Source organism: Pleurodeles waltl, chromosome 12, assembly GCF_031143425.1.
Source record: "Pleurodeles waltl isolate 20211129_DDA chromosome 12, aPleWal1.hap1.20221129, whole genome shotgun sequence".
NCBI classification, from domain to species: domain Eukaryota; kingdom Metazoa; phylum Chordata; class Amphibia; order Caudata; family Salamandridae; genus Pleurodeles; species Pleurodeles waltl.
Window position 1 is genome coordinate 544,560,601 of NC_090451.1, and position 1,153,433 is coordinate 545,714,033.

General features: G+C 46.0%; 1 protein-coding gene and 4 long non-coding RNA genes across 5 annotated transcripts; 3 read left to right on the forward strand and 2 right to left on the reverse strand.

Annotated features, from left to right (window-relative positions):
• Positions 1–17,115: 17,115 nt before the first annotated feature.
• LOC138267501 (uncharacterized) lies at positions 17,116–59,070 on the reverse strand. The gene is made up of 3 exons (XR_011199816.1): positions 58,991–59,070; positions 40,346–40,470; positions 17,116–17,273 (listed from the first exon to the last, which is right to left on the reverse strand). It is a non-coding gene; the product is annotated as an uncharacterized lncRNA (long non-coding RNA).
• Positions 59,071–165,590: 106,520 nt separating this feature from the next.
• On the reverse strand, positions 165,591–869,073 carry EDC4 (enhancer of mRNA decapping 4). Its single transcript, XM_069217586.1, has 29 exons — positions 868,905–869,073; positions 849,358–849,517; positions 801,091–801,202; positions 775,939–776,038; positions 771,576–771,763; positions 762,707–762,856; positions 742,716–742,820; positions 731,590–731,699; positions 716,174–716,257; positions 693,606–693,701; positions 693,182–693,281; positions 692,243–692,423; positions 676,542–676,614; positions 603,723–603,814; positions 584,126–584,322; positions 552,737–552,825; positions 529,728–529,899; positions 494,363–494,823; positions 432,266–432,379; positions 408,852–409,001; positions 408,146–408,203; positions 375,699–375,879; positions 347,722–347,877; positions 337,304–337,419; positions 303,336–303,501; positions 302,379–302,565; positions 245,399–245,618; positions 180,260–180,423; positions 165,591–168,768 (listed from the first exon to the last, which is right to left on the reverse strand). Exons 1-29 carry the CDS (start codon positions 868,978–868,980, stop codon positions 168,582–168,584), a joined length of 4,245 nt encoding a protein of 1,414 aa, XP_069073687.1. The 5' UTR covers positions 868,981–869,073; the 3' UTR covers positions 165,591–168,581.
• LOC138268166 (uncharacterized) lies at positions 862,799–888,671 on the forward strand. The gene is made up of 3 exons (XR_011199943.1): positions 862,799–862,859; positions 887,187–887,568; positions 888,295–888,671. It is a non-coding gene; the product is annotated as an uncharacterized lncRNA (long non-coding RNA).
• A 9,151-nt stretch (positions 888,672–897,822) lies between these two features.
• On the forward strand, positions 897,823–914,550 carry LOC138268167 (uncharacterized). Its single transcript, XR_011199944.1, has 3 exons — positions 897,823–897,837; positions 908,450–908,498; positions 913,559–914,550. It is a non-coding gene; the product is annotated as an uncharacterized lncRNA (long non-coding RNA).
• A 45,935-nt stretch (positions 914,551–960,485) lies between these two features.
• Positions 960,486–1,057,903, forward strand: LOC138268168 (uncharacterized). Its single transcript, XR_011199945.1, has 3 exons — positions 960,486–960,520; positions 987,133–987,177; positions 1,057,416–1,057,903. It is a non-coding gene; the product is annotated as an uncharacterized lncRNA (long non-coding RNA).
• The last annotated feature ends 95,530 nt before the right edge of the window (positions 1,057,904–1,153,433 follow it).

A 1,153,433-nucleotide genomic window follows, 5' to 3' on the forward strand; every position in this document is an offset into this window, starting at 1 on the left:
ACCATATACTCCAAAAGTGGAATGCGAATAACGTATGGACCCCAAACCTATGTGAGCTTGTAGAGGGTCGCTGGGACTGTAAGAAAACAGTGAGGGTTAGAAAAATAGCCCACCCCAAGACCCTGAAAAGTAGGTGTAAAGTGCACCTATATTCCCCAGAGAGCACAGAAGTCGTGATAGGGGAATTGTGCAAGAAAGAACAACACCAGCAATGCAACCAAAGTGGATTTCCGGATGAGAGTATCTGTGGAACAAGGAGACCAAGTCCAAGAGTCGCGACAAAGTCGAGATTGGGCAGATGCCCAGGAAATGCCAGCTGAGGGTTCAAAGAAGCTGCCACCGGATGGTAGAAGCTGTGGATTCTGCAAGAACGAAGAGGACTAGGAACTTCCCCTTTGGAGGATGGATGTCCCACGTCGTGAAGAAGCTTGCAGAGGTGTTCCCACGCAGAAAGATCACAAACAAGCCTTGCTAGCTGCAAGGGTCGCGGTTAGGGTTTTTGGATGCTGCTGTGGCCCAGGAGGGACCAGGATGTCGCCAATTGCGTGAGGAGACAGAGGGGGCGCCCAGCAAGACAAGGAGCCCTCACAGAAGCAGGCAGCACCCGCAGAAGTGCCGGAACAGGCACTATGAAGAGGAGTGAACCGAAGCTCACCCGAAGTCACAAAAGAAGATCCCACGATGCCGGAGGACAACTCAGGAGGTTGTGCACTGCAGGTTAGAGTGTCAGGGACCCAGGCTTGGCTGTGCACAAAGGAAATCCTGGAAGAGTGCACAGGAGCCGGAGCAGCTGCAAATCACGCGGTACCCAGCAATGCAGTCTAGCATGGGGAGGCAAGGACTTACCTCCAACAAACTTGGACTGAAGAGTCACTGGACTGTGGGAGTCACTTGGACAGAGTTGCTGAGTTCCAGGGACCAAGCTCGTTGTGCTGAGAGGGGACCCAGAGGACCGGTGATGCAGTCTTTTGTTGCCTGCGGTTGCAGGGGGAAGATTCCGTCGACCCACAGGAGATTTTTTCGGAGCTTCTAGTGCAGAGAGGAGGCAGACTACCCCCACAGCATGCACCACCAGGAAAACAGTCGAGAAGGCGGCAGGATCAGCGATACAAGGTTGCAGTAGTCATCTTTGCTACTTTGTTGCGGTTTTGCAGGCGTCCTGAGCAGTCAGCGGTCGATTCCTTGGCAGAAGGTGAAGAGGGAGATGCAGAGGAACTCTGATGAGCTCTTGCATTCGTTATCTAAAGAATTCCCCAAAGCAGAGACCCTAAATAGCCAGAAAAGGAGGTTTGGCTACCTAGGAAGGAGGATAGGCTAGCAACACAGGTAAGAGCCTATCAGAAGGAGTCTCTGACGTCACCTGCTGGCACTGGCCACTCAGAGCAGTCCAGTGTGCCAGCAGCGCCTCTGTTTCCAAGATGGCAGAGGTCTGGAGCACACTGGAGGAGCTCTGGGCACCTCCCCTGGGAGGTGCAAGTCAGGGGAGTGGTCACTCCCCTTTCCTTTGTCCAGTTTCGCGCCAGAGCAGGGCTGGGGGATCCTTGAACCGGTGTAGACTGGCTTATGCAGAGATGGGCACCATCTGTGCCCATCAAAGCATTTCCAGAGGCTGGGGGAGGCTCCTCCTCCCCAGCCCTGACACCTTTTTCCGAAGGGAGAGGGTGTAAAACCCTCTCTCTGAGGAAGCCCTTTGTTCTGCCTTCCTGGGCCAAGCCTGGCTGGACCCCAGGAGGGCAGAAACCTGTCTGAGGGGTTGGCAGCAGCAGCAGCTGCAGTGAAACCCCAGGAAAGGTAGTTTGGCAATACCCGGGTCTGTGCTAGAGACTCGGGGGATCATGGAATTGTCTCCCCAATGCCAGAATGGCATTGGGGTGACAATTCCATGATCTTAGACATGTTACATGGCCATGTTCGAAGTTACCATAGTGACGCTATACGTAGGTAGTGACCTATGTATAGTGCACTCGTGTAATGGTGTCCCCACACTCACAAAGTCAGGGGAATTTGCCCTGAACGATGTGGGGGCACCTTGGCTAGTGCCAGGGTGCCCACACACTAAGTAACTTAGCACCCAACTTTTACCAGGTAAAGGTTAGACATATAGGTGACTTATAAGTTACTTAAGTGCAGTGGTAAATGGCTGTGAAATAACGTGGATGTTATTTCACTCAGGCTGCAGTGGCAGGCCTGTGTAAGAATTGTCAGAGTTCCCTATGGGTGGCAAAAGAAATGCTGCAGCCCATAGAGATCTCCTGTAACCCCAATACCCTGGGTACCTCAGTACCATATACTAGGGAATTATAAGGATGTTCCGGTATGCCAATGTGAATTTGTGAAATTGGTCACTAGCCTGTTAGTGACAATTTGGAAAGCAAAGAGAGAGCATAACCACTGAGGTTCTGGTTAGCAGAGCCTCAGTGAGACAGTTAGTCATCACACAGGGAACACATACAGGGCACACTTATGAGCACTGGGGCCCTGGCTGGTAGGGTCCCAGTGGCACATACAACTAAAACAACATATATACAGTGAAATATGGGGGTAACATGCCAGGCAAGATGGTACTTTTCTACACAACCCCCCCCCCAAACGAAGGACAGTAAGACTAGCCATGACCTGATGAGTCTTCATTGTCTAAGTGGAAATATCTGGAGAGTCCATCTGCATTGGAGTGGGTACTCCCAGGTCTATGTTCCACTGTATAGTCCATTCCCTGTAGAGATATGGACCACCTCAACAATTTAGGGTTTTCACCTTTCATTTGTTTTAGCCAAAGTAGAGGTTTGTGGTCTGTCTGAACAATGAAGTGAGTGCCAAACAGGTATGGCCTCAACTTCTTCAGTGCCCAGACCACAGCAAAGGCCTCCCTCTCTATGGCAGACCAACGCTTTTCTCTAGGGGTCAACCTCCTGCTGATAAAAGCAACAGGTTGATCCTGGCCCTCAGAATTGAGTTGTGATAAGACTGCCCCTACCCCTAATTCAGATGCATCAGTTTGAACAATTAATTTCTTGGAGTAACATGGGCTTTTTAGAACAGGTGCAGTGCACATGGCCTGTTTCAGCTCCTCAAAAGCTTTCTGACAGCTAGCTGTCCACAATACCTTTTTAGGCATTTTCTTAGAAGTCAGGTCATTAAGAGGGGCTGCTATGGAGCCATAGTTCTTTATGAACCTCCTGTAATACCCAGTGAGGCCTAAGAAGGCTCTCACCTGGGTCTGAGTTGTAGGGGGAACCCAATCTATAATAGTTTGGATTTTCCCCTGAAGTGGTGCAATCTGTTCTCCACCTACAAGGTGTCCCAGATAAACCACTTTTCTCTGCCCTATCTGGCACTTTGAAGCCTTGATAGTGAGGCCTGCCTTTTGCAGGGCCTCCAAAACTTTCCACAGGTGGACCTGGTGATCATCCCAAGTGGAGCTAAAGACAGCTATATCATCTAGATATGCTGCACTAAAAGCCCCCAACCCTTGCAGGACTGTATTCACCAACCTCTGAAAAGTGGCAGGTGCATTTTTCAAACCAAAGGGCATTACTGTGAATTGGTTGTGCCCTCCAATGGTCGAAAATGCAGTTTTTGCTTTAGCATCCTCTGATAACTTGATCTGCCAATACCCTGTAGTCAAATCAAAGGTGCTTAGATACTTGGCAGATGCCAGTGTATCTATGAGCTCATCTGCCCTGGGTATAGGGTGAGCATTAATTTTAGTTACCTGGTTGAGACCTCTGTAATCTACACAAAACCTCATTTCCTTTTTCCTATCTTTAAAGTGAGGCTTTGGTACAAGTACCACAGGAGAGGCCCATGGACTTTCAGAGTGCTCAACCACTGCAAGTTCAAGCATTTTCTGAACTTCTTGTTTTATGCAGTCCCTGACATGGTCAGGCTGCCTATAGATCTTACTTTTGACAGGCAAGCTGTCTCCAGTATCTATAGTGTGCTCACACCAAGAAGTGGTGCCTGGCACAGTAGAAAAGAGTTCAGAAAACTGACCCAGGAGATTTATGCAGTGGTCTTTCTGAAAAGCAGTAAGACAATCTGCCAAAACTACACCTTCTACTAGAGCATCTTGTTCTGTGGAACAGAAGAGATCAGGGAGAGGGTCACTCTCTTCTTCCTGTCCTTCATCTGTTGCCATGAGCAGGGTGAGATCAGCCCTGTCATAGTAGGGTTTTAGGCGATTGACACGGAGCACCCTAAGGGGACTCCTGGCAGTGCCCAAGTCAACCAAGTAGGTGACTTCTCCCTTCTTTTCAACAATTATGTGGGGTCCACCCCATTTGTATTGGAGTGCTCTAGGGGCCACAGGCTCCAAGACCCACACTTTCTGCCCTGGTTGGTACTGAACCAGAACAGCCTTCTGGTCATGCCATTGCTTTTGGAGCTCCTGGCTGGCCTGAATGTTTTTACTGGCCTTTTTCATATACTCAGCCATTCTGGATCTTAGGCCAAGTACATAGTCCACTATGTCTTGCTTAGGAGCCTTTAGAGGTTGTTCCCAACCCTCCTTTACAAGTGTTAGAGGACCTCTTACAGGGTGCCCAAATAGGAGTTCAAACGTGCTGAAGCCCACTCCTTTCTGGGGTACCTCCCTGTAAGCAAAACGGAGGCAAGGTAACAGGACATCCCATCTCCTCCAGAGTTTTTCAGAGAGTCCCATTATCATTCCTTTGAGAGTTTTGTTAAACCTCTCAACCAGTCCATTTGTTTGTGGATGATAAGGTGTGGTGAATTTGTATGTTACACCGCATTCCTTCCACATGGCCTTCAAGTATGCAGACATAAAGTTGCTACCCCTGTCTGATACCACCTCTTTTGGGAAACCACCCTGGAAAAGATTCCCAGGAGGGCCTTTGTCACTGCAGGTGCTGTAGTGGTCCTAAGAGGAATTGCTTCAGGATATCTTGTGGCATGGTCCACTACCACCAAGATAAACCTATCGCCTGAAGCAGTAGGAGGGTCAAGGGGGCCAACTATGTCAACCCCTACCCTTTCAAAGGGAACCCCAACCACAGGCAGTGGAATAAGGGGAGCCTTTGGGGTGCCACAAGTCTTGCCACTGGCTTGACAGGTGACACAGGACTTACAAAAATCTTTTGTGTCCTCTGATATCCTAGGCCAATGAAACAGGGGGACAAGCCTTTCCCATGTTTTAATTTGCCCTAGATGTCCAGCCAAGGGAGTGTCGTGGGCTAGAGTTAGGAGGAACTATCTGTATTGCAGGGGAATGACCAATCTCCTGGCTGCTCCAGGTTTAGGGTCCCTTGCCTCTGTATACAAGAGGTTGTCCTCCCAGTAAACTCTATGTGTGTCACTGACATCCCCATTTTGCTGTTTGACAGCTTGCTGTCTTAGGCCCTCTAGTGTGGGACAGGTCTGCTGTGCCACACTCAGCTCCTCCCTGGCAGGCCCCCTCCACCCAAAAGCTCAGCAGTGTCTGCTTCCAGCTCCTCTGGTGAAGGTTCTGCACAGGGGGGGAAATTCTTCTTCCTCAGAAGTTGAATCATCTGTAGAGGGAGGGATAGTAGGTAGTGATTTACCTTTACTAACATTAGCTTTAGGGAGCACTTGGTCCATTGTTCCAGGATCCAAGTCACCCTGTCCTTTTTGCTTTTTGGCCTGAGCCCGTGTCAAAGCAAAAATATGCCCAGGAATGCCCAGCATTGCTGCATGAGCCTCCAACTCCATTTCTGCCCAAGCTGATGTCTCTAAATCATTCCCTAGTAGACAGTCTACAGGTAAATCTGAGGCAACCACAACTTTCTTTGGACCAGTAACCCCCCCCAGTTGAGATTTACAACAGCCATGGGGTGGCTAAGAGTGTTGTTATGAGCATCAGTCACTTGGTACTGGTGACCAAGTAGGTGTTGTTCAGGGTGTACCAGTTTCTCTATTACCATGGTAACACTGGCACATGTGTCCCTGTAGGCCTGAACCTCAACACCATTTAATAGGGGAAGTTGCTTGTACTTATCCATAATAAGGGGACAAGCAACCAAGGTGGCCAAATCAATGGCACCTTCAGAGACTAACACAGCCTCTGTGGTCTCCCTAACAAGACCAACCCCAACGAAATTACCAAAAGTGAGCCCAGCTACTCCCTTGGTTTGGCTATTAGTAGGTTTGCTCCCACCACCACTGCTATTACTAGGGGCACTAGGTGTAGCAGTAGGGGTTGTGGTAGTGGGAGGCTTGGTGCTTTTCTTTGGACAACTGGCATCAGTTGTCCAATGGCCTTTTACTTTACATAAATAGCACCATGGTTTCTTTACTTGATTAGAAGAGGATTTGGACCCACCACCCCCACCAGAATGTTTTTGTGGGCCTGATGAAGACTCATTTTTAGATTTATCCCCACCCTTGTCTGAAGACTTACCATCCTTCTTCTTGCCATCCTAGTCACCCCCTGTATGAACCTTTCTTTTCACTCTTGTTCTGACCCATTTGTCTGCCTTCTTTCCCAAATTTTGGGGAGAGGTCAGATCTGAGTCCACTAGATATTGGTGTAACAAATCAGACACACAGTTATTCAGAATATGCTCTCAGGATCAGATTATACAGCCTTTCATAGTCAGAAACTTTACTGCCATGTAACCACCCCTCCAAGGCCTTCACTGAATAGTCAACAAAGTCTACCCAGTCTTGTGAGGACTCTTTTCTGGTTTCTCTGAACTTAATCCTGTATTGTTCAGTGGTTAAGCCAAATCCATCCAAGGGTGCATTCTTCAAAACTGTAAAATTATTGGCATCACTTTCCTTCACAGTAAGGAGCCTATCCCTACCCTTTCCACTGAAAGATAGCCATAGGATAGCAGCCCACTGCCTTTGAGGGACCCCCTGTACAACACAGGCCCTCTCAAATGCAGCAAACCACTTGTTAATGTCACCCCCCTCCTTGTAAGGGGGAACTATCTTAAGCAGATTCCTAGAATCATGCTCTTTCACATGATTACTATCTGTAATACTGCTGCTGCCACCATGGGGTCCCAAACCCAACCTCTGTCTTTCTTTTTCTAAGTCTAAAGATTCCCTGTCTAGAGCCAGCTGTTGCTGTTTAAGCTTCATCCTGGACTCTTCCACTCTCAATCTATTGAGCTCCCTTTCTAACATTCTGTCATCAGGGTGGGTGGGTTGGGCATGCTTTGACACAGAAGAATGGTGTGAATGAACAGCAGGGAAACCTGTCCCTAATAGTTGGCACTCTAACAACCTGGCCTGCAGGAATGACATCCCTACTGTGATGAGAGCTCACATTAGTACCAGTTATGCTAGGTGGCCTGCTAAGGGGCAAGTTGGAAAGAATACCATCTAACATTCTTACTGGGGCTACCCCAGAATCAGAGTGCGAACCATCTGCTAACTTCTCACCTGATGTGGCACCTAAGGCCTTATCATTTTCAATGAGCATGTTAATCAACAATTCTCTAGAGGGATTCTTCCCTACCCCTAAACCTCTATCAATGCAGAGACTCCTTGCACCTTTCCAGCTAAGGTGGTCATAGTCAGAGCTGACCAGATCAAGAGTAAGACCTGTACCAGACATGATAGAAAAAGGTTTAAGGGACAGAAAAAGAAAGAAAAAGTTTCAGAACTTTTTAAGGAAACAGAAAATAAACTTTTTCAACTTTTTAGAAACTTTTAGAAAGTTTTTAGAGGTACTTTTCAGCACATAGCAAATAGAGTAAGAGAAGAAAAGCAAAACCTTTTGGTTAGGTGTACGCACACTGAACTTGTTTTGTATATTTTTCTCTTATGAAAAGTACAAAATGACAAAGTGGTAAGTAGTTGCAAGTACTTATCCCACCGCTGCACAACCAATGTAGGAGGCTGGCCTGGTTTGTAGTGGGTACCAAGGGGTACTTACACTCTGCACCAGGTCCAGTTATCCCTTACTAGTGTAGAAGAGGTGTTTCTAGCAGCTTAGGCTGATGGAAGGTAGCTATAGCTGAGCAGCTTAGGCTGAACTAGGAGACATGCAAAGCTCCTACTATACCACTGGGGTCATATGCACAATATCATAAGAAAACACAATACACAGATATACTAAAAATAAAGGTACTTTATTTTTATGACAATATGCCAAAAGTATCTCAGTGAGTACCCTCAGTATGAGGATGCCAAATATACACAAGATATATGTACACAATACCAAAAATATGCAGTAATAGCAAAAGGAAGTAATTCAAGCAATGTATAGTCACAATAGATTGCAATGAGAGCACATAGGTATAGGGGCAACCCAAACCATATACTCCAAAAGTGGAATGCGAATAATGTATGGACCCCAAACCTATGTGAGCTTGTAGAGGGTCGCTGGGACTGTAAGAAAACAGTGAGGGTTAGAAAAATAGCCCACCCCAAGACCCTGAAAAGTAGGTGTAAAGTGCACCTATATTCCCCAGAGAGCACAGAAGTCGTGATAGGGGAATCCTGCAAGAAAGAACAACACCAGCAATGCAACCAAAGTGGATTTCCGGACGAGAGTACCTGTGGAACAAGGGGACCAAGTCCAAGAGTCGCGACAAAGTCGAGATTGGGCAGATGCCCAGGAAATGCCAGCTGAGGGTGCAAAGAAGCTGCCACCGGATGGTAGAAGCTGTGGATTCTGCAAGAACGAAGAGGACTAGGAACTTCCCCTTTGGAGGATGGATGTCCCACGTCGTGAAGAAGCTTGCAGATGTGTTCCCACGCAGAAAGACCACAAACAAGCCTTGCTAGCTGCAAGGGTTGTGGTGAGGGTTTTTGGATGCATCTGTGGCCCAGGAGGGACCAGGATTTCGCCAATTGCGTGAGGAGACAGAGGGGGCGCCCAGCAAGACAAGGAACCCTCACAGAAGCAGGCAGCACCCGCAGAAGTTCTGGAACAGGCACTACGAAGAGGAGTGAACCAGAGCTCACCCGAAGTCACAAAAGAAGATCCCACGACGCCGGAGTACAACTCAGGAGGCTGTGCACTGCAGGTTAGAGTGTCAGGGACCCAGGCTTGGCTGTGCACAAAGGAAATCCTGGAAGAGTGCACAGGAGCCGGAGCAGCTGCAAATCACGCGGTACCCAGCAATGCAGTCTAGCGTGGGGAGGCAAGGACTTACCTCCACCAAACTTGGACTGAAGAGTCACTGGACTGTGGGAGTCACTTGGACAGAGTTGCTGAGTTCCAGGGACCATGCTCGTCGTGCTGAGAGGGGACCCAGAGGACCGGTGATGCAGTCTTTTGTTGCCTGCGGTTGCAGGGGGAAGATTCCGTCGACCCACGGGAGATTTCTTCGGAGCTTCTAGTGCAGAGAGGAGGCAGACTACCCTCACAGCATGCACCACCAGGAAAACAGTTGAGAAGGCGGCAGGATCAGCGATACAAGGTTGCAGTAGTCGTCTTTGCTACTTTGTTGCTGTTTTGCAGGCGTCCTGAGCAGTCAGCTGTCGATTCCTTGGCAGAAGGTGAAGAAAGAGATGCAGAGGAACTCTGATGAGCTCTTGCATTCGTTATCTAAAGAATTCCCCAAAGCAGAGACCCTAAATATCCAGAAAAGGAGGTTTGGCTACTTAGGAAGGAGGATAGGCTAGCAACACAGGTAAGAGCCTATCAGAAGGAGTCTCTGACGTCACCTGCTGGCCCTGGCCACTCAGAGCAGTCCAGTGTGCCAGCAGCACCTCTGTTTCCAAGATGGCAGAGGTCTGGAGCACACTGGAGGAGCTCTGGGCACCTCCCAGGGAAGGTGCAGGTCAGGGGAGTGGTCACTCCCCTTTCCTTTGTCCAGTTTCGCGCCAGAGCAGGGCTGGGGGATCCCTGAACCGGTGTAGACTGGCTTATGCAGAGATGGGCACCATCTGTGTCCATCAAAGCATTTCCAGAGGCTGGGGGAGGCTACTCCTCCCCAGCCCTGACACCTTTTTCCGAAGGACGTCCTTTGTTCTGCCTCCCTGGGCCAAGCCTGGCTGGACCCCAGGAGGGCAGAAACCTGTCTGAAGGGTTGGCAGCAGCAGCAGCTGCAGTGAAACCCCGGGAAAGGTAGTTTGGCAGTACCCGGGTCTGTGCTAGAGACTCAGGGGATCATGGAATTGTCTCCCCAATGCCAGAATGGCATTGGGGTGACAATTCCATGATCTTAGACATGTTACATGGTCATGTTCGGAGTTACAATTGTGACGCTATACGTAGGTAGTGACCTATGTATAGTGCACGCGTGTAATGGTGTCCCCGCACTCACAAAGTCTGGGGAATTTGCCCTGAACGATGTGGGGGCACCCTGGCTAGTGCCAGGGTGCCCACACACTAAGTAGCTTAGCACCCAACCTTTACCAGGTAAAGGTTAGACATATAAGTGACTTATAAGTTACTTAAGTGCAGTGGTAAATGGCTGTTATTTCACTCAGAATGCAGTGGCAGGCCTGTGTAAGAATTGTCAGAGCTCCCTATGGGTGACAAAAGAAATGCTGCAGCCCATAGGGATCTCCTGGAACCCCAATACCCTGGGTACCTCAGTACCATATACTAGGGAATTATAAGGGTGTTCCAGTATGTCAATGTGAATTGGTGAAATTGGTCACTAGCCTGTTAGTGACAATTTGGAAAGCAAAGAGAGAGCATAACCACTGAGGTTCTGGTTAGCAGAGCCTCAGTGAGACAGTTAGTCATCACACAGGGAACACATACAGGGCACACTTATGAGCACTGGGGCCCTGGCTGGTAGGGTCCCAGTGACACATACAACTAAAACAACATATATACAGTGAAATATGGGGGTAACATGCCAGGCAAGATGGTACTTTCCTACACTGACCAATGATGATATTTATCTCTTCATCAATTAACCCTTCCAGAGCAGTGGTTGACATGTTGACGTACTCTGCGCTGCCTCCAACCAGGGCGCAAGGAAAGCTCTGGGGCTCCCAACTGAGGTTTCCCCACATTTTAACTTCCGTCATTTTCATATCAGTCCCAATGCTCTCCTACCCCTCATCAACATTAGCGAAATGCATGGCATGCTGACAGCAATTATCCCACTGGATGGTGCAAGAAGGAGCAGGTAAGAAGAGTGCCTTGTGCATCCAGTGCATTGTCTGCAGCCAGCCTGTCCCTCTGCATATGAGGCAGCAGACTTTCCCCTTACGCAGTGATGTCTTTCTCAAACAGATCCTCTTAGTGGATTGTGGATGTGCCGCGATCCATGAGCAGGGATCTACTAGACAACAGGTATTCACTATTTGAAGAGGAGGTACTGGCCCGGCTATAGTTCACCCCATGGGGGCAATAATATATACATTTATGGATTTCCTTACCTCGGATGGCTAATTGGCCTACCCAGAGAAGGAAAAACTTGGTAATTTTGTTTTTCATATTATGCTGCCCGGGACCTTTGATGAATCCCTAGGGGGCACAAATTGTATAAAGGCATTGTTGGAAAAGGGTAAATCTCCCCTTTCCAATGATGCCTTGTTGACACAGATCCTTGCTCTTGGATTGCGAAGGACTTTCATCGTCCCTGGTTTGATGTGTTCTTGTTGCAGCACTAGGCCCAGACATGCAAGTCAAGTACCTTTTTTATTGGGAAAAGGAGAGAATGATGACTGGTAGGAATTTAAGACTCCGAGGCCCAGATTTATATTTTTTGCCGCAAAACTGCACAAACGTAGTTTTGCGGCAAAAAGTATAGTGCCGGCTTGCGCCATTTCACAGCGCCAGCCAAAGGCCATATTAAAGGAATGGTGCAAGCTAGCGCTAAACATGGGCTAGCGCTTAAAAAAAGACACTAGCCAGGTAGGGGTGGCGGTAGGGAAGGAGGGTGTTGTGAGTCAAAAAATGACGCTAGCTTGTTTAAAGGCAAAAAAAATGCCTCTAACCAGACTAGCGCCATTTCCTGGTTCACAACCACCCAAAACATGACTCCTGTCATAAGAAAGATAGGAGTCATACCCACCACCCCAATGGCCAGCACAGGGGAGAAGTGTCCCCTGGGCAAGGCAATTGCACACTGTGCCATGCAGACAGCCCCAAGGTATGGCTCTTGATGGCAAAAAAAAAATACTTACCTGGGATGGGGTCCCCCATCCTCCGGTGTCTCTCTGGTGAGGGTGATGGTGTTCCTGAGGCTTTAGGAGGGCACCTGTGGACCCATTCCATGGTGTTAAACCATGCAAATAGGCCCCACAGGTCCCCTAACGCCTGGTCTGACCCAGGTGTTAAATAATGGTCCAAAGCAAGCTTTGCACCATTATTTGGCCCCTCCTCCCACCCATGTGTCATTTTAGCATGGGAGGATAAATATGGGGCTATGGGGATAGCACCACTTTTTAGATGGGAACACCTACCTTGCATCTCATTGAAGCAAGGTAGGTCAACACATCTAAAAAATGGTGCAAACTCCTATATTTTGACGTTAGACGTTTTTAATGTCAAAATATAAATAGGGAGTTAAGTTTGGGCTGAATTTGCGTAAAATAATTATGCAAATTTGGCGCAACAGAAGTATAAATATGGGCCTAATTGTCCTTGGTTTGATCTGTTCCTGTAGCACACACGAAGCCTGCCCATAGAAGTGGGGTAGCATTTTTATCAGTACACATGGGGGAATGATGAGTGGTAGGAATTTTGTGGATCCCTGCATATTCTAGAAATTAATGTAACAAAAATGGCAGGGAAATGCACAATCGCAGCAAGGTATGATGTTTGCAGGGCATTGTGGGTAAAAAAACCATTGTGGGATCCAGGCAAGCCACACCACCCTGGACTCCCCCGGGTGAGTAGTTTTCAGAAATGTCTAGGTTTAGGCAGTTTCCATGGGTGGCTATTGAGCAAATGTGTGGATTCCTGCAGATTCTGGAACATTCTCTCAACGAAACGTGAGGAAAATGTTCGTTTTAGCTAAAGTTTGAAGTTTGCAAAGTGCTACAGTGGGTTAGGTGATAAGAAAGGACTCTGAGACTCGAGTGGGTGGAGGTGATAATTTATTTATGAGTTCTGTATAATGTCAAATTGGTGCGCTGGTGTGTACTTCTCCCGTAATGTCTCTCTTGTCGTTCATCCCAGGCTCCCTTCTTGACTGGCGATGATTCTCTGGTAGACTCCCCAAAGCGTACCGAAAAAGGAACAAAAGCGAAGGTAAGTCAGGGTATGGAGGGAGGGAGGGAGGGAGAGAGAGAGAGAGAGAGAGAGAAGGAAAGGTAGAGGGAGAGGGAGAGAGAGAGAGAGAGAGAGAGAGAGAGAGAGAGAGAGAGAGAGAGAGAGAGAGAGAGACTGAGACCCGAGTGTGTGTGGTAATGGATGAATCAGGTGGTGTTTACTCAGTCACCCTTTTGTGCTTCCCAAGTAGAGCGTCTTGAACCTAAGAACTCCAAAGGGTATTGCTAGGATTAAAGGCTGCTATTATCTCTAGTGTCCTTTTCCCGGTTTCTCCCTTGTCCTCCCTGTCCCCTCCCAGCTGCTCCCCTCTCAACCCCTCCTCACCGTCCCTGCCCTCCTCCCCTCTGTCCCAGCTCTTCTGGGTTTCACCACGCTGTCCTTTAAAAAAGGACCGTACCTTGCTCAGCCACGCCCCTCCTGGGACGTGGCGGTGTTTGTGCGTCTCCTCGCCGCTTCCCTCCTGCACGGGGTCCGCTGTCTCCCTGGGAACGTCAGAGTTCCCAGGCCTTCCTTCTGGTTGTTCCGCTCCGGCGTCCGCCGTCTCTTTGGGTTCCTCTGCGTCTTCGTCGTTCTCCTCCTCCTCCTTCCGTGGTCCGTTTTCCACTTTTACTCCCCCCGGGATCTGGAAATCCGGGGCCATGGTGCAGGTGCCAGCCCCCTGGTTGCCACGGTAACGGCAGATGCTCTCCTCCGACGCGCGCAAACAGCGCCAGTCGGAGGAGTCCATAGCCGCGTTCGAAGACAACCGGCTACACAAAGCTTTCTTTGTAAGAAAATCTTGTGAGACCCACACAAGTCACATCACCCTGGACACCCCAGTGTATAGTGTTCAGAAATGTCTGGGTATGGTAGTGGAGCAGCATAATTTTGGCTTCACGTTTACACATTACAGAAGCAATACAAATGTGTAACCAACATCATATACTCTGTGTGACTTAACCTTATTATTGCATGGTTGATGGCACATTTTGAAGAGGTGTCAGGATCCCACATTACCTGCCACAAGACGGTGATTTCCTCCACTGCGTCACTTGTGGCCCGAGAGGTCAAACTCCCTGAAGTGGGCCTGCGCTAAGAAGTAGGACACTTTCGCTATTTGGGGATGCAAATAACGCTCGACCCACGCCTACAATACCAACTGAATGTGGGGAGGGTACTGCGGGGTGTTGCCACTTCCAGACAATTCTGGAACACGCTGTTGGTGATGGGCAGGTTGGCCTTGGCCAAAATGGTGCTCCTACCCTGCTGCCTTCACGCCATGCAGAATTAAGCATGTGTTCTGCCTACCTCCTTGTTCAAGGTGTTGGATAAACCATTGGTATCCCTGGTGTGGGCGAGAAAGCGTTGCAGAGTTAGGCTACAGACCCTAAAACTGGATTTGACAGAGGGTGGCTTGGGCCTCCCAGAACTCAATATTATTTAGTGGGCTTATTACAAGTATGCAGCTTTATGGTGCGATGATGAACCCAATTGGGAAAAGGCACTACTGGAAGGAATTGCAGCAGCTGATGATCTTCCCAAGACTCTCGTGCAGGGCTGTAGATCACTGGCGGGCATCCTCTTCATAGTGAGACAGGTGGCGCAGGCCTGGGAAAATTCGGTCACCCAGGTTATAAAGAAAGCACCCTACGCTTGGTTGCTCCTTCTTTGGTGGCTGCAACCTTTCAAGCACATAAAAAACTCTATGGATGTCACATGTTGGCTGAAATGTGGGTGTAATATAGGGGGTGACCTATATTTGAATGGGAACTTAATGAGTATGGAAGAGATGGGAGCACAATATGGCATAGGACAGGGGCAGTTCCTGCATTATGCTAGTATATCCTGCACAACCAGGGAATTATGGACGACTTTTGCTGACGAACCTGGGGAATCACATACCCTGAAGGTGATGTTTGACCCCAGTTCCACCAAAGCCATCATATCCAGACCATATACTGATCTGAAAAATGATAGGCAGACAGATCTAACATCCACTTGTGTTGGGTGGGACGGTGAACTAAAGAGTACTCTCATGGAGGATGAGTAGAGACATACCTGAGCACTGGTACTCGGTGTGTCCAGTATTGCCTGGTTTAAATTAAAACACTTTTATTCCTTACACAGGGTCTACCTGATGGTGCAATGACTACACAGGATATACCCAAGCACATGGCCCCATGCACACAGTGTGGAGTGACTCCTGACGAAGACAGTGTAGGAGCACAGGTAGATTTAACAATGAGATATTGCCTGTTGGGATTGCTGTCACCTCCCAAGGAGGGGTAGCAAGATGTGGTACATGTTTGCTCACTTGGCTTTGTTGCTTGCCAAGAGATGCATCACAATCAACTGAGCGAGCCTGCTACCGCCAAAAGTGAAAAAAAACGAAAGGCTCACTTATTGGAATGAGCAGATGCTGAAGAGTGCAGTCTTTGAAAGGCCTGCATAGACAAACACACAGAAAGGGATCTGGAAATATGGGGGGACATGGTGGATTGTCTGGATGCCGGAGAGGGAGAGGTGCATGGAGATTCGGGTTTGGAAGAAAGCCTGGCTGGAGGGTGAGGGGTTGAAGCCCATGCTGAGGGGATCACCATTACCTCTATCTCTCTCTGAAGTACCCCCACACACCTCCCCTGCGAAAGCAGATTGGCCTAGATTAGTGCAGGCGGCACAGTGTGAGGAATACTTATTGATAATAGATATATGAGTCAGGACATAAACGTGATGGGGACCAGAAGACCTTGCCCGCCTCCCGCCTTCCCTCCCCTCCACTGATGAAAGGATCCTTCCGCCCCCCCCCTCCCACCATGTTAAAGCGAGTTTGTCCACCCACACTGGGTCCTTTTTTCTCATCCACTATAGTGGGATCCATTCAAGCTGTACAATTGATTGTAATGTTGCTGGTTATTGCCTGTTCTTATAAAATTGTATATGTCAGGCCACTCACCTGGAAAACTTGTCCACAGAGATGATATTGAACCTACTTTCTCCCAAAACAACGTCTGACCAAGGAGTGATAACCTAAAATAAGAGGCTGTCCTAGGAGGGAAGGGAGTCAGGACAAAATAATATAAGAGACTTAGGGGGTCATTAAGAGTTTTGCCACCCGCCAAACTCTTCCTGCCATCAGGCCGCCTGTGTGGCCTGAACCCCACTGGCCCTAATAGGACTTGAACAGGGCCTTAACATTGACGCCGGTTCCTAATGGAGCCGGTGCCAATGTGGTCGGTGCAGCAGGTGCAGTAGCACCCATTGTGCATTCCACTGCCCGTGATTCGGGCGGTGGAATGCGCGATGGGGCTGTGCATGGGGGGCCCTGCACTGTCAATGCCAAGTGCGTGGGCAATGCAGGGGCCCCCAGTGGCCCCGAGTCCCCATTCCGCAAACCTTTCTATCACAGTGTGAACCGCCATGGAAAGGCTGGCAGATGGGTGCTCCTAATCCCCAGCGTGGCGCTGCAAGCAGCGCTGTCCGGGATGATGTGAATCTACTGGGACTGCCAGGCTTGCGGCAGCCTGACGATGCCGGGGGCCTAACCGTGGCGGCTCTGCCACGGTCATTATTTGGCTGTCCCACTGCCAGCCTGTTGGCAGTGGGGCTGTAACCGCGAGTCTGGCAGTCATGTGAACACCAGACTTGTAATGACCCCCGAAGACTCACGCCCACTGAGTGATGTCCAGCTTGCTATCCTGTTTGGGAATGCCCCAAGTGTATTCCTCTTTCAAGTGTGCAGGAGAGTCAACTAAAGGGAAGGAGCACACACACTATATTAGCATTGGCATGCATTAACATAGTTAGTTCAAATAACATTGGAGCATTGAAAGTATATACACTCAGAGATGCTTATAACAATTCCCACTCCTTTTGTGAGCTTCAGATAACAGTTCACAGCAAATTGTCTCTTGCAGATAGCATGGGAGTCTTATGCCTGGATTATTCACAAGTCTTGAAGTTTTTATTTTTGCAGAATTGTTGCAGATAAGAAACAAAGAATAGTGCACTAACCTTGTTTTCTCTTCTTTTACTTTGTCCTTCGTTTCATTGCAGGTTATGCCCTCACATGTCGGAATGACCAACTGGCCAGATCCTGGAGGATTCCCTGCCGTCGCTCATAGTAGGCCTTTTCTGGAATGTGGGGATCAGAGAAGTCAGATGAGCTGCTCAGATTTTTCTGTGGGGGCACAAATTTCACCGGGTCAGGCTAGGAAGCTTGGATCAGGGAGTTAAGAGTGTGGTGATGCAGGAGAGTGGGAAGGAAGATATGGGTTCTTTACTGGGAAATAAAGTCAAGCACCCGACTGGGGTTTGACTGAGTATTTATAGGTGGATAGTACTTTCTAAAAGGGCACATGAATTACTCTAGAAAGTCCATGTATTGGTGGCACATGAATCACTCTGGAAAGTCCCTAACTGGAAAGTCCCTGTCTGCAGGCACGTGGATAAATATTAATCACTCTGGAAAGTATCTGACTGGAAAGTCCCTCTGCAAGCACATGGATAATTATCAATCACTTTGGAAAGTACCTGACTGGAAAGTCCCTGTCTGCAGGCAAATGGATAGTTATCAAAGGTGAATAATTACAACAAAAGAAAAAAGGTAATTGAAGCAAGACTTGTACAAATGTGGAATAAAAACATGGTGCCTTTTAGTCAACCCTAGGGATAATTACAAGCAGATGGAACATTGCAAACAGGAAGATAATTTTAAGGTTTGGTAGAGGCAACAGTGATACCACACTTAGCACAAGTACTCAGACTAAGGTGTATGAGATTGAGGAGCAGCTACATGATTTATGAAGCAATGGGTTGCAGAACATAAAGTACATGCTTGGGCATGGGAATTAGTGATCGTAACAGTATGCATTGTAATACATGACAAAGTGTGAATAAATACATTTTTAAAAATGTATTAATGTACAGTGAAGCATCAAAATGGATTATTGGATGTGTATTCACAATAGAAACGAAAGTTTATATACATGTGTTCTAATGTTTAACTTTAACATGAAGATTTGTAGTTCTTATTCATATTTACACTTGTATTTTGATATATTGCATTTTGAAAGCACATTGCATATGTAATCATGAATTCATTTATTTACGTTTTGCATATATTCTGACAATATGCGTGCACTTAGAGCTGTGTAATAGAAGTGCACATTGATAATGATTAACTAAGGTTAGCTCAACTAAGGGGTTTATTTAACATGAGATGTATTTTTCTGTGCTCTACGTGTTTCTTCTTCTGCAAGTTTGTCGCGTGGGCTCTCATTATTCTAAATGAGACTACTGGATTTCTAGGCAGCAGGATCGATAATGGTGTGGGGGACTGAGTCTGACCCACGTGTAAAGAACTCTGTCACCCTAAATCCGGTTTTTGCTCCGGCTAACTAGCAGTGCCTCATTTGTCCCATGAGGAAGGAATGATTTGGCAGCCGAGCGCATGACATCTTTGGAACTTCTCAGGGAAGTCGTGGTCACTCAGATCCAAACCAACTCTCTTATTTCCAATATGATCTCATATACAAATGACAAAGACAGTATAAGTTTTATATAATATTTTAATAAAACGACTGTATTTTAGATATTAAGGCGTGAGCCGCAATAACCAGAACGATACAACACAGTAGGATTGAAATAGTCACCAGGAGAGTAAAACATAAGAACAAAGCTATCATATTGTCTAACAGTTTCTACTCTCCCTCTGCTTGTTCTATTTAGAGCACAGCATGTTAAGCTTCTAGCTTGCCTGTCAGAATCACTGTGGAAACATCAGCCCTCATACCTGAGCAAAGACCTGTGATCTTGGTTCAGCATCTGCAACGAGGCAGTCAGCGTCTAGTTGTGGTTCCCTGGTCGGAATCTCCCTCTTGCGTGTATTGGGACAAGGAAGTGATTTTATAACTAACATGTCATCGTGATCACAAAATGTCCCTACGCAGGAATGCCAAGTCTAAACTCCTACCACGTCTATCGGCAATGTACCAGACTGTATCCTTGACTGAAGCACAGAGTAAATATGTTATGGAGAACTCCAGTGCTGAAGTAGGCAAAACAGTGTGATATGAATAAAAAAAACAACACTGTAGAACTGGCTCGTTGAAAAATAACAGTACGAAGCCTTATAAAAAGCATGTAGAGCAAAGTGCACAGAGGCTCTAAGCTGTCAGCAAATGAATAAAATATATTCAGGGCAAAGTGCACACAGGCCTAAAGCCTGAAGCTAAAGCGCAATGAATACGTAAAAACTGCCCACACTACACCCTCCCCTTGTCGGTAGCAAGTGGTTCCAATAATATAAAAGGATGCCCCAAATATAAACAATATATAAAATCAATTATTTCGACAAGGTGAGAAGACAACAAAGTCATAAATTTAGGAAACATGTGATCATAAAACCAAATTCAATATTGTGTCAATTTCGTAAAAGAGAAAAAAAATCCAATCGTCAGACAGAAGCAACAGAACGCAGGAGTTCCTCCACTTCGATATATGTCAATATCGGAAGATCCACGCCACAAAGTACCATGGAGCAGGTGTGATCCAAAGCCCCAAAACCATTCAGGGCGGCACCCCGTGCAGGGCCTATGAAAGAGACAATACCATCTTCCTCCAGGAAGGGAATCTCATAAACCGCCTCACGAAGCAAGCGCATCCGTAGTGCACAAGTCTGGGAATGAGCCCTAATAGGGAACATCAACAGATCAGTATCGACCATTGGAGGGCGCTGCAGTGAGAGACAGAGAGCCAGTGCATGTTCAAACGAGCACCAAAGGCATCGAAACACGGGTTGCACACAATCCAAAACCGGTCTGAATGACAGAGACCAGTCACACTCCAAATGTCCCAGGAGTGTTGCTCCAAAATGCTGCATCATGCGCTCACAACACAGCTGCGCTGACAGGAGCAGCAATACAGGATCTCGTCGTGACAGGACAGCCATTGCGAAAAAATAGCAACAACAGCAAGACTCCAGCCAATAAAGCCAAAGTAATCGGGAAACCCCCAAAAATGCTTCCGAAAATAGAATGTATAGTCGAAGGTATCAAACCGAATATGGAAGAGAAGGTGTGAGTAAAACCAACACCAACAGCTTTGAAAAAATGTGCAATACCAGCAGTGCTGGATGCAATAAATATACGTCCCACAAGTTCACCGAAGTGACTTGGAAAGTTAGTATTCAAAAGGGACTGTATCTCCGCCGATGACCTTGCCACCTGAAGTGCGTAGGTCTCGCTAGCAGATGTAAGGGCCACATGCTTTTGACACAATAAAGCTTTTAGCCGACTCAACTTGTCGAAATCAACCTTGGAAGTAGCAATATGAGGCCAGATGTCCGCTACCTCCCTAATTTGAGTGGGGGGAAACAACACATTCCCGCAGCACGTAACGGCCTTGTTGACAACGACAATGTAAACTATTCCGGCACGCATGCCACAGCAGCGTTCGCTGTTAAGAACAATGTAACTGCCGTTAGAAAGCACCTGGAAAGTGTTTTTAATAACCGGGACTGGAACTCCCTTCAGATAACAAGCTAAGTTAGCAATCGAAGCGTTACACGCCCCGTGCAAGGACAGCTGTTTACAAACCATTGAATGGCTGACAGAAGCTTCGCATTCGCTGCCGCTAAGAAAAACCTCCCTCAAACCATTAACACATCTGTACTGAAAGGGAAGCTCCCACACCTCGTGTATGTAACTGTCTCCCAATAGTTCATATCTACCCACCGGAATGTGCTTCAAACAAGAAGTAAATTGCAGAGTGGAGATAGGCAAATTAACAACCCCATGAATCAACCACTCAGCTGACGGAATCTCAGCCACCGTGAAAGGCAGTTTCTCTAATTTCTCAATATTCAACATAACATATGTCGCTTCCTTTTTAGCCATCAGTTGTTGCTGACGAGTCAAATTAAAAGAGATAAAGATCTCTCTGGCATGAACGTGCTGCCATGGAACGCAACCCGCCTTCAAGGTCTGAAGAGTCCAACCCAGCTGCATGATGGACCGCGTCTGACTCTGCCCATGATATAAAGAAGACATGTCCGATTTAATAATGTCAATGGCAGAGGAAACAATGCTATCAATCGTGTAAACACGGTCAGAAAGGGTATGCATGCCATTATCAACAACAGACAAAGGGGGTCATTCCGACCCCGCCGGGCGGAAACCGCCAAAAGACCGCACCGCGGTCAAATGACCGCGGCGGTCATTCTAACTTTCCCGCTGGGCCGGCGGGCGATCTCCAAAAGATCGCCCGCCGGCCCAGCGGGAAAGCCCCTGCAAAGAGGAAGCCGGCTCCGAATGGAGCCGGCAGATTTGCAGGGGTGCGACGGGTGCAGTGGCACCCGTCGCGATTTTCAGTGTCTGCAAAGCAGACACTGAAAATCTTTGTGGGGCCCTGTTAGGGGGCCCCTGCACTGCCCATGCCAGTGGCATGGGCAGTGCAGGGGCCCCCAGGGGCCCCACAATACCCGTTCCCGCCATCCTGTTCCTGGCGGTAAAAACCGCCAGGAACAGGATGGCGGGAAGGGGGTCGGAATCCCCATGGTGGCGCTGCAAGCACCCCTTTTCTGACCGCTGCTTTACCGCCGCGGTCAGAATGGCCCAGGAAGCACCGCCAGCCTGTTGGCGGTGCTTCCGTGGTCGTTGGCCCTGACCCTCAAAGTCTGCATCAGGTTTTCCTGATCAATCTGCCTCAACCGAGCTGCAGCCTCTTGTTGTGAAAGCTTCCAAATCTCATTATAAACTTCGTATAAGAACCTTTTCTTCCGTGGTACTTTGGGACCTGACAAAAAATCTTGTAAATCAGTATCATTAGACAGTAACGTGAGATGTGACTTAACTGCATCCAGCGTGGATGACTTCAACCATTGCTGACAAAGCTTCCCCACGCTGTATGTTGTTATAATATCAGCATGTTCTGGTGAAATGTAACGAGGGTCTGCCCTACTAGTCCTGAACCCCCCTGAAGAGGTGACAAAACGTTGATGACACTTATTAGTGTCTACAGGCCATAATAACCACCCGCCCGGATGTAACGATGAAGTGTTAAGCATACCATTCTGGACCCAATGTGTAAATTCACTAAAAGTAGCATTCACATAGTGCTGCCAGTTTTTTAATTTGGAAGGGACAGGTATACTAGGCAAATTCAACTCCCTAATTGTCGCCAAGCCCAAACAGCTAGTCTGTTGTACTGTGTCATTGAGGAAAATCATCTGCACAGGGATAATACATGCTCTAAACAACGTGTAACTGCCTTGCATCTGCCAATTTTTCGTACCCCAAACACTTTTTAAGTCAACCAGTATTCATAGCCCTCGACCGAAAGTTTAGATACAAACAAATTTGAATACAGTAATTTAGTATCGGTCAATAACATTTGCTTATTAGAATACGGTATAACTTTAAAATAGTAAGACTTAGCATTTTGTTGATTATGCCCAGAAAAATATGCAAATTTATCATAATACGTTTTCGAACTCCCTTGTGGAGGAGTCGAGCAATGTTCCCATTGCACATAATTAAATATGGACTTAGGGCTACTAGCTTTATGAATAAAGTGGTGTCCATAATAGTTATAGCAAAACATGTCACCATGATTATCTCTAAACTGGTAAGCATCTTCATCATCATAGACAGTATAATATTGCAACTCTGTTAGCATAGAATCTACTGTCTTCACATCCCAATCATCAGAAACAATGCCAGGTATAACAATATCATTCATTGATAACTTGAGGACATACGGTATTTGAATCAATTCAGTGGGACCATATATATCAAACATTACTTTATCCCACACAATCCCATCCGGAATTGGTATTGCAGAAATGTTTACAGTGGACAAGTCTCTTCGAACCATATGAGACGAAAAATGCGGTTTTAACACAATCTCCATGTGCTCAATGTCAGATCGATCAGGAAGAAAATGACCATGTATTATCAGAAAAAAAGTAACCACAAATCCCAACCATAATAAAAGAGTCATCACGGCCAAAAACAGCCACAAATAGTTCCAAGGAAAAACAAAATATGTGCGTTTAAGCCAACCCAGCATCCGTCGTGGACCGTGGACAGAAGACATCGAGGACGAGGAGCCGGACACATCATTATCAGCGTCGTTGAAGCAGCCAGAGGCAGTTCTAGCAAAAGGTGCAACTGTGAACAAAGAAGCAGATGGAGGATCTCGCCTTGGCACGCTATAAACCACATGTTCAGAAACATCAGTAGAACGTACAGCAAGTTGATCAAAAGATTCCATATTAATCGTCGTCGGTGGAACAATCGCAAGATCATCATCCACCCTCCCCAAGCTCGGAGAGGAAACAGTGTCGGTGAAAATCACCTGCAGCGGGACTTCTTCCCCAGTAGTGAGAGGGATTCCGGAACTACTGGGTGTCCCTCTTGGTCTGCTGTGCAGAATCGGACACATGTTGTAACTTGACATTATCAATGGAAACAAAGCGATTTCCTTTGGCCCCTCGCAGCGGCGGTAAAATCACAGTTCTCGTGCCGCTTACCCCCAACACAGGGACAGGTGCTCGATAAGAAGGACCAAATTCTTTTTTAACTGCGACCTTTTCACGCACTAGATCCCCAATCCTGGGTATCCAACCAGTAGGTGTTACTGGCTCATCCTTAATTCCTGAGGCGGCAGCACTGGCAGAAGAGTTATCTTCACGGAATTGTTGTAAATCCTGCAAAACAGTGACACGATCATTTATGTCAAAGGGCGTATCTGCCGCCTCCACACCATGACCATCTAGATCAGGAACATACATTCGTGTTCCAAACAGGCACTCATATGAAGTACGACCCCCCAGTGACCTTCTAGGCAAGTTATTAAGTGCTCTCTGTACTCCATATAGGTGGGCTAGCCAACCACGACCCGTACCTATAACCCTGGCCGTTAAGGATTGCTTTAAATCACGATTTAAACGCATCACGACAGAATTTCCCTCGGGATGAAATGGAGACGAGAATTGGAGTTGGACCCCCAACGAAGCCATGGTGTCCCTGAATGCCTTAGAGGCAAAAGCAGGGCCCTGGTCCGAATGAAAAGCCGCAACTGCAAATGTATCGACAAAGATGCGCAAATCTTTAATAACAGTTCGAGCGTCAGCCGAGCGTTGTGGCCATACCCACACAAATCTGGAGCACGAATCTACAGCAACCAATATATATTTGTATGCACTATCTGGTGTCAGCGGACCACAATGATCCAAGTACACACACTGTAAAGGCTTATTTGAAACCAGAAGGGGCGTCTGCTGCGGGCGTCTAGCCGACAACGCTTTAATTTGTTGACAAACGTCACAACAAAGCACATATTGCTTTGTCTCTTTATAGAGACCAGGCCACCAGTAACGAGCCTGTAAAAGTGAAATCGTGGCACCCACACCAGCATGTGCAGAAGCCACCCCCTCATATGCTGCAGAAATTAATCGAGGTCTCTCAATTTTATTGGGAATTTCACGTACACCAATGCCTGGAATTGTAACAGTAGCATTCAGCGCACTATTCAAGCAGTAACTATATTTAGAAGGAAATCCTTTAGGAAAGGGCGTGCCATCAGCCGTAGCCTTTATGGCAGCCGAAATTTCTGTGTCTGGTTTGGAACTCGAACGAGTCACTGCGGCCACTGTGGCGACAGCCACTGCCGATTTCGCGGCTTCATCAGCCAAAGTATTCCCAGCAACGTGTATTCCAACGCGCTGGTGCCCAAGTGTATGCACAACATGGACGTTAGGAAGCTTTTCCTTCAGATCCGCAACCTTACCCCACAACATTTTATGTTTAATGGTGTTGCCTTTAGAATCCCTGAACCCATTCATCTTCCAATAGTGTAGATATTCATTGAAAGACTGTACACAGTAGTAGGAGTCACAGACCAGCAAGGTCAAAATCGCCGGATCCGCGTGCTCCAACGCTAACAATAGAGCTTTGAGCTCAGCCAGCTGTGCCGTGCAATCTCCCAAGGTTTTAGTATAAGTATGTCGGGGGCAGAACACTTCCCCCTCCATAGTGCCGCTCACCACCGCACATGCAGCAGAATACTGTTGTTTAGTCCCAACCGCTGGTTGCGCAGAGCCATCGGTATACATGACCACCTGATATTGGTCAATAGGCAACGTACCAGCAGGAACAGGGTATTCCATCTCATATTGAAGAAATTCTTGAGTCTGCAGTTTAGGGTCAAATACGTAATCTACATCAGTGGCTGTCAAAGACGTAGCCCATTGTATGCATCGCGGGTGCAAAGCTTTCGAATTTGGAACACTCGCTTTTGTAACTGCCTCTAAGGCCGGAATTGGGGAAACAACAATGATGCGTTGGCCCTGGGCAAGCGGTCTTTCTTTAATAACAGCCATCTGTACTGCAGTGAGTATTTTCTCAGTCTGTGCAAATCGTTGTTCAGCAGCAGAATACAAGTGAGACTTGTATGCAATCGGGACTGTCTCCCCCTCATTAAAGGTGACATACGTAAACCCAACAGCCCCAGGTATCACCCTGATGACTAAATGTGTCTTATTGTCCCGTGTGTGTAAGTGTTTAACTGCCAAGAGATCAGTCTGTAACTCTCGTAGTATGTGTGTATGTTCAATCGTCCAAAATCTACTCGAAAAATTCGGGCGAATCAACTCGTATAAGGGTTTTATACGCGTCGCATAATCAGGAATGTAAGTTCTGCCAAAATTCAGAAACCCCAACAATGACTGGAGCTTCCGAACCGTATTAGGAGGCTGCAATAAAGCACATTTCTCCAAAAAATGTGGCGCCAAGCTCTTGCCCTCACTCGACAACTCATATCCCAGGAAAATGACGCTGAGGAAGGCAATCTTTGATTTCTTAAAATTAAACTTATAGCCAATATCAGCAAACCCCACAACAATGCGCGATACACGCCTTAGATGTTGCAGAATCTCATCGTCTGTCAGATATATGTCATCAACATATGATAACGCTTCAGGGTCGAACTCATGCAGCATTTCAGTTACACGAGCCGAAAACAGTCCTGGGATATTCTTATACCCCTGAGGCAAACGACACATTTTTTTCTGAGAGCCAAACTGAAACTGGTATAGTCCCGACTTTCGGGCGCTATATTCTGGCAGAAAAATCCATTCGAGATATCTAATGTTGTCTTGTACTTCTTACGTACGATATTATTCATAAGCGCTGCGCTATGTGAATTCTGTATTGCATATGTGCGTGTATGACTATTCAAATGTCGGTAATCCACCACTATCCTATAAGAATGGTCCGGTTTAGCAACCGGAAATAAGGGATTATTCATCAGCGAGACACAGGGCTCAATTACACCCTGGTACTCCAATTGTGTAAGAATTTTCCTAACCGATGCCCTTGCTTCAAATTTGATAGGATACTGCGGTTGTGGCTGAGGTTCGCCCTTTATCGGAATTACATGATAAGGTGATTGTCTATCCCACCCCACGTTATTTCTATACAGGGCGGGAGCCTGTGCTAGAGCCCATGCTTTACTATAGGACTCCGCTAGTTCTCTCGGAACAAGTGGTGAGAAGGAAGGTGTAATAACCTCCTCCCCAACCGGACAGTCGCGAACAAAGTCAGGTGGCCAATCCTGTTCGGCCAGCAGAACATCATATGATTTTACCACATGGTCCTAAAAAATGGCGTTTATAATACGGTCAATGTCCCCTTCCAATCGCAGAGTCACTTCATATACTCTATCAGAGACTTGCATATCCGTCGTCTCGACTTGTATGAAGTCATCAGTTGCTTTCACCTCCAGATGCTCTAGAAGACTCCGGCGAACTATTGTGACCTCTGCCGCGCTGTCTAACAGTGCTAACGCCCATGTCTTGTTCGTCAAGAGAACTCTCTTCTTGTGCTGCATGTCTAACTGAGACTGCTGCCACTTTCTTCTTTTTAAATTGCTGTTTTTGTTGCAGCGGTTTCTCTTCTTGTTTAATAGAAACCTCCGCCGAGCGTTGTGAATCCTGTCTCGGTTTCACGTACTCCGTCCTCCGCTCTGACCGCCCACCTCTCTCACTTCTCTATTCCGAGGAGTCCTGAAAGGAACGAGATTGGCGTGTATCAGTATATTGATATCTATCAGGTGTCTTTAAAGTATCCCTATTCCTGAGATTATACTTATTCTGTGGGGTCTCCGGTTGCGGAGACTGCCCACCATCTTTTTTAGGTGTTTGCTGTTTCTTTTCCCAGCGCTTTTTCGAACCCTCAGGTTGTTGCTGTTTAGCATTATCTTTATTATTCTTACCCTGTAACTGGGGTTTCTGTGGTCTAGCACCTAGGCTATCTCGACCAATACTAGAATATGTTTCCGCTATTATTCTCGGAATTCCCGCTCCTGATTAAGCAGCGGAACATCCCGAAGACGCATTCGCACTGCTAGTGCTACTGCCTCTCCCTTGAGATTACTCAAAATAATAGAAGAAACTGGGGCAAAATTGCCCAGCAACTGCATGCCCAAATCTAAGGCAGGGGCAGCCCCATATTCATCTTGAATTTGTTTAAGCACGTCCGGTAAATTAGCTAATGTCGGTGTACCGTGTTCCTTAGTGTAGAGCGCGGCAAACACCGTGCCCCAGGTATTACAAAGGTCCACCGGAGGAACCATCCCATACGGCAAACACATCGTAAAAATTCTATGTTTATCCTGAGGTCCCGTATGGGGAAATACTGCTTCCAGCGTATTAATTTTTTGCGCCAGTCAAAATGGAGTCTCCTCTCGTTTAGCCGGTACTTTACCCATAACTGAGTGTACAGTGGCCGGATTAATACCCGGAACCACTGACTGTGGGTGCGCTGGAGCAGCACGCGCTGCATTCGTATTTAGTGTCTGCATGACAAACTGAACTAATCGTCTATATGTAGCCGTTAAGTCTGTATATAAACGACGAACTTCAACCACTGCCAATTGAGCAACCGCAGGATGAGGTGTGTATGTAGCCAATAAAGGCCAGGTAGGACCATCATTACTCAGCGGACCTAACCTAACTTGTGCTACTGTGTGTGGGAGGGCGCCATCAAGCCAATTATGGTGTTCTTGATAAGATAGAGGTATTTCTAAATAAGCGTAAGCCCTGTATTGTCCAGGGACATTCGCAACAGTGTATTCGTGAAAAGTATTTGTACCCCCATCCACTGCTGGAAATCCGACCCAAGAATAAAAAAGTTCCGTTCTATAGGCTGCATGGGCGTCCACCACAAAAGTGACTGGACCCCCCTGGACCGTCAGTCCATGTGCCAACAGATGTCCTGTGAGCGGGTGACGCATATTGATTGCTATATTCACTACTTTAGGATTCGCCATTTATAAAAAAAATAGCTCCAGGTCAGAGAAGGCACACCAATATCGGGGTTTTCCTTTCAAAGTTCAAGCTTGAACAACCAACCACTAAGCAATAGGAAGCACCTATCCCGTGGCGGCGGAAACCCTCAGCCCCACGGACGTCTCCGTATACGGAACCGAGGAGTCAAAATATATATGAGACCAAGAGAGTCAGTCGGACCTAATCATTAGAGCCAGACCAAACGTTGGCGGCGCCATGTCGCGTGGGCTCTCATTATTCTAAATGAGACTACTGGATTTCTAGGCAGCAGGATCGATAACGGTGTGGGGGACTGAGTCTGTACCACGTGTAAAGAACTCTGTCACCCTAAATCCGGTTTTTGCTCCGGCTAACTAGCAGTGCCTCATTTCTCCCATGAGGAAGGAATGATTTGGCAGCCGAGCGCATGACATCTTTGGAACTTCTCAGGGAAGTCGTGGTCACTCAGATCCAAACCAACTCTCTTATTTCCAATATGATCTCATATACTAATGACAAAGACAGTATAAGTTTTATATAATATTTTAATAAAACGACTGTATTTTAGATATTAAGGCGTGAGCCGCAATAACCAGAACAATACAACACAGTAGGATTGAAATAGTCACCAGGAGAGTAAAACATAAGAACAAAGCTATCATATTGTCTAACAGTTTCTACTCTCCCTCTGCTTGTTCTATTTAGAGCACAGCATGTTAAGCTTCTAGCTTGCCTGTCAGAATCACTGTGGAGACATCAGCCCTCATACCTGAGCAAAGACCTGTGATCTTGGTTCAGCATCTGCAACGAGGCAGTCAGCGTCTAGTTGTGGTCCCCTGGTCGGAATCTCCCTCTTGCGTGTATTGGGACAAGGAAGTGATTTTATAACTAACATGTCATCGTGATCACAAAATGTCCCTACGCAGGAATGCCAAGTCTAAACTCCTACCACGTCTATCGGCAATGTACCAGACTGTATCCTTGACTGAAGCACAGAGTAAATATGTTATGGAGAACTCCAGTGCTGAAGTAGGCAAAACAGTGTGATATGAATAAAAAAACAACACCGTAGAACTGGCTATTTGAAAAATAACAGTACGAAGCCTAATAAAAAGCATGTAGAGCAAAGTGCACAGAGGCTCTAAGCTGTCAGCAAATGAATAAAATATATTCAGGGCAAAGTGCACAAAGGCCTAAAGCCTGAAGCTAAAGCACAATGAATACGTAAAACCTGACCACACTACAAGTTCACATTTGTGATTTCGTAGTTAGAGAAAGGAGTATTGTGTATTAAATATAGAGAGGCCTGAGAATCTTGGCAAGAACAGGACAACGTAATGAGCAGAAGAAGTCTCCTATTCCTATCTGGTCCAATCTGGAACGAAGATGTCCAAGGTTAACCTGGTTGTTCGAGCTCTGTGTGTGATGGGAAATTCAACAAATGTTACAGATGCGCTCTGTGAGAACAAGATATACTTGGGGTTTTTGGTGACATGTTTAGTGATATGAATGCTCCTGGAACTTCCACTTTACGTTGGTGTTCACCCTGTTAGAGTTACAGTAGATTCCTTTGGACTTTAAGAGGTACAGACTGCTCCACATTGCCTTGCCCTGTAGTGTGTAGCTTTATGCTAACACTGATTTCCTTTTTTTAGAAGACGTCTACTGGAGTCTTTATAATGCTGACACCTACCTTGCTTCATTCTCAAATTCTTTGAGACTTTTATCCTGTACTTTCCCATTTCAGCTTAGAATCTGAACTAGATGATCCTAGGTTAGTTCATGTTTAGGAGGAATAATTCAACTTCCTTTAAAGAATGTACATTTCTGTTTCTTAGTATTTGTATTGCTGTGACTGTAGTTTCTGTATGCCTTATGCTATTGAGATTGAATTTATTCCAGTGTTTCAGCTTGCCTGTTCTGATTCTCTATCATTATAATTTGATTTTTATATGTGCCTATATTGGGGTGAATACTAATTTGTAATAAACTTACTAAACTTTCCTTATTGATTCCTGGTACTCATTGTGTGGCCAAATGGGCTTCACAAAACTTTAAACAGTAAGGGCCAGATGTAGCAAAGGTTTTTACCCATTCTGTGTCTACGGGAAAAAGTGTTTGTGCATATGGCCCTAAGTTCATTAATAACTCCTTTGAGTCCCATTCAACTACAAGGTCCACTGGATGGAGACTACCTTCCGCTTTCATGCACACCCTTACAGATGGTAGCTTCTTGGATGGTTAGTTACTGGTGCAGGGAGTTAGGGCATCCTATTCTGGATTTTCCCAAACACAGGCCAAGCCCCCTAAAGCCCATGGTTTGAGTTGGAGGATTGATGGAGTTCCAGCAGTTCTAAAGAGAGTTGCAACAGCAGAGCAGTGATTAATAGGGTTGTGTGTTGCAATTGCTTATATCTAGCTTGCGGTGTTTTGCAGAGAGTATGTGGTGTTATGTGGTAATGTTTCAAGTTGTTGTGTGAGTTTGGTGGTTGATGCAGAGAAGTTGAATTTGTTATCGGGCTCGACGTAGCCTAAGATCTCAGGACAGTGATAAGTTATTGATGTAGAAAACACTGTGTTGTAATTGTCTGCTAAGTTTTGTGGACATGTCATCAACAGCACAATTGCGATAGGAACATTTATTTTTGCGTGCATGTAAGGTGTGGTGAATCCCTAGTGCACAGGGAGAAGCTGCACCAATCTGGGTGATTCCCCGCTGGTCGAGGTTTCATTTGAGTATGAGTCAGAGTGGGTCGGAAAGTTTCACTCTGGACTGTATCTTGTGTGATCAAGTATTTTAATTTCTTTATTGGAGAAGACAAGGTTATTTGTTAAATTTACTTTGTGTTTTGTTATGCATGTTTAGTGCTGAGAAGAGTGAGTTCATCAAAAATTGTAAAGGATGGTGAGCTGCTGTAAGGAGCAAGTGTGCCACACTGGTATTGGTCAGTTGGTACTGAGCCCCACTGTTATTGAATGCCTGCCTACGTCATAGAGTGTTACGCTGCTGTTGATTGTTATTGTCAAACAAGAGCTGTGGGTAAAGAGTTATTTCCTGCTTCAAAACAGATTTTAATTGTGATTGCTGAAAATATATTTTGAAAAATGAAATGTCTTAAGGCTATATGAGATCTTGTGAGGGGAGATGTGAAAATACCTGTTCGAGAAGGGGAACAGGTACCACCCAAAGATATGCCAGGTCATTATACGGCTATAAATGGGGTCTTCATACATGTATTTGGCTGAATCAATGGCATAAGATCACAGAGAAAGAAGGTGAGGTTAGCACCCAATGACACATTTAATTTGAGAATCATTCAAAATTTGTGGAGGGTATTGCAGAAGATAAAACCATAACCTAGACCCACACAGTACAAAGCACTTAATGTTTGGGAACGTGCAGCCCATGCTAGGCAGAAGGAAAGATATTAGGGAAGAGTTCAAAAAGCAATGCATACTTGTGCAGATGCTACATGGAATGCAGAACAAAAATGGTGGAAGACTGATGTGATAGAAGGAGCTAGATTGCATCCTGAATTGACGGATGAAGAGGCTGATAAAGAGAAAGAAAAGACAGAGAAAAAGAAGTGGAAAGGACAAAAGATACAGAGACTATAAATGAAGTGAGTGATAGTGACTCTGGTGATTACATTTTGGATGTGCTGCTATCAGTACGTCCACCCCAAATAATTAAACTCAACTTGGAGGAATTAGTGGTGCAGTTCCCAGGGGAAATACAGAGGTACCTTCTGGCCTGGTGAATACAGAGTAAATGCAAGTCAACCCCCTATGGAAGGGGGTTCAGGGATTAATACCCCTTCATACCTGCCATTTACAGAGCCCCAAATGAAATTGCTGTACCTGTCACTATTGGTCCCACAGTTCCTTTGTACAGACCCGAGTCATCTGGAGCTGCAACTTATGCTTTGACATTCCTACTGGAGTAAATTTGACAATTGCTGTTCCTGTCATCCCCGGATGGGGAGGGATGGGAAATACTCTGTCGATCCAGACTAAGGTGACTACACCCCATGCTGCTTCTATGTCTTCAGTAGCGAATCAAGCAGGAGTTTCCCCCACAGAAGAACCAGCCCAAATATCACAACCTTTTGATATGTCCTTTTTGGAATTCTCCTCCAAGTGTTAATCATAATACTCCCAGAAATAGAACGGTGTCTAATGCCCCTGTAACGCTTGCTGGTCTTCGTGCCAAAGAATATGATGACTGGCTTAAAAGTTTAGTCAAAACCTCGAGAGAAGATTCAAACTCTGGATTAAATAAAGAGACATCCGAGTCCCCAATGAGATAAAATGTGGTGGATGTGGTCAGATTAAAGTTAGAATTAGATGAAATGATATCAGGAACTCTTGATCTTTTTTGATTAGATACCTACTAAGAGAACAAACTTGTGTTTATGTGTAAGGATGTCACAAAGCATGCAGGGCAATCACTTCTTAAGTTGTCTGAACTGGCTCAAAAATATGATGTAGACCTGAATAGAACCAAGTCATTGCAGATGAGAATGACATTTTTTAGCATGAGAATCCCAGGAATTAAAATTCAGATTAAGGAGATGATTCATACCATTCGAAAATTTAGAGAATTAGATAAGTGGGAAAGAGATGGGGGAAGAAGAGAGATAATAAGAAGACAAAGGGAGAACTAAGTCCACCCAAAGTGGAGGGAGAGGGCACGTCAGCTTTTCAATTGAGGGAAATGCCTGGTAGAGATTATGTCCATGTGTCTTGGAGCAGAAGTGACCTTGCATCATTCGCTAATAATTTTTCCATATTGAGAGAGAGAAAGGCCATGCAGGTTGAGTGGTTTATGAAAATCTAGCAGGTCATGTGGGTAGATTTGAATACCCTTTTCAACACTGTAGTATCAGTTGATTTGTAAAGGGGCTATAGCGTGCCAAAGTAGAGCCCCAGAGAAATTCAGGGACAAATGCTCCATCACCAGTAGTAATGAAAAGGTTCCAGGAGCTGATGACTTTTTTGAAAGGGAAGGTACCAGCTAAAGACATTGATTGGGTTAAGATTGGCAGGAAAACTCAAGAGCATAAGGAATCAGAGCATGCCTTTTATGAGAGATTGCTGCAAGTGCTTAGGCAGCACAGTGGAGTGGAGACCCTTGAGGCGAAGGACATTGGAAATTTGGGCCCATATTTATACTTTTTTAAACAAACCAGCGCAGGTGCTGGTTTGCGTAATTTTTTTTACCGCCGGCTAATGCCATTCCTACGCACCATGCGGGTGCCTTATTTAAGGAATGACGTTAGCCAGCGCTGCGGACTGGTCAGAGTAAAAAAAAATGACTCAAACCAGGCAGCGCCAGCGTAGGGGAAAATGGGGGTTGTGCGTCAAAAAAAGGTGCAAGTCAGGTTTGAGGCAAAAATCATGCCTCAAACCGGACTTGCGCCATTTTTTGACGCACAACCCCCATTGAAATGACTTCTGTCTTAGCAAAGACAGGAGTCATGCCCCCTTGCCCAATGGCCATGCCCAGGGGACTTCTGTCCACTGGGCATGGTCATTGGGCACAGTGGCATGTAGGGGGGCCCAAATTAGGGCCCTCTATGCCACTTTAATTTTTTTTTTAAAAATACTTACCGCAACTTACCTGTACTTACCTGGAATGGGTCCCCTCATCCATGGGTGTCCTCCAGGGGTGGGCGAGGGTGGCAGGGGGTGTCCCTGGGGGCACGGAAGGGAACCTATGGACTCTTTCCATGGTCAGAGACCATGGAAGGGAGCACACAGGTCCCTTAACGCCTGCCCTCACCCAGGCGTTAAAAAACGTCGCACATCAGGCTGTGCGCTGTTTTTTAAGGCCCGCCCCCTCCTGTACGCCAAAATGACGCTGGAGTATAGATAAGACACACATGCCTTAAAGTCATTTTTTGGGCAGGAACGCCTACCTTGCATGTCATTAATGCAAGGCTGTTTCCCGCATCCAAAAAATGACATACACAGAGGAATTTTGACGTCCGCGGGCTCGGGCGTCAAAGTTTAAATATAGTGCACGGTTTGCGCTGAATGTGCGTCAACATTTTTGACGCACATTTGGTGCAAACAGAGTATAAATATGCCCCTTTGTGTCTAAATTTGTGACAAGATTGAGATCTGAGATTAGTTTGATGATTCAGCAGCATTTGATTTTTTGGCAGGGCAAGTCGATTGATGACATTTTAAGATATGCAAAATACTGCAGTGATGAATTGGAGATGAAGCAGAAGAGACTTAAGAAGAACTGATGGTGGTGCAAATGAAAACCACCCAGAGAGTAGGAGGACAAAGTCATCCTTTTATAGAGAATGTTGGTCCTATGCGACAAGTGTATCAGCAGGGAATGCAGATGATCCAAGGAGGCAATGGGCTACCACAGCAAGGTAGAGGATGTGGTGTTCCCATTTCTAAAGTTTTTGTTGAGTTTTAAGACAAAGCAAGAAGTGGAGTACACATACATGGGCTGAATATGGTGACATCGGTATTATTATTCTTAATAATATAAAAGTTGAGAAAACAATAATAGGAGAGCCCATAACATATTTATATGCATGATGGACAACTGCAAGATGAAAGAGGAAGGGAGGGGGAAGTGGGGAATAAAAAATAAAGAGAACAGAGAGACAGGGCAAGAAGTGAGGAGGGAGGAGAAAGTTGCCAATATTAGTACACAAATCATGTAGAATTGCTATCAATTTTAAGTAGGCTTTGTTAGGAAGACTATAGGAGATGTCATGAGAGACTAAATTATGAGATAAAGTAACGAAGGGCTAGCAGTGATAATGTATTGAGATAACAGGAGAGAAATTCAGGGAGGATTAATCACTTCAAGATAGCCATCTAGATTATTCCATAGGGCTTTACAAGCCGAAATCCAGGGAAATTGGGTAGAAAGTGAGCACCCCAATATGTCTTAGCCATTCCCATTATGTATTGTTGGAGGCATTTCCCGGTGATTTCCAAGAGGACAGGATAGTTTTTGGGCAAGAGTAAACATTAAGGCCCTCATTATGACCCTGGCGGTCTTCGAACCCCCAGGGCTGCGGTGGCCATCTCACCGCCAACAGGCTGGCGGTGAAGAGAAGCACATTACGAGGCCGGCAGTTTGGCCCAAGCCAAACTGCTGAATCCCCGACCGTTCTGCTGCTTTTCCACGGTCCGCCGTGCTGAAGGTGAGCACCTCCAGCATGGCGGACCCTTCAATACCGCCAGCGGCATTGCGAGGCGGGCCACCTGTTGGACGATCAACTTACCTTGTCCTCCAGGAGGGGATGGGTCCCACCGCTTCCACTGCAGAAAGGGCCCTGCCACGCCGTATTACTGGTCCTTTTGGTGTGGCGGTGCCGGCGATGGGACCGCCTCTTCAGTGCCAACCGCCAGCACAACTTCTGACGAATTTCCACCTGATATCTAGCAGAAATCCCTCAGCATTCATAATACGGCGGTCACCTGGTGGCTACCATGGCTTTGGCAGTCTTGAGCAAAGACCACCAAAGTTGTAATGAGGGCCTAAGTCTAACAGGAGTAAGTCACCATTTTTCAGTTCATTTGTGTATCAGGAACTTAAAAGACCACAAACTGAAAAATGAAAATGTTCTATGGAATTTAGTATGAAAAATGTCATCAATGGTGGCATGAATTTTAGTTCACAAATTGTGTAAGGAGGGACATTCAAACATCATGTGTCATGTGTTAAAGGTCCGCAATCTTTGAGTCACAACTCTAGCAAGTACTTCTGTTCACAAAACCTAGTGTGGCCAATTAATGTGGAGTCCAGAAGGTTCTGTGAAGTATGTGAAGTTTGGTTTGGGCAAGATTTGGGGTTATTTTTTTAGTGAATGGGGAGGTCCAAAGTTTTGGACAGTCAATAACCGATGGATTGGGTAGGCGTCAGCTTTTAATTTAAGGAAACCATAAAAGTCAGGTGGACCAATGTTGTATTTTTGTTTAATGTCATAGAATGATAAGGGATTTTGTTTGGAACCAAAGTCACCTACCACAGAAATTCCCTTTGTCCACCATGAACTTCCTATAGAGACAGAGGGATCACACTTAATATCTTTGTTAAACTAGATTGAGGCCTGAAGGGAGTGTCTAATTTTTACTGTTGAGAATCAAAGGTCAAGATGTAATAGGACATTCCTAGTATGTTTCAAAATCAAGTTGTTAAAAATTTGGTATTCTTTGGAGACGGTTAAAAGGGACAGCAGTGATAGGTTATCTGCCAGCTTTTGCTCAAGGAAGTGCCAGGAGGTATTGCCAAGCCATTTCGCACCTTGTGTAGCTAGGAAAGCAAATTGGTATTTTCTGAAATCTGCAAGGTTAGATAGACAGAGTTGTTTTAAGGAAATGCATGTTTTTTTAGCATTCCAAATTAAGTTATTAAAAATGCAGTCAATGGTATGAAACAAAATGTCGAAGCAAAGGATGGAGGACATGTTTAGTAGATAGTTGACAATCGGATTGATAACTATTTTTATGGATTCGGGTTTTCCCCACCATGTCAAGAATTTTGGTGACCAGCCATCCAGATATTTCTCAGCTTTTTGAAGGACCTGGGATTCATTATGTCATATTGATTCAATAAGATCATAATTCAACTTGATATTTAACAAAAGGTTGGGTTGCCACGCAAAACCAGAGGAGCCTAAATCCTCTTTGGTGCAGAAAACATTAAGTTGGTGAACCTCAGATTTATCTTTGTTGAGGGTATACCGCGATACCAAGGAATACTCCTTGATCTTAGTCATAATTTCAGGAATGGTAATATCTTTATGTTCCATTATTATCACTATGTCGTCCGCAAATGTCGCTGTTTCAAAAGATTTGCTGCTAACATTTAGCCCAGAATTGCTGAATTCATTAAAAGATATCAAAACTGGTTCAATAGCTAAGAGGAAGAGGGACGGAGATAGAGGACATATCTGCCTGGTGCCCTGTTTAAGTGACAATAAATCAGATAACACACCGTTAGTCCTAATTTTGGTGCCAGGGTTAAAATATAAATCCATTACCATTTTTATAAAACGTCTCACATAAATTGTAGTGGGACACTGTGGCCTTCAAGAAGGGTCATGCAACTTTATTGAATGCTTTTTCAGCAGTGAGTGCTATTGCTGCTACTAAAGAATGTTTGATTTTGGCAATTTGTAGTACTTGGCCTAACAACCTGATGTTATCGTTGGAGAGGCTGCCTTTGAGGAAGCCAGCTTGATAAGGGCCAATCAGAGAGGGGAGAACTGCTTCAGTGTGGTTAGCTAAATCTTGGCATACATTTTGCAGTCTAAGTTGACAAGTGATATTGGCCTATAGTTTTGGGGCTAGGTTTGATCCTTGCCTTCCTTAGGGATTAGCGCTAATGTTGGTGTTTTCATCATATAGTGTCCAATAAAAATCTAAGAAGACCTGTGATATTTTATGTGGGTATAGGTGTAGTTTACTCTCTTTAACACTGATAGGGGTCATTTGTGAGCTGTTTAGTTTGTGTTTTAAGTAACTGGCTACAGTTTTATCCGCAGTGTTATCAGCTCATAGTTTTAGCGAGTTAAACTTGGTCACCCAATGGCCAGCCCTGAACTAAGTAGTTTATTCTATTCATATTTTTTCCAGTTTATGGCATCTAAGAGGAGGGTACCTTTTTGGGTCTAATTTGGGAAAATGTTTAAATTCTAATTGTTTAATTTCAACCTCGACATTTATCAATTGGGCGTTGGGGGATTTGTTATTGTGGGAGATGATTCTAATTATAACCACCCTAATGGTGGCTTTAAAGGCATCCCAACGCATCTGAGGAGAACAGTCATCGGGGTTTTTTTCCCCAAAAACGTTTTTAATGGCTGAAAGGATTGTTTCAATATGTGCTGTATCCTGAAGTATGTCGGGACTGAGTCTCCAAGATTTATCAATAGGGGTCATTATGGCCCAGTCAAGCAAAGTTGAAATGGCACAGTGATCTGAGACCAGCCTAGGTTCAATAGAGGATTAGGAGATTATTCTTGCCCGGTTACTAGACACTAAAATATGATCAATTTTGGAGAAAGATTGATGGGGAGGAGAGTAGTAATGTGTAGCCTCAAGTGTCCGTATGTTGAATACACCAGGTGTCTACTAAGGAGTAGCTAGAGCATATTTTGTGAACTAATTTATGGGCTGAGGATGGCCTAAATTTGGCTCTAGTGCTACGGTTTATGGTTGGATCAAGTGGGAGATTGAAGTCGCCTCCTACAAACAGCCATTTAACTCACTATGAACAGGTTATTCTGGATGCTGAGAACATGCGTATGAAACGATGTGCCACCTTGAATCCTGCTACTCTGTTACCTCTGCCTGAATCTAAGGGAGAGGAGGGAGAAGTAGAGCATGACTGTCTAAATATCACTGAACTATGCATCAAGCCAAGACCACACCATCGAGATGAGCCACTGCTTGAGTCTGATTTCATACTGTTTGTTGATGGGTCTTGTTTGAGAGACCATGAAGGAAATTTAAAAGCTGCTTATGCAGTATGTACAGTCTCAGGCATAGATGAAGCCTCCTGGTTTCGTGGAGTGCTCTCCGCACAAGTTGCCTAATCGGTTGCCCTTACTAGAGTATGCTGTGTTTCTGAACAGCTGAAAGTGACAATTTTCACTGATAGTCTGTATGGCCTTGGTGTGGTACATGACTTTGGACAGTTATGGTCACAGTGAGGCTTGAAGACTCCTTCTGGCCCTCCCATAAGGAATGGGGAATATGTGAATAAGCTACTTGAGGCTTTGAAGTTGTATACCCAGAGTGTGGTTGAGAAATGTTCTGCACACCACAGTGGAGATGACTATGTGACAGTGGGTAACAAGTATGCAGATGAATTTGCAAGATACTGAGACTAATTACAACCTTTTGTTAACTACAGCTGATATATGAGAAAAAGTTAAGAGGATGCAAGAGGAAGTGCCAGAGGTGAACAGCAAAGTTGGATGAGAGCAGGTTGTGTCAAAAGGGATGATGACATTTGGGCTTCAGCAGATGGAAGACCTATGTCGCTAGGTAGTCTGTTGCCCCTATGGCTAGACATTTCCACGGTCCTGCCCATGTAGAGAGGGATGCCATGGTTTGTTTGTTTCAGCAGACTTGGTTTGACCCTAGGCTTAGATTGATGGCTGAAGGATTGTGTCATAGTTGTGTTGTGTGCCAACAAGTGAATGTAGGGAAAAAAAACTGCAGTAACACTAAGCCACATAGGAAGATCGGGTGGCCCCTCCAACAGGATGCAGTTGGGCTTAATCAAAATGCTTGTGTGTAACAGGCTGAGATATGTCCTGGTGGTTATGTGCATCTTCTTGCATGGGGTTGAAGCTTACCTGACCACAAGAAATGACAGTATCTAAATTTTTGCTGAGGGAAGCAATCCCCAGGATCGGCCTACCGACTTCTTTGGAGTGACACTGAGGGACTCATTTCAACAACAAGGTCCTGAAACTGTTTTGCGCAGCATTACAAATGGAGCAGGGATTGCATTGCAGCTATTGGCTTGAGGCTGCAGGATAATGGAACAGAGGAATGGCACACTGAAAACCAGACTAGCTAAAGTGTGTGCTTTGACATCTTTGAAGTGGCCTGATGCTTTGACTTTTGTGTTGGAGAGTCTTCGCAGTATCCCTGATCAGGAGACAGGACTGTCTCCCCTTGAGATAATCATGGGCAGAGCAATGAGACTGCCAGGTGTACCAGCAAACATGCTTGTGAACAATACAGATGACATGAGTTAGGATTAATGGAAAGGACTGGCTGATATGGTTTGTTCTTTGTCTAACCATGTCGGAACAGCTTCACCACATCAGGAAAAGTGCCACAACCTCAGTCCCAGTGACTGGATCATAGTCAAGAAGCATACGAGGAAAACATGCTAAGAACCCTGTTGGACTGGGACTTACCAAGTCATTCTGGTGATAACTACTGCTATCAAAGGGGGAGATCTCCCCCAACTGGATTGATGCCGTCCATACTTGCATATTTGAGTGTCCCCTTGATGATGTGACAGCATCACTCCCAGAAGTGCCTGTTGTGACAGAAAGACAGCAGAAGCAGGTTATACAAGCTGTTGGGGACCGAGGAGAGCCTGAAACAGCACATTGTCTGAGAAAGGTCTAGATGGGTCAACAGCTGGAGCTGAAACAAGAGTCTTGTCCTGTTGTGGTGAATGAGTCAGAGTCAGACCCTGACAAAGAGCCTCGTGTTGTGAGAACGCAAGAGTACCTCAAATTATTCCAGAGGATATTAAAGATTCTGGCCTGAGTGACAGTGAGATCAAGGCATCTGCACTAAGGAGGTCGAAAAGAGCAAGGATACCCTGTCGTAGGTACTCTCACCTGAATGGACATACTTTGCTTCTAATGCTGGAGAGAAATAATTTGGGGATTAGGAGGATAACAGTGCAAAACCAGCTGAACCTCCTTGAAATGAACTTTATGGCTGGACTGTGTTTTGAAAATACTAAATTGACTGGCCCTATTTGTTATTAGAGTGGTTTCTGAACTATGTACATATTAGAGACATTTGAACAGACTTTGTCAGGGAAATTAGATGATAGACCCAAGGCATCTGGAGGGGCATAAGAGTGGCATTTAGAAGTTCACAGAGTAGGGCTAAGGGAGTCTCACAAAGACTTTGTAAATAACATCATTATATTTGTTGAACTTCGTTTTGCCATTTGCACAGGTGTAACCTGACAGAGGAGGCTCAGCAGCTGCTACTTTTCACCCAACTGTCTGATTTTAGAGAAGGTATGAAAACTAATAACACAAGTAGATGTAGATATGTAATATGTAATAGCAGGTGTATTGTTTGTCCCTATTGCAGTACTAAGGCCCATATTTATACTCTGTTCGTGCCAGATTTGTGTCATTTTTTTTACACAAATTCGGCACAAACTTAACTCCATATTTATACTTTGCCGCTGGACCCGTCCAGTGCCAAAGTTATGGAGTTTGAGTCATTTTTGGAACGTGAAAACCTACCTTGCGCTACTGACATACAAGGTAGGCGTTCCCATGCAAAAAATGATTCTAAGGCATGTGCGCCTTATTTATCCTCCAGTGTCAAAATGACGCACAGGAGGAGGCCTTAATACAAGGCGCCCAGCCGGATTTGCGCCATTTTTTAACACCAGGGTCAGGGCAGGCGTTAAGGGACCTGTGGTCTCATTTCAATGGTAGGAGACCATGGAAGCAGTCCACAGGTGCCCTTCCCTGCACCCAGGGACACCCCCTGCCACCCTACCCCACCCCTGGAGGACACACATGGATGGGGGGACCCATCCATGGTGAGAAGCAGGTAAGTGTAGGTAAGTATAACTTTTTTTTTTTTTAAAGTGGCATAGGGAGGCCTAACTTGGGCCCCCTACATGCCACTGTGCCCAATTGCCATTCCCAGGGGACAGAGGTCTCCTGGGCATGGCCATTGGGCAGGGGGCATGACTCCTGTCTTTGCTAAGACAGGAGTCATTTCCATGGGGGTTGTGCGTCAAAAAATGGTGCTAGTCAGGTTAGAGCCAATATTTTTGACTCTAACCTGACTTGCACCATTCTTTGATGCACAACCCCCAGTCTTCCCTTCGCCTCCGCTGCCCGGTTACCGTCATTTGTTTTGACGATAACCAGGCCGCAGCACTGGCTAACGTCATTCCATAAGTAAGTCGCTCGGCTGGTGCGTTGGAATGGCATTAGCTGGCGGTAAACTTTTTGACGCAAATCTGCCCTGGTGCTGATTTGCGTAAAAAAGTATAAATATGGGCCTGAGTGTTCTTGTAGAGCTATCTTCGCCTATACCTTCCACCGTATTTGGGTCCAAACATAGTTTTACCCCTTGGACCCAGAGACCTATAAAAATTAGTTTACACTCTACCCAATCCATCAATTCAGGACCACTTGGTTAACTCTAACCTGACTTGCACCATTCTTTGACGCACAACCCCCAGTCTTCCCTTCGCCTCCGCTGCCCGGTTACCGTCATTTATTTTGCCGATAACCAGGCCGCAGCACTGGCTAACGTCATTCCATAAGTAAGGCGCACGGCTGGTGCGTTGGAATGGCATTAGCAGGCGGTAAACTTTTTGACGCAAATCTGCCCTGGCGCTGATTTGCATAAAAAAGTATAAATATGGGCCTGAGTGTTCTTGTAGAGCTATCTTCGCCCATACCTTCCACCGTATTTGGGCCCAAACATAGTTTTACCCCTTGGACCCAGAGACCTATAAAAATTAATTTACACTCTACCCAATCCATCAATTCAGGACCACTTGGTTAATTCTGAACGTACCGCTCCTGAGGGGAATAAAAGAATAGCATTCTGGAACGTGGCAGGTCTATTATCTAAGGTTGTTATAGCAGACTGGTGTGATTTTGTTAATAGCTTCACCGTAGTCTGTGTACAAGAAACATGGGCAGTAAACCCAATCCACCTAAATGGTTTCAGAATCTATCATACCCCGGCAGAACCATCCAACTCTGGGTGTAGCTAGTATAACTATGCTGGCTCCGCAACCCTACCATCACATTGTTGTTGTTGAAACATCAGCAAAACGGCCACTGGCCTTAACTTCTATAACAACATCCCTAAAGCTGAGGTAAAAACTGCCTTGACTGTACTAAAAAGGGATAATGAAGCTCTCAGGAATAAAAAATTCCAGGATTTGGAATTTCAATGGGGGGTGGGGGGGGGGATTTCAACACAGAAGTTTGCACTAGGGCTTCAGAAAAGGCCTGCGGTTTAAGCGAAAGGGAGAACATTGGGCACACACACTCTACCTGTGGGTAACAACTGAACAAGCTTATATTCAATATTGACCTTGCATTCTGTAATGAGATTTGCTCCTCACCAATCCCATTCACACCTACCTTCAGTGGGCATGGGAAATACTCAGTTGTAGATTACATATTGGTCACAGACACGCCGCAAAGGTTGGAAATTTCATTACCCACACAATTGCATGCAATGACCATTTCCTTCTGAGCATAGACCTGGATATGACATCAAGAGATTTTTTATCCCAAGCACCACTTCCTAATTATTGTACGGTGGGAGCTATGGACATTAACAGGCTCAACGGGTACACCTTGCACTAGTCAAAGACTGATCCCCAAGACTTTCTAAAAAAGTTGATCTGTGGTTGTGCGCAGGCTTTTGAAAGTTGTCTAGACCTGGGATCTGACTCCGAGGATATCATTGAGAGTTTCCAAAAGATTGCAGGGGATGTTAAGAGGGACTAGTAATTACAGGTAGGAACAGCAGCAACAACAGGGCAAGAGGGTGGTTTGATGAACCTTGCGCCAAGTCCTATAGAACGCTGAAACTAGCACTACAAAAAAGACCACACTGTGCAAATGAAGTCAGGGCAGCTAGGAAACACTACATGCATGTTTTAACACAGAGGAAACTGTTTTAAAAGAAGATCTATGGGAGAAACTGCATGAAGCAAGCACGAGTAAAGACCCTGCAGCTTTTTGGCGGACAATTAATTCACCCTACCTCCATCCTGATACTGGTCCACGCCTCGAAATGGCCATTAGTGAGGGAGACTGGATTAGTCACTTTTTGAATGTTTATTCCAGTTCTGCTATCAGGTCAGGGCTGACAGTAGATGCTGTGTCTGATAGTGATCTTTCTCCCCCTTTTACCTTCCCTATCAAGCTGGCATTCACCTTGGATGAGATCATTGCTGCCTTCAATGCAGGCAAAGCCAGCAAGATGCCAGGCCCGGATTTCAACCCTGTAGATCTGTTTAAAGCCAACATTACCCTCTGGGGGCCACTGCTTACTCAAGTGCTGAATGTGTGCTGTCAAGTTGGCCTATTGAAATCCTGGAGGGAATCAATTTTTGTCCCAATCTTCAAAAAGGGAGATATACATAGTCCAACTTGCTACCGTCCTATGGACCGTATTTATACCTTTTGAAGCACAACTGCGCCAACGCAGTTGTGCGTCACAACAATTAACGCCGGCTAACGCCATTTCAAAGCACCATGCGGGCACCTTATTTATGGAATGACGTTAGCCGGCGGAGCTGCCTGGTGTGCGTCAAAAAAAATAACTTACACCAGGCAGCGCCGGCGTAGGGGAAAATTGAGCTTGGGCGCCAAAAAAATGGGGCAAGTCAGGCTGAGGCAAAATTTTTGCCTCAACCCGATTAGCGCCATTTTTTTTTACTCCCAACCCCCATTTAAATGACTCCTGTCTTAGCAAAGACAGGAGTCATGCCCCCTTGCCCAATGGCTATGCCCAGGGGACTTATGTCCCCTGGGCATGGTCATTGGGCATAGTGGCATGTAGGGGGGCACAAATCAGGCCCCCCTATGCCACCCAAAAAAACAAAAAAAAATACTTACCTGAACTTACCTTCAGTTCCCTGGAATGGGTCCCTCCATCCATGGGCGTCCTCCTGGGGTGGGCAGTGGTGGCAGGGGGTGTCCCTGGGGGCATGGGAGGGCACCTCTGGGCTCCTTCCGAGCCCACAGGTCCCTTAACGCCTGCCTTGACCAGGCGTTAAAAAATTACGCTAAAGCGGCTGGACGTCATTTTTTTTGACCCGCCCACTCCCGGGCGTCATTTTTGCCCGGGAGTGTAAATACGGCGCACATGCCTCAGAGTCATTTTTTAGACGGGAACGCCTACCTTGCATATCATTAACGCAAGGAAGGTGTCCACGCTAAAAAATGATGCAAACTCCAAGATCTTTGGTGCTAGACGGGTCTAACGCCAAAGTATAAATATGGAGTTAGTTTTGCGTCGGATTTGCGTAAAAAAAAACGACGCAATTCCGGCGCAAACAGAGTATAAATATGCCCCTATCTCTCTCCTAGATTCAGTGCTAAAAGTGACAGGCCGCGTTATCTTGAAGAGACTACAGGAATGGGCCCAGGACAAGAATGTATTATCAGACTTACAGTACGAGTTCCGAGAGGGAGTAGGCACTGTGGAACAGTCTAACACTAAGCATTCTGATCGAGAAATACACTACTATCAAACAAGGGCGATTGTACCTAGTTTTTGTTGATTTACCTGCTGCCTTTGACAACGTCATTCATAGCAAATTGTGGGCTATCTTGGAGAAGATGGGTGTGGAACTACCGATCATACAATTTCTCAGGGAAACATATCATGGATGCAGTGCCAGAGTGCGATACAGACTCAAGGGCGAATGTACCCAGCCATTTTGAATAGAGTGGGGTGTCAGGCAAGGTTGGGTTCTGGCACCCTTTCTCTTTTCGCTATACATTAATAGTCTGAGTAACGTATTATCTGCCAATTGTAACAACCTGCCCCAATTAGTCCCCTGCCCGTCCCCACCCTTTTATATGCTGATGATGCGGTCCTAATGGTCCGAACCCCCATTGCACTGCAACAGTTTCTAACATGTTTTGTGCCCTATATAGAGGAACTGGGGCTATTAGTTAACAAAAGCAAAACATTTGCTATGAGGTGCGGGAAAGTGTTACTGATAACTCCAAGTCTCATGATAAAAGACTCCAGAATAGATTACGTTACATCCTTTTCCTACTTGGGGATCACGTTCCACGTAAAAGGGACATGGTAAATGGCAATTAGAACCAGAGGGCTACACTTCCAGGAAACTATTGCAGCCTTACACAATTTTGCGTGTAAGGTTGGTAAGAAACCCCCAGGGAGATACTAACAGTGTATAAGGCCAAATGTATGTCAACAGCCATGTACGGGGCAGGCCTTTGGGGGCATGTAAACAATGTCTCCCTACAGTTGATAGAGAATGCCCTCCTGAAGTATCTTCTTTCTCTCCCACAGAGTAGTCCATCACACATATGCCACTCGGAATTAGGGGTCCCGCTAATTTTAAACCTAGTTAAAACCCAACCAATCTTGCCATGGCACAAGATATGGACTTCTGAGTATACAAAGCTGAACCAAGAGATTATATGGGATTGCCTTAGGTCCTCTAATGTAGAAAAAGTAAAATGGTTGGGCTATGTAAACATTTTTATGAGTGATCTAGGACACCCAGACTACTTCCATAAACTAGAAACACTATGAATTGTCACAAGCAAAAACCTAAAGAAAGACTGCTTGTCACATTTAGAGGAACTAGGTCTAACCGTTGAACTGCTTAAGCCAAGCGTTCTTAAAAACCAGCTGATCTTAACCTCACCTGGGATGCAACTATATCTAAAGGAGGTGAGCAACGAACAGCACAGACTTGTTTTGACCAGGTTTAGGCTAGACCTTTTCCATCATTTGGTGAGTTTTCCAACCATAAACAACTGGTCGAGGCCTATGGCCAAATGCCCGTGTGACACAGCTAGTGAGCAAAGTTCTTTCCATAAGATTCTATTCTGTTCATTGTATAACTCGCCAAGAATGATAATATTGCTGCCATTACTGAGATCCATGAACTTAATACAATGTCAACCAGTGTTTGACTTTTCATCCTTGCGGTGGTCTCCCTTAACTTTTTGCCTCTGTTCCCTAGGTGGTTGGTGTATGCTGGACTCTCAATTTGCTGTTTTTGTTACTCTGGGCACTTTACCACTGCTAACCAGTGCTAAAGTGCAAGTGCTCCTTTACAAAATGTTTATGTAATTGCCTTACCCATGATTGGCATATTTGATTTATTAGTAAGTCCCTAGTACAGTGCACTAGAGGTGCCATGGCCTGTAAATCAAATGATACTAGTGGATCTGCAGCACTGGTTGTGCCACCCACATAAGTAGCCCTGTAATCATGTCTCAGACCTGCCATTGCAGTGTCTGTGTGTGCAGTTTTAACTGTAAATTCGACTTGGCAAGTGTACCCACTTGCCAGGTCTAACCCTTTCCTTTTCTTACATGTAAGGCACCCCTAAAGTAGGCCCTAGGTAGCTCCAAGGGCAGGGTGCAGTGTATGGTTAAGGTAGGACATATATTAATGTGTTTTATATGTCCTGACTGTAAAATATTGCTAAATTCGTTTTTCACTGTTGCAAGGCCTGTCCCTCTCATAGGTTAACATGTAGGTTACCTTTAAATCTGATTAAATTGAAGATTCTCTTTGGGAACGGATGGACATGTGGAGTTTAGGGTCTCTGAGGTCACAATTTAAAAATACATCTTTTAGTAAAGTTGATTTTAAGATTGTGTGTTTGAAAATGCCACTTTTAGAAAGTGAACATTTTCTTGCTTATACCATTTCTGTGACTCTGCCTGTTTGTGGATTCCCTGTCTGGGTCAGTTTGAGAGTTGGGCTGGTTGCACCTCACACTAGACAGTGACACAAAGGGAGCTATGGTGTAGCCTGCATATCCTGATGAGGCATCTGTGCTAGGAGGGAGGGAGGAGTGGTCACTCACACCTGAAAGGGCTGTGCCTGCCCTCACACAATGCAATCTCCACCCCCCTGGTGAGTGTCTGGGTCCTGGCCTGGGCAAGGCAGGATTTCACATTCACAAGAGACTTTACTTTGAAGTAGGCCTACTTCAAAGGAGAAATTGGGTATAAGAAGGGCTCTCAAAACCACAGACTTTAGAAATACTTCTGGAAACAAGAGGAACCTCTGCCTGGAGGAGAGCTGAAGAGCCAAGGAAGAAGAGCTGCCCTGCCTGTGACTGTGCTTTGTGGAGCTATCCTGCAGTTGCTGCTTCTGCCAGAGTAAGAGGGCCAAGACTGGACTTTGTGTGCCTTCCATCTTGAAAATAAATCTCCAAGGGCTTGATTTAGAGCTTGCCTACTGTTGTTTGAAGCCTCAGGGACAGCAAAGACTTCTGTCTGCCAGCACCTGGAGTCTCTGGAGAGACTCCTACTCTGCCCTGTGGTGCCCATCCAGTTCCTGGGACCCTGAAAGGAAAAGCTGGCAGCCTAAAGAAAAGGAAATCCACGAACAGAGCGCCGTGTGGGGAAAAGATCATCGCAACTCCGATCTGCGGCTGAAGAAACGACACGCCGCCGGCTCCGCAGTTGAAATTCGATACTTGCCGGAAACGGAACAGAAGAATCGACGCACAGAGCAGAAGAAACGACGAGCAGCATCGCTGACGGAGGCTGGGAGATCGCAACTCACACTGCTTGGTTTTCAGGTCATCATGCGGCTGGATTTTCAACGCAAGTACCGCTGGGCGTGTAAAAACATCGCAAGGCCTGCCCGGACCTGAGAGTGTTGACCGAATCGACACATCCCTCTCCTGTGGAGAGAAGAAACGGCACGCCCCAACCTGCGGGAGGAGAAATGATGCAAGGTCCCGCTCGTGAGTGGAATCAACGCATCATAAGCCCTTTTTTACACGCACTCTCTCGTGCGGGGTTATTTTTGACGCACCCAAGGTACATTTTCACGCTAAAAACATAAGTGTGTGTTTAAAACTACTTAAAGACTCTTTTTGATTTTTAATTGATAACTTGACTTGTGTATTGTGGATTTTTGTTGTTTTGGTCTTGTTTTGTTTAGATAAATATTTCCTATTTTTCTAATCCTGTGTTGTATAATTTTGTAGTGTTTTCATTAAGTTACTGTGTGTGTTGGTACAAATACTTTTCACCTAGCACTCTGAAGTTAAGCCTATTGCTCTGCCAAGCTACCAAGGGGGTAAGCAGGGGTTAGCTGAGAGTGATTCTCTTTTACCCTGAAAAGAGTGAGGGTCCTTGCTTGAACAGGGGGTAACCTGACTGTCAACCAAAGATCCCATTTCTAACAACCAGCTTATGTGGTCCTACAGTCTTTGCCAACCATATACATCTGTAACATCATGTCTAAATTCATACGGGCTATCCTCAGACACAGAAAATAATACATGTTGCTAGTGACTGACAAGTAAATTCCATGACTATTGCCATATGCAACCTGCTGGGTGATCTTATTCACTTTTACTGTTTTACTCTCTGCATTTGTATGATATTATTCTGAACAATTAATGTGTATATATACATATATATATTATTTTCCTTTTTAATATCTTTTGCACAGTTTTTTATTCCAAAACCCTTTATTCTACAGTTTTATTTTGTCTCAACACCATCCATTCTACCTGTGTCTTAATGCTTTAGTTATATGTTTGGTTTGTGGTTAATGTCTTGCTTTTGTTTTTCTATATGTATGCTTTTATGGCAAACTTCTGTCAAATAAAGCTTATTTGTTTTAGTTTACATGCACTAGATGATAAAGAATTACGGGCCAGATGTAGAAAAGGTTTTTACCCATTCTGTGTCTATGGGAAAAAGTGTTCGTACATATGGCCCTACATGTGGACACATCTAGAGAAGATTTTACTTCAAATGCTTATTTTAAATTGCTTCAACTTCTAGTGTTACTTGTAGTCTTTTGATGAGCTTGTTTTATGGGCCAGTACATTGCCAGTATTATTTTTCTAATTATTATTTACTTATTTCAGAAATTCCCACATTGGAACCTCTGAATTGCAGGCACGCTCCTAAAGAGATAGGGATAATTGCAAGGTTCTTTAGGCCCAGCAAGACGATAGATAAAGTTTATACTTACTGAAATAATTTGATTTGCAGTTTGACAGATGTTGAGAAGAAGTTTCTCAATTTAGTTGAAGACAGGAGGAGAGATTTGGAGTCTAAATTGAAGGCAGTGAAGGACCTTGAAAGTCAGCATAAGTTGGCTAAGGAAGAAATTGAGCATCAAGTGGCAGGAAACTTAGCAGCATTGACTTTAGATAGAAAACATAAAGGAACATAAAGAGAAACTGTGCATGCTTACAGATAAATCGACAGTCGACACTGCGTGTGTGGGAAAGAGTAGTGTGACAGACCGAACAAGATGAGGACAACTGAAGCAAGAAGTTGTGGTGCTCAGGTAAGTGTTTTATTGTTCTCTAAACAAAAGGATAAATCAAGTGAGAGTCCGTTCTGCTGTTACTCTTAGTCTCTTGTGAAGTTCTTTTTTGGAAATGATGTATCTCTTCTCTTTAGGTGGAGGCACTGTCAGTCTCTCGGACGTCCCATGTGGATATCAGGAAAAGAAATAAAGAAAACGAGGGTAAGTGGGACGTTTAAGAGATACGTCTTTCTTATTAAATTTATCGGGCTGGGGTAGACAACAAAGGGAGGGGGGTGGTGTCTGTGTGGAACAGAGGGAAGTGCTTATTAATAATTTTACTAGCGTGTTATTGTGTCCCTAGTGCTTCTTTGTGCCCTCCCACCTCTTTCCCCATTCACCCTCTACCCCCTCCCTAGTTCCCTTCCCCAGTCCCCTTCCCTGCCGTGTGCCCTTTACTGGCCCAGAAGGACCGTACCTTCGTAAGCCACGACCCTCCGGGGCCGTGGCTGGCGTTGAGGGGGTCCTCCCTGAGGTAGGTTTCAACAGGGCTTCCTGGCTCCAGTTCTCCGTCCTCCAGGTGGTGTTCCCTCTCTTGGTCTCTTGTCGCGCTTGGGGTCGGATCCCTTGCCTTGGTCTTCCTCCGTTCTTCGTCGTCTCCGTCTTCCTCCACCTCGTCTCCGTCACCTTCCTCCTCCTCCTTCTCTCTCCCCTTCCTTGCCGGCTCCACCGGCTTTTCATCGCCGACCTCCTTCCCTGGCCAATCCGTGGCCGGGAAACCTATCCAGGTTTCCCTGGCAACGTCCTGACGCCGGCCTCCATCGGGACGCGTCTCCCCGGTAACAGGGAGACGCGGAGATGACGTGTTGGAGGAGTCCGATACGTCATCTCCGGCCTCCCGTCTCGCGGTGATCGGGTTTACCCCGTCACATACCCCTTCCCAAGACAGGTCCTGCTCCAGGACCGAATCGGAAACAGGGAAGCGAGAGAGATAATCCGCAGGGACTTGCAAACTCCCAGGAACATGTCGGACCTGAAAGGAGAATGGTTGAAGTTCAAGGAACCATCGGAGGATCCGGGCATTCGTATCTTTATGAGCGGCAAGCCAAGTGAGGGGGGCGTGATCCGTAAAAAGTACAAAAGGCCGGCCCAACAGGTAATACTGTAGACAATCCACGGCCCATTTAATGGCCAAACACTCCCTTTCTATTATGGGGAAACGACGTTCCCGAAGGCTCAGTTTGCGGCTGATATACACAACGGGATGGTCGAGTCCCTCTGCTCCAGGCTGCGTCAGAACCCCCCCGAGCCCCACATCGGAGGCATCAGTGTAAAGGTGAAAGGGTTTTGAAAAATCCGGGCATAACAATATGGGTTCTTTGGTTAAAGAGTTCCTCAAGCGTTCAAAACTAGAAGTTTGAATAGCAGAGAAAGGTAATAGTTGATTTGGATGTGATTTGGACAGGAGGTCCGTAAGGGGAGCGGCTAGAGTGGAATAGTGAGGTATGAAACGCCGATAATATCCTACTAGGCCCAAGAAAGAGCGCAAGTCTTTTTTAGTTTTCGGGAAAGGGGCATGTAAGATCGCGTCCACCTTCTGAGCTTGGGGTTGAAGTGTTCCCTGACTGATTCTGTATCCCAGATATGAAATGTCGGTTTTCCCGATAACGCATTTCTTGGGATTGGCTGTCAAACCAGCCTCGGTGAGTGCATTAAAAACTTGGCTTAGATGGTCTAAATGGTTTACCCAGGTGTCGCTAAAAACAACTACATCATCTAAGTAGGCTGCTGAAAAAGCAGGGTATGGTTTTAATATGTTATCCATTAACCTTTGGAAAGTGGCTGGTGCACCATGTAGTCCAAAAGGTAATACAGTAAAATGATACAGCCCGGACTGGGTAGAAAATGCCGTTTTTTCTTTATCTTCGGGGGCTAAGGGTATTTGCCAATATCCTTTGGTTAAATCTATTGTGGACATATACTTCGCCTTTCCTAGTTTCAATAGGACATCGTCCACCCTAGGGATTGGATACGTGTCAAATAATGAATTCTCATTAAGTTTTCGGAAGTCTATGCAAAACCTGACCGTACCGTCAGGTTTTGGTACAAGAACTACGGGCGAACACCAGGGACTGGTAGAGGGCTCTATTACTCCTAGGGTCAACATTTTCTGTATTTCATCTTCTATAACTTGCTTTCTTGCTGCTGGGATGCGATAAGGTCTGACCCGGACTACTGTGTCGGGGTTTGTTCGTATTTTATGACGGATTAGTGTGGTTCTACCGGGGTCTTCTGAAAACAATTGGTGGTATTGCTGCAACAAGCGGTATACCTGCCTCTTTTCCGCTTCCGTTAATGCTTCGTCTATAGTGGGTAGGGTTGTCCCCTTGGCTAGTTTGGTAGGGCAAAATTCAATTTTCAATTCCTTACTCGGGCACAGAAGGCTAACCAATCTTGGGGCAGTGTCGGGTGTCTCGGGTGTCTCCCACTTCTTCAAAAGATTTACATGATATATTTGGGTTTTCCTGGGGTTGGTCGTTATTTCCACTAGGTAAGTTACAGGGGAGACGGCTCGGATGATTCTATGGGGGCCTTGCCATTTCGCAAGCAATTTATGTTCGGACGTGGGTCGCATGATTAAGACCTGTTCATTGGGTTGGAAAACTCTTAACTTACTCCCCTTATCATAATAATGCTTTTGGGTTCTTTGAGCCTGTTCCATATTGTCTCGTACTTCGTCCCACAATCCCTGTAAATGCGTTCTCAAGTTATGAGCATATTCCAACAATGGAGTCCCTCCCTCCATGGCTTCTTCCTCCCAGGCCTCCACCGCCATGTCCAGAAGGGAACGCGGTTGTCGTCCGAACACTAGCTCGAATGGACTATGCCCCGTGGAAGCCTGTTCGTGCGTTCGAATCGCGTATAATACCAATGGTAATTTCTGGTCCCAGTCTCTCCCTGTGTCGTGCACAATTTTTCGAAGTAACGTTTTGATAGTACGATTATATCGTTCGACCAAACCATCCGTTTGAGGATGGTAAACGGATGTTTTGATCTGAGATATGCCTAAAGTTTTACATACTTGTTTCATCAAGGTGGACGTAAAGGGAGTGCCCTGATCGGTGAGTATTTCCTGAGGGAATCCCAGACGCGAAAACACCGTTATCATCGCCTGGGCTACGGTCTTGGTTGTCATACTGGTTAGGGGAATAGCCTCGGGGTATCGGGTAGCATAATCAACTATGACCAGTATGTAAGTGTGTCCTTTTGAAGAAGGAACCAAGGGTCCAACCAAATCCATCCCTATCCGTCTAAACGGAATATCTATAATGGGGAGGGGTATGAGTGGTGCTTTTTTTGGTTTACCTGGTTCAGTCAGTTGACACCTGGGACATTGGGCACAATATTTTCTTATGTTGGCAAAGACACCGGGCCAATAAAATCGCCTGAGGAGATATTCTTCTGTTTTGTCCCTCCCAAAGTGTCCCCCTCCCGGATGATTATGAGCGAGCGTAAGGATGTGATCCCTATAGTATTCAGGTACTATGAGTTGTTTTCTTTTTTCCCCTGTTCGTGTGGTGTTTACCCGATATAGGAGATTATTTTTGATTAGGAAGTAGGGACCCACCTCATCCATTTCCTCTGACACTGCAGCTCTCCAGGCGTGAGACAGGGAGGGATCTTCTCTCTGTTGTTGAGCAAAACTGACAGGTGCTTCGTGGATTTCTGCTACCAATCCTCGTATGGTGTTCTGGCTAGTACTATTTCGGAACTGTTCTCTTTCTATTCTTTTGTCCCTTCGGGTCAGTTTTCTACGGGTTATTGGACATTCAATTGTACTTTCTGAAAACGGGGCTTCACCCCACCAGTCCTGTGAGATTTTAGAGTCTCTAACCTGATCCAATAGTTCTTGAAAATGAAGGTAATCTGTTCCCACGATACAATCCTCGATCAATTTTGGCATTATCCCCATCGGGAGACTATCCCGGTAGGGCCCCCATCCTATCTGTAGTACTTTTAACGGGTATTGCTCCTTGTCCCCGTGAATACAACAAATATGTACCCACTGTCTTGTCTCTGAACCCAAAGTGGTTATCAGGTCTTCTCTTATCACGGACTGGCTGCACCCGGAGTCGACGAGGGCACACACATAACGTCCATTGATTTTTACAGTCTGCTTGAACTTGTGGTTACCCTTCCCTGTACATAGGACCCTACGCCTTGTAACCCCTATTTCCATCGGCTCACCTCCTTCGTGTTTCTGAGGACACATACGGGCGATATGTCCCCATTCCCCGCAGTGGTAACATTGGGGTCCCTGTACAGGGGGGCCTTCCGGTATTCTACGGGAAACTGTATTGTCCAGTGGATTCTTTGGGAGGGTTTTTATAGGTGGCAAGACAGGTTTTATGTTGGGCCGTGGTGGTATATTTCTTATGTCGGTGGAGCGGTGATACGCGCAGGCCAAATCAATTGCCGTGTTAGTGTCTACTTTTGGATGCTGCCGTATCCAGTGTTTTGTGGCTAAGGGTAGAGCATCCAAGTATTGTTCCAGTATAATTATTTGTATCACTTCTTCACGGCTATCGCCAATAGGCCCCAACCATTTTAAGGCCAAATCTTTTACCCGGAAATAAAATGTACGGGGGTCCTCATTTGGTCCCCACTTGACCTTGCGGAATTTCACCCGGTAGTATTCAGTATCATGCCCGACACGTTCCAAAATACTGGATTTTATATCCTTGTAGGGTGTGAGACCTCCGGGATTAGCAGCCTGATAGGCTGCTTGTAAGAGGCCAGTCAGTAACGGAGCAACATATTGTCCCCAGCGTTCTTCAGGCCATTGAGCTGACGACGCCACCCTTTCAAAGTTAGTAAAGAAAGACTCTGGGTCTTCCCCCTCTTGATATTTCTGCAATACTGAGCTGGGAACGTTCGGGTGGACTTTACTAGCGGCAATGGTCTCGGTTAATCTTTTCATGGCCGTTTCGTGTACCAGCTGGTTATTTGCAAGAATGGTGGCCTGGCTTTTCAAGGCCGATTGTAAAGCTTCTCTGTCCTCTTTTGCTTCCCGCTGGTGAGCCTCCCATACCAGCTGCAAATGTCTTTGTCCTTCTGCTAACTGTTTGATCATATCCTCGAGGGAAGGGTTGTCACTCATTGTGTACCCTGTTCGGTTGTCGTAGGGCCCCTAAGGATCCCCCTTCTGACACCACTGTGACAGACCGAACAAGATGAGGACAACTGAAGCAAGAAGTTGTGGTGCTCAGGTAAGTGTTTTATTGTTCTCTAAACAAAAGGATAAATCAAGTGAGAGTCCGTTCTGCTGTTACTCTTAGTCTCTTGTGAAGTTCTTTTTTGGAAATGATGTATCTCTTCTCTTTAGGTGGAGGCACTGTCAGTCTCTCGGACGTCCCATGTGGATATCAGGAAAAGAAATAAAGAAAACGAGGGTAAGTGGGACGTTTAAGAGATACGTCTTTCTTATTAAATTTATCGGGCTGGGGTAGACAACAAAGGGAGGGGGGTGGTGTCTGTGTGGAACAGAGGGAAGTGCTTATTAATAATTTTACTAGCGTGTTATTGTGTCCCTAGTGCTTCTTTGTGCCCTCCCACCTCTTTCCCCATTCACCCTCTACCCCCTCCCTAGTTCCCTTCCCCAGTCCCCTTCCCTGCCGTGTGCCCTTTACTGGCCCAGAAGGACCGTACCTTCGTAAGCCACGACCCTCCGGGGCCGTGGCTGGCGTTGAGGGGGTCCTCCCTGAGGTAGGTTTCAACAGGGCTTCCTGGCTCCAGTTCTCCGTCTTCCAGGTGGTGTTCCCTCTCTTGGTCTCTCGTCGCGCTTGGGGTCGGATCCCTTGCCTTGGTCTTCCTCCGTTCTTCGTCGTCTCCGTCTTCCTCCACCTCGTCTCCGTCACCTTCCTCCTCCTCCTTCTCTCTCCCCTTCCTTGCCGGCTCCACCGGCTTTTCATCGCCGACCTCCTTCCCTGGCCAATCCGTGGCCGGGAAACCTATCCAGGTTTCCCTGGCAACGTCCTGACGCCGGCCTCCATCGGGACGCGTCTCCCCGGTAACAGGGAGACGCGGAGATGACGTGTTGGAGGAGTCCGATACGTCATCTCCGGCCTCCCGTCTCGCGGTGATCGGGTTTACCCCGTCACAGTAGATATAATCACAAAATTGAGGTCAGAGGAAACTGAAGTTTGTTTTTGGATGGAGAAGATTCTGTTATTACTGGAGTCTATTACATTTGTGCTGAGAATGCATATTTCAGGTTGCCCAAGAGATGGCAAGGGGTATGTTATTAGGTGTAGTTTTCCTGAAAATATACCATGTGGAGCATTTCAATGATCCTTTATGGGAAGTGAATTCTAGACCTAAACAAGGTGCGAGTGCTGGAGAAGCAGTAGGAGACATTTTTGGTGTGATGATTCCATCTGTAGTTGTGATTTTAAATGACATGAAGATTAGAAAGTTGTCTATTATAGTGTATAAACTGTCCACCAGTACAGCAGGAGCTTTACTGGTTGTAGATTATGAAATGGTAGCTATGAAATCCATGGTTTTGCATAATCATCTTGTGTTAGACATTCTTCTCGCCAAGGAGGGCAGAGTCTGAATGATGTTGAAGGTTGAGCAGTGCTGTACCTACATACCTGACAAGGGCAAGCATTTGAAGGCATATATTAAGAGCATTTCATATTTGAAGGAAGGAGTTAGAAGCAACACTTGGGAATCGACTGGAAATGGATTTGTTGCAGTTGGCAAATGGTTTGGAAACTTGAGAAGTGGAATAGTGGGTTACGTTTTGAGACCTCTTGTGATAATTGCTCTGGGTACGATATTTCTAGTTGTGATCTTAAAGGTGTATAAGAAGATACGGGTATGGAGGGAAGTGAAAAGGAAGAGAGAAGACATAGAGTTGGAGTAGAGTACGTGTAGATATTATGATGAGATAAAACATCTGGAGGAGACTAGACGAAAATATATGAAACCTCTGAGGTTTTGATTGGTCCATCTGATAAGAGTCTTGTCTTGATTGTGATGGCTTGATTCGCCATCAGAAGGGGGATTGGAGCAGTGTAATTTTGGCTTCACCCCTACACGTTACAGAAGCAATACAAATGTGTAACCAACATCAAATACTCTGTGTGCCTTAAACTTATAAATGTAAAGTGCAGCATCAAAACATATTATTGGAGGTGTTTTCATTCTAGAAACTAGAGTTTATCTATACATGTGTCCTAATGTTTAACTTTAACATGAAGATCTGTGGCTCTTTTTCATATTTATACTTGTATGTCGATATATTGCATTTATAGAATGCACATTATATATGTAATCATGGATTCATTTATTTATGTTTTGCTTTTATTCTGACATTTTGCGTGTACCTATAACTGTGTAATCGAAGTGCACATTGACAATGATTAACAAAAGTTAGCTCAAATACACAATTTTTCTGTGCGCTGCATGTTTCTTCTTTTGCACATTTATGATTTCTTAGTTAGAGAAAGGAGTATTGTGTATTAGAGATAGATGGGACTGAGAAGCGAAATCTTGGCAAGACCAGGACTTTTTCAGGAGCAAAAGAAGCCTCCTCTTCATCGCGTATCTGGAACGAAGATGCACAAGGTTAAACTGGTCATTCAGGTTCTGTGGAATGGGAAATTCAACAAATGTTATAGATGCAGTCTGAGAGAAAAATAAATAATTGGTGGTTTTGGTGACATAAATAGAGATATGAATGGTCTTGGAACCTTCCACTTTAAGTTAGTGTTCACACTGTTAGAGTTACAGCGGATTACTTTGGACTTTGAGGGGTACAGATCTCTCTATAGTGTGTAGCTTTATGTTCACACTGATTTCCCTTTTTATAGAAGGTTTCTACAGGAGTCTTTATGATGCTGACACCTACCTTGCTTTATTCCTGAATCCCTTGAGACTTTATTCTGTACTTTCCAATTTTTGCTTAAAATTTGAATTAGATGACTGCAGATTTGTTCGTCTTGAGGAGGAATAATCTGAATTCATTCAAGCAATGTCAATTTCTGTTTCTTAGTATTTGTATTGCTGTGACTGTAGTTTCTGTATGCCTTATACTATTGAGACTGGATTTATTATGGTGTTTCAGCTGGCCAGTTCTGATACTGTTTATTTATCATTTGATTTTGATATGTGTCTATATTGGAGAGATTACTAATTTGTAATAAACTTACTAAACTTTCCATATTGATACCTTGTCCTCATTGTGTGGCCAATGGGTTTCACAAAGTTTAAATTGAAAGTCTGTTACTAACTCCTTTGCCCACCGGTCTACTGCAAGGTCCATTGGATGGAAACTACTTTCCACTTCCATGCTTGCTCTTACAGTAGGATTTTCGTCTGATGGCTGAGTTAGGGCCAAAGCTCCGCAACTACTCACATTGTATAAAATCAATAATTTTCCTGGGTGAAATATGATGTTTTCAGATCATAAACAGAAATTCTGAGATGTACAAATGCCCACTGTTCCCAAACTCAGTACCTTGTATACATTTCAGAAATATATAGGTTTCTTTCACTCCCATGTTTCAATCTTTATATTTTACCATATAAATTGCTGTATAGTGGGTACACAAAGAAAAATCATTGCAAGGTATGGCTCATTGTTTTTGCAAATCGTTCATCATGACAAAATGTTGTCACATATGGATGGTTTTTCATATTCATTTTCATATTTTTTTAATTTCAACAGTTTGTTTCTTTGGGAACACCATGAGGCATCTACACAAAAGCCCCATTGCTGAATTCAGAACTTTCTCTACCTTTCAGAAATGTTTAGCTTTCCAGATTCTCCTGTGGGTTACACACCTTTTTCCACCACAAACTGCAAGTAGCTTGAATCTGCAAAAAATAGGAAAAATAGATTACCTCTTAGAAAAATACAGGGGTGGCTCCTCCATTAGGGCAGAGGAGCGTTGCATCCCCCACTCCTCCCGTCCCCCCGCCAGCAGCTGAAACTGCAACCCTTTCACCACGAAGGGATAATAAACTAGGTTTATTATCCCCTTGTGGTGTAAGGGGCGGGGCATTGGGGATGACAGCCACAGAGGGGAGTGCTGGAGGGCACAGAGCACTCCACTCCGAGCGCATGTGTGTTTGGCCGGCTGTCTCGAGACAGCCAAACACACATGCACAGTAGGTTCTTTCCAGGCGGCAACACTGTTGCCGGGCTGGGGAGAACCTGCACAAGCTCCCAGTCTGCCTGGGAGCACCCTGGCTGGGTGCTACCAGCCAATCCTGCTGCTGCTCTGAGCAGCATCAGGACTGACCGCAGGGTGGGCTAGGAGCCTGTGACTGCAGCCAGAGCGGCGAGGCACAGAGGAACGGCGGCAACAGAGGAGGTACGTTTTTTTTTTCTTTATTTCTTAATTTTTTTTATTAAATGTCTCTGCGCCCTCTCCCTCCCTTCCCTGCGTGCCGTCCCGCCCCTTTAAATAGGAGCGAGCCGTGACTGGAAAAATGCAAAAACTCTGGTAAAGAAATTGTTTTTCACACAACTGTGCTTCTTCCTGAAAGCTGGGAAAATGGTGATCCTAGCACAGCAAACCTTTCATTGATATCATTTTTGGAAAATGACAACATAAGCTTTCTTCCACAGCACTTTTTCCCCTAATTATGTTTATTTTAGCTATTTTCTTGGTTACCTACAGGGGAATACCCAATCCTGGTTACCTTTAGAATCCTCAGTCTTTGGGGGAAAAAGACATATATTGGGCATGGATACCTTATGTGGAAAAAGTTATTAAGGCATAAGCACGAACTACCCCAAAAAATAAACAAGTATTGGCAAACCCAATAGGTCTTACCTTTGAAAAGGCTATTGGTTGTGCCAATGTGTTTTAGCCATATTGTACATCAGTGTGACTACTGTTCAGCATGGCTAAAGGTTAGTGGTGTAGAGGAAAATAGCGCGGAGTGTCGTAGAGTGGAATGGCGATGAGTGTTGTAGAGTGGAGTGACAAAGAGTGTTGTTTAATGGAGTGGGATAGTGTGGAGTTGTGTAGAGTGGCAAACACTGTAGTGGCATAGAGTAGAGTGGACTGGTGTAGAGTGCATTGGCGTAGAGTGTTACAGAGTATAGTGGCGTAGAGTGCAGTAGCATTGAGTGCAGTGGCATTGAATTCAGCGGCGTACAATGAAGTGTGGTAGAATGCACTGGCGTAGATTAGAGTGGTGGAGTGGTGCAGAGTACAGTGGCACAGAGAAGAGTGGTGCAGAGCAGAGAAGAGTGGTGCAGAGTAGAGTTGCGTACAGTGCAGTAGTCTAGAGTGGTGCAGAGTGTAGTGCCCTAGATTTGAGTAATGCAGAGGGCAGTGGCACAGAGTGGAGTCAAGTGGCATAGAGTGCAGTGGCGTAGAGTGCAAAGTAGAGCCAAGTGACATAGATGCAGTGGCGTAGAATGGTGTTGAGTAGCATAGAGTGATGCAAAGTAGAGTGCAGTGGTATAGAGTGGAGTAGCGTAGAGTGGAGTAGTGCAGAGTAGAGCGCATAGAGTTCAGTGGCAGAGAATGCAGTCTTGTAGAGTAGAGTATCAGAGTGCATTGGCATACAGTACAATAATGCAGAGTAGAGTGCAGTGGCGAGGAGTGCAGTGACGGATTGCAGTTGTGTAGAGTGCAGTGGTTAAGAGTAGAGTAGCATAGAGTGCAGTGTCATAGAGTGGTTTGGCACAGAGTGGAGTAGAGTGGCATAGAATGCAGTGGTGCAAAGCAGATTGTTTCAGAGTTGAGTGAAGTGGCATAGAGTGGAGTGATTCACGGTAGAGTGCAGTTGCGTAGAATGGCTTAGAGTGCAATGGCATAGAGTAAAGTAGAATAGAGTGCAGCGGCATGGAGTGCAGTGGTGCAGAGTAGATTAGAGTATTGTACAGTGGATTGGTGTAGAGTGCAGGGGCATAGAGTTGAGTGTTACAGAGTAAAGTGCATTGGTGTAGAGTGTATTGGCGTAGAGTGCAGTGTTGCAGAGTGGCGTAGAGTACAGTGACCTAGACTGGAGTTGTGCAGAGTAGATTGGTGTGGCCTAGACTGGAATGGTGTAGAGTGCAGTGGTGAAGAGTGTAGTGGTGTAGTGTAGAGTGTAGAGTGGTGAAGAGTGCATTGGCATAGAGTAGAGTAGTACAGGGTAGAGTAGAGAGGCACAGCGTGAAGTGGCATAGAGTGGAGTGGTGCAGAGTAGAGTGGTGTGGAGTAGTGTAAAGTGGAGTGGTATAGAGTAGAGTGCAGTGGTGTGGAGTGGTGGAGAATGGAGTATTCATTGTGTGGTAGCACACTGCTATTGCAGACAACACGTTTTCAATTGAAATTACCATTACATTTGCACAGACATGTAATTTCACTAATAAAACTCTACATTGCACAGACGAAAATGTGTGAAAATTGCTTCACCTAGTGCAATTATTTGTTTTAATCATATTAAAGTATTTGTTTCCAACACACTTCAGAAATCACAAAAAATGTGCTTCATTTGTGTTACTAATTCTCATGTTTTCTGAAATACTTACACAGTTCATTTAAATGTCCTGTGTCAGAAAAAAAAGCTCTTGCCTACCCCTAGTATCCAGCAAGATTGTCACAGAAATTCTCTCACTTTGGAGTCAAAGAAAGAAAAGTAAACAAGCGCCTCGGAAGACAATGCCTGACATTTCACCTTGGTCTTTGAATGCATAGCAAATGTGACAAGAATAGAACAAGATTTACAGACCTGTTTACAGAAAGGGAGTACTCAGAAGGATAGTGTAAATATGATTTGGGCAAGGGAAGGTACGAACTGAAGCTGGACAGCCTAAAACAAATAAAGCCAGCAGATGGAAAGCAAGAAAATGTGTTCCAGACCACAAGGCCAATGGCAAGCAACGGGCAGAATGCATTCCTAGGTCAGCTTTCTGAATGTCCCCAAATAGCTACCAGTTGCAATGTCTGGTGGGCTGCGACATAAAAAGGACTCAGCACCCTGGGTGGAAAAGCCTCAGCAGCTAAGGAGTTAAGCCAATCCTATCTTAGTGTATTTTCGGTAAAGGAATACTCACATTCCCTGAGTGGCCAAGGTTGCAGATTTCCAAATGGAGGCAGTTGCTGTGGCTGTGCCTTGTCCATTTTTATGTACATATATATTTTTTAGTACGTTACGCCGACCACATGTATTTTAACGGGGTGGCTCCATGCCATTAGAACCATGCGCAGGTTATTGACGCCATTCACCTCCTACGATGCTGTGTTTGCAAAACGTATATTGCACGTGAGGCACTTGGGCGTCATGTGCTACGCATGCGCAGCTTGGTGCAGGCATCCCTGGAAATGAGCCATGTGTGGTTTTGCGCTACACACTTAAACCATCTGTGCACCTGCCCACGAGTCAGGTGGAAACCTCGCACGATGCAGTAGCAGAATTCACACTGGGCACAGGAAACGTGAGGGTTAGTTAATCCATCACACTTCCGTTCCTCAGTTGGAGAAAAGAGAAAGACATATTCAGAGCGTGACCAGAGTCTTTCAAATGATTGAAATGTTTTTCTGCGCGTCTGTCGGTTTGCAAACCTGCACCACACGGTGTATGCTGGAAAGGAGAGTGCTGCATTGCAGGGCCATCTGAACGAATAGCGAAGGCCCTGAGTACTGCACACAATGGGGGTGGAAGGAGGAGGGGTGCTTTTGGGGTACATAAGTATTCCCGAGCACTGTTTGTCTTTCATGTTTACCAAAATCCCCTATCGAGTGACCCAAAACAATATTTGATAAAACATGGAGCCATTTGATCCTGCGTTAAAACTAATGTATTGTACCGGTAAAGTAGAGTGTTCTCAGACACCCAATGGAATGACGTGTAGCATTGGAGGTCTGTGACATAACAGGTAGTACGTGAAATTACAGTCTGCACGGCCTATGACATCACAGGCAGTGACCTGAAAGACAACTATAATTGCCATAGACAGTAAATTAAACATTTAGCAGTGTGTTACATCACAACGGCTAAGTGGAATGATATTTAATTTAGCATCGTTTGTCGGTGACACCACAGACCTAGTATATTACATTCTGCTCGCCGGCAAACATGGTTTGTCATGGCATTTTTTCATGTAATTTTGTTGTAGAAATAAGGTAATTAACTAAAATCACAATTGAAATGGTTACATTTGTACAGGAAGGTAAGATCACTTTGAAGAGACTTTGTGACGATTAGAGGGTTTTACCCCTATTGTAAGTCATTGTGACATGCATAGTGTGAGACCGTAAACAATATTTTCTGTAGATATTGCTCTACTGTGCCAATAACGTGGGATGTGACCTTTAATTTGTAGTAATAACTGTTTGAATGCACACGTATTAGATGAGGTGCCGTAAATAACACGTCTTATTGAGCTCTATGTTGATAGGCGTGTGGCACTATGTTTATTTGACCCCACACGATGAAGATGAAATGCAACAGATTCGGTGACAATAATATTTCCTCCACCATTAGCTCGTTTTTAAAGCGTGTGCGAAAATTATTCGCGTTAGTGTGTATAAACAATGCTATGATGATGAAATATAGCTGAATTCTGAAAACGGTGCCATGAGGACCATCTCTTGTGTTAACATTACAATCGCCTACTTTTTCTAGTGTATCTCAATAGTAACTGAAGTGTATGGCACTGCCCTATTTATCCAGTAGATGGGGCTAGACTCATAATCAAGTATGTGCTATTGGGAGGAGGATAATAGTAAATACTTATTAGCACTATAAAAAGGCGAGCATGGGTTGTTGCAAAATTGGTGCGCTGAAGTGAGCAGGGTAACTGAGTGGGTGGTAGGGATACAGGGTAGATTCAAAGTGGTGGGTGTCCATATTTGCCCCCGTCTGGTTGAAGGATTGAGCACATTGACTATTCAGCTGGCATCAGACAAGCAGAGGTGGGCGGTGCTTTAAGGGTGGTGAGGTTTCACTGAAAGAGCGCGAGAACCCAAATTAAAACGGAGAGCCTCAGTTACACCTATTCGAAACACAAAACATATAGGCGATGCAACAGTTACACGTCTTCACACAAACACAAGTGAAGTGCAGATCAGCTACAGGCAAACTCACACAGACGTCATACTGTGTAAACCTTTTACATGTTTGTTTAATTACTCCTGGTGGCCCATTGTCAAGACTCTCTGTGGTGCAGGGAACGTGGTCGAGAGAATTAATCACCACATTTCAAAACAAACTGAAAACAATCAACATTCTAACAAGCAAAGTCCCAGTATTGCACTGGCCTTCAGCATCTTACCATGTGTCACAAGAGGCCGCAGCACTGCTCGGGGCGGGACTTCCGCTGCAGGACGGGTGTGGCGTCTTGGAAAACGAGTCTTCATGAAGGCACGGCTCGTTTTTGGCTCCAGGTTCCAAGAAGACCTCGAGCTGAACCCGAGCCAGAGCCAGGCTCGAACCTTTTTTTGTACCCAAGCATTTATAGCATTTGCCGTTGACATGAAATATGCACCTTGATTTTGATAAGTATTTTATTATTCATGATATAGATACATAAAACCTTACATAATATTATAAAACAAAAGTCAAAGTCGCCTTGCTTTTGCTTTGCTCGTAAGTACAGTGCAGCTTTTGTTCTTATAACGCAGGCCTTCTTTAATTTGTTAGATATCACTCACATACATAATTGGAACACGCTTCATATAATAGTACATAGTTGGGTGCATACGCTTCAGTATGTCCAGCGACAGCATAACATTTATTACATTTCCAAGATTAATTTACATAAAACAACAGAAACTCAGTGCAGATGATTTATGTTAACGTAAACGATTTTAGATATTTTTAAAAGAAAACAAGATTCCTGTCACAAATCATGCTCTCTGATTTCGGACCCACGGTTAACTGTATTACAACTGGTTGGAGATGAGACACCTAGAAAAGAGAATGTATCTAGAATGATCACATGCCCAGGATGGCTCCAGTATAGACATACAAGGAAGGACAGCTTCATACCTCTGATTCTTAAGACCCTGGGCCCAGATTTATTGAGGGTTTGCATCGCCCTTGGTGTCAAAAGTGTCAAAGCACTCAACACCTCCCAATCCGGTTTTCGCAAGAACCACACCATGGAGACCGCACTCATTGCTGCCACAGATGACATCAGGACCATGCTCGACAAAGGCGAAACCGCAGCGCTCATCCTCTTGGACCTTTCCGCAGCTTTCAACACCGTCTGTCACCACACCCTTTGTACACGCCTCTACAACACCGGAATCCGCGGCAAGGCCCTTGACTGGATCTCCTCTTTCCTCTCCGGCAGAACCCAGACAGTCCGCCTTCCGCCCTACCTGTCCGAATCCTCCAAAACTGTCTGTGGTGTCCCTCAAGGATCCTCCCTCAGCCCAACACTTTTCAACGTCTACACGGCTCTCCCTGCCAACTCACACAATCCCACCACATCAACATAGTATCCTACGCAGACGACACCTAGCTGATCATCTCCCTCACGAAGGACCCAACAACAGCAAGAAACAACCTCCACAAGGGACTTCACGCTATCGCCGACTGGATGGATTCAAGTCGCCTCAAGTTAAACGCAGACAAAACAGAGGTCCTCATCCTCAGCAGCAACCTCTCAGCCTGGAACGACTCCTGGTGGCCCACCTCTCTCGGAACCACCCCCACCACCCAAGTACGAAACCTGGGCATCATCCTTGACTCAGCACTCAGCATGACTTAGCAGGTCAGCGCTGTCTCCTCTTCCTGCTACAACACCTTCTGCATGCTCCGCAATATCTTCAAATGGATTCCTGTCGAAACCAGAAAAACAGTCACCCACGCCCTAGTCAGCAGCCGACTGGACTTCGGCAACGCGCTCTATGCAGGAACCACGGGCAAACTACAAAAGAAAATGCAACGTATCCAAAACGCCACCGCCCGACTCATCCTTGACGTCCCACCCAGCAACCACATCTCTGCCCACCTCAGAGAGCTACACTGGCTACCGATATCGAAGAGGATTATCTTCAAACTACTCACCCACGCACACAAAGCCCTCCACAACACAGGTCTGGCCTACCTCAACAACAGATTCACCTTCCAAGCCCCCACCTGCCAGCTCCGCTCCGCCAGCCTCGCCCTTGTCTCTGTCCCCTGCATTCACCGCACCACCACCAGAGGAAGATCCTTCTCTTACCTCGCCACCAAAACCTGGAACTCCCTACCGCTCCAGCTACGCCAGACCCAAGACCTCCGGACCTTCAGAAAACACCTCAAAACTTGGCTTTTCGACCAATAGCTCCCCCCTTCCCCCAGCACCTTGAGACCCTGACGGGTGATTAGCCCGCTTTATAAATATTTAATTGATTGATTGATTGATTGAATGCAGGGTGACGCAAAACCTAGAATGAGATTTACCAAGCCACCCAAGGCCACCTTGCTCTGCGCTGGGAAGGTGTCACATAGGTTGAGTGTAGGTGTTCCCACCCATCCACCCATGTATTCTGAAGCATTCGCAGATTTATCAACACTGGTAGACCAGGAAATGCGTCAGAATTGTACGCCTTTCCACCAAAGGCGCAACAAGGAGAAATATCTTTATTTCCTCTGATTGTTTCCTCTTTCTAAGTGTGCTGCAGAATGTGTTTGATTCTGCAGCACACTTAGAAATGGGGAAAAGCGTCTAAAGATGGTTTTGGTGCAGTAAGGTGCCACTTCCTGCATAAAAACAATCCTGCCCTAACGCAGGCACCCTTGCACCGCTGCGCAAGGGTGCCTGCGTTGTCACTAGATTGCAGATTGTGGAACAACACAGGTAGAGGACAATTCTTCCCTCTCCCTTTCAGCAGCAAGGAGTCTTCCTGCATTGCATTAAAAATGATACATCCTGCCCCTGATGAGGAGACTTTTCTTTGTACCAGGTGGGCAATGAAAGCATCTCGTCTAGTCCTGAGCACCTGGGAGAGCGAATATCGCCAGCGAGGAGTGAACGGCGGCCATAAGAGATAGAGGGACAACAGGACTAAAGTAGTCCTTTAAAGCATGAATCAAAATGAGGTAGGGGAATGTTAGATGCAAGAGAGGCACCAATTAATGGTCCTACGAGCATTTGGTTTTGGGCCACCCTCGGGTGTGCCACTGAGTGGATTGTATTTAGGAAGAAAGTGGATGTGTGCTGGATTTACTGAGGTGAAGGCCTTTCAATCTGACATGAAAATATTATCTAAACCCTAAAATGCCTATTTTCTCAATGTTTGTGAAGTTTTAATGTTGCTATTTCTCATAGAACTTCGTTTAGTTGGTACAACAGTGTGACTTAAAAATGAATTGTGGTAAAATGGCCTGTATTATCAAAAAAAAGTTGAAGAACAGAGAAAAAAAGGCTCCCATCATTATATTGAACTACAAATTGCGAGGCTCCAAATTGTGAGAGTTTATGGTATATCTATTCAGGGACTGAACCGCTCAAAACTTACACCAAGAATCATGTATGGGGCAGGTAGACGAGGTAGCGTAGAAGGGGCCTGCGTAACAGAGCAAGTCTTATGACAGGTCCATGCTGAAAGTGATCGACTAAAATCACATGGCTAACCACAGCAAAGGCTGGCTAACAAAAGTCTTGACAGTGAAGGTTATGTTAATGAGGTGTCATTACCACTATGACTCTCAACTCCTGGATAAACTGCTGTCCCGAGACAAGTGACATCCCATTCCCAACACTGCACTGTTTCTTCATTAGTACATCACGTGATCTGCAGTAATGTTGTCTGTCTGGGGGTGCTTTCAGGGTGTCCTGTACAGAAAGGAGCCTGAATCCTCCTGTGGTATGGTCTGGGTGTTGCATCCTGCTCCGCCGCCGTTTGCTTGCATGTTCAGTGATGTGTGGCTGTGTGATTGCGGAATCCGAGAGCGCTGCTTGAGGGCTTTTACCAGTCTTAGGCAGGTAACGTGGACTTTGCCCACTTGCAGATAATCGAGCACCGGTGTTGATGGTTGGTTTGATGTTCGTGCTGTTAGGACAATATGATAGCCCCCTATTTGGACACCATGAAATGGTTGGCAAGTCACTACGAGAACAAGACTGAACAGGCCTGCCTTATATCACCCTACCGCTATCACCCCTCAATGCTAACCCAAACTTTTTCTTTAGGGCCCAGTGGCCTTAGACTTCCTCCAAGACATTTTTCACTTTCGTTATTTGCAAATAATACCGTTTGAGCGAGGACAAGAACCTTCAGCAGAGATCAAGTAATGTTGTGGTGAAGATTTACTCTGCTTTCTTTCTGGCAAGGACACTAACACAGCATGGATTTTGGGGAACGCTCTTTCTTCATTTTTAGCACCACTATTCACTAAAAGGCTTATTTGTTGGGAGGTGTCCTCAGAACATTAATATCCCAATGCCTATTAGTATGCCAAGGGCTGACAGTGGTTTAAAACAATTTTTCGTTCCCCATCTGGTTTGGCCATTCTTAAAATAGGTCCACCTTCCCCTCCTAGTGCCACACTGCCAACTTAAGATGGTGAACGGCCAATGCTGAGGTCCCCTGATAGCACACACTTTTTTGGGGCAAGGCTGCACATCTTTCTGCGGATGTTCTGGTAAAGAATTTTGATTAAAATCTTGCATGCATTATATCAATATACATGGGTATTTCTAGAACTAGGTCTTCACACTGGGCGCACAACTAACTACCCTAGTATTGGAGCCCCGAGCGACCACTAGTGGTTGAGGCAAATTCATGCATCATCTTAGCCAAACCGCACTGGAATCTCATAGAACAAGTTATAAGAACCTTCAAAGAGACTGACAGACTCTGCCTGCTGAGTGCCGCATAGTGAGTGGATATGGTTCCTCCTCAGCCTGCTAGCCTCTAGCAGTACATGGGACGCTCACATCCAGCCTCTGCACAGTTCTCCCACTCACTGCTGGTGCTTCAGCTGGAGGGTCTCCTCTCCTACAGAAGCCAGTGTCAGCAGTCAGCACTTGTGGAGCCCATTCGATACATGGTACAGCCGCAAGAAACCAGTGATGGGGAAGTAGGCGACCCTCTGACAGGATTGGAGAATGTTGGGAGATTACCTCTATGGGACATGTCCCAGACAGGATAAGTCTTGCAGGAGAGTGAGACTCCTGAGAGCCTTAATATGGAAGGTGAAGCTGGTGTTATGTGTCAAACTAGGCACGTTTGTGACATCCATTTGCAGAATTCATTTTGCAAAGTAAAATGCCAAAAGAGCACTATTGAAGAGTAAAATGATTGAAATCATGCCTATCTCTATCAGACTATTAGAGTGAGTGGACTGGTACAATGTACTGTATGACTCTTTGTAGTTTAGCTGGCCTTCACCCCTGGTCAACACTTTTCTGCTCCCCAGCTATGTTTGTGGTATACAAGGACTGCCAAGTGCAGATATCATTTATTTTTCTGTTCCATGCAGATTCAGAAGGTTCAAATAAATGGAGAACGATTTCAATAATTATCTTATTTGTGTTTTTTTTAAAGTATGTTCAGCGAGTAAACTGCTAGAAATCTGATAATGTGATGTTTTAAGGAAGACTGTATGTTTTTATATTTCTCTAGATATTGTTGAAGGAAAGTATAATATTATGAGTTTTACGGTGCTAATCATTTTTTTTAAATGATCAAAAACAATCAAATTTGACTTGAATGACTACACCAAATAAAACATGTGAATGGATGACATTTGTTCTGTTCACTTTTATGCTAGGGATTATAGTTTTGTATGTCATGAGAAAACGGATCACCAGCTTGTTTTTCTCTGTGCATAGCAACGAGGCCTATGCCCAGATAGAGCTCGTGTGTCCTGGTACAGCCTCGTGTGCTTGTTGTCTTTTCTGAATTGCTGAATTGATTCTGAAACACAATGTTGCCAGTAACACCTTCTGATTTCTGGGCCTCAAAATTGGTCATCACTACTCGTCAATTTTCTTCTGCCTTTCTGTGGAGCCATATCAGGCACAGTCGTTGCTGTCATTGTTGCCAGTGTCTACTCCCTCAGGACTTACCATTGTTGCTTTTGACCACAGCGCCCCTGCTGGTGCCATCTTCCCACTGCCAATCTCTAGGCCTCAGCATGCATTTGCCACTGGTGCACCTTTCCCTTCCTTTTACAGTCGGCGGGCCCTTCCCCAGCTCACAGCTACAGCTTTTGATGCTTTCTCTACCACTACTTGCAATCAGTGTGTCTGACGTTTACCCACCTCTGGTGCACCCTACTACTACTGGTATCCTCAACCTGTGCCAGCTATCTGCCTCCTTCTGCAAAGCATGCAACATTCGTTTTGCAGTACCCAAGGTCACATTCCCTCCTTTCCAGATAGTGGCCCCCATCACCAGGTGCCACCACACCTTTGCCCACTCGCCTTCTAGTGACTCCCATCTCTCCCCCAGCCCAGACAGCAGATGCTGGTGCCTTCCCCCTCAATTTCAGGACACTGATGGATGATCCATGTTGCCATACCAGCGATCCGTCTTCCATTCCAACCTTAAAAACCTATGTGTGCGCCTGCCTTAAAGGGTGAAACTAGATTGAAAAACTGCTTCCCTCCATCCTCCTGTGACAGAAATTATAGATACCACAATATATTTTATCATTGCCTTAGTGGGTGCCAATTAGAATGTACAGCGAATAAATACATATAAGGGAAAACTACATATAAACCAAGGCCACCTAAACATACTTTCATCAATACACCTATGCCAATGCATAATCTTGCACAAGAATTGAATATTTATGGGCGTTGCCAGCAAGCTGGCCAACTAACAGCACTTTCAGAGAGCTCCGGTGGTTCAATCTTAATTCTTAACAAATCCTGCCTTCCACCTGTCATGGCGGTGGCTGGGTGGTGCTGCTGAATGCTGCCCATGACCGGGGGCCCGGACGGCAGGACCGCAGCTACAGAAGAGCCTGTAGGCCCAAACCAGTAACACCTAAGCCTCCTTTCCTTTTCTCCTTGCCACCCGATGTGATGTTCAGGGGAGGGATCATGGCTATGGTGGAGCCGGGAGAAGTGTCAGGTGCAACAACAGTGGGGGCCCTGGCAGAGGCCCGGAGGGTGAGGACAGGACCTGGGTAGTCGGCCCGTGCTGATTGGGAGGTTCGAATGGGCCTCCCAGCTAGTGGGGGTCATCCCCTACATTTGGAGTCTGCTGTGTCCTTGTTTGGCTGTTGGCATTCTCAGGGGCGCTCCTCCATCCTTCTCCTGGAACGATTCCCTCTTCTGAGGCAGGACCTGCAAAATATGTCTGAGAGGGTCACAGCAGCTGAGAACAGGATCAGGGAGGTAGAAGACACAGTACAAGGGCTTTGAAAAGAAGAAACAGAGCTTAGTGCCAGGACAAAGGAGGTGGTCTGCAGAATAGAAGACACCTAAAACCGCACAAGGAGAAACAATTTGCATTTTGTGGGCTTTCCGAAAGGGGTCAAAGGGACTAACATGGGTGCCTTTCTGCAGAAGAGGCAGAGAGCCCCCCCCCCCCCCCCCACGCCCAAATAATTGTCTTCCTATTTTGTCATAGAACAAGCCCACAGATCACTGAGCTCAAAACCTCCTCGTGGAACCCCCCCATGGCCTGCAATAGTGCCCTTCTTGAATTTCCTGGAACGGGATATGATCCTGACAGAAGTACAATTGATGGGCGAGACCCATCATGAAATTTGAGAATTATGGTGTTCCTAGATTACACTTGTGAGGTTCAGAGACAGCGCCGTACCTTTGACTCTGTCAAAACGAAGTTGCAGGTCCTACAATTACAAGATATGTTGTTGTTCCCATTGAAGCTTAAGGTCCTTCACGAAGGGAAGGTGCTCTTCTTTCATTCCCTTGAGGAAGCCTGGCTGCAGGAGCGCTCACCTTAGATGAAAGGTGGGCGGAAGTAGTCCGGCTTGATAGCCCCCTATGGGGGAGGGAGGTCGGGGGGCAAGACCCTAGGACTACAAGTAGGAGGTGGGGCTTGGGAGAAGACAGGGCTGAGGCCGCACTGCCAAACCGAAGATATGAGCGGAGGCCTTGAGTCTCCTCAGACACAGGTAGCGAGTAGAACTTCATACCCAAAAAGACTAAGCACAATAGACCACAGGGCAATGCATCTACTGGCATTTCAGAGAGGGACTAATCATCAGACTCTGATGGAACTCACCCACTTGCCATAGAAAATTCCAACTTGGAACATGAACATTTGAATCGTACTTCCCCTGTGAGAAGTGTGAGTTCAGAACAGGATTGACAAGGCAGCTGAAACAATTTTCTGAGCCAGAGCTGGGGCTGTTGAGAGTGACTTGATACTTATCCCCCCGAGACTGTCAGTGGTAACTGGGAAATTTGTTTCCTTCACTTTTATTTTTGGTCCTTTTTTGGTTGTTACTATTTGGGGTTTGTGAGTTGAGGAGGGTAGTGGGCTACAGACCTCTCATACTCTCTTCAATCATTGTTTGAATTAGGTACTGTAGTTCTGTGCTGAGGGGAGACACTGGGGTAGGGAGGTTGTTGTTTGGGAAGGCAAGTTGTATTTCCTTTTTGTTTGCTTTGTTGATTATGGTAGCTGGTCACAAATTCATCCCAATAGACATATAGAAAGACACTCAGACACACAGTACACATTTCTTAAGCAATGGCACAATTTAGTCTGTTCAAAGACCAACCCCTTACGGTACTAACCTCGAATGTCAATGGTATGGGTCACAAAATCAAACGAGGCTTAATGGCGCAGTACGTTAAACGGCTACAGCCTGATGTAGTTTTCCTCCAAGAGACACAGCTACAGGGGACTGATTGCAGAGTTTTGGGGATGGGGCCATACACAACACTGATGCATGCATAATTCACTAGCAGGGCAAGGGAGATTGCCATACTGGTGAGAAAAATCCCCCCTTTCCAGTTGACTAGAACCTGAATTGATCACAAAGGCAGATATGTAGGAGTACTAGCCACCAGGAATGGATTGAGATCACCATGTTGAGCATACATGCTCCTTCCCAACTACAAGCACCTACCCTAGCCAAAGTTACAGATATCCTCCTTGAGTCAACCTCAACACTGTATGTCGTGGGTGGGGATTTTAACGTTTTTGTGGCTGCGGGCCTCGACCGTTCTGGGACCCATGTGACACCCCTTAATCAACTGGTGCAGTTTACTGACGGGGGGCCTGACTGACTTATGGCGATGTTTGCATCCTTCTGACAAGAAGTACTCACATTGTTCAGGAGCCCACAGGGTACACTTGAAGCTCAGCTACATATTTGTGCCCAAGGGAGAGTTCAAAGAGATAGCTTAGGCAGAATATCTGGTGAGAGGCCTATCAGATCACTCACCCTTACTAGTCAAAGTGGGATGATTCAGGAGCCGACGGCCCACCTGGTCAGAGTTAAATGCATGGGACCAGAGAGACCAGAAGGTGGCGCAGGGACTCTGGGTAGACACTAAGATGTACTGTACCAAAAATGAAGGGTCAGTGGCATCAAAGACTGTTCTGTGGGATGCGTACAATACTGTGCTTTGGGGCAGGGCTCAGAATTTGATTACACAGACAAAGAGAAGGGAAGCAGAGGAACTTGAGGAGCTGCACAACCAAATCCTGCCACTCAAGGGTTCTCCGAGATCTGCAACTCATCCCCTTGTTCTCAGGCAGATCGCAACTAGACAAACAGAATACCGAGATTTGGCACAAGAAGGGGCCAAAAAGCAAACAGTGGCAGCACTACACCATTTATACAAGACAGGGAACAAGGCCAGCAGACGTCTGGAGTAGCTGAGCAGATTGGAACAAGAAGTTTGTTGGGTGCAGAGTATTCTTCACCACGAAGGGGATAACTTTGATTCAGATGCTCAAATTGTTGCAGAGTTCGCCCGTTATTACGAGCAGTTTTACAAGGCCTGTTGTAGAACTCCCGTTATTGGAACAAGACTGCTAGATTCGGGGCGGCACCACCACCATTCGTGGGTGACTGAGTCAATCCCACGCTATCTTGGCAGCTGTCAGCCCAACCCTTTTGGCTAGCTAGCAGCACCCCACCAAAACCTGAAGGAAAAGGTGATTTGTGGCAGCCTGAAACATGACACGCTGTGACTTCTCAGGGGAAGTCCTAGTCGACAAGTCTCACCCCTTTCTCTCATTAGCAAAAGGTCTCTCACACACACACACATAGGCCAAAGAAAGAGATGCAAGATGGTTTTCACTACATTTATTGAAAAGACTGCAAACTATGCTAAAATGTATGAGCTGCAATTATTAGGGTAATGAGACATAACAGGGTTAGAATGGTGGTGACCAACGAGAAGGAAATAAACAGTCCCAACATATTGGAATAACATACATAGATGAATTTTACCGAACCGATAACTCCTAAGCGGGAGCATAGCGGTGATAGCCCATTCGCTCTGTACTTGCTTGACAAGAGGAACACCCAACCTCATTACCTGGAAGATAGGAGTCTGACCGCCGTCTCCTGGGTTGTTTGCAGAGACAGGGCTGAGGTCAGCTGTGAAATGGCATGCAGAGTGGACGGAATCCCAGCTGGAATGACCTCCCTGTTGTCCCTTGGCCTGTACTGCGTTTTATAAGAAACATATTTCTGTTCAGTGAAAAAGCCTAACATGGGCATGTGCCTAAGTGTCAGACTGTTTATATAGTCTTGTGGTGACAATTGCTAGCTGGATTATAGTGTACTGTTCTTGTCAGCCTTGGACATCAGTACATGATGAAATGTTGTGCACAGAATAATAATAACAAAGCTTTTGCAGAATCACAGAGTTGCAGCTGATTAGAAAATAAAAACATCCCCACTGAAAGCAGGCTAACTAAAAATGAATACAACTGAATAAATGAAAACAGAGCACATATGGAGGTGGAAGGACACAGGCCTAAGCTAAGCTAAAATATGTGTGCCTAGGTAGAATGTAAAATGAACCCAAGATTCCCTCCCTATTGTAGGGACAAAGGTGCAAATTCTAAAACAAAAAATGGACTAAAACTTAAAACACTAAAATCATATTAAAATATACATAAAAGAGATAGAAATGTCAAACTGACAAGCAAGACAAGCAAGCCAATTTAAAGGGCAATTTAGTAATTTAAACAAAAATGCCAATCAACGAATTCAACAATAATTATGGTCCTGACAGAAATCTCCGAAGTCTTCAATGGTAATGGAAGCCAAGAAGGATTCCACCTCAGCAGACGCCAAGTTGACCAGCGCATTAGCGGAAGGATCAACAGATGCCTCAACCATAGGATTGGCTGAGGTGGGCCACATTTCTTGCAGCAGCAGATGTTGAAGGAGCCAGGAAATACACAAGTGGTGGCTCATAGGATGCCTCTCATAACAACTGCAGTCTCAATGGACATGTCCATGAATGAGTCCTCACCGAGTACATTAACAGATCCGTGTCCACAGAACGCACAAGCTGCATGGCAAGACACACCTTTAGTGTACACTCGAAGAAGCACCACAAGCTGTGGAAAATCGGCTGCACACAGGTCAGTATTGGTTGAAATGTCAAAGACCGATTCAGCTCAAGCTCCTCCAGCAGTGAAGCTCCGAAGTACTGCATCATGCAATTAAGACACATTAGCTGGTGGGTGCTCCATTAATCCGCCTTGCTGAGATGGGACATCCATTGCGTATTAAAATTAGCAACTGCAAAATGCCGCCAATCAATGCCCAAGTTATTGGGAATCCACCAAAGAATCTCGAAAAGAGTGAATGGATGGCTGAAGGTATCGCTCCAAATACAGTCTGGAAGGTGCTAACAAATTCAGACCCGACAGCCTTAAAAAATGCACAATTCCTGCACTATTGGATGTGTTGAAAATCCTGCTCACCAACTCTCCAAAATGATTGGGGAAGTTGGTATTTAATAGGGACTGTATCTGTGCTGATGACCTTGCTAGTTGGAGGTCATAGGTCTCTCTGGCTGATGTCAGAACCACGTTTTTGAAACAATAGCGCCTTTAGTCTGTTCAGCTTGTCAAAATTTACATTTGAAGCAGTAATGTGCAGCCACATTTCTACTTTTATCTCTCGTGTGGGGGGACATAACACATGGCCTCAGCAAGTTACAATTTGAGAAAAAAAAAATCACATAAGCAATTCCAGGCTACATTCTGCAATAGCCTTCACCATTCAGCATCACATAACTTCCATTTGAAAGTATCTGAAATACTGGGCGAATCAAAGAGATCGGAGTACCTTTCAGATAACATGCTAAATTCGCTATGGCATTTACAAGTGCCATGCAAAGACATCTGCTTGCAAATCATAGAATGACTTACACCAGTCTCACATTTGCTTCCACTAAGAAAGACCTCTGTTTCGCCGTTCAGATATTTGTAATCGAAAGGCAACTCCCTCGCCTTGTGAATGTAACTGTCCCCTAACTGCTCAAATGTGCCAACTGCTCAAATCTGCCAACTGCAAAATGTTTCATGCACTTGCTAAGCTGAAATGTTCAAATGGGCAGATTAATTACCCCATGTATTACCCATACTGCTGATGGGATTTCCGCTACAGTAAAAGGCAATTTTCCCAGTCTTTCAATTTTAAGCATGATGTAACTCGCTTCTTTTTTAGACGTTATCTCTTGTTGTCTGGTCAAATTGAAGGCAGCAAATAACTTGGTATGGTTAAGATGCTGCCTGGGCACATGGCCACTTTTAAGAACGTGCAGTGTCCAACCCAGCTGCATAGTGGACCTAGGTTGACTCTGCCCATGATGTAGAAATGACATATTCTGAATGATGTCTATTGCAGAAGACACAATATTATTTAGAGCGTAAATGCTGTTGGACAATGTGTTCATGCCACTATTGACAATGGCTAAAGCCCTTTCCATGTTTTCTACAGCAATCTGCCTTAAACGTGCAGCAGCTTCCATTTGCAAAAGCTTCCAAATTTAATTGTAAATGGCATAGAGAAAATGTTTTGAGCGTGGCTTTCTTTGACCAACAAGAAATCTTGTAAGTCAACCACTTCTGAAAGGAGACTAAGATGTACTTTGACAACTACTAATGTGGAATAACGTAACCACTGTTGACAAAGTCTACCCACATATTTGTTGTAATGATACCAGAATGTTGAGCTGTGATGTAGTGAGAGTCCAGTCGGCTTGCTCTGAAACCCCATGTGAAATTTACAAAATGTTCCTGACAACTATTTGTGTCCCCTGGCCACAATAACCACCCACCGGGATGTGAAAGTGAGGAATTAAAGGTACTGTTCTGAACCCAACTAGTAAGCTGTTCTTCGGTGCCATTTAAATGTGTTTGCCAATTGTGAAATTTTGCTGGTGTCAGGATGCTGGGCGCATGCAGTTCTTTTATTTTTCCTAACCCAAGGCAAGTTGTTTGCTGAACTGCGTCATTCAGAAATATTATTTGTAAAGGAATAAGGCATGCTCTAAATAAAGCTTCCCTATCCTGTATTTGCCAATCACGTGTTCCCTATATACTCTTTAAATCAACAGTTTCTCCAAAATTCATAGCTCTCAATGGCCAGCCAGGAAACAAAGGAATCCGAAAAGATTAATTTTGTGTTGGTTAGCAATATTTTTCTTACTTTAGAAAAAGGCAATCATCATTTTTAGTATCATGCCCCGTAAAATATGCAAACTTTTCTACATTCATTTTGGTAAATCCCCACTGGAGGAGTCGGACAGTGTTCCCATTGTGTGTAATTAAAAACTGATCTTGGTGTAATAGCTCGGTGCAGAAAGTTTTGTCCATAATAGTGATAACAGAACATTTCCCCATAAGTCGCTGTATTCATATATACATAGTCACTTTCAAATACAGTATAATATTCAAGCTCAAAAAGCATAGAATCATAGCATCCCAATCATCAGAAACAACCCCCAGTGCAATATTATCATTCAATATATGGAATTTGAATGACCTCAGTAGGACTAAACATATCATGTGGTACTTTATCCCAAACAATCCCATCATGAATCAGAACAGCTAAAATGTTCACCAGGGAAAAGACTCTTCGGACCTTATGGGATGAAAGGTAAGGTGTCAAAACTTCATCCACCAATTCAACCGCAGAGCGTTCAGGTAGATAGTGACCATTTATCAATATAAAGAAAATGATGACAGACCCAATCCAAAGCAGGAAGGCAAGCAGTGTCAGTAGTATCCATAGATAATGCCATGGATGAACCAAATAATTGTTTTTAAGCCAGTTATAAAGCTTACATGCTGCTGAAACAGGTGCAGTCGCAGATGCAGATGAATTTGAAGAAAGTTGTCAATATCGACAAAGTACCCAAAAGCTGCTTGTGCAAAGACAGGATGCAGTGCAGAACTGGTAGATTGGCCCGATGGTGATGGTTCATAATAAGCAATGTCACCCGTCTGTGTTGAATTGGAATAGTAGAAATCAATAGTTTGGATGTTTCTTGTTGATGAAGTGGTGACAGGAAGTAGCAGAAGTTCATTCTATGGCTCCCCAAGTTCGAGGAGACAACTGTAACATTGTTACTTGTAGAAGCATTGCTGAGTGCTTAAAGAAGTATATCCTGTTTGGTATTGAGGGAGGTTAGGGAACCACCTGGGAATCCTCATGGTCTACTCTGCAGGATCGGCCATTGGTGCAATTTGATGTTGTCAATTGAAACAAAACACTTTTCTTTAGAACCAGGCAACGGTGCTATGATGACAGTACTGTATTCCCAGGACTGAAACCAGTGCTCTATAGGATGGGCCAAACTCATTTTTTTCCAGCAATCTTTTCTTGCATTACATTCCCACCTTTAACTGCTTCTGTGCCTTGGACGAGGTGACCTCGTCCAAGGCTACAGTTCCCGTGTGCCTTGGACGAGGTCACCTCGTCCAAGGTACGGGAACTTGGGGGAGCGCTAGCTCGCCCCCCCAGTGCACCCCCCTCACACCGCAAGGCGGGATGGAAGGGGAAGACCTTCCTCTTCCACCCCGACCCCAATGTGACGTCAGCGCACGCTGATTTGTCACAGGGGCCTCCCCCATCGCGCTGGAAGCTCTGCCCCCGGGGGCAAAAACCTCTAGGCGCCAGTGCAAATTTTTTTTGTGTTTTTTTTTTTTTGTTTGTTTTTTTAGAGATGGGGAGCGACCCATTAGGCAAGGGTCGCTCCCCTGGGGGGCAAATTGTATTTAGACCATTTCTGCCCCCCTTGGGGGCAGATTGGCCGATTTTAGGTTAATCTGCCCCCAAGGGGGCAGAAACCACTAGGCACCGGGGATTTTTTTTTTGGTGCCAATGTCACGCATGGGGAGCGACCCCGTAGGCAATGGTCGCTCCGGGGGGGGGGGGGGGGGGGGGGGGGGGCGGTGGTTGGGGGGGGGGGGGATTTATTTTAGGCCATTTCTGCCCCTCCTGGGGGCCGGCTGAGCTAGAGGCCAAAATCCACAGGTAGGCACTTTGCAAAAAACACCCCTGTTTTCTGTGAAAAAATATGTTGTGTCCATGTTGTGTTTTGGGCCATTTCCTTTTGTGGGCGCTAGGCCTACCCACAGAAGTGAGGTACCATTTTTATCGAGAGACTTAGGGGAACGCTGGGTGGAAGGAAATTTGTGGCTCCTCTCAGATTCCAGAACTTTCTGTCACCGAAATGAGAGGAAACAGTGTTTTTTTGGCCAAATTTTGATGTTTGCAAAGGATTCTGGGTAACATAACCTGGTCAGAGCCCCGCAAGTCACCCCATCTTGGATTCCCCTGGGTTTCTAGTTTTCAAAAATGCGCTGGTTTGCTAGGTTTCCCTAGGTGCCGGCTGAGCTACAGGCCAAAATCCACAGGTAGGCACTGTTTTCTATGAAAAAATGTGATGTGTCCACGTTGTGTTTTGGGCCATTTCCTTTCGTGGGCGCTAGTCATACCCACACAAGTGAGGTATCATTTTTATCGGGAGACTTGGGGGAACGCTGAGTGCAAGGGAATTTGTGGCTCCTCTCTGATTCCAGAACTTTCTGTCACCAAAATGTGAGGAAAATATGTTTTTTTAGCCAAATTTTGAGGTTTGCAAAGGATTCTGGGTAACAGAACCTGGCCAGAGCCCCACAAGTCACCCCATCGTGGATTCCCCTAGGTCTCTAGTTTTCAGAAATGCACAGGTTTGGTAGGTTTCCCTAGGTGCCGGCTGAGCTAGAGGCCAAAATCTACAGGTAGGCACTTTGCAAAAAACACCTCTGTTTTCTTTCAAAAAATGGGATGTGTCCACGTTGTTTTTTGGGGCATTTCCTGTCGCGGGCGCTAGGCCTACCCACACAAGTGAGGTATCATTTTTATCGGGAGACTTGGGGGAACGCTGGGTGGAAGGGAATTTGTGCCTCCTCTCAGATTCCAGAACTTTCTGCCACAGAAATGTGAGGAACATGTGTTTTTTTAGCCAAATTTTGAGGTTTGCAATGGATTCTGGGTATCAGAACCTGGTCAGAGCCCCACAAGTCACCCCTTCTGGATTCCCCTTGGTCTCTAGTTTTCAAAAATGCACAGGTTTGGTAGGTTTCCCTAGCTGCCGGCTGAGCTAGAGGCCAAAATCTACAGGTAGGCACTTTGCAAAAAACACCCCTGTTTTCTTTAACAAAATGGGATGTGTCCACGTTGCGTTTTGGGGCGTTTCCTGTTGCGGGCACTAGGCCTACCCACACAAGTGAGGTATCATTTTTATCGGGAGACTTGGGGGAACATAGATTAGCAAAACAAGTGTTATTGCCCCTTGTCTTTCTCTACATTTTTTCCTTCCAAATATAGGAGAGTGTGTAAAAAAGACATCTATTTGAGAAATGCCCTGTAATTCACATGCTAGTATGGTCACCCTGGAATTCAGAGATGTGCAAATAACCACTGCTCCTCAACACCTTATCTTGTGCCCTTTTTGGATATACAAAGGTTTTCTTGATAGCTATTTTTCACTCTTTATATTTCAGCAAATGAATTGCTGTATACCCGGTATAGAATGAAAACGCACTGCAGGGTGCAGCTCATTTATTGGCTCTGGGTACCTAGGGTTCTTGATGAACCTAAAAGCCCTATATATGCCCGCAACCAGAGGAGTCCAGCAGACGTAACTGTATATTGCTTTCGAAAATCTGACATTGCAGGAAAAAGTTACAGAGTAAAACGTAGAGAAAAATTTATGTTTTTTTCACCTCAATTTCAATATTTTTTTTTTTCAGTTGTTATTATCTGTAGGAAACCCTTGTAGGATCTACACAAATGACTACTTGCTGAATTCAAAATTGTGTCTACTTTTCAGAAATGATTAGGTTTCTGGGATCCAGCATTGGTTTCATGCCCATTTCTGTCACTGACTGGAAGGAGGCTGAAAGCACAAAATAATTGTAAAAATGGGGCATGTCCCAGTAAAATGCCAAATTTGTGTTGAAGAATTGGGTTTTCTGATTCAAGTCTGCCTGCTCCTGAAAGCTGGGAAGCTGGTGAGTTTAGCAGCGCAAACCCTTTGTTGATGCCATTTTCAGGGGAAAAACCACAAGCCTTCTTCTGCAGCCACTTTTTCCCATTTTTTTTAAAAAAAACGAAATTTTCACTGTATTTTGGCTAATTTATTGGCCTCCTCCAGGGGAACCCACAAAGTCTGCGTACCTCTAGAATCCCTAGGATGTTTGGAAAAAAAGGATGCAAATTTGGCTTGGTTAGCTTATGTGGACAAAAAGTTATGAGGGCCTAAGCGCAAACTGCCCCAAATAGGCAAAAAAAGGCCTGGCACAGGAGGGGGAAAAGGCCTGGCAGCGAAGGGGTTAAACATCCAGCTGGTTGATATTGTTGACAAATCCCCCACTCCCACGGTGGAGGCATAGGGAGATGAATTTTCATTACAAAATTGTTGTGTTTCCTGTAAAACAGTGACACATTCATTTATGTCAAAAGGTGTTTCTACTTCCACAGCACCAGGGCCATCAAGATCTGGGACATACATAGGTGTCCCAAACAGGACCTCGTAAGCAGTGCGCCCTACCAAGGACCTTCTGGGCAGAATATTTAGTGCTCTCTGGAGCCCATATAGGTGATGAAGCCAACTAGACCAGAACCTTATACGGATTGCTTTAAGTCTCAGTTCTTCCACTGACCAACATAATTTCCCTCTGGACGATATGATATGGAGATAAGAACTGGAGTTGAACCCTCATCATTGCCATGGTGTTCCTGAATGTTCTGAATGCAAAGGCAGGGCCCAGGTCCGAGTGGAATACTGCAACTGCATATTTCCCAGTGAAGACTTGCAAATTTGTAATAACACAGCCGATTATTGTGACCATTCCCACAAGAATCTAGAGCATGAATCAACAGTGACTAAGATGTATTTGTATGCACCATCAGGTTGTGAGAGACATAAAGGTCCAAGTACACACATTGTAGTGGTTTGTTGGACACTAAGAGGGGTTTCTGCGGTGGCCGTTTGATGGTGGACCTTTTATTTTGTTAACAGATGTCACAACAAAGGACATACTGTTTGTTCTGTTTGTATAGATCTGGCCACCAATAGCGTTTTTATAGCAGGGAAATAGTAGCCACCACACTGGCATAGGCAGAAGCAACACCCTTGTGCTCTGCTGTAATGAAAGCTGGTCTCTGATCTTGGTTGGGGATCCTGCACCCACACACCCCCGAAATTGTTGTGAATGCAAATATTTTGGGCACTGAAGTGGTAGGTATATTTCGCAGGGTATGCTTTTGGTAAAGGCTTGCCGTCAGCCAAGGCTTTCACAGCAGTCCATGTCCAATTATCCAGTCTTGTGTGAGAATGAGTAATTGAAGCAAAAGAAGCCGTAGCTACTGCCAATTTGGCAACTTCATCAGCCAAAGTATTTCCTACAATGTGTACTCTTACAAGTTGGTGGCCAGATGTATGATATACATGATCTCTTGGTAGTCTGCTCTTAAGATCTGCTACCCTCCCCCACAAGTTTTTGTGTTTGATTGTGTTCATATTGTAGAAATTCTAGGGTCTGTAGTTTTGGGTCGAAAACATAATTGACATCAGTGGCAGCCAGGGAGGTTGTCTATTAAATCCAATATTGATGTAATGCTTTTGCGCTTGGAACGCTAGCTTTGGTAACCGCCTCGAGGGCTGTCACTGGGGTAACGACAATAATGCGTTTGTTTCCCTTGGGCAAGTGACCTCTCCTTAATGACAGGCATCTATACAGCAGGCAATATTTTCTCTGTTGGTGCAAATCTTTGTTCTGTATTGGAGTACAAGTCTGATTTGTATGCTATGGGTACCATGTCGCCCTCATTAAATGTGACATAGGTGAACCCGGGCCCGAGCCGGTTCGGGCTGGACTGTTCTCATGGGGAACAGGGTCAAGACTGATTTGCATATGGCTGGGTCCAAACTGGAGTGGCATGGTGAGCAAAAGAATTGATGGATTAAACCCAGATCTGTGACTGGGGGAGAATGTTTGATTGGTTCTGCATTCCGTCCATCATTTGTATTTGTTTGCTTTTGTCACAATAAGTGCGCTTAGTATGCCCAGACATGGGTCCCGGGCTCACTATGCCACTGGACTCAGGCTAGCCTGGCTGATGAAGGGTGATACCCTGAAACCGGTCCCAGGATGCTTGTTTCTGGTCCAGGGAGGACCTGCCCAGACGTGGGACCCGGGCTCACTATGCCACTGGATTTAAGCTAGCCTGGCTGATGAAGGGTGATAACCTGAAACCCGTCCCAGGATGCTTATTTCTGGTCCAGGGAGGACCTGGCCTGGCCGTTCGGCCTGGACTGCTCCCATGGGGAAGAGGGTCAAGACTGATTTGCATATGGCTGGGTCCAAACTGGGGTGGCATGGTGAGCAAAAGAAATGATGGATTAAACCCAGATCGGTGACTGGGGATGAATGTTTGTTTGGTTCCGCATTCCGTCCAACATTTGTGTTTTTTTGCACAGGTGAACCCGATGGCACCAAGAATTATCCTTATGACCAAATTTGTTTTGTTGTTTCATGTGTGTAAGTGTGCTTCTAGCATGCCTTGCTGTAAGGTTCTAAGTATGCGTGTATGTTCTGATGTCCAGAGTTTGCTTGAAAAATGTGGACAAATTAAATCATAAAGTGGTTTTATGCATTGTGCATAGTCAGGAATATATATTCTACCAAAATGAAAGAAACCCAATAATGACTGCTGATTCTTGATGATGTTTGGAGTGAGAAGTTGAGCGCCCTTTTCTAGATAATGCAGGGCTAAGCTCGTGCCTTTATCAGATAATTTGTATCCTTAAAATAGGACACTAAGAAAAGCAATTGTGGTTTTCTTAAAATTACATTTGTAGCCCTGATCAGTGAATCCTAAAACGATGCGGCCCACCCGGGCCAAATGTGCATTAAGGTCATCATCTGTATGGTAAATATCATCTGCATAAGACAACGCCTCAGGATCAATATCATATTATATTGATGTTACATGGGCAGAAAATACCCCAGCACTGTTTTTATACCCTTAAGGCAAACGACAAAAATGCCTCAAAGAGCCTAGCGCACTGAAGGCACTTAGATCCTGGCTTTAAGGCACTAGACTTTAGCAGTAGAACACATTCGAAATGTCCAAGGTTGTTTTGTATTTTTTCCAAAATATAATATTGATAAGTGCTGTGAGCATTTTGGTTTGCAAATGTGCGTGTATGACTGTTTGAATGTCTGTAATCTAAGACTATTCTATATGAATGGTCTGGTTTTGCTACAGGGAATAACAGGTTATTCATTGCAGAGACGCAGGGTTCTATTACTCTCTGGTACTCCAGTTGTGTGAGAATCTCTATCACAGGTACTTTAGCTTCATGTTTAATTGAGTATTGAGGCTGTACCTTTGGAGTATATCTAATTAGTATCACATGGTAGGTGAAATCTCTATCCCACCCTCCGTGGGCGCGGTACAGCACAGAAGCCTGTGCCAAAGCCCAATCGGCAGCGTAGGCTTCCTTTACTACGTCTGGAAGCAAGACTGAGAAAGAAGGCAAAATGAAATCTTCCACTTGTGGGAGCACGCAGACAAATTTGGGTGGCCAATATTTTTCTGCCAATAAAATATCATAATTTAGTGTTATTCTTCTACAGAAGATTACTTTAATAGTGAGCTCTTTGTCTCCCTCATTCTGAATATTTAATCTGTATACCCTGTTGGGTGGGGAGACATTCCTGTCTACTGTTTTGACTTCAAAGAAGTTGTTAGTTGGTGTCACATCCAGAAGATCTATATGACTGCAACAACATATCTGTCTAGCAGAGTCACGGCCCACGTCCTGTTCTTCAACAACATTCTCAAAACGAGTGGCATCTTTGACCAAAATTACTGCCACCTTCTTCTTTTCAAATTTGGGCTTTTGCTGTGGAAGTTTCTCTTTTTTTTTTTGTGAAAGTCTCTGAGGAGCATTGTGAGTCCTTTTGTGGCTTCACGTTGTCCGAGATTGGCGACTGTCAGTATATTGATCTGATGTTTTTAAAGTTTCTCTCTTTCTAAGGTTATATCTATTTTCTGAGGTCTCCGGTGGTGGAGATTCTCCTCTTTGCGCAAAGACTGTGCCCCAAGTGGCACAAACCTCAACTGATGGAACCATTCCTAATGGCAACACATTGTGAGAATTCTATGTTTATCTTGGGGTCCCATGTGGGGAAACACTGCTTCAGGCTGGTTTGTTTTTTGCACAACCCAGAACATAGTCTTCTCCTGCTCAGTGGGCGCCTTTCCCATTATTGAATAGACAGTTTGTGGGTGTATCCCTGTAATGGCCAATTGATTTATAACTGGAGCAGCCCTCTCTGGGGCAGTTGTTAAAGTCTGCATTACAAATTGTATTAATCATCTATATGTTGCTAACAGCAGATTATATAATGTGCATACTTCAGCCACTGGCAGAGCTTGCACACTGGAATATGGTTTACAGGAGGACAATGTTGGCAGTGTCGGACTGTCATTGCTTAAAGAACCTAACCTAACAGGTTGTATTACATGTGGAAGAGCGCCATTAAACCAATCTTGGTGTTCTTGATCACTTAATACTTTAAAGGTTAAAGCTTGAACTACCTGCACCCTAGATAGGTGCGCCATATTCAGATGAGGAGTATTAGCTCTATGACCACGGATGTCTCCGCATAATGGTAGTTAGGGTTCCTTTAGTGTGTGTGTGAGACAAAGATACTCAGGCGATCTGTATAATTAGTACCTTACCATCGTTGGGCACCATATCGTAGGACTTTCGTTATCGGAACTAGGCTGCTGGATTCAGGGCAGCAGCACCACCGTTTGTGGGCGACTAAGTCAATCCCACACGGTCTTGGCAGCTGTCAGGCCAACCCTTTCAGCCAGCTAGCACCACCTCAGAAAAACCTGAAAAAAGTGATTTGTGGCAGGCTGAAACATGACACTAGCTTCTCTGGGGAAGTGATAGTCGACAAGTCTGAACCCTTTCTCACGTTAGCAAAAGGTCTCATTCACACACATAGGATAAAGAAAGAGAGGCAGGATGGTTTTCAATACAGTTATTGAAAAGTCTGAAATCTACGATAAAATGTATGAGCTGCAATTGTTAGGGCAATGTGACAGAACAGGAGTGCGAAGGAAATAAACAGTCCCAACATATTGGAATAACATACATAGATGAATTCTACTTAACCCCTAACTCCTAGGCGAGAGCATAGCTGTGATAGCCCACTCTTTCTATACTTAGTCCGTGAGAGGAGCATCCACCCCATTACCTAAAAGATAGGGGTCTCCCCTCCATCTCCTGGGTTGGTTGCTGAGACAGGGCTGAGGTCAGTAATGAAATGGCATGCAGTGTGGATGGAATCCCGGCCGAAATGATCTCCCTATTGTCCCTTGGCCTGTACAGTGTTTTTATAAGAAACATATTTCTGTTCTGTGAAAAGGCCTGGCGTGGGCATGTGCCTATGTGTCAGACTGTTTACATACTCTTGTGGTGACAATTGCTAGCTGGATTATCATGTAGTGTTCTTGTCAGCCTTAGACAGAGGTACAATGATTTTGCAGAATCATAGAGTTACAGCTGATTAGAAAATAAAAACATCTCCGCTGAAAGCAGGCTAAGTAAAAATGAATAAGACATAACAAATGAAATCAGGGCATATATGAAGCAGAAAGGGCACAGGCTGCAGGCCAAAGCTAAGCTCAAATATGTGTGCCCAGGCACCCAGGCAGAGTGTAAAATGAACCCACAACAGCCTGACCTCTCCATGACTCTGATACTATCAGTTCCTGGCTGCATATCCCCCTCCAGTGCTGGATGCAGATGCGCGAGAGACTTTGGAAGAAGAATTAACATTAAGCGAGGTACAGGCATCATCACCAAACTGAAAAACTCCGGGGCCTAATAGCATTCCAGCCGAATTCTATGAGCACTATGCTGGCCTACTAGAGCCCCACCTACTGAATAGGTACCCAGGCGCGACCCGTCCTTTAGGGTGGAGGGGCCACGCCCTCCCACCTTTTGCACCTCATGAAGAGTGCCAGTCAGGCTTAACAAAGGTCAGCCTGACAGACACTCTTCATGTTCAGGTCAGGCAGCCAGGAGCAAACATGGGCGATTTGCACAGACTCCTGGCTGCCTGAGCTGAACTTTACTGGGCTGAAGAGGTCACAGCTCCTGTGGGCGTGACCGCCTCGGCTCAGCAAAGGTGCCTCAAGGCCCTCCCCCGGGGGACAAGGGAAGCGTCACCCATTGACTTCGACCTGGGCGCTTCAGGTTTAAACCCTGAAGCGCCGAGGGCGAGTGTCAATCAGTGACACTTCATCACAGAGTGGGGTGGGATGAGCAGTCTCACTGAAGTTGGGACTGCTGCCTTCCCTCATTGACTGACCTGAGTTCAGCCAGCGAGGGAAGGCAGCAGTCCCAACCCTCCTGGGACCTCCGAGGCTGAACGTAAGTGTGTGTGTGATCTTTTTAAATCAATGTTTGGTGAGTGCGTGTATTTTTGAATGTTGATGAGTGTTGTTAATGGATGCACGTGCATGCATGTGTGTGTGAAAGAATGAGTGTGAGTGTGCTTCCCGCCCACCCCGCCCCCCCCTAAAACTGCTGACCGCCACTGTAGGTACCGGAAGGTGGAGGAACTGAGAGAGCTCCCCTCAGAGCCATCACTATAGTACTTCTCAAAGAAGGGAATAATGGAATTGCTCAAAGTCTTATTGAATACCTGCACCCTGGAAAAAGAATATGGCTTTCAAGAGTATGTGAAGTTGGACTGTGCTTAAACAGAATCTTAACATTTCTGCTAACTTGAACTACTCGGAATCTTATACACACCGCTGACAGAAGTTCACAAGTTCTCTGGATGAAATCAAAAGAACTGGGGATCTAGTTTAAATATGTCATTCTGTTTGGTGTACAGGTTTTATAAAAAGCTGGCTAACTAACAACCTGTGTGCTTGATTCCTGAAAGATGGACTCAGATGAAAAACAGAACACGTGGTGACATAATTCCATCAAAATGCTACAGGGCATTAGAAAATGTATCTTTGGAGAGTAAAAAAATATGATTCATTTTGTAACAGAAAGATATCGAGTTGGAGTCTTTCAGTATACCATATGGATATGTGGGCCCTCCATTCTATTTAAATTAGAAAAAATATCATGTTTGAGTCATGAGTGTAACTGCAGCCTGGCTTTATTTTGTGACCCCTGGTGGCATAAGTGACTTCCCCCGGGGGCACCACATGTGCTTTTAGCTCGGGGGTGACTGGGTGCATTAGTGCACAGCATCGTAAGTGCAGTTCTGTCATCAGGACTTGCAAAAGCTGCAGAGATTTAACGGCTCAAACCTCGCTGTGTGAGCCCTATTTTAAAAGTGGAATTACTTATCTGTACTTTTATTTGAAAAATGACACTCTGGTTATGAGAGTGCAAAGCAACGAACAAGGCATTATGAACTGGACGCACCTGGCATGGGGTGAATTGTGATCTCTAGTGCTACAATCATTATCACTGGGTTGAGGGAACATTTATCGGTTTCACAAACAAAAACACAAAAGTGATAGGAAAGTCTATACCAGGTGGACGAATGGGATATGTGACACCTCTAGCCAGTCCTGACCTTTGTGACAACAGTGTTTAGAGTGCTAGCACTTTATGCCAACAAAGGTGAGAAAAAGAAAGATATAAATCACGGGAAGAAACCTAGGAAACCTGCGTCGGTTGAAGTGCCAGGGCTTGCTGAATGTGTCCCTCTCAGCTAAGCGTTAGTCTGCAGCAATGGCAGCTTTTTTGGGGCGTAGGTTGCTTTCTGCAATATTCCTGACAGGCAATCCTTAAACAAAACTTGCTAGAGCCTGGCCCTCTCTTTTACCGAGGGGCAAAGGATGTGGCTGCACCTAAAGCGTGGCTACCAATTTGTATAAAGTTTCCACATTTGCCTCACACGTCATGCCGAAAAGTGACAATGTGAGTGAGCGCTAATGTTCATTCAATGGATAGGCACATACACTTGAACATTGCATACTCACTTAAAAAAGGAATACAATACCTGGGAGTATAGCACAAGATAAGGACATGGCCAGCCGGGCTCCTGGGCAAAATGTCATCCTCAGACTTCTGGTGCAGCTGTAGCTTAATGGCCTTACTACTGGGTGGCGGATTGTGAGCAGCCTGCCAACAACGCCCAGAGTACCAGTGAGAATTGTGATGGTATGTTGATTTGGATAGCACATTAATCACCTGGGAGGGGGTATCCAGGCACTTGGGCAAAGTATCTAGGTGTGTGGTACTGTTGGACGTGGCCATTTTTGCAGGGTCATCCCCAAACTTTTTACCTCCTTCCTCCTAGTTTTTCTGACCTGTTTTTGTTCGCTTTAGGTCTCTGGATATTTTACCACTGCTAACCAGTGCTAAAGTGCAAAGGTTGTCTGTCTAAATGGTATTGGTGATTGGTTTAACCATGATTGGTATATTTAATTCACAAGTAAGTCCCTAGTAATGTGCACCAGAGGTGCAGAGGGCCTGTAAATCAAATGCTAATAATGGGCCTGCAGCAGTGATTGTGCCACCCATGAAGAGCCCTGTAAACATGTCTCAGTCTTGCCATTGCAGTGTCTGTGTGTGCAGTTTTTAACTGCCAGTTCGACCTGGCAAGTGCACCCACTTGTCAGGCCTAAACCTTACCTTTTAGTACATTAAGGATACCCCCAAGTTAGGCCCTAGGTAGCCCCATGGGCAGGGTGCAGCATATTTAACAGGTACGACATGTACTGGTGTGTTTTAGATGTCCTGATAGTGAAATACTGCAGAATTCGGTTTTCACTATGCAAGACCTATCTCTTTCATAAGTTAACATGGGGATTGCCTTTAAATACCTCTTACGTGTAATTTCCCATTGGGAGCAGTTAGATATTTGGGGTCTCCAAACTCACAATTTAAAAATACATCTTTTGGTAAAGTTGGTTTTTAGATTGTAAGTTTGAAAATGCCACTTTTAGAAAGTGAGCATTTTCTTGCATAACCATTCTGTGCCTCTGCCTGGCTGCTGAATACATGTCTTGGTCAGACTCACAATTGGGCTGTTTGTGAATTCACTCTAGGCAGTCACACAAAGGGAGCTGAGGTGTGTACTGCATATCCTGATGGGTCTTCCTGGGCTAGAGTGGGGGAGAGGGAGAAGAGCGGGCACTTGCACCTGAGTAGGGCTGTGCCTGTCCTTACACAATGCAGTCTCCAACCACCTGGAGTGTGTCTGGGGTCAGGACAGGGAGAGGCAGGGTCTGGTGTACTAAAAAGATTTTCCTTTGAAGTATGCCTGCTTCAAAGGTAGAAATGAGTATAAGTATTGGACTGCTGACCCCACAACCTCAGAACACTCCTGGATTGAGGATATTCTGCCAGGAAGAAGAGCGGGATGCTTGAGGAGAACCTGCCACTCTGCCTTTTGTGTTGCTGTGTTGGCCTGCTGATGCTACTTCTGCGCTGGGAGTAAAAGGATGGGACTTTGCTTTCTAAATCCTGCTTTCCATGATTCTCCAAGGGCTTGAACTGATCTAGCCTTCTGTTGTGAAGTCTCAGAGACAAAGATTTAATCTCAACAGGCCTGGGCTCTTCTGTGAGTCCTGACTTGCCAAGTGGTGCCAAAACCAGTTCCTGGGCCCTTGGAAGTGGAAGCTGGTAACATGGGTGAAAATCCATGCGCCAGAGCCGCTGCTGCAGAAAAATTGACTCAGCCCATGCACTATGGCTGAAAAATCAACACAGCGCCTGCCTCGCATGTACACAATCGGCACATCACCTGCTTCAGAACGGATCCATCGCTGCTGTGCGTCTGGATTTTCCATGCATTGTCCCTAGGCACCAAATCTTAAGCATGGCCGCTCAGACCCGAGGTTGCGTGTCCGGAAATCGACGCATCGTTATCCTGTGGGAAAAGAATTGACGCAGTGCCAGCCCAGCTGAGAAAGAATCAACGCCCAGCCTCACTTGCGAGTAAGGAATTAACGCATTGCTTGCTTTTCTGATGCATCACCTCCTTGCGGCTTTATTTTTTACGATTACAAGGTACTTTATGCTGAAACAACATAACCATTGACTTTGATGGATTACGACTCAACTTCAAAAAGTGATATCTTTTCTTGTGTATCTTGGATTCTTTTTGTTTTGGTCTTGTTTGATTTAGATAAATATTGGCCATTTTTCTAGACTTGTGTGGAGTCCTTTTGTGGTGTTTTCACTGTGTTACTGTGTGTGTACGTACAAATACTTTACACATTTCCTCTGACATAAGCCTGACTGCTTGTGCAAAGCTACCGAGGGGGTGAAGAGGGATTATCTTAGGTGTGTGACTCCCTTACCTTGACTAGAATGAGGGCCCCTACTTGGACAGGGTGTAAACTGACTGCCAACTAGAGACCCCATTTTTAAAAGGTCCCAAGATGCTTATATGAAGAGCCAGGTCTTCAGCTTCTTGTGGAACTCAAGAAGTGAGGAGGAATCTCTGATGTGTTTAGGGAGGTCATTCCATGTCATGGGTGTGATGAAGAAGAATGGGTGATCTTCGGTTTTTGCGGCTGCAGGGGGTGTGTGCTAGTGAGAATAAGGCAGAGCATAGGTGTCTGGTAGGTTGGTGAACGTGTATGTGGCTGGCCAGGTATTCTGGTCCTGTGTTATGTAGGGATTTGTATGTGCGCCTGAGAAGTTGATTTGGCTGCGCTTGTGAATGGAGAGCTAGTGAAGCATCCTGAGGGGTGGTGTGATGTGGGTGTGGTGTGAGAGGTCGAGTATGAGTCTTACAGCTGCGTACTGGATAGTCTGGAGTCTATGTAGGAGCTGTTTGGAGATTCTGGAGTAGAGAGTGTTGTTGTAGTCCAGCCTGCTGCTGATGAGTGCTTATGTGATAGTCCGTCTGGTGTTCTGAGGCAACCATTTGAAGATCTTTCGCGGCTTGCATAGGATGTGTAAGCAGGAGGTGCACACTGCGTTGACTTGAGCCGTCATTCTGAACTTGTTATCTAGGGTGATAACTATATTTTTTACATGGTCTGTAGGTGTGGGTCCTACCTCAGATGGCCACCAGGTGGAAACCCATGGGGAGGTCTTGTTGCTGAAGACCAGTACTTCTGTCTTGTTGTAGTTGAGATCCAGGCAGTTGGTTCAGACCCACTCTGCTACCATGGTTATGTAGTTGGTGAAGTTGGTTCTTCTGGTGTTTGTCTTGTCCGTCAGGGAGAAAATGAGGTGGGTGTCATCAGCATGGGAGATAACTGTGATGTTTTTGTGATTGGATGATTTTGATGAGCGGTGTCATGTAAAGGTTGAAAAGAGTAGGGCTAAGGGACGATTCCTGTGGGACATGGCATTTCAGTTTCTTGGTCTCTGATGTGAAAAGTGGCAGCTTGACCCCTTGAGCTCTTCCCATGAGGAAGGAAGAGATGCATTTGAGAGTGGATCCTTGTATGTCAATCTCATGGATTCTTGTGATGAGGGGGTTGTGGGAGACAGTGTTAAAGGCAACGGAGAGGTTGAGCATGATGAGGACCTCTGTCCTCAGTCCAGGATGTTTTAATTGTCACTGTCTGTGATGAGGGCTGTTTCGGTGCTGTGGTTCTTTCTAAATCCTTATTGTGTGTTGTCTAGAAGATGTTGAAGTTTGAAGTAGGTTGTGAGTTGCTGTGGTTAAATGCCTTCTCAATCACTTTGACTGGATAGGGAAGCCTGAGACGTGCTCTCCCCTAACAGAATACTTAGAGGAAAAAGCAGTGGCCGGCCTACAAGCAAATACTGGGAGATCCAAGTCTAGATTAAGGGATTTCACATCCTCCTATAATCCTGAGTACTCTGAATAAAGAGATTTTAGGTGCTGGCACCCTCACCCTATTTCGAAATACTGAAGTCTATATACCGCTTACTCGGAGTTCGAATCAGACACAAAATTGAAAAGAAGTATAAAACTGGTTGTGGGAAGAGAAACAGAGGCAGTACTGAGGACAGCTTATAAGAGTAAAGATACATCAATGGGCGAGGCAAAATCCTATTGTTTCATGGCTATAGTATGCTAACGCAACACAAAAAGCTGAAATTACATAACATTAGTATGCAGGGGCAATGCAAAAAGGTCTGGATTTACTGTGCTAACCTATGCAACTTAAGTACATTAAAGCCAGACAAGAACGGGTAGGCTGTATATAGGGCTCCCTTGCCTTTGATAGAGTCCTGTTTTGGTTTCTAATTTAAATAAATTGTGAATGGCAAGGGAGCTTCCATTGGAGTCCTTCTTTAGTCTTTACGGTATAAAGGAGAAATCCTATAACAGAGATCACAATCTTATTCTGACAAAGAAACAAAAAAAGGATGGGATTGATCGAAAGGGATTCTTCAGTATAGATTGTCTGTATTTCTATGAAACAGAAAAAAATACTTGGACCAGTAGAAGATGTTAGGAGGTAATGGGTAGAGGTAGGAACCAGAAGGGCTTAGTAGAAGTGGAAGAGATGGGCTGGAGGGAACAGAGAGGAGGAACAGAGCAAGGCACAGGAGGAAGCAAGCAAAAGTGAAGAGAGGGCTGTAGTTGTAAAACAGTCTCTAATGCATTTCAATGCAAGCATTTAACTGGGGCTGTAATTCTACAATTAAACAGCCAACAGCATTATGTGAAAACAATTCTTCACTGGGCTGAGCCAAAACTTGACTGACATTCTCAAGCAAACAGCTGAAAGAGGCTGGTCGAAAAAAGCAAGTAGTGGAAAGGGAAGAGAAAAAAAAGCTTTAAAAGGATTGATTGCTACATAGAATGCATATAAAAAATAGAGAACTGAATGTACCAGTGTGATGATAGAGTGTAGTCTTCAGATGCAAATTAGTCCCTCACACATTCCAATGTAAACACTTCCTGGAAGAAAGAACAATACCAAATAGCATGAAGTGACAGGCTGGTATTCCTCTAGGTGAAGCCAAAGCCAAAGCCAACTCTATGTGCAAATTAAAGAATTGGGAACAATACATTTAGCAGATTGCTCTGCTACCAAGCAAGTCCTAAAATTACTTTTTGTCCATTAAAATAGAGGTGCCCCTTTGGTGACCTGCCAGACTGAAAGCGAGGTACAGTGAAACAGTGTATATCTTAAAACAGATGGTGTCAGAGCCTTTTTTAGAGGGCCATGGGGCAAGCAGGAGCTACTGGGCTCATTCATATGGGTTAGATCTTTTTAATCCTAACGGCTGAAGTTATTATGGGTCCTTAGCAACTCAGCCAAGTACACCTTCAGAACTTGACTCTCAGTAGTAGGGTGGGTCAAGCAGGCCAGAGCTTCTCAGAAAGGAGGTAGATCCATCAGGTGGACACGGGCTCACAACTCTAAATAGGTTCAATGGCAGCAATAAATGATTGTCCAGTCAAATACTTGCTTTTGTGACCAAAAGGAGTATTTATTTACAAACACCAAGTAAAATGCAGCATACCCAAAAATACACAGTCCCCTGAGGTCACAACCCTTATGTTCAATAGGCAGTTCCCTGACTCCACTACCCTCTCTCTAATGGTAGCGGTTATTCCCCAATCACAATAGACGACATTCAGGTTAAGCACTACTATTAGTCCGAGCCTCAGGTGTCCTACTTCAACCCTTACAAAGTCAAAAGTTTTCCAGTGCTTAATGTGCTATAAGACAGAACAAGTTCCACTGGGCCCTTTGGCCCTGCCATCAGTTTTACTCGCTCCTCCAGAGTGTGCGCTCCCGGAGTCCCCTGGAGCATTCTACACTAGGATGTTGCAGAGTGCTGCAGCAGCTGCTGATGATGAGCCGCACTCCAGTCTTTGCAGGACTTGTGGTTGGTCATCCATGGTGCTTCGTCCAAGGACACTGTAAGTTCCTCTAATCTTTCTAACGAATATGTGATGGAACAACTAGGTCCTAAACAACGACAGCCTAAACTACTACTGCTAAACAATTAAAAAGTCTCTACAACGAAGTACTGAACAACTACTGTCTAAACAATTTTGCCTGAACGATTGCATGAACAACGAATTTTAAGGTAAGTTTTTCTTTTTTTAAGGCTTATAAGTTGTTTAGAATTTATATATTTAAATTCCAAACAGCTTTTATATATATATATATATATATATATATATATATAAATATATAACTTCCAACACTCCTTCCAATATCAGGAGACCCAGGACACCTCCAAAGTGCAATTTAATTTATTTCAGCAAAAACATCCAACGCGTTTCGGCACCAGCCTTACTCATGGATAAATCATTGTCACAGTGCTCCAAACTAAAAACCCAAGTTAATAATAGACATAAAAAACAGACAAATCTAAATTCCCCCACCATGAAGCACATAATGCGGCGGCCATCTTAAAGTGCACCTATACGTGAATTGCACAGTAGTTTGTACCATAATCTTTCAAGTTGTTAATGAAATTCAGCTCTAATATTTGTTCAAATCCATCATAATATTTAACATGATATCGTTTTCCAAAGAATAAATAGAATAAAAACCAATTGCAGAAATACATGAATATATAGAATACTTCATTCTAATATAGAGGTATAATAAATATAAATCTTTACAAAATTTAAAATTCAATGTATTACTTATAAATCTTGAATATTTATACCTATGTCAGAATTACTGCCATTAAGTCCTATAACATCCAAATGGGAATGTATATTTGCAAAAGACTTTCTTAGAAGATATCATGCTGTTCTAGTGATATTCACAACCTTTTTCATATAATGGAACCTATCAACCCAAGTGGGTAGACGTACAAGTTCTTCTACTGTAAAAACCTCCTAAAAGCCAACAACTATTCACTTAAATAAATAAATAACAAAAGATCACCACCACTCAAAGTGCTATTCTAAAAGGCCGCCCTATTACCCCAACTCGCTTGAAAAAAATGTCAATTACCCTAAATGGATACTCAGCTCCTCACTCGAGTTCAGTCCTACAGGTTCCAATGTTTCGAAGTCTATTATATATTTAGACTCTAAAATACGTAACAACCTCTCTGTCACCTCCCCTTCTGCTAATCCTCACTTGATCAATAACTACAAACTTCAACAAATTCTCATTGCCAAAATGTTGGCTAAAGAAATGCCTAGCTACTGGGTAGTTTTTATCCTGATTCTTAATAGCTCGTCTATGTTCCAAAATTCTTGTCTTAGCATTGTGTATTGTGCTGCCCACATACAACTTCTCACACGGGCATATCAAACAATACACACAATAAGACGTGTTGCAGCTGTAATTACCTCTAATTACAAAACTGTCTGACCTTCCTGGAACCTTTAGTGTCCTGCAGCTGTTGCTAGTTTTGCAGGCTTTACATTTCATACAACAGAAAAAACCTTACACTCTCATGTTTTGCATACGGCCTTTCGATGTTACATCATTGCAATACAAATTATCCTTGAGAGATCTGTTCCTCCTAAAAGTTATTTGGGAATTATCATTGATCCAGTTGGTCAGAACAGGGTCAGTCTGCAAAATATGCCAGCTCTTACTTAGTATGGAATGTATTTTATACGACTGATTGCTGTAAGTTGTAATGAATCTAATGGAATCACTCTCCTTCTTTTGACTCTTGTTAGTTCCATATAAGACATCATCTCTATTCAAGGTCTCCACTTTCCGTCTAGCTTGATCGATCACTTTAGTCCCATAGCCTCTGTTTCTGAACCTCTCACACATTACTTCACACTCCTGTTGAAAATCGGCTTCCTCACTACAATTCCTCCGGGCTCTCAACAATTCTCCAAACGGAATGCTACGTATCAGGGTCCCAGGATGCGCACTGTGAGCACATAACAGACTATTGCCAGCCGTTACCTTCCTATACAGTTTGGACACTAGTCTTCTACCCCTCACAGAAATTTCTACATCGAGGAACTCAATGCACCTCGAATCCAGATGTTCAGTAAATCTTAAGTTACATTTGTTAGTGTTCAAATCTCGCACAAATTGCATAGCTGCCTCCTCATCACCCCTCCAGATTACAAAGATATCGTCAATAAAACGACACCACAAGACCACATTGGTATCAAATTGGGTGATCTCTTCTGCCACCTGTTCCTCCCACCAGCCCATAAACAAATTTGCATAGCTGGGGGCGAAACAGGTGCCCATAGCTGTCCCTTGCAACTGCTTGTACAGATGACTATCAAAAATGAACACATTATTCTTAAGACAAAACTCAATCATAGTGCACAACATTTCCGAATGGAAAAAGAAAGACAATGACCTTGCTCTGAGAAAGTGTCTAATAGCTCTCACCCCAAAGTCATGATCTATACTTGTGTAAAGTCTAGTCACATCTAAGGTTAACAGTAAGATACCCTCAATGATTTTTAAAAAGTGTGTGGTGTCTTTTACATAGGAGTGTATTGCCTCAACGAAAGGGCGTAAGAAATAATCAATATATTTTGATGTATTCTCCAAGAGGGACTCCATAGCCGAAACTATAGGCCTCCCTGGTGGATTAACTGCATCCTTGTGAATTTTAGGGAGAAGGTATAGAATTGGAATCTTCGGATGATCACACTTAAGAAACAGGAATTCATCCCATTCTATCATCCCTTGATCTCTCCAATCAATAAGCATGTCAATATATTGCTCATTCATTGATTTAACATCTCCCCAACTCACTTCTTCATAACACAGAGTGTTACTAAGCTGTTTCATTCCCTCTGCCACATATTCGGTGGTATCCTGAATGACTACATTGCCCCCCTTATCGGATTGCCTGATGACAATGGTATGGTCTTCTTTCAACTTACGGAGAGCTTGCCACTGTTCACCTGATAAATTGCTGTTCTTCACATTCATCACACCATACCTCAACTTCTTCAGTTGTTTAGTCATTTCTCGTTCAAAGACATCAAGGGCATCACAATGAATGGCAGGTAAAAAGGTTGATTTCGGTTTAAAATTACTCGGGCAGATACTATTTAAGGCAATACCAGTTCCCATCAGATTTAAGATAGGATCCTCATGAGCAACCACCCCCTCACATAAATCCATTGCTGTATGTAACAAGTCAATATCAGAGATGCATAGATTACTCACATTTTTCTCCACCCCCACTTTCTCATCATTTTTAACCTTAGTGTGATACCACTTTTTTAATTTCAATTTCCTAATGAACTTGAAGGTGTCAATTCTAGTTTGAGTATAGTTAAAACAGCTGGTTGGGCAGAATGACAGACCCAGAGATAAGAGATCCTGTTCAACAGCAGACAACACTCTGCTGGAGAGATTTATAATATTCATAGTTTTCACTTGCGCGCTCGGGTTACCACTCCCAGGGGTCTTGCATCGTCTCCTGCGTCCCCTCTTCTTGGCCTGTCTGTTCCTCTCCCTCTTCCTCTGACTCCTCGTCCTCTGCCCCTCTGGGGGTGAGCTCCTTTGTGTTGTTCCATCCTTCCCTGGTTCAACAGTCTGAATTGCTTTAAAAAATTCAATCTGTCCACTTCTTTATCCGATGTCGAAACCCCAGACAAAACAGTGTCTGGTACATCTGAAAGATTTCCATCCGAATTGTCACTTTCTTCCTGTTCCTCAATTGGTTGATTAGCCCGTACAGAGTCTCTCAAATTTAATTTGGTAACTCCCTCGTTGTACATATGATCAAATTTCCGTTGGAAAGTTAGAATACGGCCTGCTTGATAATCCTTAAAGTCCCGTATGAATTTTCTCTGCTTTTTAGCAGTGATCTCTTCCTCTAATTTACAGAGTTTTTTCTCTAAATTCTTCATATGTTCATCAAGTGTTTCTTGTGTGACTAATGACAATAGCTCCAATCTTACTTTCTCCATCTCTTCCAAGATTCTACTCCTGTCCTTCGTTGCATATTTAATTAGTATACGCTTCATATTCAATGAGCTCTGTTCCGAATTCTCAGCCCATTCTTCGAGCATTTCCGGATCAGGATCCTCGTAGGTACAGTATAAATCCTCAGTCCCCTAGGGACACGCACCTCATCGATATATCTCTGTAATGATTCAACCTCCCACCATTTAGACAATTCTTTTCTGTGCAATTTTTCCATTTTATCATATAGGGTTTGCAGTTTCACTTCAACCTTCATATTACCGCAACTGGGCTGAGTACTAGGCCCCTCATCCATCTGGGCAAAAAATAGTTTATTCGATTTCTCCTTTCGTCGTGCTTCCCATCCGGAAGCCATAGTTGCTGAGATAAGTTAAATAGTTCGTCAAATCAAACAGATACCAATGTCTCTGCTATTGTTTTGGATGTGGATAATACAACCTTAGATCTGGTGTATTTCCCACTCTGTTCCTATACCATGTAACTACCAGGAAGAGGTTCGCGACTGGGCAATTCTATAGTCTTGAAGTGTTCAAAAAATTGGTTCAACGCAAACACAAAAAGGCAGTTCTTCTTAGCATGTATGGCTTGTATATTCACAATATCAATTTCACTGGCTGTGCGCTGGTGTCACATTGGTTCAACGAGAGCTTCTACGTTAATAGCCAAAATCCATCACTCCTCCGCATGCCAAAACAAAATAACGCGCTGTAACAATAACGACAAAGGCGTTATCAATGGAATACAGCCGCGCTATCTCATACGACTTCTCAGAGCCCATCCATGACCGCTGTGCAGAGCACCTGCATTCCGAGACCTTTTTTGTGAGATATATATATATATATATATGTGCTCACATAAAATTCAATCGCTGGCACTCCATGCAAGTTACTGTCCTTTATTTATGTCCAAAATTCCATATCATCCCATATGACACAGAAATAAAAAATTAGGGCGACGCGTTTCAACCATCACGGTCTTCCTCCTTGGCCCCTCAATTAAACAGCTCATGTGACCCATCCTACTCTTTATATAACCACTTATCCTTGGTATAGACAGATTAATTTTTTTATTTAATAATATTCCTTGTTCCACATTTTATTCTTGTTTCTAGTTTTTCCTATCCCCTATTGTCTTACTTTACCATGTGCGTTCTATATCTCATTATAATTTTAAAATAATGATTATACAAATACCCAATTCAACACTGTTGTTTGTGATTTTCATCTGACCATCAACATTAACCTATCAACCAATATGTTAATACATTTACAAAATTATTAACCAAACTGGTAGGGTGGCCACATGACTTTTGCTGACAAAATTCCAAAATAACATTAAAAATAAACAAATCTGAAACTCTAACTCCATCCTCCCATTTCTTAACAACATCTAACTATCCAATGTGGACATGAAGTTCTTCATCCTTGTCCAACCCCAAGGGAAACGACAGTTTAATCGAATAATATATTCTCAATTCTAACTTCCGCAATTGTTTTTCTCTGTCACCCCCCCATTGGGGAACCCACTACCCTGTCAATGGCAAAAAATTTCATCTCATCCAACTTCCCGTCATGTACCGAATTGCAGTGACGCCCTACTGGGTATGTGGTATTCTTATTCACTATTGCTCTCCAGAGTTCAAGAATGCGTTTCTTGAGGGGAAAAATTGTGCTTCCAACATAGTGCAGCCCACATGGGCACTCAATAACATAAATAACAAAATCAGAAGTACAATTAACAAATTTCTTGATGTTCACTTTCTTACCCGTGGGTAATGTGTACTGTTTACGACTAGTGCGGTATCTGCATGACTTACATTTCGCACATTTGTAGAAACCTTGTTGTGTGTCTAAGAAGGTTCCCTTCTTTTTCCTTGCATAACTGTGTACCAGGATATCTCTCAAGGAGCTGCTTCTCTTGTACGTTATTGTTAGAAATTGGGTTTTTGGTTGGCAGTCAGGTTGCCCTCTGTCCAAGCAAGAACCCTCACTCTAGTCAGGGTAAGTCACATACAATCCAAAATCAGCCTGTGCTCACCCTCCGGTAGCTTGGCACGAGCAGTCAGGCTTAACTTAGAAGGCAATGTGTAAAGCATTTGTGCAATAAATCATACAACACCATAGCATAACACCACAAAGTGTTTAGAAAACTATATAATATTTATCTGGGTATCTTCAGGTCAAAACGATCAAAGTTGCAATATGAATTTGTAAAGATATCACTGAAAAGTGATATAAAGCGTCTTAAGTCTTTAGAAAGTAAACAGAGTCTCTTTCAAACACAAAGTACCTGGTTTCTGGTGGAAAATCTCCTCAGAGGGCCACAAAGGAAGAGGTGCGTGGAAAAAGGGTGTGTGCGTCGATTTCTCCCCAGCACACACGGACTTGCGTCGTTATTTTCCACGCGGGGAAGTCGGCGTCGTTTTCCGGCGCGCGGACAGTCTCTTTCTGTGGATCGCGGGGATTACCAGATGTCCCGGGTCTGTGCGTGGATTTTCCTGCTTGTTCTCCGGCTGCGTGTCGGTCTGCGGGGCTGTGCGTCGAAATTACGATCTCACGGCAGGCGTCGCGTCGATTTCTCCTCTAGACTTCGATCTGCGGGGCTGCGCGTTGAAATTACGATCTCACGGCAGGCGTCGCGTCGATTTCTCCTCTAGAGGTCGGGCGGCGTTGTCCTTGCGAGGCCGTGCGTCGGATCTTCGATCGTCCCAAGAGCGTCGCGTCGATCAGCGTCGGAGTGCGGCGTTTTTCTCGCCGCGAAACAAGCTGTGCGTCGAAATTTTCGGCGCACGGAGCGTCCAAGTAAAAGAGAGAAGTCTTTTTGGTCCTGAGACTTCAAGGAACAGAAGGCAAGCTCTATCCAAGCCCTTGGAGAGCACTTTCACAGCCAGACAAGAGTTCAGCAAGGCAGCAGGGCAACAGCAAGGCAGCAGTCCTTTGTAGAAAGCAGACAGGTGAGTCCTTTGAGCAGCCAGGCAGTTCTTCTTGGCAGGATGTAGTTTCTGGTTCAGGTTTCTTCTCCAGCAAGTGTCTGATGAGGTAGGGCAGAGGCCCTGTTTTATACTAAGTTGTGCCTTTGAAGTGGGGGTGACTTCAAAGAGTCTCTAAGAAATGCACCAAGTTCCCTTTCAGCTCAATCCTGTCTGCCAGAGTCCTAGTAGGGGGTGTGGCAGTCCTTTGTGTGAGGGCAGGCCCTCCACCCTCCCAGCCCAGGAAGACCCATTCAAAATGCAGATGTATGCAAGTGAGGCTGAGTACCCTGTGTTTGGGGTGTGTCTGAGTGAATGCACAAGGAGCTGTCAACTAAACCTAGCCAGACATGGATTGAAGGTCACAACAAGATTTTAGTGCAAAGAAATGCTCACTTTCTAAAAGTGGCATTTCTAGAATAGTAATATTAAATCCGACTTCACCAGTCAGCAGGATTTTGTATTACCATTCTGGCCATACTAAATATGACCTTCCTGCTCCTTTCAGATCAGCAGCTGCCACTTCAACAGTGTATGAGGGCAGCCCCAATGTTAGCCTATGAAAGGAGCAGGCCTCACAGTAGTGTAAAAACGAATTTAGGAGTTTCACACTACCAGGACATATAACTACACAGGTACATGTCCTGCCTTTTACCTACACAGCACCCTGCTCTAGGGGTTACCTAGGGCACACATTAGGGATGACTTATATGTAGTAAAAGGGGAGTTCTAGGCTTGGCAAGTACTTTTAAATGCCAAGTCGGAGTGGCAGTGAAACTGCACACACAGGCCTTGCAATGGCAGGCCTGAGACAGGGTTAAGGGGCTACTGAGGTGGGTGGCACAACCAGTGCTGCAGGCCCACTAGTAGCATTTAATCTACCTGCCCTAGGCACATGTAGTGCACTCAACCAGGGACTTACAAGTAAATTAAATAGTCAATCATGGATAAACCAATCAGTAGTACAATTTACCCAGAGAGCATATGCACTTTAGCACTGGTTAGCAGTGGTAAAGTGCCCAGAGGTCAAAAGCCAACAACAACAGGTCAGAAAAAATAGGAGGAAGGAGGCAAAAAGTTTGGGGATGTCCCTGTCAAAAAGCCAGGTCCAACATGACCCCCTACCAGCCTAAAGCCAGGGGAGAACAATCACTATCCTGATGTACTTCCCTGTTTGAGGCGACAGAACAAGGACCCAGGCCCACAACAGCAGGGGCATGCTCCAGTTCTTCGCCTTCCTGACTCCAATTGGATCACTCTGTCCATATTCTCAGGGTCCACTAAGCCAACCCATGGGGAACCTTTCTCCTTACCTGCGGATCCCATCTGTGCAGCACCTAACCTTACTTTGCTCACAGATGTATCCCAGGAGCCGGATAGTACCACCATGACCAACACAGTGGTGCTGCCCACTCTACCCCCGGGGTGTGACACTTCTCCCCTCCCCAGGGATAACTCTGTCCACCCGGACAGCAAGCCACAGTGATTACTGACAGCTGTCAGGGATGAGAGCCAGGCCCCAGGCCTCTCAAAGCTCTCCAACCACTGTGGCTGTGGAGAGTGGGGGGCGGTAGCCCCAGGGGCTGGGCACCCTTTAACCACTCTCCCTTCCACCAGGTCAGGGATGACAGCCTGAACCTGGTCCTCCCCTCTGGGGCTCTGTACCCTCCCTCCTGGAGCGGTACCCCCAGAGTCCAACATGGTCAGGGTGCTTACAGAAGTCGCCCTGTACCATTCCTCCACCAGTGCAGGGCTGTTAACCTGCAACTGGCCCTCCAACCTTGGGTCTGTACCTTCAGGTTGGACTAGGGCCCGGGGTGAGGCTTCCCCCCCCTGCCCTCCCTTCTGGGGTCCAGCACCCTCCAACTAGGAGTGGCCTCCTCAGAAGACAACATGGTAGGGGCACTGTTATCAGTAGCCCCTCCCTCCAGGTCCGGGGGGACACCCTGAACCTGGTCTTCCAGCCCAGGGTCTGTACCCTCAGACTGGATCCCTGCCTGGCAAACCAGGACTTTCTGGGAGGCACACCTACCCCCCACCAGGTCAGAGTTTAACCTCTGCACCTGACCATTCAACTCAGAGTCACCACCCTGAAGTTGAACAATTGCCTGGCACGCCAGGACTTCCTGGAGGGCACACTGACCCTCCACCAGGTCAGAGTTTAACCTCTGAACTTGGCCATTCAACTCAGAGTCACCACCCTGAAGTTGAACAATTGCCTGGCACAGCAGGACTTCTTGGGAGGCACACCTACCTCCCACCAGGTCAGAGTTTAACCTCTGAACCTGGGTATCCAACCCAGAGTCACCACCCTGAGGTTGAACAATTGCCTGGCATGCCAGGACTTTCTGGGGGGCACACCTACCCCCCACCAGGTCAGAGTTTAACCTCTGAACCCGGTTATCCAACCCAGAGTCAGCACTCTGAGGTTGGACCACTGCCTGGTACACCAGGACTTCTTGGGGGGCACACCTACCCCCCAACAGATCAGAGTTTATCCCCTGAACCTGGTTAGCCAACCCAGAGTCACCACCCTGAGGTTGAACCATTGCCTGGCAGGCCAGGACTTCCAGGGAGGCACACCTACCTCCCACCAGGTCAGAGTTTAACCTCTGAGCCTGGTTCCCCAGCCCAGGGTCACCACCCTGAGGTTGGGCAATTGCCTGGCACGCCAGGACTTTCTGGGGGGCACACCTACCCCCCACCAGGTCAGAGTTTAACCTCTGAACCTGGTCATACAACCCAGAGTCAACACCCTGAGGTTGGACAATTGCCTGGCACAGCAGGACTTCTTGGGAGGCACATCTACTTCCCACCAGGTCAGAGTTTAACCTCTGAACCTGGGTATCCAACCCAGAGTCACCACCCTGAGGTTGAATCTTTGCCTGGCATGCCAGGACTTCCTGTGGGGCACTCTCACCCCCCACAAGGGACACACTGTCCCCAAGGGCCACACAAGAGTCTGGTTGGCGCAGGTCTCCCGACCTCTGCCCATCCGGCAGAGTCTCGGTTTCCCCCAAACCAGAAACGGTTTCACCTGGGTCATTCCTGGGGGGCTCTGCTCTCAGAGCTGTCCCCTGACTCTCAAGGTCCTCCACTGGGGTCTGCAACCCCCTCTCAACCCTATGTCTGGACTTCTGCACCCCCTCACTAGGAGGGGTACTGCCAGACACCAGAACTGTTGGGATGCTGGCTACTGTCACCCCCCCAAGTTCTTCTGACACTGTGGGGCTTCCCTCAAAAGGTGGCCCTACGGTACAGGCTAGGCTTCCCTCCTGGTGTTCCCTCATGGAACCCTCTAGGACCTGGGACCTACCTGGGACACTACAATCCTTTCCCACCCCACTCGGTTGGGAACCACCTAGACCACTCCCTTCAGGAGCACCCCCAAATGCCTCTTCAGACTCTCTGGTACTCACCCAGAAGTCTGCCTCCATTGTAAGTTCCCTGGGGTCAGAGAACTCACACTCCACCTGGTGTTGGCGTAGCTCTGGAAAATAAGGACCAGACATATGCTCTCCAGCAATTACATCACTCTGCCCTTCACATGTATTAACCACAGTACCCTTCACCCAACCATCCAGTAACTCAACCTTGGAAAAGCACTCTACTTCACCCTCCTGAGACTGGTGAGACAGTATCTGTCTGTCCCTGACACTCAACCCATACTCTTCTGGGATGTCTCTACACTCTATATCCAGGACGTCCACCAGGGGGGAACCCTTTTCTCTGTCACTCTCTGCTAGAGTCAGTAAAGTGTCCCTCCCCCCAGTAGGAATATGACTCCCTGTGCCAGTTCCCCAATCCTTCTCAGGGACCCTGTGCATAAAGGGAACTACCTCATACCCTTGAACTGCCTGGGGTGTGTCAACTCCCTTCTTCAAGTTGGGAACCAAATCTCTGGGCTTGTGCCCTTCTTCAGTAGTACTAGATGCAAGATTTTTGCTGCCACCATCTGAACTGGACTCAGCCCTTCCGGCCTCCAGTTTCAGCTCTTTACAGCTCAGCTCTTGAGGTGCAATCTTTTCTTCTTCCAGGGCTAAGAGACTTGCTGCCTCAGCCCTTTCAAGCTGCTCATCTAGCTCTTCCATACACCGCTGTAGAGCTAGGAGCCCTTCATCTCCCACTAGTTCTCTTTCCTCATCTGAGTAGTCTTCCTCCTCGTGTGAGTAGTCCTCCTCCTCATCTGGGGGGTACTTAGTCATTTGGTTTCTTGCTGCCTCTCTCTCTGCCCATCTTTCTTCCCCCCACACTATGTAGGCATGTAGCATCTCCGCCTTAGTAGATCTCCTTGCTACAGGAAGGCCCCATTTTCTGCAAAGCTTTCTTAGGTCAGCCTTAGTGAGGTGGTCAGTAGGCACAAAGAATGAGTAGGTAAGCAATCTCATTGCTGACAAAGTCTTACTGGCAAGAACCAAAATCCAAAGTCCAAAATATCAATAGTATATCCAGGAGGACATCAGAGAACCAAAAGCGAAAAAGATGAAAAATCAAGTTGACCTTCAACTGTGGGTAGGTAGTGAAATACTTAGCTACTGTATGTCACTGCACAAACACAAGTCCTATCCTCACCGCTGATTACCAATGTTAGAAATGGGGTTTTTGGTTGGCAGTCAGGTTGCCCTCTGTCCAAGCAAGAACCCTCACTCTAGTCAGGGTAAGTCACACACAATCCAAAATCAGCCTGTGCTCACCCTCCGGTAGCTTGGCACGAGCAGTCAGGCTTAACTTAGAAGGCAATGTGTAAAGCATTTGTGCAATAAATCATACAACACCATAGCATAACACCACAAAAATACACCACACAGTGTTTAGAAAACTATATAATATTTATCTGGGTATCTTCAGGTCAAAACGATCAAAGTTGCAATATGAATTTGTAAAGATATCACTGAAAAGTGATATAAAGCGTCTTAAGTCTTTAGAAAGTAAACAGAGTCTCATTCAAACACAAAGTACCTGGTTTCTGGTGGAAAATCTCCTCAGAGGGCCACAAAGGAAGAGGTGCGTGGAAAAAGGGTGTGTGCGTCGATTTCTCCCCAGCACACACGGACTTGCGTCGTTATTTTCCACGCGGGGAAGTCGGCGTCGTTTTCCGGCGCGCGGACAGTCTCTTTCTGTGGATCGCGGGGATTACCAGATGTCCCGGGTCTGTGCGTGGATTTTCCTGCTTGTTCTCCGGCTGCGCGTCGGTCTGTGGGGCTGTGCGTCGAAATTACGATCTCACGGCAGGCGTCGCGTCGATTTCTCCTCTAGACTTCGATCTGCGGGCCTGCGCATTGAAATTACGATCTCACGGCAGGCGTCGCGTCGATTTCGCCTCTAGAGGTTGGGCGGCGTTGTCCTTGTGAGGCCGTGCTTCGGATCTTCGATCGTCCCAAGAGCGTCGCGTCGATCAGCGTCGGAGTGCGGCGTTTTTCTCGCCGCGAAACAAGCTGTGCGTCGAAATTTTCGGCGCACGGAGCGTCCAAGTAAAAGACAGAAGTCTTTTTGGTCTGGAGACTTCAAGGAACAGAAGGCAAGCTCTATCCAAGCCCTTGGAGAGCACTTTCACAACCAGACAAGAGTTCAGCAAGGCAGCAGGGCAACAACAAGGCAGCAGTCCTTTGTAGAAAGCAGACAGGTGAGTCCTTTGAGCAGCCAGGCAGTTCTTCTTGGCAGGATGTAGTTTCTGGTTCAGGTTTCTTCTCCAGCAAGTGTCTGATGAGGTAGGGCAGAGGCCCTGTTTTATACTAAGTTGTGCCTTTGAAGTGGGGGTGACTTCAAAGAGTCTCTAAGAAATGCACCAAGTTCCCTTTCAGCTCAATCCTGTCTGCCAGAGTCCCAGTAGGGGGTGTGGCAGTCCTTTGTGTGAGGGCAGGCCCTCCACCCTCCCAGCCCAGGAAGACCCATTAAAAATGCAGATGTATGCAAGTGAGGCTGAGTACCCTGTGTTTCGGGTGTGTCTGAGTGAATGCACAAGGAGCTGTCAACTAAACCTAGCCAGACATGGATTGAAGGGCACAACAAGATTTTAGTGCAAAGAAATGCTCACTTTCTAAAAGTGGCATTTCTAGAATAGTAATATTAAATCCGACTTCACCAGTCAGCAGGATTTTGTATTACCATTCTGGCCATACAAAATATGACCTTCCTGCTCCTTTCAGATCAGCAGCTGCCACTTCAACAGTGTATGAGGGCAGCCCCAATGTTAGCCTATGAAAGGAGCAGGCCTCACAGTAGTGTAAAAACGAATTTAGGAGTTTCACACTACCAGGACATATAACTACACAGGTATATGTCCTGCCTTTTACCTACACAGCACCCTGCTCTAGGGGTTACCTAGGGCACACATTAGGGATGACTTATATGTAGTAAAAGGGGAGTTCTAGGCTTGGCAAGTACTTTTAAATGCCGAGTCGAAGTGGCAGTGAAACTGCACACACAGGCCTTGCAATGGCAGGCCTGAGACAGGGTTAAGGGGCTACTGAGGTGGGTGGCACAACCAGTGCTGCAGGCCCACTAATAGCATTTAATCTACCTGCCCTAGGCACATGTAGTGCACTCTACCAGGGACTTACAAGTAAATTAAATAGTCAATCATGGATAAACCAATCAGTAGTACAATTTACCCAGAGAGCATATGCACTTTAGCACTGGTTAGCAGTGGTAAAGTGCCCAGAGGTCAAAAGCCAACAACAACAGGTCAGAAAAAATAGGAGGAAGGAGGCAAAAAGTTTGGGGATGTCCCTGTCAAAAAGCCAGGTCCAACAGTTATCATTGAAAGGGGACCAACTAACTGGCCAATCATTTTATCAGCTTTGATTAGATGCCAATATTTCATGAGAATCTTTTTAACTTCCAATGAATATACATTAAAGGTTGTCACAAATCTCGGGGAATTGTTGTTACTATCTTTCTTTTTTGGAACTAATAACTTTGCCCTTTGAACTTCTCCTGCCTTTCGGCAGGCGTTCTTAATTTTATGCGGATAACCCCTGGATTTAAACCTCTGTATCATTGTCTGTTGTTCCCTGTCAAAACTTTGTGGTGTACTACAATTCCTCTTTGCTCTAAGCAATTCCCCATAGGGAATGCTCCATTTAACACAAGGTGGATGATGACTTGAAGCATGTAAAATACTGTTTCTAGCGGTCGTTTTTCTGAACAGTCTAGTGTGTAAAGTACTTCCTTCCACACTGACCTCTACATCTAGAAATTCCATGATCTGTCTATGAGTTTTGTAAGAAAATTGTAAATTCAAAATATTATTCGGTAAGGAATTCAAAAATTAATATAATAGTGATTCAGGGCCATCCCAGATCATGAATATATCATCAATATATCGTGTCCAGAAAATAATGTGCTGGAACCATGTGAAATTTTCATCCGCCATCACCCATTGTGTTTCCCATCACCCCATAAAAAGACAGGCATAACTTGGAGCAAAGCAACTCCCCATTGCAGTCCCGGTTGTTTGTCTAAACCACTGATCCTCATATATAAAAAAAGTTGTTTTCCAATCAGAACCTTAACATATTCAAGAGTAACTCAGAATGTTCCATGAGTCTAATGGGTTTGTCCCTGAAAAAGTGTCTACATGCCTGTATTCCCTTCTCATGTGGAATACACGTATACAGCGATACAACATCTATAGTCACCATGATGTAATGGGTTTGCCACGGGATGTCCTGTATCTTTGTCAAAAAGTCTGTAGTATCTTTACAATAGGAACTCAAACTGAGTACATAAGGACTTAAGAAATAATCTAAATAGATGGAAGCATTCTCTAAGAGGATACCTCTTGCTGACACTATAGGTCTACCTGGAGGGCTACAAATATCCTTGTGTATCTTGGGCAACAGATAAAAGCAAGGTGCCACTGGTTTCCATACCAATAAAAACCTGTATTCGTCCTCAAAAAGTAGGCCTCTGCTCACATTTTCATACAAAAAACCATGAAACCTGCTTATGGATTGTCGATATGCTGAAACAGTGGATACCTCATAACAATTTGAATCTAATAATTGTCTCAGCTTCTTGTTGATATTTGAATGTATCCCATAACACAAAATGGCCCCCCTTATCTGCTGGTTTAATAACAAAAGAAGATGCTTTATTTAGGGATGTTAACGCTGACCTCTGACCTGGGGTTACATTTCGAGCAAATACATTATCTACCTTCTTCCACAGTCTACATATGTCAAAAGTCACAGCTTCATGAAAAGCATCGATATTGTTATGTGGCAAAATTGGATTATACCTAGATTGGGCTTTAAAACTACTGCCACTCGTACTCAAGAAACGCATTCTTGAACACTGGAGAGCAATAGTGAATAAGGATACCACATACCCAGTAGCGCGTCAATGCAATTTGGTACATGACTGGAAGTTGGATGAGATTACATTTTTTGGCATTGACAGGGTAGTGGGTTCCCCAAGGGGGGTGACAGAGAAAAACAATTGAGGAAGTTAGAATGAGAATATATTATTCGATTAAACTGTTGTTTCCCTTGGGGATTGAACAAGGATGAAGAACTTCATGTCCACATTGGATAGTTAGATGTTGTTAAGAAATGGGAGAATGGAGTTAGAGTTTCAGATTTGTTTATTTTTAATGTTATTTTGGAATTTTGTCAGCAAAAGTCATGTGGCCACTCTACCAGTTTGGTTAATAATTCTGTAAATGTAGTAACATATTGGTTGACAGGTTAATGTTGATGGTCAGATGAAAATCACAAACAACAGTGTTGAATTGGGTATTTGTATAATCATTATTTTAAAATTATAATGAGATATAGAACACACATGGTAAAGTAAGACAATAGGGGATAGGAAAAACTAGAAACAAGAATAAAAAGTGAAACAAGGAATAATATAAAAAAAATATATATACAAAGGATGAGTGGTTATATAAAGAGTAGGATGGGTCACATGAGCTGTTTAATTGAGGGGCCAAGGAGGAAGACCGTGATGGTTGAAACGCATAGCCCTAATTTTTTATTCCTATGTCATATGGGATGATATGGAATTTAGGACATAAATAAAGGACAGTAACTTGCATGTAGTGCCAGCGTTTGAATTTTATGTGAGCACATATCAAATGGGTCCTGAGCCCATTTTTCTGAGCACCTACCTCGACAGGCGAGCACAGGAAGAATAGCAGGACTTCTTGTAGATGATATATATATATATATATATATATATAGATACATTCTAAACAACTAATAAAGCATTAAAAAAAAAAAAGAAAAACTTACCTTAACATTTGTTGTTCAGGCAAACATTATTCAGGCAAAATCGTTGTTTAGACAGTAGTTGTTCAGTACTTCGTTGTAGAGACTTTTTAGTTGTTTAGCAGTAGTGGTTCAGCCAAGTAGTGGTTTAGACCTCGTTGTTCAGGATGTTTCCCCTTTCTAACCAGTAGGGAGAAAATCACTTGGGCTCTGATAACTTTATTCGAGGCTTGGGAATGCACAGGTCACCAGGGTGCCCTCTCGTCTCGACATCGGTGAAAAACAGGCAATGATCCTTGTTCTTCATGGCAACACCCCCTCTCCTCCCAGAATAAGGAGTCACAGGTACGGCCTGATCAGAACAGCAGTAATAAAATCTTAATGGCAGCTCCCTCTAACATATGGGGTCGCCAACTTTACCCTGCACATATGTGATGGCCAGATTGGTTTAGCAGCCACTTCTTCATACCTGGCTAATCCACTTGCCAGGGTCCCCCACAGGACCTCCCTCCCTGCAAACAGGGCTGGACCAGCCGTAGCGGGCACCAGGCATTTTCCCAGTGGGCTGGAAGGGTGGGGGCTGGTTTTGTTGCTGTGGGGCCGGTTTTGTGACTGGGGGCTGGTTTCCTCACTGGGTACACTGGTCTTGGCAAGCAAACAGGTGCTGGCACTTCAGGTTTCAGAGCAGGTGAAGCCTCCTCACCCAGCTGGGAGACTGGCAGACCTTAGCCCCGAGTCCTGGTCACAGGCAGAAGTCTTGTAGAGCTTCTCCTCCTTGACACACAGCCCGACTGGCTGCTTGGGAGTTGACAGTTTTAAGGGCCTTGAGCTCTCCGTCCAGAAATGTGATTTAGTGTCTAAATCTTTGAAGTTTGTATTGGGAGTCTGCTTCCTTATGAATTACGCACTTCTCTGCCCTGACCCTCCTCCAGAAAGCTGACTGTCACAGTAGGATTAGCTCCAATCTGATAGCCCCTCAACACAGGCCATAGAAGCTGCTAGAATTTCACACCTAAATGTCAGCCACACTGATGTGTATCATAGTGTTATCCACGGGCCCCGTTCCTACTAATTATGATTCTTTATTATCCACATTTACTCTCTAAAATGTGTCCAGGACCCTTCCCAGTGACCTCTCTCTGAATAAAAGAGCACCCTCTGAAATGTACTGAAGAGTCTGGATCTTCCAACCGCCAGTGTGTGTCCCACCTAGCTCACGGGAATGCAGCAATACACAACAATACACAAATCTGCTGTGGGTCTGTTTATGGTGGGAATCCTCTACGTCCTCAGCTGCTCCAGTCCACCCTGGTTCTCTCAGTCTTCCTTGTATTGTACCACTCACAGGTGAACACACACCCAGCACAAGCATGCAACCACATGCGCGCTGCTCAGCGCTACATATTAACATGATGAAAGCCAAATGTGAGTTACGCATACAGCAGCAGAACTTAACATGAGTGGGCCTGGCCTCACTCCAGTGACAAAGGTAAAAACAACGGTTCACTCATACTTAAGACTACATGGTACACTGCCACCAGTGCACTCATGCTACTTACCTTCTAGTAAAAACAGCCTTTCACCATTGTAAGGATAGAGCTTTGGCTGCTCCTCTCCATTACAACCAGACCACAATCCATGAGACATGCCTATGTCATGGTGCACAGGCATGATCCATGTTCGCCCATGACAACAAAAATCAGCACTAGCGATCCAGATATATTTGCAGCTGGGGCACTCAGAGCTGTGAATGACTTTTCTATCAGAACAGCTGGAGGCTGCAGAATCATTTCTTCCCATGGTGTGAGCGGGCGAGCTGTTAATGGATGATCAGGGATAATTGTAGGACCATGGATTAACTTTACTAATGACCCGGGCCACTGAAATCATGCAATACTGCAGACGCTATATTTTCAACATAAATATTGATGTCTGTCATTTGCCACATAAACCGTCATGTAGCGCATAATCTGCAGATTTGAACAAAAAATGTCTAGATCTAATGTTACTAAAGCACAGCCATGTTCCTGTGAAGTAGAAGGCTCTTTGTATAGGTTGACTGGTCATCTTTCAGTTGCTTATTGTTGTATTTGGTGTTAGTCTGTTATTAATAAGATGGAATCTTTTCCCAAACATTGTTACTATGTGTAAAAATGATAAAATAATGAAGTAGTACCATCACAAAATGTGTTGCAATACACTGCATAATTGACCTTTTTTGCCACAGTTAGTCAACCCTACTGTATATTTTGGTCACACCTGCCACATAATTGCAGCGGACCTGGTAATGGCCTACAAGCCTGACATGAGTTCTATCAGTCCTCAGTAGGGAGGGTGGGAAGGGGTGCTGTTCGAGACTCCGTGCCTACTGGTTACTTGTATGTCTGTGTTTCACTTATAGAATGTCCCTTACCCATCATTCCTTGTTTCTGAGTTGCAGGGGCCCTCTAGTTTTCTAGAGTTACATATTATTTAAAGGTGTGCATGTGATCATGCTTTCCACAGCTTTGTAGAGGTTTGTGGGGCTTTATTGTTGTATTTGTAGTGAGTGGTAATGCAGAGTAGCAATAAGAATACAATAAAAAATGTTTTCCCTTAGACCAGCATTTAGCCGGATTTTTGGTGGGCCGCAAAAGTCTGAGGAATGAATAAAGATGCCTTTAAATTCTGTGTTTATCTTGTTACACTTGCCAGTGCTTCAAAGGCAGAGGTCAAATGTCAGGCTGTCTTCAGACAAACAGCTGCTTATTTTAACATGGGGTTTGGTGTTTATTTTTCTTTGTCTGGCTTCTAAGTGAGAGGAGTGCTTAAACTGAATTATGTGACAATCTTGTTGGAGTTTAGGGAGTGTGGAAGGGGAGGCTGTAGAATGTCGGTTGTTTTGCAGCCCCACAACAAAATGTAAATACCTTTAAATGAACTGTATCATTCAGCAGTTTGGAAAGCAAAAATATAGCAGATTGTAGTAGGATCAAAACAAATCAGACACTTTACTTGGTGATGCACAAATGATAAACATTCACAGAAACCTGATTACCACACATGATCATTTGTGTGCTATGTAATTTTAATCAGTAAAACTGTACGTCTCTGCTAGGTTAGTGGCCATTTCAATGTAAAATAAGCTGTCTGTAAATGAAATGCACTTCCTCATGTTGCTTTATTAAATATAGGTGTTCACAAAAGTTTGTCGCTCTAAAAAGTGGGCCCTGATTTTAAAACGTTTGGCAAAAACTGTCTTAGACATATCATTTGTGGTTCTAAAAAGTTTGGCAAACATTGTCTTAGACATATATTTCAACGCATTAATTTGCACTCTCCATCAGTAGGTAGCGCTCCCACTTCATAATATCCACCACCCAACATTCTATTAGACGCAAGACTACAAAATGTGAATCATTTAATGATTATTCCTCCCCTTTGGGAAACTTCCCCAAACTTCACATTTTTACATACCTTTGTGCTGCGTGGTCCATTACTTCACAGGGATGCAGCGCCACACATCACATCATATTGGACCAGTGGTCACTGTGGGAGTTGAAGTAGACTACCCTGTTGTTGACCATTTATCGGCTATCTTGGTTTCAGTGCTTAATTTGTAAAAGAATAAATGTCAGGGCCAAAAGAGTTTGTATTAGGGATACCTAGGCTTGATTCCTCCTCATGCTTCTTTAAGCCACCACCAGGCACTCTCAGCATTTTTACCTCACTCTTGCATATTCCTGCCTTCTTCCTTGGTCCCTTTTTCCCTCTACCTCGTCCTTATGAGGTCCGGTTCCAGAACTTTTGCTCTGGGCCATGAAGATACATGGGTGGTCCAAGATGATGGATGTGGTGGAAGTGAAACAAAGCGTTTTTGAAGACCTGCTGTTTTAGACACTGGCAATATAGGTCAAATTTTGGCTAGTCTATGAAGTGGAAGTTTGCTATGTGTATGTGAGTCTAATTGAACAGGACTTTGACCCTTCTCAGTACCCAGTTTGGACGATGTGCAGCAGTACTGAGCATGGTGCGTGTGTGCAGATCAGGTCACGCGCCACCTGCCCTCTGAGAGCACAGATGCAGGAAGTGACCATTTGGGTACTGGTGGCACAGTACTGGTTAGAGGGCAAGGGCAACGGCTTTACCCCGTGCCAAGTAAGCATAGCCATGCCCAGAGATTTCATCAGGCAAGAATATTTTGGTTACAGAGCAAAAAGTGAACGGGGTGTGAAGGTGGAGGTGGTGTTACCAAAACTGACCATATATTGTGAAAGGCAATGTGTATTAAGTAGTGTATCATGTTTCGAATGTATATAATGACATCACACTTTCATTAGTCGGTTTAAAATATAAAACCATGAAAGACAGCAGCAGTATATAAACAACTTAAAACATGATAAATAAATAGTATTTAACATCAATTCGTATAAAATCAGAAGACACTAGGTCGAAATAAAAACAATCAATCATCCAGTGTAGTCCGTATGGACACAGCACCGCTTAAAAATCGAGTAACAGCAATTACAAATTCTCCTAGCAGCATTTGCTAATTTAAAAGGGCTGGCCGGGCTTGTTTAAAACCACCCCCTTTAAATAGGAGAAATATAAAGCGGAGCCTTGGAACACTATAGATTCTACAAAAACAGCATAAAGTGCAAAGTGCCCTGAGGAGAATTTTTATCGCAAACACTAGGATTGAAAATCATAACATCTTCATGGTGAAGCTAAAATCAGGTGCAACAAGTTTAACCTAAAACGAGTTAACAGGCATATATCACTATTATTTTTCACCATTGTTAGATTTTACTCCATGTCCAGTGCTGTGGTTGTCAATACATACTTACGGACTGAGGGTTTTACCAACTCAGCCTCTTCTCCAAGTGAATTAGCTCGTTCCCTAAAAACCTCTATACCCCATTTTAGAACTCCTTTACCGATTTCCTCCGGGTTAAAAAATACCTCCTTTCTACCTAACTTCATGAACGAGTCCCTTATGTATTTTAGCCACGGTATTTTTAAGGCATAGTCAAGCCAGAAGCAGTCCTTCATGATTAAATGATTCAAAATCAACTTCTCCCTTGACCAAATCCTGATCCAAGTCTGCAGCGGTCGCATGAGCCAATAGAAGGGCAATCCGCCTTACCGGCCACTAAGGCCTTTTATAGCTCGTTTTTATAAACAGTAAACGAAAACGGGATGAGGATACACCCCTTAGATCTTTGATTTGTTTTAAAGCTGTGCAGGCAGAATCATTTGAATATCTAACACCACTATAAGATCCATCAAAAACAGATATATAGGCCCTCATTACAATCTTGGCGGGCGGGTTGAACCACCGGGCGGCCGCTAATGCGGCCGCACTCCCGCAGGGTCTATTATGAGATCCACGCCTGGTTTCTGCCCGCCGGCCCAGCGGGAATCTCAGCCGCAACACGGGAGCCGGCGGTGTTGCGGCTGTGCGACGGGTGCAGTTGCTCCCGTCGCGCTTTTCACTGTCTGCTATGCAGACAGTAATGACTCCCACAGTGTCGAAACAAGCAATGGTGTATTTACTGATCACCATAAAAATATTCATACACTGATCAGTGGTAGATTTATCCAACTGACAACCATATTGACACTCAGCCATATTATTACTGTCACCTGCCCAGAAGCGCAATCTATTCAGCACCACTGGCCCAAGGACCTTCACTACTGAATCCAAATGTGATATTGGCCTATAACGCTCAGGTTTATCCCTACCCCCCGTTTTTAAAACTTGGCACAATAACAGATGATGACCAAGAGGGGGGAGGGCCTACCCTTACCACAGCATTCAAGATAAACATTGGTGCCCAAACATCCAGGTGCAAATCTAGTAAGTCAGGCAGAATACTATCAGGGCCTGGGGCCTTATGCCTAGGAAGCCTCTTAATGCCCTGTCTAACTTCTAGGGTAAAAACAGGCTTGACCTATCCTGCAATTCCCAGTCCCTCAACTCCTGAAACTATCTGACCTGGCTGATTGATGATACACCAAAAATCTGCACTGTCCTTTAGTACACAGGATTGTACCAACTCCTCCCATGCCCTTCCCTAAAGCTTCCCTTCCGTTTCTTTAACTACCTTAGAAATGCACCAACAAACAGTTGCATGCTCCCTTTTTCTAGGAGTTGTTTTAAGGCTATTTTTTAAAGCTAAGCAAGGCCCTTGAGCAACTGGAGTCGAATCATTTGGGGCCTGAAGGGGGGATTTAGTGTTGGGCACGTAGAGGGGCTGTTACCTTTTCTGCAACAGAAAGGCTGTTAAAAGCATACAATCAGAGGATGTCTCTAAACACATTTCCAATTCTTTAGCACAGCTGCGAAATAAAGGAGGGCATCAAGCCCCAGGATTCATCTCCTGCAAGAGGCGGGGCACATCAGATTTGCCACAAATGGGGCCCTTCATAAGGCACTTTGGCCTCCCCTCCGCAGTGGGATGAGGCCACGCCGGGCCGGGCCCCTTCTCTGGACGCTGGGTCTCTGAAACTGGCAGTTGATATTTGACAGCTCGCCTCTCCGAAGGGTACTGCTGAAGTGGCCTTATGGCAGAGGTCTTCAATCTGGGGGTCGCGACCCCCAGGGGGGCCGTGGAGTCCTGGAAAGGGGGTCCCGCATTTCCCCCAGCCGATCCTTAAAATGCCTCAGTTGAACTTTAATTTGAGTCTCCTGTGCTGCGAAAGCCTCACAGACAGCTAAGGAGACCTTCATCACAGGGTGTCTGTTTCCTGAATGAAATGCAAATGTGCTCTAAGAGCTAATCTGCAAATGTATAGGGTGCTTGGGAACAGCTTTAAATGATCGAATCACTCAAAGCTTTGTGAGGACAAACATTTATTCTTTTAGAGGGGTAATGCAGAGTTAACAACTGTGCTGTGAAGTGCACACTTTTAATTGTAATTGTATTTCTACAGCATTTCCACAGTGCTTCCTTCACCTGGAGGTGTTGAAGGGACAGCTATTTAAAAAAAAAAAAAGAAAAAATAATGTATTGCATATGCTCTGATATTACTTAAATCTACATTTTTGAAGCACAGTTTTATCTCAAACCTTGTTGTAGTGGCCTATCTTATACTGTGGGTAATGCAAGTATAAAATAACACCTTACATATTCACAGTGCTTTCTGTCACAGGCTGTGACCTCATGGCACTAAAAATACACAAGTCACTATTCTCAACTGCACTAACCAAGATTTAGTTCTGTCGCTCTCTGGTTACACACAGACCTCTGCAGTGCATTAATTGAGGTTTCATAATGCACTACAGTGCATTTCCCAATGAGTAACAACTTTCTTTTATTTATTTTTCATTTAAGCTGGCTGTTACTTTCTATGTAGCTACCTGACGGTGAAAGACTTTAAAAAACGTAGAGAATATTTTAGGCTTATTTATGAGAGGCTCGCGCTGCTGGAGCATCATTTTTTTTTACACTCCAGTGGCACAAGCCTCTCAGTCATACCTATTAGATGACGCAAAGCCACCCTGAGTGGCTTTGAATTGCCTTGTAAGTCAAAGCAGTGCAAGCCGCTGCATTGCCTTACTTTGCGTGAAGGAGGTGTTCCATGGGCGTTGTGGTGGGTGTTCTCATGCAACACAGATGGATTTTGACGCTTCCCCAGATTTACAAAATCACGTAAACTGGAGCAGTGCCAAAACCTTACGCCTCCCCAGAGCAGGCGTAATGAGGAGAAATGTTTTAATTTCTCCTTGTTTTTTTCTCTTTCCATGTGTGTTGCATTCTGCTGCACATATAGAAAGAGGTACAGTGCCTCTCTGGATTGTTTTTGTGCAGGAAGGTACCCCTTCCTGCACAAATACAATCCTGCCTATGTTGACACTAGGTAACAATTGTGCGCCAGCGCAGGGGGAAAAGACAGAAATGCACTGTATTTCATAAATACGGTTGATTCCTGCCCTTTTGTATTGGCGTGGGGCAGTGTAGCAAGAAGACTTGTGGCTCTGCCCCAAGTCAATTCCTCATCAATGAGGACCCATGTTTTTAGCCACACCCTTGACCACGCCCCCACAGTCACTGACCTTTGGTTTGCTAAACACTGTTTAATATTATTTCCTCACAGTAAAAATGATTTGCTGTGGGAAATGGGGCCGTCTATTATTGTTGATGATGAGGAGGAGTACTAGGTTCTAGAAATGTTTTATCAGGAGGGGGTCCTTACACCTAAAACATTTTGAAAAGGGGGTCCCGCCATCAAAAAGTTTGAAGACCTCTGCCTTATGGTAAGATCCTGGAACCCCTTCATCTCTTTACGGCGACTGTGCCCTATAACTTGTTGTGCATTTGGGTCGCTTATTATTCAGCGAGACTGTGCAACGCCAGCTGGGATCCTTCGTGGAAGGAGCGGCCTACGGTCAAATAGTTGCACTTTTACCGGGATACACTGTTACACTATTGGTTTCTCTCATCACCTTGGCCGGAATTCGTGTTCGAGAGAGGAAGTTTAATTTCTTAAATCCCAGTTATACAGTGGGGTCACAAAGACGCATTTTCGGAATTCTGTGAACTTTTTTGGTCCAAGCCTTGCCACTTTTGCTAGGGAAACGTAAGGCTAATGGTCACGCCCCTGGGGGGCTCGAATCAGCTGCCTCAAAACCATGGCAGGAGAAATCGAGCATTTTATCTTTTTTTACCCTCCACTGTGGGTGCCCTGGACTTCATTACGAGCTGGCAGGCCCACCCCGAGCACAGTCTCGGCAAAAGCTCAGGTTCATTGAGCAGCTGTATCCCCAGCTGTAGTCGACTCAATATTGGATGCCCCTGGCCTGGAGCAATGGATGGATCCTTTTCCCCTGCAAGGAAATGGAAGAAACAGAGAAGGAACTGACTCCGTAGGAGGTCGAGGAACTACCTAAGGATAAGATTGTAAATAAGACTCTTGAGGACGTTAATAATATCAAATTGCAGACTTATATGGATTCCTTTATGCAAAACTCGAACTTTTAATTAAGGGGTTATTAAGCACCATCGACTTACGTTGTAAAAACATGGAGCAAGGTGTCTTGGGCCTAAAGGGTGTTTTCTCCCAAGGTTCGGTACATACGTCTTGAACATCTTTAGCTAAGATTCCCACCTTAGACATGCTCTCACAGGTGAGGGCAGATGCATCTACATCTAGTGCCAAGGACAATCTTAGTAATGCTGAAGGTCGCCTACCCGCACCCAAAATTATAATGGCAAGAGGGGGGAGGGAGGAGGAGTGTTTTCCCCCTAGAGGTGTTCCAGCTAGAGAGCTCCATGATGCCACTCATTCGGGCTGGAGGTCTAACCTATTACTGTAGGGGCATTCTTGGCAGACTAGTTTATTGTGTGTTACAACTACATCCGCCTGAAGCAACCCCATAGTTGGTTATCCTTGGTAATGTTCCGGCACTGACCACTAATAATCCTGAATCCTATATTCAGTTGAAAAACAAAGTGACTGTCTGCTTGGGCTCTAACTTGAATTTGGGGCCAGCTACTTCCGACTGCATTAACATGGAGAGAAGAGTCAATTGGCTAGGCAAGGATGTCGGGTCAATGGGATCGGGGGGGGAACTGCATTGCCATTAATTGTAATCATGCAATTGTGGCAGAACAAGTATTTGCCGCGGCAGGCTCCTGTGGGATTACATTGTCATCTAACATTAAGGGGGTCATTCTGACCCCGGCGGCAGCACCGCCAACAGGCCGGCGGTGCCCCGCAGGGCATTCTGACCGCGGCGCTTCGGCCGCGGTCAGAAGAGGCAAACCGGCGGTCTCCCGCCGGTTTACCGCTGCCCTTTGAATCCCCCTACCGCCATCCTGTTCCTGGCGGTTCGCCCGCCAGGAACAGGATGGCGGTAGGGGGTGCTGCGGGGCCCCTGGGGGCCCCTGCCGTGCCCAATGCCAATGGCATGGGCACGGCAGGGGCCCCCGTAAGAGGGCCCGCAAAGTATTTCAGTGTCTGCTAAGCAGACACTGAAATACGCGACGGGTGCAAACTGCACCCGTCGCACCCCTGCAACTCCGCCGGCTCAATTCTGAGCCGGCGTCCTCGTTGCAGGGGCATTTCCTCTGGGCCTGCGGGCGCTCTTTTGGAGAGCGCCCGCCGGCCCAGAGGAAATGTCTAAATGGCCGCCGCGGTCTTTTGACCGCGGTGCGGTCATTCAGCGGCGGTAGCTTGGCGGGCGGTGGCCTTTTTTTAATTCTTTTTTTATAGACCCGAATTCATTTGCTCTTCGCCGTGCTTCTTGGTTGGACCACAGAGATCGAGTAGCCTATACCCACAGCCTTTATTTTCCCATGTGAAATGTCAAACGAGCTTGTACCCTTGAGTCAGTGCGACTAACGCGAGCCCTCAGCAGCAGTTTATACTTCAGAAACAGCTCCTTCTAGTCAAGGAACTCTTTGAGTCCATCCGACTGGAGTTTCTTCTATGGTACTCAGTGGTGACATACTACTGATTAGTTGGAATATTGCACAGCTCTCCTCTAAATTCAGGGATGCAATTTGGATTAGGTTCGTGAAAGGTTTTCATTTGATTTGTTTACAAGAGACCTGGGAGTCAAAGAATAATTTTTATTTAGAGGGCTATAAAACCTTTTTTACTCCAGCCATTCATTCATCTGCAGGGCCGGCCAAAGGGGGAATGAACATTTGTGTTTCATTAAAGATTAATGGACGAGTTGTCAATTTATACCCAGATCTACCCACCTTACAAGCCCTTAAGGTTACATTTTCTGGTTCATTGACTGTCTATTTGCTTCATTTCTATAATGCAAAAACTTGGTCACAGGTTACTTCTAGTGTCCAGTCTGAACATGTATATTTCTTCACTAGTTAAACATGGGAGGGGGCAGATAAACCCCCTTCTCACTGGGGACTATAATAAACATCTTTGTGAGGTGGTGGTTTAGCACATTTTCACTTGAAATATTGGAAGTTCCGTCCTATACCCCTCGGAGGTGTTTTTTGACATCAAGCGTCATTTGGAGCATGCTAGGGAAGGCTCTGATTTATTGATGATGTACGATTTTAATCTTGTTTCACTATGGATAAGCTGCTAGATAGAACCTTATGCTGGGACAATTGATCCAACGTATATGTTGTACCTCTATTATTGATTACATTTTAGCATCATTTTTCGAATGCCCTTTAAGCAGTGGTTTCAAAACTCATATTTTACAGGAATAATGTCATGCTGATAAATTACTTGTTTCCCATTATGTGCGACAATGACATTATCAACCACTAATAAGGACAGAATATTGTGTAATATAGTATAACACATCTTGCTCATCCTACAGCCAGTCTTGAACCTTTATCAATGGAGCCCAACCCTACTCTGGAGAGCAGTAAGGTAGTCCACCCAGGTCGCTCAAGCACTCCTCGCAACAGTTCCACCAACACGCGAGCAGAGCCGCCAATTGCACCTTCCACATGATTGAACCCCGTATGTTCTGGGCCTAGTGAATGTGCCTCCTTTAGACCCCTGTCACAATGAAGACACTCAGGCATTAATGAGGAAATGTGCTAATTGGTTAAGGACCAAATCCAGTTACCAAAGAGATTTTAATAATAAGATTCTTATGGTATGTAGAGAGAAATGGGTTGGACCTTCAAAGAAAGTACATGAGGGTGACTGTCAACACACGGGCAATAAGACAGCGTTATCACGCGCTGCCTGTACACTTCTTGTACTTTTGCACACTCGATCTGCCGTACAGTGACTCTTAAAAGAAAGTTTGGACCTATTGGGACCCCATTTTTTACATGCAACTACGGATACACCAGATGCAAGATATCCACTAACTCGGCAATCCGCATTGTGTCAAAGACAGGAATACTTGCCAGAACTTATGGCAATACCTTTCTTAAATAGTGGAGCCAATGTTATACTTTAGGGGCTACAACAGCCCTAGTAGGACTACTCTTCATCCAAGCTTAAATTTATGATCCTTGAAAAAGTCCGCTAGGACGAAACACGTGTTCGCTGTTTTCTGATCTTGGATTAAACACCTTTTGCAACTCTACTGTTTTTGGACAGCATTTTCATTATAAAGACATTTGAGTGCCCTGGTCCCTGTCTCTCTTCCATGAGGGTGACTGTGTTGTGATTAACTTTGCTAATCCCTGTCTGGTCAAATGTTTGTTGGCTGATCTGTTTTATTGTACCAGGAAGGAAGAAGGGCTTCACATTTATCCACTAAGTTATTAGGGTCGAGCCTGCGTTGCATGCGCTCGCACATGTGTATCGCAGCGAGACGCTTTTGTATTTAGAAAAGGGCTCGGAGCCCTGTCAACTTCACGTCAGTGTTTTTTATTGGTTCGTGGGCTTGCCTAATAAAATCTTCTTGCTTTCATTAGTCGAATTCACGCATACGTCATGCCTTTTCCGGTGGCTAGCCCTCCTCGAGCGCAGAGACCAAGTACAGAAAACATGCGAGGCTCGCTGTTTTCCATCGGGCTCGTGGACTTCTTTTTCTCTAATTTACGAACGTGATCTCGCTTGGCAGAAGTCGAGCGCTTTACATAGTTAATTTCACTTTTTCGGGTTATGTACATAAATGCACTTTTGCCCGATAGGTGAAAAGTCGGGTTAGGAGTTTACAACGCGATCAGCTCTAACATGAGCAAACGCGAGACCCGTTGCATTGTAAATGCTTGTTTTTATGATCCCGCTCTTTTACCTCCCTGCTCTAAAGCTGTCCAACGTGATTACAAAGCAGGGTCATCCACTACCTATACACGTTCTAACATCTTTACCACCAGTTGCCACCAGGACTTGATTCCCCTAGTTGGGAATGAGTGACACGCGGTTAAGGTCTGGCTTACAAGAGGGGTTCTGGAGGGGCCAGTAGAGGGCATTGGGTATGATATTCCTGCACCAAAGATGGGGCCTGATAAGATAGAAATCCCCCCTTACCTCAGCAGCTGTTGCTACTGGCGAGGAAATGGCGGTAGGGCCGGGCTCCAAATCTTTAACATTAATCAGTTGGAATGTTGCGGGACTCCGGTCAAAGGTTAAGAACTTGGAGTAGCAGGATTTTATTTCTACTTATGACCTCATTTGCCTGCAGGAGACCTAGTCAGTGGACCCTTTCCATTCAGATGGTTACTTTTCTGTTTATCAACCTGCAACCCCTTCCCCAGCGGGAAGGGCAAGGGGGGGTCTCCTGGTTCTTGTCTCATTACAATTACCTAAAAGTGAGGCATCTTTAATCTAGTCGTCATCATATTTTATGATCATCTTACTATTGATTGAGGGGAGTAAGGGCTTGCTGTTAATGAACTTTTATAACAATATCCCGTGCAATCTTCTGAAGGGAAGTCTTGAGGAGGTAATTGATTTTCTTGATTCTTTTGATAAGCTCCAGGATAATGAGTTAATTATCATATGGGCAGGATACTTTAACATGCCACTGTGCAACCAGGAAGTTCCACATTTGTGCAGTAATGCCATAGAGTGTAGAGAGCTGTCAACCCATTTTATTCACACACATCAAGGTGAAGTTCTAAATACTTTTATCTATAAATTTGATCTTGTATATGCAAGGGAGAGGGCTGCTGCATATACCCAAAATATACCTACATTCACAGGGAACTCCAAAGGGAGTATTAAGGACTTCATTCTGATCAGCTCTTCTCATTTTCACTTAATAGCCGGTTTTAAGATTATACCACATTGTGCCAGTGATCACAATCCCCTATGTATTAATCTTGCTTTTAATAGTAAACCAGTTTTAATTAATAGAGAGAAACCTTTTTTAAAAAAAATTCTGGTCTCCGCATGAAATGGGAAAGGGTAGATCTAAAGATTTTAATTCAGAAAATAATAAAAAACTGTAGACCATTAATTTATGCCTGTTGCAACATCTATCCCATGAATTCCTAGCATCGGAATTTGAACATTGAAGCTATGCTGTTTCTGAGGCATTAGTGAGTGGCAGGACTCCCCGGGGCCCTGCGGCCTGCTGATGGTTTAACTCCACATGTGCTACTGCACATAAAGAATTTAAAAAAGCCCTCAGATCTATTCCCCTTTCCCGATACCTAGTTAGAATGGCAAGGGGACAATATAAGGCAGCTCTGGCAGAGAGGAAATCTGAAATTAGAACTAGAGCATGGGATGAGCTCTTGGCAGCTACCGAACTGAAGGACACAGCAGCATTTTGGAGGATGCTAAACCACCCTTATTTCACAGGAACATGTCAATAAAGGTGATGACTGCTTGATGCCAGAGGAGGTTTGGGTGAACCATTTCACGAGTGTTTTTCAGTATGGAAGCACTTGCTCACCTGAGGGGGTTGAATGTAGTGACCAGAGCCCTGCAGAATCTAATTTGAATACAATTGACTTATCCTTTGAGTTGCATGAGGTAAACACAGCAATTAATCGACTAAGACCAGGGAAAGCACCTGGCCCGGACGGGGTCCCCGTCAATCTCTGTAAGTCCATGCCAGATCTCTGGGGCCCTTTAGTTACAAATGTATTAAGAAGTGTAGTAAAAAGCTATATTCTCTCTTCCTGGAAACTGGCCATAATTATTCCTAATTTTTAAAAAGGGTAACAGGCAAGATCCAACCTGCTAAAGGCCAATATCTCTTATAGATTCTACTGCTAAGACACTGGGGAGTGTGATTTTGACACGGTTGAAGGAATGGGCGGTGGAGGCAGATATCCTCTCCCCAATCCAATACGGTTTCAGACTTAGGGGGTCATTACAACCCTGGTGGACGGTGTTAAAGCGGCGGTAAGACCGCCAACAGGCTGGCGGTCTTTTTTTGAGTATTATGACCATGGCGGTTACCGCCATGGTCATCCGCCGCTTCTCCGTTCCGCCCACCAGGGCGGAGACGACCGCTGGGCTGGAGACCTGGGTCTCCAGCCCGGCGGCATTCACAATACCGCTGCCGGTATTTTGACCCGGCTTACCGCCGTGGATTTCCAGCGGTAGGAACAGCCATGAAATCCATGGAAGTAAGCACTATCAGTGCCAGGGAATTCCTTCCCTGGCACTGATAGGGGTCTCCCCCACCCCAAATCCCTCCCCTACACCCCCCACCACCCCTGCCAACCCCCAAGGGTGGCAGGGCCCCCCTCCCCACCCCGACATCACAAAACTCACACACACGACACGCACGCAGGCACCACCAACACACACACCGACATACATGCCTACAACCACACACTCAGTCAGACACGGACACCCATATACAGACATACACGCACACATCCATACAGACACACATACAGACATACACGCACTCATTCCCAAAACACGCAACACCCCCGCAAGCATACACGCACTCACACACCCCCTCTACATACACAGACGCACACCCACATGCACCCACACAACACACAACACCCCCCCCTCCCTTAACGGACAATCGACTTACCTGTTCCGTCGATCCTCCGGGAGGGGACGGGAGCCATGGGGGCTGCTCCGCCGACACCACACCGCCAACAGAACACCGCCGCGCCGAATCACAGGATGTGATTTGCTGGGCGGTGTTCTGTTGGCGTGGAGCAACCTCCACTTCCCCGCCGCCCGCCAGTATGGCTGTTGGCGGCTCTCCGTCGGAAAAAGGACGGAGAGCAGCCAACAGTCATAATACGCCGAGCGGCAAACCGCCACTACTGGCGGTCTTCCGCACGGCAGTCCCTCGGCGGTCTTGTAAAAAAGACCGCCGAGGTTGTAATGACCCCCTTAGTCTAGGTACAGTCGAACAAGCATTATATTTGCACCTCATTTTTAGCAAATATGTTACTCTTAGAAAATAATCTATACACCTGGCTTTTATTGATCTATCAAGTGCTTTTGATTTGGTGAATAGAGGGAAGCTCTGGCAGATTATGGAATCTCTGGGGGTCGATTGGAACTTGCTGGAGCTAATCAAACATCTATATACTGACCTAACGGTTTCGGTGCAGTATGGGCGGCACGGAGAAAGGTCTTCCCCCTTTCCATCTATGCGAGTCAGACAGGGTTGCATTTTAGCACCTTTTTTGTTTCTGTTATATGTTAATGGACTTTATGGTTTTTTAGTAAAAAAAAAAAAAAATGGAAAGGATTTCCCTAGGATGGGTTTGAGACAGCTTCCCGTCCTTCTGTATGCCAATGATGCTGTTTTAATCGCCCGTACAGCTAATGGTTTGCAAAGTCTGTTCGACCTTTTTTTAATTTTTATGCAATATTTAGATTTGAAAGTAAATTTTTTAAGAAGTCGGATGCTATGACTTGTGGCTCCCGAAATACGAGATCTAAACAATTAATTATGGGAGGGAACATCATAAATAAAGTTAAAGATTTTTGTTATTTAGGTTTGCATGTAAGCTCTTCTATGTCATGGAATTCCCACCTTTCTATCAAGGCCCAACAAATGGTGAGAACCTGGAAGCGATATTTCGTTTTGCCCGTAAATTAGGCCATAGACCAGTTCATCAGATTGTTATGCTCTATAATTCTAAATGTGTACCAGCTGCCACTTATGGGGTGGGTTTTTGGGGTCAGACCAAAGCAGACTCGCTCCGTGTAGAGAACAAATTTGTGCATAGATTATTGATGGTACCCAAGAATGTAGCAAACTCTGTCTTGAGGAACTGGGATTACGGCATATTGAGGATATAATTGCTGCTGTCCCACTCTTGCTTTGGTTGTAATCTGGTCAAATTGGGCGGCAAGATTGGTACAAGATTGCATGACCGATTGTATACAACTGGCCAATTCTAATAGAATTCCGTAGTTCACCTTTTTGCAAACCTCTTTTCGGAACGTAGGTTTGGAGAATATGTTTATTCACCCAGAGTGCCTGCCTTCTAATGCAAAGGTACTGGTTAAGAAACAATATTTTGAGTAACTATCGAATCTTAGATCCCATGGGGCTTTGACCTTAAAAACCTTTGGCCCTTATGTCCAGATTTCAAGCACGAGTTTAATGGAACCTTATTTAACTTGGTTATCGTGTTCCTCATCTTACTCGCTCCTTGTCTTAGACTAAATTTGATACATTTCAGAGTGGCTTTCCCAAAGCAATGCATCTGGCAAAAAGTGCTCCTGAATTGTCCTTGTGATGCCTCTTCTAAGTAAAATATGTCTCACTTTATTCTGCTCCTAGACATATTTTTATGTTAACCCTTTTACGCAAATTACGAGTTATTTCTCACAAGGATGCACTGTTTTATGTCCCAAAATTAGCATCTGTACAAACCTGTTATTCGGTCTTAAATTTTATCAGATCCACTATTGCTATTAGGAAACGATACGAACTGGTGGAAGCAGACGTAGATTGATCCAAGCTGGAACAGTACAAGATTTTAATCTTGTTTCTGCATTGCTTATTTTATGCTTTTTCTTTTAATTTTATTTGTAGCTCATTTATCGTCCTTTTTATATAAATTTCTGGTCTCTTTTAGGTATAATCCAGGATAAGCTGATTTTAGCTATTATAATCAGCCATGTTTATCGGTTATGTGAATAATGTCCTGTTATTATTGTTCTACATTTCTGCTATTTAATCTTATGTGTAATGATTTTGTACTTTAATGGCATTCTGCCGAATAAAGGAATTTTGACTGACTGATTACGTTTTAGCATCATTTTTCGAATGCCCTTTAAGCAGTGGTTTCAAAACTCATATTTCACAGGATTAATGTCATGCTGATAAATTACTTGTTTCTCATTATGTGTGATAATTACATTATCAACCAATAATAAGAACAGAATATTGTGTAATATAGTATAACACAGCAGTGATATGTAGTAATATTTTTAAAACTTTTGACTGTTTAATTAAAAAAGAAAAAAAAAAAAAAACTGATGTTATGGCGTGCTTGTGAGATTTACAAATCACTGGCTCACAGCTGAATATCATTTCCCGAGAGCCCCGCATTCTGTGTATAAAATTGGGATGTTGCAAACTGAAAACTTGCCAATCCTCTAACATCACACCCGTCCTATTGCTAAATACTTGCAGGCCATGCACCTGCACGGAGATGTTTTTACTTCGGCCCTTAAACCCTGCGATTCAGTGGGGAAATGAATACCATAGTCGACACTGAATGCCGCTGTATTACCTGCCCCTGCCCCCCCTCCCATCAGTACTGGAGAAAGGAAGGAAAGTAGCTCGTCGGAACCAGGAAGAGAGGCTGCCTAATGGTGTCATTACAGCCATGTACATCAGAGGGATCATTTTTTAATACTGTACCAGCTTCATATTCACAAAGCTGGAGATATTAAAAAATCAAAATGCAGTGCTAAGCTTCGCAGCTCCACAGATCCCTACTTGAAGCCATTTTACACAATTGTCCAATATTTATCCTCTATATGTAAACATTATAAGACTTTAATCCCAAAGGTAAATTCTGTCATAAACATAAATGAAAGACCAAATTTACCTTTTCAACACCTGCAAAGAATTCTCTAAGGGATTCCTGGCCGGCAGATATGCATTTATTGCTGCAGATTTCTCCACCAAGAGTGCCTGGACATCCACTGTAGCAAATCCCACTCACAGTGTGACAAATGGGTGTTGCAAGGAGTGCTTTGCCTCAGAACGTTCTAGGAACATCCACAATCATATACACTTGTGGACATTACTAAATTCCTCTTGGTCGTCTTTCCACCCTGGAAATGGCTGGAGTAACTCTACCTATAAGAAGTGATGGGTAACAGATCACCCCATGGTGTACAGGAATAGTTTTCTCCAAGGGAAATAAGGTTTTCCTCGCAGAAAAAATAAACAACTGCATTTGCACGGGGGCTCCATTCCCCTTCTGTGGAGTTCTTTACCGTGGCAAATTCCAATCAAGTGGAATAGGAGCCTCTTTACGAAGTCTAATAACATTTCCAACAGTCTGCCTGGAAACCGGCACCTTACCTTGCTCAGCCTTCGAGCCTTACTATTGGGATCGTTTATGAATAAGTTTAGTATTTAGTAGCTGATACATCGGACTCAGGATACTTAGGATTTAAGATTTAGAAACCGATAATGTGGGCAGGGATAGTTCCAAGACTGCACCTCATTATATTAGCATGGGAAACAAGTATTAACAAAGCCAAAAGGTCTCTCCTATACAAGAGCTATTGGGATTGGCAATGTGTTTTGCCATGTGTTACACCAGTGTGGCTGCTGTTCAGCATTTCTAAAAGTTAGTGGAGTATCAGAGTGGAGTGGGGGAGTAGAGTGTCAGAGTGGATTTGTTGGAACGTCGTAGATTGGAGTAGGAAGAGTAGAGTGTCAAGGCGATGAGGGGAGCAGAGTTTAGTGGCAAGCAGTGTCATGGGGTGGAATAGGCTGGAGTGGATTGAGTTGGTGGATTGGAGTAGAGTGGGGTGAAGTGGATTAAGGTTATGGGGTGGATTGTATTGCAGTATAGTGGGATGTGTTGACTGGGGTGGAATGAGTGGGGTGGATTGGTGTAGGGTGGACTGAATTGGAGTAGGGTGGATTGCAATGGGGTGAGGTAGATGGGATTGGGGTGTGTAGGAAAGTGCCACTGTTGACATGGTTACTCCTACTTTTTTGCCTAGTGTTGATGCCAACTTTGATTGAAAGTGTGCTGGGCTCCTGCTAAACTGGCCCCAGCACCAGTGTTCTTTCCCAAAATCTGTAACTTTGTTTCTACAATTGGTACACAGTTAAGTCCCTTGTGAAAGGTATCCATGGTACCAAAGGCCTTGTGGCCAGGGAAGGTCTTCAAGGACTGCAGCATATATTATGCCACACTAGGCGACCCCTCACCCAGCACATGTACATTGCCTTTTTCTCCCCACCAGCACACACAAGCTGCAAAGTCGACATGGCTCCCTTTTCAGGGTGCCATGCCCACAAACCACTGCCTGTGGCATAGGTAAGACACCCCTCTAGCAGGTCTCACAGCCCTAAGGCAGGGTGCACTATACCACAGGTGAAGGTATAGCTGCATGAGCAATATGCCCCTACAATGTCTAAGTCCATTCTTGGACATCGTAAGTGCAGTGTAGCCATATAGAGTATATGGTCTGGGAGTTTGTCTTTACGAACTCCACAGCTCCATAATGTCTTTACTGGATACTGGAAAGTTTGTTATCAAACTTCTCAGCACAATAAACCCCCACTGATGCCAGTGTGAGAAGTATATAAAAAAACAAATGCACACAGAGGGCATCTTAGAGATGCCCCCTGCATGTTAGCCAAACTGCTAGTGTAGGACTGACTGGTCTGTGCCAGCCTGACACTTTCAGACAAGTTTCTGACCATGTGGGGTGAGAGCCTTTGTGCAATCTGTGGTCAGAAACAAAGCCTGTCCTGGGTGGAGGTGCTTCACACATCCCCCTTACAGGAACTTTAACACCTGACAAGTGAGCCTCAAAGGCGCAAGCCTCAGATTACAGTGCCCCAGGGCACTCCAGCTAGTGGAGTTGCCTGCCCCCCCCCCGGACAAAGCCCCACTTTTGGCAGCAAGTCCAGCTGAAAACTTAGGGAAAACAGGGAGAAGTGACCACCCCAGCCAGGACCAACCCCAAGGTGTCCAAGAGCTGAGGTGACCCCCTCCTTGCAGAATCCTCCATCTTAGTTTGGAGGACAGGGACCAACAGGATTAGGTTTGTGCCCCCCTCCCCAAAGGGAGTGGGCACAAGGAGGGTGTAGCCACCCTCAGGGACAGTAGCCATTGGCTACTGCCCTCTAAAATGGCCCTAAATCTAGGATTTAAGGGCCTCCCTGAACCCAGCTCACCAGATTTCAGGCGACCTGACAAGAAAGAATAAGGACTGCTAAGCTGAAACCCCATCAGAGAAGACGACAACTGACTTGGCCCCAGCCCTACTGGCCTGTCTCTGGCTTCAAAGAACCTGCAAAACAACAGCTACACATCCAGCGGGACCAGCGACACTGCTAAGCTCCAGAGAACTGCCCTGCACCCAAAAAGTACCAAAAACTCCTATGGACAGCAGCCATGCCAAAGAAGAAACAACCACTATGGACTCCAACCTCACCCAAATGTGTGAGTCCTAACCATTCTGCACCCAATGCCCACGGCCCATGTCCAGGTGGCCCAACCAGCTAGAGAGAAACCCCAGGCAATTCTGAGCAAGTGCCTACCCTGGGTTGACCTCTCCATCCATCCACGACGATGCCTACAGAGGAAATGCCGAAGACCCCCCAACCGCAAAAGCTCCAAACGAAGATATGGACTCGCAGTACCCAGGCCTTGGAGAATGTGTGAAATACGAATCTATTGAAGTACTTACCTTCAACTTGAATCTTGTGGTTCTAAAAATACATTAAGAAAATAGATTTTTGCTATACAAAAAACATTGGTCTGGACTTAAGTCACTGAGTGTGTGCTCCTTCTATTGTCTGTGTGTGTATAACAAATGCTTTGCACTACCTTCTGATAAGCCTAACTTCTCCACCACACTACCACAAAAGAGAGCATTAGTATTATCTACTTTAGCCTCTGTTAAGCCTCCGGGGAACCCCTGGGCTCTGTGCACCCTATATCTCATTTTGATATAGTATATACAGAGCCAGCTTCCTACAGGGTGGATTTAAATGTGGTGGATTAGACTGGATTGGTATAGGTGGTTTGGATTGGAGTGATAGGGCTGGGGTGGGGTGGATTAGATTGGAGTGCGGGGCTGGAGTGGGGTAATTGGATTGGGCTGGATTTGTCTGGAGTGGGGTGGATTGGATTCACTGGTTTTGACTGGGGTGGATTAGGCTGCAGTGGAGTGCATTAGGCTGCAGTGGGGTGGATTGGTGTGGGGTGGATGGATTGATCAGGTGGGTGGACTGAATTTGGATGGAGTGGGGTGGATTGCACTGGGGTGGGCTGGAAGGATTGGAGCGGGCAGGCTGGATGGATTGGAGTGGGTTGGACTGAACTGGGGTGGATTAGATTGGGACAGAGTGGGTGGATTGGAGTAGAATATGGTGGGGTGGATTGTACAGGGGTGGGGTGGGGTAGGCTGGATGGATTGGTTTGGAGTGTGGTGGGCTGATGTGGGATGGAGAGGAGTAGGGTAGAGTGGAGTGAACTGGATTGGGGTGGACTGGAGTGGGGTTAGGTGGACTGAAAAGGGATGGGTGGGGTGGACTAGAAGGGATGGATTGGGCTGGGGTAGGTTGGATTTGGGGGGATAGCACTGAGGTGAGGTGGATTGGAGTGGGGTAGACTGGAATGTGGGTGATCGGATTGAGGTGTATCAGATTCAGATTGGGTGGGGTGGATTAGAGTGGGGTTGGGTGGATTAAGTGTGGTGGATTGGGGCGGGTGGATTGGATTGAATGGGGTGGACTAAATTGGGTTGGGTTGGGGTGGGCTGCATTAGAGTGGAGTGGATTATGCTGGATTGGACTGGAGTGGGATGGATTGGATAGGCATGGACTGGATTGGAGTGGGGTGAGATGGACTGGTGTGGTGTGGGTGATTGGATTGCAGTGAGGTGGATTGGGTAGCGGTGGACTTGAGTGAGGTGGACTTGAGTGGGGTGGCCTGGAGTGGGTTGGATTGGGGTGGGTGGGATAGGAGTAGGCTGGGCTGGATTGGGGTAGGATGGATTGGAGTGGATTAAGTGTGGTGGATTGGATTGAATGGGGTGGACTAAATTGGGTTGGGGTGGGATGCATTAGAGTGGAGTGGATTATGCTGGATTGGACTGGAGTGGGTTGGATTGGACAGGCATGGACTGGACTGGAATGGGGTGAGATGGACTGGGGTGATATGGGTGATTGGAGTGGGGTGGACTGGGTAGTGGTGGACTTGAGTGAGCTGGATTGGATTGGGTGGGTGGGATAGGAGTAGGATGGGTTGGATTGGGGAAGGATGGATTGGAGTGGGGTGAGGTGGATTGGATGGGGTGAGGTTGATTTGGATTGGGGTGGGATGGATTGAGTGGGTGGATTGGTCTGAAGTGGATTACACTGAGGTGAGGTGGATTGGATTGGAATGGGGTGGACTGGATTAGAGTATGATGGATTGGAGTAGGGTGCACTGGAGTGAGGTGAATGGATTGGGGTGTATCAGATTGGGGTGGAGTTGATTGGAGTTGGTGGATTGGATTGAGTGAGGTGGATTAGGATGGGGTGGATTAAGTGTGGCTGATTGGATTGGGTGGCTTGGACTGGGAGGGGTTGCTTAGAGTGGGGTGGATTCTGGTGGAGTGAATTGTGGTGGATTGGATTGGACTGGGTTTGATTGGGCTGGGCTGGGTGGACTGGATTGGTGGGGTGGACTTGAGGGTGGATGGGATTTGTGTGGATTAGACTGTATTGGTGTGGGGTGGATTAATGTGAACTTGAGTGGGGTGGATTAAAGTGGACTGGACTGAAGTTAAGTAGATTGGGTAGCAGTGGACTTGATTGGAGTGGGGTGGATTTGATTGGAGTAGGATGGGTTGAATTGGAGTAGGGTGGGTTGGATTGGGGTGGGATGGATTGGAGTGGGTTGGATCAGGTGGGGTAGCTCTGACTAGAGTTGGGTGGATTGGACTGGAGCGGATTGGGGTGGATTGGAGTGAGGTGTACTGGAGTGGAGTAGATTGGACTGGCTGGATTGGTCCACCCCCACCAATCCAATCCACCCCACACCAATCCAGCCAAATCCAATCTACCTCACTGCAATCCAATACACCTCACCTCACCTCATCCCAATCCAATCTACTCTAGTCAGATCCACCCCACTCTAGTCCAATCCACCCCACTTCAATTGGACTGGACTGGATTGGTGTGGGGTAGTTTGGATTGGTGTGGAATGGACTGGATTAGTGTGGAGTGGACTGGATTGTAGTAGGGCGAGGTGGATTGGATTCAGGTGCGGTGGATTGGAGTGGGTTATTTGGGGTTGGAGTGGGCTATGGTAGAGTAGGGCAGGTGGGATTGGATTAAAGTGGCACAGATTGGAATGGAATGAGTGAGGCAGGTTGTTTTGGATTGAAGTTGCAGCTTGTTATGGATTGGAGAGGGGCAGCTTGTTATGGATTGGAGTGGGGCAGCTTGTTTTGGGTTGAAATGGGTCCGATTGGAGTGGTTGGATTGGATGGGCTGGGCTGGATTGCATTGTGGTGAGGTGGACTGGATTCAGTGGGATGGATTGGGTTGGACTGGAGTGGGATGATCAGATTGGGGTGTATCAGACTGGTGTGGGGTGGAGTAGATTGGAGTACGGTGGATTGGAATGAATGAGGTGGATTGGATTGAGTGGGGTGAATTAGGGAGGGGTGGGTGGATTGGATTTAGTGTGGAGGACTGGATGGGGTGAGGTGGACTGGATTGGGGTGAATTGAATTGGGGTGGATTGGATTGAGGTGGATTGACTAGAGGGGTGGACTGGATTGAAGTGGGTTAGATTAAGGTGGTTTGGAGTGGCATGGATTGGACTGGGGTAGGGTGGACTAATGTGGCCCTGACTGGACTTGAGTGTGGTGTATTAAAGAGGATTGTATTGGAGTGGGAAAGACTGGGGAGGTGTGGGTGATTGGAGTGAGGTGGATTGGGTAGCAGTGAATTTGCTTGGAGCGGGGTGGATTTGATTGGAGTAAAGTGGGTTGGAGTGGGCGGATTAGAACAGGGGGATAGGATTGGGGTGGGGTGGATCGGATTGGGTTAGGGTTGATTGGATTGTGGTGGAGTGGGGTGGATCGGACTGGAGTCAGGTGGAGTGGACTAGAGTAGATTTGGGTAAGGTGAATTGGAGTGAGGTGAGGTAGATTGGACTGGGCTGGGCTGGTGTGGGGTCAATTGGACTGGTGTTCAGGGGACTGGATTGTGGTGAGTTGGATTGGATGGTAGTGAGGCAGATTGGAGTGGGGCAGATTGGAATGGATTGGGGTGGGGCAGATTGGAATGGATTGGAGGGGGGCAGATTGGAATGGAATGGAGGGGGGCAGATTGTTTTGGATTGGAATGGGACAGATTGGAGGGGGGTAGATTGGAGTGGGGCACATTGTTTTGGATTGGAGTAGTACAGATAGGAGCAGAGCAAACTGTATTAGGGTGGATTTGAGTGGGGTTAATTGGATAGGAGTGGGGTAAATTGGATAGGAGTGGGGTGGATTGAGTTGGTGGGTGGATTGGATGGGAGTGGGGACGACTGGGTAGGAGTGGGATGAATTGGAATGGAGTGAGGTGGACCAGATTGAGGTGAGGTCGATTGGACTGAAGTGAGTTGTATTGTTTTGGACTGAGCGGTGCATTCTGGAGTGGGGTGGATTTGAGTAGGACAGATTGTTTTGCATTGGAGTGTGGCAGATGGGAGTGGGACAGATTGTTTTGGATTAAAATGGAGCAGAATGCAATGATGTGGACTGGGATGGGGAAGAATGTTTTGGATTGGAGTGTGGCAGATTGTTTTTGGATTGGAGTGCAGCAGATTGTTTTGGATTGGAGTGGGGCAGGCTTGGGTGGGGCATATTCTGGATTGGTGTGGGGCAGACTGTTTTAGGGTGAGTGGTTTGGAGGGTGTAGATTGCAGTGGGGTGAATTGGGGTCTACAGCATGATTATCTATTGAAGCATTGTAGGAGGCTGGCTCAGTTTATGGTGCACACCCATAGTGTGGCACTCTATACTGAGTCCAGGCAACCCTTAGTGATAGTGCTTAGGTGTCCAAATAACAAACGCTCTCTAGGGGTAGCTGTGGTGAGCAGCTAAAGCTTATCCAGGAGGAGTGTAAAGCACTTGCAATACCACAAGTCAGTCAGTGATTGTCAAACGAGAAAGAACCACTCCAGGTCTTGCAAAAATAAAGTATTCTTTATTACAACACTACTACTATACTAACATTGCTAGATCTCCACTTGGAGATAGCTACACACAAAATATATAATCAGAAACAAACAGGAATATCGTAGAAATACATGGCGCCCTATGGGGGGACTGGGATCAAACCATATACTAAGAAAGTTGTATAAGAATGAAGGGGCCCAACCAAGGTAAGTGTGTTAGAATCCCATGGGCTGGGGGAGTAAGAAATTACCAGAGGTAAATACCAGAAATCCCACAGGTGCCCGGGTGGCGAGTTATCACCGAGCCAGGTGTCCCATAGGCTAACACACAACCATCTTGGCTGGATTTCTATGGATTTAGGACCCTTCCCAGTGGACCCTGAGGAAACTAGCTGGCACAAAGAAGGTTGGTTAGTACCCCCACCCGTGATACCCAGAAGATCGGAGTTCCTATACCAAGGAGCCCAGGAGCATAGGGGTGAAGTGACTTTGGAAGACCTTGTTGGAGTCAATGGAAGCCTCAGTCGTCCAGCCGCAGTCGTGACCTGTGGGCCAGGTCGGTGGAAGTCAAAGGCGCATTCTGGATGTAAAGAATCTGAAAAAGAAGGGGACAGTGTCCAGACCATTCAGAGATGGCCAGGTGGTGCAGGTTGGCAATGCCCACCCTTCTGGAGGTAAAGTTCCTGCAGGTTGGCGAAGTAAGAAGTCCAGCTCTGGAGTCTAGGGGATGCAGGAGAACCTTGGAGTCACCCACAAGCTGTCCCATGTCAGTCACCAGATTGCAGTAGGGTCAGCAGGAACACCCACAAGCATTTTCAAATGCAGAAGAAGTTTCAGGAAGTTTACAGGATTTTGGGAACCAGCAAGATCCAGGTGACTCGACCCTTGGAGGGGAGTCAAGGCAAGCCTTTAGCAGGAAGAAAAGCTAGCTAGAGTTGGAAGAGCCCCCACAAGTGACCCACTCGCAGCAGGCACAAGGAGTCGCAGGGAGGCCTCAGCAGCACAGCAAAACAGGAGTCCCACATTGCAGGAGCTGCAGAGTGAACTCTGAATTTGCTGAGTGCTGGAGGCTGGGGCTTCTTGGAGCTCCAGGATCTCTTGGAGAAAGAGCCAACATGCCTTGCACGCAACAAGCAACAGTTGGAGTGCACAGGGGTTCCATTCCAGTGGCTACAGCAAGGGCCAACTGTCTCCCAAGTTGGACCCGAAGAGGACCACAGAACCACCACCTGTGTTGCAGAGCTTTACAATGTCCATGGGGCAGCAGGGTCCACCAGCTGGTCGTTGTCATCTTAAGATGCCTACAGATGGAAATTCCTTCTTGGATGCACACAGTCCTTGTGACCCTGGAGGATGCACATCCACAGATGCTGCAGAAATCTTGCATGAGCTGGAGAAACAATGTTGCAGTGGGAGCCCTCCTATTAGATGCAGTCTTGTTTCTGTACCTAAGGTAGACCAGAGTGATTCCAGAGGCCAGGAGCAGAATATGTCTTGCAGAGAGTTCCTTGTAGAGTCTTGCTCAATTAATCTGAGTACCCACTCTCAGGGGAGCTCTTAAATATCCATAAAAGGGTGTTGGTCACTATTTGGAGTGACCCACCTATCAGAGGGGCGTCAGGGAAGTTATCTACCTGGCCTAACCAGTCCGACTCTCTCGTTTCCAAGATGGCAGAATCAACCAGCCAGCTGTCAGAGCTATGTGCACCTCCCTGGGTGAGGACCTGGAGAGGCCGGTGGTCACTCCTCTATCCTTTGTATGATTTGCACCAGAGCGGGAACCAGAGGTTTATGCAAAGAGGGCCCAAAATGTGCCCTTCAAAGCAGTCCGGTGGCAATGGGAGGCCACCCCAGACCAGAGACAATTGTCTAAAGAAGGGAAGGTCACACCTCCCTCCCACAGGAAATCCCCTTTTCTGCCTTCCCATGCTTGAGTTAGGCTCAGCAGCAGGAGTGCAGAACAGTGTCTGGGGTTCTGCAGCATCGCAGGCTGGCAGGCAGACCCTGCAAGGCTATTCAGGCAGATCTGGATGATCCTCTAAGGAACCCAGAGTCTCCATGGTATCATGCAATTAACACTGGCATCAATGGAGTTGCATGATTCCAACATGTTTGATACCAAACATGCTTAGGTTCGGAGAAGCCATTATGTAGTTGGACTACTCATGTTGACCAATGTCCACTACATAACTTAAAATGGCTTTTCCCCACTTATAAAGCCCATTGAATGGAGTCTGGGGTTTGTGACGGCACCTCTGCTCATGCAGAAGTGTCCCCACACTCAGGACCATGCACCCTGCCTTTGGGCTCAAGTGCCTACCATAGGGGTGACCTACAATGTCTAAGTGCAGTAACTACGATAAAAGGCAAGCCTTATATGTTGAGTGAAAAGTGCATGCACCATTTCACGCAGGCTGTAATGGCAGGCCTGCAGACACAGTTTGCATGGGCTTCCATGGGTGTCATAATACCTGCTGCAGCCCATGGGAGACCCCTGATGTACCAATGCCCTGGGTAACATATGCTAGGGACTTATATATGCCAATTGTGGGGTGTAAACGTTATCAGACAACCTAATTTAGAGGAGAGAGCACAGACACTGGGGTCCTGGTTAGCAGGATCCCAGAGTACTACAGTCTAAACATACTGACATCAGGCACAAAGTGAGGGTAACTATGCCAGAAAGATGCTACTTTCCTACAAGCATCAGTTCAGAAATTACACATAAAGAAACAATGTTGCTTTGAAATATTTCAAACAGGCTAATAGTCCTCTTTTGAAAAGAACGCCCATGTGCAGGAACAAAATAAATCATGAGTGGAAAGTGAGAAAAGACAACTTTAAAAAATAAAAGACAGTTTAAAAAAATAAAACACTGCAATTTTGTTTGTCCTGCTGGCCACTTTTTTGCCTGTTGCAAGCCTTCTGTTTGAAGGGCACTAGAAGTTAGAAGGAACAAAATAGTACCTCTATCATATTGGAAGCAGCGGGCAGGCACTAATTAAGTTGAATCAATCAGTGCCTGGTGCCTGCTGCACACAGAGGAACAGGAATAATGCTAGGTCTGCCTTGATGAATTATGAGGCTGTAAAGAAGACTGCCACGCAAACCAACAAATGGTGAGCGACAGGCAGGCTGTAAGCCCTTTACTGTACACAACAGAGTCTTGCAAGCGAGACGCATGTGCTAGCGCATGCACTCGTAGGCTTGACCATAAAAATTACTGCTCCAGTAGGTTTTTAACCTGTTTGGTGCTAGCGTTGGCCCCTGGCCCCAGGGGCTTAATTTAAAAGACAAAAAAAGAAATTGACAGGTGGTCACCCGTGGGCAGGGCGACCCCCTGTGGGGGCAATAATTGTTTTTAGTAGTTGTATGGTTTCCCTGGGGGTTATAATGGACCCCAAGGAAACCATACAACTACTAAAAAAAATATATAGATCTATATATAGAATAATATATATAGATCACTTTTGTCAATGCATGTGTGGTTTCCCTGGGGGCTGCGATCGGCCCCCAGGAAAACCAGACCCACATATAAAAGTGATATATAATATATATATATATATATATATATATATATATATATATATATATATATTACAAGCCAAACAGTCATAAATCCGTAGCACTCCAAGAGAGTTGATCCTTTTATTTTTATAATCCAGCACCAATTCCCCCACCGGTGGTGGAATTGGTGCTGGATTATAACAATAAAAGGATTAACTCTCTTGGAGTGCTACGGATTTATGACTGTTTGGCTTGTAAAATAAATCAGGGCTTGGTTCGACCCTGCCATGTGCACAAGCGAAAAAGTGCGCCACAATGAGGACTGTGTTGTTGATTTATATATATCTCCCAAACATGAAAAGCCCAGGCTCCAGTCCATGTTATAATCCAAGCATTTAACAGCATTTCTGAGGAGCAAGACAAAAAATCCTGACGCGTTTCGGCAACAGCATGCCTTGTTCACAGTTAAGTAAGAGCAGGTGTGAGTGAGCCAGTGCTTTTTAAATACACAGTCATGTGACTTCAATAACCAAACTCCAACTCCCATAATGCACAGTTCCATATAAATAACCTCCTGAGCTGGAGCGCTTAATTTCCATATAACTGCAATAGCGTCACAGGCACTTCAGTTCACCATACAAATATTCTTATGTGCATTAGGTATCCATTACTTGATAGTCCACTTGCTTTTACAATTGCTGCCCAGCATGATAACAGCAATACAGGGAAAACATGAAAAGTAAGAGGAGAGGCACACTGCCCCTCTCCTATTCCTTACTCACCTCCATCACAATATATTTCTCGGATAAATGCCTTGTTTGCATGAAGGTGAGCGAGTCGGGCCCCTTCCATAAAACCATCATTGTCACCTCCTGCTCAGTAAGGGGCCACAGACCCTGCAGGGCGGCCTGGGTTACGGGGCGAAGCATCCCAAAGAAAATATCTCCCAAACACGAAAAGCCCAGGCACCAGTCCATGTTAAAATCAAAGCATTTAATACCATTTCTGAGCAGCAAGACAAAAAAAATCCTGATTTTTCTTGCATTTCAGTCACACAAACTACAGTAATATGATGGGATCCACAAAATTCCAACCACCCAGTGATTCCTCACCTGTCCTGATAAAAACACCTACCCCACTTGAGTGCCTGTACCTAGTGCCTGCGTCAGGAATGGATCACCCCAAGGTCAACAGTTGCCTCATGTAAGGACCAACATTGACCGTTGTGTGATGTATTCCTGTCGTGGGCACTAGGTCTACCCACGCAAGTGAGGTACCATTTTTATCGGGAGACTTGGGGGAATGCTGGGTCGAATGACATTTGTGGCTCCTCTCAGAATCCAGATCTTTCTATCACCGAAATGTGAGGGAAAAGTGTTTTTTTTGCCACATTTTGAGGTTTGCAAAGGAATCTGGGTAACAGAACCTGGTGAGAGCCCCACAGTCACCCCATCTTGGATTCCCTTAGGTGTCTAGTTTTAAAAAATGCACAGGTTTGGTAGGTTTTCTTAGGTGCCGGCTGAGCTAGAAGCCAAAATCCACAGCTAGGCACTTAACAAAAAACAGCTGTTTCGTTTGGGAGATGTGTCTGCGTTGTGCTTGGGGTATTTCCTGTCATTGGCGCTAGGCCTATCCACACAAGTGAGGTACCATTTTTTTTCTTTCTTTTTTTTTTTTTAATCGGGAGACTTGGGGGAAAGCTGGGTGGAAGGAAATTTGTGGCTCCTCTCAGATTCCAGAACTTTCTGTCACTGAAATGTGAGGAAAATGTGTTTTTTTGGCCAAACTGAGGTTTGCAAAGGATTCTGGGTAGCAGAACCTGGTGAGAACCCCACAAGTCACCCCATCTTGGATTCCCCTAGGTGTCTAGTTTCCATAAATGTGTAGGTTTGGTAGGTTTCCCTAGCTGCCGGCTGAGTTAGAGGCCAATATCTACAGCTAAGCACTTCACAAAAAACACACCAGATTTCAATGTCAAAATGTGATGTGTCCATGTTGCGTTTCCTGTTGTGAGCATTAGGCCTACCCACGCAAGTGAGGTACCATTTTTATCAGGAGACTTGGGGGAACACAGAATAGATGTGTTGTTGCTAATTGTCTTTCTCTACATTTTTGCTTCCCAAATGTAAGACAGTGTGTAAGAAAGAAGTCATTTTGAGAAATGCCCTGTAATTCACATGCTAGTACGGGGACCCCAGAATTCAGGGATGTGCAAATAATCACTGCTTCTAAACTCCACATCTTGTGCCCATTTCAGAAATACACAGGTTTCCTTGACACCTATTTTTCACTCTCTATATTTTACCAAATGAATTGCTGTATACCTGGTATAGCAGCTCATATATTGCCTCTGGGTACCTGGGGTTCTTGATGAACCTACAAGCCCTACACATCCCGCAACCAGAAGGGGCCAGCAGGCGTAACGGTATATTGCTTTCAAAAGTCTGCCATAGCTGGAAAAAGTTACAGAAGAAAACGTAGACAGAAATGGCTGGTTTTTTTCAAGTCTATTTCATTTTTTTTAATTTTATTTCAACAGTTACTTTCTATGGGGAAACCCTGAGGGATCTGCACAAACGACCCCTTGCTGAATTCATAATTTTGTCTATTTTCAGAAATGTTTAGCTGTCCAGGATCCACCATTGGTTTCACCCCCATTTCTCCATTTCTGTCACTAACTGGAAGGAGGCTGAAAGCACAAAAAATAGTAAAAATGGGGTATGTCTCAGTAAAATGCCAAAACCGTTGAAAAATGTAATTTCCTGATTTAAGTCTGCCTGTTCCTGAAGGCTTTGAAGATGACGATTTTAGCACTAGAAACCCCTTTGTTGATGCCGTTTGCAGGGAAAAAAAACATATGCTTCCTTCTGCAGGATTTCCCCCCCCCCCCCCCTCCCCCCCCAAAAAAAACAAAAAAATTTTTTAGCTGTATTATGGCTAATTTCTTGGTCTCCTCCAGGGGAACCCACAAACTTTGGGTAACTTTAGACTCTCCAGATTGTTTGAAAAAAAGTATGCAAAATTGGCGTGGATAGCTTATATGTAAAAAAGGTTTTGAGGGCCTAAGAGCAAACTAACCAAACAGCCAAAAAAAGGCTTGGCACAGGAGGGGGAAAAAGCCTTGCAGCGAAAGGGTTAAAGCGCTCAAGCGCTGAGTCTGCTTTGTCTCCGAAGCGATGTGTGCCATTGAAGGGCATGTCCATAAGCGACTGCTGGACATCGCCTGAAAAAACAGATGTCCTCAACCAAGTGTGGCGCCTCAAGGCCACTGTAGAAGCAACCGATCTACCTAGTTACTTAGTCCTGTCCGTCTCACAACGAATCGTGAATTTGGCTACATCTCTCCCATCACCAACAGCTTGGGAAAGAATGGCCCGGGCTTCCTCCGGGACCTGTAGCAGCACCTGCGCGACCATATCCCATAAAGTATGGTAATAGTGCCCCAAAAGGCATGCAGTGTTCACGGAGTGCAATGCCAGGCTGGAGGAAGGGAACATTTTCTTCCCAAGATGGTCCAGTCGTTTTGATTCTGTCTGGGGGTGCGGAAGGGAATGTGCCAGAAGACAAAGAGGCCTAGATAACCAAACTCTCAGGTGTAGGATGTTGGGTCAAGAATTTAGGGTTGTTAGGCGCAGGCCTATGGCGGCAGGCAATTGGCCTGTTGATAGGAGCCCCTGTGCTGGGTTGAGACCACGTCCCCAGCAAGACTTCACTAAGGGATTCATTGAATGGGTTCCAGTGGATCAGACGTAGAAGCCCCTGGCTGAAGCACCTCAGTGAGGTTCGTCCTCACAGCCACCGATGGCAGCTCGAGGCCCAGGATCTCAGCTGCTCTTCTCACCACCATTGAATATGAGGCTCCCTCCTCTGCAGCCACGGTAAGGGAAGAAAGCATGCCAAGGAGGTGTCAAGACCACTGGCTTCGTCCAATTCCTGAGCCCAATCCATTTCATGATATTCTAGCTGTAATTCTAAGCGGTCTAGCGACCCCTCCATACACTCACCATATATCCACAGGCATAAGGGTCAGGATCCAATCTGGGGAATAAAGTTCCTGCCGAAGATGGATTCGGCGTTGTGCAATGTTGTTTCGGCTCCGGATTGGAGTTGGGAATTATTATGGGATCGACGTCTATCATGGGTGCATCAATGTCCTTACCGGCGCCGGGGAAGGTTGCGATGGCACGACTGGCATCGGCACGGATCCAGTAATAGATCCTTAGGTGCCCTCTCAAGCCAAAGCCGCCAGCGTGGAACCCGAGGTGGCCCCCTCTGACCCCACAGGACCTGAAGGCATCACAGGAGGGTCGGACTGCCCAGAAATGAGGCGCACAACCTAAAACTCTGAGCTGGGCAGTTGTGGCTCCGGCTCCCAGAAATTCAATGAGTTGCGGAGCCGACCCAGAAGCAGGTTTCAAGGATGGAGGCCTAGTGTGTCAACGCTCCTCCCGCATCGCATTGTTTGAGTGACGGGGTTAAGTCGAAGAACCTTTGTTCTTCTTCAACTTCTTCTTATGAGCTGAATGTCCCGGAGATTTGGTTTGGGACGAGGATGAGCGGTGAAGGCTCCGTGAACGGTCTCGTGACACTCCCCTCGAATAAGACCAGGAGTGACACAGAACCAAGCGCCGGGCCCCCACGAGCTTTAGGGATGGCTCCATCAAAGTCTTTGGGTTTATGGCCCGGCACTCAATGCACGACTGCGGGTCGTGGTTGTGCTCCAGGCACCAAAGCACAAGAGGTGCGGACCCATCATCGACATCATGCAGTGACAGGAGTCACACAGCTTGAATCCGGTCTAGCGGGAAGACATCTCGATGCACCAAGTAGGTCAAAAACTCCAACAACAAGGTTCAAAAGTTAGTCAAAAAGCGACTGAGGGTAGGTCTTCTCCGGATCTGCGTGCATTCTGGTGTGGAAAGAAAAGAACTGACATCAGCATGCCGGGGTGGTACCTATATACAACCGCAACGCCATCACTGCAACCACAAAGCCAACGACCAGTGGGGAGTCGACCGACACCACCTGGCGGCACGCAAGGGTACTGCTAGAAGAAAAATCTCCAGATCCATTCTGACGCCTGGGAGAAATTCTAAGGTAAGGAATCTGTAACTAGAAGTCTCTTATCAGACTGTGGTCTTCATGAAGGATGTTTACAGATAAGCTTGCTCAAACCAAGTCTCCCAGGAAGTTTAAGAGTTCTTCTCTGCCGTACGCTTCTCTGTACCTAGATTAAATACACTATTCTGATTATTTTGAAAAGGGCAGAGCTCACATTGAATGTCAAAGCCAAGAATTAACATATTCATCTTGTTGCACCTTCACTTAATTCTGTAAAACATTCTAAGTCATGTCACTACATATAGGAATAAACGATGCGCTGTCGAGCTGTAGTAAAACAAATATACAGTGTACATGTGCAAACAATATCAAATGCAGCATGGGATTATAAATGAGAACTGTGCCTTCAAATAAATAAGTGTATGACAGTTGAAGTGCGATGGGGGTACATAGGCCTCCACACACAAGAGAGGGAGCTGCTACTATTCCACTGAAGGATACCAGAGTCGGAGGTAATCTAGAGGAATACTTCAGAAGCTCGTCAACAAATTTCTAAATCTGTACAAGACTATCTTCAGAAACTTCGATAAAACACAAAAAGCAAGCTCTGATATTGTCTCCAGCAACACTCCTGATGCATTGTTTCAATTTTGGACACAAAAGTTTGGATCAGCAGCAAGCTGGAGCAACCCTCTACTCTCTGGACATAGGCCCTCATTATGACATTGACGGTCAGTAGACCACCACGCCGGCAGTAATTACCGCCAAATTATGACCATAGCGGTGATCCCTCCCATAGACAGCCAATGTACCAGCCCAACTGCCAGTGCGGTACGACCACTGAACACGGCGGTAGCCACTCACAGGCAGGCGGAAAACGAGTATCCGCCCACCATATTATGTAATAGGACACCATCAGGATTTCCGTGGCGTTAGCAACACCACCAAAAGCCTGGCAGAAACACATCATATAAAGGGAGACACTCACCTCCATGGACACAGAGGAGTTGGTGGCCACCATAGAAGCAGAACTGGAAGTCTTCATGATGCCGTACCACGCCATGGCCGTCCTGGAGCACCAACGACGACCGTGAGTACAGCTGCCTAGCACACAAGGGAGTGAGGGAGGGGAGAGTGACAAACACATGCACAACACACACCATACACACACACACACACACCACACACCAAGAACCATCTGCAGAGTACATCGACAGTAACAGGACCCAGAGCCAAGAAAGCCCGGACACATACCTCTGTTCCAAACACTGTAATCCAGTAGGATGAAGAGCCTAAACCCAAACTAATACAGGATTGCATATATGCATGAAGGGCCGTTGGTCAGTTCAAAGTCTGTAAATGCCCACAGAGCAAATTCCAAGCCCCAACTTGACTCCTGACAAGATCGGGACTCCACTGTGAAGGGGCATGAGTTCCACCCATGTGCCCCTTAGTGGAGACTGAAGTCTTTGAAGTCTTAGGGGGTGGAACAGGGCTAGATTTGATACTGGGGTGGGTGGTGGGGGGGGGGGGAAATCAGGGGGTGGGCCCTTTCTCTTACGGCAGGATGGGGGGGGTGGGAGGGGGAGGGAAGAGGTCAAGGCGGGAAAGGAAAAGCTTCTTAGGACCAATGTGGCATGGTGTGGGAGGAGGTATGGGAGTGGAGTTAGAGGGAATGGTTGTAGGAGGAGGTGGTGTGCTGGACTTAGGTGCAGGTGCATGACAGTGTGCGTGTGTGGGGTGGATGGCTGTTGGGGGTCTGAGTGTAAGCGTTTGTCTTTGGAGGGGGCAGACAGGGTGGTGGAGGTCAAACAGGACGTATTAATGGATGTTGTGGTGGTGTGCTGCAAGTGAGGTGGGTGTGCTGCATGTGATGGTGGTAACTGCATGTGGTGTGTGGGATGCATGTCTGCGGGTCTGCTGTTGTGGTGACTGGGCAAGGATGTGCAGGTGGAAGGTTCTGGGACTGCTGATGCTGTGCATGCAGGTGTGAGTGCTGATGTGACTGTGAGGGAGGAGGAGGGGGAAGACAGTGGAGGCAGTGGCTGATATCTGTGCATTTGTCTGTTGGCTGTGTGAATGCTTGTAGAATGAAGTGTGGTGCCTGTATTTTCTGTGCAAGTCTTGTTTGTTGTTTTGGGTGCATGCTTGTCAGAATGTGAGCGTGGGATGGGTCTGGGGAGAGGAGACTGGGAAGTGGTAGTTGGATGGGGGAGGGAAGAAACCGGGACAATGGCTGCCGTCAATGAAGAGGCCAGTGCCTGAAATGATCTCTGTAGGGCCGCAAAGCCACTGTGAATGCCCTCCAGGAAGGCACTGCATTGCCTCATCTGGGATGCCAGCTCCTGGATGGCATTCACTATGGTTGACTGCTCTACAGAGATGGATCTCAGGAGGTCAATAGCCTCCTCACTGAGGGCAGCAGGGCTGACTGGGGCAGGGCCTGAGGTGCCTGGGGCGAAGAAGATGCCCACCCTCCTGGATGAGCAGGCACTGGCAACTGGGTGGGGGGCAACAGGGACGGCGGTGCTGGTACAGGGGTGGCGGTAGAACCTGTAGCTGGGGTTGTCCCAGAGGGGTCCGCCACCACCAGGGAGCTCCCATTGGAGGAGGGATCAGTCAGTTGTATCAGCTCTTGTCCCTCTGTGGTGCTCCCTTTGCCTTCTGTCCCACTGGTCCCTCTGCCTCAGCGGACTCAGCCACCTGCGTTCCATGGGCTGTAGCTCCCTCACTCGCCAGTGCCCCTGCTCCTTCGCCAGATGATGCTAATGCACACATGAACAGGATGACAAAAGGGGGGGGAGAGAAAGGGAGCACAGGGTCAATCACAGTACCAACAGCACATATGGCATACACATCACTATCACTCACTGAGACTGAGAATGGGTAATATGGACCACACTGGCATACCACTGTCTAGATACCACAGCAGGTAGGAGCCAAACACTGCCATCTGCACACCAACTGGGACCAACTAAGCCATGTCTGCCATGGAAAGCCAGCTACCTAGCTATCACAAACATGCATTACACCCAAAAAACCTAAGCTGGACCATGCAGCAATGTCTAAGCTGGCATATCGGGGCATCCACTGACTATTACCCTGCACCCAAATCCCATGCCAGGCAACAGAGGTGGCTGTCACACACACTGTACTCACCCCCTTGTGGCTGCTGTGATGCCCTCAAGCGCCCATCCAGCTCTGGGTAGGCCACTGCCAGTATGCAGGCCAGAACCCCTTCCTTGTTGTGAGGCCATCCCCAGCTGCTCCTCCGCAGTCTTCCTTGCCCAGAGTCTCAGGTCCTCCCACAGTTTCCTGCAGTCGGTGAACCGCCAGCTTTGGTCCCCTAAGATCCACACGTCCTGGGCAATGGCACGCCACAACCCCTTCTGATGATGGGCGCTGACCTGCAGAGGAAACACAAACAGTGGGACATCATGAACCAGACAGTCCAGCCTGTCACACATATGGCCTACATACTGCATTTGCCCCTCATCAGGCACACACGACCCATACCTCTGCATTAACACTGCCACCAGCCATACCCCCCCCAAATGACACACTGCCAGCACACACACACATCTACATGCAGCCATGTGACATACCCATGATGTACTCACCTGTTGGTCTGGAGGCCCATACGACTGCCCATACAGGGGGTAGGAACCCATTCACGAGCCTTTCCAACTCCTCTGACATGAAGGCTGGGGCCCTTTCCTCTGTCGCACAGGCCATGGCAGGTTCCAGACACAGGTCACAGCAGCACACGCAGTGGAGATGTAGTCTTGTGGAAAGTCAGGAATCAAGTGAAGTGAGAGAAAATGCCAGTCAGGTCCACGGCGGTGAACACCTTCACCGCCAGCGTTGATCATTGGTTCCTGTACTCTCATAGAGCCCCATGTTAGCCATTGAGGAATTGCACGGCGGTGCTGACCGCCTCCCACCATGACGTCCAATGCCGGCAGAGGTCACTTTCACCTGTCCCTGTATACAGGACATGCGATTGCCATTTTCTACTGCTAGTACACAAGTACTGATTTAATGGTGCGTCATTGGTGTCGAATGTAAACACCTAGACAATTCCAGTGTCCAACATACAAACATGCTCTGTGTACACTGATATTATGTGTCCATAGTTCCTGTTGTCACTCCCTTCTTACTTTTGGGTCCCTCAGGTACCAACCACTGCAAAGGAATAGGAGGAGGAGGAGGAGGCGGCAAGCACCCGTGTACAGGCCCCTTGTGGACTTGGCTACACTGGAGGACAGGCACATCATACTCACCTATCGTCTGGACAGGGCCACACTCTCAGACCTATGTGCACAACTGCAGCCTGATCTGCTACCTGCTATCCGTTGCACCACAGTAATACCCCCTCTTGTGCAGGTACTATCAGTGATCCATTTCATAGCAACAAACTCTTTCCAGGTGACAGTGGGCTTGACTGCAGCAATGTCACAGCCAATGTTCTCTATTGTGCTTGCAAGGGTTTTGGCAGCCTTGCACAAACACATGTGCAGGTACATCGCATTCCCCCAGGTAGATGAATTGGCCCACTGTTTTTTTTTTCAATGGGACACAACACATGTGATTGGGGCCACTGACGGGACCCATACTGCCTTAGTCCGTTCCACCTCCTCCCCTCCGGGGCAATGAACAGGTGTACAGGAATAGGAAGAGTTTCCACTCATTCAATGTCTAGATGGTGTGCCTTGCTGACAAGTACATCTCCCATGTCACTGCCAAGTATCCTGGGTTGATGCATGATCCTTTTGTCCTGAGGAATAGCAGCATCACACAGCTGATGGCACAACTACAGATGCACAGAATGTGGCTTATAGGTGAACCTGAGTCCCCACCCAATCAATGTCAGTGTATGCCTTCAGGTTTCATACCCCATGCCACTGTGCAAGGCTAATTTGTGTCCCTCACTTCTTGCAGGTGACTCCAGCTACCCAAACCTGTCCTGGCTCTTGACCGCTGTTAGGAATCCGAGAACAGGGGCTGAGAAAAGGTACAATGATGCTCATGGGCGTACGAGGAGGATTGTTGAAAGGACCTTCGGTTTCCTAAAGGCCAGGTTCAGGTGCCTCCATCTGACAGGTGGATCCCTACGCTACTCCCGAGAAGGTCTGCAAGATTCTTGTTCTGTGCTGCATGTTGCACAATTTGGCCTACAGACGCCATGTGTCCTATCTGCAGGAGTAGGGGGGTGACAATGCACCTGTGGCAGTAGTGGACAGTGGGGAGGAGGAAGAGGAGGAGGATGTGGACAACAGGACACATGACACTCAGGTAAGACTGTTGAACTAAACATTTCTTCATTTAAGTGTTGTGCTGTGTGACTGCAGCATATTGCCAGTAACTACCTTTGCATCCCAGCTGACTGTCACCTATGCCTTCCCTATTGCCTGTGTCCCCTGAACGGTGTGCCCACTCCCACTGACACCAGGACCCTCATTGTCTTGCCTGTGTGGAATGGACTCGGGTCCCTGTACAGGTGGGCACACCACAGACTGACGTGTCCTGTGGACAGAGGTGTGGTGTTGTTGGCTGGCTGCTGTGGTGTTATATTCTGGGGAGTGGGGGTGGGGAGGTCTCTGTGATGGACTGGCTGTGGGATGGGGTAGCCGACTGACAAGTTGGCCCAGATGGGCCATGGAGTTCATTCAGATCCAGAGCTCCTGAGTAGCTGTCATCACTGGGGGCATCTTCTGGTAGGGGACTGGGTAGCCGTGGCACCTCCTCACCGCTGCCATTGGCTGGGGAACCTGTGGGGATGCAAGTGATGTGTTATGCTACATGTATGTGACATATTCTGCATTACTTGCTTTCCCAATGTTATTGCTTTTGCCCTCCCAACTTTGGTTGTGTATGGTGATGGATTGTGGGATTGGTAGTTCTCCATGCTGTGCATGCATCGGTGGTGGGTGTGCATGCAGAGATGGAAGGGATGTGCATGCAGTGGGAATGGCATGCAGGGCTTGGCATTTAGGTTTGGTAATTGGGGGGTGCACTGTGTGGGCTGGAGTGGGGTGATGGGAGTCAGGGTGAGGAGTCGTGGTGGCCTGCAGGTATGGGGGGGGGGGCGGGGGGGGGGGGGGTGATAGGTAGTAAATGTTGACTCACCAGTGTCGAGTCCTGTCTACTCCAGTGAGTCCCTCAGGATGCAGTATTGCCAAGACTTGCTCCTCCCATGCTGTCAGCTGTGGTGGAGTAGATGGGGCTCCACCGCCAGTCCTGTTGATGGCGAGCTGGTGCCTTGCTGCTCTGGAACGCACCTTCCCCCGTAGGTCGTTCCACCTCTTCCTTATGTTGTCGCTTGTGCGTGGATGTTGTCCCACGGCGATTACCCTGTCCACGGTTCTCCGCCATAGCTCCATCTTCCTGGCAATGGAGATCTGCTGTACCTGTGCTCCAAACAGCTGTGGATCTACCCTATTTCCTCCACCATCACCGCAACTCCTCATCAATGAACCGGGCTGCCTTTGTAGGGACATAGGTGTTGTGTGAAGTGTGTGCAGAGGGTGATGTGTGAAGTGGTGGTGTGGTGTGTGATGGATGAATGGGTTGCTGCGATGTGTGTGTGCAATTGTCTCTGGGACTGACGTGGCAGAGTGCAGCGGTCGTCTTGTGTTTGTAAAGGATTGTGGGTGACGTGGGTGTGTGTTTTATAGTGCTGTTGATGGGTGTGTGGGGTGTGTGTATTTGTGTAAGGTGTGGGTTTCTGGTTCTGGCCACTGTTATCTTGTTTTGTTTTTGAGTGGCCATTCCTGCTGCGGCGGTGTACACCGCCAATGTTATACCGTTGTTGAATGTCAGCTGTGGTGATTGGTGGGTCATTATTTGGAGGGTGTTGTTTTGGTGGCATGACGGTATGGGTGGTGTTACCGACAGTTTATCACGTTCAGTGGGTCTGGCGGATTTGTGGTTGTTGCTGTTTTCTGTCAGTTTTGGGTATGTGTGTCATAATGTGGCGGACGGATGTTCGCCTCCGTGGCGGTATGTTGGCGGCGGTCAGCACAGCAGTATTCAGTTTTTACAGCCAATGTCATAATGAGAGCCATAATCCCATCATGCATTCTGTCAAGAGATCATGGACTTCTGTATCAGTATTCTATGTCCTTTTGCATTCGGCCTCGTTCATCCAGTTGTCCACCGCTGTCCAACTGACTGACTGACAGACCAAAAAACTCACAATGGTGTCATGTTCTGACTGTTTTGTTTTGCACAGCTTCGCTCTTTCACTTTTCTTTGATTTGTGGAAAGAATGAAGTGTCATGGGGGCACATAACTCAGCCGTCTTGCAGAGGGCTGTCCCTATAGCCTGCCCACATAATCCCTAAACCCCTGTCATCAGGTCAGGTGATGAGGCACAACAAGGGGGCTTAATCAACATGTCTGCACTCCAGTTCCCATAAGCACCCCAGTGTTTGTGTCTTAAAATTGGGACCCAAGACAAAACTGCCTTCTCTAATCCTCTTCATTCCCGGCTTCAATGCAACTACAAACCAAAAACATTTTTGATGGCTTTTTCAAACGGGTAAAATATTTGATGCATAACAAACCTCAGCAATAAGAAATATGCTGCATTTGCTAGCAGTTTAATCACAGACTTAGTAGCATAATTTTCTTCTGTAAGTTCAGCCTTTTTTGGCATACTATAGTCAGATAAGAAAGGGTTGGCCCCACTTCCACTGATGCATCTTTACTCATACAGGCTGTCCTCAGTATTTCCTCCCTATCAGTTGTTGTTCCCAGAACCTCTATAACAATTATTTTCAATAATGTGTGTGACCAGTCTGCAGGCTTTAAGGACTTGAAACTAGATGAAAGCATCAGCGCCTAAAATCTCTTGATCTTGATTCTGGATTGTATGAGGACGTGAAGTCCCTTCATCTAGTCATGGCACTTCCAGTATTCACTTGTAGGCAGACCACTCTTTGTCCTCAGAGTATTCCATCTAGGACTCCAAACGCATCATATACCACAGTCACAAAATTTCCGATGCAAATACCCTTCAGCTAATAAGTTGGACACTCCAGACCCTGGACAAGGTGCTTCAGCCACCACGCAGTCAAGGGAAATCAAGTGAAAGGGCAGAAGTATCATTCCATTACAAATAGCGTAAAAAGATCTACTTACTAGCTTAACCATGCTCTTGGGACCCTTGGTCAAAATCTCTTAAGCTGCGCCCTCCAATCACTCCCATCAACAAATCTTCCATGCGTGCTCCCTGCTACAAGCAATGGTCCTGTGCTTGAGTTACAGTGCCCTCACGCCATATGGAGAAGACCTACATTCCATAAGTAAGAATACAGATGGCACCATCTTTCATTTGTGTTGTGGGGTTGAGTGCTTCTCTCAGCCATTAAAGTCACTTGTACTCGCTTTCAGTCAGACGTGGGGGCAGAATCATCATCTACTTCTGGACGCCATCAGCTAGTTGGTCACAATCCTTATCTGCCAGTTGGTGCCCATGAAAAAAAGCTGTGCCTGAGCTCCAAGGAAGCATGTCTGCATGCATTCCCTTTGCTTAAGTTGGATGTGGACCTAGTGTTAACAAGTTAGAGGGGCAATCACCTGGACCCGAGTATTCATAAGAGATTTAGTGGCCTTCAAATGATCGCCAGAGATTGTCATATTAGATTGAAGATTAAATATTTAAATCACTGCGCCTACTTGTTACTAGTTGCCTTAAGGGTTAGGGCAGTATAAAGGTTTACATTGCACATGTTTTAAGTTCTGGCTCAGGTCTGAATGAGAGTTTTAATGATGGTCTCAATGTTTCTTACACAGACTGCTTGATCTGTGACATGAAGATGAGGAGTGCTGTGTGCTTATGGTGCCTGTCTCAAAGATTGTTTTCCAAGGGGAGACTGGTTTGAAAAATAGTTCTCAAAACTCTGGAACAGACCAGAGATGTACAGCCTATCACTATGAGAAACCATCAAAAACATTGCTTTTTTCTCTAATGTCCTTAAACTGCAAGAAGCCCGTTAGGTCAAAGTAACTTACTATCGAACACCAAGGCTCCAGCTATAACATAAATATGTCTGAGACAGACATTTAACTAATGCGCTAAATATTGAAAAAATTAGGATGATTCATAAAAAATGTGGAAAATAAAAAAAACAATTCCCTGGCAAGCTCCAATTTACTGTGTCCTTGACGCATGGAAAATAGAAAGCAATGTCACAAGCACCAGTGGTGCCTTTAAGGGTTCATGTCATACTTTGTGCAGAGAGCTGCAGGGCAGGGAGGGCTCAGACCGTGGTGGGCGAGGTTGTTCGCCGCTGTTGTACTATGGTACATCATACTATGCCACTGAAAAAAAGGGCTAAGTACAACCCTTTTCTCACCTGACTCTCAGGGTAGTGAGGACAAGGAGTCAAAGACTTGGTAGGGAGGTAGTGTGAACGCAAAAGCCCAGAATTCAACAGTTAATCAACAGATACAACAACATATTGTCCAGCCCCCTGCTTGGTTGTTAGTTAAAAATAAAGTTATTTAGTCATGCAGCAAAACAATGCCACTCAGCATAATTAGGGTTTTTACTTATAGGGCTGTACTCATGTTTGTGATCTTCCCCTTCAGTACCATCCCCACAATCCAGAGTTTCCTAAAATCTGCACCCACAGGTGTACAGCATTGGTCTAGGCATGGATCGGGCAAAGATGCAGTTCACTCAAAATTACTCTAATGTTTATATGAGTACAATACTACAACTCGCTTTCACCACTTGAAGTTCACCCAGAAAAATTCTTAAGTTCATATAGAAGAATTATTCTGCTGCGTAACTCTGTCCACTCACAGTTAGGCCTTGTGGTTATGTTCATTGTGGACATCCAGCTCTGGCAGGGCAGGATGAGCGTGTTCAGCAGTCCTACTCCTGCAACAGCGGCTCTTGTACTGTACTGGGTAGGGTGTGGCAGTGGCCTCACACAGAACTTGACCACTACTCCAGATAAATGCAGTAGGCTGACGCGGCAGCACTAGTCTTTGGCAGTAATATCCCCCCTAGCACAGGCACAGATTGCGTGTATGGAGGTCCAGGTGTGACCGCTGGGCATTTAGTCAGAAGGTAGATTTCTTTGGCAGTCGTGGCCTACAGGGCAATCAGGGCTTCTGAATCTTTGGCGACAAATTATCTCCAACTGGGTTGTAGGCAACACCAATTGTTTCAGGCACACAACTGGATTCTGATCACACCATGATGACTGGCAAATCAAAGTCTTGGTGGAGTTCATGGTAAGAACCACTCAGGGAGACCGGGGAAACTCCACCACACATAGGTCAGTCCTGGCTTTCCTCTTTGGGTCATGCATTTCTTCTGGTTGTTCTACATCCTGGGAACACAATGGGTTTCTTCTGGACGGTCTCTAATCCTGAAGAACAAGGACCACTCCTCTCTCTCGGCATGCCAGATGCTTATAGACTCTAGCCAGATCCTCCTCATATTCAACAGACAGTACAGACTTCAGGTGACGCCCCCTCACCTCTGGGAAACTGGCTGCCATGCAGATACCAAGCTAGGGCAGGGCAAAGGGAAGTAGTTTTGGAGTACTCTGTGGGGCACAAACTTGCTTGGTCATGAAAAGCTTGGAACTGGAACCAAGAGGGTGGCTTGGATCCAACTGAGACAAGGCATGAGTGTGTGCCGCATGTGAATCTGTGTAAGATACCAATATTGGTTTCTTCTCCAGTATTGGATCTTTCATAGAGTCACATGCTTGAATAAGAATAGCAAACAGTATAAATAAAAATAGGTACATATGTAAATAATAGGTGATATCAAATTGCCCTTGCACTCAACATTTTTCTCCCAGTGGTTGGAGGGTGTCAAACTAAAAAGTGCATCACTTAATTGTGGAATCAAAACAGTAATGGTGAGTAAACGTATGGGTGATATCCCATGGAGCTGTTCAGCAGAATGCAAGAGGAGAACAACACAAATAATACACTAGAAGTTCCCATTAACCTTGGGGAGTTCCTTCTAGGGGCTGTTCTGCCTTTACATATGTCCTAAGACTGTGGTTGCAGAAACTTATATTGCTACTGTCTGCTTCTTGACAGCATATCTTATTCTTGGGGGATGGTAAACTATTAGAAGCTGATCCAACTTTCTAAAATACTGATTTATATTAGACAAGTTACTTACCTTTGGTAATGCCTTATCTGATAGAGACTATCTCACTGCAGATTCCTTGTCTTAGAATTATCCTCAGGAGTCAGATTGGACCCAGAAATGTTTTTGTGAGGAGGACCTCTGCCTGTGGGTACAAGGCACTATTTGGATCTGTTCATGGCAGAAGTGGCATGCACAGTACCTTTAGAGGCGCCACCCCAGCGTGCTGACGTCAGTTTATTTTTGTGACTTTCCATGCCAGAACTGCTGAGCCACAAAGAACAATGAACACTGGTGTGTAAAACTAGGGCTCTGAAAGGGGAGCAGCCCTGTCCCTACAAATCTGTTAGAAGAGAAGGGAAGATGGGTGGGTTTGTAAGAATCTGTGGCTATATAGCGTCTCTACCAGATAAGGCATTACTGAATGTAAGTAACTTGTTCATCTGTTAGAGACTTCTAGCCGCATATTCCTTACCTAAGAATAGATACCCAAGAAATACATCCCTGGAGATGGGTCTGAGAAGAAATTTCACACCAGAAAGTCCTGCAGGACTGAACAGGCAAGATGCCTGACCTAATGGACCTGACTCTCCAGGCATTAGTGTTTGGCAAACGTGTGCAGGGATGTCCATGCTGCTGCATGGCAGATGTCCTAGACTGGGACTCCATGTGGTGCAGTGGTTGCAGCTGTTCCTCTGGTAGAATGGGGCCTTATGCCCTCAGAAGGCTTCCTTTTAGCCAGGGCATAGCAGATCTTAACACAGAGAACAACCCAGCGCGAAATGGTTTGCCTGTGCACTGCCCAATCTTTCTTTGCTCCAACATACCCACGAAATGCTGATCGTTCACTTAGAACTCTTTTGTGTAGGCAAGGTAGGACGACAAAGCTCTCTTAGGGTCTAGACGGTGGAGTCCCTTCTCTTCTTCAGAGGGATGTGGAGGAGCATAAAAGGTGGGCAGGATGACATTGTCCCAGATGGAACGGAGTAACCACTTTGGGAAGGAAAGGGGCCTTATAGCAAATCACTACTGTCTGGAAACACAGTAAGCTAGGGAGGCTTGGATGACAAAGCCTGCATCTCACTCACCCTTCCAGGCAGATGTTACTGCCACTAAAAAGGCTGTTTGATGGTGATCAGCCAGAGGGGACAATTGTGCAGAGCAGCGAAGGGAGCACATATAAGGTATGTGAGAACCAAATGAAGGTCCCACAAGGTGCCAAAGGGCAAAAGGTGAAACATATGTACAAGCCCTTTGAGAAACATATTTACAATAGGGGATTTAAAGAGTGAAGGTTGGTCAGGCATCCACGGGAAGGCAGACAGAGTGGAAAGATAACCCTTAGGAGTACCCAGAGCACAGCCCTGCTGGGCAATGATAAGAATGAAGAGAAGAATATCAGAAAGAGAGGCAGAAAGAGGGTTGATAGACTTTTCTGTACAATATAATACAAATGTTTGCCATCAGCAGGCATACACCGTTTTAGTGGTGGGACGTCTGGCTGTCAGTATAACATTACAGACTTCGGGGAAAGGGTTGAAGGCTGTCAACTGCTGTTGCTCAATCTCCACGCAAGAAGACCGAGAGTTGACAGGTTCAGGTGGAGAACCCTACCCTGTGAAAGAAGACCCTCCCGATGGGGCAGCCTGATTGGAGGATCAAAGCTCTTTCTCAGACCCTCTGTGCCCAGCACAGAGCCACAAGGATGACTTGGGCCCAGTCGTTCTTAATCTTCTTGAGAACTCTGGGCAGAAGTGGTATGGGTGGAAAGACGTACAGGAGGCCTGAGCTCTACTTGAGACAAAAATCATCTCCGAGCAGCAGCTGATTTGGAAACTCCAATGTGCAAAACTGCAGACATTGCACATTCTCTTTGGAGGAAAACAGATATAACTAAGCCTTTTCCCCACTGCTGAAAGAGTTCATGCACCACTTCTCAATAGACATGCTATTCGTAATCTGCTAGGGCACAGACAGTTGAGTTTGTCCGGCTTGGTGTTCAAAGAACCTGCCAGGTGTTGAACCACCAGGGTTATCCCCTGTTGTTCAGCCATGTCCAGAGACGCAGGGCCACTTGACAAGGTGGTGTTGTTGTCCGTGAACACCTGCACTATCTTTCCCTTGACAGAGGGAAGAAATGCTTTAAATGCTAACTGGTTCGCCTGGAGATCCAGCAAGTTGATGTTAAGTCCAACTGTGCCAGTAAACAAAGTCCTCTGATCTCCATCAGTCCCAGATGGCTGCCTCATCCCATGAGTGACACATGCCACCACTGTGAGATCTAGTTGGGGAAGAGAGAAGAAACTGCCCCTGATCCAATGGCCATTCGTTACCCACCAATGCAGGTCGTTTGCAGTTCCCTCCAGGATCTGGACCATGTCGGAGAGAATCCCCTGATGTTGAGACCACTGGAATGTCAGGTCCCACTGCAAAGCCACCATATGCCATCTGGAATGATTCAATAACAGGATGCAGGATGCCATGAGGCCCAGCAGTCTCAGAGTCATTCTCACCAAAATCCAGGACAGAGGCTGAAACATCGGTATCATAGGGTGAATATCCAGGAGTCGCTGCTTGGAAAGGTACTCCCAAAACTGCAATGTGTCCAGGATAGCTCAGATGAAAGGGAGAGTCTGAGAAGGAGTCAGGTGTGACTTTGGCACGTTTATAGTGAACCCCAGTGAATGCAGGAGGTCCACCGTAGTCTGGAGGTGGGAGACGACAGCCTGGGACGAGTTTGCTTTCAACAGCCAGTCGTCGAGATAGGGGAAGACTGACACCCCTAATCTCTAGGGTTGAACTGTGACTACTGCCCTCACCTTGGTGAACACATGAGGGAATTTCTCCTTTTTGAGGAAGAGAATGACGGTTCGGAGGTCTAGAACAGGTCTAAGTGGGTATCAGAAAGTAGCAGGAATAACAACCACTGTCTACTTCTGATATCCAAACCCTCTCTATGGCTTCTTTGTCCAAAAGAGCTGTGACTTCCTTGTGGAGCAACTTTAGATGATCCTCTGTCAGCCGATCTAGTGCTGGAGGTATGGAGGGGGGGGGGGAGGGGGGGTGGGGGGAGATTGGAGGGGGAGGGAGTAGCCCCTCCTAATGATCTGCAAGACCCAACTGTCTGATGTTATGGTCTGCCTTTGGGGGAGATGATGGCGGTTTCTCCCACAAACTGGCCAGACATGATCTCTCATAAGGAGACTGGGAAGGCTTAGATGGCTGCAGCTGAGAGGTGGGATGGTTGGGTTGGTGGTGAACGGCTTCTGGCTACCTGACCCATGAGGTCAGAATGCACTGTGGTCTCCTCCACACAAAGCTTAGAGAGCTTGTGAGGATGGTGGCTGGCATAGGGTTGACACTTTGACATGCCCCTTCTGTAGCCACCAAAGGCAGACTGGGGATGTGGGGTCACTGAGAGGCCCAAAGACTCTGCCGTAGCCTGTGAGTCCTTAAAGCCCCCCCAGTGCCAAGTCTGCCTTCTATCTGAAGAGACGAGTCCCATCAAAGGGCATGCCCATGAGGCTGGCCTGGACGTCCCCTGAAAAGCCATATTTTCTCAATCTGGCATGGCGTCTAAGAACCACTGTTGATGCAACAGCTCTGCCCAGTGAGTCGTCATGTCCAATCCGCACCTGATGGTCAACTTATCTGCATCTCTCCTGACTTTTACTGCCTGAGAGAGGATGGCCGGGGCCTTTTGGGGGACCTGTGGCAGCACTTGCGCAACCATGTCCCACAACATATGTGAGTAGCAGCCCAAAAGACATGCAGTGTTTACCGACCCCAATGCCAGGATGGATGGAGAAAACATTTTGTTTCTCAAGGTGTCCAGCCTTTTGGATTCCCTGCTCAGGGGACCAGGAGGGAATGCACCATGGGAAGTTGAGGCTTGGACTACTGAGCTCTGAGGAGTAGGGTATTGGGTGAGGAAACTAGGGTCACCTTGGGCAGGGCGATGGCGGCGGGCAATTGTCCTGTTCACAGGAGCCCCTGTGCTGGGTTTGGACCATGTTACCAGTAGGACATCAGCCAGTGCTTTGTTGAAGGGGAGCAGAGGTTCCGAGGAGGAAGCCACAAGCCAAAGCACTTCTGTCAAGAGGTTAGGCCTGATCTCCACAGAAGGTAGTTTGAGGGCCTCCACTGCCCTCTTCACCATCAATGCATATGATGCTCACTACTCTGTAGCCAGGGTAGGTGAGAAAGCAAACCATTATCTGGAGCTGTGTCCAGTCCACTGGCATGCCCTAGTTCCTCATACCAGTCCAAGTTAGTAGGAGTGTTCAACTTGTACTTATTCTTCCCTCATGCCTGGCTGTTCAGATAAATACTTAGGCAACAACCTAGGACCAATGAGCCCTGTTGGCACCAGAGTCGGTGTCAATCTACATTATTCTGACTCCAAGTCGTCGGGGATGAGAATAGGACTGGCGCCGCCGATAGGCTTTGGGATAGGCGCCAGAAAAGGTCACGCTGGCACGATTGGCCCCGGTACGGATCTGTGATCGGATCCACGAGACCCCATCAGAGCTGAGGCTGGAGTGGAACCTGATAAGGTCTTCCCATACCCCGTGGGCCCGAAAGCGCTTCAGAGGGGACAGCCCACTCAAATACGCAGCACATGGCTCTTGTATTTGAGTGGGGGCCGTTCCAGCTCCCAGAAATGCAGGGAAGTGCGGAGTCGGACCTAGCAACGGCTCTGTGGAACCGTGCCTGGAGCACTGATGTTCCGAAGTCGTTGCGTCAGCCAACGGACAAGAAGTCGAAGACCAATTCAACTTCTTACATTTCTTGTGCCTCTTCCCTGAGTATCCCAAAGATTTAGAGGACTTGGGGCTTCAGGAGCGGTCCTGCAACCTTCTCCTTGATTGGGACTGAGACCTCCTAGCAGTTATTAGGCGGCGTTGACTGGTAGGCCACAGGCAGCTTTAGGGACTGCTCCCTCAAAGCCCTTGGCGCCATGGCCTGGCAGTTCTAGCATGACTTTGAATAGTGGTTGTGCTCAAGACATCATAAACAGACCAAATTGGGGGTCGGTAACCGACACTGCAGAGTGACAGGGGCCACACTGTTTAAACCCTACCTTTCTGGAGGACATTTAGACACTCTTCATTAAAAAAAAATGAAAAAACCTGTAAAAAATACGAGAGGAGTAACTCTTCTCCAGATGAGCACTAAGTAGTACGGAAAGAAAATAACAAATGGCTCCTATATAGGTGACTGCAACTTCACTTCTGGTGCAAATGACGCTGCGCAGAACCAAATGAAGCCACCTGATGGCACGCAGGGGTACTGCTGACGCAAAAATCTTTCAGATCCAATCTGACGCCTGAGAAATTCAAAGGTAAGGAATCTGCAGCTTGAAGTCTTTATCAGGTTAGGAAACCCTAATTAGCAGTCCTTTGTTAACAAGTCCTTCACTGAATTTCTAAGCGTAGACATGACTCCATCCTCTCTCACATCATTATCTGGACTTGCTCCAGCCACAGGAATGCAATAAAAAAATTCAGTGTCTGGGGAATCAATATTCATTCTTCAACTTGTGCCATGCTCAAGCAGAGACATCCCAAAACAAATCACACTGGTCCCAGTACTCAGACTCTCAACACACAGTCCTACTACCATAGGTGTGCTGCACATTTACTTCAAATACCTGCAATTCTCTCTCTCTCTCACACCCACCCACACCAACACACACAGAATGTCAGCAGAAGGACTTGTGGCTTGCATAACAGAAGTTTATAAGGGACAGTGGTAAGTAGACTGTACTCTCCTGAACACAGAAAAAAAGGTCTGGCCACACTAATGATCCACAAAATCTCTATACTTTGCCATTACCACTTAATTAAGTCTGATGTCAGCAATGAAGGCATGCTTTTAGCACCCCTGCAGGATGTAGATCAAGTCTGGACCTTGCATTACCTCGGGTAGTCTTAGCCTTTTGCAAGGTCAAACATACTAGATTGGCATTATGCCAAGGTCAAACAAAAAGTCAGGAAACTGATTTCCCATGCAGTTGTGCACTCAGAGCAAGGATACACACCTGTATACCATGCAGGGGACAGTCTTGTCCCAATAATTTTCAAGGGAGCAGTCGGCTGCACCTGCCTTGATATCACTTGACATTAGATGGAGGAATTAATGGGGAAATAAAATCCAAATCAAGTCTGCGGTCTGGGAATACTTCAAGATGAAAAATCTACAAGGAGGAGTAAGGATTAGATAAGAAGCCTTGTAAGCATAAAGGAGAGAGGTTTGAATACATGCAATATAAAGGACATACCACTCGTGGAGTGCCAACATTTAAGTGAAGGATGAGCTCCAGGTGGAGGAGAAGCAGAGAAAGGAATACTATCAGTGTGGATATAAACTACACCTACGCATAGGAAGGTGGAGAATTAACAAAATCCACAAACAGATGCCTTACTCCCAACCCCTATCCTCACTTGGCTAAAGAATCATAGCACCAAAGGTGGTAAGGAAGGTTCATTAAAGCTGTCAGTCTTGACATTCTAACACAAGAGGCGTTGATGGAACCAGAAACAACAGATATAGCTATACTAAGGAAATGCCTTTATTCTCCATTCTTGATGATTTGTAGTGCTCAGATGTGAGCTCAGAAAAGGGTCAGATCTTGTTGAGCCTCAAAGGCCTAAGAGCATAAAAAAGGAGAATAATGGAGACACAAGGCATACAGGTGTAGGGTCCATTCTGCTCCAGACTTTGGTGAATAACTGCCTAAAGGAGTCTTCTGATGAAGCTGAAAACCATACAAGCTGGTGCACTGATGGTAAGACAGCCTTTTGAGCAGTAAATACTGACTTATGCATTGATCTGAAGGTAAAAGGTATGATCCAGAAAGGGCAGATTTATTTTTCCATCCTTCGATGGTTAGAAAATAGAACTGCTTTAAAGAACAAGTTACTTACCTTCGGTAATACCTTATCTGGTAGAGTCTATATCTAGCTGTAGATTCCTTACCTTAGAATTATCCCCAGACAACAGACTGGATCCAGAACTTTTCAAGCAGCACCTCTGCTAGCTAGTAGATGGCGTTCTTCGGCTCCATGTCATCAGCGTTGTGCCTATATAGGTGCCACCAATATGCTCTGACATGAGCTTCTTTTAACAACTTTCCATGCCAGAAGCGTGGAGCCACGAAGAATGCTGACGCACTAGTGTGCAGTGCCAAAGGCCTCAGAAGGGAAATCCTATAATGGAATCAGTTTGCAGAGCTGGCAAAGACTGAAAGGTCAGTGAGGAATTTGCAGCTAGATAGAGATTCTACCAGATAAGGTACTACCGAACGTAAGTAACTTGTTCATCTGATAGATACTTTAGCTGCAGATTCCTTACCTTAGAATACATACCCAAGCAATACCTCTCCGCTGGTGGATCTGCGAGCAGAGTAGATTAAAAAGTCCTGCAAGACCGAATGGGCAAAATGCCCTTCACGACAGACCTGACTGTCCAGACACAATGTTCTGTGAACGCATGTAATGGCGCCCAAGTTGCTGCTTGACAAATGTCCAAGACAAGGACTTCGCGAGCTAGCGCAGTGGTCTCAGCCTTGGTTCTGATGGAGGGAACATGCAAGCCCAGAGGGGGCTGCTTTTGGCCAGTGCATAGCAGATTTTCATGCAGAGCACTATCCATTGTGAGATGGTTCATTTCTACACAGTCCTACCCTTCTTATTTCAGACATAGTAAATGAACAGTTGATCGTCTACCCAGAAGTCTCTAGTGCAATCAAGGTAAAACTACAACGCTCTTTCTGGGTCCAGTCCGTAGAGTCTCTCTTCTTTGGAAGGGTGAGGCGGAGCAAAGAAGGTAGGCAAGGTGATATTTTGCCTTACGTGATAGGGTGTCACAACCTTCAGGAGGGAAGAGGCACTTGTCCGCAGAACTAGGCGATAGGCAGTTTTCCTGTGCACAGGGCCTCCTGTGAAGGACTTGGGCCAAGCCCCTTTGAGAACATTTGTAAGGGCTTCAATTAATGAGAAGAAGGGTTCGGAGTTGGCAACTCTTGGCTTGAAGCACCTTCGTCAAGATGCTCATCTTGACTGCCACTGAGGGCAGCTTAAGGTCCAGGACCTCAGCATCACCATAGCAAAAGAGGCTCCCCTCCTAAGTAGCCACAGTAGGATCGGATAGAGAAATTATTCCAATCATTTTTTCTTGCATTTGTCTTCCCTCACCAGGTGGCCAAACATGTGCCCCACTCCACAGGCTGAAAGACTTTGCAGATGTGTGGAATCGGCAGACCAACACTGGTGTGCTCAAATCGGCCCAAAGGCAGAGGCATCTGATGTCAGGAGTCTTTAATGGTTAATTTTTACATTTAAGGTTGGCACCTCAGATTCATGGCTGACAACACAATTACATCACCTAGTGCTGGTGACAGAAAATTCCTAAAAATCCTTCGGATACAGACTGGGAAGTTAGAAAGGTTCATGATAAGGAAACGGTAGAAAGATTGTGTGTTTAAATTAGCTTTTGTGGTAACCACAGCTTGGAATATCTGCTTAGGGTCATCTCAAAGGAAAAACAAAACAAACCCTAACAAGAAATGGCTTTTTTTCAAAATTGATTTATTGATTTTTATTTTTCAAAAAACAATATTCTAAATCCTCAAGATAAAAAGTAAAACATAAAATCTTAGCCAACACAGACATCCATTTTGTGAATATGTTCAGACTTCTGCAAAACGTAGTCATCGGAAGGTTATCCATGGCATGATGCTTTCGAATCGAAAGACAACCATTATTATATATATATATATATATTTATAACTTTGCTTTTTTTTGCATTTTTCCTTTTTGTTTAGAACGATATCAAGTAACATATTTCTGCCAATTGCAGAATAATACAAACCAATCCGCAGAACCATACACTGAGTAAATAAAAGTTAAATTAAGTTATTTAAAGTGTGCCTCAACAGGTAAAAGAAGTTTGGTAAAAGGGAAACCTTTGGGACAGTGTGTGTGTAGATCGTTTTTATCTTTTTTTTAATTTTTTTATTAAAACCTTTCATTCAATAGGTCGAAGCCTAGCCAAAGTCTTAATAGTATGACTTTCTAAGTAGAAATCACAATTACTACCGCTTAAGGGCTACGGGTGGTGTTTAAAACATAATGCAGCTATTTTACATCACGGGTACCTAAAAATATTTTTAATAGGTGCCATGGGAGGGTATAGCACGTTCTTCGATTCACTGCTTTGGGTTCATGGTCTGTGGTGCTAATCCCTCAAGGTAACTGCCTTTCTTAGGACAGGCATTCCAAGAGCCATCGCTTCTGTTTAGCGTTCACTCGGTGTCTTCTGTGCTGGCAGGATGAGTATACAGCCCGTTAGATCCAATACAATTGGCATAATCTGAGGTCTTTTATTTCATACTGTACTAACATCAGATTGCATAACCAAGTATTTCATAAACATCTCTCTATGCAGAGAACTGAGAAAGTCACCGAGAAACAACAGTTCCATGATCCAAGATTCTTGTTGGCTATAGTTTGATGTCTATAGGATAAAGACGACGAATTAAAAACATGATTTCTCACGTTTGTTGATGTCCCAATGTTTCTCTACTACTAGACACTTGGAGTGTTTGCATGGCGTGCAATGTAACAGTGGCGAAGCAGGGGTTCGTCCTGCTGTGTACAGTGCGTCTGGCTAGGAGAATCTTATTACCCTGTCCAGCACTTACACCTTTTAACACCGCCGATCCTTCATATAGTTAAAGAGACTGGCGCGGCTTTATCTTTTGCGAAATGAAGGTCATTGATTTTAAGGTGAAGCATAGTACTAAACCTGCACAGAGGTGCAGCACATAACCAGGGCTGAGGATATCAGCTCACCCCTCAGTGCTCTAATATATATGCCACTGGACATCTGCATTTTACGTTTCTCTGACAACTACCCAAAATGCGGATGAAAGCTGAGGCTCGGAGGTGGCACCCTTTGTGATGGGGAACCACTGATGAGATTTATCCCCCCTCCCCCCGAAAACGGGAGCTTCCTTCCACATGCTTGTTAGGACTTGCTGTAAGAAAATTCTTCATGTAGAGAACAAAAAATGTTAAGAAGGTTTACGTTTCTATTACTGTTCCTGCAAAGCTAGGATGGAGGAATCTGCTCCATGCCTCACAAAAACAGACAAGAGACTGTTGGGGTTTCCACGCAGTAATTTAGGCTCTCATTTGTGTGGGTATGAGGGGAGTCTGGAAGCTGGAGTGGAGGATACATGAACGCAGTGCATCAAACGAACCTGGGGAGCGCAGCATCAGAGGAACCCCGCTTTAACATTGCTTCCCTGCTGCAAGGTTGTGCAGCATCACCACAGACCTTCGAGACAACTTGGGAAGGACCATGCTGCAGAATATTAATGGTGAGAAAAGAACTAGAGCAGATATGAGATCCCTGCTGAGGAATAAACTAGACAGAAGACATGAGATCCCTGGCACTGAAAAACAGATTTAAGCATGACTATACAACTCACCCTAAGGAACAGAGCCACTCCGTAGCAGTTCTTTGTGAATTGGGTCAATGTGCTTGGATTACAATGGAACATTCGTCGTGATTATTGGGGGCAAGGAAGAGACGATCGCACTGGTGAAATTATAACACAATTTTAAATTGAACAATCAGATTTAAAAACCATATGTGGGTGAGAACTTAAATTACTTCAGTTAAATTCAATCATCAGAAAGGCACACAATGTCTTAAGGGTCACTGGATTCTCCATTGTCCAGAGGCACCGCGAATAAAGTTCTGCATCTGTAAACAAACCTCTCTGCGCCTTGCAAGTTTCTAGAACCCACTTCTCATTTGAACCCGTGGACACCTGGGTATTCCATCTGTTAGTTATCACTGTTCTCGCCTCGTCAGCCTTGGTGAATCCACACTGACTTTCAAACTCTCGGACAGCGAGACTCTCATATTAAGGGCGATTTTGTTTTGTTTTTGAAGTACACAAAGTGAAAGGCCATGTGGAATTATTGTCTAATTCTACGTTTCTTATTTGAATGATCACGTGCTGTGTTCTGCGATTACTACACTGCGCCTGCTCTGCAGGCCGACCCCTCTGACTAAATCCCAAAAGAAAAACAAAGGCTTGGTTAGTACGACCCCTGTGACACTTTACTGCGGTTCTTCGACGGACTGGCAGGCTCACCTGCTCGCCGATGCAGGTACAACAACCGTCCCAACCCCGCCTGCTCTCAAAGGAGGTCGACAGGCAGATGACGACCAGTGTCCTCCTGAACAAAAAAACACCGCACGTGTCACACAGATCTCAGGAGAAACGCGCAAATACAGGCCAAAGGTTATAATGTAGGGAGGAGGGGCAGGTTTTAATATCGTCGCATCCTTAAATGAGGCTGTTTAATAAAAAAAATGTGTTTTTGTCTTAACTTAAATTTTCTTACAGTAGATTCCTTTTTATAATCTAGCGCGAGCACCCTCCCTTCCCTAGAAAACCCATAGAAAACACAATGCTGTCTTTGAGTGGGAGGCTGACTCTCAGCGGAGGGAACGGTTTTGGATCGGGGAAGCTGCTGGAGGTGCTCAAGGTGAGGGGGCAAGGCCTTGCACCATCAACAGGAGGCGCCGGGCATGCCTTTTCAGGGGGTTGTGGGGTTCCGCTTGCATGAACTGGAGGAGATTCTGCTGCAGCTGGTTCAGGACAATACCCATGTGGTCACGAGTGATGGAGTCGGTGAGGTCCAGCTGCATCATTGCTTCTTCCAGATAGCTGAGAAAGCAAGAAGATGGGAAGGACATTGAAAGATCGAGGAGTAAAAATACATTTTAAAAATGTTTACTGTTTTAGTGCCACTGACCGGGCTAGCCATGTACCTAGAAAGCAAGAAAGAAAGCAAACAAGCAGGATCACAGCAAGCATAGGTTGGCAAAACGCGAGAGGACTGAAACTACCGGTAGAAACAATAAACCGACTGTAATGGTTCAGACTGTCCCCCCCAGGAGAATATTTCCATTAAACACATTCAGAAGTAAAACAACGGGGACTTGCAGCTTTCCTTCATTGTAAATACATGCACCTTAAAAAAAAAAAAACACTTAACAAGCGTTGGCAAATCCAATAGATCTGGGCTCGGCAAGCTTGTGCGATGGCTACGGTTTGTAGCATTTTTATTGCAAGCATATATTGTAAAAATTAAAAAGAACAAAAGCACTTCGGTCTACACATGACAGTCATATGATGCAATTATTGTTTTAAATTAAAAAGTAATTAAGCATCGCATAAAATGTTAATGAACAAGTTACTTCCCTTTGGTAACGCCTTATCTGGTAGGGACATGTTCAAGTTACAGATTCCTTACCTTAGAATTTCCCCAGATATCAGGCTGGATTTGGAGATTTTTCTCAAGCAGTACCCTGAAACGCAGTCGGGTGACATCGGTCGGCTCCGTGTTAACCAGTGTGCGCACCGGATATGTCGCTGGACCTACACAGGTGCCACCTCAGTGCACTGATGTCATTTACTTTTCACGATTTTCCATGCCAGAAGCACAGAGCCATGAAGAACAATGACCACTGTTGTGTCAAAACTAGGACGCTGAAAGGGAAGTCCCTGTCCTCAGACCTCAGTTCGCAAAGAGAGGAGGATGGGTGGTTCAGTAAGGAATCTGCAACTAGAACATGTCTCTACCAGATAAGGTGTTACCAAAGATAAGTAACTTGTTCATCTGATAGAGACATTTAGTTGCAGATTCCTTACCTTAGAATGGATATCTAAGCAATGCCATCTCTGGAGGTAAGTCTGCGAACCAAGAGCGTACTAGGAAGTAATGAAGGTCCGAACTGGCAAAGTACCTGTCCCTTTGGACCGGACTGTCCAGGCAGCAGTGTCAGGTAAACTTGTGCAGAGATGCCCAAGCTGCTGTCTGACAGATGTTTAGGACTGGAGTCCTGCGTGCTAACGCAGTGGTTGCAGCTGTTGCTCTGGTAGAATGAGCGTGCAAACCATTCGGGGGTTGCTTTTTAGCCAATGCATAGCACATTTTAATGCAGAGAATGACCCATTTGGAGATCGTTCTCTTCTACACTGCCCAACCTTTCTTCGCACCCGCATGCCCAACAGAGTTGATCATTCACTCGAAACTCTTTGGTATGATTAATGTAGAATACCAAGGCTCTTTTTGGGTCCAGGTGGTGGAGTCTCTCCTCTTCCTTAGAAGGAAGTTTGGGGTGCGTAAAAAGTAGGCAAGATGATGTATTGGTCTACATGGAAGGGCATAACCACTTTCGGAAGAAAGGAGGCTCATGTGCAAAGCATCACTTTGTCAGGACAGATGGAAAGGTAGGGCAGCTTAGATGACAATGCCTGCAGCTCACTTACCCTGCGGGCAGATGTAATGGCCACAAAGAAGGCTGTTTTTAATGTTAGAAGCCTGGGAGGACATTTACGAAGTGGCTCAAAAGGGGCACACATGAGGAATGTCAGAACCAAATTCAAATCTCATTGAGGCATGATAAATGGGGATGAAGGAAACATGTGGGTAAGACCCTTAAGGAACCTACTAACAATAGGTGACTTAAAGAGGGCTGGGCCAGGTAATCTCAGGAATGCAGAAATAGCAGACAAATGCCCAAAGCAGAGCCCTGCTGCGCCAATGGAATTATAAACAAGAGGACCTCAGAAAGAGGAGCAGGGAGGGGATCAACAGGGGATCCATGCACCATGCCTCAAATTTATGCCAACCACAAGTGTATACCGTTTTGGTCGAGGGACGCCTGACTGCCAAGATAACATTACATACTTTGGGCAGAAGGTCAAAAGCGGTCAACTGCTGCTGCTCAATCTCCACGCAAGAAGACGGAGACTGGACAGGTTCGGTTGGAGAACCCTTCCTGCTGCTGTAACAGGAGATCCTACTGAAGGGGCAGTCTGATCGGAGGATCAATGTCCATGCTCAATAGCTTGGGATATCAGATTCTTCGTGCCCACTCTGGAACCACAAGGATTAATTGGGTCTGGTTGTTTTTGATCTTGAGAACTCTCGACCAAAGTGGTATGGGCAGAAAGGCATAAAGGAGGGCTGAGCTCCACTTGAGACACAAAGCGTTGCTAAGCGAGGGTGGCCTTGGAAACTCCAATGCGCAAAACTGCTGACATTGCGCGTTCTCTGCGGAGGCAAACAGATTTAACCAAGGCTCTCCTCACTGCTGAAAGAGAACTTGCCCCACCTCCAGATGGAGACACCATTTATGATCGACCAGGCACTGTCGGCTGTGTTTGTCCACTCTGGTGTACAGGGAGCCCACCAGGTGTTGAACCACCAGGGATAGGCCCTGATGTTTCAGCCATGTCCAGAGGTGCAGAGCCTCTTGACAAAGGGTCCACAACCCCACCCCGCCCTGCTTGTGGCAGTACCACATGATGGTGGTGTTGTCCGTGAACACCTACACTACTTTCCTTTGAGAGAGGGAAGGAATGCTTTCACTAGCAGTCTGATTGTCGTGAGTTCCAAAAGATTGATGTGGAGCCCAGACTCCTCTGATCCCAGCCTCTCCCATGTGACCGCCCCAGCCCAGGAGTGATGATCTAGTTGGAGAAGTGAGAGGGATCTGCCTCTGCCCCAATTATGGTTCAAGAGCCACCACTGCAGATCTTGCGCAGTTCCCTCTGAGATCTGGACCATGTCGGAGAGATTCTCCTGATGCTGCGCCCACTGGAACTTCAGGTTTTACTGCAGAGTTCGCTTATACCATTTGGAATGTGTTACCAGCAGGACCAGGCCCAGCAGCCTCAGTCATCCTCACTGAAATCCAGGATAGAGGCTGAAACATCAGTATCATAGCCTGAATATCCTGGACTCGTCATTCGGGAGGATGAGCCCGAAAATGCACTGTGTCTAGAACAGCTCAGATGAAAGGGAGCTTCTGAGAGGGAGTCAACTGTGACTCTGGCACGTTGATGGTGAACCTCAGTGAATGCTGACGGACAGCCGTGGTCTGGAGTTGCAAGACAACAGCCTGGGGACGAGACCGCCTTTAAGAGCTAGTTGTTGAAATAGACTGACCAGATCGCTGACCACCTTACCCACGAGGTCAGTGGGTACCGCCCCCTCATCCACACAGAGGCTGGGAAGCATGCGCGACAGGGTGGGAATTGGTGTGGCTGGAAGCCCCATCCGTAGCCATGAAAAGATTGCAGGGGACGGGGGACCACCGCAAAGCCCAAGGACCTGGCCATTACCCAAGAATTGGTGAAGCTCTCGAGCGCCAAATCTGCCTTGCCTCCGAAGAGACAGGTGCCGTCAAAGGGCATGTTCATAAGGAAAGTTTGGACATTCCCCAAAAAGCCAGATGTCCTCAGCCAGGCGTGGGGCCTCAAGGCCACGTTGTGGAAACCGCTCAGCCTAGCGACTCAGTCATGTCAAGTCCACAATCAATTGTGCAATCTGCTGTGTATCACCCATCGGCAACAGCATCTTCCAGAACCGGTGGCAGAACTTGCACAACAGTGTGACACAGAGTTTGGGAATAATGACCCAGAAGGCATGCAGTGTTTACAGATGGCAATGCTAGGCTGGCAGAAGGAAACATCTTCCCCCCCAATGAGTCCAGCCTCTTGGATTCCCTATCCAAGGGCGAGGTAGGGAAAGCGCAATGGGAAGTTAAGGCCTGGACCACCAAGTTTGCAGGGGTAGAGTGTTGTGTGAGGAAGGATGGGTCCCCAGGTGTGGGGCGATGGCAGCTGGCAATCGCCCTATTCACAGGAGCCCCTGTGCTGAGTTTGGATCAGGTACCCAAAGGACGCCCGTGGGGGCCTCACTGAACAGGAGCAGGGATTCGAATGTGGAAGCTCCTGGTTTCAACACAGCTGAAGGTCTAGGACCTCATTTGTCTTTCTTACCACCACTGCACAGGAGCTCCCTACTCTGTAGCCACAGTAAGGGGGAAAAGCATACCAGTATCTGGAGATGTATCAAGTCTACTGGCTTCACTCAAATCCTCACTCCTGTGCATTTCTTCTTCATAGGGCTGGTATTCTAAAGGGTCCAGCGACCCCTCCCAGTCTTCCCGGATGACCAGCTTAAAGGAATAGGGTTCAGGCTCCGATCTCGGGCGAGCCCATCAGCTGCATGTCGAGGCGGGATGATAATGAGAATGGGGGCCCTGGGAGTGTCGGCATCAGGACTGGCTCCGGGAAAGGTCGAGATGGTATGGCTGGTATCAAACCAGATCCAGGACTGAATCCTCTGCGGTCCCATCAGAGCTGAGGCCAAAGCTGCTGGCATGGAACCACATGGGGCCTCCTCTGACCCCATTGGCCCAGAAGGAGCGTGGCCTCATAGAATTTGTTAAGTTGGGCAGGGGCCGCTCCGGCTCCTGGAAAGTCAGGGAGGCATGGAGCTGGATCAGGTGCAGGTTCAGAGAAACAAGGCCAAGAATGCAGACACTCCCTTGTCTTGTTGGCCAATGGACAAGGAGAAGTCGAAAGCCTGTTTTGACTTCTTGCCCTTCTGGTTATGCCTCAACTTACCCGGTAGTCCTGAGTGTAAGAAAGTAGAACCTTTCTGGCACAGTTACTCCCACTTTTTGCCTGGTGTCAGTGTGTTTAGACTGTAGTACACTGGGATCCTGCTAACCAGGACCCCAGTATAAGTGTTGTCTCCCCTAAATTCAGTTGTAAAGTAACTTTTACAACCCACATTTGGCATACTGATGCACCCATGTAAGTCCCTATTATATGGTACTTAGGTACCCAGGGCAATGGTCTCTCACGGGCTGCAGCATGTATTGTGGCACCCATGAAAGCGCATGCAAACTGTGACTAGAGGACTGCCATTGCAGCGTGTGTGAAATGGTGCATGCACCTTTCACTTTAGATATGTTTGACTTAAATCATTGTCACTGCACTCTGACCCTGAAAGTCCCCCATAAGGTAGGCCCTTTAGCCCAAGGGCAGGATACATGGTTCTAAGTATGTAGTGGACACTGATCAACACAAGTGGTCCAACTACATAATGGCTTTCCTGAACATAGGCATGTTTGGTATCAAACATATTGGAATCATGCAACTACACCGATTCCAGTGCTAGTTGCAAGATACCATGTACTCTAGGGGTTCACTAGGGGATCCTCCACGTCTGCCTGTACAGCCTTGCAGGGTCTGCATGCAAGCACATGCTGCTGTAGACACTGTCCTGCACTTCTGCTGCTGAGCTGAATTTGGGCAGGGGAAGGCAGGACAAAGGATTTCCTGTAGGACAGAGGTGTGACCACCTCTTCTTTAGAAATAAGTGTCTCTGGGCTGAGGTGGGGATGCCTCTGAGCACCACCAGACTGCTTTGAAGGGCATCTTTGGTGCTCTCCTTGCATAAACTGTTTTGCCCCAGTGCAGGAACCCACAGTTCCTGCTCTGGCATCAAACGACACAAAGGACAGTGGAGTGACCCCCCCCCCCCCCCAGTCTACATCCTCCCCTAGGGAGGTACACAGATCTCTGCCAAGTGGCTACTTGATTCAGCCAACTTGGAAATAAGATGAGCTGAGGCCTCTGGAAGCATCTGACTAGTTAGTCCAGCTGTGTGATGTCCCTGACCCCCTCTGACAGATGGGTCACTGCAGTAAGTGTCCAACCCACTTCCTGGGTTACTTAAGGGCTCCCCTAAAGGGGGGCCCTAGATTAGTCTGCAAGACGTCAGGAACCTTCTGCAAGTCTCCTCTGCAAAACACTTCTGCAACCTGGAGGCCGGAACTGCTGATGTTCTTCGCTGGAACCAGAAGAAAGGCTTTAACCAGTAGGAGGGCTTCTACTGCAACTTTGTTTCCAAGTTCTGCAAAGACTTCTGCAACCACGTGGCTGTGCTTCCTTCAGAGTCACTGGGTCTCTGCCTGCACTTAAAAAAGCATGAAGGAATCTCCCTTTGAGTGAAGGAGTCACTCCCCTGCATGCGCAGGCACCTCAATGACGAGGACCGGCTTGTGGATCCTGCAGTCTCACCGTCTCTTCAAGGCTCTACAACAGTGGCTCCCAACCTTTTGTTTTCTGTGGACCCCCACTTTAACATTAATGGAACCCAGGGACCCCCATTGAATCATCATTGGAATCTGGGGACCCCCGCCTGAGTCATTACTGGAAACTGGGGACCTAAATTGTCAATATTTGTCAATATTTAAAAAATTTCTAAGCTCTCGCGGACCCCCTAAGAAGGCTTTGCGGACCCCCAGGGGTCCCTGGACCACAGGTTGGGAACCACTGCTCTACAACAGGTGGTGGTTCTCTGGCGTTCCAGAGGGCTAACCTGTCTTCTTTGCATCTGACAAGTCTGCCGTCCCTTGTCGGAGCTGCTTGGCTGCAACGTCTGTGCACCGCGTCTGCTTGTCGTTGTCAAGGCTTGTTGGCTCTTCAGTCTGAAAGACCTACTAGCTCCAAGAAGCCCCTGCCTCCAGCATCATACAGCTCCAAGATCAAAGTCCTCTCTGCAGTTCCTGCAACGTGGGCATTCCTCTTCGCTGTGCTGTTGGGGACTCCCTGCGACTCCCTCTGCCTGCTGCCAGAGGGTCCTCCTGGGGGCTCCAAAGATTCCGTCTGTCTCTCCTGCTTGCTGAGGGCTGGCCCGACTTACCTGCAAGGGTTGAGTCATCTGGACCTTGCTGGCTCCCAAAACCTACAACACACCATGTAATGTCTTCTTGCATTTACCAAGGCTTGTTGGTGGCCCTGATGACTACTGACCCCTCTGCAATCCGACAACCGGCTTAGGACCGCTCGTGGATGACTCCTGGGATCTTCCTGCATCGCCTGGACTCCAGAGCTGCACTTCTTCGAGCACTGTCTTACAGGAAAGCATCTCTAAGAAGGGTGGGCATTCCCCTCATGCACCGCCTTGACACCTTCCGGTGGGCTGGATTCTGTTGCCTCTTACCTTAGGTCCTTTTATTCAGGAATCCATGCCTGGTTTCCACTGACCTGTTCCACGAGTCACTCCAGCAGCTAGACAACCACAGTCTCCACTGACTTCAGCCAGAGGTTCTGACACAACCTCATCCCTTTGCACCTGGATGTCCTGGTGTAGGTACTCCATTTCTTTGGGTATCCTACGGGTGGGGGCACTCTCAAACCTTCTTTGCACAAATGGGTTTCCTCGGGGTCTTCTGGGAAAGGTCCTAAAACACGAAAACCCCAAGCGCGACTTCCCCACGTTATCCTATGGACACCTAACCTGGGGTAACATCTCTGCACACAGGCGCCTCGGGAATCCTATCTACTTACATTTGGTGTTCCAGTGCTTCCCCAGTCCTGAAGGTTCTTGGGTGGTAGTTTTGGGTTGCTAGTGATTTTTGCATTCCATTTTCTTAGTATATGGTTTGGCCTCCCCATAGGGGTCGTTGTTATGCCTGTACTTACCTGTTTCTGAGTATATTTTTGTATGTCCATATCTCTGGTTAGGAGATATACTAAAGTTAGTTTAGTGTTTGTGTTATAATAAATAGTACATTATTCTTCTAACACTGGTGTGGTTGTTTCTTGTGTGTACATCACTGACTGACCTGGGTGGTATTTGCAACTGCTTTACACCCTCCTGGATAAGCTCTAGCTGCTCTCCACAGCTACCCTTATGAGAGATCTGGTTATCTAGAAACACTTACACTATCACTAAGTGTTGCCTGGACCTAGGACAGGGTGCCTCGCCTATAGGTGCACACCATATACTGAGCCAGCCTCCTACATCTGGTCTGATAAATGGGGAACATTGAAAGGTAATGAAGGTAAGTGAAGCTAGAAGTCACTCTAAGATAAATGATCCTTACATTTACGTATATGACCATCAACTTCTATTCACTCAACCTTTTGCATTTTCAAATTGTTTTTTCAAGCATGTTAAAGCGTAATTATTGATAGAAAAAGCCACACAGTCACAACTGATACGTGCAGAGAAAAAGTAATTGTTTTACATGTACTAGACCCACCAGGATATCTCCATGACTTAACACAGATTGAAATTGGCCTAACCCCTGGGGCCTTTAAAAAGGCCAAGTGCCCTTTTTTTGGTATATACATGATACTTTTAAATGCACTGAAAACCTAGAGAGTGGTGGGACAGCTAAAATTAAAAAGGGAATTTGGAATGTTCCTTGATTACTGCTCCCTTTATCAACTCTCTTCCTCTTAGACACATTATGAATAGAATTAAATCTAATTTACTGTCTCAAGTTATGCATGGGCAATTTTGCTTAGTATACTCCAATTTTACTTTATTCTTAAGTTTGGCTTTTCTTAGGTGCTAACTAATCAATTAGTGGTGCCACAGACGCATGACCTTATTTTCATAAAGAAACATACCCATCTTCATCTTGCTTGGGTCTTTCAGCATTTCAACTAAGGTTACTAACAACAGTTTTAACAGTTTTCTGTCTAGAATGGCTAACTCCGCGATGGATTGTGCCAATAGCTTGTATCTAGATACTGCAAAAACAGAGAAACTACAAATAGCACAAATTTCAATGGCCTGCTGTAGGAAGCTGGCTATATATGTAGTGTACCGAAGTAAGGGGACACTAAGCAGATATTCAAAGTGACCCTTTTTAGTTTACAGGGTTTAAAGTAATAATCCCAAATGCTCTCTTTTGTGGTAGTGTGGGCAAGCAGTTTAGGCTTATGGAAGGGTTGTGCTAAGCATTTGTTGAACACAGAGTCAATAAATGAGACACACACTCAAGGAGAAACTCTATACCAATGTTTAGAAAACTATAGTTACTTTTTAAAAAATGCTTCAGGGACAAGTCCAGGAGCTCCCAATGTGGGGGTGCTCGATCAGTGTGGGTCCTAAGAGCAAGGGAACACCATCTGTTGTTGTGGAGCTCAGGTGCAGCGGGTTTTGGTCATCGGGTGCTCCTGCATCAAGGTGCCCACGGTTCTCCGGTGGACCTGTATAAGGAGGACGGAGGAGGGCAGCAGGGTCATGCGTGGTCATGGCCTCTGCACTGCTGACATCCCTTGATAGCTGGTTCACAGTTATGGAGTTGGAATCTGGATGGGACTATAAACAAGCTCTGGTTGCTGCAAGGGGTCTGGTACCCCGGGTATTGGTGCAGGACAGCTCTGGGAGGTCCTGGTGTCAGCACACTTGGTGGAGAGACAGGTGTGACCTCCCAGAGTACGATGACCTCTTCCAGGGCGGCTGCTGCATTGGTGGACGCAGTGGTCAGTAGAACGCTGTGCTGGACATTGCGGTTGGCGACTGCAGGAAAGTGGCTTCTCGACCCCAAGGGAGATGCTGATGCTTTTGGGAAATGCTGGAAGCCCTCAAGGCTTTTGGAGGATGCATAGCTGCAGGACGAGTCAGGTTATTGTAATTGTCAGGAAAGAAGCAGGTAAGCAAGCAGGGTTTCATGCCAAAAGTCCACCAGCAATCCACAGTTCTTGCTTCTTTGGCTCTTCTTTGCCCTCTTCTTCTTGGGTCAGATGACTGTTTTATGGTGTCAGGGGGGCACCTAAATACTCTATTTAGTGGCATTTAAGGGAGTGTAGAGTAGTAGCCAATGGGTTACTAACCCTTGGGGTGACTACACCCCCTTATATGACCACTTCCTGCATAAAATGGGCATAAGCCTGTCCCAGAATTTCTAGTTTCACCAAAAACAAGAGGGTGGAACCCTTCTTTCGTGGAGCACAAGGCTGCCCACATTAAGGGTGCGACCAGCTTGGTAGTGCACCACACCTACCTGCATAGCTAATTTCCTGCATGTCCTGGTGCCAAATGGGCAGGGGGTGTCAACTCCCACGTCTGGGATAAGCTGGGGTCGCATACCAAAGGCAGCAGGGTCTTTGAAGTCCATGGCCTTGGTGTACAGATTCACTAACTATCCTGCTGGAGGAGATAACACCTTCCTACGGAGCAGGCATTGTTTCTGGTCTCTGAGAGCGCGGGCTCTCATATCCAGGGGTTCAGAAACATGTCAGCGGTGGCAGGCTGGTTTATACCAGTTAGCCAGCACACAAAGGGTCTGGTAGGTTTCAGAGGGCACGCCTTAATAAATCCAAGGCTGGCATCAGTCTGGATTTATTAAGAAGTGATGGTTGATACCAAACACCATAGGAGTCAGTGAAGCCATTATGTAGCTAGGTAACTCTTAGTACTGAGTGTCCCCTACATAGCTTAAGATGGCTTCCCTCTTCACTAACAACATTTAGCAACTGAACTAGACATACAGGGGCATATTTGCTCGTGCAGATATCTCCACACATCAAGTATAACGCACCCTGCCTTAGGGCTCTAAGGCCTTCTGTAAGGGTGACATATACACTTAGATACAGTGAGTGGAGCATGAAATACAATTTGTGTGCTATGTCTTGTTTAATCTCATGGCTTGCACTATGACATGCAGTCTACGATAGCAGGCTGTGTGCAATTTTTAAGGGAGCCTCTGAGGGTGGCACAATACATGCCGGAACCCTTAGGCACCCTTCGCCAGTACCCAGGCCCCAGAGGTGCCATTTCCTGGGGACTTACAGAGCTACCGGAGTGTGTGCCAACTGTACACAATTTATCTTATTTCAGGGAAAGAAACCTGGCACTGGGGATCTATTTAGCAGGAATCCAGTGCACCTCAGTCAAAAAAACTTAGTACCAGTGACCAAAAGTGGGGGTGACCATGTTCAAAAGTGGCACTTTCCAACACCTGCCTTTGGGCAGAATTGTATAAGCTGGTTGTTGCAGACCTCCATTAGCTAATTCAGACGAAATGTCTGTTAATTTTGGATAAATTCCAAATTAACTACTCTACCTGATTGCTTGAGTCCTCAAATTAATTGCATTTAGATGTGAACATGAGAGGCTATTGGCAATCATTAGCCACTGCCCCCAAAGTACCTGGTGTAGAGGGCAGAAGACCTCATGGAAGCACTATATCACCATCCCTGAACTCAACTTGCCCATGTTTTGTTCCAACTATACCAAGTGAGAGAGTGACAGAAATTCCTAAAGAGGGTTCCACAGTACCCTTAGCACAAGTTGCAGGAAGAAGACTTAAGCCTATATAGGTTGGGTTAGGAACAGTTTATGTTAATCCCTAAAGACATCTGCTAAAGGCTCTAGGGACAAGCTCTGCAAGCCTGTATCACGGATGACTTGCGGATGAGACACAACCAACACTCATACTATCAGCACTTTAACATTAGGCATTCTTGTAAACATTAAATATATTTATGTCAGACAGAAATCCATTCCAGTCTTAATTCACTAAAATACACTTTCACTGATGCTCACCTCATTTTCAAATCTGTGCGGTTGCCTAAATCTGCAGAAAGTTGCTGAATGAGCGAAAGGAGGACTGGCTGGGAGAGGGGACAAGGCTGCTGACCAAGTACTTGCTGGGGGTCCACAGTTTCACAAACGTACCTCACCAAATTCAGATCAGATGCAGTTAGAGCCTTCAAATGAGACAAGGAAGGAACCATTAATGCACGTAACAGCATACTAAATGTTGTTTCATTTTGTGACTATGCAGTGTAGAAAGCAAACTGGTTAGTAGCTTTTCAGTCCAGGGCTCATCATCCAGTATTTATTTTGACCACAAAGGTAATGTCAAATGACAAACATCCACTTTTTAAGAAAGAGGCAAACGCAATATATTGCTAACAGATAAGATACATCAATCATATTTTTTTTATAGAAAGCTGTAATTAGGTAGAATCATCAGACAACAGAGAAAAACAACAGCAGTATTAGCCTTTTTGGGCAATGGAAGACAATCAATTTTACTGCTTGTCAACAAATCCCATGAACAGAGAAACCTCTTATTATTCTTTCCTACTAAACTATAACGTGGAATACATGTAAGAAATTGTCAACATCAACATGAGATGAGACTATTCTATGGTGTAACTGCATGTGCTGTGAAATACTCAGTTATGATACAGTGATTACAAACAATCTACTGAATTTACAAAAGGGCCCCACACAAAATATTTAGTTTTTAGTTACTATTCAGAAAATGTAGTTCACTAAAACACCGCTTCTAAGTGATACTTTTAAACATAGATTCTTCACTTTAAATACTCCTCAAGTGCCAGACTGGATCTGGAAACTTTTTACAAAAGTGCTCCACGGAGGTTTCATATCGCTCCAGAAGTAATGGAGCAGAGCCGCATACAAGCACCACTGACCACTCTGCAATGAGGTTCCTTTCTTTTAAGTGTCTTCCGCTGCAGATATGGAGCTCCGCTCCCAACCTTTTCAGTTTTTCCAACAACTTCCAAATGATTTCACCAATGTTCTGGGTTCCCAACAACAAACAACAGATTTAAATCCATGCAATGACTGCAGGAAGCAGATGTTGGTCTTCATAGCCTTTGTATAGGTTCCAGTCCAAATCACGGACGCGTAACCAGTCCTGATCTTGAAGTCGTTCCCACAACTGCTAAACTTTATGCTTGAAGTCATCTGGTAAGTCCAAGTATGAGCAAGCAAAGCAAAGCATAGCAAAGCAAATCTCAACCTCTTCCCAGCACTCAGAGTCCAAAGAAAACGAGCGAGGGAGTCACAATGTTAACTGCACTGCTTCAAGGGCTCAAGCCATGGAACCGATTCTTCGGCTAGTCCCTATGTGCACCGAATCTCTTGTGCTCTGGTCAACCTTGCAGCATATAGAGGCCTTCAGGGAGGTCATACTACAAATATTCAGTGAACTTTCGACTCCTCCTTGAACGATTTTGGGCCCCATGGAACCACAGTGGCCCACAGTCTGGTTACTAAGGGTAGGACCACCTTGGCACCAACTATCCACCTGAAAACCTTTACTGGGCCGTACCGACTCTGATACAGATTTCTACTATGGGCCCAAGATCCACACCGCGCTCTGCTATACCAGCACCAGTGTTGACATCACTCACAACGGAAGAGGACTAAGTCAGTGTTGAAGCCAATGTTGGACCCCATAATGACATTAGCTCAAGCCCAACTGTGAGATTACAACTACAAAAGCGCAACACCAGTTGTCATGCCACCCAACTCGGATCTGGTGCCCCTGCCCTGTCACAAATATCAGCAAAAGTGCCTTTGTCTTTTTGTTTCAGACTGATCTTATGCAATGATGATGAAGGAGATTGAGATGATTTGCTTCTGAGGCACAGCTTGACTTACCATTGAGGCCACCAGTGAAATAGGACGGCTGAAGGGGCTTCATTAAATAGGAGTGGTTCTGAGGGGTAAGTCTAAGCTGAAGCACCACTTTCAAAACGTTAGTCCAGACTGCCACTGAGTGTAGGTTAAGACCTAGGAGCTCAGCTGCCCTGCGCACGCCCATATGAAAAGAGGTTTCCTCCGCCGAGCCACAGTATGAGGGGGAAACCAGGTCAGTGTTAGGTGAGGTGTCCAACCCACCGGTCCCACCCAGTTCCTCATACCAGTTGCCCTCTTCAACTGGGTATTCTCCATAAGGGTCCACAGTCCCCTCCTAAAAGTCTCCCTCTCCAAGCCTATCCATTACATAAGACACTGGCTTCGGTGTATTCGGCTGGAGCTGGACAATGCCCATTTGGCTCTGTGTTGAGGTGGGGTATGACGATGGGGATGGCGGAGCCTAGGGGTATCAGCGACACCAGAGTTGTTGGTACTAGAGTGGATGCCGAGGAAGGTCTGTGTTTCACGAGGAAAGGGCGAACTAGCCAGTGTGGTTTCAGTGAGGGCCCCTCCTGCGCCCATGGGGCCTGAATGCGTTCAAGAGGGGCCAGTTCACCTAAAAATGAGGTGCATGGCCTCATAAAATTCCTTTAGCTGGGTGGGGGTTGTTCCAGCTTTGGGAAAATCAGGGAAGTGCAGAGCGGACCCAGGTTCAGACCTCACCAACTCCAGAGGCCTGGAGAGCTGAAGCTCACTCGTCTTGTAGGATGACTTCAACGGACACTGGGAAGTCAAAGAGTGTGTAGACTTCAACTTATTGTGCTTGTGGGACTTAACTAACTTCCCCCAATGACTGAGTGTGACTAGGAATGTTGGCACCATCCACGTGAACTGACCTTGAGAGTCGCAGAGCGTACTGAAGTTGGGAGGCGAGGAGCTTGAAGTATCACCCTCTCATCGCCTTTGGGTGCATGGCGAGGCGGTCCTCGCATGCGTTTTAGTCGTGTCCCGGCTTCAGGCACCAAAAACTCATCAAAAAGTAGCTCTGTCACCGACATTTGCCTCCTGTGACAGGCCCCACATGGTTTGAAACAAGCCAGTTCCTTGGGTGACATCCTAAACACCAGGAGATGAAAAAAGATTGATAAAAAGCCACAAAGGCCAGTTAAGAAATGATTGAGGGGGTAGCTCAATCCAAACCAGCGCTACCTGGTGGGGGAAGGAAAGAACTGACATCAGCATGCCGAAGTGGCGCCTATATAGATACCGCATGTCACTTCCAGTGCAGAAAACACACACAAAAAAAACCTAAAAAAACAAAAAAATCTTCCAGATTCTATCAGATATATGAATATAATTAAAAAAGAAGAGTGTAGGAAAATGGTTCTCTATATGGCACACTAAAAATAAGTACACAGTGCAGAGAGTCCAGTGGATTTCCAATTGGTTGACAGAGGCAAAAGAAGATAACACTCTCTTCTGTGGTAGTGTGGGAAAGCAGCTAGGCTTAACAGAGGACGGTGCTAAGCATTTGTTGTACTCAGAGGCAATAAACAAGACACACACTCAAAGAATAAACCAGAGACCAAGAAAAATAACACTTCTTTTTATATATATTTTTAAACCCAGAACTTCGTTCAGAAATAGGTACTGTCTTTATTATGAATTTTCACAGGTAAGTAAAGCATTCAAAATTCTGTGCTTTAATGCACAATGCAATCCTATGGAAGGAAAAATCAGAGATGAATAAAGGTAGGTACAGTCTATTTCACTGGTTTACCTTCAGGGTTTGGAGTCGTAGTGGGCCAGGGTCCAAAGTACTACCAGTAGTTTGTTGGGAGGTGCCCGGATTTCACTGGGAGCAGGGTGCTGGTGAGGATGTAGCTGGGTGTGGTACAGTGAAAGGAGGCCCCCTGAAAACAGGTTGCACAGGGGGAGCTGGGGACAAGTCTGAGAGCTCACAAAAGGGACCTTGGGTCGCAAGGGGCACAGCCGGTTCTTCAGGACCCAGGCTGGGCGGCTTGGGTGCAGACTGATTAGGGCGGCCGGGCTGGTGCGCAAAGATGCTCCTTGGGATTAGGGGCCAACAGCTGGTGGGGGCAAAATCAAGACTGTTGTGCCACTCACGAAGTGGGTTTCAGTATTGCTGACGTCCCTTGATGGCTGCTTGGTCCTGGTGCAGCAGAAATCCGGTATGGACTCTCACAGTTGGTACTTGGTACAGGGCATCTGGTATCCCGGTGGTTGGTGCTGCATGGCTCTGGGTTGGTCCTGGTGTCTTCACACCCAGTGGGGAGACAGTCATGGTCCTCCACAGGACAAGTACCGTCTCCTGGTCGTCTGAGACGTCAATCGGGCTGGGGAGTTGCAAGGTGGTGGACCAGACTCTGCTTGCTGGTGCCTGCAGTCTGACGGGAAGTAGCTCCTCTACTCCAAGGGAGACTGGCAGTGATCTTCGAAGTGCTGGCAGGCTACCCGAGGCTTTGGTAGTTCTCCAGCTTATAGGACAAGCTACTCTGTCGCAAATGTCGAGGGAATTGCGAGCAGGAAGGGTTTCACGCCAAAAGTCCACAGCTCTTCTGCAGTGACTCTTCTTTGTTCGTCTTCTCTTGATCTGTTGAATGTGAGTTCTTGGGTTCAAAGGTGCACCTAAATACTCAATTCAGAGGTGTTTAGAGGAGTGCCAGGTAACAGTCAATGGGTTACTTACCTTTAGGGTGACTACAGCCACTATATGACCACTTCTGGTAGGAAGTGGACATAACCCTGATCCCAGAATGCTAGTTACGACCAAAACAAGATAGAGGATGTTGAAAAGTGTTGTCCATATTAGTTGGTCCATCTTAGGGTGGGACTTTACATGATGTGGACACACCTCCTAATCTTACCATTTTTCCTGCCTGTCTTGCCACCAAGAAATGGGGTCAGGACAGGGCGGGTGGTCATCTCCGCCATATGGAAAGACCTGTGTTGCATAACAAAGGAGGCTGGTCCTTTGAACCTTGCCACCCTGGAATGTCCATCCGGCCTGGAAGAGGTGATAACACCTTGCCTTAGGGCTGGAGGTCCTTCTGTACGGGTGACTTACAAATATCCTAAGCAGTGATAAGAGACATGGCACACAGGGATGCCAAGTTGTGTTTTCACTTTTGTCTGCACCAAGACAAGCAGCCTGCAGTGGCAACAGTATGTGTTCTTGGTGAGGGGTGGCACACTTCGTGCTGCAGCCCTAAGGAACCTTCTGTGGTACATCAGGCCCTAGATACCAGGGGCACCATTTACTAGGGACTTACAGAGCGTGCTAAAGTTTGTGCCGATTAAGGAAAACAACGTTACAGTTTTGGGAGCAAGATCTGGACACTGAGGACCTGGTTACCAGGAACTCAGTGCACTTTCAGTCGAAATTACATCATGTACCAGGCAAAAAGTGGGGGCTAACCATGTCAAAAAGGGAGCTTACCTATATGACATGCCCCCAGCCCCCTAACGTCACCCTCTATCCCCTGACCCCCCCTGCAAACAAAAGAGGAGGAGACTAACTTTTCCTGAGAGAGTCTTAATCTTCTAAGTGGAAAAACCTGGAAAGGCCGTCTGCATTGGCATGGGCGATCCCAGGTCTGTGTTCCACTGTGAAGTCCATTCCCTATAGGGAGATGGACCACCTCAACAGTTTGGGATTTTCACAGCTCATTTGCATCAGCCATCTGAGTGGCCTGTGGTTAGTTTAAACAATGAAGTGAGAGCCAAACAAGTAGGACCTCAATTCTTCTCTCTCTATAGCACTCAAACGCTGCTCTCTGGGGAGTAACCTCCTGCTAATGAAAGCAACAGGTTGGTCCTGGCCATCATCATTGATTTGGGATAGGACCGCTCCTAGTCCATGTTCAGAGGCATCTGAATGAACTGCTTTGTGTGATCTGGAGCTTTTAGAATGGGTGCTGAGCACATTGCTCCCTTCAGAGTGTGAGAAGCTGTTTGACAGCTCACTGTTCAGCTCTCCTTCTTTGGCATCTTTTTAGATGTCAGTTCTGTGAGGGGGGCATAATAGAGCCATATCCCTTCACAAATCTCCTGTAGTACCCAGTCAAGCCAAGGAATGCCATGACTTGGGTCTGGGTGGTCGGAGCTTCCCAGTTCAGAATTGTCTGGATCTTGTGTTTTAGTGCTTGAACCTGGCCTCCACCTACAAGGTGACCCAAGTGTACAACTGTGCCATTCCCTATTTAGCACTTGCTTGCCTTGATAGTGAGGCCTGCCCTTCTCATAGCCTCTAGGACCTTGCCAAGGTGGATCAGGTGATCCTGCCAGGTGGAACTGAAGAAAGCAATATCATCAAGATATGCTGCATTAAACTCTTCCAAGTCAGCCAGTACTTCACTCACCAAACTTTGGAAGGTGACAAGGGCATTCTTTAAACCAAAAGGTGTAACAGTAAGTGATAATGTCCACCTGGAGTCGATAATGCTGATTTTTCTTTTGCTACAGGGGTCAGACCTATCTGCCAGTACCCTGATGCGAGATCAAAAGTACTGAGATATTTGGCTGCCTCCAACCTGTCAATTATTTGATCAGCCCTGGGAATTGGGTGTGCATTAGTGTTGGTTAAAGCACTGAGACCCCTATAGTCCACCCAAAACCACAACTCTTTCTTTCCACTCTGGCTGTGAGGTTCTGGACAAAGAAAACTGGGCTGGCCCAAGGGCTCTCACAGTGTTCAATGACTCCCGATTCCAACATATTGCTTATTTCCGTTTTGATGCACTCTTTGACATGATCAGACAGCCTGTAGATTTTATTTCTGACAGGTAGGCTGTCCCCAGTGCCCACATCATGTTGTCAGTTGGTCCGAGCAGGGGTCAAAAAGAAGAACTCAGCATACTGATGCAGTCTTGTCTGCAGTCCGCCTACTGAGTGTGTCTGAACACATCACTACTTTAACGGATTCATCTTTAGGGTTGTTGGAGAGGAGTTCAGGAAGAGGATCACTAGTTGCTTCCTGTCCCTCATCAGTGGCCATAAGCATGGTCCTCTAAGCCCCTTCATAATAGTGTTTAAGGCAATTGACATGGATGACCCTTTTGGGGGTTTCTGTACGTCCATCAGATAGGTGACTTCCCCTTTTCTTTCTAGGATAGGGTAGGACTAACTCCATTTGTCTTGGAGAGCCCTAGGAGCCACCAGCTCCAAAACTCACATCATCTGCACTTGTTCAAACCCCACCAGTGCAGCTTTTTGATCATACCAGAGATTCTGGAACTCTTGGCTGGCCTCACGGTTTTTGGATGCTTTTTCCATGTACTCAGCCATTCTGGAGCGAAGGCCAAGCACATACTTCACAATGTCTTGTTTAGATTCTTTGAGATGTCTTCCCCATCCTTCATGTTAGAAATGGGGTCTCTATTTGGCAGCAGTTTACACCCTGTCCAAGTAGGGACCCTCACTCTAGTCAGGGTAAGGTACTCACACAGCTAAGATAACCAGTCGGGTGCCACAGGCGTCGGTGACAGCGCTCTGGACTCGTGCTGTGGCAGGGATTTAGAGACGCTACAGCGGAGTTGGTCACAGTCATTGCACTCAGCGGGGACCCCAGCTCTGGTGCAGGCAGTGGAGTGGGGTCAGAGAGGCGCCGGTTCTGAAGTCATTCTGGTGGTTGATGCACTTGTTTCTTCCTTGGTACACCAGAACTCCCACCCAAGGACCCAGGGACTGGATTTGGCACCACTTGGCAAGTCAGGACTCACAGCAAGAGAGCCCAGGTGCTGGCAGGTGAAGTCTTATGTCCCTGAGACTTGTTAACAGGAAGCATTGCTCAGTCCAAGCCCTTGGAGGACCCTTGGAAGTAGGATGTAGGAAGCAAAGTCCAGCCCTTTCACTCCCAGGACTGAAGCAGCAAGCAGCAGGCCAGCACAACAAAGCAACAGGCAGAGTGGCAGTCCCTCCTACAGCATCCAGCTCTTGGCCAAATTTCCTCAGTCCAGAAGGATTCTAACTAAGTGATGTCAGAGGTCCATTACTCATACCCATTTCTGCCTTTGAAGTAGGCAAACTTCAAAGAGAAGTTTTTGTAGTGCACATGACCCTGCCCTGCCTCTAGACACTCTAGGGGGTTGGAGACTGCTTTGTCTGAGGACAGGCACAGCCTCATTCAGGTGCAGTGTTAGCTCCTCCCAATACCCTAGCGTAGAAAGACCCATCAGCCTGGTGATAGGCTATCTGGATATTCAGGGCACACCTCAGCTCCCTCTGTTTAAATGCACAAACAACCCAACTGTTATCTTGACCCAGGCGTGTAGACAGGCAGGGGCACAGAATGGTTAAACAAGAAAATGCCTCCTTTCTAAAAGTGGCATTTTCAAAATTACAATTAAAAAAACAATTTCACCAAAATAGGTATTTTTAAATTGTGAATAGAGACCCCAACTCCACATCTCTATCTGCTTCCAAAGAGAAGTTACACCTAAGAGATATTTCCAGGCAATCCCCATGTTACCCTATGATAGGGTGACCAGATTTTGAGAAACAAAGACCGGGATAGGTCAGACATAAAAGTAGGACTTAAGCCTTTAGCCTTACTTCTATATCTGGCCTGTATATGGAAAATGTCACCCAGTGTATATCTGTTCGTGGCATCTAGTGCTGGAGATTCACATGCTATGCATAATCCCGCCATCTAGTGTTGGGCTCGGAGTGTTACAAGTTGTTTTTCTTCGAAGAAGTCTTTTTCGAGTCACAGGATCGAATGACTCCTCCTTTCGGTGATAGTGCGCAAGGGCATCAACTCCTTTGTTACATTGTTTTCCAGCAGAAGGGTGTAGGAAGGAGTGTTAGAGTGAAAGAATATAAATGTACAAGTAAATGTAGTAAGTAGTTAAGATGTCCATGTAAATGTAAATAACATGTGTATATATATATATATATATATATATATATATATATATATATATATATATGGAAAATGTCACTTACCCAGTGTACATCTGTTTGTGGCATGTTGCGCTGCAGATTCACATGCTGTGCACTTTTCCTGCCATCTAGTGTTGGGCTCGGAGTGTTACAATTTGTTTTTCTTCAAAGAAGTCTTTTCAAGTCACAGGATCGAGTGACTCCTCCTTTCCGGCTCCATTGCGCATGGGCGTCGACTCCATCTTAGATTGTTTTCCCCACAAAGGGTGAGGTAGGAGTTGTTGAAGTAAGGATACTAGAGGTGCCCATGCAATGGAGTAGATATGTATGTACCTAGTGTGTAGTAAAGTAATATTTATTTACATATTTACAATTTACATGCAACTAAAACGGCTACAGGCTCCCGGGGAGGGCGCATGTGAATCTGCAGCGCAACATGCCACGAACAGATGTACACTGGGTAAGTGACATTTTCCGTTTGATGGCATGTGTAGCTGCGGATACACATGCTGTGCATAGACTACAAAGCAATAATCTCCCCAAAAGCGGTGGTCAGCCTGTAGGAGTTGAAGTTGTCTGAAATAATGTTCTTAATACAGCCTGTCCTACTGTGGCTTGTTGTGTTGCTAACACATCTACACAGTAATGCTTAGTAAATGTATGGGGCGTAGACCAGGTGGCTGCCTTACAAATCTCTGTCATTGGAATATTACCAAGAAAAGCCATTGTGGCGCCTTTCTTTTTAGTGGAGTGTGCCCTTGGTGTAATGGGTAATTCTCTTTTAGCTTTAAGGTAACATGTTTGAATGCATTTAACTATCCATCTGGCAATGCCCTGTTTGGATATAGGGTTACCTGCATGAGGTTTTTGGAAAGCTACGAACAATTGTTTTGTTTTACGAAATTGTTTCGTTCTGTCAATGTAATACATTAGCGCTCTTTTTATGTCAAATATATGCAATGCCCTTTCCGCTACTGAGTCTGGTTGTGGAAAGAAGACTGGGAGTTCCACAGTTTGGTTTAGATGGAACTAGATATGACTTTTGGTAAAAATTGTGGATTTGTATGGAGAACCACTTTAAGTTTATGTATTTGTATAAAGGGTTCTTGAATAGTAAACGCCTGTATTTCACTAACTCTTCGAAGTGATGTGATGGCTATTAGAAAGGCTACTTTCCAAGTCAAAAATTGGATTTGACAAGAATGCATGGGTTCAAATGGTGGGCCCATGAGCCGTGTTAATACAATATTAAGATTCCACGAAGGTACTGGTGGTGTCCTTGGGGGTATGATTCTTTTTAGTCCTTCCATAAAGGCTTTAATAACTGGGATTCTAAAAAGCGATTTTGTATGTTTAATCTGCAGATAAGCAGATATTGCAGCGAGATGGATTTTAATGGAAGAGAAAGCTAGATTGGACTTTTGTAAGTGTAGTAAATAACTTACAATGTTTTGTGTGGAGGGGTCTAATGGCATAATCTGATTAGCCTGGCAGTAGCAAATAAACCTTTTCCATTTGTTAGCGTAACAATGTCTTGTTGTGGGGTTTCTTGCTTGTTTAATGACCTCCATACACTCTTTGGAAAGGTTTAGATATCCAAATTCTAAGACTTCAGGAGCCAGATTGCTAGGTTGAGCGATGCTGGATTTGGGTGTCTGATCTGTTGGTTGTGTTGTGTTAACAGATCTGGTCTGTTTGGTAGTTTGATGTGGGGTACTACAGATAGATACAACAGTGTGGTGTACCAGGGTTGGCGAGCCCACGTTGGTGCGATAAGTATTAGTTTGAGTTTGTTTTGACTCAGTTTGTTGACCAGATAAGGAATGAGCAGGAGAGGGGGAAAAAGCGTAGGCAAATATCCCTGACCAGCTGATCCATAGAGCATTGCCCTTGGACTGAGGGTGTGGGTATCTCAACGCGAAGTTTTGGCTTTTTGGGTTTTCTTTTGTTGCAAACAGATCTATGTTTGGTGTCCCCCAGCGGTGGAAGTGATGTTGTAGAATCTGGGGATGTATTTCCCACTCGTGAGTTTGCTGGTGATCTCGAATGAGATTGTTGGCTAACTGATTGTGAATGCCTGGTATATATTGTGCTATTAGGTGAATGTTGTGGACTGCCCAATGCCAAATTTGATATGCTAAGAGACTCAGCTATGACGAGTGTCCCCCCCCGTTTGTTTAGATAATACATTGTTGTCATATTGTCTGTTTTGACAAGTATGTGTTTGTGGGCTAGAAGGGGTTGAAAGGCTTTTAGTGCCAGAAAGACTGCTAACAGTTCTAAGTGTTTTATGTGAAGTTGTTTTTGCTGATTGTCCCACTGACCTTGTATACTGTGATTGTTGAGGTGTGCTCCCTACCCAATCATGGATGCATCTGTTGTGATAATGGCGTGAGACACTGGGTCTTGAAAAGGCCGCTCTTTGTTTAAATTTACAGGGTTCCACCATTGAAGAGAAGAGTGTGTTTGGAGGTCTATCAACACTAGATCTTGGAGTTGACCCTGTGCCTGCATCCATTGTTTTGCTAGGCACTGTTGTAAGGGCTGCATGTGTAGCCTTGTGTTTGGGACAATAGCTATGCATGAGGACATCATGCCTAGTAGTTTCATCACAAACCTGACCGTGTAGTGTTGGTTTGGTTGCATGCTTGATATTATATTTTGAAACGACTGAACTCTTTGTGGACTTGGAGTGGCAGTTGCTCTTTGTGTGTTGCTCCCAAGTATTGTTGTATTTGGGATGGTTGTAAACGCGTTTTTGGGGTAATTTATAGAAAGCCCTAGTTTATGTAGAGTATCTATTACATATTGCGTGTGAACGTGACATTGTCGTTGAGTGTTGGCTTTTATTAGCCAATCGTCTAGATATGGGAATATGTGTATGTGATGTCTCCTTATATGAGCTGCTACTACAGCTAGGCATTTTGTAAATACCCTGGGGGCTGTTATTCCGAACGGCAACACTTTGAATTGGTAATGTTTGCCTTGTATTACAAACCTGAGGTATTTCCAGTGAGATAGATGGATGGGTGTGTGAAAATACACATCCTTGAGATCCAGTGTTGTCATGTATTCCCCTTGTTTTAGTAAGGGGACTGACTACGTCCTGAAGTGTTACCATGTGGAAATGATCTGATTTGATGAAGAGATTTAGTGTTCTGAGATCTAAGATAGGCCTTAACATTTTGTCTTTTTTTGGGATAAGGAAATACAGGGAGTAAACGCCTGTTCATTTCTGGTGATAGGGTACTAGCTCTATGGCTTGTTTTGCTTGCAGTGCTTGGACTTCTATTTGTAATAGGTCTAAGTGTTGTTGAGACATTTTGTGCGTTTTTGGGGGAACATCTGGAGGGAATGTTGTGAACTCTATGCAGTAACCATGTTGGATAATTGATAGGACCCACGTGTCTGTGGTAATGTGTGTCCAATTGTGGTTGTATTTGGTTAATCTCCCCCCACCGGTGATATGTGTTGGGGAAGTGTGACACTGAAGTCACTGCTTGCTAGGGCCTGGCTTGGAAGGCTGGAATTTCCCTCTTCCTCTTGGTAACTGTCCTCTGTAGGAACCACGAAACCCCCTTCTCCGGTACTGAGACTGGTAGGTGGGTTTTGTTTGGGAGGTGGATGGTTCTAATGGCTGTTGTCTGAACCCTCCCCTAAACTGTGGTTTCCTAAATGTTCCTCTGTATTGTGCAGAGTAGAGCGCACCCATGGCTTTGGCCGTGTCCGTGTCTTTTTTCATTTTTTCGATTGCGGTATCTACTTCTGGCCCGAATAGCTGTTGATTAAACGGCATATTCAATACCGCCTGTTGTATCTCTGGTTTAAACCCAGAACTTCGCAGCCATGCATGTCTTCTAATTGTTACTGCTGTATTGACAGTCCGTACCACTGTATCCGCAGAGTCTAGGGCAGACCGGATTTGGTTGTTTGATATGGCCTGTCCTTCTTCGACCACTTGTTGGGCACATTTTTGGTGCTCTTTGGGCAAGTGCTGGATGATGTCTTGCATCTTGTCCCAGTGCGCCCTGTTCGAGCGGGCAAGTAGGGCTTTTGAGCTAGCAATTCGCCATTGATTGGCTGCTTGTGATGCCACTCTTTTCCCTGCTGTGTCAAATTTTTGACTTTCCTTATCGGGGGTGGCGCATCTCCTGATGATTGTGAATTTGCCCGTTTCCTTGCAGCCCCCACAACCACTGGGTCCGGAGGGAGTTGTTGAGTAATAAATACTGGGTCTGACGGGGGCGGTTTATGTTTCTTTTCGACCCTTGGCGTGATGGCTCTCCCTTTTACAGGTTCTTGGAAGACCTGTTGTCCGTGTTTAAGCATGCCCGGTAACATTGGTAAACTTTGGTACGATGCATGCGTGGATGCCAGAGTGTTAAACAGGAAGTCATCCTCCACCGGTTCCGAGTGCATTGTTACGTTGTGGAATGTTGCTGCTCTGGCCAGTACCTGTGTGTAGGACGTACTGTCCTCTGGCAGTGAAGGTTTTGTTGGATAACACTCTGGGCTGTTGTCCGATATAGGTGGGTCGTATAGATCCCAGGGGTCCGCATCATCTTGAGTCATCCCAGTATATGTGGGTGACTGTGCCATTGGTGTACCCACTGGTGACAACTGTGGTGAATGCAGTGGGGATGTTTGTGGTGAGAAATGTGGTGACTTTTCTCTAACCACTTTGGCTTTTGGTTGCATTTCAGTCTCGTGAAAGCCAGTTTTCTTTTTGACTTGAGCGGAGGGATTGTTTGTATCTTCCCTGTGTTTTTCTGGATTTGTAACCTTTGCTGTGTTTGGTCATAGTCTTCTAAATCCTGTTCCTGCTCAAATTTGTGCCTTTCTTTGAGCTGCAGAGAAAGCCCTTCCTCTTCAGTGTAGGAAGAATGTTTCGGCTCCGAAGCCGGTTTTTGCGGTACTGAAATTCCCATCGAAATTGTCTTTTTCGGTTCCGATAAGCTCTTTCGAGGCTTGCTCGACTCGATTACTTGATGCCGACTTGTGCCGGTGTCTCGACCGGAGTCGGAAGTCTTCGGCAAATCTTTGGCCTTTTTCGGTGCCGATGTCACTTGGTCACCTTCTTTTCTGTGGGTCGAGCCATGGCCTTCCGGCAGTGGCGCCCCCGTGGCCTTTAGTTTTTTGGTGTGACCTTGGGCGTGGGACAGGGCAGGTGTACTCACTTATTGCGACGACGGTCGATCACCGTCTGATTCATCCGAATCCGATCCCTGAATGGAAATCCGCATCTCTTCTCCCTCGACGTCGAGATGTTGTTTCGGTTTTGACGCCATCTGTAGTAGTCTTGCGCGTCAATCCCTTAAGGTCTTCTTGGATCGAAACGCTCGGCAGGCCTCACAAGTATCCTCTCTGTGTTCGGGCGATAAACACAGGTTACAGACCCTATGCTGGTCTGTATAAGGATACTTGGTGTGACACTTGGGACAGAAACGGAAGGGGGTCCAGTCCATTAGTCTTCGACGACAGGTGTGGTCGGGCTGACCAGGCCTTGGTGAAGTGCGGAAGCCCCGAAGGGCCGCCGAAGCGGTCTCGTTGTCGGTGCTGATGCGATGAAACGAAACCGGTACCGAACGTAAACAATACGGACAAATTTTCAATGATTTTCTAAGTTTCCCGATTCGAATTACAGAGCGAAGAGGAACACGTCCGAACCCGATGGCGGAAAGAAAACAATCTAAGATGGAGTCGACGCCCATGCGCAATGGAGCCGAAAAGGAGGAGTCACTCGATCCCGTGACTTGAAAAGACTTCTTCGAAGAAAAACAACTTGTAACACTCCGAGCCCAACACTAGATGGCAGGAACAGTGCACAGCATGTGTATCTGCAGCTACACATGCCATCGAACACACACCCACACACACACACACACATATATATATATATAGATATACATATGTACACATATATACATATGTACAAATAAATATTGCAATGACTACCGGCTTACGGGGAGGAGGCAGGTTGCATGTGAATCTGCAGCATAACATGCCACGAACAGATGTACACTGGGTAAGTGACATTTTCCGTTCAGTGGCATGTGTAGCTGCAGATACACATGCTATGCATAGACTAAAAAGCAGTCCTTCTCCCAAAACAGCGGTGGCTAGCCTGTAGGAGTTGAAGTAGTTTGAAATAAAGTTTTAAGTACAGCTTGACCAACACTGGCCTGTGTTGAAAATACATCCACACAGTAATGTTTAGTAAATGTATGTGGAGTGGACCATGTGGCAGCTTTACATATGTCTGCCATTGGTATGTTGCCTAGAAAAGCCATGGAAGCACCTTTTTTCCTAGTGGAATGTGCCTTAGGTGTTATTAAAAGTTGTGTCTTTGCTTTAATTTAACCTGTTTGGATGCATTTCACAATCCATCTAGCTTGTTTAGAGATAGGATTTCCTTTATGTGTTTGCTGAAAAGCAACGAAAAGCTGTTTAGTTTTCCTAAACTCTTTTGCTGTATCAACACAGTACATTGGAGCTCTTTTAAGGTCAAGAGTATGAAGAGCTCTTTCAGCAGTTGAGTCTGGCTGTGGGAAGAAGACTGGCAATTCCACTGTTTGGTTAATGTGAAAAGGAGAAACTACTTTTGGCAAAAATGTTGGATTAGTCCTAAGTACTTCTTTATGTTTCTGTACTTGGAAAAAAGGTTCCTCCAGAGTGAATGCTTGTATTTCACTAACTCTTCTTAATGAAGTAATTGCTACTGAGAAAGCAACTTTCCAAATCAGAAATTGAATATCACATAAATGCATGGGCCCAAATGGTGGTCCCATTAATCTTGTGAGTTCAATATTTAGATTCTGAGCAGGAACTGGTGGAGTTCTTGTTGGAATAACACATTTAAGTCCTTCCATAAAGGCTTTAATAACAGGAACTCTAAAGAGAGAGGTATGTTGTATAGTTTGTAAGTATGCCGATATAATAGTAAGATGAATTTTAATAGAGGAGAAAGCTAAATTAGCTTTTTGTAAATGAAGCAGGTAACATGCAATATCTTGTACTGATGCTTTAAGTAGGTCTATATTTTTAGGTTGACAGTAGTAAACAAAATGTTTCCACTTGTTAGCATAGAATTGCCTAGTTGTAGGTTTGCGTGCCTGTTTTAGAACTTCCATACATTCTAATGGAAGTTGTAAGTATCCAAAATCTATGACTTCAGGAGCCAAATCGCTAAGTTGAGAACACTGGGATTGGAATGCCTGATTTGACCTTTGTTTTGTGTTAACAAATCCGGTCTGTTTGGAAGTTTGCGATGAGATACTATTGACAGATCTAGGAGTGTTGTGTACCAATGTTGCCATGCCCACGTGGGGGCTATGAGTATCATGGTAAGAGAGGTGTGACACAGTTTGTTAGCCATAAATGGAATTAGCCAGAGAGGGGGGAAAAGCATAACCAAACATCCCTGACCAGTTAATCCATACAGCATTGCCCTTGGACAGAGGGCGTGGGTGTCTGGATGCAAAGTTTTGGCATTTTGCATTTTCGCTTGTTGCAAATAAGTCTATTTCTGGTGTTCCCCACATTTCAAAGTACTGTTGAAGTACCTGAGAGTGAATCGCCCATGCGTGTATCTGTTGCTGTGTCCTGCTTAGCAAGTCCTCTAGCTGATTGTGTATCCCTGGGATGTATTCTGCTAGCAAGTAAATGTGATTGTGAATTGCCCATTTCCAAATTGCTTGGGATACAAGGGACAGTTGAGATGAATGTGTTCCTCCTGGTTTCTTCAGATAATACATTATTGTCATATTGTCTGTTTTTATCAAGACAGTTTTGTGCTTGAGGAGGGGTTGAAAAGCTTTTAGGACAAGGAACACAGCTAACAATTCTAAATTGTTTATGTGATAAGTTATCTCTATTGAATTCCATTCCCCTTGTATGGTAAGGTTGTTGAGGTGAGCTCCTCAACCTATCATTGATCCATCTGTTGTTATTGTGGTCTGAGGCACAGGGTCCTGAAATGACCGCCCCTTTATTAAATTGTTGTGATTCCACCATTGAAGAGATTTGTGTGTCTGGCTGTCTAACAACATTAGATACTGCAATTGACCGTGTGCTTGATACCATTGCTGTGAGAGGCACTGTTGTAGTGTTCTCATGTTTAATCTTGCATGCTGTACTATTGCTATGCAGGATACTATCATTCCCAATAGTTTCATGATAAACCTTACAGTGTAATGTTGATTTGACTGTATTTGTGATATGAGATTTTGAAAAGCTTGTATCCTTTGTGTATTTGGACAGGCTAAGACTTTCTGGGCATTGAGAGTAGCACCTAGGTAAGGTTGAACCTGTGCTGGTTGAAGATTAGATTTTTGGTAATTGGATTGTGAACCCCAATGTGTGTAGGGTTTCTATTGTGTATTGAGTGTGTTGCTGACATTGTATAGTATTGCTTGATTTTATTAGCCAGTTGTCTAGATAAGGAAAGACATGTATGTGTTGTCTTCTTAGGTAAGCTGCTACTACCGCTAGACATTTTGTGAAAACCCTTGGAGCTATTGTTATGCCGAATGGAAGAACTTTGAATTGGTAGTGGTTTCCCGCTATTACAAACCTTAGGTATTTTCGATGAGCTGGATGTATGGGGATATGAAAATATGCATCTTTGAGACCCAAAGCAGCCATGTAATCTTGTTTTTGCAGTACTGGAATGACGCCCTACAGAGTTACCATGTGAAAGTGTTCTGACAGGGTATATAGATTTAGTGGTAAGAGATGCAGAATGGGTCTGAGAGTGACATCCTTTTTGGCTATGAGGAAGTATAGTGAATATACCCCTGTTCCGTGTTGAGATTTTGGAACCATTTCTATTGCTTGTTTTAGCAATAGTGATTGTACCTCTTGTTGTAACAGAACATTGTGTTCTGGGGACAACCTGTGATAACGATGGGGAATGTTTGGAGGAGTAGAAATAAGTTCTAGGCAGTAACCATTGAGGATAATTGAAAGTAACAATTGGTCTATGGTTATATTTTGCCACTGGGGGTGGAACTGCTGCAGTTTGCCCCCCTACAGGAGATGTGTGGGGTTGTGGTATACTGGAGAAGTCACTGTTTTGATGAAGTGGGGACACTCTGAGGTGTCAAATTTGCATCTGGCTCTGAAGTGTTGACCTCTATAAGAGATTCTAAATGCTCCTCTTTGGTATTGCTGTTGACATTGTTTAGGTTGTGAGGTGGAAGCGTCTGCAGATTGGGGCTTGAAACCTCTAAATTGCTGTTTACGAAAGAAGCCTCTATAAGGTGTAGTGTAGAGAGCTCCCATAGCATTTGCAGTGTCAGAGTCTTTCTCAAGTTTTTCAATAGTTGTGTCAACCTCAGGACCAAATAGGTGTTTTTTTTTTATCAAATGGCAAATTGAGCACTGCTTGTTGGATTTCTGGTTTGAAACCAGAAGATCTTAACCGTGCATGCCTACGTATGGTTATGCTAGTGTTTATGCTTCTAGCTGCTGTATTGGCTGCATCAAAAGCAGATCTTATTTAGTTGTTGCTAATCGCCTGACCTTCTTCAACAATTTGCTGAGCTCTTTTTTGACGTTCTTTTGGCAGGTGTTTTAAGATTTCCTGCATTTCATCCCAGTGTGCCCTGTCATATCTCACCAGTAGGGCTTGTGAATTGGCAATGCGCCATTGGTTAGCTGCCCATGTAGCTACCCACTTACCAGCAGCATCAAACTTTCTGCTTTCTTTGTCAGGGGGAGGGGTATCACCTGAAGATTGGCTATTGGCCCTTTTCCTAGCAGCACTGACAAAAGAGTCTTGTGGTACCCGTTGCGTGATATAAGCTGGGTCTGTTGGTGCAGGCTTGTATTTTTTGTCTATTCGTGGTATTAAAATTCTAGCCTTAACAGGTTCTTTAAATATGTCATCTGCATGTCTGAGCATGCCAGGGCAACATTGGCAAGCACTGGTATTGTGAGTGGGTGCAGGACAATGTGTTGAAAAGAAAATCCTCCTCCAAAGGCTCAGCATGCATTTGTACCCCATGGTACGCAGCTGCTCTCGAAATGACCTGTGTATATGCTGTGCTATCCTCTGGTGGTGAAGGTTTGGAAGGATAGAGGTCTGGGTCATTTAGTGGTATGGGATCATACAAATCCCAGGGGTCAACTGTATCACCATGCAAATAAGTATGGGAGTGTGTTGGTGAAGGCAATGGTGGTGGGGTAGCAGGTGTTGGTGAGAAAGAAAGTTGTGGCAAATGTGGTGGAGAAATTTGTAACGGTAATGGTTTTTCCTTCCTTTTAAAGATTTTTGCTGGTGGTGGAACAGTATCAAGATTTTCTTGAAATGCCAACTTTCTTTTGGTTTGTGGAGGAGGAGAAGCAATTATCCTCCCTGTCTCCTTTTGAATATGTATCCTTGTTTGTTTGGCGTTCATGATTCCAAGGATAGGCTGAATATCGGGTCAGGAACAGGCCCGAGTTGGGGACAGGCGCCCAAAGGGGCGTTTTCTGGTTTCAGACTGTATTATCGGCTTGATTACAGATGGTAACGCGATCAAAACAATACTGACGGTGAAAGAGAGTTATTATAAAGTTTCCGAATTGAAAGTCTCAGAGCTAGAGGAAACACGTCCGAACCAGACACCGGAAAGAAAACAATGTAACAAAGGAGTCAATGCCCATGCACACAATCACCGAAAGGAGGAGTCATTCTATCCCATGACTGGAAAAAAGACTTCTTCAAAGAAAAACAACTTGTAACACTCCGAGCCCAACACAAGATGGCGGGATTATGCATAGCATGTGTATCTGCAGCTACAAATGCCACTGAACACACACACACACACACATATATTTAAACATATACATATATATATATATATATGGAAAATGTCACTTACCCAGTGTACATCTGTTCGTGGCATGAGACGCTGCAGATTCACATGCTTTCCACATCCCGCCATCTAGTGTTGGGCTCGGAGTGTTACAAGTTGTTTTTCTTCGAAGAAGTCTTTTTGAGTCACAAGATCGAGGGACTCCTCCCCTTTCGGCTCCATTGCGCATGGGTGTCGACTCCATCTTAGATTGTTTTCCCCGCAGAGGGTGAGGTAGGAGTTGTGTATTATAGTAATAGTGCCCATGCAATGGAGTAAATATGTATGTACATAATGTGGTTTAAAGCGATATATTTACAAATTTACAAATGTTCAAGATCAACTTCAAACGGCTACAGGCTTCCGGGGAGGTGGGTGGGCGCATGTGAATCTGCAGCGTCTCATGCCACGAACAGATGTACACTGGGTAAGTGACATTTTCCGGTCGATGGCATGTGTAGCTGCAGATACACATGCTTTGCATAGACTAGTAAGCAGTTATCTCCCCAAAAGCGGTGGCTCAGCCTGGAGGAGTTGAAGTAGTTTGAAATAAAGTTTGTAGTACTGCTTGTCCTACTGTGGCTTGTTGTGTTGTTAACACATCCACGCAGTAATGCTTGGTAAACGTATGAGGCGTAGACCATGTGGCTGCCTTACATATTTCAGTCATTGGAATGTTTCCTAGAAAGGCCATGGTAGCACCTTTCTTTCTAGTTGAGTGTGCCTTTGGTGTTATAGGCAGTTCTCTTTTTGCTTTGAGATAACATGTTTGAATGCATTTAATTATCTATCTGGCAATGCCTTGTTTGGATATTGGATTCCCTGTATGAGGTTTTTGGAAAGCAACGAACAGTTGTTTTGTTTTTCGAATTTGTTTTGTTCTGTCAATGTAGTACATTAATGCTCTTTTGATGTCTAATGTATGTAGTGCTCTTTCAGCTACAGAATCTGGTTCTGGAAAGAACACTGGTAGTTCTACTGTTTGATTTAAGTGGAACGGTGATATGACTTTTGGTAAGAACTTAGGATGTGTTCGTAAAACTACTTTATGCTTGTGTATCTGAATAAAGGGTTCTTGTATGGTAAATGCTTGTATTTCACTTACTCTTCTTAGAGATGTGATGGCAATTAAAAATGCTACTTTCCATGTTAAATATTGTATCTCACATGAGTGCATGGGTTCAAACGGTGGACCCATGAGCCGTGTTAAGAATGTTGAGGTTCCATGAAGGAACTGGTGGTATTCTTGGTGGGATAATTCTTTTCAGGCCCTCCATAAACGCCTTTATGACTGGGATCCTAAATAGTGAAGTTGAGTGCGTAATTTGCAGATAAGCTGAAATTGCGGTGAGATGTATTTTAATGGATGAGAAAGCTAGCTTTGACTTTTGTAAGTGCAGTAGGTAGCTGACGATGTCTTTAGCAGATGTGTGTAAGGGTTGAATTTGTTTATTATGGCAGTAATAAACAAATCTTTTCCACTTATTTGCATAGCAATGTCTTGTGGTTGGTTTTCTAGCTTGTTTTATGACCTCCATACATTCCTGTGTAAGGTCTAGATGTCCGAATTCTAAGATTTCAGGAGCCAAATTGCTAGATTCAGCGATGCTGGATTTGGGTGTCTGATCTGTTGTTTGTGTTGAGTTAACAGATCTGGTCTGTTTGGTAGTTTGACATGAGGCACTACTGAGAGGTCTAGTAATGTTGTGTACCAGGGTTGTCTTGCCCAAGTTGGTGCTATTAGTATGAGTTTGAGTTTGTTTTTACTCAATTTGTTTACTAGATATGGAAGGAGTGGGAGAGGGGGAAAAGCGTATGCAAATATCCCTGACCAACTCATCCATAACGCATTGCCCCAAGACTGATCCTGCGGGTACCTGGATGCGAAGTTTTGTCATTTTGCGTTTTCTTTTGTTGCAAATAGGTCTATTTGTGGTGTTCCCCATCTTTGGAAGTAAGTGTTTAGTATTTGGGGTTGAATCTCCCATTCGTGGATCTGTTGGTGATCCCGAGAGAGATTGTCTGCTAGCTGGTTCTGAATTCCTGGAATGAACTGCGCTATTAGGCGAATGTGGTTGTGAATCGCCCAATGCCATATTTTCTGTGCCAGGAAACAACTGTGTTGAGTGTGTTCCTCCCTGTTTGTTCACATAATACATTGTTGTCATGTTGTCTGTTTTGACAAGAATGTGTTTGTGGATTATTATAGGTTGAAATGCTTTCAGCGCTAGAAATACTGCTAATAATTCGAAGTGATTTATGTGAAACTGTCTCTGTTGAGTGTCCCATTGTCCTTGGATGCTGTGTTGGTTGAGGTGTGCTCCCCACCCTATCATGGAGGCATCCGTTGTTATTACATATTGAGGCACTGGGTCCTGAAAAGGCCACCCTTTGTTTAAATTTATAGTGTTCCACCATTGAAGCGAGGTGTATGTTTGGCGGTCTATCAACACTAGATCTTGAATTTGACCCTGTGTCTGTGACCATTGTGATGCTAGGCACTTTTGTAATCTTGCATTTGGGACAATGGCTATGCATGAGGACATCATGCCTAATAGTTTCATCACCATCTTGACTTGTATCTTTTGTTTTGGGTGCATGGCCTGTATTACATTGTGAAATGCCTGTACCCTTTGTGGACTTGGAGTGGCAATCCCTTTTGTTGTGTTGATTGTCGCTCCGAAGTATTGTTGTATTTGACACGGCTGAAGGTGTGACTTGTTGTAGTTGAGTGAGAAACCTAGTTTGTGAAGAGTTTCTATGACATGCTTTGTGTGTTGTGAGCACCGTTCCTGCGTGTTGGTTTTTATTAACCAATCGTCTAGGTACGGGAACACATGTATTTGCTGTCTTCTGATATGAGCAGCCACTACTGCCAGACATTTTGTAAAAACTCTTGGCGCAGTTGTTATCCCGAATGGCAACACTTTGAATTGGTAATGTACCCCTTGGAATACAAACCTTAAGTACTTTCTGTGTGAAGGATGTATCGGTATATGGAAGTACGCATCCTTTAGGTCTAGTGTTGTCATGTAGTCTTGTTGTTTGAGCAATGGGATTACATCCTGCAGTGTCACCATGTGAAAGTGATCTGATTTGATGTAGATAAGTAATGTTCTGAGATCTAATATAGGTCTTAGAGTTTTGTCTTTTTTGGGTATGAGAAAGTACAGTGAGTAAACTCCTCTTCCTCTCTGATGAATTGGTACCAACTCTATTGCATCTTTTTGCAACAACGCTTGGACCTCCAGTTGTAGAAGATCCATGTGTTGATTTGACATGTTGTGTGTTTTCGGTGTGACATTTGGAGGGAATTCTAGAAATTCTATGCAATAACCATGCTGGATAATGGCTAGGACCCACGTGTCTGTTATTTCCTCCCAGTTTTTGTAGAACTTGGTTAGTCTTCCCCCCACTGGTGTTCTGTGTTGGAGATTTGTGACATCAAAGTCACTGTTTATTTTGTGGAGTTTTGGGACTTTGGAACTTCCCTCTACTCTTTGGGAACTGTCCCCCTCTATATTGTCCCCGAAAACGTCCCCGCTGGTATTGGCTCTGATTGGTGGGCCTTGTTTGTGAGGTTGTGGGTTCTGTGCTTTGTCCTCGAAACCCCCCTCGAAACTGTGATTTCCGAAATGTGCTTCTGCTCTGTGGGGAGTAGAGTGTGCCCATGGCTCTGGCCGTATCCATATCCATATCCTTTTTAGGTTTTTCGATAGCAGTGTCCACCTCCCGCCCAAACAACTGCTGTCCGTTAAATGGCATATTCAGCACGGCTTGTTGCATTTCCGGCTTGAATCCAGATGTACGCAGCCATGCATGTCTCCTTGTTGTTACTGCTGTATTTACAGTCTTAGCAGCTGTGTCTGCTGCATCCATTGCTGACCGTATCTGATTGTTCGAGATACTCTGTCCTTCCTCCACCACTTGTTGTGCTCTCTTTTGGAACTCCTTGGGCAAATGTTCTATAAAGTGTTGCATTTCGTCCCAATGAGCCCTATCGTATCTCGCCAACAAGGCTTGTGAGTTGGCAATGCGCCACTGGTTGGCCGCTTGTGCCGCCACTCTTTTCCCCGCCGCGTCGAACTTACGACCCTCTTTGTCTGGAGGTGGTGCATCTCCTGAGGTGTGTGAGTTCGCCCTCTTGCGCGCTGCCCCTACTACCACTGAGTCTGGTGTTAACTGTTGTGTGATGTACACAGGGTCTGTTGGTGGCGGTTTATATTTTTTCTCCACCCTTGGAGTAATGGCCCTTCCTTTGACAGGCTCCTTGTTTGGAGTGTTTTAGCATTCCAGGTAGCATGGGGAGGCTCTGGTACTGGCTATGTGTGGACGACAGTGTGTTAAATAGAAAGTCGTCTTCAATTGGCTCTGCATGGAGGCTGACATTATGAAACGCCGCTGCTCTTGACACCACTTGTGTGTAGGCTGTACTGTCCTCAGGTGGTGACGGTCTAGCTGGACAACAGTCGGGCTGTTATCTGACACTGGCACATCATAAAGATCCCACGCGTCTGGATCATCCTGACTCATCCCTGTACGAGTTGGGGACTGCATCATTGGTGGAGTGGCTACCGGTGATGGTTGTGGAGAGCGTTGTGGAGATGGTGGCGGGGTTACTTGTCTTGCCACCTTTGCCTGTGGCTGCTTGTCTTTCTCTTGGAAGGCAAGTTTTCAATTTCATTCGTATCGGAGGAAGAGTACTGATCTTCCCTGTCTCCTTTTGAATGTGGAGCCTTCTTTGGGTGTAATCTGGCTCTATTGTCTCTAGCTCCTGTCCAAATCTATGTGTTTGCATTTGTGAGGACAGGCCTTGTTCCTCTGTGTAGGAACTTGTTTTCGGTTCCGAGGCCGGATGTTTCGGTACCGAAATCTTTTCGGCTGCTTTTTTCAGTGATCTCTCGGTGCCGACTTGTTTCGGTGCCGCTCTCTCGGTGCAGAGATTGCTCTGACCCGGTGTCTCGGGGTCGAGTCTGCTCTGTGCCGGTATCTCGACCGGAGTCGGATGACTTCGACACATGCATGCCCTTTTTCGGTGCCGATGCTCGGTCACCTATTTTTTGGGTTAAGCCATGGCCTGGTGGCGTCCCCTGGGCTTTAGTGGTCTTTGCGTGAGTTTTGTGTATCGACGTCTTACTCACGGTTTTCGGCGTCTGTTCAGGATCGACCTCTTCCGAGTCCGAATCCTCGATGGAGAAGCTTTCCTCTTCTTCTTCCATGTGTTTTTGTCCTGTCGGCACAGACGCCATCTGTAGTCTTCTTGCTCTTCGGTCCCTTAAGGTCTTCCTGGACCAAAACGCTCGACAGGCCTCACAGGTATCCTCCTTGTGTTCTGGAGACAAACACAAATTACAGACCAGATGCTGATCTGTATAAGGATACTTGTTGTGACATTCGGGGCAGAAGCGGAATGGGGTCCGTTCCATTAGCCTTGAAGACGCACGTGGTCGGGCCGACCAGGCCCCGCTGGGGAATTGAAATTTCGGTGTCAATCTGTTTTAACTAACCCGATACCGAACGTAAACAATACCTTCGAATTTTCTGAGATTTTCACTAACTTTCCGAACCGAAACGCGGAGCGAAAAGGAACACGTCCGAACCCAATGGCGGAAATAAAACAATCTAAGATGGAGTTAACGCCCATGCGCAATGGAGCCGAAAGGAGAGGAGTCCCTCGATCTCGTGACTTGAAAAGACTTCTTCGAAGAAAAACAACTTGTAACACTCCGAACCCAACACTAGATGGCGGGATGTGCAAAGCATGTGTATCTGCAGCTACACAAGCCATCGAACATTTATATACACATACACTTACAAGTACATATATGTGTGTGCACATTTACAAGACTACGTTAACTTGACATTAGCAATGGCAGGATCTGCACCCCTTGCCCACTCCTTCCCACTGAGTCTTTCTGCTGCAAGTAGGCTCCTCCTGTGCTGCCAGGCAGGAACAGATACATTACTTAAATAATTTCAATTTCTGTAGTGCTCGTGGAAAGGAATGAATACCTTTCAATGACCTGACCCTTCTCTCAAAAACCAGGACATTTATTCAAAATTAACAAAAGCGTCGGGACAGCCCCCTGAGAAACAGGACTATCTGGGGAAATCCGGGACGTCTGGTTACCCTACCCTATGGGAGAGATAGACCATGCAATAGACAAACAAATTTAGCAGTATTTCACTATCAGGACATGTACAACACACCAGTAAATGTTCTCTCTTTTAAATTCAATGTACCCTGCCCATGGGGCTGCCTTGGGCCTACCTAGGGGTGACTTACATGTAGTAAAAGGAAAGGTTTGGGCTTGGAAAGTGGGTGCACCATCGAAATGGCAGTTTAAAACTGCACAAACGGACATTGCAGTGGCAGGTTGGAGACATGTTTACAGGGTTAGTCAGGAGGGTGGCACAATCAGTGCTGCAGGCCCACTAGTAGCATTTGATTTACAGGCCCTGGGCACACACAGTGCAATTTACTAGGGACTCCCTACTAAATCATGGAGAAAACAATCACTAATACAATTTACACTAAGAGCATATGCACTTTAGCACTGGTTAGCAGTGGTAAAGTGCCCAAAGTCCTAAAGCAAACAAAAACAGGTTAGAAAAAAAAGGAGGAAGAAAGCCAAAAGTTTGAGCATAACACTACAAAAAAAAAGGCCAGGTCCAATACTTCACAATACACAATGGTCCCCTCACAGGATGACCAAACAGAAGATCAAAGGGGAAGAAACCCTACTCGTTTCTGTGGCACTTTCCGGTAGGCAAAAAGCAAGCATGGCAATAAGATATCCCATCTCCTTCCGAGTTTTTCAGGGTGTCCACCAATCATGCCTTTCAATGGCTTGTTGAATCTTTCAACACGGCCATTGGACTGTGGGTGATATTAGATAGTGCACTTATAGGTCACACCACATTCAGCCCACATGTGTTTCAGGTAACCAGACATGAAGTCTGTACCTCTGTCTGACACCACCTCCTTTGGAAAGCCCACTCGGGTAAACATACCAGTGAGGGCCCTAGCTACTGCAGGAGCAGTAGTAAACCTCAGGGAAACTGCTTCAGGACACCTGGTTGTATGATCCACTACTACCAGTATAAATGTGTTCCCTGATGCAGGTGGAGGGTCAAGAGGACCAACAATGTCAATCCCTACTCTCACAAAGAGAACCCCAAAAACTGGGAGTGAAATTAAGGGGGCCTTTGGGTGGCCCTGTCAACCTATTTGTCTTGCCACTGGCCTGAAAGGTGGCATAGGAGTTCAAAAAACTCCTTCACCTTCTGGGACATACCTGGCCAGTAGAAGTGGTTCGCCATCCTACTCCATGTTTTAGCCTGGCCAAGATGCCTAGCAAGGGGACATCATGGGCAAATGTGAGGAGAAGTTCTATATGTTGCTGAGGCACTACCACTTTCCTACTAGCACTAGTTTTGAGGTCTCAGGCCTCAGTGTAAAGGGGTCCCTTCGTCCAATCAATCCTGTGGGATCCACAGACGTCTCCCTTTTTCTGATCAGCAGCTTGCTGTCTCAGGCTTTCAATAGTGGGACAGGTCCTCTGCCCCTGGCACAGACCTTCCCTAAACAGCCCCCATGGCCCAAGAGCTCTGCCTGGTAAGGCCCAAGCTCCTGGGGCTCAGTTCCCTCTGGGGCTGACAGGTCTTCTCCCTGAGAAGAGGAGATCTGGTATATGTTTAGAAGCTGGTTTTCTAGTCTTCTTGCCATTTCATTTTATTTTAAATATACTTTTATTGTTTTTCGTTTTATTTTTTATCAAACCAACAGTGAGCTTTATGAAGCTGCGTTGTAGAGTCAGCACATAGGGACGGAATGCATTTCGATCAGTTATCAGCATGAATGACATAGTGAGACATTAGTACATTCATTATTTTGTCTCGGCAACCTCTGCAACTACTCCCCTTATCAACTTTCAGTTTGTGTTGATACGGTTGTTCGTGGCATATGACCCTCACTCTCTAGCCCGGCCTCAAAGTGGTAGTAGTTCCCCCAGGGCCACCATAATCTGTGAGATTTCTTCAGGCATCCTCTGGGCTTATATGTCACTTTGTCTGCCATCATGTATATGCCCATCCCTTGTTTCCATTCTCTGATTTATGGTGGCTCCAAAGCACCCCAATAGTTAGCCACATCTTGTTTGGCCATCACTAGGCCCAGATTAGCCAAGAAGAGCTTAGAACGGGAGATGTCTGTCGGTGGATATCCTTAACAGTATATATTTGGGTTCTACTGGGATTGTTTACTCCAATACTGCATCCAGTTCTCTCAATACCCCAGACCTATAGGTCTGTATGAGGGGGCAGTCCTAGAGTGTGTGGAGAACTCCTTGCTGTCTTACACCATAGGCAGTGAGGGGAAGGGGCCCTCCCAAATTTGTATAGACTGGACCTATTGCAGTATGCGCTATGAAGGATTTTAAATTGGATAAATCTCAGCCTGGTTTTGATGGCTACTTCCCTTGGGTGCATCAGAGCCGACCTCCCACTCTGTGTCATCCATTTCTCCCAATTTTCCCTCCCATCTCTCCCTCAGCTGTTTTTAACAGAATATCTGGCATATTATTATTGATGGTCTTATGCGTCCATGCCATCGCCTTTTCTTTGATCTCGCCCTGTACAGTCTGCCTTCAAGGTGGGGAATAATCATGGATAACTGCACCCAGTAGTATGCCCAAATATCCTTGAGGGGACAGCCCCCTGTTCTACTGATTGCACTGGAGTGTTGGAGTGTGATTCTCAGGTACATAATTTACGGACTACCCCCTCAATTTATAGGAAGATGTCCTCTGGGATCTGTACATATGTATTTTGAAGAATGTATAGGAGTTTTGGCAGGATGATCATCAACCATGGTCGCCCTACCCATCAGTGTCAAGGGGAGGGTTCCTCCATCTCACTACGTCCTCCTGGAACATCTGTAGTGCCCTTCTATTGTTAAGATACAGAGCGCTGCCTCACTTTAATGTCACATAAACAGCCAAATATTTGAACTCTTCCTTAACTATCTACAAATTTTACAGGAGTTCTAGGTGTGTCGGGTGTCCCCCACCATGGTAGATGCTGGATTTATTCCAGGTTTTTACGAAACTGGAATGGGCACCGCATAGCTCAAATAGTAAGAACAACTCTGGCAGCGTTGTGTGCAGTCCAGTAACACAGAGCATGGTATCGCCTGGGTACATTGAAATCCTCTCATCTTCTCACTGGCCCTCTACCCATAAGCCAGAGAAAGGCAGGTGGCGGTGACTCATGGATGCCAGGGGTTCCAGTACGAGAGCAAACAGTAGTGGAGATAGAGGGCAACCCTGCCTCGTCCCTCTCTCTATCGGAAGCTCTTCCAATGTCCTCCCGTTAACTCAGACCACTGCTGTTTGGCCGGTATATAGTAGCAGTATTGAGGAAGTTTGGGTTCAAAGCCAAAGTTCTTCAAGGCGACCTTCATGAAAGGCCAATGGACAACATAAATGTATTCTCAGCATTTAAAGTTAGCATGTGAGATTCCTCTTTTCCTTCTATGGAATCTAACCAGTTGTGGAGCCTGCAAAGGTTGAATCTTGTTGATCTTTTGGGCACAAAGCCTGATTGAACTTTGTGGATCTGAGGGGTTATGACTCCTATCAATCTAGTCGCCAGGATTGTGGTATTTTGGTCTCTATGATGAGGAGGGAGTTCGGGTAGTATGAACCACAGTCCTTCGCTGGCTTGACTGCCTTTGGGATCACTACTATTGTTGCCTTGCGTAGGTCAATTGGGAGATACCCTTGACCCCTGGCTTCTCTGAACATGTTAGGTAGAAGAGGGATCAGGATATCTGCAGTTTTCTTTAAAAATTCTGCTGAGATACTGTTAGGGCTGGGTGTTTTACATGGTTTGAGTATGGCTATCACATTTGTATTTCTATGAGGATTATTACTTCCTCAAGTTTGTTGCGTTCTACTGTGGTCAGGTTAGGGGTGGTCACTCCTGCCATGAAGCATTCTATCTGTGTTTCGTCCGCTAATGGTCTCCTTCTATAACTCTCCCTGTAGTATTGTGCAAATTCCCTGGCTATGGCCTGGTCTGTCTTGTATTACTAGTTCTTTGGGCATTCCTATACTATGCACCTATCGTGCCTCGATCTCTCTCCTCCCCAGAGATGCCAGTAATCTTTTTTTCATTAAAATAGAGCTCAGTTTCTATTGTGAGTTTATAGGCTACTTGTTCATCTTTCAATTCCCAAGCATTCAGCTTCCATCCTGATTTCTCATCGTGGGTTCTAGCTCCAACCCCAAGTCAGAGGGGAGAGTGGTCCGACAGACCTCTAGCCAAGTATTCCGCCTCTATGATCTTGTCTACTTCACCTGCTGGGGCAAATATATAATCTAATTGTGAGAACACCCTATGTGCTCCTGAGAAGTAAGAATACTGGTGGGTGTCTGGGTGCTGTCTTCGCCATAAATCGGAAGGACACATTGTGTGAACAAACCTTGCTAAGGGGGTTTCTCTTGGTGGTGATCGGAGGGAACCTGTTCTATCTATCTCTGGATTTAGGACATAATTAAAATCACCAACTACATGGTGAAGAAGGGGAAGGGTAATCCAGGAGTATCTCCGCTACCCTATCTAAAGTACGTTGCTGCAGTTTTGGAGGACATATATATTTGCTGGTGTAACCTTTTTTCTTTCCCACATCCCTTTAATGGCCACTTACGTGCCCATAGGCATCAACCCAGGATTTCGTCAATCTGAATGGGGGGTTCTTCCTCACAATTATCACCACTCCTCTGGACCCCATGGTGTATCCCACAGGTGCCAGTAGTGTGTATGCCCCTCTGCTTAGGAATTTGCATTCGGATCCCCTCAGATGTGTCTCTTGAAGTAGGACAATGTCTGGTTTGTGCTTTTTGATATATGGGGCTACAAGTCCCAGTTTAATTTTATTGCCCAGCCCGTTTACGTTCCTGGTTAGGATGGCGTAATGATGGTCACAAAATTGTTCGAGACCCCCTTCTAGCTCTTGTATCTGTGTCGGGTTGCTTATGTAGGAAATTGTGTGCCTACTACCTGTGTCTTCCAATGTGCATTCCTTGTGTCATCTTTCTTGCAGCGTCTCCTCTATGGGTGAAACTATTTCCCTAAATTCCCTCCGTCCACTCCCCTTGAGCTTTCATGAGTGTATCCCTTTAAAAACATAACTTTAAATAGTCAACAGAAGCATCTGAGAGGTCTTTACCCCCCTCCCAACTCCCTTAACGAAGAGAATGTACTTTTAACTCAGCTTAATTGGAGGCTATAACCGGGTGGCGAACAGCCCTTTGACACCCCTTGTATGCGGTTCCCTCCGTTTCTCGATTCTGCTTCCACCGGGTGTGAGGTTACCAGTTCCGGTGCCCCTACATTGTCTCTGTTACCTTAAGTTACAAGGTGTCTGCTCCTTCCGCTGCCCGGTCTTCCAGGGGGATGTGTGCGGCATCTGGTAAATCATTTTCAAGTTGTACGATGGCCTCTGCCAAAGGGTGAGGCATATCTGAGTCAGTCTCAAGGTACCGTCCAGGCCCTGTGTTTTTGGGTGCACCCTTGGTTTTTATCACCCTGTGCTTTTTGCGGGACAAGGGTCTCTCTACCTCAGAGTCTGAGGACAGGGTGGCATTTCTGGTCTGAGTCATTTGTAGCAATGGAGTTGATAATCAACTTTTCTGTGTCGATTAGTCTCTCCTCTTGCTCCTCTGAGTCGCAAATGCTCACATCTCCGACTCGTCGTTAGAAGGGGCATCTGTTTCCTTGTTTCCAGATGCCCCCAGTCACGCCCTCTTTTCCAGCCATTCCCATGCCTCGTCCAGGGTCTGGAAAAAGAGCGCCTTGCTCTGAAAGATTACCTTCAATTTGGCCGGGAACAGATGCATGAATTGTATCTGGAGGTTACGCAGCTTTGTTTTGAGTGTGCTGAACGTGCGCCGTTGGCGATGCACCTCCCGCGTGTAATCTGGGTAAATTTGGATCATAGAATTCTCGTGAGGGGTCTTCCACCAGCTTCCGTACCTCAGTAAGAATCATGTCTCTGTGCTGATGATTTAGGAAGCGTGCAATTACTGTTCTTGGGGGGACTCCAGGTGGTGGTGGTTTATTACCTAGTGCTCGATGTGCACGTTCAATAATAAAGCATGAGGATAATTTCCCATGACTTTAGCCATCTTTCTAGGAACATTTGCATGTTCAAGCCCTCCACTCCTTCTGGAAATCCAACAAATCATAGGTTATTCCTTCTGGCCCTGTTCTTGGAATCTTTGGTGATGTTGTGGTTCTAAGTCGCCTCTTTGCGCAGCGGCTGGACCGTGTCTTCAAGTTCGGATATCCTGGTTTACGCTGTAGATACTATGGGGGTCATTCTGACCCTGGCGGCCGGTGGCCGCCAGGGCCACCGACCACGGGAGCACCGCCAACAGGCTGGCGGTGCTCCCACGAGCATTCTGCCTGCTGCTCGGGGGAATCCTTCATGGCGGCGGAGCGCGCTCCGCCGCCATGAGGATTCTGACCCCCCCTACCGCCATCCTGTTCATGGCGGGAAAGCCGCCATGAACAGGATGGCGGTAGGGGGGGTCGCGGGGCCCCTGGGGGCCCCTGCCGTGCCCATGCCAATGGCATGGGCACGGCAGGGGCCCCCGTAAGAGGGCCCCGCAAAGTATTTCAGTGTCTGCCTTGCAGACACTGAAATACGCGACGGGTGCCACTGCACCCGTCGCACCTTCCCACTCCGCCGGCTCGATTACGAGCCGGCATCCTCGTGGGAAGGGAGTTTTTCCCTGGGCTGGCGGGCGGTCTTTTGGAGACCGCCCGCCAGCCCAGGGAAAAACTCATAATACCCTCTGCGGTCTTCTGACCGCAGAGCGGTATAATGGGGGCGGAATTCTGGCGGGCGGGCCTCCGCCGCCCGCCAGAATCAGAATCACCCCCTATGTCTGCACGTTTCTATGTCCTGACGAAGGAGGGAGACCTCAGATCAGACCTCACCCATCTTCTCCTCCAGTATTTCGTGCATTGACTAAATGGCCTGTAGTATGACTGTGTTGTCAGGGATCGCCTAAGTATCTGGCTCGATGTTCCCAACTGCAGGGGCAGGTACCAGTCTGGAGTATCTGTCCTGTTTCCTCTGTCAAGAGGTCCAGTGTCATATCTAACCCCTTACTAGTTTGCTACTGTACTGTAGGGTATTGGGGTTATATTCTTGTGGTGTGGTTCCTCCACTAGGCAAGCCTCAGGTCACAGCTGCCATCTCCCCCTTTGACTAACGGGTTTGGCTGCAGCCCAACGTTCACAGTGACTGACTGGATTTATGGCCCAACTTCTGTACTGCATGGCCAGACCAAGGGGCACCCAATTATATGCCAGATCTCGTGTGCTGGTCTTTAAAATCACTGCCTACCTCAGTGTCTCCAGGTATAGAGGTGGGGAGCAGGGGTCTCTGTCCCAGCAGCAGCGCACACAAGCGGTTGCCTGTGTCTCTGTCCTGGTGGCTTAGTATCTTCCCCCCTTTACTGAGGGCAATGGGCTCCAGGGTGGTTCGGCCCGATCAGACCTCCAGGTGCAATCCATAGCTTGCCGTTTTGGTTCTCCTCCCCTCCTCCTCTCATACCCCACGGGCCCACCATCACAGGGATGGCACGGACAGTGTGATCTCCAGGGCTTCCATCTCTACTTCTGTAGCTGGGTCCCTGGTGGCAGCGCTGCACAGCCCAGGACTGTCCTTGCTGCTATCTATATGCCCCACGGGGCAAGGACTTCTCTCAAGCTCTGCTGCCAAACTCCGGTTTTGGCACCCACTTTACTTGGCGCGAGGGAACAGGTGGCCCGCACCGCTTGAGCCTCTCTTCTCTTTCAGTGCTGGGGTCTTTAGTGCCTCACCCCTCCGCCAGCAGCGACCCCTCCCTCTCAGTGCGAGAGACCTCCACAGCCGGTACCGTCTTGAGTTATAAGGGGGGCCGTGAGGTTCACCACTCAAAGAGGGTGGCTGTAACGACCACCAGTCCCCCCACCACTGCTGGTGATTAGTCCTCCAGCCTTGAAGCCCCACGAGCTAGCCCCCACCTTTATACTGGCTATGTTTCCCTCAGCGCGGGGCTTCACTCTGGCACCTCATTAGGTGCGGAGTCCATGCCCCCGACTGATAGCGGCAGACAGCCTCTTCTCAGTCCAGAATCCCCCACGCACCTTTGCTGCTGCAGCCCCTCTCACCTCGTCTCTCACCTAGTCTCTCTCCAGCGCCGACGACCCCCACAGCAAGGAAACGCGGAAGCAGCAGGAAACCTGTCTCGCTGGGCAGAGAGCATTGCTATATAGAGGCGCGGCGGCCTCCACTCATCCCTCTCCGCACTCAGTAACGGGCCCGGGCAGGCATCCGGCTGGGGTCCTACAGCACATTGTAGGCCCATCGCGTCAGGTCCAGTGCCTCACCCCGTCTCTCTATTCTCTGGCACTCTGGTTTCTGGGACCCGGGTGTGTTAACCGGTCAATGGTAACATGCCTTCTTATTTTGAAAGAGATACAAAGGATTTATAAGGATTTTAATGGGGCGGTGTTGGGAGCTCTTCAGTTATCAGCCATCCTTGTTGCCATCGTGGCTCTCTTCTTGCCTTATCTCATGGTAGGTTGGGCCATTATCCCAGGCTCCAACTCTACCTTTTCACCCTGGCATCTGCATTGTGCTCTGCTTTTCACACACACCCATTCAGGTACACCCAGTAGAGCTGTATGGGTCTTTCTTTCAACCTCAGCCCATGCTGAGGACTCCAGATCACTGCCTAGAAGACATTGTACAGCAATTGCAGGAGATATCACCACCTTCTTCTGCCTAGTAACCCCTCCCTATTCTTGTGCTACAGTCACCATGCGATGTACCTTGGCCTTATTATCAGCGTTGAGGGCTGTATCAATGTACCTTGAGTGACCTGAGCAATCCTCGCTAGAGGTAGTTGCCATGGCACCTTGGGTTAGCTGCTGGGTGCAGGAGTGGGGAGATATCTGGATTTTCTTCCTCACTCACTTCAAGGTCGGTGGCCTCATCCATAGGATGGGCCAGCTCATACTATGCCAACAGCTTCTGAAGCGTTTCAGTGGTAGGGTATAAGCCAGTTTTTATCTTGTACCCTTTAAAGAGGGTACTTAACTGCTTGTAGGTATGCTGCAGATAAGGGGTAAGGTTGAGCTCCTTAGCCACATCCTCTGAGGTACTCACTATCACACTAAAGTTGGGACCTCTTTGGAGCTGGAAAAAATCCTAACACAAATCCTAACTATAGTGAGTTTTTAAACTCTAAACTTCAGGGACTTAACCAAGGCCCTAAGAGTTACTTTTAAAGAGAATTTTTAAATATGACCAATTGACAAAAATGCAATTTTAACTAAATGCAATTTCTTTGGATTTACTAGTATAGTCACTTACTGGCCAATTGGTATCAGCAAACGCAAAGTCACAGTACACAGTGAAGAGAGCCCAGTGGATTCCCAATTGGTTGACAGAGGCAAAGGGAGATAATACTTATGCTCTCTTTTTTAATAGTGTGGTCGAGTAGTTAGGCTGATCAGAGGACAGAGTTAAGCATTTGTTGTACTCACAGAGGCTATAAACGAGATACACACTCAAAGAATAAATCTGAGACCAAATTAGAAAAATAACACTTCTTTTGATATATATTTTCAAACCCAGAACTTCATTCAAAAGTATGTACTGTTTTTGTTCTGAATTTTCATAAGGAAATAAAGCATTTAAACCTGTGCGCTTTTATTCACAAAGCAATCCTATGAAAGGAAAAGTCTGAGATGCATAAAGGTAGGTACAGTCGATTTTACGGGTTCACCTTTAGGGTATGGAGTTGCACTGGGCCAATATCCAAATGGCTACCAGCAGTTAGTCGGGGGGCACCTGGATTTCACCGGGAGCAGGGTGCTGGTGAAAATGTAGCTGGCATGCTAATGTGAAGGGGGCACATGAAAGCAGGCTGCACAGGAGTACAAGTCAGAGATCACCCAAAGGGAAGCTTGGGTTGCAAGGAGTCTTACAGCAAGGGAGCACAGACGATTCTTCTGGACCTGGGATAGGAGGCTTGGGTGCAGAGTGGTTAGGGTGACTGGGCTGGTGAGCAAAGATGCCCTGCACTGGGACAACAGCTGGTGGGGGCAAAATCAAGACTGCTGTGCCACTCATAAAGTGGGTCTCAGTGGTGCACATGTCCCTTGATGGCTGCTTGGTTCTGGTGCAGTGGGAATCTGGAATGCACTCTCCCATTGGCCCTGGTGTCTCAACACTGTATGGGGAGCCAAGTCCTGGTCTTCTAGAGCACAAGTACCTTCTCTTGGTGATCTACGGCGTTGGTCGGGCCAGGGAGCTGCAAGGAGGTAGACCGGACTCTGTTTGTTGGTGGCTGCGGTCTGCAGAGACATAGCTCCTCTACTCCAAGGGAGACTGGCAGTAATGTTCAAAGTGCTGGCAAGCTACCGGAGGCTTTCGTAGTTCTACAGCTTGTAGGATGAGTCACTCTGTCACAACTGTTGGGAGTGTTGCAAGCAGGCAGGATTTTGCACCAAATGTCCACAGCTCTCCTGCTGTTCTCGCCAGACAGTGACTCTCCTTTGTCCTCCTGATCCGTTGTGCCAGGTAGCGGCTAATGGGTTGCCTACCTTTAGGGTGACTACACCCTCTGTATGGCCACTTACGGTGGGAAGTGGGCATAACCCTGACCCTAAAATGCTAATTCCGTCCAAAACAAGATGGAGGAATTTGAAAAGTGGTTTCCACATCAGCTGGTCCACCTTAGGGGTGGGACTGGCATGATGTGGGCACATCTCCTAATCTTTCTAATTTTCCCACCTGTCATGCCACCAAAAAGTGGGGTCAGGACAAGAGGGTGGTCATCTCCGCCATCTGGAGAGACCTGGGTTGCATAACAAAGATGGCTGGTCCTATGAAGCTTCACGCCCTGGAAGGTCCATTTGGCCTCGAAGCGGTGATAATGCCTCTGCTCAGAGCAGGCTTTGTTCCTGGCTTCCGAGAGTATTGGCTCTCACCTCAGGAGGACTGAAATCTGTCTATGGTTGCTGGACTGGTTAAAACCAGTCAGTCAACACACTAGCAGTCAGTGTTTTTTTTTTTTTAGGGACACCTCTAATGTGCCCTCTTGGTGCATGTATTAATAGATCCATCACTGGATTCAGTGGGGGTTTATTAATACCAAACATCCCTATATTCAGAAGAGCCATCATGTAGCTGGGGAACTCGTATTGACCAGTGTCCAGCACATGCATTGAAAATGGCTTCCCTGTTCACTTACTATGTCTAAGAATCAACAAAGGCATAGTAGGGGCATATATGCTCATGCAGATATGTCCTCATATGTGATATAATGCCCCCTGCCTTATGGCTGCTATACCTTCTGTAGGGGTGACTTAAAAATATCATATGCAGTGGTAGGAGACATGGCACACTGGGATGCCAAGATGTGTTTTCACTTTTGTCTGCACCAAGACACAAAGCCTTCAGTGGCAGCACTGTGTGTTCTTGGTAAGCACAATTCGTGCTGCAGCCCTAAGGGACCTTCTGTGGTACACTAGGCCCTAGGTACCAGTGGCACCATTTACTAGGGACTTACAGAGCATGCTAAATTTTGTGCAGATTATGGAAAACAACATTACAATTTTGGTTATGAGATCCGGCACCGGGGACCTAGTTAGCAGGAACATAATGCACTTTCAGTTGAAATCACACTATGTACCAGGCAAAAAGTTGGGGCTAACCAGGTCAAAAAGAGTGCTTTCCTACAAAGAGGTTAAAAGAAACATACAAGGCTGCAAGAGAAGATTACTATGTAAGAGATTTGGTTTCAGATTATGCAAAACTAGGATCAGACTGTTGTTGGCTGGCCTAATCAGTCACTGATGAACAAGTTACTTACCTTTGGTAACAATTTCTGTGGTAGAGACGTATTCTAGTTGCAGATTTCTTATCTTAAAATTTCCCCCAGGCATCTGACTAGATCTGGAGATTTAGTACCCTTGCGCACCATCAGGTGGCGACGGTCAACTTTGCAGCCTTCATTGGTGTTGTGGTCGCTGTGATGTTGCGGTCGTATATAGGCGCCACCCAGATGTGCTGACGTTACTTTCTTTTCACGACTTTCCAAGCCAGTAGCGCAAAGCCATGAAGAACACATGGAGTGGTGCGCCAGAACTAATGCCCAGAAAAGGGAATCCCTGTCCCTAGAAATCAATTTGCAGTGCAGGGAGAATGGATGGGTCGGTAAGGAATTCTACAACTAGAATATGTCTCTATCTGATAAATCTTTACTGAAGGTGAGTAACTTCTTCGTCTGAAAAAGACTTCTAGTGGCAGATTCCCTACATTAGAACCGAAGCAATACCATCCTTGGCTGTGGGCTGCGAACCAAGATCATACTAGAAAGTCCTGCAGGACCGAATAGCCAAAGTAGTAGTCTCTGTGGACCAGACTGTCCAGGGAGTAATGTTTTGTGAATGTGTGCAGAGATGTTGCTGCTTGGCAGATGTCAAGGACAAGAACTCCGCATGCAGAGCAGTTGCACTGGTGGAATGAGCACACAAGCCCTCAGGGGGTTGCTTCTTTGCCAAAGAGTAGCACATTTTGAAGCAGAGCACCACCCATCGCAAGATGGTTCGCTTCTGCACTGCCTGCCCTTTCTTGGCACCCTTGTATCATACAAAGAGTTGATCGTTCACCCAGAAATCTTTGCTACGATTGAGATAGAACCCCAACGCTCTTTCTGGATGCAGGTGGTGGAGTCTCTCCTCTTCATGAGAGGGATGTGGGTGTATGCAAAAAGTAGGCAAAGCGATGGACTGGTCAAAATGAAAAGGTGTAACAACCTTAGGAAGGAAGAAGGCCCTGGTGCAAAGCACCACTTTGTCAGGTTGGACAGCTACAAATGGTGGCGTCGAAGAAAGAGCTTGAAGCTCACTCACTCTACGGGCAGAGGTGATGGCAATCAGGAAAGCAGTTTTTAGTGTGAGGAGCCGCAAGGGACAATTATGGAGTGACTCAAAGGGGTCACACAAGGTAGGTGGGGCATTATGAACTGGGTAGGTGGGGTGCAAATGGGCGAGTCCTTTAAGAAACCTCCCAGCAATGGGAGACTAGAATAAAGAAGGTTGATCTGGCAATTTAAGAAAGGCCGGGATGGCAGATAAGTAACCTTTAAGGGTGCCCAAAAGAGCCCTGATGGGCAAGAGAGAGTATGAACAGTAGGACTTCAGACAGAGGTGGAGAATGGGGATCGACAGACTTGTTGATACACCATGCCACACATTTGACACCAAACATATACCATTTTGGTGGAGGGACGCCTGTCTGCCAAGATAACATTACAGACTTCAAGCAGAAGGTCGAAAGCTGTCAACTGCCGATGCTCAATCTCTACGCAAGAAGGCAGAGACTGGACAGGTTTGAGTGGAAACCATCCCCTGCTTCTGCGACAGAAGATCCTCCTGAAGGAGCAGTCTGATCAGAGGATCCGTGGCCATGCTCACCAGTTTGGGATACCATACTCTTTGTGCCCAGCCCGGAGCAACAAGGATTACTTGGGGCCAGTTGCTCTTGATCTTCTTTAGAACTTCGGGCAGATGTGGAATTGGCGGGAGTGCGTAAAGGAGGCCGGAGTTACACTCGAGACAAAATGTGCCGCCAAGCGAGTGCCACCTTGGAAACTCTAACGTGCAAAACAACTGACATTGCACCATCTCTGCGGAGGCCAACAGATCTAACCAAGGCTCTCTCCACTGCTGAAAGAGACCTTGCGCCACGCCACCCCCGGATGGAGACGCCATTTGCGATTGACTATGCATCAAGGCCTGAGTTTGTCTGCTCTGGCGTACAGAGAGCCCACCAGATGTTAAAACACCAAGGATATGCCCTGGTGTTCCAGGCCTGTCCAAAGGTACAGAGCCTCTTGACAAAGGTCCTCAACCCTATTCCGCCCAGCCTGTTGCAGTACCTAATGGCGGTGGTGTTGTCCATGAACACCTGCACCACTTTCCCTTTGAGCGAGGGAAGTAAATGTTTTCAAACAAGGCCGATTGCCTGCAGCTCCAAAAGACTGATGTGGAGTCCGGACTACGCCGGAGACCTCTGATCTCTACCTCTCCCATGTGGCCCACCATCCCAGGGGTGACGCTACTGTGAGAGCTGTCTGGGTAAAGGAAAGGGATTTGCCTTTGACCAAATCTTGAATCAAAAGCCACCACTGCAGATCTTGCACAGTTCCCTCCGAGATCTGGACCATGTCGGAGAGGATCCCTCGATGCTGCACCCACTGGAACTACAGGTCCCACTGCACAGTCTGCCTATTCCATATGGCATGTGTCGCTAGCAGGATGCAGGAGGCCGTGAGGCCCAGAAGCCTTAGATTCATTCTGACAAATTCAGGATAGAGGATGAAACATCGGTATCATAGCCTGACTATCCAGAACTCGCTTTTTGGGAGGATAAGCCCGAAAGTGCACTGAGTCCAGAACAGCTCTGATGAAGGGGAGTGTCTGAGAGGGAGTCAGGTGTCACTTCAGCATGTTTATAGTGAACCCCAGCAAATGCAGAAGATTTGCCGTAGTCTGAAGGTGGGAGAAGACAGTCTGGGGTGTGCTCATCTTCAACAGCCAGTCATCAACGTAGGGGAAGACTGTAACCCCTTGTGGGAAAGCTGACTCCGTATGTACTATACCAAAATGAAGTAATGTCTGCACAGATTCCAGGGGTTCCCCGGAGGCTGAAGTAGATCATAATAATGCTCTCTTTTGTGGTAGTGTGGTTGAGCAGTTAGGCTTATCAGAGGGTAGTGCAAAGCATTTGTTGTAGACACACATTCAAGAAATGAGGCACACACTCAATGACTAACTCCAGGCTAATTGTTTTTATATAGCAAAAATATATGTTGTTACTTAATTACGAAAACCAAATGGTCTTCGTTGCAGGTAAGTGCAGTTGTAACTAACAAGCATATGTATCAAATGTATTTTGTTTGGGTATTGCAGATAAAGCAGTTTAAAATTAAGTAACACTTTTAAATTTTATAAGTTGACACTTAGTGCAATTTTTCATAGGAGTCAATAGAGTCCAGGGGAGAAAAGTTTTAGCACAGTTAACAGGTAAGTACATGATTTATGATTCCAGTCTTAAGGGGTTGGGATGTCCACAGGTCAGAGTTTAGGTTGAACCCAAAAGTGCACTACCAGCAAGATGGGCCGGCTGGGTGGAGAGGTCAAATTTGGCATTGGGTTTTCAATGGAATCCTATGAACACAGGGGGTGCTCGGTAGAAAGCAGATTGCAGGTAAGTACTCACGGTTCCAGGACACAGGCCTGCGGTTTAGGTCACCCCGGGGGGGGGTGAGGGGGAGAGGCGGAATGTGCACAGGTTCACACCCACAGCAGCACAAGGGTGATCGGGTGCAAACACAGAGCTGAGCGTCCAATTCTTTTCAATTGGGGGAACTCAAGGATCACAGAAGATGCTGCAGGCTGAGTCCCGGGGGTCGGTTATGGGAATCCAAAGGCTGGACAGACAGGAAAGGCACTCGCTGGACGCTGCTGGTCTGGTGGTCAGATTCCCCAAGGCCAAGGGGCTGCTGGGGCAGGGATCTCCTTAGGTGTCTGGAATCTTTGTAGGATCCGGTTGCGGTCAGGGGGTCCTTCGGATTCAGGCTGTAGACATCGTTGTGTGGCCAGGAGCGGTCAACTCAGGGTGGACTCCAGGTCAGAACTGCCTGGGGATCTTCTCTGGACCGGTGGGCCACCTGGGTTCGGGCTGTGTGCATCAGGTGCAGAGTGGGCAGGGCTCACAGATACGGGGCGGTTCTGGAGTCCTTTTGGAGCGTTTCTTCTGGACAGGGCTGCTGTCCTCGGAAATCCTTGGTCCTCTTCTGGGCACGCAGTCCTCTGGGGGATTGTAGAGGTCGCTGAACCTGTAGGATGTGTCGCCTTCTTGGAGCAGGGATCTTTGAAGCTGCAGACAGGCCTGTAGGGCTGGGGCCAAGTCAGCTGTCGTCTGGAGTCTTCTCTGCTGGGGTCAGCTTAGCAGTCTTCCTTCTTTCCTCTTGAGGTCGCCAGAAATCTGGTGAGTAAGGTTCAGAGGAGCCCCTAAATACTGCATTTAGGGGCGTTACATGGGTCAGACAGCAGTAGAGAATGGCTAATGTCTGAGGGTGGCTACACCCTTCCTGTGCCCACTCCCAATGGGAAGGGGGGCACATTCCTAACCCTATTGGTCCTTATACTCCAAACCAAGCTAGAAGATTTTGCAAGGGGGGGGGGGGGGTGTTACTTAAGCTCTGGACACCTTAGGGGTGGTCCTAGCTGCAGTGGTCACTCCTCCCTGTTTTACCTAATTTTCATGCTGGACCTGCCACAAAAAATTGGGGCTTGGTCTGGGGGCAGGCATTTCCATTAGCTGGAGTGCCCTGGGGCTCTGTAACAGGAGGCCTGAGCCTTCGAGGTTCACCACCAAGTGCTGCAGCTCCTGCAGGGGGAGGTGTGAAGCGCCTCCACCCAGAGCAAGCTTTGTTTCTGACCTCAGAGAGCACAAAGTCTCTCACCCCATGGGGTTAGAAACATGTCTGTTAAGGGCAGGCTGGCCACAGACAGGTCAGCCCTGCACTAAAGGGTTGGGTAAAATACAGGGGGCATCTCCAAGATGCCTCCTGGGTACATTTTGCAATAAATTCAACACTGGCATCAGGGTGGGTTTATTGTGCTGAGAAGTTTGATACCAAACTTCAGTGAAGCCATTGTGGAGCTGTGGAGTTCGTATTGACAAACTCCCAGCCCATTTACTTAATATGGCCACACTGCACTTACAATGTCTAAGAATGGACTTAGACACTGTAGGGGCATATTGCTCATGCAGCTATGCCCTCACCTGTAGTATACTGCACCCTGCCTTAGGACTGCAAGGCCTGCTAGAGGAGTGACTTACCTATGCCACAGGCAGTGGCTTGTGGGTGTTGCCCCCTGTGAGGAATACCATGCTGACTTTACCTTTCTATCCTCACCAACACATACAAGCTGCAGGGGCAGTGTGTATGGGTTTGGTGAGGGGTCCCTTAGGCTGGCACAATACATGTTGCAAACCTTAGGGACCCTCCCTGGCCACAGGGCCCTTGCTACTACTGGTACCTTTTACAAAGGACTTAGCTGTGTGAGGGGGGAGATATGCAATTGTGAGAACAATGGACACTGGTGCTGGAGCCTGGTTAGCAGGATCCCAGCACACACCCAGTCAAGTCAGCATCAATAATAGCATAAAGTGAGTGTGTGTGTGTGTGTGTGTATGTTGGGGGGGGTGGGGGGGGGGGGGGGGGGTTAAACCATGCCAAAAGAGGCACTTTCCTACAGACCTAACCTGCGCAGATGAGCTGCAACCAACGGCATCACTTTCGTGAACACCTGAGGGGAGCTAGTAAGGCCAAAGGGCAGCACAGTAAATTGAAAGTGCTTGTGACCTAACACGAATCGCAAGTAGCGTCTGTGGGCAGGCAGGATGAGTATATGGAAGTAGGTGTCTTGCAAGTCCAATGCCACCATCCAGTCCCCAGGACCTGAGCCAGGGTGAGCATTTTGAACTTCTCCTTTCCGAGGAAGAGATTGAGGGCTCGGAGGTGTAGGATAGGCCAAAGGCCCTTGTCCTTCTTGGGCAACAGAAAATAGCAGGAATAACAATCACTAACCTACTTCTGGTGCAGAGACCCTCTCTATAGCTCCCTTGGCCAAGAGAGCAACGACTTCCTTGTGGAGAAGTGCCAAATGATCCTCTGGTACGCAGTCATAAGATATGCATGGGCATGGGCGGCAGTGCAGTCTCGAAGGGGAGGGAGTAGCCCCTTTGGACTATTTGCAAAACCCACTGGTCTGTCATGATGGCCTCCCAGTGAGGCAGGTGATGGCGGATCGTGCCTCCAACTGGTCCGGGATGTTGCAACTGACTAGGAGGGTTTGGAGGCTGTGTTAGGGGTGGAGTAGGCAGACTTCTGGCTTCCTGACCCATGAGCATATGAGACTCCTCGTCCAAGACCACGCAGAGACTGTGCAACATGCGCAGCTCGTGGCTGGCAGGGAAGGGAGCACAAAAGGGATGAAAGGAGAACTGTACTGGGTGAGGGGCTGCTGCAAGGCCAAGGGACTGAGCTGTAGCCTGGGACTCATTGAAATACTCGAGCGCCGAGTCGGCTTTGTCTCTGAAGAGACGGGTGCCATCGAAGGGCATGTCCATGAGAGACTGATGGACATCCCCCAAAAAGCCAAATGTCCTCAGCCAGGCGTGGTGCCATAAGGCCACCGTCAACGCAACCGATCTTCCCAGTGAGTCAGCCGTGTACAGCCCACAATGCACTTTATACTAGGTCCAGGTAACCTCTATTAGTGAAGACATTGTCTAGGAAGCAAGCGCTCTCAAGAAGTAGATGTGGTTGAGCAGCCAAGACTTATCTAGGAGTGCAAAGCACTTGCAATACCACAGCAGTCACACAGCAACTTATTACACCTGAAATGAACCACAAAGTGTTGCTAAAATAAAGGAAGTCTTTTCGGAGTCACGGGATCGAGTGACTCCTCCTCTCGGTTTCAGTGCGCATGGGCATCGACTCCATTGCTAGTTTGTTTTCCTGCAAAGGGTGAAGGAAGGAGTGATGGAGTATAAGAATACAAAGAGATGTCCATGCAAATGTAAATGTATATACATATGTACAAATGTAAAAAACTTAAACGAATACAGGCTTCCGGGGAGGAGGGTGGGCGCATGTGAATCTGCAGCACTACATGCCACGAACAGATGTACACTGGGTAAGTGACATTTTCCGTTCAATGGCATATGTAGCTGCAGATAGACATGATATGCATAGACTAGAAAGCAGTTAGTCCTCCCAAAAAGCAGTGGCTAGCCTGTAGGAGTTGAAGTTCTTTGAAATAATGTCCTTAAGACAGCTTGGCCTACAGTGGCTTGTTGCTGTGGGAAAACATCAACACAGTAGTGTTTTATAAATGTATGGGTAGTTGACCATGTGGCTGCTTTACATATCTCAACCATTGGTATGTTCCCTACAAATGCCATGATGCACCTTTCTTACTTGTAGAATGTGCTCTAGGAGTGATTAGAAGATGTCTTTTTGCTTTTATGTAGCATGTTTGTATGCATCTAAAAATCCATCTTTCTAATCCTTGTTTTGATATAGGATTGCCTTTATGTGGTTCTTGGAAAGCAACAAAAAGTTGTTTTGTTTTCCTAAAATCTTTAGTTCTATTTATATAGTACATAAGAGCTCTTTTGAGATCTAGGATATAAAGAGCTCTTTCTGCCACAGAGTCTGCCTGTGGAAAGAAGACCGTCAATGCCACTGTTTGGTTGATGTGAAAAAGAGATACTACTTTTGGTAGGAATTCTGGACTAGTTCTAAGTACAACTTTATGTTTGTGTACTTGGAAAAAAGGTTCCTCAAGAGTGAACGCTTGTATCTCACTAACTCTTCTAAAGAGGTAATAGCTACAAGAAAGGCGACTTTCCATGTTAGAAATTGTATTTGACAAGAGTGCATGGGCTCAAAAGGTGGCCCCATGAGTCTGGTAAGTACTATATTTAGATTCCACGATGGAACAGTTGGTGTTGTAGGGGGAATAATGTGTCTGAATCCTTCCATGAAGGCTTTAATAACAGGAACTCTAAAAAGAGAAGTGTGCTGAATATTCTGTAAGTATACAGATATTGCAGTAAGGTGCATTTTGATGGATGAGAAAGCCAAATTTGATTTCTGCAAATGAAGTAAATAGCATACAATATGTTGTATAGGTGCTGTAAGTGGTTTGATGTTTTTAGATCGGCAATAGAAAACAAATCTTTTCCACATGTTTGCGTAGCATTGTCTAGTAGTAGGTTTACATGCTTGTTTAATTACTTCCATACATTCTGGTGGAAGCTTTAGATAACCAAATTCTATGACTTCAGGAGCCAAATCGCTAGATTGAGTGCATTGGGGTTTGGGTGCCTGATTTGACCTTTGTTCTGTGTTAACAAATCTGGTCTGTTTGGGAGTTTGGAATGTGGTACTACAGACAGATCTAAAAGTGTTGTGTACCAATGCTGGCATGCCCATGTTGGTGCTATGAGTACCATGGTGAGTGACATTTGACGTAGTTTGCTGACCAGAAAGGGAAGGAGTGGGAGGGGGGAAAAGCGTAAGCAAATATCCCTGACCAATTGATCCATAGAGCATTGCCCTTGTACATGGGGCGTGGGTGTCTGGATGCTAAGTTTTGGGATTTTGCCTTTTTGCTTGTTGCAAATAGATCTATGTCTGGTGTTCCCCACTTTTGAAAGTTCTTTTGAAGCTCTTGGGAGTGAATCTCCCATTCGTGTGTTTGTTGGTGATTTCTGCTTAGGATATCTGCCAACTGATCGTCTATCCCTGGAATATATTGTGCTAGGAAATTAATTTGATTGTGAATTGCCCATTTCCAAATTGTTTGGGCTAAAAGGGGCAGTTAAGATGAATGTGACCCACCCTGTTTGCTGAGGTAATACATGGTTGTCATGTTGTCTGTTTTTATGAGAAAATGCTTCTGTTTGAGAAGAGGTTGAAACGCTTTTAGGGCAAGAAATACAGCTAATAATTCTAAGTGGTTTAGGTGTAGCTGCTTCTGTTTGACATTGCCCTTGAATGGTCTGATTGTTGAGGTGAGCTCCCCAACCGATCATTGATGCGTCTGTTGTGATTATGGTCTGAGGCACAGGGTCTTGAAATGACCGCCCCTTTATTAGATTGCTGCGATTCCACCATTGAAGGGACATATGTGTTTGGCGGTCCATCAACACTAGATCTTGAAGTTGACCTTGTGCCTGTGACCACTGTTGTGAGAGGCATTGTTGTAAGGGCCTCATGTTTAGTCTTGCATGTGGGAATATAGCTATGCAAGATGCCATAACTCCTAGAATCTTCATGATAATCTCACAGCATATTGTTGATTTGACTGAGTGGGATGAGATTTTGGAAAGCTTGTATCATTTGTATATTTTGATAAATTAGGGCTTGTTGAGTATTTAGGATAGCACCTTGATAAAGTTGTACCTCTGCTGGTTGATGGTGTGACTTTTGGTAATTTAGAGTGAACCCTGGGTGTGCAAGGTTTCTATTACGTAATGAGTGTGTTGTTGGCATTGTGTAAAATTGCTTGATTTTATTAGCCAATTGTCTAGATGTGGAAAGACATGGATGTGTTGTCTCCTTAAGTAGGCTACTACTACTGCTAGACACTGAACACTCTTGGAGCTGTTATGCCGAATGGCAACACCTTGAACTGGTAGTGTTTTCCTGCTATGACAAACCTGAGGTATTTTCTGTGAGCTGGATGAATGGGTATGTAGAAATACGCATCATTGAGGTCTAAAGCAGTCAAGTAATCTTGTTTTTGTAGTAGTGGATTGACATCTTGCAGAGTTACCATATGAAAATGTTCTGACTGGATGTATAGATTGAGGGGTCTGAGGTCCAAGATGGGCCTGAGGGTTCGTTCTTTTTTGGGAATGAGGAAGTACAGTGAGTATACTCCTGTCCCTTGTGGAGTATGTGGAACCAATTCTATTGCTTGTTTTAATAGTAGAGATTGTGCCTCTTGTTCTAACAGAACGGTGTGTTCTGGGGACAACTTGTTATTGTGAATGTTTGGAGGGGTGGAGATTAATTCTAGGCAATAGCCATTGCAGATAATTGATAATACCCAATTGTCTGTGGTGATGTTTTGCCAATGAGAGTGGAATTGCTGTAGTCTTCCCCCCACAGGAGATGTGTGGAGTGGAAGGGTGGGAAGGAAGTCACTGTTTAGGTTGTGTTGTGGTCTGCTTAGAGGTTTGGAATTTACCTCTGTTCCTGCAATACTGTCCTCTATAGGATCCTCTAAACCACCTCTTTGATATTGGGTTTGTTGTCCCTGTTTTGTTTAGGAGGTGGAAGCATCTGAGGATTGTGGCTTATAAACTCTTCTAAACTGTGGTCTGCAAAAGGAGCCTCTATATGGGGTGGTGTATAAAGCGCCCATTGCTTTAGCAGTATCCAAGTCCTTCCTCAGTTTCTCAATAGTGGTGTCTACTTCTGGGCCAAAGAGATGCTTCTTGTCAAAAGGCATATTAAGTACTGCCTGTAATTTCTGGTTTAAAACCAGAGGGGCGTAGCCATGTAGGTCTTCTACTTGTGATGGCAGTATTTACACTCCTTGCAGCTGTATCAGCAGCATCGAGGGCAGACCTTATTTGATTATTGCTGATAGCTTGTCCCTCTTCCACCACTTGTTGTGCTCGTTTTTGATGCTCCTTTGGGAGATGCTGTATAAGATCTTGCATTTTGTCCCAATGGGCCCTGTCATACCTGGCTAGAAGTGCCTGAGAATTGGCAATTCACCACTGGTTTGCTGCTTGATTGGCAACTCTTTTCCCAGCTGCATCAAATTTTCTACTCTCCTTATCAGGAGGAGGTGCATCTCCTGATGACTGGGTGTTTGCCCTTTTCTTTGCCGCACTGACTACTACTGAGTATGGAGGGACCTGACGAGTGATATGATCTGGGTCAGTAGGGGCAGGCTTATACTTTATCAATTCTAGGGGTGATGATCCTAGCTTTGTCAGGTTCATTACAAATTTGGTCTGCATGTGTAACCATTCGTGGTAACACTGGTATGTGGAATGAGTAGAAGACAGTGTATTAAATATAAAGTCTTCTAATGGCTCAGAATGCATGGCTACTCCATGATAAGCTGCTGACCTAAATATTACTTGGGTGTATGCAGTGTTGTCTTCTGGAGGAGAAGGTTTGGATGGGTAAAGGTCTGGATCATTGTCTGGGATGGGATCAGGGTCACAGAGGTCCCATGGATCTGCTGTATCTCCATGTGAGTATAAAAAATGTGTAGGAGAAGGCAATGGTGGTGGGCTGTTTTAAGGTGAGAAAGAGAGCTGTGGAGATTGAGGAGGAGAAGTATGGAGAGGTAGTGGCTTCTCCTTTTGTTTTTGCACCTTTGCTGGTGGTTGCACAGAGTCTAATTCCTCCTGGAAAGCCAGCTTTCTTTTGGTTTTTAAAGGAGGTGCAGTGATGATTCTTCCCGTCTCCTTATGAATATGGATTCTAGACTGTCTCTCATCCACAATTTGTAATATTGGTTCAATCTCAATCTCTTCTTCAGAAGTCTTATGAGATTCCATGATGGGCTTTTCAATGTGTTTTAATTTTTTGGAAAGTCCTTGTTCCTCTTTATATGAGGATTTTTTCAGCTCCGCGGTGTGTATCTTTTTTGGTCCCGAAAAAGTAGTCGGATGTCTCGGTTCCTAAGCAGATTGCTGAGTTTTCGACTCCAAGGAGTGGGATCTTTTACCAGAGTCTGAAGTGGTGCTTTTAATGGATTTGTTCGACTCAGAGGTGGACAGAGGAGTGGCCTTGGTCGGCACCGACCCCAAAGGACGGTCGGCAGCAGTCATTTTTGGGCCCGAACCATGACCTTCCGGCAGTTGTGTAACCAAGGCCTTTGAATGTTTTTTTCTGCAGGGGTGTAGGGGCAGACATACTCACATGCTGGCCAGCTGTGATGGGTCTGTCGTCTTCTGATTCCTGTTCGGAGTCTGTCACGGATGGAGACTGCCGCCTGCGCCTGCTCTTCCTCCATGACGTCGAGATGGTCGCTGATTTTGATGCCATTTCGAGTCTTTGGGCTCTGTGATCTCTCATTGATCGTCAGGCCTCGCAATCTTCCTCCTGATGGTCAGGAGAAAGGCACAAATTACAAACCAGGTGTTGGTCTGTATATGGGTACTTCGTGTGGCAGTGAGGACAGAATCGTAATGGAGTCCGATCCATCAAACTTTCCACGCGGTAGGCCCGAACAGGCCAGAGTTGGGAGCACGCGCCCGAAGGGTGAAATGAAGGTTCCAACGGTACTACCGGTTCGATGCTAGATGGGAAACGCAATCGAAACAATACTGACCAATAAGAAGGTTTTCTGAGGTTTTCCGAATCAAAATCTCGGAGCAAGAGGAAACACGTCCGAACCCAACAAGCAATCTAACAATGGAGTCGATGCCCATGCGCACTGAAACCGAGAGGAGGAGTCACTCGATCCTGTGACTCCGAAGAGACTTCTCAGAAGAAAAACAACTTGTAACACTCCGAGCCCAACACTAGATGTCGGAAGAGCTATGTATAGCATGTGTATCTGCAGCTACAAATGCCATTGAACATATAGATATATATATATATATATATATATATATATATATATATATATATAGCTAAGGCTCTAGGAGAAGGCCAAACCATATATTAAAATAGTGGAATACAAAGTGAAGCCCCCCACCCAAGGTTATGGAGTAGTTAGAGGGGAGCTGGGAGATCTCGGGACCCAGAGAGGTAAGTACCTAAGTGGCCCCCTGTGACATGGAGAGCAGAGGCAAGTACCGGGTCTTCCCAAGGACTAACAGGAGGACTTAGAAAAGGAACTTTGCAAGAACAGGATCAGACCAAAGGAACCCAAGGGTGGATTCTGGAAGAAGAGTACCTGCAAAAGAAGGGGACAGAGACTAGTGCAGGATGTTGTGCCCAGACGGGGCTGGAGCCACTACCTACCCTTCTGTGGATGAAGAGCCGGGTTGATGAGGGAAGATATATATCAGCAGTGGAGTCCAGGTGCTGCAGAGAAGTCCTTGGGAGTCGTGCAGATGATGTCCCATGTCAGTCGCTGGGTTGCAGTCGGTCAGTGGTCAGGAGGACCACCAACATGCTTTGGCAAATGCAAGTTGGAGCGAAAGAAGAGTTGCAGGGGTGAAGAGGACCAGCAAGGTCCAGGGTACTCGACCCTTGGAGGGGGGTCCGGGCTGACCCTCAGCAGTCAGGAGAGCTGGCAGAAGCAGTCACAGCCCCCACAGGCAACCCACTGGCAGCAGGCACAGTAAATTGCAGTGAGGCCCAATCAGCAAGCCTGGAGAGGAGTCACATGTGGCTGGAGCAGCAGAAGAGAGACTGTCCTTGCAAGGATGAAGTGCTGGGGGCCACGGCTACTTGGGGCCTGAAGATCTCTTGGAGCAGGAGTCAACAAGCCTTGATTGTTACAAGAGTAGCGGTGCACAGGGGAACTGTCCTGCCAGAAGAGGCAAGGGTTCACAGTCTCCCAAAATAGACAGAGGGAAGAGTGGACCAAGGGGACCGCTCCATACCACCACCTGTGTTGCAGAATCCACGTGCTTCCAGAGGAGAGCAGATCCATACAGCCGGATGTCGTTGCTCTCGGTGTCGGCAGATGCAAGGGAGTAACTCCATTAGAGATTCCTTCTTGGTGCAGCTGAAGTCTTGCTGACCTCAGAGGATTCACAGCTGTGGCAATGTTGCAGTTGCAGGAAGAAGCCCGAGACAATGGTGCAAGGCGAGGTTGTCTCGGGAGTTGCAAATGTGTTGGTTCCTTAAGTGTTTAGTTGCTGTTCCGGTGGTCAGCAGCAGAAGAGCTCAATGCAGAGGAGTCTTGCATGCTGAATCTGGGAACCCACCCGCAAGGGAGTCCCCTAAGTAGCCCTAACAGAAGGCTTGGTCACTTTGCACGGTGACCACTTAGCAGAGGGGGGGGGGGGTCACTGACGTCTCCTGCCTGACCTGCCTACTCAGATGCTCCTAGGGGCCTCTATACATCTTGTTTTTAAGATGGCAGAGCTCTGGGCACCACCCTAAGGGTGGTGATGGAAACAGAAGTGGTCACTCCCCTTTTATTTGTCCAGTTTCGTGCTAGAGCAGGGACCGGGGCTCCCTGGACTGGTGCAAACCAGTTTAAGCAAGGAGGGCACCAAATGTGCCCTTCAAAGCAAACCCGTGGCCTAGGGAGGCTAACAAGCACTGTAACACCTATTTCCAAAGGAGAGAGTGTTGCCTCCCTCTCTCGCAGGAAATCCTTTGACCTGCCTTTCCTTGCCTGAGCTGGTCAAGCAGGAGGAGGGCAGAAACCTGTCTGAGAGGCTGCAGCAGCGCGGGTGACTCGAAAAACCTGAAAGACTGGTAGGAACAATACTGGGGAGTCCTCTAAGGAGCTATACTGGCATTGAGGTATGATTGCGACATGTTTGATACCAAACATGCCTAGGTTTGGAGTTATCATTATGTAACTGGACCTCAGGTGGTCAGTACAAGGGTAAAATGGCTACTCTGCACTTACGAAGTCCAGTGCATTGGAACTGGTGTTCGTGGGCGCACCTCTGCTCATGCAGGGGTGCCCTCACACACAGGAACCTGCACCCTTCCCTCTGGGAGGGTCTACCAGGGTGACTAACAGTGACCTGGTGCAGTGATCAGTAGTGAAAGGGTGCATGCACCTTTGTGTGCAGGCTGCAATGGCAGGCCTGCAGACATAGCTTGCATTGGCTCCCATGGGTGGCATTAATAGATGCTGCAGCCCATGGGGGCCCCCTGGTGTATCAATGCCCTGCGTACCCAAGTACCATATACTAGGGACTTACAGGGGTACACCAGTACGCCAATTGTGGGGTGTAAAAGGTACCAAGGCAACCACATTTGGAGGAGAGAGCAGAATCACTGGGGTCTTCGTTACCAGGATCCCAGTGAAGACAGTCTAAACATACTAATAAACAGGCAAATATTTGGGATAACCATGCAAAAAAGAGTGACTTTCCTACACCTCCCAACAGCAACAGCTTGGGAGATGACCCGGGGCTCCTCCGGGACCTGCGGCAGCACCTGCGTGACCAGATCCCATAAGGAATAAATGTAGCAGCCCAAGAGGCATGCAGTGCTCACGGACCGTAATCCCAGACTGGAGGAAGAAAACATCATCTGCCCAAGCTGATCCAGTCTTTTTGATTCCCAATCCAGAGAGGTGGATGGGAATGCATCAGATGAGGAAGAAGCCTGGATGACAAGGCGTAAGGTGTTGAGATAGGAATTCAAGGTCATTTGGCACAGGCAGATGGCAGCGGACGAATGTCCTATTCACAGGAGCCCCTGTGCTGGGTCTGGACCAAGTACCCAGTAGGACATCTGTGAGGGTTTCACTAAAAAGGTAAAAGGGGTTCTGAGGTGGAAGCCCCAGGCTGGAGCACCTCAGTCAAGAGGTTAGTCTTGACCGCCAGAGAAGGAAGCTCGAGGTCGAGGACCTCAGCCGCCCTAATGACCACCATGGAATATTACGCTCCCTCCTCCGTAGGCACGGTAGGGGGAGAAAGCATGCTAGATTCTGGAGAAGTATCAAGACCACAAACCTGGCCCAATTCCTGTGCCCAGTCAAATTCAGGATTCTCTAGCTGGTATTCTAGAGGGCCCAGCAACCACTCCAAACCTTCCCCGTACCCATAGTAAAGAGGGTCGGGATCCATCCTGGGGTGAGTAGACTCCATCAAAAACGAATCTGGCATTGATCGACGCCATTCTGGCTCCGGGTTGTCTGGGATAAGGATTGGGTCGAAGTTGATTGTGGGACCAACCGACGTCAGGAGCGCCAACGTCTTTACCGGCACTGGGGAAGGTCACAGTGGCACGACTGGCATCGGCACAGATCCAATAACCAATTCGGAGGAGCCCTTAGTGGCTGGAGTTGCCGGCACAGAACCGGAGGGACACCTTTCTGACATCACAGGACCCAAAGGAGCCTGGGGGGGGGGGTGTTGGGGTGGGGTCGTCGGTGTCAGTTTGCCCAAAGATGAGGCGCATGGCCTCGTAAAACTTTCCAAGCTAGGCATAGGTGGCTCTGGCTCTTGGAAACTCAGGGAGGCGCGAAGCCGACCCAGAAGTAGGCTCAGTGGATGGAGGCCTAGAGCTTCAACACTCTTCCCGCGTCGCATCAGCGGAGCGACAGTGAAAAGTCAAACAACGTAGAGTGAGACAACAAAGAGTGGTGGTAACTCTGTGAGCGGTCTCGTGACCTCCTCTCGAACGAGATCGGGAGAGATGCGGAGTCGAATGCCTGGTCGCCATGAGCTTCAGGGACTGCTCCCTGAAAGCCTTCGGGTTCATGGCCTAGCACTCGGAGCATGACTTTGGGTTGTGGTTGTACTCCAGGCACCACAAGCATACAAGGTGTGGATCAGTCACCGACATCAATCGGTGACAAGAGTCACACTGCTTAAAACTGGTTCTCTGTGACATCCTTGATGCACCAAAAGAGTCATAAATATAGACAAAACGGTCAAAGTTAATAAAAAATGACTAAGGGTAGCTCTCTCCGGATCTGCAAGAGGGCTGGCGTGGAAAGAAAAGAACTGACATCAGCACGCCGGGGTGGCACTTATATACGACTGCTACATCATCATGGCGACCAAGACACCAACGACGGACGTGGAGTTGACAGACGCCACCTGACGGCGCACAAGGCTACTGCTTGAAGAAAAATGTCCAGATTCAGTCTGACACCTGGGGGAAATTCTAAGGTAAGGAATCTGCAACTAGAAGTGTCTATTACATAGGTGTATTTTATGGATGGGGATAACAGAGTAAAGGAATAAGTAGAGAATAGAAAATGCTGTCAATTTAGAAGGGAAAATAAACCTAAAGAATACAGCAATAGACCTGGAACAAAACAGCAGCAAAGACGAGAAATGGCAGAAGATGAAAGTGAGACAGGCCAGGAAGGGAAAGCATAGGGAATCAAACAGGAGGGATAAAGAATGAGAAGCAGAGCAAGGGAAATAGGGTGGGTGAAAAACAGAAATATGGAGGTCTGGGAGCTAAACTGCTTGAAAATATCTGTGTTTAACAGGTCATTCCATACAACCAGGAGGTCACCATTTATAGGTCTTGAAAATTAAACAATTTGCACCAAAGAACATCTTGGGTACACTCACCTGCTTACCGTCAATAAAGTGTAATACATTAGGTAGGGAGCCCTTTGAATAAATGGACTGGAAAGCTAACATCCAAAAAATACCTATACTGAAACTGTTAGAAGTGACCACAATACTGAGACTACACTGCCAAGTTTTTGATCACTTGATTACAAGTGTGGGAATACACCAAGAGCTATAACTGCTACATAACAGACAGAAGAGAGCAGCATAAGTTCCTTCCAACATACACTCTTCTCACATCAAAATGTAACTCTTAACATCCTATCCTATTTAGATCAAGACAGACATAGCTCAATGAAGATTGTTACTTATCTAATGGTACACACACAGTTCCAAAAGACCCTCATACTATGTTGCAGAGAAACACAAACTCTACTAAATTTCGCCCTACTCACATCACAGAAGTACAATATTTCTAGAATCCTTTCATAACTAAGTGAACTTTACCTCTAAGCGTAGCTCTGTGCTGCTGTTTTGGATTTTACTAGGCAATGCTCTGTACTGAGGCAGGATGTTTAGTCAGTGAACTCTTCCTAAAATGCTCTAAAAATCCCTCTAAACTTTTACTTTTTATGCACAACTCTGTCTCGTTTTGTAAAACTTTTCAGCAAATATCTTTCAGTGTTCAATTTAAGATCCCCCATTCAGCTTTGCAAGTTCTGCTTTAACCGATTATTCAAACAATCAGTTCAAAAAACAAAAAGTACTGTTGTTGTAACGGTTTGTCAAAATACATCAAGAAAAGTAAGGGACAAGCAGGAAGGACAGAGTCTGTTTGCTTCCAGACGGCTGCTACTTTATAGATGCAATTTGCAGGCCTCCTGAATCCCGCCACTTAGACTCCCCAAACTCTCCAGTTTAAGTATGTGCTGCCATCACCAAAAAAAGGGAAACTTACAGCAAGGAGATAGTGTACTTAGGTTAGCCATAGTTACAAAATCTGCAGAGGAAGTAAGCAAAGCACAACAATGGTAGGCAGTTTGGGAAACAGCAATGTAAGTGAGGTGCCCTCAGTCTAAGCTGTGTCTTTCCCTGTTTGTACACTACAAAGACACTTCTTGGTGCTTTGAATATTTTGTTTTTACATCTGGTCTATATTACAGATGGGTGCAGTCAAAAAGAAACAGTTTAAATTGAACACAGAAAAATGTTTGCTAATGACTTTACTCAACATAAAGACACCTGTATTCCACAGCCATTTCGGAGGTATCAATGGGAATGCGCTATGAGAGCTGGTTCCGAAGTAGGAGCCAAAGCACTTTAATAAACATTGAATCCACTGTTAGTTGCAGGAGAGAGAAATAGACAAATTGCCCCAACTCTGTTTCACTTCCTATGGCTTCTGCCACCTGCAAACTAAAAAGGAGGAGAATAAGACATGTGAATGACTTCCAATTCGCAATCTGTTTGAGGTATACTTGTTTCTGTATCTTTGTGTATGATTTTGAGATACGAATTGTAGACAATTAATTAGGCTGGTGTGTCCGGGTCTGGATTTTAGTAGTGATTCAGTGGTGGTCTAGAGAACTCAAAAGGTTAATAACAACTGCAGTAGAGGTTTTCTGGTAACTTGCTGCAAAAGATAGTTTGTAGTTTCAGAAGGCACCTGATGAGGAAGCTACTTAACCTAACAGCATTCCTCCTTTGGGCCAGTAGGTGGTGACGTGTGACTCTGTACTAACTTCATTCCACCCCAGAAGTTACAATGGAGCAGCATATAAGCACCACCCATAGGCATCAGCATCAATTTCTTTCTTGAAACGGTCTGTATCCTCGGACGCAGGTCTCAGCCATTACCACAGCGACCATTTTGTATATCTCTAGTTTGGGACCTTCTTAAATGAAAAAAAAGGAGACCATTACAAAGAATAGGGATATGCGAGTGTGGAAGGGAACCTGCTGTTAGAGTATCCACCAGAAGAAGCGTTAAGGTAACTTGTCCTTCTGATAGATACTTCTAACTCACCAGCAGAATAGATGCGAACGTAGTTCCACCTGTCATATGGAGGCACCTGTAGTGTCTTCCAAAGTGGTGGGTCTGTGGAATGGACTCCGTTCTAAAAGTCCAACAGCACCGAACGGGCAAGATGCCCTTCTCACTGGATCTGGTTGTCATGGCAGTAATGCTTTGTGAATTTTTGTACTCATGCCTATTTGAAGCGTGACAAATATCAAGAACACTTAGTGTGCAAACACAGTGGTAGCAGCTTTGGCCCTGATGGTATCGACCCTCAGTCTCAGTGCTTTTGGAGGCTGCTTCTTGGCCAATGCATAGCAGATCTTAATACAGATGACTAAGCACCTTACCAAATAACTTATCTGCACTACCTTGCATTGACCCACAGAAACCCACAAAAATATGATTGTCCACCTCACAGTCTTTGGTGTGAACAAAGTAAAAGCTAAAAGACATATTGGGGTCTAGCAATAGATTATCTTCTCCTCTTTCAAGGGGTGAGGTGGAGCAAAGAAAGTTTGGAGAGTGAAGGACTGATTGCCCAGTGTTGAAAGGAGTCACGACCTTTGGTATAAAATGCCACTCTAGTCCTTAACACCATTTAATCTGGGGAGAAGAGGAAGTGGAAGGCAGCCTCACCGCAAGAGCTTAGATTTCACAGACTCAACGAGCTGAAGTTATTGTGACCAAGAATACAGTCTTCAGAGTCAGGAAAGGTAGTGGACAGTCGTGCATTGGTTCGAGGACAGTACACATGAGTAAAGTGAGGACTAAATGCGATTCCACTGTGATATCACAAGGAGCTTGCTGGGCCGACAGGGCCAACAAATAAACTTTAATTGTGACCACTGCAAGTCTTTGTTGGGCTAGAGATAAAACAAACAAGATATCCAACAGAGTGACCTGTAACAGGTCCGTCTTACATGTCCAGACGAGGCTACCAACTTGTTCAAGTTCACAGTGTAGGCAGACTTTGTAAAGGGACACATGGCAGCAACGATGAGAGCCCCAACTTCGGAAGGAAGATCAAATTGAGTTAACTGGTGCAGCTTCATATCCATGCAAGGAGGTGCAGATTGCACAGATACCCGTGCAGGACCCTCTCCTGCTGCTGTGACAGGAGTTCTTCCCAAAGCGGTAGCCTGTCCAGAGGACAGATGCTCATGTCCAGATCATCCAGGTACCACACTCTCCTGGTCCAATCTGTAGCCACTAGGATGACTTGGGCCGAGCCTTTCCTGATCTTCTTTAGAACATAGGGAAGGAGAGGCAGCGGCAGAAAGGAATACATGAGTACTATGCTCCACTCTATCCAGAAAGTGTCTCTGGGTGAAAAAAACACTTTGGAAAATCCAACAAGCAAACCGTTCAACATTGTACATTCTCGATGGTGGTGAAGAACAAATTACTTACCATTGGTAACACCTTTTATGGTAGTGACTCTAACAGCAGATTACTCACCTTGTGAATTTCTCCAAGCGCCAAACTGGATCCGGAGATTTTTTTATAGCAATCCCCTCGCGCACTAATAGGTGTTGTTGTGCGGCTCCGTGTTGGATCCATCCAGCCCCGGATTTGATATTAAGGATCCTATATATGCACCACCTCAATGTGCTGATGTCAGTTTCTTTATGATCTCAGAGTGCGCAGTCTGACGCAGAGACCGTAGGAATACGAATGAGTTAGTGTGAAGATCTGTAGAGTGGGATGTTATTAGTGGACTGTAGGAAAGCACCCTTTTTCAGCATGAATAGCCCTGACATTTTGCCTGGTATCTGATGTGATTTTGACTGAACGTATATTGGGTCCCTGCTAACCAGACCAGTGACAGATCTCTTTCCCTGATATGTCCAATTATTCTCTCAAATAGGGCCACTTTCTCCTCAGGAATTGGGGTTAGAAGGCAGACTACTGGGTCAAGACAAGGGTGACTAGAACTACCACTGATCGGGGAGATCACAAACAAGAGGCCAAAAAGCACCTCTCCAAGGGAAAGATGGTAACTAGGACAAGAACAAAAACAAAGGGTCTTTCAAAGGCCCCCAAAAACATGCTCAGAAGGGTGGGCCCCAAGACTCTCCCCAGTCCAAGTGTAGGGACAAAGGTCAAAATTGGGATCCCAAAAAGCCTTGGTGTCATGACTGTAAACCTCATGGACACTGAAGACCCTACCTGTCTCAACAAAAAGAATGCTGCTAGTGCACCTGCAGTAAATGCAGTGGCAAGTCTCCAGAAGGGACTCCATGTGGGTCCTGACCAAGTCAGTGAACCCACTGAGGCAACTCTAGTTTTAGGGTGGGTGTAGCTGCCCTGGCTCTCTGGCCAAGTAACCTGGAGAGATACAGACAAGAGCCACATATCAATTGTGTTAGAGTTGAGGCACTGAGAGACACTGGTGCCAGTGTCACCATGGTGACTGAGCAGCTTGTGTCCTCAGATCAATACTTGACTGGTGAGACATATACAGTCCTCAACGCTGATAATCAGGCAAAGGTAAACCCCCATGGCAATGGGGTCTTTAGAATGGGGAAGCCTTACTGGCCGAAAGAAGGTGGTGGTATCTCCTACAATTCCTGTAAAATGTCTGATAGTCAATGATCTGGAGTCCTCAGCATGGGCTGAGGTTGAAAGTAAGACCCATACATCTATGTTGGGTATGCCTCAATGAGTGGGTAAAAACAGGTGCACAATGCAGAGCTCAGGGTGAAAAAGTAGAATTGAAGTTTGGAATAATGGTGCAACCCACCATGAGAAAAGGCAAGAAGTCTGGGTAACCAGCTTCCAAACAGATGCCAGATTAGATCCCCTCTCCTCAGGGAGAAAACCTTTCAGCCCCAGAGGGAAGTGAGCCACAGGAACTTACACAGCAGGGGGATCCTCTAGGGAAGGTCTATGCCAGGCGCTTAGGACATGTCCCACTCTTGAAGGCCTGAGACAGCAAGCTGCTGATTAGAGAAAAGGGAGATGCCAGTGGCTCCCACAGGACCTATTGGGAGGTAGGACTCCTTTACAGTGAGGCTAGAGAACCCAAACCTGGTGCCACTTGGAGGGGGGTAGTGCCTTAGCAGTTTAGAGAGTTTCTCCTCACATTGGCCCAAGACGTTCCCCTAGCTGGGTGTCTTGGTCAGGCAAAAACTTGGAGTAGGTTGGTGAACCACTTCTACTGGCCAGGTATGTCCAGAAGGTGAAGGACTTTTGTAACTCCTGTGCCGCCTATCAAGCCAGGGGCAGGACAGGTGGCCACCCAAAGGCTCCCCCCTAATTCCACTACCAGTGGTTGGGGTTCCCTTTGAGAGGGTAGGGATTGATATTGTTGGTCCCCAATACCCTCCAACAGCATCAGGAAACCAATTTAGACTGGTTGTGGTGGATCATGCAACAAGGTATCCTGAAGCAATTCCCCTGAGGATTACTACTACCCCTGCAGTAGCTAGGACCCTCATTGATATCTTTACCAGAGCGGGCTTTCCAAAGGAGGTGTTGTCAGACAGAGGCACAAACTTCATGTCTGGCTGCCTGAAACATATGTGGGCTGAATGTGGTGTGACCTACATGTTCACTATCCCATGCCACCCAAAAACCAATGGCAATGTTGAAAGATTCAACAAGACATTGAACGGTATGGTTGGTGGACTCCCTGAAAAACTGAGAAGAAGACAGGATATATTACTTGAATGCCTGCTTTTTGCTTACAGTAAAGTGCCACAGAAGGGAGTAGGTTTTTACCCCTTTGAACTTCTGTTTAGGCATCCTGTGAGGAGCCCACTTTGTCTTGAAATGGAGGGATAAGAGAAGCCTCTCAGAGAACCTAAACAGGATAATGTGGACAATGTACTTGGCCTCCGCTCTCAAATGGCTAAGTACATGGCAAAGTCATCTAAAAACCTTGATGCTAGCCAAGAGCTCCAGAACCTCAGGTATGACCAAAAAGTTACACTGGTGGCGTTCCAACCAGGATAGGAGGTGTGGGTATTGCAGCCCGTTGGCACCTAGGGCCCACAGGACAAACAGTGGACCCTACCCTATCCTAGAAAGAAAAGGGGAAGTGACCGCCCTGGTGGCCTTTGGCTCTTGCAGGAACCCTAAAAGAGTTATCCATGTCAAACATTAAACCCTGTCAAGGCAGAGCTGAGATGACCAAGGTCATGGTCACAGATGAGGGACAGGAAGCTGCAAGTGAACCTCTCCCTGATGATGTCTCCAGCAACCCAAAAGATGGTTCAGTTGAAGGAGTGGTCTTGTCAGATACCCTCACTGACCAACAGCAAACTGACAGCAGGCAAGTCTTGCATCAGTATAAAGAGGCCCCTCTTTGACCCCTGGTCGGACTAACTGGTGTACACAAAAGTGGACACTGGGCACAGCTCACATGTCAAAAATAAAATCTACAGACACTCCGATAATGTCAAAGAAAGCATCAAAGTTGAAGTAAGCAAGATGCATAAATTGGAGGTCACTGAGCACTCTGACAGACCATGGGCCAGCCCAACTGTCGTAGTCCCCAAGCCTCATTCCCAGAGTGGAAAGAGAAGAGGCCTCAATGCTGTAACCAAAACAGATGCACATCCAATTCCTAGGGCTAATGAACTAATTGACAGGTATTTTTGATCTCACATCAGAGCACCTGAAGATAAGTCTGACCCCTGGAGCAAAAGAGAAAGTAGCATTATCCACTCCTGAAGAGCATTACCAATTTACTGTTACGCCTTTCGGACTAAAGAATGCCCCTGCCACCTTCCAGAGGTTGGTGAAGAAAGTCTTGGCTGGGTTGGAAGACTTTAGTGCCACATATCTTGATGATATTGCGGTCCTTAGCTCCACCTATCAGGGTCACCTGATACACCTGGGGAAGGTCCAGGGGGCTCTGAAAGGTGCAGGCCTCACTATCAAGGACGGCAAGTGCAGGATAGGGCAGGGCACTGTTGTATACAGGGGACATCTTGTAAGTGGAGGACAAGTTCAACCACCAAGATCCAGACCATTCTAGACTGGAACGCTCCAACCACCCAGACTCAAGTCAGGGCATCCCTTGGCTTGACTGGGTATTACGGGAGGTTAGTGAAGGGCTATGGCGCCATTGTGGCACCCCTCACAAAACTCACCTCCATGAAGATGCCAAAGAAAGTGAACTGGATGGTGAACTGTCAAAAAGCCTGTGACACCTTGAAAGAAAATCTGCTCAGCAGTGATTCAAAAAGCTCCAGATTACACAAAGCAGTTCATTGTGCAGACAGATACCTCTGCACAAGGGATAGGAGTAGTCCTATCCCAAATCAATGATGATGGCCATGACCAGCCTTTTGCTTTCATTAGCACGTTACTTCCCAGAGAGCAGCGTTGAAGCGTCAGAGAGGGAAGCCTTTGTTGTGGTTTGGCCCCTGAAGAAGCTGAGACCATACTTATTTGGCTCTCACGTCCTAGTTCAAACCGACCACAGACTTCTCAAATGGCTCATACAGATGAGAGGTGAAAACTCTGAACTGTTGAGGTGGTTCAACTCCCTACAGGGAATGGACTTCACAGTGGAACATAGACCTGGGACTGACCATGCCAATGCAGATGGCCCTTCCAGGTTCTTTCACTTACAAGATGAAGACTCTCTTGGGAAAGGTTAGTTTCATCCTCTTTTGTTTGGGGGCAGGGCACGTAGGAAAGCACCCTTTTTGGCATGGTTAGTCCCCAATTTTTGCCTGGTATCAGATGTGATTTCAACTGAAAGTGCACTGGGTCCCTGCTAACCAGGTCCCCAGTGCCAGATCTCTTTCCCTAAATTGTACAGTTGTTCTCTCAATGGGCACCACCTTTAGCACACACTGAAAGTCCCAAGTAAATGGTATCCCTGGTAATTAGGGTCTAGGGTACCTAGGAAGGTCCCTAAGGGCTGCAGCACGAATTGTGCCACCCTCAGGGACCTCGCCCCAAAAGCACACAGGGCTGCCATCTCAGGCTGCGTGTCTTGGCGCAGACAAAAGTGAAAACTTGACCTGTCACACATCCCCATGTGCCAGGTCCCCTACCACTGCATATGACATTTATAAGTCACCTCTACAGAAGGCCTACAGCCCTAAGGAAGGGTGCATTATATCATATGTGAGGACATATCTGCATGAGCAGATATACCCCTGCTCTGTCCTTGTTGAATCTTAAATAGTAAGTGAACAGGGAAGCCATTTTGAGCACATGTGCTGGACACTGGTCATTATGAGTTCCCAAGCCACATGATGGTCTCACTGAAACTAGGGATGTTTGATAAACATTTTGTAATAACAAGCCCTCACTTAATCCAGTGATGGATTTATTAATACATGACTCAGAGGGCACCCTAGAGGTGCCCCTTGAAAACCTACCCGGCTACTAGTGTGTTAACTGATTGGTTTAAACCTGTACAGCTACCCTAGACAGATTTCTGACCTCATGAGTTAAGAGCCAGCGCTCGTGGATGCCAGGTACAAAAACCTGCTCTGGGTGGAGGTGTTTGTAGGAAGCTGGCTCAGTTTATGGTGTACACCTATGGTGTGGCACCCTATACTGAGTACAGGCAACTCTTAGTGATAGTGAATAGGGGTAGCTGAGGTGTGTAGCTAAAGCTTATCCAGGAGGAATGTGAAACACTTGCAATACCACAGTAGTCAGACAGTAACTCATTCACAAGAAAGAACCACACAAGTGTTGCAAAATGTAAAGGATGCTTTATTACAGCATTTTGTAGTTGGACACCTCGTGTTGACCAGTGTCCACTACATACCTTAAAATGGCTTCCCCGCACTTACAAAGCCCAGAAAATGGAGTCTGGGGTTTGCAGGGTTTCCACTGCTCATGCAGGGACATCCTCACACTCAGAACCATACACCCTGCTCTTGGACTGAAGGGTCTACCAAAGAGGAGACTTACAGAGTCCAAGTGTGGTGACTGTGATATAAGGCAATTCTTATATTTAAAGTTAAAGGTGCATGCACCATTTCATGCAGGCTGCAATGGCAGGCCTGCAGACACAGTCTGCATGGGCTTCCATGGGTGGCATAATACATGCTGCAGCCCATGGGATACCCCTGGGGTACCAATGCCTTGGGTATCTAAGAACAATTTACCAGGGACTTACAGCGGGACCCCAGAATGCCAATGGTGGGTGAAGGAATCACTTTCCAAATCAAATTTAGGGGAGAGTGCAGCGACACTGAGGCCCTGATTAGCAGGATCCCAGTGTACTAGAGTCTAAACACACTGATACCAGGCAAAAAGTGGGGTAACTATGTCAGAAAGATCCTACATTCATACACCTATGTCCAGAGCAAATTAATCCTTCTCTTCCGTTGATGATACAGGGAGAGAACCCAACCCATTGTCCCAGGAAGTATCCAACAGTCTAGTCTCTTCTAAATCCACTAACAGATTATCATCCCAGTAGGGTAGGGAAAAGTCATTTCCGTCATCTCCACTGTGAGCTCAAAAAGCTAGCTGACTTTGATCTGAGTTGGAACAGAAAAGTTGTTGGAGCGCTGGAGGGAATGGTTCTGTCAGAACTGGACTGAGCTGTAACTAGGTGCATTGATACAGTCTCGAAAGGCAACCTTTTTTGTAGTGCAGATGGTGAGTCCTTCTCGGACGACGTTGTGGCCTGTCATTATAAAAAGGACCAGCACGGGTTTCGCTGATGGGATGGAAGTTGGCTCTGAAACAGTAGTGGAACTCGTAACGTGTTCAGGAGGCAAAGACAGTGTTGAGGACTAATCAGTCAGTCAGTGGAAACATGACTGGAGGTCTCGATGGATCCTTGGGGTCCGAAGGCGCACCAGAGGAAGTCGGTAGAGTGGCAAAAAGTTGCAGCATAGGCACCATAAATGCCTAAATCTCTTGCAACGTCACTTAAGGCTCTAGAAACTCGGGGTACCTCAGGATCAGTATAACAATCAGCTCCACAGAGGGAGACTGGGAGCAAGACAGAGGCCCTCTGATATTTTCGCAACTTCTCTGGCAGAGATTGGCAGGATAAGGAGGAGTCCTGCTTGACCTCCTTGTGCATCTGCCTCAACTGACTCGAAGAATTGGACCGCGACAATGACCTGCTGGGAGAAAAGCCCAAGGGCAGGAACAGGCCTATACCTTTGAATTTGTGTCAGATTTCCATGATTTCTTTCACTATTCTGAAAAATACAGCTTTGCTTCCCATTCCCGAAATGTCTTTACATTTATAAGGGCACACTCCTTGCAAGACTCAGAGTCATACTAAGAACCCAAACACCAGAGACATACCTCACAGGGGTATGTTACAGACATCTGTTTGTGACAGTCCCTAAAAGGCCTAAACCATGTCGTTTTAGGAGGGGATATTGTTCCCATGCACACTGAAATAAAAGAATTTTTAAAACAAAACTAGTCGACTGATAAAAAATAAAGTGAGAGCGAACTCCAAATCAATGTATGAAAGCATGAAAAGAAAAGAACCAACGTTGATACAGAAGTGACACTTATATGCATCTCCTTCATCAGTTTCTGGCAGAACAAAGACAATGCGGAGCCACACAGTGCCTCCTACCGGCATGCGGAAGCAACGTTGTTTAAAGATTCCTGGCACAGTCTAGAGCCTGGGGATATTCTAAAGTTGAGAAATCTGGGGTTAGCAGTATCCATTAGAATACCACTGTTTTCAAATTACCCAAAGAAAGAACGTGGCTAGATCGCTGAAAGGGACATTATGAAACCCACTGTTGCCGTCTTACCTTCTGAAATGCCTGATTGACATGACCCTGCTGCATCAGCTGCAGAATGTGAGCTTGCTGGGATGGAAAGTCAATGTGAGAAGAGGGTATGGGTGTGCCAGCAGCGGACCTCATTGCCTGCATAATGCTGGATGTAACTACTGCCTGTTGCTCCTTCATTGCTTGGCTCACTTCACCCTTGATGATCCTTTGCACCTGGGATAGAATAGATTCCTGCATGCTACAGACAAAAAAAAGAAAGAAAGGTGTATATCAGAAGATGTCTGAGAAAATGTATCAAGTTTTAACAATAAATGAAAATGTATAAGGGGAAAATAATTTGAATAAAAATAAATAATTGGGGAAACGGTAATGCAGAAACTGCAGATGCTCAAGAGAGCACAAGGAAGGCCACCAGATTATGAAGCTTGCACATTTCATTTTTCAAACAATTATTCTCCTGCATGGTTTGGTCAAATTATCAAGGGCTCTGCAGTTGATGTCTAAAGAGCATACTACTTACCTTTTGTAACAATCGTCTTGGTGTATACTCTTTCTGTAGATGCCTCATCTCTTGAATCCCCTAGGCACCAGATTGGATATGGAAACACAGCAACAGCTCTCCTGTCCCACCAGGTGGCGCCTGACTCCATCTCCCCATCCAGTCAGACATATCAAAGACATATAGATGCCACCTCCGGAGCTAAACATCAGTTCCACGTTTGTTTTTACACTCTTTAAGAGGCAGAGATGAGGGCCACAGAACTGAAAAATAGCCATGCAGTGTACCAAAAATCTAAAATGGAACCTTACTATGATTATACCTACGTTTTCAGTTTCTATTTGTTGTGAATTTTGGTAATTTCTTTCAGTGTTTTCTGATGTTTTCAAAAAACTGTAAAAATAAGTGGTTAGCAATGTATTTCCCCCCCATACATAATCACTAGGATATGTTTCCAATGCTTATGAAATAAGCCGATTTCATATTTTTCCTTCCCGTATTCATTCCCATTATCAACTATTCCTGCTTTCCTTGCTCCGCTTAACTCCCTTATTTGTACCATTTCAGTGAATTTGCTCTTTCAAGTACCTACATTTTCTCTCCCACCAAACAACTTTAGTATGTCCGAAGCCCTGAAATCCCACTTTCCACCAGTCCAGTTCAGCACGTCTTCCATTTTCTAAAGTAGAGGGGGCCTGTATTCCGGCGAGGCTTTGTGCCAGTTGCACAAAGCAATTTAACTGTGTATTCTGTGCAGTGTGCACTGTCATAGTGCATTTTCCAACTTGGGGGGAAAGAATAAGAGTAGCTCAATATGTTTCCATGAAATGAGGCCACATTGTTTTCCATAGTTTCCAAGCTTCTTCTGACATGAAATCAGTGGGTCTGAAAGTTGAATCTGGGGATATTGAGGCCATATGTCAATCTGCAGGTTCAGATTGTATCAATACACCGGTTGTTGCCAAAACATTAGTCTATACAACATACTAGGAAACTAATAGCTGTACTGTCTACAGCTTATACAATTACACAAGTCACTGTTTGCAATAAAATCAGTGAAGATTCTTCAAAAGCAGTTCATGGACCTCTTTGCATGGCCCATAAGAAATGAGCATGCTCACGATCTAGTCCCTGATACCTCTCTAATAAGGTGTTCAGATCCTATAGATATGCTTTGTATACATCACAATGTATACAAAAAAATAGGAGTGACGAGTGCCGTATTTTACAGATGGCCACAGATTCTGGAACAAACTATTTGAACAGTGATATTTGCTGCCACAACTATGATACCTAATATTTTGGAAGCAAATATCTTTCCACCTCTGAACGAAGGAGGAGGGAATCGTGAAGGTGCTCCTTGGTGCGCACTGAGACTTCTGCTGATTGTTCAGCAATGAAACTATACAATGCGACCCATGTCCCAAATGGGAGTAGAAGTAAGTCCTAGGGATCAAGGGACCTTTCAGATATCCAAAAGAGCACTAAGTGGCTCAGCATGACCCAAGTAACAGCAGGAGCATCCGTCACAGAAAAGTGCTTAGAGGTAGAGACTGTATTTATACTGTTTGATAGAGGGTGTGAAAGGAGCGAAATTGTAGCAAAGTCTGATGTTTTACAGTTTCTACCGGAAAACTAATATTCGCTTAGGTGGTATTTTGTTGTTTATTTTCTGTTTTAAGTGAAAACCTGAAACATTAATTATACATAAAGAACAAGTTACTTACCTTCAGTAATGCCATATTTGGTAAAGACTATACCTATCTGCAGATTCCTTACCTTTGAATTTCCCAGGCGTCAGTCTATACCCGGAAGATTTTCGTGAGCAGTACCCCTGTGTGCTGCCAGGTGGAGTCCATAGGCTCCAAATGCATTGTTAGTGTTGTATACACCGGAATGAAGTTGCGGTACTGACATCAGTACCTTGTCATGACTTTTCACACCAGAATCGCAGAGCCATGAAGTGCACTGACCACCGGTCTGAACAACTAGGGCCCCAAAAAGAGGTCAGACCTATCCCTAAAAATCTGTTTGCAGACAGGTGAGGATAGGTGGACCAGTGAGTGATCTGCAGCTAGATATAGTCTCTACCAGATAAGGGATTACTGAAGGTAAGTAACTTGTTCATCTGATAGAGACTTTTAGCAACAGAATCCTTACTTTTGAATAGATACCCAAGCAATACCTCCATTGTGGTGGGTCTGCAGACCAATTTCAAACAAGGAAGTCCTGCAGGACCGACTGGGCAAAGTGCCCATCCCTATGAACCCGACTGTCCAGGCAGTAGTGTTCAGTCAATGTGTGCAGAGATGCCCATGATGTTGTTTGACAAATATCCAGGCCCGGAAATCCTCGTGCTAATCCAGTGGTCACGGCTTTAGCTCTGGAGGAATGTGCTTGCAAAACTTCAGGCGGTTCCTTCTTGCCCAGTGCACAGCAGATGTTAATGCAGAGCACGACCCACCTAGAGACGGTCCGCTTCTACACCGCTCTACCTTTCTTTGCACCAACATGCCTCACAAAGAGTCGGTCGTCGACCCGAACTCTTTTTTTCGATAAAGGTAGAACGACAACCCTCTTTTTGGGCCCAGATGGTGGAGTTGCTCATCTTCTTTATAGGGATGTGGAGGAGCAAAAAAAAAGTAGGCAGTGGTATTGATTGGCCTACATGATAGGGGTGACAAGTTTCAGCAGAAAGGAGGCCCAAGTGCAGAGCACCAATTTGTGGAAGGACTGAGAGGTAAGGTGGCTTAGGAGATAAGGGCTGCAGCTTACTTACTCTGCGGCCAGATGTAGCTGCCACAAGGAAGGCTGCTTTCAAAGTCAAAAGCCTGATGGGACAATTGTGGAGAGGCTTGAAGGGAGCACACATTAAGAATGTTAAGACCAGATCGAGATTGCACTGAGGCATTATAAATGGTGAAGGAGGGAAGACCCTTTAGGAAAGTATGTACAAGAGGGGATTTGAAGAAGGAGGGATGGTCAAGCAGCTGCAGGAAGGCAGAAAGCTGACAGATAGCCCTTAAGACTATACAGAGTAGACCCCTGCTGGGCAAGGGAATGAAGAGCAAGAGCAGTACGTCAGAAAGGGGGGGCAGAGAGAGGATCAACATGTTTCTCTATACACCACGCCACAAATTTCTTCCAACGGCAGCTGTATACCCATTTTGGTGGATGGATGCCTGGCTGCCAGAATAACGTGACAGACTTTCTGGAGGAATGTCCCAAGCCATCAACTGCCATCGCTCAATCTCCATGCAAGAAGGTGGAGAGTGGACAGATTTGGGTGAAGAGTCCTCCCCTGCCACTGCAACAGACGATCCTCCTGAAAGGGCAGCCTGATCAGAAGATCAATGGCCATGCTCAGTAGCTCAGGATACCAGACTCTTCGTGCCCAGTCTGGAGCCACAAGAATGACTTGTGCCCAGCTGTTTCCGATCTTCTTGAGAACTCTGGGCAGGAGTGGTATGTGCAGAAAGGCGTATGGGATGCCTGAGCTCCACTCAAGACGAAAAGCGCCTCCAAGGTGAAGGTCGCCTTGAAAACTCCACCTTGCAAAACTGCTGACATAAAGCGCTGTCTGCGGTGGCGTACAGATCTAACCAAGGCTCTCCCCACTACTGAAAGGAACCTTGCACAACCTCCAGGTGGAGATGCCATTTTTGGTTCGCTAGGCATCTACGGTTGAGTTTATCTGCCCTGGCGTTCAGAGAGTCCACCAGGTGTTGAACCACCAGGAAAATGCCTCAATGTTCCAGCCAAGAACAGAGATGCTGGGCATCCGGATAAAGGGTCCACAATCTCACTCCGCCCTGTTTGTTGCAGTACCACATGGTGGTGGTATTGTCCGTGAACACCAGCACCAGCTTTCCCCTGATGGAGGGTCTGAAGGTTTTCATTGGCAGTCGGATAGCTCAGAGCTCCAGCATGTTGATATGGAGTCCTGCTTCCGGCAGAGTCCTCTGATCTCCCCGTCCCTAGATGGCCGCCCCATCCCAGGAGTGACGCATCTGTCAGTACTGTGAGATCTGGTTAGAGAAGGGAGAGATGTCTGCCTCTAACCCAATCGCAGTTCGTTAGCCACCACTGCAGGTCTTCTGTAGTTCTCTCCAAGATCTGGACCATGTCGGAGCGATTCCCTTGATGCTGTGCCCACTGGAACTTGAGGTCCAACTGCAGAGCATGCTTACGCCAGCGGGCATGTGTCACTAACAGGATGCAGGAGATCATGAGGCTCAGTAGCCTCAGAGTAAGTCTCACCGAAATCCAGGACAGAGGCTGAAACATCTGTATCATAGCCTGAATACCTTTGACCCCCATTTGGCAGAATATGCCTGAAACTGCACTGTGTTCAGAACAGCTGCGATGAAAGGGAGCATCTGAGAGGGAGTCAGGTGTGACTTTGGCACATCTATAGTGAGCCCCAACGAATGCAGAAGGTCCTTCATAGTTAGATGGGGAAGATGACAGCCTGGGGTGAGCTCGCCTTCAACAGCCAGTCGTCAAGATAGGGGAAGACTGAAACCCCTGATCCCCCCAGATGAGCTGCAACCACCGCCATCACTTTGGTGAACACCCAAGGGGCGCTGGTAAGGACAAAGGGAAGCACAGTGAACTGAAAATGATTGTGGCCTACTGTAAACCACAAATAACATCTGTGGGTAGGCAGGACAGGAATGATGAAATGTGTGTCCTGCAAGTCCAACGCTATCTCCAGTCGCCTGGGTCCAGGGCCGACAAGACCTAAGCCGATGTGAGCAAACTGAATTTCTCCTTCTTGAGGAAGAGGTTGAGAGTTCGGAGATCTAAAATAGGACAAAGGCCCTTGTCCTTTTTGGGAACCAGAAAGTAGTGGGAATAGCAACCATAGTCTTCTTCTGGCACCGGAACCCCTTCTATAGCTCGATTGGCCAAGAGAGTTGCGACTCCCTTGCGGAGAAGGGACAGATGGTCCTCCATCAGTCAAGCATGAGATGGTAGCATGGAGGGAGGGATAATCTCGAAGGTTCAAGAGTAGCCGCTTTGGCCAATCTGCAACACCCACCTGTCCGATGTTATGGACTACCACTGGGGCAGGTGATGGCGAATCCTGCCACCAACTTGGTGCCCATGATGGTAAAGGGGCAGATTAGTAAGGTTTGGGGGCTGCAGCAGCTGGGGGAGGCCAGGTGGGTACCATGTTCTCAGTCACGCAGAGGCTGCAGACCATGCATGGCTCGGTGGCTGGGAGGGAAATGGCATGGCTGGAAGCCTCTTCCTTAGACACAAAAGGGGCAAAAGGCATATTGGGGATAACGGGGGGCAGAGAGAGGCCCAAGGGCTTGGCCATATCCCGAGAGTCACCTAAAGCCCTCCAGCGTTGAATCTGCCTTGTCTCCGAAGAGATGGGTGCCATCGAAGTGCATGTCCATAAGAGAAGGTTGGACATCACCTGACAAGTCAGACGTCCTCAATCAGGTGTGGCGACTCAGGGCCAAGGTAGATGAAACCGTTCTGCCCAGTGAGTCAGTCGTGTTGAGTCCACATCATATTGTGAGCTTTGCTGCATCTCTCTCATCATCAAGTCAGAGAGTAGAGCACAGGCCTCCTCAAGAACCTGTGCCCGCATTTGCACAACTGTGTCCCACAGTGTGTGGGAGTAATGGCCAAAAAGGCATGCAATGTTCATTAGGGGGCAGAAACGACATTAGGAACCGCTCCTTGGGATGTTGAGGTTGTACCACCAGGCTCTCAAAGGCAGAGTGTTGGGTGAGGAAGTTTGGGTCTCTGAGGGTAGAGAGGTGCCGGGGGGCAATCGCACAATTCACCTGTGTTGGGTTTAGACCTGGTCCCCAACAGGACGTCAGTTAGGAAGTCATTGAACGGGAGTAAGGGTTCTGGCAAAAAAAACTTCCTGATGCAACAACTCTCAAGATGTTAGTCTTGACAGCCACAGAGGGAAACAAAGTCAAGAACGTCAGCCACCCTCTGCACCACCTTCGTATATATAGCCACAGTAGGGGGGGAAAACAGGCCAGTATCTGGAGTAGTATCCTGTCCCCTTGCTTCACCAGGTCCCCACACCAGTCCATAGTTGGGGCTTCTCTGTATTTTGCAGGGTCCATTCCTCCCCCAAGACCTAGCACAAAGCAGTAGGGGTCAGGCTCTGATGTAGGAAGCAAGGTTCCTGCTGGCATCCATGTCAGTCGGGAATCACAATGGGGATGTTGGCGCGGGGAGCCTTGACATTGGGACTAGCGCCAGGGAAGGTTGAGTTGGTACGACCGCCACCGGTCCAGATCCAAGAATAGATCCCTAGGGGCCCCCTGGAGCCGAAGCTGCTGGCCTGAAACCAGATGGGATCCCCTCTGACCCCGTGGGGCCCGAAGGAAGGTCAGAGGGGCCGGGATGCCCAAAAATGAGGCGTATGCCCTCAGAAAACTCCTTCAGCTGGGCAGGGGTCGCTCTGGCTCCTGGAAAGTTGGGGAGGTGCGGAGATGGCCCAAGTGCAGGTTCCGAAGAACCAGGCCTTGAATGCTGACGCTCCCTCGTCTCGCTGGCTGACGGACAAGGCAAAGTCAAAGACCTCTTTGACTCCTTGCTCTTCTTCTTGTGCCTTGACTTACCCAACTGTCCTGAGGACTTAGAATGGGACGATGACTTTGGGCTTTGCGACCGGTCCAGAGGCCTTCCTCTTGACTAGGACCTCGATTTACACGGAGACGCATGCTGGGCCGCCATGAGCTTTGGGGACCGCTTCCTCAAAGTATTTGGGTGCATGAGCGGCAATCGGGGCACAACTTAGTCTCGGTCATGCTTCAGACACCACAAGCAGATGAGATGTGGGTCAGTCACTGACATTGGTCGGTGACAGGCTTCACAGGGCTTGAATTCTGTCTTCCTAGATAACATGATCCACATACCAGGAGGACAATCCTTACAAATTCTCGACAAAACGTTAAAAAAAGCCAGTCAAAAAATGACTAAGGGGTATCTCTTTTCCGGAACAGCGCTGACTGGTGGGGAAAGAAAAGAAGTGATGTCAGAGCACCTGGGTGGCCCCCATATAGGTAGAGCAACGTCTTCCCGGCGTGGACGATGCACGTTGACCCGATCAACTCCACCCGACGACGTGCAGGGGTACTGCTCACGAAAATCTTTCAGATCTAAACTGAAGCCTGGGAAATTCAAAGGTAAGGAATATGCAGCTATGAGTCTCTATCAGATACAACTCCTTAGAACGGAGAGGTGGGCGGAACTAGTGAGGAATCTGCAAGAGCTAGAGTATCCACCAGAACGATTGTTACAGAAGTAACTTCTTCAGAAGGATACCTCTACCTGGAGATTCCACACCCCTTGAAATCAATACCACAGCAATGCCCCACCCAGGGGATGAGTCTGAAAAAATGGTCACAAGATAAAAATCCTGCTGCATGGACCATGCAAAATGGCCATCTTTTTATGAGTTTGATTCCGAGCAATAATTCCTGGTAAGGGTGTGAATCAAGGCCCACTTCACAGCCCGACAGGTATCTAAAATAGGGATGCCTAAGGAGTGTGCAGAACAAATTGCTTCTTACCTGTAATCCTAGTTCTTGCTTAGGGGAATCTCCATTGAAGTTATAAGATTATAATAGTTCTGCCCACTTGCGGGGGTCCTGGAGCACTTCTTTATGCTATGTGTTCTTAAGTGAAGATGTTCGTCTTTCTTTAGTGAGGCCTTGGGAAACACTTAAGACAAATAGTTTGCAGCCTAGAATAAAAAGGCTACAATTGCAAATTTCTTCAGATTGTATTTAAAAAGGTAAATCGACATACATATAAATATTTATATATAAATGAAATTTTAATTGGCTGGAAAAAAATCATTTGACTAGTTAATTCTCTTTCACAAACCCTTTTTTAAAACAAAGATGAAGGAATAGAAGGAAGTGCAGCCCCATAGGATGCCCTTAGGTAACTATGAAAACAGCATATGCGCCTTTAAAGGTGAGGGTGCTTCAGAGCACCACCAGTCTGCTTTGAAGGGCACATTTGATGCCCTCCTTGCAAAACCGGTTTTGGCCAGTGCAGGACCCCCCCGGCACCCGCTCTGGTGTGAAAACACACAAAGGAACCAGGGAATGACCACCCCCCTTGTCCAGCTCCTCCCCTATGGAGGTGCCCAGAGCTCTATTAGATTAATTCATACGTTAGATTCTGATGTGAGAGTGTTGTGCGTTTTACTCTTGCACTGCCTTTGATCACTCTCCATATTAGACTAGGGACACCTGTTTAAATGTCCTTTACTGGTGCCCAGAGCTCTGCCAGGTGGCGTCTTGATTTTGCAATCTTGGAGATGAGATGAGCAGAGGACCCTGGGAGTATCTGACTGGTCAGCACAGCAGAGTAGCGTCCCTGATAGGTGGATCACTGCAGTAGTTGTCCAACCCCTTTCCTGGGTTACATAAGGGCTCCCCTGAGGATGAGACCTAGATTGGTCGGCAAGATACTTCTTCCAGACACTTCTGTCTCCTGGACACCAACTTCTGCTGCTGGCCTTCATCAGGAACCAAGACAAGACTTCAACTGGTAGGCGAGGTCATACTGCGGCTTTGTCTCCAGGTCCTGCAAGGACTGCAACTTCTGTGGTTGTGCGTTCTTCAGAGACACAAGGACTCTGCCTGCACTGAGGACATCCAGAAGGAATGTCTCTTCGAGTAAAGGAGTCACTCCCCTGCATCTGCAGGTACTTCAACATAGATGACCGGTTTGTGGATCCTGCTGTCTTCTTGATTCTTCAAGGCTCTACAACACAGGTGGTGGTTCTGTGACTCTCCAGAGGTCTGACCTATCTTTGCAACTGGGAAGACTTTAGTCCCTCTGAGCTGCTGGGATGAAATCCTTGGGAACCGCCTCTGCCTGTCATTGCCAAGGCTTATTGGCTCTTCAGTCCAAAGACCTCCTAGCTCCAAGAAACCCAAGCCTCCAGCATCACACAGCTCCAAGAACACCATCCGCTCTGCAACCTCTGCGACGTGAGCATCCATCTTTGTTGTGCTGCTGAGGCCTCCTTAAGGCTCCGTGTGCCTGCTGCCAGAGGGTGCTCCTGTGGTCTCCATCAATTCCTGCTGGCTCTCCTCCTTGCTGAGGGCTGGCCCTGACTTTCCTGTAAAGATTGAGTCCCTTGGACCTTGCTGACCCCACAACTGCAACTCTTCCTGCAACACCCCTGTGGCTCTTACCAAGGCTTGTTGGTGGTCCTGCTGACCACTGACCCCTCTAAATTCAATGCAGGAACAGCTCTACATCCGATGTGGGACACTCCTGGACAACTCCTAGGATCTTCCTGCATCGCCTGGATGCCGCAGCTGCATCTTCACAACAATCATTGAACAGTGAAGTATCTAAGAAAAGGATGGGCATTACCTTCCTGCGCCCCCTGGACACCTCCAGGTGGTTTGGACTCTGTCCCCTCTCTCCACAGGTACTCTGTGCCCGAAATCCTTCCTGGGCTCCATCAACCTGGTCCTTGGGTCACAGAATCAGCTGGGCAGTCGAGGTCCCCAATGACTTCAATGGGAGGTTCTGACAAATTCGCCCCTATGCACATGGGCTCCCTAGTGTAGATACTAAACCTCTCTGAGTATTCACGTGTGGGGGCACTAATGAACCTTCTATGTCCCAAAGCGTTTCCTCTGGGTCCTTTGGGAAGGGTCTTGGAACACGAAAACTCTAACCGCGACTTGCCTATGTTATCCCATGGAAAACCCTGCCTAAGTAACACCTCTTCACATGGGTGCCTGGGGAATCCCTACTACTTACCTTTGGTGTTTTGGCACTTCTCCAGTCCTTAGGTTCCTTACATAGTAGTCCTGTTTTTTGTGTGACTTCTGCATCTCATTTATTTAGTGTATGGATTGATTTGTAAAGAGTCGAGCATAGACCTATACCCAATCTCTTTAAAGGTTTAGAGCCCTAAGGTACTAGTAGATATACTTACACTACACTAGTACCATTTCGTCTAATGGGGAATCTAAACATACCCAGAGGTCTTTGTTTAGTGCCCTTAGGTTCTGGGACTGTAGGTCACTGTGCAAGTATAGAAAACTGAAGGCAGGTAAGTCACCCTACTAGAACTTTTCTCCTAGAGATGCTCATCCAGAATAGCATCCAGAAATCCTGATAAGGGGGGTGATCTTACAGAGTTGGAGATGGAAGTACCTAGTACCTCAGGCTCTCACGCCGGACATGTCCCTGAGGATTCAGAGGAGATCTTTGAGGATAACTCTGGGCCTGGAGAGGGAGGTACTGGTAGTACAAAGGAGTCGCACTAGTAGGGCCACTTTTACTCTGCCTGGAAGGGTACAAAAGGTTACAAGGAGGAATAGGTCCTCCTCATCCTCACTTTCCTTAGCATCTTCTGCTGAGGCCACCCACTCTAATAACTCAGAGGAGGCAGCTTTCGATAGAAGGTACAGCTTGCTCAAACCTGAGAAGGCAAAGCTCAAGTTAAAGAGAGAGCGGCTGGCCCTTGAAAGGGAAACCTGAGAGGTGGATAGAGGTCAAATGTGGTGTGAGAACCCCATTGTGGCAGCACTAAAGTCCAGGATCTTGGAGGAACACTGACTCTAGGAATCTCGGCAGGATAGTACCCTCTTAGAAGTCTGGGGATGATATCCACTAGTGGATCCTGCTTTGGAGAGGGCCTGTAAAATCCAAAAGGTACCCCCAGAAGTGGTGGGCGAGTATCTTGTGGCTCTCATTTGCTGACAAAGGCAGAGACAAACGTTTGGTGGTCAGGGAAGAGGATGCAGACAACTACCAGATCTTCAAAGAGGCACTGATTGATGGGTTTGGGCTTATTACTGAGGAGAACAGGATTAAGCTTAGAGAAACTCAGAGTCCTCTCAAGACTGGGTTGATTTTGTACACTGTGCATTTAGGCTACACAGAAAACTGGGAAGTTTGGTATCAAACTTCTCAGCACAATAAATGCACACTGATGCCAGTGTACATTTTATTGTAAAATACACCCCAGAGGGCACCTTAGAGGTGCCCCCTGAAACCTTAACCAACTACCCGTGTAGGCTGACTGGTTTTAGCAGCCTGCCACACTCGAGACATGTTGCTGGCCACATGGGGAGAGTGCCTTTGTCACTCTGTGGCTAGTAACAAAACCTGCACTGGGTGGAGATGCTATCACCTCCCCCAGGCAGGAGCTGTAACACCTGGTGGTGAGCCTCAAAGGCTCACCCCCTTTGTTCCAGCACCACAGGGCACTCCAGCTAGTGGAGTTGCCCGCCCCCCTCCAGCCACGGCCCCACTTTTGGCGGCAAGGCCGGAGGAAATAATGAGAATAACAAGGAGGAGTCACTGGCCAGTCAGGACAGCCCCTAAGGTGTCCTGAGCTGAGGTGACTAACTTTTAGAAATCCTCCATCTTGCAGATGGAGGATTCCCCCAATAGGGATAGGAATGTGACCCCCTCCCCTTGGGAGGAGCCACAAAGAGGGTGTACCCACCCTCAGGGCTAGTAGCCATTGGCTACTAACCCCCCACACCTAAACACGCCCTTAAATTTAGTATTTAAGGGCTCCCCAGAACCTAGGAACTCAGATTCCTGCAACCTAAAGAAGAAGAGGACTGCTGAGCTGAAAAACCCTGCAGAGAAGACGGAGACACCAACTGCCTTGGCCCCAGCTCTACCGGCCTGTCTCCCCCCCCCATCGGAAGAAAACTGCTCCAGCGACGCTTTCCCCAGGACCAGCGACCTCTGAATCCTCAGAGGACTGCCCTGCTCTAAAAGGACCAAGAAACTCCCGAGAACAGCGGCCCTGTTCAACAAAGACTGCAACTTTGTTTCAAAGGAGCAACTTTAAAGACCCCTGCAATTCCCGCTAGAAGCGTGAGAGACTTGCAACACTGCACCCGGCGACCCCGACTCGACTGGTGAAGAAACAACGCTACAGGGAGGACCCCCAGGCGACTCCAAGACTGTGTGTAACCAAAGTTGTCCCCCCTGAGCCCCCACAGCGACGCCTGCAGAGGGAATCCCGAGGCTCCCCCTGACCGCGACTGTCTGATTCCCAGATCCCGATGCCTGGAAAAGACCCTGCACCCGCAGCCCCCAGGACCAGAAGGATCGGAACTCCAGTGCAGGAGTGACCCCCAGGAGGCCCTCTCCCTTGCCCAGGTGGTGGCTACCCCGAGGAGCCCCCCTTGCCTGCCTGCACCGCTGAAGAGACCCCTTGGTCTCCCATTGATTCCTATTACAAACCCGACGCTTGTTTGCACACTGCACCCGGCCTCCCCCGCGCTGCTGAGGGTGTACTTTCTGTGTGGACTTGTGTCCCCCCCCCCCGGTGCCCTACAAAACCCCCCTGGTCTGCCCTCCGAAGATGCGGGTACTTACCTGCTGGCAGACTGGAACCGGGGCACCCCCTTCTCCATTGAAGCCTATGTGTTTTAGGCACCACTTTGAACTCTGCACTTGACCGGCCCTGAGCTGCTGGTGTGGTGACTTTGGGGTTGCTCTGAACCCCCAACGGTGGGCTACCTTGGACCCCAATTTGAACCCCGTAGGTGGTTTACTTACCTGCAAGAACTAACATTAACTTACCTCCCCTAGGAACTGTGAAAATTGCACTGTGTCCACTTTTAAAATAGCTATATGTGTTTTATGTAAAAAGTATATATGCTATTGTGATTATTCAAAGTTCCTAAAGTACTTACCTGCAATACCTTTCAAATGAGATATTACATATAGAATTTGAACCTGTGGTTCCTAAAATAAACTAAGAAAATATATTTTTCTATACAAAAACCTATTGGCCTGGAATTGTCTCTGAGTGTGTGTTCCTCATTTATTGCCTGTGTGTATGTACAACAAATGCTTAACACTACTCCTTTGATAAGCCTACTGCTCGACCACACTACCACAAAATAGAGCATTAGTATTATCTCTTTTTGCCACTATCTTACCTCTAAGGGGAACCCTTGGACTCTGTGCATACTATTCCTTACTTTGAAATAGTGCATACAGAGCCAACTTCCTGAAGTGATGGACTGGCCTACATGAAATGGTGTAACCACCTTAGGAAGGAAGGAAGCTCTAGTGCAAAACACCACTTTGTCAGGGTGCACAGACAAGTATGGAGGCTTTGAAGAAAGGACCTGAAGCTCACACACCCTGCGAGCAGAGGTGTTAGCGATGACAAAGTTTTGAACGCGAGGACCTGCAAGGGACAATTATGCATTGGCTCAAAGGGGGTACACATCAAGCAAGTAAGTACAAGATTAAGATCCCACTGAGGCAAGATGAAGGGAGTGGGAGGAAATAAGTGGGTGAGCCCCTTCAAGAACCTACTCACAAGAGGAGATTTAAAGAGTGAGGGCTGATCAAGAAGCCTAAGAAAGGCAGAAATGGCAGACAGATACCCCTTAAGGGTGCCCAATGCAGAGCCCTGCTGGGCTAAAGAAAAAATGAACAGAAGAACCTCTGAAAGAGGGGCAGAAAGGGGGTCAACAGATTTGTTGGTGCACCATGCCACAAATGTATTCCAACGACAGGCGTATACAGTTTTAGTCGATGGACGCCTGGCTGCCAAGATAACATTGCAGACTTCGGGTGGAAGGGCAAATGCAGTCAACTGTTGCCGCTCAATCTCCACGCATGAAGGCGGAGGTTGGACAGGTTCGGGTGGAGGACCGTCCCCTGATGCTGTGACAGAAGATCCGCCTGAAGAGGCAGTCTGAGTGGAGGATCGATGGACATGCTCAATAGCTCTGGATACCACACTCTTCGAGCCCAGTCCGGAGCCACCAAGATACCTTGGGCCCAGTCGTACTTAATTTTTTTCAGAAATCTGGGCAGAAGAGGGATAGGCGTAAAGGAGGCCGGAGTTCCACTTGAGACGAAAAGCGTCTCTGAGCGAGTGCCGCCTTGGAAACTCCAAAGCGCAAAATAGCTGACATTGCGCGTTCTCTGTGGAGGCGAACCAATCTAACCAAGGCTCTGCCCACTTGAGAAAGAAACCTTGCGCCACCTCCTGATGGAAACGCCATTCGTGATCAACAGTGTGTCGGCGGCTGAGTTTGTCTGCTCTGGCATTGAGAGAGCTCACCAGATGTTGAACCATCAGGGTAATGCCCTAATGTTTCAGCATGTCCAGAGGCGTAGTGCCTCCTGACAAAGGGTCCAGGACCCTACCCCGCCTTCTTTGTTGGAATTCCACATGGCGGTAGTGTTGTCCGTGAAAACCTGCACCACTTTCCCTTTGAGAGAGAGAAGGAATGTTTTCAACGCTAGTCTGATCGCTCGGAGCTCCAGCATATTTATGTGGAGTCCAGACTCCGCCGGAGACCAGAGGCCTCTGATCTCCGCCTCTCCCATGTGGCCGCCCCAACCCAGAAGTGACGCATCTGTCACTATAGAGAGATCTGGGTGGGGAAGGGAGAGGGATCTGCCATTGACCCAATCGGGATTCGAAAGCCACCACTGCAGGTCTTTCGCAGTTCCTTCCGAGATCAGGACCATGTCGGCGAGATTCCCCTGATGCTGCGCCCACTGGAACTTCAAGTCCCACTACAGAGCCCGCATATGCCACCTGGCATGTGTCACTAGCAGGATGCAGGAGGCCAAGAGGCCCAGCAGCCTCAGAGTCTGTCTCACCCAAGACCAAGGCTGAAAGATCGGAATCATAGCCTGAATGTCTTGGACTCACTTTTCGGGAGGATAAGCCCGAAACCACACTGTGTCCAGAACAGCTCTGATGAATGGGAGCGTCTGAGAGGGAGTCAGGTGTGACTTCGGCACATTGATAGTGAACCCCAGCTGGTTCAGGAGGTTCGCCGTAGTCTGAAGGTGGGAGACCACTGTCAGGGGCGAACGCGCCTTCAACAGCCAGTCGTCTAGGTAGGGGAAGACTGAGACCCCTAACCTGCACAGATGAGCTGCAACCACCGCCATCACTTTCGTGAACACCCGAGGGGCACTGGTAAGGCCGAAAGGGAGCACGGTAACCTGAAAGTGCTGGTGACCTACCACGAATCATAGGTAACGTCTGTGGGCTGGCAGGATGGTGATATGGAAATAAGCGTCCTGAAAGTCCAACGCTACCATCCAGTCTCCTGGGTCCAAGGCAGACAGAACCTGAGCCAGGGTGAGCATTTTGAACTTCTCCTTCTTGAGGAAGTAGTTCAGGTCCCGAAGATCTAGGATAGGACGCAAACCTTTGTCCTTCTTCGGTATCAGAAAGTAGCAGGAATAACAACCACAACCTACTTCTGGCACAGGAACCTTTTCTATAGCTCCCTTGGCCAAGAGAGCCGTGACTACCTGGCAGAGAAGCACCAAATGATCCTCCAGAAGGTGATGGAAGGATGGTGGCATGTGTGGTGGCGCGGATTCGAAAAGGAGGGAGTAGCCCTTCCGAATGATTTGCAAAACCCACCCGTCCATGGTGAAATGTTCCCAGTGGGGCAAGTGATGGCGGTTTCTGCTACCAAGTGGGCGGGAGTGAGGAAACGGACTAGGAAGGTTTGGAGGCTGCAGCGGGGGCAGAGGTGGACTGGACAGACCTCTGGTTCCCTGTCCCACGGCCATGTGGGATTCCGCGCCCACGGCCACACATAGGCTGCTCAGAGTGCAAGGCCCGGTGGCTTAGTTGAGGACATGACAGGGCGCCCCTTCCGTGGCCACAAAAGGGTCGAAAAGCGGACAATGGGGGGCGTGTGGCCGAAGAAAGGCCAAGGGACCGAGCCGTAGCCCGGGAATCCTTGAACCTCTCCAAGGCCAGGCCGCTTTGTCTCCGAAGAGACGGGTGCCATCAAAGGGCATGTCCATGAGTGACTGTTGGACATCCCCCGAGAAGCCAGACGTATATAACCAGGCATGGCACCGTAAGGCCACTGTCGTCGCAACCGATCTGCCCAGAGAGTCGGTCGTATCCAGCCCACAACAGATCGTGAACTTTGCCACATCGCTCCCATCTTTCACTGCTTGGGAGACGATAGCATGGGCTTTCTCCGGTATCTGCGGCAGGACTTGTGCAACCATATCCCACAGTGAATGGGACTAACGTCCCAAAAGACATGCGGTGTTAACGGACCGCAGTGCGAGGCTGGAGGAAGAAAACAACTTCTTACCAAATTGTTCCAGCCTTTTGGATTCCCTATCCGGAGGTGTGGAAGGGAACGCGCCAGAAGAAGAGGATGCCTGGATTACAAGACTCTCAGGTGTAGGATGTTGGGACAGGAACTTTGGGTCATTCAGCGCAGGCCGATGGCGGTGAGTGATAGTCCTGTTCACAGGAGCCCTTGTGTTGGGTTTGGACCATGTACCTAAAAGGACATCAGTGAGGGCCTCATTAAATGGAAGAAGGGGTTCTGACGTAGAAGCCCCAGGCTGAAGCACCTCCGTCAGGAGATTAGACCTGACTTCAACAGTAGGTAACTCAAGGCCAAGGACCTCAGCCGCCCTACTAACCACCATACTATAGGTAGCTCCCTCCGCCGTAGCCATGGTAGGAGGAGACAGCATGCCAGCGTCAGGAGAAGTATCCAGACCATTGGCTTCGCCCAAGACCTGTGCCCAGTCCATAGTAGGGTCTTCCTGGTATTCATAAGGGTCCAGGAACCCCTCCAATTCCTCCCTGTATTCGAACCCATAGGAAAATGGGTCAGAATCCGACCTCAGGTGATTAGAGCCCACCAAAGCCGATGGCGGCGTCGGATGATGCCGTTCCGACTCCGAGTCATCGGGTATGAGAATTGGGTCGACGTCGATAGTGGGCACTACCAACATCAGGAGCGTCGATAATCGATCCAGCGCCGGGGAAGGTCTCGATTGTGCGACCAGCATCGGTGCGGATCTGCGCACGGATCCGGAGGTGACCTCGGTGGCCGGGGCCGAAGTCGCCGGCGCAGAACCCGAAGGCCCCTCAGCCAAGCCCCATGGGCTCGAAGGTGCCGTATCGGGGTTGGCACGCCCAAAGATAAAGCGCATGGCCTCGTAAAACTCTAACTTGGGCGGGGGTCGCTCCGGCTTTGGGAAACTCGGGGAAGAGCAGAGTCGACCCAGACGTAGGCTCGGCGGACGGAGGCCTAATGCGTGGACGCTCGTCCTGCATCACGTCGGCCGAGTGACGGGGTGAAGTCAGAGAGCGATGGGACTTCTTCTTACCTCGACCCGAGGACTTTGAAGAAGACGAGTGGTGATGGCTCCGCGACCGATCTCGAGACCTTCCTCTCGAGCGAGACCGGGACCTATGGGGAGTCCAGTGCCTTGCCGCCATCAGCTTTAGGGACCGCTCCCTCAAAGCCTTCGGATGCATTGCCTGACACTCTGAGCACGACTTCGGGTCGTGGTCGCGCTCGAGGCACCACAGGCAAACACGATGAGGATCCATCACCAACATCATCCAATGACAGTCCTCGCACGGCTTGAACCCGGTCTTCGGGCACACCCTCGACGCACCAAGTGTTGTACCAAAAAAGTTCGACAAAACGGTCGAATTCGGCCAAAAAATAGCCGAGGGTAGCTCTCTCCGGATCAGCACGTGGCGTGGAAAGAAAAGAACTGACGTCACTGCGCGAGGGCGGCGTCTATGTACTACTCCCGACGTCATCACGGCAACCGCAACGCCTACAGAGTCTACTGACGCCACCTTCCAATGCGCAAGGGTATTGCTGGAAGAAATATCTCCGGATCCAGTCTGACGCCTGGGGGAAATTCTAAGGTAAGGAATCTGCAACTAGAAGTTTCTATCAGATAGGCTTGTATCCTTTGTGTATTTGGATCCGCTAGAGCTAGTTGAGTATTTAGGATACCACCTAAATATGGTTGTACTTGTGCTGGTTGAAGGTGTGACTTTAGGTAGTTTATAGAAAATCCTAGCGTGTGCAGAGTTTCTATCATGTAACTTGTATGATTTTGGCATTGTGTACGATTGCTTGAATTTTTTTTTGTTAAATATTTTTATTAACATTTGCCATTTACAGGTTGCATTCTTTACTACATGTACATTTTCAGACATTGTTTGTGCTTCTACATCATTATTCTTTTTTTCTTCTCCACATGCGTCATTGTCATTTGTTTCCTATATATTTGATGTCTTTTTCTGCATTCAGTTTAGTGAGGTGTAGTCATTGATTGGTCCTTACTATTATCCTGCCGGCTTACCTAAACTTAAACATGAACTTAAACTTTCTGGTGCCATTTTCCCCAAATGTCTTTTTATGTGGGTGCAGTTTGGAGCATTGTCCTATTCGATCCTGCTCTTGATTACAGGGAGTGCAGAATTATTAGGCAAGTTGTATTTTTGAGGATTAATTTTATTATTGAACAACAACCATGTTCTCAATGAACCCAAAAAACTCATTAATATCAAAGCTGAATATTTTTGGAAGTAGTTTTTAGTTTGTTTTTAGTTTTAGCTATGTTAGGGGGATATCTGTGTGTGCAGGTGACTATTACTGTGCATAATTATTAGGCAACTTAACAAAAAAAAATATATACCCATTTCAATTATTTATTATTACCAGTGAAACTAATATAACATCTCAACATTCACAAATATACATTTCTGACATTCAAAAACAAAACAAAAACAAATCAGTGACCAATATAGCCACCTTTCTTTGCAAGGACACTCAAAAGCCTGCCATCCATGGATTCTGTCAGTGTTTTGATCTGTTCACCATCAACATTGCGTGCGGCAGCAACCACAGCCTCCCAGACACTGTTCAGAGAGGTGTACTGTTTTCCCTCCTTGTAAATCTCACATTTGATGATGGACCACAGGTTCTCAATGGGGTTCAGATCAGGTGAACAAGGAGGCCATGTCATTAGATTTCCTTCTTTTATACCCTTTCTTGCCAGCCACGCTGTGGAGTACTTGGACGCGTGTGATGGAGCATTGTCCTGCATGAAAATCATGTTTTTCTTGAAGGATGCAGACTTCTTCCTGTACCACTGCTTGAAGAAGGTGTCTTCCAGGAACTGGCAGTAGGACTGGGAGGTGAGCTTGACTCCATCCTCAACCCGAAAAGGCCCCACAAGCTCATCTTTGATGATACCAGCCCAAACCAGTACTCCACCTCCACCTTGCTGGCGTCTGAGTCGGACTGGAGCTCTCTGCCCTTTACCAATCCAGCCACGGGCCCATCCATCTGGCCCATCAAGACTCACTCTCATTTCATCAGTCCATAAAACCTTAGAAAAATGAGTCTTGAGATATTTCTTGGCCCAGTCTTGACGTTTCAGCTTGTGTGTCTTGTTCAGTGGTGGTCGTCTTTCAGCCTTTCTTACCTTGGCCATGTCTCTGAGTATTGCACACCTTGTGCTTTTGGGCACTCCAGTGATGTTGCAGCTCTGAAATATGGCCAAACTGGTGGCAAGTGGCATCGTGGCAGCTGCACGCTTGACTTTTCTCAGTTCATGGGCAGTTATTTTGCGCCTTGGTTTTTCCACACGCTTCTTGCGACCCTGTTGACTATTTTGAATGAAACGCTTGATTGTTCGATGATCACGCTTCAGAAGCTTTGCAATTTTAAGAGTGCTGCATCCCTCTGCAAGATATCTCACTATTTTTGACTTTTCTGAGCCTGTCAAGTCCTTCTTTTGACCCATTTTGCCAAAGGAAAGGAAGTTGCCTAATAATTATGCACACCTGATATAGGGTGTTGATGTCATTAGACCACACCCCTTCTCATTACAGAGATGCACATCACCTAATATGCTTAATTGGTAGTAGGCTTTCGAGCCTATACAGCTTGGAGTAAGACAACATGCATAAAGAGGATGATGTGGTCAAAATACTAATTTGCCTAATAATTCTGCACTCCCTGTAGTTCTTACCCCTTCTATTGACATGTTAGGTCAGTTACTATTCATTAGTCCCCCAGTTCCTCACATCACTTCTTTTTTGCTAATGTGCAGTTTATTGCTTCTTGTGAGTCATATATAGTTTCGGCTCTCTCTCCTTGGTGTGACGGCTCTATCGGTGTGTGTTTCTTGCTATGTCTCATTTCACTTGCCAGTTGCTAGTCTGAGCCTTCTGTGTCCCTGCTTTCTTCCATTACTTCGCTTCTCCAATTTGACAATATCTCTTCCCAGGCCTGAGCTATTGGCGTTTGGCGCAACCCTCTTGCTTCCTCGCTCTTCAGGGCCTGTAATTCCGCCCTCGCCAATCTTTCTACATCCCGCCTCCACTCGGTTACTACTGGGGCCTTGATGGATTTCCAGCCTACTGCTATTAGCCGCCTATATAGTGCTAGCGCAGTATCTATGTAACGCTCCTGCACCTTCCCAATTTTGAGGCCTTGTTTCAGGCCTACCAAGCATAGTGCCGGGGTCTGTGGTATTGGGCATCCCATCAGCTTCTCTAGGTCGTTTGTCACCAGCCCCCATCCAGTTTGGATCTCTGGGCACTGCCATACCATATGGTCTAGTTCGGCACTCACCACACCACATCAGGGGCATTCCGCCAGGGTGCCCCATATATACGGGTTAAGCGCTGTGGAGTGAGATATGTCCTATGAATGTAGTTATACTGGTTATATCTCAAACGGGTATTTCTCGACACTTTCTTTGGGTATGCCAGTATTTTCCTCCACTCCCCGTCTGTGAGGTCTTTTCCGAGTGTTCTTTCCCATTTATCTCTCAATGATCTCAATTAGTCTAGTGTGCCTTCAATTTGTGTTTTGTACAGTTTGGTGATTTGGTGGACGTCTGTCCCTATTGTCAGTAGTTGGTGTAACATGCAGTGCGTGGCAGGTTCTGCGTTAACCGTTTCCCAGTGTTCTTGTATAATATGGGTTAGTCTTTGGTGCACCAGAAACTGACCTCTGGGAACCCCTTTTTTTTTCCTACTATCCCGGCGAATGAGCTCAGTACCCCCTCCTCAAATAGGTCTCCTATCGTCCCTATTCCAGCCCTCGTCCAGGGCCCTAGGTCTGTGTCCATCCATTTCCCATCAGTTGTCTCTGCCTTCAGCACATGTAGTGGTAATGCCGAGGAGTAGGGTTTACCTATTCCTATCCTCTTTGAACATCTCTTCCAACACATCAATGATACTTTCATCAACATGCTTTTTTCTTGTGACTTCAACTTCCGTCCTATCATTTCCGACATGATCTCTTCCATGCTTAACACTCTGTTCCCCGTGTGTCTGTCAAGCTTGCCCTCCCCTGCATTCCATCTGGCTGACCACTGTAATTGACAAGCTAAATAATATAACTCAAAGTCGGGAACTCCCAGTCCTCCCTCAGTAGTTGGTCTACATAACGTAGATAGTGCTGTGCGACTTCGGCCTCCGTTCCAGACTAGCTCTGAGTAGTGAGTTTAGTTCGCTAAACCATTGCATTGGGATCAGTATCGGTAAGTTAGTGAAGTAGTAAAGGAGGCGAGGTAACAATCATTTTGGTTAGTGCTATTCTGGCCATTATGGAAAGTTTCAGGGTTCTCCAGAACCCTACGGATGCTCTTAGAGAGCCAAGCGCCCTGCCAAGGATACCCTCCCGCAGATCCCTCTGGTCATGATACACCTGGATGCCTAGGTACCTAAATGTGTCAGGGGCCCATACCACTGTCTCCGTGAATGTCGCTGGCTGGGTACAACCCTTTGTAATCGGAAAAACGTATGTTTTGCTTCTATTAAGTTTTAGCCCTAATAGCTCAGCAAATCGGTCCAAGGCCTGTAAGGCCCATTGAAGTCCAGTGTCCCCGTCATTAAGGTAAATTAGGATATCGTCGGCATAGAGTGAGATGTTGTGTTCACTCCCTCCCCATCTCACCCCTCTGTCTTTACCCTCCTTGCGGAAATAGGTGGCTAGAGGTTCAATGGCTAGGGCAAACAGTAGCGGCAATAATGGGCATCCCTGCCTGGTTCCCCTATGAATGGTGTAGGGGGTTGAGATAACTTTCCCTGTCTTGACTCTCGCTTGTGGGGCTGTGTAGAGCAGGTCTACCCATTTTACCCATTTGTCTCCCATACCCATCTTTAGCATTACTACTCTTAGGTAATCCCAACGGATCGAGTCACAGGCTTTCTCGAAGTCTATAGCCAGCAACATCCCTCTGGGTGGCTTCGCTGTTGCTGGCATCTGTAAGATGGCAAAGAGTCGTCAGAGGTTGAGTGATGTATTGCGGTTCGGTACAAACCCGTTTTGGTCCACATGTACCAGAGCTGGTATATGTTGCAGCAGCCGGTTAGCTAGGATTTTGCTGAGGATTTTAAAATCGTTGTTTAACATTGAAAGTGGTCTAAAGTTGGTGACTGAGGCCTCGTTAGACTTTATTTTGGGCAGTGGAATCACCACTGCTTCCCTGAGTGTGTCTGGGAACAGGCCTCTGTGCAGTGCCTCTGCATAAAGGTCTACCAGCTGTGGGGCCAATAGCTTTGCGTATTTCTTATAAAAGTCCATTGGCAACCCATCAGTCCCTGGTGTTTTGCCTGGGGCCAGCTGTGTGATAGCCTCCAGTACCTCTTCCTTCGTAATTGGGCCCCCTAGTGTTTCATCTTCTCCAGTGTCTAAGGTCGGGAGCGGGAGTGATCGTAAGAATTCCGTTAGTCTGTCTTTCTCTAATTCGTCTGGTTCCCTATATAGGTGAGTGTAATACTCTTTAAAGGCCTCATTAATGGGTCCAGGTTTGAATCTGTGGTTTCCTCTCATGTCGCGTACACTCACTATAGGTGTTCCCTCTCCTCCCGTTTTCACCAGCCATGCTAGCATCTTCCCCGATCTACCCTCTTCTGTTTGTACTGTGGCTAAGTGTTTCTGGAAACAGCGGCAGCGTAGCTGTTCCTCGGCGCACTAGTGGGATTTCATCGCCTGTTCGTACTCTTCCTTTTCTTGTGCACTCTTGTGCTCTTTCTTTTCCCAACTATGTATTGCGTCCTCAAGTTTGATTACTTCTTGTTCTAGTGTGCGCTTAATCCTGACTGTCTGTCCTATACTGTAACCCCTTACCTCCACTTTTAGTGCCTCCTATTCTAGGTGGCTAGAGGACGCTGACCCTTTGTTTATGTTAATTTGGTCTGCTAGGTGGGATCTAAGAGTTTCTCTAAATGTCTGATCTTCTAGCGCTGTTGGTGAAAGTCTCCAGAGCAGAATGGGGGGCCTATCCTCATCCTTTCCCTATTTCACCAGAAGCGGGTTGTGGTCTGATATTGTTCGTCCCAGGTATTCGGTATGAAAGATACCTCTTGCTATCCCAGTAGTACATACCACCCTGTCGATTCTAGTGTGTAATTGGTGTAGTGCAGAGTAAAAGGAGTAATTCTTTTCGTTTGGGCGTTGTTCTCACCAGATATCTACCATTCCCCACGCTTCTACCCACTCTCTTACTTTCTTCGTTGTTTTATGTGTCGCTGCCCCCTGTAGTGGGGGTAAAGAGCGATCCAAGTCTACGTTCATGACACTATTAAAGTCTCCCCCTATTAATAAGTCCCCATGTTGTTGGCAGGTGATGCGGCTCGAGAGACGCTGCAAAAGGGCGCTTGATCTTGGTTGGGGGCATAGATGCTTCCCAGCATCATTGGGGTCCCATGTAATCGTCCCTCCACCACTACAAATCTGCCCTCCCGGTCTACTTCTATTGATCTTGCTTCAAATGGCACACCAGCACGGATCCAAATCAGCGCCCCCCTGGAGTAAGACGAGTACCCGGTGGGAAATACCTGTCCTCGCCATCTACGTTTTAACTTTTCTACCTCGTTCGTTGTCAGGTGGGTTTCTTGAAGCATTGCTACATGTATGCCTCTTCGTTTCAAGTGGGCCAATACTTTGTGACGTTTTGCCGGTGACCCCATTCCCCGTACGTTCCATGTCAGAATGCTATAGTCTGTCATCTGGGAATGTCTGTGAGGATGCTGGTCCCACCCCCTCCCAATGACCTCTCCTCTCCGTTGTGTGTTCCGGCGTCCCACGTGTATATGATATTTTCCGTTTATGCACCCATTGGTTCCAAACGTACGTAACCCCAACTCCCCCGCCCCAGGGCCCCTCCCTAACTGTAGGGTGCCCAGAAGAAATGTGCCAACGAGCAACTTAATACAACAAGTCTGTCTAGTTCTCGCCATTCTACTGAATAGGTGAGAAGCCTGTTGGGGGGGCTGGTATAGAGTCCATTGGGGCCTTACTTCTGGTCGGTGTGCCCCACCTTGGGTGCGGCTGCACCACAGTCATCCTAATTCGTCCGCCGTCTGCGGTGTCACTCTCGGTTGGCTCTCTGAGCCGCAGGTGCTCTCCGCAGATGATGCTGCTGTGTCGTCCGATTCATTGTCAATTTTCCTCTTTGGTGAGGTTTCTTTGTTCATTGAAGCCGCTGCTCTTAGGGCCTCTTTTTTACTCAGGTCTTTCTGAGTCTGTGATGGTCCAGCTCGTGAGCAGGGTCTGCGTCTCATCCTCTTGTTCCCCCCCCTGGCTGGGTAGGGGGGAGCATGCCCTGGGCCCTCAGTATGCTTTCCACCGCTTCCTCGGGCCTCCAGCCATTCCCAAGCTTCCTCTGGACTAGGGAAGAAATTGGTGCTACCGTCGATCATCACTTTCAGTTTGGCCGGGAAGATGAGTGAGTACTGTATTCCCTCTTCTCTCAGTGCTCTCTTTACTGCCATAAAAGAGGCTCTCCTATTTTGAACCTCGAGAGTAAAGTCTGGGAAGAGGGTCACTTCTCCGTTGCCTACTCTGTGAGGGCCCATCTCCCTAGCCCTCTGGAGCAGGATGTCCCTGTCTCTATAATGTAGCAGACGTGCTATCACCACCCTTGGCGGTCGACCTGGTGCCGGCTGTCTCGCAGGGACTCGGTGCGCTCTCTCTAGTGCGAAGAATGGCGTCAGACAGTCTGGAGCTACTGTCTCCTTCATCCACTTCTCCAGGTATTCCACCATGTTTGTGCCCTCTGTTCCTTCTGGCAGACCCACCACTCGCACATTGTTCCTCCGGCTTCGTCCCTCTGCATCTTCTGCTCTCTGTTCCAGCCTCGTTATTCTCTCCGTCAAGTGCAGTACAGTGGATTCCAAGTCCTTTTGTCTCGGGGTTATATCTGTCAGGATCGTCTCTGTGTCTTTAACCCTGTCTGCCAGCTTTTGATGATCTGCTCGGAGGAGACCCACTTCCACTGCGACCTGACTGATGTTGTGTTGCAGTGTGGTTTTTGTGTCCTCTATTGCTCCTAGGATTTTGTCTAATTGTGTGCATCGTGGATTGTGTTGGTTCATGCTTGTCTCCGCCTCTACTACCATCAAGTGCCTGACGCTCCATTTTTTTCCCTCCTCAGCGGCTTTTTGATTTCATCAGCGCTGTTAGATCGGGTTCCAGCTTTGGGTATCACTTGTACCTCGGGCCTCTGTGTGCTTCTACTGCCATCTGCTTTAACCCCCCGGTGTTTCTGTTGGGTGCCGTACACCTCACCTGAGTTGTTTGTGCTTATGTGGTGCTGCTCCTCAGTGCGCGGACTGCGTCTCAGGTCCGTTTCTCCCTTTGCCAGGCTCTCCCTGGTTCCTGCCCCCTCGGTTCTTTTGCTTGTGGGGTAGTCGTCAACTATCTCCTCATGTCGTTGGCATCCTTATGCCCCCCACCTCGATCTCAGTGATGTTCGTGGGCTTGCCCCCGGTAGACCGGGGTCCTGCACCGCCTCTTTATTGTTTACTCAACTTCTCCGCTTCCCTCCCATGTGCGATCACTGCCTCTCTGGCCGTGGGCCTCTGGGGCGTCCTCTCAGTTCCTAATTCTTCCTGCTCCCACTTCTGCTGTCCTTTCTTCGGTTGTGATCTTAGGTGCTCCCCCCTTCCAGGGCCTTGGCTGGGGCTTCGCTCATCTGGGTTGCAGTGTTGTGCGGAGTAAGTTCTTCAGCATCGGCTCCTTCCCCGCCTGGGCTTCCTCTGTGTCGGTCCCCCTCTCTCCTCTTCAGGAGGGCCTCAGCTGGTGGGCGGCGTCCACCCCCCGTGTCACCATGTTTTATCTTCCGGGCCCAGGTCCGTTACTTGCAGAGGGTTGGGCCGTTGCTCCCCGCCAGGTCCTGTGCCCCAAATCCCGGCGATTTGCTGCGCCTCGGGGGTCGGGGGGGAGAGCCGACAACGTCCCCCACGCTCAAGGGCAGGCCCTCTCCCTCCGCTCCACCTGTTACGGCCACAGTAGGAGGGCATCACTCCCTCCGTTCTGCCATGCGAGGGTAGTCGTCCCCCTGGGGGGGGGGGGGGACGACGACATCAGGGGGATTGGGGGGGGGGGGTCGCTAGAGTTCCACTCGCCTTATTAGTCCACGCCTTCTCTGTTTAGTCGTACGAGCCCTGCCGTCCGGCGTCTCCGTCTACTCGAGCTCCTGGCTCGCTCGACAGGCCCCAGGCGGGGTTTCTGGTTCCCGGTCATCTCAAATCAAGCGGCTCTTCCTCGCGCAACACCGCTATCTCTAGCGGCGGATCAGCACTTCTCAGGCACCGACTTCACACTGGCGGGGCTCTGTTCTTGCGGATAATTGCAAGGCCCCGTCGGAGCACACAGACTACGCGTCCGACATCTTGGCTTCCCTAGCCACGCCCCTATGATTGCTTGAATATATTAGCCAATCGTCTAGATATAGAAAGACATGGATGTGTTGTCTTCTTAGGTAAGCTGCTACTACTGCTAAGCACTTTGTGAACACCCTTGGAGCTGTTGTTATGCCGAAAGGTAAACCTTTGAACTGGTAGTGTTTTCTTTGTATGACAAACCTGAGGTATTTTTTGAGAGATGGGTGGAAGGGTATATGGAAATACGCATCTTTGAGGTCTAGGGCTATCATAAAATCTTGTTTTTAAAGAAGTGAGATAACATTGTGCAGAGTTACCATGTGAAAATGTTCTGATAGGATGTAAAAATTGAGGGGCCTGAGGGTGCCATGAGACTGTGGAACTAATTCTATTGCTTGTTTGAGTAGTAGAGATTGAACCTCTTGTTGTAACAAAACTGTATGTTCTGGGGTTAATCTGTGATATCTTGGTGGAATAGCTGGAGGAGAGTTTATCAATTCTAGGCAATAGCCATTGCGGATAATTGGTAACACCCAGTTGTATGTGGTGATATTTTGACAATGTGTGTAGCACTGCTGTAGTCTTCCACCCAAAGGAGATGTGTGGAGTGGAAGGGAGTGAAGGAAGTCACTGTTTTGGTTGTGTTGCTGGTTGTTCAGAGTATTGTCCTCTGTATGTTCCTCTAAACCCACCTTGCTGGTACTGGGTTTGATATGTTGGTTTTGTTTGTGAGGTTGATGCCTCAGAGGATTGTGGTCTAAAACCTCCTCGTAACTGAGGCTTACAAAATGACCCCCTATCTGGTGTAGTATACAGAGCACCCATTGTCTTTGCTGTATCAGAGTCTTTTCGCAATTTTTCTATTGTAGTGTCAACCTCTGGCCCAAAGACGTGTTTCTTATCAAAAGGCATGTTTAACACAGCCTGTTGGATTTCTGGTTTAAAACCAGAAGAGCGCAGCCATGCATGTCTTCTAATGGCAATTGCTGTGTTCATGCTCCTTGCAGCTGTATCAGCCGCATCAAGGGCAGATCTTATTTGGTTGTTACTGATAGCTTGCCCTTCCTCTACTACCTGTAGTGCCCTCTTTTGGTGTTCTTTTGGGAGATGCTGTATGATTTCCTGCATCTCATCCCAATGAGCTCTATCATAACGGGCTAGTAGTGCCTGGGAATTAGCTATCCTCTGCTGATTGTCTGCTTGGGGAGCAACTTTTCCCTGCAGCGTTGAATTTCCTGCTCTCTTGATCAGGAGGTGGTGCACCTCCTGAAGACTGGCTATTTGCCCTCTTTCGTGCACTAACCACCACTGAATCCGGAGGCACCTGATGGGTAATGTAATTAGGGCCAGAGGGTGCAGGCTTAAATTTCTTTTCTACTCTAGGTGTGATTATTCTTGATTTCACAGGGTCATTAAAAATGTGGTCCGCGTAATTTACCATGCCTGGTAACATTGAGAGGCATTGGTACCTAGAATGTGTTGAGGATAACGTGTTAAACAAAAAATCTTCCTCCAATGGTTCTGTGTGCATTGTTACCCCGTGGTAAGCTGCAGCCCTGCCTATTACCTGATTGTATTCTGTGGTATCTTCAGGTGGAGATGGTTTAGATGGGTAGGTGTCTGGGTCGTTATCTGGGATGGGATCAGGATCATTAAGGTCCCATGGATCTACAATGTCTTCTTGGGAATCAAAAGAATGTGTTGGAGAAGGCACTGGAGGAGGGATGGTGTGAAGAGAGGTAGATAGGTGTGGAGAATGAGGAGGAGAAGACTGAGGAGGTACTGCCTTGTTTGCTTTGGCACTTTAGCTGGGGGCTGTGCAGCGTCCAGTTCTTCTTGGAATGCCAGCTTTTTCTTTGTCTTTAGAGGAGGTGCTGTAATAATTCTCCTCGTCTCTTTATGGATGTGTATCCTACATTGCCTCTCATCCATAACTTGTAGAATGGGCTCAATGTCTGACTCTTCCTCAGAAGCTTTATGGCTTTCTCGCAGTTTTTTGGAAAGTCCTGGCTCTTCTGTATAACATGTCTTTTTCGGTTCTGAAGTTTGATGTTTTTTCGGTATCGAAAATGTTGTGGAAGGTCTCGGCTCCCAAACTGTCTATCTAATTTTCGACTCTGAAAATTGCTGTTTTTTGCTGCAGTCCAAAATGGAGCCCTTGATAGTTTTTGTCGACTCCGAAGTAGTCGGAGGTGTGGCCTTTTTCGGTGCCGAACCCGAAGGTCGGTCACTGACAGTCTTTTTCTGGGCCGAACAATGGCCTTCCAGCAATGGTGTACCCAAGGCATTATGATGTTTCTTGTGTGGGGGCACATGGGCAGACATACTCACATGGTGGCTGGCTGTGATGGGTCTGTCGTCTTCAGACTCCTGCTCAGACTCTGTCTCGGATAGAGACTGCTGTTTGCGCCTGCTCCTCTTCGGTGACGTCAAGATGTTCACTGCTCTTCTACGCCATTTCCAGCCTTCTTGCTCTTCGGTCTCTAAGAGTCTTTTTTGAACGAAACGATCGACAGGCCTCGCAGTTTTCCTTCTGATGGTCTGGAGAAAGGCACAGGTTGCAAACCAAATGCTGGCCTGTGTATGGGTACTTGGCGTGGCACCGAGGGCTGAATTGGAATGGAGTTTGATCCATCAGGCACTCTACGTGGTAAGCCTGAATAGGCCTGAGTTGGGCGCTGAGTGGATTAATAAAGCCAGGCGTCACCTACGCTTCAAAACAAATGAAATGTATGTGGAGGGGGGCTATGGAGATATGAGGGGCACTTTTGCTGGGTGCTACTGAGGGAATTAGAAGAGGCGGTCATGGGAGGCAGAGCACCAAAAATGACTGTCGCACTAGATGCCACCAGCGCTAAAGGCTGTGATGATGGGTATGTGGTAACGTGAAGTAATAGTGTGCCTTTCTTTTTGTTATTTTCAGTGTCTTCGGAGAATCTGCTCAATCAGAGAAGAAGCAAAGGTAAGGTGACAACATTTACTATTGGACACATCACACACACAAGCAATTTTGTGACTCCATCGGCCTTCTATGTAGGTGTAAGGAAATGGCTCCATGTTGCAGTTATCCCCCACTTTTTGTCTGAAACTGACTTGACTGAGAAGTGTGCTGGGACCCTGCTAACCAGGTTCTTTCACCTAAAATGTACCATTGTTTCCACAATTGGCATACCCCTGGCACACAGATAAGTCCCTTGTAAAAGGTACCAGTGGTACCAAGGGCCCTGTGACCAGGGAAGGACCCCAAGGGCTGCAGCATATGTTGTGCCACCCTAAGAGACCCCTCATCAACACATGCACACTGCCATTGCAGATTGTGTGTGTTGGTGGGGAGAAAAAGGCAAAAGCCACATGGCATCCCGCTCAGGATGCCATGCACACAAAATACTGCCTGTGGCATAGGTAAGTCACCCCTCTATCAGGCCTTACAGCCCTAAAGCAGGGTGCACTATATCACAGGTGAGGGCATAGCTGCCTGAGCAATATGCCCCTACAGTGTCTAAGTCTATTCTTAGACATTGTAAGTACAGTTGTGGCCATATTAAGTATATGGTCTGGGAGTTTGTCAAAAACGAACTCCACAGCTCCATAATGGCTACACTGAATACTGGGAAGTTTGGTATCAGACTTCTCAGAATAATAAACCCACACTGATGCCAGTGTTGGATTTATTAAAAAATGCACGCAGAGGTCATCTTAGAGATGCCCCCTGTATTTTTCCCAATCCAATATATAACTTTATTTCGGCTGGAAAGCCATAAAAGTATACAATAAACACCATATCATAATTATACAGTAGACCAATTAAAAGAGGACAAACAAAAAGCACCACATAATACATTAAGAGACCCTGAGTAAATTATGAATTCGCATAGTTATTAAAACAGCGCGAAACAGGCATCGATCTTAAAATCCTAAGACATTAAAATATTAAAATATAATGGGACACTGCACCTTAAATCCAATCGATAATCTACTGCTACATTGAATAACTCTAATCTAAAATCAATATTCTTAAAATGCACAATTATAACAATTCTCTAGTTCTTATAGCCCATGCATTTTGCAAGTATCTCGCGACTGAAAAGACCACTTTATTAGTTGTATCAGTTGTCAAAATGCGTAATGATGTATTACATTCCCTTATCCCCATTAACCTGCATAGCGGAATAATCTACTTCTTCCTGGGGACCAGATATCTAGGGCAAAAAACCAAAGTGCGCAAGTGACTCTGATTTCTCCTGGCAATAGTGGCAGGAGGTCAGATTGCAATTCTCCACGCTCCAACTCGCAGTAAATGTCTTGAGCGGGAGAATCCCTAACCTAAATTTAATAAAAAGGGTTTTGGTGTAAGGAGGATTTACATTGTCCATATAGGCCTCAAATTTAGGGCTACATTTGTGATCCAGAAACTGCAGGGTCCGGCTACCTTGAATCTTTTTAGACCAAATCTGCACCAGAATATTCTCCCAGGAGCACCTAACTATGCGCACTTTTACTTCCTTGGTCAAATTATGAGGATCTCTCCACACCTCCTCCATTTTAAGGAGTTTACACATGTCTCTGATGTATGTAAACCAGGGGATTTTTAATGCACAATCACCCACTAGGAGCTCGTCTGTTGCTGTTTGTAAGGTGGACAAATATTCAGAGGTCCAAAGGCGGACCCAATACATAAGAGGTCTTAAAGCAATTTCATTATGAACCTTGTTTAACGCTAAATCAAATCTGAAAGGTATAAGAGGGGTACTCATTGACAGCCGCAAAAAGTTACGTATAAAGCGGTTTTCTACCGTCGTCAAACACCTAAAGTTGGAGTGCCCCCAAAGCACGGCACCATAAGTTGAAGCTGCCACTGCCGCTGCTTTGTAGACTGTAATAGCAGGAGAGATCTCCCCTTCCGAGATGTTAACGATTTCCCTCCCTATCACTGCTGACCTCTGTCTAAGAACTGACAAGCTCTTCCCAATCTGTGCCGACCACTGTTGGTCATCTGCTAACCTAAGCCCCAGATAGTCGAATTGGGTAACTCTCTCTACCGGATGGCCTGCTATAGTCATTGTCCCCCTGAATGATTTATGTGGGTTAAAAGCCATGAACTTTGATTTAGTTGGATTTATTTCAAGTCCTCTACTGGAGCAAAAATTAAAAAAAGACATCCAGTTCATTTTGTAGGCCCATTGGAGTTCTTGAGATTAATAAAGTATCATCAGCGAACATTAAGGTGGGGACAAAGGCTCCTGCTAACTTTGGTGCGTCATGGTTACAGTGCAACAGCTGGTCCACCGCACCGTTGATAAAAAGATTGAACAATGTGGGGGCCAGGACGCACCCTTGCCTGACCCCCCTATCAATGGGTATAGCTTCTGTTAAATCTCCACTTTGAGACCAACGTACCTGAGCATAAGTCCCCTCATGTAGGTACCTAATCAATCTTAATAAATCTTTATCAAGTTGGTAGCTCTCCAGGACATTCCACAATAAGTCCCGTGGGACCATGTCAAAGGCAGCTTTTAAGTCAATAAAAGCCACATACAAGTGACTCTTATTGAGTGACAGGTATTTCCAGCAAAGGAGATTGAACCTGAACGCCTGATCTATTGTACTCACTCCTTTCCTAAATCCTGCCTGGAAGTCGGAAAGGATGTGACAGTCCTCTATCCATGCCTGTAGTCTGTTCAGTACCTGCTTGCAAAATATTTTTTGGCTGACATCAATTAAACTTATTGGCCTATAGTTAGTGGGTTCATCCCTTGGCCCTTTCTTAAAGATGGGGACTATAATTGTTCCTTGCCACGTGGGGGGAAATCCGCCGCACCTCAGTATCTCATTACTGAGCGCTTTTAAATATAAAGACCAAGTTGTCGGTCGAGACAAGTATAAATTGCCTGGAATACCATCTAGTCCAGGGGCCTTCCCTTTGCGTACTGATAGGTTGTTTCTTTTAAAGAGAAGAGATCCAAATCAAATTTAGGTGGTGTAACTATCCCAGCAGTTGGTGTATAAAAAATAAAGGGTCCATTACATTTTAGTTGAGGGACAGTGATGTTACTAATTTGAGCCACTCTATATAAGTTTTTAAAATGTGACACCCAGATTTCTGGCTGGATTACAGGGTAGTTCTCTGCGGTTTGGGATCAGCCTTTACCTGTCACCAATTTCCAAAACAGTTTAAAATCCTTCTCATAAAGTACATCTACCAACCTATTCCAGTGTTTGGTTTCCCACTCTTTTTTAGCATTTTTTAGTACTGCTTTGTACGCGACCCTGGATACTCTGATCTCTCGACAGTTCCCTGCCTTCAGTGCTCCCAATAACTGTGTTTTGGCCTGGCGGCATGAGTTACAAAACCACCTCGATGTTCTGGGCCCAGTTTCTGCCCGCCTCCTTACTACCTGAAAATGTGGTTTTAACCGATTAGCCAAAGTACTGTGCAAGTTAATCAGATCCACCAATACAAAATCAATATATTTCAAGGGTGAAAGTGTTGATGTAACTATTTTATAAATTAATAGCTGAAAATTTGCATCATCATCCACCAGTTCCCATTTCACATTTTTATAATCATTTGTCATGATTAGGGCATTGCCCTTGACTCACTTTGTCAGTGTTTTGCAGCTAAATAGGGTAGTAAAAAAGGAGGTACTCAGAGCTTGGTGGTCACTATCATTACGTGGAAGAGTGACCATATCAATGAGAGTTTCCCAGAGTGCGTCGTCTACTAAGACATAATCTAAATGGCTCTCCTATATGTAGGCAACGCCGGGGTGTCTGACTTCGTGTTCCCGTTTACTGTTCTTAACCCCTTTGCTTTTATTAGATCCTCTGGTAGATCCAATGCTCCCCCTGCTTTCTTAGTTGTGACCTGGACCGGCCCAGATCTATCCCATGGATCTGCAAACTGGATTCCTTTTTGCTGGTAATTGTCTTTACAATTCAGTTGCATGTTATAATCTCCTGCAACAATTAGGCCCTGTCCCCCTGGTAAGCAGTTCAGGAAGTCTGTAAGCATGTTTATCAAAGCAATCTGAGACCTTTGAGGGCCAGGTCTAACATATATATTTACAAATACTATACGAACGGGCCCCCTTGTGCTGCTTAGTTTGACCTCAATAGCTAATATGTCCCTAGTGGGGGTTGGTAACTCCTTCGCCTTTGGGAACAGATCATGTTTTAGCCAGATTATCAAACCCCCTGATGCCCTGCCAGATGGTGATGGAAGCGCAGCCTTCTGGAAAGTCCAATAACCTACTCTATTGATCGCAGAAGAAGCCCATGTCTCCTGCAAAAAAATAATATGGTGTTGGTCTATGAGTCTGCACCAATCAGGGTTAGCTATTTTTTTAAACAGACCTGCCACATTCCAAGATAAAAGCTTAATTAATGAATCAGTTCCATCCCCCGTATCTTGCGGCTTCTCTTTGTTCTCATTTAAGTGAAGCGTTACTCCGCGGTCCGCCTCCTCTGCTTGATCACTACAATATGCTCTTGGCTCTACTCCCAGGGCACCTAATGTCTGACTGCTTAACATACAGGGATCCAAAGCCATTTTGCTGGGTATGCCGTCTCTCCCATCCTTCGCTATTGGGGCTTCACATCAATCTATGCTTGAAATTGGCCTGCTCCTTTGATCCCGTCTTGAAGTACATGTACTGGGGGGCATTAGAATGTTATGTCTCTCTTTAAAAAACAGATTAGCCAATGATTGGGGGATAGTTTGAGCAAGTGAAACTTGGGATGAAGTACCAGGTCTCGATCTTTGTTCAAGTGCCAAGAGACCCTTTACTAGGCTCTGGCTGCTAAATTTCAGCCCTATAAGGTCTGTTCCTGAGCATTCTCTTGTGTATCTTTGGGCAGTAACTATGTCATCCCTTATAATAGACCTACACTTCTTTACCCCCCTTATCCAATGGATTACTTTGTTCTTAAGAGAGTCCCCTTGCTCTTTTAAACCATAGTTTAACTTAGGGACGTTTGTCATGTATACATCATACTGGCCAAGCTTAGTCTGAGTTATTGGGGCACTTCGTGGAGGATCTATAAAACCATTATCCGAAAATTCATTTCTGTACGCCTCCTGATTAGCCCCTTTGTTCCGGTTTATGTCACATTTATTTAAACCGACCACAACAGGAAGTACACTTTCTTCCCTGTGGGAGTTTTGTGCTGCCACTCCAGCCCTCTTTCCCCTGTAAGTTCCTGCCGTGCATGTTTCAACCTGTTGAATTTGCCTAGGTGAAGAATTTTGCTCAAGTTTAGATGAGGATTTCCTTATACCCCCAACTACGGCAGATATGCCATCCAGCTTCTCATATATCATGTGGCTGAAAGAAGTAAGATACTCTTTGAGGAACAGAATTTCATCTCTTATTTGTGTTAACTGTGCCTCGACAGGGTGTTCCCCTTGAGTAGCTGAATGTATTAATGGCTCCTCAGTTTCCCTTGACACATTCCTCTCTGGGCCAGAGGGCGCCAAGGAGGCAAGAGGTAGAAAGCGGTTAGAGCAGTTTATAAGGGGTAAGACACTACCCTCCTGGCTAGGCGAGCTCAGTTTAGGGTTTTTTGTTGAATTAGTCGAAGCTTCTGGCATGATGAGTTCTAAGTTAGAGCCTTGTTATGAAGGTAGCGGCAACTCTCTGTTCACAGGGGAAAAAAGGATTTTATATAATTAGTAGCGACAGTACTCCCTTTCTTGAGTGGCTTAGTAGCTAGCAAACTTTCTACTTCCTCTATTAGATCGTCAATTTGAGTCAATGTACAGTTCTCAGCAGCATGTCGAGGTACTTTCTTCGCCCCTCCCAGCCCAGTGGGATTACTACTTGCTTTCCTTTTCCCCATCCCAGTGGGTCGTTAGGGTCCCCCAGGTTAGATAGCGTAAGAAAAAGAACCAAGGGAACACAAAACAGATTTATGGGAGGTGAGTTCCACCCCCAGCTCCCACAGGCGGAATACGATCTTTCAAATACTCAAAGTAAAGATTATAGGGACTTGGTCCCACCTCCAACAGTTGCAAACAAAAACCAACGTTCGTGATGTAAGCACAGCCTCAGGTAAATAAAAATTTGAGCCTGCCCTAATGACAGTTACTAGATACTGTTCTTTGAAATTGCTTTACGTAGTCTAAGAGTTAAACTCAGTCATGTAAGCAGCAGAGAAAAACAAACGCTAAGAAAGTACCTCCTGGCAGCCACGTGCCTGTGTGTCACCAAATCCAAGGGCCTTAATAAGGATGTCAGAGGGGCGGGGCCTGTCCTGCCTCTTCCTGGCAAGGACGGGCAAGGACGGGCCCGCCCTTGGCCCGAGCTTCGCCCGGGCGCGTCCCGCGAGAGGGAGCGCAAAAGATGAAATTTAAAGGGCTCCTGGGCTTCATAACTGCCCCTCCTTCTCCGGCTGCCAATACGCGTGTCCCCTGTATTTTACCCAATTGTTCAGTGCAGGACTGACTGGTCTGTGCCAGCCTGCTGCTGAGAGACGAGTTTCTGACCCCATGTGGTGAGGGCCTTTGTGCTCTCTGAGGACAGAAACAAAAGCCTGCTCTGGGTGGAGGTGCTTCACACCTCCCCCCTGCAGGAACTGTAACACCTAGCAGTGAGCCTCAAAGGCTCAGGCTTCGTGTTACAATGCCCCACGGCACTCCAGCTAGTGAAGATGCCCTCCCCCTGGACACAGCCCCCACCTTTGAGGGATTCCCGCAGGAGCTTGTTTGCATGAAGCTCTAGAAATTCCAGAGTACTGCATTGCGTTCCAACGAACTGCTCGCAGTCAAGTTCATGAATAGGTGTGATGTAAACGTGCTCACTGCAATTCATGATGAGAGCACTTCCCCCTTCACGGTTTGGGGTCAGATGGCCCAAGTCCACAAGCCCATCTGTATTTTTGATTACAAGAAGTGGACAAGAACGACCAGGTTCTTCAACCATACAATGCGTGTCTTAAAACTTGCACTTGGTACAAGAAACTGTTTTCTCACCTGATCCAGATGGAAACATACAATGCGTATGTTGTTTACCGTCAGACAACCACAGGAAGACTCATGGCTTTCCTTGTTTTCCAGTTGTCTGAAATTGAAAGCCTCACTGCTGTTACAGAAGCAGCAGCTGCCTCCACCTCATATCTTCTGGAGGATATGGCAAGGCTGCAGGAGTCACAATTTGTTGATCGCATTCCTAAAACACCCAAGAAGGATCGTCCATGTTGTCGCTGTAAAGTGTACTCGAAGCTTGGAAGTCGGAAGGAGAGTCGCTATTACTGCCCCCAGTGCCCATCACAACCAGGCTTCTGTGTCCCTACTTGCTTTGCGCTGTATCATACTAAAGCAAAGTTCTGGGAAATCGACTGAGGTGGAGCTGCCGTTGGGTAATCCTTTCAGTGGCAGTGCATGGATACCGAACATCCTTGGGCCACTGATTCATTAGGCAAGGAGCCACAGAATTTTACTTAATCTACTTCAGGAAATCATGGATTTCCTTATGGCCTGCTTGAGACCTAAATCCACCGTCAGAACACTGTAGGTGTTCTGTTCAATTAACGTGCATTATAGTCCTCAAACTACATATACTAGTTGTAGGAAGTTGGTTCTGTATGTACTATTTCAAAGCAAGAAATAGTGTGCACAGAGTCCAAGGGTTTCCCTTAGAGGTAAGATAGTGGCAAAAAGAGATAATTCTAATGCTCTATTTTGTGGTAGTGTGGTCGAGCAGTAGGCTTATCAGAGGGTAGTGTTAAGCATTTGTTGTACACACACAGGCAATAAATGAGGAACACACACTCAAAGACAATTCCAGGCCAATAGGTTTTTATATAGAAAAATATATTTTCTTAGTTTATTTTAAGAACCACAGGTTCAAGATTTACAAGTAATACTTAAAATGAAAGGTATTTCACTCAGGTATTCAAGGAACTTTGAATAATCACAATAGCATGTACAGTTTTGACAAAAATGGCAATAAGCTATTTTAAAAGTGGACAGTGCAAAAATCAACAGTTCCTGGGGGAGGTAAGTAAATGTTAAGTTCACAGGTAAGTAAAACACTTACAGGGTTCAAAGTTGGGTCCAAGGTAGCCCACCGTTGGGGGTTCAAGGCAACCCCAAAGTTACTACACCAGCAGCTCAGGGCCGGTCAGGTGCAGAGGTCAAATAGGTGCCCAAAACACATAGGCTTCAATGGAAACAGGGGTGCCCCGGTTCCAGTCTGCCAGCAGGTAAGTACCCGTGTCCTCGGAGGGCAGACCAGGGGGTTTTGTAGGGCACCATGGGGGGTGGGGTGGGGGGGGGGAGAGGAGAGAGACACAAGCAGGCACAGAAAGTACATCCCAGGGGCGGCCGGGTGCAGAGTGCAAATAGGTGGCGGGTTTTGTATTGCAATCAATGGGGAGACCCTGGGGTCTCTTCAACAATGCAGGCAGGCACAGGGAGGGCTCCTCGGGGTAGCCACCACCTGGGCTAGGCAGAGGGTCACCTGGGGGTCGCTCCTGCACTGGAGTTCGGTTTCTTCAGGTCCTGGGGGCTGCGGGCGCAGTGTTGGCTCCATGCGGCGGGTCCCTTGTTACAGGCAGTCGCGGTCAGGGGGAGCCTCTGGATTTCCTCTGCAGGTGTCGCTGTGGGGGTTCGGGGGGGGTCAACTCTGGCTACTCAGGGGCACGCAGTCACCGGGGGAGTCCTCCCTGTAGTGTTAGTTTTCCGCAGGTGGAGCCGGGGGCGTCGGGTGCAGAGTGGAAAGACTCACGCTTCCTGCGGGAAACGTGAAGTCTTTAAAGTTGCTTCTTTGTTGCAGAAAGTTGCAGTTTGTTGAACAGGGCTGCTGTTCTCGGGAGCTTCTTGGTCCTTTAGATGCAGGGCAGTCCCCTGAGGCTTCAGAGGTCGCTTGTCCCTGTTGGATGCGTCGCTGTTGCAGTTTTCGTCGAAGTAGGGAGACAGGCCGGTGGGGCTGGGGCCAAATCAGTTGTCGTCTCAGTCTTCATTGCAGGGCTTCAGGTCAGCAGTCCTTTTCTTCTTTAGGTTGCAGGAATCAATCTTCCTCGGTTCTGGGGGCCCCTAAATACTGAATTTAGGGGTGTGTTTAGGTCTGGGAGGGCAGTAGCCAATGGCTATTGTCCTTGAGGGTGGCTACACCCTCTTTGTGCCTCCTCCCTGTGGGGAGGGGGGGGGGGGGGGAAACACATCCCTAATCCTATTGGGGGAATCCTCCATCCACAAGATGGAGGATTTCTAAAAGTAAGAGTCACCTCAGCTTAGGGCACCTTAGGGGCTGTCCTGACTGGGGGGTGGCTCCTCCTTGTTTTTCTCATTATCTCCTCCAGACTTGCCGCCAAAAGTGGGGGCAGTGTCCGGAGGGGCGGGCATCTCCACTAGCTGGGATGCCCTCTGGCGCTGTAACAAAGGGGGTGAGCCTGTGAGGCTCACCGCCAGGTGTTACAGTTCCTGCAGGGGAAGGTGAGAAGCACCTCCACCCAGTATAGGCTTTGTTCCTGGCCACAGAGTGACAAAGGCACTCTCCCCATGTGGCCAGCAACATGGCTGGTGTGTGGCAGGCTGTCAAAAACTAGTCAGCCCACACTGGAAGTCGGGTATGTTTTCAGGGGGCATCTCTAAGATGCCCTCTGGGTGTATTTTACAATAAATTGCACACTGGCATCAGTGTGCATTTACTGTGCTGAGAAGTTTGATACCAAACTTCCCAGTTTTCAGTGTAGCCATTATGGTGCTGTGGGGTTTGTCTCTGACAGACTCCCACACCATATACTCTTATGGCTACCCTGCACTTACAATGTCCAAGGTTTTGCTTAGACACTGTAGGGGCATAGTGCACATTTGCCCTCACCTGTGGTATAGTGCTCCCTGCCTTAGGGCTGTAAGGCCTGCTAGAGGGGTGACTTACCTATGCCACAGGCAGTGTGAGGTTGGCATGGCACTCTGAGGGGAGTGCCATATCGACTTAGTCATTTTCTCCCCACCAGCACACACCAGCTGTAAAGCAGTGCGTATGTGCTGAGTGAGGGGTCCCCACGGTGGCATAAGACATGCTGCAGCCCTTAGAGCCCTTCCCTGGCATCAGGGCCCTTGGTACCAGGGGTACCAGTTACAAGGGACTTACCTGAGTGCCAGGGTTGTGCCAATTGTGGAGACAAAGGTACAGTTTAGGGAAAGAACCCTGGTGTTGGGGCCTGGTTAGCAGGGTCCCAGCACACTTTCAAGTCATAACTTAGCATCAGCAAAGGCAAAAAGTCAGTGGGTAACCATGCCAAGGAGTCATTTCCTTACACTAGTGGACAGAACATATGCCACATTGTCACGGAGTACCCTGTGTGGCAGAATATTAAAAGTATGACTGAATTTTGAAGAGCTTGTTATGTAACTTATGTATACTACACAAGGACCACCATGATTGCCAACGAGAACCAGTGTAAGTGTAATAAGTCAAACAAATGTCCTGTTGGACATATTCACCAACATTTCTACTTGTTTGAAATTGAGCAAACTCAATTTGTAGCTTCACTTTCAAAGCAAAAGTAAAATTGTTGGTGAACGAGTCCCACAGGATATTTGTTTGACTTTTTACTTTAGAGAGCTTAGGATTTCTTCACCAGCATATCTGCCTTAGTTTCAACGGCAGATATGCTCGCTCATTTTGAGGACTAGGCCTCCCAAGGCCTACCTGGACACCCCAAACTTGCATCCAAAAACTAGTATAGGTTCACTTGGCAACTATGCAGGATGAGTCAGGACTCTTGATGAGAACAGAGACATGAATGGGTAAGGGAAGCTTATGGTAGGTGTGCCTTCACAGGGATACTGCACAGGTAGAAGGCAGATAGTAAAGGTAGTACAGATGTACATCATCTACACCTATGGATTCAAACCCATTGGTGCCATCCCAGCACTGAAGGACAATGACATGTATGGGTCAGTGTTTGACCTGCTTTTCATGTTCATACTCCAGCAGAATTTAGTAGATGTTCAGTTTGCTGTATGATAAGTGCATTACAGTCACAGCACTGCACATAATGTTGGCCGGGACATATGCTACGTTCTCACGGACTCCCCTGGGTGCCAAACACTACCCTTTTTCATAGCCTGTGACCTTCTCCTTAGGGAACATCACGAGAATTCCCCAGCACGTCTCCCTTAGTTTCATAGAGAGATATACTCACTCAGTTCGAGAAATCGCTTTGTACGCCATACTCGGACACCCCTAACTTGAATCCACAAACTGGAAGGAGTTGGATTTAGCACAGTGAGTGCGTTAAAGGCGCATGAAAAACGTGTCTTCCTGAGCCTCGGGTGGCTGTAACGGAGTCATAAGTAAAGGTTCGTTACGCAAGCATTCGGTAATGTTCAGGAAGGAGGAGGCAGTTACTTGACAGGTGGTAAAATGTAGTCAAACTTATTCCGTTCTGTGGCATCTGAATGTCATGGGCCCTTGTCTAGCAGGGTTAAGTTAATGTGAGTGCAGTGACTGGTTGGATTGGGCCCGTGGCTGGCGGTATGAAAGGATTGTTGTGCGTGAATGGCGTGTGAATGGGCCATAAAGAGGTTGGTGCCTCGACGTGGCTTTTTGGCCCACCTTCAGAAGGCTTGCTTTCAATATTCAGATACTTTGATAAGTATTCATGCTCTGAAACCATAATTTCTGGAGGTGCTAACACCAACCAGTGTGAGTGGTGGGTTAACTTTAACATACTAGTACCAGGGGAGTCCAAGGGTGCAGGATTTGCGTGGCTTTCACCAGTTTTCCTTCACCCAGAATCCCCTTGAAATTAAAAAAACACTTTTGCCTTGCATTTCAGTGTGCAGAAGTCCAGGGATCTGCAGGCAGCCACAAATTGTCTACCACTCAGCGTTCCACTATGCCTCCAGTGAAAAACTGCCTCACTTTAGTGAGTGGGCAAGTGACCACAACAGGGAAGTACCCAAAACAGATTGTGGAGACTTCAAAATTACCTAAAACAAAAGAGCCTTGTTTTGTAAGACACACCTGAGTATTTGGTCCTGGGTTCGGCAGCCATATAGGGAAACCTACCAAACCCAGACATTTCTGATAACTAGACACCCAAGGCAGTCCACGGAAGTGTGACGTGTTTGGATTTCACAACATTTGCTTACCTAGAATACCCTGCAAAAGTGAAACGTTGATTAAAAAGACAATTTTTCCTTGCTTTTTCATCACAAAAACTACAGGAATGTGAAGGGATCCTGAAAATTCCTACCAATCAGTGTTTCGCCACTTGTCTTGATAAAAACACAACCCCACTTGTGTGCCTGAGCCTAGTGCCTGTGTCAGGAATGGATCACTCCAGGGTTAACAGTAGCCCTCATGCAAGGACTACCATTGACCCTTGTATAATCCATTCCTGTCGCGGGCACTAGCCTACCCACACAAGTGAGGTACCATGTTTATCGGGAGACTTTGGGGAACGCTGGGTAGGAGGAAATTTGTGGCTCCTCTCAGATTTCAGAACTTTTTGTCACAGAAATGTGAGGATAAAGTGGTTTTTTTGGCCAAATTTTGAGGTTTGCAAAGGAATCTGGGTAACAGAACCTGGTGAGAGCCCCACAAGTCACCCCATCTTGGATTCTCCTAGGTGTTTAGTTTTCAAAAAATACGCAGGTTTGGTGGGTTTCCCTAGGTGCCGGCTGAGCTAGAGGCCAAAATCTACAGCTATGCACTTTGCAAAAAACACGTTCGATTTGAATGTAAAAATGTGATGTGTCCATGTTGCTTTTTGGGGCGTTTCCTGTCGCGAACATTAGGCCTACCCATGCAAGTGAAGTACCATTTTTATCGGGAGACTTGGGGTAACACAGAATAGCAAAACAAGTGTTATTGCCCCTTGTCTTTCTCTACATTTGTTCCTTCCAAATGTAAGATAGTATGTAAAAAAGACGTCTATTTGAGAAATGCCCTATAATTCACATGCTAGTATGGGCACCCTGGAATTCAGAGATGTGCAAATAACCACTGCTTCTCAACACCTTATCTTGCGCCCATTTTGGAAATACAAAGGTTTTCTTGATACCTATTTTTCACTCTTTATATTTCAGCAAATTAATTGCTGTATACCCAGTATAGAATGAAAACCCATTGCAAGGTGCAGCTCCTTTATTGGCTCTGGGAACCTAGGGTTCTTGATGAACCTACAAGCCCTATATATCCCCATAACCAGAGGAGTCCACCAGATGTAACAGTATATTGCTTTCACAAATCTGACATCGCAGGAAATAGTTGCAGAGTAAAATGCGGAGAAAAATTGCTGTTTTTTTCACCTCTATTTCAATATTATTTTTATTTCAGCTGTTATTTTCTGTAGGAAAACCTTGTAGGATCTCCACAAATTACCCCTTGCTGAATTCAGAATGTGGTCTACTTTTCAGAAATGTTTAGCTTCCTGAGATCCAGCATTGGTTTCACAACCATTTGTCACTAACTGGAAGGAGGGTGAAAGCACAACAAATAGTAAAAATGGGGTAATGTCCCAGTAAAATGCCAAAATTGTGTTGAAAAATTTGGTTTTCTGATTCGAGCCTGCCTATTCCTGAACGCTGGGAAGATGGTGATTTTAGCACCGCAAACCCTTTTTTGATGCCATTTTCAGGGGGGAAAACCACAAGCCTTCTTCGGCAGCCCTTTTTCCCCATTTTTTCTTTTTTTAACGAAATTTTCACTGTATTTTGGCTAATTCTCCTACAGGGGAACCCACAAACTCTGGGTACCTTTAGAATCCTGAGGATGTTGGAAAAAAAGGACGCAAATTTGGCGTGGATAGCTTATGTGGACAAAAAGTTATGAAGTCCTAAGCACGAACTACCCCAAGTAGCCCAAAAAGGGCTCAGCACCTAAGAGGTTAAACCTTACTATGACAGGGCAGGCATGAGCTTGCTCATGGCCACTGATGAGGGCCAGGGAAAAGAGACACACGTTCCCTGATGTCCTCTCACATAACCCTGTTGATGGTTCAGATGATGGAGTAGTCTTTGCTGACAGCCCCACTGACCAGCAACAAACTGATTTCAGACAAGTGCTTAGTGAGTTCCCAGAACTCTTCTCTCTGACACCCAGTCAGACTACCTGGTATGCCCATGATGTGGACACAGGTGGCGGTCTGCCTGTCAAGAGTAAAACCTACAGGCAACCTGATCATGTGAGAGACTACATCAGAGCAGAAATCTCCAAGATTCTACAGTTGGGGGTTATTGAGCCTTCAGACAGCCCTTGGGCTAGTCCTGTAGTCCTTGTGTCCAAACCTCATTCACATGGCTGCAAGAAAGAAATTAGGTTTTGTGTAGACTACAGAGGTCTCAATGCATTCACTAAGACTGATGTCCATCCTATCCCCAGGGCAGATGAACTTACTGATACTCTGGCTGCAGACGAGTATCTCAGCACATTTGGCCTGAATGCATGCTATTGGCAGATCAGGCTAACAGATGCTGCATACCCCCCAAAATACTTTTTCAACTCCTGGTGGGCACTATCAGTTCACTGTGATGCCCTCCTTTGGTTGAGAAATGCACCTGTCACATTGAAGAGATTTGTAAATCAAGTTCTGGCAGGACTGGAAAACATCAGTGAAGCATATCTAGATGACATTGCTGTTTTTAGTCCCATCTGGCAGGATCCATGTCAAGAGTGTTATTGACGTCTTGAAAAAGGCCGGCCTCACTATCAAGGCCAGTAAGTGCCAGATAGGGCAGAGCAAAGTGGTTTACTTGGGCTACCTGGTAGGTGGGGCCAAGTTTAATCTTTACAGACCAAAACTCAAACCAATGTGGAGTGGGTTGCTCCCACTACTCAGACTCTGGTCAGACTTTTCTGGGCCTGACTGGGAATTATAGGAGATTTGTAAAGGGTTATGGGTCCATTGTGACACCCCTGAATGATCTCACTTCTAAGAAAATGCCTGAAAAACTAAACTGGACAGTCAGCTGTCAAGAGGCCTTTGATGCCCTGAAGAAGGCCATGTGCTCAGCTCCCATCCCGAAAAGCCTGACTACTCAAAACAATTCATTGTTCAGACAGATGCTTCTGAGATAGGAATAGGAGGAGTACCACCCCAACTTAATGAAGAGGGCCAGAATCAATCAGTAGCTTTTATCAGTAGACGTTTGAGCCCCAGAGGGAAACGTTGGTCAGCTATAGATAGGGAGGCCTGTGAGAGAAAGCCAGTCAAAAACTGACTTCGGGGTAGCTCTCTTCAGAGCAGGGCTGCTGGTGCGGAAAGAAAAAACTGACATAGGCACACCAGGGTGGCACATCTATAGGACCTGCAATGTCATATCCAGTGCGGACAGCAGTGCATGAGGAGCCGATCAATGCCAGGGGTACTGCTCAAGAAAAAACTGTGGATCCATACTGACGCCTGGGGAAATTCTAAGGTAAGGAATCTGCAAATAGATGTCTATCAGCTAACAAAGCTTTAGGCCTACACTGTGTAGCCAGACAGCAGCAGCTTGAACCCTGCTGCACATACCTGTCAAAATCCCTGTTTTGACAGTTAGGAAATCTAATTTTAAATATTACATTAGTCACCCTTAGGCGCATCTTGCTACACCAAAAGGTAGGGTGCATAACATTTAGGAGTGGAACATGTGTGACATCAGAAATTACATTTTCCCCACAAAGACTAGGCCCAAAACAATGTTGTCATTGGTCATGCTGTAACTGGTACATAGGAGACCTCAAGTATAGATGATATACCTACAGCTATAACGCCTGACCTGTACCAGCTACAGACGCCAATGCAAGCCTTATTTTGTATTTAATAAAAATCCAATGCAATGTCAAAGTAAAATTTTCTGAAATATATTCAACCCAGCCTGAAGTAGCTGAGGCTAATTTGCATTAGCTCCGATGCACCTACCCAGCTGTACTTGGCCTCAATGTGGTTTCAAAGAGCTGTGAAAACTGCTCCCAGAGCAGAGACCCTGTTCTGGGAGTGGGAAGGTGTTTTCTTACCCTGGTAGCAAGACCTTTTGTGGCGAGTCCAGAAGGAAAATGTTACTTACCAGTATGCATCTGTTAGTTGCATGCAGTGCTATAGATTCACATGCTTTGCATAAGCTCGCCATCTAGTGTTGGGTTTCTTCAAAGAAACTTTGAGCCACGGGATCGAGTGACTCCTTCTCTTGGTAGTAGTGCGCATGGGCACTGAGTCCTTTGTTAGATTGTTTCTCCGCAGATGGGAGAGTGAAGTAGTGAAAAAGAGTAGAATAGAAAAGATGTCCATGCAATGTATCTACATATGCACAATATTTACATATTAATAAACTGCAACGTCCACACGCGCCCGGTAAGGAGGAAAGGCACAATGAGGATCTACAGCACTACATGCCACAAAGAGATGTCTACTGGTAACATTTTGCGCTTGATGGCATATGTGGCCATAGATACATGTGCTTTACATAGACTTTATAGCAGTCCCTCCATGAAGCGGTGGCTAGCGTGTAGGAGTTGCAATTGTTTGAATCATACAAGCTTGTCCAACAATTGCTTGTTGACGTGCAAATACATCTACACAATAATATTTTGTAAAGGTATGTGGTGTAGACCAGGTGGCTGCTTTACAAATATCTGGTAAAGGTATGTTACCTAAAAAAGCCATAGATGCACCTTTCTTCCTGGTGGAGTGCGCTCTAGGTGGCACAGGTAATTGTTGTTTGGCTTTCCTATGACAAGTTTGAATACACTTGACTATGCATCTAGCTATAGTTGATTTAGATATAGGCTTTCGACATGGGGCATTGAGAAAGCCACAAAAAGTTGTTTTGTTTTCTTAAAGCCTTTGGTTCTATCTATATAATACTAAAGAGCCATTTTAACATCAAGAGTGTGTAGAGCCCTTTCTGCCAAAGACTCTGGTTGGGGAAAGAAAACTGGTATTTCTATTGATTCACTAATATGAAATTGTGAAACTACTTTTGGAAGGAATTTTGAATTCGTTCTCAATAAAAAAAAATCCTTATGAATTTGGAAGAGTGGTTCTTCCAAAGTTAAAGCCTGGAGCTCACTAACAAGTCTAAGGGAAGTGATAGAGACTAAAGATGAGAGGAATTGTAAAGAACAGGAGTGAAGTGGCTCAGAAGGGGGAACCATAAGCCTAGTAATGTTTTGTGTTTGGCAATAGCAAACAAAACGTTTCCATTCTGCCGCGTAACATTGTCTTGTTGTAGGTTTACGTGCTTCTCTAAGAATATTCCTACATTCCTGTGATAGTTGTAAATACCCAAATTCTATGACCTCAGGAGCCATATCACTAGGTTGAGCGATTTGGGAGCTGGATGTCTTATTTTACCCTGATTTTGTGTTAGATGGTCTGGTCTATTGGAGAGCTTCTGATGTGGAACTACTGAGAGATCCAAGAGTGCTGTGAAGCACGGTTGATAAGCCCATATAGGAGCTACCAGAATCAAGGTGAGGGAAGATTATTTGATCTTCCGAACCAGAAAAGGAATGAATGGGAGAGAGGGAAAAGCATAAGCAAATATCCCTGACTAACTCATCCATAGAGCATTGCTTTGTGCTGAGGGGGTGTGGATACCTGGAGGCGAAGTGTGGGCATTTTGTGTTTTGAGGTGTGGTAAACAGGTCGATTTGAGGTGTTCCCCACTTTTGGAATTACTGGTGGAGGACTTGTGGGTGGAGTTCTCATTCATGGACTTGTAGCTGCATCGTGCTGAGCAGGTCTTCAAAGTGATTGTCTGTCCCTGGGAGATATTGTGCCACTATGTGAATGTGGTGATAAATACCCATTTCCTTATCGTTTGTGCAAGATGGGATAGTTGATGAGATTGTGTGCCCTCCTTGGTTTTGAAAATAGTACATAGCAGTCTTGTTGTATGTAAGTATCAACACTACCTTGTGTTACAATTGTGGAAGGAACACTTTCAGTGCTAGAAAGACTGCTTGCCGTTCCAGGTAATTGATGTGCAAGGACTGTTGAACTGTGTCCCATAGCCCCTGGACTGTGAGGTTGTGGAGATGAGCTCCCCAACCGGTATTTTGAAGGGTCTGTCGGGAGAGTGATCTAAGGAACAAGGTCTAAAAAAAGGGCCGCCCTTTCATAAGGTTTGTGGTGTTCCACCAATGCAGAGAGCAATAAGTCTGGCGGTCCAACAACACTAGATCTTCCATTTGACCCTGTACCTGAGACCATTGACGAGAGAGGCACTGTTAAAGGGGATGCATATGAAGTCTGGCATAAGGTAAGATGGCAATGCAAGATGCCATCATTCCTAACAATCCCATACCAGTCCTTACTGTGTATGTATGGTTCTCTGATAATGTAGCAATGACTGTTTGAAAAGCTTGAATTCAGGCTGAGCTGGGAAACGCTAGTCCTAATTGTGTATTGAGAATCGTTCCTAGATAGTACCGTATCTGGAGAGGGTGAAGCTGTGATTTGAGGCAACTGAAGGTGAACCCTATAGAGTGTAGGAAACTAATTGTGAGTTGAGGATGGCGTTGACATGTGTGAATGCATTGGCTTTGATGAGCCAATTATCCAGGAAAGGGAAGACATGAACTTGTTGTCTTCTGAGATGTGCTGCGACTACTGCAAGATATTTTGTGAATACTCTGGGAGCGGTTGTGACTCTGAATAGTAATACTTTGAATTGGTAGTGTTTTACTGCAACTACAAATGTTAGGTATTTGCAGAGTGCCGGATGAACGGGAATATTAAAGTAAGCATCCATTAGGTCTATCCCAGTCATGAAATCGCTTTGCTGAAGGGGAATAACATCCTGAAGAGTGACTATATGGAAGTGTTCTGATAGGGTGTAGTGGTTTAAGGCTCTGAGGCCTAATAATGGTCCGAGAGACCGATCTTTTTGGGGTATTAGGAAATACAGGAAGTAAACTCCCATATCCTGGTGTTGTAATGATACTGGTTCTGTAGCCCCTTCGAGAAGAAGACAGTGTATTTTATCTTTGAGAAGAGTGAGATGTTCTTGTGAGAGTCTGTGACTACGAGGGAGTATATTTGGTGGAGTGGAAGTGAGCTCTAAACAGTCACCATTGTGGATAATTGAAAGTACCCATTGATCTGTGGTAATTTGAGACCATTGTGGGTAAAAATTTTGTAACTTTCCCCCTACAGGAGTGGTGTGAGATGGTAGGTTTGGGAGGGAGTCACTGTTTGATGGTGGATGAGGAGCCTCTAGATGGCTTTGCTCTTCCTTTGTTATTGTTCCCTATGTGGGAACCACTAAAATAACCTCTGGTGTATTGAGAGGTGGGCTTTGTTTGAGTGGAAGACTGTTTATTAAATGACAACGAAAGCCTCTTGAAAATCCTGTGTGACAAAATATACCCATTTGTACTGTTTTGGAGTTCCCCCATAGCTGACAGTTTATAATCTTTATTTAGCTTTTCAAGTGTGGTAATCCACTTGTGAGCCAAATAATTATTATTATTTTTTTTATTTTTATTTTTTTTTAAATCAAAGGGCATTTTCAACACTGCCTGCTGTACCTCTGGTTTAAAGGCTGAGCATCTGAGCCAGGCATGTAGCCTAATGATGGCACTGGTGTTAATACTGCACGCTGCTGTATCACCAGCATTGCGCACACATTTAATTGCATTATTTGATTTTGTTTGTCCCTCCGCTCCAATTTGTACACCCCTTTTACGTTGTTCCTCAGGGAGATATTGTAGAAGCTCCTCCATGGCACCCCAGTGAGCTCTATTGTACCAGGATCGTAAGACCTGGGTGTGAGCAATCCACCAGTGACTGGCTGCTTGAGCTGCCACTCTCTTACCTGCTGCATCTAATTTTTTGCTTTTTTTATCAGGAGGAGGTGTGTCTCCTGTTGATTGGCTATTAGCCCTCTTTCGAGCAGTAGAGGTAACAATAGCGTCTGGAGGAATCTGGGTGTTTATAAATAAAGGGTTAGTGGGTGCAGCCTTATATTTCTTATCCACCCTGGGAGTGATAGCCCTTGATCTAACTGGTTCTTTAAAGATTTTGTCTGCGTGTCTGAGCATGCCTGGGAGCACTGGAAAAAAATGACTGTGTGTTGTGCCAACGATGTTGAATAGAAAATCCTCTTCTATCGGATCAGTGTACATGTGGACATTATGAAATGCTGCTGCCCTAGCTATAACCGCTCAGCCCTCCACAGGGCTTGGTCGCCCCACTCACTGCTGCCGCTCCTGCCTGCCTTTGCCGCCTCCTGCCTGCAGATTCCTTCGCTCGCTCGCTGCTCCTGGGATTTCCCGCCGCTGCCTCCCTGCGGCCCCGCCCCCCTGTGATTCCATTCGCCGGACCGCTCCCGCCACCCAGCTGCTCCTCCCTCCCGGCTCCTTACTTATGACGCCCCCAGAGCGACCGCGCAGCGGACGCGCGCAGCGGGAGCTCCGACTGAGCGCCGAAGGTGCGCCAAAGGTAAGCCCGTCTGCGCCCGTCCGCGCCTGGACCGCGCCCAGCGCCAGACCCCCTGGTCCTCGCCCTCGCCAGCACACCCTGCACAGCTACGATGCCAGAACCCTCCACGCACTCAACGCCGGCCGAAACACCGCCTGCTACCGAGCCACCCCGAGACGCACCCACGGACCCTTCACCTGCCTGACCTGCCGCTTCACCAGCCTACGACCCAACACTGCACCTACTAAACCGAGCCCCAGCAACAAACACCTGATGTGCATCCTGCTCAACACCCGCTCCGTTCACAGGCATGCCGTCGAACTCTGGAACCTCCTCGACTCGACAGCACCAGACATCGCCTTCCTGACAGAAACCTGGATGAACGCCTCCTCAGCACCCGACATCGCCATCGCCGTCCCAGAAGGCTACAAAATCACCAGGAGGGACCGCGTCAACCAGACAGGAGGAGGCATCGCCATCATCCACAAGAACACCATCCGCATCACGACCAACTCTGATGACACCTTCACCTCCGCCGAACACCTCCACTTCCAGATACACACCAACCCCAAGACCACGCTCAGAGGCACCCTCATCTACAGACCACCGGGACCACGCACACAGTTCAGCGAAGACATCACAGACTTCGTCAGCCCCCACGCCATCAATTCCACCGACTACATCCTCCTGGGGGACCTCAACTTCCACCTGGAGGACGACAAGGACCGCAACACCACTGCTCTACTGGACAACCTGGCCAACCTCGGACTCAAGCAACTGGTAACCACCCCTACACACCACGCCGGCCACACGCTTGACCCAGTCTTCTCATCCAGCAAATATGTCACCTTCAGCCACTCCACCAATCTCCAGTGGACTGACCACAGCTGCGTCCACTTCAGCTTCAGTAAAACGACGACCCACCACCACCCTCAACAAACCCCCCGCAGGAGCTGGAACAAGATCACCGGCGACCAGCTCACCACCTTCCTCAGCCAGAACCCCCCCACCAGCTCAACGGACCCCAACGAAGCCGCCAACAACCTCACACAGTGGATCACCAACTGCGCAGACGCCCTCGCACCACTGAAGAAGAACCCCCCCAGCAGACGCAGCAGCAAGAAAGCCTCCTGGTTCACCGACGAGCTCATCACCTCCAAGAAGAACTGCCGCTCCCTGGAGAACACCTGGCGCACCAACCAGACCACAGACAACATGACGGCCCTCAAACACGCCACCCGCAAACACCACCAACTGATCCGCGCCACAAAGAAGACAGCCTTCAAGGAACGACTGGACAACAACACCCACAACAGCAAGGAACTCTTCAGCATCGTCAAAGAGCTCTCCAACCCCGACGCCGGAAACAATGACATCACTCCCTCGCAAGACCTCTGCGACTCCCTCGCAGCCTTCTTCCACGACAAGATCGCCAACATTCACAACAGCTTCGGCCCACCAACCACAAACCCCACCACCGAACCGATGCCCCCCACCGCCACCCTCCGCACCTGGACCCCAGTCAGCACCGAAGACACAACACGCACAATGAACACCATCCACTCCGGATCCCCTACGGACCCCTGCCCACACCACATCTTCAACACGGCTGACCACATCATCGCACCCCACCTCCGTGACATCGTCAACGCCTCCTTCAACACCGCCACCTTCCCGGAGTGCTGGAAACACGCCGAGATCAGTGCCCTGCTGAAGAAACCAACTGCAGACCCCTCCGACCTCAAGAACTACCGCCCCATCTCGCTCCTCCCGTTTCCTGCCAAAGTCATCGAGAAGACCGTCAACAGACAGCTAGCTGCCTTCCTCGAGACCAACGGATCCCTCGACCACTCGCAATCCGGCTTCCGAGCCAACCACAGCACGGAGACCGCCCTCATCGCAGCCACAGACGACATCAGATCCCTAATGGACAATGGGGAAACTGCGGCCCTCATCCTCCTGGACCTCTCCGCAGCGTTCGACACTGTCTGCCACCGCACCCTGGTACAGCGCCTGAACAACACCGGCATCCAGGGGAAGGCCCTGGAGTGGATCGCCTCATTCCTCGCCGGAAGAACCCAGAGAGTCCGCCTCCCCCCGTTCCGGTCAGCGGCCACCGAAGTCATCTGCGGAGTTCCACAAGGGTCATCGCTCAGCCCCACCCTCTTCAACGTCTATATGAGCCCCCTCGCAACCATCGCACGTCAACACAACCTCAAGATCATCACCTACGCCGACGACACCCAGCTGATCCTCTCCCTCACCAGCGACCCGGACGCCGCCAGAGCCAGCCTACACGAAGGGATGAAAGACGTCGCCGAATGGATGAAGAACAGCCGCCTGAAACTGAACTCAGACAAGACGGAGGTCCTCATCCTGGGATCATCACCATCCGCCTGGGACGACTCCTGGTGGCCCCCCGCCCTGGGAGCCACCCCCAAGCCAACGGACCACGCTCGCAACCTAGGCTTCATCCTGGACTCCTCCCTCTCGATGACCAGACAAGTCAACGCCGTCTCATCTTCATGCTTCAACACCCTGCGCATGCTTCGAAAGATCTTCCGGTGGATCCCCACCGAGACCAGGAAGACGGTCACCCAGGCCCTCGTCACCAGTCGGCTGGACTACGGGAACGCCCTCTACGCCGGCACCGCCGCCAAACTCCAGAAGAAACTCCAACGGATCCAGAACGCCTCAGCACGACTCATCCTGGACATCCCCCGACACAGCCACATCTCCGAACACCTGAGAGACCTGCACTGGCTCCCCGTCAACAAAAGAATCACGTTCCGACTCCTCACCCACGCACACAAGGCCCTCCACGACCTGGGCCCCAAGTTCCTCAACAGCCGCCTGACCTTCCACAAGCCCACCCGCCAGCTCCGCTCCGCCAGCCTCGCTCTCGCCACCGTCCCCCGCATCCGCAGAGCCACCGCCGGAGGAAGATCCTTCTCCTACCTGGCAGCCAAGACATGGAACTCCCTCCCCATCCACCTCCGGACAACGCAAGACCATCTCGCCTTCAGGAAGCAACTCAAGACCTGGCTGTTCGAGCAGTAGCGTTTCCCCCCCCCCCCCCAGCGCCTTGAGACCCTCCGGGTGAGCAGTGCGCTATACAAATGCCTTTGATTGATTGATTGATTGATTGATAACCTGTTGATATGAGGCGGAATCCTCCGGTGGTGAAGGTCTAGCTGGGTAGAGATCTGGATCATTAGGTGTAATAGAATCTGGATCATATGTATCCCATGGGTCTGTATCATCTAATGTATCTCCGATATCATGAGCCCCACCAGGTGACGAATTAGGTGGTGTGAACCCTGAAGGAGGGGAAGATGTTGGTGGAGGAGCATGATGTGGAGAAGTAGGCGGAGGTGGACAGGGTTGAGGAAAAGGCTGAGTGAGAAAAGGAGTCTGTTCTTTTGCAGTCTTTTGGGGAGGCTGAGAGGAATCAAGCGCCTCTTGAAAAGTCAATTTCCTCTTAAAAGGGGGGGGGGGGGGGGGGAAGTGGTGTTATAATTTGTCCTGTTCCCTCTTGAATCTGAAGTCGGCACTGACAAGCATTTATAACTTCCAAAATTGGTTCCACCGGTGAAAAGGTGGTTGGAGACTGTCTGGAATCCAAAAAGGTTTTTATTAAGACTTTCGGTTCAGAGATTGTTTTTGTGTATGGGACATTTGTAGTGCCAAAACAGTGTATGGCTGTTTTTTCTTCTTCAGTGCTGAAGTGGATGAAATTGAAGTGGTCCAACCTCTTCCCTTAGTTACTTAATGGCTCTCCTAAGGGTGGGACCCCAGATTTGTCTGCAAGACTTCAGGGACCATCCACAAGTGTCCTCTGCAAGACACTTCTGTAACCTGGACACCGGAACCACTGCTGCTCTTTGCTGGAACCAGAAGCAAGACTGTAGCAATAGGAGGGCTCCCACTGTAACTTTGTTTCCAAGTTCGGCACAGACTTTCCCAACCCCGTGGCTGTGCATTCTCCAGAGTCACTGGGACTCTGTCTGCACTAAGGAAAGCAAGAAGGAATCTCCCTTGGAGTGAAGGAGTCACTCTCCTGCATCTGCAGGCACCTCGACGATGGAGACCGGCTTCTGAATCCTGCTGTCCCATGGACTCTTCAAGGCTCTACAACACAGGTGGTGGTTCAGTGGCTTTTCAGAGGTCTGACCTATCTTTCTTCCAACTGGGAAATCTGTGGTTCCTCGCTGCAGCTGCTTGGCTGGAACCCCTGTGCACCACATCTGCTTGCCTTTGCCAAGGCTTGTTGGCGCTTCAGCCCGAAGACCTCCTAGCTCCAAGAAGTCCTGGCCTCCAGCACTCTCCAGCTCCAAGAACTACATCTTCTCTGCAACTCCTGCGACGTTGGCATCCCTCTTTGCTGTGCCTGCTGAAAGAGGGTCCTTCTGGGGGCTCCACTGATTCCTGCTGGCTCTCCGGTGTGCTGAGGGCTAACCGTGACCTATCATCCAAGGTTGGGTCACCTGGACCTTGATGGTCCCAGCAAATCCTGCAAATTCCGTGCAACACTACCCTGCATTTGCCAAGACTTGTTGGTCACCCTGCTGATCACTGACCCCCTCTGCAACTCGACAGCGGGTGTGGACAACTCATAAGGATCTTCCTGCATCGCCTGGACTCCATAGCTGCACTTCTTCGTTCACTGTCCTAGATGAAAGCATCTTCAAGAAGGATGGACATTGCCCTCCTGCACCGCCTGGACTCTGTCCCCCTTTCCCTCACGTCCACATCTTCCGGAATCAACGCCTGGGTTCCACCGACCTGGTCCACAACAAGTCACAATAGAAGCTAGATAACCGAGAACCCCATTCACATCAATGGGAGGTTCCAACACAACTTCACCCCTATGCACCTGGGCTCCCTGGTGTAGGTACTCCACTGTTCTGGGTATACATGGGTGGGGGAACTATCCAACCTCCCTTGTCTTACGGGTTCCCTCTGGGTCTTCTGGGAAGGGTCCTAAAATGTGAAAACTCCAACCGCAATGTTCCTATGTTAGCCTATGGACACTGACCTGTGATAACTCCTCTGCCAACGGGCGACAGTTAAATCCTATATACTTAGCTTTGTGATTTTTGCACTTCCCAAAGGGTCCTTGGGTGGTAGTGTGGGTTGGGGGCGATTTTGGCATTCCATTTTTTTTCAGTATATGGTTTGCACCCCCCCTTTTCCCCCCCTCCCCCACCGGGACCCATGTTATTTTTTTACCTTTACTTGCCTGTTGCTAAGCATATTTTTCTATGTCCATATCTCCCATTAGGAGATATACCAAAGATAGTTCTAGAGCGTGTTAGAAAAAAGTTATATTTATTTATTTATTGTAACCCTGGTGTGGTTCTTTCCAGTGTGTACATCACTGACTGACCTTTGTGGTATTGGCAACCGCTTTACACCCTCCTGAATAAGCCCTAGCTGCTCTCCACAGCTACCCTTATGAGAGCTCTGGTTATCTAGAGCCACTGACACTATCACTAAGGGTTGCCTGTACTCAGTCAGGGTGCCTCACCTAAAGGTGTACACCATATACTGAGCCAGCCTCCTACATTGGTAGTGCAGAGGTTGGTATAAAGGCTTCTATTGCTTTACACCACTTGGTCATAAGTGAGTTTCCACCAGGGACTCACTGCTGACAGAAGTCTCTTATCAGATAGTGCAAACTAAAAGTCCTTGGTAGCTGATGCAGTAGAGGAGGAAGAATTGGAGAACTTCTGTTCCTGCTGGGCTGAACGGTCTCTGTGTTGTTTGCTGCTGTACTGGCGGTAGGGCTGGTGCTGTCTGTAAGTCAGCCCTCTGGAACAGCTTCTGAATTTTCTGTACTGACAGGGAGACCTGCTTAGCTGGTGTCAGTATCCCCAAACTTCATGCTGTGGCTCGCCTATCCCCGAATCTTTCTATGCACATAAACAACATTTTGTTTCTCGACCGGAAGGTACTGGAGAGCTTTACATGAGCAACAGTTAGATTATACATCGTCACAATTATTTTATATTATTATTTGGGTATGGGGAGATTAAGAAATTTGTCAAGAATCACAGAATGTTCAGCTGTCGCCGAGACAGGAATCTGGCTCCAAAGTCAGCAGCTCTGGCCATAATGCCTACTCATCTCCCATCTGCTTAAAAAAAAGCTGGCGCCTTCTAGGGGCATGTCCATTAAGGACGCTTTTATGTCTCCAGAAACCTGGTTATCCACATGCAGATGTGTCACCAGAACATCAGTCCATATAGCATCCAGGCCAGCTTGGGCAACATATTGCTTGGACTGCCTGGTAGGCACGAACCTAAAAGAAAATATGCCTTTTAACAGCACATCATAAAACACAGCAAAAAAAAAAATAACTATTCTCTCTTACACAGTGTTCATGGATCTGGCACAAAAGCAGCGACTTAATGTTTAAGAATAACAAATAATATATCTTTAAGGGAAGAGACTTGTGTTACAGTCCGATGAACAGGTAACATGTACATTGCACAAGCCTATAAATGTACTATCTGGTTACGTTTACATCTCATAGCATATAGGAAGAAGGAACTATGACACGTTCCAAGAGACCGGTGCAGAGCTCATAAAAGAAGGAATAAGAAAAACCAAAGGGAGTAGCAGAATTACACAAACGTACAAGAAACACAACGACGTGCACTCACTTTCCCACCGCAACATGCAGTTGGTGCTGCACCTCGGATCTCACACTCGTTGTGATGCTGGATGTTAACTGGTCAGTGGTGCTCTGGAAAGTGCTAATACTGTGCTGCAGCTGGCTCAGCAGGGGGTCCCGGGCCTCCTGCTCACGTGCCTTCTTGCTCTTAAGCTGAGCCTCCAGCTGCAGGATATCTGCAAATCATAAGAGGAGATCAAGAAGGACATCCGAAAAGCAAAACCCGCCACATACTTTCAATTGTTTCAAAATTCCTCTATCCCCACGACATGAGAGCTGATGGCAAGCCAGGTTTTGAGGCCTGATAGCACACTGAAGTGTGCTGCAGCATATTACAGCGCCTCATACCCCCAGTTATCCGACATTACATTGTGTGTTACAGGAGGGGGTGAATTTACTGTGAAACTAGGTGGGACATATTTTTCTGTCCTGTGTGAAACACAGAGAGGTGCTCATACTGTGAACTGATGAAGACGGCGTCTGAGAGACGGATACATAAATGATAAATGCGGTGAGTTGGAACTTATAATTTACTCTGAATGCCCGTTATTATGTTTATGGTGGCCCTTATACTTTTCAGTCTATTTCCTATGCTGGGTGTGCGGTTGGGTTAATCACTTCTAGTGCCCTGATTAAGAGTCGGTCCACATTTTCGGAGCAATGCGAAAACACCATTTAATGACATCACAATACAAGCTCGGATGGTAAAATCTTTATTGGCATTAATTTGAAACCAGTTTATGAGCTTCTGTCTGATTTTCTCCACCTGTGTTACCCCCTGAATTGGGATCTGTGTTGGTTCGGAGGCAGTGCTGTACTTTCAAGGCTAGAATTAAGAAAATGCTCGGTGTTTATTTAGTTGCTGTGAACTGCGTTTAGCTTTTCTAGGGTAACTGTTATTCTTGGAGGTAGAGAAGAAAAAGAACAAAAAGAGGTTGCGACTCACATTCCTGCGTCCCCTGCTTGAAGCTGGCATTGATCTGCTGAAACATGGACTGGCAGCCCTTCTCGAAGGCGGGCAGCACGATGCTCTGGAACGCCTCCCTGTAGGCCGCCTGAATTGGTCCCTGCAGGGCGTCTGCCGCCGCTCTCCCAATGGTGTCCGTTATGTTCTGAAATGGTGGAAAAACACAAAAACACAAATATATTTTACTGTATGTTTTTACACTTAACTTGCAATGCTTGATCTTGAGTTATATTATAATTTATTATACTTTTAAAGTGCATCCTCCAAGATGACTTGGAGCCACAGAAGTATAAAAAAAATGTATATATTCACACATAAAAATACAGCTATATTTTAAAAGCACATCGCCATAGTTACACCATCAGAAGTGTAAAGAAAGTAATACAATAAAAGAGCAATACACAACTGATAGTTGAATACAAAAAAACATTTGCCTAAGTATCCTCCATTTTTTAGTGTTGTTTTTTTACAACAATGTCCGCAAGAATCTTTCCTCACTGGCGCCACTATTTTAAAGCTGAAAAAAGGGAACCTGATGCACCACGAACCTGACCAAAAGCGAACTAAAGCAATGAATGATTTTACATTACCATAAGGAAGCCATTTGAGATTTCCTCATGGTGGTGATATTCAAGAAAAGATGAATACCAGTACCTTAAGAAAAAACATACAGCAGTACACACTCCTGGCCGCTGCCTTACTCAGCCGATAAAAGACGTCCTCAAACACAATGCAGTTCGAGAAGAGGGACTGTTCAGGGTTAAGGTATCCGGCAGTGATCAGGCTCTCCAAGATCATTCACAGCAAAGACAACCAACTCAATGCCTGTGAAAAATAGTTTTCCCCCAGAAACCTTTCCGTGCTTCTTCACCAGGAAGCGCCAGTTAGCGAATCAGTTTTACAGAGTTCCACCGTACAGGGATTTCATTCTCGTTTTTCTCAATGTACTCCACCATGCAAGTTTTCAACTGATGATAGGTTCGGGACAACGTGGAAAAACAGCCTTTTCTGCCCTAGCCTTTCGTGAAGTCCCTTAAAGAAGGCTTTCCCACAGTCCTACTCTGATAATTACCACCAAGTAGGTAGGAAGCTGGTACCTAGGGCCTGGGTGCTGCCAGGGGTCCCTAACAGCTGCAGCATAACTTGTGCCACTGTAAGAGACTCCGCACCAACCTCATGTCGGACTGCCATTGCAGGCTTCATGACAAGGTCCTCCCTAAAAGGGAAAATACGACATGGCACACAGACTGTGTGCTATGTCCCCCCAAACACTACATGTAATATTTGTAAGTCACCCCTACAGCAGGCTTTACAGCCCTAAGGCAGGGTACATTATATCCCATGTGTGGGCATAACTGCAAGAGCAGATATGTCCCTGCTATGTCTGTCGATTCTTAGACATTGTAAGTGAACAGGAAAGCCATTTTAAATACACGTGCTGGACACTGGTCAATACGAGTTCCCCAGCTACATGATGGTTTCTCTGAACATAGAGAAGTTTGGTATCAAACATCTCGTATTAATAAACCCTCACTGATTCCAGCGATGGAGTTATTAATACACGCACCCAGAGGGCTCCTTCGAGTTGTCCCCTGAAAAACCTATCAACCCCTGGTGAGCTCACTGACCAGTTCTGGCCAGCCTACCAGCAACAGACGAGAATCTGGCTCCCCAGGGTTAGAACCTTTGCTCTCTGAAGATCAGAAAAAAGCCTGTCCAAGCTGGGCAGTGGAACACCCCACCCCACAGGGTGATCTGCATACCACGGCAGGGAGCTTCAAAGAAGTCCACCGCCTTTGGTATGCATATCTGGCCTTCCTCAGAGGAAGATGCCAACCCCCCCTGCCCCAGGGCCCATCTAGCACCTGGATAGGCAAGAAAGGTAGCTATGCAAGAGGCATATCTGGGCTGGGCACAACCCTAGGGTAGCCAGACCGACGTGGACACCACCTAGGAAATTCCACCATCTTGTGTGTGGTGGAATTTAGAAACTATTGACAGGGTGATACCCACTCCCCACAGGAAATGGTTTTCTAAGGGGTGCAATAACTCCAAGTGCAAGTAGTCCATTGGCTACTACTTTTCACTCCCTTTAAAGCCCTGTAAATTGGGTATTTAGGGGACCCCCTGATACTAGGTCCTCAGATCTTCACCGGACACAAAAGAAGGAGTGGACAAGAAGCCTGCTGAACCCAAGAATCAAGGAGCACGATTGGCTTGATGCCAACCCTGACGATCTGCCTGCTGCACCGGACCCTCAAGAAGCAACTGACCTGTCCAGTCACTGGGAGAGCTGCCAGTGCTTCGCCAATAGCCAGGAAGAACTCCCTTGGAGTAGAGGAGCTTCCCGTGCATCCACAGGCACCCAAGAAAGAACTAGGAGGACACAGACTGATAGAAACTCCGACGCCAGACATCACAACTGCACCTGAGCCACCTAGCCCGAGCTGAAGTGGGCCAGTGGTGTCAGTGTGATCCGCAGGATCAGCCACTGTGGATTTCGAGACGGCATTTGCAGCCTGTTTCTGCAAACCTCCCTGCAATTGCAAGTGACCAAGAGACACAAACCCGATGCCTCAGGACACCTCTGCACCTGTCCACCTAGGACTGAGGAGAAGAGTGAACCAAGAGTGTCCCCAGGTCTCCCAGCCTCGTGAAACCTGAGCCCACTTGTTGGCTTGGTTGAACTGGGCCCCCAGTCCACACCTGCAGACTGTTTCTGAGGAGGGCCCCTGGCAACCGTGAGGGACTCCAGCACCGGACCCGACGCCAGAAGACACCAAGGTACCCATGCCCTACAGCCAGAGGAGTGGACTGACTGTGTCCCCATGTGCCCGAAGACCTCAAGGGTCGAGCCCTGCTGTGGGTTCCCCTAGACTGATCTTCCAGTCTATTCCTGCAACAACTTTGTAACCGGACCGTTGACCATTGAAGTGAATGAGACGCCCAATGCTGTAACACATCTCTGCACCCGGACGCCCCCAAATCTTCTAAGGTGACCTGTTGGCGTGGTCTTGGACCTTGTCCCCCACTCACCTTAAGTCCTGGTGAACAGTCCTATAAGTTGCTGTGAAGTGTCCGAATGCAGTACATCTTTCCCCCCTATACAATAACATTACCACACGCAAAAACTGCACTGTCAACTTTTGAAAAAGTCTAACAATCTATATCTCGAAAACTACTCACCTTATTTTGGTCATCTTGGTATCAAAGTTTATTTAAAAGCACATGTTATTTTTATAAATTGGTGTCTGATTCCTTTGAGTGTGGGTCTAACACACTATATAGAGTGCGTGTGCCTTACATGCTTAGCACTAGCCTCTGATACGCCTAACTGCTCGACCACACTGCTGAAAGAGAGAGCATTTGGGATGTCATTTGTGTTTCTGTGATACCTCTAGGAATTGCTTTGACTCTTTGCACAGTGTACCTTATTTTGGTCCACTACATAAAGAGCCAGTGTCCTACAAATAATTTTTACAAAGTACAACAATCAGCTAGAGATGAAGTTGTGGTTCTTGCAAATACATCCTCTTTTGAGAGTGTATTCACTGTAACCTAGGTATAATATTCAGTTATGGTGCAATTAAAGAACAAATTACTCAACTTCGGTAACGCTTTATCTGGTAGAGACATATTCTAGTTGCAGATTTCTTACCAATCCTCCAAAGCCCTCGTGCGAAGCACCACTGTCAGGATAGACTGAAAAGGTAGGCGGCTTAGATGAAAATGCCTGAAGCTCAATCACACAGCAGGCCGATGTAATGGCCATAAGCAAGGCAGTTTTCAAAGTGAGAAGCCTTAGAGGACTTTTGTCAAGAGGCTCGAAAGGAGCGCACATCAAAAAGGTCAAAACTAAATTCAAACTTATTGGAGCATAATGAATGAGGATAGAGGAAACTTGTAATGTGTAAGGCCTTTAAGAAACCTATTTGCCACAGGGGACTTAAACAAACAAGGTTGATCAGGCAACCTCAAGAATGCAGAAATTGCAGACAAATGACCTTTGAGAGTGCCCATATGAGAGCTCTGCTGGGCCAGAGAAAGTATAAACAACCTTGGAGAGAGGGGCAGAAAGGAGGTCTACAGACTTGTCTGTGCACCATCCCACAAATTTCTTCCATTGACAGGCGTAAACCATTCGGGTGGCAGGACACCTGGCTGCCAAGATAACATTACAGATTCTCGGGGGAAGGTCAAAAGCTGTCAACTGTAGCCGCTCAATCTCCAAGCAAGAAGCCGGAGAGTGCACAGGTTCGGATGAAGAACCCTCCTTTGCTGCTGCGACAGAAGATGCTCCCGAAAAGCAGTCTGATTGGAGGATTGATGGACATACTCAACAGCTTGGGACACCAGACTCTCCCTGCCCAGTTCTGAGCCACAAGGATTACTCAGGCCCAGTCGTTCTGGATCTTTTTCAGAACTCTGCGCAGAAATGGTATGGAGGAAAGATGTACAGGAGGCCTGAGTTCCATTCAAGATGAAGAATGTCACCGTGATTGGCTCCTTGGAAATTCCAACGCGCAATACTGCTGACATTGCACATCCTCTGTGGAGGCAAAGATCTAACCAAGGCTCTTCCCACTGCTGAAAGAGACCTTGCTCCACCTCCGGACAGAGATGCCATTCATGATCCGGTAGGCATTGTTGTCTGAGTTCTTCTGCTCTGACGTTCAGAGAGCTTGCCAGATGTTGAACTACCAGGGATATGCCCTGCTGTTCCAGCCACGTCCAGGCGCTGTCTTGACAAAGGGTCTACAACCTCACCCCACCCTGCTTGCTGCAGTACCACATGGCGGTGGTGGTGTCCGTGAACACCTGCACTGTCTTTCCCTCGACAGAGGTCAGAAATGTTTTCAATATCAGGTGGATTGCATGGAACTCAAACAAGTTGTGTTGCAGATCTTGCACGGTTCCCCCTGAGATCTGGACCTCGACAGGCAGATTCCTCACTAAAACTCCAGGTCCTACTGCAGAGCCCAAATATGTCATCTGGTATGTGTCACCAACAGGATGCAGGAGGCCATGAGGCCAAGCAGCCTCAGAGTCAATCTCACCGAAATCCAGGATAGAGGCTGAAACATCGTAATGTAGACCTGAATACCCTGGACTCACTACTCTGGAGGATAAGCCTGAAACAGCACTGTCCAGAACAGCTCAGATGAAAGGGAGCACCTGAAAGGGATTCCAGTGTGACTTTGGCACATTTAAAGCAAACCCCAGCGAATGCAAGAGGTCCACCATAGTCTGGAGGTGGGAGATGGCAGCCTGGGGAGAGTCTGCCTTCAGCAGGTAGTTGTCGAGGTAGGGGAAGACAGAAACCCTTGATCTGCGCAGATGAGCTGCGACCCCCGCCATCACCTTGGTGAACAACTGAGGGGCACTGGTAAGGCCAAAGTGGTGCACGGTGAACTGAAAGTGCTTGTGGCTTACTGTAAACCACAAGTAACGTCTGTGGGCAGGCAGGACGGGAATATGAAACTAAGCGTCCTGCAAGTCTAACCCTACCATCCAGTCTCCTGGGTCCAGGGTAGAAAGAATCTGAGCCAGAGTGAGCATTTTGAAATTCTCTTTCTTGAGGAAGAGACTGAGGGGCCGAAATTCTAGGATAGAGTGGAGGCCCTTGCCCTTTATGGGTGTCAGAAAGTTGTGGGAATAGCAACCTCAACCTACGTCTGGCCCAGGAACCCTCTCTATGGCTTCCTTGACCAAGAGAGCCCAAACATCCTCTTGGAGAACTGTCAAGTGATCCTCTGTCATCTGATTGTAGGATGGTGGCATGGATGGAGGAGTAGTTTCGAAGGGAAGGGAGTAGCACCTTCAACCTGTCTGACGCAATGGATTGCCAGCGGAGCAGGTGGTGGCAGATCCTGCCTCTGACTGGTCCCTGGTGGGTAGGAGTCCGACAGGCCACAAAAGGGTCAACAAAAAAAAAAAAGCAGACCGAGGGGGCGAAGGGGCCACCGCTAGCCCCAAGGACCTGAAAATAGCACAAGAATCCTTGAAGCAATTGAGTGTAGAGTCTGCTTTGTCTCCAAAGAGACAGGTGCCATCAAAGGACATGCCAATAAGATTGGCTTGGACATCCCCTGAAAAGCCAGATGTCCTCTTCCAGACGTGGCGCCTCAGGGCCACTGTCTATTCAACTTCTCTGCCCAGTGAGTCGGTCGTGTCCAGTTCACATCAGATTGTGAACTTTGCTGTGTCTCTCCCATCAGCAACTGCTTCGGAAAGTACAGCCCGGGCATCCTCTGGGGCTTGATACAGCATTTGCACAACCGTATCCCACAGCGTGTTGGAATAATGGCCCAAAAGGCATGCGTTGTTGACATACAGCAATGACAGGCTGGCAAAATAAACCATCTTCTTCCCAAGTGTATCCAGCCTCTTGGATTCCCTATCCCGAAGTGCGGAAGGGAATGTGCCTTGGGAGGTGGAGGCTTGGATAACCAAGCTCTCAGGGATGGGATGTTGTGTCAGAAAACTTGGATCATCCAGAGCAGGGCGAAGACAGTGGGCATATAGTCCTATTCACAAGAGCCCCTGTGCCAGGTTTGAACCAGGTACCCAGCAGGACATCTGTAAGGGTTTCACTGAATGGGAGTACGGATTCAGAGAATGAAACCTCAGGTTGAAGCACCTCTGTCAGGAGATTAGTACTGACTGTCACTGAAGGCAACTCAATGTCCAGGACCTCAGCTGCTCTTCACACCACCACTGAATATGAAGCTCCCTCCTCCGTAGCACGATTGGGGGAGAAAGCATTCTAGTATCATCTGGAGAGGTATCCAGTTTGCTGGCTTTATCCAAGTCTGAACGCCAGTCCATATATTCTACAGGATGCCGGTATTCCAAAGGGTCCAGAGACTCCTCTCATCCATCCTGAGGCCTAGGCCATAAGCAAAAGGCTCAGGATCTGATGTGGGAGGCACTGCTCCCACAGAAGTCGGAATCGTACGGCACCCATCCAGCTCTGCGTCGGAGTCAGGATTTACAATGGTGTCTCGATCAGCATTGGTCCAGAACCTGATCCTTAGGTGTCCCTCAGCATCAGGGCTAGAGCTGCTTGCGCAGAACATGAAGGGGCTCCTTCTGACCCCATGGGGCCCAAGGCTCTCCAGTGGGTCTGGGCTGCCCAAAAATGAGGCACAGGGCCTTATAAAATTCTCAAAGTTGGGCAGGGGTGCTCTGGCTCCTGGAAACTCAGGGAGGCACGGAGTCAGCCCAAACGCAGGTTCCTCAGAATGAGGCCTGGAGTGCTCATGCTCCCTCATCTTGTTGGCAGAGGAGAAGGCGAGGCATGGTTCAACAACAACTTTCTCTTGTGCTTACCCGAATATCCCGAGGACTGACAGTGGGACGAGGATGACTTCAGGCACCACGACTGATCTCGGGACCTTCCACGTGACCAAGATCTTGACATGCGTGAAGCCATGCGCCGGCCCGCCATGAGCTTTAGGGATCGCTCCCTTAAAGCCTTCCAATTCATGTTCCGACTCTTGGAGCACAACTTTGGGTTGTGGTTGCGCTCCAAACACCAAAGGTAAATAAGGTGCAGATCAGTCACCGACATCAACCGATGACAGGAACCGCAGGGCTTGAATCCGGTCTCCTAGGAGGACAGCCTCAATGCACCACGAGTATAGAAACTCAGAATTGATAAAAAGTCAGAAAAAGCCAGTCAAAAACTGAGTTAAGGGTAGTTCCCTTCGAATCAGCACTGCTGGCATAGAAAGAAAAGAGCTGGCATCAGTGCTCAAGGGTGCTGCCTCCATAGAACCGTGATGTCACATCCGGCACGGACAACAGACCCGGAGCCGATCTATGCCACCTAACGGCACGCAGGGGTACTGCTCATGAAAATCTTCTGAATCCAGTCTGACCGCTAGGGAGAGTTCAAGGATAAGGAATCTGCAACTAGAAGTCTCTATCAGATAAGACGGTGCACTCGGGAATGATTTGTCAAACTTTAGGTCAGTCTGATATTTCTTACCCCACAATATCAATGTGACAGGTAGTTCTCACTCAAATAGAGGTTTTTATCATGTGTAATGACATTATGGATAATGGTGAATAGTGGACATGCAGAATACACTAATAACCCTCACCCCTCATCACCACAAAATTCTTCCCTCTCCTGTTCCCTTGTTTTTCCCTTCCCAGCTGTGAGAATTATTACTCTACTTGTGCTTTTTTCACGCCACTGCTATTAGACTTTTAGGTAACATTTTGGCAATTCATTCCCCTTACTTAACATGTGAAATATTTTAAATTTGCAGAGTGGCATACAACACAAAATTACTATCACATTACTCCCTATAATATTATAAAGATTATTATTTCAAATGTACTCATTGTAGGAGGGTGGCTCAGTTTATGTTGGACACCTATGGTGTGGCACCCTACACTGAGTCCTGGTAGTCCTGCAAGGCTGTACAGGCATATTTGGGGGCTCCTTTAAGCAACCCCCTAGAGTATACAGTATCAAGCAATTATCAAACATGCTTAGGTTCGGTGTAGCCATAATGTAGTTGGACTACTCCTGTTGACCAGTGTCCACAACATACCTTAAAATGGCTTCCCCTGGACTTACAAAGCCCAGAGAATGGAGTCTGGGGTTTCTGTAGGGGCATTTCTGCTCATGCAGGGGTGCCCTCACACTCAGGACCATGCACCCTGCCCTTGGGCTGAAGGGCCTGCCATAGGGGTGGTGTACAGTGTCCAAGTGCAGTGAGAGCGATATAAGGCAAGCCTTATATCTAAGTGAAAGATGCATGCACCATTTCACGTAGGCTGCAATGGCAGGCCTGCAGTCACAGTTTGCGTGGGCTTCCATGGATGGCATAATACATGCTGCAGCCCATAGGGAACCCCTGGTGTACCAATGACCTTGGTACCCGAGTACCATCTACCAGGGACTTACATGGGTGCACCAGTATGCCAATTGTGGGGTGCAAAAGTTACCATGTAACCAATTTTAGAGGAGAGAGCACGGACGCTGGGGTCCTGGTTAGCAGGATCCCAGTGTACTACAGTCTACACAAACTGACACAAGGCAAAAAGTGGGGGTAATTATGCTAGAAAAATGCTACTTTCCTACAGCTAGGCTCAGAGCAGTCAGGCTTAATTTAAGAGGGAATGTGTAAAGTATTTGTGTGACACTTCAAACAGTAAAACAGTGGAAACGCCACAAAAAAATATATCACTCCTGGTTAGAAAAATAGAGCTTAATTTAATAAATAAAACAAGACCAAAACGAAAAAAATTCATTCAGTAGAACTTGAGTTATGTATTTTTAAAGAATAAACTGTAAATAGCACTTAGAAACAAGAAGTGCCAACCAGGGCCATTTGGTCACGCTGGCCCTTGACAAAGTCAAGAGTTCAGGCCAACTGCAATGCAGCGCAGGTCGGATACAGGGACTCACTTAGGCCTGTTGTTCTGCATGGAGACATATATAACAGTGGAAGAAGAGGAACAGTATTGTTGCACAAATTCAAATAATCATGACAACTACATACTGGCACAGTCATCAGGAATCAGACTTTTCCACCCACACTCCCCAGACTCGGTGGAACTTTTGTGGGACCCCCCCCCCTCTCGCATTATAGACCAGTTTCTCCAGCGCTGTGCAGAGGTCCATTCCATAGATCCACACCTGCAGGGATGGGAACTGTTCCTCCCTCCAGTGCCTGGCACGAAATCTCTTTGCCACAATGTAAGCTGTCGCTAGGGGTGAGCGAGTCGCCCTGGAGTCCCCCATGGAATCCATTATCTCCAGAAGCATAATTTGGGGGTAAGGTCTAGTGGGATGACCATCACCCGGCCCATATGACTGTTGACTGAGACTCAGTACGTCTGCATCCCCGGACACGTCCATATAATATGACAGAATCTGCCTGGAGAGAAGCCACAGCGTAGGCAACCACGGGTCTCCGGGCCTACCCATAAGCTGGAGGCGTTCAGGGGAGTAGTAAATCCTGTGGACATTTTTTTATTGCATCCGTCATAGTCTGATTGTTATTGTCAGCACCCTTGGGGCTACTTGTGCCTCCATCCAGTCCTAATCATCCAGGTCACCACTGTACTCCCACCTGGATCTCAGCACCCACAGATCTGTAAAGTCTGGACACTACCCTATATCAACCCCCACCCCCACCCCCCCAAAAAAAAGCATCAGCCACCAGCTTACATTTGAGCAAGCTGAATTTGGGGAGAGTGAGGCCATCCTGTCCTTGAGACGCTCTAAGGTGTGCCACAGCTGTAGGCAGAGATATAATTGGGAGGGATGGAGGCAGAATTTGTCTGCCAGTTCCTGAAAGGAGCACGTATGACCGTCCCTTTGGGCATCTCCCAGGATGGAGATGCCAATTAATTCCCAGAGTCAGAAGTCAGCCAGCCTTGCCGTCGCAGTCAGCCACGTCCCATGCCACAAAAGACTAGCCATTGTGAGTATGCCCTGGCTTCATATAAGGCGGAGGGAGCACAGAGTACCAGCAGCTAACTGGAAACAGAGTTACTGGTGGGAGGAAGTGTGGCCCCCCCAACCCCCGTTCATACAGCAGAGAGAGCAAGCCATGGGGCTGTATAAGCGCAATTTCAAGTCTGTGGGCAAGCTCCCCTCTGTCCCTGTGGAACCAGTTGTTCATTGTGACTAGCTGTGAGGCCCATTAGTATGGACGGATATCTACCCATCCCATCCCCCCTTCATACAGGGAGCAGCAGCATTTTGCAAATTAAACCCTCAGGGATTTCCCAGTCAAAGTAAATGTAAATAATTGAGAAGGGAAAATGGTGCTGATTTCGTAGGGGTAGTGCTGGAGCACATATAGGAAGCGGGGGAGAGCTACCTTTTTGAACAGGGCCCCATGGCCCAAGAGCATTCTGCCATGTCTTGCCGCATACGAGCCATCAAGGTGAGGATGTTAAGGTCCCAGTTTTGTGACTGCAACAATCATGTCCAGAAATTGGAAACTATTATGGCTAGCCGCAGCCTGGGATCTACCTAGTCACATGATGCCAGTCTCCGGATAGGTACTAGCTTAGATCTGGTCCAATCGACTCATAAGCCAGAGGCCGATCCATAGATGTCCAGACTCTCGATAAATCTCAAAATGGTACATGGAGGTTCTTGGATAAAGAGAAGTATGTCACCAGCGTACATCAAGATCCTATCCTCCTTCCCCCTCCCCCCAAAGTAACAGACCTTTGTACACTCCTGCTAACCAGGTTCCCAGTGCCAGTGTTCTTTCCCTAAAACACTGTAAATGTAATTGGATACACCTTTAGCTACCACTAGAAGTCTCTAGTAAAAGGTACTTAGGTACCCAGAGCATGGGGTCCTAAGGATAAGCCCCTGAGCGCAGCAGCACTCATAGTGCCACCCTCTAGGGCCATGCATCCAGATGCACTTGGCACTGCCATAGCAGGCTGAGTGTTCTGGTGCAAACCTAACACACAAACTCGACTTGGCACAACTACCTGTGTGCCCTGTCCACCATACACTGCATTTTCTATGGGTAAGTCACCCCTCTAGCAGACCTTACAGCCCTAAGGAAGAGAGCGCCATATTATATGTGAGGGCATAGCTTCATGAACAATATGCCCCCACTGTGTCCCTGACAAACCTGGGACATAGTGAGTGAAAAGAGCAGCCATTTTAATATATGTGCTGGACACTGGTCAAAACGAGTTTCCCAGCTTCATAATGCCAGCTCTGAACCCTGGGTTGTTTAGTATTAAATAACTCAGAATGATAAATCCAAACTATCACCAGTACTTGATTTATTATAAAATGGACCCAGGGGTCACCTTAGAAGTGCCTCCTGCAAAAGCTAACTAACCTGGCATTGTTTCTGACTGGTTCCAGCCAGCCAGCCTGCCAACTCCAGGCAGCCAATATACAAACATTGGGGGAGAGCTCTGTTTCTCTGGTTTGTAAAACAATGCCTTTCCTGGGTGGAGGAGCTAACACCCCCTCCCTCAGGAATGTGCACTGCCCTGGCAGTGAGCTTCAAAGGGCTAATGCCCTTGAAACTCGACCCCCAGGAATGCTGCTAGCAGAAGATGGCCTCCCCTTTGCAAACACCCACTTTTGGAGGGAGCAAAGGCAGGAAACCAAACAAAGGGTGGGAGGAGTGGTCTCACTAAGCATGCACCACCCCAGGGGCTTGCAAGCAAAGCGGATCCTCCATTTAATTTTCCTCCATGTTGGATGGCAAGAAAATAGCCAATGAGGTTTAGGGAAGTGACCATTCACACAGGAAGTGGTCACTATTGTGGGTGTAGCCATCCAAATGTAAGTGTCCCATTGGACACTACCAAGTTCCTCCTAAAACGCCCACTAAATTCAGTATTTAGTGGGCAACCCTAGACCAAGAAATCAGATTCATCAGGAAGAAAAGAAGACAAAACCAAAGAACCTGATAGCACGAGAACAGAGGACCAGCTACAACAGAAGAGGCTCCAAGACCCCTGCTGCACCAGAGTCCCAACAATCGTCGCTGCCGAAGAGCTGACCCACTGGACCGACCTCAAAAGACCCAGGCGACTTCCAGGCTTCGCAAACAGCCAGAGAGCTCCCTCCTGAGTGGAGGCACCACTCAAGGACAAAAAGAAACCAGGAAGAACTTGCAAACCGGTGAGTGTCACTTCACCAACATGCCGATATCTCTGCAACTGGAAGTTACAGCCGGACCAGACGACACCCCAACGACAGCCCGGATGCGACCTGCAAGTGTGCCAACTTTGGTGGCACTAAGCCCTCCTATGGCCGAGTTGTGCCAATACCCCAGGTACTGGTCAGTGCACGTCAGACCTCAGCACAAACAGCTCTCCCAGAGCTGCAACTGGACCAGGAGGAAGCCCCTGGACTTCCCACCGGAGTGCCCCCATTGTCATGCAAGGCCCCCAGAAGAAGACTTACCTCCAGCTCAAAAGGGCTCCAGTGCACACGGCTTTCAAGACCCCCAACTTGCCCTGCACCGCGGAACCAGCTGTGTGTTATAGGTCCCTCACCCCTTGCGACCTCGACAGCCTAAGGGGACCCCAAGGCACCACCTGTAAATCTACAAACCACTTCCTTTTCCAGGTGGCCCCTCCAAATGGCCCTGTGCCAGTGCCAAGAGACTTTCCAGCTCTGCTCCCGCTGGAATCGGGAGCCTTCCGAGGCTCTCCAGCTGGCACAGTGTGCTCACCGACAGCTTCAACCATCCTGCAAAAGAAGAGACTGGTAACCCAACTATATGATTTTAATGCATGTTTAAAAGTGACTGCATATTGATTCCTATGGTGCGTAATTACGCACAGAAAGACTAGCATTATTAAACTTTTGAAAAATCATAACTCAAAAACTACCTAACGGATCTTCACCATCTTGGTATTACAATGACTTTAATATGTTCCATTAAAAATTATATAAAAATCTGAAATATTTTTATTAATTTGGTCTCAAGTTATTGAGTGAGTGTGTGGTGCTTGATTGATACTATGAGTACAACAAATGCTTAGCACATTTCCTGGAAATAAAAACATGCAATAGCTATGTTGAAGGAAGCTGGCTCTCTATATGGTGTACAAACAAGAAGTACACGGTGCAGAGTCCAGTGGATCCTCAGTTGGTTTGCAGAGGCAAAAGTAGATAGGACTAATGCTCTATTTTATGCTAGTGTGGCCGAGCAGTTAGGCTTATCAGAGGGTAGTGCTAAGAGTTTGTTGTACACAGAGGCAATAAATGAGAGACACTCAAATAAATATGTTACCAATTTAGAAAAATAGCACTTCTTTTTACATACATTTTAAACCTAAGAACTTTGTTATCAGGTAAGTATGTTTTTAAGCATAAATACTTTTCACTTTAATAAAACGACAGTGCAATTTCAGAGTTCTTCAATGTTAACCTATGGAAGGAAAACACATTCAGCAAACAGGCACTTTACGACCACTCACAAGACCAATCCTGTAGACTTAAGGTGAGTACTGGGCAAGGGTCAGGACCACACGAACAGGCTACTCTGGTGGGGATATGTCCCCATGGGTTTAGGCTGCAGGCTCGGACTGGAGGCCAGTCGAGGACAACCAACAGGTAGGTCACAAACGTGAGGTGCTCGGGCCGTAGGTGCACCTTTAGTCCTCTTCTCCAAGGCCCAGGGGCGACGGATGCAAGGGTGTCCTTCGGTGTAGGGGTTCCTTTATCCAGAAGCACTCACGGTTGGGGGGGGGGTCCTCTTGTCTGAGGCTGCAGGCGTCGACGGGGAGTCCAGGAGGGGAGAAACCACGGTGGACTAGAGTGCAAAAGGACGGGGTGATGTTGTTGGCACTAGGGTTTCGCTTCAACTCGGGCCAGCGGCGACAGGTGCAGTGGTTGGTGTAGACATTGGATTTCTCTTGCCTCAAACGCTGCAGGAGAGGAGGCCAGGGTGCAGAGGCTGCAGGGGACTTCAGGGAGTCCAGGAGAGGTGAAATCATGATGGACTCGGAGTCTGGATAGCTTGGGGTCCTTGATAGCACTAGAGGTCCACTCCCACTTGGGTCAGTGACAGCGTGTGCAGTGGTGACTTCCAGCATCGGGTCTTTGTTGTACCGGAGGCTGCAGAGTCTTTTCTTAGGAGTTGGTTGGAAGCAGGTCCGTTGCTCATGGGAGGCTTGAGTCTTTGTCGAAGTCAGGCAGTCCTCCCAAGGTTCCTGAGGCTCAGCTGCAGGACGAGCCGTCTTCTGATGCAGAGTTCGTTGAGGAGTACAGACAGGCCGGCGGGGTTGCTACGAGATCAGCTTCTTCCTTCTTCTCCTCTTCTGTGAGTGCATCTCTTCTTTGTCCCCCGTCTTTGCAGGTCATCAGGATCTGAGTCCCAGGGTTTAGGGGTGCCACAAAAATACTCAATTTAGGGGCGTTACAGGGACTGCCAGGTGGTAGCCAATGGGTTGCCCACCTTTAGGGTGACTACACCCTTTCTAAGACCACTTCCGTTGGGAAGTGGGCATAACCCTAACCTAGTGGCCTAATTCCCTTCGAAACAAGATGAAGGAATTTAAAAAGTAGTGTCCACTTCAGCTCGTCCACCTTAATGATGGGCCTGGCAAGAAGCGAGCACACCTCCTGATCTAACTAATTTTCCCACCTGTCTTCCCGCCAAAAGTACAGTCAGGCGTGGAGGTCATTCATCTCTGCCATTTGGAGAGACCTGGGTCGCAATACAAAGGCGCTTAGGCCTCTGAAGCTGCCCGCCCTGGAATGACCATCCTGCCTGGGTGATGTGCTAACAACCCCCGCCCAGTGCAGGCCTTTGTCGCTGGCCCTCGAGAATGCTGGCTCTCTCACCCTGGGGGGTCCTAAGCGTAGCTAGGGTGGCTGAACTGGTCAGGATCGGTCAGTGAACACACCAGTAGCTACTGGTAGGTTATGAGGGGGCACCTCTAAGGTGCCCTGTGGGTGCATGTATTAGTGAATCCAACAATGGCGTCAGTGTGGGCTCACCAATATGAGATGTTTGATACCAAACATCCCTATCATCAGTGAAGCCATTATGTAGCTGGGGTACTCGTATTGACCAGTGTCCAGTGCATGCATTTAAAAAGGCTTCCCTTGTCACTTACTATGGGTTCCCTGGACACTTACTATGTCTGAGAATCGACAGACATAGCAGCGGCATATCTGCTTGTGCAGATATGCCCTCACATGTAATATAAAGCACCCTGCCTTACAGCTGTAAGGCCGGCTATAGGGGTGACTTACATATATGACATGTAGTGTTAGGAGACATGGCACACAGGCTGGGTGTCATGTTTTCACTTTTGGTTGCACCAAGACATGCAGCCTGCAATGGAAGCCTGTCAAGTGCTTGGTGAGGGGTCTCTTAGGGTGCCACAATTCGGGCTGCAGCCTTTAGGGACCCGCTTTAGTACCCAAGGACCCAAGTACTAGAGGTACCAATTACTAGGGACTTACAGTGGGTGCTAAATGTTTTGCCAATTGGGCAGTTTTGGGGAAAGAGATCATGCACTGGCAAATTGGTTAGAAGGAACCCCTTGCACTTTTAGTCGAGATTACACCAGAAAGCAGGCAATAAGGGGGAGGGCAGTAATGCCTCTGCCGAACGCCGTATGCGAGGGTAGTAAGGAGTAGTGTCCTCTGATCTGTCTCTTTTGTGTCCCTTAGGCAGCAGCTTCCAAGATGCTGACGCTTGATCTCTGGCGTGCGTTGAGAACTTCCTTCCGCCCGGTCCCAGGACAGGGCTCTCCTCAATCCAGGCACTTCCCAGAGTATCGAAAAATAATGCCTTGTCATCTCCTTTACTTCCTGAAAACAGTGCCACCGCTGCTGTACTTTTAATGTGTAGTCTGGGAAGAGCATGATTCTTTCCCATTGAAAAGCAGGTTACCCCTCTTGAGGGCCTCTCGCAAGATTGTTTTCCTGTCGATAAAGTTGAGACGGTGGGCACTGATCGGCAGGGGAGGAGGGGTTGGGAGTTTGGGTGGGTGGAACCAGGAGCCTGTGTGCTCTCTCCAGCAATCTTCATCCCACCGCCCCCAAATGGCACCTTAGGACGCACAACAGCTACGCCACTAGTCCAGGTGAAGAGACCGATGCGTCATTCACCAGTGGCTTCCGTCCCAGGCTAAGCGTGTCTTCCCATTGCTCAATCTGCTCACTACCTGCAAGTGACTCGACCCGTAGTGGCCTTGTCGTGTAGGCTCTTGGGCCCCAGTCAGAGCAGTGCCCTTTAACACCTCTCCGGATCTCTCTGAATCCAGCTTGGTGGGTGGGGTGCAGGGGGTGTCACACAGTGCGGATTTTGTCGGATCGTCGGGAGCAGATCCCCCGAGTAAAGCGGCCATCATCTAGGGCCCCGGCCTCCTCCCTGCCCACCCCCCACACAATTTTGATTTGTCAATCACCTTTTTAACAGGATTTGACAAGGAAAGCGCTGAAGGCCATAATATATCTGGCAACAGAAGTATGTACAAGTCATGTCATTTTACTTAATGATGCATGTACCTGTTCTTACGCATCTCACTAGGAAGAGTAAATGCTCCACATTCTTTATCTTCCTTTCGACAGTAACATGGATATTTGCCTGCTCAGATCAATTTACAATCATTAAGAGTAAAAGTGAGTAATCAGTATTAAAATCGTAGTTGGAACAGATTGCTGTTCAATATTGTTAAAAAGTCATGATTAGTAAACATGATCTAATCACAGTGTTGGGAAGCATTCATGATGCTGTGCAAATAACTCATGACAGGGGTGTGATCAATTAAAACTGTCTCGTTCTCACTGACCTCAAATCAGGCTTGAATTACCTCAACAAGAGGTAATGAGTGTGTTGTTGCCTATCACCAACCTCAACAATCGTAATAAATGGAATACATGTTTATGGTCAGGATCTCTATTTGATATTTAACAGAAACCTGGATGTGACTGATAGTTTCGAGCAGTAAGCTAAAATCACCAAGAAGTGGCCTTGTGAGTACAAGGAGAATTGTTTCCCTGTGCAAAATAATTTTACAAGTAACCCATGAGGCAGTAAACTGTATTTTCATATTAATTTCATTTTAGTGTGAAAATATGGAATCTGACTTTTGCACTGTAGTAATACATTTGTGAATATGTGTTTGTTAAAACAATTGCTCTTAATAACGTGTTACAGAGCCAGAATTATTTTCACTGTCTTGGCATAAATAGTATATATGTAAATGTGCTCAGTGTAATATGTTAGATTACCATTGTTAAGAGTTGGAAGGGGCCAGGACTCAAGATGACCCACTCAAGACCATTCCAGAAAAACAGTAATGGTCAGATTATCAAACACACAGTGTAGTATAACTTTTGTAACAATAGCATCTAATCCTTCTCTCTACTTCTCACCATCACTGCCACCACCACCACATCAGTCTGGAAGAGTAGAGGAAAAGAATTTAGTTTATGCTTGGTTTACAATGTCTGTATAACAACAGTCAATAGAGTTAAACATGCCAACAAAAAAACAAGTCAATATAGGCCTATTTGTCTTGCCTTATGCTTGCACAATCATAAGTAGAGCTGAATAGCATTTCCCTGTAATGTAATGGTATCAAACAAGGCTTGTTTAAAGGGCAGAACAGGCTTCAAGCCTTGCCCAACAAAATCTTCCAAACAGGCCTGAATTGGCCTGTGGAGAGTGCACAGAGCAGTCCAAAATCTCTGCCACATATTTGACAACCTCAGGAAAAGAGGCATGTTCCCAGCCTAAGACATTTTGGAAGACAAAAGCCATCCTGAAGGGACGTGTCCCCCATGCCGGTGTTCGGGAGGATTGAACTACAGGCCATGTCAAAGTGTTCTGATGGAGTCAAGTTATCAGCTTGATGTCTTCGCCCTTATCACGCTTGAGGTAGAACTCTGGGAGCCCCAATGCAACAGAATAAGACCAAAACAAAGCTTTGAACCTCGCTCAGGTCTCAGGTCTTGTAATATATTTAGTAGGTTCACTTCCACAAAGTACTCAGCCATTCATAAATTCTTATCTACGCTGTTAAAATACAGTTAGAATTCTTCATAGGTGTGTGATGAAGAGCTTGTCAGTAGCATTCTACCTAGTTCACCTCCACAGTTAAGGGCTAAATTTGTTGAACTGGCCACTAAGCTGAACTGCAACAGAGGTGAGTAAGGAACTGTAGAGGCTTTGGCGGACATAGAGATATTAAACTTGGGCCTCCATACCGAAGATTAGGAAATATTGGCACACCAATAATCCAGGAACAATAAATTATGAAGCAATATGAAATTAATTAAAATATTATCCTGGGGATTCCCCTAGTCAAGTTCGAATCAAAGGTGCTCATCATGTTCTCTTTAAAAAGCAGGGCCTGTTAGTCCTGTGGTTCAATTTCTCTAACACTAGGATGGATTCAGATTTCAAAACAGTCCTAAACTGATCTATTTTTATGGGGCTTGGACCCAACAAGAAGGGGTCAGCCTCTTCTTTATCTCCTTAAGGTTCATGAGGTCACAGTTTGTACATGACCGCCACCTGATAGAGGCCCGACACCAGGAGTGTGGATTTATTAAAGAGATATCTCTGACTATCTAGCTATGCTTTGAGCCCTGAACATTTTAGAGGTCTGAAGCCATCACCAAATTAAAATCTTAATGAAAAAAAGGAACAGAGAAAACGTGGGAAACTCCAGATCTACACTACACTGAAATAATGAAAAAAGCAACATAAGTCACTGGCAAGAAAGGCTTTTATGCACATGCTTTGTTGCAATTGGGCTACATTCCCTAATAACATGGCACTGCAAATTGTTTTTTTAGAGTCAGCTTGAGGCCTATGACTAAGATTCAAGATGAGGAACCTATTGAAACAAGTAATTAGTAGAAATGTGCTGCAAACCATTCTGGTAATCAGGTCACCAGATATTTATTCTGGTCTGAACAATTAAGAACAGATCTAACATACTGTAGGAGTTGAAACCACACTTCTAAGGATACATTTTTAGCATCTGTTATCCCGCCTCTTCATAGAGCCAATAGCTGGTTTGCCAGGCAGAGAAACAGTGCTTAAATCACTTATCATATACACGTATTTTGGTTTAAGTTGAATAAGATTGATGGGTGAAATGATATGAAAAAAAGGAACCAACATTTGAACCATTTTTGCCCAGCCAGCTTTCCCCCTATCAATCAAGATACATTATCTCACCAGAAACGTGTAATTTGCCCATCTCTGCCACCTGTCTTCGATTAAGTGCCATCCTAAGCTCTCATTGGCCCCACTGCGTGGCAGTTCCTGACGGCGACTGCGGACCGATGCCTTTACCTCTCACCCACGGAATTCAGCAATGAGAGACAGGGCTGGCTTTAGGGCGGTGCGACCAGTGCGGTCGCACCGGATGCTGACCTCAGGGGAGCGCTGTGTTTAGCAATAACATACAAAACTTGCGATTTAAAAGCACTGGCTGAAAAGGTCCTTGTACGTCCAGCCTTCAGGAAACAATTAAAATGTCAAGATACATTTTGTGATTAATGTTCTTACTAGGGAGAGAGATGGGAGTTTTGTCTAGTGCAGCGTTGACCTGCCATAAGGTAGCGTAGAGGGTTAATGTGCCTGCTGCAAAGTACAGAACTATATTTTATGTGGCTAGCTGAATGGATTAGTAAAGCCAGCCTTTACATGTGCTTGAAAAATATTGGATGTATGTGAAAGGGGGGCTGTGGCCTAATGAAAATGAAGGACTTCCTGCCCCCGCAAAGTACCTGTAGGAGGCCCCCTCATCCCTGGACCCAGTCAGGGGCCTGCCGCCCCTGCACTGTGTACTGTGCTGAGGGGGCCCCCAGCCCCATAGGGGCTGCAGGGGCCTTTGTTACAACACTGGGCTATGAAGAGATGAGGGGCACATTTCCCCCCGCTGGTAGTGAGTGCATCCAAGGCCCTGATGAGAGATGCCCAATTAGAACTCCTCCTTCCACCTACTATCTTGTGTGCTATTGGCTGACCACCAGTGCACAGCAATTGCCCGTTTAGCCAGTACTAGGCAAAAGTCACTGAATTTGGAGCTCACTTTGGTTGCCAGAGATCTAGAGTAGAGACCCAGCGGGCAGGTATCTAAAGTTTTGAGGCTTGGGGCGTAACATGTTCCAGTTCTTGCATCACTCGATGACAATAGGCAGCGATAGTTGGACATTCCCATACCATTTGAGTGAATCCTGCATCAACCAAGTAGCAGTGGGGGCATTATTCATCTGTGGTACCCTTTATGAAATTCAAACTATGTAAAGTGAGGTATGTGGTATGCAGATAGCTGAGCTGAGTGAATTTAAACCTAGTGTTCCTAAAGATGCTGCATGTATGTTGCAATACTGTTGTCCATTATTCAGTTGTCAGTTTGCCTTCCCAGTGCGTCCTGACACAGTTTATGGATGTCACTGACGTAGAAAGGATAGTTTAATAGAGCCAGGACACCAGTTTCTTGCCATTCCCAAACTTGAGAAGTGTTTGTAAAATATCATGCAACTGCTGTTTCGCCTGGCCCTCTCCCCAAAGTGCCCATTAGGGCTCCATACGTGTGGAACTGAGACCTCAGCAAGTTCTTTGTGGTCAAAACAGTGCGGGTTTTATATAACAGTTCTGTATAGGGAGAATCCCAGCCTCCGTCTAACTCAGTTATCAGTCGGGCCGAGAGGTAACCTCCTTTGGGTGTGGGGAACCCTACAAGCAGGAGAGCCGAAGTGTACAAGGGTCTATTCCCCAGTTTGGCACACTATCCCCTTATAGCACCTCACGACAATAGTGAGCATCTTCGTGGGGTCAAGGGCACATATCTTCCCGCACAGCATCAGGGGAGTTAGAGCTCCCTCATTCTGGGCATCTCCCAGGAGAGTCCATCTCCTCTCATCTTCCAGCCATCGAGTGAGCCACTGCAGTGGTGCTACTGCGTCATATAGTTCTAGATCAGGGACGGCAAGCTCTCCCTCCCCGAGCAACCACTTAAGGAGATGGGGAAAAATCCTGTGTTTTCCCCCATTCCATATTAGCTCCCTCATGAAAGTGTTCATGGTCCAAAATCAGGTCTGCGGGATCCAGAATGATAGAGCTGCAAACAAATATAGGACTCAAGGAAGCATCAACATTTTGGTTAGTGTAACTCAGGCCATGAGGTGCAGGTATAACCTACGCCAGAAGGTAATCGCGGCTCACAGCAAATTTAGGGCAGGTCCCAAATTGCTATCCCTAATATCTCTTTACCTATGGCAGACCTTGACCCCTTAGTAGTTAAAGGTTGTTGGTTCACACTTTATGTGAAAGTTAAGCACTGACCGTGGGGTCTCCAGCAGGGTGGGTAACAATGGAAATGCACAAGTTTTGTCCCAACTGGGTCTTAGTCCCGAGATTTATCCAAAACTATAGAGCTCCTGGGCTCCCCACAGCATGTTTGCCTCTGTGACCCCAATGAACAGCAGCATATAATAAGATGGATTGTTCCCCATCCCTCAGGTGAATGCCTGGACCCTGGCCCTCTGTCCTTATCAACGCTGCAAAGGGTTCAATGGTCAGGGCAAACATTAAGGGAGACGGGGCAACCCATTCGGGTTCTTCTGCCAATTTTGATGTGGTCTGATATCAGTTGTCTAGCTCAAACTCAGGCCCTCGCTCCTGCATTGAAGAGTGTCATGTCACCCATCTGTTCCACAGTTCCATCTGCCTCATGAATGCTTTGTGCCAACGCACCACGTTGAACACGTAGTGGAGCTCAATTGAAAGGACCACCGCATTCGGATCAACCTCCAGAGGGGCTTACCCCCAAAACCTGAACCTGCCTACGCATATTTAAAGAAGAGCTACGGTGCTTGGTAAAGCCATTTGATCCCAATGAAGCAAAGTGCCAACGAAAGGACATAGCCGATCTGCTAGTGTTTTGCTTAGTATCATGCAGTCAAAATTTAGTATAGATAGTGGCCTATATGAGGAAGCATCAGCTGGGTCTTTATGCAGTTTAGGGATCAAAACCAGGGGTGCCTCCTGTGCAGTGTCAGGAGAAATCCCATATCATAGACCTCCGCATTCAACGTTGCCAAGCAGGGAGCCACAATTGTGGCATATTCCTGGTAAAACTCCCCCGGGAGGCCACCGGTACCCAGAGCCTTGCCCCTAGCCAAATCCTTCAGTGTTCCCCTAATCTCAGCCTCAGTAACTGGTTCACCCAAGATGGTGCCTTTTAGCAAAACTCAGTTCAAGAGGGACTCAATGTCTCTCGTTGTAGCCGCCATATGCAGCTGATTGAGTTCACAACAGTGTCTCATGAAGACATCATGCATATATGTTTGCAAGTGTGTCAGGCCACACACCTTTGTCCTAAGTTGTATTATAGGTTGCCACCTGCTTTACATTCAAATTAACCAATCTGTCTGCCCACCCTGCCACCCTCTGTATGCGTGGTGTGTAAGTAGGCCCCACTTGTGTGTTCGTAGTTAGTCTTGGAGTTCACAATGTTGAAACCGTCCTTGTTCAAGTTGTATCAGCGCTCCTTGCGGGCTGGGAGATCCTGTTGCAGCCTGCGCATTTTACCCTCTATCCAGAGGAGGTCCAGTCCAACGACCGTCACACTCCAGTAGAGTGCTGCATACATCACTCTCTCACAACAAACTTAAAGGTCTCCCATTATGTCAATTAGTGTACCATGGACTGTTGATTATGTTGAAAGTAATCTCATATGACCTCCGCTAGTAGGTCACATGCCACGGGGTCCGGCAGGATTTGAGGGGGGAGTTTCCAAGTCAGAATTGGAGTTCTCCAGCAGCCCCATTGTAACCACAGGAGCAATAAGTTATGAACAGAAATGGTGACTGCTAAATATTCAGGGGTGATAGCTCATGAGGGACCATAAACATGTCCAGCCTTGCATGTAGATTGTGTATTGAGGTTTAGAATGAATACTCACTGTGTTCTAAGTGTCTAGGCTGCCAAACATTGTGCAATTCCCATAGTATGACCCAACAGCCCAGATCTAGTACTAACTTGTTAACATGCGAGTCATGTAGCGGGGGTATGGACGTATGTAAGTTTGTGTTCAGGACACAACTGTAATCCCTTTCAAGCAGCTTGGGTAACTGCACATATTATGATAATACCGCAGATAGTACATCTAGGAATTGTGTGTGACCCATGTTCAGCGTGTATTTACTACCCAGCAAAATATGTAGGATGTCTAATGTGCCCGAGACCAACTCAAATCTGTACTTCCTGTCGACATGGGAACATAATTCCTGAAAAGACACTCCTGACTTTACCCAGTGTAGTGAAGTACATTAGGGCCTGCACTGAGTCTCCATTTTAGAGTGCACATTTTATCTTGACATCATTTTCTAATGGTGACTTTTTACATGTTACATGCAGCTTATTCCTAGTATCCATTGCTGCCATATAGTTTGTACAATCAGTCCAAGGCTAGGTACATAAAACACAATGCCCTTGTGTTATGATTGTCTGTCAGAGACTACTCTGGGCTCCAGACAAACCATTGCACCAGTTCTGCACCTTTGACATAGTGCGATAAGAACAGAGCTTTTATCATATAAACACTGTGACTGAGATGCAGCCTTGCCGACTCTGATCTCTATCTTGCACACAACGATAGCCTGCACTATGTCAGACCGGCTTCCTGGCACATCATATTCAGGTATGGGGAGGTTAGGCTATTCCAATGGGTCTGGCAGAGGGTACTCCCACTATGCTCTCGATAGCTAGGGCAGTAAGAGCCAGGAACGTAACAAAATAATAACTTTACAATGGTTAAATTTTTTATCTTTTTCACAATTCTCATAACGCTGGTTACAATGCTTTGTTCTATCTGCCTAATATTTGCAGCTCATGCTTTCTATACAAGAGTAGGATTGTTTCAATGAGTGTTTGAAAAGTCATTTTTGTATCTTTCTTGTATTTACCTAGGGCATGCAGAGTAACAACAAAAGAATAGATCTGTTTCCACGATTTCCTTGGGAATAAGAGTAGTCATGTTCGAGGTTGCCAATACCATCTGGTACCCTGGTAAGGTTAGGGGTTCATATGGCACACAATGAGTTAGCTAGGAACTGTGTCAATATTTAATGATGGTATACAAAGACTGAGTCCCCATACACCATTTGTGGTGTTTGCATCTTACAGATGGGGGAGCACAAGGGCTTCTTCCAGACACTTGTGTGAACTGTATGTGCGGCAATCACTAAATCCTTCCATTCCCTTAGTCTCTGATTAATAAAGGTTGTGCCATTCATGATGCGGTTACCTCAGAGGACTTTTAGCTGAGTAATAGTGCCATGAAAACTAAGGAATCACACTCAAACTACTTAGGCGTGTGGTCCCATCTCCATCACAATGTATCAACCATCTTATTATTTGAGCTACTAAATCCAAAACACCTCTACTCAACTCGCTTTTTTTAAAGTAGGATTAAAACATATATGCTATTTACTTTCTTTTAATTTGTTAAAATTATTGTATTATGTCGGGCTGGGGACTTACTGGTCTAAGCACTGACTGCAGTGATCTTTACTTGAGCTCTTGGTCTCAAGTTAAAATCTCAGCCTTTCATTAACTTCAATAGCACCAAGAGATGTACTCATGGTGAGCACGAGCTCTACAAGTACCCTCATTCTGCTGTTTAGTATTTCTTAATTTTCATCATTTAATGCTTAGTGCTAGGGTGGCGTGATCAGATGCATGAGGGCATGAGACTTGACTGAACTAACTCCTCTTTCAGATGCAGGGCTAATACAACTGATTCTTTTCCAGTCCAGATGATCTTTTAGATGTGATCCTGGTGAGACAGTCTTAACAGTCATCTGATGCAAACTTGCCATGTGATTCAGCTTTACCTAGTCCTAATGACTGGTTACATATAATCCTGACGTGACAGACTAATGATTAGTTGTGCCTGTCTCCCAGTGGTAATGCAGACATGTGACAGACTCTGCTCCAAGTCTGTCTGTCTTTCGGACAAGATCCCAACAGGAGGCTTCTGCGGTCCAAGCTGGCCAATCTCATCCCAGCAGCACTATGGCTTATGTGATCTGTAGTTTTTCCATTTATTAGTTTGCAACTCTCTGAATGTCAAGTGGTATTGTTGTGTGTGGTATTCACACATGGCATGGGTCATTAGGGAAGATATGTGACTCTTACTGCTCCTCAGCCCTACCCACCTTTTAAAGGCAGGATATATACTGGCTGTGATAATTGATAAGATGTACAAATTATGTTATTAGTAACACAAGTAAACCAAGATTTCCCTAAGTAAATGCATGGATTCCCAAAATTATACACAAAACACAAAATGCATTTCACACTGTTTCGTCTATGGCATGATTATATTACTTCTCAGCACATGAAAGGTGAACACATACAAAAAAGGTACGCCCGGGTCACTAACAGCTGGCTGTCAAAGGTTCCTGAAATACAGAATTTCAGGGAATTCAAAGGGACAATATTCCTGCAAATGTATTTACTCACAGAAGACCCTCAATAAATACTACTGACAGTGTAAAAGGTGGAATGTGATACCCGAGTTCTATCTGAACAAAAAGAAACCTCGGAATAGGGTACAGGAGGTCAGGATTTAAGTCCAAGTGATGTGCACCACTTTGCTACAATCTACATCTGCCCTTCAAGATGATAGAAGTGTTTTACGAAGCACTAATACTAGAACACTTCGGGCCTTTCTAGTATTACACAGACCACTGACATTCCAGATCAGTAGCCATATTTCACTATCAGCAATATTTCACAGTTTCATTAAGTCATTTGTCTTCACCATTTCACCCACTTTGATAAACAGAAAGGAAATGTCATCTAACATGCTACAGATAACCAATTATCAAATATTACCCAACATTTACCATATACTCCTAACCACTGACATCTAATGGGCAGTGCCATCAGCATTATACCAAGGGTTTGAACTTTTCGGAGCTTATTTACAGAACTGTTACATTACATTCAGGAGGTGTGTGCATTATACAACTTGTCAGCATGGAAAATGTTACTTATTTTGTAACATCTATTCATAGTGTAGTGCTGTCGATTCACATGCACTGCGTACACCTGCTGTGTAGTTTTGGGCTCAGAAATTTGCAAGTTGTTTTCTTCGAATTAGTCTTTCCTGTCACAGGATGCACTGCGACTCATCCTTCCAAGGTCAATACAGATGGGCACTGACTCCATGTTAGATTTATTCTTAAGGTAGTATTCCCTTTCTTCTCAATCAAACTTTAGGACGCCCAGTCGCCTTTCTACAGCCAGACTCTGTAGCAGTGAGATTCCTTCAATTTCTTGATGTTAAACTGGCTCCCATGTACTATATTGATGCGACTAAGCCCTTCTGCAAGTCTGGCCAACTCTTTTTAGATATAGCTATCATATGTTTTCTTTGGATTCGTCGCCCTCATCCTCCTAGACCTCTCTGCAGCTTTCGACACTGTATGCCACCAAACCCTCCGTGCATGCCTTTTCAACGCCGGAATTCGCCACAAAGCCCTGGACTGGCTCACCTCCTTCCTCTCCGAAGGAACCCAAAGAGTTTGCCTCCCTCCTTTCCGGTCTACAGCCACCAAGATCATCTGTGGGGTCCCCCAAGGATCTTCCCTCAGCCCCACCCTCTTCAACATCTACATGGCTCCTCTCGCCAACATCCTCCGCCCCCACGGCATCACCATCATTTCATCCGCTGACGACACCCAGCTCATCATCTCCTTCACTAAGAACCCAGCTACCGCCAAGAATAACCTGCATGATGGACTCCTCGACATCGCCAACTGGATGACAGCAAGCCACCTCAAATTGAACTCAGACAAAACAGCGATCATCATCTTCGGCCCCAACAAGGCAGCATGGAATGACTCTTGGTGGCCCACCACCCTTGGACCACCCCGAACACCCACCACCCACGCACGCAACCTTGATCATACTGGACTCTTTTCTCTCCATGACCCAGCAAATCAAAGCCATATCATCCTCCTGCTTCAACACACTTTGCATGCTACGCAAGACTTTCAAATGGATTCCATTAGAAACAAGAAGAACAGTCATCCAAGCCCTCATAAGCAGCAGACTGGACTACGGCAATGTCCTCTACGCTGGGACCACAGCCAAGCTTCAAAGAAAACTCCAGCGAATCCAGAACGCAGCTGCGCGTCTCATCCTCAACCTCCCTCGCCACAAACACATATCCACTTACCTCAGATCCCTACACTGGCTGCCCATCAACAAAAGGATAATTTTCAAAATCCTTGTCCACGCTCACAAAGCCCTCCACGACACTGGACCGTCCTACCTCAACAAACAAGTCAACTTCCACATACCAACTCAACAGCTCCGCTCCGCCAACCTTGTCCTCGCTACAGTCCCCCGCATCCAACGCACCACCTCCGGCGGCAGATCCTTCTCCCACCTCGCCGCCAAAACCTGGAACTCCCTCCCCACCAACCTACGCAAGACCCAGGACCTCCTAACCCTAGAAAGCACCTCAAAACATGGCTTATCGAGCAGTAACCGCCCCCTCCCCCTGAGCGCTGAGAGACCCTATTGGGTGAGTAGTGCGCCTAAGAAATGTATTTGATTGATTGATCCAGGAGAATTATTTTTTAATTGTGGAGAAAATCTGAGAGGGATGCTTTGGAGTTGAATAAACCTATGGTTCGTGGTCATTCTTTGCTTGGGTCTGGCCCGAATATTGAGCCCTATTTGTTATACACTGTTAATCTTCACCATCGTTTTCTTCTAACTAGGTTTAGATTGAAACAGTTTCATTTGTCATTGGCATATTCAAAACCTGTTTTGTGGAGCAAAAACCTGGGCCTCTGTACCTGGTTTTTTTTCACAAGACAATGCATTTTTCTTTTTTGCAGCCGTTAAGAGATTCCATGCAGAATGTTTATTGCCACTATTGAAATATACCTGTTTTGTACAAGTGAGGCCCGCTCTTATGTTTTTACAGCTTCTTCCAGATGTTTACACAATGTATGCTGTTACAAGTTTTTTAGCTTTTTCATTGCGATTGAGAAACTTGCAGGTTAAGGAGGGGGGCTCCTTTTGAGTATGTTTAACTGTTTGTACAATGCACTTTGTGATTATGTCAATATTTTAATTTGTTTTTTAATGCTTTTTAGAAGGGTATATTATTGTTTACTTGTTGTATTGCGTGATCACCCGTATATATGTGTGTGACTGACCTTGGCTTTGTTTATGTTGTAATATTAAGAATATTTTATTGTGGTTTCTTGGCATGTTGTATGTTTTTTTCTGACTGAACTTTTGTGATCTTGTATAGATCGAATAAAGTAATTTTAATTATGATGGCTATGCATTAGGTTACAAATATATACAATCAGGTAGGTGGAAATACCTTTGGTGACGCCCTCCTATCATATTACACCCCTATTGGGCCCTGAACGCAATAACCACAATATCTGCCACCTATACTAGACATCACACCATAATATAAGGGGGTGTCATTACCAATTAAGCAAGTCCTCTAGCTTTGTCAGGGTGTCACCACATCACAAAGAGGCCACTTGTTAAAATTCACCAATGTCACACAACTGAGGTCAATGAGGACAGTACTAACATGCATTACATATAATGATCCACCACTGAAGACAATGGGGTAATACCAACAGGCCTTCATTATACTGTAAAACCTTAGATTGTCAACTATTACAGTTGTCAATAAAGTATTGTGTTCAAAAGCATCTGTACCAGAGTATTTCTTTTATTATGCTGATAATGCACCCTGGGCCCAGACGCAACACCATCAGCTTCAGGGGGCTTTGAATTTAGGCAAACTGTCTCCCAGGGTCATCTATACACCCTCGGGTTGATTTAGGATGACTTTAAGAACATTTCCTGGGGTGGTGTGGGGGGCCGCTGCCATGGACAGCTCCCCGCATGCATACTGTAATGAATGTGTGACGTGCAGGCTCTAGCACCATTTTTCCTGCTCCTGCCATGGCAGGCACCAACTCTCTTCTAGGCTCCTACTGCAGACAAGTGTAGCTTTGCGTTTCCTGCCCATGAGCAGGAAGCAGTGAGCTGACACGCCTTGTCCAGCCCAGACATGAGGGTGACAACCGGCTTATGGTCAGACACGTCACAGCAGAAGGGGTCCATGGGACCGGCAGTGGTTCAGGGAGGGGCACCGACCCCTGGGCCCTGGCTCTCCCCAGGAGATCTTTAACAATTTTTCTGTGAGGTGCCAAATATGTGTGTTCTCTGCCTGGTCCTCCTGGGGCACCCAGCTTTGTCCCCCAGCTCTGTCCCCCATTTTCTCCAGCCTTTAGGGCCGATTCTGACAATCCTCGGATCATTTTGCTTCTGATGGACAGTCCTAGCTACCAGGGGAATTTCTTCAGGACTCTGGGCTTCTAAAGGGGCACCTTTTCTAGGGGCACTTTTTGTGGGGAGCGTGGCTTTCTGCACCAAACGTCCTCTGCTTGGCTGCTGGTGTTCTTCTTCGAGTGAGGCCATCTATTGCAGCCCCTCCCTGACACACATCCCAGCTTCCATTGCCCCCAAGTTACTTGCAGAGCTCTGGTGTGTCAGCAGAGTCAAAGACCATTCCACAGAAGTTCCGGGGAAACCATTCAGGGACCCAAAGCAGGTCCAATCCCCCAACTGTTCTTCAGGGGGCATTTGGGGTACAGTCCCACTGGCCCTGGAAAAACCCACCCTAGTCCTTGGAGTCAGGTGAAGCCTAAGTCCATCTTTGCAGGGGGAACCAAGTGGCTTACCCTTCTAGCTGGGCTTATCTGTCTCTCCATTATGCAGTGCTTTTTAAGTGGGGCTGGGAAGTTCTAGAAGCCAGACACCCCAGGACAATTCTGGAGTGCCACATCATGACTCAACCCTGTCACAACTCCACTGCACAGCATTCTTGGACATTCCAATAGCCAACTTCAGGTTGTCTGTGGAAAGAGCTTCCTTGGGAGCATCAGCCCCACCCCTAGCTGACACAGCTTCCAGGTCTCAAACGCAAAACTTAAAAGGCAAGCCTAACCTGTGTTTGGCTCTAGAGGTCTGGCCCTACTCCTTTGTCTCCGTGTGCTTGGAAGCAGTCTGACCAGCTAATTAACAGATGGAGATTTCCCCCTCTCCCTTTCCCAGGAACTAGGCCAAGCACTGCTAATGGCTCCATTGTGTGGAGAGGCCTATGAATTTCCTGCGTTAGAACATAAAGATTAACGTGGCCCATAGAGGAGACAAAGGCCTGGAATTTGATTATGGGTGGAGCCAGGGAACTGTCAATTCTTAAAGTGCCATTAGGAGTGTAGGTGAGTCAGGGACTGTAAATGTACACTCAGGACGCATCTTTAACCCTAGATTGGTAACTCAATAGACCTATAATATGTGATACACTGTAAGCATCACAGATTTTCAGTAAGCATTACAGACCTACTCTATGAATGCCCACTAACACTATAAGACCTACCCCGAGGCCAGTAACAATTCCTGAAGGGTCCCTTCTGCCACAGGCTACCTATGTGCTCATACCGGGCTGCTGAAGACGGTAGTCTCACATTTGAGCCCACACACGAGTGCCTCTTATCATAGCTGCATAGCAGCTGCCTTATCTTAAAAGGCGACCACTGACAGCAATTAATGTTCATTTACCATTAATTTAATGTGAATAAGATTCGGGTAGTGAGATTCGCTCTCACTAAAAATTCAAAAACCAGGCACTAAATAGTAAAAAAACAGTCCTGAATTCCAAGTGTAAGGCAGCTGGCTGATATGAGGGTGGGTACATTTAGCCTGCAAGAAAAGAAGAGTGCTGTAGGTTCTGGTTTAATGAACTGGCACCACCATACTAAGAAAGAAAGAAGTTTGTGAACCCACAGTAGATCAGTTTTGTTAGAGTTACAGTACCCGAATGGGGTAATGGATCAATCCAAACATGCACCTGAGTCTCTGATGTTATGAAAGCAAGACGATTTAGGAGCACAGAATGGGATACAATGTCAGATGCCACAGACAAGTCCAATAAAATCAAGGAAGTCTTGCGTTCTGCATCCAAGATTATCTGAACGTCATTAACTGCTTCTGCTGCATAAGGGCCAAAAATGGATTGAGCTATGTTTAGAATGTTGAAGGTACCTAAAAACTCTAATAACTGGGTTTGTCAAAATTACCACTATTATGGCAGGAAAAGAGAAATTGGCCTATAGATGGCTGTGGCACTAGGGTCTGCAGTAGGAGTCTTAAGGATGGGTGGGTGTCCAGAGCTTATTTCTAAGAAGATGACACATTAGTGGATAGAGAAAGGTTATAAAGATAACTGAATTGAAGAGATGACTTTGCGGTTTTCATCAGGCAGAATATTAGGTCTTCTGACACAAAAGTAAAAGTAGCGGTTTGGGGGGGGTAGAGCAGGATATTTCTTGGCATATGTGATGATCAAAAAGCATAGAAGAGTAATTACTAAAAGTATTTATTATATTATTAATTTTAGTTTGGAATTTTTTTTTAGTTCTCAGCAGAGCTGAGAAGGTGCAATAGTGAAGTGTGATGACAGAGGATGATCTCCTTAGTAGAAGTATGAGCCCTATTGAAATAGGTGAAGTAATATTTTGACCATCTTGCCTGGAGAACATGCTTCTATTAGCAAAACTCAGGTAGCTTAGAGGAATGCCAGTTCCTAATCGACAAATAGGTGTTTAGGGTGGTGATAATCCAGTTATTAAAATGGGTAGCAGCTTGGTCAATGTCTTGGCTTAAGCCAGAATGGTAGCAGTGAGCAGCGTTGAGATTCTACTGTCCTATAGGTTGTGTCAAAGACTATAGAAAGTAGTATTTTTCTACTCTAGGTTACAGAGAACTAAACGGCGTTCTGATCAGAGCAGGCAATATCTGGAGTACAAGTGACTTGAGTAAAAGATAGATCAAAGAAAGGTAAATCTAATGTGTGTCCAGTCCTTGTGGATAGGTTCTAAGTTACTTTGATACAGACCAACAGCAACATATAATTGTGCATCTTCAAAGACTTCCTCTGCACTGGGGTTGTCTGCTCAGATATTACGTCTTCTAATAGGATTACATTTTTTGTGTATAGGATTAGTGCTGTTAACCAATCAATCATTTAAACTATTGGAAAACTAGCCAAAAGGGACCGGGGATGGTAAAGTAATGTGACTGGAATAAGAAATAGGAGAAAAATTAATAGGAGACAATTCAGAACTGGAGAGTCCAAAGACTTTAATGACGTTCTAGCTAATGACTGCCACTCCCAACCCCCTCATCAATTTGGGCATTACAGTTAACAAAATTCATTTAGAAAAAGGGCTGGGGCTGCCAAGCCACATCAGGCAAAGAGGTGTAGATCCGCCATGCTTCTGTAGTGACAAAAACATTTTGAAAGAGGAGTCCGTGTCATTTCAATGTATGTTTCACCATGTAGTTAGAATTTATTAATGCCCAAGTAAGTTGGGGAGTAAATATCCTGACAATATTAGCTCATGGCTAGGAGTTACTAGGTAGAGAAAAAAAAGCTAGTGAGCAGAATTTGACATAAGGGACGACGTAGACTTTCCTAGAAATAATAGGTCTAATGCCCTCATTGCAAGAGTAGTTTTTATGACTATCAGGGAAAGTGACAATAGGAGGGGGTTAAGAGAAATGAAGCATTTATCTGCTTGGCTGACATTGGGAACATTTGAAACGGTAGCATTTCCTGTGTTCTGCCCAGCTGGGTGCAGACAGCACCCTGCTGAACATCTGACACTTTTATGTCCCTGGACATGTTTCTGAGAGCCGGACTACTGAGACAAATAAATTACAGAGTGCCCTATCCAGGAAGAGACAGAGATAGCGGGACACAACACGAGGAAGGGCAAAGTAAGTGCTCAATAGGATTGTGTGAAAGATAAAAAAATGCCAAGTAAAGTTCTAAATGGGTCATGGGTTCAAATCACAGGTGTAGTCTACCTAAATTATCAGAGATGGGGCAACTTTAGCTGCAGTCATGGGCCCCGAATGTGGGGATGGTCTACCTCACCGCTTAACAAATTGGTACCACAATGTTAAAAAAGTAGCACTTTCTACACCCCGTGGTGCAAATGTTTACCTATGTCCATCATGCCCCAACGAGGAGACACACTTGATCCAACTGTACACAAAGTACTAATGTGTCGGCTGAGGGACTTTAACGTCTGATGGAGTAGCAGTCTTCTATACATGGCAATGACTGGATTTAGATTAAACATGTTGCCTGGAAATACTGTTGTATGACTCAATGATTTACAGGTCGCTATTAAATATTAACCATCTCTCCCCCGCGCACCATATTAGTTTAGAACCTTTTTCCACTTTGGTTTTGCATCCCAAGTTACCGCGATAAACTGTGCCTTGCAGCGTTCTTAGACATTTCTTATTTTCAGTTTCACAAGACTGCCTCTGTTCCCCCTTCATTTGCTCTTATTTATTCCTTACCTTGGATTTGACCATTTTGCACACACTCTCCTTCAGCTGCCCCTCCACGGCTGTCAGCTTGGCAGTGATCGTGTTACTGAGTTGTCCAGTGACTGGCTCTAAAGTCTTAGAGACACCTATAGGAAGTACAATAAAAAATAGATAACAATAGAATAAAGTAAGGGTTTACTACATTTTAAAAATAAATGAAAAGCAAACATAACTATAAGTACAACTGGTTTATAAGGCTGCCTTAAGTGAAAATGGGGCCCATGCGACTTCCTTCTACTTCTAAATTAAATGCACATGGATCAGAGCCATCTGTTGCCTTCAGGGATAGAAAAGCATACTAGCTTCACACCTCCAATTGGCAGTCAAGCTGGACAGAGATGGAAGCTCTCTCAAACGTTGTAAAGCTCCCACACCAGGCTTAGGCCACTATGGTACACTGTTCCGAGGTTCTGTGCATTTCTCTTCTCAAATCGATTAATGCACTTTCACTTTTTTTTTTCTTTAACTTTCAAACTAGGTACAACTTCATAACCATAAATAGGTGTACTTGCAAAAATGGTTCTTCTGGAAGACACTAAAACAAAAATAATTCAGGGGACTCAAGGATTGTTAGTGGCGCACAACAGCTAATAACTGGCACTTTGATATTCTCCAATAGGGTGGGCAATAGTTAGAATTTAAAACAACAACAACACATTTTGCTGTAACCCACAGGAATACAGGCGTGCACGTAAGAGCTGCCAAGGATAGAAAACTTTGTGCAGAGGTTTGAAGACCCCACATATTATCCCAAACAAGAACATTTGATGTATTCCAACTTCTTGTTCTTTGTTCTTTGTTCTCTGCCCTCTGTGATCGTTGTGGGGATGTGCAATATGATAAAGGTAAAACCCTATCTCAATGTACAGGGAGTGCAGAATTATTAGGCAAGTTGTATTTTTGAGGATTAATTTTATTATTGAACAACAACCATGTTCTCAATGAACCCAAAAAACTCATTAATATCAAAGCTGAATATTTTTGGAAGTAGTTTTTAGTTTGTTTTTAGTTTTAGCTATGTTAGGGGGATATCTGTGTGTGCAGGTGACTATTACTGTGCATAATTATTAGGCAACTTAACAAAAAACAAATATATACCCATTTCAATTATTTATTATTACCAGTGAAACCAATATAACATCTCAACATTCACAAATCTACATTTCTGACATTCAAAAACAAAACAAAAACAAATCAGTGACCAATATAGCCACCTTTCTTTGCAAGGACACTCAAAAGCCTGCCATCCATGGATTCTGTCAGTGTTTTGATCTGTTCACCATCAACATTGCGTGCAGCAGCAACCACAGCCTCCCAGACACTGTTCAGAGAGGTGTACTGTTTTCCCTCCTTGTAAATCTCACATTTGATGATGGACCACAGGTTCTCAATGGGGTTCAGATCAGGTGAACAAGGAGGCCATGTCATTAGATCTCCTTCTTTTATACCCTTTCTTGCCAGCCACGCTGTGGAGTACTTGGACGCGTGTGATGGAGCATTGTCCTGCATGAAAACCATGTTTTTCTTGAAGGATGCAGACTTCTTCCTGTACCACTGCTTGAAGAAGGTGTCTTCCAGGAACTGGCAGTAGGACTGGGAGTTGAGCTTGACCCCATCCTCAACCCGAAAAGGCCCCACAAGCTCATCTTTGATGATACCAGCTCAAACCAGTACTCCACCTCCACCTTGCTGGCGTCTGAGTCGGACTGGAGCTCTCTGCCCTTTACCAATCCAGCCACGGGCCCATCCATCTGGCCCATCAAGACTCACTCTCATTTCATCAGTCCATAAAACCTTAGAAAAATCTGTCTTGAGATATTTCTTGGCCCAGTCTTGACGTTTCAGCTTGTGTGTCTTGTTCAGTGGTGGTCGTCTTTCAGCCTTTCTTACCTTGGCCATGTCTCTGAGTATTGCACACCTTGTGCTTTTGGGCACTCCAGTGATGTTGCAGCTCTGAAATATGGCCAAACTGGTGGCAAGTGGCATCTGCACGCTGGACTTTTCTCAGTTCATGGGCAGTTATTTTGCGCCTTGGTTTTTCCACACGCTTCTTGCGACCCTGTTGACTATTTTGAATGAAACGCGTGATTGTTCGATGATCACGCTTCAGAAGCTTTGCAATTTTAAGAGTGCTGCATCCCTCTGCAAGATATCTCACTATTTTTGACTTTTCTGAGCCTGTCAAGTCCTTCTTTTGACCCATTTTGCCAAAGGAAAGGGAGTTGCCTAATAATTATGCACACCTGATATAGGGTGTTGATGTCATTAGACCACACCCCTTCTCATTACAGAGATGTACATCACCTAATATGCTTAATTGGTAGTAGGCTTTCGAGCCTATACAGCTTGGAGTAAGACAACATGCATAAAGAGGATGATATGGTCAAAATACTCATTTGCCTAATAATTCTGCACTCCCTGTATAAGTTTCATGGGGCACTATAATTTGCATTTGAGCTTACAAACTTAGTAAAATAATAAACTACAGTTATTTACTACATAGAACAATAATTTGGTACTTATCTTTAGCAGAAATCTAATTTTGTACTCAAAACAATAAATCATACCCACTTGTAATGTTCTTTCAATTATTATGGTTTTGGAAGGAGCAAGAAAAGGGTGTGTTGATTCAGATTGTGCATTATAATGTTCATGACAATTACGGTCCTGGAGGTAGGAGATGCTTTCTTATCGATAAACCTCAAACAGTCCAACAGTGACAGGAACTACTAGTAGTAGTGAAAGTAAGTGAACAGACAGGAGTCACTGGCTGCTGTTTGTCCTTAAAAGTGGTATTTATGTCACTACTAAAAGTAATGCTAGACACTAGTATATTATATTGGCAACATTTATTTATCTCTATTCTCCACTTTTGGTGGCAGGTCCGGTGGGAAAATTAGTAAACACCAGGGGGAGTGTCCACTACAACTGGGACCACCCCTAGTGTGCCCAGAGCTAAGGTGAACCCTTCCTGGCAGAATCCTCAATCTTGTTTTGGGGGGAGATAGCCAATAGGGTTAGGCCTGTGCCCCACCTCCCCAAAGAGAGTGGGCACAGGACGGGTGTAGCCAAGCCTCAGGGTCAGTAGCCATTAGCTATTGTCCTCTGGCCCCTGTGATGCCCCTAAATATTTAGGGGCACCCCTGAACCTAGGTCTGCAGGTTCCTAGTGACCTATAGAAGAAGGACTGAAGAGCCACACCAGCAGTGAAGACTCCAGAATAACAACTGACTTGGCCCCAGTTCTCCCAGCCTGTCTGCTACAAGAAGAGAACTCGTCCTGCAGGACCAGTGACCTCTACAAACCCTCAGAATACTGCCTGCCTTCCCTAAAGACCAAGATCTCCTGAGGACAGGAACCCGGTCCACAAAAACCTCCAACCAGGACTCTAGAGCCCTACAGATCAGCGAGTCCTGCCCACTCTGCACCTAATGCCCAAACCCTGAGTCCAGATGGCCCACCTGACCAGATAACCTCCTCAGGCGATTCTGACCACGAGTCCACTGTGCGTTTACCCCTCATGGCCACCACAACGACGCCTGTAGCCTAAACTCAGAGGACCCCCTGACCGCAACTGGATCCAGTGAAGATACCCAATGCCTAAAGGCACTCCTGCACCCACAGACCCCCGCCCTTGGGGAACCTAGCTGATGGTCCATGGACACTCAGAGGAGCCTCTACTTACCTGTCAAGCCGTTGGTCTTCAGCTGACCCCCTGGACCAAGCCTACAGCATCTTTGTGAACCCGGAGTTCCCCATAGGAAAGCAGTGGCCGTCCGACGATGTGTGTTTGGGACTGACTTGTTGCGCACCCCTCCCCCCAGGTGCTGATCTAAACCCTCCAAGGCCCATGCCTTGAGACCGCTGGTACATATCAGAAAACCATTCACATCCGAATGCCCCCAGTCTCCACAGGATTCCAATACGCGCCTGACACTAACTGATCTTTGCACCCGGTCAGCCCTGTGTTGCTGGTGGTGAAAGGGCACCACCAACTTAGAGAGGAAAAAAGCCCTGATAAGAAGAACCACTTTGTCAAGATGGACAAAGAGAAAGGGTGGCTTTGAAGAAACAATTGTGAAGGGGCTCAAAGGGAGCACACATAAGGTAAGTGAGTACCAAAGTTCAAGCCCCACTGGGGTGTTATGCACGAGGTAAGCGAAAACGTGTTATAAGCTTGAGAAACCTCCCAACAATGGGAGATTTAAACAAGGAGAGTTGATTTGGTAGTCTGAGGAAAGCAGAGATGACAGACAGATAACCCTTAAGGGTGCCCAAAGCAGAGTCCTGCTGGGCAAGAGAGAGGACAAACAAAAGAACCTCAGACAGGGGTGAAGAAAGGGGATCAAGAGACTTGTTGGGACACCAGGCCACACATTTGTTCGAATGACAGGCGTATACCTTTTTGGTGGAGGGATGCCTGACTGCCAAGATAACATTGCAGACTTCAGGCTGAAGATTAAAAGCTGTCACTTAGCGCCACACAATCTCCTCCAGGCAAGAAGGCAGGGACTAGACAGCTTCGGGTGGAGAACTGTCCCTTGCTGCTGTGACATAAGATCCTCCCAAAGAGGCAGTCTGAGTGTTGCATTGATGGCCATGTTCAGAAGCTCGGGATACCATACTCTTCGTGCCCAGTCCGGGGCCACAAGGACTGCTTGGGCCCGGTCGTTCTTGATCTTCTTAAGAATCCTAGGCAGAAGCAGTACTGGCAGGAAATCGTACAGGAGGCCTGAGTTCCACTCGAGATGAAGAGCAATGCAAGCCTGATCGCTCTGAGCTCCAGAAGACTGATGTAGAGCCCGGACTCCACTGGAGACCAGACACCTCTGATCTCCGCCTCCCACGTGTGGCCGCCCCATCCTAGGATAAAAGCATCTGTCACTACGGTCAGATTTGGTTGGGAAAGGGAGAGGGATCTGAGCCTTGGCCCAATCACGATTCAAAAGCCACCACTGCATATCTTGTGCAGTTCCCTCAGAGATCTAGACCAAGTCGGAGAGATTCCCCTGATGCTGCACCCACTGGAACTTCAGGTCCCACTGCAGAGCCTGCATATGCCATCTGGCATTTGTGACCAGCAGGATGCAGGAGGCCATGAGGTGCAACAGCCTCAGAGTCATTCTCACTGAAATCCAGGAAAAGAGGCTGAAACATCGGTATCATAGCTTGAATATCCTGAACTCGCTTTTCGGGAGGATAGGTCTGAAATAGCACTGTGTGCAGAACAGCTCTGATGAACAGGAGAATCTGAGAGGCAGTCAGGTGTCACTTCGGCACATTTATAGTGAACCCCAGCGAATGCAGGAGGTTCACCATAGTCTGAAGGTGGGAGATGACAGCCTGGGGCAACCCAGCCTTCAACAGCCAGTCATCTAGGTAGGGGAAGACCAAACCCGTAGCCTGCGCAAATGAGCTGCGACCACAGCCATTACTTTTGTGAACATCCAAGGGGCACAGGTGAGGCCAAAGGGAAGCACAGTAAACTGAAAGTGCTAGTGACCTATCACGAACCACAAGTAACGCCTGCGGTCTGGCAGGACGGGAATGTGGAAGTGAGCGTCCTGCAAGTCCAATGCTACCATCCAGACTCCGGGGTACATGACAGGCAGGACATGAGCCAAAGTGAGCATTTTGAACTTCTCCTTTGTGAATAGGAGATTGAGGGACTGGAGGTCTAAGATAGGGTGAAGGCCCTTGTCCTTTTTGGGCACCAGAAAGTAGCAGGCATAACAACCACAACCTACTTCTGGCACAGGGCCCCTCTCTATTGCTTGATTGGCCAAGACAGTCATAACTTCCTCGTGGAGAAGTGCCAAGTGATCGTCATCTGACAGGATGGTGGCAGGGCTGGAGAGGTAGTCTCGAATGAGAGATAGTAGCCCCGTTGGACTATTGGCAAAACCCACCTGTCTGTCGTGATGGATTCCCAGTAGGGAAGGTGATGGCCAACCTGCCTCCAACTGGTCTGGAATGGAGCGATGGACTGGGATGGTTTGGAGATTGCAGCGGGGTGGTGGACTGTGCTGACCCCTGGCTCCCTGATCCACGGGCATGGTGGATCCCGCTTCCACAGCCACGCAGAGGCAGGGTAGCATGCTAGGCATGGTGGCTGGAGGGAAATGGACGCGGTTGGACATCCCTTCTGTAGCCACTAAAGGGGCGAAAATCAGACTGAGAAGCAGCAGACGCGAGGCCAAGGGACCGAGCCACAGCTCATGACTCATTAAAGCACTCGATAGCTAAGTCCACTTTGTCTCTGAAAAGACGGGTGCCATTCAAGGGCATGTACATAAGCGACTGCTGGACATTCCCCCGAAAAGCCATTCGTCCTCAACCAAGTGTGGCACCTGAAGGCCAATGTTGACGCAACATTCTGCCTAGTGAGTCGGTCGTGTTCAGCCCACAACATATTGTTAACTTGGCTGGATCTCTCTTGTCAGCAACGGCTTGGGAGAGAACCGCCTAGGCCGCCTCCAGGACCTGTGGCAGCACCTGTGCCACTGTATCCCATAAAGTATGTGAATAACGGCCCAAAAGGCATGTGGTGTTCACGGATCGCAACGCCAGACAGGAGGAAAAGAACAACTTATTCCCAAGTTGGACCAGTCTTTTAAAGAATCAACACAGTGCAATTTCAGAGCTCTTCAATGTTAATCTATGGGAGAACAACACCTTCAGCAAACAAGCACTTTACGACGACTCACAAGACCAATCTTGTAGTTTTAAGGTGAGGACCGGGCAAGGGTCAGGACCACACCAACAGGTAGCTCCGGGCAGCCGGGTGCAGAGGTGCAGTACGCGTCAGGTACCCAATGCAATTCAATGGGGTTTGGTCCCCGGGGGTTTAGGCAGCAAGCTTGGACTGCTTGGGGGGGGAGAGGGGCGCGTGGTCGTCTGGATAACCAACAGGTAGGTTGCAAACATGGGGTGCTCAGGGACCTAAGTGCACCTTAGGTCCACTTCTCCGAGGCCCAGGGGCGACAGATGCAGAAGTGTCCTTTGGTGTCAGGTTTCTTTGTCCCAGAGGACTCACGGTTGGTGGGGTTCTGTGGTCTGAGGCTGCAGGCGTCATCAAGGGTGTCCAGGAGGAACAAAACCAATGTGGATTTGAGTGCAGGATCACGGGGGGATGTTGTGGGCACCAGGGGTCCAGTCCAACTCAGGCCGGCATCGACAGGTGCAGTGGTTGCTCGAGACGTCCGGTTTCTCCCACCTCAGAGGCTACAGGAAAGGAGGCCTGCGTGCAGAGGCTACAGGCGACTTCAGGGAGTCCAGGAGGGGTGAAACACGATGGACTCAGACTCTGAACAGCTGGGGAACCTTATTGGCACGCGTGGTCTGCTTCATCTCGGGTTGTGGACGACGGGTGCAGGTGTCGGGTCTTTGTAGTTCCAGGGGCTGCAGAGTTCTTTCCTTGGAGTTGGTTGGTGGGCAAGTCTGGTGCTCATGTGAGACTTGAGTCTTTTTCAAAGGCAGGCAGTCCTCCTAAGTTTCTGGAGGTTCAGTTGCAGGACAAGGCATCTGTTGGTGCTGAGTCCGTCAAGGAGTGCAGAAAGGCCAGCGGGGTTGGTGCTAGGTCGGCTGCTTCTTATTTTCTTCCTCAGCTGCGGGTGCGTCTCTGTCTTTTGCTTCTTAGGTTCGCCACGATCTAAGTTCTAGGGTTCTGGTGTGCCACCTAAATACTCAATTTAGGGGCATTACAGGGAGTGCCAGGTGGCAGCCAATGGTTTGCCCACCTTTAGGGTGACTACATCCTTTCTAAGATCACATCCATTTGGAAGTGGGTATAACTAACCCTAGTGGCCCAATTCCTTTCAAAACAAGATGGAGAAATTGAAAAAGTGGTGCTCACGTCAGCTCGTCCACCTTAGGGGTGGGATTGGCATTAAGTGGGCACACCTCCTAATCTAACTAATTTTTCCACCTGTTGAGCTGCCAAAAGTGCAGTCAGGATGGGGGGTGTCGGCATTAGCTCTGCCATTTGGAAAGACTTGGGTCGCATTACAAAAGCATCTAAGCCTTTAAAGCTCCCCACCCTGAAATGTCCATTCTGCCTAGATGAGGTGCTAACACCCCCGCTCAGTGCAAGCTTTTGTCTCTGGCCCTCGAGGGCACTGGCTCTCACCTTGGAGGGTCAGAAACGTGGCTAGGGTCCCTGGTCACTTACTATGTCTGAGAATCGACAGACATAAGAGGAACATATCTGCTTGTGCTGGTATGCCCTCACAAGTATTATAATGCACCCTGTCTTAGGGCTGTAAGGCCTGCTAGAGGGGTGACTTATGTATATTACATGCATTGTTAGGGGACACGGCACAAAGGCTGTGTGCCATGTCATGTTTTCACTTTTGTCTGCACCAAGACACGCAGCCTGCACTGGCAGTCTTTCATGTGCTTGGTAAGGGGTCTCTAAGGATGACACAATTCGTGCTACAGCCTTTAGAGACCCTCTTTTGTACCCCAGGTACCAGGGGGTACCATTAACTAGGGACTTACAGAGGGTGCTAAAGGTTTTGTCAATCGGGAAAGCAACTTTGCAGTTTTGGGGAAAGAGATCTGTAACTGGGGACATGATCAGGGACCAAGTGCACTTTCAGTCGCAATTACACCAGAAACCAGGCAATAAGTGAGGGGTGACCACGCCAAAAAAAGGCACTTTCCTAAATGGGGCGTTTAGAAGAGTATAGGGTGGTAGCTAATGGGCTACTTACTCCTCAGGATGACTACACCCCCTATATGACCACTTCCTGTGGGAAGTGGGCATAACCCTGTCCCAGAATTTCTAGTTCTGCCAAAAACAAGATGATGGAACCCTCCCTCGAGTGTCCACTTCGGGTAGCCCACCTTGGGGGTGTGACGAATCCAACGGGGGAACACACCTCCTCAAAAACGAATTTCCCGCCTGTTCTGGTGCCAAATGGGTCTGAGGGTAGTTTGGGGGTGGCAACCCACAGGTCTAGGGGAAGCTGAGGACACATACTAAAGGTGGTAGGGTCTTTGAAGTCCCTGGCCCTGGTATGCAGATTCACTGGTCATCCTGCTGAAGGCGGTGATAACACCTTCCTCCGGAACCTAGCCTGTCTCTAGACTCTGATTGTGCAGGCTCTCACCTCCAGGGGGTCAGAAACAATTCTGTGGTAGCAGGCTGGTCGATAGTAGTCAGCCAGCACACTAGAAGACTAATGGGGCTCAGGGAGCACATCTAAGGTGCCCTCTGGGCACACGTTATAATCAATCTAAGACTGAAAGCAGTCAGTTTAAGATGAGGTGCGTGACACCAAACACCATAGGTTTAATTGAAGCCATTATGTAACTGAGGAACTCGTACTGACAAGTGTCCAGTACATACCTCAAGACGGCTTCCCTATTCACTTGAAACAACTAGTAATCGAACAAGACATCATAGGGGCATATCTGCTAATGCAGATATGTACTCACATCAAATGTAACACACCCTGCCTTAGGGCTCTAAGGCCTCCTTTAGGGATGACTTATACATATTTAGATGCAGTGAGTGGGACATGGCACACAATTTGTGTGCCATGTCGTGTTTTCTATTGGGTTGCACCATGACACGCAGTCTGTGATGGCAGGCTGTGGGCGATTTCTAGGAGGGGTCCCCGAGGGGGGCACAATACATTCAGCAGCCCTAAGGGACCAGCTAATGTGGTAGGATCATGCCGTATGTGTGGGGTGCAGAGACAAGTTCTGACTCAGATTGTATCTCTATGCCCTTCTATCATGAATGAGCACATGTATTATTTAACACTCCGCTTTTGCCATTATGTTTGAACTGAAAGGAGGCAGTTTCTCTCACTTGATAGGCTATGACCCCTTGATTGTGAGACAGGTAAAGTCTGTTTTGTATTGAAAAAGGGTTTGAGTAGCAAGCATTAAAGGCTTTCTGTATTACCTATGCAAACATGGGAGTTTAGGTCTTGCAGTGTTTCAGTGCAACTTGTTTTTACATTCTGTAATGTAAGACTCAGTTGTACACTTTCCGCTGCTACCCTTTGCATGTTGATCAGTTTTTGTGTAACAACAAGCATGACACAAACCAAAAGGAATAATGTGCTTTTTTATATGCTCTATTATTGGACACTAGCTTAATGGTTACTTGGGTATTTTAATAAATAAATATGTTTTAAGGTTAGTGTTTATTAAGAGTATCTCCATGTTAGTGGAGCTATCAAGATACAGTGGCTACACCATTTGTAAGCAATCGTTAATTGTTATTTTACTTCATTGTATCTGATTTTTACATGAACAATGTTTTGTTGTTTTTGTTCTAATGATTTTTTATCAGTAACAAAGGTATTACATCTTTCAGCTTGTAAAGTAACTTAAGTCAATATTTTAGACAGAACCACTTCTGAAATACTTACACTGTGAAACATTTTTTTTCATCTCCTCACGTAGAGTTTTGTCCAGTCGACTGCTCAGAGTTCCAGAGAGTTGCTGGGACAGCTGCTGCAAGAGATGTTCTTGGAGCTGGCCGTTCCTCTGTTGCCCATCTGTCAGGATTCTCTCTAATCGTCTCTCTGAGCAGTCCAAATGTTAAGTAATACAACCACCTTGAATATTCCTATAATATATCATCTCAACATCCTGGAGACATTTTTGTTTGCACCACTGTGGATCAGTTACCGTAAATATTAGAGGATGCTAACTACTTCTAACAATGACTCCACAACTGTAAGTGCCTTCATGATCACATCGGAGTAGTGTTGTTTCATGAACAGCAGTGTTTTGCAAATACACATGCAGTATGCACACATGCATGCAAACAAAAATAGATTGTCGACGAGTAACATGACAGTGTATACAGTGCATACATCTTAGTTTAGTCACTACTCGCATTGTTTGAGAAATCATGTAAAATATGATCTTGCATGTGTTGTCATGGACAGTTAAATACGGAAGGTGTTACACATGGTGAAACGAGTGGATATGCGAGTGTATTTATGTGGATTAGGGATGTGCTTGACTAGTAAATGATAAACTAGTGCAGTGGATTACAGCTCAAAGATCTTCAGCAGAGGAAATCTATCAACTAGTATGTTCTCATTCAAGTGCTTCAGATCAACGCAGAGCCCTGCCTTCCAAATGGGTCACCTTGCCACAAATCAGGAGGAAACTGATTCTGATTATTGTGTAGGCTTTATACCCCAACTGACTGTAATCTGATTAACTCTTGGGTACCTTTATTTCTGATCACCGCCGGAATATTTCTGACCTTGTATATATGAGGTCCAGCATAATCTTTTGACTCCATTCTATGGGAAAAAAAATTCTAACCTCCCAATATTTCCAAAAATACATTAGGAAGTTCGCTCACACCATATAAACAGTACCTTTACTCTTTCATGCACACCATCTGTTCAGATCTGTTAGGATCGAGTAGGATGTTTGTAGGTCCTTGATCCATCCATCCTAAGACAGACAGTACCATTTCTGCTATGTATTGAGTCTGTTTGGATTGTCCATTTTTAAATTCAAAAGCCAAACACCTGTATCTCAACTGTACCTATCTGGTTTAATATCAGATGGTTCTAAATCATCACCTGTTCTAAGAACTTTTCAGTCTATCCACATCTATAAACTTGTTTGAGTGTCTTTAGCAATACACATTCCCCGGATATCATTATTTGTAGTTTCACCACAGTAACCTTATAACTTATTTTCCTCGGTTTTGTAAAATTATATTGCTCAGGTTTATTTTCTTTAATCCTTTTTAAGTTCTCAGTTATAGCCATCCACCTTGAGAACAACTGCCAATACTTATTTCAAACCTGACTCGCCATTTACCCACAGCCTGCCAGTATATTGGGGTTATTTCAATACAGAATAACTGGATCTTTATAACCTCCCCTGGAGGGTTTTAAAGCAACATGTAATAGCCAGGGACACTGGAATTATGTGATTGTGCACCTGTGGTGAATTTAGCATAATTATAGATTTGCAGCATCTGTCACATAATCCATCATCTGCTGCCCAATCTGCACATTTTAACAAAAAAAATTGTCTCTAGCTCAAATGGTTCAAAAGTTACTAAATATGCGACCACACATGTTGCTGCACAGTGGAAGGGCCTTTGCAAAGCTGGACTGCACAAGTTGCTGTTGCTTTTTACTATATTTGGATATTACACTTGTACTATTGAGGTGCAAACAATGCCTTGAGAGTGTTACCAAGTTAAAAAATTATGAAATAAAGAAGTAATACTGTTACAAAATCTGCTGCGTTATGCAACATAATTTGCCTTTTCTTGCCGCATAATTTCCTCAACCCTGCCACATAATTCAGTCCTCTCCTGCTGCACAATTGCAGAGGCCCTGGTAACAGATAACCACTTATAGCACCCTAGCCTTCCTAACTGTCTCCTTTGGAAAAACTTTTAGTGGACTACAGGCTTACTTATCGTCGCTAATGCCTTATCTGGTAGAGACAATTTCAAGTTGCAGATTCCTTACCTTCAATTTTCACCAGGCGTCAGACAGGATCAGGACGTTTTTTTGTGAGCAGTACCCCTGCACGCTGTTAGGTGCCGTCGATCGCCTCTGTATCCATTTTCGGCATCGCCCGCGCCGGATATGATTTAGATGTTCGTATATAAGGTGCCACCATGGCGAGCTGATATCAGTTTCTTTTCACAATTTTCGACGCCAGAAGCGCAGAGTCATAAAAAAAACTGACTACTGGAGCGTCAAAACTAAGGACCTGAAATGGAAGTCCCTGCCCAAAGAAATCAGTTCGCAGAGCGGGGACGATGGATGTGTCAGTAAGGAACCTGCAACTAGAAATTGTCTCTACCTGATAAGGCATTCCCAAAGGTAAGTAACCTGTTCATCTGATTGAAACTTCTAGCAATACCAACCCTGGCGGTGGGTCTGTGAACCAATTTCAAACAAGAAAGTCCTGCAGTACCAAACAGGCAAAGTGCCCGTCTCTATGGACCGGACTGTCCAGGCAGTAGACATGTGCTGAGATGCCCACATTGCCACCGGACAAATGTCAACTACTGGAACTCTGCATGCTAACACGGGTTTGCAGCTTTAGCTCGGGTAGAATGAGCACACAAACGGCCTCTGGGTTTCTTTTTGCCAGTGCACAGCAGAATTTAATACAGAGTACAGCCCATCTGGAGATGATCTGCTTCTGCATTGTTCAACCTTTCTTTGCACCCACATACCCTTCAAAGAGTTGGTAATTCACCTGGAACTCTTTAGTACGAACAAGGTAGAAAAGCAATTCTCTTTTTGGGTCCAGGTGGTGGAGTGTCTCCTCTTCCTTAGAAGGATGTGGGGGTGTGTAAAAAGAAAGCAAGGGAATGGATTGGCCTACAGGAAAGGGAGTAACCACTTTTGGGAGAAAGGAAGCGCTAGTGTAAAGCACCAATGTTTCAGGATAGATGGAAAGGTAGGGCGGCTTAGATGACATTGCCTGCTGCAGCTCACTCCCACCCTTTGCGCAGATGTAATGGCCACAAGGAAGGCTGTTTTCAAAGTAAGAAGCCTGAGGGGACAATTGCGGAGAGGCTCGAAAGGAGAGAACATCAGAAATGTCAAAACCAATTTCAGTTCCCAGTGTGGGCATAATGAATGGTGATGGAGGAAAGAGATGTCTAAGACCTTTGAGGAACCTGTGTAGAGACTTGAACAAAGAAGGTTGATCAGGCAACCTCAAAAAAGCAGAAATAGCAGACAAATAACCATTAGCTCATAGCAGAGCACTACTTCTGGGCCGGGGAAAGTATAAACAACAGGACCTCAGAGAGAGGGACAGAAAGGGGGTCAAGAGACTTGTCTGTGTACCATGGCCCAAATTTCTTCCAACGATAGGCATATACCGTTTTGGTGGAGGGACGCCTGTCACCGCTCAATCTCCTAGCAAGAAGTCGGTAAGTGGAGTGGTTCGGGTGCAGAACCGTCTTCTCCTGCTGTGACAGAAGATCCTCCTGAAGGGGCAGTTTGATCGGAGGATCAATGGACATGCTTAGCAGCATGGGAAACCAGACTCTTTGTGTCCTGTAGGAGCCACAAGGATTACCTGGGCCTGGTCGTTCTTGACCTTCTTGAGAACTCTGGGCAGAAGTGGTGGAAGGCGTTGAGGAGGCCTCAAGTCCAATCGAGACAAAAAGCATCTCTAAGCAATTGCCACCTTGGAAACTTCAACGCACAAAATTGCTGACATTGTGAACTCTCTGCGCAGGTGAGGAGATCTAAACCAAGGCTCACCCAACTGCTGAAAGAGACCTTGCACAACCTCCGGATGGCAACTCCACTTGTGATCTTCAAGGCATTTTCAGCTAAATTTGTCAACGCTAATGTTCAGAGATCCCACCAGATGTTGAACCACCAGGGATATGTCTCGCTGTTCAACCCATATCTTGAGGTGCAGAGCCTCTTGACACGGGGCCCACGACCCCGCCCAGTCCTGCTTGTTGCATTACCACATGGCGGTGGTGTTGCCAATGAATACCAGCACAATCTTTCCCTTGATAAAGGGAAGAAAGGTTTTCAGTGCTAGCCAGATCGCACGGATCTCCAACAGGTTGATGTGGAGTCCAAAAAACTGCCAGAGACCAGATGCCTCTGATCTCCATCTCTCCTAGATGGCCACCCCACCCCAAGAGTGACACATCTGTAAATACTGTCAGACCCTGTTTGGAAAGGGAGAAGGATCTGCCCAATCGGGGTTCATTAACCACCACTGCAGATCTTTCACAGTTCCCTCAGAGATCTGGACCTTATAAGAGAGATTCCCCTGATGCTGCGCCAACTTTGGGTCCCACTGCAGAGAGTGCAAAAGCCATCTGGCATGTATCACCAGCAGGATGCAGGAGGCCATTCTCACTGACAGCCAGGATAGAGGCTGAAACATTCGTATCATAGCCTAAATATACTGGACTCACTGCTTAGGATGATAAGCCCTAAACTGCACTGTGTCCAGAACAGCTCAGATGAAAGGGAGTGCAGAAGGTCCGCCGTACTCTGGAGGTGGGAGACGACAGCTTGAGGTGAGCCGGTCTTCAACAGCCAGTCGCCATCACCTTGATGAACACCCGAGGGGCACTGGTAGGGCCAAAGGGAAGCACAGTGAACTGAAAGGGCTTGTGGCCTACCGTAAACCGCAAATAAAGTCTGTGGGCAGGCATAGAGGGGACATGAAAGTTAGAGTTCTGCAAATCCAACGCTACCATCCCGTCTCCTGGGTCCAGGGCAGATAGAACCTGAGACTAAAGTGAACATCTTGAACTTCTCTTCTTGAGGAAGAAATTGAGGGACTGAGGGTCTAGGATAGGGTGGAGGCCCTTGTCCTTTTAGGGGACCACAAAGTAGCAGGAATAGCAACAACAACCTACTTTAGGCACGGGAACCCTCTCTATGGCTCCCTTGGCCAAGAGAGCTGCAACTTCCTCACAGAGAAGGGGCACGTGATCCTACTTCATCCGATCGTAGGATGGTGGCATGGATGCAGGGATAGTCTTGAAGGGGCAGTGGATTTCACTGACTGACCTGTGTGGTATTTGCAACTGCTTAAACCCTCCTGGATAAGCCTTAGCTGCTCTCCACAGCTACCCTCATGACAGCTCTGGTTATCTAGAGCCACCTACACTATCACTAATGGTTGCATGGACTCAGTACAGCATGCCTCACCTACAGGTGTACACCATATACAGTCACCAATAAGGGAGCACTTAAGTTACCCTAAAAGGGGGTTGTACACTATCTGCAGTGAACCACCTTTCGGAGGGGATCAGGGACGTCACCCCCTGGACTAACCAATAAGATCCTTCCAGGGGCCTCTGCACATCTTATTTCCAAGATGGCAGAATCAAGTGGCCACCTGGCAGAGCTCTGTGCACCTCCCTAGGGGAAAAGCCGGACAGGGGGGGTAGTCATCCCCGGTCCTTTGTGTGGTTTCGGACCAGAGCAGGAAACAGGAGTTCTTCCACCAGTATATACCGGTTTCTGCAAGGAGGGCACTAAATGTGCCAGTCAAAGCAGTCTAGTGCCTCTAAGAGGAACTCCCAGCCCGGCCCTGAAACACCTATTTCTAAAGAAGAGGTGGTCACACCTCTGTCCTACAGGAATTCCTTTGTTCTGCCTTCCCCTGCCTGAGTTAGGCTGAGCAGCAGGAGGGCAGAACCGTGTCTGAGGTCGGCAGCAGCACTGGCAGGCATGCATGAGGGATCCCCTAGGGAACCTCAGCGTAGATGGTATCATGCAACTAACACTGGAATCAATGTAGTTGCATGATTCCAAAATGTTTGATACCAAACATGCCTAGGTTCGGTGACGCCATTAGGTAGTTGTACTACTTGAGTTGACCAGCGCCACTACATAGCTTAACATGGTTTCCCTGCACTTACAAAGCCCACAAAAGGGAGTTTGGGGTTTGTAGGGGGCACCTCTACTCATGCAGGGGTGCCCTCACACTTCGAGCCATGCACCCTGTCCTTGGGCTGAAGGGCCTACCTCAGTGGTGACTTACATGGTAAGAGTGCACTGACCATGATATAAGGCAACCCTTATATCTGAAGTGAAAGGTTCATGAACTATGTCGCGCATGGTAGGCCTGTAGTCAGTTTGCAAGGGCACCCATGGGTGGCACAATACTTGCTGCAGCCCATGGGGGACCCCTGGTGTACCAAAGCCCTGGGTACCTAAGTACCATATAGTAGAGACTCACATGGATGCACCAGTATACCAATTGTGGGGTGTAAACTTACCTTACAACTAAATTCAGGGGAGAGAGCACTGCCACTGGGGTCCTGGTTAGCAGGATCCCAGGGTATTACAGTCTAAACACCAGGCAAAAAGTGGGGGTAACTGTGCCAGAAAGATGCTACTTTCCTATAGTGTCCACTCCTTCAAATGTTAAAAAATAGCTCAAGAAATATCTCACAACTCTTGCCACTTTATTATGGGCTACTGTAAGGGAAGAAAGCACAAAGTGTAGCAGAGCTAAATTGAAAACATACGAAACCCCAAGATTTCCAAATGAGTATATATTGAAGTGAGAACTGTCAGAAAATGCATTATCGCAAAAACAATAAACCTCTGGTTAATAACGAAGTCCCCCCCCCCCCCAAATATCATTACATTAGGAGTTGAAGCTTCTGGTCCAATTAATGCTTTCAGTGTACGTATTTAAAGTAAATACAGTTAACAAAACTATGACATCCAATAACACGTGTGACCCAGCGCTGCGATGTCTAAGCAGAGTCGTCATCAGATTGGAATAAGCGTGCATGTGGTGTTCTTGGAACAGGAGACATTTAAGACATGGGGAAAGTGGGCAACTGTCTAGGGCTCCCACTTTCCAAGGGCCCCTGTGAAAGTGAACATTCTCTCTATATCACTTCCTTCTATTTCTCTTTCTTATGCATTAATGTGTAAGTTAAAATTGTTCTGTATTATGATGCGTGCATTAGTATAAATTGGGTCATATGAATAAAAGTTGTTCCATACAAGGGACACAAAATATTTCTTGACCAGGGAACACAATCTTGAAGATAACACTTCTTGAAACCCTCACAAGTCGCTTGCAACACTGCGCTCTGAGCAAATGAAACTTGAGGAAATGTAATTTGAAGTATAGATGCTGGCATCTCAATGAAAATGGGGGCACATTAACACTTACTTGAAACAAAGGTAAAGATTAAAAAATACGTATAACCAGGACAATGAGAGGGCACGGGGTGGTGGACATAACACTGCCTGCAATGAAAAAGCAACCTAGATAAGGCTTTGTAGCACCGGGTCTAGCGCCAGGAAAACAAATGTGCTTGCATCAAAGAGACGCCACCAGTAAGCTGTTTCCTAATAAAAGCAACATGCCCCCCCACCCCGGGACCTTTAACAGCTTTGTGTGAAGGGGGTGGCACCCTTTCAGTGACTCCATCAACCACCAACTTGTGCCCTGTTTTGTGACACCACAAGTTTGTAAAACTTCCTTTACCGATCAAGTAGCAAAGCAGACAGTGTTCTTCATGTGGGTAACGTGGACTGCACTCGTACCCAAATTGTGTCATCATTAGTCTCCACACCAACTTCATGGTAAACCAGATTTGTTGCAGCCCTAGGTATCTATGCTGCTGCGTCCTTTGCACACCAAAAACTACCCAGTTCAAACCATAACACTCCAATCATAGAACTTCTAACCTAAGCATAAAACTACACTGTGTAATGAATGCATTGATGGACACAGAGGATGTACTCTGAATTCAATGTTACAGCATTATACATATCTAACATTTGAGTAGATGTTGTGCAGTGGATTTGAAGCCTTTAAAAACAATGGGAGTTTCAGTTGCATTTTTAGGTCAAGCCTCGACAGCACTTGAGCTGTCGCTTAGCGACCTCTTGTATATGGTTTGTGGGGTTCAACTCCACCTACACGTTTTCATTTCTCTACGTGAGTGTCTTTTAAAAATACTTGCTTGCTAATGATCACTTCTTCCTTTTTGCTCCTCATTTTTGTCTTTTGTTTCCTCCCACACAGCACTGGCCAAGTGCTGTATTGTTACGCTCTGCATGGTTATCTGTTGATTTGGAGGACTATTTTTTCGGTTCCCGGAGCATGCCTAAGTTGCATTTACAGGGACGCAGCGCTTCATGTTTCAGCACAGCACCTATTTTCTTGTTTACTTGTGTAAGAGCACTCCACACGAGTGCAGGATGTTTTCAGTCCCTCTCAGTGCCATCTTCCATTGATGGCTGTAATTCATGTTCCCTCCTCAAATTTGCTGTGGATCACTTATTCCACTGTTGATACACATGAACAATCCCATAAAAGGTGCGCATTACCCAGATGAAGAGGTGGGTTGAAAAAGCTTATATTAGAGCGCAGGGGTCCACTTCAATGTGAGCTTGCGGACAGCCTTCCGATCACTGCATCGCCTCTTGTTTATTCCTTCTGACATTTAATGAGCAACTGGAATGGGCATTAAAGCTAGGGGATTTATGATAGTAATCAAGTTGCCTGCTAGGGGATTATTTTTTCTACTTTTGTTAATTAAATCAGCTCTCGTTAACTCCTACGTCTCATTTCCGAATTCATGTTACTCCATTTTACAGCAGAAAATAGAACACAAGTGAAATGAAAAAAATAGTAGTGTCCCAATATAATTATGAAGAAATTAAAACAAATTTGCTATAATACAACAGATATAAAATATACTACTGCTTCTCAGAAAGGCCAGCCTGTTGTCATAAGGACTTTCCAACAAGGTGGTGCGGCAAGCCATACCCTGGAACCACTCTTACGACTGTTTGCACCACCCTATCTGGAAGCGAAAGTTGTTCTTTAAGCGCCATGTTCGAGGAAACGTGAAGCTGTGGTATGCTTGAGAACGGAGACCATCAGTGAAAAGAGCAATCATGTAAGAAAGGGAGTGGGATCTGGAAACAGTGGGGCCTCTGGCAAAGGGCTGTATCAGTACTTTGTTGGTTTCTCTCCCAGGGGCATAGAAGGGAGCAGTTTTGGCAATGCTGGGACAAAGGAGTGGCGAGGTGCGTCATATGTCTCAGATCAGGCCAAAAGGCTCCGTGTGCTTACAGCTTTGGAAATAGATTAGTTAACTCAAGCCACTATCCAGAGCCTTTTTGGCCCTTCACTTCTGGGTATGCCTTTGTACCAAACGAGAGGATAAGAAATATTTCTTTATATTTGAGCAACAGACAGGATATGCCATTTTGTTTCCCTGGCTATTAAACCCGACTCTGAGCGCCAAAGTTCCAGGATACACCAGAGGTTCATTGTAACATTGACTGTGTTAACAATGGGCACCTCTACGAGAAATTGGATATTCCAGTTGTTTGTACTATTTGGGTAAACACTGGTCCTTCTTTGCAAAATCAGAACATCATGTTACGTTTTCCTTGGTAAATGTACCCTTCCTTCAGTGTACTAGTCGTAGTATGTTATCAGACGGTATTTAGATAAAGCTTAATTAGCAGCATGCATTACAAATTGATTAATGGAACAGTTACGGGGCAATGGGTCCTCACAACAGAACAAAACATGTTAGTCGCCATAAGCCACTTGCTTATTCCAGTCCTATTAACCACAATTATGATTCTTTAAGTACATTCAGCCAGTCTCTTTGAAGGAATCACCAAAAAAAACAGCAGGTTTTGTATATATTCACCACTATATAGTTCTCCAGTACTTTGTAGTTAGATTCATGCTAAATATATAACATCATACATCTAAAAAAAGAAAGTGGGAATCCTGAGGGCTGCATTTTCGAGCCTTCGGGTTCATTAAAATATAGCAGGCAATGATTGCAGTCAAACATGGCTCCGGAAAACCCCACACACAAGGCCTCAAGATTTTTTTTTTTTTTTTTTTTACTGAACTGCTGAAATAATAAGCCAGCCCAACCATTCTTCACAAATGTACAGAAACATTTTCAACGTCAGAAACATTTTCAGGCTCTTTTAGGTGCTGCACAGGCGCAACATTACAGAGCCTTTTCATTCTGTAATACAAACAATGCAGACATACTATTAGGTTTGCTCACAATATCTTAGCCCTGTCCACGCTTCTCTGCTTTACTTTCACAGTAAAGAGGAGACTCTGAATTTTTGACAGCTAGACAGTCAGCATATCGAATATTAAAAAGGTAGCAACAGTACAGCATCTTTGACTATTTCACATAGCGGGGGACTTTGAAATTAGGTTTTTAAATTGTAATGACAAAACATTTGATCATTTATTTGCATGACAGCTTACAATGGAAATGTGAAAAAGGACAAATCATCAATGCATCAACAAAGGAAACAGGCATTAAATTACCTGCCTCTCATTTCACCTTTTAAATTGAAGGTATTTTGGTTCTGGAATGCTGTTCTGTATATTATTACCTCACCTTTATAGAGTTTAGGCACTTGAGGCTCAAATTATACCGGTACAATGTATATTCGTTATTCTACTGACAGCCATACAATGTGTTTCAAATTGCAAGGAAATGAAACAAAAATCTTGATGTTTTAAATGAAACACAGTCTGACACACTGTAAGCGCATGGCTCACAGCCCATTGAGCAAACCTATAATTGTGCATACAAACCATGCTTGAAATACAAATCTCACTTCTCACTGCGTAAACCATGCAACAAACATCACGTAAAATATGATGAAGTCTCATCACAATTTAAAAAAAAAAAAAAAAAAAAAAAAAAAAAACAACAACACATCCCTCAAACATCTGGTAACTTGAACACCATAGGTTCACTGAGATGTAATGATCAATAAGGGAACTGAGAATGTGTTCAGACATCTCTCTTCTGCTTCAGTGTGACCTTGACCTTGCATTGTCCTTCTGACTTGTGTTGAAGCCTGACACCTGTTTCTTTCCTGTTAGTTGCTCGTTCTACCCTCGACTCGGTGATGACTATTTCTTTGTTTGTGCTGTCTGTCTTATCTGCCTCCTGTCTGTTTTTTTTTTTTTTGCATCCTTGTTCCTCTCAACTGCTCTGTTTTGCATCTTGGTCTTTTCTGTCAGTTTCTGCCCTCTGACTTTCTCTGCAGATCTCGTTTTTCCGTTGTGCCACTCCCACAGGATTTTCCCCACACTTGATTAACCCACCTACTGCACACCCTCCCTTTGCACCACACCCACTTTTCAAAGCCCTACTTAATGGAGACAGCAGAGCAGTCGTGCCACTGGTGGGGCAAAGGCAAGCCTGTCTGCGCCAGCCAGTGTCTGGACCGTGCAAGGAACCCTGGTCCAAACGCCTCCGCAGCTACACCGCAAATGAACTCCGCCAGCTTAACACTGAACGCCGCCACAAACTCTGCTGCTGAGCCGCACCTCAGGCAAAAAGGATCGCTTTTGCATGCTTGCACTACCACTGCACATGCCTCCACACCCCCACTCCCACTGCCCACATATACACATACACAGAAAAACACACTGCACCTCTCACCAAGTCAGAACTCAAGGCCTGCGCTCACACAGCACCATGCACCCACCCAGCACAACAACACTCACTTGCAAGGATGCGCCTCAACACACTCACTCGGGAAGCATTGCATCAATATTTGGGACCTCATTGACTCCAATGCACCAGATCTACTCTTCCTCACCGAAATCTGGCTCAACTCCACATCAGTGCTAGACATCAACACAGACATCCCTACTGGATACAAAATCTTGCAACATGACTGACCCCATAAACCAGGAGGAGGACTAGCGATCACCCACAGAGACATCATCAAGTGTACCTCCTACACTGACCCAAAAGCCGCTATTATGGAACACATGCACTTCAAGCTTCAGACAGACAGTAAAACAACTATCAAAGGAACTCTTGTCTACCAGCCCCGAGGACCTCGCACCCACTTCAGCTACTTCCTCACTGACCTCATCCCACCCCTCGCCATGGGCACCAGCCTTCATACTGCTAGGCGATCCCAACTTGCAACTCAACAACCCCACAGACTAAAACTCCAAGGACTTGCTTGAAAGTCTTACAGAGCATCAACATCACCCAGCTTGTACAAGACCCTACCACATTGCCGGACCCACTCTAAATCCCATCTTCTCCGCCAGAGACAAAGTTAAAGTCAACCACCTGACTCCACTTACATGAACGGATCACTCTGTTGTCCACTTTCACATAATAGGGCCACCAACCATCCCTACGGAGTGTAGCAACACGGCAAGTCACTGCAGGAAGGAAGTTACAAACTGAATGGCTTAACACCGTCAAACTACACTACACAGACCCCACCTATGGCCTCATCAATGACAAAAACGTCAATAACTGGATCAACACCTGCACCAACACCCTAATGCCCCAGAAAAACACCAACCCGAAAAGATCCAGTAAACAAGCTAACTGGAACATATTAGAGAGTCCAAGAGTATTTGAAAAGAACTTGAAAGGAAATGGAGAGCCACAAGAAACCACTGCAAGAAACCCCAACAAGGACACACTTAAACATTATCATCATCAAGTGAAACCAACCAAGAGAAAATGCTCTGACCCCGAGAATCAAATCTAGCTCCAACAACTGTAAGGAACATTTCACCAATGTCAAGGAATTCACCAACCCAACAGCTGTAACCAACACCATCTCCCCCATATAAGAACGCTGCAACAACTTCTGACTTCCATGAATTAATCACTAAGATCTACAGCAACTTCAAACCCCAGTCACCCCCATCAACCTTCCCAGCCTGCTAACCTCATAAACCAAAGACAACCAACTGACCCCACAGAACCCTCTATCCATCGAGGACACTGCAGCAATACAACCTGTGAATAGCTATGATCAGACCTGCACTCACTACCATCAACACCTCCCTCAAGACAGCCACCTTCACAGATAGCTGGAAACACACCAAAGTAACTGCCTTCCTGAAAAAACCCTCAGCCAACTCTAAAGTACTCAGCAACTATTGACCCATCTCGCTGCTCCGCTTCCCAGCTAAAATCATCAAGAAGACCATCAATTAACAAACCTCTAACCACCTAGCACACCACAAACATTGGACAACTTGCAGTAAGGATTCTGAAACAACTACAGCATTGAAACAGACCTCATAGCTGCCATAGAAGACATACGTACTATCCTTGACTGTGGACAGAGCAACGCCCTCACCCTCACCAACCTCTCCGCTGCTTTCAAGCACTGTCTCCTACCACACACTCATCCCCAGACTACACACAGAGGGGGAAAAGGACCAGCACCCACATGGATAACTTCCTTCCGCTCCCGAAAAACACAAGTCAGGCTCAGACCATTTGCATCTGAACCCAAGTACCTCATCTGTGGATTCCCACAGGGATCATCACTCAGCTCTACACATTTCAACATATACATGACTCCCCTGGCTTACATCATCAGATACCACGGAATACCACAGAATCAACATCATGTTCTATGCTGACGAGACCCACCTCTTTTTTTCCCTCTCAGATGACACCATGTCCACCAAGACAAACTTCAACAACGCATGACCAGTGTGCCCATTTGGATGAAAGAAAAACTCTCATGCAAAACTAAACTAGTTTAAACCAACTAAAGTGTTGATCTTTAGGAATATGAGCTCACCTTGGGACTCTACCTGGTGGCCGACCAAACTCAGACTCAAATCCATCCCAAACCAGGCCTCATTCTAGACACCAACCTCACCAAGAAGTCCCAGGTCAATGCTGTCACCTCCACATGCTTCTAGATCCTACACATGTTACATCAAATCTTCAAGTGACTCCCACTTGACACCAGACATGCCATCATGAAGGCCCTTTTCACGAGCAGAATGGGCTACAGCAAAGCACTCTGTGCCGGCACCCCAACCCATCTTCTTGACAGATTGCAAACCATTCAAAACACTGCTGGCAGACTTGTTCTATTGCGCCGATTACACACAACACCTCAAAGAGCTCCAATGGCTCCCCATCCAAAAGCGCTGCCAGTTCAAACTTCTCACACATGTATTCAAGTCACTACACAAAACATGAACCACATACCTCAATCCCTGGCTTTGCTTCCACCAACACACCAGACAAATTCACTCAGCATCTGTCTCCCTCGCCTGCATACCCCACATCCACAGAAGCAGACCAGGAGGCTGATCATTCTCCTACTAAGCCACCAAATCTTCAAATGACCTGCCCCAACACACCAGGGCTTTATCCTCATTCCTTGAATTCTGCAAGAAGGTGAAGATCTGGATTTTCAATTAGACTTCATGCAGAACCATCAAAACTGCCTGTACTCAAGCCCAGCCTCACCACACACTTACTCTCACCTACTCAGGGTCCGGATACCATCACTGGTGACAAGCAAAGCCTTACATTACCTTACATAAAAGATATTCTTTGCCTAAGGTGACACTAGTTGGTTGACTGATAAAGCCGAGAATAATCAGAGGTTTTCTGGTTTCACTTTATACAGATTAGTCACTAAATGAGTGTCTATTTGTCACTCATTTACCTAAAATTATAATACTTAGCTTTTAACGATGTGCTCAGGGTTGGGCGAGGGTAGCAGGCAGAAGATACAAGAAAGCTCAGCTTGTTTTGGGCTCAAGGTTCCAAGAAGACCTCAAGCTAAGCATACCCAGGCGTCGCACGATCAAGCCTGGCTTGAGATTTAAGTGGTTCACCCCCCTTTAATTTTTATGCTTCAAAACTGTTTGTAATGATTTATTTTTACAAATGGCAAGAGCTGCCATAGTTTGTACTAAATAACAAGGACACATAAAAAGTAAAATGCTCTATTACAAAGTTTAGTTTGCTACATAACTTCTGAAATCTTTATTTAATAGTAGTGGACAGAATACACTTTACAAAACACAAATATATTTTCCAAAATCATTCTTTAAATGTGCTTAAAATGTTAAGGTGTCAATTTCTTTTGTTTTTAAATTGTTTTTGTTAGGCGTTTTTGCTTGTAGCGGTTAGATGGACATTAAATTCTGCTCCACTGGAGACCAAAGGCCTCGACTCTCCAATTCTTCCATGTAAGGAAATGCCTGTTTTTGTGTGGTCACCCCAATGTTTTTGGACTTTTGCTGATGTTTTTTCAACTGAGAGTGCTCCGGGCCTGCTAACCAGACCTCATTGCTAGTGCCCACACCCTAAAGTGTATGTCAAATTGTCTGTACCCCATTATAAATGGCTAACTTACCTATAAGTCCCTAGAATAGTAAACCAGGGTATGAAAGTTAGAGGGGTACCCCAGGGCTCGGCCAACCAGGAGGTCCCCAAAGTAAAACAAGTCTCCCAGTCCGCCACTGCAGACTGGGAAAGCAGTTGTGCACTGCTAGCCTGATTTTAACATTAAAAGTAAAGGCAAAGCCTCTACTTTCTCTGTACATCTATATACGTCACCCTTCTGGCAGGCTTACTGGGTCCTAAGGTACAGTGCAACATATGACACTGGCAGGATATGCGGTTTACATGTTCTGATAGTAAAAATGCGAAACTGACATTATTGTTGTGGAAAGGCTTGGTCACCCAATTGGCGACTGCAGGATCACACTCAACCAAAGTGGGCACTCCAAGGTATCAAACAACTCGTTACATTAGGCGTGACTTGAATATCAAGATTAACACAAAGCATTTCCGTATGCAGCTTTTACAAAGATGCCACTTTGTTGCCTTTAAAACTCCTGTGCCTTCCTGGGCACACATGGAGCCAGTTATGCAATACAGCTTTTTGCCCTCCTGGGGAGACGTGACAACAACTCAGGGAGGGAAACAATGAGGGACTGCAGGACAGGGAGGTGTTACCTCCGTCCTGCAGGAAGCAACATGGGTATTTGCCATAAAAAGCAAGCTTCAAAGGGTAAACCATCTTTGAAGGTCAAATATGTAACACTAGGGTGGAGGGCTGCCACACTGTTTAAGCAGGCAGGCTAGCACGGAGAGCAGAAAGGGGAAATCACTTGCCAAATCGGTTTTCTTAGGGGTGTGTAGCCCTGGGGTAGCCTCATCCCACTAGTGGGCTAGTGACGTCCACACAACCAGTGAAGGGTCTTGCCATCTTGGTAGTGGGCAGAATGGTTCTTCCTGGGATATCCAAATGCCACATTTCACAAGAACTGGTTAGCAGGTGGGAGGGGAATCTGGTAGCCCACTGGCTACTAACCACATCCTGCCCTAGGAGCATTTATGCTAGTATAAAGAGGGCAAACCCCTGGCACCTCGACCTGAGATCTGAAATTACCTGGTAGGAGGACCAAAGAAGGAATGCCCTGCTGCAGTGAGGGACTAGCAAACAGAGGCGTCTCCGCCAAAGACTGCACCGAGTGGCTAGCAAAGATAGGGACTGTGCCTGCCATGTCCTACTCAAGGAGAAGCACCTCCAGAGGCCAGTGAACCCTAGAGACTCTAAGGGCCAGTCGACTGGTCTCCTGTTCGCAGCACAGGAACACAACAGCTGAAGAAGTCTGCTATCAAAGGCTGGCAGGCCAAAGACTTCAAACTGCTACTATCACCGTCATGTACCACCTGGGGCCAAAACCCGACACACAGAGTTGCACCAGAGTTCGCTGAGCCCAGGAGTGTTGCCTGAGAGCTACTAGGACCCTTGGAGGACAATCTACCTTCTCAGGAAGGACTAGTCTGTGACAGACATACCGGGCGACTGGTAGTCTAGTGGTGACTGGAATTTTGCCAGCCTGAGAGGACTATGTAGGACATCGACCCTGTGACAGGGACTGCCTCACCCAGCTAAGGGACAGAGGACTAGTAGCAGCAAGATCCCTATCAACTGCAATGCATCCACAATATCTGTGGAGCATCTTCAGCATCCTTCATTCCTTGCATCAGGACCACTGCATAGGATTTCATGGCAATGCACATAAAGCACCTTGTACTTCTTGAAGACTACTACTTCTGCTGAAGTAATTGTTTCAGAGGGCCTTGCTGCTACCCCCAACTAGCTCCCTGCTGCAGATGGTACCTATACCCCATCACATTGACACTTGCCCAAGTTTTCCTTGGAAAAATATTTAAGGGTCAGATTTGTTGTATTTGCAAATGCTTCTTCACGGTAGAGTGAAAAAACTTTGGTTTACTAGTCCTTGTAAAATCTATATCTCCAGAAACCTCCAGTGGATCTTTTATATTGTGGTGTCTAAATTCTTATAAAATTACTGACTATTTTTATAAATTGGTGTCTGATTCCTTGAGCGTCTTGTTGATTTCATCAATTGTTTTGAAGCTGTGGAAATGTTTCACACTTGTTGCTCTGTATAAGCTTTGCTGCTCAGTGCCCCAGCTACCCAGGTTTGAACTGAGGGCTTGACAGACCAAGCCTGCTGGACCTTAAGGGGTTAAGTGTATTACACTGTGACATAGCACAACCACACCCTTTAATGCACCCCATTTCCTTACATTCTAGATGGCCGGGCCATTCCAGAGACTATGCATTTCTCATTGCTGTGCACTCCACAGGGGTACGGAGGATGGTCTGCTGCAGAGCATATTGGTGTCCACCTGGCACTACTGAGCGTCCCAGAATGCCTCATATGATATTTGGACGATGTAGTAAAGTGCTTTTTTGACACAGTAACTCCATCCCACCCCCCATAAACCCCACCACCACAACTTTCTGCCTGGTTTCTGGTGTGAGTAACTGTTAGTGCACTGGGCCCCTACTAACCAGGACCCCAATGCCAGATCTCTTTCCCCAAACCTGCACAATCGTTTTGCACTTTTGGCAAAACCTTTGGATACCACTGTAAGCCCCAAGTAAATGGTACCCTTGGTACATAGGGTATGGGGTACTAAATGAATGCCGCTGAGGGCTGCAGCACACATTGTGACACCCTCGGAGACCCTCTTACTAAATGCACCCAGTGCTGCTTTCTGTGTGCCATGCCCCCTAACACTGCATATAATATATGTAAATAACCTCTCTGGCAGGCCTCCTAGCCCTAAGGCAGGGTACACTATATTACTTGTGAGGGCATAACTGCAAGAGCAGATAGGCCCCTGTTTTGTCTGTCGATACTCAGACATAACAAGTGGCCAGAGAAGCCATTTTAAGTACGTCACTGGTCATTACAGGCTCCCCAGCTACATGATGGCTTCACTGAAGGTAGGGATATTTGGTATCAAATATCTCGTATTAATAAACCCTCAGTGAATCCAGTGATGGATTTATTAATAGATGCGCTCAAAGGGCACATTAGAGGTGATCCCTGAAAACCGACCCAGCTACTGGTGGGTTCACTGACTGGTCCAAACCAGTGTAGCCATCCCTGACAGAGTTCTGCCCCCCCTAAGGTGAGACCCAACGCTCGAGGCCTAGAACATAGGTCTGCTCTGGGCAGAGGTGAAAACACCTTGTCCCGAGTGGGATGGACGTTCCAGGGAGGGGAGCTTCAAAGGTCTTGCCGCCTTTGTAATGTGACCCAGGTCTCTCCAAAGGGTGAGGATTGCTAGCCCCCAGTTCCTAGCCCCACGTCTTCCATCTTGTTTGGAAGGTATTAAGCCACTAGGAAGTGGTCATAAAAAAGGTGTAGTCACCCTAGAGGTAAGTAGCCCATTGGCTGCCATCTGGCACTCCGTGTAACAACCCTAAATTCAGTATTTAGGTGTCACCCCTGAACCCTAGAACTTAATTCCCGACAACCTAAGAAGAGCTGGACAATACAGCATCACCCCAGCAAAGACTGAAGACACCTACTGACTTGTGCCCCAACCCTACAAGCCTGTCTGCAGCCCTCGATGGTCCCGAGCCAAGACGACCTGTACTGCAGCCTAGTGACCTCCAAAGCCTTGGAAGGACTGCCTGTCTTCGATAAAGCTCAAGATCTCCAGAAGACAGCGGACCAGTTTAAAATAAACCAACTCGAAAGACAAAGAACTCTGCCCTGAGGAACCACACCCGGACCCACCTCTGCACCTGACGCCCACGGCATGGCTCCAAGTGGCCTACCGTTCCTGCAAAGGTTGCCGAGCAATTCTGAGCATGAGTCCACCATGGGGTGACCACTGCCGGGCTCTGCATCGAAGCCTGCAGCCTCAATCCAAAGACTTTCCCTGACTGCAACCGCCTGGTAAGCTGTCAGACATCAAAGGACACCCCTGCATCCAGAGCCCCTGGACCATGGGGAGCTGGACGAACAGTGTTCCTGAGTCCTGCAACAACAGAACTTACCTGGGCAGCAGTGGGTTTTCCTTGTTCACCCTCCTGGCCCGAGAGTGCAGCCTTTTTCCGAAACTGATCTCCCCTCCTGACTTACATTGGGTGCCTGACACTGTGTTGGCAATCTGCACCCAGGCGCTCCTGTGCCGCTGAGGGTGTACATTTGGTGCTGCCTTGTGCTTGCCTCAACCCTAGGAGTTTAACCCCTGAAACCACTTTACTCACCTGTGAGCAGCGCATCTTCGGTTACCCCCAGACTCCACTGGTTAACATTGGTCGGCGTGTTGGCACTCTGCACCCAGCTGACCCTGTGCTGCTTAGGGTGCACGTTTGATGCTGCATTGTCACCCCTCCTATACTTACCTCAACCCCAGGAGACCGACCCCTGAGCCCGCTTGACTCATGTGTGAGCAGCACACATTCGTTTCACACCCAGTCTCTATTGGTTAACACTGGGCACCCAACCCGGATTTGACCTAAACATGTAGGAAAGTACCATCTTTCTAGCACAGTTACCCCCACTTTTTGCCTGATGTCAGCATATTTAGACTGTAGTTCACTGGGATCCTGCTAACCAAGATCCCAGTGTCAGTGTTCTCTCCCCTAAATTTTGTTGTATGGTAACTTTTAACACCCCACAATTGGCATACTGGTGGACCCATGGATGTCCCTAGTGTACAAGTTACTTACCTTCGGTACCAATATATCTGGTAGAAACATATTCTAGTTGCAGATTCCTTACCTTACAATTTCCCCCAGGTGTCAGACTGGATCCGGAGATTTTTTTTCAAGCGATACCTTTGTGCGTGGTTAGGTGGCGTAGGACAACCCCGCAGGTGTCGTTGGCGGCGTAGTCACCGTGATGATGTCGGGAGTGGCACATAGACACCACCTCAGCGCAGTGACGTCAGTTTCTTTTCACAACTTTCCACACCAAAGCGCAGAGCCGGGAAGAACACTGAAATTGGTGCGCCAGAGCTAAGGCCCTGAATGGGGAAGCCCTGTCTCTAGAAATCAGTTCACAAGTGGGGAGGATGGGTGGGTCGGTAAGGAATCTGCAACTAGAATATATCTCTTCCACATATACCGTTACCAAAGGTAAGTAACTTGTACATCTGATAGACTTCTAGTTGCAGATTCCTTACCTTGGAATAGATACCCAAGCAATGCCATTCTCGGAGGTGGGCTGCAAACCAAGATTATACTAGAAAGGCCAATAGGACCGAACTACCAAAGTACCCGTCCCTGCAGACCTGATTGTCCAGGCAGTAATGTTTAGTAAACATGTGCAGGGATGCCACGTTGCTGCCTGGCAGATATCCAGGACAGGAACTCCTCGTGCTAACGCTGTGGAAGCAGCAGTTGCTCTGGTGGAATGAGCGTGCAATCCCTCAGGGGGTTGACTTTTGCCAAAACATAGCACATTTTGATGCAAAGAAAGACCCATCGTGTGATGGTACTTTTGTGCACCGCCTTCCCTTTCATCACACCCACATATCCAACAAAGATAGCTGATCGTCCACCCGGAAATCTTTAGTACTATTGAGATAGAACACCAACGCTCTTTTTGGATTCAGGCGGTGGAGTCTCTCCTCCTCATGAGAAGGATTTGGAGGTCTATAAAAAGTAGGCAAAGTGATGGACTGGCCAACATGAAAAGGTGTAACGAGTTTGGGAAGGAATGAAGCCTTAGTGTGTAACACCACTTTGTCAGGGTGCACAGACAAAAATGGGGGCTTAGAAGATAGAGCCTGAAGCTCACTCACTCTGTGAGCAGAAGTGATGGCATCAAGAAAAACAGTTTTGAAAGTAAGGAGCTGTAATGGACAATTGTGCATCGTCTCAAAAGGAGCACACATTAAGTAAGGACAAGATTGAGGTCCCACTGAGGCATGATAAACGGAGTGGGAGGAACCAAATGGGTGAGTCCCTAAAGGAATCTACTAACAATAGGAGACTTAAAGAGTGAAGGCTGATCAGGCAACCTAAGAAAGGCTGAGATAGCCGATATATAGCCTTTAAGGGTGCCCAAAGCAGAGCCGCAAAGGGATAAAGAAAGAATGAACAAAAAAACCTCAGAAAGAGTAGCAGAGAGGAGAACAACTGATTTGTTGGTACACCATGCCAGTAAATTTATGCCAACGACAGGCGTATAACATTTTGGTGGAGGGATGCCTGGCTGCCAAGAATACATCACAGACTTCAGGTGGATGGTCAAAAGCTGTCAAATGCCGTCACTCAGTCTCCACGCATGAAGGTGGAGATTGGATAGGTTCGGGTGGAGAACCGTCCCCTGTTGCTGCGACAGAAGATCCTCCCGAAGGGGCAGTCTGAGAGGAGGATCGGTGCCCATGCTCAGTAGCTCTGGATACCATACTCTCCGTACCCAGTTCGGAGCCACCAAGATTACTTGGGCCCAGTCGTTCATGATCTTCTTGAGAACTCTGGACAGAAGTAGTATATGAATAAAGGAGGCTGGTGGTCCACTCAAGACTAAAAGCGTTGCCAAGCAAGTGCTGCCTTGGAAACTCATATGCGCAATACTGCTGGCATTGTGCGTTCTCTGCAGAGATGAAACAAATCTAACCAAGGCTCTCCATATTTCTGAAAGAGACCATGGGCCACCTCCTGATGGATAAGCCATTTGTGATCGGTTACACATTGACGGCTGAGTTTGTCTGCTCTGGCGTTCTGAGAGCACCCCCCATGCTGAACCACCAGGGTGATGTCCTGATGTGCCAACCATGTCCAGAGGCACAGTGCTTCCTGACAAAGGGTCCAGGACCCTACTTCCGCCCTGTTTGTTGCAGTACCACATGGGGGTAGTGTTGTCCATGAACATTTGCACCACTTTCCCTTTTAGAGAGGGAAGAAATGTTTTCAACGCAAGCCTAATCGTCCAAAAGATTGATACAAAGTCCAGACACCGCCAGAGACCAGAGGCCTCTGATCTACTCTTCCACGTGGCCGCTCCATTCCAGAAGTAACACGTCTGTCACTATGGACAGATCTGGTTGAGGAAGGGAGAGGGATCTGCTATTGCTGATTCAAAAGCCACCACTGCAGGTCTTTCGTAGTCCCCTCTGACATCTGGACCATGTTGGAGAGAATTCCCTGATGCTGAACCCACTGGAACTTCAGGTCCCACCGCAGAGCCTGCATAAGCCATCTGGCATGTGTCACCAGCATAATGCAGGAGGCTGTGAGGCCCAGCAGCCTCAGAGTCATTCTCACCGAACCCAAGATAGAGGTTGAAAGATCAGAATCATAGCCTGAATATCCTGGACTCGCTTTTTGGGAGGATAGGCCCGAAACTGCACTGTGTCCAGAACAGCTCCGATGAAAGGGAGCGTCTGAGAGGGAGTTATGTGTGACTTTGGCACGTTTATAGTGAACACCAGCATGTGCAGGAGGTTTGCTGTAGTCTGAAGGTCAGAGATGACTTTCTGGGGCACGTCCGCCTTCCACAGCCAGTCTCTGAGGTAGGGGAAGACTGCAACCCCCAACCTGCGCAGATGAGCTGCAACCACATCACTTTTGTCAACACCCAAGGGGCGCCAGAAAGGCCAAAGGGGAGCACGGTACATTGAAACTGCTCATGACCTACCAAGAATTGTAGGTATCGTCTGTGGGCAGGCAGGATGGGAATATAGAAATAAGCTACCTGGAAGTCCAACACTATCATCCAGTCTCCTGGGTCCAAGGCAGACAAAACCTGAGCAAGGGTGAGCATTTTGAATGTCTCCTCGAGGAAGAGATTGAGGGCCCGAAGGTCTAGAATAGGACGTATGCCCTTGTCTTTTTTTGGCACCAGAAAGTAGTGGGAATACCAACCACAACCTACTTCTGGCGCAGGACCCTCTTCATGGCTTCCTTGGCCAGGAGAGCTGCAACTTCCTGGCGGAGAAGTGCCAAATGTTCCTCCGGAATACGGCTGAATAATGGGAGGCATGGCTGGTGGGGCAGTCTCGAAGGGGAGGGAGTAGCCCCTCCGAACGTTCTGCCAAACCCACCTGTCCATAGTGATGGATTCCCAGTGGGGCAGGTGATAGCGAATCCTGCGGCCAACTGGACTGGAGTGAGGTGATGGACTACGAGGGTTCGGTCGTGTCCAGCCCACATCGGATAGTGAACGTTGCCAGGTCTCTCCCATCTGTAAATGCTTGGAAGACGATAGCACAGGCCTCCTCCAGTATCTGCGGCAAGACTTGCACGACCGTATACCACAGAGATCGAGTATAACGGCCCAAAAGGCATGCAGTGCTCACTGACCGCAGCACCAGATCAGAGGAAGAAAACATCTTCACAAATTGGTCCAGTCTTTTTGATTCCCTATCCGAAGGTGGGGGAAAGGAATGTGCCAGAGGATAAGGATGCCTGGATAACAAGGCTCTCAGGCGTGGGGTATTGGGACACGAATTAAGGGTTGTTCGGTCGGGCCGATGGCATGCGAGTATCCTGTTCACATGAGTCCGTGTTGGGTCTGGACCAAGTACCCAAAAGGACATTGGTGAGAGCTTCATTGAGTGGAAGAGGAGGCTCAGAGGTGTAACCCCCTGGTTGAAGCACCTCCATCAGGAGATTAGACCTGACCAGAACAGTAGGCAGCTCAAGGCTGAGGACCTCAGCCACCCTACTGACAACCAAGGAATAAGTAGCTCCCTCTGCCATAGCCAGGGTAGAAGGAGACAGCATGCCATTGTCTGGAGAGGTATCCAGACCACTGGCCTCGCCCAACTCCTGTGCCCAGTCCATGTTAGGATCATTCTGACCCCTCCAACTCTTCCCTGTATTCAAACCAATAAGAATAAGGGTCAGAATCCAACCTGGGGTGACTAGGCCCCATCGAAGAAGGAGGCGGAGTTGGCTGATGCCGTTCCGACTCATCGTGGATCACAACTGCAGTGACGTTGATAGTTGGCACCACCGACGTCTGGAGCGTTGACAGTCGCGCCAGGGATGGTCTCGATGGTACGACCAGCATTGGTACGGATCTGGGAGCGGATCCAGAGGAGACTTTGGTGGTCGGAACCAGAAGCGTGGGACCCTAAGGCCCACCAACCGAACCACCTGGACCCGAAGGCGCTGTAGCAGGGTAGGACAGCCCAAAACGGAGGCGCATGGCCTAGTAGAATTTCGTTAATTGGGCAGGGGGTGCTCTGGGAGGCACGGAGGGGACCCAAAAGCAGGCTCCGAGGATGGAGGCCTAGAGCGTCGACGCTCCTCAAGTGTCGCATTAGCTGAGCGATGGGGTGAAGTCGAAGGATGATGAAATCTCTTCGACTTCTTCTTACCTTGACCCAAAGACTTAGAAGAGGACAAGTGGTAGTGGCTCTGCAAACGGTCTCAAGACCTTCCTCTCGAGCGAGACCGGGACTGATGCAGAGTTGAGTGCTGGGCAGCCATAAGCACCTTAAGGCCTTTGCGTGCATGGCTCAGCACTCGGGGCCCAACTTTGGGTCGCGCACCAGGAACCGCAAACAGACCTGATGCAGATCCATCACCGACATTGTGCGGTGACAGTCCTTGCAAGGTTTGAAGCCGGTCTTCGGGGACATCTCAATGGACCAAAACTTCATCAAAAATCTGATAAAAAGGTCAAAGCAGTCAAAAAAATACTAGGGTAGATCTCTCGGAATCAGCGGGTGGCGCGGAAAGAAAAGAACTGCCGTCACTGTGCTGAGGCGGCATCTATGTACCATTCCTGACATCATCACAGCAACTACGACGCCCACGTAGCCAACCAACGCCACCTAACGGCGGGCAAGGGTATTGCTTGAAGAAGAATCTCCAGATCCAGTCTGATGCCTGGGGGAAATTCTAAGGTAAGAAATCTGCAACTAGAAGTCTCTATCAGATATATGGTACTCAGGTACCCAGGGTATTTGTACACCAGGTGTCTCCCACGGGCTGCAGCATGTATTGTGCCATTCATGGGAGCCCATGCAAACTGTCTACCGGCCTGCCATTGCAGCCTGTGCGAAATGGTTCATACACCTTTCACTTCAGATATAAGTTACCTTATATCATGGTCACTTCACTCTGACCCTGTAAGTCACCCCTAAGGTAGGCCCTTCAGTCCAAGGGCGGACTGCATGGTTCTAAGTGTGAGGGCAACCCTGCATGAGCAGAGGTGCCCCTATAGACCCAAACCTCCATTTTATGGGCTTTGTAAGTGAGGGGAAGCCATCTTAAGGTATGTAGTGGACAAAGTAAACACAAGTTGTCCGGCTACATAATGGCTTCGCCTAACATAGGCATGTTTGGTATCAAACATGTTGGAATCAAGCAACTACACCGATTCCAGTGCTACTTGCATGATATCATGTGCTCTTAGGGTTCCCTAGGGGATTCCCAAAAGTCTAACTGTACAGCCTTGTAGGGTCTGCATGCCAGTCCGTGCTGTTGCTGACCCCAGACACTGTTCTGCCCTCCTGTGCTGAGCTTAACTCAGACAGAGAAAGGCAGAACAAAGGATTTCCTGTAAAGGAGAGGTGTGACTATCTCTTCTTTAGAAATAGGCTCACTGGGCTGGAGGTGTCTCTGAGCGCCAGACTGCTTTGAAGGGAACATTTGGTGCCCTCCTTGCATAAACCGGTTAGCACCAGTGCAGGAACCTTCGGTTCCCGCTCTGGCATGAAACCACACAAAGGACAGGGGAGCAACCACCCCCCTGTCCAGCTCCTCTCCTAGGGAAGTGCACAGAGCTCTGCCAGGTGGCCACTTGATTCTGTCGTGAGAGCATCTGACTGGTTAGTCCAGTTGGGTGATGTCACTGACCCCCTCTGATAGGTGGGTCACTGCAGTAAGTGTCCAACCACCTTCATGGGCTACTTAATTGCTCCCACAAGGGTGGGACCCCAGATTAGTCTGCAAGACTTCAGGAACTGTCTGCAAGTCTCCTCTGCATTGCATGACACTTCTGCAACCTGGCCACCAAAACCACTGCTGTTCCGGAACCAAGAGGAAGAAGGTAACCAATAGGGGGGCTCCGACTGCAACTTTGTTTCCAAGTTCTGTAAAGACTTCTGCAACCCCACGGCAGTGCATCCTCCAGAGTCACAGGGACTCTGCCTGCACTTAGGAAAGTAAGATGAAATCTCCCTTGGAGTGAAGGAGTCATTCCTTTGCATCTGCAGGCACCTCAACAACGACAACCAGCTAGTGGATCCTGCTGTCCCACTGATTCGTCGAGGATCTACAACAAATGTGGTGGTTCTGTGGCACACCAGAGGTCTGACCTAGCTTCCTTGCAACTGGAAAGGTTGTGGTCCCTTGCTGGAGCGGCTTGGCTGGAACCCCTGTGCACTGCGTCTGTTTGTTGTTGCCAAGGCTTGTTGGCTCTTCAGTCTGAAGACCTCTTGGCTCCAAGAAGGCCCAGCCTCCATTACTCTCCAGCTCCAAGAACAACAACCTATCTGCAACTCCTGCGGTGTGGTCATCCCTCTTTGCTGTGCAGGTCTCCCTGTGCCTGCTGTCAGAGGGTTGTGCTGGGGGCTCCAACGATTCCTGATGGCGCTCTGCGTGCTGAGGGCTGGCCCTGGCCTACTTACCAAGTTTGGGTCACCTGGACTTTTCTAGCCCCCACAAATCCTGCAAACTCTATGCAACACTTCTCTGCATTTGCCAAGGCTTGAGGGTGGTCCTGCTGACTGCTGACCCATCTGCATTTCGACAACCCAAGTGGGACAGCTCGTGGGCAACTCCCGGGATCTTTCTGCATTGCCTGGACTCCATAGTTTCACTTCTTCATCCACTGCCCAACAGGAAAGCATCTCCGAGAAGGGTGAGCATTGCACTCCTGTACCGTTTGGGTCATCTGGACTCTGTCCCCTCTTCCCTTAAGTCCTATTCTTGAGGAATCCACGCCTGCGTTCCACCGACGTGTGCCACGGGTCACGACAGCAGCTGGACAACTGAGGTCCCCATTTACTTCAACAGGAGGTTCCGACACAACTTTCCCCCTATGCACCTGGGCTCCTCAGTGTAGGCAGTCCACTGTTCTGTGGAGGCACTATCCAACTTCCCTTGTCCGAATGGGTTTTCTCTGGGTCCTCTGGGAAGGGTCCAAAAACCGCAAAAACTCCTACAGTGACTTCCCCATGTTATCCTATAGACAGTGACCCGGGATTACAACTCTACACACTGGCAACTGGGGTATTCTACCTACTTACCTATGGGGTTTTAGTACTTCTTCAGTCCTAAGGGTCCTTGAGTGGTAGTGTGGGTTATGACAGATTTTTGCATTCCATATTTTTAGCATATGATTTTGTCTCCCCTACAGGGACCCCTGTAATTTTAAGACTTTACTTACCTGTTGCTAAGTATATTTTTGTATGTTCATATCTCCAGTTAGGGGATAAATCAAAGTTAGTTCTAGAGTGTGTTATAATAAATATCACATATTTTTCTAACACTGCAACCACTTTACACCCTCCTGGATAAGCCTTAGGCACTCTCCACAGCTATCCTTTTGAGAGCTCTGGTTATCTAGAATCTCCTACACTATCACTAAGGGTTGCCTGGGCTCAGTACAGGGTGTCTCACCTATGAGTGTACGCCCTATACTGAGTCAGCCTCCTACAACACTAAAGACCAGTTTCACATTACAGGAACTTACAATCCGCCAGAGGCTTTTCCAAACCAATGCATATAAAAGGCGTGCTTTTGCTTTTATCATATGGCATCACCTGGTTTTGCTAAGGAAGACACTTAAATTCAGTGCTAAAGGATACGTTCTTGTTCTTGCTGAGAATCCATCACTCTTTCCATGTGCCCCATAATGGAGCTTTGTACAGCATCCATGTGGTCAGTAAGTCGCTGCATCAGCTCCAGTTGGTTCTGTCGTAACTCAGACAGCTCATGTTGCTGGCTACGTAGTAGAGACATCAATTCCTCCTGAACCTCCAAGTGTTGCTGTGGGTAAAGCAAATTTTTCATTTTCACATCTGTGGTGATCTCAAAGAGAAATATTGTAAATCGGTAACAAAACCAACCTTCCAACCAGCTATGTCAATAACAGAAATTTCCGTTGTTATTCTCATCTTGCCTTATCACCTTATTTCACAGTAATGCTCTCAACATTGCCTCAGAAGTACTGGAAGCTGAAAGATCTGGATTACATAATTTTCATCATATCACTATTTCGAGATTAATATTTCTAGGTGGGTCATCGTCGTTTTTATAATTATTCAATCAATGACTCACGTTGGCAACTTTGGGCCCAATTAATAAATCTGAATGAGCATACTCGTAATGCCTGGGAATGTAAATAACAACATTACCTACACATGCAAATTCACACTGTTGACTCAAAGTACACCTGCAATTGTGAATGGATTTACTCATATCTAGAATCACACCAGAGTAATGGGTTTTGACCTAAATGACCATGTTCTCAGGATCCAGTGACTGATTGATGTCACAAGTCTTTGACAACTGCCAGGTGGTGAAGTGCCTGTAGTTGTTACAGACAGTCTAGCTTGTCCGTTTGAACTATATTATTAATGGGTAGAATTTGCACCAGTTGAGACAGATACTGAGTTTTTTTTCCAAATGCAATCAAGAACATCTGCCAATTGTGTACCTTTATGAAAACCAGGATATTCCCGTAAGTTACCACCAACAAACACAATGGTTCATTGGGTATACTTACCACATAGAGTCAATCAGAACAGGCCCCTGAAGATTCCAGGGCCCAGATGACTGGCATTTGCAAAACATGCATCACAGCCAAAAACAAAGAATTTGCGTTTAAAACAATTAACGTTTACTACAATTGACTTGATGGGTAGATAACTCAGACAGTAGGTATTAGACAGCAGGTTACAGGAATCCAGTGATATTACACTGACCTCCTGAACCATTAATAGCTAAACAAACTATAAATTCAGTAACAGGCAAAGCACAGTTTATCTAAAATTCAGTGCCTTTCTGGATTACTCATAAAACTAACAATTTAGAAGTGATATAACATCAGATAACGAACCAAGATGCAGGCGTCTTCCCTTGGGAACGGTACCACCTATTGTAGTGTGTACTATATGGGCAAGTTTATTTGTTAATGTAAAAACGTTTACAACACGGTGTAGTAAGAACACTTTTGGGCCTGCATACAGACTCCATTTTAAATGCACTAAATGCACGTCTTTAACATAGCATTTCTTTTCAGTAACCTTTTACATCGCTTCCCGCTTATGTGATAGTATAATGGGAAATTGTTTTACAAGTTGCTTGTTCCTAGTAAGCCATCTAATCTGTAAACTCTATCCAAGGCGGCACGCACACAGCACGATGCTTGAACATGTTAAGTGTCCAAGGAGACAGCTCTGCGTTTCTAGATAAATCACAGTGTTGAACTTGCACCTCTGACAGTGCGAAATGGAGAATGCTTTCATTATAAAAACCAACTCTGTGCTATATGCAGAGGAGCACTCCTCACTGGGCTTATCCTGAAACTTTGCACACAGTGCTAGAGATGCAGCTTGGCTGACTCTGGTGCCGATTCTGAATCCAACCTCTACCTTTCACTGGACCATGAGCCACACCGCATCAGACTGGCATTCTGGAACATTATACCCAGGTATTGGGAGGGGCGGGATTCCCAATCAATCTGGCAGACAGTGCTCCCACTATGCTCTCAGCAGTGTAGGTAGTTTAGACAGGAGTTTACTAACAATCACAGAACCATGGTTGAACTGGTTATCTTTTTCACCATCTTTGTAATGCTGGTTACCATGCTCTGTCGTGTTTGCCTAATAATCAAAGGTCAGGTTTTTTATTACAAGACTAAGACTAGCAATAAATGTCCTGAACAACATTTTTACATTTCTTCTTGTGTCTAATCTTGGATGCTCTGAGTACATTAAATGAGTAGATCTGTTCCACAATTTATTAATGGGGTGGATGGGAATAGTTAAAAACTATTTAGTTTTTAACCATTCCCATCCAACCCATTAATAAAGGGACACCTTGGGATTGGATGAGGATTATTTTTACCTTAGAGTTAAGTCCCCTGGTTAACTTTCTAAGAAGAGCTCCCTGAAATATGGTTGAGCCGTCCCTGACCTTTAGGAGTCAGGGCAAACCTGATAATGGTGCATACCACTATTAAAGTGTGTGAGGGTTATATATAAAAAGAGAATGGTTTCCTCTTTGTACACCTCATTAGGAGTAGTGTATAGCTGTGGCAGGCATCTTGCCCCCTCGGTTAATATGCCTCCTACCTATGAGGGCTACTCTAATGGTAGTGTTGAAGACCTAGATTATGCTGACCTATGGAGGTAAATGTTTCTAAAATAATTTTGGGCAAGTCATGCTCCCTTTGACATGGTGGCGAGGTGTTGGCATACGGACAATAATGCTGCTTCATTTTGAATGTTGCTAAAAACAATAGAAGGTAAAACAATAGAAAATAATGCACCCTAAAGCAGGGTGCACTATACCACAGGTGAGGGCATAGTTGATACCAAACTTCCCAGAAATCAGTGTAGCCATTATGGAATTGTGGAGTTTGTGTTTGACAAACTACCAGACCCTATACTATTTATGGCTACCCTGCACTTACAATGTCTAAGATTTGGCTTAGACACTGTAGGGGCATAGTGCTCATGCAACTATGCCCTCACCTGTGGTATTGTGCACCCTGCCTTAGGGCTGTAAGGCCTGCTAGAGGGGTGACTTACCTATGCCATAGGCAGTGGGGTTGTGGGCATGGCACTCTGAGGGGAGTGCCACGTCAACTTAGTCATTTTCTCCCCACCAGCACACACAAGCTGTGAGGCAGTGTGCATGTGCTGAGTGAGGGGTCCCCAGGGTCGCATAATAAATTTCGCAGCCCTTAGTGGCTACAGGGCCCTTGGTACCAGGGGTACCATTTACAAGGGACCTATCTGTGTGCCAGGGCTGTGGTAATTGTGGAGAAAAAGGTACAGTTTCAATCATAACTAGCATCAACAAAAGGCAAAACTGTAGGGGGGTAACCATGCCAAGAGAGGCATTTTCCTACACACACCCCCCCCCACACACACAAAACGAAAGAGGATAAGACTAACCTTTCCCAAGAGAGTCTTCATTTTCTAAGTGGAAGAACCTGGAAAGGCCATCTGAATTGGCATGGGCAGTCCCAGGTCTATGTTCCACTACAAAGTCCATTCCCTGTAGGGACATGGACCACCTCAACAGTTTAGGGTTCTCTCCTTTCATTTGCATTAGCCATCTGAGAGGTCTGTGGTCAGTTTGAACTGTGAAGTGAGTACCAAACAGGTATGGTCTCAACTTCCTCAGGGACCAAACCACAGCAAAGGCCTCCCTCTCAACAGCACTCCAATGCTGCTCCCTGGGGAGTAACCTCCTGCTAATAAAAGCAACAGGCTGGTCAAGGTCATCATCATTGATTTGGGATAGAACTGCTCCTATTCCATGTTCAGAGGCATCAGTCTGCACAATGAACCGGTTTGAATAATCTGGAGCTTTCAAAACTGGTGCTGAGCATGTAGCTTCTTTCAGGGTGTCAAAGGCCTTTTGACAGTCCAAGGTCCAGTTAACCTTTCTGGGCATTTTCTTGGAGGTAAGTTCTGTGAGGGGTGTCACTATGGTTCCATATTCCTTCACAAATCTCCTGTAGTATCCAGTCAAGTCAAGGAACGCCCTGACTTGAGTCTTAGTTTTTGGAGCTTTCCAGTCCAAAATAGTCTGGATCTTGGGTTGGAGTGGCTGAACTTGGCTTCCACCTACAAGGTGACCCAAGTAAACCACAGTACCCTGCCCTATCTGACATTTAAATGCCTTGATAGAGAGGCCTGCTGCTTGCAGGGCTTGCAAAACCTTCTTCAGGTGGACCAGGTGATCCTGCCAGCTGGAGCTAAAGACAGCAATATCATCTAGATATGCTGCACTAAAGGACTCCAAACCAGCAAGGACTTGATTCACCAACCTTTGGAAGGTGGCAGGGGAATTCTTTGAGCCAAAGGGTATAACAGTAAACTGATAATGCCCATCAGGTGTAGAGAATGCTTTCTTTTCTTTTGCTCCAGGTGCCATTTTGATTTGCCAGTACCCCGCTGTCAAGTCAAGGGTACTTAAGAATTTGGCTGCACCTAATTTTTAAATTAACTCATATGCCCTTGGTATGGGGTGAGCATCTGTCTTGGTGACAGAGTTGAGCCTTCTGTAGTCCACACAGAATCTCTCTTTTTCCATCCTTGGTTTGAGGACCAAGACCACTGGGTTTACCCAGGGACTGTCAGATTGCTCTATCACTCCCTATTCCAGCATCTTGTGGACTTCCACTTTAATGCTTTCTTTGACTTGATCAGACTGTCTGAATATTTTTTTCTTGACAGGTAAACTGTCTCCTGTGTCCACGTCATGGTTACACAGGTGTGCCTGACCAGGGATCAAGGACAAGAGCTCAGCAAACTGCTGGAGGACTTGCCTGTAGTCAGCTTGCTGTTGGATAGAGAGGGTGTCTGAGACAAATCCATCTACTGAGCCATCTTTAGGGTCATTTGAGAGGAGATCGGGGAGAGGTTCACTCTCTGCTTTCTGATCCTCATCAATAACGATCAGCATGCGCACTATGCCTCTACAGTGTCTAAGCCAAATCTTAGACATTGTAAGTGCAGGGTAGCCATAAAGAGTATATGGTCTGGGAGTTTGTCAAACACAAACCTCGTAGTTCCATAATGGCTACACTGATTTCTGGGAAGTTTGGTATCAAACTTCTCAGCACAATAAATCCACACTGATGCCAGTGTGAGATTTATTGAAAAATGCACACCGAGGGCATCTTAGAGATGCCCCCTGTATACCAGTCCAACTCCTAGTGTTAGGCTGACCAGTTTCTACCAGCCTGCCACATCCAGACAGGTTTCTGGCCACATGGGGTGAGTGCCTTTGTCACTCTGTGGCCAGGAACAAAGCCTGTACTGGGTGGAGGTGCTTCTCACCTCCCCCTGCAGGAACTGTAACACTGGGCGGCAAGCCTCAAGCCTGGTGTTACAGGGCCCCAGGGTACTCCAGTTAGTGGAGATGCCCGCCCCTCCGGACACAGCCCCCACTTTTGGCGGCACGTCCGGAGGAGATAATGAGAAAATCAAGGAGGAGTCACCCTCCAGTCAGGACAGCCCCTACGGTGCCCTGGGCTGAGGTGACCCCTGCCATAGAAAATCCTCCATCTTGTTTTGGAGGATTCCCCCCAATAGAATTAGGGATGTGCCCCCTCCCCACAGGGAGGAGGCACAAAGAGGGTGTAGCCACCCTCCAAAGACAGTAGCCACTGGCTACTGCCCCCCAGACCTAAACACACCCCTAAATTTAGTATTTAGCGGCGACCCTGAACCCAGGAATTCAGATTCCTGCAACCTGAAGAAAGAAGGACTGCTGGCCTTAAAGCTCCGCAGAGATGACGGAGACGACAACTGACTTGGCCTCATCCATACCGGCCTGTCTCCCGACTCAGAGAACCTGCACAGTGACGCATCCAGCGGGACCAGCAACTTCTGAGAACTCAGAGGACTGACCTGTACCTGAAGGACCAAGAAACTCCAGAAGACAGCGGCTCTGTCCAAATCTAAAACAAAGAAACCAACTTTAAAGAGGACTCCAGCCTCACTCCGGAAGCGTGAGTCTTCACACACTGCACCCGACGCCCCAGGCCCGTATCCAGAGAAACCAACACCGCAGAGAGGACTCCCAGGCGACTCCAACGACGTGGACACCCTGAGTCGAGCTCCCTGCACCCCCACAGTGACACCTGCAGAGAGGATCCAGAGGCCCCACCGACTGTGCCTGCCCGGTAACAAAGGAACGCAGCGCCTGGACACAGCACTGCACCCGCAGCCCCCAGGACCGAGAAGAACCAACCACCGGTGCAGGAGTGACCACCAAGCGGCCCTCATCCTAGCCCAGTCGGTGGCTGGCCCGAGAAGCCTCCCTGCACCCTGACTGCATCGCCAGAGTGACCCCCGGGTCCCTCCGTTGTTTCCTATCTACAACCCAACGCCTAGTTCACACACTGCACATGGCTGCCCCTGTGCCGCTGAGGGTGTATTTTGTGTGCCTGTTTGTGCCCCCCCACCCCTCCCCCCCCAGTGCTCTACAAAACACCTCTGGTCTGCTCCCCGAGGACGCAGGTACTTACCTCCTAGCAGCCTGGGACCGGAGCACCCCTGTTCTCCATAGGCACCCATGTTATTTGGGCCCTACTTTGACCTCTGCACCTGACCGGCCCTGTGTTGCTGGTGCAGGGTGTTCGGGGTTAACTTGAACCCCCAACGGTGGGCTGCCTATGCCCAAGAGACTGAACTTGTAAGTGCTTTACTTACCTGTTGCCAAAACTGTGTACATTACTGTTTTAATTCAAAGTTCCATACTTACCTGTGTGAAGTACCTTACAATCTATGTACTTACCTAAATTCTGAATCTTGTGGTTCTAAAATAAATTAAGAAAATAATATTTTTCTATATAAAAGCCTATTGGCCTGGAGTAAAGTCTTTGAGTGTGTGTTCTCATGTATTTCCTGTGTGTGTACAACAAATGCTTAACACTACCCTCTGATAAGCCTACTGCTCGACCACACTACCACAAAAATAGAGCTTTAGTATTATCTAATTTTGCCACTATCAACCTCTAAGGGGAACCCTTGGACTCTGCACACTATCTCTCACTTTGAGATAGTATATACAGAGCCAACTTCATACAATGACATGGGGGGAGGGTAAATCCTTGGGGAACATGATTATGAAACTGGAGAAAATCATATCAGCTATAGATAGACAGGCCTCACACACTACAGAGATTTGGGAAGTGCATCAGCGCCTTCAGGAGGAAAAAGAAAGGCAAAGGAACCACTAGGGAAACATTATTAGAGAATGCATACAGAAACGCAGCACGAACAAGGGAATAAGGCAGGACGTTCATTAGCTTGGCAAGTCAACAAGGAGAATGGCGGTAATACGGGTCGTATCCCTTAGGGATGCGAATGGGGAACTTCTCATGGCACCGGGAACTATTCTATAGAGATTAGTGGACTTTTACTCAGCACGCTATCCAGAACAGCTGCAGAATGATGAGTTGTGCATGGCGGCAGTGTTGGATGAAGCACAATTACGCAGGGTCGAAGCAAAGATGTAGTCTCTACTGAACACCCAGAGAGAGGAGAAGGATATCAAATGGGCAATCAAAAACATGAGCAGGAGAAGGCACATGAAAATGATGGGCTAGCAGTAGAATTTTAAAAAACATACGGAGATCTCCTGAATGCCCCTCTGTTGACCATGTGTAGGGAAGCATCTGAGTCTGGGATCCTTCTGGCCTTGTTGAGGGATGCTTATATTGTGGTTTTGCCAAAACCGGGGGAGGGATCCCACAGATTGTGGATCATATGGACAGCAGTCTATGATCAATGTAGACGCAAAGATTCTGGGGAAGATCGTAGCTTAACACTTCGCGAAAATGCTTGTGCATTCCGACCATGCTGAGTTTGTGGGAGGCTGTGAAACCTCCACTACCATCTGGAAGGAGTTTCAGTTCTTGAACAGGCCTTGAGGGGAGACAAACTGTGGGCCATTGCTAGCTTAGATGGCCATAAGGAATTCAATACTGTGGATTGGACATTCACGAGGTACAAGCTACAGCGCTATGATTTTCAGGTGGAGTGGAGCTACTGTACACAGGCAGCAGAACAAGAGTGAAGGTTGGTCATAGATTATCAGATAGTTGGGCAAAAGAGATAGGAATGCAACAGGAATGTCCCCTATCCCCAATGATCTCTGCTCTGGTAATAGAGCCACTAGCACAGATGAGACATGCTAGAGAAGGGGAAGATGGTACACTAGTGGGAGTACAGGCGTGAGGTAATTTCATTATACATTTGACATTGTTGACTCTTAGGAACCCAGATGCCTGTGGCATGCACTAGAAAGCACAATTAGTGAAGTGGAGAGACACTCTGGTTTCCGACTTAACAATGACAATTCAGTGTTATACCCTACCAATTTAGATCAGGTACTAGGAGAGGTCTTACCTAACCATAGGGGTCTAGCCAACTCTAGTTAAGTATCTAGGTATTTATCTGAACTCCAGTATCACAGAAAAATATGATTCTAGTGTAGATGCATTGCTAACTGGCTTAGAGCGTAGAGTGCCCAGATGGCTGTTGTAGGAAAGTAGGCTCTTTATGACAGTTACCCCCACTTGTTGCCTGGTGTCAGTGTGTTTAGACTGTAGTACACTGGGATCCTGCAAACCAGGATCCCATACAAACTGTGTTTGTAGGCCTGCCATTGCAGCCTGGGTGAAATGGTGCATGCACCTTTCACTTTAGATATAAGGCTTGACTTATATCACAATCACTGCACTTGGACAGTACACGTCATCCCTATGGTAGGCCCTTCAGCCCAAGGGCAGGGTGCATTGGTCCTGGTGTGAGGGTACCCCTGCACAAGCAGTGGTACCTGTACAAACCCCAGACTCTCTAGGCTTTGTATCCAACTACATAATGTCTTCTCCAAGCCTAGGCGTGTTTGGTATCAAACATGTTGGAATCATGCAGCTACACAGATTCCAGTGTTAGTTGCATGATACCATGTACTATGAGGGTTCCTTAGAGGATTCCCCATATATGCCTGTACAGCCTTGCAGGGTCTGCATGCCAGCCAGTGATGCTGCCGACCCTAGACACTGTTCTACCCTCCTGCTGATGAGCCTAACTCAAGCAGTGGAAGGCAGAACAAAGGATTTCCTGTAGGGAAGAGGTGTGACCACCTCTCCCTCTGAAATTGATGTTTTTGGGCTGGGGTGGCCTCTGAGCGCCACCAGACTGCTTTGAAGTGGACATGTGGGGCCCTCCTTGCATAACCCGGTTTCCACAAGTACAGGAACCCTTGGTTCCCACTCTGGCATGAAACTGCACAAAGGACAGGGGAGTGACCACCCCCCTGTCCAGCTCCTCCCCTAAGGAGGTGCACAAAGCTGTGCCAGGTGGCCGCTTGATACTGCCATCTAGGAAACAAGTTGGGCAGAGGCCCCTTGGAGCATGTGACTGCTTAGTCCAGCTAGACGACAACGACTCTGCTACACAGGTGGTGGTCCTGTGGCCCTCTATAGGTCCTACTTGTCTTGCTGTTGGCACTGGGACGGAACTCCTGTGCACCGTGGCGTAGTTACCAAGACTTGTTGGCTCTGCCTCATGAAGACCTTCGAGCTCTAAAAAGCCCCGGCCTCCAGGACATTGCAACTCGAAGAACAGTGACCTCACTGCAACTCCTGCGGCGTGGGACTCCTTCTTTGCTGTGCTACTGAGGCCTCCCTAGTCCTCCCTGTGCCTGCTGCCAGTGGGTCCTCATGGGAGCTCCAACGATTCCTGCTAGCTCCCCTACTTGCTGAGGGCCAGTCCTGACTTCCCTCCAAGAGTCAAGTCGTTTGGACCTTGCAGGTCCCCAAAATCCTGCAAACTTCCCCTCAGCTTCTTCCTGATTTGCCAAGGCTTGTTGGTGGTTCTGGTGACCACTGACCCCTCTACTATCTGAGAACCAACGTGGGACAGCTCATGGGCAACTCCAAGGATCTTCTCCATCACCTGGGCTTCACTAGCTGTGCTCCTTCCATTGCAGTCCTGCAGGAACCTCTCCTCAAGAAGGGTGGGCATTGCCTGTCTGGACATCTCCAAGTAGTCTGGACTCTGTCCCCTTCTTTTTCAGGTTCTTGTTGTCCAGAATACGCCCTTGGGTTCCACCGACCGGGTCCAAGGGTCGTGACAGAAGATGGGCAAACGAGGATCCTATTGACTCCAACGAAGGTTTCCAACCTCACTTTACACCTATGCACCTGGGCTGCCTGGTTTGTGTACTCCATCTTCCTGGGCATCCACAGGTGTAGGTACTATTGAACGTTCCTCGTACCAACTGGTTTCCTCGGTGTCCTCTGGGAGGGGGCCTGAATACTAAAAATTTAATCTGCAATGGTCCTGTGTTAGTCTATGGGACACCCGGCTAGATAACACCAATGCACATGGGCACCTGGGTGATTTCTTCTACTTAACTTGGGTATTTTTGCACTCCCCCAGCCCCTGGGATCCTAACACACTTGGTTGGACACCTCCATTCTTATACCATTTTCTTAGTATATGGTCTGGCCCCCCTATAGTGTCCCATGTATTTCTATGCTTATCCTGCTTGTTACTAAGTATATATGATGTGTGTACATATCTTCAAGTGGAGATATATCAAAGTTAGGTTAGTAATAGTGTTATAATAAAGACTACTTTATTTTTGTGACACCTGGTGTGGTTCTTTTTTGTGTGAATATCACTGAGTGACTATTGTGGTATTGTAAGACCTTAACACTCCTCCCTGATAAGCCTGAGCTGCTCTCCACAGCTACCCCTAGAGAGCTCTGTTTATCTAGGCACCAAAACACTAGCATTAAGGGTTGCCTGGAATCAGTATAGGGTGCCACAATTTAGATGTACACCATGAACTGAGCACAGCCTCCTACTACTGCGATTCCCGATGTCCTTAATGGGGCATATAGCAATCAGTAAAATAGTACTATTACCCACAGTTCTGTATGTACTGCAGCATATGCTAATGCACATAGTGAATGCATGCTATTATGGACTGGATGAACTGCTTGGAATACTGTACTGGGGTCACGGGAGGGCTAGGATTAACATGGATGTCTTAAAGCTCCTGTGGGATGGTGGGGGAATGCAGGTACCACATTTAAGAGTATATTATTGGGTACCCAAACTCCAGAATGTTGCCCCATGGTTTGAGGAGGGGGAAAAAGATCCAGTAGTTCTGATTTTTAGATGCTTATCTCATCCATTGAAATAGCTGGTGTTACCCTTGGTTCACCAGAAGTAAACCGCAGGGCTGCCACTGCAAATCCTGAAACAAGTTATCAGGGCGCAGGCGTCCAGACGGGGGTGGGGGTGGGGCAGAGAGGCAATTATATATTTTTACAGCAGTTGGTCCCCTGGAACACAGAGATTTGCCCGGCACTGCTCACTTTTCTAAGAAAGAGGTAGAGGTGTTATCACTCAATGTTTGGGAGATCTATACAAGGAAGGTAGAATGACTGGGTAGGCAGCTTTCCGTAGCTGTTTTCTGGTGTATGCTGGATTGGCAGTGGTGATATGGAACGCTTGGCTGGGCTTACAGCCAGATCCACAAACACACCTATTGAACCAGAAGCTGCAGACATGTGGAAGTGGCAAATTGATTTCCGGTTATATGTGTTGCTGATTCCCCATACAGATGCCCACAGAGCAAATCTTACAATAAAAGGGGAAAGGGATGTAGGAGCTAAAAGGGGGGAATGCGAGTGGGTGAGTATCCTTTGTAACTGCAGGCGAGTCACACGTAATGAGAGATTGAAACTGATCCATTATAAATGCATGCACAGAGATTATGTCATGCCACTTTGGCTTCACAAACTGGCCCCATCCAAATGAGACAACTCTCCTAAATGGAGTATGTCAGTGGGGACTTAACACATGTAGAGGTCTTGTAGAAGGTGCAGGATTTCTGTAGAGGGGTGGTTATGGTGCTGTGAGATCTAACTGTAATGGCTCTACAACCAAAAGTGCAATTAGGTCTGTTTGTGCCTGTACCCCGAACCAAACACTCTAAAATGATGAGTAAGGCAACACAGCGGGGTCTGGCAGTGGCTAAGAAATGAATAGCATTAAAATGGATAACTGGCTGACTACCAACCAAGAGGTAATGAATGAGGGAATTCACCCACTGGGTGCAAGCCAAATGCGGAGTACGACACAGATTGGTTTATGAGCCGACGGGCTAAGGTGGTCCTATGGAATGGGACATGCTGGAGATTCACCTACAACAGTAGATAGAGTATTCTACAGAGAGACATAAACACACGGCCCATGGAGGAACAGTCTGATTAGGGGATTGCATGAGATTTCTGGGTATGCTGAGCTTAACTTTCACTAAGTATGGCCTGTAAGATGATTATGCGTCACTAGGACCTTAACTGTGCACAGTATGATGCAGACTGTGAACTCTTCACACGGCTGGGAGGCTCAGAGGGAATATAATAACATTGTTGAAAACAATAAAGATATATTTTTTTAAATGTGATGGAGCCTACATGAATAGAGACGCCACACCATCTAGCTATTTTTAAGCCAAGGCTCTACCTGATCAGAAGTTTTCTTTCAAGTAGTCACTTTCACCTCATGGCTAGAGTTTTGATGGATCACAAATAAATCTAACATTCCTCCAAATAAACAAGTTACTTTCCTTCTGTAATGCTCTTTCTGGTAGACACTCCATATAAACAGAGGTTTCTTACTTTGTGAATATCCCGAGATGCCAGATTAGATTTGTAAACTCAAAAAGCACTTCTGCCAGTAGATGGTGTTGTGTGGCTCCGCACTGACTTTATTCAATTTCGGAAGTGCCAACTGGAGACGCATATAGGCACCATTCATGCCTGCTGACAGTTTCTTTTGAAGACTTGTCTGCGCTCTCGGATATGAAGCCCATCAGCAAATTGTAAACATGAATGTGAAGAGTCCTCAATTGAGACATTTTTAGGTTGAAAAGGAGACCATTCCACAGAACCTACACGTTCTGGTGAAGAATCTGCATTTAGATTTTGTGTCCACTGTAAAGAGCGTTACTGAAGGTAAGTAACTTGTTCTTCTGATGGATACGTCAGCAGATTCGTGACTTTGTAAATAGATCGCAGGTAGTACCTCCAAAGATAGTGGGTATGCGGAATGGCTCAGATCAAAAAGCCAGGAAGAACTAATAGCCAAAAGGCCCATTCCAATGGACCTGACTCTCAAGGCAATAGGGCAACATGTGCACTAATGCTCACATAGCAGCCTGCAAGATATCCCTGGATTGGCACTTCACATGCCAATGCAGTGCTAGCATCCTTGGTTCTGGTGGAATGAGCCCTCAGCAGTTCTGGAAGCAGCTTCTTAGACAAGGCATAGTAATCTTAACACAGAGGACTATCCATCATGAAATGGTAAGCTTCTGTACCTCTTTGCCTTTCTTAGCTCCCTTGAACCACACAAAGAGCTGATTGTCCACGCAATAGTCCTTGGTACGATCGATGTAAAAGCTCACCGCTTTTTGGGGGTCTAAGCCATGGAGGCTCTCTTCCTCTTTCAAAGAATGAGGTGGGGCAAAAAATGTCGGAAGAGTGTTATCTTGTCCAACATGAGAAGACATTTGGCAGGAACGCAGCTCGGGTCTTCAATAGCAGTTTGTCGGGGGGAAAAAAGTGATAAGGCTAATGGACTGAGAGGGTCTAAAGCTCATGCACACAATGAGCTGATGTAATTGCAACCAGAAAAAATGTTTTAAAGGTCAAAAGGCCTAAATGACAACTATGAATTAGCTCAAAAGGGATATACATTAGGAGAGAGAACAAAGCCTAAGTCCCACTGTGGAACCAGAAATGTGTTTAGCGGAAACTTATGCTGCAAACCTTTAAGAAATCTCATGAAATGGCAGACAACCTTTAACAGTGTCCACTTAGAGTCCTTGCTGAGCCAAAGACAAAACAAACAAGGCATTTGACAGTCTGGCCTCAGCGGCTGCCACAGCAAGTTACAAACTTATCTCAGCATCCAGCATACTTTGATCTAGTCAAAGGACACCTGTCCGCCAACACCACATCAACAACTTTGAAAGAAAGATCGAAGGAGGTCAATCGCCATCACTCACTCTCCTCACAGAGGTAAAGCTTGGGCAGACCCAGGTGCAAGACTCGGCCCTGCTGCTGCGCCAAAGGACCTCCTGAAGCAGCAGCCTGATCAGACAACAGATGCTCAAGCTTAGAAGTTTCCGGTACCACACTGTCCTGGTCCAGTCCGGAGCAGCTAAGATGACTTTGGCTCAGTCGTTTAATGATGATCTTCAGAACTGAGGACACAAGAGAGAGCGGAAGGAAGGCATACAGGAAGTCCCATGCCCCAATCCAGGTGAAATGCGTTTCCAAGAGAGCTTTGAGAATTCCAACTTGCAAAAGTGTTGACAAGGTGCATGTGTGGTGATAGCAAAGAGATTAAGCCAGGGTTCTCCCCGTTGCTAGAAGATGCCTAGGATATCCTGTTTCCACTGATTACAATGGCAAACACCCACGGGCATTGATAAATAACTGAAAACTACTGAATTTCAACATTAGATGGTAGCAGAACACTACCCAAAAAATGGCTCTCAAACCACTTGATTTTGACATCTTTTTAAATAACGCACTACAAAGAAATGTTAAGTGTGCACAGACAAATCTGCTTCTATTTAAATGACTGAGCAAATAACTGAAGGACCTCGTGAGGACAATTGTTTTCATCTCCAACCACAGCAATTCAAGAACTTCAGCAGCTCTGTACTTTGCTGGTCCAGGGAGATAAATCAACCTAGTATTGGGAGAAGTATCCAGTCCACTGGTATTGTGCGAGTATGCAAGTCCATATACCAGTTTTCCTCAAAATCAGACAGACCAAACTCGCCCCCATCACTCCCATTATCATCTCCATTTGGCTGAGCCTAAGAGTTGGTGCAGTGTCTGTGTGCAACTGCGCAGTAATGGTATTGTGTCTGAGTTGGAATGATTGAGTATTGGCTGTGCGACATCAGGATTGGGGCACAACCTCAGTCGAAATTAACTTGGCTAGGAGTTGCACATCATGATAGGTCATGGCTTCTCCTCCAGCGCCAACAGCATTGGAGCTAGTGTCAATAGCCAAAGGACCAGCACAAATGTTAGTGTCAGAACCAAAGTTGGCACCAATGATGATGTAGAACCCAAAGCAGGTCTGAGGGACAAAGACAGCGCTGAGGACAGATCTGCCTTTGGCGACCGGATTGGAGACCCCTGCAAATTCTTGAGGCCCAACTGGTTTTGCAAAGGGAGCAGTAAGCATCCCAAAGATGTCCGGCATGACCTGCCTCTACTGCAACCGTGATGATGAAATATTATCAATTTCAATCAAAAATAAAGAATTAACCAGATAGTAAAAATATACACTGTAAATATATCATCATAAGCTTATTCAGGGCTAAAAACTGTCTACATTACTAATTTCAACCAGATTTGCAACTTTGCAGATTTTCAGATAAGATCATTGAAATTAGTAATGTAGACAGTTTTTAGCCCTGAATAAGCTTATGATGATATATTTACAGTGTATATTTTTACTATCTGGTTAATTCTTTATTTTTGATTGAAATTGATAATATTTTTACAGATATTGCAGGCTGGAAGTCAAAATTATGAATTTTAATAGATAGAGCACTGTTACTTGATGTGGTCGTTTCCTTTTAAATTTAATGGTGAATTTTCACAAAAAACTGCAAGCATTTTATTAATAATGAATTTGGGGAAATGATTTGAAATATTATATCTAAATATTATATCTAAATTATATCTAGCAATATTTAGGGGCGTGAACTGTTTTTAATAATAATATTATTATTACGCTAATATCTGCAGAGAACTTTGTAGTGTGGTTTCTATTTGTTGCACATGTTAATTGTCTTATTTCTATGTTTATGCTAAGAGGGTATTTAAAGGGTAATTTATTGGTGATACATATCACGTGACCAAGGCTGCTGTGTCAGTCGAAACGCGTTGTGTGTGGATTAAACTGAATTTTTCTTGTTCCTGAAACCTGAGTGTGCGAGTATTATATTTTTCTCTTTGCTTAATTAATTACCGGTTTGCTCGTACCGGTACTTGTTTTTCTTCGAAGAAGTCTTTTTCGAGTCACGAGATCGAGGGACTCCTCTTTCGGCTCCATTGCGCATGGGCGTCGACTCCATCTTAGGTTGTTTTCCCCGCAGAGGGTGAGGTAGGAGTTGTGTATGTAGTAATAGTGCCCATGCACTGGAGTAAATATGTACGTACATAATGTGGTTAAAAGTGATATATTTACAAATTTACAAATGTTCAAGACTAATTTTTCTCAACTTAAAAACGGCTACAGGCTCCCGGGGAGGTGGGAGGGCGCATGTCGTCTCATGCCACGAACAGATGTACACTGGGTAAGTGACATTTTCCGTTCGATGGCATGTTTAGCTGCAGATACACATGCTGTGCATGGACTAGTAAGCAGTTATCTCCCCAAAAGCATGGTTCAGCCTGTAGGAGTTGAAGTTGTTTGAAATAATGTCCGTAATACTGCTTGTCCTACTGTGGCTTGCTGTGTTGTTAACACATCCACGCAGTAATGCTTGGTAAATGTATGAGGCGTAGACCATGTGGCTGCCTTACAGATTTCAGTCATTGGTATGTTTCCTAGCAAGGCCATGGTAGCACCTTTCTTTCTAGTTGAGTGTGCCTTTGGTGTAATAGGCAGTTCTCTTTTTTCTTTTATATAACAGGTTTGAATACATTTAACTATCCATCTGGCAATGCCTTGTTTGGATATTGGATTCCCTGTATGACGTTTTTGGAAAGCAACAAACAATTGTTTTGTTTTGCAAATTTGTTTTGTTCTATCAATGTAGTACATTAGTGCCCTTTTGATGTCTAATGTATGTAATGCTCTCTCATGTATTTTAATGAATGAAAAAGCTAACTTGGACTTTTGTAAGTGTAGTAGGTAGCTTACGATGTTTTTAGCAGATGTGTGTAATGGTTGAATTTGATTATTATGGCAGTAATAAACAAATCTTTTCCACTTATTTGCGTAACAATGTCTTGTGGTTGGTCTCCTAGATTGTTTTATGACCTCCATACATTCTTGTGTAAGGTCTAAGTGTCCGAATTCTAAGATTTCAGCAGCCAAATTGCTAGATTCAGCGATGCTGGATTTGGGTGTCTGATCTGTTGTCTGTGTTGAGTTAATAGATCTGGTCTGTTTGGCAGTTTGATATGAGGCACTACTGAGAGGTCTAGTAGTGTTGTGTACCAATGTTGTCGTGCCCAAGTTGGTGCTATTAGTATGAGTTTGAGTTTGTTTTGACTCAATTTGTTTACTAGATACGGAAGGAGTGGGAGAGGGGGAAAAGCGTACGCAAATATCACTGACCAACTCATCCATAACGCATTGCATTGAGAGTGAGCCTGTGGGTACCTGGATTCGAAGTTTTGGCATTTTGCGTTTTCTTTTGTTGCAAATAGGTCTATTTGCGGTGTTCCCCATCTTTGGAAGTAAGTCTTTAGTATTTGGGGATGAATTTCCCATTCGTGGATCTGTTGGTGATCCCGAGAGAGACTGTCGGCTAACTGGTTTTGAATTCCCGGTATGAACTGCGCTATTAGGCGAATGTGGTTGTGAACCGCCCAATGCCATATCTTTTGTGCTAAGAGACACAACTGTGTCGAGAGTGTCCCTCCCTGTTTGTTCAGATAATACATTGTTGTCATGTTGTCTGTTTTGACAAGAATGTGTTAGTGGGTTATTATAGGTTGAAATGCTTTCAACGCTAGAAATACTGCTAGTAGTTCTAACTGATTTATATGAAGCTGTCTCTGCTGAGTGTTCCATTGTCCTTGGATGCTGTGTTGGTTGAGGTGTCCTCCCCACCCTATCATGGAAGCATCCGTTGTGATCACGTATTGAGGCACTGGGTCTTGAAAAGGCCGCCCTGTGTTTAAGTTTATAGTGTTCCATCATTGAAGCGAGGTGTATGTTTGGCGGTCTATCAACACTAGATCTTGAAGTTGACCCTGTGCTTGTGACCATTGTGACGCTAGGCACTGTTGTAAGGGCCGCATGTATAATCTTGCGTTTGGGACAATGGCTATGAAGGAGGACATCATGACCAGTAGCTTCATCACGACTTTTACCTGTAACTTTTGTTTTGGGTGCATGGCCTGTATTACGTTTTGGAATGCCTGTACCCTTTGTGGACTTGGAGTGGCAATCCCTTTTGTTGTGTTGATTGTTGCTCCTAAGTACTGTTGTATTTGACACAGCTGTAGGTGTGATTTGTTGTAGTTGAGTGAGAAACCTAGCTTGTGAAGGGTTTCTATGACATACTTTGTGTGTTGTGAACACCATTCTAGCGTATTGGTTTTGATTAACCAATTGTCTAGGTACGGGAACACATGTATTTGCTGCCTTCTGATATGGGCTGCCACTATGGCCAGGCATTTTGTAAAAACTCTTGGCGCTGTTGTTATTCCGAATGGCAACACTTTGAACTGGTAATGTACCCCTTGGATTACAAACCTTAAGTTCTTTCTGTGGGAAGGATGTATAGGTATATGGAAATATGCATCCTTGAGGTCTAGTGTTGTCATGTAGTCTTGTTGTTTGAGCAATGGGATCACGTCTTGCAGCGTCACCATGTGAAAGTGATCTGATTTGATGTAAATGTTTAATGTTCTGAAATCTAGGATAGGTCTTAGAGTTTTGTCTTTTTTGGGTATGAGAAAGTACAGGGAGTAAACTCGTGTTCCTTTCTGATGAATTGGTACTAGTTCTATTGCATCTTTTTGCAACAACGCTTGGACCTCCAGTTGTAATAGATCTATGTGTTGTTTGGACATGTTGTGTGTTTTCGGTGGTACATTTGGAGGGAATTGTAGAAATTCTATGCAATAACCATGTTGGATAATGGCTAGGACCCACGTGTCTGTTGTTATTTCCTCCCGGTTTTTGTAAAAATTGGTTAGTCTCCCCCCCACTGGTGTTGTGTTGGGGATTTGTGACGCTGAAGTCACTGTCTATTTTGCAGTGTTTTGGGACTCTGGAACTTCCCTCTAGTTTTAGGGAATTGTCCGCCTCTGTATTGTCCCCGAAAACTTCCCCTCCGATATTGACTCTGGTAAGTGGGTCTTGTTTGTGAGGTTGAGGGTTCTGTGCTCTGTCCCCGAAACCCCCCCTCTAAACTGTGATTTACGAAATGTGCCTCTGCTCTGGGGGGAGTAGAGTGCGCCCATGGCTTTGGCCGTATCTGTGTCCTTTTTAAGTTTTTCGATAGCAGTGTCCACCTCCGGTCCAAACAACTGCTGTCCGTTAAAAGGCATATTCAGCACCGCTTGTTGAATTTCCGGCTTGAAACCTGAGGTGCGTTGCCATGCGTGTCTCCGTATGGTGACCGCTATATTTAGTCCTAGCAGCTGTGTCAGCTGCATCCATTGCTGACCGTATCTGATTGTTAGAGATACTCTGGCCTTCTTCCACCATTTGTTGTGCCCTCTTTTGGAACTCTGAGTAGGTGTTCTATGAAATGTTGCATTTCGTCCCAATGAGCCCTATCATATCTAGCCAGCAAGGCCTGTGAATTAGCAATGCGCCATTGGTTGGCTGCCTGTGCCGCGACCCTTTTTCCCGCCGCGTCGAACTTGTGACTTTCCTTGTCTGGTGGTGGTGTATCTCCCGAGGTGTGTGAGTTCGCTCTTTTGCGAGCTGCCCCTACTACCACTGAGTCCGGTGTTAATTGCTGCGTGATGTACACAGGGTCTGTTTTTGGCGGTCTGTACTTTTTCTCCACCCTTGGAGTAATGGCCCTGCCTTTCACAGGCTCCTGAAACACTTGCTTTGAGTGTTTCAGCATTCCCGGTAACATAGGGAGACTCTGGTACTGGCTATGTGTGGACGACAGTGTATTAAACAGAAAATCATCTTCTATTGGTTCTGGGTGCAGGGTGACATTGTGAAACGCGGCTGCTCTTGACACCACTTGTGTGTAGACAGTACTGTCCTCAGGTGGTGACGGTCTCGCTGGATAACAGTCGGGACTGTTATCTGATACAGGCGCATCATAAAGATCCCATGCGTCAGGATCATCCTGACTCATTCCTGTATGAGTTGGAGACTGCATCATTGGTGGAGTGGCTACCGGTGATGGTTGTGGTGAGCGTTGTGGTGATGGTGGTGGAGTTATTTGTTTTGCCACCTTTGCTTGTGGTTGCTTGTCTTTCTCTTGGAAGGCAAGTTTCCTTTTAATTCAGATTGGAAGGAGAGTACTGATTTTCCCTGTGTCCTTTTGCATGTGGAGCCTCCTTTGAGTTTAATCTGGCTCCCCTCCCTCTAGCTCCTGTCCGAATCTGTGTCCTTGCATCTGTGAGGACAGGCCCTGTTCCTCAGTGTAGGAACTTGGTTTCGGCTCAGAGGCCGGATGTTTCGGTATCGAAACCTTTTCGACCGTCTTTTTGGGTTCCGAAGACACTTTTTTGCCTTTCGGTGTTCCGATCTCTCGGTGCCGACTCATTTCGGTGCGCCCTCTCGGTGTCGAGATTGCTCTGACCCGGTGTCTCGGGGTCGAGTCTGTTCTGTGCCGGTATCTCGACCAGAGTCGGATGACTTCGACACATGCGTGCCCTTTTTCGGTGCCGATGGCCGGTCACCTAATTTTTGGGTTAAGCCATGGCCTGTTGGCGGTGGCGTCCCCTGGGCTTTAGTGAATTTGCAGTGAGTTTTGGGCATCAACGTCTTACTCACGGTTCTCGGCGTCTGTTCGGGATCGACCTCGTCCGAGTCCGAATCCGCGATGGAGAAGGTTTCTTCTTCTTCCAAGTGTTGTTGTCCTGCCGGCGCCGACGCCATTTGTAGTCTTCTTGCTCTTCGGTCTCTTAGCGTTTTCCTTGACCGAAACGCTCGACAGGCCTCGCAGGTATCCTCTTTGTGTTCGGGAGACAAACACAAATTACAGACCAAATGCTGATCTGTGATACTTGTTGTGGCATTCGGGGCAGAAGCGGAATGGGGTCCGTTCCATTAGCCTTGAAGACGCACGAGGTCGGGTCGACAAGGCCCCGCCGGGGAATCGAAAACCCCGAAGGGCCACCGGAGCTCTTCAAAATTCGGTCGTGATTGCAGTGTTTATTGTCCTCGCACTCCGAGCCCAACACCAGATGGCGGACTGTGCACAGCATGTGTATCTGCAGCTACACATGCCATTGAACATATATATTATATATGGAAAATGTCACTTACCCAGTGTACATCTGTTCGTGGCATGAGATGCTGCAGATTCACATGTTGTGCATATCTCGCCATCCAGTGTTGGGCTCGGAGTGTTACAAGTTGTTTTTCTTCGAAGAAGTCTTTTCGAGTCACGAGATCGAGGGACTCCTCCCCTTTCGGCTCCATTGCGCATGGGCGTCGACTCCATCTTAGATTGTTTTCCCCGCAGAGGGTGAGGTAGGAGTTGTGTATATAGTAATAGTGCCCATGCAATGGAGTAAGTATGTATGTACATAATGTGACTAAAAGTGATATATTTACACATTTACAAATGTACAAGTTTTATTTTTATCAACTTATAACGGCTACAGGCTCCCGGGGAGGTGGGAGGGCGCATGTTAATCTGCAGCGTCTCATGCCACGAACAGATGTACACTGGGTAAGTGACATTTTCCGTTCAATGGCATGTGTAGCTGCAGATACACATGCTGTGCATAGACTAGTAAGCAGTTATCTCCCCAAAAGCGGTGGTTTAGCCTGTAGGAGTTGAAGTTGTTTGAAATAATGTTCTTAATACTGCTTGTCCTACTGTGGCTTGTTGTGTTGTTAACACATCCATGCAGTAATGTTTAGTGAATGTATGATGCATAGACCATGTGGCTGCCTTACAGATTCCTGTCATTGGTATATTTCCTAGAAAGGCCATGGTGGCGCCTTTCTTTCTAGTGGAGTGTGCCTTTGGTGTAATAGGCAGTTCTCTCTTTGCTTTTATATAACAGGTTTGAATACACTTAACTATCCATCTGGCAATGCCTTGTTTGGATATTGGATTCCCTGTATGAGGTTTTTGGAAAGCTTCAAACAATTGTTTTGTTTTGCGAATTTGTTTGGTTCTATCAATGTAATACATTAGTGCTCTTTTTATGTCTAATGTATGTAATGCTCTTTCAGCTACAGAATCTGGTTCTGGAAAGAACACTGGGAGTTCAACTGTTTGATTTAAGTGGAACGGTGATATGACTTGGCAAAAATGTGGGATTTGTGCGTCGAACCACTTTATGTTTGTGTATTTGTATAAAGGGTTCTTGTATCGTAAAGGCTTGTATTTCACTTACTCTTCTGAGAGATGTGATAGCTATTAGGAAGGCTACTTTCCAGGTTAAGTATTGTATCTCACAGGAGTGCATGGGTTCAAATGGTGGGCCCATGAGTCGTGTTAATACAATATTGAGGTTCCACGAAGGAACTGGTGGTGTTCTTGGTGGAATGATGCTTTTTAGACCCTCCATAAATGCTTTTATGGCTGGGATTCTGAATAGTAAAAGTTGAATGTGTAATTTGCAGATAGGCAGAAATTGCTGTGAGATGTATTTTAATGGATGAAAAAGCTAACTTAGACTTTTGTAAGTGTAGTAAGTAGCTTACAATGTTTTTCGCGGATGCGTGTAATGGTTGAATTTGATTATTATGACAGTAATAAACAAATCTTTTCCATTTATTTGCGTAGCAATGTCTTGTAGTAGGTTTTCTAGCCTGTTTGATTGCTACATTCTTGTTTAAGGTCTAGATGTCCGAACTCTAAGACTTCAGGAGCCAGATTGCTAGATTGAGCGATGCTGGATTCAGGTGTCTGATCTGTTGTTTGTGTTGAGTTAACAGATCTGGTCTGTTTGGTAGTTTGATATGAGGCACTACTGACAGGTCTAGTAGTGTTGTGTACCAAGGTTGTCGTGCCCAAGTTGGTGCTATTAGTATTAGTTTGAATTTGTTTTGACTCAATTTGTTTACGACATACGGAAGGAGTGGGAGAGGGGGAGAAGCGTAAGCAAATATCCCTGACCAACTCATCCATAACGCATTGCCCTTGGAGTGAGGCTGTGGGTACCTGGATGCGAAGTTTTGTCATTTTGCGTTTTCTTTTGTTGCGAATAGGTCTATTTGCAGTGTTCCCCAGGTTTGGAAGTAGGTTTGTAGTATCTGGGGATGAATTTCCCATTCGTGGACCTGTTGGTGATCCCGACAGATTGTCGGCTAACTGGTTTTGAATTCCTGGTATGTATTGCGCTATTAGGCTAATGTGATTGTGAATCGCCCAATGCCAAATCTTTTGTGCTAAGAGACACAACTGTGTTGAGTGTGTCCCTCCCTGTTTGTTCAGATAATACATTGTTGTCATGTTGTCTGTTTTGACAAGAATGTGTTTGTGGGCTATTAGTGGTTGAAATGCTTTCAACCCTAGAAACACTGCTAGTAGTTCTAACTGATTTATATGAAGTTGTTTCTGCTGAGTGTCCCATTGTCCCTGGATGCTGTGTTGGTTGAGGTGTGCTCCCCACCCTAACATGGAAGAATCTGTTGTGATCACGTTTTGAGGCACTGGGTCTTGGAAAGGTCGCCCTTGGTTTAAATTTATAGGATTCCACCATTGAAGCGAGGTGTATGTTTGGCGGTCTATCAACACTAGATCTTGAAGTTGACCTTGTGCTTGTGACCATTGTGTTGCTAGGCACTGTTGTAAGGGCCGCATGTGTAATCTTGCGTTTGGTACATTGGCTATGCATGAGGACATCATGCCTAGTAGTTTCATCACTAATTTTACCTGAAACCTTTGGTTTGGGTGCATGCATTTTATTACGTTTTGGAATGCTTGCACCCTTTGTTGACTTGGAGCGGCAATCCCTTTTTTTGTGTTGATTGTTGCTCCTAAGTATTGCTGAATTTGACACGCCTGTAAGTGTGATTTTTGGTAATTTAGTGAAATCCCTAGTTTGTGAAGGGTTTCTATGATGTATTTTGTGTGTTGAAACACTGTTCCTACGTGTTGGTTTTGATTAACCAATCGTCTAGATACGGGAATACGTGAATGTGCTGTCTTCTGATATGGGTTGCTACTACTGCAAGGCATTTTGTAAATACCCTTGGTGCTGTTGTTATCCCGAGTGGTAACACTTTGAATTGGTAATGTACTCCTTGGATTACAAGCCTTAAGTATTTCCTGTGTGAAGGATGTATGGGTATATGGAAGTACGCATCCTTGAGATCTAATGTTGACATGTAGTCTTGTTGTTTGAGCAAGGGGATTACGTCTTGAAGTGTCGACATGTGAAAGTGATCCGATTTGATGTAAAGATTTAGTGTTCTGAGATCTAAGATGGGTCTCAGAGTTTTGTCCTTTTTGGGTATTAGAAAATACAGGGAATAAACACCTGTTCCTTTTTGATGAATGGGTACCAGTTCTATTGCATCTTTTTGCAACAACGCTTGGACTTCTAGTTGTAATAGATCCAAGTGCTGTTTGGACAAGTTGTGTGTTCTTGGAGGCACATTTGGTGGTAATTGTAGGAATTTTATGCAATAACCATGTTGGATAATAGCTAGGACCCACAAGTCTGTTGTTATTTCTTCCCAGTTTTGGTAGAAATCTGTGAGTCTCCCCCCCACTGGTGTTATGTGTTGGGCATTTGTGACACTGAAGTCACTGTTTATTTTGAGGGGTCTTTGGGCTTTGGAACTTTCCTCTAGTTTTAGGTAACTGTCCACCTCTGTATTGTCCCCGAAAGCCTCCTCTCTGATACTGGCCCTGGTATGTGGTTCTGGATTGTGAGGTTGAGGGTTCTGTGCTTTGGGCCCGAAACCCCCCTCTAAATTGTGTCTTCCTAAATGTGCCTCTGCTCTGTGGGGAGTAGAGTGCGCCCATGGCCTTGGCCGTATCGGTGTCTTTTTTCAGCTTCTCTATAGCTGTGTCCACCTCCGGCCCAAACAACTGCTGTCCATTAAAAGGCATACTAAGCACAGCCTGTTGGATTTCGGGCTTAAATCCAGAGGTGCGTAGCCATGCGTGTCTCCGAATGGTGACTGCGGTATTCACTGTTCTTGCGGCTGTGTCCGCTGCATCCATTGCCGATCGTATCTGGTTGTTCGAGATACTTTGGCCCTCTTCCACCACTTGTTGTGCACGCTTTTGGAACTCTTTGGGCAGATGTTATACAAAGTGCTGCATTTCATCCCAATAAGCCCTGTCATATCTTGACAATAAAGCCTGGGAATTGGCAATGCGCCATTGATTGGCCGCTTGTGCTGCAACTCTTTTCCCCGCTGCATAAAACTTTTGACTTTCTTTGTCGGGTGGTGGTGCATCTCCTGAGGTGTGTGAATTAGCCCTTTTACGTGCTGCGCCTACTACTACTGAGTCGGGTGTCAGTTGTTGTGTGATGTATACAGGGTCTGTAGGGGGAGGCTTGTACTTTTTCTCCACCCTAGGTGTGACGGCTCTGCCTTTGACAGGTTCTTGAAATACTTGTTTTGCTCGTTTCAACATCCCTGGTAGCATCGGGAGACTTTGGTACTGACTGTGTGTCAACGACAAAGTATTAAATAAAAAGTCATCCTCAATGGGTTCTGCGTGCAGTGCCACATTGTGAAAATCCGCTGCTCTGGACACCTCTTGCATGTAGGCAGTACTGTCTTCAGGTGGTGATGGTCTCGCTGGGTAGCAGTCTGGACTATTATCTGATACTGGCGCATCATATAGATCCCATGCATCTGGGTCATCATGGTTGATCCCTGTGTGCGTTGGTGATTGCATCATAGGGGGGGTTGCAATTGGTGACAGTTGCGGTGAGTGGTGTGGTGATGGTTGTGGCGAAGAGTGAGGTGGAGTTACTGCTGTTGCCACTTTTGCTTGTGGTTGTTTTTCTTTGTCTTGGAAAGCAAGTTTCCTTTTCATCCTTATAGGAGGGAGAGTTCTTATTTTCCCTGTTTCCTTTTAAATATGGAGCCTTCTTTGTGTATAATCTGGCTCCCCTGCTTCTAGCTGTTGTCCAAATTTGTGGCCTTGTAGTTGTTCTGAAAGGCCTTGTTCTTCGGAGTAGGAGCTTGTTTTCGGCTCCGAAGCTGGGTGTTTCGGTACCAAAACTTTTTCTACAGTTTTTTTTCGGCTCCGAAGCCACTTTTTTAGGTTTCGGTGTGCCGATCTCTCGGTGCCGACTTATCTCGGAGCCGGTCTCTCAATGTTGAGTCTGGTCTCTGGTCTCCCATGTTCTCGTAGCGAGTATGCTCTGTGCCGGGATCTCGACCGGAGTCGGATGATTTTGACACATGTGTGTGCCCTTTTTCGGTGCTGATGGATGGTCACCGATTTTACGGGTTAAGCCATGGCCTGCCGGCGGTGTCGTCCTCTGGGCCTTCATGATTTTTGCTTGAGTTTTGGCTGGGGCTGGTTTACTCACGGTTTTCGGCACCTGCTCTGTTTCGGGCTCGTCCGAGTCAGAGTCCGCGATGGAGAAAGTCTCCTCTTGCTCGACGTCGTGGTTTCCTGACGGCGCCGACGCCCTTTGAAGCCTTCGTTCTCTCCGGTCCCGTAGCGTTTTCTTCGACCGAAACGCCCGACAGGCCTCGCAGGTATCCTCTTTGTGTTCGGGGGACAAACACAAATTACAGACCAGATGCTGATCTGTGTAAGGATACTTGTTGTGGCATTCGGGGCAGAAGCGGAATGGGGTCCGTTCCATTAGGTTTGAAGACGCATGCAGTCGGGCCGACCAGGCCCCACCGGGGAATAGAAGCCCCGAAGGGCTACCGGAGCTCTTCTTGATTCGGTGTCGATCTGCGTTAACTAACCCGATACCGAACGCCAACAATACTGTCGAATTTTCCGAGATTTAACTAACTTTCCGAACCGAAACACGGAGCGAAGAGGAACACGTCCAAACCCGATGGCGGAAAGAAAACAATCTAAGATGGAGTTGACGCCCATGCGCAATGGAGCCGAAAGGGGAGGAGTCCCTCGATTTCGTGACTCAAAAAGACTTCTTTGAAGAAAAACAACTTGTAACACTCCGAGCCCAACACTAGATGGCGGGATATGCACAGCATGTGTATCTGCAGCTACACATGCCATTGAACATATACATATACATACACATATCTCAATCACATGCTCTGGCTACTCCTGCCATCTAGTGATGGGCACGGACGTGTGCAACTTGCCTTTCTTCAAAGAAGTCTGAGTGACAAGACCTATTGCTCCAGAAAGCACAAGCATACTGGTTCTCCCTTAGATTGTTCTCCGCACAGTGGGCGAGCAGTGTACATGGAGTGGATTGTCAAAGACACTGTAAAGGGAATAAAGAATGGCACAGAAACATCTGTTATCAGGCCTGGCGTCCGGGAGGAGGGTGAGCGCATGAGAATCTGCAGCACTAAATGCTGGGAGCAGATGACTGCAAGGTTGAGTAACACTTAGACTGGTTGACTGAAGATATACATGTTCTGCACAGACTGTAATGCAGATCCTATCCGAAGCAATTTCTCTGGGTGCCAGACTGGATCCAAGTATTGCTCACCCACACCAGCAGGTGGCATTCTCCAGTTCCACAATGCCTCATCTCGCCCAAAAGGGACATATGTTCCACATGCACGAGTCATCCCTATACAATGACATCAGTTTTATTTCTTGACTTTGTCAGCGTCCTCCAACACAGAGCTCAATAACTCACCAAATGCAACAGAGTTCAGATCTCTTTATTGGGACCTTTTCATGTATGGAAAAAATTAGAACATTCAACAGAACTGGAAGGTGAGAGGGAGATGAGGAATATGTGGTTAGATTGAGTATCCACCATGAAGAGCTTTACCACAGGTAAGTAATTGCTCTTCAGATGGGTATTTCTAACCGCAGATTACTTACCTTATTAATAGAAACAAAAGCAGCACCTCCCAAGGTCCGGGAAATGGCTTAAATCAAAATGCTGTGCAGGACAGGACCGGCAAAATGTCCATCACGAGTGACTCGACTTTCAAGACAACAGTGCTTTTTGAATGCATACACTGATGCCCAAGTAGCAGCCTGACAATTCCAGCACAGGCACTCCGTGTGCCAATGCAGTGGGAGCAGCCTTGGCTCTGGTGGAATCAGCTCTCAGACTTTATGCAAGTTGCTTTTAACTCATGTGTAGCAGATCTTAATGCATAGAACTATCCATCGTTATATGGTTTGTTTCGGCATGGCTTTGCCAATCTTTACTACAGAGAACCCCACAAAGAGCTGACTATCCACCAGCTGCACCTTGGCATGATCAGTGCAAAAGCCCAACACACTTTTGATCTAAAAGAAGGAGCCTCTCTTCCTCTTTCAAGGGGTGAGGTGGAGTGTAGAATATTGGAAGAGTAATGAACTGTCTGACATGAAAGGGTCACAAACCTTGGAAGACACACTGCTTTGGCCCATAACACAAGGTTGACTGGAAAAAAGGTGCTGCAGGGCTCTCTTGGACTTGAAGAGCCCTAAGCGCACATACACAACAAGCTGAGGTTATTGCAACGAGAACAATTGTTTTGAAAGGCAAAAAATGCAAAGGAAATTCGTATATTGGCTCAAATGGGATACATATAAGGAATGCGAGAACCAAATTTAGGTCTCGCTGAGGTATCGAAACGGTTTAGGTGGAAACATATGTACTACATATTTAAGAAAAAGCATCACCACAGATTATTTAAACAAGGACAGGCTGTGCAGTAAATGGAAAAGGGCAGACAACCTTTTACAGTGGCCACTGAAAGTCATTGCTAAAAAAAAGCAAGACATCCAACAGCTTTGCATGTAATGGGTCCGAATTTCAGACAGCAGACCAGGCTACAAACCAATCTGAGTACCCAGCATAGACAGATTTTGTAGATGTGCACCTAGCCGTGAAAATTAAATTCATAACTTCAAGAGGAAAGTTGAATGCAGTCAACTGCTGCCAATCAACCTCTATGTATGGAGGTGTAGACAGAAAAGGCCCAGATGCAAAAAACTACACTGCTGCTCTGGCAGAAGATCCAGCAGTACAATAGCTCAAGCCCAGACGTTACGGGCACCACACCCTGCTGGCTCAATCCAGACTTACTAGGATGACAAGGGCGCAGGCTTTCCTGATCTCCAGAACTGAGAGCAGGACAGGTAGCAGTGGGAAGGCGTACATGAGTCCCATGCTCCACTGCATGCAGAATGAATCTCCGAGGTAGAGCCTTCTTGGGAGATTCAACTTGCAAAAGAGATGAGACTGCACTTTTGACAAAAAGGTTGAGCTAGGGTTCTCCCCATTGCTGGAAGACGTGCTGAGCCACTTCAGGGTGTAACTGCAACTCAGATATTGTAGTTGTCGGAGGTTGAGCTCGTCCACCCTGGCATTTAAAGATCCTTCCAGGAGGTGTGCCACCAGGGAAAAAGCCATGACAGTTCAGCCAGTTTCAGTGGAACAGAGTCTCCTGGCACCGAAGCCAAGACCCTGCCCTGCTTGTTGCAGTACCACAAGGTAGTGTTGTTGTCCGGGAGAACCTGGCCCGGCCTGCCCGTGATGGTCTGCAGGAAGGCCTTCAATGTCAACTGAATTGCCCACAGCCTCTGCAGATTTACATGGAGGTATGACTCCAGTGGAGACCTGAGTCCTTTGATCACCACATCTCCCATATGGCGTCCCCAACCCACCAGTGATACGTCCATCACCACCATCAATTCCATGTGAGGTAGGGAGAGGAGTCTGCTGCTGGTCCATTTGGGTGAAGTAGCCACCAGTGCAGATCTTCAGCAGTCTCCTCCAACACCTAGATGAAATCCAACATGTTGACAACTCATTGCAGAGACATGAAGTGGCTGACCATGCCCCTATCAGATGGCTGTGTGCCACTTAGAGTGCACTAAACAGGTTTGGAGGTGTTCAGTGGATGGGGCTTGGGATGTATGCTGACCCGGACGGCCTGGTTGTCTGTCTAGTGCCCGGACCACAAATTATCTCAAAGCTTGTTTTCGAGCAGCGGGGCCTGACCCTGTTGATAAGCCAAGCCCCTAGCATAGCCTCAAAAAGAAAAAAACTGTTGGGGGAGGGATTACGGGACTGAGGCCGAAAGGCAAAAGGAACATGCCATAGCTTGGCTCTCCTTAAAACCTTCCAAGGCAGACTGTGCATTTTCACCAAATATGCGAGTACCATCAAAGTGCAGTCTATTAAGGATGTCTTGACGTCCCTCGGGAAGCCTGTGGAACTCATGGATGTATAGCGTGGAAGCACCACACACATGTCAACGGCCATTCCTTGATAATCATTTGTGTCTAGGCCCGAGCAGATTACAAACTTGCCCGCATTATGGCCATCCTGACTGATGTGTGTCAAGAAAGACCCATAGGTCTTCTGAGACTGCCTTGTCCCAACGTGCAGGTGTGGAATATCAAGAAGACAGCTGGTGTTGTCAAGCCTCAGGGCAAGGCTGCCCAAGGAGATCACATAGGCCAAAGGTTTCCATGCATTTGGACTCTCTGTAAAGAGGAGTCGTTGGAAAGGTGTTTCGGTAGACCATGCTGCAGGACACCTGCACCACCAAACTCTCAGGAGCTGGACACTGGGTTAAAAAACATCCAGGTTGCTTGGAGGTGGTCTATGGTCGTAGGCAACATGCCAAGGAATGTCAAAGATGCACATTATAGCCTCTCAAAAAGATACAACTTGCTGCAATATCACTGAAGAACCTGGGAACTTGGGGTGGATAAGGTCCAAAAGTTGAATCTGCTCCTCAGCAGGACAGGAGTGTGAGCTGGAGAAACAGTAACAACCTCAGGCCTTCTGTGGAGAACAAGAGTGGCAGGAAGGGGAAGGAGTTGGTCTCCACTTCAACTTTTTTTGAGTCTTACCCGAAGACTTCAAATGAGACGATCTACTGGAAGAACAACTTCAGGAGTGGGTCTGCGCTCTCGACCTGGGGTGGGACCTGCCTGGAGTTTTGCAGTGCTTTATCTTTGCATAAAGCTACACCTTGTATTGATTAAGGCCTTTGGGATTATCTGGTCGCAGTTATCGAAGGTCTTGGTGTCACATCCTAACCCAAAACACCAGAGACACACAGCACAGGTATATGTCACAGCCCCTACAAGGCTTAAATCCTGTGGTCTTAAGAGGCAATATGTTCCCTTGCACACTGCAAATTATTTGAAGGAAAATTCACTTCACAATGGCTCCGATACAAGTCTGAAGGTGCGAAAAGACAAGAACTGAGGTCAGCACGAATGGGTAGAGCTTTGTTACTTTCAAAGTGAAACAAAGTCAGAGCACAGCTGCACGGCACCACCTGCTGGTGCACAAGAGCACCAATTGTTAAGTTTCCAGATGAAGTCTGGCGTCTGGGGACAGTCACAAGATGAGGACTCTTCAGTTAGAAGTATCCATCAGAACAGGGATGTTCATCCTCACCATTGTTCACAATAGTTGTGGGGCAACTGGCAACTAACAGGCAATCTAACAACCAAATACACAGGAGTAGGGATAGATTAGCATAAGATAAGTCTCTTTGGAGAAAATAAACTGTTATCGCTGGGTGACTACATTAGATCACTTATGGCAGCAACTTGGGAAGCTGAACAATTTTCTTGGGTTTGAAGGTTCAAGTTAATCTTGGGGAATTCAGAGCTGCTAGAATGCTTACTTTCCCCAGAAGTCAGATTTCTTGAGTGAAAAATATTCCTGCAACAATGGACCTCATGGGTGTTAAACATTAAGGGATTGAATTAGTTTGGATGCAACTACATTATACAAACCCAAATATGCTCAATTATTGTGTTACATAAAAGCTAATCTATTCTGCCGGAGAGGTCAATATATGTTGTGACTAAGCAGAATAGATGCAGTAAAGATGGCAGTCTTGACCCCCAATTACTTAATTGGTTTCAACCTTTTCAGTGTTGCTTCTATCAGGATCACTGGTACTAGGCCATACATCTAAGACATTTTATAACTATTTATTTTAAAAAATGTCATACATGCAAGAATGTGTAAACCCCCATGTGAGAATTCTTAAGGGCAGGATCTACCTGGAATCTGAAAAATACTTGCTCGTTTGGGAACAAGTAATAAAGTGCCTGTCACTATGACAGACAATGTCATATACCCCAAAGCAAACACCAAACGTCCTGGATATGAATTGTTCATGTCCTGCATATCAACTTGATAATTAACACATTCTGGAAAGCGTGGGATAAATTGGTTTTAACTACACTGCTCGCATTCTTATCCATGATCCTCCAGTGCAGTCTTGCACGACCTGCCTTGGAATAAAAGTGAACATAGGGTGGAAATGGGGGCATTCAAGAGATGAGAGAGAATAAACATCTGTGATTGGAAAAAGAAAAACATGATGGGAGTAAGTGCACAAAAAAGTACATTGCTTGCTTTTGTTTTATGCTGCATCGCAGGGGAGCAGCAGGCTGCAGTGAAAAAGATGATTCTAAGGGGAGAGGGCTCTGTGACTTGAGCCCATTTTTGATGAAGCAATTGTAATCTTTAAAATGGATTGAAAAAACTAACCTGGTGATGATGATGGTGGTGATGGTGGTCCGATGTCCTCGGTGATAGTGGCAGCTCCCTAAAATCACAAAAATATGTAAAATAAAAACAGCCACTTCCACACTAATCTGTGGCAATTTCCTGTTGCAGCTTACACCTAACATAGCCCATCATACCAAGAAGAAAGATATTTGAAAGTAATGGGAGGGAAGGGTGGAAAGGTAAATAAAGTACTTTAGCATTAAATCAACTATAGTTTCAGGTACAGAAAACAGTGAAATTTGCAAGCCCTGCTCTCAACTATGTATCAGAGATATCATTAAGCAGAAAGACTGAGATAGTACTAATTTACTTGTACAGTTATTTTTTGTGGTACCGAATACCTATAAACATTAGACATTTACTTCTCCCAACCTAATCTCTTCAATTTTAGTTGCTTACAAAGGAATGTCCGAGAAGAACATCCTGTGGTTATTTGTCAAAAATAATGTAGGTCATTTTGGATACAAGTTATTCCAGACAATTTACCAAAGCAATTCACAGCATCTATACAGTGTCACAAGCACCGGGTTACTAGTAAGGCTTGAGGCCAAACGTGATTTTCTGTTCAGCACGTTGGTGTTACCCCCTTAATGATCCCATAAGTGGGGCCAAAAAATAATCTGTTAAGTAGAACTAAAGCTCGCAGCTGTGCAGCCAACACCACAGACCACCGCAGTTTTCTTACCCATCATCTTTCTTGCTTTTCCTTCTGAGTTTAGGTGATCCCCGTGGGGAAACCTTAGACTTCCAATCTTTAACAGGTATCCTTTGTGCCACACCTTTGGAGCCAAAATTTCCAGAGGAGGCCATGCTGGCAATTTCATCATCATGATCGCTGCAGAAAAGTTATGAAAAAAGCAATAGTCAAATGCATTCCGAGATAAAGATTCAGTTTAATTTTAGGTTTAAGACAAAACCATAACACATACTATAAATTAAACAATTATATATGATAAATTATATACATTTAGAACACAAGCTTTTAAAAATAGACCAAGACCTGTAGCTCTACCAAAATAATTTACAGTGATGGCATTCGTGTTAGTGTTAAAACTGAAAATGTGGAAACTAGTCAACATTAAGCGTTCCAAATGAACAAGTTACTTCCCTTTGGTAATGCTCTTTCTGGTGGCAGATTCCTCAACTTTTAAATATTCGCCAGGCTTCAGACTGGATCTAGAAACCTTTCAGCAGTACCTCTGTGTGCCAGAATGCGGTGCTTTGTAGCTCAGCACTGATGCATTTCCACTCCAGAAATGACATGTGCTGCCTATATAGGCGCCACTTCCACATGCTGACGTCAGTTTTTTTTTTTTTTTTTTTAAACTGTTTACACTCCTTGACGCAGAGCCCTAAAAACAAATTGTTACAGTGTGTGCAAATTCCTAGACTTGGGATCTTATTAAATCTAATCACATAATGGGAAAGATGGAAGAGCCAGTGAGGAACCTACAGCTAGGCAGTCTCTACCAGACAGAGCGTTACCTAAGTTAAGTAACTTGTTCTTCAGACAGAGTACTAGCCACAGATTGCTCTACTGTTGAACAGATAAGAAACCAATACCTATTCGTAGATGGGTCTGTGAACAGACTCAAACCAGACTATCCTGAAGGACTGAGCAGGCAAAATGCCCAATCCAGAAAACCTAACTGTCCAGGCAATAATGCTCTGTGAATCTAAGGAGGGACACCAACATAGTCATCTGACAAATGTCTAGGGCAAGTACTCCGCATGATAACGCAGTGCTACCAGCTTTAGCCCTAGTAGAATGAGCATGGAGTCATTCCAGAGGCTGCAGTTTAGCTAATGAGCAGCAGATCTTAAGGCAGAGCACAATCTAGAAGGAGATGGTTCACTTCAGCACAGCCCTGCCTTTTTTTTGCTCCAACAAACCCAGAAAAGAGCTGATGGTCCACCCGGTGGTCATTGGTAGAATCTATATAGAAGCTCAGTGTTCTCTTGGTGTTCAAGAGATGGAGTCTCACCTCTATCGTAGAGCAACAGTGTCAATTTATGGCAGGAAGGATGCCCATGTCCACAGAACCAGTTTGTCTGAGGAAGAAGGATGTGTAAGGTGGACTGACAAGGAGAGCCTGAAGCTCTCTCACATGCTGTGCCAAAGGTGATGGCAATGAGGAACACAATCATGATGGTAAGGAGCCATTAATGCTGTGAAGCAGCTCGAATGGAGTGCACACCAGAGAAGTTAGGACTAGATTAAGGTCCTATTGGGGCATGACAGCAGGAGAAGAGAGGAAACTTGTCACAGCCCTTTCAAAAATTGCATCATAACAAATGACTTAAACAACAAGGGTTGATCCAGCAACCGTAGGAAGGCCAAAAGGACCAGAAGATAAATCTTAACTGTGTCAAAAGCAAAGCTTTGCCAGGCAAGAGACAGAACAAATAAGAGAACTTCAGATAATTTGGCTTGGAGGGGTCAAAATGCTGAGAGCAGCACCAAGCCACAAGCTTTTCCTAACAACAGGCATATAGACTTTTTGTCGCGGGACGCCTAGCTGCCAAGATGACATCAACCACCTCCAGAGGAAAACTTAAGGTGTTCACTTGTCATAGCTCAAACTCTAACCATGACGAGAAGATTGCAAAGGCCCCGGTGCAGAACTGGACCCTGCTGTTGCTACAGCACGCACTCCCGGAGGGGCAGCCTGATTCAAGGACAAAACGCTCAGGCCCAGGAGTTCTGGATACCATACTCTGCCCAATCCACAGCCACTAAAATGACTTGGGCCCAGTCTGTCCTAATTGTCTTGAGAACTCAAAGCAGGAGTGGTATCGGCAGAAAGGCATGCAGTAGTCCCGTGTTTCAATCGAGCAGGAAGGAGTCCTCAAGCACAAGATGTCTTGGAAACTCCAAAGCGTAGAAGCACTGAGACTGCGCATTCTCGGCAGGGGCAAACAGATTGTGTCAAGGTTCTCCCAATTCATGGAAGAGACCTTGTGTAACACTTGGGTCTACTTGCCATTCGTCATCAGCCTGGTGTCAACGACTGAGTTCGCCAGCCCTTGCATTCAGTAATCCTACCAAGTGGCTCACCACCAGGAAAATTCCTTACAGTCCAGCCAGTTCCAGAGACGCAAGCCCTCCTGGTAGAGGGTCTGTGACCCCACCCCTGCTCCATTTGTTGAGGTATCACATGGCAGTGGTGTTGTTCATGAGCACCTGTGCCAGCCTCCTCTTTATAGATGGAAAGAAGCTTTGAACGCCAAGGGAATGGTCCTCAACTCCAGAAGAATGATGTGGAGCCAGGACTTTGGCAAAAGCCAGAGACCTCTGATCTCCACCTATACAAGATAGCTGTCCCAAACCATAAGTGATACATCAGTCAACCCTCTTCCAGCTCTGGGTGGGGAAAGGAGAGGGGTCTGCCCCTAACCCAATCCCAGCAGAGTAACCACCACTGTTGATTTATTGCAGTCTCTTCTGAAATCTGAACATGGACAGAAAAGTCCCCTTGATGTTGGGCCCACTGGGACTTCAGTTCTCACTGTGGAGCCTGCATATGCTACCTGGTGTGCTCAACCAGCAGGATGCAGGAGGCCATCAAACCCATCAGCCCCAGAGTCAGCCTCACTGAAAGCCATGAAGAGCAGCGTCTGAGAAGAACTCAGGTGTTACTTTTGCATGTTTATTATGAACCACAAAGACAAGAGGTTTGCTGTAGTCTGGAGATGGTTCACAACTGCCTGGATCGAACCCACCTAAAACCACCATTCATCGAGGTAGGGGAAGACTGGTATCCCTGACCTCTGAACGAGTGCAGCAAACAACACCAAACCTTCGGTGAACGTCAAAATGGCACTTGGGAACCCAAAGGGGAGCATAGCAATCTGAAACCAGTAACCACGGTCTCTACTGCAAAACAACTGGGACACCTGTGGTTGCTGAATGGTTTGGCGGTAAAAGGCGCCTCAGCTAAAGCCACAAAAGAAACTGTGGAACGTTTGCGGTTGGCAAGACTGGGCATAAAGGTCCAGAGATCGATTGGTAGCCCTGATCTCCCTAAAGCACGGAATCAGATGTTTCCTTCAATAGGCGAGTCCTATCAAAGGACATGTCCACCAAAGTTGACCAGACTTTGTCCGAGAAGCCAGTTGATTACAGCCATGCATGGTCATTGGCCTGCCAGATGGAATCCCTATTGTCCAAGTCACAACATATCATCAATTTGGCCGCATCACAACCATGCTGGATCGCCTGAGAAAGTACAGGGCAAAGGACTTGGGGCACACACCAGGGAAGATACATAATGTAGACTTCCAAAGAGAATGCATTATCTCAGCAAACAGCTGACTTTAATAGATTGTAGGGCCAAGGTGACAGAAGAAAAAAAACAAGTTTTCCAAACCTTTCCACTCACTTAGATACCCTATCAGGGTGAGTGGTGAGAAATGTGGTTGGATTAGAGAGGCTGGAGGAAGTTTGCAGCCCTAGGCTTTCAAGTGAGGGGGTGCTGTGAAAGAAACCTGGTCGCCTGAAGTAGGGCAATGACGCCAAGGCAATTTGATATCTGGTTTGGGGCCAGAGCAAGATTTGGCCCACACCCCCAATAAGGTATTGATCAGCACTTTGTTAAGGGTATGGAGGGGCTCATAAGATGTTTGCCCCAGATGGAGGACCACGGTTAGGACATTTCTTTTAATCTCCTAGGAGGGGAGCTGGAGGTCAACTACTTTAGTCACCCTCTGCATCACCCTTGCATGCGAAGCGGACTCTTATGTGGCTGGTCGAGGAGGAGAAAAAGAGTTGTCTCCAGGAAGGTATCAAGGCCTCTGGCCTCCTTTAAGTCCTCATACAAACTGTCATCTTCATAGGGCTGAGTGAACTCATCGCTTAGGTCATAATCATTATCAGAGTAAGTCCCCTAAAGGGAATGGAGTTAATATTGTCTAGGCTGCTGCAAGTAAAGAGGGAGAAGCGGCGCCTTGGGCAGATTTGGGCATGATATTGACCAAAGTCATGTTAGAGTCGGAGAGGACTAATGGTCCACTTCTTCAAAGGGCAGCCTTGGCATTTGCGTCAATGTGCTTAAGACCAGAGTGGGTTGTGGCAGTTGAGTCGGAACAAGAGCTGGAGGCAAGGTAAGAGTGGAAGGTCCAGCTAGCACAGAGAAACCCACCAGTGGTATCCCAGGTGGAAGCCCTCTCGACCCTTGGGGCTTGGAAGTGTGCCGGAGGGAGTAGGCAGGGATCATCAATCTGATACAGCATGGCTGAAGGCCCCATAAACTCAGGCTGTGCCGGAACAAACTGTGGAAATGGCGCAGTTGGACAACAAGCGGAGCGAGATTGAGAACTTTGCTGCCACTACCTCACCTATTCAGATGAGTGATGCGAGGAAGTGGAATCTCGATTTGACTTCTTGTGCTCTTTAAGCTTACCTACAGACTTGGTGTGTGATGGAGACCGACCTCTGGAGCGACTCCAACAAATCAGTCCGTACACTGTAGCATTTCAGAGGAAAAATCAAGGTAAATGTCTCTGAGTGAAGAGCGGAAGCTCGGCATACAATCTATGCTGAATGCATGGAAAGAAAAGAACTGCCATCAGAGTGCAGGAGTGGCGATTACATAGGCCCACACGTCATTTCCAGAGCGAAATGGTAGAAGGGGAAAGCAGCAAGTTTCCACAATACGGCATACAGGGATACTGCAAAAAAGTTTCTGGATCCAGTCTGACACCTGTGGAATATGGCTAGAAATCTCTATCAAACATCAAACTTATCATTGCTTTACATGTTATAGATTGCAATAATATACCAAAGATTATTTAACCAGCAATAAAATGGTTACTTTGTGCAGAGGGAGGAATCAACTGTATTAATCAAGAATTTATTTCTAATTTTTTGAGTGGAGCTTTACCGGTAGCCGTCTGGTAGCGGATTTTCAATATTTTCAAGCTAAAAACAAATATTACCAAGTTCTTAGGTACATTAGCTAAAAGTAAGCCTGGACCGGACAGCAAAAATCTAAACACTGCAGTAGTTGATCACTTATAATGTTCAGAAAGCTCTTACCAATGCTTTCAGATGTGCACTTTACCCTTGCAGTTACTCAGCTGGCTTGGTGGTTTTTTGTTCAAGCTTTTTTCTAACAGTGGACACCCACTGCATTCTATGGTACTTTCTGCGTGTGGATCAAAATATTCAGTATAATTTTCAGTTATACACTGTACTGGCTAGATCTTATATTGGATCATATCGAAACAGCACCTACAGGTGATTCTACGGAGTGTTTACAGTCCACAACAGCAAATCGTCTCCAGAGTACAAGAAGAGGTATATTTGTAATGCCATTAAAATAAAATGTATTGAACAAATACGTTTACAGTAGTTTTGTTTAAATTATTTATTTATTCTCAGATTAGTAATACGGTATTGAAGGTTACTTTGATGACTAGGGGCAGAGGTGGCTGGAGTGATGGTTGCTTGTCTTGAATTGACAAAAATTCAGCAGTTTAACTCTCCATCGGTACTGGGATAAAGGCAGAGAGGGGAAGCTGCGTCAGAATAACACTTGATGGAGTACTCGGTCGCAACAGAACATTCTGGGGATCATTATGACCCTGGCGGTCATTAGACCGCAAGGGTCACGGTTGCAGTCAGACCACTGCCAAAGTGGCGGTCTGGCCGTGACATTATGACTGTGGTGGAGTCGCCACGGTCAAACCACCAACACGGCCAGGCTGCCGCCAGCCTGCAGCCCGGCGGTTGTAATCCACCAGGGCAGCGCTGCAAGCAACACTGACCTAGGGATTACGAGTACCCATCCGCCAGCCTGTCTATGGCGTAAACACTGCCATGGAAAGGCTGGCGGAATGGGGGACTCGGGGGCCCCTGTGGGCCCCTGCTCTTGACATGGGCAGTGAAGGGGCCCCCATGCACAGCCCCAACGCACATTCCACTGCCCGAGTTACGGGCAGTGGAATGTGCGATGGGTGCTGCTGGACCCGCTGCACCGCCACATTGCCACCGGCTCCATTAGGAGCCGGTTCCAATGTTAAGCCACTGTTCCCCTGGTCCGGCGGGTGGAAACTATGTTTCCACCCACCAGCCCCGTGGTGAAGACATAATAGGTTTGGCAGGGTTCAAGCCACACAGCCGGCCTGATGACGGGATGGCATTGGCGGGCGGCCTCTGTCGCCCCACCAATGTCAAAATGAGGGCCTCTGAATCAGAAGGGAGCAGAACGGAGGCCCAAACTGACCTGCGAGTCCAAGTGGTGTGACAGAGGGGACCTCTGCCTTTTGAAATAGTTCCATTGTTGCTTGGAAGAATGACGCTGGATTAATTCCCAAAACCAGAAACTCTGGGTAAGCCAGCGTTGGTACCGAAAAAGGCAGAGGCCGTGAGGGGGTCGAGATCTGCGCCAGTCAGTGAAGCCACTATAGGGAATAGCTCCACTAACTGTGGCTCTGGGAAAGGCTGTGCAGAAAAAGTACAAGTCTTCGATTTGGTCTTCCAGGGAGAAGAGGAGCCCTGCTGGTTCTTTTTTGTGCAACACCTTTCCCCCACCTCGAGAATTTTGATGAGGTAGAGGAAAGGCAATGTGACTTTGACCTGGCTATGGAACAAGACTATCCGCAGCATCTGTTTCTGTGATCATCTTTCGCGCTAGCCATAAACAGTGTGACCTCTCTCTTTTGTATTGCCTTCGAATCCATCTTCAAACATCACGCTTTGACGAGTCATGTCTCGAGCCGAGACATCATAGGTTATCATCACGTGGATCTGTAATTGACATCTGTCCATCAAATTTATGGCAGGGTTTGAACCCTAACCTTTTAGGGGTGACATTATCAAGTACACTGCATCAAATTTCTTTCCTTATGTGAGGTGAGGAGAGAAGCTCCGGACCAATGTCAAAAGGTACAAAAAACCGAACCAACATCGAGGTAGCTGCTTTATCGATCCAGTGATGTAACAACGCCACATCTGCTGTTCAGACAGAGCCCGTGGCATCTAAAAGCACCAGAGAGCTAAGCAGAAGATTTACCGATCCAGTCTGCACTTGAGTCAAGTCATAGGTGAGAAATCTGTCAGTAGAAATATCGATCAAAATGTTTATTTCATTTCACTGTATATGTTTTTGTAATTGTATTTATATAGCACTTACTACCCCTGACGAGGTGTTCAAGAGCTTTTTGGCGGATAGCACGCTACTACGGAACCCAAGAGGAATTAGTGGTGGATTAGTATAGGGAAATAAGAGTACAGTGTTAGTATTATTATGAGTTAATTTGAGCAGAGGATATGTGAGTTTGTTAGTTAAATTGACTAGAGTAATGGAGGGATAAAGGAGGGAAGAATCCATAAGTGTTAATTGGGGGTTTATAGTAATAGGATGAGGCCTGGGATGGGTAAAGCAGAGATGGAGGAGGGAAGAGTCTGTGGGAAGAGTTAGGGAGATCATAGTAGCAGGAGTGGTTTTGGATGAGACAAAGATTAGATAAATGAGAGATAATTTAGTAGGGTTGTTTGGGAGATCATGGTAGTAAACTGAGGTTTGGGGTAAGCTAGATGCGGAGGAGGAGGTAAGACCTTAGGCAGGGTTATTTTGGAAAATAAAGTAGTAGAATGGGTTTGGGATGAGCAGAGTGGGGATGGAGTATATATTGATAGAGACATAGGGTGATGGGGAGACAGAGTAAAGCTTACAAGAGAGTACATTTATATTAATTTTACTTATATATACATTTTTTGTATTTTAATTTCTCTTATTTATTTATGATTACTTTATTTATAAATTTGAATTTTATTTTATTTATTTTTATTTAATTTCTCTAGTACAGTAGTGGAGTAATAAATAGATATATAAATACCTAGTAAAGGAATATATGTGCAAGGAATTTAATAATGGGTATAATAACATGAGAAGAAAAGTAGTACTGTATTGTAAGGAAATGCCTCCTTGGCATGGTTACCCCCTGACTTTTTGCCTTTGCTGATGCTATGTTTTGAATTGAAAGTGTGCGGAGGCCTGCTAACCAGGCCTCAGCACCAGTGTTCTTTCCCTAATCTGTACTTTTGTATCCACAATTGGCACACCCTGGCATCCAGATAAGTCCCTTGTAAATGGTACCCCTGGTACCAAGGGCCCTGATGCCAAGGAAGGTCTCTAAGGGCTGCAGCATGTCTTATGCCACCCTGGAGACCCCTCACTCAGCACAGACACTGCTTGCCAGCTTGTGTGTGCTGGTGAGAACAAAACGAGTAAGTCGACATGGCACTCCCCTCAGGGTGCCATGCCAGCCTCTCACTGCCTATGCAGGTATAGATAAGTCACCCCTCTAGCATGCCTTACAGCCCTAAGGCAGGGTGCACTATACCATAGGTGAGGGCACCAGTGCATGAGCACTCTGCCCCTACAGTGTCTAAGCAATACCTTAGACATTGTAAGTGCAGGGTAGCCATAAGAGTATATGGTCTGGGAGTCTGTTTTACACGAACTCCACACCACCATAATGGCTACACTGAAAACTGGGAAGTTTGGTATCAAACTTCTCAGCACAATAAATGCACACTGATGCCAGTGTACATTTTATTGTAAAATACACCCCAGAGGGCACCTTAGAGGTGCCCCCTGAAACCTTAACCGACTATCTGTGTAGGCTGACTGGTTCCAGCAGCCTGCCACAACCGAGACATGTTGCTGGCCCCACGGGGAGAGTGCCTTTGTCACTCTGAGGCCAGTAACAAAGCCTGCACTGGGTGGAGATGCTAACACCTCCCCCAGGCAGGAGCTGTCACACCTGGCGGTGAGCCTCAAAGGCTCACCCCTTTGTGCCAGCACCGCAGGACACTCCAGCTAGTGGAGTTGCCCGCCCCCTCCGGCCACAGCCCCCACTTTTGGCGGCAAGGCCGGAGAAAATAATGAGAATAACAAGGAGGAGTCACTGGCCAGTCAGGACAGCCCCTAAGGTGTCCTGAGCGGAAGTGACTCTAGTATCAATGGCAGCCGAGAGGTCCAAGAGAAGTAGTGCAGCAACTCCATTGCGGTCAACTGGGTTTTTAAGATCATCCCAGATTGCTATGAGTCCCGATTCAGTGCCTCTTCCTGGGCAAAATTCAGTTTGGTAGTCTGATTGTATGGAATTGTCTTCAATGAATTGTGACATATGGGCGAATGCTGCTCTTTCTATCAGTTTGCCCAGGAAAGGTCCATTTGTGATTGGTCTGTAGTTGTTGGGATCCTGCGGGTCTAGGTTTGTTTTCTTTAATAACAGACGTATGTATACCTTTTTCAGGTCTTCAGGAAACGTTCCTGTAGTTAAAGAGTTATAGATGATTCTACTTACAGGTGTGACAGCAGACATAGATAAAATAATGTTCTTGAAGATGTGTGGTGGACAAGGGTCAGAAGGGCAACCGGAAGGCCTGCTTGCTTTGACCAAATCCATACATTCACCTTGTGATATATGTTGGAAGGAGTGCAGAGGCTGAGTTGGTTTAATTCTTGGAGGGGATTTTAGGAAAGGGGTTGGTGCTGATGGTTTTCTTCTGTTTAAAATAAGAGTCCAATGTGTCTGCCTTGGTTGTGTAATGAGTTGCCAGTTTGTTTGTGAAATCTTGAGTACTGGGGTGACTTCCTTCTATGCATTTAAGTTTTTGAAATTCATTGAGGATTTCATAAAATTCTTTGGTTGCAGATTTAGAATTTAGAATTCTGATTTGTAGCTTTATCTTTGTAAGTTCTGTGCTTCTCCAGGGTGCTGTTTTTTTTGTCCTGTTTAGTTTTTCTGAATGGTATTGGTATTAGGATATCAAACGCTTCCTGCAGCCAAAGTTGTGGAACACAATTAATTGTATCTAGATCTGTGTTGGCTGTTGGTTGCGTTTCGAAGTCTTCAAAATTGAGTTGCTCCATGGTCGATAGATGCATGTATGTAAGTTGCTATAGTGTGTGTTGATTTGTGGTGTTTTTATGCTGGAAAGCTATCAAATGATGGTCTGACCATGTGACTGGTGTGATGCTATGAACGGTAACCAGTTCAGGCTTTACAAAAATGACATCTAGGATGTGTCCAGCGATGTGTGCGGGATTGTGTACAATCTGATGTAGGTTCAATGCTACTGGGCCAGTGGTGTTATCTTTTGGATGGGGAATATTGGGCTTGTCAAACCAAATCTTTAGGTCCCAAGAATGCATAGGTTTGAGTATAATGTTATAGGGTTTGAGACTGTATCTAGAAAAGTGTCTGGGAATGTTGAGTTGTTAGGTGGTGGTCTGAAAAGGAGGAGAAAGTTACAGGAGGAAGTTGGTATAGGGTGGCATCTGATGTTGAGGGCCTCACAACCTTGTTTGAAAATGTTGTCTGTTTACTGAGATTTAATGCTTGTTCAAATATAATAGCTAGTCCACTTCCTCTCTTGCCTATACGGTTTTGTGTGATGGTTTGATAGCCCGGAGGAACAGCTTCATACAACACTGGGGCCATGTCATCTCTTAACTATGATTCTGTTACAAACAGTAAGTCAGGTTGTGGGTCCGTGAACAAGTCATAGATGTTGTTTTTTGAGAGTGATCGAGAATTTATGAGCAGGCAGTTTTGAAAATATGTGTTAGTGGCGGTACTGTTTTGTTTTGAAGAAGGGTGGGCAGTATATTTTGAGCTTGTATGTGGTGTGGTGTTAGTTGTGATAACTGTGAGGGTCACAATAGTCCTGTTTTTCCATATAGTGTTGCTCTTCCGACAGGCCTAGGAGGCATTTTGTTGGGTCAGTGTGTGTGGGTAGTGGACTTGGTGGCTGAGAGAGACATGAAGAGTGGCATGTCGTTTATTTTGTTTGTGTCTGTTTAGTGTGGAATGCGTATGGGTTGGGGTGGTGGAGGAGCATGTGGAGTATAATGCAGGGCTCTAAATAGTGCAATGGATGAGAGGCGGGTGAATGAATGTTGTGTTGGGGTGCTTGTGGTTGATGTTTGTGAAGAGTGAGACTGTAGGGGCAAAGTTAGGATTTGTATTCTTTGTGTAGTCATGAGGGTGGGAGGTGGTGTGACTGAAAGTATTATGAAAGTTTGTGTTATTTTGATGTCCTGATGTGTGTGGTCTGTTTTGTTTTTGTGGAATAGTAAGAGGAGATATAGATGTAGTGGTTTCCTGTGAAGGATTTGTATGCGAGTTAGTGCTGGTGAGTGGTATCAGAATATGTACAGGGGGTGTTAATGTGTTTTGGAGAGGAGTGCATGAGGTGTGTAAGAAAAGATGGACGGAGGTCAGAGGTGTTTGTGTTAGTTGTGATGACTGGAAGAGGAAATATGTGTGGTGGACTGTAAGGATTGCATGGTTGTGTGTAATTGGTGAAGAGAGGGGGAGGGTGTTTGTAGATGGTGTGTTGGAAGGCTGGGTTTAGGTTCAGTCATCATAAAAGGGGGTCTGTGTGGAGCAAATGGAGGATAGTGTTGTTGGTTTGTATGAACAGGGAGTGTGTATCTGGCTGGCTGAAAGTAATGTATAATGTGGTTTTGTGTTGTGTGGGCAATGGCAGGTTGGGTTAGTGGAAATGGACAGAGTAGTGTTTGCTGTAAGAATGAAGGTGTTTTACTGTTGTTGGTGTGGTGGGTATGTGTATAGCTGTAGTATGTGAGTTTTGTGTTAGTTGATTAGACATTGCAATCTATCTGTTTGTGATGCAAGATTTGGATATCTTTGCTGATAATGTGATTGCATGTTGATGGATGTGTAGGGAGTAAGGTCCTTTCTGGTAAATGGGAAATTGGGCAGCATTTCTGGCCCAGGCCCTACCAGTCCAGAACAGGCAAATGCCCTTGTCCTCTTCGTACTTAGCCTCGACGCGCGGGCTGAGACGCCCTGACCCCTTGACTTAAACAGCCCTACTGTCCTATAGAAACCTAGTCCTAGCCCTAACCAATCAGATTTGTAACCCTAAAACCTACAGCCAATGGTAGACCTAGCCCTATTAACCAATCACAACCCGAGTCCTGACAACAATCACAACATCAACCGTTAAAACATGAACCAATAGGAATTCCAACCCTAGTACCAATCACAATACCAACCCGAAAACATGAACCAATAGCAATCTCAACCCTAGTACTAATCACAACACCAACCATAAAAACAGGAACCAATAGGAATTTCAACCTTGGTACCAATAACAACACCAACCCTAATCCTTAAGCCAATAGAAATACTAATCCCAACAACCTATGCAACAACCAATAGAAACGTATATAAGGGCCACGTTAACTGAAGCCCAAGCACCTGTGAGAAGGGATGAGGGAGCTGCTGCTCTATTCTGAATCTCCTTGAATACAGACAGGCCGAATCCACACTTCCAAGCTAGCAGAGTCTACTTTCCAGGAAAGAGAGAGATTGTAAAAACACTGAAATACCGCTTGTCGCGCACTCAGATATCTGGCTTTTTCAAGGCAAAAAAAGGGGATGCATACACTTTCTAAACACAATTTAAACCATAGAGACAGATTAAGCAGTCTCCTAAACACACTCTGGTTAGCCACTGAGGTGTATGTAGCCTTTGTACTTAAAAAAGGGGGGAGAGGGGGCTTTATGAAGTCTTCTGCCACAAACTAGGAGGGAAATTTCAAACAGTCATGGCTAAAAAAACATCAGTTTAAAAAGGCCTGCCTGCCTGAAACACAGGGAGCCTCCAATAAACATGCACAAGTAGCAGTACAAAACACTTTTTAACAAATAAGATTGCCCAGAAAAGTCGGGGGCTCCTTACCTAGGTCTCCTAGGACTCCTTGATCACTGGGATGGATTAGGGTGCAGGAAAAGGCTAGGCTCACAAAATGGAGGTGGCTGTCTTGGGGTTTGCTCCACAAACCTAAAGCCCCAGTGCAGGTGATAGAGGAGGGCTCAGACTGCCTGGGAGTGAGAGAGTCAATCAGCAAGCATAAGCCCATGTGGGAAGGGATGAGGGAGCTGCTGCTCTATTCAGAATCTCCTTGGATACAGACAGGCTGAATCCACACTTCGAAGCTACCAGAGTCTACTTTCCAGGTAAGAGAGAGAGATAGTAAAAACCCAGAAATACAACAATTTCATGATTCACCAATTCAAGCAGACATCTTGACTCTTAAATCCTTCTGCCAACCTTTAAGCAAATCTTTAAATGTTTTGCTTCTGTATCCACATTGGTGCAACATACCAACATACATCAAACGCACCTCATTTGCTTTTGGGGTTATTGTAGCCACATAAGACATTACTTCATTATATAACGTTGCTATCACAAAGCTGCCTTTCAGCCAGTTGAACAAGCCATCAACACTATCACTTTACCCAACTGATAAGAAAATATCAATCAGATTCGATACTACATAAAAATTACTTCAAATGAGAGTTTTATTTACCATCACGTAGGAACACAAAGACCTGGGAGAACTGGCCCTAGTCATGCAATTAACAAAACTTGGGCCTTAGGTTCATCCATTTTAGAGTGGCATACAATGACGTCAGGATGCAACCAATTATCCACTTGTTTTCTGGAAACACAAGATATTTTAAAATCCTGTGACTCTAAAGGCACATAACCAGTTTCTAGTTTGTGTTATACAGGTGTAACTTCTCACTTTTCCCTTGATAATCTTAGCACCGAATGCCATCCATCACTTCCAACAGAAATGTAAAAGGCTCAAAAGGCATGAAGCAGTGGCAGTCGTGTCAGCAAGAAGGAATGAAAAGTTGAAGGAGAGGAATGGACTGGTGACCTGTGGCTGTGTTATTGATGCACGGTTGCAGTGGGCACAGACTCCAAGCAAGGCGCATGGTCAACGCCTCATTTCTGATCACTGAAAACTTTGAAACTAATATAAGGCATTCTTCACATCTGCCATGACATTGAAGAAATTGCTCATCAAGTGTTTACTGGGAGGCACCATACACAAGTACACAAAATACATATACAAAGTTAAGAGGGATGGGGCGTCAACAAATGAACACTTCTGTAGCAATTAAATTCACAAAGGCTTGGGACAACTAAAAGTATTTGTTTGCGAGCTGACCTTCCCGGAGACAGCAGCTTGAAAATGAAGTTAAAGCACGCCAGCAAGGTTAAATACTAAAGTGCTAACAAACATGCCTTGCAGACAATGATAATGAACTTCGTCATTCTATGTCCAAAAGGATGGGAACAGTTTCAAAGTGATGGAAGCCGACAGAGCTATAAAGTAAGCCTTTTTCACACAGACAGATTGGTTAAAGATTTTCATTTAATGTTTATCGATTCTATGAATGTATTGCTGTTTAATATAAAAAAAGGTTCCAATATTGAATCTTTTAAATGTATCGACTAAGCAATACCTGCAAAGCCATTCCACACAAGTATAACTAGATCATGGTTGAAAACGGACAGCATGTAGAGAATATGTAAAGAGAAAAAGGAGACAGTGAAATAAAAAAGGACAAAAAGAGAAAACCACAGAGAGAATGCATGATACTGAATGGAAGGGTATCAGATGACCGAGCAAATTAAACTATGCTAAAATCCTCATAACAGGAAGATTATGACTTTTTGTGTTCTATTTCAGTACGGATAAAGTCCAGCTTCTATACGTTTGAGTGGATGTCAAAACTATTTGTATGTTGTTTGCCCCCACCTTTAATAGCAAAAACAGGCTAAATCATCAACGGCATGGAATGCACTCAGAAAAAGAGGTTTGGATTGATTCACGTATTCTCACCCATTACATTCTGCTGACTATGATCTAGCCCATACCGAAAGGTGTTTGGTACATCCAGGTCATTAAAAACTATAACAACAATTGTTCTTCCAAGGCACTGTGCGAGTTCAAAAGAACAAGCTTAATACATATTCTACTATATAATTTCTCCACAAGCTGACAGTTCAGTGCCACAAGGTAAAATCAAATGTATACACACCATAATTGGTGTCCAGGCCGATGGTGTAACGCAAAATAATGAGAACCCCCCCAACAGAATGTGATGCGGGACCGCGGAGTATCCCATATCTTACAGATATATATTGGCCTTGGGCTAAATGAGGGGAGTGGGCATGGGTCTGAATGTTTAGAGGCCCCTTGAAGGGTTGGGGCCCCCCCAGCACCATGGGCGGCTGCAGTGGCCTGCACCGCGCCCATGCTCAAAGCTAAATTAAAGAGTCTCTGAAGTCCAAGTTCTTCCCTTAAAAAATACCCTAAGAAATTATTTTAGGTTTAGTGTATGCTACTGCATTTCTATGATTTAGGTTCAATTCCATCCAATTTATGGCTTTCCTCTACTACAGATAAGAAAGCTAGAGAAGGAAAATGTATCTTAACCAGAAAGCGTCTGTTCATGGTATCGGGTGCTGTAGCTTCACATGCTCTACATACGCATGCCATCTAGTATTGGGTACGGGAGTTTTGCAAGGCATTTGTTTCGAAGAAGCATTTTTCCGAATCACAGGGCCGAGTGACTCCTCCTCCTCCTCCTCCTCCTCCTCCTCTCTGATACTGCGCATGGGCATTGTCTCCTTTGTTAGATTGCTTTCCCGTAGGCGGCTGAGAAAAGGAGCGCAGAGGAAGTATAGAGAAAGATGTCCATGAAAATTTAACTATGTATGTACAAGTATATACAAATATAAAGTAACTGGAACAGCCACAGGCGTGCGGTGAGGGCACATGTGAATCTACAGCACTACATGCCACTAACACATGCATACTGGCTAAGTAACATTTTCCTTTCAATGGCATGTGTGGCTGTAAATAGAGATGATCTACACAGACTGTAAAGCCGTCCTTCCATAAAAGCGGTGGCTAGCCTGTGTGAGTTGCAGTTGACTGGAACAGTGTTCACAGCACAGCTTGACATACATTGGCTTGCTGATGTGCCAGTATATCCCAAAAGTAAAGCTTTGCAAATGTATGTGGTGTAAACCATGTAGGTTAGCCTTATAAATGTCTGCTATAGGTATATTTCAGAGGAAAGCCATAGTGGCTCCTTTATTCCTAGAAGAATATGCTCTAGGAGTAACAGGCAACTGTCTCTTTGCTTTAGCATAGCAAGTTTGTATGCACTGTACTATCCATCTGGTTATGCTGTTTTTGGATATTGGACTGTCTTTGTGAAGTAGTGAAAAAGCTACAAAGAGCTGTTTGGTTTTCCTAAAGTCTTTAGTTCTGTCAATGTAAAACATAAGTGCTCGCTTAACATCTATAGTGTGAAAAGCTTTTTCCGCAAATGAGTCAGGCTGCGGAAAGAAGACTGGTAGCTCAATGGATTGGTTGATATGGATTTGGGAAACCACTGTAGGAAGGAACTTTGGATTTGTGTGAAGGGCCACCTTAGCTCTGCGGATCTGGAAAAAAAGGTTCTTCCAAGGTTAGGGCATGGAGTTCACTAACACGTCTAAGTGATGTGATCGGGACTAAGAACGCCACGTTCCAAGAAAGATACTGAAGAGGACATGAATGAAGTGGCCCAAAAGCCTAGTAAGGACAATATTGAGGTTCCAGGATGGTGCAGGAGGCACTCTGGGTAGAATAACCCTTTTAAGGGCTTCCAATAAAGCTTTGATGACTGAAATTTTGAACAAGGAAGTATGTTGTCTGTTCTGTAGATATGCAGCTATAGCTGCGAGATGTAAAGAAATTTAAGTCTAAGTTAAATTTGCTTTCTGTAAATGGAGCAAATACCAAACGATGTCTTAGACAGTAGCTTTAATGGGATAAATACTTTTGGGTTGGCAGTAGTATACAAAATGTTTCCATTTTGCTGCATAGCATGCTGTAGTTGTGGGTCTATGAGCTTCCTTGAGAATGTCCATACATCTCCCAGGCAACCAAACTCTGACTTCAGGAGCCATATCGCAAGGTTGAGTGACTTGGGGTCTTGATATCCGATCTCTCCTTGATTTTTAGTGAGAAGGTCCGGCCTGTTGGGGAACTTCTCGTGGTGATCTACTGAGAGGTGCATAAGTGTGGTGAACCATGGCTGACGCGCCTAAGTGGGAATTACAAGGATCATGGTGAGCGATGTCTGTCTTAACCTTCAAACCAAAAATGTAAGGAGAGGAAGAGGTGGAAAAGAGTTTGCAAATTTCCCTGAAGAGTTCATCAATAGAGCGTTGCCCTTGGATAGATGGTGTGGGTACCTGGAGGTGAGGCTTGTGCATTTTGCATTTTCTGCTGTGATGAAAAGGTCCATCTGGGGAGTCCCCCACTTGAGGAAGTATTTTTGAAGCACTTGCGGGTGGAGTTCCCATTCGTGGACTTGTTGTGTATCCTGCTAAGCAGGTCTGGAAAGACATTGTCCATTCCTGGGAGACACTTTGCCACCAGGTTAATGTGGTGAAGGAAAGCCCACTTCCATATTGTCTGAGAAAATTGTGACAACTAGTATGACCGTGTCTCTCTCCCCCCCCCCCCCCCCCCCCCCAATCCTTGTTTCTGTTATATGGCTGTCATGTCTGTGACAACATTGTGACACAAGTGATGAAGAAATGCTTTCAAGGCTAGAAACACTGCCAGAAGCTCGAGATAATTGATAAGCATGGATTGGTGAAAGATCCCAGAGGCTCTGTTCAGTGAGGTCTTGAAGGTGAGCACCCCAACATATCAGTGATGCGTCTGTGCTCAGAATGACCTGAGGTACAGGGTCCATAAAAGGCTGTCCTTTCAACAGTATGGTGGTGTTCCACAATTGCAGAGAACGGAGAGTAGGACGGTCTAACACCACTAGATCCTTCAGGTGACCCTATGACTGAGACAGACAGTGCTGTAGGGGACGCATGTGGAGTCTGGCACGGGGAATAATGGCAATGCAGGATGCCATCATCCCTAAGAAGCGCATAATAGTCCTGACTGTGTATGTACGATTTTCCTGAAACTGGGGGAGCCGAGACTCAAAACTCCGAACTCAGGCCAGGTTGGGGTGTGCTAACCTCAACTCTGCAGAGAAGAGCTCCTAGATAAGGCTCTATCTGAAGAGGTTGTAAATGGGATTTGACAAAGTTGATTGTGAATCCCAGCGTTTAAAGCAGGACCACTGTCACCTGAGTGTGATATTGGCATTGTGGTAGTGTGCTGCCTACATGAGCCAGTCGTCTAGGTAAGGGAGCACCTGTATGTTTTGTCTTCAGAGATGTGCGGCAACTACTGCTAAGCACTTTGTGAAGACTCTGGAAGCAGTCGTGAATCCAAAAGGCAGGACTTTGAACTGGTAATGTCTGCCTGCAAACACAAACCTTAGCTATTTTCGGTGTGCAGGGTGGATGGGTATATGGAAGGAGGCTGTCTTTAGATCAAGGGATGTCATTAAGTTGCCTTGTTGTAGAAGCGGAATAACGTCTTGAAGGGTAACCATATGATAGTGTTCTGAGAGAATGTAGTGGTTTAATGGTCCGAGGTCCAGAATAGGCCTGAGAGAGCAGTACTTGTGTTGTAAGGAGACAGGCTCAATGGCCCCTTTGAGAAGAAGGGACTAAAACTCTTGTTTGAGTAGTGTGAGGTGCTCATGGGATAGTCTGAGTGTGAGGGGGAATGTCTGAGAGTGGTAATGAGCTCCAGACAATAACCATGTTGGATAATGGAAAGGACCCATTGGTCCATGGTGATGTTCACCCATTCTGGACGAAAATTTTGAAGTCGTCCCCCGACAGGTGTGGAGTGGATGGTGGGAAGACGGAGGTAGTCACTGCCTTGTAATGGAGTAAGAGCCTAAGGTGGCCAAGCTCTTACCTCTGCCTCAGTTGTTATTGCCTCTATAGGCTCCCCTGAAGAAACCCCTAGAATATGAGGCTGAAGGCTGTCTGGGCTGGGAATTAGACAGCTCTGAGGTTGTAGATTTTTAACCATCTCTAAAGGTGGGGCGATGAAAAGTGCTCCTTTGCGTGGGGGACGGAAGAGTACCCATGGCTTTAGTGGTGTCCCTATCTTTTTTCAGGTTCTCAATAGTGGAGTCCACTTGGGGGGCCAAAAAAGGGCTCCTTGTTGGAGGGTATATTAGGAACCGCTTGCTTTAGGCCATCACTTATCAGGTCAGAGAATGGCTTCTTCATATGACATGCTAGGCTGGAAATCTTAAGTATCACCAGCTCCCACAAGACATGGATGTATTGGCATTTACGGCGAATGGGCCGTGCAAAGAGCTAAACTTAGCAACCCAAGGTATCAAGATTCTTGTATTGCTGGGCAAGCCATAACACAGGCATTGACTTTCTGCTTTGAAGAGAATGTTTGAACAAACAGGCTGTCAGGTGATGGGCTGGAGGAGAAAAAGTGGGGTCATATGGGTAATCTGCCTGTGGGCTGCTGCGAGCTTAAAAGGCTTTTCCCATGCAGGAAATTCAAACTCAAACACGAGCAGGGCTACGAGGAAGCTGTGGAGGATTGCAAGATTTCAATCAGAATGTTAGACACAGCCCTGCAGAAGATACAGTAAATTCCATGGCCTGTGAAGCAATCCAAATTACTGTTTTAGAAAGCAAAACCTATTCAAAGGAGGCCAAGCGCAATAGCAAATATTCCCCTATAATGAAGTATCTTAGCATCAGGATTTTTACTATCGACTATAAGTAGAGGTCAGCATCAGTCTTGCAGGTAGCAGGAGGTGATCAGGTCTTCATCTAAATCAAAAATCTCCTCAAAGCAGGCCCACCTGTGGTCCTGGGGAGGTGCTCACAATAGGTTTCCTAGTCAAGAATGAGTCTTGACCTTGCCTTTTGCCACATGGTGATACTTTCCATAATCAACTCATTGGTCAGCCCTCAAGTCAGCTCTGCAGGTGCTATTGCAAAATCAGTACTAAAGAGGGGCGCAAGAAACGGTCAACAGCACCATAGCCACCATAAATGCCTTGGCCAAAGCCAGTGAAAAGTAGCCATGTGAGGTGTTGAGGCCAGAGCCACAGGAGTTGTGAAGCCCTCAGGAATGCCCCTTCTCCCCAACATTTGTGAATCATTTAGTAAGTTGACTGAGTTGCTACTGAAAGATAACAGCATCACAAGCCACGTCTCGAACAGGGCAGGCATGGCCGAAGGGCCATGACATGCAGATCTCTTATTTTTGGTAGCTGCTGCTGACTCCAGATTCTCTCAGGAGCAGGACCTCTTCATTGAGGGAGAAGACGACGTTGCCGTTTTTTTGTAAGGAGATACTGTAGGAGAATGTGTCCTGGAAGATCACTTACCTCTGGGAGAGAGAGTTTGCTTGAGAGTCTTTAGGCATTAGCTCCAGGTACCTGAAGGCCTTTGGAGACATGGATGTTCAAGAGTCTAAGGCTGCAGCTTCATGTCCCAAACCACACCCCACATACAGTCATCATGGGGGTCTAACAGGGACAGCTCCTTGCATCTGCATAGCTTAAAAAGTCTAAGGGCCTTTGAGACATCTGACCTAGTCACTGTCAGCATAGGAAGTTGGCTGTTTACATTCTGAACCAAAATGAGGTACACTGTGCAAGTAGTAGGAGCAATCCCCAGAAGCACAAATGACAACCCAAATGTTCTCTTTATGGGTAGTGAGGTTGAGCAGTTAGGCATATCAGATGGTAGTGCTAAGCATGTAAGGCACACACTCATACAGTAAGTGAGAGAGACACTCAAAGAAATCAGACACCAAATAAAAATAACACGTAAGTGTATATAAACTTTTATACCAAGATCACTGGAGTCAGGTCAGTACTTTTCAAGTTATGAATTTTTAGAGTTTTCAAAAGCATTTTTCAGAAAGCTGCCATGCAATCCTATGGAGGAAAACAAAGACGGCAATCCAGATAGAGTACAACAACTTATGGGACCAATCTCCTAGACTTAAAGGGGTTTTGAGGGAAGGTTCAAGGCCACACCAACAAGTCACCACAGGGAGCTCTGGCGCATACAGGTGCAGAGGTGTCCCACGGTGTTGGGTGCCCCATTCAATGCAAAGGGGATCGGTTCTGGTAACAAAGTCGCTGCAGGAAAGACAGTCCAGGGGAACACATAGGGGGTCACTCAAGGCACGTGGGGACACCGTCGATCCACTCCTTCTCAGGCTGTAGGGTATGGGTGCAAGGGTATATTCTGGAATCGGGTCCAGCACTAGAGCTCCTCACGGTTGCAGGGGGGGCGCCAGAAACACTCTGCAGGCGTTGACTGGGGGTCCAGTCCGACCAAGCCAACAAGTGGGCTCAGGCCTTACAAAGTGGGGAGACAGGGGGTCTGGGTCGGACGGGAGCAGAGGTCTTTGCCTCCTGGTCACTAGCAGTTGTTGGGGGGTCTGCAGAAACAGGCTGCAGACTCCGTCTCAAAGTCCACAGTGGGTGAACACGAGGTAAGCTTTGTCTCTGGAGGGCCTGGGGACCACAGTAACACCTTTGGTCCACTCGACAAGGGCTAGTAGGCTCGGGTGCAGTGGGAATGTCCAGCATCGAGTCTCTGGCAGTCTCAGTCCTCTCCGTTTTTTCTTGGGTGCCTGCGGATGCAGAGCAGCTGCTCCTCCACACCAAGGGAGTTCATGGCGATTTGCGGAGCACTGGCAGCTCTCCCAGGTTCTTGGACGCTATAGCAGCAGAACAGGTCAGTTGCTTCTCGAGGGTCGGGTGCAGCAGGCAGGGTTGGCACCAAGTCAGTCATACTCCTCAGTTTTCTGGGTCAGAAAGCTTCTCGTCCACTTCTCCTTTCATGCCCAGCGAAGATCTGAGGGCGTGGTATCAGGGGCACACCTAAATACTTAATTTAGGAGGCGTTAACGGGAGCGAAGGGTAGTAGCCAATGGGCATTCCCTAGATGACCACTTCCTGTGGGAAGTGGGCATCACCCTAACCAGAGTTCCTCAATTCCACAACATGCAAGATGGCAGAATTCCTAATGTCTCCTGTCCACTTCAGGCTGGCCACCCTTGGGGTGTGTTCATCCTGGAAGGGTAACACCTTGTGCATACCTAATTTTCCCACCTGTCCAGGTGCCAGATGGGCCCCGAGGCAGGGGGGATTGGGATCTTCCACTAGGGAACACCAGATCTGCATAACAAAGATGGTGGGCTTCTATGAAGCTCCTGCCTTGGAATTCAGGTCACCTTGTGGTAAGGGGTGTGAACACCCCATCCCAGACAGGGTTTTGTTTCTGACCTCTTGAGTGCAGAGGCTCTCAACCTGGAAGGGCAGATGTGTCTGTTGGTGGCAGCTGGTCAGAACCGGTCAGTGAACTCACCAGCAGTTGGTAGGTTTTTCAGGGGGCACTTCTAAGGTCCCTGTGTTCAGAGAAACCATCTTGGAGCCGGGGAACTCGTAGTTACCAGTGTTCAGCACATGCATTTAAAAGGGCTTCCCCACACACTTACTATGTCTAAGATTAGACAAAGACATAGTAGGAGCATATTTACTCATACATATATGCCCTCACTTGTAATGCAATGCAGCCTGCCTTATGCCGAAGGCCTGCTGTAGGGGTGACTTACAGATCTTACAAGCAGTGTTTTAGGGGACTTGCACACAAGTGTTCCATGTTGTGTTTTCAATTTTGGGAGCACGCTGCCAGCAATGGCAGTAAGCATAAGTTTAGTGCTGGGACCCTCAGGGTGGCACAAGTTGTGCCGCAGCTCTGAGGGGGCCCTCTCTAGAATTTATGCCCTAGGTACCAATTACTAGAAGCTTACAGAGGTGCTAAAGGGCCTTGTCATGTGGGACCAAGTGACTAGGTATCTTGTTTCTGTGAAGGAAGACTGGCAGGTACAGGTACCCAATGTACTTCAGTCAAAGTTGCATCTAAAAACCAGGCAAACAGTGGGAGGAGGGGTACTGCAATCAGAACCCAGCTCCCTACAGTCAGTAACTGAGAATCTGTTTTAGAGAGACACCAAGCGAGAGCTCTGGGTCCGGTTGATGAGGTGAGGAAGAACAGAGACTGACTATAGTGACCAGAATGATGCCTAATGTTCTCCACTGACATCCATGTCCAGAAGTAGAGACAGCTGGAGCAATGTGGTGCCACCTGGTTGTACTGGAGGGTCAAATAAGGATGAAAAGTTCTGGATCAGTCTAAAACACAGAAGGAATAAGCAAAAGATGAGTAATCTGTTTTGCACAGAGAGTGGACCATGTCTCAAAGTGAGTCACATCTCAGCTTTAAAAAAATGCAGGCTTTCTGATACAGACTTAGGAACGTTTCTATGTTACCTTTGTTCAGCACTGGCATCTTGGCTATCATGTTGTTGTAGCATGTGATAACTGTGTCTGTGGAAGGATGAGGATGACGAGCTGTTGTGTTTCTCTGGAACTTCTTCCCGGGGGCTGAAAGGAAATCAAACCACATATCAGCTAATGGCAGAGAACAGAGTTTATCACAAGCCAGATTGTTGTCCGATTTCAGCAGGTTAAGTTATTTTGAATTAAACTGAAAAATGCTGTAAATATGTAATGCATTTTAAACATATCAGATTGGAATGAGATTTGTCGTTGTAGAATGATATGGGGTGAGAGCCCATTTTAAGGGTGTTAAAAAAATTTCAGCATAAAACATGGTTACAATAAACAATGAAAAATAACAAGTAACTTATCTGAGTTACATAAGGACTTTTTTAGCAGAATTAAAATATTTTAATCACATCAAAAATCTCACTATCAATGTAGGTAACATACGCCTTGCACTTGGTCTATTTTTTCTTAACTCACTGCCTCCATGTCTCACCCATACCTTTACCTTAGCTTCTTTAGTTATACTACTTCTTTGACACCAGGAGAACGATTAAAGAGGGATAGCACTATTTCTTTTTGCAGACCAACCTAGTTTAAAAAAAATTACTTTTGTGCCAGATACTGAACGCATTTTCTGCTGAAGGACTGGCACTGGTGAGGTAGGGTACAGCATTCAGAAAGTGAGAATATCCCTTGGTGCCCACAATATGCTAACCTACAGGCCAGTTCACCATGAAAGGCAAAAACTCACCCATTAATACTGATTGAGTGACTTGGTAGTAGTTCCGTATATTAGGTAAGATAATTAATTTTGTCATATGTGGACCTTTAAAGTGTTACAAGAGTCATTCTTAATCCTTCCTTTCCCCCATACTCAGTTTTGGTCAGGTCAAACAATCTGTCATTTAGTACAGATTGTTAAGTAAAATGTTTACAATTTTCGGGAGAATAATCATTTAAAAATTGGCAGCACAGCTATTCATGGACAAAGGAAGCAGTTTCTAGTGGGAAATAATTCTGGCACTACGCAGCAATGTGTCAAAATTAACCACACAGAACGCTTAGGCATTGTTGAAAAGCCTTAAGTCCAGATATTTGAAATGCTAGTATTCCACCCTAAGAGGCATGGCATGCATCCCACAAGGTTCCTCCCCTGCCAAAGGGACCAGTTGGAAATTATCTCAATTAATCCCAAACACAGATTATGTGTTATATCTGTTGAATATGAATTTTAGTCTAAGGGGATCCCCACGTTCAGGTACACATAATAGAATATCATCTGCACTGAGCAAAATCCTGTCTGTCCACTCGAAGACCTACCTTTACCACCCTAACCTGAGCAACTACCCAAATTATTTCTGCCAGTGCCAAAACTGTTGTTACAAACTGAATTGTGGACAGTGGGCATCCCAGTCTCATTCCCTGGAATTTGTGGAAGAATCCGGTTTCTACTGCAATCTAACTTGCAGTAGAAAGTAATGTCCAATACCCATATGTGAAACAAAAGCACCTTTCCAAGGCATCAAATACTTTTTTGGCATCTAATGACAATGCGGAAATCTGTTCAGGGAACTTGGCCACTATTTAAAGTATGTGCAGACTTGAGTTTGGTAGAGCTATGTAGCATGAAGCCAGAATGGGCTGAGTAGACCAGATCCCGGACCGCCTATGTCAGCGCATTAGCAGGTACTGTTGCCAACTTTTTCTTCTCACTGTTAAGCATGGATATTTGGTGAGATCACCCACAATTCTCCCTTGGTTTAAACTCTTTGTATATTAGAACAGCAGTCACAGCTCCTATATTGTCAGGAAGGAACCCCCATTTCTCGGGACTCCATAAATATATTCAACATCAGGTGGTAGCTTTTAACACATTTTTATAGAGTTTATTCAGTATCCCGTTGAAGCTATATCTCCCCCAAGATTGCAACTGGGATATAGTGGGATATATTGGGATATAGTGGCACTCAGCTCCTTTACAGTGAGTTTCCCTTCCAGTTCCTGTTTCTGTTCCACAGTCAGGTTGTGGGTAGGACCATCATGCAAACACGTCTAGCTAGGATTCTTCACAGTCCATCCTAGTTATGTGGTAAAATGCAGGGCAATTTGCAGATTTCTCTGCAACATTCAACTCACCTCCTTGGCACACCAAATAATGAGCTCCAGTATTCAAACACAGGCAATAGTAATGGCTGTTGAAACTGCACCTCTTCCTCTAAGCAGCAAATGTGCTGGAGTGACAGGCAACCCAGCATAAAGCGCCAGGACAGCCAACATACTCCTAACTGAAAGTATAACCACTTTATCGATCAAAGTCAGAACATACATGTCTGAATCCATCAGTCTATGCCCTCCTTCAACTGGGGCAGCCAAAGAAAATTAAAAGCTGATCTAAAGTCGTCAAGTTCTTTGTCTTGTCAATGGAGTGTCTGAGACATCTACACACATCCAGAAAATACAGTGGCCTCTCTGAAGGGGACAATGGCTTTGAAAAGAAGAGCAGCGCATGGTTGGCTCATCGTTTACATTAAAACCAGGTGACACCTCAGGCATTAACTTTTGGTTGGTATAAAAAGTGACCTTCTCTTACAGAATGGAGAAATGTTTCCTCTAATGCATGGAGCTCTCCTACTCTCCCCTCCTGATGGTAACCCCAAAAGGATCCACTGGAAAATGTATTTCAAAAATGATTTATGAAATTATTCAACCCAAAAAAAATATGAGCTTCTTCAGCACTGTATTGAGTTTGTGTGGTACTCAGAGCAGCGTATGAGGAAATCCTTGAAAGAGGTCCTTCACAAACTCCTTGACTATTCTTTCGGGGAAGAAGGGAGAACTGAAAGTTCACCTGTCTTTACAGACAGCAGTCAGGGACACTCTAAAGCTGCAATAGTTTGGTGTGCCAGTACTGCCTCAGCCAAGCAGGAAAAACCAGGATCAGTTTGCAAGTTTCTTTCTTCACCTTATACACGATTCACTGGACCTAGGAAATTTGTGGAAAAGTAGATGCAAAGGCATCAACCCAGCTCATCGAATATGTTTTCTTCTGACCTCTATGCTGAAAATGCTTGAAGGCAAAAAGGTGTCAGTTCTTGTTTTCTCGAGCAGCAAAGAAATCTAGCTGAGTTTGACCTCAGAACCCTTAAAACCTGCTGTAGTTGATCAGTATGTAGTCATAGACTTTAAGAAAGCCATTGTCTGTTGATTAGGTCATTACTCTGAAAGAACAGAATCTTTAAAATAAATTACTAAAAACTGCTTAATTCCGTGAAACAGCTTCATAGTGACAGCAAGATGAAAGTAAGAGCTAGCTCTAAATGAGAATGCAAATCTGACTTTGTAATAAACTCTGGTGTCACACAAGACGGTGTGCTTCGACGATTTTTGTTCAATGTATTAATAAATGAGGTGGGCAAAGCTCTATCGACCCTAAGCTTAAATGGCCCAATACTTGGAGGGACTCTAATATCCATCTTGGTATTCACAGATGATGCAGTGCTACTAGCCCCTGCAGAGCTAACAATGCATAGGCTTTTTACTGGCTTTGCAAACTTTCCAAACCATAAAAGGCTAACTATTAACATCAACAAAACAAAATGTATGATACTTAAATGGCAAACCTGAAATAGACACTCAAATCTATGACATGGTGCTTGACAACTTACTCACTATGCCTATCTGAGAGTCCCAACTAAACCAATTATCTTGTGCAGAGCAGGTTACAAAAAGTAAATCCATTCTAAATAAATCCGCCTGGGCAGTCTTGTGCTTTTCCAAGACATGCAGTGGTGGGCTAATGGAACCAGCTCTTAAAGCATATAAAGTATACGTTTTGGTTTCTAGCACATAGGGAGCAAAGGTATTGGGATACAGAAGGTCACCAGGTATGCAAATGGATGCAAATCATTTCTTATGACACTCCAACACCTTGGTCCAGGAACAACAAGGGCCACATTAAGAGTAGAGCTAGACATGTACAGAATTGAAGCCCATTTTGCCCTACAATTGGCTTTGTACTGGGCTAGTTTGTGGACTAACTACATTTTCAGTCTTCCAAAAAGCTCTCCAAAAGGTAGCAAAACACAATTATCACCGCCCTGGTTCAGCCACATTGCTAAAATCCATACGGAAATAGGTTATGCCGACTACTGGGCCAGAACTGAATGTACAATTCGTGCAAATCTGCAATTAAGTAAGAAGCAGTAGTGGGTCAACCACCAGCAAAGTGCTTCAGTCAAGAAAGAAAGCTATTGTCAAAATTTTGGTCCACGAAAATTGAAGTTTCTTATGGACCATAGCTAGACTGCATACTTCAAAACTAAAGAACAAGTTACTTGCCTTCAGTAACGCATTATCTGGTAGAGACAATATCGAGCCGCAAAACCCTTAACATTGATGTTCCCAGGCATCAGACTGGATCCAGAAGATTTTTGCAGAAGCAGTACCCCCTGTGCGTCATCAGGTGGCTTCGTTCAGTTCTGAATGCTGGCGATGTACGGGTCAGAAGTGACATCACGGTGACCTATACAAGCACCACCTCAAGGCACAGATGTTAGTTATTTTTCAAGACTTTCCATGCCAGGAGCGCGGAGCCATGTAGTGCATTGACATTGGCCCAGAAAGGGATCCTCCCTAACTAAGGGATCCTCCCTAACTCTAGAAATCTGTCTGCAAAGCAGGGAGGAATAGGTGGGTCGGTAAGGAATCTGTGGCTAGTTATTGTCTCTACCAGATAACGTGTTACCAAAGGTAACTAAGTTGTTCATCTGAATGAGAAATCGTGCCGCAGATTCCTTACCTTCGAATGGATACTCAAGGTAAAACCTTCCCCAGAGCCGGGCTGAGGACAAATTGACTAAACAAAAACATCCCTAAGGATTGAATGGGCGAAATGCCCGCTTCTGCGGACCTGACTGTCCAGGCAGTAGTGTTTGGCAAACATGTGCAGGAATACCAACGTTGCTGCCTGGCAGATGTCCAGGACTGGGACGCCACAAACTAATGCCGTAGTCGCAGCTTTTCCTCTGGTGGAATGGGCCCTTAGCCACAGGAGGCTGCTTTTTAGCCAGGACGTAGCAGATCTTAATATAGAGGACAAACAAGTGCAAAATGGTGGACTTCTCTACTGCCCGACCTTTCTTTGCTCCAACATACCCCACAAAGAATTGGTCTTCCACCCGGAACTCTTATGTGTGGTCAAAGTAGAACGTCAACACTCTTTTTTGGGTCCAGGCGGTGGAGTCGATCCCCTTCTTTAGAGGGATATGGAGTAGCGTAAAAAGTAGGCAGGAGACAGACTGTCCCAAATAGAATTGAGTCACCACTTTTGGTAGAAAAGAGGTCCTAGTGTGAAGCACCAATTTGTATGGAAACAAAGTCAAACATGGAGGCTTGGATGACAAAGCCTGCATCCCACTCACCCTCCAGGCAGATCTTTCTGCCATTAAAAAGGCTGTTTGATGGTGAACAGCCAGAGGGGACAATTGAGCAGCGGCTCGAAGGGAGCACACAAGGTATATGAGAACCAAATTAAGGTCCCACTGAGGCATGATAAAAGGTGAAGCCCTTTTAAAAACCTATTTACAATTGAGAACTTAAAGAGGGTTGGTGTAGGAAGTTGGCTCTGTATGTGCTATTTCAAAGTAAGGAATAGCATGCACAGAGTCCAAGGGTTCCCCTTAGAGGTAAAATAGTGGTAAAAAGAGATAATACTAATGCTCTATTTTGTGGTAGTGTGGTCGAGCAGTAGGCTTATCCAAGGAGTAGTGTTAAGCATTTGTTGTACATACACCTAGACAATAAATGAGGTACACACACTCAGAGACAAATCCAGCCAATAGGTTTTGTTATAGAAAAATATCTTTTCTTAGTTTATTTTAAGAACCACAGGTTCAAATTTAACATGTAATATCTTGTTTGAAATGTATTGCAGGTAAGTACATTAGGAACTTTGAATCATTTCAATTGCATGTATACTTTTCAAGTTATTGACAAATAGCTACTTTAAAAGTGGACACAGTGCAATTTTCACAGTTCCTGGGGGAGGTAAGTTTTTGTTAGTTTTACCAGGTAAGTAAGACACTTACAGGGTTCAGTTCTTGGTCCAAGGTAGCCCACCGTTGGGGGTTCAGAGCAACCCCAAAGTCACCACACCAGCAGCTCAGGGCCGGTCAGGTGCAGAGTTCAAAGTGGATCCCAAAACGCAGAGGCTAGAATGGAGAGAAGGGGGTGCCCCGGTTCCGGTCTGCTTGCAGGTAAGTACCCTCGTCTTCGGAGGGCAGACCAGGGGGGTTTTGTAGGGCACCGGGGGGGACACAAGCCCACACAGAAATTTCACCCTCAGCAGCGCGGGGGCGGCCGGGTGCAGTGTTAGAACAAGCGTCGGGTTCGCAATGTAAGTCAATGAGAGATCACGGGATCTCTTCAGCGCTGCAGGCAGGCAAGGGGGGGCTTCCTCGGGGAAACCTCCACTTGGGCAAGGGAGAGGGACTCCTGGGGGTCACTTCTGCAGTGAAAGTCCGGTCCTTCAGGTCCTGGGGGCTGCGAGTGCAGGGTCTTTTCCAGGCGTCGGGACTTAGGTTTCAGAGAGTCGCGGTCAGGGGAAGCCTCGGGATTCCCTCTGCAGGCGGCGCTGTGGGGGCTCAGGGGGGACAGGTTTTGGTACTCACAGTCGTAGAGTAGTCCGGGGGTCCTCCCTGAGGTGTTGGTTCTCCACCAGCCGAGTCGGGGTCGCCGGGTGCAGTGTTGCAAGTCTCACGCTTCTTGCGGGGAGATTGCAGGGTTCTTTAAAGCTGCTCCTTTGGATAAAGTTGCAGTCTTTTTGGAGCAGGTCCGCTGTCCTCGGGAGTTTCTTGTCGTCGTCGAAGCAGGGCAGTCCTCAGAGGAGTCAGAGGTCGCTGGTCCCTTTGGAAGGCGTCGCTGGAGCAGAGTTCTTTGGAAGGCAGGAGACAGGCCGGTGAGTTTCTGGAGCCAAGGCAGTTGTTGTCTTCTGGTCTTCCTCTGCAGGGGTTTTCAGCTAGGCAGTCCTTCTTCTTGTTGTTGCAGGAATCTAATTTTCTAGGGTTCAGGGTAGCCCTTAAATACTAAATTTAAGGGCGTGTTTAGGTCTGGGGGGTTAGTAGCCAATGGCTACTAGCCCTGAGGGTGGGTACACCCTCTTTGTGCCTCCTCCCAAGGGGAGGGGGTCACAATCCTAACCCTATTGGGGGAATCCTCCATCTGCAAGATGGAGGATTTCTAAAAGTTAGAGTCACTTCAGCTCAGGACACCTTAGGGGCTGTCCTGACTGGCCAGTGACTCCTCCTTGTTGCTTTCTTTGTTCCCTCCAGCCTTGCCGCCAAAAGTGGGGGCCGTGGCCGGAGGGGGCGGGCAACTCCACTAAGCTGGAGTGCCCTGCTGGGCTGTGACAAAGGGGTGAGCCTTTGAGGCTCACCGCCAGGTGTCACAGCTCCTGCCTGGGGGAGGTGTTAGCATCTCCACCCAGTGCAGGCTTTGTTACTGGCCTCAGAGTGACAAAGGCACTCTCCCCATGGGGCCAGCAACATGTCTCTAGTGTGGCAGGCTGCTGGAACCAGTCAGCCTACACAGATAGTTAGTTAAGTTTCAGGGGGCACCTCTAAGGTGCCCTCTGTGGTGTATTTTACAATAAAATGTACACTGGCATCAGTGTGCATTTATTGTGCTGAGAAGTTTGATACCAAACTTCCCAGTTTTCAGTGTAGCCATTATGGTGCTGTGGAGTTCGTGTAACACAGACTCCCAGACCATATACTCTTATGGCTACCCTGCACTTACAATGTCTAAGGTTTTGCTTAGGCACTGTAGGGGCACAGTGCTCATGCACTGGTACCCTCACCTATGGTATAGTGCACCCTGCCTTAGGGCTGTAAGGCCTGCTAGAGGGGTGTCTTACCTATACTGCATAGGCAGTGAGAGGCTGGCATGGCACCCTGAGGGGAGTGCCATGTCGACTTACTCATTTTGTTCTCACTAGCACACACAGGCTTGTAAGCAGTGTGTCTGTGCTGAGTGAGGGGTCTCTAGGGTGGCATAATACATGCTGCAGCCCTTAGAGACCTTCCCTGGCATCAGGGCCCTTGGTACCAGAGGTACCAGTTACAAGGGACTTATCAGGATGCCAGGGTGTGCCAATTGTGGGATCAATGGTACATTTTAGGTGAAAGAACACTGGTGCTGGGGCCTGGTTAGCAGGGTCCCAGCACACTTCTCAGTCAAGTCAGCATCAGTATCAGGCAAAAAGTGGGGGGTAACTGCAACAGGGAGCCATTTCTTTACAGTTGGTCAGGCAGCCACACCAAGGCAAGAGCAGAGCCCTGCTGGGCAAGGGTAAGAATGAATAGAAGAATATCAGAGAGAAGTAGAAAGAGGTTTAATGGACTTTTCTGTAAAATATAATAGAATCTTTTGCCATCAGCTGGCACCGTCTTGGTAGAGGGACACCTGCCTGCCAGAATGAAATTAAAGACTTCGACAGGAAGGTCGAAGGCTGTCAACTGTCACCTCTCAATCTCCACAACAAGTAGACAGAGTTGACAGGTTCAGGTGGAGAAGTCTCCCCTGCCACTGCAACAGAAGATCCTTCCGAAAGGGCAGCCTGATCAGAAGGTCAATGCTAATTCTCAGAAGCTCAGGATACCAGACTCTTCGTGCCCACTCTGGCGCCAAGCATTACTTGGGCCACGTAATTCTTGAACTTCTTGAGGACTATGGCAGTATTAGCATGGGTAGAAAGGCATACAGGAGGCCTAAGCTCCACTGAAGACGAAAAGCATTTCTGAGCGATAGCCACCTTGGAAACTCCAACACGCAAAACTGCTGACATTTTGCGCTCTCTTCGTGAAGTGATCTAACCAAAACTCCACCCACTGCTGAATGAGAACTTGCGTCTCCTCCGAATGGAGACACCACTTGTGATTGACTAGGCATCAATAGCCCTGTGTCAGCCCTAGCATTCAGAGAATCTGCCAGGTGTTAAACCACTAGGCTTATGTTCCAGCCATGTCTAGAGATGCAGAGCCTCTTGAAAAAGGCTCCACAACCCCACCCCGCCCTGCTTGTTGCAGGATCACCTGGTGGTTGTGTTGTCTATTAACACTTGCATTAGCTATCCCTTGACAGAGGGAAGAAATGCTTTCAGTGCTATACAGATCGCTCAGAGCTCCCGCATGTTGATGTGGAGTCTGGATTCCACCGAAGATAACAGTCCTCTGATCTCCACCTCCCCCAGACAGGTGCCCCATTCAAGGAGTGACGCATCTGTCACCACTGTGCAATCTGGTTGGAGAAGGGAAAGGAGTCTGCCTCGGACCCAAATGCGGTTACTTAATGTAGTAAGCTGGCTCTTTATATAGTGGGCCAAAATGAGGTACACTGTGCAAGAAGTCCAAGCAATCCACAGAGGCACAAATGACGTCCAAAATGCTATCTTTTTGGGTAGTATGGTCTAGCAGTTAAGCATATCAGAAGGCGGTGCTAAGCATGTAAGGCAGACACTTATACAGTAAGTGAGACATACACTCAAAGAAATACAACACCAATTTATAAAAATAACAAGTACTTTTATGTAAACTTTGATACCAAGATCACCACAGTCAAGTGAATACTTTTCAAGTTATGGATTTTTAGAGTCTTCAAAAGTAGACAGTACATTTTTCGGAAAGCTGCAATGCAATTCTGTGAAGGAAAACAGACAGAAACCCAGGTACAATGCCTTAATGGACTGATATCCTGGGCTTAAAGGGTTTTGGGACGCAGTCCAAGGCCATACCAACAGGTCAAGGGAGCACTGGAGCATCCAGATGCAGAGGTGTGTTAATGCGTGGGGTGCCAAATTCAAGTCTATGGCGATCGGTTGTGGTTACAAAGTCTCTGCAAGGATGGACCGCAGGGACAGTCCAGGGGAGCACGACCCTTGAGGTCCTCAAGCACGTGTGGACACCATCTGTCCACTCCTTCTTGGGCTGTAGGACGCAGGTGCAGGGGTGTCTTCTAGCATCGGGTCTGGTGCAGGAGTTCCTTGCGGTTGCAGGTGGGCCAGCAGAAACACTCAGCATGCGTGGACTTGTGGTCCGGTTCAACAAAACCAACAAGTGAACAGAGGTCTCAGAAGGTGAGGAGGCTTGGAGACACCCTTGGTTCTCTTCTCCTGGGTCAGAAGCAGATGGGTGGAGGTCTTTGTCATCTAGTCACTCGCGGTTGCAGAGGAGTCTGGAGAAACAGGCTGCAGACTTCGTCTCGAAGTCCACAGTGGGAGAACACAGGGTCTACTTTGTCTCTGGAGGGCCTGGGGGACCAACCTGACACCTTGGTGCACTTTGACACGAGCAAGTCAGCTCAGGTGCAGTGTAGGATGCCTTGTGTTGGGTTTCTGGCAGTCCAGGTCCTCTCAGTTTTTTCTTGGGTGCTTGCGGATGCAGGGGAGCAGTGCCTTCACTCCAAGGGAGTTATTCTTGGCGATTCGCGGAGCACTGGTAGCTCTCCCAGGTTCTTGGAAGCTGAAGCAGCAGGACAGGTCAGCTGCTCCTCGAGGGGTGGGTGCAGTAGGCAGACCAGCAAGGTTGGTGCCAAGTCAGTCATGCTCCTTGGTTCTCGGGGGTCAGCAGGATTCATGTTCACTTCTTTTGTGTCCAGCGAGGATCTGACGATCTGGTGTTGGGGGGGGTCCCGTAAATACTCAATTGAGGGGGTGTTAAAGGAAGGGAAGGGTAGCAGCCAATGGGCTACTTACCCTTGGGGTCACTACACCTCCTAGATTGGTCATCACCTAAGTGGTCCTTTCTGTGGGGAGTGGGCATCACCCTAACCCTAAATTCCACTACACACAAGATGGCAGAATTCCTAAAGTCGTGTTCACTTCAGGCTAGCCACCCCAGGCATGTGTCCATCATGTAAGGGAGACAGGCATCCTGCATATCTAATTTCCTCATCTGCCCAGGTGCCAAATGGGCCCTAAGGCAGGGGGCTGGTTTACATTTTCCATTGAGGACGGCCAGATCTGCATACCAAAGGCGGTGGGCTTCTCTGAAGTTCCTGCCTGGGAATGCAGGTCATCCTGTAGGGACGATGTGTAACACCCCAGCCCGGACAGACTTTTCTTTCTGACCTCTAGAAAGTGGAGGTTCTCGCCCTAGGAGGGTAGATTTGTGTCTGTTGGTGGCAGGTGGCCAGAACCGGCCAGTGAGCTCACCAGCAGTTGGTAGTTTTTCAGGGGGCACCTTCAAGGTGCCCTTTGGGTGAATTTATTATTAAATCCATCACTGGAATAAGTGACGGTTTATTAATAGAAAATGTTTGAACTCAAACATCCCTATGTTCAGAGAAGCCATCATGCAGCTGGGGAACTCATAGTGACCAGTGTCCAGCACATGTCTTTGACATGGCTTCCCTGCACAATTACTATGTCTGAGAATCGACAAATATATAGTAGGGGCATAGTTGCTCATGCATATAGGACCTCACTTGTAATACAATGCACCCTGCCTTAAGGCTAAAGGCCTGCTGTAGAGGTCCCTTACAGATTTTTGAAGCAGTGTTTTAGGGGATATTGTATGAAAGTGGGATCTTTCTGACATAGTTAGCTCACTTTTAGCTTGGTGTCAGTGTGTTTAGATTGTGGTACACTGGGATCCTGCTAACCAGAAGTAATTCTTTCACCCACCATTGGCATACTGTGGGTCCCCTGCAAGACCCTGGTAAATGGTACTTTGGTACCCAGGGTATTGGTATCCCAGGTGTTTCCCATGGGCTGCAGCATGTATTATGCCACACACAGGAGCCCATGCAATCTGTGTCTGCAGGCCTGCCGTTGCAGCCTGCAAGAATTGGTGCTCACTTTAGATAAATGCTTGCCTTATATCCCCGGTCACTGCACTTGGACACTGTAAGTCACCCCTTTGGTAGGCCCTTAAGGCCAAGGGCAGGGTGCAGGATTTTGAGTGTGAGGGTACCCCCCCCCCCCGACTCCATTTTCTGGGCGTTGTAAGTGCAGGGAAGCCATCTTAAGGTATGTAGTGGGGATTGGTCAACACAAGATGTCCAACTACATAATGGCTTCTCCAAACCTAGGCATGTTTTGTATCAAACCTGTTGGAATCATGCATCTACAATGATACCAGTGTTAGTTGCATGATACCATGCACAATGGGAGTTCCTCAGAGGATTCCCCATATAGGCCTGGACAGCCTTGCAGGGTCTGCACGTCAGCCCACGATGCTGCGGACCCTAGACACTGTTCTGCCCTCCTGCTGATGACCCTACTTCAGGCAGGGGAAGGTAGAACAAAGGATTTCCTGTGGGGGAGAGGTGTGACAACCTCTCCCTTTGAAATGGGTGACTCTGGGCTGCGGTGGGAGTGGCCTTTGGGTGCCACCAGACTGCTTTGAGGGGCACATTTCATGCTCTCCTTACATAAATCGGTTTTCACCAGCATAGGAACCCTTGGCACCTGCTCTGGCATGAAACTGCACAAAGGACAGGGGAGTGACCACCGCCCTGTCCAGCTCCTTCCCCAGGGAGGCGCACAGAGCTCTGCCAGGTGGCTGCTTGAATTTGCCATCTTGGAAACCAAATAGGCAGAGGTTCCTGAGAGCATCTGACTGGTTACACAAGCTACGCGGCATCCCTTACCCACTCTGATAGGTGGCTCACCGTAGACCTTGTCCAACCCCTTTTCTGATTCACTTAAGGGCTCCCCTGAGGGTGGGACCCAAGATTCGTCAAGCAAGACTTGATAAAGAACTCTCTGCAAGACACTTCTGCGACCTGTCCTCCGGAACTGCTTCTGGTCTGCCTTAGGAACTGAAACAAGACTGTATCCAGTGGGAGGGCTCTCATTGCAACATTGTTTCTCCAGTTCCTGAAAGACTTCTGCAACACCAGTGGTTGTGCATCCTCCAGGGTCACAAGAACACTGTCTGCATCAGGAAACAAGACAGAATCTCCCTTGGAGTGAAGGAGTCACTCCCCTGCATCTCCCGCACCCCAACAACGACCAGCTGGTGGATCCTGCTGCTCCACGGACATCCAAAGGCTCTGCTACACATGTGGTGGTTCTGTGGCCCTCACTAGGTCCAACTTGTCTACTGTCCAATTTGGGAGTAGCTGTAGTCATTGGGACATAACCCCTGTGCACCGGGACTGTTGCGGTTACCCAGGCTTTTTGACTCTTCCTCCCGAAGACCTTCGAGCACCAAGAAGCCCGATCACCAGCACTTTGCAACTCCAAGAATAGTGTCTTCCCTACAACTCCTGTGGCGTGGGACTCCTCCTTTGTTGTGCTGCTGAGACCTCCCTCTACGACTCCCTGTGCCTGTTGCCAATAGGTCCTCATGGGGGCTCCAACGATTGCTCTTGGCTCTCCTGCTTCCTGGGGGCCAGCCCTGACTCCCTTCCAAGGGTCGAGTTGTTTGGACCTTGCTGGTCCCCAAAATCCTGCAAGCTTCCCTGCAACTTCATCCTCCTTTTGCCATTGCTTGCTGGTGGTTCTGCTGACCAGTGACCCCTCTGCAATGCAGCGACGGACGTGGAACAGCTCATGGGGCGACTCCAAAGATCACCTGCATCACCTGGACTGTGCAGCTGTGCTCCTTCCATCACCGTCCTGCAGGAACTTCTCTGAAAGAAGGGTGGCCATTGCCTACCTTCACTGTCTGGACATCTCCGAGTAATCTAGACACTGTCCCTTCTTTTTCAGGTTCTTCTCGTCCACAATCTGTCCTAGGGTTTCACCGGCTTCATCCACAGGCCGCGACAGCAGCTGGGCAACCGAGGCCCTCACTGACTCCAACGAAGGTTTCCAATGTAACTTCACACCTAAGCACCCGGGCTCCCTGGAGTAGGTAGTCCACTTTCCTGGGTACCCACGGGTGGGGGTACTATCGAACCTTCCTTGTGCCAACTGGTTTCCTCAGGGTTCTCTGTAAAGGATCCTGAATCCTAAAAATTCCAACTGCGACGGTCCTGTGTTAAGACTATGGGACACCTGGCTTGGTAACACCTCTGCACACGGGTGCCTTGGATATTCTACTACTTACCTTGGGTATTTTCACACTGCCCCAGCCCCTGAGACCCTAACACTTACCTTGGTTGGACACCTCCATTCTTATACCATTTTCTTAGTAAATGATCCACCGTCATACAATCATGTGTTGGAGGTATGGGGGGGGGGGATTGCAGGGAACGGGAGTAGCCCCTCTTAACAATCAGTAAAAAAGGCCCACCTGTATGATTTAATGGACTGCGGTGGCGGAGATGACAGATTCTTTCACCAACTGGACACCCATGATCTTTTAAAGTCGGATTAGGAGGAACCCTATCTATGGCTTCTTGGCCAAGACAGCCATTGCTTCTTCGCGAAGCAAGGATAGATGATCCACTGTCAGCCGATCTGGTGTTTGAGGAACAGGGGGGAGGGGAGGATATAAAGGGGAGGGAGTAGCCCCTTCAAATGATCTGCAAGACCCACTTGTTCAGTGTTATGGACTGCCAGTGGTGTATATGATGGTAGATTCTCCCACCAACTGAACACCCATGGTCTTGGAGAACCATGCACAGTAATTCATTTGGTAAAATATAAAGAGTGAAAAATGGTATCAAGGAAACATATGTATTTCCGAAATGGGCACAAGATATTGAGTTTAGAACTACATTTGTGAATTTGAGGATGCCCATACTAGCATGTGAATTAGAAGGCATTTCTCAAAATGATTTATTTCTTACACACTGTCTTACATTTCGAAGGCACAAATGCAGAGAAAGACAATTGGTAACAGCATTTGTTCTACTACTCTGTGTTCCCCCAAGTCTCCCGATACAGAAGGTGCCTCACTTGTGCGGGTAGGCATAGTGCCCGTGGCAGGAAATGGCCCAAAACGCAACATGGACAAAGCAAATTTTTCCAAAATAAACTGATCCTTTTTTGCAATCTGCCTAGCTGTGTATTTTGGGCCCTAGCTCAGCCAGCACCTAGGGAAATCTAGCAAGCTTGTACATTTTTTAAAACTAGACACCGAGGGGGAATCCAGGATGAGGTGACATGTGGCTTTCACCAGGTGCTGTTACCCAGAATCCCTTACAATCCTCAAATTTTGTCTAAAAAAAAAAAACATTTTCCTGACATTGCTGTGATGGAAAGTTCTTGAATCTGAGGGGAGCCACAAATTTCCTCCTACCCAGGGTTCCGCTCGGTCTACCAATAAAAATTATGTTTGGGGGGCAGAAAGACTGAGCCTGTTTCTGTGTGTGGCGGGGGGCATTCTGGGCAGCCCCACACTTTCCTAAATATAAAAAAAAAAGTCTTTAGTGGCTTTTGCCACCACCTATCCCCCCTCTCCCTCTCCCCCTCCCCCCCAACCCTGAGGCGATCCCCAAGAAGGGATCTAGTAGAGAAATGTACTTTGGGAAAGGAGGGGAGATTCTCCCCTTTCCAACTGTAACTCTCCCGTTTAAATCAGTGCTCAGGAGGCAGAGATATGCCACTGAACACCTAAGAAAATGAAAGCAAAGGAGCTGATCAACTCATTTTACTTTCATCTTCCGCTGTAATGACGTTGGTGTGCACGGATAGCCAATGGTCATTTCGGGGTGGGGATATTTTTGGCCTTGGTTGCTGGGGAAGCAATATATCCGAATGAAATCTCTTTGGTGTCTGCACCAGAGGGATTTCAAGTGCCATGTGCGCGGGCAGCGGGGAGCAGCCGAAGTACATGAGCACTGCAGTGTCGGACGGCTCTCGGCTGTCCGACGTATGCATGGGGTTAATGAGCCTGGTAGAAAACAAAGATGTCTTGCATGGAGACCGCTAAGTCCTTGGATATGGCTTCTGGATGGACGCTTACTGAAGAGTACAATAGCTCTGATTCAGCGTAATATGTAGGGGCAGAAAGTCTTGAGGAGGGCTTATTGGAAGCAGGTTTACCTGTGCGAATCTGACGAAATTCAAAATCTTTCACTTTAGATTGTAAATTTTATTAGTAGAGCCATCACTTTTTTTTTTATAAGACAATCTGGAGGGATATCAAGAGATACACAGTCTATTGCTGAAACAGCCAGACAATCAAGTAGAGTCCACAGATAGAACCCAAAGTTCTTTGTACCAAAACTGAATGTCTGGCCCTCGTCCGAGTTACCAGGATGAAACAACACAATTTCAATTTAGTCTTCCTTAGAATTCTGGGAACCAATCCAATCATTAGATAAGTGTAGCCAAAGCTTTCTGGTCTAGACTTCAAAAATGATCCCCCAATCTGCTGAACTATTCCCCCATCGCACACCAGAGCTACTGGACACTACCACTTGCTTGTAAAGAGCTGGCATTTTGCGATCTCTAGAGTCACAAAGAGATCTAGAAGTGGAGTTACCCATCTTTGAAGCACATTGTAAATTGTTTGAATCTACTTCCCACTTGGAGCATTTGATGCCCTTTCTGCTCAGGGTGCCCATCCACACATTGTGGAGTCCTCAAATATGCTTCAGTGTTAACATGCCCATGTGGCATGAACTCCAGTGCCATAGATGTGCTTTTAGGGGCAGAATTTGACAAACAGATACTGCTCTTCCTTAGGTCTTTCTGATTCTGGATGTGTAGTAAGAATAAGGCTAACTGTTCTCAATTGTAGCATGTTTACGTGAAGAGATTGTTCCTGTAGGGTTCAGGGGTTACTTGTTACAAGCTGTTGAGAATGAGCACCCAGTCCTGACAGGGAAGCATCTGCTGTCACATGTGTTGCCACATGAACTTCAGGATTTTAATGTGAAAATCTTTCCCTGGGAAAATGTGGTCTTTAATTATCAACCACAAAGATGCTCGTTTTAACAGTGGGGTAATCACTTTAGGGTTGACCACAGATTGGAGCTCTGCTGCCATTGAAGATTTAACTACTCTGAAAGGGGATGCTTCAGCAAGCAACTGTGAGGTACTGTTTGAATGGAGCACATCATCTGCCAGGAAGGACCTTGCATTTGTGAGCTACAATCTGGGTCTTTGCAGGAATGTCTTGAACTAAAGCTTGTCTCTCACTAAGATCTTGAGAAACACCATTTACGTGTCTGAATATTTGTGAGCTCCTACAAAGAACATGGTTTTGATAGAAGACAGGATTTAGTTTTTTACAGCACTGAGAGGAAGGGCCCAGCTGACGCAAAAGCTACAAAGTTGTTTCGATTTGAAGTGATTATCTGTTTGTGGATGCTTGATATGCCTGGGCGAGTTATAGCTCATTTAGTCTGCGTAGCGGGTTCACAACACTGTGTACGGAGGTCCGCAAGTTATATTAAGTTTTTGGTGGTACACAAATTATAACAAAGTTGATACTATAACTTTAGAATTTCTAATGTTTGTGTAATTTAAGTTAGTTTTGTACATAAATTAATAAGGTTGCCTAACCATAACTTGTCTTCAACCTTTGTTTTTTTCCATATATATATTGTGTTTACACGCTTGCATAAGGATAAAGGGACAGGGGTTGGGGGATTATGGGTTAAAAGTCGAGCAGGGGGTGGAATTCCCATTGCCCCAACTCCCCAAGACATATTGGTAGGTGCCAAGTGTAACACGTTTTCAAGTTTATTTGAACAATTAGACCAAGACTAGTGCAGCGCAGTCACTTTGGCTGGTAGTGCACAATTTCACAGCACAGTTGGAGGAAAAAAAATGTCTACTGGCATGATAACCATCCATATGCATTAGATGTTCAAAAATGTATATGTGACTCATTAATGCAAAGCCTTTATTATTAAGACCAGCTTCAATTTCTGGCTTTTCCTAAGGTGGGAGTGAGTTAGCGAATTTCCTTAAACATTTAACTTTACTAACTCACATGCATTCCAGCCCTGAAATTATCACTTCCATCTACTTCGAGCTCCTCCAAGCAGATTTGTTTCCACGAAAAACGTAATTCAGGTATATTTGTTTTTACATGTGCAAAACCAACTTTGATACGTTAGCCAAATTTACATGTGTTAATAGCTTTGCAAATCAGGCCCCTAACACCTTGCAGTACCTATCTAGTTGTAAAACGTAAACAATTCATTGATCTAGCACTTATTTGCTCACTATTATAGCCAACATGTTGGCATTTTAAAAGCCCTAATAAGATCGATAAAAGCAGGCCTACAAAGAGCCCACTGATACACAGCACCTGTGACTATTTAAAGATTTGACATAAATAGAACCCTGTTGTAGTCAAAGTCTAGAATTCAAACTCAGACATAATAACGATAGCAGTATCAGGACTCTGATATAATGACAAAACCACAATCATTTGTCACCTCACTTCACAGCACCAAATGGGACAACTGGATTTGTACACAGGAAAAGTATCTTTCAGAAGCATCCTGTCGCTTGGAGTTGTTGATATTTTATAAAAACTTCACACTCCTGTCGTGGATTATCAATACAGGATATAGGGTAGAGGGATATTATTACAGGGTTAAGTGTGCAGGGGACATATCTAGGGAAACAATGTACAGGGTTAAGGGTTCAAGATAAAGGGTTAAGTGTGCAGAATACACATTTAAGGGTATTACATAGTTGTCTAGAGTACTCTAATTGAAACAAATCAAAATAATATTACAAACAAAATTTCCACTTATCACAAAATATATAGCATAAATATAAACATCAAAGGGTACAAGGTCAAAGATGCATCTTGTCATCATACAGCATAAGTCATTTGGCTAGTTTAACTAATACAATGCACTATGATGTCAACCTAAATGGTTGAAGATCAGACGGAATGTGATAAATAGAAAAAATACAGTCTATGTTTTTGCAAAACACGTCTGATCAATTAGCAGAGCCAACACATATTTCATCTTTCTGGATACAGATTGAAAGTACAGGATATAGGGTAGAAGGATAACAGTGCAGGGTTAAGAGTGCAAGGGACGTATTCAGGGAAACAGTGTACAAGGTAAAGGGAACAAGGTAAAGGGGTAAGCGTACAGAGTACACACATGCAACAGATCTAAATCATATGGAAAAGACTTGGACTACATTGAGGCTAATGGTAACCAAACAAAATTTGCACATTTATGGAGGGCGAAACTGGCACCACAATTGGGAGATTGGAAACAAGATTTGGACTGGTGCATGTTGGCTGAAAAAGTGGTATACGAAGGCTTGTGCTGTCCCCAGAAATGGGTGAAGTTGCGGGAAAAGTGGAATGACTATAGGGGTAACACCTGCGCTTCCCCTGCTGGTGCTGATCCTCGCATACTGTATGCTGCCCACTCCGACTCAAATATTGTTTGAGAGTGGCAGGGAGGGGAGGACACGTAGACTGCTATGGCTGTAAAGAGAAAATGGCTTTGTGTGATTGTGATAACATACAACAATGTATTATTTTTCAAGTCATCACTTTTTGTTTTGCTCAAAATAAAAAGATTAATTTAAAAAAGAATACAGAGTTCACGTTTAAGAGTAGATGGAGAAAATTAAGAGTGCCGGGTTAAAAGTACAACATCCATAGTAGAGCAGTGATATAAAATTCCTATCGTCCAACGCCTGGGACATATTGTTTAGGGTCATGGGCAACAAGTTGTCATGTTTATTTTGCACCTGGGACAACTAGGCCCAAACCCCTGTAACACAAAACCCTTTAGCTGACAGTTTACAGAGAAGGGAACTGTCTGCAGTTGAGGTAATGTGTGTCCATGTGTTATTGCTGTTCAAACTTGTATTTATGGTTCATTAATGAAAAGCCTTCATTATTAGTGTGAGCGCTGTAAATAAATGTTTTAAGGCCACACTGCACTACTGACACTGGTCCCAGTAAAAAAAAAAAAGCTTTCACAAGTTTGAAAAGTTTGACAATATGAGGCTTAATATAATGCTCCCAGAATGCTCTCTGATTAGACGCAAATGTTTGCAGAAGCTTGCTAGCAAGAGTGCTGATTCTTTGCTTTCAAAATAAAATGTTCAGAAAAAAAAAATGCAAGTAGGAAAAAAAGTTTTGCTAATATGAAATTTTAGGTGCTATTTCTTTGAAGCGTCATTTAGTAAAATGTGTTGATGCATGCTAGTATTTCCATAAAATATTCCTAATGGAAAATCAGTGCAGCCGTTTTCAACAAGATTATGGTAAGCATGAAAATACGCAAGCATTGACAAAGCCAACCGATCCAACATGTTTTGTGTGTGTTTTGGTTTCATCAATGCATGTCTTGTTTGACATGGCTTTTGTAACACTTTATTGTTGTGGGAGCTGTCAGGCCCTCACCATTGTAACTAACACTGACAAAAAGGAAAGGACGTTTTTGGTCTCAAAAAGTACACATTGCCACCATTAGCACAGCACCTGCACTGAGTGAGTCTGGAGTGGTGGGGTCCTCCATGTTCTTTGCAGGGAGTCCTTCCCCAGTATCTCTACGCCACTGATTGCCACAGTAGTTCCTGGGACTGAACAAAACTACTTTGTGTGCCAGTATGCTCCTTGTGGATGAGCAGAATGCGATCATTCATAGTAAAGCCAGCCGATACATAGAGAGAAATAGAAGTTTAATAAAAACAAAATGTCTTTGTTAAGGCCAGACCTAATTAGGGACCCAATTGTTAAAGAAAGTCACAAAAGTGCACCCATGGTATATGTCTTTGAATTCGTGGCTTTCACGGATTGACATTAGCTTACAGAAGTAGACCAGGAAATCTAACTCCTACAAAATATTTGTGAACTGTATTTTAGCACAAGCAAACAAGCATGTGTAGATTTGCTTATGTGAAAATCTATTGAGCGCTTGCAAGTTCATTTTCCCTTTAACCATTTTTTCGCAACCCTGGAAGAACTTCTACTTCTGCCATTGACATAACAGTACAGTGTTAATGGTTTACCATTGAGGGTTTAGTGGCAATTTCAGCTTTATGGATAAAATGTACAGGGCTAAGAGCACATGGTTTCGGATATAGGGTGCAGTAATCTGAAACCAGAACGTAATTGCTATAGTAAGACTCTTTAGCAGTGTAGTTGAAAAAGCAAGATGCAATGAGGGCTGCCACTTGAGGAGCCAAGGAGTGTTGAAAATCGAATTTGATAACCATGGGTCAGATGTACGACCCAGAGTTTTGTGACTCGCAATTTGCGACTCATTTTCGAGCTGCAAAACTATATGTACAACAGTGTACTTGACACGGTTTGCAATTCCCAGTTTTTTGGAATGGCTGCAGACACAGGGATGGTGGCCTGCTGGAGACAGCAGACTTCCATGTCTGCGACTGCTTTGAAATAAAGCAGTTGTATTTTATTTTAATTTATTTTTTTAAATGCGGCCCGTTTTCCTTAAAGGAAAATGGGATGCATTTCAAAAACAAAAGTGAAAATTTTTCTTTTCATTTTTTCAGAGCAGCCAGTGGTCCGTGGCACCACTGCCTGCTCTGAAAAAGTATTTTCGCTACCATTCACAAAGGGGAAGGGATCTCATGGGGACCCCTTCCCATTTGCGAATGGGTTAACACCAATTTCAAATTGGTGCTAACTGTGATTGTTTTGTGACCGCATTCACGGTCAAAAAACAATCCTACATCACACTGAGTTGCAATTAGGAAGGAAACCCCCCCTCATAACTGCGACTCGCAAACCACTTTTGCGATTCAATAATTAGATTACCGAATCGCAAAAAAAGGTCTGTACATCGCAAAATGCATTTTTCTCTCATCACAAACGGCCCGATTCTGCGAACCGGGCAGTTTGCAACAAGAAAAAAGCTTTGTACATGAGGCCTCATATTCTTTACCACCTGAATGGGGGAAGGCAGTATTCTAAGTCTTGTGGCCAGAAGATAAAGCTCTAAATGTTTTTTTTAAACCCCCCACCAACGGACATCACCTCAGCTTTGCTGGAACTGAGCTTGAAACAATTAGATTTCATCCCTCTACTGCTATTCAGCATGTATTGGAAAACTCTGGACATCTCAATCTTCAACCGAAGAAGTATCTAGTATCAGCAAACATGAAAAAGAGGAACCTGTAAAATTGTATTAAACTAGCCAGTGGCTTCGCGTAGATAATAAATAAAACGGCAACAAAGAAGTTCTCTGTGGAAGACTGCAGGGAATACTATATATTCTTGAATCAAATGATTTGCATTACCTTTCATGACTTGACAGCTTTGAATTTTTTTTGCATAATAAGAAATGTAAATACATAATAAACAAAAGCAAATCCAATATGATTGTCACTGGCAAGCTGGTTAAATTATGACTTACAAAAATTTACTGTAAGTACATGCAACAAAAAAGGAAAAAAAGAAAACATGTTGCTGCCTAAAGCTGTTGGACATATGCTTCCAAAAACGTTTGACATATTCTTACTATCATACTTTATACGACTCGTCTGAGCCATAAAAGCCACAGAGAAACGCACACAAATATTAAAAACCAGAAATAAAAATGCCACAGTGTAAGGAAATGCCTCCTTGGCATGGTTACCCCCTTACTTTTTGCCTTTGCTGATGCTAAGTTATGATTTGAAAGTGTGCTGGGACCGTGCTAACCAGGCTCCAGCACCAGGGTTCTTTACCTAAACTGTACCTTTGTCTCCACAATTGGCACAAACCTGGCACTCAGGTAAGTCCCTTGTAACTGGTACCCCTGGTACCAAGGGCCCTGATGCCAGGGAAGGTTTCTAAGGGCTTCAGCATGTCTTATGCCACCCTAGGGACCCCTCACTCAGCACATGCACACTGCTTGCCAGCTTGTGTGTGCTGGTGGGGAGAAAGTGACTAAGTCTACATGGCACTCCCCTCAGAGTGCCATGCCAACCTCACACGGCCTGTGGCATAGTTAAGTCACCCCTCTAGCAGGCCTTACAGCCCTAAGGCAGGGTGCACTATACCACAGGTGAGGGCATAAGTGCATGAGCACTATGCCCCTACAGTGTCTAAGCAAAACCTTAGACATTTTAAGTGCAGGGCAGCCATAAGAGTATATGGTCTGGGAGTCTGTCAAAAACGAACTCCACAGCACCATAATGGCTACACTGAAAACTGGGAAATTTGGTATCAAACTTCTCAGCACAATAAATGCACACTAATGCCAGTGTGCAATTTATTGTAAAATACACCCAGAGGGCATCTTAGAGATGCTCCCTGAAATCATACCGGACTTCCAGTGTAGGCTGACTAGTTTTTGCCAACCTGCCACACACCAGACATGTTGCTGGCCACATGGGGAGAGTGCCTTTGTCACTCTGTGGCCAGGAACAAAGCCTGTACTGGGTGGAGGTGCTTCTCACCTCCACCTGCAGGAACTGTAACACCTGGCGGTGAGCCTCAAAGGCTCACCCCTTTGTTACAGCGCCACGGGGCATACCAGCTAGTGGAGATGCCCGCCCCTCCGGCCACTGCCCCCACTTTTGGCGGCAAGGCTGGAGGAGATAATTAGAAAAACAAGGAGGAGTCACCCAGTCAGGACAGCCCCTAAGGTGTCCTGAGCTGAGGTGACCCTTACTTTTAGAAATCCTCCATCTTGTGGATGGAGAATTCCCCCAATAGGATTAGGGATGTGCCCGCCTCCCCTCAGGGAGGAGGCACAAAGAGGGTGTAGCCACCCTCCAGGACAGTAGCCATTGGCTACTGCCCTCCCAGACCTAAACACACCCCTAAATTCAGTATTTAGGGGCCCCCAGGACCTAGGAAACTAGATTCCTGCAACCTTAACAAGAAGAAGGACTGCTGACCTGAAGCCCTGCAGTGAAGATGGAGATGACAACTGCTTTGGCCCCAGCCCTACCGGCCTGTCTCCCAACTTCGAAGAAAACTGCAACAGCGACGCATCCAACAGGGACCAGCGACCTCTGAAGCCTCAGAGGACTGCTCTGCAACCATGGACCAAGAAACTCCTGTGAACAGCGGCCCTGTTCAACAATCTGCAAATTTCTTGCAACAAAGAAACAACTCTAAGGACTTCACGTTTCCCACTGGAAGCGTGAGACTTTCCACTCTGCACACGATCCCCCCGGCTCGACCTGCGGAAAACCAACACTACAGGGAGGACTCCACAGTGACTGCGAGCCCGTGAGTAGCTAGAGACGACCCCCCTGAGCCCCCACGACGACGCCTGCAGAGGAAATCCAGAGGCTCCCCCTGACTGCGACTGCCTGTAACAAGGGACCCGACGCCTGGAACCAACACTTCACCCGCAGCCCCCAGGACCTGAAGGAACCTAACTCCAGTGCAGGAGCGACCCCCAGGCGACCCTCTGCCTAGCCCAGGTTGTGGCTACCCCGAGGAGCCCCCGCCTATGCCTGCCTGCATCGTTGAAGAGACCCCCGGGTCTCCCCATTGCTTTCAATACAAAACCGGATGCCTGTTTGCACTCTGCACCCGGCTGCCCCTATGCCGCTGAGGGTGTACTTTCTGTGCCTGCTTGTGTCCCCCCCCCTGGTGCCCTACAAAACCCCTGTGGTCTGCCCCCCAAGGACGCGGGTACTTACCTGCTGGCAGACTGAAACCGGGGCACCCCTGTTCTCCATTGAAGCCTATGTGTTTTGGGCACCTCTTTGACCTTTGCACCTGACCGACCCTGAGCTGCTGGTGTGGAAACTTTGGGGTTGCCTTGAACCCCCAACGGTGGGCTACCTTGGACCCAACTTTGAACCCTGTAAGTGTTTTACTTACCTGTGAACTTAACAATTACTTACCTCCCCCAGGAACTGTTGATTTTAGCACTGTGTGCACTTTTAAAATAGCTTATTGCAATTTTTGCCAAATCATGCTATTGTGATTGTTCAAAGTCCCTAAATTACCTAAGTGAAATACCTTTCATTTGAAGTATTACTTGTAAATCTTGAACCTGTGGTTCTTAAAATAAACTAAGAAAGGAAAATTTCACTTACCCAGTGTACATCTGTTTGTGGCATTAGTCGCTGCAGATTCACATGCTGTGCATAGTCCGCCGTCTGGTGTTGGGTCGGAGTGTTACAAGTTGTTTTTCTTTGAAGAAGTCTTTTCGAGTCACGAGACCGAGGGACTCCTCCTACTTTGGTTCCATTGCGCATGGGTGTCGACTCCATGTTAGATTGTTTTCCCCGCAGAGGGTGAGGTAGGAGTTGTGTATGTTAGTAATAGTGCCCATGCAATGGAATGACTAAGTATGTACAAAATGAAGCTTAAAGTAATATATTTACAAATGTACAAATGTTGAGGATTACTTCCAAACGGCTACAGACTCCCGGGAAGGCGGGTGGGCGCATGTGAATCTGCAGCGACTAATGCCACGAACAGATGTACACTGGGTAAGTGACACTTTCCGTTCGGTGGCATGTGTAGCTGCAGATACACATGCTGTGCATAGACTAGTAAGCAGTTATCTCCCCAAAAGAAGTGGTTCAGCCTGTAGGAGTGGAAGTAGTTTGAAATAAAGTTCTTAGTACAGCTTGACCTACTGTGGCTTGTTGTGCAGATAACACGTCTACACAGTAGTGCTTAGTAAATGTGTGAGGCGTAGACCATGTGGCTGCCTTACATATTTCGTTCATTGGAATATTTCCTAGAAAGGCCATGGTAGCACCTTTCTTTCTGGTTGAGTGTGCCTTTGGTGTAGTAGGCAGCTGTCTCTTTGCTTTAAGATAGCAGGTTTGGATGCACCTAACTATCCATCTAGCTATACCTTGTTTTGATACTGGATTTCCTGTATGAGGTTTTTGAAATGCAATAAATAGTTGTTTTGTTTTCCTAATTAGTTTTGTTCTGTCAATGTAGTACATTAGTGCTCTTTTGATGTCTAATGTATGTAGTGCTCTTTCAGCTATTGAGTCTGGCTGTGGAAAGAACACTGGCAGTTCTACTGTTTGATTTAAGTGGAACGGTGAGATGACCTTTGGTAAGAATTTTGGGTTGGTTCTTAGAACTACCTTATTTTTGTGTATTTGAATAAATGGTTCTTGTATAGTAAATGCCTGAATTTCACTTACTCTTCTTAGAGATGTAATGGCAATGAGAAATGCAACTTTCCACGTTAAGTATTGCATTTCACAAGAATGCATGGGTTCGAAAGGTGGACCCATGAGCCTTGTCAAGACAATGTTGAGGTTCCATGAAGGAACAGGTGGTGTCCTTGGTGGTATTATTCTCTTTAGGCCCTCCATAAACGCTTTAATGACCGGTATTCTAAATAGGGAAGTTGAATGAGTAATCTGCAGGTAAGCAGATATTGCTGCGAGATGTATTTTTATGGAATTGAAAGCTAGATTTGATTTTTGTAGATGTAGTAAATATCCTACTACATCTTTTGGAGATGCATGCAATGGTTGCACTTGATTATTATGGCAGTAACAAACAAATCTTTTCCATTTACTTGCATAGCAGTGTCTAGTGGATGGCCTTCTAGCTTGTTTTATGACCTCCATACATTCTTGTGTGAGGTTCAAGTGTCCAAATTCTAGGATTTCAGGAGCCAAATTGCTAGATTCAGCGATGCTGGGTTTGGGTGCCTGATCTGTTGTTTGTGTTGTGTTAACAGATCTGGCCTGTTGGGTAGTCTGACATGAAGTACTACTGACAGGTCTAGTAGTGTGGTATACCAAGGTTGTCTTGCCCATGTTGGTGCTATTAGTATGAGTTTGAGTTTGTTTTGACTCAATCTGTTTACTAGATATGGAAGGAGAGGGAGAGGGGGAAAAGCGTACGCAAATATCCCTGACCAATTCATCCATAGAGCATTGCCCTGAGATTGCCGGTGTGGGTACCTGGATGCGAAGTTTTGGCATTTTGCGTTTTCTTTTGTTGCAAATAGATCTATTTGAGGTGTTCCCCAAATTTGGAAGTAAGTGTTCAGGATTTGGGGGTGAATTTCCCATTCGTGGACCTGTTGGTGATCTCGAGACAGATTGTCTGCTAGCTGGTTCTGGATCCCTGGAATAAACTGTGCTATTAGGCGAATGTGGTTGTGAATTGCCCAATGCAATATTTTTTGTGTGAGGAGACACAACTGTGTTGAGTGTGTTCCCCCCTGTTTGTTTAAATAATACATTGTTGTCATGTTGTCTGTTTTGACAAGAATGTATTTGTGGGTTATCATTGGTTGGAATGCTTTCAACGCTAGAAATACTGCTAACAATTCTAGGTGATTTATATGAAACTTTCTTTGATATATGTCCCATTGTCCTTGGATGCTGTGTTGATTGAGGTGTGCTCCCCACCCTGTCATGGAAGCATCTGTCGTTATCACGTATTGTGGCACTCGGTCTTGGAAAGGCCGCCCTTTGTTTAAATTTGTACTGTTCCACCATAGAAGCGAGATGTACGTTTGGCGGTCTATCAACACCAGATCTAGAAGGTGACCCTGTGTATGTGACCATTGTGATGCTAGGCACTGTTGTAAGGGCCGCATGTGCAATCGTGCGTTTGGGACAATGGCTATGCATGAGGACATCATGCCTAGGAGTTTTAAGACCATCTTTGCGTGTATCTTTTGTGTTGGATACATAGCTTGTATCACCTTGTGAAAATTATGAACCCTTTGTGGACTTGGAGTGGCTATCCCTTTTGTTGTGTTGATTGTCGCTCCTAAGTATTGCTGTGTTTGACACGGCAAAAGGTGTGACTTTGCATAGTTGATGGAGAAACCCAGTTTGAAAAGGGTTTGTATAACATAATCTGTGTGGTGTAAACACTTTGTTAGCGAGTTGGTTTTGATTAACCAATCGTCTAGGTGCGGGAACACGTGTATTTGCTGCCTCCTGATATGTGCAGCTACTACTGCTAGACATTTTGTAAAGACTCTTGGTGCTGTCGTTATTCCGAACGGCAACACTTTGAATTGGTAATGTATTCCTTCGAATACGAACCTTAGGTATTTCCTGTGCGCGGGATGTATCGGTATATGGAAATACGCGTCTTTTAGATCTAACGTTGTCATGTAGTCTTGCTGTTTTAGTAGTGGTATTACGTCTTGTAACGTGACCATGTGAAAGTGGTCTGATTTGATGTAGGTGTTTAATGTTCTGAGATCTAATATTGGTCTCAGACTTTTGTCCTTTTTTGGTATTAGGAAGTACAGTGAGTAAACTCCTGTGTTCTTTTGTGTTTCTGGTACTAATTCTATTGCGTCTTTTTGCAGTAATGCTTGAACTTCTAGTCCTAGAAGGTCTATATGCTGTTTGGACATCTTGTGTTTTTTCGGTGGGACGTTTGGAGGGAGTTGGAGAAATTCTATGCAATAACCATGTTGGATAATTGCTAAGACCCAAGTGTCTGTTGTTATCTCCTCCCAAGATTTGTAGAACTGGCTTATTCTTCCCCCCACTGGTGTTGTGTGAAGGGGTTGAGTGACTTGAGTCACTGCTTGTTTTGAGGGGTTTTTGGCCCTTGAAATTTTCCCCGGTTTCTTGGGAATTGGCCCCCTCTGTATTGGCCCCGAAAGCCTCCCCTTTGATACTGTCCCTGGTAGGTAGGTGGTGTTGTTTGTGAGGTGCTGGCTTGTGTGGCTTGACCTCGAAACCCTCCTCTGAAAGTAGTTTTGCGAAATGTGCCAAATGTGCCTCTGCCCTGCGGGGAATAGAGTGCGCCCATGGCTTTAGCTGTGTCAGTGTCTTTCTTAAATTTTTCAATTGCAGTGTCCACTTCTGGTCCAAACAATTGTTGTTCATTGAACAGCATATTGAGCACTGCCTGTTGTATTTCAGGTTTGAAGCCGGATGTGCGCAGCCATGCGTGCCTCCTTATTGTTACAGCAGTAGTTATAGTTCTTGCAGCTGTATCTGCTGCGTCCATAGAAGAACGGATTTGGTTGTTGGATATGTTTTGTCCCTCTTCAACCACTTGTTTTGCCCGTTTTTGGAATTCTTTGGGGAGGTGCTCGATGAGATGCTGCATCTCGTCCCAATGGGCTCTGTCATATCGCGCTAGGAGTGCCTGCGAGTTGGCGATGCGCCACTGATTTGCAGCTTGTACTGCAACACTTTTCCCGGCTGCATCAAACTTTCGGCTCTCCTTGTCTGGAGGTGGTGCGTCGCCTGATGTGTGCGAGTTGGCTCTTTTACGAGCTGCTCCTACGACAACTGAATCTGGTGTCAGTTGTGATGTGATAAAAGCAGGGTCTGTGGGTGGTGCCTTGTATTTCTTCTCCACCCTTGGGGTTATTGCTCTGCTTTTAACTGGCTCCTTAAAGATTTGTTTAGCGTGTCTTAGCATTCCAGGGAGCATAGGAAGGCTTTGATAATTGCTATGGGTGGAAGAGAGGGTGTTAAAAAGGAAGTAATTCTCGATAGGCTCTGAATGTAGCGATACGTTATGAAACTCGGCTGCCCTAGCTACCACCTGAGCATAAGCTGTACTGTCTTCAGGTGGTGAGGGCTTAGTGGGGTACGACTCAGGGCTATTGTCTGATACTGGGGCGTCATAGAGATCCCATGCGTCCTGGTCATCTTGGCTCATGGTGGTATGAGCTGGTGATTGTGACGGAGTCTGTGCCGGTGATATAGGAGTTGCCGGTGGTGGAGTTACCTTCTTCACCACTTTTGCTTGTGGTCTTTCTTCTTGTGGTTGGAAATTTAGTTTCCTTTTCCTTCTGATTGGGGGAAGGGTGCTGATCTTCCCTGTACCACTTTGTATAAAGATCCGCTTTTGCGTGTGATCTACAGCTGTTGTCTGTAATTCCTCCTCAAACCTGTGTTTTTGAAGTTGGGAGGACAGTGATTGTTCCTCTGAGTAGGAACTGGCTTTCGGTTCGGTTGCTGGGCGTTTTGGCACCGAAACCGTGTCTTTTGTTGTTTTCGGTTCCGAAGAGATTTTTCTCTTTTTCGGTGTCGTACCTTCTTGGCGTCGACCATCTTCGGTGCCGCTATCCCTGTGCCGAGCAGCTTCGGTGCTGCTGTCTCGGTGTCGACCCTTTTCTGCGGCAGTATCTCGGTCCCGAGATTGCTGCGTGCCTGTGTCTCGACGTGTGTCGGACGATCTCGGCACCAGCTCGCCCTTTTTCGGTGCCGACGGGCGGTCACCTACTTTATGGGTTGAGCCATGGCCTGTTGGCAGTGGCGTCCCCTGGGCTTTGTCTGTTTTTCTGTGTGATGCTTGTTTCGACGTCTTACTCACGGTTTCCTCGACGTTGAATTCTTCGGAATCGGATTCGTGGATGGAGAATGTTTCTTCTTCTCCCTCTTCCTCGAACCGTTGTTGTCCTGTCGGCGTGGACGCCATCTGCAACTTTCTGGCTCTTCGGTCTCGGAGCGTTTTTCTCGACCGAAACGCTCGACAGGCCTCACACGTTTCTTCTTTGTGCTCGGGTGACAGGCACAAGTTAAAGACCAAATGTTGGTCTGTATAGGGGTATTTACTGTGGCATTTAGGACAGAATCGGAACGGGGTCCGTTCCATCAGTCTCGATGTTGCACGCGGTCGGGCCGACCAGGCCCCGGCGGGGGATCGAAATTACCCCGAAGGGCTACCGGAGCTCTTCAAGATTCGGTGTCGATTCTAATCTAACCCGATACCGAACGAAACAATACCGACAAATTTTCCGTTGATTCTGACTAACTTTCCGACCCGAAACACGGAGCGAAAAGGAACACGTCCGAACCCGATGGCGGGAAAAAAACAATCTAACATGGAGTCGACGCCCATGCGCAATGGAACCAAAGTAGGAGTCGTCCCTCGGTCTCGTGACTCGAAAAGACTTCTTCGAAGAAAAACAACTTGTAACACTCCGACCCAACACCAGACGGCGGACTATGCACAGCATGTGTATCTGCAGCTACACATGCCACCGAACATATATTTTTCTATATAAAAACCTATTGGCCTGGAGTAAGCCTTTGAGTGTGTATTCCTCATTTATTGCCTGTGTGTGTACAACAAATGCTTAACACTACCCTCTGATAAGCCTACTGCTCGGCCACACTACCACAAAATAGAGCATTAGAATGATCTCTTTTTGCCACTAACTTACATCTAAGGGGAACCCTTGGACTCTGTGCACACTATTTCTTACTTTGAAATAGTATATACAGAGCCAACTTCCTACACACAGTACACAGTTCCTAATACGTAGAGTGTATTTTCAAAGGACCAATAATAACATTTTAAATCGCATGAACAAACATTTCATGACCCAAAAGGTGCAAATATGCAAAAGCATCAATATGTGATTTAAAACCCAGCCAGCAAAATGGGGCACAAAAGCGGTCTTCTTTGAGCAGTGTAAAGGTTCAAAACAACAAAGAAATTGTGCTCTGTTCAGCTGCAAATTCACAATGGCAAACAGGAAGCAATGGAAACTGTGCCTTTATGAGGGAAAGCCACCAACAAATGAATTGTTAGGAGAAGAAACCTGGTCAATAAAAACCTACGTCTCATTAACAATGAGCTGCAAATAAAGGGTTTGGCGTTCTGGCAGATCATGGCAGATACTCACTATATAATTCTGCGAGGGATCAGCCCAAGTCCTACATCTATGTGGCATAAAAAGATCCTTGATTTGTTTCGATGAAGAAGCTAAACTATTTGGGTCATAGTAAAAAGCGGGAGTACCAAGGCTCTCAAAACTTGTTTTAATAAACCTCAGCCAGGGGATGTCTAAACATTATCAAGAGTCATGCAGTCCAAGATTATAGTTCTGCACAACTGCACTTCCAGGTTAGTTCAAATCCTGTCTCTACCATACTAACAGAGGCTGCAGCCTAACAAAATCTGCTATGCTGAACATCCCAAACTCATAATGACAAAACAGCACAGGAGTGGACTATGGTACTGCCAGCAGTCTTCTCAGGAACTTGTTCTCCAATATTTCTAGGGCTTTACAGTTAACATAACCCCAGACTCCCGTCCCAAATGCAGCTACCGACACACATTTACTTTTAAAAATGCTAAGGATTTCCTTTAGCAGCTTATGGCCCAACCACATAGAAAATCTAAAAACAGCACCTAAGAACTGTTAAAACTGCATGATTCTTAAATTTAATAACCAACATCAACAGGAATAACCAGGTAAGTAAAATGGGGAACTTTCATGATCTCATACTGTCTAACAAAGATATAGGCTGATAACAGTGTGGTAAACTTGTCTCCTTCTTTAAATATGGTAAGGATAATAGCCTCCTGCCAAGTTTCTACCAAAGGTCCAGTTTTTGCTGAGTGAACAACATTTAACAATACAGGGGCACAGAACTCAGGAAGTGATTTAAAAACATTCGCTAGAACTCTGTCGGGCCCCGGGGCCTTGCCTGATGAACAGTTCTTGATGGCTAAAGTGACATCGGCTGCTGTGATGGCTCTACATAGTGGTTGGTTTCCACCCAATTCACAAATGATTTCCTTATCAGGTCCCTAAAGGGAAACGTTTTGGAGCCAAAGACTTTAGAAAAATGAGTCGCCCAATCACTACTAGAGATGACACAATCGAATAATGGCACTACCTCACCTAAGGGGTTGTACAAATTAACAAGCTGCCAAAAAGCGCAGGAATCCTTCATGTCACTAGCGGTCTATAAATCTTCCCATGCCTTCGCCCTGATTTCAGCCTTTCTGTTGCATACAGCCACTTTATACAATTTCCTTGCCTGGGTTACTTCTAGGTAATCCTACAGGTGTTTCTTTATTGCAAGTTTTAGAACCGTATGGGCTTTAGAGCAGGCCCTACTAAACTAACTAGGATTATCTCTACACTGAGGGGGTGCTTTAACCAGCTTATCCGCCATATAGCTGGTTATCCTTGTGTTTGCAGCTACGAGTTCAGGGGAGTTGGGATCCCCCTGCAGAAGAAGATCTATATCTGTATGATTAAACAACACCAGATCCCTATAGAAAGCTTCCTTGTCAGCCTTTTCCCATTTGACTGTCAAGCCTTTATGATGACTATATTCGATCTGAGGCTGCAAAATAATATGGTTCTCCCTGAGGAGGATTAACCTAAGGTCAACAACAAGTGGGTTATGGTCGTTCAGACATTAGCCCTTAACTTCACACCTTACGGCGCCGGTAAGCGCATCCTGGAAATCCGCACATGATCACTACATGAAAATGATTTATGATCCATAAATGTAGGAAGTTTAGGCCTACCAGATTGGACATAGTCTAAACGTGTTGCTAAATTTTGGGCAAGGTGCACCCTGTTCAACGAGTAAACTTTGTGTTTAAAATGTGATTGAACTCATCGCCGATACCACACAGAAATGCTTCACCATGAACACAAGTTTAGATCTTAAAGTCTCCCACGCACACAATAACCACCTCTTTTCCATCGGAGTTCGATTTTTATGCAGGGGGGCTTCCAATCATACACAACCCGAGTTTCTGCATGATCAAAGATGTTACAATAAAAGTTGACCAACACCAAATCAAAAGGCTTTTGTAAGGTAAATAATAACACATGATAAAAAGGGCAAATAGCTTTCTCTTGGACAGAGAGGACTTCCAGACAAATAAAAAATTTAACAATGTCGCCCCTTGGCTCGACCAGCAACAGATAGAGTGACAGGTACATGGTAGGTGGCAAAACATTAATGTGCGGAGGATCCACTAGCCATGTCTCTGTGCAGCACATAATGTGATGGTGGTCCACTAAATTTAATCACTCAGGTAAATCCAATATGGCACGGAGTCCAGCCACATTCCACAAAATTATGCATACACCTAGGGTCTGAACTTGAGGATCTTAAGTCCTAAGGGAGATGCAGGTTTAGGACAAGTCAAAGTCGGCACTTTCTTATTGGACAGTCAGTCTTATTGCTCCAAGGTTGAAAAAGTGTCAAACCTATTTTACAAAGGGGGAGTAAAAAATTATATTGCAAGTTTAAGGGCTCCAGGTTGCACCTCACTATAGGCAGATGGTAAACGAAATCCCGCTTTTCAAGGGACTTATATGCCCAGGGAGGATAAAACAAATTTACAAAAAATAAATTAAAAAAACACAGAGGGAAATTTTTATGTTGTCTGGGTTTATATGGGAACCGCTAGGTGAGCATAAAGCCTGAACAACAGTGGGAGTTCTAAAGTTAATTATACAACAGTCACAAGCCAGTGTTTTAGGCAAGGAACCTAACCATGAAACCCTCTTTGTAGAGATGATTTCTCTTGCAAGGTTGCCTGGGCTGGTCAAATGGCTAGTCAAATGGTTGCCCATCGAATGCAAAACTTTATTTCTCAGTGTGCCATGGGTTTCCAACTGAGTAGAATTAACTTTTGGGACATTGGTCAGCACAATAATGTACGGTGTACACTCAGGTTGGGTACCAGACTCCCCGCCACAAGGACCCTTTACATAGGTAGAGCAGTTCTAGGGCTTCGCTGTACCTACTGTGTGGGTGTTAAAACTATCACAAGAATTTAACGGCAGAGGGTCACTGAGCACCTTTATTTTTTCACTGAGCTCACACAATGAGCTTTATGTATATTTTTCTGAGTGCCCAACGTAGTCGGATGGGGAAAGACATGGGAATGCGCCTTCTCTCCTAAACCCTGGGCCACTATCTGAGTAACTATGATGGGAGGGAGTCACCACAGAGAGGCCATCAAGATAGTAAGAATTTTCCAGAAGCAGAGGAACAAGCATTTTGAGTTGCATCTGGTCAATCCAATACGGACTTTAACCCACTGTCCAGGGCAGAATAAAAAGCGTCCTCCCCCGATTACTCGCCCCCTCCACCTGAAGGAGTCTTATTATATTTCCGCAAATGCGTGGAATTGATTACTGACTCAGGCCTCTTTCTTTTTCCAACACAAAAGGATGATGGACTGAGTGCTGAACAATGCAAACACTCACCCCCAGTCACAGATCTGGGTTTAATCCATCCTTCTTTTGCTCACCATGCCACCCCAGTTTGGACCCAGCCATATGCAAATCAGTCTTGACCCTGTTCCTCCTGGGAACAGTCCAGCCCGAACTGCCAAGCCAGGCCATCGCTGGACCGGAAACAAGCATCCTGGGACCGGTTTCAGGGTTTCACCCTTCATCAGCCAGGCTAGCTTGAATCCTGTGGCAGTGAGCAAGGGACCCACGTCTGGGCATACCCTTCCCACTTAGGGCAACTTTAGCAACACAAAAGGATGATGGACGGAGTGCTGAACAATGCAAACACTCACCCCAGTCACAGATCTGGGTTTAATCCATTGTTCTTTTGCTCACCATGCCACCGTAGTTTGGACCTAGCCATATGCAAATCAGTCTTGACCCTGTTCCTCATGGGAACAGTCCAGCCCGAACTGCCAAGCCAGGCCATCACTGGACCTGAAACAAGCATCCTGGGACCGGTTTCAGGGTTTCACTCTTCATCAGCCAGGCTAGCTTGAATCCAGTGGCACAGTGAGCAAGGGACCCACGTCTGGGCATACCCTTCCCAAATAGGGCAACTTTAGCAACAGGGTCAAGACTGATTTGCATATGGCTGGGTCCAAACTGGGGTGACGTGGCGAGCAAAATAACAATGAATTAAACCCAGATCTGTGACTGGGGGTGAGTCTTTGAAAAGTTTCAACACTCCGTCCATCATTTTATTTTATTAAGTGATGTTGCTCTTTCTTTTTCCCCCTGTCCCCAGGACAGATAAATTGGATACAATAACTTCTGGCACCAAAGGCGGTGGAGTATACTGGGGCTGGGGTGAGGCATCAAGCTCCAACGGCACAGGTGAGGAATGCGCCCTTTGTCTATGAAGTCGCCCCCAAAGCAGATGCTGGAGTGCAGTCACATGTTTTTCGCTTCCCCATATTATCTGAATAAGCACGGAAGAGCAGTCACACCTAGTCACATTTAGGTGGGTCCAGTAGCACCAGGGCTGGGCCCTGTCTCACCCCAGCGACTACTCCACAGAGGAGCACCAGCATGCCCGGACACCCGCAGTCTATCTAGGATGATTTTTTCTGGACTCAAGCACCCTTCAGGTGTCTAGTGGCAGGCCCTAGGGAGTGGCAACAGGTATGCAAAAGGGGAGCAAGGGCCAGTCCAAAGCATGCACAACACAGTACTTCCCAGACAGAAGTCTCATCAGGTCTCATCAGTCTCATCAGGGGCTGGGGGCCTTATACGTGGACCCAAGAAGTATCAGCAGTTTGGCACTCAGTGGGAGTGAAGCAGAGATGGCACTCTCATCCCTGAAACATCATCTGGCCAACTCTAGCCCCATTGGGGCCCTTACATGCTCTGTTCACTGCCAGGTTGTAGTGCCAAAGGCCCTGTCCCAGAACTCTAAAGAGAAACAAAGGTGGCTGCTGCCCATGCAGTCTGGTAAATATCCAGGTAGGGTGGGCTTTAAGCGTCCGATCACCGTAAGTCCCAGGGAATACAGGTCACAGGCCCCATGGCCTCAATATGCCCGGTGGCCGCCTAGCCAGTGCTCATCTCACCAAGTCCAGCTACTGGGCTCACCAGCCATCCGGCAGCATCTCCTCGAGGGCCGGCTCCTCTGAGTTTCCATTTGCCATTCCAGAACCAAAGCAACAGCTGTGCGCTGCAATTTCAGGTCTCAAGAGCAACGTCAACTTCCTGCTCAGAAACCCTGGAGGGAGGTCAAATCATCATGATTATGAAACTTAATGTCCTAGCCTCACTGTGGCGAAGGCCTTGAAAGCCAATGTGTCCAAGATGACTCCCCTGACGGAGGTGCATCAACTGCAGAAGGGATTTTTGCTCGTTGATGGAGGATCCCAGGGATGACAGGAGTGTGGCAGCTGTCCGAAGCTGTTCTGTGACTGCAGCAAGCTGGCCTTCAACAGCCTGTCATTGAGGTACAGGGACATGTGCATCCCCAGGTTGTGACGAAGGGCTGCAACCTCCATTATCACCTTTTTTAACACCATTGTGGGATGAAGGGTGGCCAAAGAGCAGAATGGTAAATTGAAAGTGTTCCAGCCCCACCATGATCCAAATAAAGTATCTGTCTTATTTCAGAGCAGACACATGTAAGTACATGTCCTGCACACCCAAAGACACCATACAGTCACCCGGATTCAGGACTACAAGGACTTGGGGCAAGATCAACATCTTGAACTCGCCTTTCCAAAAGAAGCTGTTCAGAAACTGAAGTCTAAAATCATACTGTGTCCTCCACTTTTTTGGGGCACCATAAAGTACAGAGTGAATAACATACCCCCTCCTCTCTGCCTAAGAAACTCTCTGTGTGGGCCCTTTAGCAAGCAGTGACTGAACTTTTTGGGCAAGGATGGAGACATAATGGGCTCAAGTCTGAACAGATACAGGTACAGGAGATGGAGCGGATGCAAAGTGGGAGAGTAACCATGCTGAACGACAAGTAGCGCCCACTGGCACCAACTCATTTGGCGCCTCAAAAATGGAATATGCCAGAGAAGCTGGTTAATACGCTGAGGTTGACCTCGGTGATGGAAGCCTGAACCACCCAGCTCTCATGAGTCAGGTGCTGGATGATAAAGCCTAGGTCCCCAGGAGTAGGCCTGTGATGTCTAGCCACAGGGCAACTTACTGGAACAGCTGGGCACACAGGTCACCATCACAGACACTGCCAAAGCTTTGTTAAAGGGCAGAAAGCGCCCTAAAGTATCATGCTCTGGCAGCATCATCTCCATCAATACGCTTGCTTTGGCCTCTACTCTATTTAGCTGAAGTTTCAGCACTTATGCATCTCTGCAGCTGCAAAGACTGCTCAGTAAAGCGCAAGTGAGGAGTCCAACTTTGCCTTAGGGGGAAGTGCCAAGACCAGCATTAGTGTAATAATGGAGGAGTATATCATCCACTTCCTTGTCATCATCATTTTTATCTGGAATGTTTTGGGGTCCCTTAACAGCAACTGAATTTGATCCAAAAAGGGTATACAACTGTACTGGGGCTGAGGGAAAATGACTACATTGGAGTCCTCCCAAGTGGTGAGCTGTGCTTTGAGTATGTAATAAAAAGTCACCAGCTGTGCATAGACTGATGTCAACTCTGGGTCCAAAACTGGAGTCGAGGCTACGTGTGAAGCAGGCGCAACTGGAGCTGATTCCAGTGAGTAGCGTACAGTGCAGGTATGGGCAGGTGCTCACTTTAAAGGGTGCAGAAAGAAAGTTGATGACAGTGTGCAAGGGTGGTGCCTTTATACCGCTCTGGGCCGTCAAGAGAAAATGTGAGGTCGCCCCAAAGTCTAATGGCATCACTTGTAAGCGGGCCAGCAGCTGTGGGAAAAGTTAGTTACAATCTAGCACCTGAGCCAAAAGGCGAGGAAACTAGTTGAAAGGCGAGTACACTACTCAGAAGGGAAGGAATCTGTAGTCAGAAGTATCCTTCAGAAGATTAATTACTGCCTCTGGTCAAACTGATTTTCCTCTTTTTGACCTTGGTTTTTAAAACATGTAGATTTGCTCAGAAATCCTTCATATCAATTTAGCGTGCAACACTAGGAAACTTGGTAACAGTTTTTCAGCCACTAGGTAGTGAATGCAACAGAACAGGCTCAATTTTAATATAGCAAAAGAAGTACTATTGGTAGATTAAGGTCACAGCTATAAGAAACGGTATTTATATGAGTGATCAGGAACTTAGTAGGTTTTATGGCTTTCCCACAGTCCAGAATAAATTATTCCATTGGAATATCCCGGTGCTTACCTCAGTACTGTGTGAATAGGCTCCACAGACTGTGGAATACACTAACCCAACTCTTAAAACACACACCCACTGAATTTATATTACTCCAGAGCTGGGCTAGTTAGCACCGGTTACCAGTTGATAGGAGAATGATTCCTTAAGATCAGCTATTAAGTAAGTCCTCAGTTTATCACTGATCGGGATGCTACATATCCACCACTGAATGAACTCCAGGCAGCAGACAGACATCAATTGTTTATCTCAAGATTTAGGAGAGAAAGACAAGTGGGCACAGGGTTATTGGTGCATTGGCCACGATTATGGAATCTCAAACTAAATCAGAGGTAGACTATGGGCTGGCTTCAATTTGTAAAGATTTTTAGAATATGAATATTTGGTCATATTCTAAAAATCTTTACAAACTGAAGATTAGATTTGGACCCAATTTTGAGTGTACAGATGCAATAAAAATGGACTGGGGTCTGGCAAGGGTAAATGTTTGCTCCCTTTTTTGTTAACTTCCTATATTACAGAGTTAGAATACTTGCAAGTAAATTCTGGATGTGATCTGCTGCAGTTGGGTGTCCGAACTATCTGTTTTATTACCCACAGACAATGTGGTTCTCATGGCGAGAACCGCTAAGGGATTATAGAAGCTCTAGGATTCAGTTGCCCTGATAATAGACAATTTGGCTCTAGCGACTCATTTATCCAAATTCTTTGTTATGTGTGGACCAAACATTATGAAAACAAGAACACACACAATCTGGGGAGTTAAGATTGCTTGTCTACCAACTTTTACTTTTTTGGGAATATCCTTTGACTTTGATGACAACACCCATCATCTATTTGACATCAGGAAGTCACAATTTGAGAGATCTCCTGAAGCAAACTTTTAGATTGTTTCAAAGTTAGGTTCTAAACTTATGAAAGAAATACTAACGATATACAAGGCCAAATGTGCATCTGTGGCAAGCTATGGTGCAGGTTGAAGGGGACTGACAAGCCATGTATTCAAAGAATAGAAAATGCATTTCTAAAAATGCTTTGACAGTTTCTGATAGTTGTTTGCCGTACATCTGCTATTCCAACCTTGGACTTGCATATCTGGAAGATTTTATTAAGCTTTGCTCTCTGATGCTTTGGGTTTCGATATGGGGTATACATGACACCAGTTTAAATGCCTACTAATCTCTGGTGTTTAAAATTGGATTATGCTTCACAGGTACCCTAGATACATTATGAGAGAAAACAGTGACCGTGTAGGGAAAACAGATTTTTTTGCTAACCCATGATGCGTTATTGCATCTACCAGAGAGACAGTAAGTCTCTCTTTTTTTTAAGTGAAAAAGTGTTGCGAAGGTACTGGTAGAGATGCCCAAGCCATCGGTTAGAGGTTACCATTTGTTATATACTGATGATGCTATGGAAAAAACAACTTACTTACCTGTAACTGTAGTTCTCCAGTATTGGAAACTTTCATAGGTTCACATGCTTGAATCATTCCCCGTCGTCGAGATAGGAGTCCCCGGTGTAATACAAAAGCCATGCTCAATTGCATATAAAGCTCAGAGGCACTAGGTCTCTTAATTTAGTAACATCTTATAGTCGTTTTATAAAAAAAGAACCAAACTTAATAGACAACCAATCTCCTCTCACCAACCTCTAGAACCCTCCTGTGAGGAGCTGATTTCCCTCAAATTTTCCAAGCACAAGTGCAATAATACATCTAGGACTGAGGAAAAAATGTAGTGAGCTCCTCAGGGGAGGAAGGGTGGGGGTTGCATGTGAATCTATGAAAGTTTCCAATACTGGAGAACTACAGTTACAGGTAAGTAACTTGTTTCTTACTCTAGTATTGGAACTTTCATAGATTCACATGCTTGAATCAGATTAGTAAGCAGTGGATAACACATTTTCGTCCTATAGATAGTAGCATAGCACTCTGAAATGCGAACTGGCATGAGAATATGTACATACACTTCTTTCTATGAATTACAGCATTATTATAAAGATAATGTGAGCTAATAGAAAACAAGAGGATGGAGGGAAAATAATGATTTAGCTCACCTTCATTGAAACAGGCTTCGAAGGACCGCTTGCCTAATGGCTGCATCCCGAAGTGACTCCGTGTCCAAGAAGTAATGCTGCGTGAAGGTGCGAGTTGTCCTCCATGTCGCAGCTCAACATATGTCTTTAATTGATACCCCAGCAACCAGCACACAGGACGCAGATATAGCTCTAGTAGAATGCGCTGACACTTGTTTGCAACGGTCTTCCTGCTTTCTGATGGCAGAATATAATTGCGTCTTTAATCCATCAGGATATGGGCCTGATTACAACTTTGGCAGAGGGGGTTAATTCGTCCCGAATGTGACGGATATCCCGCCAGCCATATTACGAGTCCATTATATCCTATGGAACTCATAATACGGTGGGCGGGATATCCGTCACATTTGGGACGGATTAACCCCCTCCGCCAAAGTTGTCCGGCCCATAGTCTGTTTCGTTACAGAGTGACCTTTTCTAGCGTCACTGAAAGCTACAAATAACTGAGTGGACTGGCTGAACGACTTTGTTATGTCCAGATAGAATTTTTTGCACCTTTTAAGGTTGAGTGAATGGAGAGTCCTTTCCGCAGTAGTTTGCGAGTTCGGGAAGAAAGATTTGAGCACCACCGGCTCGTTGATATGGAATTCCGAAAGCACTTTAGGAATGAATTTGGGATTGGTGCACAGAATGACTATCTTGTTTGAACTGCAAAAAAGGTTCTTGTACAGTGAAAGCTTGAATTTTACTAACTACGCACCAAAGTAAGGGCGAGAAGAAGAGCCACCTTCCAAGTGAGGCACTTGATGTGGGCCCTGTGGATAGGCTCAAAAGGCTCCTTCATAAGCTGGCCAAGGACGATGTTAAGTTGCAATGCCAGAGGCAGAGGCTTTACTGGAGGAAAAGATCTGAAGAGACCCTTCAGGAATTGCTTGACTAATCTGAGACAGCATAAGGACAGTTTGCCTGGTACTCTTCTGTATATGACCGCTAAATGGACTCTTATTGAGGAATGAGCCAGCTGTAAGATATATGGCAACACTGCCTCCGGTGCAGAGGAGAGAGGGTGCATTGTTTGGGTTTCACACTATATGTAAAATAGTTTCCATTTTAGGCGGTAACATTTGTTGGTGCTAGCTGCACATGCGTTAGCTAGCACTTCCCTGCACTCAGTCGGTAGATCTAGATGTCATAATTCGTTGTATTCAGGAGCCAAATGCATGAACTCAGAGACTTGGGATCCGGGTGCCTCACTTGCCCCCGGTTGATGTTAAGCAGCTCCGGAATTGGTCTGAGTCTGATGGGTGGACAAGCAGACAGGAGAAGCAACTCCGTGTACCACGGTTGACGCGGCCACGCTGGAGCTATTAGGATCAGCTAGCAGGTTCTGACTATCTTCCTGATCACCCTCGAGAGGAGAGGGATTGGAGGAAAAGCGTACGCATAGATCCCTGAACATGCAATCGAAAATGCATCCCCCCATGATCCCTGTTGGTGATGCCAGCTTGTATAATGTCCGCATTTGGCGTTCTGGGAGGATGCAAATAGGTCCAGATTCGGTTTTCCCCACTTGTAAAAGATTCATCTAGTGTTCTCTGGTCTAATTCCCACTCCTGGAAGGATATTGCCAACCTGCTTAGCGAATCAGCAATGGTTTTCTGAAGGCCTGGGACATGCTCCGCTGTTATGTAGATTGAGTTGTGAATGCACCATTTCCAGATGGTTTGCGCTTCGAGAGAGAATGTGAGAACATGTTTCTCCTTGCTTGTTTAAGTAGTGCATTGTGGTGGTATTGTCTGTCCTGACAAGCACTGCCGAACCTCATATCCTTGGAAGGAAGGCTTGCAAGGCATAATAGACCACTCTCAGCTCAAGAAGGTTTATGTGGAACAGATGGAGAGAAGGTGGCCACTTGCTGGTCACCCAAAGGTCCTACAAGCATGCGCCCCATCCTATGAGCGATGCATCCGTAGTTACAATCATTGAAGGAACTCGTGCCAAGAACCTGAGTCCTTTTGAAATGTTCTTGGGAATTGTCCACCAATCCAGAGAGTGGACCATGCGTGGTGTTATGAGGATGGTATTCTTGAAGGATCCTCGTGCTTGCGTCCACTGCCTGTCCAGCTCCTCCTGAATTGGGCGCATTCCCAGGCGGCAGAATGGAATGAGGCTTATACATGACGACATCATGCTTAGTAAGGACTTGCACTGCCGAACTGAAAGACACTTTTTATTTGGAAGCACCTTGCCAGTTGTATTAATCTTGTTTGTCCGGTGCTGGGCAGGCTTTGGCCCGTTGAGTGTCTAACATAGCCCCTAGGAAGGCTAATCAAGTGGATGGCTGTAGGAACAATTTCTCTTTGTTGAACGTAAGGCCTAATTCCTTGAAAAGGCGCAGAGTCGCTTTGACTGAGCTTTCTGTTGTCTGGACATCTGGAGCTTTTACTAGCCAGTCGTCGAGGTAGGAAAAAACCTGGTGTTTGTTTCTCCTTAGGTAGGCCGCCACTGGCGCAAAACATTTGGTGAAGATTTGTGGTGCTGAACGTAGGCCAAAGGGAAGGACCATGAACTGGAAGTGTTTGCCGCTGACCGCAAACCTCAGGTACTTTCTGTGGAGCGGATGAATGGAAATGTGAAAGTACGCGTCCTGAAGGTCTAGAGAGGCTATGTATTCTGCTCTGTTCAGAAGCTGGAGGACGTCTTGTAGGGTGACCATCCGAAATGTTTGTTTCTTGAGGTACTTGTTTAGCTCCCGTAAGTCCAGAATTGCCCTCCATAGGAGAGACTTCTTTCGGATGAGAAAGAACAGGGAGTAGAAACCCTTTCCCCTCTGGGGATGCAAAACAGACTCTATAGCCCCTTTCTTCAGCATGGCTATTACCTCCAAACGGAGTAGACAAAGGTGTTTTTGTCAAATATGGGATGGAGGCATTGAAGGGGGAATCTGGGTGAATTCCAACAGGTGCCCAAATCAGACGACATCCAGCATCCACTTGTCTTTGGTTATTTGTTGACAGTGTTGGATATGATGTTTTAAAATTCTGTGATAAGTTGTAGGAGGAGACTGTAGAGGACGTGTTGTTAGACAGTCTACGTGCGGATTCTTTAGGTTGTCGCCCCGACTTGCTCTTGTGGTAGGGCCTGGTATAGGCTGTGGGAGGCGGTTGCTTCAGCTGGTATTGTGTCCTAGAAGGCTAGAACGTGGCGGAATAGGATGGATACCTATATTGCTGGTATCCTCCGCGAAAGGAAGGTTGACCTCTGCCTCTAGAACCACGAAGGGCACTTTCCTGTATGGCAGAGTGCCTAAGGATTTCGCCGTCTCCGTATCAGATTTAATGGCTTGAACAGCATTGACGTGCTTGCCAAATAGTGCTTCCCCGTCATATGGAAGATCCAGACTTTTAGTCTGTACTTCGGGACAAAAGTTGGTGGCTTTGAGCCAACCCCGACGCCTCAACACAGCTGAACCCGCGATTAATCGGAAGCCCATTGCTGCTATATCTAGTGCACAATCGATGATCGTTGCTGAAGATCGCTGGCCCTCTACGAGTACTTTCCTAGCTTCTTTTTGGGAGCGTCTGAAAGCTCTTCCAATGATTGGGATATGTCAGACCAGAGCTGTCGATCATATCTGCCAAGTAGAGCAAGAGAACTGGCCGCCCTTACTACAATAGCAGACAGAGGAGAAACGCTTGCCGATGTTATCTAAGCGTCTCCCTTCTTTATCCGGCGGTGATGTCAATAGCGAGGAGGGGTTCCTGGAGCAACGTTGGGCGGCTTGCGAAATCACGGAGTCCGGCTTCGGGTAGCCTGAGAGGCAAGCCGGAGCATCCTCCGTGGGTTTATATTTCTTATCCAGTCACGGCAGAACTGCAGGGACCGTTGCCAAATTCTGCATAATTTTCAGGCCCTGGCTCCAAACATGGTCTATGATGGGTAGAGCTCTGACCATCTTCCTGTGGGGCTCTTTAAAATCATAGAGGAAGCAATCCTGCTGAGTTGCGGGCATTGGAAGATCAAACCGCATGGCAGCACTCTCAAGCAGGTTATAGAAGCCACCTATATCTTCAGATGGGGACTCTACCATGGGTGCTGTAGGAGAAGCAGGTATGATGTAATCATCCCACTCATCGTTGTCAGGCTGTATCTCACCTTCCTCTGCATCCTCATCGAAGGAGACCTGATGCCTTGGTGTGGAAAGAACAGAATGCTGTGATCTTGGCTGAGGTGTATGATGCAGCTGCTGCAAGTGAGGAGTTGTTGGCAGAGGCGGAAGTATCGGTTGTTGCACCGAAGGCTTTGCTGGAAAACGTTCCTGATAGTCCACCAACATTGCTTGTAAGTCTGAAACAAGCACAGGGGGAAGACCTACTAGCCCTGGCTGCTCATAATAGCCTTGCATATAGTATGAAGCATCGTCATCTGAGTATTCTTGGCACTTAACCCTTAACTGGGAAGGGCTGCTGGTTACTTCAAAAATACCCTCCACATCCGAGTCATCGTCATCTAAGAGATGTGAGGGTAGAAGGCTGCAAACCTTGCTAGGGGACTTGACTGAGGGCGTTAGGTGATACTTCTTCGCCCTCCTGTGCGCATCCTGGTCCGCTGATGAAAACAGAGGCAAGGAACATGGTCTCCGTACTTTCACTGCAGTCTTCGAGGTCCCATCAACAGTGGTGGCGTCGGCAGGGGGTATCGTCGACGAGCGTAGATGGATCGTTTGTCGTCGATGGTGGAGTCGTCGACGGTTGGAGTGTCGTCGACGGTTGTTGCTCTGACGACGAGGCCGTCATTGGTGGAAAACGCGTCGTCGAGGCCGTCGACGGTGGAAACAGCGTCGACGAGGCCGTCGATGAGAGCGTCGATGGTATCAACACAGACAGTGAAGATATAGGACGTGCCGTCGACGAGGATGAACATACCATCGACGAAGAGCTGGATTTTGCCATAGACACAGACAGTGTGGCAACGGTGGAAGTCATCGTCAGGACTTGAGCCATCGACGATGATCCTGTCAACGGCGCAGAAGTTGGTTTCTTGAAGGTATACTTTACCTTGAATGGTGCTGTCAATGGCTCAGAAACAGGCTTCTTTTTTTACTTTAAGTCTGAAGCTTTAGTCTTCATCCTTGAAGGGCTACCAATTTTTGAGGATACCTCAGCAGATTTTTTAAAAGCTTTCTTGGGTCTTTCCTCTGAAGAAACTTCAGATTGTTGGCTGACAGGTGTTTTCATCACAGAAACAGAAGAAGAAGCACTGTCCTCATCAGACACTGGATTGTCTCTGGATTTCAATTTTTGCAGCCAGATGAGAAGACAACCATCTCTTTCCTTAAGAGTCTTAGTAGAAAAGGTTCTACATACCTTACAGTCTCTAAGTTTATGGCTAGGATAAAGACAATATATACAGTCCTCATGCTGATCATCAATATGCAGCCTTTTCTTCATGCAGGTAGCACAGGCTCTAAAAATCCCTTTTTTAGGTGTCTCTGACCTCGTAGCCAGGTTGAACCACCTTGGATGATTTCCGAAGAGAAAAAGTATCAAAATCTCTTCAGGAAGGATTTCTGAGAGAAAAACTGAGCAGAGCTCAGAGGAGACTCCTTAGCACAACGTGCAGAGGAAAATATGAGGGATATCTGCTCCTCACAGGAGGGTTCTAGAGGGTGGTAAGAGCTGATTGGTTGTCTGTTAAGTTTGGTCCTTTTTTATAAAACAACTATAAGATGTTACTAAATTAAGAGGCCTAGTGCCTCTGAGCTTTATATGCAAATGAGCATGGCTTTTGTATTACACTGGGGACTCCCATCTCGACAACGGGGAATGATTCAAGCATGTAAATCTATGAAAGTTCCAGTACTGGAGAAACTTTGACTTAACATGGGTGCATAGATTTTTTCCTGACCTGCTTTAAGCTTAAGATCGACCACTACTTTGTTGGGTTTCCAAAAGACGCATGCAAGGCGGAAAAGCTTCTTTCAGGTTCTTGAGATTAATGTTCTCTTCGATTCAGCTTACATTTTATTTTCTCTTGTCAGTTTTAATAAAGGACTGGGGCAAGAGTTTTGTATCTCTGCAGATAGGCCATTTTATTTCTACCACTGCGTTGAACAGAATTTCTTTGGCTTTACATTACTAAGTGTTCTACAAGCAGCACTGAGGCAAAGAAATTATTGGGAATAGTCATTTGCCATTGCTTCTTAACTGCAAGTGTGGTATATTTTTTATGTCTATGGAATGTGTATACTCTTTAATGTATAATGGTTTTAACTGTTGTCATTATGATTTTATTTAATCGTTGTACTGGAAATATTGTAATTGTATGTGTACGTGCATTTTTTACAGCTTCCAAAGTATGAATAAAACTTTTTGATTATCTGCTTTACGTCTGTTCAGGAGGAATAGTTGATCCCAGAGTTAAAATGCAACAAGGGTTTACAAATGGTGACACAATGTAAGCTTCCAGAAACATAGCATTACCCTATGGCACAGGTAATCTTTTTACAACCTCTGGTCTACATTTAGGGACAGGAAGATAGGCAGTTTGGTCTACAATGTCCCTTTAAGTGGAACAATATCTTGAAATGTTTTGAATGCATTGTTGTTTGGATTGTCATCTTGCTAAAAAGAAGTGTGTGACAGTGTTCTGCTTGAACACTGGATGTTTCAATTTGACCTGTTGTGTAGGGAGACAACAGAATTTACAGTGGGTGATTTTTTACGTGAAAACTTTTTCTACATGTCACAAATGAAAATGAACAAGTTACTTACCTTTGGCAATAATCTTTCTGTTGGATCTTCTATCCAACTACAGACGTCTAGCCGATCCTACATCGATGAGAAAGACTGTCTTTAAGGCCAGAAGTCTGAGTGAACAACTATGCAGCAGCTCAAAAGGGGTGTACATCAGAAACGTAAGGACTAGTGCAGTGGCTCAAAAGGAGTGCACCTCAGAAATTTGAAATCTAATTCCGTGGGGGAATCGCAAAGGATTTTGGTGCGACCAAGAGTTGCAAACCTTCAAAAACCTCATCACAAATGGTGATTTTTTTTTAAAAAGAAAATGGCTGATTCAAAAACTGAAAAAAAAAGCAGAAAGAGCTGATAGGTAGTCCTTAACATTGCCGAAAGCAAGTAGTTGCTGGGGGCAGGCCAAACCAAACTGCAACAATTCACACAAATTTGCCTGTAAATGGTCAATTTGTCAGATGCCACACTAATCACGAAATGTGTCCCAACTGCTGGAATACCCCAATTTAGTGGCAGGATGCCTTGCTGCTAGGAGGATATCAATGACCGTGCAGGTCGAAGGCAAACTGTCGGCACTTAATCTCCAAGCATGGAGCTGCAAAGTGTGCAGGCCCAGGTACAGAAACATGCCCTGCTGCTGCGACTGACTATCCTCGCGCAGCAGCAGCTTGGATTTAAGGACAGATACTCAAGCTCAGTAGTTCTGGGTACCACACTCTCTTGGTCTAATCCAGTGGTAGTAGGATGACTTGAACGTCAGTCTAAATGGAAGGTGTCTCCGAGCGAGAGCTGTTTTGGAAACTCTGGCATGCAGATGTTCTGACACTGCTCATTCTCAGCAGTGGTGAAAAGACCGAGCTCGGGTTCTCACTGCTAGAAGACAACCTGTGCCACCTTCAGGTCTAACTGCCATTAGTGATCCGCTAGGCACTTGAGGGTGAGTTTGTCTGTTCTGAAATCTAAGGATCCTGCCAGGTGGCTAATCACTAGGAAAATCTCAACTACTTTCAGAGGCGCAAGGTCTCCAAGAACCCATCTCATCCTGCATGATGCAGTACCATATGATGGTGGGGTTGTTTCACTATTAAAGGTAGGCAGGCAGGAAGACTTTCATTGCCAAGCGAATCCCGCTCAACTCCATAGACTTGATGTGGAGTCAAGTCTCTGCTGAAGACCAAGTCCTCAGATCTCCACCTCTCCCAGATGGGCTTTCAACCCAGTAGTGATGCATGCATGAGCACTGCGAGAGACCCAATCACGGTCCAGTACCAATCACTGCAGATGTTTTGCAGCCTCCTGTGAAATCTGGATAAAATCCGATAGAGTTCCGTGATGTTGTGTTCACTGGAATTTCAAGTCCCAATGCAGAGCCTTCATGTGCCATGTGACAAACAGGATACCAGCAATCCCAGCAGGCACAGAGTCATCTGCACTGAGGCCCAGGACAGAGGTTAAAACTCAGGATCAGAGCCAGAATAATGCTGGATTCTCAGTTCCAGGCACATAACCATTCAGTATCCAGAATGACTGATGAGGGAGCATCTGAGAAGCTGCCAGGTGTGACTTTAGTTCATTGATAGTGAAGCCTAATGAGGTCGGGAGGTTCGCCATCATCTAGAGGTGACTGATGTATGCCTCGGTTGACCTCACTTTCAACAGCAAGTCATCAAGGTAGGGAAATGCTGGTACTTCTATAACCTCATTGATGTTCTACAATCACTAGCAACACAAAAGGATGGGGTGGCATGGTGAGCAAAAGAACGATGGATTAAACCCAGATCTGTGACTGGGGGTGAGTGTTTGCATTGTCAGCCCTCCGTCCATCATCCTTTTGTGTTGCTAATGTCGCCCTAAGTGGGAAGGGTATGCCCAGACGTGGGTCCCTTGCTCACTGTGCCACTGGAATCAAGCTAGCCTGGCTGAAGAAGGGTGATACCCTGAAACCGGTCCCAGGATGCTTGTTTCTGGTCCAGGGAGGACCTGGTCTGGCAGTTCGGGCTGGACTGTTCCCTTGAGGAACAGGGTCAAGACTGATTTGCATATGGCTGGGTCCAAACTGGGGTGGCATGGTGAGCAAAAGAATGATTGATTAAACCCAGATCTGTGACAGGGGGTGAGTGTTTGCATTGTCAGCACTCCGTCCATCACCCTTTTGTGTTCTGCAATCACTGTCATAACCTTTGTGAACACTGAAGGGGCGCTGGTGAGTCCAAAGGGGAACATTCCAACTGAAAATGGTCTTGGACCATGGAGAACTGCAGGTAGCGCCTGTAGCCCTGCTGAATGGGGATGTCAAATTAAGCGGCCTGCAGTTCCAATGCCACCATCCAGTCTCCAGGGTATACAGGACCTGGGCTAGCGATAGCATCTTGACTTGTTTTGGAGGAAGGTATTAATAGGATGTAGATCTAAAATAGGATGAATGCCTCCATCCTTCCTCAGTACAAGGAACTAGCGGAAGTAAGACCCAGTTCATACTTCGGAGGGCCAAATGGCTGTGTGCCGTTAAGGATGCACTACAGTGGGTTTGCCGTTGCAACTGCTGGAGGTGTAGGGGACAGAGCTGCACATTGCTCCTTCTGACCTCAAAGTTTCTTAGAAGTGCAGCCTTGGCTACAACTGAGCTGAAAAGTATTGTGACTGAAGAAGAGAGACACAATGGTGTATACGGCAGGTCATAAATCATAAGTTGTGACCAGTCCTGTGCTAATCATTGAGGCTGTCCTGACTAGCCTGCATGAGAGACACCTGAGGGTCATCTGGAACAGACAATAAAGCCTGGGCCAAGGTATCCCAAAGAGCATGGAAATTAGAGCCAAGAATACAACTCCCACAGACCGATCTAAGAGCAAGGCTCGTGGAAGAGACTACCTTTCTGCCAAAAGTCTACATTAATTTCAACTCAAGATAAGGAGCGCTAAGAAAAGTGTATAGATTGACTTTGCTGGTGGAATCTTGAACCACCAGGTTCTCCAGAGTGAGAAGATGTGTTAGGAGGGCAGGGTCGCCGGGTGATGGGCAAACTGTCTATTGATGGGTGGTCCCAAACAGAGCTTGCTCCAAGTGCTCATAAAGGTGTCACATTAAGTGTCTTGTTGAAGGGTAACAGTGAGCCTAACAAGGTTGCAATACTTCATTAAGTACATTAGTTTTAACTTCGATGGTTGACAGTTTTAAGTCTAGTACTTCAGCAGCCTCTGACATCACAACATCAGAAGAACCGCTTTCCTCTATAACAGAACCGATGGGAGACACAAGGCCAGTATCAGGTGAACTGTCAAGCCCATTGGCATCATGCAGCACTTCGTACCAGTTGTTGTCTGAGCCCCATGTGGATCCAACAGGCACAGACAGAAAGGTTTCTACTTGCTGCAAGACCACCAACAGACCTGGAAAGTTAGGGTGAGTCGATACCAGGGACAGAATCAGCTTTGATGGAGATCGAGCACAAGACTAAGAGGCACGCTGAAGCCCTCACGCCCCCTATCTGGAGTTCGAGAGTAACAGGAAGGGGCTGTTTCCTGTTTAGATTTATGTTTCTTCTTCAACTTGTCCAAAGTCTTTGACCGCAATGAGGACCTGCCACAGGACTGACTTCAGGAGCATGAATAGGACCTTCCTTTTGACTTGGACCATTCACAACAGTCTTTTGGTGCTCGGTTCATTTGAGTTTGGCTTTGCGTTCAGAAGTAGCTTTCAGGTTTATCTGTGCACAGCCGCCACAGACCTTGAAATTGTGTCCAACACCCAGCACCACAAAACGACTTCATGCAGGTCCGTCACAAAAATTTGCTTGTGACAGTCCTTTCAATGTTTAAAATCTGTTATTTTAGGGGTGACATTTGCTTTGAACGCTGGAGAAGACTTTGACCTTTGCCTGAAGGTGTGGAAAGAAAGAAACTGATGTCAAGGTGCATGGGTGGCACTTATATACAGCTCTGCATATCATTCTGAAGCGGATTGATGTCAACTTAGAGCCACACCACTACCTGCTCACATAAATACTGCTGAAAGGTTTCCAGATCCAGTATGACGCCTGGGGGAATATTCACAAGATAAGAAATCTGTGGTTAGAAGTATCTCTCAGAATAACAAATACAAACCTATACATTGCTGAGAATTATGACTATCAGTAACAAAACACCTAACTCCTCTCCCAGTGGGAAGATGTCAACATCCTCCAAACTAACAGTGATATTTGGATGTGTGCTGCTTTACAAATGGTTAGAATTCATGTGTAGCACTCCTTACCTACATCATCCTTCGAGCAAGACAAATGCAGTGTAAGTGGATTATCCTTTCTGCAGAGGTTTCCCCTCTCCTCACTACTCCTTCAAAATAGTATATGCAACACAACTGTGTTACACCTAGATGCTGATTAGCCTTGGGTAATTTTATCCAAAATTTTGAATAGTGACTAGAATGCCCACACCATGATGGTTGCATGCTACTGAAGTCTTTGGATGATTTCACCCCTTTACTGGGTCATAGAAAGGTGCATGACTATCTTTGATGAGAATGGTAAATGGGGATAATGAGAGACTTCAAACAGAAATCACTGTGTCACTGATTTTTTGTATTGCCTAGCATTGCTCATTCTTTATAAAACATGCCAGTCAGTATTTTGTAACTGTGGTATCATGTTTGTCTCTAATCCAGATTTTAAATTACGAATGCAATGGCAAGATAATAATACCACTTGAAAAATATACCACGGTTGAGTCCGAAAGTATAATAAAATGGGAGAAAGATGCCAAACTTAATAAGACTGTTCCATATTAGCAGAAAAAAAGGAATTTAAATTCAGCAGAGAGACTAAATAATACCTGGAAAATGTTCTAGCAGACTCTAGAGCCCACTGTATTTTCAAGCACTAGGAGGATTGTCACATGATTTGCAAACCAAGAAGAACCCTCAATATAAAGGTCACCTTATATTTCCAGAATCAGGAATTTCCAATTCAGCCAACCTACATATACATCTAAAATGGTATCTGTGCTTTGATGAAAGGCAATTCACTTGGTACAAGGGCCACATTTATGCAGGAAAGAGACCTTTACCGCCATTCGGTTGGGACAGTCCTTAGCAAAGCCAGTAAGTGCCTCATCTTTAACTTGTATCAATCAGTTCCCTAGCTGCTAGCTCAGCCGGGGCCTTGAACTACACACCCCAGTTCGTACCCCAGCAAGGAGGGCTGCCAACATCACTCATGCGCCTGGAGGTGCTTTAAAAAAGCATTCCTGGTTTCCATAGTGGGAGACGCACTGCTAGCTGAGCAGGGGCCTTGAACTACATGTCACAGTTCGTACCGTGGGCCGCCAACATTACTTTTGCACCCAAAGGCGCTTTAAAGAAGCATTTCTGGTTCCCGCAACGTGGGACACACTGCTAGCTGAGCGGAGGCCTTGAACTACACGTGGCAGTCCGTACCATGGCAAGGAGGGCTGCTAACATTACTCTTGCACCTGGAGGTGCTTTAAAAAAAAACATTCCTGGTTCCCGCAGCGTGGGACGTTCCTGGGCGCACTCCCGGGCCAAGAGCGAGTCTATCTGCGCCTATCCATGGCTGGGCCTCCCTTCTTTCTCCTGTTCCTCCACTGGTACTGTTCTCTCCATTACTTTGGCTGTTTTTTTTTTTTGCTGGAGTCCCTACTTGGGCAGTATGGGAAAACGAGCAACTGAGCCCCCCGCCTCACCTCCCCACAACCTGGGCAGTTAGGGTAGTCTTGAAGGGAGATTGAACTGGCAGAACACCGCTTGTCTCTTTCCTCTCCCCCTGGTGTGCCTCTTAGCCCTGTGTCTGGTTCCACGGGTGCTCCAATTTGGGAAGTTTGTGATGAGGCGAGCAACCAGGCGTTGGTATCATGTCCAGTGGCTGCCAAAGCAGTGGTAGCGTAGGCAACCCCGCCTGGCCAGTAACATGGAGCTACGCTTAATATTCAGCTGGCTGGCGTAGCCACTAGGGCTCAGGCAGGCAAAAGAAAGCTCTCATCAGCTCCAAACCCAAGAGGCCCTGTGTAGGAAAGTCCCCTCTTTCTGGCATGGTTACCTCCACGTTTTGCCTGTTAGTATGCTAGACTGTTTTCACTGGGATCCTGCTATATAGGAACCCAGCGATTGTGCTCTCTCCTCCAAATGTGGATGTTTTTGTACTTCATACACCCCACAATTGTCATACTGGTGTTTCCTGTAAGTCCCTGGTAGATGGTACTTAGGTACCCCGGGGCATAGGGACACCAGGGGTCTCCCACAGGCTGCAGCATGTATTATGCAACCGAAGGAATCCCATGCAAACTGTGTCTGCAGGCCTGGCATTCGCAGCCTGTGTGAAACGGTGCATGCATCCTTTCACTGGTGGTCACCACACCAGGTCACTGTAAGTCACCCCTACGGTAGGCCGTTTTAGCCCAAAAAGCAGCATGCAAGTCCCTGTGTGTGTGGGTACCCTTGCATGAGCAGAGGTGACCCTACGGACTACAGTTCCAAGCCCCTGGACTTCTTAAGTGTGGGGAAGCCGTTTTATCTATGTACTTGCCGCTTGTCAATGGTCCAGCTACATAATGGTAACTCCGAACCTGGGCATGTTTGGTATCAAACATGTCTGAATCATACCCCAATACTGATTCCAGTATTGGGGGCATGATTCCATGCACCCTGGGAGGTTCCCTAGAGGATCCCTTAGTTCTGCACCAACCAGTCTTTCAGAGTCTGTGGGCCGTCTGTGCTGCTGCAGCCCCCTAGCCATGATTCTGCCCTCCTGCTGCTTGACAAGCTCGAGCAGGGGACAGCAGAACAAAGGATTTCCTGTAGGAGAAGGGTGCAAACTACTCTCCTTTGGAAATGGGTGTTTGTGGGCTGGGGAGGGGTATCCTGCCCACGCCACAGGACTGCTTTGAAGGGCACATTTAGTGTCCTCCTTGTATATTCTGGTTTGCACCAGTCCAGGGACCAGTGGTTCTCACTCTGGTGCAAAACGCACAAAGGAAAGGGGAATTAACACTTCCCCGTCCATCTCCACCCCTAGGATGGTGCCCAGAGCTCCTCCAGGTGGCCACTTGCTTCTGTCATCTTGGAACCAAGATGTGCGGGGACATCTGAGAGCATGTGAATGGGTAGGCCAGGTAGCTGACGTCAGTGACCCCTCCTGATAGGTGGTCACCCCAGAGAGTGACCTAACCCCCTTTTTGGCCTATTTAGAGACTCCCTTGTGGGTGGGTCCTGAGATTCATCGTGCAAGATACTGCAAGGAGCTCACCTCAAGACATCTGCTCCTGGCCTCTGGAACCACTGCTGGGCGACACAGGAACCGGACAAGACTGCACCGCCTGAGAAGACTTCTCTTTGCAACATTGTTTCCACGGCTCTTGTCAGCATTCTGCAAAAACTCCAAGGCTGTGCATTCTTTGGGGTCAGCAAGACTTCGACTGCACCAACAAGCAAGGATGAATCTTCCTTAGAGTGAAGGAGTCACTCCGCCGGACTCCCCAGGCAACAACGTCCAGCTGGTGGGATCGTCTGTCCTCTGGATCTGCTAAGATTCTCCAACACAAGTGGTGGTTCTGAGGGATCCCCTGGGCACGTTTTGCCTTCTATCCAACATGGGAGACAGTGAGCCCTTGTCTCTGCCACTGGAATAGAACCCCTGTGCACCGCAACAGCTGCACCAACCAAGGCTTGTTGACTCCTGCTCCAAGGGATCCCCAGTCTCCACCAGCCCCGGTCCCTAGCACTCTACCTCTGCAAGAACAGTCTCCTCTCTGCAGCTCCAGCAATGTGGGACTCCTCTTCAGGTGTGGTGACTGGGCCTCAATGCTTCCTACTGTGCCTGCTGCCAGTGGGTTGCTTGTGGGAGCTCTGACTGCTTCTTCTGGCTCTCCTGCATCCTGAGGGTTGGCGCAGACTCCACTCCAAGGGTTGAGTATCCAGGTCCTTGCTGGTCCTCCACAGCTCTGCAAAACATCCAACAGCTCTTTTACATTTGCCTGTGCTGGCTGGCAGTCCTCCTGACCAGTCTCCAAACCAGCAACTGCTGAGGGACAGTTTGTAGGCAACTTTAGGGACTCCTCTGCAGCTCTTGGACCCCTCAGCTGGATTTCATCAATCACTGACAACCCGGATCTTCAGCCACAGAAGGGGGAGCATTGCCTCCTGCCCCACCTGTACATTCCTGCTTGGACGGGACTCTGTCCCCTTCTTTTGGAGGTCCTCCTCCCCTGGAATCAGCCCTCTTGTTCCACCGACCTGGTCCTGTTTCTGCATTTCTCCAACCACAACATCCCCATGTTATCTATGGGACGACCGGGTAACTTACCTCTAGGCATCCAGCCGCTGGGGATCTTCTAGGTAGTTACCTTTTGGGGTTCCAGCTCTTGACTAACTGCCCCATACATTCTGATGGAGAACACCCTTTCAGAATTGCATTTTTTTAGTATATGGTTTGCTCCCCCCTATAAGGCCCTAGCTAACTTATTCTTTTCCTGAGCACTTTCTAGTGTATATTCTGTGTTTTCATACCTCCAAATCAAGGTATACCAATGGTAGTATAGTTTGGTGTGCCTGTAATAAAGTACCTTTATTTTTTAAACACTGCGTTGTTCCTTTCATGTGTGATAAGTTGCTGTGTGACTACTGTGGTATTGCAAGTGCTTCACATGCCTTTTAGACTAAGTCGTAGCTGTTCATCACAGCTACCCTAGAGAGCACTGGCTGTCTAAACACTGAAAAACTATCTAATCAGGGCTGCATGGACCCAGTATAAGGTGTAACACCCTAGGTGTCCCCCACACACTGGGCCAGCTTCCTATACTCTGAGTCTAGCCTTATCTCTGGTTCAATCAAAGGGCTTAACGATAACAATTTACTCTTGGAGAAAATAACCATTCTAATTAATGACCTCAAAGCCTCCTTCAAATTTGACCTTTTTTGCTCGTTTGGGGGCTATTGAAGGTAAACTGAACTGCCTACTCCCACAGAAAGGTATTGGCCAACTCAAAAGGAAGTCTCCAGCAGAGGAAGGTGAATGGGCAGGGGTAGGAGCAGTACTAAACCATGCGGCCTCTTAAGTCACTGCACCAACTCCTGGGGCTATTTATTGTCCATCTGCCCCCCCTCCAACGTGTAATAACTCCTTATCTGTATCTGGCCTTAGTTCCACTCAAGAACTGCTTGTTGATGAGTGTCCGCTCGAGTTCAACCCCCGAAAGCGCCTATGCCATGGTATATGTTAAATCCTGTGAAATGTGCCCATGCTGTCAAGACGCAAATTACAGTGTTTGTAATTAAGAGTGTTGCCTTAGACTTATTAACAGTGAAGACCCACGGTCTGCACCTGGCCTGGAGGAATGTGAATATTAACACACTTTTGTCCAACCTGTGGTTCACATCAGACCCTCAAAACAACACTGCAGAAAACTAGAGACACTGGCGATCCAACAAGAAGCACTCACCACCCACATTGAGGCAAGCACCAACCACGCCAGAGAACTCATCAGCATCACCAGCAAATTCTCCTGCCAATCTGCCACAGAGAACTCACTGTTGGAGGTGCAGTATGGGTTCTGGGAGGGGATCAGCACGATCGAGCAATGCCTAAATTCACACCTATTGGTCAGCAAATATACCATTGCTAGGCAGGGCTTGGTCTGCCTGTCCCCTATGGATCTCTCCTGTGCTTTTGACAGCATTGTTAGGTCAAAATTGTGGGCGATTCTTTCAGACCTGGAGGTATACGGTCATTTGGTGCAATTCTTGAGAACCCTCCATTCTGATCTGTCGCCCTCTGAGGTTTGGCCCGCTTGGTGATCAGACGAACAGCTTTAAGCTGGGTCACAGGGTCAGACAGGGTTGCTTTTTGGCCCCTATACTGATGTACAAGTTACTTACCTTCGGTAACGAAATATCTGGTGGAGACTTCTTCTAGTTGCAGATTCCTTACCTTAGTATTTCCCCTAGACGTCAGACTGGATCCGGAGATTTTTCTTCGAGCAATACCCTTGCGCGTCGGTAGGTGGCGTAGGTCAACTCCGCTGGCGTCGTGGTCGCTGTGATGACGTCGGGAGTAGTACATAGACGTCGCCCTCGCACAGTGACATCAGTTCTTTTCTTTCTGCGCCACGCGCTGATCCGGAGAGAGCTACCCTAGGCTATTTTTGGGCCGAATTCCCAGAGAGGAAAGGTCTCGAGATGGGTCGCGGACCCATCACCACTCGTCTTCTTCGAAGTCTTCGGGTCAAGGTAAGAAGAAGAAGTCGAAGAAGCCCCATCGCTCTCCGACTTCACCCCGACGTAACGCGGGACAAGCGTCCATGCACTAGGCCTCTGTCCTTGGAGCCTACGTCTGGGTCGACTTCGCGCTTCCGGGAGTTTCCCAGAGCCGGAGCGACCCCCGCCCAACTTAGAGTTTTACTAGGCCATGTGCCTCATCTTTGGGCGTGCCGACCCCGATACGGCGCCTTCGGGGTTTGGCTGAGGGGCCTTTGGGTTCCGGCCGGCGGCTTCGGCCCCGACCACCAAGGTCACCTCCGGATCCGTGCATGGATCTGCACCGACGCCGGTCGCAGAGTTGAAGCCTTCCTCGGCACCAGGTCAATTATCGACGCTCCCGACGTCAGTAGTGCCCACTATCGACGTCAACCCAATTCTCATATTCGACGACTAGGAGTCGGAGCGGTGTCTGCCGACGCCGCCATCGGCTTCAGTGGGCCCTATGCGCCCAAGGTCGAATTCTGACCTATTTTCCTATGGTTAGGAATACGGGGAGGAATTGGAGGGGTCCCTGGGCCCTTATGAGTACCAGGAACACCCTACTATGGACTGGGCACAGGGCTTGGGCGAAGCCAGTGGTCTGGATACTTCTCCTGTCACTAGCATGCTGTCTCCTCCTACCGTGGCTACGGCGGAGGGAGCTACATATAGTATGGTGGTTAGTAGGGCGGCTGAGGTCCTTGGCCTTGAGCTACCTACTGTTGAAGTCAGGTCTAATCTCCTGACGGAGGTGCTTCAGCCTGGGGATTCTACTTCAGAACCCCTTCTCCCATTTAATGAGGCCCTCACTGATGTCCTTTTGGGTACATTTGGGTACATGGTCCAAACCCAACACAGGGGCTCCTGTGAACAAGACTATCGCTCGCCATCATCGGCCTGCGCCGAACGACCCAAAGTTCCTGTCCCAACATCCTACGCCTGAGAGTCTTGTAATCCAGGCGTCCTCTTCTTCTGGCGCGTTCCCTTCCGTCCCTCCGGATAGGGAACCCAAAAGGCTGGAACAATTTGGTAACAAGTTGTTTTCTTCCTCCAGCCTCGCACTGCGGTCCGTGAACACCGTATGTCTTTTGGGACGTTATTCCCACTCACTGTGGGATACGGTTGCGCAAGTCCTGCCGCAGATACCGGAGGAAGCCCGTGCCATCGTCCCCCAAGCAGTGAAAGATGGGAGAGACGCGGCAAAGTTAACAATCCGTTGTGGGCTGGATACGACGGACTCTCTGGGCAGATCGGTTGCGTCAACAGTGGCCTTACGGCGCCATGCCTGGTTACGTACTTCTGGCTTCTCAGGGGATGTCCAACAGTCACTCATGGACATGTCGTTTGATGGCACCTGTCTCTTCGGAGACAAAGCGGACTCTGCCTTGGAGAAGTTCAAGGATTCCCGAGCTACGGCTCGGTCCCTTGGCCTTTCCTCCATCGCACGCCCCCCACAGTCCGCTTTTCGTCCATTTCGTGGCCACGGAAGGGGCGCCCTGTCGCTTCCTCAACCCAGCCACCGGGCCATGCACGCTGGACAGCCTATGCGTGGCCGTGGGCGCGAAATCCCACGTGGCCATGGGACAGGGAACCAGAGGTCTGTCCAGTCCACCTCTGCCTCCGCTGCAGCCTCCAAACCTTACTAGTCCGTCCCCTCACTCCCGCCCAGTTGGTGGCAGAATCCGCCATCACCTGCCCCACTGGGAACATATAACCACGGACGGGTGGGTTTTGCAAATAATTCGGAAGGGCTACTCCCTCCCTTTCGAATCTGCGCCCCCACACATGCCACCATCCTTCCATCACCTTCCGGAGGATCATTTGGTGCATCTCCACCAGGAAGTCGCGGCTCTCTTGGCCAAGGGAGCTATAGAAAAGGGCCCTGTGCCAGAAGTAGGTCATGGTTGTTAGCCCGCTACTTTCTGATACCAAGGAAGGACAAAGGCTTGCGTCCTATCCTAGATCTTCGGGACCTGAACTACTTCCTCAAGAAGGAGAAGTTCAAAATGCTCATCCTGGCTCAGGTTCTGTCTGCCTGGGACCCAGGAGACTGGATGGTAGCGTTGGACTTTCAGGGCGCTTATTTCCACATCCCCATCCTGCCTGCCCACAGACGTTACCTACAATTCGTGCTAGGTCACGAGCACTTTCAGTTTACCGTGCTCCCTTTCGGCCTTAGCAGTGCCCCTCGGGTGTTCACAAAAGTGATGGCGGTGGTTGCAGCTCATCTGCGCAGGTTAGGGGTCTCAGTCTTCCCTTACGTAGACGACTGGCTGTTGAAGCCGCCTTCGCCCCTGACAGTGGTCTCCCACCTTCAGACTACGGCGGACCGCCTGCATCAGCTGGGGTTCGCTATCAACGTGCCGAAGTCACACCTGACTCCCTCTCAGATGCTCCCTTTCATCAGAGCTGTTCTGGACACCGTGCTGTTTCGGGCTTATCCTCCCAAAAAGCGAGTCCAAGACATTCAGGCTATGATTCCGATCTTTCAGCCTTGGTCTGGGGTTTCGGTGAGACAGACTCTGAGGCTGCTGGGCCTCTTGGCCTCCTGCATGTAACACATGCCAGGTGGCATATGCGGGCTCTGTAGTGGGACTTGAAGTTCCAGTGGGCGCAGCATCAGGGGAATCTCTCCGACATGGTCCAGATCTCAGAGGGGACTGCAAAAGACCTGCAGTGGTGGCTTTCGAATCCCAATTGGGTCAGTGACAGATCCCTCTCCCTTCCCCACCCCGATCTCTCTATAGTGACAGATGCGTCACTTCTGGGTTGGGGCGGCCACATGGGAGAGGCAGAGATCAGAGGCCTCTGGTCTCCGGCGGAGTCGGGACTCCACATAAATATGCTGGAGCTTCAAGCGATCAGACTTGCGTTGAAAGCATTCCTTCCCTCTCAAAGGGAAAGTGGTGCAGGTGTTCACGGACAACACTACCGCCAAGTGGTACTCCAACAAACAAGGCGGGGTAGGGTCCTGGACCTCGAAGAGTGTGGTATCCAGAGCTATTGAGCATGTCCATTGATCCTCCACTCAGACTGCCTCTTCAGGCGAATCTTCTGTCGCAGCAGCAGGGGACGGTCCTCCACCAAAACCTGTCCATCCTCCACCTTCATGCGTGGAGACTGAGCGGCAACAGTTGACGGCATTTTCCCTTCCACCCGAAATCTGCAATGTTATCTTGGCAGCCAGGCGTCCATCAACTAAAACTGTATACGTCTGTCGTTGGAATACATTTGTGGCCTGGTGCACCAACAAATCTGTTGACCCCCTTTCAGAGGTTCTTCTGTTCTTTATTTAGCCCAGCAGGGCTCTGCATTGGGCACCATTAAAGGGTATCTGTCTGGCATTTCCACCTTTCTTAGGCTTCCCGATCAGCCCTCACTCTTTAAATCTCCTCTTGTGAGTAGGTTCTTGAAAGGGCTCGCCCACTTATTTCCTCCCACTCCCTTCATCATGCCTCAGTGGGATCTTAATCTTGTACTTACTTACTTGATGTGTACCCCCTTTGAGCCAATGCATAATTGTCCCTTGCGGCTCCTCACATTCAAAACTGTCTTTCTCATTGCTATCACCTCTGCTTGCAGGGTGAGTGAGCTTCAGGCCCTTTCTTCAAAGTCTCCATACTTGTCTGTGCACCCTGACAAAGTGGTGTTACGCACTAGAGCTTCCTTCCTAAGGTGGTTACACTATTTCATGTAGGCCAGGTCCTCACTTTGTCTGCCTTCTATGCACCCCCACATCCTTCCCAAAGCGAACAACAAATTTGCTAGTGGTGTAGACTGCGTCTTTGATTTTGCCAAAAGTTTTGGCAAAAAACCTGTAGTCCCTCTTTTCAAAGTTTATAAGAGTTAATGTATTCCAATCCTTAACTATGGCGCTGGTATTTGGGGCTCCATGAGACCCAGACCCCTACAAGTGAAACAAATAGAGCTCTCAGGAGACTCCTTGGAGGCCCACCTGCATGCTCCACTTCCAGTCTGAAGCCTGAGGAAATTCAAAGGTAAGGAATCTGTGGCTAGATGTCTATCAGATTTTCTCTTTCACATTTCCTAGAAAATGCAGAAGATGAATGAGGCAAAAGCCCCAAAGCAAACACGACAGTTTCAGAAGGAAGGTACTACAAAAACGAATGTTTATTTAAAAGAAGGCCTATGAGCAGCCTTCTCCTAAGCACCCTGCTTGATCTAGTAACCTATGCGGACTATAAAACAATGCTAAAGATAGTGTGTATTGCTTTCACAGGCCTGATCAGAAGCCAGAACATGAATAAGGAGAGCATAAAAGGAAATTACAAATCTAAGGTCAGTGAACTTAGAGAGGTGTTTCTTTAATTAAAAACCTGTACCAACACTACAGCAAGTGCATCTAGTATCTAAAATAAAGTGTAACAAGCATATAAAATGAGTAAATATTACTCAGAACAATACTGCAGTAATCTTACTCATTAAGATACATTTATGTGTATCAAGTAATATGAAGACCTAAGGATGAAGAAAAGATCACAAACTGACCATTAATCATAAGTGCATTCTGAGCCATAAGAACCCATTAGCAATCAATTACCTGTCTGCCATGCTGTTGCGTGTTTCTCTGGTGATATCAGGAGCAGCTGGCCATGGCTGGTTAGCAGCACTGTCCAAGGCAACATTATCCTGAGTGATGGCAGTTTCCAGGAGGGAAGGGGTGTTCAAACGCTCCACCTCCACTGCTGGTGTCATGTCAAGAGAGTGAAGGCTGTGTTCAGAGTTGTGGCGGTTTCTCGGGGACAGAAGGTGTAGCGCAGAGGCAGCAGAAGCCATACTGTCCACGTGATTGTTGGAATCGAGGACCTCTACGGGAAGCCCAGGTGGAGCTGAGGCAAAGCTGCGTTGAAGGATCTCGGAAGCAATTTCAGGGATATCTTGTGACATGGCTGTTGAGGCCGAAGAGATAACATCGGGGGAACGTTCTCGAGTAGGTGAGGCCTGAGGGACCACCAGTGGTTCCAGTGTCTGAAGTTCCATGGGAAGGCTGCCTGGGGTGACCTGACAAACAAACCAGGAAAATGTCAAATGAATAGAAACCTCACTGATGCGGCCATTCATAATCAACCCATCTCCATAATTAGGGTAAAAAGTGAATACATGCTTATTTTAAAAATGGTGAAGATACACAAGCAAAAACAAAGAAGCAGATAGAGCCTCCTACATTTTACTCCAACAATCCGAATTTTAAGATACATTTTGTCAAGGGGCATGGGAGTGTGGTTCACACTTATAGTTTCATACAACAATAGAATACTAACCAAATTATCTGAATACACATAACCTGTCTAAACTTTAGTTTAAGAAAGGCTAACTTTTGTAAAATGGAAGTCAGTACAAAGAGTAAAAATGCATGGTGAAAAATATCAGCAAGAAGGGGTTTTGAACAAAGACAAGTTTGGTGCTTGGTGTGTACACTGCCACTGTTCTCTGCATCAGGCTGCAGTTGAAGCAGTAGGGGGTGCACATATTATTTATCTGTCCTGTGGACCATTCCACCCTCTTCCTGTAGCAACCCACAGTGCCCAGAAAATAGAATGATTGGCAAGGGTGTATGCTGGCCCTAACCATGTTCAACATTTGTATTAACCAATCCACCCTCTGGGTTACTGGGAACTGCACTGGATGGGCCGCCACTTACATCACATGATGTATGGAGATGATTCTGTGTTACTAGCACACACAAAGAAAGGTCTATATAGACTTCAGGAGACATGTAAACCCAGGCCTAATTCCAGTAAATGCAACATATTTCAATGTCAAGCCTTTCAATGCCTGATAAACCTGACTAATGAAGGGTTTTGGCCTCAAAATTGTCATAATGTGATTATTTGGGCCTCAGGTTTAGTAATACATGGAACTGGAGGGCACATTTGGATAACAGTGGTTTTTGAGAAATTCATCTCATATCCTATCTATGTATAATACAAGGGTGACCTGCTATCTGCACTGACATTTTCCAACTGAAGATAGAAACTGGTGTATTATAATGAACTGAGCAACGAGGTAAAGAAAAGTACATTCTTTATCTATTCTAGTAAAACAGTTCATACATAAGAACACAGGAATACATAACTATGACCCATTAACACTTCTAAGAACATATCTCAGTTTTGTGAGTATTGAACATTTGGATTAAGTTATGATTTAATCCTAAGGCAGATATTTTCTAAGAGTCTGTCTAAATTGATGCCAAAAAATCATGAAATTGGCTTGATTGAAGCAAGCCTGCTGATTCTTAACTGAAATGGGTTTGAATCATTATTGGTCAGAAACAGAAAGGATGCACAGGCATGTGAAAGAAACATTAGGAAACTGTCTTATGAAAAATAGGATATCATAGATTTTAAGAAGATATCTAAATAAAGCCAGGACTAAAATTACCTGAAACATAAAAGCACATTATTAAGGGATAAGTATGTAAATTGGGCTACGCCACAATATGTTTTCTCTTTGTTCATTTAATTTCAATCAGAATTCTTCAATCAAATAGTCTTATCAATAAATTATGAATAGCTCCCGCCCCACATGCATTTGTGATTTGTGCCAAATGTCTTAAATCTATTGTCCGTATATATGGGGCACAAATTAAGGAATAGAAAAATGTACGGATGCTAGAAGAACTTTGGGACACTTTATTCCAGCAAATTGTATACTGTGTGCATAGTCCCGAAAAAAGGTATTTTCTACAAATATTAACTATAATATTGGAAGCAGATCTTGACAGTATTGAAATCTATATGTCACTGGTATCACATGTACACTAGAGTAATGTTGTATACATTTTGATATGCAAAATATTTATTTTATGTACAGATTTTATGGATGAACCTCAAAAAACTTTCAAACTAAAAAAATGTGTTGCAGGGGCATGGCTATATAAATAAATAAATAAATAAAAAGAGAACAACTAACAGGACAGCTGAAGGAAAGATCTTCCTAAGGAGGAAAAAGAGAAAAGACTCGAGACCAGTTGACGATTGTTTCGCAGGGTGAAGTTTTCTAGACCCTATTACGATCCATTGATATTACATACGATTATACCTACAGGCGAGCTAAAGTCAAATTAGGATTTTCCTAGCTTTTGTCAAATACTCAACAAGAAAGATGAGTGGAGGCCTGAGAAACCAGGCACCTCATTAACAGGTGGTGCAACTGAACAAACAAGCTGAGCACTAATATGCCCTATGAGAGGTAGATTCTTTTAGTGCTTGGTGGAAGGCATGAAGGGGATTCAAAAAGATAATGATGAGGCGTGCTCTCTCTCTTCAGATTAAGAGAATTTTAGACACATGCAAAGCAGCTTGTAAGTGTAGGTCATATGTCTGCGTATGACCTGGGAAAACTGTTCACTTAGTGTTCATTTTTCATTACCTTAATAATGTTTCCCCCACTAAACTAGACATTCTGTCTGTCCTCCGAAGATACCCCATTGTTTTGCTTTAGGGAACAAGTTACTTACTTTCGGTAATGCCTTACCTGGTTGAGACGCTATCTAGCTGCAGATTCCTTAACTTACGATTATCCCTACACATAAGACTTGATATGGAATTTTTTTGTAAGCAGTACACCTGTGAGCTGGTAGGTGGTGTCGCTCAGCTCCATGTGGCGTCTCCACGCTGGAAGTGACATGCGCAATGCCTATGTAGGCACCACCCCAGTATGTTGATGTCAGTTTCTTTTACCCACTGTCCACGCCTTAAGCACAGTCATTCATGAACTTGAGAACTCTTGGCAGGAGTAGTATGGGAGGAAAGGAGTAAAGGAGACTTAAGCACCACTCAAGATGAAAAGCATCTCCAAGCAAAATCCACTGTGGAAACGCTAGCACAAAAACCTGCCGACCTTGCATGTTCTATGCAGTGGCAAATAGATTTATTCAAGGTTCTCCCCGCTACTGAAGGAGACCGTGCACCGTCTCTGGATGGAGATGCCATTCATGACAAGCTAGGCATCTTGGGCTGAGTTCATCCACCCTGGCATTTAGAGAGCCCGTCAGGTGTTGAACCACCAGTCATATGCCCAGAGGTTTCAGGCATGTCCAGAGGCACAGAACCTCTTGACAAAGGGTCCTACAAACCCACCACTCGATTTTTGTTGCAGTACCACATAGCTGTGGTGGTGTTCATGATTACCTGCATTAGCCTTCCCTTCATGGAGGCTAGAAAGGCCTTCATTGCTAGATGGATTGCCTAGAGCTCCAGTAAGCTGCTGTGGAGTCCTGATTCTGCTGTAGACCAGAAGCCTCTGATCTCCACCACTTCCAGATGGCCACTCCATCCCAGGAGTAACACATCTGATACAACTGTCAGATCTGGTTGGGGAAGGGAGAGGGGTCTGCCCCTGACCCAACTGCAGTGTGTTATCCGCCACTGAGGATCTTTTGCAGTTCCGTTGGGCATCTGGACCATGCCGGAGAGCTTCCACTGATGCTGCACCCACTGGATCTTCAGGTCCCACTGCAGAGCCCACATATGCCATCAGGAATGTGTCACAAGCAGGTTGCAGGAGGCCATGAGGCTCAGCAGCCTCAGTCAGTCTCACTGGAACCCAGAATAGAGGCTAAAACATTGGTATCATAGCCTGAATATCCAGGCATCACTGTTCTGGAGGATATGCCCGAAACTGTACCGTATCCAGAACAGCTTTGATGAAAGGAAGAATCTGAAAAAGAGTGGGTGTGACTTTGGCACGTTGAGACTGAACTCCAGCGAGTGCAGGAGGTCCACCGCAGTCTGGAGATGGGTGACGACAGCCTGCGGCGAGAATGCCTTCAATAGCCAGTTGTCAAGTCAGGGAAAGACTGGCAGCCCTGATCTCCACAGATGAGCTGCGACTACCTCTATCACCTTGGTGAAAACTCAAGGGGTGCTGTTAAGGCCAATATGGAGCACGTTAAACTGAAAGTGCTTGTGGCCGACTGTAAACCACAACTGTGGACAGGAAGGATGGAAATATGCATCCTGCAATTCCAACACTACCATTCACTCTCCCTGGTTCAGGGTAGAAAGGTTTTGAGTGAGTGCCTTTTTGGGCACCAGAATGTAGCAGGAATGACAACCATGATCTAATTCTGGAGCTCTTTCTAATGCTCCCTAGGCCATTGCCTGGCGAAGCACAGAGAGATTGCAACTGGGTGGCATTGGTGGAGGGGACATAAGGGGGAGGGTGCAGTCCCTTTGGACAATCTGGTCTCCCATTGGGCACCCATGATGGTTGGAGGGTGAACTATAGAGGTTCGGAGGCTGTGGGGGTGGAGGTCAGGTCCGACCTCTGGCTTCCCGACTTTCATGTTCTGGGGGTACCATATCCTCTGCCACACAGAGGCTGGGGAGATTGCGTGCCGTGATGGCTCGGCAGGTAAAGATGCAACTGGAAACACCTTCCGTGGCCAGGAAAGGGGCAAAATACTGGCTGGGGTTAGTGGGACGCCATGAAAAGTCCCAAGGACCTGGCTGTAGTTCTGCTATCCTTGAAGCGCTTCAGCACTGAGTTTGCCTTGTCTAAGAAGAGACAGGAGTCATCAAAGGGCATGTCCATAAGGGAGGCCTGGACATTCCCTGAACAGACAGTTTTTCTCAGCCACGCATGGCACCCCAAGGCCACTGATGATGAAACAGCTCTGCCTAATGAGTCAATCATGTCCAGCCCACATCTGATTGTGAACTTGGCTGCATCTCTCCAGTCTCCCATAGTTTGGACGAGTATGGCCAGGCCTCCTCCAGGACTATGGGCAGCACACCTGTGCAACCGAATCTCACAGTGCATGGGAGTAATGGCCAAAAAGGCACACAGTGTTCACGGACCACATGCCAAGCTGGTGGAAGAAACACGTTCTTGCCTAAGGTGTTCAGCCCTTGGGTTCCCTATCTGGTGGGGTGGTATGGAATGTGCCAGGATTCATATGGGAAGTGAAGTTTGGACCACCAAGCTCTTTAGGGTGGGGTGTTGGGTAAGTTAGGGTACACTGGGGCAGCGCAATAGAGCGCCAGAGCAGGGTTTGGACCAGGTCCTCAACAGGACATCGATAAGGACTTCACTAAATGGGAGAAGCCGTTTTGAGGGCTAAGCTCCCAGCTGAAGCACCTCTGTCAAAACATTAGTCTTGACAGCCACTGAGGGCAAGCTAAGGTCCAGGGCATCAACCACCCTTGTCACCACCACAGCAAAAGAGACTCCCATATCCATTGGCACAGTAAGAGATGAGACCATCCCAGTATCTGGGGAGGTGTATAGTGCACTAGCGTCCACCAATTCCTCACACCAGTCCATGTTGGGGTCTAGGGGCAGGTATTCTTCAGGGTCCAGTGGCCCCTCCAAATCTTCCTTATGGCTTAGCCCATATGAACAGGCCAGAGCGTAGGCTCCTACGTCAGCGTTGGACAACAGTCCCTACAGACAAGGTGCACCAGGAGGTACGGGCCTCCTAAATATGAGATGAATAGCCTTATAAATTTTGCAGAGTTGGGCGGGGTCGCCCCAGCTCCCTGAAATTCAAGGAAGGACAGAACCAGCCCAACCACAGACCCGACAATGGAGTTAGGCCTCGAATGACAACACTTCCTCGTCTTGTCACATGACTTTGATGAAAGGGGTGAAGTCAAATACCTCTTCAACTTCTTACTCTTCCTTTTTGTGGGACTTATCCAAACGCCCGGACGACTTCGATAAAGATTGATGGCTCCGCGACCGTACTTTCCTCTTGACCAGGATCGAGATCTTCTCACACACAGCAGCAAAGAGCTTGTCCCTCAAGGCCTTAGGGTGCATGGCACGGCAGATGACACAGGTCTTCACATTGTGGTCATGCTCGAGGCAGCAGAGGCAAACAAGATGCAGGTCCTTCACCAACACCTGCCGGTGACAGGCGCCGCAGGACTTGAAGGCTAGCCTTCCTAGTGGACATCCCTGCCACCCCAGGAGAAAGATCTAAAAAAAACGGAGACAAACAATCTAAAAAGGGTCAGTCAAAAAGTGACTGGTGGTAGCTCTCGATGGATCTGCGCTGACTGACGCAGAAAGAAAAGAACTGATGCCAGCGTGCTGGGGTGGTGCCTATGTAGGCACTGCGCCTTGTCACTTCCGGCATGGACAACGCAAATAGTGCCAAGCGGAGCTGAACGCTGTCATACCGGCGTGTATAGCTACTGCTCAAGAAAAAATTCCTGATCCAGTCTGACATCGGGAGATAATTCTAATGTAAGGAATCTGCAGCTAGAAGGCTCAATTACATTTAAATAATAAAGCCTAGGCTATATAAGTTGAGGAGGGCCATTCCCAATGTACTGCCAATCCTAGTGTAAGGTGGCTACAGTCACCTCATACAAGCTTTTTAGTGATTGGAAGTTGGTAACTGATAAGTCATAAGGAAGTACAGGCATTTTTCATCTACAGTCCTGGTGGGGAATCTCCATGCTGACCCTCCAGATGTAAAATATACATAGGCTCTTTGAGTTGATTATTTTTCCTTTCATAGTTTGTGCATTGTAAAGTATGGTGCGATACATGCAGCATAATCCATCGATCATGAGTAATGGGACTAATGTTCATAAACTATGACGTGAGTATTTAAAACATTGTTGTTTCCCTGCAAGGTTCATTGTCGCTGTCGATTTGCCAACCTGCATGGCTTTTGTCAAAAAGCACTGCATTAAATGAACCTTTCACTGTAGGCCAGCAATTGAAAAAAGTGAGAAAAGAAAGAGATTGATATATTCTGCGGCCATATATTATCTAAGGGAATGCAATGATAAATTTAAGCATGATCAGACCAGTTCACTTCCTACCAGCCACCTAGATTGTGCAATAGTTAATCTTAAACTATGAGCAACAGTAATTGATTATTAGGTTCTTGCTCTGGCAGAAACAAACCAGCATCGGTAGGCTCCATCAACTGTGATATCTACAGCAGAAACCATCTGGGTAGCTGCTGAGTGCTGTACAAATACATCTGAAATAGCTAACTGGTTTGTCTAAAGAGGGTGCCCTTAAATGTAGAGAAACTGATATCTGTAATACTTACAGATAAACTGAATTTACTGGAACTTTGTCCAATGAACCCATTTACAATAACATTGCTCTAGCCACTCATTTAATTACAGTCAAGAAGTTAATCATTATCTCTTGAAATCAAGGGCGAGGGGGTTATGGAATCGCTAAGTAAAAAAAACAAAAAACAGTACCTGGTGTGATGAAAAATTGCAAGCGAGCTAAGGGAAAATTCCAAAGTCCCTTTTTTAGTTCTTTATTAATGCATTTGTAAAGTTACAGGCATTAACAAACAGTTGCATCATTCTAATTCCAGTGTGCATCTATAAATCAGCACTTTGATATCATAATAGCGGGTGACTATTACGACCAGAGCAGTATTCTCATACATTTCAAAGGAGGTATATCATTTTGGAACAATCATCATGAGGAACATATTACTATGAAATTAGGCACACAATCTATTAAAGTTCAGAGTTGGACATCACTCCAAATTATTTAATTTCTTTTGTTTCGGTTCACCTTACATAGCTTTGTAAACATTAGTCAATTTCTAAATGGAATTCACTTATCCCTTGGTTTAGGTATAGGAAATAACATAGCAGAATATATACCTACCATTATGCTACAGAAATTAAGATAGCAGCAACAAACCTGCACCCAGGACACCCATGGAGCTAGTACATAAACACTGTTTGTTTTGCAAATAGCAGTGCCATGCCCAGCAGGCCAATGATGAAGCTAAAGAATAAAATTATCAGTATAAAAGGGACATTTATGCACAACTATGTTGTTCGAGATTCATATAAACTCTAATCATCACATATATTGAAGCACGAGCAAAGCCAAATGTGGAAAAGCCACATGACCCACAAAATATCTCTTACAGGAATCATCAATATCTGGGACAAATTTGCACATCCTTGGATGTATGTTATGCAATCTTTGCAAAAACTTAAAATAAACAAGTTAATTTTTACTATTCAAATCCACTTCCCCAACATGACTACCACTGTAATCACAAAATGTGTTTGTCACTGCTATTTTCAAATCCCTTTCCCTAAGACTTCTAGCCTCGGGGACATTACAAGTTTAAGTCCACGGTACAAGAAGGATACTAGTTTTGTTTGTGAATTGCCATACAATCATCTTAGTAAACATACTTACAGTATTTTGGCTGCACAGTCAGCATCAGAGAGTACAATATCTTAAGAGTAAATTCTGGCAACGTCAAAAACTGATCCTCAGCAATAAGATCATCCATGAAATTCAGTCAACATCAGAGCAGAAATCAGTGTTAAGACCCTCTCAAGGGGATTTTAGGGTTATCTGGCAACAGCACAAGAAGAGGGTAGAGACAACAGATATTTGCAGAGTGAACCAGTTTGTGTCAAGCCACTGTGTCGAAAGAATCCTATGTATCACACAGCTCTGCTGCTTCAGAATTATACAACCAATGGTTTCCAGCGATATGAAGGAATTGCAATATTCGGTAAAAACCAATAAGGGCCAAAATGCACCTGCACAGCGAGGTAGTAAAACCTAAGTATGGTACTACAGTCTCCCTAAATCATATGGCCTCGTGCATTTCTCCCAAGTAGTTGATGCCTATCTACAGGCCTAGTCATCGAAGGAAAATGTTCCCATAGGATTAATTAAAATACAAGTTAAACATATTGCAATGAAACAGTTGGCCAAAACAGAAAATGGCTTCATATATAATAAATTGTGTCACCATTTATCTGTGATTCAAATCGTATTCTGTATTTAAAATATCCAAGAGTGCATAAAATAGTTTTAAAAAAACCGTGGTCCCCTATCTATATATAGTACCACATTACTGTCAACTAGACACAGCCAGGGATGCTTAAGCACCAAAACTTGCTACAGTGCAGGGACAGTGCAATAGTCAGCGCACCCTCAAATAATCCCCTTGCTACTATGCCCACTGGCATGGACCCCACACTTGAAGTATGTATGCCTCCCAAGGTGGGAGCGGTTGAGTTCTATGTTCTACTCCCAGTTAGCCCCTACCTACACCCACGGCTATACTCCCAGACATGGCATGCATCCTGCAGCTCAACAACAAGATAACCACAGGACTACATTTTGCCCCTTTCTGTAGCGCTCCTCCCTACTCACAACATATGTGGCTAAAATATTGAGCCTTATCATCGGCAGGCTCAATGCCTCCGCAAAGTGCCTGGCATTACTGTCCCTGCTCAAGGATTCTTACTGTGATGCCTCCCTCCTTCAAGAGACACACCTTATTGGTAGACAATACTTGTCCTCAGGACCCAGCAAGAGGGCAGGAATAGTAATTATGTTGGCCATTAAATTATAAGGGCAGTTCTTGCCAACAGAAGCAGAGGCACCCGGGAGACTCCTCTCAGTGCATGCGTCCTTGCACTCTTATGCTTTCATTCCGGTCACTTTATATGCACCTAACGACCGTCAAGAATGGTTTACCCTCAACGACCAAGGCTTGTCACTTCTTCAGCAGATACTGATATTATAGAGGGCGAAGACTTTAACCTTGTACACCTTGATCGCTCAGGACACAGAACACTGGAAGGGCTGCGCTGGATGAGGGAGGCGGGAACACATCACTAACGGAAATTATACCATTTTCTCTGCACCCGCTAGACCTATGCTGGAATGGACTACTTCATGGCCTTACACCGTACCCTAGCAGCCAATCGTCGGACAGAGGTGGACGTAGCAGCGTTCTCAAATTACTCTCTCTTTATGATTACCTTTCATAGACTAGGCATGGTGGCTCAATAACAAGTTAACTTATGACTTCTCTATGACAGAGGTTAATGAGGTGATCCAACACTTTTTGCATTCGAACGATACTCTAAATATTTCCATCTTCCTACTATGGGACTCTCTAAAAGGAGTTGTCAAAGAAAGTCTGATAGTCATTTCAGGCCGCCCCAATTAAACTAGAAGGGAGAAAAGTGTCACCCTGAAATATCAGATGAGAGCTCTTCACGAGGCACATAAACAATCAGGTGCTCTCATGGTTATGGGGACATTTAATACTGGCCCGGAAGCAGCTAAAGCCTCTCAATAAGAACAGGGCCGAATAGGTCCTGCTCCACACAAAACAAAGATACAATGCAGGCGGCAACAAAGTATGAATCCTCCTTGCTTACAAGTTGAGGGCTCATAATCATAAAAACAGGATAATGGCGATCGGAACAATTGAGGGGCACACAATGATAGGGAGGCTGCACAAGTCTTTAAATGTTTTTATGCCAACTTATATACTGCAGAGGGAATGGATCTCACAGAGGCTGCTGCACACCTGCACCCTCCCACCCTCAAATCACATGCCTACCATCATGGAGGCACTCTCCTTACCTGCAGACATTGCATAGACTAAGTCCTCTTGAGCACAGCCAGATTGCAACCCGATAAAGCCCCTGGGCTGGGGTGGGCTGGGAGGGTTAACTCCCAGTTACTATAAGATCTTCAGCGCCCAGCTGACTCCCATTCTCACCTGCCTCTACAACTCCCTTGGCGAGACAGGCATCCTCACTGACACCACGTGGGAGGCAGTGATTACAGTGATCCCCAAGCCTGAAAAAGACCCCACAATAGCTCTGCATTTTGTCCCATTTCCCTGCTCAAAGTCGCACACTAAACTTTTTACAGGTATATTAGCCGCCTGCCTAACCCACTACATGCAACATAAACAAAGTGACCTACATCAGCTTTTCTCTTGACTGATGCAGAAAAAGAATTTAATCGAGTATCTTGTCCCTTCCTCCGGAGCTTTCTCAACAAGATAGGCCTGGGGGGCCCGCTTTCATACATAGCTGAGGTATGTTTACGCCCAGTAGATGGCCCGCGTGAGAGTCAAGAGCCCAACCTTATAGGCCTTTGTAATAGTCAGAGGCACACAACAGGGATGACCCTCTCACTGCTCCTTTCTGCCCTGTTTATTGAACCACCTGCAGAAAAGATTCGGGCAAATAACGGCAAGAGTTCGATGCATTTAGCTGTTTTGGGCTTTAATGTAAATGTTCAGAAATCAAAGGCCCTTGGCCTCAAGATCCCGCAACACAATGGACTTCAAATAGAGCTGCAATTATACATGGGCCAGTCACTGGATACCCTATTTAGGGCTTAAACTCTGCCCATCCCCAGAGAAAACAGCCGAATGCAACTACGCTGACACCATGACCACAGCACACCCAAACCTACAAACCTGGAAAGGTAAAGGAACCTCATGGATAGGCAGGATGGCCGCAGTGAAAATGACCCTCTTGCCTAAGATACTATATGTCATGTACCCTATCCCTTTACACCTACCCCCACACCTTCTCAGTAATTAGCAACATATGATGTAGGCCTATATTTGGGGAGGTAAGAAGCCTCACGTGGATAGAAAAAGGGCCTATCTAGCCATAGCAGAGGGAGGCCCAGACACGTCTCACATCACCCCCTTCTATCTGGTAGCCAAACTGTGCTACATGGTAGAGTAGAAAAGGCCAGTAACAGAGGATCATTGGTGTTTCACAGACCAAGGTATTGCAGGGAATCATATTTAAAAAAATAGGCAGACTGCTTTAAAAAAAAAAAAAAAAAAAATCTACCCCCAGGGTGTCTTGTGGGAAGGGAGGTTTTCAGAGAAGCCGCTATGACTTTGGAGGTGGGCTCCCCAGGACAGTGAGTGAGCCGGCCCCAGAGGATGGGGTCCCTGCAGCCATTAATGGCTCAGGGAGGAGAGCCGCATGGCACCTTCTCGCTTGGAAAGGTTTTGAAAAATTTCACCCACAAAAGTGGGCTCCCTGGGGCCTGTCACGGCTCCGGAGGGGGGTAAAGAGAGAGGGGTGGGGGGTAAAGAGAGAGAGGGGGGATCTGCGCAGGCCGCCTACGCAGTTTTAGCCCGGGCAGGGAGATGGGCTCTCCGGGGCCTCTGATGGTGCAGCCTCCCTCCCCATATATATTGATTTGGGCCCCAGGGGTTGGCCCCTCGGACACTCTAAATGCTAGGGGAGGGGGACAGTGTGCACCCCACATCCCTCCATTAATAGAACACAGCACCCCCGGCTGCCCATTTTTTCTTTTTTTTATTAAATGATCTCATTGGAGTTCCAGAGGATTGTGGCAAATTTTTACTGTTTTTTTTTGCATGGGGGTTCCATCTGGGTCTCCTTCCCAAGGGGGTAGTGAGTCATGGTAGCTTTCTCTCTCACACACACCGTTCAGATAGCTATATATTTTTGAACGTTAATATCTCAAAAACTACTACATGGATTTATAACAAATCACAAAAGGCACAACTTGAGTACCAAGATCTAGGTTCCTGACAAATCTGGAGTAATTCAGTTCAGCAGATTTTTCTGTAGCCCTCCTTAAATAGGTCTATGAAAAATGCATGTGGATTTTGCATTTTGGGACTCTCCTGTAGTGTCGTGAAACTAGGTGCTCTAGGACCCTCATGGTTCTGGGCAAACTTAGGCGAGAGACTGCATAAAGAGATTGCATAATCTGCTAGGAGGTGTTTAAGTGTGGTAATTAACAGTTATGACATAATCATTGATTTAGTGTGTGACTGAGGATAAATAAAAGGAGCCTAATCAAGAGCTGTGTGTGTTCTTTACATGCTCTCTCGCTGGGAAGGACGCTTCAACTGGCAACGAGTAAGGTGATGTGCGCTCCAAAGAAGCAATACTGCTGAACCCTGAGTGTTTGGAATGACCCAGCAGACTGCTTGTGTGGGCCAGGTGCGCCCAACTCGATCAGGGGCCGTTCAGAGTTGGCATGTGTGGATGGCACAAGTACGCGGGTTGTGCTTACAGATATTGCAGTTCGCACTGGTGAAATGCATATACTCTCAACAGCGATAGAAAAGGGCGGGAAGTACAATGCAGCTGCGTTTCTAAAACCACTACCGCCATTAAACATTGCCAAGCAACAGAATATTGGCACCACGTGTACCACATGAATTGAGACATTCAATTAAATCATAGATGCTTCAGAAGTTGTAGACAATAAGAAAATCATTAAGTATTTAAAGAACCTTGCCAGTGATGGAGTAAAAGAAGTATTGAAGAAAATCTCACAGGCTGATATTGTACCCTCATATCAAATAAGCCTTGAATACCAAGTTCAGCCTGATGCTGAATGTCGACTACGAAAGGTACATTTTCAATCAGGCAAGACAGCAAGCTGCCGATACGATGGATGATTTTGTACGCCCAGTGAATTTAACAATGAACAAGCCATATGCCTTTGAGTCATTGGTGGCTGTCTGTTGGACTCTTTCAGAAGACACATCTTGAGAGAGACGCTCAGTTTAGACAAAATACTAATGGCTGCAATAGCTGCTGAAAGAGAGGAACGACAAGCTGCTGTTATGGAAGCTGGAACAGCAAAAAATGTATCACCGCTGGTCATGAAAAGCAAGCACAAGTAACAAACATGTGCACACAGGCCAACTTATTCAAAGAAGCAAACAGCGATTTTCATATCCCCACGACAGCAAATGTTCAGTCATGGGACAGACGTGCAAGGGCTGTTGAAAAGAAGAACACTTCATAACTGTTTGCAAGGCAAAAGATAAATCAAGTGTCTCACAGAGAAGAGAAAAGAAACGCCAGAAAGTCTCAGAAGCATTCTCACCACACCCGCAAGGCCAAAAAGCAACATCAGTTGCGACAAGCAGAACCCAGATATAGTCAATCATTGTCAAGCTCGTCCTACAAAGGCTCTTTGATGTCATTATCAAGGACCAGTGAGGAAGATGGATGTGCAATGGTGATGATTACCAAAGGACACCAGGCACATATTGGGTTGCCTGCATGCAAGGAAGAACAAATGTCAAAAATAAATTGTCAAACAAAACTAACAATTTCATTCGGAAACTGACGCAAGATTACAATAAAAATAAATGGCTGTCCCATCATCTTCAACATACAGTGGTGCATCGATTACCATCATGTCAGTTGATAAGTTTACTAACCTGTATCCTATGCCACAACTTCACCTGTCAAGCACAAAGGTATGAATATGGGCTGCTTCTAAATCTTTGCAAAGCTAAGGATCATTCACAGCGACCATGAAATTCAAATACAAAGGTATACACGTGGGCTACTTCTAAACCATTGCGAAGCCAAGGATCATTTACAGCGACCAGGAAATACAAAGCACTGTCCGTGCAAACACCAATTCATGTACTTCCAGAAACGTCATCCTGTGCATGCTTAATCAGCTTTACCAGTACTGCTAACATGGGACTGATATCTCTCAATTACAACCCACACACTCAGTCCGAAATTGTAAGTCAGTACCGTTATTATTACATGGCCAAGGAAGACTCAAAACAATGAAAGTGCAGCTTCACATTAAAGAGGACAATTGCCCTGTTGCTCAGCGGCACCGCAGAATTGCCTTTCATTTGACAGAAGCTGCTCAGAAAGAACTGAAAATGCTGTTGAAGCATGACATTGAGACCTCAACCAGACCTACGACATGGGTTTCGCCCATTGTTGTGGTGCTGCAAAAGGACATTGGAGGTGCAGTGCGCATCTGTGTTGATATGTGCCAAACCAACAAAGCAATCGAGGGAGAAAGGCATCTGATTCCACACACAGCAGACATGATCATGCGTCTGAACAGTGCTAAAATCTTTTCTCTTCTAGACCTGAACAAAGATTACCACAATCTAGAGCTGAAAAAGACCTAGAGGTACATCACAACTTTTTTGATTCATGTTGGTATGTTCAGATCTAAACGATTAAGCTTGGGAGTGTCAGCTGCAGGAATCTTTCAGGATCTTATACATCAAATAATTCAACATGTCACTCATGCTTTTAACTACAGTAATGACATACTGCTATTTGGAGCAACAGACAAAGTTCGTAAACAAGTGTCAGCTACTCGCTGATGCAGATCTCACTCGGAAACACCACAAAGTGTGTGTTTCACAAGAACAAACTTAAATTCTTTGGGCACATATTCTCTGATAGCGGATCAACTCATCTCCTATATAAAGTGCAAGCACTGTCCCTCACAAGATGTACCCATGCTGCTATCCTTCTTGGGCATGGTCAGTTATTGCTCAAGGTACATTTGTGATTTTGCTGCAGTGATTGACCCATAAAGAGAGTTGACGAAACAAAATGTTCCTTTTTAGTGGTCTGTCTTCAATGTGAGTTGTTGATTTGAATGAAAGTGGGGTAACAGTCTCTGAAAGTTGTGTACTCTTGCAGAATTGGTGTGGGCAAATCCTATTTGCGTGTTTAGTATAGCCTTTATATATCGCTGAATTTGCAGAGAATGTAGGTGAGATCTGGGAACAGTGATGGTGAATCCCAAGCGGTGTAGAAGATCTATTGCAATCCGAGTGTGCTGTAGACACTGTTGGCTTTGATGAGCCAATCGTCCAGATATGGAAATACGCGTACCTTTTGTCGGCGTACATGGGCTGCTAACACAGCCAAGCACTTGGTGAATACTCAAAGTGCCGTAGTCAACCCCAAAAGGGAGGACTTTGAACTGATAATGTGTGCCACCCACCACAAATCTGAGGTATCTGTGATGGCCTGGATGGATTGGGTTGTGAAAGTAAACATCCTTTAGGTCCAGTGTGGCCATAAACTCGCCCTGTTGCAGAAGTAGAATTACATCTTGCATTTTGACCAAGTAAAAGTATCTTCATCGTCTGTACTAATTTAGTGGTCCGAGATCTAGCTTTGGTCTTACAGACCCATCTTTCTTTGGATATTAGGAAGTATAGAGAGTATACCCCTGAACCCTGGGGTTGAAGAGACTCCTTTGAGAAGAAAAGCTTTAAATTCTTCTTTTAGCCATGTCTGATGTCCCAGTGACAACCTGTGAGTGTGGGGTGGAATGTTAGGAGGAGTGTTAGTGAGCTTCAGGCAACTGCTGTGTTGGAAGATGACTAAAACCCACTGCTGTGATGTATTTTCTTGCCATGTGGGGAGAAAGTCCTGTAGTCGACCCCCGGACAGGCGTTATGTGATTGGGTGGTAGGAGAGGCAAGTCATTGCTCAGTAGAGGGCTTTGCTCCACATAGAGAGGCACCCTTACCCTTACTCCTTTACTGCGGTAGCCTCTGTAGGAGCCACAACAGTAGCCCCTTGGGTATGTTTTTTAGCCTTGCACTCTTTGGTATGAAGTGAAAGCCTCTGAGGAGGCGGCTTTTGAGCTCCCACAGTGAACAGGAAGACGAAAGGTGCCACAAGGAACAGGTATCTGAAAGGCCCCCATTGCTTTTGCCGTCCCCATGTCTTTTTTGATTTTTGAACAGTGGTATCTACCTGAGGGCCAAGGAGATGCTCTTTATCAAAAGGCATTTTCAGTACCTCTGGTGTAAAACCAGATATTCTAAGCCAAGCATGGTGCCTCCATAATATGCTGGTGTTAATCCCTCTAGCAGCTGTGTCAGCAGCATCTAGTGCACATCTATGAATGTGTTCGATATCAGTTCTTCCTCTGCCACCAGCTCTTGGCCTCTTTTCCTGTGCTCATCTGGGAGATAATGGAGGAGATCCTCCTCATTGCAGTATACGAAGTTATAGCACGCCAGGAGGTCCTTCGAATTGGCAAATCGTCAATGACTGGAAGCTTCAGCATCAACTCTCTCACCTGCATCAATCCTCTTGCTCTCCTTTTCAGGAGGTGGGGTATCCCCCACTAGCCTGTGAGTTTGCACATTTGTGGGTAGTGGTGGTGACGAGGGAATCTGGTGGCAACTGACTCCAAATGTATATTGAGTCTATTGGTGAGGGCCTTTACTTCTTATTAACCCCAAGGCTAGCTCTAATGGGGTCTTTGAATATGTCAGCAGTGTGTCTCAGCATACCTTTTACCCTAGGGAGATATTTTTTAGCCCTACGTATGCCCAAAAGTAGGTCAAACAGGAAGTCTTTCTCTAAAGGCTCTTAATGTAACTCAGCATTGTGGAATTCAGCAGCCTTAGCTATAACCTCCTGGTAAGAGGTGGCAGCATCAAGGGAGGAAGGAAGTGCAGGGTAGCGGTCTGGATGTGTATCAACAGGGGAATCAGCACCATACATATCCCAGGGGGTCATCTCTTGGTGATGTCTTAAATGGGTCCTGTGTCCCACCATACCCAGCACAGTCTGACTTTGGAGACCCTTGTGGTGATATGTATAATGGGTCTTGTCCATCATGTAGTGGGGAAGATGAAGATGAAAGTGGAGGTGGTGAGGTAGGAGAAGGGGGCAAAGGGTTGGTACCTTTGTCTACTCTTTTCCTCTGCTTGGGAGAAAATGTCATGTCCAAAGCCTCTTGAAAAGTCAGTTTCCTTTCGGGTGGCGGAAGAGGCTTCTGAGAGGAAACCTTTACCAATATGCGCCCAAGTGTTTAGCTTGATATGAATTTGTTTTTGCTGCACATCCAGCTGTTCCTGTAGTATGTGCAGTATTGGCTCCACCAATATTTCAGAGCTAAACTTGAATGTTGGCCTCGAACCTCTCGGCTCAGAACTCTGTTGTGGCATCAAAGCTAAACTCGCCAATAAGGTGGTAGAGGTTGATGGGTGGCTCAGAACTGAGGATTGAGTCAGCGTTGGGAGACACGCCAGTGCCGAAGAACTCAATGCCAAGCAGGAGCATCCGAACCATTGACACAGTGCTGACCATGGCCGGAAGACAGTGGTGGACAGAGGGTCTCCAAGTGTGGATCCAGTGGAGTCAAGTGTCTCTTGATGAGATCTGGGTGATATATAGGGGCAGGGGAGACCATACTCACAGCTTGCTGAGCAGGCATCACGTCTTCCATTTCCAGGTCAGAGGGCCGAACTGACCTTGACATAAAATACCTCTTCCTCCACAGCCAACGGTTGAAGGTGGCTCTCCTCTTCGTGTGTTCTTCACCCAAGATGTGTGGAGTGTCATCAATGGTTCTACTCAACATTTCTAGGTGACGCAATAGATGACTACAAAGAGTCTTTTTCGAGCAGAAAGATTTACAAGCGTCGCAATCTGCTTCTCTGTGCTCGGGCGACAAACAGGTTGCAGACAAGGTGTCGGCTGGTGCAGGAATATTTCCTGTGGCAACTGGGACATTAACGGAAAGGCATCCGCCACGGTTGAAAAGAACAGAAAAGCAGTAGACCAGGTTCGATAGCAGATGGGGAACGCAATGAAAAAACAATACACTCAAAAGGATGGGATATGTAAACTGAAAGCTAACTGTGACAGAGTCGAAAACAGAGTGAAGACACACGTCCGAACCCAATGGCAGAAAGAAAGCAATCTAACAATCAAGTCGATGTCTATGCTGATTATCACAGAGGGGAGGAGTCACTAGATCTCATGACTCAAAAGACTTCTTAGAAGAAAAACAACTTGCACACATCCGGACCCAACACTAGATGGCAGGAGTATGCGAAACGTGTGTCGACAGCCACAAGTGCCTTGAACATATATTTTTATAAGAAAGACTATTAACTTTCACCAAATAACGATCCATCAAACAACAAGGTGGGCAGGTCGGTGAGGAATCTTCAGGTACATAGAGGAGCCACCAAAAAGATTGTTACCGCAGGTAACTACCTTTTTGTTCTGATGGATATCTCTCCCTGCAGATTTCCGAGCAGTAGAACACAATGCCCAGCAGTACTCTATGTAGGAGCAGGAATGATAGATAGTTATAGAAGAAAAACTTGCTAGACGGATTTTGAAAAGTAGCTGTCCATATGCGCCTCTGAATGCAGATATTCATGCTTGGCAAAAATGTGTAGAGGTGACCATGTGGCTGCCTTGTCAATGTCAGCAATGGGAAACCCAAGTGGAAGAGAAGAAATGGTGGCTTTAGTCCCAGATGAGTGGTGCCCTGATCCCTTCCGGAGATTTCTTCTTTGCCAAAACATAGCAAGTTTTGATGCACAGAATTAGCCACCCAGAAACGGTCTGCTTCTGCAACACTGCAGTTTTTGGCACAACAATACCCCACAATAAGAATTTTATGACTCGAACTTTAACCAGTCAGATAGACAGAAATAAAGGTTCATTTTCTACTGCATGTTTTTTGAATAGATGGAGTCCATCCATACACTTCTCTGGAACTCAAAAATAAGTTTTTGTCTCTGTGTGCTTCATCTCACATCCTTGCCCAGAAGGTGACTCTTGTGCTTCCTTTTTAGGAAGAGCCTACCAGATTGTTCAGCTGTCTGGTTGTGAAAGACATTATGGGCTTTTTAGGAACATACAGAGGCTTGGAGCCCACCCTATGCTTATATGCTTACCACTGGTTGGACTTCTTGTCACTCATTTGTTTTTATTCATGTCTCAGCTTTTCACTCGTGTCTCTGTCATGGACATAGCCTCTTTACCCATGTCTTTAATAGGCTGGCTTATTTTCTTCCACTGCATGCTTTCAGGGAACTACTTCTTTCTTTCTAAGGACTCAATGAGAGCGCATGTGTTGCACTCCTAACCAAATTCCATGCCCCGCGTTTTGTGTGCCATTCCTTGTGTTGCAGCTTTAATATATATTGCTGCTTTTCCTGTTTCATTGTTTTCTCACAACTTCAACTGTATTAATTTGTTTCTCTTCTTGTAATCTGTTGTATAGAATTTTTTTATTAAATAGGAGCATGTGTGCACTGTCTTTTTTTCACAGTTGTAACTATATTAATTCCATTCCATCACACTGTAATGCTCTGCAATAAGTTTATTTCAATAAGCACATCAGACTGTGCTCTGTATTCCTTTCTTTTTTGAGGAGGATGCCACAGTTTAAGGAAAAAGAGAGCAGTAGAAAAATGAATTAAGGCCAGTATCATAAGTAGGAGAAAGATAATACCCACCTAAATCACCACAATTTTATGCCCGGAGGCTAAAACCCTAGGTGGATATAGCATATGTTGCCCAGGTGTCCAATGGTTTGATTACTGTGTATTAAGAGGCAATAACATTATAAAATGCCTCACAGTGGATAACAGCAGTAAAGTGGCTCCACAGAGACACTGCAAGCATATTTTTTATTCTTAATAGGTGGTCACAGAGATTACATAACAAAGTACCTGTGTTCGATTGAGTTACAGATGAAGGACGTTTTGGACTCCATATGCTTTAAGGTCAGAAGATGATGTACGGACATTCAGCTCAGTACCAAACACAGAGAAAGGTATAGATTATCTCTATACATAAAAGGACATTTAAAATAAGGTCAGCCAACTACAGGTAAAAATCTTAATCACTTTAGCTGCCAAAATGTATGGTAATCTCTTGTTCAACCGGATTAAAGTCTGGATTAAGGGAAAGGCATTTATAGCGCACCTTCAGGCACAATTCACTGATGGGAAGTGAGTATTGCACAAAGCTTTAGGATATAATTAATCCTGTTGAAGTATGCACATTTAGAGAAATACATGGTTTTGCCATTTATTGATGGGATAAGTGTGTTAAAATTCATACAAGTTAATATTATGGCATAATTCAACGGAACTTGGTGTATATATACCTGCTTAGAGCAAAAATAGACGTGTACTCTGAGATGTTTGCTGCAGTACACTGTAGTCTCCACGGTGAGACCAGTAGAGGGTCCATAATATTAAAAAATGAAGCACAAGGCAGTTTCCTTGAGACCAAGCTTTCTAACATTTCTACTATCTGTGCCATGACAAATACTTCAAACGTATCACACAATTCTCCACATTTGGGAGAGGAGACAATCTCCATTGTGCTTGTTGCCTATGATGCTAAATAACTCTCAAAGATGAGGCTATAATGTATTTTAGACAACTTTTCATAGCATATTATGGAGAAAGGCTGAGTGTGAAGTTGGCAAAAAAAATAAAGCGGATGGCAGTAAATTGTAAAGAAACCACGAATTCCTAAGTTTTGAACGAAAATCCAACTGGTAAGGGTTCAGCACTATGATTGTTTAGCTGACAAATTGTCTTTCCATTCAAAGATTCTAACAAACTTAGGCCGGTTACAAGTTTTCTTGGCCTTCTTTTACAGCATATTTGTTAAAGACCTAGGACTAAGCAAAGAGGTTCTCTTTGGAAGTCTTCGGCAGACTGCCAAGCATTGTACTTTGAGAGGACTTCAAGCCCAAAGAGAGGCACATGAACGAGTTTAATGACTACCACAAACCTGAGAAGTTTTCAGTGATCTCTTATGGTTAGAATATGAAAATATATGTCTGAATTTCTCTATCTTGATCCATTTATTTGTTAATATGAGGTCTAGAATCTGTTAGAACTCTTGATTCAGGTCTTTCTTCTGAACTATAAAGTAACAGCAATAGATCTCATCCCTATTCGGTCTCCCACCTCCTCCACTGCTTGATTTTACAGCAACACATTCACTTTCTCTTGAAGAAACTGCTGATATTGTTGGCAAGGCTTGTTTGGTAGCACAAATTGAGTTGTTTTTTTCTAACCTGAGAGACTATCTATTCTCAACAATACTCATAACCCGCTTGTCTTCTGTTATTCGTTGCCACCCTTGTAGGTGGTTTACAATAGTTTCACCACCCCCTCCCCAACCACCCTCCTTGGAGTGATCAACTGTGAAAGAGAAGCATATAAGTCTGAAGTTGGAAGTGGCTTTCTTGTGTGCACATATGGCTGCTGGCCTCTTTTCATTTGGTTAGTATTCTGTGCTGGTAAGATTGCCTCTGCTGTTGCAGGTATTGTTGCTGAGGCCACTGAGTGGTACGAATCCTCTGTGGAAAAGAGTGTCTGTCATACAACCTGGAACGCCTTCAGTTTTCTTCCTTTCTTTCCAATCCCATCAACTTTAAAGTATCAATCTCCACTTTCAACAAGCCATCTCATTATTAGAGTGCGATCTGAACAGAAAATCGAAAGAAATTGGAAGATTTAAAATTCTCTATTGAGCTTCTGGCTTCAGATCTATAAGCCTTATCCAAGAACTCCAAATCAAACAGAATAAATGGAGACAACCATGAGCAGAACAGTTTGCCAAATCTAACGCAAAACTTATCACTGGTTTTAAACTAGCATCCCTTCTTGAAGTCCTGCCTGTCTTCCTTTCGTAGTTTGTTCACAAAACCCAGAAAGAGACTCAGAGAGGCACATCATACCGGCCTAAAAGTGATGCGACACTTGTTGCCTTCATGCCAATTGCTGACGTGCCTCACATCTTTCTGCCTACTGGGTCGTCTGTTTACTTTCCTTGTTAGGAGAAATAATAGAGGATGGTGCAACCCCATCTGATGTTCTTGCCACTAATACCATCACGGAATCCGGAGGAGCATGAGACCTTAGAAAATGTGTTCTGATCTTGTGCTTTGTATTGCTTTTAAATGCTTGATGGAGCCAATTTTAACAATGCAGGCGGCAAAACAGTTGCTTTGCAGGCTGTAACAGGCAAAGGACCAAGGGTAACAATGGTCTGGATGATATTCTTTGGTGAAAGTCTCAATAGCTTTCTTACATTTTTACACAGCAAAGTACCTGCGTTCGATGGAGTTCATGTGCATTTTATGAAAAAAAGTGAAGAATACACAGTCGCACGTACATATTCCTATTTTCAAACATTTAAAAGTTCAAAATTTCCCTGCAAAACATAGCTTTAATTTCACCTCCTTTAAAGTTGCTGAGGCCCATTTTCTGAACTACAGTCGCTCCACCTTTTTTTTTTTCTTTAACTTCAATTTCCATGATAGTTATATTAATCCCTCTTACGATTTCCAACACATCCATACCTTTTCCCAATTTCCTTGGGCATCCTATCCCTTCATACACATTTTTCTCCACGAACATACACAAGTCTATATCCTTTTTCCATTGTTGAAAATCTGGAGTATTTGACGTACCCCATAACCTCAATATTTTATCTAGGCACCATCAGTCCCAGTCAATACAAGACCTTTTGATATTTTTGCAGGGCAGTCTCCCAGGTACTTAGTATTAATAACTTTGGATTTGGTGCTATTACAGCATCTACAATGCCGTTATGACTGTTTCTCACCCTCCTCCAGAAGAGCACTAAAAGGGAGCACTCCCACATTGTATGTAAGTAGCGGATCGATTGGTCAAAGTGTAGGAATACGCTATTGAAATACTATACCGTCATCCAAAGAAAGATGGAAAGGAAAGTTCGAAAGAGACCGAACCGAGAACTACAGAGCGAGAGGAAACATGTCCGAATCCCACGGCGGAGAGAAAACAATCTAAAAAAGGACTCGATCCCATGCGCACTATCACTGAAAGGAGTCACTCAATCTTGTGACTCGAAAAGATTCTTTGAAGAAAAACGACTTCTAACACTCCAAGCCCAACACTAGATGGTGGACTTATGCAAAGCATGTGTATCTACAGCCACACATGCCATCGAACTGTAGGCTTTTTGGTCGGCTTTGGGTTGAGGGCTGGGGGTTCTGTACTCACAGGATGAACGGGTTCCATTTTGAGATCAACTTCGAGCTCGGAGCTTTCATACACAGAGAAGGCCTCCTCTTCTTCGACAGATGGCTGTTCCTGGGCGTGCTCCTCATGAATGTCCTCGGTGGCTCTGCGGGATATCTCAAAGCAAAAAGCTCCAAGATCCCAAAGTGTTTTTAAAAAAAAAAAAAAATCTAAAGGACTTGCACGCATCGCAGTTGGATTCCTTGTGGTCTGGGGACTAGTGCAAAGTGAACATCGAGTGCTGTTCTGTGTGAGGGTATTTCCCGCGACAGAGTGAACAGAACCAACAAGGCATGCATTCCATTACCAGCTGAGCATTGTTAGAAAACTGGGATGGAGTTCAAAGGCGTGCAAATAAGGACGGGCCCCAAAGAGGATTGGGGTGAACGGAGTCAAACTGGCGCAGTTGTTCTTCGAAGAGCAGATAGAAAAACGCAAAGACAATACAAACAGAAAGGATTGGAAGTGGGACTGAAGATTGAACTGTGACTGAGTCAAAAATGGAGCGAAGGCACACACGCCTGAACCTGACAGCGAAGAGAAAATTCAACAATGGACGAGAGGAGTCACTCGACCTTGTGTCTCAAAAGACTTCTTCAAAGAAAAACAACGTAGACAACTCTAGACCTAACACTAGATAGCAGGAGTATGCAGAGCATGTTCATCTACAGCCATACATGCCATCAAACATACGTTTTTCAACAGAGGAGACAGTCCATGAAAAAGATTTAAATAAAATTATAAGCAATCAACAGTGTCAAAGAAAGGTGAAACATGAAGTGCAGGGGTTTGCTGGGGATGTACTTATGGAAGGATTCGACATATGTATTTACAGAATTTTGAAAGTCAAGATAGCCCAGCCTGAGAGGCAGCTGAGTCACTTATGACTTCAATTAAGATTCGTAGGATGCAGAACTAAAACTACAAGTCAGTAACCATTTCTTCTGCATTGTAAGATCTTCATTGATAGTCATAAGCATTACTAAAGAGTAGCAAGCTAAAATGCATTTTCTTCATAGAACGTTTGGGCATATGAAAAAGGAATTAAAGGAGGAATTAGATATAAACACAAGTAGCTAACTTTAGCGTCCGCTTCCGTATCTCTAGGCAATAGTACCTTGTGAGCGTATGCACCGATCTCCAAATGGCAGCTCTGCAGATATCTGTTAAGGGAACATTTCTAAGCCAATCTGTATTTGCAGCTTTTTCCCTACTAATTGGGCTTTCAGTTTACCTCAAAAAGGTTTCCCTGCTAAAAAAAACACAACAAAATACACACACCTATCCATCTGGAAACAGGTTGTTTGGGTGTGGCTAATCCCTGATGGATTATCCACACTCACATATGATCAATTATGTGTCCAAATCAAAGGTCAAAGGTGGGTTGAAAGCCGTACTCTCCTCACATTGAACAAATGTAGGGATCTTTTGATTGAGGAAACATAGAGGCAAAGTTACTGTCTGACTGATGTTAAATTCTGAAACTACTTTGGTTGGCTATGAGGAGGTTCATCCTCATGGCTCTCTTTTTTGTACTGAACACTGAACATATCTCTGCTCCAAATAGGGCCTGTATTTTGCTTACTCTTCTGGTAGAGGTTGCTGCTACTAAGAAGGCAGTTGTCTAAGGTCAATAGTGCAGAGAAGCATTCTGCATAAACTCAAAAGGAGGACCCATTCATCTAGCTAAAACTAGAATTAGTTCCCAAGATGGTGATGTTTTTGGTACTGGAAGTGACACTTCCATTAGGCCTTACACAAAGTCTGACTACAGGACTTTTGAAGAAAGAAATATGTCTACATATAAGTTGTGACTGCAGCAAGATGGAGCCTTATCAAAGAGAACTGTATAGGGGGCATGACTAAGTCAGCAAGGGAGTCGGACAGGTAGTTCGGAGCTCCACTCATCTTCACCCAAAATAAGGGGGCATATATCCTGAAATAGGCTCGGCGGACCCTCAATAACGGAACCCTAACTAATCCCCCACCCCCTCCCCCCAAAATCACCAACCCCCACCCCCAATCAACCCATTTCCCGGCCTCCTGATAAGCGATGAGTGGTGTCGTGGGAGCCCTGAAAGAGCGACACGAGCTGGGAGCCCAATAGCAGCGAGGAGAGTACCCCTCCCCCCACAGACAGATATATACGTGCCCCCAGCTCCCAACCCCCGCCCCAATGTACTACATTAAATGAACCACATGAGGAGGAGCATATGACACTCTGCCCTTGGACCATTAGAGGCGGGGTGGGCAAATGACGGGGAGATGCTGCTAGACCATCAAGTACCTATGAGGCCAGTATGGGGGGTTCCTAAGGTCTCCCGGCTTGCCCTCGCCAAAGGGCCTGCTCTGTGCCCGTGAATGGGGGGACAGGTGTCTTGCTGGGACAGTTCGGGGGAGTGCAGCAGTTGATGACTGGAGATGCAGACTGCGATGCTGGCAGGGGGCATGTGACTCCTTCTGGAGGACCAAAGGAAGTTGGCTGACCCTGTCAAAGACACCGAGACTTACTCTGGGTACCACAGTGCCACAAGTGAAAGACCTCAATTAAAAGATCGCCGTCATGGACAGGGAACTGAAGACTCTGGCCGGCAAACTGGAGGACGCACAGATCTAGCGGCATAATATACGTCTTGTGGGAGTCATGGAAAGGGTGGAGGGACCATCGTTGGACCTTTATATTGAGGCCTGGCTGAGCGGCAGTGCTGGGAGGAGCACCTCTGAAATTCTTCTCGGTGGAACAGCTTCATAGGATTCCAGCAAATCCCACGCCGCCGGCCGCCCCCGCACCTGATAATCGTGGGATTGATGAACTTCCACAATCGTTATTTGATCCTCCAGACGGGCAGAAAGAAGGGCCCTTGGAGGACAGAACATTAATATATACCCAGATAACACAGCCCTGGTCCAAAAACAGCGGGGGATTTTGTGCCTGTCAAGATAATCTTGTAGCAGCTAAACTTAAAGTATGCCTTGCTGTACCTGGTAAAGCTGACAGTGGAATTTGGGGAGGAAGATCCACTTCCTAACAACCCCGCAGAATGTGTGGGAATGGCTCGATGTACAGGGGCTTTGCCATGACCCTCCGCTGGGGGAGGCCAGTGAGGGGGAGGGTGAAGGGGGATGGGGGAAGGGGGGGTTGGACAAGGAAGACCGGGAAATGCAAAGCAACGAAAAAAAGATAAAATGGAACTGCCCCAACACAGGAACAAACAGAGTGCACAAGTTAAAACCCTGCAAGACATTAAGCATCCTAGCGGAGTCTCGGTGATCAATAGCTGGTGGAAACTAGTGGCAGTGGCACGGAACATTCGGAGTCAGACTGTGGATCTGATGAGGAGCAACTTCCAAGGGTGACACCAATGACAGCGGATCTGCTGGGTTAGGACGGACACTAACTGAACTGGAATAAGCCTAAAATGGGCACAATCGAGCTCCGTTGGGGGGTTGGTTGGAAACCCCCCTTCAACCATGCATGGCGGAGGGATTTGAATATCGACATCTATGACTGAGATGAGGGCCTCTGGCCATGCCTCAGCGATGGTTTTCTTCAGAGGGACAATATCCTTATTTGGTTTGGGGACAATACATGCTGTGAGTTGGGCGGGTGGGTTATGTTGCTTATTCGAAAGTCCCTCCCATTCCATACGATGTGTACCTGGGTAGAACTGCAGGGATGTTCTATAGCAATTCTGGGTGAATATGACTCTATACCTCTACTATTGCTTAATGTATACTTACCCCCAGGGGTTCAGAGAGAGGTGCTCCAGCAGATAGGCGCAGTATTCACAGATGTCCCCGGCACATGCATTAGTGGAAGGGGATTTTAATCTGGTCATGGACACATAGTTGGATGGAACCAGTACAGTGACAGTTGGGAACGCAACAACAGGCAGGTTGGAAAGCTTCGCACATGCAATGGGACTCTGCAATGTGTAGCAAACCCTGCATGAGCAGGAGAGAAGCTATTCAAATTATTCATCTTCCCACAGGTTTCACTCTAAGATTGACTACCTCATTACCACTACAGATATGCTCTTTAGATTCAGGGAGGAAGTATACTTGGCGTGAGGCATCAGTGATCACTCTCCACTCAGTGTAACCATGTCCCTACGGGCTAGACTACCTGGGGGATGTTGGAAGATGGAGACATGGCACCTCCTGAACACAAAAGTAGTCAGGCAGAAGGCCTCTCAACAATACTTCGATGAAAACAAGGGGTGGTGCAGAGTCCAGTGACTCTCTGGGAGGCATACAAGGCCACTATCAAAGAAGTTCTCCTGGCAAGGGAGGTGGGGGACCGGAGGGAACAGCAGCGGCGACTGCTGACCCTCGAGAGTGACCTATTGACACTGGAGAAGAGCTACAAAATTTCCCGACCCCAGTAACTAAAACAGATTGCGCAAAAATGGGATGAGGACCGTGTAGTGACTTGGGACAAAGTAAAACGCCTGTACCTATTGAAACATAAACGCCTCTATGGGGCGGAAAATAAGACAGGAAAGTTCTTAGCATGGACCGGGAGCAAAGAGAGGAGTGACTCATTTATTAGAGATCTGAGGACGTCTACTGGGGAGATAGTTAGAGAATCCAGGCGCAGAGTTGAGGAGCTAGCGTCCCAATTGGTAGGGTCTTATGACTCCCACTTAACGGCCAATGAGGAGGACATATACATCTTCATTGTTGATTGCCCTATGGAGAGTTGTCCCCCCAACAAAGCGCTGAGTTAGAGGAGGATATTACAGAGGAAGAACTGACATTAGCGCTGGGACACTTCCAAGTCGGAAAGGCCCCCGGGACTTTATGGGTTCCCAAATGGAGTTTTTTCAAAAACTTGGTAAATGGATGATACCTCTCCTGTGTGCAGCCCTACGAAGGGCATCTAATACTGGGGAACTTCCCAGAGACGTGCAACTGGCTAGGATCATCCTGGTCCCCAAAACAGATAAACCCAGAGATTGTAGTGACTCCTATCGCTCAATCTCATTGCTAAATGTGGACATTAAGATCTTGGCTAAGTTGTTAGTAAAAAGACTAAAATAAAGTTATGACGACCCTGGTCTACCCGGACCAGAGTGGATTTATTCCTGGCCACTCCATGGCATTGAATCTAAGGCGGCTTCATAACAATTTTGCGCTGAATAAGAACTCTGCTAAAGGGATGGCGATAGGTAATCCTGGATGCCAATAAAGCCTTTGACACTGGATAGCCCCCCCGAATATTCATAAATATTATAAGGCTGCACAAGTCTGTGTGGTTAACCACTGGGCATTTGCGCCCTGGGAGGATCCGCAGTTTCAGGCCGAAAGAGACACCACAGGTGGTCACAACTATCTACACTGGCTTTATGGTGGGAGAGTGGGTCCTGCAATCTGCCCGGCAACAGCTGTAATTATCCAGACCTGAAGGAAATTGGCAAGAGAAATGGGGTGGGCTAATCGTCTGACCCCAAAGACACCCTTCTGGAAGGGCACACAGCTTCATAAGGGGACTACCCTGTGAGGGTTCTGAGGTTGGGATGTTATAGGGATATCTATCTACTACCACAGGGGTGGTACTCTTCATACACCTACAAAAATAATACCAAATACTAAACAGTGGCTGTGTCACGCACAGCTAAGAGCGGCCCTGTGCCTTAGTATCCGTGCAGAGTTGGAGACACAGGAGGACCCCCCTGCCCCACAGATGCTTTGTGGGAGAAATAGAAGAGGGACTGTGGGACCTAGCGGAGGCTGACTGGGGGAGGCACTTATGCTCCCAGCGGAGGTGGCCAAAACCGCATCGCTCAGGCTAATCCAGCTTAAAATATTACATTGGGTCTACTACCCCCATATACTACTTTGCAGGGTGTGGAGGACGACTAGCATGGAGTGCCTCCAAGGATGTGGAGGAGGTGGCACATTTTATCACATTCCATGGAACTGCCCCAGGACTGAGCACTTTGGAGGGAGGTGGGACAGACATTGGAGGACATCACAGAAATTACCCTGGAGCTAGGACCAGGGACCGCAAACTTGGGGGAAACACTGATCATACTAGATATCAGAAGTTACTGGTAAATCTTGGCTACATGGTGACTAAAAGAGACATTGCCAGGAAAAGGGGATCGGGGACACCTGTGGGACGTCGAGAATAGTGGGAGGGCATGGACAAATATCAGATACTGGAAAAAGAAGTATATTGAGGTAAAGGCAATGAAAAGAAACATATAAAGATATGGGGTGGACGGGAGACAATGCTGGCGACATAAGGATATCTGCAGCAGACTTATAGACCTTGTAGGGGTCTACGTATAGGGCGAGAGGCAGGCCTGTGGTGAGCCCAGGGGACACCAAAGGCTCCTTGGAGACGTGCCGAACACCTACCACATTGGAACCCTACACTTACCGCAAATGTAAGAAAATGTACCATTCGGCGGGAGGTGAGAGGGGGGCGTGTAACGAGAACTCTAATTTTGACTGAGCATGATGGAAGGGGTAAGCCATGATTACAGCCTCTTGACATGAAATTAGATCATGTCCAATTGTTTTATATCAGAATGCTAAATTCACCCTTGAAGTCTGGTGCGAAGATGTGGTTTATTATTAAAATCAGGCCCAGATACCACCACTGCCCAGGACAGTTAGGAGCTATCAGAATCATCTTTGAATGAATGTTACACAATTTCAACAGTACTGTTAATGAATGAGTAGAATCGGTGGAAAAGCATAGAGAAATCTTTTTGACCAGTCTATCAAAGGGGCAATACTCACTGATCTCTGGAAACAAAGTCTTGTTTCGAGCTGTTGCACGAAGATGTATAGCATGCTTACATCGTCTGGCACCCATTTGTGTATTTCTACATAAAACCAACTAGGACATCTGCTTGATAACTGAGTGTGCCCAAAAATTGCGCTCCATTTAGAGCAGACATGTTGCTAATGGCCATAGCTAATTTCTCTGCGTCTTCAGAGAGAGTTTTTGATCTTCTGCTGCCTTCTTCAGGCAGTGCATTGTATTGGTGTTATCTATCTGACTCGAGATGATGTTTGCTATCATGAAAAGAAGGTTTTGTGGGTCTAATGACTGCTCATAATTCCAGGTATTTGACTGATAAGATATCTTTTTTCTGTTTGTTGGCCCTGTATTGACAAATGTCCTAGGTTTGTCCCTACCCAGTTAACTACCCATCTGTGACAACCATCTGTAACAGCGTTTCTTGTTGAAAGGAAACTCACTGCAGAAGATTCTTCTGTTTAGATCACCAAACTAGACACTGCTTTGCTGACAGAGCCAACAGCAATTTGCTGTATCAAATAGTGTTTCTCTAACCATCGATCTTCAAGGCACTGTTGCAATGTCCTCACGCACAACATTGCATTTGGAATAATGTACTACATGACACCACTGAGCCAAAAAGTAACGAAATCTGTACATCAGTCAGTTTGTTGCTGCTATCTGTTTCAACATCTGTCCTTAATGGATAACAGTCCTATGATGATATGTAATGAGGCACTTAAGTAAGCCTTTGTTTTGCAGTTGCAACTGACATCTGAAGATTTGGATATTCAATTAGCACAGCAGGGAAACAGTCTTTTGAAAGTCATGCTTCAGTTTTGAACAATAGTGGGCTTTGAGAAGCCAATCATCTAGATAGGGATAGACCAACAGGACATTCATTCTTCAGTGAGCCTCTACTACTGGCAAACAATTTGAGAATGTGCATGGTACTGATTTCAAGCTGAATGGTAGGATTGAGTAACAGAAGCGAGAGCTGTCAGCAGCAAACCAACAATACTTTTTTTTGGAATGTGGAAATATGCATCTTGCAGTTCTATTACGCACATCTAATCTTCCTTTTTCTACAGAGGATACATTCAAAGGCATACCAGCATCCTACACTTTTCACTATCTACATATTTGTTAGGAAAACATAAATATAGAATTGGTCGATACTATGGTTTCGGTCAATGTTTTGCACACTTGAAAATATCTGGAGTATTAACCCTGTCCTTTTTGTCGAGGTGGTACCAGTTATATTACATGTTTAACACAACTGAGGTCTCTTTTCTTAGGATGGCACCTTGTTTTTTCGATGTTGGATTTGGTGGTACAGGAAGGGCTTTGGCCCTTAGATGTAATGTGTATCCCCACTCTCAATGTTCAGTTCAGCTTTTTTGATGTTATGTGACTCCACTCTGCTAAGTGACACTGGAGAGGTGAATGAGATGGGTATTGCAGAGGGTGGGGAGTATCGGGAAGGAGGTTAAGGATGTAAAAGGTAATCAATTTCTATTCCTGGACAAAGGTTTTCTCCTGAAATCAGATGGTGTAGCTGGTGGATTTGGAAGACTTTAGTACAGATACCCATGACCTTTCAGTTGTCAGGTTGCTGTTGGTATGGCCAGCGAGAGGACTGAACCTGATGACAGTAGTACCCGGTATCCTTTGTTTTGTAATGGTTGTTAAACAAGTGTTTCTTCTCCTTCAGATCTACTGTTTTGTGGGTCTCCGGTTCATTTTTCAACCTTCTCATTTTTTCCTCTATACATTGACAAGGCTAGACCAAGGATGCTCTGCATGAAATACCCCGTGGCAGTAGGCTGTAGAAGCCCGCTCAGCCCCATCCACAGTTGCACTATTAACTGGATTGGTAACTTTGGATCTTTACTTATTTCCTCAAACTAGTGCTAATGGTCTGGGGGGCAGGGGGAGAGTGTGATTTTCACTAAAAGCTGGTATCACCCGAGTAGCGCCATAACACTTGCACTTTTGAATGCAGTTGCTACCATTATCCATATCTTCTTGGGAGTTATATCAAGATTTATTTTCTCTATTTTGGGAACAGCAGTGGTCTCAGGGGCTAATGCATAACATTTCTCCAAAGCAGCCGGATTCACAGAGTTAGCCTTACGGTCAGACCTCAGGACCCTGTTGTTGAAGTATATACTTTTTAATAAAGTCTAGGAGGGACTGTTATTATGGGTGGTCTTTAGCAATTTCTAGAAGACCTATAACCAAAGGAAGAAGAGGCCTCAGAGATGCTCTTGGACCCAGGAATGTTTTGTTTATTTGCTGCTCTCAGAAGAGCACAGAATGTTGTCGGATAATGGTGAACTTACGGTAGGGGAGGTGGTAGAGGAAGTATGGGTGAAGAAGGTGTAAGTCATTTGTTTCTGGATATTGTACGTGACCTAGAACTTGGGGGAGATCATGGTCTTCCTTGTTTTTCTAGAGAATGATGGCTCATAAATGGTGAAGCCAGCATCTCTTTATTCAAGAGAGGGTAGAACATTCAGGATATATTGATACTCAAATACACCTTCTAAATGAGGTTTTGCACCAACTGACAACACTCTTTGAGGCCTTCCTTCAGCTACAGGGCACTGTCCCTGGAAGTGCAGTACTTAACCGTACTCTAAAGCAACCAAAAGTATAAACCTAGAAATCAGAAAACACATTCACTGCAACACCAGAAATGTACTATGCATGATCACTTGTCCCGATTACCTTTGTTACATCGGATTGACAACTAAAAAGGTCTGTGTTAGGATTAACGAACACAGGAGTAAATAGCTGGTGCAGCCGGAGTGCTACCCACACCCTACTTTGTGGCAATGAGAGATTGTGAAAATGATACTCAATGGGTCATTCTGGAACACAAAGAATCACTCTGGAAATTTAGCCATACAGAGACTACTCCTCTTCAAGGAACAGTGAGGGTATACTGCCTACAAACTCATATCACAGACTTCAATTATGAAATTCCATGGTTACAGGTAGGACCTATGTGAACATTACAAATTTTTGGGAATCAGCCACCCTCTTGACTTATAAATTGACGTATACAGACTTATACACTGACAATTCAGATGCATGATTGTATGTTCTCCATAATATATCTAGTCTTGAGTCCCATACTGAGCTGATATGATGTATATCTGACTACTGCACATATGGATGTTCATTTTGGAGGCTATTCTTATTCAAAATTCATAACAACCATGTTGTTTGTCAACAACTATTTACAGTTTTTAGATACATTCATTTTACAATAAAAGAGGTCCCCCACTTCGAGAGTCTATTGAGTCTGAATGAGAAGCATGAATATTCTACACATTCTCATTCTAAATCATTTTAAGTATTTTAAACATACACCACTTTATATTTTGATTGGCTTAGGATCGGCCCTTTTCACAATAGAGTTGTGCATAGTAATTTGCCTACACTCACAACTGGCAAAGACTGAACTACAGAGAATCGGTCAAGCCAGTGCGCGACATCATTTGCTTATGCGTCTGTTGCCACTCGCTTGTCCACAACAACATTGTGCATAAAAAAACACCAGAACCACAGCGAAGTATGCGCTTTAGTTTTTGAATCCCGGCATGTGAAGTCAGGACGGCTACACTATCTGAAAAATCGGTAGCATGTGGAGGCAAACAAACCAAGTAGGTTAAAGACTGGTGATTTTCCTTGAAGACATGAGTATACAATAGCCTCATATGGAGACCTTTCATCATAAAGCTCCTATAGCCACCTTTTACGTACCCATACCGATTTTGTTCCCGCAAACAGTATTTGACTCTAGGGGACACCCTGTGTTTTCCCTCTTTGGGGTGAGAAAGATAGATAGATAGATAGATAGATAGATAGATAGATAGATAGATAGATAGATAGATAGATAGAAGAATGAGTGTGTGTGGCTCACAAGTGTCTGAGACAGCACAGTGTGGGGTGGCACTGCCCTGCCACATTTCAGTGTTATTCACGGACACACTTTTTGCATGTGTTTGCAGTGTACTATTTCTATCATCATGCTCTTTACTTAATATGCACACACGCACACACACATTTTGTATTTTCCAGAAGAGAAGATAATGCCTCAAAATATGTGTTTATGTTTGTGTGTCTTATCCTGTTTATATTTTACAGGAATTATTCGCCAGTATTGCCACATCCACAGTGTGTACTACAAGCATTAAACATTAATGTGTGGATAAGCATTTTTGGACAAGAGCTGATTGAAAATCAGGATCACAGTCCTGAAGAAAACCATAAACCCCTTAGGAGAGCTCAGGATTGGCTCAAATGTGTCCACCTAAGGGATATGGGGACAATAATTATCCCAATAATCCTAATCTTCTGCTTTTAATATCCCTCTAGAAATCCATAAAATCAAGTGAAGGGATATTAAAATGGATTTTTTTATTTATAACCATAGGATCCCACAACTCATGACAAGGTGACATTCACTCACCCAAAGGAAGACACTTCATGTACTAACAGGGAGCCCATCAGCCCCCCTAACAAACTGTCAGTCAACTAAGACAATACAATGATGAAGAGTGCTACCTAGGTTGGTAGGCCACAGAGGCACAATACATACCAGGTTCCCTTGTGCAAGTAATTCCAAGCAAGTACCCATTCGTCCATATGGCTTTTATTGTTATAGTAATTATAGTGGGAGGGCGCTATCTCAGGCAGCACCAACTTCTCTTTCCCCATTGATAGTCGCGTCAGTGTGTACACGTGAATACATACCTGAACAGGTGGCTTTGGGGTTATTGTTTCCGGCAATCCAGGAAAGAGTGCAGTTGGATTCCTCGGACTGCTCTGTATACTACCACTGGCAGTGGTACTGCTGTTGTTGCTGCTTAAAGTCAAGCTACTGTCCAGCTGCAACTTCGGGCTCAAAGTCAGCTCTTCTGAGGGTCTAAGATGTGGAAAAACAAGGTGGAACAAAAACAGAAACAAAACAAAATTAAAGCACGAAGATAATAAGGATGAACTGCAGTAGACTGGTATGGTTAGATCAACAGGCAAATTAAAGCTACAAGTTAACTATGTTAAAAACAACTGTGTGTTTTAAGACTACTGAAACACTCTCGCTGGTGATAAGAAACAGGGCTGCCCTGGCATAAAAAATTGAATCATATCCTTGTTGGAGGAAATGGAGGTTATGTACAAGATCGGCAGAAGGTCCTCACAAAAGCAATTTAGTCAAGTTAACTTCATTGTATTTGGCATTTTGGACCTTTTCCAGGAAAGGTGTAAAACAACATTGCATTAAAAGTCCTGAAGCGAGTAGAAGCCATGTACATTTCATGAGGAGGTCTAAACTGAAAAAAGTCTTACCTATATTTCTTGTTCACTCATGCAAAATTAAACTCAACCCATTAAAATGCAAGCCACTAGACAATTCCCACAACATACTTTTTCCAAAAAGAATTGTTTTTCAAAAACAGAGTTGCCTATTTGAAGGCCCATCCTGATTCTTTATTACCTGCCGAGAGAATTTTAAACCTCAATCATTTGGGGGTCGCACTATGCCTGATCATGGCAGCCAACTGGAACATGATCCCTCCAGGACCATCATGACCCATCATACACTGGTCACCATCCACTGAGAGATTCAGTTTGTTGCCAAATCTTGAGGATGGGAAGATGAGATTCTGAAGTCTGTGTTAACTATAATGTTAAACCCTGGTCTGTCGAAAGTAGGGTTATAAACCCTGGTCTGTCGAAAGTAGGGTTATACACCCTACCTGTTAATCTATTAAGTTTACACGTTAAATCAGAGGCTGAGGAAGGAGCAGCATGGACAGCTGCTGAGAGGGATGCAAAGGAATGTCTGAGCAGCCAAAGCATTACCACTTTTGAGTCGAAGAAGCCAGCTGATCGAGTGCTTCCCTGTCCTTGTAGGGTGCTTGTGCTTAGTCTAGCTGAATGACAGAGCTGCAGGGGTCCAAGAGCTTGGAGCGAGGGAGATGCCTGATTTTGGCAGTGAGTTTACAGATACCAATAACTGTTGGGAGGTGAAGGGGCAGGCGCAAGACCTGTTGTAATGTATCTTAACAAAGAGAGACCAAATAAACTGAGGGTATCCAGCCGGTGGCTCTTCCCTACTAGATCTTCAGATTTGGTTTGAATGCCATAAACAAATGAACACTAGTAGCCACTGAGTTGGGAGGGGAAGAGCTACAGTGGGGGTGTGTGGTGGGATGAACCTTAAGGAGGAAGGCATTTACCATGTAGCATAGAGAGCTCATTTGAAACGTCGGGCGTTGAAACTGGATTTCAGTGGATAATGGTGCTTTGTGCTTCTGGTGAGCATGAGCCTCTCCACATGTGCTGGCCAATCATACACTGTGGAACAGAAACATTGGTATAGTTCAATCCCCACCAGCATTCTCTCTCACTGGAGTACTAGGTGTGCAGTGATTCCACTGAAAAGGTTCATTAGGTTAAATCTCCACTGCCAGCTGAAGAAGGTGCATAATGCAGAACAGCAAGTGCTCATAGTGAAAGACCTGCATGATACTGCAGTTAAAGAAGAGGACATCGCTGGCTAGCTTGCATGAACCTGGGCGGTGAAAGGAATTTGTTGGATTCATTATGCTTGCAAAGCACTACAGCGATAAGGAAGGAAGATGCTCTTTCAACAGCACACCTGATGGTGAGCCTCCAGGATCTGCATAAAGAGTGGAAGACGCATCTGAAGGAAGTCCGAGGTAGTGAGGAAGTGTATCATTAAGGTTTTTTCTATGCTCATTGTGGATAATGAGCAAATAGGGACAGGAGCTTTGAAACAGATAAAACCGCTGGAAGTGACTGAACGCGACAAAATAAAGGATATGTGAGTGACAGCGGTATAACTCAATATTAAGGTTCTAACGTTTTGACTATGGGATCTGGAAAAAAGGGCAAGCGAGTCAAAACCAGTGTGAGGAATGTCAAGGATGGAGCGGATAGCATGGATCACATGAAATATACTTCCTTTATTTTTTCACTTGTCCCCAGGCCTTAAAGAAGGCAAAGAGGTGGACACACACATAGTTGGGCCTAGAACAACAAAAGGTAGAAGGACATCCTAGTGAAGATAACCTTGTTTAGATAGAAGGAGACATTTCTTAGAAAGGCAAAGAGGGAAACAGCTGTCACTTTCCAGGTAATTAATGGTGTCTTGTTGTAAATACTAAGACCTAAGTAGCCTGATGAAATGTAAAGCTCTGAATGCCTTGGTGAAAGCTTTAATAAAAGGAGGTACAGTTCCATTGCACATTTCCCTGTGTTATGCAGGTTCAGATCCATCAGTTCTTAGGCTGCTCAACACTGCCATGGACAACTATTTGGACAATGCCTCTCAAACAGATACTGATCCAAAACAGAGACTTTTCCACAGAAGGAAAGGCGTTAATCATCAAGGAGGAAGGGAGGCCCCTCGAGTGAGGCTGCACTTCATTGCTGAAGGGCTTTTCTCGGGCACCCTGATGTCTGATCTGGTACTTGTAAGGGATGGAATCATCGACTATAAGGTTTAACTTTTTTTATTGATTTTAGACAAGTGAATTACAGCAAAACCCACCTACATCCAGTGGCTGTTGGGGGCAACATGAGTGCTAACGTAGTCAAGAGTGAGGAAGGGGAGAGAGAGTGGGAATAAGAAATGGGAAATCAGACTTGACAAGCCCAAGAGATACAAGAAGGCACACCCACCACCATCCATGTAGTACAAAAGTTGGGTGAGTCTGTATGACATCAGTCGCCAGGTGGGGCTTATAGTGAGAGCATCATTATATGGAGGTAAATGGGGCAGGTCACTTCCTGTAACTCCCCGACAGGAACTGTATGCAAAGGTCCCACATGTTTTTAGCAAAGTGAGGTAGGGAATGGTTGGCTGCTGCTGTAAGCTTCTCCATCCCCAGAAGTTCCCAAAGTTTATGAAGCCAATCTAAATGTGTTGGTACCACCTCAGTACCCCAGCAGAATAGCAGTACCTGCTTAGCAGCGCCCAGGGTTAAAGCAACAGTCCACCATCTTGCAGACTTCAAGGGATCTGTCAAGGTAGGACAGTATCGTACATTTTGTCAACGTCTGCTAGTTCTTCCATCCAGAACGTCTGTATCTTAGGGCAGGACCAAAGAATATGTGACAGAGTGCCAACTTGGCCACAATGTCTCCAACAATTAGGATTCCCTCCCGGCCTCCATTTGGCAACCTTAGCCAGTGCATAATACCAGTAGTGAGCTATTTTCAGGAACATTTCCTTGCCCGAGGTGCTGCAGGCTGAGGCCCGTGGTTGGTGTATGATGTCCTGCCATTCTCCTGGGGTGAATTCCCTAGCACACTCCCGTTCCCATCTTTTGTGTGCTGCCAATTTGTCAGGGTCGGTGTTGTGAAGCAGAAATTTATGGATACCTAAAAGAATCTGTTTATCTGAGTGGCGTGTAAGGAGCGAATATTTAAATGGCGTAAGAGGTCTGACTGGCATGGGGTTGCACATGGGGCTGCATCACCCAATGGCACCTAATACTATATTGCCAGTATGCTGAGGATGGCAAGCCATACTTACTTTGAATTTCAGCGTAGTCCATAATACCCTCTGGGTCAAAATGGTCTCCCGCCCTCTTACAGTTGGCCTCCTGCCAACAAAGGAACGCATTCCCCAGGGAGGCCAGAGGAAAGTTCGGGTCGCCCAGCACTGGGGTCAAGGGGGAAATACGGGGAGACAACCTGTGTCGCTCCTGCACTTTGTCCCAGATCCCCATAGTTGCCTTGAGGATTGGGGAGATGTATATACCCAGTGGGTGATTACCCTGGGGAGCCACAGGATCTTCCATATATGTATCCTTGCTACAGCCTGGTCTATAGAGCACCAATGTTTCTCGGTACTCTCCCTGAACATTCCACCATGTACCGGAGCTATGCAGCTTGATAGTACCTCAGTAAGTGTGGCACCCCAAGGCACCCATCCACCTGCCCTAGGTAAGTCTGTTTATGCGCCATTCTAGCCTTTTTCCCCACCCATATGAAATCACTGATCAGGCGGAGTTTATCTAGGACCAGTGCAATCAGCTGTAGGGGCAGTCTCTGCATAATATAAAGTATCCTGGGAAGTAGGATCATCTTAATCGCAGCCAGGCACCCCAGCCATTACAATGTATATTTCTTCCAGGTGCCTTAATCCCTTGTAGTTCTATAGAGTAGCAGGGTGTAATTTTCATGAGCAGTGCGCCCTGAAGTGGAATGAATCCGGAGTCTCAGATACTCTATTCCCTGGGGAGCCCATGCAAAGGGAAAGTGCCCTGTCAAAGTTGCCTGATCTATTTTGGGGATCGTTAAGTTGAGTACCTGTGTCTTTCTGAAATGTATTTTAAACCCAATATTCGCCCAAACTCCTTCATTTCGCTCATAAGGTGTAGTAGGGAGGTGGATGGCTGCATCACTATGAGCATCACATCGTTTGTGTATCAAGCTAACTTATGGTCCCTTTCCTCCATTGGGTATACCCGTGACATGCCAGTGTTGACTCACCCTTTCAGTGAAACTGGCTCCATATTTAGGGTGAATAGCAACGGGAACAGCAGTCATTCCTGACATTTAACCCTGGGCTACCTCGAAAGGTCGGGATGGCAGGCCGCTGACCCCGAGCTGTACTTGGGGGTGATTGTAGTCACAACCAACAGCAAACCCTGCAAGGACGCGCTGGATGTATGGCCAATGAACACGATCAAAGGCCTTTTCAGCGTCCACTGGTAGAAAAAGTACAGACAAGTGTACACCTTGCTCCTTATAGGTGGCAGAGGTGTTTGGTGTTATCCCCACAACCCCTTTCTGGTATAAATCCAGACTTATCCGGGTCTATGAGCCCTTGCATATAAGGGGGCAAGGTGAGATGCCAGTAAAATATTTTGCATCCACAATTGATATGGATATGGGCCGATAAGACTCACATAGCTTTGCGTCCTTACCGGGCTTAAGGAGCACGACAATGATGGCTGATTTCTTGGTGTCCATATGAGTTCCTGTGTCACTGAATGAATTAAAAAGACGAGCCAGGATTGAGGCGAGGATGTTTGCAAATGTTCTATGAAATTCAGAAGTAAAGCGTTCCTATCCAGGCGCTTTGCCCAGTGGCAAGCGTCGTATGGCCTCCAGAATCTCAGTTGGTTGGATAACTTTGTCTAACTTAGTGGATTCCACCAGGGGGAGCTGAACTACAGGTGCCCGGGCAATGTACTCTTCAGCTGCCCTCGCAAAGAAAGAAAACAAGTTACTTACCTGTAACTGTAGTTCTCCAGTATTGGAATCTTTCATAGATTCACATGCTTGAATCATTCCCCGTCGTCGAGATGGGAGTCCAGGTATAATTTTCATAAGTAATGTAAAACATATTGAAGAGAAAAAAGGCCCTAGCCCTCTTCAATTTGATAGTCTATCAGAGTCATTATGTAAAAAGGACCAAACTTGATCCTCCACCAATCAGGCGACAGCACCCTTCAGAACCTCCTGAGAGAAGCTCTAGCACCTCAGATTTTCAACGCACAAGTGCGTATATTACTATGAGTATATGTACTGCTAGACAGAAAGAGGTGAAGTGAGCTTCTCCGGGGAGGTGGGTGGGTCGCATGTGAATCTATGAAAGATTCCAATACTGGAGAATGAAAATGTCACTTACCCAGTGTACATCTGTTCGTGGCATCAGTCGCTGTAGATTCGCATGTTTTGCATAGCTCGCCATCTGGTGTTGGGCCGGAGTGTTACAAGTTGTTTTTCTTCGAAGAAGTCTTTCGAGTCACGGGACCGAGTAACTCCTCCTTTTGTCTCCATTGCGGATGGGCGTCGACTCCATCTTCGATTGTTTTTCCCCGCAGAGGGTGAGGTAGGAGTTGAATTGTAGTAATAGTGCCCATGCAATGGAGTGACTAAGTATGTACCTATTTAAGGTTGAGATGATACATATACAAATAGTTGAAGGTAACTTCCAAACTGCTATAAGCTCCCGGGGAGGCGGGTGGGCACATGCGAATCTACAGCGACTGATGCCACGAACAGATGTACACTGGGTAAGTGACATTTTCAGTTCGATGGCATCTGTCGCTGTAGATACGCATGTTTTGCATAGACTAGTAAGCAGTTATCTCCCCAAAAGCGGTGGCTCAGCCTGTAGGAGTGGAAGTAGTTTGAAATAATGTTCTTAATACGGCTTGACCTACTGTGGCTTGTTGTGCGGATAACACATCTACACAGTAGTGCTTGGTGAATGTGTGAGGCGTAGACCATGTGGCTGCCTTACATATTTCTTGCATTGGGATGTTTCCTAGAAAGGCCATGGTAGCACCTTTCTTTCTGGTTGAGTGTGCCCTTGGTGTAATGGGCAGCTGTCGTTTAGCTTTAAGGTAGCAGATTTGGATGCATTTAACTATCCATCTGGCTATACCTTGTTTTGATATTGGGTTTCCTGCATGAGGTTTTTGAAATGCAATAAATAGTTGTTTAGTCTTTCTGATGTTCTTTGTTCTGTCAATGTAATACATTAATGCTCTTTTGACATCTAATGTATGTAGTGCCCTTTCAGCTACGGTATCTGGCTGTGGAAAGAACACTGGAAGTTCCACTGTTTGATTTAGATGGAACGGTGAAATAACCTTTGGCAAAAATTTAGGATTAGTCCTTAGGACGACCTTATTCTTGTGTAGTTGTATAAAAGGTTCTTGTATTGTAAACGCCTGAATCTCGCTTACTCTTCTTAGGGAAGTAATGGCGATGAGAAATGCAACCTTCCAGGTTAGGAACTGTATTTCGCAGGAGTGCATGGGTTCAAAAGGTGGACCCATAAGTCTAGTTAGGACAACATTTAGGTTCCATGAAGGAACAGGTGGTGTTCTTGGTGGAATAATTCTCCTAAGGCCCTCCATGAATGCTTTAATGACTGGTATCTTATATAGGGAAGTTGAATAGGTAGTCTGCAGGTATGCAGATATTGCTGCAAGGTGTATTTTAATGGAAGAGAAAGCCAGGTTAGATTTTTGTAAGTGAAGCAAGTAACCCACTACATGTTCTGGAGTTGTGTGTAATGGTTGTATTTGATTAATATGGCAGTAGCCAACAAACCTCTTCCATTTACTTGCATAGCAGTGCCTGGTGGATGGCCTTCTGGCTTGCTTTATGACTTCCATACATTCTTGGGTAAGTTGTAAGTGCCCGAATTCTAGGATCTCAGGAGCCAGATTGCTAGATTCAGCGATGCTGGATCTGGGTGTCTGATCTTTTGGTTGTGTTGTGTCAACAGATCTGGCCTGTTGGGCAATTTGATGTAGGGTACTACTGATAGGTCTAGCAGCGTTGTGTACCAGGGTTGCCTTGCCCAAGTTGGTGCTATTAATATAAGTTTGAGTTTGTTTTGACTGAGTTTGTTTACCAGGTAAGGAAGGAGAGGGAGAGGAGGAAAAGCGTAAGCAAATATCCCTGACCAGTTCATCCATAGGGCATTGCCTTGGGACTGGTTGTGTGGGTATCTGGATGCGAAGTTTTGGCATTTTGCGTTCTCCTTCGTCGCAAACAAGTCTATTTGAGGTGTTCCCCAGAGTTTGAAATAGGTGTTCAGAATTTGGGGGTGAATTTCCCATTCGTGGACCTGTTGGTGATCTCGAGAGAGGTTGTCTGCGAGTTGATTTTGGATCCCTGGTATAAATTGTGCTATTAGGCGAATTTGGTTGTGAATTGCCCAACGCCAAATTTTTTGTGCTAGCAGGCTTAACTGCGTGGAGTGTGTCCCCCCTTGCTTGTTTAGATAATACATTGTTGTCATGTTGTCTGTCTTGACGAGAATGTATTTGTGAACTATTATTGGTTGGAAAGCTTTTAGTGCTTGAAAAACTGCTAGAAGTTCTAGGTGATTTATATGCAGTTTTGTTTGATGTACGTTCCATTGTCCTTGTATGCTGTGTTGATCGAGGTGTGCTCCCCACCCTGTCATGGAAGCATCTGTTGTTATTACGTATTGTGGCACTGGGTCTTGGAAAGGCCGCCCTTTGTTTAAATTTATGTTGTTCCACCACAGAAGCGAGAGGTAAGTTTGGCGGTCTATTAACACCAGATCTAGAAGATGACCCTGTGCTTGAGACCACTGTGATGCTAGGCACTGTTGTAAGGGCCTCATGTGCAGTCTTGCGTTTGGGACAATGGCTGTGCATGAAGACATCATGCCTAGGAGTTGTAATATCATCTTTGCTTGTATCTTTTGTGTTGGATACATGCGTTGTATGATGGTGTTGAAATTTTGAATTCTTTGGGGACTTGGAGTGGCTACTCCTTTTGTTGTGTCTATTATGGCTCCTAGGTATTGTTGTACCTTGCACGGCAGAATGTTGGATTTCGTGAAGTTGACGGTGAACCCTAGTTTGAAGAGGGTTTGTATGATCTGATTTGTGTGATTTGAGCACTCTATTAACGAATGGGCCTTGATTAGCCAGTCGTCTAGATATGGGAACACATGTATTTGCTGCCTTCTGATGTGTGTAGCGACTACCGCTAGACATTTGGTAAAGACTCTTGGTGCGGTTGTTAATCCGAAAGGCAGTACCTTGAATTGGTAATGTATTCCTTTGAATACAAACCTTAGGTATTTCCTGTGCGATGGGTGTATTGGTATATGGAAATACGCGTCCTTGAGGTCTAAAGTTGACATGTAGTCGTGTAGTTTTAGCAATGGTAATACTTCTTGTAGTGTGACCATGTGAAAGTGGTCTGATTTGATGAATGTGTTCACTATTCTGAGGTCTAGGTTTGGTCTCAGCGTTTTGTCCTTCTTTGGTATCAGAAAGTACAGTGAGTAAACTCCTGTGTTTATTTGTGTGTTTGGCACTAATTCAATTGCATTCTTTTGCAATAGTGCCTGCACTTCTATCTCCAGGAGATTGGAATGATGTTTTGTCAGATTTTGTGCTTTTGGTGGTATGTTTGGAGGGAATTGTAGAAATTCTATGCAATAACCATGTTGGATAATTGCTAGAACCCAAGTGTCTGTAGTGATTTCCTCCCATGCTTTGTAATAATGACTTATTCTTCCCCCCACTGGTGTTGTGTGGAGGGGGTGAGTGACATGTGAGTCACTGCTTAGTAGTAGGGGTTTTGGGGCTTTGAAATTTTCCTCTATTCCTCGGGAATTGCCCTCCTCTATATTGTCCCCGAAAACCTCCTCTGTACTGTCCCTGGTAACTGGACAGTGTTGCCTGTGAGGTGCTGGCTTGTGTGCTCTGACCCCGAAACCCCCCTCTAAAGGGTGTTTTACGGAATGTGCTGTAATTCCCTCTGCTCTGCGGGGAGTAGAGTGCGCCCATGGCTTTAGCAGTGTCCGTGTCTTTTTTGAGTTTCTCAATCGCTGTGTCCACTTCTGGACCGAACAGTTCTTTTTCGTTAAAAGGCATATTGAGAACTGCTTGCTGAATCTCTGGTTTAAATCCAGACGTTCGGAGCCATGCATGCCTTCTGATAGTTACAGATGTATTAATTGTCCGTGCAGCTGTATCTGCAGCGTCCATGGAGGAGGGGATTTGGTTGTTGGAAATGGTCTGTCCCTCCTCAACCACTTGTTTTGCCCTATTTTGTAGGTCCTTGGGCAGATGGTCAATGAGATGTTGCATCTCATCCCAATGGGCTCTGTCATAGCGCGCAAGTACTGCCTGGGAGTTAGCGATGCGCCACTGGTTTGCAGCTTGTGCTGCGACTCTTTTACCAGCTGCATCGAACTTGCGGCTTTCTTTATCTGGGGGTGGTGCATCTCCAGATGTGTGGGAGTTGGCCCTTTTCCTAGCTGCTCCTACAACGACAGAGTCTGGTGGCAGCTGTGTAGTGATGAAAGCCGGGTCTGTAGGAGGCGCCTTATACTTTTTTTCCACTCTTGGTGTGATTGCCCTACTTTTGACCGGCTCCTTAAAGATTTCTTTTGCGTGCCGGAGCATACCAGGGAGCATAGGCAGGCTTTGGTAGGAGCTGTGGGTGGAGGAGAGTGTGTTGAATAAAAAGTCATCCTCGACCTGTTCCGAGTATAGGCTTACATTGTGAAATTGTGCTGCTCTAGCCACCACTTGAGAATACGCAGTGCTGTCCTCTGGTGGAGATGGCTTCATAGGGTATGCCTCCGGACTGTTATCTGACACTGGGGCGTCGTACAAGTCCCATGCGTCTTGATCTTGGTCACCCTGGCTCATGGTGGTGTGAGCTGGGGAATGTGATGGAGTTTGTGCTGGTGAGACGTTAATCACAGGTGGAGGAGAGGGTGGTGGGGTAACTTTTTTCACCACTTTTGTTTGTGGTGTTTGTTCAGTTTGGAACTCCAATCTTCTCTTTTCTTCTAATAGGGGGAAGGGTGCTTATTTTTCCTGTCCCCTGCTGTATGAAAATACGCTTTTGCGTATGGTCTACATCCGTTGAGTGTAGTTCTTCCGCAAACCTATGCTTTTGCATTTGGGAGGTTAGCGAGTGCTCTTCTGTATAAGAGCCTGAAACTGGGTCGGTTGCAGTTTGTTTTGGCACCGAAACCCTGTCTGCAACTTTTTTCGGCTCCGAGGTGACTTTTTTCTTTTTCGGGGCCGAAACCTCTCGGCGTCGATCTTCTTCGGAGCCGCTGTCTCGGCGTCGAGCCGTGTCTACACCGGTATCTCGGTGTCGATGCTTGTCTCCAGCACTTTCTCGGTCCCGAGAAGGCTGCGTGCCGGTGTCTCGACCGGAGTCGGACGATCTCGGCACTGTTTGGGCCTTTTTCGGTGCCGACGGTCGGTCACCGAATTTATGGGTCGAGCCATGGCCTGGTGGCAGTGGCGTCCCCTGGGCCTTGTAAATCTTCTTCTGAGTGGTTTTCGACGTCCTACTCACGGTTTGTGTATCGTCGAATCCTTCGGAGTCCGATTCTTGGATCGAAAAGGTTCCCTCCTCTTCTTGTTCCTCGAACTCCCGGTGGGCTGTCGGCGCGGACGCCATCTGAAGTCTTCTGGCTCGACGGTCTCGGAGAGTTTTTCGGGACCGGAACGCACGACAGGCCTCGCAGGTGTCTTCACTGTGCTCAGGTGACAGGCACAGGTTGCAGACCAAGTGTTGGTCTGTATAGGGGTATTTATTGTGGCATTTGGGACAGAAACGGAACGGGGTCCGTTCCATCGGCGTTCTTCTGCACGCGGTCGGGCCGACCAGGCCCCGACGGGGGATCGAAAAAATTACCCCGAAGGGCACCGGAGCTCTTCGATCTTAGACGCGGTGTTGAATCTAACTACGCCGACCCCGAACGCAACAATACCGACGAAAATCTTCCGAAATTAGCTATCTTTCCGTTCCGAAACTCGGAGCGACAGGAACACGTCCGAACCCGATGGCGGAAAAAAAACAATCGAAGATGGAGTCGACGCCCATGCGCAATGGAGACAAAAGGAGGAGTCACTCGGTCCCGTGACTCGAAAGACTTCTTCGAAGAAAAACAACTTGTAACACTCCGGCCCAACACCAGATGGCGAGCTATGCAAAACATGCGTATCTACAGCGACAGATGCCATCGCACCTACAGTTACAGGTAAGTAACTTGTTTTCTTACTCCAGTATTGGAACTTTCATAGATTCACATGCTTGAATCAGAGTAGCAAGCAATAACTATGCACATTGAAAAATGACAACCACTTTGATAAACAGGTTATCTTATGCCACAAAACCTTATCATCATCATGTATAAATTAATGAAGCATATAATCATACTGACATCTGTCTCTCTATATCTACATATACATATCTACACATCTATGTATACACACGTATATATATATATACACACATATATATATATATATATATATAACCATATAAGTATCTTCTTATCTCTAATATAAATAGGAATATTCCTATGAAGATACATGATGAAAATTGAATAACAAACCAGTATTGTATTATTTTTAGATACATTTTTTAAAGTGCATACCTTTTTTAGGATGGAGGGATGTAGGAGAAGTGGCTCACCTTCACCTGAAGAGATTCCTGAGAACCGCTTGGCCCACTGCTACCTCTCCATGCGAGAGGGACTCCAAGCAATAGTGTTTAGTAAAGGTATGGCAGCTCTTCCATGTTGCTGCCCTACATATGTCTTGTAGTGGCACTCCGGCAAACAGTGCCGTTGACGACAAGACCTTTCTCGTCGAGTGAGCATGCACAGATGACTGCAAAGGTTTGCCCGCTGCTAGATGACAGAAGCGAATAGCAGAGGCGATCCATCTTGAAATACTCTGCTTGGATAGTGGGTACCCCTTCCTAGGGGCACTGTACGCCACAAATAGCTGATTAGAGCGCCGAAACGCTTTTGTCCTGTCCAAATAAAATTGAACGCATCTTTTCACATCTAGCGAATGTAATGCTCTTTCCGCTGGAGTAGATGGACGAGGGAAAAAAGACTTGAAAACCAGAGGTTCGTTAATGTGAAAGTCTGACGGAACTTTAGGAATAAAATGCGGGTTAGTGCGCATTAGTAGTCTATCTTGTTTCAACTGTAGGAAAGGCTCTTGGATGGAGAGCGCTTGTACCTCACTGACCCGCCTAGCTGATGTAAGGGCTATTAACAAGGCGACCTTCCACGATAAATGCTTGAGGGACGCACAGTGGATTGGCTCAAAAGGATGCTTCATCAGTTGCGCCAAAACAATGTTCAGGTTCCACGAAGGAGGTGGAGGTCTGAAAGGAGGGTAAACCCTGAATAATCCTTTTTAAAAACTTTTAATCAGCCGAGAAGAGAAGAGCGAGGGTGTGTCATCCGAACGCCTGTATGCAGCTATGGCTGCTACATGAACTTTAATGGACGAATGTGCCAGGCCAGATCGAGCTAACTCTAAGAGATAAGGCAAAATCTCTTCTGGTGGTGAAAGAAACGGGTCGATTTGACACTGATGACACCAGGTACAGAATCTCTTCCATTTACACGGATACGCCTTGTTCGTGCTATCCTCTCTGGCCTGTGACAAAATATCTCTACAGTCCTGCGGGATATTCAAATGTGCAAATTCTCCGTGGTGAGGAGCCATGCCGCCAACCGCATTGACTGCGGATCGGGGTGTCGAACTTGGCCGTTGTTCATTGTTAGTAGATGAGGTAACGGCTCCAGCGGAATATGAGGCTTGACTGAGAGAATGAGGAGCTCTGTGAACCAATGTTGGCGCGGCCAGTACGGGGCTATCAGTATGAGAGTGCACGGTTCTGTTTTCATCTTCGTGAGGACCCTTGGGATCAACGGAATGGGAGGAAAGGCGTAAGCAAAGATGTCGGACCAGACTATCGAAAACGCATTCCCCCAAGATCCCTTTTGGTGATGCCAGCTTGCGAAGAACTGGCATTTGGCGTTGGTCTTCTCCGCAAACAGATCCACTGTTGGTGTTCCCCACTGAGAAAAAATCTGGGTGAGTATCGTCTGGTCTAGTTCCCACTCGTGGCAGTCTGATTTCTGCCTGCTGAGTGCATCCGCTGCCTTGTTGTTTATTCCCGGCAAGTGCACCGCCGATATTGTGACGCCTTGCTGCGAGGCCCAGTGCCAGATCGCTTGGGCTTCCCTGGAGAGGGTGAGAGATCTTGTACCTCCTTGTTTGTTGAGATAGTGCATCGTAGTAGTGTTGTCCGTTCTTATCACCACTCGCGATCCCTGGATTTTTGGGAGAAACGCTTGTAAGGCGAGGTTCACTGCCCTGAGTTCTAGCCAATTGATATGTCTTGATGTCAGATGAGTTGGCCATTTCCCACTTATCTTCAGGTCCTGTAATACTGCGCCCCAGCCTTCCAGTGAGGCATCTGTTATGGTCCACGGGGCTGGTTGTTGAAGTAACGAGAGGCCAATTGAGAGATGATGCTTTTGAGACCACCACTTGAGGGTTTTGAGAATTGTCGGAGTAATTTGTATCTGGTCTTCGAAAGTTCCTGATACTTGAAGCCATTGACGGTTTAGCTGCTCCTGCAAGGGGCGCATCTTTAGCCGAGACAAAGGGATCAGAGGTATGCATGAAGACATCATGCCCAATAGAGATTTGAAGAGACGGACTGTAACCTTTCGTCTTCTTTGTATGAAACTTCCTAGGGTTAGTAACCTTTGTTGTCTCTCTACCGTGGGACATGCGATGCCGGAGTCCGTGTTCAGTTCCGCTCCCAGAAAAGTAATGCTGCGGCCTGGTAGAGGGTTGGACTTCTCCCAGTTGATTGTGAATCCGAGATTGGTCAGCAAGGAAACGCACCTTCTTGTTGACTTGTGTGCTCTCGTGTAAGTCTTTGCCTTTATCAACCAGTCGTCTAAGTATGGAAAGACCTGGTGCTTTCTTCTCCTGAGAAAGGCTGCCACCGGTGCTAGGCACTTGGTAAATATTCTTGGGGCTGATTTGAGCCCGAAGGGAAGGACGCGATATTGATAATGGCTGCCAGCTACGGTAAATCTCAAAAATTTTCTGTGGGCAGGGTGGATTGGTATGTGGAAGTATGCGTCCTTGAGGTCTAGTGATCACATAAAATCTCCTTGATTGAGACGCAAAAGGACGTCTTGCAGACTGATCATTCGAAACGATTGCTTCTTTAGGTATACATTTAGTTGCCTTAAATCGAGGATCGGTCTCCAATCCTTCCACTTTTTTCAAATTATGAAGAACCTGGAATAAAATCCTGTTCCTTGTTGATTCCGAGGCACTTTCTCTATAGCTCCCTTGAGAAGGAGCTTGTAGACCTCTTCTTTGAGTTGTTGAGGGTATCTTGAAGGAGTCCTGCAGGGAGGGTTGGAGGGAGGTTTTTGGACAAATTCTAAAGTATGGCCCCGTTCCACTAATTGTAGGACCCACTTGTCTGACGTAATAGTTTGCCATTGACTGAGAAATAAGGAAACTCTTCCGCCCAAGGTGACAGGAGGAGGACTGGGAGTAGCCGGAGCCTCGAGGACGTCAGGTTCTACGAGCTGCATCCCTAGCAGGGCGGGCTGAGCGTCCACGGCCTGCCGGCCTATTATAAGCCGGTTGAGTCGATTGTCTTTGGGAATTTGTACGGCCGAAATTGTTGTGACGATGATGGGTAGGAAGAGTATCGCTGTTGTTGATACCCTCCTCTGTAAGAAGGCTGGCCACGCCCCCTAGGGCGAAAGGACGACTTCCGATATTGCAGGGTTCCTAGTGACCTTGCAGTGTCCGTGTCTGTTTTAATTGACTGTAGGGCTTCGTCCACATGTTTCCCAAATAACGCTTGGCCATCAAAGGGTAAGTCTAGGATCTTATTCTGGACTTCTGGACGAAAGGAAGTGGCTTTGAGCCATCCCTGCCTTCTTAATACAGCAGCGCCTGCTAGCTGTCTGAAAGCAGTGGTCGCTATATCCATTGCGCAGTCTATCAGCTCTGCAGACGCGCGTTGACCCTCTTGCATCGTCTTATTTGCCTCTGATCTTACGTCTTCCGGCAGCTGAGTAATAAAGGGTGCAATATCTGCCCAAAGCTGTCTGTCATATCGAGACAAAATAGCCAAGGAGTTGGCAGCTCTCAGAACTAGGCTCGCCATAGAAGAGAATCTCTTTCCTATGTTATCTAGCCTTCTACCATCCTTATCTAGGGGCGCGGAAATCGGAGCAGAAGGATTCTTTGATCTCCTTTGAGCCGCTTGAGCTACTACCGAATCTGGACGAGGATGGCCTGTCAAGCATGCTGGGGCATCATCGGGAGCTTTGTATTTCTTGTCTAGACGTGGCAAAACTGCTATGACAGTTGCTGAACTAGTCATGACTTTAAGGCCCTCTTCCCACAAATAGTTCACCATCGGGATGGAACGCACAGACTTCTGAAAGGGCTCTTTAAAATCATAAAGGAAACAATCCGTTTGCTTCGTTGGTAGCGGTAATGCAAAACGCTTGGCTGCCCTCTCTAAAAGATTATGAAAGCCTCCAATGTCTTCAGGTGGGGACTCCACCTTCGAATGAGAAGGAGAAGATGGAGCAGGAATAATATACTCGTCCCACTCTGAGTGAGTATCTATGAGCTCTCCTTCTTCTTGATCTCCATCTGAGATGTCAGTGTCCTGGGGAATTGTCATGTCTGGGGTAGCCACATCTGTGAGGTGCAAAGACGTCGGTCTTTGATGTGGAGTAGAAGGACCAGAAATGGGCAATGGATGAGGTTGTTCTCCCTCTGGAGGGAACCTTCTATTGTAATCCACCAACATGGCTCTAAGGCCAGTAAGCAGGTCGGAAGGGATATACGCTCCCTGTTGATACTGCTGATGCTCCAAGGAGGCCTGGGGATCATAAGCTTCCTCAAATTCTTCCTGATATTTTACATTTAATTCAGAGGGGCTGTGAGCTGTACCAAAAGGCCCATCTTCGTCCGAATCTTCATCTCCCTCCAAAAGATGTACTGGTACCAGTGAGGATACCTTACTAGGTGAAGTGTGGGTTGGAGTTAACTTTTCCGTTCTTTTTTGGTATTTTTCCCTTGTCGACGATCTCGTCGACTACGTGTACTTTGTCGTAGACGGTGCCGTCGATGCTGGACGCACTGTTATTTTAATAGCCGCAAGCTTCGCCGACGATTCTACCGTCGACGAAGTCGTCGTCGACGGTAAGGCTGACACTGACGTAAGCGCCGTCGACGAGGAAGAGGTGTATACGGTAGTCGACGCTGAAGTCGTCGTTGTAGTTCTCGTCGACGGTGGTGTACTCATCGACGAAGTCGCCGATGGAGCCGTGGACGACGGAACACTTGAAGTTGCTAGAGTCGTCGGCAATGCGCCCACCGACGGTGCCGTCGACGGGGAATCCGTCGACGAGGACTTTTTTCCAGTCACAGAAGATGGTCTTTTGAAAGGCATAGATGGTGGAACAGATGAGGATTTTCTGTGCCTCTCAGAACTGGAAGAATGTTTCTTTCCCTCTTTACTTGAGAGTCTAGTTGGGGAAGAGGATGGGCTGCGACCCTTATAAGACCCTGAAACAGTCTTTTTGAGGGCTTTCCTTGAGGTTTGTGAGGGAGATCTAGAGCGTGATCTTGCCCTTTTAGTTGATCTCTTGGAAGTGGAACATTCCTCACTCTCAGAACCAGAAACTGGATCCTTCCTATGCTTCAGTTTCTGCAGCCATATTAGTAATCTGCCTTCTCTATCCTTTAAGGTTTTAGAAGAAAAAGTACGGCAAATCTTACAGTCTTTGGCTGAATGATCTGGATAGAGGCAGTAAATGCAATCTTGATGAGGATCTTCAGAATGAAGTCTTTTCTTCCCACAAGTCTTGCAGTCTCTAAAGAGACTTTTCTTTTCCTTGTCAGACATAGTTGGTAAATAGCTGACAAATCAAAATAATTGAGTTTCTCTGAGAGAAAAAGAGTTGAATAAAGGTGTGAAAACAGAGCAGAGCTCTGAGGAGACTCCCTAGCACGACGTGCGGTAGAAAATCTGAGGTGCTAGAGCTTCTCTCAGGAGGTTCTGAAGGGTGCTGTCGCCTGATTGGTGGAGGATCAAGTTTGGTCCTTTTTACATAATGACTCTGATAGACTATCAAATTGAAGAGGCCTAGGGCCTTTTTTCTCTTCAATATGTTTTACATTACTTATGAAAATTATACCGGGACTCCCATCTCGACGACGGGGAATGATTCAAGCATGTGAATCTATGAAAGTTCCAATACTGGAGTAAAAGTTAATTACCTTCTGTAACAAATTATCTGGTAGAGACATATTCTAGTTGCAGATTCCTTACCTTAGAATTTCCCCCAGGTGTAAGACTGGATCCGGCAATTTTTTTCATCAAGCAATACCCTTGCTCTTCAGGTGGGGTTTGTCTTCTCCACGTGCGTCATGACCGCAGTCATAACGTTGCAGTCGTATGTAGGCACCACCCACGCCAGTAGCATGGAGCCATGAAAAACACTCATTTTGGTGTGCCAAAACTAGGGTCCTACCAGATAACCTTGTTCATCTGAGAGAATTCTAGTTGCATATTACTTACCTTAGAATAGATATACAAGAAATACCATCCTTGGAGGTGGGCTGCGAACGGAGATCAGACTTAAAAATCCTGCAGGACTGAACTGCCAAAGTAGTCGTCTCTACAAACCTGACTATCCAGGCAGTAGTGCTTTGTGAATGTGTGCAGAGACGCCCACATTGCTGTAAAGAGGCCCTGGTATGAAGCACCACTTTGTTAGGCTGGACAGATAGAAATGGAGGCTTTGAATGAAGAGCTTGGAGCTCACTTACTCAAAATTAGCACAAATTAGGTATGTAAATATCAGGTTCAAATCCCACTGCAGCATTATAAATGAGGTAGGTGGGAACATGTGAGTGAGTCCCTTAAGAAACCTCTCAACAATGGAGATTTGAACAAGAATGGTTGATCTGGCAGTCTAAGAAAGGCAGAGAGGGCAGGCAAGTAGTCTTTAAGAGTGCCCAAATCAGAGTCCTGCTGGGTAAGAGAGAGAATTAACAGTGTGCAGAAAGGGGATCAACAGATTTGTTAGTACACCATGCCACAAATTTGTCCCAATGCAAGGCGTATACTGTTTTGGTTGAGGGACGACTGGCTACGAAGATTACTTTGCAGACTTCGGGCAAAAGGTCAAAAGCTGTCAACTGCTGCTGATCAATCTCCATACAAGGAGGCGGAGACTGGACCGGTTCGGGTGGAGAACCGTCCCCTGCTGCTACAACAGAATATCCTCCTGAAGGGGCAATCTGATCTGAGAATCGATGGCCATGCTCAGAAGCTCGGGATAACTTACTCTTCATGCCAAGTCCAGACCCACAAGAATGACTTGGACCCAGTCATTCTTGTTCTTCTTCAGAACCCTGGGCAGAATTGGTATTGGCAGAAGGGAGGCTTGAGTTCCACTGAAAATAAAAAGCATCACCCTGCGAGTGCCGCCTTGGAAACTCCAACGTTGCCTAACTGGTGACTTTGCACATTCTCTGCGGAGGCGAACAGATCTAACCACCGGGGGGTGCAGGGACTGCCTCAATGCCCCGACAGCCTGGCCCGGTAAAGGACTCTACCTGAGTCCGGGTGGGTTACTGCTCCCCTGCCGCAGTCAATCTTCCACCTGCTGGTCCCCCGGCGAGGGTGGCGAGCGAGGCTTCCTTGTTCGGGGACCGGAGCAGCTTCATTCTTCCCTTCTTGCTACTGCTGGCTTCTCCCTTTGTGCTGTGACACCAGCGCTCCTTGTGCCACTCCCAGAACGTCCTTCCATAATTGTTTTACCAAGGAGCAGATCCTCTTCTGCTCCAGTGCACTACAGTCAACGCTGGACCCCACAGGCCTTACCAGGCCCACTCTGGCTGCTCTGACGTCCCCAGTGCCTGCAACTCCCCACCACTCTAAGAGTATCCAGTCCAGATGTCCAGGTAAAAGATTACCAAGAAAAGGGCAGCTTGCTGTGGTGTCTTCCCTGTTTGGAACTCAAAATGTCCTTGGGCCCAATACTCTGCATCTCCTCCTACCACCACACTCGTTCTTTCCAATGGAATGATCCTCTATCTTTCTTAGGTCACTTCAGAAGGACCCATATATTACTCCTTTTGGTGAGTTAGCATTTGTTCCGATGAGTTGTCCTCTTTCTCTTCCGCTCTTAGACGCATACAATTCTCTTTTACTGGTGGTTTTACATTGCCTCCAAATATGTTATCCTCTATTGTGTGAAATACCTCCCAGGAGCAAAGATACAGGCTGAGCTTAATAGGCAACTTTAAAAGTTGCCTTTAAAAGGGTGATGGATGGAGTGCTGAAACTTTGCAACCACTCACAGATCTGGGTTTAATCCATCGTTCTTTTGCTCTTCATGCCAGCCCAGTTTGGACCCAGCCATATGCAAATCAGTCTTGACCCTGTTCCCCATGGGAACAGTCCAGCCTAAACTACCAGGCCAGATCTTCCCTTGACTGGAAACAAGTAACCTGAGGCCGCTTTCAGGGTATTATCCTTCATCAGCGAGGCTAGCTTGAATCCAGTGGCACAGTGAGACCTTGATAGGCATCAATGACTCTCTGAATATGCAGATATTCAGAGTGGAGCTGTGGGCATCGTTTTTGGCACAGCAGAGTCAAATCCTGCTTGACTGGTCTGCATATAACATTTGGGACACCCTTGAAATGAAGGGAACAGAAAGTCAAGACAATGCTTGTGTATCCACAGTAAGACTGAAAACCTTGCTTTTGTCATACCAGACTTCTGTCTCTGGGTTTTACATATAACACATGGGCTGAACTTGAAAGGCAGAGAACAGGATGGCAAGGCAATTCTTGTGTATCCAGTGTCTGGTTGAGGGGGGAACCCTGCTTTTGTCCTACCAGACTTCTGTTTGTGGGTACAGTGACTGATTCTTAGTGTTAGATTGATGGTGGTGGGGGGGCGGGGGGGATGAGAATTACCATAATAACACACACACACACACACACACACACACACACCCTTCCAAGCCCAAGTTTAGCATGGGAAGTGCCCAAATTGGGTATAATTGGACGCTGGAACATTTACCCTTTTGGTTAGTGCATATCCAGGAGTCATTCCTACCCGCTACCTAGTGCCAGGCATAAATGAGGAAACTCCAGGTAACAACTTCAGAACACTTTCTGGACCTGAGGAAGAAGAAGACTGAACCAGTTGTCTGTGACCCGAGAGGAGCTCTGAAGGACTGGATCTGTTCCCTCTAGACAAAGAAATGGACTTAAAGGGTCATAAGACTGACATCCTGCTGAGGCTACAGGGATACAAGAAGCTACAAGAGGCCTTTCTTGCAACTGTCCAGCTGACCAGTGGCAACTGGACTTTGACTGGACGTTCTGTTGGCCTCAACCTGACACCCTGTGAGTATTTAAGTGCCTCCCCTGCGGAGCTTTAGAATAGTACTTCTGTGATTGATTGTGACTTAAAGGACTAAAGTCAGAAGGTAAAACTTTTGAAGGACACACAATTGCACTTAGTGTGTCCAGTACCACCCGCATACGGTAGACTAACTGAACCAGGTCAAGGTTGATCTGGCATAAGTGATCTGCAACCTTAAGTCCTGGAGGGTGACAACAGTCAGTTTGAAATAAGTGTGTCCAGTACCACCTGCATACGGTAGACGGACTGAACCAGGTCAAGGTTGATCTGGCATAAGTGATCTGCAACCTTAAGTCCTGGAGGGGGACAACAGTCAGTTTGAAATAAGGATGGGTCTCATGGGGAGAAGATGATTTTATCCACCAATCATCTAGCTATGGCTAGTCAAAGATCCCCTTATTCCTCTAATGGGACGCTGTTACTGCCATGCATTTTGAAAAGTCCCTGGAGCAGATTTTAGGTCAAAATAACAACCTACTACAGACAATGATCAAGGCATACTAGAAACCTGAGGAACTTTCAATTTTTGAAGCAAATGTACTGTGAAAAAAGGAATACTGAAGGTCTACAGAATACATTAAGTCCCATTATTAGAGTGGAGGATAGATCTGGCATAGGGCCAATGTCCTGACTTTCTATTTTTCCATGTTTGTTGGCCAATGTGAGGTTAAGAATGGCTCCAGATTTGGCACTTTGGGCTTACCTTGTACAACAGAAATTAACAGGAATAGGTTTCCTTTCCTTTCCGGAAATTTAGGCCCTTCTACACTGCCTAATTTGTAAAAATATTATTCACCTCTTGCTGCTGGGCATTCTCTTAAATTATACCTAAAGAATAATTAGTAGGGGTGAGGTAAAGGCAGGGGCAACTCCTCTATAAGGGTGTAGGAGCATCGCCCACGCCAGCAGCTGCAAACCTTTTCCACAAAAACGATAATAAACTGTTTAACATCGTTTTTGTGGAAATGGGGCGGGGACTGGGGGTGACGAGCAAGGAGGTGGAAGTGCTCAGCACTCCCCCCTGCATGTTTGGCTGGCCGGCCAAACACACATGCACACAGGGCTCTCTCCAGCCCAGCAACACAGTTGCTGGGCTGGAGAGAGCCTGCACAGGCTCTCAGTCTGCCTGAAAGAGCCCTGGCTGGGCGCTCTGAGCCAATCCTGCCGCTTCTCTGAGCAGCATCAGGTTTGGCGCAGGGCAGTCTGGGAGCCGGTGCCTGCGCTCAGAGAAGAGGAGAGAAGCAAAACGGTTGTGAAGGCGGCGTCAAAGGTTAGTGCTTCTTTATTTTATTTTTAATTGAATCTTTCCCCCCCCTCTCCCTGCACGCCACTTCGCCCCTTCAGCGTCATGTGAGCCGCGACTGAATAAAGGTACACACAAAAATGGGGAGACAATTGCTGACACCAATGTTCTTTGGTCAGAGCAATAACAGGAGGTGACAGATTTGTAAAACAAATGTATCTCGTACTTAAGTGCAGTAAGTTTAATCAATTTGTCAAGACACAAATTTTAAGTCTGATGGTAGCCGAGACCTTTTAACTTTACTAAAATTATATGTATACTATATTTTTAGGGGCTTTCTTGTCACTACTCTTGTTTCATTAGTCTCTTATTATGTCATTCACGTTTTCTTTCACCCACTAACAACATATAGCAGAAAGCATGGGGGAATGATGCAGCCCACTTCAGCCATTGAGTAACTTCAATGTGAGTGCAGGAATTCTGTCCTTCCACAAGGAGCACATCCACACACAAAGTAGTTTCCATAAAGTCTGTGGGAGCCTGGTGGCAATGTGAACTTTTTGAGACAAATGATTTGATATTAATTTGGAATCAACTCATTGATCGCACAGCTTACAATAAAACAAAATATTAATGTTTGTTTTTCACTGGGGAAAATGCTCTGTTTAATTTTATTTGCACTCACCTAGATATTATGGTGTCGTTCACGGATGCACTGCTCATGGCTGTCACTGCAGTGAGGGTACTAACGCTGCTGGCTGGCGAAACAGCAATCTATTGCAAAAAAAAAAAAAGTTGGAAAACAATCTTTAAATTTGCAAGTGAATCAGTTCAAGAGAGTCTGGCTAACACACAAATCACACTTCTGGCTTAGAAGGACATACACTTTTTCCAATGCTATAAACTTGCAAGGTAGATGGTGGGACATATTTTGAGGTTCGGTCACTAAAGTTAAAGATCAAATTTTAGACCGGATATTTAGGAGAGAAGGAAACACCACTTGAGTTTAACAGTACAGCTTTTAAACTAGCAGTTCTCACACACCTAAGAATCACCCCAACTACTAAGAAATGCCTGTCGAAAAATGTGTTTTGCAGGCAAGCTTCCCTAGAACTGCCAATAATTAACTAGCCCAGTTTATTAGCATCTAAAGAGACGACCATTGATGGTGCGACAGCATTTTACTTTCACATGTTTTGTGTAGGAAGGTCAACAAGGACACTGCATAAATGTAATGACATTAAGTCACGTTATTTACTGATAAAAAGCTACTAAGTCATAAAAGGATGGCTTGTATAAACATGGCTATAGACATATTTGGAAGCCCTACTGTTTTGGTATCTGTGGCTGGCAGCATGTGTCTAGTTGGACGTGTGTGTACATTTTTTGGAGCATCTTGGGTGCAGTTTGTGACTATTACTTGAAATGGCTTTAATTGTCTCAATGAGGCTGCCTCTGTTGATGCCTATCCCACTGAATGCCAATGCCTTCTCTCCAAGGATATCCTGGGACAGTCATCAGGCGTGTAGCTGTCTGCAAGAGTCTCTGGATGTCATCAACACTCTGCATGACACTGCTGCCTGTTTCCACTAAGTGTTTCGTTACAAGGCAATTTTAGGTTTTTTTGTGTGTTTTTGTTTGAATCTTAAAGTTAAAGTTTAACAACGTTACACAATTTGGACAGGTATACACCTGGCTTGGCATCAGTCAGCTATAACACAACTTACATCACATGTGTGATACATAAGAGCAGATTTTAATAAGTTAACAACAGGTGAACCAGGTACAGAGCAATGTATTTATATTAAATCCCTCGAAAGCATCATTAATCGACTTTTTTCCAATTACCCCGAGTCCCAGGCTCTCGATCCCTCATTCCATCGGCTAAAGCCCCTGCCCTTCCCCTGCGTCCCTCAGGAAAGTCCTCCTGTAATGTCTTGTGTAATGAACTCTTCTATTGGTTTGTTTCATAACACAAATTCTGCTGTGAGCTAGTCATCTGTTCGCTTTCATCCACATTAGACCCTGTGTCTGCCCCAATGCGGTCAAGGTAGGCCTGACAGGGGCCCCAAATGTCTTTTCTGTGAAAGCACAGCAGTACTAATTCACAGTAAACGTCAGATTGTGTTTACAATATGTCCTTTCCGCATGCCATTCCTTTAACGTCTCGTGCGGACCACGTGCCCATCTCATTCCTATTCGGCACCCTGCTAACAGCAATCCTATGGCAAGCAGGCACCGCGTGTCAGACAGTATCTCCCTACCATAACCTAACAAGGCAAGCAGAGGGGTCATCTCCATTCTCTCACCTATTATCTCCTCAAGATCCACGTGCACGGTCTGCCAGAGCCGCTGAGTACCTAGGCAAACCCATGCCACATGAGCAAACTCTACATCGCCTGCTCCACAACATGTACAGTTCGCGTTCCTCCCAAACCATAACGATACAATGAGCCTGAGTGTAATACACTCTTAATAGATTTAAAATGAATCAACCGATGCCTACTATTCAAAGAAACGGATCGCAGCACAGAACAGCAGTATTTCCATCGTTTGTCCCTGACCGAGACCTCAAGCTGCCTCTGCCATTTCAATCTGGCCTGCGCGCTTCCTGGGCAAATGCATAAAGCTGAGCTACAAGCCATAATGGTGTGTTTGTTTGCAGCACAAATGATAATGCTGGCAATACAGGGGTTCAAATAAGTCCTCCCCTAGTAAGGCAGACATTATATGTCTGGCTCTAAAATAATATAACTGCGCTAGCGTGGACGGTTCAGCATCCTGCGCTTGAACCTGGTCCCACGTACGCACTGTGTCCTCCGAGAAAATTTCCTCCATATTGTGCAGCCCCAGTCCGTGGAGTGCATTCCCTGCGCTCCCTTCCTGCCCTAGAGAAAACCACGTGCAATTCCCCAACGGGACACTGGGCGAGTATAGAAGAAACCCGGCTTGTCTTTTCAGCACCCTGAGCCAAGAGTACGTCATTGTTTTTAAGGGGTTGAGATCATTATATAGTCAGTAGGCTTCGCAAACAGTAGAAGTGACAATGGGGAAGCGGCATCACTTTCAAGCCAGAGATGTGGTAAATTCTTTGGCCCCTGCAACCAGTAATGAGCATACATGAATTTTGCGGTGTAATAATACGCTTACAGGTCCGGAGCATTCAGCATTCCCATGTCTTAGGGTAAAGTAAGCATACTGGCAATGTAGCCTTCGCTGCTGGGAATAGGAATATTAAAGACTTGTCCCAATTTATATGCAAGCCAGAGTGGCTGCCAAAGAGCTCTTCACCCCTGATATCTTATCTTGTATCCTGGTCACTGCACTTAGACACTATAAGCCAGTCCAAGGGCAGGGTGCATTTCCTTAAGTGTGAAGGTACTCTTGCAGAAACAGAGTACCCCTACAAACCCCAGATTCCATTACCTGGGCTTTGTAAGCGCGGGTAAGCCATCTTAAGGTATGTAGTGGGCACTGGTCAAAACGAGTGGTCCAACTACACAATAGCTGCTCCAAACCTAGGTATGTTTGGTATCAAGCATGTTGGAATCATTCAACTACACTGATTCCAGTGCTAGTTGCATGATCACCTCTACTCTGGGGGTTCTTTAGGGGATCCCAGATTTCTGCCTGTGCAGCCTTACGGGGTCTGGCTGCCAGCCCACATTGCTGCTGACCCCAGACACTGTTCTGCCCTCCTGCTGGTGAGCCTGGCTCACGTAGAGGAAGGCAGAACAAAGGATTTCCTGCAAGGGAGAGGTGTGACCATCTCCCCCTGTGTATTAGGTGTCTAAGGCTGGGGTGGCCTCTGAACACCACCAGACTGCTTTGAAGGGCACATTTGGTGCCCTCCTCGCACAATCTGGTTTGCATCAGTTCAGGAACCCCTGGTTCCCGCTCTGGTGTGAAACTGCACAAAGGACAGGGGAGTGACCACCCCCCTGTCCAGCTCCTCCCCTAGTGAGGTGCACAGAGCTCTGCCAGGTGGCCAGTTGACTCAGCCATCTTGGCAAAAAGATGTGCAGAGTCCCTTGGGAGCATCTGACTGGTTATGCCAGGTAGATGACATCCGTGACACCACTGATACATGAGTCACTACAGAGAGTGACCAACCCCCTTTTAGGCTTACTAAAGGGCTCCTCCGAGCGTGGGACCTCATATTCGTCAAGTAATAATCTACAAGGAACTCTGCAAGACATCTTCTGTTCCTGGCCTCTGAAACCTCTGCTAGTCTGCTTTTGAATCGAAACAAGTCTGCTTCTGGTGGGAAGACTCCCACTGCAACATTGTTTCTCCGGACCCTGCAAGAATTCTGCAGAATTCAAGGCAGTGCATCCTCCAGGGTCACAAGGACTCTGTTTGCACCTTGAAGCACGAAGGAATCTCCCTTGGAGTGAAGGACTCACTGCAGTGCATCCAGAGGCGCCTCAAGACGTCAGCCAGCTGGAGGGTTCTGCTGTTCCATGGACATCGAAAGGCTCTGAATCGCAGGTGGTGGGTCTGTGGCCTCCTCGGGGTCCTGCTTGTCTTCTGACCAATTTGGGAGACTGTGGGTCCCTACTCCTGCCACTGGACCAGAACCCCTGTGCACCGCAACTCTTCCGCTTGCCAAAGCTTGTTGACTCTCCCTCCAGGAGATCTTCAGGCGCCAAGAAGCCCCAGCCTCCAGCACTCTGAAATTCAAAGCTCAACCCCTCTCCTGCACCTCGTACGACGTGGGACTTCAGTTTTGTTGTGCTGCTGAGGCCTCCTTGTGACTCCCTGTGCCAATCACCTGTGAGTCACTTGTGGGGGCTCCGATGACTTCTGCTGGCCTCCATGCGTGCTGAGGCCTAGCCCAGACCCTCGCCTCCCCTCCCAAGGGTAGAGTCTCCTGGCCCTTGCTGGTCCCCAAAACTTTCCAAATACATCTTCAGCTCCTGCATGCATTTGCCAGTGCTTGTTGGTGACCTGGATGGTCACTGACCCTCCTGCAATCTGGCGACCATCAAGGGACAGCTAGTAGGTGACTCCTAGGATCTTCTGCAGCTCCTGGACCAGCAGCTGAACTTTTTCTTTCATCGGCCTGCAGGAACTTCACCTCTTGGACGGTGGGAATTGCCACATGCACCACCTAGGTACCTCCAAGGGTTCTGGACTCTGTCCCCATCCTTTTCAGGCTTTCTAAGTCTGGAATCCATCTCTGGATTCCATTGGCCTGGTCAACGGGTCGCAACAGCAACTGGACAACCCAAAGCTTCCATTGACTGCAGTGACTTATAACACATGAAAGGAACCACACAGTGTTGCAAAAATAAAGGTACTTCATTACAGGAACACCAAACTAGATTACTATAGGTAAACCCCCTTCTGGAGGGAAATATAAACAAGCAAGTATTGGGAAATAGCAAGGGCACGACAGGTTAGCCAACCATACACTAAAAGAGTGGAATGCGAGAACGGGTTCCCCCATCAGAGGCTATGGAGTAGTTATCCATGGGCTGGGAGAGAGTGTAACCCCAAGAGGTAAGTATCTAGAACACCTCCCCCTCCCCCCCCCCCCTCCCCACCGACCAGGAGACGAGTGGTAAATTACCTGGTAGTTTCAACATCGGGACACGTAAATGGGATATTGCAAAAGCAGGACCATGCCGGTGTAACCCAACTGCGTATTCCAGATGAAGAGGACCGGCAAAAGAAGAGGACAGAGTCCAGTCCACGCAGGAGTGTCCTGGTGGGGTAGGAGGCAATGCCCACCCTTCTGTGGGTGTAGATCCGGGCCGACGGTGATGGATGTAGGTCAGCTGCAGGGTCTAGGAGCTGCAGAAGAATCCCTGAAGTCACCTCGGAGCCATCCCTCGTGGGTCGCCGGATTGTACACGGGTCAGGGAGACCAACAAGCAAATGCAACTGGAGCTGTTGAAGATTTACAGAGCTGAAGAGGACCAGCAAGGCCATGGGGACTCAACCCTTGGAGGCAAGTCCGGGCTGACCCTCAGAAGACAGGAGAGCTAGCAGAAGCAGTCGGAGACCTCACAAAGAACCCACTGGCAGCAGGCACAGTAGGAAGCATTGAGGCCCAATCAGAATACCTAAAAAGGAGTCCCACGTCGCTGGAGCAGCAGAGAGGAGACTGCCCTGGCAGAGGTAGAGTGCTGGGGCCCAGGGCTACTTGGAGCCTGAAGATTCCTTAGAGCAGGAGTCGACAAGCCCTGGTTGCTGCAACAGTCGCAGTGCACAGGTGTTCTGTCATGGAGGAAGAGGCAAAGACTCACCGTCTCCCAAGTTGGACAGAAGGCAGAGAGGACCCAGAGTACTCCTCAGAACCACCACCTGTGTTGGAGAATCTTCGCAAGTCCAGAGGACAGCAGATCCCAGCAGCCAGACATTGTTGCCTTAGGTGCCAGCGGATGCAGGGGAGTGATTCCTTCACTCCAAGGGAGATTCCTTCTTGCTTCTTTGGTGCAGCTCAGGACTTGCTGACTCCAGAAGATGCACAGCCATGGAAATGTTGAAAGCTGCTGACAGGAGCAGAGGAAACAATGTTGCAAGGTGAGGTTGTCTCGGTGTTGCAATCTTGTTCGGTTCCTGTGAAGCCCAGCAGCGGTTCCGGTGACCAGGAGCAGAAGAGATGACCACCTATCGGAGGGGGCCACTGATGTCAGCTACCTAGCCTGACCAGTCAGATGCTCCTAGGGGCCACTGCACATCTTGTTTCCGAGATGGTAGAATCAAGTTTCCATGTGGAGGAGCTCTGGGAACCACCCCTGGGATGGTGATGGACAGAGGAGTGGTCACTCCTATTTCCTTTGTGCAGTTTCGCACAAGAGCGGGGACCAGGGATCCCTGGACTGGTGCAAACCGGATTATGCAAGGAGGGCACCAAATGTGCCCTTCAATGCAAACTGGTCGCGTCAGTAGGCTACCCATCCCCTGCCCAATAACATCTATTTCTAAGGCCAAGGAGGTCGTATCACCTCTCCCACAGGAAATTGTTTGTTCTGCCTTCCCCTGCATGAGCTGGTCAAGAAGCAAAAGGGCTGAGGGGTTTTCAGCAGTGCGGGCTACACGCAGACCCTGAAAGACTGGTAGGAGCAGTAAAGTCAGCCGAGTAGTAAACGCCTTGCAGTCTGCACTGTGTTAACATGTTGTTTCCTGGTGCGAGGTGTGTCTCCTTTAGTACAGCTACATCTATTTTATGCCGCTGCAAGTAAGCCACTACTTTGAGCACCTTATGTCTATCACGGAGTCCCTGAATGTTCCATGCAAGCAGCCTGATCAATAAAGCAGTCTAGATGCCATGCTTTGCCCTGCCAATGTCAGCCACAATTGCCACGCATCTCAGCCAATCTCTCCACAGCAACAAGTGCAACTTTCACAGTCTGCAGCCACTGCATAATATTCAACTGTGACGAACCTAACCCTCCTACACTGTGAGATCCCATAACATACAGACTGAAAACATTGCCCTTCCCAACAGTGTTCCCCAAAGAACACAATATTGTGAAGTGGCACATACATGGGGACAAGTGTTGTGGCACGAGTGCCCCCCACTCATGAAGAGTGCAGGAGGGCGTGTGTTATGCAAAAAATGTGCCATAATGGCATCCCGATACTTGTGTTGCACAGACCAACTCTGCCACCTACATCACTCCCAGCAACTGGGTCGCCTCTACCTCCTAGTATTGCCAACAATCAACGTAATGATAATGAGAGACAAGTTATAACGTTTGTTTACTCGGCTCAAGATTGAATTAATATTACTCAAAATGTGCTGACTTGAGCCACTGCACCCCCATCCAGTAGCGTCTCGAGGGGCGCTGAATGGGCCTGGGGAGCCTGTGCAGGCTTTCTCTGAGAGAACCTACTGAGCATGTGTGTTTGGCCGCTGAGCACTCCCCCTCGCTGCTCTTCAAACCCGTAGCTCTTCCCCCTTTACCCTAAAACGATCAAACAAAGTTTATGATCGCTTTCTGGTAAAGGTTTTGTAGCTGCCACTGGTAGAGGAGGGGTGCCGCTCCTCCGCCCAAACAGAGGAGCTGCCACTGCCCGCATCCCCAATCATTCACATGTACATCTAAAACAGGCAGTAGCAGCACAGGGTTTCTCTGACTGTTACCAGTGCTTCAAATGATAACCAGCCTAAAGGACTGACGGGCCGGGCAGCACAGAAAGGGCTGCCTGCTTCCGTCCATTGTGCCACAGTTTACTTCAGTCTTCCTGACCCTTGAAATCTTCCTGTCCCGAGTCCACTGTATTACCATTTTCACGGGGCTTGGGCATCTTTCCAGTGTCGAACTGTAGTTTTGTTTGAGATTTGTCGGTTTTACTCATGTTGCGGGTTGTGTTCAGCAGGCTCTGTACCAGGCCTACAGGGGGGCATGGCAAACTCCAGCAGGAGCAAAAACGGTGTCCAGAGTCCAATCGCCTTCAGTCTCCCAGCACCCCAGGACCAAATTCACCAGTCCTTATGAATGGGAGAGTAGACACCCTGTCACTAGAGACTCATGCACAGCTCGCTATGTCTCCTTTAAACCTGGTTGCCTTGAGAGCTATGTATTACCCACTGCCATAGAGGACTCTACTCGAGCGTGCCGTATGTTTATGTCTTCCAGGAGGGCCAGGTGCCACAATGTTCTCTCTTATCCAGTGCTTCAAATGGGAAAATAGAAGTGCAGGTACTCTGTACCAGAGTTATTTCTGAGAAGTGACGGTACTCTCCAATTAATAGTGTTATGTTTTTGAGACGTGCAGGTACTCTCCCTATAAAAATAAAAAAGTGACGGTACGCCGTACCGGACAGTACCGTCCCTTTTAAAGCATCTCTCTTATCAATGTGTAGAAGGCCGCAACCCATGTGAAGCCACGAGGTGGCAATCTCTCCAGGGCGCGAAGATGCATAGCGACCCGAGGGTTGTGCAATACGATTCTCCATCACTTGAGCTGCTCAACCACTGAGCAAACGTAGCCTCACACAGTCCCCTCCAGTGTGCCAGTCTCATGCCGGGACCAACAGTACTTGGATTATCATGAGGGGCAAAGCCTGCTTCATAGCACAGTGGTTGGAGGCAGGCCATAGTCTAGGATCTCCAGCGTTTCTCCCTTCTCCAGAGGTGCTTCCCAAGTCGCTATCACGAGCAGGATGAGAGAGGGTACCCCTGGCGTGGTCAAGCAACGCCCCGTCTCCTGCTACAGTTAACTGGGAGCCCGTACCTTCGTGTGCAACATCGGAGGGCCCGCTCGGCCCTCGGTCTCTGCGTGCGCTCCACCACACCAGTGGGTCAGCATTGTCTGGAAGCTTTCCGCTCAGTTCTATGCTCAAGCAGGGGCTCAACGGTCTTTTAGGGCCCCGCTGCGCCCCCGACACCAGATCTAGGCCTGTGAGGTGCCCACGAAGTCTCTAGAGTAGGGCGGAGATGTGCTCCCCCACACAGGCTGCTCTCCAGGCAAGGCCGCATCAGGTCAACCCACAGAATTCCATCCTCTGCCGCAGCGCCGGCACCAGTTTCAACTGCACAAGATGGCCCCAGGCTGGGTCACAGCAGCCCCCAAGGTGCTGACTTCCTTTGCTCCGAGCCTCTTCTTACCTCCTTCGGCAGCGGGCTGCACCGGTCACAGCTCACTGGTGATGATCAGCTCAAGCCCTCCGGGATGATCGATCCACGATCTCTCCCGGCTTGCTAGGTGCACAATATGCTGCGGGCGGATTACAGGTGGCTTCGGCGGTCACTCATCTATTTGTGGTACTAGGATGGTGAAGGATAAAATTACGGCCAAAGGAGCTCGTCTAGATGGCGGTTATCCTCGAGCTCGGCAACCTCCACCCCCTGCAATCGTTAGTTCCTAAGCACCAATTACTTTGTAAGTCTTTCTTTAAAAAAAAAAAAAAAAGTAACATTTGTGTACTGATTTGCATGTACAGGGAGTGCAGAATTATTAGGCAAGTTGTATTTTTGAGGATTAATTTTATTATTGAACAACAACCATGTTCTCAATGAACCCAAAAAACACATTAATATCAAAGCTGAAATTTTTGGAAGTAGTTTTTAGTTTGTTTTTAGTTTTAGCTATGTTAGGGGGATATCTGTGTGTGCAGGTGACTATTACTGTGCATAATTATTAGGCAACTTAACAAAAAAAAATATATACCCATTTCAATGATTTATTATTACCAGTGAAACCAATATAACATCTCAACATTCACAAATATACATTTCTGACATTCAAAAACAAAACAAAAACAAATCAGTGACCAATATAGCCACCTTTCTTTGCAAGGACACTCAAAAGCCTGCCATCCATGGATTCTGTCAGTGTTTTGATCTGTTCACCATCAACATTGCGTGCAGCAGCAACCACATCCTCCCAGACACTGTTCAGAGAGGTGTACTGTTTTCCCTCCTTGTAAATCTCACATTTGATGATGGACCACAGGTTCTCAATGGGGTTCAGATCAGGTGAACAAGGAGGCCATGTCATTAGATTTCCTTCTTTTATACCCTTTCTTGCCAGCCACGCTGTGGAGTACTTGGACGCGTGTGATGGAGCATTGTCCTGCATGAAAATCATGTTTTTCTTGAAGGATGCAGACTTCTTCCTGTACCACTGCTTGAAGAAGGTGTCTTCCAGGAACTGGCAGTAGGACTGGGAGTTGAGCTTGACTCCATCCTCAACCCGAAAAGGCCCCACAAGCTCATCTTTGATGATACCAGCCCAAACCAGTACTCCACCTCCACCTTGCTGGCGTCTGAGTCGGACTGGAGCTCTCTGCCCTTTACCAATCCAGCCACGGGCCCATCCATCTGGCCCATCAAGACTCACTCTCATTTCATCAGTCCATAAAACCTTAGGAAAATCAGTCTTGAGATATTTCTTGGCCCAGTCTTGACGTTTCAGCTTGTGTGTCTTGTTCAGTGGTGGTCGTCTTTCAGCCTTTCTTACCTTGGCCATGTCTCTGAGTATTGCACACCTTGTGCTTTTGGGCACTCCAGTGATGTTGCAGCTCTGAAATATGGCCAAACTGGTGGCAAGTGGCATCGTGGCAGCTGCACGCTTGACTTTTCTCAGTTCATGGGCAGTTAATTTGCGCCTTGGTTTTTCCACACGCTTCTTGCGACCCTGTTGACTATTTTGAATGAAACGCTTGATTGTTCGATGATCACGCTTCAGAAGCTTTGCAATTTTAAGAGTGCTGCATCCCTCTGCAAGATATCTCACTATTTTTGACTTTTCTGAGCCTGTCAAGTCCTTCTTTTGACCCATTTTGCCAAAGGAAAGGAAGTTGCCTAATAATTATGCACACCTGATATAGGGTGTTGATGTCATTAGACCACACCCCTTCTCATTACAGAGATGCACATCACCTAATATGCTTAATTGGTAGTAGGCTTTCGAGCCTATACAGCTTGGAGTAAGACAACATGCATAAAGAGGATGATGTGGTCAAAATACTCATTTGCCTAATAATTCTGCACTCCCTGTATTTTGTCCCTTGCCTGAGAAACTAAGGGGTTTTGGTTAATAAGCTGTTTATTTTAGGATGTGGGATGCCAATTTTCATTTACCCATCCGGGGTGCAAATCCTAAATCATTCTCTGCACAACGCAGGCCCAAAAGATTTGTATATTTGCAACATGTTACACAGAAAGTTTGCTGGGTCTGCTGATCATGGAGCAATATACCACCACATGTGCATCCCATATTTTGATGAGGAATAACTCAAATGAGTCAGCAGTGTCTTTAGGGCTGTGAAGTGTCCTCCATTATCACTAGGTACACATTCTCCTTTTCCTTTATGTGTTAGATGTCTGTCTCTTCCCTAGAGAAGAGCAGGTATTTTGTGGTAGATTTTGATGGGACTTTAAAAAGCAATTAGACGTTTAGCAACCGAAGAAATACTTCGATTTGGTAACGCTCTTTATGGCATATCTTCGATCACAGATTCCTCATCTTTTGAATCCCCCAGGCAAAAGACTGAATCCAGAATCATTTCACAAACTGTCACACCCCCACAGGTAGTACCATCTGCAGCGCTGTCCACCTCCAGATGTGACGGCATAAGGCTGTATATAGTAGCCACCCCCTAATGTCAGTTTGCAACCAAACATTCTACATTCCTGGATATGGAGCACTAGTAACAGATTGAGAACTATTAGAATGTACAGAAATGAACATGGACCCATATCAGCACCTAGACGTGCACTCCACAGATAGGGGAGGAGAGATGGCGGAGAGTATTCTGCAAATAGTGTGTGTCTGAACTCAAGTAACTTGCTTGATACATATAAAGACTCTCTGAATCGAACCAGCGGCAATCAAAAGATCTACCCAAAGCTTGCCCCATCAAGTTGAACCACCTCGAGGGGCCATTTGTGGCCCAAACGCTGACCTTTCCACCCAGGCATTTTGAAGGCCTGCCAGATAACTGGCTGTCAAACAGTTCCCTAGAAGGTTAAGCCACCACCAGAGCCTCAGCGATTAGCACCCATGACTTCACACTCCCTTGCTTCTTACAGTATGCAAAGGCAGTTGTGTTATCTGTAAAGACCTGGACTGGCTCCCCCCGACAGATGGAAAAGAAAAGTCATTAGGGCGAACCAGATAGCTAACAGCTACAGAAAATCAATACGGTGCCTCTGCTTCAACAGAGTCCAAAATACTCTATTTTCAGAGCTCTGCCTGAGGCAAACAGAAAGTCTTGCTGTAGGACAGGGTGATCGAGGTAATAAAACAATAAGCATGTCAGGATTGATCTTTAAACCCCAATGGAATCCATAGGTATACACAAATACATTAATTATGAATAAAGTAAGGCAATGTTCATCCACAAAACTATTAATACAGCATTTAAATTCAAAGCAACCCAAAATATTTGTTAGAATGTTTATTTATCCATATAATGGAGTCATAGGACCAACCACTAGGGGTCCCGGACCCTCCCATGCTGTAGAACAAAAGCTCCAAACCACGCAGTACTTAAAATAAGCTAAACAATCTCCCAAGGTCATACATTCTATGATCTGGGAGACACAGGGTTCATTTTCTCTAAATCACTCCTAGGTGGCTATCACGGCATAGTGAAGTTTGATAAGCAGGCCATAACTCAGTTTAGTTTATTTAAATGCAGCCTTGTGCCACAAATATTTTTGTTTTTGGGTTCCCCAGTCCGATCCAGGGCTACCACAGCCTTTCCTCTTTATTATTATTTTTTTTTTCTATAAGGTCAGTCTTGCACTGCCAATCTCCTGGATCTGGTGAAGGGAGAACAAGGTCAGTTGTGGGCCTTCAGTCAATTTCATCAACCACCATCCACCCTCCTCCCGCCCCCATCCATCCCCCCCAAGCAACCACCCACCCTCAAAAACTGTCAAAAGCATTAGCGGCAGAGAGGGAGTACCACATGGCAGTGGTGTTGTCAGTGAACGCCTGCACTACCTTCCCTTTGAGAGACAGAAGCAATGCCTTCAATGCTAGCCTGACAATGCTAGCCTGATTGCCCGAAGCTCCAACAGACTGATGTGGAGTTCTGACTCCACCGGAGACGAAATGCCTCCAATCTCCACGTCTCCCAGGTATATGCCCCATCCCAGGAGTGAAATATCTACCACTACTATTAGATGCGGTTGGGGAAGGAAGAAGGATCTGCCTCTGACCCAATTGCAGTTCGCTGGCCAGAACTGCAGATCTTGCGCAGATCCCTTCGAGATCTGGACCACGTCAAAAAGATTCCCCTGATGCTGCAATCACTGGAACTTCAGGTCCCACTGCAGAGCCAGCATATGCCATCTGGCATGTGTTACCAGCAGAATGCAGTAAGCCATGAGGCCTAGCAGCCCGAGAGTCATTCACATTGAAATCCAGGAGAGGTGCTGAAACATCATAGCCTGAATATCATGGACTCGGCGCTCGGGAGAATAAGCCTGCACTGTGTCCAGAACAGCTCCGCCTGAGAGGAAGTCAGGTGTGACGTTGGCACCTTTATAGCGAACCCCAGCGAATGCAGGAGGTCCGCGTAGTCTGGAGGTGAGAGATAGAAGCCTGGAGTGAGCCCGTCTTCAGTAGTCAGTGGTCGAGACAGAGGAAGACTGGAACCCCTGATCTGCAAAGATTAGCTGTGACCAACGCCATCACATTGGTGAACACCTGAGGGGCGCTGGTAAGGCCAAAATGGAGCACGGAGAACTAAAAGTGCTTCTGACCCACCGTGAACCGCAAGTAACATCTGAGGGCAGGCAGGACAGGAATGTGGAAGTAAGTGCCCTGCAAGTCCAACACTACCATCTAGTGTCTTGGGTCCAGGGCAGATGGAACCTGAGCCAGAGTGAGCATTTTTTACTTCTCCTTCTTGAGGAAGAGATGGAGGAACTGGAGGTCTAGGATAGAGTACATTCCCTTGTCCTTTTTGGGCACCAGAAAGTAGCAGGAATAACAACCACAACCTACGTTTTGCCCCCGGGACCCTTTCTATGGCTCCATTGGCCAAGAGAGCTGTAGGGAGGAGTGGCAAGTGATCCTCCGTCATCCGATCAGAGAATGGTGGCATGGATGGAGGTATTGTCTGAAGGGTAGGGAGAAGTGTAGGAGGCTGGCCTGGCTTGTAGTGGGTACCAGAGGTACTTACACCTTGTGCCAGGTCCAGCTATCCCTTATTAGTGTAGAAGAGGTGTTTCTAGCAGCTTAGGCTGATAGAAGGTAGCTATGGCAAAGCAGCTTAGGCTGAACCAGGAGAAATGTAAAGCTCCTACTATACCACTGGTGTCATATGCACAATATCATAAGAAAACACAATACACAGATATACTAAAAATAAAGGTACTTTATTTTTATGACAATATGCCAAAAGTATCTCAGTGAGTATCCTCAGTATGAGGATGAGAAATATACACAAGATATATGTACACAATACCAAAATTATGCAGTAATAGCAAAAGGAAGTAATGCAAGCAGTGTAAAGTTACAATAGATTGCAATAGGAGCACATAGGTATAGGGGCAACACAAACCATATACTCCAAAAGTGGAATGCGAACCACGAATGGACCCCAAACCTATGTGAGCTTGTAGAGGGTCGCTGGGACTATAAGAAAACAGTGAGGGTTAGAAAAATAGCCCACCCCAAGACCCTGTAAGGTAGGTGGAAGGTGCAACTACAACCCCCAGAGAGCCCAGAAGTCGTGATAGGGGGATTCTGCAAGGAAAACCAACACCAGCAATGCAACAACAGTGGATTTCCGGACCTGAGTACCTGTAACACAAGGGGACCAAGTCCAAGAGTCTCGACAGTGTCGAGAGTGGGCAGGAGCACAGGAAATGCCAGCTGAGGGTGCAAGGAAGCTGCCACCGGATGGAAGAAGCTTGGTGTTTTGCAAGAAGCGAAGAGGACTAGGAACTTCCCCTTTGGAGGATGGCTGTCCCACGTCGTGACGAAGCTTGCAGAGGTGTTCCCACGCAGAAAGACCCCAAACAAGCCTTGCTAGCTGCAAGGGTCACGGTTAGGGCTTTTGGATGCTGCTGTGGCCCAGGAGGGACCAGGATGTCGCCACTTGGATGAGGAGACAGAGGGGGCGTCCAGCAAGTCAGGGAGCCCTCACAGAAGCAGGCAGCACCCGCAGAAGTACCGGAACAGGCACTTAGAAGAGGAGTGAACCAGAGTCCGCGCGAAGTCACAAAGGGGAGTCCCACGACACCGGAGGACAACTCAGAAGGTTGTGCACTGCAGGTTAGAGTGTCGGGACCCAGGCTTGGCTGTACACGAACGAAATCCTGGAAGAGTGCACAGGAGCCGGAGCAGCTGCAGATCATGCAGTACCCAGCAATGCAGTGTAGCGTGCGGAGGCAAGGACTTACCTCCACCAAACTTGGACTGAAGAGTCACTGGACTGTGGGAGTCACTTGGACAGAGTTGCTGAGTTCCAGGGACCACGCTCGTCGTGCTGAGAGGGGACCCAGAGGACCGGTGATGCAGTCTTTGGTTGCCTGCGGTTGCAGGGGGAAGATTCTGTCGACCCACTGGAGATTTCTTCAGAGCTCCTGGTGCAGAAAGGAGGCAGGCTACCCCCAGAGCATGCACCACCTGGAAACAGTCGAGAAAGCGGGCAGGATGAGCGATACAAGGTTGCTAGTAGTCGTCTTTGTTGCGGTTTTGCAGGCGTCCTGAGCAGTCAGCGGTCGATCCTTTGGCAGAAGGTGAAGAGGGAGATGCAGAGGAACTACGGTGAGCTCTTGCATTCGGTATTTGAAGAATTCCCCAAAGCAGAGACCCTAAATGGCCAGAAAAGGAGGTTTGGCTACCTAGGAAGGAGGATTAGCTAGTAAGAGAGGTAAGAGCCTATCAGAAGGAGTCTCTGACGTCACCTGCTGGCACTGGCCACTCAGAGCAGTCCAGTGTGCCAGCAGCACCTCTGTTTCCAAGATGGCAGAGGTCTGGGGCACACTGGAGGATCTCTGGGCATCTCCCCTGGGAGGTGCAGGTCAGGGGAGTGGTCACTCCCCTTTCCTTTGTCCAGTTTCGTGCCAGAACAGGGCTGGGGATCCCTGAACCAGTGTAGATTGGCTTATGCAGAGATGGGCAGCATCTGTGCCCATCAAAGCATTTCCAGAGGCTGGGGGAGGCTACTCCTCCCCAGCCATCACACCTATTTCCAAAGGGAGAGGGTGTAACACCCTATCTCAGAGGAAATCCTTTGTTCTGCCTTCCTGGGCCAGGGATGCCTGGACCCCAGGGGGGCAGAAACCTGTCTGAGGGGTTAGCAGCAGCTGCAGCGGAGATCCCAGAAAGGCAGTTTGGCAGTACCCGGGTTCTGTGCTAGAGACCCGGGGGATCATGGAATTGCCTCCCCAATGCCAGAATGGCATTGGGGTGACAATTCCATGATCTTAGACATGATACATGGCCATGTTCGGAGTTACCATTGTGAAGCTATACATAGGTAGTGACCTATGTATAGTGCACGTGTGTAATGGTGTCCCCGCACTCACAAAGTCGGGGGAATTTGCCCTGAACAATGTGGGGGCACCTTGGCTAGTGCCAGGGTGCCCACACACTAAGTAACTTTGCACCCAACCTTCACCAGGTGAAGGTTAGACATATAGGTGACTTATAAGTTACCTAAGTGCAGTGGTAAATGGCTGTGAAATAACGTGGACGTTATTTCACTCAGGCTGCACTGGCAGGCCTGTGCAAGAATTGTCAGATCTCCCTATGGGTGGCAAAATAAATGATGCAGCCCATAGGGATCTCCTGGAACCCCAATACCCTGGGTAACTCAGTACCATATACTAGGGAATTATATGGGTGTAACAGTATGCCAATGTGAATTGGTGAAATTGGTCACTAGCCTGTTAGGGACAATTTGGAAAGCATAGGGAGCATAACCACTGAAGTTCTGTTTAGCAGAGCCTCAGTGAGACAGTTAGTCATCACACAGGGAACACATACAGGGCACATACTTATGAGCACTGGGGCCCTGCCTGGCAGGGTCCCAGTGACACATAGACTAAAACAACATGTATACAGTGAAATATGGGGGTAACATGCCAGGCGAGATGGTACTTTCCTACAAGAAGCCCCTTTAGACTATCTGCAAAACCCACCAGTCTGATGTGATGGGTTTTTAGCGAAGCAGGTGATGGTGAATCCTGTCTCCGACTGGTCAGTGATGGGGAATCATCAGACTTGGAAGGTTTGGAGGCAGCTGTAGAGGGGAGGGCGGTGGACTGACTGGACTACTGCCTCCCTGATCCATGAGGACAGTGGATCCCACGTCCTGGCCATGCAGAAGCTTGGCAGCATGTGCAGCATGGTGGCTTGAGGGGAGTGGACATGGTGGGACGCCCCTTCTGAAGCCACGAAAGGGATGAAAAGCAGACTGAGGTAGACAAGGGGCCGCCGTGATGCCCAAAGACCTGGCCGTAGCACAAAAATCCTTGAAGCACTCGAGCACGGTGTCTGCTTTGTCTCCAAAGAAACAGATGCCAAAGGGAACATCCAGAAGATTAGTATGAACGGAAGATCACACAGCAATAAAATACATGTCGTAGGACTTCCTGAAAGGATTGAATGTATCAATATGGTGGCATACCTGGAGAGATGGCTCCCTGCTGAAGTGGCCTTGGAAGGCCTGTCTGCGTTTCCACACTAGAACAAGCACAAAGAGTACCATTGAGACCCCCTCCACCAGGCCCCTCATTCCCCAAACCACCCCGACCAGTTGTGGCACATATGTTCTATTGCAAAGATCTATTCTGCGACAAGTCCACATGCGAGGGGCCTTGACTGTTGAAAACAGTAGAATCATGATCTTCCCGGACTCCTCTCAAGAGATCCAGCGCCAACGCTCTGGATTCGTGGAAGCAAAGAGGAAATTACACAACACGGGACGATCATATTCTATGCTGTTTCCTGTGGGCCAGAGGATAGTGACCACAGAGGACCAGATTCTTTCAGACCGCACAAGAGGGTTGGAACTGGATTGACCACCAGCCCCAGGCTGGGGCCAGAGGAGAATCCCATGAAGGACCAGCAGCACGCCAGCTGTGCTCCCACAGATGAAGGCTCACAAGAAAACCAATAGCTCCAACAAGAACGGAGGTGCAACAGGAGCGGAGCAAGGTGGTGGAGACGGTGGCATCTCTGAGCGGCTCTGGATCTGGGCTGTGATCTCCACCCCCAGAGGCAGATAGTGAGAGCTCGGACTCTGACCAAGGGTCTTGCATTTCTGATGAAGCAAGAATTATTTTACTTGATGTGAACTCCAAAGCAGAGGACAAATTAACTTAGAATAATGGGGGTTTCCATATGCAGCTTGTTAGCTGTGGCAATTTGATGGGTTCTTTGATATTGCTAATGAGACATTCTGATGCTCTAGTGATCAAAATGCGATTGGTTGTTGGATGGGAGCAATTGCAGCGGGACCTGGACTTGGCTGTCTTCTCCTCCCCAAAGACTATCCCGGTTAAGCTTGTGGACATTTAGTTTTGAGCCTACGTTTGGATGGGGGGGATGTTAGTTGCTGTCCCTGGAAGTGGAAGTTGGTATTTGATTAGCTTGAATGTTGTTGCTGTTATTCTAGGGGACCCATTGAGTCGGAAATTAATGCAAAGCCTGTTGATACTGATGCCTAATGATGTACCTATTTGGGGGGGTGGGTGTCTATCCCTGCTGAACAGGGGTAGACTGACTGGGTTACCTATTACACACCCATGGCAAACTTTACGTCTTACAAGTTGATCTCCTGGAACATTAGGGGTATGAGTACTATATCTAAACGTTACAAGGTATTCTCCAACTTAGACAGGGAGTCCACCCCGCACTACTTCAGCAGTCACATTTGACAGCCAAGGATGAAGTGGCACTCCTTTACTAGGTTTTCAGCATTTGCTGGAGGGGTAGTGTGGCGTCGATCAGTGCAAGAGTTCCCTTCCAACATACCAAGTCTGTAGTCGACCTGGAGGGCAGATACCTGACAGTGGCTGGTAGGCTCAAACGAGAGGGACATTAACATTGTAAATGTATATGGCCTCAGTGTGGACCAGAGTGCCTTCCCAGAGGATTTGTCCGCCCTGTTGGCCCACTTCCTGACTCAGTGTACCATTGTATTACTCTCATCCCCAACTTGGTGACTCCCCAACCTTTTGATCAGTCCATGCACTCACAAACTGGTAGGTGAGCTGAGGCTTTAGGTATGTCCAAGGATTACTCCTTCTCAACCATACATGACTTGTCTTTCTCGCAGCAATCCCCCTGTCTCAACTTTACCGTGGAGGAGGAAGAAGGACTAGGTGAAGACATTTCCTTACAGGAAATTAAGGGGGCAATCAAGAGTCTCACGAGAGGGAAAACCCTGGGATTTGATTTATTCCCATCAGGTTTTTGTATTACCTATGCTGAGGAACTGGTGCCTAAACTGGCTGATCTTTATAAGGCCACCAGGGACTCTGATGATCTCCTCCAGACTACCAGAGAGGCACAAGTGGTACCCCTTCTTAAATGCAAGAAATCAACCGATTTGTTAAATATTGATTACAAAATACTGAAATACCATTAACGACAAAACATATCCATCCTGATCAAGATGGTTTCACTCCTGGACAAAACACCACAATCAATGTGAGACTGCTGACACTGCTAGAGCCCACCGCATATGACAAAGAAAGGGCAGCCATTCTGACTGTGGACACTGAGAAGGCTTTTAATAGCTGAGAATGGAACTACCTATACGGAGTTAAGTTACATATGCGTCTGGGTAGGGACTTTGTAGCCTTGATCCAACTGATATATACCAACCCCACAGCTAGGGTCTGCACGGGAGAGACCATCTCAGACACCTACGCCATAGAGCATGGGGCATGACAGGGATGCCCCCTCTCAGCCCTGCTCTATGCAACAGCTATGGAACTCCTCAGAAATCTAGCTAGGGCAGTAACCCACTATAAGGGGATACAGATGTAGGCCACTCCTCAGCGCATATCGCTATGTGCGGATGACCTTCTGCTTTTTCGGAACGATACAAGGGGATACCTTGTGGGGGCCAGGACTATGCTGGAGAACCTCAGATCCTTATCCGGGTTAAATGTCAACTGGCAAAAAAACAGATTATTCCACACTAACAAAGGTGCTGGTATTACTGACGACCTGGGAAACATCCACTCGGAACCTAGCTGCCTATCATATTTGGACGTTACATTTTTTCATGATCAGACAGAAATATCTGATGGGAATCTGGACCTTGAGGTGAGAAACCTGAAGTCACATATCGACTTTTGGAAGACAACCACTGTCGGTGGCAGGCAGTGTAGTGCTGCTAAAGATGGTGGTACTCCCCCTTTTTTGTACTTTTGTGGCGCTCCCCATATGAATCCCTAGGCCTCTCTTTAAAGAACATAACGCCCAGATCGTAGCTTTCATCTGTGGTCAAAGCCAAGACGTGTAGCCCTGTCCACTTTGCAGCCCTCAACCGCCCAGGGAGGCTTGGCAGTCCCTGACTGAGTCTTACTACTTGGTGGCCCAACTCATTAGGACACTAGTGAGAGGAGGTTGCCCCTTGCCAAAGAGAAACAAAGGAGTTTACTGTGATCCAGAAGTGCTGGGCTCGAAGCTGCGGAAGACGCACACAGATCTCCCTTCTCTCTAAACTAAACACTTAAAATGCTGAAAGCACTGCCACATTCGAACCATTGGAGGGGGTCGTCTAGATGAATGGCTAGCGGCAGGGGCCGGCAAAATAGGGTACTTTTTCTGTGAGTCAGTACTTCTCCCATTTGACGAGTTTCGCACAGACATACCACAAAGCGATTTTCTGCTCCATCAGGCAGTGACGGTGGCCTTTCGCCAACACTAGTGGTGGGAATACACCGAACCTAAGCATCACCTCTGCTGTCAAAATCTGTCACTTTCAGTTGGTACACATAAGGAGATCACACATGCACTGCAAGAGGACAAACCTGGGACCAGGGGATCCTGATGGGAAGGGGACCTGGGGATCCCTATCACAGAAAAGGCCTAGGAGACCATCTTAGAATGGATCCCCAAGGTCTTGAGAAATGCAAGATTTAAGCTGATTATCTTTTATCTACTACACAGGGCGTGCCTTATCCCGGGGCCAATTAACAAATACTTTGGAGTGGTTGACGCCTCTTGTCCTAGATGCAACAAGGAGGGTGCCGAATTCCTGCATATGATAAGGTCTTCTCCTCGTCTGCACTTATACTAGGAGGAGGTCACTGCCTGCTCCACTGGTTTCCCCATACCACCAAAACCAAGGTCACTAGCAAGTTCCAGGATTTGGTGTTGATCTTAGCTGAAAGTGAGATCACACGCCATTGGAAGGACCCGAGGGGACCCTACATACTTGCATATCGCAGACAGCTGGAGAAATGGGCATCCTATTAGGAGGCTGTGCTGCTGCAGAAAATGGATGCTGTAGGTGGCCTGTGCATGGGAGGCACTGATTGACAGTTTAAAGAACCCAAATCTGCCCTCACAGGAGACCTCGATGGAGACCTCATCTAACTGGGCACACTTACCTTAGGGCTCTAACTGATGTCTCCTCCCCTTGGGCTTATCCTCCATCCATCTGACATAAAAGACATGGTCACCCCCTGGGACCAACACATGTGACTTGATACTAGGCCCCAAGCCTACAGGTTCACAATCCAACACTTGATAGTCCTTCAATTGTAAGGAAGCATTCGAACTCCGGGGATGGGGTGGGCTGGAAAGGGGGTTTAAGGAGAGTAAGTTGCACTAACTATAGTCCCACTGACACCTGTACATCTGACATGACATTCTAACCACTGGACCTTTATGAATGAGCAAGCGATGCTGTAACAGTTTTTACTTATTTTCCTACCTTGATCAGAACCAATAAAAATGGTTTACAAAAAAAAAAAAAAAAAGATAGATTTTTACTCACTTGATAGCGCGCTGCAAGGATTTTGTACGGGTGCGCTTACTAGGACAGATACCATTGCAGGATCAATCAGCCAATTGCAGACTGAGTGCCTTTGACCATTTGCACCAAATTACAATAGTATGGGCCATACAGGAAATGCAGACGATTGACTATTTACTGTTTTCGTTTTTTTAAGTGTAGTACGGATATATTTGATTTGGGATAGGAAGGGTACACTTACAATTCCTTGAGAGAACACCACAAGGGTCTACACGTGCTCATAAACCACACGAAACACTGAGGCAATATGATCAACCTTCTGGCGTAATGATCATCTCCATTTATGAGTGTTCTACAACAATAATTTAAGATTACTGATGATCCACCACCTGTTGTCTGTTTACATGCAGTTCAAGTCAAGTCAAAAGTATCTTTATTCGGTCAAATACATACGACCATAAAAGCACTGTATAAAATACATTCTCATCATTCTCAAACTGGACAATAAAATACATTTCATTTAGCAATGAATGTAAAACAGCATAGTAAAATTCTTCCCAGTTTGCAATCAAGGCACATAGTTTTTCCTTAGCTTCATAAGAGCAACAATATAGCCGAGTACAGAGAAGTAAACTTCAGGAGAAGCTAAACTCTGCAGGTAACCCATACCTTCCTTTGATGGAGGTAAAGTGCTTGTGCTAGAGAACTGGGAGTAAAAAACCGAGTCTGATATTATGGTACAGGGTGCAAAAGAGTAGAACGTGCACAGTAGTTTGGGGGAGGGGGTTATGGCATCACATGGACAACATGGAGAGAGGGAAACCAGATGTCTGCCAAAGGGAAGGCAAAAAGGAAGTGGGCTGTATTTAATCATAACCTGCTCAGATAAAATTTATGCTCATGGTTAGTGACCCAGGTTAAGAAAGGTTCCATGCATGAAGTGGTGGAAATTAGCATGTAACCAATAACTGAGCCCATGTTAAGTGACCTCTTCCATGTATGATCCAAATACATTTTTTGTCCATATCTTTAGTTTGAGGGACAATGCATTCGGCAGAGTCAAAAAGGACATTTAATCCCAGGCTATGAAAGGTATCTGTAATGCATGCCAACCAAGAAATAGCGACAATGTTATCTAAATTAAAGCAGTCCTCCAACACCTGCCTTGAAAAACCGACCCTCTAAGTACTCTAGAACTTTAGCTATAATAATAGAGGGGTCATGCCAACTTGGCCCCCCATCTTTTGCAATCTCTGGGTAATTAACCTGTACCATGTCCCATTAGTGTCCAACAGAATACCCTACAACTTAAATTAAATACTTTTTTATTGCAGTACCCCCAATAAAAAAACATTTGGACTTAGTACATTTGGGGCCATAGGTCATTATAAACGATGATAGGTGATTCTCCTAAAGATTTAATTTTAACATGAAATTATTAAAACCATCTAAAAGTTGCTGAGGGCCACTAGCTGTTAGAGCTAAAAGGACTGCGTCATCGGCCTATAGCAGTACCAAGACTGCATGGGGGCAATTCTGGGAACAGGTTTGTCACATGACCCTAAAAATACGTCTAGAAAGTTAGTATAGATTGAAAACAGGAAAGGGGCTAGTATACAGCCCTATTTGACCCCTCGGGCAACCTTTCCTGGGTGTGTGTAATCCCCAGTTCAATGTATGGGGCACTTTTGCTATTGTGTCCCAGTGCAAGCACCTGACCAGGTCAAACAGAGCAGGGTCTAACTCCACCTGTTCCATCAATTCCTACGACTGATCCCTATCTACGAGGTCAAAGTCACAGCAGAGGTTCATAAAAGCCATATCCTCAGCACCTCACCTGGCTTTAACACACTTCCACAGAACTAGAGCTAAGTTGACAGCTTGCTCCTTAGTCCCTAGACCGGGTAGGAAACAATATTGTACTGATGAGAAAAAAAAGAGTTAGCCTCTGCCCAAGCCTCCAATTTGCTCAAGGTGATCGCCCCAAGATCTTTGCTGTGGAAACTATTAAAGAAATTGGGTGATAGCATGCAGGTAGATTCTGATTACCCTTTTTATAAATTGGAACAGTAAAAAGTGGTACAGAAATGGCTTCTCTCCAAGTGTCGATTAAGTCTCCCCTGACTGTTGCTCTTAAGATGTTTCTGGCTAATGGAGACCAGAAGTCCATGTTGTACTTAAACAAATCTATTGGAACCCCATATGGTACCAGCGTCTTCCCACAGGCTGCACTGAAGATGGCTTTAGTAGCAGATGCTAAAACTATAAGATCAGCTAAGCAACTTTCGTTGAGGCTGTGCCCTGATATCCTTTTCTTACTCTTGCCCCTCGTTACCTGGATTGAAAATGAGGGAGAAGTGATCAGCCCACTCCTGCTCAGGGATATGACACTCTAAACTGGCCCCTGAATTATCTGTGAAGTAAGGCGTTAACTAAGCAATCGTTACCCTTAGTGGGTAACTACAGGGGAAGCCTCCATGGGTACTTACAGACATTTTCTATGGGGCCACAATGTTTGGTCTGTGATATGACAGATGGACGCACTTGTAGGAGGTTGTCCTGCTTTGTAGTGGGTCCCTTGGGTACTTACACCAGGTCCAGTTATCCCTTCTTAGTGAAATGTAGTAATGCTCTAGCAGCTTAGGCTGATAGAGGTAGCTATAGCAGAGCAGCTTAGGCTGAAGTAGGAGACATGCAAAGCTCCTGCAATATCACTATAGTTACACAGTACTAATACACAAGCAAAGACAATATCCAGTGTTGCCACAAATAAAGGTAGTTTATTTGGGTGACAAAAAAGCCAAAAATATCTTAGAGGCAATACTCCTGCTGGAGGTAAGTATTATACACAATATATACACTAGACACCAAAATAAGGTAAGTAATTAGACATACGATAGTGCAAACAATAGGAAATCCTATAGAATACAATGGGAGAAAATAGATCTAGGGGCAACACAAACCATATACTAAGAAAGTGGAATGCGAACCACGATTTTCCCCCTAGACAAGTGTAGTGTGTAAAGAATCGCTGGAAGAGTAAGAATACAGCAAAGATAAGTAAAATACCTCAACCCAGAGCCCAGAAAAGCAGGAGTAAAGTAATGCAAGTTCCCTTAGGACACACTACAAGTCGTGATTAGAGTTAATGCAAGAACTAAGCAAGACTGCAAACAACAAATGGTGGATTCCTGGACCTGAAGACCTGCAAAGGGAGGAGACCAAGTACAGAAGTCGGAAGAAGTTCCAGGAAGGACAGGAGCCCCTTCCAACCCAGAAGAGGGTGCAAGAGAAAAGTCACTGGTTGGACGAAACCTACAAACATGCACCCAAGGAAGATGTCAGCGGGTTCCTGCGTGATGCACTACATGTCCTATGGATGCAGGTGAGTTTTGGCACTTGATTCCTCCAACAAGCCTTGGTTCCAGCAAAGTCGCGTTTTGCGTCAAGTTGGCGCTGGATGGACCCAGGAGGGACCTGGGGGCCTCAACTCTGTGTGAGAAGGAAGATGGCTCTCCGCACTTTAGAGAGCCCACAGAGCACCAGATATAGCACCCACGGGAGTCCCAGAGCACGGGGACAAAGGAGGTGCAAAATGCGGTTGGTGCAGCACTACAAAGGAAGGTCCCACGCCGATGGAGAACAACTCAGCGAGTTGAGCGTCACAGGATAGAGTGCTGGGGACCTCGGCCAGGCTGTGCACGAAGGGATTTTGCAAATGGTGCACAGAGGCCTCAGGAGGTGAAGAAGACGCGCTGCACAGGGGTCGTTCTCAGTTATGGCAAGGTCTTACCTCCTCCAAATTGGGACAGCAGGACCTCAGGACAGTCTGTGTCCATGGGGTCCACCCTCTGTGTTCCAAGGAGCACGCTTGTCGCCGCCAGGAGAGGAGTCCAAGAGAACCGGTAGTCGACTCAGAAGGTGCCTGCTTCAGCAGGGGAGTGACTCCGTCACTCCATGGGAGATTTCTTCGGTCCTTCTGGTGCAGGGTGAACACAGGGAGTCCCCAGAGCGTGCACACCATAGAAACTGTTGCAGTTGCTGGCTGGAGCTGAAGTTGCAGAGGAAAAGTAGCCCTTCTGGATACTTTGTTTCGGTTATAGCGGTTCCTGGAGCAGTGTGCGGTCGATCCGAGGTCAGAGGATGAAGTAGTAGTTTCAGAGGATTCCTGCTGGAAACTTGCAAGTAGAATCTGAAGAGAACCCACAGGAGAGACCCTAAATAGCCCTGAGAGGGGGATTGGCTAACGTATCAGGTATGGGCCTATCAGGAGGGGTCTCTGACGTCACCTGCTGGCACTGGCTACACAGAGGCCTCCAGAGTGTCCCCACACCTTGGAAAACAAGATGACTGAAGTCTGGGAGACAGTGGTGAAGCTCTGGGCACCACCCCTGGGGTGGTGATGGATAGGGGAGTGGTCACTCCCCTTTCCTTTGTCCAGTTTTGTGCCAGAGCACGGACTGGGGGTCCCTGAACCGGTGTAGACTGGCTTATGCAAGGAGAGCACCATATGTGCCCTTCAAAGCATTTCCAGAGGCTGGGGAAGGCTACCTCTCCCCAGCCTGTAGCACCTATTTCCAAAGGGAGAGGGTAGAACTCCCTGCTCCCAAAGGAAATGCTTTGTTCTGCCTTCCTGGGACTGAGCTGCTCAGACCCCAGGAGGGCAGAACCCCGTCTGTGAGGTGGCAGCAGCTGTAGCTGCACTGCAAGCCTCAGAGTGCAGGTTTGGCCGTACTGGGGGTCCATGGTGGAGCCCCCAGGATGCATGGAATTTGCTCCCCAATACCAGATTTGGAATGGGGAGACAATTCCATGATCTTGGACACCTTACATGGCCATATTCAGAGTTACCATTGTGAAGCTACATATAGGTATTGACCTATATGTAGTACACACGTGTAATGGCATCCCCACACTCACAAAGTCCCCCAGAATTGGCCCTGAACTATGTGGGGTTACCTTTGCTAGTGCAATGGTGCCCTCACACTTAGTAACTTTGCACCCAGCCTTCATTAAATGAAGGTTAGACATACAGGTGACTTACAAGTTACTTAAGTGGAGTGAAAATAGCTGTGAAATAATGTGTGCACTATTTCACACAGGCTGCAGTGGCAGTCCTGTGAAAGGGTTTGTCTGAGCTCCTTATGGGTAGCAAAAGAAATGCTGCAGCCCATAAGGATCTCCTGGAACCTCAATACCCTGGCTACCTAGGTACCATATACTAGGGCCTTATAAGAGGGGTCCAGTGTGCCAAATGAAATTGGTAAATGAAGTCACTAGCCTATAGTGACAAATTAAGAAGCAGAGAGAGCATAAGCACTGAGGTTCTGGTTAGCAGAGTCTCAGTGACACAGTTAAGCACTACTTACAACAACCACACTTTAGGCCACAAACTATGAGCACTGAGGCCCTGGCTAGCAGGATCCCAGTGACACAGGCAAAACAAATTGTCATAAGGGTTTTCACTATGAGCACTGGGGTCCTGGCTAGTAGGATCCCAGTGACACAGTAAAAACACACTGACACACACTCACAAACAGGCCAAAAGTAGGGGTAACCATGCTAGAAAGAGGCTACTTTCTCACAGCACTGATGTCAGCAGGGGGGCAGTTGAGGATTTTGGGGCAGGGGAGGTAAAGTGGAGTTTGGGGAAGAGATGCAAATAAATCTAGTATCTGAATTAAAACCAAAACTTGGGATTAATCCCGACTTCTTCACTTAAACAACTTCTGTGATCCTAAGCAATTTGTTTATTTGATTTTCCCTCCTTTTTCTTCATTATCATATATGACGATCTTGAAAAAAACAATTTTCTGAATATGTGCTTTACAAAACCTTCTCCTATGTTTGATTTATTAAACTTTAATGTTGATTATGTATACCATAAACCCAGGACACCCAAGGAGTGAATCTAACAACTAAGTTGCCTCATAGTTCACTATTGGCATCGTCGTCAGGGTGGGGGAAAAAGAATGGAAGTTTCTAAATTCATGCTTGAAAACTATCACTTTCAGAAAACAACACTTCTCAAGGCACTGACATAATCTGGTGTACAAAGGTAAAACAATTCTTCAAATTAATGATATACACCTTTTGAATTTTGAACAGACTATCATTAATTTAACAACACTTTTCATGCAAGATTCCTTCAAATTGAAGGAGTTTCTAAATTTGATCAACAAAGAATACGCTGGTTATTTCCTTTCTTTAACTTAGATTAACCTTTACATAAAGGCTTGCCTGTTATTTAACATCTTTTTAATGTTCTTGCAGTGTTGAGTACAGTGCTGCTGCCGACCACAGGGCTGCATGTGTTGCCAGGGCCATTCAGTGATTATTGCTGATGTAGACATGTTGTTGTGAGCCTTCTCTAACTGGGTAAGTGATGTGGTAATAGATATACACATTTGCATGAAATGATACACTGTGTGATTTACTGTCTTATAAAAAGTACAAATGTGCAACATCAGTCACTTCATTGCTATAGAGCGTGCAGTGCCCACAAGTGGGGTGACCAGTTTATTTAAGTATGTACATATATATGTGTGTGTGTCTTAATTGGGGATCCATATCATTGATATGAGAAGAGGGCTAGAATTAGTAACCTTGTTTCTTCTTTTTATATCTCTGTTACAGGAAGCTCACATCAAGCATCAACCAGGTCTGAAAGCCTTACGCCTCACCTTTTTTGCATGATGTGAGAACATCTCTTATGTAGGCAGTCTGGAGCCCTAAAGAAGGCCGTGGACCAGTATAGACCACTTATGTCAGTCAAAGGAAAGGTCTCTAGTGGCAGGCCTATGACCCCTCACTACAGGGCAACTCATCATCAGGGCTCAGCAAGCCTTAGACAAGATTGCCAACAATGTTTCAGTCAGAGAATCAGTTAAAGGTAGAAAGGGTGCCGAAGATGTAGGCTCAGAGTGCAAAATCTCAGTCAACAGATTCATTCTGTTCTCAAATATGGGCAACTGACATTGATGCACTTCTGGGCACTACCACCACAAAAGAGTCACTTGCCTCCTTAGGAAAGTCCAGTTTTAATCCAATTCTAACTAGGGGATGTATTTAGGCCATTAGCATTCAATAAACTAACATATAAGTCATCATCAGTATAATGAGGAAGGAGTAAATTATCCACCTCCTCAACATCCTCATTGTGCTGAATACAATGTAGCCCTTAGACAAGGTCTAAATCTGATCCAGGCAAAGCACTGAGCCTTGTATAGTACTGGGGTTGAAGCTGTGGCAGTGTCTGGGATTCCACCCAAACTAGGGCTGTGCCTTTTGTTATCTCAAAGAGATATCTGTCGAGATTGGGCTGAAGATAACTCCAAATCTAAAGCTGATGTATGGGTCGAATCTGGAACCAAAGCTACAGGAGATCAGCATTGCAGCAGTCAGAAATGGAGTGGCCTTAGCACCGGTAGCGAGTTAAATTGCCAGGGTTAGATGGGGTTTGGCCAGATGTCCAACTGGGTCAGTCAGCACCAGGGTAGTTCCTGCTGGGAGAAGTCTGACTGGGGGTCCCAGTGGATCCATGGGACATAAAGGCACTTCAGGAAGACCCTCAACCATCCAGAACAACTGCAACATGGCCCCTTTGAAAAACTCCACTTGCTGCCTGGTCAATGATGGCCGAGGAAACTCAAGGCATGTCACGACCAGTTTACTGATGGGCTCAGAAGCAGAGCCGGATCCTTCTAGCGTCCACTGAACAGCTTCTCCCTATAGTGGGACTGATGGGAAGACAACAAATGCTGTTTAGACCGCTTTCAATTATGACGAGCCCTGCCTTTGACTTACTTAAAAATGGTGGTTTGCAGCGGGAACAGGCCCAAGGCCTGTAGCAGCCCCAAGAACTGGAGTTCAACCTACTCTGCTTCCTGTGCTTCACCTCGCAATCCCCGATAGGCTTAAGGTGCATCAGAAATAATTTTATTTGCAGGACTTTGAGTCAATCTAGGACACTAGACACTACAGACAGATGTCTTGCGGGTCCATGTCCGACATCTGTTTTCTGCAGTTGTGGCATGATTTGAACCCTGTAATCTTTGTGGGGGCATTTCTCTAGAACTCTGTAGAAGAATAAAATTCCGGGGTTGGTAAGACATGAAACAAATATCAAGAGCGGAGCTCTAGCTCTGCATCGAAGGACATATAAAGAAAGCAATGCATATCAGCTACTGTAAGGGCACATACATATGGCTCCAAGCCATCACTTCCAGAGGCAGTGCGATGTCACCTTGTTGACCAAGAGACCGATGGCTCCACCTGCCAGCACATAGGTGCAATTGCTGGTTCCCAATACAGTTTAGTGTCTAGGGGAATTCCAAAGGTAAAGAAACTGTGGTTAGAAGTGATCATCACATTACCGAATGTGACAAACATTCTATTGATGAATACTTCTGCCCTTAAACTCCTTAAAGTCTTAATCATCGTTCAAGGAATGATAAGATCTAAGCATGATCTGAAGAAACTGGTGTGGCTGAAATACAGTGGAACAGGAAATGCTGGATCTGATACCCAAGTGGTTGCACATGTTCATCCAAGCAATAACCGAAAAGGTTTTGTTGCATTGCTAAGTGAACAGTAAGAGGAAAATTGTTGGTGCTGCCCTCTTCCCTAAGCACCGCCTCTACCTCTAAAGCGCTGAACATTTTGCACAGGTCACTGGATGCATTGTGGTGGCAGCAGGCAAGGCCTTTGGAATTCCCTTTGAATTTCCTAAAATGTTAGAGGAACTACTTGTGGGAGGGTAAACCCAGAGAAAGTGCTGTCACCTAAATATTCTACAACATCTCCAATATACTTTCGGCTTTCAAACCATATACTAAGAAGGTGGTATAAGAATGGAGGTGTCCAACCAAGGTAAGTGTGTTAGGATCCTAGTGGCTGGGAAGTGCCCGTTTCATGACAGAACAGGGACTGTAGGTCCCTGAACCGATGTAGACTGGTTTATGCAAGGAGGGCACCAAATGTGCCCTTCAAAGCATACCAGTGGCTTGGGGAGGCTACCCCTCCCAAGCCATGTAACACCTATTTCCAAGGGGAGAGGGGTGTTAACCCCCCCTCTCCCAAAGGAAATCCTTTGTTCTGCCTTCCTGGGCTTGAGCTGTTCAAGCAGCAGGAGGGCAGAAACCTGCCTGAGGGGTGGCAGCAGCTTGGGCTCCCCAGAAAACCCCAGAAGGCTGGTAGAAGCAATGCTGGGGGTCCTCCAAGGAGCCCCCAAAGTGCATGGAATCATACTTCAAAATACTGGCAAAAGTATTGGGGTATGATACTAACATGTTTGATACCAAACATGCCTAGGTTCAGAGTTACCATTAAATTATTTATGACTTACCATGTTCCCAGAAATTTAACTGGATTAAATCTGCATGTCATACCCTCTCAAACATCCTCACTCAATTAGCAGCAGAGCTGAATGCATAAGACACTGATAAAAGGGTAGGCTCATCAGTCTCTGAGAGACCACATTTGCTGTAGCAAACAATGGGCAATAACTGTATAACTATAGTGGTGTGTGTTCCAAACCTTGTACACATCAAAATGCTTAATGAAGCTTTTCAGTGATTAACCATTATCTCAAATGTAACAATGCATACAGTTAAGGACTTCTACATGTCAGCAGACCAGAGCTAACTATCCACATCCAGTATTGTTTCATATGTGGCACACACAGCTGCTGTCTGGCCTTCTTACCTGCTGGAGTGATGTGCTAGGCATCATGAAGGCATCAGGTGTCATTAGCTTGGGCTTAGCATCAGTTGGCAATGTCATGAAGTCTGCTGGCAAGGGTAGATCAGCAATACGACGCAGGTCTTGCTGTGAACCGTGCATTGATCCTTTAGCTGACCCCAACTCCTCTGATGTCACTGAGGCTAGGTGATCTGGAAACACTTCAAAGGGGAAAAGAAGGGTTCAATGTCTGAAATGGGTAAATAAATAAAAGGAATCAAAATGATACTGGAGCATGTAGGAGACTGTGCAAAATGATCCAGCAACAAATTTGCAACAACAGAAATGCCGAACGAATGAAAGTCAGGTGTGAAGTAGCCAACCCAAAAGTTCTGCTTTAATCTTCTTGATCTCTCCACTTTTCCACACCACCAGCTCCTTTTTCCCAGTTTGCATAGTATTCAAAATTAGCTACAAAATCTAGGAGAAAAGCACACAAGTTACAGTGTTGTATGTCAATAAGAAGGATCTCGAAAGTAGAAGCCTAGATTTCTCCTTCTTTAGTACTCTTAAGGCAATGCTGTCTCACCAAGTAGCACATTTTTCTCACTTCAACTTATCTTTCTGCAGACCGCTCCTTTATTAAAAGATATCCAAACATCAGATAAGATGCATTTTGTTTCATTTATGCATTCTGGCAAAGGTGGAGTCAGGGCAGCTATAACCACCAAAATGCATATATACCACCTTTTGATGTGAAGGTGTTTGCTCCATAAATGCGTTGCCTCATAACCATGAAATCAATTCTCTCTAATGTACCAGTTTGAAAAAGGCTAGAACAAAAAAAAGTAACCTAGTCAGTTGTGATTCTCATCAGGCTTTGAAGTTTTAGGAAGAGGAAACAATGCAAACAAGAAATTTTCCAACACCAATGAAACATACAAACTAAATCTGACAAACAAATCCTAACCCTAAGTACAACTCTGTCCTGAAAAAAGTGGCGAATGGGTGATCTGTTTAAAGTAACTAGCTTTAGGAAAACAGTTTAAATTTCAAAAACCTAAACAAGCAGTGTCTAAACACCTCATAAGGTGAACTGCTCAAAAAGTCATACAAACTTTTCTCTGCAAAATGTCGAGAACAAAGAGTTATCTGAAAAACAATCCTAAAATGGATGCAAAGAGGCCCTTAACTGAGCCTATTTTCATACTCTTATTCATCAAAAAGAAGAAGAAGAAGAAGAAAAAAGTTCAAAACGTCTGAAACACTTTGAGAAAGCATATCTTTTTATGGCAGGCACACAAGGAGAACAACCTCCTCCATCTTTAGACTGAACACAGTTAGTTGAATGGCATAAAGTAATATACCAAATAATGTTTAAATTCCAACACAATGCCATAATCAAGGTGTTCCTTGCATTCCTTAGGGCTGAAACTTGATGCTCAAGTTACATACTTTTAATAACCCATTATCTGGTAGAGACTTTATCTAGCTGCAGATTCCTTACCTTTGAATTTCCCCAGGCATCAGATTGGATACGGAAACTTTTGCTCAAACAATACCCCTGCGCGCACTATCGGGTGGCTCGGTTCGGTTTCGCGTGGCATCGTCATTGGCACCCGATGTGATGTCGCAGTCACCTAGGCACACGGACGTCAGCTACTTTAATCACGACTTCCTACACAAGGAACGCAGAGCCATGAAAGGAACTGACATATATGTGTCTCCAAACTAAGGCCCTGAAAGGGATCACCCTAACAAATGAGTCCGCAGAGCGGGGAGGCCTGGGTGGGTATAAGGAATATGCAGCTAGATAGAGTCTCTACCAGATAATGAGTTACCAAAGTTAAGTAACTTATTCATTTGATAGACTTCTAGCTGCAGATTACTTCCCTATAAATAGAGACCCAAGCCATATCCTCGTGGTGGTAGGCTGCAGACAAACATTTTTTAACTAGAAAGTCCTGCAGATCTAAACAGGTGAAATGCCCATCCCTGCGGACCTAACTGTCCAGGCAGTAGTGCTTTGCAAATGTGTGCAGGGATGCCTACTGTGCTGCTTGACAGATGGCCAGGACTGCGACTCCACGAGCCAATGCCGTGGTAGCAGCTTTCCCCCTGGTGGAATTAGCCTGTAGGCCCTCAGGAGGCTGCTTCTTAGCCAGGGCATAGCAGATCTTCATACAGAGAATGACCCAGTGTGAAATGGTTTGTTTCTGTACTTCCAGACCTTTCTTTGCTCCCATGTAACACACAATGAGTTGGTAGTCCACCTGGTACTCTCTTGTGCGGTTAAGGTGCAAGGACAATGCTCTTTTTGGTTTCATCTGATGGAGTCGCTCCTCTTCCTAGAGGGATGCGGGGGAGCAAAGAACGTGAGCAGGGTGACAGTCTGTCACAAGTGTAATGGGGCCACCACATTTGGGAGGAAAGAGGCACGGATGAGAAGCAACACTGTCAGGAAAGACCATGAGATAGGGAGGCTTGGATGATAAAGCCTGCAGCTCACTCACCCTCCAGGCCATTGTTATGGCCACCAGAAAGGCTGTTTTGATGGTGAGCAGCAGAAGGGGACAATTATGAAGTGGCTCAAAAAGAGCACACAAGGTAAGTGAGGAACAAAATCAGGTCCCACAGGCATTATGAAGGGCGAAGGTGGAAACATATGTACAAGCCCTTTAAGAAATCTATTGACAACAGGGGATTTAAATAAAGAGGGTTGGTCAGGCAGCCGTAGAAAAGTGGATAACACAGACAGACACCCCTTAAGAGTGCCCGGAGCAGAGCCCTGCTGGGCAAGGTACAAAATGAAAAGAAGAACATCAGAGAGAGAAGCAGAAAGAGAATCAATAGACTTCTCTATACAATATTTTAATTTTTTTTCCAATGGCAGGCATATACCTTTGTGGTGGAGGAACACCTGGCAGCCAAAATAACCTTGGACTTCGGGAGGAAGGTCGAAGTCTGTCAACTGCCGCCACTTAACCTCCACACATGAAGGTATAGAGCTCACCAGTTTGGGAGGAGGACCCTCCCCTGCTCCTGCGACAGAAGATCCCCCCCGAAGCAGCAGCCTAATCCGAGGATCCATGCTCATTTTCAGAAGCTCGGAATACCAGACTCTTTGCCCAGTCCAGAGCCATAGGGATTACTTGGACCCGGTCATTCTTGATCTTCGAGAACTCTGGGCAGTAGCCTGAACTCCACGTGCGACGAAAAGTGTCCCTGAGCGACGGCTGCCTTGAAAACTCCCATAAGCAATACTGCTTACATTGTGCGTTCTCTACAGAGGCAAACAGATCATACCAAGACTCTCCCTACTGCTTAAAGAGTCTTTGCGTCACCTCCGGATGGAGACACTAGTTGTGGTCTGCTAGGCATCCATGGCTAAGTTCCTCCACCCAGGGTTAAAAAAAACTGCCAGGTGTTGAACCACCAGGGAAATGCCCTGCTTTTCCAGCCATGTCCAGAGACGCAGGTCCTCTTGACAAAAGATCCATGACTCCACACTCCCCTGCTTGTTGCAGTAGTGCACTGCAGTGGTGTTGTCTGTGAACACCTGCACTAACTTCCCCTTCCCAGAAGGAAGAAATGCTTTCAAAGCTAGCCAGATCACCCAAAGCTTCAGCAAGTTGATTTGGAGTCCTGAGTCCACCGGAGACCACAGTCCTCTCATCTCCACCTCTCCCAGATGGCCACCCCATACCAGGAGTGATGTGGCCGTCACTAGTGTGAGGTCTGGTTGGGGAAGGCAGAGGAGTCTGCCTTTGACCCAATAGTGGCTGGTAACCCATCACTGCAGATCCTTTGCAGTTCCTTACAAGATCTGGACCAAGTCAGAGAGATTTCCCTGATGCTGCACCCCCTGGAACTTCAGGTCCCACTGAAAAGCCTGCATATGCCATCTGGCACGATTCAGCAGCAGGATGCATGAGGCCATGAAGCCCTGCAGCCTCAGAATCATTCTCACTAAAATCCAAGATGGAGGTCGAGACATCAGAATCGTAACCCGAATATCCTGGACTCGCTGCTTAAGCCTGAAACTGCACTGTATCCAGAACAGCTCTCATGAAAGTTAGCATCTGAGAGGGAGCCATATGTGAATTTGGCACATTTATGGTGTTTCTCAGCGATTGCAGGTGGTTCGCTGTAGTCTGGAGGTGGTAGACGACAGCCTGGGGTGAGCCAGCCTTCAACAGCCAGTCATCGAGGTAGGGGAAGACTGAAATCCCTAACGTGGGCAACCACCACCATCACCTTGGTGAACACCGGGGTGCTGGTAAGGCCAAAAGGACGCATGGTGAACGGAAACTGCTTGTGGCCTACCTTGAATCGTAGGTGGGCAGGCAGGACAGGGATGTGAAAATACACACCATGCAGGTCCAACGATAATAGTCAATCTCCTAGCTCTAGGGCAGACAAGGCGGGAGCCAAAGTGAGCATGTTGAATTTCTCCTGTTTGAGGAAGAAATTTACGGTCCGCTGGTCTAGAATAGGGTGAAGACCTTTGTTCTGTTTGGGTATCAGTAATTAGCAGGAATAACAACCACTACCTATTTCTCATATTGGGACCCATTCTATAGCTCCCTAGGCGAAGAGAGCTGTAAGTTTTCTCGGAGTAAGTTTAAATGATTCTGTGCCAGCCTTTCATGTGTTGGCGGTAATGGGGGAGGAAAGGATTGGAAGAGGAGGGAGTAGCCCCTCTGAATGATCTGCAGAACCCATGTGTCTCATGTAATGGACTGCCAGTGGAGAAGATTATGTTTAATTCTCCCTCCCTCCAACTGTGCAACCATGGTCCTGCAGAATCAAACTAGTAGGGCTTGAAGGCTACAGCTGCCAGGGGCTGGATGGCGGAAGACTTCTAGCTTCCAGACCCTCTATGTGTGAAGTCACCACACCCACGTCTTCACAAACCTGGGGTGGTTGTGCGGTACGGTGGCTGGCATAGGGCTTGCACAGTGCCACACCTCTACTGTACCCACAAAAAGCAAACCGTGGACGGTTGGTCACCGAGAGGCCCAAGGTCTTGGCTGCAGCCCGAAAGTCCTTAACACGCTCCAGCACTGAATCTGCCTTCTCACCAAGCAAGAAAGTCCCATCAAAGGACATGTCAATAAGGTTTGCCTGGACATCCCCTGAAAAGCCAGATGTTCTCAGCCAGACATGGCACATAAGGCCATAGTCAACGAAACCGCTCTACCCAGCGAGTAAGTCGTGTGTAGGCCACAACTAATAGTGAACTTCGCTGCGTCCCTCCCATCTTTCACTGCTTGGGAGAGGATGGCTCGGGCCTGCTTCGGGACCTGTGGCAGCACATGCACAACCGTATCCTGTAAGGTCTGCGAGAAACAGCCCAACAAGAATGAGACATTCACCGACCTCAGTGCCAGGCTAGTGAAAGAAAACATCTTCATCCCAAGATGGTTCAGCCTCTTGGATTCCTTGTATAAGGGAGCGGAAGTGAACACACCATGGAAATGTGAGCCCTGGACTACCAGGCTCTCCGGGGTGGGATTTTTGCTGAGGCAAATAAGGTCACTCAGTGCAGGGCGATCGTCCTATTTACAGGAGCCCCTATGCTGTGCTTGGACCAAGTTCCCAGCAGGACGTCACAAATTTCCTCATTAAAGGGCAGGAGGGGTTCGGAAGTGGAAGCCCCAGGTTGAAGCACTTCAGTCAAAATGTTTTTCTTGACAGCCACTGAGGGCAGTTTGAAGTTGTAGGAAGCTGGCTCACTATATACTGTACGAAAGTACAAGTTACTTACCTTCGGTAACTAAATATTTGGTAGAGACATATTCTAGTTGCAGATTCCTTACCTTAGAATTTTCCCCCAGGCATCAGACTGGATCCAGAGATTTTTAATTCAAGCAATACCACTGCGTGTCAGTAGGTGGCGTTGGTCGATTCCGCGGGCATTGTATTCGCCGTGATTACTTCATGAGTAGTACATAGACGGCACCTCAGCACAGTGACTTCAGTTTCTTTTAACGACTTTCCACGCCAAAGCGCAGAGTTGCTAAGAACACCGAGATTGGTGCGCCAGAGCTAAGGACCTGAAGGGGGAAATCCCTATCCCTAGAAATCATTTCACAAGCGGAGAGAATGGGTGGGTCAGTAAGGAATCTGGAACTAGAATACGTCTCTACCAGTTATTGTGTTACCAAAGGTAAATAACTTATACATCTAATAAAGACCACTAGTTGCGGATTCCTTACCTTTGAATAGATACCCAAGCAATGCCATCCTTGGAGGTGGGCTGCGAACCAAGATCATACTAGAAAGTCCTGCAAGACCCAACGACCAAAGTAGCCGTCCCGACAGACCTGACTATCCAGGAAATAATGTTTAGCAAACGTGTGCATGGATGTCCACGTAGCTGCCTGGCAGATATCAAGGACAGGAACTCAGTGTGCTAGCGCAGTGGAAACAGCAGTTGCTCTGGTAGAATGAGTGCGCAAGCCCTCAGGGGGTTGCTTTTTGGCAAAAGGGTAGCACATCTTGATACAAAGAAGATCCCATTGAGAGATTGGACGTTTTTGCACCGCCTTCCCTTTCTTCCCAGCCACATACCCGAACAAATAGTTGATAGTACACCTGAAAATCTTTAGTATGATTAAGATAGAACACCAATGCTATTTCTGGGTCCAGACGGTGGAGTCTCTCCTCCTCATGGAAAGGATGTGGGGGTGCATAAAAAGTAGGCAAGGTGACGGACTGGCCTAGATGAAAAGGCTTAACAACTTTGGGAAGGAGGGAAGCCTTAGTGCGCAACACCACTTTGTCAGGGTGCACAGACAAAAATGGAGGCTTGGAAAAAAGAGCTTGAGCTCACTCACTCTGCGAGCAGAAGTGATGGCAACAAGAAAGACAGTCTTGAAAGAGAAGAGCCGTAAAGGACAATTTTGCATCAACTCAAAAGGAGAATACATTAAGTAAGCAAGAACAAGATTGAGGTCCCATTGAGGCACGATAAATGGAGTGGGAGGAAATAAATGGTGGAGACCTTTAAGGAATTTATTCACAATAGGAGATTTAAAGAGCTAGGGCTGATCAGGTAGCCCAAGAAAGGCCGAAATGGCAGATAAATACCCTTTAAGGGTGCCTAAAGCATAGCCCTGCTGGGCCAAAGAAAGAATGAACAAAAGAAACTCAGAAAGCGGAGCAGAGAGAGGGGGGGGGGGGGGGTCAACAGATTTGTTGGTACACCATGTCAAAAATGTATGTCAACAACAGGCATATACCATTTTGGTGTAGGAAGCCTGGCTACCAAGATAACATCGCAGATTTCGGGTGGAAGATCAAAAGTAGTCAACTGCCGCCGCTCAATCTCCATGCATAAAGGCAGAGATTGGACGGATTAGGGTGGAGAACCGTCCCCTATTGCTGTGACAGAACAACTGCCGGAAGAGGCAATCTGAGTGGAGGATCAGTAGCCATGCTCAACAGCTCTGGATACCATACTTTCCATGCCCAGTCCGGAGCCACCAAGATGACTTGGTGTAGGAGGCTGGCCTGGTTTGTAGTGAGTACCTAAGGTACTTACATATCATACCAGGTCCAGTTATCCCATATTAGTGAAATGTAGGCAGTGTCTAGAAGCCATCCTGTCTAGAGGTAGCTGTAGGCAGAGCAGTCAAGGCTGAACTAGGAAACATGCAAAGCTCTTGCAATATCTCTGTAGTCACACAGTACTTACACACAACAAAGACAATACTCAGTGTGACCAAAAATAAAGGTACTTTATTTTACTGACACAAGGCCAAAAATATCTGAGAGTTTATACTCCCTTAGAAGGTAAGTATTATACATAAAATATACACTTCTAACCAAAATCAGGTAAGTAAACAGTCAAATTGTGCAAACAGGGAAAAACACCATAAGTTGCAATGAGTCTAGGGGGAACACAAACCATATACTAAAATAGTGGAATGCAAATGACGGTTTCCCCCCTAGGCAAGTGTAGTGCGTAGAGGGGCAATTGGAGTGTAAGAAAACACCAAAGGTATGTAAAATAGCCTTCAGTGAAGCCATCATGGAGCTCTGGAGTTCGTGATGACGGACTCCCAGCCCATGTACTTAATATAGCTACACTGCACTTACAATGTATAAGAATGGACTTGGGCACTGTGGGGCCATATTGCTCATGCAGTTATGCCCTCACCTGTGGTATAGTGCACCCTAGAATTGGGGCTGTAAGGCCTGCTAGAGGGGTGACTTAACTATGCCGCAGGCAGTGGATGGTTGGCCTGACACCCTGAGAGGAATGCCAAGTCGACTTCACCTTTTTCTCCCCATTATCGCACACAAGCTGCAGTGGCAGTGTGCATGTATTTTATGAGGGGTCCCTTAGGGTGGCACAATACTGCTGCAGCCTCTATGGACCATTCATGGGCATAGGGACCTTGGTACCACTGGTACCTTTTACAAGGGTCTTATCTGTGTGCCAGTTGTGGAAACAATTGTGAGAAGCTGTCCTGGTTTGTAGTGGGTACCAGAGGTACTTACACCTTATACCAGGTTCAGTGATCCACCTAAGTGAGATGTAGGCATTGTCTAGCCGCTTAGGCTTTCTAGAGGTAGCTGCAGCAGAGCAGCTAAGGCTGAACTAGGAGACATGCAAAGCTCTCGCTATACCACTATAGTCACACAATACCTATACACAAAAAAGACAAATACTCAGTGGTACCAAAAATAAAGGTACTTTATTTTAGTGACACAAGGCCTAAAATATCTTAGAGGCTATACTCCCTTTGGAGGTAAGTATTATACCCAATATATTCACTAGTAACCAAAATCAGGTAAGTAAACAGTCAGAAAATGGTGCAAACAGTGAAAAACACAATAGCTTGCAATGGGCCTTGGGGCAGCACAAACCATATACTAAAATAGTGGAATGCGAATGTTGGTTTCCCTCCTAGGGAAGTGTAGTGTGGAGAGGGGCACTGGGAGTGTAAGAAAACACCAAAGATAAGTAAAATACCCATCCCAGAGCCCAGGAAACTAGGAGTAAAGTACAGCAAGTTTCCTCAGAACACACTAGAAGTTGTGATAAAGAATTATGTAAAAACCAAGCAAGACCAGCAAGACACCAAGGATGGATTCCTGGACCTGAAGACCTGTGGAGAGAGGAGACCTAGACCAAGAGTCCAGGAGTAACAGGAGCCCCTGCTAACCCGGATGAAGGTGCAAAAGTGGATCCTCTGGTCAAAAGAAAAAGTCAGAAATGTAACAAAACAGACAGCTGCAGGTTCCTGCTTGGTGCAAGAGATATCCCACATCTAGTAGATGGATGCAGGCTGGTTTTCATCATTGGATTCCACCAAGAGGCCTTGGCTCACGCAAAAGATGTGTTTGGAGGGGGAAAGGCACTACCTGGGGGTCTCAACTCAGAGAGAGGAGACAGAGGGGGTTCTCAGCACTTCAGAGAGCCCTCAGAAGACCAGGCAGCATCCACAGGAGTCCCAGAACATGGGACAAAGGAGTTGCAAATGGCAGTTGTCAGAGCACTACACAAAGGGACCCCACACCGCCGGAGAACAACTGAGGGAGATGAGCATCACAGGATAAGAGTGCTGGGCACCTGGGCCACGCTGTACACAAAGGATTTCTTGGAGAAGCACACAGAAGCCCTAGGAACTGCAAAACATGCAGTGCAAAGGGGTACTGTCTGGCTCAGGGAGGCAAGCTCTTACCTCCACCAAATTTGGACAGCTTGACCTTTGGACAGTCAGGGTCACTTCGGTCCACCAACTGTGTTCCAGGATCCATGCTCGTCGTCCAGAGAGGGGATCCAGAGTACTGGTCGTCACTGCAGTGAGGTGCCTGCTGAAGCAGTGAAGGGCCTGTCACTCCACTGGAGATTCCTTAGATTCTTCTGATGCAGGATGAGACAGGCAGTCCTCAGAGCATGCATAACCTGTAAACTGTTGCAGTTGCTGGCAGGAGCTGAAGTTAGAGTTTCAGTAGCCTTCTCAGATACTTTGTTACAGTTGGAGAGTTCCTGGAGCAGTTCTGCGGTTGATCGGACCGTAGAAAGTGAAACAAAGGATGCAGAGGAGTCCTGCTGGAGTCTTGCAATCAGAATCTGAGGATATACCCACAGGAGAGACACTAAATAACCCTGAGAGGGGGATTTCTCGCCTAACCAGGTAAGCACCTATCAGGAGGGGTCTCTGACGTCACCTGCTGGCACTGGCCATTCCGATGCCCCCCAGAGTTCCATGACCATCCTGAAGAGAAGATGGCAGAACCCAGTGACACCCCGGTAGGAGCTCTGGGCACCACCACTGGGGTGGTGATGGACAGTGGAGTGGTCACTCCCCTTTCCTTTGTCCAGTTTCGCACCTGAACCGGTGTAGACTGAATTATGCATGGAGGGCACCATCTGTGCCCTTCAAAGTATTTCCAGAGGCTCTAGGAGGATACCCCACCCATGCCTGTAATACCTATTTCCAAAGGGAGAGGGTGTAACACCACTCTCCTAAAGGAAATGCATTATCCTGCCTTTCTGGGTTTGGGCTGCCCAAGCCCCAGGAGGGCAGAAGCCTGTCTGTGAGGTGGCAGCAACTGGGGCTGCAGTGGAAACCTCATAGAGCTGGTTTGGCAGTACCGGGGGTCCATGGTGGAGCTCCCAGGGTGCATGGAATTGCCCCCCTCACCCCAAATACTTTAATCAGACTGGGGTACAATTTCTCAATCCTAGACACCTTACATGGCCACATTTGGGGTTACCATTGTGAAGCTACATATATATATATTGACTGATATGTAGTGCCCACTTATAATGGTGTCACCGCACTCACTAAGTCCGGGATAATGGGCCTGCACAACGTGGGGGCACCCTCTGCTAGTGCAGGGGTGCCCTTACACACAGTAACTTTGCACCCAGCGATCTGGGTCTGAAGGTTAGGCATATAGGCGACTTATAAGTTACCTGGTGCAGTGAAAATGGCTGTAAAATAGTGCTTACACTATTTCACTCAGGCTGCAATGGCAGTCCTGAAGAAGTGTTTGTATGAGCTCCTTATGGGCGGCAAAAGAAATGCTGCAGCCCATAAGGATCTCCTAGAACCCAAATGCCCTGTGTACTTGCGTACCATATACAGGGGACTTACATGGGGGGTCCAGTATGCCAATCTGGAGTGGAATACTGGGTTACCAGTACGCAAGGGTAAATTTAGAAACCGAAAGAGCATAAGCATTGAAGTTCTGGTTAGCAGGACTCCAGTGACACAGTCAAGCATGCTGACAAAACAGTAAAACATACAGACATATAGGCCACAAACTATGAGCACTGGTGTCCTGACTAGCAGGATCCCAGTGAGATAGTAAAAACACATTGCTACAGTCCAAAAATGGGGGTAACCATGCTAGAAGAAAGCCACCTTCATACACTTGGGCCCGGTCGTTCCTGATCTTCTTGAGAACTCTGGGCAGAAGTGGTATAGGCAGAAACGAGGCTGGAGTTCCACTCGAGACCAAAAGAGTGTCACAGCGAGTGCTGCCTTGGAAACTCCAACGTGCAGAACAGCTGACATTGTGCGTTGTCAGTGGAGGCAAACAGATCTAACCAAGGCTCACCCACTACTAAAAGAGACCTTGCACCACCTCCAGATGGAGACGCCTTTCGTGATCGGCTGTGCATCGACGGCTGAGTTTGTCTGCTCTGGCATTGAGAGAACTCGCCAGATGTTGAACCACCAGGGTAATGCCCTGATGTTCCAGCCATGTCCAGAGGCGTAGTGCATCCTTACAAAGGGTCCAGGAACCTACCCCACCCTGTTTGCTGCAGTACCACATGGCGGTACTATTGTCTGAACACCTGCACAACTTTCCCTTTGAGAGTGGGTAGAAATGCTTTCAATGCAAGCCTGATGGTCCGGAGCTCCAGAAGATTGATATGGAGCCCAGACTCCGCCGGACACCAGATGCCTCTGATCTCCACCTCTCCCATGTGGCCACTCCAACCCAGAAGCAACGCAGCTGTGACTATGGATAGATCTGGCTGGGGAAGGGAGAGGGATCTGCCATCGACCCAATGCGGATTCAAAAGCCACCACTGCAGTCTTTCGCAGTCTCCTTGAGATCTGGATCATGTCGGAGAGATTTTCCTGATGCTGCGCCCACTGAAGAGCCCGCATATGCCATCTGGCATGTGTCACTAGCAGGATGCAGGAGGCCATGAGGCCCAGCAGCCTCAGTCATTCTCACCGTAACCCAGGATAGAGGCTGAAATATCAGAATCATAGCCTAAATACATTGGACTTGCTTTTTGGGAGGCTAAGCCAGAAACTGCACTGTGTCCAGAACAGCTCAGATGAATGGGAGCATCTGAGAGGGAGTCAGGTGTGACTTCTGCACATTGATAGTGAAACCTCAGCGTGTGCAGGAGGCTCACCATAGTCTGAAGGTGGGAGATGACTTTCTAGGGAGAGTCAGCCTTCAACAGCCAGTGGTTAAGGTAGAGAAAGACTGATACCCCTAACAGGCGCAGATGAGCTGCAACAACCGCCATCATTTTTGTGAACACCCGAGGGGCACTGATAAGGTTGAACAGGAGCACGGTAAACTGATAGTGCTCATGACCTACCTCGAATCGCAGGTAATGTCTGTGGGCAGGCAGGATGGTAATGTGGAAATAAGTGTCCGCCAAGTCCAACGCTACCATCCAGTCTCCTGGGTCTAAGGCAGACAGGACCTGAGCCAGGGTGGACATTTTGAATTTCTCCTTCTTGAGGAAGTAGTTGAGGTCCCGAAATCTAGGTTAGCGGGAATAACAACCACAACCTACTTCTGGCACAGGGACCTTCTCTATGGCTCGCTTGGCCAAGAGAGCTGCGATATCCGGTTGGAGAAGTGCCAAATGATCCTGCGGAAGTTGGCTGATTGATGGAGGCATGGCTGGTGGGGCAGATTTGAAGGGGGGGGGGGGCTAATAGCCCTTTTGAACTATCTACAAAACCCACCTGTCCGTAGTGATGGATTCCCAGTGGGGCTGGTGATGGAAAATCCTCCCACCAACTGGATTGGAGTAAGGGGACGGACTAGGAGGGTTTGGAGGCTGCAGCAGGGGCAGGGGTGTACATGGCAGACCTCTGATTCCCTGTCCCACGAGGGATTCTGCATCCCCAGCCACGCAGCAGCTGAACAACATGGGTGGCACGGTGGCTGGGTGGGGGACGCGACAGGGAGCCCTTTTGTGGCTACAAAAGGGGCCAAAGGTGGACTGTTGGGGACGAGGGGCAGCAGAAAGGCCAAGGGACCCAGCCATAGCCTGGGAGTCCTTCAATCTCTCCAAGGCAGTGTCCGCCTTGTCTCAAAAGAGACAGGAGCCATCAAAGGGCACGTCCATTGAGACTGCTGAACATCCCACAAAAATCCAGAAGTACGCAACCAGGCTTGGCGTCTCAAGGCCACCGTTGTAGCAAATGGTCTGCCCAGATAGTCAGTTGTGTCCAGCCCACATCAGATCGTGAACTTCGCAGCATCTCTCCCAACGTCGACAGCTTGGGAGACGATAGCAGAGGCCTCCTCAGGTATCTGCGGCAGAACTTGCACAATCGTATCCCACAGAGAGTGGGTGTAGCGGACCAGAAGGCATGCAGTGTTCACGGACCGCAGCGCGAGAATTCCTAAATTGTTACAGCCTTTTGATTCCCTATCCGGGGGTGCGGAAGGGAATGCGCCTGAGGATACGGCAGCCAGGATCACAAGACTCAGGAGTGGGGTGTTGGGACAGGAATTTAGGGTCAGTCGGGACGGGCTGATGGCGGCATGCGACAGTCCTGTTCACAGGAGCCCCTATGTTGGGTTTGGACCAAGTACCCAAAAGGACATCGGTGAGGGCTTCATTGAGTGGCAAAAAGGGCTCAGATGTGGAAGCCCCTGGCTGAAGCACCTCCATCAGGAGATTGGACCTGACCTGTATAGTAGGTAGCTCAAGGCCAAGGACCTCAGCTGCCCTACTGACCCTCATAGCAGAAGACGCTCCCTCCGCCGTAGCCACGGTAGGAGGAGACAGCATGCCAGCATATAGAGAAGTGTTCAGTCCACTGGCCTTGCCCGATTCCTGTGCCCAGTCCAAATATGGTTCATACTGGTATTCACAAGTGTCCAGGGACCCCTCCAATCCTTCCCTGAATTTGTACCCATAAGGAAAAGGGTCCAAATCTGAATTGGGGTGAGAAGGCCCCATTGAAGACAGAGGCGGCAAGAGGCTGATGCGTTCCGACTCATCGGGAATAAGGATCGGGTCGATGGTGGGCACCACAGACGTCTGGAGCGTCGACAATCAAACTGGCACCAGGGAAGGTCTCAGTGGTACGACCAGCATCGGTGCTGATCCAGAGGGGACCTCGGTGGCTGGTACCGAAGTCGCCGTCTCGGAACGCGAAGGCCCCTCGACCGAACCCCTTGGGCCTGATGGCACCGTATAAGGGTCAGCCTACTCAAAAGTGAGGCGCACGGCGTCATAAAACTCATTTAATTGGGCTGGGGTCACTCCGGTTCCCGGAAATTTGGGGAAGGGCGGAGCGGACCCAGAAGCACGCTCTGAAGATGGAGGTCTCGAGCGTCTACACCGCTTCAACGACGACTTCTTACCTGTGCCCCAAGACTTGGAGGAATTAGAATGGTGGTGGCTCCACGAATGGTCTCGAGACCTTTCCCCCAAGCGAGACAGGGACCTACACGCCTGGGCCGCCATGAGCTTTAGGGACCACTCCCTCAAGGTCTAAAGGTGCATGGCCCGGCACTCGGAGCACAACTTTAGGTCGTGGGCATGCTCAGGGCACCACAAACAAACCCGATGCAGATCCGTCACCGACATCATGCAGTGACAGTCCTTGCACAGCTTGAAACCAGTCTTCAGGGACATCTCAACACACCAAAACCTCACTAAAAAAAACTCAAAACGGTTTAACTCAGTCAAAAAGAGACCAGGTTAGCTCTCTCCGGATCAGCGCATAGCGTGGAAAGAAAAGAACGGACGTCACTGTGCTGAGGTGGTGTCTATGTACTACTCAGGATGTCCTCACAGCAACTACGACGCCAACGGAGTCGACCTATACCACCTACCGACACACAAGGGTATTGCTCAAACAAAAAATCTACGGATCCAGTCTGACGCCTTGGGGAAAATTCTAAGGTAAGGAATCTGCAACTAGAAGTCTCAATCAGATATGAAGTATACCGTGCAGAGAGTCCAGCGGATCCCCAAACGATTGCAGGGAAAGAAATAGATAGGTCTAGTGCTCTTTTTGTGGTAGTGTGGGCGAGCAGTTAGGCTTATCAAGGAGTTGTTAAGCATTTGTTGTACTTACAGAGGCAATAAATGAGACACATACTCAAAGAATAAATCTGAGACCAATTTAAAAAAATAACATTTGCGTTTATATATGCTTTGAACCAAAGAACTTTGTTATAAGACAGGCAGTTTTTCAATTAAAAATACTTTGCTGTTCCAAAATTCAACAGTGCAATTATTTAGAGTCTACAATTTTAATCTATGTGAGCAAAGCAAGGATGCAGTTTCACAGGTAAGCACACATCTTACAATCTCTGTCTTCGGGGTTTTAGACTAGCACCGGGCAAGGTTCAGATTGGTACCCAGAGTGCAGAGGTCAGAAGTCTGAGTCGGTGCCCAATGTTAATCAACAGAGACTGGGGGTATGAAGACACACTGCTCCCAGGTAAGTACAAGCGGTGTCAGAGGTTGGTCTACGGGGACTGAGGTGCGCACTGGGGGGGATGGGGGCACAAGGAGGCACCAAACTTACTCGCTCAGTGTCACAGCAGCAGCCGAGTGCAGAGTGCCAACACAGCGTCGGTCACCCAATGTTATTCAATGGAGGAGATTACTTTCAGAAACAGACTGCAGACTCTGGCCAGGAGAGCGGGAGAGGTCAACCTACAGCTGCTCAGGTAAGATGAAATGTCAGGGGTCGTCTGGACACCAATGGGTCAGCTCCCCAAGGCGCAGGGGCTCTGGGTGCAAGGGTGTCTTTTGGTGTCTGAAACCATTTACAAGCAGGTCGCAGTCAGGGGAAGTCCTGGGATTTAGGCTGCAGGCATCGCTGGGGAGTCGGACAGGGGACAGCCTACAGTGGACTCTTGATTAGAAACACTGGAGAATCTTCACTGGACTGGTGAATCACTTGAACTCGGGTCAGGGGTGTTGGGTGCAGAGGTGGTTCCAGGCGGCGGTTTTGCGGTTCCTCAGGCAGACGACGACTTCCTTGGAGATGGTTTCTTCTAGTCAGGTCCACTGTCCACGAGAGTTCTTGGTCTTTACCCAAGGCAAGCAGTTCTCCCAAGGCTTTGGAGGTCACTGGTCTGCAGGTCAGTCATCTTCTGGGTGCAGGTGTCTTTGAAGGCTGCAGAAAGGCCAGTAGGGCTGAGGCCAAGTCAGTTGGTGTCAGTCTTCTTTGCTGGGCGACTTCTGTTTTATCCGGTTCCTCTTAGGCCAACTGGAATCTGATTCTAGGGTTCAGGGGTGCCACATAAATACATAATTTAGGGATGTTACAGGAAGTGCCAGGTGATAGCCAATGGACTACTCACCTTTAGGGTGACTACACACTTTCTATGACCACTTCCTTTGGGAGTGGGCATAGCCCTAACCCTATTGGCCTAATTCCTTCCGTGCAAGATGGTGGAATTCAGAAAGTAGTGTCCTCTTTGGCTCATCCACCTTACGGGTGGGACCGGCATGAAGTAGGCATTACTCCTAATTTACTTAATTTTCCTGCCAGTCCTGCTCCCAAAAGTGGGGTCAGAAAATAGGGGGCAGCCTCCACCACCATTTGGAGAGGCCTGGAATGCATTTCTAAGGCGGCAAGGCCTTTGAAGGTCACCGCCCTGGAATGTCCATTCTGCCTGGGAGAGGCAGTCGCACCTCTGCCCAGAGCAGGCCTTTGTTCTGAGCCCTCAAGAGCAATGACTCACATCAGAGGGCCAGATCTCTGTCTTAAGGTGACTGTACTGGCTTTGACCAGTCAGTGCCCACACTAGGAGTCGGTAGAATTTTTCAGGGGGCACCTCTAACGTGCCCCCTCTGAGGGCATGTATTAATAAATCCGTCACAGGATTCAGTGAGGGTTTATCAATACGAGATGTTTGATACCTAATATCCAATTTGTCAGTGAAGCCATCATGTAGCTGGGGAACTTATAATGATCAGTGTCCAGCACATGTACTTAAAATGGCTACACTGTTCACTTACTATGCCTGAGAATCGACAAAGACATAGCAGGGGTATATGCGCTCATGCAAGCATGCCCTCACATGTAATATAATGCACCTTGCCTTTAGAGCTAGAAGGTCTGTAGAGGGGTGACATACATATGTTGCATGCAGTGCAAAGGGTACAGGGCACACAGGCTGTGTGCTATGTCATGTTTTCATTTTAGTTCTGCACCAACACACCCAATCTGCAAAAGCAGCACTCTGTGTACTTAGTGAGGGGGTCCCTGAGGGTGGGACGTTTCGTGCTGCAGCCCTCACGGGCCTTCCTTTAGTACCCCATGCCCTAGATACCAAGGGTACCATTTGCTAAGGACTTATAGTGGTAGCTAAAGGTTTGCCAATTTGGAAAAACGATTTAGGGAACAAGATCTGGCACTGGAGACCTGTATGGCAGGGACCCAGAGCACTTTAGGTTGAAATTACACCAGAAACCAGGCAAGAAGTGGGGGATTCGACCATGTTAAGAGGCCCTTTCCCACAGTGCTAATATCCCCTCCAAAACGTTCAAACTGCAAATATTATCACTCCTGCAACAAGCAGAGGTTGCTATCGGATCCTCTTAATGTCAGTTTGTGTCTTGGTCCCTAACATGATCCAAGTCTTACAAGAAGTGTTGACATATGCATGCCAAGGCCTTAAAAGCGAGAGAATCGAAGTCCTTTATGGCTCAGGCCTGGGACTGTTGTCAAGGTAAGTGGTACTGCTTCATTTCTAGGTGTTGCTATAGGTCCCACTGGGTGCTCCTTCGACCTGTAAATCTTCCAAATGGACTTCTTTCAGTGAGAAATCAGCCAGGCGGTTGTGTAAATAAAGCAGTCTCTCAATACTGTTTAAAACCAGAGGTTTTGGTGATCTGCCCAGCTGGCGAGCCGACATAGACCACTTTTTTCAAATTTACCCAGCTCCATCTGTGCACTGTCAAGTTACAAGAAGCAAGCCTTTAACTCTGTGCCAGTGGCCCAGGGACAGCCCTGTTTAGAGCGATCTGTGCAACTTCAAGCCTGACTTTAGTGTTGTCAGCACCACTCCGCGCCAGAAGCCTTGTAAATCCTGACTTTGGCACTGGTATTGGGTCCTCTTTGGGTGCCGCCGGCACAGACTTAAAAACGGTCTTATAACCGGAGTGATTTTCCTAAGGCTGAGTCTTTCTTCTTAAGATCCAGACCGAAGGCAAAGCAGGTGTTGAATAATATTTTACCACATCCACTCCCTTTTGATGAGCTGATTATTATGGTAGTTTGGAAGAATTTTCTCTGATTCTATTCAGATGCCTTCTATGATCTATCATTGACACTGACGTGGGCCACCTTGTTTCCCCCAAGAGCACAGTTGGAGGTGACTGGTACTTGGTCCTCCAGATGACTAGTGGCCTAGCCAATTTGCCAGATGTGGATTATTTTTACTGCTTCTCATGGCCTTCTTTGTTTAAGTTTTCTTAATTTACTATTGTAGTGCGCAAGACTGTTGAAGTCCTTGAACTTCCCCTGCCTATGGAAGAATCACATCTCAGAGGTTCTTTAACCTACCTTCCATGCCACAGAGCCCTTTGGGGAATCTGAAGTTCTTAGCAGCTCTCCCGTTCTCTGAGGGCCTTGTTGTGCTTGCATCTTCCAAACAAACTCCTGATTCTTTTCTTACCTCTCCACCAGATAGGTAGTTGAAAATGCTATGGAGAAGACGTTCTTTGCTTTAAGTAGCCTTGCTTATCTCTCATCTAATTACTAGATACCAAGGGTACCATTTACTAGGGAATTATAGTGGTAGCTAAAGGTTTTGCCAATTGGGACAGTTGGGAAAAACAATAGTGCAGTTTTAAGGTACTGGGGAACTGGTTAGCAGGGACCCAGTGCACTTTCAGTCAAAATTGCACAAGAAACCAGATAAAAGGAGGCGGGTGACCATGTCAAAAGAGGCACTTTCCAACAAGCACCCATTACTTTCATTGCAAAATGGTACATGCATGTGAATGAAAAAGTAAGAGGAGGAAAACATGATAACTGTATCCAAAACAGCTCAAAGGCGGGTGAGATTATGTAAATGAGACAAATATAACATACACGAGGAGCCCCACATGACCAGGAAAACAAACAACATTCTCAGAAACCACTGCTCCTCGGTCACTGTATTCACCAACTCAAAATGTATTGGCCTTAACAGTCCTGTATGAAATCATTTACTTGCAGTGGATTAAGAGGAGCGGAATCCACAAACATATGCCAAGAAAGTTCTCAAGGCAAAGCTAATTTTGCATGAAGAGCTGGTCATTGTACTGCTACGTCTACTTAACAAAAAAAACCTAAAAAAAAAAAAAAAGTCTAACCCTCAACATCAGTCACCCATTCAATGCAATTCTATACAAGAATTAACTTACTGAAGTCTTCTTGTGAGTCCTGTGGTGCTATCATGGCGCCTGCGTCCAAACTCTGGTGAGGCTGAAAGCGGATCTGCACATCCTGTAGAGCCCTGAAATACACAAGGTCTTATTACTATTTTACCAACAAAAGCACAAAATGTCATCAACAAGTAGACTGTTGAATTTAATAAGACAGTAACTATTTAAAAAACAATAAAGCTAAAATGAAGTGTCAGTTGAGGTTAAGGAGATACAAACATGTGGCATAAAAAAAGGAATGGGTGACTAAGGCTTGGCAGAGGGAAGTATTAAGTCAAGGAATCATTCAGAACTTCAGTGTTCTATGTACCGAATGCAGAGATAGAATGCATCATTCTTTGAGTGTCCGACTTGTGCATCATGACTCCTGGATACACAAATGAACTGCATTTCTTTCAGATCACTGCCACCTCAAACACAGCAATTACCACAGATAGGCTTTCTAGGATGTCTTTTGGTCAGCAAAGAGAAAATTACCTTTTATGGTACCGTTCTGCGATTGGAGTTCAGCGCAATCAGGCTAAAGTAGTTTAACAGGGTGAGGTTTTCTTGCTCCAGGTCATTCCCTTTCTAGAGGTCTTAGTGGTGGATACTGATAAAAATGGAGTATGCTAAGGGTTAAATATTAGGCAGGAGTAGGCTTTAATGTAAGAAGTGGTCTGCTAATCAACAGTTAAGGCACTATGGAGCCATATTGCAAGATCACAATCCAGCATTAAAATCTTCTCAACCATGCATGGCAGGTGACTAACTAGGTGGAGGAAAGTGCCTCTTTCAAAATGGTCATCACCCCCCCCTCCACACTTTGTCTAGTTTCTGGTGTATTTTCGACTGAGAGTGCACTGGATTCATGCTAACCAAGTCCCCAGTGCCAGATCTCTTTCGCCAAAACTGCACAGTTGTTTTCCTCAATTGGCAAAACCTTTAGCACCCGATGTAAGTCCCTAATAAATGGTACCCCTGATACCTAGGTCCTGAGGTACTAAAGAGGGTCTTCTAAGGGCTGCAGTATGAATTGTACCACCCAAAGGGATCCCTAACCAAGAACATGACAGGCTGCAAGTCTTGGTGAAGACAAAAGTGAAAAGACGACATGGCACACAGCCTGCGTGTCATGTCCCCTAAAACTGCATGCAATATATTTAAGCCACCCCTTCAGCAGGTCTTACAGCCCTAAGGCAGTGTGATTTATTTTACATGTGAGTGCATATCTGCAGGAGCAGATATGCCCCTGCTATGTCTTTGTCTTTTGTCAGACACAGTAAGTGACCAGGGAAGCTATTTTAAATACATGTGCTGGACATTGGTCAATATGAGCTCCCCAGCTACATGATGTCTTCACTGAAGATAGGGATATTTGGTATCAAACATATCGTATTGGTGAGCCCACACTGATGCCAGTGTTGGATCCACCAATTCATGCACCCAAAGAGCAGCTCAGAGGTGCCCCCTGAAAACCTACCAGCTACTAGTGTTTTAGCTGTCTGGTCCTGACCAGTTCAGCCATCCAAGCCACGTTTTCTCCCTGAAGTCACCTGCAGCCTCTGCACGCAGGCCTCCTCTCCCCCAGCCTCTGCGGTGAGAGAAATCAGATGCCTCCAGCAACCACTGCAACTGTCACCACCGCCCGAGTCGAAGTGGACCACTGATGTCAACAACATTCCCCAGCTCCCCTGAGTTCAAGTCCACTGTGGTTTCACCCCTCCTGGAATCCACGACGATGCCTGCAGGCTCAGTGTAGGAAGCTGGCCTGGTGTGTGGTGGGTACCTAAGGTACTTACACCTTATAACAGGTCAAGGTATCCCCTATTAGTGAAATGTTGGCAGTGTCTAGAAGCCAGGCCCTCAGCAGGTAGCTGTGGGTGAGAAGGCAAGGCTTATCTAGGAGACATGCAAAGCTCATGCAGTACCACTGTAATCACACAGCACTTATACACATGAAAGAAACCACACTAAAATAAAGGTACTTTATTGGGGTAACACAGCCCCAAAAAATACTATAGAGGCAATACTCCCTTAGGAGGTAAGTAATAAACAAGTTATATACACTACTAGTTGTCAGAAATAAGCATAAGAATAGTTAGAAAACTGAGCAAATAGTGTGAGACACAATAGAGAATAGTGGCCCTAGGGGGAGTACAAACCATATACTAAATAAATGGAATGCAAGAGTGTCACCCTCACCTAGGTAAGTGGAGTGTGTAGAAGGGCGCTGGGGTTACCAGTTAAGCACAAAGGTAAGTGCCACAACACCCCCCAGCGACCAGGAAAGCAAGAGTAAATTACTAGAATTTCCCCAAAACACCCACTTAGAAGACAAGAAGATTGCAAAACCCAGAGATGAATGCATGAAACTACCGGTGGGATCCTGAAGAGGAAGCCCTGTGGAAAGAGGGGACCAAGTCCAGAAGACACAGCAGAGTCCAGTGGGGGCAGAAGCCCCTACCCACCAAGCTGAGGATTGCAGGAGTTGGTCGACGGTGAGTAAAGAAGGCAGCGATGCAGCCCTAGAGTCGGAGTCGAGTTCCTGGAGGATGCCGGCGATGTCCAACGCCGGGCGAAAATTGCAGTCGGGTTTGCGTGTCGATTTGCCACCAACAAGCCTTGGCACAGGCAAAACTCGCGGTGGGCGGAAAGTGGTGTTGCCGGGGACAAGTAAGGCCCAGGAGGACTCAACCCAGGAGGGGGGGGGGGGGGGGGGGAGGGGGGGGGGGGGGGCGTCCGAGGAGGCCCTCAGCATTGCAGACAGCCCACGGAAGCACAGGCAGCATGCACAGAAGTCGTACAGGACGGGGACACAGAAGGTGCAAATGGAGCCCATGCTGCACTACGAAGAAGGATCCCAAGGCGCAGGAGAGTCACTCAGGGATCTGTGCATCGCAGGAAGGAGTGCTGGGGGCTGGAACTACATGATGCCTTAAAACCCCTTGGAGGAAGTGCCAACAAGCCTTGGCAGCTGCAAAAGATGTGGTGTATGGGGTACTGTCCTGCGTGGGATGGCAAGGGCTTACCTTCACCCATGTGGGACAGATGGTAGAAAGGACCGTCTGGACCATTTCTGACCACTACCACTGTTGCAGGATCCACACAGCTCGGCAGGAGAGGGGATCCACACAGCCAGTCGTCATTCTGTTGGTGCCTGCAGATGCAGGGGAGTGATTCCTTCACTCCAAGGGAGATTCCTTTCTTCTTTCCTGTGCAAACAGAAGACTGGCTGTCCTCAGAGGATACATGACCAGGGAAATGTTGCAGAAGCTGGAAGGAGGTGTGTAAGCAAAGTTGCAGGCAAAGTCTTCGTCTTTATCGCAGGGTTGTAATACCCCTCTCCCAAAGGAAATCCTTTGTTCTGCCTACCTGAGCTTGAGCTGCTCTGGCAACAGGAGGGCAGAAACATATCTGTGAGGTGGCAGCAGCTAGGGCTGCCTGGAAAACCTCAGAAGGATGGAGGAGCAATGCTGGGGGTCCTCTAAGGAGCCCCCAGAGTGCATGGAATCATACAATCAATACTTGGAAAAGTATTGGGGTATGATTTCAACATGTTTGATACCAAACATGCCTAGATTTGGAGTAACCATTATGTAGCTGGAAATAGGTAGTGACCTATGTCCAGTACACTTGTAAAATGGCATCCCCAGACTCACAAAGTCCAGTAAAGTGGGTCTGGAGTTTGTGGGGGCAACTCTGCTAGTGCAGGGGTTCCCTCACACACGGGTACCTGCACCCGGCCCTCTGGGCTGAGAGGGCGTACTATAAGAGTGCAATGGCAGGTCTGCAGAACCCTTTGCATGGGCTTCCTGTAGGGTGGCAGAATAACTACTGCAGCCCACAGGGATCCCCTTGAACCCCAATGCCCTGGGTACCCAGGTACCATATACTAAGGGCTTACATGGGGGCACCAGTATGCCAATTGTGAGTTGTATGACGGAACACCGACTTTGAAAACAACTAGTGCCTTAAAAACGGGGTCGGAACACCGACCTCGTTCTTACTACTAATGATTTTACCACAAATGCCTTAACAACGATATTTCGTTGTAAAGGCATTCCTGATAAAATCATTACTAATAGGCACCATTCACCCTAAATCCCTCACCCTAACCCTCCACCCCCTCCCCAAAACCAAAAACCCCCTAACCCCCACCCCCTCCCCAAAACCAAAAACCCCCTGACCCCCCCCACCCCCTCCCCAAAACCTAAAACCCCCCTAACCCCCACCCCCTCCCCAAAACCAAAAATGCCCCACCCCCCCAACCCCCCCCCAAAACCTAAAACCCCCTAACCCCCATCCCCTCCCCAAAAACAAAAACGCCCCACCCCCCCAACCCCAAAACCTAAAACCCCCTGACCCCCCACCGCCTCCCCAAAACCTAAACCCACCACTTACCTTAGTCGACCCCTTGTCACCTGCGTCATCCTCCTTCGCCAACTCCCTTCTTTGTACCTTAACCACGCATGTTCGTTGTTCAGAACATACGTAGTTAAGGCACAAAATAACAGAGTTGTGGTTAAAAAAAGCATTGCTGCGCTTTCGTTAACCACGACTCTCTTAAAAAAAAAAAAAAAAAAAAATCGTAATAAAGGATGTTTCCCCAATTGTGGGATGAAAAACAGAGTTTTGGGAGAGAGGGCATAATCACTAATGTCCTGGTTAGCAGGATCCCAGTGAACACAGTCAAACACACTGACAGGCAGAAAAGGGGGTAACCATGCCAAGAAAGAGGGTACTTTCCTACTCTCAGACCACAAGATTCCCCCAACCACGAGTTCTCCTGTACAAGGGAAACCTGACGCCAAAGGATACCCCTGAATCAGTCGCACCTGGGCCCTTGTGAAAAGAACCAAAGGTGCATCTACGTCCCCAAGCAACCCACTTTTGCGAAATACCTGTTGGTTGTCCCTGACTGGTCCCCCAGTCTAAGCCTTCAGCATAAACTCACGGAGACCAATCCCCATTGAAATACATTGGGCACCCAAAGTGTACTTCAACTCTGAACCCCACCGCTCCAATGCAGCCTAGACTGACCTGTTGATGAGGTCATGACCCTTGCCTAGTACTCACCTCAAGTCTACAAGATTGGTCCAGTGAGTCGCCATAAAGTGCTTGTTTGCTGAATGTGTTTTCCTTCTACAGGTTAACATTGAAGAACTCTGAAACTGCACTGTGTCGATTTTTCCAAATGAAAAGTATTTATGCTTAAAAACATACTTACTGTGATAACCAAGTTCTTGGGTTTAAACTATATAACAAAAAGAAGTGTTATTTTTCTAAAATGGTCTTGGATTCATTCTTTGAGTGTGTGACACATTTATTGCCCCTGAGTACAACAAATGCTCAGCACTACCCTCTGAAAAGTCTAACTGCTGAACCAGACTACCATAAAGTAAAGCACTAGTCCTATCTAATTTTCCTTCAGCAAACCAATTGGGGGTCCAATGGACTCTATGCACAGAGTACTTCTTTTTAGTGCACCATATACAGAGCAAGCTTCCTACACTAAGCAAATTACATGGTCTGCATTCTGGTATCTATTGGAGTCAAAATCAATGCAGTATTGGTTTCCAAAGGTAGGAACTTAACTCCAAGTGGTTGTACCAAGAGGTCCATTACAGGAGCAGTTGTGAATGCTTTGCCTCCGACAGAACAGGTCATAGATTTGACAGGCAAAGTTCAAACCTAGGACCTAGATAGCACGTTATGATCCAAGTCCCTATCCACCTTGCCAAGGCCTGCTTTGCAGAAGCAATACTCAACATCCCAGTATCCAATGAATAGTTGTTTCGATAAACAGTACCTTAATAGTCTCTTAACAAGTAAGATATTAAGTATTCTCACTGGTCAGAAACTAAAGTCCAGACAAAATGAGTGGGGCCAAGAGTCAGACTGAGATAAAAAAAAAACAACAACAAAAAAAAATACAGTAATTGTGTTTTCAAGAAATGTAGGACGAGATTTTTTTCTTCTGTACAAAGAGTTTGAAACTCTCTAACCATTCTAGACAAATTAATGGCTAACAAGAAAAAAATCTATTCAACTAAATGTGGATTTTGTCAAATGAAGAAAATAAGCAAGTACTGTAGCAAAGTGCCCTTTTTGGTTCAAATCTTTGTATTATTATTACTGTATGACATCACAAATACCAAAACATCACTCATAAGCATTACTGCATACGGTGGTAACCAAATAACTTTACAATAGAAAACAGACTCCCGTCTCGCCCCCCCTCCCTTAAAGTTCATTGAGATAAGACACTAAACAGTAGTCAACCTTTACCCTGAGTGCTCTTTTCAGCCAACGAGGGATCACCGCTATCTATCAAGTGTAGCAGTTGCAGGTATTTGGGGCAGGTCAATTCTCAGAACTCTTTTGAAGGGACTGCTATATAAAGTCCCCATAGCTCCCCATAACAGTCACCCTGGGAAATGAGGGTGAGTTTCTCCATCCCAAACATATTCCATAGGCAGTGAAGCTGTCCCAGGTAGGTTGGGATTTTGTTGGTGCCCCAGTGTGTGAGGATGTTCTCGAGGGCAGCTCCCAGCACTAGGCTGTGTCGTTCCTTGTGTGATTTAAACGGGAAAGTGAGCAGGTTGGGAAGCCCCAGGACAGTGTATGCCTGGACTCAGGGTAGATGTGTTGAGGTGAGTGTCTATATCATTCAGGATGTCGTCCCAGTACTGTTTGAGCTTGGGGCACTCCCACAACAAATGAACCAGTGTCCCAGGGGACCCCACACTGTCTCCAACAGTCAGCGCTACGTGTAGGTTTGCCCGTGTGCAGGCATACCGATGTGAGATACCAGCATTTAATTATGTTTGTGTCCGTCTCTGTGCTGGCTATGATAAGAGCTGTGTGTTGTGCTCTGTAATATACCTCCTCCGACTCTTTTGTCTTTAGTGGACTCCCTATTTACAGTTCCCAGCGTTTCTGCCCTAGGGTTTTAGGCTTAGGAAAAGCGTGTTGCAATTTACAATATAGTTTGGTAATAAGAAGTTTATCAGTAGTTTTCATAATCAGCCACTTCTCAAACGTGGTAAGAGGCCGTTGTGCTCCCGGACGTACTGCTGGGTGCATTATACAGTGTCGGACGTGCAAGTACTACATCCTCTTGACTCCAGGAGTGCGTAGTTTGCTCTTAGTTGATCAAAGGGAAGAGGGCTTCCCTCATCAAAGAGGTGGCCCACAGACCGACATCCCACACTCTGCCAGTGTCTGAAGGCTACCTGATCCAGTCCGAGTGTAAAGTTGGTGTTGCTTACTATCGGCGACATTGTAGAGGAGAATGAAGAGAGACTTTAGCATCTTATTACACAGTCCCATGTGGTCAAAGTGGCTTTAGTAACTGGGGAAGAGTAAAGGTCCCCACTACTGGACAATCCATAAACAGTCAACACTTCTCGGATTCCAAGCTAGATCATTCCACCATGCAATGATGCTGCACTGCTTGGTAGTAGTGCGTTTAAGGATTCCCAGACCAGCACCCTGCCCCCATACCCCCCCTGCAGCCCCACCGTTGGTGGTCTGTACCTCTGGTCTCGTTGCATACAAGGTCTCCCATCCACCCATACAAAGTGGCGCATCTCACTTTGGAGGGACTGGATCATTTAACGTTGCTATTCAACCCAGACATGAGAGCTGGCATAGTGTCCATTGCGCCAGGTCCCTTTTGATTTTCCAGAGCAGTGTATGGTGATTAAAGGCCACAGTCTCTTGAATAGCAGGAGAAATCTGGATCTCTAGGTAGGAGGCGGACTGCCACTGGATCGGGTACAGTCCAGCAAAAAGAGCCTCCCTCTCCAGGGGAAGTGAGAGGTTAAGGCCTGGAATTTCTGGATATTTATCCAAAAACCCACATTGGGCCTCTGAATTATGGTTTCCCGGAGCCTCCACTTTCAGTGTGTGTGATGCATGGGCGGGACAGCTAGTGTGAGAGATATTGCTGGGTCGTCAGAGATGGAGCAGGGTTTTATCTTTATTGCTGTGAGCTTAGTCTGCAGCTCCTTGGTGCCCAAGAAGTGATCGGGGGCATAGGTTTTGTGAGCATGGGAAAAAAATGTATAGTCTGGGATGGTGTTCTCTTCAAAGGTCCTGCAGTACCAACTCCAGCACCCACTGAGCTCCTTCTTGGTAAAGGGCCCCAGTGTCCCCGTATCGGGGCGCTGACCCGTCCTGATCTTTATGGAACGCTACATTTAGATAGCCCTCCACCCCCACCAATCAGCACTTTCTTGTCTTAAGAACCCATGACATCTGCCACTGGCCTGGTAAGAGGAAAGGGTCCTTAAGGGCTGCAGCACAGATTATGCCACCCCCTGAAATCCCCCCCTAAAAATGAGAAACAGACAGTTACCATTGCAGTCTGTGTGCCCTGGTGCATGCCAGATGAAACATGACATGGACACTCATAAACATAAGTGACCTAATCACCTAATGGCTTCACCGAACCCTATGGTTTTTGGTATCAAACACCTCATCTTGATAAACCTGGGCTCATGACAGCCTCGGATTTATCCAGACATGCACCCAGAGCTTGGTGTGCTGACTGACAAGTTTAGTGCAGTCTGCCACACTAGACACATTTCGGACCCCCCAGAGGTGAGAGCCCTCACTCTTGGAGTCCAACATCACAGCAGTCGTCCTGAAGGAGTTCCCTGTGCTCCAAGAAGCCAGTCCTGTCTGCCCACCAAGTGAGAAGACCCATGTACCCATCAGAGCCAGACAGCACCAATTTCCTGGATACCGGATCCCTTGCACCAAACAATGCTTGTGGAAGACCATCCCAGACTCCACAGCAAAACCAAAGACCTGCCAGCAAGGGACATCAGCATCGCAGAAGACAGACTTCACAGCCGTCTAGTTGCCTTGACCTCTCTCTCCATCAGCAGATCCCCATAAAAATCTGTGTGCCTTGATGCAGGAGCATCACTGCTACGGATCAACTGCACCCGAGCACCCCTGCCTGAGTCCACAACTTCCAATGGTCTCCCCCTGCTTTCAGGACACCCACCCGCCGAGCCCCTCTCCTCCTTGCATTCTTTTTGCTGGTGGCCACCCTTGTCGCTAAGTGTTTGGTGCTCAAGAACCCAATACACCCAGCACCATTGCTCCCAGACTTTCCTGGGCAGGTATACCTGAACTGCTGGTAATGTCTATATCTTTGCACCCCTAGCACCTCACCACCTTCAGGAGACCCCCAAGAACTGAGTGTAGGAACCTCTCTGTAGACCTAGTACTCTGGAACTCGTGCTGCATAAAAACACATTCATCTACAAAAGGTATTAATTGCAAAACGTTCTGAGATCTGTGACAGTATTTCTTTTCTTGCAAATGTTATGATGTTTATCTATATTATAACAAAGTAACTATTTTTCTAACTAATTGGTTTTGAGTTGCTTTTAGAGTGTATGTCTCATTTATTGACTCTGCACGTTCGAAAAATGCTTAGTACTGCCCTCTGATAAGCCTAACTGCTCACTTACACTACCATAAAAAACAGCTTTTGGGTCTGTCATTTTTGCCCCTGTAAACCAATAAGGGTTGCCCTGGACTATCTGCTTAGTGCCCCCCTACACTGGGTCATTGCATATATAGTCCGCTTCCTACAACAACTGACACTAACAAAAACATAGCTGCAACATGGTTAACATGCTGTTCATGTCCAGCAATGTTCCATGGGGTAGAGAGCCATATCTCCTCATACTCCTTTCTTTTTCTTGTTCTCTACCCCCCACCCCAACCCACCAGCCTCAGATCTGTAGCAGCGATGAGCAGTGAATGAGCCCTAGACCCCCTCAGATCTGTTCTTGCGTGTCTGCGTCCCCAGACAGTTTCTGGCATCGCTCATCTCTCGAGAGCCATAGTCTCAGGGTCGATGCGTACACCCGTAGAGGAGGCCGCACCCAGCCATTGTAAATGCTTCCTGGCTTTCTGCTCTAGAGGGGAGTCCCGCTGGGCGCTTTCAGCAGGCTTCTCAATCCGTGAGACTCTGCAAGTCTCAGTCAGGAGCGAATCCGGTGTAGCTTCCCCTCCCAACGGAAAACAATGCAGAAGGTGTGTCCCCAGGAGCATGCAACCCCTTTGTCCCGAAGATAGGTGGTGATTGGGCAGAAGTCACACCTCTTTTGTAGAGTGAGGGCCGATAAGTCCTGATAGAGCCTTAGTGTGTGCCCTCTAAATTGCAGAGGGTGTAAGCCTCTGGCTTCACGTAGCATCCTTTACTTAAGCTGAAAATCATGGAAACAAACCAAGATGTCCTTCTGGGCAGTTATTTTAGGTCTCAGGGGCCCACTCTATGCACTCTACTGTGTTGTATTTTCTTGTCTGGGGTAGCTGCTAGGATCTGGAGGAAGCAGGCCCGCATGTAAGCTTCTTTGTCGGCATCTTCTGTGTTGGTTGGAGCCCTCTGGATTCGTATATTATTCCACCGGGACCAGTTTTCAAGGTCTTTGTCATGGGCCTGTAAGTCAATCTGCTGATTCTGAAGTCAAAGGACCTCCTGCCAGAGCTGCTTGATTTCTTCATCCAAGCCTAATTTGTGGTCTTCAAGAGTATCCCTCAACTTTCCCTAGCTCTCGATGGACTGCCTTCGGGTCTTGAAATAGGTGTTTCTTAATGGTTTAAGGATCTTTCCGGAGTGATGCACATAGGGCCTCCAAAAATGTGTGTGTTACCGGGCCTTCATGGTCATCCCCTTTGAAGTGTTGCTCTGAGCAAGTTGAGGGAGGTCTGTCCACAGTCTGGTCTCTAGGTGGCTTAGTCAGCATCTTTCAGGAAGCTTTCCTTCTTGGCGCGCGACGTTGCCAGGTTCGACCTCGATCGAACTGTGTGCGCACATATATATATATATATATATATATATATATATATATATATATATATATATATATATCTCTCTCTCTCTCACCCTCTCTCTCTCTCACCCTCTCTCTCTCTCACCCTCTCTCTCTCTAACCCTCTCTCTCTCTAACCCTCTCTCTCTAACCCTCAGTGCCCAAAATGTGACCATCTGGAGTCACTGGGTATGGGTCCCGGCCATGTCCTTTCTGTCTAGGCCCCTCTACATTCTCTGTGTCAGTGAAAAGCAGGGTGAAGTAAGCATCACCCGAGACGTATGGGAGCTATGCCCACTCACCCTGGACAGGCGCTGTAGGGTCGCTGGCAACCAAAGGGGGAGGTTCAAGACTCCTGCGTGTAATCTGCCATCTCTCTGTGGGCTCCGGGGGATGGATCATGTAGGAGTGTGGTGCTCTCCCATGCAAACGGTTTGTGAATCCATGGCTAACTCAAGGCCACGGCGATCACCAAGGCCCATTACTCCACCTCAATCTTTCAATAATCAAAAACAGGCCCTCCAGTGTCTCAACAGCTGCGTTGTGCAGCCCCACGGGCCCCTCACCTCCCTCTCCGTCCAGCACTGGTAGCGGTTATACAGGTGTCTCTCCAGTGTTGTGAATCATGACTCTGTGCCCTGAGGGATATCGTTGGAGGTGATCATGGGCAATCAAATCTGTCCCAAAATGCCAGATGGATCCAAGGACCAGCTTCAGTAGGTGCCCTAAGCGCCCCAATGGGCAGCACCAGTTCCAGGTGTTGTGGACCCTTGTGTCCCAGCACAGTCTTGATTGGCTGCAGGGAGCCACCTTTCCTCTTGTGCAGCCTCTGTCGCCATGCGGCTGCCGCCATCTAGTGGATTGTGGGCTGGTATTGGGGCAAGGCAGTCTCTGGTGGGCTCTGTAGTGAGTCATTGGGAGGCGTGGTCTCCAACATCAGCATTTGCAGCTCCCCTGGTGGCCAGAAAATCTGAAAGCCCGACAGAGTCACTGGGGATTCTGTGAAGTACTTCCCACCATCATGGATGCTCCCTTTGCCTCTTGTGTCTCTTCATTTATGTAGAGCGGGGCAGATGCATTACAAGCAGGCTCTTGGCTTGGCCAGGGGGAGTGGGGGGTGCATCCAAATTTCGACCGGTAGGGCCCGGAACCACAGGGCACCTAAGCTCTGTTCGCTGGCTGCTCCACGGCCAGGCTATCCATGCTGGCTGTGGGACGCCGCCATCATGAGTTGGTCAAGCAGATCACGACTTTGGGGTCACTGGCTGCTGGAGACTCCCGGTGCTGCAATCATGGCTCTCCGGTTGCCCAGATGGTCTCGCTGACAGGGGAAGCACTTGCGGGTTCCAAGCGGTATATTCTGCTGGCGATCAGCACAGCCGATCTGTGGCTGAGGCGGAGGGAAGAGGGAATGCGTCCTTTCCATCCGCCATCTTGGCCACATCCCTTAAAAGTGCCCTTTTTGACATGATCACCGGCACTTTTTGCTCACAGGTACTGATATTTCTCAACTAAGGTGCACTGGGTCCCTACTAAACAGGTTTACAGTGCCAGTGCTCCTTCCCTAAAAACATGTAATAACGTGAATAATTGGCACATTACCTGTATAAATTCATAGTAAGTGGTACCCCTGGCACATAGGGCATGAGTAGAGAAGAGGGTCCCTAAGGGCTGCAGCACATGTTGTGGCACTCTCAGGGACTCCTCTAAAAACCAGATGCATACACTGCCATTGCAGTCTGCGTGCCCTGGCTCAAGCAAGGCAAAAACACCATATGGCACACCCATCTTGTGACATGTTATCATCAATGCATGTGACTACCTGCAAGTCACCCCTACAGCAGCCTTTGGAGCCTTAGGGCAAGGTGCATTATATCTGATGTGTGGTCCAATCTGCACAAGGAGATATGACCCTGTGATGCCAAGCCCTACTGCTAAGTGTTGCAAGTGAACAGGGGAACCATCTTAAGGTATGTGCTGGACACTCATCATCACGATTGATCCAGTCACATAATGGCTTACCTGACACCTATGGTGTTTGGTGTCAAACACCTCGTCTTACAAAATCCATGCTGGTGCCAGCCTCAAATTTATTATGACATGCACCCAGAAGGCACCATAGAGGTGTGCTCTGAACGCCACTAGTCTGAGTGTGTTGGCCGACTGGTCTCCACCAGCCTGCCACCAGAGACAGGTTCCTGAGCCCCCCTGGAGGTTAGAGCCCAAGATCTCAGAGGTCAGAAACAAAGCCTGCTCCGGAGAGGAGTGTTGTCACCCACTCAAGCAGGATGGATAGCACATCTGCATACAAAGGCCAGGGGCTTCAAAGGTCCTGCCATCTTTGGTATGCAGTCCCCGCTTCCCCAGACAGCTGCTCTACCTCCAGAAGCCTGGGAGGGCTGTCTGAACTTCAAGAAGCACCAGGGTCTCCATTGGAGTATGTGAGCTACTTCCCTGCACTCTGCAGGCACTTGTGGACTTAGAACTGCCAAAAATCAGACATAGGAAAGCACTACTGCCCCAGTGTCCCCCAGCCAGAGTTGAAGTGGCCCAATGGTGCCAGCCTGGTACCCAGGCACTCCAGGACACGAGCCCACCTTGAGTTTCTCAACTGTTGACTCCCCAACGCAGCATGCAGCCTCTTTGTGCAGGCCCCCTCCACAGCGACTGTCTCCGGCAACAAAGACCGACTTCTCAGGACAACTCTGCACCCAGCTTTCCAAGACTGAGGAGAAGAGGACCAAAGGTGTCCCTACGTCCTAGAACATCGCAACACCAGAGCCCCCCCCGCCCATTCTCCTCCCCCTTCCCCCCCAGGAGCCACATCCCACCACCACCCACACACCTTTGGTTCAGCCAGACTGGCCACCCAGTCCTTTCCTGCAGTTTCTTTTCCCCAGGACCAATCCCCCCCCCCCCCTCCAAGACCTCAATTTCCCTAAGGCAGCATGCATTATTTTACATGAGTGGACATATCTGCAAGACCAGTGAACAGGGAAGCCATTTCAAATACATGTGCTGGACAGTGGTCACTACCTTTTCCCCAGGTACATGATGGCTCCACTGAAAACAGGAATGTTTGATTTCAAACATCTTGTATTAATAAACCCTCACTAATTTCAGTGATGGATCTATTAATACATGCATCCGGAGGGCACCTCAGAGGTGCCCCCTGAAAACCTACCAACTGCTGGTGGACTCTGACTAGTTCTACCCAGCCTGCTACCAACATATGAGATTCAGCCCCCAAGGGTGAGAGCTTTTGCTCTCCGGAGATCAGAAACAAAGCCTGCTGTGGCAGGGGAATTCATACCCCTCCCAACAGGAGGACCTGCAAATCTACATTCCAAGGCAGGAGACTTCAACTAATCCCACCGCCTTTGGTTTGCAGACCTGGCCTTCCTCAAAGGAAGACACCAACTCCTCTGCCCCAGAGCCCATCTGGCAACTGGACAGGTGGGTCAATTAGGGGCCATAGTTCCCCAAAAGTTAGTAGCCCATTGGCTACTATCCTGCACTATCTCTAACGCCCCTTAAATGGAGTATTTAAGGGACTTCCTGATACCAGGATGTCAGATCTTCGCTAGACACAAAAGGAGTGGACAAGAAGCCTGGTGAACCCGAGAACCGATGGAACATGACTGGCTTGGCACCATCCCTGCCAGCTGCACCGACCCCTGAGGAGCAACTGACCTGTCCAACTGCTGCAGCCTCCACGAAACCAAGAGAGCTGCCAGTGCTTCACAAATCGCCAAGAAGTACTCCCTTGGAGCAGAGGAGCTGCTTCCCTGCATCTGAAGGTAACCCAAGTAAGAAATATGAGGACCAGGACCTCCAAAAAGCAAACATCGGGCAACATCACTGCACCTGAGCTGCCTATTTGTCAACACCAGGACAGTGCGTGCTCTACGGGCAACATAATGCAAAATGACAAACCTTATGCAATGTAACAATTCATGCATTATGTGTTGATATTAACTTTTTGCACTGCAGGTATTTATCTTGAAATGTCATTAATGCTGTTTGTAATGTATTGTTCATTTTCAAGCCTTTCCTGCAGCCTGGCTGGGTGTGGCATGTGGGCGGGGCTTGGGTCTAATTAAGGAACCCAGCCCAGCTCCATTTGAGTTTTTGGCTTTGTGATTTACAGTGTGCATGATTTATTCTTGGCAATTAACCCTTGCAGTTTGGATCGGCAGAGTGTGCAATCAATTGGAGGCATTTGAATCTTGATGGTTGAATTGGCAACAGTGTGCGCGATTCATTCTTGGCAATAAACCCTTGCAGTTCGGATTGGCAGAGTGCACGATCATTCTGAGGCATTTGAATCTTGATGGTTGAATTGGCAACAGTGTGCGTGATTCATTCTTGGCAATTAACTCTTGCAGTTCAGATCGGCAGAGCGCGCAATCATTTTAGGTACTTGAGTCTTGATGCGCAGTCTGGCAATAAGGTGCACAATAATTTCTGGGCAATTGAATCTTGAAACTTAGATCAAACAAAGTGTGATCGTTCTAGACAAAACAAGTTTAGTCAGTTTGCCTATTCTACAGTATCATTCATGAACCCTATAGCAGTTAATTCTTTGGGAACAAATGTACTCATTGACTCTTGTTGTGACTTAATTGCTATTCTAAGGATTAACTTGAGAGAGTTCAATGTTCAGAGTATATGACTATAAAAAGGTCACATTATTGAAAAGTTCTTGATCTCTCATGTTATTATAGTATAAAGAATTAAAACAAAGTTCATGAAGATTAATGTGAATGATCTTGCTATTGTGTTCTTACCTCTTGCTTCCACAGGTCTCCTTCCCTGCTGTTCCCAACCTAAACCCCATCCCCCGCTTGGCCACTCTTTAACTCTGTGCTATGATAGCTAGTAGAGTTTGGAGCTGCCAAGAGGTGGACATATTGGGAGCAGGTGCAAACCCCGAGGATCCGGCCTCGCTGACACTATTCCAAGCTGAAGTGGGACAACTGTGTCACCGTAGTTCCCAGGCCCTCCAGACACAAAGTCCACCTTGAGTTTGCCCTCTGTGGATTTCCCAAAGGTGTCTGCAGCTTGTTTCTGCAGCCCCCCCCCCCTCCCTTTAATGCGACCACCTCCAGTGACTGTGACCCGACGGTCCACTGCACCTCTGCACCCGGATGTTCCAGACTGAGAAGAGGACTACTGGTGACCCTACGTCCCCCAAGCTCCTGAGGAGACCTGAGCCCACTTGTTGGTTCACTCAGACTAGACCCCCCAATCCACACCTGCAGACTGCTTCTGTGGGCCCCCTCAACCATCATCAGTGAGTAAACCAAACAGTCCAAACCACCTCTGCACCCAGTCACCCCGGACCAAGGAAAAAAGGATCACTGGTGTCCCTAAATCTCCGAGCATCGCAAGAACTGAATCCCCTTGGTGGTTCACCCGCACTGGAATTTCAGTCCACCCCTGCAGCATCTGTGTGACAGGACAGATCCCCATAAACCTACACAGAGCATCCAATGCGAACTGCACCACTACAATCGGCTGCCCCAGTGCCACCAAGAGGACTGGTTGGTGTGGCCTAGGACCCTGCCCCCGTACTAACCTTAAGTCCACAAGATTGGTCCTGCAAGTTGCTGTGAAGTACCTGTTTGCAATGTATGTTTTCTCTCCCACAGAGTAAGATTGCAGCTACAGAAAAATGCAGTGTCGGATTTTGAAAACTCTAAAAATTTATATCAAAAAGTACTCACCTGATTCTGGTAATTTTGGTATCTAAATTTATATAAAAGTATGTGTTATTTTTATAAATTGGTGTGGGATTTCCTTATTGAGTGTGTGTCTCACTTACTGGCTATGTGTGTGCTGTACATGCTTAGCACTATCCTCTAATACGCCTAACTGCGCACCCACACTACCACAAAAGATAACATTTGGGATATAATTTGTGCCTCTGTGATACTTTTGATGTTTGCCTGGACTGCTTGCGAAGTATACCCCTTTTTGGTCCACTATATAAAGAGCCAGCTTCCTACATCCCAGAGGTGAACTGTTGGTACTGCCTTGGACAGTGCCCTGTATTAACCTTAACTCCTGAAGATTGGCCCTTTAAGTCGCTGTTGAGTACCCGTATGCAATATGTATGTTTTTCTACATAGGACTGCATTACTGCCTTAGAGACACCACATATTTTGCTTGTTTTCCTCAAACTGCATCAGTATTTATTTTGATAAACAAATTCTGGTGTTGAAACATAAAATAAACAAAAGTAAATATTTTTCGAACAATTGGTTTCAAATATCTTCTTGAATATTAGCATACAAAAGAGATCACAGCACACAATATACAATGGTCAAACACAAACGGGATTGAGACATTTTGTCGTTATGTAGTAAGTTGAATGAAACAATCAAACATATCGGTATTCATGTCTTGTCTTCAAGGAAAAGTTCATTTATTCAAAGCGAAGTAGCGTTCAGTAAGACAGAAAGCGTCTTTCCAAGACAGCCAACACGTGTTTCGTCACACCAGTGACTTTCAAAGGTTATGAGACGCATTGGACCTATTTGCTTGAAAACCTTTACGTTATTCTTCGGCCTTGAAAAAGTCACTGGTGTGACGAAACACGTGTTGGCTGTCTTGGAAAGACGCTTTCTGTCTTACTGAACGCTACTTCACTTTGAATAAATGAACTTTTCCTGGAAGACAAGACTTGAATACCGATATGTTTGATTGTTTCATTCAACCTACTACATAACGACAAAATGTCTCAATCCCGTTTGTGTTTGACCATTGTATATTGTGTGCTGTGATCTCTTTTGTATGCTATTATTTGTGTATTAACCTTACACATTATTGTTGCCCAAGGGTAGTAGGACATCTGATCACTTGCACCACGTCCTGTTTCCTAGACTCACAATTCTTATGTACATTCGCCTTGAGTGCGGCCAACTCTCACCCTTACTACCCATTATAGCTATCTTCTTGAATATGTCTAATTTATTGCCTCTGTGAGTACAACAAATGCATAGCACTACCCTCTGATAAGCCTAACTGTTAGCCCACAATACCACAAAAGACAGGTTTTGGGATTGTCATTCATGACCCTGTAAACCAATAAGGGTCGCCTGGATTATCTGCATGGTGCCCCCATACATTGGTAGATTACATAGATAGCAAGCTGGCTACAAATACATTCCCACCACAGCAAGTTCTCTGGTTTCTGCAGGTGTAAGAAGATGTACCGCACAGGCATTTTGATTGTTTTAGAATATTCATAAAGAAATCTAGAAAATCTAGGGGGGCTTGTTATGTTCCACAAGAGACAGGAACTCAAGCTCAGAAATGGTCAACTGGGGTGGAGGATCTTGCCTGTCATGTTGGTGACACAATCTGACCTTCATTTAAGTCAATGTAAGACTCCTGGGTGACCATAATGATGGACTAAGGAGGAACCAGACAGTTCATCGCAATGGGGATGGCTTCTTGGCTTGACATGTAAGCATATGACAATCACCTGTGAAAGCATGAGGATTTGAGGGAAACAGTTGAGTATCCTTAAACAGTCTCATAAAGAGCATTACCCAGAGATTATCTGGTTAGTCCTGGGCGCCTCACTACATCACTCCCCCTGGGGTCTAATTTAATATCAGCACCCTTAATGTTCCTAGACAAGTCAAGTGTTTCTACTTCCAGGGACCCCATCACTAGTTTCTACACAGCTTCAGGTTTCCTACGTTTCTCCTGCAAGTCATATGATATGTCCATTGTCTTTAATGACCACAACCTGTGTGTCCAGGCCAAAACACCAGGGGCTCTTAGGTTTTTCCAGGTCACTGCAATTTCATGTTTTGCTGCCAGTGCCGATGCCTGGCAGAAGAACTTCAACAATAGTATGCATTTATCAGAGTCTACCACATGGTGGTTTTGTGTCTATTTTTTGTTTTTTTTTCTAGAAGAGCACATCAGGATTATTTAACTAATTATTATGCTTCCCTAAAAATATAAAACTAGTACTTACGGGTAATCCCTACAATTTGAGTCTAAGTGAAACAGCCAAATAAAAGTCACACTTCTTTGAGTGTGAATGGTAGTAGGTGTTGCTGTCACTGGCATTCAGCAGCAGTGCCAGGAGCTGGGGCTGGTGTCTGCTGCAGAGGACTCCTGTGAAATACTTTCAGCTCTGGCACTTATTTTTTTGTTTATTCAGTGAAAAATTAGCCACCGATTGCAGTCCAAACTCCTTCGCTAAAGCCCCTTCCATTTGCTTCAAAAGATACCTTGCAATGTTGTATCAAGATATGATTAAACTAGAAGGACAGTAGCCTTCTTTATGTGGCTTTTTATGTCTTTCCAGAACACTGCTGGTACTGAGCAGGCCATATTACACCCTTTCCAACATTTCCAATCTGAATGGAAACAGGTGTTTTAGCTTTTGTGGCAAAATGTACTAGTCATAAACAATTTTAAACCATGTTTCCCTGTTCTGAACACTACTGATTGTCTTGAGTATGTCCCTCCAAACTATGGCCCTATTACTCATGGATTATTTCAGTCTTCAGTACTCACTCTCATTTCTGCATATAGGGCCACTTAATGGGCCTCAGCGAGAGCGTTCAGTGTAGCTGATAAAAGGAATTTGGTAATTTCGTAGTCAGGGAATATGTTTTTAAATTTTCCATAATGCAAGTTCTCTAATCCCCATTTCTCATTTCATTGGCTGCATTCCCCAGTGTATTAATTAAAAATATCAGAGTTTATCATTTTCTGAAAGGTTAAAGTCAGTCTTATACAGGACAAATGACTCACTCATTTAGCCCGGGAATAAATCCCTCTGTATTGTGCAGTCAACCACCCACCATGTGGCGAATTGTATCACATGTAAAATCGGGGTAAATTCAAGATTGGTCAACACTGGGAAAACAGGGAGTGAAAGGCCATTATCAGTTTAGATGTGGTGAGGGAGTACATGTTTCCATTAGCGGCCTTCTGATATCAGACACACACAGACCACTTTTGGTCTAATTTGTCTGGGGAGTCACAGCAGGTCCCATGGTGGCCTTCCAAGTAGGTGTGTCTAGATGATGGGCAATGTTTTGGCCATTTCACGGAGCGACCACTGAAATGCAATGAGCATTTGCACTGCCAGAAAATGTTTTTACAACCAGTAGGTCCAGTTCAACTGCTCCTCAAAGTTCTTGTAACATCCTTAAGGCTATTATGATTTTAATTTTCTACCAGAAAAAGTTATCACATGCTAATTGTATCTGGCACATATCCTGCATGGGTATCAATAGCAGCATGGCATGAAGAACAAGTTACTTACCTTCAGTAACACTTTTTCTGAAGGATACAGTATCTACCTGCAGATTCCTCACTGATTGAATATCCCTTGGGCCAGCCTGGAATAGAAACTTTTCTATAGCTCCCCCATCAATAGGAGGAACCAGCTAAAACACAACTCCATATGCAGCACTGCATGACATCACTGGAGTCATAAATCTACCCAGTCAGCATGCGGACGTCTATTTTTTACGTGCCTTTGAGACTAATGGATAGAACTAACATTACAACTGGAGGTGCAGTTTTTATTAAAGTAAAAGCTTAAGCATCTAATACATACCAAACAGGTATATACAGTCATCCAACAGGGAGGAGGGGAGGTCAGTGAGGAATCCACAGGTAGATACTTTATTCACCATTAAAAAGTGTTACCAAAGGTAAGTAACTTGTTCTGATGGATACATCGACCTGTGGATTCCTCAACATTAGAATAAAATCCCCAAGCAGTTCCACTCCCGGAGAAGGTGCATGTCTATCTAAACCAAAAAATCCTGCAAAACAGAGTGAGCGAAGTGACCATCTCTCCGCACTTCGGAATTCAAACAATGTTTAGCAAACGCATGAAGGAAACCCTAACTTAATACTTGACAAATATCTGCCCCGTGACCCCTCCAATTAACACTGAGGTAGAAGATTTAGCTCTAGTACAGTGAGCAGGAATACCTTCAGGCAGCTCCTTGTTGGCCATACTGTAGCAGATTTTGATGCAAAGAATAATACATCCCAATAGAGTTGTCTTGTGTACTGCCTTTCCTTTTATTTTCACAATGTGCCCCATTCGGAGCTGGTTATCCAGTTTGAATGAATGTGTCCTGTTCACGTAGAAACTGGCAGCTCTTTTGGGGACCAATCAATGAAGTCTGTTCTCCTTTTTGGTTGGATGGGGAAGAAGAAAGAGTGTGCAAAGAGTGATGGACTGACCGGAATGAAAGGCAGTGACCACTTTTGGCAGGAAGGAAGCCCTGACAACTACAATTTGTCAGGAAGGAATGTGATGAAAGGAGGCTTTACACTCAAGGCTTGAAGTTCACTAACTTGTCTTGCAGATGTGATGGCGATAAGAAAAATAGTTTTAAATTGTAGCAGCTGCAAACAACAATTGTGAAGGGGTTCAAACAGGTAACACATCAGATATGTAAGAACTAAATTATGATCCCCCTGAGGATTAATGAAGGGAGTGGGAGGATATTTATTTTTAAGTTCCTTAATCAATTTAAAAACTACAGGAGATTTAAATAGGGAAGGCTGGTCTGGAAAACAGATAAACGGCAAAAGGTATGATTTAAAAAAAAAACTTTAACTGGCAACAGGGCACCCCTGCCAAGCTTAAGAGAGGGCAAAACGCCAAGTATCAGACAAACTAGCATGTAAAGAATCGAATGAATTGTCAGCTCACCACTTATACTTAGTCCATCTACCAACATAACCAGATTTGGTGGAGTCTCTTCTGGACGATAATATAACATCTCTCACTTCAGAAAGAGGCGAAAAGGAAATCAGGTTGCCCTGTTCAACGTCTAGGTATTATGGTGCAAGCTCTGGAAGTGGGGGTGCAGAACTTTCCCCCTGTGACTGCAAGAGGAGGTCTGCCCTGGGATGGAGACGCATCAAAGGTCATAAAGAGATATGAATGAGGTCTGCATACTACACCTTTTGTGGCCAGTCGGGCAATCAAGATTACTTAAAGGCTTGTCAAGGCAAATCTTCCTTAGCACCCGAGGGATCAAGGGAATGAGGGAAACATGTAAAGCAGCTGTGAGGTCCAGCACACATCTGTCACTGTAAAAGATACTGGAGGCTGCATAGTATACTGGAGACTGTAGAATAATGGGCAATGCACGTTCTCTCATGTAGCAAGAGGTCTAAGTGAGGAGTCCCCATAAACAAAAGATGTATAATACCACTCCTAGAAGGAGATGCCACTCATGATCAGGTAAATAACGCAAACAGGCTGCACAGTGTGTACTCCTGCCAGGTGATTTGCTATCATACAAATCTGCAGATTCTGAGTCCAGGACCAGTTTCTAGAGCTTCTCTACAGGTAAAAGATGACCCAACTCCCCCCAATGCTTGTTGAAGTACAACATCATGGTTGTGTTGTCCGTCAAGATCTGGACTGACTGACTGAGAAGGGAAGGGAAAACGGGCTTAAAAGTCAAACATACTGCCCACAATTCCAATAGATTGATATCAAACAACTGTTCATCTGGAGCCCAAAGCTCTTTGATCTCCAGTTCCTCCAGATGACCTCCCCAAACTAGGGTGGACGCATCCGCTCTTACTGTGGTCACCGGAAAGGGCAGGCGAAACTGTTTCCCTTGAGAAAGGTTATCATCCTACTCCACCACTGTAGATCTACTGCAGGATCTGTGGAGATTTTGATACAGGCCTGAAGATTTCCTTGGTCTTGAAACCACTGCCTGCAGAGACACCACTGTAGGGCCCTTATGTGCCAGCATGCATGGCTAACCAGTAAAATGAAGGAGGCTAGCAGGCACAGGACCTTCAGGACTGGATCTTTCAATCCATCCTGAATCATCAGTGCCGTAGCCTGCATTCAAAATAATTCTCTGAGGAGGAGGAGGGAAGGCTCGATTCACAATTGTGTCCGGTACTACCTTTATAAACAGGGTTTGCTGAAAGGGCACCAAGGGATATTAGGGGTTGCGAATGGAAAAACCCAGGTCGAACAACATCTGAGTTGTTACAATGGAGTGATACACCACCAACTCCAGAGATGTGGCTTTGATAAGCCAATATTCCAGGTAAGGGAATACTGTTAGTCATGGCCTTCTGAGGTGGACCGAAACCAACACCATCACCTTCGTGAAGACTCAAGGAGTTAAATGGGAGGACCAAAATTGATAGTGTTGAGAATCCACGTGAAGTGAAGACACTTCATGTGAGACTGTAGAATAGGGATGTGGAAGTATGCATCCTGCAAGTTGATTGACACAATCCAGCCTTCCATCTCCAATGCAAGAAGAACCTGAGCTAGGGTCAGCATCTTTAACTTTGCCTTTTGGAAGAACCAGTTAAAAATCTTGAAGTCCAGGATGGGACATAAAAAAACATCCAACTTGGGAGTAAGGAAATACCATGAATAACATGCATGAGACCATTCATACTCCACTACTCCCTTAAAAAGTAGGGATTGGACTTTCTGTTGGAGGAGTCGAAGCTGGTCTGTACAAAGAAAATTTGGTTAGGGAGAAAAGTGTGCATGAATCTTGGAAGGGTAGGGCATGCCCCTTTTCTACAATACTTATCACCCACATGCGTGATGTTATGGACCTCCACTGACATAGAAACTAGGACACGTAACCTCCCACCCGTAAATCACGCTCCAAGATTAGAAAACTAGGGTTGTTTTTCTGTGGTGTTAGCAGAGGAAGAAGAGGATGAAGAGGATGTGGAGGAAGGTGGAGGACAATGGAAGGAGAGGAACAACCCCCTGTCTGCCCCACCACGCCCTAGAGCTCTTATAGAGAAGATTAGATGACTGTAGTTACAGCTATTCATACTGTTGGCATCACAGCCTCTAAAGAAACCTCGAAATCTCTTGAACTGTCTATAATACCTTGGCTGAGATTTGCGGCCCAAGGAACGAGCTTTGGCTTTACTGTCTTCAGAACATTCCAAGATAGTTATGGCCTGAGCTCCAAATAGGCAAGGGCCATCCAAATGTAAATCCATACTGGTATTCTGTACAACCTGTGAAAATCTAGAACCCCTCAGCCATGCACGTCTATGAACCGAAACCGAAGATTCCAATGCTCTTGCCACTGATACAGTCATATCCAGCTGCAGCCTGTCAATCAATTAGTAGCTCAAGAAATGACTTTGCACCTCTGTATGACCAGCTGTGTTGAACTCAGAAGGACATGAATGCATCTACAGAGTAGACAGGTAGCAATGGTAGACTTAGGAGCCATCCTCCCAAAAGAGAAAAACTTTTTGGCCGAGTGCTCTATGTTCTTGGACTCTGTCCACATGCACAGTGGGAATTCACTTGGGGGTCAGCTTCAAAGAGCATGAGGCTTGGACAACCAGAGTCTGTGGTATAGAACGTGATGATAAAAAGGGATTACCAGGAGCCAGTTTATAGTTTCTGGCTAACGACCTCGAAACAGCTGAAGCTGTTGTTGGTATTTGCCAAATATCCAAAGTGGCTTCTGTCAAAGCCTCACTGAAGGGAAGTAAAAATTCAAAGGTCACTGAAGAAGAATGAAGGACCTCAACTAGAATGTTATATTTTATCTCTGTAGTAGGAAGCGAAAGATCCAACAATTCAGCAGGTTTTTGGATAACTGAATAACATGTGACTTCCAGAGGTGGAATACCCTTTGGAGTAAGCAATTCCCAGTCTGGAGACATATCTAAACCACTAACCTCTGTTAATCCATCAAAGTCCAGGTCTACTGAATGCTGGTTGTAGCAAGTTGGCTTTGTATGCACTATTTCAAAGTAAGGAATAGTATGCACAGAGTCCAAGGGTTCCCCTTAGAGGTAAGATAGTGGCAAAAAGAGATAATTCTAATGCTCTATTTTGTGGTAGTGTGGTTGAGCAGTAGGCTTATCAAAGGAGTAGTGCTAAGCATTTGTTGTACACACACAGGCAATAAATGAGGAACACACACTCAAAGACAATTCCAGGCCAATAGGTTTTTGTATAGAAAAATATATTTTCTTAGTTTATTTTAAGAACCACAGGTTCAAGATTTACATGTAATACTTCAAATGAAAGGTATTGCAGGTAGCTTAGGTCTGAGGGGTTAGTAGCAAATGGCTACTAGCCCTGAGGGTGGCTACACCCTCTTTTGCCTCCTCCCTAAGGGGAGGGGGCCACATCGCTAATCCTATTGGGGGAATCCTCCATCTGCAAGATGGAGGATTTCTAAAAGTTAGAGTCACCTCAGCTCAGGACACCTTAGGGGCTGTCCTGACTGGCCAGTGACTCCTCCTTGTTTTTCTCATTATCTCCTCCGGCCTTGCCGCCAGAAGTGGGGCCGTGGCCGGAGGGGGCGGGCAACTCCACTATCTGGAGTGCCCTGGGGTGCTGTAACAAAGGGGGTGAGCCTTTGAGGCTCACCGCCAGGTGTTACAGTTCCTGCAGGGGGAGGTGTGAAGCACCTCCACCCAGTACAGGCTTTGTTACTAGCCACAGAGTGATACCGGCACTCTCCCCATGTGGCCAGCAACATGTCTGGTGTGTGGCAGGCTGCTAAAACTAGTCAGTCTACACGGATAGTTGGTTAGGGTTTCAGGGGGCACCTCTAAGGTGCCCTCTGGGGTGTATGTTATAATAAAATGTACACTGGCATCAGTGTGTATTTATTGTGCTGAGAAGTTTGATACCAAACTTCACAGTTTTCAGTGTAGCCATTATGGTGCTGTCGAGTTTGTGCATGACAGACTCCCAGACCATATACTCTTATCCTGCACTTACAATGTCTAAGGTTTTGCTTAGACAGTGTAGGAGCATAGTGCTCATGCACTTATGCCCTCACCTATGGTATTGTGCGCCCTGCCTTAGGGCTGTAAGGCCTGCTAGAGGGGTGACTTATCTATACTGCATAGGGAGTGTGAGGTTGGCATGGCACCCTGAGGGGAGTGCCATGTCGACTTACTCGTTTTGTCTTCATCAGCACACACAAGCTGGCAAGCAGTGTGTCTGTGCTGAGTGAGGGGTCCCCAGGGTGGCATAAGATATGCTGCAACCCTTAGAGACCTTCCCTGGCATCAGGGCCCTTGGTACCAGGGGTACTAGTTACAAGGGACTTACCTGGATGCCAGGGTGTGCCAATTGTGGAAACAAAAGTACAGGTTAGGGAAAGAACACTGGTGCTGGGGCCTGGTTAGCAGGCCTCAGCACACTTTAAAATCAAAACTTAGCATCAGCAAAGGCAAAAAGTCAGGGGGTAACCATGCCAAGGAGGCATTTCCTTACACCCCCCCCCCCACCACCACCTAAACGAAAGAGGATGAGACTAACCTTTCCCAAAAGAGTCTTCATTTTCTAAGTGGAAGAACCTGGAAAGGCCATCTGCATTGACATGGGCAGTCCCAGGTCTGTGTTCCACTATAAAGTCCATTCCCTGTAGGGAGATGGACCACCTCAACAGTTTTGGATTTTCACCTTTCATTTGCATCAGCCATCTGAGAGGTCTGTGGTCAGTCTGAACTACAAAGTGAGTACCAAAGAGGTATGGTCTCATCTTCTTCAGGGACCAAACCACAGCAAAGGCCTCCCTCTCAATGGCACTCCAACGCTGCTCCCTGGGGAGTAACCTCCTGCTAATGAAAGCAACAGGCTGGTCAAGGCCATCATCATTTGTTTGGGACAAAACTGCCCCTATCCCATGTTCAGAGGAATCTGTCTGCACAATGAACTGCTTGGAGTAATCTGGAGCTTTAAGAACTGGTGCTGTGCACATTGCTTGTTTCAGGGTGTCAAAGGCCTGTTGGCATTCTACAGTCCAGTTTACTTTCTTGGGCATTTTCTTGGAGGCAAGTTCTGTGAGGGCTGTCACTATGGATCCATATCCCTTCACAAACCTCCTGTAATACCCAGTCAAGCCAAGGAATGCCCTGACTTGAGTCTGGGTTTTTGGAGCTGCCCAGTCCAGAATAGTCTGGATCTTAGGCTGGAGTAGTTGAACTTGGCCTCCACCTACAAGGTGACCCAAGTAAACCACAGTTCCCTGTCCTATCTGGCATTTGGCTGCCTTGATAGAGAGGCCTGCTGATTGCAGAGCCTTCAAAACCTTCTTCAGGTGGACCAGGTGATCCTGCCAGCTGGAGCTAAAGACATCAATTTCGTCAAGATAAGCTGCACTAAAGGACTCCAAGCCAGCAAGGACTTGATTCACCAACCTTTGGAAGGTGGCAGGGGCATTCTTTAAGCCAAAGGGCATAACAGTGAACTGATAATGCCCATCAGGTGTGGAGAATGCTGTCTTTTCTTTTGCTCCTGGTGCCATTTTGATTTGCCAGTACCCTGCTGTTAAGTCAAAGGTACTTAAGAATTCGGCAGCACCTAATTTGTCAATCAGTTCATCAGCCCTTGGAATAGGATGGGCATCTGTCTTGGTGACAGAATGAAGTCCTCTGTAGTCCACACAAAACCTCATCTCTCTCTTTCCATTTCTGGTCTGAGGTTTGGGGACTAAGACCACTGGGCTAGCCCAAGGGCTGTCAGAGTGCTCAAGGACTCCCAATTCCAGCATCTTGTGGACTTCCATTTTGATGCTTTCCTTAACTTGGTCAGACTGTCTGAATATTTTGTTTTTGACAGGCATGCTGTCTCCTGTGTCCACATCATGGGTACACAGGTGTGTCTGACCAGGGGTTAGGGAAAAGAGCTCAGCAAACTGTTGCAGGACCTTCCTACAGTCAGATTGCTGTTGGCCAGAGAGGGTGTCTGAATAGATCACTCCATCAACTGAGCCATCTTTAGGGTCTGTGGAAAGGAGATCAGGGAGAGGTTCACTCTCAGCTTCCTGGTCCTCATCTGTTACCATCAACAGATTCACATCAGCCCTGTCATGGAAGAGCTTGAGGCGGTTCACATGGATCACCCTCTTGGGGGTCCTGCTAGTGCCTAGGTCCACCAGGTAGGTGACCTGACTCTCCTTTTCTAGTACTGGGTAAGGGCCACTCCATCTGTCCTGAAGTGCCCTGGGAACCACAGGCTCCAAAACCCAGACCTTCTGCCCTGGTTGAAATTCAACCATTGCAGCCTTTTGGTCATACCAAAACTTCTGGAGCTGTTGGCTGGCCTCAAGGTTTTTGCTTGCCTTTTCCATGTACTCTGCCATCCTTGAACGTAGGCCTAGTACATAGTCCACTATATCTTGCTTAGGCTCATGAAGAGGTCTCTCCCAGCCTTCTTTCACAAAAGCTAGTGGTCCCCTTACAGGGTGGCCAAACAGAAGTTCAAAGGGGGAAAACCCTACTCCCTTCTGAGGCACCTCTCTGTAAGCGAAAAGCAGACATGGCAAGAGGTCATCCCATCTCCTTTTGAGTTTTTCAGGGAGCCCCATGATCATGCCTTTCAATGTCTTGTTGAATCTCTCAACAAGGCCATTGGTTTGTGGATGGTATGGTGCGGTGAATTTGTAAGTCACCCCACACTCATTCCACATGTGCTTCAGGTATGCTGACAAAGTTGGTACCTCTGCCAGACACCACCTCCTTAGGAAAACCCACTCTGGTAAAGATACCAATGAGTGCCTTGGCTACTGCAGGGGCAGTAGTCGACCTAAGGGGGATTGCTTCAGGGTATCTAGTAGCATGATCTACTACTACTACTAGTATGTACATGTTCCCTGAGGCTGTGGGAGGTTCAAGGGGACCCACTATGTCCACACCCACTCTTTCAAAGGGGGCCCCCACCACTGGAAGTGGAATGAGGGGGGCCTTTGGGTGCCCACCTGTCTTACCACTGGCTTGACAGGTGGCACAGGAGACACAAAACTCCTTGACCTTCTGGGACATGTTGGGCCAATAGAAGTGGTTGACTAGTCTCTCCCACGTCTTGGTCTGTCCCAAATGCCCAGCAAGAGGAATATCATGGGCTAAGGTCAGAAGGAACTCCCCAAACTCCTGAGGCACTACCACTCTCCTAGTGGCACCAGGTTTGGGATCTCTTACCTCAGTGTAAAGGAGTCCATCTTCCCAATAGACCCTATGTGTTCCTGTTTTCTTTCCATTGGACTCTTCAGCAGCTTGCTGCCTAAGGCCTTCAAGAGAGGGACAGGTTTCTTGCCCCTTACACAACTGTTCCCTTGAGGGTCCCCCTGGGCCTAGGAGCTCAACCTGATAAGGTCCTAACTCCATAGGCTCAGTTCCCTCAGAGGGCAGAACTTCTTCCTGAGAAGAGGGGTTCTCTTTTTCTGGTTGTGTTGCAACTGGTTACCCAGTTGTCTTTCCTTTCCTCTTGGTAGGTTGGGCTCTTTTTCCAGGCTCCAACACCACTTTTTCACCCTGAGCCTTGCACTGTGCCCTTGTCTTGACACACACCAGTTCAGGGATACCCAGCATGGCTGCATGGGTTTTCAGTTCTACCTCAGCCCATGCTGAGGACTCCAGGTAATTTCCAAGCAAACAGTCTACAGGGATATTTGAGGAGACCACCACCTGTTTCAGGCCATTGACCCCTCCCCACTCTAAAGTTACCATAGCCATGGGATGTACTTTAGTCTGATTGTCAGCGTTGGTGACTGGATAAGTTTGTCCAGCCAGGTATTGACCAGGGGAAACCAGTTTCTCTGTCACCATGGTGACACTGGCACCTGTATCCCTCAGGCCTTCTACACTTGTCCCATTAATTAAGAGCTGCTGCCTGTATTTTTGCATGTTAGGGGGCCAGGCAGCTAGTGTGGCTAAATCCACCCCACCCTCAGAGACTAATGTAGCTTCAGTGTGACACCTGATTTGCTCTGGGCACACTGTTGATCCCACTTGGAGACTGGCCATTCCAGTGTTAGCTGGAGTAGAGTTTGAAATGGAACCTTTCTTGGGACAGGCCTTGTCTCCAGTTTGGTGTCTAGGCTGATTACAGCTACGACACCAGGCCTTTTTGGGATCAAAGTTTTTACCTTTGTACCCAAAATTGGATTGTGAAGAGGTTCTGGGCCCACCCTCCTGAGCAGGTTTTTGGGGGCCTGTAGAAGACTCTTTACTATTTTTCCCTTTGGATGTCTCAACACTCTTCCCTTGGGGAGGCTTTGTGACTCCTTTCTTTTGGTCACCCTCTGTGGAAGTCTTGGTCACCCTAGTCTTGACCCAATGGTCTGCCTTCTTTCCCAATTCTTGGGGAGAAATTGGTCCTAGGTCTACCAGATGCAGTTTATCATTTGAACAATTACTTAACAGGTGTTTCACAAATAAATTGTACAGCACATCATAATCATTAACAGCACTGCCTTGAGTCCAACCATCCAGTGTTTTCACTGAGTAGTTAACAAAATCAACCCAGGTCTGGCTCGAGGATTTTTGAGCCCCCCTGAACCTAATTCTATACTCCTCAGTGGAGAATCCAAAGCCCTCAATCAGGGTAGCCTTCATGAGGTGATAGGATTCTGCATCTTTTCGAGAGAGTGTGAGGAGTCTATCCCTACACTTTCCAGTGAACATTTCCCAAAGGAGAGCACCCCAGTGAGATGTTTACTTTTCTGGTTGCACAAGCCCTCTCAAAAGCTGTGAACCATTTGGTGATGTCATCACCATCTTCATATTTAGATACAATCCCTTTAGGGATTTTCAACATGTCAGGAGAATCTCTGACCCTATTTATGTTGCTGCCACCATGGATGGGACCAAAACCCATCTCTTGTCTTTCCATTTCTATGGCTAGGAGATGTCTCTCTAAAGCCAATCTTTTGGCCATCCTGGCTAGCAGGAGGTCATCTTCATTGAGGCTGTCCTCAATGTTTCCAGAGCTGCTGGACTCTCCTGTGAGAGAAACAACATATCTGACTATCACATTTGGAATCAGGATTTGAGGAGCCCTGATTGCCCTAACTAGGACTGGAGGTGGGACTTCCTCCACATCACTAGTTTCTTCCTCTAGGAGGTCATCCTCAGAGGGGTTGTCTTTGGCAAACTCTGCCAACAGCTCCTGGAGCTGTAGTTTGGTAGGGTTTAAACCAGCTTTAATATTTTTTAATTTGCAGAGAGACCTTAACTCCCTCATTCTAAGATGGAGGTAAGGGGTGAGGTCGAGTTCCGTCACACTCTCTTCTGCATTATACATTATGTTTCTAAAAGTTGGAATACTTTTTAAGAATCTAAAACTATCTCTAGAACTTAATTCAAACTTTTACAAAACTTTTAAACTCTAAAAGAAATGCTAACAGGGACTAACACAAGGCCCTAGCAGGACTTTTAAAAATTTAGAAAAATAGCTCAAATTTCAAAAATCAGTTTCTAATGACAATTTGTGGAATTCAGTCGTGTGATCAGGTATTGGCTGAGTAGTCCAGCAAATGCAAAGTCTTGTATCCCACCGCTGCCACCAATGTAGGAAGTTGGCTCTGTATGCACTATTTCAAAGTAAGGAATAGTATGCACAGAGTCCAAGGGTTCCCCTTAGAGGTAAGATAGTGGCAAAAAGAGAATTCTATTGCTCTATTTTGTGGTAGTGTGGTCGAGCAGTAGGCTTATCAAAGGAGTAGTGTTAAGCATTTGTTGTACACACACAGGCAATAAATGAGGAACAAACACTCAAAGACAATTCCAGGCCAATAGGTTTTTGTATAGAAAAATATATTTTCTTAGTTTATTTTAAGAACCACAGGTTCAAGGTTTACACGTAATACTTCAAATGAAAGGTATTGCAGGTAGGTACTTTAGGAACTTTGAATTAGCAAAATAGCATATACAGTTTTAACATAAATCACATATAGCTATTTTAAAACTAGACACTTAGTGCAATTTTCAACAGTTCCTGGGGGAGTAAGAGTTTGTTAGTTTTTGCAGGTAAGTAAACCACCTACGGGTTTCAAGTTTGGGTCCAAGGTAGCCCACCGTTGGGGGTTCAGAGAAACCCCAAAGTTACCACACCAGCAGCGCAGGGCCGGTCAGGTGCAGAGGCCAGAGTGGTGCCCAAAACGCATAGGCTTCAATGGAGAAGGGGGTGCCCCGGTTCCAGTCTGCCAGCAGTTAAGTACCCGTGTTTTCGGAGGGCAGACCAGGGGGGATTTGTAGGGCACCGGGGGAGACACAAGCCCACACAGAAAGTACACCCTCAGTGGCACGGGGCGGCCGGGTGCAGTGTACAAACAAGCGCTGGGTTTGAAACAGAAAGCAATGGGAGACCAAGGGGTCTCTTCAGCGATGCAGGCAGGCAAGGGGGGGGGGGGGGGGGGGCTCCTCGGGGTAGCCACCACCTGGGCAAGGGAGAGGGCCACCTGGGGGTCGCTCCTGCACTGGAGGTCGGATCCTTCAGGTCCTGGGGGCTGCAGTTGCAGTGTCCCTACTAGGTGTCGGGTTCTTAGAAGCAGGCAGTCACGGTCAGGGGGAGCCTCAGGATTCCATCTGCAGGCGTCGCTGTGGGGCTCATGGGGGGGGGGGGGGGGGGCAACTCTGGCTACTCACGGTCTCGCAGTCGCCGGGGAGTCCTCCCTGAAGTGATTGTTCTCCACAAGTCGAGCCGGGGCGTCGGGTGCACAGTGCCAAGTCTCACGCTTCCGGCGGGAAACACGAGTTGTTTCAAAGTTGCTTCTTTGTTGCAAAGTTGCAGTCTTTGGTGAACAGAGCCGCTGTCCTTGGGAGTTCTTGGTCCTTCTAGATGCAGGGCAGTCCTCTGAGGCTTCAGAGGTCGCTGGTCCCTGTGGAAAGTGTCGCTGGAGCAGTGTCTTTAGAAGTGGGGAGACAGGCCGGTAGAGCTGGGGCCAAAGCAGTTGGTGTCTCCGTCTTCTCTGCAGGGTTTTACAGCTTAGCAGTCCTCTTCTTCTTAGGTTGCAGGAATCTGAGTCACTAGGTTCTGGGGAGCCCCTAAATACTGAATTTAGGGGTGTGTTTAGGTCGGGGGGGGGTTAGTAGCCAATGGCTACTAGCCCTGAGGGTGGCTACACCCTCTTTGTGCCTCCTCCCTGAGGGGAGGGGGGCACATCCCTAATCCTATTGGGGGAATCCTCCATCTGCAAGATGGAGGATTTCTAAAAGTTAGAGTCACCTCAGCTCAGGACACCTTAGGGTCCTGGTCTCATTATCTCCTCCGGCCTTGCCGCCAAAAGTGGGGCCGTGGTGGAGGGGGCGGGCAACTCCACTAGCTGGAGTGCCCTGGGGTGCTGTAACAAAGGGGGTGAGCCTTTGAGGCTCACTGCCAGGTGTTACAGTTCCTGCAGGGGGAGGTGTGAAGCACCTCCACCCAGTACAGGCTTTGTTACTAGCCACAGAGTGACAAAGGCACTCTCCCCATGTGGCCAGCAACATGTTTGGTGTGTGGCAGGCTGCTAAAACTAGTCAGCCTACACGGATAGTCGGTTAGGGTTTCAGGGGGCACCTCTAAGGTGCCCTCTGGGGTGTATGTTATAATAAAATGTACACTGGCATCAGTGTGCATTTATTGTGCTGAGAAGTTTGATACCAAACTTCACAGTTTTCAGTGTAGCCATTATGGTGCTGTGGAGTTCGTGCATGACAGACTCCCAGACCATATACTCTTATGGCTACCCTGCACTTACAATGTCTAAGGTTTTGCTTAGACATTGTAGGGGCATAGTGCTCATGCACCTATGCCCTCACCTATGGTATAGTGCACCCTGCCTTAGGGCTGTAAGGCCTGCTAGAGGGCTGACTTATCTATACTGCATAGGCAGTGTGAGGTTGGCACACACAAGCTGGCAAGCAGTGTGTCTGTGCTGAGTGAGGGGTCCCCATGGTGGCATAAGATATGCTGCAGCCCTTAGAGACCTTCCCTGGCATCAGGGCTCTTGGTACCAGGGGTACTAGTTACAAGGGACTTACCTGGATGCCAGGGTGTGCCAATTGTGGAAACAAAAGTACAGGCTAGGGAAAGAACACTGGTGCTGGGGCCTGTTAGCAGGCCTCAGCACACTTTCAAATCAAAACTTAGCATCAGCAAAGGCAAAAAGTCAGGGGGTAACCATGCCAAGGAGGCATTTCCTTACACTGGTCATCAGCATCTCTCCATTCTTGGGAATCCTGCTTCTCAAAGTGAAATTGTTATTCCTCAACCTGTCTTTGAACTTTTCTCCTGGCCCTGTGTTTGGGTACAAAAGAGAAATAACCTGGAGGAATATGTCTTGGGGAAGGCTGAAATGCTGATGTCGTCTGCATTGGGTTCAGTAACATCGGAATTGGTGCCAAAGATGTTAACAACTGCACCAGAGTCAAAGCATAATTTGTCGGTGTGGTGGTAGTCCGCTCCTGAGGTGTCGGTGAAGCCCATGACTGAGGAATCATTACCTGAGATGGCGTGCTATTCCGTTTAACCTCCATCTGCGGCAGTCGGCTAGGCAATCTGGGTTATTGGCATAAAGGGCGTTTGCTGGAAAGGCATTAATAAGCCTCTCGGGGAATAAGCTAGAGGACACATGAGGCTCGCAGGCATCCAAGATGGAATCATTACTCTATTAAAAAAATACACTACATTGCATTCAAAAGATGACTGGGATCCGTTCCTGTAGTGGGAAAAGCTGGGAACACTTGTTCAGTTGGGGTCTTGGTACTGGATCTGAAGTGCGTGTTGTGTGCGGTTCCCCAGGGGTTGGAACCTGAGTGGGCACCAATATCAAAAGAGATATCTGCTGTGGTGCAAGAAAGGGAACCGCCATGACCCCCAACCTTTCTCCTTCAGAGTTTGGTTGCAGAGATACCGATTTAATTTTTTTCTTCTTCTTGCCGACTTTGAAGAATGAGGCTACGGCGATCTGAATTTCAATTGTGATATTATACATCCTCTGTTCTCATCACTGGCCATGAACAGTTTGCCGTCTCTCTCTTTCAAGACCTTTGGATGCACACTGACAACTGGTACAGGCATAAACATCATAGTTCGATCCTAAGCACCAAACAGATATCATGCAAGTGCGTACCATACATCTGCCCATCACAGTCTTTGTCAGGCTTAAAGACAAACTTTCTTGGTGAAGACATCCTAAGAAAACTGCACCTTTTTAACAAAGAAAACATAGTAAATGACAGGTCTCTAAGGAGAGTTTTAAAAACCGTTACATGTTAAAGGCACAAAAAATTAAAAGGGACGATTTATGGCTCCAGTGATGTCATGTGGTGCCATGTGAGGAGCTGTATTGAAGCAGATGCCCCCCGAGTGGAAGAGCTTTCGAAAGGTTTCCATTCCAGGTGGGCGGATGGGATAGTCAAAAGATGGGTAATCCACAGGTATCCATCAGAAAGAAGTATATCAATATTGGGAGGGCATTCATATTCAAGATGGTCATTCTTACTATTCACAAGATGAAGTCGCCCTTTATTTCTCTTCATAAGGGGAGGATAGTTTGCTTTCTATAATTATTGGTGTCAATATAGTCCGTCCTCCTATATATTTAATGTTTTCTTTTCCCATTTGAATGTAACGGTTGCTTCTATCTCCACTCTAACTTGCTGCTATATTTTAATTTCCAATATTTCAGATTTAAAAAAATTACCTTAAATCCTCATAGTCTTTCATAGTGCTGTAATGGAAAAGAGGAATAAAAGAGAAACAACGGCTTGTGTGGAGCATGTGGCTCTACTAGAGACAATAGGATGTTGTCTGCGAAGAGATGTATTTTACAAGGAGAACCTCTGAACTTAATTTAATTTACTGTAGTGGACTGTTGGATCAGTTAGACTTGCAGTTGTATTAAGAATGCATAAGGAGCAGTGACAATGAACAGCCGTTTCTCGTTCCACAGGACAGCATTAAACTATTTGGCTTACCTCTGTTAGCAAGGACTCGGTCATTCGGTTGTAGCTAGTCCAAAAGTAGTTTTGCTTGTAAGGCCCAACCACAATCTTATCCATCACCTTCTGGAGAAAGGCCTTCTTGACCAAATCCTTTTTTAGTAATCACCAGTATTAACAGAGCGTCTATTGGCCTTCTTGATCAAGAGCAGAACCCTGCTTATGTTATCAAAAGTCTGGCTATTTCCTAAGAAAAGTGACTTTCTGGGTTGATTTTAAAAAGGCATACATTTATCCATCCTTTCCATACTTTCATTTAAATCTTTAGAGTAGTTAGATTAGTGTACTGGCATCACATTTTCATTAACCTTGCATTGTTTGGGGATCAGTTATGCCTGCTTCAGGCATAAATTCTGTCACACACCCAGTGGCCTGGAAGGTGTTGAACAGCATGATCAGGGAGTTGGGGGTTGGTTGAGAGTGATAACGAGATGAAGCACTTATAGAACCCATTAGTAAGGCCATCGGGGACCATGGCTTTCTTCAGTGGTACACTTTTAATGACCCTCTCTACTTCGTCACATATTTCTTTCTTCAAGTCCAGTTCTGTATCCTGCAGCAAGGTGGGCAACTGTGAGTGTCCAGAAGTCAGTCAATGCTTGGTGGAGTGGGTGTTGGAAAAATATATAGGAGATTTATCCTTTTCTCAGTCTCTGCGCAGTCAGACCCATCATGGCATCTGATCTTAGGTATCCTAATGCCATCTTTTGCCAGTCTCAAGTGTGACATTAGAAGCTTTTTTTTAGCCCTGTTGGCTTTATCATAAAATGATTGTTTGAGACAGAAGAGGGCTTTCAGACTTTTCAGTTAGAAGTAAATGTTGTTGGTTTCTTATTTTAATCATTTCTCTGAAGAGAGAGTTTTCCCTTCCTTATAATGCTGTTCTTTTATTCTTAAATTAGTCTTTAGTTTTTATTTTGTTATACACAAGAGTCTTTATTGGGTTTTTAATTCAACTGCTTTACCCAGATTACTGCCTTAAATGTGTCACAGGAGACGGCTGGTTGTATATCTGAATCTGACTTTATCCTTAAGAATTTATAAAAATGCAAGGTGGACCCAACCTTTACTTTCAGTCTTCGATGTTTCCTTGAATAAGGTAACAGATTGCATTTATCCAAGATACAGAGAAAGGAAGTAAGGTGCAGAGTTTGTATTAACATTTTATCTTCATTTACAGTTAGTTTGTGCACCTTTAAAGTATAGGACTTAATTTCAAATACATCTTCTTCAGATGCTATAACAAGAGGGCATCCTCTATCCACTTGGCAGACTAATGTCACTGAACTAGGTACATTTGCCTTGTACATACGGCAGTGCATGCATTAATCATTGCAGTCATCAAACACATTTCTGGTATAAGCACAAAACATGTGAAAAGGGAAAAGAAAGGGTAAAATGTAAAAAAAAAAAAAAAAAAAAGTAAGAACAATGATCCTAGAAGAATGCAAAAACGGCTTAGTCCAAAAATATTTTTCAAAAATACAAAATACAAGCAATGCCATAGGAGGTTAAGTTATAAAAATAATATGACTGGCAAGATGCTGAAGATTTATTCCATCAATGCAATCATGGAACGTTTCACTACATAAGCCAAATGATGTTCATAGGCCAAAAGAAAGTGCTGGTAAAGAGCTTTTACATCGACTGTCTGGGGTAGTCTGTTAAATGTGTGACTCTATTAAAAAAAAGAAAAATTACGTTGCAAAGACATCAATTGACCTCAATGAAATGGTGTGCCATTAGCAGAGTTCTGGGACTGAGACTTTCCTTGATAGTACAGTAAAGATCAGGGGTTTTGCATAAAGAGGACAGCAACATTCATCAATGGGACTAAACAGCTCATGTGACAGGCTTTATGAATGAAGCATTTCACCTGTGGGAAGGAATTGATCATGTGCTTGAGAAGAACATTGTGGGGAAATGCTTTTGTGCATAATCACAGACCAATGTTTGGACTGATGCTGATGATTTTCGACTCTGAAAATGCACTGGGACCTGCTAACGAGGCCCCAGTGCCAGTGCTCTAACCCTCAGAAAGTAGGTGTGCATTGCCACTTATCACGAGGCCCTTAAGGAGATCCCAGAGTGTAGTACTCGAGGCTCAGGTGCTGATGGTTCACTTGGATTAAGGAGGGATCTCCCAGGTTTACAGGAGCCTGGTCACATACTCACCCATCCAGTTGGATGCCCTGAGGGAACAATGGGAGGAGTGGGTAGGCCCTTTGGATGAGGCAGACTGGCAGGACATATGTATGGCTCCTTGAACCTTCGCTATCTCAGCACAGCTCCACCTCATCCATTTTAAATATTTACAACAGGCATATCTCACACCTTACCGCCACTGGAGGGACTGGGTGTGCCCATCGCTTAGGTCTACGCTGCTCAGAGCCCAAAGGGGATTTCTATCACGAGCATCCGCCTGCCCGGTCACTCAACACTTTTGGTCATTTATCCTCTCTATACTGTCTAAGGTGGTGGGGCAACAGCTTCGGTCTAATTCAAGGCTTCTTTTACTGGGTATCCTTGACGATATGGGTGGCACCGACAGGACAGGACACTGGTGGAGCTGGTAACAATATTGACCAAGAGAGACATAGCTAAACATTGGAGATTCCCCACTGCAACACTTCAGACAGCCTGGAGGAAAGGCATAGACTGGTGCTCACAGCTGGAAGAGACGATTTATGCAGCACGTGGAAGCCCCCGCAAGTATGAAAGAGTATGGAGCAAGTGGTGAGCCTAATATGGACTAGCGAATATGGAGAAGTAGAGTGCTAATGGCCAGGCAGGACAAACCGTGGGTCGAGCCGGGGTGGAGAACCTGCTGAGAAGATAATGCAATAAAAGTGTTAATTTGTTGAGAGCAATATCTGTTCTGCAAAATGTCAATAAGGAATATATTACTTACCCTGTTAGCATCTATTCGTAGAGTGTAGTGCCGAAGATTCATATGTTTAACATACTCCTGCCAGCTAAAGTTGGGCTCAGACATCTGCAACTTGTTTTTCTTCGCAGAAGTCCTTTGAGTCACAAGGTATAATGACTCCTATAGTCTGTGTTGCGCATTATCATCGATTCCTTTGTTAGATTGTTTTTTAGCTCAACGGGTGAGCTTAGGATAGGAGCAATACAGTGAGAGAAAAGATGAACAAGCAAGTAAAGATTATGATAAAGTATTAATAAAGAAGTAAATACACCCACCAGTAGCTTGCGGGGAAGAGGATGGGTGCATATGAAGTTATGGCACTACACGCTACAAATAGCTGCATACAGGGTAAGTAACATTCTACTCATAGCATGTGTGGGCCTTAGATACATATGCTTAGCTTCGACTGTAAAGCAGTGAGCCTCAAAAACTGTGGTTGGCTAGTGGCTGACGCAGAAGTTTGAAAAAGTGTTTGTAATACAGCTTGACCCACTCTAGTCTGTTGATTAGCTAAGACATCAGCACAATAGTGTTTTGTGAACGTATGTGGGTTATTCCCATGTAGCTGTTTTATAAATATCTGCTAGTGGGTTGTCTTCTAAACAAGCCACTTAAGTTCCTTTTTTACATAAAGGAGCTCTTTTCGTTGAAGGAAGTGCTCACTTTGAGATGACAAGTCTGAATGCATGTAACTATCCATCTGGATATTCCCGCTTTGGATAAAGGGGAATCTTGTGGTTTTGCAAATGCAACAAAGTGTTGTTGCGTCTTAAGAAAAGGAATAGTTATTTCTATGTAATACATCACTGCTCTTAACATCTAGTGCGTGAAGAGCTCTTTCCGCTACTGAATTTGATTTAGGGAAGAACATTGGTAGCTCTATTGTTTGGTTCGCATGGAAAGGGGATACCACTTTAGGGAGGAACTTTGGGTTAGTACGAAAAACTAACTTTGATGGATGTACTTGAAAGAAAGGTTCTGCCAATGGCAGTGCTCTGAGCTCACTTATCCTTCTTAGTGATGCGATTGCTATCTTAAAAGCTGACTTCCATGTGAGGAATTGTAGATCACAAGAATTATGTGGCTCAAAGGAAGGTTCCATGAGTTTAGTAAGAATGATATTAAGATTCCAAACTGGCGCTGGTGGTGTGGAAGGTGGAATGGCTCTTTTTATACCTTACATGAATGCTTTGATGACTGGATTTTTAAAAGCTAAATATGTTGTCTAGTGCTGCTAAATGTAGTCTAATTGATGTATATGCACAGCCTGCTTGTTTTAAAGCAAAGATATCCAATGAGGTCCTGCACTGTTGACAACAGTGGCAGGATTTGTTTGTTTAATGTACAAATCATTTCTACTTGGCCACATAACATGCTCGTTAGTTGCTCTACGTGCTTTAGAATGTCCAATCATTCCTTTTGGAGGTTAACATGCCCACATTCTAAGACCTCAGGAGCAAAATCGCCAAACTGAGCTGTGAGGGATTTGGATGTATTACTCTCCTGTGTTCCTGAGTTAGAAGCTTTAGCCAGAGAGGTAACTTCTCATGTGTCATGTGTCACTACAGACAGTTGTAGTAGAGTCGTGTACCATGGTTGGAGTGCCCATTTTGGGGCTATTCGGATTAGTGTGAGGGGTGTTTGTGTGAGCATTTGAACCACGCATAGAATGAGCGGGAGAGGGGGAAGAGGGTAAGCAGATATCCCTGACCAATTCATCCATAGGGCATTGCCTTTGGATTGGGGGTGAGGAAACCTGAAGGCGAAGCTTTGGCATTTTGCATTCTGTTGTGTTGCAAAGAGGTACATCTCCGGGATTCCTCACCACTAGAAGTATGAATGAAGAACTATTGCAGGATTTTCCCACTCGTGTACCTGCTGATGCATTCTGCTGAGCATATCTGCAAAGTCGATGTCCACACCTGGTAGATGTCCTGCTAGGAAGTGGATTTTATGATGTATGGCGCAATGCCATGTGCACTCAGTTATAAGGGGTAGCTGTAGCGAGTGTGTGACACCCCCCCCCCCCCCACCACCCTTTGTGAATATAATGCATTGCAGTCATGTTGTCGGTATGCACCAGGACTACTTTGCTGTGAAGATGGTTCTGAAAAGCTTTCAGAGCTAGCTGAAATGCTACAAGCTCTAGATGACTGATGTGAAGGTGTCCGAGTTGGTGACCACAGACCACGTACTTTGATGTTCTGCATATGTGCCCCTCAACCCTGCAGGGAGGCATCTATGGTAATGGTTATTTGCAAAAGTGGGGATTTCAAGGGACGACCCTGCAACAGATTTTTGCTGTTCCACCACTGCAGACAGCGATGGGTTGATGGCCCTACTAACACTAGATACTTTAGATGCCCCTCCACTTGAAACCATTCTGATTGAAGAGATTGGTGAAGGAGGTGTATACGTAGTTGGGCGTTTGGTACTATGGATCTGTATGATGCCATCAATCCGAGAAGACTCTTGACTTCCTTCACTGTGACATGATGATGTGGCTGAAACAGGGGCAACACTAGCTGGAACTTTTGCACCCTTTCTGAACAGATAGGCTTTGGCTGTAACTGAGTTTATTACTGCACCTGAGAAAAGCTGCTCTGGCAAAGGTTGAACATGAGACTTTGCTATATTTAGTGTGAAGCCCAATTTGTGTAGAAGGTCGATTCTGTGTGTTCTGTAGACATTGCTGACTGGTAGGACATTTGATGAGCCAGTTGTCTAGGTATGGGAACACGTGTGCCCCCCACTTCTGCGATGAGCTGCTACCACAGCAAGGCATTTGATGAATATTCGTAAAGTGTAGGTACCCCGAATGGTAGTAACTTGATTTGGTAGGGCTTATGGTTGACTTGAAAACGAAGACAGCAACATTGTGCGGGAAATATGGGAAGGTGGAAATAGCTATCCTTGAGGCCTATGGCTGTCATGAAATCTCCTTGCAGGAGTAATGGTATCACGTCCTGTAGTGTGACAAGGTGAAAGTGTTCTGAGGAGATCAATCTGTTGATTCGCCTGGGGACTTGAATAGGCCTTACCATCCCATCTTTTTGGGGAATGAAAAAGTAGACCCCCCTGGCTTTGATACTGTTTTGGAATTAACTCTATAGTCCCTTTCTTGAAGCAAAGGTTCTACCTCCTCCTGGAGGAGTGCAAGATGGTCTGGTGACATTCTGGTTTCTGGTGGTATTGTGGGAGGGTTAAGGTTGAGTTCCAAGCAGTACCAGTCCTTGATAATGTAAAGGACCCATTGATCGGTGGTATTTTGTGTCTAGTGTTGGTGGTTCTGTTGTAGACTTGCCGCTACTGGCGTTTCATGTTGCGGGGAGGCTTTGTTTATTACTGCTTAGCAGGCATGGTGGTTTTGGAGGTGAAACCACAACCTCTGCCTCTATTGTTTTTGTATTGTGGTTTGTAAGAGGTTCCCTGGTATACCAGGACTGGTGAGCCTTGCTGTTATTGTGCACTGCCCAAGGTCTTGATGCATCTCTATACGGTTCTCTTTGAAAGGAGCCTCTAGGTTGGAAAGTTTGTAGGGCACCCATGGCTTTGGCTGTGTCTGTATCTTTTTAAATTTTCTCTAACATGTAATCTACCTAATATATGACCATCAAAAGGTAGATTGAGTAAATGTTGTTGTACGTCAGGCTTAAAGCCTGATCACCTAAGCCATGCACAACGCCTAATGAAAATACTTGTATTGACTTCCCTCGCACTAGTATCGGCAGAACCTAGTGCGCACTGAATGGTGACATTGGAAGTCAATTTGTCTTCCTCAATCAATTGAGTCCTTCATTGGCGATTTTGCTCAGGAAGATGCTGCAGTATCTCTTGCATTCCACCTCACTGGGCTCTATCATAACCTGAAAATAAACCTACTGATTTAGCTATGAGGAGGTGACTAGCCATTTGTGCAGCAACACATTTTCCTGCATAATCATATTTTTACTTTCCTTTTCTGTTAGAGAGACATTGCCAGTGCCCTGGGAATTAGCCCTCTTTCTAGCCGTGTGTACCACCAATGAATCAGCGGTAACTTAAACCATGATGTATGGAGGGTCCGATGGACATAGCGTGTATTTTTTGTCCACCCTTGTTGTTACATACCTGGATTTGAATGGTTGCTTGAAAATCTCCACTGTGGATTTAAGCATTCCTTTCAACGTAGATAAGAATTGTACTGTACAGTGCAAACTAGTAAGTATCTCTACTAGGAAGTCATCCTCATCCTGTAAAATGTGGAGATTCACTCTATGATATTGTGCCGCCCTTCTAATAAACTCATGATAGGATGTGGTATCATCTGGTGGTGAGAGTTACAGGTCTGGGTCAGTATCGCCCACAGGGTCTTCCTCATATTGATCCCATGGATTCTGTACGGTGTCTGGGTCCCCCTATCGGTCTGCAAAATATGGCATACCATATGTTGCTATATCCTCCCATGTATCAAAGTCACCCGTGGAGGATGGTGTGGGTGATGTGTGTGTGACTGCTCCAAAGGTAGGTGCTCAGGAGAGTGTGTATCAGCTGGTGATACTGCAGACAGGGGCAATATAGGAGGCAGAGGTGGAGGAGGAAGAGAGATAGGTGTAGAAACCAGTGGAGGAGGAGAAGTTGGAAGAAACAGAATAGGGCTGGTACCCCTATCTTTGCATTTATTCTTGGGAACCTTAGGTGGGTTTGGCCCAAGGATCTCCTCTTAAAATGTTTACTTCAATTTTTAAGTGTGTCAGCTTCGGCTGGAGGCGGTTTTGCCACTACCTTGCCAGTCTCTGGATGAATAAACAAAGTCCTTTACCTTTTATCCAATTTGTCTTGAAGCTTTTCAGTGGGCTTCGGTATGGGCTCGGATGCAGTTTTTGGCAGTTTTGGCACAGAGGGTAGTTTTGTAGTCAAGGGCAGTTTTGGCACCAACTGGAATTTCAACACCAATGATAGTGTCAACAGCTGATGGAGTTTCAATGCTAAAGGCGCCTTCGGGTCCAGTTTCATCCCCAAACAGTTACGGTGCTCTGAAAGTGCCAAATGTCATTTTTTGGGGGATCTGCACTGAGGCAACTTTGAAATTCTTAGACTTTGACACTTGTTAAGCATTTTGGAGGTAAAGGGACTTATGTATCCTCTTTTGGCTGTCTTTGGAGACCACCATGGCCAAAAGGCAGTATGATTCCATAAGCCACCTTAGATGATTTTACTGGGATCTGGGAGGTTTTTGCCTTTATGCTCACATGCCCTTGTCACATGGAGGGATCAGGGTCCGAGTCAGAGCCTTCACCACTGCTCACCAGCAGTAAGGGGATGTCCATGGGCACAACCTGTGCCTCAGCTACCTCGGTTTCCTCATCCCTCGCTTCCAGCTGGTCCCTGAAAATATCAGGTACATCGTTGATTTCATGTGACTGCATGGAGGAGTGGGCTCACTGACATTCTCTGTGTTGCCGAAGCACTTTCTTTGAACTGAAGGCCAGGCCCGCCTCGCATGGCACGTTGTTGTGATCCGAGGAAAAGTAAAGATTACAAATGGAGTGCTGGTCCTGCCTGGAATACTTGGCGCAGCACTTCGGACAGAAACTAAAATATATCTTTTCCATCCCACATCATTAAGGAAAAGATGATGGCATCTGAAAAAGAAAAGTAAAATTGGCCACAGGCGGCCAGTTCGAAAAAATGGAGGGAACACCAATGAATGCAGTTGCTGTCAAGTTTCTGTCAAAGGGCGAGGAAAACGTGGTGCTGGAAGAATCAAGCTTCGGTTACAGAACTCTGTGATCAACAAAGAAAAAAACAATCTAAGGAGCCGAAGATCAAGCGTAACAAAGATTATAGGAGGAGTCATTATACTTCATGACTCGAAGGACATCTTCGTAGAAAAACAAGTGCATACGTTCGAGCCCTGCACTAAATGGCAGGAGTATGCTAAGCATATGTATCTACAGCCAACACATGCTACGAAGAAATTGTTCTTATAAAAAAAGTAGGCAGGCAACTGGATGACACCCAATTGGCATAGGCTGACTATAATATAATAATAAACACACAGCTTTATTCGATCAATTGACCATAAAAGCAACATAAAACTAGCAAGGGTACAAGGATAAATAATCATTTTTGTTAAAATACAGCATCTACAAATTAGTTTGAAATCATTAAAACAAAAGCTCAAACTAGACATAAAACTCTAAGAAAGATAATAACCTTAGGTTGCTTTTTGAAGATGGCAACGTATGCGCCAGGCTGTCACTAAATACTTGCTCACTGGAAGAATTACATCAACTGAATTATGACTTTTTAACACCCGTAGAGCCAAGGAACAGTTCTTAAATCCCATAGCCCTACAAGTGTTGCGGATCCATTTTAATCGCGGATTCGCATAGGCTGGACAGAAGAACATAAAATGTTAGATGGTTTCAGAGGTACTGCCACAAGCATGGCATATATCAGGGAGACTGATCGGCCCCCACCTGTGAATCAATGACATCAGGGGCAAAGAGCCGAAACAAAACCTTGCATATAGGCTTTTGCCGTGCAGATCCGGTATAATATCCAGGTAGGATTCAAACTTTGGAGTCCATTTAAGATTAATAAAAGAGTTGGTTAAACGACCATGAGATTTACAGGTTATGTTATAATCCCTAACATAAGACCAATACGTTAACTTTAAAACATTTTTATGCCGTCTCTCTAGTTTGTGGGGATTTTCCCAATAATCGCCCAAACCCAACAAACGGAACCAGTGGGACACATGACAGATCCAGGGGAGAGTATTGGCATTTTGGCATTTTAATAGGTCAAGTAATGAGGTCTTATATGTATCTAATTCAGGGGTAGTCCATAGCCTGACCCAATACAGGAGGGGTCTTAAAATAACTAAATCTGCTGCTCGATTTAGCCCCAGATCCAAAAATATTGGAAGCAGGGGTGTAGAGCGTGGGCACGCTATCAAGGCCCTCGCAAAGTTGTTTTCCCCCACTGAGATCTTATTACAGTTGGAGAAACCCCATACCTCTGCTCCATACATGGCTGCACCTTGTGCCTTGGCTATATAAATCTTTAATGCTGGGGAAACAGCTTTTGCAAAGGAACCTTGATAGAAGCGCAGTATGGCTGAAGCTCTGTGTTGTAGCAGCCCTGCGCTTTTTGTGATCTGCTCTTCCCATGATAGTTTACTAGTTAGCCTGACTCCCAACTAGTCTATAGAGCTAACTTTCTTCAGAAGAACACCATTGATGTAAATAGAACATCTTTTACTAGGCCCTTTGGATAACACCATTAGTTTTGTTTTATTAAAGTTAACCTCCAACTCGTGATTGCTGCAAAATAAATTGAACCGGTCAACAAGGATTTGCAACCCCATCGGTGTCCTGGAAATGAGGAGCGAATCGTCCGCGAAAAGCAGAATAGGGATTTTTTGTGTATTCAAGGAGGGAGCGTCATTCTGGAGTAGTGGACACATCCTTCACTACTTCATTTATAAATAGAGTGAATAATAAGGGGGCTAGCACACAACCTTGGCGAACTCCCCTTCTAATTGGGATCTGTTCTGTCAATTCGCCTTGTTCGCCCCACCTCACTTGGGCATAGGTGTTCTCATGTAGTCGTTTTAGCAGGAGTAATAGGTCCTCTGGAACTCCCAGTCTGCCCAGCACTTCCCACAGTTTAGCTCTTGGAACCAGCTCAAAAGCAGATCGCAGGTCTATAAATACTACATATAGACATTGCTTGGCGATAAGGACATATTTCCAATACAATACAGCCAATCGAAAGACCTGGTCTACCGTGCTAATTTTAGCACGGAACCCGGCCTGTAGTTGGGAAAGAATTTGGTGCTCCTCAACCCAGCTAGTTAACCTCTGTAGAGTTTGTTTGGCGAAAACCTTTTGCAAATTGTCTAAAAGGCTAATTGGCCTGTAGTTGGCTGGAAGGTTAGCATTTCATTTTTTATAGATGGGTATAATTTCGGCCCCCTTCCATGTACCCGGGATTTGTCCCCCTACAGCTATACTATTTGAGATGGCATTAATATACCAGGACCAGATATTTGGTTCCGATCTATAAAGATCTCGAGGAAGTTTGTCCGGTCCGGATGCTTTGCCAAGTTTCAGACTGTTTATAGCCTCAAGGGTTTCTTCTACTTTAAAAATAAGATGACCCATAGGGATACACTGGGCCCCCACTTGGACTGACGTACTGGGGTTCAAATCCAATGAGGAGTAGACTACATTAGTGTCCGTTGAGCCCTCCGGTAAGGCATAAAGAATGGAGAAATGTTCTACCCAGCTTTCTGGTTTTATGTGGTTGCTGGGACAACTCCTACCTCCATTTTCTCTTTTAGACAGAAGTTCCCAAAAACGCTTGTTATCCTTCTCTCTAGAGGCGTTTAATAATTCCTGCCACAAGGAATCCTCCCACCGCTTTTTTGCATTGGACAAGGTTTCTTTATATAGAGACCTAGCTTGTTTAATCTCCCCCTGGGAACCAGACATTACTACTGCTTTTAGCCTAGATTTGGCCTTTGAGCACCTCTCATCGAACCATCCCTTACTTGCCCAGTTTCCTTCACATGGCTTTGACCGCCTTGCTTGGTAAAAGAACCCCCGTAGCTGAATGACCATACTATCATGTATTTTAAGAATCGGAATGTTCCCCACAGTCTGCTCTTCATACTCGGCCAAACTATTTAAAAAGATTTGATATATTGCTCTGATATGATATGGGTTGGACATCACTTTTGGCCAAGTAATCTTAGTGAATTTATTATTCCAACGTGGTGGCGAGATTATTGTAACATGGTTATTGAGTGTTCTCCTGAACATTTCTCCGGAAAGGGTAAGGAGCAAGGGGGAAGTGACCGCTATCGCTTCTCACTACTACTTTCATATCTTCCGAGTGGGGGCCACAACCTAACATCAACTAAGAAATAATCGATAGTGCTTGTGGACTCGCCCCTTTGGAACGTTGATGCAATGTTCATATCAGATGGCGACCTTCCATTACAGGCCCTAAGGCCGTATTTTAAACATAGCATAGCTAATTGTGTGGCCACCCGAGATTTTTTGCAGGGCTGAGAAGTAGATAGTTGCGGGATCCCCAACAGCTCATCCTCTTCGTCAGTTAGGTCACTAATAGGGGTGGAAGGTTCAAAGGTGCAATTAAAATCTCCAGCTACAATTAAAATAGTCGAGGGGTGAAGGCTTTCTACAAATTTGGACAAAATGGCCAAGGTGTGAGACTCGGAGCTGCATGAGACCGATCGTATATAAATATTAACAATAACAATTGATAAAGTTCTTTTGAACGTAATACACATAGCTTTTATATCTATAGAATCAATTTCCAAAAGCTTGTAGTCACACTGCAGGTTCTTGTTTACAAGTAGTAACAACCCACCTTTCGCCCGGCCCAGCCCCTTCTCTGAAGGTATAGCAGGAACACTGAATGAAAGAAATCCATCTATAAAAGTAGCATCCTCTACCCAAGTTTCCTGAAAGAGACAAATATCTATATCCTTAATAAAAAAGGCCCATTCGCTATCATCTAATTTCTTTGCCAGCCCAGCAATGTTCCAAGACATGAGTTCTAATGTACATTTGCCTTTGTTTATCACCACGGTTGAGCAACCAACGTCCCCTGGGCCCAGGTCATTAATGGAGATGTATAATGTTGGTACTTTATTGTTCCCCTTTGATGTGAGACCTTGGAGCAGGCCATCGCATGAGTCACTGGTTCAGAAGTCAGTCATACAGAATCAGGTGGCGACCCAAGATCGGTGGCTACCTTACGTACAACACCTCCACAAAAATTAGTTGAGCCATCTGGTCCATCCGGTCCCCTATCTAGTCCGTGATTATGTGGGCTTGACATAAGTCTTATCCCCCCCATAGCTGTTTCTCTATTCGAGTAGGTACAAGAGTTAAAATCCATTAGTTGAGTCACCATAGTCTCATCTTCAAAATGGATAGTAATTCTATCAAAATTGGTCCCTGAGATGCTGTTTCTCTCGGCCGATGTTATATCAGAACGAATGACAGAGAGGCAACTTCGTCGGGAGCGTATCCAGTGTATGACTTTATTAATCAGAGAGGCTTGGTTCTCAACTGACCCTTGCAATAATTTTGGAACATTGGTCAAATAGATTTTATTTGTTCCATAGCTTGTACGCAAATCCTGTTCTTTGGTAGCTGAGTTCTCAGTATTGTCACGGGAGGAATTGTTGTTAAAGAAGGTTTTGTATGGCCTGTTAGGGGATTGTGTAGATCTGTCCCCTTGGACAGTTTCTGGGGATCAGATCCGTTGATCCTACCTCTGGCTCTACCACTAGTTGGATTACACGCCCAGTTCCCTTGACGGTCCCTGTTTCTGGGTGGATTTTCAACCCTCCCATTGGGCCTTAAGTTATCTTTGGTGGGGCTGTGGCGGTAATCTTCCCTCCCTTGTGAAATTGTCCCCCCTCTAGCGGGGAGACAAGGATTGACCCTTGGCTTAGCCCCCTTATTTGGCTGACTATAGTAGACCGCGCCTTTGTTGCATTGGACCCCCAAATTTATTGTCTGGTATTTGATGCAACTTTGACTCTAGTGCACTAGGGTCCTACTAACCAGGTCCCCATTGGCAGTGTTCTTTCCCCAAAAATGTACAATTATCCCCCAATTGCCAATACCTTTGGCTCCTCCGTAAGTCCCTAGTAAATTCTACCCCACAGACATAGGGCATGGGTACCACCAAAGAGTCCCCAGAGACCGCATCAAATATTGTGCCACCATCAGAGACCCCTCAGCTACCTCATGCAGACTGCTATTAAAGGTTGCATGTCTTGGTGCAGCTAAAAGTGAAAACACAGCATGGCACAGAACCTGTGTGCCATGTCCACTAACACTGCATGCAATATATGCAAGTCACCTCTACAACAGGCTTTCCAGCCCTAAGGCTGGGTGCATTGTATTACATATGAGGACCTATCTGCAAGAGCAGATATGCCCCTGTTATGTCTTTGTCGATTCTTACACATAGTAAGTGATCAGGGAAGCCAATTTAAGTATATGTGCTGGACGCTGGTCTATACGAGTTCCCCACAGACATGATGGATTCACTGAACCTAGGGATGTTTTGTACTCAACATCTTGCATAAATAAAACATCACTGATTCGAGAGATGGATTTATTAATACTCTATGCCAAGAGGGCACCTTAGAGGTGTCGCCTGAAAAATCTTCCAATTATTAGGGTGCTGGTCTTAACCAGTCTGCCAACAAGATTCTGACCCCCAGGGTGGATAGCCTCCGCTCACGGGCGGTCATGAACAAAGCCTGCTCTGGCAGGGGTATTACACACCCCTTCCAACAGGATGACCTGTGAATTAGCATTCCAAGGCAGGGGGCTTCAAAGAACCAACCACCTTTGACATGCAAATCTGGCTTACCTCAAAGCTGAGGAGATTCTAACCCCCTGATCAATGGTCCATTTGACACCTGGACAGACAGGAAAATTAGTATTCGAGAGGTGTGTACACCTTCAGACCAGTTCCACCCCTAAGGTGAGCTACCTAATGTGGACTCGAAATCTGAAAGTCTGCCATCTTGGTGATGGCAGAGCTAGGAACTCTGGGACAGGTTTATGCCCACTTCCCAAAGGAAATGGGCATTTAGGTGGCGTAGTGACCCCAGTGTTAAGTAGCCCATTGGCTACTACACTATACTCCCCTAACACCTGTAAATTCAGTATTTAGGTGGCCCCTGGCACCAGAAAATCAAATCTTGTCTACCTGAAAGAAGAAGACGCACACAGTAGAGTCTCAAAATCAAGAACAGAAGAACAGCAGCTGACTTGGCCCCAGCCCTGCCTGCTGTCCTTGACAACTGTGTGAAAGACGACTTGTCCTGCCAGTGCCTCCAAAAGCCTGGGAGAACTGTCAGACTTCATCCAAGACCCAGAAACTCTCATGGAGTAGCAGAGCTGCTCCACTGCATCCTGTAGGCACCCTAGAAGAACTGCAATGACGCCTGACCACCGACAACTGACATCAGAAAGCACCACTGCGCCCGTGCCTCCTAACCAGCGATGAAGTGGGCCAACCGTGCGAGCGTGGTCCCTCAACCCTCCAGAGACAAAGCCCACGTTTGGGTTGTCAACTGTGGACTTCCCAATGCAGCCTACAGCCTCTTTGTGCAGCCCCCCCTATATTGCCAGTGACAAAAACCTGATGCCTCAGGACACCTCTGCACCCAGCCAACCCAAGTATCATGAGACCTGAGCCCCTTTGTTGGTTCAGCATGACTGGTCCCTCAGTCCCAGTTTGTAGCATCTTTCTAACCAGACCGTCCCCCATAGGATAACATTAGGGCTCCCAACGCTGAAAAACAGCTGTGCACCACGGACGCCCCAGTGCTCCTGAAGTGGCTTGTGGGTGCTGCCTTGGACCTCACCATACACTTAACTAAACTCCAGAAGACTGGTCCTGTAAGTAGCTGTAAAGTACCTGTAGGCACTGTGTTCATTTTTCAAACCTGTAAAAATTCTTAACTCGAAACATACTTATCTGATCATGATGATCGTGGTGCCTAACATTATTATATAAATATAAGTGTGTCATTTGACTGTCTGCATGCAGCAAATGTCTAACACTCTTCTCTAATAAGCCTAAGGCTGCTCGACCACGCTACTTCATAAGACAGCACCTTAGTACTGCGAGAGCAAGACCCTGTCCACTAATAAGGGAACACCTGGACTCTTTGCATGGTATACCTCATTTTGGTACACCTCATAAAGAGCCAGCTTCCTACATTATCTTATTTATAGGACCTGTACATTAAATATCACTTGTGGGCTGAAGCACATGTTGTGACCTTAAGAGTGACATTGAAATGCATGACTCAAAGGCTGCCACTTCAGACTGGCAGAGCAGTTTTTAAACCACTAGCTAAACCTTGCCATCGCAACCCATGGCAAATTGCAAACCACCTTTTCCAATTTTTACAAGCCACCCCTAAGGTAGGTCTAAAGAGCCCTAAAGGCAGGTTGCATTAAATTAAAGAAACATTTGTGTATTACTGGTTTACATGTCCTGACAGTAAAAACTCTGTCATTTTTATTGTAGCAAGGCTAAAAGCCCCATTGGCTTCTACGAAGTTACACGCTGGCAACAGAGCAGTGCTAACTGCTTAATGGGACTAGCAAAATTGATACTTTGAGGTGTCAAAAGAATAGCCACAGTAAAGACGACCAAGTCAAAATTAAATTAACTATTTTGAAAAGGGCATCTTTTGAAAGCTGCATCTTCTTTGCCCAGGTTTTCCAGTCGTTGTTTTCTGTTGCAAACAACTGTTACCTCTGAGACAGCTGCTGCCTCCCAGGGAGAAATGTGAATGAATCTCGGGAAGAGGGATAAAGAATCTGCAGACCGAGGAGGTGTGCCCTTCTTCTGGCAGGATGGCCAAAGGGCGAGAGCCCGGATTGCGAGCTTCAAAGGGGAAGCGGTCTTTGAAGGGTAAATGAAAATCACACTGGTGAAGTGCCTACCCTTTGTTCAGGCAGAGAGGATGGCATCCTTATCAGGGAGGTAAAAGCATTTGCAAAACTGGTTTTGTAAGTGTAGTGTAGGCTACAGGTAGCCATAACTATGGGAAGGGCTTGGGAGCTCCACACACCAAGAGAATTAGTATGGTCATATTGAGCTACAGCAGAATAGTGCACTATGGGATAACCAGATGCCACACTTCCCAGGACATTGTCACCTAGTGGGTCGCATAGTCTGAGGGAACTGGTAGCCTACTGGCTAGTTAGATGCTGTAGGAAGGTAGCCTCTTTCTAGCCTTGTTACCCCCACTTTTGGCCTGTTTGTGAGTATATGTCAGGGTGTTTTTACTGTCTCACTGGGATCCTGCTAGCCAGGGCCCAGTGCTCATAGTGAAAACCCTATGTTGTCAGTATGTTTGATATGTGTCACTGGGATCCTGCTAGCCAGGACCCCAGTGCTTTTTAGTTTGTGGCCTATATGTGTTCCCTGTGTGGTGCCTAACACTATCACGGAGGCTCTGCTAACCAGAACCTCAGTGTTTATGCTGCCTCTGCTTTTAAAATATTCACTGCAGGCTAGTGACTAATTTGACTAATTCGGATTGTCACACTGGAACACCCTTATAATTCCCTAGCATATGGTACCTAGGTACCCAGGGTATTGGGGTTCCAGGAGATCCCTATGGGCTGCAGCATTTCTTTTGCCACCCATAGGGAGCTCAGACAATTCTTACACAGGGCTGCCACTGCAGCCTGAGTGAAATAACGTCCACGTTATTTTACAGCCATTTTACACTGCACTTAAGTAACTTAGAAGTCACCTATATGTCTAACCCTCAGTAAGTTAAGGTTAGGTGCAAACTTACTTAGTGTGTGGGCAACCTGGCACTAGCCAAGGTGCCCCCACTTTGTTCAGGGCGAATTCCCCGGACTTTGTGAGTGCGGGGACACCATTACACACGTGCACTACATATAGGTCAATACCTATATACAGCGTCACCATGGTAACTCCAAACATGGCCAGGTAACAGGTCTAGGATCATGGAATTGTCACCCCAATACCATTCTGGTATTTGGGGGATAATTCCATGCATCCCCGGGTCTCCAGCATAGACCCCGGGTACTCCCAAACTAACTTTCCGGGGTCTCCATTGCAGCTACCGCTGCTGCCAACCCATCAGACAGGTTTCTGCCCCCCTGGGGCCTGGGCAGCCTGGTCCCAGGAAGGCAGAACAAAGGATTTCTTCTGAGAGAGGGTGTTACACCCTCTCCCTTTGGAAATAGGTGTGAAGGGCCTGGGAGGAGTAGCCTCTCCTGGCCTCTGGAAATGCTTTCAAGGGCACAGATGGTGCCCTCCTTGCATAAGACAGTCTACACCGGTTCAGGGATCCCCCAAGCCCTGCTCTGGCACGAAACTGGACAAAGGAAAGGGGAGTGTCCCAGATCTCTGCCATCTTGGATGCAGAGGTGTGAGGGCACAATGGACAGCTCTGAGTGGCCAGTGCCAGCAGGTGACGTCAGAAACCCCTCCTGATAGGTGCTTACCTTTCTCTGTAGCCAATCCTCCTCTGTTGGCTATTTAGGGTCTCTCCTGTGGGTATCTCATCAGATAACGAATGCAAGCGCTAACTAGAGTTCCTCTGCACTTCCCTCTTCGACTTCTGCCAAGGATCGACTGCTGACTGCTCCAGGACGCCTGCATAACCGCAACAAAGTAGCAGTTTCCTGGTGGTTCACGCTCTGAGGGCTGTCTGCCTTCACCCTGCACTGGAAGCCAAGAAGAAATCTCCAGTGGGTCGACGGAATCTTCTCACTGCTAACGCAGGCACCAAACTTCTGCATCACTGGTCCTCTGGGTCCCCTCTCATCCTGACGAGCGTGGTCCCTGGAACACAGGAGCTGGGTTCAAGTATCTTCGACAGTCCAGTGGCCCTTCTGTCCAAATTTGGTGGAGCTAAGTCCTTGCCTCCCCACGCCAGACAGTAATCCTGTGTACTGCGTGAACTGCAACTGCTGGGACTTCTGTGCACTTTTGCAAGACTTCCTTCATGCACCGCCTAGCCCAGGTCCCCAGCACTCCGTCCTGCATTGCCCAACTCGGTGAGGTGGACTCCGACCCTCTTTTGTGGCTCTGAGTCGACCGTTGTCCTCAGATCCTCCAAGTGCCTGTTCAGGTTCTTCTGCGGGTGCTGCCTGCTTCTACGTGGGCTCTCTGTGTTGCTGAGCGCCTCCTCTGTCACCTCCTCCAAGGGGCAACCTCCTGGTCCTTCCTGGGCCCTGGCAGCACCCAAAATCCTCAACTGCGACTCTTGCAGATAGCAAGGCTTGTTTGCGGTCTTTCTGCGTGGAAACAACTCTGCATCCTCCAGCACGCCGTGGGACATCTTCTGGCCAAAAGAGAAGTTTCTGGCACCTTCCGTTGTTGCAGAATCTTCGGCTTCTTCCACCCGAAGGCAGCCCTTTTGCACCTTCATCCAGGGTTTAGTGGGCTCCTGCCCCCCCTGGACACTTGCGTGACTCTTGGACTTGGTCCCTTTCCTTTACAGGTCCTCAGGTCCAGGAATCCGTCTTCAGTGTTTTGCAGACAGTTGTTGTCCTTGCAGAATCCCCTATCTCGACTTTACTGTCTTTCTGGGGTAGTAGGGTACCTTTACTCCAACTTTTCAGGGTCTTGGGGTGGGGTATCTTGGACACCCTTAGTGTTTTCTTACACTCCCAGCGACCCTCTACACACTACACTGGGCCTGGGGTCCATTCGTGGTTCGCATTCCACTTTTGGAGTATATGGTTTGTGTTGCCCCTAGGCCTATTTCTCCCTATTGCATTCTATTGTGATCTACATTGTTTGCACTACATTTCTAACTATTACTTAACTGATTTTAGTTTATGTGTATATATATTGTGTACATTACTTACCTCCTAAGGGAGTATATCCTCTGAGATACTTTTGGCATATTGTCACTAAAATAAAGTACCTTTATTTTTAGTAACTCCGAGTATTGTGTTTTCTTGTGACATAGTGCTATATGATATACGTGGTATAGTAGGAGCTTTGCAGGTCTCCTAGTTCAGCCTAAGCTGCTCTGCTATAGCTACCTCTATCAGCCTTAGCTGCTAGAACACCTATATTCTACTAATAAGGGATAACTGGACCTGGCACTAGGTGTAAGTACCACAAGGTACCCACTATAAGCCAGACCAGCCTCCTACAGATGCTGCGACCAATAACCTTGTAACTGACAATGTGGCACCCCTGGCACCCAGACCTCAGATACCTCCGAGACTGGAAAGAAGACAAAAAAAAAAAAAAAACTTCTGTCCCCTGGACCCAGCAAAGAGTAGACTGTACCTGCTGAAACTGAGGATCATACCATGAGAGAACTGAGCCTGCAGCACCAACCAGGGGAAAAAGTTGCCACATGTGTCCGAACAGAAGGAGTGGCTGACCCCCTGTTGCAGCTACAGGACCACAAAAGATGAAGAAAGCCTGCACTTGTGAGAGCCAAGCTGCCCTGTATCACCTGCCTGTCACTGGACGCAGAAGTGCCTGCTAAGTGACAGTCCTGACCTGCTTGAGGGGTCCCCAAGACCATGGGACATGTGGCCGTCATAAAAGTGGACTCAGGTTGCCCTGTAAGAAAGAAGAAATTACCTACCAGCAACCACTGAAGACTGCTCTAACAGGGAGACCAGCTACCTAATGGAAACTGGGCCTGCACTGGACTGCTCTACTGAAACAAGGGCATTGAGTCCTTAGGTCAGAGACAACTGCTGAAGTTTGTGGACAGCACAAGACTGAGACAGTTGGTGTCTCCTTTTCTTCTCTGCGGGATATAAGTTCAACAGTCCTCCTTTTGAGGTCTTCGGGAAATCTGAATAGCTGGGTTCAGTTCAAGGTCACCCCTAAATACTAAATTTAAGGGTATGTTAAGGTCAGGGGGCAGTAGCCAATGGCTCCTTGTGTCCACTCCCTCTGGGGTATGGGGCACATCTCTAGCCCTATTGACCCTAATCCTCCAACGCAAGATTGCGGATTTCACAAGGAGGGGATCACTTCAGCTCTGGACACTGTAGGGGTGGTCCTGGTTGAGAGGGTGACTCCTCTGTGTTTTTCCTCATTATCCCTCTGAACTTGCCCCCAAAAAGTGGGGGCCCGTCTAGGGCGGGGGGGGGGCATCCCCACTGGCTGGAATGCCCTGGGGCATTGTAACACCAGACATGAGCCTTTGAGGCTCACCGCCAGGTGTTACAGTTCCTGCAGGGGGGAGCTGTGATGCACCTCCACCCTGGACAGGCTTTGTTTCAGACCACAGAGTGCACAAAGGCACTCACCCCATGTGGTCAGAAACTCGCCTGGAAGTGTCAGGCTGGCACAGACTGGTCAGTCTTACACTATCAGTTAGGCTAACATACAGGGGGCATCTCTAAGATGCCCTCTGTGTGCATTTTTCAATAAATCCCACACTGCCATCAGTGTGGGTTTATTGTGCTGAGACGTTTGATACCAAACTTCCCGGTATTCAGTGTAGCCATTATGGGACTGTTTTTGACAAACTCCCTGACCATATACTCAGTATGACTACCCTGTACTTACAATGAGAATTGACTTAGACACTGTAGGGGCATAGTGCTCATGCAGCTATGCCCTCACCTGTGGTATAATGCACCCTGCATTAGCGCTGTAAAGCCTGCTAGAGGGGTGACTTACCTATGCCACAGGCAGTGGTTGGTGGGCATGGCACTCTGAGGGGAATGCCATGTCGACTTAGTCTTTTTCTCCCCACTAGCACACACAAGTTGAAAGGCAGTGTGCATGTACTGAGTAAGGGGTCTTTGAGGGTGGCACAATATGTGCTGCAGCCCTTAGGGACCATCCCTGGCCCCAGAGCCCATGGTACCAGGGGTACCTTTTACAAGGGACGTAACTGTGTGCCAGGGCTGTGCCAACTGTGGAAACAAAGGTACAGTTTTAGGGAAAGAACACAGGTGCTGGGGCCTGGTTAGCAGGGTCCCAACACACTTCCAAACAAAGCTGGCATCAACACTAGGCAAAAAGTGGGGGGTAACCATACAAACAGTGGCATTTTTCTACAATGAGCTCAGAACGAGTGTTGATGAGTGGCAATCGGTAGTCCTGATCCTATTAGATCTCTCAGTCGCCTTAGATACGGTCTGCCACAACATGCTTCTGTCTCGGCTGGCCACGATTGGGGTGTGCGTCACAGCTTTGAACTGGTTTCACTCCTATTTATCGGGCAGAAGTCAGCCAGTTGCTCTCTCCCCATTTCGCTCGGAGTTTAGGGCCATTAACCAGGAAATCCCTCAAGGCTCCTCGATCAGCTAAATTATTTTTTAAGTTTATGTAGCCCCTCTGATCTCACATGTTAAATCACACAACATGCAGCTAGCTAACTTCACAAATGACACCCAACTGATTTTGTCGCTAGCACCCAACCAGCGGCTGACCACTTTTCATGACTGTATGAATGAGATTATTCAGTTGCTCAACTCTAACTCCCTAAAGTTCAACGAGGATAAGACTGAGCGTCTTTGTTTCTCATCCAATAAGGAGCCAGTTGTGCTTCCCCCTAATTTCAGGCCATTCTCACCCAATGGCACCATTGTTCCCGCCAATAGTTCGGAACCTGGGAGTTATTGTTGACAAAAAGCTCAGCATGGAGAGCCACATGAACAAAACGGTGAGCACATGTTTTTTCCTTCTGAAAGCTTTACATAAAATACTTCTGGTGTTGCCACCCTCCGTCAGAGCTCTGGTGATATGCAGCATTATCCTCGGTCAATTAGACTACTGCAATACTCTCCTGCTAGGCTTCTCTGACTACCTGCTTCTCTATCTGTCAAGAGTCCAAGTTGTGGTGGCCAAACTCGCATTGAACAGACCCAAAAGAACCTCTGCTTCTTTAGCACTGAAGAATTTACACTTGTTACTGCTAAGATAGAGAACTGTGTTCAAGTCACTTTGTATCGTTTTTAGAGCCTTGTAGGGGTTGAGACCGGCTCCTTACGAATGAGATTAAGAAAATACGTTCCCAACAGGATCTTTGCTCATTTTCAGCCAACTTGGCTTGTGTGGCCAAGATAGGAAATCCCGACAAGGAGGTCGGACCTTTATGGTTAGAGCCAGATTTTGGAATCGACTCCCTGTGATCAGTAACTGACCTTCTACAGTATATAAAAGCCCTTAAGATGTGGCTCTCCCATAAGTAATCTGGTTATGTGTCTTGGCTGTACCTTTAGCAGAAGTCTCTAACTCCCATATTTGCGGCTAGCGCCAGGATACCAGTTGGTGGCAGAATGCTTTACAAATGCAATAAATAAATAAAAATTGGAGGTGCAGGCGGGAGATTCATGGCCCTTCTTGCCTGCGGCAGCACTGATAATAAATGTACTGGGGGACTGAATACTCACGCCCCTCAATAGGACACATGCTGGCAGTCTTGATACTGCGAGGCCTGAAAAGTGTTTTTTGGAAACAAGAGGAGGCTGATCACGCCCGCTGGTGGGACAAGAGAAACAGGGGTTTTGCTCATAAGCAATATTTGTGTAATTGAAAATGGTTGCAGATAAATCATAAGTCGCTGGATAGTGCACAGACATTTTCACTATAAATTGACTATCATGTAATGTTTCATTTTAGTTATGGTCTGGACTTTCACCCAGGTTTATGGTATTTATAGCATGAATGATTGGAATGAGTTAAAATACTTCTTTAAACTTACTTCTCATAACAAAATGGGCTAGGACTCATGTAAATATTGGGACTGGCTGTGAATAAATCTTAAAATGCTGGAAAGTGAACAGACATTTTTCTCGCAGTCCTGCATCATACAATAGTGTATGTGCTTAAGTGTTGTCCTTGGCTGAGCACTTTAGCCAGTTGTTATACCTTCTTTACATGTGATTGAGACAAGTCAGGGGCTAGAATTTATTTGTTTATCTTCATGGTTTGGGTCTTGTCAGGTTAGGGAATTTGGGTTGATGGAGGCCCTTTTGTTTTGTTCTCGAAGATTTCACAAACATACTTGTCTCTTCGTTTTACGTTCCTCCCTTTTTTGTTTGGGTTGGATCTTACCAGTTGAGGGATTTCGAATTCAAGTAGACTCTGCTGTTTGCTTCATACAGAGGTTATAACCAGTAGGCTTATCAAGGTTTTACACCAACTTGTCAGGTTAGGGAATTTGGGTTGACGGAGGCCCTTTTGTTTTGTTCTCGAAGATTTCACAAACATACTTGTCTCTTCGTTTTACGTTCCTCCCTTTTTTGTTTGGGTTGGATCTTACCAGTTGAGGGATTTCGGATTCACGTAGACTCTGCTGTTTGCTTCATACAGAGGTTATAACCAGTAGGCTTATCAAGGTTTTCCACCAAACTACATCTGTCAAGTAGCACGTTTTGCCACATAGGGGTTTGGACGTCTAACCTTATTGACTATTATTAATTTGAGATTCAACTCTTCGCCTGTTCCTCAATTTCAAAAATATTTTGTCACCATTCCTATGGAGGCTTTCCAAATCATACACGTCGTAACTTGGAAGTTCGTCTTTTAGATATGCTGGACAAAGAATTTATGGTGGTTTTAGAGAGACGTATATACTCACCCTTTTCTTGATATTTGTTGTAGTGGCCCCAAAATACTTACCTTAGAGGAGGATGTTATCAGGATCCTTACCCATTGTTGGTATCCTTGAATAATTTATACGTGGTACTATTTTGGCAAAAATTGTGTCTTTACTTAAATTAGGCCATTTCTAGCATACTTTTACCTATCTACTTCTTTATCTCATGATGCTGATTCTCACTTCTTTGCACAGGAGCCGTTTCAATATTTTTACATTTACTACCTGTGGGCATGTGGTGTCACTTAGTATTTTCATACAGGTTGGATTAGATCTGCGTGGCCTGTTTATCTTGTTTTTGTCTCCTTTCTTTCTGCTTTGGCACTCTTTTGGTGTTTTGGACACATTTTTGTCACTTGGTAGTGATCTGTCACTTTGTGGATTCCATTAATGGTTATATGTTGATCAAGTATCTGAAATATTTTTGGGACATGCATTGAGTACTAAGCTTAATCATAAGGAACAACACTTATTGGTCAGAATACATCGAGATAAATTCAGTTATTTTTTATGGACTCTTGCTTTAGATTGTATCATTTTTATCATCAGCCTTGAAGAAGTCTCTCATTAGGGACGAAACAAGTGTTGGCTGTTCTTTCGACTTGATTAAGATCAATACAGATCACAACTTCTACAGCTTGAGGGATACGAACCATCATTTATTACAAGGACTATGTATCATGCTAAAATAATGTAAACAAAAGTTTGTCTTGTGTGGATTGATGCAACTCTAACTGAAAACAGTGTCTTTTTAAATACTGTGTTTGTCTATTTAATTGACAGTAAAATACGAACATTCTATATGCTCCTGACCTTTGATTACTAACGCACCTTAACTAGAGTGCTCAACTACTTTATTTTAGTGTTATTAGTCTAAGCAGAAATTTATTTTCTAGTCAGATTATTCACATCGGTGCAACAGGTGTGTTGTAGCTATGAGCACCTACATTTTAAAACTTTTGGAAGACAACAGGATGTGCATTACTGTAGACCATTGTTGCCTTTTTTCATAATAACCAAATGCAACAACGACAGGTTGCGTGGATCGCTCTCCTCCGGAGCTGCTGGATCCTGCATCACAGGTGGTTGTCTGGAGTGGTACCCTTGATCTTCTCTGCCAGCTGTCCTATTTGGGAGACTGTAAGACCTTGCCTCTCCGTGCAAGACAGTACCACGTATGCATCACAACTCTTGCAGTTACCTAAGCCTGTTTGCTCCTGCTCAAGGGATTTCAGGCTTCGTGTAGCCCAGCCTCCAGCACTTCTTCCTGCCAAGCACACTCTCCTCTCTGCTGCTCCAACAACATGGGACTCCTCTTCAGGTGTGCTGAGTGGGCCTCACTGCGATTTGTTGTGCCTGCTGCCAGTGGGTTACCTGTGGGGCTGTATCCTCTTCTGGTGACTCTGACAGCTGAGGGTCCCCGGACTCCTCTCCTTAGGTCGAGTCCCCTGGGCTTTGCTGGTTCTCCTCAGCCTTGCAACTAGTCTTCCTCTTTTGCATTTGACAAGGCTTGGTGTTGGTCTTCCTGCACCACTGACCCAATGCAACCCAACAGCGGACGTGGGACACCATCTGCATCACTTCAGGTACTCCTCTTCAGCTCCTGTGCTGCACAGCTGGTCTTCTTCGTCCCCCGTCAATATGGTTCTGCATCCACAGAAGGGTGGGTAGTAGCTCCTGCCACAACCAGACACTATCACAAACTGGATTTGGTCCCCTTCCTTTGCAGATACTCTTCGGCCAGAATCCACCATGGGGTTCTACCAGTCTGGTTTGCGTCTTGCACAATCCTTTAGCTAAGTCCTCCTGTTGGGTTTGGGGAAAACCAGGTACTTACCTCTGCTCTCCTGGTCGCTGGGGGCCACTCTGGTACTAACCTCATGGGGTTCCTAGTTCCTCCAGCTCCCCTCTAACAATTCCACATCCTTGGGTGGGGAACTGTATTTTGCATTCCACTTATTAAGTATATGGTTTGGTCTTCCCTACTTTCTAATACGTTTACCAATGCTTGTTGTTTTTATGCTCCTCACTCATTGCTAATATATATATATATATATATATATATATATATATATATATATATATATATATATATATATATAGAAAATGTCACTTACCCAGTGTACATCTGTTCGAAGGAACTCATCCCATTACTCAAGAATTCACAGGCAAACTAGCAAATCATTACATAACTAAGGCAGACACATTGGACTCCTATTTAAAACAAAAGAAAACCACCAGCACCAACCAGTTTCCTAAAACCCATCCAAGAGTAAGCCAACCCAGCATCTGCACTCTTTCAAACACATATCACAAGGTGAATTTATGGATTTAGTCAAAAGCACGCAGGCCTTCCAGCAGCCCTTACGACGCTTGTCCAGCATACATCTTTAAGACCATTCTTTTAACTACTTCTGCTGCCATACTTGTAAGAAGGATCATCAATATTTCTTTGACTACAGAAACTTTTCATGAAGACATTAAAAAGGCATACAAACGCCTGTTATTAAAGAAAACAAAGCTGGACCCACAGGACCCCAACAACTATGGACCAATTACAAATGGACCATTCCTGGGCAAACTGATAGAAAAAGCAGTATTCCCCCAGATGTCACAAATCATTGAAGATAGCCCCATACTTTCAGACTACCAAACTGGATTCCGCCCAGGAGGTGGCACTGAATATGCACTCATCACAATCTGGGATGATCTTCAAAACACAGCTGACAGCAATGGAGTTGCTGCACTACTTCTCTTGGACCGCTCAGCTGCCTTTGACACTGCTGACCATAATACCCTAATTCAAAGACTCCACAAAACCAGCATAGAAGGAACTGCTCTCGACTAGATTACATCCTATCTCAAAACAGATCAAATGTAATTTATTCTCCCCCTTTCTCGCCCAAGCCCTACTTCACAAAAGCAGGGGTCCCTCATGGATCAATCATCTCCCCTATGCTTTTTAACATCTACACGATGTCATTACCAGAAATGATCAATGAATTTCAACTTGCATGCTACAACTATGCAGATGAGACACAAATACTCACTAAATTGGAATGCCCCAAAGACATTGGAAACTCACAAATCTTCAGTTGTCCCAGAGTAGTTGATCAGTGGATGGTGTGAAGCCATATCAAATTGAATGCTTCCAAAACGAAATACTCACATGTGGTGACAAACAATTATGACCCACTGTGTGCATGACCTGACGATCTGGGACCACCTCTTAAAGTATCTAAGGAACCTTAAAAACCTTGGATTTACACCTTGGACTCCAAACTAACAATGAATGCCCAAGAGGACAAATTAGCACGATCAAGCTTCATCACCTTGAAAACTCTGCGACACATTTTCCCCTACTTCGGATTCCTACACAAGGTCCAGGCTACTACCACTCTTGTACTATCTAAACTAGATTATACCAATGGCCTCTACCATGGATCATCTGGATCTAGTATGAAAAAACTAAAACCCATTCATAACTTGGATGCCACACTACTAATACTACATGTAAAGCCACAAGCCCACATTTCCCCTGCCTAGAAGGCACTACGTTGGTTACTGGTTGATAGAAGATCCACCTTCAAGCTGCTTTGTATTACCCACAAAGCAATACATGAACAGGACTGCTTTTCATCAGGAATAAAATCACCAAATATATTCAAAGAAACCTCCACGCAAGATTTACACCCCACCTTAAAACACCACCATGCAAGAAAAAGACTATAGGTGGTACATCCTTCTCTGTTCAAGAGGACAAACTATGGAATTCATTACCCCCAAATGTAAGATCCACGGATACCTATCTTGTCTCAGAAGACTACTCAAGAGTTGACTCTTTCCTTCATAACCACCAGATCCCAACAGCAATGGACTGCATATGCCTGTGCTGGCCAACATTTATACTCTGATTATGTGTATATATCTAGATATGTGTATTTCTTTAAGAAATATGTATAATTACTATTTCATAATAATAAAATACGTGCACCCTACTTAAGCCTGTTTAACAAACAAACGTATATTTACTCACGGTTAAGTGTGTGTATATATATATATATATATATATATATATATATATATATATATATGGAAAATGTCACTTACCCAGTGTACATCTGTTTGTGGCATGAGACGCTGCAGATTCACATGCTGTGCATATCCCGCCATCTAGTGTTGGCCTCGGAGTGTTACAAGTTGTTTTTCTTCGAAGAAGTCTTTTCGAGTCACAAGATCGAGGGACTCCTCCCCTTTCGGCTCCATTGCGCATAGGCGTCGACTCCATCTTAGATTGTTTTCCCCGCAGAAAGTGAGACAGGAGTTGTGTATAAAGTAATAGTGCCAATGCAATGGAGTAAGTATGTATGTACATAATGTGTTTAAAAGTGATATATTAAAAAATTTACAAATGTACAAGTTTATTTCTACGAACTTATAACGGCTACAGGCTCCCGGGGAGGAGGGAGGGCGCATGTGAATCTGCAGCGTCTCATGCCACGAACAGATGTACACTGGGTAAGTGACATATTCCGTTCGATGGCATGTGTAGCTGCAGATACACATGCTGTGCATAGACTAGTAAGCAGTTATCTCCCCAAAAGCGGTGGTTTAGCCTGTAGGAGTTGAAGTTGTTTGAAATAATGTCTGTAGTACTGCCTGTCCTACTGTGGCTTGTTGTGTTGTTAACACATCCACACAGTAATGTTTCGTGAATGTATGAGGCATAGACCATGTGGCTGCCTTACAGATTTCTGTCATGGGTATATTTCCTAGAAAGGCCATTGTGGCGCCTTTCTTTCTAGTGGAGTGTGCCTTTGGTGTAATAGGTAGGTCTCTCTTAGCTTTTACATAGCAGGTTTGAATACACTTAACTATCCATCTGGCAATGCCTTGTTTGGATATTGGGTTTCCTGCATGAGGTTTTTGAAAAGCTACAAACAATTGTTTTGTTTTGCGAAATTGTTTGGTTCTATCAATGTAATACATTAGTGCCCTTTTTTGATGTCTAATGTATGTAATGCTCTGTCAGCTACAGAATCTGGCTGTGGAAAAAATACTGGGAGTTCCACAGTTTGATTTAAGTGGAACGGTGATATAACTTTTGGTAAAAATTTTGGATTTGTGCGTAGAACCACTATGTTTGTGTATTTGTATAAAGGGTTCTTGTATGGTAAATGCTTGTATTTCACTAACTTTTCTAAGAGATGTCATAGCTATTAGGAAGGAGACTTTCCATGTTAAGTATTGCATCTCACAAGAGTGCATGGGTTCAAATGGTGGACCCATGAGTTGTGTTAATACAATATTGAGATTCCATGAAGGAACTGGTGGTGTTCTTGGGGGAATGATTCTTTTTAGACCCTCCATAAATGCTTTTATGACTGGGATTCTAAAGAGTGATGTTGAATGTGTAATTTGCAGATAGGCAGAAATTGCTGTGAGATGTATTTTAATGGATGAAAAAGCTAGCTTAGATTTTTGTAAGTGTAATACGTAGCTTACAATGTTTTTTGTTGACGCATGCAGTGGCTGAATTTGATTATTATGACAGTAATAAACAAATCTTTTCCATTTATTTGCTTACCAATGTCTTGTAGTAGGTCTCCTAGCTTGTTTAATGACCTCCATACATTCTTGTGTAAGGTCTAGATGTCCAAATTCTAAGACTTCAGGAGCCAGATTGCTAGATTGAGCGATGCTGGATTCGGGTGTCTGATCTGTTGTTTGTCTTGAGTTAACAGATCTGGTCTGATTGGTAGCTTGATATGAGGTACTACTGACAGGTCTAGTAGTGTTGTGTACCATGGTTGGCAAGCCCAAGCTGGTGCTACTAGTATTAGTTTGAGTTTGTTTTGACTCAATTTGTTTACTAGATACAGAAGGAGAGGGGGAAAAGCGTAAGCAAATATCCCTGACCAACTCATCCATAACGCATTGCCCTTGGAGTGAGGGTACGGGTATCTGGATGCGAAGTTTTGGCATTTTGTGTTTTCTTTTGTTACGAATAGGTCTATTTGCGGTGTTCCCCAGTTTTGAAAGTAGGTTTGCAGTATCTGGGGATTAAGTTCCCATTCGTGTATCTGTTGGTGATCTCGACTGAGCTTGTCGGCCAACTGGTTTTGAATTCCTGGGATGTATTGTGCTATTAGGCGAATGTTATTGTGAGTTGCCCAATGCCAAGTCTTCTGTGCTAAGAGAAACAGCTGTGATGAGTGTGTCCCTCCCTGTTTGTTTAGGTAATACATTGTTGTCATGTTGTCTGTTTTGACAAGAATGTGTTTGTGGACTATTAACGGTTGAAAAGCTTTCAATGCTAGCAACACTGCTAGTAGTTCTAGTTGATTTATATGAAGTTGTCTTTGTTGAGTGTCCCATTGTCCCTGGATGCTGTGTTGGTTGAGGTGTGCTTCCGACCCTACCATGGAAGCATCTGTTGTGATCACGTATTGAGGCACTGGGTCCTGGAAAGGCCGCCGTTGGTTTAAATTTATAGGATTCCACCATTGAAGCGAGGAGTGTGTTCGGCGGACTATCAACACTAGATCTTGAAGTTGACCCTGTGCTTATGTCCATTGTGTCGCTAGACACTGTTGTAAGGGCCGCATGTGTAACCTTGCGTTTGGGACAATGGCTATGCATGAAGACATCATGCCTAGAAGTTTCATCACAAACCTTACTTGATACTGTTGATTTGGGTGCATGCTTTGTACTACGTTTTGTAATGCTTGTACCCTTTGTGGACTTGGAGTGGCAATCCCTTTTTGTGTGTTGATTGTTGCTCCTAAGTATTGTTGTATTTGACACAGTTGTAAATGTGAGTTTTGGTAGTTTATCGAGAACCCTAGCTTGTGAAGGGTTTCAGTGACGTATTTTGTGTGTTGAAGACACTGTTTCGGAGTGCTGGTTTTTATTAACCAATCATCTAGGTACGGGAATACGTATATGTGCTGTCTCCTGAAATGTGCAGCTACTACTGCAAGGCATTTTGTAAATACCCTTGGTGCTGTTGTTATCCCGAATGGTAACACTTTGAATTGGTAGTGTACTCCTTGGATTACAAACCTTAAGTATTTCCTGTGGGAAGGATGTATGGGTATATGCAAGTAAGCATCCTTGAGGTCTAATGTTGACATGTAGTCTTGTTGTTTGAGTAAGGGAATCACGTCTTGAAGTGTTACCATGTGAAAATGATCTGATTTGATGTAAAGGTTTAGTGTTCTGAGATCTAAGATGGGTCTCAGTGTTTTGTCCTTCTTTGGTATTAGAAAATACCGGGAATAAACACCTGTTCCTTTCTGATGGTTGGGCACTAGTTCTATTGCCTCTGCTTGGACTTCTAGTTGTAATAGATCCAAGTGCTGTTTGGATATGTTGTGTGCTTTTGGAGGCACATTTGGAGGTAAGTGTAGGAATTCTATGCAATAACCATGTTGGATAATGGCTAGGACCCATGAGTCCGTAGTTATGTCTTCCCAATTTTTGTAATAATCTTTGAGTCTCCCCCCCCACTGGTGTTATGTGTTCGGGATTTGTGACATTGGAGTCACTGTTTAGTTTGTGGGTTTTTGGGCTTTGGAATTTTCCTCTTGTTTTGGGGAACTGTCCATACCTATATTGTCCCCGAAAGCCTCCTCTTTGGTACTGGCCCTGGTTTGTGAGTCTGGCCTGTGAGGTTGAAGGTTCTGTGCTTTGGGCCCGAAACCCCCCTCTAAAGTGTGGTTTCCTAAATGTGCCTCTGCTCTGTGGGGAGTAGAGCGCGACCATGGCCTTGGCCGTGTCTGTGTCTTTCTTCAGCTTTTCTATAGCTGTATCCACCTCCGGCCCAAACAACTGTTGTCCATTAAAAGGCATATTCAGCACAGCCTGCTGGATCTCTGGCTTAAATCCGGAGGTGCGTAGCCATGCGTGTCTCCGAATAGTGACCGCCGTGTTCACTGTTCTGGTAGCTGTGTCCGCTGCGTCCATAGCCCATCGTATCTGGTTGTTAGAGATACTTTGGCCCTCCTCCACCACTTGTTGTGCACGCTTTTGAAACTCTTTGGGAAGATGTTCAATGAAATGCTGCATTTCGTCCCAATGAGCCCTGTCATATCTTGCCAATAAAGCTTGGGAATTGGCAATGCGCCATTGATTGGCTGCTTGTGCTGCAACCCTTTTCCCTGCTGTATCAAACTTTCGACTTTCCTTGTCGGGTGGTGGTGCATCCCCAGAAGTCTGTGAGTTTGCCCTTTTCCGGGCTGCTCCTACTACTACAGTCAGGTGTTAGTTGTTGCGTGATGTACACAGGGTCCGTAGGGAGGTTTGTATTTCTTCTCCACCCTAGGTGTGATGGCTCTGCCTTTGACGGGGTCTTGAAACACCTGTTTCACGTGTTTTAACATGCCTGGTAACATAGGCAGACTCTGGTATTGGCTATGTGTTGATGACAAGGTATTGAATAAAAAGTAATCCTCTATAGGTTCTGCATGCAGTGCTACATTGTGAAAAGTAGCTGCTCTGGACACCACCTGCATGTAAGCAGTACTGTCTTCTGGTGGTGATGGTCTTGCTGGGTAGCAATCTGGACTATTGTCAGATACTGGTGCATCATATAGATACCATGCATCTGGGTCATCCTGGCTCATCTGTGTGTGCGTTGGTGATTGCATCATTGGGGGTGTTGCAATTGGTGACAGATGTGGTGATTGCTGCGGCGATGGCTGTGGCGAAAAACGTGGAGGAGTTTTTTCTTTAGCCACTTTTGCTTTTGGCTGTTTTTCTGTTTCTTGGAAAGCGAGTTTCCGTTTCATTTTAATTGGGGGAAGAGTTCTTATTTTCCCTGTGTCCTTCTGAATATGGAGCCTTCTTTGTGTATAGTCTGGCTCTCCCATCTCTAATTCTTGTCCAAAGTTATGGCCTTGTAGTTGTGATGAAAGGCCTTGTTCTTCTGAACAGGAGCTCTGTTTCGGCTGGGCGTTTCGGCACCGGAACATTTTCCGCAGTCTTTTTCGGCTCAGAAGCCACCTTTTTTGGTTTCGAAGTGCCGGTATCTCAGTGCTGAGTTTGGTCGAGCCAGTATCTCGGTGCTGAGTAAACTCTGTGCCGGTATCTCGACCGGAGTCGGATGTGCCCTTTTTCGGTGCCGATGGTTGGTCACCGTGCTTACGGGTTAAGCCATGGCCTGCCGGCGGTGGCGTCCCCTGGGCTTTCATGATCTTTGTGTGAGTTTTGGGCAGGGCAGGTTTACTCACGGTTTGTTGCCTCACCGGCTGCTCACTTTCGGCCTCGTCCGAGTCGGAATCAGGAATGGAGAAAGTCTCCTCTTCTTCGACGTCATGGTGTCCTGCCGGCGTCAACGCCATTTGAAGCCTTCGAGCTCTCCGGTCCCGTAGCGTATTCTTCGACCGAAATGCACGACAGGCATCGCAGGTATCCTCTTTGTGTTCGGGGGACAAACACAAATTACAGACCAAATGCTGGTCTGTATAAGGATACTTATTGTGGCAATCGGGGCAGAAGCGGAATGGGGTCCGTTCCATGAGCCTTGAAGACGCACGCGGTCGGGCCGACCAGGCCCCGCCAGGGAGTGGAAGCCCCGAAGGGCTACCGGAGCTCTTCTTTTGTTCGGTGTCGATCTGCTATGACTAACCCGATACCGAACGCAAACAATACCGTTGAATTTTCCGCGATTTAACTAACTTTCCAAACCGAAATACGGAGCGAAGAGGAACACGTCCGAACCCGATGGCTGAAAGAAAACAATCTATGATGGAGTCGACGCCCATGCGCAATGGAGCCGAAAGGGGAGGAGTCCCTCGATCTCATGACTCGAAAAGACTTCTTCGAAGAAAAACAACTTGTAACACTACGAGCCCAACAGATGGCAGGATAATGCACAGCATGTGTATCTGCAGCTACACATGCCATCGAACATATATATATAAGTAGTGCTGTGTGACTATAGTGGTATTGCATAAGCTTTGCATGTCTCCTGGATAAGTCTTGGCTGCTCATCCACAGCTACCTCTAGAGAGCCCTGGCTTCCTAGACACTGCCTACACTTCACTATTAGGGCATACCTGGACCTGGTGTGAGGTGATAACACCATAGGTGCTCATCACACACCACACCAGCTTCCTACAATTTCCACAGCTATACACCCTCTGGGGTCGGCAAGACTTCAGCTGCACCAAAGAACCCAGAAGGAAACTCCCTTGAAGTGAAGAAGTCTCTTCCCCATATTCGCAGGGACTTAAGGCAACAACGTCTAACTGCTGGGATCTGCTGTCCTCTGGACTTGTGAATATTCTCCAACACAGGTTGTGGTTCTGAGGGGTCCTCTGGGTCCTCTCTGCCTTCTGTCCAACATGGGAGACGGTGAGCCCTTGCCTCTTCTTCCAAGACAGAACCCCTGCGCACAGCAACTGTTGCAGCAACCAAGGCTTGTTGACTCCTGCTCCAAGGAATCTTCAGCCTCCAAGTAGCCCCAACCACCAGCACCTCGATTTACTGTGCCTGCTGCCAGTGGGTTGCTTGTGGGGGCCCGACTGCATCTGCTGGCTCTCCGGTCTTCTGAGGGACACCCCAGACTCCCTTCCAAGGGTCAAGACCTGAGGACCTTGCTGGTCCTCGTCAGCTCTGCCAATCTCCAACAGCTCCAGCTGCATTTGCTTTTGTTTGTTGGAGGCCCTTCTGCCCACTAACCCATCTGCAATCCGGCGACTGACGAGAGACAACTCCTAGGTGACTTCAGGGACTCCTCTGCAGCTCCCGGACCCCACAGCTTGACTTCATCCATCACCATCGAAGCAGATCTTCACCCACAGAAGGGTGGGCATTACATCCTGCCCCACCTGGACACTCCTGAGTGGACTGGACTCTGTCTGCCACTTTTGCAGGTCCTCTTCATCTGGAATACACCGCTGGGTTCCACCAGCCTGGTCCTGATTCTGCAATATTCCATTTACGAGTCCCTAATGTTCGCCTATGGGACGACCAGTAACTAACTTACTTCTCCTCTCCTGGTCACTGGGGGGTCTTCTAGATACTTACCTGTTGGAGTTCCACTCTCTTCCAGCCCTTGGCTAACTAATCCATATCCTCTGGTGAGGAACCCATTCTCGTATTCCACTTTGTTAGTATATGTTTGGCCCCCCTATAGTGCCCTTGCTATTTTATGCTATTTCCCAATACTTACCTGTGTATAGTTTGTGTGTACTTACCTCCATAAGGGGTTTGACCTATAGTAATCTAGTTTGGTGCTCCTATAATAAAGCACCTTTATGTTTGCAACACTGTGTGGTTCCTTTCATGGGAAATGGGTTACTGTGTGACTACTGTGGTATTGCAAGTTCCTCACATTCCTCCTACATAATCTTGGCTCTCACCACAGTTACCATTACAGGGCCCTGGCTAACTGGACACTTGAACACTATCTAGTAAGGGTTGCCTAGACACAGTATAAGGTGTAACACCATAGGTGTCCACCACACACTGAGCCAGCCTCCTACAATGATTAGTTGCCTGTCATAACCCCCATGACATCTGAACACTTGGAGTAGGAAGCACCAGATGGCCAAAGAGATCTGGCATGTGATATACTCTGGGGGAACAGAGGGGGTTCTGAGCTCTCATTTTTGGACTAAGCCTGCCTGCGGTGAGGCAGAAACTCATGAACAATCCTACACAGGTCAATTCAGGCTGCACCCCAGTGGTGATAACACTGGCTGGTTTATTGTTGTTTAAGTTCTGTATTCAAACATACAGTAAATTGGGGGGGGGGGGGTGGTTAGTTTTAGGACCACAGTTCTGTAGGGGGGAATCTTAGGGTCATTCACATCATCTAAACAGATCCCGATAAGGAGGCGCCTCACTCACCCCACACACAGGGAAAACACCTGTTATGGAGAAGGACTCTTCACACCCACCATGATTACAACTCAACTCCTGACACTGACCTGGAACGTTAACGCCCAAGCAAATATTGTAAAGAATAGTTTAGTCATAAGAGCTCTCAACAGCACAAAAAGAATATAGTCTACCTTCAGGAGACACATCTTACATATGGGAGAAATGGCAGCAGAGGGAGGAGAAGGTACCGAGTGGCCAGATACACCCATACACTTCTGGCTCCAGGGGAGTGGTGATCCTTATTAGAAAGACACTCCCGTTTCATACACTACGAGCATTGCCGGGTGCTCAGGGATGTTACACTGCAATCCCGGGGGGGGCATGAGGGGAGGGGGGGGGGGGTGCGGGAACACTGTTGCTTAAAATTTATGCCTCCCAGGGCTCCAGTCGGCCACACTTAAAAATAGGGGCTGTTCTGCTGGAAGTGGCCATAAATGCGAGATTTCAGCTGATTATGCTCAAAATCTTACACCAAGCCTGATTTATAAGATAGGCAGGGCAAAAGATGCAAATTGCCTCAATGGTTGCACGATGGGAGGCAATCTTTTCCACACTCTCTGGAGCTGTGCATGTGTAAGAGATTTTTGGGAGCTGGTATGGGGCTCACTGGAGAGGGGGACAGGGCTACCCCTAGAAACACAACCCGATTGGCACTATTGGGAATCTGGGGCCTGAAAGACCACTCCTGATATCAAAGTTTACTGGTAAATTTAGGCTGTATGGTGGCAAAAAAGACATTGCTCAGAAATGGGAAGCTGGGGACCCTCATCAGCATGGAGCCTGGGAGACTGGAATGGAGTTTTGTAAAAACATAGAAAATGACATCTGCATGGGACGAGGGTGCCAGAAGAAATTTTGAGAAAATATGGGGAGGCTGGTATACAGCTGTAGGGTGAGAAGAGGATTGGACAAGGTGAAAATGTTAAGATTCGGATATGGGAACCAAGGATAAGCATGCAAAGGCTACAATGGAGCAATTGGTTATAATTCCAAAAGTGGGGCTAATGACTACTGAAACTGGTTCAAAGCTGGTAGCCCTATGATAAAAAAAAACCCAGATACAATCTTCAGTAAAGCCTACTTAATATGTGGCATTCTTCTGATGCATGGTTCTAGAGACTGACATGGGAACAACAAATATTAAAATGCAACACCTTGATTAGTTCTGAAAACTCATAAATCATTCCATTCAATGTCAATTTGACTCAGGGAAAGGAGGACGACAAGTCTATAAGTGTCTAGCAACTTACTTTGTATGCACGCAGAACAGCTTTATTAGAATGCCTGCAGCAGATTCTTTAGCTCCTGGTTCCGGAGAGTCTTCTGCCAATGAGACATTAGAAGGAGGAAACACATTTGAGCAAGAAATAATCACAAGTTATCAGCCACATTGAATACAGTGCTCTTCCACCTCCTATGCTATTAGAACATTCATACAGGTGAAGGAGCACATACATAAATGGGTTTGAACACCAGATAAAGCACAGCCCCTCTTTTCTCCCCGCCCCACTCCATAGAACAATATTCAGGTTCCAGTATTCCCTTTTTGCCTTTACCACTACCTAAGTGACAAGAAGAGAAATGGCAGATGTGCTATGTGAGAGAGGGTCTCAAGCCATAAATACAAAGATTAAAATACAGAAATGTCTCATCTCCCTTGCTCAACATTCTTAGAAAGGATAAACTGAATTCTCTGTCAGGACCGGAGGCGAGGATTATGCTTCTTGTTCTTCACTACTCATTTGACAGCAGCCAATGAAAAATAGTTCAACATCAATAAAATAACACACCCAAAGATGCTTTTTGCCCCACAACCCCACCAATCATGGCAAAGTAGACTCCTCAAATACAGTAGGCACTATCTTTCTGCCTCCTCCTTTGCTGGTCGGAAGTCAAGATAAGATCCTTATATTCTAATTGTTATACGATAATAAGCTTTTTGGTACTATAATGCTTACTTGTCTAATACTGTTGGCGACAGTGCATTAAATACTCACTGTTCGTTGTTTTGGGGGAATCTCCCTCTGAAGAGTGTTCGTTTACTAGCTATTTGCCTTATTGCAGTGGGCTTCATTTTAGGGACTGCTTCTTTCTTTCTTGATGGGTAGCGCTGACTCCACTCAGTTGCACATTGCCCTCTCCCTTTTTATCTTCCCTCTCTTCAATGCACTCACCCTTCTACCCCTGTGATCTTTCCTTCACCAGGCAGCTGTCAGAGCCTTTTCCCTCGTTCAGGCCCGACTTCAGGAGCTGAGGGATGCACGCATAGCCCAACTAAGGGCTGTACTGTTTTTCCATACTAATTATCAGCGCATCATTTCAGCACTCGGCCCATGCACGGCTTCAATCTCACCGCATGGAGTGACGCATTCACTTCAGGCTTCGATTAAGTGAGGAATGTTCTTTCCATTGAGCTTAGTACAAGCTCTAATAATTTTTTTGCTCCATCTGACGCCTTTACTTGCAGAGTTGACTGAGGCTGCAATAATTTAGGTCACAGCTCAGGCTGCGGAGCTTGGGCCATTGTACCACTAATTAACGGAAGTTGCACTTGGGGTTGGCTCCCCTCTGATTAACCTTTTGAGGCAGTCTTGGCAATATTATTTGATTTTACAACATGACTGACTGGGAGCCTTTTGAGGAACATGAAAATGGGCAGTATGATGTCTTAGACGAGCAGGGCCACCATATGGACAATGACCTGGTGGAGACACTGGACGCCTTGGTCCAACAGTCTGTGAACAGGGACCTTAAGACTTTAGTGCCGCTATCTGTTAAAATGGCCTTAGAGGCCGCTCTGAAAACCTATCATGGCCCAGTTGGAACTTTTTGCCAAGTGACAGGAGTTTGACCAACCCTCTGGTTCTAAGCAGTGGTTGATAAGCCCTGCAAAGCTAAAGCAAAGTCTATGGACTGACCTCATGATGAAGTTTTATCAGCCCAGGTCTTTGGACTGGGGTCCTGTGCAGCCATTGACAGAATATCTCCCTGATAAGTTGAGAAAGTCTTGATAAAGAGGCCCTCAACGTGCTAAGAGCAGAGACCCCAGACTGGATCTGCCTGACAAGGTGGAAGAAAGCCTGTGAGGCTAGCACTGTAGCACTATGAAACAACCCGTTGGGCCAATTACTGATTTTATAACAAAAAACATTTAAACACGTCTTATCTCCACAATAGCTAGATGGTTAAGATCTGTGATGATGGAGGCGAGGATTGATACTCAAATGTTGGGTGCTCATTCTGTCAAAAAAAATTGCATTGGGATGTACTATTCAGGATATTATGAAAATGGCAGATTGGTCCTCAGGCTCAACTTTCAAGAATTTTTAATACAACCCTGTGGTGGATATTGCTTCAGTCGTATTGAATCAGCTTTAAACTAGCATAATCAAAGCCTTTGGTCCTGAAAGAGGATAAAAAATGTCCTAGCATTCAAATCCAAGATTTTGAATTCTATTAAGGACACAGAGGCAAGGATTATTCCACTAAGGTCAGGTATACAGGTTAAGATAATACCATATCTATCTGATATTGGCTTAACGTAATGCAAGTTATGTTTTATTGTAATAACAATGTTATTGGAAGTAATATACTGTTTTACCCACCCGTACTGTATTTCTAGTTCTGAGTGAACAAATCACAATATTTACATTTTTTCTTAGGTTCTAATCAAAAGAATAAGTGAGAAGAGGTTCAGACTATGTTTCCTTATGTTGGCACTTTGATGTTCCTCTGCAGTTCACCTGTTATTCTGAGATGGTGATGTCAGAAGTTGCTGGACTTTATCTGGAATTTGTTCACATTATCATGAAAGTTACTCGGACTGCAATGGAGCAAAGGAAGAGGAAAAAGATGGTAACTATTATATTTGAGGGGTCTACTGGGCCAAGATTGATGGGGTTGAGGGGTAAAGCATCTTTGGATGTGTAGTCATATTGATATTAAACTATTTTTCAATGGCTGCTGTCAAATGAGTAGTAAAGAAGGAGAAGCATAATCCTCGCCTCCGTGTCCGTAATAGAAGTGAGAATGCAACCAAAGTTTTTATTCTGGCCTAACAGGTAGGCAGCATGAATATCAAACAGACCATTTAACTAAACAAGTACATAAGTGAAGCAAATTCAGCTGTCCAATTCAAAAGCTCATTCAATGCACAATGTTTATGAAAAGCTAAGTAGGCAGCCTGTGAATAAGCACTGAGGATTATATTCTAAGGGTGGAGTCACTGAAGGGAATCAATGAGGCACTGACCCTAAAATTATAGTAAATATGTCTTGACGGGACCTTGACTGAATAGTATTCCAGAAGGCACAAAATTGGTGAGTTAGAGAAAGCGTCTATACATTCTTCACCAGAGAACACCTACTGTTAGAAATGGGGTTTCTGGTTGGCTAGGGTATGCACCTAAGCTAGGCAGAACCCACCCAGTCTAGTCAGAGCAAGGGAGTTACATGTCCAAGATAACCCCTGCTCACCCCCTTGGTAGCTTGGCACGAGCAGTCAGGCCTAACCAGGAGGCAATGTGTAAAGCGTTTGCACAACACACGTGACGCAAGATATACACCACAAAGTAAACACAACACTGAGCTATGTAAAAATAAACTGTATTGCACAAAACATAATTAGACTAAACATTACATGTCAGTAAGACCCTGCTACCTTAGCAGTTGTCAGAAAGTTACACAAGTTACTAATACTCTGCAAGAATAAGCAGTGGTCACATTAGAACACGTAAGTACTCAGGATTTTGCAACATAAGCAGTAGCCAGGAATCACAATAAAGAAAGGGATGTACTTGTCATGAACACATCATAAATATCCATAAAAGGAACATTAGAGCACATATGGCAAGTCATAAGAAAACATATCAGCCTGTCATGCCCATAAAAGGAACATCAACACTTATATGTGCCATCATACCAATTCCAACCAGTCCGATATAGGCAAATGAGAATCACGCTATGCTGGTGAAAGAAAAAAAAAAAACGTACCTGTTTAGAGCTAAAACAGCACTTCCCGTGCCAAGATCACAATAGGGGCCCCCGGTGCTCCTAGGCGCGAAGCGGGGGCCACGGGTTGATTCTGGAGGGAGGGAGGAGGTATGCACCCACTCCAGTGATGAGTGTTGGGGCCTCTCTGGGGGCCTGCACTTGAGTCAGGCGCTGACACGTTCTGTGGGCCCCCCACAGGTCGCAACTGACCCTTGTTTGAGGGGAAGGGGGGGTGCACTAGAAAACAGATGCCCAAAAGTTGCTGGGGCGTCCACGCCCCTAAGTCAGTGGCTGGGGGGAAAGGAATTCCTTTTCCACCCCGTGCCCTGCGAAGTTGGAGGCAGCCACCCTTGTCCTCGGTGCGGCTGCATAAGTAAACAGTGGAGCAGGGGCCTCCAATGAGGCTTCCCTCCTGCTCCGAGGTGGCTGCACCCAACACGGTGTGCGAGCCGCTCTTCTGCCCTTCCCGGGCCACTGCGGTGTGCAGGCACCAAGAAAGGTGCCTTCTGGTTTCCCGGGGGTGCGTCTTAAAGCGCACTTCGCCCCAGGGGCACGGCTGGAGTGCGCTCACTCCTTTCTTTCTTCTTTTGGTGCCCTGGGGGCATTTGGTGGAGCGCGACATGCTTGCAGGCTAGAAACACCCAGGCTGCGGCATTGATCCTCGAGCCCCGTCGAGCGCTTTTCAGCGCGGGGCAGGTCTCTTAGCGCCCAGGCCACGGCGGTGACTTTTAGCAGCAAGGGAGCTCTTCTTTAAAACGCTAGGACACACAGGAGTGCTCTTTAAAGCAATGCGCCCTGGAAGCACCAGCCGCTATAGGGAGACACAGACAAGCGCCCCCCAAGAAATATATGCCACGATTAAGCACTCCTTGTGCTGGATAGTTTACAGGGGCCAGGGGCCATAGCACGCTGCTCCTGGAGACAAGAAGGGGGGGGGGGGGGGGGGGGGAATGGAAGCACAGGGCTAGCAGGCCCAACAACAGGTCAGCACAAGGGGTGCAGGTGATTGCAGTTCCTCATAGTGACCAGGCAGGTCACAGGACAGCACAGCAGCAGCAGTCCAAAGTGGTCCTGGTGAGTCCATTCAGTAGCGTCCAGTTTCAAGTAAGTCTCTGGAGTCCCAAGAATGTCTCTTCATGTCTAAATTGTGGAGAAAATTCCCCTGTGCTTATCCTCAGTTTACAGTGTGATTTACAATGAGGAGGAGAGGGGGTTTCAACCAGTGACAACTGGTTCTGGGAGTCTCCCCTTTTCTCCTGCAGCACAGGCTCCAAACATCAGTGGGGGGTAAACTACCCTATTGCGCGAGGCCTGGGCACAGCCTTTACAAATGCAGGTGTGTCCCGCGCCTCTCCCTTCTCTCAGACCAGGAAGACCATACAATATGTAGATGCACCTCTGTGACACCTCCACCCTCCCTGTGTACAGGCTGTCTGACATTTGGGCTTTGTGCATACTTTTCAGTCTCCCCAGACGTGGATTGGAGTCAAGCTGCAAAACACCAGAGTCATAAGCACAGAGAAATGCTCACTTTCTAGAAGTGGCATTTCTGTAATACTATTAAAAAATACACCCAAACTAGTAAGCAGCATTTCTTATCACCATTACAACCACACTAAACATGCCTACGCTATCCCCTCATAAATTAGACAATACCTCCTAGACACAAGGCAGGGCATTTCCAATGCAATCCTATGAGAAGGCAGCACTCACCGCAGTGAGAACCAAATAGGCTGTTTGTCTCTACCAGGACAGGCCACATTACTAGGCGCATGTCCTGCCCTCTACATACATGGCACCCTGCCCATAGGGCTAGCTAGGGCATACTTTAGGGGTGACTTACATGTAGTAAAAGGGGAGTTCTGGGCCTGGCAAGTAAATTTAGATGCCAGGGCCCTGTGGCAGAAAACTGCGCACACAGGCCTGAGACAGGTTTGAAAGGCTACTTCAGTGGGTGGCATAGCAGCGCTGCCCACTAGTAGCATTTAATTTACAGGCCCTGAGTATAGGGATACCACTTTACAGGATACTTATAGGTAAATTAAATATGCAAGTTAGTTATAAGCCAATCATACCAAGTTTATAAGGGAGAGCACCTGCACTTTAGCGCTGATTAGCAGTGAAAAAGTGCTCAGAGTCATAACGTCAGCCAACAAGGGTCAAAAAAATAAGGCTGAAAAAGGCAAAAAGTCTGGGGAATGACCCTGTAAAAGGGCCACGTCCAACACCTACCGTAAGTAACAAACAGTTACCAAAGATAAGAAATCCATTACACACATTTGATAAAAACAAGATAGCCCTCTTCTCAAAAACATATTAGGGAGCTTTCTTTGTATGCAAATCTGGTTGATATGAAAATCCAAAAGGACTGTACAGGAAAAAACTGAGGAAGTGCTACCTTATTTAAGGAAAACAGGGTAAGGTTACTTACATTTGGGTAACAACCTTTCTGGTCGATACCCTATTGTTCCACAGATTCCTAGACATTTGAATCTTCTGCATATGCCAGAATGGATCCCGACACTTTTGAAATAGGTCCCCTAAACTGAAGGTGGTTTTAAGGGACTGAAGCCGCAAGATCGATTCCCTGTCTAAACATGGCATCACAGAGCCATTTAAGGTGCTACACAGTGATTTGATATCACTTCCAATCCTTTTTTCACACCCTTTGAAGTAAAGAAATAAAAATAACTGTAAAATTGATAGCTGTGCACCAGAGGAGAATGCTGACTTGGAACCTTTCAAGGAATACCACAAACTCACTTCTGAGAAAAGGCGGGGTGGGGTGGGGGAGGGGGAGATGGGGGGGGGGGGCAGCGGGACAGCTGAGAGGACTCAGCAGAAAAATAAAAGTATCCATCAGAAAGATGGCTACCTAAAGTAAATGAATTTTCCTTCTGGCAGGTGACTTATCCAGATTACACACCTTATAACTGTCTGCCGAAACAGCCCCACTTAAGGACCCAAACAGGACTATTTTTTTTCAAAAGCACAACTAGCTGCTTGAATAAAGTGACCTTGCGGAAGGACAACTAGGAGCCACAAATCTCATCCACCATCTCAAATAGCAAATTAAAGACATTAAAATTGCTCTGCTCAATCTCCAGTTTGGGAAGCTTCAGATGCAGCACCCTGCCACATCGAAAGGAGGTCTTACCGACGGAAAATGCAATAAAGTGGCAAACACTCAGGGGCCTAGTCACAAACTGCATTTCGTACTAAGTTTAATAGTTGTACAATAGTACCACTAACATGCTACAAAATTATATTCACAACTCCCCATGTAGAGGTCAGCACCTTCGCCTCTCCTACCTTTTATGTGCGGAGAGCTCGGTCCTGACTGCCAAGGTCTATACACATATAGGTATGAGTTTGTGTAGTGCATGTGGAAGGGCCAGGGAAGCTGGATAATGGACAATAATTACTACTAAAGGGGAGGGGTTATATGAGTAAGGAGGGGTAAGGGTGGGGGTCTAGAGAGGTACATGCACCTACTCACAAAAGAGCAACTTCACTGCTAATCAAGAAATGCACTTCTATCATTACTACAACCATAAAGGACTAAAAACAGTTGTTAATGTGGGGCTGAGCTGGAGTTAGTTCCAGCACCACACATGGTCAACCACTGTACTGCAACACTTTCCTATAGAAAATAATGGCAGCAAGGATTTAAAATAAAGACTAATAGCCAATATTGTTAAATTAAATGAACTTGTGTGTGTGTGTGTATATAGATATATATATATATATATATATATATATATATATATATATATATATATATATATATATATATATATATATATCTATATACACACACACACACACACACATATATATAACATTCATTAGTTCATTATAAAATATGTTAATAACCTTTCTTAAAGGTAAAGTAACTCAAATGTTTTAATAAAATACTTTAATATAAATCTGGACACAACTTACTAATTTTTACTACATAATAAACAAATATACGTTAGGTGTTTTATTTAACCCCTTGGGTGCCCAGCCCGTAGAGGGTACGTCCTTGGCAGCACTGCTCGGGTGCAGAGGATGTAACCGTTAGCACTCCCCCCGAGGGCCTCCCACCACCCTCTCCCGGGCAAGGATGGTAGGGGAATTGCTACCCCTTCCACCCCCCAACCCCTCCAAATGACATCTGATGACCTCATAGAGGTCACCCACATGGCGCTGGAAGCTCAGCTTCCAGCGCAATCGGAAGAGAAATTATTGCATTTCTCTTCCAATCAGGGCTAGGGACGGGCAGAAAGACAAAGGAAAGGAAAGGCTTTTCCTTTCCTAGATGTCTTTGAGCATTTCTGCAGCCCAATCGCATAGCGATCGGGCTGCAAAAATGGCCACTAGACACCAGGAAGTTTGTTTACCTTAGGTAAACAAAGAAGGGGAGCGGCCCCTTGGGCAAGGGTCGCTCGCCAAGGGGGCATTTTATAACAAGACCATTTCTACACCCCTTGGGGGCGGATCAGCTTATGTTAATTAGGCCCATCTGACCCCAAGGTGGAGTCGAAACCTCTAGGCACAGGGATCATTTGTAATTTTTTTTTTTTTATAGGTGGGGAGAGCGACCCCTTAGGCAAGAGTCACTCAGATCGGCCTATTTTTCTTAGGCCAATCTGCCCCCAAGGGGGACAGAAAACACTACCCCCCCTCCCTTTTTTTTAATTAGGCCGATCTGCCCCCAAGAGGGCAGAAACCTCTAGGCGCCAGGGATTTTTTCTTTTTAACAGATGGGGAGCGACCTCCTTGGGCAAAGGTCAACCCCCCCCCATGGGGACAATTTTATTTTAGGTCATTTCAAGGGGGGCAGAAACCACTAGACACCAAGGATTTTTTTTTTTGCGCCAATTTCACAAAGGGAGCAACTCCTTAAGCAAGGGTCACTCTCCTGAGGGGCAAATTTATTTTAGGTCATTTTGCCCCCCCTTAGGGGCAGATTAGCCTATTTTAATTAGTCCGATCTGCCCCCAAGAGGGTCAGAAACCACTAGGCATTTCTTTTTTTTACAGATGGAGAGTCACCCCTTAGGCAAGGGTCGCTCCCCTCTGGGCAAACTTGTTTTAGCCCATTTCTGCCATCCTTGGGGGCAGATCGGCCTATTTCTATTAGTACGATCTGTCCTGCCAATGGAGGGGGGAGGGTTCAGAAACCACTTAGGGACCAGGGAATGGGTGTGTGTTTTGTTTAGGGGGGCAGCCCTTGGGGCAAGAGTCGCTCCCCATGGGATCACATTACTGTTGGCCCTTTCTGCTCCACTTTTGGGGCAGATCAGTCTATTTTTTAAGGCCCATTTTTTAAAAGAGAGGGTGGGGGAATGGCCCAAATAAATGGGGACAAAGTTGTTCTGCCCACCGGTGGGCAGATGGGGCAATTACCCCTCATCCACTCCCCAGGGGGGCAGAAAGCCTACTAGATACCAGGGATTTTGGTTTTACTTTTGGGGCATGAGAGCTTGTCTAACTCTCAAAATTGTCCCACTTGGAATGGTGAGGGCTGCACTTAGGAAGACCTTGAAGGATCTACACAAATGACCCCTTGCTAAATTCAGAATTTTGTCTACGTTTCAGAAATGTTTAGCTGTCCGAGATCCAGCACTGGTTTCACAACCATTTCTGTTACTAACTGGAACGAGGCTGAAAGCACAAAAAGAGTAAAAATGGGGTATGTCCCAGTAAAATGCCAAAATTGTGTAGAAAAGTGTGTTTTTCTGATTCAAGTCTGCCTGTTCCTGAAAGGTGGGAAGATGATGATTGTAGCACAGCAAACTCTTTGTTCATGCCAATTCAGGGGGAAAAAAAAAATCACAAGCTTTCTTCTGCAGCCCTTTTCCCCCATTCTTTTAAAAACAAAATTTTAGCTGTATTTTGGATAATTTCCGGGTCTCCTCCGCGGGAAGCCACAAACTCTGGGTACCTCTAGAATCCCTACGATGTTGGAAAAAAAGGACATAAATTTGGCATGGGTAGCTTATGAGGACAAAAAGTTAAATGGGCCTAAGGGCGAACTGCCCCAAATAGCCAAAAAAAGGCTTGACACCTGAGTTTTCTTTAGTTCTACACTTACACTAAATATTGATCTGCACTGATATTCATCCTAAAAATATATTTAATCCTTAAGAAAAGGTTTAAACTTCCCCTATACTTTAATATAGGGAGCTTACCGCCCCAATGGCAGAGAGCTTCAACTTTGTGTGAAAATGTATAAATAATAACTTGTAAACTCTACACTGGGAAACTGGGATCTAGCCTTACAATTTAGTGGTGTATGGACATGTTAGCCTACATTTTGGAGCACATTTACACTCATAAATGGTGAATGTAAAAAGTAGTACATTTACCACAAGCTGAAGAGTAAATTTACACTATAGATTTACCAATTGCATTGAAGCGTGGAGCCTGCCTAGAGCCTCCCTGCACCAATACCCGGGATACCAAAGCCAGTTGCATGAACCAAGGCTGGTTTGTGTTCAGCCGAAACACCACTGCCGCAAAAACTCACCTGCAAGTTGAGGGATTTCAACAGGGACCAGCTCTACACCAGAAGTCTTTCTGCTTTGTTTCTTTTCCCACTTTTGCAGGTACCCCAGGAAGAGGAACAGTGAGAGCCACTAACTCGCCAACCTGGACCAGAGTCGTCCAGCCTGGGGCCAATGGAACAGACAGGGTCACTGCGTGGCTGAGACCCTCAAGGACTGAGCACCCCCCCCCCCCTTTGGTTTAAACCAGACTGGTCACCCAGTTTCCACGTGCAGCCCTTTTCTTCCAGGTACTTCTTCCATTGACTACAACATGTACCGCTGCACCTGGACACACCCGGGCAGGTAATTCCAAATTGCTTATGGTTCTAAAATGTGAATTCTTTATTGGCCTTTTCTCATTATTACAACAAGAATTGTACAATAAAAAATTAACGAATCAGTAAAATGATAATCCCAAATTCCAACAGAAGACCATACCTTCTTTAAGACAATTAACAACTGATAACTAAAATCAAATAAAATGAGGTAAAAAGGGACATCACAACCAAAATGGAAGGAAAGGAGAAGGAAAAAGAAAAGGAAAAACAAAAATAAAAAAACAAACACACTCGCGTGAGAAAGAAAGGAGGAATTAATTAAACCCCGCATCTTCTATCTCACAAAAACAATCACACTCAACATGGAGGTTAAAGACTGGAGAAATCTCAGGAAAAGATGATCAAAGAATGGAGTGTAGGTGTTTACAAGAAATATGAAACTTGACTTGTTCAAAGAAACCATGTTAAATGTATAGTTGAGCTCGACATAGCAATCCTCAAGAACAGAGCCCCGAACCTCATCAAATAGCTGCAATTTGTCATTTACCTAGAAATACAGTGTTTAAAAATGCTGTATCATACAATATGTCCAACCAGGTGTGTGGAGTGGGTATTAGGGTCGGCTTTCAAAGATGCAATATCACCAAGTTAGCAACCCCGAGAGCGGTGGAGAGCCATCTATAAACGTGCTGATTCACTGAAGGAAGATCTGAAGTATCTTGCAGCAGCGCCAGTCAGGCTGTCCTAGGTCTATCAGCCCCTAGGGCTCTTCTCATAAGATCCAAAAACGGCCTTCAGAAGGTCACATTCCCATCGAAAATGGACTATATCACTGTCTGGTAAGCCACATCTCCAACTGTGGCATTGTGCAGCCTTACTGGGGACCAGGGCCAGCGGTGCAGGATCTTAAAAAAATTATATTTAAGACACGCTCCCACCCTTAAGGCCTTAATTATATTCCGCCAAAAGACTATCCCAGTCATCATCCAAGAATTTTGTATTAAGACAAGCTTCCCACGAGGTATGCAACACTATGCATGTGGGGGCAAAGAAACACAAGTCTATTTATGTGGTATAGAATCCTGAGGTAGTCCACCCTAAAGTTTCTCCATGAATGGATATATTGAGTAATGGTCGAGCTAGAGAGGACAGTATGCGCTTTCTCCAGGACATGTGTTAAGGCACGGTGAAATTGAATGTACCTCCAATATTGAGAGGATGGAATCTCAAATTTGCGTCTCTGGTCTGGGAATGAGTTGACAAAATCATTAGAGGCAAGATCCTCAATGTGGTGAATGCAATGAGTAATCCAGAGAGTCCAATGAATCTCCTCCCCACCTATTGTAGTGGCTGTATTGCGCCATAATGGGGCTTTAATGTGAATATGACTCAAGACTTGTACTAGTCACGGAGCATGTTGCCAAGCATATTGAGAAGTGTGAAAGATAGGGTTAGTGAAGGAAGAAGTTAAAGGTGTAATAGACAGCCACACCACCCATAAGGGTGTGGACCTAGAAGTGGGCAACCAGTACACAACATGAGACAGCTATGCCAGCCAAATGTTGTGGAGTAGAATTTAGCACCCTGTATTCTTGGTCTGCCTGAACCCCAAATGTATCGATAGATTGAGCGATGTATGTTCCGTAGATAGGAAACCGGTATAACTAGAGGTAGCAATCCAAAGATTTAATTACATTTGCTGAGAACATTAATTTGGATAACGTGGACTTTACTCCACACGGATATATTCAAAGCAGACCACCTTTTAAAATTGCAATCCACACAATTCATGACGGGTTGCACCCTGATTTCCACCATGTTCTCTAGACCCCAATCGATATTTACCCCAAGATATTTCAAATGGGACTTAAGCCATGTAAATGTCATGTTACCCAGGGAGGCCTTCGTGGTGACAGACGATAAAGTCAGGGACTCACTTTTCGACCAATTTATTTTGTAGCCCAAAAACTGGGAAAAGAATCCAGTTGTGAAATCAAAGCGACAGCTGACGCAGAAGGGTTTTACAGTGTCAAAATTATGTCATCCGCATAGTAAAAGGCTTTAACCTCACCAGCTGATGTATGAATACCCTTAATATTGTTGTTTGATCGAATTGCAATTTCTAGAGGCTCCAAAGTTAAGAACAAAGGGGACAGAGGGCAACCCTGTCAAGGGCCTCACTGGATTTCAAAATATGGAGAAGAGAAACCGCCACAAGTGACTGATGGGAGGGTTCACAATACATACCCCTGGTTAAGGTAAGAAAGCTGTGACCTATTCCCAACCCCTCCATGGTTCTAAATAGGTAACCCCAATCGACATGAGCAAAGGCCTTTTCGACACCCAAAGAGACGACCCTCTGTTCCAACTCGTCCCTCAACTGCCAAATAATAAGTGAGTGTGCATAAGTGATTGGTGGAGGAGCGGCCAGGAACAAAACCCACCTGAGAGGGCTAAATAAGAGTTGTGATTACTTTGTTCAAGTGCATCGCCAAAATCTTCGCCAGTATCTTAACATCTGCATTTATCAAGGATATTGGGATAGCTTGACACTCCAGGAGATCTTTCCCCAGTTTCAGAAGAACTAAAATTCAAGGTCTTAGGAATTCTGCAGTGACTAACATCTCGGGCCCCCTGATAAACCAAGACTAAGATGGGAACAATCTGAACCTTGGCGGCCTTATAAAATTCAGCTGGGAGGCCATCTTCACCAGGAGTTTTTCCATAGTTCCCTGAATTGATCTCTAAAGGGACTTCTTCCACTGTGATAGCATCTTCCAGTTGTGCAGTTTGTGAGGGGGTTAGCTGTGGTATTTTTAAGCGTTTGAAAAAAGAGAATTCAGCAACTGGGACTGAAGGTGTATCAGCAGTATAAGGGAGTTCATAATATTTATCAAACTCCTCCACTATTTCTGTCGGGATGGTAACAAGGCGAACCTCTGAATCTCGAATTGCAGGGATTGTTCTAGAAGACTCTTGTTTCTGAAGTTGAAAAGCCAAAAGCCTACCCACCTTCTCACCCCTTCCATAATGTCTCAGTTGTAAGAAGAAGAGATATTTCTAAGTCTCCGGGGTGCAGAGTGTGTTCAGCTTATACTTAGCTAGTAGAAGCTTGCCGAGAAGTGATAGATTCAGAGAAGAGAATTAGGCACTAGTCAGTGACCCAATCTCTGTAACTGCTGGTGGTTCTAGAGACCTTGGCCCCTACTCACCTTAAGTCCAAAAGAAAAATGTCGATTGAATGTCACCCTGAGCAGTGTATGTTTTCTCCTTAGGACAACATTACTGCGTTTGAGGCTCATGCCTCAGACTTGACAGCTGTATTTACTGTAACCTTAAAAATCGCTAACTCAAAAAGTACTTATCTGATCTTTTGGCTCTTGGTGTCTAAATTAATATACAAATCTGTGCCAGTTTCCTAAAATGGTCTCAAGTTTCTTCTTGAGTGTGCATCTCATTTATTGACTGTGTGTGCTCAACAAATGCTTAGCACTATCCTCTGGTAAGCCTAAACTGCTTGCCCACACAACAGCAAGAGAGCGTTTAGGGTTATTACTTTAGCCTCTGTCATCCAATAAGGATCGCTTGTACTAAATGCATATTAGTACACTGCATAGTTAGCAAACTTCCTACACCAATGTATAAGTTTACCTTTGTGTATAGCCTTTATTATGTTATTAATATACAACTACAAAACCATCCCACCGAATCAGGGGCACTCAAAATCATACATACCCATTTCTCAGAACCCACAGGAATAGAGAAATGGGAGGTAATGAGGAGAGAAAAACACCATAAGATTTTCAATACATACCACAGGATTCTCCTTAACATAAAACGAAGAGCAAAGAACAGGTGACAATGACCATCTTCTAAAATGGCAAATAGGTCCACAGATGGCATGTACCACTGGGCTACGTTCAACTGGACCACCTCCGGATGGAAACGCCACTTGTGTAAATCGGCAGAGATGGTCCAATGTTTATGAATAATAAATGTGATAACCTAACAGATCACTTGAAACTCCCTTGAGCTAGGAACAGAATATGCCTAAACCTGAGAAGCAGCTCTGCTACAGTAGACTAGATGGAAGTCAGACCATCCCTTGAGTCTAAAACAGGTCATTATGACCAAGAATTATAACAAACCTATGCAATATAGAAGAAGCCCTGCTCCTGTGATCTGTACCACAAAAACAAGAAACTGTACTGCTAGGCGTCAAGAAGAGTTTACTGTTGAGCATGAAGACATGGAACACAGCCCTGCAAAACTATAATACTATACACGTTGTCTAAAACCATCGGCCCAGGAGCCATGATGACCATGCAGCTGAGTTTGAAAGGACCAAACTCACATCAGCTACTTTGCAACTGGTCTCCAGTTGAACTATATCTAGTGTCCCTTTGGGACCAGAGACCCAGTGTCCCTCAAACTGAAATCGGGAACTTGAACTTTGGACCAGTTCTTAGGGCACCTTAAAACATTTCACTGGGGAATCAGAATTCCTTATTTTTTGTGGCGTTTTTTGCAATGCTTTAAAAAGGTTATGCGCTCTATGAAATATTTTGATTTTGACACACTTTCAGCTCCCTAGACTTAAACCCACTGAGTTCCCCCAACAAGGGACAGTGAGAAATCAGGAAAAATATAAGACATACTATGTTCTAATGGAAACATTTTTCCACTCTGTTTGGTACTTTTGTTCCACTGACTGGTGGACTATGAACAAGAACCAAGGTCTAAAGGTATGTAAAGGTAGCTATGTTACCTGGCGTACTATGCAAATACTATTCCTTGGGTTCATATATTTTCCCCACAGGGTGCTAGTACCTTCTGTTTTTGATTATATTTTAGCTGCCCTACACCGCTTATCTGTTCATAAAACAGTTTATTTTTAAAGGCATGGCTTCAACTGTGCATGAAGTTTATTGGTGAGCTAAACTTTCTCTTTCTGGAGGGAGCACTGGCGGTTTAGCATAGAAACATTTGGTAAGATATGTATACAACAGAAATAAACTTGCTTATTCAGTTGCGGTTTAATAGTAGCTGAGGTACTTAGACTTGCGTACCAACCACAGATCCAGCACAGTAGCCAATAACAGTTCAATATAAATGAAATGATTGACTGTAGGCAGGCACTGTTTTACCTGTGTTTAGGCTGTCTCCCTCCTCGTCTGCTGGCAGCACTTCAGTATGCCTTAGTCTACTACGACTCACATCCTGGATCCCAAAACTTAACACCGGGTGTGTCAAGAGGAACTCGGAGATGGATGAAAATGCAGCTTGCCCCTCCTCTTGGTTCTGTGACAGTTCCATCACATACAGCACCTGGAAACAAGCAGATTAAATTGCCACTGGTGTTATCTTCAAAAGCGAGGGAATTTACCCCAGGTTGCCAAAGCAGAAACTTTAATGACCAATGAAGGACTTAACTATTCATGAACTAGTAACTAACAGCCTTGTTCGTACTGCTGGTGTGACTGCACTGAGGCGAGTTAATATATTTTGCCTTGAGAAAGTATAAAGCATGAACTTTTAAAGAAAAGCAACTTTCTGCAGCTATTCCAAATAAGCAGTGCCAAAAATGCTAAAACTGGCATTTTCAAACCAAACCTGCAAGATTCACTCTCTAATGATTTGTAGCACGAGTAAGATCATCACATATTACTAGAGATACTGTTCAACAGCAATCCACTTACCAACCTCAGTGGGTCAGTTTAAATTGGTTAGATATTGCGATATAAGAGGAGTTTTTAACATGTTCGGTAATCAGAGACTTCGACCATTGGGAGATTGCCCTAATTATAAGTCAGCCATAATATCCAGCATTCTATAAAATCATGAAATGTCAGAAACAAAACAAAACCACCCTCTTATACAAGTCTTCACCTAGCCAACAATCACTCCTTTAAGGAAAAGCCAGATGTAATAGACCATGGCTCATTCCCAAATATTCACCAACCACTCATTTAGTAATCTATGGGATAATATCTCTTTTTCCTTCTCCTCAAAGTAAATAGATCGGATTCCGGAAGGTAAAAACCAAGCCAGTATTAGTGAAAAAAAAGTATTAGAGTGGAACCTACTTTCCGTTGCACGTCAGTGAGAATCAGGTATTCAGCTGAGAGATCTAGACAAGCTTTCAGGCCAGGGAGTACACTTGAATTGAATGGGTCTGGTGAAAAACTGAAAGCATCAAAGAAGATAAAGATTAACATTAAAATAACAGTGGGAACACTCATCATCCATGACTAAAGAGATTCAATTAACAGACAGGCATGTAGGGTTACCATTTATTTATCAGGCACAACATGCTGGATGTATGTGGCTTCAGAGCCATTCATCCTAAAGGTCAGTCAAAAGGATTTATGAGGAGTGATGGGAGGAAGGTCATCTAGCACCCAAATGTTAAAACAGCAACCTTTATTGCCTTATCAGGATAAAAATGTTTTTTTTAATCGCCATGTCAGGAGCTCATCAAAATGTTTTAGATGGGGTAATGAAACGCACCGGACAACCTGAAGACAGGTCCATGAAATTGTGCACCACATCTTCAGTTCTCTGTTTTGATCTGCCCCAGTGATCAAAAACCTCCAGAACGGAACCCTGCAGAAATAAGTGCAAAATGTGAATGAGAAAAGACTTTCAACAACAAAGCAGAATTAACATATACTGCCTGTACCAAAACACGTTAACAAACCCGTAAATAACTGGGTACGTGGTCAAAGAGTCCTAGACAAGACATTTAAATTAAGGGCAAGAATTGCATCAATTCTTTTGTAAAGAGGGGTAAAACAAGCTGGGGGTGCACAGCTTTTGCCTAAGTGCACATACAATGAAAGACCTCACTGGCAACACTGCTTTTTTTTCTGATGCGTACTCCAGTTTGTCACAGATTGAAATATACACAGGCATAAAACGTGAACCGGAAAAAGCTTTTACTTCTGCTGGTCGTTCATTATGTGATGACAAACTCTAAAAGCTAGGTATTGTCACAGTAATTGACTAACAAGGACTGAATAGATGTAGCACACACTCATGGTGTCTGTTACAACTAAATGCCCCACACCAGAGACAAGAGAAGGAGCAAAAATATACACAGACAATACCAAGAAACAATCATCAGAACGAGGATAAAGAAGTGAACAATGAGGAATCTGCAGGATGACTAAGTATCCATTGAAAAAATTCATTAATAAAGTGCTATAACATGTCTTCACAGTCAATATTTCTGCCAGCAAGGTCCTTATATAAATCTAAAACCAGAAAAGTCTCCGAGACTGTGCAGCACCACCTAACATAAGAAACTTTATTACAACAGTAGGTCTCAAAACACAAAAGGAAGGGGGAAATGTATGCCACCACTTGTCACCCCAAAGTAAAGACCAAAAACACACAACTAATAGAGGTCACCGCTAATAAAGGTGAAAACCCGGTAACCTCTAGGTACTTTTAACTTTCTCTGGATCCCCCTGTTTTGTCCAGGAAATTATCTTATGAAAGAACTTCCTCTATCGGGTTTACAAGGAGGTTGAGTCCGCCCTGGTGGTATTGTCGTGCTTGGGTGGGAAAAGATTGCCTATGATGAAGCAAGTCCCATTATGTCAATGAGGCTTCCTCTTCAAACAAGATTGGTCTTTCTTTCTTCTCTTGGGCTTATCCCTATCCACGCCAAAATCTAGGTAATTTAGCTATCAGTGATTTGTACCATAACAATGATAAAAAATAGTGCTGTAGAAGCCACCATACCTTTATGTCGGGGTTATAACAGTATGTCTACATTTTTAATTTATCCATCAACTATGTGCTGACCCAGTAATGTCTCTTCAAGTTATGAAGGAAAGGCCAAGGTAGCAGCTATCCTAGATACTGGCTCGTCTCTGCCATAAACCTCACTGAATTAGCAATGACATCAAAATCAGTGGTCCCCCAAGTGTAGATTGTGAGCAACATGATGCTTGCCATTGATTGCAAATCTCTGTTTAAACGTTTTTGAGTGCTATACAGCACATTCACTTTATGTTGTGAAGGAGAGCTTCTAGAGCATTTTCCAGATCATGTTTTCAGTGCTAACAACTGTTCCCACTGTTACACTAAGGCAGAAACATCATTTTTGCAGGATCACAAGGCTCACAAAGAGTGTGCCTGCAACTCTGTAGTGGTGGATTGTGTTCTCTCAAAAGTGAACTGCAAGCTTTCTGCAAAAGGCTCTGAGGAAGTCCATAAGATGCATTGGGGGGAGACAATAGGACTATGTCTCTGTGCAGAGACAATGGAGAATATATGTTGGTGTATTCAAAGGAGTACTTCAGCTACAGACTTGAATATAAGAGCTCTTAGGTGTATTACTAAATTTGTCGCTTTCTCTCATCACCCCATGGTTTAATATCTAGGGTGAGTTTCATCAGAGCAGCTTGAAAGTCAAGGAATAGCTAGCAAGAACATATCAAGTATTCTGCTAAATGCAGCATGACAACATTTTCAAAACGTGCACACTAACAGCTTTTCGGAAACTGGCAACATGGGCTAGCTGACACACTATGAACTTAAAATATGCACTAACTTAGCATTATGGAATCTGCCAATTAAGCTTACATTTTACAAATTATGTTCCTGTGAGAATTTGAAAACAAATTGGAATGTGACAGATGGACATTATAGAAAACTGCAAAGTCTACTAGTTGGGAAATTATGGAAATCCTACAACATGTTCCAATGGGCATTATGAAATGTTTTTAAATGATGCCTGGTGCTAATCTGGCAAGGGTATATTCTGGAGGCATTGTTATGAAAGCTTGCACAGTATGCAAACATGCATTATGAAAACACAAAAACCCCCATCTTGAAAGGTGTAGCAACATTGGTTCATGGAACCCTAGCTTGACAATGTAGTGGTTCATGGCTAAGGGGCTGCATTGGATTCTGAAACCATTACTCTGATGTATGTCATTTAAACAGTACCATGTTATGACAAACGCGCTTCATAAAATTCATAATTTGCCAGTAATCTTTAGACATTTATTGAAGGCTTATCCCAAACCTTCATTGTATAATTGTATTTAAATCCTAACCTGTTTTGTAATTGTTACTGACAAAAATGTAGTTTAAACAAAATTAATGTGGTTAAATTTCCCAAGCAATCTTCTGGTGGGAGATATGTCCCTAGAAATCTTTTGGTACCCTCTATAAAGTAGTATTTTTATTTTTCAAATTTTGAGAGCGAAAGAGCATATGCATATGTTGATTATGCATATATATGGAAAATGTCACTTACCCAGTGTACATCTGTTCGTGGCATTAGTCGCTGCAGATTCACATGCTGTGCACAGTCCACCATCTGGTGTTGGGCTCGGAGTGTTACAAGTTGTTTTTCTTCGAAGAAGTCTTTTCGAGTCACGAGACCGAGGGACTCCTCCCATTTCGAGTCCATTGCGCATAGGCGTCGACTCCATCTTAGATTGTTTTGCCCGCAGAGGGTGAGGTAGGAGTTGTGTATGCTAGTAATAGTGCCCATGCAATGGAGTGAATGCGTATGTACATAATAAAGTTTTAAGTAATATATTTACAAATGTACAAATGTTTAAGATCTACTTCTAAACGGCTACAGGCTCCCGGGGAGGCGGGTGGGCGCATGTGAATCTGCAGCGACTAATGCCACGAACAGATGTACACTGGGTAAGTGACATTTTCCGTTCAATGGCATGTGAAGCTGCAGATACACATGCTGTGCATAGACTAGTAAGCAATTATCTCCCCAAAAGCAGTGGTTCAGCCTGTAGGAGTTGAAGTAGTTTGAAATAATGTTCTTAATACAGCTTGACCTACTGTTGCTTGTTGTGCAGTTAGCACATCTACACAGTAGTGCTTGGTAAATGTATGAGGCGTAGACCATGTTGCTGCCTTACATATTTCGTTCATTGGAATATTTCCTAGAAAGGCCATGGTAGCACCTTTCTTTCTGGTTGAGTGTGCCTTTGGTGTAATAGGCAGTTCTCTTTTAGCTTTAAGATAGCAGGTTTGAATGCACTTAACTATCCATCTAGCAATGCCTTGTTTTGAAATTGGATTTCCTGTATGAGGTTTTTGAAAGGCGACAAATAATTGTTTTGTCTTTCGAATTAGTTTTGTTCTGTCAATGTAGTACATTAGTGCTCTTTTGATGTCTAATGTATGTAGTGCGCTTTCGGCTACCGAATCTGGTTGTGGGAAGAACACTGGTAATTCTACCGTTTGATTTAGGTGGAACAGTGAGATTACTTTTGGTAAAAATTTAGGATTGGTCCGTAGAACAACTCTATTTTTGTGTATTTGAATAAATGGTTCTTGAATGGTAAATGCTTGAATTTCACTCATTCTTCTTAGAGATGTGATGGCAATTAAAAATGCAACTTTCCACGTTAAGTATTGCATTTCACAAGAGTGCATGGGCTCAAAAGGTGGACCCATGAGTCGTGTTAGGACAATGTTGAGGTTCCACGAAGGAACTGGTGGTGTTCTTGGTGGTATAATTCTCTTTAGGCCTTCCTTAAACGCCTTTATGACTGGTATCCTAAACAATGAAATTGAGTGCGTAATTTGTAGGTAAGCAGAAATTGCCGTAAGATGTATTTTAATGGAAGAGAAAGCTAGGTTAGATTTTTGCAAATGTAGTAAGTATCCTACTATTTCTTTTGCAGATGCGTGTAAAGGTTGAATTTGATTATTATGGCAGTAATAAACAAATCTTTTCCACTTATTTGCATAGCAGTGTCTAGTGGTAGGTTTTCTAGCTTGTTTTATGACCTCCATACATTCCTGTGTGAGGTCTAAATGCCAGAATTCTAGGATTTCAGGAGCCAAATTGCTAGATTCAACGATGCTGGATTTGGATGTCGGATCTGTTGTTTGTGTTGTGTTAACAGATCTGGTATGTTGGGTAGTTTGACATGAGGTACTACTGAAAGGTCTAGTAGTGTTGTGTACCAAGGTTGCCTTGCCCATGTTGGTGCTATTAGTATGAGTTTGAGTTTGTTTTGACTCAACCTGTTTACTAGATATGGAATGAGAGGGAGAGGGGGAAAAGCGTACGCAAATATGCCTGACCAGTTCATCCATAGAGCATTGCCTTGGGATTGATCTTGTGGGTACCTGGATGCGAAGTTTTGGCATTTTGAGTTTTCCTTTGTTGCAAATAGATCTATTTGAGGTGTTCCCCAAATTTGAAAGTAATTGTTTAGTATTTGGGGGTGAATTTCCCATTCATGGGTTTGTTGGTGATCTCGAGAGAGATGGTCTGCCAACTGGTTCTGAATCCCTGGAATAAATTGTGCTATTAGGCGAATGTGGTTGTGAATCGCCCAATGCCATATTTTTTGTGTTAGGAGGCACAACTGTGTCGAGTGTGTCCCTCCTTGTTTGTTTAGATAATACATTGTTGTCATGTTGTCTGTTTTGACAAGAATGTATTTTTGGGTTATTATGGGTTGAAATGCTTTCAGCACTAGAAATACTGCTAACAGTTCTAAGTGATTTATGTGAAACTGCCTCTGATGTATGTCCCATTGTCCTTGGATGCTGTGTTGATTGAGGTGTGCTCCCCACCCTGTCATGGAAGCATCCGTTGTTATGACGTATTGTGGCACTGGGTCTTGGAAAGGCCGCCCTCTGTTTAAATTTGTACTGTTCCACCATAGAAGCGAGATGTATGTTTGGCGGTCTATCAACACCAGATCTAGAAGTTGACCCTGTGCTTGTGACCATTGTGATGCTAGGCACTGTTGTAAGGGCCGCATGTGCAATCTTGCGTTTGGGACAATGGCTATGCATGAAGACATCATGCCTAGGAGTTTCATTACCATTTTGACTTGTATCTTTTGTGTTGGATACATGGCCTGTATTACCTTGTGAAATGTTTGAACCCTTTGTGGACTTGGAGTGGCAATCCCTTTTGCTATGTTGATTGTCGCTCCTAAGTATTGCTGTGTTTGACACGGCAAAAGGTGTGACTTCGCGTAGTTGATGGAGAAACCTAGCCTGTGAAGGGTCTGTATGAGATATTTTGTGTGCTGTGAACACTGTCTTAGCGTGTTGGTTTTGATTAACCAGTCGTCTAAGTACGGGAACACATGTATTTGCTGCCTCCTGATATGTGCAGCTACTACTGCCAGGCATTTTGTAAAAACTCTTGGCGCAGTTGTTATTCCGAATGGCAACACTTTGAATTGGTAATGTATTCCTTGGAATACGAACCTTAGGTATTTCCTGTGTGAAGGATGTATTGGTATATGGAAATACGCATCTTTTAGGTCTAATGTTGTCATGTAATCTTGCTGTTTGAGCAGTGGGATTACGTCTTGTAACGTGACCATGTGAAAGTGGTCTGATTTGATGTAGGTATTTAGTGTTCTGAGATCTAGTATTGGTCTCAGAGTTTTGTCCTTTTTGGGTATTAGAAAGTACAGTGAGTAAACTCCTGTGTTTTGTTGTAGATTTGGTACTAATTCTATTGCGTCCTTTTGTAGCAATGCTTGAACTTCTAGTCCTAGAAGATCTATATGTTGTTTTGACATATTGTGTGTTTTCGGTGGGATGTTTGGAGGGAATTGGAGAAATTCTATGCAATAACCATGCTGGATAATTGCTAAGACCCAAGTGTTTGTTGTTATTTCCTCCCAAATTTTGTAAAATTGGCTTAGTCTTCCCCCCACAGGTGTTATGTGATGGGGTTGTGTGACTTGTGAGTCACTGTTTATTTTGAGGAGTTTTGGGGCCTTGGAATTTTCCTCGATTTCTTGGGAATTGGCCCCCTCTATATTGCCCCCGAAAACCTCCCCTCTGATATTGACCCTGGTAAGTAGGTCTTGTTTGTGAAGTTGTTGTATCTGTGGGTTGACCTCAAAACCCTCCCCTAAAAGGTGTTTTTCGAAATGTGCCTCTGCTCTGCGGGGAGTAGAGTGCGCCCATGGCTTTGGCTGTAACGGTGTCTTTTTTGAGTTTCTCAATGGCAGTGTCTACCTCCGGCCCAAACAATTGCGGTTCATTAAATGGCATATTGAGCACAGCTTGTTGGATTTCCGGCTTGAACCCTGAAGTGCGCAGCCATGCGTGCCTTCGTATCGTGATTGCAGTGTTTATTGTCCTTGCAGCTGTATCTGCTGCATCCATGGAAGACCGTATCTGATTATTTGAGATACTTTGTCCCTCTTCTACCACCTGTTGCGCTCTTTTTTGGAACTCCTTGGGTAAGTGTTCGATGAAATGTTGCATTTCATCCCAATGAGCTCTGTCGTATCTTGCCAAAAGTGCTTGGGAATTGGCAATACGCCATTGATTAGCTGCTTGTGCTGCAACCCTTTTTCACGCAGCATCAAATTTGCGGCTCTCTTTGTCTGGAGGTGGTGCGTCTCCTGAGGTATGAGAGTTGGCTCTCTTACGAGCTGCCCCAACAACTACTGAGTCTGGTGTTAGTTGTGTTGTAATATAGATTGGATCTGTTGGCGGTGGCTTGTACTTTTTCTCCACCCTTGGAGTTATGGCTCTGCCTTTAACTGGATCCTGAAATATTTGTTTTGAATGTTTTAGCATTCCTGGGAGCATAGGAAGGCTTTGGTACTGGCTATGGGTGGAGGATAGGGTGTTAAACAGAAAGTCATCCTCAATTGGTTCAGAATGTAAGGTGATGATGTGAAATTCGGCTGCCCTTGTGACCACCTGTGTGTAGGATGTACTGTCCTCAGGTGGTGACGGTTTTGTGGGATAGGAGTCTGGGCTGTTGTCAGACACTGGAGCATCGTAAAGGTCCCATGCATCGGGATCATCCTGACTCATTGTAGTATGAGCTGGTGAGTGCATCAGTGGTGGAGTTGTTGCTGGTGATGCATGTATTGATGGTGGTGGAGACGGTGGTGGGGTTGTTTACCTTGCCACTTTTGCCTGTGGTTGCTTGTCCTTTTGTTGAAAGGCAAGTTTCCTTTTTATTTTGATTGGGGGAAGAGTGGTTATCTTCCCTGTGTCCTCATGAATATGAAGCCTTCTTTGCGTGTAGTCAGGGTCTACAGCTTGAAGCTCCTCTCCAAATCTATGTAATTGGGAGGTTAATCCTTGTTCCTCTGTATAGGAACTAGTTTTCGGCTCCGAGGCTGGATGTTTCGGAACTGAGACCTTTTCGGAAGTCTTTTTAGGCTCCGAAGAAACCTTCTTTGTTTTCGGCGTGGTGTCTCGGTGCCGAAATTCTTCGGTGCCGCTGTCTCTGTGCCGAAGTTTCTCGGAGCCTTGCTGTGTGGCGGTATCTCGACCGGAGTCGGATGACTTCGACACCAGCATGCCCTTTTTCGGTGCCTTGGATCGGTCACCTAGTTTTCGGGTTAAGCCATGGCCTGTTGGCAGTGGCGTCCCCTGGGCTTTTGTGGACTTCTCGTGAGTCTTGATTTTCGACGTCTTACTCACGGTTTGGGGTGTTTCTTCGGCGTCGAGTTCTTCAGAATCCGACTCGTGGATGGAGAAAGCTTCTTCTTCCTCCTCGAAACGTTCTTGACCTGTCGGCGTGGACGCCATTTGTAGTCTCCTGGCTCTTCGGTCTCTCAGCGTCTTCCTCGACCAAAACGCTCGACAGGCTTCACAAGTATCCTCCTTGTGCTCGGGGGACAAGCACAAGTTACAGACCAGATGCTGATCCGTATACGGATACTTGTTATGGCATTTTGGGCAGAAGCGGAATGGGGTCCGTTCCATCAGCCTTGAAGTCGCACGTGGCCGGGCCGACCAGGCCCCGACGGGGGATCGAAAAAACCCCGAAGGGCCACCGGAGCTCTTCAAAATTCGGTGTCGATTTGTTCTAACTAACCCGATACTGAACACAAACAATACCGACGATTTTTTTCCGAGATTCTAACTAACTTTCCGACCCGAAACACGGAGCGAAAAGGAACACGTCCGAACCCGATGGCGGAAAAAAAACAATCTAAGATGGAGTCGACGCCTATGCGCAATGGAGTCGAAATGAGAGGAGTCCCTCGGTCTTGTGACTCGAAAAGACTTCTTCGAAGAAAAACAACTTGTAACACTCCGAGCACAACACCAGATGGCGGACTGTGCACAGCATGTGTATTATCCTGCCATCTAGTGTTGGGCTCGGAGTGTTACAAGTTGTTTTTCTTCGAAGAAGTCTTTTCGAGTCACGAGACCGAGGGACTCCTCCCTTTCGGCTCCATTGCGCATGGGCGTCGACTCCATCTTAGATTGTTTTCCCCACAGAGGGTGAGGTAGGAGTTGTGTATATTAGTAAAAAGTGCCGATGCAATGGAGTGAGTCTGTATGTACATAATGTGTATAAAAAATAATATATATTTACAAATTTATAAATGTACAAGTTTCATCAACTTATAACGGCTACAAGCTCCCGGGGAGGCGGGAGGGCGCATGTGAATCTGCAGCGACTCATGCCACGAACAGATGTACACTGGGTAAGTGACATTTTCCTTGTGTTAAGTTAACAGATCTGGTCTGTTTGGTAGTTTGATATGAGGTACTACTGACTACTTTGCAATAGTTTTATCCTTACATCCAACAATTTTGCCTTCAATGGTAAACACTATTTGCAGATACAAGGGACATCCATGGGCACTCTGATGGCTCCTTCCTATGCAAATATCTTCACAGGCAAACTGGAGAACTATATACTTGCGAGTTCTAACATCAAACCACTGGTATGGCTACAATACATTGATGACATTTATAATATGGAATGCAGGAAGCAGAATACTGGAGCAATTTTTCAGCTTTTATCAACAGAAGAGTCATCTCTCTTTTCTGGATGTGTTACTCATCATTCATGAACCGAAAATTATAACTGATCTGTACCCCAGGCCTACAGATGTTCATTAGTATATAAACTGGACTTCATGTCACCCACGCCACACTAAACTCAGCATCATCTACAGCCAAGCACTCAGAATAAGATGCATCTGCAGCAATGAAGACACTTGCAAAGACCATTTACAGGAGCTTGTTTGATTATTTAAAAAGCGAGGCTATCCTCTGCATATCATTCTGCAACAAATTGACAAGTCTTTTCAGTTACCCAGGGAAGCACGTGTTTGGAATACCAACATAAGAAACAAAAGTGACAGAGTCCCATTAGTGGTTGACTATCATCCATGAGCTCCCAACTACAGAAATATAATACAAACAATTTTTCCCTTGCTATCCACTTGTGAAAAATTGCGAAAGCTTGTTCCAAAACCGCCAGTCATTGCTTACCACAGAGCTCCCGGTATACGATTGCTTATTATGAGAGGTGAACTTAAGCAGGCTGTAACAAATGAACAAGTTACTTACCTTCGGTAACGCTTTTTCTGGTGGATACACTAGCTACCTGTGGATTCCTCACCTTATGAATTCGTCCTTGCGTCAGCATCCGACGGAAAGTCTTCTTCCTAGCTGTTCACGTCGACGAGGACGTCATAATGGCACGGCTCCACGTGACTCTGAGGTCAACATGCCAATAAGAGGTCCTCGTCGGCGTACTGACGTCAATTTCACCTCATTTTTTTTCGTGCCTTTGAGGCGAACAGGTGAATACCGACCCATCAAAAACCATAAAAATATATATATATATGTGCAGACACAATAACATTGTCCATTAAACTCATATATTTACGTAGTCACCTTAAAATACATGTATATACAAATATATAAAGAAACATATTTCCAATTACTGCAAGATAACTGTGAAATCAGGCAGGCAACGGGGAGGCGGGAGGGACCGTGAGGAATCCACAGGTAGCTAGTGTATCCACCAGAAAAAGCGTTACGGAAGGTAAGTAACTTGTTCTTCTGATGGCTACAACTACCTGTGGATTCCTCACCTTATGAATAGAGTCCCAAGCAGTACCGCACTCGGTGGTGGGTGCCTCCCTGATTACACCAAGAAATCTTGCAATACCGAACAAGCAAACTGACCGTCCCTCCTCACTTCAGAGTCTAGACAATAATGTTTTACGAAGGTATGGAGGGATGCCCAAGTTGCTGCTTTGCATATACCTACTAACAGAACTCCTCTTGCTAGGGCCAAGGATGCAGACTTAGCCCTAGTAGAATGGGCCCTGATACCTTCAGGAGAAACTTTGTTCGCCAGAGAGTAACAAATCTTAATACACAATGTAAAGAAATGGCTCCCTGTTGCAGCTACCCCCCACTTTTTGCCTGATACTGATGCTGACTTGACTGAGAAGTGTGCTGGGACCCTGCTAACCAGGCCCCAGCACCAGTGTTCTTTCACCTAAAATGTACCATTGTCTCCACAATTGGCACAACCCTGGCACCCAGGTAAGTCCCTTGTAACTGGTACTCCTGGTACCAAGGGCCCTGATGCCAGGGAAGGTCTCTAAGGGCTGCAGCATGTCTTATGCCACCCTAGGGACCCCTCACTCAGCACAGACACACTGCTTGCCAGCTTGTGTGTGCTGGTGGGGAGAAAATGACTAAGTCGACATGGCACTCCCCTCAGGGTGCCATGCCAACCTCACACTGCCTGTGGCATAGGTAAGTCACCCCTCTAGCAGGCCTTACAGCCCTAAGGCAGGGTGCACTATACCACAGGTGAGGGCATAGGTGCATGAGCACTATGCCCCTACAGTGTCTAAGCAAAACCTTAGACATTGTAAGTGCAGGGTAGCCATAAGAGTATATGGTCTGGGAGTCTGTCAAAAACGAACTCCACAGCTCCATAATGGCTACACTGAATACTGGGAAGTTTGGTATCAAACTTCTCATAATAATAAACCCACACTGATGCCAGTGTTGGATTTATTAAAAAATGCACTCAGAGGGCATCTTAGAGATACCCCCTGTATTTTACCCAATTGTTCAGTGCAGGACTGACTGGTCTCTGCCAACCTGCTGCTGAGAGACGAGTTTCTGACCCCATGGGGTGAGAGCCTTTGTGCTCTTTGAGGACAGAAACAAAGCCTGCTCTGGGTGGAGGTGCTACACATCTCCCCCCTGCAGGAACTGTAACACCTAGCAGTGAGCTTCAAAGGCTCAAGCTTCGTGTTACAATGCCCCAGGGCACTCCAGCTAGTGGAGATTCCCGCCCCCTGGACACAGCCCCCACTTTTGGCGGCAAGTCCAGGAGAGATAATGAGAAAAACAAGGAGGAGTCACTGGCCAGTCAGGACAGCCCCTAAAGTGTCCTGAGCTGAGGTGACTCTGACTTTTAGAAATCTCCATCTTGCAGATGGAGGATTCCCCCAACAGGATTAGGAATGTGCCCCCCTCCCCTCAGAGAGGAGGCACAAAGAGGGTGTAGCCACCCTCAAGGACAGTAGCCATTGGCTACTGCCCTCCCAGACCTAAACACACCCCTAAATTCAGTATTTAGAGGCTCCCCAGAACCTAGGAACTCAGATTCCTGCAACTTACGAAGAAGAGGACTGCTGAGCTGAAAAACCCCTGCAGAGAAGACGGAGACACCAACTGCTTTGGCCCCAGCCCTACCGGCCTGTCTCCCTCCTTCAGAAGAAAACTGCTCCAGCGACGCTTTCCCCAGGACCAGGGACCTCTGAATCCTCAGAGGACTGCCCTGCTTCCAAAAGACCAAGAAACTCCCGAGAACAGCGGCCCTGTTCAACAAAGACTGCAACTTTGTTTCCAGAGGAGCAGATTTAAAGACCCCTGCAATCCCCGCAAGAAGCGTGAGACTTGCAACACTGCACCCGGCGACCCGACTCGACTGGTGGAGAAACAACGCTACAGGGAAGACCCCCCGGCGACTCCGAGACTGTGAGTAACCAAAGTTGTCCCCCTTGAGCCCCCACAGCGATGCCTGTAGAGGGAATCCCGAGGCTCCCCCTGACCGCGACTGCCTGACTCTAAGATCCAGACGCCTGGAAAAGACCCTGCACCCGCAGCCCCCAGGACCTGAAGGATTGGAACTCCAGTGCAGGAGTGACCCCCAGGAGGCCCTCTCCCTTGCCCAGGTGGTGGCTACCCCGAGGAGCCCCCCCCTTGCCTGCATCGTTGAAGAGACCCCTTGGTCTCCCATTGAAACCTATTGAAAACCCGACGCGTGTTTGCACACTGCACCCGGCCGACCCCGTGCCGCTGAGGGTGTACTTTCTGTGCTGATTTGTGTGTCCCCCCCCCCGGTGCCCTACAACACCCCCCTGGTCTGCCCTCCGAAGACGCGGGTACTTACCTGCTGGCAGACTGGAACCGGGGCACCCCCTTCTCCATTGAAGCCTATGTGTTTTGGGCACCACTTTGAACTCTGCACCTGACCGGCCCTGAGCTGCTGGTGTGGTGACTTTGGGGTTGCTCTGAACCCCCAACGGTGGGCTACCTTGGACCCCAATTTGAACCCCGTAGGTGGTTTACTTACCTGCAAGAACTAACATTACTTTACCTCCCCCAGGAACTGTGAAAATTGCACTGTGTCCACTTTTAAAATAGCTATATGTGTTTTATGTAAAAAGTATATATGCTATTGTGATTATTCAAAGTTCCTAAAGTACTTACCTGCAATACCTTTCAAATGAGATATTACATGTAGAATTTGAACCTGTGGTTCTTAAAATAAACTAAGAAAATATATTTTTCTATACAAAAACCTATTGGCTGGAATTGTCTCAGTGTGTGTTCCTCATTTATTGCCTGTGTGTATGTACAACAAATGCTTAACACTATTCCTTTGATAAGCCTACTGCTCGACCACACTACCACAAAATAGAGCATTAGTATTATCTCTTTTTGCCACTATCTTACCTCCAAGGGGAACCCTTGGACTCTGTGCATACTATTCCTTACTTTGAAATAGTGCATACAGAGCCAACTTCCTACACACAAGAGGACCCACCTGGAGAGTGTACGCTTCTGGACCTCTCTGCCCTTTCGATGTCCAACATACCCAACAAACAGCTGATCATCCAGGCGAAAGTCTTTAGTCCTCTCCAGGTAGAAGCTCAGCGCCCTCTTAGGATCCAGCCTATGTAGCCTCTCTTCATCTTTAGAAGGGTGGGGAGGAGGGTAGAACGAGGATAGGGTCATAGACTGCCCTATATGAAAAGGAGTGACAACTTTCGGCAGAAAAGCAGCTCTGGTTTTCAGTACCACTTTATCAGGGAAAAACATGGTAAAAGGAGGTTTAACTAAAAGGGCTTGAAGCTCTGCAATTCTCCTAGCAGATGTGATCGCAATTAAGAAAACAGTCTTTAAGACCAAATATCTCAACGGACATGAGTGCATGGGCTCGAAAGGCGAACCCATCAAGAACGTCAATACCAGATTCAAGTCCCATTGAGGCATGTGAAAGGGCACAGGAGGAAATGTATTCACTAAGCCTTTAAGAAACCTATTTACAATTGGAGACTTAAACAAAGAAGGCTGGTCCGGAAGGCACAGAAACGCCGACAGAGCCGCCAAATAGCCCTTAACCGTAGTCACCGTACAGCCTTTCTTTGCCAAACTAAGAGCAAATAAAAGAATATCAGAAAGGTGGGCCTTCAAGGGATCTTTTTTATTCTCCCCACTCCAAACCACAAATTTTGCCCACCTGCCGGCATAAATGGATTTAGTGGAATGTCGCCTGGACGATAGAATAACATCCAATACATCAGGTGGGAGAGAAAACTAACTCAGGTTGCCCCGTTCAATCTCCAGGCATGAAGGTGCAGGCTCTGGAGGTGGGGGTGTAGAACCTGCCCCTGCGACTGTGAGAGGAGGTCTGCCCTGAGCGCGAGACGGAGCGGAGGGCACTGCGAGAGTTGAAGCAGGTCTGTATACCATACCCTTCTGGGCCAGTCCGGAGCCACCAAGATGACTTGGGCCCGATCTTGACGAACCTTCCTCAGAACCCGAGGAATCAAGGGTATGGGGGGAAACGCGTAAAGCAACTGGCCGCTCCAGGACATCTGAAACGCATCCCCCAATGCTCCTTGCAACGGATACTGGAGGCTGCAGAACAACGGGCAATGCGTGTTCTCTTGAGTGGCGAATAAATCCACCTGAGGAGTGCCCCACATCCCAAAGATGTGGAGGACCAGGTCTGGATGGAAACGCCACTCGTGATCTATCAAGAAGTGACGACTGAGACCGTCCGCACATACATTCAGAACTCCGGCCAAATGATTCGCTATTAAGCAAATCTGATGGTCCTGAGCCCAGGACCAGAGTCGCAGGGCTTCTCTGCAAAGAAGGTACGACCCCACTCCTCCCTGCTTGTTTATATACCACATCGCTGTAGTATTGTCCGTCAAGATCTGAACTGACTGACCGCGAAGGGTAGGGAGGAAGGCCTTGAGCGCCAAACGTACAGCCCGCAATTCCAACAGATTGATATGCAACATCTGTTCCACTGGAGACCAAAGACCCTTGACCTCCAGGTCCCCCAGATGAGCTCCCCACCCTAGAGTGGAAGCATCCAATATTACTGTGGCCACCGGAGGTGGTAGTGAAAACGGTTTTCCTTGGGAAAGGTTGCCGCCCACTGTCCACCAATGAAGATCCGCTACAGCGTCCTTAGAGATCTTTATTGAATCCCAGAGATCCCCTTTGTGCTGGAACCACTGCCTGCGGAGGCACCACTGAAGAGCCCTCATATGCCAGCGAGCGTGAGTGACCAACAGAATTCAAGAAGCAAACAGACCTAGCAGGCGTAAGACCTTGAGGACTGGAAGTGCCGCTCCAACCTGAAACAATGGAATCAGTGCCTGAATGTCCCGAACCCGCTGAGGTGGGGGCTAGGCCCGAAACATTGTTGTGCCCAGTACTGCCCCTATGAACAGGAGGTGTTGAGAGGGCTCCAGGTGAGATTTGGGTACATTTACTGAAAAGCCCAGATCGAACAACAACTGTGTTGTCATTCGCAGATGAGACAACACAAGCTCTGGAGACTTGGCATTGATCAACCAATCGTCCAGGTAGGGAAAAACCGCTACTTCCCTCTTTCTGAGATGTGCTGCAACAACTGCCATCACCTTTGTGAAAACCCGAGGTGCTGAAGTAAGTCCAAACGGAAGGACCGCAAACTGGTAGTGTTGCGTTCCGACCACAAACCGGACATACTTCCTGTGCGACTTGATTATCGGGACATGAAAGTACGCGTCCTGCAAGTCGACAGACACCATCCAGTCTCCTTCGTTCAACGCTAAAAGAACCTGCGCTAGGGTCAGCATTTTGAATTTTTCCTGCTTGAGGAATAAATTCAAAATCCTCAAGTCTAGGATCGGCCGTAAACGACCGTCCACTTTGGGAATCAGGAAATATCTTGAATAACACCCCTGACCCCTTTCCTGCAACAGCACCAACTCTATAGCACAGTTTGCCAACATGGTGACAACCTCCTGTTGTAACAACAGAAGATGGTCTTCTGAACAAAAGGAGGGACGGGGGGAAGGGAGGAGGGAACTCCTGAAAGGGGAGAGCATAGCCCTTTTCCGCAATTCCTAGCACCCACAAGTCTGTTGTAATCGACTTCCATTTCTGCAGAAAAAGACTTAATCTTCCCCCTACAGGAGAAGAATGGTTGATAAAGTGGGGAAAACTAGGGCTGCTTCAGCTGTTGTCCACCAGAGGAGGATGAAGAAGATGACAGCTGCTGGGCTGGACCTCTAGCTCTACCCCTACCCCGCCCTCTAAAGGCACGATAGGGCGGATTGGCAGGTTGCTGGGCGTAGGACTGCGACTTCTGAAAGACAGAGCCTCGAGTGAACCCCCAAAACCTACAAAAAGGTCTATAAGGCGTTGCAGCTGAGGTCTGTAAGCCCAAGGACTTAGCTGTCGCCCGACAGTCCTTAAACCGTTCAAGGGCAGAGTCCGCCTTGTCCCCAAACAACTTCTCTCCATCGAATGGTAGATACATTAGGGTGGATTGAACATCTGAAGAAAAACCAGGACCTTAACCATGCATGCCTCCTAGTAGCCACAGATGTTCCCATGGCCCTGGCTATGGAATCTGAAGTGTCCAGGCCAGATTGTATTATTTGCTGAGCAGCTGCCTGCGCATCCATAAAAAGGGAACCAAATGATTTCTGCATCTCTTGTGGAAGTTCTTTAGCCATCTCTTTAGCGGAGTCCATAAGGGCGTGGACGTATCTGCCCAGCACACAGGTAGAATTAGTAGCCCTCAGCGCCATACTACAAGATGAAAAGATCTTTTTTGAAGACTGCTACATCCTTTTGGACTCCCTATCAGTAGGGACTCCAGGGAAAGTCCCAGGAGCAGACCTTGCAGAACATGACACTTGTACTACTAAGCTTTCCGGAGTTGAATGTCGTGATAGAAAAAACAGATCTCATGGTGCGCCCCTATGTCTCCTCGCCACTGCCCTGTTCACAGCCGGAGTTGTTACTGGCTTCTTCCACAAATCTAGAATAGGATCAGTTAAAGCCTCATTGAAAGGCAACAAAGGGTCAGCACTGGACGAGGAAGGATGTAGTACCTCTGTGAGCAGGTTAGTTTTCACCTCTGCCATAGACAAAGGTAAATCCCGATACTCCGCTGCCTTCTTCACCACTGAATGGAAGGATGCTGCCTCTTCAGTAAACTCCCCCGGAGACGCAATGTCCCACTCCGGGGAAGTATCCAGACCACTTGCAGTGGCAAGACCTTGAAACTCATCCGAAGGCTCAATCTCGCCTTCCTCCAACTATCTATATTCCTCTTCCTTCAAAAGTCTCAAAGCCTTTCTCCGAGATCGAAGATGCGTCTCTAAGGCCGGCATCGACAAAGAATCCATCGACGCCGACAACTTCGAATACCGAAAGTGCCCAGGAAGAGATGGATGACTCCTAGACTCAACCCACGCCGGAGCGGAGTCGACCGATGACCTTCTCGGAGTCGGTTGACAGGAAGGTGATGGAGCCGCCCTGGGTGGGGACATCAACGACGTTGGATGACGCGGAGAAGGAGTCGGCTGACGGGAAGAAGGATCCACCGTCACCAGAGGAGGATTCCTGCCAGGGGATACCCTCAGCGCCGAACCACCAGTCTCTGAAGGGCAGAAAGGCATGAATGGAGCAGCCTTGTACGGCGCCGGAAAACCCAAATTAAACGGCAATGGCCCCGTGGGACCCGCCGGTGCACCAGCAGGGGCCATGGATTGGAACACGGCATACACTGCATTCAGAAATGCAGCCGGATCCGTCCCTGGAGCCGGGAAAGCCGGGTACTGTTGAGCCGAGGTCTGCTGTACATCAGGCTCAGTCGACGCCGGTGAAAACTGAGTGCTACCCTGAACGACCTCAAATACGGATGGCGCCAGCGACAACTCCGGACTCTCGGGTTTAGGCGTGACAGTAGGGCTCATCTCCCATGTCTTCTGACGTCGAGAAGATCGAGACCTCAACCTCGACCGGCTCTGCTCTGAACGGCGCCGAGAGTCATGACGGCGCCGAGAGTCACAATGGTGCTGCTTCTTATGTCTTTTGGGAGAAGCATGGGAGGAATCCTTCTTATGGCCCCCCTTCTTTGCTTTTGCCAAGAAGAGCTTCGCCTCACGCTCCTTCAGAGCTTTCGGATTCATGCTCTGGCACGAAGAGCATCCTTCTACATCATGCTCCGAACTAAGGCACCAAATACAATCCGAATGGGGGTCGGTCACTGACATCCGACCCCCGCATTCTCTACACGGCTTGAAACCAGACTTTTTTGGAGGCGACATTGTAACCACCAAAAAGCGCTACAGTTATCAACGAGCCAGGAAAAAAAAACGTTGGCGTCGAAGGCATGGAAAAAAGGAAAACTGACGTCAGTACGCCGACGAGTACCTGTTATTGGCATGTTGACGTCAGACGGAGTCACGTGGAGCCGTGCCATTATGACGTCCTTGTCGACGTGAACAGCTAGGAAGAATACTTTCCGTCGGATGCTGACGCAAGGACGAATTCATAAAGTGAGAAATCCACAGGTAGTTGTATCCATCAGAAGCAGGAGTTCATTGCTGTGATTCCAAAAGGTGCATCACATGTGAATACCTTTTACAAACATTATTGGTAACTAGCTCTGTTACAAGAAGGACCTATGGAATAAGACACCATCTTATGTCACTCAACATGCATTATTTATGTGATTCAGGGCCAACGTCAAAGCTGTAAAAAACAATATGTAGACTAAACAGTGAATGACCGCCGTGCATGATTCAGGAACCACAAATCAGCAATAATTAACAAAAAACTTGACCAGCCTGTAGCCAATCATTTTAACTTTGTAGACCATTTGCTATCAGATTTGAAGATTTTCCTTGTGGAATATGTTTTAAAGGAAGAACTACTGGACTTCAGAGAAAATTTATGGATGTACCGTTTCAAATCACTGCATCCAGATGGACTGACCATCACGGACAATACCACTTGATTTCTGCATATCTAAAGAGTTCTCAGGACTGCACTGATTCCATATTGCAATTGGAATCTTTACTCATGATACTTTTTGAAAATCCAGCAGTGTCAGCTATGCAGCCACTGAGCAAACCATCTTGTACTACCTGAGGAAGGCGGAAGTTGAAACGTTGTAGCTAGAAAAACAGACACTTGAGGTGAGCAAATCTAGAGTGTTGCTGGTATAGCAGGATGCTCCTTACTGGAGCTGCTCTCCACCTAAACGTGGGAATTACCCAGAGTTCTCTCTTCTTTTTTGCATAATTTATGTGTCACTGTAACCCTGAAAGGGTTTTGTTTATAGATATACACACACACACACGTATACTTGGATCCTTTCAGTTTCAAGTAATGCTTTAATTATTCATCTATGTCAATAAGTGCTATTTGTGGCTCAGATGTTGCTCGCCATTTCTTCTAACACTCACATGTTGCTCGTTATCCGCCAAAGGCTGGGGATCCCAGATCTAAAAATGCTCTGCCTTTGCCAAGGCTCTGTAAAATCTGATACATAAAACTGTCCAATGTCTTCTTACTCTGGATACCTAGATCCTGCTTCCCGACTCTGGATACCATGATTCACATCTAATATGGGACGACGGCAGCATGTGTAGGACTTCCTTACGTATCCTCCAGTGTACAACCAGGGAGGGTAGCCTGGGAGTCACAGATTAGGAATTATACACACTATGGCCCAGATACAGTAGATCACCAGTTGACTCTCCGGGCTTCATCAGGAAGAAATAGGACGTTACGGAACGCTGGATGGAGAATGGGACCCAAAGGCCTTTTGATTAGGGGAACATATCCCCTTGGGCCCATTCCCTAAACTGTTACGGATAGCCCTGCATCACTGGAAAATTCACGAAAGAAACAAGGCACTCCTGACAGTACATTCATTAGCCACATGGACCACTGCAGACCTGCTTTAGGTCGGAGACTGTTTTGATGAGGGTAAGTTGGTAGTACTTGAAGCACTCACTGTAGATGCCGGTTTACTGGCCTCACAATTCCTGACATAAGCATCAGTGACCTGGGTAATGCACACACTGTGGCAGGCAGGACAGAATTAACCGCTGACAGATGAGGTGCTACACATTTTTCTTACGTTTGGGAAGAGCCAAAAGTTATTTTCCTAGCTTTACAAATACGCCCTACTCCAGACCAGGGCAGATCTGTCGCCTCTCCAAAGAAATTGGGAGAACAAGATGGATAGGGACCAACCTGATGAAGACTGGGCCAGGGTACTGTAACATGTCCACACAGGGTCACAAAATACTACATTTTGCTATGCTTGTTTCATTAACCCACGGACACATTTCACATCCAGGGGTTTTGGTGGGCAAAAGTGACTGTTGCGCCAGGCCCTGCTCACACCAGATAAAATGAACACAATTCAGGCCACAGTCAACAAGAAATGCCCAACTTGCAATGAATTAGATGTGGTCTTCATACACATGAATTGGTCTTGTTCTGGAGTAACTCAACCCTGGCAGGGAGTAACAGAGGTGGAGGGCACACTGGACCAGACAGACCTCCTGAGAATGGATGTGTGCCTTCTAGAGCAGTTTTCATTCTCAAGAGCAAAAGGAGCCACAACCAGGATTTTGGTTTGGCCCTGGCTAGATGGAAGCTCCTGATGCACTACAGGTTACCTCGGGGACCTCCCCACCGCAGATGGAAGAGGAAGTCGAATGCTGGGCACAAGCGGAGAAATCCTCCATGAGGGAAGAAGAAAGGAGAGGCCTGAGGGACAGATCAATCACTAAAGAGTGGGCATCTGTCCTGGCAGCCTTTGTGAAGTTGGAAGAAGATTGAATGTAATTTCTGATGCCAAATAGTCAAAGACACAATAAGTTTAACAGGAGTTTGCTGCTCCCCAGACATTTGATGGATGCATACCCGATCACATACCATACAACAAATATCCCGGAATGTACGCCCAAAGTTAAAGTACAGTTATATATTGTATTGTTTAGGAACAGGCTTCAAGAGGACAATGTCTAATCAGATTTCTCCTTCAAAGGAAATCTTAGGCAAGCTAGGGTTTTAAGGACACAGCTTACCAAGGGTACTCACACAACACGCTTTCTCAGAACTCAATGGTCATGTGGCACACCCACTATTTCCTCTATTCCTGGCACCCCTTAGGAACAATCATGAGTACACCTTCAGTAAGCAGTCACCACATGGAATCGGACAAGTGCATTAGACAACATAAATCAGCCATTGAAAAAACTGAAAGGAGTGCTTTACATAAACGATCAGCTCACAGCCAGAAAAGAGACAAAAGAAAGTGAGCATCTGACCGGTCCAGGTCTGTGGAGAAGTGACAGAATGTGCTTCAACAATGGATCCTCAAAGGTGAATCTGAATCATCCCAGGGAGATTGCCTTTACCAGCACGAAGAATCTAAGGTCCTTGCTAAGATTCAATTAGTGTAATTATTCAGTAGATGGGTGTTTCACATAAAACACAGACTACAGTAACATGACAATTCTGTTTTCCTACAGAAAAATATATTTATTACTTCCAGACTTGGTGAGTTAACTACCCAAAATTAGCACAAGGTATTGTGGAGTATATCACATGTTTTGGACTGAACCCAGACTGTGGTTTTTTCCTTTGTGTCAGCACACACAATACCAACTAGGAACTCCGGGGATGTCATTCACTAATTTGTTCTTGACAGTTATTTGAAAAAAAAAAAAATAAAACCACTATAATTAGTGTCCTACCAGGATGTGTAAGAGAATGGTCCTGATGAGGACCTTCAATTAAGATCTGTGCCACACCACAAGAAGGTTGAAACATGTCAGCTTGTACAAAGACCACTCACAGGAAGAACGCCTACAGCACAAGCAACATGAAAAATTAGAAAGCAGTTGGGGACCCTTTAATGACTGAATTAATTGCAGACAACTTAGTTCATAATTTAACTCAACTGAAAGTTTTGGACACTTCTACTATGTTAGAAGGTTTTGTGCATGTTTGTGTAATTTGTGATGTAAAATTTTCAGTTCTTTTAAAATGTCTTGTTTTAATACCTAATATCAGATATTTGTGTTATTTGTACTATACTTAGGGTTTGTATTGTTGGTATTGTAAACTGAGCATTTGCACTAAGGTAAAGAAACTCATACACACTGAGTAAATCTCCTATGTACTACATAATAATATTTTTTTTTAAAAAGTTTTTTTTAAAGCGATGATTACCAGGGGTACCCACTGTTCCCAAATATATATATTGATCCCTCCCCCAATGACCTCAACAGGATCAAACCCTGTTTGATGTATAACAAACCATACATGTGCTATCTCTCAAGTTTGGTCCTCACCTTCAAAAAGCAACTCCTTCTACTAGGAGCATCTCAACCAGTATGTCTAAGCACCAACAGTGCACTGAACAAGACTCAATATGCTAGTATTTTTGGATTCAAATTGACACCTGATCCACCGTTATTGTAGATGTTATTCTTACTCCAACCTTCCACCACATTTCTCATCCATGTTCAAGTCACAACTGCAAATATACAAGTCACTCCAATCAGCAATGATTTAGCAACCCGCTAATGGACAGCCTTTTTCATTGACCAAGATAAGAAATCAATAATAACAAGATAGTAACAGGCAGAATATGCAACCCAGTCCTGCCAAAAGCCATAACTTCTCTTTACTACACACAATAAATGGTAATTAAAATCCTCTGCCCTTAACTGGCTGCTTACTCTGGATCCTGTTTCTTGTGGTTGTCGCAAAATAGCAAGCAGGAGAGGGGTCTACCGTCATGGGGCTTCCATTCGTGTAGACATCTGAAAGGTAAAGAGGAGAGAACAAATCACAAAGCATAACCATGCTTACAGAGAAAAAGGTGCCCTTTTTAAACAACTGAGAAAAAATAATGTAGCAATAATTCCTCATACTTCGCTTAACACACCAATAATACTGTCAGGTGCGTAATGAGCATCTTCGGCAAGGGGATTCATTTTCAGCAGGAGTTACACTTCTTTAAACTGATTCGCTACCTTTCTTGGCTACGTTTTGTCTCTGGAAATACACAATTATTCATTAATACTTCAAAGTTGAGTTTCTGTGTTTAGAATGGCAGGCCAGGGATTTAAAATATCTGGGCTATAGAGTGACATAACTGTAGATAACCGTAGTTTAAAATGCACAACAAAATTACCAGTGTTGTGATGTCTTACATAAGAAACCCTACAGAATAAAAGGTTTTCATAAACTGTTGCTAATGGAATGTCAAGTACATATCATATGATGAACACCATGACTTGTGTTAGCTTATGAATGCTGCTCTTTGTGTTTACTATTCATAAGATAGGGAGGGAAATTCAAGGAGGGCTAGTGTTATGAGGGTAAGTACACACTTCTTAGAGTGTATATCTTAGGACACCCACCAGGGTTAGAACCCTCTTATTGTGATGTAATCAGTTGGCATTCTAGAATGCCAGCTGGTCCGCAGATTAACCTTCAGATGCTGAGAGGAACTGTTTGGAGTAGACACTGTGTTCACCTCGCTGCCCTCCCTAAGAAAAATACTCAGTTATAGAATGGGAAGCACTCGCCTGTGTATGGGTTCTGGAGCATTTCCTCCAATTTACCTGGGGCAAAAAGGTTACCTAGCGGCGTGAACTTAGACCCATTACAAAAGTGTTAACTACTAAAGGATTGTATGGTGCATCCCTCAGACTAGCCCATACGTCAGTGGGACTATTTGACTTTATGAAGTACAATGAGTAGCAGGTACAAAGAATGCTGTTGCAGACTTTCTCAGCAGGATGCCACTTCCTATGAGTGAAGCAAGTGAGGATGCTTCGGAAGAATTTTGTCTAGAAAATTTTCAGGGGAATTTCCTAGTATTTTAGGTTAAGAATGGTGAAAAAGCCCAAGAACAGGACTCTGTTCTCAAAGAAGTAGGTAGTAGTATTGGTCGATTGGCCAGATAAGAAGTCCATCAGTAAAGAGTTACTTACATACTGGGAACTAAGACGTGAGCTGTCCTCAGAAGATGGATTAATTTTAAAACAAGGAAAGGTGGTGCCTCCTGAAACTGTAAGAGAGACAGTCCTGGAAATTTGCCATGAAGGACATTTAGGGATAGGTAAAATTAAGAAGAGAGTCAAAAGTTGGTATTGGTGGCCAGGTTGTGACAAAGAAATAGAAAGAAGGCTCAGAAACTACACACACTGAGAAGTCTGATGACACACAAGTAACATTCAGACCTCCTTTACACACCTTTCCCAGCCCAGAAATGCCTTAGGCGAGAATTGGAATAGATATAATGGGGTCTATACGGAAACATGAAGAACAGGTGCATGTGACTGTTCTGATAGAACACTTTACCAAGTGGCCTGAAATTGAAATAGTTCAAAGAGCTGATACCAGTATGTTATCTAATTCCTGGACATTGTGTTTGATAGAGAAAGGTTACTAAAGTACATTCTAAGCAACAAAGAACCACAGTGCATTTTCAAAATGTTTGAAACATTTTAAAAAAGGTATGGCATCATACATAATACTTCAGTGTACCATCCAGCAGAAAATTGAGAAGTGGAACGGTTTAACTGTGCTATTGAGGGAATTGTACAGTTAGCCAATAATATTAACCTTGTGTAGAGAAGTGAATTACACCACATGGTGTAGGCATACAGAATAAGCCCTACTGAAAGTACTAGTATCCAGTCCTTTCGAACTTATGAGGGAAAGAACCCCTATGTCTAAAGACATTACTGGTTGACTGAAAGTAGCAACAAGGGTTAATTGGTCACCGGAGGCAGTGAAATAATTTTTTTCAAGCACAAAGTGAATGTGAAAGACAGTATGACAAAGCATAAAAACAAAGCAGGAAATGTGAGAATTGGTGACAGACCAAGGGTGAAAAGAAGGGATATCATTTCTAAAAACCAGTCATTTTATCCATCCTGTGATAGAGAAAATGTTTTGCAATTCTGTTTTATTACGTGAAGGTAAAGTCTGGCATTTGTCGGTACTTTCCTTGTGTAAGAGAAGGGAGGACAATAGGCACAGAGGTAGTGGTAACCATATTCCACAAAACAGGAGTGATGTTCCGGAGGAAACATCAATAAGTACCAAACCAAGATTTGAGTAGAGGTATGATGATGATGATACCCAAAGTAACGTTGTTCCATGTTGTAGGAAACTGCCATCTTTCTGGTATAGTTACCCTCACTTTTTGCCTGGTGTCAGTGTGTTTGGACTGTAGTTCACTGGGATCCTGCCCACCAGGACCCCAGTGACTGTGCTCTCTCCCCTAAATTTAGTTGTTGGTTACTCTTCACACCCACAATTGGCATACTGGTGGACCCCTGTAAGGTACTAGCATATGGTACCTAGGTACCCAGGGCATTGGTGCACAAGAGGTCCCCTATGGGCTGCAGCATGCATTATGTCATCCATAAGAGGCCATGCAAACTGGAGGCCTGCCAGGCCTGCGTGAAAAGGTGCATGCACCCTTTCACTGTCAAACCTAACCACTGCACTTAGACATTACAAGTCACCTGTCTGGTAGGCCCTTCAGTCCAAGGGCAGGGTGTATGTCTCTAAATGTGAGGGTACGCCTGCATGAGCAGGGTACCCCTACAGACTACAGGCCAATTCCAGGACTCTAAGTGTGGGGAAGTCATCTTAAGGTATGTAGTGGACACTGGTCAACAAAAGTGGTCCAACTACATAATGGCTACTCCAAACCTCAGCATGTTTGGTATCAAATATGGAATCGCACAACTACACTGATTCCAGTGTTAGCTGCATGATACCATGTACTCTGGGGGTTCCCTTGGGCATCCCCCAGCCAGTTCTGCCTGTGCAGCCTTTTGGGGTTCAGCTGCCAGTCTGCACTGCTGCTGACTCCAGACACTGTTCTGTCCTCCTGCTGATGAGGCAGGCTCATGCCGGAGGAGCAGAAAAAGGACCAACCCCATGTCCAGCTACTCCTCTAGGGAGGTGCCCAGAGCTCTGCAGGGTGGCCACTTGATTCTGCTATCTTGGAAATAAGATGTGCAGAGGCCCCTGGGAGCATCTGGTTGATAAGGCCAGGTAGGAGATGACCCTGATCCCCTCTGACAGGTGGGTCACTGCAGAGAGTGACCAATCCCCTTTTAGAGTTTTTTAAGGGCTTCTTCGTGGGTGGGTACTCAGATTCATCAAGCAAGACTGTACAAGGAACTCTCTGCAAGACATCTGCCCCTGGCCTCTGGAACTGCTGCTGGTCTTCGCCTGGAACCGAACAAGTCTGCTTCTGGTGGGAAGGCTCCCACTGCAACATTGTTTCTCTAGGTCCTTCAAGAATTCTGCAGCATCCAAGGCTGTGCATCCTCCAGGGTCACAAGGACTCTGTTTGCACCAGGAAGTATGAAGGAATCTCCCTTGGAGAGGAGTCACTCCTTCACAACCGCAGGCACCTCAAGGCATCATCAACCAGTTGGTGGGATCTGCTGTCTCTGGACATCATAAGATCCTGCTTCGCAGGTGGTAAGTTTGTAGCATCCTCTGGGTCCTGCTTGTCTTCTATATAAGTTGGGAGACTGGAGGCCCTTGCTTCTGGCACTGGACTGGCACCCCTGTGCACCGAGACTGTTACACTTGTCAAGGTTTGTTGGCTCTTCCTCTGGGAGATCTTCAGGCTCCAAGAAGCCCCGGTCCCCAGCACTATGTAAACCTAAGATCAGCCCCTGTCCTGCAACTCCTGCGATGTGGGACTTCTGTTTTGCTGGGTAAGGCATCCTTCTGACTCCGTGTCCAGTGCCTGTGGGTCACTCGTGGGGGCTCCATCGACTTCTGGTGGCCTTCTGTGCGCTGAGGGCCAGCTCTGACTCCCCCTTCTGGGCAGAGTCTACTGGACCTTGCTGGACCCCACAAGTTTGGAAACTCTTCTTCTGCTCCTATTTGCACTTGCCAGTGCTTGCTGGTGACCTGGCTGGTCACCAACCCTTCTGCAATCCAGCGACCGCCGAGGAGCAGCTCGGAGGCAACTCCTGGGATCTTCAGCTGCTCCTGGACCCCGCAAGCTGGACTCCTTCTTCCACTGACTTGCAGGTACTTCATCTTCAGGAGGGTGGGTATTGCCACCTGCACCACCTGGGCGCGTCCTTGGATGCTGGACTCTGTCCCCTTCCTTTGCAGGTCCTCCATGTCCAGAATCCCTCCTGGTCCACAGGTTGTGACAGCAGCTAGACAACCGGGGGCATCCACAGTATTCAGAGAGAGTCTGTTCTCCCCTCTGCATCCAGGTCCCTGGTGTAGGTACTCCTGTTTTCTTGGTATCCTGGGGCAGGGGCACTCTTCATCTATCCTCTTGCCTGCTGGCTTCCTTGGGGTCCACTAGGAAGGGTTATGAATTCCACAAACACCAACCACTACCCTCCGTGTTAGCCTAAGGGCCAACTGGGTGGGTAACCCAGCAACCAGGAGTAAGTCGGTCACCTATTGTACTTACCGCTGGTATTTCTAACTGGCCCCACCCCATAGCTAACCACCACACTTAACTTGGTTGGAGTCCCACTTTCACATTGCACTTTTTAGGTTGAGCGTAAGCGTTCAACCTCATGTATACTTTTTGTATACTTCTTATGGCTTAAAGCAATTTCGTTTGTTGGTTACAGTGTCCTTTAAAAACTGTTGCTTACTAGAGGTCACTTCTGCCTTTTTCTCCCTCCTTTTTCAGTTTCACAGCAGTGACCAACTACTGTATTATTCCACTTTGGTTTCTCTATCTGTTGCTGTGACGGACCACTTTTGTAATTTCTTTGTTGCTCACTTTTCACTGTAGGTGTTTTAGGCTGGTAGCTGCCTGTGTTTTTTTTTTTTGTTTGCAGCAGCAGCATTCCGTTCCTCCCACGTCACTGACATTAGTTTTAGCTTTATTCCAGTGCTGTCCTGGTTTACCTCTGGCTCCTAAAATAAGCTTATTTTACAAAAGAAACACCCAGTGACTAAACACTTAGCTCTCTGCTCACGAGAGCCACAATATGCCCTTTCTGGTTGAATGTAGCTAAACCTAGAAGCAATGATGTGAAACTTGCAGAGCCTCATCTGGAGTCTCTCTCCAGGCCCCCTCCGTGCCAGCCCTCAGACATCCGCACAAAGGGCATTGCTTATCTTTTTTATGGGAGTCATAAATCTTCTCAGGCTGCTCTGCTATTGTTAACTTCATTCTAGCTATGTTTAAACGTGAGGCAAAAATGCTTGCAAGACTTTATTCTGTTAACATAAAAAGAAAATACTTTTCCAGCCTTATATTTCAATTTCTGTTCAGATGTTTACACAACTCAAGGTAGTGCAGTCATCTTCTCGTCCCTCCTGAACGGCTTGTGATTTCTGATGTCAGTAGCTGCCAGTGACCACCAAAACATTGCAGGAAAAGACAAAATTATGAGGCAGGGTTGAGCAATTTATATGGCAAGAGAAGTCCAGTTCTGAAATTACAATGCCAATAGCTCTAAATCAAGAAAATGCGAGACCTATTGCAGTGCAAATGCTTGTTTATATATAGTTTGGTCCTCCCCTAGATCCCTGTATATTTCTATGCTATATTTGCTGTTTTTATGTGTATATTGTATGTACTATCGCCAAAGGGAGATATACCAATGTCAGTTTAGTAGTAGTGTTGTAATAAAGTATCCTTTATTTTTGCAATACGTGTGTGATTCTTTCTTGTGACTGAGTTATTATCGGACTACTGTGGTATTGCAAGTGTTTTTCATTCATCCTGGATAAGCTTTAGCTGCTTGCCTCAGCTACTCATTGAGGCCTTTTGATATCTGGACACCTATTCACTATCACTAAGGCTTGCCTGAAGTCAGTATAGGGTGCCACACCATAGGTGTACACCATAAACTAAGCCAGCCTCCTACACGTGACAATGACTGTGTCAATAACCAGAGTGAAAGAAACTCTGAGCAGCATGTAGGGATGGAGTATTCACATGAAGGTGTAGTACAAACCAAGAAGGAAACACCTTAGGTAGTAATACAAGAAGCAGGACAGGATGTGGGTTTACTAAACCTAGAAGTTTTAAGGACTACTTATGTGATTAACTGGCTGTTTTAGATTATTTACATTTATGCATATGGGTGTCCTTTTCCTCTAAGGTAACAGTGTGCCAATTTTGAACCTGATCTAGGTTTTTAGTACACTATGTACCTTCTTATTGGAAGCACTTCCATCATTTTATCTTACTGGTTTAGGAAAATGTTTTTATAGGTAACATGCACATGTTATGTGTGTTAGCACTTGATACACTTTTCTTAATGATGTACCTTCTGAGTGAAGCTACATTCATCTTTTCAATTTAGTACATTGTTTATTATAAGTAATGTGAATGCAACAATTTATCTAGTGTTTTTTTTATAATGTGGGAAGATGTGCTACACTTCTTACAGCGTTCTCTTAGGACACCATAACAGGGTTAGAACTCTCTTATTGTTAAGTAATCAGCTGGCATTCTAGAATGGCAGTTGGTCCGCAGATTAACCTTCAGATGCTAAGAGGGTCTGTTTGGAGTAGACATGTGATGTTTACAGGGCCAGCTTTAGCACTGGTGGCACCCTGTGCGACGGGCCCTAATCTAGAGCTCTGTTCAACACAAAGGTAAGAAAAGACCAGCAACTACTGCAAGTAAAGCAGCAGGCATAACAACAGAGTACTGCATGCCTACCAGTAATGCGTAAGTCTTGTGTTACATAAATTTATTTGGTTATGTTGCACATGTAATACCTTTGCTTTGAGGAAAGCACGTATTAAATAGAAGAAACACTACTCAGGAATTAGGTAATTGTGTAATACATTCCAAGCAGTAAATAAAAACAATATATTCCTGTACAACCAGGTTTACATTTTGACGATAAAGAACAACCACCATTAAAGGAAAGCATTTTTGTACAGAATGTATCTTTGTTCACACCCTATACTAACCAGGAAGTGGTTTCAACTGTACACACAATTATTTAGGCATTTCAGTTAGCTGGTACGCAAAGTAAAAGATGGCACTGCACACCAATCTAGGGAAAAGCCTACAAACTGATAGCATATGTTCTTTGTATTCTGGGGCCAACAGTGTTGAGACACATTGACAGAGCAGTGGACAATGTGGCAAAAAAGAAGCAGCTTATATTTTAAATATGTATGAAAGAAACAAGTAAATATGGATGTTTTGAATTTAGCTCATGAGTTGATCACTAGCAAGTCATGTTTTGTTTCTTGATAAATACTTCCTGAGGTTCCCTAAACAAAATCGCCTTAAGCTTCTGTTTAATATTCAACTTAACACAAGAAGCAGAGGGTGATCTTTCTCAAACCTCTTAAACATCGAATGACTCAGGAGTTGAGTTTAAAAATTTCCCTCAAAGTCTTCATTACACACCAATGATTTCATAGTGCCCTCTTTAACAAGTGGTAGATTACAGAACTGCTGTAGTTAAGAGGCTTCCACATCTTGTGCTGCACCAATAGTATCCTATGCGCACCTTAAGGTGAACTGCAATTCACTCAATGGAGCAAAATGGGAAAATAGCGCCTCTTCCCTCAAAAATTCCATCCCTCGGTAATGCCAAAAATAGAACAAGTGTATAACCCAACTTTTCTCCTTCTGAGATTAGAGACTTGTGTTGACTGTGACACCCAGGACTTCAAAGTACTTTTACCATGCAAAATGGATGACATTTTTTATTGAGACTGATCATTTCCTGTAGAAAGAAAGGTGGGTCAGTCAGAGAATCCTTGCCTTTTTAGAAGGTTGAATTTGTGAAGTTTTGCACAGCTAAAATAAGCCTTCGTGCACTAACAACATGTCTCTCTATTGAGCATTACCGTTTCCTGGCACTGACACTATGGCACAAACACAAAACAGTTTTTATTTTTTTTCTTCAAGGTCATTGGACTGAAAACAGTGCAAGCATAACACCAAGTGCAATGGAGGTTTGATCCTCTAAGAAACTGTTGTTGCATACCAACTACAGGACTACTGCAGGAGGAGGATGGAATTTGGGCAGACCTTCAAAAGTGTTCTGTCCATAACCAGAACGGGTCTCGCGTTTGCTCGTGTTAGAGCTAATAGCGTTGTAAACTCCTAATCAGACTTTACTGCGGCATAAACCATGTACGTACCCGGAAAAAGTGCAATTAACTGTGTAACAGGGTCGATATTATGCAGAGCGCTTGACTTCTGCCAAGCGAGATCGCGCTGGGAAAATAGAGAAAAAGTAGTCCACGAACCGGACGGAAACAGCGAGCCTCGCATGTTTTCTGTACTTGGTCGATGTGCTCGAGGATGGCTAACCACCGGAAAAGGCATGACATATGCGTGCCTTCCACTAATGAAATCAAGCAGATTCTAACAGGCAAGCCCACGAACGAATGAAAGACACTGACGTCACGTGGATGGGGCAAGTGCATGCGGCGCAGGCTCGACCCTAAAAATGAGTAAACATCAAATAAAGAACAAATTCCTGATTCAGCCTTCCCACATAGCCTGTTCCATTTATGCTCTAAGTCTGTAGCTCTGAAAGCATGGTAATTCTCTCTCTGTATGTTACACGTCATCAGATCTCGTACAGTATTGTGTTAATCCATTTGGGAAGTGGCAAATTTAAAAAACATATGAGATGGTTGAAGATTAACTTCAAATCCGAAACCAAGGCTGTGGTTCTTATTGGTCTAAAGTTTTTAGGGTTCGTGTTGTGAATGGCTGCCAGGGCTAGGGATGTGACTGGCACTAGTTCTAGGGTTCCTATTGGTTTAAAGGTTTTTAGTATTCCTGTTGTGATTGGCTGTCAGGGCTAGGGTTGTGATTGGTTAATAGGACCAGGTCTACTCGTGGGTTTAGTGTTAGGAATCTGATTGGTTATGGCTAGGGCTCCATTGGCCCATAGGGCTATTTAAGTCTAGGGCTCAGGGCGTGCTCCTCCACCACCCCTAAACCATGCTTCCTTCCCCACCTAAACAGACTCAAACAAAATGAACAACATGCCACTTAACTTTGCATCCACGTTTGTTACAAAACAAGGCTACTGTACAGAAAAAGGTAAATTCATCATGTCACTTTCAACCACCAAGCCCACCATCAACACTCACAGACCCAACAAAATGCCTCACAAGCCTGCTGGATGAGGAACGCAAAATTTAGAAAAACAACACTATTGTGACCCTCCTACAGTTATCACAACTAATAACACCCCTGCTGCAAGCGCAAAATATACTGCTTACCGGTCTCCCCCCAAAAAATGACACCACGTTTTCTAAACTGCCTGCTCATAAATGCTCAATCACTCTCAAAAACAAGCACCACATCTACGACCTGCTCACTGACACACAACCTGACTTACTATTCATAACAGAAGCATGGCTGGTAGATGATATGGCCTATGAAGCCGTTCCTCCATGCTATCAAACTATCACACAAAACTGTATAGGCAAAAGATGAGGTGGACTAGTTATTATATTTAAATAAGCAATAAATCTCAGCAAAACAGAAAACATTTCCATACAAGGTTGTGAGGCCCTCATCACCAGATGCAACACATCAACCTCCTTCTGTAACTTTCTCCTCCTTTACAGACCTCCGCCTAACAATTCAGCATTCCCAGATACATTTCTTGACACAGTTTCAAAACTTATAACGTTATACTCCAACCTCTGCATTCTTGGGGACTTAAACATTTGGTTTGGCAAACCCAACATGCCACATCCAAAAACTATCACCACAGGCCTAGTCACATTGAACCTACATCAGATTATACACAATCCCACACAGATCTCTGGACACATCCTAGATGTCATTTTGCAAACCCAAAAAAACTAGTTACTGTTCAAAGCATCACGCCATTCACAGTCAGACCACCATTTATTAACCTTTCAACATAAAACACCACAAACTAACACACCCAAGACCACCTTACATAGATATATCTATCGACCATGGAACAAACTACATTTTGAAGACTTGGGGCCATATGTACAAAAGCTTTTTCCCATAGACACAGAATGGGTAAAATCCTTTCGTACATCTGGCCCTTAGAAACACAACTAACAGCCATCACAGATCAAGACAAATTCTGTTCCAGAACTTACAGTGGCTACAGGAAGCTTTTGATGTCCTATTACCACTCAAAAAACTAAACAGAACTAAAGAGAACTAACACCTTGGAGGAATACAGAACTAAAAAAGAAAAAACGACAAATCAGATGGCTGCAACAAATCTGGCTCAAAACAAACATTCAAGACAAAATTCACCTATACAAACTTAACGGAATATACAAATCATCAATCAAAAAAGCTTAAAAAGGTACTACTCGGACAGAATTCGAAATGCTAAATCAGCTAATAAAGAATTTAATAAAATTCTCAACGAATTTCGAAAACCTAAATGCATGGAAGGAACTCATCCCATTACTCAAGAATTCACAGGCAAACTGGCAAATCATTACATAACTAAGGCAGACACATTGGACTCCTATTTAAAACAAAGGAAAACCACCAGCACCAACCAGTTTCCTAAAACCTGTCCAAGAGTAAGCCAACCCAGCATCTGCACTCTTTCAAACATATCACAAGGTGAATTTATGGATTCAGTCAAAAGCACGCAGGCCTTCCAGCAGCCCTTACGACCCTTGTCCAGCATACATCTTTAAGACCATTCTTTTAACTACTTCTGCTGTCATACTTGTAAGAAAGATCATCAATATTTCTTTGACTACATAAACCTTTCATGAAGACATTAAAATGGCATACATACGCCTGTTATTAAAGAAAACAAGGCTGGACCCACAGGACCCCAACAACTATGGACCAATTACAAATGGACCATTCCTGGGCAAACTGATAGAAAAAGCAGTATTCCAGATGTCACAATTCATTGAAGATAACCCCATACTTTCAGACTACCAAACTGGATTCCGCCCATGAGGTGGCACTGAATATGCACTCATTACAATCTGGGATGATCTTCAAAACACAGCTGACAGCAATGGAGTTGCTGCACTACTTCTCTTGGACCTCTCAGCTGCCTTTGACACTGCTGACCATGATACCCTAATTCAAAGACTCCACAAAGCCGGCATAGAAGGAACTGTTCTCGACTAGATTACATCCTACCTCAAAACAGATCAAATGTAATTTATTCTCCCCCTTTCTCGCCCAAGCCCTACTTCACCAAAGCAGGGGTCCCTCATGGATCAATCATCTCCCCTATGCTTTTCAACATCTACATGATGTCCTTACCAGAAATGATCAATGAATTTCAACTTGCATGCTACAACTATGCAGATGAGACACAAATACTCCCTAAATTGGAATGCTCCAAAGACATTGGAAACTCACAAATCTTCAGTTGTCCCAGAGTAGTTGATCAGTGGATGGCGTGAAGCCATATCAAACTGAATGCTTCCAAAAGGAAATACTCACTATGTGGTGACTGGAACAATTATGACCCACTGTGTGCCTGACCTGACGATCTGAGACCACCTCTTAAAATATCTAAGGAACCTTAAAAGCCTTGGATTTACCTTGGACTCCAAACTAACAATGAATGCCCAAGAGGACAAATTAGCACGATCAAGCTTCATCACCTTGAAAACTCTGCAATGCATTTTCCCCTACTTCGGATTCCTACACAAGGTCCAGGCTACTACCACTCTTGTACTATCTAAACTAGATTATACCAATGGCCTCTACCATGGATCATCTGGATTTACTAGGAAAAAACTAAAATCCATTCATAACTTGGATGCCACATTACTAATACTACATGTAAAGCCAAAAGCCCACATCTCCCCTTCCTAGAAGGCACTACATTGGTTACTGGTTGTTAGAAGATCCACCTTCAAGCTGCTTTGTATTACCCACAAAGCAACACATGAATAGGACTGCTTTTCATCAGGAATAAAATCACCAAATATATTCAAAGAAACCTCCATGCAAGATTTACACCCCACCTTAAAACACCACCATGCAAGAAAAAGACTATAGGTGGTACATCCTTCTCTGTTCAAGAGGACAAACTATGGAATTCATTACCCCCAAATGTTAGATCCACGAATACCTATCTTGTCTCAGAAGACTACTCAAGAGTTGGCTCTTTCCTTCATAACCACCAGATCCAAACAGCAATGGACTGCATATACCTGTGTTGGCCACCATTTATACTCTGATTATGTGTATATATCTAGATATGTGTATTTCTTTAAGAAATATGTATAATTACTATTTTATAATAATAAAATACGTGCACCCTTTTTAAGCCTGTTTAACAAATGTATATTTACTCACGGTTAAGTGTGTGCGCGCATATATATATATATATATATATATATATACATACACATATATATATGTACGTATACAAAGTATGTGTATGTATACATGTAGGTGTATTATGCTTAGCATGTTCATAGGTCATTGAATGGTTCCTAGATAAGTTGTCAGATTAGATACTTATGAATTCCTGCTTTCATTTTAGCTATCACAATGAGTAAATGTTAACTTTATTATTAGCAAGCATTTCGCTACTGAAAATTGAGGAAAGATAAAATAATGTTAGAGAAGTACACAAATAAAAGAACCTCAAATATTGCTAAACTTTGAAGTCTGTGTTTACAACTTTAAACCTCGAAATATGATGTCAATTGTGACATTCCTTACACATATATTTCCCTACTTTGTATTTACGTATCAATTTTTTTACTATTTTAGTCCTACTCTACAAGAGGGAAAAAACTATCTCATAAGCTTTACTCTGTCGCCCCATCATCCTATACCTCTATCAATCTATCCTCCATCTCCACTCTTTGAATCATTCCAAGCCCTTTCTACTACTATGATCTCCAAAATCACCCTGCCAAAGCTCTTCCCTCCTCTGCCGCTCATGGCTCACCCCAAACCTCAGTTTACTACTATGAGCACCCAAACAACCCTACTAAAGTTTCCCTCACTTATCTCACCTCTGACTCATCCAAAACCTCTTGTACCACTATGATCTCCCTAACCCCTTTCTCCAGACTCCTTCCTCTTCCATCTCTCCTTTACTCCTCCTAAGCCTCATCCTATTGCTATAAACTCCCAATCAACACTTCAGGATTCTTCCCTCCTTTATGCCTCCAATATTATATTCAAACTTCTAATAAATTCACATATCCTCTGCTCAAATCAGCTCATACAAATACTGTACTCAAAATTTCCCTATACTTATCCATCACTAATCATTTTGGGTTCCGGAGTAGCGCGCTACTCGCAGAAAAGCGCTTTTACAGGAGTAGTAATCGCTATATAAATACAATTACAATTGCATTTCTTTTCTAAGGTACTCTGGGACTCCCATCTCAATGCCAGGGAATGAGTCAAGCATGTGAATCTATGCAAGTTTCAATACTGGAGTAATTGAGGTAAGTTTAGTTTTCATCTGAAGAGCTATTGGGCTTTAGAGGCAGAGATGAGCAGGCACAGAGAATAAAATAGGATGAGGACTAATTAGCACACTTTACCATGGGAAAGATTGTCACAGTCACATCATATCCTCGTTTGCAGTTAGAGTTCGGATACACGTTTGTAATGTATATTACACATGTATGTAAAGATAAGAATTACAGTGTTTTCATTTATAAACCACATATTACTGTCAATCTTCATGTCACTGCAAGTCTACAAGCCTAACTTTATATAACAGTGCAAGTATTTATAGTCAATTATATCTATTGTGTAATAAGATATAAACTAAAATGCTCTGAGAACCTCCTATTATCCTTTTTATGTGGCACTCGTCAAGATAAATCAGATTTGATGCATCATATAAGAAATGCTCATCAGTGATACTTTCTTTAAAGTGCGCCACAGGAAAGGAAATGAATGCATTTTACATGCACGGATCTCAGGTGTTTGTGAACATGTTTTGTTTTGATTAGTCATTTGAAGTGGATTCCTGACTAGGCCAGGGCTAAATTTCAGTTACACAGTTTGGGTAACACCCCCATATTTTGCTATTACCCCATGTTGTGTAATCACGTCATTCACAGCAAACATTTAGCACCAGCACAAAGCAACAACTCGAGCGGCCAGAGCGCGCATGTTTGCTGTTGTGGTGCTTGTGTTCTTTGCCATATTTTTATAATACACAAAATGGTTTTTGTGTCCACTTTTGTGCCCTTCTGTGTGTCTCAGACTAACCCAAAGAGTCTCTTCAAATGCTAACGAATCTAACACCTAGCCTTTCGGAAAAGGGACACCTCACCTTGCTATATATTGAGCCTCGGGCAGATCTGGCCAGAATAAACAATCTTAAAGGTCCTAGCCTAACCCCTAGGATCCTGAAACAAATTATTGTTAGGATCATGTTCCCTTGAGACCCTACAATCTGGCATTGTAAGTGCACCAGGTTCAGGAAACACACAGACCCCAATGTTGGTGAAGCAAAGCAATGGAAAGATGAGAGCTTGCATTTCCTTTTTGTGAAGTGCTTCACACACTGGTTTGACACATAAGCTTTGTGGAGTGAGTAGGGTAGGACAAGGGAACTGGAGACAAATAAGCCTTTTTCCTCATTCAGTACTCTGTCTGCATGAGGTGTGGAGTTACACCACATAGCATAATAGTGAGCGCTGGGAGGTGGACACATATGAGAGCAGGAAGTTAGGGGGTAGAGAGGCGAGTTAATGGGAGCGACAGGCATCTGGGGAAAAAGCAATGGATTACTAGAAAGATTAATTGCTCAAGTGCTGTAACTTGCTTATACAGTGATTAATTTGCATAAATTAAAAAGCTCTTTTGTGGGAGAGGAAGCTAGAGAGGAAGAAGGCAATGCAAAGTATTAATTCAGTGTGCATGGTGCCTCTTCATCTTACATCACAGCACGATGTATCTGATGTCCAATAACGTTGCCACCAGATGCAAAAACGTTTAGTTCTCCCAGGTCTCTCCATCTTCAGGTTGTTCCCAAACCTGTTTCTGATATAATGTTTTAAACCACTGTTGACCACTTACTGGTCAACAGTGGTTTAAAACATTAACTTTAGAAAGCCAAAACAGATGTCAGGCTTGATGCACAAAACAGTCCACAAAAGTGGCAATCTTCTACTGTCGCCATGAGAGGAAATACCCTAACACTTAAGTCCCCATACATACCTTGGCTGATCTTGTCCCTCAATGTATATCTGCCAGAACTTGACATAGCCATCGTGACTGGCAGTTGCCAAGACCGTCCCATCTGGTGAGAGGGCTCCTTCACTAAGACGCTTCAGAGAGGAATAAAAAAAAAAAAAGATGATCTTAGAAAGCAATGCCATTGTGCCATTTTGCAAAAAGTGACTTATTAACATCTGATCAACAATTTGAACATCCAGCCGAAATCCCAAAAGAGAGATATCTGAACTCCAAAAAGGCTACTGTAAACTACAATCATTGAAGCATATTAGAGATGAAATTGTGTACAGACACAGAATTAACAGGTTGGTTAACAAGCATACTCTCTTCATCCATTTCTTGAGAAAGAACAGTTGTAGAAACCTCCACTTCTCCAGCAAATTTATACATCGCTTTTGCAATTTTCAGAGACTACATCAGTTATTGGTGCCATTACTGAGGACTGTAAATATTTATGTAATTTATTTATTTACTGTATATGTAAAGTGCACAATTACCAACAAGCTATCCTGCCAATGAGCAAGCCAAACAACAAGCCACAAAATTAATAAAATAGTCCTTATGGGCTTTCTCAAATTGGAGAGGACTACTCCCAGCAAATATGGAAAGAAATAATTCCAAGCCTTGTACTTCTGATACAAAAGGCAGCCACTGCCAACCCATGGCATACTTTCCTAATCTGTGGAGGTATCAAGGTAAGAGATGTAGCAGATTGGGCCACTCAAGATGTCTGATAAAACTGGAAAATTTCAGATAAAATTGCTAGACCAAAATTCTACAGAGTTGCAAGATGGATGTATACATATTCAAAGTGTTTAAGCTGAAGATAGTTCAGAAGATAGTTTGACAACCCTGGGTATTAGCAATTTCAGTAGTGTAGTCTGGATCTGACTGGGCCTAAACAACTGAAAAAAAAAGTATATTTAGGTTACAAAATCTAATACTATTAACATAAAAAAATAATTGGAAGGCGTTTTAGAAACCTCAGCTGCAAAGGAAACTTTGTCATCGGACAGATTTAACTGGAAGGCAGCAATTTCCTAAATCAACAGGTAGGAAGCTTGCTCATGGTGAGATAAGAATTAAGAAAGCCAGTGCAAAACTTTGCTTCAGATACTTTAATAAGTATTGTGTGGGGCATACTATCTAAGGCAGCAGAATAATCTACCAAAATAAGAGCAGTCAAACTACCACTGTCCTGCAGCATGTTGAGCTCATTCTGACCACAGTTACACTGGCCACACTACTATTAGCCACTCTACGTACACAGCCTACGATCCAGCAATGTTTGTGGCCTTAACATAGAACGTAATTTTGAACATAACCTCTTTTAGCTACCTTCATCATGAAAGCTGATAGCAAGACTGCTACCAGTGCCAGAGGCAATGGTATACACAACAAGCTGGAAACACCAACCAAGGAAAGGGTCCATGGCAGATTCCGATTTCAGTGATTAAATTAACATAAGAGTAGTTTCAGCGGATGGTGCGTAAATTCTACTAAATGATGAGCTATGAGATGAAAGGAAGAAAAGACCGGAGGATTAGGATTAGGTCATGAAGCATCAAAACATTTTACATTTTAACAATTGAAAACAAAACAAAAGAAATACAAATGTTTTGGGAAGCTAGTGTTGCTGATCTACAGTTCTTAGATTTGGAAAATGATTATTAAAAAACATCTCTTGTAAGATTATGGGCTTCTCGCATGCTTTCCGAATAGCACAAGTCCTCCTAACCTCAGTTGTATTATTTGTCAAGAGAGGAATAATTTGCTCCGGCTTCCAAGAATAAATCACAATTCCACTCCAGTTCTAATGCTTTGCCATGCCTTTTGAGTAAAGCAAGTGGCAAAATACCACAAAGCAGAGCAGCACATGTAATGTGAAACAGATTTATCCACTGATGTAATGTTCTCATGTGCACTGGACATCCATAATTAAAACAACAACTGACATGATTAAGAGCTTGAAGCAAAATGAAAAATGCTTTGATTTACTCAGAAGCCAACTGGCAAGTTTCACGTAACTGAGTTTGAATTTTATCGGTAACATCAAAAGGCAGCACTTCCTAATAAATGAGATAAAAATGATAATGAACAAAATATCAACGGTCTGATCAAGGAATGGAAAAGGCAAAGTATATCCGAAATAAAAATGAAGGTGGTAAAAACAAATCAATGGTGTGATGCACAACATCGGTGAGAAACAAGATTAATTGCGTCGGAGACAGTGCAGCACAGAATCCCAAGAAACTACTAATAGCTAGAGAATCGGGATCACATTTCAGCGAATTGAGGTCTCAAAATTGTATAAATCTGGAAATCTTGAATACTGAAGGAGAAATAAGTTAAGAGAAATTATTGCCAATGTTACGGTCCACAATTGGCACTCTCTGCACAATTCCAAAAGCGAGGGAAGAAGTAAGGCAGGGAGCAAAGTAAAAATTCAGAGCCCGTAAAGTCATCTATAACCATGTTGGTGAGGCAGAAATATTTCCAACACAAACTAGACACCCACTGTCAATACAGATTTAATCATCCATGTGGCAGACTTTATAGCCAGCCGGAAGAGCGAATGCAACATCTGGCAAGGGAGATTCTTTTAGCTATCTTTCAGTGAGGAATAAAATTACAGCAAGGCTGTGGTCTTCAATAAAAATTAAGATTTGAGTATTGAGTTTAGATAATGAGCATATAATCAAAAATGTCCCTGTAAGCAAATTTGTAAAGAAAGTGGCTGGGCTTGCTTTATCTGATAAATTAATGTCTGTAAGCTCAGGTGTACCAGCATTCACAGAGGAGAGCAGAAATGCTTTTTTTTTTTTTTTAAAGGCACAAGGAGCTAACAACTCAGTGCAAAAGTAGCTCGTTCCAATAGCACCTGCTACACTCCCACTGAAAAAAGATGAGAAACAGTTGGAAACACGGCACATTGTAAAAATGAAAAACCAAGATGTTTCTAGCATCATTAGACAACAGTGACTGGTGAAATGAGACACTACATCAGTGAGGGTATTGACCATCAGCCAACTCTGTGCAAATGAGATTCCTAGAAAACACTGAGGGTTGTTGGATGATTAAATGCTGTTTGTTGCAATTCTATTGTTTAAGTGGCAGTAAACCGACATACCCACGTGGCAAAGGTTCTCTGTTTCGGATGCAGAGTGTAGTTTCATTCTGCAGAAGAGTTTAGGCACTACTTGTTTCATCTACTATCCTTATTATCTCACTTAGTATTGAAAGATGGCATTGCATCTCCAACTCCCTCTGCAATTAAACATCAAGAATCTTATTATGTGACTGGCTTTTCCTCAGCCCTTCGTCGTGACATGTCAATGATTAGGAAGACGATAATTCTGAAACATTTCATGGTGATGGTCACCGCTCCACTGGCACACTGGAAGTTTTGATCAGGTTTGAAAAATACAGAACTTTATCAACGTCCAAGAGTTTGAAATTTTATAAACGTAAGTTGTGGTGGGCACCTAGCGTGTGTAAATGGTTCGTTCAGGGGGTTCCGGACTAAAGACAAGCAGATGGCAGCTAATTTGAATAATTAAATTATAGTATATCCCTTCAGCAGTTTTCATTTTTTCAGGGTTTCTAGGTAGAGTTTTTGAATACTTCCTTCAACTGGTTGACTGGTTTGAAATAATCTGAAAGTTACTTTTCACCACTTAACCCCTCCAGCTCATGTTGCACCAGCGCTTGCCTATATCAGTCATATGACTGTCATTTGTGCTCCATTTTCCCACAGGGGTGCAGCTTCAAGGGTTGTTTGGGTTTTACAACGCCCCTAAAACATACTTTGATGTAAATAGATGGGTACAAGTGCTTTCAATTGGGTATGGTGAGGTGTCTGTCGGATTTTACCTAGGATTTTCACATACACAGACAAAAACATACAAACACATCCGTGCTCTCTAGTCTGTTTCGAAGGTCTTTCAATATGTTGGTTAGTTTCAAACATATTGTGTTTTAAGTACTCCTAACACACTGCCCCTTAAGCCACCGCCATTGCCCTGGTTCTCATAGAAAGAATTTTCACAAGATACACCAGATTGATTGGTTGGAAATCTGAAGTTCACACTCCTCCAATCTTACTGACCAAACTACGACCCTGCATATTCCACCATTTTGCATTCAGTATGACAACTTCCTAGTTGGGTGTGTTAGTGGAGAGGAGGAAGCTAACGAATTATGGAGCAGTTAAAGTTTTCTAGCACTAACTAGAATCAATCTTCTTCTTTTTTAAGAATATTACTATTATTAGCAGCAGCAGTATTTTCAGAAAGAAACCAAACAATCTGTGGGTCACATCCACCTTAATTACGTGTATCAGCTCATTATCAAGTTCTCAAAGCAAGATGGTAGCTGTCCACGAATCGAAAATCAACTTCCTCTTCATGAAGTTTATCACATTATTATGCTATTTTAAATCTTCCCCTCCTTCTTGTTCTCTAATTCTCTAGTGTGGGTTGCTGCCTGTAAAAAAAAAAAAAAAAATCTAGGTATATGCCAAAGTTAAGTTTTGATGCAAACATGACTCCCATTTTTTTTTTTTTTTAAAGTAATTAGCATAATCTATACTGGCTTTGAATCTCTTCTTTAACCTGAGGTGTTAAAAAGTCATCTTTCTTTTCTTGTTTTTGTCCTTGTAAAAGATTAAATCAGAAGTAGGGTGAATTTCCAAATGAAACGTGTCATTGGCCAAACGTTTCTAATATGTTCTCTCCTGTCTTTAAAACAATTAGCAATGTTTATTTGCATTTCTTAGTGCTCATAGACAACTTACCTTCCAACTACGTTTTTATAAATCCTTTGAGGACAGACTCCCACAGCTTCTGTTGAGAATCCCAAAACACCTTTCTATTGTGTTTTCCATGCATCTTTGCATTTTCAAAGGTCATCATATTTTGAGTTCCGTCACTTTTTCATTTTACTGCATAGGCTATATGTTGAGTTAACAGTTACAATGCGTTCACTCTAGTTACTAGAGTCTGCACTACCACATTCAGGCAGATCCTGGCCCAGGGTTCTCCTATCTCCTCGCTTTTAGAAGGCTGTCTAAGGGCATTGGGCCTTCATTAGCATCCTACAACTAGTTGTCAGTGGGGAAAAATAAGATTAAATTCAGTAAAGGTTGCTCTTGGGCAAACTACAGGGAGTGCAGAATTATTAGGCAAATGAGTATTTTGACCACATCATCCTCTTTATGCATGTTGTCTTACTCCAAGCTGTATAGGCTCGAAAGCCTACTACCAATTAAGCATATTAGGTGATGTGCATCTCTGTAATGAGAAGGGGTGTGGTCTAATGACATCAACACCCTATATCAGGTGTGCATAATTATTAGGCAACTTAACAAAAAACAAATATATACCCATTTCAATTATTTATTATTACCAGTGAAACCAATATAACATCTCAACATTCACAAATATACATTTCTGACATTCAAAAACAAAACAAAACAAAAACAAATCAGTGACCAATATAGCCACCTTTCTTTGCAAGGACACTCAAAAGCCTGCCATCCATGGATTCTGTCAGTGTTTTGATCTGTTCACCATCAACATTGCGTGCAGCAGCAACCACAGCCTCCCAGACACTGTTCAGAGAGGTGTACTGTTTTCCCTCCTTGTACATCTCACATTTGATGATGGACCACAGGTTCTCAATGGGGTTCAGATCAGGTGAACAAGGAGGCCATGTCATTAGATTTCCTTCTTTTATACCCTTTCTTGCCAGCCACGCTGTGGAGTACTTGGACGCGTGTGATGGAGCATTGTCCTGCATGAAAATCATGTTTTTCTTGAAGGATGCAGACTTCTTCCTGTACCACTGCTTGAAGAAGGTGTCTTCCAGGAACTGGCAGTAGGACTGGGAGTTGAGCTTGACTCCATACTCAACCCGAAAAGGCCTCACAAGCTCATCTTTGATGATACCAGCCCAAACCAGTACTCCACCTCCACCTTGCTGGCGTCTGAGTCGGACTGGAGCTCTCTGCCCTTTACCAATCCAGCCACGGGCCCATCCATCTGGCCCATCAAGACTCACTCTCATTTCATCAGTCCATAAAACCTTAGAAAAATCAGTCTTGAGATATTTCTTGGCCCAGTCTTGACGTTTCAGCTTGTGTGTCTTGTTCAGTGGTGGTCGTCTTTCAGCCTTTCTTACCTTGGCCATGTCTCTGAGTATTGCACACCTTGTGCTTTTGGGCACTCCAGTGATGTTGCAGCTCTGAAATATGGCCAAACTGGTGGCAAGTGGCATCGTGGCAGCTGCACGCTTGACTTTTCTCAGTTCATGGGCGGTTATTTTGCGCCTTGGTTTTTCCACACGCTTCTTGCGACCCTGTTGACTATTTTGAATGAAACGCTTGATTGTTCGATGATCACGCTTCAGAAGCTTTGCAATTTTAAGAGTGCTGCATCCCTCTGCAAGATATCTCACTATTTTTGACTTTTCTGAGCCTGTTAAGTCCTTCTTTTGACCCATTTTGCCAAAGGAAAGGAAGTTGCCTAATAATTATGCACACCTGATATAGGGTGTTGATGTAATTAGACCACACCCCTTCTCATTACAGAGATGCACATCACCTAATATGCTTAATTGGTAGTAGGCTTTCGAGCCTATACAGCTTGGAGTAAGACAACATGCATAAAGAGGATGATGTGGTCAAAATACTCATTTGCCTAATAATTCTGCACTCCCTGTATATACCTGCATATTTCACATTGTTTGAATCTCACCAGGTAGCAGATTGGATTCACAAACTCTTGCAGTAGCTCCTGCAAGCAAGTAGGTGATTCCACACTGGTCGGGACCAGACAATGAGCTACATATGGGCCTCATGCCAATACAATGATGTAGGCTGAGCTTTTAGCCAAGTCCTCAGATGCTGAGCAGGATTGAAATCATGAATAGCAGTGAGCAGCTCTAATATGGACCCCTAGTAGACATGAAATTGATGGCAGAGTACAGGAGAGTGGGCTGCAGGTGGGTAATCCACCAGAAAGTGTTACTAAAGGTACTTAACTTACTCTTCTAATGGATATATCTAGCCGGTGATTCATCAACTTTTCAATCAACAAAGCAATGTTCCTTAAAGGATGTGGGTCTGAGTGGACTCTAAGACGTTCTGCAAAAACAAGCAAAATGACCGTCTCTGTGGCCCACAGACTTGAATCAGTAGTGCATGGTGAAAGTATTACAGAAGGCCAAATTGCTGCTTGGCAAATGTCTAAAATGGTGCTTCGCCTTCTCCAGTCTGCTACAGCCAAAGTCTCAGATTTTGCTCTAGTGAAATTGATCCTAAGGCTTTAGGAACCAAAGCACAACACAGCATGATACAGAGGACAATATAAATGGGTAAGGCTTACTTCTGGATCACATCTCTCTTCTTCACACCAGCAAAGTAAACAACTAAACACGAACGTGGTACTCCTTAGTTCTTTCAATGTAGAAACTCAAGTAGTGAACTACTGTTTGTTTTGTAAAAAATCAATTAATGAAAGCCTTACAAAATACCATCTTTGGTCCTATCCTGACTGCACCCTTGAACTCCCTTTCTCATGCCAAAATGGCAAGAGAAAGGGAGGGAATAAATGAGGAACATTCAGAAGGAATTATCAACCTGGATAATCTGAAGGACCCACTGCACTAATGGGATTGTATGCAAGTGGGAAAGGAACAGCTGACTTAACCTATCCCCTGATCATGAAGGGATGAACTAAAGTGGTTTTATCAGATGACAGATAAAGAGGAGGAGGCAGATTGTTGATGCTGCTACACTCTACATGTTGCTCTGCCTGTCCCTCCGAAGGCTTGAAAATACTGTACATGCTACTGGACAAGCAGCGACAGTGGAGGCTGGGTTAAGGTGTGGTCTTCAGTAATATTTTCTGGAAATCTGATACTGCAGGTAAAACTGGTATGCTGGGGAAACTAAATCCCTGAGAACGTATCATAACAGATCTACTCGTAAATCTCCCCCAAAAATCTGCTTTTTCACCCAATCAAAGCCATCATTTACTGACACTTGGACATCACAAGGAAATCCTGTGCTATGCATTCAGGCTTGCCTGTGGATGAGGACATTAATGTAGAGAAGCAGGATTGAAGGTTCTGCTTGCCCCTTTCAAGAGCGTAAAGGTGGTATTCCAAATCAGCTTGCACTGGGTTCCTTTCAGAGAAGGAAAGGCTGGTGGCAAACATGGAATGCTGGTGCTCATTAGACAGAAGCTGAACAGACATGAAGGATACAGTGGTCGTCAGTTTGCTGGCAATGAACTATGGTTCCCAGTAGCTCACAAGCTCTTATGTGTTCCAGAGAGATTGTTCCCATCTTGGATTACTGGGTACATTTGTTCTCGTGAGTCACGGCGTCCTCTGCTATGCAATTGTGTTATGTTGGTGCAGCTGGGACCATACTACATGAATTCCTAACTTCCTCACAAGGATTTGTTGCTTTTCAAAAGATTGTTTTGCATGGACAACTGGGTTACAAAGAAGTCGTGTGGCTGTTTAAAACACATTTGAAAGTAATGTCTTGAACTTGGATTGTATTTACTCGGTTACCCTGTGACAAAATAGGTAAAACCTTTGAAGTTAATTAATGTATATGCATTTAGTAATACGATTAGGGAAGAACTGGATATTAAAGGTATTGGTTATTTTGCAGTTCTAACAAAGTCAATTAGACATCATCTTACCTTCTTCCAAACAGTGTTTGGTGATGAATCATGAAGTAGTTATCTTAAAAGGTGGAATACTAATGTATACGTACATATGAGAAACATTTTTTGTATGTTTACTTCACAGGTATTATCTACCCCTTTATCAAAGAAGAGAGCTGGCTACAAAGAAATAAAGTTCAGGTATGTCCACATAATGAAAAGACACTTAAGAAATATTTGGTCTTGCACGGTTTCATGACTTTTCGCACAGCTCACTGATCATTCAAGTAACAAGGCAAGAGTCTCATGTCTCTCTCTTATCCCATTTCCCATCCCGACTCAACCAATGGCTCCAAATATGTGGTCACCCGTGAGGTGGTGAAAGATGGAAAAGAGGGTCACTTAGGTAGACCTGGTTAGTGCAACCTGAAAACTTGTTCTCAGGGCATGGACAACAGAGTCAATGAAATCTAGGCCAGAGCGCAAAGAGCTGCTGAACTGCAATTGGGACATCTTGAACTGTTTGTGTACAGAAAGCACAAGGGTCTTCTGGTAGCACTAGCAGAACCTCACATGCCATCTTCCAAAATGTGTCAAATATCGATCCAGAAGATAAGAAATGAATGATCACAGTGCTAACCTGCACAAGAGAAGAATTTGTTACCTACTGCCTCAAAACCCTCTCCAGAAAGCTGGAGAGGAAAGAATTCAGGTTAACTTTACAAGTGGGGGCTTGTGTCAGAACTTTGCGTGCCAGGCGCTGGTCTACAATATTTAGCAATGGCATGCTAACAGCCAGAGCCAAAAATGGCTTCAACCAGGCTGTTAAGATACAGTCAAAGCCTTCCTGCAAGGCGAAAGGGACTGAGAAACAGAAAGCCCAGGGTTTCTCTAAAGCATATTAGATTCAGTCTCCTCAGTTGGTAGGAAGCAGTTTTACCAGTTTTGAAGCTCTTCTACTGATTACAGCAAAAAAAAAAAAAAGGTTCTCGCCTCAGTAAGGGGCCTTGTGATCAATCAAGACACAAATCAGGCAAAGGAACAAGGCCACTGGCATTCTGTAATGGAAGTAAAGACCAGACTGAGTGTACTGTGGGTGGGGCAAACTTCATAATCATCATGTTGAACTGCATCAGGATGGTGAATGTCATCAGAATCAAGTCCAGATGGAGTTTTCTGCGACACAGGCTGCGCTTCAGTGATTATGTAGCGTAACATAGGGTGAACACTCCGTGACTAGTGATGCGAATCCAGAGGCGGGATCAGGGACTGACACGGATGGAGTCAGTGGTGGCGCCAATGGAGCAACACCCATGAGGCCTTCTACAAAGGGGTGGATGCACAGACCAGCATCAGAAGTAAAACAGCCATTTCGGGAGAGGGATGGGGGCAGTCTGCACTAGAGAAGGATCTGCTGACAGAGGTCCAACTCTAATTCCTTCGAGCCTGTCCAAGAGTGCAATGGAATTAAGACACATCTGCTCCAGAGTCAGAATGGGCTGAGGGGAGGATGGCCATACTCAGACAAACGGAGCATCTAGATGTCAAAGAGCTTCACTCATGTTTCCTGTGTTTTTCTTCAACTTTGACTTGTGGTGTAGGACAGAGTTGTGTTGGGCCCACAGAAAAACACTGTACCAATGTGTAACCGACGATAATTTCCCCCCAAAAAGTCCAGCATGATATGAAGCCTAAGATCTTTGGTGGTGACATTCCTGCTACACTGACGAATTAAAGTAGCAGACTGAATAACTTTGTAAAATAATTATTGAAATTGGGCATGAACGGTGCTCTGGATTCCAATCAAAGAGAAAGGTAAAAAGAAACAGACGTCAGCTTGTATATAAGGTTCGTCATTGTCAGATCCAGTGCACAGGAGATATTGCCAGGGTTTTTCTGACTTCCGACTGGGAGATTGTTGAGGAATCTGCAGGTACAGGTATTCATTAAATATAGGCTTTGATAACAATAGCACAACGCTGAGTGGCATATTATCCCTTGGTAAGATTTACCATTCAGTTACTTTATTCACCTTGTCATTGACAGCACTGCATTCAAATCTTATTACTGATGCTGTAATAGGAGAGTAACTCCATAACACTTCCTTAGTTAATGTTCATCTATGATTTATTTAGCTAACTTCTCCTGCATAAGTAAATGTTATATTGGCACCACATTTCCTTTCTGGGACTGGCCAATGGCCTTAAACTACAATAGCACCATAAGCATTCCTCTTTGATTGCACAAAAATGCAAAATTCTGCAACATGATCTCATATATATGACGTGTAATTTCAAGTAACAGCTATTAGATACAACGCTAACTAAGCCAATACTAGCAACTTAAGTAACATATGCCAACAGCAATCAGATGGTGTCCTACAAGAAGAAAAGAGAATTCAGGCAAATACGCTTGCAAAGTACTCACTGCGGTATGTCCCTTGACAACAATAAAGCCGCCTTTGATATCCGTAACCTCTACAGGCCAGGTATTGTGGTTATTCCGTACAATGTCTAGGTCCCAAACCTCCGCCTGTTAATGAAGCAAAAGCATCCAAATCAAATCAATTACATGAATTCCTCGTTAGTCATTCTTATCATGTGGCACTGTAATAAATTGTTTATAGCATTGTAAACAATAACAAACTCTAGCACAAGCATTTACATCTTAACCCAACTCTTAAAGCTCATTCATGGTTTGGACTGCGTAATAACACAAAACTGCAAAGCAATCAATCTAAAGTTCGCTACTTTGAGACAGTCTCCCCTGCGTTTTAAGACTAAACAAAAAGGTAAGGCTCAAAAGTCAGGTTTCACCAATTCTAAACCAACCTGTGCAAAGAGTAGGGAAATAAAAATCTCTGTGAATTGATACGGAAGGTCAGTCCGTCATGATGTGATAAAGTGATTTCAACCTTCTCTTGCACATCCCACTTTCCCTGTCAATACCAGTCTAAGCTTCACTGGTACCCAGTAATGTCAGAATGTCCCACTGAAAACATTATAAAAATATGCCTTGCTCAGGGGTCAAAGTGAGCACTAGGTAGTTATTAATTACAATGTAATCAATTTCGTGGGTCTACATCATAAACAATAAATTGATTCTGTAGCACACCAATGTTTGCAAACTGTGCTATCCAGAGGTGTATGTACTGCATTTCTGAATAGAAAACTGTTTATTGTTTGCTTATTGAAGGGAACTGGGTTTTTTGTTGCAGTACCCGCCCTCACACAAACATATTTTGCCTGGTGTTTGACACAACTGACTGAAGTGTACTGGGTCCCTGCCAGCCAGGCCCCCCCAGTGCTTGTGTTCTTTCCCCCAAAACTGTATATTGTTCCCCCAATTGGCAACTACTTCAGCACCTTTTGTAAGTCCCTAGTAAATGGTACCCCTGGTACCCAGGGCATGGAGTACTAAAGGAGGTCCCTAATGGCCACAGCACAAATTGTGCCACTTTAAGGGACCCCTCACCAAGCACATGACAGGCTGCCATTGCAGGCTGTGCGTTTTGGTGCAGACAAAAGTACAGCCTGTGTGCCATGTACCCTAACACTGCTTGCTTGCACAAGCAGATATGCCCCTGCTTTGTCTTTGTCAGTTCTCAGACATAGTACGTGATCAGGGAAACCATTTCAAATGTATGTGCTGGACACTGCTCAATACGAGTTCCATAGCTACATGATGGCTTCACTGAATCAAGCATCTTGTATTGGTGAACCCACACTGATGCCATTGTTGGATTTACCAATAAATGCATCCAGAGGGTACCGTAGAGGTGCCCCCTGAAACCTTACAAGCCTCTGGTGTGATCATGGACTGGTTTCTACCAGCCTGCCATGCGAGACACCATTCTGGACTACTACGGTGAGAGCCTTCTGCTGTCAGGAGCCCCAGAAGAAAAGCCTGTCCGGGAATAGGGTGCAACACCCTTCTCCCTTAGGATGACCTGCTGTTTAGCCTTTCTAAGGTAGCAAGAATCAAAAGGCTCCCACCTTTGAAATGCAAATCTGGCTCCACTCATGGGAGAGGAAGCAGCCACCCCGCACCCCCCTCCCCCTGAGCTCATTGGGCACCTGATAGGCGGGAAAATTAGCTAGTCAGGTAGGCATGCCTCCTCCTGGCTAGTCCCACCCCTAAGGTGGGCTACTGAAAGGTAGACACCATTTTTCAGAGGTGGACATCTTTGAGATGCCACACCAAGGAATTCTGGGCTGGGTAATGCCTGCTAAAGGAAACTGGCCCCTTGTTTGCAGTACCACCCCCCCAACACACTTTATGCCTGATATCTGATGCCAACTTGGCTGCTGTATGTGGGAACCTGTAAACCAGGCCCCAGCACCAGTCTTCTTTCCCTGAACTGTACCATTGTTCCCACAACTGGCACACCCCTTGCAAAAACGTCCCTTGTAAAAGGTACCTGTGGTACCAAGTGCTCGGTGATCAGGGAGGGTCTCTAATGGCAGCAGCATGGATTGTGCTCCCCTAGGGATCCCTCACCAAGCACATGCACACTGCCTTTGCAAATTGTGTGTGCTGGTGGGGGAGGGTGGGGTGGAGGGGTAAATCGACATGGCATCCGTCTCAGGGTGCCATGCCCACCATCCACTGCCTGTGGCATAGGTAAGTCACCCCTCTAGCAGGTCTTACAGCCCTCAAGCAGGGTGTATTATACCACAGATGAGGGCATAGCTGTATGAGCAATATGCCCCTAAAGTGTTTAAGTCCATTCTTAGCCATTGTAAGTGCAGTGTGGCCAAATTAAGTGCATGGGCTGGGAGTTTGACATTACGAACTCCACAGCTCCATGATGGCTTTACTGACGACTGGGAAGGTTGGTATCAAACTTCTCAGCACAATAAACCCACACTGATGCCAGTGTTGTCTTTATTGTACAATGCACCCAGAGGGCATCTTAGAGATGACCTCTTAATTTTAACCAACCCTTTAGTGTAAGGCTAACCAGCCTGTGCCAGCCTTCCACTAAAAAGTCAAGTTTCTGACACCCATGGGATGATAGCCTTTGAGCTCTCTGGAGTCAGAAACTAAGCCTGCTCTGGGTGGAGGTGCTTCACACCTCCTCCCTGCTGGAACTGCAACACTTTGCGGTGAGCCTCAAAGGCTCAGTCCTCCTGATACAATGCCCCAGGGCACTCCAGCCAGTGGAGATGCCCACCCACCAGATAAACCCCACTTTTGGCAGCAAGTCCGGTGGGAAAAATAGGTAAAAAAAGGAGGAGTGACCACTCCAGCCAGGACCATCTGTAAGGTATCCGGAGCTGAAGTGACCCCCCCCCCCCCCCCCCCCTCCCTGAAGAATCCTCCATCTGGGTTTGGAGGACAGGGACCAATAGGTTTAGGAATGTGCCCCCCACCCCAAAGGGAGTGGGCACAGGAAGGGTGTAGCCACCCTAATGGGACAGTAGCCATTGGCTACTGCCCTCTGACCCATGTATCGCTCCTAAATCTAGCATTTAAGAGCACCTCTAAACCTAGCTCACCAGATTCCTGGCGACTTCAAGAAGAAAGAAGCAAGAAAAAGGACTTCTAAGCAGACCCCAACAGAAAAGACTCCAGACTTGGCCCAGCCCTACCGGTCTGTCTGCAGCTTCAGAAGCGCTGCTACAACAAGGCGAGGCATCCTGCAGGACCAGCGACTTCTACAAACCCCCAGAGGACTGCCTGCCCAGCAGAGGACCAAGAACTCCAGAGGACCAAGAACTCCAGAGGACCAAGAACTCCAGAGGACCAAGAACTCCAGAGGACCAAGAACTCCAGAGGACCAAGAACTCCAGAGGACCAAGAACTCCAGAGGACCAAGAACTCCAGAGGACCAAGAACTCCAGAGGACCAAGAACTCCAGAGGACCAAGAACTCCAGAGGACCAAGAACTCCAGAGGACAGCGGCCCTGTTGACAAGAAACTCCAAAATAGTCTCCAGAATTGCCCCAGATTCGCAAGTCCTGTCCAATCTGCACCCAACGCCCATGGCCCATGTACAGGTGGCCCACTGGTCCACAGCAGGTCCACAGGCGATTCCGACCTGTGTCTACCCTGGGTTTACCCCTCCTGGCCAACACAACAATGCCTGCAGCCTAAAACCAGAGGATCCCCCTGTCCACGACCGGATCCAATGAAGATTCCCGATGCCTAAAGTTACCACTACACTCGCAGCCCCCATGCCTTGGGAAATTAGACTCAGTCCAGTGATGTGCGGCAGGCGGCCCTCCTCCTTGTCCAACCTGTGGTTTTCCAGAACCGACTCCCTGGACTCAGCCTGCAGCATCTTTTGTGACACCCGCCCCCCCCCCCCCCCCCACCTCCGGTGCCCATATTGAAAAGCATAGAGCGCCCTGCCTTTTGTTTGCACCCTGCACACAGCGTTCCCTGAGCAGCTGAGGGTGTGTGATTGGTGCCTACCTGTAGCCCACGGTGCCCCTACCACCCCCTTTCCCTCCCGTCTGCTCTCCGAAGACACGTGAACTTACCTGCAAGCAGATCCTTTCAAAGCACCCCCAGTCCTCATCGGATTCCATTTTAAAGCTGACGCGAACTTTGACCTCTGCACCTAGCCGGCCCATGTTGTTGGTGGTGCACTTTTGGGTCAACCTAAACTTCAACCTATGGCCATCCTAAACTCCGAAGACTGAATTTGTGAGTTGTGTACTTACCCGTTAACTATACTAATACTTTCCCCCAGGACTCTATGGACCCCTATGGGAAATTGCACTGTCAACTTTGTAAAAGAGAAATGTGCTACTTACTTGTAGACTGCTTTATCTACTAAAAGCAACCAAAGTATATTTGATACATATGCTTGACACCTACTTACACCTGTATTTACCTGCAACAAAGTTCTTCTGGTTCTAGTAATAAAGGAACAAAATATATTTTTGCTATATAAAAACAATTGGCCTGGAGCTAGCCATTGAGTGTGCCCCTCATTTTTTTGACTGTGCGCGTACAACAAATGCTTTGCACTACCTTCTGATAAGTCTAACTGCTCAACCACACTACCACAAAAGAGAGCATTAGTACTATCCACTTTAGCCTCTGTTAGGCCTCTGGGAAACTCCTGGCCACTGTGCACACTATATCTCATTTTGATATAGTATATACAGAGACAGCTACATACACCCGCATACCACAAGAAGTGGTCATATAGGGAGCATAGTGACCCCAAGGGTCAGTAACCTATTGGCTACTACCCTACACAACACTAATGTCCCTAAATTCAGTTTTTAGAGGAGCCCCTGGCAACAGAGAAGCAGATCCTGACTACCTAAGAAGACTAAGAACACAGAAGAGCCGCAAAAGCAGAAGAGGAGAAAAGAAGCAGCTGGTACCAACCCCACCTTCCTGTCTGTCTGCATTTCTTGACAAACTCTGCACCAAAGTCAACTCATCCTGCAGCTGTGACTCCAGAAACCTGGGAGTACTGCCTACCTTCAATAATGACTCAAGGTCTCCGTAAACAGCAGGCCTGTTCTACAACAACTTCCAGAGCAGGGACTCTAATGTCTCTGGAATCGTCAAACCTCAACACCTGAAGTCACCACTGCACCCGCAGACTCTGACCTGAGCCGAAGTGGACCACCAGTGATAACAAGGTATCCCTGCCCTCCAGAGTCCGAGTCCATCGTGGTTTCACTCCTCGTGGACACCCCGACGACGCATGCAGCCTCTGCACGCAGCCCCCTCTCTACCACAACTGCTTTGGTCAAGAAAACCCTACACCCAAGACCACCACTACACCTGTGGCCCCTAAACTGTGGAGAAGAGGATCAAAGGTGCCTACCTGTGCCTGAGCATCATGAGGTCAGAGCCCCACTGTTGGTTCAGCCTGACTGGCCTCCTGGACAGAACCTGCAGCCTCTTTTCACAGCAACCGATCCCTAAAGGAACACATTGGGCACTTGATGCGGTTTTGCACTCTGCACCCAGCCGTCCACGTGCCACTAATGGTGTACTGTGTGTGCTACCTTGGACCTTGCCCACTAATCACCTTAACTCCTGGAGATTGGTCTTGTAAGTCGCTGTAATCTACCTGTTTACAGAACTTATTTTTCCTTCCATAGGATTACATCGCATAACTCAGAAATTGCAGTTTCCATTTTGTAAAGTGAAAAGAACTCCTATTTAAAAATGTACTTACCTGAACATTGTCTCTGATGCCTAAACATACATAAAGATACTTGCTATTTTTATAAATTGGTGTGGATCTCCTTTTTGAGTTGTGTGTCTCATTTACTGCCTATTGTGTGCATTTGTAGATGTCTTGCACTCCTTTGTGTTAAGCCTATGGCTGCTCAACCACACTACCCCTAAACAGAGCACTTTGGGATTGCATAGCAAGCCCTATCCACTCACTGGGGAACCCCTTGACTCTTTACACCTTATTCACATACCACATAAAGGGGCAGCTTACTACACATATAAAATTCAATCCAGTTCAATCTAACTTTTAAACGTATGAATTACCAATTACAGCATGTTGATAAGTATTTATTTAAAACAACAGTGAGTGAGCAGCTGCACAAAATACATAAATACTGTCTGCATAAAAACCTGCCCAGGAACACAGCTCAAAGCCTAGCCCTACAGGCTCGAGAATTAAGGAAAATGTCACTTACCCAGTGTACATCTGTTCGTGGCATTAGTCGCTGCAGATTCACATGCTGTGCATAGTCCGCCGTCTGGTGTTGGGCTCGGAGTGTTACAAGTTGTTTTTCTTCGAAGAAGTCTTTTCGAGTCACGAGACCGAGGGACTCCTCCCACTTCGGTTCCATTGCGCATGGGCGTCGACTCCATCTTAGATTGTTTTCCCCGCAGAGGGTGAGGTAGGAGTTGTGTATGCTAATAATAGTGCCCATGCAATGGAATAAATACGTATGTACAAAATGAAGGTTTAATGTAATATATTTACAAATGTACAAATGTTCAAGATCTACTTCCAAACGGCTACAGGCTCCCGGGGAGGAGGGTGGGCGCATGTGAATCTGCAGCGACTAATGCCACGAACAGATGTACACTGGGTAAGTGACATTTTCCGTTCGGTGGCATGTGTAGCTGCAGATACACATGCTGTGCATAGACTAGTAAGCAGTTATCTCCCCAAAAGCGGTGGTTCAGCCTGTAGGAGTGGAAGTAGTTTGAAATAAAGTTCTTAGTACGGCTTGACCTACTGTGGCCTGTTGTGCAGATAACACATCTACACAGTAGTGTTTAGTAAATGTATTAGGCGTAGACCATGTTGCTGCCTTACATATTTCGTTCATTGGAATATTTCCTAGAAAGGCCATAGTAGCACCTTTCTTTCTGGTTGAGTGTGCCTTTGGTGTAATAGGCAGTTCTCTCTTTGCTTTAAGATAGCAGGTTTGGATGCATCTTACTATCCATCTGGCAATACCTTGTTTTGAAATTGGATTTCCTGTATGAGGTTTTTGGAAGGCAATAAATAGTTGTTTTGTCTTCCTAATTTCTTTTGTCCTGTCAATGTAGTACATTAGCGCTCTCTTGATGTCTAATGTATGTAGTGCTCTTTCAGCTATTGAATCTGGCTGTGGGAAGAACACTGGTAATTCCACTGTTTGGTTTAAGTGGAACGGTGAGATAACCTTTGGTAAGAATTTTGGATTTGTTCTTAGAACGACCTTATTTTTGTGTATTTGAATAAATGGTTCTTGTATGGTAAACGCCTGTATTTCACTTACTCTTCTTAGAGATGTAATGGCAATGAGAAATGCAACTTTCCACGTTAAGTATTGCATTTCACAAGAATGCATGGGTTCGAAAGGTGGACCCATGAGCCTTGTTAAGACAATGTTGAGGTTCCATGAAGGAACAGGTGGTGTCCTTGGTGGTATAATTCTCTTTAGGCCCTCCATAAACGCTTTAATGACAGGTATTCTAAATAGGGAAGTTGAATGAGTAATCTGCAGGTAAGCAGATATTGCTGCGAGATGTATTTTTATGGAAGAGAAAGCTAGATTTGATTTTTGTAAATGTAGTAAATATCCTACTACATCTTTCGGAGATGCATGCAATGGTTGAATTTGATTATTATGACAGTAACAAACAAATCTTTTCCATTTACTTGCATAGCAGTGTCTAGTGGAAGGTTTTTTAGCTTGTTTTATGACCTCCATACACTCTTGAGTGAGGCCTAAGTGTCCAAATTCTAGGATTTCAGGAGCCAAATTGCTAGATTCAGCGATGCAGGGTTTGGATGCCTGATCTGTTGTTTGTGTTGTGTTAACAGATCTGGCCTGTTGGGTAGTTTGACATGAGGTACTACTGACAGGTCTAGTAGTGTCGTATACCAAGGTTGTCTTCCCCATGTTGGTGCTATTAGTATGAGTTTGAGTTTGTTTTGACTCAATCTGTTTACTAGATATGGAAGGAGAGGGAGAGGGGGAAAAGCGTACGCAAATATCCCTGACCAATTCATCCATAGAGCATTGCCTTGGGATTGCCGGTGTGGGTACCTGGATGCAAAGTTTTGGCATTTTGCGTTTTCTTTTGTTGCAAATAGATCTATTTGAGGTGTTCCCCAAATTTGGAAGTAAGTGTTTAGGATTTGGGGGTGAATTTCCCATTCGTGGACCTGTTGGTGATCCCGAGAGAGATTGTCTGCTAGCTGGTTCTGGATCCCTGGAATAAACTGTGCTATTAGGCGAATGTGGTTGTGAATTGCCCAATGCCATATTTTTTGTGTTAGGAGACACAACTGTGTCGAATGTGTCCCCCCCGTTTGTTTGAATAATACATTGTCGTCATGTTGTCTGTCTTGACAAGAATGTATTTGTGGGTTATCATGGGTTGGAATGCTTTTAACGCTAGAAATACTGCTAACAGTTCTAGGTGATTTATATGAAACTTTCTTTGATGTAAGGCCCATTGTCCTTGGATGCTGTGTTGATTGAGGTGGGCTCCCCACCCTGTCATGGAAGCATCTGTTGTTATCACGTATTGTGGCACTGGGTCTTGGAAAGGCCGCCCTTTGTTTAAATTTGTACTGTTCCACCATAGAAGCGAGATGTATGTTTGGCGGTCTATCAACACCAGATCTAGAAGTTGACCCTGTGCATGTGACCATTGTGATGCTAGGCACTGTTGTAAGGGCCGCATGTGCAATCTTGCGTTTGGGACAATGGCTATGCATGAGGACATCATGCCTAGGAGTTTTAATACCATCTTTGCATGTATCTTTTGTGTTGGATACATGGCTTGTATCACCTTGTGAAAATTTTGAACCCTTTGTGGACTTGGAGTGGCTATCCCTTCTGTTGTGTTGATTGTCGCTCCTAAGTATTGCTGTGTTTGACACGGCAAAAGGTGTGACTTTGCATAGTTGATGGAGAAACCCAGCTTGTAAAGGGTTTGTATAACATAATCTGTGTGGTGTGAACACTTTGTTAGCGAGTTGGTCTTGATTAACCAATCGTCTAGGTACGGGAACACGTGTATTTGCTGCCTCCTGATATGTGCAGCTACTACTGCTAGACATTTTGTAAAGACTCTTGGCGCTGTTGTTATTCCGAATGGCAACACTTTGAATTGGTAATGTATTCCTTTGAATACGAACCTTAGGTATTTCCTGTGCGAGGGATGTATCGGTATATGGAAATACGCGTCTTTTAGATCTAACGTTGTCATGTAGTCTTGCTGTTTCAGCAGTGGTATTACGTCTTGTAACGTGACCATGTGAAAGTGGTCTGATTTGATGTAGGTGTTTAGTGTTCTGAGATCTAATATTGGTCTCAGACTTTTGTCCTTTTTTGGTATTAGAAAGTACAGTGAGTAAACTCCTGTGTTCTTTTGTGGACTTGGTACTAATTCTATTGCGTCTTTTTGCAGTAATGCTTGAACTTCTAGTCCTAGAAGGTCTATATGCTGTTTTGACATATTGTGTGTTTTCGGTGGGACGTTTGGAGGGAGTTGGAGAAATTCTATGCAATAACCATGTTGGATAATTGCTAAGACCCAAGTGTCTGTTGTTATTTCCTCCCAAGATTTGTAGAACTGGCTTAGTCTTCCCCCCACTGGTGTTGTGTGAAGGGGTTGTGTGACTTTTGAGTCACTGTTTATTTTGAGGGGTTTTGGGACCTTGAAATTTTCCCCTGTTTCTTGGGAATTGGCCCCCTCTGTATTGGCCCCGAAAGCCTCCCCTTTGACATTGTCCCTGGTAGGTAGGTGGTTTGGTTTGTGAGGTGCTGGTTTCTGTGGCTTGACCTCGAAACCCTCCTCTGAAAGTTGTTTTGCGAAATGTGCCAAATGTGCCTCTGCCCTGCGGGGTATAGAGTGAGCCCATGGCTTTGGCTGTGTCGGTGTCCTTCTTTAATTTTTCAATTGCAGTGTCCACTTCCGGCCCAAACAATTGCTGTTCATTAAACGGCATATTGAGCACTGCCTCTTGTATCTCAGGTTTGAAGCCAGATGTGCGCAGCCATGCGTGCCTCCTTATCGTCACAGCAGTATTTATTGTTCTTGCAGCTGTATCTGCTGCATCCATAGAAGAACGTATCTGGTTGTTGGAGATATTTTGTCCCTCTTCAACCACTTGTTGTGCTCGTTTCTGGAATTCTTTGGGGAGGTGCTCGATGAGATGCTGCATCTCGTCCCAATGGGCCCTGTCGTATCGCGCTAGGAGTGCTTGCGAGTTGGCGATGCGCCACTGATTTGCAGCTTGTGCTGCAACCCTTTTCCCAGCTGCATCAAACTTGCGGCTCTCCTTGTCCGGAGGTGGTGCGTCGCCTGATGTATGCGAGTTGGCTCTTTTACGAGCTGCTCCTACGACTACTGAATCTGGTGTCAGTTGTGATGTAATAAAAGCAGGGTCTGTGGGCGGTGCCTTGTATTTTTTCTCCACCCTTGGAGTTATTGCTCTGCTTTTAACTGGCTCCTTAAAAATCTGTTTAGCGTGCCTTAGCATTCCCGGGAGCATAGGAAGGCTTTGATAATGGCTATGGGTGGAGGACAGGGTGTTAAAGAGGAAGTCATCCTCGATAGGCTCTGAATGTAGCGATACATTATGAAATTGGGCTGCCCTAGCTACCACCTGTGCATATGCTGTACTGTCCTCAGGTGGTGAGGGTTTAGTTGGGTACGCCTCTGGGCTATTGTCCGATACCGGAGCGTCATAGAGGTCCCATGCATCCTGATCATCTTGGCTCATGGTGGTATGAGCTGGTGATTGTGGTGGAGTCTGTGCCGGTGATACATGAGTTGACGGTGGTGGAGAGGGTGGTGGAGTTACCTTCTTTACCACCTTTGCTTGTGGTGGCTTGTCTTGTTGCTGGAAGTCAAGTTTCCTTTTCCTTCTGATTGGGGGAAGAGTGCTGATCTTCCCTGTACCACTTTGGATAAAGATCCGCTTTTGCGTGTGATCTACTTCTGTTGTTTGTAATTCCTCCTCAAATCTGTGTCTTTTTAGTTGGGAGGACAGTGATTGTTCCTGTGAGTAGGAACTGGTTTTTGGTTCGGTTGCCGGGTGTTTTGGCACCGAAACCGTGTCTTTAGTTTTTTTCGGCTCCGACGAGATCTTTATTTTTTACGGTGTCGTGCCCTCTCGGTGCCGACCATCTTCGGTGCCGCTGTCTCTGTGCAGAGCAGCTTCGGTGCCGCTATCTCGGTGTCGACCCTTTTCTGCACCACTCTCTCGGTCCCGAGATTGCTGCGTGCCTGTGTCTCGACCTGAGTCGGACGACTTCGGCACCAGCTCGCCCTTTTTCGGTGCCGATGGACGGTCACCAACTTTATGGGTTAAGCCATGGCCTGTTGGCAGTGGCGTCCCCTGGGCTTTCTCTGTTGTTTCGTGTGATCTTTGTTTCGACGTCTTACTCACGGTTGGTTGCTCTTCGGCGTCGAACTCTTCGGAGTCTGAATCGGGGATGGAGAATGTTGTTTCTTCCTCCTCCTCGAACCTTTGTTGTACTGTCGGCGTGGACGCCATCTGCACCTCCTGGCTCTTCGGTCTCTGAGCGTTTTTCTCGACCGAAACGCGCGACAGGCCTCACACGTCTCCACCTTGTGCTCGGGGGTCAGGCACAAGTTACAGACCAAATGTTGGTCTGTATAAGGATATTTACTGTGGCATTTAGGACAGAATCGGAACGGGGTCCGTTCCATCAGTCTCGATGTTGCACGCGGTCGGGCCGACCAGGCCCCGACGGGGGATCGAAAATACCCAGAAGGGCTACCAGAGCTCTTTAAGGTTCGGTGTCGATTTGCCCTAACTATCCCGATACCGAACGAAACAACACCGACGAATTTTCCCGAGATTCTGACTAACTTTCCGACCCGAAACACAGAGCGAAAAGGAACACCTCCGAACCCGATGGCGGAAAAAAAACCAATCTAAGATGGAGTCGACGCCCATGCGCAATGGAACCGAAGTGGGAGGAGTCCCTCGGTCTCGTGACTCGAAAAGACTTCTTCGAAGAAAAACAACTTGTAACACTCCGAGCCCAACACCAGACGGCAGACTATGCACAGCATGTGTATCTGCAGCTACACATGCCACCGAACATAATCATACCTAGTGCCTTTCTTCAAATCTGAGCTTCCTCTGTGTCCAGGTTGTACTTAAAAAATTGAATCAGATTTGATACCATAGGTCTGGATTGTCTGTACTTTTGCCAAATAGGCCTTCACACAAGCTAACCAAGAGTAGCCTTCAAAACCCATACCCATATATGCCTATATAAACTGTATCGATGATTGGTTTATCCATGATTGGCATATCTGATTTACTAGTAAGTCCCTAGAAAAGTGCACTAAAGGTGTCCAGGGCCTGTAAATCAAAAGGTACTAGTGGGCCTGCAGCACTGATTGTGCCACCCACATTAGTAGCACTGTAAACATGGCTCAGACCTGCCACTGCAGTGTCTGTGTGTGCAGTTTTAAACTGCCAATTCGACCTGGCAAGTCTACCCACTTACCAAGCCCAAACCTCCATTTTTTGTACCTGTAAGGCACCCCAAAGGTAGGCCCTAGGTAGCCCCATGGGATGTGTGCAGTGTATTTAAAAGGTAGGGCATGTACTGGCGGGTTTGACATGTCGTAACAGTGAAATACTGCCAAAATCTGGGTTTCACTGTTGCAAGGCCTATCACTCTCGTAGGTCAACATGGGGCTGCCTTTAAATCACTTTAAAGCGGAGATTCCCTTTGAGAGCAGATAGAAATATGGAGTTTAGGGTCTCTGAACTCACAAATTAAAATAAGTCTTTTAGTGAAGTTGGTTTTTGGATTGTGAGTTTGAAAATGCCACTTTTAGAACGGAGGCATTTTCTTACTTAAACCATTCTGGGACTCTGCCTGTTTGTGGATTCCTCTTCTGGGTTAGTTTGACAGTTGGGCTGTTTACACCTCTCCTCTAGACAGTGAAACAAAAGGTGCTGGGGGTGTAGATTGCATTTCCTGATGAGCCATCTGAGCTAGAGTGGCGGGAGGAGCAGTCACTCACACCTGAAAGGGCAGTGCCTGCCCTCACACAATGGTGTCTCCAAACCCCTGGTGTGTGTCTGGGGCCTGGCCAAGGAAGGATCTTAAAAACACTTGAGACTTTGCTTAGAAGTTTGTCAACTTCAAAGGCAGAAAGAGGTATAAGTATTGGACCCAAAACCCCAGACTTTTAGTACCTTTCTTGAATCAAGCGGAACCTCTGCCCAGGGAAAGAGCTGAAGAGGAAGAGCTTGAGGAGGAATACTGTCCCTTTGCTGGACTGGCCTGCAGTTGCTCCTTCTGCCTGAAAAGAGTGCAAAGGGTGATTTTTGCTCTGTGTCCTGCTTGAGAAACTTCTCCAAGGGCTTGGAGTAGAGCTTTCCTCCTGTAGGAAGTCTGTGACACCAAAGACTTCAGTTTCCTCGACAAGCAGCACTGGGAACTGTGTATTTTGTGCTGTTCAAGAGGAGGAACCACTGCGACGCCGCCAACAACGCTCTTGGCTTGCACCATGACCTGCCCACGCCGCACGGAGCCGCACTGCCCCGCTTTGCACCGTGACCCTGGTCTCACCGACACCACCATAAGACGACTTCACCGAGTCGCTGCTCGCACCACGACCTGTGGGCCTCACACTCCGGCATTGCCCTGTTCACACCGCAGCCTGGGCATCCCAGACGACAACGCTCCTGCTGATACCGGCGCCGCTACCTGCACTGTGGCCTGTGGACACCGCTTATGAGGTACACGAAGCACCGTCCTGTATCGCAGCCCCGGCCCACCGAGACCAGCACTATCGACCCCAGTGTCGTCACCAGGCATCCGTGCCTGCACCGTGGCCTGTGGACACTGCTTGTGAGGGTCACAAAGCACCGTCCCGTACTGCAGGCTTCAGCCTACCAATGACATCGCTTCGGCAACAACACTGCCTGTACCATGAACTATTGACACCACGCGTCACACTGCCTCACGTCACATTGCATCCCCGGTCTCACCGACGCCGCTAGATGCAGTCACCGAGCCGCTGCTTGCACAGTCACTTGTGGGCACCACACGTCGCTTCGTCTCGCTGCGCACCCCAGACCCGACACCATCCACGACAGCGCTCCTGACTTCATCAGCCAGGAGTTCGATCTGCAACACATGTGACTTCAAGGGCTGGACAATCCCCGCACCGACTCCGGAACCGCGACGCCAGCAATGCCACTCTCGGGGTCTCATTGCGAGGGTCACGACACCCTGCAATTTCAAAGGTACTGTCTGCGGGTCTTCCAGACACCGTAGCTGACCCGCAACGCCGTGGACACCCTGAACTGTTGGTTTTGTTGATCACAATGCCGTGATAGCCCCAGGTGGAGCTATCGACTTCAAGGAACTCTTTTTAAGTAACTTTTGCAGAATTCATATTTTTATTAATGTATGTTGTTTTTTTTTATCATATTTGGTCTTGTTTTAAATAGATAAAAATTGGCAATTTTTCTAAAACTGGTGTGATGTCCTTTTGTAGAGTTTTCACTGTGTTACTGTGTGTTATATGCAAATGCTTTACACATTGCTTCTGAGATAAGCCTGACTGCTTGTGCCAAGCTACCAAGGGGGTGAGCAGGGGTTATCTGAGCGTTTATCTCCCTTATCCTGACTAGAGTGAGGTTCCCTACTTGGACAGGGTGCAAACCGACTGCCAACTAGAGGCCCCATTTCTAACAATTAGATTCCAACTAAGCTTAGTAAAAGTGACATCCAGATACTGATAGAAGCTAACGGATTTCAACTTCCTGCTTTCAAGTGACACTGGTGTCTGACGGTATATTGGCAAATCAGTGTATCGTTGTTTTCTCTAAGCAGAACTTAAGGCTGGTTGTTTTATGCTGATGGTAGTGATAGGCATAAAGCAATGAGCTGGTGTGCTTGTCCAGGAGTTGGAGGAAAGTTATAATATCCCTCTATAGTGGCAAAATCGTATATTTAGTAAAAAGGATTCGAGTGGGCAAGATTTCGTGTATCACACTGTATGCAGGTGACGCCATGGTAGAGCTGAGACAACCTGATATATCGGTCCTGATCCTCCTGAATGCAATGCAAAATTACTGGGAGTTTTCAGGACTTAGGGTGAATGTATCGCAATCAGTGTTATACCCATTAGGGTGCCTGACAGGTCGCCTGCCAGATAGTGTGCAGGCGGCGGGCCTGCCGTGGAAGATGGATGGAGTTAGGTATTTGGACCTCCATGTCGCCCATCATGAGAAGCAATTCTATGACCTTAACATGGGGAGGGTAATAGCGGGACTAAGACCCTCTATACCGTTTTCGAATACCCTACATCTATCCTTGATTAGAAAGATAGAACTTTAAAAAACGGTGGTGCTGCCATGATGGTTATATGTGAAGCAAGGCACCTTCTATGAAATACCTAAAGATGTCTTAAGGGAACTAGACAAATTAATAGAGGAACTCCTATGGCAGGGCAAAAGATGTAGAGTAAGCTTATCCACCCTCAGATGGGAATGAGAAAAGGGTTGTTTAGAGGTACCAGATTTTGAAATGTTCTTTATAGCTGCACAACTGCAGTATGCAGTGCACTGGTTTGATGAGGAGCAGAATTGGTAAAGGAGATTGCTGGAAGGATCCCATGGGGACGCCAACTGAAGGAACTGTAGATGGGAGGCAATGGAATACCCCACACGTTCCCACATGTAATCAGACTTATGGGCAGAATATGGGAGCGAGCAGCCAGACAGTTGCTTAAAGGGCGCCTTATGCCCCTGACATGGATATTTGGATTCTGTACCCCTTTGCACAGATGGCACACTCAATGACAGTAGCCAGAAGGCAGGAGGGGGTTGCTTAACGTTATTTGACCATTACCCAGCAGGTAGATTCATTACTTTGCAAGAGGCACAGAAGTCATTTAACCTGGGTACAGGTCTCTTTCTACAATATGCAAAGGTGGCAGCAACAGCTAAACAACTATGGCCTACATTTTCAGATGCTCCACAGTCATCTCAAACCCTAGTCACCCTGCTAGCGATGGAGGGGGAAGCAAGCTTATAACACTTTTATACCGAGCAGAGCTCTCTGACAAGAGAGCACAACCACTGCCTGCAGAAAGCACATGGCAACACCTCACTGTGGACCCTCTATCTCCACGGGATTGGATAAAGATACATGCAGGCATGAAGGGAGTGGTGGTGTGTGCCTGATTCAAACAAATGCAATACAATTAAATTTCCTTCATATGGCCTACCTATTCCCCCAAGCTCCTACATACCATATATGCCTCTATGGGCCAGAGTTGCCCAACGTGCCATGCAGAGTTCACCGAATTTATTCATAAGGTTCGGCGCACTCCTTTGGTACAGGATTATTGGATAGAGGTCCTTGTCCAACTGTAGGTGGGGGGGTGAAGGGGGTGGGGGGGGGGGGTACCAAGGGGTGGAAGGACCCGCAAGCAATTGAGACATTCCCACTAGGACTACTCCCGGAGAACCCGGAAAAAAAGCTCAGCAAGCATTATACCCTTTCAGGCCTAACTGCAGCAAAGCAATCTATTGCAATCCACTAGTTGAGTTCCCTGCCCCCAACTAGGGAGATACAGTAGTCAAACATGGTGGAGTGTGCTGGAGCTGAAGGAGTTTATATGAGGAGGACTAGGAAAGATGAAAAAGCAGAGGGTTTTGGGAGGAGATGACGCGGATTAAATATAAAAGTACACAGCGGGAAGCATACCCCAATACAGCAGGGGGAGAATGAAGGATATCTAAAGGTGGGGAGGATGGTTTCTTCTTAATATCTGGCACTTAGAAATTATGGCCTACTGAGACAGGAAAGAAATTTATGACGAACAATGGTAAACGTAGTACAATGTGCCCTCCTTGGAAATTTTGGTGGGTGAAGTGGGGGGGTGGGGAGGTAATGTTGCATATGGAGTTTAGTTGGACTAGTTGTTGGGGGATTGCTAGAGGTACATGCCAATATACTGTATTTATCGGCGTATAACACGCACTTTTTCTCCCTGAAAATAGGGGGCAAATGATGTGTGCGTGTTATACGCCGATATAATGTTAAGGTTTTTTTTTCTGAAATGTCCTCTTAAAATGAGGTGCGTGTTATACGCCGGTGCGTGTTATACGCCGATAAATACGGTAATTTCTTCAATGGTTTACGTTGGAAATAACGTATGAAAACACTTAACTGACATGTTTATATACTGCTGCATCACCTAATAAAAAGATATTTTTTTAAAGAATAAAAAAAAGAGAATGACATTTGGATTCATGGGGATCTGATGAAGTCTGCAGGGGTTTGTGCTAGTGGTTGTACTTTCCTTGAAAGAGAATCAAGGATTCAAGTATAGAAACTTCGTCAATTTAGGGATATCCCAGTCAGATGTATGCTTGTATTTTAGCTCATCCCTCTAGCTACTATTTTAAAAATAACTAAACATAATTTCCTTCTTGAATACTGTTTAACAACCTGGTCCAGTATGTTTTGCATGATTCCTGTTTTTTTAAATTTAATAATGGTTTTAAATTGCTGCCCAAACCCAGCCTTTATCTGAATTTCTATGCTTTCTTTGGTATTTCAGTGGTGATTTTAATGCAGATGCACAGTTGCTGATCTTCAAACCGTTTGATGAATCAGAAGCACCCATTGTCCAGTTTCACCATAATATTAATTCCTCTGGAGTCTGTTATGCTCTCAACAAAATCAGACAGTGGAATCAGTCAGATCCTATTCTAGGCCTCTGTGATGCATCTTGATGATCAACAACTGTGCATCTTCTTTATAATCACCACAAAACCAGACTTATCAATAAATTCATAGAGCACATAACAAAGGATGAAAGTGCTATGAAAAACAGACTCTTACTGTCTCCAGGAGCTAAACAGTAGTTGATCAGAAGTAAGTCATAACTTGTGTTTGCTGAGATGACGAAATTAATACAAACAGTAAATAAAACAATCCGATGTAAGGCTCAAGGGTGACCAGCCCAGGGAATTCACAAAACCTAAGCCAAGGTCACATGCTGGCCTACCCCTAGGAAAAGATACAACATCTACATAAAAAAATATACATTTCGGAAGATTCACTCATGTAATTGACCAAGTCTTCTGAAGAAAAATAACCCTGAATTTAGTAAGAAAGGATATTACATCCTAACACTCTGAATGGCATATGGAATCACAAAGGTCCTAGAAATTTAACAACATGGTTACCGCTGCCTGTCTGGTGGTGTCCTTGTCACCAACTAATGGCTAACAATCTCTACATTTATTTGTTTTTGCAAGCCATCTCGAGTAAGTTTCAACAGTGATTCCAAGCTCCAACCACACTATCTATCTCTGGAAAGGGATTATCCTAACACTGAATGGCAATCTCTATCGCTGGATTGAACCCTAATAGGGAAATGCTCAAATAGTAATTTAGTAAGTAGTGTTGGACAACTGCATAGAACTTTGCTCGATCGTGGATTACCCACTTCTTTACCAGTGAGTTGATGTTGATAAGGGTCATGTGCGACATTTCGAAACTATGTCAGTGAATGTTAGAGCAGGAATTATTTTACTGACAAATATATTGGTGAAACATACCATGTATTATGAAGGTCCTCAATGTAACTACCTATCGGATTCCTGATTGCAGAGTTAGATTTTTTTTTTACTAGTGTGACCACTTGGACAATCGAAAAAAGTATACTCCTACAAAAGCATCACATCATACAAGCATATGAAGCTACATGACATTTTTTACTAATTAATAGGAACTAAGTTTTGAAAGGGGGGGTGGAAAGTGCTTTGGTGTCTAATTGTGAATGTCAATGAGATGTATGCTATAAAGATGGCTCTGCTAATGTATGTCAATCAAGCAGCGTCCAATAACCATTTCAAAAACAGGACCCAGTCACACTTCATTGCTGTGCCAATATACACCTCCCCTCAGTAACAGAACTTCGATTTCAATTCCTCTAGGCATGCCACTCAATACTCTCTATATATGGGAATCCACTGACAGCTGGGTTGCTGTAATTCTAGTCGGACTTACAGAACCTCCAAACAATGACATCTAGAAGGCCACAGATTTCTATCTATAAACCTTGCCTTATCACTCAAAAATGGACCCCCACATGCATGATAAAGAATTTGTATGGTAGCCTCTACCATTTTGATATTCTACTTACAGAACATGTTGCTGTATCAATGCACCTCAAATATGACCAGTATCATTCCTACTATTACAATGTGTGAAGTAAAGGCACTGCTCAACAGTTCACCTTTAAACTTGCCTGCAAATCTGCCTAATATTTCTTAGCTAGGTACCAATACACCCCCTACCCTAATAACGCTCGACTTCAACATCTCCATACAATACTAAACAATTAAGCAGTGTGCCTCATAGAACATCTAGGTACCTCAAATGTGACGGATATGAGTACATAGCTCTGGAAAAAAACAGGATCTTGTATTATACATTCAAAATTCAATTTAAAAAAAAGAAAAGAAGAAAATCTTTTACTGTCGTGTTAAGCTATATTTTTGTGGCAGTTGCTCAGCTAACCTAATTCAATACAATTGTGTCTTGCGCACTTCAGCAAATCAACCTAAAACTACAGCCACTACCAATGTACTTCAATACCTAAACTCACCTGAAGACTTACAAACAGCATACCTTAACAGTCCAGAATAGATACTGGACAACGGTGCCACTTTAATATCCTGAAAGTTGTATTTCAAAACATTAGTAAAGCCACACACACTGAGCCAGTGAAGCTACAGTAACCTTGAGGGAACTCTGGCCATTTTGATATTGTGCATCGCTACTGCAAGCCTCAGATGTGATGTACAGCAAACCCCTGTTCAGTACAAATCTAAAAAAGCCTCTCAGCGTGCGCAGAGAAAAGCTCAAACAGAGGGAACACAGTTTGCATAAATAAACAAAAGTGAAAAAGTAATTAATTCAGAACGCATTCCTTACCCTGTCCTCGTGCAGCAAGGCCAGAGTTTGGTTTCCTTCTTCCTGGGAACTGTCTTCGTTCTCCTCTTGAATGAAAGGACACCATATTATTCTACGGAAGGAGTTTAGCGGTGTGCTGTCAGGTCTTTTTATATTAGTCCATATCTCGTCTCTGATCAGTAAGTTAAAGCAATTAATGTTTAGCTTGGTCACACCATGAGGAAGCACAATCTATGAAATGTGCTCAATGCACATAGCACCAAACTAGGCACATTATTACTGGAGCAGGCAAGCATCTAGTACAATCAACCATGTACATTATTATTCAGTGTATTGACATCGGAAATCTGAGAACATTCCATTTTTTCAAAGAAGAGCCATGGTTGCACTAATCACCGTTACTGACAAAATAGAGTGTTTTATAGGTTTTGTGCCTACACCTTGATGTCACCTGAATTCAATTGCGCCCAGTGGGATGTGGAGACACGACATGGCCACTGGGAACATCCTACATTCAATCCACATTTTTCAGGGCAGCTTTTAGGCTCTCTTGGACTCCCTCCTTAAAGACCCCGTCAGAATTCTTTCTGCACTGCAGAATCTGGAAATGTTTGCAGAACCCTAACACTGCATAATGATGGAAGGAAAAAAATGCCACTGCAAACAATCAGACTGTCTGCATCCAAGGCTCCCACGGTGGTCAATTAAAGAGCTCTTTGCCCTAACAGATCTGTTTATTCTTCCTAAATTTCAACATTTGACCCTCCTTGGATTTTATCAATCATTTGTCAATTATTGATCGAGCTATATCGAAAGTTAAACCTTGAACGCCAACTGGCTATTGTACAAATATTTCAAAAATTACTCAGACATACACTAATCCACAAAAAGCGTCTAAACTGGTTAAGGTTCTACCTTCAGGCTTAATTTAGTCTAATTCATTAATGTGGTTTTATCAATGGCAGAGATCAAAATTCCCTTTCCACTTACACTGGAAAATACTACTCCCTTGCGATATTAATACCTTTGACTCTGCCCAATTCAACAGATGTGTATAGCCTGATCTAACAAAACTAAGCTGAATGAGCAGATTGCATTCAAATTTCAATGCCAGTTTCATTCAAACTCCCAATGTATACAGTTCTGCCATCATTAGACCCTTTGCTTGTTTTTAACTTTTTCCAAAAAAACAGCAGACTGACTTTCTGAACCAAAATATGATAAGCTCAGAGGCTTTCACCTTTATTAATGAGATTTGGTGCAATATGATAACAGGGGTGTTGCACTGCGTGCAACAAAAGTTTTCCTTTGTGAATTTAGATAGGCAAATTCACTCTTTGGACCACCTCATAACTTATACCGCCTTGCAGGACATCAAAATCACCAATGTCAAGTTAGTAGGACTGAGTAAAACCTTTAACAAGTTATACAAAGTGTCACCAAACAGCATATCATTTAGGAAAAAGAAAACATTTCCGTAACCCCAAAGTCACTATGTCACTATCTCGGACTTTGTGATGTGTATTTATTTTATTAGCTTTATTCTTCCATGTTGTAAAATTCCAACCACAGCATGAAAAATCATATAAAGAAATACATGTATTGTATCTGCTGCATGTGTTAAATTACCAAATGTATTGTGGCAGTTTCACTGAATTCCCCTAATACACTACTCATGACCTCACAGAATGTTTCAAAATTCAATTTGAAACTACGCAATGGGTCGCAAATTTAATGGTGGAGTGATCAATAACATTAAACCTCTGTCAAATTATACTTAATGTATTTACACTAAACCAAAGAACTATATCTTCTGAGGGTAGTTCTACCATCTTGCCTAGTTTCAAGTAAATCTGTTAAATATTTGTTCAGTGTGGTCGGTTATTGCAGAGATCAACACTTCCTAATGGAGTTGGACTGGTTGTTTTGGGAACATCTCCCCATACCTCACAACTAGCTCCCCTAACCCAGTCTGCACAAAATTTTAAGAGATAAACCTTATTGAATGGGCAAAGCCTCTGACAATACAAATGCAGACACACAAGACCAGCCATATTCATTAGCAATCCAAAAGACGTACCGGAAAGACAGCTGAACTGTTACTATTGGATTTGCCTTTGCTGTCTAAGTGTTAGTAAAAGTGCTAAGCTTGAAGACGAACTAACTCAGTCTTCACCTGCACCAAATATTCTTATGTGATACTTCAGATGCATCAATATGGATAGAAGAGCTCTCAGTAAAGAAAGCGACTATAAATGCCCAACAGTCTAGGATGTATTTCAAACACCCTGCAACTCTCTACCAATAGTGTGCAGAAATTACAGTATTCACGTTGTTGCCTAAACCAGGCTCCTCCAACTAGTTGCTTGCGAGCTGTTGGCAGCTCTCCAGCTACCTGTAAATAGCTGTCCTTCGTGCAGCCCAATAAAATAAATTAAAATATCATATATATATATACATATATATATATATATATACACACACACACACACACATATATATATATATATATATATATATATATATATATATATATATATATATATATATATAAAATGTCATTTACCCAGTGTACATCTGTTCGTGGCATGTTGCGCTGCAGATTCACATGCTGTGCACTGTTCCTGCCATCTAGTGTTGGGCTCAGAGTGTTACAAGTTGTTTTTCTTCGAAGAAGTCTTTTCGAGTCACGGGTCCAAGTGACTCCTCCCTTTTGGCTCCATTGCGCATGGGCATCGACTCCATCTTAGATTGTTTTCCCGGCATAGGGTGAGGTAGGAGTGGTAGAATGAGGATACTAAAGATTTCCATGCAATGGAATAGATATGTAGGTACATAATTTGTGGTAAAGGAATATTTATTTACATATATACAATTTAAATGCAACTTAAACGGCTACAGACTCAAGAGGAGGTGGGAGGGCGCATGTGAATCTGCAGCGCAACATGCCACGAACAGATGTACACTGGGTAAGTGACATTTTCCGTTCGATGGCATGTGTAGCTGCAGATACACATGCTGTGCATAGACTACAAAGCAGTAATCCTCCCGAAAGCAGTGGTCAGCCTGTAGGAGTTGAAGTAGTTTGAAACAATGTTCTTAATACAGCCTGTCCTACAGTGGCTTGTTGTGTTGCTAACACATCTACACAGTAATGTTTAGTAAAGGTATAGACCAAGTGGCTGCTTTACAAATCTCCGTCATTGGTATATTACCTAAAAAGGCCATTGGTTGCTCCTTTCTTTCTAGTGGAGTGTGCCCATTGGTGTAATGGGTAAGTCCCTTTTAGCTTTGAGGTAACAGATCTGAATGCATTTGACTATCCATCTGGCTATGCCCTGTTTGGATATAGGGTTACCAGCATGGGGTTTTTGGAAAGCAACAAACAATTGCTTAGTTTTACAAAATGATTTTGTTCTGTCTATGTAATACATTAGCGCTCTTTTAATGTCTAATGTATGCAGTGCTCTTTCTGCTACCGAGTCTGGTTGAGGGAAGAAGACTGGGAGCTCTACTGTTTGGTTTAGATGAAACAGTGAAATGACTTTTGGTAAAAAGTTTGGATTTGTGCAGAGAACCACCTTATGTTTGTGTATTTGTATAAAGGGTTCTTCTATAGTAAATGCCTGTATTTCGCTAACTCTTCGTAGTGAAGTGATGGCTATTAGCAAAGCTACCTTCCAAGTTAAAAATTGGATTTGGCAAGAATGCATGGGTTCAAAAGGTGGACCCATGAGTCATGTAAGTACAATATTAAGATTCCATCAGGGTACTGGTGGGATTCTTGGAGGTATGATCCTTTTTAGTCCTTCCATAAAGGCTTTAATAACTGGGATTCTAAAAAGTGACTTTGTATGTTTAATCTGCAGGTAAGCAGAGATTGCAGTGAGATGAATTTTTATGGAAGAAAAAGCGAGATTTGCTTTTTGTAGGTGTAGTAAGTAACTCACAATGTTTTGTATGGAGGCCTCTAACGGTGTGATTTGGTTTGCTTGGCAGTAGAAAACAAACCTTTTCCATTTATTAGCATAACATTGCCTTGTTGTCGGTTTTCTTGCCTGTTTAATGACTTCCATACACTCATTTGAAAGGTTTAGATAGCCAAATTCTAAGACTTCAGGAGCCAGATTGCTAGGTTGAGCGATGCTGGATTGGGGTGTCTGATCTGTTGTTTGTGTTGTGTTAACAGATCTGGTCTGTTTGGGAGTTTGATGTGAGGTACTACTGAGAAATACAACAGTGTGGTGTACCACGGTTGGCAAGCCCACGTTGGTGCTATGAGTATTAGTTTGAGTTTGTTTTGACTCAGTTTGTTGACTAGGAAAGGAATGAGTGGGAGAGGGGGAAAAGCGTAAGCAAATATCCCTGACCAACTGATCCATAGAGCATTGCCCTTGGACTGCGGGTGTGGGTACCTGGATGCGAAGTTTTGGCATTTTGCGTTTTGTTTTGCTGCAAACAGATCTATGTCTGGTGTCCTCCAGCGGTAGAAGTAATCTTGTAGAAACTGGGGATGTATTTCCCACTCGTGAGTTTGCTGGTGATATCGACTGAGATTGTCAGCTAACTGATTGTGAATGCCTGGTATATATTGTGCTATCAGGCGAATGCTGTTGTGAATTGCCCAATGCCAATTTTTTTGTGCTAGAAGGCACAGTTGTGACAAGTGTTTCCCCCCCGTTTGTTTAGATAGTACATTGTTGTCATATTGTCTGTTTTGACAAGAATGTGTTTGTGGACTAGAAGGGGTTAAAAAGCTTTTAGTGCTAGAAAGACTGCTAGCAGTCCTAACAGATTTATGTGAAGTTGTTTTTGTTGATTGGCCCATTGGCCTTGTATATTGTGATTGTTGAGGTGTGCGTCCCACTCAATCATGGAAGCGTCTGTTGTCAAAATGGCGTGAGGCACTGGGTCTTGAAATGGCCACCATTTGTTTAAATTTACAGGGTTCCACCATTGAAGCGAAGAGTGTGTTTGGCGGTCTTTCAACACTAGATCTTGAAGTTGACCCTGTGCCTGCGTCCATTGTTTTGCTAGGCACTGTTGTAAGGGCAGCATGTGTAGACTTGCGTTTGGGACAATAGCGATGCATGAGGACATCATGCCTAGTAGTTTCATTACAAACCTGACTGTGTACTGTTGGTTTGGTTGTATGCTTGACACTATATTTTGAAACGACTGAACTCTTTGTGGACTTGGAGTGGCAATTGCTTTTTGCGTGTTGAGTGTGGCTCCCAAGTATTGTTGTATTTGGGATGGTTGCAAGTGAGATTTTTGGTAATTTATAGAAAACCCTAGTTTGTGTAGAGTATCTAATACATATTGCGTGTGACTTTGACACCGGTGTTGAGTGTTGGCTTTTATTAGCCAATCGTCTAGATATGGGAATACGTGCATGCGATGTCTCCTTATATGAGCTGCTACTACAGCTAGGCATTTTGTGAATCCTCTGGGTGCTGTTGTTATCCCGAAGGGCAATGCTTTGAAATGGTTGCCCTGTATTACAAATCTAAGGTATTTCCTGTGAGATGGATGAATGGGTATGTGGAAATACTCATCCTTTAGATCCAGTGTTGCCATGTATTGTCCCTGTTTTAGCAAGGGAACTATGTCTTGTAGTGTGACCATGTGGAAATGATCTGATTTGATGAAGAGGTTTAACGTCCTGAGATCTAGAATTGGTCTTAGTGTTTTGTCTTTTTTAGGAATAAGGAAATATAGGGAGTAAACCCCTGTTCTTTTGATGGTGTGGTACTAGTTCTATGGCTTGTTTTGTTAATAGTGCTTGCACCTCTATTTGTAGTAGGTCTAGATGTTGTGCTGACAGTTTGTGCATCCTTGGGGGAACATCTGGAGGGAAATGCGTGAATTCTGTGCAGTAACCATGTTGAATAATTGATAGAACCCATGTGTCCGTGGTAATGTCTGACCAGTTTTTGTGGTATTTTGTTAATCTTCCCCCCACTGGTGATGTGTATTGGGAAAGTGGGACATTGAAGTCACTGCTTGGCAGGCTCAAATTTTCCCCTTGCTCTTGGGTACTGTCCCCTGTATGAACCACAAAACCCCCCTCTCTGGTGCGGAGACTGGTAAGTGGGTTTTGTTTGGGAGGTGGATGGCTCTGAGGGTTGCTGTCTAAACCCTCCCCAGAACTGTGGCTTCCTAAATGTTCCCCTATACTGGGAAGAGTAGAGCGCGCCCATGGCCTTGGCCGGGTCTGTTTCCTTTTTTTTTCTAATCGCAGTGTCCGCCTCCGGCCCAAATAGTTGCTGTTGGTTGAACTGCATATTTAATACCGCCTGCTGTATTTCTGTCTTAAAACCAGAACTGCGTAGCTGTGCATGCCTCCTGATGGTAACTGCTGTATTGACAGTTCGTGCTGCTGTATCGGCAGAGTCCAGTGCAGAACGGATTTGGTTGTTGGAGATGGCCTGTCCCCCCTCCACCACCTGTTGAGCCCGTTTTGATGCTCTTTTGGCAAATGCTGAATAATATCCTGCATTTCGTCCCAATGTGCTCTGTCGTAACAGGCGAAGAGGGCCTGTAAATTGGTGATACGCCACTGGTCGGACGCTTGCGACGCCACTCTTTTTACTGCTGTGTCGTATTTATGGCTTTCTTTATCAGGGGGTGGCGAATCTCCTGAGGATTGAAAATTTGCCCACTTTCTCGCGACTCCCACTACAACAGAGCCCGGAGGGAGCTGCTGTGTAATAAACACAGGGTCTGACTGGGGAGGTTTATATTTTTTCTCTAACCTCGGTGTAATGGCCCTTCCCTTGACCGGTTCCTGAAAGACCTGTTGTGCATGCTTAAGCATGCCTGGTAACATTGGCAGGCTTTGATATGAAGCATGCGTGGATGCCAGTGTATTAAAAAGAAAGTCATCCTCCACTGGTTCTGAGCGCATAGTGACATTTTGGAATGTCGCTGCTCTAGCCAGTACGTGTGTGTAGGATGTGCTGTCCTCTGGGGGAGAAGGTTTTGAAGGATAACACTCAGGACTGCTGTCTGAAACTGGTGGGTCATATAGGTCCCAGGGGTCTGCATCGTCCTGCGTCTGCACAGTATGTGTGGGTGACTGTGCCAAAAGGTGACCTTGTCCGTAGTGGCGAGGGAGGTGGCGACATTTGTGGCGAGAAATGTGGGATTGGTGACCTTTCTCTAACCACCTTTGCTCTTGGCTGCTCAGTTTCAGTTTTTGCATGAAAAGCCAATTTTCTTTTAAACTTGAGCGGAGGGATGGTTTGAATTTTTCCTGTTTCCTTTTGGATTTGTAACCTTGGTTGAATTTGGTCAAGCTCTTACAAATCCAGCTCCTGCTCAAATCTGTGCCTCTCTAAGTTGTTGGGAGAGCCCATGTTATTCTGTGTAAGAAGTCTTTTTTGGCTCCGAAGCAGTTTTTCCGAAAATACCCAGTTTCTTGACCCGAGTCGGAAGACTTCGGCACGATCTTGGCCTTTTTCGGTGCCGAAGAGGTTATTTGGTCACCGCTTTTCTTGTGGGTCGAGCCATGGCCTTCCGGCAGTGGCGTCCCCGATGCCTTCTGTTTTCTCACCTGACTTTGGGGCCGGGTCGGGGCAGGTGTACTCACTTTTTGTCCTGCCGTCGGTGGCCGGTCGCCGTCGGAGTCATCCAATTCCGAACCCTGGATCGAGATAGCCATCTCTCCCTCCTCGACGTTGAGGTGTTGTGTCGACTTCTATGCCATTTGCAAACACCTTGCTTGTCGATCTCTTAAGGTCTTCTTGGACCAAAAAGCCTTGCAGGCCTCACAGGTATCCTCTCTGTGTTCTGGCGACAAACACAGATTACCCGATGCTGGTCTGTATAAGGATACTTGGCGTGACAAGTCAGACAGAAACGGAAGAGGGTCCTGTCCATGAGTCTTCGACGACTGGTGTGGTCGGGCCGACTAGGCCTCAGTTGAGTGTGAAAGCCCCGAAGGTCCGCCGAAGCGGTTGTCTCGCCGGTGCCGATGTATCTATATTAAACCGGCCCCGAACGCAACAATACCGACGGATGTCGATGTTTTTTCAAAATGTTCCCAATTCGGATTACAGAGCGAAGAGGAACACGTCCGAACCCGATGCCAGAAAGAAAACAATCTAAGATGGAGTCGATGCCCATGCGCAATGAAGTCGAAAGGGAGGAGTCACTTCTTCAAAGAAAAACAACTTGTAACACTCCGAGCCCAACACTAGATGGTAGGAACAGTGCACAGCATGTGTATCTGCAGCTACACATGCCATCAAACATATATATATATATATATATATACACATATATATATACATACATATACACACACACATATATCTGAGATGAAAAATGTGTGTCTTTTCAGAACACATAAGTTGAAAATGTCCAACATATATTAAAAACTGATTGTTGAGTAATAAAAATGAAAGGGTTTTGGAACACACTTATTATCAATATTAACTTGCTGCTTGTGGCATTGCCAAGTGACATCATTTCTACAGTACTGCGGACAACCACGCCCAAAGTATTGTGCAGATATCCCTGCTGGTAATCTTTCATATGGTGGCCGCTAAAATAACCTTGTCTTACAAAGTTACTATTACAGCTCAAGTAATAGTAGTAGCTCAGGAGAATTTTCATTGAACATAAGTGGCTATTATTACAGAAAACGTTAAGAGACTCGTGATTTAAACGAACTAAACCTCAACCGAGATTGAGATCCCTGCAACATAGGCAGTTCTTTACCATGGCCATTCACTAGAGAACGGGAGACCAGAAAATGAATCTTGGCTTTCACAAGCATACTTGATCTCTTGAGTGATGACATTTGGTCAAGTTTTCAATCACTTTGTGCACAAAAAAGGTTTGCTTTGCATGTTTACAAGCACATGCATGCATAAAAAGGATATTGTATTTTTCCATTCTCCATGCTCAGGTGCCATACAAAGAGATTGCCAACTTCATCAAGGCAGGCCAGCAGACTGGAGTTGAGGTGAGCAAAGGCCAAGTCTGTCACACTGCCCATGATGCCTTTCAGCAAGATCCGCTCAGCCGTGGTGACACTCAAAACACGAACCATGGCAGATCCATTTGCACCTTAAAACAAGAGTGTCAATTACTAAAAATGATCAAATATGACTTTTTAATTGCAGCGCAACACCTCTCCCACTGAAAGTAACAGAAGCACTGCCACAGCATTCATTCACAAAACATCTAAAATAAACAGCTCAAATAATAAATTGAGTAAACAAAACAGATTACAATATGACAAATTGGAGCATGTTGTTGCCACTGTAACTTGCACTTATAGCAGAATGTTTACTTAGTTCCTCGGTTGATATTGGTGCCATTGCTGTGGCATAACACGATATATGGTGCCATATGGGTTGGGACACTGCACAAGTTAAGAACGTAACCCTAATGTGTCATGCTAAAAAATGATACCAACATTAAAGTCACAGACCCCCTCCACCTTCCCGCATTTATTAAGATGCTAATCCAGTTGGAGAAATCAAAGGGTGTGAAGGAAAAACCTTAAACAATTTGTAAACACAGCTCTGTAACGGGAGCAGTGAAATTAGGACTGACCTAGAATAGGCTAACCCAGTCAGTCTCATCATGAGTCAGTCTCATCATGCTAAGTACCTATGTCTTAATTCTCTAGAGCAGTCTAAGATCAAGAAGAAAACAAGCTGCTCCCAACCTCAAGTACTGAATGTTTCTAGTATCATTGAGAAAATATAGAGAAAGCAAAGTGTAGCTGGTTTGATCACGTCCCACCTTCTAAAAGATACACCATTAGCAGCAAGAGGGCAGTGTTAGTTTCACTGTGACTCAATGAATCAAAGTCATAAACATTTACCCGAGGAAATAAGCCAATACAGAAAAAATACCAGGCAGTTCCTCACCTTTATTTTCTTCAGCTTCATTCATTACTTTCAGTCATGGAGTTAAAGAGTAAGTCGCAACAGCGCTCACAATAGGATTCTAGGCATGTCTTGCTTGTGCGGGAGTCAGCAATCGGTATAAAGCAGACTGAGCCTCATGCTGCTTGCGCCTAACCTTTACGCAACAACAGTAATAGTACTTGAGCACACTCACACTAAATAGTGCTTTTAAGCGAGATCTTAGACAAGAAGTGCATAATATCCGTATGAAGATGTGAAAGAGACAGTACCTTCTATTTAGTGCCAAAACAGTGGAATAATATGGTGACATGGACGTTGCAAAATTTATAAGGTGTTGAGGTTCAAATAATAGTACAAGGTCAAGTCACTCTGATTGACATGCCCTTACCCTCATCATGCATGATATTCTGCTCAGTCACGATATAATAGTAGAAGTATGACTAGGTGTAAAATTAGTAATAAGTCTTCTGTAACTTTGCAGCAATACAATGATTACACATTGTTAACAAACAGATTCTGCTCTTCAGGTCACAAAGAATCATCCTCGGCAATGAAACCCAGAGCAATAAATATACTTCATGGTTTCTCGGGCCCTCACTCAGATGGCTCTAGGGCAACACAAAGTTGATATGTTCTGCACCTGCATCAAACATGTTGGGGAGTGGTCAGAGGGTACAAATAAAGAAACCCTAAGCAGGATAACCAATCGCACCTCACCTCCTCAGACACTGTTAGCAGCGCTGGGGGGTACACTTGGGTCATTAACACAGCTGGCTAGTGGCCAAGCTGGACGCACAAAGTCAATCAGACAAGAAACCCATATTTGAACAGAGTACAATAGTTTATCCTAGGCCATTTAAAAAAAAAAAAAACTATTGAATGAAATGAAAATAATTCACGCATCTGGATTCCACAAAATACCAGCAACCTGGTGAAAGGCATACATTGTTACAATTTACAGAAAATGTAATCTTGGACGCTACAAATTATAGCACAATTAGTTTGCTTGACACCACAGAAAATATGGCTACTAAAATGCTCCTTACTAGGGGTCAATGGAGACTTGATATCCACGCTCTCCCAAATGACCAAGTGCGATGAATAAGAAACACTACTGTTAGAGGTGAACTGAGTTTCCTCTTGTAAAAGAACGTAGACTGTCAATTAAACTGATGATTTATGGCCTACGACCTCAGCCTTCAGTACAATCACAAAACATGGGTTTTAATATTCATTGTGTTTACGCAATGGAAGTCTGAATAGGTGTGTGCTTTTATTGTGCTTGTATAGTCTTCATCTATATTGTTACTGATGTTTTGTTTAGCAATAGTATATATAGGCCGTACTAAAAAAGTATTACTGATAGTATTTTGTCTTAGACGTGTACAATTCTCACAAACATTTAGGGAATTGGAAGCACTTAAGGCACCAACATGCTCTAAAATACTGATCAGGAGAATGTGGGAAGTGGACCTTCTTTCCAGCGAAAATCACTGATGATTTTACTAAAAAACGAGGTTTGGTATTCTCCATGTAGCTCACTGTATGACCAAATGGAAATAATATATTTATGTTAAAAATCAAGTTTGGCCTTCTCCGTCTAGGTCATGGTGTAACACAATGGAAGTCATTTGTGTTTGCACTACATACAGCCTTTCTGCTGCTTCTAAGCCCTGTAAGTAACAGATGGTACTAGTAATTAATGGCTCTCAATTTATTGACCTCGGGCCGATGGAAGGTTGAGTGTCCTGATTCCATGTCAGATGGGCTGCTGGATGCTTATTAATATCTTACTACAGAGACAACTATTCTTCTGAGACAGTCTTATTCAGCTCTTCTTCCCACTTTTTACAATGAGATTTTGTGCACTCGCTTGTAGTATTTTGTAATTTAAGCCGTTAGATCCAGAACAAGTTCTGGTGAATCTTTCGAAAGTGGTTGGTTGTCTCATAGTTGGCTCCCTATTCGGGAACGTAAGGCCCAGGGAAACAACTGAAGATATGGTATTCTGATCCTCTCTGCTTCCTGCTGGTAATCTATAGCCAATATTTCTGGAAGCTCATTCAATGCATCAACAACAAAACCGTATTTCCCTTATTACAATATCCTTCTCTCCAAAAGTTACTGTTCTCAGCAAGGTACCACTAGATCTGCAGCTGCCTCTTTTTGAATACCTTTATAAAACAATCTCCGATCCTGGCAAAGTAAGGTTAAGCCTACAGAGCATGGTGCAACTACTGCCTTCAGCATGCCGGTCCAAAATTAACAAACATACACAATTCTGGAATTCAACATTAGGTTTAGATTCTTGTGTTGTTAAATACAAAGAGTTGAAAGAGTTTTGCAAGAAACAATGTATTGAGTTGATAGCTTTAACAAAAAGGTCCAATACATTTTTTTAAAAAAATAATGATAGAAATATAGGGCATTCACAGATTTTCTACTGCATTATGGTGCACGGTTAGTCCCCAAAATGAACTTGAGGAGTATTGCTGGCTTGAATGGACCAGCCCCATACAAAGACAGTATCCAAAGTGCTCTGACAAACTGCTTTGTGGCCAGGTGTCATTGAAGCATGCCTCCACAATTCTCCCAAGAAACAATAATATACCAAAAAATACCTTGCTTGTAGAGAAGACTGGAGGTAAAATAGTACTTTCAAAACGACAAACTCAAATGCACAGCAGAACTATGTCTTTGCTCCAATACACGCAATCATTCATTTGCCTACATTTTTGGCTACACCCTCTAACGGCTATCTCTGCATGAGAAAGACAACTAATACCACCAACAAAACAAAAAGATGGAGAGGGTGTTGGGCTTGGGAACCTCGGGGGATACTAGATTGGTGTTACTTCATGTCACAGACGAGCTGGGTAGCACACAGAGGGTACTCTTATGATTAGACCTAATAGTAGCCAAGACAGATATTGCAAAGGCTTGGAAGCAGGTGGCTGCCCCATCGGTTGAGGTTTGGGCTAAAAGTATGGATTTCTGCATGGGAATGGAACGTCCTATATACAAGGCAAGAGGCTGCCCTAAAAAGCATTACAAGATATGGAAGGGATGGGAGGAGGCTGGGGCATACACTTGGAACTTTCCCCACACACCCCATGGTCTAACAAAGATACAGGGATTCAACAAGGAAGGGAGGCATTAAATGAGGGAGGGAGAAGGGTCAACGCAGGCATAGATTCCACAAAGTCCCACCTACCAGATGACTACTGCCAATATTTTGATGTGCAATGTTGTTATGCTTAACGTCACATGCTATCCTTGTAATGAGTGTTACCGATACACCTAGGTTGGAAAATCAATAAAAGGTTTGTCAAAAAAATAAAGAAAAGAAAAAGAAAGACTTACCTCGGGTAGCATATGCTAGATATGAATTGGAGACTGCAATCAGGTTGCCATAATAGTACTTCTGCTCCCAATCATATTTGGCAACTGGCTGTATTTTTACCTGCCCAGGCGAAACAGCAAAAAGCAAATCAAAGCAACAAATAAACCGGGGAAAAGCTGAAGAAATAACACAATTCAACAAGGACATTCATGCAGCATTACAACATCAGGGCACATGAATTAACCCCTGACCATTCCAGTGCAGACTTCAGTATCTTACTTTGCCTGCAGCCAAGAGAAGATAGCTTTAATTATTTACTCTTTGTTCATAGGTTCAGTATTCTAATAACATCTTTTGAGTACAATAACATTGTACGGCTCTGGGACAGAGGTGCATTTGCTGGAACCCAGTCGTGTGTTACCACAACAGTGGGCAATTGTCATGACTGTGTAAAGTGCAAGCAAACCAGAAATATCAGAAATCGAATTATAAGCACTTCCAAACTCTGGCTAGCTGTAAACCATGTAAAATGCTGTGGCAGGTAAAATCCACAAAAGACTGGGCTGAATGTTCACCATCAAATGTCCAAGAGGAAGAAGTACAAATTAACTAAACCACTCACATGGATGCAAGAAAGGCAGAATTACTTTAATGAAAATTCAGATATATTTGGCCGCTTGCTCTCCCTCCTTCACAACTGGCTGTGCTAGTGGGTATAAGAGGAAAAGACGTCACTAAAAATATGAGTCATACATGTGCAGGGATCCCTTTGAATGCATTTTATTCACCTCATACCCTTGTCTCACCAACCTACCCACAGAGTCCCAGTCTGTTTCTGCCAACTTGCAAGAGTGCATGGTCACTAAGGGGATATGCTCAACGAAAGAGGTCTGGGGATGGGGTCAGCAAATAGTACAAATAACAGAACCTCTGCTTCCCCAGTCAACCTATTCCTCCTTCACAACTAGCTGGAATTAAGATTTCAGTGTTTATAATACTGAAGAAGGCAACAACATGCAATCTATATTTCAAGGAAACAATTGGTGCTGCTTCTGGCCAAAAAAACGTCCTGCATTCCTCCTAGAGACACGTCCAGGGACTATTGCTTTCAGAAATCACACAATAGACCCACAATGTTTGCTTCTGTACATCTGCAAAGAAAATGTGTCTTTGTAAGGTAAACAATGTAGTCTTTGTTCTAGAGGAATCAGGATCAACCCTCTGAACTGCTCCTGGATTGTACAACGTTAAAATGCAAGAGACTATACACCAAGCATGTTGGCTTTAGTCAGTTTATTAAGTGATGAGAAACTACTATATGTCACAAACTCTTAAGACTCTGCTGGGATTTGCCCATTCATGGTGTCAGACCTCTACAGACATCTATGTTGTGTAAAATGTCCTTCGCTGTAGAAGCATATGACTAAGGTGAAATGGGGAAAGAATGATCTTCATTTAGGAATCTGAAAAGGTACCATCCAATGGAAAACCTTCTTGGTATGTAAGACAGTTTAAAGAAACCCTCCAGATGTGAGTACAGTTGAAACAGCAGTTTTCCAAGTGAACATGTCATTATAACAAAAGGCTGCTGGCTGAAATGGTTTATTCTTGAGGAAGACCAATACTAAATTTAATTCCCATTTATAGATATGGGGCCAGATGTAGGAAAGGAATTGCAACTCGCAAACGGCAAAAACTGCCGTTTGCGAGTTGCAAATCACATTTTCCTATGCAGAAATGCATTCTGCGAGTCGGACCGACTCGCAAAATGCATTTCAGAATCGCAAATAGGAAGGGGTGTTCCCTTCCTATTTGCGATTCCTAGTGGTATGCAATACCATTTGCGACCGCATATGCGGTCGCAAATGGTGTTGCAGTTACCATCCACTTCAAGTGGATGGTAACCCACTCGCAAATTGGAAGGGGTCCCCATGGGACCCCTTCCAGTTTGTGACTGGACCCAAAAACATTTTTTCAGGGCAGGGAGTGGTCCAAGGGACCACTCCCTGCCCTGAAAAAATACCGAAACTAAAGGTTTCGGTTTTCTTTTTAAGTGCAGCTCGTTTTCCTTTAAGGAAAACGGGCTACACTTAAAAAAAAAAAAAAAACTGCTTTATTTAAAGCAGTCACGAACACGGAGGTCTGCTGACTACAGCAGGCCTCCATGTTTGCGAGTGCCCATAGTCGGTATGGGGCCGCAATTTGCGACCCACCTCATGAATATTCATGAGGTGGGTCATTGCGACCCCATACCGACTTGCAGACGGTGTCTGAGACACCGTTCTGCATAACATTTTGCGACTTGCAAACAGCGAGTCGCAATGACTCGCTATTTGCAAGTCGCAAAATGTTATTTTGCTACATCTGGCCCATGATTCTTAATAGGAACCTTAAGAAGTGTGTAGTGTAACTACTTTATTCCTGAAAGTGAACAGTTAAGAATATGTATACAGGTAAGCCACAATGGCCAACAGAAAATGCTCTTACTTCCTGTACAAGTAAAAGAGAAAACAAAAGAAATCATCATCAGGTGTCTGTAAAGTATGTACATTTCTTTCCAAGATCACATGAAAAAACCCAAACACTTATTTTACTTTCAGGCTGAATCACTTTTAATTGCTCACATTAATAGCTACATTTTCGTTAGAGAACCTCAAATGTGCCTAAACTACCTTTACAGGAGCCAGGACCAAAAGCTCCAAACTGACAGGGAGTCATACAGAAATGCTGCTGATCTATCTGTGACTGGAGTAGTTTGATTTGTACAGCATTCTTTCCATCATCTGCTCTTTTTGCATTTTCCACGCTAAGTGGGAAAGGTATGCCCAGACACGGGTCCAGTGCTCACTATGCCACCGGATTTAAGCGAGCTAGGCTGGTGAGGGGTATCACCCCTCATCAGGCAGGCAAGCTTGAAACCGGCCCCAGGGCTTGTTTCTGGTCCAGGGAGAACCTGGCCTGGCAGTTCGGTCTGGACTGTTCCCACGGGGAGCAGGGCCCACACCGATTTGCATATGGCTGGGTCCAAGCTAGAATGGTATGGCGAGCAACAAAACAATGGATTTAAACCAGATCTGTGACTGAGGGTTAAAGTTTCATTTGTTCAGCATTCCGTCCATCATTTTTTAAATTTTTTTGTTTGTCACCCTAAGTGGGAAGGGTATGCCCAGATGTGGGATGCCCAGACGTCAGTCCTGTACTCACTGTGCCACTGGATTTAAGCTAGCCTGTCTGATGAGTAGTGATACCTTGAAACAGGTCCCAGGATGCTTGGTTATGGTCCAGTGGGGATCTGGCCTGACCGCTCCCATGGGGAGCAGGATCAAGACTGACTCATGTGGTTGGGTCCAGTTTGGGGTGATATGGTGAGCAAAAACAATTGATTTAAACCAGATCTGTAAGTGGGGGAGCATTCCATCCATCATTTTTTTGTGTTGCTATAGTCGCTCTAACACCCTATGAGCATGCAAGGCATTTCCTCCAACCCCCAGAACACCAGCAAGTGCAGAGTCTATTTTGACAGAAAGGGCAAGAATTAACTTAAAATAAGGGCATGCTCCAGTGGAGTCTGCAACTTCAGCTGGCAAATCTAAAAGTGCCAAAGTAGAGGATAGTCGGAATTAGAAGAATGAGTGAGGGTATATCCATTATTTCAGGCTAATAACATTGTGGTAATATCAAGAAACAGTAGCCAGAATGAAAATGTACTGATTGACTTGCTTACCTCTAAATTGAAAAGGTTAGAACCTTGGCCACACGAAAACCAATAGCAATGGCACGATAACAACTGAGAATGGGTAGATTGTCAGGAAATACCTCAATTTTCGACCCACCTAGCCGCTATGCTAGAGAAGTATTGAGGGAGATTAAAGTGAGAAAGAAATGGAGGGCAAAATAAAAAAAACGTCTGAATAGTGTGAGCAAGCTCCTTATGCATTTATCCTCTAGAGTTGAGGAAATGAAGCAGCGGGTGAGGCCAAATATCATTCCCCTGTTGAATCAAATGATAAACCTGAGAAAGAGGAACACCCTGGCTTAAAAATAAAAAAGAGGAGATTGAGAACCATGCAAAGCAATCTAATTGACATATGATGGGAATCCTAGCACATTAGGAGGACAATGTTGGTGCTGCTTCACTGGTAGAATCAATAATAAGAAAAATATGTAATGTCAGAATATATGCAGGATTTGACATTTATTCAAGACCAATGAGTTCCAGCACAGATCTCTACCCATGACAGATACCCCAGGATTAAGTTGGTTAATTTTCACAACTACAGGATTAAAGATGATTCTTGCATGAGCCATTGAGGAGGAATCATTAACTACACAAAATAATTTTGCCTTTCGTATTATTTCAGATATGATGGCATGAACGTCTCAAAGAGACCGAGCTTAAGAACATGCTCACATTTTAGGCAGCAGGCACACAGGCATCGACAGTCCAACTTTCTGGATGAAAAGTACTGTATAAGGGAGCATTTCAAATGTTTAATTTGGGTAACGGGTTGTTATACTGTTGAAAACTATAGGTTGATTTCAATATACTTTAACAATATTTTGAAGGGCAGAAGGGATTAGAGGAACAAAGGGGGGTGGCGGGTGTTACAGTGGAGGGGAAACAGGAGGTTCGGCACTCAGACAGGGTGCCAAATCGTCTCACAGAAGGCAGGAATGCGAGGAGAAGAGACAGGGCTCCCACCGCAGCATGTATGCGGAGTGTGGAGGAATTAGCTGAATGTATGAAAAGGAGGTTTAAAGGTTATTTAAGCACATGCAGCATGCACTTTGGAGGTGGACAGAATTCTGGTTTGAACAGATTATGTATGTTTACACAATATGCACATTGGAACTTCTACTATAGCTCCCTCTGGGGCGTTTACTATGAAATCATCTTGGACGTCCCAGGGAAAACAATCCCTGCTTCTGTATCCTTGCCATTTTTGTACAGAAGCGTTATTTGCACACTTCTTTATACAAAGTTGGCACATGTGGTATGGATTTTGTTTTGTGATTTTAAATATGCTGGGAGTGGAACAGGTAAAAGCTGATGAAACGCTCAAGGAATGAGGAGAGATATTGAAGTTCCAAACAATAAGTGGAGGATCTATCTTGACTCTGTGTCTCTATCACTTTGAGTAAGGAGAGCCAAAGATAAAATCATGGGATGTTGAATGAAGTATGTATGAAAAGAAGAGGAGTCCTGAGATACTTTGAGAATTCCCTTGTTTAATGTTAATGGGATGAATAACAGGAAGAAATGACATGCCGTGAAGGCTTCGGTTAAGGGTCACAATCCATTAGCTGTGCTATTACAAGAGATTCACATGGCATCGGTTTATATGGCTAGATTTTCGATGTTTAAGAAATGGGCAAGGTTTGCGGAGTTTTCAGTAGTATGAGCAGCAAATACAGGTATTACAATATTTATAGATAAAATTCTGATGATGAAATACAGAGAGAGATACAGAAAGTCATTTGTACTGGGCAAACTGCACTATTGCCTCTGCGCGGCTTCCTCTGATTAGTTTCTTTACTCCTGTGGAGGACAACCTAGAACCTTATCTTAACCTAGTCAAGTCATTGCTGGCAGTCCTGGGGAGAATTATAATTGGAGGCAATTTTAATTTCTAACAAAATCCAGAGACTGATACTACAACAAGTAATAAGGGGCAACATAAGCCTACGACAGCTAAAATCGTATAAAATAATCAGAAGGACTTGCTGCTAACAGGCTCATGGAGAAATGCTTTCTGAGAGAAGAGAGTACACTTCCATTTCTGCCAGATTTAAAAATGCTACACAAATTGATTTCTTTTTATGTCAGCTAGTCTAGGCTTTAAATATTTGATAACACTACCTAACAGGCTCTCAGAACATTCATCTCTTGAGCTAGGTATTTTGAAGGGTAAGACAAGTCTCAAACTTACAAGATGGATCTTTAATAAGATATAACTGGATGAAAATGAGTGGGTACAAATGTTTAAGAGAGGAAATACAAGAATTTGGAATAATAAATCAAGAGACAGGCCACAAAATATAGTTTGGGATGCTACGAAAGCATCACTGCACACAAATAGTTTAAGGCATACCAGAAAAAAGGCAGCTAAGTAACAAAAGCTGAAACTCAAAAACAGGTTAGAAACAAATATGAGAAGGTCCTGCTATATCATACAGAGGGGAGAAGTAACGCATTTGAAAAAGCTAAACTTGCAATGAGTGATTATTATTATTACTACGCAGAGGGCCATGTAAATAACCCTACCTATATGCAAAAGGCACACACACAAGGAACGCAATTATGCAGGAAGATGTATAACCTGAGAGGCATGGGAGAAATCATCCAAAAGCATTATCCGTACTTTAAGATGTCCTAGAATGATACTTTGTACTAAAGAGACAGGACAAGTCAATGCGATTTTCTTAGACCACTACAATTAAATTTACAATTATATGTAAACGGTTGATAGGAATGCATGAGCCAAATTTCTAGGGCAATTGTCTATATCTACATTCCCCGGGGACGATAGATGCAACATGATATAACCTTTTTATCATGGAGGAGCTGGAAGAAGTTATCAAAAATTTACCAGGCAGTAAGGTAAGCAGCCCAGATGGATTTCCATGTGGGACATACTAAATTTATATTTGCTGCAATTAGCTCATTTTATTCTATGAGCGGGGGGTTGATTACCACCTTCTTTTCATGCTCGTAATGTGGTACGTTTTTAGAAAAAAGGTAATAATCCAGAGGATTAAAAAACGTGTTCGCCTCATAACATTGTTAAACACAGATTAGAAATTATTATGAAACTGTTGTCAAATAGGTTCAATAAGGTGGTGTTTATTTTATTATTTTAAACGTTTTATCAGTTATTTAATAAAGCAGATAGCCCAGTTGGCCCCAATGTACATCAATCTTGCATTATCATTTCCTTACACCAGTAACAGCATCAATTCTGTATGCACAATAACATATTAAGTGTATCCAAACACATCATGGTATCTGGTACATCTGAAGTCCCCTGGTAACCCTCTGCAACCATCATCAGTATCAACCCCCTCCTCAACTAACCCCCCTCCCACTTGATTGCATCTAAAGAGTTTTTAATACAGTAATATCTCAAGTGGTCCTTTTAGCAGCACCATATGGCCAGTACACCTATTATAAACACATTCGTATACAGAGCGAGGTGTGGGTGCTGAGAAAAAGCCAGACATCCGCTGTTCCATTTAACGTCATCATTAACCCATGCTAAGCATCTCCCTATGGAATCCCTCATGGTGATGTGGCATCATCTATTGCAGCTGTCTGACATTCAGCCACTATGGTCTCCCAAGCATGCACCATCTCCAGAGAACCAATCCCCTTGTGTACCTCCCTCAATAGCACTTCCCCCTCAACTGTTGCCCACGTGCCAGATCAACATGCCAGCACAGCAGCTAAGGCCCTCCCTTTGATTTCGAATTGCTCGTTTCCTCTCATTTCGTTATAAGGAAAGCCAAGTCCTGAAATTTCTTGGTAATTTTATTTTTCAAAGTGTTTTCTCAGAGTCAAATATGCTCGCTGTAGTACATAGAAAGGAATCCGTTTAAAAAGAGCATTTTGTGAAACTCCAGGTAGTCTATCAAGCATGGCATCCCAGGCCTCTTCCTATATCAGGGTACCTAAATCTTCCTCCCAATTAGTTTTCATCTTTTCCAGCGGGTGACAACAATCTCCCCCTGAAGCCTTGTACTAACAGGAAACCACTTTAATAGTGCCAGAGGAGAGGGCTATGTATTTACAACTGCCCACTGCTGGTGGTTTAACCGTACCATTTCTCTAGTAGTGGCGAATCGCCCGCAGTGATTGCGCCCAGGGATATTATATTCCACTCTAAAATTCTCAAATGAAAGCATTTCCACGTGCCTAAAGAGATCTCCCAGGGTACAAAGCCCCTGCCTCTGCCCAGACTTACAGGTTAGCCAGACCCCGCCATGGGGAAGGGCTTCCAGCAACATCAGGATATCCTACGCAGGCATCGATCCGAACATCTGTCGTGGTAGCGCGTCTGACCTTCAGCAATATTCCAGTCAACCCTGTAACAAAAGGGCCTAGCTCCTTCAAAGTCTATGCCTATCATCCATCCACTGGACAAACCACTGCAACTGGGCCACCAGGTAATACCTCTTAAAGTCTGGTGCCACTAGGCCCATCTGTCTGACTGGCCGTTGTATCGTAGTCAGAGCCACCCGTCTGCAGCCTGAACCCCATTTAAATGATATAACCATTGTATCCAGTTCCCTAAATGCTGCTCTTGGTATCTACAATGGAAGCGCTCCAAAATAATATAGTAGACGGGGAGGGCAATCATCTTCAACATTGCTATCCTACCTATAACTGATAGTGGGAGGGTTTTCCAAAATTCTATGCTGTTTTTCATGGCATGCATTGCACTCCCCACATTACCGTCCAGGAGGTCTGCTTGATCACGATGTATCTTAACACATAGGTACAAAACACACCTCGGGGTGCATTGCAGAGGAGCTAAATAAGCTGGTGGTGCCACTTCTGCTAACACTGGGAACACCCAGGATTTCTGCCAAATCAATTTAAGGCCTGACATTCACCCAAAACCCTCCAACACAGACCTAGCCCCAGCCAGCTCCTCTGCAGTATCTCGTCATTTTGTCAGCATATAATGCAAACCTGTACCTTCAGACCTCTGTACTGTGCTCCTGACCGAGCCCGAACCACAAGGGGCTCCACAGCCAAAGCAAAAAGCAGGTGGAAAGTGGGCACCTCTGTTGTGTCCCCCTCTCCACCCCACAACTTTGTGATATTACCTTATTTGTCCGCACAGGTGCTATTGGGTTCATGTATAACAGCCTAGTCCAGGCCACAAAGCCGCCTCCCAGTCCTATCTGTGTCCTAACCGCGTACAGATACTCCCACTCTAAACTATTAAAACGCCTTTTTTCATAATTATAGCCATAACCACTGTCCCTTCGCAGTCAGGGGTGCCTTACTCCAGAATGGAGAGGAGGCATCTGTTGAGAGGTATTGCACCCAGGTATAAACCCTGCCGTATCCTGTTGTACCAGCTGTGACACACCGGGGGGGGGGGGGGGGGGGGGCAATCAGATGTGTGGCCAATATTTTACTAAGGATTTAATAACCGACATTTAGCATAGACAGGGGGCAGTACGCTCTATAATCCAAGAGGGGTTTACCGGGTTTCAGTAACGGTACTATCAATGCTTAACGAGTAATGTCAGGCAAGCAGTCCCTCGTACGGGCTTCATTATATAGCTTCTCAACTTTAGGTGCTAACTGGTCTGCATAGGTCATATAGCATTCTGCCGAGATGCCATCTGTCCCAAGGGTTTTCCCATGGACCATTCCTTTTATTGCTGCCTTAACCTCTTGCTGAGTAATAGCCTCCCCAAGCGCTTCTGCCTCCACAACAGTGAAGCGTGGTAGCTATAGTGAGCCCATATAAGCCCTACCTGCTTCTACCTCCCAGGTGCTTGTGCTCAGGTATAACTGTGTATAGTACTGAAGGAAACATTTATTAATCCCCTCTTGCTTGAGTTCCCGGCCCCCTTCATCTATTTTCAGTTCCAAAATTGGAGTCCGCCTCTTCGTTGGAATGGCCAGCCAGACCATTATTGTGCCTGCCTTCTCTCTCTCCGCATGCGTTCGTACCATATATCCCCTATAGTCAAAGCAGTGGAGTCCATCTACACTAGCTGCTAACAGAGCCTGCTGCCTATCAGGATTTCTGAAGCTCCATCTGGCACAATTCCTACTCAAAATCCTGTATTTCTTTCACTAGGGTCCTCCTCACTTGCATCCCTGTGGCCAAACATTGACCCCTCATTTTGACTTTAAATGCTTCCCACTCTGCCTGCGTACCCGAGGCTGTACCCTCATTGGTTTCAAAATAACCTTCTGTACTCTGCCTCAGTTCCTCCCTAACTGCTTGATCTTCTAGCATTTCAGGTTTTAACCTCCAGGTGGGTATCTTAGTCCTAGGACTGTGCCAATCACAATTTAGGAGTATGGGATTATTGTCTGAATTGTATGGGCCAAATATTCTGCATTCATCACTGTACCATGCACACTGGGGGAGTACAGGAATGTGTCTAGTCTCACATGTAAGTTATATAAGCTGGAAAAGTAAGCGTAATCCCGGTCATGGGAATGTGTCACTCACCACAAATCCACCAGGGCCCATTCTCGCCAGTTTAAAAACATTTGGGCCAATTTCCATGCTGGTGAATCTCTCAGCAGGGGGTGTGACCTATCCATTTCTATGTCAGCCACACAATTGAAATCGTCCCCAATTGCTATAGTCGAAGTTAAATGCCTGCGCCAGTTGTACTGACAGGTTTGTTAGATCCACATTTGGAGCATAGATGTTGACTACTGTCAAATCTCTTCCCTCCAGCCTTCCATTCACTACTACATATCTCCCCTCAGGGCACACTTTGTGTGCTATGTGCTGGAAAGGACCCCCCGCTCTCACCCAAATGAGGACCCCCCCGGCAAAAGCAGAGCAAGTGGTATAATATGCCTGCCCTCGCCATCTCCGTGGCAGCGATGCTCCCTCTTCGGCCGTCAAATGGCTCTCTTGTAGTAGTGCTATGTGGATGCCCCGTCTATTTAGATAGGAGAATATTTTATACCTCTTGGAGATAGTATCCATGCCTCTAATATTCCAAGACAACAGTTTATAATTGGATTGTGAAGTCATACTAGTTGTAGTTGATGATCTGTATGTATCCTACCATCCTAGCCCCCGCCTTATCTCGTGTGCCCCCAGGACCCAGTCAAGACAATTTGCATAATATTTCGATGCAATCGCTGTATCCCCAAACAAGTAAACTCCCCAACATTTCAACAGGTATGGCCTCCCCAGGGCAAATTGAGCAAGGCCACCTGATTCAAACTGAACCAAACTTTGCAGGTTGTCCCACAAAACATGCATGGGAAAACAGTAGACCAGAAGCCCGAGCTCGGGCCCCCTGCCCAGAACCCCAGTCAGGATCATTTAATAAACAATTTTGTGCATCCGTAATAAGTGTTCGTTATAGGTCCTTCCACTCATTGAGAAGGCCAGAGATTGCCTGTCCTAATTTTCAGCTGGCGTTAGGCAATAGTCAGTATTTGCCAGGATGTCATATGATGTGGTTTGAAGTTCCAGGTGCGATTTGAGGGAGTATTGTGGTAGAGGTGTCTGACCCACTAGAGGCCGATTTTGATTCAGTCTCATCTGCGTGACTGCCTCTCATCACAAATAGACATCTAGTACCTGAGTCGCTTATGTGCATCACTGCTTCGACTGCTCTCCTTTTTTCCCTGTTGTGGTTCCTCACCCGACAGGGGTCTTCCAGCAAGCAGGCAGGTCGTACTCCTCTCCTCATAGTACCAGAGGAATGCCGCACTCTGCAATCACCACTAGTACCAGGTTGGGGGTGATTGTCAATCCAGTTCCAGACCTCCTGCGGTTAAGGGAAAAAAAAGAACTCCCTCACCGGTCACCACTTGGAGGCGCGCTGTGAACTTCATGCGATACATCACACCCCCATCTGACGGAGGCGCTTTTTAGCCTTGTTGAAGGTAGCACACCTCTTCTGAACTTCGCAGAAGTCAAGATATACCTGTACTCTGGTACTATCCGCCATCAGTTCTCCCTTCTGACGGGCCTGTTTCAATATGTAATCTTGATCTTTGTAAAATATTAGTTTTGCCACCACCAGTCGTGGCGGGGTGCCCGGTGGGGGTGGCCTGCCTTGTACTAGGTGGGCCCTTTCAAATGCGAAAAAAGAGGACAAACCCTCTTGGGAAAACTGGGACCTGATGAGTCTTTCTATGTAATCAATCAAATTGCTCAACCCACTTTTTCCAGTAATCCTACTTGCCAGATGTTACTGTGGCGGGATCTATTTTCTGTATCCTCTGCTTGCAACTCCAGTGTCTTAACTTTTCCTTCCATGGCTGTCAAGCGATTTGTCAGATCTGCAATGGCTAGGGACAATTCTGCCTTATCCCTTTCCGTTGTGGTGACTCGCTCCGCCAACCAGCAGTGGTCATCTCTCAGCAAGTTCAAATCCTCCCACAGGGTGTTTATTTTAATTTCCAATGCCTCCCTAGTAGCCATTATGGTTTGAATTTCATCTTGCAACATTGGTCCTTGCCGTGTATCTCCCTCCGCATCCGTTCTGCCTCCGCAGGGGGACAGTATCTTTCTTCTCTGCGGCCCTCCCCATTGCCACCACTACCGTCCAACTGCGAAGTGCCTGTCCGTGTATCAGACGGCCTTCAGGGGAACCCACTTCTATACAGGTTCAAGTGGGTTGAGGCAATTCTGGCCTCTCTCAGCTTTCTCATATTGCTCAATCCCTATTGGGTAGTTCACACAGAGTGCCCCCCCACCCCCCTTGAAGTATGTAGAACGTAACTGGCCTGGGTCTACTCACATAGTCGTCCCACTCCCGTTCTCACCCCCACTGGCACAGCCCCGCCTTCTGCTCGGGCCCATGAATTACTTTACCTCATCTCACCATAATTGCAAGGCAACCCATCCCCTCATCTCTGGGTCGTAGCGGTCCGTCACCCCAAGTCACGCTTTCAGGACACCGGTCCCATCTCCATCAGTGTCCCACTCACGGGATTCAGTCTCTTTACTTCTGCGCGAGGAGTCACTTTCTCCCTTGCGATCGCAGCTCTCACTGCTCACCTGCAACTTCTGTCTCCAGTACCAGGGGCTTCCATCAGCGCCTGTCACGGCGAGACCCTCTCAAAAGACCTCCGCTCTCACTGCAGCAGCAGCAGCGGTCCTCTTGCAGCACAGCAGCTGGCTAAGCCTCTGTCTCCCTCCCTGTCTCAACTCTCAGACTGTTTTTTTCTTCATCTGGGGAAGTGGGGGTGTTGAATTTTGCAGACTCCTCGTTCCCCCCAGTGGGGTCCACCGGTACTCAGCTGCTTCTTGCAACCATCCCCCCGGCTGGTCATCAGGAAGAATGCTCTGCTGGCTCTCAGGCGGGCCCAGCCACTACGGGATTCCTACAGCCGCCATCTTGCACTGCTCCAAGCGCTGCCCCTCTCTCCGTTTTGCTGCCATCCGGACCTTCTCCTCTCTCTGAGCCGGGGAACGCACCGCTCATCTCTTCATCGGGGTCTGCACCACCCCCTGAGGGTTCCCAAAGCTGATGCACTTCAAGAATGTAAAAATATTGGGGCCCTCAGCCTGGAGCTCCTCAGGCTTCTAATGTCGCCATCAGGCAACACCCATAATAAGGTGGCTTTTAAACTGATTCGCAAAGATCAGAATGGTTTTATCGCTGGTTGTCAACTATCAACCAACACAAACTATTTAATGGAGGCTCCTGATGTAATTTCCATGAAAGAAATTCCTGCCATTGTATTTTTTTTGCACACCGAAAAGGCTTTTGAACTCGGGCCTGGGAGACACTTTTTTGTATTCTACAGAGATTAAGGTTTCCTCCACAGATCACAAGGTTCATACAGAATATGTATAACAAACGTGATGGGCAAAGTTGATTATTAATACATCAGAGACAGGAACGCTGAAAGTTTAATGACGACGAGACAGGGTTGTCATTTGTTCCCAGTCCTGTTTGCCTTTTTCATTCAGCCACTGGCTATTGCCTTTCGAAGAAATGAGAGCATCCAGCCACCCGTGCCACAGACAGATCAAATGAAACTTTAAGCGCATGATACAATGCAAATAAAAAACCATAAGTGTATTTGAAATGTTCTCAGTGTTCTAAGCTTTAGAAGAATATAAAAATCAATTAAGATAAAACAGAAGTATTATTTATTAATTGCTGCACAGAGAGTTTACTATTAGAATTACAATGCTGTATCTATACTCAACCCGAAAGTTATTTGGGGTTGAGATTTACAAAGGATGTTGAGAACCTATATGAACTGAATAATAAACCATTGCTAATTAAAGCAAAAATATTGTTAGCAAGACAAACTGTTACAGATCACCTTGTTAGGGAGAGTTGCAGTGACACAGTTGGTAGCCCCCCCTTTGTTTAATTTCTTCTTTTTCTTGTGAATGATCTTTAAGAAAACTGAATCCATGATTTCATCTGGTGAAAGTTGTAGGAAAGTGTCCCATTTTGACATGGTCACCCCCACTTTTTGCCTGGTATTCGATGCAATGTTGACAAAAAGTGCACTGAGATCCTGCTATCCAGGTCTCCAGTGCCAGATCTCTTTTCCTAAACTGTTTCCCCCCATTTGACAATACTTTTGGCACCCCCTGTAAGTCCCTCGTAAATGGTACCAAAGAGGGTCAACGAGGGCTGCAGCATTTATTATGCCACCCTAAGGGTCCCCTCACCCAACTCATGTAAACTGCCATTACAGGTTGCATGTCTTGGTGCAGACAAAAATGAAAACATGACAGGGCACACATCCCTGTGTGCCATGCCTGCAGACACTACAAGCAGCACAGGTAAGCCACCCATACAGCAGGCCTTACAGCCTTAAGGCAGGGTGCACTATACTACATGTCTGGACATAACTGCATGAGCTATTTTAAGTACACTATACTACGACTGGACATAACTGCATGAGCTATTTTAGTACATGTGCTGGACACTGGGAAAAACGAGTTCCCCGCGTACATGATGATGCTTCACTGAAACCAAACATGTTTGGAATCAAACATCTTTTATTAATAAACCCACACGGATTCCAGTGATCGATTTATTAATACATGCACCCAGAGGACACCTCAGAGGTCCCCTCCAACCTACCAAGTTCTAGTGTGCTGTCTGACTGGTTTTGAGCAGCTTGCCACCACAGAAGAGTTTCTGATTGCCAGGGGCGAAAGTTCATGTTCTCAGGCGGTCAGGAACAAAGCCTGCTTATACACGCCTTCCAAAAGGTGACCTGTAAAATAGCATTCTAAGGCAGGGAGCTTCAAAGAGTCTACCAGCTTTGGTATGCAAATCTGGCTTCCCTCAGAGGTGAGGGGATGCCCAACCCACTGACCAGGGCCTATGTGGCCCCTGGAAAGGCAGGAAAATTAGTAGTTAGAGAAGCATGTCCACCCTCAGGCTAGTCCTTCCCCTAAGGTGGGCTTCCTGATGTGGACACGGATTTTGAAAGTCTGCCATCTTGGTGATAGCAGAACTATAAACTATGGGACTGGTTTATGCCCACTTCCCACAGGAAGTGGTCATTTAGGTTTCCGTGATCCCAGGGGTAAGTAGCCCGTAGGCTACTACCCTACACTTCCCTAGATGCAGTATTCAGGGGAGCCCGTGGTGCCAGAAAATCAAATCCTGCCAACCTGAAAGAAGCAGACGGACAGTGAAGAGTCACTAAAGCAGGAAAAGAAGACCAGCAACTGACTTGGCACCAACCCTGCTGGCCTGCCTGCTGTCCTCTACAACTGCACCAAAGAAGACTCGTCCTGCCTGTGCCTCCAAAAGCCTGGGAGGACTGCCAGCCTTCACTTAAGACCCAGGGACTCCAGTGGAGTAGCAGAGCTGCTCTGCTGGTATGGTACTGGTTTCCCAGATCTGTGAGTACTCTGGACTCCCAAAACACTCATACTGGAAAGCACCACTACACTGGTGCCCCTAGCGGGAGCTGAAGTGGTCCAACAGTTCCAGCGTAGGTTTGCCAACTGTGGACTTCCCAGCAACCTGTGCAGTCTCTTTGTGCAGACCCTCTCTTGGTCATAATGCACACTGCATAGATAGTTAAAAGCAATTGATATAAACATAATGTTGGCAAATAAAGACCTGTTCTCTACTTTATTTGAAATCTCAGGGCCAAACCAGTTAGGAGATTGGAAAAAGTATATAGCTGAAAGAAGTAGTTGATGTCTTTCAAAAAAACTGCAAACACATGGAAGAAAGAGCAAGGCATATTCATAAACAGCGAAATATGAGGCAAAATTAAAACATTTAATTTTTCGGTGTCAAGGGTGCCTACATGAAATGACTAACCTATCAAACCCACCTTTTTTTTTGCATATTATCAATTCAGAAAATGTGGGCTTTTATTTTAGCTGTGAACTAATAAAGCAAATTGGCCCCATATTACCTGGTACTGTGCTGAATTAACTAACTTCAGGGATTTGACTTTGCAATACTTAGAAACTCATTTGCAAATTAAAATTGTTCTCAACCCTTCCCTGGTATTTTTGGGAAATTATTTTGCCCTAGAGAGGACACCAAGTCATCCAAAGTTTTCCGATGCCAGTGGCCAGAGCACCTTTCTTACACAGATAGGATCCAAAATCAATTATTTCAATAAAAGTGGATTGAGAAATGAAAAAAGGGACACAAACTGAATATTTATATGCCATCTGTAATAGTAATACCACGACATTTAATAAATTATGGGGCCAATTTATGGATGATCAGGAGCAAAAGGTTGCAAGTATGGAAGTTCCATATGTAGATAAGATTACAAGCAGGATGAGGTTTATAATAACACAGGGGTAGGCACTTTTAGAACCTACACTTGTACCTAAATATCATGATCTATATATCTCTATGCATGGCTATAGGAAATCTATTATTTAAGTAGTACTGTGTTATTTAGGTTAATAAAATCAAATAATTTTCAAGTACAGATTCTTAGGTTTTATAGAACCGAGAGGTTGATGCTATGCATAACTAAATACCCTGAGGGTACTATCAATATATGAATTGTATTGTACAGAAATTGGGGATCCATAATTAGCATATTTAATTTACGTGCAAGTACCTAGTCACGTGGACTAGATCTGCCCACGGCTTGTAAATTAAATGCTACCATTGGGCCTGCAGCACTGGTTGTGCCACCCACTAAGTAGCCCTATAAACATGTCTCAGGCCTGCCACTGAAGGGCCTCTGTGTAAAGTTTCACTGCCACGTCGACTTGGCATTTAAAGTCCTTTGCCAAGCCCGAAACTCACCTTTTATTACATATGTCACCCCTATGGTAAGCCCTAGGTAGCCCATAGGACAGGGTGCTGTATAATCAGAAAGTTGACCTTTTACTTTTAGGTTTTAAATGTCCTGGTAGTGAAAATCTCCCAAGTTCATGCTTTACTACTGTGAGGCCTACTCCTCTCATAGGTTAACACTGGGAATTCCTTATTACATTTTTAAGTTGTAATTCTTGATTGAGAAAGAGTAGCTAAGTCATGTTTCATTTCGTTGGAATAGCAATAAGAAATCCTCTTTACTGGTAAAGTTGGATTTAACATTACTATTTCAGAAATGCCACTTTTAGAAAGTGGAAACTTCTCTGCTCTCACAGCTCTGTGTGCCTGCAGCCTGCCTCCAATCTAAGACAGGGGTGGGTGACAGATACACTTTGTGCATTCTCTCTAGACAGCCACAAACACAAAAAGGTTAGGTGAGCACTCATTTGCATTGTGATGGCTCTTCCTGGGCAGTAAGGGCTGGTGGGGCTGACAAACCTGAATATGCATGGCCTGTCCCAACACAAACGGCTGGTAACCCCCTACTAATAGTCTCGAGCCAGGGCTAGGAACAAAGGACCTCTGTGCACTTCAAAGACCCTTCTTTGAAGTCACCCCCACTTCAAAGGCACAACTGGGTATACGCACTGGGTCCCTGACCCAACCAAACCAGATACTTCTGGATCTATATCTGGACTTCGTCAGAAGAACTGCTGTGCTTCACCAAGGACTGTTACTCGGCTGGACTGCAGACCTGGAAGAACTTCTTTTCTGCTGTACTGCCCTGCTGCTCTCTGGCCTTGCTGTGGGAGAGCTGGACTCTGCCTTGCACACCAAGTGACCTCCAAGGGCTTGTTGGCTTGCCTCCTACTGCTTGAGACTAAGGGATATCAACGTTTCTACCACTGCTCCTGTGCCTGGTTCAATGGAAGTGGACCCAGATACATGCACCAGAGAAATCGACGCATCTCTAGTCTGCTCAGAGCGGAAGCAGGGAATCAACCCTGTTACAGGAGAAGAACTGGTGCATCGCTCTTGGAATCAATGCATCACCTTGAGAGCCCGACACTCTTAACCGCACATCACTGTTGCAGCAACTTGGCGAGATCGATGCATCCACTCGACTGTCTGGAGAAACCTGCCATATCGCACTTCGGAACCAACAAATCTTGGCTTGGCACTTTGTCCTCAGAACAGACGTATTGCCACCTCTGCATGAAGAAAATCTATGCATCACCTTGACTGTGGGCCCATCATCAAGGTATCGCTCTATTATCATTCATCTGCACCCTGCATCTCGCTGATGCAAGCACAATCAAGGTACTCTGTTCCCCCGGTCTGTGTGCCTTTTGTCCCCAGCCTGCGCTCCATCGCGGTCATCCTGAATTGTTGACTTGGCCCTTTTACAGAATGTCCTTATCACAAAAGAGAGGGACTGGGAGGATATTGGTCCAGTGTACAGTCTCCCAAAACTCATGAATACAATAAATATAGTACACTGTTCCACAGATATGTCTATATCTTGTTATTGTACATTCAATTTTTGTACTGCCATACTGTTTTTGTGCCTACTCCTTTGGTTTGAGTCTTGAGCGTTCCTATGAAGTCCATACTCTACTATGGGATGGTAAGCCAATTTTGTTACTTCCTTGCGTGCCACACTTGGGACCTTGGGTTTTTTATTCATTTGATCACTCTTTAGTCTTTCACTATTTTTTCACTAATGAACTTCTATGTTCTCACTTTCGCGCAGGGCGACCGGCTGACCAACTGACTGATGGATAGTCTTCATTAAGTAAGTGACCATCCAGCACATATTTTTGCACATTAGTATAGGAGAAGTAGTAGCAACGGTCCTGAAGAAGCGCCATGGGATCATTACGACCACTTAGATGCAAAATATGTTGACCATATTTTTCTAGGATTTGGGGCACTACCTATTTCCCGTACGTGGACTGTAGTGGGACATTATCCCCGTTTACACTCCCCCTTTTTTCTTTTAATCTTGGCCTGAACCTATCCCTGATTTATTAAATGTGATGTTTATGGTTCTGAGCTAATTTTAACCTTTTCCTTCTCTCCTGCATATTCCGATACTCAGTATTCATCTCAGGGCTAACCAAACTCGGTAATACGATCTCCGGTTAAGTACCACCACCGTAACAGGGGTGGCCCGCCAGACATTGCAGCACCGGTCTGACGAGGAGATTGCCCAGTGATGAAGCTTGACATCCTATTGGGTGTGTGAGGGCTCTCCTTAACTACTGATTCTCTTCAGTCCTGTGTGTTCTATCTATGGAACAGTGTACTATATTTATTGTATTCCTGGTACAGAATGACCAGATAAAAGCAATAAGTGCCAATGGAGGTTAAGTGCTAGAACTCTTTTTATTCTTCAAAAATTCCTAACTTGACTCCTACTTATTGGATTTTTGTCGTTCTGGTCTTGATTTATTTATAAAATTGTATATTGTTTTTAACCTGATGTGGAGTCTTTCTGTGGTGTTTTAATTGTATTACGATGTGTATCTGTTGCACAACTTTACACATTGCCTCTTTAGATAAAACTGACTGTCTGTGCCAAACTATCAGAGGGTGAGCACAGGTTATCTTTTAGTGTGTAGCCGATTTACTCTGACTAGGACTGTGGCTCCTGCTTGTACAGAGTGCATACTTTGACAGCCAGAAACCAAATTTCTACAAGGGGAGGAAGCTTAATAGAGGATGAGATGTCAAAAATACAATGTTGTATACTGTGAAACTGAAATTCATGATGCAAGACAGGGCTCATTTTTTTTTTTTTTTTAATGATGCTGAAGCTGAAACTTCATGTGTGGGCCCGAGTGCACATACACATTCAGGAACGCACAAAAACTGTGCTGATCCTGATAGATAACCTGGTTATTTAGACTGAGTAGCAGCTGCTTCTAAAGCATAACATTTGGTGTAATTTTTCAACATTTTCTTTGTTTTTTTTGTTTTTATACAGCGGATTAAATGGTTAATGTACAGCACTGCTTGGTTTATGATCTGATGGCAGTTGCCTTCACTGCAATGTGGTTGGGTGAGCTGGAGGAGAGATACTTACTGCCCTGCAATTGAGAATTTACTGGCCACCATGTGGGCCAACGGGGATGTAGCATTGCGATGACAAGAGGGTAGTAACCCAGGAGAAGTGCTCACATTAAAAGAAGAAGTAGCAAGACAGGCTGAAGCCACAATGCTTAGTCTCCTTGCTGTGATGCAGATACTTGTACATAAATAAGGGTTTGCGGCAAGGATAACTTAACAAAAAGATTTCAGTCAACAATAATACAGTTCATTATTATTAGACCTGCAATAGTATTTGGCACCCCAACATTGCACAGTTTCACATAATTTAAACATGTCCAAGCTCACAATGCATGCAAATACGGCTTATTTTTAAAAAATATCACAATGATCCCAGAATTCAAACAGTTTTCCCCAATACAATGGTATTACATTGATCAATACTCCACTAGAGTGCCGAATGTTTAAGTATATTTTGCATAATATACTTCGGCGAAGGCAACCACCATGCATCATTAGTCTGTTTTCAGACTCAAGGTAGTGCAACCAAGGGTCATGGAGTTAAGATAAAAGCCAATCACCGTTTGAAATATCTTCCAGACTCACCATAGTATGTATTACTGTCTGGTCACAGCATAATAACTCACACACATAGCAATCGTAGTAGCAGAGTGGAACTCCTACTATCTGAAGAATTCCAGTGATTAGGAGGAGGATGTCCTTCTCGTTTAAGGGATTGCGGAGGCTTAAGATCTGTGCATGATATTTTTTCTTCGCAAACTTTATCTCTTACTGTTCTTTCGGTGGAGGCCAGTTCCTAAGGCTTCAGTAACAGTGCCTTTTTACAGGATATAAGTGAAATACAGAAGTATGTGCTCCTGTCGTTCCTGGTGATTTCGACAGTGGCAAACCAAGTCACGATGCAAAGAGCATTTTATTTTTGTTGGTGACCCCTTGTGCACTTAAGTTTGGTTTGCATATTTAGGCCGTCGTCAACTAATGACCGACATGGGCCTCAAATGTGTTGTTCAGCAGAATTTCCGAGGTAGACGGCAAGTACCATAACTTTCAGAACAAGCTATGCTCTTGATCTGAAACGCATTAGACAGTACACCCAATAGATACTTGTTGGCTTGGCAAAAATAATCTCAATGTTGAAACAAAAGGAGGTCTGGGTTCTACTGGAACATGATTCTCAAATTTCCTGCAGAAATGGTTTTGCAGGCTGGACCATAAATTCTAAAAAGCTGCCCACGTCAGATGAATGTTGCTTAATATCCAATGCATCATCAAAACACTCCCTAGTAAGGAAACTCTTGAAGGGGATTTGAATATTGTTTCCTTCTGAAACTAGATCTAACATATTACGAGATATAATTGTTTAATTAGAAATGGCTAGCAAATCTGCAACATGGTTAATTTCGATTTAACATAGGTGTATTTCTGATATTTAGGCCAGAGGTTTAGCAGGTAGCATGTTTACATGAGAAGCTGACCCTTCAACTCTAGCAATGCAAACTAAGGCCAATGCTAAAATGGTTTTCCCATCCACGTGTATCTAGTAATTTTTGGCTACGCACTCTGAGATGATGGTGTGTGAGAAAATCATACAGGAGGTGAGAAATGACAGTAGGGCAATTAATAATATTTTTCAAGAAACAGTTTGATCTGTTGTCTATGCAAATACTCTAAACTAGGTACTTTAAATAGATCTTGGGTGAAGCAGGAATACAGACGTTAACTTTCTAGCTTATTCGGTGAGAGGCCCCATGGTGTCTAAATCCCCCACTCTGGCAGCAAGTTTAAAGGACATGATAACAACGACAGATTCATCCTCTGAGTCAACTTTCAAACATGTTTATTTTAAACCAGTAGTGGAATTTGGTTCCCTGGTGGGTGATAATATTTAAACAAGAGTAAACTTTATATTCAGACACAGAATGCAATATGTTCTACTGATCTTGAACACAAATGTTCTATTATTTTAAGGACAAAAAGGTAAGCAGTATCAGACTCAGAAAATAATGTATTTATAGCAATCTGTAGCCATATAATAACTGCTTTATGTTAGTGTTTGTCCTAATGCTAGAATAACTAACATGTAATTAAATAGATACTTTTCTCCCTTCCGGATATCTATTGTGTTGAAGTTAGTAGAGTATTCTAAACAAGAGGAATAACGTTCTGTGCTATTTTAGGGAAAGATAAAAAAATAAGTAAAACAGACTAGTTGTGACGTGGAACTACTGTTCTCTTCATAAAAGAACAGACGTCACTGCTTAGTCTGATATCGGATGCAAAGAAAGGCCTTCAGAATGACAGTGTCACAGAAATAGACTCGTTTTCAAAACTGTCTGTGTTTGGGGTTTTTTTAACCATGAGGTTTACAGTTTTAAATGTAAGCCTCGTGGATAGAGAAGTCTTTGTTACTGCTGTATATTCAGACTGCTGCGTCAGTAGTAAAGGTAGATATGCATAAACCTTGCCTTGTGTCCTTAACCAAACGGAAAATTATTATTGGTCATTTCAACAAAATGTGACATTATTATGAGAAAGGAATAGTGATAACATTTTTCATACATATATTAAATCAAACCACACATGCATTAAAAAGATACGAGCAGAATATATAACAGTTTCTTCATGCCAAGAAATTAGCTCATGCAAATGATATGGGAAAATGGATCTTGAACCAAAAATGGGAATATTTAAAAAAAAAAAAAATGTGCATTATGTTTCTCGTTTCCAGTTCATGTGAAAACTAAAGATATTGAAGACCAGGGCAGACACACTGCAATAAACAGCATATAATTCAATTATACACCGAAACAGGTAATCTTGGAATATATAGCCTGTTTTCTACTCACGTTGAAAAATCTGGCAGCGCCGGCTATGAAGTATGCATGAACACTGGAGATACTAATAATAGTGGTTTTAGTACTAATAATAGGTATGGGTGAACGTCATTGGGTACTTACTGCCGAAGTACGCTTTCCAGCAATACCTGTAGTATCCTTAATCTACAACCAAGATAAATACCACCCAGTACTTAGGGGAACCAACAAAAGCAATACATCGCCTTGATGCAAAAAAAAAACCGGATACACAGGCTATATGTCTCATTATCAGTTAAAAGGTATAGTCCAAGAGGGACTAGGCGTTAATGAACCAAAGGCATGAACCTGCAGGCTTCCTAGTGCCAATAGTGCTGACAAATTAGCACCAGGTGATGCAGAGACACAGTACTAAGAGTCATGATGGCGGCAGGTAGCGTTATCACTATATTCTGAAAATGTCTTGGTGAATTTGAGATGCCACTGCAGACATTTTGGTTTCCAATGAACAACATTTATTCTTAATGTTCAGGTTTCCATAAAATGTGGGAAAAGCAAATGGCACAGATTAGTAATAATGGTGTTTTTGGAGACAGGCAGTAAAAATTGAAAAATAAATGTTTGGAAGGAACTGAACAGGGGTATTTCAATAAGGATCTCCAAAGACACAGCAAACCTCAGTAATAGATTAAACCATTTAACTTACTTTTTACACGAACATGTCAGCCAACATAAGCTCTAAACTAATTAAATATGAACGCATGTAGTCTGGTAGAGAAAATTGGATGCTTGAAGTTAGATTCTACATAAGGGTCGATGAAACTCCATTCAACCAGGATTTCTGAGAAAGAAACTGCCCAAAGTTTTGTCAAACTTGGAAAATTATACAACACCTGATTCTCCCAAGCCTCAATGATTTTGTGCAATGGCTACAGTAAACATCCTTTCCAACATAAGAATATTAATTCTCCACCTCACCCTGGATTTTTCTATTAACATGTGCACTCACTTAATAACTAGCAAAAGCACAGAGAAAACGAGACTTCCTTACCCTTATTGCCAGTAGAGTTTTGTATGGGCTCCATGTTTACACCATTACTAACAAAGGGTAACCTCCAGGGGTCGAGAATTAAGTTGAGAGTCTCATAGTAAACCTGTGGTGAATCCATTTTAGATGAAGCCTCCTGTAATTTCCATTTATTATCTTGCAAAAAAGACTGACTGGCCGAAAGTTACATATGCAGAACACACAGTCCTATGTGGATCAGTCATCCAAAAATGCACATTTATTGGCTAAAAGAATATATAAAGGAAACAGCAATGTGCATGTTAGGAGAAATAAAGTAAAACAATCATCAGTTGGTGAGCCAAAGAAATGAAATTGAACTTCACCGCCCAGACCTCAGTGTTGGGTGTAAAAACAAGACCCACTTTTTAAGTGAAAAGAGAAATAGTAAGCAAGGATTTCACTTAAGCAATAGGGGCACACATTCATGGTTAACTGGCTTCATTTTAAAACATTGACTAAAGAATTAACCACCGGGATTTCACAGCAAATTACACTGTTCTCACAAGCTGTAAACTGGAGATGACGGAGCAAAAGTAACACCCTTTCTGTTGCCATGAAAAACGCAATGTAAGTTTAGGGTTCACTGCACACCTTTCTGTCAAGGAAATGGACGTTCATTATCAGATCATATACTAGTATTGAAACCTCCCGCACATATTCACCAATTACCCTTAATTCTACTAGAACTCCTAACTACCCCAGCATGAAGGCTCCACTCAACTCTGTTAGTACACCTCAATCATAACATTTTATATCTCTGAATGTTCCGGTATGTTGATCACCACAAAGTTAAGCAAATGAATGCAGAAAGAAGGACCCACAGCTACTCAGTTACTGATGGCACCAAACCACACCATTTTCTATGCTGCACTTTGTTTATCCTCCACACCTTCTCCACTCTCTGTTCTTTAAACCTCCGGTTGACTTGCTTCAATATCCTCTCTAGCCCTCTCATTTGTAATATATTTTATTAACTATTTGCCACTTCTTTCACAACCAAAGAGCTGTGAGGAACCTGCTCTTATTATGTTACGTAACTACATTACATAAAACCAAGGAAGAAAAGTTCCAGTATGTACCACCATAGGGGGTTCTCCAAATCTCTAGAAATGCAACAAACGTGGTGACTGACATTTTCTTACTGTTGATAAGACTGAGCAAACATCAACTCCCAAAGTTAAACAAGAGTATCTGCAGTCCAGTGCCCGTGCCGTGTTACAAACGATGAAGCAAACAAACAGGGAAGTTGTGTTTTTTCTTACCTTGTTGCTCCCTCTGGCCTTGCTACTGATGCTGGAATCTTTACTCGCCACAATCTCCACATCTTTGGCCACGATCAGCACACAGGTGGAACTGTCATCTCCAGAGAGACAGCTGCATGAAAGAAGGCACGATTACAGATGAAAGCGGTAAAATACAATCCTTTGCAGCCGCTGCAATTTGAGTGTGGACCACCATTCTAGCTAGTGATCCTATCAACATCACCTCATGTGGCCTTCAAGAATGGGATAACACAGTTCTTACTAGGTGGTGCAGTTAGAAAATGAAGTGTCTTCCAATGTGACAACTTTAAAGTGACCAAAGACCACGTTTTTCTCAGTTTCATGGTGCCACTTGTGCAGCAAACAGCATCATGATAGCTCATATGTTATCTCAATTTGACTCACTGTAGCTACTGCCTTTATCATTGGAAAGCACGGACATAAATGTGATCCGCTCCACACACACAACAGTAAAACAAAACAATAAAAGGTATGCACTCCTGTTGCACCAATCACCAAAAGAAGTTCTTCCCTGAGTATAACTTTGGTCTTTTAGATCTCAAACCCATACTTTAGTCAAAGTCAACTTCCCCTCGCGTTCAGTGTGAAAAAGTACTCCTTCACCTACCCCCTGTCCCCAACCCTCACACTATTCCTTTTTAACTCTAGCATAAGTGTATGGTCTCTTGTATATGCTTAAGTATATACTTCTTTGTGGCCTACAATTCAGTTAGCTGCTTCTTGTTAGTTTATGGCAGTGTCCTTCAAAAATCCTTGCTTCCAAGTGGTTAATCTTTCCAATTTGTCCCACCTTTTCCTCCTTATTCTACTCACACGGAGCACACCCCTAGTACTTGTACCCTTACACTTGTCCCATTATAACATCTGTGTTTTGGACTATTTTTCCTTGTTTCTCTGGCCTCGGCTGGTTTTGTTAGTTTCCTGCCAGTGTTCTGCTCCGCGTCCAATGGTTTGTTTCAGCTCAATTAGCTTGTGTCTGCCTCCTCCTTGAATTGAAACTTACCTTTTTATAGTTGTTTTGTTTCAGCTCTCTTGGCTAGTTCCGCAAGCCTCTTGGATTGAAATGTAAGGTTTTTTTGTTGTTTGTTTTTTTTTTGGGGGGGGGGGGAGGGGGGGTTATTTTTAAATACATAGAGAGAGCCTCAAAGGAGACTACAACCCGGCTTCCCAAGTCAAAAGTCTGCAGCTCTGAATGTTATGCACAACCGCTCCCAAGACAATTTGGATTTTATTAGGTTTTAATCGACATTTCCCTCATTGAGTCATCTCCCCACCGTGCAACCAACCTCAGCCTGTTCCTCCCTTTTGTTTCCCTGAGTGCCCCAATCCCCATGTAATTAAATTGCATTATGTCGCACTTACTATCCTGAGTTAAAAAGCCTTGTTATTTGGTTGGCACGGGGAGATTAAATGATTTGCGCAGAATCACATGATGTTGAGCCAACGCCAAGACTTGAACCTTGATCACCAGCTCCAAGGTTGGCATCCCTGGCTGTTACACCACACCCTCTTCCCTCCTTCTTCTGAATTGCCCTCTAGAGCCCCTCTTATTTTTTATATGTGCCTCGGTGATGCCTGTGGTCCTTTGTTTCCACGGCTGCTTTCTACAAAATGTATTCAAGGAAAGCACTCCATTGCCTTTGGCTAGAGTTTGTGCTATATGAAGCTCATATTTCTAACTATGCACACATGACATAAAAATGCAGTCACTTGACGTTATAATGTGTACACACGATAGAACAGTGTGTACCTGTTCACGGTGTTTTAAATTACATTGCATTCGCTTATCGCGCTTACTATCCTGTGTTAAAAAGCCTTGGTTTTTGGTAGGCACAGGGAGAGTATGTGATTTGCACAGAATCAAGGCATAATGAACCGACGCTGAGACTCAAACCTGGATCACCAGCTCCAAGGTCAGCAGCTCTGGCTGCTACGTCACACCCTCTCCCCTCTTTCTTACTACTCTCCCTCTCAAGGCCTGCTTCTCTTTTTTCCATCAGCCTCGGTGATGCCTGTGGTCCTTCCTTTGTTTCCGCAGCTGCTTCCTACAAAATGTATTCAAGGAAGGTACTCCACTGCCTTCAGGTAGAGTTTGTGCAATATATAATTCATGTTTCTAATCATGCACACATTAATGTAGTCACTTGACGTTATTGTGTTTACCTGTTCAAGGTGTTTTATATATCATGATACAGCGTGTACTGACAGATAATGTTAAGACTAGTGCATTCACAGTTTGTTACGTGCACAAAGACTTATGTTACCACACACACACACGATTTGCTGCCTGTGTGTTGGATGTGCTTTAGTGATATGTAGGGCCACTGGAATTATGTGGCAGAAAGGACCAAATTATGCAGCAGGGTTGTTGACCAATTTATGTGGCAAGGAAAGTCCAGTTATGCATTTACAAAAACCAATAGCTCTAATTCACGCAAATGCATAACCAATTGCATTGCAAATGCTTATTTATTTAGCTGCTAGCTAGGTACCGATTCAGTTTCATAGTGTGGGGACTGGTTTGTTAGGTATGTCCATGGAAAGTATGAGCACACGAAAAAACATTGACCAGAACACACCAAAAAAGCTTTGATCTAAAAAGACAAGAAAGGAAGATACAAATAAAAATAATAACAGTGTGGACAAACAAACTCATTGTAGGATAGTGACCAATAAAACTAATGTCAAACAATCAAAAAAATGTATTATGGCTTTGAGTGAGTGGAAAGGAGTAAGGAAGGAATCATCATCAGAATTCAGTAAACCGGTTAGCAACTGAAAGGCATAGCGCAATCTATGATTAGAAAGCAAAAATGTGAGGTTATTTGCGACAAGAAATATTACTAGTGGAGACAGCAAAAGAAAGAACTGGATTGTGTGAAATCTAGTACTATACAAAGCGACAGGTGATGAGCATTAAAGGAAAAAATGACCATAGAGGAATGTGATGAATGAAAAACTTAAAGTGATAGAGAAAGAAAGGCAATATGAAGAGCAATCAAGAAAAGAAATTAGTTGGACATAAGAAAACACCAAGGTGTGGTAGAAAATTAAAAAGGTCACAAAATGCCATTCTGCTATACAATTCTTAACAAATGTGGAGCACTCAGTGACAAATATCCTGGCCTGTTGAAAATAAGTACCAATATCACATTCTGACCAGGAAGTATTTAGCAAGAAAAACATATGTAGGAAAGTGCCCCTTTTGGCATTTTTACCCCTACATTTTACCAGATACTGATGGTGACTTGCCAGAATGTGCTGGGATCCTGCTAACCAGGCCCCAGCAGCAGTGTTCTTTCCTTAAAACTGTACCATTGTTATAGGAAAGTACCATCTTTCTTGGCATGTTACCCCCAATTTCTGCCTGTTGTCAGTGTGTTTTACTGTCTCACTGGAATCCTGCTAGTCAGGACCCCAGTGCTCATAGTTTGAGGCCTATATGTTAGTTTATGTTAATGTGTTGTCAGTATGCTTGACCGTTACTGGAGTTCTGCTAACCAGAACTCCAGTGCTCATGCTCTCTCTGTTGTTAAATTTTTCACTATAGTCTAGTGACTTCATATTCCACTCTATATTGCCATACTGGACATGCCTTATAAGTGCCTAGTATATGGTACATAGGTACCCAGGGCAATGGGGTTCCAGGAGATCCATATGGGCTGCAGCATTTCTTTTGCCAACCATAAGGAGCTCAGACAAACCTTTCTTCAGGACTGCCATTGCAACCTGAGTGAAATAGTGAACTGCCATTTCACAGCCATTTTCACTGCACTAGCTAAGGTGCCGCCACGCTGTCCAGGACCAATTTCCCAGACTGTGAGTGTGGGGACACCATTATAAGCGTGCACTACATATATGTCAATACATATATGTAGATTCACAATGGTAACCCTGAATATGGCCATGTGACGTGTCTAAGATTGTGAAATTGTACCCCTAATCCAATTCTGGCATTGGGGGACCAATTCCATGCACCCTGGGGGCTCCACCAGTACTGCCAAACCAGCTCTGATGTTTCCACTGCAGCCCCAGCTGCTGCCACCTCACAGAAGGGTTTCTGCCCTCCTGGGGAGTGAGCAGCTCAGTCCCAGGAAGGTAAAACAATGCATTTTCTTTAGGAGAGGGGTATTACACCCTCTCCCATTTGAAATAGGTGTTAAGGCATGGGAGGGGTAGCCTCCCAGAGCCTCTGGAAAGCTTTGAAGGGCACAAGCAATGCCCTTCTTGCATAATCCAGTCTACACCGGTTCAGGGACCCCCAGTCCCTGCTCTGGCGTGAAACTGGACAAAGGAAAGGGGAGTGACCACTCCCCTGTCCATCACCACCCTAGGGATGCTGCCCATAGCTCCTACAAAGTGTTCCTGGTGTTAGCCATCTTGGATTCCAAGTTGTGGTGACCCTCTGGGAGCATCTGAGTGGCCAGTGCCAGCAGGTGACATCAGAGACCCCTCCTGATAGGTGCATACCTGGTTGGGTAGCTAATCCCCCTCTCCGGGCTATTTAGGGTCTCTCCTCTGGGTGTTTCCTCAGATTCGGATTGCAGGACTCCACCAGGACTCCTCTACATCCTATGATTCAGCTTCTAACCGCTGGATCAATCGCAGACTACTCCAAGAACTCTGTAACTGCAACAAAGTATCCAAGAAGGCTACAGTGACCCTGCAACTTCAGCTCCTGCCAGCAACTGCAACAGTTTCCAGGTTGTGCACACTCTGAGGACTGCCTGTCTTCATTCTGCACCAGGACCGAAGGAATCCCCCGTGGAGTGGCGGAGTCACTTGCCTGCTTCAGCAGGCACCATTCTGCAGCGACAACTGGTACTCTGGGTCTCCTCTCACCTCGATGAGCATAATCCCTGAAACACAGGTGGTGGACCGAAGTGACCCCGAATGTCCAAAGGTCCAGCTGTCCAAATTTGGTGGAGGTAAGAGCTGCCTCCCCGTGCCAGACAGTCCCCCTGTGCAACGTGTGTTCTGCAGCTCCTTGGGCTTCTGTGCATTTCTTCCAAGAATCCTTTGTGCACAGCGTATCCAAGGTCCCCAGCACTCTATCCTGCAACGCTCAGCTCCCTGAGTTGTTCTCCAGCGGTGTGGGATCCCTTTGTGTAGTGCTGCGACGACCGCCATTTGTAACTCCTTTGTCCCCGTGTTCTGGGACTCCCGTGGGTGCTGCCTGGCCTTCTGAGGGCTCTCTAAAGTGCCGAGAGCCTCCTCTGTCTCCTCAGTCAGAGTTGAGGCGCCCAGGTCCCTCCAGGGCCCAGGTAGCACCTTTTCCCACCAACCACATTTGTGTGAGCCAAGGCTTGTTGGTGGAATCCAGCGACCAAAACCAGCCTGCATTTTTCTACTCAATGTTGGACATCTCCTGCACCAACCAGGAACCTGCAGCTGTCTTTGGTGCATTTCTGACTTTTCTTCCAAACCGGAGAATCCACTTTTGCACCTTCATCCTGGTTAGCAGGGGCTCCTGTTCTTCCTGGACTCTTCATCGACTTCTGGACTTGGCCTTCTCTCTCCACAGGGCTTCAGGTCCAGGAAACCATTGTTCGTGCCTTGCAGTCTTGCTTGGTTTTTATGCATAATCCTTTACCACAACTTCTAGTGTGTTCGGAGGAAACTTGCTGTACTTTACTCTTGCTTTGTTGGGCTCTGGGGTTGGTATTTTACTTATCTTGGTGTTTTCTTACAATCCCAGCGCCCCTCTCCACACTACACTTCCCTAGGAGGGAAACCAACATTCGCATTCCACTGTTTTAGTATATGGTTTGTGCTTCCCCTAGGCCCATTGCAACCTATTGTGTTTTTCACTGTTTGCACTTTTTCTGACTGTTTACTTACCTGATTTTGGTTACTAGTGAATATATTGGGTATAATACTTACCTCCAAAGGGAGTATAGCTTCTAAGATATTTAGGCCTTGTCACTAAAATAAAGTACCTTTATTTTTGGTAACACTGAGTATTTGTCTTTTTTGTGTATAGGTATTGTGTGACTATAGTGGTATAGCAAGAGCTTTGCATGTCTCCTAGTTCAGCCTTAGCTGCTCTGCTGCAGCTACCTCTAGAAAACCTAAGCGGCTAGACAATGCCTACATCTCACTAAGGTGGATCACTGAACCTGGTATAAGGTGTAAGTACCTCTGGTACCCACTACAAACCAGGACAGCTTCTCACAATTGTTTCCACAACTGGCACACAGATAAGCCCCTTGTAAAAGGTACCAGTGGTACCAAGGTCCCTATGCCCACAAATGGTCCCTAGAAGCTGCAGCAGTATTGTGCCACCCTAAGGGACCCCTCACAAAATACATGCACACTGCCACTGCAGCTTGTGTGCGATAATGGGGAGAAAAAGGTGAAGTCGACGTGGCATTCCTCTCAGAATGTCAGGCCAACCATCCACTGCCTGCGGCATAGTTAAGTCAACCCTCTAGCAGGCCTTACAGCCCCAATGTAGGGTGCACTATACCACAGGTGAGGGCATAACTGCATGAGCAATATGGCCCCACAGTGCCCAAGTCCATTCTTATACATTGTAAGTGCAGTGTAGCTATATTAAGTACATGGGCTGGGAGTCTGTCATCAGGAACTCCAGAGCTCCATGATGGCTTCACTGAAGGCTGTGAAGTTTGGTATCAAACTTTTCAGCACAATACACCCACACTGATGCCAGTGTTAGATTTATTGCACAATGCATCCACAGGTATCTTAGAGATGCCCCCTGTATTTTAACCAACCATTTACTGTAAGACTGACAGGTCTGGGCCAGCCTGCAACTAAAAGACCGGTTTCTGACCCCATGAGGTAAGAGCCTTTTTGCTCCAAGGCCTGAAACAAAGTCTTCTCTGGGTGGAGGTGCTTCACACCTCCCCCTGCAAGAACTGCAACACTTGGCAGTGAGTCTCAAAGGCTCAGGCCGCCTGTTAGAGTGCCCTAGGGCACTCCAGCTAGTGGAGATGGCAGCACCAGGACAAGGCCCCACTTTTGGCAGCAACTCCAGCAGGAAAATTAGGTAAAACAGGGAGGAGTGACCTCTCCAGCTAACACCAGCCCTAAGGTGTCCAGAGCTGAAGTGACCCCATCCCTGCAGAATACTCCATCTTGGTTTGGAGGACAGAGCCAATAGGGTTAGGAGGGTGCCCCAATCCCCAAAGGAAGTGGGTACAGGAAGGGTGTAGCCACCCTCATGGACAGTAGCCATTGGCTACTGCCCTCAGACCCCTGTAATGCCCCTAAATCTAAGATTTAAGGACTCTCCTGAATCTAGCTCACCAGATTCCTGGTGACCTCAAGAAGAGCTAAGCCGAACCCTCAGCAGTGAAAACTCCAAACTACAACTACCAGCCTGTCTTCCGCTTCAAGGACTCTGCTACCAAAAGGTGACACATCTTGCAGGACCAGCCACCTCTCCAAACCCCCAGAGGACTGCCTGCCCACCAGAGGACCAAGAACTCCTGAGGACAGCAGACCTGTCAAGAAGAAACCCTCCAAAAGGACTCCAGAACTGCCCCGGATCCACAAGTCCTGCCCAATCTGCACCAGACGCCCAAAGTCTGAGTCCAGGTGGCCCACCAGTTCAGAGCAGTTCCAAAGGCGATTCCAACCTTGTGTGCACCCTGTGTTGACCCCTCATGGCCAACACGACGACACCTGCAGCCTAAATCCAGAGGACCCCCCCTGAACTGACCGCGAGCGACCGGGATGAAGATTGACGCCTAAAGGTACTCCTACACCCGCAGCCCCCTGGCCATGGGTAATTCGACCACCGGTCCAGCAACATTCAGCAGGCAGCCCTCCTCCTTGTCTAGCCTGTGGTTTCCCGGAACTGACCCCCTGGACCCAGCCTGCAGCATCTTTGTGACCCCTGGGATCCCGCTATTGAAAAGCATTGGGAACCCGACGCAGTGTTTGCACCCTTCACCCGGCCACCCCTGTGCAGCTGAGGGGGTGTGTTTGGTGCTGACCTGTGGGCCCCGGTGCTCACCTAAACCCACCCAGGTCTGCCCTCCAAAGTCGCTGGTACTTACCTGCTGGCAGATCGGTTTTCGAGTGCACCCAGGCATTCTAAATCTAACATCAACTATGACCTCTGGACACCCTGCTGGCCCAGTGTTGCTGGTGGTGTAAGTTTGGGGTCATCCTGAACCCGATCAGTCAACATCCTAACCCCAGAGACAGAAACTAAGTCGAGAACTTACCGCAAAACTGCACTAACACCACCCCACCCCACCGTCCAAACTATCAGGACTGTTATGAAAACTGCACTGTCAGCTTTTTGGAGTGAATAGTGTTACTTGCCTATAAACCGTTCTCTTTGCCAAATCTAAACAAAATGCTATTGATACATATGTTCGATACCTGCTTGCAAATGTACTTACCTTTAACAAGATCCTTTTGGTTCTAGAAATAAAGTAAAAAAATATATTTTTCCAATATAAATACATTGGCCTGGAGTTAGTTATTGAGTGTGTGCCTCATTTCTTGACTGTGCATGTACAACAAATGCTTTACACTACCCTCTGATAAGCCTTATTGCACGACCACACTACCACAAAAGAGAGCATTAGTATTATCTACTTTAGCCTCTGTTAAGCCTCTGGGGAACCCCTGGACCCTGCCCGCTATATTTCATTTTGATATAGTACATACAGAGTCAGCTTCCTACATATAATTATAACTAACTTCCATTTCTTAACTTTAAACACATGTTGGGACCATCTGACTTATCATCCTAGTAAGAGTTACCAACAAAAGAAGCAGCACAGGCTTAGCCACACACTACAGGTACAGGTCTATCACTGAAAGATCAATCTACCTTCGGAGAAATCTTCCCTCAAAGACAGGCAATGGCAGTCCAAGCCTAAAAAAAAAAAAAAGCTACTATAAAGAATCGCCTGAAGCACTAGTAGATTTTACAAATTGGCTCGGACTGTCCTTTGAGTAACCACCGCTGGAACCTTGAACAAAACATATCTATGCTAGGCCTAGAGCTTGTGTCTGTGCTCCATATTCCTTGCTTCTGTGTGCTTCAGTCTACCTACGTGGGATGATTACTTTTTTACCCACCACCAACTATTACAACTCGAACTGCGAAAAAACCTACTGGATCAGTTACTGCCCAAATGAGCAGTAAATAAGTCATATGAACCCTGCACAAACTTCTCAGTGCAATTCCAATGCAGTCAGTGTCCAATGAGGTCTGCAAGAATTTAGGAGTAAATCCAGCCAAGCTAGGTGTGGCAGAAGCACAGGAGAACAGACACAAGAAAGCAACCAAGAAGACTGAGAAGGAACTGAAGAAAGGGGCCACAGAAGGAAACTCACAAAGGGTTGCTATTGTTATTGCTTGCAATCTGTCTAGGAAAAAGCCCCATTACACCAACACAAATAATATCGCCCAGCACAATGGAGACCTAAAAAGCCCAGGGCAAAAGGGATTCAAGATGCCAAGAAAATACAACCACATCTCTACATCCCTCCTCAAGTGACCCCACCCCTCCCATTGTGAACCACCAACCTCATTACCACCCAGCCACCTCCTGCAGGAAGAAGTATAAGGCAGACCTTGAGACGCAGAAGAATTACAACTCTATGAAAAAACCCTAGGTCAGCAGGAGACAATTCCATCAACTTCATTAACTAATTCCATCAACTTCATCAACTGATTCCATCACTCAGGAAAAGGTGCTAACACTTAGTGCAGAATACCTGCCCAGCCTTAGAATGAGGAGTCTCATCAGACCCTCTAATCCCAATCAATTGTGAGGCAGTATTCCATATTCACATTTTCAGAAGTGCAGGACAAAGGCAAAAGACCTGCACCAACTTCAGGCTCAGCAAGCCAAAAAGCCCTGAAGTACACTTCAGCAGATGTCAAGAAAGAGTACTCCTGTATTCCCCCAGTCATCGAGGCCCGCATCCAATAAGGAGAAACTACCTTCTCCTCCCCATCTTTGTTGGCAAAGATTCCCATCCAAAGGAAATGCAGGACACTCAAAGAGTAACAAATAATGAGCAATGATACCAAACTCCTCGCCAGATGACAGGCAAGGTCATGATCTCCAACCTAAGAAACTGAAGAAATTGCACCTTATGAGGTAAGCAAAATGCCACAGCCTGAAGCCCCAACCCACCATGCCTTCCCTGTTCTTCACCTCCAGATTAAATTAATTGCAGGTGACAACAGCTCAATGACCTAGAGACTGTACATCTTCCTCAACAAATGCAGACCTTTGCACCGGTGTCTACAGAACCATCCCATACTGGTGAATTGTTGGCCACTCCCTTTGAGCAAAACAGTAGTCCAAAACATAGAAACTAATAATGTCAAAAATTACTCAGAGAGGCAGAATTCCTCACTACAGCAAGCACACCACCGTCACTCTGCCCTCCAAGATACATATTTTCCAACAGCCATGCTAACTAATGAGCAGCTGGGTCGGAGAAGTTCCGTTATACAGAAGTGTTACTTACACTTCAAAGACATGGACTGCCAATCATCAAGGAACACAGACAACCAAAGAAACCAACTTCGCTAATGAGAAGCAAAACAACCAAACAGTGAAATAACTAGATTGTCCCAAGAATGAGGAATTTGAATTTGTTCCTACAGCAAACTCAGAGGAAGCACATAGAAAAATCATCAAACATCACCAGTTTATGATTTGGCGAGCAATAAATCGAACATAAGAATCTAGCCATTACGGGGCAGAGCCAAGATGGCGTTGGAGACAGACACTCACTGAAGAGCTCTGTACGGCCTCCACCCAAAATCCTGTGCAAACATCCTGAACTCTCCGGTTCGAACCCGGGGCTGAAGGAGATACCCCCGGAGTGCATGCCTCGAGGGGGGCAGCTGATCGCAGCAAGCGACGCAGCCACGGAGTGATCGGAGCACTCCGGGGCGACTACGAGACCTGTGCGGCCTCCCATCCCAAGACCCCTGGGAGTCAGCCTCAATGAAGGAGCGGACGGAGGGGAAGAAGGCTTGCGTCGCGAGCCGCTCGTAGCTAGACCCACCACCGGGATATGCCTGAAGCGTTTCGCCCCAGTGGGGAGTGGGAGGGGCGGGAGCCCCAAGGGTTGGAGTCGTGATCAGGCCCCAAGAAGGGGCAAACAGCAAAGATACTGCACATTGAGGAACGGACTAGGGCCCCAGCTCAAAGCTGCCCCGAACCCGCCTTTTTTTTTTTGCTGGATGGTGTGTCGGGGAGGGCGCTGGAGATTATCAGGAGACCCCCTGGCTCTGCATGAGGAAGACGAGAGACACAGAAGGTGACAGCCCGGTTTCGCCTGCAGGATCGCACAGGTGGGTGAGGAAAGGTTGAAGGGGTTGCTGAAGTGGTGGTATTGCCCCGGAGAGAAGAGAAAGGCTGGAGAGGTCGCTGAAGTGGGGGTGGTCTCCCCGCTGGGGAGAGAGACGGTGATCCCTGTGGCAGGACTTGTAGAATCGAGGTAACCAGGGCAGAAAACAGTATCCCCAGGGGGCCGGAGGGGCTCGGGCTGCCCCACCCGCCCCACCATCCTGTCCTGACCAAAGTATATTGTCTGGGAGGAGGTGGTCAGATGGGGTTGGAGAGACTGTTGGAGTCTCAGATGGCGAGAGATAATGAGCCCAAGCCACCTCGACAGGGCAAAATGGATCGATATACAAAAGTGGTGACCCCCCCCCCACTGTTAGCCTCGGACCCGCCCAGCTGCCCCACATAATGCTGCACTTCTTTCTGCGATACAGGCCTCAAGGGAGGCCCTGGAGGTGCGAATGGGTGAGGTGTGCTAAGAGGTCTCCCTGCTGCGACAGGATCTGAGGAATGTGGTAGAGCGAGTTACAACAGAGGAGACAAGAATCTCAGATCTTGAAGACACTGTCAGAAACCTGCGAAAAGAGATGCCAGAGACCAGAGTCCTTAATAAAGATATTGTGTGGCGGCTGGAAGACACGGAAAACTGACCTCGGAGAAAAATCTATGATTTGTAGGATTTGCGGAGGGACTCGAAGGGACAGATATGAGCCGGTTTCTGGATACATGGCTCCGGAGAGTCCTCCCGCCTGAAAAGTCATCTACTTGTTTTGTGATTGAGGGGGCCCATAGATCGTTGGGGCGATGCCCCCTCCAGGGGCACCCCCAGACAAGTGATTGCCCGCTTTTTAAACTACCAGGACCAAGACATGATCTTAACGGAGGTACGCAGAATGGGCGAAGTCCGGTATGAAAACTCTAAGATCCTGGTCTTTCCCAACTATACCAGAGAAGTTCAGAAACAACGCTGCACTTTTGACTCTGTAAAGGCCAAGCTTTGCAGTCTTCAGCTCCAGTACATGCTCCTCTTCCCTGCCAAATTGAAAGTCCTGTTTCAGGGGAAAGCTTTGTTTTTTCAATCTCCGGAGGAGGCCTGGGTGTGGTTGGAGGAACACCCTCAGTTCTCAGAGAGGGGGAACAGAGGGACTGACAATGGGCCCCAGGAGAAGGAGGGAGCAAGACCTGAGGAGTGGTCTCTCCCCAGACGTAGGGGACGGAAAAGTCAGAGAGGTGGAGGAGGCACGTTGTGGCGGCTGCCCCACAGAACGTTGGGGGAGCAGATTCAACTGATTCTGAAGGAAACCGCAGCATGAGTATCCGAAAGAGAGACAAGAGAGAAGATAAGGACTATCACACCAGAGAGCCGCATGGGAGTGGACAGGGAGTCTCCTCATCCGCTGCTAGAGGTCATTAATAATTTAGAGACTGATAAAGAGGCCCCGGGGGCCAATAAGACCGGAGAGGCAACATTGTGAGTAGAGGCTGGAGGAGTATGGACCGGTTTCTCTTGCTCTCCCTCCCCCCAACCCCACCTGTTGATCGAAAGCTTACACATGGATACTGGGATCTCTCTGGGGAGGCAGCAAGATTTCTGTGTTCTGCGGAGTCTCCGCTCACTGTAGTGGGAGACCCCCCTGAGTTTCTTCATTTGAACAGTTGAGGAGGGAGGGGTGGGGGGCTACAGACCTCTTGACTCCTGCTGAGTTGGTGTAAGGGGATGGATGCTCACAGGGGCCGGTGAGAGGTGCGGAGGAGGGTGGGACGGGGCTTCATTCAAGGAGGTTTCGTTCTTTTTTGGTTAGAGTTTTACAAAATTAACCCATAGACACAGGTAGCTGACAAGTCTATTCATTGGGAAGTTGGTTCTCAATCTCCCCCTTTACGTTCCTGGGAGCCCTGGATGATGAGGAATTGCTCCATTATTGCCTGTAGCTTTAAATGGCCACCATGAGTAATAAGACAGACTCCTTTGGGGGATGCGTAGGGTCGTACGGTCCTCTCTTGGAATGTGAACGGACTGGGAGACTAGCTTAAGCACAGCTCAGTGTCCCAATATATAAAGAGGCTGCAACCAGACATGGTACTCCTTCAGGAGACACATCTTAGGGGCACAAAGTGCTCTTTTCTGGGCAGAGGGCCTTATGTCACGCTGGCACATGTGGGATATACATCTGGATCCAGAGGAGTGGCAATCTTGATTCATAGGTCTCCCGCCCCCCTCCCCCACCTTCGCATCACTCCATGGTTAGACCCAGAGAGCAGATATGTGGGAGTGAAAGGGTTCGGGGGGGAGGTTTTGTTGATGAGCACGTTTGCCCCACCTAGGCTGAAGGCCACCCTGCTGGAGAAATTGACAAAGATCCTGTTAGGTGTAAATTCCCCGCTCCATGTTCTGGGAGGAGATTTTAATGATGTGATGGATGCGGATATAGATAGATCCGGGACGCCGAAACCTTTATGCCCCACTACTCCACTCTACGAGTTTGCTACAGCATTGGGGTTGTCGGACCTGTGGAAAAGGGCCCATCCAGTAGACAGAAAATATTCATACTTTTCTGGGGCTCACCGGGTGTTTTCCAGACTGGATTATATTTTTACCCCTGCTGGAGAGGTGGGCACTATACAACAAGCGGATTACTTAGTGAGAGAATTGTCGGATCACTCCCCTTTGATGGTGCGCCTAGGAAGTCGAATTGGGAGGGACAGAAGGGGGAGGTTGTGTACTTGGGACCTACAAGACTTAAGTGGCACATGGGCTTCGGATAGACACTGAACTATAGAGATAATGTGGGGTTGGTTGAGTCTGCAGTGGTGCTATGGGAGGCATATAAGATGGTGCTTCGTAATTGTGCCAGAATTTAGTAGCCCAGAAGCGAAGGCGAGAGAATGAAAACTTGAGTAAACTGGAGCACTAGCTACTAGCACTTGTGGAGACCTTAGGACAAATGCCGACTCTTTCAGCACTCCATCAACTGGAATTGGCAAGAGCTGAACACCGGGAGACTGCAGAGTAAGAGGCTAAGAGTCAGTTACAGGCCATCCAAAATAGGCTTTATGAGGCAGGGAACAAGGGCGGGAAACTCCTTGCTTGGCAGACAGTAGACGGAAACAAGGCAGATATAGGAGGTAGAGACCCAGGAGGGGGTTAGGGTGTCCTCCTATAAAGACATTGCGGAGACCTTTGCCTGCAATTACAGTGACTTCTATAGGGCAGGGCCACTGGAGGGCGTTGACAGAATTACTGAGTATTTAAGCAATATAGATGTTTCCGTCTTGGAAGCAGAGACACAGGCAGACTTAGGAGATATCACTTTAGAGGAGGTCACAGCTGCTTTGGCACGGCTCCGACCGGGCAAAATCCCAGGTCCTAATGGGTTCCCGGCTGAGATATTCAAGAGCTTATGCAATATCCTAGCTCCCCATCTTTTAGGTATGTTGCTGGAGGCCCAAGGACAAAGAGCTCTCCCCCCCGATTTAAGAATGGCTGAGATAGTCGTTACACATAAGGAAGGGAGACCCAAGTGGTTGTGTGCATCCTACAGACCTATCTCCCTCCTGAATGTGGAGGTGAAAGTCCTGGCCACGGTATTGGCAACCCGCCTTCATGGAGTTATTTCCACCCCTAGTTCATATGGACCAATCTGGCTTTATGCCGGGACGCTCTACAAGATATCATTTAAGGCGAGCGCATAATTGGTTGATACCATACTGAACCGCCTAGGCCCACACTTATTTTTAGACCATGATGCTGAGAAAGCATTTGATGCGGTGCATTGGCCTTTCCTTGAAGCCACACTGGAGTGATTCGGATTCAGCCCTCGATACTGGGAATGGGTGCGACTGCTCTACTGTAATCCAGTAACGGCAGTAAGAGTAAATGGGGTCCTTTCTTCCAAATTCCCCATTGAGCGGGGTACTAGGCAGGGCTGTCCCCCCCCCTATTTGCCCTCACTCTGGAGTCCTTAGCGTGTAGGATCCGTACATGTCCTGGATTACATGGCTTCAGGCTGGAGGAGGAGGATGAAGACAAACGTGTTTCTCTGTATGTGGACGACATACTCCTATATGTCGTGCGCCCAGAGATATCCCTACCGATACTCTATCATTTGCTTGAAGAATTTGGGAGACACTTGGGGTATCAAATTAACCAGGATAAAACAATACTATATCCTCTGCAGGGGGACGTAGTGCTTCCTCCCCTCCCAGTATACCTCCAAAGCTCTACTGAAGGATTCAAATATCTTGGTATCTATATGACACACAAGGCAGAAATTTGTCATGCTAAGAATTTGGGGAGGGTAATGAGAATGCCGGGCTGATCTGGAGAGGTGGAGAACTCTGCCTCTCACACTGACTGGGCGGGTGGCCATGGTTAAGATGATCCCTCTTCCAAGGTTCCCCAATGTTTTGCAAAACACATACTACCAGATCCCTTTGGGACAATTCGCGGCTCTTTTTGTGGGAGGGGAAACACCCGAAAATAGCCCTCAAGACGCTACAGCGCAACCACTATGTGGGGGGATTGTCCCTTCCAGATCTGGAGGCGTATAACTGGGAGGGACAATCCCCCCACATAGTGGTTAACGTAATGATTGGCTATTGTTACCCGGAGATCATCCTACCTTCCGCTTAGCGATTGCATTGGGAAAGGAAATCCTGTAAGCATTACTTATATGGGGGAAGAAGGGAATAGACATCTCTTGCCGGCCACTCGGGTGGCCCTAAAGGCTTGGACTAGAGCCACTAAGCTAATGGGATGGCACTGCCGCCCCACCAGGGAGAACCCCCTTTGGGAGGGAGGCTGGCTGTCAGAAATTGGGAAGTTGATAGGGGATGTGATGATAGGCAACGTTTAGATATGATGGGAAGGGCGCAGCATCCAAATTGTCTTAGATGCCAAGACAATATTGGAACCTTTTGACATACACTCTGGGAATGCCCTGTGATCCAAGAGTACTGGAATAGTATAGTGGGAGAGATGGAGGGGGTGATATGAGCCCAGATCCCCCCCAAACCCCAAATTTATCCTACTGGGAATACCCAACGATATCGATTTGCCCCTAAGGAAGCTTATGCTCTGTGGACTTGGACTGATGGTGGCAAAGAGATATCGCCCGCCTCTGGGGCTCCGAGACATGCCCCTCTGTAAATATGTGGAGGAGAAGAATGGATGGGTTCATGATGGGGGAGAAGGTGACCTATATAAATAGAGGCTGCCCATGGAAGTTCAAGAAGGTATGGGGAGATTGGATGACATACTACTCCTTAGATGTATGGCTGCTTGTCAAGTATTGACTCGTGGGCTAATGGGAGGGCCATATACTATCGAATGTTGAAGGGTCTCTGGATTATGATGGAGGTAGAGGAGGAATGGAACTGGGGATTGCTCGAAGTACCAGTGGGTTCATGTGTCTGGGGATGGTTTGAGGGGGAGGGAAGGATTTGTTTGATACATTTTCTTAGTTCTGGTGCTTTGCAAAGATACTACTATGAAATGCCTACTTGGATATGCTATGCACCTGTTGAAAACCAAATAAAAATACTTTTAAAAAAAATGTACAAAAAGAATCCAGCTGTACAAAATGTTGGTACAACTACAGTCAATTCAAAGAAGTTGCCACAGGCAGGAAATATTTCAAGCCATAGAGAACACCTCAATCACTTACCCCCAACCAATAATACCTTTGCATACAAAGAGGATCATACACACCCTGCTATCAACATCAGAACAGACTGAAGTGCCAGCAGATTGATTCTATTAGTGATTGAAAGCAGATGGAGGAAGAGCAGACGTGCAGGAAGCCAGCAATTTTGCCCACTTTGGAAAAATGAAATATGAAATCAGAAGACTATGGAAAATTCAGAATTTCCTTAGAGGCTAGGTCCTACAAATGAAAAAAGAAATTCATTTTTTGCAAGATGAATAGAAAAATCAAAAGGACTCTGAAAGAAGGAATCCAGGAACACAGCCTAAGGAAAACTTCAAGGATACACTTCCAACAGACAATACAAATAAAGAAGCTACACTCCTTTTCCATAGCGGATTGCAGGACCCAAGGAGAAGGACATTCCTAATCCCAGTTCCCCAACCCGATACCAAACCAATAGAAAGGGATGAATTTCCAACCCTAAATTTGATTACGGTTCCAGCCTGTGTATAGAGTAGCATAGAATCATATCATAAACAGATGTCCCTGGTTAGCGATGTAAACTCAGACATGTTTTGCTGATTCAAAGGAAATGAAAGACGTATCCACCACTGAGGAAAAACAGAAAAACTAAACCAACAATTGATTTTCTCTTAAGCTGAAAAACAGAAAAGGACCATGATTGAACCTCTTTCCAAATGAGCTGTTCTATTAATCAATTAATTACCCACACACTCTGCAGCGTCATTAGGGCATCCCGACAACACACCTTGAGACAGTTTCCTGTTGAGTCGCACCCTGATTGAATGCATCACTCTGAATCCTTGGGGTAGTCTGTGTAATAGGAATGCATGTACTTACCATGCTTATTTCTGATTGCAGTTGTACGTGGACTTACATTTAGTTGTGGTAGTTGCTACGTTATTGAATCAAGTGTCTCCTAATGTTCATACTTAAGGATTTGCACTTATGGGGCTCGATTACATATTGCCTGAACCACTGCTGCAAACTTATTAGCACAAACTGATGTGATCACTGTATCGTTTCACTAAAATTCAATAAAGATCTAAAAAAAAAAAAAAAAAAAATACAAGACTAGCTAAATAATAGCGTCAAGATGATAGAGGTCCATCAGTTTAATATGCACTGAAGCAAAGATTTTCACTGGCGTAATCTTGAAACAAATCCAAGAATGAAAAGAAAATTAAGGCATACTCACCAGGTACAGGGTGGATTTAAACCTGCTATTTCCACTATTAACCTGGTGATCATCTGCCAACACCTGGTATCCAAAGATTAAAAACAGAACAACAAACACCTATATGCTGCTCTTCTATATTTTCTGTCAGCATTTGACCACTTTGACCAGGAGGTATTATGGTCAAATATCTCTAATCCCTTTCCCGACCCTATTAATCAAGAAACTAAAAAGAAACATCTGCGCAGGAGAGGTATGATTCAAATGGTCAGTTGATCCCAAAACCTATCATTAAATCTGGAGTAAAATTAAGCTGCCTACTGTCTCCATTTGTGTTTAACATATACATCTATCACGTAGCTGAGGAACTCCTGAAGCTCACAGTGGAAGCATCAAAAACAATTCCATTCCCATACTTCCCTACACTGATGACTCGGAGCTTCTACCACACACACCAAAAGCTCTGCAGCAGCTGCTTGTACATATGGAAAACTACTGGACAGCAAACAGCTTCAAGATCAAGAAAGACAAATGCTAGATCATGGGGCTCCCTAGCAAGGAGTTAAGATTCAAGCTATTTTACCATGAGGGAGAACAAACAGAAAAGGTATAGGCCTTTACGTATCTGGATATAACCACTGCATCCTTTGGCTCATGGAAGCCACAAGCAAAGAAGTGCACCAGGAAGCCGGGCGTGTTTGCTAATGGAATACCCCAGTTCACACACCCATACTGACCTATGCACCATTCAAAGCACAAGCAAAAATGGACCTTATCTCCACCTCTGGAGCAGAGAAACGGTCAAGCAGTGGAGAAGAAAGTCACCATTGCCTGATCACAGAGGAAACTTCGAAATCTTTGCTTCAGATACAACAGTCCTCACCAACAGCAGCAGTACAAACAGAGACTGAATTGAGGTCCATTGCTTAAAGGGGTGATGGGCTATAAAGCCAAATGTAGCAAAGCATGCTTAGCCTGAGTAAACCCCAATAACAATACTTCCAAAAAAGACCAGACAGTGTACGACACAAGTAAAATAAACAAGGCGAAAGAGATGTTTCTTTCTTGCTGCTTCCCTCACAGGGGGAAGTCTCTTAAAACTCAAAAAGGTGTACATTAAACACAGCAAGTAAAAGTGGCAACAAGAAAAAAAAATCTAACATGGTTAAAACCATGTATGTATGGAAGCATACAAATAACATCCACACAGCAAACTCATCTGGTCATATTGCAAGGCATGGACAAAAGCAGATATTGTGCCCTAGCAACTTCAACCTCCTGGACTCGCATAAGATGCCACTGCTGACAAACAATGAGGTAGCTTAGCGTTAGAATTGTGCAAAATGTGACACAAACATGTAAGTTTGCACAGGGCTTAATAAATAGGTAACAAAATGAGTGATGATATAGACCCCAAAAATCATATGGCTACTTAGACTGTAGAACATCATAAAAGAAAATGGCCGCTGCTATTATTTGTATAGCAATTTTTAATCTAATGTGAGGCATTCACCACATAATTTCACATGTTTTTCTGGTCCGGAAAGCCAAAAGTGGTACAAATTCTGCCCTTTTAGTTGACCCCTGACTAAATATAAGAATTTGTAAATGGATCCAGTGAGCAAGTAACTTATGAAATAAATAAAAAGTATGCTGTACTGCCCTTATAAACTAACAAATTATTTGTTGTTGTTGCAGGTTTCTGAAATTGTGAAAAGATTATCCACATTCAATAAGTAAAAATGTCTACCAAAAGAAGATATGAACTTGTAAATATTAATAAAGAGTTTATATCTAGTTCACAAAATGTTGGAGCAGAGATTAATTGGGATGTGTATGTAGTGTTTCAACAAGATTTATCAGAAGTTTTAGTGTGTCCAGCTAATAGTAAACGTTCAGACAAAGGTATAGCTTTTGACAAAATAAAAGGACTGCCATCAATCATCAAGACAAAATTGTTTAAAAAAATCGTGATTTAGTTGAACATCTGTTAAATGAAAACTGTGGAGAATTCTATAAAACGTCTAGACACAAATCTAACAAAGACAAACTTGCAAGGTTATCCAGGGATGTGGAATTCCTATCGCCCGACGCCCGGGACATCTTGTTTGGGGTCAAGGGCAACAAGTTTTTATGTTTACTTTGTCCTTGGGACAAGTAGGCCCAACCCTCTGCAGCACAAACCCTTTGGCTGCTTGTTTACAGAGTGGAACTCTCTGCAGTTGAGGTAATGTGTTTCCAGAAGATAATGCTGTTCGAACTTGTATTTATGGTTCATTATTTGAAAGCCTTCATTATTAGGGTGAGTGCTGTAAATAAATGTTTTAAAGGTCACTTCACTACTGACGTTGGTTCCAGTACAAAAAAAAAAACGTGTATACACATGTTTGAAAAGTTTAGGCTATGAGGCTAAATATAATGCTCCCAGAATGCTCTCTGATTAGATGCAAATGAAGTGTCATTTAGTAAAATGTGTTGATGCATGCTAGTATTTCCCAAAAATATTTCTCATGGAAAATCAGTGTAACCATTTTCAACACGAATATGGGAAGCATGAAAATAAACAAACACTGACAAAGCCAACTGGTCTGACATATTTTTATAAGTCTTTTAGTTTCATCAATGCTTGTCTTGTTTTGACATGGCTTTTGTAACACTTTATTGTTGTGAGAGCTACCAGGCCCTCAACATTGTAACAAACACTGGCAAAGCCCCCCAAAAAGTTTTTGAACTCTAAAAGCACACATTGCCACCAGTGGCATAACAAAGGCCCCGCAGCCGCCTTCCAGGCGGCCCCTTCAGCACAGCACCTGCCCTGAGTGAGTCTGGAGAGGGGGCTCCTCCATGTTCTTTGCAAAGGGGCACCCTCCAGTTTCGTTACGTCACTGATTGCCACTGTAGTTCCTGACACTGAACAAAACTACTTTGTGTGCCAATATGCTCCTTGTGGAAGAGCAGAATGCGATCACTCACAGTAAAGCCAGCCGAAAGAGAGAGAAATAGAAGTTTAATAAAAACAAATGTCTTTGTTAACACCAGACCTAATTAGGGACCAAGACCCACATGTAGGTAGCTTTTTGCATGTCGCAAACAGCGACTTTCGCTGTTTGCGACGTGCAAAAAGCACATTGCGATGCACAAACCCAGTTTTGCGATTCAGTAACCTGGTTACCGAATCGCAAAATGGGTTTGCGACTCGCAATTAGGAAGGTTGTGTTCCCTTCTTAATTGCGACTCGCAGTGCAATGTAGGATTGTTTTGTGACCGCGAACGCGGGCGCAAACCAATCGCAGTTAGCACCCATTTCAAATGGGTGCTAACACTTTCGCAAAAGGGAAGGGGTCCCATGGGGTGACATTGTGAATGTTACTGTAAACATTTTTTCAGAGCAGGCAGTGGTCCTGCGGACCACTGCCTGCTCTGAAAAAATGAAACGAAAACGTTTCAGTTTTCGTTTTTGTAATGCAACTCGTTTTCCTTTAAGGAAGCAGTCACAGACATGGTGGTCTGCTGTCTCCAGCAGGCCACCATTCCTGTGAGGGCCGCTATTCGCAAGGGGGTCGCAAATTGCGACCCACCTCATGATTATTCACTAGGTGGGCATTTGCGAAGCCCTTGCGAATCACAGATGGTGTCAGGGACACCATCCTACATTCGGATTTGCGACTCACAAATTGCGAGTCGCTCTGACTCGCACTTTGCGGGTCGCAAATCTGAACGTACCTACATGTGGCCCCAAATTCTTAAAGAAAGTCACAAAAGTGCACCCATGGTATATGTCGTACCCCTATAAAATATTTGTGAACTGTATTTTAGCATGGGTAAATACGCATGTGTAGATTTGCTCATGTGAAAATCTATTGAGCATTTGCAAGTTCATTTTCCCTCCGGCCACTTTCTTCCCAACCCTGGAAGAAGTTCTAATTCTGCCATTGTCAGGAGTAAATGTCCAACCATTCTTATTATGGGAAAATATTAGAGAGAAGCTGGTGAAAATCTTTAAAACATGCAGGTTAGTAGGTTTGCAGACTCAAAGGCATTCCAGCCATGGAACTATTGCTTACTGCTTCCTCCAGCCCCAGTATGCAGATCTGCAGAAAGGTGGCAAAATAAGGAAATTTCTACAGTAGGGATTGAAACTGCAAGTATTCAAGCCCTACTATGGTAGTAGCCCTGGCATAATCAGAGAGGCTATTATCAGAGCTCTTACATAATGAGATTGCTGCCATAATTTGTCGCCACACTACATGGCACCAAAGGGACAAGTAGATCTTTTTACAGGACAAGTAGATTTGAGAAGCAACCTGTCCCGTGGACAAGTAGATATTTTAATAAATTCCACACCCCTGTTATCAAAAACAAACTAAACTAGAGTTTAAGAGTACTTCAAGTTGTAAGCATACTTCATTTATCGCTAGTGAATTGAAAAATACATGTTTCTTCTGTGACGAAGAATCAGGGGTAGAACTTATAAATGTGCATACACTTGAACTGAGAAAACGAGTGAGATGCTGCAGTTGCATTAAGTGACTCAAAAGTACTCCCCAAGTTAAGTGATGGTGATATGGTTGAGAGCGAAGCAAAGTACCACAAAAAGTGTCTTGTTAGTTTGTATAACCTGCTTCGGAAAATCTAGATCTAGAATTCTCCTTCTAATGTACACCCTTTCTTTGATATACTAAAGCCTAGATTGGCCACAATTAATCCTAATCAGACACCTGTGGTGACACGTGATCAGTCCATGCAATAGGTGCACAATTTCAGTGGTTACTTCCGGAATTGTATGGGGAAGTCAAAATGGTAGTCATGATGGGAGCATTACACATCGAAATGTCATTCCTTGCAAGTTTAGGAAATTGGTTTGATGGTAGTGGATGGGCCGATATTTTAGTTGAAGCCAATGTTGCCAGTGAGGGTAAAGTTGGACAATGTCTAATAGGGTCTCATGTAAAACGATCTCACTATATATAGGAAGTTAGTGTTCCATCACTGTATATACTTTGTAAGAAGGCTTATGATGTACCTACTGATGGGCAAGTATCCATGAAACAATGGATTACATGAAGAGTTGCTGAGGCTGTTCATTTTAAACATTGTTATATTACACTTCAACTCAAATTACTGTTATTCTATTTTCTTGATACTATTTGATCAGCAAATTCTGAGAACTTTATTGTAACCTTGCAAATGATCTGTCCTTGGATGTTTGCTATGGACCACACCCACTATGTCAGGTGGATGCCAGTGTTCATTAAAACGCTTGTCAAGCTGAAAACAAGCATTCAGGTGTTTATAAAGAATTTCTAAACAGATATATTGTTGCTTGTAAAAGTGGTAGAACTTATTCATGCATATCTCATGATCAAATGCATGAGCAGTGTAACAAGGGTATAAAATCAGACGGCTGGGCAGTTGGTATTCTTGATAAACCTAGTTTCTGGACCTGTGATTGCCAACTTACTGGGATATTTCGATGAAGAAATGGGATTCAGTGAAAACAAAAATAAGTGTCTTCACCACGAAGACACCGTCTCTTGCAACACTCGATTTGTAAATGATGTAAAGGATCTTACACAAGTGTTTTTGCACACTAACAGAAATCCTTATACCTGTGGTATCGGCGAAAATCTAATGACTATTGCATCCAACTTAATCATGAGTATAATGCAAATAAATCTGTGTGCATTGCTGACAATGTGGGAAGAACTCAATATGGAATGTTTGTTTAACCCCTTCGCTGCCAGGCCTTTTCCCCCTCAGATGGCAAGCCCTTTTTTTGGCTATTTGGGGCAGTTCGCGCTTAGGCCCTCATAACTTATGTCTACATAAGCTACCCACGCCAAATTTGCGTCCTTTTTTTTCCCAACATCCTAGGGATTCTACAGGTACCCAGACTTTGTGGGTTCCCCTGAAGGAGACCAAGAAATTAGCCAAAATACAGTGACAGTTTTTTTGTTTTTAAAGGGAAAAATGGGCTGCAGAAGAAGGCTTGTGGTTTTTTCCCTGAAAATGGCATCAACAAAGGGTTTGTGGTGCTAAAATCACCATCTTCCCAGCTTTAAGGCACAGGCAGACTTGGATCAGAAAACCCAATTTTTCAACACAATTTTGGCATTTTACTGGGACATTCCCCATTTTTACTATTTTTTGTGCTTTCAGCCTCCTTCCAGTTAGTGACAGAAATGGGTGTGAAACCAATGCAGGATCCCAGAATGCTAAACACTTCTGAAAAGTAGACAGAATTCTGAATTCAGCAAGGGGTAATTTGTGTTGATCCTACAAGTGTTTCCAACAGCAAAATAACAGCTGAAATAAAAACAACATTGAAATTGAGGTGAAAAAAAACCAGCCACTTTTCTCTACGTTTTACTCTAACTTTTTCCTGCAAGGTCAGATTTTTGAAAGCAATATACCATTACGTCGGCTTGTAGGTTCATCAAGAACCCTAGGTACCCAGAGCCAATAAATAAGCTGCACCTTGCAATGGGTTTTCATTCTATACCGGGTATATAATTCATTTGCTGAAATATAAAAAATGAAAAATAGGTATCAAGAAAACCTTTGTATTTCCAAAATGGGCACAAGATAAGGTGATGAGAAGCAGTGGTTATTTGCACATCTCTGAATTCCAGGGTACCCATACTAGCATGTGAATTACAGGGCATTTCTCAAATAGACATCTTTTTTACACACTGCCTTACATTGGGAAGGAAAAAATGTAGAGAAAAACAAGGGGCAATAACACTTGTTTTGCTATTCTGTGTTCCCCCAAGTCTCCCGATAAAAATGGTACCTCACTTGCGATGGTAGGTATAATGCTTGCGACAGGAAACACAACATGGATACATCACATTTGTATATTGAAATCGGACATGTTTTTTGGAAAGTGCCTAGCTGTGGATTTTGGCCTCTAGCTCAGCCGGCACCTAGGGAAACCTACCAAACCAGTGCATTTTTTAAATCTAGACACCTTGGGGAATCCAAGATGGGGTAACTTGTGGGGCTCTGACCAGGTTATGTTACCCAGAATCCTTAGCAACATGGCCAAAAACAAATTCTCATTTCGGTGACAGAAAGTTCTGGAATCTGAGAGGAGCCACAAATTTCCTTCCACTCAGAATTCCCCCAAGTCTCCAGATAAAAATGTTATCTCACTTGTGTGGTTACGCCAGTGCTCGCAACAGGAAATGCCCCAAAACACTGTCTGGACACATCAAAATGATCAAATACAAAACTACCTGTTTTTGCGGGGGTGGGCGGCACCCGCGTCTTTGGTCCTGGGGTCAGCAGCCATCTAGGGAAACCTACTAAACCCAGACATTTCTGAAAACTAGACACCCAAGGGAGTCCAGGGAGGTGTGACTTGCGTGGATCCCAATGTTTTTTTACCCAGAATCCTCAGCAAATCAAAAATTTAGATTTAAAAAAAAAAACACATTTTTCCCACATTTCTGTGTGGGATCACCGCACCGGGACAAATTTCCTACCACCCAACGTTTCCCTTAGTCTCCCGGTAAAAATGATACCTTACTTGTGTAGGTGGGCCAAGTGCCTGTGACAGGGAAGAGCCAAAAACATGTGGAAATTGAGGCGGAACCAAAGCGGGTCAAAAAGGGCTGTTTGGGGTGGGGGGTGTCCTTTGGGGGAGCGCTAGCGCTTCCCCCGAGGGCCGGTAAACAGATGTAACCATTACGTCCATGGCCCTCAAGGGGTTAAGAACGCCTGGTCTGCTGTGAAAAATCTGGTTTTTAACCTATTGCCAAAAACAAGAATTGTTTATTTCATAAGGTAGTCCCAAAATCAGTGACCCACAAAGTATCCATCTTAAAAAGTGACTGCTCACATTTCACTACACTGTATATTGCTTGTGAAATTAGAGAAGGAAATTGAAAGGATTTGTTTTATCCATGAGAATCTTGATTATCTCCCATCACTTTCTGAGGGAGTATTGCTAAGGAAAGGGACAAAGTCTGACATCATCTCTCGTTTGGGAAAGCTTAATCGTGCTGTAGATAACATGAATAACATTCCAGACATTGCAACTTGTGTTATTATGGATAGATCAGCAATCGATTTCTTAAAACCAGATAATGAACGCAATTTCCAAGACTAAAGCCTTATGTAATGGACATACTTAACAAATCGAAATGAGCAGACATAGTATTTAACCATTACGTAGAGGGGCATCTGATAAAGGAAAAAAGAAATAGGCGAGATTTTGGTCCACACTATTATGTAAAACGTTCAACAAAGATTCCAAAAATCTTGCCAACTTTTCTACAAAACAAAGATAACAAAAATGATTTGTTCGGGGGACACACTGACTGGAAAGTGGAAGATGGGAGGAGCCTGAGGTCCTACAACTCCTGGCGAGCTACACGGAGGGCTGCCCAGTTGACACAAGCATCAGGAGATGCATTAGAGCAGCGTCCTTGGCCCGTGGCGGGGAACACGCTGACTGGAAAGTGGAAGCCAGGGGGAGCCTGATTTCCTACAACTCTTGCAGGCTACATGGAGGCTTGCCCTTCTGACACGAGCATCCGGAGATGCATAAGAGCAGTGTCTCTAGCCCGTAGCACGGGGTGCGCTGACTGGAAGGTGGAAGTCAGGGAGCCTGAATTCCTACAACCCCGGCGGGCTACATGGAGGGCTGTCCTGTTGACACAAGCATCAGGAGAAACATAAGTGCAGTGCTCCTGGCCCGAGGGATGTGCGGACTGGTCAGTGGATGCAGGGGGAGGGGGGAGCCTGAATTCCTACAACTCCCGGCAGACTACACCAAGGGCTGCCCTGTTGGCACGAGCATCAGGAGACGCATAAGAGCAGTGTCCCTGGTCCTGCTTTACTCTAGGAAGAGGTACTGAGTTCATATTATCTATATTTTGATTTCTTATTTGATTTTAAAGACTGTTTTGTGGGTTTATATTTTTATACCCACAACATTCCTAAGGCTCAATTAGGAAAGCGTAAGGCTGCTAGTAGTGCTGCACGAGGCCCCCAAGATCCAGTATGGACAACATTTTATCAAGGGTGGTGAGTATTATTAGTAAAGAAGTTGAGTTAGCCGAACGTTCAATTTCTTCTCAGTCCTCCTGCCCTTTTCCCCCTTTCTGGTCCCACTGAAAATGCTTCATTTAGCCTACAAAATGATTTGATGATGTCATCTGTTATAAGTCAGTCGGGCCTTTCAGTCCCTCCTCAGGAACAGCAAGCACAGCCACTTTCTGATAAATCCAACTTAGCACCACCCACCACTGTGGAGCTAGAAATTATTGTAGTTACACCCACAAATGGTGAGGAGCTTTTGAGGGGGCAAGAGCAAGATGCAGGAGCCCACTAAGACTAGTAAGCGTCAAAAGGTTAATACTACCCATACACCTAAACAGAAAGATAGCCCAAAAGGAAAGGAGCCCACTCCAAACACACTACAAGATACGTTAAGGACCATAAACAAGGAAGTGGTTCATGCAGTTACGGACTCCAAGTTGAAGCCACTTGTATAGCGACTGGGTGTAATTGAAGAGGAGCTTAAAAAGCTCAGTGAACTGAGGCTTGGTCGGGGTGGGGCTGCATGGAAAGCTAAGTGATTCATATGTCAGACTCTAACGCAAATCCCAGTGATCAACACTTGGGGCAGGAAGGGAACGCTAAAGCCATATTAGTTCCTCGGGGTAGTAGTTTATCACAGCTTTCAGGCAGTACTCAGCAGATAGGGGGTGTTGGGACAATTCAGGATGGCTTGCACATGGTCCCCTTTAGGCATTCTTCAGACATACCTTTGGTGTCCTGCGATGAAGCGGCAGGAATCTAGATTGCATATTAGGGGTTCAATAAAGAGGGGAATAGAGCAAGTGAATATGACAGCCAGTTCTGAGTAGGCAGTCAATAGGCCACATATTCCCCCCCGCCTGTACTCCTACATTATTGCATTCAAAAATGTCCCACTGATACCGAGGGCTACACCTGAATCACATTCTTCCATTTTAAATAAGGTCTCACATTGGTTACATAGGTTCTCTGGGAGGGGTTATGACCTCTCTAAAGATATCATCTCTGTTCGAAGGATTTCTGGGATTGGCCCTACCCTTACTGCGACTGCGTAATTGTAAATTCTAGAGTGCCAAGCTCAGTTCAGTCTTTGTTACAGCTACTCAGTCAAACTGACTTTGCAAATGGGGGTATTAGATCAGCGCTGTTTGGTTTTTACTCTTCTCCTGTGACACTGAGGCAGGCCATGGTGGAAGGTAGTTCTACTTTCTGTCAGAGGCTACCAAAGGGAAGGGTAGGAAAGGGTTCCCTTATGACAATGATTCCCACATCTAACAGATTTTCCCCCTTGTTCTCTTTAGAGCAGCTAGAACTGAATCACACATATAGCAATCCAGGCACTCTAGATAACCATTCCTGTGTCATCAGAAGGAGGGCAGCGTTTACAGGATGCCCTCTCAGCTAGCAGGAGGCGATTTATTGCAAAAGGAACCCTTTGAGCTAACCTCATGGAATGTGGCTGGCTTACGTGCTAAATTAAGGTCCCCATAATGGGTAAAGTTGGTATCCCAGTACAAAGTTATCTGTCAGGAGACATGGATTCATGACCCCCCATTATTGGATGCCTATACCTTGTTCTGTTGCAGCCATTCCTTCGAACTCAGGGCGGGCCAAGGGAGGCTTGGCAATATTTGTCCCTAACTTTGGCGGAGCGCAAAGTGAAGGAGCTGGCTGCCACCCCTCACTTTCGATTACTTTTGCTTTCGTATAATAAGTTTTATGACCTATAATTGGTTAATTATTATCATAATATTGTTAATTCTACAATTACAGAAATTGTTGAGGGGTGGAGGATGCCTTTTCTAGATCCTTGAATAAGATAAAGAGGAGGGTTTTTCCTGTATGGGTGGCCAATTTCAACGTGGAGCTCTGTGATAATAGTTCTTTGATAGTCGATTGTATTTGTGAGGAATATGAGAATCCTGTGATGCACTTTACACATACATCATATCGGAATGCCTTAAATAGAGTACCCATTGCCAATGAAATGGTATTTGCCCAAGAACAGGGGACTTGAGGATTAAAGCAGTTACTGTTGTTTATGGGTGTCGAGGGGGTTCTTTTATGGACCATATTCTGGTCTCTAAATAGTTGTTACCAGCACTGGTAGGGTGCAAAACGCTAGCTTTGTGCATCAGTGATCATAATCCCTTAACATTGGGGCTTGTATTCTTATTTACAACGGCTCAGGCTACCCAGCAATTATAGTAGGAACAAAGGGGTTTGGGTGCATTGGGGCAAAAATGACAAGGAGGCTTTTTATATTGATCTTTTGACACATAAGAAATCAGAGGTCTATTTGATCCTTCAGAAAGGCTCCAATCCTAATGAGATTAGGGCCTTTACCGCTCTTAAGGAACACATGGCAGAAAAATTGACTAGAATGGGAAACGTCCTTGACAACACATCCTTAAGGACGTGGACGTTTCCCACGCAAGTGTGAACAATGCATGGCTTTTTCTGTGCCTTAACCACACATGTGGTTAACTACGGGAGTGGACGGGTGAGCTAAATGGGGCTGGGGTAGGGGGTGGATCAAGGGATTAGGGTTGGTCAGGGGTGAGCTATAATTTTTTTTATGAAGGGGTCAGGGTTTGGGTATTTTTTTTTTCCTCCACAGGATTAGGGTGGGGGGTCAGGATATTTATTTTTAGGTGCTTGGGTGGGGGGGTTTGGGTATTTTGTTTTATTTAGGGCTTGAGGTAGGGGGCAGTATAGTGGGGGAAGCTTTAAGGAAGGGGGGGGGAGCGAAGAGGAGGAAGGATCGCGAGAGGACGCAGTGAGGTAAGTGGGTTTGGGGCAGGGTTGGTGGGTAGTTTTTAGCAGTGGGGTGGATTTAGGGCTTAAGTCAGGTACTTTCGTTTTTAGGGGCAGGATTGAGGGGGCTCAGGGTATATTTTTTTTTATTATTTTTTTTTTAAAGGGCCCTTGGTGCATCTGGGTAATTTAGTTTTATAGGGCGGCGGTAGGGAGGGGTCAGGACAGGTTTTTTTTTTTTTTTTTTAAGGCTTAGGGTGGATTGGGGCGGTTAGTTTACTTAATAAGGGGGAAGGTTTTAGGGCTCAAGGCAGATAGGGGTGTCGGGTAGTTTAATTTTGAAGGGTGGGGGCTGGGTAGTTTTTTAGGGCTCATCAGGGTAGTTTACTTTTTAGGGACGAGGGTCGGTGTAGTTTTTTTTTTTTTTTGTTTTTGGGGTTCAGGGCAGGTGTCAGGGTAGTTTAGTTTTTAGGTGTGGGGGTAGGGCAGTGTTTTTAGTGCTCAGGACAGGTAGGGGGTCGCAGTAGTTTATTCTTTAGAGGTGGGGGTTCGGTCATTTGCTTTCTAGGGCTCAGGGTGGGTGGGGGATGTCTGGGGAGTTTAATTTTAGGGGGCAGGGGTGGGAGGGTCAGGGTGGGATTACTTTAATTTATAGGGGCGGGGTGGGAGGTTAGGATAGTGCTTTTCTTTTTGAGGGCTCAGGGTGGGTGGGGGGGTTTGGGTAGGTTAGCTATTAGGGGTGTGGGCAGTTTTGGGCCTCATGGCGGGTGAGGGTTGCATGAATGAACCACAAATTGCTCTGCCTCCTCGTACCTTTGCCGTCAAGTGAAGCCCTTCGGTCCTCTGAACTCTGACCTTTGTCAGGAGTTCGAGGCCCTCCTCCACCCACAGGATTCTGCCTGCGCCTCATCCGTGGTGTCTAGTGGGAGAGCTCTGCTCTTCCGATAGGCTGCCCTCTGCCTATATTCTCTTTTTTCCTCTTTTTCCTCTTGGTGTGCTGTTCCTTTTGTGTCTTTCGCTTTCTGTGTTTATTCTCTCTTCTGTGTTTTTCTCCCCTCACTCCGCGCACACACACTCTCTTCTCCCCCCCTCAGTCCCCCGCCGCTGCTGTCCCTGCAGCCCGCCCCTCCTCTCTCTCACGCTCTATCCCCACCGCTGCTGCCCCCGCGACCCTTCCCACTTTTTTCACACTGTTTCCCGCTCCCAACTCCCATCTGTACTCTCCTCCCCCACTACTTAATGGCGGCCGCAGGCTACTGGCACGCCTAAGGGCTGCCGATCTGCGTCTGTCCGCGACCTGAACACAACCAGCGCCAGGACCCGTGGTCCTGCCATCCGCTGCCTCTGCACAGCAGCAAAACTTATTGCACTCAACCCAGGACGCAACAACTGCAAGCAAACATCGCCAGGCAACACACACTGTTCCTTCAGCCGCCTCCGCTGCCATCAAACCTGCACCACCACCAAGACCCGGGACCCAGCACAACCCACCACAACAACTCTCCAAACCCCAAACCCCTCAAGTAGATCCTCTTCAACGTCTGTTCCCTCCATAAACACGCCACCAAAATCTGAGACCTCCTCAACAGCACCACCGTTGACGTCGCATTCCTCACCGAGACCTGGACCAACACCACCTCAGGCCCAGACATCGCCATTCCCCAGGGATACAAGATTGCCCGGAAAAACCGCCCTAGGGGATTGGGGGGGGGGGGGGGGGGGGGTTGTGTCGGGAAGGGAAATCGCCATCGTCCACAGGTCCAACCTCTGCCTGAACACACCCTCCAAAGAAGCCACAAACTTGATGGAACACCTCCACTTCAAGCTACACACCAGCCCGACATCCACCATCAGGGAGCCATCATCTACCAATCCCCCAGACCTCGCAAACCTTTCGCCGACTCCATCACAGACTACTTCTCCACACTTGCCATCGCAGCCACTAACTAAACCCTGCTGGGAGACCTCAACTTACACCTTGAGAATCTACAAGACCCCAGCACCGCATCCCTCCTAGACAACCTCCACAACACAGGACTCCGATAGATCGTGACCGAGCCAACACACTCAGGACACACCTTCGATCCCATCTTCACTACAGAAACCTCTGCTACCTTCAGCCACACCATGCAACCCCCATGGACAGATCACTGATGCATCCACTTCACCTTCAACACACCCATCACTAGACCCCCAACCCCAGCCATCACATAGAAACTGCACAAGAATAACCAACGATCAGCTCACCACCGCCCTCACCATCTCCGCCCCCACAGTCGCACGCAACGATGACCAAAACACCACAGCACACACCTTCCACAAATGGATCACCGACTGTGCCAACACCATAGCCCCCCTCAAAAAGACCACCACCCCCACAAAAAAGAGAGCCAGCTGGTTCACCCCCGAACTCCGGGAATCAAAACGCATTTGTCGCCGCCTCGTGAAAATCTGGAGAAACACCAAATTCCCAGAAGCCTACAGCAGCTTTAGAGCCACCACCACCAACTCATCAGAAACACCCGAAAGAAGGCTAACCAAGACAGGATCTCCTCTCAAGCACACAACAGCAAGGATCCCTTCAGCATCATCAAGGAGTTTGCCCAACCCAACAGTGAAACAACGGACATCCCACCCTCACAGGACCTATGTGACAGACTCAACACCTACTTCCACCACAAAATCAAGACCATCTACGACAGTCTGAACAAGGACAACCCATGCGCAGACCCCTACCCTCCAAACCCTGACACCAACAAACCTGCAATCTCCACCTGGAAACCCCTCCCTCTCCACCGAAGATACGTTTAAAACAATGAAATCCATACACTTCGGGACCCCCACGGACTCATCACATCTTCAACAGAGCTGCAGACACCATCGCTCCCAAGCTCTGCCTCACCATCAATTGCTCACTAGCTGCAGCCACCTTCCCCGACGACTGGAAACATGCCAAGATCAACCTCCTCCTCCAGAAACCCTCGGCAAACCCCACCGACCTCATAAACTTCAGGCCCATCTCCCTACTTCTATTTCCTGAAAAAGTCATTGAAAAAGCCGTCAACAGCCAACTCACCACGTTTTTAGAAGACCACAACATACTCAACATCTCCCAATCAGGATTCAGGTCAAACCACAGCACCAAAACAGTGCTCCTGGCCGCAAAAGATGACATTCGCTCCCTACTGGACAAGTGAGAGACGGGGGCACTCATCCTACTTGACCTCTCGGTAGCTTTCAACACAGTCTCCCATCACACCCTGATAAGAAGACTCCATGAAGCCAGCATCAGAGACAAAGCCCTCGACTGGATCTAATCCTTCCTCTCCGGCAGAACGCAACAAGTGAGACTCGCCCCCCTTCCTTGCAGATCTCACACCCACCATCTGCGGAGTGCCCCAGGGATCCTCCCTCAGCTCCATGCTGTTCAACATCTACATGGCCCCGCTACCCACCCTCATCAGAAGCTTTGGAATAAACATCTCCTACGCCAACAACACCCAACTCATCCTCTTCCTCTCCAATGAACCCGACAAGGCCAGACAACTTAAACGAAGGCATGAAAGCAGTCGCCAACTGGACGAGAGACAGCTGCCTTAACTCAACACAAACAAGACAGAAGTACTCATCATGGGCCCTCAACCCAATGCATGGAGCGACTCCTGGTGGCCACCCACCCTTGAAAACCGCCCATCCCCACCAGCCTAGCCTGCAACCTTGGAATCATCCTGGACCCCGACCTCAGCATGAACCATCAAATCAACTCAGTCACCTCCACCTGCTTCCGCACCCTCCACCTACTACTCACGACCTTCAAATAGATCCCCCTTGAACATAGAAAGATCGTCACACACTCCCTCATCACCAGCAGACTGGACTACAGCAATGCACTCTACGCCGGAATCAAAAAAAAAAAACTCACCCGCAAATTGCAAAACATCCAGAACGCCGCCGCCAGAATTATCCTCGACCTACCCCGACACTGCCACATCTCGCAACATCTACGTACACTGCACTGGCTCCCCACAGAGGAAAGAATCCCTTTCACGATCCTCACCCACGCACACAAAGCCCTCCACAACACCGGACCAGCCTACCTGAACCAGCGACTGAACTTCCACATACCCCACAGGGCCCTATGCTCAGCCCAGCTCTCTCTCACAGAAGTACCCTGCATCAGGATAAACAGAACAGGAGGATGCTCCTTCTCCTACTGCGCAGACACCGTCTGGAATGCCCTACCCATCCAAATCAGACAAACCACCTCCCTCCCCAGCTCCACAAAGGAACTGAAGACATGGCTTTTTTTAATCCACCTCAACGGTACACGCTACACTTCCCCCTGCCCCTGCACCTTGAGACACCAGCGGGTGAGGAGCTCTGCTTTACAAACAATGACTGATTGATTGATTGATTTGAGCATGCATTCCCACACATGCCTTTGCTAGGCATGCTTTTACAACAAAATTTGTTGTAAAGGCATGCGGTGTATAGGCATGGCTGGAAACAACACAGTCGTGCTTCCAACCGCGTTAAGGCATGCGTTGTTCCGGCATGCGTGGTTTCATCATACAACCAACCAGGACACCTAGCGGCGAAAGTACCAATCCCAAGTGGTTTGATGAGGCCTATTCTAAAGCTCACAAAGCACTAAAAATGGCACTCAAGAAAAGCCCCCGAGATACGTTTAGCATAGTGGAGGGCTAGCGAACAAATAGGACAGCTATTGTAAAAAGGAAAGCTGAGATGAGAAATGAGGCCTGGGAGGAGCTGAGAAATGCCAGCGAAAGTAAAGACTCGTGGGCGTTCTGGCAAGGTGTGACTCTCAAACATGTATAGGGGATCTAACACCCAAAGTTGAGTGTTTGGTCTCAAAGGAGGATTGGGTGGTTCGTTTCTCAGCCACTTTTGGTCCCAGGCCACAATTTGAGCCTTTCACTTATAACGTGGCAAGTGTAATATGTGACTCATCCGTTATTGATCTGAGTAGCTCAATTAATGTAGCAGGTATTATTCAAGCAACAGAGAGCAGTCCCGCTGTTAAGGCTTCGGAGGCACACTTGAGCAGACTTATGTTGAAAGATTGTTTCAAGTTGGACGGTGCTTGGAAGATTCCCTGGCTGGAATAGGACCAGAAGACTTTTGTGAGGGCAGGGTACCCAGTGTTCCTTTTTAATTCAGACAGCCTGGTGAGTATCTCTATAAGCAAAGTGAAGAAACTCTGCTTACATTCCTTGCTCTAGGAACGTTTGCAATCGGGTCTCGAAGTTTGGGGGAGGGGAGCAAAGGAGCTGCCAGGGCAAATGGCACTTTATTTACAGTTTGTAGAAAATGAGACAAACAAATCTCTCTTGACCAGATTTCAGCTTGGCACATTGCACTTTCCAGTGACCTTCTCCAACAGAGGGACGTGGTTTTCTTCTCTTCCAATATATCATTGTGAAGCCCCCGCATATTAATCAAGATTGCATCTCACCTTATTTTGTACATTTTATTTGAATGAGAGAAGGTGCTTTTTTGCACCCATACTTGCAGGACGCTAGTTTTAGGTCACATTTAGCAGCTTTTGAGCATCAGCAAGGTTTGGGCAGTGAAGAAGCAGCTTGAGACCCTACGAGTGATTAGCTGCGCTTTAGAAATGTTTGATTGATTGAAGAAGTGATTGTGGCAGTTTTGGATTTAATTTTAAGTGTTCTTAAATTGCAACGTTTTTATGGATAATAGATTCATGCTTTTATATTTAAAGCTCCAATGGTTTTATGGCTTGATGATTGATTGGATATAATGTACCTTTTATAGCTAATTTAAGCCGATTAAAGTATAATGCCTGCCTGATTGATTTATTCCAACTTTTGGCTTCTAACTTTTTGAGTCTTGATATACCAGAAGATAAAATTGCCGTACTTACAAAAGGATGATAAAGTGGTGAATATTCCTGAAAATCTGAATGTATCTTAACACACCATGTTATCAAAAAGAAGCCGACACTAGAATACTAATACATCCAAAACATGCAAGTGAAAGTGACCAGAAGTCTATAAGTATACGTACTGTTGATTCTGATGTAGCAGTTATTTCTCTTTATGCATTTAGCAGCTAAAATCTTTCAAATTTGTGGATTCATTTTGCTATTGGGAAACATCTAAGGCTACTGCCTAAGCCTGGGTATGCTAATAAACTTGTAAAAAGTTTTTGTGATGGTATTTTATTTTTCCATCCATTTACAGGTTGTGACACTATCTGCATTTGCAGGTCGAGGCAAAAAAACAGGTTGGGAAACGTGGCTATTTTCAGGCTATCACAGAAACATATATTGAGCTCTCTCATTGCCCACCAGACATTTCAAATAACAGTTCCAGTCAGCTTCAGCAATTTGTAATTAGATTATACAATAAGAACATTAAAACAGATTCTGTTAACAAGTGTTGAAGAACGATGGTGGCCAAACTTAATCACAGTCTACAAAATGTGCCACCAAGTGAGGCTACTTTTTAACAGCACAGCAAGGGAGCTATTTTCCAAGCGGGTTATGTGTGGTCTCAGTGGTGGAATATGTATCCTGATCCAGCTCAGTAGGGATGGCAAAGGGAAGATTCTAGATATAAACATCTGTGGTCACTTTTACTTGATGCTTCGAAATACTGCAAGGAACTTGTTAAGTGTGGATTTAAATCATTGTGTACCCATGCATGTAAATGTAATCAACTGTCTCTTCCATGTACTAATCTTTGTGCTTGTGATGGACAATGCTATCAGGAGGACATGTTTTAGATGATGGACCAAATTGTAACCTTAAAAAAACGACTAAAATACCAATAAACATCAATAACAATATTTGTATCTAAATTCTTTTTCAATAAAAAATGTTTTAATGTTTAAATGTTACAAAATCCCTTTTTTATATTATAACAAAATATCATAGCAAATATATGCATGTTGTCATTTAACATTTTGTTATAGACCTCTGGTACACCCGTATATGGGGCCCAATTACCCCTAAAATAGCAACAAAATAAACTAGACATTTTTTGGCGAACCATGATTTTTGTTTGAAATTTCTATCTTTAGCAGTTCATAAGTTAAGGGAGGAGAGCAAGTTATGTGGAACACTGTAAATTTAACAAATATCTACATACTTATAGTGTACTATGAGTCAATTAAATTGCAACATTTTTGAAATCCTTGGCTAAAAAGCCATTACAATTATGTGCTAGAAGACTAATATTACATTTATTAAAATGTACTGGCCCTTGCGGCGGACATTTTGTATTATGACATCACACGCCTAAATGGGTGGGGGGAGGGGGGGCAGATTTTTGGGGTCTGCATCAAAAATCAATGTACCAATGACTACCGAACATTGTGCCTAGTGCCATATTAGTTTTGCATTTTGCACGATTCTGGTAGTTTTTGACTCTAAGCTACCTCACTAAAACGATCTTGCAGCTAGAATGTCTCTGCAAACGGAAATCAATTGAAAACATCACACACACATCCTTTTAGAAGGTGAATGCTACTCAAAGAGCAGAAATACATTTCTGGAGAATTCAATAAGGCAAACCCACTCCGAAGACCATGCAAGCACTCTAGCAGTGCTTCTGGGAGTCTATAACCCAGACCTTACCCAGAAAGGTGAAGCATTCCTCAAGGGTGTTGAGAGATAAAAAAAAAAAACAGAAGATCTTTAAAAAAATATATATATCAGGGAAGCATATATATATATATATATATATATATATATATATATATATATATATATATATACACACACACACACACACACACATTTATATATATATATATATATATATATAGCCTCTTCCCTGAAGGGGATATCAGAGGGAAAAAAATCTATTTCTCATCCATGTGCATATTGAAAACGACACAGAACCAGGACATCTCTCCAAGAAAGCACATACATCATATCAAGCCCAGAAAAAACATTTGTCAGCAGCGTCGCAAGCTCCTTCCTCGCAAGCCTTTTCCTTGGCTTCAGCAACTTGCCCAATGAAGGACTGAGAATAAACCACAAAACCTCTAGCAGGAAAAATAGTAGGGTTTGAGGTCTATTTTATTGTGTTGTTTTATTTTACTGTGATTGATCACAGCAGGGGTCTCCAAACATTTGTGTAGTGAAAACTACTTCTGATCAGTGAAAATCATTGTGAGCTACTGAAGGCTAAGTAATTTGCGGACTGTTACCACACGCCCAGCTTAATTGACTTTAAGCCTAATGTCCAGAGACAGGTACTATGTTTTGAACAAAACACTTTGACTAGGGGCACTATCACAGGGCTGCCATGTGCGTCAGTGAGAGCACAGTCCTTGCGGATGTATGATAATGTGTGCAAATAAATTAGATGTATGTGTACAGGTGAATGGAAGACTTTTATATACACGTGTGGCACAGGACACACCTTTCGCCATAGATGGCACGGTTACATGTATAACACTAACATATAACCATGTTTTTTTTCAAATGGGAGAAATTTAAAGTTCAGAAAAATGTTCTGCAAAAATGTTCAGAGTGTGGAACAATTTTCTGCACTTTGAATTTTTCCCAATTAAAATAATGGCTGTATTTTCACTTACAAATATGGCACTGCGTTAAGAAAACTAAACCTAAGAATTAACCTTGTTTATACAGATTCCATAAAACTCATTTAAATGTTCTCCCATTTCCAAGTGTCATATTTACAAACACCAGGCATCTTGCTTCCAGTGGCCTGCAGGCATGGTGCCATATTTAGAACAGAAAAAAAAAACATTTGTTTAAATTGGAGGAATTTGAAGTGAAAAAGCATGCTTCATAAAACATTAAGACATAATTGGCTTAATTAGAATAGGAGAAAGACATTAAGACAATGCTTCATAGAAAAAGTTTTCTTCACTTTAAATTTCTCCCACTTAAAATAAAATTACTATTTTTCAATTATAAACATGGCATAGTGTCTACTGGTCACCGGGAGCAAAAGGCATGCTGCCTGTAAATGTGACACTTTGAAATGAGAGAAAATTATAATGAAGAGTTAATCATTAAGAACTTTTCACTTTAATTTTCTCCCATTGAAAAGCATACAGAAACATTATTTTGTTCTCAGACCCCAATACTGAGTCGAAAAGGACTTTTATTTAAGAGTTAAATACTTCAGTGCTTCTTCACCCCTGTGCCCCAGCCTGGCCCATAAATCTGACTGAGCACTGCTCATTATCAGGCTCCCCTATCTGCACCCTAATGGTAATAATGGAAAAGTAATTCAGCCTTTCCTTAACTTTAAAAAAAAAAAAAAAAAAAACCCTTGACGCTGTTCTTTGCTAATTTAAAAATGAACTCAAAACAAGCTACTCTGAAGGTGTTTGGGAGCTACTGGTAGCTTGGGATCAACTGGTTGGAGACACCTCATATAAAGAGTTTGAACCAAGCCCCAAAGGCAACAAACTGCTATACATAGCAATATGATACTTTAGCCAATACTTGAGGATGCAGAGATGTGCAGGTACTTAAAATACTAAAAAGATCAGAAATGAAAATGTCACTTACCCAGTGTACATCTGTTCATGGCATCAGTCGCAGTAGATTCGCATGTTCTGCAATAGCTCGCCATCTGGTGTTGGGCCGGAGTGTTACAAGTTGTTTTTCTTCGAAGAAGTCTTTCGAGTCACGGGACCGAGTGACTCCTCCTTTTGTCTCCATTGCGCATGGGCATCGACTCCATCTTCGATTGTTTTTCCCCGCAGAGGGTGAGGTAGGAGTTGAATTGTAGTAATAGTGCCCATGCAATGGAGTGACTAAGTATGCACCTATTTAAGGTTGAGATGACACATATATAAATAATTGAAGGTAACTTCCAAACTGCTACAGGCTCCCGGGGAGGCGGGTGGGCACATGCGAATCTACTGCGACTGATGCCACGAACAGATGTACACTGGGTAAGTGACATTTTCAGTTCGATGGCATCTGACGCTGTAGATACGCATGTTCTGCATAGACTAGTAAGCAGTTATTTCCCCAAAAGCGGTGGATCAGCCTGTAGGAGTGGAAGTAGTCTGAAATAATGTTCTTAATACAGCTTGACCTACTGTGGCTTGTTGTGCGGATAACACGTCTACACAGTAGTGCTTGGTGAATGTGTGAGGCGTAGACCATGTGGCTGCCTTACATATTTCTTGCATTGGGATGTTTCCTAGAAAGGCCATGGTAGCACCTTTCTTTCTGGTTGAGTGTGCCCTTGGTGTAATGGGCAGCTGTCGTTTAGCTTTAAGGTAGCAGATTTGGATGCATTTAACTATCCATCTGGCTATACCTTGTTTTGAAATTGGGTTTCCTGCATGAGGTTTTTGAAATGCAATAAAGAGTTGTTTAGTCTTTCTGATGTTTTTTGTTCTGTCAATGTAATACATCAATGCTCTTTTGACATCTAATGTATGTAGTGCCCTTTCAGCTACGGTATCTGGCTGTGGAAAGAACACTGGAAGTTCCACTGTTTGATTTAGATGGAACGGTGAAATAACCTTTGGCAAAAATTTAGGATTGGTCCTTAGGACGACTTTATTTTTGTGTAGTTGTATAAAAGGTTCCTGTATTGTAAACGCCTGAATCTTGCTTACTCTTCTTAGGGAAGTAATGGCGATGAGAAATGCCACCTTCCAGGTTAGGAACTGTATGTCGCAGGAGTGCATGGGTTCAAATGGTGGACCCATAAGTCTAGTTAGGACAACATTTAGGTTCCATGAAGGAACAGGTAGTGTTCTTGGTGGTATAATTCTCCTAAAGCCCTCCATGAATGCTTTAATGACTGGTATCTTATATAGGGAAGTTGAATAGGTAGTCTGCAGGTATGCAGATATTGCTGCAAGGTGTATTTTAATGGAAGAGAAAGCTAGGTTAGATTTTTGTAAGTGAAGCAAGTAACCCACTACATGTTCTGGAGTTGTGTGTAATGGTTGTATTTGATTAATATGGCAGTAGCAAACAAACCTCTTCCATTTACTTGCATAACAGTGCCTGGTGGATGGCCTTCTGGCTTGTTTTATGACTTCCATATATTCTTGGGTAAGTTGTAAGTGCCCGAATTCTAGGATTTCAGGAGCCAGATTGCTAGATTCAGCGATGCTGGATCTGGGTGTCTGATCTTTTGGTTGTGCTGTGTCAACAGATCTGGCCTGTTGGGCAATTTGATGCAGGGTACCACTGATAGGTCTAGCAGCGTTGTGTACCAGGGTTGCCTTGCCCAAGTTGGTGCTATCAATATGAGTTTGAGTTTGCTTTGACTGAGTTTGTTTACCAGGTAAGGAAGGAGAGGGAGAGGAGGAAAAGCGTAAGCAAATATCCCTGACCAGTTCATCCATAGGGCATTGCCTTGGGATTGTTTGTGTGGGTATCTGGATGCGAAGTTTTGGCATTTTGCGTTTTCCCTTGTCGCAAACAAGTCTATCTGAGGTGTTCCCCAGAGTTTGAAATAAGTGTTCAGAATTTGGGGGTGAATTTCCCATTCGTGGACCTGTTGATGATCTCGAGAGAGATTGTCTGCGAGTTGATTTTGGATCCCTGGTATAAACTGTGCCATTAGGCGAATTTGGTTGTGAATTGCCCAATGCCAAATTTTTTGTGCTAGCAGGCTTAACTGCGTGGAGTGCGTCCCCCCCTGCTTGTTTAGATAATACATTGTTGTCATGTTGTTTGTTTTGACGAGAATGTATTTGTGAACTATTATTGGTTGGAAAGCTTTTAGTGCTTGAAAAACTGCTAGAAGTTCTAGGTGATTGATATGCAGTTTTGTTTGATGTACGTTCCATTGTCCTTGAATGCTGTGTTGATCGAGGTGTGCTCCCCACCCTGTCATGGAAGCATCTGTTGTTATTACGTATTGTGGCACTGGGTCTTGGAAAGGCCGCCCCTTGTTTAAATTTATGTTGTTCCACCACAGAAGCGAGAGGTAAGTTTGGCGGTCTATTAACACCAGATCTAGAAGGTGACCCTGTGCTTGAGACCACTGTGATGCTAGGCATTGTTGTAAGGGCCTCATGTGCAGTCTTGCGTTTGGGACAATGGCTATGCATGAAGACATCATGCCTAGGAGTTGTAATACCATCTTTGCCTGTATTTTTTGTGTTGGATACATGCGTTGTATGATGGTGTTGAAATTTAGAATTCTTTGTGGACTTGGAGTGGCTACTCCCTTTGATGTGTCTATTATGGCTCCTAGGTATTGTTGTACCTTGCGCGGCCGAATGTTGGATTTTGTAAAGTTGACGGTGAACCCGAGTTTGAAGAGGGTTTGTATGATCTGATTTGTGTGATTTGAGCGCTGTATGAACGAATGGGCCTTGATTAGCCAGTCGTCCAAATATGGGAACACATGTATTTGCTGCCTTCTTATGTGTGCAGCGACTACCGCTAGACATTTGGTAAAGACTCTTGGTGCGGTTGTTAATCCGAAAGGCAGTACCTTGAATTGGTAATGTATTCCTTTGAATACAAACCTTAGGTATTTCCTGTGCGATGGGTGTATTGGTATATGGAAATAAGCATCCTTGAGGTCTAAAGTTGCCATGTAGTCGTGTAGTTTTAGCAATGGCAATACTTCTTGTAGTGTGACCATGTGGAAGTGGTCTGATTTGATGAAAGTGTTCACTACTCTGAGGTCTAGGATTGGTCTCAGTGTTTTGTCCTTCTTTGGTATCAGAAAGTACAGTGAGTAAACTCCTGTGTTTATTTGTGAGTTTGGCACTAATTCGATTGCATTCTTTTGCAATAGTGCCTGCACTTCTATCTCCAGGAGATTGGAATGGTGTGTTGTTAAATTTTGTGCTTTTGGTGGTATGTTTGGAGGGAATTGTAGAAATTCTATGCAATAACCATGGTGGATAATTGCTAGAACCCAAGTGTCTGTAGTGATTTTCTCCCATGCTTTGTAGTAATGACCTATTCTTCCCCCCACTGGTGTTGTGTGGAGGGGGTGAGTGACCTGTGAGTCACTGTTTAGTAGTAGGGGTTTTGGGGCTTTGAAATTTTCCTCTATTTCTAGGGAATTGCCCTCCTCTATATTGTCCCCGAAAACCTCCTCTATACTGTCCCTGGTAACTGGACGGTGTGGCTTGTGAGGTGCTGGCTTGTGTGCTTTGACCCCGAAACCCCCCTCGAAAGGGCGTTTTACGGAATGTGCTGTAATTCCCTCTGCTCTGCGGGGAGTAGAGTGCGCCCATGGCTTTGGCAGTGTCCGTATCTTTTTTGAGTTTCTCAATCGCTGTGTCCACTTCTGGACCGAACAGTTCTTTTTCATTAAAAGGCATATTGAGAACTGCTTGTTGAATCTCTGGTTTAAATCCAGACGTTCGGAGCCATGCATGCCTTCTGATAGTTACAGATGTATTAATTGTCCGTGCAGCTGTATCTGCAGCGTCCATGGAGGAGCGTATCTGGTTGTTGGAGATGGTCTGTCCCTCCTCAACCACTTGTTTTGCCCTATTTTGTAAGTCCTTGGGCAGATGTTCAATGAGATGTTGCATCTCGTCCCAGTGGGCTCTGTCATAGCGCGCAAGTAGTGCCTGGGAGTTCGCGATGCGCCACTGGTTTGCAGCTTGTGCTGCGACTCTTTTACCAGCTGCATCGAACTTGCGGCTTTCTTTATCTGGGGGTGGTGCATCTCCAGATGTGTGAGAGTTGGCCCTTTTCCTAGCTGCTCCTACAACGACAGAGTCTGGTGGCAGCTGTGTAGTGATGAAAACCGGGTCCGTAGGAGGCGGCTTATACTTTTTTTCCACCCTTGGTGTGATTGCCCTACTTTTGACCGGCTCCCTAAAGATGTCTTTTGCGTGCCGGAGCATACCAGGGAGCATAGGCAGGCTTTGGTATGAGCTGTGGGTGGAGGAGAGTGTGTTGAATAAGAAATCATCCTCGACCTGTTCTGAGTGGAGGCTTACGTTGTGAAATTGTGCTGCTCTAGCCACCACTTGAGAGTACGCGGTGCTGTCTTCTGGTGGAGATGGCTTTGTAGGGTATGCCTCCGGACTGTTATCTGACACTGGGGCGTCGTATAGGTCCCATGCGTCCTGATCTTGGTCACCCTGGCTCATGGTGGTGTGAGCTGGGGAGTGTGATGGAGTTTGTGCTGGTGAAACGTTAATCACGGGCGGAGGAGAGGGTGGTGGTGTAACTCTTTTCACCACTTTTGGTTGTGGTGTTTGTTCCGTCTGGAACTCCAACCTTCTCTTTCTCTTAATGGGGGGAAGGGTGCTTATTTTTCCTGTCCCCTGCTGAATGAAGATACGCTTTTGCGTATGGTCCACATCAGTTGCTTGGAGCTCTTCCTCAAACCTATGCTTCTGCATTTGGGAGGTTAGCGAGTGCTCTTCTGTATAAGAGCCTGAAGCTGGGTCGCTTGCAGTTTGTTTCGGCATCGAAACTTTGTCTGCGTGTTTTTTCGGCTCCGAGGTGACTTTTTTCCTTTTCGGGGCCGAAACCTCTCGGCGTCGATCTGTTTCGGTGCCGCTGTCTCGGCGTCGAGCCGTGTCCACACCGGCATCTCGGTGTCGAGGCTTGTCTCCAGCACTTTCTCGGTCCCGAGAAGGCTGCGTGCCGGTGTCTCGACCGGAGTCGGACGATCTCGGCACTGTTTGGGCCTTTTTCGGTGCCGACGGTCGGTCACCGAATTTATGGGTCGAGCCATGGCCTGGTGGCAGTGGCGTCCCCTGGGCCTTGTAAATGTTCCTCTGAGTGGATTTCGACGTCTTACTCACGGTTTGTGTATCGTCGAATCCTTCGGAGTCTGAGTCTTGGATCGAGAAGGTACCTTCCTCTTCCTGTTCCTCGAACTCCCGTTGGGCTGTCGGTGCGGACGCCATCTGAAGTCTTCTGGCTCGACGGTCTCTGAGTGTTTTTCGGGACCGGAACGCACGACAGGCCTCGCAGGTGTCTTCGCTGTGCTCAGGTGACAGGCACAGGTTGCAGACCAAGTGTTGGTCTGTGTAGGGGTATTTATTGTGGCATTTGGGGCAGAAACGGAACGGGGTCCGTTCCATCGGCGTTCTTCAGCACGCGGTCGGGCCGACCAGGCCCCGACGGAGGATCGAAAAACTACCCCGAAGGGCACCGGAGCTCTTCGATCTTTGATGCGGTGTGGAATCTAAGTACGCCGATCCCGAACGCAACAATACCGACGAAAATCTTCTGAAATTAGCTAATTTTCCGTTCCGAAACTCGGAGCGACAGGAACACGTCCGAACCCGATGGCGGAAAAAAAACAATCGAAGATGGAGTCGACGCCCATGCGCAATGGAGACAAAAGGAGGAGTCACTCGGTCCCGTGACTCGAAAGACTTCTTCGAAGAAAAACAACTTGTAACACTCCGGCCCAACACCAGATGGCGAGCTATTGCAGAACATGCGTATCTACAGCGACAGATGCCATCGAACTGCAGCATTACAATGGGATGAGTTAGGGAGTAGAGTTTCTTGAAAAACACCTACAAAAAACAAGTAGGAGGTGCAAAGGTAAACTGTTCCAGAATCTAAATCCAGAGGTAGAGAAAGTTTGATATCTGATTAATTATTTGGGAATCTTTGGATTTCAAACCAGCTAGGTATGTGCTCCTAGCAATGCAGATGCCAGCATACAACCTATGTTTAGAACTAACAAAGTCTAGCATATTTAGGTAGAAAGGCCTTTAACAGATTTTGGATTCTGAAAGGAGAGGGGCAATTAAGTTCTTTCAACGTAGGGTCGATGTGATCAAACTTTCTTTGATGGTAATCAGTCGAGATGTTGTGTGAATTGCAGCTTAGACATAAATAGAAGAGGACTCTGGGAGACCATTGAGCAACATGCCACTGTTAAGACAAGGCTCTGTACTATGGACTGGATGTTGACAGGATGGACAACATGATTTTCCACAGTAATGTGATCTGGGATCGTTCGGTTTACAATTTATTCTTGACAAAGCCCAATAACTGAGTGAGGGATACCAGACAAAGCCATCTAAATTCATACAGTTGAGCCTCTCCCAGATGAGAGGTGACACAGTAATAGCTTATGCGGTCTAACTGAGCGTATGGAGAACTGAATTTCAAATAAAATGTGGATATAGTCACGTATAAATGAAGCCAGGGCAGGATCTAAGTTTAAAGATGTTGTTAGCCAAACGCAGTTTAACATCCAGATGTCAGTCATCAGCATACTGGTAGAAAACAATGTCTTGTTTTGCTGAACAATATTCAAATTGGCTTCACAGAAAAGAAAACATAATGGGAACAGATACAGGCCCCCGAAACTGGTAGAGATCCGAGTGATTCCATCTTTTTCAATTGTTTTTTGATGAAGAGGTCAGAGGTGAACCAAATTAGGATGGGGTTGGTGATTCTCACGCAAAAAGTGAGTCTCAAGTAAAATTTGTTCAACAGCATCAAGGGACAAGGCCAGGTCAAGCAGCACCAAATAGACATGGCTCACCATTATCGTTGATTGATACAATCGAATCTGCAACATGAGAGGCAGTGGTCGCCATACTGAAGTGAGAGTGAACTCAAGACTGGTAAGTTTGGAAACTAATGTAAACACCAATGTGCTTCCGAAGCAGGTTAGTTCCGGCCCTTTCACGGATTATTCCATTGGGAGGGAAGGAGAATAATATGGCAGGAGCTGAATTGAATTGCCCCTGGAAAAGAGGAATGAGGCATGGGTCTGAGAAGAACTCAGCCACATCAATAGGACATGGGCTGCTAATGGGCTCAACTGACATGACATGCACTTGTCCAGAAAACACTGACCAAATTCTTTGGAAGTAACACAGTGGATGGGCTCTGAAGCAAGCGGCGGTGATTAGCAGTAGTCTCACAAATGAAAGGGAATATGCTTTCACCCTAGGTTAGCCTGAGCCCTCAGGGACATGATGGCAGGGGTGTTGCAGAGGGCATCCTATTGGTAGTTGGGCTCTTATATTCGGATTGCCTCATTATGGGATCACTTGAGAGGGAGAGAGACTCTTTTGCTGTACTCAGTCTCTTGGTAGTGCATTCTTGAGTACAGTGTGAGGACGTTTCTGACAATGGAGGCACTGGATAATGCAAGGGGTGGGCAGAGCACTATGAGGAGTTTATTGATAACGGGTGCATTAGGCAATGCACAGAGGGCCATGTTACAAAATGCATCTTCCGAGGTACCTTCTTAAGTTTTGATAGGGCTCCAGATGATGTTGCAGAAGGATCTCTGCAAATGGAGGGGAAACAGGGTCAGATTGACCAGTCTGTGTTAATGGAAGAACAGCCTATGCAGACAGAGCTCAAAGGTAGGAATGAAATGGGGCATAGTGAGATATAGACCCAGAAACAGAGAAAATTGCTTTCTCAACTCAACCATGCAGCATTAAGAAGTGAGGCTAGACAGTATGGATTATTTTGTCCTCAGAACAAAGCCTTGTGATATGTCCAAAGCAGGAAGACCCTCTTGGAGACGACAAAAAAGAGCCAATCAACTTGAGGATCATGGCAACATTCACTACCCTGCAAAATGGAAGATCTGCCACTTGGACACGACAATTCTATTTCCCCGCAGAAGGACAAATCAAAGACCTTACGAGAACATATGAAGAATAACATGGAGTGAATTAGAGATAAATGTTGGCTGCTGGGGGAGCGGAGGGTGATTTCAAGTGTTCAGCGCAATGGCGTCAGCCACACTGTCTGCGATAGATGCAAGATTCTCCGCTAGAAGAGTTTATGGGAGACCTGGGAATAGAGCTGTATTATCTTGTTATTTCCTTTTTGATGACATTTTCCCTGCCCTGACATCTTCTACTGGAGGGTAATGTTTCTCAAGAGAGCCACAAGATTACAAGATCGACGAGTAGATGTTTAGAGATAGATAAATATCCTCCAAGCTGCTGTGATGTTTTCTTGCCTCCAAGGGATTGATCTGTGGTTTGATATATCTATTAATACTGCTTGAATTGATTAAGTGTACTTAACATATCTGAAACTACTCGCAAGTCACTCAAAGCGGTTATCACACAGGGTTGATTTTAGAAAGTGTAGGATGTTATTCAAAGGTTTTGTCAAAGGGATGAAAGTGTGACATGTAAGTCTTGATTCATGTGAGGTTTGCAGCTAGAGTGAGTGTTTTTTGAAAGCTAAGTAAGATCCCCCAAACGACTAAAGGGTCAAAGAGACTTGCAGATGCAGGAGCTCATGGTGATTCCCATGGGTACAAAGAGTGCATGTTATACCGAGTATCACTGGAAAGGATGGCGGCAAGCTGGTTACTTGAAGGTTGCACTCAAACAACACAAGTTTCATACTTACATGACTTGCTTATCCTGGACGTTTTTCATAGGGACATTTAGCAGGTTCACATTAGAGAGAGAGGAACTATCTCCGGCTCCTAGTGGATCTAGAGACAGCAAACCATTTAGGTCCCCATTGTAGGAGCTGCTGGGATTCCTCGGGTCTTCATTGGGTGAGTCTAGCAAGACAAAGATATGTAATCAGTCCTGGAAACTACTCAAGCATTACTCATTACAAAATCAAACATAACAACAAGCCCAGAACTTGCAATGTCTGTAAGATAGATACAGCTAAAATACAGACCTCCCAATGCAAATGGCCTAGCCATTGAACAAGACCTCCTGAAGCGATCTCTAAAGATCTTGCTGTTCTGAAAAGTGTCAGATAATAACTAAAGCTCATTCCTGTCCGGGCCCCAACAACCTACAAAACTAATTTTAACATTCTGATTTGTAAGAGTGGGTACATCTCATCTGGCAGACAAAACAATGAAGAGAACTCACTGTGACAAGAGGCACTACAAAAAAAACACTAAACATTATCTGCAGTCAATCTACTCGCCCTCAACAGCACCCAAATGATCTGGGGTAGGGAAACTAGGGTTGCTGTGCAGAAAGACATTCTATAACCCCTTCGCTGCCAGGCCTTTCCCCCCCTCCTGTGCCGAGCCTTTTTTTGGTTATTTGGGGCAGTTCGCTCTTAGGCCCTCATAACTTTTTGTTCACATAAGCTACCCACGCCAAATTTGCGTCCTTTTTTTCCAACATCCTAGGAATTCTAGAGGTACCCAGACTTTGGGGGTTCCCCTGAAGGAGACCAAAACATTAGCCAAAATACAGTGACATTTTTTTTTTTTTTCAAACAAATGGGGAAAAAGGGCTGCAGAAGGCAGCTCGTGGTTTTTTCCCTGAAAATGGCACCAACAAAGGGTTTGCGGTGGCAAGATCACCATCTTCCCAGCTTTCAGGAACAGGCAGACTTGAATTGGAAAACCCAATTTTTCAATACAATTTTGACATTTTACTGGGACATACCCCATTTTTACTATTTTTTGTGCGTTCATCCTCCTCCCAGTTAGTGGCCAAAATGGGTGAGAAACCAGGATCCCAGAAAGCTAAACATTTCTGAAATGTAGACAAAATTCTGAATTCAGCAAGGGGTCATTTGTGTAGATCCTACAAGTGTTTCCTACAGAAAATAACAGCTGAAATAAAAAAAATATTGAAATTGAGGTGAAGAAACAGCCATTTTTCTGGAATGTCAGATTTTTTAAAGCAATATACCGTTACATCAGCTGGACTCTTCTGGTTGGGGGGATATATAGGGCTTGTAGGTTCATCAAGAACTCTAGGTACCTAGAGCCAATAAATGAGCTGCACCTTGCAATGGGTTTTTTATTATATACCAATTCATTTGCTGAAATATAAAAAGTGAAAAATAGGTATCAAGAAAACCTTTGTATTTCCAAGATGGCCACAAGATAAGGTGTTGAGAAGCAGTGGTTATTTGCACATCTCTGAATTCCGGGGTGCCCATACTAGCATGTGAATTACAGGGCATTTCTCAAATAGATGTCTTTTTTACACACTGCCTTACATTTGGAAGGAAAAAATGTAGAGAAAGACAAGGGGCAATAACACTTGCTTTGCTATTCTGTGTTCCGCCAAGTCTCCTGATAAAAATGGTACCTCACTTGTGTGGGTAGGCCTAGCGCCCACGAAAGGAAATGACTCAAAACACAACGTGGACACCACATTTTTTCACAGAAAAACAGAGGTGTTTTTTGCAAAGTGCCTACCTGTGGATTTTGGCCTCTAGTTCAGCCGGCACCTGGGGAAACCTAGCAAACCAGCGCATTTTTGAAAACTAGACACTAGGGGAATCCAAGATGGGGTGACTTGTAGGGCTCTGACCAGGTTCTGTTACCCAGAATCCTTTGCAAACTTCACAATTTGACCAAAAAAGAAAAACACTTTTTCCTCTCATTTCGGTGACAGAAAGTTCTGGAATGTGAGAGTAGCCACAAATTTCCTTCCACCCAGCGTTCCCCCAAGTCTCCCGATAAAAATGGTACCTCACTTGTGTGGGTAGGCCTAGCGCCCACGAAAGGAAATGGCCCAAAACACAACATGGACACATCACATTTTTTCACAGAAAACAGAGGTGTTTTTTGCAAAGTGCCTACCTGTGGATTTTGGCCTCTAGCTCAACCGGCCCCAGGGGGGGCAGAAATGGTCTAAATACAATTTGCCCCCCAGGAGAACGACCCTTGCTTAATGGGTCGCTCCCCATCTTTAAAAAAACTAACAAACAAACAAAAAAAACACAAAACAAAATTAGCCCTGGTGCCTAGAGGTTTCGGCCCCCCCCTGGGGGAGGGGGGGCAGATCGGCCTAATAACAATAGGCCGATCTGCCCCGGGGGGGGGCAGAAATGGTCTAAAATAAATTTGCGCCCCTGCCTCCCCCTCCACCACCCCCCAGGGGAGCAGCCCTTTCCTACGGGGTCGCTCCCCTTGCGTGACATTGGCGCAAAAAAAAAAAAAAAAGATCCCGTGCCTAGTGGTTTCTGCCCCCCTTTGGGGCAGATCGGCCTGACAACATTAGGCCGATCTGCCCCAAGAGGGGGCAGAAATGGCCTAAAATAAATTTGCCCCCCACCCCTCCACCCCCCCGGGGAGCGACCCTTGCCTACGGGGTTGTTCCCCTTGTGTGACATTGGCACACAAAAAAAAATAAAAAAGATCCCCGGTGCCTAGTGGTTTCTGCCCCCCTTGGGGGCAGATTGATCTAAAATCGTCCGATCTGCTCCAGAGGGAGGCAGAAATGGTCTAAATACAATTTGCCCCCCAGGGGAGCGACCCTTGCCTAATGGGTCGCTCCCCATCTCTAAAAAAAAAAAAAAAAAAAAGCCTAGAGGTTTCTGCCCCCCCCCCTCCCCCAGGGGCAGATCGGCCTAATAACAATAAGCCCATCTGCCCCCGGGGGGGCAGAAGTGGCCTAAAATAAATTTGCCCCCCACCCCCCTGGGGAGCGACCCTTGCTTACGGGGTCGCTCCCCTTGCGTGATGGTGCAAAAAAAAAGATCTCTGGTGCCTAGTGGTTTCTGCCCCACTTGGGGGCAGATCGGCCTAATTAAAATAGGCTGATCTGCCCCCCAAGGGGGTAGAAATGGCCTAAAATAAATTTTCCCCCCAGGGGAACGACCTTTGCCTAAGGGGTCGCTCCCCTTGCGTGAAATTCACACACACACAAAAAAAACTCCCTGGTGTCTAGTGGTTTTTGTCCCCCTTGGGGGCAGATTGGCCTCATAAAAATAGGCCAATCTGCCCCCAAGGGGGGCAGAAATTGCCTAAATATAATTTGCCCCCTATGGGAGCGACCCTTACCTAAGGGGTCGCTCCCCACCTCTAAAATCAAAAAGAAAAAACAAAAACAAAACAAAAATTATCCCTGGTGCCTAGAGGTTTCTGCCCCCCTGTGGGCAGAAAAGGCCTTAAAAAAGAAATAATGTCCCCACCCCCCCCCCCCGGACGACCCTTGCCCAAGGGGTCGCTCCCCTCATGCCAGTTTGATTTAAAAAAGAAATACCTGGTGTCTAGTGGGCGTTTCAAAAGCCGGATTGCTTTACAATCCGGCTTTTGAAACGCTGAGAGAGACTTCAAAGGGAAGGAAATTCCTTTCCTTCCCTTTGAAGCCTCTCTGGCCTCCCTCACGTGATCGGAAGAGAAATGCTTTGCATTTCTCTTCCGATTGCGCTGGAAGCTGAGCTTCCAGCACGATGGGAGGAGACCTCTGACAATCAGCGCACAATCGCGCGCTGACGTCACGGGGGTGGGGGTCGGATGGAAGGGGAAGGTCTTCCCCTTCCATCCCTTCCTTGGGGGGTGGGGAGGAACCCTGCAGAGGGAGCGCTAGCGCTCCCTCTGGGCTCTGTGCACAGGACGTAATGGTTACGTCCTGGGCACACGAGCACTGTGCCCCAGGACGTAACAATTACGTCCTGGGCACAGAAGGGGTTATTCAACAGTACTTCCCTGTAAGATCCCTAGGCTCACTCAACCAAATCCTATTACATGCTTAGCTCAAAACCAGACTCACAGTCTACACTTCACGGAACCAGCAACAGACAGAATACAATTCTCTTACACACAAAACGTACACAGATCAATCATTTATCATCAATACACTTTGTGAAATCTCAATGCATATGGTCCTCAGAGAAGAGTGCTTTAAGGAAATGTAGTTTGCAATGCTGCTCTCTACAGGCGTATTGTATATACTCATACCCAATACAAGGACACTATTTGTTCTGGAAATGCAGATCCAGCTACACCAAGAACATTCCATCCATCCATCCATCTAGAAGTGGTTTCATACTGTTAAGAACAATTTGTTTGTAAAATAGATTACCTCACCTTGTCAAATGCAGTTGTGCTGTTGACCATCCCCATCCATGGACCTTTCTGCACTTGGCAGAATCCAGTATTTAAAGCGCCCCTTAGGTGATGTGAAACTTTGCTCTTGATCGCTGTGTCAGACAATCATGTGGACTCCATGTTTTGTTAGCTGCCATCCTAAATCTTAGGCTTTTAGTTTCAAGCCCAGGACAATAATTCTAATCTGTGCCTTTGCAAACCAAAGGTTTTCCTAGAGCGTTTCTCTAAGCACTCCTATTGCCTTGTGCTTCACGGTGCCACACTGCATAATAATCAATCAATCAGCATTTGTAAAGTGCAGCACTGTCATCCCTAGGGTTATCTGGGCGCTGAGGGTGCCGGGTCTTGGTCAAAAAGCCAGGTCTTGAGTTTCCTTCTGAAGTCCTCCAGGGAGGGTGATGTTCGGAGGTGGAGAGGTAGGTCGTTCGGGGAAGGAGCGGCCCCTGATGCTGTTGCGATGGATATGGGGGGGTGAGTGAGAGCAGATAGGAGGGGCACAGGTGTCTTGTGGGCAGATGGAAGTTCAGTCAATGGTTGATGCAGGATAGTCCTTGATCGTGTAGGGCTTTGTGTGCATGAGAGAGGATCTTAAACCAGCATCTCTTATGGATGGGGAGCCAGTGGAGGTTTCTGATGTGGCGGTGGGGGAGAGGGGGTGATGTGGGTCTGTCTGGGGGAGACCAGAATGAGTCTGGCAGCAGCAATTTGTGTGGTTAGGAGTCTTTTGAGAAGATGCCTGCATAGATAGTGTTTTTGTAGTCGAGGCAGCTGGTGACAAGGGCCTGGGTGACTGTTTTTCTGGTGTTGTCTGGGATCCATCTGAAGATTCTGCAGGGCATTCGAAGGGTGTGGAAGCAGGAGGAATGGACTATTGACCTGTCGTTTCATGGTCAATTGGTTGTCGGGGATACCACCAAAGTTTTGTGCATGGTCTGTAGATGTGAGTGTTGGTCCAAGTGCTGCTGGCCACCAGCTACGGTCCCAAATGGAGGTGTTCTTTTTGAAGATCAGTATCAGCAGTTCAGTTTGAGGCAGTTTGGCTACACTGATCATGGTGTTGCAGAAGTTGCTTTTAGCATTGGCAGGGTCCTCGATGAGCGAGAGGATTAGTTGAGTGTCCTCTGCATAGGAGACTATATTGAGTCCATGGGATCTGACGCCGTCTGTGAGAGGTGGTCATGTAGATGTTGAACAGGGTGGGACTGAGAGATGTTCCTTGGGGTATGCCACATATAATATTCTTGCATGCAGAGGTGAAGGAAGGCAGTCAAATGCTGTGTATGTGTCCTGTCAGGAAAGAGGCGATCCACTGAGGGAGTTTTGTCGTATGCTGGTGTTAGAGTCTATCGATGAGGGCGTGGTTGGAGACTGTGTCAAACGCAGCCAAGAGGTCAAGGAAGTTTAGGGTCGCTGTTTCTCCACGGTCGAGGAGAGTTCTAATGTTTGTGGAGGCAAACAGTGTGGTTGGGTTGTGTGGTTGGCCCGGAATAATGACTGTGAGGAGTCGAGTAGGTAGTATTGTTAGAGGTGTACGTTGAGTTGTTGGTTGACAGCTTTTTCTATTACTTTGGCCGGGAAGGAGATTAGAGAGATCAGTATGTAATTTTTGAGGTCACGAGAACACAAGGCATGCATTTATGATTATGTACTCCTTTGGAATGTATGAGGGTTAAAACTAGAATTTACCCAACAATAACCGCTACAAGAAGTGACACCACTTCCTGCCTACACACTTCTTCAGTCAATTCTCAGGGCGTTCTACCATCCATGTGTCCCCAACAAATGGCAGACACCGGACAAGGGTATTGCCTGTCTGTGCCTGTTAAGGCCAGGATGGACCTTGGGCTAGACCCTCTTCTGAACTAGAGCCTACAAGGCAAGATAACCACGTGCTTCATCTAGCACCTGCAGGCCCTGAAAAATCATAAAATTTTTACTAGACCTGCAGGTCATGTAACTTAAATAATCTACTTGACCTAACTGTAATGGACTTGACCCATAAATAGGTCTCAAATTGTGCGATCCTAGGCAAATATTTTATTTTACAGAGTCACCTTATCCTTCATTCTCACATGAGTGTACCTTCAAATATGCAAGTTCAGCATTTCTGCTGTACAAAAAACCTCTTTTGTTTGATTACATTGACTATATGTTTGCTCTATGTATAATAAGAGTCTAGCCCATAACCAGGGTACACATGATCCATGACTTGTCTTAGTTTACTAATAGCATTGCCATCAGGGCAGAAGTATTTCACAGTTTATGTTTAAACACACTATCATTTACAGACAGTAAATTTCCAGGAAATGTCCACAAACCTTCCCACTAACTTGCAGCTTTACTGATAAAACGAAGTAGTGTATTACTAATCTGTGAAAACTGGGTTTCAGGACACATATTTATGATCTGCACATCACCAATTAAAGTGTTATTTGTTTCCATCCAATTAAAATATTTTTTTAATCACACTGAAGAACAGAAGACGGTCTTTTACAGCTACAGACATATTTTGAAATGTTCGTACAGTTGACTTAGTTATTTAAACGTTGTGTGTTAGGAAAAAACTACATAGCCTTTCTTTTCACACTTTGTACAGCAGGTCAAACAGGTCACCTTACAAAATCCTTAAACTCTGCAGTCAGAATGAAAAGACGACAAACTGATTTTTGAACTCCATCTCTGAACACAGAGCAACTGTGACAAGAACAAGAGTTAAAGGCGTCTTTTTCACTTTCTGACTGAGCAGAACAACTGGTCTTTGTCAACTCACCAGAGAGGCAACTAGGTCCTAAAAATAGCTCAACCTGATAAAATATGACTTACCATAGCCAGTTGGCGAGTAGATTTTGAGAGGCCTGACCCAACAAACACACCTAGACCACGCTTTCACTCACTTATCACCACAACACAGACCCAACCTCGTGCACATCCTACTCACCACCACACACCCTCAAACTATCACACATTCCATCTCATGAGCATCCATCCATGCACTACTCCAAGCTAAAGATTTTGCAGACACAATTACTTATTACAAGCTTGACATGCTCCTTATCACAAAAACACCACATCCATATTTCTATAGTCTCAGATATGATGAGCTTACATTGTAATGAACCAACATAATGAGTGCTGCTCAATACTGACTGGACAGTTTTGCTTCCAAAGATGTCAGTCTCAATAAATGCATTGTCTATGCCATATCCACGGAGATAATTTCCTGCACATAGCAACACAACTTTTGCCATGTGGAAAACGCTCATCACCGGATAAAGATCATCATGTTTTACTTGATTGTTCAAAAACAAAAGACAGCTACAATACGGAAAAAAACTTTCAGTGTAGAAAATTGGCAGGATAGGCTGGTTTTAGAAATGTTTAGAGCTGTGTGTACTGTTGCGTAAATTGTGACTGGAAATGGTATTACTGGTAAAAACCCAACTTTCTTCAGTGGGCCCATATTCTGGGAGATCAAAGCATTAATTCCAGTCCACGGAGGAACTGGCTTTTCTTCATTCTTCAGTCCGCACTGAATAAGCAATATGATAAATTCAGTTAAAGCAGATGTGCGGACCACAGCATCAGGTAGAAAATGCATGTCATCAGCCACTTTGAAACTTTCTGGTAGACTGGGACGTGTTGATGGCTTGTAGTGATTTTGCACATTTTGGCAAGGCAGATGCGTTGTAAGTTTCCAGCTTTGTTTGTTTACGCCTACAACTGACACAGCTTGTTTTTCAGCAGCTACTTCATTGATACAGTCTTGAAAAAGCACCATGGCAGTACCATGTGTGCTGGATATTACACACAAAAAAGAGCGGTCTCCAAAATCAAAATTATCAAGAGCAGCAATCGTAAATCCTTTCCTGGTAAAGTGACTTGGAAGTGGTGTGCTATCGGATTCACAAGATTTTACAGAATGAGTTCCTAACAAGTTCCTGCTCCGAACTATGTGATTATAACTTGTTCATATACCAATCCTATCCATTGAAGTGATTAGATCTCTACTTTTGCACTGGTCACAGATTGCATGGGAAGTCATTGGGTATCTGAGTTTTCTTTTTCCTGTGATAGAATTCATAAAAAATGATTTGGAAAAGACTGTACAGTTGCACAGCATCAGCCTGTAGGTTCATGGGATTGTCTTCCACTTCTTCATTAATATAAGAAAAGCCATCATCAATGTTGTTGGCTTCTGTTCCGAACTCAAAAATGTTAACTTGAAACAGTTTTGCTTTGCTGATATGAAAAATGATGCACCAGGTATTCTTGCTGACTCCCATGATTTGCGGAGCTATGGAGCATCACACAATGTCGTTAAATCCAAAATCTAAATCTTTCAGGACGTTTCTTAAATAGTTCCTGCTGATTTTAGTGCATCCTATGATCTTATGTTGGCAGCAAGAACTTCAAGAGTCTAATCAGCTGAGAACACCATAAGTGGCTCACTTTTTGTTAGACTGACAAAAGCAAATTCTGTCACTCTACAATCTCACCAGAAAAATGTTGATTTCATTACTATGGCTCAATACAGTTTCATCAATGGTGACCACATTTCTCTAATATCACTGAGTGTGAAGCTGTCACCAGCATTCAAGAGTTCCCTTAAAACTTAATTGGCTTTTTCAAAGAGTGCAAACTTAACTGAAGACTGGCAGTTACATTGCTGCCGGGAGCTCATTGTACATTCATATTTTCAAAATGTATGCACACATGCAGTTCGGGTGGGCATACAAATCCGTTCCAAGTATATACACTTCGCTGTTTAGATCAGCTACTCAGCTGAAAACTTAATCTTGGAAGAAACTAGCTACAGAAAAAAAAATATGTTTGCCCATTGAGATTCACATACTTTTTTCTTTCGTCAATCCCTTTGGCCCGTGTTCTGGCTAAACCACAGATAATACACTGAAGATCCTCTGCTTTCTGATCAGTTGTTGGAGGTGGATGAGGAGTAGCAATTGATCTAAGTAGATTGGCCCTGGGTTTGGTTGTCATCGCTTTCTCAGAAGACTCAGATTCTTGTTATTCACTCGTTTCTGCTAAAAAAAAAAAAAAATGAATATTTTCCAGGCTTTTATTTCATTGTATACAACTTGTAGCACTTGTTGTTACAATGATAAACTATTTGATCCTCTTCACCCATCATTTTCAATCTTTTGTGAACTTCGTCTTGCCATATTTCTGCACCGTCTTCAATTCTCTTCTGTCCAGCCGACAGCTGATGTTAGCTTTTCTTTCAACTTAGTCTGGCATATGACAAATTTTTCTTTGTTGAAGGAGTCTTCATATTTTGTGGTTAGCATCACTGTCAGGAGGTAAAGATCCCCAGTTACCACGTGCTTCACTTATGTTATGAATTTAATTCAATTGAAAACCTGAAACAAAAACAATATTAAAATAAATGACCAATCTGATGACTTAAACATTATAGAGATGCCATTTTAGAAAATGGTGGATGGGTTGCTCTGAGGAGGTATTTTATGTCTCAAAAAGAATAATCGACCCCTAAAACCTATGTTTTGGCATCAAAATGAAGTACATAGGTCTCATGGTTCCTGAAATACTACATCATCATCACAACACATCTGCCATTTTTAAAAATGTCGACCAGAAAAAAAAAAAATGGCCCGGGTTAGCAATGTCTACCCAAGCTATATTACTTCTCTAATGATATAAAAAACACAAATCAAAAAATAAGATCACTGGACAACATTTTTTTTTAACAGAGGTATATCAAGGCGCCAGGACTATTCACCACCCTTGATGTGTCATCTATTGCCCCCCATTCGAAAACATAGCCCTTCTCGCCCTGTCCAGGCTGACAGGCAGGAAACTTAGTTATTCAGGAGGCATACACCTCCAAAAGCTATCCATACCCTTAGGGTGGGCTAGGGGTTCTCTACAGCGGAGGGAAAGTTCTATCATGTTGGCAAACCTTAGAACTAGTGGGTTCTGGGTAGAAAGGTGATGCACCCCAACAGAAAGTCGTCACTTCAGGGGCAGACTAGCTGCAGGGACCAGAGGCCCATTGGCCGCTGACCCTCACACCCTTAATGCACCCTAAACTAGGATTCAAGGGGCTCCCCTGAAACCAGAAGCACAGTTCTGACTTGAAACCAAGAAGAGGCACAAAGACAAAACCATCACCGACAAATGGACATAGGACTCTGTGCAAAGAGTGGACATTCAAGTGCCCTGAGGAGACTACTACTAAAACTGTGTTATAGACATGTGCCCATGGTAAAAACATGTTGGTCCCAGCAAGAGGGACCCCAGTGGACACCGAGAAACTAAAGCACACTCCCCTGACTGCTGGAACCAGTCACCCACAATCTGCAGAAGAATCGTCGTGCTGTGTCCAAAGAAGTGCAACCTGTTGGGCCCCTCTTGAGTGAGCCCAGAGAAAGTCAGTTACCTGCAACCTGGGAGTGGTAGTGAGGCTCTCACCAGGTTTTTAGCCGGTACCCTGTTCTGGCCAACCCCAATGAAGTAACCATAGACTTTTGCTGCTGCCAAGGCTTGTCTGTCACCAGCCCGGTAACTGACAGCTCCTCAGGCATTACCAATCCCAGACCAGTTCCCAGCATCGTGAATGACGTCAGAAACAACCCCATTCCTGAGATTCCAAAAGAGGCAACTTCAAGAGGAGCAGCAAAGAATCTTTGGTACGACCAGTCCCATGATTGACAGCTGATAGGCCACCTCTGCACCCCGAGCCGCCGGACATGGTGGCAAAGTTCCAGCTGTGTAATCCAAGTCCTCGGTCCCCAACTGCCTCTACTTTCCGAAGGCAGAGTGCGAGTCCAGTTGAAGCGCCCTTTTGTCAAGTACTACAATTTTGACAGCGCCCGCAAATCTAGTCAGCACTAAGAATAGCCAGAGAACCTCTGCACCCGGACTCCTTGGGCAAGGTAATGAGAAACTGACTGTTGAGGTTTGGACTATGGACCCCCAAGACCTTAACTCCAAGTGGATTCCCCAGAGCTCACTCCACAAGATTGCACACACTGGTTTTCCCCAGTGACTTCAATGGGAGATGGTTGACCATTAAAAGTACTCTATTTTTCAACGCTTTAAAAATTCACAACTCCGGTTGTATTTAAGATTCAAAGTTCGTTTTGGTGTCTAAATTAAGATAAAAATAAATTGGTGTTGGATTTATTTTGAATCGTGTCCTTTACTTATCGTCCATGTGGGTGTTGTGAATGCTATACATGTTTCTCTAAGTAGCATGAGTGCTCTTTGCCACTCAACCAGGACTGAGCTAAGGTTGACTGGTGTAAACCAGAGTTCCACTTCTGAGTAACGTGCTAGTATTACATTGTAAGACTCCCCAGTTATACCACATAATACTGCCACTTTGCTACAGTCAGTCCCTGCACTTTTGGACACATCTGCCCCTCTCCCCTATGGATCGCACATACATTGCAAAGATGTTGGTTCTCCTGAAACTCCTGTACTTTTTTCACAGAGCTCCTGGTGACTGCCCAGATCCTATTACAAGACCCTGGGAGGACCAGAATGTGATCTTGTGTGGGGGACTGCCCAAAAGCGGATCTTGATTTCCGTGCTCCAGCACCCTATGATGAAGAGTGGCCTAGGCGTGCCAGACCTACAGCTGTATTTCGCAGCTGCACAATTCCATTGGCCCATGCAATGAATAGATTGAGACATGATAGGGAGGGCAGACCTTGGAGACATGGGTATACTGGACTGTCTACACGCACCAGTAGGGGGAGGCTCAGGGGCTAGAGTAGGGGGTAGACTTGCACCTATAGCCAAGCTAGTATGGATTACATAAATGCAGCCCCAACAGGTGAGGTTCTCTTACGCACTGCAGCAGCCTATATGGGGCATGCCAGCTACAAGGGCACTACTCGAGATCCATGACTCTCCACCATGGCAGGAGGCAGGGTTAACACAGATGGGTGACCTTTATAGCAATGGTTTCCTCCTCACTTTCCAGAAACTGCAGGACCTCTATGGGCTTTGCAATGGCCTCTTCCTGGCGCACGTGCCAGTGTTGGCACTTGGGGGCACATGGGTGGCAGGCAGGCTGAACCAGCAATACACCTCGGCCTACACTGTCTCTTCACACAAGGGACCACTTTAATTACCACTCCCCTTGGCACCCACAACCTCAGATTGGTTCTATACTTTTAATTTTCTCAGAATCCTGTATCAATTTCATCAATTTTTCTGAATGCTCTAATGCCTTTGCTGTGGAAATTACATCTTGCAATTTGGGATCTCCCATTACCCACAAATGTTCTTGGATTTTCCTGCTTTTCACATGTACTATTATCTGATCTTGTATCATTTCATCAGTCATATCTCAGAAATTACGATATACAGACAATCCTTGTAACGCTGTCAGAAACTCATCGAATGTCTCTTCCAAATGCTGTATTCTAGTATAGAACTTGAACCTATTCAATGCTATGCTTGCTGTAGGTTTGAACATATTCTCTAATCTCAACGCTTCTTTAAAAACATCTACTTCTCCATCAGCCTGTCCTTGTAGGAGTACATAAGGTATAGTTTTGAAAACCATGTGTCCCTCCATACCTAAGCAATGTAGTAAAATATTTTTTTTTCCTTTCTTGAGACATTTCATCATCATCAATAGCCTTCACGCAAGTCAAAAACTCTTCTTTCCACCTAGTCCAAGGCATTGGTGGATCTCCTTTGTTTTGTAAAAATGTATCTGGAGGTTCGAACTGCATTCTCATTTATTTCTTAATCCCACTGCTGAAAAACAGGAAGTAACTTGCACAATTATTAAATGTGCAAATCACTGTAAAAGTCAAGTGAAATTGAAAATAACTTATCCTTTGTAAGTTTATACATCCTTTTCCTTGTTTATCTCACTCCTCTTTCTTCATATATATTCCTTTTTCCTTCCACTGTGTTAATATCCCTTGTAGTTGTAGAAATCCACTTCCTTGTTTTTCTTCAAACCCTTTTTCTGTTTCCATTGTTCCTTAGTCCTTTTGCAGTGTTGATACCAGAATTGAGAAACAGGAAGTGACAAAAACCTCTACCCAGCACAACACAGATGAAACGAAAAGGAGAAGAGGTAGGTCTCTACCGTTAAAGTGAAACCAAGATGTAGAAATATTACTCTCCACAAACACGCGTTAGTTGGGGCGCGTGCTTCTTTGTGAAATGCACGTCGTGCGGCACGTCTTCCAGATAATGGTGCCACGCGACAGCATAACACATGCGGGTCCTTAAGCAGCGCGGCGCGTCATTCAAAAATTATGCCGCGTGACCACACCAACGGTAACTGAAAAGGCAGCAGGATTATATTAGCCGATAAAAATCTTTAACTAAATCAAGATCTTCAATGTACAAACATACATCACCGGCCTGCCGCCAGAACTCCGTTCCTGCCTTCTTTCGCACCAATATCCTCGCAAGTTTGCGTGAGCAGGTTTTGTTTCAAAGAATGACACCACTCCTGTGCTGTTTGCAAAGTCCAGTAACAGGTGTCAAAATCTTGTTGCCACTGTAAAGATCCACACAACTAAGGTATAAAACAAGTTGTGTTTATTCTCCAACAGCACAGTACACTGCTTCCTCCTCAGACCTCCACACCTCCAATACCATTCCCACCTCCAGAATCCCTTCACCGTTCTACACTCCACATTCTACTACCCCTCACATTCTAGGTTCTACAGTGTTGACATATAACAGTAACACATTGACAAAGCATTGTTTGGGGTAAAAGCCAACAGTGGGGTTAAGATTTTTCACCCTAGCATTGCCCAGAAGGAGACACAATCTCGAGTCATGGAAATCACAGTATTAGTGTTCTGCTATGTTCAGAGCTAAACAATAAATCATCTCAACACTCAGCTCAGTAGTGCAGTCTCCGTGCATATTGTCTCTTTGGTAACTGTAGTAGAATTATCCTCAGAACGTACAATAGACAGTTATTATAAAATGATGTTATTGTTTTAAAAACGTTTGGCATTGCTGCAATAGTTTTCAAGTCAATTTCAAGTCCAAGGTAGATGGAAGGAGCATTATAATGTAGGATATTCCATGACACATTTATAATTGTTTGGTCACTAACTAATAGCCACGTTCTAGAAAGCACGGTCTGCTTGGGGGAAGGGGGGATTGGCTAGTATACTGGTATTTATCGAGGTCCACTGATAAGGACTGAAACCTTATCTTTCCAACTGTTAGTCCCAATCTAAATTGCGGATGCACCACACACCTAAATAGTCCTTGGCTTATAAGAGTTCTTCAAAGAGAGATCGTCCAGACATCAGAAGCAGATGTTACGATGGGAGGAGCACAGATGACGATTTTGAAGCTTATTTTATAAGGCATAGAACTTACCCCATGTTTAAAGAAATGTGTTCATTGGATGAAAAATAAAAAAAAGTCTGTCATACAACCAAGAAGAAAAAAAAAGGCATATTCTAAGAATATGGGGGGAAATCCTTATCGAACATCCTACATTTGCTGTCTTGTACCAGCCAGGTTGCCACAACCCCAATAACTAGCTCTCAGAACACCAAAGACTCACCATGCAAACTGAACAGCAAGTTGCAATTGAAAGAGAATATGTTAGGCTAGAAGAGGAATGCTTATGCCCCTTCCCATGTTTCTAGAGGAATTCAGAAAGTCAATAAAGAAGAGAACTACCTATAACAAGCTACTCCAGAAGCCTGTAGTGGGCAGTGGAGGTCCCAGATATCCAACTTCTCAACTGGCACTCCAGAAGCCCACCAGATTCTTACATAGCTGTTTAATGTCCAAAATGATTTGGCTCTTTCACGTGGATGATGTCTCCATCGTTGCGCTAGAATACAATCTCCTAAACTATCTTGGTAACCGATGTGCATCTACCTCATACTGGTCATCAAGGGACTTTTTAAGACTAAGAGTTGGTTCTGTAAAAAAATCGGATTCCATCAGTAAAACTGTTTAGAAACAAACCATCAGTGCCAAGCATCCACTGTGACTGACCCACCAGTGTGAACCACCATAGTAGGTGTCCCACTGGTTCCCTGAGTGGGTGCAGACTTCATAAATTTGCCAGACAGGTATCATGCATTAGTAATAATTAACTACTTCTCTAAGTATCCAGAGATGGAAGGTGTCAACAACACATCAGTGAATTAACTAATCTCGAAATTGGAAAAGTAATGCCCACTTATGGCAGATTAAAGACCTCTGGATGGTTAATGGTCCTCCATTCCAGGATCAAGAATTTGCTGATTCCCATCCTGAGAACTCTCACAAAGTCCATCACCGCTGTCCAGGGAAATGGTCAGTTTCTGGACTGCGACATCTTTGCTTGTCTCCATTAAACCAGACAGACTGCACAGGTCACTACAAGAAGGACTCCTAATCAGCTCTGTTTGGGTGGTCAAGTAAATGATGCACTTCAAAGAGTTGCACACTCTGATTGGAGTGTGTCACGGGGTGCAGAGAAAATGAACTATCACAGATAGGGTGCCATAATCACAATTACACAATTGTAGCTCAAATATCATCTGCAACACCATAATACATCCCACCTCTGGACAAAGTTTAAGGTCAAAGATACCTTCACGGGCAAACCCATAAACTGTTTCTACCTACTGGAATGACAGGAAAGTGCATGTTGGTAAAATTAAGCAAAAACAAAAATCAAACCAAATTGCTTGAACACAAAAGTAAAATTCAATGCCATCCTATCAAATCTTCCGTAGCCTTTTTTAATCTAAAACTCAACATCAGATAGGTGAGATTTCAGGTGATTGAAAAAACTGACAAGAGTTTACTTTAACAATAACAGAATCTTACTACAAAAATATTTTTGGATTGCCCATTGGAACAATCTTCAGACTAAAGGACAGGAAATGTTGTGCTTTTTGTAACACAACCATGGAAACTGTGTGTTTCCCCATTTAATATGATGCTACAAGTACGTTTTTCTAGCAAAAATGTACAGCTTGATTGCAATTGTTCCTGTCATTCTTGTTTATTGTATTTATTATTGTGATTATAATAAATTGATTCGGTTCTTTTGGAGGGTTTGTCATTCAGCTATTTGACTGCACTTTCCCATCCCTTGTCTTATCGTCTCTCTGCGTTGAAATGATAGGTGTACTTCATATTTAATATATTTCTGGTACCTCTTATTTCGAACTATCGTCTTTTTATTCGGTTAATTTTACAGGTTTTTTTCTCTGCTTTGTACTAGTGGCTTTCTTTACCAATTCTTCACCTGTGTGCTGTGTACTCGTGAAAGCTTCCCCTCTTAGTTCTGTACCCGTTTTTAGGCTCTGGGTTACGCACTTATTACAATATTCAGATCTTTCATTTTTGTACCCCTTGCCTTTGACTCATCGTTGACTCTAGGTGTGTGCCTCGGTTCACTTACCTCAAGATGCAAGTTATTGTAATCCTTGCGGTCGCCACCCACACACTTGGTGAGGTGACTTTTAGCACGGGTTCAATGGCGAGTTTTGAAACCTTAAAATGATGGATGCGCTCGCATATTTCGTAGTCCGGGCTTCAAATTTCATACGCTTCTGTTTCGTTATCTAGTATGAGTTACCAAACGTGTCTTTAGTATAAGTGCTGTGTCTGTCTTCCGCTATTCAGAAGTAGTTGACTTACCAAACTTTTACTGACTGAACTCTGTTTTTCCCATCTACTGCACATCCCACACTTGCACCCACATTCATGTACTTGGGTCAAAGCTTGCATGTAATCACTTTTAGTCACGGCTCATTCGCTTATCCTTAGATTCCACCACTTTGATTATTTCCGTTTTCTTGGTGCAATAACCGATGGTGGTTGATCCCGTCCACTTGATTCCATGTAATTCCACTACATAAATGAGGCAGTCAACCATTTTGATGTATACGTAGATATTTTTGCCAACATTGGTTCCGTTTATCGTTACTTTAGACACTTCTAGATTCATTGCTGACACACCAATGTCAATATATGCAGAGAGTTCAGTTACATTTGGATTTGATTTTAAATGGCTCTTTTCCAGAGTGCGGTTGAACAATATGCGTAATTGGACCCCTGATGAAGGAACGTCCGACATGCAAAGGGGCTTTAACAGAAATCTCCGTATACTGGAAAATGATCAATAAATTATTGTTTACTATCCTACACCATTTACGGATGACGAATATTTGAACTACAATCGTGTAGGTGTGAATATACCAGCGAAGCTGTGGCACTTATTTGACTGTGAACTCTGCAACACAGTTCAAAATTGGAGAAGGCAACTTTTTGATTACTTAGATCTCTTATCTGCAAGGAACTGTGAGAGACTTCCCCATCACTCCTCATTGGAACCTTACCTTCCGCCAGAGTAAATAATGGCGTAGGGGAAGAGACAAAATGAGAAAGGCAGTTTAAGACTTTGAGCCCGACATTCTTCCATAAGAACTGAATAGGTCTAACGTTTCTTGAGGACAAATGCCCTGGTATCAAGTTTATCCTCCTGAATGAGCTGTCTTCTTTCCCTGGAGGGTAACCCGTAGGCAAGATACGTGGGCAGCTGCAAAAAGTGAAAGAGGTTGTGACCAATAGTGTATCTGTGTTCAGGAAGTGCCTTACTCCGAGTAGGATGGCTGGGAGAAATGATTCTGACCTGATTAGTGAACGTGAAATGCCCAAAAGTTCCCTTCCAAGAAACTAGAGCAAGAATTCTGAACACTACGTCCTCTGCAAAACCAGTCAGAGCAGTTTCTCCAACTGCTGTTCTCATGGAACTCTACAGCCATCCTCAGAATTTGTGCCTTCCATCACAAGCCAGCAGGTCAGATCATCCTACGTACTGTTTGGGAGCTATTGACCCCCACCTCCTCAATACCAACGATAGAAGACTATCTGCAAAAATGTAGCTAGTTATTTGTTTAATTTGCACGCGGTGAAAGTTATTATCTTCATTGCATTTCTTAGAGGAATGCGGTGTGCCCATGCGCAACATGACATAAGGTAATATTTGAATTGGGTTTACACACCTTGCCAGTTAATGCATGCCGGTGTCGTCCTTGTAGACGTGGGTAAATTAATAAACACTCCGAGAGGACCCTGTGCCTCGGCAATTAACGGTACCAAAAAACGCCACTTGTGTCCTCTACCGCTCCTGGCAGCCTAAACATCATGCTCTCCTATACAGGGACGAAAGTATTCCTACTTACAAAACGGTCACTTTCATGTCACATGCGAAGCGAACTACCCCATGCCATTGGTGTCACTGAAGGTTCTGACCCTCCCCGTCAAAGTCTGCCCTATCAATGCTCACCCACCCCTTTCCACTAGTGTTGCTCCCTGTGCCGACTATCGAGTCACACCGATGCCTCAATTACCACCCCTCCCACCCCGGGACATATTCTTCACGGCAAGCACTGTCCCTCAGACAGGGTGTCCCCTTCCTGGTACTAGTATACCCTTAGTGCGTCAGCCCCCGTGCTAACGCTTACATTCTCAGTAGGGGATGCCTCTAGTGCTGAAAAATTCCACTGAATGTCGTCTCGAACCTAGGTTGACAGCTGTCATATGGTCTATGACACGTGCAAACCTTAAGCCAGATCTGGCTTTTGAGGCAAAACCGCTCTGCAAATTAAGGTTACAGAGCCCTGCTCCGTACTAAAAACAGAGCCACGAGATACAGAATGCAACACTCAATTGACAAAACCAAAAAAACAGGCTATTGGTGTCACATATGACACCGGGGAACTTGCCAACATCGTCACGTCAGCGCATCTATTCGCCGCTGCCTCCCACCCAATTTTTATTTCCGGGATAACAACAAGATGACTCGCACCCCTCTATGATTCTCTCGCCCTAAGACCTTACTTCTTCCCCTTGCCCTTTAGGACACGCACCCAACAGATTCAATTGCTATCAGGGTGTGCTATTAGTATTTGGCCTCGTCTCTCTTCGCTGTTCACCCCAAGCCTGACCCGACTCCTCCTTCGCTCTTTCTCCACCTTTAAACTAGTATGCCAATGCATCCCCGTGGTCCTCTAGTCACATGCCTCGTATCGTTTTAATATATCGCGCAACTGGTCTCGCTAACAGTCCAGTTTAAAAACACCATGCATGACCGGAGTGCTGCTGTCTCAACCCCGCAAAAGTTCTCCCTCACCTCCGGGTCGGTCCAGCTTTAAAATGTCCCGTAAATGCCGTGTGGCGCTGATATCGATGCTGCCCGAAGGGTCCATCACTCCCGCGCTCTCGGCTTCTCCCGGCGCTGCAGCCAGGATACCGACCACTTCCGGTGAAACTGTCAGTAACCTTCCCCCTTCGTAAAAAACTTCCGGTGCAACTACAAGAATGCGCCCTCTTGAAACACTGAGAAACGCGAGGGTTCCGGCTTGAAAGCTTAAAGGGACTGTAAAAAGAGCCCGGGACGAGACAAACTGAAAGGTCGCAGGAGTTCACCAGAGAGTGAGACTCGGCGATTGGACTCCAACTTAAATGTTGTAGTGTGTTTATTTAAAGTAATGGTATTGTTCAAAGATCAGACTTCTTGGGGTAGTAGGTGGTCTGCTCCCCACCTGCTAAAAAAATAAGTGCTGATGGGAAATGATACACGAAACGTCCTTGGCCAGGGCTTCAGAGGCAGATTACACTTCTTCTGACATTAAGAGAGGAATTCCCCAGTAAATAGAACGTGTTCCGCGCCTTTTCAACAATTTTTAAATGATTCATGATCTCGAGAACTTTGATTTCATAAGTGTAGGAAATTGAAAAAAAAAAAAAAGCACACCGGGACCTACAAAATGGGGGAAGGTGGCGGCGCCAGAAAGGTGGAGGAATTGTCAGCGACAAAGTCATAAGTATCAGCGCCTCTAGGAGCGGAGGCAGTCATAACTGTCTACTCCTCCTCATTCGCCTGGTATCACCCGTTTTTTAGGTTGAGCATAGCAGCGCACAAGCGCTGCTTTTCCGGCATGTTGATATGTATCTGGGATTTTAAACTCCTTCATGGGCTTGCCTTTCAAAAATCCTTTCTTTTCGTTGGTAAATGCTTTAGTTTCTCCCTAGGGCAGTTTTGTTATGCAGTGGCTACCCCCCTGTTACATGGCTAATTGCACTTTTACCAATATGTTTGACTGGGAGCGAGCTTCTTTTTCCTTTTGTGGCTCTTCACCCTGATGCTCATGTGAAACTGTATTACTTTCGTTTTTTTATTAGTTGTTTACTGATCATATCTTTAGTATGTGTTGTACTTATTTTTCTTTTATGCCCTTTCTTCCACTGACAACAGCCTTGGTTTCTAAGGGCACGGACGATCAGGCAGAGTTTTTGGAATATTTCATTCTGAGCAGCTCATGTTTTTGTTTTTCTCTATTGGGGTACTACCGTACTGCTTAGAAACGACACACAAACCAAACTCCATCCTGGTTATCAGGAGCGAAAGGGGTGAGCCGACCCCTGGTTTCAATCGCTTTCAGAAACACCCCCGAGGGGAAAAGAGCTTTAACACAAACAATCCCCATCTGTGCTTCCAGTGAAGTTTCCAGCAGCCCATAAATATTGCCTTTTGTGGAGCTTGTTACATTAGTTGCTAGTTCGGATCTGCCTAGTTCATGTTCTATACAGCAGGCACATTAACCTTCTGCGCTTCCTTATAATTAGTCAAAGCTTTCACTGTAGAAAAGTAAGTTATCTCTCCAGAAATAACATTAATCACAAGAGTTATTTTAACATTTGAAGATTAATAGCAGTCTGTGATCTGCCTACAACATGTTCTTTGTGGCAGCCACATTAACCCTCTGCACTGCCTTATAATAATTCCACACTTCATCTCTTGCTTACAGCGCTGGATTTACAGGGAGTGCAGAATTATTAGGCAAGTTGTATTTTTGAGGATTAATTTTATTATTGAACAACAACCATGTTCTCAATGAACCCAAAAAACTCATTAATATCAAAGCTGAATATTTTTGGAAGTAGTTTTTAGTTTGTTTTTAGTTTTAGCTATGTTAGGGGGATATCTGTGTGTGCAGGTGACTATTACTGTGCATAATTATTAGGCAACTTAACAAAAAAAAAATATATACCCATTTCAATTATTTATTATTACCAGTGAAACCAATATAACATCTCAACATTCACAAATATACATTTCTGACATTCAAAAACAAAACAAAAACAAATCAGTGACCAATATAGCCACCTTTCTTTGCAAGGACACTCAAAAGCCTGCCATCCATGGATTCTGTCAGTGTTTTGATCTGTTCACCATCAACATTGCGTGCAGCAGCAACCACAGCCTCCCAGACACTGTTCAGAGAGGTGTACTGTTTTCCCTCCTTGTAAATCTCACATTTGATGATGGACCACAGGTTCTCAATGGGGTTCAGATCAGGTGAACAAGGAGGCCATGTCATTAGATTTCCTTCTTTTATACCCTTTCTTGCCAGCCACGCTGTGGAGTACTTGGACGCGTGTGATGGAGCATTGTCCTGCATGAAAATCATGTTTTTCTTGAAGGATGCAGACTTCTTCCTGTACCACTGCTTGAAGAAGGTGTCTTCCAGGAACTGGTAGTAGGACTGGGAGTTGAGCTTGACTCCATCCTCAACCCGAAAAGGCCCCACAAGCTCATCTTTGATGATACCAGCCCAAACCAGTACTCCACCTCCACCTTGCTGGCGTCTGAGTCGGACTGGAGCTCTCTGCCCTTTACCAATCCAGCCACGGGCCCATCCATCTGGCCCATCAAGACTCACTCTCATTTCATCAGTCCATAAAACCTTAGAAAAATCAGTCTTGAGATATTTCTTGGCCCAGTCTTGACGTTTCAGCTTGTGTGTCTTGTTCAGTGGTGGTCGTCTTTCAGCCTTTCTTACCTTGGCCATGTCTCTGAGTATTGCACACCTTGTGCTTTTGGGCACTCCTGTGATGTTGCAGCTCTGAAATATGGCCAAACTGGTGGCAAGTGGCATCGTGGCAGCTGCACGCTTGACTTTTCTCAGTTCATGGGCAGTTATTTTGCGCCTTGGTTTTTCCACACGCTTCTTGCGACCCTGTTGACTATTTTGAATGAAACGCTTGATTGTTCGATGATCACGCTTCAGAAGCTTTGCAATTTTAAGAGTGCTGCATCCCTCTGCAAGATATCTCACTATTTTTGACTTTTCGGAGCCTGTCAAGTCCTTCTTTTGACCCATTTTGCCAAAGGAAAGGAAGTTGCCTAATAATTATGCACACCTGATATAGGGTGTTGATGTCATTAGACCACACCCCTTCTCATTACAGAGATGCACATCACCTAATATGCTTAATCGGTAGTAGGCTTTCGAGCCTATACAGCTTGGAGTAAGACAACATGCATAAAGAGGATGATGTGGTCAAAATACTCATTTGCCTAATAATTCTGCACTCCCTGTAGTATGACCAAAAGAGACACTTGGGAAAGTCATAGCAAAACTAAAACGAAAGCACAACGCAAACAAAGGAAAATTTGCTTCTCAAATTTCAAATTAGCCTGCTTTAGTATTCAGTACTCGTAAAAGTGTATGCAGCAGTTATTAGCGTGCGGTGTAAAGTGACAGCTGAACCTGGAAAAAATATACTTTTCATGTATGCTAACAAGGCAATTGTGGGTCTCGTAAGCTAAAAATAAAAAAAAGCTGTAGCTTCGATATCAAGAAAAAATAAATCAGCCTTCTGTGTAGAGAAACAGCTGGATCTAGGGAAGGCACACTTACTATGTTCGCAGTGCTTAATTTGAGCCTGTGTGTTCCGATGCAGGGCACAAACAATTTTTGTTAAAGGGCCACCGGTTATTTTTCTGCCTCACTGATTTACTGTGGGCAAAATAAAGAATCATTTATTAGAAATGCAAACTCTAAAATGTGAAAATGACCTTTTGTGCCAAACTCTAAACAAGCTGCCAGGGTGGAAGTTTAAACAGCAAGATGTTATCATGTTGTAGAAAACATTTTGAACACAAGGACACAAATCGCTCTTTACTCGTAAACACTGTGAAATACAGCAAATTAACATAAAAAAGACTGCTGTGGAGATAAAAGTTTAACGTGAAAAACAAAAACACAGAGCAGAAATATAAGCATGTGTTTGTGAAAGGGCAGCATCACCCAGAAGAAAGAGTGTAAATGACTGGATGGCTTGCTCTGTAGACAGCAGTGATGTTATCAGATGCTATAAAACTGTGTGGAGTGAATTTCCTCTAAACAGTGTAAATTGCAGCCAAACACCATATGGCACACACCATTAAAACAACACATAAACTTAAGTATTAAAAGACACAATTGTATTAATATGCAGGCATTAGCTTTTAAAAAATATTTATTTTCTGTGTGGCCAATATGTTCTGTGGTTCGACTATAGTTTTTAAGTGGAAATTGTGTGTTTTGTAAGCGCATATTTGCCTTCAGTAAACACAACGTTAGCGTGCTTCAATTAAACTTTGCCCAGTTAAACACTGCTAAATAGCAACATTTTCATTTTTTGCTGCAGATAGAGGAAGAAGGTACATGGAAGTGCTTTAGTTTTATGTAGGGCCACTGGAATTATGTAGCAGAAAAAGAGGAAATTATGAGGTAGGGTTGACCAATTTATGTGGCAAGAAAAGTATGGTTATGAATTTACAATGCAAGTACCTCTAACTCAAGAAAATGCGAGACCTATTGCATTGCAAATGCTAATTAATAATGTGCCCATGCTAAAAAGTATAATGTCGCAGACTTACATTAGGTTAGCCTCTTTGCAAATCTGCGTGTTATATGGGAATTGTAGTTTTTACTGCATACTTCTGTAGTTCTGTTTACTGTTACTGTAATATAGAATTTAAGTATGTCATAATCAATGTTCTAGGGTATAAATGAGTAACTTTTGAAATGTTGACAATTGGAAAGCAGCTGTGCTGGAGTGTGATTTTGGGTTCTTAATTATAATAAACCAGCATCTACTTTTTATCACATTTTTGAAGGATCTTTCTTATTTATTTCACTGTATGCAACATAATTTTTGCGACGTTGTAAAGCACAATCCAAAAATATTTACAAATGCATTGACATAGTAGTTAGACATGAGGGGTCGGAGTGGAGAATCAAGACCAAGGTCTTATTTATACTCATACATCAAAGGATTCATAAAATAAGTAATGATGATACATGTTTAATTTAATTTAAGGAGGGAATCAGTTTTCAAACACTGGTTCCCGTCCTTGCTCTGTTCTCGACTCCCTTCTGCAGCTGTCTGGCCTTGCACATTCTTGGAACATTTAAAAGGATTTCATGGTTCAAAGATACAGATATCACATTCAGGCCTTCCTGCCGTATGATATCATTCTTTCCCTCCCCAGAGTACGATAGCCAAGGGCAGTCAATTTATATTTACCACACGAATATAATGAGTAATGTGTCCCGAATAGGGAAAGAAACCAGCTGCAAGCCCGTTGTAGAACCAGGCTTTTTACTAAACGAATATAAAAAATAAAACATGCAATATGTAGTGCATTTAGAGAGAGGACTCAAACTAAATGTCTCTATAATAAAAGAAGCAATACAAAATAGATTCTTACAATCGGCCCTTTTTGAGTTTTCTCTCAAACATAACAAACGTTTTCACGAGGTGTCCTAAATCTCCTCATATATGTTAAATTTCACTCCTACGTCCTTCGAATTGGTATTCATGGGGACATAAACAACCGATGGGTATGAGCAACCAGTATCTTTTGTGAGAATAGTGGGATCAATAGCCATTAGGGATTTGATGTCTTCTCTCTGCATCATAGTTCGATTTGTTTCTTGTATTTTTACTGGAGGAGGCTTGCACATTTTTAAACAGAAACATAGAGCAGGTAAGCACTGCACTAACAGACAGCTTAATACAATAGCTATTATAATAAAAATTATGTCTTTAAACAACCAGCCCCACCCGCCAAGCCAGGACCATAGACATGACAAGCTCAAATTGCCTCCATCATATTGGCCCACTTTTTCAAATACCTGTACTGCATCTTTTATTTTCCCAATATCCAATTCTATCTCTGACGATTTGTTGACACAGTAGCAACATTTTTGCTGATACTGGTGTTGGATTAAAACACATACTTCTCCTTGTTGCACCGTAATTAAATCTAGAGCAAGACGATTTTGTATAGCCAATTCGGCTGCAGAGTTTATTTCTAGCTGTACACTTCCTATGGCCTGCCTAGTGGCGTTAAATGCAATGGCTAATTCAGTGGACATGTTCATCAGTACCAGCTGTAAATCGAAAACTCCAAATCCCGGAATAAAAACGTGTAATAATTGAAATGCCCAGTTCTTTCATTCCTCCAATATAGGCATCCCTCGTTTGTACCTATGAGCAAAACTACCCATGTTAAGGGGCTGGGAAGATGATATTTTTGATATCACAGTAATGTTGGGTGCCAAATATGCCAGCGAGCATATCCCTTCCCAATTTAGGGGGAGTACCTTATACGCAGTTCTTCTGCATACAAAATACATGCCTCCCTGGATTTGTGAGTTTTTAATGCTGTACTTTACTTGGGGCAAGCCCACACACTCGGGTGTGTCCTGCTCAGAACTATTACAATACTTGTAATCCTTCCAAATTTCATTTAGCAATGATACATTTGCCCAGGGTGCAACATAGGAACATCTAGCCGTCCAGAGAGGGCCAAGGAAAACTCGTGACAATATTAAAGGTGAATTATTCCCATCTCTATCTCTTTCCCTTGAGGGATCATATAACAATCCTTCTGGATCTACCAGAACCTCCTCTCCTCCCACCGTCAGGTTCCAATAATGTAAAGTATAGTTGTGCTGAGTCCCATTAATTAATGAGGTCCAATTTCTGTCTAGTTTCTCCTCTCCATCGAGTTCCCAGTTCCCCGTGTTATCAAATAACAGAGTGTAAACACATTGTTTGGGTGGGACCTTCCCCATGTATTTTGCCTCTTTGTTATGACCGTAAGAATGATCACCAAAACATATGGGAAACATTTTATGTGTGACATTCTTTCCAGGAATCGGGGAAAGCTTATATTCTGCCTGGGTATTAGGTAGCAAAGTACACCTAGGGTACCACTGATATTCTCATTGATCACATTTCCAAGTGGTATTGGGTACAAGACACACTCCCCCTTTTCCATATACGCCTGGTGACACTGGTACTTCATAAAGTCCTATTGGGTCCTCGGGGTGTCTGGACAAGTGCCAGCAAATCCAGCAGTCAGTGAGACTCAATGTTTTGGCCAATTTCCCGTGCACCTTTATCAATGGATGTAAGGTGGGATTTTGCAACAATGATGCAACACCGCTGGACGTTATACATATTAACATAAGGGTCACTAGGTACTTCATTATTGTTTTCTGGAAATAATTATAAGGCAACTCTTCTCTGTTCTCTCAAGAGATGTTTGTCTTGCCAAATGGATATATTTTCATAACTTTATTCTACTCTCCTCCTTGTTCCTACTACCTTTCTAGGGTGCCGCTTTGGTTGTCTCCACCACCTATGTGTGTTCAGGAATATACCCACACAATTACCAAATATCCAAATGCAAAATATTGAGACCACTATACTAATGATCATATATGTATATACAAATATCTGAATTCCTGCAATGTTCACAACCCACTAGAGTCTTGCAGCGTCTCCCTTCCCACTTTAGTAGTTTCGCCCCACAAGCTGGTCCATAAACAATTTCTCTGACACTGGGCAATAGGTGCTGGCTTGATCCTGGGTCCCTTGATCACTCCTTGTTGGGCGCAATACTTCAAATCTTTTTTTCCAGTATAGTTTGTCAGTTTGTTCAATATTTCAGCAGAAAGAGGGCAGAGGCCAGCAATTGAAATCAGGTCGGTGATCTGCTGGGAACTTAACAGAAGAGGCACCTTTCCCGCTGGGACTACAAGCTGCACCAACCCTAATGACTGGCCGCTTCTGTAGAACTGGGATTAGTTTCTCTAATTACACAGTGGATAGCCACAGAACTGTTAACCCCACTTACACACGTTCTTATAGCAGGCTAATGTTCTGGTATAGTTGCACAGGCTAGTCACCCTTGTTCATGCTGTAGTTTTAATCTTCACAATCATTTACAACCTCATCGCCCAACATGTGCGTGACAACAGTGAGGATAGCTCGCTTTAATGCTGGTACATCAGGGGCATCGGAAATACCTGTGGTGTTGAAGGCGGGGAACTGTATTTCGTGAAGGCAAGCGTGCCTTATCCTACTGAGCAAGGGATTCCTTGGCCATTCAGAGGAGACCTCAGTTTGTAGCTCCTAGCTGGGAGCTATCAGGGTGATGTAAATGTAGTTTTTTGTGGGTGTCACTACTGTACGCACCTTCAGAAATCTGTTCATTTGGGTGGGCGAGGACGCAGGTTGTATCAATGGGTTTGTTGATCTTCAAACAGCAAACCTTCGTCGCTGGGCTGCTGTATCACCTCAGGAACAGAAGTGTTAGTACTTGAATCATGTGGAGGTGTCTCCTGCCTCCGTACTTCACTATAGTCAGGAGGCAAAGGTAATTCTGCTGCTGGAGTAGATTGTAGTGGAATCGGTGCATGCTTACAATGGCTAGCATGTATCCAATTTTTCCTTCCTTCCACTTTCACTGCTGTCTGTGTAGCAAGCAGTACCTGGCCCGGCCCCCGCCACCTGGGCTGAAGACTGCTGGTTCTTTGAAAGTTCTTTGTCATAAGCCAGTCCCCTGGTTTGAAATGATGACCAGGGTCTTTGAGAGGAGTCGGCAGGCTGGCCTTGACCTGTTGGTGGATCAAACGTAAATCTTTAGTCAGTTGTTTACAATAATCTACAAACAAAGGATACTGTACTTCAGAAAGCTTCTTTGGCTGCGGTACCCCCCAGATATTGGCTGGCCTTCCCATGACTATCTCGTAGGGGGATAATCGTGACTTGCTACTGGCAGTTGTCCTAATGGACAGCAAAGCCAGGGGCAAAGCATCCGGCCATTTTAAATTGGTCTCAGTACAAATCTTGGCTTTATTGCTCTTCAAGGTGTAAATATACCTCTCTACGAGGCTCGCTGATTGTGGGTGATTTGCAGCATGAAATCGTTGTTTGATGTTAAGGGTAGTACAAACTTTCTCCATCACTTCATTAGTGAAGTGGGGGCCCTTGTCACTCCATACTATTCTAGGTAATCCGTATCCAGGAAAGTACTCTTTCAGTGGTATCTTGGCGGTACAGGGGGCACCATTGTCTTTTAATGGGTAGGCCTCTGTCCATTTTGAAAACATACATACTACCACTAACACATATTTCAGTTTGTTACATGGTTCCATGTGGATAAAATCCATCTGTATAGCTTCAAAGGGGAGATCAGGAGGGGCAAAGTGACCAGGGGGCATTGGGGTCCCTTTCCCTGCATTGTGCATTGCACACACCATACAACTCTTGACCAGGTTATTAGCAGCTTTGGATATCATAGGATTACTCCAAACGTGGTCCAAAGTTGTCTTGATGCCTTGGGCACTGATGTGTGCAGGACTGTGGGCCATAGTAACCATAGCATGTACATAACAATTAAGTAACATCCATCTCCTCCTATCTGTGTCATCTGTGTAACAACCCTCACTGTCCACAGTTCTTCGCCCACTGTTCCCTTTCCTCTTCTGTTGCTTCAGCTTGAATGTCTCTTACTCACTGCAAGGTATTTTCTAGTACTTCGTTCTTGGAATCCCACCTGGCACTACTCTCAACGTATGCATTGTCAAATGGTGCTTGTGCTGTTGCTTTCGCAGTAGAATCTGCAAAAGCATTTCCTCTTCCTATGTTATCAGTCATTTTTTTGTGGGCACTACACTTAATAATTGCAATCTGATGGGGCAAACTGAGAGCGATCAGAAGGGCCACAATCAAAGTGCCATGCTGAATGGTATTGCCATGCGAAGTGATAAAGCCCCTATTCGCCCAGAGTCGCCCACAATCATGAGCTACTCCAAACACATACTGGCTATCAGTGTAGATATTAAAACTAAGATGGTCACTTATTTCTCAAGCTCTGGTGAAGGCAATTAAGTCTGCAGCCTGTGCCGAATTTTGCGTGATTCTATGGGGTTCGACCACTGTTTTTAACGTGGTAACGGCATAGGCTGCAGTAGTTGTACCATCTGGTAACTTGAAGCAAGACCCATCTACAAACAGCTATCCTTGTGGGTCAGATAGGGGAGTATCTGTTAAATCTACCCGTCCCTCGGTTTCTTCCTCAGTGGCAAAAATGCAATTATGGTCAAATTCCACATTATCCTGAGGGAGGGGTAGTAACGTAGCTGGGTTCAAGACATTGCAACGCTTCAAAATGATATTTGGACTGAACAATGTTAATTCATAACCCGTTAGATGAGCACTGGTGAGATGCTGCGTCTGTGTTTTGTTTAACAAAATATCAACTACATGAGGAACCATCACAGTGAGCGGATTGCCACCAACAAACCCTTCACTATGTTTCACTGCAGCAGCTGCAGAAGCCACTCCTCTAAGACAACTAGGCAAAGCTTGTGCCACAGTGTCCAAGGTGGAAGAGAAGTATGCACAAGGGCATTGTCTCCCACCTTGATCCTGTGTCAAAACAGACAATGTACAGCCATGCTTTTCATGCACAAATAAAACAAATGGTTTGCTGTAATCCGGATTACCCAATGCAGGAGCAGAGCACAATGCCTTTTTTAGTTCCTGAAAAGCCTCCTCACATTCGTCAGTCCAAGGTACAGGAGAGGGCACACCCAAAAGTGTCAGGGCAGTCAATGGTTTCGCTATAAGCAAAAAATTTGGGATCCACTGTCTGCAAAAGGATATAAATCCCAAAAATGCCCGGACTTCAGTGGGGGTGCATAGTGCAGTCATAGTATGAACAAGTTTTATTCTGTCTGGATGTAATCTCCTTCCCTCCTTAGAGAGGAGGTGTCCTAAATAGGTGACCTCCCCTCTACAGTACTGCAATTTTGGGAGGGACACTTTACGACCCAAGGATATTAAATAATGTAGTAATGCAACAGTATCAGCTTTACATTGTGCCATAGAATCGGAGGCAATTAAAATATTGTCAATGTACTGCAACAGTACAGAGCCCGAAGGTGAATTGAATTGGTCTAGTTGACGTTTAAGAGCTTGACTATATATGCTGGGACTTTCCACAAATCCTTGAGGAGCCCTTGTGAAGGAAAATGATCGGCCAAATATTGAGAAACTGAACAAATATTGGCTTTCTGGCGCTATCGGAATACTGAAGAAAGCATTCTTCAAATCGATAACTGAGAAATAACACACACTGGGTGGTATCATGGTGTAAAGACTATTCATGTCTGGGACCACAGGAAACTGGGGAATGACTATTTTATTGATTTCTCGGAGATCAATAACTAGTCCATATACCGTGTTATCAATAGCTGATTGGTCAACATCTGATTTATTAGTATCAATGTGTTTCTTAACGACAGGGAGAATCGGGCTGTTACAGCGGCTGCCCAATATTTCCTTTACCACACCTGCATGCATGAGGTCAGAAATGACCATCTTGAGCCCTTCTTCGCTTGCTTTAGACAATTTGTATTGAGGAATACGAGGTAGCCGGGCACCTGGTATGACTTTTATTACAATAGGGTTGAAATCCATAATGCCTACATCATTTTTGCCAGTGGCTCATAAGTGAGGCTCTGCCTCCACTAGCTCTGGGGTTAAGTTGCATTCCTGTGAAAAAACATGCACCGGGTAGGGGCAGTGTTATCCATAGTTACATAGACACCATCCATTGAACAGTAAATGACTGCATTTAAGTTTTTTTAACATATCCAATGCAAACAAATTTTAACGGCAACCTGAGGTTAAGGAGAGTGGCATGTGTACTGAAAATGGTCCTACAGTTACTCTCATAGGTGCTGAGATGGAGCTCACCACAGGGATCACAGAAATCCCTATTGAAGTGGTATGAAGCCCCGACAGGGGAGCCCCGGGGACTGCAGCATGTGCAATAGATGTTCTGGTGTGCCAGTATCTAGAAGAAACTTATGGCCCTCCCCTTCGATATTTGCATCGACATAGGGACCACTCTGATCTAAAGGAATACTGACTCGCCCCTGGCCCTGTCTGTCCTAGTAATCGTATAATTCAGAAAGGGAATCACCAGCATAATATTGTCGTTCAAATGCATTATCAAAAATATTAGTATTATGCGGGACCTAGCTTACATTCTGCAAATTCTAACCATTTCTGCCTCTTCCTAGCCCTCATGGGTTACCTGACGCATTCCCTCTGTCAAGTTACATGCTCTGTCTCCCTTCCAGCAATGGGCAAGTATCACACCAATGGCCCTCTTGTTTACAGTAGGCACATTGGTTGATATTCAATCAGCGGTCTTGGGGTGGTGCAGATACACCTCGCCCTCGGCCCCTTCCCCGTCCCCTTGGTGGGCCACCCCTCGGCTGAGGGAATGTGTCCCGCTGGGGATATGCCTGCTGTAACAGTACCTTTTTCTTTAAATCTTTTACTGACTTCTCATTCTTCTCTAACTCTTCCTTATACCTGTTCTCATAATATTGTGCCCTCTGTAAGATCTCAGCCTGTCCTTTTGTCATCCACAAACTCTCTGTTGCTTTTAATTTTTGTAATATTTCAGGTAGTAGACCATTAACAAAGCGTTCCACAAATAACGTGACACCAGTGGCGATGGCGCGGTCTTGACCACTAAAATCTGTGAACGCTTGTTCACTTCTAGTAAAATAATCTGGGACATCTTCATCTGTTTTTTGTTTATAGTTGGCAAGTTTTCCCCAGTCCACAGCTTGAAGTAGAATAATAATCTCTAATTTGGTCAATATTCAATCGGGCAAATCTAAAATGTTCTGATGAGGCAGGGCTCCTGGCACCCTGCCTGCTTCATGCTGTTCTAATGCCCCCCATGTGACCCCTAAGGTAAGTGCGTCGTCTACTCTTCGAATTTTAAGCCAGACTTCGGGGCCCAATAAAACACCAAAAACATAATCAATGTCTTTGAGGGTCATGGTGGTGGTGGAAATAGCAATTCTAAGGTCACGATAGAACCCAGCTGTATTCTTTCGAGGATCTGGTAAGTCTTTTTTTTAGCCATCACCTCCTCCCTTTTCCATGGCATATGGACAAACTGAGCCACAGGTATAGGACGTGGGAGATTGGCGGCAGCTGCAGCTGCAATAGCCGCAGCAGTGGGAGGGTCAGGATGTATTTCCCTCATTGGATAATCCTTTTCATACATATTGAGAACATCTTCTCTGGCTAAAACGCAAATGCGTACTCCCTCCATTAGGTCTTTATCACCAAGTTTGCAAGCTGTGCTATCACGCCAAAGTTGGTGTAAGGGGATAGGGGTAGAGTTCCTAGTACAACAATACCAATCGTTTTCCAATTTTTCCAATTTTTCGATCATGTATTGATTGCTGTTCAAAATGTGGCATATGTTGTACTGGTTGTATAATATCGGTGTGAGTGTACATAGGATCTGCCATCCAAAACTCTGACTTATTTTTAATAACTTGTTTTTAATTTTTCCCAATAGTGGAGCGTGTATTAGGGGGCAAAGTCAATTTCATAGGTGTACATAGAAGGTTTGGGGCATTAGGGGTAGAAGATATTATTTGCAAAATTGCGTTATCCGCAGGTGGTGGCAGAGAAGAGGGCAGAGGAACTGAGACTTTGGTTGGGGTCTGTGGTTGCTGCGGCACGTGCTGATATGGTGGTATACCTGGATTGCCTAAATTCTGCCCTCCCAAATTCTGCCCTTGCTGCGCTCCCATGATAGGTTGAACTGCTACGGGGGGTGTAAGGTGGAGGTGCGGTGGGGTTATCTAACAACTGTAGCAATACCTTGTCTTCTTCCAATGCATTTTTGGATTCTGTCTGTTTTGATACATAACTTCCCTCTACCTGGACCCTATGGATTCTATCTTTGGACTCAATTCTCTTCTGGGATTGGGAGTGGTGGTATTGCGCTGCTTTTTGCATTATTGTTTTTCGTTTTTCTTTCTCTATCAATTTGTCCGCCTTGATTTTTCTCTTGGTAGGCCCAGTCTCCCATTTTCTATGTACATCAAACATGTGCTGTCTAGCCTTATTTTGAAACAAGCATTCCTGCAGGTAGGTTATTTTCTTTAAATCAAAAGATCCATCCTCTGACCACTGGAGGTCAGGACAATGTCTAGTATAGCTAAGCCATATACTGTTGTACAAAAAAATTTCTAAACCATAATCCTTTAACATGTCCCACCTTGGTGTTCCTTCTTTTGGGATCGGTTGTCTTTCGTCCAAACCTCGAACACGATTTCGGCAAAAACAACGACATAGCCCTTGCCAACATTTTTTATTTCCCATATCTAACCTTTTAAAGTTCAAAATGTAACATGCAAAGGGGTACCTTTTCTCTAAACTCTTTACCAAATGCTTACCAACCTACAAATTGGTCCAGGCCTGGACAAAATATTCAAAAGTTAACAGAGCACGTGCAATACAAAATTTCAAAAGGTACCATTACCAATACAATTTTACCTAAAACTAGTTATTTCCAAATTTATAACAGTTTCCTAAAACAGTTATTCTTTCAAATGCAAGTAGAAACAGACAACCGGTCAGCGTGGAACAGTCTCACATGATCATCTGTTTTCCAAGATCTCTCTCCGGCCACCCGTGTCAGACTAATCAGTCAATTTCAAAGCTGATGTTCAGGATCTTCGCTGGGACGTCGTGGAAAGCGGGCAGAGGCCTGCCTGGTGGATAAGATGGAGCTGCTTTGAAACTATGTCTTTGTGCAGGGGCCCCTGAAATCTACACCTCCGGAACGGGTCCCCCCACTGGCAGTACGTCTTATGACAGCGCTATTGTAGACATCCAATGGAAGATCCCGGACGAGCCCTCATTTGTAAAGCACAATCCAAAAATACTTACAAATGCATTTACAAAGGAGTTAGACACGAGGGGTCGGAGCGGAGAATCAAGACCAAGGTCTTATTTATTATGCTGCAGCAAAGAGAACAGATTTACAACTGCCGAAGAAAAGTATGCTAACATGTTGTGTCTAACAGCGATATTTATACTCATACATCAAAGGATTCATAAAATAAGTATATGATGATACATGTCATACAGGAAGTTAAGGAGGGAATCAGTTTTTACACACTGGTTCCCGCCCTTGCTCTGTTCTCGACTCCCTTCTGCAGCTGTCTGGCCTTGCACATTCTTGGAACATTTCAAAGGATTTCATGGTTCAAAGATACAGATATCACATTCAGGCCTTCCTGCCGTATGTTATCATTCTTTCCCTCCCCAGAGTATGAAAGCCAAGGGCAGTCAATTTATATTTACCACAAGAATATAATGAGTAATGTGTGTCAGATAGGGAAAGAAACCAGCTGCAAGCCTGTTGTAGAACCAGGCTTTTTACTAAACGAATATAAAAAATAAAGCATGCAATATGTAGTGCGTTTAGAGAAAGGACTCAAACTAAATGTCTCTATAACAAAAGAAGCAATACAAAATAGATTCTTACAGCATGTTGGTGCATACATGCTGGGACCCACCAATATGTTTGTGGAAATAATTCTTCTATTACGGAGGTAGACGACTTATGTGTTTCGCCAGCAGGTTCACTAAGGAGCCTGATCCTAGCTTACTGTCTGTGTTTGTTTGGAGCTGCGGTGCACAAGAAAGATCAACTTTTCACCTCTCTGTCTACCTTTGCGCTGTGCCGGTGCCAATGCCGTTGGTGAAGGCCGGGCATGACTTGCTATTTCATGCACTTACCGGCATTGTTTGTCACAAGTGCTACTGTTGAATTCACACACGCAGGAGCACTTAAGAAGTTATTGTGCATGTGAATATTTGTTGCTGTCTGTCAGCGTTGTCTCGTTCCTCACACTGTCTTTACCATCTCTACTCACAGTCAAAAGCCGCTCTGTCTGACTATGTGGTGGCCATCTTGGAAGCTTGGGAAGCTTCACATTGCACAGTACTTACACTGTATTTTTTTCAGCATATCACGGTGACTGGCACACACCTCAAGAATTTTTGCCAGTCTATGAGCGCACCATTACTCTTCGCCTGCTTGTCTCCACTAATAGCAAATTTAATGGTGACAGACACTCCTGTTAATTACATTGCCTGTCTAGTCTTCATCACAACAGCTCTTACAGATCGCGGTAAAGACGGTGACAGGCGCGCCTTCTACATTTCAAGCCTGTCTTCACAAAAAAACCTTTCCACTTGGTGACAGGCACACCTTAACTGTTTGGTGACTATAATTCTATTACATGCTATTGTTTTGCTTTTCCCTAATGACCGTGCTGAAATACTCATGCTCTGACAAAAAAATCTCTGGTATGCACTTCTTAGTCCAAAGAAGACATTTATTATTTCACCTCGCAAGGTTCCTAAAAGGAGATTAGCATGTTGAAAGCACACGTTTAAAAATAGTCACAACAATGAAATGAAAACATACACAAGTGATTCTCCACTGCAATATACACAGCAAATATATGTATCTATATTATAATGCAAAGCATATAATTAATAAAAAATGCATCACCAAAGGGCCTGTTAGGTGCTTCATCTTTCTCCTGCCACCAAGCCGATGACCCCGTTTGACTGCAAGAGAGAAAGAGATCTCTACCCTCACAGGATCTATATCAGGCATCCTACGTTTGAATTCTGATTGAGGTCTCTGAATCTGCCACTGTCGATCTGGGTCTCTTTTATATCTTAAAAAAACGAAGAAGGAGCTTTCTGGAAAAAACCCTCAAGTTGTGCAAGAAGTATTCAAACATGCTGGCTAGTTTAGGTATGCTTTGGAAATAACACGTTGGGATTTGGCCACAATCCCAAGATGTCAAGTCAAAGCAAGGCCGTTCCTTGCCGCCTGAGTACATTCTTATCAGCTAAAGCCCTGGGTGGGAATTAATACAAAAACAAGACAGAATGCACACTTTACAATGTGGAAAATTACGGGCAGCCTTTAACATGCCAGTGACTAATTCTACGCAAAGCCAATAGGCAGAATGAAGCTAAGGCTAAAATGAATACAAAATGGAGTCTGTAACTGGTGAACACTGTACAGGTAGGCCAGGTGCAAAGTGGTGCAACACGGAGTCAGTGGTCCAAACACACATTTCACTACAGCTATATATTTAGATTGCTTTTTGTACTGCTTTTTATATTATTGTTGTTGTCATTGCAAATTTTAACAATGTGATGCAAGGACCTCCATTCTTACACAATGCAGGCAGACTGCTAATGTCATGGACAAAATGTTTAAGAATCTTTGAAAACTACTTAGGGCCAGATGTAGCAAACGTTTGCGAGTCGCAAATGGCCCGAATCGCTATTTGCGACTCCGCAAAATCGGAAATGGGATGCAAAAATCCCATTTCCGACTCGCAAAAAGCAATGCGAGCCGTTACCGACTCACAAAAATTGCGATCCCATTTTGCGACCCGCAAATAGGAAGTCGCAATTTGCGAGTCGCAAACCATATGCAATAGCAACCCGAAAAATGGCGACTAGTCGCAAAAAGACCATTTTGCACTTCCAATTTACCACTTACTCAGAGCAGGTGGTAACCATTACCAAAGTATAAAAGGAGACCCAGAAGGCATCTGGGTTACTCAAGATGGCGGAGATATACCTGATAGCAGTGAGGAGGAGAGCCCACGCAGACCAGCAGAGGAGGAGGAGGAGCCAGAGACAGGAGAAGATTTACAAAACAAGGCAGACACTCTTCCAGCAAACCGAGGAGGAAATGTACGATAAATATAGACTTAGCAGCGCAGCTATACTAGATTTAATTGAATTACTCAAACCACAGCTAGAACGCCAGACTCTGCGCGGCTGCGCCATCCCTACGCATGTGCAAGTGCTATGCTCACTGCACCTCTTGGCCTCGGGGAGCTATCAGGGGGTCATTGCTGTGGCATGTGGGGTATCCCAAAGTGCACTATCAAGGTTCCTCAGGGCATTCCTAGATGCCTTACTCACACACATGTCCCAATACATATACCTACCCAGGAATGAGGCAGAAATTAACAGCACCAAGTTGGACTTTTACCGGATTGCCAACTTTCCCCATGTCATAGGGTGTGTAGATGGGACACATATTCAAATATGCCCTCCTGCAAACCTGGAATATCTGTTCCGCAATAGAAAGTGTACCCACTCACTCAATATTCAGGTTTTTGTGACGCCCATTATGTCATCACTGACATTGTAGTGAAATTTCCAGGCAGTACTCATGACTCCTACATTTTTAGGCACAGTGGGATACACCAACGCCTGGAACGTGGGGAGTTTGGAGACGGATACCTCCTAGGTAGAGCTGCATACACCTTGTAGACATGCACACAGATCAATGTGCACACCAACCAGGACTTTCTAACAGTGTACTTTTTGTGCCCAACAGGTGACAGTGCATATGCACTACGGCCATGGATAATGACTCCGTACTTAACACCCAGCAATGAATGTGAGAGGCGATACAACAGTGCACATAAGAGGACCAGGAACCTGATAGAACGAACCTTTGGATTGCTGAAAGCACGGTTCAGATGCCTTCACCGAAGTGGAGGTGCCCTCCAGTATACCCCCATAACGGCATTCAAAATAGCTGTCACATGCGCTATCCTGCACAACATTGCCACCCGACGTGGGCTACCTCTCACCCCTGCAGACCCAGATTCTGAGGATGAAGAGCAAGAGCAACCACATCGCCATCACGGGGATAGGAGCATCGCAAATCGAGGCAGACTGAGACGGGAACACATTGCAACACAATACTTTGGAAGGTAAGGGCCAACTTCTACCATACTCACCAATTGAACAAACACTCCATTTGTTAAGTGGAACAATAACATTATTTAATATGTGCAAAAACCGAACTATATACAGTACAATGAAAAACTGTTCAGGGACTTCAAAAAGCCCACCTAGCATGGGACACATTGCCATCATGTGCCCCAACATCAGGGACAGTGGTCAGTTTACAGCCTACGGCGGCCTCTGCAAGCCTGGCTGGTACCAGGTTGCTCAGCAGTGCTCTGCCTCGTACTCCCACTCCGGAGCACCCTGGTGTCACCAGCAGAGACACTGCTGACAGTGGAGCCCTCCTCGCTGTCTTGTGGGGTGTCCCCTGTACCACTGGACACCTGCCGTGCCTCCATGAGGTCTAGCACCTGGGTGATCCGGCCCAGGCCCCTTGCCACATCACCCGCAAAGTGGCCCATTTCAACCTGGAGGCCGACTGTTCTCCTGGACAGCCCAGTAGTGTTCACTGCCAGTCTGCAAATAGAGGAGGCCATCCTGTCCAGCCTTTGGAGCAGCTGGCGGTCCCTGTGCCGCGCACCCTCACTCTGTGTAAGCAGGCCAGCCACCAGGTCACGCATTGACAGGGCTAGGTCACCAGTGTTGTTGCCAATTACCAGTTGTGCATGAACCTGCTGCATGCTGTTTTCATTGTTCCTTACGAAGCGCTGCAGAACCCCACTAATCCGCCCTAACATTTGATTCTGCAGGCGCTGACCACGTAGCAGTTGTGACTCTGTCGGTGTGGTGGATGGAAGCCCTGACTCTGCCTGCAGTCCTGCTCTCCTCATCCTGCATCGCCTGCGCAGCGGTGGAGGCCCTGTGATGTTTGTAGTGGCACTCCTGGTTGTTGCTGGTGCAGGCTCCGAGACCACTGTTGCAGCGGGTGTTGCCATGGAGGGGATGGTGTTGGTGGTGCAGGTGGGAGTGGTGGCTGCTCCTGTTGTCTCCTCATGGGGCTGGTTGACCAGTGGCATCTGGCTGCTGTGGCTGGTAGTGGTCTCTTGTGGGAGACCTGTGGGACATGGGGAATACACTGTCAGTGTCTACTATCTGTTGCACACTTCCTAATAAACATTTGCCTATTCATTGCCTACTTGACTACATTGCCCATAATGCATCATGCTGTTATATGCTACTCTGAAATGGAGCTATCTTGGTTGTGCATGCCCCTGTGTACATGGTGGGTGGGGGTATGGCATTGATGGGGGTACAGGCATATCACATGGTACTCACTGGTTGATGGTCCAGGCTCAGAGGTGTCCAGTTCTCCAAATCCTGTCACAGCCTCCGGCTCCAGGGTCTCCTCCACCCTTTCCTCCAGGGGTGTGGGTGGTGGTATGGAAGATGGTCCCCCTCCTGTGCCTCTCATCTCCCGGAGCCTTTCTGCCACCCTCTCCTTGGTCCGGGAGCGGAGGTCGTACCACCTCTTCTTTATTTCATCCACACTCCTGTGGCTGACCCCCAGGGAGTTTACTTTCTCCTGTATTTCCTGCCAAATTCTTTTTGTGGTAGAGTCTGGCACATTGAGGGCAGCCTTCCCAAAAAGCTCATCATGGTGCTCACAGCACTCCTCTGTGAGCACCTCCAGCTCCTTCTCTGCAAACTTCAGCTTTCTCTTTCTGGGAGTGTCAGCCATGGTTGCTGTTGCTCTGTTAGCTGTGCAGCAGTTAAAAAGGGTGTGGTCCTCCCTCCTCCCAGGTGTATTTGTAAACTTCCTGGCTGTGATGTCATCATCATGTGCCAGGAAGTGTTTTCCAGAGTGTTCTGGAGTGGTTTCTGGAGTGTTCTGCAGCACCTGCATTCAATTTCAGCACAGTCGCAATTTGCGACACCCACTTGCAAATTGCGAGTCCGTTTTTTGCGCGGTCGCAAAAAGCGACCCCGCAAATTCTACCTGCATTCCAGTTAGCGACAGCAAATTGCGAGTCGCACATGCTCGCAAATTGCGAGTCGCTCATTTTTTTGTACCTACATCTGGCCCTAAGTTGCTATTGATGCCACAGGATATAGGGCTAGTTGTTGTATTGTTTTACTATTCAATCATGTAGGGGAATCTGGTCAGCAAGTGTTTGACAATCTACCACAAGTGGCTGCATCTTCTGGAGATGAAGCGTGGGATGTATACACTGAAGCTTTAGCATGCATGAGTAAACAATACATCGATGAACCTTCAATTATGCTTGAGAGGCATAACTTCTTTAAAAGAAAACAATTAATTGATGAGTCTGTGGTAGACTATCTAGCAGTTTTAGGAGTCCTAGAGGCAAAACGAAAATGTGGTACTAATTTGTATATATATTTATGAGATCAACTTGTTTTTGATTGTTAGAACAAGAAATTCAAGAACACACTCTAACATGCAAAAATCCATAATTAAGTGAAGTAATGGACATAGCTAGGAATCATAGAGTGTTCTTTAATTTAATCTAAAATTCTAGATGAAGATCTTAAAAATAATATAAAAACAGTGGCAGTGTGTGATGTTGAAGAGAATGTTGTTAATGCTATAGGCAACAAGAATACGTTTAAGAAAGCAGTTGATAAAAAGGTTTCTGGTATTTGTTACAGATGCAGCTCTAAATATAATTTGGGCAATAATCCATCATGTCCAGCACAAAGTAAGAAGTGCAGCAATTGTGAAAAAAAAAAAAGGCATTTTTAAGGAGTGTGCAGAGCAGTCAAACCCAAAGCTAAGATTAGTCAAGTGTGTTTAGAAGAAGAAATCTTTTGTGAACGATTAAACAATGCTTTACTAATGGTTGATGTAGTCAAAGCAAATTCATCTTCCAAGAAATGTAAAGGTCCAATGTGTGAAGGTATGATAGACTAGGTTAATTTAAACAAAATTGCTGATTCTGGTTCACCTATTACTATCCAGTCTTTTTTTTTTTTTTGTAAACAAATTTTATTGCATTTCTTAACGACAGTAAGTAGGCAATTCAACACTCGTGAGTACATAGCTATAAAAAAAAAAAAAAGAAAAGGGAAAATAGAGCAATTTTCACATACCCACAAGTCCAGTGAACTCCAACTCACTCATTCCCACTTAACTAGCATTCTATTGTCATGTTATCTACCCCACTCCCCATCCCTCAACCTCCCCAACTGTACCCTCCCCCCAGTGATGATACTAGTAGTATGCCTAGATTGTCGTTTTGTGTGTAGATGTGATATGAAGGAGTCAGCCCTCTGCTCTTACCATGCCCGTGGTTCTCCGATTAGTTTACACCTAGAGGCTCACCTCTGGGTCATCTTACACTGCAACTATTTGTTTGGGACTATTGACAGTTTCAAAATGGCATCCTATCACCCTTCGCTTAGGGGCACTGGATCCACCCGGCTTTCTTCTTTAAAGGAATCAAGTATTGCATCCCAGCATTGTGCCGCCCCCAGGGGCCGTCTACCCCTTCTCTCCTCACTATGAAGGACAGAGCTCTCACATCCAGCCCATTTAATTAGCTCTCCGGACCATTGAGACAATCTTGGTCCAATCGGATTTTTCCAGGATATCGCTATTTCCCTTTTAGCCAATACAAAGGCCAGATCCCTGAATCTGTTGGTTATTTTGTACTTAGCCGTGCGTGGAAACCACCCTAGCAAACATTGCCCTATCGTGCAAGGGGCTTCTCTTCCCATCGCTCCAGACACCAGTCTACACACCTCCGCCCAAAATCCCTCCGCAACAGGGCAGTTCCAGAACATATGACCAAATTCAGCCCTCTCCAACCCGCATCTCGGGCATCCCAATCCCTCCACCCCAAAGTATCTGCTGATCCGTTCAGGAGTGAGATAAGCCCTATGTAGGACATAAAAATTAATCAGCTTAAATCTGGCATTGCGAGTCATCTTAGGAAAACCACCAAGCGTACGCTCCCAATCCTCGTCGGATATAGCTGTGCCTAGGTCTATCTCCCAGGACGACTTGAGCTGAGATAAAGGTGTGGCCATATCCTCCCGAATTCTGTTGTAAAGGTTAGAAACTGCTCTGGAGGCCCCCGAAGAGGACACCAAATATGTACAGGTCGTTTGTGTTGCGGGCCCCCCAGTTCCTGTTAACCAATGTTTTCTGATACTAGCCGCCACAGAGCCAAATAGTAAAAAGTGTCCCCTCTGTAGATTAAATTGTGACCGCAGTGCTTCAAATGACATCAGTGTTCCCTCCCTAAACAGTGCTCCCACCGACTGTATCCCAGCTTCCACCCAGGACCGGAGGCCGCCCCAGTCACCACGATGAGGTAAAGCCCTTAAGGACATGAGGGGCAGGTCCGGGGAGAAAGGAGCCCTTACTTTGATTTTACGCAAAAATCTCCTCCAACATCGCGCAAGGGTTTTAAACTCAGGGGAGTCATTCTTCCCCATACTCGGGTACCCTAGTAACAGTTCGTATAATCTAGCTTCTGGGGGAGTAAACGCCTTAACCCTCAACCCTGTTGCAGCCCTGCTGGATATCCATTGTGCCAACCATTGAAGTTGCGCTGCCAAGTAATAAGCCTCAAAATCCGGGACTGCTAGGCCACCGTCTATTGAACGCCTCTGAAGTTTGGACAGAGCAACTCTCTTTCGACTGTCCCCCCAGATAAATGCTATGACCATGGTCTCCAATTCTGTAAATATGGCCCTAGGAACCCATACCGGCAGGACAGTGAAATGGTACAGGAGACGAGGCAGTACCACCATCTTAAGGATGGCTACCCTCCCCGCCACAGATAAAGGCAAGGTTTGCCAAAAAGCCATGTTGGATCGGGTAGAACTCAGTGCGCCTCCAATATTGCTGTCGATTATATCCTGTGGGTCGTGAAAAACCTTGACCCCCAAGTATGAGAGGCATCTTGGAACCCACCGGACATTTCCCAATTCTAATGGAGGCGTTACTGTAGCATTCAAAGGAAACAAGCCGGTCTTACCCCAATTCACCCGTAGACCAGATAGCTCACCAAACTGCGAAAGCAACTGTTGGGCCCGGGGTAGGTCTCTGTGTATATCGTCTAGGAAAATCAATAGATCGTCTGCATACAATGCTATTTGATGTCTCTTGTCCCCTGCCACAATACCAGGGCCCCCTCTCCCCCCACGCGCCGCCGCCGCCAACGGCTCCATAGCCAGTGCAAACAACAGCGGCGATAGGGGGCATCCCTGTCTGGTACCCCGTTCAACGACATAGGGGTTGGATATGATCCGCCCCGTACGTACTCTAGCAATGGGTTTAGTATACAGCAGTCTGACCCAGGCAATGTATTCCGGTCCAAATCGAAGATGGGACAACACTGTATAAAGGAATGACCACTCCAAGCTGTCAAAGGCCTTTTCTATATCGACTGCGAGGACTCCGGGGGCTGAGCTGGCCGATTTTCGATCATTCATGACTGCTATAAATCTGCGTATGTTATCCGCTGTGTTGCGCCCCGGGATGAACCCCGCCTGATCCGTGTGAATTAGTGTTGTCATATGGGGGAGCAGTCTAGTGGCCAGAACCTTACTGAGGATCTTGTAGTCCAGGTTCAGCATGGATAGAGGTCTGTATGCCCCAGCTTCCGTTGGATTTTTCCCTGTTTTAAGCAAGGGTATTATTACTGCCTCCCTCGCTGTTGCCGGTAAGATTCCCCTATCTCTGGCAGATTGATATAGAATCTCGAGTCTAGGAGCTAACTGATCTATATATGCGGCATAGAATTCGATGGGAAGACCATCTGTACCCAGAGTCTTTCCCCTCGATAGCTCACTAATGGCCTTTCGAATCTCTGGTTGTGTAATGGGGCCCTCAAGTTGTGGCGTAGCATCTGGCGTCAGTGTCTGCAACTGCAGTCCAGATACATAATTATCGATAGAGCTACCGTCTGTACAGAGAGTGCTTTTATATAATCGTTCATAAAAGGCCATCAGGTGAGAGTTAATTTGCTCCTGCCCGTAAAGGGAATTCCCGTCCTCCGAGATCATTTCCAGGATGGGCGACGTTTTATGTGTTTGCGATACCACCCAAGCTAACATCCGACCTGCTTTGTCTCTCTCCTCATGTGCCCGTGTAATATAGTTTTGGTAGTCAAAACATCTAAGGCGCTCCACACAGTCAGCCACCGTTGCTCTAAGCTCTAAGATAGAGGGCTGCAGGAGCGGATTTTCAGGCCTTTTTTTTTCCATCTCCCGCAGTTCACTCTCTGCTTTTTCAGTCTCCCTAAGTAAAGACCTTCGGACCCCCACAGCACCCGCAATACAACGCCCTCACACTACCGCCTTAAAAGCGTCCCATTCAATCAATGGGTTATTTGTCGAAGCCTCGTTATCTATAAAGTAATGGACAATATGCTGTCTTAGCTCTTCCTGAAAGGGTTTGTCTTCTAGGGATTCAATCTTCAGCCGCCAGGTGGGGATGCAGGAAGGGGGTGAACCCCAGCCTATCTCCAATAAAAGAGGATTATGATCGGAGACAGTGCGGGACAGGTATTCAACATTATGCACTCGAGGGGAAATGTCCGGCGAGCAGAAAAACACATCTAAACGGACATGGAGCTCGTGCCAAGGGGAGAAGAAGGAATAGTCTCTGGCCCCCGGGTGCAACTTTCTCCAGATATCCACTAGTCCCCAACTCTCCTGCCAGGAAGAAAATAATCTTGCTACTCTCATCAAAGGAGAATCGTGTAACGGGGGGTGGGAGCGATCTCTAGAAGGATCAGCCACGCAATTAAAATCGCCCCCCATCACGAGGGGGAACTGCTTATAGGCGGCCAAGTGGCCCGATAAGCGAGTGAAGAACTCCCCCTGATCCCCGTTCGGGGCATAGACATTAATCAACGCCAGATCCCTTCCCTCCAATCGCCCTCGGATTGCTACAAAACGACCCTCCGGGTCTATGAGCTTGTCCAAAAGTTGGAATGGGACCCCAGCTCCGATCCATATCAAAGTACCCCTGGCAAATGCAGAATAAGAGGTATAGTATGTCTGGCCTCTCCACCTTTTCTGCAGAGCAAGCCCTTCAGGCTGGGTTAAGTGTGTTTCTTGAAGCAGCGCAATCTGAATCCCCCTCCGCTTCAAATGCGAAAATACCTTATATCTTTTGGCCATTGTGTGCATACCCCGTACATTCCATGATAAAAATTTATAATTGCCTAATGACGCCATAGCTGTGTTTCAAGCCCCATCTGTGTCCAATCTCGTGTAGGGCTAGCATTTACCACTAGGCACCCTATTCTCACTTCACACACCATCAGTAGATCAGTGATAGATACCCACCATTCATCACTCCCCCTAAACATACCCCAACAATTAACACCCCAACTCCCTCTACCCAGGACAAAAGTTAAAACAGCTCTCATCCAAACGACTCAAAATCTTAACTAGCTTATTGTAATTGGGGTTACTCCAAGTTCTTCGAAGGAGTGGGCCATCCCTCTGATCCCCACTACCGGGTTACAGGGTGTCATAGTGCTTGTGGACCCATTTTCTCGCCCATCTGATGAGGATAACCTCCACCGCAACAGCCAGTGCTCTCTCCTCACCAAGCACCACGTTGTCCGCCACTGGAAAACTTCATTACTAGGACAACTGTCACAAGAGCAGTTTGGTATGAGGGTTTTCATATGATACAGTCAGAGGTGCCCGGAGTTATGACTGGTCCCGATCCGTCGGATATCCGAGAGGATTCTGACTCATGCTCTGAATCAGATGGTTCACAGTTCGCTGCAGACTGCACTTGTGACCCGCAATCCGAGCCGTTCAATGAAGCTGCTGCCTCCATGGCTTTTCGCCTCTCCGTTTGCATCTCCCCATGCGAAGGACTGTTTACAGTACGGGCCGTTTTGCGTTTAGCCTCTCTCTTCCGCTCATGACCGGAGACTTGTCCCGGAGGACCATTCCCCTCTTGTGGAAGCTGGTCAAGCCATTGCCATACCTCTTCCGCCGTAGTGAAAAACTGTGTCCCTTCTTTGGTTACTACTCTAAGTTTTGCCGGGAACATCATGCCATATTGCAGACCTAATTGGCGCAGTTTCTGTTTTGCAGCACTGAAGGTGGCCCTTTGTTTCTGAACTTCCCGAGAAAAGTCTGGGAAAATACGAACCTTGTGGTTGTCCATTGTACGATCTCCTTTGGTTCTGCTTTGATGCAATAGGTAGTCTCTGTCTCGGTAATGGAGCAGCTTGGCTATTATAGGCCTCGGGGCGGTTCCCGGTGGGGGAGGGCGCGCCGGTACTCTATGAGCCCTTTCAATGGCAAAAAAGGGAGAAAGTCCATCGCCCACTAAGCCCTCTCGAAGCCATCGCTCGAGGAACTCCGCCAGGCCTGTTTGAGGGACACTTTCAGGCATTCCAATCACCCGAATGTTATTGCGCCGTGACCTATTCTCGGCATCTTCTGCTCTTAGTTCTAAGGTCCTAATTCTGGACTCCAGCAGCTTTGTGGCCTTAGTAGAATCCTTGACCTCCGGGAAGAGCTCTTTAAGTTGTCTGTCTGTGGTGGACACCTTTTCAGCCAGGCGGCGGTGATCGTCTCGTAGTACTGTAAAATCCGTGGCTAATGCATCAATTTTCCCCTCCAGTGCTACCCGGGAAGCCGTTATAGCTTGCAGGACATCTTGAAGTGTGGGATCGGTATGTTCCCCCCCCCGAGGCGACATTTCTGTGTTCGGGCGTATCTGCCTGTGTCTCAACTGTGGGCCCCTCTTTTTGTTCTGTGTCTCTTCGGCGACCGGTTTTACCCATTTTCTGAGGTGTAGCTTCAACTACGATTGTTCAATGGTCATTAAACATTTATTCTTTCGGCACAACTCGGTGCCCTGCTCCGCCAGGGGGAACTCCAGTCCTTCATTAATAAATTACTGTTTCCAGCACACTATGCCCGCGTATGAGATTTATCGCCTCTTGTTACCAGCCATCCTCCTCACTCTACACTACTGACCATTCCCGAGGGGTATTTCACTCCAGAAGGATGGGCCCCTCTCACCCTCCTCCTAGTCCGGGTGCGATCACATCAAGCCCAATTACTTCACCGGTCATGGGGGGTACCTTCAGGTCTGACTGGCTCTCATCCTGGATTTTGGGGTCGCCTGTGCTCTTATGCTCTCAGCACCGCGCAATCGAGGGAATCTCCGCAGCTCGGGGTCCTTTGCGCCGCTTCACCGTCTCGTCCGTGCATCAGGGTGCGATCTCATCCAGCCCGATTACTTCGTTGTTCATAGGGAGAACCTTCAAGTCGGAGTGGCTCTCAACCTGAATTTGGGGATCTCCTGCGCTCTTGTGCACACAGCGCCGCGTCGTCAGGGGGAATCTCCGCAGTACGGGGACTTTTGCGCCGCTTCTCTGTCTCGTCCGGGTTCGCCTCTTCTAACCGTTAGCTTCGCCTTTCTCGCCCCAGCCCCCCTCCGGCGGAACAAGGGGTCGGGCCGCACCGGGAAAGGCCCCTCGAGTCCACCGCGTCTCTCTCAAACAGTCGTCGCCAAAGGTAGGTTGTCTCTGGAGCCCCAGGAGAGATCCCGGCGCTATCGCCCCTTATCGAGTCCCGTCCGATTCAGCCTTATGGCGCGGGACGCCGCGCTGCGAACGCCCCGCGGTCCCTATCTGGTCTCCGCCGCAATACCGGCCCTCTCTGTTCGTCGATATTAGTCCCCAAAAGTATCCCCCAGTGCACCCTTCGTTCTCTGACTCCCGGGGGGATACACTGGAAGGGAGCAAGAACCTGCCTTTATTGGGTCCTCCGCCTCCAGAAACGCCGTTCAAGTCGCGGCCGCCATCTTCTTTTTTCTCCCTTCCTCGCGGCACTCCGACGGGTGCTAATTCGGCCCCGAAATTCTCCTTCTTCCGGGGTCGGACCCCGAAAAATGAGTCTCCGGACCCCCCCGACCCTGCTGTTAGTCCGTGGGGCGCGCAGGGGGTCCACCTCTTTGCAGACTGGACCGGAGTGGGGATCTATGGCGGGAGCCTCACGGAGAGGCTTCCACTGCCATCGGAGTCAGGCCACGCCCCTCCACCTATTACTATCCAGTCTGACACCATATTTAGGAAGTTATGGTCAAAGAAATTATTGAAGGAAACAAATGTCAATCTGAAAGTTTTCGGTGGTTATGACATTATTATGAAAGGTTACTAAATATTTCTTTACAATTGATTTAAGGTCAGCATATCATCACATTCCATTGACTGAAGATTCTCAACCTTTAACGACATTCATAATCCCATTTGGGGCATACATGAACAGACGGATGCCATATGGGTTGACATTCGCTGCGAGCGCTTTCCAAAGATTTATGGACCAAATGTTTGGTGGTGAGTCTGGCATTCAAACTTTTCAAGATGATATGCTTATTCATACCGAAGATCTTGAATAGCATTATGACCGCTTGGGTTTGGTGCTGAGTAATTTAGAGAAACATGGTATCACAGTCAATAGAGAGAAATGCAATTTTGTGGTCAGTCAAGTAGATTATCTGGGTCATAATGTGTCATATGAAAGGATAAAACCTAAAATATCTCTTGTGAAAGCTATTTCAGATGCACCTGTACCAAGGGATAAAAATTCCATAAGGGCATTCTTTGGGTTGAGTGAATACTATGCTATGTTTATACAAGGATACGCTTTGATTGTGCAGCCGTTAAAAGCCATACTAAAAAGAAATGCTAAGTTTGTGTGGTGTGATGATGTTCAAGAAGCATTTGACAAAATCAAAGGTTTAATCATAAATGCCTCTGCCATTAAACCGTTCATTCAAGGGGTGAAAGGAGTTATTACAGTTGACCCAATCTCTCTAGGTTTGGGTGCCATGCTAAGCCAATTTGTGGATGACTGTGAACATACTATTGCGTTCACATGAAGGACATTGATTGAAAGCGAAAAAATACAGCACAATTCAGAGGGAGGCTTGTTTTGCTTTCACTTATCTTATGGCCGAGCTGACAAAACTTCTCTGGAATGCACTTCTTAGTTTAAAGAAAACATTTATTATTACTTCACCATGAGGTTCCTGAGAGATGAGATTTGTAGGTTGGAAGCACACGTTTAAAAGTAGTCACAGCAATTAAAGGAAAATATATCAAAGTACTTCTCAATTGCAATGTACACAGCAAATATATGTGATTATATTATAGCATAACTTCAAAGCAAAGAATAAAAGTCAAAATTCATCACCATAAGGCCTATCACTCCTCTTCATCTTTCTTACGCCTGCAAGTTGATGACTCCTGTTCAACTGCGAGAAAGAGATTTTCCACTAATACGGGAGGTCAGGCAGCTAGTGTCCGCTCCTGACTGAAGTCTTGGAAAATTCCCCTTGCTGCTGCCCAGGGACCCCTCTTATGATGAAAAAGCCTGCTAACAGGCCCTTTTCTCTAATAGTCAAAACATGTAGAGTTGGGAAAAAAACAAGCCGTTGGAGGTTGGTCAGATCTCCTAAAGCCCGTTCCTTCCCAAGGCTGGGTAGAGAGGGAAAAACACAAAATATACGCTCTCTTATCACGCTAGGGTTCGGCGTGAACAAAATACGAAAAACACAGCTTGGTCTACCACGTGGAAAAACACAGCTAATCTGCAATGTCTCAACTGCAATGTCTAACGCCACAATAAAGCCCACAGGCAGCTAAACTGAATACAAAATGTAATGTCTAATGCCACGTTAAAGCCAATAGGCAGCTAAACTGAATACAACATGTAATGAGCTACTGGTGAACATTGAACAACTAATATGCGCAGTGGCGAAACACAAAGTCAGTGGTCAAACACAATTAATGGCATAACAGAGGCTCTTGCTTGTTCTTGGGCAGATAAAAAGTTTAAGATGTTTATTTGGGGTACAAGATTTGATCTGTATACAGGTCACAAGCCTTTGATATATACTTTGGGAAACGGTTGTTCCATTACGGCTTCTTCTAGATTGATTAGGCTTCTGTCTAGGTTGCAAAAGTTCACTTTTGAAATAAAATATGTGCCTGGAGGGAAAAATGTTAGAGCTGATTGTCTTTCGAGACTGCTGGTGAACGAGTGACATGTGTGTAGCAGAGATTTTGAAGAAGATGACTGTGTCATGACTGTATCAGATGGCATTGGACATTTTAGAATTACAGAATAGGAACTGAAGAATAGTGAAGAAAGTGATGAATGTCTGTGCACAGTCAAGAAGAATATCATGTGTGGTTGGCTGTGTGATAAAAGTATGAGTTTAGAAATTAGGTCATTTTCTCAAGTTGCACCAGAGTTGTCATTTGTTAATGATATAGTTATGAGGCAAGAAACTTTTGTGCAACCAAAAGCATCACGCACTAAAATAATTGTGCTTGCTTCTGAAAGACATCTAGGAATTTCTGGAACAGCTAACCAAACCAAACAACACTATTGGTGGCCTGGTATCGATAATCAAGTTAAATTATAAGTGGATAAGTGTGCTCAGTGTTTGTGCTCAGACAAACTTTGGAAAGTCAGTAGTTCTTTTTATCCTGTGGAATGGACAAAAGCATCATGGGAGAAAATTGGAATCAATTTCGCTGGTCCATTCAATATTTGAGTAGTGAAAAGAAGTATCTTATTGCAACAATTGACTATCACTCCAAGTGGTTATCCTATGCTTTTGTGAAAACTACTGATACACGGTCAGTTGTGGAATTTTTGGAACAACTGTTTCAATTGGAAGGCCCATCAAAAGAAATCGTAACCGTTAACTGAACACACTTTATTTCTGATGAGATGTGCATGCTTCTTAGAAGGTATGATGTCAAGCAGATTAATGTGCCATTATGTAGTCCGTATTCTAATGGCCTGATAGTGCAAATCGATTATTAAAAGAAGGTGTGGAAACTGCACTTGACAGCAAATTAAATGTTGCAGATTATTTACATCAGAAAGTTTGGAGTTTTAATATTATACCTCATAGTACCACAAGTGTTGCCCCATTTGTTCTGTTGAGAGGTAGAAAACCTAAAACTATGCTTAACCCATCAGGGTTGGGTAAAAAGGTAGGCCACAAAAATGGTGAGTTGAATTTAGAAAGTGTTCGTGAACATGTAAAAATAAGACAAGATGTTAGTAAAAAATACTTTGAAAGAGTGAAATATGTAAAGTATATGGATGTAAAACCAGGAGACTGGGTTCCAGTTACAAAAACAATGAAGGTGATGAAAGGTCAATCAGAATTTTATAAACCAGGAAAAGTTGAGAGAGTATCTAAAGGGGCTGTATTACTTGAAAGTAAAGGATTGTGGAATAAAAATACTATTGTTAAGCTAAGCAATGAACAAGCAGATATCACAAATAACAAATGAATGAGTCAAAATGTGGTTGGTGATCATGTGACCTAAGGAGATTGGTATCATTTTGGAGATTCGACTGACAATTCTAATGTAACGTATGAGACTCGTACCAATGCAAATATTACGGGGGACAGTGATTTTGTTATGGGAGGTGGAGATGGTGGCAATTTGATAAGAAGTAGTAGAAGTAGAACTGCACCTGTTAGGTTCAGGAATTACATTAGATCTTAAGTTTATTGATGTTTTATTCCTTTCTTTTCATTTCTCTTATCAGTTGTGTTTTCTTGTTTTGTTTATGTCATGGGAGATGGTGTTATATAGGAGTTGTAGTCCTTACTGCATGCTTCTGTAGTTATTTTTACTGTTACTGTAATATAGAATTTAAGTATGTCATTAGTAGGTCTTAATAAATGTTCTGTAGTACAAATGAGTAACTTCTGAAATGTTGACATTTGGAAAGCAGCTGTGCTGGAGTGCAGTAATAGGTCCTTAATTATAATAAACCAGCATCTACTTTTGTATCCATTTTTTTAAACGATTTTGCTTATTTATTTCACCATATGCACAACTGGTGACTCCTATCCACCTCCCAAGATTCCCTTTTCTCCCTTCACTCTAATGGGATCACCCTTTTGAACCCCTGACTTCACCCTCTTTAGAGAAACAACTGGTTGACAGTCGTGCAGTGTCAGCCAGCGTATGCATTTTTTACAAACTTAAACTCCAAGGAAATTGGCAGCATGCAAACAAATGATAGTAAAGCCTTTGTGACATACTTAATCAAGCACAAATAGAATGCCTTTTATAATTGGGGGGATTAAGGAATCTGTTGCTATTTTATTATGTTATAATACTTGTATGATAGCTCAGCTGATTAATGCACTGGTTGAAAAGGTGTGTGCACCATAGTTCAAGTTAAATTATTAAATAGCTCAGTGTTAATGCATCAACTGCAAAACAGTGCACACAGTTTGCAGTTTACATATTGCATTCAGCATTTACTATTATGTGAAAAATGTAGTTTGTATTGTGTACTGTGGTTATCAGTGTAAATCTACACATATAGACACACCTGACATTCTTACAGAGTGCACATCAATACACTCGCCAGACTCTATCACCCCAGGGCACAGTGTTTTCAGTTTTCTTGGTTCCTTTTCAGATGTGTTAGTTTGACTTCGGTAAACCAAGACTGCATTTCCCAGAGTCCACCAATTTACTAAATGAAAGCCCAAATCTGCAAAATAGCTGTCCAAATGAGAGTCATTAGTTATCTTACACACAGGCCACACTCTTGCATACACCCGAAGTTTGAGCTAACACACTCTCAAATCTGACTTTATCTCTTGGCAATGTTTGTAGTGGCATGCTTGATGTGACTATCTTGGCTGCTGATTTGGTGGCAAAGTGTGACGTTTTAGTGGTGCAGAGGTTATCCCCAAACTGCTCCCAAGTTTATTTATAGCCCACTAAGTGCTACTCAGCTGTGCTAGTCTAGAAAGGAAAATAAGAGTCATTTTGTCCCTTGCAGGCTGCTGCTTCACAGAGCAATGCATGGGCTTAATATACATGAGCCCCTGCATATGTCCTGGTGTTGGCATGCTGCAACGGGGCATAGTCCAAAGGAATCACTCACATTACAGTTCTGATTCAGAACAGTTTCCAGAATCACGGTTGGATTCTGGTGCCCACCACTTTCATTGCTGCCCCCGCACCTTGTTCTTTACCATTGGTTACATTCTGTAGACAGTTGTGATAAGTAATTTGAGTGGCTCTCCTCCTCTCTGGAAGATTGTTTCAAGTGTGTAGGTAGAAAAATGGGATCCTAGAGTCTCAAACAAATGTTATCCCGCCCCCAAAGTGACATCACTTCTGTTAGTGGGCCCTCCCCAGAAGTGATATCACTTCCGGGATCACATGACCATGTTTAGTAATTTGTGTTGTGACATCATCCTAGTTACATGCTAGTCACGTGCTCATGGCCCTACCACTTGGTTATGGTGTTGTCAAAGTAGCCACAGGCCCTGTGTCTGGGGGTTGTCACAGGCAAAATTGCAGCACTCACTAGGTTGTACAGACTTGGAGTCTCTAACAAAACAAGCCCAGACCTATTCAGCCAGCCGCAGGCCCGAGTGAGATTATGCCTGAACAAGCCCAGCATGTTTTTAATAGAGGCTTCCCATTTCTTATGCCGCTTTTAGTGGGAGTAGGGGGTTTGTCAAGTACAGACAAAATTGATACATTGTATTATATAGCATAACAGACGGTCCCCAGGGCTAGGGAGAAACAGCAGCTTGTGGAGGGAGAGAGAGAGATTTATAAAGAGCGTTAGAAAGAGGGGTTATAGGAGAGGTGGGGGCATACAACATGAGAGGTGTAGAGAGAGAAAGCCAGGATAGGGTGAGAGAAAGATTTCCATTAAGTAAAAAAAAAACTTTTTCTAATGTATAGCGGCGAGCATGAAGAGAAGATGCCACAGCCTGCAACAACAGCTTTTATAAGCCCCCGAACCAGAACCCTTTTCTGGCTCCCCACAAGGATTCTTGCCACATAGCTTAGGAGTGCAAGAATCCATGGCGAGACAGATAGGGACTCCTAAGGCCTCCATGAGAGGTGTTAAGAAATACTCACAGACGGCAACTCCCCCAGCTCCTCTGTCTCCCAAAAGTAGCCATCGCCTCATGATTGTCAGTAAAAAAAAAATGAACTTAAGTACGTATTTTGTTGAATACGTCTAGACATATTCAAACTCATATGAAATGGAACCCAAACGCAGATGGGTCCTATTCCCCCCTCCCCAAATTAGGACCAACTTCACCAACAAAGCTCTAACAATTTAATTTAATTAACTCTTTTGTTGACAACCTCTAGACAAGTTCATAGGCTTTGGAGGTATGAAAAACTGTGCATAATCATCAGTCTCTACTAAGTATAAAATGCCGCTCATGGGAGACCCCAGCCAGAATCAGCCTCTAGCTCTTATGTTAAGTCTGTCGACAACGAATCTTCCGGATCAACATGGAGAAAAGAGTGGCGATGTATCTCGGTGAGCATTCGGACAACAACGGACCAGCTTTTCTGCGGGTAAAACAATTCTGGCCTATGGGGGTCATTCCGACCCCGGCGGGCGGCGCCCGCCGGGCAGAGACCGCCAGAAGACCGCACCGCGGTCAAATGACTGCGGCGGTCATTCTGACTTTCCCGCTGGGCGGGCGGGCGACCGCCAAAAGGCCGCCCGCCCAGCGGGAAAGCCCCAGCAACGATGAAGCCGGCTCCGAATGGAGCAGGTGGAGTTGCTGGTGTGCGACGGGTGCAGTGGCACCCGTCGCGATTTTCAGTGTCTGCTTTGCAGACACTGAAAATCTGAATGGGGCCCTGTTAGGGGGCCCCTGCAGTGCCCATGCCAGTGGCATGGGCACTGCAGGGGCCCCCAGGGGCCCCACGACACCCGTTCCCGCCAGCCTCTTCCTGGCGGTGTAAACCGCCAGGAACAGGCTGGCGGGAGGGGGGTCGGAATCCCCATGGCGGCGCTGCTTGCAGCGCCGCCGTGGAGGATTCCCTGGGGCAGGGGAAAACCGGCGGGAAACCGCCGGTTCCCCTTTTCTGACCGCGGCTTTACCGCCGCTGTCAGAATTGCCCCAGAAGCACCGCCAGCCTGTTGGCGGTGCTTCCTCCGTCCCCGGCCCTGGCGGTCCAGGAATGAGGCCCTATATCTTTTACATGATTTTCACCTTCAGATATATTGTACTGCACAGTTTCTACTTTTATGGTGTAGGAAAGTACCATCTTGCCTGGCATGTTACCCCCATATTTCACTGTATATATGTTGTTTTAGTTGTATGTGTCACTGGGACCCTGCCAGCCAGGGCCCCAGTGCTCATAAGTGTGCCCTGTATGTGTTACCTGTGTTATGACTAACTGTCTCACTGAGGCTCTGGTATCCAGAACCTCAGTGGTTATGCTCTCTCATTTCTTTCCAGATTGTCACTAACAGGCTAGTGACCAATTTCACCAATTTACATTGGCATACTGGAACACCCTTATAATTCCCTAGTATATAGTACTGAGGTACCCAGGGTATTGGGGTTCCAGGAGATCCCTATGGGCTGCAGCATTTCTTTTGCCACCCATAGGGAGCTCTGACAATTCTTACACAGACCTGCCCTTCCAACCTGAGTGAAAAAACGTCCACGTTATTTCACAGCCATTTACCACTGCACTTAAGTAACTTATAAGTCACCTATATGTCTAACCTTTACCTGGTAAAGGTTGGGTGCTAAGTTACTTAGTGTGTGGGCACCCTGGCACTAGCCAAGGTGCTCCCACATTGTTCAGGGCAAATTCCCCGGACTTTGTGAGTGCGGGGACACCATTACACGCGTGCACTATACATATGTCACGACATATGTATAGCGTCACAATGGTAACTCCGAACATGGCCATGTAACATGTCTAAGATCATGGAATTGTCACCCCAATGCCATTCTGGCATTGGGGAGACAATTCCATGATCCCCCGAGTCTCTAGCTCAGACCTGGGTACTGCCAAACTACCTCTCCTGGGGTTTCACTGCAGCTGCTGCTGCTGCCAACCCCTCAGACAGGTTTCTGCCCTCCTGGAGTCCAGCCAGGCTTGGCCCAGGAAGGCAGAACAAAGGACTTCCTCAGAGAGAGGGTGTTACACCCTCTCCCTTTGAAAAAAGGTGTTAGGGCTGGGGAGGAGTAGCCTCCCCCAGCCTCTGGAAAGGCTTTCATGGGCACAGATGGTGCCCATTTCTGCATAAGCCAGTCTACACCGGTTCAGGGATCCCCAGCCCTGTTCTGGCGCGAAACTGGACAAAGGAAAGGGGAGTGACCACTCCCCTGACCTGCACCTCCCCTGGGAGGTGCCCAGAGCTCCTCCAGTGTGCTCCAGACCTCTGCCATCTTGGAAACAGAGGTGCTGCTGGCACACTGGACTGCTCTGAGTGGCCAGTGCCAGCAGGTGACGTCAGAGACTCCTTCTGATAGGCTCCTCCAGGTGTTGCTAGCCTATCCTCTCTCCTAAGTAGCCAAACCTCCTTTTCTGGCTATTTAGGGTCTCTGCTTTGGGGAATTCTTTAGATAACGAATGCAAGAGCTCATCAGAGTTCCTCTGCATCTCTCTCTTCACCTTCTGCCAAGGAATCGACCGCTGACTGCTCTGGAAGCCTGCAAAACTGCAACAAAGTAGCAAAGACGACTACTGCGACCTTGTAACGCTGATCCGGCCGCCTTCTCGACTGTTTTCCTGGTGGTGCACGCTGGGGGTAGTCTGCCTCCTCTCTGCACTAGAAGTTCCGAAGAAATCTCCCGTGGGTCGACGGAATCTTCCCCCTGCAACCGCAGGCACCAAAAGACTGCATCACCGGTCCTCTGGGTCTCCTCTCAGCACGACGAGCGAGGTCCCTTGAACTCAGCAACTCTGTCCAAGTGACTCCCACAGTCCAGTGACTCTTCAGTCCAAGTATGGTGGAGGTAAGTCCTTGCCTCCCCACGCTACACTGCATTGCTGGGAACCGCGTGATTTGCAGCTGCTCTGGCTCCTGTGCACTCTCCCAGGATTTCTTTTGTGCACAGCGAAGCCTGGGTCCCCGGCACTCTAACCTGCAGTGCACGACCTCCTGAGTTGTCCTCCGGTGTCGTGGGACCTTCCTTTGTGACTTCGGTGAGCTCCGGTTCACTCCACTTTGTAGTGCCTGTTCTGGCACTTCTGCGGGTGCTGCTTGCTTCTGAGTGGGCTCTTTGTCTTGCTGGACGCCCCCTCTGTCTCCTCACTTAATTGGCGACATCCTGGTCCCTCCTGGGCCACAGCAGCATCCAAAAACCCTAACCGCGACCCTTGCAGCTAGCAAGGCTTGTTTGCGGTCTTTCTGCCCGGAAACACTTCTGCAAGCCTCTACACGACGTGGGACATCCATCCTCCAAAGGGGAAGTTTCTAGCCCTTGTCGTTCTTGCAGAATCCACAGCTTCTACCATCCGGTAGCAGCTTCTTTGCACCAACAGCTGGCATTTCCTGGGCGTCTGCCCACTCCCGACTTGATCGTGACTCTTGGACTTGGTCCCCTTGTTCCACTCTCGTCTGGAAATCCATCGTTGTTGCATTGCTGGTGTTTGTCTTCCTGGCAGAATTCCCCTATCACGACTTCTGTGCTCTCTGGGGAACTTAGGTGCACTTTGCACCCACTTTTCAGGGTCTTGGGGTGGGCTATTTTTCTAACCCTCACTGTTTTCTTACAGTCCCAGCGACCCTCTACAAGGTCACATAGGTTTGGGGTCCATTCGTGGTTCGCATTCCACTTCTAGAGTATATGGTTTGTGTTGCCCCTATCCCTATGTGCCCCCATTGCATTCTATTGTGACTATACATTGCTTGCACTGTTTTCTATTGCTATTACTGCATATTTTGGTATTGTGTACATATATCTTGTGTATATTTGCTATCCTCATACTGACGGTACTCACTGAGATACTTTGGCATATTGTCATAAAAATAAAGTACCTTTATTTTTAGTACATTTGTGTATTGTGTTTTCTTATGATACTGTGCATATGACACAAGTGGTATAGTAGGAGCTTTACACGCCTCCTAGTTCAGCCTAAGCTGCTCTGCTAAGCTACCTTTTCTATCAGCCTAAGCTGCTAGACACCCCTCTACACAAATAAGGGATACCTGGACCTGGTGCAAGGTGTAAGTACCCCTTGGTACGCACTACAAGCCAGGCCAGCCTCCTACATATGGGATGAAAAGTCCTTTTTTTAAAAGTTACAAACAAGTGCTAGCTTAAGCACTTAGCGGTGAAAATATACATAGTGTTACACTGGCCCCTCAAAACCTATTGCCAAAACGTGCAGAAAAAAAACAGTTTGTGTGTAAGTTCATGCGTGGCTTAAAGAGAGTTAGTTACAGGTGAATGATGTCAATGTGTCAACATGGCAGGAAGCTGACACAGGGTTAAAAAAATGAGTTATTTCTAATATGCTGAGATTGTCTTTTGTATTATGCAAATGTTTAGAATTTAGGCCCTGGTAACACCCTGTATTTAATAGAATGCAAGTGTAAAAACTCTGTTCTGTCCGGAGTGGCTTGTTTTTCGAAGAACCCTGCTTTCAGGCTTAGTACATGTGGTGAAGTGCGGCAGTTGTTTCATTGTGTGGAGGCCAGGCGGTGCCCTTTTGAAATGGTCTGTGGGGAAGGTTTCCCTGTTTGTTTATGAGGTCGCAGGCATGGTCGAAATATGTGTTACAAACGTAGAAAATACTCTGTTGCTTAAACCGTGGGTTGTGATGTAATATTCTTTGTAGAGGTTTTGTAATATTCTTTGTAGAGTTTTTGTAAGGATTAAGGGTCATCATCAGTACGTGGACAGTATCTCATAGCTGAGCTGGAGGGCCGTGCAGGAGGGGCTGGTGGTCAGAGCCATTCCACAGAAGGGCCTGTCAGAATGGGAGGGGGTGAACAGGCTTTATAGTCAGAGCTGGGATAGTACAGGGGTTTGTAGCAATATGGTTGAGAATCAGGACTATGTATATAGCATTCCCAACAGCGACACCCACTATGATTTAAAAAATGAAAGAGGTGCACTGTTTTATTTTTAAGCCAATCTGTTTGTTCCGCCTGCAGGAACCACCATTATCATGGAGCCACAAGGAAACATTTGACTTTCAGCAAGGTACAGATATTTGGAGCGCTATAATTTTGAGACAGTTACTAACTTTATTGTCTCAACATGGCAGTCTTTTTTAAAAAGTACTCTTGTGTGCGTGTTTTTACAGGTTATGAGCCAAAAGCTCAGCTGGCTGTTGAACAGGTAAACCAAATCTTAGAGTCTAAAGACTATGATGCAACAGCTGCTTTAAACAGCGTGTTATCACAGGTGAATAATGGGCGGACTTGTTGTATAAGTGATGTGTGAAGATTAGCCTGTGAGCCGTCAGGGTATTTTTGTACCTTCCAAACCCCAGGTTATGCAGTGGTACCATTGCCTGGGACCCTTAAGCACACCACCACTTGTGAGGACCTCTGAAGGGGTTTCCTAACCTCTGGCCCCACTTAGAGTACTATATATTGATGCATACCGGGCATGGCTGGATCTCCTGACTGTCCAGTGCGACAACAGTGATTGAGGGCAAGCTTGAAGCACGACACTGCGGGTGAGGTGGCTTTAGCGAAAGCTTGTGAAGACTCCTGGCATGGGCGTCCTGCTCCTTAAGTGAGGAGATAACTTTTACCATCCTCTGTAGGACTGTAGGACATCCCTGCCTCAGGTTGCCCCCAGCACATCCAGCAGGGGCGTGCTGTATGGCATTCTGCCCCACCCTAAAGCAGATTGGAAAATACCCTGGACAATGCAAAGGACAAGGAAGTCAAACAATCGCAACCAGGCAAAATGGACAGATACACAAGGGCCACGGCTCTCCTGCCAGAGCAGGAAGTCAATGCATCCTCCATACCTGACAACGCGACCCTCCTCCAGAAGATTCAGTCCCCTAGAGACACCTGAGGGCAAGATAGGCAAGATATGCTCTGAAGTATCCCTCTTGCTCTAAGTCTTAAGTAACATATCGGAGAGAGTGACTAAGGCCATGACTAGACTCCCAGATTTGGAGGACGTGGTACATAGACTTAAGAAGGGGATGAAGGAGACCCACAAGACCATTGCGGACATGATTTGGCACCCGGAGGATGCATAAAATCAAGCACGCAGAAATAATCTCTGCTTTCTTGGACTCCCAGAAGGGGTGGAGGACACCAACACCAATGAGTTCTTAGCCAATTGGCTGATGACCACTTTCCTCTCTGACAAGTTTTCCACATGCTTTGTAGTAGAAAGGGTACATAGGGCCCTTGGGACAAAGCTTCCTCCGGGGGTTTTGCCTTGCCCCATAATAGCAAAGTTTCTTAACATTCTGGACAGAGACATGATTCTTCACAAGGCTCACCACAAGGTGGAATTATGATGCTTTGATAACTCCAGAATTGTGGTGTTTCCTAATTACAGTCGGGAGATTCAACATCAGCGATGCACGTTTGACTCAGTAAAAACTAAACTGCATGCCTTCCAACTCCAATAGCTGTTGCTCTTTCCTGCCAAACTGAAGGTCCTGTATCAAGATAGGGCCCTCTTCTTTCAGACGCCAGAGGAGGCTGGGCCTTGCTGGAGGAGCAGTCCAGACTCCCACTGCAGCCAGATGCGAGACCCAGTCAGCAGCCATCTAGGGAACCGGGGGCCTGACCGAAGACCAGTCATCAATGAATACGGAGGAAGAGCAGTAGGCCCACACCGACCAGAGGGAGTACTCCGTACCCGAAGAAAGTGACGGGCCACGGAAAAGGACTGTCCACGGACACAGAGGAGGACAATAGATTTGCCCCAAAGAAGCCCAGGGGGCGCATTCTATCCAAGACTCCGCTGTTGGGATCTGGTGGGGGGACGCATCATTAGAGGTGGAAAGTTTGCATACCCTGGCTGTCGAAATCGCAGCACTACAGACAGATGTGGCAGACCAGGGACAACAGTTGTAGATTCACAGCTTGGATACAGAGCACACCAACCCCTGAAATGACATCCCGATTGCTGGAGGTCCGGGCAGCGACAAGACAACAGTAGCCTAGCGTACCCCCTCTCTCTGGGGAAGCACAGTTGAACTCTGCTTCTGAACACTTGTCTACATATATAGCTCTGCGCTCTTATTTCTTTTTCTTTTGTCTCTTCTCTCCTTTCTCCCTTTTCTTCTTCCTTTTTTCCTGTTTTCTTGTGTGATTTAGTGTTACATCATTTTGGATGTTCTTGGGGGACGGGCAACAGACCTCTCTGTATCTTCTTGCGCACAGTTATCGTATGTTGATGCGGTTTGATGCATAAAGATTGTGGGAGTGTGGAGGCGGAATGGTTACTGGAGGGTGAGTTTTACAGTTTTTTCTTTTTCTGAGTTACAGTAGTGGTTTTTGGAGAACAGGTGTGGAAGTGGTGACAAATGGGCTGCGGGAGGCAGTTGACAGCAGGTGGGGTATCAAAACAACTACTCAATTCTGTGACCCCATGTGAATGGGTTGGGAAATAAAATCAAACGTGGGTTTCGTAACAACCTATATTAAACATTTACAACCCGAAATGGCATGCTGCAAGAGACAGATTTACAGGGTACTCAGTTTCGCCTTTTTGGGATGAGAGAATATGTGGCCCTGGCCCATTTGGGCTACACCTCTGGTTCCAGTGGGTTGGCAATATTGATAAAATACCCCCCTCACCTCTTTATGTTGACCCGGAGATGGACCGACCCACAGAGTAGATGTGCAGGATTTAGAGGCACATGGGCTAGGCAGGAACTTACCTTGATTTGTGTCTATGCACCCTCCCCATCTCCAGGCCCCCACATGGCCTAAATTGTTAGATATCTTGCTAGAGACCCCCAGCTCCCTCCATATTCTAGGCAGGGATTTTAATGATGTGATGCAACTATCATTTGACCGCTCTGAAACCTAGGTGGGAAATTAACAAGTTACCCCACTGGCCTGATTTGTGGAGAAATTAGGGCTCTTTGATTTATGGAGACACCAGCATCCCCATTCCAGATAATACGTTTCCATCTCTGGGGCTTACTCCAGATTAGACCAGGGGCCTGATTTAGATGTTGGCGGTCTTACAGCCAAGCTGTGTCAGCGGTGGGCCTGAAAAGACGATCACCTCGGTGGTCTCCCGCCCACCATATTTAGTTGTATTGCAGCTAAACTAATGACCGCCACAACGGAGTGTACTCCGTCACGCCAGCTGCATCCCACAGCTCACGTGGCGGACTCCAATGCCAATGATTGGTACTCCATCACCGTCCTGATGGAGGCATCCCGCCAAGCCTATCTATATCACACAGTCTTGCTGGCAGTGTGTCAGCAGCGAGCCCAGGACCACAGGAGTCTATCACGGAACCCATTCAGTATAGTACCATGGCTGTGACAATTAGTTGGATGCCAGTAGCCCACACCTGTTGCAAACTGGACAATTGTGAATACCTGCAAAGCACACTATAAAACACACTCCATTACAGACCATGATCCTTTGCCATTCCACTGCAGACGACCAGCCAGCCAGCCATATTCACAATATAGGAGACAGGTTTTTGTTATTCTGTTTAACTCTCCTGTGTCTTTTTTCTTAAATCTAATATTTTTCACTGCACCCTTAACTTTTTGAGGACTAATTTTGTTAAGGTATATTTCACAATGACATGGAAAAGAAATCCCTGTTTTACAGAGAGAAAATTATCTGTCATGGTGGATGAAATCATTAGAGTAGAGCCACAAATGTTTGGACCACAAGTCCAAAATACTATATTTTCCCAGAAAAGGCAAATGTAGACCAGAATAGCTGACAGGGTCACAGCAGTAGCCACCACCTGCACACACAGGATGAGATTAGGAAGAGGTGGAATGACCTGTGGGAGAAGGTTCATTCACCGGCCTCCAAGCATCACCTGGAGTCTCAGAGGATTGGTAGTGGTTCTCCGCTCCCCCTGTTACAACTCTTTCCTTGGGAGGAGAAGGTCCTGCAAATCCTCCATCCTGAAGGCTTGACTGGATTCCCTGGTGGAGTGCAGACTGGTGAGACACAGCTATGTATGTCTCCCTAATCACCAATGGAGTCCTGCCCTTTAGGTAGACATTTAGAATGCTGCAACAATTTTAGCAACACAGATATAGCTAATTTGGAACAAAAACAAATTCTGTTGTGTCATACAAATTACCAGCTGCGTGGGTGTAGCTCTCCTTCTAACATAATGCAATATGGATAGTCAGATTGTGTGTAGCTCCCCATGGATCATCCCTTGCATGGGCTCTGCCCATTACTGTCTATCAATGTATGTTGTTGTGCTTACACAAACAGGTCCAAAACGACATCCAGGAAAGTATGGTGTTCCTAAGTTGCATTTTCTCATAGTCACATTATATCCATATGTGTGTACCAGTTGCAAACGTGTTTTTATCTCTAAGATAGTTTTTGAAAGTGATATGTGTAACTTATTTCTGAAGCAAGTGTTGTCAATGCTGTCAACAGATTATTTCAACTACCATTATGCTTTGTTATTGGATCTGGAAAAATATAGTGGAATGTAATGCTGTTACACTATTCTTTACTTCCAAAAGCACACACATTTTAAAAAAAACGAGTGCATTCGTCAGTCACCATGTTATGCTATTGATTAAAATATCACTTCTTGTGTATCTCAAACATGTTGACACCTGCTCATAGCTACAATTAATTATGAAAATGCTTACATTATTCATTGTATGTTGAATCCAAGATATACAAAAATGTGTTGTGGCATGCTGAATAGAATCAGTAGCCACACACAAGTGAAAAATCACTTTCCATATGATTAGTAATTACAGTATCACATGCATTATTAACCACTTTGGGTCCAGTGTTTTGCTGCCTGCTAGGCCTTGGAATAGTCAAGTACTCCAATCTACTCACAACTGTGTTGAGTTCAATGTCTGTCACTTGTAACCTACAAATCTGAAATAACATGTTAACGTTTCAGGCCATCTCTACAAGGTGAGCACAAGCTCCCCACCTATCTAAATCAGGCTGCACGAGTAAAATAATGAAAATAACACAAAGGCCCAATAAGTCAGTCTCACTCTTTCTAGGTTTTGGGTTGGGCCTTTTGTAGACAAAGACACATATAATGCACAAACTATATTTTAAACACATATCCTCTGTATCCTTCACAGGTCCAACCACCCAGCCCAGTGTACTATCACCTGTCAGCCAAGACCCCTGCACTCCAGCTCAGCTTTCAGTGAGGACTCCAATACTGCAAGTCTGGATGATGAGGAGTAAGCTGGTCCAACTGGTCTGTCTGGCCACACAGCTCCAGTGAGTCAAACACCGAGAACCAACACACCAATCATGTGCCCCCCAGTCCTGGCTACTGTTGAGCCACCAACAACTCAGCCTCCAGTTCTGCCAGGGCGCAGTGGTTTGGGGCACACTTCTAGGGCTCTGGCTAGTGGGGGTGGGGGTAGGGGTCGTGGGAGGAAATCTGTGGACCAGCCAAGGGAGGCCATTGGGATGTTAGTTAGCCAGACCACCTTTAACCAAGTTTTGGGATCAGTCCAACAATTCCAAGACGTAATTGGCCAGGTCTTAAACGAGCTCTGGGACATTAAGCAGGTACAGATGGAGAACAATGCGGAGGTGAAGAACATCAATTCCAATTTGTGCTCCTTGACTGGGGTGATGTTTGACATCCATCACAGTCCATCTGCCCTTGTATGTGGTCCCTCAACATCTTGCCAAAGTACAACACTGCCAGCCACAGACAGGGAGGCCCTGCTACAGGATGAGCCTGCCCCTACCACTCGAATCCTTGCACCTGTCCCCGCCCTCCTCTGAGGGGGCGGTCATCTGAACCAGTAGCATAGGATGGCAAGGCCAACACCACCACTCCACCTCCTCCAAAATACGCCAAATCTAATTTCCTACTTCTGTGCCTGCCATTCACTTTGTGGACTGTTTCATGGACACATTTACCTTTGCAGAGGACAGTAGTATTTTGGACATTGGACCTCAAACTCCATTTGGCTCTACTACCATGTTTCCATCCACTATGATAGACTCTCCTTAATTTATTTCACCTCACACTTGTTTTATTCATCAGAATAAATGTAATGGACACAGAGTACAAGACTCTTGTTTGACTATTTGTAGCATTTCCTTTATCATTTCCAACTTCCACCACCATGTTGGGGAAACTCTTGAACCCCCATTTAGGAAAACATGTTGCAATTACAAAGAGCAAAAGTGTCAACACATTTATTGAAGGTAAAAAACTCTACTGAGGCTGTATGTGGAACATACTAATGTTACAAACAGGTCCTTGTAGAAATGGTGTCTGGTTTACAAAAAATACTTGTAACCCCAATATCTGTAACATTCAGGGTTATATGTTCCACTAAAGTGATACCATGGAGGAAAGGGAACATGCAATGGGAACAAATTAAATAGGCAAACTATCGCTGATGCATGTCCTCACCCTCACAACAGGAATCCTAGCTCAATACCAGCAATAGTCTACATCATGGCAGTAACAACATTTGAGGCCACATGACCAGTACAGGACATTGTGGCAATATCTGGTGCAATGACACATTCATCATTCAGTGGTGTGCTAACAAAATGTTTTATCACCTATGATGAAACACATCAACAGCTACCTCCGCAGTCAACAAATTGAAGATTTAGCCAGTGTGAAGGGAGAACAGTATGCTAGGACTCTAGTTACACATGTGGTTTGAGCAACTCAAGTGGCACATATTGCCTTGATGGCAGCACCACACAGAAAACAGGTCAGATACAATCTTCAGAACTTCCATGCTATCAGAGTGCAAGTTACCTTTGGAAAAGATTTGTCCATCCCAAGTGGGTATCTGTCCCAGGATCAACACATGTACACTTTGTACTTCAAAACCGAAACATATAATAGCAAATGTCACAACAATTGAATGTCCAAATGAAGATGCCATTGTGAAGGATCCTGAAACAAAATAACAAGGGAGAAATATTTTTACCACATAATAAATTGTAATCAATTGACAAGTCATGAGGACACACCTACTTAGCACAAATTAATCTGTGTCAATGACCACAAAACCAAATGTAGGGACACCTTGATCCACTAACATCTTTGCCTTGAACTTTCCTGCACTGACCATTCCTAACAAATTACCATAGAAAACAGATATGTACTCTAGAGCACAAGTTGTACTGCCATTGGAGCTTAAAACTTGTAAAGGGATACTTACGCTCACATGAAGAAGTGGGCAATCAGGGCAATCACATCTTGGCAAAAGTCAACTCCTTCTTCATCACCACTGTCACCTTCATAGGGAATTTCAACATCCTTACCTAGGGGCTCATCACGGTCTCCCTCCTCTGCAATTATCGGGATGTCTCTCGTCAGAGCAATGTTATAGGGAATGCAGCAGGCAACCGTGATTTGGCACACCTTATCAAGTGAGTAGAGGAAGGCTCCACCAGTCTTGTCTAGGCATCTAAACCTAACCTTCAGGAGCCACAAAGCCTGCTCCACTGGCCTCTGTGTTCTTCCAATGACCTCACTGAAGCGCACTTCTCTTGGTGTTGTTGGATACTTCAGCTGTGCCTATAACCACTGTTGGTTAGGATACGCTGCGTCTCCTACATGGAAGCAACACATCAACAGATCAGTCATGTATCAAACCACTGTCACTTCCTAAACTAGGATTCAGGCAAAAGATCAACAAGTCATATTGTACTTACCAACAAGCCAAGCCCTCTCTGGTCCAAGTTGTGACATCTGCATGGGTATATTGCTGCTCCGTAGTGTATATGAATGATGTGTTGACCCAAGGAAGAGGGAACACACAGTTGAGATATATAAGTCTGGTAAGCAGACAACTTGCACATTGATGGAATGGAAGTTCTTCCGATTGTGAAAGACACACATCCAAAGCCCGTGATGATTTCTGGAGGTGTAAGTTGATCAGACACTGGCTGATGCTGGGTGTGGTGTATTGCTTTGTGCTGTAGCATGCCACTAGATTCCTCCTCACAAGGCAAGTACTATTGTGGCCAGAGATATGGCTGCATGAAAATAAAGGGATTGGCAGCATTTTTCACAATTAAATGAGGGACAGTTTCACAAAACATGCCCTATGTCATGATCGGGTTAGGTGTGATGGTACTCTACAAATGTGTGTAGTGAATGTAGGCTTCATTACTGGTGACTGTGACAAACTGCACAATCATATCAGACTTGACATTGTTAGGTTGGTGCTATGACAATGTGAGCATGTGCACCTGCATCAAAGGTTTTGGTATTCTTTGTAATGTGGCATCATTCCTTATCTGACACATGTTTGAAAGCAGCAAACTTATGATACTTTACATGGACAGTAGCTTGTGGACCCGAGTCAAAAGTCCTTCACAAATGTGCATGTAAGCCAGTCTGTGATTGCCAATGTGAATTTCTATGCCAAAATGTATTGTAAGCAATAGACAGGAATATGTCCACATTGGTGAGAGAGTTGTGCGGCCCACAGACAAAATGTTGTGTTCTTAGTCCTGCCCAGAAGAGAAAATTATGATGGAGAGCAATTTGATGTTGAAAGGGGCATTTGCTTGTGGAAGGTAACATTACATAGATGTTGTAGTGTCCCATTTTGGGCAGATAATTTCCATCCAAAAAACGTACCCTTTGGGAAAAGGCAACCAATTATAGCTCTGTACTACAGTGGTTCAGCGATGTAGCCAGGCCTATGTGTTTACTCATGCTGTTGGAACCCTTTGTTATGGAGTGAACTACAAGTGTATAAGCAACGAAGGAATACATGGTATAGGAGCTGAAAGGGGGGATAAATGAACTTGTTCCAAATGTTGTGTGATGCACATTGATGTCCAATTATATTCTCACAGATACACTATAACTGCTGTATATCTTTTGTTTCAGCATCAACTGGGCAAGGCGAAGGTGACAGCGGCTACATCGGCAGGGATAAAGCTGGCTACTGGGTATCAGGTGTGTGGACACCACAGACCCTGAGGGACCCAGTGGCACAAAGTGTGAGGGTACTGGCCAGGAGGCCATGAGTGATTCGACATCTTCCTCGGAAGCCTCCAATGAAGACCAGTCCCTAGTGGGTATGGACCTTAGAGAGACAGTGACACCTGCGTCTTTGTCCGCCCTGCATTCCAATCTCTACCCTCCCTCTCCCCCCCCAACTAGGCCGTAGCCGCCACCCTAAAAGGGGCAGCGGGACCGTTACTGCAGGCACCTCTGCCCCTGCCCCAGTGTCCCAGGCTGCGCCCACTAAGGAGACTGTTGATCTTTTAAGGACAATTGCTGTAGGCCAGACCACACTATTGAATGCCACCCAGGGGCTGGCTGTCCAGTACTCCCAAATGCTGGCTTACCTGGATAACATTCACGGTGCCCTGTCTGGCCTACAGCGGTCATTCCAGGGTTCGCCTCCTCATTGGCCGCAGCCTCTCACCCACAACAACCTCATGCCTAGATTGCCACCCCTTCCCAAATCCCTCACCCTAGCCCTCTCCAAAGCACACGCAAACATACGCAAGCAACTACAACAACACCCACAAGTAGCACATCCTAACACAGACACATAAAAAACATAAGCACAGGCACACACATGCAGACACCACACCCCCCCACCACAGTTACACTCCCAGTCAGTACACCCACCACTACACAGGTACAACCCCCCACTGGCACACCACCCACCACTACAGCAACACACACACACCATACTCACACCCCCAGTCATCACACCCACCACACATGCATTTGCTAGCACATCCACAGACACCAGAGCAACAAACACAAAAACCACAACAGACACCTCCACATACACACACACTCGACAAAAACACCCACACTCACCCACCCAACAGACAATCGGTAAAAGACACAAATCTAAAGACACAGCACATATACCATACCCTCAAGCACCCACACATTCAACAGACAAATGCACAACAGACACAGCCACTCCCTCTACCTTCCAACCCAGACTCTCTCTCAACCACCCTACCCATTTTCCCAAAGAAGACCTTCTTTTTGCCCTTGCTCTGGCCACTTCCAAATCCCACACCACCCTTACTAAAGCCAAGGACCCTCTCCCCCCCGGTAAGAGCATTGAGGTACCTACTCCCTTCCCCGTAGATGCCTCTTCCAGAGGAGGTTCATTCTGGCACTAAATATAGGAGGCAAGTGATGGGCCTGAAAGCCATTATGGCCCACATGGGTTGTGACATTTATTCTCCTCTTTGGAGGGATTATGATGTTACATTGAGTGATTAAACTCATCATTGTATAAAGTATTTTATTTTGAGTATACCTTTGTCCTGGCCTTATTATTCATTTGTTACTAATTGTTTGCTGATGGTGTTATTTCTGCATATATGTGAGCCATACACTTACTCTAATTTGTTACAATGACAAACACAGGCTCTATGTTTTAGTTGTGTTTTTTTATGCATCCGTTAATGTTGAACATTCTTGATACACATATTGATTTTGGTGTAGGCCTTAATGTTGATACTGGACACTTACACCAAAATTATATGTGTTTCTGTTTTTGAGTGGAGAATGCACGTGTGTTTATTTTGACATGATGTGTCAACAATATGCACATATGCAATACACCGATGGCCTGGCACTTTACAGTTGAATGCGATCTTATGTTTGTGATATATTGCAAACACCAAGGGGACATAAAACCTGACATGTTTACAGGCCACTGGTGAATATTGTATTACATTCTGCGTAGACCCACCTATAGCATGTTTAAGTGTAATTGCTACATTATCATGGGATTGTTTGGTTCAAACTGGGGGTACTGTTTCAGTTAACACTTAAGATCTTTTGGGATCATTCTTGCACACACCTTTAGGGGCACATTTCTATTTGAGATTGGTGAGACTTTTTGATGTAGGTGTCTATTACCATGTAGGTAGTGCATACAAAATTGGTGGGTGCTACCTATGTCTTGAGGTCTATTATGATACATTTTCAGACTTCTACATTACACACTTCAACATTGCGCAACAGTATGGTGGTTTTTACACAAATTATTGAGCCATGTACAAGTTCAGTGTTACTATGCAGCTACGACTCTGAGGGTAACAGGAATGCCCGTGACTTACCTTCTGTTTCGGCGACGATGGGGTTGATTTCTATCTTGGACCTGGCCCAGGAGCAAGGGGAGAACTGTTAGCAGCGGGTTCATGGCGACAGCATAGGTGGAAAGCATTCAAATTGTGAGTTTCGTGTTTATATACCTGCCAATCTGCCAACTCAGGTGTGGAGGTGCAGACGCCACAGTTGCGTCAGCGACACTGCACATCGTGATTGGCTTGGCAGTAAAAGGAGCTGGGTTCCCACCGCTTTTGCCTATGGGTCTGATGACACAGGAAAAGATTGTTGGAGGTGACTGCAGACCATCGTCGGTCTTTCGCCTATGCTCCAGCTGACACGTAAGTAAGGCAGGCAGACTGTCACAGCGGCGAGCAGGGTTCCAGTCGAAAAGTCGACAATGGGACTGTTATTGCCAACATCTAAATAAGGCCCTATGGTGGGACTGTTATTGTCAACATCTAAATAAGGCCCTATGCCTTTATGCTGGACTGGAAGGAGGTGTCCCGGGCAGAGTAGCTGGCAAGAGGTGTGTCTGACCACTCACAGCTTCTTGTACAACTTGGGATGAAACCCAGAGCTCCGTACACAGGGTGGAACCTGAACACTTGGGAACCTGGTCACCCAAAAAAAGAAGCACAAGGTGGTAGAGCTTGAGTGCCTTAAGCGACAAATCCCCCACCTAGTGGAGCAGTCAGTCCATTCACCAGACCCCCTACTTTGAGACTAAAGGCCCTGCGCATGGAATACCATGACCTGGCACAAAATAATGCTAGACAATAGAGGTCCCAGACCCTAAAGCTTATTGTATTGCTGGCCAGCTGCTGGCATACAGGCTCACTGGCCATACCTTACACGAAATAGGGTACACCATAGTCCACATTCACAATGGACAATTACACAGTTTATTAGGTCCCAGGACACCAAACCCTGGCACCTCCCCTCTACTTCTGCGCATGGCGGTGCAATATTGGCAACTGGCTTTGAAATATACACACACTCCCGCCCCATACGCCATGAATATACCACTGCGGGGCCTACCAGTTAATAGCAGGGCGATTAGCAGCATGGGAAGAATCTGAGCCACTGACAATTACTGCACTATTCACAGACAGGATGCTAATGTCACACTACGATTTTATAAATGCCCATGAACTGCCAGACTATTTATTTTCAATACATGCTAGCATCCTACATTACGTACGTCAGTACTGAGCCCCTGATGAGAGAGAACCGAACACATGCAAACTCCTTAAGGCACTGCACACTATGGGCCATAGCACTCACTTAATTAGATGGCTATACCGGGGAATCAAAACACACAGGGACGTCGCTGGCGCCTCTACGTACCAAAGGGGAGGCTGATTTGTCCTGAGGTATTACAGACTAGGAATGGGACTTTCTACTGACGTTCTGTAAAATAGTGCACCACTCCTCTAGATTTATTCAGTTTTCAATCTTTCACAGAGCATATCTTACCCCACGCCAGATAAATAAAATGTGTCCTGGCACTGCAGCGGATTGCCCCAACTGTCATAGGGCAGAGGTGGATTTGCTCTGGAAATGTCCAGCCTTGGCGGGGTAATGGGTGGAGATAGTCCGGTCTCGGACAGACCTAACAGGAAATTCTCACTGGTAGACCCCTAATTTCTGTATTCTAGGCATTTATCCTCGGCCCCAAAAGGCCAAGGTATCCACATGGTTCACTGATCTGGCATTGATGCTGGCCAAACGCTAAATAACAACACAATGGAAGTCTCCAATACCCTGCAAGTGATTCACTGGAGGGAGGAGGTGGTGGGATGAGGGTTGGCGGAGAGTGATGCACTGCGCAAGGAAGAATACAGAGGACTGTGCAAAACACATAGGTGGTCATTACAACCCTGGCGGATGGTGTCAAAGCGGCGGTAAGACCGCCAACAGGCCGGCGGGAAAAATGTTGCAATTACGACCGTGGCGGAAACCGCCAACAAAGACAGCCACTTTAACACTCCGACCGCTACGCGGTACAAACAAACAGCGCGGTGGTCACCGCCAACAGACAGGCGGAGGACAATGTACCGCCCACACTATTACAACCCACCAATCCGCCACCTTTTCCGGGGCGGATTCACCGTGGATAACAACACGGCGGAAACAGGATTCCGAAGGGAAAACGCTCACCTCTACACACCCCACGAGGAACCAGGACACCATGGACCCGGAACTCCAAATGCTCCCTGCAATAGTCTTCCTGCTCCTCCACCTGGAGCACGAACGCCGGCGGCGAAGACCACGGTGAGTACTGCACCTACGACACAGGGGAGAGGGGGGAAGAGAGTGACACACACACGCTACATCCCCAGCCCCACCCTCACCCACTACAACACACACGCTAATGCATATTGATACATCACAGTTACCCCCCTCCAACTCCCCCGGAAGAATGCAAAGACAACAGAAAATGAGTGTAACCCATTGTAATATATTAAAATCAAATAGGCAAAAATATATATACACACCATGTACAAAATATATACCAAGCATAGTAGTCCAGGTAGTGCTCCAATTAAGTCTGTGGAACACTGGGCCCACACGGTATGGACGAGGCCCACACAAGATCCCCGACCATGACGGAGAGAACACTGCAGGGGCATCAGAGAGCAAGAAAACAGGCACCTCAGGGGGAGGGAAAGGGGGGGGCACCTCAGCCGGTTGAGTGCACGACGCCAAATCCACCAGAGGGCCACATGTCCACTGTTCAATCCTGGGGAGTGCAAAGCCACAGTCTCTCAAGTCTCTACAGTGGGTGGGTTGCCCACTGTTCAATCCTGGGGAGTGCAAAGCCACAGTCTGTCAAGTCTCTACAGTGGGTGGGTTGCCCACTGTTCAATCCTGGGGAGTGCAAAGCCACTGTCTCTCAAGTCTCTACAGTGGGTGGGTTTCCCACTGTTCCATCCTGGGGAGTGCAAAGCCACAGTCTCTCTAGTCTGTCCAGTGGGTGGGTTGCCCACTGCCTTATCCTGGGGAGTGCAAAGCCACAGTCACTCTAGTCTCTACAGTGGGTGGGTTGCCCACTGCCTTATCCTGGGGAGTGCAAAGCCACAGTCTCTCAAGTGGATAACAGTCTCCACTGGTTCTGGAGGGGGCATGTGTGAGAAAGTAGCCTCTTTCTAGCCTTGTTACCCCCACTTTTGGCCTGTTTGTGAGTGTATGTCAGGGTGTTTTCACTGTCTCACTGGGATACTGCTAGTCAGGGCCCAGTGCTCATAGTGAAAACCCTATGTTTTCAGCATGTTTGTTATGTGTCACTGGGACCCTGCTAGTCAGGACCCCAGTGCTCATAAGGTTGTGGCCTATATGTATGTGTTCCCTGTGTGGTGCCTAACTGTCTCACTGAGGCTCTGCTAACCAGAACCTCAGTGGTTATGCTCTCTCATTTCTTTCAAATTGTCACTGACAGGCTAGTGACCAATTTTACCAATTTACATTGGCTTACTGGAACACCCTTATAATTCCCTAGTATATGGTACTGAGGTACCCAGGGTATTGGGGTTCCAGGAGATCCCTATGGGCTGCAGCATTTCTTTTGCCACCCATAGGGAGCTCTGACAATTCTTACACAGGCCTGCCACTGCAGCCTGAGTGAAATAACGTCCACGTTATTTCACAGCCATTTTACACTGCACTTAAGTAACTTATAAGTCACCTATATGTCTAACCTTTACCTGGTAAAGGTTAGGTGCAAAGTTACTTAGTGTGAGGGCACCCTGGCACTAGCCAAGGTGCCCCCACATTGTTCAGGACCAATTCCCCGGACTTTGTGAGTGCGGGGACACCATTACACGCGTGCACTACATATAGGTCACTACCTATATGTGGCTTCACAATGGTAACTCCGAATATGGCCATGTAACATGTCTATGATCATGGAATTGCCCCCTCTATGCCATCCTGGCATAGTTGGCACAATCCCATGATCCCAGTAGTCTGTAGCACAGACCCTGGTACTGCCAAACTGCCCTTCCTGGGGTTTCACTGCAGCTGCTGCTGCTGCCAACCCCTCAGACAGGCATCTGCCCTCCTGGGGTCCAGCCAGGCCTGGCCCAGGATGGCAGAACAAAGGACTTCCTCTGAGAGAGGGTGTTACACCCTCTCCCCTTGGAAAATGGTTTGAAGGCAGGGGAGGAGTAGCCTCCCCCAGCCTCTGGAAATGCTTTCTTGGGCACAGATGTGCCCAATTCTGCATAAGCCAGTCTACACCGGTTCAGGGGACCCCTTAGCCCTGCTCTGGCGCGAAACTGGACAAAGGAAAGGGGAGTGACCACTCCCCTGACCTGCACCTCCCCTGGGAGGTGTCCAGAGCTCCTCCAGTGTGCTCCAGACCTCTGCCATCTTGGAAACAGAGGTGCTGCTGGCACACTGGACTGCTCTGAGTGGCCAGTGCCACCAGGTGACGTCAGAGACTCCTTCTGATAGGCTCCTTCATGTGTTAGTAGCCTATCATCTCTCCTAGGTAGCCAAACCCTCTTTTCTGGCTATTTAGGGTCTCCGTCTCTGGAGAAACTTTAGATAACGAATGCAAGAGCTCAGCCGAGTTCCTCTGCATCTCTCTCTTCACCTTCTGCCAAGGAATCGACTGCTGACCGCGCTGGAAGCCTGCAAAACTGCAACATAGTAGCAAAGACGACTACTGCAACTCTGTAACGCTGATCCTGCCGCCTTCTCGACTGTTTTCCTGGTGGTGCATGCTGTGGGGGTAGTCTGCCTCCTCTCTGCACTAGAAGCTCCGAAGAAATCTCCTGTGGGTCGACGGAATCTTCCCCCTGCAACCGCAGGCACCAAAAAGCTGCATTACCGGTCCCTTGGGTCTCCTCTCAGCACGACGAGCGAGGTCCCTCAAATCCAGCAACTCTGTCCAAGTGACCCCCACAGTCCAGTGACTCTTCAGTCCAAGTTTGGTGGAGGTAAGTCCTTGCCTCACCTCGCTAGACTGCATTGCTGGGAACCGCGACTTTTGCAGCTACTCCAGCCCCTGTGCACTTCCGGCGGAAATCCTTTGTGCACAGCCAAGCCTGGGTCCACGGCACTCTAACCTGCATTGCACGACTTTCTAAGTTGGTCTCCGGCGACGTGGGACTCCTTTGTGTAACTTCGGGTGAGCACCGTTTCACGCATCCTCGTAGTGCCTGTTTCTGGCACTTCTCCGGGTGCTACCTGCTGCTAAGAGGGCTTCTTGTCTTGCTCGATGTCCCCTCTACCTCCTAGTCCAATTTGCGACCTCCTGGTCCCTCCTGGGCCACAGCAGCGTCCAAAAACGCTAATCGCACAATTTGCAGCTAGCAAGGCTTGTTGCCGTTCTTTCAGCGGGAAAACACTTCTGCACGACTCTCCACGGCAAGAGGGATCCGTCCACCAAAGGGGAAGTCTCTAGCCCTTTTCGTTCTTGCAGAAACCTCTGCTTCTTCTGTCCAGTAGAAGCTTCTTTGCACCCACAGCTGGCATTTCCTGGGCATATGCCCATCTCCGACTTGCTTGTGACTTTTGGACTTGGTCCCCTTGTTCCACAGGTACCCTAGATTGGAAATCCATCGTTGTTGCATTGTTGGTTTGTGTCTTTCCTGCATTATTCCTCTAACACGACTTCTTTGTCCTTAGGGGAACTTTAGTGCACTTTGCACTCACTTTTCAGGGTCTTGGGGAGGCTTATTTTTCTAACTCTCACTATTTTCTAATAGTCCCAGCGACCCTCTACAAGGTCACATAGGTTTGGGGTCCATTCGTGGTTCGCATTCCACTTTTGGAGTATATGGTTTGTGTTGCCCCTATCCCTATGTGTCCCCATTGCATCCTATTGTAACTATACATTGTTTGCACTGTTTTCTAAGACTATACTGCATATTTTTGCTATTGTGTATATATATCTTGTGTATATTTCCTATCCTCTCACTGAGGGTACACTCTAAGATACTTTGGCATATTGTCATAAAAATAAAGTACCTTTATTTTTAGTATAACTGTGTATTGTGTTTTCTTATGATATTGTGCATATGATACTAAGTGGTACTGTAGTAGCTTCACACGTCTCCTAGTTCAGCCTGAGCTGCTCTGCTAAGCTACCATTATCTATCAGCCTAAGCTGCTAGACACCCTATACACTAATAAGGGATAACTGGGCCTGGTGCAAGGTGCAAGTACCCCTTGGTACTCACTACAAGCCAGTCCAGCCTCCTACATTGGTTGTGCAGCGGTGGGATAAGTGCTTTGAGACTACTTACCACTCTTGTCATTGTACTTTTCATAAGAGAAAAATATACAAAACAAGCTCAGTGTATATACACATAGCCAAAAAGTTTTGCATTTCCTCTTTTCACTCTTTTCTAAGTGCTGAAAAGTACTTCTAATTTTCTAAAAAGTTCTAAAAAGTTTTAAAAGTTTTTTTTCTGTCTTTCTAAAAGTTCTGATTTTTTTTTTCTCTTTTTCTATCACTTTAACTCTCTCTAAAAATGTCTGGCACAGGCCAAAATGTTGACCTGTCTAAGATTGCATATGATCACCTTAGCTGGAAAGGAGCAAGGAGTCTCTGCATAGAGAGAGGTTTGAGTGTAGGGAAGAATCCTTCCTTGGAATTGTTACTTAACATGCTTAGAGAACAAGATAAGGCTAAAAGTGCCCCATCTGTTGAAAAAGTAGCTAATGGTTCCCAATCTGATCCAGGGACTCCCCAGGTAAAGGTTCAGGAAAGAAACTTCTTAGCCTTCCCATTACAAGACAGTCTAGCATAGTTGGTACTGAGGTGGAGTCACATCATACAGATGATGTGCTCTCACATTACACTGTCAGCCAAGCTGTTAGGGTGCCCTCTGTAAGGGACAGGTCTCCTTCTGTCCATTCTCACCATACTTCTGTTTCAAGGCATGTCCCTCCCACCCACCCTGATGACAGATTGTTAGAAAGGGAGCTCAATAGATTGAGAGTGGAACAAACCAGACTGAAGCTCAAGAAGCAACAGCTGGATTTGGATAGACAGACTTTAGAAGTAGAGAAGGAGAGACAGAAACTGGGTTTAGAAACCCATGGTGGCAGCAGCAGTATTCCCCATAGTCATCCTGCAAAAGAGCATGATTCCAGGAATCTGCACAAGATAGTTCCCCCTTATAAGGAGGGGGATGACATTAACAAGTGGTTTGCTGCACTTGAGAGGGCCTGTGTTGTACAGGATGTCCCTCAAAGGCAGTGGGCTGCTATCCTATGGCTATCATTTAGTGGAAAAGGTAGGGATAGGCTCCTTACTGTGAAAGAAAGTGATGCCAATAATTTTACAGTTCTTAAGAATGCACTCCTGGATGGTTATGGCTTAACCACTGAACAATACAGGATAAAGTTCAGAGAGACCAAAAAGGAGTCTTCACAAGACTGGGTTGATTTCATTGACCATTCAGTGAAGGCCTTGGAGGGGTGGTTACATGGCAGTAAAGTTACTGATTATGACAGCCTGTATAACTTGATCCTGAGAGAGCATATTCTTAATAATTGTGTGTCTGATTTGTTGTACCAGTACTTGGTGGACTCTGATCTGACCTCTCCCCAAGAATTGGGAAAGAAGGCAGACAAATGGGTCAGAACAAGGGTGAACAGAAAAGTTCATACAGGGGGTGACAAAGAGAACACTAAGAAGAAAGATGGTGAAAAATCTCAAGATAAGCATGGGGATAAGGGTAAAACCAAAGATCCCACTTCAAATCTTAAACACTCTTCAGGGGGTGTGGATAAAACAAATTCTTCCTCTTCTTCTCAACCTACACAATTTAAAAAGCCTTGGTGCTTTGTGTGTAAAAATAGAGGCCATAGGCCAGGGGATAAGTCCTGTCCAGGTAAACCCCCTGAGCCTACCACCACTAATACATCAAGCTCTAGTGCCCCTAGCAGTAGTGGTACTAGTGGTGGGACTGCTGGCAACAGTCAAGTTAAGAGTGTAGTTGGGTTCACTTATGGGTCCATAGTAGAAACTGGGGTAGTCAGTCCCAAGACAGTTTCTGTCACACCTAGTGGCATTGGCCTTGCCACACTGGCTGCTTGTCCCCTTACAATGGATAGGTACTGGCAGACAGTTTCAATAAATGGTGTTGAGGCCTTGGCCTACAGGGACACATGTGCCAGTATCACTTTGGTGACTGAAAACCTAGTGGCTCCTGAACAACACATCATTGGACAACAGTATAAAATTATTGATGTCCATAACTCCACTAAGTTTCTTCCCTTAGCTATAATTCAGTTTAGTTGGGGTGGAGTTACTGGCCCTAAGCAGGTGGTGGTATCACCTAGCTTACCTGTAGACTGTCTCTTAGGTAATGACCTAGAGGCCTCAGGTTGGGCTGATGTAGAGTTTTATGCCCATGCAGCCATGCTGGGCATCCCAGAGGTATTGTTCCCTCTCATTTCTACTGAAATGAAAAAGCAAAGGAGAGAAGGCCTGAAAACTCAGGATCCCTCTCCATCAACAGGTAAAAAGGGTATCACAGTATCCCCTAACCACCCTACCATTCAGGATACCATTCCTGTGGTGGGAGAAACCTCTCCTGGGGTGGCACCTGTTCCAAGGGAATCATCAGCTGGCAAAGCTGGACTCCCTGAGGTAGAAGTACCTCTCTGTGGGATAACTAACTTTGGTGACAAAAAGAACACCATTTTAGTTAACATGGAGCATCCCTCCAACCCTCCCAGAGAAACTTTAGTGCAGAAACCCTGCACTGCCTCACAACACTTAGGACAGCATCCCTGCCCTAGTGTGGAGCTCATAGGACAGCATCCCTGCCCTGCTCAAACTCAAGAGAAACAGCATCCCTGTTCTCTCTTCCAGCCATGTGGACAACGTTTTTGCCCAGCTATGGCTTTTCTGAGACAGCATCCCTGTCTGGCATTTCCATCACTACAAATAGGTTCAGTGGACAAATCCCACTGCTCTAAACTAAACCTTACTGATAGAAACTCTGAAAATACATCTTCACATTGTTGCTTAGCTAAAAAACTTCAAACAGGGTGGTTTACATCCCCACAGGGAAGTAACCATATAGTGGATGATAAAGGGAGTAACCAGTCTATTGCAGAGCTACTCTCTACTTATCACCACTTAGACAATAAAGTCTCAACTGGCCAAGGTTAGCCTTATTGTCATTCGTTTGGGGGGGGGTTGTGTGAGAAAGTAGCCTCTTTCTAGCCTTGTTACCCCCACTTTTGGCCTGTTTGTGAGTGTATGTCAGGGTGTTTTCACTGTCTCACTGGGATCCTGCTAGTCAGGGCCCAGTGCTCATAGTGAAAACCCTATGTTTTCAGCATGTTTGTTATGTGTCACTGGAACCCTGCTAGTCAGGACCCCAGTGCTCATAAGGTTGTGGCCTATATGTATGGGTTCCCTGTGTGGTGCCTAACTGTCTCACTGAGGCTCTGCTAACCAGAACCTCAGTGGTTATGCTCTCTCATTTCTTTCAAATTGGCACTGACAGGCTAGTGACCAATTTTACCAATTTACATTGGCTTACTGGAACACCCTTATAATTCCCTAGTATATGGTACTGAGGTACCCAGGGTATTGGGGTTCCAGGAGATCCCTATGGGCTGCAGCATTTCTTTTGCCACCCATAGGGAGCTCTGACAATTCTTACACAGGCCTGCCACTGCAGCCTGAGTGAAATAACGTCCACGTTATTTCACAGCCATTTTACACTGCACTTAAGTAACTTATAAGTCACCTATATGTCTAACCTTTACCTGGTAAAGGTTAGGTGCAAAGTTACTTAGTGTGAGGGCACCCTGGCACTAGCCAAGGTGCCCCCACATTGTTCAGGGCCAATTCCCCGGACTTTGTGAGTGCGGGGACACCATTACACGCGTGCACTACATATAGGTCACTACCTATATGTGGCTTCACAATGGTAACTCCGAATATGGCCATGTAACATGTCTATGATCATGGAATTGCCCCCTCTATGCCATCCTGGCATAGTTGGCACAATCCCATGATCCCAGTGGTCTGTAGCACAGACCCTGGTACTGCCAAACTGCCCTTCCTGGGGTTTCACTGCAGCTGCTGCTGCTGCCAACCCCTCAGACAGGCATCTGCCCTCCTGGGGTCCAGCCAGGCCTGGCCCAGGATGGCAGAACAAAGGACTTCCTCTGAGAGAGGGTGTTACACCCTCTCCCTTTGGAAAATGGTGTGAAGGCAGGGGAGGAGTAGCCTCCCCCAGCCTCTGGAAATGCTTTCTTGGGCACAGATATGCCCAATTCTGCATAAGCCAGTCTACACCGGTTCAGGGGACCCCTTAGCCCTGCTCTGGCGCGAAACTGGACAAAGGAAAGGGGAGTGACCACTCCCCTGACCTGCACCTCCCCTGGGAGGTGTCCAGAGCTCCTCCAGTGTGCTCCAGACCTCTGCCATCTTGGAAACAGAGGTGCTGCTGGCACACTGGACTGCTCTGAGTGGCCAGTGCCACCAGGTGACATCAGAGACTCCTTCTGATAGGCTCCTTCAGGTGTTAGTAGCCTATCCTCTCTCCTAGGTAGCCAAACCCTCTTTTCTGGCTATTTAGAGTCTCTGTCTCTGGGGAAACTTTAGATAACGAATGCAAGAGCTCAGCCGAGTTCCTCTGCATCTCTCTCTTCACCTTCTGCCAAGGAATCGACTGCTGACCGCGCTGGAAGCCTGCAAAACTGCAACATAGTAGCAAAGACGACTACTGCAACTCTGTAACGCTGATCCTGCCGCCTTCTCGACTGTTTTCCTGGTGGTGTATGCTGTGGGGGTAGTCTGCCTCCTCTCTGCACTAGAAGCTCCGAAGAAATCTCCCATGGGTCGACGGAATCTTCCCCCTGCAACCGCAGGCACCAAAAAGCTGCATTACCGGTCCCTTGGGTCTCCTCTCAGCACGACGAGCGAGGTCCCTTGAATCCAACAACTCTGTCCAAGTGACCCCCACAGTCCAGTGAGTCTTCAGTCCAAGTTTGGTGGAGGTAAGTCCTTGCCTCACCTCGCTAGACTGCATTGCTGGGAACCGCGACTTTTGCAGCTACTCCGGCCCCTGTGCACTTCCAGCGGAAATCCTTTGTGCACAGCCAAGCCTGGGTCCACGGCACTCTAACCTGCATTGCACGACTTTCTAAGTTGGTCTCCGGCGACGTGGGACTCCTTTGTGTAACTTCGGGTGAGCACCGTTTCACGCATCCTTGAAGTGCCTGTTTCTGGCACTTCTCCGGGTGCTACCTGCTGCTAAGAGGGCTTCTTGTCTTGCTCGACGTCCCCTCTACCTCCTGGTCCAATTTGCGACCTCCTGGTGCATCCTGGGCCACAGCAGCATCCAAAAACCCTAACCACTCAATTTGCAGCTAGCAAGGCTTGTTGGCGTTCTTTCAGCGGGAAAACACTTCTGCACAACTCTCCACGGCAAGAGGGATCCGTCCACCAAAGAGGAAGTCTCTAGCCCTTTTCGTTCTTGCAGAAACCTCTGCTTCTTCTGTCCAGTAGAAGCTTCTTTGCACCCACAGCTGGCATTTCCTGGGCATATGCCCATCTCCGACTTGCTTGTGACTTTTGGACTTGGTCCCCTTGTTCCACAGGTACCCTAGATTGGAAATCCATCGTTGTTGCATTGTTGGTTTGTGTCTTTCCTGCATTACTCCTCTAACACGACTTCTTTGTCCTTAGGGGAACTTTAGTGCACTTTGCACTCACTTTTCAGGGTCTTGGGGAAGGTTATTTTTCTAACTCTCACTATTTTCTAATAGTCCCAGCGACCCTCTACAAGATCACATAGGTTTGGGGTCCATTCGTGGTTCGCATTCCACTTTTGGAGTATATGGTTTGTGTTGCCCCTATCCCTATGTGCCCCCATTGCATCCTATTGTAACTATACATTGTTTGCACTGTTTTCTAAGACTATACTGCATATTTTTGCTATTGTGTATATATATCTTGTGTATATTTCCTATCCTCTCACTGAGGGTACACTCTAAGATACTTTGGCATATTGTCATAAAAATAAAGTACCTTTATTTTAAGTATAACTGTGTATTGTGTTTTCTTATGATATTGTGCATATGACACTAAGTGGTACTGTAGTAGCTTCACACGTCTCCTAGTTCAGCCTGAGCTGCTCTGCTAAGCTACCATTATCTATCAGCCTAAGCTGCTAGACACCCTATACACTAATAAGGGATAACTGGGCCTGGTGCAAGGTGCAAGTACCCCTTGGTACTCACTACAAGCCAGTCCAGCCTCCTACAGCATGGTGCCCAGAGTGCTTCATCCTGCTAAGGACAGAGGTAGTGGATGGATCTCTCCACTGGTTCTGGAGGGGGCATGGTGCCCAGAGTGCTTCATCCTGCTAAGGACAAAGGTAGTGGATGGATCTCTCCACTGGTTCTGGAGGGGGCATGGTGCCCAGAGTGCTTCATCCTGCTAAAGACAGAGGTAGTGGATGGATCTCTCCACTGGTTCTGGAGGGGCATGGTGCCCAGAGTGCTTCATCCTGCCCGTGACGGACTCAGTAGCGTCAGTGCCCTTGGCGCTCATGGGCCAGCAGTGCTTGATGCGGCAGTGCCCTGTTCAGCTGTTCTTGAGGCGGCGGTGCCCTGTTCAGCGGTGCATGAGACGGCGGTGCCCTGTTTAGTGGTTCTTGAGGCTATAGTAGAGCAGCTGAGGCTGAACTAGGAGACATGCAAAGCTCCTACTATACCATTGGTGTCAGTAAAGGCACACACAAACCTAAGGGGCTTTCCTATCATGTTAAGACACCCCTTTCTAAGCCTATACATTCTCTGAAATCCTCTAAAAAAGACCTTAGTTTAAAGGATAGACTTGTTAAAGAAAACCATAACTTGCAAGTTCAGTACTAAACTGAGTGGCTTGCTAATCTTTCAATGATAGACTATTATGTTATTTGTGGCTATGACCCCCAGTCCCTGTCTGTAGAAGAATTACAAGGACGTAATGAGTTTTTGCAGTACCTATTAGTTGAAGCCAGTAAGAGTGTTCATAACCGTGGAAGTGCTTTTGCTACCTCTGCACAAGACATTTACTCTCAAGAAAAGATGGTTAATTCCTCGCCTCATGCTAGTGCATCCCACATTCACTTCCAGGACTCTGTCAAAACAAAGAACCCTAACACTGTTCAAGAAGCCACACTAGGGATTCCCTTGTTTTCTGTTGAGTGCTTCAGCCCATCTAGGCCAGTTTCTCAGAATTCAAAGTGCAGTGCTGACTCTTATAAAGATCTATCAGTCCCTCAGAGCTTTCAAGTCAGCAGGCTAGACCCTGTATCTAAGGGATCAGTAAAAACTGTGGGATTCCTTAGTTCAACTCAAATAGCTTGTGCTCCTCCCAAATTGGATGACAGTACATCAGTCTCAATTCCTAAGTGTTGTGCTGACTCTTGTAAGGATCTATCAGTCCCTCAGTGCTTTCAAGTGAGCAGGATAGAACCTGTATCAAATGGATCAGTAAAGACTGTTGGATTCCTTAGTTCCACTCAAAAGGCTTGTGCTCTTCCCAAACTGGATGATAATACACCAGTCTCAATCCCTAAAAGCTCTGCTAAACCCTTTTCTATTCTGAGTGGGTTTGATAACAATGTGGACATACACACACTAAAAGAGCAGTTTTGGCAGATTAAAAGGCAGATATTGGACTTCTATGATGAATATGTTATAACATAAACTAGAAATCTTGCCCGTGGGCTCTTTTCATCAATGCATATTTCACTGTTGCCAGAACCAGACATTCTGTTTATCTATAAGGTAGAAGAAGTAACAGAGCAGCTGATGGAAACTACTGCAAGGCAATTTGAAAACCTGAAAAAAGAAAGTGATCACCAGTTTTGGCTTAAAGAACAGTATGCTACTTTGTGTGCCTCTCCAAAGACTTCTATAGAGCAGATTGTCCCTTCTATTAATGACAGTCAAAAGACAGCTCCAGTTATAAATATATCAGCCTCTTCTTCAGACTCTCTCTCAGCTTGTAGTTTTCCACAGAATATCCCTGTGCAGTTGACTGAATCTCTGACATCTCTGAGAGATTTGACACCTCTTGATTCAAAGGATGGATCAGAGTCTTCAGAAGGAAGTGTCTCAGCCCCTCTATCAGAACAAATAAAGCCAAAGGAAGAAGAGAGTTCTGATGCAGACTCCAATAGCTGCACCTTAAGAAACCAAGATATGACTTTACTGGAGATTAATGGCAAGTTGTGCAACAGTGTTGAAGAATCAAAATCTAGTGATGACAGTGGTTCCTGCCTTGCAGTGAACAAACCTGCAGATAGTGCTGTTCAAATGGCGCACACACCAGAATTTTCAGATTGTGGGGATACTCCTGCCCTTTCAAACAATATCATAGAATTTTCAGATAATGAAGAGACAGTTCCTGTTTCAAGTGAACTAATGGATGTTTCTGACCGTGAAGAAATACCCACAATTACTAAGAATGTAATGGACTTCTCAGAAAGTTTAAAAATCTCTTCTGTGTCAAAGCAAACCGTGGAGATTTCAGAAAAGGAAGAAAGCCAGCAATCTGAAACTAAACAGCCTGTCATAAGAAATGAGAGCCTTCTCCTAGAACTGGACACAGTTGCAGCCTCAACCACTGATCCTGACCTGCTGATCCCTGCCAATGTGTATCCTGTTTCCAGCTCCACAATTAGTGAAGAACAGATCTCTGAGCTACCGGTATCTGATCTTGATGTAAAATCAGCCACACCAACGTCACCTGCTGTGTCCCTGAAACTAAAGACTCCTGAAAACCAGCAATCTGAAACCGAAGCTCAAGTGCTGAAAGATGTAATATTTCCCACTAAAACTAAAGACTTGAATTTGTATCTTGTATTCGAAGATCTGATGATAAGTACTGTTCTTAGTGTTTTATTGCAAGAAACCATCATCAATTCAAAGGCTAGAGCTGAAAATGTAGGTAACAGTCTAAAGGTGATTTCTGAAGAGACTCCAGTTCTACTTCTTTCCAAAGAACAACCTTTCAGCGTAAACAGAGTTGAAGATCAACTATCTGTAGTAGAAACGCCTTGCAAAGAAACCATTTCTGATACCACAAACACACCACAGAGCACTTGCAATGAAGAAATCCCAGTCTTGTCTGAAGATCACCCTAAAGAATTAGCTTGTGGAACTTCTACATTTTCAGATGTTAAACCAGTTTCTAAACACTTAAAAACTCTTGTTGATCCTGTGATTGATACTCCGAAGTCATCCAAAACTAAAGAAAATTCTGACTTTTACATGTTTACCTTGAGACCACCAGTTACCCATGTCTCCCCAGTCTCTATGCTTTGCAAGCCTCAGACCACAATCAATGCAAATACTGCTGCAGAAACAGACATATCCTGCTTGTCGGAAGGAGTTATAGACCTTACAGTTACTAATACGCCAATTATCTCCTCCAAAGAAGACAGTACTGAACAGGGAACTAATGTCCTAAAGAATACTGCCCATAATGCCATTCCAGATCTCCTTGCTCCTGAATCCACTTCACCAGAAACCAACTCCATGCACTCCTCCCGTATCAATCGAACAATAAAGAGGAAAGACATCAGAGCCCATATGGGTATTAATACATGCTTTGCTCATTGGAATATTCACCTATGGCAGGACTGTAAACTAATCAACCAAGGTTGGTGTTGGATTTTCTTGCTGTGGCTTTTCCTCTTCAACTTTTTTCAGCCAAAGGATCGCCTTCTCTTCTTGAGCAGACTGGTGGGAGGGGGTATACTGTTACGACTCGGTCGTCCCATTTCCAGGGGGCGCTGTAAGGGGACTGTCAGAAGTCTGGGAATCACCTTGAACACCTATCTAGTGTCCCTTGCTGACTCCTGTTTGTTTCTCTTTTCTCCACGGTACACTTGTGTAGGACTACATTTGCTTCTTGGGACTGCAAATCCCATAATGCACAGCTTGGTAGTCAGGAAAACCCGGATTCTGTTTCCCATTGTTTTCAATGGGAGAAGTCCAGTTGCTCCTTTTCACTGGATCCTTTCCTCCAGGACTTGCAAGTGTCCGAAACCACACACACCTGAAACCTCTCCTGTGCAGTCCAGCTTGGAACTGCTTATAAGCATCCATTTCCTCAAGCTCCCCGTCGTGCATCGTACTTCAATTCCTTTGTGTTACAGACCCCTTGTCGGACGGTGTTCCAGTTTTGTTCTTGTTCTGTTCCAGCCTGATCCTGTTTCCTGTTTCTCTGCCCTGCTCCTGATTGTTCCAGCCAGAGTCTGCTCCCTACTTCTTAGCCTTGTATCTGTTTGTTTCTTCCAAAGCCTGCTCCCTGTTTCTCTGCCCTGCTCCTGATTGTTCCAGCCAGAGTCTGCTCCCTACTTCTTAGCCTTGTATCTGTTTGTTTCTTCCAAAGCCTGCTCCCAGTTTCTCTGCCCTGCTCCTGCCTTGTTTCAGCCTGAACCTTCTCTCTGTTTCCCAGTCCTGTTTACTGCTCATTTCCTACTCCCTGTATTCCAGTCCTGTCTTTGCTTGTTCCAGCCAGAGCCTATTCTCAGTTTCCCAGTCCTGTCTCTGTTTGTCCCAGCCAGAAGTTTGCGCCCTGTTTTCAAGTCCTAGTCCCGCCTTTGCTTCAGCCTGAGCCTGTTCCTAGTTCTTGCCTCTGCCTCTTTGTTTGTTCCCTTCTGTTTCTGTTTCTTCTTGGTTCTTTGTGTCTGGTAAGTGTTCTATCAGTCTTCACCAGTGTATACGTGTTCTCCTGTGTACTGGGGTTGGCTCCTGGTTTCCAGGAGGCAATTCCAGCCCCCATCCTTGTCCAGTGTTATACGTTGTATTTCGTGCCTAACAGTGACAGTGTGCTATTGCTGTTTTACTCAGGAATCGCCACTGTTTTTCCAGCTGGACCCACAAGAGCGTGTCCTGTGTATGTAAGTACTATCCTTGTTTGTGCTCTAGGGTCCAGAGACAGAATCACTTCTGCTGCCTCCTTTCTATGGGGCTGGCAGGGTGACTATCTGTAAGAGCAAACTGCACAGAGGCATTGAGATTCCCTGTCACTGTGGGAGGTTCTGCGCCTTACTCTGTGTACAACCCCAGCGTGTTTGTCCACTAGTAATCTGTTTCTGTTTGTTCACACAAGGGTTGCTCTGCTTTTACTTTCCTGTTTCCTGTGCCTATCCATAGTTGTCCTTTCCATGTATGCCTTTAGCTGCTCCTCTGCCCCAGTGTACTACCTCTTTAGGATATTCGGTGACCTCAAGGGGTGTCCCAACCAAAGTCCTCATCAGACCCGCCCGAAACCGTGACAGCAACACCTTTGTTTCCAAGATGGCAGAGGTCTGGAGCACACTGGAGGAGCTCTGGGCACCTCCCCTGGGAGGTGCAGGTCAGGGGAGTGGTCACTCCCCTTTCCTTTGTCCAGTTTCGCGCCAGAGCAGGGCTGGGGGATCCCTGAACCGGTGTAGACTGGCTTATGCAGAGATGGGCACCATCTGTGCCCATCAAAGCATTTCCAGAGGCTGGGGGAGGCTACTCCTCCCCAGCCCTGACACCTTTTTCCAAAGGGAGAGGGTGTAACACCCTCTCTCTGAGGAAGTTCTTTGTTCTGCCTTCCTGGGCCAGGCCTGGCTGGACCCCAGGAGGGCAGAAACCTGTCTGAAGGGTTGGCAGCAGCAGCAGCTGCAGTGAAACCCCGGGAAAGGCAGTTTGGCAGTACCCGGGTCTGTGCTAGAGACTCGGGGGATCATGGAATTGTCTCCCAAATGCCAAAATGGCATTGGGGTGACAATTCCATGATCTTAGACATGTTACATGGCCATGTTCGGAGTTACCATTGTGACGCTATACATAGGTAGTGACCTATGTATAGTGCACGCGTGAAATGCTGTCCCCGCACTCACAAAGTCCGGGGAATTTGCCCTGAACGATGTGGGGGCACCTTGGCTAGTGCCAGGGTGCCCACACACTAAGTAACTTAGCACCCAACCTTCACCAGGTGAAGGTTAGACATATAGGTGACTTATAAGTTACTTAAGTGCAGTGGTAAATGGCTGTGAAATAATGTGGACGTTATTTCACTAAGGCTGCAGTGGCAGGCCTGTGTAAGAATTGTCAGAGCTCCCTATGGGTGGCAAAAGAAATGCTGCAGCCCATAGGGATCTCCTGGAACCCCAATACCCTGGGTACCTCAGTACCATATACTAGGGAATTATAAGGCTGTTCCAGTATGCCAATGTGAATTGGTGAAATTGGTCACTAGCCTGTTAGTGACAATTTGTAAAGAGAGAGCATAACCACTGAGGTTCTGGTTAGCAGAGCCTCAGTGAGACAGTTAGGCAACACACAGGGAACACATACATATAGGCCACAAACTTATGAGCACTGGGGTCCTGGCTAGCAGGGTCCCAGTGACAAATAACAAACATACTGAAAACATAGGGTTTTCACTATGAGCACTGGGCCCTGGCTAGCAGGGTCCCAGTGAGACAGTGAAAACACCATGACATATACTCACAAACAGGCCAAAAGTGGGGGTAACAAGGCTAGAAAGAGGCTACTTTCTCACATGGGGTGGTGGCTGTACCTGTAGATGGGGGGGCACAGATGTTGCCACCACCACAAGGGAGCTCCCATCAGAGGACGAGTCCGTGTCGCTGGTGTCAGCTCCTGTCCCCGCCGTGGATCTCCCCTCGCCCTCCGTCCCACTGGTGAAGTCCGATTCCGTAGTGTGGCCCTCCATGACCATGTGGGATGCAGCCCCCTCGTGCTCCGGTGCCACTGTTCCTCCGCCTGATGATGCTAATGCACACAAGAATGAGGGAGACCACAAAAAGGGGGTTGACGACAGAAGAAAGACATGTTGAGTGCATGCATTACCGCTACCGTTGGCGCACACGACAGACACAGAAGCCCCCTGCACTACGCCGCGCTCTTGGGCTCCACTGTTCAATTCCTGGGAAATGGCCTACTAGGCTATGGACAACATCTGCACACATGAATGACACAGGGGCATGACTAGGTGTAGTTGGCAGTCTACAGAGGTGCGGTGGGGTGCCACATGGCCTGCCTTGTGGAGGGACCTTGCCTACGGAACTTGCCCTGGCCTAGGAGAATCCACAGCCCACCTCCCCCACCCAGACACCTCCACTGCGCGCTAAATCAGCAGAATGCAAGTGTTCTCACCCCCTTGTGGCTGCTGTGATGCCCTCAAGCGCCCATCCAACTCCGGGTACACCACCGCCAGGATCCTGAACATCAGGGGGGTCATGGTGCGACGGGCACCCCTCCCACGTTGGGAGGCCATCCCCAGCTGAGCCTCCGCCATCTCCTTGATCCAGCGGCAAATGTCCTCCCATCTTTTACGGCAGTGGGTGCTCCGTCTGGGGTATACCCCCAGGGTCCGGACGTCCTTGGCGATGGCATGCCAAATATGTTTTTTCTGGTGGGCGCTGACCTACATGATTTGTACAGGGGGAAGAGAAAGTTATTACCAACTGCACCGTCAAAGTGATTGGCCCCCATCCCTACCCTTGCCATGTAGCACATGCACTCACCGTCGCTCCATGCACGCCACACTCTCCCCCCTTCCTTCTTACATCAGGCCCTCTCCACACAGGCATAGCCCATACAGCATGCTCCCAGTGTACTTACCTGTTTGGCTGGAGGACCGTAGAGTAGCGTGTACTGGGGGAGGACCCCATCCACGAGTTTCTCCAACTCCTCCGATGTGAAGGTAGGGGCCTTTTCCCCAGACACTCGAGCCATTGTCTCTTCCAGACCGAGGTCACAGCAGCACTGTAGGGCCTCTCCTGTCGAAGATCAGGTATCGAGTGATTGAACAGATAGAAAATGTCGGTCACGTCACAGCGGTGCGTACCGTCACCCCCGGCGTACATCGTCATTGGCTCCTGGGACCCATAGGTCCAATGTTAACCAATGCAGCATTGCGCCACGGTCTTCGACCGCCTACCGCAACGGTGTACAACGCCAGAGCAGTTACCTCACATCCCATTGTCCCACTTTACAGGTCAGGCAGCCGCCATTTCAGGGGCCCACATGCCTACAATTTAAACTGCGTCACACATACCTAGGCCTAGACTCAACACACATACAGGCCACTCTTTAGATTATGAATGGTGTTCTGTGTATGCTGTGGGTACGTACCTCTGAGTTGTTTGACTCTTTGCTCGCTGTTGTCCTTCATAGGCACCGTCCGCTGGGACATGTGAGGAGATGGCGGCATCCTCCGGTGTACCGACCGTTGGTGGACCTGTCGACAATGGAGGAAAGACATGTGATAATCACATACAGGCTTGACCGTGCCGCAATCCAGGAACTGTGTACCCAGTTGGAGCCAGACCTAATGTCAGCTATCCGCCATCCCACAGGAATCCCCCCTCAAGTGCAGGTGCTGTCAGTGCTCCATTTCCTTGCAAGTGGGTCATTTCAAACAACAGTGGCCATAGCATCAGGGATGCCCCAGCCTATGTTTTCCAACGTGTTGTCCAGAGTGTTGTCTGCCCTGCTGAAACACATGCGGAGCTACATTGTGTTCTCTCAGGTGGAGGATATGCCTACAGTGAAAGATGATTTAATTTCTATGCCCTGGGACATATCCCCAACATCATAGGTGCCATTGATGGGACACATGTGGCTTTGGTACCCCCCCCACAGGAGTGAACAGGTGTACAGAAACTGGAAGAGTTATCATTCGATGAATGTACAGATGGTGTGTTTGGCAGACCAGTACATCTCCCATGTGAATGCCATGTTCCCTGGCTCAGTGCATGATGCCTAGATCCTGCGGAATAGCAGCATCCCTTATGCGATGGGTCAACTCCAGAGGCACCGTGTGTGGCTATTAGGTGAGCACCTGGAAGCTAGTCAGTGGGAATGGTTGTCTGGGTCTGGGGATATCCCTCCAGGTTAGTGTGTGTCTAACAGTTGTCCCTCGCCATTTGCAGGTGACTCTGGTTACCCCAACATGTCATGGCTACTGACCCCAGTGAGGAATCCCAGAACAAGGGCAGAGGAACGCTAAAATGAGGCCCATGGGCGAACTAGGAGGGTGATCAAGCGGACCTTCGGCCTCCTGAAGGCCAGATTCCGGTGCCTCCATATGACAGGTGGATCCCTATTCTACTCTCCAAAGAAGGAGTGCCAGATCATCGTGGCCTGCTCTATGCTTCACAACTTGGCTTTGCGATGACAGGTGCCTTTTCTGCAGGAGGATGGTCCAGATGGCGGTGTTGTGGCAGCTGTGGAGCCTGTGGACAGTGAAGACGAGGAAGCAGAGGAAGAAGACATGGACAACAGGGGCTCAGTGATCCAGCAGTATTTCCAGTGACACACAGGTAAGAATACAGACCTGCCTACTACATGTACTTAAACACTACTGCCTCTCTACTGTTTGTCGTTTTCACCCAGTGTATGGTCACTGAGTTGTCACTTTCCCTCACGATTTCACAGATGTGGGTCCCACTGTGTGACATCTGCTTTGATTCCTCATGGACTAGAGCTGTGTGATATAGGTATGTTGACATTACCAATGAAAAAGCTTTTTTGCCACAGTTATTGCTAATACAGTATTCCGAAATCATAGACAGACTCCAGATTGTTTTGTGCTTTAAGGGTGTTTATTGAAGTGCTCAATATTGGAGGGGGTTGTAAAATGGTGAGGGGTGATGGCGGAGGAATGTCCATGGCAGAGTCCAGTCTATTAGTCTCACAGGTGCATTGCCTATATGGGTATAGGAAGTGGAGCTGGGGCAGTTTAAGGATGGACAGGGTGACAAAGTGGGACAGTAGGATGACAATCAGGGTGGTCTCATTTCTTGGCGGGGGTCTTGGCATCGTTCTCTGCCTTTGTCCTGGATCTCAGGGACCGTTTGCGAGGTGGTTCTCCCTCTGCAGGGGGTGGGGTGCTGGTGTGGTGGTCCTGTGGCGGGGCATCCTGTCCACTAGCGCCGGCGGAGGTGGTGGGCAGTTCATCGTCCAAGCTAGTGTCAGGGGCCCCTTGTAGTGCCACAGTGTCCCTCCTGGTGTTGGGTACTTCCTTCAGCACCCCTACGATGGTGCCTAGGGTGGAATTGATGGTTCTGAGTTCCTCCCTGAAGCCCATATACTGTTCCTCCTGCAGGCGCTGGGTCTCCTGAAACTTGGCCAGTACCGTTGCCATCGTCTCCTGGGAGTGGTGGTAGGCTCCCATGAGGGAGGAGAGGGCCTAGTGGAGAGTTGGTTCCCTGGGCCTGTCCGCCCCCTGTCGCACAGTAGCTCTCCCAGTTCCCCTGTGTTCCTGGGCCTCCGTCCCCTGGACTGTGTGCCCACTACCACTGCCCCCAGGTTCCTGTTGTTGTTGGGGTGGTGGGTTAGCCTGGGTTCCCTGTAGTGGTGGACACACAGCTGATTGACGTGTCCTGGGGACGGAGGTATGGGCCCGCTGGGTGTGTTCTGTGCTGGTGTTTCCAGAGGAGGGAAGGTCTGTGGTGGCCTGTGCCAGTGTGAGGGAAACCGACTGTCCCGAGGTCCCCGATGGGCCGGGCTGGTCATCTAGAGCCAGTTGGACAGAGGTGCTGTCATCACTGTGGGCCTCTTCTGTTGATGGTGTGGACATGTGTAGACCCTCCTGTCTGGTGACGTTGGGTAGGGGTCCTGCAGGGGTATAAAAGGATGTTTATTACATCTGTGTGTGTCATGGTGTGCAATGGGTGGGTGACCGTGTACCCCAATGCTTGCATTTCTGTGTGGGACCTTGTGTGATGGTGGTTTAGGGGGGTGTATGGGTATGTGCAGTGCCATGCTTTAGTGATGGATGCCCATGCTTTGTTGTTGCATGCAGGGCTTGGTGTTAGGATGTGTGGTTTGTGATGTTGGGACATTTGTGAGGAGTTAGAGTGATGGGGGTGAGGGTGGGGGTATGTGCTGACATGCAGGTAGGGTGGGGGATGTAATAGTTAAGATTTGACTTACCAGAGTCCATTCCTCCACCTACTCCTGCGAGGCCCTCAGGATGCAGAATTGCCAAGACCTGCTTCTCCCATGTTGTTAGTTGTAGGGGAGGAGGTGGGGGTCCGCCGCCAGTCCGCTGAACCGCCAGGTGGTGTCTTGAGACCACGGAACGCACCTTCCCCCGTAGGTCGTTCCACCTCTTCCTGATGTCCTCCTGATTTCTTGGGTGCTGTCCCACTGCGTTGACCCTGTCCACTATTCTTCGCCATAGCTCCATCTTCCTTGCAATTGAGGTGTGCTGCACCTGTGATCCGAATAGCTGTGGCTCAACCCGGACAATTTCCTCCACCATGACCCTGAGCTCCTCCTCCGAGAACCTGGGGTGTCTTTGCCGTGCCATGGGGTGGTGTAGGTGATGTGTGGGGTGGTGTGTGGGGTGATAAGTGTGATGATATTTTGTGGTGTGTGGTGCGTGGTAGTTATGTGGGTGATGGTGTTGTGTGCCTGTGGATGCTAGTGTTGTTGATGGTGGTGTCTCTCTCTGGCCTTCGTTCGTGATTTGTTGTCGGAAGGGTTTGTGGGTGATGTGGGTATTGTGTTCTATATTGTATTGGGTGTGTGGGAGTGGTGTGTGTATGTGTATCGTGTGTGTGTATTTCGAATTGTCCAATGTGGCTGTGTTTTGTAAATGTGTGTGTATTTTGAGCACAGTGGTGTGTACCGCCAATGAAATACCGCAATTGAAAGACCGCCGTGTGGATTAGTGGGTCGTGATAGTGTGGGCGTATTTCTCTTGGCGTGACGGTGGAGGTTTTGTTTTCGCCAGACCTTTGGTGTGGCGGACTTGTGTGGGTGTCTGAATTTTGGTGGATTCCGAGCTGTGGGTCATAATAGCTGTGGCGGAATTCCGCGGCCGCGTGTTGGCGGTCTTCTGTACGGCGGTAAGCGGCTTTTACCGCCAATGTTGTAATGACCACCTCATTGCTTTGGAGTGGTATATGCTATTAGAAAGATTTAAGGGGCAAACAAGGGTTAGTAGTGAAGACGAACGCTAGACCTGTAGCATGCCCCTCCCATGCAGGACTCCATAACCCCTCTCTGCCCCTCTACTCTCTTTTCCACTCACATTTAATGAATGCATGTGAAATATCTGAACTGGGCAGAATTAATTCAATACCACATCCATAACCTGTCATGTACTACAGAAAACACAACGCTATCTGTACACCATGGTCTATTTAACTGGATATGTCTTGGGACTGGGTAATCGATCTAGCCTTTCTTTACTTTAACTCTATTTCATGGGTGACGCAATTTGTAGTTAAAAAAGTTGTTGGGGGGGTTAGGGTGAAGTTGGCAAGGATGCAAGTATGCTATCCTTTTCTTGATTTCTCTGAAACCAGTTAATGTATGATAAACGCTGTAACCTAATTCTAAGTTACTACGTCGTTAAAGACAATATGCAATGTGACTGTTGTTATAAAATGAAAATGCAATAAAATGTGTACAGAAAAATGCTACACAGTAGAGGTGGCGACCTTACACCATTTATTTGGAGTCCGGGACTAGACCGGGAAACTTCTTTTCTAGATTAGTAAAAAGGAAATGGAGTCCAGCTGAGTCAGTGAGAGCAAAGATGACAAAGGGGTCTCTCACACCACGGACGCTCAGATTGTCCAGGCATTTGGCACTTATTATGGTTCATTTTACGAGGCCAATCCCTTAAGTGATCACATAGCCATTAATCATGACTTAGGTGGAATTCCAACCCTGGTGTTCGGACCTGAGGAGGTCGAAGCCTTGGAGAGCGACCTTACCCTTGCTGAGATAGAGGCAGCGGTCTCAAGGCTCAGGACTGGTAAAACCTTGAGGCCCAATGGCAGTCCCACTGACTTTTTCAAATGCCAGCTAGATATCTTGTGTCCCCATTTGTTGAATCTTTTTACAGAAATAAACGAGACAGGTACATTACCCCCAGACCTCCGGACGTTGAGAAGAAGATTTCCTTCTGTGCAGAAGATATTATTTTGTACATTACCAAGCTTCTGACTACAATCCACACACTGTTCCATATTCAAGAAGAATATGGGCGGCATTCAGGGTACAAAATAAACTGGGACAAGTTCACTATACTCACACTAGGGCACAGGGGTCATGGCAAAGTGAGAATAGCAAACGACAAGGTTTTGGGGCGTGGTATCTATCAGGAATTTCCACTATTGTGGATATCCTGCAGAATGAGGATTTTAAATCCTTGACAACTTTTTGTTCCGAATACAAACTGCACAAATTCCAGTTGTTGGAATATGTGCAACTAAAACATGCTGTAGGCCCATAGGTGCGAATGGTTTTGCATTTCCGAATTTGCGTATTCCTGTTAGGAATTCTCATATTAGGTAATGCAGACTCCAGGTTGCTGAGGGCCTAAGGGCCCCTCTAATGCACCCCAAAAAAATATTTGTGGACATGAGCTACATGTCATTTTAAAAATGCATTTATAATGCATTTTTAAAAATTGCACATGCTTTTTGGTGGTAATTGCATTTCCTAAATGCCCAATTCGCATTTAGGAAATGCTTGATACATGTGCTTTGGAAATCACAAATAGGAATTTCCTATTTGTGATTTCCTATTTAGAGAATCGCAATTTGCAATTCTCTAAATGGAGTCACAATTTCAGGGAATCCCTATTTTAGTGATTCCTTGAAATTGCATAGCGAATGCCTTTCATACATGTTGAAAGGCATTTTTGCATTCGCAAACGGCCACATTTTGCTATTCGCACCGTTTTGGAATGCAAAATTGTTTGATACATCTGGCCTTAAATCTTGCAGGAAGATTCTAGGTACATTGGTCACACTCAGGCCGTTCAGAGCAATGTTGGCCCGAAGGTATTCTGTCATAATGATTCAATGTAGTATTGTTTTAAACAAGTCTCATCTTAATGAGGACAATTTATCCCAGTCCTCCTTGAGACTCCCAGAGGGACCAGTCCATCATTACCAAGAATGGAAGGAGTTTTAAGTATGACGATTATGACATTGACACCATTTGCGTTCCTCTGAGGAATCCGTCCCATCCCATAGAAAACCACAGACTTACAGTAGTAGCTCCTCTTCGGATGAGTGGAGCACAGATGAGGGTGTACCGCAACCCTATTACAACCTACCTCAGTTTCCTTTACATCTGCCTCTGCCATGGCAACCGCCTTATCCCTTCTACCAACAACGCCCAATGTTACTTTATGTGCCTTTTTTAGGCCGGGGCAGAGGAAGAGGCAGGGGCCGAGGAAGAGGACGTCATGTACACTGGGCCAAAGAAAAACCACAAATGGTGACCAGGAGTCAGGGCAAGAATCTGCCAACCAGGACTTAGTTGTTAACCTGTCACCAAGACCACTTTCCACATATGAAGTCAGTGCTTTGAATAAAGGGCTAGGCTTTGTGCCAACCCCCAAGGAAGATTTATTTCGTCTTAATTATGAGCTCTCTCAATTCTTTAGAAAGATTCGTCTGCATTTCTTTTTTGATGACAAACCCGTGGAGTTACATAGGGAGGATTCTGGACTTAGGAATCCATCTTCATTCGTTCCTCCCACCTCAGCAATGCCCTGCAAGCTTCTCACGGTTGAGAAGGCGGTCCTTACAGACGTGAGTAAACTGCATCCCAAACATGCTGTTGTCAACATTCCCTCAAAGGAGAGAGATGCTCTCAAAACATTAGCACTTGACCTCAGTATTGTCATTAAACCAGCAGACAAGGGCGGAGCAATTGTTGCCCTCGATTGTCAGGAATCTAGACAAGAATGCTTGCATCTCTTGAGTGATTCCACATACTATGCCCCCATTACACGTGATCCAACTGAGAGATTACAACTCCAAATACGTACCATGGTTAATGAGGCAAAATCCAATGCATGGACATCTCATAAAGAGGCTGAGTTTTTGGGAAATTCCCATCCCCGTGTTCCATACTTTTATTGCCTCCCCAAAATCCGTAAGGGTAGACTGCCTCCACCAGGACGTCCGATTGTCTCAGGAATAGAGTCTGTCCAAGAAACCCTTTACACACTCTGCGACCAATTTCTCCAACCCATAGTGAGGGCGACCTCCACGTTTGTGAAAGACACCAAGGATGTTCTTAATGTTATCAACTATATCGATGCCACTGAACAAGTGAATGCTCTGATAAGCCTTGACGTGGAGGCTTTATAAACTAACATACCCCAAGAAGCTACATTACAGGTTGTCTTATCCAGGTGATTGATTGACACCTGATCAGATCGGTATAAGTCAATAAGGACGCTCAATGAAGGACCACACACCAATAATGCACCCAAATCAGCTTTAATAGAATGTTCAGTGAAATATATATATATGTGTTTGTATATATGTGTTTGGCACACCAACAGAGTAGAATGAAAATAGCAATAAAAATATGTATTTATATGTCTGCAAAGAGTTCAACAATATAGCTTCACTACACAACACTACATTAATCGGCTGCCTATGAAGTGCATATTCAGCTACTACATCACTTTCACATTGAGACATTCAAAGAAAGTCAAATATAAATGAGCAGAATACATCAGATTACAGATATAGTGCCAGTATGTCGATCAATTCAGAATAAAGCAGAGAAACAAAGGCCCTTCATCCCTGGGTGGAACTTAACTTTTTCCACAATGCTGGGAAGCCCTCTCCCGCTCGCAACTCTCTCCCCCTTGAGCGTTGCAGTCTAAGAACAGGACCGCCAGGGAGGCAGTGATGTGGGCGATGGCAGCTTGCACAGCTCCATCTGCGAGCTTCAATTCCCCCACCCATGCTTCGGTGCTTAAATAACCTGAAGCTTGGACTCTATTCCTTTCTCGTATTTTCTAGCTATGTTATCAGTACACGTCCCTTGGCTGCCCTATTGTTCACTAGTCATTATTTTCTAGCCTTGCCCTCAACTCTCTTTCTCAGGGTTAGAGCAACCTCCTGCCTCTCTCCCACTCTCCCTGCTTCTTGCACATGCAGACTGCAGATAATTTTATCTATGGAAGTTTGGAAAATAAGCTTGAAAGCGACATCGTGAACTTTTCCACGTAATGTTCAAGTTTCTGCATCCAGCACGCTCATCTACACTGCTCAGACTAATTAATCCTTCGCGTCACAATGTCTTCCGCACCTTTCCCTACACTGATCACCCCACCCCTTAGATGAGCGTGATGCTTGTGAAACTAACATCATTTACTTTGACATTTCTCCAGCCAGGTTGCTACGAATACCCGTCAGCATTATTCTAAGAGCTTGCATTTTAGTATAAAGCTGTTTAGTGCATGCACAGAGTCTGCATAATATAGCCATCAGAATGACACAAACAATCAGTAACCAAATTAAAGGATGCAATATCACATTTAGCGTTTTTGTATCTCCCGGTGCCATGGCCAAGAAAATATCATACCAGTGGTGCTCAGTTACTTTTGAAAACGTGAAGCAGTGTGCATAAGCTGTTTAGCGTCTATGGTCATCTGTATGGCTGTATCCTTGGTGTATTTAGCTGCCATATCAAACTTAACAAATGTAACTTGTGCGTATTGCCTGATTGCCTCCAGCCTAGGTAGCTTAACAACAAGCGGGATTTTTCATTCTAAGTGTTCTTGCATTTGCGTTTGTAAAGTGGCCGTGTTAAACCTTGTTGGCTGGTATAGGATGTGAGTACTTATGTCAATAATGCTGGTAATATTACACATACACATTACTTGCTCCCCTGTGGTTTGAACAAATCCGTTAATGAGTAAGGGATGATTAGTAACATAACATACACTCTCCGTCCCTATCTGATATAAGTCTGTGCCATTAGTAGGATAAGGTATCAATTCGCATTCTCCTGGTATTGGGTGAAGGCATGGGTCTAGCACCCATCCTGTGTGGGTACATACCCACCCCTTAGACCAATCTGTGCGTCTGGGGGGATCTACAGTGTGGTTTGTCTGATCAATCCACTTTTTATCAGTATGAGGTATCCACCATTCTTTCCCTATTACTATGGGGAGCAATATAAAAGGGCACCCTATTTCAGGAGGGAAATCACTTCTTGCTGTATCAAAATGAGCATAACACATTTCTTCTTCACAATGAAACTGTATGGGCTTTACCCATATCTCCTCGGGCAAATGCAATTGTTATTTCCAATACTCACCTTGGAGCTGTCCCCAAAATGCTTTTCTATAATATACATTGAATTCCTTTGGATACTGCCTGTGTGTTTTGAAAGCTTTTTCCAAATTGCTCATGTGTGAAATTATGCCATTGCCAATTACGATACAACCCCCGTAGGACTTTCCATATCTCCTGCGAGTGTGTGGGCCCTTATTGAGAAATTACTTTAATGGCCTCTCCTGTACTATATCCTGTAGATGATAACTTATTCCTAATGGCTTCAATATCAAAAGAATTTAAGGCCCGACCCCTATTCCGGTGGCTCCGGCTATCAAGGATCCTAGATCTCTTCTAATACGTAGCTTTGGTAATGGCCATATCTGCAATGTCCATGGGGCACATAGTGGATCATAACTTGAGATATTTCCTTTAGCAATATTTATCTGTAATACAGTATGGTTAATTATGCTTGCATGCAAAGCTTTCTTACATCCTATCCTATACCGAACTATGGAAACGTTGCCTAGGTCGCTAATCATGCGTCTTTCAGCTACATAAACCATGAATGCTGGTGGTTTGGAATATCGAGCTCCTTTGGTTCTGTTGTTCATTGTAACAACCACCATATGCCCTGCTAAAATACTTTGTTTGTCAGAACAATTATAGGGTTTACATGGATATGTTGGTGCTGGCGTAAACGGCACAACGGTATCACAATATTTGCATATCATTTTCAAGGTATAATTTAAGGCTTGCACTATTGCTGGTGTTCCTTGCAATTAGTTTAGTCCATTAGCATGTCGGATTTGCTGTCCCATTACCTTCCAGGTTACAGCTTTGGCAGCCATGCACTTGCCTCCAGGTACTTTTACGTTGCAGAGTGAAATCTTCCCCTTGTCATCGGTAACATTAGCTGCTTGTGGTGCATAAATGACATGGAGGTCTGTAACGACATTCTCTGCTATATTCGGTCGAACCCAAACAGCTCTTCCAGTTACAATTATGACCGCAAACAGGAACCACATCACTGATTCAGATGTCATCATTTACTACCACGGTGTGAGTCTCACTGCAGGTATAAACACAGGTACATTAAAGTTTTTTTAAAGTACAACATACGTGCTCCCCTCCCCTTGGCTTAATATCGCTCCTGCTTCTGGCTTTTTCCCCTGATGATGCACCCACACCTTCTTTCCTGTGCTTCCAAATCCTCCATCACCTCTCTGGGTACTATCGGGGGGAAGACCTCTCTTCTACATGTGGAGAGTGTGCGCTTGTTCACAAATCGACTGTGCAAGTCTGTCATGTGCTTGATATGATACAGCAACATTTCCTTGGTTCAACAATACCACTTTGACTTCTCCTCTATAATCTGGGTCGAGGACTCCCCAAAGTACTGACACTCCCTTGATGGTTAGGCTAGATCGAGGGGCAATTCTACCATAGGTTCCTGGTGGTACTCTCACTCCTATTCCTAAGGGTATGGTTTTTACCTATCCTACAGGCACTTCTCCATCTCTGGAGCAAACAGATCTAGTCCTATGCTGCCAGGAGTAGCCTGCAAAGGTAATCAGGCTTGAGGGTTTGTTTTCCAGACAATCATTGTATGTGTCAGTTCTTTATCATGCCCTGTCATTCGAATGAAGGGAGTCTGCTGCCCAACTGATCTGTTGTTTAGTTCAAATAAATCTTTGTCTAAATTACTACTCCACCCTTTTAGAGTCTGATGTGTTGATAACTTTTTTAGCTGTTCTTTCAACAATCCATTATATCTCTCAATCATGCCTGCAGCTTGTGGATAATAGCTAAGGTGTAATATCCACCGAATCCCCTGCTCTTGGGCCCAATCCTACACTGCTTTCCCTGAAAACTGTGTGCCTTTCTCTGTTTGGATTTCATCAGGTACACCATAATGTTTGATCAGGTAGTTTAGCCCTCGCAAAGTGGAATTCTGGTCTGCAGACTTACAAGGCATAACGAACATAAGGCCAGTGTAGGTGTCCACCATGGTCAAAACGTAGCTTTTTCCTCCTTCATTTGGTAGTGGCCCGATATAGTCCAATTGCCACACTGTGGCAGCTGCAGTTCCTCTTTTGATATGTCCACTAGGCTTCTTTTGCAGAGGCATTTGTCTAATTTGGTTGCATGTAGGGCACTCCTTTACTGCTTGTTGCACTTGTTCTTTAGTAACTGGAATTTGTCGTTGCTGCGCCCATGCGTAAGTGCCATTTTCTCCTAGATGTCCTGAGGTTGCATGGGCCCAGTTTGCCAAAGCAGCCTCTGCTTCTTCATTGATGATCACTGTCCGTGTTTTGGCCATCTGATCTGCAGTATTGTTGAATAGAGATGCAAGAGAGGTGTCTCATGGACAATGGGCATCCACATGTCCCACATAGATTTGACACCTTTGCCCATTCTTCCACATCTCCTCCCATAGCTCCTCGCCTCCCCAGATGGGGGTGCCTTTAATTTTCCATCCATCTTTGTGCCAAGTTGGTGCCCAGCTTAATAGTCCTTGGTAAGTGGCCCAACTGTCAGTGTACACAAATGTTTTCTCTCCGATGGGGGCTTGTTCGATTACTGCTGCTACCCGCTGCAGTTCTGCAAACTGGCTTGATCCATTATCTCCTCCTCTCAACAACAGCGTTTCTGTAGCAGGCTGAAATGTAACTGTTTGCCATTGTCTTTTTTCTTGATGGTACCGGGCTGTGCCATCTGTGAACCATGCATTTTGTTGTTATTCTTCAGTAAGTTGCTCAAAAGCTGGGTCTGTTTTGAACGGTGAAGGTTCCATTTCAGTAAGTTCTGATGAGGGGGCCATTGCCTACAAGTCCACTGCCCCAGCATATCTTCTAGTAACTTTGACACTCCTGCTGGCTTCGGCTTTGCTCTCTGCTGCAGGTACCATTTCCATTTTACGATGGTAGACTCCTGTGCTCTGCCTACTTTAGCGCTAGCCCCTCCTTCTCTTATCCAGCCTAGTAAAGGGACCCGTGTTCTTAAGGTAACCGGCTGGTCACCAGTTATGCTTTCCGTGTCCACTAATGCCCAGTATGCTCCTGCTAATTCTTTCTCTAATGGGGTGTAATTGCTCATGGATGGTGTTAATCTCTTTGACCAAAATCGTTGTGTCACCCTCTTTTTCCCTTGCCTATGCCACAGACTCCACACCATTACATCATCCTGTACTATAATTTCCAAATCAAACGGGTCTCCTTCTGTGATAAGACCTAACGCAAAATAGTTCTGTGATGCATCTTTTGCCCCCTTAAAGGCCTCTTGCTCTTCAGGTCCCCATTGAAAAGTGTGCTTTTTTCGTGTGACTTAATATAATGATCTCAGTATTAATCCTAAGTGAGGGATATGTTGTCTCCAAAATCCCATCAAACCAATGAATCATTGTGCTTCTGCTTTTGTTGTAGGAACCTTTAGCTGCTGTACCGTATCAATCACTTTCTGTGGTATTATCTTTACTGGCCCTGACCAAATAGCGCCCAGGAATTTAACCTCTTGTGCAGGGCCTTGGACCTTTTTAGGGTTACTAGCCCATTCCCTCTGCTGTAAGTACTCAATTAACCTATCCAGTGTGTTCTTTGGTTTCCCCAGTAATCATGACGTCATCAATGTAATGTGCAAGACGGGTGTCAACTGCCGAGAAGTTGGCTAACTCTCCGGCTATTAATCTGTGGCACAAGGTGGGGCTATGTACATACCCCTGGGGCAACTTTCTGAATGTGAACTGTCTATTTTGCCAGCTTTTTGCAAATTGGTCTTGACTTGCCTCATCAATGTCAATCGAGAAAGAGGCACTTGCTAAATCAATTACAGCATGCCATTTTCCCACATCTTTGCTCAAGTGTTCAACTAACGTGATGATGTCTGGGACTGTGGCTGCCAAGGGCAGGGCCACTTTGTTCAGTTGTCAATAGTCAACAGTCTTTCTATATGTATCATCTGGTTTCTTTACGGGCCATATAGGGGAATTAAATGGGCTCACGGCCGGCCTAAACACACCTGCATCTAGAAGCCCTTGAATAGTTTCTGAAATCTCTTTGTGACCTCCAGGTATTCAATACTGTTTGATACACACTGGCTCCTTTGGAGGAGGCACATGTAATGGGCTCCACTTTGCATGCCCAATCAGGATTGTCATAGATTTCTTTATATGTACGTTCCTCACACCAAAAGTGAATGTTCCCCATTGCGTTTCAATAGTTTTGCCTAGTAACAAATCCATGCCAATAATGTATTCTGGTACTTCTGCCATTAATACTTCTGCCGTGAATGGGGATCCTTTACCAATTGACAATTTAGGTTTAACAGGTTTACCCTCTGTCTCAGCACCCCCATAAACATTAATGATCACACTTTTTCTTGGTAGTCTCTCAGGGTTCCCATTTATCAGAGTTACTTCTGCACCTGTATCAAGCAGTGCTTTTCATCAAATGCCCCCTTTTCTTTCTGTTTATGCTGCAATGCTTTCTATTTATTAAGCAGATAAGGTGTGGGTTTCCCGTCTATTTCCTTTTTCTCAACCCCAGCATTTAATAAATCTATCCACATTTGTCGTCTGGTCACTTTTATTGTAGACTCTCCTCCCAAATATATTTTTTGTCTTGCCCCACAGCTCTTGCTGATTTTTGTCTGTCAAACCCTTCCAATAGTGCCATTAATAATACCACATCCACCACTGGTCTTACCTGAGCAGGTCCTAGAAGGGCTAACAAGGCACCTTTCATATATGGAGGGGCATTCCTAATCAGTCGTGCTCTGATCCCTGCTGTCATGGGTTCGACATCAGGTCCTGCAAATTGTTGGGAATACACTGCATTCTGCATCCCTGTAGGAAAGTACCCTCTTGCCTGGCATGTTACCCCCATATTTCACTGTATATATGTTGTTTTAGCCTATGTGTCACTGGGACTCTGCCAGGCAGGGCCCCAGTGCTCATAAGTATGTGCCCTGCATGTGTTCCCTGTGTGATGCCTAACTGTCTCACTGAGGCTCTGCTAACCAAAACCTCAGTGTTTATGCTCTCTCTGCTTTCCAAATTTGTCACTAACAGGCTAGTGACTAAATTTACCAATTTACATTGGCATACTGGTACACCCATATAATTCCCTAGTATATGGTACTGAGGTACCCACGGTATTGGGGTTCCAGGAGATCCCTATGGGCTGCAGCATTTCTTTTGCCACCCATAGGGAGCTCTGACAATTCTTACACAGGCCTGCCAGTGCAGCCTGAGTGAAATAACGTCCACGTTTTTTCACAACCATTTACCACTGCACTTAAGTAACTTATAAGTCACCTATATGTCTAAACCTTCACTTCACCTGGTGAAGGTTGGGTGCAAAGTTACTTAGTGTGTGGGTACCCTGGCACTAGCCAAGGTGCCCCCACATCATTCAGGGCAAATTCCCCGGACTTTGTGAATGCGGGGACACCATTACACGCGTGCACTGCACATAGGTCACTACCTATGTACAGCATCACAATGGTAACTCCGAACATGGCCATGTAACATGTCTAAGATCATGGAATTGTCTCCCCAATGCCATTCTGGCATTAGGGGGACAATTCCATGATCCCCCAGGTCTCTAGCATAGTACCCGGGTACTGCCAAACTGCCTTTTTGGGGTCCCCACTGCAGCTGCTGCTGCTGCCAACCCCTCAGACAGGTTTCTGCCCTCCTGGGGTCCAGGCAGCCCTGGCCCAGGAAGGCAGAACAAAGGATTTCCTCTGAGAGAGGGTGTCACACCCTCTCCATTTGGAAATAGGTGTCAGGGCTGGGGAGGAGTAGCCTCCCCCAGCCTCTGAAAATGCTTTGATGGGCACAGATGATGCCCATCTCTGCATAAGCCAGTCTACACCGGTTTAGGGATCCTCCAGCCCTGCTCTGGCACGAAACTGGACAAAGGAAAGGGGAGTGACCACTCCCCTGACCTGCACCTCCCAGGGGAGGTGCCCAGAGCTCCTCCAGTGTGTCCCAGACCTCTGCCATCTTGGAAACAGAGGTGTTTGTGGCACACTGGACTGCTCTGAGTGGCCAGTGCCAGCAGGTGACGTCAGAGGCTCCTTCTGATAGGCTCCTACCTCTCTTAGTAGCCAATCATCCTTCCTTGGTAGCCAAACCTCCTTTTCTGGCTATTTAGGGTCTCTGCTTTGGGGAATTCTTCAGATAACAAATGCAAGAGCTCATCAGAGTTCCTCTGCATCTCCCTCTTCACCTTCTACCAAAGGATCGACTGCTGACTGCTCAGGACGCCTGCAAAACCGCAACAAAGTAGCAAGACGACTACTAGCAACCTTGTATCGCTTCATCCTGCCAGCTTTCTCGACTGTTTCCAGGTGGTGCATGCTCTGGGGGATAGCCTGCCTCCTCCCTGCACCAGGAGCTCTGAAGAAATCTCCCGTGGGTCGACGGAATCTTCCCCCTGCAACCGCAGGCACCAAAAGACTGCATCACTGGTCCTCTGGGTCCCCTCTCAGCATGACGAGCGTGGTCCCTGGAACTCAGCAACTCTGTCCAAGTGACTCCCACAGTCCAGTGACTCTTCAGTCCAAGTTTGGTGGAGGTAAGTCCTTGCCTCCCCACACTAGACTGCATTGCTGGGTACCGCATGATTTGCAGCTGCTCCGGCTCCTGTGCACTCTTCCAGGATTTCCTTCGTGCACAGCAAAGCCTGGGTCCCCGACACTCTAACCTGCAATGCACAACTTTCTGAGTTGTCCTCTGGCATCGTGGGACTCCCTTTTGTGACTTCGCGTGGACTCCGGTTCACTCTTCTTCCAAGTGCCTGTTCAGGTACTTCTGCGGGTGCTGCCTGCTTCTGTGAGGGCTCCCTGAGTTGCTGGGCACCCCCTCTGTCTTCTCCTCCAAGTGGCGACATCCTGGTCCCTCAGCACCCAAAAACCTCTACTGCAACCCTTGCAGCTAGCAAGGCTTGTTTGCAGTCTTTCTGCATGGGAATACCTCTGCAAGCTTTATCGCGATGTGGGACATCCATCCTCCAGAGGAGAAGTTCCTAGTCCTCTTCTTTCTTGCAGAACTCCAAGCTTCTTCCAACCGGTGGCAGCTTCCTTGCACCCTCAGCTGGCATTTCCTGGGCTCCTGCCCACTTTCGACACTGTCACGACTATTGGACTTGGTCCCCTTGTCTTACAGGTACTCACGTCTGGAAATCCACTGTTGTTGCATTGCTGGTGTTTGTTCTTCCTGCACAATCCCCCTATCACGACTTCTGTGCTCTCTGGGGGTAGTAGGTGCACTTTACACCTACCTTTTAGGGTCTTGGGGTGGGCTATTTTTCTAACCCTCACTGTTTTCTTACAGTCCCAGTGACCCTCTACAAGCTCACATAGGTTTGGGGTCCATTCATGGTTCGCATTCCACTTTTGGAGTATATGGTTTGTGTTGCCCCTATACCTATGTGCTCCTATTGCAATCTATTGTAATTCGACACTGATTGCATTACTTTTTTTGCTATTACTTACCTACTTTTGGTTTGTATACATATTTCTTGTGTATATAACTTATCATCATACTGAAGGTACTCACTGAGATACTTTTGGCATATTGTCATAAAAATAAAGTACCTTTATTTTTAGTACTTCTGTGTATTGTGTTTTCTTATGATATTGTGCATATGACACCAGTGTTGTAGTAGGAGCTTTACATGTCTCCTAGCTCAGCCTAAGCTGCTTTGCCATAGCTACCTTCTATCAGCCTAAGCTGCTAGAAACACATCTTCTACACTAATAAGGGATAACTGGACCTGGCACAAGGTGTAAGTACCTCTGGTACCCACTACAAGCCAGGCCGGCCTCCTACAATCCCCATTTCTCATAATTGCTTATTTGCCTCTGAAATTGTGTGCCAAGGGCCCCAACTCTCTTCCACATCTATAGGAGTTGGATACAATTGTTTCACTCCTTCTATCAGCCAACCCATCAGAGAAAAAGCTTGCTGCCCCTGTGCACCTCACAACTGTTGTCCTAGCATGGCATGAGTAGTTACATACCCCATTTTCAAGAGTTCAGTTGGTGATAAAAATGTACCATCTTCTCCAGCGTCCCACCATCTCACTAGCCATTTAAACAAAGGCTCTGCAGGCTAAGCGAGAATTTTGTATTTGCCCACCATTTACTCCCTTTGATTTGTTTTGCACAAGTGGGTGAGCCTCCAATACACTTTCCCTCTCCCTTTCAACTTCACCTAGTTCTGCTACATGTACTACCACTTCATCCTCCCAGTCCCAATCATCATCATTATCAGAGACTGTCCCATCCCAAGTATAGGGATCCCAGTTTTCTTTACGTACCAATGCTTACTTGCACAGCCGAGGGTACTTTAGGCTTCCGCCTACTCTTCTGCTTTGCTACTCGTACTGCTAATGCAGTGCACCTTGCCTCCATTTGATCAGCAAATCACCACGAGTCACTACACTTTCTATAGTTTCTTTCATGAGTAACTGCTTCTCCTGCAAGGCTGTAACCTCATCCTGCAGTTTCCTTATTTCTGCATCTTGAGTTAATGTTTTCCTATACTCCGTACAGAGCACAGACAGGAAAAGCCACCCCACTTGCCCTGCTGCTTTCAGCTCCAGCTTCGCCCCTCTTAGTTTCACACTCTCAACTGCATCTTCCACTAAAAGAGGAGTCACTTTCTCATCTAGTGCTTCCCATAAAGCCGGCGCTGCCCACCGGTTCAGGAGTCCTGCTACGCCAAAGATCGGGTCAGTTGCTAACCACTCGGGAATGGACCTGGCTTCTGCCCTGTGCTGCCTTTCACTCTCTGCCCCACTCTTTTTACGTCCCCAAAGAGGCATTATTGACTTATACCCCACTTTAGGTACCAAATTCTCTTATCCAGGTGATTGATTGACACCTGATCTGATCGGTATAAGTCAATAAGGACGCTCAATGAAGACCACACACCAATAATGCACACAGAGCAGCTTTAATAGAATGTTCAATGAAATATATATGTATATATATGTATATATGTGTTTGTCACACCAACAGAGTAGAATGAAAATAGCAATAAAGATATCTATTTATATGTATGCACAGAGTTCACCAATATAGCTTCACTATACAACACTACATTAATCAGCTGCCTATGAAGTGCATATTCAGCTACTACATCACTTTCACATTGAGATATTCAAAGAAAGTCAAATATAAATGAGCAGAATACATCAGATTATAGATATAGCGCTAGTATGTCGATCAATTCAGAATAAAGTAGAGAAACAAAGGCCCTTCATCCCTGGGTTCAACTTAACTTTATCCACAATGCTGGGAAGTCCTCTCCCGCTCACTCAAACCTCTCTCCCCCTTGAGCGTTGCAGGATAGAACAGCACAGCCAGGGAGGCAGCGATGTGGGCGATGGCAGCTTGCACAGCTCCATCTGGGAGCTTCAATTCCCCCACCTGTGCTTCGGTGCTTAAATAACCTGAAGCTTGGACTCTAGTCCTTTCTCGCATTTTCTAGCTATGTTATCAATACATGTCCTTTGGCTGCCCTGTTGTTCACTAGTCATTATTTTCTGGCCTTGTCCTCAACTCTCTTTCTCAGGGTTAGAGCAACCTCCTACCTCTCTCCCACACTTCCTGCTTCTTGCACATGCAGACTGCAGATAATTTTATCTCTGGAACATTGGAAAATAAGCTTGAAAGCGACATCGTGAACTTTTCCACATACTGTTCAAGTTTCTGCATGCAGCACGCTCATCTACACTGCTCAGACTAATTAACCCTTTGTGTCACAATGTCTTCCACACCTTTCCCTACACTAATCAGGGGTAGTTGAAGAAGCTCTGTCTAGCAGTACGTGGACTCCCCCGACACCTGTTCACTTTATCATGCAATGTGCGTCCCTAGCCTTGAATGAGAATTTTTTCTAGTTTGAGGACAAGCTTTATCACCAAATACGCGGGACGTCTATGGGCAGGCCTGGCCTGCCTGTATATGCACCACTTTGAACAACGGTTTATACTCAACATCATCAATCTGTTTGCTGAAAACATCAGACTGTAGCATCGGTACATCAACGACATTTTGATTATTTGGCAGGGTCAGACACAGAAGGTCGAATTATTCACGGCCTGATTTAACAGCCTTGATCCCTTCCTAAGGTTCATTTCAACCATTTCTGTGAATGGGATCTCTTTTCTGGATCTCTTGATTAATATCAACCAGTGAAAATTGGAGACCTACACCTATCAGAAGACAACAGATCATAACAGTCTATTACTATATGAGAGTCATCATCCTAAAGCTTTATGGGACAATTTACCTTATGGTCAGTTTTTACAACCACGCCGTAATTGCAGTGACATTTCGACTTTTGAAGCACAAGCTGATGACCTCTCAGCAAAGCTGCAAGAAAGGCACTATCCACGCCAAGTAATTAACACTGCCCCCAAACAGGCACGCAAGAATCACAGAGAGGCATTGCTGACAACTGAACCCAATCTGATACCCGCTTAACTTGTGTTTCCACACACACACCCCATTGCCGAACTCTATCAAAAAACGTATTAACAATCGATGGTCTATACTCAGAAGCGGTGGGGCAACAACACCTAAACCTTTGTTTGCCTTTAAGAAAACAATGAATATCAAGGATTTAGTAGTAAACACCCGCCCAATGACTGTCCGCTCAGAATATAGTCAGGTGACACTTTGGCACCTCCCACCAGTATCAGGCCATCACCCATGTGGTAGTTGCAATGTTTGTTCACTGACCAAGCGGGTCGAAACCTTGGATTTGGAACCTATAGGCAAATGGCCCCTGCTGAAACACACTAACTGCAATACTCGTAATTTCATTTACATGATCACATGCCCCTGCCTTTTACGATATGTGGGAATGACCACTAGACCAGTGAAGGTTTGGATTAATGAACATCGCAGTAACAACAGATGTGGACGTTCCACCACTAAACTTAGTGTCCACTACCTTGATAAAAAACACACTCCTAACAATATGTGGTGGGTAGTCCTGGGCACACCCAATCATGTATATAGCGGATCTAAGTCCTTACTAGAAAGAGAACAATGTTGGGTGTTCAAACTTGGACCCATATCCATGGACTGAATGATGATATCCCTTGGATGAGTTTTCCCCCATAAACACTTGACCGGTTCCATGCCTGTTTTGGGGCTAAACCTTTGGCATCTCTATCAGGATATAAAATGAGACTACATCTGTGGAGCTCTTATATTAAACTCAGTTCTGTTATTGGCTCATGATGATGTCCCTGATGAGACTTTAGCATTTTTTGTGTGTATGATACTTATCTACTCTTTTTATGATATCTATGATTTGGTGCTTCTTGCACACTAGTTATCTTGTCACTCGTTATGCTTGTTATGACCTTGACAAAATATTATGCAGTATTTCAGTTTTTTTAGGGGAGCCCACGACATGGATGTCCCTGCCCTATGACCCCTAGCATGTGTCCTTTTTGGTCTGATTATTTATTTTTATTTTTTATTCATTTTTTCTGACTCTCCACTATGACCGGCCCATTTATGGCCTTTGGGTTGTGTCTATTGGGTTTTCTGTACAATTTCTCTGGATGATCGGCATTAGCGCTTCCTCTCTAGCTCAAGACGATCCTCTGGTCCGTTCTTGATCTTGATTTTGTGCCCGACTGCAGGGGGTGTGTCACTTAAATACATGGCGAATCATCACGTACAGATTGTTGCTTTCTGATGGTTCCCGTCGAGACATTCCCTTAGTCCGTTGATTGTTTCTCTTGACCCAAGGGCAGGTCTTTACTTTTAGAGAGACCGCCCTTCACATGCGAGGCTCTCTACTTATTGGATCTCCTCTTAGTGACCTAACTATTTGACCCCCGCCGAATTCAACTTTTGACTTTCGGGAACGCGGCTGCGGGGTAGGTCTCCGTACACGGACCTTTGCCAAAGAAGTGAGTAATGATGCTCCTTACGAGCCAATTTTTTTGCATTGTTCTGACATAACTCACTATTAACAATTTCTCTGTAGTTGTTTCCGCTCGTTGAGGCAATTTAGTTATGGCTTTATTTTTGTAGTTCTCTGTGGTGATAAGGTTGTTTACCTTACGATCAACTATTTGACAAAAGTTGTCAGTCCTGTTACACATATATTTGATGGGGAGCCCCTTTGGCTCCATTCTATTCCCTTTTTCTGCAGTGATATTGGCATATTCAGAATGCATAACCATTTGACATGAGTTGTTTGATGTGTTATGAAATCAAACAATAGTGAGCATCTTATAGTTTTATTTATTCCGCTTTTTGGCGTGGCACACTTCGCTATTAGTGACTGCCTCATGTATCATACTAGCCCCATCTCCTGGCGTCTAGATTTCTATCCGTTTGGTTTACTTTGCTCGTAATACTGATATTGGCCATAGACCAGGCATTGTGCGTCCTTATCTTACCCACATACTATACATACATTGCTAATCTAGTCCACAGAGCCCCACCAATATCCTTTTAGGGCCATTAGCAGAGATGTTATTTACTATTAGACACATATTCCTACCCTGTATTGTATCAAGGACACTACTAAAGCAATTTTTGTATTCATGTAGAAGCGATGATAGTCCTTGGTACTCTTGTTCCCATAAAGCCCCATCCCTAATAGAGGAGGGTAAGCAGTCATTACTTTGATTTCTAAACCCAGCATGGCAGTACACTTTTTGTACATCTAATTGTGTGTATATATTTGATTTTACATTTGTTGGTCCATACATTGTGCTTTCTCTCCACTGGTCTTCACCCATCTAGATTGGTAGATGCTTACCTTTTTGGGTAAGTTACCTCAGCATCTCTCTCACACAACCCATGACACAATGAGGTACATAGTGTAGCTTAGAAGTCGATTACAATGGTCCTGATGAAGCGCTATTAGATCTGTGAGGACTTTTTAGGCGTGAAACATGTTGACCTTGATTAGTGGTTAAAGGAATAATTTTCCTTTACCCCCCTTGCGTTTTTGGTAGAGTGTTGGAACATTATTTCCATTCCACTCCCTATTGTTTTTAATCTTGACCAAGACCCTTTATGATGAATAAAATACATTTTTTTGAGGTTCTCAAGCTAATTTTAACTCCTTTCTCCCCTGCTCTTGTTTGCCTGTAGGTTTAAATCTAATCCTACATATTCTTACCACGGCACACACTACCAATTAGGTTCTCCAGCAAAGAGCCCCCGTTGTGGATCCCGTCAGACATTCCAGCGCTATTCTGATGAGGAGCAAGCTCTATGATGAAGTATGACATCCAAATGCATGTATGAGGGCTCTTGCTTCTATCTTTAGAAGCGCCCTGTGGACTATGTTTTCTTGTGAAACAGTGTATATATTTGATTCACGTTATTATTAGGGAGGCTGTACACTGGACCATATAATGTCCCTGTCCCTCTTATGATTATATATCGTTTAGCTATTCACCATGCCATACAAACTCTCATAGAGCGCTTGTTACACTTTGTGGGCCGCATTATTTCTTTCAGCTCCACTTCTACAGTGAGGGTATTGATAGCCCCTTGTTCACCAGATGCTTGCTGCGTGACATGTTTGACGCTGTGGAATTTTTAGAAAACGGCGCCTTTGAAAAGATCAGAATTGTTCTCTTGTTTTCCTGGGTCACAAGAGGTGGTGTCCAGACGAGTATCTTTTGCAGAAAAGTAATTGAAAAAAACAACAGTGGTTGCTTAGCTTTAACAGCGGCGAAACCAACACATGTCTGGTGGCACGCATCACTGGGTTACTGAATGGATCGCACCACTAGCTATGCAGTCGTACTGTCTAGAGCAGCTGAAGCCCATGCTGTGCTTGAAATACCTCCTGACAGACTGGTAGGTTTTGGAGAATTGAGCCTGTTTGAAAACTATTTTCAGTCACTGTAAAAGTTCTTTACTACAGCAGATTGTAGAAGTACTTCACATCTGGAGAGCCTGCGAAGAGCAAGACGGTTTACATTTTACATTATGAAAATCACTTTTATGGCATCTTGAACCTGAAGAGTTTTCTAGGAGCTAAGTATGTGTGCATCCATTACAATCACATCTACAACACACACAGCTCATCATTATGAAATGAATTGTAAAATGTGTCAGATACGGATGCATTGTAGTCAATGATCAAAAGGTGAGATGTCCTAGATGTAATCCGTTCTGTCACTCGCAGAATTGCTTGAGCATACACTGTCAAGTGGCTCACACCAGGTTTTTTCAGTGCATCCCTAAAGCAGACAGCTTGGGATGTGGGTGCTATACAACCGTCGATCCCGACTGCCAAGGTATGCAATGGAGTCTTTTCTGCAAGGAACTGAACACATGTGTTCCTTGACTAAAGGCCGTCCCCACACCAAAACAGAAGACTACTTAGTGTTTGATGTAGAGTGTACCCAAGAGACCGGAGTGCACCAGCCTAACTGTATGTTTGTTGCCTTTTAGAAATGGGATCTCTAGTTGGCAGCCGCTTTGCACCCTGTCCAAGTAGGGACCCTCACTCCAGTCAGGATAAGGGAGATGCCCGCTCAGATAACCCCTGCTCACCTCTTTGGTAGCTTGGCATGAGCAGTCAGGCTTATCTCAGAAGCAATGTGTAAAGCCTTAAGGTAATACAGTGAAAACACTACAAAAGGACACCACACCAGTTTTAGAAAAATAACTAATATTCATCTATATAAAACAAGATGAAATATGATAAAAATCCAACATACAGTAATAAATATATGAATTCTGCAAAAGTTACTTAAAAAGACAGTTCCTTGAAGTAGATAGCTCCACCTGGGGCTATCATGGCGTCGAGAGCAACAAAATCGACAGTTAAGGCTGGCCCTGGCATCACAGGACAGCTATGATGTTGGGAAGGGCCACAAACAGTACCTTTGGATTTGCAGGGCGTTGTGATTATCGCAATGAGATTCAGAGAACGGCGCTGCGGACGTCAAGGTGTTGGTTCCGGAGTTCAATGTGGGGGTTCGTTGGGCCCTTCAAGTCACATGCGTTGCGGACCAAATCCGGGCTGATGAAGTCAGGAGCGCTGGCGTGGATGGCGTCGGGGCTGCAGTGCAAACAGGACGATGCGACGTACGGTGCCCACAGGTCACGGTGCAGGCAGCGGCTCGGTACGCCGTCCAGCAGCATCGGTGAGACCAGGGCTGCGATGTGAAGCGGGGCATCGCGACTTGCGGAGTCACTAGGTCATGGTGCAGGCAGCGGCATTGTTGTTGCTGAATCGCTGTCATCAGTAGGCCCAAGTCGGCGGTGCGGCGCAGGACCGGCTCCGTGCGGCATCCACGGGTTGCAGTGCAGACAGGGACGTCTGTTGATGACACTGGAGTAGATGGTGCTGGCATTGGTGTGACGGGGCTGCAGTGCGGGACAAGACGGTGCTTTGTGTTCCTCACAAGCGGTGTCCACAGGCCATGGTGCAGGCAGTGGTGCTGGCATCAGCAAGAGCGGTGGTGTCGGGGATACCCAGGCCACAGTGTGAGCAAGGCAATGCCGGAGTGCGGGGCCCACAGGTCACGGTGCAAGCAGCGGCTTGGTGGTAGCATCAGATGGCAGCGTCGGGGAGACCAGAGTTGCAGTGCGAAGCGGGGAGGTGCGGCTCCATGTGGCGTCGGCAGGTCACAGTGCAGGCCAGCAGCCCCGGTGGCGTCGGTGTTTTTTTCTTCCTGAGGCACACATTTCCCAGTGCTGTAGGCAGATGAAACTGAAGTCTTTGGTGTCCCTGAGACTTCCAACAGGAGGCAAGCTCTCCTCCAAGCCCTTGGAGAACTTTCTCAAGTAGGATACACAGCAAAGTTCACCCTTTGCTCTCTTTTAAGGCAGCAGCAGCAACTACAGGCCAACCTAGCAAAGCAACACAGCAAAGGGGCAGTACTCCTCCAGCTCTTCAGCTCTTCTCCTTGACAGAGGTTCCTCTTGATCCAGAAAGATTCTAAAAGTCTGGGGTTTTGAGTCCACTACTTATACCCCTTTCTGCCTTTGAAGTAGGTAAACTTCAAAGGAATGTCTCTATTGTTGAGAGGTTTCTGCCTTGCCCAGGCCTGGCCCCAGACACACACCAGGGGGTCGGAGACTCCACTTTTTGAGGGCAGGCACAGCCCTTTCAGGTGTAAGTGACCACTCCTCCCTCCACTCTAGCCCAGATGACCCATCAGGATATGCAGGCTACACCCCAGCTCCCTTTGTGTCACTGTCTAGAGGGAATTCACAACATCTCAACTGTCAGTCTGACCCAGACATGGCATACAAAAGCAGGCAGAGGCACAGAACGGTTTAAGCAAGAAAATGCCCACTTGCTAAAATTTAAAAAACAACTTTTCCAAAAGATGTTTTTTTTTAAATTGTGAGTTCAGAGGCCCAAACTCCATATCTCTATCTGCTCTCAAAGGGAAACTGCACTTTATGGATCATTAAAGGCAGCCCCCATGTTAACCAATGAGATAGATAGGCCTTGCAACAGTGAAACCCGATTTTGGCAGTATTTCTACTGTTAGAACATGTAAAACACATCAGGACATGTCCACCCTAACATACACTGCACCCTGCCCTTGGGGCTACCTAGGGCCTACCATAAGGGTGCCTCATATGTAGTAAAAAGGAAGGTTGGGGCCTGGCAAGTGGGTATACTTGCCAGGTCAAATTGGCAGTGCAAGACTGCACACACAGACAATGCAGTGGCAGGTCTGAGATATGTAGGACTATTTACAGGACTATTTTTATGGGTGGCACAATCAGTGCTGTAGGCCCACTAGTAGCATTTCATTTACAGGCCCTGGGCATCTCTAGTGCACTTTACAAGGGACTTACCAGTAAATTAAATATGCCATTCATGGATAAACCAATCAAGAGTTCAATTTATATATGGAGCACTTGCTCTTTAGCACTGATTAGCAGTGGTAAAGTGCGCAGAGACAATAAACCAGCAAAAACTGAGTCCAGTATACCATAAAAATAGGAGGTCAGAAGGCATAACGTCAGGGGAGACATGCCAAAAAGCTGCCAGGTCTAACAAGTGTACCCTCCATTTGAGAGTAGGGGGAACAACCCAACCCCTGGGGAGTTCTCCTCACAAAGGTGGAAGAACCTGGACAGGTCATTAGCGTTGCCGGGATCTGTGCCAGGACGGTGTTCCGGTGTAAAGTCCATCCCCTGTAGGGAAATGGACCACCTCAACAGTGTTGGGTTCTCATCCCTCATCTGCATTAACCATCTGAGGGGCCTGTGGTCGGTCTGAACCCGGAAGTGAGACCCAACAAGTAGGGTTGTAGCTTCTTTAGTGCCCAGACCACAGCAAAAGCTTCCCTTTCCATTGCGCTCCACCTCTGTTCCCTGGGGAGTATCCTCCTGCTAAGGAAGACTACAGGCTGGTCTAGGCCCTCTTCATTCATCTGTGAAAGTACTGCTCCCACACCATGCTCTGAAGCATCTATCTGTACCACAAACTCCTTGGAGAAGTCAGGGGCCAGCAGCACGGATGCAGTGCACATGGCATCCTTCAGGGTGTCAAACGCAGTTTGGCATGCCTCAGTCCAGATCACATGTCTAGGCTGCTTCTTAGAAGCCACCTCTGTCAAGGGGGCAACAATGGTGCCATACTCCTTGACAAATCTCCTTTGGGACCCGGCGAAGCCGAAGAAGGCTCTCACTTCTGTCTGGGTCTTGGGAGTGTCCAAGCCCGAATGGCATCAATTTTGAGTTGTAGGCGCACCACCCGGCCGTTTTCTACCTGCTATCCCAAGTACACCACTGACCCCTGCCCTATCTGATGCTTACTGGGCGTGATAGTGAGGCCTGCGGCTTGCAGCACCTTCAACACTTCCCAGAGGTGGTGCAAGTGGTCCTCCCAATTGGAGCTGAAAACAGCAATGCCATCAAGGTAGGCAGCACTGAAGTTTTTAAGCCCTGCCAGGACCTGATTGACCAACCTCTGGAAGGTGGCAGGGGCGTTCTTTAACCCGAAGGGCATGACCCGGGACTGGAAATGCCCATCTGTTGTTGAGAATGCTGACCTCTCCTTGGCCCCCTCAGTTAGGGCAATCTGCCAGTACCTAGATGTTAAATCAAAAGTACTGAGGAACTTGGCAGCCCCCACCCGATTTAACGAGCTCATCTGCTCTGGGGATGGGGTGGGCATCAGTCCTGGTGACGGCATTGAGCCCCAGGTAGTCCACACAGAACCTGATTTCTGGTGTGGCACCAGGTGCAGCAGCCGTGGGTACCAAAACCACTGAGCTGGACCAAGGGCTGCTTGATCGCTCAATCACCCCTAAAGCCAACATCTTGGACACCTCGTCCTTGATGCTGGCCTTCACTCTGTCAGTTAACCTGTAAACCTTGTGTTTCACAGGCAGGCTGTCCCAAGTGTCCACATCATGTGTGCATAGATGGGTGACACCTGAAGTGAGTGAGAACAGAGCCACAAGCTGTCCCAGTAACTGGCAATAGTCACTCTGCTGCTCTAGAGTCAGAGAAGGGGAGAGGACCACACCTTCTACTGACCCATCCTGCTCCTTGGCAGACAGGAAGTCAGGGAGAGGTTCACTCTCCTCTTCCACCCCACATCGGTAGCCAGGAGCATGGTTAACTCAGACCTCTCAAAGTGAGGTTTGAGGCCATTCACATGTAAGACCCTCAAGGGGTTCTTTGGAGTCTGCAAGTCCACTAAGTACGTGACGTCACTCTTGCACTCCTTCACCTCAAATGGCCCTGTTCACCTGATCTGTAGAGCACACAGCTCTACTGGGGCCATGACCCACACTTTCTGGCCAGGCTGAAACTCAACCAGAGTTCTATTCTGGTCATTCCAGAGTTTCATGTCCTCCTGGCTTGCCTCTAGGTTCTCTTGAGTGAGCTTCCTGAAGCAGGCGGTCTGGTTTCTGAAGACCAGCATGTAGCTAAATACATCCTGGGGTGGCTTCCTAGGAGCTTGCTCTCAGCCCTCTTTCACCAGACTCAGAGGTCCTCTGACAGGGTGCCCATACAATAGCTCAAAGGGGCTAAAGCCAACCCCCTTCTGTGGTACTTCCCAGTAGGCAAACAGAAGGCATGGTAAGAGGACGTCCCACTTACACCTCATGTAGTCTGAGAGACCCCCAATCATGCCTTTCAGGGTTCACTTGAATCTCTCAGCCAACGCATTACTTTGAGGAAGGTAAGGACTGGTGAAATTGTAGTTGACACCACACTACTTCCACATGGCCTTTATGTACATGGACATAAGGTTGGTACCCCGGTCAGATACCACCTCCTTGGGGAAACCCACTCGGGTAAAGATCCCCATCAGTGGCCAGGCCACAACGGGTGCCGTCACTGTCCTCAGGGGGATAGCTTCCGGCTAACGGGTGGCATGGTCCACCAAGACCAGGATGAACCTATTGCCCAGGGCTGTCTTGGGGTCCAGAGGCCCTACTATGTCAATGCCCACCGGCTCGAAATGGGAGCTCACAAAAGGAAAGGGCTAGGGGGGGGCTTCACATTTCCCACCACTCTTGACACTTGCTTGGCAAATCCGACAGGTCCTATAGAACGCATCTGATTTTTTTCTCATTTGGGGCCAGTAGACGTGGGTGACAAGCCTGTCAAAGGTCTTGCCCTGTTCCAAATGACCTGCTAGAAGCATAGCATGAGCCAAACCCAGTAGGAAGGCTCTGAAGCGCTGGGGTACCACAAGCACACAGGCTGCCCCAGGCTCAGCAGCCTTAGGCTCGCTGTATAGGAGAGCATTCTCCCAGTAGATCAGGTGATCCTTGGGCTCGGCGACAGCTGCCTGGTCCTCGGCCTGCTGCCTAAGACCTACAAGAGTAGGGCACACTTTCTGCTTTGCGCAGAACTCCTCCCTGGTGGAACCCCCTTCTTGCTGCCACTGGGTCAGCTCCTGTAGGTCTCCCAGTTCGGCCACTTGTTCTCCTGTAGGTGCCGGGGCGCCCCCCTCGAGGTCAGCCTCCTCCCGGACAAGGGAACTTCCGAGGTGGGTTTTCCGCACACCTTGCCCTTTCTCTTTGCAGTCACCTGGGCTACTGTTCCAGGCTCCATGTCTGTCTGATCACCCTGACTGGCTGCCATGGACCGAGTGGTCACACACATCCACTCTGGCAACCCCAATATCCCCAAGTGTGAGCTAAGCTCCACCTCCTTGGAGGCGGAAGTCTCCAGGTCACTGCCCAACAGACAGTCAACCGGCATAGCAGGAATCCTAGCTACCCTCAAGGAACTTGAGAACCCCCCACTCAAAGGGAACCTGCGCCACTTCTGAGATGTCCACTGCAACTTCTTGGTGGAATGCACCGGGGACTATCTGCTCTTCAGACACCAGGTGTCAAAGGACCGTGGTCACACTGGCTCCAGTGTCTTTGAGAGCCTCTACCCATTGCCCATTGATGGTCACCCACTGTCTGTATTTCTTAATGTTATCAGGCATTAGGTTTCACTGGATCATCTCACCGTCCCCTAGTGAGACAAGGGTCATCTCGTTTGGTTCCCCACATGTAAGAGGCTGGCCTGGTTTGTAGAGGGTTCCTAAGGTACTTACACCTTATACCAGGTTCAGTTATCCCTTATCAGTGAAATGTAGTCAGTGTCTAGAAGCCAGGCTGTCTAGAGATAGCTGTAGGCAGAGCAGCCAAGGCTGAACTAGGAGACATGCAAAGCTCTAGCAATACCACTGTAGTCACACAGTACTTACACACATGAAAGAAAATACTCCGTGTTACCAAAAATAAATGTACTTTATTTTAGTGACACACATGACAAATATATCTTAGAGGCTATACTCCCTTAGGAGGTAAGTATTATACACAAAATATACACAAGTAACCATAACCAGGTGAATAAACAGTAATAAAATAGTGCAAACAGTGAAAATCACAATAGAGTGCATGGAATAGCCTCCCCCACTACCAGAATCAGATTGGAGGTACAATTCCCAGTTCCTAGACAACTCACCTGGCCATATTTGCAGTTACCATTGTGAAGCTACATATATGTATTGACCGATATGTAGTGCACACTTATAATGGCGTCCCCATACTCACGAAGTCCGGGAAAATGGGCCTGAAGGATGTGGGGAACCTCTGCTAGTGCAGGGGTGCCCTCACACACAGGTACTATACACCTAGCCCTCAGGGTCAGAAGGTTAGATATATAGGTGACTTATAAGTGACTTGATGCAGTGAAAATGGCTGGGAAATAGTGCTTACACTATTTCACTCAGGTTGCAATGACAGTCCTGAAGAAGTGTTTGTATGAGCTCCTTATGGGTGGCAAAAACAAAATGCTGAAGCCCATAAGGATCTCCTGGAACCCCAATGCCTTGGGTACCTAGGTACCATATACTAGGGACTTATAAGTTGGGTCCAGTATGCCAATATGGAGTGGAATACTGGGTTACCAGTATGTAAGTACACATTTGGAATCAGAGAGCATAAGCACTGGAGTTCTGATTAGCAGGACTCCAGTGACACAGTGAAGCATACTGATGACAACAGTGAAACAGACTAACATGTAGGTCACAGACCATAAGCACTGGGGTCCTGACTAGCAGGATCCCAGAGACACAGTAAAAACACACTGACAAACAGGCCAAAAATGGGGGTACCCATGCTAAAAAGAGGCTACTTTCTCACACCACACCCACCTGAGACCAACTCCTCCCCAAGCTATATTGTGGTCAACCACTTGTTCTGCCCACCGGTGTGTGGCTGTGTCCACTTGGGACATTTGGGATCCCCCTTCATGTGACCCACCTGGTCACAAGCAAGGCACTTACAGAGCCCCACCTTTGCAGGCTTTCCTGAAGAGCCCCATGGTGTCTTATCTCCTCACGGGTGGGAATTCTTACCCGTGTTACTAGATTTGGGCCCCTTGGAGAACTCATTTTGTTTAAGGATGCATCAAACCAAAAATATATTGATGATTACTACTCTCACAAGGCTATATGCTTGAGACCCAAGTATGTAGAAGTCAATTCCACCAGACGACTGTTAGCTAAATTCTGCCTCAATTCCTTATGAGGAAAAAATTACCCAGCGTACAAACTTGTCAAACACTACCATCATCACAGATCCTGACAAACTGTTTAATTGTCTTTTTGGGGGATCTTATGTGGTGTCCAGCTGCGGGTTTATCAATGATGAAACAGCATCTCTGTGTTGGAATACACAAAAGAGTACCCCACAACTTATAACAATATAAAGATCTTCATAGCCTGTTTCACAGCCGCTCACACCTATTTAAAGCTTCACATTGTGATGGGTAAACTTCAGGACCGGTGTCTGTATCACGATAAAGACTCTGTTATTTTTGTGAGAAAACTAGGGGATGAAGCTCCTCAGTTCGGGGATTATTTAGGCGATTTGGCCAGTGAGCTATACCATGATGAACACATAGTTGAGTTATTTTCAGCAGGTCCCAAGAACTATAGTTACCATACATAAAAAAATGCAGTATGTATGAAAGTAAAAGGCATCACCCTAACTGTTAACAACACAGTCAAAATCATCATCATCATCATCAAACGATACTTTATTCGATTGTATCTCACAATCATAAAAGCAGATAGAATATACAAAGTAACACCAATCGGCAACCACATAGGATAAATAAGATAAAATAAATCAAGACATAGAGCAATTGATACCATGTGATAAAATTTGCTACAAAAACTGAATCCAGTTATTCTTCTAAAAAACAGTAAATGATCAATAAAAACAAATATTTGGAGAGCAAGGAACTGTTGTCCTAGCTAAAAACAGTTAAAGATGGAAGGCCTCCACAATTTGCCTAGAAATATAATCTGGCCTTAATTACTGCGCATAAATATAGAGCTAGACCATTACATATTTTAATTGATGGAAGAAACAACAAGTAAATAAAAGCAGGTCGGCACTGTTTAAAATGCATAGAGTTTGAAAGTGGAATCACAAACACTTTCCTTAAATCAGAGTAAAATGTGCAAAAAAAAATTATATGCATTGTGCTTTGGGCTGACACTGAGTCACAAGGACATTTTCCCAAGACTGGACTCCAGTCGTTGGTGAGCGGAAAACTGACAAGTCGGTGTAATGTCTCTAGTCTTAGGCGTGTGAGGACATATCGATGCCTCGGGTTCAATACATATTTTAAATATGGTTCCATGCCATCTGATTGCTGCAGCAGAAGATTCCTCCTTACACTAGATTTCTTTGACTCAGTGCCCCACCTCAAGTCAGCCAGATAAGTAAGACAGATGTTTTTCAGATCTTTCCTGGAAAGTGTTTCTATTTTTTCTGGTGTAAAGTAAAACTCAGGATGGCCCAGGTCCGTAAAAAAGATCTTTATATAATCCAGCCATGGAATTAGCAGCGAATGACTTAATGATTGAGCATCTTCTATAATGGCCCTGTTCAGGCTAGCAAAATCAGAGGTCCATACTTTATGCCAAAGTAAAATTGGTTGCATGCTTATGAGATCTGTGATGTATGTTACCCACATTTCTGAATTGCACGCCAAGGTTGAGGTAGATTTTGGCACACTTAGGATGGACTTTAAGAAATAATTTTCAGCTAGCTGTAGAGCGTTTGCATTTCCTATATCCCCATAGGCCTGGCCCATACAATGCAACAGGGACACATTTTGCGTTATAAATTGTCATCATGTCTTTGGGAGTGGCCCTGCTGACCTTTTTAGAAAAAATCTTTACAGCCATAATAGTTTTTGTGAAAAGTAATTTCCTAGACCTAATGGCTTGCAGCCAGGTGCCTTTGTTAACAAACATAATACCAAGATATGAAAAGGTTTCTATGTCGTCTAGTTTGACACCCTTTAAGATGACATGGGATTTTTTTGCAGATTTTATACCACAGGTCATCGTGAAGGTTTTAGAGTGATTGATTTTAAGGCCTAGGTCTTCCATATAGTTGTCAAAAGCTGTCAGTAGTCGCTACAAAGCTACTGGGGTACGTGCCATCAAAACAGCATCATCCGCATACATAAGTGCTGGAATCTTTCGAAAGCCAACTTGTGGATAATCTCTGCAAGGAGTAGATAGAACAGCCTCTAATTTATTAATGTATAGGGCAAACAATAGGGGAGCTTAAACACAGCCTTGGCGTACCCCTCGCTTTACAGGAAAGACGGAGGTACACTCCCCCTGAGACCCGTAACGCACCCTAGCTTTAGCTCCAGAATATAGTTCCCTGATAAAGTGAACTATTGTAATGTCTTCCCCCATATGCAGCAAAATGGTCCAAAGTTTGCTGTGAATTACACAGTCAAACGCCAAAGTCAAGTCTACAAATACAAGGTGTAGAGCTCCTGTCTTAGCCTTCGTATACTTGCCAATCAGAATATCTAAATTCAGGGCCTGTTTCACAGTCCCTATCCCAGCCCTGAAGCCGTATTGTAGGTCCATTAGTGTATTATTAGCTTCCGTCCATTCCCACAACCTATTTAGGACAATACGTCCTGCAATCTTTGCGAGGGTGTCGAGCAGTGAAATTGGCCTGTAACATGCCGGGTTTTGGCGGTCTCCTTTTTTAAATATTGGAACAATAATGGACTCTGCCCAGGTAGGGATAAAGGCTGTGGCGCAACAGGCTTGTAAGACCTGTGTCAATAAAGGCCCCAAAGTGAAACGTTAGACTTATAGATATCAATTGGTACTCCATCTGGGCCTGGTGCTTTCCCACTCTTGCTGGCGTTGATGGCATCAATTACCTCATTTAAACTGAATGGTGGAGTAATTAAATTTTGACAGGCTAAAGGATCTGGTGAACAAATACTCTTCCTCGATCGGCTGTGAAAATTATAAAACAATCATTGTACAACAACCTAGCATCGTCCAGTCCACAAAACGATGGGAAGTTACAACCCTGCCTTTGCATTAAACCTTGCTCATAGTAGTTGATAAAAGGGTCCTGACTGACGACTACGAAACCCTACCACACGGTTATTGAAGCGACATTAAAGTCTTGGCCTCCCTGACTATGAACAGGCTGCAGCACCCGTTCGCCTGTATTTTAGCAGGCCCCTCAAATTATGATAAAAGCTATTTTATCAAGAAATATTATAAAATGCTCCTAGTGTTTTATCCCAAACCCCTGACAATATTGTTTGGCTTCATTTGTGCTGGCAAGATCTTTACACAGAACTATCCCTGAGGCTCCCACACATCAAATTTATAGGAGGCATACCGAATAGCCTCAATGACGATGCATTGTTACCTATAGGCTTTATAAACATGGTAATTGTAGGCGACCTGCTGAGCTGAGCACAGGTGGGGATTACCCTGAGACAGAGAATGCTTTTACTCAATATTCACACCACCACAATCTAAGCATGTGTTACATCATGCAGAACTTGTTTTACAAGGGTAAAAGCAGTCGGTCTATAGCTCTCAATGCCTCTTACCTGGTTTTATTTAAAAACCCTTATGACAAACAACAGCTATCCGTTATAGCTAAACAGATGTACCACAGAAGCACACATTATTTTCTTGGAAGCCTTTAACGAAGCTACAGAGAAACCACACAGTTATTTACTGGTAGACTTAAAACCCAATGCTCTAGAAGACTACAGACTGCATGAGGGTATTTTCCCACCGAACTCCCTGTCACTTACAACTTAAAACCAAGCCCAAAGACTATACAAAGAATTGTTAAAGAGACTCCCGTAGTATTTACACTCTAGGCCTTATAATACATGCATCAGCGTTCCTGCCCGTGCTCACTGGGACTTCAATTACTAGCATACACAGAGTCCCAGGAACCAGTCCCTGTCAACTCCTTGCACCTGGCCAGTAGAAGGCGCTATAAAGCACATTATCGAGTCCTGCTGACCGGGAGCATCAGCTTCCCTGCTTGTGCTCACTGGGACTTCAACTACCAGCATACACAGGGCCCCAGGAGGCAGTTCCTGTCAACTCCAACAAGTCCTGCTGTGCTGCCCCGACCACCCTCGTGGTTTTGCTTCCGAAGGATGAAGGGTGAGCATTACCTTGACTTAGGGGATGCTTTGTGATTGAAAAGGGATATGGGTAAACGGAAGCTCTATGCGGAAAGGAGCAAAGAGAAGGATACTGCCCATAAACCACCCAGCAGGAACACATTGGATTCCTATTTGGTCCAAGTGATGGGGGCTATTACAAAGGAAATAGATCTTGTAAAGCAACGGCCATTCATCGATGAGGGGGAAGGCCCCCACCCTGTTGAGTACATTCAGCAAAATGATAGACAAGGTAGTGACAGCTGTAGCTTAACCAAAATACCTAACCCCCAATTGCTTTCCAATGAGGTCTTCCCAGAAAAAAGCAGGATAGACACCCTTCATGGAAGTGACAGTGCTCCTGCTGCAAAAAGAAAGTGCAAGAACAAGCGACTCTTTGATTAAGAAAATAAACACAGCAAATGGTCTCTCTACTGTGGTAGCCCCGAGTCTTAACAATGTGGATGTGGGGCAACACTCCCTTCAAGATTCTACCTGTTTATCCTCCTAAACAACCTTGAGAGTTCCAACAGAACGGGGAACCCTGCTTTACATGCTAGAAGCAAAGAATCAATAATAATGGGGGAAGGGTGTAATCTAGATACAAACAATGGAGGAAAGAGGAGGAATAGAACTGCCCAGGAAAGTAGCAGCATGCCCACTCTAAATCTACTGCTGGCATGCTGTCCATGCGTAGCTACAATGACTGGGGTCCTAGAACTAACTACTGATATTGAGGAGACCACTACCCAGTGGCAAAATAAAGTTTGACACTGGTTGGGGAAAAATATTAAGTTCAACATATAGTGATATATTAATTGTTAGGAGGGTCGGGAGTGTGGGTCCAGCTAGTAAACATCTGAGGGGGGATTGTGTGGTGAGGAATTGCAGATACCCTGCAATGTCCAAGCGATTGCTCCAATGTTTTAATGTACAACTTTCCTTGGAAGAGTCTATAGGTCTTGTAGCGTCAGGGTTCTTTTGTAGGCATCTGCAAACAAGACCTAAGGAAAGCTCCACCCCCATTAGAACCCTAGAGAAGTTGACTACCCCTATCCATAACAGATACCTCCCATTGGCTAGTTCGGAGAATAGCAATTGATGTTCTGACCCTCCTGATCCTCCTCTACTTGTATAAGGGAGGAATAGCTCCTGTTGGCGCATTCAACTGTAAATAAGTAAAGAATAAACCCGGGCCCTGCCCTAAGAGTTATTAGCTGAAACATAGCTGGCATTAGATCTAAAATCCTAGACACAGAATGGCTTGATCTAATCACCCAGTATGGTATGATAATGCAACAGAAAACCTGGGTGCAGGAAAGGATTTCTGTGGATGGTTTTGCGTTCTTTTGTGTAGCAGCTAAGACCGTTACAGGGCAGAGACCTCGGGCGGTGGGGGGGCGGCATTAGTCACTATGATTACAAAAGTCATTGCTGTACCTGTGAAATATAGGGGGATTCAGGTTTTGTGGGTAGTGGTATTGTTGGAAATGGCCCTTTTTGCAGGGTTATCCCCAAACTTTTTGTCTTCTTCCTCCTATTTTTTCAGGTCTGTTTTTGCTTGCTTATTGTCTCTGCGCACTTTACCACTGTTAATCAGTGCTAAAGTGCAACTGCTCCCTATAGAAATTGTACTGTTGATTGATTTATCCATGATCAGAATATTTGATTTACTGGTAAGTCCCTAGTAAATTGCACTGGAGGTGCCCAGGGCCTGTAAATCGAATGCTACTAGTGGGCCTGCATCACTGGTTGTGCCACCCACATAAGTAGCTCTGTAATCATGTCTCAGACCTGCCACTGCAGTGTCTGTGTGCAGTTTTGACTCTAACTTCGACTTGGCAAGTGTACCCACTTGCCAGGCCTAAACCTTCCCTTTTCTTACATGTAAGACACCCCTAAGGTAGGCCCTAGGTATCCCCAAGGGCAGGGTGCAGTGTATGTTTCAGGTAGGACATATAGTAATGTGTTTTATATGTCCTGAGAGTGAAATATTGCTAAATTCGGTTTTCACTGTTGCAAGGCCTGTCCCTCTCATAGGTTAACATGGGGGCTACCTTTAAATCTGATTAAAGTGTAGATTCCCTTTGGGAGCGGATGGACATGTGGAGTTTGAGGTCTCTGAGCTCACAATATAAAAATACATCTTTTAGTAAAGTTGATTTTAATATTGTGCGCTTGAAAATGCCACTTTTAGAAAGTAGGCATTTTCTTGCTTAATCCATTCTGTGACTCTGCCTGTTTGTGGATTCCCTGTCTGGGTCAGTTTGACAATTGGGCTGTTCAAACCTCTCCTCTAGACAGTGACACAAAGGGAACTGGGGTGTAGCCTGCATATCTTGATTAGCCATCTGTGCTGGATGGGAGGGGAGGAGTGATCACACACCTGAAAGGACTGTGCCTGCCCTCACACAATGCCGTCTCCGAGTGTCTGAGGCCTGGCCTGGACAAGGAAGGATCTTGCAAACACTTGAGACTTTGCTTTGAAGTTTGCAAACTTTAAAGGCAGAACTGGATATAAGAAGCAGTCCCAAAACCCCAGACTTTTAGAATCTTTCTGGAATCAAGAGGAACCTCTGCCTACGAGAAGAGCTGAAGGAGGAGTACTGTCCCTTTGCTGTGTTGCTTTTCTGGACTTGCCTGCAGTTGCTGCTTCTGCCTGAAAAGAGTGCAAAGGGTGAACTTTGCTTTGTGTCCTGCTTGAGAAAATTCTCCAAGGGCTTGGAGTAGAGCTTGCCTCCTGTTGGAAGTCTCAGGGACACCAAAGACTTCAGTTTCCTCGACCTGCAGCACTGGGAACTGTGTGTTTTGTGCTGTTCAAGAGGAGAAACCACTGCAACGCCGCCAACGACGCCGCTGGCCTGCACTGTAACCTGTCGACGCCACACGGAGTCGCATTGCCCCGCTTAGCACCGCGACCCTGGTCTCACCGCGCCATCATCGGACTACTTCACCGAGCCACTGCTCGCACCGCAACCTGTGGGCCCCGCACTCCGATATCGCCTGCTCACACCGCAGCCTGGGCATCCCCGACGACGACGCTCCTGCTGACACCGGCACCGCTGCCTGCACCGTGGCCCGTGGACACTGCTCGCGAGGTACATGAAGCACCGTCCCATCCCGCACCGCAGCCCCGGTCCACCGACGCCAGCACCATCGACTCCTGTGTCGTCCCCAGGCATCCTGCCTGCACTGTGGCCTGTGGACACCACTCGTGAGGGTCATGAAGCACCGTCCCGTCCTGCACCGCTGGCTTGGGCCTATGGACGACAGTGCTTCAGCAACGACGCCGCCGCTGCCTGCACCGTGACCTGTGGACACTGCACGTTGAACCGCCCCGCTCCACACCGCAGCCCTGGTCTCACCGACGCCGCTGGATGCCGTCACTGAGCCGCTGCCTGCACTGTGACCTGTGGGCACTGCACGTCGCATCGTCCCACTTCGCACCGCAGCCCAGACGCCATCCACTCCGGCGCACCTGACTTCATCAGCCTGGAGTTCGATCTGCAATGTGTGTGGCCTCAAGGGCCCGATGACTCCTGCACTGACTCCAGACCCGACACCGCAAGGTCAGCGACGTCGCCCTCCAGAGCTCACCGCGAGGATCACGACGCCCTGCAAATCCAAGGTACTGTTTGCGCGTCTTCTCGACACTGTAGCTGGCCCGCAACTCCGCGGCCAGCCTGAACTGTTGGTTTTGTTGATCACGACGCCGTGATAGCCCCAGGTGGAGCTATCGACTTCAAAGAACTGTAGTTTTGAGTAAATCTTGCATAATTCATATTTTTCTTACTGTATGTTGGATTCTTATCGTATTTGGTCTTGTTTTATATAGATAAATATTGGCTATTTTTCTAAAACTGGTGTGGTGTTCTTTTGTAGTGTTTTCACTTATTACTGTGTGTTATGTGCAAATGCTTTACACATTGCTTCTGAGATAAGCCTGACTGCTCGTGCCAAGCTACCAAGGGGGTGAGCAGGGGTTATCTGAGCGGGTATCTCCCTTATCCTGACTAGAGTGAGGGTCTCTACTTGGACAGGGTCCAAACGACTGCCAACTAGAGACCCCATTTCTAACATTGGTGGCAGCGGTGGGATAGGACTTGCATTTGCACTTGACCTACAGTGAATGGTGTACACTACTACCATATTGCAGACCAATACGTGCCACATACATTCTTTTGTTTTTGATTTTTTTCTCTTTGACCTATTGTTGATCTTGAGTTCAAGTGTACCCCATCGACATCATTTCTCAATCAAGAGCATCTTCAGTTGCATCCCAGGATTTCGTTTTTGAAGAGGATAGGTTGGAAACCTATTCCATGAAGGAACTGAAGGCAGTTTGTAAAAACTTCAAAGTTCAGATCAGAGGCCTTACCAATAAGGAGGAGATACAGAAGGCACTGAGGGCCTGGTTAGCGGCCAGAACTGCCAGTGGGCAGTCTGAGGATCCAAATGGAGAGTCTACTGACAAAAATTCTAGGGAAGATGTACTGAGGGTGCAGGAGCTGCCAGGGGGAGGTACCCTCTGTGCCAAGCAGCAGTGGTGGATCAAAAGGATTGACTCCAGAGGAGCTGGAGGACAGGAGAGAAGCCAGGAGGCACCAGATTGAGTTGGAGAGATTAAAAATGGAGGGTCAGAGGGAGCAGCGAGCCATGGAGGAAAGAAAGATACTTTTGGACCATGAGCTTAAAGTAAAAGAGCTGGATGTGAGGAGCAGGTCCTGCCAGGATGGTGGCAGCAATTCCTCAGGGCAGTCAGACAGAATTGTGCACATTCCTAAAAACGTAGGGAGAGAGTACAAGAAGGGAGATGACATACAGAGGTGGTTTCAGGGATATGAGGCGTCCATCCACATGAATGGGGTCCATGAGAAGAATTGGGGAGCAGGATTGTGGAACCACTTCACAGAGGAGGGGAGGGACACTTTACTAGCTTTGGGTAAGGGGTACAACCTCACCTACGCTGACATGAAGGAGGCCCTTCTCACTCAGTATGGTCTCACTCCTGACAAGTACAGGGATCAGTTTAGGCAGAGTAAGAAAACTGAGTCCCAGACCTGGTTAGAGTGTGTAGATTCATTTTGCAGAGCACTGGATGGTTGGGTGAAGGGCAGTAAAGTGACAGATTTTCAGGGGCTGTACAACTTAATTGTGTGGGAGCACTTGTCTAGTCTGTGTTTTGCAGAGCTGCGCCAGCACTTGACTGATAGTAAGCTGACTGACCCCAGGAAGCTTGCTATGGAGGCAGACCGCTGGGTGAGTACCAGGGTCCACAAGAAGGTTTATGGGGGAGACTCTGCCAAAGGTGGGCAGGGTTCCCAGAAGAAGGAGAGGGAAGTCAAGGGAGATGCAGACAGGTCCCAGGATAAAGAGGGAGAAAAAGAGTCCCAGGCCCCTTCTGACAGGAAGAAGGGAGGTTCTGGTAGGCAGTGGCCCAGGGCACCCCACTTTCAACCCCGGTGCTTTGAGTGTTCTCAGTTAGGACACATGAAAGGGGACTCTGTCTGTCCTAAGACAACCCACATTAGTGGCCCCTCTACCGAGGTAGCTAATGTGGCCTTAGGGGGAGGTAGCCCCCAGGGGCAGGTCATAGACCATGCCATGATATCCCTTTGTTGGGAGGTTGACTCAGAGGGTGAATTGGTGATCCCTGAGGGTGGGAGTCGTCACGTCCACAAGGTAACAGTGAATGGGGTCACAGTCACTGCTCTGAGGGACAGTGGGGCTAGCCATACAATGATGGTGGAAAGGCTTGTCTCCCCAGAACAGTACACCGGCCAAGTGTGTAGGGTGACACCAGCCCATGGGCAAGACTTCTTCCGTCCTATGGCCCTGGTATCCCTAGAGTGGGGTGGGGAGGTGACCCAGAGGCGGGTCATAGTCAGTCCCCAGATGCCCATAGACTGCCTTCTGGGGAATGAGTTGCCCCAGGTGTCAGGGGAACTGGGAGGGGTGGCCCCCAGAGGCACCGCCACTGTTCTGTTGTCTGCGGGTACCACTCCAAGGCGGAGGGTACCACTCTAAGGCAGAGGGTACCGGATCCCAGCAAGAGGGACAGGAGGAGGGAGAGCCCACCCCTGTCCCCTGCTCAGCCTGAGGGTACAGGCCCAAGGGTAAGTGACCAGTCTCAGGACACCACTCCTGAACTGGTGGGAAGGGAAGTGGAAAAATGGTGCAAGTCACCTGGGGTTACTGCCCCCCAACTTTTAAAACCACAGAGGCTAGAGACCCTAGCATGGCCTGGGGCCTGGCTCTTGACACTGACTGATGTCAGTGGCCTCTGTTGGTTGTTATCCTTGTGGTCAGAGTCTTTCCTGGGAGGGGGTCTGAAGTCAGACCCCAGGGGTAGAATGGGCCACATCACACTGTTGGCCCTGGTGGTACTGTCTGCCTACTGGGATGCATCTGTGAGCAAGGTTAGGTTAGGTGCTACACAGATGGAGTTCTTAGATGAGGAGAAGAGATCCCCCGAGGTTAGTTCAGTGGGCCCTGAGAGTGTTGACCGAGGATCAACCATGGTTCAGAAAGGCGTAGAACTGGCAAGAGCTCCTGCAGTAGTGGGCCATTGTCCAGGTTTTATCGCCCTGAGCAGGGAAGTCCAGCAAGGTATTGATTGGCCTACCCTGGCTTTAGGATGGGAGGGGGTTGTGTTGGTAATGGCCCTTTTTGCAGGGTTATCCCCAAACGTTTTGCCTTCTTCCTCCTATATTTTTCAGGTCTGTTTTTGCTGGATAATTGTCTCTGCGCACTTTACCACTGCTAATCAGTGCTAAAGTGCAACTGCTCCCTATAGAAAGTCTACTGTTGATTGATTTATCCATGATTGGCATATTTGATTTACTGGTAAGTCCCTAGTAAAGTGCACTATAGGTGCCCAGGGCCTGTAAATCAAATGCTGCTTTTGGGCCTGCAGCACTGGTTGTGCCACCCACATAAGTAGCTCTGTAATCATGTCTCAGACCTGCCACTGCAGTGTCTGTGTGTGCAGTTTTGACTGTAACTTCGACTTGGCAAGTGTACCCACTTGCCAGGCCTAAACATTCCCTTTTCTGACATGTAAGGCACCCCTAAGGTCGGGCCTAGGTAGCCCCAAGGGCAGGGTGCAGTGTATAGTTAGGGTAGGACATATAGTAATGTGTTTTATATGTCCTGACAGTGAAATATTGCTAAATTCGTTTTTCACTGTTGAAAGGCCTGTCCCTCTCATAGGTTAACATAGGGGCTACCTTTAAATCTTATTAAAGTGTAGATTCCCTTTGGCAGCGGATGGACATGTGGAGTTTGGGGTCTCTGAGCTCACAATTTAAAAATACATCTTTTAGTAAAGTTGATTTTAAGTTTGTGCGTTTGAAAATGACACTTTTAGAAAGTAGGCATTTTCTTGCTTAATCCATTCTGTGACTCTGCCTGTTTGTGGATTCCCTGTCTGGGTCAGTTTGACAGTTGGACTGTTCACACCTCTCCTCTAGACAGTGACACAAAGGAGGCTGGGGTGTAGCCTGCATATCTTGATTAGCCATCTGTGCTGGAGGGGAGGGAATTTTAGTTTCTTCTTAGTCAATTTTTACAACTCTGCTTATGAACTTAGTTGCAAAATTTAGCCCTTATTTGAGGTGATGCCTGCTATAGACTTTAGAGCCCTCTCTAAGGTGTATTGCTTTAATTTAGTGTTGGGAGGGAATTTCATTGCCAAGGTGGGTAGGAGCCTTAATGATCCTGAACACTTTGCAAGAGGAAGTACCTCTTCCTGCCCACCAGTAGCCAATGAAAAGGGGAAGAAGATTGAATAATGTCCTATCCCAGGCTAATCTCCTCAATGTGGGGACTATTCTGGAGCAGCAATTCGATTTAAAAAAAAAAAAAAAAAAAACAACCTTTGTGTGGGGTGGCAAAGGGTCAGTTATTGATTATGTCTTTATTTCAAGTTCCTTGGAAAATACTTTACAAACGGGGGGCCCTGGACACTTGCTATAGTGACCACAACCCAATTGGTTTGACATGTTAATATCTACTGGTGTTAGACTCAAAAGTAATCCAAGTATAACCGGTTTGATCACCAAGGATAAAGGGCTTAGGATAAAATGGTGCACCATCTCACTTTCTATCCTGTTAAATTCTCTTATTGGGGTCAATGTGAGTCCACTAATGGAGTTATTGCTTTCAGTTGATTACCCCCCAGTGGGGGTTCTGGAGGTGTTCCAGTCCCTAAGCCACTCCACCAAGCAGATAATGCATGATCTTTCTAGCACTATAAGGCCAGTAAAAACTGGATGGTTTGATGAAAGATGTAGAGCCACTAATCAGCAACTAAGGGAGGTGCCTAATGCACAACCAAGGATACATAAGGATATCTCCCATGCCAGAGGTTCTTATAGGATAGCCATTAAGGAGAGAAAACAAACTTTGAAGGAGGAGGCATGGGATAAGTTGATGTTTACTTGTAATTCAGAAGATTCTAAAGGGTTTTCGGAGATAGTCAAGGTGAGACAATTGGCTTTAAGTACACTCATTGATATAGGTATAAATATAATGCCTAAGCAACCCTTTTTACAACAGTCTGCTCATTGGGAACAAGGGAGTCATTGGACAGGGTAGAGGATGCACCTAAGTTCCCAGCAGATATCACATTCAAGCTTTAAAAAGGCATCTCTGCCATTTGAAGAAGTCCTTCTAACAAAGCTCCTGGCCTCGGGTTCCCATGGACCTATATAACATGAAGATTCTTTTCTGGGCTTCTTTGATAACAAATGTTCTAAACGCTGCTGCTACAGTGGGTGTCCCAAGGTCTTGGAAAGATGCCACCATTGTACCTGTTTTTTAAAAAAAATTATAGGCATGACCGAAGCTGTTATAGGCCTATTTTCCCAATAGATTCCATAATCAAAGTAGCAGGACGAATCATTCTGAATAGAATAGATAAGTGGGCCCATAATAATAATAATTTGTAGCTCTGTCCAGTATGGGTTAAGAGAAGGAAATGGCACACTGGAGCAGTGCCTAAACCTCAACCTATTGATAGGGGAATATGTGGTAGCCAAAAAAGGAACCATCTATCTAGCGTTCATGGACTTACATAGTGCCTTTGACCGGGTTAACCGATCAAAGATGTGGGTTCTACTGGCTGACCTAGCAATGCCTCAAGCCCTGATTGATTTCCTACGTGCCCTTCACACAGATATTGCTGCTACTGTCAGGTACGGGCAGAAGGAGGAATTTGTTTTAGCCTTCCTCATGGGGTCAGAGAGGGATGTGTCTTGGCGCCCCTGTTAAGTTTATCATATATAAATGGTCTGAATAATTTTTCAGTGGCAAATGGGAAATACATAAGACATGCCTAAGGTTAATGCCTCTTTTGTCCTGTCTATGCTATAAGCAGATGACATGTTTTTGCTCTCTCATACCTCGAAAGGTCTTAGGGGTTTGCTGGACCTGTTCGTTAAATTTATGAACACTAATATATGGACACTAATATAGCCAAAACCCATTACATGGCCTGTGGGAGGCAGCCGTCTAAAATGAGACCAATAACAATCAAAGGGAAGGTATTCACAAGGGTCAGCGCTTTCTCCTATCTGGCCATTACCTTTGACCAACAAAATAATTGGATGCCCTGTCTAGCCGATAGATGTCAGTGATTTAATCAAGCATGTGGGTGCTCTATTTCGGTTTTCGGAAATGATAGGTAGCAAACCAATTGTCAAGCTCATCTAAATTTACAGGATGAAATGCTTACTGGTTCTCACATATGGCGGTATCACAATTGTAAGAGAATCCAACAGAATGAGAACCGGTTTTGTAGAAAACTGATTAGAGTGGGTCCAGCTAGCCCCAGTTCTGCTGTACATGACGAGTTAGGCTTGCGGTATGTTGATGATTAGGTAAAATTAGCCCCACTGCTCCTGTGGATATCAGTCTGGGGTGGATAACATAAGCTTTTAATAGAGAAGTGACCCTTGATTGTCTAAAAGTGTGATTAAGGGTACAAAATCCCAAGGCTTCCATACATTAAAAGTCTAGCTGCTTAATTGGGCTGTCCAGATATATAATCTACTCCCCAGCTCATTAATAATAGTGTTGGGAAGGAGGTTAAGAAGCTGTTCTACAAGCAGGCTGCGGAGAGGAGGGAAGCTGAGGCTTTGGAAAAGCCAACTTCGCAGCCTGTAAGATCATTCAAACCTGCACCTGCCTTGATCCTTATCTCTCCTAGGTTAGAAGTCCTTGGGAGAGATCCTTGCTTTCGAAATTTCGGTTGGTACGATACGCTATAGGTTTTGCTTTCCACCTGGACAGTGTGATCCCAACTCTACCTTAAATGAGATGATAGCATGCCATAGACCTTGGAACACTTAGTTTTATTTAGTAGAACATATGAATTCCCCCAAAGAAGATATTTGTTGCCCATTTTAAGATCAAGTCTTTTTTTTTTTTAACCAATATAGACCAGTCTTTTATCATCTTCAGATGCTGGCTGACCCGGACATTATAACTGCTGTTGGGTCTTTTCTGAAATGTGCCTTATACTTGAATACTGCATTGAATATGTGATATATTTTTTAACTAGTTCCTAAAGAGAATTAGTGGGGCATGAATTGGGCATACTATATGCCTCCATATGTTTTACCTATGTTTTAAATAGCTTTTTCCTGGCTATGTATTCTGGTATATATGTTTTACGTTCTGTGATTTATTCTGTTCTTTTATAATTATTGATTAATAATTGAATAAAGATATTTCATCCTCAAGGGATTGACTATGTCGGCTTGTTTACGCCGTAATCTAGCCCTCAGGAAAGAAAGGCCATCGTGTGTCTGGCTTTGGACGATTTAGCGGTTGCAATGTCAGACATCGCCCTAAACACCCTAAAAGATAATGTCCCTAAATTAGAGCACCAGGTCTGTGTTTTGAAGAAGAATCTCCTCCTAATCAAGAAACTCAAGAATAAACAGGCTTCCTTCATTTCTAAGAAGAAACTTGTAAATGAGTCAGGACGTTTTATAGGTTCTTTGTTGAGCAAAGCTATACCCCTAATTACCAGCCTTCTATGCAGGAACTGATGGAGCACGCACAGGGGATATACTTGGTACCATGGAAACAGATGGAACAGTTGGGGACGTCCACAGTCAATGCCTGGGATATACGAAAAAATTAGACTCAATGCCTGGATGCCGAGATAAAATAGATTTTGAACCATACTGATTTAAAACCTTATGACAAATCATATCTTTACTAAAGCACTTTTTGAAGTATTACAGGGAGGGGATTGATGCAAGAGACAGGTTGACTATATATGCCCCTGACTCTGAACAGCCTCCACTACCCCCTTCAACGCCTCAAGAACCACGACATCCTCAGACATTGGTGTCGAAGAACTTTAAAAAAATATAAGTCAAAGGTTGCTAAGTAAAATGCCAGCTTCTAAAAACCTGACCTCTTGGAATGAGAAAGGCGAATTCCTCTACAACGGTCAGCCAGTTGTAGGCTCCCACATGTGTGACCGACTCAAAGGTCTTACGCACTCCAAAACATTATCACTCCAGAAAGCGCCTAGAGATTGGGAACAGTGTCTACAAGTCTCTGCGTAACTCAATATTCCTTCTACGATTGTTGGTAATATTGAACACCGGCGATGGCTTGAAAGTTTGAAAGACCTGACTTCTACCCCACCGTCCAAGTACTGTTTGTGTTTAGCCCCAGTGGCATAACAAAGGCCCCAGCAGCCCCCGCAGCCCCCATGGTGTGGAAGTTCCCCAAGCTCCAGCTCCAGGGGGCCCCTCAGCACAACAGCTGGCCTGTGTGAGTCTGGAGGTGGGGGTGCTCCATGTTCTTTGCAAGAGGGCCAGTTCCAGTTTTGTTACACCAGTGTTTAGCCCACGCCCGCAGATGCCAGCATCGCCATTCTTTCCCCAGCTATCCCCCTGAAGGAGCATCGCAGCTCTGCCACTGGAACCTAAAAAGACAATGTTCAAAATGAACACATTGTTACCTCTCTGTTTCATCTGACTTTTGAACTGTTGTATATGTGTGCATGTGTTTGTGTGTATAGTTTTGCCAGAGTTAACATTTGACGTTTTTCTTCTTTTATATCTTTAGTAACTTTTATCTGTGTGTCAGTTGTACTACCAAAACTACTCTGTAAATAAACCTTTAAACTTTTCAACGTGTTTCTGTCATCTTTTAAAAACATTTGAAATGGGCGTGTGTGAGGCAGAATAAAGATGCAGACTCTGTATTCATTTGTTTATTTTGTATTTTTTTATTTTAGATGTCCATCGTTACACGTAAGAGGCCTTACACTTTTGACAAACTGGCTAATCTGTTGATGTAGACCTAAAGTTTTCTTTCACATATTTCATAACAACACGTCATTGTTAGCTAGGTCGTTCTAATATACATTTGACTTTAAAAAAAATTCTAAACATCATACCTGTGGCAGGTTGGCGCAATGAGGACAAGTAGTCAGTGGCAGTGGTGTTACGGGATTTTATTGGTTATCTCTTTTTAGTCTCATACAGTTAGATTTTCCATATGAGTGCTTGAATGTCTCTTTAATCTTCTCTCCGTCTTCTCGTTACAGGGCTCCCAGGAGGCGCATGGGGAAATAAGAAGGAGAGAAATGCAGGTAAGTGTTTTGAGTATTTGTCAGGGTTCCTAGATCTTTTCCTATCATTTCTCTCTTCTCTTTCTGTTCTTCCGTCTTTCTCTGTCTTCTCTTTGCCTCGGTCTGTCCCTTTTCCTTCTTTTTCTGTGCCCTGTCCTGTCTGGTTTTTCTCCCCTTTTCTCTCTTCTCTTGTGGCTGGTGTGTGTGAGTCGCCTGGGTCCTTCCTTTCCTCCCTCTATCCGGGTTTCCTTTCCTTTTCTCCCTCTCGTAGGCGTCCAATATGGTATTTTCTACTTCCTGTCTCCTCTATGATTCGTGCGACCCTTCTCGTTTCTTGTCTCTCTTTTCTGTTTCTGTACTCTAACTGTCCCTATTTTGCTCCTAAGTCCTGAGGTTATCTTCCCTGGTCTCTGTACGCCCCACCTCTGTTACCCCAGGATGAAAATAACAACAACAAAAAAAACGACGCTAAATGTGCACTAAATCAAACTATACTGAGGGCTTGCGCAGGACGCCTCCCGTGCCTCAAACTCAGCGTGTAGGTCTTCTGGGTACTCCTCCGTCGTCAGCTCGTCTCGCTCCTCTCTGGTGACACTCCTTGGCTCCTTACTCCTGTCGTCCTCTCCGTCCCCGCCATCCAGTTCTGGGTCCTCCCTTTTGAATCCGCCAAAACCGCGCGCCGCCTGCTCCTGCCCTTTCACACCCAGAAGGGAATCTGGATTGGTCGCTGCTACGTGCTCTTCCGGGTCGGAAGAGGTAGAGCTAGCGGTCTCTCGGTGCGACGGAGCTGCCTGCCTTAGCAGCGGCCCGTCACAATACCCTTTGACATTTATATAATATAAAATATATACAATGCTCCCCACCTGTGATGGCTAGAGAATCCGGTGCCTGTTATTTGTTATACTACACCCTCGCAGCAGCCTTTTTTTTTACTTGCATATAGGTTTTGTATGGATGCTATGATCGGGTAACGCAGGTAAGCTGTCAAACACTGTAATCTTGTCTTTATCTGAAAACAGGGCCGCCCAGTGAGTTTCTCCATGTAGTGCGGATCTGTGTTAAAGACAAGAGTGCAAGGTCTTTCTGCCCCTATTTCACCAGGTAGAGTGTGTGTCAGAAAGTAGCCTCTTTCTAGCATGGTTACCCCCATTTTTGGCCTGTTTGTTAGTGTGTTTTGACTGTGTCACTGGAATCCTGCTAGTCAGGACCCCAGTGCTTATGGTTTGTGCCCTACATGTTAGTCTGTTTCACTGTTGTCATCAGTATGCTTCACTGTGTCACTGGAGTCCTGCTAATCAGAACTCCAGTGCTTATGATCTCTCTGGTTCCAAATTTGTACTTACATACTGATAATCCAGTATTCCACTCCAAACTGGTATACTCCCCCCCCCCCCCGCCCCCCCATTAGTCCCTAGTATATGGTACCTAGGTACCCAGGGCATTGGGGTTCCAGGTGATCCTTATGGACTGCAGCATTTCTTTTTCCACACAAGGAGCTCATACAAACATTTTTTCAGGACTGCCATTGCAGCCTGAGGGAAATAGTGCAAGCACTATTTCACTGCCATTCTCACTGCACCAGGTCACTTATAAGTCATCTATATGTCTAACCTTCAGACCCTGAAGGCTAGGCGCACAGTACCTGTGTGTGTGGGCACCCCTACACTAGCAGAGGTGCCCCCACATCGCCCAGGCCCATTTTCCCAAACTTAGTGAGTGCGGAGATGCCATTATAAATGTGCTCTACATATAGGTCAATACATATATGTAGCTTCACAATGGTAACCCCCAATTTATGGTCATGTAAAGTGTCTAACAACTGGGAATTGTACCCCAATACTGATTCCAGTATTAGTTGCACAATCCCACACACTCTGGGGGCTCCACTATGGCCCCCCACTACTGCCATACCAGCCTTCTGAGGTTTCCACTGCAGCACCTGCTGCTGCCACCTCACAGACAGGCTTATGCCCTCCTGGGCCTTGAGCAGGTCAATCCCAGGAAGGCAGAACAAAGCATTTTCTTTTGGGACAGGACAGGGGTGTTACATCCTCTCCCTTAGGAAATAGGTGTTACAGGCATGGGAGGGGTATCCTCCCAGCGCCTCTGGAAGTGCTCTGAAGGGCACAGATAGTGCCCTCCTTGCATAATCCAGTCTACACCGGTTCAGGGACCCCCAGGCCCTGCTCTGGTGTGAAACTGAACAAAGGAAAGGGGAGTGACCGCTCCCCTGTCCATCACCACCCCAATGGTGGTGCCCAGAGCTGCTTCAGAGTGTCCCTGGGTTTTGACATCTTGGATTCCAAGGTGGTGGGATACTCTGGGAGCATCTGAGTGGCCAGTGCCAGCAGGTGATGTCAGAGACACCTCCTGATAGGTCCATACCTGGTTAGGTGACCAACACCCCTCTGAGGGCTATTTAGGGTCTCTCCTGTGGGTGTTTCGTCAGACTCGGATTGCAAGACTCCAGCATGAATCCTCTGCGTCCTTTGCTTCACATTCTACCGTCGGATCAACCGCAGAACTGCCCCAGGAACTCTACAACTTGCAAGAAAGTATCCAAGGTGACTACTGCAACTCTAACTCCAGCTCCTGCCAGCAACTGCAACAGTTTCCAGGTCGTGCATCCACAGAGGACTGCCTGTCTTCAGCCTGCACCAGAAGAATTGAAAGAATCTCCCATGGAGTGACAGAGTCACTTCCCTGCTTCAACAGGCACCTCTCTGCAGCAACAACCAGTCCTGTGGATCCCCTCTCCTGATGACGAGCGTTGATCCTGGAACACGGGTGGTGGAATAAAGTCACCCTGACTGTCCAAAGGTCCAGCTGTCCAAATTTGGTGGAGGTAAGAGTTTACCCCCCCCAGTGCACCACGTGTTTACGGCTCCTAGGGATTCTGTGCGCTTTTCCAAGAATTCCTTTGTGCACAGCATAGCCCAGGTCCCCAGCACTCTATCCTGCGACGCTCAGCTCCCTGAGTTGTTCTCTGGCAGCGTGGGATCCCTTTGTGTAGTGCTACGACGACCGCCATTTGCAACTCCTTAGTCCTCATGCTGTGCGACTCTTGTGGGTGCTGCCTGGACGTCCGAGGGCTCTCTGAAGTGCTGAGAGCCCCCTCTGTCTCCTCATCATGAGTTGAGACCCCCAGGTCCCTCATGGGCCTGGGCAGCGCCTTTTCCTGCCAAATGCATATCTTGCGTGAGCCAAGGCTTGTTGGCGGAATCCAGCGACGAAAACCAGCCTGCATTCATCTACTCAACGTGCACCAAGCAGGACCCGCAGCTGTCTTATTTGGTGCATTTCTGACTTTTTCACCTGGAGGTTCCAATTTTGCGCCTTCATCTGGGGTAGCAAGGGCTCCTGTTCTCCCTGGACTCTTCAGCGGTTCTTGGACTTGGTCCCCTCGCTCCACAGGTCTTCAGGTCGAGGAATCCATTGTTGGTGTCTTGCAGTCTTGTCTGGTTTTCGCATTATCTTCTATCACGACTTCTAGTGTGTTTTAGGAAACTTGCTGTACTTTACTTCTGCTTTCCTGGGCTCTGGGGTGGGTTATTTGGTGGTTTCTTACACTTCCAGGGCCCCTCTACACACTACACTTGCTTAGGTGGGAAACCGACTTTTGCATTCCACTATTTTAGTATATGGTTTGTGTTCCCCCTAGGCACATTGCAACCTATTGTAATTTTCACTGTTTACTTACCTAATTTTGGTTTCTAGTGTATATTTTGTGTATAATACTTACCTCCTAAGGGAGTATAGCCTCTAAGATATATATGGCATTAGGTCACTAAAATTAAGTACCTTTATTTTTGGTAACACTGAGTATTGTCTTTCATGTGTGTGAGTACTGTGACTACAGTGGTATTGCAAGCACTTTGCATGTCTCCTAGTTCAGCCTTTACTACTCTGCCTACAGCTACCTCTAGAAAGCCTGGCTTCTAGACACAGACTACATTTCACTAATAAGGGATAGCTGGACCTGGTATAAGGTGTAAGTACCTGTGGTACCCACTACAAACCAGAACAGCCTCCTACAGAGTGTCACTTGGTACAACACCTAAAAGGTATTTCTCTGCATATTTATGTCAGCTTAAGAAATCCAGAATCTGAAAAGTGTTAATTTTACTATAATTTAAAGATAGTCAAAGAAAATCTGCCAGGCGTAGTTGATCTGAGTGGCACTGTTGAATACAGAGAATACAAACATGTTCACATTCGCAGGAAGGGGTTGCCTAAAACGTATTTCAGCTTTTAGATTTCCGTTTTTGATTAAGTTAAAGTGGTTGCTGTTTTCCATGTCAAGAGTCAGATGGAGAGTGAACAGGGTGTAGCCTGCCCCATATCCTTCTCTTGACACGACGACCCCCAAGTCTTGCGGTGCTTCCTGGTTATCGAAACCAAGCCCAGATATTTCGTAATAACATTAGCGTCTCCAAAGCTGTGTGTGTTTGGTTTAGCAGCAATCACAGCCCCCTTGTGGAACAGCACAGCGTAGTTAGTGTTGTAATGTTTGAAATTGAATGGGTTTGAGATATAGAGACCGCTAAAGTCTGTGTTATCAAGAAAACCTATGATAATAAGTTTCGGTAGTTGCCTCAAAAATACATTTTGCTGGTGATTTAATCCAGTGCTGGCTGGAATGCTGAGTACCTTTAGAGCTACTCTTTTAATGGCTTACATGGCATTCAATAGCTGTAAAGCTTCGGCGTGAGCCCGTCTGACAATCGGGGACACTTTTACTCTCTTTGCAAACAAACTAGTGGACAGTATGACCAGTTTATACTGTTCCACATCCCCGCTGATGAGACAGAACGAGTCCTTTTTGCAGTTAAGTTTGATCTTAAGATCAATACCGTTGCTGAGCAGTTTATCTTGGAAGAAAAGGTCTGAATTTATACGCCAGAGGAGGTCAAACTCTCAACTGCAAAACTTGCTCTTTTTACAAAACCATTATTGTTGCTGTCCAGCTCTTTGTCTTCAAAATGCACAAATATTTCTTTGTAGAAAAGCCCTGCTGAAAACAGTGTCCAAGGCTTTGTGGCTGTAATTTAAAATACTCTCTATGTAGGCTCTGTAGGTTTACATGTTATCACTTTGCATTATGAGTTGGTCGCCAAGGGTAATGTCCACCTGATTAAACATGGTTGCGATGGGGTAAGCGACCATCGCTACTTTGCAGACAAGATGCAGCAGAGAATTGTTGAGATGCAGATACATATCTGTGGACTCTTATACAAAAACCTCTATTGGCGTCAACGGCGTCAAAGCAGCTGTAAGCGATACTTCCATGAAAAAACTGCTTCTGATGCTAGTCTGAGTGGCTGTTAGACCTGGCATCATTGACATGGTTTCCCCTGTCTTTTTGCCACTGCTTCCTTTATTGTTGATTGTGTGCTGGACTTTGTATTTGCTGTTTTTTTTGGTATTCTGGGCACTTTAGCACTGCTGACCAGTGCTAAAGTGCAAGTGCTCTCTGTATAAATTAGGATTATGATTGGTTATCCCTGATTGGCATATTTGATTTACTAGTAAGTCCCTAGTAAAGTGCACTAGAGGTGTCCAATGCCTGTAAATTAAATACTACTAGTGGGGCCTGCAGCACTGATTGTGCCACCCACATTCGTAGCCCTGTAAACATGTCTCAAACCTGCCACTGCAGTGCCTGTGTATGCAGTCTTGCACTACCAATTTGACCTGGCAAGTGTACCCACTTGCCAGGCCTAAACCTTCCCTTTCACTTAATGTAAGTCACCTCTAAGGTAGGCCGTAGGTAGCCCCATGGGCAGGGTGCAGTGTATTTGAAAGGTAGGACACGTACTGGTGTATTTTACATGTCCTGATAGTGAAATACTGCCGAATTTGGTTTTCACTATTGCAAGGCCTATCGCCCCTATAAGTTAGCATGGGGACTGCCTTTCAATATCTTTTAAATGCAGTTTCCCATTGGGAGCTGATAGGGATATGGAGTCTGGGGTCTTTGAACTCACAATTTGAAAATTCATCTTTTGATAGAGTTGGTTTTTCAATGGTCTGTTTGAAAATGCCACTTTTAGAAAGTGGGCATTTTCTTGCTTAACCATTCTGTGCCTCTGCCTGCCTGTGGAATCCAAGTCTAGGTCAGACTGACAGTTGGGCTGTATGTGAATTCCCTCTACACAGTGACAGGACTGTACAAGGCAGAATCTTATGAACAACCGAGATTTTCCTTTGAAGTCTACCTACTTTAAAGGCAGAAATAAGTATAAGTAGTGGACACAAAACCCCAGATTTTTAGAACACTTCTGGATCAAGAGGAACCTCTACCAAGGAGAAGAGCTGGAGGAGGAGTACTGCCCCTTTCTGGTGTGTGCTTTGCTGGCTTGGCCTGCAGTTGCTGCTTCTGCCTTAAAGAGGACAAAGACTGGACTTTGCTGTGTGTCCTGCTTGTGAAGTTTCTCCAAGGGCTTGGACTGAGCTTGCCTCCTGTTAAGAAGTCTCAGGGACATCAAAGACTTCACATACCAGCCTCTGGGTTCTCTTGCTGTGGACCCTAACTCGCCAGGTGGTGCCTATTCCAGTTTCAGGGCCCTTGGGAGTGAAAGCTGGCCTAAAATCAAGACAAACCAGGTGAACCGACTCCGGATGACTCCAGGACCAATGCTGCCTGCCCCACTCTGCAATGCCACCTGCAACCAAACCCGTGGTCCCTGCTCGAATGCGACGATCGTGACTGACACTGCAGGCCCAAAGCCACTGCAGCCCCGCTAATGTCCCGCTACTCCGTGTGACGGGAGCGCTGTGTCACAGATGTCCGTGACACCCGACTCCGCCGCGGCCCTGTGGTGTGACTGCGACCCCGTGAGGTCGTCCAACACGTCTTGACCCACTGGATTCATCAACCTCGGCAGATCGTCAGTATGCGTTCGCCTCGCACCTCCCCCGCTCTGCATTAAGGAACCAACATCGCACCTGACCAGTGACACATCACCTCCCTGACTGTGTGCATCGCCTTGTTTCCTCATTTACTAAAGGTACTGTACCATGGGGTCTGTGCGACCCACTGACCAGCGCCGCTCTCCTCGCGATTGTTGGGAACGATTCCGCCAATGGCGTCGTGATAGCCCAAGTTGGAGCTATTGTGTTACTAAGCGCTATATTTAAATACATTTTTGAAAAGTCATATCTTTGCTTGTGTATGTTACATTTTTATTGTTTTGGTCTTGTTTTTCTCCTATAAGTATCGGCTATTTGTCTAAACTGGTGTTGAGTACTTTTGTGGTGTTTTTACTATGTTACTCTGTGTGTTGGTACAAATAATTTACACATTGCCTGACTGCTTATACAAAGCTACCAAGGGGTTGAGCACGGGTTATCCTAGGTGTGTTTCTCCCTTACCCTTACTAGAGTGAGGGGCCCTGCTTGGACAAAGTGCAAACTGACTGCCAACCAGAGACAGTGGGCTTAAGAGGAAACAACTCTAACTCTGATTTAGCAGATTCTCCAGATGCGCATTGCACGAAGGCCATGGTTTCGGGTTTTTGTACTTTAAAAAATAGTTAGGCTAGAGAGTGTTCTATTGTTCTTCGACACTCTCTTCTGTCTTATGGATCTTCTTTTGTGAGTGCATCCGGAAGACCGCCGCCTTTAAAAAAAAATACTTGTGCTTTGTCTGTACACAAGTCCTGCTCCTTATTGGGGTTGTGTGTTCATGCGTTTGGTGACACAGAAGTCACAGATCCCACCACGTCCTGAGCAATGTTCTCAGCTGCCGCTTTAATGTGGGCTTTTGCAATTTCACAGCCTCTTCTCAAGAAAGACATAGCCCTTCTAAACAAACTATGGAAGAAACCTCCCAGTCCTGCACCGCACATAACAGGGGCCCTTTGAAAAAATTGTGGCCCTCCATACCCAGTACGGTGTCTGTATTAGTCCCTGTACAGAGCGGGGTCACCATATGTTTTCATGATCACCATGATGACTTCTTAATATTCGCTGTCATGTCGCAGTCTTAAATGAAGCTTAAACACCGGCTCAAACTGGCCATCAAAGATCATGACCGATATAGTGTCAAAATGTTTTTTAGAAACTGTTATGTAGTCGGATTTGATATGTTGAATATTAAGCACAGTGTTATATTCCCCCTTCACCTGCACCTATCTTAACAATGGTGAATAACTACGCATGACCCTCTGCGGCTCTATGATGTCGCTATACATGTAGAATGTATAGAAACACCCCCCCATTAATATCAGGGCCCGTAGGGTCCGGCTCTACCTGGCTTTTTATATGTTGTTCTGTGACGAAAACCCTTCTTTAATTTACCTGTAGAGCTAAATTCTGTATCGCGACTTGGAGTTTTTAGAAACACCTTCTTCTAATGTTATCTGATACCAGATGAATATTCAAATAAGTTTTGATGCTGTCTATGGATTTGTTGATGGCAATGACCACTGCTGTGACGCTGGTTTAGTAACCATGAGGAAAGCCTGTGTGGATGATTGAGGGGTCCTGACCACACTTTATAGTAAATTTAGCCTTGAGCATAGTAAATCTATTCCATGTTCTCAGGCACTAGATTTCTGTAAGGGCTACCTCCCAGTCCTCTTTTAGGCCTAGGGGTTTCACAAGTTTCATGATATAATTAGAAATTTGTCAGGGAGCATGTCCTTCAAATCGTTGGCTAGCAAGGTGATATAAAATGATGTTGTCTCCATAGTGTTGCCTTCAGAGGGCATCCTACTCACATGTCCTGCAGGTAGCTGGCCAGCACCCAACTGATACATTTCTTGTGCCACCCTCTCCATTTGACAAAGGCCTGTTTGTTAGCACCACTACCTTTCCTTTTCAGAATCTTTTCAACCCTCTGTACCTTGTGCGGATCGTGCATGACCTTTTGTAACTTTTCGTTGTAAAAGGCATGCAATGCCATTTCACCCTCATAGTCCTTTAACCGGTAAATATATACACCTTCTTTAAGCTCTCCACTATAAATATTTAATCGCTGGAAGTCTGCTGATAGCCCTTCGTAAAGACACCTTTCAACTTTGACACCCTAACATGATCAGCTTCTTTTAAAAGAGGTTACTTTACGTTGTCATTGAAAAGGCTCCCATACACCGTTCTCCACACCGTTAAGGAATTATTAGGTGTTACCTCTATGGTATATGATTTGATGGTTCTATGATAACTGGTGCTATAAACATTTATAAATTCCTGTAGAACGTCCACATAGTGGTAGGTGTTGTAGGCTGTGAAATATCTCTGCATCTTAGATTTTAAAGTTCTGTTAAAATGCTCTATCACTGCTGCTTTTACCTCCATGTGCGTGACAATAGACTGAACTGCGTGGTATTTTAATAATTTCCAAAATAACTTGTTTAAAAATTATTTTCCGGTGTCTGTTTGCAATTTTTGAGGGTTTCGACCTTTTCTGAAGATGGCTTTAAAGGCTGTGGTGATACTAGTACCAGTTTTATCGCTTAGCCCTTCTGCAGGGCATACTTGAACAATACATCATTACTGTTAATATATTTCGAGCTCCGTTTATCAGCTCGTTTTCAACTACAGCCCTTCTAAAAAGAGCTTCAGGACTTCCAAAGCTTCCAACCCTGCTTGTATCGTAATAAATCTTCCTTAACCCACCCCCGATATGTCAGCCCTGGCATCCCAAGAAATGAAAGACAATGGTTTTGTGTAAGGCCATTTTATTAAAAATAACGTTAGCAACACAAACATGGCATACTTTACAATTTCTTGGTACACGTCTTGTAGCTGTTATTGGTGCGATTGCAGACTTTTACTACTTATGCATAATGTGACACACGCTACAGACTTTACTAGGGGCCAGCAGATAATTTGTTGCAGCGTCACAAGTTTAAAAATGTTTACAACTATAAATTCAACAGCTCTAGATAGGACTTCAAGGTCACCCCTCCTATAACTTTGTACACTTAGGATACTGATGGCATTCAAACGAGCGTACAATTCTCTGTCATACAATACATAACCTTTATTTCTGAAATAATCTTCAGTCAAAAGCTCCAAGGTGATATGTAAGCTGGTCGTCAGTGATCATATTAACTCCTGCATATGGTATTTGTACGTGCTCCACTATGAGTTCATTGTAGTTAGCCACGCATTGACAAACCAGTTGGATGTGCACGTAGGACTATCACACTGCATCGCCACGTGCAGATCACAAAGCTTCAGATAGTGCAGAGTTGTAGGTTGTATTTCGGCTATTCTTTCTTTAAGCAACACATATATCAATCTTGGAATACATATGTATGCTGTACTTAACTCAGAATCATCTTGGGCACAGACATTCTGATGCTTGTCCTAAAAAGGACTGAGTATGTAATGTTAAATAATACATTAATGGCATACCACCGTGGGGCTCATCATTTAAAAAAAAAAACATCTTTCGTGCGGCTAAGGAGCCGACTCTGCCAATTTTTTAAATAAATATTGCATATATACCTTTCTATAGCTCTTTTTGCCATCCTTCTAACAACATACATACACAACCCTTGCATACAGCTGGGTTTTGAGCTTGGCTTGCACAAGCATCGGATCTCTTTAAGCGTGGTTGACAAGAACTTAATCGTATTGGAGTGGACATTTTTCTTTACCTCTGACAAAAAATACCTTAATAGCCTTAACAGTTTATATACTTTGTGCTGGTCTAATAAGCTACTTATATGATGGATTGTTTTTTACATGAATGAGGCACACACTCTTGTGAGCCTCCTGCTATTGATTATTAATTTTATGGCCATATCAGAGATTATAAACGTCACGTTTGAGAAACACGTTCACAACAATTGCAGCAACAGGCCATACGTAGTCGTAGCATACGCCTGGGGCCGTCTTTCCAAAATCTGTGGTACTATAGGTACAAATGCATTTCTGAAGTGGCTCTTTGTCTTGGATTATGGAACTTTCAGTATGTTTTGAACAGCATAAGCAGTCACAATTTACAGCATTAACCGTTCGTGGCATCCTCTCTACCAAGGCGCTTTTTGCTGATGCTTTCTACGGTTCCAAAAAGAAACAAACTATAAGTTAAAATTAGGAGATAGGTGTATATACAGTATAAGAGAGTGTCTATAATGATCTTTCATAACCTCATCATTTTCGTGAGACCCAGTGGCAGCCCTGAAATCTTGAGACTCACTGAGATCCATCGAGGCATAACCAACATCGGAGTTTGTGTGCAGATGATGCACTACAACAGTTTCTGGATGCAGTTCCTCCAGAAACCCCGTATCTTCACAGACCGGTGAGATCCGATCTGTTATAGATTCTTCACCATTTTATATTTGGATTATATTGTTTTCAGCCCTTGTTCCGTTACTTGAGGCTTCACTGCCACTGCTGGAGTCTTTAATGGGGGATATCAGTTGCAGCAAATCCTTGAACCTGCCGCCTAGCCCTAACCACATGGTAGGGCCATGAGCACGTGATGAGGGTGATGTCACAACACAGGTGACCCAACCGATTCCCTGGAAATGACATCACTTCTGGGGAGGGCCCACAGGGGCATGGAAGTTCTGGTAAGGGAAGTGACATCATTTCTGGAGCGGGATAACTGTAGCTTTTTGTTTGAGACCTAAGGTATTCCATAATTCTACTTGTGTCGTTGTGGCTCTGTTCTCTCTCGGTTTATGCCCTTGCTGTGTTGAGTACAACAAGACTCTTCGTTGAGTCCATCGCTTTTCAATATATGCCACATTAGTCTGGATGACCTAATTCATGGTTTTGTTTTTTCTCTTATGTCACATGCAGATGACATACAGATTGTTATCTCTTTCGACTTCTGCCAATAGTTTCCACACATGCTTATTGGGCGGGACTGCTTGAAAGAAAAAGAACTCACTTAAATTGAAGGTAGACAAAACCAAGCTGCTTCTTTTTGGTTGGGCTTCTTTCATCTGCACCTCCTCATGGTGGCCTTCTTAACTGGGTGATGCCCCTTCTCTTAAAGATTTTGCAGATAATTTAAGAGTTGTTCTAGATGTCTATTTTTCTTTCACTTAGCAAATCAATGTCCTTATTTTATCTTGCTTCTACAATCTATGGATGTTATGCAAGACACTGCCTTTACTCCCTCTGGATTCCAGTCGTTCAGTGGTTCAAGTGCTTGTCCTGTTGTGTATTGATTACTGTAACGCCTTGTATCTTGGCCTGTCCAAAAGACTAATTCAACAAATGTAACAGATCCACCTTTGAGCAGCAAGGCTCTTATTGGGCCTTCTGTTCCACTGCTCCGTTTCTTCACACTTTAGGGCACTTCGATAGTTACCTGTGGAAAAGCAGTTGACTTGTAAGGTCTTCTGCATTTGTCACAAAGCCAATCATAATAGTTTCCCCCACACCCTCCAGTGCAGATTGCGCACTGCTGATGCTTCTTTGGCAGCACTTCCTCTAATTTGTTGATCCAGATTCGGAGGGACAGCTTTTCCCTCTTGGCCTCAAAGCTGTGGAATATTCTTCCCCTCCATTCCCACCAGGAATCTGATTACCTTAAGTTTCGTAATGGCTTGAAAAGTTTGTTATTCGGTTGAAAGTTTGGTCTGGTCCTCCAGCTTCTGCGCCAGGACACCCAGTTTTGGGACAGCTGTTTGTACTTTGTAAATAGTTATCATCATCATCATCATTATACCTTCATTATGGCTGAGACAGATTTGGTTGAAGGATCTTAGTCTAGCATCCAAAACAAACTACCTGGCTCTTCCCTAGTCTAGGATTTTCTGATTTAGCAAGAAGGACTGATTCTCTATTCCTCCCCTACCACTGCTGAACTTGAGATCTTTTTCACCTGAGAAACAAGCATATGAACACTCCGGCCAATAAGCGTCAAATCTTTCATCCGCATGTGCAACCAAAAAGCATTAGATCGAGATTCTAGGTAAGAGCAATGGCTTCACACTTTTCACTGGGGATCCTCTTTAAATGATGTCTTAACATTTTTAGCATCTCTGGCTGAATAAGGAATCCAAGTTACCTCCAGCAAACATGATCTCTCGTCTAGTGCTTCCTATTTTAATATCACACAAAGTGGAAAGATGGAGGGAGAGAAAGACTGAAAAATGAACACAAACGGAGAAAGCAGAAATTTGCAAGAGTGAGACAAAGGGGCCGGGAATGTTTGGAAGTGGATTAAAGAGGCATGAAGTTCACTTAGGATTTCACAGCTTCAATATTTGTCAGGACAATATTTAATTGCACTGGCCGCAGCTTCTGAGCAGAGCTTTGGGGACCATCATTTGTTCTTTTAAAAATTAAGCACTGGGCTGTTCCAGAGTTATTACAGTTCTATCCTATTCTAGGTGATTGTTTTTATATAACACAACCTCTACCCTAACAAGAGAGTTTCTAGACTCGGCAGATCAAGAAACATCATTGCAGAGGAACAACAGTGTTAGCAAGGGAAGAGAGCGACCACAACCCTTTGGTCTTTACAGTGAAGGACCTAATTCCTTATGCATCGACTTTACTTTCACAGCCCCGTGGTTAGCGTTTGGAGGTTACTAACAACCGCAAGAATGTGAAGTGGGAAGCTGTGTGCTGTTCCCCCGAGGTGCTTGCAACCATGTGCTCCACCGTTGCTTCCCGTATGGCGGTCACATCTGACAATTGGAGGAATAACGACTTGATTGCTGCTGAGCATGTTAAGTTATTTTCTGGCCTTAAAAACCTCTTTCTTAAGAAATTCAGGAAGATCCCTGAGGAGGTCAATAAGTTGGGTGGTTCTAGCAACAGTGTAGAGTGGCAAAGATTAAAGTTGAAAAAAAAAGAAGGATAGGAGATCAGGCACTGCACAGGAGTATACCAGTCTTCTGTAAGGTAAGTTAAGGCAAAGTGGGAAAGCAATAAATGGGATGATCAACTAGAAGCCTCCGCCAATAATGATTCATGGAAATTCTGACGGTTAGTGAGTCAAGGTGGTGGGAACTAAGTTAAGCCCACAGAGACCTCTATTCTGCCATGTGAGTGGTTTGCGACTTTTGGGAATCTTTATTCCCATTTACGAGAAATCGAATCGATTCCTATGAGTAGCAAGGGTGACTTTGTTCCCCCAAGTTCCCTTTTTCACCTGTAGTTTGCACGTTAGCTGACACATCAGCAGCGGTTTTCTCCCAGAAGACCGGTAAGGCACCAGGATTGGATAACATCCTAGTGGATCTCTTTTAATCCAATCAAACTATTTGGGTCCCTTACATCAATGCTGTCTCTAATGCATTCTCGGCTAGTGCAGCAATACCGGACTTGTGGAAAGAAGCTGAGATTGTTCCTGTGTTTAAACAAGGAAGCCCGAACATTTTGTCCAGCTACCGCCCAATTAGTCTCCTCGACAACCTCTGAAAGGTTTTCTGCAAACAGGTCCTGAAGTGACTACTAGAATGGATCAAGGAAAACCACATCCTTTGCCACCTCCAGGCAGGATTTAGATCTAAAACCAGCTCCACTGACCACTTCTTTCGCTTCTTGATGACTAAGTGGAAGACAATAGATGTTGGTGACTTTCACTGATCTCTGAGCTGCTTTTGATCTGGTTCCTAGGAAAAAACTTTGAAAGGTATATCTTGGGCTGGGGAATATTATTGTGTGCTTACATGAGGGGAACTTTACCAGGGTTCGCTATGATGTGCACTGTCTCAGGGAATTTGCGTTGACAAGTGTGTCCGGCAGGGTTGTGAGACTCTTCCTTCTGTACATCAATTATTGTGTTAAGTTCTAGACTAATTTTGCTAATGACTCTCCCATGCTAGCAGGCCAGAACATCCATGCCCTCTTCTTTGCAGACAGCACTATTTTGAATGCCAAAAACCAGGTCTGGTTTGCAAACTCTTGATAGATTAAGCATGTTTTGTATGTTTCATAGCCTTAAAATGAATGCATCAAAAACCAAGCAGATGACCTATTGTAAGAGGAAGAAGGGAACCATTAGCCTGGGACAGGAAGTGCTAGAAAGGGTTAAGGAATCCAAATACCTGGGGATTCGTTTGGATGACGCTGGCTTCCACGGCTAACATTATTACATGATGCTAATTTCTGCTGAAATGCAGCTTTTGACATGTAAGTTCAATGCACCCAGGTGCTTGAAGCTTGGACTAATCTGTCTTAACAAAACTCCCCCTGCCACTCCCAGTCAAGGATGTCTCATGCTTCAGGGATAAACATCAGAAAAAAGTATGATAAGTGGGATGTGTAAGGTAGCGACACATCCAGTGAGACACCATGTAAAAATGTATAGTGACAGCATTCTTCTTAAGAAACATTTACCAGTCTTGCTTGTGGTGTAGATAATCCCAAATAGTTGTGAAGGAGGGAGATCAAGAACTAGGAGCAGTGACAAAACTGTGAAGATAATTATTCCTCATTCTATTACAGTATCTGTGATATGTTTTGCCATGGCTTACTCTGGGGCTAGAGATGTTACAAACTACAGATGTTGAGACTCAGTATTCAGTTCTGTGGCCTATTGTTTAGAACATACCAGTGTGGGAATTTGAAATTTAGCTCCATACACAAAATACCCAAGGCTAAACTCAAGATCAGTGGGAAATGCTGAATCATCAGACAAAAACAAAGTATCAGTTACTTAGTTTATCTCCCGAGTCACCATCAAGCAACAAAGACTGCTTAAAAGGGACAAAAATGAAATGACAGTGATCAAGCTCCTGTTAGATTTCTATTACAGAGAGGTTAAATATATCTGAATGAGAAGGCAAGGAAGTTTGAGGTATGACCATTGGAAAAGTCCAGGATAGTCAGCTGGGCAGGAGGAATGGGTTCATCCTCTGCAATGAGATAGAGATATGTTGGTGGTGATCTCTGCTAGATGTTGACATGAGTAATCAGGTTGACATTCAGAATTTCAGATGTAGCACTTTCAGCGCCTCATTTAAGAGGCTCTAGCATCACACCATGCAACAAGAGTATCATTGTTTTTAGTGCTCCGTTGGCGCAGTGTGCCGGCCCAGATTTACAAGACCACGCAAAGCCACCTTGCGTGGCTTTTCATGGCCTTGTAAATATGGACCCCTTTCACGCATAGCAATGCATGAAAGCTGTGTTCCTTGGGTGTTGCTGTGGGTGTTCCCACACAACGCCCACGGAACCCAAAGGATTCAGATGCATTCCCACATTTACGAGTCTTGGAATGCGCCAGATTCCTACACCAAGTCAGGGGTGGTGTTAAAGTGGCACAATGGGGAGAAATAAAAATGTTCTCTCCATTTGTTCCTCTTACTATGTGTGCTGCATTCTGGTTCTTCCAGCACATAAGCAATCATCCTTGCAACGCAGGCACCCTTGTACCATGGTGCAAAGGTGCCTCTGTTGGCGCTAGGCAGCAGTTTGTGCACCAGTGCTGAGAAAAGTACAGGGATGCATTATACTTCTGTAAATACGACACATCCCTGCACTTTCAAAATGATGCAGATCCGTGCAGCAAGCTGGATTGCAGCACCACTCTGCATTATTTCTTTGTAAATAAGGCCCTCAGTTCAACAGTGATGTGTAGTAAATCTGTTAGTCATGGGTATTGATGCACAGTTTCACATTATTTTTTGTTACAAATGGCAGTAGCTCTGCATTGTTCTCACAAGGATTGTGTACATACTGTGAGGAGACAGCCCTGTCCTACTGGGTAGTTTAATCTCACTGACTTTACACATGACCTCTGGGGATAAGGCTGACTGCTCTGTTCCAAGCTACCAGGGGGGAGCACAGGTTATCTTTGGTGTGTAATTTACTCGTCCTGACAAGAGTGATGGGTTCTGCTTGGCTCAGGTGCATACCCTAGCCAACCAGAAATTCCATTTCACTTGTCAAGTTTGACATCCTCAAACCTTTACATGTGGCACCTTAAGACAATGTTACATCAGACTCTCTCCTGGCATTTGCTACATGTTCCCCCAGCCCACATGACATGTAGGTTGTAGTTCCCCAATGGGCAGTTCTCTGCCATCCCTCCAAGATGTGCTGCAAGCGTTGCACAGTCAGGCCCATCAGTGCATGTGTATTTGTGTAGCTACAATGCAGTACACATGTCCATTCCCATCTCCTCAGTATGCACAGTCTCTCCATTCAAACAGAATGCCATTTTGACATGCACAGTCAGCACCTACAATGCACAGCAGTAGCAGTGGCCCACCATGCCCACACATCATTAGTTTGTACACACATGGTCCTGTGGTGTGCATCTCCTACATCCCCCCAATTGATTATTTTTGAGGAGTTTCTTTGGTTCCTTCAATGGCAGCTCGCACCTGTGTGCACACACCCAGCATGCCAAGTCAGCTGGATGCAATATAGTGTTATGCAAGGTATTATAGACAGGTATCTTGCCATGTCCCTATGTGTGGATACCTCGCATCGCCCACACTTGCCCCCCTCTCGGATGAGTTGTTTCTCCTGTGAAATAGACATTCCATTCTGAGGATTTAAATTCTAGATTACTGTGCACAGGCTCAAGTAAGACCAAGTAGCTACATGGTGCAAGGTGTCCTGCATTGTAACAGTCAGGTTGTGCAAGTTAGCAGTGTGCATGCTTGCTGTATAGAGCCCGTTCACATTTTTTTGCAGTGTATCCTGGGAGTTGTAGTTGTGGTGAGTACTGTTGTACATTACACTGCAAATGCCAGAATACAAAATCAGGTAAACATGGACTGATGCTGCACTTCCCACAATGAAGGGAGTAAGGTGACGGTTCTGGCCTGGGCTGTGCAAATTGTGGGTTGTCAGTGTGCATTACATGTCTTTGCTGTTTAACCATAGACATGGCAGGATACTACCCTATGGCCTGCAGACAGTGCGGTTTAGCGCTGCAACATAGCTGCCTGCACCTTATGACATTGCCTAGTTGCCAAATTGCCCCACTCTGTGACTTACCCTGTGGTTCTTGTTGTCTGTCATATGCCGCACTGTCATGTCCTGGGACTCCTGCCACTAACTCCTCGGGGGGGACAGATGCCACCATCTCCTCCAGCTCATCCAGCTGCTCCTGGGGCGCTGGACTTCCACCTCCGGTCTGCGCGGCTGCCTTGAGGTTGCTGGCCAGTTTCTCCTTAGTCCTGCACTTGCAATCGTCCCAGCGCTTTTTACAGTTGAACACACTGTTGACCTTGTCCACAATGGACTGCTATATGGCCTCTTTCCGCCCTAATGGCAACTTTGAGGTGATGAAGAGCTGGTGTTGGTGCTCCGTCACCTCAGTGATCAGGATGTTATTCTCCTCCTCACTAAACTTGCACTTCCTCCTCCCCTTCTCCTGGGAGTTCCTCTGGACACCCTGGCTGGTACTGGGATTGTGGGAGGTGGCCTGGGGTCTCTGGTCTCCTGGGTACTGCATGTCAGCTTCTGTAGTGTGTCCTGTTGCGTTTTTCTTTTTAATTTAAATGCAACATTTTTCGACTGTTTTTGATGCTTTTGGTGCTCAAAATTGACACTAGAATGGCTTGCGTCAAATTACGAGCCTCAATTTAGCCTGTTTGATGAGGTCCCTTGTGGTGCACCACAGGAAGCCCTCTTTTTGCTGCCCGCCATACTCCAGACACAGCACAAGCTCCGGGCATAACCCACTATGTTTTCCACCGTGTGTGATACTCAGGTTCTTCTTTATTAGAGTCTGCATTTAGGTGGCTCCAAGTCCCTCACAATAAGGATTATCTAGGTCATATAATAACCATCTGGTCAGCTACAGATCTGCATATTATTGCTTTGTGCTTCCCTCAATTGAGTGGGTTGCAACGTGTATTCATTGATTTATTGTATATAAATTATGTAGCCAGGCAAATATTGTATTGTCCTGATGATGATCCCTTATGCTTAGGGGATCGAAACCTCGTCGACCAAATCACTCTGACCCGTATGAATTTATAAAATTGCTCTTTTGGGTGCAGTAGTGTTTCCTCCTATTAAGAAATGTGACATTTTGATTCTATGTTATTCTTGATGTCACAACCCTGTTCTTTTGCCTGTTTGTCTGTGTAATACCTACTTAGGTGCTCCCCACAGGGGTTTATACCCCTAAAAGAACTGATTTAAATGTTTTCATATAAATACATTACTGAGTGTTTTTAATTTTCTCTGTGCATTATTATTGTGCACTTAGGGCACTACTGTTATATGCCCAATTAAGGACCTTTGGGCCAGATGTATCAAAGGATTTCACAATCGCAAACAGTGCAAATCGGTAAATTTCACAGTTTGTGAATGCAAAATCGCCTTTCATGATGTATGAAAGGCAGTGCAGTGCAATTTTGCGACGTGGAACAGGGAATCGCAAATTGTGATTCCCTAAATAGGAAATCTCAAATAGAGAATTCCTATTTGCGATTGCCAAAGCACATGTATCATGCATTTCCTAAATGCGAACTGGGCATTTAGGAAATGCAATTACCACAAATTCAAATTTGGTGGTAACCATGTGCAATTTTAAAAATGCATTTTTAAAAGTGGCATTTAACGCACATATTGCCCCTAGGGCATATGTGTGCTTTACATGTGCACAATTCCTTGGGGGCATGCATCAAAGGGGGCCTTTAGCCCCCTGCACCATTGGATTTGCATTACCAAATGTGCGAATTCCTAACAGGAATCCACAAATTGGGAAATGCAAAACCATTTGCACTTATGGCCCATAGGGATGAATGGAGTCCCATTACCTATTAGCGATTCTCTAATAGCGATTGCGAATTTTAAGAAATTGTTATTAGGGATTCGCTATTTTCTTACATCCCATTTTGCATTTCTCAAATATAGATTTCTAAAAATTCAGTATTTAAGAAATGCAAACTGGGTCTTTGATACATCTGTCCCTTTATTCCTTATAGCTTTTCAATTCAGCCTAGCGCCACTTTTGCAGCAGTAGTGTAATTTTTGCTTCTGACGGGGTGCTCAGGCTGGGGTCATTTTTTTGACGCAGCCAAGATCCTAACGCCAAGGTGCTCCATTTTGTAGATTCAGCGCAAGCATGACGTTAGGATCTGTCGTACAGCAGAGCTAACAGTTTTGATGCATCGCTTCGTTACGGTAGCAATGTGTCATTTTTTCTAAATGAGGTCCTTAGTTTTGAACTGGATAGTCTCAAAAGGAGCAGACCATCTTCTTGAGCTAAGGTGACTGATTGATTTAAATGTTTTGAGCAGTTGCAGGGTTATCAGAAAACATCTCTGATTCTACACAAATAATATGCTTAATATGAGCATTAGCTGGGTCCAGTTTCCTACACAGATGAGCTGTCACATAGTTAGAGTTGTGTGGGATCCACTTTTTGTCCTAACAAAATATCAAAAGGGATAAAGAAGTAGTTCTGGCCACACAGAAGGTTGGAAAGTTTCCACCTTTGCCCAACCAAGATAGCTAAAATTGAGGTCAACAGAATTACACCATAGCGTGAAGAACCGTCTAACCTGTTTGTTGGGTCAAAAGGGTTAGAGAAAATAGTTTGTGTACTACAACCACATTGTCCCCATCATTTCTAAAGAAATCCCCTAACAGCAAAAATTTCATCAAAGAGGGCAGTGCAGTGGACTATTAGCTCAGCCACCCAGGTATGAATTCATTGGTCTGGTTGCGGTGGTGTTAAACCAAAATAATCCCTATCTTCCAAGAGCTGGTGTTCTGTAATGCAAGTAGTTGCTGTCCGTTTAAACTGACTCCCTGTGTGCACAAGAATAGGAAGGCTCAGGGGTGTGACCAAGATGGAGTGCAGGTTGGACACTCCTTTTGTGAGCTCTGTGCCCGTCCCTTCAATAGCCTCTCACATCCCTAATCCGCCACAAAATATGAAACTACCAGGTGCTGAAAAGGGAACCAAGCGCTTACAGCACCGATGGGCCCAGTGAATGCTGTCTGAGTGATCCTCCTGGGACCACCAGTGGCGGTTTGCCTGCTCTGTCGGAGCCTGGCACCAATCTTATACTGCTCTGTCGGGTCCCTGGGGATGAGTGACTGCCTCCTGAAGTGGGGAAGGGCAATGGGGGGAGGTAGCAGGCCTCCTGTGCTGCACAGTTCACTGACAGGGCCACACCGGAGGGACTTCGCTGAGACAGTGAGGCCTCTGCCTGCCACAAGAAGAGGCCCAAAACATCCAGAGAGAGAAGCCTCACCGCTGACTGGAATAGACTGGGAGACAGTTATTGGGGACCGCGGCAGACACTGGTATTGTGGCGCAGCCTAGAAGCAGTGAGTGGGACCTCATTGTCTCTCTGCCTCCCTCCCTTCCCCTGCCGCGTACAGGAATCCAGACAGGAACGAGTAAGTGTGCACCAACAGACCTGCAGGGTGCCTGACCTCACCAACGAGATCACGCTGGGGACACAGGCCTGTATGGCAGCAGTGACGACAGGCCCCCCCCTACTTCATTGACACTAGAGGGGGATAGCCCTCGTGGCAGTCAGCGCTCATTGATTGAGGCCCAGCTGTGATCTGAGTGGCTGGTGAGAGGCCCGGGAGAAGGATATCTTCCACAAAGGCACCATGAGGTGCAATAACTCTCTCCTGGGATTTGGAGTTGTTGGTCTGAAGGTGTGCTGTGCTCCAGAGGGGCATATACTTGGCTTTGTGCTCTGCACTGGGGGCCTTTGGGGGTCATCTTTGCCATTTGTGAGACTGATGTACAATTTCAAGGGCTCCTGAATAAGGCTGCACATTTTGGGTTGTGGGACCACTTTCTGGAGTGGAGAGGTCAACTGGGTAGGGCAATTAAGGACGCTCTTGCTGCTCTTCTGCCCGTTGGCTCCGGGGCCCCACCGTGGCAAGAGGACATTGCCCACGCCTGGTGATCTAGTATCCCCTCCGCTGGCATGGACACGCCCACCTATACACTCTGCAACCTTGGTCTACACCTCGAAGGGTACAGGAGTGGTGGAGACTGGCAAGGAGAAAGAACCCAAACCCCAGCGCTAGGGAAATCTAGACCAATACACCAAGGTGGTGATCCCCCCACCAAAGGTAACCCTACCGCCAATGCCTGAAAACACTGCTCTTCTCCTAGGTATCAAAAGCATCCCAAAAGGTACTAGAAGGCAGGGTGGGAGAAGTGAGCTCTGAAGTATCGCTTCTACGCCAAGATCTACGCAATGAGGTAGAGAGGGTCTCCTTGGCTGAATCAAGGATCTCCGAGCTGGAAGACACCATCAGGGCCGTGCAGACAGAAGCCCGGGCCCATTATGAAGGATGTAGAATGGCAGGTGGAGGATGCTGAAAATCACACCCGTTGGAACAACCTGCAGTTCACAGGATTTCCAGAGGGAGCAAAGGGCGCTGTTATGGCACGATTTCTTGATACATTTAGAACAGTGATTGCACATTTTTTTAACCACCAAGACCAGGACATGATCCTAACAGAGGTGCGAAAATGGGGGAAGTACGCTTTGAAAACTCAAAAATCCTCATATTCCCTGACTATTCCAGGGAAGTTCAGAAGCAGCAGCACACTTTTGACTCAGTCAAGGCCTGACTGAGGGGACTCAACTTGCAATACATGCTTCTATTCTCAACCAAACTGATCCGGTTTCTAGAGAAGTCTTTCTTTTTTCAGTCACCAGAAGAGGCGGGGACTTGGCTGGAGGAGCAACCCAGACTGGCAAGGACAGGTGAAAGAAATCCTGTCTCACGCTCTTACTTTGAGGAGGGGGCCGGGCCGAAAGACAAAAGGCGGACTGAGAGTAGAGGTAAATGTGAAAAGTTGCAGGGGAAGGGCACCCCGTGATGAGAAAGAAGTGCAGCAGGACGTCTTGATGTCACCTCCAATTCAGAGGGAGACCAGCCCACAGATATAAAAAAGAGCAGGAAGGACACTGTAGAGGAAGATTCCGCCCATGGTGACATGGGTGATGAACTGGACACCCAATCTGATGCCCCTCACTGCTGGCAGTGGCCAATGCTGCTCTCAAGGGGGGCCAGTTGCCGCACCCTCGGATAACACTGCTTTGGGACTTGCAGCCAATCAGTAACAATGAGACTGGCACCATCCCAAGGGCCGGACGGCCAAATTCTAGAACAGGGGGTTTCGCCCTGGCCCTTCTGGGATGGCTCTGAAACTTTGCATTGGACTCCCAACAGAAAATACAGGGGTGTAGTATTTCAGTTTATTGCATATTCTACTGATGTTAGTTTAAACTTTTTGGGGTTTTATATGATAAAATGATAGGTGGTTACAGGTCTCTCAGACTCTTTTCAAGCATGGTTTTGTGCAGTTACCACATTTCGCTGCTGGTGGGAGCCATCAGGGGGGTGTGGGCAGTTAGGACCAGATTGAATGTTGTTATTCTTGTTGACATGGAGGCTTTGCAGTCACATTGTCAAGTTAGTACATGTATTTACATTTGCACAATGACACCAACACAAACAGATTCTCTTGGCTCAGGCTAGACAAATGGATGCCCCAATCCTAAAAATATTGACATAGAATGTGATTGGCCTCCGCAACAAAATCAAGGAGGGGCCTAGTGGCACAATATGTTAGACAATGTTACCAGATGTGGTCCTTCTGCAAGAAACTTACCTTCAGGCCACCCATTGTAAATTCCTGGCCAGAGGGGCTTATACCACTCTAGCACATGCTGGTTTCACTAGGGGGAGCCAGAGAAGTAGCCATACTGATCAGGAAAAGCCTCCCTTTTAGTGTGACAAGGACATGGGTTGACCCTCAGGGAAGATATGTGGGTGTGCAGAGCCACTGGGGCGGTGCTGCGATAACCTGCTGAATGTCTATGCACCCCCCGACTCCAGACACCCACTGCGGTGAAAATCACCAATATCCTACTAGATTCTACTTCAGCACTACTCATAGCGGGTGAGATTTTAATGATATGATGGACGCAGGCATGGATCACTCTGGAATATTCTTAGTGGCTCCCCTGCCGACGGTGCTGGCTCAATTCTGTGACAGGGTGGGCCTGGCAGATCTCTGGCGCTGTACGCACCCAGACACATAGAAGTAGTTATATTTCTCTGAGACACATTAGGTGAACTCGAGACTGGGCTTTGTCTTTGCGCCATGCGGCGAGGTGGGGGAGGTAAAACACAAGGAATACCTAGCAAGAGGATTGTGGGATTATTCGCCCTTCTTGTTCCATGTGGGAAGACTGAGGGGGTGGCAGAATCAGGGCTTGAAGTTGAACTCCTATTTCAACTTTCTTAAGACACTTGACTCCTTTCATGAATACCTTTCTGTGGAGGATTGTACTGTGGCTATCTGAAGTAGCTGCCTTTTCATCAGACAGTTTAGTATGGGACACAATTAGCTGTCCAAGCATCCGGTCCTTAACAGAATGTAATTCAACAGCTTCCTACGTCTTTAACACTATGGCTCCTTCTCAGGACCTACCACATGAATTAAAAAACATTGAGAAGTCATCTCTAAATCAGACTTTAGTCCTTTGTGAATGCCCTACGTTTGCCTGAGTAAGTTAAAGGAAGTTTTGAAATCCCTTAAAATGCATTTACATGGATTTCGCATGAATGATAACATCCTACAGGAAATGAGACATACACAAGATTACTATAATAACTGATGCACTATAGTAAACATTCAACATATACATGGCATAGTACCTTTAACTTGCTAGAGTCAAATAATCGTCACAAGTCTGGTCTTTTTCTAATGTGCTATAGCAGTTGTTAATGCTCCACAACTTGAAACATTAATCAGAAGTAAAGGTTCACACAGGATGTGCATGTAACACTACAAAGGCCCAAGAGACAGCACAAATTTGAGGGCATGTCCAAATCCCAGTATGTAGGTGCAGGAGACAGTACTGGGGCCTAAATAGAGTCCCACAATCCAAACAAGTAAAATCTAACTCATCTTAGCTATCACATACCTTGGGCCACTGAAAACAGTGATCGGGAGGTTGAATAATGTAAGGTTACAAGGTTTGTTTTGAGGTGACACTGCAGAAGGAATTTAAATAGGTGCCACAAAAATAAAACGTTTGGGAAGATGTTCTTGATGTCTGGCTTGAATATAACCTTGACTAGAGAGTTAGACACACAGGTGAAGAGCTAGGCTCAAGCAGAGTAACACTGGTGAAGAACAAAGTCAAAGCAGAGGCTTCCTCTAATCAACAGGGAGAAATGCCAAGCACCTGACTAGGCCCTGGATGTGACTTTTATAGACTGCGTGATCCTCGATTTCTGCTGTAGATCTTCAGATCCTTGGAGAAATGTGTTCTGGGGTAAGGAAGGACCCACACACGATTTTCATGAAAAATACTTGATTATTGCTGAAGACAAACTCCAGTGGTGTGAGCCCACCAACCACCACCCCAGCAGCTCAGCCTCTCCTCTAACTGTCGAAGAAAGTCCAATAACATTTTCTTGGAATACTGTATGCACCCTGAAAGAGCAGCACGCTCCCAACATTCTAAGCAGGTAACTACAACTCATTACACTTAAAGGTAAATTACAATGGCAAGTAAGAGAGTGGTAAGATAGATACAACAACTCCCCTCCTTAACCCCTTTGCTGCCAGGCCTTTTCCCCCTCAGGTGGCAAGCCTTTTTTTGGCTATTTGGGGCAGTTCGTGCTTAGGCCCTCATAACTTTTTGTCCCCAAAAGCTACCCACGCCAAATATGCGTCCTTTTTTCCAACATCCTATTCTAGAGATACCCAGTCTTTGTGGGTTCCCCTGAAGGAGACCAAAAAAATGGGAAAAAATGTCTGCAGAGGAAGGCTTGTGTTTTTTCCCTGAAAATGGCATCAACAAAGGGGTTGTGGTGCTTTCAGGAGCAGATAGACTTGAATCAGAAAACCCAATTTTCAACACAATTTTGGCATTTTACTGGGACAACCCCCATTTTTTGTGCTTTCAGCCTCCTTCCAGTTAGTGACAGAAATGGGTGTGAAACCAATGCTGGATCCCAGACAGCTAAACATTTCTGAAGAGAAGACAGAGTTCTGAATTCAGCAAGGGCTAATTTGTGTAGATCCCACAAGGTTTTCCTTCAGAAAATAACAGCTGAAAAATTTGAAATTGAGGTGAAAAAAAACTGCAACTTTTTACTCTAACTTTTTCCTGCGATGTCTTTTTTAAAGCAATATACCGTTACGTCTGCTGGACTCTTCATGTTGCGGGATACATAGGACTCGTAGGTTCATCAAGAACCCTAGGTGCCCAGAGCCAATAAATGAGCTGGACCCTGCAATGGGTTTTCGTTCTATACCAAGTATACAGCAATTCATTTGCTGAAATATAAAGAGTGAAAAATAGGTATCAAGAAAACCTTTGCATTTCCAAAATGGCCACAAGATAAGGTGTTGAGAAGCAGTGGTTATTTGCATATCTCTGAATTCTGGGGTGCCCATACTAGCATGTGAATTACAGGGCATTTCTCAAATAGACATCTTTTATACACACTGTCTTCCATTTGGAAGGGAAAAAGTGTAGAGAAAGACAAGGGCCAATAACACTTCTTTTGCTATTCTATGTTCCCCAAGTCTCCAGATAAAAATGGTACTTCACTTGCATGGGTAGGCCTGATCAAGTCAAGTCAAAGAAACTTTATTTCGGCTACAAGAGCCATAAAAGCGCATAGCAGCAATAAATAAATACACAAGGTAATAAATATAACAATACATAAAATGATAAAAATGGAATAAAGATAAAATACACTCACACTGTGCGATGTGACAGTCTAGTTGGAATCATTAAACAGATAAGAATTTCCCTCTGACAAACCAGCTAGCTCCGAGGAACTTGGCAATGGCGATCACTAGCGTTGGCCTAGTATCTGATCTGAGGATTCGCAGGGCTATTTCAGAGCTGCGGATGCCCAGCAGTCTACATGTTGGGGCCAGCCATTTCCTACGTGAGGCGGTGTACGCGGGGCAGACAAAAAACACGTGAGGGAGATTCTCGACAGGGGCTTTGCAGGCTGGACAGGCGGTTGATTCATTGTGTGACCAGCAGCTGGTGAAAAGTCTTAATGGTAATGTTCCAATGCGGAGCTGAAAGTACAGTTTCCTTTCCCTTGGGACTGTGATTATGTCCCAAAAAGCCTCATACTTGGATGTCTCTTTTAAGTTAACAAAGTCACAGGATAATGTAGTGTGAAGTGCAGCCCCTATATCTTCGTGATCTGCCATTTGCCAATATAGTTTCTTTAATTCGCTTTTCGAGGGAAAGACGGAGGTGGTTTGTGAATTCCAGAGTTCACTGAGCCCGAGTGAGTAGAATGACTCCTTGATGTATCGTAGCCAGGGGATTCTGTGAAGATGGTCAGCTTTTAAAATGGCCTGCAGGGCTTCAGTAAAGGTTTCAAGCTCTGGAGTAGTCCAGAGACGCCGCCAGTACAGCAGAGGGCGTAGGCGGGCTTTATGACTGATGCGTTTTATGCCAAGATCCTTAAAAAGGGGGATCAGTGGAGTGCTTGGCGGAAGGGATACAAGGTTTCTCAGGAAGTTGTTCTCTGCAATGGTTATGTCTTGGATTTTAGCATAACCCCATAGTTCGGCCCCATAAAGAGCTGAGGTCAAAGCCTGGGCTTCGTATATCTGTATTGCTGGGCCAATTGGTTTTGTGTGTGAGAGGTGAAAGTTTTTTGATAGTACCCCTGTTGTTTGCTTTAGTTTTAAGGCTTGCTTTCCTATGTGTGATTTCCAAGACATGTTGTCAGTCAATGTTATACCCAGGTAGCTAAAAATGCCCACCTTCTCAAGTGTGGTACCCTCTAGTGTAAACTTCCCTCTAAAAGATCTATGGGGATTAAGGGTCATTAGTTTTGTTTTAGAGGCATTGATTTCAAGTGCCCGCGTTGAGCAGAATTTCTCAAAACACGTTAGGAGTTTCCTTAGTCCACTAGGGGTCTTGGATATCAAGCGAGTATCATCTGCAAAGAGCAAGACAGGGATTTTTTGTGTGCCAAGTGATGGTGCGTCAGCCTTCACTCTAAGCAGGAAAGGGACGATTTCATTGATATACAGAGAGAAGAGGGTCGGTGCAAGGACACACCCTTGTCACACACCCCTTGATACATGGATTCTATCAGTTAGTTGACCCTTGTTGTCCCACCTAACTCGTGCGTAGTTGTCCTTGTGGAGCCGTATCAATATTGCTAGGATATGCTCCGGGATTCCCATTCAAGAGAGAGTGTCCCATAGCTTGTTGCGAGGTACTAGGTCAAAAGCAGACTTTAGATCCACAAAAGCTACATAAAGGCTCCCTTTGCCAATAAGCACTGTTTTCCAGTATAGAAATAGGAACCTGAGGGCTTGATCAGTGGTAGATATTTTCTTCGGGAAACCAGCTTAGAGGGGACTAAGGATATCATATTCGGTCATCCAGTCTTCGATCTTTCCCAAGAGGCAGTGGCAGAAGCCTTTTTGCACACAGTCAATTAGACTAATTGGTCTATAGTTGCAGGGAAGTGATCTGTCGCCCCTTTTTAAAGATTGGGATAACAATAGCCCCTTTCCAGGACTCTGGGATAGGCGCCCCAGATGCTATAGCGTTCGCTATGATGGTGAGGTATCTTGACCAGGATGCTGTGTCGGTTGAGAACAGGTCTGCTGGGACACCATCTGAGCCAGGCGCCCTGCCGCGTTTTATGGTGCCTAGGGAGTAAGTTATGTCACTTTGAGAGAACAACTGGGGTACTTCAGTGGTGGGTGCTAAAGAAGTATTTAGGCAGGGGTCCATGCGGACAGGAGTGGGGCTATCATAGTCATGGGAGTACAGCCTGCTAAAATGATCTACCAAGTCCTTCGGGGCAATGTTGGTTGTAATGTCCAATCCACTGGTTTCTGGGCCTCGCGCGACCAGGGACCAGAACAGACTACAGTTCCTCTCGCGGACAGCGTCACTAAGTGCTGTCCACCACTTGTCATCTTGGTCACGCTTCGCTTTGCGTATGGCTGACTTGTAGGGCTTTCTAGCTAGGCAGATGGCAGTGGCATCCTTGGATTTAATAGCTTGGATTAAGCGCTTATTTAGGGACCAACACATTTTATTGAACCAGCGGTGCCTACCTATGGGTATCTTGCCATCATGGGCTGGGGATAGTAAGACGTGGACTGCGATATCCCTGAAGCATGAGGTGTGGATTAAACTTATTTCCTTATAGGGGATTGCGGGACCCACCTCTAAGTTCATTAATGTAGTCTTTAGGGTGTTATTGGCTGCGTTGATGAGTGCGGGCCGAGCCACAATCTTGTCCCACTTTAGGTGTAATTTGTCGTTAGCCAGGCTGATACCCTCTGGTGCTGCTACTGAGGAGTTAATCATGGGCGAGAGGTCGCCCAAAGCTAACGTGTGAACAGAGAGAGGAAGTGAGAACACTTTCAGTTCTTTCAACAATCGTCATATCGATGACTAGGGGCCATAATCTTATGTCGAATAGGCAGTAGTCGATTCTGCTGGTATGGTTGGTTTTGTTGAATGTGTGATGGCCTTTGGTGTCTGATTTGGTTCTGCCATTTAACGCCCTGAGCCCAAATTCCATGGTCAGTGACTTAGCTTGGACAGCAACCTGCGTCCATCTCTTGATGGGTGGAATGGACAGGGCGGGGATAGACCAAGCTCGATCCTCCTCATCTGTGGACCTGAGATCATCCCAGTCTAGAGGTTTGAATGTGACATTAAAGTCACCTGCCACAATGGTTTTATGATGGCGGGGGCAGTTTTGCAAAAGGGCTGCCAGGTCACAAAGGGTTTTGGAGACTTGACCCCCCCTGACCCTTCGGGTGTAGATATTGAAAATGTTCACAACAGTACAATGGAAGAGGGAGGATAGATTTCAAACCTGCCACGTTCCATTAGACAAGTCGTACCCCAGTGAGCGGTTGAGCTATCCTGTCTAGATGCCTGGTATTTGCATGATTAGCTGCCAGAGGTTGATTTGGCAGGTGTGGTTGAGTTGGAAGAAGTGGATCATTACCCATATTGGTCAGTGAGACCTGGGGTGAGTGGTGATGTTCCTCTAGTGGAGCTGGCCTGGCCCTGGTGGGGGAAGTGCTTGCAGGCTTAGCTATCGGTTCTTGATTTGGTGGGTAGTATTCCTGCAAGATGAAAGATGCAGTATTGTCATATTTGCACAGTGAACTGTCAAAGGTCTTGGGGAATATATTTTGAATGGGAGAGATAATACTTGCACTGGCAGTGTTAGGGATTGCAGCAATCCTGGGGGTGATTGATATTAGTTGGCTGCGTGGTATTTCAGCATAGGTTTTGGATGAAGCTTTAAGTCAATCGTTCTTGCCAAGGGTGGATACATTTTTTGCTGGGCAGTAGCTTGGACAATCCCCATAGTGCGTGGGTGGCCTAGGGTATTTGAACTTGATGCGCGAATGTGTACGTGGGCTTGTTCTTGCATCTAGGGCCACCAAATTGTCCACCATGGTCCCGTCCTTGAGTGTCAGTTTTAAAATGTCAAAATGTGTTCCCGGGTCTGGCCATCTTGCTACATTGATTATGTCCTCGCGTATTACAGAGCGACAGCCTCTTACATGGCAAATCCAATGGATTGCCTTGTTTTTAATAGAGTCTGCCCCTTCCTTATGTGTCGATGAGTTTAATTTGGGGACGTTGACCATTAGAACTACATTGCCTGATTGAGACCAATTATTGGCAGGCTGTGCAGAGTATTTTGGGGCAGTATTGCTCATGAGTTTGGGGATTTTGTGATGGTCGTTCAGTGTGTTTCCTGCGCCTAAACTGTTGTGCAAAGGAGGCTGGAGTAAGTTCTTAGTCTTAGCACCAACTGGGACGAGGCCATCACGGCTGGGTGCTGAAAGAATGGGTAGGCCTAATGCTCGCAAAAGGAAACACAACATGGATACATCACATTTTTACATTGAAATCTGATGTGTTTTTTGCAAAATGCCCAGCTGTAGATTTTGGCCTCTAGCTCAGCCGGCACCTAGGGAAACCTACCAAACCTGTGTATTTTTGAAAACTAGACACCTGAGAGAATCCAGGATGGGGTGACTTGTAGGGCTCTCACCGGGTTCTGTTACCCAGAATCCTTTGCAAACCTCAAAATTTGGCCCAAAAACACTTTTTCCTCACATTTTGGTGACAGAAAGTTCTGGAATCTGAGAGGAGCCACAAGTTTCTTCCACCAAGCATTTCTCAAAGTCTCCCAATAAAAATGGTACCTCACTTCTGTGGGCAGGCCTATTGTCCGCAACAGGAAATGCCCCAAAACACAACATGGACACATCACATTTTCCCAAAGAAAACAGAGCTGTTTTTTTGCAAAGTGCCTAGATGTGGATTTTGGCCTCTAGCTCAGCCTGGACCTAGGGAAACCTACCAACCCTGTGCATTTTTGAAAAGCAGACACCTAGGGGAATCCAAGATGGGGTGACTTGTGGGGCTCTCACCAGGTTCTGTTCATAGAATCTTTATTCACCTGAGGAGCACGCAAGGACACAGCTTACAGTAGATGTCCTATTCCAACTGTCACACGGCGAACACTCGCCGTACATGAAATTATACATTCCACGATTGCCACCTAGTCCAACATTCTTTGTAACAACAATCTAACACTAAGCCACATAACACTTACCCCCATCCACTGTAAAAAAGTTTTTTATAAAATACGAAAATATTTTAAAAGATATTTCACAAGAAAACATCAACAAGGAGTTAATATAATAATTAAGCTTAATAAAGATGGCTAATATATATATAAAAAATGCATATGAAGATATATAGCACTAATTTACGACTGAAATAAAATCTGTTATTTATTGTTGACAATATAATCTTTTAGCCAAACTGGTGCCCTCCTTTCCCTAACAAAGCTTTTATCTAATGTGACACTCCCCGCATCTAAAGTATCTTGTGTGTTTTCATTCACTTGTTCTATTATGGTATCATTTGCCTCTTTTAAAACACTTGAAGTACGTTTGCTGACTGACTCATCCTGCCTCATAGTCTCTTCCCCTGTCTGATCAACACCAGGTTAGTTGAAAACAGTCTCCTGTGCGAGTTTTGCTTTCCTAGTTAAATCACTTGTTCCTGGCTCATTCTCAGATGCCTTGATTTTATTCTAAATTATATAAAAATCTATTTTTTATGTTGTATGCCAGGTCCTCCAAAATATGTATTTTCTTAATTAGAAAGAAGCTGTACACCATTGTCACTCACAAAAGATTAAGGAATATCCTCATACGTAAAAATGTCATCCAAAAATTCTAGTACAGCATCTGTATCAGCATTATCCATAATTTTCATAACTAGACAATGTAGGAGGCTGGCCTGGTTTATAGTGGGTACCTTGGGTACTTACACCTTATACCAGGTCCAGTTGTCCCTTATTAGTGAATTAGTAGTGTTCTAGCAGTTTAGGCTGATGGAGGTAGCTATAGCAGAGCAGCTTAGGCTGAACTAGGAGACATGCAAAGCTCATGCAATACCACTTATAGTTACCAAGTACTTATACACAAGTAAAGACAATACTCAGTGTTACCACAAATAAAGGTATTTATTTGGGTGACAGTACCAAAAATATCTTAGAGACAATACTCCTTCTGGAGGTAAGTATTATACACAATATATACACTAGACACGAAAATTAGACAAGTAAATAGTCATAGAACAGTGAAAACAGTAGGAAATCCTATAGAATGCCATTGAAGAAAATAGGTCTAGGGGCAACACAAACATTATACTAAAAAAGTGGAATATGAATCACAAATTGCCCCCTAGACAAGTGTAGTGTGTGCAGAATTTCTGGGAGAGTAAGAATACATTAAAGGTAAGTAAATTATCCCACCCCAGAGCCCAGAAAAGCAGGAGTAAAGTACTGCAAGTTTCCTTAGGACACACTAAACCTCGTTTTTAGGATTTTGCAGCAGCCAACTAAGTCTGCAAAGAACAACTGCTGAATTATCGGACCTGAAGACATGCAAAGGAAGGGGACCAAGTCCAGAAGTCGAAAGAAGTTCCAGGAAGGACAGGAGCCCCTGCCAACCCAGAAGAGGGTACAAAAGAAAAGTCCATGGTTAGTCAAAGACTGCAGAATTGCACCCTAGGAAGATGCCAGCGGGGTTCTGCATGATGCAAAAGATGTCCCACGGCGTGAAGATCGTTGCAGATGAGATTTCGTGTTGGAAGTCACCAACAAGCCTTGGCTACGCCAAAAGTGTGTTTTTTGTCAAAATGGCGCTGGATGGACCCAGGAGGGTCCTGGGTGGCTCAACTCTGTGTGAGGAGGAAGAGGGGACTCTGCACTTTAGAGAGCCCTCAGGATGCCAGCCAGCACCCCCAGAAGCCGCAGGATCCGGGTTCAAAGGAGGTGAAAATCACGGTTGATGCAGCACAACAAAAGAAGATCCCATACCACCGGAGAACAACTCAGCAAGTTGAGCGTCGCAGGGTGGAGTGCTGGGGACCTGGGCCAGGCTGTGCACAAGAGAATTTTGCAAGGAGAGCACAGAGGCCACAGGAGGTGAAGAAGACACAATACACAGGGGTACCGTCGTTTTCAGGGAAGGCAAGGTCTTACCTCCTTTAAATTGCATCAGCAGGATCTCAGGACAGTCTATGTAGATGATGTCCACCCTCTGTGTCCTTAGGAGCACGCTCGTTGCCGTGAGAGGAGTCCCAGGTTACTGGTTGTTGCCTTGGAAGGTGCCTGCTTGGAGCGGGGGAGTGACTTCGTCACTCAACAGGAGATTTCTTTGGTCCTTCTGGTGCAGGCTGAAGACAGGGAGTCCCCAGAGCATGCACACCGTGGAAACTGTTGCAGTTGCTGACTTGGAGCTGAGGTTGCTGAAGAAATGTGTCTCTTGTAGACACTTTGTTGAAGTTACAGCGTTTTTTGGAGAAGGCTGCGGTTGATCTGAGGTCAGAAGACTCTGAAGTTGTTGCAGAGGATTCCTGAAGGAAACTTGCAAGCAGAATTTGAAGAGAACCCACAGGAGAGACCCTAAATAGCCCTGAAAGAGGGATTGGCTACCTTTTCAGCTAAGGACCTATCAGGAGGGGTCTCTGACATCACCTGCTGGCACTGGCCACTCAGAGCCCTCCAGAGTGCCCCCACACCTTGCAAAGCAAGATGGCTGAAGTCTGGGACACACTGGAGGATCTCTGGGCACCACCGCTGGGGTGGTGATGGACAGGGGAGTGGTCACTCCCCTTTCCTTTGTCCAGTTTCCCAACAGAGCAGGGGAGAAGGGGTCCCTGAACCAGTGTAGACTGGTTTATGCAAGGAGGGCACATCTGTGCCCTTCAAAGCATTTCCAGAGGCTGGGGAAGGCTACCCCTCCCCAGCCTGTAACACCTATTTCCAAAGGGAGAGGGTGTAACACCCTGCTCTCAGAGGAAATGCTTTGTCTGCTTTCCTGGGACTGAGCTGTCCAGACCCCAGGAGGGCAGAACCCTGTCTGTGAGGTTGCAGCAGCTGTAGCTGCAGTGCAAGCCTCAGAGACCTGGTTTGGCAGTACTGGGTGTCCATGGTGTAGCCCCCAGGATGCATGGAATTGGCTCCCTAATACCAGATTTGGAATGGGGGGGGCAATTCCATGATCTTAGACATGTTACATGGCCATATTTGGAGTTACCATTGTGAAGTTTGATCTAGGTATTGACCTATATGTAGTGCACGCGTTAAATGACGTCCTGCACTCACAAATTCCGGGGAAATGGCCCTGAATTATGTAGGGGAACCTTTGCTAGTACAAGGGTGCCCTCACACATAGTAACTTTGCACCTAACTTTCAGCAAGTGAAGGTTAGACATATAGGTGACTCATAAGTTACTTAAGTGCAGTGAAAATGGCTGTGAAATAGTGTGTGCACTATTTCACTCAGGCTGCAATGGCAGTCCTGTGTGAGGGTTTGTCTGAGCTCCCTATGGGTGGCAAAATAATTACTGCATCCCATATGAATCTCCTGGAATACCAATGCCCTGGGTACCTAGGGACCATATACTAGGGACTTATAAGGGGGGTCCAGTATGCAAATTAAAATTGGTAAATGTAGTCACTGGCCTACAGTGACAAATTTAGAAGCAGAGAGAGCATAAGCACTGAAGTTCTGATTAGTGGAGCCTCAGTGACACAGTTAGGCACTACACAGGCATACATATTAGGCCACAAACTATGAGCACTGGAGTCCTGGCTAGCAGGATCCCAGTGAGACAGGCAAAACACACTGACATATAGTTTTTTATCTATGAACACTTGGGTCCTGGCTAGCACAATCCCAGTGACACAGTAAAAACACACTGACACACCATCACAAACAGGCCAAAAGTGGGGGAAACCATGCTAGAAAAAGACTACTTTCTCACAGCCAACATGAAGATAGATCAATTAACACAATCAGATACCCATGTGGGTCACCCACAGGACCTATAATATTGTGCTGTGTAGACAGTGAAAAGCGCGACGGGTGCAACTGCACCCGTCGCACGGCCGCAACACCGCTGGCTCCATTTGGAGCCGGCTCCCATGTTGCGGCCCACATCCCCGCTGGGCCGGCGGGCGGAAACTTGGTTTCCGCCCGCCGGCCCAGCAGGGATGTCCAAATGGGCACCGCTGGAGTGCGGCCGCATTGGCGGCCGCACGGCGGTTACAATGTTGTAATGAGGCCCAAAGTCTGTAATGAGTTAACTGAAGTAGAACATACAACGCATTCTCTCACCACTCGTTTAGCAGCTATATGCATTCTAAGGCCACCAAAATAATTTCTTAAGTACAGATTTGGTTCTGACAATGCCTGAATGTCCTTTACAACATAAACTAACAATTATGTTGCGTAAAGCGTCTGGGGGAATGATTGTGTCTCCTCTAGATAAAATGCCCTCATCATTAATTGACAATTCTGCTCTTACTCCCCAAAAATGTTCGATGAATGTGTTAAGAGATTCTTTCCTAGGCCACCCATTCTTTATATTCAATAACATTTTCTGCAGAATGTGGTCCTTTTGATATTCAGTGTGCTACTCACTCTCATTAATGGCGGGATAACCCTGATTGTGTATCAAAGCCACCTGAAATCCATTCCATGTTCATCTTCACACTGTTCCAACATAACCGGCATTCTTGAAAGAAAATCTGCCACCCCATTATCTTTACCTGGTGTATACACTAAATTGTATATAACATTTTGCATGCACATTCAAATTCTGGCCAGTCTTGACGAAGCATTAGCTAAACCCTCTGTTGTTAGAATTTTAATAAATGGTTTATGGTCACAGCAAATCGTACCAGCTTTTCTCCAAATAAATAATTTGAAGTGTTCCAAGGGCCATGCACAAGATAACGCCTCCTTTTCAACTATTGGGTACTTCTCCTCACAGAGTGACAAGGATATAGAAGCATACGCAATAATGTGTTCTTTGTCTTTACTATCCTTCTGGGACAAAATTTCCCCTAAACCTTTATTACTAGCATCAGTAGTAATGATGCTGTCAGCTGAAGGGTCAAAACTTTTCAAGGCTGTAGCATTGGCAATTGCTGTTTTATGATCCTGAAATAATTATCAAAAGCAGCAGTCCAAATGAATGTACGTTCCTTCTTAAGCAATTGGCAAATTTTATTTGTTTTGTCTGCAAAATTGGGAATATACTTCGCACAAAATTTTGCCAAACCCAAAAATAATCTTACATCTTCCTTAGTGGTGGGAACATGTGCGTTTTTTAATACAGAAACTAATGTGGCTTTAGGTTTGACTCCAAATTCATTAATTACATGTCCCAAATATGTAACACTTTTACCTGCAAACTTACATTTAGAGTGTTCTACAGTAAGACCCTTTTGTTCAAGAATCCTTGAAACTTTAAATAATCTAGTCTCATGAACTTCCTTACTAGAGCGGAACACCAAAATAGAATCCTAAAAAAAAGTGACTCCCTGTTCCTTGCTGAAAAGATAGACCATTAGATGCTGAAACACACCTGCAGGTGATACCAGACCAAATGGCATATGCTTGGATTGTATGCAACCAAAAGGGGTACTAAGTGATGTTAATTTCATGCATTCTGGTGATAAGGAAACCTGGTGCTAAGAAGAGGATAAGTCTATGATACAGAACCACTTAGCATATATTAAACATGATAATTTCATTAATTTGTGGTAAAGGAAATCTGTCTATAACAATACTATTATTCAAATAGCATGAATCCTCACACAACCTCATTTTGCCCTTGCTAAGTCTGCCTCTATTGACCATCACCTGAGCAGCAACTAACTTGTCTAACTCTTTCGTACCTTCTTCGTTCAATAAAATCGGTATATTACAACATTTATGCACCTTAGGTATAGTACTGTCCTTAAGAATTATCTTATGTTAAAATCCCTGGAGATTACCCAGTTTTTTATCGAACACAGATGGAAATTGTCTTAACATTTTCTTACTAACTGTAATGCCTTCGTCCACCACTGAAACTTGATCTTCACTATTTGGATTTTTTTGGATGATATGCAGCCATTTCTGTTCGTACAATCCCAAGACAGTCGAGCTCCTTTTTGAAACATGCAATTTAGCTCTGGTTTCCCTATTTTTGAATTTGAAGTAAACCATCTGTAACCTAAAATATCATTTTTTTCCCCACTGTAACCATCCAAATGTATGTCAGGGCTCAGCAATTGTTCTCCAACTTTCTGCACATTGATAATTTTTTATAAGGTGAACCAGAATCAGCGAAACATTTTTACCTTCACCCCTCCAATCTCCATTAAACACTTTGGTGTATTTTTACCTAGCTTATCATTAATGTTTAACACAAGATTACTCCTCACATTCATGACAAGGTTACTAACTGAAACATTTCCTTCATCATCATCTTCCTCACTATTATTACCACATTCACCCTGATCACTTACACATTTAACGCTAGTACTCCTTTTTCTACACACTTAAGCATAAAGACCTAGAATGCCACAATTACTACATTTTTGTTTGGCAGCATGGCAATTTTTACTATAAGCCAAGTGATCTGAATTACCACATCTGTAACACTTTGTCGGTTCTTTGGTTTTGGTCTTATTGTGACTAAATTTTGAAGTAATTTTCCTATCCCCACTTGTGTTCACCTTGCATACAACCTAAGATGTTTGCACATCTTGTTTCAGAGCTACAGCGCTCTGCTTGAAATTTCCGCTTTGCGCACAATGGCAAGAACATCTTCTAACGATGCATCACCATTAACCCAAAGCCGTTCTTGAATGGTTGGATTACATGTATGCATGACAACTTGATCTCTATTCAATTCCTCACACACATTACCAAATTTACAATCCAACGTTGTTTTTTTTAGTTCAGTAACAGAATTATCAATCAATTCTATCTTATTCTGCTTCCTTTGGAAAAATGTAAATCTTGTAATTCCTATGCATACTTTAGGCACAAAATAATTATCTAAATTGAACAATGCTAAGTCATACACATTCATATCTCCAGAAACTATTACTCTGGTCATTTCGTTATACACTTTCAACCGAGTTTGCCCCAAAGAATGTAGCAAGATTTATTTTTTTTCTGTTCTGGAGCCATCTTTTCCTGATTTGTTCACTGCATCAATGGAATTTGTGAAATAAGCTTTCCATTCTAACCATTTTAATTAAGGTTTAATCCTTCTGACCAAAATGGTTGAGGAGGAGTAATGCTATAATTTTGTGTGGTCATTATGAATGGATTTGTCCAGTGTCCACTCTTCACCTAAAGGACTAGTTCACTGTCCAAACTTCAGCAAACAGAAAAAAATATAAACTGTAATAGTTAAAAGTATTGTACTAAGAACATTGTAAAGTACCTCAAATAAGTTAATTTACTGCCAGTTCAAAGTTATGCTGGTGAAAATGCTTTCAATAACAACTGCTGTATGTAGATGAAATTCCAAAGAAAAACAATACAAAAATCACCATTGTAGCAGTTGGTAACTTGTATTCATTGCTGAATTGATGATCCTATGGTAATTTCAAGATGGCTGCCGACCATGTAGTGTGGCCTCACTTGATGACAACAGTTCCTGCAAGTCTCTTATGATTCACCATAAGAAGAGAAGAACGAGGGGCAAATTCCAATCAGGATTTCCAATGACAAAATGCCCTCGCGCTAACACTGTAGATGAAGACACAGCAGTAGCTCAATAAGGTGGGTCTACGTGCTTGAAACCCCTGAATTAATTTAAAGAGTGCCCAGAAAGAGTTAGGAAGCAGTAGTTATGAAGTTACGAAGATACTCTATAGTTACGATAATGGAGGTCCATCCGACATCTGAAATCTGGTAGACAGGCATTAGCTATTTAGAATCGGTGGTGTGCTTGTAACAAAGGAAAATCCCAAGCAGAAAAGAAATGACAGCAGCAGTGTAGGTTTGATGGCTCCTTAGCACTCGTTGTCAGTGTTACGAAGGAACACTCCAGTATTCATAACTCAAGTAGAATTGAAATTATACATTCCAAGAATCCCAGCTAGTCCAGCATTCTTTGTAAAAACGATCTAACACTAAGCCACATAACATCAGATAACTTTTTTAAATTTAAATTTTGTAGGTGGTGTATTTAAAGTCACTGGGGCAAGGATTATACATTTTGCTAGAGGAAAATCTGTTAATAAAATAAGACAGATCAATTTGACACAATAATATAGGTTTAATCCATTTTCAGCTTGGGAATAACATGCAGTCTCAACATAGACCCTATGACTGATGTTCAAAGTTCTAGTTCACAAGCAGTGGTAGTTATACTGTAAAAACCACAACAACTATGCTGACAAGTTCAGCATTGAAGTAAGCAAGAACAAGCAGTACAGATAAGATAATAGGGGAGAGGTACATCTTGACAAGAGCACATGCACGATTATTGGTCACCTCATGGGTGGGTAAGTAACATTGACGTCATTCTGCAGCTCTATCTTTTCTGCACAACAAGTTATTATATGTTACATGATGCTCACGGTAGCCCTGCCTTGTTCTAATGCTTATCTGACCCTTACACAGTTCCCCTCACCAAGATATGAATGACTTGTGGTTTTTAGGACCCTTGTGCTAAGGCAGGATACACCCTTTTGTTCCACCCTGTTCGTGCTAAGTGAATATTTTGAAAGCGACAGTTGGTGCAGCTTTAAAGAAAAACTCTCATTCTAATGTGACTTGGACCTCTTGTGTGTTTCAGCACAGCTAACTTAACAATGCAGCATGTGTATAAGTTTCCTAAGTAATAAGTGTTTGTTTGTCCTAAATATGACCTGCCTTTTCTATTGAACCCACACTCTGTCTTTTTTTAGCATGCCATGTATTAAGCCTTTCACTACTTACATTAGTTTACAACTATCCCTAGCCTAAAAAATTTGTATTGGAATTTGGGAACTTATGTTTGTATGTATGTGATGTATGTAATGTGTTCCTATTCTTCCTACATTATTCCCCCCTCTAGTTGATTATTCAACTATTTTTCCTACCTTCCCATCTACTAATGAAACTAGGGGAATCACCACATACCCACTACTCTGTCCCTCCCAATTTAGCTGTCATCTTTTTGCAACATGCTATTATTATCTGAAAAATAAGAAACACGATCAGAGGCAACAAGGCCTTGAACAACCCCGACATCCAGGACGGCACACATTCGAACCAGCCCTCGAACCACCCATCATCGGCACCCCCCTCATCGATCATTTTCTTTTGTAGAACATGCAATGTCTGAATGTCCCATTGTCCGCATCATTGGCCGGCACATAAGTACAACAGGCCGATCCAATCTTCTTACACACCCCTCCTTCCATGGCTGTCATTAAATCAAGTACATATCTGTGTTGCATTACCATCAGCCTAAGGGCTCGGAGTTCTTCCTTGATAGCATTGAACCCATCTTCGGTTGCATTTATGGTCTTCAGCAATTCAAAGCGTGTGATCTGCAGCCAGTGTGCAGTTGCTTTCACCCTGAATGAATGATAGGATGCTACCAAAAAAGGTTTGGGCATCATTAAATAGTCTATGTTCCTGTGGAACGTCTTTCCACACTTCAGTACCAAAAAACCCAGCAGCTCGTTTTATTCGGTAATGGTGAAGCAAGGTTGTTGGACGGCTCATGGGATGGTCATGTAACTGAGAGATGTCCACACCTGGTATCACCAGGGTGGGGGGGTGCAAAGTCACTAGGGAGCAGAGGCCATTCCAGTTTGGGGGTAGTTGCATGTGGAGCCAGGCCCCACACATCCAGTAATGATCCATCAGGCCGGAGGTGCCGCCCCTGCATATCAGCGTTGTAGGTGGTGATGTTGCAGTTAAGGTTACTCCCCACCTTCACTGTCCCATTCCCTCTGAAACAAAGAGAAAACTGTGTTAATTTCATTGCTATTCTAGGGTGTATGGTAGTTCCTGTCCATGTATATCTCTGTATGTTTGCATCCCATATTTCCTGACATTGGCCTATTATCTTATTAAAACTTAGTGGACCTTGTGGCTCAGTGCCATTCCATAATGATATTGCTCTACATATGACTTTGGCCTCGGTATGCCATTTATCATGGGCAAATACTGATCCTGTGATACTAAGAACTGGCCTGCCTGCGTAATCAGAGGGCAGGGGTTTAGCTAAATAGTTACTATATTTAGATGATGGGTAAGACCTTCCAAAAATACCTTGATGTAATACCCCTTTTTCCCAATCTGGGTGAGACCTTTTTTGCCCTGCTTTCTTCATTATTGATATCTCTTCCATTATCTCTTGTTTTCCTGTCAGGACTTGTAGGACTTCTGGGGTGGTGTCAAATCTAGTTGTGTTAACTAGTGCAGTAACAGGAATTTTGTGAGTTGGTTGTAGCTGTGCTCTCATTCTGCATAAAAATAGGTGCAGGAGACAATGTGTAATGTTTGGGGATACCTCTTTTGGGAGATGCAATCTATCTACTACAGCAGCATCGGGGATGAGAGAGCATACATAACAACTGGTGTTGGACGTGGATGTGCCTATACTATGCATGTGCTGGTACCACATATTATCAAACAAAGCAGTATGGAGAGGGTGATGGTCAATATCATTATCAACAGTTCTACGCATGCGTGTAATAATTAATATAGGATCAAAAAAATAAAAATATCCAAGGGCTAAAAACATCATTGTCAGTGCACCGAGGAGGAAAAACAAACATAAAATACATAACTGGAAGGAAGAATTGTCTAATATTGGAGCTTTAGAGGGAGGCTTTACTCCGGTTGCTTCTCCTGTTCTCCCCCCTCATTTTCATGCTCGTGTCCAAAGGGATGGATGGCATGGTTGGGGCCAGGCGGATGACCTGGAGGTGGTACCATGGTTTGTGGCCTTGGACTTTCAATGCTGTAGTCGTGCTGTCTGTCACTGGGAAGGGTCCATTGAATTTGCAGTCCTTCCACTTTCTGACAATATTGCGAATATATACTAAAGTTCCCAAAGGTAATGGTGTTTGTTGATCCTTTACAGGAGATGCGTGGGCGCGCTTCTTGCCTGCACGTGTAACCTGCTTAGAGAAGAACTTTGCAACTTTGGTTAGCTCAGACAAATATTCATTCATTTCAGTTTGTACAACTTCAGGTGCACTCTCAGTCTCCAACTTATGTCTAGTTGATGGCACAAATGTGGTCATTGTTCTACCTGTCACTATTTGATGAGTCAAATGGTGAACTGTTCCTGGGGTATTTCTCAAAGCAAAGAGTGCTAAAGGGAGGCAGTATAGCCATTTCTATTTCAATGTCACACTGCTAGTGGCAGTGGGCACACGGTCCAGGGGACGGAGGCCCAGGAACACAGGGGAACTGGGAAGGCTGCTGTGCAACAGGGGGTGGACAGGCCAAGGGAACCCACTCTCCACGAGGCCCTCTCCTCCATCATGGGAGCCTAGCACCACTCCCAGGAGACGATGGCAACAGTACTGGCCAAGTTTCAGGAGATCCAGCGCCTGCAGGAGGAACAGTATATGGGCTTCAGGGAGGAACTCAGAACCATCAGCCACACCCTGGGCACCATCGTAGGGGTGCTGAAGGAACTCGTGAACACCAGGAGGGACACTGTGGCACTACAAGGGGCCCCTGACACTAGCATGGACGATGAACTGCCCACCACCTCCGCCGGTGCTAGTGGACAGGACGCCCCACCACAGGACCACCACACCAGCACCCCACCCCCTGCAGAGGGAGAACCACCCCGAAAACGATCCCTGAGATCCAGGACAAAGATGGAGCACGATGCCAAGACCACTGCCAAGAAATGAGACCACCCTGATTGTCATCCTACTGTCCCACTTTGTCACCCTGTCCATACTTAAACTGCCCCAGCTCCACTTCCTATGCCCATATGGGCAATGCACCTGTGAGACTAATAGACTGGACTCTGCCATGGACATTCGTCCGCCATCACCCCTCACCATCTTACTACCCCCTCCAATATTGAGCACTTAAATACACACACTTAAAGCACAAAACAATCTGGAGTCTGTCTGTGATTTCGGAATAGTGTATTAGCAATTACAGTGACAAAATGCTCTTACAATTGTAATGTCAACATACCTATGTCACACAGCTCTAGTCCATGAGGAATCTAAGCAGATGTCACACAGTGGGACCCACATCTGTGAAATTGTAAGGGAAAGTGACAACTCAGTGCCAACACACTGGGTGAAAAGGACAGACAGTAGAGAGGTAGTAGTGTTAAAGTACATGTAGTAGGCAGGTCTGTACTCTTACCTGTGTCTCACTGGAAATATTGCTGGATCACTGAGTCCCTGTTGTTCATGTCTTCTTCCTTGTCTTCACTGTCCACAGGCTCCACAGCTGCCACAACACCGCCATCTGGACTATCCTCCTGCAGAAAAGGCACCTGTCGTCGCAAACCCAAGTTGTGAAGCATACAGTAGGCCACGATGATCTGGCACACCTTCTTTGGTGAGTAGAATAGGGATCCACCTCTCATATGGAGGCACCGGAACCTGGCCTTCAGGAGGCAGAATGGTCCGCTCGATCACCCTCCTAGTTCACCAATGGGCCTCATTGTAGCGTTCCTCTTCCCTTGTCCTGGGATTCCTCACTGGGGTCAGTAGCCATGACAGGTTGGGGTAACCAGAGTCACCTGCAAATGGCGAGGGACAACTGTTAGACACGCACTAACCTGTAGGGATATCCCCAGACCCAGACAACCATTCGCACTGTCTTGCTCCCAGGTGCTCACCTAACAGCCCCACACAGTGCCTCTGGAGTTGCCCCATCACATAAGGGATGCTGCTATTCTGCAGGATGTAGGCGTCATTCACTGAGCCAGGGAACATGGCATTCACATGGGAGATGTACTGGTCGGCCAAACATACCATCTGTACATTTATTGAATGATAACTCTTCCTGTTTCTGTACACCTGACAGCACCTGCACTTGAGGGGGGATTCCTGTGGGATGGCGGATTGCTGACATCAGGTCTGGCTCCAACTGGGTACACAGTTCTTGGATTGTGGCACGGTCAAGCCTGTATGTGATAATCACATGTCGCTCCTCCATTGTCGACAGGTCCACCAACGGTCGGTACACCGGAGGATGCCGCCATCTCCTCACATGTCCCAGCGGATGGTGCCTATGAAGGACAACAGCAAGCACAGAATCAAACAATTCAGAGGTACGTACCCACAGTTTACACAGAACACCATTCATACACAAAAGGTGGCCTGTATGTGTGTTGAGTCTAGGCCTAGGTATGTGTGACGCAGTTGAAAATTAATCCATGTGTGCCCCTGAAATGGCGGCTGCCTGACCTGTAAAGTGGGACAATGGGATGTGAGGTAACTGCGCTGGCGTTGTACACCATTGCGGTAGGCGGTCTAAGACTGTGGCGCAATGCTGCATTGGTGAGCATTGGACCCTATGGGTCCCAGGAGCCAATGACGATGTACGCCGGCGGTGACGGTACGCACCGCCGCGGATGTGACTGCCATTTTCTATCTGATCAATCACTCGATACCTGATCTTCGACAGGAGAGGACCTACACTGCAATTGCTGCTGTGACCTCGGTCTGGAAGAGACAATGGTTCGAGTGTCTGGTGAAAGGGCCCCTGCCTTCACATCGGAGGAGTTGGAGAAACTCGTGGATGGGATCCTCCCCCAGTACACGCTACTCTACGGTCCTCCAGACAAACAGGTATGTACACTGGGAGCATGCTGTATGAGCTATGCCTGTGTGGAGAGGGCTGGATGTAAGAAGGAAGGGGGGAGAGTGCGGCGTGCATGAAACAACGGTGATTGCATGTGCCACATGGGAAGGGTAGGTATGGGGGCAATCACTTTGACAGTGCAGTTGGTAATAACTTACTCTTCCCCCTGTACATTTCATGTAGGTCAGCGCCCACCAGAAAAAAGATATTTGGCGTGCCATCGCCAAGGACGCCCGAACCCTGGGGGTCTACCACAGACGGAGCACCCACTGCCGTAAAAGATGGGAGGACATTCGCCGCTGGAGCAAGAAGACGGCGGAGGCTCAGCTGGGGATGGCCTCCCAACGTGGGAGGGGTACCCGTCGCACCATGACCCCCCTGATGTTCAGGATCCTGGCGGTGGCCTACCCGGAGTTGGATGGGCGCTTGAGGGCATCACAGCAGACACAAGGGGGTGAGTACACTCTCATTCTGCTGACTGCGTGCAGTGGAGGGGTCTGGGTGGGGGAGGTGGGCTGTGGGTTTCCCTAGGCCAGGGCGAGTTCTGTAGGCAAGGTCCCTCTGTAAGGCAGGCCATATGGCACCCCCCCCCACCTCTGTAGAGTGCCAAGTACACCTAGTCATGCCCCTGTGTCATCTATGTGTGCAGATGTCGTCCATAGCCTTGTAGGGCATTTCCCAGGAATTGAACAGTGGAGCCCAAGAGCGCGGCATAGTGCAGGGGGCTTCTGTGTCTGTCGTGTCCGCCAACGGTAGCGGTAATGCATGCACTCAACATGTCTTTCTTCTGTCGCCCCTCCTTTTTGTGGTCTCCCTGTTCTTGTGTGCATTAGCATCATCAGGCGGAGGAGGAGTGGCACCGGAGCACCAGGGGGCTGCATCCCACATGGTCATGGAGGGCCACACTATGGACTCGGACTTCACCAGTGGGACGGAGGGCGAGGGGAGCTCCACGGCGGGGACAGCTGAGACCAGTGACATAGACTCGTCCTCTGATGGGAGCTCCCTTGTGGTGGCGGCAACATCTGTGCCCCCCCCATCTACAGGTACAGCCGCCACCCCCCTTCCAGCACCGCCCTCCCAGCAGCCCCTCAGCCTTCGCCCCGTGCCCGCTCACCCGGGAGGGTGGGCATCACCTTCGCCCCAGGCACCTCAGGCCCTGCCCCAGTCACCCCTGCTGCCCTCAGTGAGGAGGTCATTGACCTCCTCAGGTCCCTCACTGTTGGGCCGTCTACCATTTTGAATGACATCCAGGGTGTAGAAAGGCAGTTGCAATAAACACATGCATTCCTGGAGGGTATTCATTCTGGTCAGGCGGCCCTTCAGCAAGCTTTTCAGACTCTGGCCTCAGCACTGATGGCAGCCATTGTCCCTGTGTCTATCCTCCCCCCTCCAACTTCCTCCACCCCGATCCAATCCCCTGTACCTCAGCCTATCCCAAGCACACCTACAGACCAGCATGCACACACCTCAACACATAAGGGAAGCTCAGGCAAACGTAAGCACCTCACATCCCACAGGCACTCACGCAAGCATCACACACATGCAGACACACCAACATCCACTGCCTCCATTGTGTCCCCCCTCCTCCTCGTCTCCCTCCTCCCTCCCAGTCTCGTCTACACTCACACCTGCATGCACTACCGCTACAGCCACTACGTCCCTCTCCAGCACACCCACCAACACACCCAGCTCACGTGCAGTCACCACCCCCACTACCATTCACACGTCCCCTGTGTCCTCTCCCAGTGTGTCTGTGTCGCCCCCTCCCAAGATACACAAATGCAGGCACACACCCTCCCAACAGCCATCCACCTCACAACAGCCTCCAGTGCATGCACCTTCACCCAAAGTCAGCAAACGAACACCTCCTACAACCACCACCTCTTCCTCCACTCCCAAAACCCCTCCAGCTACCCGTCCCAGTGTGTCCAAGAAACTTTTCCTGTCCAACCTTGACCTCTTTCCCACACCTCCCCCACCCCGTCCATCTCCTAGGTCCCGAACTAGCACCTCAGCCACAACATCTCCGGGACCAGTGGTGCCTGTAGTCACCGGAATCTGGAGTGCACCGGCCACCAGGCAGCCAGTGTGGCACGGAGCCACAGCAGACAGTCCCCCACCTGTGAAGCATCAGAGGTTGGCCAGTGCCCGGCAGGAGAGGGGAAAGACTCCAGCCACCAAAGCCGCTCCCAGGGGTCCCGGTGGCAGTGTGGACTCCGCTGTGACACCCTCCAAGTTGGGGAAGGGCCACAAGAAACCAGGAAAGTCTGGGAAGAGCAGCACGGCGGAGAAGACCGCCATCATCCCAGCTGCCCAGGAGGCCACCTCCAGCACCAGCCCAGCTGCCCAGGACAGGACCGCCAGCACAAGCCCAGCTGCCCAGGAGGCCAGTACCAGCCCAGCGGCCCAGGAGGCCACCGCCAGCACCAGCCCAGCTGCCCAGGACAGGACCGCCAGCACAAGCCCAGCTGCATAGGACCGCCAGCACAAGCCCAGCGGCCCAGGAGGCCACCGCCAGCACCAGCCCAGCTGCCCAGGACAGGACCGCCAGCACAAGCCCAGCTGCCCAGGACCGCCAGCACAAGCCCAGCTGCCCAGGACAGGACCTCCAGCACAAGCCCAGCTGCCCAGGAGGCCACCGCCAGCACCAGCCCAGCTGCTCAGGACGCCACTGCCAGCACCAGCCCAGCTGCTCAGGACGCCACTGCCAGCACCAGCCCAGCTGCTCAGGACGCCACTGCCAGCACAAGCCCAGCTGCCCAGGAGGTCACCGCCAGCCCAGCTGCCCAGGAGGCCACCGCCAGCACAAGCCCAGCTGCCCAGGATGCCACCGCTAGCAAAAGCCCCGCTGGGCCTTGAAGGCCAGCAGCTGAGTCCCTGCAATGGAAACTGCTGCCTCAAGCACCACTGCACAGGGCACCGCCGTCTCAAGCGCCGCTGAACAGGGCACCGCCGTCTCAAGCGCCGCTGAACAGGGCACCGCCGTCTCAAGCGCCGCTGAACAGGGCACCGCCGTCTCAAGCGCCGCTGAACAGGGCACCGCCGTCTCAAGCGCCGCTGAACAGGGCACCGCCGTCTCAAGCGCCGCTGAACAGGGCACCGCCGTCTCAAGCGCTGCTGAACAGGGCACCGCCGTCTCAAGCACTGCTGAACAGGGCACCGCCGTCTCAAGCACCGCTGGCCCATGAGCGGCAAGGGCACTGACGCAACTGAGTCCGTCACGGAGTGAATGTTGCACTCTGGGCACCATGCCCCCTCCAGAACCAGTGGGGACTGTCATCCACTGCCTCTGTCCTTAGCAGGATGAAGCACTCTGGGCACAAGGCCCCCTCCAGAACCAGTGGAGACTGTCATCCACTACCTCTGTCCTTAGCAGGATGAAGCACTCTGGGCACCATGCCCCCTCCAGAACCAGTGGAGACTGTCATCCACTACCTCTGTCCTTAGCAGGATGAAGCACTCTGGGCACAAGGCCCCCTCCAGAACCAGTGGAGACTGTCATCCACTTGAGAGACTGTGGCTTTGCACTCCCCAGGATTGAACAGTGGGTAAACCACCCACTGGAGAGACTTGTGAGACTGTGGCTTTGCACTCCCCAGGATTGAACAGTGGGCAAACCACCCACTGTAGAGATTTGTGAGACTGTGGCTTTGCATTCCCCAGGATTGAACAGTGGGCAACCCACCCACTGTATAGACTTGTGAGACTGTGGCTTTGTACTCCCCAGGATTGAACTGTGGGCATGTGGCCCCCTTGTGGATTTGGCGTCATGCACTCAAGCGGCTGAGGTGCCCCCCCTTTCCCTCCCCCTGAGGTGCCTGTTTAGTTGCTGTCTGATGCCCCTGCAGTGTTCTCTCTGTCCTGGTCGGGGATCTTGTGTGGGCCTCGCCCATACCGTGGGGTCCCAGTGTTCCACGGACTTTATTAGAGCACTACCTGGACTACTATGCTTGGTATATATTTTGTACATGGTGTGTATATATATATATATATATATATATATATATATATATATGTTTCTGACTACTTGCTTTTAATATATTACAATAGTTACACTCATTTTCTATTGTCTTTGCATTCTTCCGGGGGGGTTTAGGGGGTGTAACTGTGATGTGTTGATATGCATTAATGTGTGTGTTGTGGTGGTTGAGGGTGGGGGTGTTGTGTGTTGCGTGTCCCTGTTTTTTCCCTCCCCCCTCCCCTGTGTTGCAGGTGCAGTACTCACCGTGGTCTTTGCCGCCGACGTTCGTGCTCCTGGTAGAGGAGCAGGAAGACTATTGCAGGTAGAATTTGGAGTCCCGGCTCCATGGCGTCCTCGTTCCTCGTGGGGTGTGTAGAGGTGAGCGTTTTTCCTTCGGGATTCCTGTTTCCACCGTGTTTTTATCCGCAGTGAATCCGCCCCGGAAAAGGTGGCGGGATTGGCCTGTCATAATAGTGTGGGCGGTACATTGTCTCCCGCCTGTCTGTTGGCGGTGACCGCCGCTCTGTTTGTTTGTACCGCCGTGGCGGTCGGAGTGTTAAAATGGCTGTCTTTGTTGGCGGTTTCCTCCACGGTCGTAATTGCAAATTTTTTACCGCCGGGCTGTTGGTGGTCTTACTGCCTCTTTAACACCGACTGCCAGGGTTGTAATGACCACCTATGTCATTAAGGGGGCACAGGTCTTCAATCATGCGCCACAAATTTCCCTTGGCCTTCCTTATATGGTAAACTGGGGTGTTGCAGGTGGGATACACCTGGGTATATGACTCCCTGCTCTACCAATGCCTGTATAACAGGTGCAATGCCCTCCTCTGCTTCTTTGGATAGAGGGTATTGTCCCACTCTTGGTAGTATTGCTCCTGCCTTCAAAATTATTCTGCGGACGAGGCCTGCATCATAAGGGCCTTTTGTCCACAAGTTGGAGGATACCTGTGCAAGGTCATTATCTTTGATAGTACTGGAGACATTTATTGGTATCACAGGCTTTGTCTCCAGTGTGGTGCGTAGAGGTACACTGTTTTGAAAAACAATCTCTGTCTTCCTAAAGTCATCAGCAAACAAATGGTCATCTGATATGTCTCCCACCTGCATGTTAGGGTCATAAAAGAAGACACATGCCCATATTGCACCAGTGTGGTCACTTCCCATCAGTGTCCCATAGGTGGGGGACACTTCTAGAACCTCTTTTTCCAGAATGAGGTTTTTGGCTAATATTTCAAAATAGGGGCCCTGTCGTCTAAAGAGAAAGCTTTTGCGTAATTCAACTAGCTTCCCTGTCAGTTCCGGTGTTTCTGCTATGATGGTGTACATTGCTCTAGTAAAGGCTAAAATGTCTACAGGTCTGGCTCTAACTTGGTTACCATCTGGGGTGTGTGTAACCATTGTCATGATGTGTGTACTAGATACTCCAGGTGTTGAACAGATCATAGTCCCATCCTCTTCAAAGTGAAGAGTCGTGTTTAATTTTGCCATGAGATCACGTCCTAGCAGATTAGCTGGTGCATTTGGGGAGAATAAGAAACATCCATCCACATACCTCCCCCCTATTTCCATCTCCACAGGTTTAGTGGATGGGACCCTCATTACAGCCCCGGAGAACCCCAGTGTGTCCATTGATAAATTTGACAATGGCAGACCCCTCTCACGGATACAGGACCTAGTGGCCCCAGTGTCAATGAGAAAGGTGTACTCCTTGTCATTTATGGCTACCATCACAGTGGGTTCCTCGTCTGGCCTGTGGGTTACCGATAAGACTGGACACATGAGACTTCTCCTTGGGCACCTATATTGGGCATATCCTCCCATGTAGTTTTGCTGGAATGGGTTTCCTCCCCTGACAGTTACCCCTCCTTGTAAGTTCTGGTGCTGCAAGGAGGGCTGCACTGTCTGCTGTGGCCCATGCTGTATTTGGGGCACTGATTGCTGTAACTGCTGAGGCTGTATCTGTGGTTGAGGCTACAGTTGTATTTGGGGCTGTGGGAGATATGTCACTTGGGGAATCGTGGCAGGTTCTGCTACAATGCCACCAGGCGGTGCCATTTGTTGGCCATAATTTGCCCTTGTCTGGTTGCTAAGTTCATCTTCCTTTTTAAACCTACAGTCTCTAATGAAATGTCTCGTCATCTTGCAATAGTGTAATGTCTCTCCACTCTGGAATGTGTTTACTCTATTTCCCCCAAACCTTCCTCGCCCTCCTCTTCCATTATTCCTGTTATTGCTTCTCTGGGCATACTGGTAGGGTTGCATTGGGGTGCCTGAATGGGGCACTCCCAGGGACACTGCAGCTAACTGAGTGGTGGCAGTTCCTTCCTCTGTTTTCTTAGCCAGTTTTTGCTGGACCAATTTAGCTGCTGCTTTCTCTATTTTATCTTTCTCTCTCTTTTCCTTTTCTTGTCTCTTCTTACAAAAATGTATTATGTGTGCTTGTATCTCTATCCATGGTTTGGCCTCTAAGGCCACTATATTATCTAATTTATCCTGCACTTCAGCAGATCCTTTTTCACTATATTGTAAAATAGTATTGCATTCTGTCCAGTTACATCCCAACTCTCCCCCACTTCCTGTGTCCATTTTTCCTTCATTCGGCTAAGGAATTGGGCTGGGTCCTCATTTGGCTGCATTGTTTGTGCCATAAGGGACCCAATGTCTGGCCTATCTGGTAGATTTTTCTCAGTTGTTTCCAAACAATTCCCCTTACTCTATTAAAGGGTGTCCCATCACATTTCGGGTTGGTCAATGTCACATCCTTTACTCCTGCCTTTGTGAACAGTAGGTCTGTCTCATCTCCTATAAGGGAATTTAGTAAACTCTTAATGTCCCCTATTCCAAGAGTAATCCCTGCAGTATGTTTTTCCAGAGCTGCTATCCATTTCCCAGCACCCTGTTTTGCTTTCCTTATCATATGACCGAGCTGACTAAACTAAGAAGTGCATTCCAGAGAAGTTTTAAGAAGACATTTATTATTATTATTTCACCACAAGGTTCCTGAAAGACGAGATTAGTAGGTTGGAAGCACACGTTTAAAAGTAGTCGCAGCAATGAAAGCAAAATATATCAAAGTACTTCTCAGTTGCAATGTACACAGCAAATACATGTGATTTATATTATAGCATAACTTCAAAGCAAAGAATAAAAGTCAAAATTGCATCACCGTAGGGCCTATCACTGCTCGTCATCTTTCTCATGCCTGCAAGTTAATGACTCCTGTTCAACTGTGAGAAGGAGATTTTCCACTCAAACGGGAGGCCAGACAGCTGACATCCGCTCCTGACTGAAGTCCTGGAGAATCTTCCTTCGCTGCTGCCCAGGGACACCGTTAAAAAAACCTTGCCCCTTCCTCTCAGACCCGGGAAATAAAACAAGCCATTGGAGATTGGCCAGATCTCCTAAGCCTCTCCTCTTCCCAAGGCTGAGCAGAAAGGAAAACACCAAATATACGCTCTCTTATCACGTTAGGGTTCGTGTGAATTCAATTTGAAAAAAACACAGCTTGGTCTACCATGTGGAAAAACACAGCTCATCTGCAATGTCTAACTCCATGTTAAAGCCAATAGGCAGCTAAACTGAATACCAAATGTAATGTCTAATGCCATGTTAAAGCCAATAGGCAGCTAAACTGAATACAGAATGTAATGTCTAATGCCATGTTAAAGCCAATAGGCAGCTAACCTGAATACAGAATGTAATGTCTAATGACACGTTAAAGCCAATAGGCAGCTAAACTGAATACAGAATGTAATGTGCTCCTGATGAACATTGAACAACTAATATGCGCAGTGGTGAAACACAAAGTCATTGGTCAAACACAATTCATGGCATAACATCTCCACCCTATGTCCAAAGACTTTTGTTTACCTACCTCTTATTTCAAACAAAAACAAACAAACAAAAACATTACAAGCAAATCAGATTTGAATGATAAAAGCAATCACTGTAAAGCAATGGAAGTGGATTAACATATTAATCTCATAACCTTTCAAATCAGATACATCTACAATGAAAAGACTGAAACTTATATACACTGATTGGGATAATAGTGTCTCTAAAACAGGCAGTTGATATAGCATGAGTTCTACTCATGTAAAGGTACACGGTCCACCTGAAAGGTTTCCTGGAATGTAAGTGAAAGTCAGAGTTCCACACGAAAAAACACAGTCAGTTAACTGGCAATGTTGCTTAGTTCCAGTGGAAGAATGTAATCAAACAAGTTGACAAACTTTATATTGATCCCATGAAGAACTTGAACCGAAGGCGCCAGTTGCGCAAAATGGAGCCATGGGGTTTGTACTTTCATCAATCAGGTCCAGGTTGGGGGGGCAGTCCCTCCCCCGACCCCACACGCAAACACCAGAAGGGAGACCACACAGCACACTCATGGTCAGTGGCGAGTCGTGGAAGGATCTACAAAAGAAAAAAGTATTACTTTTCTTGCAAATAATATTTGTCATCTGAAATGTGCCCTTCTTCTTCCTTTCCTTGTTTTTATAATACGCAGGATGCTATTGGGGCCCTTTGTTATAATTTCTGCAGGTTCTGGAGGGTCATTTGGGGATTCAACCCACACCTTAGCACTGAGGTTTTTATCTGCTGCACCACAGCTTCCCTTTCCTTGCACTGTCAGAAGGGCTGGGGCAGACTCCTTCTTTACCAAACCTCAATTCACTGCACTTTTGACAAGTTGAGCAATTCTGTCTCCAATCTGCATGAATGAATTAGATTCTCTTCTAGTTATCAGCATCATTTGGATTTCCCTTGGTAATCTGCAGCAATCACTCCCACTAAAACCTGATCAATTTGCCATATCTGTCCTGGTAACTTTCCTCTCTCCAACTGATCTTTGACTGTTTGTGGGACAGATCTCTGTTGTGCGTGCTGACAAATAGGACACTGCAAATTCACAATTTTTATCAAATCTAGGGGAATGTGCATCTCTCTAATCTCTGCCCACCTGTAAGTGTATTTTTCTCCCAGATGTCCACATTTCTGGTGCACCCACTTAGCCATCCCTACCAAGTCATAATTCTGGGTGGACACTCCTGTCTCTGAATTTTTCTCTTTAACATCTGCAAGGGAATTGAACCAGTTATGTACAAGCCATGTGGAAAACCAAACGGCTAATCCATTGGCAGTGAACCAAGAATCCGTGTAAAATTGACACATCTCAAGCATCTCTTGCTTTAAAGTCTGACACATTGTACAACTCTGCATATTGGTTACTTTTTCCTTCTCCTGTGGTAGACAACAACCTTTCAATAACTGAATTGTATGACACTGCTTTCCATTGTCTTTTAGTACTCATGCATTTCAGTGAATCATTAGTCAAACAAACACGCTTTTTATCCTCAGGGGACAAGAATTCAAATGGTGCACTCAATTTCACTGGTGACTCTTTTACCTGTGGTACACACTGCACCCTCTCCTCATCCTGTATAGGGGCTTGTGACACCTTTTCATGTAGGGCTGCAGTGACTCGAGCCCTGTTTTGTATGTACCAGATCTAGTATATGATACTAGCCTCTTGTGCCTGTCCTAAACTGTGAGATTTAGGTGAACTCATCACCCACTGCATGATTGGCAGTTCAGGTTTCAGAATTACATTATCATTTAATGTCATTTGCTCAGTATTCCCTAGAGCCCAATAACAAGTCAAAAGCTGTTTTTCAAAAGGAGTACAGCACTCCACAAAGTCAGATAGTTTTCTAATCCAAAGTTCCAGGGGCACTCTTGTCCTCCCCTGTCTGTGCCACATACTCAAGGTGGCAAATTGTTCCTGGTTTACATGTAAATCAGTGTTTCCCTCTTGCACTGTGCACAAATCTAAAGTCTGTTGACTCAGATGAGGGCTATACTGTTTCCAAAAATCAAACAAGCTTGTGAAACTCTGTGTCTCTTGCTTAGTGCAAATAGTAAGAAACTCTAAAATCTTTTGTTTTACCTGTGACAACATCTGTCTATTTTCTGGATTCCACTGAATTCCCAGAAACTGCACATTTTGCGACAGTACTGCTGCCTTGTCTGAATTAATTTTAAACATCTTACTTTGCAAAAGCGGTCTGAATATAACATTCTCAACTTTGTGCTCAGTGTAATCTTTTAAGGAATGCACTTCAACTGCCAACAACCGTGGGCTGCTCTGCACACGGTGATCTACGCTCTTCTCAAGAGGCTCACACTGGCCCCCACCTTTTTTAACCTCCTCATTACTGTAATGGGAAAAGCCAGATTCTCCTAAAATAGTTTTATAGATTTCAGCATTATCTTTCAATAATTTGTTCTGGCTAATTTGCTCACATAAATTTTTATTTTCATGTTCTAACTGCCTGCATCTCGCATGCATTTTTCTGTAAGCAACAAAAGTATCCAAACCCTTCTGTCAAGAACAAAAGGAACATCATTTCTTTCAAAAGTTTAAAGTATGAAAACACTTTTGTTTTATCCAAGCACTCACCCCAAGACTCACAAAGTCCTGATAAACAAGAAAACCTGTTTCTCACAGCACCATAAGGCAGTTTAACTTCACATGCATTTTCAAACATGTTCTGCCGTGCTTCTTTAATTCTCTAAAAAACAAAAACAATTACACTTTTCAATAGTGCACTTCCAAGCCCCAATTCGACTCCCAGACTGTTGACTAACGCCAAAATGTTTTGCTTTCCTTATCATATGACCAAGCTGACAAAACTTCTCTGGAATGCACTTCTTAGTTTAAACAAGACATTTATTATTATTACTTCACCACGAGGTTCTTGAAAGACAAGATTGGTAGGTTGGAAGCACACATTTAAAAGTAGTCGCAGCAATGAAAGCAAAATATATCAAAGTACTTCTCAGTTGCAATGTACACAGCAAATACATGTGATTATATGATAGCATAACTTCAAAGCAAAGAATAAAAGTCAAAATTGCATCACCGTAGGGCCTGGTAGTGCTCGTCATCCTTCTCATGCCTGCAAGTTGATTACTCCTGTTCAACTGTGAGAAGGAGATTTTCCACCCAAACTGGAGGCCAGGCAGCTGACGTCTGCTCCTGACTGAAGTCCTGGAGAATCTTCCCTCGCTGCTGCCCAGGGACACAGTGAAAAAAACCTTGCCCCTTCCTCTCAGACCCGGGAAATAAAACAAGCCATTGGAGATTGGCCAGATCTCCTAAGCCTCTCCTCTTCCCAAGGCTGAGCAGAAAGGAAAACACCAAATAAACGCTCTCTTATCACGTTAGGGTTCGTGTGAATTAAATTTGAAAAAACACAGCTTGGTCTACCATGTGGAAAAACACAGCTCATCTGCAATGTCTAACTCCACGTTAAAGCCAATAGGCAGCTAAACTGAATACCAAATGTAATGTCTAATGCCATGTTAAAGCCAATAGGCAGCTAAACTGAATACAGAATGTAATGTCTAATGCCATGTTAAAGCCAATAGGCAGCTAACCTGAATACAGAATGTAATGTCTAATGACACGTTAAAGCCAATAGGCAGCTAAACTGAATACAGAATGTAATGGGCTCCTGATGAACATTGAACAACTAATATGCGCAGTGGTGAAACACAAAGTCATTGGTCAAACACAATTAATGTCATAACATCTCCACCCTATGTCCAAAGACTTTTGTTTACCTACCTCTTATTTCAAACAAAAACATTACAAGCAAATCAGATTTGAATGATAAAAGCAATCACTGTAAAGCAATGGAAGTGGATTAACATATTAATCTCATAACCTTTCAAATCAGATACATCTACAATGAAAAGACTGAAACTTATATACACTGATTGGGATAATAGTGTCTCTAAAACAGCCAGTTGATATAGCATGAGTTCTACTCATGTAAAGGTATACGGTCCACCTGAAAGGTTTCCTGGAATGTAAGTGAAAGTCAGAGTTCCACACGAAAAAACACAGTCAGTTAACTGGCAATGTTGCTTAGTTCCAGTGGAAGAATGTAATCAAACAAGTTGACAAACTTTATATTGATCCCATGAAGAACTTGAACCGAAGGCGCCATTTGCGCAAAATGGATCCATGGGGTTTGTACTTTAATTAATCAGGTTCAGGTTGGGAGGGCAGTCCCTCCCCCGACCCCACACGCAAACACCCGAAGGGAGACCACACAGCACACTCATGGTCAGTGGCGTGTCGTGGAAGGATCTACAAAATAAAAAAGTATGACTTTTCTTGCAAATAACATTTGTCATCTGAAATGTGCCCTTCTTCCTTTCCTTGTTTTTATAATAAGCAGGATGCTATTGGGGCCCTTTGTTACAATTTCTGCAGGTTCTGGAGGGTCATTTGGGGATTCAACCCACACCTTAGCACTGAGGTTTTTATCTGCTGCACCACAGCTTCCCTTTCCTTGCACTGTCAGAAGGGCTGGGGCAGACTCATTCTTTACCAAACCTCCATTCACTGCACTTTTGACAAGTTAAGCAATTCTGTCTCCAATCTGCATGAATGAATCAGATCCTCTTCTAGTTATCAGCATCATTTGGATTTCTCCTTGGTAATCTGCAGCAATCACTCCCCCTAAAACCTGATCAATTTGCCATATCTGTCCTGGTAACTTTCCTCTCTCCAACTGATCTTGGACTGTTTGTGGGACAGATCTCTGTTGTGCGTGCTGACAAAAAGGACACTGCAAAATCACAATTTTGATCAAATCTAGAGGAATGTGCATCTCTCTAATCTCTGCCCACCTGTAAGTGTCTTTTTCTCCCAGATGTCCACATTTCTGGTGCACCGACTTAGCCATCCCCACCAAGTCATAATTCTGGGTGGACACTTCTGTCTCTGAATTTTTCTCTTTAACATCTGCAAGGGAATTGAACCGGTTATGTACAAGCCATGTGGAAAACCAAACGGCTAATCCATTGGCAGTGAACCAAGAATCAGTGTAAAATTGACACATCTCAAGCAGCTCTTGCTTTAAAGTCTGACACACATTGCACAACTCTGCATATTGGTTACTTTTTCCTTCTCCTGTGGTAGACAACAACCTTTTAATAGCTGAATTGTATGACACTGCTTTCCATTGTCTTTTAGTACTCATGCATTTCAGTGAATCATTAGTCAAACAAACACGCTTTTTATCCTCAGGGGACAAGAATTCAAATGGTGCACTCAATTTCACTGGTGACTCTTTTACCTGTGGTACACCCTGCACCCTCTCCTCATCCTGTATAGGGGCTTGTGACACCTTTTCATGTAGGGCTGCAGTGACTCGAGCCCTGTTTTGTATGTACCAGATCCAGTATATGATACTAGCCTCTTGTGCCTGTCCTAAACTGTGAGATTTAGGTGAACTCATCACCCACTGCATGATTGGCAGTTCAGGTTTCAGAATTACATTATCATTTAATGTCATTTGCTCAGTATTCACTAGAGCCCAATAACAAGTCAAAAGCTGTTTTTCAAAAGGAGTACAGCACTCCACAAAGTCAGATAGTTTTCTAATCCAAAGTTCCAGGGGCACTCTTGTCCTCCCCTGTCTGTGCCACATACTCAAGGTGGCAAATTGTTCCTGGTTTACATGTAAATCAGTGTTTCCCTCTTGCACTGTGCACAAATCTAAAGTCTGTTGACTCAGATGAGGGCTATACTGTTTCCAAAAATCAAACAAGCTTGTGAAACTCGGTGTCTCTTGCTTAGTGCAAATAGTAAGAAACTCTAAAATCTTTTGTTTTACCTGTGACAACATCTGTCTATTTTCTGGATTCCACTGAATTCCCAGAAACTGCACATTTTGCGACAGTACTGCTGCCTTGTCTGAATTAATTTTAAACATCTTACTTTGCAAAAGCGGTCTGAATATAACATTCTCAACTTTGTGCTCAGTGTAATCTTTTAAGGAATGCACTTCAACTGCCAACAACCGTGGGCTGCTCTGCACACGGTGATCTACGCTCTTCTCAAGAGGCTCACACTGGCCCCCACCTTTTTTAACCTCCTCATTACTGTAATGGGAAAAGCCAGATTCTCCTAAAATAGTTTTATAGATTTCAGCATTATCTTTCAATAATTTGTTCTGGCTAATTTGCTCACATACATTTTTATTTTCATGTTCTAACTGCCTGCATCTCGCATGCATTTTTCTGTAAGCAACAAAAGTATCCAAACCCTTCTGTCAAGAACAAAAGGAACATCATTTCTTTCAAAAGTTTAAAGTATGAAAACACTTTTGTTTTATCCAAGCACTCATCCCAAGACTCACAAAGTCCTGATAAACAAGAAAACCTGTTTCTCACAGCACCATAAGGCAGTTTAACTTCACATGCATTTTCAAACATGTTCTGCCGTGCTTCTTTAATTCTCTAAAAAACAAAAACAATTACACTTTTCAATAGTGCACTTCCAAGCCCTAATTCGACTCCCAGACTGTTGACTAACGCCAAAATGTTTTGCTTTCCTTATCATATGACCAAGCTGACAAAACTTCTCTGGAATGCACTTCTTAGTTTAAAGAAGACATTTATTATTATTACTTCACCACGAGGTTCTTGAAAGACAAGATTGGTAGGTTGGAAGCACACATTTAAAAGTAGTCGCAGCAATGAAAGCAAAATACATCAAAGTACTTCTCAGTTGCAATGTACACAGCAAATACATGTGATTATATGATAGCATAACTTCAAAGCAAAGAATAAAAGTCAAAATTGCATCACCGTAGGGCCTGGTAGTGCTCGTCATCCTTCTCATGCCTGCAAGTTGATGACTCCTGTTCAACTGTGAGAAGGAGATTTTCCACCCAAACTGGAGGCCAGGCAGCTGACGTCCGCTCCTGACTGAAGTCCTGGAGAATCTTCCCTCGCTGCTGCCCAGGGACACCGTGAAAAAAACCTGGCCCCTTCCTCTCAGACCCGGGAAATAAAACAAGCCATTGGAGATTGGCCAGATCTCCTAAGCCTCTCTTCTTCCCAAGGCTGAGCAGAAAGGAAAACACCAAATAAACACTCTCTTATCACGTTAGGGTTCGTGTGAATTAAATTTGAAAAAACACAGCTTGGTCTACCATGTGGAAAAACACAGCTCATCTGCAATGTCAACTGCAATGTCGAACTCCACCTTAAAGCCAATAGGCAGCTAAAGTGAATACCAAATGTAATGTCTAATGCTATATTAAAGCCAATAGGCAGCTAAACTGAATACAGAATGTAATGTCTAATGCCATGTTAAAGCCAATCGGCAGCTAAACTGAATACAGAATGTAATGTGCTTCTGATGAGCATTGAACAACTAATATGCGCTGTGATGAAACACAAAGTCATTGGCCAAACACAATCAATGGCATAACACACCCTCAGCAAGTTGTGGCAACTGTTTTTTAAGATTTTCTTTGTCCATCTGGGGCCATGGTATATACTGAGGCACCCCTGGGCCCGTGAATATCGAGGGCAGTTGTGACAGGACTGTAGTCCTATTGCCAGTAGGGTGATGAGAGTCATACTTACGAGCATATTTCTGCCACACTCTTAGACTTTTCTGCATATAGGGATAATCCTAGTAAGGATCCCCTGTGCCCTGAAAAATGCACATTTCTGCATTAGCCATGTCTCGGGGTTCAAAGGAACCCTCTCACGGCCATGGTGTCACTTGTGATGCCAATCCTTCTGTCCAACCTGCTAGGTTGTCAGTAAAACGGATAACATTATACCAACTATTTTCATACTGAGCTACTATTTCATTGGGCATCAAAGTATTGCCAGGGCATACAGGGAATGCATGTGCCATGTCTTTCCTCAGTGTAATTTTTCCTGCCATATCAAATGTTCCCTTTCTCTCATATTGGCGTGCATGCGCCCCATCAAATACTAATCTCTGTAAATCTCTTTACTTCTTTTGTAAAGTATGTCCTGTCTTATTGTTTTCTTCTCCCTCACAGGCATATTGTGACTGTTCCCTGTTATGGTCCTCAAGAAGGGACATTCTTTTAACATGTTCAGTGATGTCATCTAATACCCCCTCTGATCCTTTGTAGGATTTTTCTAAATCCAGATCTTCTTCACCTAAGCTGCTATGTGTGGAGACTGTGTCCTCTAGTCCTTCTTGTTCAATCATTTGTGGCCCAGTGAGGGCCCTTGACTGCCTCAGGAGCCCTTCCTCCTTTTCCCGAGTCGCTCTTAGGTCTACCCGCCCATCTTCCTGCACTGTGACCCCCTTGCCTACACTATTCTCCTCTGCTCCTGGGTGCATAAACCTCCAGCACTCTGTGGGAGGACTTTCTGGTGTATAAGCTAACCTTCCTGTCTCATTTTTAATGTTGGTACTTGTTTTTTGCAAAACACCTTCTTTTTTTCTAGCCCCATCCATTCTCTGTGACTCTCTTGACCCCTCATTAGGTATACCTTCATTTTTCCTAGTGGGGGACATCTCGTCCTCTAAATGAAGTGTAAATGTGGCATCTACTGTCCCTATGTATTTAGTACTGTACCCACCTAACATTTCCCGTGGTGTACTGGCCATTTGAGGACATGGAGATGGGTGAACATATTCAGAAAAAAATTCTAATGGTGGGCTATACTCGGGGTCTGTATATCCCACAGCAGGGGGATGTGAAGAGGTGGGTAGTGAGTGTGGGGTACCAGGTTGCATTGTATACATGCCCTGTACCTTTGCACTGCCTAACCTTAATTGCACATCTTGATAGGGGGGTGGAGGAGCTGAAGGGAGGGTCGGAGGCTTTGTCTGTGACTCAATCATATTTGTTTCACAAAAGACCCTCCATAGGATTAGTGTGATCTTCCTTTTCCATAGTTTATTTACCTTGAATTTACTCTGTAGGAAGGTGGCCATGTGTTCTATTGTTGTATTATCAAATGTGCCCTCTTTGGGCCAAGCAGGTGCAAGTTTTAATTTTGCTTTGTGCCATTCCTTACAGTATTTTCCTATCCCGTCCTTGTCTCCGGAGAACACTTTAACCATTTGTTCTAAAGGAGACCCCATGTCTTTTTAGTGAACTTAATCCTTTATACTATATGGTTTACACTCTAAATGGACTTCTATTTACTTCCTGGGGTATTTCCAGACTTCACATAAACTGTTACTGGGCTGTGAAGGTGAACATCAGATATATATATCCCTAATCTCTGAAGGACTGTTCATTTATATATATATTAGGTAGGTGCATTTATGTGTGGCCTAAGTGGTTTGTTTGCCTGACACAACAAACAATAATGTTATTGTGATATATATATATATATATATATATATATATACATGTTTATAAGTTAATCATATCATAAATGGTCCCTAATAAATGCATACAGTAGGAGGGCTAATGCTAAATATGAGTCTGTTATTATTGCAGGGAATTCACGTGACTGTTCCCCATGGATCCACTGAAAAATTGCAGTGACTTCAATATATTCACTTTCTTGCCACAAGGTAGCACCAGTGTCACACATGAAAAATTAAACGGAATATTTTAGAGGCCTTCAAAGGGGTTCCTCACTCTTGGAAAGACAACTGCAACAGGTTTTGTAGATTTCAAAACAAACTCTTTTATTCTAATTATGCGAAGGTCCTGTTCACATCTATCTGAAAGGTGGTTAAATATATTTGTATGTATAGTAGCTGATAATTCTTCTTCTATTTGTATACCCTCAAGATATGTGTATATGTCCCAGTCTATACTGTTTGATAATTCATCTTGCCTCCAATCTTGAGGCTCGATAGTTTCATAATGGGGATAATAGTTAACAGTGTCAGTATTTGTTATGGGGTTCATGAAGCTACTACACTACATTTAACTTGGAGGACAATGTCCTTATATTAGTTCTTTGAAGAATTATTTATAATTGTCTAACGGGCATTTCTCTTATGTCAATGTAGATTGTTTTAAGGCCTAGAGGTGATATACTATAAATACCTAGGCATTCATAAACTTCTGACTTAAAAAAATGATCCTATGGTATTGATATTACTGGTCTACTAGGTCAGTTCTATTGTAGAGGGCGACAGCCTGACCGTTATAAGAATGAATAATTAATTCAGGGATGTGGAATTAATGAGTTGACTTTTTTGGGACATTTGCTCAATCCAGTCAATTACTTTACTTTTGAGTATACTGTTACAACTTAACCTTCATAACCTTCATAAGAATAGGAAGTCTGATACTTATTCGTAAATTATACACTAAGGGGGTTATTCTAACTTTGGAGGAGGTGTTAATCCGTCCCAAAAGTGACGGAAAAGTGACGGATTTACCACCAGCCGTATTACGAGTCCATTATATCCTATGGAACTCGTAATACGGCTGGTGGTATATACGTCACTTTACCGTCACTTTTGGGATGGATTAACACTCCTCCAAAGTTAGAATAACCCCCTAAATAACATAAACTTATATATTGACATTATTATGTGGCCAAATTTCTATCTATACATACACAGTCATTCTTAATTTCATACTAGGGCAAACAAAATACTACTGGTCACTTCCCTCAGGATTCATAGAGGGGACAACATTTCACTATTTGCAACTACAAATTGTGACTTCCAGACTTAAAGTCTGGGTTAGGTTGATTTGAGTGATCTTTAGAACATACATTGATTGCTCAGCCCCAAGTCCAACACTACTCTTGACCACTTTAGACTTACTCAGTCAAGCTCCCTGTATCTTCCTTACTTACCACTGGGATCCCTTAATATTTTATCAATTCATACACAATCTTGCATGCAAACACCAAAATGATATACATTACAGTGTCAAAATTGTAAATGTTTTTATAAAATAAAAGGAACAGACCTCATACTTTGTTCACCTCACTACCATCACCTGAGTCCTGAGTCCCATCTGTCCCCACGAAATCAGAGATTTTTACATAAATGTTGGCATCTCCCTTACCTCTTTAAAAAGTGCGCAAATCACCTCATGGAGACAGGGAGGGCCCCCAGTCCAGCAGTTGGTGAGATCAAAGTAGAGCTCCTGGCTTAGCTAGCCAATATGTTAGAGGGAAATCTGTTAATAAAATAAGACAGATCAATTTGACACAATAATATAGGTTTAATCGATGTTTAGCTGGGAACAACAGGCAGTCTCAACATAGAGGCCATGACTGATGTTCAAAGTTCTAGTTCACAAGCAGTGGTATTTATACTGTAAAAAACACAAAAAACTATGCTGACAAGTTCAGCATTGACGTAAGCAAGAACAAGCAGTACAGATAACATAATAGGGGAGAGGTACCTCTTGACAAGAGCACATGCACAGTTATTGGTCACCTCATGGGTGGGTAAGTACCATTGACGTCATTCTGGATCTCTATCTTTTCTGCACAACAAGTGATTATATGTTTCATGATGCTGGCTGCTGGTTGGTGCCGTGGGAGAACAGGGCAGGAGCCCTTTAAAACTGAGGATGCGCTACCGCTTTGCGGGAAGCGCGCGTTGCTGGCTGCTGGTTGGTGCCGCGGGAGAACAGGGCAGGAGCCCTTTAAAACTGAGGACATGCTCCTGCTTCGCGGGACGCGCACGGGCAGCGCCCGGGCCAAGGGCGGGCCCGTCCTTCGCCCGTCATCGCCAGGAAGAGACTGGGCTGGGCCCCCTCCCTTTCTCTTCCTCTTTTCTTACTGGAAGCCCTGTTTTATGGAGAGCCGCTGACTTAAGGAAGGCAAAGAGGAGTCTTCGCCACCTGTGACTTGGGTATTTAAAATGTATTAATTTTTAAATTCGTTTGTCCCCTGTACACTGTTGATTAATATATGCGAAATACGTGCAAGGCGACAGTAAGGCCTACTGCGCTACAACTTGAGCGGGTTTGGTGTGGCAGAAGGTTGTGGCTGGACAATTTGAGCCAAGCAGGCCCTGAGTATAACTTGGCTTTACCTCTCCCTAGCCTGGGGCACCGAGACTAACACACCTGTTAACGAAATATACAGCGCCTCTCTCTTGGATAAAGGATTAGCTTGTTTAAATGGGAAAACGTAAGGGAGACAATGGGGGAAGGGAGCCCACTCAGGAGGCCCCCCCACCTAGGTTAATAACAAGCTACCTAACTTCAGTAATGGGCGCCATTGAGACGGAGATAGGGAGAGTAGAAGCCACTCTAGAGTTGTCTCTTGAGAAAGCAGGAAAGGGTAGGGGGGAGGGAAGGACTCTGCCTGTAACATCTTTATTAAGCAAGACTAAGATAGGAAACCCTTGCGTAACAACAGAAATTGATTTAATTACTCCTACAACTCCAGAGAGTCCACCTCCAAAAAAAAGCAGGCAAGTAATTCCCCCCATACTGCAGTAATCCCCACAGATCAAGTTGGATCTCCTGCAGACAGGTATGACTTTGGAGAGCCCCTTTCAGGAACTAAGACGAACAAGAGGAAATGTCTACCTAACCCTAAAAAAAATAAAAAAAATTCTAGGGAAACAGCCAAAAGACTGTAAAAATTTGGATCCAATTACAACCAGTTTTTCTCAGATTGAAGATCAACTTAGAGACATAAAAAAGCTGTGTTCATCAGTTCTGGAAAGAGTGGCTATCCTCGAGCAGAAGGTTGAACTTATAATAAACATAAAACCTATACCATCGAGGGCAGAACCTCAGACCAATCACTCCGTCCCTGACTGCTTACCAGCTCCGCCCATTCAACAGCATAGAAATTATAGATTGACTCCTGCCCAGAACCCAACCCAAAAACCTCTGAACTCAGAGGTACTCCAGGATTCTATAAATTTACAGTCTCAGTGGGGTACAACCAATCAGGAAGGCTTAGTAGGTCATGAGATTACAAGAACTCAAGTAGCCTGCCCGAGGATTCCGTTGGCTTTTGCCCCCTATATTTTAATCCTGGAAAATGTCCCTATACTAGAAAACACTCACCCCGAATCCCATGTGTCACTGTTAAATAAAGTGACTCACTGGGTAGGAAAACATTCGGGAGGGCGGGTAGATTTTTATAGGGACATTTTAACTGTAAGAAGGGTCCCTTGGGTTGGCTCATCCCCTAAAGCATTACCTGGGGACTGCATTATAATAAACTTTAGGAGTCCCTGAGTTGTCAATGCTTTGTACCACCATCTTTTGACTATGAGACCATCTGCAGGGCCTATAAGAGTACAACGCTTGACTAAGTTTATCTCCCTGACATCAAATCCATGCTATCCTGATCCAACTCGTCCTGGGAATCAGAATTTCAGCAACCCTGGTCCCTCTAACTCCCTTGACACTGTCTTGACATTGTCTAACAGGTATAAGCCTTTGACCTCACTAGAGCAGTTAGATTGACCATTAGTAATCGAGTCTTTTTTGTGAGGCCCCCTGGAGACAAATATACTGCCACAGTCCCCTTCACAATCTAAGGGAGTCCCCGACATATGTGACACACAGGGTATGACAGCCCTAGGAATTATTTCCTGGAATGTTGCAGGTTTAAAATCAAAAATTGGAAACCCTGACTGGATAAAATTAGTGACGGAAAATCTTTTTATCTGCTGCCAGGAGACCTGGCTCACAGAGTCCCCGCATATTAATGGCTATACCACATATAGTGTTCCTGCAACTAAGGCCTCCGCAGGTAGAGCTAAGGGCGGTTTGGTTACCTTTCTGTCTGTGGAGGCGGGAGGGATGGAAGCACGTGTTGTGGGCACATCCCCTTTTTTCTGGCTTTATCTTTGAAATTAGCAGAGCCATTTGATATACTACTGATCAACTATTATAATAACACCTTTGATAATTCTGATATAAGCGTGGTCAGTAGTTTGGAGATGTTAATACATAAGGTAACAACTCTTAGCAAAAAGGACCTAAGAATAGTCTGGGTTGGTGATTTTAATGCCCACCTGTGTGAGCCAGAGTTCTTGGATTGCTATGGACTTTTGGATGAAAATGATAATCCCATTCAACATTTTAAACACTCCCCATATGGGAATGCCCTTAACTCTCTGATAACAGTAAATTCTCTTTTTTTCCCCACACCAGTTATTAGATGGATACCAACATTTGTAAGGGGGGATACTCACACTACTATTGACTATATTATTTACTCTAGAGAGTTATCCTCTTTTGCAGGACAATTCAGGGCGACCCTGACCTGCATTGGTGACCATAACCCCTTATCTATTGTGATTAATTTAGATCTGACGAGCGATTCAAGAAGAGGGAAGCGACACCCTGCTATGAAGCTCTCATCCCAAAAAGGACTCACAATTAAATGGGGAAAGATAAATAGTAATACCTTCTTTAAAGATCTATTCCTGAACAAATGGTCAGATGTTATGACATCCCTGGATGAAGATAGGGCCCCCCATGAAATCGTTCGTGCATTTTCCTCTCTGACAAAGTATATGGTGGAGAAATTACAGCCCTCTCACGCTAATAAAGTCCATGGGCCAAGATGGTTTAACCACGCATGTACCACATCCTTAAGCAAGTTAAAGAAAATAATCAATGCATCTCCCAAAGATCAACAAGCAATTAAGATTGCTAGGAAAAACTATAAAGAAGCACTTGCCAAAAGGAAAGTCAAACTAAGTGAATCTGCGTGGGAGGAACTGATGGTTGCAAGTAAAATCAAAGACACAACTGCATTTTGGCGTGTGGTTAATTCTTCATTGCTGAATGATAAACATGAGACGCCCATGGACACTGTTATTCCAGCAAAGACTTGGGTGGACTATTTAAAAAAAACTTTCGCCATAGAGACAAATGTTCAATCAGAAATGTTAAACTGTCTGAAGCTTGCAGGAAATGATCAGCTAAGTCTGGCTTCTAGCAATGCTATAAGTGTGGATGATGTTAAACAAGCCATTCAAGATTGCCCTTCTGAAAAAAGCCCTGGCCCAGACAGAATCCCTGCCTATTTATATAAAGCACTTCCAGATTTCTGGGGACCACTGCTTACCAACGTTTTGAGATCGGCTGTGGCAGGCCCTCTAGTAGATTCTTGGAAAGAGGCGATCATCGTCCCAATTTTTAAGAAGGGAGATAGGGCAGATCCCTTGTGCTATCGCCCAATTTCTTTATTGGATAGTTCAGTCAAAATTTTAGGTTGAGTGATCCTAAACAAGCTAAACAATGGGCGATTGAATCTCACTCCCTTTCAGAAATACAATTTGGCTTTCGTCCAGGTGTGGGCACAGTAGAACAAACTCTTAACTTGACTCTTATAGTTCAGAAATATACCAAAGCCAAAAGGGGTTGCATACATCTAGCATTTATGGATCTGTCCTGTGCCTTTGACACAGTTAACAGGGAGAAATTGTGGAGGGTCATGCTGGGTATAGGCGTGGATAAAGATATAGTTATATTACTTAGCAAACTACACGCCTGTACAGAGGCTCGGGTCCGCTATTCCCGGGAGGGATGTATGACAGAGATATTTCCCTCATTAAAGGGGGTTAGACAAGGATGTGTCCTTGCCCCTTTTCTTTTTCTCTTGTATATAAATGGGTTAGAGAAATTTCTTTGTGAATCAGGGAAGGATTCCCCAGTCATCAACAATTCTCCAATCCCTGCACTCTTGTATGCGGACGATGCAGTACTCATCTCAAGGACAGCAAATGGCCTCCAGATTTTATTAAACACTTTTAATATTTTTATGGGGAACCTTGGTCTTAAAATTAACAGAACTAAGTCGTTTGTGATGAAGACCGGACCCAAATTAATAAAAACGAAAAAATTCATTTTAGACGGGCATGAGATATTTAAGGTCCCACATTTTACGTATCTGGGGGTCCCCATTGATGTAGATTTTAATTGGAAATTTTTAGTTAATATACGTTCAATACAATTCCAAAAAGCCATTGAAGCTGTTTTTAGGTTTGCGAAAAGCCTCCAACATAAACCTGTTAAGGAAATGATGACTGTTTTCTCTTCTAAGTGTCTTTCTATTGCGACATTTGGAGCTGGGTTTGGGGGCATGCAGAATGTACAGGACTTCAGATTATAGAAAATACATTTTTAATAAGGTTATTAGCAGTCCCTCAATCTACACCAGCAATGTTCTGTCATAAAGAAGTAGGTTTGAGATACATATCTAGCTATATAAAACTTCAACCTGTAATATTGTGGGTAAAAATCTGGACTAAGCCAGAAGCGTTTTTATGTAGAAAGGTGATACAGGATTGTCTCCTCTTGTCATGATTCCTGGATATACCCTGGCTTAGATATGTTTATCTCTCTCGCCTGTCATTAGGATTAGGAGAATTTTTTTTTAAACCGGATACTCTAACAAGACAGGACATCAAGAAGGTTAAAGACATATTCTGGCAGAAAAATCAGGCCACGGAGCCACCCTCTGGTGTAATGAGACTATGGATGAGACATGAGACACAACAACTTCAACCAAAATTGTATTTGACAGGTTTTTACTTACGAGGCTACGTTTAAATACTTTACATTACCTGGTAGCATTCCAAGTATGTGGAACCGGTTCAAGACCCTCCCTCCTTGTTGTTGCGATGGAAAGACATCTCAAAGTACATTACATTTTATGCTTTTTTGCACTTTATATGCTGTTCCAAGAAAAAGGTTTTTACATCCGTTATTCCTGTCTAACAGTATTAGAACTAGCCAGCTTGCTTATTCCCACTTACATGATTTGGGAAATATGGACATAATTCAGGCTGTGTTAAATTTCATACATGCTGCTCGCGGTATTCGGAAAATGTAATAATAATGTTTTTTAGGAATTTTTATGATTAAGAAGTTTGTATGCTTAATTTATTTGTTGTCTTTTGTGGTCTTTTGCACCGAATAAAGTAAAGTAATGAATGAATGAATGTTACATGATGCTCATGGTAGCCCTGCCTTGTGCTAATGCTTATCTGACCCTTACACAGTTTCCCTCACCAAGATATGAATGACTTGTGGTTTTTAGGACCCTTGTGCTAAGGCAGGATACACCCTTTTGTTCCACCCTGTTCGTGCTAAGTGAACATTTTGGAAGCAACAGTTGGTGCAGCTTTAAAGAAAAACTCTCATTCCAATGTGGCTTGGGCCTCTTGTGTGTTTCAGCACAGCTAACTTAACAATGCAGCATGTGTATACGTTTCCTAAGTAATAAGTGTTTGTTTGTCCTAAATATGACCTGCTTTTCTATTAAACCCACAGTCTGTCTTTTCTTAACATGTCATGTATTAAGCCTTTCACTACTTACATTAGTTTACAACTATCCCTAGCCTAAAATGTTTGTATTGGGATTTGGGAACTTATGTTTGTATGTATGTGATGTATGTGATGTGTTCCTATTCTTCCTACATCAATTTTAACTTTCTCTTTTATTTTTCAACAGTCATAAAATGATAGACAACTTTTCTGGACTATTTATCCCATGAATATTAGAGGTAATCAACAATAACAACCACCAATCAGAGGAATACATTCCACAGAAATACACCCTCAGGACAAACCACACTTCTTTCCATTTGTCATCATCATAGCTCCTGTTTTTGCTCTGTGCCTAGTAAGACGAAACATAATAATTGTAAACTCTGTAAATCTAAACTCACTCAAGGTTAACAAGCAACATTGTATTATATCACTGTAGGGCATTCCTTAACTTGAACATTTGAGTTGTCATACCAATAAATTAACATATTTATACCCATCACTTATGCCACATCTTCTTGCTTACCCGAGGATGGAAACAACTAGAATGTTTATAGTTGAATGGGATAATCCTAGCCTCTGTTACAAAAGAATTGAAAGTTTACACTCATTGTCAGGACAGCAGAGGATTAATCTTACTCATCACCAATGGGGCAATCCTAAACACTGGTATAAAATAAAACTTTTTGATGGTCAAATCAATTGACCAATCTGTGGCATTTAAAATGTACCCTAAGCTCCCATCTAAAATAAAATGCTGTGTAAGCCATGGCTCCTCTAGAAGTGTGATCCATAAATTGACACATCGATTGCGGCCTCTGCCGTAATCCATCATATGAAACTCTATTGTTGGTGATGAAACCATCCAAAAGGATTTTCTAATGGAGATGAACAACTATTGCACCCCTGGTGTCCTATTCTCACTCAATATTTTCTCATACGCCTTAAAGCATCTAACCATACATAACTTTGGGCATATCCGGGAATTTAAGGCGCATCTGGGACTTCAGGATACAAGATAGCTTGAATGTTGGCCCTAATCCTCCAGTGCAGCTCTTCCTTTCTGGGGCAAAAACTCTACCTGTCAAATCCCAGGCTCATACATCCAACATGTTTCTGTATGACACCATAAAAATAACATCACCAGTTTGGCTAAGAGTTACTTTCTCAAAAGGAACTTATTTTCATACCTAGATGAAAAGAAGTTGAAGACCATGTGGAGATCCCAAAAGAGTGAATACTTGGGTTCCAGAAGAATTGCTATCAGATCCCCCATAGCAGCCTACACACCATAGGATGTTCTCCCACTGGAACTACACTGATCAGCAGATAGGCTTGCTGAAACTGCTGATCTGCAGGCATTAACCTTTTTGTAGGTCTAGCCTCTGCCCACCAGCTCCAAGAGTAAATTCAGGATGTGGACAACATCTGTCTCCAAGAGACCCAAACCTGATCTCATACACCAAAGGGACTATCGTCTCCAAACTGAGCTGCATCTCTTGCCCGGTCTCCACCCAGGCCCACCTGAAGTAGTTTGAAGCCTGGCATGAACATTTTAGAATCTCACAGCACCTTTTTAATCCTCCAAACCGTTAGGTGAAGGGATCTCTCCAGGACTGCTCGTTAGTACTGTAGAAAAAGTAGGGAAGAAAAATCAGAGAATCCAGTCAAAGTTCTAGAAGAATTATAAACCAAACTTGTGCTGTCCAATGTAGAGTTATCAGAACAATGTCTGCTATCTTCTCACCTGTGCGTAAAGCCTTGTAATCGTTATAAAAGCTACAAGGAGGTAATTGCAGCTGGTTCTCCGGTTTTGAGTAAAGTCAGCTACCACCTCTGATACTGGGTCCGGACTACAACCGAAATGCTTTGGAATCTGATGATTAATTTGCATTGCGAAGATGTCCACCTCACACAGTCCCCACCTGTTCATTAGGAGGCTGAATACTTCTGTGTCCAGTTACCATGGACTGAAGTCCCACAGGAATCTAGAGATCCAATGTACTGCCAAGTTCTGTATCCATGGTAGATACTCTGCCATGCCAGATATGTGTTTGTTTTGGCCAGTTAGGTCAGTAGTTTGGATCTGGTATCTCTTCCCCCCCAGGCAGTTGATATACTGCAGAACTGACACATTGTCATTTCAATTCTAACATCCAGCAAGTGATTGTTTCTGGTCATGTACTTCACTGCAAAGGACACCACTAAGAGTTCCAAGCAGTTGATGGGAATGTTTGGTTCTTGTTTTGACTACTGTCCTCCACAACATGATCCCAAGCTAAGCAGCTGTTATCCATCTCTATGATCGGGTCTGGGCTGGCACCGAAGATGGTGCTGAATTTTCAAGCCTCCATATGATCCAACCACAATTGGTTCTGTGTTCTGGCCTCCTTCAATAGCTTGATCTCCTCCAAATAGGGGAGGCCGTCCGTCAAATGGGAATCCTTGACTTGTTGGAACACCCTGTAGTGGTGTAGTCCTGCAAAGATTGCCTGGATTCACATTGCCAAGAGGCCAGCCAGCCTGGCAAGCTGCCCCAGGAAGCTGGTATTGTTCAGAAGGGTCCTCTTCACTTGCTTCCTGATGTTCATCATCTTGATTTCAGGGTGCCCTACTGTCCCGAAACTAAGTCCACTATAAACCACAAAAAAAGTCATTCTTTGTTCTGGATAGAGTTGTGACTTGTCTGTGTTGATGACACAGCCAAGACCCTGCAGAAGATCCACCAACAATTTGACCTTGCTCCTAAGCTTATTGGGACATGGGCTTGTCATGCAGATATCAGCTAGGTACACAGTGAGCCTGAGGACTTGGACATCAGAGTTGTGTCCTCCAGGTTCAGCATCTTGATGAAGCACCATGGGGCAGATAAAAGGCCAAAGGGACGGACTAAGAGCTCAAAAGCCTGTCCCTACCACATGAATTCAATGAGGTCTAAAGATCAGAACCTGGAGACACGGTCCTTCAGGTCTAATGTGATCATCAAATTGAATACAAGAAGTATGTTTCTGAGAAGGTAGAGCCCTGAAACAAAGATATAGCAAACATAAGGTGAATTCCCAAAAGTTGATGACTGTACCTTGGCCCTCATCTTTTATCTTCACAGGAAATAAATTGGTCAAGAATCACCCAGGGTGACAGGGCATGCCACACCATTGCATCTTCCTTTAGGAAGCCTCCACTTCCTGGTCCAGCAGGAAATGTTCTTTTTGAGCAAAGCTAGATTCTTTGGATTCTCATGCTCTGCTTTGGCATCCTGTAAAACTCTATGTGGAAGCCTCGGATGGTTATCTGATGTCACTTATATGCAAACAATGGCAATGTCCCTCTTACTCTTGGTTGGGAAAAAGGGGTTAATCTAGTGCATGGGCTGCACACCGGAATACGCTTCTACCTCCTATTAGACCTGACAGCCTTAGGGTGGTCATCCTTCACCGTTTTGCCTCCCTCCCTTAGTTTTTCTGACCCTTTTTTTGCTGGTTTTAGGACTCTGCGCACTTTACCACTGCTGACCAGTGTTAAAGTGCTAGTGCTCTCTCCCCTAAACATGGTATTATTGGTTCCTACCCATATTTAATTTACTTGCAAATCCCCAGTAAAGTACACTAGAGGTGCCTGGGGCCTGTAAATTAAGTGCTACTAGTGGGCCTGCAGCACTGGTTGTACCACCCACATATGTAGCCCCTTAATCATGTCTCAGGCCTGCCATTGCAAAGCCTGTGTGTGCGGTTCCACTGCCACTTCGACTTGGCATTTAAAACTATTTGCCAAGCCTTAAACTCCCCTTTTTCTTCATATAGGTCACCCCTAAGGTAGACCCTAGGTAGCCCATAGGGTAGGGGGCGATGTAAGTAAAAGACAGGACACGTACTTATGTGTTTTACCTGTCCTGGCAGGGGAAAACTGTCAACATCAGGACAGAGCGTGCTCTACGGGTGACAAAAATGCAAAAACTCAGTCGTTATGCAAGAGCATAATTCATGCATTGTGTTTATATGCAGTATGTTGACCTTTTGCATTGCAGAGTTTAACCTTGAAAAGCACTATTAATGATGTTTGCAATAACTGTTCATTTGCAAGGCATTGCTGCAGGCTTACTGAGTGGGTGTGGTCCTTTTCTAGGACCTTCTAGAAGCTTTTCCTGCAGCATGACTGGATGTGGTTTGTGTGCTGGGCTTGACTCTATATAAGGGAGACAGCCCAGCTCCACATGCTCACTATACAGAGGTCCCGGTGCAGAGCAGCAGCAACTTCCTGAGCTCCTGTTCTGGAGGCCTACCTTGATATTCCAGGCCTACCCTCATTATATTGATGATCCTTGAGCAGGGCGGTAAGGCGGAGGTCGGGCTGGGCCTCCGACCCCCATTCTCAAAGACATTTGAGTTTTGGGCCTAGTTGTGAAACTCTGTGTGCGTGATTGTGATTTCATGGCATTTGCATGTTTTCGTCCGAGTCGGCAGTGTGCGCGATTCATTTCTAACATGTAATCTTTGGCATTCAGATCGGCAACAGTGTGCGCGATCATTTCATGGCATTTGCATATTCTTGTTCGAATTGGCAGAGTGCGCAATTCATTTCTAACATGTAAACCTTGGAATTCAGATCGGCAACAGTGTGCGCGATCATTTCATGGCATTTGCATATTCTTGTTCGAATCGGCAGAGTGCGCAATTCCACCCTGGCATAAAATGCTTGGCTTTTAGATCGGCAGTTGTACACAATCATTTCATGACATTGAAATCTTTGGTGTGCCGTGTTTGTTGAGGTGCACACATTTATCCTGAGATTTGGATTTCTTTGACACACTTAATTCAAAGTGCGACATTCTTTGTGCATATTAAGTTCCTAATACAGTTCCTGATGTTCCCAGGGAATGATCAGATAGCCTTTGTCCTCATGTAAAAATGCAATGTTTATTCTGAAACATTATTGATGAAGGTTCTTGTATTCTAGACAGTATGTAATATTTCCTGAAAAGCTCATATGAAACATTGTATTAACCCATTCTTGATTTTTCCAGGTACCTAGATTTCTTATGGTCTAGTTATAGTCATTTTCTTAGGTTATCCATGATTACAGTATAAGAACTATTAGAACCATAGTCTTTTGAAAGTCAATGTGATTATATCTTGACATTGTGTTGTTTAACCTCTTGCTTCCCACAGGTCTCCTTCCCAGCTGTTCCCTACCTAATCCTCTTTCCCCCCACTTGGACTCTCTCAGGCTCTGTGGTATTTCTATTGGAGCTTTGGAGCTGTCTAGTGGTGGACATGTTGGGAACGTGCGCAGGCCCCGAGGATCTGGTCTCCCTGACAAAAACTCACAAATTTGTTTCCCACTACTGTGAGGCCTGCTACTCTCATAAGCCAGCATAAGAACTGTCCTTATATACTTTTAAGTGGTAGATTATGATCTGAAGTAGCCCTGTCATGTTTTATTATGACAAGAACGGTAATAGAAAATCCTTCTTACTGGTGAAGTTGGATTTAATATTACTATTTCAGAAATGCCACTTTTAGAAAGCGGGCATTTCTATGCACTTACCGCCATCTGTGCCTCACAGCATGTCTCCAATCCAAATCTGGTCTGTGCTGGCTGACAGCTCCCCTTGTGCATTCCACCCAGACAGCCATAAACACAGGACACTCAGTCACATCTGCATTCGTCTGCATATTGAATGGGTGTCCCTGGGCATAAAGAGTGGAGGGGCTCTCTTATACTTCAAAGCCAGTGGACTGTCCTCACACAAAGGACTGATAATCCCCCTACATGGATCTTAGCAGACAGGACTGGGCTGAAAGGGGAACTTGTGCACTTCAAAACCACTCTTGAAAGTTTCCCCCACTTCAAAGGCATTTTTTGGTATATCTACTGGGTCTCTGACCCCACCAAATCAGACACATCTGGATCTACACCTGGACTCTGTCAGAGGGACTGCCTGGCTGCCCAAAGGACTCATCTGGACTGCTTTGCTGAGAAGGACTGCTGCCCTGCTTGTTGCACTGCTGCCTGCTGGCCACTGACTCTGCTGGAAGGACTCTGCCTTCCCAACAAGTGCTCTCCAAGGGCTTGGATTGAGCTTGCCTCCTGTTCTCAAGTCTCAGGGCCGCAAAGACTTCACCCTACAGAAGAAAATCACCTGGCGTCGGAAGATCAATGCAACGCCTGCAGAAATTGATGCAGCACCTGCCTTGAGGCTGAAAATTCACCACATCACCTACCAGATCGACGTAGCGCCTGCTCCTTCTTACCAGCGTGTCAAGGATTTTCAACGCATCATCCCTTGGTGTCAAAATATCCCTGCATTGCAGTGAGGAACCAAAGCTGCGCTCCTGGAAATCGATGCATCACTTTGCAGCATGGAAAGAAACGCATGGTCTGTAGTGCACTGGAAAATCCGCCTCATCGCTTTATTTTTCAACGCATCACCTCCTCTGTGGCCCCCGTACGTCGTTATTTTTTACGCATCCCAGGTACTGTGTGTTACAAGGATACAACCTCTGATTCTTAAGGATTGAGACTCTTTTAAAGCTTTAAAAAGTGACATCTCAACTTGTGCAGATCTTCTTTTTATTCAGATAAATATCTATTTTTCTAAACCTGTGTGGTGTATTTTTGTGGTGTTTTCACTGTGTTACTGTATGAGTTATTGCACAAATACTTTGCACATTGCCTTCTACGTTACGCCTGCCTGCTCTGTGCCAAGCTACCAGAGGGTGAGCACAGGATAATTTGGACTGTGTTTTGACTTACCTTGACTTGATCTCCTTTCAGTGGCTGAGTGCTCCATGCCCTTTCCTTCTAGTCTCGGCACCAGTGCCTACTTGTGCCTCGTTATCATGATCTCTGTCTGATCCCTCTCCGTTTTCATGGTCATCTACTGGGAAGTAGATATCCCTGCTGTAAGATATGGCATCAGGTCAGCGCTCATGAACTGAGGGAATGCACTGGGTGGCCACCACTCTTTTCCAGAACCTTTCAAAGGCAAACCCCAGGTGGTGGCCTCAGGTTTTTTTTATTTTTTTAGCCTTGCTAGGCAAGGGTGGTACTGGAGCCCCCTGGCTTTCTGTGGGCCGAACAAATCAAGGACCCTTACAAGGTGTAATATGCACTGGGCTACAGCCAAGAGCAGAAGGTTCCTTCCAAGGGGTTTCAGGATGGTGCTCACAGCTCTGTGAACTGAGGAGTCCGTGCCTTCTCCAATGGGGAGAATTAGGTACATGTTGCACCTCCTCAAGGAGGTCCTTCTCCCATAAACATGCAATAGTCTTTAACATTTGTCTATAGAGTGCAAAATGCTCCCAATCAAGTAATTAATAAGTATTTAGACACAATTGACCCTAATGATTATGAAGGGCAATCACCCACCTGGAGCCAGTACGGAGCTTCCTGCTTTTCATTAGGACTTTTTATTCATACTATATCAGGAGTCACAGTGGGCGAGGGTGGGCATGACTAAATCATTTTCCTCTGTCTCTAGATATCTACAGGTCTAGGGCATGGCAACATGTAATGCTAGATTATGGGCATGGAGCGCTGCCATCGCTCCCTGCTGTCTATTTCTAGTGTATGAGAAAAGAACCAAGACTGTGCACTGCAACAATGTCCCAAGGTTGCTCTTTCTTGCAACCATGGACCCTATGGGGACCTCGGAGCCATTGCTCTGCTCACTGCAGAAGCCTCTCTGCGGGACCGTACCATTGAACATGAAAGCCCGCGGTCCTTCTCTTACGTTGATGGCACATGATGGTCTGAACGTAGGTACTGGATCCACCACGCATCAATTGCCACAGGGGTGTGGGCTCCCCTTGCGACACACTGAATTGGGGTAGGATTTGCTACACAGGAACGTATGCTAAGTATAAAAGTGCTCGGTACCAACTTTGTGACATAACAATAACCAAGCAAGCCATGCAACTCCAAATACAAAAGCCCTCGGGAGAAAGTAATTAACTTGCTGCTGAGCAGCACACAAGGAGCAAATGTGGTTTCACTTAAGTGCTTATGTCTTTAGAAATAATTTTTCTGACTGGTTGTTGTTACTGATGATTCTTTCTATTAATCTTGGGGCATATAGCCAGAAGAGTTGCTGATTGTTTAATGGTTGCTGCGAATAAAAGAAGAAAATTAAAAGGCATAATATTCACCTTAAGTCTTTTTTTTATAGAATTGGTTCACACGCGTTGTCTTACTTAATTTCCTTAACCAGTTGATTTAGGTGGTCATTACAACCCTGGCGGTCGGTGTTAAAGCGGCGGTAAGACCACCAACAGCCCGGCGGTAAAAAATTTGCAATTACGACCGTGGCGGAAACCGCCAGCAAAGACAGCCACGTTAACACTCCGACCGCCACGGCGGTACAAACAAACAGCGCGGCGGTCACCGCCAACAGACAGGTGGGAGACAATGTACCGCCCACACTATTATGACAGGCCAATCCGCCACCTTTTCCGGGGCGGATTCACCGCGGATAAAAACACGGCGGAAACAGGAATCCCGAAGGAAAAACGCTCACCTCTACACACCCCACGAGGAACGAGGACGCCATGGATCCGGAACCCCAAATTCTACCTGCAATAGTCTTCCTGCTCCTCTACCAGGAGCACGAACGCCGGCGGCGAAGACCACGGTGAGTACTGCACCTACGACACAGGGGGGGGAGGGAAAAAACAGGGACACGCAACACGCAACACCCCCACCCTCACCCACCACAACACACACACTAATGCATATTAATAAATCACAGTTACACCCCTCAAACCCCCCGGAAGAATGCAAAGACAATAGAAAATGAGTGTAACCATTGTAATACAGGGAGTGCAGAATTATTAGGCAAATGAGTATTTTGACCACATCATCCTCTTTATGCATGTTGTCTTACTCCAAGCTGTATAGGCTCGAAAGCCTACTACCAATTAAGCATATTAGGTGATGTGCATCTCTGTAATGAGAAGGGGTGTGGTCTAATGACATCAACACCCTAAATCAGGTGTGCATAATTATTAGGCAACTTCCTTTCCTTTGGCAAAATGGGTCAAAAGAAGGACTTGACAGGCTCAGAAAAGTCAAAAATAGTGAGATATCTTGCAGAGGGATGCAGCACTCTTAAAATTGCAAAGCTTCTGAAGCGTGATCATCGAACAATCAAGCGTTTCATTCAAAATAGTCAACAGGGTCGCAAGAAGCGTGTGGAAAAACCAAGGCGCAAAATAACTGCCCATGAACTGAGAAAAGTCACTTGCCACCAGTTTGGCCATATTTCAGAGCTGCAACATCACTGGAGTGCCCAAAAGCACAAGGTGTGCAATACTCAGAGACATGGCCAAGGTAAGAAAGGCTGAAAGACGACCACCACTGAACAAGACACACAAGCTGAAACGTCAAGACTGGGCCAAGAAATATCTCAAGACTGATTTTTCTAAGGTTTTATGGACTGATGAAATGAGAGTGAGTCTTGATGGGCCAGATGGATGGGCCCGTGGCTGGATTGGTAAAGGGCAGAGAGCTCCAGTCCGACTCGGACGCCAGCAAGGTGGAGGTGGAGTACTGGTTTGGGCTGGTATCATCAAAGATGAGCTTGTGGGGCCTTTTCGGGTTGAGGATGGAGTCAAGCTCAACTCCCAGTCCTACTGCCAGTTCCTGGAAGACACCTTCTTCAAGTAGTGGTACAGGAAGAAGTCTGCATCCTTCAAGAAAAACATGATTTTCATGCAGGACAATGCTCCATCACACGCGTCCAAGTACTCCACAGCGTGGCTGGCAAGAAAGGGTATAAAAGAAGGAAATCTAATGACATGGCCTCCTTGTTCACCTGATCTGAACCCCATTGAGAACCTGTGGTCCATCATCAAATGTGAGATTTACAAGGAGGGAAAACAGTACACCTCTCTGAACAGTGTCTGGGAGGCTGTGGTTGCTGCTGCACGCAATGTTGATGGTGAACAGATCAAAACACTGACAGAATCCATGGATGGCAGGCTTTTGAGTGTCCTTGAAAAGAAAGGTGGCTATATTGGTCACTGATTTGTTTTTGTTTTGTTTTTGAATGTCAGAAATGTATATTTGTGAATGTTGAGATGTTATCTTGGTTTCACTGGTAATAATAAATAATTGAAATGGGTATATATTTGTTTTTTGTTAAGTTGCCTAATAATTATGCACAGTAATAGTCACCTGCACACACAGATATCCCCCTAACATAGCTAAAACTAAAAACAAACTAAAAACTACTTCCAAAAATATTCAGCTTTGATATTAATGAGTTTTTTGGGTTCATTGAGAACATGGTTGTTGTTCAATAATAAAATTAATCCTCAAAAATACAACTTGCCTAATAATTCTGCACTCCCTGTATATTAAAAGCAAGTAGTCAGAAACATATATATACACCATGTACAAAATATATACCAAGCATAGTAGTCCAAGTAGTGCTCTAATAACGTCCGTGGAACACTGGGACCACATGGTATGGGCGCGCCCACACAAGATCCCCGACCATGACGGAGAGAACACTGCAGGGGCAGCAGACAGCAACTAAACAGGCACCTCAGGGGGAAGAAAGGGGGGACACCTCAGTCACTTGAGTGCACAATGCCAAATCCAAGAGGGGGCCACATGCCCACTGTTCAGTCCTGGGGAGTGCAAAGCCACAGTCTCACAAGTCTATACAGTGGGTGGGTTGCCCACTGTTCAATCCTGGGGAGTGCAAAGCCACAGTCTCACAAGTCTCTACAGTGGGTGGTTTGCCCACTGTTCAATCCTGGGGAGTGCAAAGCCACAGTCTCACAAGTCTCTACAGTGGGTGGGTTGCCCACTGTTAAACCCTGGGGAGTGCAAAGCCACAGTCTCACAAGTCTCTACAGTGGGTGGGCTGCCCACTGTTCAATCCTGGGGAGTGCAAAGCCACAGTCTCACAAGTCTCTACAGTGGGTGGTTTACCCACTGTTCAATCCTGGGGAGTGCAAATACACAGTCTCTCAAGTGGATGACAGTCTCCACTGGTTCTGGGGGGGGCCTTGTGCCCAGAGTGTTTCATCCTGCCAAGTACTGAGGTAGTGGATGTGATACTCCACTGGTTCTGGAGGGGGCCTTGTGCCCAGAGTGCTTCATCCTGCCAAGGACTGAGGTAGTGGATGTGATACTCCACTGGTTCTGTAGGGGGCCTTGTGCCCAGAGTGCTTCATCCTGCTAAGGACCGGGGTAGTGGATGACAGTCGCCACTGGTTCTGGAGGGGGCACGGTGCCCAGAGTGCTTCATCCTGCTAAGGACAGAGGTAGTGGATGACAGTCTCCACTGGTTCTCGAGGGGGCATGGTGCCCAGAGTGCATCATTCACCCCGTGACGGACTCAGTTGCGTCAGTGCCCTTGCCGCTCACGGGCCAGCGGTGCTTGAGACGGCGGTGCCCTGTTCAGCGGTGCATGAGACGGCGGTGCCCTGTTCAGCGGTGCTTGAGACGGCGGTGCCCTGTTCAGCGGTGCATGAGACGGCGGTGCCCTGTTCAGCGGTGCTTGAGACGGCGGTGCCCTGTTCAGCGGTGCTTGAGACGGCGGTGCCCTGTTCAGTGGTGCTTGAGATGGCAGTGCCATGTTCAGCGGTGCTTGAGATGGCGGTGCCCTGTGCAGCGGTGCTTGAGGCGGCGGTCTCCATTGCAGGGACTCAGCTGCTGGCGGTCCTTCATGGCCCAGCGGGGCTTTTGTTGGCGGTGGCCTCCTGGGCAGCTGGGCTTGTGCTGGCGGTCCTGGGCAGCTGGGCTTGTGCTGGCGGTCCTGTCCTCGGCAGCTGGGCTTGTGCTGGCGGTCCTGTCCTGGGCAGCTGGACTTGTGCTGGCGGTCCTGTCCTGGGCAGCTGGGCTTGTGCTGGCGGCCCTGTCCTGGGCAGCTGGGCTGGTTCTGGCAGCAGGGATAATGGTGGTCTTCTCCGCCGTGCTGCTCTTCCCAGACTTTCCTGGTTTCTTGTGGCCCTTCCCCACCTTGGAGGGTGTCACAGCTGAGTCCACACTCCCACCGGGAACCCTGGGAGCGGCTTTGGCGGCTGGAGTCTTCCCCCTCTCCCCCCGGGCACTGGCCAACCTCTGATGCTTCACAGGTGGGGGACTGTCTGTGCTGTGGCTCTGTGCCACACTGGCTGTCCTGTTGGCCGGTGCACTCCAGATTCCGGTGACTACAGGCACCACTGGTCCCGGAGATTTTGTGGCTGAGGTGCTAGTTTGAGACCTCGGAGACGGACGGGGTGGGGGAGGTATGGGAAAGAGTTCAAGGTTGGACAGGAAAAGTTTCTTGGACACACCGTGACGGGTAGCTGGAGGGGGTTTGGGAGTGGAGGAAGAGGTGGTGGTGCGGGTGGTGACTGCACGTGAGCGGGGTGTGTTGGTGGGTGTGCTGGAGAGGGATGTAGTGGCTGTAGAGGCAGTGCATGCAGGTGTGAGTGTAGACGAGATTGGGAGGGAGGAGGGAGACGAGGAGGAGGGGGACACAGTGGAGGCAGTGGATGTTGGTGTGTCTGCATGTGTGTGATGCTTGCGTGTGATGCTTGCGTGAGTGCCTGTGAGATGTGTGGTGCTTGTGTTTGCCTGAGCTTCCCTTGTGTGTTGAGGTGTGTGCATGCTGGTCTGTAGGTGTGCTTGGGATAGGCTGAGGTACAGGGGATTGGGTCGGGGTGGAGGAAGTTGGAGGGGGGAGGCTAGACACAGGGACAATGGCTGCCATCAGTGCTGAGGCCAGAGTCTGAAAAGCTCGCTGAAGGGCCGCCTGACCAGAATGAATGCCCTCCAGGAATGCATTTGTTTGTTGCAACTGCCTTTCTACACCCTGGATGGCATTCAAAATGGTAGACTGCCCAAAAGTTAGGGACCTGAGGAGGTCAATGGCCTCCTCAGTGAGGGCAGCAGGGTTGACTGGGGCAGGGCCTGAGGTGCTTGGGGCGAAGGTGATGCCCACCCTCCGGGGTGAGCGAGCACGGGGCGAAGGTTGAGGGGCTACTGGGAGGGCGGTGCTGGAAGGGGGGGTGGCGGCTGTACATGTAGATGGGGGACACACAGATGTTGCTGCCACCACAAGGGAGCTCTCATCAGAGGACGAGTCCGTGTCACTGGTCTCAGCTCCTGTCCCCGCCGTGGAGCTCCCCTCACCCTCCGTCCCACTGGTGAAGTCCGAGTCCGTAGTGTGGCCCTCCATTGCCATGTGGGATGCAGCCCCCTGGTGCTCTGGTGCCACGGCTCCTCCGCCTGATGATGCTGATACACACAAGAACAGGGAGACCACAAAAAAGGGGGGGGAACGACAGAAAAAAGACATGTTGAGTGCATGCATTACCGCTACCGTTGGCGGACACGACAGACACAGAAGCCCCCTGCACTACGCCGCGCTCTTGGGCTCCACTGTTCAATTCCTGGGAAATGCCCTACAAGCTATGGACGACATCTGCACACATAGATGGCACAGGGGCATGACTAGGTGTACTTGGCACTCTACAGAGGTGGGGTGGGGTGCCCCATGGCCTGCCTTACGGAGGGACCTTGCCTACAGAACTCGCCCTGGCCTAGGGAAACCCACAGCCCACCTCCCCCACCCATAACCCTCCACTGCGCGCAAAGTCAGCAGAATGAGAGTGTACTCACCCCTTGTGTCTGCTGTGATGCCCTCAAGCGCCCATCCAACTCCGGGTAGGCCACCGCCAGGATCCTGAACATCAGGGGGGTCATGGGGCGACGGGCACCCCTCCCACGTTGGGAGGCCATCCCCAGCTGAGCCTCCGCCGTCTTCTTGCTCCAGCGGCGAATGTCCTCCCATCTTTTACGGCAGTGGGTGCTCTGTCTGTGGGAGACCCCCAGGGTTCGGACGTCCTTGGTGATGGCACGCCAAATATCTTTTTTCTGGTGGGCGCTGACCTACATGAAATGTACAGGGGGAAGAGTAAGTTATTACCAACTGCACCGTCAAAGTGATTGGCCCCCATCCCTACCCTTGCCATGTGGCACATGCAATCACCGTCTTTTCATGCACGCCGCACTCTCCCCCCTTCCTTCTTACACCCAGCCCTCTCCACACAGGCATAGCCCATACAGCATGTTCCCAGTGTATTAACCTGTTTGTCTGGAGGACCGTAGAGTAGCCTGTACTGGGGGAGGACCCCATCCATGAGTTTCTCCAACTCCTCCGATGTGAAGGCAGGGGCCCTTTCCCCAGACACTCGAGCCATTGTCTCTTCCAGACCGAGGTCACAGCAGCACTTGCAGTGTAGGTCCTCTCCTGTCGAAGATCAGGTATTGAGTGATTGAACAGATAGAAAATGGCGGTCATGTCCGCGGCGGTGCGTACCACCACTGCCGGCGTACATCGTCATTGGCTCCTGGGACCCATAGGGTCCAATGCTAACCAATGCAGCATGGCGCCGTGGTCTTCGACCGCCTACCGCGACGGTGTACAACGCCAGTGCAGTTACCTCACATCCCATTGTCCCACTTTAGAGATCAGGCAGCCGCCATTTCAGGGGCCCACATGGATTAATTTTCAACTGTGTCACACATACCTAGGCCTAGACTCAACACACATACAGGCCACCTTTTGTGTAAGAATGGTGTTCTGTGTAAACTGTGGGTACGTACCTCTGAGTTGTTTGACTCTGTGCTCGCTGTTGTCCTTCATAGGCACCGTCCGCTGGGACATGTGAGGAGATGGCGGCATCCTCCGGTGTGCCGACCGTTGGTGGACCTGTCGACAATGGAGGAGCGACATGTGATTATCACATACAGGCTTGACTGTGCCACAATCCAGGTACTGTGTACCCAGTTGGAGCCAGACCTGATGTCAGCAATCTGCCATCCCACAGGAATCCCCCCTCAAGTGCAGGTGCTGTCAGTGCTCCATTTCCTTGCAAGTGGGTCATTTCAAACAACAGTGGCCATAGCATCAGGGAAGTCCCAGCCTATGTTTTCCAACGTGTTGTCCAGAGTGTTGTCTGCCCTTCTGAAACACATGCGGAGCTACATCGTTTTCCCTCAGGCGGAGAATTTGCCTACTGTGAAAGGTGATTTCTATGCCCTGGGACATATCCCCAACGTCATAGGTGACATTGATGGGACCCATGTGGCTTTGGTCCCCCCCCCACAGGAGTGAAAAGGTGTACAGAAACAGGAAGAGTTATCATTCAATGAATGTACAGATGGTATGTTTGGCTGACCAGTACATCTCCCATGTGAATGCCATGTTCCCTGGCTCAGTGCATGACGCCTACATCCTGCAGAATAGCAGCATCCCTTATGTGATGGGGCAACTCCAGAGGCTCTGTGGGGTCATTCTAACCCTGGCGGTCGGTGATAAAGCGGCGGCCAACCCGCCAACAGGCAGGCGGTCAAAAAAATGGAATTCTGACCCTGGCGGGAACCGCCAACACAGCCCGCCACATTAACACTCCGACCGCCACGGTGGGACCGACAAACAGCGCGGCGGTCACCGCCAACAGGCAGGCGGCAGACAATGTACCGCCCACCCTATCACAACTCACCAATCCGCCACCTTTTCCGGGGCGGGAGCCCCGCCGATAAAAACACGGCGGAAACAGACTACGAACGGGAAAACGCTCACCTATACACACTCCACGAGGAAGGAGGACAGCATGGAGCCCGAATTACACATCCTACCGGCTATTGTCTACCTGCTCATCTACCAGGAGTACGAACGCCGGCGCAGACGACAATGGTGAGTACTGCACCTACGACACAGGGGAGGGGGGAGGAGGAAAGCTTACGGGCACACACATACGCGATACACCCACCCCCCCAACCCACCCCCCCAATACCTACACACCAATGCAGAGCAACAAGTCAGAGTGACACCCCCCAAACCCCCCAGAAGAATGCAAAGACATCATTCAAATGAAGTTTAAAATTTATGGATAAAATAGGTTCATTTAAGTCATGGTAAATATGCCATATGAAATATACAAAAGAAATAATGAACATAGTGCAAAGTATAAACATAGTCAATAAGTCCTGCACAGTCCGTTCAATATCCATAGTCCGTGGGCCAATGTGTACAAACACATGGGCAAAGCCCACACAGGAGACCGGAAACCATTGGAGAGAACACTGCTGGGGCATCAGATGAGAAAACAACAGGCACCTCAGGGGGAAGGGAAAGGGGGGCACCTCAGCCACATGAGTCCACGACGCCAGATCCACGAGGGGCCTCCATGCCCACTGTACCATCCTGGGGAGTGCAAAGCCACAGTCCATCAGATGGATACCCGACTCCACTGGTATTGGAGGAGGCATGGTGCCCAGAGTGCTTCGTGAACACCTGCTCGACACAGAACCGGCACTGTCAATGGACCAGCGGTGCTTGAGACGGCGGTGCCCAGCGGAGCGGTGCTTGAGATGAAGGGCCCAGCGGAGCGGTGCTTGAGATGAAGGGCCCAGCGGAGCGGTGCTTGAGATGAAGGGCCCAGCGGAGCGGTGCTTGAGATGAAGGCCCCAGCGGAGCGGTGCTTGAGATGAAGGCCCCAGCGGAGCGGTGCTTGACAGGAAGGCCCCAGCGGAGCGGTGCTTGACAGGAAGGCCCCAGCGGAGCGGTGCTTGACAGGAAGGCCCCAGCGGAGCGGTGCTTGACAGGAAGGCCCCAGCGGAGCGGTGCTTGACAGGAAGGCCCCAGCGGAGCGGTGCTTGACAGGAAGGCCCCAGCGGAGCGGTGCTTGACAGGAAGGCCCCAGCGGAGCGGTGCTTGACAGGAAGGCCCCAGCGGAGCGGTGCTTGACAGGAAGGCCCCAGCGGAGCGGTGCTTGACAGGAAGGCCCCAGCGGAGCGGTGCTTGCCAGGAAGGCCCCAGCGGAGCGGTGCTTGCCAGGAAGGGCCCAGCGGAGCGGTGCTTGCCAGGAAGGGCCCAGCGGAGCGGTGCTTGCCAGGAAGGGCCCAGCGGAGCGGTGCTTGCCAGGAAGGGCCCAGCGGAGCGGTGCTTGCCAGGAAGGGCCCAGCGGAGCGGTGCTTGCCAGGAAGGGCCCAGCGGAGCGGTGCTTGACAGGAAGGGCCCAGCGGAGCGGTGCTTGACAGGGAGGGCCCAGCGGAGCGGTGCGCTTCAAGGCGGGGCCCTGTTCAGCGGTGCTCCTCACGGCGGGGCCCTGTTCAGCGGTGCTCCTCACGGCGGGGCCCTGTTCAGCGGTGCTCCTCACGGCGGGACCCTGTTCAGCGGTGCTCCTCACGGCGGGGCCCTGTTCAGCGGTGCTCCTCACGGCGGGGCCCTGTTCAGCGGTGCCTGTCTTGGCGGGGCCCTGTTCAGCGGTGCCCTTCACGGCGGGGCCCTGTTCAGCGGTGCTCTTCACGGCGGGGCCCTGTTCAGCGGTGCTCTTCACGGCGGGGCCCTGTTCAGCGGTGCTCTTCACGGCGGGGCCCTGTTCAGCGGTGCCTGTCTTGGCGGGGCCCTCTTCAGCGGTGCTCCTCACGGCAGGGCCCTCTTCAGCGGTGCCTGTCTTGGCGGGGCCCTCTTCAGCGGTGCTTGTCCTGTCTTTCAAGGGAGCCAGACCTGGCCAAGACTCCCCGCTTAGTCGCCCTCCGACCTTGCGGTAGCGGGGCCCTCCTGTGATGGAGTCTTGTGCCCGTGGGTGTCGTCCGTCACACCCAGTATGGGGCTGGTGGGGCCCTCCTGGTGCGCTCGGCTGCTGCATGTCTTCCCCGCCCTACTGCCCTTGCCCTCCTTCGCTGCAGCTCTCGGGCCCTTGCCTCCCTTAGATGATGTGGCAGGTGACGTGGCAAGGCCACTCTCCGTGGTGGCAGCCGTCTCAGGCTTTTCGCGCCGGCCCTTAAGTTTTCTTGTCCTCTTCCCAGGGGGTGGGCTGGCTGTCCCCTTGCTGCTGGCCGATGTTCCTTCCCTAGGAGCTGGTGGACTCCAATAGCCCTGCACTATGGTGATACTAGATGCAGGGCTGGTGGTGGCTGAGGTGCTCTTTGGACTCTTACCAGATGGAGGGGGTGGGTCAGGTGATGCAAAGAGGTTAATTTTGGAGAGGAAAAGTTTTTTAGGAGCAATGGGAACGGTAGGTGCAGTGGGTATGGGAGTGGAGGAAGAGGATGTGGTTGTGGGAGAGTCAAGTGTGCTGTCTTTGGGTGCAGGTGCTTGGGCTGGAGGCTGTCGTGAGGTGGATGGCTGTTGGGTGGGTGGCTGCCTGCGTTTGTGTGGTTTGGAAGATGGGGTGATAGACACAGTGGGAGAGGACACAGGGGATGTGTAAATGGCAGTGGGGGTGGTGATTGCATGTGTGCTGACTGTAATGGAGGGTGTGCTGGTGATGGAAGTACTGGCTGATGGTGGTGTGCATGCAGGTGTGAGTGGAGACGTCACAGGGAGGGAGGAGGGAGACGAGGAGGAGGGGGACACAGAGGTGGTAGTGACTGTTGGCATGTCTGCATCTGGATGTTGTTTGTGTGAATGCTTGTGGGATCTGTGGTGCTTAGGTCTGGATGAGCTGCCCTTGGGTGTTGAGGTGTGTGCAGGCTGGTCTGATGGTGTGGATGGGATAGGCTGAGGAACAGGAGACTGGGACTGGGTGGAGGGAGTTAGAAGAGGGAGGCTGGAGACAGGGACAATGGCTGGCGTCAGTGCTGAGGCCAGAGCGTTGAACGATCGCTGATGGGCAGCCTGACCCGAATGAATGCCCTCCAGGTATGCATTGCTCAGATGCACCTCCCTTTCCACCCCCTGGATGGCATTCAAAAGGGTAGACTGCCCAACAATGAACTTCCAGAGGAGGTCAATGACCTCCTCACTGAGGGCAGCAGGGGTAACTGGGGCAGGGCCTGAGGTGCCTGGGGCGAAGGAGATGCCCGCCTTGGTGTGCGAGCGGGCACGGGGTGAACGCTGAGGGGCTGCTTGGAGGGCAGAGCTGGTGCGCTGGGTGGCGGCTGTACCTGTAGTTGCGGTGGGCACGGATGTTGCCGCCACCGCAAGGGAGCTCCCTTCCGAGGACGTGTCGGTGTCGCTGACGTCTCCACGGGTCCCCGTTGTGGAGCTCCCCTCGCCCTCCATCTCACTGCTGAACTCAGAGTCCGTTGCATGGCCCTCCGGGGCCATGTGAGATGCAGCTCCCTTGTGCGCCAATGCCACTTCTCCTCCGCCTGATGATGCTAATGCACACATGCACAGGAAGAAAAAGAAAATGGGTGGGGGGGAAAAATGAAGACCAGTTGAGTGCATGCATTGGCAACACCGTTGGCAGAGATGACAGACACAGAAGCCCCCTGAACTACGCTGCGCAATCGGGGTACACTACTCAGTTCTTGTGACTAGGCCTACAGGTCTATGGACGACAAATGCACACATGGGTGATGCAGGACCATGGATAGCTGTACTTGGCACCCTACAGAGGTGGGGGGCGGGGGCACAGGGCCATGGCTAACGGAGGGGACTAGCCTACAGAAAGCGCCCTGGCCTTGAGTTACCCACAGCCCTCCTCCCCCACCCAGACACCTCCACTGCACGCAAAGATAACAGAATGTGCTGATACTCACCCCCTTGTGTCTGCTGTGATGTCCTCACGCGCCCATCCAAATCGGGGTAGGCCACCACCAGGATCCGGGACATCAGGGGGGTCAATTGGCGGCTGGCACCCCTCCTACGTTGGGAGGCCATCCCCAGCAGAGACTCTGCGGTCTTTCTGGTCCCGCGGCAGATGTCCTCCTATCTCTTTCGGCAGTGGGTGCCCCGTCTGTTGTGGACCCCCAGGGCCCGGACGTCCTTGGCGATGGCACGCCAAATGTCGACCTTCTGATGGGTGCTGACCTATTTGACATGTACAGGGTGGGAAAGGAAATATCATCACTTTTCAGCATGGTAGTTGTGAGTGGCCCCCCCTCCCCAACCTTGCCATGTGGCACATGTTCCCATCTGTCGTGCGTTGCACTCCTCATTCGCTCCCCTACCCACCATCTTACATACACCCCACTCAACACAGGCATAGCCCATTCAGCGTGCACCCTGTGTACTAACCTGTTGGTCTGGAGGACCGTAGAGTAGCGCATACTGGGGGAGGACCCCATCAACAAGTTTCTCCAATTCTTCGGAAGTGAAGGCAGGGGCCCTTTCCCCAGTCGCAGCAGCCATTGTATCTCCCAGACCGAGGTCACAGCAGCACTTGCAGTATAGGTTCTCTCCTGTGGATGATCAGGTCTCGAGTGATTAATCAGATAGAAAATGGCGGTCACGCCCGCGGCAGTGCGTACCGCGGCGGTGCGTACCGCGACCGCCGGCGCACATCGTCATTGGCTCCTGATACCCATAGGGTTCAATGTTAACCAATGCTGCTTTGCGCCGCGGTCTTCGACCGCCTACCGCCACGGTGTGCTACGCCAGCGCAGTGACCTCACATCCCACTGTCACACTTCACAGGTCAGGCAGCTGCCATTTCAAGGGCCCACATGGCATGATTTCTACTGCGTCACACAGGCCTAGGCCTTGCATTGCCACTCATACAAGCCGTTCCATGCATAGCGATTCGTGTACTGTGCAAGCTGTGTGAACGAACCTGTGGGTTGCTTGACTCTGTGCTCCATGTTGTCCTTCCTAGGCACCGTCCGCTGGGACTTGCGAGGAGAAGGATGAATCCTCCCGTGTACCGACCACTGGTGGACCTGTCGACAATGGAAGAACGACATATCATACTTACATACCGGCTTGACAGAGCAACTATACATGAACTATGTGCCAAGCTGGAGCCAGACCTGATGTCCCCCATTCGCCAACCCACAGGGATTCCCCCTCTGGTGCAGGTTCTGTCAGTACTCAATTTTTTGGCAAGTGGGTCGTTTCAGACAACAGTGGCCATATCATCTGGGATGTCTCAGCCTATGTTTTCAAAGGTTTTGTCCAGAGTGTTGTCTGCCCTGATGAAATACATGCGGAGATACATTATTTTCCCTGAGGTGGGCGAATTGGCTACAGTGAAGGGTGATTTCTATGCCCTTGGACATATCCCCAACATAATTGGGGCCATTGATGGGACCCATGTGGCTTTGGCTCCCCCAAAGACAGTGAGCAGGTGTACCGAAACAGAAAAAGTTATCATTCGATGAATGTCCAGGTGGTCTGTTTGGCTGACCAGTACATCTCCCATGTAAATGCCAAGTTCCCTGGGTCAGTGCATGACGCGTATGTCATGCGAAATAGCAGCATCCCTTATGTGATGGAACAGCTACAGAGACACCGTGTGTGGCTAATTGGTGACTCTGGTTACCCCAACCTGTCGTGGCTACTGACCCCAGTGAGGAATCCCAGGACAAGGGCAGAGGAACGCTACAATGAGGCCCATGGGCGAACTAGGAGGATCATAGAAAGGACCTTCGGGGTCCTGAAGGCCAGGTTTAGGTGCCTGCATATGACAGGGGGATCCCTCATGTACTCACCAAAGAAGGTGTGCCAGATCATCGTGGCCTGCTGTATGCTTCACAATCTTGCATTGCGACGCCAGGTGCCTTTTCTGCAGGAGGATGGTCCAGATGGTGGTGGTGTTGCAGCTGTGGAGCCTGTGGAGAGTGAAGAAGAGGAAGACGACTGGGACGACACGGACAACAGGGATACAGTCATACAACAATACTTTCAGTAGCACACAGGTAAGAAACAGCCACCCCAATTTACATTTACTTGAGGCCTCATGCGTCTCCACTGTCTGTGTTTCCCCCCAGTTCCTGTAAACTGATTTGTGACTTTCCCTTCCCTTTTCAGAGCTGTATGACCCACTGCCTGACTTCAGCTTTGTTTGCCCATGGACTAAAGCTTATTGAAATTGGTATGTTGTCATCACAAAGTAACTGGACATTATTGAACCGTTATGTGTAATACATTTGTTAAGAATACAAGCAGACTCCTGTTTATTTAAGTGGAATAAGTGATTTATTTAAAGTGCTAGATATAGGTAAATGATTGGGAAGCGGGGATGGGTGGGGGTGGAGTAATGTCCATGGCAGAGTCCAGTTCTCAGTCGCACAGGTGCATTGTCCATATGCCTGTGGAAGGATGGAGCAGGGGCAGTTCAAGGTTGGACAGGGTGAGAATGTGGGACAGTGGGATGACATCAGGGGGTATCTTAGGCTGGCGGGGGTCTTGCAATCCTACTCTGTCTTCTTGTGAGATCTCAGGTTCCGCTTGCGGGGTGGTTCTTCTTCTGCAGGAGGTGGGGTTCTGGTGGCCTGTCGTTGTGTGGGGGCCTCCTGTCCACTGGCGCCGGCGGAGGTGGTAGGCTGTTCCTGGCCTGGGCTAGTGACAGGGGCCCTTTGGGGTGCCACATGGTCCCGCAATGTGGTGACGATCTGGGTAAGGGCCAGGACGATGGTCCCCATTGCGGAACCGATGTTCCTCAGTTCCTCCCTGAACCCCGTGTACCGTTCCTCCTGCAGTTCCTGGATCTCCTGGAACCGGGCCAGTACCGTCGCCATCGTCTCCTGGGAGCGGTGGTATGCTCCCATGATGGTGGAGAGGGCCTCTTGGAGAGTCGGTTCCCCGGGCCTGTCCCCCACCTGTCGCACAGCAGCCCTCCCAGTTCCCCTGTGTTCCTGGGCCTCTGTCCCCTGGCCGGTGTGCCCACTACCACTGCCCCCAGGTCCCTGTTGTTGTTGGGGTAGTGGGTCAACCTGGGTGCCCTGTAGTGGTGGACACACCGCTGATTTACGTGCCCTGGAGACAGAGGCATGGGCCCGCTGGGTGGGAGCTGTGCTGGTGTTCCCAGAGGGGGTTGGGTCTGATGTAGCCTGTGGCTGTCTGTGGGGAACCGACTGTCCAGAGGTCCCCGATGGGCCGGGCTGGTCGTCTGGCTCCAGGGAGATATGATTTGGCATTCAGGTGGGGTGGAGGTGGGAAGCAGTAGTGAAGATTTTCCTTACCAGAGTCCATTCCTCCGCCTACTCCAGCGAGGCCCTCAGGATGCAGGATGTGCAAGACTTCCTCCTCCCACGCGGTAAATTCTGGGGGAGTAGGTGGGGGTCCGCCGCCAGTCTTCTGCACCGCTATGTTGTGCCTTGATACCATGGAACGCACCTTCCCCCGTAGGTCGTTCCATCTCTTCCTGATGTCCTCCCGATTGCGTGGATGCTGTCCCACCGCGTTGACCCTGTCCACTATCCTTTGCCATAGCTCCATCTTCCTGGCAATTGTGGTGTGCTGCACCTGTGCCCCGAAGAGCTGGGGCTCTACACGGACTATTTCCTCCACCATGACCCTGAGTTCGGCGTCACTGAACCTGGGGTGTCTTTGGGGTGCCATGGGGTGGTGTGGTTGAGGTGTGGGGTGGCGTTTGTGGTGATGAGTGTGGTGCGTGTGGTGGTGTTTGGTGCGTGGATTCTGTGTGGGTGATGGTGTTGTGTGCCTCTGTGTTGTGGGATTCTCTATTCTGTGCTCTGTCTCTAGCCTTCGTCAATGATTTCGGGTGGTAGGGGCTTGTGGGTGATATGGGTGTGTGTTTTATATTGTGTTGGGTGTGTGGGAGTGGTGTTAGTATGTGTATCAGGTGTGTGTATTTCGAAGTGACCAATGTGGCTGAGTTTTCTATGGGTGTGTGTATTTTGACCGCGGCGGTGTGTACCGCCAATGGAATACCGCGTTTGAAAGACCGCCGCGTGGATTTGTGGGTCGGAATGGTATGGGCGTATTTCTGTTGGCGTGACGGTGGAGGTTTGGTCAGCGCCATTTTTTCGCTGACCTTTGGTGTGGCGGATTATTGAGGATGTCGGGTTTTCGGCGGTTTGGCAGTTGCGGGTCAGAATGACCTTGGCGGTTTACCGCGGCCGCGGCGGTGTTATGGCGGTCTTCTGACCGGCGATAAGCGCCTTTTACCGCCGAGATCAGAATGACCCCCTGTGTGTGGCTATTAGGTGAGCACCTGGGAGCAAGACAGTGGGAATGGTTGTCTGGGTCTGGGGATATCCCTACAGGTTAGTGCGTGACTAACAGTTGTCCCTCGCCATTTGCAGGTGGCTCTGGTTACCCCAACCTGTCATGGCTACTGACCCCAGTGAGGAATCCCAGGACAAGGGCAGAGGAATGCTACAATGAGGCCTATGGGCAAACTAGGAGGGTGATTGAGCGGACCTTCGGCCTCCTGAAGGCCAGGTTCCGGTGCCTCCATATGACAGTTGGATCCCTATTCTACTCACCAAAGAAGGTGTGCCAGATCATCGTGGCCTGCTGTATGCTTCACAACTTGGCTTTGCGACAACAGGTGCCTTTTCTGCAGGAGGATGGTCCAGATGGCGGTGTTGTGGCAGCTGTGGAGCCTGTGGACAGTGAAGACGAGGAAGCAGAGGAAGAAGACATGAACAACAAGGACTCAGTGATCCAGCAATATTTCCAGTGAGACACAGGTAAGAGTACAGACCTGCTTACTACATGTACTTTAACACTTCTACCTCTCTACTGTCTGTCCTTTTCACCCAGTGCGTTGGCACTGAGTTGTCACTTTCCCTTACGATTTCACAGATGTGGGTCCCACTGTGTGACATCTGCTTAGATTCCTCATGGACTAGAGCTGTGTGACATAGGTATGTTGACATTACAATTGTAAGAGCATTTTGTCAATGTAATTGCTAATACACTATTCTGAAATCACAGACTCCAGATTGTTTTGTGCTTTAAGTGTGTTTATTTAAGTGCTCAATATTGGAGGGGGTAGTAAAATGGTGAGGGGTGATGGTGGAGGAATGTCCATGGCAGAGTCCAGTCTATTAGTCTCACAGGTGCATTGCCCATATGGGCATAGGAAGTGGAGCTGGGGCAGTTTAAGTATGGACAGGGTGACAAAGTGGGACAGTAGGATGACAATCAGGGTGGTCTCATTTCTTGGCGGGGGTCTTGGCATCGTGCTCTGTCTTTGTCCTGGATCTCAGGGACTGTTTGCGGGATGGTTCTCCCTCTGCAGGGGGTGGGGTGCTGGTGTGGTGGTCCTGTGGCGGGGCGTCCTGTCCACTAGCGCCGGCGGAGGTGGTGGGTAGTTCATTATCCATGCTAGTGTCAGGGGCCCCTTGTAGTGCCACAGTGTCCCTCCTGGTGTTCACGAGTTCCTTCAGCACCCCTATGATGGTGCCCAGGGTGGAGCTGATGGTTCTGAGTTCCTCCCTGAAGCCCATATACTGTTCCTCCTGCAGGCGCTGGGTCTCCTGAAACTTAGCCAGTACCGTTGCCATTGTCTCCTGGGAGTGGTGGTAGGCTCCCATGATGGAGGAGAGGGCCTCATGGAGAGTGGGTTCCCTTGGCCTGTCCGCCCCCTGTGGCACAGCAGCCCTCCCAGTTCCCCTGTGTTCCTGGGCCTCCGTCCCCTGGACCGTGTGTCCACTGCCACTGCCCCCAGGTCCCTGTTGTTGTTGGGGTGGTGGGTTAGCCTGGGTTCCCTGTAGTGGTGGACACACTGCTGATTGATATGTCCTGGGGACGGAGGTATGTACCCGCTGGGTGGGTGCTGTGCTGGTGTTTCCAGAGGGGGGAAGGTCTGTACTGGCCTGTGACTGTGTCAGGGGAACCGATTGTCCAGAGGTCCCCGATGGGCCGGGCTGGTCATCTAGATCCAGTTGGACAGAGCTGCTGTCATCACTGTGGGCCTCTTCTGTGGGTGGTGTGGACATGTGTGGACCCTCCTGTCCGGTGACATTGGGTAGGGGACCTGCAGGGGTATAAAAGGATGGTTATTACATCTGTGTGTGCCATGGTGTGCAATGGGTGGGTGACCGTGTAGCCCAGTGCTTGCATTCCTGTGTGGGACCTTGTGTGATGATGGTTTAGGGGGTTGTATGGGTATGTGCAGTGGGCATGCTTTGGTGATGGGTGTCCATGCTTTGTTGTTGCATGCAGGGCTTGGTGTTAGGATGTGTGGTTTGTGATGTAGGGACATTTGTGAGGAGTTAGAGTGATGGGGGAAGGGTGAGAGTGGGGGTATGTGCTGGCAAGCAGGTAGGGTGGGGGATGTAATAGTTAAGATTTTACTTACCAGAGTCCATTCCTCCACCTACTCCTGCGAGGCCCTCAGGGTGCAGAATCGGCAAGACCTGCTCCTCCCATGTCGTTAGTTGTGGGGGTCCGCCGCCAGTCCGCTGAACCGCCAGGTGGTGTCTTGAGACCACGGAACGGGCCTTACCCCGTAGGTCGTTCCACCTCTTCCTGATGTCCTCCCGATTTCTTGGGTGCTGTCCCACTGCGTTTACCATGTCCACGATTCTGCGCCATAGCTCCATCTTCATAGGTATGGAGGTATGCTCCACCTGTGATCCGAATAGCTGTGGCTCTTCCCGGACGATTTCCTCCACCATGACCCTGAGCTCTTCCTCCGAGAACCTGGGGTGTCTTTGCCGTGCCATGGGGTGGTGTAGGTGATGTGTGGGGTGGAGTGTGTGGTGATAAGTGTGCTGATATGTAGTGGTGTGTTGTGTGAGGTGCGTGAAAGTTCTGTGGGTGATGGTGTTGTGTGTCTGTGGATGCTGTTGTTCTTGCTGGTGGTGTCTCTCTTTAGCCTTCTTTCAGAATTTTTGGTCGTAGGGGTTTGTGGGTGATGTGAGTGTGTGTTTTATATTGTATTGGGTGTGTGGGAGTGGTGTGTGTATGTGTATCAGGTGTGTGTATTTGGAATTGTCCAATGTGGCTGTGTTTTGTAAATGTGTGTGTATTTTGAGCGCAGCGGTGTGTACCGCCAATGGAATACCGCGGTTGAAAGACCGCCATGTGGATTCGTGGGTCGTGATAGTGTGGGCATATTTCTGTTGGCGTGACGGTGGAGGTTTTGTTTTCGCCAGTTTATCACTGACCTTTGGTGTGGCGGACTTGTGTGGGTGTCTGAATTTTGGCAGATTTCAAACTGTGGGTCATAATAGCTGTGGCGGAATTCCGTGGCGGCGGTGTGTTGGCGGTCTTCTGCACGGCGGTAAGCGGCTTTTACCGCCAATGTTGTAATGAGGGCCTTAGTGCTGTAAATGGAACACAGGTTCCAAGTGAGATGTGTTATGAGGTAAAGTATAGCATTGTATAAGTTTGTCTAGACTGTAATACCATATTGTGTATATGCCAGAATTTTGTATGGAATATAGTTTGTGATTAGACTGATGAGTGAGCAATGGAGGTTGGTGCAGCTCTTTATTGTGATGGGCAAATTGCAATAAACTGGACTTCAACCAAGGGTTGAGTGTGGTGAATTCGATGAGCGCCTCAGCACACAGACCTACGTGCCATTTGAGTCACCGACATTACACTGTAAAGAGATTAATAACTATTTAAACCATAGTAGTTCAAGGGGTAATGGCTAATGCGGCCTCAGCGACAATACGGACGAAAAAGGCAAATTGACAAGGCAAGCGAGTCACCCTGGAAATGTTTTAAAAGTGACGTGCTTTGGAATGCCACAGAGGGGCGGAGCTTGTCGCCAACGAAGATGGCTGTGCTCTGATCGAGCTCCAGCTCAGCCAGGGTATATAACCCCCAAAATCCGACAATATCCTGCCAACCGAGGGGCCCAGGGCATGCCCGGAGCCCTGAGACCCTGGAAGCACCGGCCCAACCACTGATAAGCCTGACTGAGGGCTGCAAGCGGTGAAGCAGCCCCGACCACCTCCAGACAAAATGGCGGACGGAGTGAAGCGGCCCTGTGACGTTAGCGGAGAGAGCCACCAGCCCTGATTACAGTGAGTTGCCCAAAGTGTGAGGGCCCTCACTGCTGCCGCCTGCCTTGCCATCCATCCCTGTGGGGTGATGGGACTGCCCCGGCATAGAAAAGGCGGCCAGGAGCAGAGATCCGGATACCCAGCTGAAGACGTCGTGGGCTGCACAGTGATTCGGTTAGCGGCACCCTCCCCGTGGCCTGCACTTTGTGGCCCCGCAGAGAGAGAGAGAGGGGGGCCCACGACCTGTGACCCCCCAGAGAGTGAGGGGGGCCAACCTGAAGGCGGCTGGGACCAGCGGAGCAGAGGGACTGGCCACCAGGAGCCCCCCCAGACAACGGAGATGACATGGGGGCCCTGGGGACCCACACGAAGAAGCACAGGAAGCAGGGAAGAAGGGCATGAATAAAGGAGGGTGCGAGCATTCGCAGGCCAGGCGGTGGCACGAGGAGTGACACCACAACTGCCCCACCCCCCCGGGCAGCCTCAATACTGTGGACACCCCCTGTGAGCGAGGGGGGTGCTTGCCGGATTGCCGCCCGAACCACCAAAGTGGTGGGGGGGGGTCAGGAAACCATGAGCCACTAGACGGAAGCAGCTACAGAGTACGGCCCCGGGGACACAAATGATGACATCAACATAGACGAGATAGGGGACCCAACAGTAGAGGTGGGAGCTGATGTAGACCGGACGGCAGTGGGGTGTGCGACGCTTCTCATGACCTGAATCCTGCGGATACCCTCAGTAAATTAGAATGGGGGAGAACCACCAGACTGCAGGGGGGGAAATGGCAAGGGGGAACAGGACACCGGGAGCCTCTGAATAAACGAAGCTCAATACTGAAGGCCCTGGGGATATGACTGAAGACACACAAGCGGTGAGCCTGAGAGAGACCTGGGCACACACATAGTGGAGCGAGGGGAGCGCCCGGTGGAAGGCGGAAGCGACACCGTGAGTGCCTGATTAGAGAGGCATTTCAAAGGGGACAGCAGGATACACTACTGATGATAGCGAAGTGGGCATTCTGGTGAAAAAAACAATACCCCTTATCATCCAGCTGTGGCATTACCACATGGGTCGCTATGTGGCTATCTCGGATACCTGGGAGGGCATATACCTTCGCCCTCGACTACAGGCAACGAACCTCGCAGAAATGGGGGACCTGCTGCTACACCTATCCTCAGAGATCCTTATTTTGGGTGGTGACACGAATCAGACCATGAACTCTGAGTCAGACAGATCCGGGCCTTCAGGAGGGGGAGGCTCAGGGACACTTTGCCAGTTTGCCGGGGCGCTGGGCCTAACTGACCTCTGGAGGGAAGGCAACCCTCACACGAGACAATACACATACTTTTCAGTGGCCCACTGGACTCTTTCCAGATTGGACTACATCTTTACTCTGTGCGCACGCTCACCAGTTCTGCAACGCGACTATTCATTTGAGGGGTGTCTCTGATCATTTCCCGGTCGGGGTTAAATTGCTGGGCCCACAACGGGATTATAAACTTCCGGGGAGACTGGACGTCTGGGGACTGAGGGACCTGGGGGTTAGAGAGAACCTGCAGAAGAGGGCAACTCCTTACTTCTCGGAGAAGCGCGGTTCAGTATCGTCGGCGGGGATGTTATGGGAAGCCTTCAAGACAGTTCTGAAGGGACAAGTGCTGGCGGGCCTGTGGGTGGCAAAGAAGGAGACGCGATTAGTATGCACTACCATAGAGAAAGACATAGTCAGCCTGGAAGCGACAGCTCTGGCTTCCAATGATCCAGAAGATTGTGAGCAATTGCGACTGTGACAATCAGAGCTGAGAGCTTTGGCAGAGAACCAAGCCAAGCAATATGCCATAGCGGTCCAGCGTAGGCTGTACGATATGGGCGACAAGACGGGCAAGTTGTTAGCATGGCTCGAGCGGAGGTACAGAGAACGTACATGGGTACTGAGGGTGAAGAACTCACAGAGGGTAACACAAACGACTGGGGCAGCCATAGCAGAGACCTTTGCAGACTACTATAAAAACTTGTATGCCTCCAGGACAGAAATGTCCGCTGAGGATTGTGAGGATTTTCTCAGGGATATCCACGTACCGGAACTGAAGAAAGACGGCAGAGATGCACTGGAAGCCGTGATGACTGAGTAAGAAGTGACCCTGGCATTGCAAGACTTGCAGACGGGAAAGGCCGCCGGCCCAAATGGGATCTCAGTCGAACTGTACAAGGGAATGGCCACTGTAATTGCCAGTCCACTACTGGAAATGTTTAAGGAAGCTAAGGGCAAGGGCGGTCTACCAGCAGACCATAGGGCAGCGACAATTGTGTTTATTCATAAGGAAGGGAGGCCCTGGAGGTGTGTAGCTCATATACACCGATATCCCTCCTTAATATGGAAGCCAAGGTACTGGCCAAAGTGTTAGCCAATAGGTTGCGGGGAGTAATAGGATCCCTAGTGCATCCGGATCAGACAGACAGAAGTACAAGCAAGACTTAGGGTCTGATTACAACTTTGGAGGAGGTGTTAATCCGTCCCAAATGTGACGGATATACCACCAGCCATATTACGAGTTCCATAGGATATAATGGACTCGTAATACGGCTGGTGGTATATCCGTCACTTTTGGGACGGATTAACACTTCCTCCAAAGTTGTAATCAGGCCCTTAATCTTCGGTGCCTATTTGGAGTGCTACACCTGACCACGGAACCAGAGGCAGATAAGGCGGCCCTGATGGCACTGGATGCCAAAATGGCATTTGACTCCCTTGGAGTGGAACTATATGTGTGCAGTCCTGGAGAGACTGGGGTTCGGGACACATTTCTGTAAATGGACCAGACTGCTGTATGTCGCCCTATGACGCAAGAGAAGGTCAATGGAGTAGTGTCATGAGAATTCGAGTTGGGGAGGGGAACCAGGCAGGGTTGCCCGCTGTCCCTCCTGCTCTTTGTTCTAACATTGGAGCCATTGGCAGCATGGATCCGTCATGATCCCTTGGTAAGGGAATCCAAACTTCGGGAGGCTGGGAGAAGGGTATATCCTTATATGCTGATGAAATCCTGCTTTAAATCTCAGGGCCATCACTGACGATCGGCAGTCTCATGCAAATATTTAGAATTTTTGGTGACCATTCTGGATACACAATAAATTAGTCCAAGTTGGTGATATATCCCCTGGCGGGAGGGAAACCTAGCGTCCCGGGAGACTGTGGGGCCCCAGTGGTGAAGGATGTCTTTCGCTACTTAGGAGTAACAGAGACCCCAGAGACTTCCTGAGGAAAAACCGGATTGTCCAACTGGAGAGATTTAAGGGTGATGTAACAAACTGGCATGACCTCCCTCTGACTTTGATGGGAAAAGTTGGGATTTATAAAATGATGAGCCTGTCACGCTTCCTCTATGTTCTGCAAAACACCCCATCTAGCATTCCGCTTGAGGGGTTTGGCACAATCGCCTCTGAGGTGCGGAGATTGTTGTGGGGGCAGGGGGCACTGAGGATTGCTCTAATCAAGCTACAGGGGTTACCATACGAGGGGGAATTGGCAATACCAGATATTCAGAAATAGTACTGGGCATCGCACCTTTTGGTGGTCAATGACTGGATGTTTGGGGACCAAAAAGACCTGGTATATATGTTAGAAAGACATTTGATGGGGTGGGGCCCGCTGAGGCCCTGCTACATGGCACTCGACAGGAGCAGGCACTGCCGCCTCACATGAGGGCCGTGACCCAGGCCTGGAAAGAGGCAGCTAAACACCTGGGGTGGTTGTAGAAGCTTACTGACCTTACCCCGCTGTGGCACTGTGACAAGTTATACGAGGAGGTTTATCGGGATTCAGGAGATGGGAGAAGATTGGCATAGAAAGCCTGGGTGACGTGTTGGACAACTTGAAGGAGAAATGGGAGACAGACTTGGGACCATTAGAGGAAGAGGAGTGGGGGAGGCCAATGGCAGTGCCAAGGACATAGCCATCAGGGCTAGATTCAGACTGGTACAATTAAAACTCCTTCACAGAGTATACTACCCGTGTACTCTGCTATTTAAGATGGGCAGGGCGGAGAATCCACACTGTCTGAGGCACTGTGGCGAAGATGGCACATACATGCATATATTATGGGAATGTCCTCACATAAAGGAATACTGGGCAGGAGTAGTCAGAGAGATGTCATGCATCACTGCACTGGAAATTCCGTTAGATCCTAAATGGCTAATTTTAGGAATATAAGGGGAATACACCTGGCCCAGATATACAGAAATATGTCAGAGACTGGTAGCTGGAGTGTCGAAACGTAACATTGCAAGAGCCTGGGGGAGTGCAGTTGCCCCACAAATATTAGATTGGTAACGCGATCTGGACTGGTGCCAGCAGATTGAGAAGGTCATATATGAGGGCAGAGGCTGCCCCAAGAATTGGGAAAAAGTATGGGGGTCCTGGGTAAATGTTTGGGGCTCAGGCAGACTGAGGCATGTGGGAGGGTAGGGGGGTGGACGATGAGGAAGTCTGGTGAAGGGCCACGAAAGACTGGATGATATTTTTTGATAATGAGGCATGATGCTAACTAACTCATGTATGTACCCTCTATGCATTGCTTGATGCGAAAATGTGAACCCTTCGTAGGGTTTGAAAAAATAATAAAAATGATCTTTTAAAAATGGAATGCCATAGAAACTTAAATACCAACCGGCGAGCCACGCACAGAGCCACGTGCATTCCCCGTAGCAGTCCTTGTGCCCGTGCAAGCACCCGTGATTGTCATCCCATTCCAGTCGCTCATCTGCTTCTAACGTGCTGCCCCTCGCGTCATGCACGCTGACACTGTGCATATTACACACAGATATGTGCCTTAATCTTGTGGGGGAATAGTGGCACTGCAACGCGACGAAACAAAGCAGCAAGCCAAATCACTCACATTATGAGGAGAAAAAATATATATATATAATACGGTCTACTGTTCTAGACTAAAGGGAAGATTAAGGAGTGTGCATGGGGCACTTTGTCAAATAATAACATTGGCATATTGGCAAGTTACATAGCATTAATAACGCTTTACTTTGTGTAAAGGCTTCTGGTAATACTTTGAACTTGTCTCCTCCACAACTTTCATACCAGCAGCAGGAGACATAACGATAAAGTGGCAGGAATGGTGTGAATATCTACCTGTGATGAGGATGATGATTTTAAACCTGAAAAAAGAAACAAAATTCTATTGGATTGCCTTGGGCCTCTTGGGTTAAAATATATAATTACAAGGGAAAGAAACAAAGGCAACAAGGTCAAGGTGATGCTTTCCTCAATGCTTTAGAAGACCTAAATACCTATTATGCACCTACAGTATGTGCTGGCATTGATAGGGAGAAATTCTATCATGGGAACCAATCCAAGGAGGAGTCAATTAAAGACTATGGCCCTCACTACAACCCTCGCGGTTGGTGTTAAAGCGGCGGTAATACCACCAACAGGCCGATGATAAAAAAACTGGGATCACGACCACGGCGGAAACCGCCAACATAGACAGCCACTTTAACACTCCGGCCACCACGGCGGTAGCAACAAACACCGCGGCGGTGACCGCCAACAGACAGGCAAAAGACAATGTGCCGCCCACCCTATCACAACCCGCCAATCCTCCAACTTTCCGGGGCAGTACCAACGCCATCAAAAGCTCAGCAGAAACAGGACTTGGAAGGGAAACCACTCACCTCTCGACACTCAATGAAGAACCAGGACGCTATGGAGCCCGAGCTGCAGGTGTTCCCTATGCTGGTGTATCTTCTCATACACAACAGATATCAAAGGCGGCGGCGACGACCACGGTGAGTACTGCACCTAGCACACAGGGGAGTGGGGGAGGAAAAAGAGAGTGACACACACGCGCAACACCCCCACCCACAACACCATACACACAAACATTTACATCCCGTAACCCCCTGGAAGAACGCAAGGACAAAAGGAATAGAGTGCAAATAGTGATATTTTGAAATATGCAGATATAGTTAACGATTAGAAAAAACAGTATATACAAATATTTACAATATGTACAGAAGGCCGTACACTGGGCCAAAAAATCATCGGCGAAGCCCACACTTGACTCCTGCCTCAAAACGGAGAGAACACTGCAGGTGCATCAGGTCGAAAACACACAGGCACCTCAAGGGGAAGGGGAGGAGGGCACCTCAGCTGGAAGATGGTATTACGCCACTGGTCCTGGAGGGGGCAACATACCCACAGCGATATCCTGGGGAGTGCAAAGCCACAGTCTCTCAAGTGGGTGGGTTGCCCACTGCTTGGTCCTGGGGAGTGCAAAGCCACAGTCTCTCTAGTGGATGGCTTCTTCCACTGGTTCTGGAGGGGGCATTGTGCCCAGTGTGCTTCATCCTGGGAAGGATGGGGTGAGTGGATAGCTTCTTCCACTGGTTCTGGAGGGGACCCTGTGCCCAGTCTGCTTCATCCTGCCAAGGAAAGTGATAGTGGATGCATTTCTCCACTGGTTCTGGAGGGGGCCCTGTGCCCAGTCTGCTTCATCCTGCCAAGGATAGTGATAGTGGATGTATTTCTCCACTGGTTCTGGAGGGGGCCTTGTGCCCAGTCTGCTTCATCCTGCCAAGGATAGTGATAGTGGATGTATTTCTCCACTGGTTCTAGAGAGGGCATTGTGACCAGTGATGCTGCACTTGGGGTGTGGCAGTCACATTCCCTCACCTGGGTGTCTGAGGCATAAGATTTGCAGGGAACAGGTAGCATGATACTCCATGGAGGCAGAGCCAGACTCCATCCTGCGGCGACCAAGGCTGCAAACTGGTGGTAGTGCCGGTGCTGGTGGGGGTGCTTCAAGTGGTGGTGGGAGGGTCCAGGCCGTCTCCTGCAGCCCCGGATGGCTGCCCACTGGGGATGCTGCTGCTGACAGTTGTAGTGGCACCGGCTGGGCATGTGGCGGTGCAGGTGGTGGTGCAGGTGGCAGTGCCTGCGGCGGTGTCTGCGGCGGGGATGCTGCTGGTGCTGGCCGTGGTGCAGGTGCTGGTAGTGGTGGAGGGAGACACCAGGCCATCTCCTGCTGCCTCGGACGGCTGCCCACTGGGGATGATGCTGCTGACAGTTGTTGTGGCAGCGGCAGGCAGGTGGCGGTGCAGGTGGTGGTGCAGGGGGCGGTACAGGTTGCGGGTCTGTCGGTACTGATGGTGGGCACCAGTCCCTCACCTGGAGCCTCCGAGGCCTGAAGTGCCTTGTCTTGGGTTTTCGTCCCCTTCCCCACCTTGGCAGATGCTGCTGAGACCTTGGCACTGGCAGCTTGAGTTTTGGAGGAGGCCTTGCTGGGTGGGTCGTTGCTTCTTGGCCGTGCTGCATGCTGGCCCCTTCTTCACCGTGGCAGGTGGCGGAATGGGTTGGTCCTTTGCAGGGGTCAGTGGAACACTGGCTGCCCTGGCGGGTGCCCCCTTTGATCTTCTGGGACTTGCAGGTACCACAGCAGACGCCGGCTTGGTGGCTGAGGTGCTGGCCTATGATCTTGACATTCTGGCCCGAGGGGAAGGAGGGGGGGGAGGCGTGGGGAAGTGGTCACTGTTTGCCAGGAAAAGTTTTTTAGACACACTGGGACGGGAAGATGGAGAGGGTTTGGGAGTGGAGGAAGAGGGAGTGGTTGTAGGAGGTGTACGTCTTCTGGGTTTGGGTGAAGGTGCATGGGATGGATGCTGTTGTGAGGTGGATGGCTGTTGGGTGGGTGCTTGTGTTTGTGTACTTTGGTAGAAGGGGTCACAGACACACTGGGAGAGGACACAGGGGATGTGTGCATGGTTGTGGGGGTGGTGACTATCAGTGAGGGGCGTGTAGTGATGGGCGTCCTGGTGAAGGAGGTAGTGGATGAAGATGTAGTGCATGCAGGTGTGAGTGTAGACACTACTGGGAGGCAGGTGGAGGAGGAGGAGGACACAGTGGAGGCAGTGGATGTTGGTGGGTTTGCATGGGCATGGTGCCTGTGAGATGAAGTGTGGTGCTTATGTTTGCAAGAGCCACTTTTGTGTGGTGATTTGGGTGCATGCTGGTCTGCTTGGGATAGGCTGAGGTAGAGGGGATTGTGTCTGGGTAGTGGAAGTAGGAGGGGGGAGGCTGGACACAGGGACAATGGCTGCCATCAGTGCTGAGGCCAGAGCCTGAAATGCTCTCTGTTGGGCCGCCACGCCAGAGTGAATGCCCTCCAGGTATGCACTTGTTTGTTGCAAATGCCCTGCTAGACCCTGGATGGCATTCAGTATGGTTGACTGCCCAATAGAGAGGGATCTCAGGAGGTCAATAGCCTCCTCACTGAGGGCAGCAGGGCTGACTGGGGCAGGGCCTGAGGTGCCTGGGGCGAAGGAGATGCCCACCCTCCTGGGTGAGCAAGCACGGAAAACATGCTGAGGGGCTGCTGGGAGGGCGGTGCTGGTAGGGGGGTAGCGGCTGTACCTGTTGTTGAGGTAGGCACAAAGGTGTCTGCCACCGCCAGGGAGCTTCCATCGGAGGAGGAGTCGCTGTCAGTGGTCTCTCCTCCTGTCCCCGTTGTGGAGCTCCCCTCGCCCTCCGTCCCACTGGTGCCTTCACCCTCGTGGATTCGGCCATACAGGCCCATGTGGGATGCAGCTCTCTCCATCACCGGTTCCTCTGCTCCTCTGCCAGATGATGCTAATGCACACAAGGACAGGGCCACAAAACAAACGGGGGGTGAGACAGAGGATACACTTGGTCAATGCCAGCAACAACACTACCATTGGCGTACACAACACACAGTGAGCTGCCCTATGCACTAGGCCATGCCCAACCAGTCACTACGATAGTCACCAGCCCATGGGGTACAATGCCTAACGCCAGCATCTGCACACCTGACACCCACAGGACCCTGCCCAGTAGTAGATGGCCACTTGCACCATTGGGCAAGTGGCCATCTACTTGCCCAAGCCCAGCTAGTAAGTAGCTGGGCTTCTTACTAGAAGCCCAGCTACTTACTGGGCACATCTCCCACACAGCTACCTCCTAAAGCGTGCAAAGTCCGCTTTCTGAATCTGTACTCACCCCCTTGTGGCTACTGTGATGCCCTCAAGCGCCCATCCAACTCCGGATAGGCCACCGCCAGGATGTGGAACATTAGGGGGGTCATGGTGCAACGGTCAACCCTTCCACGTTGGGAGGCCAGCCCCAGCTGGGCCTCCACCGTTTTCTTGGTCCAGCGGCGCAGGTCCTCCCATCTCTTGCGGCAGTGGGTGCTCGGCCTGTGATAGACCCCCAGGGTCCGCACCTCCTTGGCGTTGGCACGCCAAATACCCTTTTTATGGTGGGTGCTGACCTGGAGGTAAAAGACAGCAGAAAAGGAAATCACTCACACGTCCGGTTGGCATACCCATTGCCCACCAGTTCCCACCCATGCCCTGACCAGGACGCCTCAGCACCCCCCAACATGTGGCTTACATCCACACCACTCCAAACATGCATTGCCCACACATCATGCTTACAGTGTACTCACCTGTTTGTCTGGAGGACCGTAGAGTAATGTGCACTGGGGTAGGACCCCATCCACCAGTTTCTCCAACTCCTCCGCAGTGAAGGCAGGGGCCCTTTCCCCAGACACATGAGCCACTGTCGCTTCCAGACTCAGGTCACAGCACTTGCAGTGTAGGGCCTCTCCTGTTGACAGTCAGTCAGGTAGCTAGTGAGTGAATAGTTAGAAAATGGCGGTGACATCCACGGCGTTGCGTACCGTCCCCGCCTGCGTACATCGCCATTGGCTCCTAGAACACATAGGGCCCAATGATAACCAATGCGAAGTTGCGTGGCGGTTAACAACCACGGTGCGCAACGCCAGTGCACTTACCTCATTTCCATTTGTCCCTCCTCACAGGTCAGGCAGCCGCCATTTCAGGGGGACACATGGCATGGCACCTAACTGCGTCACAGCAGACATTGGCACATCAACGTGTTGACCAGAGTGTTGTCTGCCCTGCTGAAACACATGCACAGCTACATCGTGTTACCACAGGTGAATGAATCGGCCACAGTGAAAGCTGACTTTTATGCCCTGGGACATATCCCCAACATCACTGGTGCCATTGATGGTACACATTTGGCATTTGTCCCCCCCCCCCCCCGGAGAAATTAACAGGTTTACAGGAATAGAAAAGGTTATCACTCGATGAATGTGCAGATGGTGTGTTTGGCGGACCAGTACATCTCTCATGTGAATGCCAAATATCCTGGCTTTGTGCATGACACCTATATCTTGAGGAATAGCAGCATGCCATATGTGACAGGCCAACTCCAGAGGCACCGGGTGTGGCTAATAGGTGATCCCAAGGTCCCCACACAGTATAAGTAGGTGTCTGGGTATGGGGTTGTCCCTAAGGGTTACTGTGTGTCTAACAATTTTCCCTCGATATTTACAGGTGACTTTGGTTACCCCAACCTCTCATGGCTACTGACCCCAGTCAGGATTGGCAGGACAAGGGCAGAAGAACGTTACAATGAGGCACATGGGTGTACAAGGAGGATAACTGAGAGAACCTTTGGCCTCCTGAAGGCCAGGTTCAGGTGCCTCCATCTGACTGGTGGATCCCTGTACTACTCACCCAAGAAGGTGTGCCAGATCATCGTGGCATGCTGTATGTTGCACAACCTGGCCTTGAGACGCCAGGTGCCTTTTCTGTAGGAGGATGAGCCTGGAGATGGTCTTGTGGCAGTGGTGGAGCCTGTGGACAGTGACGAAGAGGAGGCAGAGGAAGAAGATGTGGACAACAGAACAAACATAATACAGCAGTACTTCCATTGACACACAGGTAAGAGACTGTAACTCCACTTAACATTTCAATAATCTTTTGGACATTGTACATGGCAGCCTCTTACCCTCTGTCTATGGACACTGACTGTTCCCTTTGGATTCTCTATTTTCAGATCTGTGTGCCCCATTCTGGCTCCTGCTATATGTACTGCTGCCCACCAAAGGTCATCCTGTAGTATATTTCACTGAACATATACGTTGCAATGCTTTGATAATGTTCTACTAATACATTTGAGATTCATTACACTGACTCCAGTATGGTATTTGTTTCAAGGGTGTTTATTTTTGTGCCGATAAGTATAGGGGTATGTGCAAGGGGCTGGGGTGATGGTGGAGGAATGTCCAGTCAGAGTCCAGTCTCTTGGTATCACAGGTGCATTTTCCAATGGGGCATAGGAAGGGAAGCAATGGCAGTTCAAGGTGGACTAGGTAACAGAGTGGGACAGAAGGGGTACAATCAGGAGAGTCCTATTTCCTGGTGGGGGTCTTGGCAGTGTTTTCTGTCTGGATCGCAGGGACCATTTGCGGGGGGGTTCTCCTTCTGCAGGGGGTGGTGTGCTGGTGGCCTGTTGGTCCTGTGGCGGGGCCTCCTGTCCACTATCGCCGGCGGAGGTGAAAGGCTGTTCCTCGGTTTGGCTAGTGTCAGGCGCCCTTTGTTGTGCCACTGCCTCCCTCATGGTCTTGCCCATGTCAGCCAGCACCCCTGCAATGGTGACCAGGATGGTGTATATTTTTGTTAGGTCCTCCCTGATCCCCAGGTACTGTCCCTCTTGCAGCCGCTGGGTCTCCTGGCCCATGGTCTCATGGGAATGATGGTATGCTCCCAGGATGTTGGAGAGTGGGTTCCCTGGGCCTGTCCTCCCCCTGTCGCAGAGCAGTCCTCCCAGCTTCCCTGTTGTCCTGTGCCTCTGTCCCCTGAACCGTGTGCCCACTGCCACTGACCCCAGGTCCCTGATCGTCCTGGGTTTGTTGGGTTGCCTGGGGTCCCTGTAGTGGTGGACACACTGCTGATTGAAGTGTCCTGGGGACAGAGGTATGGGCCCGCTGGGTGGGTGCTGTGCTGGGGTTTCCTGAGGGAGGATGCTCTGTGGTGGGTTGGGACTGTGGCAGGGGAACCGACTGTCCAGAGGTCCCTGATAGGCCAGGTTGGTCATCCTGATCCAGGCGTGCAGAGCTGCTGTCATTACTGTGGGCTTCTTCTGGGGGGGGGGCTGGATGTAGTTGGCACCTCCTCTCCGGTGACGTTGGGTAGGGATCCTGTTGGAATGCAAATGCATTGTTAATGTATCTGCGTGTGCCATCTTGTGCATGGATGTGTTTCCATCTAGGATTGTAATTTCCCTTTTGGCTTGGCCTTGTGTGAGTGGTGATTTTGAGGGCTCGGTGAGTCTCTCTATTGGGCATGCTGGGGTGATGGCTGTCCATGCAGGTCTGTGAGTGATGTCCATGTATTGGTGGTGCATGCAGGGCTTGGTATTGGGATGGGTGGGTTGTGCTAGTGGGGTATATGTGAGTTGGTGGAGTGATGGGAGTGAGGGTAAGAGTTTGTGATGGCATGCAGTTAGGGTGGGGGGATGAAGTAGGTAAGACTTGACTTACCAGAATCCAGCCCTCCTGCTAATCCTGCAAGGCCCTCAGGTTGCATGATCGCCAAGACTTGCTCCTCCCATGTTGTTAGTTGTGGGGGAGGAGGTGGGGGTCCACCGCCAGTCCTCTGTACAGCAATCTGGTGGCTTTATACCACGGAACGTACCTTCCCCCGTAGGTTGTTCCACCTCTTCCTGATGTCATTCCTTGTTCTTGGGTGCTGTCCCACGGCGTTGACCCTGTCCACGATCCTCCGCCATAGCTCTATCTTCCTTGCAATGGCCGTCTGCTGCACCTGTGATCCGAATAGCTGTGGCTCTACCCGGATGATTTCCTCCACCATTACCCTTAGCTCCTCCTCAGATAACCTGGGGTGTCTTTGGGGTACCATGGATGTGATGTGAGTGATATGTGTGAGGATGTGTGGGGTGATATGTGGGGTGATGTGTTGTTGTGTATGCTGTGATGTGTGTGAATGGTGTATGGGTGATGTGTTCTGTGCCTCTGATTGAGTGGGTGCTCCTGGCTTGTCTCTCTCAGTTAGCTATATATTTTTTTGTTGTAAGGGGTTGTGGGTATTGTGGGTGTGTGTTTTATATTGGGTTGGGTGTGTGGGCGTGGTGTGTGTATGTGTGTCAGGTGTGTGTATTTTGAATTGTCCAATGTGGTGTAGTTTTGTAAGTGTGTGTGTATTTTGACCGCGGCGGTGTGTACCGCCAATGGTTTACCGCGGTTGTAAGACCGCCGCTTTGATTCGTGGGTCGTGATACTGTGGGAGTATTCCTGTTGGCGTAACGGTGTGGGTTTTGCTTTCGCCAGTTTATCACTGACCTTTGGTCTGGCGGACTTGTGTGGGTGTCTGTATTGTGGCGGTATTCTATGTGTGGGTCATAATACCTACCCGTGGTGGATTACTGCTGCAGTCATGGTATGTTGGCGGCATTTACCGCCAGGGTTGTAATGAGGGCCTATGTATCATTCTTAAAGAATATGGCACTGACATGCTGTTTTGTAACATTATGCGATGAATTAATAAGGGACCAAATATTTATGCATGCAGCAAACTCTGCCATCCAAGACTGCTTATGGGCCAAAAGAGGAGCTTCACTACAAGAAGTGATAGATGTTGGACCTGAAATTACTACTCTTGAATATCAGTGGCGAGGACAGTTGGCCGAAATACAAACATGCATGGTTGACTCTGGTGGCAGTAGTAGGTAAACAGAATACAGCAAGTGCTTGGGGGGTGGGGGCAGGGCAATCCCCAAGTGCTGGGGCATGCAAGTCTGACCTGGACTGGTGCAAGGAGGCCGGGAGGGTGGTCTACCTGAGTAGGGGGGGTGCCATAAAAAATGGGATAAGACATGGGGCAGCTTCAGTGTGCATGGAGAGGAGGAGTGGGAGAGTGGTTGAGGGGACAGCGGTCTGCAATTCGCTTGAGATTAAGTTGTGCCCATAGCCCTCTCTTACCCCTATGGTCTAGGCAAAAATGTGTGGTTTGCTCTTGCCTACCAAAGAGGATACACCTGTCTATGAAAAACTGGAAATTGTTATGCAAATTGCAGTAATTTGTCAACAATATGCAACAATTGTTTGAGCTTGTTAATAAAAAGAATTACAAAAAAAGAAGTGGAGGTGGTGTTTTAAAATGCAGAAGTCACGGGCAGATGCGCTAAAGCGGTACTTTCTGAGAACAACAAAGAGTACGGAAGAAGATAAAAAGGATCAGAAGGAGCTAGTAAACAAAGTTAGAACTGGAAAGAAGCCGGTGGGAAGCAAACAGGATACACCGAAGGGACATGGCAATGTCCAAAAATACAAACAGAAAAAGAAAAGGGAGAAACAACTCCAATGTAATGTGTTAATGATCTGGTTTTGCAGGGCATTTTGCGAATGATAGGAAATGTCCGGCTCCCAACCAAAGATGCTCTGGTTGTGGCATCATGGGACATTTCTGGACAGTGTGAAGGAAAGAAAGAGGGTACAATAAAAATATTAGAGGACCAATCAGATTCAGAATCACAGGATTCAGAGGAAGATGATCAAAATGTGTTCCAGTATAGAAAATCCCTCAGAAGGGTTTAACAATGGAAGCCAAAGAAATAAACCGGACCATTACAGCTGACTCAGGATCTCTCTACAAAATTATTTATGAGCCAATATGGATAAGGAAACCTAAACTAACCTGAGAGAACATCTGGAACTCACAGATATATCCCCTAAATGTTTCAATGGTGAACCCATTGATATATTGGGGTACTGGAATTTGCAATTTATATTCAAGGGCAGAGGGGGGAGTGTAAGTTATGTCTCAAAATCGGGTTGTTCAGTGTTTGGATGGTGAGATGAGGGCAGTTTAGGTAGTTAGAAAAAGTTATGCAGATTCTGAACACCAATGGCCTTGCAGAAGAATATACCAAATTCAAAACTGCAAAAAGGAAGTTTACATATCTTGGTCACAAAATTAGTGGAAAGGGTATAGAGCCCAGAGCAGGATTGGTAGAGACAATAAACAATTCACCAGCTCCAACTAACAAGGAGGAAGTCAGAGCATTCTTGGGGCTGGCAGAATTTTATGTCAGATATGTAAACACTTTCGTTAGCAAAACATATCAAATAAGACAGCTGCTCAAAAACAAATGTGAGTTTAACTGGTCTCAAGAGTGGCAAGATGCTTTCAAATTAATTAAATAGGTCTCTCATGTGCACCTGCTTTACATGGGTTTATTCCAAATTTGAGGTGCACAGATACCACAGATGCCAGCAATAGAGTTATTGGTGCAGTTTTAACACGAGTGGATAAGCATGGAAAAGATGGTGTAGCTGCATTTGTTGTTCATTTGCTAGCAAACACTGAACAGAAATATTCAGTAATTGGGCAGGAAGCACTTGCGTGCGTTTGGGGATTAGAGCATTATAGACCATTCATATGGGTATGTTGGTAACGTTACGTATCGACCACAAACCGCTCTCCAAAGTACTCACTATGCAAGGATTATTGAATGCATCCTCATGAAATTGTTAGAATGTCTATCAAATTGTTGGATTACAAATATAAAGTACAATATGTTCCAGGTGCAAAGAATAAAATTGCAGATTTTGTAAATAGATTGCCACTCTCTGCACAGCCCGATGAGATTAAAAATTAGAAGTATTGTGTGCCAGAGTAAACAGAAAGAATTCAAAGTATTCCAGAAGAAGGATGGGAAGAGGGTTCAAACAAGGATGTAATTCTAACAACGGTACAGAGGGGCATGCCTGAGGGATGACCAGCTACGAATGAATTTAAAAGCAATTTGCGCACCTTTTGGAAACTGAAGCAAGAGTTGTCACTAGAAAAAAACATGATCCAAAGCAATGGCAGGATGGTTCCACCGGATGTACTTAGGGATAAGAGATTTGATATTTGTCACTAGGGACAACTAGGGATTTCAAAGACTAAAAGTAGTGTTAAAGAACTGTGCTGCTGGCCAGGGAATTGATTTGGTGATAGAGTGGAAAGTGAAGGAGTGTACACTGTGTAATGAGTCAGAAAAAACGTTAACAACTTTCAAACCCCCATTATGGACCATTAAGTGTCTGGATATGCCATGGGAAAGAACAGGGTTGGACATTGCTGGACCTATATATGAGGAAGGTACTCTCAAGTATATAATAGTGTTGATAGATTTTTTTTTCTGAGTGGCCAGAGATCAGCATTATGTCAAGAGTAGATTCCCATGCTATAGTAAGTTGTTTAGATAAAATATTTTTGAGAAAACGTTTGCCAAAAACCATATTGACAGCTAATGGGCTCCAATTTACATTTAAATTGGGGTGCATTATCTCTCAATATGTTTTTGTTTGGCTCTTCATGGCCTTGTAGATACGGTGTAAGGCAATGAAACGCAAGTCACTGTGTTTGCCTTACACTGAGTCAGGGAGGCATTCTATGGGCATTGTAATGGGTTTTCCCACGCACGCCTCATGGGTTTTGACGCATTCCAAGATTTACTAGAATCTGTAAACCTTGGGAATGCGTCAAAATCTTATGCTTCCCCAGGGGAGGTGCAACAGGAGAAATACCTTTATTTCTCCTTGTTTATTCCTCTTTCTATGTGTGCTGCAGAAAGAGGAAACAGCCTCCATGGGTCGTTTTTGTGCAGTAAATTCCCCCTTGCTACACAAAAACAATCCTGTCTACGACACAGACATCGTTGGACCATGGTGCAAGGGTGCCTGCGTTGGCGCTAAGCAGCCCATTGTGCGCCAGCTCATATGAAGGAGAACAGAAATGCACTCTATTTTGTAGATACAGTGCATTTCTGCCCTTTCCCTGTGGCGCATGGTAGCTGTGCGACCCTGCGCCTCAGGGCTTGTAAATAAGCCTCTACATCTGTACAACATCCAGCTGAAATGGTGCTGTTGAGCGCTTCTACACAGAGTTGAAAAACACAATACAATTGGCTAGAGAGGAGAAGTTACAATGGGAATCAGACGTGTGAAGGACAGTGTGGTCCTACAGAGTCACATCGAACGGAACTACAGGTCATAGCCCATTTGAGCTAGTGAGGGGTGGGATACCATTAAGGAAGGATAATGTAGGGTGGATGGATGTGTAAGAACAAGAAAAGTGAGCAGACACCAGACTCAGCTAAAGAGAACTTAAATAATTTGCAGGAGCGTACTAAGGAATTTTATAATAACAAACACACATGCAAACAAGTTGACATACACATATGAGATTTAGTAATAGTCAAAGTGCCTTGTATTACAAGGAAAAGTGAAGGGAAATTCTACTGCCCTTTAAGCATGGTGAAAGTGATGTGCAATTCCGTTTTATTAAGTAACGGAAAGGTATGGCATTTGCGTCGTATTGTCCCGTACAAAGGAAAAGCTAGAGGAAAAATGAATGATTCCACCTGGTTGTTAGGAGAACGATTGGAGAAGATCAAGGGAAAAATTATGGTGACAACATATGCAGAGGGGGAAGAGATGCTCTTGTGCGTAGTGGTGCAGCTTCATCCAACACTACACTTTTACCATTGCCAATGAGTGACAACATATATGGGGCAAGTGAAGCCAAAAAAATAATTTGATTTGGAAATAGGATCGCCAAACCAACCAAATTTAAAGATTATGGCCCTCATTACGACCCTGGCGGTGGGTGATAAAGTGGCGGTAATAACGCCAACAGGTTTGCGGTAACTACCGCCAAATTATGACCATGACAGTGATATCTCCAAAAGACAGCTAATGTACCACACCGACCACCAGGGCGGAAACAACAGTCACCACGGCGGTAGCCGCCTACAGCGAGGCGGATGACAAAGTTCCGCCCACCATATTAAGACCCTTCAATCCGCCACCTTTTCGGGGTGGTACCAATGCCATCAAAAGCCTGGCGGAAACAGAGCACAGAAGTCAAAGGACTCACCATTGGAGACACAGGGAAGAACCACGTCGCCATGGAACCTGAACTGCATGTTTTCCCGATGATCTTCTACTTTATGCTCCACCATGAACACCAACGCCGGCAAAGACGACGGCGGTGAGTACAGCCACCTAGCACACAAGGGATGGTGGGAGGAAAATGACAGTGGCACACACACCCACAACACACACACCATACACCATACACACAAGCAGATGCACAAGAAAATCAATTTGTCCCCGATAATTGGCAGAATAATGCAAGGACAACAGGAATTGACTAAAGTGATTGTAATAAGATAACATAAAAAATAATAAGTCGATGTGGCAATGCAACAGATATGTACAAATGTTCACAGGCCCCACATGGCCACCGGGCAAAGTCCAAGGCTCCACTTGATTCCTGCACCAATACGGAGAGAACACTAAAGGGGCATCAGTTGGCAAATAGGCAGGCACCTCAGCCGGATGTGAAAACAAGACCACCGGCTCCGGAGGGGGCAACATGCCCTGTGCTTGGTCCTGGGAAGTGCAAGGCCACAGTCTCTCAAGTGGGTGACTTGCCCACTGGTTCTGGAGGGGGCAACATGCCCTGTGCTTGGTCCTGGGGAATGCAAGGCCACAGTCTCTCGAGTGGGTGACTTGTCCACTGATTCTGGAGGGGGCAACATGCCCTGTGCTTGGTCCTGTGGAGTGCAAGGCCACAGTCTCTCGAGTGGATGACTTGCCTACTGGTTCTGGTGGGGGCCAGCTGCACACTAGCCCATGGAGGCTAGACTATATGGCGTCCACTGGCGGTGACAGCTGCACTGTGGTGGTGGTTGTGGGAGGCTCCTGCTCAGCCACTGCACCCTCCAATGGCTGCACTGTGGTGGTGGTTGTGGGTGGCTCCTGCTCAGCCCCTGCACCCTCTGATGGCTGCACTGTGGTGGTGGTTGTGGGAGGCTCCTGCTCAGCCCCTGCACCCTCCGATGGCTGCACTGTGGTGGTGGTTGTGGGTGGCTCCTGCTCAGCCCCTGTACCCTCTGATGGCTGCACTGTGGTGGTGGTTGTGGGAGGCTCCTGCTCAGCCCCTGCACCCACCGCTGGCTGCACTGTGGTGGTGGTTGTGGGAGGCTCCTGCTCAGCCCCTGCACCCTCTGATGGCCGCACAACCACGGCTGACGGTTGGGGCTCCGTGACAGCTGCTGGTGCAGGCTCCTTCCCCTTCTTTGTGGCTGGTGCAGGCTTCTTCCCCTTGGAAGGTGGAGGAGGAGAAAGGGGAGACTGTGGAAATAGTGGATGTTGTTGTGTCAGAAACTGGATGTTTTTTTGTGTGAGTGCCTGTGGGATGAAGTGTGGTGCTTGTGTTTGCCTGTGACACCCTTGGGTGTTGTCTTGTGTGCATGCTTGTCTGCCTGTGTGCTTGGGATGGGTTGGGGTTGAGGAGAATGGGACTGGGAAGTGGAAGATGGAGGGGGGACAGTTGAAACAAGAACACTGGCTGCCATCAGAGAGGAAGCCAGAGCCTGGATTGATCTGTTGGGTCGCCAATCCACCATGAATGCCCTCCAGGAATGCATTAGATTGCTGCATCTGGGCTGCCAGCCCCTGGATGGCATTCACAATGGTTGACTGACCTATAGAGATGGATCTCAGGAGGTCAATAGCCTCCTCACTCAGGGCAGAAGGACTCACTGGGGCAGGGCCTGGGGTGCCTGGGACGAAGGAGATGCCCACCCTCCTGGGTGAGCGGGCACAGACAACTTGCTGAGTGGCTGCTGGGAGGGCGGTGCTGATACGGGGTGGCAGCTATACCTGCAACTGGGGTGGTCACATAGGTGTCCACCACCACCATGGAGCTCCCATCGGAGGAGTCGTCTGTGTTGTCCCCTCCAGTCTCTGCCGTGGTGCTCCCCTCTCCCTCCGTCCCACTGGTGCCCTCCGCGTCGGTGGACTCTGCCTCGAGGGTCCTGTGGGATGCAGCTCCCTCGGTCGCTGGTGCCTCTGCTCCTCCGCCAGATGATGCTGATAAAGACAGGATGACAAAACAAGAAAGGTGGGGAGAGACAAAGGATACACTGGGTCAATGACTGTACCAACACCACTGTTTGCGTATACAGCAGCCTCACACACAGGGTATAGGCCTACGCACTATGCATTGCACTACCAGTGATATTGCTAGCCACCAAGGCATGAGGAGGAGCACACACTGCCAACTGCAGCACACCTGGGACCCATGCAGCCCTGACCAGTAGAGAATGCTAACATGCTTGGTAGGCAGTATTTCCCCTTCAGACCCTTGGCCACCAGAGGACCTACGCTGCTATGTCTGGCCTGGCCTAGGGGCACCCACTGACACACACCCACCACCCGGATACCACCCCTCCAACCGTGAACTTCAAAGATGGCCACTGTACTCACCCCCTTGTGGCTGCTGTGATGCCCTTAAGCGCCCATCCAGCTCATGATAGGCCACTGCTAGTATGTGGGCCATCAGGGGGTTCACGGTCTGACGGGCACCCCTTCCTCATTAGGAGGACATCCCCAGCTGGTCCTCCGTGGTCCTCCGCGGTCTTCCATGTCCAGCGTCTCAGGTCCTCCCACAGTTTCCGACAGCCATAGACCCCAGGGTCCGCACCTCCTTGGCGATGGCACGCCATATACCCTTCTTTTAATGGGCACTGACCTGCAGAGGCAATACAGACAGGAGAACACCATTAGACAAACAATCTAGCCATTAACACGAATGGCCCACCATTCCCGTTTGCATCACCATTGGCACACACATAGCCCACAACATGTACACCGCCAAGAGGACACCCACCCAACCCCCTTACACTATGCCTTCACACACAAATCCATGCCTTCATGCCACATGCATCGTGCCCACGGTGTACTCACCTGTTGGTCTGGAGGCCCATACACCAGTCCGTACTGGGGTAGGACCCCATCCACTAGTCGCTCCAACTCCTCAGATGTGAAGGCTGGGGCCTTTTCACTGGTCACACAGGCCATGGTAGGTTCCAGACACAGGTCACAGCAGCACATGCAGTGTAGGTCCTCTCCTATGGAAGGTCAGGAAACAAGTGAGGAATATGATATCCTATGGATAGGGAATGGTGGTCACGTCCGCAGGGTGCATACCGTCACTGCCGGCATAGATCACCATTGGCCACTGTACCCCATAGGGCCCAATTATAGCCAATGAGGAGTTGCATGGCGGTTCACGACCACCCACCGCCACGGCGCACAACATCAGCGGCATTACCTCACTTCCACCTGTCCCTCCACACAGGACAGGCAGATGCCATTTCAGGGGAGGGAACAGGCCTATGGATTAATGTTGCGTCACAGGATAAATAGGCACATACTTGATAAATTACAGTGTCCCATTGCAGATTGCGGACTACTGTTGTGGCTCCATTGTTCAGTTTGTGACAGCCTCCTCATGCTTTTTTGTCCCTTAGGTACCTACGTCTGCGGATGAATAGGAGAAGGACACATACCGCTGTGTACAGACCCCTGGTGGACTTGGCTACACTGCAGGACAGGCACATTATCCTCACCTCTAGACTGGACAGGGCCACAATCACAGACCTGTGTGCCCGATTGGAGCCTGACCTGATATCTGCTATCCATCAGCCCACTGGGATCCCTCCCTTGTGCAAGTGCTTTCAGTTCTCCATTTCCTGGCAACTGGTTCTTTCCAAGTGACAGTGAGCTTGGCAGCAGGAATGTCACAGCCAAAGTTCTCAATAGTTCTGACAAGAGTGTTGTCTACCCTGATAAAACACATGTGCAGCTTCATTGCATTCCCCCAGGGTGAGGATTAGGCCACTGTGAAGGCCGGATTCTATGCAATGTGATGTATCCCCAATATAATTGGGGCGATTAATGGATCACATTTTGAATTTGTGCCCCCGCCAGAATGAATAGGTGTTCCGGAATTGTAAGAGTTACCACTCCATGAATGTGCGGATGGTGTGCTTGGGGGACCAGTACATCTCCCACATCATTGCTAAGTATCCTGGGTCGGTGCATGATGCCTTTGTCCTGAGGAATAGCAGTATCCCAAATGTGATGGCCCAACTACAGAGGCACAGGGTGTGGCTAATAGGTGAGCCCTGGTTCCCACCCAGTATATGTTGGTTTATGCCTATGGTGTTGGCCAAATAAGATAGTGTGTGGCTAAATGTTGTCCCTCAATATTTGCAGGTGCCTCTGGTTACCCAAACCTATTATGGCTGCTGACCCCTGTGAGGAATGCCAGGACAAGGAAAGCAGAACGTTATAATGAGGAACACGAGCAAACCAGAAGGATCATTGAAAGGTCCTTTGGCCTCCTGAAGGCCAGGTTCTAGTGCCTCCATCTGACAGGTGGATCCCTGTGCTACTCACCCAAGAAGATGCCCCTGTGGCAGCAGTGGACCCTATGGACAGTGAGGATGAGGAGGCAGAGGATGAGGTTGTGGACAACAGAACATCTGTGTTCCTGCAGTACGTCCAATGACACACAGGTGAGACAGTGCAGCTTTACATTTCTATGACTTTGGTTGTATTCTGTGTGGCCTTAGCATGCTGGTTTTACCACTTCTATGCCCACTTACTGTTACCTATGGCTATTCATTTTGCAGATGATGGTGATTTGACAAATACTCCTGGTGTGATCACAACAGCCAGGTCCCTAGGTCCCTGATTGTCTTGTATGTGAGGTGTGGCCTGGGGTCCCTGTAGAGGTGGGCACACTGCTGATTGACATGTCCTGGGGACAGAGGTTTGGGGACATTAGGTGGGTGTTGTGGTGTTGTTTCCTGATGGGGGAGGCTCTGTGGTGGTCTGTGACTGGGCATGGGTAACCGGCTGTCCAGTGGTCCCTGATGGGCCAGGTAGATCATCCAGATCCTGAAGACCAGAGTCATCACTGTGGGCCTCTTCTGTTGGGGGAACTGGATAGTGGTGGCACCTCCTCTCCAGTTTCATTGGCTGGGGTACCTGTGGGGATGTAAATGATGTATTATGCTTCATGTGTATGACATATTGTACATCCCTGGCTTCCCCTCTATGGTTGGTGTTGCCCTGCCAGCTTTTACTTGTGTATGTTGGTGTAATTGGTGGGATTGTTAGTTTCCCTACGGTGTACATGCTTTAGTGATGAGTGTTCTTGCAGGGCTGTGAGAGGTGTCCATGCATTGGTACAGCATGCAGGGCTTGGCATTAGGATTAGTGAGATGTGATGGTGGAGTGTATGGGATGGAGTGGAGTGATGGGAGTGAGGGTGAGGGTATGTGATGGCATGCCGGTATTGGGGGGCGGGGTGATAATTGTTGAAATTTGACTTACCAGAGTCCAGTCCTCCTCCGACTCTGGCCAGGCCCTCAGGATGCAGTATTGCCAAGACTTGCTCCTCCCATGCTATGAGCTCTGGGGGAGGAAGTGGGGGTCCACCGCCAGTCCTCTGTATAGCGAGCTGGTGTCTTGCTGCTATGGAACGTACCTTCCCCCATAGGTCGTTCCACCTCTTCCTGATGTCGTCCCTTCTCCTTGGGTGCTGTCCCAGGGTGTTAACCCTGTACAAGATTCTTTACCATAGCTCCATCTTCCTGGCTATTGATATTTGCTGCACCTGTGCTCCAAACAGCTGTGGCTCTACCCTGATGATTTCCTCCACCATGACCCTTAACTCCTCCTCAGTGAAACGGGGGTGCCTTTGTGATGCCATGAGTGTTGTGTGATGTGTGTTGGTGAGAGTGTGTTGGATAATGTGTTGGGGTGTGTGATGTGGAGTGCGTGAGGGGTGTATGGGTGTGAGTGGTGTGTGTGTCTAGTTGTCGCAGTGGTCTTGGTGTCAGTCTCGTGCCAATGATTTGTATTCGTAAGGGGTTGTGGGTAATGTGGGTGGGTGTTTTATAGTGGTGTGGGTGTGGTGTGTGTATGGGTGTAAGGTGTGTGTTGTTTGAATTGTCCAATGTAGTATTGCTTTGTATGTGGGTGTCCATTGTGAACGCAGCGGTATGTACCGCCAATGGTTTACTGCCATTGAATGTCCGCCATGGTGATTCGTGGGTCATAATGTGATGGGCGTTGTTCTGTTGGCGTAACGGTGTGGGTTTTGGTACCGCCAGTTTATCACTTACCTTTGGTCTGGCTGATTTGTGTACGTGGCTGTATTCTGTCAGATTGGTGTGTGTGTGTGTCATAATATGGTGAACAGATATCTGCCACCGCGGCGGTAAGTTGGCAGCAGTCAGCGTGGTGGTAAGCGGGATTTACCGCCAGAGTCATAATGAGGGCCTATGTATGTTCTGTATGATTCAATATTGACAATATTATCTCAACATAATGTTGGACAAGTTCCTAAATACGCGCCCAAATTTAGGATATTAATTAGTTAAGTATTTTTGGTTTTTTATTTGTTTTTTTATTTTGTTTAATTTTTTTATTTCAGGGTCGGGGGTGTTATGAGGTAAAGTACACAATGGTATAACTTGTCCAGGCTGTAATACCGTACTGTGTATGTGCCAGAATGTGATGAGATAGGAGAGAATATGGATTGTTTTATGGAAAGTAGTTTGTGATCAGACTGAGAAGTGAGCTACAAGGTTGGTAAAGCTCCTTATTGTGCTGGGGTGAATTGCAATAAACTTGACTTCAACCAAGTGTTGAGTGTGGCGTATTCAGTACAAGATGGAAGGATAGAAAGTCATTTTGAGAAAGAGATTCTAATTTTCCTAATACTTCATTGTCTGGTTGTTCAACTAACGCACTGGACCAAAAAGAACCTATGAAAGTAGGTGGTAAGGAACACAAAACGTAATGCTGTGGTGCTGCTGCAAAAGTGACATGGCTTCTCCAAACCTATGCTCTGTCATCAGTGGCCAGAGAGTGAAATCACTTGGACCTCTGGACCACAGAATGGGTGCAGGGCATAAAAGAGAGTTGAGAGACTGCCTACAACATGACTTTTGTACTTTCTTATTCAAGACTGATTTATCCGTGGCAAAATCCACATGCTCTGTGAACACAGAGGATACAATTAAAATTCCATACACTTTTAGGACTTGTACTTTAACATAATTATAACTAAAGAACTGATTTAGAGTTTGGCTCCCGCAACAGCAGAGTGCCCCCCTGTCAGACTTCCACCGTGGGTCCAGCTAGCCTACACCCTTTTTCTTTCAGTACCCTTGCCCTGCAGGCCACCTGCACATGCGCTTGCCCCATGCACCCTCCCACCAACAGCCCCACCCCTACTCTCTGTGAACAGGGAACATTTTATGCACTGAGGGGCATCACCACAAGGACGCATCAACAGTGGACTGGATGAGCAAGAGGGCCCGACAACTGTTGGTACCACTGTTTACATTGTTTTTAGTCATCTGACCTTCCCCCTGGGAACTTACCTCATAACACCAGCATCCTTCTGCAGGCCTTGTTGAAGACCTCTATAGTCATACATTGAGCTGCTTGTGCTGTGTGGATCCACCTAATCACTCCAATCCCCACAAGCGGACCTGATGTAAAGCAGAAGACAGGAGCACCACTTCCGGCTACTCATCTTGGCTCTGCCATGGGGCACCTAATTTCAGGAGCCCTCAACAACCCTGCATCCCCCAAGAAGACCTCCTCACTATCCACTATGAGCCATTCTTTTCCTGATGGGGCGCTCGCTCAGCAACTATAGATAGTAAACTAGATGCAGTTTTGGCGGCCATTGAAAGTGCCTGCAAATAGCTTGAACGGTGGAGAGACACAGTGATGTCAGACCTAACCCTATTGCGTGCGGACCACCGTAACCTGGCAGACAAAGTCCAATCTGCTGAACAAACTATTTCAGCGCTACAACCTCATGTGAAGGAAATAGAGAAGGGTCTACATGCCCTACAAAAGCAAGTATGCGTACTGGAGGAGAAGGCGGAGGATGCAGAATGGCGCTCTTGCAGGAATAATATCCACATAGTTGGCCTGCCCGAAAACATAGAAGGCTCAGACCCATTCTCATACGTGGAGGATTGGCTGCACGACATTCTCCCTCCAACGACTCTGTCCCCTTTTTCAACAGCTGAACGAGCCCACAGGGTACCCACACGCTGAGCACCCCCCAAAGCAAATCCAGGACCCATTGAAATACATCTGCTGCACTATCGTGACCGAGACACAATCCTGCAAGAAGCTTGTAAACTACCAGAACTGACTGTTGAGAATGCCTGAACAATGATTTTCCCTAATTAAACTCTCACAGTGCAATGGCAATGGAATTCTGCCCTCGCAGTCAAGCGGCGCCTGTGTGCTTTGAATGTTAAAAACTCGCTGCCATTCCCGGCAAAACTTCTTGTAATACATGACGGCCAAACAACATTCTTCACATACTCCAAGGCTGCCTGGGAGTGGATTGAAAGCTGTAATCCTCCTTCCCTAGACCCCACTGAATGCAGTTCTTCCCCAAGGACTGCCTCTATGGGGCAGGGCCACCGGGACCACTCCCCATGCTCACGTAGTACTCCTGACCTAGAATAGATGATCCATGAACACCGGACGGCCCTCCAGGCTGCCACCACTACTCGAGACCCGTCACCTCTGTTGGCCCTGGATGTAGCCATGTCAAAGTACTCCAGTGTTGAAAGCTCCACATTGACTTGGCCTTCTAGGCAAGACTCTATCCCACTCTGACAAGTGACGCCCCAGATGGCTGAAGACATTGGCTGATACTCGCTGCATATTGTATGGCATACATTCTTGCTCTAGTCTGTGTACTATCAGTTGACATGATCTTATTGTGCTAACAAGAGCTAGAAATTCCCCATCCTATTCCCCCTTCCCTCCTTTTAATCCCCTCACCTCCCCCTCCTGCCTCATCTTCCCCCACCCTACCTTTTCCCTCCATTACCTACATATTGCATTGCCTGGTTGGTGCCCGGTAGAAAGTGATTAGCATCTTCCCCTACGGAAACTGCAAAGTATTGACATATGTATATTTTTACTGCATTGTTGGCCATCCTCCTACAGATGTGGCGCATGGCAGAATGAAACGTGACTGGCCTGAATAAGGGGATTCTTCGACCCCCTCTTGTTGGTTGCATATTACTGGCTTGTTTATTTACGACGTTTGGGCGGATACATGTTGTCCCTCTGCCCACATGGTTTTGTCAGTAATTTGTATGAATGTTATAATAGTTTCAAATATGTTTACTCACCCTGCCCATGCTGTTATCCAGCAGACCCCATGGGGGAGACCCCACGCTAACCCAGCAGCAACAACCCTCCCCTTTCCTAACACTCACAGCCTAGTACTATGGTACATGTCAACATACTAACATAGAACATCAGGGGAATGCATACTCCCTCACGCACATATGGACTATATTCATAGTTACGTCGTCATTCTGCAAACATCACGCTGCTGCAGGAATCCCACTTGGCACAACTTGAAGCCGTGAAATTACAGCAGCACTGGCTGGGGCAGGTATTCTCCACAAATTATTCCTCATATGCTAGGGGTGCCCTGGTGTGGATTAGCGCTAACATCCCCTTTGTTGTACACGCTTCTACAGTGGACACTGATGGTCGTTATGTCCTAGTGGAGGGGCACCTCGAAGGTCATCACATACTCATAGGCTCCATCTACGCATCTAACTCAGACCAACAGGGTTTTCTCACCAAAATAACAAATATACTTTCGCTATGGAATGGTATAGCGTGGCTTTTTGGCGGGGACTTTATCGGTGTAGTAGACGTGAACATGGACTGCTCATTTCCTTACGTCCCCCGTAAAATGGCCATATTCAATGCCCAGGTGCTAACAGTGTACCTCAAGCACTGGAGACTAGCTGATATATAGAGACTCCACCATGCTCACGCTAGGGTATACTCCTTCTACTCCAGCCCCCATAACCTGCACGTTTGGATAGACCACCTAGGGAGCACACCAGATATTCTGCCCCACATAACCTACATAGAATATTTAGGACTCATCACTCAGATCATAACTCCCAACACTTGTGCTTGAATTGGGATGCTGCAGCCCCCCCCCCCCCCCACCTACCTGGTACCTGCAACCAACAGCCCTAGAGGACCCCTCAAGCTAGGTCCTTGCTGGGAATGGCAGTGAATGAATTCTTTGACCTTAATGCCAACACAGCTACGTACCATTTACTGGAATAGGATGCTTTTAAAGTGGTCATTAGGGGTCATTATTTAGGCTTTACATGTAACGCAAGAAGAGTGCTGACTAGGGACATCTCACGCATCGAACAGGACCTGTACAGCTTTGAGTCATAGGCCCTTCTGGCTTCAGAATGTGGGGAGAGGCTCCTCTCTGCACGGTGTGAACATGCAACACTCCTAGAATGCTTACGATGTCTCAACTACGCTGCACACACAGCCAAGACTCATGCTGAGGCAGATAAAGCAGGCTCACTTTTATCAGGGCTTATTCACTAAGAACACTCTAGGCATCCAATATTAGTCATACGCTCATCCGCAGGCACCCTTCTCCATACACATACAGCAATCCACGCTGAAATGGCGAGATATTACACTTCTGTGTATCCTCCAAATTTGCTGGCCAGTCCAGACACATTGACTCTTTTCTCACCTCTATACCCTTACCTACCATCAATCAATCAGGTATTTGTTGAGCACGGCTTGTCACCCGCTTGATGTGGGCCTCATACGAAGAGTCAGGTCTTGAGTTCCTTCCTAAATTCGGTCAGCGAGTGGGAGGTGCAGAGGTGGAGGGTATTACAGGCTTTGGCAGCGAGATGGGAACAGGAGCGTTCTCTGGCGCAGCAGAGGCATGTGTAAGGGATCTGTGCGAGGGCTAGGTGAGTGGAGGTTCCTGCGGGGCAGTGGAAGTGTAGGCGCTGGTTCAAGTGGGGGGCTTTGTAGGCATGGGTCAGGAGTTTGAAGTGGCATCTATTCTGGACAGGGAGCCAGTGGAGGTCTTTTAGGTGCAGGTTGAGGATCAGTCTGGCAGCTGCGTTCTGGTTTGATTGCAGCCTTTGCATGAGTTTGGTGGTGGTGCCTGCATAGAGTGTGTTGCCGTAGTCCAGTCGGTTGGTTATGAGGGCATGTGTTAGTCTTTCTTGTGTTGGCAGGAAGCCACTTGATGACTTTACTGAGCGTGCAGAGTGTGTGGAAGCAGGCTGAGGAGACGGCGTTGACCTGGCCTTTCAAGGAGAGCTCGTTGTCTAGGAAGATGTAGAGGTTACGGGCGTGGGGATGGGTCCAAGCTCAGACGACCACCAGGAGTCATTCCAGAGGGCAGTGTGTTTGCCAAAGACGAGAACTTCCGTCTTATCCATGTTGAGTTTTAGGGAGTTGTACTTCATCCATTTTGAGACGTTCTTCATGTAGTTGTGAAAGTTTGTTTTAGTTGAGGTGGGGTCAGTGGAGAGTAACATGACGAGCTGTGTGTCATCAGTGTAGGAGATGATGTTGATGTCATGCGATCTGACGATGTCAGCGTGAGGTGTCATGTAGATGTTGAAAAGTGTTGGGCTGAGGGTTGAACCTTGGGGAATGCTGCTGATTATGTGCTTGGCTTACGATGTGAAGGGAGGGACAGACTTACTGCATGCGCCCTGTGATGAGGGGTGCCATCCATCTGAGCGCACTGTCAGTTATTCCAATCTAGCGCAGGCGGTCGATGAGTGTGTGGGGGTAGACCGTGTCAAAGGCATCAGATAGGTCAAGCAGGATCAAGCAGGTGCATTGTCCTTTGTGGAGTAGGACACGAATGTCCTATGTTGCAGCGATCAGGGCTGTCTCGGTTCTGTGGTTGGTCCTGAATCCACTTGGGAAGGAGTCTAGTAGGTTGTTTTCCTCCAGGTGTTTGGTGGGTTGGAGGTTGATGGCCTTCTCTAGGACTTTGGTGAGGAACGGGAGCAGCAAGATGGGTTGGTAGTTCTGGAGTTCGTTGAGGTTTGTCAAGGGTTTCTTGAGGAGGGGTCTGACCTTGGTGTGTTTCAAAGCATCGGGGAAGGTGGCTGAGGTTAGTGAGTGGTTGATGATGGTGGTGGCAGGGGTCGGTGGGTACTCCGGAGAGGATGGAACTCTTAAGGGCGGATGTGTTAGATGAGCTGAGTTGGTTCCAAGTGGTGAGCTGGTGGATGGTAGCGGTAAATTGGAGGCTGGGGTGTTGGAGGTTTGGGAATTTAAGTTCTTATAGATGGTTCTTATCTTGCTGTGGAAGTGGTTAGGGAGGGCGTCACAGAGTTCCTGTGAAGCGGAATTGAGTTTTATGTAGCTGTGGGGCAGGTGAACTCTGATGATGGTGAAGATTTCCTTTGTTCGGTTGGCACTAGTATGGATTTAGGAGGTCAGGGCCTTTATCTTTGTTGCTCCAATCTATCAATGGTAGTCATTGAGGGCTGATTTGAAGGAGGCTCTGTCACTCTTGTTCCTGCTGTTGCGTCATCTTCTTTTTAAGTTGTTTGCATCTGTGTTTCGACGTGCTGAGCTCTAGGGTGTACCAACTGCTCTGGTGGGAGTGACTTGGTCGGCTGTGCTGGTGATCCAGTTGTTGAAGTTCTGTTTTGCAAGGCCTAGGTTGAGGGAGTGTTTGGGTTGTGTGGTGCCAAGGTCATTGGTTCCAAAGTTGCTGAGTGACCTTCGACTATCTGCAAAAGGGTATGCTGTGGTGGTTGGGGACAGTGCAGGCCTGTCCGTTCATGGTGAAGTGTACAAGGGAGTGGTCTGACCAGGTGAGGTCCGAGGTCTGGGAGTATCTGATTCTGTTGCTGGATGTGAAGATGGGGTCCAGTGTGTGTCCAGCTTTGTAAGTGGGATCGGTGACTTGCTGCTTGAGGCCGATGTTGCCCAGTCGTTCGAGGAGGTCGGTGGAACTGGTGTTGGTGGGGTCGTCTAGATGGAAGTTAAAGTCTCCCAGGAAAATGTAGTGATTGGATTTGATGGTGAGTGGGCTGCTGAATTCAGCGATGGCGTTGCTAATTCCGGTCAGTGGTCCTGGAGGTCTGTATGCAAGGGTGTCTCTGATGGTTGTGTTATTGTTGGTGTGGACATGTGTTCCATGGTGGGCGTGGTCTGGTCACCGGTGATGGTGCAAGTGATTGACTCCTTGTGAATGATGGCAATGCTGCCTACATGCTTGTTGGTGCAGTCCCGGTGTTTCCTCTTATATACGGTGGGTGTTGCTGTGGCAATGTCCAATGTTGACACTCAGGTGATCCAGGTTTCTGTGATGAGGGCTTTGTCGGGGCAAGATTGGAGGCGGTGTCCTCTATTTCGGTGGTGAGTTTGCAGAGAGATCTAGCACTGAGTAGGGTGCATCCAAGTTGAACTGGTGGAGTCTTGGCCAGGACTTCTGGTGGCATATGGGAACCTACAGGGGTGGTCGGTATTAGAAAGGAAGAGAAGCAGCAGTATACAGAGGTGAAAGGTTATGATGTGTAGCGGGGAGATGTGAGGCAGCAGTTATTGTTATGATCAGGGTCTAGGGTATAAAAATCAGCGGCTGAGTACCTGTGGGAGGCAGGATGTCCAGGGTTCCTGGCGATGGGTGCAGTCCAGGCACCAACAAGCGCAGACCGGCTTGCATTTGGTGCACCGGCGGTACAGCTGTGCTGCGGCCTCCATGAATTAGGTCCTGGGAGGGGGGCAGTGCTGGGGAGGTGGGAGGGTGGGAAAGAGTGGGAACCAGGAGAGCGGAGGAGCAGGACCCACTGGGCAATGCAGGTGACAAGGCTCCTAGAGTCAGGAGACCCTACGAGGGGCAGAACTTCAGCAGTGGGACATTGCAGGGAGGCAAGGACAGAGCCTGGTCAGAGACCTTGGTGCTGGGTAGAGAGCCTGGCGCTGGGTAGAGCTGGTCAGGACCTGCTCACTGGAGCAGCACTGCGGCCTCGATTAAATAGGTCCTGGGAGGGGCTCTGGGGAGGTGGGAGGGCAGAAAAGAGCAGGAACCAGGAGTGCAGGAAGAGCAGGAACCAGGAGCGTGGGGGACCGGGACCCAGAGGGCAATGCAGGTACAAGGCTCCTAGGGTCAGGTGCTTGGTGCTTGAAAAGTTTCAACACTCCGTCCATCATTTTATTTTGTTTTGTGATGTTGCTTTGTGCGCCCTAAGTGGCAGGGGTATGCCCAGACGTGGGTCCCTTGCTCGCTGCGCCACTGGATTCAAGCTTGCCTGGCTGATGAAGGGTGATACCCTGAAACCGGTCCTGGGATGCTAGTTTCCTGTCCAGGGAGGACCTGGCCTAGCAGTTCGGGCTGGACTGTTCCCATGGGGAACAGGATCAAGACTGATTTGCATATGGCTGGGTCCAAACTGGGGTGACGTGGAGAGCAAAATAACGATGGATTAAACCCAGATCTGCGACTGGGGGTGAGTGTTTGAAAAGTTTCAACACTCCGTCCATCATTTTATTTTATTTTGTGATGTTGCTTTGTGCGCCCTAAGTGGCAGGGGTATGCGCAGACGTGGGTCCCTTGCTCGCTGCGCCACTGGATTCAAGCTAGCCTGGCTGATGAAGGGTGATACCCTGAAAACGGTCCCAGGATGCTTGTTTCCTGTCTAGGGAGGACCTGGCCAAGCAGTTCGGGATGGACTGTTCCCATGGGGAACAGGATCAAGACTGATTTGCATATGGCTGGGTCAAAACTGGGGTGACGTGGCGAGCAAAATAACCATGGATTAAACCCAGATCTGTGACTGTGGGTGAGTGTTTGAAAAGTTTCAACACTCCGTCCATCATTTTATTTTGTTTTGTGATGTTGCTTTGTGCGCCCTAAGTGGCAGGGGTATGCCCAGACGTGGGTCCCTTGCTCGCTGTGCCACTGGATTCAAGCTAGCCTGGCTGATGAAGGCTGATACCCTGAAACCGGTCCCAGGATGCTTGTTTCCTGTCCAGGGAGGACCTGGCGTAGCAGTTCAGGCTGGACTGTTCCCATGAGGAACAGGGTCAAGGCTGATTTGCATATGGCTGGGTCCAAACTGGGGTGACATGGGGAGCAAAATAACGATGGCTTAAACCCAGATCTGTGACTGGGGGTGAGTGTTTGAAAAGTTTCAACACTCCGTCCATCATTTTATTTTGTTTTGTGATGTTGCTGCTGGGGCAAAACCTGAGCAGTGGAATCTGGCAGGGAGGCAAGGGCAGAGCCTGGTCAGATGCCTGGCGCTGGGTAGAGCTGGTGAGAACCATAACCCCTCAAACAATGACTCAAACTGGATGCTGCCATTACCCCCACTTGAGATCCAGGAGTCCATATGCACCCTATCCACAGGAAAGTCCCCAGGGCGAACAGTCTCCCGTCTGAATTCTACAAACCATACTCATCGTTCCTGGCTCCCCATTTGCTGACATTATATGACAAGGCCCTTCAATCCACCTACTTGCCACCCTTGCTTCATGAGGCACTGCTCAACTCTCTACCCAAACCAGACCGTTACCCTTCTGCCCTAGGCTCCTATCGTCCCCTCCCATTGCTCAACACAAAATTATAAAATAGTGGCCAAACTGTTGGCGTACCGCCTGACCCCTCTTGTGCCCGTGCTTATACAATCAGATCAAAATGAGTTTTTTCGAACATGAAACACTTCCCTTCATTTAAGGAGATTCTTTAGGGTGATGGAAAATGCTCCCCGTGTTTTGCCACGCTCTGGATGCTTAGTATTGGACTTGAAGAAGGCCTTTGATTCCTTAGAGTGGGAATATTTATTCACGGTCCTGCCTCAATATGGACTGGGCCACAGATTTGTTAACCTGGTGAAATTACTCTTTAGTGGGCCCATGGCAGGGGCCAAGACAGGCACTTTGATATCTGACTCAATTGCCATACATAGAGGCACCAGAAAGGGATGCCCTTTATCCCCCTACTTTTTGCATTGGCCATCAAACCAATAGCGGTCACCCTCCATGCACATCGACAGGCTTGAGACATACCATTGGGTGACGGATTACATTCCATATCACTCTTTGCTGATGATCTGCTTTTATATCTACACTCCATACACAGGATTCTCTCAGATATAGCATGTTTATTCCACCAGTTTGCCATGATCTCCGGACTTAGGGTGAACTAGACAAAGTCATGTCTCTATTCCTTTGATGTCACTATCCCTGACCATATTTATCATCTTGGAGGTGCCAAGTTGGTCTGGCAGCCAGTGACTTTCCGTTACCTAGGTGTCCATATTTATTATGACCCTGTTGACCTATTTGACTGTAACCTCACCCGCACAGTGTTGTGCCCTCGATATGAGCACAATCTGCCTTTTAGAAATCATTCTGCTCTTGGTTACCGGACGTGTGGCCCTCATTAAAATGGTCATGCTACCCCGCCTGGTACATTCCTTTGCCATCCTTCCCCTGTATATTCTGAAACCCTTTATCCGTAATCTCAACAAACTCACAAGAGAACTCATCTGGCACGACACGAGATGTAGGGTAGCGCTTCACCAATGACTGACTACTAAGGGGGGCACGCAGTGGCAAACGTTGAGACTACTACCTAGCCTCACAAATGCAATGAGTGTCCTAATGGCTGGCTGGATTACATTTATTGGACACCGCCACGGTAACACCAGCTTGGAACCACCTACATGTTCTGCACTTGTTTCAACCCTGCGCCAGACGTCCGACCCAGTTTCCTGTCCTACTCCATGTGGCGCATCGATGCTTCAAGCGCAGTCTCCTAATTACCAAGACTGTCCAGCACTACTCACCTGTGCTGCTGCTATTGGGCACCCCTAGGGGTGCTCAGATTATCTCTGCCAGGGAGCTTGCCAACTGGCATGAAAAGGACCTCCATACGCTAGGGGACCTCTACCGAGATGGCTCCCTGTACCATCTGAAACCCAATGACAGAAGAGGGACTCCCGCCTGGCCATTTCCTTCTTACTAACTCCTTAATCGGGACACTTGATGCATGCTGAGGTGACATGCAGCAAGAACGCCCAGTGCACCTCACCGTCCAATATCTCCATGCCATTATCACAGGCCGCCGTACACAGTGCAAACCGGAGTGGAGCGTTCTACCTACCCCAGACGGCGCTCCCGAAAGGTTTGCACTGAAAAGTCTCTGCAAACCTGGCTACAGGCTTGCGTGGTCCCATGAAGCCCGCTCTCGACTAGGGAGGGGTGACTAATAGGAACAATGTGTCTGGGCTAAGCGGACTTGTGTAAGTGACTGTTAACATTCTTGACTGATAGTTTCAGATTGCAGGAGTCTAGTTTTTTCTTTTTTGTCCTTTTTGGAGAAAAGTAAATAATTTAATAGGTCCTGAAGAAGCGTCATAGGATCCTTGTGGACCATAAGAGACGCAAAACATGTCAACCTCATCTTGAGGAATGTCTGGTAATTTCTGACTTCCTCCACGCATTATTGAGTTACCAGTGAGTGTCTGAGCATTATCTCTTCCACACTCCCTAGTGAGTTTTTAATCGTGGCCATTACCCAACATCAACGAATAAAGGAACACTTAGGGGCATATTTATACTCTGTTTGCGCTGGATTTGCGTCGTTTTTTTTTACGCAAATCCGACGCAAAGCTAACTCCATATTTATACTTTGGCGTTAGACCCGTCTAGCGCCAAAGATCTTGGAGTTTGCGTCATTTTTTAGCGTGGACACCTACCTTGCGTTAATGATATGCAAGGTAGGCGTTCCCTTCTAAAAAATGACTCTAAGGCATGTGCGCCTTATTTAAACTCCCGTGCAAAAATGACGCACGAGAGTGGGCGGGCCTGAAAAAATGACGTCCAGCCGTTTTTGCGTCATTTTTTAACGCCTGGTCAGGGCAGGCGTTAAGGGACCTGTGGGCTCGGAAGGAGCCCAGAGGTGCCCTCCCATGCCCCCAGGGACACCCCCTGCCACCCTTGCTCACCCCAGGAGGACGCCCAAGGATGAAGGGACCCATCCTAGGGAACTTAAGGTAAGTTCAGGTAAGTATTTTTTTTTTTTTTTTTTTTTGTGTGGAATAGGGGGGCCTGATTTGTGCCCCCCTACATGCCACTATGCCCAAAGACCATGCCCAGGGGACATAAGTCCCCTGGGCATGGCCATTGGGCAAGGGGGCATGACTCCTGTCTGTGCTAAGACAGGAGTCATTTCAATGGAGGTTGGGAGTCAAAGAAAATGGCGCAAATCGGGTTGAGGCCAATATTTTGCTCCAGACCTGACTTGCCCCATTTTTTGACGCCCGAGCTCCATTGTCCCCTACGCCGGCGCTGCCTGGTGTGGGTCATTTTTTTTTACGCACACCAGTCAGCTGCGCCGGCTAACGTCATTCAATAAATAAGGCACCCGCATGGTGCTTTGGAATGGCGTTAGCCGGCGTTAAAATTTTTGACGCACAACTGCGTTGGCGCAGTTGTGCATAAAAAAGTATAAATATGGCCCTTAGTGAGGGTTCTGAGCCAATTTTATCCTCTTTCTCCTCTGTTTCTGCGGACCCGTATCTGGGTTCTGTGGCATCATCGACAAAAGGTCTCCGGCAAAGAGCCCCCCCTCGGGGGGAGCCCGTCAGGCATTGCAGCGCCAGTCTGAAGAGGAGCTGTCCGATGATGAAGCATGACACCCAATCGGGTGTGAGAGGACTCTTGCTCCTAACAATTAGGACCCCCTATTAGTTTCACTACCACATTTTGTCTTTGCTGGAACAGTGTATTGTATTATATAACGGTATTTACTGGAGGGTATACACTGGACCATTAAGCCTCCAATCCCCCTATATTTTTGAGGTTCCTTACTAACGTCATGGGGTGACGTGCAATATCATTTTAATGTACAGCAAATGCTATTTTAGAAATTATCATGGTTGAAGACATGAATGAAAGTGAAACCTGTAGTGTGAAAGTAAACAGACCAAAAAGCAATTGGTAATTCATTTGAGAAACAAACGATCAAAAGAAGGAAAAGACAGTTCTTTTTTTTCAAATAAGTAATGGCACTGTCATGCCAAAATTACTCTGGGATGCATTCAAGTGTACTTTCTTCAGAGTTATTCTGTCGTACACAATCACAAATCCAAACAAAAAAGCAAAAACGAGAGAAATAGATTTGCTGAATGCTCAACTTGTTAGGACTAGATTTTCATATGGAAGATAGTAATACATACCATAACTGGTCAGAGTCCAAAAGTAAATTAAACTCGCTATTTGAAGACCAAGCTCTCAGATTACAAATGGCTGGGCGAAAGGTGTATGAAGAGGGAGAGTACACAAGTAAATTATTGGTCTAGGGAGCAAAAGAGAATAATAACTGTAACCAGATCCCGTTACTCAGTGCCCGACTATCTAGATGGTGGATGGCTTAGACCTCGTAGGCAGGATATTTCCGTCACACCACAAAAGTATCTGTGAGGCAGGACCAAATCTGCCCGTCTAAGCATGGGTTAATTGAACACCTAAAAACTCCTTTTGTTTTCAGCGGGAGTTTCTGATAGTTTAATTGTTCAATTCATCAAAGAAGTAGAGGAAAGTTATAAACCCACCCTGACCTTCAAAGTGGAAAGAGACCATGGTGTTCCAGAAGAAAGTCATTAAACCTTTTCTGATGTTTTGAAATCTCGTTAGCCATAACTTATAATCATCTTTAAACAGGAGGCAAATTTCTGACATGGCACCAGAATATTGTCAGAATATCTTATTACACAAATATTGATTCCTTAATTTCGTTAACAAAAATATAGTTCTATTCAAGTTAATAATAAGAAATGGGACAATATTTTCAGAAACCATATTTAGAATGCAATATTTATGTCATAATATATTTCTTACAAAGAACGTCTGTCCTACAACCAAGGTTTCATCATCATTTTATTTAGGGATCCCGATTTATATGGCAAGTAAATCATCAGACGACACAAACACTTATCGACGAGTTCCACTTTTAAACTCCGACTACAAGATCTGAGCCAAAGCTATAACAAGCTGGTGCATAAGCCGGATGTTATTTATGAGGACCAAAGCTTGACAACTGGTCACCAGTTCATCTTTCCTTATAGAAACTATAGAAATGATGGTGAGAAAGCGATCAACCTTGTGAGCTGTAAATTACTATCCATAGTCTTGGTAAAGATGGGCATCCTGTCCCAGCACACGAGACTGATTGCCTGCTAAGCAGCTGAATGTTCCAAAGTATGTGTGGGAGGGGGAAGGGGTCCTCACAAACTACTTAAAAATATGTGAATGTGTGCTGGTGGCAATACATGATAAAACCCTAAACCTGCCTCAGACCCTAGCCTCAATGCCAAGCAGAACTCCCAGTATCATTCAATATGTGGGAATAAGCACTAGGGATACTTCCTGGTTTAAGACGAATTACCTTGAGTAGATAACCCTGTTCAAAATGCTAGTCCTTCAAATGACTTCTCACATGACGACCTTACCACGATATCCAACCACCCTGACATGTTTTTACATCTAGTGCCTAACCAAATTTTTCCACAATAGTTCATCATCTTCCAAAGTCCTGCCATCTTTTCTCTCTAGTAACTGTCTTCATGTGCCTCACCTTGATTTTTGTATGTTATGTTTCTTTGCAAACAATTGTGTGTATGTGTGTATATATATATATATATATATATATATATCTCCTGGCACTCGCCAGTAGGTAGTTATAGTTAGGACCATGTTTCTATAGAGAAAGCATTTTTTGACTTGCCTATATGTTTGGTGTCGTTTCACAAATCTTCATTACATTTTCCCAAAAAAGTATGCCAGTAATTCTTCCTGCGCACAAGAAGGTTTGGGGTGATCCACCAAGAAGGGCCCTACAAAAAGAGGGAGGGGGTAAAAAACACATGTGATTCCCATGTTAATTCTGATGGGACCTTTGAACACGATTACAGCACGAACCCCTGGACGGAATTACACATACCCTTGCAGAAAGGTACCTTTTGGTAAGCAGATTACACTTTCAGTTATTTGGGGTAAATTCGTTCAATAGTTTTTAAGATATTAAAGAAAAATAAATTTGTATATCCAGAGCGGTGGATCCTTACTGACGACTTCGTGAATAATAAGAGCTCTAGCAGAAAGCTGCAGAACGCTGATTGGCTGCCAACACTTCAAACCAGGAAGTGTTGGCAACTATCTTGGGACTCTGCTTCAGGCGAGTTCCAGAAAAAAAAGTGATAAAAAAAGAAAAGGGGCCAGGGTAGGTACACTCTGACCCCTTAGCTCTGGTGCTGGTTTTCCAGAGAGTCCCTGCCAGGGCAAAAAAGCACTTTCTTTAAAAAAACAATTTTGCTGCAAATTTGCGACGTTATTGCAAATTCACAGCAAACATTCAAGGGCAAAAGCAAACAAACTCTGCTTTATGCAAGTGAGAGCTGTCAAACAGCTCTCACTTGAAGAAAGTGGCTGTTTTCATCTGTTTCCCTGCACTCAAATATGCATGCAGTTAAATAGGTGAAAACATTGCTCCTGCAAGTAGGGTGCAGCTATTTAAAGCAGCTCCATGCTTGTGGGAGCAATGCTGACTCCTGCAGGATGTGGGGAACCAGTGAGGACCATGGGGGACTTGAGACTCCTCTGCGGTCCTGTCACTCTCTCCCTTCCATCCCATAATGGGATGGAAACGAGAGTGAGGGATTGTTATTGCAATGGTCACTCCATTCAAAGTGTCAAACTAGCAAGATGTTTGGCGCAAATGTTATACTTACCTTTTAATGGACAGCAGACAAGGGTCACTTCTTGTCCTATGGTAAACCTCTTGAACTGTCAGTAGGTTGAAGGTTCAAATCCTAGAATCTCATGACAGTGTGTTTGTTTATTTTCTAGTGTTTTGACTGTTAAACATTCCTAGTGATGGAACATTGAAGTATTTTTTCCTCTCAAAATCTGTGGGTTGAAAGTCATAGCTAAGTCTGGACACTGCACAGTAAGGAGTCACCTCTGGCCTAGTGGTTGAGGTCACATAAATGCACACTGAAGGTTAAGGGTTCCAGTCTAGGTGAGTCTGTTGTCATGTCCTGCTTTAATTTCTTTTCAATTATAAATATTTAAGTTACATACTGAAAGGTGATCTCACTCTTTTTAATTGACAATTATTTTTTTCCCAATTTGCCTGGAAATATCTCTTTCTAAGTACATCATTCATCAAAGCCTAGAAAACTCTATTTCGTGGTCTCTCTCTCTATTTCTCTCTGTGAAATGTTTCTCTAAGTCACTCTCTCTCCACGCACGGCCAAAGGCTGTGCAGGCAGTGGTTGGATTAACGTATGTAGGAAAGTAGACTCTTTCTAGCATGGTTACCCCCACTTTTGGCCTGTTTGTGAGTGTGTTTTTACTGTGTTACTGGGATCCTGCTAGCCAGGACCACAGTGCTCATAGATAAAAACCTATATGTCAGTGTGTTTTGCCTGTCTCACTGGGATCCTGCTAGCCAGGACCCCAGTGCTCATAGTTTGTGGCCTAATGTGTATGCCTGTGTAGTGCCTAACTGTGTCACTGAGGCTCTGCTAACCAGAACCTCAGTGCTTATGCTCTCTCTGCTTTTAAATTTGTCACTGTACGCCAGTGACTTCATTTACCAATTTCAATTGGCACACTGGACCCCCCTTATAAGTCCCTAGTATATGGTACCTACGTATCCAGGGCATTGGGGTTCCAGGAGATCCATATGGGTTGCAGCATTTCTTTTGCCATCCATAGGGAGCTCAGACAAACCCTTACACAGGACTGCCACTGCAGCCTGGGTGAAATAGTGCACACACTATTTCACAGCCATTTGCACTGCATTTAAGTAACTTATAAGTCACATATATGTCTAATCTTCACTTGCTGAAGGTTAGGTGCAAAGTTACTAAGTGTGAGGGCACCCTTGCACTAGCAAAGGTGCCCCCACATAGTTCAGGGCCATGTCCCCGGACTTTGTGAGTGTGGGGACACCATTACACGTGTGCAATACATATAGGTCAATACCTATATGTAGCTTCACAATGGTAACTCTGAATCTGGCCATGTAACATGTCTAATCTGGTATTGGGGAGCCAATTCCATGCATCCTGGGAGCTCCACCATGGACCCCAAGTACCGCCAAACCAGCTCTCTGAGGCTTGCATTGCAGCTACAGCTGCTGCCACATCACAGACAAGGTTCTGCCCTCCTGGGGTCTGGCCTGCCCAGTCCCAGGAAGGCAGAACAGAGCATTTCCTCTGAGAGCAGGGTGTTACACCCTCCCGCTTTGGAGATAGGTGTTACAGGCTGGGGAGGGGTATCCTCCCCCAGCCTCTGGAAATGCTTTGAAGGGCACAGATGGTGCCCTCCTTCCATAAAGCAGTCTACACTGGTTCGGGACCCCTTCTCCCCTGCTCTGGCGGGAAACTGGACAAAGGAAAGGGGAGTGACCACTCCCCTGTCCATCACCACCTCAGGGGTGGTGCCCAGAGCTCCTCCAGTGTGTCCCAGACTTCAGCCATCTTGATTTGCAAGGTGTGGGGGCCAATCCCCCTCTCAGGGCTATTTAGGGTCTCTCCTGTGGGTTCTCTTCAGATTCTGCTTGCAAGATTCCTTCAGGAATCCTCTGCAACAACTTCAGACTCTTCTGACCTCGGATCAACCACAGCCTGCTCCAAGAAACGCTGTAACTGCAACAAAGTGTCTACAAGGGACACTTTTCTTCAGCAACCTCAGCTCCAAGTCAGCAACCGCGCTGTTCCCAATGCGGACCATTCGTACAGCACGTCGGAATTTTCTATGCATCGGCCCCAGGTGTCAAAATCTTCAACATCACTGCACAGGCATGAGGCTGCTTGTCCGGAAATCGATGCATCCCTTCCCTGGGATAAAAGAAGTGATGCTTCGCTGGCAAAGAAAGAATCGATGCACTGCTTCACTTGAGCGTAAGGAATCGACATATCGCTTGCTTTTCCGATGCACGCTCACCTGTGCAGCTTTATTTTTGATCCATACCAGGTACTTTGTGCTAAAACAACGCATCCATTGATTTCTATGGATTAAGAATCTTTTTACTTTCAAATTTGATATCTTTGGTTGCGTATGTTGGATTTTTGCTGTTTTTGTCTTGTTTGATTTAGATAATTATTGGCTATTTTTCTAAACTGGTGTGGAGTCTTTTTGTGATGTTTTCACTGTGTGCGTTTGTGCAATTACTTTACACATTGCCTCTGAGATAAGCCTGACTGCTTGTACCAAGCTACCAAGGGGGTGAGAGCAAGGGTTATCTGAGCTGTGTATCTCCCTTACCCTGACTAGAGTCAGGGTCCCTACTTAGACAGGGTGTAAAGTGACTGCCAACTAGAGACCCCATTTCTAACAGTATGTGTCCAAGTAACATTGGGGTATGCACTCAAGGAGTGCACAAGTCATCCCTTGCCTCTTGGTCCGGACATATGCACCTCAAATCACGTCTCCTGTTCCCTCGCTCCCACAATTGCGGTTTTCGCAAGGGCATCAGCTTCTGCTCGTACCCATTTGTACAGTGCACATAGCCAGCACAGCTTTTCGGGTGGGGCTTCAACTTCCAGGACATAGCAATCAACCGTATGAACAATGTAAATGACAAGTCGGCAAATCTGTTTAAGTATTTTTACCCATTGACCCTTGTACATAATCACAGTAAGCAGGGCTCAGGTGTGGTTGGGAGCATTGTGTCAACCATTGCAAACGTTATCGCTACTACCTCAGCCCAGGTGTGAGCTAGCAATGGGCATTCCCACACCATATGTATGAACCCCACATCCATAGTGCCACAACTGGGGCAGGCCGACGAGGCAGCAGGGAACATGTGAGCGATCCATCTGGGTGTATGATATGTCTGATGTACATAATTAAATTGTGTGTAGCGGATTTGGGGATTACGTGACAAGTAACAAACCTGTTCTATTGCCTGGGCCCATTGCTTATCTGATAATGGCATATGTAAGTTATGTGCCCAACGTTCCCGTGCTTTACTGTCGGGCTGACAGATATGGGCTAGAAGGGCCATGTAGAGGATGGTTATAAACCTGGATGCAACCCCATGTCTGAGGGCTTTGTGTAGTGAGGGAGCAATCGGAGGCTTTGCCCAACCCTGGCCCTAGAATGATGACACTGCCTTAAATAGCGCATGGTAGGTCAGAAAGTGTCCAGCAGCAATACCTCCAGAGACCCTTGAGTCCTGAAAGGAAAATCCTCTCCTCGTGCAAATCCCCCATACGTGTGAAACCTGCATCCTGCCAGCCTTGGACACAAAGGAATTGATTGGGAATATGCTGGTGATGTCGCCCAACCATGAATATATCTCAACCAGGAGTGTTGTGCAACCTGCATCTGTTAAGGGGGGGTGAAGGGGCTGTATACACGAGAGGAAAGGCAGGTACAAAGAGGTGTTCCTTCTAACAATTTACTTACAGACACTTGTTCTGAATAGAGGGTTGTATCCAGCCAGTGAACCGGCCACTGCAGCTGTATCGCAGTATAACAGAGTTTAAAGTTAGGCACTCCAAATCCCCCTTCTTTCATGGGTCTGAAGAGTCTAGAAAGCACCACCAGGCGCCTGCTGGGACCCCAAATCAACTCCATGAGGAGCTTGTTGAGATCTATGAAAAGTGAGGGGTACGCTGAAAAGGTAGTGCTGCAAAAAAAAATACAGAAGGCAGGGAAGAATAAGCACCGTACTCTGCACCAAATTACAGCCCCAGAATGCCCAAATAGATAAGGAGTGGAAAAAATTACAAAGACCCTAATCATTGCATTAGAAAGTGCCCGTTACTACAGAAATCTGAAAGAGGGCACTCCCTGTCACAAGGATGTGCCCAAGGGGGGATACAGAAATTCTTTTAACAGAAGGTCACAACAACATAACAATATGCCCAATAACGTCCCCTATGTTTAATATAATGCTGATGACACCATTTACCAGGGTCACCAACAAAACTACTTTAATAGACATGCTAATGGATCCCACAGGGTAACTGTACCCTTGTCTGATTAGGAGTTTGTCCAAGAGGGAGACCCGGGAGGAAGTAAAGAAAGGGTGAAGATCCAGGAATATACAAGAGGGCCACATACTAAAGTGATGATAGAAGGACAGAAGGTGAAATTCCTCCTTGGCATTAGGGCCACTGATTCCTCCATTTCTCGAAACATTATCCAGCGTGCAACCCTCTCTGAAAAATGTAATATATCTGTGGGATTTTCTAATGTACCTGTACACAGTCCTGTCTCCACCCCACTGAGCTATAACATTGGCCCAATAACTGATAAATATTGTTTTGTATTGAGATAAATGCCCTTTTACCTGGTTGGGCATATACTTACTTAAAAAATTGCACACAACATTAAAATGCACAGCAGATGGCATATATTGTGATTGTACCAAAAACTCTTCTTTTCCCACTGAAGTCTACTTCACCCGACCCCAAACTATAGTACCTGAATGGGTGTTTGACAAAATAGACAACAATGTTTAGGCCTCTGGTAAGAATGATGTGTGACGTGTGACAATAGCACCTGTACAAATAACTGTGAAACTAAATGTTTCTCTCCCACGATTGCCTCTGTACAAAATATCACCAGGAGGAGAACAGGGAATGAAAATAGTGATACAAGACTTACTTAGGAACAGGATGATAAGACAGATGCAGGGGTCTTCATGCATTAGACCGATCTCCCTTGTATTAAAAATTAATGATAACCCCACTAAGGAAGAGGCTTACAGGTTTGTGTTTTTTATTCGCAGGCACTAAAAAGCACAACTAGAGACCTTTCAGTTGACACCACCTGCAACTTTCCTACAATACATAGATTATATATTATTTGCCAGCACCAGCAAAACAGACTGCATTTTGGACACCACTACCCTATTTAATTTCCTTGGTACACATGGCCACAAGGTATCTCCTACTAAATCACAAATTGTTCAATAGGAGGTTGCCTATTTGGGACACCTCCTGTCAGAGGGGAAAAGGAGATTTGACCCTCAAGGAGTAAACATTCAAACCCCTACAACACAAGTACCTAACGTTTCCTTTGTTTCCAAATACTTGCTACTTTTCAGGACTAAAGATACCCCACAATTTTTACGATGGTTAACTGAACACCAGAATAGTTTTTTGCAAATCAAACATGCACTTTGTGACATGCCTAACCTTTTCATCTTTTTGTACATGAACAAGATTGGCGCGCACTTCCTGTTCTTACACAAGAACAGGGCGACAAGAAAAGACCCAGCACTTATTTTTCAACTACCTTAAACATGGTTGCTAGAGGTTTACCAGCATACCTGCTTGCAACTGTAATAGCATATGTTTCCATAAAAGAAGAAGAAATACTGATTCTTGGACACTAAGTGCATCTGTATGTACTTCACTCTGCAGATATACTGTTAAACAAAATGCAAACTCGGGGAGGTGTTTATCACGTTCCAGGAGGCTCAGGAAACTTTTGACGTGGGACCGGGCCAATTCCCACAACATGCTAGACTGGAGAGTGTTGCGTGGGAAGTCGGGGTTGGGTCCCGGCCACCCCACAGCCCTCTTGAGTGCTGGGTGGCCTGCTTCAATGGGAAGAGGGGGGCATCTCATTTCATTATTTTATAAGGCCATTGTTGGTGATATGGTGGTGCTGCAGTGATCTGTGCAGGATGCCTGGGCGAGGGAGCTGGGTGAGCCAGCCACAGATGTTGAATGGGCACATGCATGTTGGTGAAGAAAGTGTCCTGTAATCATAGCTCCATTTCAATTTTTTACATCGTACCTATGTGACCCCTGGACGTCTAAATAGAATGACTCTCAACAGGGTGGCGGGTGTGTGAGATGTGGGGAAATGGGTGCTAGCTTTTCGCTTCTGGCCTGGTTATGTGCAGGGGTTCAAGGATACTGGGAGGCTGTAGTGCCAAAAATAACAGAAGCAACTGGCATTGAGATTCCCTTGCCACTGTTAGCCTGCCTTCTGGGACTGGTGGCGCAGCCCAGGGGACGAAAGATGCATCACAAGATGGCCCAGCTGGCTTTGCTGCTGGCCAAGAGAAGAGTGGCCATTTGCTGGATGAGCACCCGAGTGCTCCTAATATCTTCATGGCAGCGGAATTTACTTGAGTGGGGAGAGGCGGAAAAGGTACATATGCGTACTGCTCGTAGGGACACGGAGGCCTTGAAGCGATCATGTTGTGGGGGTCTCTTCTTAATAATTTTACAGAGGAGGATGAAAATGATTCAACTTAAGGCTCTAGTGAGAGGGAGTGATATGGGACCCTTTTATATTTTAGCAATGTGATTATGATGGTCGACTGTGCTATTATGTGATCCCTGCCATATAGCCGACTAATAAACCTGGCTTTGGGGTGCCTTGAACTACTGGGGGCCATGCTCGGTAGACAATGTGACCCTGGATATATGTACTGCCATTTTTGAATGAGCTGCCATAAATACAGATTTAACATCTTCCTTCCATTGACCTGTCAATATGCACTGGTTGTTGTTTGTTAGTGTGTTGTTTTATCATTTAAAAAAAAAATATATATATATATATATTAAAAAAACAAAAAACAAAATGCAAACTCAACATTTGTCAAACGCCAGACTAACACATAATGAGTCATTTTTGTTCAGTCCTCATGTTACCATACATTGATGTAACACACTTAATGCAGCAACACTCATGGCCCTTCCACGGAGTGATAGTGACACCCCCCATGATTGTGTATTGATAACAGAAGAACAGACTATTTTTACACGTTTGTTCTGAGATGTCTTTAAAAATAAAGGTGTTTCCAAAGTTAAGTGGTTGCAGACACCTTAACTACCCTCCTTTCTTTAACTTCAGGTAACATGTAAATAAATGCCTGCCCTGTTATTTAACATCTTTCTGAATGTTTGATCAAGGGCCGCATGTAAAAAGCAGGAGCACCACAAGTGCCACAGCCAGTACCTTGAGTATCACTGTTATAGACTATTAGAATTATCACAAGCAGCCAAATTAATAGCATAAGAGGGGAACCTGTGAACTAAGCACTGGACTAACTGAGTACATTTATACTGGAAGCCATTGTCAAATAGAATGCCCAAAAAATAACAGATCATGTGTGTTGGAAATGACCCTTTCTGCAGGGTCACCCCAAACTTTCTTTTCGTTTTCCTCCTCCCCTTTTTGCTGAATATATTTTTGTTGGCCTTAGGACTCTGGGCACTTTAGCACTGCTAACCAGTGCTAAAATGCATGTGCTCGATTCCTTAAAACATGTTAACATCAGCTTATCACCAACTGGTGTTTTTAATTTAAGGAAAGGCATATTTTTGCATCTTCACCCCGACTTTTCGGGACTGATGCTGCTGTTGTTTTGACTTTGAGAGTGCACTGAAACCTGCTAACCACACCTCTATGCCAGTGTTTTAACCCTATACAAAAGTATGTTTGACTGGCTATTATAAATTGGCATGCACTGCCTTTTTTATAAGTCCCATGTTCCCAGGGCATGTAAGGCAGAGCGCCCACATAGGAGAGCAGCACTGTTTGTGCCATTCTGCATGTACAAAATGTGAAAGACGCCTCAGACTGCCACTGCAGACTGCTAACTTGATTTTGCCATGATCCATAATGGCAAAGGGAACACTTCCCTTAAGTGTATATGTCAGACTCCCCTAAAGCAGGCCTACCAAGTCTTATGGCAGGGAGCAATATACCCTAAGTTAGACATATGTTGTAATACGTCTTTACAGCGACACTTCCAAATTGTTGTTTTGCTGGGTGAAGTTAGGAGTCCCATTGGCTAGGATTAAACGGTTTACACTTCAACATGTCTTACTTCTGAATCGGACCACTTAACCAGGTCAAGTAAGGTATCAAATTAATGAGAAAACTAAACCTGATCTGATGGTCAGATCGGAGTTAATGTCCCTTTCAATTTTAAGCAACGTTTAGAAAGTTGCTACCATGCAATCCAGATAGTACAATGGCCTCACAAAGGCCATTCACATTTAGACAGGTTTCTGACCGCCTGGGGAGACATGTGAATGACTCCCAGGCTAAGGAACAAAAGTATGAGCCCGGGAACGAGGTGTAACCTCCTCCCCCAGGAAGGCTGCAAAGGGTGTTGGCCCAAAAGGCGAGTTTTAAAGTTGAATCCGCTTTTGAAGGACTGCTGACCACAACACTCCTATGCAGGAAGCCTTTTTTTCTGCAGACATCTAGGAGACAGGGCCAAGAGGGGGAACCACTGTTAGAACCGTTTTTTCTGTGGGCATGTTGCCCACTGGTAGCCACACCCAGAGGGCTACTATGCTCCTCACGACCAAGGAAGGGTTGTGCCATTTTGGTAGCGGCATGAACGGGGCACTCTAGGGTAGCCAAGTGCCACACATCTTCATCACTAGGAAGGAGGAGACCCAGAAGCCCTTTGGCTAGTGATCACATGGTACCCTCAGGGCATGTTTCTGGGATAAAATGGGCACCCCTGGCACCCTTACTCTCAGTTCACATTTGGAAAAGAAGAAAGGACTGACGAAGGCTTGCCCTGCATGCCTTGGATTGTGCAAAGAGAGGCTGCACCGCAGAGAGGACTGCACCTGCCGCACTTTTGGGCTAGTGAGCTGGGACCCTGCCTGTGTCTCTTCATCTCAGAAAAACTCTATTTCACAACTTCAACAATTCCAGTGACTCCAAGGATCAGGTGGCTGGTCCCCTGGAACCTGCTACAGGGACACAAGAGTGGAAAGTGCCCAATTCGACAAAGTGGTAGCCCCTGTGGAAGGGTCCCTGCTACAAGTCGCTGGGCACACCAACAAAGGAATCTGAGATAGCTGAATTCTGCACCTGAATCAGCCAGACCCAGGAGAGCTGTCAGAGGCCAGCTTCATTGGACTACAAGGGCACAAGCCCCCAGCAAACGTTTTGTATCCAACAGTGGTGTATTGTCACCAGTTGTACAGCCGCAGCTGTGCAACCACTGCAACAAAGACGACTTCAAGGGACATTGATCCATGTGACCAAGTTTGCCCCATATTACCCGGGGACCGAGGAACCACCACAGTCACATCCCCATCGACCGCACCACAACCAGAGCATCCTTGTGAGCATTTTTGCCTGTATCCCTTAACATCAGGACCACACCATTTTTCCTAAGGTGGTCAGATGTTAAAGTTTAAAACTTGCTTTAAAATCAGTCTGGTGATCAGGTAACTGTGCAAACTATCCTCTCGCCCCCTAGACCTTGTCGGATTTGGTCGCCCAAGCCAGGCCCGAATACTCCAACTAACTTTTTCAAACTTTCTACAAGTTTTCAAACTTTATGTTTACCAATGCTTGTTTGCATTTGCAATTAAAAGTATTTAAAAGTTGTCAGATCTGTAACTCTGGAACCCTCTGGTTTTGATGATCAAGGACTCTAAAAATTCATAAAAATAAGCTTTATTTTTTTAAATTTGTTTGCATGTCTTTTTATTGGTGTGTAATTATCTTATTTTGCTATATGGTGCTATTAAATGCTTTACACTAAGTTCCTTTACTGAGCCTTACTACTCTCAGCCACAGCTACCCAGGGTTCAGCTAGAGGTTAAATACACAAAACTGATCTTTCCCATAGGAGTCTCTGTGAGTGTATGCCACAATAATGCTACCTAGCACTATCGTATAGTACACCAGATCCTCACAATTTAGAAGTCCCTAGTAAAGTGCACTCATGTGCCCAGGGCCTTTAAATTAAATGCTATTAGTGAGCCTGCGTAACTGATTGTGCCACCCACTTACATAGTCCTATAAACATGTCTCAGGCCTGCCACTGTAGAGCCTGTATGTGCAGTTTCACTGCCATGTCAACTTTCTATTTAAAACTCCTTGCCAAGCCTTACACTCCCCTTTTATTACACATAAGACACCACAAAGCTAGGCCTTAGGTTGCCCATAGGGCAGGGTGCAGTGTAAGTAAAAAGGCAGGACATATACCTTTTAGTTTTACATGTCCAGGTAGTGAAAATCTCCCAAATTCTTTTTTCACTACAGTGAGACCTACCTCTCTCATAGGATAACATTGGGGATTCCTTAAAACATTTAAGTGTAATTCCTAATTGGAAGGAGGTAGAGCTATCATGTTTAGTACCTAAGGAATTGTAATGATAAATCCTTTTTAATAGTAAAGTCAAATTTATCATTACACTTTTTAAAATGTAACTTTTAGAAAGTTGGCATTTTTCTCCTTTTAGCACTTTGTGCCTGCTGCCTGTCTCCAATACACATTTGGGGCGGGTGAGAGCTAGGCCTTGTGCATTCGCTCTAGACAGCCACACACAATGGGAGATTAGGTGTGACTTGATGGGCCTTAATGGTCACAAACTGGCTTGATGGGGGAAGGGGGTGGACCTTAGCACTGCCTTACTTATACCTGAATAGGCTTGTTCTGTTCACCCACAATATGGCTTAATGACCCTGCATTATCACTCCAGCCAGCTTGGAGCCAGGACAGGGGAGACAGGGCATCTGTGCACTTCAGAGGAATTCCTCTAGAAGCTTCTCCTCCCTTCCAGAACCAGGGCACCAAAGTATAAATACTGGATCTCAGACACCACCACTTCAGCACACTTATGGACCTGTGGACACTCTGCCAGGGAGGACTGCTGTGCTGCTGAAAGGACTGATACTCAACTGTACTGCTACTTTGCTGGACTCCTGCTTTGCTGTGCTGACCTGTGCCTGCTTCCCTCTTGCCTTGTTGTGGGTTCAATGTCAGCACCTTGCTTGGGCACATTTAGTTTAGCTTAGGCCGGTGCCCTTTTACCCATTTGTTTCATTTATTTGTTTTATTTCATTTGAGCATGGCTTGCTTCTAGTGGGGATCTTTTCTGTGAAAGCATTGCTGTTAGTTCCTTTGCTAAACATTTCACCCTGTGCCTAGGCTCAAGGCTGTTATTCATAGTTTATCTAGTATTACCACCACAAGAGCACAGAGCCAGCCTTCGACACCTAGACACATTATCACATCAGGCCTGTTCTCAGAATATAACACGTTTTGTTATAAAAACATCACACAGGCCAAAGGAGGTTAGAGAGTTCATTCCAGCCAGAGGAGCCATCCTATGCTGTGTGTCACTTTGCAACTTTGCTGATTCAGGCCATGTCTCCACAGCCAACTGAAGAGACGACCAGCAGTCCCCTGTTCTCAGGTATGGGGACGGGGACTCCTTCCCTGGACTAGTATTGGCAGAAAGTGCTATCACTGCTATGCTCTCGCATAAATGCTAGGGGTGTAGGTAGAAATTCTTAGACATGTTTATTCCAAGATGTTGGGATTATTCATCTGTTTTTCACTACTGGTAACAATTCTAACTGTGATATGTTTTATCCTCCTAAGATCTTGGCTTTTATCATATCTTTTCAATAAATGCATTGAGAACTGTTCTGCATCTCTTTGTCTCCTTTGCTTGTGTGATGAGACTTGTGAAAATGAGAAAGGGACAGGATCTGTCAATCCCGACTTCCCTGAGGAGCCAGTGTCATGTTTTCTATGCTGCCACAATTCACCTTTATTTTCTAGGTTTTGGTGAGGTGCTGCTTGCGAGCTGAAATGGTTAGGCTGACAGCCTCCAACCAGCGAGGGAACAACTTAGTCACCCACACTTAGTGGTGCTGCTGCCCAAAAACCAGCAGTCTCACCCCCATGGTAAGAGTCCTGCGACAGGCTGGCAGTGAGAAGAACTGGATCTGCATCTCTACAAACCAGAACATAGAGTGACTCCAAACACCAGCTGACTGGCCTCCTGTTTTCTGAAGTCTCAGGGTCACAAAAGACTTCCAAACAACCCACTCCTGCACTTGGACTCTGCCATCTGTGAGTCTGCACACTGTATAATGCTAGTAAAGGAATTCCTACCCCTGCAGAGCATTTTGCACCTGCTGAGGCACCCACTGAACATTTGAAAATTGACTTTATTGAGCTGCCTCCTATAAATAGGTATCAGTGAAATACGCCTTGCCATTGCCTTTGCACACAATCTTCAATCCAGAGTATGGGTGATGGTCAAAAACTTTCAGAGGTCTAATTGCCTACAACCACGCTGGAAGGACCCATGCAAGTTCTGCAGGTGTGAAATATGCAGGATATAAGAATGGGATTAATCTCTCAAATGTCAAAAGAAATAACTTGCCTCATATCTTGCCACAGGATCCTGTAGGACATAGGAATGCCACAACGACTGTGCCACCTTAGTCTATAATGGCCCTCGATACAACCTGCACCCACACCTTACAGTTAGTTTATCTTCTTGACCCAACCAACAATAGTTTACTATTGGATCCAGAGACATGAAGTACTAATGACCTCTCATGTCCTAGTGATAGTGAAGAATAAGGATCAGAGGGGCACAACTGCTCAGGAAGAACAATTAGGATGGAAAGGGACCTTGCTGGAAAAAAGAAATTGTACATACCATCTGCCCTAATCATCATTACTACCCTAGCAGGTGTTGTCATCTACTTGTATGATCTCTACTTCCCAATATTACTGGGTTTAAACAACACCACGCTTACTGAAGATCTGCAAGACCACCATTCCAAAGAATACAATGAAAATATTGCCATACAAATGATGAAAGCCTATCATAAGGAATTTAGGGCCAGATGTAGCAAAGGATTTGCGCGTCGCAAACTGCGAAAATCGCCGTTTGCGAGGCGCAAATGCCTCTTTGCTATGCAGAAATGCATATTGCGAGTCGGGACCGACTCGCAATATGCATTTCAGAATCGCAAATAGGAAGGGGTGTTCCCTTCCTATTTGCGATTCGGAGTGGCATGCAATACCATTTGCGACCGCATATGCGGTCGCAAAGGGTGTCGCAGTTACCATCCACTTCAAGTGGATGGTAACCCACTCGCAAATTGGAAGGGGTCCCCATGGGACCCTTTCCCCTTTGCGAATGGACCCAATACTATTTTTTCAGGGCAGGTAGTGGTCCAAGGGACCACTACCTGCCCTGAAAAAATACCGAAACTAAAGGTTTCGTTTTTTTTTTAAGTGCAGCTCGTTTTCCTTTAAGGAAAACGGGCTACACTTAAAAAAAATAACTGCTTTATTGAGAAAGCAGTCACGAACATGGAGGTCTGCTGACGACAGCACGCCTCCATGTTTGCGAGTGCCTAGACTCGCTATGGGGCCGCAATTTGCGACCCACCTCATTAATATTAATGAGGTGGGTCATTGCGACCCCGTAGCGACTCGCAGACGGTGTCTGAGACACCGTACTGCATACCAATTTGCGAGTTGCAAATTGCGAGTCGCATGGACTCGCAATTTGCAACTCGCAAATTTTCTTTTTGCTACATCTGGCCCCTGATGCATAAAATGGTTGGATTTGTCTAAAACGTCCTTCTGTACAGTTATTAACACTTTATTTCGGTCAAAGACCTTAAAAGAAAGTATAAATATAGTAAATCTCTTAATATCCATTCTCTCATGCAAAACAACAATTTTAACAAACATTTAACATCAGAAAAACTTGTCCAAGAGTACAAATATAAAGTTTTACATAGAAACATTACATGTAGTGTTAATATAATAAAATACTTTGACGTTTTAAAAGATAGAAGTTGATCCTGAAATGGTTTATTACTACTTTAAGATAAAATTAATTGTAATCAAGGCACCAACAGTACTTGAAGGTTATCAATGGAGGTATCAATAACAGTGTCCCCACAGTACCAGAACAATAAAGTGCAATGTGCATTACTAGCAGATGCTGTTACACGGGCTTACATTTGAGGCAATATACTCATTTTGGGCGCAGTTACAATTAGGTGCTGTTTGTGATACAATCTTGGTCAGATGGGCCATGCTGATTCCAGATATTTATCAATGGAAAAAGCTATACACAGCCTGGCAGGGCAGCTTTAGGGCAGTATGACTGTTGCAGCTACACTGGGCATACACCTGGTGTGAAGGGTGCTGACCTCAGGGGGTGCTCTGTGTTTAGCAATAACTTATGATTTAAAAATACCTGCTCCAGTGTTCCTTGTGGTCCAGCTTTCAGGTAACAATAAAAATGTCAGGATAACGCTTGTGATTAATGTTTTTGCTAGAGAGAGATATCTTGTCTAGTGGCAGTTTTGACTCGCCATATAGTAGCGCAGAGGGTTAATATGCCTGCTGCAAAGAATGCCAACAGTGCAGATCACTGATCTGTATTTTATGTGGATAGCTGAGTGGATTACTGCTTTTATCAAAGATATTCTTTTGTCACCGCTGTTCATAAGATACCACACTAATATGGAATTGTGACTGTTGAACTGCCATCAAAAAGCTGCATGTGAACCTCATAAAATAGGCTAGGATTTTATGTTTTTCCCCAGTCTTTTATTATCTATTCTTAAAACTGCTAAAAAGGGTTGTTTGGGGTAGATATATATTCTTATTAGTAAAGCCAGTCTTTATCAGTGCTTTAAAACAAATGAAATGTATGTGAGAGAGAGGCTATGGAGAGATGAGGGGCACTTTTGCCCGGTGGTAGTGAGGGAATCTGAAGAGAAGGCCATTGTGTGTGGGGGGGGGGGGGGGGAAGAGGGGAAAGACTCCAAAAATGAATGTCGACATCAGGCACCACCATTGCTAAAGCTGGCCCTGTGGCCTGGTATCGGTCCTGCAGACCCTCAAAGCCATTTTATATTGCAAGATTCCCAAATATCAGCAATGGGGCACAGCCAAAGGGTCTGTGTTACCTATTGTACACTGGACAGAATAACAAAAGATGGTCATCAGTTTCCCTGCACGCAGGACAAAGTGCACAGACCTCTAGTGGACCTGGGCACAGTCCTCTGGTGGACCTGGATATTTTAAACTAACTGACATATTCACCCTACCTGCACCCTACTGCGCCAGGAACCCCATTAGGGTAGCTGTGCGCATTACAAAACTTAATAATAACAATCAAACGTCTCATATTTTGGAACAAAATTTATCTCTGGGAATTGGTCTCTAGGAAATCTCTTGTGGCACGTTGATTGGGGGTAATCTCATCTTTTCATTTTCCCAAAAGACCAGTTTCACCAATCTGATGGAAAAGTTAGATGGGTTTAAGGTATAGAGGGTCTGTTTAACATACGTCAGGCACTGGAGTTTTGCTACACTTCCCTGAATGCCAAGAATGCCCTTCAGCCCCATCATGTAGGGTTCCAGCTCATTGGTTATCCATAGCCTTAGCCAATACAGGATGGGTTTGAGCCTGACTACAGAGGTAATAGGTTGCATATCTAGAGCCATTTTGAAGATTAGGGGCATGTTGAGTACGCTTTAGTGCAGCCCTCAGAGATATATTTTAGCGGTCCCCAGGGGCTCTACATTACTGTGGCCCCTAAGTTCAGAACCAAATGCCAAAGCAGCCACTGCTTGACCTCTCCAAATTTCCAAGAGAGTTGACACCGGATGGAAGGAGGTATTCTTTGCAAAGTTCAGCATGTCTGCTGCCCTGTGATTACAGAGAAGAGTACTCTTGGGGCCAGATGTAGGAAGCATTTTGCATGGTGCAAACTGCGAAAAGCGATAACGACTCGCAAAATGTGAATGCGATGCTAAGTTGCTTTGTGACCGCGAACGCGGTCGCATAGCAATTCGCAGTTACCACCAGTGTCACACTGGTGGTAACCCATTCGCAAAAGAGAAGGGGTCCCCAAGGGACCCCTTCCCTTTGTGAATGTTACCAAAAATGTTTTTTCAGAGCAGGCAGTGGTCCAATGGACCACTGCCTACTCTGAAAAAACGAAACCAAATGGCTTTGCTATTTTTTTTGTATTGCAACTCGTTTTCCTTTAAGGAAAACGGGCTGCAATACAAAAAAAAAAAAACTGCTTTATTTAAAAAGCAGTCACAGACATGGAGGTCTGCTGTCTTCAGCAGGCCACCATCCCTGTGAGTGCAGGGACTCGCTATGGGGTCCCAAAATGTGACCCACCTCATTAATATTAATGAGGTGGGTCTTTGTGACCCCATAGCGATTCGCAGACGGTGTCTGAGACACCGTTCTGCATCCGAATTTGTGATTCGGAAATTGCGAGACGCACCGACTCGCAATTTCCGAATCGCAAATTCGGAACTTGCTACATCTGGCCCTTGGTGACCTAGCTGGTCGAAGAAATAGTACTAGACAGACGAATACCCAGGTAGTCAAAATCCACTACCCTCTCCAGATTTACACCCTCCAGTTTCACGACCCCTCTACAATGTTTGTTAGGATGTATTGCCATAAATGTAGTTTTGTTGGCATTTATGGCTAAACCATGGTTAGTGCAGAAAAAACTGAACCTGGCTAAAAGAGTCTTGGTGTCTTTGGTGAATAACAAAGCGGGAATCTTTGTGCCGCCCAGACTGGAGAATCCTTTCCGCAACCAATTAAAAAAAAAATCAACACAGCCATTTGTAAATAACAAAAATAGGGTAGGGGTGAGGACGCAACCTTGTCTAACCCCTTTATCGGCCGATAGTCGGCCTGCTCTTTCCCCTTTAGGGTCCCATCTAATTTTTAGGCAGTGTTGATCAAGCTCATAGGGTGGTAGTTGGCTGGATCAGATTTCGAGCTCTTCTTAAAAATGGGAATATTCTCTGCTCCTCTCCAAGCAGAGGGAATTGGTGCACTGACCATGATGGCATTGATGATTTGATTTAAGTATGGTGCCCAAATATCTGGCTCTAATTTATACAGATCCCCGGGGATCTTATCTGGGCCTTACTCACTTTCTGCACACAGACAGCTCAGAGTGCTTCTTCCAGAGAGAAAAATGCTGTTACATCGGCTACCTCCCAAGGAAGCCTAGAGGTATCAGCCGGTGAATCAATGAGTAATTCAGTAGACCCCGCCTCCCAATCTGGTGTGTCAAGATCTGCTTTAGCAATATTAGCCACACTGTAAAGAAATTGAAAATGGGTAATTGAGCCCTGGGTAAGACATCCGACTCGGGTCTCATCATGTTAGTTTTGCCACCATGACTGATTGTGTGCCAGAAAGTTACCTGGTTCCCAGTCCGGACTGCATCCAAGATATCCCCCCATACCCATACACAGGATGGCCAGACGTCCTGAATTTCCACAGACAGTCCTGGTTTTCAGAGGACTGTCGTGGGTACCAACGCTTTTGTTGCTTTTAAAAACATGTGCCCGCTTTTTGAGACAAAGGTTAGGTCATCTTGGGAAGCAGCATTGAAAGGTATGCTGTCCTTTCACGGGCATCTCTGTGTCTGGAATAATTTAATTTGTCTGTTTCTGCAGAGGGGGGAGGAGAGGGCAGGGTAGACGTGCTGCCATTAGAAAAGTTATGTAAATGTAGCATTGTAAATTGGGGGGGGATGTGTGTGTGTGTGTATGTATATATATATATATATATATATATAACGAAAATGTCACTTACCCAGTGTACATCTGTTCGTGGCATGTTCCGCTGCAGATTCACATGCTATGCACAGGTCCTGCCTTCTAGTGTTGGGCTCGGAGTGTTACAAGTTGTTTTTCTTCGAAGAAGTCTTTTCCAGTCACGGGACCGAGTGACTCCTTCTTTTCGGCTCCATTGCGCATGGGCATCGACTCCATCTTAGACTGTTTTCCCGCAGAGGGTAAGGTAGGAGTGATAGAGTGTGAAGAAAGAGATGTCCATGCACTGGAATAGAGATATATATACATATGTACAAATTTTAATGTAACTTAAACGGTTACACTCTCCCGGGGAAGAGGGAGGGTGCATGTGAATCTGCAGCGGAACATGCCACAGACATATGTACACTGGGTAAGTGAAATTTTCCGTTCAATGACATGTGTAGCTGCAGATACACATGCTATGCATAGACTACAAAGCAGTTCTCCTCCCATAAGCGGTGGTCAGTCTGTAGGAGTTGAAGTTGTTTGAAATATTGTTCTTAGTACGGCCTGTCCTACTGTGGCTTGTTGTGTTGCTAACACATCTATACAATAATGCTTGGTAAATGTATGGGGTGTTGACCAAGTGGCTGATTTACAGATTTCTGTCATTGGTATATTTCCTAGAAATGCCATTGTTGTTCCTTTCTTCCTGGTGGAATGTGCTTTTGGTGTTACTAATAGCTGTCTTTTAGCTTTTAGGTAATAGGTTTGGATGCACTTTACTATCCATCTGGCTATGCCTTGTATTGAGATAGGATTACCAGTATGGGGTTTTTGGAATGCGACAAATAGCTGTTTAGTTTTTCTAAATGATTTTGTTCTGTCAATGTAATACATTAACGCTCTTTTAATGTCTAATGTATGGAGCGCTCTTTCTGCTACTGAGTCTGGCTGTGGGAAGAAGACTGGAAGTTCCACTATTTGATTTAAATGAAACAGTGAGATGACTTTAGGTAGGAATTTTGGGTTTGTGCGAAGTACAACCTTATGTTTGTGTACTTGTATAAAGGGTTGTTCAATAGTGAATGCTTGTATTTCACTAACTCTTCGTAATGAAGTGATTGCAACGAGGAATGCTATTTTCCACGTTAGATATTGAATTTGATAAGAATGCATGGGTTCCAACGGTGGACCCATGAGCCGTGTGAGTACAATATTGAGATTCCATGAAGGTACTGGTGGTGTTCTTGGAGGTATGATACGTTTTAGCCCTTCCATGAAGGCTTTGATGACAGGCACTCTAAATAGAGACATGTTTTGTATATTTTGTAAATAGGCTGAAATAGCTGTGTATTTTAATGGATGAAAAAGCTAAATTTGCTTTTTGCAGATGAAGTATGTAACTTACAATGTCTTGTATGGATGCGGAAAGAGGTGTTATGTGTTTGGATTGGCAGTAAAATACAAACCTTTTCCATTTGTTTGCCTAGCACTGCCTGGTAGTGGGTTTTCTTGCTTGTTTGATTACTTCCATACATTCTGGTGGAAGATGTAGATATCCAAACTATAAGACTTCAGGAGCCAGATTGCTAGATTGAGTATTGCTGGATTGGGGTGCCTGATCAGTTGTTTGTTTTGTGTTAACAGATCCGGCCTGTTTGGTAGTTTGATGTGTGGTACTAGTGACAGGTCTAACAATGTTGTGTACCATGGTTGACGTGCCCACGTTGGCACTATAAGTATAAGTTTGAATTTGTTTTGACACAGTTTGTTGATCAGAAATGGAATGAGCGGGAGAGGGGGAAAAGCGTCAGCAAATATCCCTGACCAGTTGATCCATAGAGCATTGCCCTTGGATAGAGGGTGTGGGTACCTGGATGCGAAGTTTTGGCATTTTGCGTTCTGGCTAGTGGCGAATAGATCTATGTCTGGTGTTCCCCATTGGCAAAAGTACTTGTGAAGTACTTGGGGGTGAATTTCCCACTCGTGTGTTTGCTGATGATCCCGGCTGAGACCGTCTGCTAATTGATTGTGAATCCCTGGAATATACTGTGCTACATGGTGAATGTTGTTGTGAGTTGCCCAATGCCAATTTTTGTGCGCTAGAAGACAAAGTTGTGATGAGTGGGTTCCTTCCTGTTTGTTCAGGTAGTACATTGTTGTCATATTGTCTGTATTGATGAGAATGTGTTTGTGAACAAGAAGAGGTTGAAAAGCTTTTGGTGCTAGGACCGCTAGCAGTTTTAAGTGATTTATGTGAAGTTGTTTGTGTATGGTGTCCCATTGTCCCTGAATGTTGTGATTGTTGAGATGTGCTCCCCATCCAATCATTGATGCATCTGTTGTAGGAATGGCGTGAGGCACAGGGTCCTGAAATGGCCGCCCTTTGTTTAAATATGTGGAATTCCCCCACTGAAGCAAGATGTGTGTTTGGCGGTCTATCAACACTAGATCTTGAAGATGACCATGTGCCTGTGACCATTGTTTTGCAAAGCACTGTTGTAAGGGCTGCATGTTTAGTCTTGCATTTGGGACAATGGCGATGCATGATGCCACCATGCCCAACAGTTTCATGACAAATTTGACTGTGTACTGTTGGTTTGGCTGGATTCGTGGTAATATGTTGCGGAATGATTGCACCCTTTGTGGACTTGGGCTTGCAAGTGCTCTTTGGGTGTTTAATATGGCTCCTAAATACTGTGGAACCTGTGCTGGTTGTAGGTGTGATTTTTGGTAGTTTATAGATAGGCCTAGTGTGTGTAGGGTGTTTATTGCATAACGTGTATGGTATTGGCAATGTGTTTGACTGTTGGCTTTTATTAGCCCGTCGTCGAGATATGGAAAGACATGGATATATTGTCTTCTTATGTAGGCTGCGATTACGGCAAGGCATTTTGTAAATACTCTGGAAGCTGTTGTTATCCCGAAAGGTAACACTTTGAACTTGTAATGTTTTCCTTGTATTACAAACCTGAGATATTTTCTGTGCGCTGGATGGATGGGTATGTGAAAATACGCATCTTTTAGATCCAGTGTTGCCATAAAATCTTGTTGTTGTAACTATGGGACTACATCCTGTAGTGTTACCATGTGAAAGTGTTCTGATAGGATGTAAAGACAGAGAGTTCTGAGATCTAGTATTGGTCTCAATGTTCCGTCTTTTTTGGGAATGAGGAAATACAGGGAGTAAACCCCTGTTCCTCTTTGATGATGTGGTACAAGCTCTACGGCTTGTTTCAGTAATAGTGACTGTACCTCTGTTTGCAACATTGAAATGTGTTGAGAGGAGAGTTTGTGTGGTTTTGGGGGTATATCTGGAGGAGTTTGTGCGAACTGTATGCAGTAACCATGGATAAGACCCAATTGTCTGTTGTGATGGGTAAACAGTGTGTGTGGAACTTTTGCAGTCTTCCTCCCACAGGGGAAGTGTGGTGAGGGAAGATGTGGATGAAATCACTATTTGGTATGCATGGGTTGCTTTGAGGGCTGATATTTTCCTCTAGATCTGGGAAATTGTCCTCTGTAGGTTCCCAGAAACCCCCCTCTCTGTTATTGCGTCTGGTGAGAGGGTTTGATTTGTGAGGTAGATGGCTCAGATGTTTGGGGTCTAAAACCTCCCCTATATTGAGGATATCGAAATGAGCCTCTGTATTGAGTTGAGTAAAGCGCCTCCATAGCTTTGGCAGTGTTGGCGTCTTTTTTCATTTTCTCAATGGCTGTATCAACCTGTGTGCCAAATAGTTGGTGTTCGTTAAAAGGCATGTTAAGAACAGCCTGCTGGATTTCAGGTTTAAAGCCTGACGACCTAAGCCATGTGTGTCGCCTAATGGTGACAGCCGTATCAATAGTTCTTGCGGCTGTGTCTGCGGAGTCTAACGCCGACCTGATCTGATTGTTGGTAATTGCCTGTCCCTCCTCTACTATTTGCAGGATCTTTTCTGTTGATCTTTGGGGAGATGCTGGATAATGTCTTTCATCTCGTCCCAGTGGGCCCTGTCGTATCTGGCCATTAGCGCTTGGGAATTGGCTATACGCATTGATTAGCTGTTTGTGATGCTACCCTTTCACCAGCAGCATCGATTTTTTTACTTTCTTTATCTGGTGGGGGTGCGTTCCCAGGCGACTGGGAGGTGGCTTATATTTCTTTTCTAGGAGTGATCGCTCTTGCTTTAACTGGTTCCTGAAAGATTTGATGTGCATGTTTTAACATGCCAGGAAGCCTGGGTAGACTCTGGTAGGTGGCGTGAGTTGAGGACAACGTATTAAATAAAAAATCATCCTCAAGAGGTTCTGTGTGCATGGCTACATTATGATATGACGCTGCCCTAGCTAGCCCTAGCTAGAACCTGCGTATATGAGGTGCTATCCTCTGGGGGTGATGGCTTTGATGGATAGCACTCTGGACTATTGTCAGAAATGGGATCATCATAAAGGTCCCATGGGTCAGTCTCATCCTGGTGTGACTGTGCAGAGTGTACTGGAGACTGTGCAGTGGGGGGTAATAGGTGGGGAGAATGAGGAGGAGACTGGTGAGGTGAGAACTGAGGAGGCAGAGATTTTTGTCTCGGGTTTGGCACTTTAGCCGGTGGCTGGTCAGTATCCAAATGTCCTTGAAAGGCCAGCTTCCTCTTTGTTTTTAGAGGAGGTGCAGTGAGGATTTTGCCAGTGTCCTTATGAATTTGGATTCTAGACTGTTTTTTGTCAAATTCCTCCATTTGCATAAGTTGTTCCGAAAATCTATGGCTTTCTTTCAATTGCTTGGAAAGTTGATGCTCCTCTGTATATGTGTGTTTTTTCAGCTCCGAAGCCGGTTTCCTCAGGAACGAAAGGCCTGGAGTAGTTGCTGGCCTCGGCTCCGAGAGGGATTGAAACAGTGAAATCATTGTGTTGTTCTGCCAGAGGGGAAGGTACGCCCTACAGGGAAACCTTCAATGACAGTGTCATAAGTAAATGATATAAATATTTTGTTCTAGGGAAGATCGTTCTTCAATATTTAGAGCCTGTGGATAGATTATATTAAAGGTAATAATAGTTATTACAATATTAGCTGTTTGTTTTATGTATAAACATGCTTCCTGTTTACTGTCAGGCATGTACCAAATTGTGCATTCCCAGGAAGCTTGTGTCCATACTAACACAACAATATGTTGAACAGTTATTCAAAGGGTGGTTTGTGGGATCATAAATGTGATATTGAACAACTGATCTCCATATTGTAGTGTTTTCATTGTGATTTCATGAACTCTGCACCTCATCCAAACCCTGGCTTTTTACACTTAGATCAAGGAGGGTAAAAGTCCATTTACTTTTTATTCTTGTTATGTTCTTTGTTTTCAAGAACTAAAGGATTAGGTAGATGAGAGGTTGATAAGAAAGGACTACATCAGCATATGTTGAAATTGCACCTGTCCTCAGCACTGTGAGAATCTATTCATACTTTGATAAGATTCCTGTCAGTGTTTAGCTTAAGTTCAATTTAAGAAATGTATGATGTGCATGCACTTCTGACTCAGCTATTTCAATATAAGTCAATGATATGCAAATGGTATAGGAAAATTGCACCAATTGTGTTTGGCAGAGTATACTTTCAAAGCTGACTGCTTTGTATCTCTCAAGCTTACGCTTAAATGCATATACCTCTAAGACTGTGTTTGGTTGCTGTCTCTCATTAACAGACAAATGTACTGGATTTGTGTGGTCACAGTACTTAATATTTAACAATTGGATGGCAAATTTACTATGGGGCTCTCACAGATTGGCAATTAAGTTGATATCATCTTTACATCCAATGGACAAAGCAGTAATCACCAGAAGGCTCTCAAACCCCCGAAACAAGTTTAACTGGTTCTGTCTATGGCTGTAGGAGTGTTACTGCAATCATGGCTCGGGCCACCATGCCCTCAAGTTTTCCATTCTGTTTGGCTCTGACAACCTAATAATATTTGTCTGCTCAACTTCAACACAAGCTTTCCTTAGCTTGCCAGTGCACATGACTTAGATCTTGAACCTGAGATTAGACATTTACAAAATCAAGCCTATCAGCCAATGCTAGTATGCTTAGTAAACATCACGCTTTAATATTAGCTTATATGGCCACTGACCTTTAGCTTGACCCTATATGTGATGACCATGTGGAGGACTATAGTAAAGCGTGAGACCAAACTCATCTCCCGTACCACACTACAAACACACATACTCTTCCAACTTCGCATGCACACTCCAGCTCAGTGACAATGCAGAGCACTACCAGGCCACAGGCACATAACAACAATTCCACTATATTGAAAGATGTTCACATCTTCCTGATCACATTCTGCAACAGTGGGGTTGCTGGAAAAGCACAAGAAAATGCTTACCAACGTATCCAAAGTGCATTTCCTATAGTGCTTTCTCAGAGTAACTGGATGAGAAATCATTGCATTATTTTTGTGCTTAACAGTGATGCATCGCATCTCATAAAAACAATTTAAAAGGTTGAAGTGCATTTCTATTCTGTGACAGTCTACAGTGCAATGGTCTGCTACATCGGTCACTACTCCCACCACATGTGCTGTGAATGATATCCCTTTCTATAAAGCTAAGCATCATATATTCTGGCCTCTGGAAAATTGTGAAGAACATTTCCACTCTTCAAAAAAAAAAAAATGTAGAATGTAGTTAAAGTGTTATTCATCCAGATGAACATGTTAATTTTTTCAGGTTTGTCTTAAAGGCTCTGAAGGCAGTGACCAATGTCAGTTCCTTGACACATATGAAGATGTGCTTGTCGCTATTACAGCCTGGGGTATGATCTCAGTTCCAGAAAAGGCATGTCTTTAATGGCGTACATGTTCCATGTTTTTAAGGACTTCTGTACCTGTAATCACTAGAAGATGTTCCTAATTCCCAGTATTCAGTGACAATTGAGCATAATCTTTATTTGCTCCTTCAACATCGAAGGTTGACATTCGTAAACAGGAATCTTCTTTGAAAGGACATGTCAAAGCAAAGGACCAAAACTGTATGTGTGTGAAAATTATGTTGACTTCACATGGTCACAGTTTGGTACTATGCCTATCTGGTAAAACAGGGCCACCCACAAATGCAGGGAACTGGGTTCCTGACAAAAAATTTAGCAATACATAATGGTAGGATCTTTGCTGTTGGCTGCAAGTTCTGGAGTTTTCTGTTATATAAATGTGAGAAAATATGGTTTATCCTTCAATACTTTGTCACTCGTAGTGCTCTCTGGGTAGGAATATGTGACGGGACCCATGCAAGCCACAAAACCCTGGTTTTGTCTACTTTTCAGAAATTCTTTGGGTTGGTAGTATTAGCTTGTTAGCAGCTGACACCTGGCCCTAATACTGCAGCCACCACAATAGAGAGTGAGAGAATATTGGGGTTTCTAATAGTTTTATGGTTCAAACCTATTTTAATAATCTCAATAACATGAGAGCGACTTCAAGCATTAAACCATCAACAAATCAGTGACCACATTGTTCCTCAGTTTCATCTGGCACAAGAAAACCTCAAAGGTGATCACACTTAGAGAGTAGACGTGCACAAAAGGATATAAATCCCAACAATGTCTCAATGCTCGCCATGGAGACCGTAGGGCAGGGTACAACAGTGGGATAAAAGAAGCAAAAACAAATGCAGTCTGCAATCAGTGTGCATTTTCCTCTGGAGAAAAACTCACCCAGCCCACATCCTTTTGGAGCATTTCGACCGTCCCATTCTCTACATGCCAAACTAGCAGGCTCATCCATTTTATACCACAGTATTGCTGTGTCAAGTAGGGTATACAAACCACTGAAAAAGGCTCTGGAAGGATCCACCAGGAAGAACACATCTTTCTTTCCTTGCCACTCAACCCATAACTTTACTGGATGGCCAACTGATGCAGAAAATTCTATATGTTCTCAAGCCCCTTTCTTTGCCTGTGTCTGTGGGATCAGGACTGGGAACATAAGCAATCTTGTGGTTCCCCACTTCACCATTGCCCTTATAAATTAGTCTCTAAGATCTACAGAATTAAACATTGTCAGTAAAGTGGTAATTCCTTGTGAGGGGGAGACTGAATGCTTTTATCAGGATGCTACCATTTTCAGATTGAAGCATCCCTAATAATTCAGTAAACAATTTTCTCAAATTTGAGAGATTCTGCAAGGACCTCTGCTGGTACCGCCAGCACTCCGATATGAATGCCTGTCCTTCAACTGTCCAAGGCCAAAGCGACCAGGATTTCTACAGCCTCTTCCACGCACAAATCTAGATTTCTCACCTGCATCTTCAGGGAATGAATCCTACTTTCTGCTCCATCCTTTCTTGTTTCCACACCCAGACACAACTTCATAGGGGCTACAATTTTTTGTCCATCAACTTTAGGACTCCCTGATGGTGACTATCACCTCCTTCACGTTGTTGTAAGGAAATTTATGAATCTTCTTCCCTTCAGATAAGGTTTCATCTTCACTGGGCAAGAAGGCAGTATTATTGTTATTGCTTTTGGCTGTCGCCATCCATGGCTCAAAACAATCCTCCTTACCTTTCTGCTTAGTTTCCATGGCCCATAAAAGTGTAATACAAGGTATCTAACCAGTTCTTTGTTGGCCAAAGTTCTAATGATGCTCCCCTGAATAGCAAAGCCACCGGTCTCGCAAGCAGTTGCAAGGTATCACATGTTGCACTAGACAAAGCCAATGTATGATCATAAATAAGTCATATGTAATGTTTAATAAATACCAATAGATCTATAAAGACCTTGGCATCATACATATAAAGTGACAGAGCAGTGCTTGGTGACCCTTGCCTTAGAAAGGCTGATCTGCTGAAAGCCATTTAATATTTGCAGATTCACTATAAGACAGAGGCTCCAGTCTTTTTCCGATATGTAATAGTGCATGGTACATCCCTTGACACTTTTGATGTATTCTTATTTCCTCTATTGCTCCTTTGTTAAACAACAAGGATATCTTTTCCAGAAAAAGAAAAATGTGATGTGAGGTATATTTGGGGGTAAATGCATGAACTCAATGGAGTAGCCTAGCTGTACCGTAGACAACACCCATCTGAACGTTTTTAGTGCACCCCATTGCTTAGGATAATACCTCAGTCTTCCCTCAGAAGTGTGATTTGGGGAGTGTGGACCAAGTCACTGTTTGGATCCAGCGGAGGCTCCATGCATATTGGAGCTTATGTCTTTCCTTCATTATTTCCACAAAAACCTCCTCTTGGCGACAGGGACTGACACTCAGTATTTTGAAGTTGTTGACCATCTGGCAGAATCAACTGCTGGTTTGACTGACTGCTTTTTCAAGGCACCCATGGACTTAGCAAAGTCCGTAACCATTTTAAGTCTTACAACAGAAGGTTCAGCTCTATGGGGACCATGTGTTAATACTTTTTAAAAAGTGCATGTATGATGAGGCGCAGAGAATGTGGGTTTCAGGTCATCTCATGTCAGCCAATTGTTTATCAAAGTATCATCTTAAATAGGGTTTTTAACAATCTTGGAATGTGTGTCAGTGGCCCTGCAGAAACTCAAAGTTACCTATGACAATAGCGGAACTACACTGTACTTTGCTCCCCTGTGAAGGACGGAGCCTTATCATAGGCTAGTATGTGGCACAGAACGTTCTAGTACTGATAGCTTTACAGTACAGCCAGCAAATACCTTTATTTTAAGCATTAAAAGCTAAATAGTATTAAGTCCAGCAGGCATGTTAGCATAGCCTAAGAATGGAACCACTGAGCATACTCATTTCCCGAGAAGGATATCGCCTCACCTTGGGGCAATTTGTGCTACTATCTATAGTTCTTGCTGATATTTCTGCATAGACATTTGGTATGGAATCATATTTCACGAAACATCATGCTATTTCCCTGGAAGTGGTTTGTTGCACACCGCAAACTTGTTTGCTTTTTTTGAAGCTTTAATAATTAGTTTTCTGTTTCACAAGCCAATCTCTGGTTTTGTAATAATTTATGTGAAGGATTATTTTGTATGGAGAATTTACGGACTTTGAAGTTTAATTCTTGATCTAAGGATAAAATGATTAAAATAAAATATTATTATTCCAATTATGGCAATGAGTCTGGATGATTACTTACGTTGATTAATGAATAACGTTTAAGTATAATTTACTCCCCAACAAAATCTAGCGCCAGTGAGGGTGCTGTTTTGTATTTTTGGGTTAACTCTTGTTCATGGTTAGCCGTTGCATGAATGGACTGTCCATGAAGCCCATGGTATTTTGTGGATTGCTACACAATCCCATCTGTGAATGTGTCCAAGTAGTCGTTTTATTAGGCTGCAACATCAACGTGAATTAACCTGTGATTCAGAGTCAATGTATGTTCTTTGGTGTATTTACTTTTCTGACATGATGACATTTTAACTACGTTTTTGTTTAGTAAGCACATCCTATTTGTGTTTCTGGCAGGCTAATGCTAATCATTAATCAATCATCCTTGCTAGTTCATTGGTTTTATTTTGCTTTCTTGATAACTTGTTTTTGAATTCACAACTGTTTTGTCCACAAAGTAAAGACGCAAATGCACAAACGTACTTACTGGTCCACTGAACATATGGATCCCTTATCAAAAGTATCTACTATGCAATGTGTTGCTGTTCATGCCTTTTAAGTTCAGTACCTACAATTGCAAACTTCCTTTTCTGAGTGCCTTTTATAATACTCTTCTTTGAGGGTTTAGCTGAACTCTGTTAACGCAATCTGTTCTACAAATGAGTCCTGCTCCCATCTTCCATTTTTGTACCTGAGAGGTATATTCTTTCTAGGACAACTAGGCGCAACACATACACAACTGACCAAGTAAAATCCTTTATTTCTTTAAATAAAAAATATATATATTCTTATAGAAATAATACTTAGACACCATTTGATATACACACTTACAAATATCATAAAATCTATATGTACTACTTAATTATATCTAAACCACTGACACTTATCAGCCTGAAATAAAAAACACAAATAGTATAAAATGTAGGATTTCTTCACATTAAAACTCAATCAAAAGTCATAGCAATATCACATAACTATTAAGAACATTTGAGGTATTATTAATTATCCAAGGCATACAGCTTATTTAGGCAGGTAGAACATTATAAGGTGCAATAAGCAGGGCCATGCTTTTTCAGTTCCCAAGTTCTCATTCCGCTTAGTTCCTTACAAGCTCAATACCAGCCTATCTGAAGGGAACAAAACCTAGTAAGTTCACAGCACATTGTCGTACCTATTTAAAACGTTCAGTAGTATACCTAGTTCCCAAGGCATCCAACTCGTTTTGCCAGGTAAAACGCTAAAGTACAGGGACAAAGTACTGTGAACCCCAGGGTCCCATTCAGTCTACTTTCTGACATGATTGACATCCACCTATCTAGAAAGAACAAAACTCAGTAGATGGTACAGCCCATTACCACATACCCATTAAGAGAAGCTGGAAGGGGGGAATAAATTACACAGGGCAAGCAGCTTATTGAACCAACTAGAGCAATATGAAGTGCAACATACAAACCAACTCCATTATCACAAACCTATTAGCAGCAATTGGAAAATGTGGCGTATTGCCTAAGACATGCATCTCATTTTGCCAACCAACC

Bases quoted from the DNA above. Each gene is read 5' to 3' on its own strand.
- EDC4 (XM_069217586.1), bottom strand. From the start codon at position 868,980: ATGGACCCTTCGGGCAGCATCGATATCAGCGCCACACGGCATTTACGG. The intron at 408,204-408,851 runs GTAAGAAAACTG...TTGTGATTTTAG, and splicing joins AAAAGCAAGAAAGATGATGG to GGAGCTGCCACTATCACCGA. The intron at 347,878-375,698 runs GTATCCTTTAGC...TGGACTGCTCAG, and splicing joins TTCTCAGCAAGAACAAGAAC to AGAGACGATTAGAGAGAATC.